The sequence below is a fragment of the Crocodylus siamensis genome, chromosome 4 (genome assembly GCF_052110815.1).
Source record: "Crocodylus siamensis isolate JL-2025a chromosome 4, ASM5211081v1, whole genome shotgun sequence".
Classification (NCBI taxonomy): Eukaryota; Metazoa; Chordata; order Crocodylia; family Crocodylidae; genus Crocodylus; species Crocodylus siamensis.
The window spans coordinates 16,877,876-17,940,997 of NC_143398.1; the positions used below are offsets into that span (position 1 = coordinate 16,877,876).

The window sequence follows — 1,063,122 nt, forward strand, 5'->3', positions numbered from 1 at the left end:
TCTCTCTGAAATGCTTATTTGAGACAACATCTGTTATTTCTCCTCTGTGCATGTTTCTTCTCATCTTTGAGTGAATACATTGAATCAATTCAATTGTTAGATGGTGATTGAGGAAGAAGTTTAATCAAATGGCTTTTAAGGTAGAAACAATTGGGGATTAACACTGACAAGCAGGAATCAGTGGCTAAAAACACGAAGGGCATCAAGATTAAATGGAAAGAAAGGGGCACATTTTTTGTCTGATGTAATGCAGCATTTCCTTTCCAGATCCTGCGCTTAATTTTTGTAATAGTTTGACAAAATATAAATGAACGGGCCTTTTTATATAACATTTATAGTTCTTGGCTATCCACCCTCATTCTTCTTTCACTGAAAGGATTTTCTTAGTCAGGCCTCAATTAACTTCTTCATCTGTCAAGAACTTTGGCTAGTTCCTAGCAAACTCTGAGTTTTCTTGGCTAAGTATAACTATTTGAGCCAGCCCAATCAGTAATGAACATTTATAAGCAGTACACTGATTCTTAGAACCTAAAGTATCACATTCCTATGAGATGAATGGGATGGTCAACACATGTAGCCTTGGCTAGAAACAAGATTTTGAACTACTTAGAGGTATATGTAAATTATTTGACTTTGGTCTGTGAGCTCAGTCCAAGAGATCAGGGTTTTACATACTCCTGTGAGGGAAAGACTGTCTATAAGGAACAGTCTTATAATAAACAGAAATAAGGCTCTCTGGTGCTCTTCAGAGTGCTGCTGTAACTCTCTTCTAGTAGAACCTCTGGTCTTGTCTAAAGTAATCTAGCAATGATGCTGAACAGAGACATCAGGGAGCTTTTCACATAGTTCTGGTTATACACCAGGTTGAGGAGTGCTGTACCACACTCAAAGTGCCACAACAAATCTTGTGTTCAGGTGCTGTGATTAAAAGCACTTAAAAGGAGCCAAAGCATACAAAACTGCTTAAGACAGGACTTAAGAGAAACATGAAATGTCACTGGATGCAATAGGGCACAAGTTACTGCTTCTCTGAGAAGGAATGCTAAGTTGGGATTTGTTTCATATTAAAGTTGAAATATGGAACATTCACTCTTAAAATTAAACCAGTGCAAATCTTAAAATGTTCATTGTGCAAAAATATGATTTCTTGCACCATTTGGAGGCTGTGACGTCTGGTGTCATTTTTCAAGTTTTACAACATAGGGGGTCTTAATGATAGATATTGTAATGATACAATAATAGATCTAGTGCCAGTAAAACTATCAATATTGACATAATTAAAAAGTTTGAACTGGTATATTGGTGCAGGACACACATGTTCCTAGAGTATGTAATCAAGCTGTTGTTGATTTTCTTTTTGATTTATACAGTGTATTACATGTTGCTGGTAGCAACCTTGAAGCCAAAGAATGGCTTTGTCCAATCCCACAATCCATTTGCAAGCTAAGCTTTTAAGAAGGATATGTGTAAGTCAGATTTTGTTAGTACGTGATGAGATTATTAAAAGGAACTGTTATAATTGAAGTTTTGTCTTAGGTATGCTGTTGACAGAAAAAAATACTGCTTTTACGAGATTATCTCATTTTGTTCCTGCTTGCTATCTATGAGAAAAGCCTGCCAGTTTTTAGTGCCTTCACAAACATCTGTAAGGGGGTTTGCAAAGTCCACTACATGGTAATTACCAAATGCACCAAAACTATTTGAAGACTTGCTACAGCAATAAAGGTTAGACCCCTGATAATCCAAAATCCATTTGATTGCAAGCAGCAGGCATCTGGATAATGTGTACTATGTGTGGAAGACTCTTATTTAAATTGACTTCATTTGCTAATAATTTAGAAAAAGAGCTGCATTGGTTTAATCTTCAGGTATGACCATATGCAAAATCACTTAATGTTTTAGAGAAGGCCAGGAATATAGAAGAAATAAGACCAAGTATTATTTCCAGATAGAGTGATATCTTTGTGCATCTGAAGAAGGCATACTTTTCTTACAATATGCTGTATAAATAGTTTTGTGATGGATAGATGGCTCATGGGTTGCAAAGGGACAATTCGATCCAGTAGTCTGACATTGTGCATAACAGAGGGTGGATCTACACATGCATTTGATCCGAGATCAGTTGACTGTTGAGTAAACAGAGGTACTTCTCACTTAACATCGTCCTGGTTAACGTTGTTTTGTTATTCTGTTGCTGGTCTATTAGAGAACATACTCATTTAAAGTTGCGCAAAGTTCAGTTATAACGTTGTTTGGCTGCAACTTGCTAGAAGGTAAGAACTGTGACATAATTGGTTTCACTTAACATCATTTTTCTTATAGTAGCATTTTTCAAGCATTTTCCCGGCCCCTGCTGCCACTAGGGAGAGATCTGGGCTCCCCCTTGCTGCTAGCCCACAGGCTAGCAGGGTTGGGACATTATGCCCTACCCCCAGGGACTGCCTGCTGCTGGGGTGGGGGCAATGTTCCCTTGCCTGAGCAGTGGTGAGCTCCTGGCCCTGGCTCCCTGATCAGGGAAAGGGGACTTGGAAATAGCTGCATGGGAGGAGCAGGTCTGAGCCCCCTACCCCAATCCACTGGTGGGGCAGCTATGAGCAAGCTTCCTGCTAGCAGACCCACCAATAGATTGGGGCAGGGGACTGGGGCCTACCCTAACAGGGATAGCTCCAAGCCCCTCTCCACATGTGGGGCAGAGGCTGGGGAGCCTGTTCCCTGCTTAGCCTCATAAGCATGAAGCTGAATGGGAAACAGGCTGGAGAGCTTGTTCCCTGCTCAGCTTTGTGGGGATCCTTATTTCCCAGCACCAGCACCATAGGCATGGAACTGGAGTTGGGAGATAAGGATTTCCCAATGTTGGCCCTATGGTCATGGAGCTGGTGCTGGGAAATAAAGATCTCCCCGCCCCTGCTCCTAGACCATGGTCTCAAACATAGTGCCTGCCCAGACTGTGGTGGCAGAACCCACGCCAGCAGCAGGCAGCTTCTGTGAGAAGGGAGCAATCTCCCACTCCCTGGTGGACAGCTGACTGGGAGTAGATTTGCTCCCAGCCCTGCATCTCCATGAGCGCTAGTGCACTGTTACTAACCAAAAGTAAATTTGCTACTGTAGGTAACAAATTTACTCATGATTAGCAAGGTTTTCTGCATAGTAAGCATATGTATGTGTAGATGCACATGCTTATTATGCAGTAAACTATGCTACTGCAGAATTAAGTGTTGCATGTAGATGTGCCCTCAGGCTATATAATGCAACCCATCTATTCCTACACTGAGATAAACAGATTAATTTGCGTAAATCAAAGTTTCAGAAAAAAGCGCTATCTTTATTTGAATAGAGAATCCTTGGTAATTTTTTTCAAATGTTCTTTTGAAACTATGTGCCTTTAGTTCTAATTGAATTTGTTTGGCTCTAATTTCCAACAGTTGAGTCTTTTTATTTCTTTCACCACGTGATTTTAAAGAGTTCTTATAGTACCTCTTATCTTTATCCTGTCACTAGGACTCTTTTCTAATACCACTGTGTCACATTTAAAACCAAGTAGCCTTGTTTAGAAAATTGGATGTTCAATGATATAACATTTACTGGTTTCTGACTTGCTATTCTATGGAATGATGTTTTGCAATGACTTTCAGATTCTAAATCAAAGGTCATGGGTACTACTAGGAGTCTTTCCACTAATTCCCATAGTCTTTGAATCAGGTGTTACATCAAGTATTGATTACTGAAATTAAAAGAAGTTTGCAGCCTCTAGCAGCTCATAAGGATCTTCTCCCTAAGATCACTTTGCTCACTATATGCTTTTATTGAGGCTTGGATGTTTTTATTTGTTAGAGCTAGATTCTGATCCCTAATGATGCTGCACAGCACATATTCGAATAGTTCCTCTGAAATCAATGAGATTGCTGTTGAGTGAGATATTACTTTGTGGGAGCAGTTACATATTGCCTTGTGGTGACGTTGTTACTGCAGCATGCTTTAGTACTTTCTTTTGTAAATACTAAAACATGGTGCAGTAATTGCCCATACTGCACCATATGTGCGGCACAGTTATTTTTAGCAGCTACTTTGCCGTAGCAGCACGCTATAATGGGGGAATGCACCACTATAGCGAAGCAGCTCCTGGTCATGTGTGCACGAGCCCTGTGTATATGAGGGTGACAGATTCTGGACCAATTTTTTGCAATGCATTATATTTTGGACTAATTTTGGAAGGCTTGGAAGCTCATGTTTCTTTCTGCTTTCGCAAAACTGCATAGCTTGATCAACAGTATTAAACTCTTGTAGGAATTTGAACTCGTGGGTGGAGAAAAAATCATTACTATAAACAAAAATAGGGTCATCTTTTAGGAGTAATTGATTCTGTTTTTCCCTCTCCACTACTGTCTATAATATATTTTGCCAGTCAATTGCAGAAAATGAAATTGTAGTTAGTTTTAACTAACAAAGGAATAATTATAAAGCCAAGACAGCACTGGGCTGAAACTAAATGTAGCAGCACTGGATTCTGATCTCAGTTACATTATATAAACAGCAAGGGACTAATTACTTATCATTACTCAGGTCTAAATCACTTATATTTTGATCCAATTTAATTCCAATAACATCAGAATCTCGTTCTGATACTTGCGTGTTAAGAAGACATTTCTCCTTTGGGAAGGAGATTTATTCTTCATGCAGTTTCTTCCACCTTCCTTTGAAATGCTTGGTATTTAATACCATTAGAGAAAAGCTATTGCCATTAAAGAAACACTCCAGTGACTCTTAAGTTATTTCTGTTCAGAAATGCGGTTGTTTTTGTAGGAAAGTAGGCATTAATTTGTCTCAAGACTGCTGCTTATGATATATTTGGCTTCTTTACTTGTAAGTACAATTAATTTTCCAATGGGATGGTGACTATTCCCTCTATCACAGGAGCACAAGGAACCCTCTGTCATTCAGAAGCATCAACAATGCAACATTCATACTGTGCGCCCAGACAGATATCTGACTAACCATTTCCTTTTAAGAGTTCTTTCAGTTAACTACTCTAATAGAAGTCCGCATTGTCTCTTTGGACCTTTGGCCATATTTTGACTAATCCTAAATCTGATCTGGATGATCAGAAGTACCAATTTTTGTTTTTCTGCTCAAAAGTCAAAACAAATGTAAGGTAATATTATCTGTCAAATTACGAGATGCACTCCATTTCCCCATCAACCTCCTTAGCTGTAGTTTGATAGAACGTGTCTATTCACTACATCTACCCAGGACATCAGTTTACTTTACTGTGCAGACTGCAATTACCATTTTTTGATGCACTTGGAGGTTTCCAGTCTTATAAGAAAACACTGATTTAGGTTCTCAAGTAATCCTATGGTTTGCCCAGTACTCTCAGAAAATTAAGTACCAGTATGATGGCTATGGAGTTTTAATGTCAATCTCCAGTTTGAAGAGCAAACCCACCTACACTTTACCTGAGGTTCTGCAGCTGTACAATAACTTCCTGAAGTGGTCAGACTTCAGGTAGGTACAAACCGGAACAATTTCATAGATTTCATAGACATTAGGGCTGGAAGGGACCTCGGGAGATCATCGAGTCCAGCCCCCTGCCCAAAGGGCAGGAAGTCAGCTGGGGTCATAGGATCCCAGCAAGATAAGCATCCAATTTACTCTTGAAGGTGTTCAATGCAGGTGCTTGAACCACCTCCCCTGGCAGACTGTTCCAGACCTTGGGGGCTCGGACAGTAAAGAAATTCTTCCTTATGTCCAGCCTGAAACGGTCTTGCAGGAGTTTGTGACCGTTCGACCTCGTCATCCCTTGGGGCGCTCTGGTGAACAGACGTTCCCCCAGATCCTGGTGGTCACCCCTGATAAACTTACAGGTGGCCATCAGATCACCCCTGAGCCTGCGCTTTTCCAGGCTAAAGAGTCCCGTGGCTCTCAGCCTGTCATCATAAGATCTGTTTTCCTGACCTCTGATCATGCGCGTGGCTCTCCTCTGGACTCTCTCAAGCTTCTCCACATCCTTTTTGAATTGTGGAGCCCAAAACTGGACGCAGTACTCCAGCTGCAGCCTCACAAGGCCGAGTACAAGGGGAGAATGACGTCCCGGGATTTGCTTGAGAAGCATCTATGGATGCACGCCAGCATTTTGGTCGCTTTACTAGCCGCAGCATCGCATTGCAGGCTCATGTTCATCTTGTGGTCAATGATGACCCCCAAGTCTCTTTCTTCTGTAGTGCTCACCAACGTAGCACTGCCGAGCCTATAAGGGTGCTGCAGGTTTTTCCTCCCAAGGTGGAGAACCTTGCATTTATCGGTGTTAAACACCATGAGGTTCTCGTCTGCCCATTTGCTGAGCTTGTCCAGGTCAGCCTGGATCACCCGCCTGTCCTCTGGCGTGGATGCTTTGCCCCAAAGTTTGGTGTCATCGGCGAACTTGGCCAGTCCACTCCTGACTCCAATGTCCACATCGTTAATGAAGATGTTGAACAGTATGGTCCCAGGACAGAGCCTTGAGGGACCCCACTGGTCACAGGGCACCACGATGAGTGACTGCCATCAATCACAACCCTCTGGGTCCAACCACGAAGCCAATTTCCCAGCCAGTGGATCGTGGTGGAGCCAAGGCCAAAACTGGGCAGTTTGGCCAAGAGGTGATCATGGGATACCAGATCAAAAGCTTTTTTGAAGTCAAGATATATGACATCAATCTCTTCTCCCTTGTCCAGGTGATAGGTCACCTGGTCATAGAAGGAAATGAGATTGGTCAAACAAGACCTACCCGCAAGAAACCCGCGCTGGCTATCCCTCAGGATGTTAGCCTGGGCCAGTCCATCAAGGATGGCCTCTTTAATAAACTTTTCTAAGATCTTCCCCAGGATAGAAGTCAGGCTAATGGGCCTGTAGTTAGCCAGATCCACTCTCCTCCCTTTCTTGAAGATCGGCACCACATTGGCCTTCTTCCAATTAGTACAGTTCAGTTAGAATAACATATTAAGTAGGGGTGTGCAAAGTGGGACATATTCGATTTGGGTTTAGATTCGACTCAATTCAGAGGACAGTGATTTGATTCATTGATTCAGATCACTTTCCCAATTTGATTCAACCGAATCTGAATCTGAAGATTCGATGCTGATTCAGTGAATCATCAATTTGGCCATAGACACAGCTTTCAAATATTTTTTCTACCAGGCGCAGCTTGTGAACGCCGAAATGGTGGGGCCCATGTGCTTGGTGGTGGACTCAGAAGTGGACCAGAACTGCTTCTAGTCCACTTCCGGGTCTGCCACCGAGTGCCTGGGGACACCTGCACTTCCATGGGATGCTCCATCTTCCCCACCATCTCAGCATTCACGAGCTGCCTGGTACCTTGAGGTATGTAGAAAAAACATTTAAAGCTGTGTCTATGTCTCAAATCTCTCCAAATCAATTTGGAGGGTTCCAATTCGATTCAGAGAGATTAAAGGGTCTCCTGATTCAATTTGGATTCAGAGATTCAGCTGCTGAATTGGGCCGAATATCTGCTGAATTGAATCAGCGACCAAAACTTTGCACAGCCCTAATATTAAGTAGTTTTAGAAAGATCCCTTGTTGATCATACAGGAACACAAAGATGCATTACTCCTCAGTAGTTTGGTGGATGTTGACACTTGATGATGATCTTATATATGTGAGTCTCTGATCATATATCATGATCAAGCAATGAGACACCAGCACATAGCACATACGGTATTTATTTGAGGAACTACATACCTACAATTAGAATTTGGTCCACTAATGTAGGGTGATGCTTTGCACTTGGATGAGCCTTAAATGGAAGAGGAGGACCCTCAGAATCAGTACCTTTCCCTCAGCTTTCACACATTGGCCATCTTCCTGAACCTCCCATTACACACCTGTGTGTAAGCTTCATGTGGCTCCTTAACAGGGCAGCAAGGGGATGAGAGCATTTGGACTTCAAAGGAAACATTCTCCTAATTGAAAAATATCAAGAAAATTGTTGCCTCCATATTATTTAATTTTCCATCTTAAAATGAGAGAGAATCAAGGATAGGGCATTACTGGTGGGTCATGTATAAAGTGAAAGAGGAATCAAAGTAAATCTAAATATTATTGCTGGAGGAGAACTGAGTCATCATCCATGTTAGAGCAGAGGAGAAGGTGATAAAGTACATTATTATCAAACTGCATTGCCAAAGTTGACCTGAATAGTTGTGTAGTTCTTGAATAAGTAACACATTGCTATTCTACATGGCAGAAAAGAGTAATTATTCCATGTAACTCTAATTATTTTAAATATATATTCCAATAACATAGTGAAATATAGGGCTATAGTTTCCTGTTAACTGCAAGAACTAACACATGTAGGCCAGAAACCTAAATTCCACAGGAGCTGTCTAAAAATACAACATATAGAGCTTAGAAATGAAGTAAGGATTCTGGGTTTATGGAAAAGAATGAAAAATCTTGATTGATTGTGGAAATTTACTGGCTGCCAAGAAACTGGTGTTTTTAACTTCTCAGTGTGGAAATTTTAAAAAAATTACTGCCAACTATGTGATTTGCAACCATAATTAGCACTGATTCATAAACAAAAATAATGTGTTTTAGAACTTCTTACACAGATGGGTATTCATTCTTAAGCTCCACTCTTTGACTTCAGATTTCTGCTATGGTTTTAAGTGCAAGTGTGAATGTGTACGCACACAAGGCACATGACTTCTGTTGAAACTTCTGATTACACAAGCTAGTCTAGTACTGAATCTATCATTTCAAAAGTAATCAGTTTATATTTTAAAAATATTTTCTACCATTATGTGTAAGCAGCTATCTCATCCATTTATCTATGACTGTGATCACTAAAATCTATAGATCTCAATGAGTTCAATGGTATTAGTTCTTCGAGTACCCAATTCCTGTTCCAAGTATGGAATTTTCAGTCTGGTCCAGTGTGAAGACCTTAGCATGATTTATTTCTCATTTTAAGTTTTATGATAATTTTTATTTCTTGTTTGTCATTTGTTGGTATTTCTGTTGTAAAACAGCAGCACCAAAGTTGCATGAACTAAATCTTAGCATTCCAGAATTGCATTTCTCATATTTACATTATCATGTTTTCATCCTGATTCACACTGAATTTCATATGTGGAGGCATGTATGAGTAAACAGTGCTTTAAATGGACATAGGCACCTATGCCTATGCATGACCCTATTCTAGCCTATTTTAAGTGCCTTAAAAAAAGTTAACACAAGATGTGGATGAGTCCTCCTCTTCCTCATGGTTTTTGTGGTTTAACTGATGACATGTTATAAAAGTGGGCACATTGTAAATTTTTTTTTTCAGGGATTTGAGTAGGATACAATAGGATTACACTTTAGTACCTAATGATATCAGGTAAATCTTAGCTTTTCATCAAGGTGTAAATATCAACCCTGACATGTATAACTATGCAGTCTTAAGAGTGCATGGTAAGTGCATAAGAAGTAAAGGGAAGCCAAGTTTTCTTGGCATGGTATCTTCTATTTGGCCAACAGTGTAGTTGGGATATAGTTAAACAAGCTTCCAAATACAAGACATAGTTGCTCAGGTGAAAGTGAAGACTAAGGCTGTTTGTACATGCCACAGGGGTTAATTCAGTTTAATTCTCCCTAAATTGAAGTAGTAGGCTTTTAAAAAGATCACTTCACTTTAGGGAGAATTAAATAGAAGTAACCCCTGTGGCATGTACACAAGGGTCAGGCCCGATCCTTAGCTGCCTTTCTGGCAGCAGGGAGAGGAGGGAGAGCTGAGCTAGGTCATGTCGTGTCTGAGGTGTGGGGGGAGAGGAGGGTGCTTCCCTCCACAATAGTGGCGGTGCCCCCCAAATGGCACCCACCTGCAGACATCCATCCCAGGCGGTTCAGGGGGGGCTCTGCAACTGCAGAGGGAAGCACCAGCCTCGGAGGTGTTTTATTTTGCTGCATCCCCAAGTCATTTAACACACAATACACCACCGACAGTGTCAAAAGCCATGCCATTAAAGTGATGCAAAAGGTCATTTAAGCCACTTTAAAGATCAGTTGTGTGGTGTGTACAAAGATCCTAAGTGCTAGGCTATGTTTAACATTTTTAGAGGGAAAAAAGAAATAGAACAATTCCCAGAACATGGATGGAGCAACAATGCTTGCAGGGGTACATGGATCTGCACACCGGAAGAGAGGAGCTGCCACTTCCAGCAAGCGTCAGGAGTTTTGCTTTGAAGAGTTTGAGGTGCAGTTTTCCAGAAACCTCTGCACCTATATCCTTGAAACTTGGCAGGCTTCATGCCCTTGGAAGGGGCTACCATCCCTGCAATTGTCCTCCAGATCAGGCAAGAAATGACAATGTTTTATGCATTTTCATGATTCCCCATTATAGCCTATGGGCAAAATGTTGAAGCTCATCAAAACAGTGAAACACTTTCAACGAAATTAAATGGGATAGTACTTCGAAATGAAGTGAAACAATGAAATGAAACATTGTCCTTTCAAAGTATTGACATGGATGTCAAAATGAAATGATGGTATTTCGCACAGCCCTAGTACATAGTAAACCTTCCTCTGCCTTTTTCTGGCTGGCTAATAACTAATGGGAAGCTCATTTGTCAGGAAAGTCTGAGACAGACAAGTTCTGTACCACCTCTTTGCAGTTAGAGCCAGTAATTGGAGCTGGTCAGTGAGCTGGGTGTTGAGGATAAATATCTACACCCTTTTGAATCAGGAGTACATAGAGGTAACAGAGATATTGACCCACAGGCAAGTAGTCTCCATGAGAAAGGCACATATTGTTTTAAAAAATGGAATATTTTAATTTTAACTTGAAAAGCAAATTGGTACTGGCTTTCTTCCAGCTTTGACATCTGGCTAATAGTGTTAAATGATATTACAGAAAGTGGCAAACCATTAAACTCCAGTTGTACCTGGTCAGGACACTTTGCTATTTGAAGAAATCATTGACCAGTAAACAGATTGTTCTGTTAGGTCCAAGGCATTCTTTGCATGTTGCTGTTGATTTTTCTAATAGAGACAATAAGGCCATGGAGTGTAATGCATTTTTAGCAAGTTTTTGATTAAAAAACCCCCAGCATCTTTAATGTGAATTCAGATACTAATAGCAATTGTTTCAAAATCATTTTTAGTCTTTTTTTATTTACCAGTAACCAGGAAAGGACAAGTCTCACCTCTGTTGAAAAAGAATGGCTCATGAAGACCAAGCATTACCTGTGAATATGCAAACCAAGGGTAGCTGAAATATCCCAGAAGTGGTCTGATTATCTGGTAGAGTTTCTGCTTTTAGGAACTTTACCAATTTAAGATCTATCTGCCAACTATCAGAGGGATAGTTAGATTTAAGTGACTGCATTGTTGGGAATTTCATACAACTGGAACTTTGTGAGTGAAACAAATACCTCATTAATTCTTGGTTTTTAACCCTTTCCCATAATAGCTGAAACAACTAAGAGTAATTAGTTCTCAGAGAAGCATGCTGCCTGAGGACCTGCCCTGCCCATCTTTACTCATAGAAATAAAGCTGCATATATGTGTAATTCCAGTAAAGTTAATATGTCTGTTCAAGTGGGGAAGGGAGAATTATTCATGTACGGGACTGCAAGTTCCCTTACCTGAGAGAGTAAATTTGAAACAGAATGCTCTGGGAGAGCACAATAAATAACTTGCTGGAAGAAACATTAAGAAAATTAAAACAGATGGTGATATACTTTCTTCCAAATTTAAAAAAAAATAGCTTCTGGCTGAAGCACAAGGGTCTATGTTTCTGAACCATGCATTCTTTGACACATCAAAAGCAACTCCAGTAGCCAAAAAGTTAGCATCCGTTTGGATCACTACTATTTAACCACTCTTAGAGCATGCTCTGTACTCACCAGGGACCATCACTTTTGTACAGAGCTTTGAAAATATAACGTATAATAATATATGTTCTGTACCATGACTACTGCTGTGTCAGAAGAATTCATGCCTATATAGTTTAAAGACATAACTGAGACACAAACCACATGGCATTCTTCGACACAGGGGTGTATTAAGAAATCCTGAATAATGGATATGTTTGAGAATTTCATTGTTCATGAACAATTTTGTGAGCAAATAAAAAGGCAAAGTTAGTTAAATGATTGTGTGTACTCCAGTACCAAAGATCCAGGGCTACCTGTCTGGAGCCCTGTGCAAACAGAGTCCATGCCTCCACTGAGGAACTCACAATCTAAATAGGAAACAAAAGTGAAGAACTTTCTAAAGGTCACACAAGTCACTGGAAGAACAGGAATAGAACCCAGGTTTCCTAAGGACTTGTTTTCTTGACTGGACCACTCTACTAATGATCTGTTATGAATTATTCACTGAGGTCTAGTGGGGAATACACACTTTTTGCATGATGGAAAAGTGGAATAAAATATAATGCAAAACAAAAGCACTGAGGATGAGCAGTAGTGATAGATGTAGGAAGATATGCAGATTTCCCACTCAAACATCTGTTTTTAAATTAGATGGAAACATTCCTAATTATAGAATATGACTCTGCAGTTTTACCACCTCATGCAAAAATAAAACATTATAATTTTACGGTTCACTTGAAATGCTGCTATTCTGTTTATACTTTTGTGTGGTATAAGCACACTCTGTATTTTCCTAATCTATAACAGCTGATTCCCTTACATAGCAAATGACGGTTGCTATACAAAATAATTCATTTTCTTCAACTTTTACACAAGACTAAAAGACACTGGGTGGGGGCTTTTAAATATCTAAGTGGTATTAGTTGCCTAAAGACCTGTCTGTACTGGTTTCCTGACTTTCTGGGAACACTGCTGAAGTTATAAGTCCTACCCACTCCCCATCTGTGCGAAGAAGACCCAAGAATAAGGCAGTGTAGGTGGCTTATGTGGCCCTGAGTGTGTGTTCCATATCACTGCTCTCAGCCTCTTTACCTAGGGAGAACTTAAAACAGCAATGAGATGTGCTTCAGATGAGATAAGTCCTCTTAACCTGCCTAATTGGTAGGCAAGCATGGAGTTAGACAGAGTAGGAGTAAGAGGGTGAGGCATGTATCCCTAGTTTTCCGGAATGTGGCAGACAGCCAGTACGGTTATGCCTTTGGACACCTAAATACCACTTAGGGTGCTGGCAGACATCACATTAGAAGCATTTCAGATGCCTTTGAAATGCCTCAAAGGGTGAGCCCTACAGACATACACGCCCTTTGAAGCACTGCGAAAGCAGCTAATGCTCTCAAGAATTGTACCTATTTGAATGAGGCGCTGTTTAGTAGTGCTTCTCTGCTTCTGATGTCTATCCAGTATATGGAGTGTGGCAGGTCACCTCTGAGTCTTCCAGTATGGCATTCTGTCAGTGGCTGCCCTCCTGGAGTCCAGCACCACAGGAGCTGGGAGACTCAAGATCCCTGCACCTCCTTAAATGAGAGACCCCCTGAGCCTCACCTGCAGCTGGAGAAGTATGGGAGGTTGGGGGCATCCCCACAGCCATGCTACTACTGCAGACCCTTACAGCCATGTCACATGACCCCTATACCTCCAGACTTCCACTGCTGCCCGGAGACCCCTGCACCCCAGGTGTATACTGCCAGATCTGGGTTTCCAGTAGGGCTTCAGGTGCTGATTCAATCTGGCCTGATTTGGCAGCTGAATCTCGGAGTCCGAATAGAACCAGGAGACCCTCTGATCTCTCTGGATTGAATAGGAACCCTTCAGATTGATTTTGAGAGATTTGACAATTCATACATAGACACAGCTTTAAATATTTTTTCTACATACCTCAAGGTACCAGGAGGCTCATGAACACTGAGATGGTGGGGTGGATGGAGCATCCTGCAGGAGCACGGCGGGGAGGGGTGCCCAGCGCACTTGGTGGCAGACCTGGAAGTGGATGAGAAGCGCTTCTGGTCTACTTTTGGGTCCGCTGTGGAGCGCGTGGGGGGAACCTCCCCCCATCTCCCCACCACTCTGGCTCAGCGACTGGTGCCTCCTGGGTCTGACGGGACACCCGGGCTCCCCCCTGTGGCCGAATGCCAAGCTGGGGGATATGGGTGAGGGAGGGATCCAAATCAGCATTAAATCTTCAGATTTGGATTTGGCAAAATGGAATTGGGAGAGTGATTCAAATCAACAAATCGAATCACTATCCCCCGAATTGGGTTGAATAGGAATCCAAATCAAATAAGGCCCACTTTGCACAACCGTAGTTTCCAGGTCTCCAGTCCTGAGTCCCTGAACACCTCCCCAGGTTAAGTGCTGAGCCTCCAGTTTTCCAATATCATCGGTGGAGGGGAGGGAGAGTGGTCAGGGAGAACAGAGGCAAGCAGCAGGAGAGAGCCTGCTGATATTTTCTTGACTGGAGGTGGTTTTCTGTAGATTTTATTATAAGGGATTGTTTTAATATTCTAGATAAGGACCTTGGACTTCAAAAAAGCAGACTTAAATGAACTTGGGGAACGGGTGGGAAAGACTGCCTGGGTGCAAGTCTGAAGAGAAAAGGAATTGAGGAGTATTGGCTGTATTTTAAGGAGGCCCTTTTAAGGGCACAGGGGCAGTGTCTTGATGCAATGGAAGAAAGGGAAGTGCAATAGAAGACTAGACAGCAGTATTTTCAATTAGTTGAAACTCCAAAAGGAATCCTATAAAAAATGGAAACTTGGTCATAGTACTAAGGAAGGGTATAAGAATATTTCATGGGCAGGCAAGGAGAAAATTAAGGAAGCCAAAGCACAATTTGAGATGCATCTGGCAAGTTACATAAAAGGAAATAAAAAGGGATTCCACAAGTATGTCAAAAGTAAGAAAACTGGAAAAACCATAGGTACTTATGGAATGCAGAAGGCAGTCTAGTTATGGATGATGCAGAAACTACTTCAGTCACCAGAAATAGGGGCAGCTACTAGATGATGAATGCTGTTGGCAGCAAAACTAGGGAAGGAGAAAAACAACCTAAAGGAGTAGAAAAACAGATTGGGGATGATTCAGATAAGCTAGGTCAGTGATTCTCAACCAGGGAGACATGGTATTCTGGGGTGCCTTAAGTTCCTTTTAAGGGCTCCGCCAGGTGCCACACCATTATATATATATAGCAGACATTGAAGGACTGCTCACCTGACCAGAGGATGTCCCACCATGAGGCTTTTCCCTGCAGAGACACTGTACTAGGGCAAAGAGAATTTGTCCCGATGGCGACCCTGTATTCAGGGCAAAATGAAGCTGTCCCACACAGGGATGTGTTGGTTAAAGGAAAGAATGGAATAACCCTGACCAGGGGTTTGAAATCAGAGAGGGACGGTTTGGGAGAGCTCTCAAAAATCCCAGCTTCTGGATTGACTGGGAGGGTTTCTTTAAAAGTGGCGGAGTTTTCCCTGCCCAGTGAGAGGGAAAAGGGGAAAGGAGGATGCATGCTGTGGGAAGAGGACTGTGTGGTCCCAGCCACAGTGATTTGTCCCCACCCGCCTGCCCCCCAGCACCTACTGGCGCTGTGGTGAACAGTTGACGTGTCAGAGGAGGACCCACAGGCCCAGGTCTTGAGCCAGGGCTTTGGAGGGAGCAGACTGATCCTCTCAGGAAGCTGCCTGAGGAGCACATGAATTTGCTTGTGGAGAGCAAACCCGGTTAGTGTGTGTGCGTGCAATTTAAGCAAGGGGTACGCAGCTTTGGAAGCCTGGCCCAGCACATCCCAGTGCTCAGACAGGGGGTGGGGAGACTCGGGGAACTAGCCCCAGTTCATCAGTGTATGTGCAACCTAAAAGGCAGAGGGGTGGGCTGCAGGAACCGCACCTAGTGCACCTGTGCGTTCACCCGTGGGAGAAATGAACCTGCTTTAGCTTGCAGCCCAAGTTGTGCAGCCCATTGTGTAGCCACGGACAGGGGGCAGTGTACATTGTGTGTTGCAGGAACCCAGACATGGGAGCAGTTGCCAGCAGTACAGTGATGCCTGGGCTGACGTGGAAGGACCCCAGCCACAAAGGACCCACCACAGTGTGGGGGGAATGGATCTGGGGATTGTTTGGGGGTTTTTTTTCTTCTCCAATACTTGACTCAGCATACAAGTGTATGTGTATAAATTAATTGTGGATAAAGGTCATTAGTAGTTTGTAACTAACTATCCAACAGCTTGTGAACCCTGTAGGCACCCAAGTGACTATCCCTCTGCCACCAGTGCTCCTTTTGTGTACTGTATACAGAATTATTTTGGTAGCGGTTCATAATTTGTATACTCTTTAGTTATATCTAGTGTTCCATGTTTTCAGTTTTTACTGATCATCGCTGATAAATTTCCTGATTTTAATTTTTTTTTATTAAAGGTATTCAGTTTTTACTGATTTACGCTCATTTTCCAGTTCACTCACTTTTACCAGGTACAGTAAAATCCCTGTTAATTGGCATGAGTGGGGAATACCTGGGGGGTGCCAGTAAGCTAAAAGTTTCCGTTACCTGAGGCACAGATTTCTGGCCAGCCACAGCACAGCCCCACAGCCTGCAGCCTTCCCAGGGTGCATATAGCAGTAAGAGCTGTGCCCCCCACCACCCCGCACCCACTGACAGTTCCCTCCACTTTGCTCCCTGTTGCAGCCTCAAAAGTGGCTGACGGGCTGCACTGCGCCCCTCCCCCTACTCCTTCCCTAGTCCCAGCTTTACTCCCTTCCTCCTTCCCCACCACGGGAATGTATTATTATTTTCCCCAATTTAAACTGATTTTTTTTTCTTCTTTTTATCCTGGTATCAACCCAGTTTTTACGTTTGGAAAATAAATCCTGAAAAATTCCTTAATTTAAAAAAATTTTTTTTTTTAATAAAAACTGACAATGTGTAACACTAGTTATACCTTTCCTGCTGGAAAGCCTCATTTTGGCTAGTAGGAGAGCTGAGTGGGGCTTATGCTACTGGGCACCCCACAGTTCCAACGCTCAGATGTGGTATGCGGGTAGCACTGTGTAGTGGGTAGCACCATGTGCCAGGGTTACAGTTATAACTGTTAGGTGTGTAAACATGATTCACAGGATAAACCCAGAGATTTCAAATGGGAATTCAAAAAATATTTCTGAAAAATTGTGGCAATTGAGGGAGGTCTGGGCAATTGGAAAAGGACAGATATAGTGCCCATCTTTAAGAGATGTGAAGAAAGAGGTTCTAGGGAACTACAGACCAGTCTCCCACAACATGCAAGCAAACTAGGGTTGGATGAACGGATTGTAAGGTGGGCAGAAGACTAAGTGGATGATGAAGCTCAAACAGTAGTGATCAATGTCTGGTTGGCAGCTGGTATGAAGTAGAGTGTCCCAGGGATGGGTCCTGGAGCTGGTTTTGTTCAATATCTTCATCAGCAATCTGAAAGATGGGACAGAGTGCACCCTCAGCACATTTGCAGATGACACCAAGCTGGGCATAGTAGACACCCTGGAGGGTAGGGCTAGAATTCAGAGAGACTTTGACAAATTGGAGGATCGGACCAAAAGAAATCTCAGGAGATTCAACAGGAGAAGAGCAAAGTCTTGCACTTAGGATGGAACAATCCCATGCATCGGTGCAGACTCTGGGCTGACTGGCTGGGCAGCAGCTCTGCAGAAAAGGACCTGGGGGTTACAGTGGAAAATAAGATAAATATAAGGCAACAGTGTGCCCTTGTTGCCAAGAAGGCTAATGGCATAATGGGCTGCATTAGTAAGAGCATTGCCAGCAGATTAAGGGAAGTGATTCTTTCCATCTATTCAGCACTGGTGAGGCCACATCTGGAGTACTGTATCCAGTTTTGGGGCCCACATTACAGGAAGGATGTGCACCAGTTGGAGAGACTTCAGCAGATAGCAATGAAAATGGTTAGGGGGCTGGGGAACATGAATGATGAGCAAAGGCTGAGAGATGGACTTAGTCAGTCTAGAGAAGAGAAGAATGAGGGTGGATCGAATAGCAGCCTTCAACTATCTGAGTGGTGGTTCCAAAGAGGATGGAGCTGGACTGTTCTCAGTGGTGACAGATGACAGAACAAGGGGAAGCAGTATCAGTAACTGAAGTGTAGGTGTATTAGGAAACTTTCTCACTAGGAGAATACTAAAACACTGGAACAGGTTACACAGAGAGGTGGTTGAATCTCCATCCTTGGAGGTTTTAAAGACCTGGGTAGACAAAGCCTTGGCTGGGATGATCTAGCTTGGTATGGTCCTGCTTTGAGCAGGGGGTTGGACTAGATGACCACCTGAGGTCCTTTCCAACCCTAATTTTCTATGAGTATATGAAATGTCCAGAAACGGGCTGGAGCTGTGGCATTGTTTCAATGTCTGGTTGTAATAGGAGTAGCCTTTGTAGTAAAAGAAGTTTTGGAATTGAAAGATGTACCTTATTTATAAGGTGACAGATGTGTGGCATTTCAGCCCTAGAATATTATTAAAGGTTAGCCTTTCTTATGAAGTAAGAAAAATGGCAACTTATATAATAGATTGTATTCCACAATGAATATAGCTGGACAGTAAAATGTGTAGCAGAAGATTCTGAAGAGATCTCTGCCACGAAGGCTTCTTGTCTTACAGTTTATTGTGGATGGTGAGAGAAATACTTGGTTAGAGTATGTTCTAGGGAGAAGACTCAAATGAAAAGCAGGACTTAAATCTGTTGCTGATTTCTGATTCTTTTCAAATGCTTTTGTGCTCTATATGGTCCGGCCTATGCATATAATAAAATTTATATTTTAATGAATAAGAGAGTTCCAAAAATAATATAATGAATAGAATAAACCCTTTTGTTTAAAACATACAGCTTGTGGAGTACCAGGTGGCTCAGAATTCAATTCCAATTCAAATCTCATCTAGGTCATTAGTGATTGAAAGTGGTTACCATATTACCTGTTCAGTTGTCTATGGGGAAAATAAAGAGCCAGATTCCTACTAAATATAAGGAAATTTAAAAAAGATGACACCCTTAGTGACCTCAGAAGAAAGGAGAAGGATTGACTTGGTTGTGGAGAATAAAGGGTTTTTTTTTTTCTTTCTAACTATTAAAGGTGCTATTTAGAGGGAAGGATTCAGGCTTGCTTTTGAAGATGGTAATCTTTACTGGCAATGCTTGTGCCATAGTTAATTAGCTATGCTATGATTAAATAAAGAATTTTGGTCCTTGGTTCTCAAGAGCTGGAGAAATGAGGAAATTAGTCAGAAAAAAGAAACAAGAATATCTAAAACAACATTGTTGAAATAGAAGAAAAATGTGAAATCAAGGAAGTAAGAGACTTGATTAAAAGAGTTAATGAATGGAGGAGAGGCTACCAGCCAAGGATGACAGTGGTGTTTGAAAAAAAAGGGAATCTGATGACAGCATAACAAGAAATCCTGAAGGTTTGAAAATAATATTCTGAAGAACATCTAAACATAAGCATATGAAAATGAAAGAAAAATTGCTGAATATCAAATTGCTGGTGTCATGATAGTAGAGACTTCATTAGAGGAGATACAGATCCTTGTTAAAAAACTTAGAAATAATAAGGCATCAGGGATACACAATATTACAGCTAAATGGCTTAAATTCTGATTTGAAGCTTTAAAGCACCATATTCATGAAATGATTAAAAAGATCTGGAGAGAGAAAAGAAATGCCAGAACAATGGAAGCAGGCAATAATATGCCCAATTTACAGGGGTGATCAAAGAGACTGTAATAACTATTGGGGTATCTCCTTACTGTGCACAATGCACGAAGAGTTTTCTCAACTGCTGCTAAACCAATTGCTTCCATATGCACAAAACATTGTGGGACATTACATGTGTGGATTCAAGAAAGATCGACCAACTTATGATCAGATATTTTCAAATAGATTATTGCTGGAAAAGAAATGGGACGTTGTGAAAGCTGTACACATCAAGTTTACATAGACTTCATCAAAGCTTATACTAGTAGAAGAGAATCACTGTGGTCAATCATGGTGGGGTTTAGAATCCCCCAGAAACTGGTATGTTTTACTAAGATGAGTGGCGAAGCATTGTGACAATGAAGGGAATGCTATATCAAACCTGATGGAAATCAGTAGTGGGTTCAAACAAGGGGATGCTTTTCAACTTGATGCTTGAGAAAGCAATAAGAGCCACTGAAGAAGGAAAAGGTCTGTAGCAAAATGGACTGCACCAGATATTTGCATACACAGACAGTATCTGCTTAGTAGGAGAGGAAATGGAAATGGTACAGAAGAATACAGAGATCATAGGGTCAAATGCCAAAGAAACTGGGCTTGCTGTTAATGTCAGTAAGACTAAATACATGATCACATCCAGAAATAAATCTCAAGATCACAGGAAAATAAGGATACGGAATGACAAATTAGAGAAGATAGAGAAATGTAAATATTTAAGAGCAGTAATCGCTGAGGACATCAAATAACTGAAGAAACCAAGGTAAGAATTTACAGTGCTAATATATTCCCATTGAACCTGGATAAAACAACAGCGTCAGGGACAATCTCAAGAAACCTTAAAATCCAGTTTTATAGCACAATTGTTCAACCTATCTTTTATATGGTTGTGAATCATGGATACTGAGTAAGGCAAATGGAAAAATGCTGCAAGTGTTTGATAATGAAGTGCTACAAGAAATATTTGGTGCGGCACAAGAATACGGAGTATGGAGGAGAAACATAATCAAGAGCTTGTGGACCTGATATCTTGAGCAAGGTAAGATCACAGAGAATCAAGTGAGCATGGCATATAATGAGACCTGACAAGAGAAGGCATCTGAGGCAGATTCTGGAAGGTGAGGTACAGGGTATCAGACCTCACAGTTGACGACAGCAATGATGGGAAGATAACATAAACACTGATGTGGGAGGGATAAATGAAGATGTGACAAGGTGGAAGACAGGAGGAGATGGAAGGCTGTAATTAAGGCAGTTATGGGTTTCAAGGCCTGAGACCAAAGAGAAAGTGTTCTCAAGAACTGTCAGTTCTGTACCCATCATAAATTGTAGACCTATTAGCAAGGCAGTATGGCAGCACGGCATCCTCACTTAGTCCCACAAAGTCATGAGACGTCCTTGTCTGCTTCCTTCTGGTATTTTCCAGAATGGCCATCTATAAGCCTAGGGAAGGGGGCTTGAAAGGGAGTATCTTTTACTCTCTGGTCGTCTCACATTTGGGCAGAGATTCTGTGGGAGGCATCTAGGGACCATTCACAGAACAGCAGACGTTGTCTGAATCTTTCTACTCAGTGTCCCCATCCAATTTTTTTTCCATTAGCACTTTCAATACTTGTTCCTGTTCTTTTATCTTTCACTGTCCCAAGCAATTTGTTGATGCCCAACTTCTCTGGCCATCCCTTATTTAAGGAAATGGGCCTTGGGTTCTTCATGGGCTGTTCTCAGGATGTTAAATATGCCGTAAGTATTACATTTACACAAAAAATGGGGTAAAAAAAATCTATGTAATTAGAATTTCTGAAAGTAATTAATTCAAGCCTCAGCTTTGACATCTATAGCTCCCATATGAGAGGTATTCACCTGCAGACACCTGCAGAGGTCACGGGTCATCAACAGTGATGGCCTGGTATTTATCATCACAAGGACCTGATGGGTTTAAATAAATAAGAGAATATAGCAGGAACTTTTCATGAGAAGACTAACTCCAGTGCATATCTGTGGAAAGAATCAGTCCAGTGAAGCAAACAGTCAGCAGTTTTTCCAATAATTCAATACGACAGGAAGGCAAGCGTGAGTCTCTTACTTCTATTTTTTAGGAAAATATTTTTAAAGGTCTCTTTAAACTAACAAGAATATTAACTGTAGACAGTCAGTGGCCTTGGAGCTGAAACAAAAAGCGATCTTTCATTCACAGTCATTTTTCCCAGGTGAAATGATCCAATCATAAATCTCATTGTTGATCTGTTACAAGGTGTTCAGCTCTCCAACACAGAAATGGGCAACTTCTGATTATCCAGATTTATAAATTCATAGATATTTTAATCATCAACTCCTCCCTTCTTCTGAAAGAACTCATCACATTTTGCAACACATGGCAAAAATATGAATCTTTCTCAACTCCCGTCCACTCCGCTGAATCTTCTGCTTTACTGGTGGGAGCACAGTGTATATAGAGAGGAACTGGTAAGTTCGAAGGAACAGGAATGTGCACATAATTGATTTTTGAGTTCCACAGCTAGAATGAGGGAACAATGTTTGGATTGGACCACACAAGTTTATTTTTTAAAGAAAACTTAAAAAAAAAAAAAGTTTATTGTCAAATGGAACATGATATACTTTGGTTTCATGTTGCTATTATTTTATGAGGTCATATTTTTCTTATTCAAATAAAAATAATAATCGGTGTTACTGTTATCAATTCTTTTTATGCTTTTTTCATAGAATTATTTTTATCAATTTACTAATATCATGCAGCAGTGAGTTCTACAGGCTAAACCATTCCTTATCTTTACTTCCTCTACATTAAGTCATTTACCACACTGATTTCTACTTGGATATACCCTAATCTCTGCTGTGGGCTCTGGTTCTGCTGTCCTGTAATGAAGATTAAGCTGAAATTTATCTTGCAAGTAGTAATGGACTATTCCAATTACTATGTCATAAAATAGTGGTATTCAACATAAAAGACTAGGCTAATTAGCCCCAGAATTTCTCAAACAGGAACATTAATATTTGCCTTTCAAATCAGTTTACTGTTCATCCACAGCAAGGGCTTGTTTAGTCGCGGATAAAAAAATATATATATTTATTTAAAGCAAAAAAGTAAACAGTTTAGAAGCGATCTTAGAAATTGGCCATTTTAAAATAGTTTGTTCATCCATCATGAAATAAGAATAGTAGCATCATGTGATGTAGGTGACAAACCTAAGACGCTGAATACTGAATACTTCAAGAGATATCTTCAGCAGAGCAAATGATTTGCAAAAATGCTACAGGCCAGAATTTGTTCCCACAAAATATTTTCCAGCTGTGAACATAGTAGAAGTTGCAGTCTGTTCATAGACAATTGTTGTGAAGGAGAAAAAGGGCTAAATCTGGAGAATGAATTATTTCATTGTAAAATGCTTGTTCAGGAATATCTTAAATATTTTGTTCTTAGCTTTCAATGGACAGAATCAGGAGTTTAGTTTTGATCCAGCAAGGCACTTAAGCATGTGCTTACCATAAAGTACGTTATCAGTTAATGGAACTGCCAGCATACTTAAAGGTAAGCATATACTTGTGCTTTGCTGGATGAGACGATTCATATTGACAAAAGAAATGTCCTCCACTGCTGTTGCTGTTTATACGCTGTTAAGTTTTTAATGTTCACAAAACTATGCACACCTCTGTTTTATTTGCATAAGTTTATAGAATATGTTTTTAATATATTATACAGTATCATAATCTCAATGGAGGAAAAAAAACAGAGTAGCTGAAGTGAAGCCAAACTATCTGTTGCTATAATCTGGCACAGCTCTGCTAGATTCAGTGGAGCCGTGCCAATCGACATCAACAGAGAATTTGGTCCCTTGTCTTTTGCTTCTGTGCTATGCAGTGGTTAAATGCTTTGGCTCTAAAGCACTAGGAAAATAAAAGGAACAAGAGTTGCACACACTGCTGAAGTGTTATGCAGGAATTGAAATGTGAGGGTATAACATTTTCTAACCTGCCTCATTTCATTTCACCTCTGGTGAATATTTTGGTTATTATTTTTACACTTTTCCTCATAGCAGCCCTTATGGTAATTCTGCTCTATATCAGAAGACACAATGAAGCAAAACCACATAACTTGTTGTAGTGTAAGTCAAGGGTTTCCTTAGGCAGCTGTAATTTGTGTGTCTTGCTGGTTTTGCCTACTTTAACTTTTTCTGTTTTAGTGAACACATGTGCTTTGTGTTAGAGTGTGGAAGTCGTAGCAGACTAAACTGCAGTCTCTGCTGATTTTTTGGGGTCATGCCCTCCTTTGGTGTTGGAGGAAGATGGGCACTTGCGTAAGAACAAATCATAATTTAGAGAATCCCTAAGGAGTGTGCCTTAACCAGAGAAACATGGTTTTCACTCTTCACAAAGTATATGAAGCTCCCATATAAAGAGTATTGTGTTTTTGCTAATTAATTAACCCTTTAATTCTTGCCTTACCCATTGCCCATACAGTGGTTTTTTTTCCATTCAGAGTAGACATGAGCCTGCACCACAACGTTCATATGTTCAAAGAAGTGAGGGATGGAAAAGACCTAATATATCATTCAGTACATCTCCTCACCAGGGCAGGGTTGTCTAGTTATACCCAAATGACAGGGTTTATACTGTATCCCTAGGAAAACTGTTCCACAGTCTAATAGGGCCGTGTTGCACAAAAACTTAGTATATGTTAAATGTGTACAGTGTTCAAGTTCGATTGGGTTCTGAGCAGTTGCACAATAATGTTTAGGACAATCTCTAACAAGCACAGCTCATTGATGGTTGGTCTTGGCCCCACCACAGCATGGGAGCCTTGGGCTGGCTCTGGTATGGTACCAGGGCCGGGACTGACAATTAGCTTATTGCCAGTGCCGGCCCTGCAACCCTCCAGGGCTGAAGGCACCTGGTTTTCAACCTGACAAGCGAAACATCCAGGATCTTTCCTACTGTCATGTGTAGCTTTTCTTGTCCCAGCTGGAGGCTTGGTACTAGGGACATGAAAGGTTAAACGTTTAAAGGAGAAGTATATTTATAGTTATCATGCATTACCAGTTAACATTTAGTGCAGGATAGTCTGGTGGGGAAGGGAAGTGGCATGGTGCCTCAGGAACAGGATGGCAGCAGAGCAGGCAGGTGGGAGGGAGGATCAAGGAGGAGGGAAGGAAAACGGGAAGGGGCAAGGGGATACTAGTACCCGTATCTAGTCTGCTCACTCCCTTCCATCGTGCTGCAAGTGCCGTCACTTGCCGCTTCACATAGGCTGTGTTGTTTGGCAGTTACACACACAAACACGCCCACCTCCAATTTGTAACAGGTCTTTATTGTATTATTGTGATATTTTGAAATTAATAAGAATAATGAACATGTATATGGTAATTTATATTGAAGGGTTCCTAAAAAGTTTTCTTCCTCATTTAGGCATATAGAGGTAGGTCTTCTGAGTGGGGACTAGTGGGAGATCTTTCAAAAGCTGCTTTTGATTTTTGGATATTTGTTTCTTTATGAAAATGAGATTTTAAGGCCCCCATATCTGATAAGTTTCATGTGCTGACAATTAAACTCATTTTCCATTCCCCCCCCAACATAAAGGGGTTAATTTCTACTAAAAAACAGATTTCTAGTTATTTCATGCCAACCACCAAAAAAATCTAAATTAACCAAAATCAGTTACCTTATTAGAATATCAGGTCACTAGTAGAGGCAGGAATATAACCACAACTCTTTCCTCCCTGTCATACCAGTATCAATCAAGCATGTAATTATTCTCACCCATTTGTGGGAACTTGTATACGTGGAATTTCCATATCAGGTAGTGGAGCACTAGGTTTTGATATCTGATGTTTTATGTACACCTGGATGTACTACTGTCTACAGCATTACAGAAATATAAAATTGAATTCCTTGGTGGCCAATCTAAAAACATCAATCACCCATTTTATTATGAATAATATGAATGACTGGAAAACCTTGTGTAGCTGAGAAGATACAGGTAATACAATACTCATCCATTACGAATAATGATGTGAATGATCCCAGTGGGGAGGCAACTGATTCCTTTGTGATAAAGGTGTTCAAATATCTAACACTAAAACAGGAGTGATACTCCTATTACGTTTTATCAAGACAGTAATTTAAAGGATTAACTTAATACTTTTCGATGCCTTGTCCTTCATCTTTTTGCTAAAGGATGAAGTTGTTGGTCCTTCAATAGACAGACACATTAAAGCCTTATTTCTTTTCAAGTAAGTCTGGTTGTTGATGACTCAAATAAATATATGTCTAGACCAGTGTCGAATGTAAGATCTAATTTAATGAATGCCTTCATCATAATTATAGGGCAGATGGTAAAAACAGTCGTTCCCTGTTCATGGTTCAAGGAACACCCAAGTGTAGAGCGTAAATCTGGATCTTTCTGTTTCAAGTAATATATAATGAAGTGCAGTGAATCAACCAGTAGTTAAAAAAACAACTCAAAAAACAAACAAACAAAAAAAACTTTAGCCTGTGATGTGGTTGACATGTAGCCTTGTAATTCTGTTTTAACACATGATTGGATTTACTGGGTTGTATTCATAAAGACTGGTGACTTGATTAAAGGTGGAATTTTCAAAACAGCCTAAGACAATTAGGCACTCCCAGGGAATTAGGCACATCATAGTCAGGGGTGGGCAAAATGCGGCCCGTGAGCAAGATACGATTCACCAGGCCATTCTACCTCGCCTGCGGGGCCCCTAAAAAATCTAGAAAATTAATATATATCTGCCCCTGGCTGCCTGTCATGTGGCCCTCAGTGACTTGCCAAGACTTGGTAAACAGTCATTTGCCCAAAATAATTGCCCGCCCCTACCTTTGGTGTTCATCCTGAAATTTTTAAGTGATTTTAAAAGCTCTGCACTGAAAATGTCTGGTGTCAGCTATCACTGGCCAGCCACTAGTGTAAACCTCCTAGGAATAGACCCACAGAAGGACTTATGAAACACAACTCTCAGCATTTCAGGGCATTTATAGATGTGCTGTGGGAGGCGGGGGGGGGGGAAGATTTTATTAGTGAGCCATGCTAATTAAAAGCTTCTGATCATCACATGTACCAGCATCCCTGCACTGAAAAAATGGTAGTGGGGTGCTTTGAATTAAAGCACATTCAATGAGCTTCTTTAGTTCAAAGCACCCTATTGCCATTTTTTAATGAAGCGCAGGGATGCTGACACATGGGATGCAGAAGGCTGCTGGAGTGCGCAAATTTCTGATACTCCCACAGACTTGATTAAGGTATTCAATTCCATGTCTAAGAATGTCCAAATGAGTAGGGGTCCAAATGAGCAGACATTATATTTCGATTGACCTAACAAGAGTTAGGTTGATCTAAATGTCAGTCTTTACAGATGTTTGGGAGATTGGGTTGGTTATTTTTTGCCCATTTTAATCTAAATTAGTTCACCTGAGGGAGTGAACTAAGTTAGCTCAGGCATGGGTTAGCCTGATCTACCAAACATCTGCACACATTTGAAGCAAAGGCCTAAGGCAAGGAAAGCCCAGCTGCTTACCCCAGCCCTGGGGCTGTGCTCTTCCTATCCCTTCCCCCTTGTCCTGACAAGGGTTTTTTTAGGTTCTCAATCTCCCAGATCCCAGATGGAGAACCTCCCCCCTACCTGCCATATCCCACCAACCCTGTCCATCTCTCCTGGAGCCCTGCTAGTCCCCCTCCTCCCCTCCCATCTACCCCAACTTACTTAAAGCAGGTTCCTGATACAACTCCTGGCTCCTGTAGATCAGTACAGCAAACATCTACATACATCCTAGGCCAGTCTAGAGTTGGAGGAGGAGACCTCCTTTTTCTCAAAGCTGTTCCACTACCTGAAATGGTTAAATATTCACTGGATCAAAAGAAAAAGCAAGAAACTAGACAGCACCAGGCACAGAATCGTATGTAGCAATTGTGATGAGATCAGCTAAATGAATAGAGCCAAGTCCCTTTTCTGACCTCAAAGCATTTCACATTCAAGAGTTAATCAAATTAGGAACTAGAGCAGTCCTTCTCCCAGGTGAATGTCCAAACTGCTACCCTAGATTCCCTCTCCCTCTCTCTCCCTAAGTGTATGAGTCCCTAGTTTGATTAACACTTAGATTAGAAATGCTTTGAGGTCAGAAGAGGGACTGGGCCTTAATTATTTAGCTTATCTCATCGCAGTTGCTACCTAAAGCTTTGTGCCTGGTGCTGTCTAGTCCTTGCTTTTTCTTTTTGATCCAGTGAATATTTAACCATTTCAGGCAGTGGAACAGCTTTGAGGAAAAGGCACATCTGATAAAGTCCAGAAACAGAACTCTAGCTCACAGGAGGATTGTAGTATAAACAGATTAGGTAAGGTGGGGTGTTAGGTGCCTCCTTGCTTTGGTGGCATTTGATTGGGAGACTTGAGGTTGGGGAAAGCGGACTTAGGGTTTATGTTCCGGAGTCTTCTCTGATTCAAACTTCTGGTGCTGACAAGCAGATCTCATGCTTCAAATCTTTGTAGGTTGCACTGATGCAAATCACAGAATACAGCAAAATACCCTGGCTTCAGAAGATGTTTGTGCTGGTGCAGCTACACTGGAGGCTGGCCAAGATTGACTAGACAAGTCGTAAATCTTGCGTGTAGTCAAGGACTTGTGTCCAAACCAGTGATGTCATCACCTGGTTGCAGTGAGAATGTGGAATCCATTAGCTGGCAATAAAACTGGAACTGATTTTCAAATATTTTGCATCAAAATGAATTTTCAGTTTTAAAGCCTGCAATTGATTTGTGGTTAAACCAGATTATTATTTACGAATGCTTTCCATTTCACCTTTAATATGATAATCACATTAAAAGATGGCCTTAGGCTTCAGACAGAAAATTTGTAGGTTACATTTTTATACACCTAATGATAGAAGTGAACTTCTGTTCGTAGCTGCCTGGGACTAACAGCTTTGAAATGACTAAATAGCACCTCGAAGGCAAATAGTATTATTTATGTATGTGTATTTATTTTTTAAAATAAAATGCCACTGAAGAATCAAGAAGCAATCAATTGGTAGTGGGATCATTAGAGAATGTAAAGGGACAATTAAACAAGCAGTGTGACTGCTCGTTTGGGGCAAAATAAATTCAGTAACTTTGACATGTTCTTTTTTAATATTTATTTCTTATGTTAAATTAATAGGAAATAGTTGGTAGGCAGAATTACTTAATACTGAACTTTCAATCAGATTGCTTTTAATTCTTGCCCTCTGATCAGAAGAAAATAGGGCAAGGTGATATTTTTAAAGAGGGAAATAACTTTTAATAATTTTTTCATATGTAGAGGCAATAGAGATTATTTGGTAGCAAAACAAAACAAAATCATCATAACCCACAATCCCCTAGAGAAATCAGTAATTTGATTTTCATTCATAACTAACCATACATTTGGTTGTGACCCATGCACACTAATCATGAGTTAGGCACATGGAGCTGATTTCAGCAATAAGAAAGTTTGATTTGCCCTTGTTTGATTGTAAACTATTAAAATATCCATGAAAATGAGCTGAAAGGAAGATTGTTTATTCTACCTTTTCCCCCCTGCCCAAAGCTTAACTAAGAAAATTGATCTACCTCAAAACTCCTAGGCAATTTATTGATTCTCACCTGCAGTTAATTATAGAAATGGCATTATTGCAAACAACATTGCTCCTTGAACAATAAATCCAAACATTTACCTGTCCAAACCTAGTTTCTTTATAGAGAAAAAAACATTTATTGGGAATGCAATTGTCTGACTTTCAATGCAATTTTTTGGTTAGCTGGAGGTATAGGTTCTTGTTCAATCAAATTCTTTCACTTAATGTTTGTTACCTAAATTTGATCCTGCATCAGAAATAATGGGTAGTTTTAAACACCGTAGAAGTAATGCTCTGTACCTTGAAGAACATTATTTGCAGGCAAATCTATCTTCATTAGGGTTGGAAAGCCAGACAACTGACCAGTCAAATATTGTCAATTGACTGGTCAATTGGCTGCATATTTTTGACCTGGCGATTTTACAAAAAAACCCCACCCTACATTTTTTGTAGTTTTCTTGCCAAAAAAAAAATGATATTTTGTTTTTTATTACATTTGTTAGGGGAAACGTGCTTTTTCTATGTGATATATGGACCTATTGGCAATTTTTTGACCAACATTTGTCCAGTCAATTGTCTAAACTTTATTTGACAGGTCAAATACCTAATCCCAATCTTCACATAATCTACATTTGTAATTTACATAATCTACACTTGCATAATATTCACATAATGTTAGAATGTGGCTTCAGCCGATCAGATTTTATCTGAAAAGACTAGGTATAAGAGTCAGGCATTATTATTTTGTGTTATTCCCCTATACTGGATAGACTAATCCTCTGTTGCCATCAGCTAACAGTTCCTACTGGGGTCTGTGCTATCACCCAAATGAACCTGCCCCTTTCTTCTTGAGGGATGCTAGTATTGGCAATTGCTTACCTGTTAGGAAGGCCTGTCATGCACCTTTTCTACCTTGTCAACCCTTTGCTTTGTGTTCTGTACCTGAGGCAGTTGTAGGGTTAGTGAAGAATTATAGATAGCAGTGCCTCCAGCATGATGCCCAGCTTCTTAGTAACTATCTCCTCCAACCTTACCAACACAATGTAGAGACTTTTCACTTTCTAATAAAGGTCACTATGCAGATGACTGATCACTGGGAGACACCCAGACAAGCCAGAGAATAAAGATTGGAGGATACATACATTTTCCTTTTTTTCTTCTACTGTTTCAGTGCTTAGATATATTACTATACAGAAATGTCAAAACTGTCCGTGCCTGGAAGACAGTAAAGTGTTCTGCTCTCTACCAGCTGAAAATGTTTTCCACGAAATACAAGAGCCGAGTGCCTTTTATTCTGACAGTATCATTTCAGAGTGTGTTTACACAGCAAAGAAGAGCGTGTGGTAGTAGCTCACTTTGACCTCCCTCTGCTACCTTTACTTTAGGTAGCACGGTAGTAGAAAAGCAATGAACATGTGGCATCACAGATGCTGGCCTGGGCTGCAGAATCTCCCAAGGGAACCTTTGCATGCTTGGTTTGCTAGTGCACACCGAAGTTTCTACTGCCATTTCACCACTACTGTTTTTCCTTGTGCTAACTAAATTCTCATTATTGCAGGAAGAGCTGTAAGCACTACAATCACAACTTTATTGGTTCTGTAGATTTACCTGCAGGAGGAGAGAGGATTACTACAGAAAACAGCATATTGTGTTCCAAATAGACCTTCTTACCTGCAACTCTTCATCCCGGTTTTTAAAATATGTTATGGCCATTCATGGACCACCTGAGGTTTAAAAGCACTAAACACTTCATGTAGTTTTATTATTATAAAGTTCAGAATTTTACCTGTTGCTAGTAGCATAGAGTCTAATTATTTATATCATCCTGTTCCACTGACATTTCACTATACAGACACTAAAACCAGTTCCCATATGTTAGATTTGTTTTTTGGGACACATTTAGATTTACAGGCTTAGTGATTTAGTTGGAACCATAGTGCAAAAGAGATCAGAATCTGGTTGATAGCTTTTAAATATACTACGCACAGTTTCAGTTCCTAATCTGATAGCTACAGAAATATATCGCAAGTTGTATTTACCAGTTTTTGATCACCTACAGAATAACTGACAAAAATGTGTAGTTCTGTTATTCAGTTGAATGTAATCATGGAGCTGTTCTACTGTTGGGTGGAAATACTGTTACTTGGTTTCAACAGTATAAATCAAGAGCAATCCCCCTGAAGGCAATGATGGTTATTCTGGATTCATATACTTGTAAATGAGTGAAGAGTTTGTCTGTGATTTCTTAAATATTCTGCGCTATTCACATTCTCCAAACATGAAATCATTTATTCCCCTACTAGCGTCTGCCTAACTGGGGATTTGATTTCTAAGACCGATTTCAATGCTGACAGATGAACCATAGCATCTGACTCATTATCAGAAACATGTCTTGGTTTCAAAATGCTTTTTGCTGTAGTGTAACTAGGGCAGGGCGAACACTGCACCAGTCCTGGATGCTGACTTTGAAGGGATGCCAGAATCACACCCCTGTGTGTCTTTGCTATGACAGAAGCTGCTCAGTCCTGCATTAAACTGCTTATTTGGAGGACAGGGGAGGCAAGCAGAAGAGTGCTTCCCCCCACTCCTAGGAGGAGTCTCACAGCAGGCACAGCCCTATGCCAAATATGTTTGTATTGGAGGTGGGGAAGGGGGAGGAAGGTAGTGAAAGGGCCTCTCAGAAAGCCCAGCCACTGGGTTGCGGTTGCCAGAGCACAGCTGATGCTGTAGCAGCAGCAATAGTCTAGGAAGATAAACTTTCTCTTCCACTTATCTATTCTCCCCCCCTGTACGGTGGTCACCAGACCCCCACACACCCTCTCCCCACCGCTGGCCATCAGAATTCAGTGAGATTGGTACACCTCTGCCTCTTCAGAGACCAAACACTTCATGCTTGCCATTTAAGGCAGCTCCCAGGTCTAACTCATGACACTTCACAGAAAGCACCATGAATTTGCTGTTGGGTGAGGAGGGTGGGAGATCAAACCCTAATTTGGAGCCCATCCAGAAAGAGACGCTGCATCTCTACAGCCTCTTCCCATAACTCTGCCCCCCATTCTCCCAGCTCCTCTGCTGACTCAAGATGGGAGGGGGAGAAGACAAGGGAGGGGTTGGGATTTCCCCAGCTGCACTGCAGTTGGGGGAGGGGTGGATTGGAGCCTCCCATCAAAGGCAGGGAGGCTTCAGTGCACCTGCCCCACCCGCTAGCATCAGCTGGGCAATCCCCAGAAGAAGCTTCCTCTGCTCCTTTTCCCTCCCTCCCACTCTGAAAACAGCTTCCATGACCACAGCCCGCTCTTTGGAGAGAGAGGCAGCGAGCTGCTGGGAAGAGATGGCCTCCACCTCTCTCCTGGGGAGGAGGCTCTTCTCAGCCAGGCTGGCTGACCTGCTCCACCGGGCTTTAAACTAAGCCTTCCCGATAACACCAGCGCCGCAGTCTTTGGTTCACTGCGTGGATCCTGCTTCCAGTATGCAGACAGAAGTTTCTGAGTGTGCTCTTTTAGGAGCACCTTCATCTGAGCCCTCATATAATAAAGGTACAGACTTTCATGGGACTGGGCCCTTTCAAAGCACTCTGTGCTTATGCACTTGTGTTTGGTCATGGTGGTAGGGAGCTTTCAGGGACCAGATCAGGTTAAAATTGTCACTTCTGCCTGCCCTTATAGATACTGCAACCCAGGTACATGCAAGTATATGCCCATCTATGATTAAATCCTAATATTTTAGTGTCTATATTTCTTTCTTTCTACGTGGTGTTTAATACATTTCAAATTATTGTCACAGCACCCTGTGAAATAAAGTAGAAAGTCCATCTGTCTAACTTAGGTTTCTTCTGACTCCCAGTTCTGTGCCGTAGCTTCCTCATCATTACTTGCTGCGTATAAAAGTTTGTACAATTCCATACAAGGAAGGAAGGGAGGAAAACAGGTAAAATGTAGCCTAAACCTTGCTACTATAACTCTACTTTACTTGCAAATCGTTCAACTGCCATATATAAATATCTGAATTATCATATTTAATTCATAGGAGATTAATTCCCCTTTCACTGCCTTTGTCATCCACCCCCTCCCCCTCAACCATACTAGTCTTTCAGCTGTCCTGCCACTTCCTGACACACAGGCTTAGCTTTAGTCCTAATCATCGTCTGCTACTTCTGATGCTAAAGAAGTCAATTCTGTGACTTTACTTGTTCCATTTACCTGGCACATTCCACAGCTCTATAGCTCCTTCTGCGTATCTCTTGAGAGGATCTTAAGGCAGGAGGAGTGCTGACTGGTTTGCAGTGACAGAAAGAGGAGGAAGCCTTATACATACTGCCTTGCTCACTCTACAAGCCAGGGTGAGGAGAGGTTAGAATCAGATTTCAGACTGGAAAGCCATTTCCTTTGTCCCAAATGTGCAAATTAAACCAGTCAGGTATTGATGACTGTATAGGAGCCAAAAAATCTGGTATTCAATTGCCAAATTATGTTAACAAAGAAGGAAAAGAAAATGTGCTCTCATAGACTGTACAAATGCAAATAAAAGCAATTTAGTGAAGGACTTGCAACTTAATCAGCTAAATATCCAGTCATTGCACAAATGCAAACCTCTTTGCATTTTGCCTTAGTGCAGAATCCAGCTCATTTAACACAAAAAGTTGCCAAAGTTTAAAGTAGGTAAAAAAATGTAAAATTATGCCTTTATTACTTTTCATTACCTGTGTTTTAGACTCAAGGCACTAATTTAAGATTTTGGGCTACGCAGAGCCTGATTTTTAGAACTTGATTCTCTGTAGCACTGGGCAGGGGTACACAAATGTAAGAAAAGCTATATGAGAGCATGGGAGAAAACTGTTGGGAAATAGTATCTGGATCTTTATTGATTTAATATGGATTCTTTGTCATATTATGTGCTTACACTTAAAATTTTACACTGGTAATTTTTTCAAAGAAATCTATGACCCTAAATGAAATGCAGCTCTTATTTCCAGAGAGGGATCTTTATAGCAAGTAAAAATTGTATTTTAAAATTGTAAAAGTAAGCATTTTCAGACCTAAACTTTGTATGACAAAAACACAAGTCTTCTATAATGGTAGTAATTTAGGAAATACATAAATGCAGAAATGGAAATTCATCAGACTACATCTAAATTTCACTTACATCTGTAGGTAGTGAATCAGAGTCATATATATCTTTTAGCTGTAAGAACCTACCTGAACTAATCCTGAGCATGACTTTGGGATAGGTATAACATGCATATAGTAAACCCCTGTATGTTGGGTTCATTGTCCCTAAGGACACCTATTATCTTAGTCACTGATGTGGCAGGAGCCTATGTAGACATTCCTGATGTAGCCACGGCAGCACGGGACTCAGCAGATTTCAGCAGATTACACAGCAGACTCAGACTCAGCAGACTCAGACATTACACGTTAACCAGTTTAAGTGATCAGAAACTGGTTTAAACCAGGAACAGAACAGATGTTCAGTGCACATAAACCAGTTTGAAAATGGCTGTAACCCGTTTGAGATAAAGCTGGTTGAATGTAGACTTAACTGCTTTGGGTCAAACCAGTTTATGCAATGTCTGTCCCAGACCCCTAGCCGGTTTAAGTTAAACCAGACACCCCCAGCATCCCAGCATGCTCTCTGGGCTGTGTGGGGCTCTCTACTCCACAGAAGAGCTGGCCCCTCCCATCTGCTCTGGCTGGAGCTCAGCAAAAACTGCAGGTGTCTGCCTGAGCACTCCCTGCTAAGCAGGGATTCCTCCCTCTCCTATGCCTTAGACCAGTGGTCTCCGAAGTGGGGCGTGCACACCACAGGGGGTATGCAAGACAATCCATTGGAGTGCGGGAAGAAAATATTAGAACTTCTATTTATATTTATATAAATATACATATATTGGGGGTGCATGCTCAAAAATTTTTTACGGATAGGGGTGCGTGATCAAAAGTTTGGAGACCATTGCCTTAGACACCTCAGCATTAGCTAGCAGACCACGTGCTGGCTATGGTCTATGCTGTGGCAGACAAGACAAAGGCAGAATCACCAGGTAGCTGGTAATGTCCTTCTTTTGTTTGCTTAATGGGGTGATAAACACTGAGTTAGGGGTGATAAATACTGTTATCAGTTCCCTGCTGGGCTGCTCAGAAGGGGGAACCCCTCCCTAATCAAAGCATCCTGCTGGGGCCTCAGCTCAGCTCTTTGCAAAGGATGGGAGGGCTGCTGCAGTGCCTCCTGGCTTCTAGCCTGAGCTACAGCAGGCACAGGCCTGCATTTCTGGGAAGTCTGTCTGGTTACCAAACTGATTTAGCCTAGCCGGGTTAGACTAACCTGCAAAGATTGAATCAATTCAGGCTCAGGCATTTAAATGTCTGTCCCTAGCCTATGAGCCCATCAATCTTCTAGTATCCTAACCATGTGTTTTGCTTACTGAAATCATTGAGATTTTGCAACATTTATTATATTCAGCTCTTCATGGTTCTCTACTAAATTTCTGTTGGATCTTCCTATCCACATAGCATTCTCCTTTGCTGACCCAAAACCTCATCTTGGCACTTTATTTTCCACAGCGTTTGGTTATCTTAATTCTTACATCTGTATAAAGCAATAGGTTCTGCAATGCAAATGAGCATAAGGTTAATATCCTCATCCCATAAGATGCATGATAAGAAAGTCTTGAAAAATTCTCAGAAAAGCGCAAATGATAATGTAGATAGATGACTTCAACTATGGAAAAATGTCACTAGGCGTACTCCCTCAAAAATGTATTCCAGATGTAAATAAAACCTCTTTATGTATAAAAAGACTAACTTTTGACAGTGGTATTGTCAACTACAGTTTAAGAGGTGACTGGTAAAGAGTTAGAATTTATATTGTTTTAGCATTACCCCTTACCCCCCCCCCCCCAGCAATAAATTTACTTTATATAAGTCTAACCTAAGATCTAATACTGAAGCCATTTTTACTCACAATCAGTGATTTTACTCACAGGTATAAGTGTCTTGTGACATCAGCTTCTTATATCATATGTAAAGTAAATAAAATCTAGAGACATAATTGGATATAAATATATTCTGGGGGTGGAAAAAAATATAAAGGTATCTCTAAAAACAAGGTAGTATGAAAACTGTGCGCTGACATATCATTTATTGAGTCTAAATGCTAATGTACTCAAGTAGTTAATGTTAAGCTAATCCTACACTTTACCAGCATTGGAAACAAAAACTAAAAGCCTTTTAAAATATGTAGTTTTGAAAATAAAAGGCAAGAGAAACTTCCGAGCCCTCTCCTGATGTCTTAGAATATGAGACCAGTAAGTAACTGGGAGGATCAATACGCAGCACGTGGATCAGAAACACTTCCTAGAAGCAGCAAGTACTGTATGTTGCCTCAACCCTCCCTGAACTTTCCCAGTAAATACAGCAGTCTGACAGCCCGGCATCCCTGCTGGGTGGATCCTGCAAATCCAGGAGGGAATGGCACTTCTTGTTTTTAATTAGCAAAGGTGAAAGGTGAATTAAAACTAGCTGTTTGGCAAGTCAGAGCAAGGGGCTGTTCTGAAGAGCACCAAGGAGGAGGGTTTTTTTTTTTTTTTTTCCTTTCCTGAATGAATTGCCTTGCAGGAGAGACTGAATACAGCTTCTTCTTGAATCCACTGGCAGAGTTACTAAAGAGAGCTCAAGACACAACACTGCAGAATAACGCCTTGGAATGTCCTCGCAGTGTATAAACAATTGTCCTTGGGAGAGAATATCTGTCAGGACCTTTGCAAAGCCTGACATATGGAAATCTGAGAAACTGCATTTCTCATCGAGATCCCCACCAACTGACCAGAGAAAGATTTAACTGTCCTGAGAAGGCAGAAGTGGAACTTGCAGTTTAAAAAACCAAAACCAAAAACAAATCAACACTTAAGTAAAGAAGCACAAGAATTTGCTCTTGAGCAGCATGGTATCTGCCAAGAACCTTTTAATCCTGGCACTATGTGGCTTGTTACTAGAGTTACCTACTGGATGTCATGCAACAGATACAAGGCAGCCAAGGTTACGTCTGTCACATAAAGGTAGGTCAGTGTGTCAGGTTTTTTTTTTTAAAGACTTTGTGTCAGATTCATTCCTAATATAACTTCTTTGACTTTGGTGGAATTACAGCACAAAGGCTGAATCTGACAGAATGAAATAATCCTCTTCAGAAAAGTCTGATTTATTTTGCTTGTATTTAAAGGGTACATTTTAATCTGCTACATGAAGCAAGGTATATGGCATTTCTACTGATTTAATGAAATCTATTCTTTTGCCCTGAAAGTGTATTAAACTGGAGTGCCCCTCTGTTGCCTTTTATTCTCTGTATTCTGTAAAGACTACTGTTTAACAAAGCGGACGTTCAGTAGATAACACATACTATTATTGAATAGCTTATGATATGCTAAGTCTTCCACCAGGTAAGTCCTAAGCAATTAAATGCCTGATTTTATACTTTGTACTTTTGAATATAGCTCATGAATAGAACAAGGGGAAAAAGACTGAATTCCTATGCAGCCAGATGAATCATCTTCTAAACTAGCAAGTGTCATCACACTATAATTAAAATGACTAACTGCCAGCATAAGTCTGCTTCCAGTTCAACTGAATTGCCCAAGGAAAAAAATGTCATTTTATTCTGAAATGTGTGTGTAAGGCACTCCTACTCTTTAGCTTTAGCTATAGCTTATGTGAAGCTTGAATCCCTCTTCCTTAACCACAAAATATGAGGCAAATTATGCCCTGAAGTAATAGGATTGTATAATGCTAAAATTGCCTTCCCCCACCATTTCTCTATTGGACTGTAGCTTTTTGTATATGACTACCTGTGCTCATCCATGCAATTATAATTCTCTACAGCTACCCACATATTAACAGATTGTGCATTTAGAAAATATATAGCAGTCGCTTCTTGTAGAAGCCCATGTGTGCACGGTATACCATAATCTGGCACAGAGCACTATTTGGTATTGCCTCTTGTACAAAGATAAAGCGATACATTCTCCTTTGCTGACTTAGCAGGTGTTGGAGAAATGGTATACTTGGGGAAATTTTCTGTTGTTACTAATGCTGGCAACTAGGCTGCATCAGTGTGAAATGCATTATAAAAACTGTTTAAAAATGTGCTAGCATCAAACTACAACTACACATTGTACAGAGCTCAAAGTAGCATGAGGCTACATATGATTTAGTGGTGTTTTATACAGCATGCTGAATTACCAGTTATGGGAGAAAGAAAGGAAAAGCTGAAAAGGATAATTAGTCTGGATGGCTTGTTAGATGGCTAATAGAGGTGAATATTTTTTATAGACCACTGAAACACTGTTTAAAGGAAGAAAGATTTATTTTAAGGAACTATATGTAATTGAGTCACTGATTAGCACTGTTGAATGAATTGAATCGATCCTACTTTGAATAAGAGACTCTGGTTTTTTTCACACACAATTTTCAATGTTAACCACTATGATAAGTGCTGACTTTATCCTGCAGTATGGATTTCCTCTCTGCTGGAAGCAGCGTACCAGTATTTTAATGTTCATTTCTTGGTAGGTATAATTAGAAATACAATAATTATTATAGATATTTGTTGGCTGGTGATGGGGTTGGGAAGAAGAAAAAGCCACAGTGAATGAGATAAATAGATATATTGTTATGCTACTTCAGGGCATTGGATTAGCTGCTAGTTTTGGCAAGCTTTCTATTATCGTGCTGCAAGTATTAACTGCTTCTGCTCTCACTTGTTGGGGTAATTGTTTTTTCCCCGCTGGTTAGAAACAGTATGCATTTTACTGCATGCTACTTTCTCTTCTCAGCAGAAAGCCTGTAATTCAGTCATAGCACATCATAACTCAGTGATACTTTTAAAAAAACAAAAAAAAAAAAAAAAGCCACTTTCTCCCCCAAGGGCAAAACCCTGCCTCCACTGGAGTTAGATGACATGTATTCTCACAACCTCACTGAGACACAAACCTTGCCTTAGGCAAAGTTCAGAATCTGCCTCCCGACCTGAGCATACCTATCCCCACCCTGTCTTATTCTTTAAGAAATAACACTTTACACATGCATGCATTATGAATCGTTTTACAAGCTGCATTGTCACGGGTCCCTGTATACATATTGAAAACTAAAAGTTAGAATTGGCATACCTGCTGGTGCCCTGGGAACAGCCATTGTTAGTCAACTAGTGAAAAGACTGTAGCATGCAAGGAGGAAGACAATGGGTACACGTCCTGGCTCTATTCACTTAGCAAACATGAACAGCAGGAGGGGTCTCCGGGCTTAATTGTATACTTCAGAGGGATGTTGCTCTGGGTACCAAGAAGGCAGTAGGGGAATTATGAAGAACTTGCAGCACACCTTCTTTGCAAAGACAATTGACCCTTTAGATTGAGTTGCTGTTTTGGTCTAGATGACAGAGTCAACATACTTATGTTTATTATGCAATTGGCAGCTAGAAAATGTAAGCAGACACTGAATAATAAAACTGAATATGCCTTTGCCACAATGTTTGGTTTGTAATTGTGGATGAGACTTAGCATATTATAGGATGGTTGATTATATGAAAGACTGGAGAGCTTGTAAGTAAGAGGAGGTTTAGGGCATGAGCCATTTACGGCATACAGGTAGTGCTTTAAACTTACCTCTTTTAAAACACAGGTTTGTACTTCAGATCATCACAAACTTGAGGTTTCCACAAACTAGAACTTCTAGAAGGGTTTATTTTTATATATAATATATATATATTTCTTTAAAGGATGCCTATTTTGCTCAGGAGCAGTAGATTCTTTATTTCTCTAAAGACCTATGGCAGTGAAAACTTATCTGAACTTAGCACACCAGCAGCCTCATATCTCAGCCCTAACTCAGAGAGGTGACCTTAATTAGCATAAGGACTGCGGTATTTCTATCCAAAAAGGGGTAGATTGTGCAACCTTCACTAGTGCGTATATGAACACTTGGGAGTCCATCCGGGCCCTACATTCTTGAACTGCTAGTAAACCTGTCAAGCTAATCTAAACTGTAATGGTGATTTTTGATAAGGTGAAGACCTGGTTTTTAGGAAGCTGATGCCTCCAGTTCAGTTTACAGAAGACCTGGTCCTGCTCCAATGCAAGCCAATGAGAGCTGTACCACTGATGTAAATGGGAAGCAGAATCTGTCTTGCAGTTGCCTAAACATATGGGCCGGGGACAGAAGTTGCACACAGTCTGGTTTAAATGATCATAAACTGGTTTAAACCTGTAAGAGAACAGAAGCTTAGTGCACATAAACCAGTTTCAAGATGGATGAAACTGGTTTAAGATAAACCTGGTTGAATGAAGTATGAAACTTAACTGATTTGGGTCAGACTGGTTTATGAAACTACTGTCCCAGACCCTTTCCTGGTTCAGGTTAAATCAGAGTCCCCCAGCATCCAAGCATGTCTGGCAGCCTGGGCTGGCTGTGCTGCCTGCTCCAGAGAGCAGGGCTGGCCCCACTACTCTGCTCCCTAGCTGGAGTAGTGAGGGCTGGCTGACAAGGGAGTGTGGGGAGGGGGCAAGCCCAGCTAGGGATGCAGCCCAGGTTGGGGGGGACTGGAGCTGGGGGTTAAACATCCCTTCCCCTGCTCAAACTTACTGCTAGCTGTGACTGGACTACAAATCCCAGAGGCACCTGGAGGAAGGAAGTGGCAAGGCAACCTTGCAAAGTCCTGCTGCTGTGAATTGAGACTGCAAATCCTAGAGAGGTCAGGGGCAGCAGGAAGAGGAAGTGAACACAAAGCGGGAAAGCCATGCTGTAGTGCTCCCTGGCTTCAGGCCTGAGCCACTGCAGGCATGTGACTACATTTCCTGAATCAGAGGTAAATGTCTGTTGACTTCTGTTTCAATTTAATCTGTGCATTTTAGACTAACCTGCAAAGACTGAATTGATTCAGCCTTGGGCTTTTTGACTGGCTGTAACTAGCCTTGGTTTCAGCTTTTGATTTGTAATAGTGAACTGACCAAAGCCCACGCTACAGATACAGTTTTCCTGAACTGTTCATTCACCTGCTAATTATCAGGAAATTTATACCATAGAACATGGTCCATTTAATTTGCAGTATGGGGGAGGTAGAAGGCAAGGCAAGATGACACTTAGAAACAAACTCATTCATAGCAGCTGACAAAATAGGCTGTGCCATCTACAAAAGCTAATGTTTTTCTGAACAAGTTAGTCCTCTATGTGCCGCCTCGCCCTGCCTTAATTTGGGTACGTTCTAAAATGTTGCCTAAAGACTAGTATTTGATGGATCTTAACATCTTGGGATAAATTATTTCATTAAGACACCAATTCCTGCTGATTTGTATAGTTAAGCATCTATTATCATTCTGCTAATTATTAAAGAGAAATAAACTTTTGGCATGATTATGTTATAGGTAGACAATTGCATTTAAAGCCATTAGCTCATTTTATGTATTATACAGGCTCTACCTAACGAAGTGTTAATGGAAACCAAGTTTCAGCTAATATTCTTTATAGACTGTTGATTGCATTTTTTGCCCAGTATCCCACAGTTAGAATTCTCAGCAGTGGGAAAATTATAATGACGGTAGATTCAACAGACACTGCATGTTAAACAGAAACTATTTACATTTCAGGCTGAAGTAGGATTAGGTTTCAGAGGACAATGGGGCTATATTTAAATCTTCGCACAGCCTTGTTAGCAGCCTCTAAGCCTGAAGCTACCATGAATCTACTTATACCATTATATAATTAAGGCCCTGTGCACATTTTTCAGTCCATTTAAAACCATTTCTTCTACCACCTTTTATGTCTGACAAAGAAACCGTAGAGGAATCACCAAACAAAAATCAGATACGGTAAAGATTTTCTTTGTATCTGATTTTGACTTCAGCAAATCTCCTTCACTTGTCTTTGATTAGTTCAGTCAGAGCTGTCCAACTAATGGCATCTGGGATTGCAAGGGGTTAAATCGTGGCTCCTAGGCTGCTACTTAGCTGCTGTTTCCCACTATTGCTCAAGTCTTCCCCTCCCTTTTCCAGATGCTGGTTCCTGTCCCTGCCTAGGGGGTGGGACAGTGCAGTACACAGAGTTGAGGGTAAGTCCAGGGACCTGTGGCTTAGCTCGGTGCAGCCCACTTGGTGTGAGGTCCTCACTAATGCAACTTGTGTTGTCTGAGGCCTCAGCCACTTGGAAGTTGGGTAGCCCTGAGTTATGGCAGGGAGTGACAGGAATCAGCAAATGCAGAATGTATTGTGTAGTCAATCCAACTGGTAAATGCAGTTTTAATTCATATAGCAGATTGTCTAGTAGACTGTCCAGAAAGGTTTTTAAGGTATCAAGTGGCAACAACTTCCATTGCTCCCTTTGAAAAATGGGGGACAATGTCCTGCCTTTATTTCAGGTAGCTTTTCTGGGCAAAGTACAGACAGTCAAAAAGCCTGAGGCTGAATCCATTAAATCTTTGCAGGTAAATCTAAGTTGCATAGATTAAACCAATAAATAAGTGAACAGACATTCACTTTTGATTCTGGAAATGCAGCCAGATGCCTGCTGTGGCCTAGGCCAGAAGCTGGGGAGGGGAGGGGAGGGGGTGGAAGGAGGGTGGAGCGCTAGAGCAGGTAGCTTGAGGTAAGTCTAACCCACCAACCCTGGGAGAGGGGATTTGTGGGGGAGGTGCAAAGCATCCTAGGATGTTGGAGAACTGTGAATTAACTTGAATCTGTAGGGGATCTGGGACAGAAATTGAATAAACTGATTTAGCCTAAATCGGTTAAGTTTGATACTACCTCCATACAGATTTATCTTAAACCAGTTTTGGCCATTTTGAAAGTTATGTGCACTGAACTTCTGTTGTGTTATAGTATTGAACTGGTTTATGATTACTTCGGCTGGTTTATCCCTGTCCTTAGCCTTGATGTTCATCCTGCTTGTCAGAAATATTTCCTTCTAAATGTAATCTCGTTGCCCCTTTTTATATCACCCAATTCCTTTCTAGCTTTCTTGTTCACTCTTCATATATTTGTACTTATGTCGTCCTTTGTTATTGCTTAGTCAAGCTATACATTTTCATCCTTTTAATCTTTGCTCATTACCAGCCTTTCTGGCAGCCCCAATCCTATTGTGTCTTTCATTTGAACTTGCGCATGAAGTCATTACTACTGTGTTTCTTACCTCATATTGGTGAAGGCTCTGCTTCTGAGGTCTTCCTCTTCTCTGCTTGCCTTTTATTTCTAATTGCCCTGTTTTTAACGGAACTTATGAACAAACAGAAAGAAAAAAATAGACTAGGAACAAAGCAAGCTGTTTTCCGAGCCTCATTATTTTAAACCGTTACGCAAACAAATGGCTAAGGAAAGGAGAGTGCTGTAAATGAGCAGGAAAAAAGAACCATACTATCTATATATGTGCATGGATAGTACAGGTAGACATGCCTATTCAAAGTGTATATGTCTAAAATTGTTAATTTTCAAAGCTTTTAAATCACTTTTGAGAATCATTTTAAATTATTAGCAAGATTTGTTTTATTTTCAAAGTATTTAATCTAAGAAGTATTTTTATTGCATCTGATTTGTTTTTATTATGACTTCCTAGGTAATTCAAATTTTGAATTTGTTTTAAATGAGTGTGATCAAATGTTTAATATTAAAATTGCATTGATCTAGGGCAATTCAAACTGTACATTTCAAATTGGGTTAGTTATAAATTTGATCCCTTTTATAGTTGGAGATAAATTTGCACAAACAGTTCTAATTTCTGTAAATGGATCTACAAGCATTTACCAAATGCTTTTCATGAAAAGGTTGCTCACAAATTACATGCTTTGACTTCTTGCTTCTCACTATTCTTGTTGCAACTGGACAATTGAATCAGATGCTATTGTTTCTGCTCTATGACTAAATGGTAGCAACAATTTAGCTGGAGAGTAAAATGTTTAGAACATAATGAAGGAGGAAATTCTGCTGGAGAATTTTTGGACAAATAAAATTCAGGATAAAACAATATAAAAGAAAGAAGGAATATGCAAATTTTTATATAATATTTCGTATTTTGTTCAGTGTTTTACATAACTAGTCAGATGGGCACATCAGGCAGAAGTCGCTTTCATTCCTTAAAATATTTGCATTTGTTTCTTTGTTTTCCTAACACTTTTCATACTAATAAAGTTTTGCTTACACTCTAGTGTAGAGGTCAGTTGATGGCTATGGGTGTGTGTAGATGAAACAGGGGCTTTAAATTGAAGCAGCGGGTTTTAAAAAACATTGCTTCAGTTTAGAGCTGATTAAATCCCCACGTCATGCACACACCCTGCTGACTTACCTGCCTCTCCAGTGAGAAGGGGAGGGCAATCTGCTGGCAGGTTGAGCATCCCCTGGGCCAGTGGGAGGGCTGGTGCTTCCCTCGGCAGCAGTGATGGCCTCCCACCAGGTGGCACCTGGCCTGGGCAGTCCCAGAGGACACCACAGCCACAGAGGGAAGCACCAGGCCTCCATGCAGCGCAGGCAGGCTCTGAGCGGGGGAATGTAAGGGGCAGAGATCAGACTCATTGCTTTTCTTGAGTGCAGCCTGCTTTTCTGGGCTGCTGCCAAGCTGCCTGCAAGGCTTCCAGCTGAGCTGTGGAGATGCACAGAGCCTGGTGCTTCCCTCCCTGGCTGTAGAGGCAGCAAACTAAAGCATCTCGAAGGAATTTTAGTTTGCTCTACCCTGAATCATTTAAGGTCCATTACACCACCAAATTTCCTACGATGGCTGGAATTGATGCGCAATATGCTGCCAAGGCATGCAAACACCAACACCACGAAAGCAGTACAAAAGCATTTAGCCCACTTTAAAGTGTTGTGCACACACGCCTCTCATTTCATCTATGCACAGCCTATATATACCCAGGAAGTGGTTCAATAAAAGAATTATCCACTCTCATTGTGGGTCACATCCAAACTATGCTGATTTATGACAAATGAGGATCTGGACTGTATCTGCACAAATGGGTATGATGCAGAGATACAGATGCAAAGAGAATTGATATACGTAAGTGTTTTGAGCTTAGATTCCTCAAACACAGACGCGGTGTATGTTTGGTACTGCAATTCTGAGGGTTTGAGAACGCGAGAACTATATTAGAGCTGCAGCTCTGTGGAATGTGGCTGCAAGTAAGGACTGATAGAGTAGAATTATGAGTGTTTGGGGAAAAAACGCATGGCAGGCAGCCTCTTCTCTTCACCCAAATTCTTGAGACAAGATAGAACTCAATGTCAGGACAAAAAACCTAAAGGACACAGAGAAGTTTTATCTTAGGCTCACTTGTAATTGGGGAGAGTTGTTATAAAATGTGATTGCTCTTTTCCACTGATCAGACAACCAATTCATTACAAAGAAGCTTAGGCAGGTTTCAAGCTTGCTCTTTATCCAAAGTGAATGGTAGCAAGTTCAGGAGCTCTTTTCACAGATTCTCCAGGGGCCTGTACTCTAGAGCCAGTATTTCTGGAGCAGAACTCGTGCCGACTGTTCTCAGAACTGTGACCTGTTAACCTAAGGTTACCATACATCTGGGTTTTCCAGGACACATTCTCTTTTTGGACCCTCCAGTCTCTGTCTAGGCATTTTTTTTTTTAAATGTTAAACAATGCCTGAGATTTTTCTCTGCTTCACTGGTGGGAGTGGGGGGAGGGTGATCGGAGGCAATGGTCGCATGTGAATCTGCATGCACAGGTGCACGTGGCCAGTGTGCAGCCTGGCAGGGTGGTGGGAGCAGCTCCAGCAGCTGAACGCAGGTAAGTCTGTGGGGGGCAGGGGTTGGAGGGCTCAGTTTGGATGGGGCCCCTCCAGCAGGGCTGGTGGAAGCACGGGGCTGAGAATCAAGAGTGAGGGGCACCAGCAGGGACAGGAGACTGTGGGTGGGAATGAGGGGCATCAGCAGGTCCAGGGGTCTGTGGATCAGCAGCAGGGTTACCATACATCCAGGTTTTCCTGGATACGTGCTCTTTTTTTCATCCTCTCATCTCAGTCTGGGTGTTTTTTTTTAAATATCAAAAGTTCAGGATTTTGCTCTGCATTTGCTAAGCATCAAAGTTTTTCCCGGCACTTCCTGGCTTACCCTAGCAAGGCTGCTTGGTTCTAAGGGGATTGGGGTAGGAAGGCAATTGGATGCATGGTGCACGTGGCACTGGGGATGCAGCAGAGCCAGGAAGATGGGGGAGGCTCCTGCCCCTCTAGTGGGTGAAGATGCGGGGCTTCAGGGCAGCAGAGACCGATGTAACCAGGCCAATGGCACCAGGACTGATGCCTGTGCTTGCAGGGGAAGGCGGCTAGGAGACGCTGCAAATCTGGGGGGAGCAGGGGGTTGTGGTTAGGGAGTGAGTGATACTGGCAGGGCTAGGGGGAGCAAGGAGCTGTGGATTGGGAGTGAGGGGCACTAGCAGGGCTGGGAGAGCTGTGGCTTGGGAATGAGGATTATCAGGAGGGACTGTGGGTCAGGAGTGTGCAGCACAGGCAGTGTCAGCGGGCTCTGGGACAGGTGTGAGGGGTATCGACAGGGACAGGGGGGCTGCAGGTTGGGAGTAAATGGCAGGATCAGGCCATGGTCATATCACTGCCCCCCCCCCGCAATCATACTACCCACCCCCGCTGACAGGCATCCTACGTTTTGGAACTGGAAATATGGTAACCCTAGTTTAACCAATGCTCCTGTAGGTTTTGTTGCTGCAGGGATTTGGAGCACACCTCCTCTGTTTTGGCTTGCTGTGAGGCAGGCTGTTTGCAGTGTCAGCTTACTGCTTTTGCTGTTGAGAACTGTGGGTGTCATCTGAAGTTGCAAAACTTGAATGGCCTATATGTGACTTCTAATCAGTAATCTCCCAGCTTTCCAAGTGACAATGCTATCTGGTGTTATAGATTTTTTTAAACACATTGCAGTAGTTATATGACTGGAGAGAAAAGTTATATTTTACTTAAATACATGAAGGATTAATATTATTGATGTGATTTACAGTATGCTATTCAGGAGCATGCATCTGCCTCAAGCCTTCTGAGAAATTCAGAGTCAATAAATATTGCAAAACTGTACAATGGGACTACTACTAAATATGATTAAATCTGGTGTCCTGGTTTTCTTCACAAAGTCAGATGATGATGATGAAGCCATAGCATGCAGCCAACATCAATTAGAAATACTTCAATTTATAAGAAATCCAGACTCTGGAAGACAAAAAGAGAAATCTTTATTGCAGAGCTAAGATTTATTTAACTTGAATATACTAGCATATTTAAAAGTTCAGTGTTTGTTAGATAACCTGTTTAGCACTAAAAAGCCACTTACAGATCCAAGATAGCAACATGAAAGAAAACATTACAGGAAAAAATTGTGATAATTGCAAAAGAAAAAAAATGCTTGTTACATTTAAGCTTGGTTTCAATTCAAAACTTCTGAAAAATCAGGAAGTAAATAACTATAGAAAAATATTTGTTTCTTTAAATAAACTGCAATTCAAAGGCAGATAAATTTAAGTTAGCAGCATCAATAACTGATTTTTTGTAACTGCATACTTCAACTTAAAAAAAAAAAAAAAAAAGAAGCTTCCTTTGCTGGAAAATAATGATTCTATTTAACACCAGAAATTTTAGCTAATATTAATTCTTTGCCTTTGGCATTTCACATTGACAAATACCTGTCTCCTCCATCTCACGTGTTCTAATCTGCCTCAGCATTACAAATTCTCACTTTAGAGGCGAAAAAGGTATGAGCATTTTATCTTGTTAGCCAAGTCTGTTGCAAGCTTACTTAAATGTATTTTTTCCCTGAGGTTAGTTCTTAGTCAAAATGAAGCTGTAAAGACTTTGCAAAGCTGGGTCTCTTTGTCAGGCTGCTTTGTAGCAGACAAAGTGAATCCTGCTTCTCAGAAAGAGGTGGTTCAGAAATATCCCACCAAAAAAGCGTGTGTTTCAGGACAACCTGTGATTACTTTCTAAAGATACGTATGTTGAATTTTTCTAAAGTCCTTATTAAATAGTGGAGAAAAGGAATTCTTAGACATTTTCTGTGCATGCCAGGGAATCCCTCTGACTTCTTGCCTCAATCATTTCAGGAGCCATTTAAATTTCATTAAATACTAGCCATCTGATTACAATGCTTAGCCACACTACCCTACCGAGCAAATTGCCTTAGAATGCTGTCTGCATCTTCATACCGCTTTTCTTATCTGCTAGGGCTGTTTATTTGTCCTTGTTGTTTGTAGTTCCTTACGAATATGATGAGACATCAAAGGTCTGTTTATAGCTTTTGTATGAGTACATGAAGTTGGTCTGTAACCAGGGGTATGTCCACAAAAGAATGCCTGCCAAATGGCCGGGTCCCGGCATGATGCATGCATTGTGCATAGAGCCAATAGCTGGGAAGTTTGGATGGCTCCTATAGTTGCAGGAAATATAAACTCATCCTTAAATGAGTCATTACTAGTTGCAGGTGAAAACATAGACTTGCCTAACATGTAGTTGCCAACATACCAGATGCTTTGCTACTCTGTTCAAATTTGCTGATGACACTGAGATGTGGGGGGATGTGGGCATGCTAGACGGGAGGAATAGGCTGCAATTGGACCTAGACAGGTTACAGGGGTGGGTGGACGAGAATAGGATGGGTTTCAACACCAAGACGTGCAAGGTGCTGCACCTGGGAAGGAAGAACCAGCACCATACCTACAGGCCGGGGAACTCCCTTCTCATCAGTCCAAAGACAGAAAAGGATCTTGGAGTCATCACTGATGCCCAGATGAACATGGGTCGGCAGTGTGGGGATGCAGTCAGGAAGGCCAGCCACACCTTGTCATGCATCCACACACGCATCTCGAGCAGGTCCAAGGAAGTGATCCTCCCCCTTTGTGCAAACACTGGTCAGGCCGCAGCTGGAGTACTGCGTCCAGTTCTGGGCGCTGCACTTCAGGAGGGATGTGGACAATGTGGAGAGGGTCCAGAGGAGGCCACTCACATGATCAGGGGGCAGCAGGGCAGGCCCTATAAGGAGAGGCTACGGGACCTGAACCTGTTCAGCCTCCACAAGAGAAGGCTGGGGGGGGATGTAGTGGCCTGTTACAGACTAGTCAGGGGGATCAGCAGGCACTGGGGGAGTCCCTGTTCCCCCGAGCACTACCAGGAGTGTCTAGAAAAAATGGTCACAAGCTGGCAGAGGGTAGATTTAGGCAAGATATCAGGAGGTGCTACTTTACTGTCAGGGCGGGTAGGATCTGGAACCGACTTCGAAGCGAAGTGGTGCTAGCTCCTAACTTGGAGGTCTTTAAGACAAGGCTAGATGAACACCTTGCTGGGGTCGTTTGTCCCCAGTGCTTTTTCCTGCCGTGGCAGGGGTTCGGACTTGATCTGCTCAGGTCCCTTCCGACCTGGCCAACTATTAAATTATTAAGTCAAGGAGGGCCGTGTTAGCCCATTAACATTAACAGGAGCCTTTTCTTTGACCTCATTGGGTTTAGGATTTCTCTTTGGTTGTAATGAAGCCATGCTGAAAAGTAAAACTTCAGTTCCTTCTCACCTGCTTCTCTCACATAATCTTAAATCTTATAAGGGAAACCATGCATCACTGTGAAAAAAATGTATTTTGTGTTGTGCTGTTGTATAATCGTATATTGAGATATCACATTGTATTTTTTATCTTACGAGAAATGCCTGATTGTTGATGGCTAAATTATATGGTGACACTCAGCTCACTGGCCAAGGAAAGTATTTATGACAAGTACTGAAGCCACTTGAAAAAGCCACTTAAAAATAGTTCCAAAAGACACTGTATCAGAAGACACAAGATGTCACCTATATTATTAGTCTGTTCATCCAGTGGAGTATTCTGACTGCAAAAATCTGTTTCTCATAAGTGCACTGTATTTGGTTTCCAGAAGCATATTACAGTTCTCAATTTAACTGTGACTTTGTGGGGCTTCACACAAGAAACATAATTCTCAATTTCACCCTTCCAGTCAAGAAACAATATTGTGTGATTCATGTGACTGATTATAACCTAGTATTGTTTGGATTATTAAATTGAGTATTAACAGCAAAGAATAATGTGAATGAAAGGTCAGAACATGTATATATGCATGAAACTATAGGAAAAGTCTGTGTCTGTTTCTCCTAACCCCTTCACCGCAGTAGACGAAGATGGTTATTTCTTAATATTCCAAAACTACGATATATCATCCTCTCTGGACTATGATTTGACTGCAGCTGTTAAGGCAAAATACTCTGTTTATGATCCTTATGACAGTGTGTGACTCACATTTCTGTTTCATCAGCACTGAAGAATTTGAGTTTTCAGGCAGCTTGTTCCTTCATTTGAGTCTGATCCTTTGTTTCTGTTTCTTTATCCCCCAACCAGAAAATTTGCTAACAGGTTTAGAAGGGGCTTACTTGGAACTCTCATAGGATAATGGTTCTTTTTTTTGTTCTTGTTTGGCGAGTTACTAATAGAACATTTTTTCAGGCTCACAAGCCAATATTTGGGAGACAGTCAGAGAAGATTAAGGATTTATTTATTTATTTTTAAATGCATGGACATTCAACTTTTACCTCCCCTGGGTTTATTTTTATCCAAAGGACTGTTGGTTTTAACTGTGAAATGATTTAACCTTCTGTAGGAAATCAAACAATGGGCTTCTTAATGGTAATAGGTATGCTACACAAAGGGAGGATAGAGGTTGTTCCTTGTAACATGCAACAGATTTGTTTAATAGGCCTAGTAAAATAGGGAGAGCAGCTGTAAGTGTGTTATTTGCTCATGCGTCATAAATACAACAGAGGTATTGACCATTTCTTACCCTGATCTTGCTTGAAGGAAATGATTTAAAATGAATGCAGCACACTTTAAAATGAATTGGAACATAATATTTTTTTTACTGTTTTACTGTCAATGTTACTTCTTTTCTTTTCCATCCACTAGAAAACAGTGGCTTAGTTTATGCTGGTGAATTATTTAGGATGGCTCTGTCAATGGGGTCATCACTGAGGTCATTTTCCAGCCAGAAATCTAATAGTTTGTGAGTGTTGTCAGTCTTAAGTTCGCCTGTGACTCTCTTATTTGCAATTAAACTAAGTGCTTACTCTTGTAAAAGAAAGAGGAAGGGGGTGGAAAAAGGCTTGTTCATTTGTGTGCTAAACATTAATTAAGAACGTAATGATGCAAAGCCTGGATATATCTATTGTTTCCAAATTCAGAAAGACAGAGGCTGACAAACAAGCTCATTGTCTTTGAAGGCCATCATTCCTATTAGGAGTCCATTGTTGCAGAGACTTGTTTTGGGAAGGTGGTGGGGGGAATGGAAGGAAGGGGCGCATGCACACACGCCTGTGTTTATATCCAACCAGTCACTGTTTTCTCATTCTCTGCTTATCTCATGCCTTGCAAGCTTCTGCATATTTTCAGGTTATGTAAAAAGTCCAGGAGAGCAGCCACTTTCAAGCATACGATGTAGGGAAAGAGGATGGTAGAATATTCAACAGATTAAGACAATGTATTATTGTCCACAATGGCACGCTGCAACATAGAGTGCTTTCCTAATTTATAAGCGCAACGTTTTTAAAACCATTTTTGTCTTCCTGATGAACATATGTGGTTTCATTGAAGCAACATAGGATGCTGGTGATATATTCTATGGTATTTAAATAGAGGAGCCTTGTCCATTAAAATGGTTTACACTTTTAATAACACTGAATAAAAAAGTATAGCAAAGGTTGTGCTGAAAGTGGCTTTAAGTACAGGTCTTACCTTTCAAATGCTACACATGAAAAAAGAGTAGAAGTTGTATTTTATTCCCTCTGAAGGTATTGCAAAATTCCCAGAAACTTCCATAAAATGCACACATACACACATGTACGCACGCACAAGCGCACACAAGCGCGCGCACACACACACACCCTTTGTTATATGCTTCTGTTGTTAATTTAGGGCCTGTCCCAGTGATCCTATAGATCTAGGAGTACCCAAGTCCAAACTTCTCAGCTGAGAATTACTGAGGCTTGGGAGCTGTTTGGTAAGGAGTACAGTTGTCTTGGTTACTTGTAAATGGAGATGCTTTCACAGATACAGCTGGCTTCTGACCTGTTAATCTCCTTGTAGATCAGGACTAAAGGCCTGATCCTTCAAACACTTGTTCTCATGATTGACTTTAATTATGTGAGAGGTTTCATTGACATGAAGTTAAGCATGTGTTTGTTTGTAGGATCAGAATCTAAATTACACGGGTGATAACCTTGAGGTAGCCATTCACTTTTTCAACATTTTTAAATATGAAAATGTTTACCAACATTATTTTTATTTTGTTCATATACCATTAATGATTATTGGAAAGAAATGGAGGTTTTCATGAAGAGATGTAAATGGACTTTAGGTTAGATATCAGGAGGCGCTACTTCACAATCAGGGTGGCTAGGGTCTGGAACCAACTTCCAAGAGAAGTGGTGCAGGCTCCTGCCCTGGGGGTGTTTAAGAGGAGGTTAGATGAACACCTTCCTGGGGTCATTTGACCCCCAGTACTCTTTCCTGCCATGGCAGGGGGTCGGACTAGATGATCTGCTTGGGTCCCTTCCGACCCTAGAAACTATGAAACTATGGCTTCTTGTTGTGCCCTTCAGCTCTAACTCAACTAGAAAAGGTCTTAAAAGCGACATCTCCCTATATCCAGGTAACATCCGAAAAGTGGCACTGGCTGAAAAAGCTGCTTGAATGACGTTAGTGAGCATTGTGAGGTCTTTGGGTACAAGTGCTATGCTGGTGATTTATTATAATGAATTTAGTATTACATTGTCTAAACAGTTGTCCTTATAACTGTGCTAACCCTGGAATGACCCATTTCAACGTTACAGAATGTGGCAAATCACTTTATACCAGAAAGCTGAGGATTTTGGTGCCTTTTTAACTGTTGTAGGAATACAATGCAAAAGAGCACAGGTCCTAAAATGCTAACCTGTAAAATGAAGTCTTATGGTTTTGAGAAGTGTATAGTATATATAATTAATAAGAAATACTTACCACTACCTAATAAGCATTTGAAAGTAATTGATAACTTACTATATACTTACAAAGCCTCTCATATTGTGTGTTGGAAATAAAATATAAATTGGAACTCAAGAGAGTTATTAAGCATACTGGCACAGGCAGACATCTCACAGTGTTGCTTGGGGTGTGTTGCAGGATTGATGGGGAACGTCTGAAGCCCAGATGTCTCAGCATATTTTATGTTTACAGTGGTGTTTACACCACCCTAAAGTAACACGGAGAAATTAATTTCAAGCCAATGATAAAAGATTGTTTGGTAGTGCTTTCTGAGTCGGTCATGAATCATATCAACGAGTACAGTATCCTCCTACAGCTTTGTTGAGGTGTTTTGCTTGTGGGCGTAACTATTTAGTTTTGCAAAATTATGGTCTCTAGTAAGAGACTCGCATTCTTATGCATGCCTTCTCCCAGACGTTTTGTTTTCCTTAGTGTGTGGTTCTTCAGTCTGGGGGGTTTCTTCTCACCAGTGGCATTTGGACTACAGAACTTACTTTGTCCTGATGAGGTTTCGTTCTGGTGGTTGTCTATGTATTGCAGCAGCATAGGATAATAACCTCAGCTTTTCACAGTTGCTTTCATATTCAGCCCTGTGAATTGCTGTAATTTCCCCAGGTATCGAAAGAAAACTAGAGTGTATTTGGAGTAAGATGGGGGTTAGGAAACACTGAAATTTGCAGCAGCATTCTTAAGATTGGGCACCACTTCTTCTGTTCTTTTTAAGCCTGGATCAATCTATCGATTGATCTATCGATCGATTGATCTATCTATCCTGATTTTAAAAAGTAAGGCCTCCAGGTAGTGTGTAGTTGTCTTCAGTGGCAAATGTCTGACAAACAAGAGGACCCTGGTTCTGTAGCCTAGTGAGGCGAGGACTCAGCTGACTGAGGAAAATCCTGGGGTCTGGTCCATCTGATTGGTCATTCATTGGGTAGTCACTGTATAAACTTTGCTGTAGCACAAACCAGTTCCCAGGGGTAGTACTCAACTTATTGAACTACAGAGTCAGCCTCCCTCTTGTTTGCTCTTCTGGTGGCCCTATGACTTCTGAGACCCTTTTGAATTAGAACCAAAGAGGCTCAAGAAGAGAAGAGCAAAGTGTCCCTAGACCATTATTCAGTGGTTGGGGCACTCCCTGTGGAAGTAGAAGGTAAGGGATTGCCTACTTTACCGTAGGAGGACATTTAATTTACTTTCTGTGTGTTTTAAGTATTTGAGTATTATGCAAAAAGTGGGTGTCCTCTCCTCCTCCCCCTCCCCCCAACATTAATAGTGGTGTTTCAGTTGGTGGTTTCAGTGTATGTTAGGAACATGGCCTATGGCCTATCACACACTTAAGTAGATCATTAGAATGGATCATTCCCATGAACCATTAGGCACCTCAGTTATGCCTAAAGTGCACTTTAGGTGCTCAAGTCCCCTCTTGTTGGATCTAGCCCTAGATTCCCAAATTAGTTCCCAGTCTCTAAAATTAAGATTAAATCACAGAAATGTCTGGAAGGGACCTCAAGACCCCCTATACTGAAGCACATTGACCATCCTGAATGTAATTTTTGTCTAATGCATACTTCTCAACATTTTTACACTCAAGGCAATCCTCCATAACTTTTCTTAATTTAGCAGCTTGCTCTGTGGATGTAGGCAAGAGTCCCTCCATTTCCTCATGCAAGGGAGACGGGGCCTCTGCCTTTGTCTTGATGTATCAAGCCCAGGAGGTGCCTCCTGCCCACTAGGAAGGGCGGGGGCAGGAGCTGAATTAACTGTTATCCTGTCAACAGTGATGGTGTCTCTGATCTTGGCTTCAGATGGCCCACAAGTAGTAGCCTCACAATAGCCCCTCCAGTAAGGCTAGGCTGTAGTGGGGCACGTCTTCCTGCCACAGATGTTTCTTGGTTCAGCCTCCCACGGCGCCTCTTGAAAACAAGCATGGAGGCACGGTTCCATCAGGCAGCAGCAACTTGGTAGCACCCCTAAAAGAATAATCTCCTGGCACCCCAGGGTGCTGTGGCGCTCTGGGTGAGAATAGCTGGTTTGATGCATTCTTACAGTGCCCAATGGCCTGAATTCTCCAAGCCACCTTAGTGGCTTGCTTCAGTGCCACTTAACTATCATAGTTGGAAAGTTTTTTCTGATGTCTAACCGAAATCCACTTTGTTGTAAATAAAGCGATTACTATTTGTCCTTTGACATAGAAAACAGTTGATCATCACCCTCTTTATAACAATCGTTTATAGACTTGAAGAGCATTATATCTGCTGGCATTCTTCTCTTTTCTAGCCTAAACAAAGCCAATTCCTTTAACCTTTTCTCACGGGTCTTTCAGCCTCTTACCATTATTGTTTCTCTTATCTTGATTTGTCCCAGTTTTGTCACCATGTTTTTAGTAGTATAGTACCTAAATCTGGATGTGTTACCCTAAGGCTTTACCGGCACTATGTAAAGCAGAATAATTATTCCTATGGTGTTTCAAAAAACACAATATATCCTAGAAGTGTGTGTCTTTTTTTTCCAAAAACGTCCCACTGATGATTAATTCTGTTATCCTGTGTAATGTCCATATACTTTTCTACAATTTTACTGCCTAACTTTTATTCCCCATGTTCTTTGAGTGGACTTAAGTCCTCCTTACTAATGTGTACAGTATTTTACTTGTTTTTTTATTCAGTGATTTTATTCATTATCAAGATTATTTTGAATCCTACTTGTATTTTCCAAAGTGTTTGCACCCTGTCCCAGTTGGGTGTCATCTGCAAATTTATAACTGTATTTTCTCTTTCATTCTCCAAGTCATTAATGAAAATAATAGATCCCCATGACACTAAATTATGATGTCCTTCTAGTATGGCAGCAAACTTGTCTACACCACAGGACTGTTATGGGGATACATAGATTAAAGATTTGTGAGGTGCTCAGATATTATAATAGGAGGGCTACCAAAATTTTTGATTGTTAGAGTTCTCAGTTCTGTTCCCAAATTCTGTTCTTACTTCTGCCTCTATTAATCTTGAACTCATCTTATTGCCTTGGTTTACCCATTTGTAAAACAGACTTAGCACCACACCAAGGCCTCTTGAGGCTTACGCTTGAGCTTTTGGCAGTATTGAAGAAATGGTAGTGTGCACAAAATGTTGTTCTTTTCACTTCCAAAATTCTTTTTGGCAGATGATAGCAACTACAGAAAGCCATAAGAGAACCATGTAACACTCTTCCACCATCCAGAGACTTTAAAAAGCCTTTTCTTCTGTTGATCTGACTTTGTGCTCTACCGTCTCAGCATTTCCAGACATATCATTAGTTCCCCTTCCTGACTTACAGGAGGTGCTGCATACAGTTGCTCTGGTTCAGCTCAGCAATAGGACACCAGGTTACAGGATAGATTAGTAAGGCACTAATAAGAGGTGATGACTAAAAAGTAAAATAGCAGAGATTATTTTGTTTCATGAAAGAATGAACTCACTCTGTTTTGGGGGAGATTTTCATCTTCTCCCTTGGCCTTTCCTCACTTCTTCCCTCCTGTGCAGCCAGTGAAACTTGTTCAAAGTGATCAGCTTTCATCCAAGGTTTAACTCCTGTGATAAGAGCCAGATGACTTATCAGTGCTCAGACAGTGCTTTCACCTCTGCCCAAATTCCCATGTAAATCACAAGCTGTCTGTTCCTATTTTGCAGGTAGGTCATAGTGCAGCAAGTGTCAGACTTCCTGTCAGTCCAGTTTATTACCAGTTACTATGCATTAAACTGAAGAGATATTTTTATAATGTAAGTTTCAGGCATCATACCTGTTAGTAAAGAAGGAAAATTAACAAAATCTGTGTGCCTTGTCGCTCTTTTCAGCTGTGCAGCATTCAGTTGTAGTATAATAAAAATGATTAAAATGCTTCACTGAGAGAATTTTTCCTGCCATATCCTGTTCTCAGATGGCTTAGAATTACTGCAGCAGTCTCTCCCCACAGCATTTTGGCACTTGGTGTTAAATAGTTTCTGGAGAAATAAATACAAATGGGAGCTAATTAGAAGACAAGGAGCAAGGAGCCAAGGAACAAAGAAGAATATCTATAGAGACCAGTTAAGCAGAATGCCAAGGTTTAGAGAAAAGGTAGGTTTAAAGGGAAGATTATGTGAGGTCTTGACCAGTGATGGAGGAGGTCCAACTAGAGCACCTGCAAATTACAGGCTTGAGTTTAAAGCAGATACCTGGTCTAATGAGAAGGGACAAGGACAGTGCAGATGGTCCTAGAATTCTAACCACGACAAAACCAGAACAGTCAGACTTAATCTAAAGCGTGGTAACTTGAAATAAAGAGCAGTTGATCAGTACAGCAGTTGACAAACAAATTGAAAGAGACCAAGAAAAAAACAAATACTAGCCTTCATGGATGTTCCAGCAGAGTAGTTTCAGCTGGGGAACAACTGCATGAACAAGAGGGCTGTGTGAAGCTTCAGGTGGTGATAGAATTCGGAGGAGATTCGGCCTGATTCGGTGGCTGAAAAGCTCTCTGAATCTTCAGAAAAGATTTGGAAAGCTTTGATGATTTGAGCAGTCCCCTGGTGGCTGAGGCCGACTCCAAGCTAGTCAGTATAGGGGCGGAGGAGTGGGGGCTGGGGGAGGAGGGAGGGGACCATGGGGGACCCCTGCTAGGCCCCCTGCTCCCCCAGCCCCCCCAATGGGTGCCCCCCCGCCCCAGCTCCAAGTGCTTTAAAGAAATGCCCCAGTGCTCACCGTGTGCTGCTGGGCAGGGGGAGTGATCCCTGTTGCCTCCCACTTCCCTGTACTGCATGGGGAGCTCTGCATGAGCCCCCCAACCTACCCATCACTCCCTCAGCCCCGCCACAGGTGCCCTGCCCAGGCCAGCTCCAGTCCATTAGGAAAAAAAAAACCTGGAGAAAAGCCCAAGGACTCACCGTTCCTGCAGTGGCTTTGGGGCTTGTAGGACTCGTGCAGAGCCCCTCATGTAGTGGGGGACAGCAGGGATCACCCCCCACTAGCAGAAGCAGTGAGTGCAGGGCTTTTCTTTTTTCTTTTTTTTCCTTAAAGGGCCAGAGCTGGCCCAGGCGGGGGGGCACCTGTGGGGGCGGTTGGGGGAGTGATGGAAGGGGTTAGGGGGCTGGTGCAGAGCCCCCCATGCAGTGGGGGGGGCAGTGGGGATTGCCCCCAACCCGGCAGCACCCAGTGAGCCAGGGCCTTTTTTTCCCAAAGAGCCAGGAGTTGGGGTGGGTGGGGCAGTCATTGCTGGCCTGCAGGGAATGGGCCTAGCTGATTTGGAGATTTAGAGATTCAGCAGCAGCCAAGTCTCTGAATCAGATTTGGCCAGATTCATTCGGGACAGTGATTCGAATCACCAAATCAAATCACTGCCCCCCTTCCCCCGAATCATTCAAATCCGAAGCGAATACTAGCCACGTTGCACAGGCCTAACGAACAATTCTGGGAATAATGCTGTATTTACCAGGATCCAAGACTAGACTAATTTCAGACAACCCCTCCAATAATTAAATTCTATGCTTGGTATTTTTTTTGTTTAAATAACTTTCTGTGTCTAGAATTTAATTATTGGAGGGTCGTCTTAAATTTGTCTCTCCCATGGGCAAGCGGTGGTGGGGGAGCTGCCAGGGAAGTCAAGTCAGAAGACCCTAGTCCCTTGCCCCACCACACCTTGCCCCTTGCTACCTGTTCCCCCATACCACTTGTCCTGTTACCTGAACCCTGCCCAGTGGGTGCATGCCCCAGTGTTTGCCCACTCCCTTAGTGTCTCCAGCACCTGCCCCCCCGGATTTCTTCTGCATTTCCTTTGCCACCATGTCTTCCTTCCCCCTCCCTCCCACCACTATCTTATCTTACCCCTCTGGCTCTTGCCCAGTTCTGACCTGGAGCATGGAGCACATGGGGACGGGGTCAGTCTTGCAGCCTCAGCAGCTACCTGCCCCCTACCTCCACCTTATGCTGGAGTCCACAAAAAGAGATTGTTTTCCTCAGTGTTAAACAGGGAAAAGCCTTGTCCTGAATCTGAGTAAATATTGTAACTTGAAAACATTCTGTGCTTACTCTGCATTGATTTGCACTGTGTCTGACATTCCCTGTTTTCAGACATAGCTCTCTTGGGAAAATAAATGAATAGTTATCAGTTGATTCAGTGTACTGAACTAATGAACATTATTATTTGCCTCTCATCTCATAAATATTTATTCTTTCTAATTGCTTCTTGTGAGGGACTTGTCCAAAGTTTTTTGAAATTCCAAATCAGAGATACCAACCTTTGTCTTAGCTACAATATTAGAAGTGCATTCCTAGAATTCTAGTAGGTTGGTGAAACGGTTGTTTTTTTTTTCAACTGTTCTCGCTCACTTACCCTTTTTTAATGTTCAAGGAGGTATTTCACATCTGTTTGATTTAGTATTTCATCTAATGTACCATCTGGCGAAATGCAGCTTATTAACTTATAATACCTACCATCACCACAAGTTTTTTTTTTTTTTCAGACAGTGTAAGATGTCCTACCTGCCCCTCATGATTTTCATGAAAGATTGCTTATATTTTTTGCCAGCCCCAGAGTTTAATTTCCCTCACCCATGAATTACTAATATACGGTATTTTTTTAAAAATCCCTAGCTCTTGAAGTCAGCTGATTACTTGAGAATTGCAGTTTTAGCCAAATTAACTAAAACCCAGATATACCACTTCAATGTTGCAGAGTAATTCTTGAAAATGTAAACTCTAAGAACTTAAAATTAGAAGACAACAGGCAAAGTAAAAGAACCCCACATTTGTTGCTTTAAATATTTCATAACTTTTGGAGGGAGCCTGAGAATTTCCTGAGTGTGTGGGTTGGGCAAAGCTGAGGAAGAGTATACCTAGCTGACTCAAGCTTGCAGGGAAACAGTGAGACAGCCAAAGTGGAAACAGAGCTTAGGCTGGCAGCAAAAGTTAAGGAAAACAAAAAGTTGTTCTTTAAGAACATAGGAAGTAAAAAGAAGGTGCAGGGTAATTTAGGGCCCCTTCAGGATGAACTAGGGCAACTGGTAATGGACAGGATGGCCAAAGTGGAGCTTCTAAATGATTTCTTTGCATCTATGTTCCTGGACATGAATAAAAAATATGCGTCCCATTGGGACCTTAGGTAAGTCCAGTATTGAAACCAAGTTTGTGGTGACCTAGTAAAGGGACACCTGGAGGGGCTGAATGTATTCAAGTCAACAGGTCCTGATGATCTCCATCCTAGGGTACTTAGGGAATTAGCTGGTGTTATAGCAGAGCCGCTGGCACAATTATTTGAGCACTTCTGGTGCTCAGGACAGGTCGTAGAGAATTGGAAAAGGACCAATGTGGTCCCTATTTTCAAGAAGGGGAGGAAGGAGGAACCAGGTAACTATAAGCTGGTTAGTCTTATGTCTATCCTTGCCAAGACCTTTGAAAAAAAATGTTAAAGATCACATTTGTGGGGGCCTGTGGGTAAAACAATGCTAAAGGGCACTCAGCATGGGTTCATAGCAGGACTCTGCTGCCACCAGGACTTATTTTTCCCTCCCCACCCATTTCTCCTTGACTCCTTGGCTTTGGATAGGGGTTTATGTATCCTGTAATCTCCATCTAGCCGGCTTCCTGGAATGAGTAGCTAATTGCTTTACTGGCAAGTTATTAGGATCCACACTGTTTTCCTCCTAACCCCTCCAGCTTCTGTCCTTCCACTTCTTTTTCTCCACTGTCCAGTGACAAGGGTAAGTGTTCCTTGTTGCAATCCCCTATCTATAAATTTATATTATTACTGATGGAAATATTTTTCCATTGGTCTATGAGTATGAGATGAAATCAACATCTGTCAATGTTTATCAATAAAAATTTAATCCCACCAAGGCTAAATATTGTTTATACCATCCTGAATACTGAGGCAGATTAAAATGCCTCCCTCAACATCATGACATCATATCAGATAGAATGATAGATAAATCATGGCTATAGAATAATTAGTGACCTGTAGACAGGGTTTTCCAAAGCAGAATATTATTTAAGTCAGGGTTGGGTAATTCTTTCAGTTGTAGGGCCATCTAATAAGTTTTGGTAAGCTGTTGAGGGCCGCACACACAAAATCTTTTAGAGTATATCATTTTAACAAACTATACATAAAAAAAATCATACACTAAAAACCAAACATCTACTATAATATATTTTAATTTTATTTCAAAAAATAATTTTTGCCCTGAGGGGTTTTTTGTTTTTAAGTATATAGAGGTGATTGCATAATACCTCAAAATAAAGTCTTACTCTTGTATATTGTGTGCGGTGGGTGTAGCTGTGTGTGTGTGTGGGGTGAGCATGTGGGTATGCATGTGGGGGGGTTGTGTGAGAGGGGTCTGTGGGTGGGTGTGCATTTGGAGTGACTGCTCACAAGCTAGGTGCCAGGAGTGGGGGAGGGGAGGCAGGAAAACAGGGTAAGAGCAGGAAGAGGAGCAGCTGCTGGAGATGGGGGTGCAGGGGGGAGCTGGGCAATACCCAGGTGACTGTAGTCTTTCTGGGAACAGCCCTGCCAGAAAACTGGGGCCAGGACCATCCAGTGGTTGCAGGTGGGAGTATGGCATGGGCTGCCTTGGGTGGGAGTAGGCAGGGCTTGGCTGCATATGGAACACCATGGAGGCCCAGTCCAAACAACTGGCGGGTATCCACTGTGGGATGGATCCAATAAGTTCACAAACCAGATCCAGCCCATGGGCTCTATTTTGCCTACCCCTGACTTAAATTAATATTCTCTTATATCTACCTCTGTGTTAAACATGTTAGTTTAGGTGGTATATAGATGGTTTATGATTATATATAATTCCTTCTAATATAGCAAATGAAATATGCCTAACAACACTGGTAAATATCTACTAAATGACATTTATTTCAGGGGCATTAAATCATGGGTAGCTTTCACTCATCGCCAATGTAGTTTTAAATAATACTTACGATGTGCCACTTTCTATATTTGCAAATGCGTTCTTAGCATTTTATTAAATTATTTATCCATGGCTTTGAGTTTTTCAAATCCACCAAGCCAAACAGAGTTGGCCTAAGCTAGTAGAGACTAAGAGGTCTTGAGTGGAAAGTCTGGCAAATGTACTGGAACTGATACCATGGATATTTCTTCCCTTTAGAGTTAACCTGGGTGATCTGCCCCTAGGTCTGGAAACCTGACAGTCTGATCAATATACAACTGGTACTACTCTCCACTAGAGTTTGTGCTTAGAGCTTCTAGGCCAGTGGTTTGCCAACTTGCTAAAGTCAAGGAACTCTTTCATATCTCTGTTTCTGCCATGGAACCCCTACCCCTATCCTAACTACTGATGGGGAGTCAGGTGATTTGACCCAGCAGTGGCACCACGCTGCCCCCTGGTCTGCTCGACCATTACCTCTAATCTTTTTGAGGAACCCTTTGATCTATTGTGGAATCCCGGGGTTCCATGAAACTCATTTTGAAAACCTCTGTCCTAGGTCACCTCTGCATTGCAGCCATTCTGAAGCACATTGCAGTCCAGATCATGAAAACAACCAAGGAGGAACATGCTGTGAGGCTGAAATTACCATCTAGTGTTTTTAATATTTTTTTTTTTGTGGTAGAGCTTCCCCACATGATTGGCTGAGATCACTTCACCCAGGAGCTCTCTGTGACGTGTTTAGTACACTTGCAATACAGTCGCAAAAGCATTTTTCACTGGAGAAGAGCATGTGTTATGACCAGTGATCCAAGTTTTCTGTTTGATGTGGAAAAACACATATTTTCTCCTTTAATGGAGAAAGACATAAATTTTCTCCTTTAAAGGAAAAATGTGGAAAACTTCAGGTTTTCCCTTGCAGGCTAGCAGAGTTCCAGACTGCAAGAGGCTGCTTGGGAAGCAGGATGCAGGGGGTGCCATATGTGTGTGTGCATGCGTATATGCACATGGCAACCAGGTAGTAGTGGAGAGCAGCTTCTGCAGCTCCTGCCAAAGAAATCTATGGGGGTGGGGGGAAGGGGGTACCAGTCATGTGTTGGGGGGGAAGTAAAAGTGATGGGGCAGGCGGTGCAAAGTAATGTCGTGGGGGGCAAAGGAGGAGGTTGGTAGGACCATATTCCCCCCTGAGATTTCTGTGCCCATAGTGGGGCATGGGGCTGCAGCTGGGCTGGACCAGTTCCAGCCAGGAGCCTCCTCTTTGGCCCAGTGGGCAGACTTGGCATGGGAGGGAGCACCATCCCACAATGGCCACCAAACTGAGGAACCCCCTGCCCACCTGGCAACAGCAGGGGACACAACTCCATGCCACCATCCGTGCTGCACCTGACTTTGGTGGCCATGACAGCATGGCACTCCCTCCCATACTGGATCCTACCCACTGGGCCACGGAGGTGGTTCTTGCCCAGAGCATTGTGGACTGATACATATATAATGGCATTTCATTTTAATTGCAGAAAAAATGCAGACTTGGGGTTTTTTAATCATAGAATTGGGGATTGATTTATCAAAGAAGTTGGGATTGTTAAACAGAAAACCAGGATCCCTGGTCATAACAATATTTTATACCATTTTCTTTTTCTTTTCTCTTCCACGGAATGCCTCACTTGGATAAGTTGTTTGAAAATCTCAGAGGATTCTCCCCAAATTAGGAGGTGCTTTTCAGATCACATGTGGCTACCAAAGATCATTTTTTATGGGAGAAATCCTTGTTTGCTCCAGCATCCTGACTCAATTCTAGTAGTTATAATTGTGTGCCATTCATGTAAGTTTCTCTTGTGGACTCTGTTAGATCAGTTGTTCTTTTTCTTTCTTTTTCTTTTTAAGTAATGTTTCAGTGCAGTGTTAAACAATTATTGTGCCCCTAAGGTGGGTAAAGTGTGTAGTGTTTAGTTTGAATATCAGTTTGTCAAGTACTTCAGTTGTTATCTGGATGAAAGGCCCTATATAAGTGTAGGAATAGAGTTTTACAAATCCCATACATGATGAAATACAGCCTGGGTGCATGTCTGACCTATTGGCTTCAGTTCATTGGGGACTGGTTATTTTCCATCACTGAATATAATTCAGAAGGTTCCTTAAAGAAAAGGGATGCTTGTCCAGTTTCCATATATGCTAACATATCTGACATCTTTAGGCTCACAATGTTTTATAAACATATCTGTCCTTTCTCAGTACTTGTATTTTGAACCCCCTTGCGAAGGGGAGACAGCTGTCACAGGATTTTTTTTTTTTCCCTGAATGCTATTACTTTCTGGAATGAGACCAGGCTTTGTCCGTGGCTGCTTATATTCACACTATAGGGTCAGGTCTGGTTGAGACAAACATTTAATTTGATTCATTTTAACATTTTGCAGCCGCAGCATGATTAGGATTTTAACTTAAATGGCTCTGGGGGGAACCTTACTTAGAACTGCTGGGAAAAGCTTTATATTTTACCCTTTAAATAAGGTGTTTTCCAAAATGAGAGGTAACGTGTATATGATACTGGCAGCCTTTCTAAAATACTATTTAATTGTTTTTAATTAATTTTGACTTTTGAAAGTCAAAAGGCTTGGATAACACTTCCATGTTGTCCATAAAGTGCATCTCAGTCAGAATTTTTCATGAGAAGAATGCATCATCAAGAAGAAAGTATAAAGAATCATGATGGATGAATGACAAGAGGTTGAGTGTCTTCTTGAGTTTAAATGATTTATAGACATTGAAAGATCTGGCCCTTCAAGTTTGGGTTATATTTGGACGGAACTCAAATGTTCAGATGCTTCTCTAAAATATCCAGACCTCTAAATTGGGAGGGGAATTGACCAAATTTATGGATTTCAACAACCCTAGGCCCAGATGTTGTTGGGATCTGTGTTCTCAGCTAGTTTAGAATTTTGCAATAGTGGTGTGTGTGTGTAGTATAATATTACAGAATATATGTAGTACACTATATTATACACTATAGTACATTATATATATATAGATAGATAGTATATTATACATATTTATATAAAATACACTATGATGTTTACTGAAAAATCATTCTCAAACTTTGGACTTGAAAAGTCCAGATCTTGATTTTCAACTAGATCAGAATTTAACACCTTGGTCCCATCTCTATTCTTGAGTCACCTGAGCAAAACTGTCACCTGGAAATCTTACTGAAAAAAAGGTTTTCTAATGAAAGCTCTGATATTTCATATGCTTTGATAAAGAAAATATTTTCTCCCCAGGCAAGGAAAAGTAGAATAGTTTTAAAGCTCCTAGTAGAAAAAAAGTTAACCACGCCTTTAATGACTTTTCTGAAACTTTCATTTTGGCTTTGTTTTAAGTATAAAGAAAAGATGAGGGCAAGGTACAAGATTTTATATTGTTTATAAAGGTTTAGTTTTCTCTATTCAGAAGATGGGATAAATTAAAAATCCCTTAAAAATAGGGTGATCAAATATCCCAGTTTAACCGGGACAGTCCCAAATTTCAGAAACTGGTCCCAGCTGGCTGTTGATAATTATAATGGGTGTCCTGGAAATGCAGGGGTGTGGGTGCAGTCTGGCTGGGAGTCAGAGCGGTGTTGAGCATCCTGTAGGCAGACAGGCAGGCACTGCTTTCCAATCAGAAGGTTATATTATCACACTCAAATTTTCCAAGAAAAAAAGAGATGCATTTCGATGGACTCTTCCATCAAGAAAACAAAGACAACATTGTTCTAGCTTTTCAGCTGAAATAATATAACATCAGTTATAGGAGATATGGTCTGGCTGGGAAACAGGATTCAAGTGAGAGGTAAAAATGGTAAGGGATCTGGAGTTACAACTGCTATGGAGTTTCATGGCAGTTCAAGAAGATACAAAGAATTATTTACTATATGACTTACGTTCAGGAGTTGGTTGAGGCAATCTCCTTACCATTAATAATTTATTAATGCATGTTGATGCACTGTGGATCTTTAATGTGTCAAAGTTGTGACAGCAGTGCATTGGAATAGTATGTCTGGCTTTAATCCTGGCAAAATAATGGCTGATACAGATGTGATTAATAATAATTAAAAACATAATTTAATTTACAGCTATCAAAATGTCTTAATGGAAAATAGATTTTGTCCAGTGAACTTGACAGTATTTTTGATGATGTTGCAAATTTTAATTGATAAGAATATGGTTGAATATACTTAGCTTTCTCTGTTTGAATTAGTATTCCATGTTATTTCATTCGAGAAAATAATGAGATAGAAAATCAAAACTGTATTCCTGAAGAGGGTACAAAATTTGTCAATTTAAAACCATTTAAAATATAAATGAGGAATTGTCATTAATAATAAACATAGTGTTGGAAATAATAAGGATACTCAAAGGCACAAAGATAAATGGAAAACAAGATGAAATGTTACAGGTTTATAAGAGGTAGATCATGTCCAACTAATCTGATATCCTCTTTAGACAAGGCAAATCCAGTTGATCTATTCTATCCCTCCTTCAGTATAATACTTGCTATAATCACCAGCATAAATGTAGGTATAGACTCTATCTTTGGAAATATATGGTTAGTAGAAAGCAAGAAACCTTGCTTTTATAATGAGGGACTCAGGGTGGTTAGTCTATATAGTTAATACAGAAGATTCACATGCGATATGAACATCTACATATCTGGAGCAAAAATGTGTTAACAGAAGAATCTTCAGACAAAGGCAGAGCATATTCCAGTGTCTGGAAGTTGAAACTAGACAAATTCACACAAGAAATAAGGCACTATTTTTAAAACAAGTGAAGAACCACTTACCAAGGACTGAAATGACATTTCCATCCTTAGAAGTATTTAAGTCAAGATAAATCCCTTTTCTAAATAACATGCTTCAGTTCTACCGCAACTACTGATGCTGAAGAAGGAATTAATTCAGAAAAAAGTCTGTGTAGTCTATGCTTTATTAGACTTTAGATTACATAACCACAGTAGTACCTTTTAGCCTTAATCTATGACTACTCTGTGGGCATGTCTACACATGGCTGTATGGTGCTGTTGTTACTGCGCCATCGTTTCGTACTTCCAAAAGGAAGCCCATGCTGCACTGTGCTGGCCACGCATGGTTACTTTCAGCTATAATGAGGGAGCATGTTGCTACAGCAACATATCTGCAGCATCATGGTTTTGGCCACCAATGCTATGTTGCTGTACTGCATTGCTATGCTGACAACATCCCTTGTAGACATGCCTGTTGATGATTACCAATGAAACTTTGCTTCCTTAGGTGTGCCTTAACCATGCTAGCCAGATGAGCCATTCAGGCTCCAAGTTGATCTTTGCCCTTTAATCTTGGTTGAAGAGTTTGTGTGTATTAACCTTAAAGAAAAAAAATATAGATTTAATACCATATTAGCAGGGGGGGAAAAATTCACATAAATGACATGGCTACATTAAGGCACTGATCTTAATTAGGGGGTGTTCGACAATATGTACAGCCTCTACATATTTTGGAGATATTTTGCTATTAGAAGAAAATGGTCTGCCAGTGTCCCGACACCAGTGTTTTTTGCCACTTTTGTCATTGTTCTCATCTACACCATCCACGTGTGATCAAAGCCTGAGAATCTTGCTTACTATTTTTCCTCTGTTTTACATTCCTTAAATAACCAGTTGAGTTGTTTTTGGGTCATTCCCTCTCCCCGGGGCTTGAGTGAACTTCTTTTCCTTTAGTCCTACACCTTTCTCATCTCAACGGAGAATTTTCAGGTCCTGTTTATAGGGCAGGACTTAATTACCTTTTTCTCACCAGCAAGTGAAACTCCTGTACAAAATTAATTTCAGTGCTTGAGACCTTTTGATTATAGCTGAAGCCACATCCAGTCTACTCTTTGGTCTTTTGAGTGCAGAGACTAAAATGTAGAGAAATCTTCACGTTTGGGCATGAGGGATCTACAAGCTTTGCAAAACAGTTGACAAGGTGTATGTCAATTGCAATTGACCAATATTAACTTACGTAACTGTGCATCTGGTTTAGCTATATTCTTTGGGAGGTTTGTTTTCATGTTGCAGTGTGTCAGTGATGTGCATCTATTAATGAATTTGAATTGTCTTCTAAACATGCCATCTCATGCCCAAAGAACATCTGTCTACAGGATTTTTTTTTTAAGTATCCCAGCAGCGCGCTTATTCTATATATTTCATGACTATTCAATGAGGTCAGTTAAATTAAGTTGCAAATTTACAGCTAATACCATGACTTAGCACCCTTATGGAGCCATTTACATGATGTGGTGCCTTAGGTCTGACCACAGGTATATGGAGTTTATGGAGTTGCTCCTAATGGCTTCTGGGAATTTTAGTTCATTATAAAGTTTTGTGGCAAAGTTTGACCACAAACAGGCATTCAGTTCTGGGAAAAGAAATTCTGACAGACATTGTACAGGCAGCCAGCCTGCAGCTTTCCCCTGCCCTCCATGCCTTTTCACAAAAGGGATCCATCTGGTGAAGGCTTGGAGAGTGGGGGCTTCTCCACTCCTGCTGCTCCCAGGGGAACTGGAGCAGCATGGAAAAGCCCTGCACTTGCTTCACCGTCCAGGGAGCCCCAGTCTAAGGAGTTTGGTAGAGAGTTTGGCTAAGTACAGACATTCAAAAGGCCCAACGAGGATCAATCTAAGATACATGGGTTTCTGTGAGTGGTCTAGGCTAGATCAGGAGTGAACAGAACACACATTCACCCTTTGGTGGGGAGAGGCATGCAGGCTGCCTGCATTGGCTGAGGCCAGCAGGCTGGGGGCACTCCTGCATGCCTAACAGCAGGCCCTGCAAGCTCCCTGGGCTGCCAGACACTGCTGCGCACAGCCAAGCACCCAGACCATCCCTGATTGGCTGCTGGGCATGGGCGAGCATGCTCCCAATCTCTGCCACGTCACTGGGGACCCTCTCCCACACCCAGTCCTAGGCTCCCAGGAGAGCCCCAGAATAGGTCACTGTGGCGTGTCTGGCAACCCAGCTGGTGGGGTGGGGAGGCTGGGCTCTGCAGAGGGAATGATCAGGTACTTCGGAGCTCCAGCATGAGCAGCAGCCAGTGGCAGAACATGCCTGGCAGCTGGAGAGACTCATGCTGAGTGTCAGGAAAAGGGAGGCTCCCTGGCTGCCTGTCACCACAGCCATTTGCCGAAGCTCCAAGGGCCCGATCCTTCCCTTGGTAGAGTACTCCTCATCCTCCACTGCCACTGGCTGGGCTGCTGGGTGCCTCCTGCTCCACCTGCTATTCACCAAGGCTCCCAGGGGCTTCACCCTTACCAGTGGAGCTGCCCCCACCACCCAGCACAGGCCTTCTCAGCTGCTGGCTGACACTTCTGCTGGAGCTGTGAGGGGGCCCAATCCTTCCTCCTATGGAGCACTCCCACCCCCCTGCTGCTGCCAGATGGGCTGCTGAGGACATACTACAGCCACCCAGAACCACCCTTCCTCCCAGTATGTTTTGAGGTACTCCTCAGTAAAAGGTAAATGCAGTTTGTCTACAAATACTCAGATGAATACATATCACTCCCTACTTCCTAACACATGAACACATTACACAACATAAAACTGAACATAAGCATTACAGTAAATTCATTATGAATCAGTTTTCTTCATTTTCCACTCATTTTCACTGCATTACTGAACATCATGTGCTTGTAAAAGGTCATGGCTGCACACAGCCAATTATGTCTGTTGGGAACCCCCGGCAGGAAGCTGTGACCTCACCTCCAGACTCGCCCACCATGACTTGATGTTTAATTGTAGAATTCTTTCACTGGGGCCCTCCCGCTCTGCCAGGTTGGCAGTGCTGGCCAACCTGGTCCACTTAACACGTGTGGCACCCCCTGCCTTACCAGCACAGCATTGCCATCTTCCTGATGACCTATCCAGTGTTCATGTACCCTCTTCCCTTGTGTGTGATAGCCCACAGGGAATGGCTCAGTCTCCTTTGCTGGTGGACACCATCCTGACTGAGGACCATAGAGTCTTTTGGGAGCTCCTCCACCCTTACACTCCCTCTACAAACCTCTGAGACTTTTGGTGAGTCCTTGGTCCCTGGGTTGGACTGAGAGTGCTTCAAACTGCACCCAGCCTCCTGGCTTGGGTTGGAGTGCTTTCTTACAGAATAAATGCCAATCTTCATGCTCAGGATTCCTATGACTCCATTTAGAATAAATAAGCAATAATGCAGGCAGAATAGCTGCCCCTCACCAGTTCTCAGTGCTCGTTCCTCAGCTTCTCATCCAGGGCTCCTCAGTCTCCCTCTCATCCTGTTCCTATGGTTGCCTCTGCAGTGCTCCAGCTGGCCAGGACCAAGTACTTCTGGTGTGGCCATGTTCCTAGCTCCTCTAGGTGAGGGGAGACTTTCCAGCTGGAGAAAGCCCTCAGTGGAGCTAGGACTCCTGACCTTCCCCAGTGTCCTGTACAGGGCTTCCCCCATACCATCAGCAGGGCTCCTCCCCCACTCTCCAGTGGGCCTGGCAGACTATGGACAGGCCCACCTCTTGCCCCTGAAGGGGACAACTTCCACTCTGGAGTGGTTTGAGCTGTCCTTCAGTGGGGCTGGGAGGGATGGTGGCAGCCCCAACCCCCACTGTAGAGGGGAAAAGGACCCACTCTGTGCTGGCTTGGGCAGCAAACCCGGATGGCTGGCAGGCTCTGGAGCTCGCTATATCAAGAGGGGTGGTGGAAGAAAGATCGTTCCTCTCCCTTTCTCCCTTGCCCTGTTACAGCGCTATAGACAAAATCTTAGGGCGCTTATACACAAACAGGGAGTCTGCAGTTGGAGCAGACTCGATTAATTGAGTCTGCTGGAATGTGACAATTACTGTGCTCCAGCAGCCTCCTGTGTCTCATGTATCAGGATCCCTGCATTTAAAAACGGAGGCAGGGGCACTTGATGTAAAGCTTGTTGAACATGCTTTAGTTCGAGCACCCTGCCACCATTTTTAAGCACGGGGACACTGATACAGGAGACATGGCACCACTTTAATTAGAGCGGCTCTCGGAGCTGCTGTAATTAAAACACCACCCCTCCCCACCGCGCTTCCAGAGCACATGTAAAAGTGCCTGTAGGTATTAATACAGTTAAATTCACAGTAGAGAATATTTTAAAGATATGTTTTGTATGATGCTATTTGTTCCATAATTTTGCAGGGCCAGGAATATCTGGCTAGGTGTGCAGGTCCATAGGGCTGTGCCCATGCACAGGGGCATCGGGGTTCTTGGTTGCGTGTTCAGGAGCCAGGGTTGTGGTCCATGGGGCTTGGCTGTGCACAGGGGTTTCCTGGGCTCATTGCTGGATTTGTATGTATATCATGGTGTCCAGGTGCACAGCTCAGGGATGCAAGTGCCCAGGTCCTGGAGCTCATGCAAGGGACACAGGCACCTCCCTCCTCCCCTTGCTTTCTGCCTGCAGCTGACAGCTGGCTGGAAGCAGGAGCTGGGGTTGGGAAAGTGCCTCTGTGATGGTCTGGGTCTGGGAGAGCTTGGGGGCGGGGCCTGCTGTGCACTCTGCCGGAGCAGTGGAGCACAGGCAGAGTGCTAGCACCCCTCCCTGTGAGGTGAGGGTGGGTGGTAGCAGGGGGCTTCAAAGGAGTCTGGGATGCTGGAGGACAGCAATCCAACTTGAATCAATAGGGGATCTGGTATACGAGTTTCAGGCACCAGTGTAACCTAATTTGATTAGATTTGCATGCACACTTATCCACATCTATCTTGCATCAGGTTCATCCGTTTTTAAACCAGTCTATGTGCACCAAACTTCTCTTCTGTTACGGGTTTAGACCAATTTCCTGTCACTTAGACTGGTAAAAGTGTAATGTTTCTACCTGGCTTTTCTTCCACATGGAAGATCCCTCTTGAAGAAAAGAAATGTTTCCCCTGGGAGGGGGAATGCTTGCATGGCTGTCATTTCTCTCGGGTTAAAAATATTCTCCTGTTTGATACATAACAGCTATATATGGTGTTTGTGCATGTGTGTATGTGTGCGCGTGAGTGTATGCCTGGACAGCATTTCATTTTTGTTTTGTTTTTTCTTTACAAGTGCTACTGTAAGAAAAGTAATATTAGTTTGCTCGGTCAGCTCAAGACCTCTGAGAACTTCTCTGTTAATGATGTTGCTGCCACTGTTATGGATTTTCTTTGCGACAAGCAAGCAGTTTGTTAAAAAATGAAATAAATTGATAAATTAATAGTTATAATGTTTCCTTCCTCTTAGCAAAAAGACATACCAGATCAAGCATGAAGACTGTTAAGTTGTAAATCTATGTATCTTGATGGTCATGACTTGCAATGAAAATGTACTTTCTTTGGAAAATAACTGAAGGAAAAATGGAAATATACGATTATTTAAGACAAGGCTTTTGGGATAGTGATTTTAAATCACCTTGATTGATTTAAATCACCCCCTGCCCCCACCACACACACAGTGGCAATGCACCCAGGGAAAAACCTGAGAACAGAAGGTTGGAAAATACCTCAGGAAACCTTGCTCTTGCCTGATTTCTGGTCCTGGTTTATACACTGCTGAGGTTTAAATCAGCTACGAGCAAATATACTTTTCCAAAGATACTTATCCAAAGACAGGTCCAAAAAAATTTAACTTGATCAGTGGATAATTTGCATTTGGAATATAGTGGTTAACAGACAAATTGTCTATTTTGAACCTCTTGACTGTTATCTTTCCATATAGTGTAATTTTCATCTCCTGCTGGCATAAGCTTCCACATTGCAAACTGATTTGAACTTGAAAACATGCTACATTTTATTGCATCATAACTTGTTTTGATGGGATGTGACACAAACCTGAATGCCAAGTTCTAACTTCCCCTATATGGCTGAATACTTTTCAAAATGCTTCCTTTTTACCACATCTTTTATTTGGAAAATAATCTGTTGTGGGTTTCTTTATTCTACAAGTATTTTTTTAGTATTATTTCAAGTGGGAATGATATCCACAAAAACCTTCTAGTCTGATTTAATTTCATTAAAAGTACAGGAATGGCATTATGTGGGTAAAGCAGAGATAGCGAGCAAGCGAGTGTGTGTATGTGCACGCTGACGTAGTAGTAATGGCACTTAAGACAAATTCAGTGGGACTATTCTCCTGTTTCGAGTCATGTGTTAACATGTAGGATCAAAGTTTACCCAACCTGGAAGTCCTTCCTGGAATTAATTACAATGTATAATTTATTATTTCATTCAGTAATTATGTGCTTGATTGAGTCTTGATACTTATTTGTTTGACCCATAACATCCAGTAAGTTGGGAAGCAAAGAAAAATGCAGAACCACAGGCAGTTTTCCAAACCTCACCAAAAGAATAGGTGCTTTACGTTCATACTGAACATGATGATTTTACATGCTTATTAAATTGTATACAGCCCTCATGTTTTCCCTACATTGCTTCCTTTTTATTGTACCCTTTGCTGTTGCCAAATTCCTTCAAATTCAGCATTGTTGTAACAGGCATCTTACCTAAAGGAAGCTTAAGAGTTTTAATAGCAATTGTTCCTAAAACCGGTTCCTTTAATCCTCTGGGGGGACTGTCTAGAAAATAGATAAACTGCTATCATAATAAGGTCAATAAGTCTTCATTTGAATAAACTTTGTAGTTCACCCTGATAGGAAGAGCCATTAACCACCAGTTCCTCTCCTTGTTCTGCAAATCCAGACATTGAGGAGATGCTGCAAGCTACTGCAGGTGAAGCAGCGAATTTCATGCTTTCAATTTACTCATCAAGACTTCTACTCTTTGTAGCCTGGAGGACACCAAAAGCTCGTGTATGGTATAACAAATATCATTTGCTGCAAGTAATTGAGATCCCAGAACCCAAGGGGTTTCAGCTTACCTGAGAGTGGAACTGTTGGGGTACACATTAGTTTTGTGCCAGCTTAATTAAAGAGAGGGCTGGGTTCTTTATGCCATTATGGATAAGCTAAAATATTTCTCCTAGATCCAAAGAACATTTGTCTACATCTCTGGGATGAGCATAATTATCTGATAAATATCCACGCGTGACATCATGAGCCACTGTAGCTTACTTGTGGTCACAAGCAGGATTTGTTCAGTGATATTATTATTTATTCATCTATTTATCTTGGAGAGATGGTAGGCAAGCATTTGGGTACAAAATGTCCTTTCTTAGGTCTGGAAAAGAAACCGTTAAAACAATATATATGCACTGTATAATGTATTGTTCTATGTAAAAGTGATCCCCTCCAGGTAAATAGTTGGTCCAATAAAAGACAGTGCCCCAAACAGATCCTGCTTCTCACATATACCCTGGACCATCATGGCTACAGAAATATTACAGCACTTTGCAGCAATCAGCAGTTGATTTCATTCCAGAAAACAGACTGTCCCACTGCCCCTCTCTCTTAACTAACTATACTTTAACAAAAGAAATATAGTGCCTGGTTTTTCATAACTCAAACTGAGATCTTTTAAGAAAGTAACATTTGGGAATCAGAGTAATTTGATGTGTTCTCTAGGAAGTAATCAGTAACTCCACAAAGGTGCTTGCTCAGAACGCTGAAAAATTACATTGGAACTAGAACCATCTTGCTAGGAATATTTCTCATCTCAACATGTATATGCTGAAATGATATTTGTCAGGAAAGGTTTGGGCAGGTGAACTATAATAAGCCTTGAGCATATTTTGCTCACACCTGGATGTTTTTATAAGCTATCAATGCAAGAGCAACCTAAAAAATGTCGAGGCAAATTGTGAGTTGGCTTAACTATGGTACTTTCATAGATTTCATAGACATTAGGGCTGGAAGGGACCTCGGGAGATCATTGAGACCAGCCCCCTGCCCAAAGGGCAGGAAGTCAGCTGGGGTCATAGGATCCCAGCAAGATAAGCATCCAATTTACTCTTGAAGGTGTTCAGTGTAGGCGCTTGAACCACCTCCGCTGGCAGACTGTTCCAGACCTTGGGGGCTCGGACAGTAAAGAAATTCTTTCTTATGTCCAGCCTGAAACGGTCTTGCAGGAGTTTGTGACCGTTCGACCTCGTCATCCCATGGGGCGCTCTGGTGAACAGACGTTCCCCCAGATCCTGGTGGTCACCCCTGAGAAACTTATAGGTGGCCATCAGATCACCCCTGAGCCTGCGCTTTTCCAGGCTAAAGAGTCCCGTGGCTCTCAGCCTGTCATCGTAAGATCTGTTTTCCTGACCTCTGATCATGCGCGTGGCTCTCCTCTGGACTCTCTCAAGCTTCTCCACATCCTTTTTGAATTGTGGAGCCCAAAACTGGACGCAGTACTCCAGCTGCGGCCTCACAAGGCCGAGTACAAGGGGAGAATGACGTCCCGGGATTTGCTCGAGAAGCATCTATGGATGCACGCCAGCATTTTGGTCGCTTTACTAGCCGCAGCATCGCATTGCAGGCTCATGTTCATCTTGTGGTCAATGATGACCCCTAAGTCTCTTTCTTCTGTAGTGCTAACCAACGTAGCACTGTCGAGCCTATAAGGGTGCTGCAGGTTTTTCCTCCCAAGGTGGAGAACCTTGCATTTTTCGGTGTTAAACACCATCAGGTTCTCGTCTGCCCATTTGCTGAGCTTGTCCAGGTCAGCCTGGATCACCCGCCTATCTTCTGGCGTGGATGCTTTGCCCCAAAGTTTGGTGTCATCGGCGAACTTGGCCAGTCCACTCCTGACTCCAATGTCCACATAATTAATGAAGATGTTGAACAGTATGGGTCCCAGGACAGAGCCTTGAGGGACCCCAAGGACTTGTTAAAAATACTTTGTGCATATACAATGGTGCTCAAATCTTGAGGCTTCTTTATACATAGAACATAATGTTTATAGCAGTACAAGAGAAACAAGTGGAAATATGACACGATACAGACTGATTTTTAATTATCATTTTTCATAAACATTTTCAATAAAATATCTGCAACTTACAGGAGATATTTTAATTTTCAAATTTTGAAAGTTTTATTGATGATGAAAGGTCCACTCACCTGTTGGCCAGGTAAGTATTTATATCGCAGCAGACTCTACCTTTTCTTTTTCATTTTAGGAAAGTCTTAACTGGAATAGAAATTGACCCACTGGTCCGTGCATTATACACAGCATGAAATAACTGTTCCTCTCCTATTGCTGGCCAGAGCTTGAGTTTCCCAAAGCATAACACTGATGTAAAACAGGGTAGTGATAAGGACAGGTTCCAGTTCAGAGTACACCAGTGTTACTACAGGAACTTTATTCTAACTATTCTATTTTTTATTTTTTTTTACCATATTTCACAGTGTATAAGTCCTACACAGTGTATAAGTCAACTCCATATTTCTGATGAAATAAGTTAGGATTTTCATAGATCTGGTGTATAAGTCAACCCACAGTTTATAATGATCCATTTGTAAAAATTCTTTGTGTGGTAAGTATTCTCTTGTAGCGGGAAGGATTCAGAGTGTACAGTCACTGCTGTGATTGTTTCTGACAAGAGTCATGCTAACTAGCACAAGCCGTGGGTTACATGGCTTTGCTATGGTCCATCAATACAACTTGTTATCTGTGTCCTCTGTTTCTCTCAAGAGGCCAGCAAGGTACTATCTTTCTCTCACAGTCACATCTCAAAGCACCAATCATACAATCATAGGGATGTTGATCTGGAAGGAAACTCCAAAAGTCATCTAGTCACGCCCCCTGCCTGAGGCAGGTTTGTTCCTATCCAAACCATCCCATACAAACCATAATCTAAACGACATAATACTGCCATCATTGCTGATGCAGCAAAGACCTAACAACATAACCTGCCATGGGTAAAGTAGGAAAACCATGGCAGCCAGTGTCCTGCTTCTATGAAATGTTGTCAATATATGCTCAAGAGGTCCCAGATAGAGGGCCATGTTCCCTGCTGCAGAGAAGGGTAAACCCCCCCATAATCCACACTAATCTGACCCTGGGGTAAAATTGTTTCCTGACTCCCAGTATGGCACTCATTATCATTAGTGCAGGGGCAAGACCCTTTAGTGAGGAACATCCAGCTTTTATCCCAGCAGGAACATGTGCACACTCCAGTCCAAGTCCCCAGCCTTGACTGTAGCTAACACTCAATGCTCTGAGAAAAGCTTAAAAACACCAACACACATGGAGCAGAAAAGGGGTCATGGGGAGGGCGGGGGGCGGACAGGGAAACCAGCAAAGCCCAGAAGCACGGGGAATACCCACAGTAGAGTGTAGGCATAGCTACACTGAGATAATCCCCAACCAGTGGCTGCCCAACTTCGTCTTGGACTCCGCCAGTGATGGAGAATCTACAGCTACCCTAGGCATCTATTCCATTGCCTCACTGCTTTAACAGTTGAGCAGTTTTTTTCTGGATCTAAACTTATTTTGCTACAACTTCAAGCCATTAGTCTGCATCCTCCTGCATTCTTTCTTTTTTATGGCAGCCTTTCGAGTATTTGAAGACTGCTATCATATCCCTTCTTAAATGCCTTTTCTGCAAGCTGAACATACCTAGCTCCTTCAGGCTCTCCTCATATAAGTTGCTTTCCAAGCCCTTTATCAGTGAAATGTAAGTGCTCTGTTGTTCTTGGAGATGCACAAGCATGTAATAAAAGACATTCTTGTCTCAGTGACCTCACAATTGAGAATATTATTACTTAGTATGTAGGTACCTAACCATCAATCTAGGATGGGACTATTATCACCAAAACATTTTGCAAAGACACCTCGATGGTGACTACTTACAGTAACTTGTATGGTTTCTTGAGCTAGTGTAGTGTCATATAAATTTAACTTGAACACTGTATTCTAGATGAGGTTTCACCAGGATTTTGTGAAATGGCACCAATATTTCATCATCTCTACTAAAAATACCTGTTCTGACACATTCTAGGATCTCATCTGCCTTATCTTCTGCTACTTAACACATATGGCTCACAGTCATTCAGCTGGCCTGATACAGGTACCAGTGTATAATGTTACCAAGATATTTGTATATCAATATCCACAGAATCAGTAATGGTATGAGAGATGTTGTATACAAAGAGAGATATTGGGTAAGTAAAAGCAGCAGCTTTATGGCATACCGTATTTTTCGGACCATAAGACGCACTTTTTTCCCCCCAAAAGTGGGGGGAAAACGAGGGTGCGTCTTATGGTCCGAAGGTGTGGTACCCCAGAACATTTGTTTGCGGTCCCATGCGCCCGCTTACTGTTCACTGCCGTTCCCATGCTGTGGATTGCTGTGTGTGTGGGGGAAGTCCCGCCTCCTGGAGTCTCAATGTCAGTCAGTCAGTCAGGTCACATGATCGGCACAGCGCACGCCTCCCCTGCGTGTGTGTGTGTGACACTGATAGACTGACAGGATTAGAACGTTGAGACAGGAGGCAGCTAGGTACGGTACTATTTTATTTTATTTTAGTATACGGGTACTATTTCGTTCAGAATATTTTTTTTCTTGTTTTCCTGCTCTAAAAATTGGGTGCGTCTTATGGTCAGGTGCGTCTTATGGTCCGAAAAATACGGTATATCACTAGCTACTCATGATTAAATGATACTAGATATGACTGTCTTATTCATCCAAAGGTACCATTAAACATTGCTTGACCCAATCCATGTTAAAGTTATCTTCATGTAGATGGACATACTGCTGTGTATCTGGAGGTGCCTACAATATACATTTTTTATTCAGCTGATCTCAGTGGGCATTTGTACACAACATGGAGATTTAATTCTCTCTAAATTGAAGTGATATATTTTTTTCTAAAAGCACTGCTTCAGTTTAGGGGGAAGTAAATCCCCGTGTTGCGTACACTCGTGTTGGAGCCTGATCCTTACCTGCGTCTCCAGCTGTGGGGAGGGGAGAGTTTGCTGCTGGCGGGCAGAGCAGTCCCTGAGCCGGTGGGAGGGGGAGCGGGTTGGTGCTTCCCTCTGCAGCAGCAGCGCCCCCACGCCAGGTGGCACCTGCCCACAGACACCTGCCTTGGGCAGTCCTGGGGTTCACCACAGCCATGGAGGGAAACACTGGGCCCCCACGCAGCCCAGGCAGGCAGGCAGGCTCAGGGAGGGAAAAAAAAGATCAAAGATCAGGCTTGCTGCTTTTTCACCCCTTCTGTGGAGCCCGTGTTCCCAGGCTGCTGCCAGGCTGCCTGCATGGTCTGCTTGCACAGCCCCTGAGCTGCACAGAGCCCAGTGCTTCCCTCCATGGCTGTAGGGTAGGAAACTGAAACTGCTCAGAGGTGTTTTACTTTGCAGCACCCCAAAATCATTTGCTGCATCCCAAAGTCATTTGAGGTGCATTACGCCATTGGATGTGCTACACTGAGCTGGATTTAATGCACAATACACCACCAAATGTGCAAGCAGCAGTGCCATTAAAATGGTGCAAAAGGCATCTAACCTGCTTTAAACCTGCTTTAAGGTGTCATCTACAAAAGCCCAGTATTTCTCAATTGCTATCTGAAATAAAAGTGTGGGTACATCTACATGTTAATTTATTCTGTCTTTGTTACTGCACATTAAGTTTAGTACCTCTGGGTGCCAATACACGAGCGTGGAGGCTACTTCCATGCACTGGAACCCAATGCATTGGAGTAGACTCGGCTAATTGAGTCTGCTGGAGTGTGGCAAATGCCATGCTCCAGTAGCTTCTTGCATCTCTTGTATTAGCATTCCCGGACTTAAAAATGGTGGCAGGGGCACTTGAACTAAAGCTTATCAGTGAACTTTAGTTCAGATGTCCCTGCTGCCATTTTTAACCATGGGAATGCTTACACAGGAGATGCAGCGGCATTTTAATTACAGCAGTTCTCGGAGCCTCTCTAATTAAAGCACCGGCCCCACATGCCCTGAATACATGTAAAAGTGCCCTCTAATATGAGGTACTAGGTGAAGGTGCAGTAGCTGTACCAATGTGCAGTACCAAAGGCAAACTTTTTTTTTGAGATGCTTAGTGTGTATTAGATTAAGTCTACTGCGCATTAAAGCATTTGCAGTTTTTGCCATGACACACTAATGCACAGGAGAACAGTAGACTGTGAACTAAGTCATCTCGTGTAGCTGCACCCTACATTGTGCAAAAGGTTACTTCTTTTATTAAAAGGTACAGACCACATTTTCAGTTGCCATAAACCAGTGTAGATACATTTAAATCAGTGCATTGGACCAGTTTATACCATAGCAGAATTATGAAACTTTAGAATTGGCACAATTTCACTGTCAACAGATGCTTAAATTATAAAGACAATTCTAAAACACTTCTATAATTAACATGCAGTTCACATCTAAATCCAAGTTCCATTTGCTTCAATTTGAGAAAACATATGCATCATTATAATGCATTTTTTGGTCACTACTGCATCCCTGAATTAAAAAAAAAAAAAGGAAATTTTATATTGTTTAACCACAGCATATTTTTCCATCCTCAAGGAGAAAAAAATATTTTGGTTGAAAAGGATACTGTGTTATGCATAACCTAATGTTTTGGGTTTTTTTTTTTTCTGATTTAATGGACTTTACTATTTTAGAAAGGGTTGGAAATGGAAAATGTTAGACACCAACAACTAAAATTACATCACATTGCTTTCATTAAATGCTACTGTTAACCCTTTTGAAAATAGATGTAATGATCAAAGTGGAAAATGATTTCAACATTATTCTCCAGTTTTTAAAACAAATGACGAATTAAATAGATAAGCTCCATGTAGAAATATACATATTTAAATAGAAAATACCTTTTTTTAGCAGTGGGCATTTTTGCAGAACTTAAAAGAACAGCTGTCAGTTTAATATTGTGGCTGTCACTAAAGAATATGCATGCATTTCAGCTTTCAGAAAATTGCTAATAATTTTGATATTTAACATAATAAGTAAAGTATTTGCTGGAATGGGTCCACCTACTCCAAAACATGGGCTTTTTTGCAGATAGCTTTGCAGGCATATCCTATTACACATTAGAGCTGTGCAAAATTTTGCCACCAGTTTTGTTTCGACCTGTTTTGAGACTGAAACAGCAAAATTGAAATGGAACAGATATGGTTGAAACAGCCTCAAAACAAAATGAGGCAAGTCTAAATGTTCTGCCGTTTTGCCGCTGTTTCAACATTTCACCCATAGGCTATAATGGGGAAGGTTGGAACAGCCTATAACTTTGTTATTTCTGTCCTGATTTGGATGCAACTTGCACGAATGGTAGCAGCTTCTGTGGGCATGAAGCATGCCAAGTTTTGAGAAGATCGGTGCAGGGAGTTCAGAGAAACTACCCAAATTCTTGAAAGCCAAACTTGTGTCATGTGCATGTGTTAAGCCACAGCGGGGTCAAAACTGCAGGACTGCTGAGGCCACAAAGCCTGCCACGTTTCAAGGAGATAGGTATAGGGGATTCAGAGAAACTGCACCCCCAAATCTTGAAAGAAAAACTCATGTCATATGTACGTGTTAAGCCACGGTGGGGTCAAACCTGCAGGCATGCTAGCGCTAGTAGAGCCCACAAAGCCTGCTAGGTTTCAAGGAGATAGGTGCAGGGAGCTGGGGGAAATTACACCCCAAATCTTGAAAGCAAAACTCGTGTCACGTGTACGTGTTAAGCCACAGCGGGGTCAAAGCTGCAGGTGTGCTAGCTCCTGTAGAGGTCACAAACCTGCCAAGTTTCAAGGAGATAGGTGCAGGGGTATAGGGGAAACTGCACCTCAAGCTGCAGACAAGCAAACCTCATGACATGGGTGACACTGTGTGTGTTAAGGTGCAGCGGGGTGAAAGCTGCAGCCCTGCTAGCTCCTGCTGCGGCCATGAAGCCTGCCGGTGTCAAGGAGATCGGTGCAGGGGTTCTGAGGCTTACATCTCGTCTGGACACCCTAGCTGTGAAGTACTTTTTCCTAATGTTGAGCCTGAAATAAGCCTGAAATAATCTTCCAGGAGTTTGTGACCATTACTTCTAGTTTTCCCCAAAGGTGCCCTGGTGAACAGTCGTTCACCGAGCCCTACATGTATGCTTCTGATGGAACAATAAGCTGCTACCAAGTCTCCTCTCAGCCTTCTCTTTTTTCAGGCTGAAGAGTCCCTGGTCCCTCAGCCTTTCCTCATATGGCTTGCTGTGCAAGTCTCTGATCATATGGGTAGCCCTTCTCTGGACTCTCTCAAGTTTTACCACGTCCTTGTTAAGGTGCGGAGCCCAGAACTGGAGGCAGGACTCCAGCTGCGGTCTCACCAGTGCTGAGTAGAGCAGAAGAATCACTTCTTTGCAGTGGTTTTGCTGGAGATGTACAATTGATGCATGCCAGGGCATTGTTGGCTCTGCTGGTTACAGCATCGCACTGCCGGCTTATGTTCACCAGGTCCTGGTGGCAGGTGATGGGGGATCTTCAGTCCTGCTGCCTGATGAGAGGCAGCGGTTGCACAAGCACCCATGACACGAGTTTTGGCTGCCTGTGGGCAGAGGTGCAGCGCCCCAGAAGCCCTGCACCGATCTCCTCGACAGCTGGCAGACTTCATGGCCTCAGCAGGGGCTAGCAGGCCTGCAGCTTTCACCCTGCTGCGCCTTAACACACACACTGTCATCCATGCCATAAGTTTTGCTTGTCCACAGCTTGAGGTGCAGTTTCCCCAAACCCCTGCACCTAGCTCCTTGAAAATTAGCAGGCTTTGTGGCCTCAGCAAGGGCTAGCATGCCTACGGCTATGACCCCACTGTGGATTAACACATGCTGGTGACACAAGTTTTTCTTTCAAGATTTTGGGGTGCAGTTTCCCCAAACCCCCTGCACTTATCTCCTTGAAACATGGCAGCCTTTGTTGCCTCAGCAGGGCCTACCATTCCTGCAGTTTTATCCCCACTGTGGATTAACACATACATATGACATGAGTTTTGCTCTCCCCCTGTTGCTCCAGCTGCTGCTGCAGCCAGGGTCTCTAGACCCTGTAGCTTCCGCCCTGTAGCTTTCATTTGCTGCTTCTGCCCCAGGGGATGGGTCAGTGTAGCCCACGGCGCAGGGGACCCACAGCACAGTGCAGCAAGGGAGCTGAGGTGTGGGCTGCTGCTTGCACGTGGTACACGTGATGCAGGAGGCGGGGTGTGCCGCCCCTAGCAGTGAAGCCCCTAGCTTAGAAGCTGGATGGCCATGTGCTAGCCCAAACCTGTCCAATATAATAATATTTGTTTGCAGTTTTGTGTTCACACGTATCTTTTGTATCTACAGTTGTATTACTTATAGGTATGCTGTCTTAACTTACATTGGCTTGTATGATTTAATAATGTTCTTTGCAAGTGTATTTAACACAACTCTGTTTTTTTGTGGCCCTATACAGGTTTTTGGGGTTTGTTTGTTTTTTACAATCACAGCAAGTTATTAATCTTGAAAGAATTTTTCACAATAAGAATGGTTAGGAACAGATACCAGATATTGTATTCAAATGTTGTGGTCTAGCAAGCATCTAGGGTATTTTGTTTGAGCCGATATGTACTCAGAACCCCTTTTCATAAATTTATTTTACTCGGGAATCACCCTAAAGCATTTCAGCTCTGTTGTACTTGGGTGTACGTACACATAATATAAGTGATACAAAAATGCTCTCCAAAATATGTATTCTGTGCCCTAGGCTAAATTCTGATTTCATTTTTACTTCAATATAAAATCAGAATTGCCACTGAAATGAGTGGTATTATTTTGAATGGGTGCTAGTGTTTTGAATATGTGATGTTATTCATGATTTGTACAGATACGAGAGAGATTAAAATCTGGTCCATTTTTTCCTAATTATACTGAGTAGAGTATCAGATACAAATGGCATGCATGGTTCTCTGTAATTTTCTGGAGACAGACAGTTAATATCACTACTGGTAAGCATGCAAACCATTTATTTTTAACAAGATAGGTCATGCTTTCTTTTTGGTCTTGGAGCCAAAATCTGTGAGGTCTCAATGAAAGTTACTTGTGTATTTGATTAATACTTTAATGGAAGCCATGCATTCAACGAAGGTCAAACTGATCTTCAGTTTTTGGCCATCAAGGACCATAATTGAATAATAGAATTGTTTATCCATGATATTAGCACTGAGTGGCCAAAAAAACTACATAAATGCATTGATATTGAAGCACATCGCTTTGAATTTATATGAAACTCGGGCAGTATGCAACTCTAACAAATGTTTCATTCTGTTGTAAATCACTTGGTTCCTTTTATTTTGCTCAGTCCAATAAATGTTGTTTATTCTGCCCTTGATGTTTGTATATGATTCCCATTTAAATGAAATAGGAATCGCATGGTTTTTATTATATATTTCATTGTTTTAATAGTGCCTTAGATATGTATAATGCATTAGAAGCAGATGAAAATATGAAGTCCGTCTGCCTTCCATACAGAGAAGATCTACGTGTTGTAGTCTGTTAAATCTGTGTTCTTTTACTGGACCCATCAGTAAAGCTCTGGCAAGCAAAAGAAGTAATATGCTTGTCAGCTCAAATGGGGAAAAAAGCAGTTTGAATGCATTCTCCAGAGAGAAATCCATCTGCCTACTATCCATTTTTATTTGTTTCATCTTCTCTTTACTCATTCAGTTTCTTAAACATTTATGAAAATTGCACTATCCGTACTACTCTGTTGGAGAATTCAAGCTGCATAGTGACTCAGTCCTAACACCCCCACCCTCTGAGGTTTGATGATAACCTTGCCCTTTTCAAGATGTTAATGGATTTGGTGTGTTATTCATAGCAGGGAAGGAATTCATTTGAGCATTTCTGTATTTGTATTTTAGGATGACTTTCTATTGGCCTGGGCCGGCTGCATTTTTTAGTGATAGTGCTTAACAGTGATATGTCAAAGTTATTTTCTTCCAGGGTCAGGTAATGTGCAAAATGTGGAGCTGCATAAAATCTTGGACACCTACGATTACCTTTTTATTAACTTGTTTTCTGTGTCCAGTATCCTGATTTTGGTTGAAATGACTGTCTGTCTCCCAAACTTAGAAAGTTCAATTCTGTCGCAGCTTCTGAGGTATCAAAATATTGCTTTGCATCTTATTACATTATCCTGATTCCTTTTTCTCTTGCTGAATATCACAGCTCGTTTCCCAGATGCTGAACCTTTGGTTGTTCTGTAGGATTTGCTGGGACTCTGCCTTAGGTTCTGCAGATTTCATTTGGGGTGCAGTTAGATGTTCACCCACATGAAAATGAGGCCAACCTTTTAGCTGCTTAAGTGTGGAATCTATTTTGGAAAATCTTAACTTTAATAAATAGTGGGATATGAATCTCTGTTTAAAGATTTATTTTTGCGTGGTGGATATAATATATATGGCCAAGTGAAGTTTCTTCTTTAATTTTTCTATACATAAAAGGTCTTTTTGGGGGGAGGAGGGGCTGTTGAGGTCATTTTGGGATGGGGAGGAAGTGCTTCAGATCTGACTTTTATATTTGACATAGTTATTATGAACTTTGAGTTAAGTTGGATGTTTCTGGCAATTAATACATGTTAGAATTAAAGATCCTTCTTATCTTTGTCTTGGGCCCTCAGCTTTTCCAGCCAGTTATAACTGCCAGGATGTACCCCACCAGGGGGTTGTCGTGCTAAATTCTCATACATGCCTAAGGGCAGAGTTAGAATCTCTGGGATGATAGGAAAAAAAGGTCAAAGTAAGCAGTAATCAAGAAAGGGAGGATCCTAGCCACTCATAAATTCATCAGGGCTCCCAGAATACTCACTATATATAAACTTCCCTATCCATAAAAATGATGTACCAGTTAACCCAATTAAGATAGCCATCAAACATCCTTATCTCTGGCATAAAGCCTTTTCAAAACTTAAAACAGATTGTACTGTTTTTGTTTTTAACTGTTGATTGTATAGGAGATTGTGGTCAAATTTACTTAAATTATTTAGAAGAAAGTAAATTTACCTCCCAGTTGAAAAACTTCTCAAATATCCACCCACCTCTTGGGGAAAAAAAAGACAAAACAATGGGGTAGTTGGAGTTAAAAAAAAAAAAAAAAAAAAATCAGTGAACAGTATTATTTGTTTACAGGGTCTTTGGTTTGGAAAAGTAGTACGACAACATCATACTACATATATATCTCGTTGTCGTACTACATATAGATACATAATCATATATTTCTATCTTATGTAAGAAATGAGCCTTATCTGAAAAGGAGAAGTTTGGGCAGCTTATTTAATCTTGCTGAGGAAGACAAAGATGCTTAAGGCTAAAGTGCAAAGGTACTTAGATACCTTTTTAATCTCACCTTGTGTCACTTTATGCATATTTAAAACTGAAAAGCGTCATTTGTTTTGAATTCTTGGATTTCAAATACCTAAAATTGTTTGAATTTTGGGACGTACAGTGTGTGCTTAAAAGAAAGAGTACCTACAGATCGATCTGGGCTAGGCACAGACATTCAAAAAGCCCTTGACAGAATAGATCTACTCTATGCAGTTTTCTGTAAGCAGTGTAGTTGAGACTTGTAGTGAACAAAACACACGTTTGCTCTTTGGTGAGGGGAAGGGGGCAAATCTTAGACTAGGTTAAACCAGTCTGCGGTGCCAAACTTCTGTTATGTTACAGGTTTAGACTGGTTTCTGATCACTTTTATTGTTAAAAGTGTACCTTGTCATCAGCTTCTTATTATAGAATTATTCTCTAGTCCAGTAGAGTTTATAAATTCATTGAACCAGACACATTTTCAATTTTCACTGGTTATGAGCTTTACCAGTATATGCATCCTTAACAAATACATTAAAAATCTGGAACAGAAACATTCTGTTGACTCTAGACCCAGTGCCAGTGTTAATCATTTTAAAGCTATTATGTTGATATTCTTCTAATTTACTTTATTTTTAAGTCTCAGAGGGATTTATAAAAAACCCAACAAACGAAACTCTGTTGTTTAACACTTCAGCTATTTATAATGTAAAATTGGCACAGACTGGAACAAATGGGGGAAATGTTTTATTTGTATTTTTTGTACTTTCCATCTCATAAATCGCACACAAACGTTCAAAAACAATTTACAGTTGTGAGAGGCATGAAGTGTTGAAACTTTTATTCTAAAGGAACTCATTGGGAAAAGTTCTTGAACACAGAGATTCCACTGGAAATTAAACTCAGGCTTAACTGCACTGAGGAATATGCACATACCTTATAATACAGTCTGTAGCAGATTAGCTCCCTCTCTTAAAAATCTTTCCTCTGCTCTTTGATTACACTGCAGAGTTCTCTCTTGCTGTCTCAGTCTTGGGAAGTGTCACATACTTTTGCATTTCCACCTTCTTGTTTTTAATATTTTTGTTATAAAGATTTATAAAGTCAAAAAAGCGGATGATGCTCTCTGTTGGGTGTCGTTGTGTTAAATTTAGCAAGTATTGAGGAACCAGATTTTTAACCAAATTTAGACACAGAGGTTGTGTGCAGACATTCGGAGAGGTTAAATTTTGTTAAAAATCGCCATCCAATCTAACTTAGTTCATCCAGGTGAAGACCTTACACAAGTTTGGTGAGGCTATGCGTGACCTGTGCACAAGTTCAGGACATTTAGATCAACTTAAAAATGGCCAAGGCAGTCTAAGTTAAGTGTACCTGAAAGGCAGTCTAAACTTAGCTCTGGTCTGCAATGGTCTAACTGAACTTTTGTGCAGCTCTCAGTGCAGCCCCATGACTGGGAAAGGCCAGCCACTGGCCTCAGCCTCAGGGATGCACTTTTCCAACCCCCTCGCTGGCACCAGGCTTTTTTTTGCCCCAGCCCTGCTCAACTCCTTCCCTCCCTCATTATGACGGCCTCAATTCCATGCCCCACACCCGGACTTACCTGCAGAGAGCTGTTCTCTAGGCTTCCTGGCAGGTATGTGCATGTGTGGTATTAGATCACCGTGGTGTATGTGCAGGGCTTTGGACCCAGGTTCACACTCAGCCACAGGGCCCAGGCAGGGAGTAGGATGGAGCCATGGGCAGCTCATCTTGGGGTGTGGGGGGCTGGCTTTTTGCTGCTATGTGCACTCCCGGGGGCACATGTGCCCCCCAGATTTGTGCATGGGGGGCTGGGTGCAGTCTGCCTTGGGCTTGGGCTTCCTGCCCCCCTGGGCTTCTGTCATCTAGCAGGTGGGACCCGGTATGGCAGGGCAGAGAAGGGCTGGGCAGGGAAGCTTGGTGCTGCTGCTGCGAGCCCTGCACTGCCATGACAAGGCACCCCCTGTCAATCCAGCAGCAGCAAGGGAAACAACCCCATTGGTGCTGCCGGGCAGGCAGGGGGCACCTTGCCAGGGCAGTGTGGGGCTTGCAGCAGCACTGAGCTTCCCTGCCCCGCTCTACCCTGCCACACCAAGTCCCACCCACCGGGCGACAGAGACTCTGGAAGAGGGCAACAGGGTGGGGAGCCCCAGCCTGCTGTGTCCAGCCTTCATCTGCTCCCCCCATGGGCTCCGCTCCTGCTATGCCACCCATGGAGGATGGGAAGGGGGAGCCAGCACCATGCTCTGCTCCCCACTGGGGCCACAGCAGCCATGGCTTCTGTGGGTGGCAGCTGGGGTTTGAGTACTGCTGGGATGGGGGGGGCAGGGGGCTGCCAGAGTCCCTGGCCCCAGAGCCCTGGCAGCTGTGCCCCCCCCACAGCAGGGCTGTGGGTGGGGAGTGAGGAGCACCAGTAGGGCCTGGGGGGGGATGTGGGTGGGGAGTGAGAGGTACTGGCAGGGGCATGGCATTGGCATATCAAGACTGCTTAGTGACACAAAGCAGTCGGGGGGGGGGGGGAGGGGACAGCCTAACGAGACCCATGTCCTGGAGAGTGAAGGGGGCTGGAAGAACTCTGATTTTCCATCATAAAAAATGCAAAACTGATTGCCAAAATGTATAGGTATTTCAAATTTATTTTACTGTAGTGATCAAGGTACAGATAGGCTTCCGCAATGACTTTAAAACTGTAAATATATCAATAAAACATGGTGTACAACTGATACCTATATATATAGCAGTGCTTCACTTTAATTGTGGATTTTCGGTTTTTTAATCAGAGAACGTGCCAATTTTTAATATCAGAGAATTTGAGATTTTTAAACAGAGAAAACCAGGATCCCTGCTAATGGACTCCACAGAAGGCAGCACAGCTAAGGAAAGTGCTACGTAAAATCCACATGCTCAGTGCACAGCTGCATAAGGAGTCAACTAAAAGCTTTGAGGACAAGGGCAAATTTTATATCTCACCATGAATGGTGAGATTTAATTGAACATTGAATTGACATTAATTGAACATTCATTAACATTAAATTATTCCCTCTCTGAGGAAAATTCAAACCCACATCTTCCCCTCCCTAGAAAACGCCCTAGGCACCAAGCCTTAGTATGGTGGAGGCCACTCTTCATTCCTTTTGTTGAAAGTTGCTGTGACTAAAGGAATTCGAGTTTCATTGGCCTAAGAAAGAGCTTAACGCTCGTTAGAGTCACCTGGTAGGAGAGAATCTGGTTCTAGTCTTTTGTTCTAGATTTTTTTCCTGTATATACATTGGATAGTCATTTGACCATGCTTGGGGAAAGGGTGTTGGTTGTAGCCAAGTTGGTCTAAGGACATAGGCAGGCAAAGTTCTTTGGGTAGATGTGGTATCTTTTATTAGACCAACTAAGTAGCTGGAAAAAAATTGTACTTTACAAGCTTTTGGGTACAAACACCCTTCTTCAGGCAGAGGGAGAGTCTGCAGTTGGTTTGCGCTCTCCTGGATGGGATAGAGGCCAGCATGCAAGAATGCAGGTCTGGGAAAAGGGGAACTGCACTTCTCCCAGACTGCACAACTGCACTTTATGGAGAACCCCATATTAGTCATATTGTGAGAAGACGTCTAACAGTTTGCACGCCTTAGGGCATGGAGGCAGAGGAACGTATAGTTCCCAGACCCTGACTGGGCTTATGTTTGAACTAAACATCAAGCTGTCAAAACTGGAACAGCTCTGGGCATGCTCAGGAGTGTAATGCTAGACAGCTGGGGAATTCTAAAGACAAAGAGGAAGGCACCCATGGAGTACAGGGGCCTCCAGCGTGTTAGGCAGCAGCTGAACCAAGGCTTCTGTGATCCCGATTTTAGGCTTAGATGCCTAAATTCCACTCTGTGCCAAAGCTCTTCATTCTTCTGGATCTCATCTCAAGCAGCAGTCATTGTGAACATGCAAAATCAATGTGAGTTGCACATCTATTGCATCTTTGGGTGCCTAAGCATCTCATTTCAAATAGCTAATCCAAGGTTTTCAAAACTCACTCTGGCCCACTGCTTCCACTGTATTTTTGATTATGTGAATATTTAAAATGCTCTGCATTTCATGACTTAAAGTATACTGTGTGCCCAGGGCAAATGAAGAAAGACAATTGCTTTCCTTAAAAAACTTACAGTCAAATTGATTATTACATAGCAGTATAAAATGATTTGAAGCAAAATTCATTGTTTTTGAGGGTCTCAATTTGTGTGTGGTCGGCTTTGAGAGACATTAGCCTGATTTTCAGAAGTTGTTTGAGCACTAACCTGGTGAAAATTCAGGACCTTTGAAAATTCTTAAAGTAGAGCACCCAGCAACTAAAGCACACAACATCATTAGTTGCTCTTAACCTCATGTTTCAAATATGAGGGCTATTATAAGTAGCTTTGTAATTACTGAATTCTACTTTGCAGCTAGCAAAAGCTGCACAGTATAGCATTTAATCTAATTTACATGGAGACATCTGTATTCATTCTCTACTTTTTACAGAATCTTTTGTTTTAAAAATCTGATCAGGAGCTCATTGTTTAAATTTGTATTAGGAACACACGGCATAAACTAGAATATTTATGAATTGTGCAGGTTGCTCTTACGTTTCTTAAAAAAAAAAATCAGGGGCAATGACAATATGAAATAACAAATCCAGGGAGAATACTAATGAGGCAGATATTAATTGCTTGCTAACTGATTCAAATTGGCAGCTCATGCTTCAGAAGTTCAGTTTTAATTGCGTTGAAAACTTGTCAGCTCTCAAAGGTTTCTTCCTGAAAAAAAACCTTTGCTTTTGCTGGCAAGAAAGAAAATGTGACACTGTGTAGTGATGGCTGGACTGTTTGAGTATGTCTACATGTGTTGTGGGATGTGGCGCTGGGTGCTTTCATTAGTGAGCCATGCTAATTAAAAGTGCCCGTGCATCACATGTATTAGTGTCCCCATGTATCGCCACACTGAAAAAATGGCGGCGGGATGCTTTGAAATACAGCTCATTGAACATGTTTTATTTCAAAGCTTCCCCATCACCATTTTTCCAGCGTGGAGACGCTCTGGGACACTGATACGTGGGACGTGAGGGCTGCCAGAGTGCATCCGTTTCCATGCTCCAGCAGACTTGATTAATCGAGTCTGCTCAGACGTGCTGAATTACTCTGTGCACATGTATAGGAGCCCTTTATTTTTAAGATTTTCTTTTGGTTTTTTTCTCCATTGACTGATACTGGACCCTGGGAGACCTTTTGCCAGTAGTTAATTACAATTGCTTGTTTATATAATGTGGTCATAATTTTTCTTTCTTGAATCATTGAAACTCACGTGTCATTTAGAATTTAGCCTGCGTTTTATATGCAGGGCTGAACTAGAGGGCTTATTTTCTGACATGGGCTATGTACCGTCACAAGAAAATAAAACCAAAACCATATTTTCTTCATCTTTTTATGGGCTTCTCAGACCTTGGGTTTGTCCATAATAGTAAACAAGGAGACTTGCCTGCCCAAAGCAGGTGGCCTAGTACAGGCAGGGAATGAGCAGTTTTGGCTCGGCTCCCCGACTTGATGGTCAGAACAGCTTCGCTGGCACAGAGGTGGGATAGCAATTTATTTCTTGTATATTCCTTCAGTAAATAAGTGGCTGTGCAGGAACAGAGAGGAAGCAGAGGAGGAATAACAACTCAGAGGGACATCTCTGAGTCATAGTGTTTTCCTAAGCTATGCAGGGGGGGAATTTACATTCCATCTTTTGCTCAGTGCTGCATCTAAAGGTCTAATTTAGTCCCCCCAAATAAAAACTTTAATTAAAAAAATATATATTTGCCAAGACAGCCTTGTTAGTGGTGCTTGTGCTCAGATTTGTCTCCCCTTTGCCTGGGTTTTGCTTGTACAAATTGCGAGTAATTCTGTTCCAGTCACCAGCTTAGTTGAGATCCAGAATGTGGCCCACTGCTTCCACTGTATTTTTGATTATGTGAATATTTAAAATGCTCTGCATTTCATGATTTAAAGTATACCGTGTGCCCAGCACAAATGAAGAAAGACAATTGCTTTCCTTAAAAAACTTACAGTCAAATTGATTATTACATAGCAGTATAAAATGATTTGAAGCAAAATTCCTTCAGTGTAAAGTTTAATATGATATTTTCTAAAAGGGGAAAATATATTTTCAGTGATTTTTATTTCTACCTTTTAAGCACTCCAACATAGTCCTGTGTACTGAGATTCACACATTCCCTTGTTCAGGCGTATTTGCATAATACTTGGCTAGAAAATATAACTTGCTCAATAGGCTCTGGATTAGGAAAGCACTTGAAAGCATTTTCAAATCTATTTCTACTTAGATGTGTTTTTAAGCATGTGTTTAAGTACTGCACTAATTGTGGATGCTCGTATGAATCACGGCCAGTGGTTTTAAGGCACGTTTCAAGGTGACCTTACAGTCTCCCTGTGTTTTATGTGGTGTATAGCTGCACTTCCACAAAAACAGGCCAGAGACTGATTTATGATTCTAAGTTACAATTCATCCCATACTCCTCTCCTTCTGCGAGGGGAATAAGGACCATATCCAGCAATGGATTTAGGCTGGAGAATTTGATGTAGGTGGGACCGAATCTCCTAAATCTAATTGCAACAGGGTTGGGACACCACCCTTCCCATTGATGTTTAATGTGCTTATTGCTTGCATGCTTGTTTGAAAACATGTTAATAGACCATCTCTAATGATTTTTAGACCTTATTCTTCCATAACATCTCTTACAGTACTTGTGCATGTACAGAATGTAAGCTATGTACAGTGATATACTTTCTTATTCCTATTTACATAGCCCTATACCTCCAAACAGTTTTCTATCCCTGAAATAGTGAATGTCACATTTTTCACTTTTAGCAACCTCTTTTTAAAATTAATATAATTAATTTTGGGGGGGATAATAGAGCAACATTATCTATGTACTCTTTCAAAATAAATTAATACTTTCTCCAGCCAAGTTTGTATATGGATTCAGGAAAACAGACACAACAATCACTTAATTTGTCACTTTAATTATGCATTTATTTTGTCTATTTATTAGAACTCAGCTATTCCTGAAAAAAAGTGTTTGCAAACATATTCCTGCCCTCTCCATCACCCTTCCCCTTGTCCCCATACTGTACTCCTCCCCTTACAATACACAGAAGTTGGAATTCAGGTGAAAGTCTGAGATCAAATTCCTTGCTCACTAATTTAAATGTACAATTCTATTTGAGGGTATGAGTTGGTGAAGAATTTGGTCTGTTGCTAATAAAGAACAGTGCCAAAGATAATGCCAAAGTGACATTTTATGCATTCTTTTAACACCCATGGCAATATTTTGCAATTTAAATGCACACCACTTACAAAGTATGTATAATCCAAACTCCTCTTGCAGGTTTGTACTGTGAAAGTTGGATGGTCCAGGGTTCTATTGCCATTCCTACAGTTTACCTTAACCAAGATAGACTTAAAGACATCCAAGTACAGATTCATCTAAATTCTCCTTGTTTGATGCCACCAGATGACACATCTGCATTTTTGTAGAAGCAGCACTCTGGCTTATACACTGAAATATTGTAGTACTTGCACACAAAGAATGAGTTTGTCTCACTTGTGTAATTTTCTCTTATCATGTCCTGTTTGTATCTCTGTTTGTCTCTTGCTCCTGCATGCTTAAAATACTTCAGACAGAGTACTTATGTCTTTGACTTGAACTAAATCATATTAATTGGGAAAAAAATCTAATGGCATCATGGCCATCCATTGTGCTTGACTGAATCTGTAAATAATTCAATATATATTTTTTTTAAAAAATCTCTATATAGGTAGGCTTCCTGAATTCCTCCTAACATTCGTCTAGGCCTGACAGCAGGTAGTAATTTATCTTTTTTTTTTTTTTAAACTATCATTAATATAATAAACAAAGGCATATCCAGATCTGATAGCTAGAAGCTGAAGGTAAACAAATTCTCACTGGAAAGGGTACAGGTCTTTAACAGTGAGGTTAATTCATTTTCTGGAAAAAAATACCAGGTGATGGAGTACAGTTGCCAAGAATTGAGTCTCTTTAAATCAAGGCTGTCTAACTTCTAGGTAGCTCATGGCTGCATGCAGCATGGGCTGAAGTGCTGAGGACCAAATGCTGTGGGGATCCCACCCCTGTGTCCTCTCTCCTTTATCACGTACACTACCCAGCTCCACCTCCATGCCACCATACTACACACCATCTCCCTTCCCAGCCCCACGTGCCATGCAAATACCACCCCCACCCCCTTCTCAGCTCTGTACATAGTGTAGACAGCCCACTTGCAGCACAGAGGCTGGCCCAGGAGTGGGGGCAGGAACCAAAACCCAGAGGAGGGAGAGGAAGCCCAGAGACCCCAACCATTGTCGCCATTGTAAGAGCCACAAGTGGAATAGCAGCCAAACAGGAGCCTGTGGGCTTCATGTTGACCCCTTATGGGCCACATTCAGCCCTGTCTTAAATCAGGGTTGGATGTCATTCTAAATCAGACACTTCCACTCATCAGAATGCTATTGGACTTGATGTGGCAAATACTCAATTTAACTCTATGATGTATAATGCAAGACATCAGATCTGAAAACCACAATGGTCCCTTTGTCCGACGTGAATGAAATAGGGACTGGATAAAGTCAAGAGTATCATTATCACTGATTTAAAAAAAACAAAAACAAAAACGGGTGTTTCCTGTGAATTCATGAGCAAACAACATCTGATGAAGTAAGCCCTCTGCTTATGAACGCTTTATGCTGTTCATCTCTGATTTAGTCTATAAGGTGTAAATCTACCTTGCCTACCAGAGTGGTCTTTGCCATGCACGGAGGACCCATTCTTGGTCCTCTTGAAGTCAATGGAAGTTTTCCAATAGAACTAAGATCAGGATTTGATCTTTGCTGCTTTTTTCTTTATGAAAGTAACAGCTACTTTTTTGGCTGCTTCAGATAATACAGCATTGAGTCTTATGTGATTTGAAGCCTAAGGGGTCAATCTGCTGTTATGACCCCTAACTGCTCCTGTCTTAAAACATTTCAATATTCCTAAGATCTGTAATTTTGTTTCCTTTCCCTGCACATGAAAAGGGATAATGTTAGCATTTTGCAGTTAATTCAATTACTTTCCACTTGTGAAAACGTTGACAGGATTTCCTACCACTGGAAAAAGTGCCCCAACTCTTAGGTGTGATTGGCAGCCCAGACATAACTTATGCATTGCAGCTTAAAATGAAGCTTTTTATCCTCACGCACGGCATATCCCTTATGACAAATCATTCGGCAATAAATTTAAGTCATTATCCCAGTGAACTGATTTTCAACAGAAATTAATGAACAGTTTGTTAAATAATGGTCTCAGTCAAAGCAGGGACTAGTCAGAATCTGCTTATCTCATGAACAAAAAGACTAGAGAATTCAACCTCCTAAACCATAGTGGTCAATTTTGAAATGCAGCAGATCAGATTCTTCCCTTATTTACATCATTATGCAATGCAATTGTTGTCTCTTGCTCCTGCATGCTTAAAATACTTCAGACAGAGGGGAAAAAGTTAACCTTTACTAGAGGAAAAAATGGATCATTGGAGACATGGTTGGAAAAGTAGTTTTCCACCCATATAAACACAGGATGATTTTCTTTGGTACTATTTAAAGACAATAATTAGAACTTGGCAGTAGTATAATACCTTTCTGGTTTAAAAAGTACACAGCATGACAACAACTAAGAAACACACCTATGGAAACAAGAGATTGCCATGATGCTGGGTGCAACAGATGCGGCAAAAAACAGAGAGAGAGAGAGAAGACTGGCTGTTATTCCAGCACACGTTAGCTTAAGTCAGGTAAGGGTTTTCTAGACATTTAGATGAACCCTTGCTGAAGCCATAGAAGAGATGACAGCCAGGTGTGTTTATATATTTACGAGCCAAAAAAAAGTGCCAAAAATGTATATTATTATGAAGAATACTAATAGCCAGTCGGCAATACACAGGCTGCCAAGGCTGTAAGCAATGTCATGTATTTAATTCAATTTAATTTTTTGTCTCAACAGAGAAATGTCTAGCCTTGGGCACCTAAACATTTTTGAGTCAACGAAGGAGTCCTCTTACCTGGGGAGAGGGTTGTGGCTTTAAGAGTGGCCATCTGGAAAATACACCCACCAACCTTTTGGGTTGGTTTCCTAGAACAAAACACAACTGCATATAGCCATCTTGCTTGAATTCAGCCTTAAGTCTCATGAATATTTTATGGGAGTTTGTGGCTTTCTGGAGTGGTTTACCTGCCTACTTATCCCCTAGCCTGAAACTGGGTAGGGCGAGAAAGAGATGGTCACTCTTCAAGAAATAAATATGAAGTGAGTTCCCTGTCTCAAAACACAGGAGATGAGTGCAGGTAGAGATAATGTGAGGTGAAGGGCTAGTAATGAAATAAATGTTTTTTGGTGAAAACCATTAGAAACTCAGTTTTGTTCGACAACAGTGAACCAAGCAAGTACTGTATTTCAAGCTGAAAATCGGCTCGAAGCTGTGGTGATGCTCTCATATGAAAGGAATAATTGGATTTGGCAAAATACATAATGGTTTTTTCAGTATCTTCCCATATTTAACTCATTTATTTTTTAAGAAGAAAATCACCTTAATTATTGTTAACAGGCTACAAAAGATAGAACCGAACAGTGGTTTCTAGGAATGAAACACAAGAGCTATGGAGTTAAGACATTCTTTAGTGTAAAAATAATATTTTTAATATTCCAGTAAAGTTCTAAACTGTAGTAATACAATTCCACTTTTCACTCTGCTAAATCCTAATCATTAAAGTATTGTATTTCTCTTGGGGTTTTTTTGTTTTGTTTTTTTTACTTCTATGCTGATAATTAAAATTAAAAAATAGATACCGTTTGGTTAAATTTCATTTGAAAAAGTGAAAAAAAAATGTACATTACTATCAGATAATTCCTTTCTACCATCATAGTTCAGTAATCCATATGCAGTCCTGTAGGTAGCTAAGTGATGAGATTTTAAGTATGGCATTTGTTACATATTTTTCTACCCAAATTCAATTTTGGATAGGACAGATCTGTCATGTACCCAGGATAACTGCTGTTGTCATTTTAGTAGCTACAAATCTGGAAGTCAAAAAGGTATTTTTATAATCTCTCCTTTGTTATGTCTATTTTTAATCAAATTTGGGCATATGATTTTTTTTCTCTTTAGTCATCTGCCTTTTATTACAGCAATACCTGCATTTGCCAGTTTCTGTGGCATTTTCATATTGAAAATTAACCACCTGTGAATAAAGAAAACTCTGACATTTGGAATATAGGTGAAATAAGTACAACTAATGGGGTACCTATATTTATTTATTGGTCTTTTCTCAAAAAGAAACTCTTCAAGTTAGGAATTACCTACTCACCATATATCTTCTGGTTGAGTGCGTGTTGTATTGGATTGCTATTTAATTCATCAAAGATGTTGATTATATCTTTTAATAACTGGAACAGTCAGAAAGATTGATTTAATGATACGGCAGTTTTAGCACAAAGCAAGCATTTTGCATTTGAGGTGGATGTCTGAAACAGAAGAAATTGCCTTAAGGGTAAGGAGAAGGCATTATGCTATTTCAGTGAAATGTTTCTTTACTTCTGGTCCAGCTACTCCAGGAAGGGTTCCAGACTGATGCTTCTGTTGGAAACATTCACACCTGCAGAGCTTCTGTGAAGGCTGCCTGCATTTGATCATCTAAACCATGACAGTTCCAAGTAATAATATTTAGATTTAAAATATTTTAACTGAGAATGATTGAGTTCACCCCATGCCCCTCAAAACTGATGTACCTAAGTAGAGTGATGCTTTTGACACTGTGAAGTCCATTAAATAAAAATGAGGAAAGATTACTTAAATATACATACTGCTCTGCATTCCCTCAACCACTACTTAATTTAATCATGTTATCATTAATTGATTAAACCTTGAAATAGTGAATAAAAACTGAGTAAGGGTTACATAGGGATCACTGCTTGACCACTTTGGCTGTCTTCATGACAAAATGTAAGTTCTGTCGTTACATCAGTAACTAATTTGAAATAACAATCTCAGCATAAAACCTTATTGGAAACAAGGCATGGGCAGTTTTTACCTCTAATTAGATAGTCAAGATGTATTCACTACACCCTAACATTTACCTTGATGGCCTACATCAAACTAAAAAATACAGTGCTTGGTCTCAAATAGAGATGATATGTTTTATTAGACCGACAAGATTTTTGAAAAAAAAAATCTTTAATTGCAATCTTTCAGGCACAAACACCCTTCATCAGGCATTGGAGTAAAGATTGTAAAAGTTCTCCTGGGTAGAAATGAAAGTTCATATTTCATAGGATTTCACAGAGCTTGCAATTAAAGAATGTTTTTTTGCAAAAATCATGTTGGTCTAATAAAATATATCATCTCTACTATGGGTCCTGATTGCCTTTTCCTCTAGACTAATATGGCTACAACCTGAATACCTGGTCTCAAAGAGGATTTTACCTTGAGGTAGCTATCCCAATGTAAGAACACAGCCTTTTTTTTTTTTTTTTTTTTTTCAAAAAAGAGATAATGGCTAGGTATAGACATTTAGGGAGGTTAGGGTAGGTTTTATTGTGTTAAAAATGGTTACTCGATCTAACTTAGTTGGCCCAGGTGTGAGCCTACTTAGGTGGATCTAAGTGTGAACTGTTCTGACATTCAGCACAGTTAGATTGGTCTAAAAATGGCTGACACCATCTAAAATAACCTTGTCTCTGAAGTTACTGATCTCTGAGCCAACTTAGATTGGGTTGGCTATTTTTAGACTGATCAAACTGTCCTGAACTTCTTATCCCAGAGAAGCCTCAGGGCTGGAAAAGCCCAGCTGCTGGCTCAAGTCTTGAGGCTGAGCTTTTCCTACCCTTCAATGGCACTAGGCTACTTTTAGCTCCCCCAGCCATTGATTCCACCTTGAGATGAACAATGACCCTGTTGGACACCCCGCCACCCCACGAGCCCTCCAAGCCCCTCATCCAACAAGCCTAAGGTTACCATACATCCTTGTTTTCCTAGACATGTCCTCTTTTTTGTCCCCCTGTCTTTGTGTCTGGGTGGGTTTTTAAATTGCAAGCAAATGTCCAGGGTTTTAATCTGCCTCTGCTTTTCCCAGACACAAGCAGCTTGGATGCTTGGGGCTGGGAGTAGTGGGCAAGGTGATTGGCTGTTAAGGGTCATGTGCTCTGCGCTCAGGCCCAAAGAAGCTGTTTCCAGGTAATAGTGTGTGTGCGAATGTGTGTGGGAGCTCAGTGGGTAACAGGGCTGGAGGGGGGCAAGGGGCTGCAGGTCAGGAGTGAAGGGCACTGGCAGCACTGGTGGGGGCAGGGGCTGCAGGTTAGGAAAGAGGGGCATGAGCAGGCCTGTGGGGGCAGGGGCTCTGGGTCAGGAGCGAAGGGCACTGGCAGGCTGTGGGGAGCAGGAGCTTAGGAGTGAGGGACAGAGGCAGGACACAGGCATATCACTGCCACCTCCCCCCCCCCTCCTCCCCAAAGGTGTCTTCTTTTTTAATCCTGGAAATATAGAAACCCTACACAAGCCACTTCTGTTGTTGGTGTAATGGCATTTACCAGTGCTGCGGACCAAGCAAGTAAGTTTGGGTGGAGAGAGTGATGGGCAGGATCGGGTGGGGGAAGGGGGGTGTTGTCCATCTGGGGGTAGAGGGCCTGGGGATTTAAAAATAGCCACTGGTCCAAGGGAGTGGGGAAGAAAATCTTCCATTTTCCCAAGCCCCGCCACAGCCCACAGGAGCCCCCCACAGACTCTTCCTTCCCCACCCAGCCCTCTATGGATGCCACCTGTTCCCCTGATTCCCCCCATGGACCCCACTTGCCCCCTTATCTCCCCCGTGGACCCCGTGTGCCCCCCAATCCCACTGACTCCTCCCCCTAGAGCTTGCTTGCCCACCCAATCCCCCAACTCTGTTGCACTCACTCCTCCCATCCCAACTTACCTTAGATCAGGTGGCCATTTTTAACTTGATCTAACCTCCCCCTAACTTCCCTGACTGTTTGTATGCACCTACTGTGTCCAAAAGCTGGAAAGTGGGACATGATGGTGGGATCTGTATGCATGCTCTTACCCTGTGCTAAATGAAAGCTTAGCCTTGTCTAATTGAGGGGTTTGAACTTTATAACCCTTGAGGTCTTTTGCAACTCTGTTGTTGCCTATACATGTGCTCTGAGCTGAGGCAGGGTGGTGTTTTAATTAGAGTGGCTCCTGGACAGCTGCTTTAGTTAAAATGCTGCAGTATCACATGTATTCAGGACCCCATGTTTCAAAATGGGTGTGGGGGCATTTTCAATAAAGCTCATTCAATGAGTTTTAGTTAAAGCATCCCTGGTGCCACTTTGAAATGTGGGTGGCTGAATACACATGATGCTGCAGCACTCTGGAGCATTCACATTATAATGCTCCCACAGACCCAGTAAACTGAGTCTGCTCTGATGTGTTCGAATTAGAATACATTGGGGCATGTGTATAGACACCCTATGATACCATAATTAAGGCCTGGTTTAAATCACAGGCCTAGCTCCTGTTATCCTGGCATTCCCCCCAGTGTGTCCCCTGCTGCTGATTGGTGGAGGGGCTGCACTGGCCTCGCTCCTTGCTCTTGATGGCTTGGAGGTGAAAACTACTGTTTTAAATATGCCACGTTTTTTGCCTCCCGCTCCTTGCTGCTGACTGGTTGGAAGGCAAAAACTGTGGCATATTTAAAACTGCAGTTTCCATCTTCCAGCCATCAAGAGCAAGCAGCGAGTGGTGGGGTCAGTGGAGCCCCTCCTGATTGGCAGGTAGGCACATTGGGGAGCAATGCCAAGATTAAAGGAGCCGCTGTGCCATGAGCTGGTACCACAATTTAAACCAGGCCCTAACTTATTGAAGGATAAGTGACCACAGGGAAAGAGCACATACATGGGCAGTTACTGAGAGACAGCTAGAACACAGGAACACCTTGCTCCCCTTGACTCTCTGATAACTTGTTTAGGTGTCCATGTCCTGAGTCTGTGTCTATGTATAGTTATAATTATATGGATTTAATAGTATTAAAATCAGTGCATCACAAGACAAAAAGTTGTGTGTGTAAATGCTGAAAGTGATTTTAGTTGCATGTCTTTGATAGTTGTAGCTAAGCTACAGGAGGTGCAAAAAAAATACTGCCTAGACTCAGCTGTGCCACTCCCATTGCTATCAGGAGAATTTCAGGTTTCAGACTGGCAGCATTTCATGGTCTTTACTTTTCTGGGTGAAATGTCGCCCATAATTGTTAAACTAACAGGACTTTCTTTTATTTGCTTTGATAAGATCTGAGCTGAAGAGCCATCAAGGACTTAACATTACAATTCAAGGTCATTGGAAAGTATGCCAAAACTCTTCTCCCCTCGCTTTTTTTCAGCAACACCTAAAGTAACAAAATTTCCCCTTAAATCCTCTGGTGTTGATGGAAAGCTACTTAACTTCAGGCTAGCAGAATGAGTGTTCTGTCAAGTATTAAGAATAGCTTTCCAGGTTGGAAAATAACAGTCCCATATCAGTTAGGTCTGCAATTGAAATAGGAGCTAAAAGTATTCAAAAGCAACAATAAGGAATAGCAGAAAATGAAATTAATGATTTTCAGATCACTTAGATAAGATAGGGAAGTGCTGAAAGAGGAAAAAAAAGTTAAGACTGTTAAAGTACACAGGCTTGCATGGTAAATGAGTAGTGTAAAGATCAGAAAACAATTTGTGTTTTTTTTTCCAGTGATCCAGTCAGTTCCCGGTCACAACCTGTAAATTTAAAATTTAGACCCCATGGATTTGTTGCTGAAAATTGGGTGCTGGTAATGGCATGTTTGGTATTGCAAGGTTTCACCAGAGAATCCATGTTTGCCTTTTCAGTCCTCTTAACTTAAATTTTCAAACCCCTTGTGCAGCTGCTCCAGGAAATAAGGCAAATTAAATACTGTTTTTTTCTGCAGCTCGGTTAGTGACTTGGGCTATCAGTCATCTCTGGGAAATGAATGAGAAGAATAAAAATAAAGGAACTGTGGAGCAGAGTGGCTTGGCTCTATTCCTTGCTAGCCTGAATAGCTGTTGGGGGGAAAAAAGGATAAATGAACTCACACCATCTCTGGAACTAGGAAGGTGAGGAGGACAGCATGACGGTAAGGCCCCATGCAGGTGTTACGTTTCTACTGGGAGACTTGCCACTCTCCTAATAGTAAATGCAAGCACACAGACACTCACCGGTTTCTCCCAGAAGAGAATGGGGCTTCCAGGAATTTGGCAATGTCAGAGTTATAAGGAGTCTAAAAGAGGGAGCCTTTCAGAAGTTGCAAAAAAAATACAAAACAAGGGCAAGACACTCAGATCCAAATGCTTGTTGTGATGATTTTCTTTGTGATCTTTTGCAAGTTACTAAAGACTAGATTTTTAAAAGCTTTTAGGAATTGTTAGGTGCCTGAAAACCCTTATACATTTGTCTTGTAATATCCCCAAACTTTATTTTTCTCCAGTTGTAAAGTAAGGACAATAACCTTTACCTACTTCTTAAAAGAGGTGAAGATAAATAATGTTTCTCATCACCTTTGCTTGCAAAATCATTTTCCTTTTTTTCTGTTAAAAAAAAAAAAAAGATTCCTCAGGGGTTTTTTGCATTTCATGGAAAACAGCCAAACTTTGTGGCCTGCAAAGCAACAAGAAGACCCAAACTGGTGAAATTGCAAAATATTTTGTGTATGAAAAATACTACAACTGTTTGATGCAAAAATTGAAAGAGATTGTGCATCTGCTAAAAGGAAAAAGGTAAACTATTGGGGGGTTTTTTGGCCCTCAATGCGGTTTTGAAAAGTACTGTACTTGTAATTAATAGAAATAGTGGGGCACTTTTAATTTCCTTCAACCTGGAATCCAAACAGTCTTAAATCTATTTTGATTGTTATATAAATTGGACTGTTAAATACAAGAACTTTGTGTTTTTTTAACTAAAATAAATAGGCTTGAGTGGCTCTATTAATATAGCAGATGGAATATCCAGTTATTTTGTTAGCTTGTTATTGGCAATTGGCAAATCTTTGGTTTAGAGATTAGTATAGATAAACAATCAGAAGCACATATATTTGGACCCTTCTTGGTGGTCTCGGTATCTGCAAAGAGAGTTGAATAGGATAGAGGCTGAGCTATTCTTGCTGCTTCATGGGTGGTTCCCTACATACCAGAGTTGAGACACACTCTTGGGGAAGTCAGGGGAAATTTTTTCTTTCACTACCCAGCCTGTATCAGGTGTGGTTGAAAAGTAGTTTTCTAGTTCATAGACTTTCAAACCAATATGTTTTACAGTGATAATGTGAGAGAGTTGTTAAAAAAATCCAGCATAATTTTTGGGGTACAGAAGGAAAGATATCATGTCATATCATTGCATTCGGTCGCAACTTCAGCATACCCATAACATTATTTATGAGGTTTCAAAAGAAAGCAAATAAAATAAAATACTTAGGATGCTGCAATGGTTGAATTAGGTCTTGATTTTCTGGGTTACTCACAAATTAATTTTTTCCTTTCTTTCCTATTAAAAATTGATAATCAAAATATTTCAACCAGCTGTACCATTGATCATGACAGCTCTAATCTAGTAAATCACTTAAGTACACACTTAACTATAAGCACCTGAGTCATTCTTTTTACTAGGACACAGTGGCCACTTTCTCATTTCTCCACTAGTCTTTTTTTTTATGGGACCAAGCATGACAGGCCTCCAAACATCATATTGTCAATCCTTGCAAACATCTTGCCTGCTGTTACCCTCTTTTCGCCAATTAAAAAAGATTCTAGATAGACCCAGGTATTTAAAAATGTAGATGTCAAGAAATGTAGGGCATTTATACATGCACTCTCGGGAATAGGGGTGGGGGTACTTTAATTAGAACAGCTCCAAGAGCCATTCTAATTAAATCACTTGGAACATCTCATGTATTAGCACCCCCTCACTAAAAAATGTCGGGGAGGAGGCACTTTAACTAAAGAACAATGAAGGAGCTTTACTTAAAGTGCCCCCACTGCCATTTTTCAGCACGGGGTTGCTGATGCACAAGATGCTGGAGTCTGCTGGAGTGCAGTAATTACCACATTCCAGCAAACTCAATTAATTGAGTCTGCTCCAACCCACTGTAATAACAGTGTGGCGGAGCGGCCTTGCTGCTTGTGTAGAGGTGCCATTAGGCATTGAGTTTATAAATTACCTATAGCCAGAAAGGAAGTTGCCATAAGACAATGTTGGGGGCCCTGAGGGGAGCCAGGGCATTGTTAAGATTATTGGCAAGGGCTGTTGCTTTAATTTCTCCTCATTTCTTGCTGTTCTCATTGAGGGCTAGCAACAGAACCTTACTGGACTATGGCAAAATGGGATTGAATTTTGGGTTTCACTGTGGAATACCAGACCTTATAGATGTTTAATTAAAAAAAATATTCTGGTGAACGGCAGAAGTAAGGTTGCCAAAACCCATGTGTGATAGAACAGCGTACTGGCTGTCATTACTCATGCCAGTGAAAGTTTAAACTGCTCTACCTTTAATGTGAGCTTTTTGATTTATTTATTTACACTACTGAGTTAGCCTATCCACGCCTTGTTTCTAAACCACAATTTTTAATAAAAATAAATTAAAATGGTTTTGTGAACCCCTGAAATAACTGGCTGATGCAACCCATCTGGAATTCATTTCATTTCATATGAGTGGCTTTGTGTCACTGCTGTCTAATTTGACATAGAAAAGCACAAAAAAAAAAATAACATTGACACAAGGATATAGTTATGTTTATTCTTAAAGTAGGGGATTTTTTTTCTTTATTTTCAAAGTAGTGTCCTTTGGATTGGCACACTTCAGTGCTTTTTGGAATAAAAATATCAGTAGCAGACTTGCTAGTGGGTGCTAGCCTCATCTGTAGGCTTCTCCAGATTAGCTCTTGGTCCCCAAGTTGCTCCTCAGTCAATCCGCACCAATACAACAGAGTATTAAATTAAATAAAACTAGCAAATAAAATCTGCCCCATCCTGGGCATAGGGAGGGGTCCCAGTGTTTCTGCCCATTGCACAGCAGTCTGGCCCCTCTGTGCTGCCAGCGGTTCAGCCCACAGCCTACCGCTGGCAAAGGTTCCTTCATCATTGGTAGTGCATACGGGGTGCACGTGCAACCCCTGCACGTGGCAGTGCACCCCCTATGAAAAGGCGCCACTGCCACCACTTGCCAACCCCTCCCCTCACTGCTGACACCACCGGCGGTGTCTGTGGACAGTCAGAAATTGCCAGCACCGTCTGCGGGTAGTCGCTGACCCCTAGTCACTGACCCCTGGTTAGGACTCACCACCTCACTCCCTGCTGCCGATAGTGTTACCACCACTGTGCTCCTGCTGCCACCAGCACCACCATGCCTTCCCAGCCACCGGGGGCACGTGTCATCCATGCCTTTCATAATTTGTTTCCTGCTGTTCTCTCTGAGGTTTTTAAGCTCCCAGTAAACCGTTCCCGATTAGCAGCCTCTCCACAGGTACAACTTTTCATTGGGCTGGCTGCCCCCCTTAAGGGAACATGTTGCCCCATTACATCTACAAAAAGAAAAAACAGTTGATTCTGTAACCTTGCCAACACTCTGAGTGAGAAACAGAAGGTGCATATGTCTGAGGACCAAAGGATCTGGCTTTAAGTAATACTTTGATACATGCTGGGCAGCATTTTTCCATTGACTGAATCATTACTGCTTATCTTTGAATCCTTTAAAGTCAAATGGAGTCTTTCCATTGACTTCAGAGGGCATTGGAAATCCCTCAGTAAATCCATTTTAAGAACTATTTCCCAAATTATTTTGATGTTCTATAAATGATAACCCATAGTCCTGGTAGGTTTTCTGATAAATCTGAAGTAGACTACAGCAATATGGATACTTGTAGAATTTGCAGCCTGTGTTTCACAGATTATTGGATAAATGCAGTTTCCTTTGTTCATGATACAGTATTTTTTAGCACTGGTAATCGCAAATGAACTCCTGACTTGCTCTTCCTTCATTAAAAATATGCATGCATGGGTGCATGTGTGCATGTAATTAAAAAGGACAAGTAAGGAATTGGGTTGTATATGCAGCGAGGAAGAGGCTGGAAATTGATTATATAAGAAAAGCCAGAAAAACTAAATGAATGCTTTGTCTTAGTTTTTAATATTTTTTTATCTAGAACTTAAAAGCAGGTGAGGGACGGCTAATGGTGGAGAGAGTGAAGAAATGAAAATTCATCTGAGGTGGCAGCAAATCTCAGAGTTTAGTGTTCTAGGTAAAGGGAGTGTAATGACTGCCATGCTAAAATACTGAATGGAATGCCACACAACATTTTAAGAGATCTTTCAGGTTGGAACACGAAAACATATGAATGGAAAATAAATCAAGTTTCTTATATTTAAGAAGGAGTCAAAAAGTGATCTATAGACCCTTAGCATGCAAGATTTGAGAGAGAGAGAATGAACCTTAATAGCATGCAAGGTTTTAGAGTATTTAGATATTTAAGCTGAAATAATCTGTTGACAAAAGGGGCACATACATTGATATATGTTGTGGATATGACATGACTACTACCGCTTCATTTACCACAGGTTTACCCTGAGCCTGGCTCTTATGGCGGGGCAGTGTGGGGTTGCTCCTGATACGGGAAAGGTTTATTAGTAGGGGGAAGGTAGGATGGAGGAGGCATTCTGGTGCCCCCTCTAAGTGTAGTACAGAGTTGATGCCCCTCTAAACATCCCACAGTGTCTCCCCCTAAGTTAAACTACTGCTGGCCACTTATTGCAAGAGAGAGAGCCTTGGAATGAAGTTGAGTTGTGGGAGGACACAACCAGTTAACCAGAATAACTTGTACCAGTGTATAGTTATTCCTCATTTCCAGAGGTGTAACTTTGCATTGGGGTGTAAGGCTGTGTGTTGTGTACCTACCTAGTTTTTGCAATGGGGTAAAGTTGATTTATTTTGTAGTGAATATGTAAGTTCATACCCTCTGTTGTGTGGGATCCAATGATCACCTTGACATTAACCAATTATAAAGCTATGCATAAAGAAATGTGACTTCAGCTGAGAAATAAATAGCAGGAGTAGATGAGCCACAAGAGAACAGATAATGTTTTCACAGAAATGTCTCCAGTAATAAAATAAGAATTAGAATAAAACAGGAAAGATATGCTAGAAAGAGTTGTGCAAATAAACCATTTTGCAAAGTCTTCCTTGTGGCTTCAGCAAGTCTTGAAACTGTAACAGTCTGAAAATGCTACTAGAATGTGATCAAAATGGAATATATCAGTCTTCATGCTGATATGTCACATTTTCATGCAAACAAGAGTTAAACATAAATAGCAGGGAGCCCATTTATGTATTTATTTAGGCCGTGAGTTTTAATGTACGCTATTGAGAGATTAAGTTTGGTCCTTTGGGTTCTTCATTTATACTTTTGTATTTAGTGTCTTTACCTCTGTGGATGTTTTCTTTACATTTACCTGATTTTCAATGTAAAAGGTACCATAGAGAGTCTTTTCTGAAATGGGTACATTCCCCCCCTCCCACCTTCTGACTTGTGGAAACTTATTTTTATGGTCTCCAGAGGAAGCAATAATATGCTAAAGAAGAATACGTTTTACTCTTTCAGACTCGGTGTATTTCATTTTTTCCTCATTCTGTTACACTTGGAACAGACTTGAAAATTCAATATGAAGAAAAGTATATGAAGAAGGCAAAAGTTGAACAGTAGACAATCAACAGAACTATATATGATTTTCATTTTCAATGCCCTATTCTTTTATTGAATTTCATTTACAATATCTCTTGTGGAAACAGTTTTCAAATGTATTAAAATAGCTGAGAATAACATCAATATCCGTTTCCAAATATCTGTAAATTTCTCTGGGATGCAAAGGAACTGTTTGTTACTATGCAAAGTAACTCCAGTGACAACGGGATGGAATCTACTGATATTTTAAATTATAAGCTACCAATGAATATATTTTATTTTGAAAGCATTCAACTACAATTTTAATACTATGTATTTAAAAACAAATAAAAGCCAAATCTGTAAAATCCAAAGACATTGCCATTCAAATATGAAATGAACAAACATTGTTTAAGAGGAACTTCCATGATGACCAAGTAAAGCTCTTGGATTGCTATGTGTGAGCTTGAATGCAGGCTCCATGGAGGCAAAGTATGCATAAAACTAACTAAGGGCTACATTTTCAAATGTAGGTGGGTATCAAAGAGGAAGATAGGCACCAAGTGAGCTTTCAAATGCATCCAAGTGAGTTGAAAGCTATGAGATAAGGCACCTAACTTTCTTGGGAACTTATGAAAATCCTAGTAGGCACATATTTGAAAATGTCAGTGCTTAAATCAGTTAAAAAATGGGGTATCTTAAAAGATCTGTTGTTCAAATTCAAGAAATACTTTTTCATTATATGGACCATGCTGCAGATTTGCCCAGCTCCATTATGTGGATGTTTGCTTTTTTTTGTCTGGAGCATGAGGTATTAGCCACTATCAAAAGCAACATACCAGACAAGATGACTGAATAATCTGACTGGTCAAGGCTATTACCTTTTAATAATATTTAGGAACAATGATCTTAGTAAAGTTGAAGCAATTTGAATGGTATCTCTGCCCTTCACCCCCCTTTTTTTGTATACTGTTAATTAACCCCTTACCGTTAAATTGATCTGTTTGCTTTTGTTTATTTCACTCTGGAGTATGTAAATTAAGGTATGGTGTAAGTATGCAGAGTAAATGTAGCACTCAACTAACATGCAGCACAATAATGTAAGAGTGTGTTGGCAGGTCAGATTGGCTTCCCTAGTAAGATCAACAATAATCTCAGTCATTTTGAAAATGGAAAAGGTTCCTTGATTTTCAATAATCTGTCAGCAAGATGGTCATTTATTTAGCAGTCATAACAAAACAAAACAAAATTCAAATGATCCTGGTAAGACTAGATAAAGATTAGGCAAATAAGAACAGTTGAGAAACAGGTTCACAGAGAGATTTATTATTATGTCATGCAACGTAATATATAGATTATTTTCTGGCATAAAGGTAATGTGATTATGCGAGGTTCTTCAAGAGTTCCAACATCAGAATGTAATACAGCCCTCAGGCACTCAAGTCCCGTTCAGTGTAGGACAGCTGTTTATGTACTTCATGAGGGCTTCTACATGAGAGGCTTAACTGTGCATTAGCATTATCTTCAAGAGGAGACTGGATAGGCACCTGGTTGGGGTCTTATGACCCCTCCTACCCCCAGTGCTCATTCCTGCCCATGGCAGGGGGTCGGACTCTATGATCTGTCTAGGTCCCTTCCGACTCATTAATTCTATGATTCTCTTGTTTAGTGCAAAGTAAGCATATGCATCTATATGTGCACATGCTTACTATGCAGTAAACCTCTTAATCCCCAGTAAATTTGCTATCTGCAAATGCAAGTAGCAAATTTACTCAAGATTAGTAACAGTGCAGTAGCGATCATGTAAATGCCTGAACCGGAGTAAAATCTGCTCCCATACAGCCATCCATCAGTGGGTAGGAGATAGCTCCCTACTCCCAGGAGCTGCTTGTTGCTGTGGCCAGCTCCACCACAGGATCTCAGGTGGGAACTATGTCCCCCTGCCCTGGCAACAGCGAATAGAAAGCCCCCCTGCTCTGAGACTGTGATCAGGGAGTGGGGGCTTGGAGATCCTCATCTTCCAGTTCTGCCCCTGCTGTTGTGGAACCAGTGCTGGGAGATAAGGATCTCCACTGCACACTCACAGAGCTGGGCAGGGAACAAACCCCCCATCTTGTTCCCCCCCCCCCCCCAAACCCAGGTCCAGGCTCATGAAGCTGAGCAGGAAACAAGCTTCCCAGCATCTGACAGGCATGCAGGATGGGGGCTGAACTGCCCTGGTCAGGGACAGATCCCATCCCCCTAATCAGATGATCGAGGTACAAGGCTTAGAAAGAGCTACAGGGGTGGAGTAGGTCTCAGCCCCTTGCCCTGATCCACCAGTGGGAAAGCTAGCTAGCAGTGAACTAGCTGCTAGCTGTCCCACTAGTGGATTGGGGCATGGGGCTGTGACCTCCCCCACCACTGCAGTTCTTTCCAAGTCCCCTGTCCGTGATCAGAGAGCCAGGTTCAGGATCTCCCTGCTGCTGGGGAAGGGGGACATTTTCCCTGCCACAGCAGCCAGCAGCCGGTAGGGTCAGGAGACAGCTGTCTTCTGGCCCAGTGCTCCCTGCCAGTCTAGAGGTCCCTCCCCAAGTGGCAGCAGGGACCCACTGCAGGAAACTTGGTGCAAAGAGCAGCAAATGTTCTCCCTAATCCCCAGATGTTAGATGCCTGCTTGAAAGCACTTACTCCAAAGTTTTTTACATTGGAGTAAGTTTAGGCTAGATCAAATGCATTTGTAGACATGCCCAGTAACTACTTATGGGACAGTTCAATAACAGTTATTTGGATTAGACCATATATTTGATTTAGCATAAGTGCTAGTGCATTTGAGTGCAGCATGGCACTGTAAAAGGGTAGTTAGTAAAGGTACAAAGTCAGGGTTGTCCAGTTTCCAAGTGCCTGGTGGTCATATGCCCTAAGGGCTACACTAGTGCATCCTATAGCACCCCTAACCATGCACCCACACACCCCATGGATGCCCCACATGCCCATGATCCACTCCCTTGCAATGCACTATATGCCCATGCTCCCCCCAGTTCATCCAGACCCCTGTTTCTGTGCGCATTCCAGGCTCACCCTCAGCTTCCTGCACTGCCCTCTTTCCCCACCTTTGGGACAGACGCAGGAAACAGCAGTTGGAGGAGGGGTGACAGCACCTGAGACTTCAGCTAGACTCCAGAATCCATCTTTTGCAGCCAAAACAATGAGAGGAGTGGTAGGAGACAGGAGTCTTGGGGCTACAATTTAACCCACTGTGAGCCTCAGGCAGCATGTGGGCTGCTTGTTGGACAGCCCTGTATTAAGGCATATGAGCCAGGCCAAGACCAAGTGCTTAACTAGATACAAATTTGTTGCTATAATAAATAAATATAAATAAGGACCATTAAATATTTACAGTAAAATGAACATGCGACACCACATGTAATAACCTGCAATCAACATATAACACCACTTCTAGAGACTACAAAACATAAGCCGGGTGACTCACAGCATATACAGTAATTAACAACCCCTGCACAAAGCGGACATTAATGCAGGAACAGGTCAATCAGGGCATCAACAAAATAAATTCATATGGGGATCAACTGAAATAACCCAGGTAAGTTGAGATAACAACACCATAAACATACACAGGCAACAATACAGCTATATTCCGAGAACAGGCAATAAACACATGCAGACAATAAAGACAGAGAAACCCATATAAACTCCCTTAAGGAGTATGCATAACTATATTAACCTCTTCGATATGAAACAACAACAACCACGAAATAAAGAGTGCACTCAGCACCTCCCGGGGTGTTCCCTGGAGCCCCTCCCCTTTAGGGCCCTGAGACAGGCCACAGTGGAGGAGGGTGGAGGCAGCAGACCCTCCTCTCCTGAGCCCACCTCCCCTGCAGCACCTGCTTCCTCAACAACTCACACTCCTGGTCTGAAGCAGCCAAGCCTTGTCCCCTGGTGGCCAGTCGCATGAGGGCCTCTCTCCAGCGGCACCTCCAGCTCCTCTTGATGGCCTGGTGCCCTGAACTGGGCACCCAGGGGTGCTCCTATGGGAGCCAAGCCCTTACTGGCACCGGTTCCAGGGCCTCACACTGGGGTTCTTCCCTTTCCCAGGCCCTGCTCTGGGCACTGGGGCTCTTTTAGTTCAATGCAGAGCCACACTGAGGGGCTCCAGTCACTCAGCCTTGAGCCGGGGCTAACTTGAGCAGCCTCGAGCTGCTCCCAGGGCTGACTCTCCATGTGCCGATCTGCACACCGGGTGGGGCCTGAGCAGCCTTGAGCTGCTCCCAGGGCCAGCTCACCATGTGCAGATCCACTCACCATCGAGGCGCAGGGGAGGTCCCAAAGACAGCCATCTCCAGAGCTCCTTTCTCCTTGCCATCCCTTGTCATATCTCTACCCCTGTGTGTTGAGCACACTCCCCTTTTATACACTTGAGGGACTCCACCCCCAATGTTCTCCAGACTGGGCTGGGGGCAGTCTTGAACCAAGTCCAAACTGCTCCTTGCCCCTTCCCATGGGGAAAAGGGCATGGCCTGTCTTTCCCAGGTTTGCTTCTAATTGGCGGATGGGCTCCACCAATCAGACTTGCAGAATTTTGAGCCCAGGACTCATCCGCAGCTCAAGAGGTAAGTCTGCTACAATCATGATATGCTTGGCTATGTTAGCAAGAGACTGAACTTGAGGATTTCTGAGGTCCCTTTCAGCATGTTTCTAATTCTGCCTATGTACAATATTTAGCACACCTGTAATTGTAGTTTTGTTTGGGTCCTCTAGGTGTTGCTGTAATACAAATGGTAAATGAGAATAATATTGCCCTTGACACTCAGATGTGTGGGCCTTTCACACAGACTTCCACCAACGTGACAAAAATGTAATATAAACCAGTCTGCATTAGTTGTTACAATTTTGTTTTGGAATAAAATTAGCTGAAGTTGATTTAGTTCAAGTTTATTGCCAACCCTTAACTAAAGTCAATTTACTTACTTTTATTCTAAAATAAAAGTGTACAAATGTAGTATTCCGCCACTCTAATTTTATATTACACACTGACTAATTCATACTATTTTTGTGGTGGAAGTTTGAACGTAGATTAATCCTCACTTTTGCAGTAAAATTGAATGCAGAACCCTGGAGAGGAGAGGCATGGTTCAACGTAACTTTTGTATCTATTAATATTTTTTTTAAAATATCACAAAATCATTTGCCAAAATGATCAAAGTTGAGTTTGATTCCTGCCCGTATAATTTATTATGCTTGTGTTTCCTACATTCATCAACATGCAGGAGAAATAACACAGTTTGAGCTTTTTGATCAGGTAAGCCCATTTATCAAGCTGACGTATTGGCTACTTCACAAAAATGCATAGAGTCCATCAATAGTCTGTATAAAGATATAAATTAAAGCCAAAATTTTTATGCCACTCTGAAATATGTGATTAATGAGTAGCAGCTTAACTTGATTCATCTTTGCACATTCTTAATATCTCATACATGACATTTGTAGCTAGCTGCTGCTTTTATGAGCATTCTTTTTATTTCACTCATGCCCAAAAGGGAGTTAATCGTACTTCAGGTTAGTCATCTTTTTGTCACTTACCCACCACAGGATTTTGGTTTCCTAACCATTATGGCCTCTTACCCCATACTATTTGGTTACCTCACTGCACAGTCCATCAGTCTTTGTATCTGTCCTTTCCTTTATGTTGGGAAATTGATTCTGCAGTCCACAGCTTCAGGAGGTGCAGTTGCTTAAAAAGTATTCAAATATACAAAAGGCATTAATAATATATTTTCCACCTCAAAAATAAAAGCCCATTGTATTTAAGTCGACACGTTTGTACCTTTGGGACCTCAATAGAGAAGTGCAGTCTCGAACAGTGGCTGAAATCCTACAGCTTTGCTTGACAAGGAAGTTCAGTTTTCAGTAGGAAAATATATAAACATGCTTATATTTCTGGAATCAGTTAGGAGTGTGAAGGGGCAGCAAGGAGCAAAAGCCTGCACAGCATAGCATAGGGCCATAGCCATATGTTTCTCTTTGAAATAATATGTGTAAAAAGTGTTAGGGCAAACAATGTGGAACCCAGTTCCACAGATTAATCCTCAGCTCATTATCCTATACAAAAATGTTTATTAAATTATGTGGCTAAAGAAGAGTACTAAAAAGCGTAGATACTTTCCTGGGAGATGATAATCACCACATTCTTGCATACATGGCATTAGGGTGTTTGTAAAGACTGAATGAACTCATTCAAGCCCCTGACTGTCTGAACTAAAGCCCATTTACACATGGTCCCCTCTATTGTTTAGGAATCCCTTGAATCATATGTCATCTTATACAGAAGTGTGGATGTCTGCCAGTAGTTAAGTAACTGCTGCTTAGAGCAGTAATAATTTATGCTTTTCCTGTAGTAAGATGCATGTCTTTCCAGAGTATCATACATTTTAATCCAGTTCCTCTCCCATTACTCCTCATGTATTTCCACAGGCAACTCCCCAACTGAAGTCTGTAAGTTAATATGTTCTCTTTTGAAGATCTTTCGGTGAGAACATTTTTGTGCTGAAAACTGGTCTAAAAACTGGCCAGAAAACTCAGTCTCATTTTCTCAAGGCAAACTTTCAGCTGGGAGCTTTAGTTTTCAGCACATATGAGAAAGTAAGCAGTGGAACCATCAGCAGAAGTGATTATTGGTGTGCAAAATGTGCAAGCGTCCAGTATGACCATCTTAATTGCCATATCATTCAATAGGCTTCTCTGCTATGCTATTAGGGAGCAACTTTTCAGTAGTTTTCTGTTAGATTAGTAAAAATAAGCAAAATCTAGTTTCTTTTTTTTTTTTCCTTAATCCTTGCTCTACTTTCAAGGAAGTCAGAGGGAACTTCACATTCTCGGCATCTTTACACTTAATTAGGTCCATGTTATAGACTTAGGTGGCCAAATGTGAATTTTTCAATTTTGTTGCAGTTGTAACATACCCCCCAAAACCATAAGGGTGTCAAAGATGAATTCTTAGAATTTATATAAGGGGGTATTGAGGGGGTAGAGTCACAGGCCAACTGGCGTAGGAAATTCTAAACACATAACTGAATACTTCAGAATACATACACTGGAGGTAACATAACACACAGAGAGGCATTAAGGTGCATACACTTAGAACAGACATAGCAGGCGAATAAGCCTGAAGGTTAATAAATTGGGAATAGGTGTGGCAAGGTCACCGGTCACCCAGCAGTAAAAACCCTTCAGCACTGATGAACCAAACAAGAAACATTAAAAATGGAACATGCACAACAAGGGATCCCGGAGATCTCTCTCCACTCTGAGAGCTCACAAACCAGCCTTCAATTTCTCAAACACCTGGTTACTATTTGTAGTACAAATTGGGTCCCTCCACCATGACCCATGGGATTGGCTCTGCTGCATGGTCAGACTGTCCCCTGCATGGCTTGCCAGTTGCAGCCTTTCGGGATCAGTCCTGCTGCAGCTCCTTTGGTTCTGTTGCTCACTCCACCCACTGCAGCCTGTCAGGATTAGTCCTGCCACAGCCCCGGAGTAGCCTCTCTCACATGCTCTTTTTCCCCAGACATCCGGTTGCGCACCAAACCCCAGCTTCTCTCTGGGTTTCCTTCCCCTTTCCCAGGAGCCTGCTGGGAAATGGAATCCAAACTGCCAATGCAGTCCATTGCATCATGATGTTGAAACGTTCTTTATTTTGCAGATGTTGTTCAAGAACCCCTATCAACTCTTCAATAATTTGAACATCATCTAAGCATTAAAACAATTACTTAGATGTAAATAAGATTCTTATTAGCAGTATGCATTTAAACAAGTTTACTGACACAGCAGTTGTACATTCTTTTAATATCATTTGCATTTTCCTTTTAGATTAGCTTTGCCACAGAGCCTTTAAACCTGTAAATACGAGATGGCACGCAGATGTTCTGATGTTCCTGTACTCTACAGGTACGTAGGTAGGCAGGAGGCCAAAGGCTAAGTGTGTCCAGCTCCTCTGGAGACCAATATCCTCCCAGGAATGCAAATATTTATATTCAAATGTATCCTTAATACCACGTGTTTCAACACAAAACAGTCCCAAATTATCAGGACAAGGAAGAAGCAGATCATTTAAAAATGTTAATGAATAAATGGAATTCCACTCCAGTTGATTAGAAGGCATAAGTGGATGAATAACTCATCGTTCTGCTGCCACCAGAATTATTTTTTTTTAATATATTAAATTGAGTTGTATTGATATTTACAGATGTTGGATTTCACTGTTGGTTTCATGTTTGCTAATTTGTTCTAGAAACCAGGCACTGGGAATATTGCTACTATGTATTGGTCAGAGTTCCACAAATAGGGATGGAAGTAGACCTCAAAAGTAAACCCCAGGTTAGACCTACCACTGTTATGGGGCAGAACAATAGGGAATGTATTCTCCTGCAAGGAACTTTATTTAGAGGGAATTTAACAGTATTATTTGTATAAATTATTTTCCTTTGTCTTCACCTAGGGCTCCAACCCTTCTCTAACTTCCTTCCTCCTTTCTAGTTTTTTAAACTTTGCATATAACCTTTTCTACATCAGGTGCAATAAGTGGAGTGTGTGGACAGGATATGTTGTTCAAATAAAGACCTGTTTAAACTACATCTTTTTATTTATAATTTCTTAGAAAATTATAATAAGTGTCCTATTTTTAATAATGAGGGGGAGAAACAGGAGATTCTAGAGTTATGAAGAAAAATGTTACAAATTAGAAAAAGCAGCAAAATCTTGAAGTTCCCAGTGAAAGAAAAGATCCAAAAATATTAAGTAAAACTGGTTTGATCAAAATTTGATTCAGAACCATCCCAATATTTTGTTTCATTTTTATATTATAATAAAATATTGAAAATGTATACTGTCTGAAGTATACTGTCGCAGGACACTCCCGTGCCCTGCTCCTAGGGAGTTATGAACTTAAGGGGGGGAGGTGTGTTGCAGGGCATGGAGGTGCCTGCTCCTAGGAAAGGCACAGGTGCCGGTTGCTGGGGCAACCGCAGTTTGGTCAGCTGACCGGAAGGGGCCAGGCCTGGCCTATATAAACAGCCAAGGCTGAGGCCAAGCAGGCAGTTTCCCACTAACATCAAAGGGTGAAGGAGCTCTGCTGGAGTATTACAGCCTGTAGAAGCTAGATGGCCTGAACAGCTTCGGTTGAGGACTGGGTGGAGCAAGCCCTGGTAGGGTTTTGAATGATGGCTAGCCAGAGGGCTTAGAAATTGTGTTTTAGCCAGATGGCTTGGAGTTCATGTTGTAGCCCAGGGGCTTCAGTTTTCTGTTGGTAGTTGTTACACCAGAGGACTGGGTGAGGCTAAATAGGGGTTGGAGGAGGCCTCAGGGGGGCTCCATGGTGGTGTGGGGACCCCGGTGCCAGAGAGGGCACAGTATTGAGGGGGGGCATTGACCCCAGCCCTGCAAAAGGGGAACGGGGGATTGAGGGCCAGGCAGAGCTGAGATCGCCTGAGCCGTAAATGCTTTAAGAGGGGATTTGGGGCTCAGGTGGCTGTAGCCGTGCCTGGCCCCATAAAGATGGGAAACCCCAAAGGGGATACGGATGAGAAACCCCAGAGGGGGCTGGTATTAGGGCCCAAGGAGGGGATTTGGGGCCAGGCATGGCTACAGCCACCTGAGCCTCGATTGAGGGGAATCGCCAAGGCAAGGGGCCCCAGTGTGGGCAGCAGCCATGGGGAAGCCAGGGAGCCCCAGGGAGGGTGCACAAAAGGGAGCCCCATGAGGGTGCATGAGAGAGGACCCCAGGGAGGGCAGGACCGAGCAAGAAGGGCCCAGTGGGGGCTCAGCCTAGAGAGGCCTGGGAGTGTCCATGGGGAGTGTGGGCACCGGCAAGAAGCCCAGAGCGCTCACAGAGGGACAGGAGCCCCAGGGAGGGCTCACAGAGGGACAGGAGCCCAAGGGAGGGCCACGAGTGGAAGACAAGCCAGGAGAGCGTCCGCAAGGGCGCGGGCAATAGTTTCATAGTTTCTAGGGTCGGAAGGGACCTGAGCAGATCATCTAGTCCAACCCCCTGCCATGGCAGGAAAGAATACTGGGGTCAAATGACCCCAGCAAAATGTTCATCTAACCAACCTCCGCTTAAACACCCCCAGGGTAGAAGCCTGCACCACTTCTCTTGGAAGTTGGTTCCTGACCCTAGCCGCCCTGACTGTGAAGTAGCGCCTCCTGATATCTAACCTAAACCTACCCTCTGCCAGCTTGTGGCCGTTATTCCTGGTCACTCCTGGCGGTGCTCGGGGGAACAGTGACTCCTCCAATGCCTGCTGATCCCCCCTGACTAGTTTAACAGGCCACAAGATCCCCCCCCCGCCTTCTCTTTTGGAGGCTGAACAGGTTCAGGTCCCATAGCCTGTCCTCATAGGGCCTGACCTGTTGTCCCCTGATCATATGAGTGGCCCTCCTCTGGACCCTCTCCATGCTGCCCACATCCCTCTTGAAGTGCGGCACCCAGAACTGGATGCAATACTCCAGCTGCGGCCTGACCAGTGCTGCATAGAGGGGGAGGATCACCTCCTTGGACCTACTTGAGATGCACCTGTAGATGCATGACAAGGTGTGGTTGGCCTTCGTTACTGGCTCTCCACACTGCCGGCCCATGTTCATCTTGGAGTCAATGATGACCCCCAGATCCCTTTCCGCCTCCGTGCTGACAAGAGGGGAGTTCCCCAACCTGTAGTATGGTGCTGGTTGTTCCTCCCGAGGTCCATCACCTTGCACTTGTCTGTGTTGAAACCCATCCTATTCTCAATTGCCCACCCTTGTAACCTGTCTATGTCTGATTGTAGCCTGCTGCATCCTTCCAATGTGCTCACGTCCCCCTACATCTTAGTGTCATCAGCAACTGTACTCAGTAACTGACTCAACAATGTCCGGTACATCTGAGAGGCTTGGGGCATGGTATAAGGGGTGGTAGGAGCCACGCATAGCCCATAAGGCTGGGTGCACCAAATCAATCTATACGGAACAGGGGCCAGGATAAATAAGAGCACCGTTTCCAAGGAGACAAAAGGCAGCCTCCCTCATAAAACAGATACCATCAAAGATGTGGCGGGTGAGAACGAGGGTGCTTGATCACCAACTTGGCACGGTAGGGGGTGCCAGGAGAGATAACAGCCACTCCTAGGTCCCCGTCCTGTCACATATACATTAAATTAACATAATTCTGAATATACTTTGATTTCATAGATTTCATAGAGATTAGGGCTGGAAGGGACCTTGGGAAATCATCGAGTCCAGCTCCTTGCCCCAGGAGCAGGAAGGCAGCTGAGGTCAAAGGATCCCAGCAAGATAAATATCCAAATGTCTTTTAAAGGAGTCCATTGTAGGTGCTTGTACCACCTCTGGTGGCAGGTGGTTGCAGGCCTTGGGGGCTCGGACAGTAAAGTTCTTCCTTATGTCCTGCCTGATATGGTCTTGGAGGAGTTTGTGACCATTTGACCTTGCCATCGCTTGGGGTGCTCTGGTGAGCAGGCATTTCCTCAGAACCTAATGTACACCCTGTATATACTTATAGGCAGCCACCAGGTCCCCCCTGAGCCTGCGCTTTTCCAGGCTGAAGAGTCCCATAGCTCTCAGCCTTTCATCATAAGGCTTGTTCTCCTGCCCTCTGATCATGCATGTGGCTCTCCTCTAGACTCTCAAACTTCTCCACATGCTTTATAAATTCTGGAGCCCAGAATTGGATGCAGTATTACAGCTGTGGCCTCACCAAGGCCAAGTACAGTGGGAGGATGACATCCTGGGATTTGCTTGAGAAGCATCTATGGATGCAAGACAGAGTTTTGCTGATTTTATCAGCTGCAACATCACATTGGTATCTCATATTCATCTTGTGATCAATTATGACCCCCATGTCTCTTTTGAGGTGGTGTTAGTGAGCATCATAGTGCTGAGCCTATAAGCATGCTGTGGGTTTTTCTTCCCAAGGTGGAGTACCTTGCATTTTTTAGTGTTGAATGCCATCAGGTTTTCATCCACCCATTTTCTGAGCCTGTCAAGGTTGGTCTGGATCACCATCCTGCCCCTTGAGTGTGGATGCTTTACCCCAAAGTTTTAGTTTACACACATTATATACTTAACTAATATTAAAATAATATTTTAATTTGATGTCCAAAATAAATCAATGGTATCAAATGAAAATCTTCTTATGTACAGACAAAAAACATTTTGATCTTATTGAAGCAAAATGTTCTGCTGGTAATTGATTTTGTTGTTTAAAAATTTGATAAAAAATACTTTTATTCAGATGATACTAAGTTTTCTAATGGGATGCTGATCTTTTAATTATTTTCAAACAGATTTATTAAAGGACTAGATTGTGTCTGATGAGCACAGAATGATACCTTGTTGCTCAAGGAGTCCCATTCTTGCCTAGGAGAGAAAATGCTAATTTTCTATACTAATTTAGTATTAATTAGTAGGGCTGTGCAAAATGGCACTGTTCCATTTTGACTTGAGTTTTGAGGTTTGGATGGAACAATGTTTTGTTTTGAATTTCATTTAGAGTAGAAATGGCTCTTCTGTTTCACTTCATCAAAACAGTCAGGCTGTTTCGATGCTGCTTTGATGTTTTACCCAACCATTGTGCTGGAGAACCATTGATCAGGCTGGGGAAACAAACTTGCCCCAGTTGAGCTGAGTTCCCAATCCCAGCCTGATCGTGCGGCTGGGGTTGGGAATTCAGCCCAGCTGGGCTGACTTCCCATCTCCTATGCTAGATTGGGGTGAGGATGAGAAGTCAGCCGATCCCCAGCCCAATCTAGCTTGGGGACTGGGAACTCAGCTCAGCTGGGCTGACTTCTCATCCACAGCCCAATCATAGGGCTGGGGAGGGGAAGTGAGCGGTCGGGCTCAGTATCTTTTCCCAACCTGATCACAGTGCTTGAGAGGGGAACTGAGCCTGGGCCCAGTTCCCTCCCCCTGTGCTATGATCGGCTTCTCACAGCCTGGCAGCGGGAGACGGAGAGAGCCAAGGATGCTCCCAGCTGCTGCTGAGAGTGCAGCCCTGGTTCTCCCTTGTCTCCCAGCACCTTGCTGCTGGCTGCTTCGAAACTCAAAACATTTTGCAACATTTCAACTAGCCTTGTTTTGTTTCAAGGCTGTTTCAAAGCCCTTTGTTTCAATTTGATTTTGCTTTTTGAGCTCAAAATGAGTCCAGAGTTGAATCGAAACAGCCAGTGAAATTTGACACAGCCCAAATAATTAGTACTAAAAAAAAGTCCTTTTTTTTACTTAATGTAGGATGTTACTTAACAATGGAGAAGTATGGGAAATAATTTCCATTTGTATACTGTCTGGAATGATATTTGGTGTTAGGTACAACAGCACAGTAAATAAAAGGCAGTTGTTAAAATTTCTTATCGGTATTCTAAGCAAACTGATATTATTCAGATGAAATACTTTATGATAAAAAAAGGCAGAGACCTCGACAAAATGCTATTCATATTGGCCCCTACTTAAATTCACAAGGTATATTTTTATACAAGAAAACAATTCTGTAAGTCTACAAGAAAGGCAACTTTTCCCTTTTCAACTAATGTGTATGGACAAAGAGGCAGCTGTTTTCTTTCTTTTAATTCTGTATGGCATTTGTTACACAGGTACAGTGATAGAACTTGCAAGAGATTGGTCTTTTCCTTCTAATGTGGAGACCATGGAGTTAAAAAATAATATAAACTGTGTGTCTAGTTATTTCTCAGTCAAAGGGAATATCAGTTACTGTACCTTAATGAAACATTCACAGCATAAAATTATGAGCAATAGAAGCAAGCATGGCTTACAGCTGTGCGAGGCTTAAAACTGAGGTAAGTTTGACAGTTTATTTACTCCCAGCAGAAATATCCCTGAAGAAATAATATTCGTAAAAAACACTTTCCTACAAGTCTTCATTGTTTCAAAGGCACTTGTGCCATCGTGTGTGTTTGATTTTTAAGTGTGACATGAAAAGTCCTTCTTAATATCCTTTGATGATTTCCCTTTTTCTATTTGCCCTGTGATTTAGATTGCAGTCTCACTTTTAAGTTCTTATTCTATTATAGCTTTCTCATAGGCCAGCTTCTGTAGTTGCCTGGAGGATGTTGATTTTCATAGGGCTGCACACAAAGGCAAAGTTCACCTGTGCTAATGTTTTAATAGATTTTAGGCCTTTAAGGCATGTATAACACTAGGCCGCTAAGTGAATCTTGACATCAGGGGCTGAACCTTCAATCTCATTCATAAAAATTATAAAACTATTGTTGGAGCGAAAAGGTACAGTCTGTTAGTTTAAAGTAATAAGCTAATTAAATAGACTAAATGAAAGCACTGTACAATGTACAGTGAATACATAACTGGTTGGACCATTGTGCTCAAAGAGTAGTCATCAATGGCTCAACATCTGGCTGGAAGGAGGTATCAAGTGGGGTTGCACAGGGGCCTGTCCTAGATCTGGTATCTTAATATCTTCATTAATGACTTGGATGATGGGATCAAGGGCAGGCTTAGCAAATTTGCAGGTGATGCCAAGTTGGGTGGAGTATTTTGCAGATAATAGAGGGTTGGATTATGATCTGGTATGCCCTGGATAGATGAGAAAAATGGTCTGCAATCAACCAGATGAAATTCAGCAATGACAAATGCAACATCCTGCATTTGGGATGGAATAATTGCATGCACAAATGCACAAGTGCAGACTGGGGAGTGACTGCTTAGGCTTCAGAGCTGTGAAGAACCTGGTTACAATAAACCATCGGCTGAATATGAGCCAGCAGTATAGTCTTGTTGCAAAAAAAGGCTAACAACATGTCGGGTTACGTTAACAGAAGTTTCACTTGTAAATCAAGGAAAATGATTATTCCACTCTGTTCCATACTGGTCAGGACTCATCTGAAGTCCAGTTTTGGGCCCTGTGCTTCAAAAAGGGTGTGGACAGATTGGAGAGAGTTGAGCGTAGAGTGACAAAAAAGTTTAGGGGCCCAAGAAGCATGGCTTAGGAGGAAAGTTTAAAGGAGCTAGGATTATTTATCCTGGAGAAGAAAAGGGTGAGTGGGGAATTTGGTGACATATCCCAAGATACCTGAAGGGTGATCATAGAGAGACTGGAGATGGGTTTTTCTTTGTAGCTGTATGGTCAGAACTAAGAACAATGGTCTCAAGATGCCACAGAAAGAAACTAGGTTGGAGATTAGGAGAAACTTTCTGACTTTGAAGCTGGTCAAGCATTGGAACAGGCTACCTAGAGAAATTGTCTTTGGAAACAGTCAAGAACAGTTTGGGCAGACACTTGGCTGGGATGATTAGTCAGGGATGATTCTATCTTGAGCCAGGGGACTGGACTAGGTGAATGTTTGAGGTCCTTTCCAGGCCTGCTTTCCTGTAATCACATAAAGGCCATGGCAGTTTCATAAAAACCACTTTGGTCACATTGCAGGGCATAGAGACAGAAAACCATGCTGGTTTAGCAAAGTTTTCATGTATTATAAAATTGTTTGTTGGATCTTTTGGTTGAAGGAGGCCTACATAACACACTGAAATGAGCATGGCATTTTCCTGTTTCTGAAGCTGGTAAATGCTGTATGTAAGCTTGTGTAAATAAATATGATTTCATTTATGTTAATGGGCCTATGCCAATTTAAACCACTTGCAACTTTAATCTCTTGCCTAGAGAAAATGGAGTGGAATTATATGGGATGTTGATAATGGGCAACCAAACCACATTAAGCTCCATAGTTTTTGGATTTGCAGCAGACCAAGTCCTTATACCAGTTCCATGGAACTCCGCGGGAGTTAGGCTCTCAAGCATGCACACCTGTATCTCACCCACCCATTCCAGCTCATATGTTTCCAACCTGGCAACGTGCTGCTGAAACCTGTTGAGAACATCTCATTTCTGCTCTAAAGCATGCTGGGCACACAAGTCTCAAGAGTGACTGCAAGGGAAGTACTACAAAAATAGTGCAGGTATACCTTAGGGAGACGGAACAATATAGGCCCCAGTTCATGTGCACCTGAATTAATGGAGTGCTTTTTCATTACACATTAAATCCATACTAACTTTTGGACTGATGTACATCTCAGTAATTTCATTTTGATTTCCAAGGTTCAAAAGAAATCTAGGTAGTAGGAGAAAATGGATGTGGGTTGTGAGTCTATGTGTATCAACATAGAACAAAACATTAACAGGAACCTTTTTTCATGAGACTTTTTGGAACTTTACAGCAATCATCCAGCCATGATCCCTTTTCTTTTATATTTTAAAACTCTCAGACATAATAATGTAAAACAGGAAATAAAGTAAATATTTAACTTAAAGAGCTTCCTTTCATGTCTTAATTATACTTTACTGGCTTGAAGTAGGGGACAAATATTTAAAGAAGCAGAACATGGTTCAAAGGACTGTCATTTACAGTACAGTATGCAGACATATAAATGATTGTCAGTGGAATATATTCTAGAAGAGGAAGTTAGAATTACTTGAAACAATGGATGCATTGATTAGTTCAAAGCATATTATTATCTTAAGTGAACAATAAAATGACAAACTAGCTCCCAGCCCTGGTTATTTTACTATAGTTCCACATACGGTCCCAATACGGTCCCAATAATAATATGAAACAAACAACAGATAAATAAACACAAAGTTAAAAATACCTCATTCTTCCAAAGAACATTTCCCTCCTTTCCTTCTGACATTCCACCCTCTCCAAAACCACAAGATGAACGTTTCACTGTGTCCAGAAGATCAACAGATACTGAACATTATAAATCAAATGCAATCTAAATTCCAAATGGTTAATAGTGCAATTAGCTTTCAAGCATCTGTTATAGAAGATACAAATATAAGTAATCTAAACTGAATTTATACCGAATTGCACAGGCCATGTAAGAACTTGGAAAGATGGTAGTTGCTATTAATGGAGTAATTGAGGAATGTCTGCATTGTAAATTTACTATGCCAGGCAATGGCACCCTGAGGTATGCCATGCTGCTCTGGTTGGGCTGCCTTCCAATCCAGAAGCAGTGTAACAAATCTGTGTGGTAGTGCAGGTAGGATATTTCAGCTGGTGAGTGAGAAGACCCATTAGCCTGCCCTCAATCTTATTCAGTCTGCCCATGATGCTAATGTCATTCCAACCAATGACCCAACACCAACCTCTTATGTACCACTTGGAGAAATCCACCATAGCATGCAAAGAATAAATTACATAATAGAAATGAGGAGACATAATAATCTGCAAGGTCAGCTACCCCCTTCCCAGTCAATGCAGGCCTGTTACTTGCAGTATATTGTTTAATACATCTAGTTTTAGAAGGCAGTTAGTTAGCCCAAAGCAGGTCTAATATGCCAGGCACCAGACATTTACACGTAGCCATAGCTTCAGTCACTTGAGCAGGGGATTATAGTGACCACATGGCATAAGTGTTCTGCTGTTGGCACTAACATTTATCCTGGTGTCAGTCACACAGGAACTATAGTTGTAGAACAGTTCACTTGCTTTTAGAAAGGATCTCTGTTTTGCAACAGAGTCACTGTGATCACGTCTATGGAAAAATTCACCTCCAGTGCATTTAGAGTCGGTCGGTCAGCACTGAGATTTGGGCTGCAATCCTACAAAAAACGAGACTCTTACTACAACGTTCATATTTGTATTTTCATTGTTAATTTGTTGACAAGACTTTTGTTTGAGATGGCAGGAAGCCCTGTTCCTAAAACAACAACTTGTAGCAATATAGTTGACACCAGCTATGCATAAATATAGAAATTACTGAATAAACACATGTATTCTGTGATTTACAGAAAGTTTTCCTCAATTCACTATTTGAACAGGGAGAGGTGGTGGACTACACAAGGTGTAGGTGTCACTTACATTTCTCTACTTTTCCATTTATTGTTTGTCACAAAATGACAGTCAAGTCAGTGACCCAAGACCTATCTTCTGTACACTACTTACAGAAATCCACCACAGCATGTGAAGAATATATCAGATTATAGAAATTAAAGAGGAAAATATCCTTTTACATCATCCAGCCTTTCCCACTCAGTGCATGCTGGTTACTTGTAGTGTAGTGTCTAATGCAGGGCTATCCAACTTATATATGGACAGGGATCATATTTGGTGTTAGCATGCAGCTGCCAGGCCACACACTGTGCAGGCCATATGCTGGGCCTGCCCTCCTGGGATCTTTCTTTGCAGTGTTGGCAGTGCCAGTACCACTGTGTGGGCAGCACAGTAGAGACTCCTCCTCCCACTGCCCCATCAGCACTGATATTCTCCCTTCTAATTGGACTTCTACCACTTGCCTTTTTTGGCCATTTCACAACTGTTAGGTGATTGTTTCTAGTCTTCATTGCTAAGACATCTTTGATAACCCTGAACTATTGCTTTCACTCCTCACTGTAGGAGTTATCTTCTTCAAAAAGGTGTAGAAGTCTGAAAATTTTATCTCAGTGACCTCTCTCCTAATTATAGTGGGTCTAGTTTTCTATTGACTTTGCTAAAGGTGAAATGTGGAATCAAAATGCTGAATCTGAGCAGTACACCCATTCAGCACTCTTTTTGTACTTGTGTAACTACCCAAAATGGCAAGCAACAAGGAATTTTATTTTCTAAAAGTGGTTAATATTCCCTCATTGGAACACCACCCAGCTGCTTCTGAGGAACAATGCGGCCTCCTTCGCAGTTTCAGCTCGTAACCAGAAACATAGCTCTACAGAAAGTTGCTAACAACTCTCCATAAGGATTTAAAAATACATGGGCCTCTCTCAAAAGAACCCAGAATTACCAGTAAAGTGCATCAAAACCTACAGAATAATTTCTTCTTCTATATGAATGATCTCCATACTTGTGATATGCCACATGGTTAATATCTATATACTTCCCAGTTCTAAAATTTCACTCTTTCAAATAATTGATGTGCTGGGCATCTACTAGATAGAAGGGTTCACTCATGCAGGTGTAAGGCTACTGTAAAGTAAAAAAAGGGAAACTATGAACCAGTAACGAGCTGAAGTTTTCAGATTACGTGTTTTTAAAAATGAGGTTATAGAGATAGAGATACAGCTATTTCCCTTAGCTAAAATGGAAACTTTATGAGACAAACAGAAGGGACCACATACCTGGCAGCTACAGCTCCAATGCTCAATTTTGGTTTTACCAATAATTAATACTTTTCCTTTGAAAAGCTATGGCATGCGCGTCGTCTTTATGTGTGTCCCCTCCTCCCCAGTAAGATGTTTAATTCTGGTAGCAACATAAGCCATTATATTCATCATGTCTTCTGCCCAGGAGCATTGTAAAGGGCTCCTTGTATAGTCCCTCCCAGAGCCAGTCATGATCTGATGTGCTCTGGTGGCTAGGGGCTAATGTGCAAACATTATGCTGATGGAAATGCAAGGGATCCCACTGAAGTGACTGGGACTATTTATATGAGTATGTGCTCACTCAGTCAAATAAGGTGTAAAAAAGTGCACAAACAAGCCTACGTTATTGGACAATCAATTTAAGGTACTTGAAAATGTTATTTGGCCTATATTTTATTGCTTTATCATTATTCCATATTCTGAAGGTCTCTGTCACAGGATCAAGGAGATGTCCTGTGACTAATGGAGGGTTAAGGAGCCACCAATCACCAGAGGCAGCTCAGGTGCTGGTTGCTGCAGCAACCAGATAGGTCAGGTGACCAGAAAGGGGCAGGGCCGGGTCTTTATAAACTGCCCAGGCCTGAGCCAGAGAGCAGTTCCCTTTTGGTGGCCGCAGGAGCTTGGCGGCAGAGCTGAGCAGCCTGAGTTGGTGGTTGCAGCCTTGCCATGCTGACTGGCTGCGATGATGCTAGGGAGGCGAACACCCTAAAGGGAGGTAGGGTTGCAAGCCCTAGAGGGGCTTGGACTTTACCTTATGAGCAAGGAGGCTCTGTGTTGTTTATGTTGTAGCCAGGTGGCTCGGGTTTCAGTTATAGTTACCCTGGAGGACCGGGTGAGGCTGTAGGGGTGAGAGGAGGCCTCACGGGGACTCCACAGCAGCTTGGGGGTTTCCGGTGCCCAGTAAGGGCACAGTGCCACAGTGGGCACAGCACAAGGAGTGCCGGAAAGACACTCGCCGAGTGGGGTTGTAGCCCCAGCCGTGAGAGGCGCGGCACAGGCCCCAGAGTGGGGCATATTCGGACAAGAACCCAGGAGGGTCGGAGAGGCCAGGTAAGGCTCCGGCTGCCTGAGCCTAACCCGGTATCCACCAGTATTCGGACAGTAGAGGGACTAGTAAAGGTTTAGGAAGATGGCCCAGGCGCCGTGATAGCCTCGGGAAGTTGGAGACTGGTGTCGGGGTGTGGTGAGCCCCAGGGGCACCAGGGAGTGGACAAACTCAGGGTTGCCGGAGAGGGGCACCAGGGTGGGACGAGCCCAAGGGGTGCCAGTGAGGGCCGGTCGGAGGACCAGGACAGGATAAACGTCCAGGAACAACTGCGAGGCTTGGGGTGTGCTAAAGGGGAGGTTTGGAGGCACGCATAGCCCTTAAGGCAAGGGGTACACAGAGGTACCCCATCCGGAGTAGGGGCAGGGACATTCACACCCTTCACTTGGGGGATAAAGGCAGCCTCCCATACAAACCTATTTATCATCAAAGTCATGGCGGGCAAGGATCCAAGGGTGCTGAGTCCACCTTACGTGACAGTAGGGGGTGCTAGGGAGTACACGGCCGCTCCTAGGCCCTACTCCCTCACAGTCTCTCTAGCACCTGTTTCACTGTATTTCCTTATGTAGTCTTACCACCTCAAAACAGAATAATAGACCCAATTTCTGAGTCTTTAAGAAAGGAAGAGCTATCATGATCTTCAGCTGAGCTTATAATAAATGCCAGAAGTAATTAAATATAACATTTCTGCTAAAATATTAATAAAGTATTATATAAACAATTAAATAGCTTTTGGCTAAATAATACATACTTATGGACTGTTCATCCAGAGTGAAGAATTCCTACTTTTGACAGTTTTGAGTAAATATATTATTTAATTGTCAAGCTGTTCCATAAAGTAAATGATGTATGTCTTGCATCTGTTTGTTAATGTAGTGGATGGATAATTGTATTTTACAATATAAATACCTAAGTAATAGGCCTATGATTTATAAGGTTAGTAGGCCCTCAGATAACCCCATGATTATAAATCTGTAGAGAATGATGCATTTGGTTTACCTTCCATGCCAGATGAATTATGTTGTCCGAAGATCAGCTTATACAGCATTTGGCAAATAAAAGCCTAATAGAATTAACTGAAATTTTGTTTTGGATTGTTTCTTATTGACAAAGAAGTTCATGGGGGCAGGCACCTTGTCAGTTGAAATGAGCACATTTGGAAGATGTCATATATTTAGGCTTGGCAGAATTCTTTTTTTTTTTTTAATTTTTTGTTTTATTATCAACAGCTAAAATCAATGGGTTTTTTATTTTGATTTTTATAGATTGGAATTTTTAGGATTGGATGAAATTTGGGGTGTTTGTCAATTTTTATGGATTTAGTGTGTGCTCAGACCCGCGCGTGATACCACTGTCTCTTTTGCTCTCTCTCACACGTGCACACAATGGCCACTGCAGGAGCTGGGGGATGTGTTGGTAAGGCTGTGCTGGGAGGGAGGAGTGGGGGGCCAGGGCTGGTAGCGCCTGGGAATCCAGTGCCTCCAGCCTCTCGCTCTGCCCAGGTCCTAGCTGGGGCAGGGGCTGAACTCCTGCAGAGCCTGGACCAGCCTCTGCAGGAGTTTGGCCCCTGCCCAGCTGGGACCTGGGCAGAGCATGTGCTTGGTGGCACCGGGCTTCCTGCTTCCATCAGCTTTGCCCCTCAAACCTTCCCTTTCCCCCCCCCAACTCAGCTCCCAACTGCTGCAGCAGCTTCCGTGCGTGTGTGCATATTTGGGGATGGGGCGGGGGCAGTGCACTGCCTGCCCTGGATTTCCTTACTTCCATCCTAGGTTTTTTTTTTTTAATGTCTCCTTTATATAAATTTTGATGACTACCAGCAGAAATATTTTTCCATCAGTCTGTGAGTGTCAGATGAAATTAATGTTTATTGATGTCTGACAACAAAAATCGAATCCTGCCAAACCTAGGTATTTTTTCCCATTTTATGACGATAAGAAAGGATACTAGCTAAGCTAAAAAAGAAAAGTAGTATGTGGGGATGGAAAAGAATGGCAAAATCTAGGAAAAAATATTTTTTATAAGCAGATATATTTCAGCTGAACTTAGTGATCGAGTGAAGAGTTCTTACTTATGACAGGTTGGGTAAATATGTTATTTAATTGTCAAGTTATTCCATGCAGTAGATGATATATCACTTGCATCTGTTAATAATACATATTTTAAGGGTTCAAAGGGTTTTGATTTTATAGATAGTGAAAGTTTTATAAAGAAGAATTTATAAAGTTTCCTATTTTTAAAAAAGGGGAATAAAACCAGAGTTAATAGCATTCTGCTGCCTTTCTATATCAAGAACAGTCAGTCAGGAATGTTTAAATTATATATTTTAACCCAAATGAGCCAATTCATTAAAACTGAAACTTTTCACAGTGCAGTCTGTTTAAATGAAATTTCAGTTTCCGAAAAAAAAAAAAAAAGGTTTGAATATTGAAGTAGCAAACTTTCCAAATGAAAATGTTGAAAATAATCTTTGATTTTTAAAACATTTTTCCACTCTTTTTTATAAATTAACTTAAAAAGGAAGGTCTATTGAAATATGAAACGTTACAAAATGATTTAAACAATTTTTTTGATCAAGTCTTTTTTTAGGATTTTCAGTTAATGAACATTTCCAAGACTTCAGCATTTTGGCTCAGTTGGAGATTTGAAAATTTTTTTCAAGTCCCAGAAATTATCACAATGTCTTGCCTAACTTTAATATCAAATTATGACTATTTGTTTAGAAATAAATGATGAACACAAATAGTTGGTATTGTGATTAATATATAGTACCAACTAAGTAGTGCTCAGGACATAGGGTTTCCAGTTCCCAACTTTTCAACAGATGATGAGTGGTCTGAGTAAACTGTTTAGGACCAGTCAAAAGCCCATTAACATGATGGAAAGATACTCATTGATTTCAGGGAGCTTTGCATCAGACCTATTATCTCTTATTTAAACTAATTTCCTCACTTTTGAATGTAGAAAACACTTCTTTCCTATCATTATTTCTGTCTCTTATGCAAGGTAGGGTTGTATTTTATTATGTAGTCTTTTGCTGTGTATTTGTGAAGCAATAAACACTGGGTACAGGTAGGTATTCATTTCACCCAGGAAATCTCTCCAGGATTTCCAGCTACCTGCTCTCCTCTACTTTCTATACCTTTACCAGACTGGGATCCCAGCCTGATAAGTGGGCAATGGAGGCAAGGAACAGCTTCTCTTTTGCTCTACTCCTGTTGCTGTGGCTTTTTGGGACATGAGCAACAGCCACTCCTCCACTTTGTTTCTGGTGCCCATGGGGACCATTGTCCTGCTTCTTCAGACCAACTCAGATCAAGAGGGGTGCATCATGTTCATCATTTATTTCTAATCCAAGCATTCCCTCAATTTCTCCCAGTGCCACCCTCGAAAACCTCCCTTTCTGCCCTGACCATAGTAGTTGATGATGATGATGATGATAAGGATGTTTCAATGGCACTATTCTAATTCTGTACAAGACTATACACGTCTTGTAAAGACACTGCTGTTTTAAAGCCAAGTAAATGGTACCATAAGGACAGCTGTATGAACAAAGAACATAGTGTCCTAAGAAGGCCATTATGATTCTTCCTTTAAACTTACAATGCACACACCCCTTAAAATAAAGATGCCTTTTTGACACAAAAAAGAGTAATGTATTGAATGAAGACTGAAGGTGCCTAGACTGTGGAATGATATAGGACAGGGTAATTTTGAAATCGTGTTCCTCCTTTGTATTTATTATTGTGATCCAGATTTCAAGGGCATACAGGTCATTCTGGAAACTGCTTCTAAAAGATGTGGAGTCCTTAGAAATAGGGTGACCATACATCCCAGTTTACCCAGGACACTCCCTGAGTCTGTAGGCTGGTCCCATATAGTTGGTTAACAATGCCCATATAGTTGGTTAACAATCTCAGGCTGGAGTCTAGCAGGGAGCTAGAGCAGCATAGTGCATCAGGCAGGGACACTGCTGCAACTGGGCAGGGGCAAGGAGGGTGGCTGTTAGGGCTGTGCAAAATTTTGCCGGCTGTTTCATTTCGATGATGTTTCAATTCACGTTGAGCTCAAAACAACCTAATAAAAATGAAACAAAGGTCTTCAAAACAGTCTTGAAACAAAATGAGGGCTGTCAAAATATTTCAAGAGTTTCAAAATGTTTCATGTTTCAAAGCTGAAGCTGAGCTTGCTTGCAGGAAAACAAAGTAAGGAGAGGGAAGGGGAAGAAGGGGGAAGGACTGCTCTGATATTGACTGTAGCCGGCTAGTGACTGCGATCCTTCCCTGAGGTCCCGTCCTATCCCAGTGTTCTGGGGGAGGGATGGAAAAATAGCATAAAAAGCAGCGTTGTTTGAAGTGAGCTGCTTTCTGCCTTGGAGTCAGTTACTGAGCTGTGTCTTTCAGCAGCATCAGACAACAAAGGCTACCATTCATTTCCTACTTGCTAGCCTAGGAAGTGGGATTCTTCAATACCTTTAGCTTTCTATACCCTTTTATTTTATTATTATATTCAATGGTTCCTTTCAATTTATTCCTTCTGCAAAATCCTCTTTTTTTTTTTTAGTTACTCCATTTTGATTCTTTTCAAGTCTGTGCTCTTTCTCACAGTGTGCATTCTATTCACTGTGCAGGGAAGCACAACATAATTATATTGTATATTATTATATAGAATTTATATAGGAACACATGCATGCAGTTATATATTTTTATTTTATTTATTATATAAATACATACATTACATAAATACAAATACATAAATAATTATCTATATATATTTCATAAATCAGATAACATTACACAAGAAGACAGAGATTTTCCAGCACACCAAGGCAAAGACAAGATACTACCAAACACACTATGAAACATGCTGAAAAGCAGCTGGCAAGCCTTCAGTGAGGGGTGGAAGAGTGGGTAGAGGAAGAGCTGTATGTCCCCCACCCCCAAACTGAGATGCAGCCTCTTTACTACAACAAGCAGGCATGAGGCTTCCTCTAATTCTACAGGCAGCAAGGAGAGGGGAGAAATGCCATTGTTTGTGTTTGAGTCTGCATCCCCTCCAAGAGCACCAGTCATAGCCCTCCCCTCCCTTCCCCTTCCCCCCCGCCCCACACACACACTACCAGCATGAAAAGTGGTTTGTGAATTCCCTTTGAGGATCAGGCCTGAGAGACTGGAGACGGGCATTGTTCCGTTCTTGTCTTTGATTGATTTTTGGTGTGTGCTCATTCTGGAGCACACTTATTGCTTGGTGTCTCCTATGTATTTTCCATCAGGGCACTCCATACTGGAGATATTGTTGATAGGTTTTGCATGTCTTAACTTGGCATGAACTGGATCCATCCAGTTTGTTTGGAACTGATGGAAGTTGGCTTCTGGTGATGAGGTTAGAAAAGTTCTGTGCTTGTTTGAATTGACAACCACTTTTCACAGATGAATCTGTGAACATCACTTCATCAGCCTTCTAGGTACAGAAACTCCTGGACATTGGAATTCTGACACACTACAACCTGCCAGACATCTGACTCCCCAGGTACCTCTCCACTTTTACACTGCTACATCCCCCTTCCCCCACTCCCATCCCAGCCTGTCCCTCACTCTCTGACACCTCAATTTCCATATTCTCTAACTGGCCTTCTTGCCTGCATTGCATGCCAGGCCAGCTTCTGGGTTCTTTACTGTTCCTTCCATCCAGGAACAGCGCACACGCACGCACACGTACAGCAGGTGCTTCCTCAACCTGACAAAGGGTTTTTCAATCCAAAACCTTGCTAAGATATATTTTTCTAACTATTCAGTTGGTCTGCTAAAGATAGCAGATTAGACTGACCCAAGGGAAAGGACCTTGTCTGCCAATGCCGTGTCCTTAGACCAACGCCCCTGACCAGAAGGACGTAGGGCCCTGGGCACACCTAAGCCCCAAGGCTGGGGCTGGCAGGGAGAGTTTTCTGGAAGCTGCTGAAGAAGAAGCTCCTGTAGGAGAGGAAAGAAAGTCTCTGTGACAGTTTGGCTGCCTGAGATGCTGCTGGTGCTACTGTGCTGCTGCTCACTAAGTTATTATTTTATCTATTGTTATTTAAAGTGGTGGACCAGACAGGCTGGCGGAGAGGAGGAGACCTTATTGGGGCACACTACCATGTTGTGTAGAGGCTCCAGCACCAGTAAGGGCACTACTCTACACACACACACACACACACACACAGTCACAGTCACAGTCACAGTCACATGTCATGAGTTTTGGGAGGTGCAGTTTCCCAGAAACCCCTGCATACCCCAGGAGGCCTAACCTCCTTTCTGTTTTCATTTGACTCAGGCAAGAAATGACAAAGCTATAGGCAGTTTTGTGCTTCCCCATCATAGCCTATGGGCAAAACATTGAAACAATATCAAAACAGTGAAACAGTTTCCAGGAAACAAAATGGAACAGTGCTTCGAAATGAAACAAAATTTCAAAATGAAACACTGTCCCTTCAAAATGGCAAAACGGAAGTTGAAACGAAACAGTGCTGTTTTGCCTAGCCCTAGTGGCTGTATGGTCGCCCTATTTAAGATGCCATATTCGAGGTTCCTATATTCCTTGCTCCTGCACAGCAGCAGTGGTGCCTGCACACCTGCCTGCCTAGTGCACCACACTGCTCCACCTCCCTACCCAGCTCTGGCCCAGGACTTTTGACCAACTGGCCGGGACTGACCAATGGAACTTGGAACTGTTCCAGCCAAACTGAGACGTATAGTCAACCTTCTTAGAAAAAAACCTCATTGAAGGTTACTGGAAAAGGCTCGTTTTTGTTCAAATATATGGCTTCTGGACATGCCCTGGAGAATAATATGGAGAGAAAAGGAAGTCAAAACTGTTTTTAATAGAATTTGGGCTTCAGCTAAATGTGGGTAAGTGCATTTTGAACATATTTTAGCCTTTGCTCCCTATTTTACAGTGCTCATCAGAAGTAGGTGAATGGGAAAAGTATGAAGAAAGGGATTTTATAATCAGCTGTGAAGGCTTAAGGAATATACTCAATGATTTATATAATCCATAATAGTTATGTGACCACTATTAGCTGCCTAATGTTGACATACCTTCTCCAGTTACTTAAGTTAACATGAATTCTGTCAAGATTTGCAATCTCAGAGTGAAATAGCAGAAGTGTTTTAAATGTCTCAATTCTTCAACTACTAATATTTGAAAAGCATTATTGACTTTTTAAGATGTTTCAAATTTATGTTCAAATAGAGTCTCCCTCTCTTGCTCTGTTTTCCAAGGTATTTAGCATTCCTACCACTTTGTAGCTAATTAGATATATACAGGTAGAACATGGGGGAAAAATGAAGAAGGAAAACTTTCTTTCAGGGAAATGCTGATCCTTATGGTGGTTAACAGTAAGTTTCACAGATACAAGCACTAATCCTATATATAAGAGTACATCTCTGACCTGTTTTTAAATGCAACTCGATGTAAAAAAGCTGAGATTCTTGAAAATCAGTGTATAATGTAATTAAATATAACTTATCACAGTAATGTCCAAGACAATTATCTAATTAAATTGCCCTTAAGAAACAGGACTTGATTTAGGGGGTTGTTGGTTGTAGCTGTGTCGGTCTAAGGATATAGGCAGGCAAGGTTCTTTGGGTAGACATATCTTTTATTAGACCAACTAAATAGTTGGAAAAAAGTGACTCTGCAGTCTCCCAAAGCCTGAAGAAGGGTGTTTGCTCCTGAAAGCTTGGAAAGAACTTTTTACCAATTATTTAGTTGGCCTAATAAAAGGCCTTGATTTATGTATTATTGTGCATACACATCTATTAAAGCCAGAGATTTCTGGGACATTTTCAGGGAGGATAAGGATCAAGTCAGCTCAGCCTACATGTAGCTAAAGAGATGAGAACTTGGGGGAAGATTCTTGCCAGGTGGACAAATTGGTATAACTTATTTAAAGTTAGCAATTGATTGCAGCTGAGGATCTGCCCCCACTTATCACTATATACCAAGTCATTCCAAAGTAGTTAGGTCACTGAATTAGAGCAGATCTCTGTAGGGACAAAATATTGCTTGTGCACGGTGCCATTCATTTTTATTTATAGACACTGTGCTTAGTAAAGCACTTTTGTGACTTATCTCGGACTCTGTAGTGTAACAAAACTTTTTAAACTCACTTATGGAATATTATATCAAACTGCATCTGCTGTGAGTAATTGATTTGGCAGAAAAGCTAAGCTGAAAATTCCCTTTCATCTTTCTATTTCTGTCCTTCTCAGTTTCCCTTCTTTTTTGCTTTCCCTACAATGCCTCTTTTCTCTTTCGTTCTGTTTTTTGTCACGTTGATGGTTCCTGATATTCCTACATAGGCTGTCAATCACATGCCATCTCATCCAAGAGTGCATGTCCCATAAAAGTCACTTGAGAGAGATTATTTTTATCCATCCTTTCAAAGGAAATTCAATTTAACAGTCATTTTGAATAGCATAAAATCCTAGCTTACTTGGTGTCTTCATTTTAAATGAAAGCAACAGATTCTTTTTCTGTCAAAACACAGCATTGCTCCAAAAAAGAATTGAACCCTTCTTAGATCAGTAATAAGCATGTAGTGAGAGGTACACCTTAATAAATCAAGACCTCAAGAGACCAGCCTGTCTGTGTTTGATCAAAAGAGTGCTGGTTTTATTTGAACCATATGTACCTTCAAAACTTAGAGAGATTTATAAATCTACTCTTCCTACTGTTTAACTATTAAGTTATTAAATATAATTTAAGATATCTTAAATTAATGACTTCTGGTAGATTTATCCAATAGAAATATTAGTCTGTGATTTTTTTATTTTTTTTTAATTAACAAAACTAACTGCCTTTGAAGCAGTTAGATAATGGCTATATAGGTTGTGTTGAGTCACCTCCAGTCTAGAACTATTTAATGCTAATATTTCTATGTTTGCCCTTCAATTCTTATAGAAATAATTGTAGATGAACAGGTGGCATGACACTTGCTATTCTGAACCCCTTTGTCCAGTGAAAAGTCCTAACAGTAATGATAAATAATATGTACCAAATAACTAATAAATATCAAAATCTTGTGTACCTCTTCATCTTTGCAGCCCAAAGTGCTTTTCTTATGTCAGTACTCTGCCTGAAGTTAAAGATTTGTCGTATGAACCAAAGCTAGTCCTTGTGGGATCATAAAGTGCTAGGAACCAGAATTTCTGTTGGTATAAGTCATTGTTTTTTGTGGATTTATACGAGGAATTCAAGAAAAAAATCTGCCCCATATTTGCCTGTAGTATTTTCTTTCTCAGCCAGATGTTGATGAAGGATGCATTGGAGATGCTGATGTACATTTTGTGTGGCCTGAAGCATACTGTACAGCCTAACAAAAGCTTCAGAGAAGGGAGCCCTTGGTGATTACTGTAGGTGATGTGGTCATGCAGACTTGGTTTGATCACTTGCCAGCATTTACTATCAAGCATTGAAATGAGTCCAAAACCAAATAAGATATAAAGAGCTAACAATCCATCACTCTGCAGGAAATATCCAGCTAATTGGAAATAAGTGTAGAATCACTGTAGGGAGCTTGATCTTAAAATTCTGACAACAAAGAACCAACAACACTAGCTGTGAATGCCAATCCATTAAAAGCAAGTTCTGGAACAAGAAATAACTTAAGTATAACCTAAGTACTAGATTGTTAGAGGGTCCCTCTTTCTTTTATTGTTAATGACAAGCCTTCCTTTGCTATTTTCCCCAATCCATAATATTCCTGCATCTGATTCTTCCCCCCACACTTACATTGGTATATGGGCCTTTCCTCAAATGTTTTGACGACATATTGATTGGGCTTCTCTTCGGTTCCAAACTGAGGAGTCAGTTGTAAGTTACAGAAGTAGACAAAATGAGAAATGGGATCTACATTTCAGGTTTCAAATCCTACTTCAGGTTTCACATTGAATATAAAAAATTCAAAAGTGTCAAGAATATTGATTCACCCATGAACCAAATCATTCATGGATCTTGCTGACCCATTTTTTCTTCAAAGGGACTAATACATTTGCCACATGAAGCTTGCTAGTCAGGCTATCGGCCACTTTGAAAGCAGAGACTGAGTCCTGGGATGGGAGTTAAAGGTGAGAGGACAGCAGAGGAGCTTCTGGGAATCTGACGCTCCAACTCTGGTTTTTTCTCTGTTGTTGTTCTTCCCACTCTCAGTCAAGCTGAGAGATAAAAGGGGGGGGAATCATTATTTATATTAACTGAAAAAGTAAGTCCTTTGACTGACTCTATTTGTTTTTGTGTATGGAGGACAGTAACAGTAATATTCAGCATTACCACTGTCCATGACTTTATATGCCAGATGTGATACTTTGGGTTTGGGGGTTTTTTGTGATTCAGTCCTTTTTTCTCAGTACAGGAATGATTTAAATGAAAACTTAGGGGTTCTGCTATGAAAATTAGACAGTAATGTAGCTATCCAATAAATTATTTTGAGAGTCTGCTTCAAGTATTCATCTGTACCCTTCATTTAAAAGCAGCAGATCTGACTACATAGTGGTTGCAGTGCAGTACAGGCACCCTTGAGGATTGGTGGCCATCGACGTGCGGCAGCATAGGGTTTAACAGGGGCTAAGTTTTCCTGTGCTGAGCTCCATTGACTACTTAAGGTAAATGAGCTTAGTATAAAGATTGCTTGGGTGCCTCTATGGACCTCTGCCGTCATTACTGTGACTGGGGGGGACGGGAGGGACGGTAAAACTGGGGGTAAATTAGGAAGGAAAAATGATATTGTTAATTTATTAGTTCATATTCAGTAGCACAAATTTCTGTTTTCTTTCTCCAGGAAGGAAAAAGGTCTGCCTTCTGTTACCAATTTTACCAATTGTATATGGAATATTGACAGTTAAAGGTCCTAACCTTGTCAGATTGATACAGGCATTTGTAAGATCATATTTTTTATCTGGGTAATGGATGACACATTGTGATACCTGTAAATAATTATCTCCTCTTAAATATCAGTGAGCTGAAAATGAAGGATGCTGGCTGATATTACAACCCCCATCCAGCTTGCAAGAATTAAATGTCCAGCAAAGACAGCTGACTCTAATAGGTTTGAGGCTGACTAGATTTAATTTTTAATACTCCCTTGTCTACAAGGCAGCTGGCCTAAGCACTGAAGATCACGTAATGGGTCATTTGCATAAGGACTTTTAGATTCATCGTTTGTCCTAAAAGCCTTTCCTAATCTCTCATTCTTGGTTTCTCTCCCTTCCTGTTTCCATCTTTGTCTTCTTGACATGAGGAAGGAGTCAGTGGATTTGGGAATTCACTTGTACAGCAAGTAGTAAAAATCTAAATGCATTAATGTTCCATGGTGATTTGCCAAATTCTTGTAAAATCTGCCCAGCTGTAATGTTTATTAGCCCTGACTAAGCTGACAGTTGAAGACATAAAATGTCATTCAAATTATCTGCTCATATTACAGGGATTCTGTAGATTACAGTGTATAATCTATTACTTTATTGTTCAGGACAGATGGCAACATTAACCATTACCTCTTGCTGTAAAGCAGTCCTAGCAGGCCACCATACACACTTGACATGTTCAGAGACCCAGACTCATTTGTCAGTGCATCACATCTGGAAAATATCTCCAGCGGAAGTATGTTCTGCAGAATTAGGTAATGTGGGAGGTGAACCTGTGTTTCTACAAGGTTTAAAAGGGAAACCAAAGATTTTGATGAGGGGGCAAGAGAGATGAACAATAGACTTTTGTATCTGTAGTGATGCAATGTTATGTAAGACATAGTGACAGACAGCTCTGTCACAACCTCCCTTTCCTCACCCTCCCCTCCCTCCACTTGAAAAACTAGTATTTGGGAACAAAAAAGCACATTCAGCCTTAACAATAGAAATCTGTGTAGATCTTCACTGATAGTTTGGCTTTTTTGAGTTAGTTATTTGTATAAGGAAGGTTGTATTGATAATGTACTTTTAGTAGTACTTTTAGTATGTTTTTTACCTCTTTCAACTATTCAAGAACAATCGAAAGAATAGTAGTTGGGAAATCCTCATGAAAACTGCAGGGACTTCCTCATTGAGAATTTAACAAGGTGTGGGTTTACTAATAGCCCACAGCATCTTATCAAAAAAAAAAAAGGGCACAGAAAGGAGTAAAATATGAATCACTTTAGAAGTTGGTTTGTTACAAGAAAGAATAAATGGTAAATGAGATTGGCCTGAATATTTGCCAATGTAGGACTGAAAGCATGTGACAGACTTAGAACTGAACTGGCTATATAAAGCAGAGAGTTGGCAGGATTTCTTCCTTCAAATACTATAATTCTTTTTATAAAATGTAATTTAACATCTTATAATTGCTTTAAGGCTTTGGTTATTAAGTGAAGTGTTATAGTCAGTTTAAGAACATGTAAATACTAAAACAGTTTCATAGATTTCATAGACATTAGGGCTGGAAGGACCTCAGAAGAAGATCATCAAGTCCAGCCCCGCGCCCGAAAGGCAGGACATCAGCTGGGGGCATAGGATCCCAGCAAGATCAGCATACAATTTGCTCTTGAAGGTGTTCAATGTAGGTGCTTGAATCACCTCCGCTGGCAGGCAGTTCCAGACCTTGGGGGCTCGGACAGTAGAGAAATTCTTCCTTATGTCCAGCCTGAAACGGTCTTGTAGTAAGTAGTTTATGACCATTTGACCTCATCGTCCCTTGAGACCCTCTGGTGAACAGACGTTCCCCCAGATCCTGGTGGTCACCCCGATAAACTTATAGGTGGCCATCAGATCACCCCTGAGCCTGTGCTTTTCCAGGCTAAAGAGTCCCATGTCTCTCAGCCTGTCATCGTAAGATCTGTTTTCCTGACCTCTGTTCATACACGTGGCTCTTCTCTGGACTCTCTCAAGCTTCTCCACATCCTTTTTGGACTGTGGAGCCCAAAACTGGACGCACTACTCCAGCTGCGGCCTCACCAAAGTCGAGTACAGGGGGAGAAGGACATCCTGGAATTTGCTTGAGAAGCATCTATGGATGCACGCCAGCATTCAGTTTGGTCGCTTTGTCCAGAAAAAGCAGTGAAATCCTGGGTCTGCAGTAGTAGGAATAGGAATATAGCATTTTTATTTAAAGATCTCAAGGAGCTTACTGCACTACAGTGAACTAACCAAATATTAATCAACTGATTTTACTTGTAGCCAAAGTGAGGCACACTGAGACGGTGACTCATGGAAGGAAGGGAATGGAATCTAATGGGCCTTTCATGTACTTGTCTGTGCTAAACACTAAATAATGTATCCACCTAGAATAATCCCTGCTGTCCAAACAGGGAGTATGATATTTTTGCAGAACTCTGTGAGGTGCAGGTTATGGAGTGAGGCCATTATCATAGGCACCTATACTGTTTCATCATGAGGGAAGGTCCTGCTTAGCTTGATCCTTTTTTCTAGTGGGTTGGATACCCATTTAGGGACTCCTAAGTTAGTCCCTTCTCTTAGAACTATTTTACACTATATTTCCCTTAAACCAGTCTCCTGCAGGAGCTCTGTCTGCTCTTTATTGCTGTTGCTCCCGAAGACTTCTTTTTTGGCTCACTTTTGTTAAGGCCTTCATCCAGCAAACTGTCTTTTAGCCTTCCTTACTTGCTGCCTACTGCCTTATACATCCCTGGCTATCTACCTAGAAGTTGGAGAGGCTTCTCTGCTCTTTGGTTCATTTTCTGCCCACTGTCAGTAGCAACATGTAAGGGGTACATAGGAGTGCACATGCACCCTCTGAGAGTGCTGGTATACCCCCTTACTGGCCGCGCCCACCACTTGGGTGATGGGCAGGGGGGGAAGGCAGGAGCACTGATCAGGGGCTGTACCAGTGCTCTCAGGGGGTGCAGCCATTGGCCGCAGCGACTGGCTGTCTCATGATCGGCTTTAGGGGACCCCCCTACCCCATCCCCCGGTCACTGACTGGTTGCTGGGGGAGCACATGCCTCCCCTCCCTGACTAAGGTGGCACCAGTCACCCATACCCATTGTCCTAGCGGGTCTCATTTTGAGTCGTCAGGTTTCAGCCCCATGACTGTGGGACTTAACTCCCTTCACTTTAGGAAATGAGCTGAGCCTGAGTGAAGAGGTCAGCTCATCTTACGACAGATATCCAGAATCACTAGCCACTTCTGAAAATATTCACATGTGCCATCCAGGATCTGTACCGCTCTCATCGATTTCAATGTCAATGTTTCTTTTGAATGCAAAGGGAGCAGTGTTGGGCCTAAATCTGAAAAAATACAGGTGAAAGAAAGTACTACATATACTCATGTACAGTCATCCAGTTAACAGACCTCCAGTTTGGTGGGAGTGAATGAAAGACACGGAGAACATCACTTCATTCTCTTTTTTCCATTCATACTTAATGTCCTAAGAGTCATTTCCTTTTTCTGAGATAACTTTTTTGTTTTGTTTCATGATATATTGAGCCCAAAATACAATATAAAGATCCAAATGCAGATCTTCTGGAGAGCACAACAGTTTTGGAAATTATTCCCAGGTGTTCTGTGTCTCTTTCATACTCAGAGCTTATAAGATTAAGATGATATTAATGTACCAAAACTTTTTTGCTCAATTCCCTAGGAAGACATGAAAATGAAGTCATGAAACTAAGCTGTTTGGTATTTATCATGCACACTTTGGTTGTATTTCAGAGCTCTGGGATTTAAACAGGACATCAATCTTTCATAGCCCATTTGGATATCTTGGTCTTCATGTAACACTGCTGGATGAATATCAAGAGCGACTGTTTGTGGGAGGAAGAGACCTTGTGTATTCCCTCAGCTTAGACCGAGTCAGCGAGAACTACAGAGAGGTGCAGTAACATAAAATATTATAAGTTGTATGGCATGGTGTTGTGTATGGCATATTTCTCTGGGACCTGGAAGGACTGGTGACTGGAAAAAAGATACTAAAGTTTTTTTACATTTGTGAGGACACTGTCAGGTTAAAAATACTCTTCTCTTTTGAAACTTTTGAGGAATGGGATTTTAGCTCCTGTTACTCCAAGTAAAACCCAGCATCCTTCTGATGGAAAGATACGAGTCGATCAGTCTAAACTATGACATAAAACTGAGTAACTTAGATCAATTCTGCCGTGGGCTTTTTGAATGTCTATTGACCATAATCTCGCATTGTCAGCTCATGTTCATCTAGGAGTCAATAATGACTCCAAGATCTCTTTCTGCCACTGTGCTCTCAAGAAGGGAGTTTCCCAGCTTGCAAGTGTGCTGCTGGTTCCTACTGCCCAAGTGCAGCTCCCTGCACTTGTCAGTATTGAAACGCATCCTGTTTTGTTAGCCCACCCCTGTAACCTGTCCAGGTCCTGCTGTAATCTGTCCTTCCCTACTAGCGTGCCCACCTCACCCTAAATCTTGGTATCATCAGCAAATTTAAACAGGCTGCTTTTCACCCTGTTGTCCAAGTCACTGATGAAGAAATTGATCAGTGCGGGCCCAAGGACTGAGCCCTGGAGGACCCCACTGCCCGTTTCTCTTCAGGTCAAAATAGACCCGTCCACCACTACCCCCTGAATACAACCCTTCAGCCAATTTGTAATCCATCTGACTGTGTAGGTATCAATGCCACAGCCACCTAGTTTTTTAATGAGAATGGGGTTGGAGACAGTGTCAGAGACCTTGCTGAAGCCCACACTTGGGCATGGACAAAAAACAAGAAGTGCCTGAGCTTCCCCCTGGCCCAAATCTTCCAGCTGAACCTATGACTGGGGTTCAGTCCTACACAGGTGGGCTGAAATGCAACAGCTGTGAAACAGCAAAAAGGGCTTAGGCTTATGGCTGCGGCCTGGACATGAAGTCTCAGCTATACCACCATGCTGAGACACCACAGCCCCTGACACAGGGACCAGTGACTGCCAGGTCCCTGTTTCCTGGTCAGTCTGCACTAGGAAAAATTTTCAACTAGCAATAAACGCACCTGGGATTAACCTCATTGCCTACGATACTGCCACTCACTCATGGCATCATCCAAGTCAAGGCTTGCATGGCCAAAACTACCAACAAGGCATGTAGCTGAGTTTCAGTGACACAGCTATGCTGAACCCAAAAGAAACTACAACAGCAAGTAGAGAATGCCAGGCTCTCAGCCCTGGCCCAGAGTGTGCCAGCAAAATGGCCAGGCTCCAACCTTGGCTACTTTTCTGTAGGGTTTGATGCCCATCCCACTCACCTACAACACCATCCCACTCAAAACCCAGACAAGCAAAAGGGGAAAGAAGAAGGAGAGAACAGAGTATGTGTGTACGTGTTGGATTAGTTTGACTAGATTTCAAATCACTGGGCATTTATACACCCATACCTTTTTTTTTCTCCCATGATGTGCCAGAGATCCGTCACTTCAGACCAGATGTGATTAACCGAGTCTGCTCTGCATGCAAGTTGATGCACACTGTGCTGTGCCACGTGCAGTTGTTCAAGTGGTGAAATGTGCATCAGCACGCAGAAAATGACACCTGCAAATTGTTTTAGTTCAAAAGCGTGCCGCTGCCATTTTCTCAGCGCTGACACTCATTTTGCCACTTATACAACTGCAAGAGTCACCGTGCCGGGTGCTTTTCAAAATGCTAACACTGCGGTGCTTGCAGTTGTAAAAATGCCCACTGTTTAAAAACCAACCCAGATAAACAGTGATTAAAATTACCATTTGAAAGCTGCGGTCTGGATGAACAGAGATGTGATCATTTATATCCTGTTCTTACTGGAAAAAGTTGCACGTGGCAACAAAAGCCCAGGTGATTTGAAATACTGCCTGTCTAACCAGAAAGACCTGAGTATGGTCAAGCATGAAGACTGTACTTCTTGCTGACCCCCCTGCCTAAATTGAAAGGAAGTTGACAGGACAATGTGAAGAGGCTTGTTGGACTACAGTCTGTGCTGCATTCACCTGCTCTGCAGTCCTGTTACTGAAATCATATCATTTGAAATAAATATGTGAAACCTCATTAGAGAAATATCTGTAACTGATTTCCAGGCTGCAGCTATCCCTCAGGGGAAGAGAAGCTGATTCACGTGCTCATGGAGGTGATGTAAGAATGTGTTTATAAATTAAATTAATTGTTGGGACCTCTAAGAATACAATAACGCATACAGCCGCAGGGCCTGGGTACACAAATAAGTAAAATAAGTCAAAGTAAATAAGGGCAGGGATTTACAGTGTATTGCAGAGGTGCCAAGTATGTGGGGGCCTGAGGGCCCTGACCCCCTTGGGAAGAGGGCTGTCACCTGAAATGCATAAAACTTCCCATATGTCCATCATCTTAGGCCCCCTCTTTCCAGCAAAAATCAAACTCAGTGCCTATGGTGTGTCGACTATTCCAGGTTAACACTTTGTGTGCATGCTCTTACTCCATGGTAAGTGAAACCTAACCCATGGTAGTCTAACTGTCAGTGAAAAAGCTAAAAAGGAGTAGCTGATGCACTGTAAGTCTGTGCCCTTGTTTTTTTCATCTCATGGCAGCTTAGCCTTATAAACTCTTCATTATTTATCTGCTATTAGAAATGAGTAAACTCATATTCCATTTGATAGGAGTTGTTCCTGTAAAAAGAGAGGGATTAAAAAAAAAAATTGTAAGGAAGTAGCTGGTTCCATAAAATAAACCCATTTTTCAGGTAACACTAAATTGGTAAAAGAATAAATGATAGCCTAGAACACATTATATGTCTGTTTAACTGTCTTTGTCCCATCTGGACATACTTTGCAAGTTTACTGCTTTCATTCTGCTGCCAATAGAAGAAAGATATTTATGCTGACACTCCCCTCTGCCTTGGCACGTGCCTGCAGAATACAACAAATTAGTAGCAGGTCTTTTTCTTCTTTTAATTAGGTGCACAAGATGAGAAACTGAAGTAAATAGAGTCTGACTGCATATGTTTAGAAACATGACCTCACCAGAGCTGAGCTCCTTTGAATGCAAATGTCATGGGTTTGTTCACTAGTCTTCTTAAATATCCTAACATAGGTCGTGGATTTTTCACTCAGGTATATAGGACAAAACTGAGAGAAGTACACCACAGTGAGTCACTCAACTTCCCATATCAGCAAGTTGTAGAAGTATCAGTATGATCTTGCCCTATAAGACATTTAGTGTGAAATCTGAGTGACATGGTTCACTTATTCCTACCCAAGGATTCAGCAAACTTTAACCAAGGATATATTAATGATCTATTTAGCTTTTACTTCAACTTTTCAGGGTGAAATCTTTTATATAATAATAGAAGACCTTAATTATAAATCCAGAAAAGAATGATCTCTCCCAGCCTGAGGGGGTGTATTCTGTGCCTGCCTCTGGTAACCAGGACAAGTCACCAGAAGCAGCAGAGATTTTTTTTTATGAAGTTGGTAATTATGGGCCAGGTTTCATAAATATCTGTCAATCTTTGGTGCCTTGAACAACCACTTCTGAGTGGTGCTGCAGTGTTGTCCAAGTCTTCACAGTGTGGAATATGAACAGGATTTTTATTAAGTTTGGCCATGAAATTGAGATGTGGGGATTAACATCAGACATTTTAAAAAACAAAACAAAAACTGTTCCACATCAGAAATACATCATAAAACAAACCAATAATTCTTTAAAATATTCAACTCTGATGCACATATTAGGAATCCCTCAGAGAAAAGCAATAAAATACTGGATGGATGTAAAGCACATTTTGTTTTATGAGTCTTGTTGACTGCCAAAGTAATCCAACATATGTAAAATAACTTAATCAGTGGTAAATTTGAGGAACACGTTCTATAAAATCTACATTTAGAAACTGTTTTTGTTCCACAAAGTTGAGTTTTCTCAACAAGTCAAATATCAAGCATTCTGCCCTGTAGCTTACAGTCTTCCTATATATATTATTATTTATGTATTTTGATTTCTAACCATCAAAAATGCATGCATTTGTTATCTTGTGCATCTTTTGTACCATTATAATGGGTGCAGTTAAAAACAGCCCAAGGTCTTAGGAAGTAAGGTTAGTCTTATGTTTCAGGTACAGGATTGAGACTTCAGGAGGTCTTGGTTCAACCCGAGCTGTGCCACAGACTTCTTGTGTGACCGTGGCCAAGTCATATACAACCACAACCTAATCCACCTCAGAGGCACTTAAGTCTTAGGCATCTAAATCACTGAGGCAATCCTAATACATTCTGTGCAACAGTCATCAAGCTGTTAAAATACCTAGGTTCCTTACATGTCTCCATTGTGACTTTTCGAGCATGTTCCAAATCTACCTCCACTTATGTTCTGTTGCAGTTCTAATCCACCCAGGACTGTCTAAATTCTGTGGAAATAGCAAATTTTTAGCCATAGAAAAGTCATTATTAGGAGCATTCTGACCAAGGAAGAGGCAGCTGAGGCATCCTTTGCCCCAATAGCCTAATGACTAGTGTGCTTATCCAAAGAGTTGGGAACCCAAGTTCTAGACCAGTGGTCACCAACCAATGGATCTGAACCACTGATAGATCTTGGAGCCTCTTAGAGTTGATGCAAGGCTGGCGGGGGCTGAGTGTCCATGTGCATGCACCCCAGCCCATCAGGTCAGTCTGTGGGGGAGGGAAGGAGTGGGGCTAGATCAAGGCCCCCACAATGAAGGACAGTGCCATAGAGGCAGGAGCAGGGGTAAGTTGAGTGGGGCCCCAGCGGGGTAGGACTTACCTGCTGCGGAGGTGCACCCCCAAATATTTGTTTCTCCCTCTGCCTTGATCTCCCCCCACACACTTCCCAACCCACACGCTTACCTGCTAGGGGGTGGGAAGTGGGGGTGGCAGCACTGCATGGTAGATCTTGTTTTGCATTTAAATCTCAAAGGTTATCTGCTACTTAAAAAGGTTGAAGACCACTGTTCTAGACCCTCCTCAGCCAGAAGAATTATAAAGTTGCATCTCCCTCTTCCAGCAACATGACCAAACTACCAGACCATGGGTTAGGAAGGGCTGAGAACACTGTCTACCACTTTGGTTCTTGCTGGGCTACTAAAAAGCCAAGAGTCACAGGAATAGGAGACCAGTCAAAGACCGTTATGCTGTGGCTCACTGAGGATGGCACAGGCCTGGGAAGCATGAAGGTTTGGGTCCTTGCCCCAGTCCCTGTGCTGTTTATATATTTTAGCCAATACCCTTTTGATTCAAAATGCAGGAGCAGCATCAGGAACAAAAGCTAATAGCTATTTATAAATGTCTTAGTTGTCTTGGTACTGCTTTTTTTGCAGCTGGTTCTACATATTTTAGGGTTTCACCAAAGCCTACAAGCCCTGTAATGATTCAGGAGTTCCTAGGAAAAGAAGCCTGTAGCTCTGCCCCTTCTACTTCTGAGGGAGGGTGAGTGACCAGAACCTCATTTTTGAACAGTGCCTCCCTTTACATCCCATTCCTTTTTGAGAGACACCTCTATGCACATTTCATCTTTGCAGAGAGGCCTCTAGGAAAAGATGAAATAAGGCACAATGAAGTATTAGAACAACCTGATAAAGGAAGTACTGGATTCTCCATCTCTTGGTATCTTCCAATGAAGGACTGGGTGCTCTTCAGGAAAATAAGTTTTAAGAAAACAAACATTATGTTTTAGTCCAGCACAACTTATTGGGCCCCATACAAGGATTAATTGGGTGAAATACAAATGTTCTGTCAAATTCAGGAGATCAGACTAGATGATCTAATAGTCCCTCTGGTCCTAAACTCTCTACATCTAAAGCTCATACCACCCTTCATTAGATAAGTCATCTTTCATTTTGGGGTTACTGAATAAATGGGGAAGCTGTTTTGAGATATTAAGTATGATTCCAGATCTAATTAAAACATTTCCTCTATCTGAATTTACTAAGAGTGGTTGTCATCAGTGTAGCCTTATAATCCGAAGTGTTTATTACTATGAAAAGAATATTTTAATTTAGCCTTACCCTACCTTTCCAGCTCAGTGCTAGCAGCAAGATTCATGTGACCTGTGAAAATAAGGATGTGCTAGATGAAAAGCATCACAACAGATTAAATTTAAAAAATATGTATCAGATGACGACTCATAAAGATGATAGTTATTGAGTAATTCTGTTCAAACTTTAGGTCAGGCATGAAGACCAATAAAATGTGTTGTATATTTAATGTTATTCTAGCTCACATGCACTGAAGAAACCTCTCAACTATAATCATTGCCATCATGCCACGAGACTGTAATCCTGGCAAAATAAAGGCTGTTGTCATCAGAAGTAACTCTATAAACATCAAGAAAAATAACATGTGCTAGGTTAAAGGCTACCATTTACAACCAATTAGAATCTGGCTCTGCATGTAATGCAAACAAAATCTATATTATCACTACTAAAGAAAAATCAATAATTAAATCTAGATAATTAAAAATAGTGGATGTATATTGTAGAAATACTACATATTTTCATATTTGCTATCACTTTCTATGCAAATAAATGACAAATAGGTCAACCTGTGCAAAATGGCTTCTCCACTAAGAAAACTTTGCGTGGATATTAACATTAGAAACAATGAGGTAGATGAGTTTGTCTGAAGAATAAGGTAAGATAACCTGGTCCCTGTACGTATTCTTCATCTTGTTGCTAGATGTAGCGAACATGTTAAAATTAATTTTGACTGGTAAAATGGGGAGAAAATCTAATGTGGTGCATCCATATGAATTTATTCTCAGACATGATGAGTTCAATCTCATAGATCAGGCCTCTCTTTCTGAATAAAAAGGGCGGTCTCAAGAATGCATCTATAAAGTACAAGAGCTTCTTTAAGCTATAAAGCTTTTACATACCACATATTTTGGGACTCTTGCATTGAAGTGCACTATGATTGATATCCAGGATTTCTAAATTTTCCCCATACCTTGGATGGTTTATAATTAGTATTATTTTTTAAAATTAATGAAACTAGATTAAATGAAACTAAACAGAAAAAGAATTTTATTTTAAAACTATTTTTCAGATAAAATGACATGTGATAGACTAGCTTCATGTTGGCATACACTTGCTATAATATTCTTTGATATTATCTGTTAATGTCCAAGCACAAATTTTCTTTTCTTTTTGTTGAAAATGATATAATCAAAATAGAGACATTTTTGTTTTAACTTATTAAAGTTTAGAGAAATGAAATCATCATTCTAGTCTGTTCAGATCATTGTTTTACATAGTTTTCACCCATTCAAACCATGCAACTGAAGTGAAACGTAAGATTCTGTACCTCAGGTAACTGAAAAACAATTTGTCCCATTTGGTCTTTCTTATAATAATTAACCATATTGCTCTCATGAACTTATTGGCTAAACTTCATTTACTTCAATGAAAGCATATTATGTCTTAAATATTGATAGGAAACAGATAATTTAAAATAGCAAATGTAGTTGATAGCCATCAGCTAATTGCTATCCAAAGTCATTGGATATAAAGTTGGAACAGTTCTTGAATAAATACAAAAATGGTCCAGTATGTGGGCTGCTTTTCAACTTAGAAGGTTGATATCAAGTTGGGTGCAAAGTAAGGAAAAACGTGCCTCACTTTAGATTTGAATAATGAACCTCCACAGTCAAAAACTGGGCACAAAATTGGACAACTTGGCTTAATAACTTCATAACTGGCAATTGATGCAATATAAAATATTGCAGAGGACTGCCGCTTAGAAAGTATCAGTGAAAATTGTATAAAGAATATTTTTCACAAACAAAGAAGAAAAGCTAATTTACCTGTCTGCTATGATATTATATTAAATAATCTCTTCTCTTTTTTTTTTTTTTCTAGATACACTGGCCTAGTACACCCCTGCAGGCAGAAGAATGCATAATTAAAGGAAGGGATACTGTAAGTATCATTAATTACAAATCAGTTGCATCTAATTAGACATGCAGCCAAAACAGAAATTTAGCTTGAACAGGCATTTATTTCTAGCAGTGGAAATTTCCCTGGTCTGGGGAAGCATATGGAGCATTATCCTGCTACTAAACCCCCTTCCCAGACTAGGGGATTGTACAGGCATTCATTCTTGTGAAAGACTGTCTTGCAGGGGAGGTCCTCCAGGTGTGAACCAGACCCTCCAGGGCTTGCGTCCCCTGGGAAATGTTTTGAACGCTTGTATGCTCATAGTTTTTACCAGGAGAACAGTGATTCTCCAGATAGAAACATAGCATCTGTACTTGGCCTTGGATTCAGGCATCTGTCAACTTCAGAGTATTCAAAATCCAGCTCTATTAAGTAGTACTAAAAAAAAAATTACTCGGCTGTAGAAAGTAGGCTCTGCCTTTAGCCTATACTTATATATTATGTTACTCTTTTATATCTTACCTACCAGCAGCAGGCCTTTCTGATCCTTGCTATGCTGTGCCCAACTCATTCTGATCAGATGTGGTGAAGAATGTCTTGCATTTGAAAGCTTGTCTAATTCTGTTCCAACTACATAGTTGGTAAAATAAAAGCCACTGTAAGGAATCCTTGCCTCTTACATACTTTCAGAACCTTCACAGCTACATCACTCTTACGCTACTAAATTAGGAGATGGGACAGAAAGGGACTTGTTCTTTTAGAGAAAACAGCAAACAGGCAACCATAAATACAGCCACAATGCATATTGCCAGTGAAACTTAGGAAGCTGTAAAGACCATAGCGCAAGCACTGACATAAGCAACATGCTACTTGATGACATCAAGAAAATGTGTGAATCCTGTTGAAAAAAATAAAAAAACCCAGACACTTTCATCTGTGGTCCGAGTGAGGCTGAATCTAATAATTCTGAAGTTTCCTAGATATCTGATAATTGCTTCTGTGCTCCTTTTACATGATTTCCATGTATCTGTGCTTTTGAAATTAGTCTAGAAACTGAAATTAGGAAATTAGAGGGGAATGTACTTTCTTGAGGTGTTTGTGGCCCATTAAGAAGAAGGCAATACCATGAAAGCATGGAATAAAGGCCCCTCTAGACATGCAGATAAAGGCACAAGCAGATCTGATGTATAATCCACACAGTTGCACTTCCTGTCATGTCACACATGCATGGCGGGAGTCAGTACTGTGGGATTATGAATTAGAACCCATAACGCCTCGTTGCCAATGCAGGGCGAGCCTGGGATTCGTGAGTAATAAACTCCTGTGTAGTAAAGTAGAAAAGAGGCTCCCCAGAAGACCACACATCTGGTAGGCCTGGGGCACAGCTAACATGCAGTCTCTGAACCATGGGAAGGCCTGGACTACCCCCATCCATCAGTGAAACGAGCTCACAGTGGTGGGGTTGCCTGGCAGCTGGAAGCCCATATCAGCTGTTTTCACCTAGTCATGGGGGTGCCTGGGATGCCCCTGCAGCTGGGCGCCCTGTCATTTGTGAGCTCCCAGGCACTGAGGTGCACATGGGCCCCTGGCTGGGAGGCACAATCAGCTGACAGGGCTCCTAGCCATAGGGGCTCCTGGTCGCACATTCAGTTAATGGCATGATCATAATGAGCCACAAAGGTATTCACATATTTTGTGCAATAACTTTGTGGATTATTCTTCCATTTATCATGTCATTAATCTATTGAACATGTGGCTGAGTGACAATTTAAGACATGATTAATTGGTTAGTAACATCTTAGGTGCAGCATGTAGATGAGGCCTACCTAAACTTCAGATTATGTTCTGGAGCATGAGGATGGAAAATGCTAGTAGTCACAGAGAAATCTAACTATTTTTAATCACTCTATACTTTCTGTTCATTTTTCATCATACTGATATAATAAAATAATCTAAATTAAAACAGAGAGTATCAAGATACTCTATTTTTATTCCTTTTGTTTTTAAAACTACTTAAGCAGCTGCATTACTTCTGTTACTTATTTTGGCCTCCTTTAATTCATTCTTCTTGAAAAATTTTGTTTGTTTGTTTGCTTGCTTGTTTGTTTTCTAACACTATTTGCCGCAACAGAAATCCATTCATAAAATCTTAGGAAAAATACATTTCTTTTCTCCTAACTTCCTCCTCTGTTGTTCATCACACATTGCGCTGTACAAAGTCAGTTGCACTATGTAAAACTGACATCAAGCGGTATACAGAAAAAACCTAAAAATTAAATTTAAGGATCTTAATTTTAACTTAACATTTACATGTTTCATGTTTCTCGGTTACCTCGTATTTTGTAACACAACAGGCCACTTCTACAAGCTCTTAAAAGGTTATCAGTTCATCTTGTAGCAGTAAAACTTTAAAGAATATAGTCATAAACACTGTTTTAGAAAGCTTGTAGCAGACTAAATAGGACAATTGAATTAGGGATCTTAATTTCAACAGCATGTGCACCACCTTAAATATACACCAGTCTCACTCAAACCAAAATGCAACTCTGTTGCTCTGATCATTTTGTGCCAAAAAACTACACCTGTTGGCTTGTGATATTGGGGATCTTGATTTCTTCTGAGCTTTTATCGGAGCTGAACATCAGTTAGAGATAAGAAAAATATTCAGTAACAAATGACTGTAGCACCTTAGTACTGTAAGAGTTTCAGATGGAAAAAAAATCCAGAGATTCAGAGCTGCACAAGGTAACTTTGGTATATAATTGTTTTGCATTCTGAGGAGATAGTCTGTTAATGCCTGTATTAACATATACTTTTCTCTCTTTCCATATGTGTATATATAATATTATTGGATGTCCCAATTGTACTGCCTGGTTTTATGATACTTTCGATAAGATCATATTTTCAGTCCTTTATAACTATGTTAAAATATTACCATTTGAGCTGACATTTCTGCTGCTGGTTATCTACTACATGCGGGGGTTTTGTTTTTGTTGTTGTTTTTTTTTTAATTGTTCAATAAGTTGTATTGCTCATGTCATAAAATTATGGGGTTTTTTTCAACTTAATATGGCCCCTTCATGTGTATGCCTTATGATGCATTCTTTTATTATATGATTACTTATTTATTTCTTCCAAAAAACTATGGCTTCTTTGGAGCACAGGGGATGAAACCCACAGGGAATGAAGCCCAACTAAGTAGTAAAGACCCTTCTCTTTAAGACCCTTCTTTCATTTGTTGCTGAAGTTGGGAAAGATGCTTAGTAGGGGTGTGTGAAGCTTTGGTCCATAATTCGATTCAGAGAAGATTTGACCCGCTTTGCAGGCCGAATCACTGAATCTGAATCGAATCAGGACAAGAAAAACTCTGAATCAGTTTGGAGCCTCCAAATCAGTTGTGAAAAGATTCAGAGATTTGGAAGGCAGTCTTTCAGGGGAACAGAAACTGAGAAGAGAGAGGGGGAGTAGGGAGGGAAAGACTGACATCTGTAGGAGGCCAGTGACTGTGATCTTTCCCTCAGTCCCCTTCCAATCACAGTGCTCTGGTGGAGGGACATAGAAACATCACACAAGCCTCTGTCTGCAGCCTTGATCTGTTCCCTGATCCCAACAACTGCAAGTCGAAAGCATGGTTCCTGCTGAAATGTTGCAGACTCAGGGCTGGGACTGACAATCAACTGATTGTCAGTTCCAGCCTTGGGATTGTACTGGAGTCTGCAGCCAACTGGAGATGCTGGTATGCTTCCAGGGCTGGGGAAGCTGCAACCAAGCCCCCTCCTCAAATTTCATTGTGGGGGACCCTGCCACATGTTCATTTTAAGTTGCCATGGAAACCAGACTCCAAAATTTTCCACAAATTTTGTGGAATAATTTTGTGGCTGATTCTGCATTTTGTGGCACCATTAATTAACATGTGGCTGTGTTACTGTTTAAGACATGATTAACAGGTTAATCATATCTTAAATATAAGTCTACTGAGGGCCTTAGGGAAATACAAAATTTCTCGTTGCACAGACTACTGTTGTCACAGGAAGTGGGGTGGTTTTTAAAAGTTCATGAATATTACATTTTTTTTAATCTTTCTTTTTCTTTAAATTAGAATGAATGTGCAAATTACATCCGGGTCCTTCACCGCTACAACAGGACACACCTGCTGGCTTGTGGTACAGGGGCTTTTGATCCCCTCTGCACTTTTATCAGAGCTGGACATCAATCAGAGGTAAAACAATGCATTCTGTAGCAGGGCTCCTCTCTCCTGTTCTGTTCAATAGCAAAAGTAATCTATAGAAGTACAAAAGGCATGAGATTTCTCTGATTGCAATTTTAGACAATTGTGATCAACAGTCAGACTAAAGTTTTGTGGTCATGCGAGTAGGAATATTTCAGAGATTTTTTTTTATTTTTTTGGCAGAAAAATGGAGTGTGGAATTGACTGAAAGTATCTGCCCAATTTGGTATGAAATTGGCCAGAAAAAGTGTGTGTGTGTATGTGTGTGTGCATGCGGGAGGGAAAGAGGTGGAGAGGGTCAATTAAGATTTGCATTCATTTAGATGTTTGCAAAGAAAAACATTGCTTTTTATTTCATTTCAAACATCATTTTAAACCTTTTTTCCCCTAAAAAATTTAATTTTTTGAGTAAAAATAAAAGTGTTAAAAATAAATATTTCAGTCAATCCACAATAAAATTAGTAGTTGTTTAATTTTTCTGGAAAATTGAAAATAAAAAGTTACATCTTACTCCAGAATATTTTCCCCCATTTTTCTAATTCAGTCAGCAAAGGGGAAAAATTATAATTGGGACAACCCTAATGAGACATTCCTATCCCTGTATAACATTATGTGTAAAAACTACTCACATTTGCAGACCTTACACTAGCATAAATCCAAAGACTTGTCCCTGGTAATATCTTCAAAAGCAACCTGCCTTAAAGAGGGAAATTCCTATAGAATGTAATGAAGAAAAACAATTAATTTAAATATAGTAGTCCCTTTAGAAAGTTCAAAAATCATATTGAGAAATGTCTCTTATAATTAATTGATGTAGTTTTAGAAAAAGTATAGAATCAGATTGGATTTGTATCAGAGCTGTTAAATTATATACACCTATTCCATAACAGTGTAGGGCAACTATGTGAAACCTGTCTAGCTAGAAAAGGGAAACAAATACTGGTGTTGGTATAACTGCTCATGAGAGCAAAGTTATCAGGATCTGGCCACTAGACATTAACATTATTGAGAAGTTTCATAATGACAAAATAATTTAGTAATTGCAGCCAAATGTCACACTGACAAAGTGTCATCTTGATATCACGAATGAACTGTGAACAGATGAGTGATTTGCAGCCGTAGATAATTAAGTCCATGGTTAGTGTAATTGAAAACATATTTTGAAACACTACAGATAAAATGAGAAGTCACTTTCATCTTGGACTTCTTTTTTCAGTTGAACAACATACTACTCTTGATATAAAGGTGTATCGATGTTTCCATGCTAAGTCGTCTTTTCAGGAACTATTAAACAATATAAAAATTGCTTTTGGATGTGAAAGGTGATACAAGATCTCAGCTCAGAATTGAAATAATTTTCATTTATTTTTCAAGTTTTTAGTGTTGATCAAATCAGCTTTAGCATATTAACCTCTTGCTGCTTTCTGCAGGTTCCATCTTTTTAAAAAATAATTATTCATGGACCAGGACTTTTACACAGTAATTAAAGCTCCGTGGGCTTTGGATCTGTTTCTAAAGCTAGGTACAGGCATTCAAAAAGCCCAAAGTGGAAATCAATCTGTCATGAAGTTTTCTGTAAGCCGTGTAGTTTAGATCACTGGTGGACAGAACTCACATTCACCCTTTAGGCTAGGGACAGAGATTATACCCCTTCCGGGGCCTGGTGATACCCCTCTCAGGTCAGCACTGAAGAAGAGAAAGGAGGGCTGCTCTAGTACCCTCCCGGCTTCTAGCCTGATGCACTGCAGGCATGTGCCTGCATTTTTTTTTCAGTCCAGAGGGGATGTCTGTGTGTGGTTACAAACTTGTTTAGCTAGCCAGGTTGGACTAACTTGCAAAGATTGAATCAATTTAGGTTTTTTAAATGTCTGACCCTAGCCTTGGTGGGTGTGTGTGGGGGTACAAATCTTAGACCAGGCTCTGCCATTTTTAAACCAGTATATGTGTGCTGAGCTTTTGTTGTGTTAAAGGTTTCTGATCATTTCTACCAATAAAAGTTTATTGTCTATACCTGGCTTCTATGTCTATGTGCAAACTACATAATAGCCCCATTCAGTCTGATGTCATGCCTTACGCATAGGAGGACTGACTCCGCTTCCATTATTCACCTAAAATACCCACTGAATTTAAGCAGAGGTTTTGAAATTCCCTAATCCTGAATACCTCTTTGATGACCTGAATGTCTTTAGCTGCCATCAGGTTCAACAGGAAGTTAGGATGTTCATTATATTGCAGGTTCAGGTCCTTAAGCAGCTTGATCATAACTCTTAAAAACATAAATGGTTTCTATCAGGGACTGATGTTAATGGATACTGCAGCTGTTTGCTGACTGATAAAGGTGAATATGCTGATGTAGCTAGATGCTTATTATATGCATGGATTAATATCGGTGAAATTTTGGTTCCTCAAAGCCTGTTAGATGACTGTCAACTACAACAAAAGGGTTTGGAGCTTGGAGCAGACTACCAGTCAGTGGAGTCTATACTGCGCTCCAGATGGGCAAAGTGATTCCAGGTTCTTATACACCTTAGAACTTAGACATTGACCCACAGAGACAGCAGACTTATCAGCATGCAAACATACATGCAAAAACCCACCTTGGAAATCAGTGAATTCAGAAGTGCTTTTCTTTTCTGTCCAAACATTTCAAAATGTTTTCCAGAATGATCCAAGCTCTAATATAAATAGTCCATCAGTCTTTGTGTCAATCTATGTTTACATATACATTTTGTAGGCATAATTCCAAGACAAAAAAAATTACTGAATGTTTTCTGAGGCTGAACTCAAAGAAACTGAAGAAATTGAAATTTGCTTTATAATTAAGTGAATCCAAATTCTTGGGGACATATTTACATTGGTTAACAAACACTGTATACACATATCGCATGTATTTTTCATCACACTTTACTCTTGTTTTGAAGTGCAGCTTAGTCAGGAAAATGACTACAAAAAGGACGTGCCCTTTTATTTTTTTATCATTTATTTCACATGAAAATTGCTTGCTGAATTTATTTTTCTAACTCTGTCATGCAAACTCAATTTAGGATCTACAAACGAACTGTTTTTCTTCTGCCTCTTGTATCAGTATCAATAAGTAAGATTTTGAAGTAAGAATTTAAGAGCTATTTTTGTTCAGTGAGTAAGAATAGAATTGAGCATGCTTCTGTAAAAGCAGCCAGTGTGGTAGAGGCAATACCTTTTATAAGACCAACTAGATAGTTGCAAGAATTTTTTTTTTTTATTTACAAGCTTTCACACTCGCGTACCCTTCCTCAGGCAAAGGAAAATGCAAAGATTATAAAATTTCTCCCAGGTAGAAATGAAATTTCCTATTGCACAGAAAAGCTGGAGGGTGGTGTGAGTTCTCCTGGCTGGAAAAGTTCATTTTATACAAATTAGGCTCAGATAAAAGTTGGATCAGTCTATTTACCTCAAAGGTATCTGATGGCAAGCAGGGTATTGAACTATGCTTCTTTCTTGTTAAGCTGTTCCATATTTCAAGGAAGTTCTGTTGTGTTGAGGCTGCTCTGTGGGCATGAAAATTTGCCTTGAAACAAAAGGCTGAAGCAGGGGTGTTATCTTCCAGGTCTCGGGGTGTTGAATTTTGCTTCCTTCTTGTAGAATTATGATGTTTTCATTTTGAAATGGCTAATTACTATATCTTCCATGTTTCAAGGATCAAGGCTGTAGCTGTGTTGGTCTAAAAACCCAAAGCTGTTAGTATGGTAGAGGCAATATCTTTTATTAAACCAACTAGATAGTTGCGCAAAAAAAAAAAAAAAGATTTGCAAGCTTTCAAGAACATGTGCCCTTCCTCAAGGCAAAGGAGAACACAAAGGTTGTAAAATTTCTTCCAGGTAGAAATGAAACTGCATATTGCACAGGAGAACTGGAGAGTGGTGTAAGTTTTTTCCAGGCTGGAAAAATTCATTTTACGCAAATTAGGCTTCTGTAGCTACATTAACTCTACAGTGATTTTGAATTTAGGTTAGAGTAAGTTTTTGGGTCTGATGCAGGCACAGACATATATCTTTATCGGTATAAGCAATTGGAAACTGGTCACACCCATAACAGAACAGAATTTCAGCATGCATAAACCAGTTTAAAAATGGCAGAACCTGGTCTAAGATTGCCTTCCCCCCCACCCACTGAAGGGCAACTCTGTGTTCTGTTTGCTACCAATCTAAACTATACCGCTTACAGAAAAGTGAGTAACTTAGTTTGATTTCACCTTGGGCTTTTTGAATGTCTCTATCTAGCCAAAGAGTAGATAATGGACCAAGTCCTACAAAACTTGCTTTACTCATGTCAGTGAAATTATTCGCCAGATTCTATTACATCAAGTTTGCATTAAATAATGGACATTTTATTTTGACATAGCCGGTATTCTGACTGGTTCATATTGCCCGGCACATCTAGTCCTCAAGGGTGCTATTTCAGTCCACTGCTATTGAAGGGTGCTGCCACTAAAGCAATAGCCGTTGAGAACGCTCAGCACCCCAGAAGCCACATGAATTGTAGAAACTGTTTTGTAACAAGGGCCATTATAGGAATCGGGGGAATAGTATTAGTTTTAAATGTATACATCGTGTCTGGTCTTCTCAGTGCTTCTGTCACAAGCCTTCTTGCTATCCTCCTGCCACACGTTCTGTGACAATCTCAAAAAATTGGTGATCATTTCTATAGAAAAACACACCATCAGGGAAGTAAAAATAGAAACCCCAATGAACAAGCAGAAGAAACAAGATGTATCACATGCCAGAACTGTGGCTGCAGCTCATGAACCATTTCTAGTGCATCAGTCACTCTCTCCCATCCCTCTTTTCATTTCCTATTGTCCCTTGTCAAATGTAAGTTATTAAGTGCACTTTCCTGAAGTTGCAGGAGTTTTGCAATTTTGTTTATTTTGTAGACTTGGGGCATATCCCACTCCAGCTAATATACATCTGGATAGTGAAGAGCACTTAGGTTACTTCCCATCAGCTGAGAATCTGGCTACTAAGTACCACATTTGTGACGCATTGAAGACAATGTGTTATTGTTATCTGGACTGCAACCTAGCTCGAGTTGAACAGTAAAGACAACATGTAGCTTGCTGTTCAAGGAGCCGGACATAAGGAGCAAATCATGGACCCCCAGCTAACTGTTTTCCCCCTTGGCCAGCTATTTGTCCTATTATAGCGTGCTTCAGCCGCCAACACCAGCTCCTTCTGCCCACGCTTCACTTTACTTGGACTTAATTGGTGGAGTATAGTGATACCTTCAACTACCAAACTGACTCAGAGTTGAGCCCAGTGACAGTTTCATGTTTCCTGAATGTTTCTCCCCCCACCCCCTCATTCTTATTGCTAGGGACACTACATGAAAACAGGATCTTTTGTTTTTTTAAATACTCATCTGTTCCTTGTCATTATTTTCTACCTCACAGCATAGTGTTTTCCCTCCTGTTTTATAACACTCTCCACGGCAACTAACAGCGTTGTCAATAAACAGAGGATTGATTGTGATTTTAGGTGGAGAATAGGCAGAATCTCCATGTTAATATTTCCAGTGCGGCAGTGTAAAAATAATGACACACAAGATGAGGTATAGAAAAAATAATAGAACAAGTCGCTGCCATGTCTTCTGCTGCTCTCCTCCTCCAAAACCAACCATCACATCAGCTCCTTAGATTTGGCTTCATGCTTGGAATTGTTTCTCAGCACAGCTTTCCAAAACCCCTGCGTGAGAGCAGTGGGGGCCAACCTTTTTTGGCAAGCATACTAGAAATTAGTCCTATACCTTCCCTGAGTGCCACTCTAATCCCCTTCCTCTGCCCAATCTGCTACTCTGCTTTCTGCTCTCTGTTTGCTTCCCACCTGCCCTGTGCTTCCTACCTGATCTCCTGCTCTGCTTTCTACTTCCTGCCCTATCTGCTGCTGTGCTACCTCTCCATCCGCCACATGCAGGCTGCCTGTACCACTCATAGCATTTGTGCTATAAGTTGGCCATTCCTGCCCTTGAGGAAGGGACTACATTGGTGAATATTTGTATGTTCATAGACACTATGTAGTTTTTATTGAAGTGTGTACCATCTTGCTGACAAGCAAATGAAACTTCCAGGAACAAGACAGTTGAATATGTATTGAAATGTAACATTTAACTAAAACCATATCGTCTCTCCTTCTACCCAGTCATTACAGAAAATATAAGTCAGCACAATAATTTTTTTTCAAAAAAGCATTGCAGCTGAATTCCCCAAAAGGTTTTCTCAGGATTTCTTTTATGGTAGGCAAAGCAGATTGGGTCATTTACTAAACTCACTAAATAAACTTGGACCTGAACACTGACGTTAATTTAGCCCAATTGTAAGCATCCCCACAGCCAAATCTCCCTGTATTTCTGTATCCTCACGTTCTCTCTGCCCTCTCCTGTGTTTCTGGACACATTAGCACATGGGGTTTTGTGCTGCAATGTGCTAGGGCTCTTCCCTGAACTGCAACAATTGTACTTCCTTCTGGGGGAATCATCAGTATCTGAGTGATTTTGCTTATATCCCCACCACAAAGTGATCAGGATCCAGCCTGAGTTTAACTTATATCTCCAGCCCATAATGTAGCTCAAATATAAGTCTCCCATCCAAAAAAAAAGATTTCTCTGTGGATGACATGGAGGTTTAAGCTAAAGAAGCAAGGAGGCACACACGGACATGCACACTTCTTTCCCTGCACCAGCAAGGAGCAGAGACTAGCCCCTATAGACTTGCTTCTATATTATGCATATTATAATTAGCACCATAACAATTTCATTCATGTTGAATTAAGGTTGCAGGCACTCAGCAAGGCACGGTGATCCTTGTCCTCTTCCAGAATATAACAACTGAATTCACCAAACTCAAACACTGTAGAACCAGCAAGTGTGAAAGTCCCCTCCTAAAAAACTTTTGCAAAATGAAGCAAACCCCTAACATTCAAAAACCAGAGATGCAGAATTAAGGTAACATTTCCCACACTGAACAGTCACACAAGTTTACCTCTGCTCTCAGATGTCAAAAGGATGATAGGGGCCAGGCTGTTGATTTAACTTGCATGTGGGCTCTGCCCCTAATTTGTCCCCTCTTCCTGCACAGAAGTATTTTGTGACATACATTAGGTTCAGACACTTATAATGATGAGGACCAGAATAAAACATTTTAAAAAGAGATATAAGAAGGCTAAATGTTAAGAAATGATTGTCTGTAGTGCTGCCCTCAGTGGGTATACTAGTTTTCAGGTTGATCTGACTATGTTACGTAGGTTACACAGAACTTTGTAACTTCTGTTTGAAGCAGACATACTAATGTGATCACAGCTGTTCCAGAGGGGGAAATAGAAGGTGTACCAAAATGGTACTGAGGATAGCATACTGGATTTATTAAGAGGCATCTATGAGAACAGACCTTAAACCTGACAAGTAGTAAAGCCCTTTATTAATTTCCATCAAACAACAAGACCATATTATAGTTTGCCACTCTTCCCAGCTGCGTAAGAAAAGACAATGTGGATTATGATAAATGACCCCCAAGACAGCATTATTTATAAGTGCCTGGATGATGTTTATATGGTGATAAGCTTTTTCAAAATGTGTCTTGACCTGTATATTTCTTTTTAAAAGGGGCCAAGCATCTCTCTTAAGAGCCTTTTAAAAATGGAAGTTTTATTGATGGGGAGGGGGAGATATAATAAGAGCAAAGGCTTATTACATCTGCTTATGGCTGAAAAGGGACTTTTTGTGAACTTGTCGACACTTTGGATACATTGGAACATTGATACTTCAAGATAAATAAGTCTAGCTGTGTTTCAAAAGAACTAAATAGCATCTGTAAGTAAGCCGCAGGCCAGTCTGACCTCACATAAGTGCTTTGTTTCAAATAATGGTAATGCAGGTGGTTTTTGTTGGCTTGGGATCAGAACAGTCCAAACAAATATAAACAAGGCAGAAATATCAGTACCTAAATAACGTGATGACTAATGGTGAATAAAAGCTAGATTCTGTCTTCCATGCAGATTTGTATGCCGTTCTCAGTATGTAAACCTTGAGTGAAATTTGTCCTTGGACTCGGGGCCAGCACAGAAACTCTGCACAAATAAAATGCTACTTGAACCCTTTGCATCATATCCTCAGGTGATATGAATTGTATTAAATCTGTGTAATACATCAGACAGTTTCCAGTCAAGGTTTTGATCCTCAGAAAAGGATGGAAGTCAGGAGTTGGCAACCTCTAGCCAATAGGATGTATCTGGCATGCCAAGCAATTATACCTGGCCTGCAAAGTGAGTATGTTAGCAACGATTTGGTGGTGGAAGAAGTTAAAAGGGGAGACAGTGACAGTAGCCAGGCTGGAAACAGCGGCCTGTCTTTAGGCTGAAACTATGCTAATTCAGCCCATTTCTCCTTAAAAGTTGAATTAAATTAAAGCTAAGCCCTCTGCACAAGATAAAATTGTACTTGTTAGGAATAAGTGGAACACACTAAAATTAGCATCTGTTACATACATAACATACAAATAAATACTGTTCGGTTTTAGCTCTGAGAACTGGATAGCGGGAGAGGACAGTATTTCCCTATCACCTTTAAGGTTGAGAAGTGTACCAGGCAGGTCAAAGTCCCACAGCAGGATATAATCCCAGCAATGTTTGGTGCCTCTTGGAGATGCTTCATCGTTGGGTTGTTGGTAAACATGTTTCTTTGATGGGTTATAATAAAGTTGTAACAAAATGTTCCAGTTTAAAGAACCAACTTGAGCAGAGAGGGCAGCATTTGCACCATGAATGTGTACTGCAGCATCCCCCTAATGGATCATTCATGGTAAAAATACCTACTTGTTGGCTTCTCTACTTTGGCCCACTCTAGTCAGTTATTTATAACTACACTCCTTAATTTCATTCAGGGCAATTTTTTGACCTGTCTATGCCAAGCTTTACTGATAGAAAATGATAAAATTTTGCCATCTAGAAAAAAATCCTTTCTTTTTCTTAGTTTTGTTTCATAATCTGTGTTTTCCTTATGATGTACAACTTTGAATTTCATCCTTGGAAGTACTGTGGTCCTTCCAGTGAAGTCAAATACAGATTTCTTTCTGCAAAAATATTAGTGATTGAGTTACTTGATATATTAAAGAAGAATAACTTCCCATATAGTGGTTGCTCAGCACTGACTGAGAATTAGGATCCTGTAATTTCCCTTGATGGACAGTTGAAGCTGCTAATAATTAATTATCTAATAATTGTGAAATACCCTGAAATCCTTCAAGCTGAAATGCCCTGTGCTGTAATATGTATGTTCGAGGGTTTCTTTCATTAAAACTTTAAAAATTTTATAAAAATAATATAGCCTGATACACCTGTGTTGGTTTTAATATAAAATAATTTTCTTTAAATGCACTGGAGCATATTAAGAAATTGGCAACTTTTACTAGATTCTGCCCTAAGCTTGGATTGCATCATCAGAATCAAGCCAACTGTGTTTATGTCTAAATCAAATTAGTTATAAACTCTGTGACTGGTTATATAACCAATTAATTGATAAAATATGGAACAGATGAATGAAGTGATATGAGTGAGATGATTTTAATTTTTGTATTTTATCATTCTAAATTGCTCAGCGAAGCTAATGCCAGTTCTTACCTTTCTAAAAACACAGAATGATGTTTGCTAATAGCAACACACAGCTTTTTCTTCTCTCCAGAAAATCTGTTTCTGAATATCTGAATATTTTGGTTCCAGTTAATGTCTCTTTTCTAAATATAAACATTTAGGGACATTGCCTTAAATGTATCTGCCTTTTAAAAATAGATTATTGCATTCAGAAAAGAAAAACAGGAGCATTGATTTGGCAGTGCCTTTTAACAGATACAAAGACTAGGATGATTTCTGCAAGGGCAGATACTACCAGCCTTCTTCCAGCAAATTGGTACATAATGAGCAAGCTAATTATGTACTAATTATTTCTGACTTCATTAAACATTTCTGAATGTCAAATTGGTCAACAAACCAGAGAGGATTGGACCTCCAAAATTTGTACTTGCCTGTCACAGAGAAGAGAATAGGAGCCTCTTGTGCCTAACATCAACTGTCTTCTTCCAAGGGAAGACTAGCCCCAAATACTCCAACTCCAGGGCCCTCTCTGATGAACTAAATATATATTCCTCCCAAACACTGCTCTTTGGAAATCAATCTGGGAGACACTCAGGCAAGAAAGGGTGAAAGGAAAACAGTCTGTCTTCCCTTCCTATCCAGTAGCCTTCAGTCATTTTTAAGAGCTGTCCTGTTACAGGAAGGAAAAAGGGTGGAGGTTTAGACAAGAAAGTGAGAAACAAGTCTTTTTCCTTGGGATTTGCAAGGTTCCCAAGTTTGCTGCTTTAGTTTGTAGGTGTAAAAAAAAAGGTGACTTTGGTATTAAGCCTGCACCTTCCTCCTAATTATATTGATTGCTAATGAATCAGTACTGACAACCTGGTACTACACAGATCAGAGTAATTAGGCATGCTGAAATGAAGTGAGATACTTTATAATTTAGTTATGAAAATATGAAACGATGGCTTTGCTCCTGATGAGGTGTGCCCTTATTGGACAAGCATTTGCTGGGAGTGTTGCAGAGGCCTGTCATTGCTTGACAGTGACTCTAGTGTTGTAACAAGCAGTGTCGATGGGTCACCTCCAGATGCTTTTGATTTTGATTATGCTTATTCCTCACCATTTAAAATATGTCTGTTACCATATGTAGGTAAAGTGTATCATTGAGCCTTCAAAGGACCACTACAATGATTAGGAAACCAGAAAGGGAAACATCAGGGACACAATGTTTATACATAGACCTATATAGTCATTAGAGGCTCCAACTTCTGGAACAGAGAGCAGCAGCCAGGCAAAGAACAGGGGTTAAATAAGCAGTGGGGAAAATGCAAATGGTGGTCAAGGGTAAAGGACGATGGGTTAAATCTTTCTTTATGGAATGTGCCAGTAATCTTTAATGTTCACAGCCAATGGACAGAATCTCACTTCTAAATGTCATATCTGAAACAGGAAAGGCGAGCTCAGTAAATTACATAGGACTTCATTTCTCCACCTCAGAGGGGTGAAGAATGAAATCACCCCTTCCAAAATATAAAGTTGTGGTTTGAGATGGTCTACAATAGATGTTCAAACTGGATGTATCAGGTACTAAGTCATTTCCTCTATAATTAACCTGGTGGGAATTAGCATGTCAGAGTCCATGGGGGAGGAAGAAAAACTACAAATTATGGTGGTGGGGGTGGAAAGGTATGGGCTATACTTAAGCAGCAGATGGGTGTATTTGAATGAAGCACAGTGAAAGCAAGCAGGAGTATCTCTAACTTTTTATGTGCCCATTTTTTCTCATTTGGTGTTTTCATTGGACTTCTTCCTCTGCCACCTGCTTTTCCATTTCCTCACGTTTTATTGAGAGTGGCGTGCAAACACTGTAATGTTCTTGCACTGAACTGGCAAACCCATATCATTAGTATGATTTCAGTCAGACAAAGTGATTTCACCTATTCCTGCTTGAAAGAACCAAACTCAACTGACACAGGAGCTGTGAAAAGGTCTTTTAGTCACAACTCAGTCCAGTTTAAAGGGATTTCTTTTCCTTTCTGACCAATATTTCACATTGCTGTTGTCAGGTTTCAGCTTGATCTGTTTAATTTGAGAAATAAACTTGTATCAATATTTATTTTTACTATTTTAAGATATAAGTTCTAACGTATCATTTTTCAGTCAAAACTATCAGCTCTGCACAGTTATTTCTTCTGCATGCTTTTTCCTATTACCTCATCTCCGGTCTCAATGTGCAAAGGATTAAGGGGGTGGAACATCTGGTTTCACTGATCAGACAGATCGGGGTGGTGGCAGTCCTCCTCTGGATAGAATGTGTGACAAATTCATACCCTGAGAATATTTGCTCAGCGACACAGTCTCCTTCCTTGCCCGAGTAAGAAACCAACTGTCAGAGAGCCATCAATTAAGACTGTTTATCAAGAAAATCCAGTCCTGGAATCAAATCTGCAACACTAAATACTATGAAATTGTTTATTTTCTTCTGTCCTCCCCATTCACAGTTCACATGAAAATAGTCCTTAAACTAAGCATGCTTTAAACCAGTACCATGAGTTTGCGTGTATAAAATGATGCCAGGTAAGCATCATCATTTCATATAGTGCAAGGCTGAAAGGGATCATCTATTCAGACCTGGCTTTTGCAAGATATTACATTTCACTCAAATATTCATTATATTAAGATTTTAGTCAGACTAAAGCTATTTTAAATTATCAAGGGAGTCAGCTGTTCTACAGGATAGCGAAGAGGACAGACCAAAATACCACCAAAACCTGAGCCCCTGGAATGTGTAGGGAATTGACTAAGTGAGATACCCCAGATCAGCACAGCAGGAAAACCATGCTCTGTGCTTGCAGAGGAAGGTAGATGCCCATCAGTTTCTTTTCCAGTCTGAGGTATGGGAAGATTCATTCCTAAACTCAGATCTGGTTATTCCTGTGTTGGTTAGCAAGTAAGCAAGACTCACCAGCCAGAAGCCAAAGAAGGAGGATTCGCTGCTCCTGTTAGACATCTGGTCCACACTGCTCACCCGGTGTTACATCCCAAGCTGCGACTGATTTCTGATCCTTCAGAGGATCAGGAGGAAAAACAATACTTTCCTAACTGTTCAGGTGTCCAGAAGAAAGCATGAAGCTAGCGTACAAGATTTAACTGTAATCAGTGTCTCAGTGCAGAGTGTTATAGGTATATTGAAGGGGGTGAAGACCATTTGGTTTTCCCTGCATGCACAAATGAATGATAAATAGGCTGTACAATTTCTCCCAGACTATGAATTGAAATATGTTTTGAAAGAAGTTTTAGAAAGATACCTGATCTCTTTTTAAAGAGGCTGAACACTGGCAAGTCCACCACTTAAACTGGTAAGCTGTTCCACTGTTTAATTACTTATGGAGCTAGAAAGTTGCATTTCTTTGAAAGGTAAATTTATCTAACCACAGCTTCCTGCCAGTCTTGATATACCTTTCTCACCACTGCTGAACCCTCCCCCACATCCCCACAACCCCCTGCCTCTTGCTATCAGTTATCTTTTCCGTGTGTAAGTACCTCTACAGAGTGATCAAGTCCCCTCTCAGTCTTCTCTTTGATAAGCTGTATAAAGAGCTGTATAAATAGACTTACAGCTTAAGACTTGCTTTCAAGCCTCTGGATTATTTTGGTGGCCTTCTTTGAACACTCTCCCGTATTTCCATATATTTTGTGAGCTGTGGACCCTGGAATTGGTACAATATTGTTGTATAAGTTTTTTCCGATGTTGTGTACAGACGGAAGATAGTTTCTTTTTTTTTATTTAATGTTCCCTTTTTTATACATCTAAGGATTACATCACAGTAACTCCATTTTTTTATAGCATTGCATTATGAGCTGCGATTGAGGAACCTACGAGGGGTGTGCAAAATGGGCGTTATTCAGTTTGGATTGGGATTCGGCCGAAATAGGGGACAGTGATTCGATTCTTTGATTTGGATCACTGTCCCCGATTCAATTCAGCCAAATCCAAATCTGAAGATTCGATGCTGATTCAGCGAATCAGCGATTTGGCCATAGACACAGGTTTACATATTTTTTCTACATACCTTGAGGTACCAGGCACAGTTCATGAAAGCTGCTATGCTAGGGCAGATGGAGCATCCCACAGGAGTGTGCCCCCCCCTGCAGTTCCCTGGCTTAGCAATCGGCCATGGGGGGACCCTAGGTGTCCCCCCAGACCCAGAAGGAACCAGGGGGGCGCGGGAGTGGGGTCCCAGTGCACTCTCCAGCAGACCTGGAAGTGGACCAAAATGCTTCTGGTCCACTTCCAGGTCTGTTGCCGAGCGTGTTTGGGAGCCCCCCGTGCTTCTATGATGCTCTGTCCTTCCCAGCATCGTAGCATTTATGAGCTGCCTGCTGCCTAGAGGTATGTAGAAAAAGCATGTAAAACGATGTCTATGTCTGAATCACCGAATCTTTCTGAATCTCTCCAAATGGATTTGGAGGGTTCTGATTCGATTTGGAGAGATTAAAGGATCCTCTGATTCAATTCAGATTTGGTGATTGGGCCATCAAATCAGGCTGAAGCTTCACTGAATTGAATTAAGGACCAAAGCTTCACACAGCCCTACTACCTACAATGATCTACAGAAGTCCTTATGAACCACTGCTTTCCAGAATAGTTTCCTAGTCTAAGTACAGACAGTCAAATGCCTGAGCCTGGATCTACTTAATCTTTGCAGGTTAGTCTAACCTACATAGATTGAACCAAGAAGTAAATGAACAGACATTCACTTTTGATTCCAGAAATGCAGCTACATGCTTATAGTGGCTCAGGCTAGAAGTTGGGGGGTGTTAGAGCAAGCCCTCCCTTCCCTTCAGCAGTGGCCAGAAGGCTAGAACGAAGCTGGGAGAGAAGCCCTCCAGGCTTTTCCTCCTTCCCTGCTCGAGCTGAGGCAGGGCCCTGGCAGGTCACTGAGTAGATTGGAGAAGGGTTTAAACCCCCACCATGGTCTTCACAGTCCCTAGCTAGGGTGTTCCTGGAGTGGGATGTAGAAGCAGGGGTAAGGGGGTGTGCCCAGCCCCCAGCCCCTGGCCAGCACAATGAGGCAAAGGGAGCAGGAGGAAGAGGGATTTAAATCCCCCTCCCTTCCCTCTCCAACCAGCATGGATCCCAGCTGGGGTCTGCCTGGCAGAGGTGCAGTAGCCCTTTCTCCCTCCCTTTGCCTCAGGCTGCCAGTTCCTGGCCAGACCCCCACACTTGCAGCTTAAGCAGGGAGGCAGGGGGTGGGGGCAGGAAGCCTGACAGGGGCTACTGCACCCCTGCCAGGTAGACCCCAACTGGGGTCCTGTGCTGGTGGGAGAGGGGAGGAAAGGGTGTTTAAACCCCTCCCCTCTTCACCTTCCACCTCAGTGTGTTAGCCGGAATCTAGCCATGCCCCCAGCCCCTGAGTGGGGGTAAACCTGGCACGGGCTGCTGCTTCCCTACCAGGCCAACCTGACTGCAGTCCTCAGCAGGGTTTCCCAGCCCCACCCCCTTCTTAGCCTGCCAGAGCAGTGATAGTGCTCCAGCTTAAGAGCAGAGGGGTGAGGCCAACCATGAGCAGACAGCACAGACCAGGGCAGTGCTGCAAAGCATCTTGGGATGCTGGGGGGCTGACAGTTAACTTAAACCAGGAAGAGGTCTGGGACAGAAGTCCCTTAAATCAGTATAGCCTACGTTAGTTTAGTCTGATACTACATTGAACCAGGTTTATCTTAAACCAGTTTTATCCATTTTGAATGTAGTTTGTGTGTACTAAACTTCCACTCTATTACTGGTTTAAACTGGTTTCTGATCTTTTAAACCACTTTATGTGTAACTTCTGTCTTTTGCCCTGTTTAGATACAACCTACAACCATTCTTGTTTCAGCTTGTATTTGATTGTAATAAAACGTAGTTTGTTGGATTGTTACCTACTAGGCAATTTAGATCACTGTGCAACAGTGACTAGTCCACCTTGTTATTAATTACCCCATCAATCTTTGTGTAAAATCTGTGGAGAAATCTAAGTACAGTATATCAGCTTGTTACTTTTTCACCATACTTGTATTCCTGTCAATAAAGAAAACAGATTTTTTTGACAAGACCTGCAGCCCATGAAACCATGGTGACTGGGATTAATCATCATTGTACACTGCTTAAATATGGCCATGTGTTAAATATAAGGTCAACCTGGTTGGTTAGGTGGGGATTATGAAAATAATCAGCTATACGAAATGAATTTTCCATCATGTTTGGTTTGTTTTTTGTATGAATAAAAGTAAATGAGCAAAAGAGGAGAAATCAGAATAGAGGGGAAATGATGTTATCAAAAATAGAATGGTCTTTTCTACCTATGCTGCAATTTGACAAGGCTTAAGTAAATTGTTCTATGGTGTACTGTATAAGTTTCATTATATCCATTATTGGAGTCTGCCACCTTTACGTACAATGAGTATTTTCCTTTATCTACAATGAGTCCTTCTCTGAATGAGGACTCTTGATCTCTAGATCTGTTTGTTGAGTAAAGGTATTGCATGGTGTTGTTAATGGTAGCAGAATATCACCCTTCATTAGAAAAAAAATCCAGGCAACATGAACATGAACTGAATCATGACAACATTTAGGGAGTTTTAGGGGGGTGGGGTGGGGGTGGGTTGCAATTAAAACAAAATTATCATTCTTCAGTTTTAACATGTCCTCATGTTGCCCATTCACCCACAAATGACTGACTAGAATTATTTTAATCTTTTTATTCTTGGAAAAATAATATTTCACCTTTTCTTCCTCGTGTGGTCCATTGCTTTCCTCCATATCTACAAAATAAGCTTCCAGTACAGCCCAAGAATGAAAGGACTTTCCTATTCTTCCTCATCTTTTTTGCCTAAGTTTAAACTGTGTTGTTTTGGATAGAAATGGTTCATGTTATCCACAACCTTCACCTTAGAAACATCACTAGAAAGAGGAATTGACCACATCACACTGAAATTGTCTTTCAGTCACTTAGTTTGACATGCACACCTGTGCAGAGAACTACCACAGCACACATGCATACTTTAAGTTTCACTTAAACTAGAAAAATAGGGTTTAGTGGAACGTAAGTGGTGCAAGAGGGTCTCATGTTGGCTTTGTGCCCCTGTGGATTTCAGTCTTAAACTTACACTTTCAGTCATTTTTTTGGTAAGCATGGTCTGATTATTGAACTCCTGTGATAATCTCCCCTCCTCTGATCCAACTCTCCTACTTTTTGTCATACTTGCATTCATTTTTTCTGTATTTTTTTATGGTTGATTATTTCTGTTTGGTAGCTGACCCTCACCAAGGAAGCAACACCAGCTTAACAAGTAAGGTAGTTGCAGAAATCCTCTTGCCGTGCCAAAATGAAATAACTGAAGGATCTATATGGTGATAGATGTATTCTCCATACTTTCTCTAGACTTTTCCAATTCTGACTGCCCCTATGTGCTGCTGTTACTACTGCTGTTACAAAATGAGCCTTCAGGTAGCTAGACCCAGTTCCATGGATGGCAATTGCACCCTGTCCCAACCCTCCCTACCCCCATCCTGCTCCCCCTTCCCCAAATCTTCCCTTCCTTGTATGATTGATTCACTAGATATTATGCATCTTCTAAGGGTGTGTGCAATGGGCTGTCTTCATTTAGGAATTGGATTTGGGCCAAATTGGAGACAGTAATTTGATTAGTTGATTCGGATCACTGTCCCAATTCTATTTGGCTGAATCTGAAGATTTGATGTTGATTTGGAGAATCGGCAATTCAGTCATAGACACAGATTTAAATGTTTTTTCTACATGCCTTGGGGTACCAGGTGTAGCTCATGAGCGCTGTGATGCTGGTACAGATGGCGCATCCCACAGTAGCACAGGGGTCCCTCCATGTGCTCAGTGGTGAACCTGGAAGTGGACCAAAAATACTTCCAGTCCACTTCTGGGTTCGCTGCCAAGTGCGCGGGGACTCTCCCTCCCCACCTCCATGATCGGCCATGGGGGAACCCTGGGTGCCCCCCCAGACCCAGGAGGCACCAGTTGCTGAGCCGGGGGGGGCAGGGCAGCATGCTCCCTGGTGGATCCGAAAGTAGACTAGAAGTGCTTCTTGTTCACTTATGGGCCTGCTGCTGAGTGTGCTGCAGATTCCCTCCCTGCCCCTCGCTCCTGGAGGATGCAGCATCCACCCCATCATCTCAGTATTCATGAGCCGCCTGGTACCTTGAGGTATGTAGAAAAAACATTTAAAGCTATGTCTATGCCCAAATCATCAATCTTTCCAAATCTCTCTGAATTGATTTGGAGAGTTCCGATTTGATTCAGAGACATTAAAGGGTCTCCTGATTCCATTTGGATTTGGAGATTTGGCCATGGAATAGATTGAATCTCTGCTGAATTGAATCAGCGACTGAAGCTTTGCACGGCCCTAGTATCTTCTGTATTTCCCTTCACTAGCACAATTTGACTTGTTAGCTCAAGTTGTATCTTTGGAGATGTAGTGTTTTGTCTCTGCTATTTGCTAAAATGGCAGCAGATGACTAGAGGTTTTCTGAGATTTGCACTGCTTTGCACCTTACACACTCCATATTGGTTCCAAGTTTCTAGAGAAAGTGAAGAAGGCTCAAATAGCTGGGACCTACTCTGTGTAGGAGTGCATTTTGTCAAAGTGCAACTCTTTTTTGTATAGCTCACTGGTTACTACTCAGTTTAATCCATAGAGAATATGGATAAATGTGAGCCATTGCTAATACCCTGGTTATGCAGGTCAAACTGAACAGATATAGGTTTTTTAGCTATAGAGGCCTCTGGTTTTGTTCCAAGGACTGGCTGAAATGATAGCTATCTCCCTGCCCATTAACCCTTTGTGTCATGTGCCACAGTCAGGGACTCTCTACACTCTCAGATTACATCATACACACAGATGCATGCACACTTGAAACTCTGGTCATCACCTCTGTTTGAGAAAGTGCTTTGAAATCTTCAGATGTGCTGTCTGTGTGCAGTTGTTAGTATTCCCATAGTATCCCACATGCATTAAGTCAGAGGTATATACATGTTTTCCTCCTGTCAGATATTTTGACAGGAGCTACAAATTTCCAGTACTCTAGCAAACCCAGCTAGCAGTTTGACAGAGACCTAGATTTTAACCACATTTTTACATTGGAGCTCAATAGGACTTTATCACTTAAATAAATAATAAAATGTATAGATCTAAAAATTATGTCTGAGTTCACAGGGAGGATTTAACATCTATAATATTTTATGTACTCTCATTCCAGAGAACTATTGATCTTTTTAGAATGTCACTGACTAGTAAAGAGGATTGAAAACAGATCCCAGAAAGAAATACTATGCACAAAATAAGCTCTAGCATGCCAGATAAGGGAAGAAGAGATAAATTTCAGCTAGTTTTAGGAGGAGTATACTTTTCATTCTGCTTTGAGAAAAAGAAGCTTGGAGAACACCCATGATAGAGTTTGCAAACGTGTTCAACAATGGGCCATCTCATTGAAGTCCGTGGTAACACTCCCGCTTCAGTGATAACAGAATTGGGAAGTTTCCATAGAAAGCCATGTGTTATACTTCAATGTTCTTACTAAGTAATGATGAAATAAAGGAACCTAGATTAGAAAAGCAAGTTCCAAATACTGCTTCACTTGTATACGGGCTTATGCACAGGTGTCAAACTCACCTTAAGTGACTATTAACCATGAGTCCTCCACAACGTGGTTTTTGGAAAGAATTATAAATTGAGGAGGCTATGGCCTGAGTTGGGAAGCATTTGACAACGAAATGAAGTTCGTAGCAAAGGAAAAGTTATCTGGCGTGCTACAGAGACAAAACTGCCTTAAAATTATTTCCTTGTATTGTTCCATACAAATTGACTGTAGAAAGGGACTTGAAGAACTGTACAGTCTGTGACCCCATCATCTCCAAAGGTTCATTGCTGTTGACTGGAGGTCTGCAGAGAGCATTCCTGCAGATTAATGTTTTTTGTCTTAAATTCTGAATATAATATTCAATTGCATGGTTATAAAAACAGTTTTAGAATTATGATCTTGCTATTGTATTGATATGGGAGCAGGTACATTCTGTATTTGTATTCCTGTATTTTTATAAAATAAGGAAACAATCCATTTTGCAATGAAAGAGATTCTTCTCTGGAAGCATTTCATTTACCTTGACAGACAAGTTCTTTGGGTAAATCTAGTATCTTGTATTAGACCAACTAAAATAGTTGGAAAAATTCTTCTTTGCAAGCTTTTGGGTACAAACACCCTTCTTGGGGCCTAAGCTCTTTGTACCCAAAAGCTTGCAAAGGAGAATTTTTCCACTATTTTAGTTGGTCTAATACAAGATATCAGATTTACGCAATGAACCTTGTCTGCCTATGTCCTTAGACCAATACAGCTACAACCAACACCCCTTTCATTTACCTTGATAGCTATTAGATTGCCCTTCATCGTGGTATCTAAGGCTGGGTCCAGACATTCAAAAATCCCAAGGAAGAATCAGTCTAAGTTGCATGGTTTTCTGTAAGCAGCATAGTTTAGACTGGTAGCAAACAGAACACATTCACCCTTTGCAGGCTGTGGGGTGGGGGATGAGGTAGCAAAGCTTATACTGGGCTCTGGCATGTTTAAATCAGTCTGTGTGTGCCAGACTTGTGTTCTGCTACACGTATAGATCGGTTTCTGAACACTTATACTGGTAAAAGTGCCTGCATTATTTTAAAAAAAATGGATTTTCCTTTTGCTCATGCGATTGGTCCTGTTGTCCGGAGACAACATATATAAGTGCTGTCAGGATCAGGGCCTAAATGTCCTCTGCATGAACTCTCTGTGTGCCTGGTTATTTTTTAAGCATCAGCTCACTCTCTCTGTTGATATTTAGTTCTAGATCTTGATTGCATGAGTTCTTTTTGCTTTTTTAATTCAAAGTATTAATGATGTCTGAAAACTTATTTTAATATCCCAATTTGCTCTATGGGTGTAGCCATTTTTATATATTTCTGTATACAAAACAGGCATCTACTTAATTTTCTAACATAAAAAATTATGAAGGTTACTATTTCTATATATGTAAAACTGCTTTGTCAATGTCCTAAAGTTGTTCTGCACAGTGCAGAGGCGTGGGGGATTTGAACTGTCTCTTCAAGTCTAATGCTCTATATGGTTTTTTTTCCAGCTTTGCTATGAAAAGAATAAATATATTTTGCCTTACAGTAAGCGTATTAGTACAATATATTTCTTTCCCCACGTGCCTTCTTGATGAGGAGGAATGTTCAGATTAAGGAAAGGTCTTAGAGTTGAGAGTTCATTTCAGAGCTTTATTTTTGTATTCAAACACTGCCTACGTTCTGTACTGATTTACAGACATGTTCTGTGAGTTTTCAAATTTAAAAAAAACCCCAAGCCTGTGGGAGTCGAGGTTCACCACCCTGATAGCTGCTTCTGCATACTGTACTTAACATCTCTCTTTCTTTGTATATACGTAAGTATGAGGGGTGAGCAAACCTACAAGAAAAAAAAAGCCAGAGAAAAATCTTTTTGGTAGTATAAATTAAAAATGAATATTTGAGCAGGGTTTAGAATGTGTGTGGCATGTGGTTCAGGTAATTTGTACTAACAACTGTGCTGTAGTCTGCAGATAAAATAAAAAGCAAGTGGGATGGATTCCATCAAACACACTCCAGTTGTCTGTTTAGCCGCGAGTTTTCTCTGGATCCATTCTACACTTAACTTTTCACATCATAAAAAAACCCATCCATTTTTCCACCATGTAAAGGCCTCTACAATGAATGTATTTCATGCAGCATAAATAATATATATTCAAAAGAAGTTAGTGGGTTCTAAAAGTCATGTAAATTGCTGGCCTCTTAAGGTGCAATAATTACTTTGCATCAATTTGACTATGTATATACATACCAACAAACAGACTTCTCATATATATATAAAGTATCAAAATGTACCAACCATTATGTACCATTATGTATGTACCAATAACACATTATGAATGTTGCATTCCTCTCCTTGAAAATTTCACAAGATATTATTTAAAACATATTAGCATATTGTTCTGATCAAATTTATAAATGCATACACAGAGAAATTCCATAAATTCTTCCTCTTCTATGAATTAATTCTGTCTTTTACTGTACAATTCCCAGCGTCTGTTTAAAATGAAGCATGCAAGGACCCCATGGAAATAATACCATGAGGTCATGAGATTAACAGCTGTATGTTAATGCATACTTATAACTTATAACAGGGCAGGGAGAAAGCATGCTAGAGCATCAATTAAGCACGTTGTGACTTCTCAGTGTTTCATTTTGCAACCTGAACAGTCTTTTATTTCACTGTTCTGTTTCTTTTAAAGGCAGTGTTCGGGAGGAAAAGAAATTCAGCATGTGGAGTTACTTGCTTCATCACTGCCACCGTGAAGTGGCACAGCAAGTGCTCAGAACCAAATTTCTCCCATTCTACCTACAGTCATTGTGGCCCTAAAGAATTACTAGTCTTCAGGATGAAATACTGGCCAGCAATATAAGTTACTTTCAGTTCCAAATATTCTTAAAGCATACTTCCCCTGATAAATCCAGTGCTATTTAGAAGCACTTTCACTTGATCTAGACTATTTTTGCGACCCATTTATAAATATGTATTTAACTAAAAGTTCTGAAGTGGTTCCAACTCTCTTTCAAAGTGACAGCAATTTTGAAAACGTGTTTAAAAAGGTTAAATCTGATAAAAGCAAGGGAAATCTAATCCTTTTCTTCCCCTAAACTTTTCACAGAGACACCTATCAGTGGCTCTTTAATTGTTCATGGCCCTGCATCAATCAAAGCATTTAAACACATTTTAAGAACTTAAAATGCGCTGAAGTTCTGAGTGTGAATGGGAATGGGCTGAATCACATTTAAATATTTTGTTGAATCAAAGCCAAGCAATGCTTGCAAGCGGGAAACTCTCTACGCTCCAAGTCAAATGCAGTTCTTAAATCTTAATAGTTCTGATTTCTTGCATTATTATTTATTACCTTCATTATTTTTCATTGCCTAAGATTATCAATTGCCATTAAGTTAATGGAAAAATGACTGCTGCTCTTAAAAGCCATGCATATACACCTTTCAATGAAACAGATGATTATTTTAATAATAACTGAATGTGTATTAAGTTTCTTTAGTCAGAGGTCTCATAAATCAAACCCAGAGCTCTGCTTTTTCAATCTACTCCTAGATATTAGTAATTCTATTACCTTCACTTGTGTTTTACATGCCTTTTATCCTTACCACTGGAAAGTTTATGTAAAATAAATGACAACCTTGAATTGCTCTGTTATATGATGTAATGTGTTGGTTTTCTTCTGAGATTTCTCAAAGGATTCCAATGTCACAAACACTAAGAGAGTACAGAATTATAGTATTAGTCCTTGAAGCTGATTATCAATGTGTAATGCTTTATTTAATTTAACCTGTCATCATATGGAATCTAAGGGCACTGACCAATGTTAAATTAAAGGCATGATGGGTTCTGATGTGTGATCCCAACCATTGCACTGCCTGCCATGCTGCATGTGCATGGCAGGAGGCATGATTGTGGGCTAGAGAAATGGATCCCGTTCTCTCATACTGCCAGTGCCAGGTACTCCCAGAATCATCATCCCAGTCTCCCCCTGCTTGGTACCTGCACTACTCTGGCTAGGGACCCTGATCAACTGACTCAGGCTCCCAGGCAGAGAAGTGCAGGAGATCCCTTGGCTCCCCTGATCAATCTGCTGTTTTCCCAGCCAGGCGACCTCACCATGAAGTCCCTGGGCTGGGAGCTCTGATCAGCTGATGGGTGCTGCCTGCAGGGGAAGGGCACAGGAGCTAAAGCCTCCATGCACTCCCCAGGCTAAGATGCCCATCAGCTGACCATGCCCAGCCTCTGGATCACATGAGAGTCTTGAAGGCCCCTTGCATGCTCCAAAGTCTGGGAGCACTGGCCACGTGTTATATTAAAACTTTGATAGGAACCAGCCACAAAGTTATTACAAATATTTTGTACAAGGATTATTACACATATTTTGCCTAATAACTTTGTGCATTAGTCTTTGTTTTATCACACCGTTAATTGAATGAATGTATAGCAAGATCACTATTTGATCTTCAATAAGTCAGTCTGTTTTTGGGAATAAGTTACAGCTACTATGTAGTGTTTGTTGTGCTGTTTTAAAAGGGTAAAATGGAAAATCCCTGTTAGGAGGAGTCATTTTGCAGACCTTATTCCCAACTAGCCTGGGCATCTGCTAGCATTTAGGAGATACACCTCCTGCTTTCTATCAAAACTGGTCAGGCGCACTTAGAAATTTATCTAAGCTGTACTATATGCAATTTTTTTTCACCTTGACTACTGGTAAAGCCTTATAAATTTAAACCATACTGTTTATTCTGAAATTTCATCTGTTAAAATAGAGATAGTGAAAGAAAATAAATGCTACCTAACATTCTTGCTATGGTTAAATCCCTGCACTGCACATCGTATGAACCATAATAAAGGTGATTTATGTTAACCTGATACTATCATTATGGGTTAATTGGTTGGCTTCTTATCTTAGCTGATGAATAAAAAGAAAATGTTATCATAATACTGAAGTAGTAAAAAATACGCTGTGTCTTGGCTGTCTTGTGTTGCAAATTGTTTTCATCAAATATATTGAAACTCTTTTCCCTTAAGATTTGTAACATTAAGGACTAACGTACAATATGTACTTATCTCCTTGCAGGAATAACTCCATTATATGTATAGGTACCATTTAAAGGAAATAGAACAGAGGGGTAGAAAAGGGGACTGACATCTGCATTCTCATTCACCAGGGATTGATCAAAGTTTTCTGACTTTAGAGCGTGCTATAGGAAAATCAATGGTTTCAATATACAGTGTATTGTATTTATATTCATAGTTTCATAGATTGTAAGGCCAAAAGGGACTTCAGAAGATCATTGGGTCCAGCCCCCTGCACCAAGCAGGAAAGATAACTGGGAGTCAGGTGACCGTCCAGTCTCGTCTTGAAGATTTCCAGGGTAGGTGATTGCACCACCTCTGGAGGGAGCTTATTCCACAGTCTGGACACCCTGCCTGTGAAGAAGTTTTCCCTAATGTTGAGCCTGAATCAATCTTCCAGGAGTTTGTGGCCATTACTCCTGGTTTTCTCCTCAGGTGGAAAGATGTTCATCTAGGACATGTGAGTTCACTTTGTGGTTTGGTTTTTAACCTACTAAAAGGGTCACTACCCCCCTTTTCCCATGGGAACTGTCAATCTTGAATAAAATATCTATACCAACCAATTAAATTAAGTAGCAGAGAGAGAATTTTCTATTAATTTCTGTTGGTACTTTCAGAAATGTTATATGGTTATTTTTTATTATTTTTATAGGTTTTAGGAGTGATTTTTGTTGGACCCCATTTCATTTCTGTAATGCTCTATCAGTAAAATTCTGTAGGATATTTCCATGTGTAAGCTCAAATTTCTGATAGTCCTGTCTACTAGACAGTAACATATTACAGTATGTTCTCTGCTAGATTTCATCAGGACATGTTGATTAGATGCATCATTTTTAACTGGGCACATCTACATGAGACGTTTACTGCAGATTTGCCTAATAAGCTCTGTAGTAAAGTCTCGATGTTTACACATGTGGTGTTTACATTAGTTCCTGGTAAACTAATTAACTCTATGGTAGGTTAGTATTTTAAGAAACTTTTTAAGAAACATCTGAATGTTTCTTAAAGGTGTCCAGGTGTGATGCCAGCACCTACTCTGGACACTTTTAAAAAACATTTGGATGCTTATCTTGCTGGGATCCTTTCACCCTAGCTGACTTCCTACACCTTGGGCAAGGGGACTGGAGTCGATGATCTTATAAGGTCCCTTCCAGCCCTAATGTCTATGAAATCTATGAAATTTGTAAACGCAAGTAGTATCCTATGGTGGCGTTCTTTAGTGTGCAGCAGTGCACATATAGATGCTGGTGGGTTGGCTGGGTCACAAGGGTACTTCAGTGCGAGGACTGTCTGCCAGCTAGCCCTGCACTGGAGCACCCTTCTGACCCCCCATGTGCCCTGGCAGGAATGGCTACTCTGACCCAGCTTAGCAGGCTGTGGTCCCAAGCACACATGTAAATGTGATGCCCAGGAGCAATCTGCATCTGAGAAACTATGGCTTTGCATTAATTTCATGTCTAGATGCACCCACTAAATTCTCTTCCCATCAGGATTTTATGATTCTGAGGTGGAGCCCTATTGTGTCCTGGATTCACACATTAAAACACATCAATTAAGTTGCAGTTCTGTTTATGAAATAATGGCAAGCTAAGCTAGGCTAACAAGAGCAGAATTGTCTAAATAGTAGGCCTGTGTGAAGCCTGTGTGGTCTCTGGTTTGATTCAGAGGAGATCCAGTAGCTGAATCTCTGAATCCAGATTGAATCAGGAGACCCATTCATTTCTCCAAATTGAATCAGAAGCCTCCAAATCAATTCAGAGAGATTCTATGATTCAGACATAAACACAGCTTTATGTTTTTTCTACATACCTCAAGGTGCCAGGTGGCTCATGAATGCTGAGATGGTGGGGAAGATGGAGCATGGATGGTGGATGGAGCTTCCAGCAAACCTGGAAATGGACCAGAAGCACTTCCAGTCTACTTCCAGGTCAGCCGTAGAACACACAGGAGACTTCGTCTCCCGGCTTGGCAACTGGTGCCTCCTGGGTCTGGGAGGACACCTGGGGTCCACCTGCAGCCAATTGCCAAGCACACGAGGCCCCCCCCCTCCATGCTCCTGTGGGATGCTCCATCCACCCCACTATTTCAGCATTCACAAGCTGCACCTGGTACCTCGAGGTATGTAGAAAAAACATTTAAAGCTGTGCCAATGACTGAATCGCTGCTTCTCCAAATCAGAACTGAATCTTCAGATTCAGATTCGGCTGAATTGAATCAGGCCACTGATCCAAATCAGCAAATCGAATCACTGTCCCCCAAATTGGGCCAAATCTGAATCGAGTATGGCCCACTTTGAACACCCCTAGTAAATAGGGCACATAAATAGCCTTGAGTAACTGCTTGAAAGGATTCACATTAGTTTGCTTTAATGTTGTTTCCACCCTCTTTTCTGTTCACCTTATTCAAAAAAGTTCATGTAATTAGTTTTAAATTTGCTGCCATTTTTTTCATTAAGTATCTCATTGTTACTTTAATGTGAGAGAGAATGAATAGGCAGCAAAATTACTGGAAGCACCTGTCAGATCTTTGAATTCCAAAGTTATTTCTCTAAATACTTTTGCACCTTCTGTTTGAAAATTGTTCTCATATTTTGTCTTTGTAAACTACTAACAAATGCTTTAGTCATGAAACCCTGGGGAGAGGATATTTTTCATTAATAATGTGTTTAATAGCTGATTAAGACAGAAATAGCAGCAGGAGGCAGTTTATCTTAAGAAGAATTTCCTTTACATCATATTTTTGGACCATAATGACCCTCTAGTGTATTACTGTGGTTTTCAGCAGTATTTCTACCCCCGTCCACCCCCTCATTTTGTCCTTTTTATTGTTCTTTTCTATTGTTGACCCAAAACATCCTGATTTTTTGTTTAAACCAAAACTGCTGTGTGATGTTTAACAGCTATGGGAAAGAGTTAAAGTTTCCGCATGGTCTGAAAAATAACCAGCAGCGTCATGGAATAATCATGGCTTATGATGTTTAGGTAGAAAGACAAGTCATGTTTTGGGGAAAGTAGTACAGCAAACTGGTTGACCTGGAAACTATAGAATAGCATTTCCAAGAAATTAATGTTCAGTTATTTAAAACATTTTGATTAATCCTTAGTGAGTAGTAATGAAGTTGTCACTCTCCTTCTCCACCACCTTTCCTATTTCTTCTCTTATTTTCATTTCCTCCTCTCCCTTTCCTTAACTTCCTATCCTCTTCTTGCTCTCCTTTCTGTCCTTTTTGTTAATCTCTAGTTCATTAGTTATCTCTCTTGCATAATTATATGCCTTCAAAACATTTGACATACATGCCACTGACCTAAAACTGAGGTAGGTTCATTGATTAAGGATAATCAAATGAATAATTGATTAAGGATATTTCCTGCCCTTTTTGAATAAACTTGTGAACTTGTGGTATTGCTGAAGTATACCGTATTTATATATGTGTATAATACAAATTCTTGGTTATCTTTGGGGGAGTCAATTTGCATAACTGCACTTAACACTTTTTCTGTTTTTACTTTATCTGTAGTGAGTATTTAAACAAACAGTTAAATAAACAGAAGCAAAGTTCCAAGTTGTAATGCCTTTTATCATATTGGAGTATGTCAGCAGCACGAGTCACATCTGCTCTGAATATTTTAATCAAATATTCCTACTTAAAATATACTAGAATAGAGAATTCAAAAAAAAGTCCTAAAGCTACAGACAAAAAGCACTGTAATATAAATATATTAAGCAATCAACAGGAAGACACACAGACAGGACAAATGCATTCTTAGGTAAGGTAGCTATTGAACTTTTATTTGATTGGTAAAGAAGATCATTTCATCTTACTCCATAAAAATAAAGCAATTTGTACATACATCCATGATTGTTTCAGTGTTGCCTACATGCAGAGGTGGCTTGTAAAAATCCAAAGACAAATGAGCAATTGTAACTTTTCATTTCCAAAAAACATCAATCTGAAATAAATAGGTTGATACCTTTTGGTGTGTATTAATTATACTGTTTTCTGCATATTTTTTAAAGGATCATCTGTTTCAACTGGAATCACACAAATTTGAGAGAGGACGAGGCAGGTGTCCTTTTGACCCCAATACCTCCTTCACCTCCACCTTAATTGGTAATGATCTTTATGTCACAACCTTCAAGGGGCTGTCAAACTGTCTTTCTGAGTTTCTTTCTTCAGCTCTCCAAGGTGTTGTCAGTATTCCTTGTCAACCTTCAACATGTCAAACCGACTTCTAATGGTGCTGTCCACATTAATATTCCATTCCAGATGGTGTTAACTTGAGCAACTGAGTCTCCGACAAGTGAGCAGATGTTGTAATTTGTGTGCCATTTTACAAAGACAAGTGTCACTTAATATTTGGGGTAACAACAGTATTTGTTCTTCTTCAAAGCAGAGCTGTATTTGGTCCAGAGCATTGTATACCAAACAGTCATGTTTCCAGATATGACAGTACTGGCTTCAAAGACCTAATTTTGACAATAAAAAAGTAATGCTATTATGAGGCCTAATTGCTATTATGAGGCCATGCTCCAGCAGACTCAGTTAATTGACTCTGCTCCAACATGCTGTAATTACAGCGCATCAGAGCAGCCTCTGAGCCCGCGTATAGACACCTATTGGTTTTAGAAATGGTTATGCAATGCAAACTTGTCTTAAAAATGAAATGTAGGGTTTTTCTGTAATGTCTAGTAACCAATCCAAAAAATTGTATTAGAAGTGTATATTTTATGATTGTAGTAGAATTTGCCCCTAACTCTAAAGTGCCATCCATATGAGCAGTTATTGCACTGACACAAAGCTCTACTGGCATCTTCCACTTAGAAAATGATTGCAGGGTTGGGACATGTTTAAAAATACAATTCAACATATATTTATTTTATAATGTGTTCAGGGAAACAGCCGACACAATGAACGCAACTGTACTTACACCAAGGGTTTAGAACATAGTTGTTGGAATATATTCACACTAAGAAACTAAAGAGAGGGGTTGATAATAGTACTGGCTCTAGAAAAAAAAAGTTTTGTCTGCAGGATGCATAATTTCACTTTAAAGGTATTATTAGTGAAACAGAATAGAACAACCAAGAAAGAAACTAAGGACCAAAGAGTAAATAGTGCGTGTAAGAGTAGGCTTGAATAGGCAGAGTAGAAGAACCAATCAGGGCTTGGAAGGGTAACATTTGAATGATTTTGTTTGTTCTTATTTTCTTGACATTCTTCGTTCATTTTTCAAGGCCATAAATTTTGCGGATTTCCATGCTTGTTTTGTTATATTTACCTTAGATGCCAAAACCCAAAGCTTGGCCTTAGGATATGAGTAGACTGTGTCAACTTAAATGAGATAGCTTATTCTTAGAAGCTAGAAAGTATTTGCAGTGGGTGACCTATATTTAAATATACTCTTTCACATGTTTTCTATTCAATAGAATAACTGGAGGGGGAAAATATTCTCCAAATAAATAAAATCCTTGAAGTGACTGAAATTCATCAAAATGTAGCACGACACATCGCCTATATCATACATCACAGCAGAAATGCTTTCATATTCGGTGCATTAAATAGAAATAGAAAAACCAGAAAGAACACAGTTTTGACTGTTTCCATATAACCTATCACGTGCAGATGTTTATCGATATTTCCCCTACTCCGTGTTTCCACCATTTTATAACTGAGAACCTTATGATGCAGAGTGAGCTCTGCATGGGTACCGGGGCCACCTGCACAAAGTTTATTGCGGGCTTGAGACCTGGTAACCCGGTTCTGAGGTCCTTACTCAGACTTTTTTCAGGCACAACTAAGTAAATAAATTAGAGTTGATTATGCTCCCTGTGTGGGGTCATGAATTTTGTTTTTTTTTTAAATGGAAGCCAGATTGTGTCCGCAGTGAGCACTTCAGAACGGGAGATTAGGTACTTGTGCTTCAGGGCTAGGCATTAAGGAATTTGATGCCTGGATCATGGAATGCCTTAGGGTTTCTTAAGCTTTTCCCAGAAAGAGCCTTTTGGGAGGCCACATCCTAAAAACAGTTCACCTGCAGAAACCCTATTAAAATCAATGGAGGTTCCATGGGTTAATGGTTTATAGGATCTGGCTCCAAATAGCCTGTAACATTTTGAACACGGGCAAACAAGTGATCTCACAGATTTTTATATGAAACAGTATGGAAGTGTCCTGAAATGTGAGGTTCACTTAAAATTCTCTGTTCAGAATAAGATTAATTTTTTCCAGGAAACTCAGTCATCAAGCGCAAAGAATAGGCAGTTTGTCTACATTCTTACATTTTTTTCTGAGAAACTGATGTAAGGGATCATAGGTTGCTCAAACAACCTATCTTTAGTGTCATTTAAAAATTACTCCTTAAATTCTTAAAGGTATACTTCTTGTTTTCTAATTAAGGTGTTCTCATGTTCATACAGCATGGACTACTAGAATTTTCTCCCCATTGAAAACTGCAGTGTAGCAACCAGAGAAGATGCAGACATATGAGCAGGATAAATTTGCAGGATACTTTTAGCTCTTTGGCTTTTTGGATGGAGATTAGCAATTCGGATGGCTCTTATTAATGAAAAGTGTGAGGCATAGGAACAAATATTGTAGCTATTAATTAATCACATGCATTACCAGTATAACCAGAGAAAAAACACAATTATCTGTCTAAGCATTATAACTGAAGACCAGCCCTTGGATCAGAGATAGCAACATGAACGTATCTTATGAAAAAATAGAATAAGAGTTTGTCAGGTAGGAACACTTTTTAGTAATTATTTTGTTTTTCCTCTAAACAAGCTAGCTCACATGCAATAGAGCGGTTCCCATGTTGTGATACAGGTACCACCAGTGGTACGCAGACAAGCTGCCAGTGGTATGTGTTAACATATTTATTATAATTAATTTATATGACAAAAATTTGCTGGTGGTACTTAAGGTCATATCATTTTAAATTGGGGGTGCACAGAGAAAGGCCCACCAGACAGATCTTTTCTCAGTGTTGCCACCTGCTAGCCAGATAGGAATTAAATTAAGGAATTTTATCTGCAATCCAGGAGATGGATAATTATGCTGACACATGGTCTTTTCCAGTGGGAAAGGCAGGTTGTAAGGAAAGAAATAGATGGGTAACACTTTCAAAAGCGACTCAGTGACTTAGGAGGATATTTTTCACTAAGTCATGTAACTTTGACCCCAAGTGATTAAGAACTTGGGCAAGTAAATGACATAAGGTTCAGATACAGAAATATATTTAGGTACCCTTTATTTAGGTATCCAAATCCCATTGGAATCACTAGGGATCAGGCATGTTAATACTTTTGGGGTATGAGCCTAGATACCTAGAAATTAGCTTCCGCAACACTTAAATTTTATGCATCTGGCCCTGAAAATGGAGTCCAGTATTCTGTGTAAGGCAGAAGGTTCTGATTCGATCCAGAGAGATTAAAGGGTCTTCTGATTCGATTCGTAGAATTGGCCACCAAATCGAGCCGAAAATCCTCTGAATCAAATCAGTGACCAAAGCTTTGAACAGCCCTATTATGTATGCTTGTTGCCTCACCTACGTTGCCTCATTTGGGGCTTTCATACACATGGAACAGGAGCAAGCGGATAGGATATGCTTCTTGGCTCTGCTCCCAAGCACAGCACAGAGACAGTGTAGACAGCCTTAGGTTCACTTCTTCTTATGCTTGAGCAGGATCGAACCCTCATCTCTGGCTCCCAGCCCCAGGGTTTATGTTGCTCTGGATGGTAAACCCTCACTCCCTCTTGTGCAGAAAAGAATTCAAGATTCATTGGACCAGAAAGAGGGAACGCTGCTCTTTAATGTATACAACAATATCCGACCTGTGAGCAAAGACTGGAACCCTTAGTTTCCCACCTCATTGGTACGTGCCCTATCCTCTAGGCTGGTGGTTCTCAAACTTTGTTTTTGCATGGACCACTTGAAAATTGCTGAGGATCTCAGTGGACCACCTAATAAAGTTGTTGTTGTACAAATCAAAGCCCGCAACTTATATTTTAATATCAGTAATCTTACCTTTCTAATGTGATGGATATGTCTGGTTTTTTGAGCAAAGTTCTGGGAAGTTGTGTGTAATGTTTGTCAGCTTTAGATGGACAACATTTCTGCGGACCACCTGAATGGAGCTCGCGGGCCAGTGGTGGTCCACAGACCACAGTTTGAGAACCTCTGCTCTAGGCTAAAGAGGCATGCTCTCTTGTGCCCTCTCTTCTCGCCTCCCACGTTCCACGTAACCGCCCTAACCATTGAGCCACTGAACAATTCGAAGCTCTACCTACTCCCTCTGCGTTGTGTGTGGAGCATGATCCAGTCGCATGCTCTGAGAATGTCTACCTGACCAGACTGTGCAAGCCAGATAATACCGCCTCATGTATCCCTTGGGATTTAGGAGTGAGCTAGACTGCTCAAGACTTGGGGGGTTTAGACATGCCCAGGAGGCCTGTAGGTGCCTAGAGAATTTGATTGAGAAATTAGGCCCTTAAGGAATTTAGGGGATTCCAGTATTAAGCCCCATCTTAGACAGTGATTTAAAGTTTGAAATTTTGGAGCTTGGCATCTAGAAAGGCACTTAGGCATCTATGTCTTTTTGTGGACCGAGCTCTAAATCAGTTTTGAAAATGGGAGTTAGTATTCTTAATTGCCATGGTGCTGTTGAAAATTTTACATAAGGCTTTTCTAAGTCATAAATTGGCTTCAGTTTTCCCTCTTTTTGCCTTAGTAGGTCTACACAGCTGTAGCTCCTGAATTACAGCTGTGTAAATAATAAGAAATAAGCTTTACAGCATCCAGAGGAATAATTTTTTTCCCTACCTGTGGCTATGATTTAAAAGCGATTAAGTTTGGACGTTCATTTGAACTAGGTTTGGCTGGAGATCTGCTGCAAGCATTTAAGAGAAAAAAATTCTAGCAATGTCTCTTTGTGTATTTCACCACTTCAGGTAGAAATCCCTGGCTCAACAAAATGATAGACTTGGTATTAAAATTAAATATCCCGCACTGTAACCAGGTTTATTACAGGTCATTTGACCTGGTGGTGCAGTAGTTTGTGATGAATAATTCCATTTATGAATGATTGAACATGTAATAATTTATTGTCAGCATCAGGAAACTGAGTAGATGTTCAAGCACAGATATGCTGCAGAAAATGTAAATGTTTAGATAAATTCCATACAAAACTGTTGGACCTAGATTCTGAAGAAAAGAAGAAATGAACTCTCCCATCTGCTTTCAATAGCCAAAGCTACTTTCTATAATAGAGCACACAAGCTGATTGACTGAGACCACAGTAGTTTTCGAAAGCTGATAAAATAATTTTGCCCTGTAACTTTTGAAATTTTTGCAAGCAAGTAGTGATAAACTTACACTAGCCTTTAATGTCTAGTTTATGTCTAGGAAAACCCATCATGACAATAAACCTTCTGGCTATAATGTTTTAAAATATTTTCCTTTAGTTGCATCTTATGTGTAATAGTTTATGCAACTTAGAAAGGAAGAAATATCATACCTTGTTCTCTGAGTTAGGAAAAGAGCACTTGAGTGATAGAAGGAACAACAGGAGGTTAGAATAAAGAAATTAATTTCAGACAATTTAACTTGATCTTCTCTGTGGAAGAAACAAGGAAAGTCAGGTTGTTCTGGAGAGCACTAATATGATTTTAAACCAGTAAAACACTCAGATACTGCTATGAGAAGCAGAAAATAGTCAAATAAACAGGACAAAAATATATGTATACTTAGGTGGATGGATGCATGGATAGATGGACAGATTTTTTTAGACCTTTACTACAGACAGACAGATAAAAAAATAACCATGTTGTTTTGTTCAGCACTTTGTGGTATTTGCTGAATTCCAGCTTTAAAGAAAACCACTGCTATTCCCTGTAAAAGAGAAATGGTACATCCATTGAATCAAAAACAGAAAGAATAAGAAACTGAATGAAGGCATCAAATGAATGTAGGGTTTGGGGTACAAAGCCTGTACTCTTGTATAGTAAATTTAGATAGTTTTAAAATATAGACTGGTGTCTACTTGCATTGCTGTCTATCCAAAAAACAAAAAAACCCACTTTGAATGTAAAGGTTATAACAGTGACTTAAGAAGGAAATGCAATGAATACTAATTCTTATTTTGACAGTATTACCCTCTTTATTCCAAAGCACACAAAAAATATCAATAACTGAATTACACCCTTGTCTGAGAAGGGAATAGCCTATCCACTATATGCTTGCTTTCTGTAGTTGTAAGAAGAGAGGTGGAAAACAGTATCCAGTTAAACGATAGGACAAATTCAGTTAGGTGTGTTGCTATGCTGAGCTACAGCACGGCTCCGTTAAAGCCATGGTTAGACCTATAACTATGGGGAAACTACCATAGGTGTCCAAATTACCATACATTATATCAAGCATGGTGTCTTTGGCAAGACCGTGACCCTGATAGTTTGAAGGGATATTGCTTGGATGGTCTAATAGCACGTGTTGTTTCTGTAAAAATGTAGTTCGTAGAAGCCAGAAAACTGGGAAAGGAAGACTGGGAAAGCTTCTAGGCAAAAACTATAAAAAGGCAATGAGATCAAAAATAGGGCGAGAGAGAGAGACTGAGAGATCAGATTCTTTAACCATAACAATGATTTGCAATGAGGATATTTTAATAATGGGAACAATTATTGAGGGATTGTGATGGAGCCTCAATTCTTACATTTAAATTTTAAAATTTAAAATGATTTTATCCCCCCACAACCTTTACAGGATTTGATAGGCTTTTAGTGATGATAATCTTTCTCATATTATAAAAAAATTAAAAATGTTCTTGTCTGATGTTAGAAGAAAGAGTCTTTGAGATTCTTTACATGCGCCATGACAATATTGCCAACACCGAGCCTCAGAACGTAACGTCCAGGAGGGTTTTATTTTCTCCTTCTCAGATACCAGCTGAGGAAAATATTGAAGCATCTGTTTAAATACTTTCCTGAACCAGGATCTAGTTCTCCATTTGATTAGCTTTGAAAATGCTTTGCTAAAGAGTACTTCTGATCACTTCAAACCAAGTCCTGAACTTAGTAGTTAGACAGAAATCCAGTTGGTTTCAAGAACTGCAGAAATAAATTCATAATTCAATATTTTGCATTTAAACTGCTCCAAAATGACGTCTGGATTATATTAAAGCAATTTAAAACATAAGACCTACTAATTTAGCTGCATTTGATACTGTACCATGTACATTACTTCTGCAGAGAGTGAAGTTTCCCTATTAAACTAGACCCAAAACCAATTGAGGTGCAAAAATCTAGTAGTTATCTCCTGGTTTGTTTGTTTGTTTGTTTCTGCTGATTAGAAACAGATTATTGTAAAAAATATAGAAAATCTATCAAAAATGCCCCATTTCCCTATTAATGTTAAGGAGTTTCATCAGGACTGTCAACTTCTAAGCAGTCAGGGGTCACAAGCCTCACAGGCCACATCCCCAGGACTGCAGCAGCATAGGCCACAGGCCATGCACTCACCCCTCGGACCTCTGATGCACCGTGATCTCCTCCCCCATGCTACCATGCCATGCAGGCATTCAGAGTCATAGAATGACAGGCTGAACTTCCCCCTGGGACACAGGGAGGAAGCAGAAACTGGAGGATGGAGAGCTAACCTAGAAACCCCTGCTGGTACTGATGGGAGGCAGCAGTGGCCAGGTGGGATCCTCTCAGGCTGTGTACAGCCCATGGCATACCAGTTGGACAGCCCTGGCTTAAATAAATCCTGTGTATTTCTCTTTCTCATGCACAAAGAGGCAGAGTCCATTCTATCTACTGGGCACGTAAGCACACTCAGCCATGCAAGTATGAATCTGTTTTACATTACTTGAGTCCTGGAAAACCTGTTGATAGAGAAGGCAGGTTTGTCTTCCTCCTTGCTGCACTTCTGGTAATTCGGTTTACTGGTCAGAAGGTAGTGGGTTACAAAAGCAGATACAATATGGATTTTCAGGTGCCACCGAAGTAGACTAGAATTTGGCCCTAAATTAAATAAAGATGCCAAAAGCAGTGTAAACTTCACCATCCTGCTTATTTGGTAAGATTTTGTGTTGTATGTGTCATGTAATAAACGCAAGGAATATCTTAATCTATACATCTATGTTAAAAAAACTAGGAATGGAAGATACTATTTACTCAGTGCAAAGTGGGAGTATAGGTATTACACTAATATTTTCTAATTTCTATTATTCCATTTGCATTCAGAATATCGCATTCATGTTGGACCTTGTTTAAAACAGAACGTTTTAACTTCATTTCATTGCGAGGAAAATTAATTTTTCTTTTAAATTCTCCATATTAAACTTTGTTGTTCAAACGTCCAAACGTCTTTGGAGAGATTGGGGTCCAGAAAGAATGCGTTAACTTATTGGACAAAATCTACTTAATTGATTTTAGTGAAAATGTAATTGATTTTCATGCATTTTTGGCTGGAGAAGCCAGTGTTAGCATTTGTTTTATAATTATCCCCTTTGGGCAGGGGGCTGGACTCGATGATCTCCCGAGGTCCCTTCCAGCCCTAATGTCTATGAAATCTATCCATCCATCTGTCCATCCAAAAACCCTAGGCCAAACAGCAGACGCTGTTTTAAACAAGAGAGTCCGGAGAATTTTACAAGGACTTGACAATTATTTGTTTTAGCTGGAAGATGTTCAAACAATGCCATGAATTAGAGTATTAAAATTTGAGGTAGTAAATTCACCTTCTGCTTTCCTATCTCTGTGATAATGGGATATTCACAATAGAAAAACAAATAGAAATTCAAGCCATTTTTCTAAATCTCTAATGCCTCCAATATGTACCTAGTGTAATTCTAATGCCTCTATAGTATGTACTCTATCACTGCAGTTTCTATATATTTCTGAAAAATCTCTCCACTTCTTTAGGTGTTGAAATATAGATTTAAGAGCATGATCGAAAGCCTATAGCAGTTAATTGAATTAGTGAGAAACTAGAAAATCTCCTAATTCCAAGATGGTGAAATATATTGTGGGTCAAGTTCAGAGTTGTTTTTTGTTGACCACTGTTTCTCATTGTCACCCCTGATGTTATCGCCCTTGAATTTACTTTGTCTCAAGTTTTAATACTCTTTAGTACTCTTGTTATCCACCAGTATTTACCTGTTCTCTCTTTTCTTCGTGTATCTTTTATATCTGTTTGTGTGGTGCCTGGCACATTTGAGCTTCTATGTGCTACTACAATGCCAATAATTGCTAAGTACAGTGAACAGTTATTTGCATAGGTCTTCCAAAGATGCGTTTCTCATGTTTTCACCATCTTACTAGCAAATTTGCTCAGACGATGAAAGCATCAAATTTTGAATTGTTCATTGGCCTGGTTTTACAGTTATAAAGCAGCCTGAGCTACCTGTCTAAAAGAGTTTTGTGAACAGGGGATTTATGGGTTGTGTAATTCATTAATCAAAGTTGCAAAGAACGTTTTGAATATTATTAAGATTTGGGTAAACTTTGTTCTTTTATTACCTCTGGGCTCGCTCTCCCTTCCTATAAAGCTTTCCATTGGTTTTGTTTAACTTCCATTGATGCTGTAATTTAGGTTTACTTTTAATTTCACCTGCCGATATGTTAACATTGAGTCACAACTGAATCTTTACAAAGCAATATCCATCCTTCTGAAGGTGAAGCCTAAGGGAAAACTATACCCCATTCTCAATCAACAGAGGTATGAACCAGCACCAGCTGCCAAAGTATTCTGTACATTTTTTGGAATCATTATTTAGGTTTGTGGTATGATTAAGTTCATATATGTTGCTTAACAGAAACAAAATACAGGCTTGCAAAGGGGACCTAAAGCAAAATTTGTGCTTTCATTATAATCCTTTATAAATGCCAGCAAATGTTATTTGAATTGATCAGTCATGTTTATTTTGATTAGGGGTAGGAAACAGTGTCACTGAAATCTCCACACAGATTAGTCTGGAACTGGAAACAATTTATTTCCTTCCCTTTGTGCAGTTTGTCTGCTATTTTATAATATAAGTCTGCCATCTAGTGATCATAAAAGGAAGGGAAATAGCTAGATCCTGCCTCAAATTCCTAACTGGAGGATTGTTAATAAGCAGCTGAGCTCTTTTGCCAAGGATTTTGAAGAATTAAAAGCTAATTCTTGGAGTACTTTGACTTTTCTTCCTTTGGCTCTTTTTGAATAGAAAATGTATCTACTAGCCTAAGTTTCAGTATACTTTTTAGATAGCAAAATAAAAACTAAAAATTCAAAGGGCAAGATTTCCAAAGAGCACATCTCCTACTTAGGCCTAAACTGAGGCTAGGTTTTTTAAAGTGTGCGGCATTTAACTTCCACTTATGGCTAGATATTTCAAAAGTGATCATTACTCAGTGTGCTGAGAAGTTTTAATGGTGTGGCAGCTTCATTTTTGTACTAGATGCATGATGGAAAAGCAAACCCAAATTTTGTTCAGGGCAGGGGGGAGCCTAGGTTCCCATCTCACTTCCAATAAATGTTTAAAGTCACTTAAACTTTCAAAATCATAACTCTCCCCATGCCACTGAATGCCCTAACCACTCGACTAGAGAGTTGTACTCACTTCCTTTCCCGCTCTCTGGCTCCAAGTTGAATAGTCTCAACAGGAAGGATCAAGAAGACTAATTGGGTAGAGCATTATGAGGTGGGAGACAGACAGCTTCACATGTCCTCAGCTAGGGAATGAAGTTGAATCCTGCATCTTGGGTGTGTGATCGAACTACCAAGCTATTAAGTAAACATACATAACAGCTCTTCCAGCCACATTTTGTACAAAGGCCACACTGGTAGCTTTGCTCAGAGAATAAAAACCAGATAAAACTACTGTTTTATGTCTCCAAGAGGCCTTAGGAACAAGTGAGGTTCCTACATGCTCAGCAGTGCCAAGACGTGGGAAGTTTGAGGCATGTTTAGAATAAAATCCCTAGGCCGATAGACATCCATTTGAACACAGAATGGATGTCTGCGCAGCAGGAGGTGCGATGTGCGATCAGGGGTCAGATCCCAGTTGCATCATACTGCCAGTACAGAAGGAGCCTTGGATCGAGATCCAGACTGCTCCAGGGCTCAAACCCCAAGGTGGTCCCAATCACCTGATCGTTGACTGGCAGGGACTATACCAGGGCATGAATCCTGGTGTGGTCCCTGCCAGCAATCAACAGATTGGGACAGCCCTGGAACTGAAACCCTGGGGCAGTCCCAGTCCTAACCAGGATCAGCTGATCAAGACTGCTCCAGAACTCAAATCCAGGGGTGGTCCTGATTAGCTGGTCATCGGCTGGCAGGGACCACCCAAGGGCTCGAATCCTGAGATGCCCCTGCCACATGTTCAGTTTAAGGAGCAATGGAAACAAGCCACAAGGTTATTGCACATATTTTGTTTAATAACATTGTAGCCAGTTTCCTTTTTTATTACACTATTAATCCCCTGAACATGTGTCTGGTTTAAACTTCAAAATGCAATTAACTGCTTAATCGTGTCTTAAATGTAATGACTTCTTGGGACTTCAAGCTCCTATGGAATTATAATTGCAACTTGGATTTTAAAAAGTGCCTTCAGGGTTTGACTACATCTGAATAGGGATTTTGAGAATCTGAAGGTTGGGTGAGGTGTCTGAAATGGTAATTAGACTGTACTTAATTGTGTAAGCTCATCTGTACCTCTAATCCTAAGTGTTGAAGATGGCTTTGAAAATGAAATTTAAGACCATAAAACACTTAAATACCTACAACAATCTAGCCCATAGAGTCATTCAGACATTACAAAAATGAGTGTGAACACACTAAGTACCTTTACAATTCTGGACTGAAGCAGCCGGCTCAATTTCTTTACTAAAATTGAATTGAATAGCAACAAAACATGACTAGTATGTTTTTTTATTCATCACCAAGCACAGAGATACTAGTATGTACAGTATTGCCTTATCTTGCTTTCTCACGTGTCTGGTCTTCAGGGGGTGAACTGTTTGCTGGCCTCTACAATGACTATTGGGGAAGAGATGCTGCTGTCTTTCGTACTATGGGTCGTATGCCTCATATTCGAACTGAACCTGATAATGAACATCTCTTGAAAGGTATGAAACATGATTCCTACTTTTCACAAAGTCGTAAAAATCTTTGGAAACCTGGACCAACAGACATATTTCCTAAAAATGAAAACTTACAGTATAATGAACTAAATTCATCCTGGATCCAGTAGGTGGTGAATTTGATTAAACTAACTTTTTTTTTTTAATCAGTGACAGCAAAATAATTCAAAGCAATGTTTTGGAAAATCAAAGGGGTTCATTTTCAATGTCTAATGTTTACTTTAAGTGGTTTATTTTCTGAATTAACTATATGCCCTGTAAAATAGAATAATAGGTACTATGTGACTGGTAATAGACAATTGAAAGAGAAGTTTTCAAAATATAATTATATAATTAAATAGGTAATTAAAGATCTTAAAAACAAGAAATATAACTTGTGTAAATTTGATTTCCTTTAGTTATGATGTCAGGGTGTGGTTTATTTTATTTCCCCTACTTTTAAATTATATTTAAATGGGAAATATTTTTAAAATGTAAGTTAAACTACATTAACAAAATAATCAAAAGAAAATCTCCAAATAAATCCTTAATGGCAGCAACATTGTTGCATTAGTATCAGAGCAGGGATATATTAAATATTTAAATTAAAACAATAAGGGAATGTGATGTCCATGGCACTTTAAGAGGTCATCTTAATGGAAGAATGTTAATCTTTCTGATCTTGTGCTAAAAGTGTACAAAGTGGGCAAATACAGTTTTTAGCTCTACAAAGAAAGCTTAGTTCAGGAAAATTTCAGGTGATTTCCAGTTGCTAACAAAGGTGCACACAGCTCCTCCTGTCTATAGGCATGGAGACAATCTGTCAACTGATCTCACTGGGCAAATGGCTTGTTTGCCTGAAGCCAAAGGTTGTGCTCCTGTGTCTAATTTATACGTGGCCACAAAATGTTACATAATCTCTGAGCCAACTTTCAGCCTCGTACAAATTAAAATGTATAAACTCCAGAGAACAGGACTGGAAAGAGATCTTTTTTCCTTGAATGTATACAAAATAATATTGATTTGTAAACTGGAGCTATAAAAAAGAGGTTTTAAACGAACGTTTACCACATGTTCTATAGAAACACAACCAGCTGAAATAGGCTTGGACTCTATTTTGATCACCATCACCACTGCCCCCCAGCCTGGGTAGACCTCTGACTGACAAATCTCTGCAGTCTTTGCTATAGTATCATTTTTGCTATTGCTATTGATGGTAAAAAGTGTTTTATTCTAATAGCTGTGCTGTTTTAGTAAACATGATCCACCTCTTCTTTCTTTTCTTTTAAAGAACCAAAGTTTGTTGGTTCCTACATGATTCCTGACAATGAAGACCATGATGATAATAAAGTTTATTTCTTCTTTACTGAAAAAGCAGTGGAAGCAGAGACTGGCACTCATGCCATTTATACCAGAGTGGGCCGTATGTGTGCGGTAAGATATGTTCCTTCTTGATTCTCAAGTGGAAGCACAGAAGTGTGCTCGCTGCACTTTCAAGTGTCATCTGTTAGTATTGTTGCGTGTGGAAATAAAAGAATGTAGTATGGGTCTAAATGAAAACCACACATCTAAAAATCCCCGAATTCTGGACAACGTAAGCTCCCACCCCATCCAAGCTTCAAATCCACATCTGAGCCTGAAACTTGAATGGGGTGGAGGCAAGTGAGCAGGCGATCCATAATCCAGAGATGGATCCAAATGTGCTCTTATTCTCTTGCAGTTAAATTTGGTAATAAAAATTATCCTCAGCACTTTTCACTTACATAGCACTTCACAGGCTAGAGTTGCCACTTGGAGCACAGAGAAAGTGTTTTAAATTCCTCCCCAGTTCAGTACTAGTGCCAATGGCAACCCTGGTGCCACTCAGAGCGATTGCCAGACAACTCTGAATGACACCACTGATATAACTGGATAGCCCTCCATCCATAGAGGATAGGATTCACTCAGCCTGCCCAGAGATGCTCAGTCCTCTCAGCCCTGACATCAATTCCCACTCCAACAAATTCCTTATGTCCAGGAGTAGAGGAATAGCAGTGAAAAGGCTCCTACTCAGCTACTGGTGTTTCTTCTTCCAACAGGAAATGCTTACTGACCTTGTACTGAAATAGCGGTGAAATGGCACCAACTTTACATAGAATTACAGAATCATAGAAAGATAGGGCTAGTAGGGAACTTAGCATTTCATCAAGGCCAACCCTTGCTGAAAGCAGGATTATCCCTTTTTACTCTCTCCTAGCCAAGTGTCTCTTTAATTCTGATAACCAGAAATTCCATAGTCTCTCTAGCTAATCTGTCGCACTGGTTAATTAACCTCAATGTTAGAAAATTCTTCCTGATGTATGTTTAAAGCAACTTATAAATATAGTAATAATTAATCCTTCCCAGACATAAATGGTGCACACATATATTTTTCATAATTTATAGGAACTGCATTCATAAATCTGATGGATGCATAGGAAGCAGTAAACGTAATGTACAGCATGCAAAATAACTTTATTAGTTTGTATTAACTAATAGATGCAAGAACACTGCTTATTAAAACTGTGTAAAAGTGATATATTAAATGCGTATATAAAACGCCAAAATAGAGACAATACCAAATTGAAATCTAGGATATGAAGTTGTTTTGTTCTGAATCCAAATTTATACATAGACCTTGACTGAAGTTCCTTGGCCTATGTTGTAGAAGATGTTAGACTAAATTAGTATAATGGTCCACTCTCCTCTTTAAATGTATGAATCTGAATTTTTGATCTGTACAGTGGGTCAAATCAAAATCCCCCAGACCTGCTCCATACATATAAATCTTATTCATCTGGATCTGAATCTGGAGATTTTTTCCAGGGTTTTGTAAATCAAAAAATAAGAAATAAAATGACAAAAGAGAGAGCAATAATCAAAAAACCATTCAAAACTCAGTTGTGTCAGCTTTCAGTCTTCGTGGGAGATTTTTTTTCTGTTTGCTTGTTTTGTGTGGCAGTCAATCCTTGTAATTTCACTGTCTTGAGCTCAAATGTTCCTAAAATCTCAGTGTGACAATAGAGAAAGCAATGAGTTTTGCTTGACTGGGGCAGGAGTTTAAAATCGTTTGCACAACTCAACTAAAGAGCATTTGACACAAGATCATGGAGTAGAAATGAATGGTCTGTATCACGAGGAAATATGCTAGTGGGGTTGGTTATATTACTATGACTAATTAGCACTCTTTAGCAGCCTGGCTGGCAATCCCAACAGGAGAAATAAAGCAGCCAGGAGCAGGAAGAGTGCACTAAATCCTACTGTCTAAAAGTAGCGTTCTCATTGATGTTCATGCAGTTTGCAAGGCACTGTGCAGAAGTTTGCAGTTAATTTGCTTCAGCTGTATTTGTGGGGTTGAGGGCTTCAGTCTCCAAGTTAGTTGATTCGGCCCTGCATTCAGTTCCTAAGATAAGGTTACCTGATACGCCAAATATTCATTCTAACATATTAGAAATACATTTAAGGGTATGCAACAGTTAAAACTAGTTGTAAGACCCAGTATTTAACTAAACATCCTTACAAACCCACAGCTTTTAATGAGAAATGGGTTTGATTGCTTACTAGGGACTGACTCCAAAATAATAACACAAGTGGAGTGGTTGATTTGTGGTTTGAAATTACATGCCTTTGACATTAAAAGTTATGATGAGAGGGTAATTCAACATACTGTTAATCTAGAATTATTCATCCTAATTAGCATTAGCTTTTGTTTGTCTTTGCACAGAATGATATGGGAGGACAGCGAATGCTGGTGAATAAATGGAGCACTTTCCTCAAAACCAGACTGATCTGCTCTGTGCCAGGAAAGAATGGAATTGATACACATTTTGATGAATTAGGTATATCATAGAGCACATTCCCCCTCCCCACAACCCTTTTATAGAATGTAAACCTTATGCTAATCCCTTTAACCCTCAAATATAATCACTAACAGGAAATGCTTGTTGCTGATTCCAAAGCCTATGAAACGTTATATACATATTGAGTACTATCATTAATTACACTTTTACGTATTGTAAGATTTCTATACAATGTTTCTAAACCTGTATAAAATTAAGTTATGTATATAGAAAATATTAGCTTATACTCTTAATAAGCAGTGTTTTTTTTATTCTCTTTTGGGACTGAGAAAGGAAATTAACAATACTGAACCTTTTATATTTATTTTACAGAGGATGTGTTTTTGCTACACACACGGGATAGCAAAAATCCAGTGATATTTGGACTCTTTAACACAACAAGGTAAATAGTTAGGAAAAATGTCAGCAACAGCATCATATTTGTAATTGCATTTGGAACCAAGGGAAATAGTTTTGGGTAAATACCATGTAGCAAATACGTATACTCTGAGTGAACTATATAATTCCTAGGCAGTCCAGGACTTTTCCTTTCTAACTTAAAACAGCAAAGCTTTACTGAAAGCCCAAATAGCTTTCTCAGTAGAAAGACTCTGGTTGACTTGTGTTGGCAATGGATCATCCTCACAGGCCCTGAATAAGAAACAAGGAAGACAATGATTCTGTACCAGGTCGATGTGTAATATTAGCTGTTATGCAAATACCCTCATACAAGTCACAGGATAAACCCACTGATTTTAAATAGGAATCCACAAGTTCAAAAATATTCTGACTTGGTGTGATCTCTCTCAGTTCTGTGCAGCAGAACTGCTCAATTATTTTTTCTTAGTCAAGAAAAAGAGTCAAAGCTAAAATTGGCATTTTCTAAGGGGTGTCTTGAGTCTAAGTAGCCTTGAGTCTAAGAAGGTTGAGAACCGCTGGTGTAGGAAAAAGCTTGGAGAGAGCACTAATGAAAATATGAAGTCCTGGGGTCTGTTTTCTTACAGACATCTTGTATGACCTTTGACAATTCATTTAGAGCCTGATATTGTTCTACATGTTAGATGCCTAAACACAATACTGTTCCATCCTGCTAGAGTCCCTGAAAATCAGTCAGTACAAAGGTGAATGCATCCTCCTCCTGCTCCCTGTTTTTGTGACTTTGTATTAAGACAAAGATGATAGTGTATAACAGCAAGAGATTTGGTAATGGTTTTCAGATATTGAGCAGGGTGGAATAGGATCACCCTTGCATACTTAAATCCATTTAGGCAGCAAACGTGTGGAAGAGGATGTTACACAGTAATTTTGGGTAGCTCCTGGAACTCCTAGCCCCTGGATTGTCCACACATTAACACCTTAAAGTGACTTAAAACACGTGTTACGCAGCTCAACGTTACATCACTCCAGGGCAGGGTTGCCTCTAGACCTGCACTCCCCAGCTCCTTTTCCATTGAAGCGTGGCCACTCTCCCCAGATGTGCCACTCAAGCTGAAGGTGTGCCTGCTCCCAACTCCAGGCTAGCACAAAGCTGATCAATGTCTGAGCAGTTCACAGCTTAAGGTGTAACAAGGCCCTCTGAGTCTGCCCCTACTGTCTCCATTCTGTGCTCGGGTAAATTTTGGCCTGTCCATTTACTCTGACTCTGCGTATGCCAACTTCTCCAAATGGGGCAATTTAGCCACCTCAGAGCAGTTAGGGGAGCATACCAGTGCGGGGCCTGGGGCTTTTCAAACTACACCACTTTTAGATCCCAGCTGAGCCGTTCTTGAGAGTGCCTTACCGACCCGTGCCCACAGGCAGACTCCAAACCCAGACATACTCTGGTGAGGTCACTCCAAGGACTGACCTAACAGACTCCAAAGACCAAGGTCAGAAGAGCAGCTGCAGAGAGTGCCTGGAGTGTGTTCACAAACTTGCTTCCAGCTGAAATTGGTACCTGTGGGGGCGGCTTGATGGGTCGTGCTGGGGAATGGCTGAGTTGGGACACACTGCCACCAAGCGTAGATTTGCCAGGTTTTGGTAACTATGCTGAATGCCATTAGCATAACTAGTGACCTGGGCAGAGCTAGTAGGTGAGCCCCAGGCACTGATTAAAGTATGGGATTGGGGGGGCGGGCAAGTGGTGCTAGAACTGATGCTTGGGGGGAGCTGAAGGAGATAAGTTAACTGCTAGTACAGAGGCTACAGGTTTGGGCTATGTGCCAAAAGGCAGTCAGCGATGTAAGAGTGGCTCTCAGGACCTAGCAGCTAACTGTTTGCGGTGAAGAAGAAAGGGTGAAGACGGGAACAACTCCCCCCTGCCACTGAATTAGGGATCTTATTTCTTTGTCCAGCATGGCATTTGGTAGCTCTTGTGAGCAGGCCAGAAGTTTAACTCTGCTCCCCCATAGCTTCTGGGACTAGAGCCATCCTGATTCCATGCTTTGTCTGCTCCTACTTCACTTCTGATTTTTATTTCACAGCAATATATTCAGAGGATATGCTATATGTGTCTACCATATAGCAAGTATCCGAGCAGCTTTCAACGGCCCATATGCTCATAAAGAGGGACCTGAATACCACTGGGCTCTTTACGAAGGAAAAGTACCCTATCCCAGACCCGGTTCAGTAAGTAAAATGAAACACCTTTTTTTCTACAGTTACATCAATCTAAGTCAGGTTGCAAAGAAACAAAATAGGCTGGTAGGGGTGAGCATACCTTCATAATGAGGATGTCAGAGGTAATAACGAGCAACCCGCAGCTATTGGAAATTTCTAAAATGACTCAGCAGTAAATTTTACAATGACATATTTTCCTCAGTGGAAATCAATGAGCGTTAGATGGATTTCTGAAAACCTAGCTAGGCACCTAGCAGCAACTTTACCTTGATACCTTTAAAAATCTGGCACAGTGTCAATACAGGAAAGGAAATGACAGTAGCCTAGGCATAAATTGATGCAGAAAATTGTGTAATTTGGTATTTAACCCATTTGCTATAGAATCTATTCTACTCAAGGGTCTTTTGTCCTTGCTGCATTTCCTAGCAAGCCAATATATAATTTATCTTCCATAGAAGAAGAGAGATGAGATAAGCTCAAAAAAACTTGAAAAAAGTTAGGATTTCTGCAACCTGACTGCTGAGAGCCCTGCATGACTATCCCAAGGTTGCTGACCCAGGATGTAAACTTGGTGTATAGCTGGACTTCTAAAAGGGGTCTTCTATGCTCCCACTGCAATGAGAATGATGTTTCTTCACAGCTTCTGTCTCTCTATTTCTCTCTGTCTCTAAATGGCTCTCATTACCATAGGATCTGACCATGTCCAAGTCTGAAGGCCTCAGATCTCATAACTTTTATATTCTCTTTATGTTAATGTATGTTGAGGGCGCACAAAATATTGCAGAAAGTATTTTGCAGGTTCAGGGTTACCAAAGACCTGCTTCTTCTTTCACCCCCTCTGGTGTAAATTAGGTACATCTGTATTGAAGTCAATGTGACTACAGTATATAACAACTGGACACTTCATGTTAGCCTCAGCAATGGTCTTTCCCCTAAAATGTCAACCTGAAGCAGATTTGTGGCTATGTGAGGCCCAGTAACGTCTGGAAGATCTATATACCTATACCTCACTTCGAAATTTCACCCCCTTGTTTTTTAATGGCCTAAAGATTTTCTGTCCTGAGCTTACCAGTAAAGAAGTAAGCAGTCTTCTGCAGCATTATTCATAGCCTTGCTTATCCTTTGCTTTCCAAATCAATATTCTTTTTACTAAAAGCAGTCACATACATAAATAAACTGTATGCATTTCATTTATCACAGAATCACAAAAATGAGAGGTGAAAAGGCCTGTTAGCTTACCTAGTTTATACCAATATAGCTTTGTTCCCTACAGTATAATTTAAAATTCATGACCTGTCTAATTTTCAGTGACTGTTGGCTTCCTTTGTGTGTCTTGTAGCAAGAGACACAAGACAAAATACAATACAAGATGCTCCCCTAAAGTGATTATGTTGGCTATGAACACTTTAAATGAGATGTATACCACCTTGACCAGTAAACCATCACTGCAGCAACTGTTATAGCAAAGGGCTCGTTTCTTGTTTGTTTAATGTAGGGAGAAGCCAGAGACTAATTTTGGAGAAGGAAAGCATGGATTTATAAAAAACAAATCATGTCAGATAAACTTGATCTCATTCTTTGACAAAGTAGCTACTTGGGTGGATGAAGGGAATGTTGTGGACATAACAAAACTGGACTTCAGCAAGCCTTTTGATAAGGTCCAGCAAACACCTTCTCATACATTGGAGAAATATGGGCTCGATAAAACTACTACAAGGTGAACAGAAAACTGGCTGAATAGCCTCAGGCAAAGTGTACTTAGTAAGCAGTCCACATCAGAATGGCAGGAAGTATAGGAGTCTGACCTGGGCCTGGTGCTGTTCAACTTATTTATTGATTTGGATGCTAACATTTGAAGACATCATGAAACTGAGAAGAATTGCAAATATATTGGAGGATGTGAGTGCAATTCAGAAGGATCTTGACAGGTTGCAAAATTGGGCTAATAGGGTTCAGTGCTAATAGGGTTCAATGCAGACAAATGCAAGGTGCTGCACCTTAGGAGGAATAATCAAAAACACAAATATAAAATGACATCTGGCTGGATGGCAGCACTGTGGAAAAGGACTTAGGAGTCTTGGTGGACCACATACTCAATATGAGTGTGAAGATTGATGCAGCCACTCAAAAAGCAAATACAGGTTTGGGATGCATCAGCAGAAGCATTAGGTTCAAAACATGGGAAGTGATAGTGTCTCTGTACTCACCACTGGCTTGTCTTCATCTGGAGTTGTGCGTGCAGTTCTGGACTCGACATTTTAAAAAGGACATGGAAAAGTTAGAGAGGGTCTGGAGACAGGCAGTAAAGAGGATCGAAAATGCACCACATACTAACTGTAAAACATTTCACAATAATTAGATTTTTCTGAGCTGTTCCTCATGGCCCAAATTCTGAGTTTTTATTCATTTCTTTTCTCAGACAGCAAAGCATCTTGCATGCTTAACTTAGAACTGACTAAAACTGCAGGAATTCAACTTTAGTATCTGTGTTTCTAGTAGGAGTCCTTTGAAATAAATTTGACAATCTAACTGCACTTATGTCTAGGTGAGTTACGAGCACCAAGCTGGATGAACGGGGGAAAAAGATAAAAATTTTGAGCGAAATCCTTAGCTACTTAGCACCAGAGATCAGGATGGTGATGGAGGGACTGGCCAAGGTTGCTTTGTTCTAACTTGATATACCCTTGACATGCCACTGTTATTATTTCAGTATCCCACATGGGCTATTTTAGTGGTCCACTGGGCTGCTCTCATGCTAGGGATTTAGTAAAATAAATATGAGACTACCCTTGCCCTTATAGACATAAAGTTTAAATGGTTCAGGCAAGAAAATGAAGGGCAAGAGATTCCCCAATGGCAAGTCAGTGCTAGAGCCAGGAGTAGAGCTCAGATATCCTGAGCTCCAGTTCACAGAATCTTATGACCTCCCTGGGCTGGAGGGCACTGGTGGTGATGGAGGAGTTGGCAGATCTATCTTCAGCTAGCTGACAATTCACACAGTCATCCATTTCTGACTACTTGTTACCTTAGGACTGTGCTACGCGTTCACATTAAAGCTGGATAGAAACCAAATATGGAGCTGTTACACATTGTGAAGCACTAACTTTATAGCTGGATAGTCACTTTTGTGTTGTGATAATTACTTTGCACTTGTGGCTTATTTAAATTCCTTGTGCAGTTAACCAGTTAATTGTGTAATATATAACATGTAGCAGGGGCCTTAAGTACCCTTCAATGCTGCTTCATTACCTGATCTGGATCTAGGCTTCACTGAGCTGAAGAGCAGATTGTCAAGAACAGGTTTGTGGTTCACAGTCTCTGCACATTGCCAACTTTCTGCTCAATCTGAGTGGATACAGTTTGTGCTGGAGTTTATTGCTCCAGGGCTCAGTATTTACATGTGCTCCCAGGTCTGCAGTATGTTGAGCTGGGGAGCACAATCCTAACTGACAGGAGACCTGGGCGGGTTAGTCTGCCAACCCAGAGTTTTTCCAACCCAACTCAGTGTGCTGCAGAAGGGCTGGTTGGGGCATGAGGGTGCTACAGTATGGAGCTAGCCAGCAGGCAGCCCCCATGCTGTAGCACACTAGGGCCCTAGCCAGCCCCTGTCACTGTCTACACATGCGTTTTGGCAGAATAAGTAACTTGTGTCGGGCAGTATTATCCCATCGTGGTGTTTATTAGCTTACTACAGTCTTATAGTGCTGCACATGGTGAAGTTGATGCTTTACTGTGGAGCTAATTAGTCAACTGCACAGTAAAGCATCTCATGTAGATGCCTACAGTGTGGCATAGAGTGAAAAAAATACTACTCCCACTCCTCACCTCTGTGAATCACCTTCCATCGATTTCAACTGTTGGATGGGCCTAGAGGGTGACTAAAAGGAAAGGAGAAAAAGCAGTTTAAAATGAAATAAACTCAGAACTCACATATTGGTAGAGCCACACTAGTTCTGACAGACTGTATGGTCTGTAAAGTCCTCCAATATTGCTATTGTCATGTGTGCAGCCAGGCTGTGTAATCTACTGAGCCCATGAGTGATACTGTGCTACTTAGGAGAATGATGTCCACTATTTCAGAAATGTTGGTAGTAGGCTTCGGCAGTAGCTGCATCTATTGTTTGCTTTCTAGATTGCCTTATTTTGCTTAATGAAAAAGAAAATCCTGTAGAGGATTATTTTTACCAAATCATTTCCAAACTGGAACTTTGAAAAGGAACTTGGCACTGCCTATGCACTGTGCTGTGCGGTCCAGGAAAAGCAGAGGTTTAGCTTGTCTTAAAACTTATGCTCTTTCCCCTTATTGCAAACAGCCAGTGAAATTCCATCACTAGGTTGATTAGACAATTACTTCAAAGTCAACACTGAAAAAATACTTGCCTGTAGCCAAGCCCAGAAAAGTGGAAATAAACATTGCCCTTTTTGACAAGTGCAGGGGTTTGTTATTGTCAATTATAGTTGACCACAAGTTTAAAATTACTGTTTCCAGTAAACATAAAGAGTATTTTATTTCATTTTATTGATTGAAAATCCAATTTAAATAGGGAGAGCCTGCTACTGTGGCTTTGCTTGACATGCTTCTTAAAACCACAGTATCTTATGGAGATTTGGAGGAAGTGAATGGTTACTGAAGTATTTCCAGTTTGATCATAAATGGTTTCAATTAGTGATCATGAGGCAAATTTGAAATGAAGCATCTAAGTTAGGTTAGGAAATACTATATCCTATTCTTCACAAAATATTTAAATTTAAGGTTTTTTGTATAAAACATCCATTTAACCCTATTAGTTCATCTAATTCAAACAGTACCTTTGTTTCACTCTTTAACCTAAAGTGTATTTGCTTTGCAATATGACAGGTTGATCTTGGGTAACACTTGGATTTCAGGCTGAGCTGTTATATGTAATATTGGCATTATGAGCTGAATATTATAATCGCTTTTTGAGATCAAGAATTACTGGGGCTAAAGGTGGTTTAATTTTGAACTGTGCTTGTACATTTTGCAATCCACATGAATTGAAGACTGATACCAAACATTCCTTTTTTGCTCATTTTATGTGGCCAGCAGCATTGAGTAGGGCATATATTTCTCTAATGGTTTTTGATAGATGAAAAACATGGTTGACTATTTTCAATTTTAAAAAATGGTTAGGAAAGAAGCCCTATTTTCCCCGTGAAAGTCTAAGATGTTTGTATACCACATTTTCACTGAAATGAAAAGTTTTGTAGTAAAAACCATTGCTTTTTTTTAAAAAAAAGGTTGAATAATTTGATCAGCTGAAGACATTGGATCAATAATTTATGGAAAGCATAATGAAAATTTTAGAATTCACTGGAAAACTTCTTATAAAAGAGGGTTTGTATGCAAGTGTGAAAGCAAATGAGCATTTTTGTACATGGGGGTTTGTATGCATACATTATGCAGTACATCCACATTGTGTGTGTGTGTGTGTGTGTGCGCGCACATGTATGTGCATGTGCACATGTGCATGCACATGCACAGGTAGATACACACAGATACTGTGGTAATACTTAAGCCTTAGTGTAACAGAGTGTAACTGCCTCTGATCTGACATAAATATTTGAGGTTGAATCATATGTTTCTATGAGAAAGAAATGAGTAAACTCCCATTGACATTCATTTGAGGAGAGACTGAGTCTGTCTGAAGGCTCTGGACAGCTAGATTGTTCCCTTTCCCACTTCTCATTATAAATCCAGCACCATTTATTTGGATCTTTCAGTCAACCAGATTATAAATGGATTCCTCTTTAATCCCTAAAGTCTCAAGCATTTCCATGCTTTTCTTCACGCTGTGACTTCTGGCAATCAGTACCCTCATTCAGCATCTATGCCAGTATTAACAAAACCACCCATGTCTATAACCCACCTGTTTTGTGTTTGTGCAGTGTGCCAGCAAAGTGAATGGTGGTCTCTATAGTACCACCAAAGACTATCCTGATGAAGCTGTCCGTTTTGTGAGAAGCCATCCACTGATGTATCAGCCTGTCCGGCCAGTTCATAAAAGGCCAATATTGGTTAAAACAGATGGGAAGTATAATCTCAAACAAATAGCAGTGGACAGAGTGGAAGCTGAAGATGGACAATATGATGTCTTATTTATTGGCACAGGTAAATAAGAAAGGTAGCACTGTACCCTTTTCATCCCATTTTCAATAACACTGATATCTGTCCAGGATTAAGCACTGTATTCTTGAGAATCATCAAAGCAACATAGTCAGTTTGATAGATAATCATACTTTATACTTGCATAGTACATTTTATCTGTAAAAAAAAAAATCAAAAGACTTGCAAATGAGAGTAAGCCTTATAAATACCCAGTTCATGAATGGTGAAACTAAGACAAAGAGAGGGTGAGAGATTTTGTTACAAAGCAGCTCAGTATAAAACATATTAAAAAGTGTTGAGAAAGAAGGATTATACCCTAGAACTCAGATTTTAATGCTAAGTACAGACAGTCAACAAGCCCGAGGCTGAATCGATTCAGGTTTTGCAGGTTAATCTAAACTGAGAAGCAAGTGAACAGACATCGACTTTCGATTCAAGAAATGCAGTGGCTCAGGCCAGAAGCTGGGTGGCACTAGAGCATGCCTCCCAGCCTCTGCTCCAAGGCTTTTCCTTGCTCCCTCCTGGAGCAGAGGGGGCATGGCCAGACCCCAGCCCAGAGCTAGCACACTGGAGAGTGGGAGTTTAAATCTCCTCCCTGGCCCACATTGAACCCTACCCCAATCTGCCTGGGTGAGCAGGCAGTGCCTGCCAGGCTTCTTTCCCCACTGCTCTGGCAGGGAGGGGCAACCCCTGCCAGGCTGAGGAGGGGGTTGCTGGGGGAAAAGGTAGTGGCACTGAATACATAAAAGCTTGAATGAGAATACTCCTTTCTCTGAAGTGACCATGTATTAAACACAGCAATTTGAAACCTCAAGCACACAGCAAAGAACAACCAGAAATCTTTACCTAAGCTAAGATACATCCCAGTAAAACACAGTAAGAGCACACACAGCTTAGTCTGAATGAAAATGGAATGTAAGAAACCGAGAAAACAAAAGAAAGCCTTGTATAAGTTTTTTGTAAGGGCAGAGTGTCTCCTTACAGCCAGGCATTCAGAAAGTCCTTCTTGGGGAATCTGCAGATGGTCTCAGAGAGCTTCCTTTCCCGAAGACATGCCCCGCTGCCTCCTCCCCTCCCCCCTCAGGTCCTATGCAGGCCAGAAAAGGGGTCCCCTTCCCCAGGTCAGTATACTGGGCCTGGGTCTTGGGGGCAGGCAGCAGTCCTTCTGAGGCTGTTGCCCCCTGTACCCCACTTCCCACTTGAGTGGAGAGGAGGGAGCATGGCCACACCCCAGCCTGGGACCAGCACATTGACCCAGGGTGGGGAAGGGGGTTTAAGCCCACTCCCTGGCCCTGGACCCCAACTGAGGTTTGCCTGGGGTGGCAGTCCCTCCCAGACTTTCTCCCCAGACCTTCTCTGCTCCAGTGGTGAGTGGGCAGGTAGCCTGGCAGGGGCTGCTGTACCCCTGCCAAGGAGACCATGGCTGGGGTCCTGTGTCAGTGGGAAAGGGGATTTAAATCAGGGGATTTAAATCCCTCCCTTCTGCCTTAGCCTGATGGCCTACACACCCATCCCCTCCACTCCAGTGAGAAAATGTCTTGCAGGAGCTGTCCCCCTTCCACCCCAAGCAGACCCGGCTGTGATTTCCCACCCCCTTGTCAGCCAGCCCTCACTGCTCTGACTAGGGAGCAGAGGGTTGGGGCCAACCCTGCTCTCTGGAGCAGATAGCACAGCCCAGCCCAGGACTGCAAAGCATCCTGGGATGCTGGGGAACTGTGATTTAACTTGAACCAGGAAGGGGTCTGAGACAGAAGTTTCATAAACCAGTTTTACCTAAATCGGTTAAGTCTGATGCCACATTCAACCAGGTTTATCTTAAACCAGTTTCAGCCATTTTGGAACTGGTTTATGTATACTGAGCTGCTGTTCTGTTATAGGTTTAAACCATTTTCTGATCACTTAAACTGGTTTATGTGTAACTTCTGTCCCTAGCCTCAGAAATGGGAGACTCACATTTGGGTGCTAATTAAGTGACCTGTTTTTTCAAAATTGCAGAACACCTAGTGGATCCCATGGATGCCAACTCAGTGTCAAAATTGAGATCTGGACCCAAGAGGAATAAGTGGATTTTCAAAATGTCAGTGGAAGCTGTTGGCTTCATTTCTACCTCTTTGGACCCTAGGTTTAGTTGCCTTTGCTAACAGAAGCAGTTTGTTTTCAGATCTGCCTCAGGGTGTTGCCTAAGAGAATTACTGGAAGGAATAGCTGCCCCAAACATGGTCCCCCCCCCAAAATTTCAGAGCTCTGCCAATATTTGCCAGTCTGCCAGACACCCCAGATGCATTTTGACTTCTTGATGTTCCTCATTTCTCTTTTAAGTGGATTTCTTTACCACCTATAAGGCAAACCTGAAAAAGGCCACTTGAAAATATGTCACGAGTCTCCATAATTCTAAATCTGAGTAGACACAAAGACCATTAATTATCCTTTAAGGCCTCACTGTATTTAAGAAATTAATAAAATATCAGAAAAGCCTGTCAAAACCCTTGATTTTTTGTAATATCTGACTGATCTGGAAATAACCCAAAAAGGCAAAATAACCTCCATATTTTATCATAATCATTTCTATGATTACTTGACACGAGGGCACTAATGGCCATTTTGCTAAAAAAAGCACTTAGTCTGGGCTATTTCTTGACTAGTGACATTTAGATGGAAAGCACATTTTGCTGTATAAAGTCAATAAGAGAAGTGATGTAAGAGAATCACAAAGCTTATTTTATATTAATGGGATTTTCTCTACCTAAATCTTTTGGTTCCAATATGTGGTACAATGTATCACATCACAGGGTATGTCATTGTAGGTTTCTATGACGGATTTTCTAATGCTGACAATATATTTTATACTATACACTTGCATTTATGGTTAAAACCTATATGAGTGTCTGGCATAGCCAGAAAAGTAAAGAAGCCTATGATCTAACAAAGCTGAAGCCAGTGAGACCACTCATTAGGTAGGTGCATAAGTGTTTTTCTGCTGCTTACTGTTCCCTTGAAAGTCTGTTCTTGGGTGACAGCACAGGAATCTTGGACTCAGAAACTTTTAGCTGAATTCTGCACTCTTTACTCTGGCAAAACATCCCTTTTTAAAGCTCAGGGGTGCTCTTGCCAAAAGTATAATGAAGGGGCCCAAACTTCCTCTACCTGGACCCAGCATTCGTAGCACAGCATTAATGCACGGAGTTATTGTACGTATGGAAGGTTTCCTTAGCATTACTGGAATAGGTTTGAAGGGCTTGTCAAAGAGGAAGTCTGAACTACACGGATAACATTCCACAACATGCCTGTCAGCAGGATTATAAGGGGACTTCGTTATGAACATCTGAGCCCCTGACAGTGAATCCTTTTAACTGTTCTCTCAAAAAATGGACCTCTTTGATAACATTTTCGCTTTGAGGAGTGGTGTCTGACCCCCTTTAATGGCTCCTCTTTATGTTCATCTCTTTGATCTCTCTCTGAACATTTTTTTTCCTCGCTGGTTGTCAGGTTAATTTTTCCCCCTGTAAATCAGAGATGAGTGACACTAACAGGAGACAGGAAACAGAAAGTACCATTGGCGATGACAAACATGCAGCTTTCAGGCAAATAAAGGGTCTTTAATAATCAGAACAAGACCAAACTGAAGTGAGGGAGCCCAGCTCTTGTACCAAAGTATCAATTTATTAATTAATACATTGAGGAGATCACTTACCAGTCCTCAGGAATGGTCATAGCCCTCTATATACTTACCACACTTTTAATTGAAAAGGAGAGGAGTCTAATGCATAGATCAGCTGAAGACCACTTATAGGAGGAAGACTTTTGCATCACAAGTAGTCCATGACCTATGTTTTGAGAACAACTAGTCAAGCCCAGGGGTCAGCAATGTTTTTGGAGAGTGTGCCAAAAACACCCACAACCTTGACTTATAAGATGTCAGAGTGCCAGGGGCAGATGGCAGGGGAGTCATGAGTGGCCCAATCCTTGTTGTGGCAGTGCAACCCTGGCCTTTTCCCCACCACTGCACCGAGGTGCAGGTGCCAAGCAAAATGCTTCTATATACCACGCTTTGGCACCTCTGCCAGGGGTTGCCTACTCCTGGTCTGGACTATTAACCATGGAATTGAGAGACACCTTGTTGGAAACCTGTTTATCCTACTCACTTGTTATATGGTCCAGACCTCTCTAGGTCTCACTTTCCCAGTCAGATACAAATGTATTTTTATGTTCAAGAAGCCTATCCAATGCAGACAATACAATCATTAATAAAATATAAGCATTATTGCAATTGTTATTTTTTCATCTCTTCAGTATTCACTTCAAAGGAGACATTCTGATCTTTGTCAACCAACAAATAACAATTTTAACTTCTAAGGTGCTTTTTATTTACTTACAGATAATGGGATTGTGTTGAAAGTCATTACAATTTACAACCAGGACACAGAATCAATGGAAGAAGTGATTCTTGAAGAACTTCAAGTATTCAAGGTACAATACTCTATGAAGGAAACATATACACAACTGCCTGGGGTGTACTCAGACTTAAAATGTTTACAACATAGTAGTATGAATGGAAATGCAATAGCTAAGTGCAGTGAAATTCCTTAATGAGACAGTTATTCTTTTTCCACAGGAAATCCATATTTTAAGCAGAGTTTCATTTAAACTGGAATTGCATTCTAAATCTTGAATGCCCCAAAATAAATCAGGACTTTCACTTAATGCTTTAAATGTTAAACCAGAACTTCCAATTTTGCCAACTAACTTCCAATGAAATGTTTAACTGCTTGATTGTGTCCCCCCATATGGGCTGTTAAACATCTAAATAGACATAATTACACTCCAGTGTAATTGAAGATACAAAATTGGAGGTTTGCTGGAAACCCAGTGGTTCAGAAACTCATGGTCTGGAAAAAATTTAATATATCTTATCATGAGCCAAATCCTAAGTCCCTAAACAGACAAACTTTCTATTGCCTTAGAAAGAATATGATCATCATTTTTAATGTGTAGTAAAGTAGGTGGAATGAAATCCTATTTAATTCCTATAGTAGGACTGCAGGATTTGGCTCCTTAAATGGGGCCAGTTTTTAGGGTCTTAGGAGCCACCTTCTGCCACTGCCACAAGAACTCTCAATAGAAGACAAAGGGAAAAATTTCACGATCTGTTAATTTTGTCTATAACAAATATGTCATATAGAAAGTACAGAGAGGTAGTTCTGAAGTCAGCAGAAGGCCAAATGAATCAGAGATGCATAAGTTTTCCTGAGCAAGAATTCACTGATGAAACACTGTGTCCTAGTCTGCACTGCCTTCTGTGACTTATAAAGGCCCATACTAAAGGGCTACAGACAGAAATTGCACATAAATTGATACAAGTGATTGGAAATCAGTTCAAATTTGTAACACAACAGAAGTTCGGTGCACATAAAACGCTTTCAAAATGGCTAAAACCAGTTTAAGATAAACCTGGATGGATGTCGTATCAGGATTAACTGATTTAGGTTAAATCAATTTATTGAACTTCTGTCCCCTGTAGATTCAAGTGACCTCACAGTCCCTCAGCATCCCGGGATGCTTTGCACCTCCCCAACAAACACTCATTTCACAGAGTGGGTGGGCTAGCCTTTTCCCAAGCTTTCTTCTCCAGCTGAGCAAGAAGGCATGCTCTAGTGCCCCCTGGCTTCTGGCTTTGGCCACTGCAGGCATGTGGCTACATTTCTAGAATCAAAAGTAAATATCTGTTCACTTTCTTATCAGTTCAATTTATGCAACTTAGACTAACCTGCAAAAATTGAATCAATTCAGCCTCAGGGCTTTTGACTGTTTGTACTTATCCAAGGAGGACAACAGAAATCAGTGAAAGCATGGACTAGCATTATGGTTGGCATAGGAACAAATGTGTTCCAGGTTGAGTTTGATATTGTTTTATGAATGAAATGTCTATTTTTTCACATCACTGTTTAAAAATAATGATCTCAAAAACATCTATTTCATCAGTTTTACTTTGATAGAGTGACTTGATAAAATAGTGATGGGGGAGGGAGGAATACTTGAGTACAAGCGTATACATAAGTAAATTCTCCAATAATTCCTCTTTCTGTTAAATTGATCTCCACGATAAACAAGGCAGTTCTTTTGGTCTCCATATAGAGTAAAGGTGATTTTTTTTTTCCAGGTGCCAGTTCCTATTATTTCTATGGAAATTTCTTCAAAGAGGGCAAGTATTTTTATGTCTTTGAACCACCAAGATTGCATGATTCTTATGTGACAAAGCTCTAAACTGTGCATAGCTGTACATCACGTGTAATGAGAGACGCTTCAGTAACATATGATCATTTTTAATATAAACTAATAATTTTTCTTTCTCTGTTTCTGAAACATTTAGGTTGTTCAGAGCTAGTGTTAAAAGCTGTTTAAATCTTTTGGGTTCACAGTATCATCCATTTCAAGGCAAGGGAAAATCAACCTGATACATGAGTTGTTGGCATAATACTTGCAGCAAGGGAATAAATAGCCTGGGAAACATGAAGACTAAAGAAAAACTTTGTTGCTGATAAATATAAGAGGATTGGCCACAGGCACCAGGGAATTTCTCTGCAAGATCTTCCTTTGTGCTCTCCACCTACATATTTATTAGCCCCCTGCTAAGGAAGCTTAGGAGATTTTGAGAATTTTTGAATGTTTGCCTGCTCAACAGAACTCTTTGCTCCTCCTCACTGATCCTTTTGCAGCGGGCACTGAGATAGGAGCCTCCACACCAGCCTGAGCTGGCTCCTGATCTTCATTTTAACACAGGATGGTTCAAACCTCTGGTATAAACCAGATTTTAATTTAAATACAAAGGAATGTCAGGTAGGGACAAAAAAGTGTACATTCTGTCTACCAGATGGAGAGACTCCTTTGGACATACATGACTCAGGAAAGGACTTAGTGGTCATGTCTTCAGCATGACCTGCCATGACAGAAAGGGTCAGTACAACCCTGATATGAAAAAGAAACAGTCTTGCCTCTCATGAAGAACTGGTAAGATGGCTACTAGCATGCTGTGTCTAGCTATATGTCTGCCTTTCAAAAAGCATGTGAAAGTCCTGGAGAGTGTCCATGATTCATGACTTGGAGGCTCAAGGACTTCAACCTTTCTAGCTTATTCAAGAGAAGATTGAGGGGTAGTTTGTCTAATAATACTGGGAGCTTTTCAGTCTTGCAGAAAAAGGTATAACTAGACCCACAGGCTAGAAGTTGAAATTATATAAATTTAACCTCTAAGTGAGATTTCCTAATACTAGGAGTAATTAAACCCTGGAAAAACTTTCCAGAGAAAGTGAATAGCTTCCCAGTAGCTTGGAGTCTTCAAAATTAGAATAGATATTTTTGTAAAAACAGTTCAATGCTTCAATTCCAAGGGCTTTATGAGAGTAGGGGTAAAAGGTGTTAACAGCACTGTAGAATATGGGCAGCGTCCCCTTTAAATCAGTTCCCAGGGCTAGTGCCTCAGTCACTCTGTCCTGGTTATTATTCAGTTCAGTTTCTTGGAGAAACTACATGACCTGTTTGTATGACAGGTGACAGCCAGCTGCTTCTGCTTTGGAGTCTATAACTCTGTGAGGATATTTACATTGTCTCCATGTCAAGCTTAAGACAGCTACCATGAAACGCATCCCAGCCATTCATCCTTACTTTGCATGTGCAGAAACAGAGCAAGGTAGCCACCTTAGTGCAGCAGTGAGCACACCTGAGCAAGTTAACTGAGAGCAGAGTTGAGGGCACACACTCAGTTCCACACTAAGGCTAGGGACAGACATTCAAAAAACTGGAGTCTGGATTGATTCAATCTTTGCAGGTTAGTTTAATCAGTGTAGATTGAACCAATTTGCAAGTGAATAAACATTCAGGGTTACCTGAAGCAGATGAGGACAGGGGTGTCTGCCCTCTGCAGTGACCATAGTAACTAAATTGTCAGATAGGTAATAAGCCTAATAGCAGAGTTTGGGGACAGACTAAGATGGTATTTCACCATAGGCTGCAATTTGTAGGCAGACTACAGCTGCAGCACATTCCCCCCACCCCCGCCTCTTCTGGCAGTGGCAGTGGAACAAACTACCACCGTGGGTGAAAGTGAAACAACTGTCACCTGCTGCCTGCTTGTGGTGACACTGAGCACTTGGGGTGGGCTGCTGTTGGCCAGGGGCATGGGGGCAGCGGTGGGGGGAAGCAATGGACTGCCAGAGCCCAGTCCAACCCGGCTCTGCAGCCCGAGAGTGCAGCCTGGTCTGGCCCAGTCCTGCAGCCCAGACGCAAAGGCAGCAACTGTCCTGTGGCAGCCCCTAAGGCAGGTGCCTCACCTCCACCTGCTGTGATGGTTCACTCAGCCACCACCCGTGGGAGGGTCAAGCTACCGTGGGCCAGCCACTGCATACATCCCTGGGCCCAGCAGAAGGACTGAGCGGGTTCCAGCAGTAGTGAGGCATATTCTCTTACAAATTAGACTGTCTAGTATGTTTCTGCTTGAAACAGGGACTTAACCTTTGACACACTGGTTGTCTTGGCATTGAAGATGTGGCTTTTGCTGAGTACATGAATAATTATCCTCATTTGGCCAGGTTAAGTCTTTGAAAATATCTTAGTTCATAGAGACTTGTTAGAATCAAGCTACTCAGCTGCATTGAGGATACCCCAGCTCCTGTCTATATTGTGCATAACCCATTCCCAGAGAGCAAATTAGCATGGTTCTTCCTAGCAATTGCCCTTCCAGGACCCAGGATCCAGAGATGTGTCAGAATTTAAAGCAGGGAGACTCTGTCTCAATGCTCTCTCATAAGTATTTTTGCAGCCAGAAGGAAAAGGAAGCAATCTAAATTAAGGGCTGAGAAGTGCAGTAGTTGTTGATTCTTGAGGAAATGGGAACAGATAAAGATCAATACAGAGCTTGTCAAGGGTGGGAGCATGGGAATGAGGGAGGGACAGGTTAGGGGGGGAGTAGCATAACTGGGGACGGTACAAACAACAGAAGGGGGAGGAGGAGAACGGGGAGGGGATCAAGGTTGGAGTTGCTGGGACAGCTATAAGGGCAGAGAAGGGGAACTGGGAAGGAGCTGACAGGTATGAATAAAAGGGAATGGGGCAAATGAAGTACAGAGAGAGGCAGAAACTGCAGGAAAATAAGAGGATGAAGAAAGGCAGGGGCAAATAGAGTAGACTTAGAAGAGGGGACAAGAAAGGCAGGGGAGGGAGCAGTGGGCAAAAATGCAATGGGACAGGTACAAGCTAATGAGTGGCAAGAGGGCTTAATAACCATTTGATCCTGTTCCTCAACCACTCGTGGAGTTGAACTCAGCTGTTTAGATTCACAGTTTTCCTCTGTCTTTTAAATAGCTGTGGCATTCTTTCATACTCATTCAGTGTTGGTCCAAATTCATGAATCAGCTTACTACCAATACTAGTTTCTCCATTTGCTCAAGCAGTACAGTTTGAGCAGTAAAGAGCTGCGCTGAGGATCTAAAGATGAAAACCCCATTGATATCCCACATTGAGATCCATACTGACAAGCATGATGAAATATTTGGAATTGTTGCTTTTCTATTTGCTGCTCTAAATATTTAGGAAATGCATATTAGGAAGGGAAGGAGGGAGGGGAGCTATTCTAAAAGGAACCTTAAGGTTGCAAATTTAGCCACTCAAAAGTTAACTCATGCCACAATTAAGCTTGGATGAGCAGCGTTATTTCTGCTCCTTTGTACAGATACATTACATTGCACTCTTGAATCACACAATTTTATCCTTTGTTTTTCCCTGTCCTCCTTTACTCCATTCACTGGGTGCCCCAGCAGGAGGGGGGCAGAGGAGGGTAGAATTAAAGTTGCCTGGGCAACTATAAATCTGATGCTCTGTGAAGTTTTAGTGGTTCTTAGTGGAAGTCCTGTTCATTAAGTAGTACCCGGTTCATTTCCACAGCAACAACTCTATGTTGGATCCGAGTCTGTCGTGGTGCAAGTGAAGTTCCATCAGTGTGACATGTACGGCACAGCCTGCGCGGACTGCTGCCTAGCTAGGGATCCATACTGTGCTTGGGATGGGATATCTTGCTCCCGATACTACCCCACAGGAATCCAGGCAAAGAGGTATGAATTCTTTTGTGCAGTTAAATATTCTTTACATAATACCAATGTGAAGAGTTCCCAGTGCAACACAAGTTGCTTTGTTTCTCCCCCTCACATAAATAACAATGATATATGTTAGCTAATAATTGATTAGCCAAGCCTTAGGGAATGCAGAAGGATTTAAATTAACATGCCAATACGCACTGATGTGCAGGGAATATTTTTCTTATTTACAATAAGTGCACTCATTTCTTAGAAGCTATTTGCCCTGAATATTAAACCAAATTCTGAGTTCCTACTGCCACTGTTAGAAAAAGCCACTTCATTCTCTGTAACATGCAGAGATTTATTTGGATTGTATTAGACAGTGAGCTATGTAATGCAGCAACCTGTAAAATGGAAGAAAGAAAATATATGAACAATCAAATATCACTGCCAGACTTGTTCAGATACCACCTAGCTCTCCATCAACAAGCTGGGAAGATTATTACGCATGTCAGCAATTTGCATTTTATGAGACAGATCTTCCCATGATCTTCCCTTTTCTTTTAATTGCTTCTTTTGCAAATACGTATTTATATTTACTAGGGTTGACCACTTCTAGGTTTGAATTAATGTGGACATTGCTTTTCTAGTCCTGTGATGTTTTTGAAAAATAGTGATGTTAATTCACCCAGAAGCAGACTATCATGTCTTTGAATCCACCAGTAGCTGCCTAAGAGCGGGGAAAAAAGGCTCCTGTGGGTCTTCCTTTTCCCTCTCCCATGAAATCTCATCCATATATTCTCATGCATCACAATATTTGGTAATCTGAAACAAACTCTTTATTAGCTACAGCCAGGCAAAACGAATACTTCTGTGATTGCTGAAAAGGTAATGAGTCAGAGGAGTGTTAGGTAACAGCCTTCTGGATAGATACCTCCTAGAAGACATAATCAGCAGGATAGTAAATAATTACACTATAGAAGGAGCCTATCAGCACATTACATTTTTGGAGGATCTAAGTTAAACTAAGTATGAATTTCATGGCCCTGCTACACACAAAGAGAAATCCTTCTTGCATAACTCATACAAGCAGTCCCAGTAGAGGAAGCAGAGACTGCTTTGGTGCCGAAGGTGAGATGAATGTGGTCCAGAATAACAGCCCTGGAAAGTAGTTATGGAAAAGATAGATCATCTACTATTATCTATTGGGCCAGTGAGAATTATTTCCTACAGTATCAGTAGAAATTGGATTATAATTATTTTGCAAATGAGTTACTCATCTAATCATATAAACTCATATCACATGGTAAGAGGGCACCTCCCTGCCCACAGGACTGCACTGTGAATTCAGGTTGTTATGCATCCTGGTTATTGCCCAGGAAAAGATAATAGAGATCACTAGTTCCTCAACTCAGTTATACATTTTTAGCATATTTACTCCTTTAAAAGATGCCAGAGTAACAGCCCTGGGCATTCATAGTGTACCTCTTTATCTAAGGACTGTGATAACACAGGTCTGTTCTGTTGCTGCGTTCTGCAGGCTCTGTCTTTAGAAAGAAGAAAGTAATCTTTGTTTATATTCCTCCTTGCCTTCTGGAGTGGTAGGGCATGTGTAGAGGAAACAGGGTCCCTAAATTGAACCAGTGGGTTTTTAAAAAGACCACTTCAATTTAGGGCCCCTTAAATACCTGTGTCATGCACACACCCTCTTACCTGCCTCTCTGGCAGCACGGAGAGGAGGGTGAGCTGCTGGTGGGCAGAGCAGTTCCCAGGCTGTTGCGGGGCCTGGTGTTTCCCTCCACGACAGCAGTGTCCCCCCCAGCTGGCACCCACCCACAGGCACCCAGCTCAAGTGGTCCATGGGGCCCTCTGAAGCTCAGGCAGGCAGGCAGGCTCCAAAAACTTTTTTTAAAAACATCAACACTTTTTTTTTTCTTGGGCATAGCCTGTCTTCCTGACCTGCTGCCATGCTGCCTGCAGGGGTTCCTGCAGAGCCCCCGAGCTACACGTATCCCGGAGCTTCACTCTGCAGCTGTAGGGCAGCAAACTAAAACTCCCCAGTCATTTAAGGCACATCACACCACTGAATTTGCTACAGCAGTTGGAATTACTGCACAATATGCTGCCGACACATGCAAACACCAACACGATTAAAGTGGTGCAAAAGCATTTAACCCACCGTAAAGCGTCGTGCACACACCCACTTCGTTTAGTCTACACATGGCCATATATGATAATGGAGACCTTTGTGATGTTCACTACTTATGGGACTTGGGATCATAAAACTTATTTTACTCAGTAAACAGCTATCAGATAGGAGTTGATTTGGACCTGGGGGTCAGCCTGCCAGCCCAGGGCTGCTCTGACCTGGCTCAGTGGGCTGAGGAGAGGCTGCCTGGGGTACCAGGGTGCTTTGGTGTGGAGCTAGCCAGCAGGCAGCCCCTGCACTGAAGCACCCTTGAGACTCAGCCAGCTGGCTCAGTGTCTACCCATGCATTGCTAAGCATAAAAAAATTCCACCACGTAGTTTATTAGTTCCATGCACCTAGAGGTGCATGTGTAGACACTGAGACATTCACTCTATGGTTAATTAGGCAACTAGACACACTTTGTATGGTATAGTTACAGATGCAAACTTTCTGTAACCTGAAAATTCTGCTGGTGCCAAAAAGGAAAAAATGAGGCATTCAGATTGTGTGCTATATTCTTCAAGAGGCAGGTAGTTTCATATTTTAGTGAAATGCTTCCATTTTTTTGTGTCTGAGCAGTTCAGTGGATTAAGCTCAATTCAGGCTTTCCCCCAAAGAACCCCTAAACTCTATGGATAAGCTTCTGTACTGCATGTGTTCACAATCCACAGTATATGGGGATTAACAGAACTTTATAATACCTTTTGAGCCTTTCAGTCTTGGGGTACTATGAGAGCTGGGGACAAACACAATATAATTTAGATGGCCACTATACACTGACAGCCTCTTCTTCCTCCAAATATCCCCATACCCTACAAAAAGGCCCTTGAGAGAGTTCTTTGTGTTTGTCTTCTGCTTTCTGGCTCCTTTTATGCTATTTCTGCCTTTTACCTGGTGCAAAGAAGCCACAGTAGAGACAAGGATATTACCTTGTGTGTGCCCACTTTTCCCTAACTTATTCCTCTCTTCACTGCTACTCTTTCTGCTAGATGCATGCACTGTCCACAAGATGTCACTGTGGTACGTTCAGTTCTTCTCTGATCTTTAGCAAAGACATGCAGACCCTTTGCTGATTTCAACTATGAATGTGTCCCTGAAAAACATATTATATACAAAAATTATTTTGGGCCCAGGAACCTTCCACAGAAACTCCAGTATGGGGAAGCGTGAATTTGGGAATCTGCAGTTGGTGAGAGCTGAATTCATAATTCAGTTTCTGACAGTTACCCTCATAGCTCTGTAATGTCCTAGCTAAATGTATATATAATTGTAAAAAGACAAACCCTTCTTAAACCTGATCTGATTGACACTATGCTTTAGAGTAGGGTCAGCAATCTATGCCCCACTGCCACTCCCAGCATCTTCCATCCTGGATCTGGACCAAGAAGACCCAACACAGCCCAGAATAGCACAGAGGATTGGGCAGCACTCAGCTACATTAAGACACCAGTCCCTTCCTGCTGCTTTCTTCAGCTGTATTTGCTTTGCTGGGTAGGAGCTGATATGTGTAGTGAGGGAAGAGCAGGCAGCTTGATCTTTATGGCTAGGGGCAGACATTACACATAAGCCAGTTTAAATGATCAGAAACTGGTTTAAACCTGTAACAGAACATAAGCTCAGTTCATATAAACCATTTTCAAAATGGCTAAAACTGGTTTAAGTTGAACGTGTCTGACTGTAATATCAGACTTAACTGATTTGGGTGAAATCAGTTTATGCAATGTCTGTCCCAGACCCCTTCCTGCTTTAAGTTTACACCAGGGACCCCCAGCATCCCAGACGCCCCTCCCATCTGCTCCTTACCCAGAGCGCCTGCCAGGCACAGCAGGGTCTGCCTTGCTTCCCCCTTGCTTCTAGCCTGAGCCACTGCAGGCATGTGTCTGAATTTCCTCAGTCCAGAGACAATGTCTGTGCAGTTGCAAACTGGTTCAACCTAGCCTGCAAAGACCGAATCAATCCAGGCATGCCTCTTGAGTCTGGGGGGCATGTGCCCCACGGAAAATCTCACTTTAGTCAGGGGGGGCATGTGCCCCCATGGCTGATATCACTGACCAAAAAGCAGCCGCGCTACTTCCAGAAGTGGCATGGCCACTTTTGCTGGTGGCCCAGCACCCCGGCCTGTCCCCTATCTGTTTTCTAAACAGGGGGTGACAAGGGCCTGACAGGGGATGCACCAGCACTCTCAGGGGGTGCATGTGTGCACCCTATGTGATGTCACTAAATCCAGGCTCAGGCTTTTTGGATGTCTGTCCCTAGCCTGTCAGGGTGAGGGCAGAGGCTTGCTACCTAGGGCAGGGAGCCAGGTCCCAAGCTCTCACCCAGGGAGGAAAATGTTGCTAATTTCTGCTCTAAAGCAAAAGGCTCTTGGTTATAATCCCACGCTCATGATTGTGGTAACTGATTAAGCAAAGCATGCATTTCAGGTAAACACTTAAGCCTCTGCTTAATTTAAAGCATTTGGCTAAGAATCATTCAGTTTCTAAAGTAGATTGCAGCGCACTTACATTTGACTTCCTAGTTGAGTGCTTTATAAAAGAATGGCCTGTGTGTTAAATCAATTGCAAACACCTGTGATACATTAAAACAGATGTAAATTATGCCTGTTTTGACATGTCCCTACTTGTCCACATAACCATGTCAATGTAACCATTTCCTAAATTTAGAGTTTGGCATCTTTAAGGTGATGCCTGATAATCAGGGATCTGAGTTTTCCATTTGCTCCTTTAGTGGAGAAAACCACAATTTTTTTCTCTCTTAAAGAAGAAAATCACAGACTTTCCCCTTTAAAGGATGAAATGGCAGGAAATGGTGTGTTCCCCTTGCCGGTGAGCTGAGTTCCAGGGGCTGCTTGGGGCTGCCTGGGGGTGCAGGGAGAGGAAGGAGGGTGATAAAGGCAGGGGGCACTACGTGCATGTGTGCATGCACAGGGCAGCCAGGCAGTGGTAGAGAGAAGCTCCTTCATCTCCCTCCAGGTAAGTCTATTGGAGGGAGGAAGGGTGCGGGGAACGGGGCATAGGCCAAGCAGGGGGTTGGGGTGGGGGGGCAGCACGTCAGGAGTGAGGGGCACCAGTGGGACCACAGGGCTGTGGCTTGTATGTGAGGGGCAATGGCATGGACAGGTTACCCGAATATCAGGGCTGCTTAGCGCCAAAAGCGGGGGTGGGGTAGCACAATTGGACCCAGGTCTGGTGAGCAAAGGGGGAAGGGAGAGCTCTGATTTTTCATGGTAAACAACCCCAGATCAAATGCCAAAATTAATAGGTATTTAGCTTTAATTTTAATAGAGTGATTGAGTGGGTTGCTGTTGGGCTTCCAAACTGCTTTAAAATTGTAAATATATCAATAAAACACTGTGTTCAGTTGATAACTATCTATCTATAATGGCATTTCATGTTAATCATAGAAAAACATGGATTTGGGGGTTTTAATCAGAGAATTTGTAATTTTTAAACAGGGGAAACCAGCATCCCTGCTGATAATGGATATTAAAGTAGGCTGAAAAAAGATGTCTTGTGTGCTGGCTCATACTTTCTAAAAGCAGAATTTCAGACTGACTAAGCATCCAAGCCCTTGAAATCAGAGATTACAAATGTTCTACTGCTAGGGCATCTCATCCATTCTCTAACCCATCTAAGATTGGGTTCCTTACAGGATGTTATCTACTATGTTGCCTACCAAATTGATAGTTTACAATCCATGGAATCTATACAAGACCCAGCAAGGGGGAAAAAAAAGACCAAGTTCAAAATATTATGGTCATAGAATAATCTTCCAAAATGCCGTTTTCACCCAAGAAAAAAAAAGCATGTTAATGGAGGCAGTTGCTTTCTATTTTTAAATGTGATCAATATAGAGAGAGTTTTTCACAGTTCCGAGTTACCTCTGCTGTCACTCAGAACAGCAAAATGCCACCAAATAAATGATTTCACCTCTTGAATGAGACTTACAAATAGAAGAAATCCTGCAGGATTATAACTTGCTAGGCAATGCATTGTTCAATATGAACGAGGATGAAAGATCACTGTATCTCTGTTAAGTTCAGGTTCACTCAAGACAAGGCTTGTGAAACGGATATGTCTGCATTCCAGGTGAACGTCTGAAACATTTTGTGCACCGCACCTAGAACTAGAGAACCCTAATCCCATAAAATATTCACTAGGCACATCTCCACATGAAAATAGTTCTCAGCAGTAAACTCCAATGCAGTTCATGCTGGACTTTATTGCTCGCTGGCACCACGTTGAGCCAGGTTGTCCCGGCTGGCAGGGGTCAGCCTGCTAGGCTGGGGCTGCTCCAGCCTGGCTCAGTGTGCTGCAGGGGAGCTGGCTGGGGCATGAGGGTGCTTCAGTGCAATGCTGGCTGGCAGGCAACCCCCTTACTGAAGCACCCTTCTTCCCCAGCCAGCCCCATCAGTGTCTACATGTGGGTTGCTGTGAACTAAAAAACTCTGCTGTAGGATAACACTAGTAACCTGTGGTGGAGTTTATTTGTTTACTCCGTCCTAATAGTACCACACGTGTAGATGCTGAGATGTTTACTGGGAAGCTAATTAGGCAAATGCCTCATGTAGATGCTCCTACTTTCTCCCAGCCTGTGCCCTGCTAGTGGCAGCTTTGTTCCCAGCCATTTTACAGTGGATATCAAGAAGTGTAGATGCCACGTATTTTTGTGCAGGTCATAACCATCATCAGGACAGGATGAAATAGACACATGCTGTGCAGGAAGGTTGGCTGTCATTTAATAAATAGTGCAAAATTTTAGCTGTCACGACTAAAGACAGGCTAAGAATGGAAATTCAAAATGCTTAATGCTAGATGTCTTCCTGAGCCCACAAGCAACCTGAAACAAGAGTCTGGAGTCCGATTTTCCCCCTATATAGTTTCATAGTTAGTAGGGTTGGAAAGGACCTGAGCAGATCATCAAGTCCGACCCCCTGCCATGGCAGAAAAAAGTACTGGGGTCAAACGACCTCAGCAAGGTGTTCATCTAGCCTCCTCTTAAATACCCCCAGGGTAGGAGCCTGCACCACTTCTCTTGGACGTTGGTTCCAGACCCTAGCCGCCCTGACCATGAAGTAGCGCCTCCTGATATCTAGTCTGAATCTACCCTCTGCCAGCTTGTGAGTGTTATTTCTAGTCACTCCTGGCAGCACTCAGGGGAACAGGGACTTCCCCAGTGCCTGCTGATCCCCCCTGACTAGTTTGTAAATGGCCACTAGATCCCCCCCCAGCCTTCTTTTTTGGAGGCTGAACAGGTTCAGGTCCCGTAGCCTCTCCTCATAGGGCCTGCCCTGCTGTCCCCTGATCATGCAGGTGGCCTCCTCTGGACCCTCTCCATGTTGTCCACATCCCTCCTGAAGTGCGGCGCCCAGAACTGGACGCAGTACTCCAGCTGTGGCCTGACCAGTGCCGCGTAGAGGGGGAGGATCACCTCCCTGGACCTGCTCGAGATGCATCTGTGGATGCATGACAAGGTGCGGTTGGCCTTCCTGACCACGTCCCCACACTGCCGGCCCATGTTCATCTTCGCATCAATGATGACTCCAAGATCCTTTTCTGCCTCTGCACTGATGAGAAGGGAGTTCCCCAGCCCGTAGGTATGGTGCTGGTTCTTCCTCCCCAGGTGCATCACCTTGCACTTGTCAGTGTTTAAACCCATCCTGTTCTGATCCACCCACCCCTGTAACCTGTCTAGGTCTGATTGCAGCCTATTCCTCCAGTCTAGCATGCCCACATCCCTCCACATCTTAGTGTCATCAGCAGATTTGAACAGGTGCTTTTTACCCCCTCGTCCAAGTCATTGATGAAGATGTTGAACAGTGCAGGCCCGAGCACTGAGCCCTGTGGAACCCCACTGCCCACATCCCTCCAGGCTGAAAATGACCCATCCACCACCACTCTCTGGGTGCTGCCCTCCAGCCAACTAGTGACCCATTTGACTGTGTAGTCATATACTTCATACTTTTTTCAAGACTTGTTCTGGTAAAATGCACCGGTCTGATTGGCAGGAGTGAATGACAGATTCCATTATCATAAAACTACCTGCTGTGAGGCCTTCCCACTTTTCAAATGCAATAACAAGAATATTGGGCAAGGACCTTCAGCTGATGTCAGTCAGCGTGGTTCTGCTGAATCAGTGGAGCTATTACATCAAATGAAGACATGGTCCTCTATGTCCAAGTAGGGGGAAGGATTAACTTCATTGTTATTCAAATAATATAAAGTAGTACAACAACATCATTAGGCTTTCTTAATTTCTATCATAGGCTGCATGTACCGTGCACACATAAGTACATTAATTCTGTGCTTTAGGAGGTTTGCCACACTTTTTCCTTTTAATCAGGCATTCAGACTTGCCTGTGTAAAAGTCATAGTTGAATAAATCTCTGTCCAAAAACAGGAATGTTATCCAGTCATAAGTGTAAGTTTCATACCACTAAAAATACTGTATCTGACAAGGCAGTGAGCTAAGCTTCCAAATAGGTGCTTTCTTTTTTCATAGTGCTTAGCTTAATCTTGTTTATCATACTGGCCAGAGAGTAAAATGTCCACAATAAAAGCCTTATGCTACTTTGCATTCAGTCTAGAACTGTATTTGCATTTTATATTGTTTTCCTTTTAAAAACTGTCTCCTCAAAAAGCAAGAAGGTTGGACTCTCTGGCCAAGTCTAGATATGAAGGCACATGTAGCTTGTGGCACTGAAAACCTCTTTGTGGAATAACAAACCACACACCTGGAATATTAACATGTGCCCCACACCGCAAATTTGCAGCATAGGGGCAAAATATGCTGCCAGGATTTTCTGGCAGCAAAAAAAAGCAGTGCAGTGCATGCTATTGTAGCGTGTGCCAGAACAAATGGAAACTCCATTCTCCAGAGAGAAGCTCTGGCTGCTGGCCAGAGCATCTCTACTATTTCATTTGTGCCCCCAGTTTGCTCCATCACACCAAGGGCAGGAGAAGCAGAGAAAGGGCAGTTGGCCTAAAGCAGGACAATTTGTCCCTCACCAAAGTGCATGTGCAGGAGTGAACACTGTGGCACAAATTTGTGCTGCTACTATTTGTGCCACTTCAAGCACATGTCCCTGCACATCTGGACATAGCCCTGGAGTTCACTGGTTGGACTCCTGGATTGTAGTCGCAGTTCTGCCATTGATTCAGCATATGTTTGGCTCACTGTTGTTTTTGCTGTACCTCAATTTCCTTGGTCTGACAAATAAAAGTGATAATGCCCAACACACAGGAGGGTTCTATCCTTTGAAATGTTCAGATGAGTGGAGTTTTAGTTTAACTATTACTACTACTACTAATTCTACTACTAATCATAATAATAATAATAATAATAAAAATCCTCATATACACCTTATAAACTGTGAAAGACTTGGAGGAGCTTTTTCTGCAAAGCTGGTTCATGAATATATAGTGAAAAGTAGGGCCAGAAGGTCATCCAGGCAGGAATATCTCTGTCTAAACCATTCAAGCCAAGTGTCTGTCTAGCCTGCTCTTAGAAACTTCCAAGGACATTTTACAACCTCTCTAGGTAATCTGTTCCTGTTCTTAACCACTCTCATATTTAAAAATTTCTTCCTAATATCCAATGTAAGTTTCCCTTTTTCCAGTTTAAGACTGCTAACTTCTTCTGCCCCTGTTTTGGCAGATGCTACGCTCCTCTACTTATCCCATAGCACTATTGCCAAATATCCACTCTTTGTAAGATTTGTTTTTGAGTTTCAACTCATTGAAGCACTCGCTATATTTAGCCAGACCATTCTTACTGCTCTTCCTGTCCATCCTTCCTATCAAGATAGTCTGCTCTTTTTATGGTCTCTTTGGGCATGTCTACACATGCATTAATGGACCATTGTTACTGCGCATTAAGTTTAGTACCAGTAATAATAGGTATTAACTTGATGCACAGTAATCGACACCAGGAGTGTGTGAAGTAGGCTGTACCCGATTTGGATTCAGCCGCATTTGGGGGACAGTGATTTGATTTGCTGATTCGGATTACTGTCCTGATTCAATTTGGCCAAATCCAAAGATTCAATTCTGATTCAGAGAATCAGTGATTTGGCCATAGACACAGGTTTATATGTGTACCAGTCTCAGCTTGTGAATGCTGAGATGGTGGGGCAGGTGGAGCATCCACGGGAGCACGTGGGACCGTGCTCTGTGAAGTACTTCCAGTCTTCTTCTGGGTCCACTGCCAAGTATGCAGGGGACCCCTTTCCCCCCATGTCCTCCCAGCTTGGCAGTCAGCTGTGGGGGGACCCCAGGTGCCCCCCAGACCCAGGAGGCAATTGTCTGCCGCTGAGCTTTCTGGGAACCCCCCGCACTCCTGTGGGATGCTCCACCCACCCCGCCATCTCAGCGTTCATAAGCTGCCTGGTACCTTGAGGTTCATAGAAAAAACATATAAAGCTGTATCTATGTCTGAATCATTGAAACTCTCTGAATCTCTCCAAATAGAATTGGAGGCTTCTGATTCAATCTGGAGAAATTAAAGGGTCTGCTGATTCAATTCAGATTCAGAGATTTAGTCGCCGAATCAGGCCAAATCTCCTCCAAATTGAATAAGTGACCAAAGCTTCACACATCCCTAACTGCCACTACTGCACAGTAGCACTGGTACATGGTCTTTTAGTTATGCTAATTCACAGTAGACTAATTCTACTGGACATTAGCATGGCTAAATGTCTACTGTGTATTTAGCATCTCATGTACAATTTCTATTGCTCATTTAACATCGCATATAGATGTACCCTTTAAGGTTCAACCAGTTTTCCCCTACACTGCTTTTCCCCTTATATTTGCTTCCCAGGGGACTGTGCCCACCAGCTCCCTGAGTCTGTTGGAATACCCACATACAGGAGTCTTCAGATGTTGCTGGGAATGAACTATACCAGCTTATATCTCAACCTCTTTGGGACCTTCTCACCACTCTAACTTCTGACTGAGGATGCTAGCCTTTGAGGGAACAGAAAGAAAACTTAAAGCAACCTTTAACTTTTTCGTCTGAAGTGATACTGAATGTAGTTCAGTCATCCAGAGCATCAGGCTTCATGTAACATGGAACCAGGGGATCCTGTTACTTTAAGAGGAGAAAGCAGCAGGCTAAAAGAAATTCAGCAAGAGATAGCTGAATTGGAGCCAGCTTCATTTTGAATAAGCAGCCAGGAAAAAAGCCATCAGGAGCAGGGACCCTAGCCTTGAGACTTGGGACTGCTAAGTAACCAGAGAGGACTGCAGGGCAGGGGAGATCAAGCAGCATGTTAGGCTGAACAGAAATCCATGGGTCCCTTTTCAAAGGCAGCAATCAGTTGATCGGAAGGGGCAAAGCTTGGCTGTATATAAACCCAGCCTCTGGGCTGGGCTGGCAGTCTATGCTTGGAGGCTGCAGGGAAAGGAGCTGAAGGCAGAGCTGGCTGTCAGGGAAAAGGAGATGCCCTATGAGCTGGAGATCAAGTCAGATCCTTATAGGAGGAAGGTGGCAACTGTGGCCCTGAGGGGTTTTAGGACAAGTTGCAACTGGAGGGCTAACACTTTGCTTTCCAGTTATTTTTTCTGCATTTAGGTTTAAACACTAGGGGACCTGGTTGTGGATATGGGGTAGGTGTTGAGGCCACATGGGTGCCTGAGGGGGACACCCAGCATAAAGTGCTTTAAGGGTCAGGGTAGTGCAGAGCCTGAGCAGCCTTGCCTGAGTTGGTGACCGCAGAGAAGCTGGCATAGAATGCAAGAGCCACCTTGGCAAGGCCAGGGATCCCAGGAGCCCAGAGCTGAGGGGGCTCAGCCACAGGGAAAGGGCCAAAGCAGGGAAGGCTGAAGCCTAGAGAAGAGTTTGGGAGCCTGAGAGGCCCACTGCTTCTAAGTTACAACAGAGATACTCGCAACGCCTGGACATGGTTTTGGAAAGAGGACGATGGTTATAGCCCTTAAGACACAATAAGAGACATCTTAAAAGGGAAAAACATCCCTTACGGTTTGGGGCAGAGGTGCCCCAAGGACTGTACAGAGAAGGAAGGCACCAAGGAAGAGGCTATTCCAGCCTCTGGAGGCAACCCTCTCAGTTAAATATCTTAAGATCAAGTGATGCCAGGCGAGAGAGAGAAGTGAGAGAACTGGGGAGTGAGGGCAGGCAAGTCTGACCACCAGGGAGCTTCAATCATACATCCACACAAGTGTAGAAGTTTGTTGCCCCATGGACAAGAAGCAGGGGCGCAGCTGCTGCTGCTACTTGTCCCCAGGGAACACGTATGCCACATGCCCTCTGATGTGCAACAGGTTACCCTGGGTGGGGTGGGGTAGGGGAGGCTGGGGCCAGCACTGGGTTGGCCCCAGGAGCCTTACCTGGGGTCCTGGAGGCCTCCTGGGCTATAGCAGCCACAATCCTGCTGCTTAGAGCCTGGCCAGCAGCTGGACAGTGGCTTTGACCAGCCAGGCTTTGGATCTCCTGGGGTCAAGCTTCCTCCCCTTGCCCTGCTACCTTGCAACATGGAGAACAGCTGACTGTGCAGTATGTGGCACTGCAGACATGTCTGTGGCTCCACGTACTGCACAGCTGAACTTGTCTGGATGTGGCCAGGGCATATGGCCCTGAGCCTGTTGAGCGTGCGTGCGTGCGTGTGTGTGTATTCACATCTCCACACTTGGAACTTTCCCTCAGACTGATCTGACTACTACTGACTGTCTCTTCCTTCAGACATTGCAGTGCTTAAGGCATTCACAGGTTCTCCATTACCTCCAGGTTGAGTAAAAGGGTGGGAAAGTACAGCATATGAATTTTCTCCACATTACTCATAATAGTGCTAGCCAAGGATTTGGGATCAAGATTTAGTTCCCTGCATTTTTAATGCATGGAGCTTTGGCATAAGGTTGACAGCTGAATACGTTTCTTAAAACAGTTCCATTTTTTCTCCCCAGACGTTTCCGCAGACAAGATGTTCGACATGGAAATGCAGCTCAGCAGTGCTTTGGCCAGCAATTCATTGGTAATCCACACACACTACAGCAAGATGATAGCGAATGCCTAGAGCAAAGAGTACCACTTCACCATGGGGGGACAGCATGAGCTGGATTCTGAGCCCAGTTTCACTAGATTTACACTGGTGTATCTCTCCCGGTTTCACAGTAGTTACTCCTGTTTTACACTGGTGTAATTAATAACAGTCTCAGAACAAAGGGTCAGATCCACACAAAAAAAAAGGACTTAGGTGCCTAGGTGAAACTTAGACAAGATCCTGACACCAAAGGAATGAATGATCCACGAAACCCCTGCCTAGCCACTTACGTGCCTGAAAGGCTGTTGTTCACCTAACGTTCTGCTAGTGCATGGGCTGACAGGCACAACTATATGGCTGAGCATCTCTCTTACTGAAAGTCTTTGAGGATTCACAAACTAAATACCCCTGAGTTTAAATCCCCTGCAGAGCCAGACCTGATAGGCATGTTCTGAGCCCAGTTACAACACCGAGTTTGACACAAAACTCAGCAGCAACAGCCATTTTCAAAATGATGGCAGTAGTGGTAGCACCTGTCTTTTATGTGATAGTTTAATACATAGGGTGGTAGCCCAGGAAGTGATAGGATAGATGGTGATGGTGACCCAGTATAGGGGAGGGGGCAAGTTCTAGGCCCGTCTCATCCTGAAAACCTGAGAGGATTCAAAATTATATCTTTGGCCTCCCAGGAGAGTTGTCTAGGCTCTAGACTGCAAGCTAGGCTTGTGGCAGAGCTGGCCCACTTCGCAGAATGGAATACAAGATTCACGGACCTAAAGAGAGGATAATGGGGCACGTGACTTTGCAGTCACTGATGAAGGCACTGCCTTGGACAAGGGAATCCTGGATTCCACTCCCTGATCCAGGCACTGCTTGGGCATTTTGGATTAAATTGGATAAAGTACATAAACAGTATTTGGAGCAGGAACTGAAACCATGACTCCTCCCATGCAGGGCATCACTCTCATTCCTAAACCACAGCTGTCTTCATGCTCCCTCTTAATTCTTCTTCTTCTCTGTCCCTGTAAATCTCGTATTCCTCTCTATACATCATCCCAGCTTCAATGGCATGGCCTTGACAATAGCCTGGTGAATAGGGCTTATTTATTTAGTGGAGATGGATGAAATGGTTTGAATCCTTTCATGCTGAGGAGGGCATTGAACCTGGGCACCTATTTCCTCTCTGAATTCTTCTACTTAAATGCTATCATATAAAAGATGGGCACTGCTACCTTTTCCTCTGGATATGTTTTAAAGAAAAGATGGAGCTAATGACCCATAGACAAGGAATTGCTTTGGCACCTAATTTCTGGATGCTTTTTCAGACTTTGAATCTGAGTCTCAAATAGGTGCCTAAGTGTACCCTGAGGTAAGCACTTAAATCTGAAAAAGAAAAGACAGGATATAAGAAATAAACCTCTATTCAGCATTTCCTAATGGCCAACTTAGGCATCTCCTCATTCAACTTGCTGGGAGTAGTGATCCCATTCTGTGGCATCTAAAAGTAAGTTCTGGTGGCACTGAACATCACTGTATTTAAATCCCTTTGTGGATCTGGGCCCAATTGACTAACTACCTAAGCAGGAATACATCCCTATTCAAGACTATGTGCTATATTTTAAATGTAGTTTAATACTTAAGTCCCATTATAGTCTTATTTAGCCTTATAGGGTCATGTTAAGAAAGGATTGAGTTATACAGATGATTAGTGTTCTCCTAAACTATGGTCCAAACCCTTCAAAGTGCTAAATGACCTTAGTTTCTATTGATTTCAATCACTGGCACCGAGTATAATATAAAAATATAGATAGATAAAAGTTGCTGGGAGATGCTTTGCATTTTACAGCATCCGATCCAATAAATTTGGAGAGAGAATCAAAAAACGTGGGTTTTTTTTCCTCTGAAAGATGTTGAGCCAGATAATTTTTTGCTGAAATTGCAGTTTTATGAAGGAATGATTATAGTTTGGAAAGAAAATATATCAAAAGGTAATACTTGACTTCCAAAAGGCCTTTGATCTAGTATCCCACAAAATCCTCAGGAGAAAATTGGAGGATTGTGGACTTAACTCCAAGACACTCAGATGGGTGAGAAACTGGCTGCAAGATAGGATCTAAAGAGTCATAGTGAACAAATCTGTGTCATCCTGGTGAGAAGTAGACAGCAGTGTCCCACTGGGGTCAGTGCTGTGTCCCTCTGGGGTTGGTGCTCGGTCCAGTACTTTTCAGTATCTTTATTAACAATTTGGATGTGGGGGTGAAGAGCTCACTGGCCATGTTTATGGACAACACCAAGTTATGGGGAAGCGTACCAAGTTATGGGGAAGCGTGGTCACACTTGAAGATAGGCTGCAGTTACAGGTGAACCTAGACAGGCTGCCAAGTTGGGCGGATTATAATTTGATGAAGTTCAGCATTAAGAAATGTAAAGAGCTCCACCTTGGGATGAGCAACTCTCAATACACCTACAGGCTGGAGGGCACCAAACTGACTAGCACTGTGAATGAAAGGGACCTGGGGGTAATAACAGACCACAGTTGAAATAAGAGCCGGCAGTCCGATGCTGTAGCCAGTAGGGCAAATAATACTCTGACATGCATAAATCAGTGCATCTCCAGCAAAACTACTTCTGCTCTACTCAGCAATGGTGAGACCACAGCTGGAGTACTGTGTCCAGTTCTGGGCACCACACTTTAACAAGGATGTGGACAAGCTTGAGAGAGTTCAAAGAAGAGCCAGTCATATGATCAGAGTCTTAAAAGGCAAGCCATACGAGGAAAGGCTGAGGGGCCTGGGACTCCCCAGCCTGAAAAAAAGAAGGCTGAGAGGGGACCTAGTAGCAGCTTACTGCTACACTAGGGGACTACATCAAGGGCTCGGTGAGCAACTGTTCACCAGGGCACCCAAGGAGAAAACTACGAGTAATGGCCACAAACTCCTGATAAACAGACTCAGGCTCAACATTAGGGAAAATTTCTTCACCGTCAGGGTGTCCAGACTGTGGAATAAGCTCCCTCCAGAGGTGGTGCAATCATCTACCCTGGAAATCTTCAAGAGGAGACTGGATGGTCACCTCGCTGGGGTTTCCTGACCCCCAGTTATCTTTTCTGCTTGGTGCAGTGGGCTGGACCCGACAACCTTCTGCGGTCCCTTCCAGCCTTATAATCTATGACTCAATGAACTTGTTAAATTTGCTTACTAACACAGAAACAGATCATAACACCTGTTCTCATCAAGGTTCCCCAGTGAGTTCCTTGGATAATTCTCCTGTGGAAAACATGCAGGGGATTTATGGGCCCTTATTACACCACTGAAAATTTACACACAGTGACATTGTAGATGTGGCTGCAAACTACATTTGGAACCTAACACTTACAAATATAAGTGAGAGAGATCATGATGAGTTTCAAGTCCCGTGTTCCTGGGCCAGAAACTGATTGTAGGCTGGTATCAAGCAAACACCTCTTCTTCACTCCACTTATTGTAAAACAAATATTCTTATTAAGGCTTTATAGAGTCCACTGGTCTGTTCTAGTGTAGAAACATTATTCTAGGTGTTCCTTCTTTGTGTTTTCTAAGTTTTGCTATATATGGGAGGCCAAGAATGTGTCAACTAGCTATTTTCAAGTGCAACTTTTGTAGTACCTGGATGCTACCATATATATATAATATACTGGGCCCATGTTATGGTAATCTATAGGTGAACATATTCTGGACATTAAATAAAAAGTGCAGATATTCATATGCCTTTCAGCCTCTGATCCTGTAAAGAACTGAGCACTTTGATCCTGATCCAGCTGAGTAGTTTTTCCATGCTTAGATTTAAGTCTGAAGGTGTCCCATTGGCTTCATAGACTTAAAATTAAGCACATGCACAAATCGTTTGTGGATTGAGGGCAGAGTGCTTAGTACCCAGGGCTGAGCCCTGTTATACATGTGTAAATGTCAACTGTTGGTTATGTATTATTTTGATAGGATGTATATCTTAGTGCTCTGTCTTAGGGCTGAGGTGAAGCTTGCTCTTACATCCCATTGGAGATACTAATTACTGAGGGTGCTCCAGGCTTCATGGAATATGGTCTTTACTGAGCACTAAGTTCCAGTCTCTAGATTGAGTGATATGAGCCAAATTTCATTTTAGTGATGGATGTCAAAGGAATCCTTGAAAAGTCCAATATAAAGATGCCCTAAATGAGGGTGACAACGTTTATTACTATGAGGGTGACTGGTAGATAACAAAATCTTATTTTTCTGCACAGGAGAAGCTCTGGAGAAGACTGAAGAGCGACTGGTCTATGGAATAGAGTATAATAGCACACTTCTGGAATGTATCCCTAGGACGTTACAAGCAAAGGTGATCTGGTTTGTACAGCGAGCCCGTGACTCCAGAAAAGAAGAGGTAACTTTCCATGTAGTTTGAGTTTCATCATTCTTACTAAATCAGTTTGTTGTATGAGGGAAATTGTAGGTTAAAGAAAACAACAACTCCCCCCCCCCGGCAAAATAGCTGGTGTCAGCAGGTGTCATGTACATACGTTCATATATATTTGAACCATTTTAATTACGCAGGGAATCAGATTAGATAAACAGGCCAGAAAATTTCACCCAGTGATTCCTGCTTGAAGCCAAATAGTTCGTAGTTGAACTTGCACATGCTTTTAAAAATGCAGCCAATCTTGATTTACAGCCTCAGTAGGCATATCTGCATGTTCATTAATGTGCCATAATTACAGCACATTAAGTTTAGTACCTGTAATGACAGTTACTAACTTAATGTGCCATAATCGGTGCTACTGCACATTAATGTACATGAATGTTTTTTTAGTGATGTTTTTGAGCATTAGACTAATGGACATTAGTGCATTAGCATTGGTTTTGCCCACTGTACTTTGTAGAAATAGTCATCTTTGCCTTAAATGTCTTATGTAGATGCACCCAGTGTGATGCAGAGTCTGTTCCAATGGGAAGCTTTTTCCCTGTTTAAAAATGTCCACCTTATTTCCAGTTTGAATTGGTCTAAATTCAACTTTGATCTATTGTGTTGTGTCATTTGTCTATTACATTAAAGTGACCTCTCATCTCGGATATCTTCTTCCTTTGTATATACCCAGAGACTGTGATCAAGTTATCTGTCTATCTGATGTGCTCATAGTGTCCCCATTAGCATAAATGCCCTATCATTCTGAGTATATTTATCCTGACAGCATCCCTATGATATAGGGCAGTATTATAGTCTCCATTTTACAGATCCAGGCTTAACTACATGGTTGGTGTCTAAAGCTGGCATTTTAGTCACTACTGAACTCATTGAACCCTTAACACAGTTGTCGCCTACTGTGTAGGTACCTTGAAACCTTAAGAACAAATTTGCATGCTCAAATCCTGACATTGCTGAACTCCTCAGATCCCAGGTAGTGCCTAAGCCCTACCAGGATTCTTTACCCATTTTGCCTGTGGATTCCTAATTTAATAGACGTTTTCAGAGAACACTGTATTGGATTGGGCCTCATGCAAAAGCCAGCAAGGTATAAGAATATTTTGAGAAGGGTTGGGGGAAACAGTATGGAGGCATATGTGTTAGGCAACTCATCTGACAGAATTACTACTCTTCCTGGTTGAAAGCAGGAACCTAACCACAAGATCTCCCACATGCTTGGAGAGTGCCCTAACCAGCAGGCAACTGGGTCATCTAGTCCCCTTCCTTGCTTGTTAGCTTCTGTCAGAGGTGGATCCAGGATTGGCAGGAGTGGGCACAGCCACCCACCTTCAGCTGAGTGCCATATATAAAATGAACTCTCTGAGCTTCCTGGCATATCAGCCTATGTCCTGCCACGTCCTGCTGCCACAAGCTCTGAACTTACCAGCTGACTGGCACAGGCTTTGGCCAGAGCCCTTGCTTTCACACAGGTCTGCAGCCCAGTGGTGAGTACCGCTGCCATTCGACCTCCCTTCCTCCCCTTTGCCACTGAATTCAGAAGCAGGAGGGAAGGGGGGACAAGTGGTGGCAGTGGTACATACCTCCTGGGCCTTGAAGCTGCATGAAAACATTAGTTCCAGCCAGAGCCTGGGCTGATCTGCTGGTGACCTCAGAGCTCATAGCATTTATGGAATGACTGAAGGGCCATGCAATGATACCGCTGCACCCCTTTCACATACACCCCAGATCAGCCCCTGGCTTCTCCAAATCCATGCAAGGGGACCTGCATGGCAATATGGGTATTTAACTCAGGGCTGAGCATCCATTAGGAAGCAGACAGCTTAAAAAACCGTACTGAAACACCTACCTTTTTTGAGATTTAGCCCTGAGCCACTTGCTTATGCTCACACAGGAAATCCCTGGCAGAGGGCAGGGCTCTCAAGTCCTAGACTTGCAATCTATGACCTGAACCTGATCCTCTCAAGAGTCAATCTGCTCCTCTAAGTTAAATCCTGTAGTTGCTCACAAACTAAGTTAGAGCACGCACACACCTCTGCATTTGTGGCTAAGTCTCTAGGATGCATTTGATGAATGGTGTTTCCCTGGTCTTTTTAGTGCACTGTTGCATTTTTGTATTTGCACCACAACTGCATTAATAAAACAGAGCACTATTTGTTCATTTCTCAGGTAAAGACAGATGACAGAATAGTGAAAATGGACCTTGGCCTCTTGTTCCTAAAACTGTACAGGATGGATGCAGGAACATATTTCTGTCAGACAGTGGAACACAGCATTGTTCATACGATCAGAAAAATCACCCTGGAGGTGGTGGAGGAAGAACGTGTAGATGAGATGTTCAGCAAAGACTATGAGGAAGATGTCACTCATAAAATGCCATGCCCAGTGCACAGCAGCATCCCTCAAGCATCAAAGCCATGGTACAAAGAGTTTCTGCAGCTAATAGGCTACAGTAACTTCCAGAGGGTTGAGGAGTATTGTGAAAAGGTGTGGTGCACGGATAAGAAGAGAAAAAAGCTAAAAATGTCCCCATCCAAGTGGAAGTATGCCAACCCCCAGGAGAAGAAAGCACGCAGGTCAGACCATTACCGCCTCCCCAGGAACACTGCTGACTCATGATGGACAAAATCTATTCACTGTTTCTCGGAGAATTTTTATTTGGACCTAAGGGATAAGGGGAAATAAATCTTGGTTTTGGGTAACTGAAACAGGCTTATATATAAAAGAAATAATAGGACTGAAAACAGAAGAGTATTATGGTAAGTTATAGCTTGCATTCATGATGACTGTTCAGAAGCATTTAAAAAAATCTGCTTAAGTAGCTGTTTCTAAATAGGTCATTGCATACAGAGTTTTCCTTTTCAGGATAACTTCATATTTTTGAGTGCTTTAATGAGTTTCCCATACAGACTATGTTTATGCTGTATATTGTTGCATATTATGGGGATTTTGAAGTCAACTCAAATAGCTGCACATTGACAAGCAAAAAAAAAAAATGTGATATTTTGTTTCGTACATTTTCACAAATTTCTGATTGCTTCTAAAAGCAGCACATCATAAAACCTTAGTTTTCCCCTGTGGCCTGCTTCAGTTCAAAAGATACAGGTTCTCATAGTGTGGTGTACTGCTATTTCTAAAGAGGCTGAAGGGACCTTCCCTTTTACTTCTCATTGGTACTTGTCTTTGCCAGTCATTTACAAAGCACAGTGTACTCCTATCACAGCTAAGTAGTATTGCCATGTAACTCAGTGTATGTCAAATGCATGCACAGATCACAAATGGAATGACATTCTTCATTCTAACTCTGTAAGAAGTGGAAGGATAATGGTTTAGCCAGAGTATAAGTCACAGTCATAATGCTGGACAAGTGGCTCAATAACTGACAGGTTTACAGGACTGCCCTGCTCTGATAAAAGAAGTCATTTCCTTGTTGTGTTGTATATTTTCTCTAGACATGTATGCACTGAAGCATACCTACCTCCTCCCAATAAACAATACGTGTACTTTCAGCATGTAAATAAATTCTGCATGTGCTGAAATCACAAGTGTTTAGAAGGCAGAGATGTAAGCTACTTGTATTGGAAAGACAGCATTCAAAGATAGAATGAATAAGGCAGAAAGTGTCATGTGTTTTGGTGTAGCAGGCAATCATAAAACAGAATGGTAGGTAAAAATATCACAAGCAGTGTGCCTATATAACATTTCTGTAGTATTTCCCTAGTTTCTTGATTTGATTCAAGGAATTCCTAACCTGATAGGTGATCTCCTCTCAGCATGGCTATTGCTAAGAAACTCATAGCTGCACTTGTGAATACTGGGAAAACTATGGGGAGAAAGTTCGAAAGAACTCAGGCATCTGAGTAGCATTGAAAAGTTATACAAAGTTTTAAGTGCAATTCCCATATTTTTCTTGAATATATAAGGTACTGTGAAGCATGAATCACTTGAGAAGTTGGGATAAAAGCATGAATCACTTGAGAAGTTGGGATAAAAAGATATACTAAACCTATAGGTGTCTTAAAAAAAAAAAAGTATTCACAAATGATATTGCTGGAATAGTCAAGCTGAGCATGATTTCTGCAAGGTGCTGTTCCATCTGCTGGGATGGGCTGTAATAAGTTAATGATTATTGACTAAACCATTGTGTTGCCATACCAGATAGACCCGCTGATCCAATCAAAATATTACCCAGCATTGATGAATAGCTGGACCCACTTCAGTTTGCTGGCATGTCTCCATTTTTGTTGTATATTCTTCTGGGATGTTCCAAGCAGGAAAAATGGTTCATGGCCAGTGCTGACTTCTAAGCGGGAAACAGAGTCTGGATTAATAGGAATTAGCGTTCTAAGTGGTATAGTTTTGTTATTAACCTAGCAATCCACTGGAGATCATTACTGTCCACTCCAGTGTCTTTAAATCATTCTGTATATGAAATGAACAAAACACTATGTCTGAGAGAAGGTACCTGCTCCTGGGATCAGTTTAATGCCAGCTGCAGAGTGAGCTCGGCTAGGATCTTATCTCTTCAAAAGCATCATTTTCTGAGAGCAGAAGGTATCCACTGTTCAAAAAGATACTCTGTGCAACCTGCCAGCAAACAGAAGCAGAAGGGAAAGGAGGATATCATCTTATGTCATTTAAAGAGACAGATAAACCTCTCTAGCTTCTAGTTATTTTAAGTAGGAGACACGCTTATCTGCATTGTGTATAGCTAGAGTGTCTGTCTCACTGGTCCAATGGCAACACAATGCAAGAGGTCAGAGCTCTGGGTTGTGCTCCCTTAACGAACAGAAGCTGCCAGCATTATGGAAAAGGCATAAGCAGCCCCTGTGGGGAATAAGAAGCATCTTGTAACTCACTTAGTTGTGGATTTTTCCATCTGGTGCAAGTGCCCAATTCAGGATCCCTAGATAAATTTGGCCATCGGTGCCAGTTTAGGTTTAAAGAAGCTTAGTTCCAGTTAGGACATATCTATTCTCCGCCTACACAAATCATCCTAGCATTGAGCTATAGGGCATAAGGGAAGATAATGTATGTGCTTGCAGGTATTTTTGTCTAGTAATTCTGTTTAAACAATGAGGTAACCAAAATCAGACTGGCATCATGCATTCTTAGATTCGCCCAAGTAACTCGTGCTTGCAACATCACTGGCGTCTTCTGAGGGGGTTGTACAAATGATCTCAAGCAATTTTAACATGATGTTGAACCAACCTTCACTCTTAATGTCTAGAGCAGGGGTGTCAAACTCATCTAGCCCCACAGGACAGTCAATCCGCTACATGAATGGCAAAGGGGCAGGCTTGTGGGCCAGATCACCAGACCACCCTCACCATGCCCCTCCACCTCTGCCCCTGTGCCCAGTCCAGCCCATGTAATGTCCGCCCTGACTGGTCCAGATCACACAGCACCTGTTTTGGCTAGACCAAGACTGCATCGTGTGACACCCATGCAGGGCTGGTCCAGGATGTGTGTGCCATGCCTCCTCTGGCTAGCCTGGGATCTAGGCTGCATGCACCAGCTACCCTGGATTGGGCGGGGTGGGTGCTGTGGGCAGCAAGTGTCTCAGACCAGCTGGAGCATGTGTACACGCAGCATATGTCTTGGACCATCTGAGGGAGGTGTCATGTGCTGCACACATGCCAGACGAGCTGAGATGGGTGCTATATGTAGCATGGTTCTCCGGCTGGCCAGAGCAGATACCATGTGCAACACATGTCCTGGACTGGCCAAGGTGGATGCCATGTGCAGCGTGAGTCCTGGCTGGCTAAAGCATGTGCTGCGTGCGGCATGTGTCCTGAGTCCTACGCATGGGGCCACTCCACTGCACATCAACTCTGGACCCATGGGCTGGACAATGGGGCTCCACAGGCCATATCTTTGACACCCTTGATCTAGAGAAATGAAGAATAACAGGTGAGATCTCAGGGGTTAGTAGGAAACAAATTATCCCTGCCATCAGAAGTCACCAAACATAACATCACTGAGATCTTTAAAGGGAAGAATAATATCCAGAGGGGCTGCGGTTGTTGGGGAGAGTATAGTGGCTTTCACAGCAGAAAGGAAGAGATCTGTGTTACAGTATTAAAAGAGGGTTTCTTATTCACATTGCTGGCCACTGACAGCCGCCAGGACTCTCTTAAATTCTCTGGGACCCATAAAAACACAAACTGGGCAGCCATACCAGATCTCCTCTGGTCAAGGTCTAAACTGAAAAGTTGTAGAAAGTATTGTTTGCTCCACTAATAAGGAACTGTAGCATCTACTGATAATCAAGAATAATGCTGGTTGAATCTTTATTTCTTCTAGTAATGAATATGTTGTCAAATGGTCCTGTGCTAAGGACTAATGTCCTATCATTTAGAGATGAGCTTAACAGAGCTTCAGCCTGAGGGAAATAACACAGTTGCATATTTAATTTTCCCAGATTATAGATGGCAATGAGGTGGTTCCTATATAGAATTCCTGTTTCATAAGTTTTTAGTTTGCAGGGGCAAGTCTGAGGATCTTTAAGCCTTCATCATTACCAGTGACTTATGAAAGTATGAAATCTTGCTTAAAATTGAATATGATGCCTGAGAAAGAAGAACAAGAATACCAAACATGTATTTGAGTCAGGTAAGCACAGAGGTTCTTACATTGCAGGCAACATTATTTAAAATGCTTCTTTGTGTATATATGGGGGCATTGTCTGCTGTTTTCATTATGAATTTGATGTATTTTGTATGTGCATGAAGTTGCCTGATTATATAATGAAGTACAATATTTGTTGATCTGATCTGTATTGTTTCTCTTTATTTTGGCGGGGAAAAGAAGGTAATGGCCTTATGTTTTCACTGATATTCCGAGGGGTACCTAATCTTCTTTCGTTAATAATATTAACAGCTAGCATTTACATAACACTTTTTATCCATACATCTCAAGTACTTTATAAATGGAGGTCACCCCGTTTTGCAGCTGGGGAACTGAGACACGAGGCAGTGAAGTGATGCGCCCCAAATCACCCAGCAAGCCACTGGCATGTCAAAAATAGACTGAGTCCACTACACATTTCTACTTGCAAGTAGAACATAGCTAGATGAAGACAGGAGGATTTTATTCTGTAGAAAAACATGGCACAATGTAGTCCCATATAATAATACCAAAACTAGCTCTGAAGGAGCTCCTCCATCTTTGCAGCATGGTGAAGTAGCAAGTGTGGAATGACATTAACACAGTTATACTGTTTCTGCAACCCCTTGGGGCTAGCTCAGGTGGTCAACTCATTGTGAAAGACAACACAGGTGGTAAGACACTAGAGTAGGGGTCTAATACTAACCTGCCACATGACCGTGGAAAAGTCATTTCCTTCTCTCTGTGTCTTGCTCCTCTCCCCTGGTTGTCCGTTTTGCTTTTTAGCCCCTGGTTCTGCTTTTTGTTGCAAAGGAGCTTTAAACTGAAAGGTCTCTGGGTCATGAAATATTTCCCACTATACTTCTAGACAAGGTTTACCACACTATGGCCTCAGTTTTAATAGGGGTATCTAGGAATTACTGTCATACACATATAAATCGCTACTAAACCTTTGACAATGAGACCTCTTGTCTTATAAATCCCTTATGAATCTGACCAGCTTTTCTGTGGTAAATAAATACTTTATTCAAAAAAGAGAAATAATTTGCAAACTTCATTTGCCTGACTAACAGAGTTCATTTTGAAATGACACACAATTATCTTCCAACCTAATTCATATGCTGGGGAAGCTATTATTTCTATTTAAATTTGGAGAAAAGTTTCAATTTACTTTCCTTCAAAAGTAGTGAACCAGTTTCTTTAAAGAAAAAAACCCCACCATTAATCTCCTCATTTTACCTTGGAGCAATGAAGTTGGAGTTATTTATGCTACCTCATGTCTCTGGGTCCAGGAGTTACAGATGCCTTTGAAAGCTGCACTGTCCAGATAAGGAGTATTGGAAGTGAGCTTTTTTACACTGTAACCTAGCAGAATGTTTGTAATTCCCATCAGCCCTCTGAATCCATTTGAGTGAACCAAAATGCTGTGCTCTTTAAGATTTTAAATTGTCAGAGGGTGGATTCGTGTTCATTTAACACAAATAATTGCTGCAAATCAAGCTGTGATTGACAAGCCTTGTTTTTAGGGGATTCTTATTTTATCTACTATTAATTAGTGATTTTTTTCCTTATTAGTTAAGGAAATAATTTGCCTGTAATTTGCAAAAATGACACTGCTGACAGAATTCTGAATTATCAAGTAAAACAACTTGTTACTGTCATTATTTAAACCTTAGGTTACTCCATATTGCAGAGCGACACAGGCCTCAACCCTGCAACCAGATATCCATCGACAGACCACATTATGGTGGCCATCGTTGAGGGCAGTCCAGTTGTCCTCTGTCCTCTGTTGATACAAAACTGGACACCTTTATGTCCTCTATTTTTCTCTTTGGTTTTGTATCAGTAAAGGACAGACTAGCAGAAAACCAGAATGTCCTCTGTGATGGCCACCCTAGACCACATGCATCCACAGAGACCCCCAGCTGCAGTTTATGATCTTCAGGACAGTTATGGCATTCTAAGACTATGCCACTTGTAAACCCCAGGACAAAAAGTGCTATGGTTGAAACTGAAACTGTGTCTGTTATATGAGATTGTATAGCAAATTTGACTCTTAACCCTTGTTAACCCTTTGGCTAGGGACAGAAATTACATGTAAACCAGTATAAGTTATTGGAAACTGGTCCAAATCTGTAACACAATAGACATTCGGAGCACATCAATCACTTTCAAAATGGCCAAAACCTGTTTGAGATTAACCTGGATGGATATAGTATCAGGTATTACTGATTTCGATTGAGTCAGTTTTTTGAACTTCTGTACCAGATCCCCTCCAGATTCAAGTTAACTTAGTCACCCAGCATCCCAGAATGCTTTTCACCTCCCCTGCAAACCCCGACTTGCAGAGTGGGTGGGCTAACCTTGACCCAAGCTGTCTGCTCCAGCTGAGCTGGAAGGCAGGTTCTAGCACCTCCCAGCTTCTGGCCTGTGTCACTGAAGGCATATGGATGCATTTCCAGAATCAAAAATGAATGTTTGTTTACTTGCTTATTGGCTCAATCGCCACAGTTTAAACTAACCTGTGAGGATTGAATTGGTTCAGCTTCAGGCTTTTTGTCTGTCTGTACTTAGCCTTTGCTCCCATAAGTCTCTGAAGATAGTGGAGCTCTGCAGGGATGAAGGGGTCAACTCATATGAATACAGTTGCAGAATGAGGGCCTCCAATGTCCCCTGCATTTGCCACTGCAATTGCAGGATGAGGGCCTCCAGTTAGCCACTGACCCTTGCTAGCATTTACCCATTGAGTTGAATGTAGCTTGGGCCTGGGCTACAGCCCAAAGCCTTGTAAGCCACTGTGAGCTAAATCCAATTTATCTTCATGTGCAAAGCTGGAAGTTTGGGGTGGTACTGACATGCAGCTAGGCAGTCGAGAGAGAGAGACATAGGACCCAGAAGGAGAGAACAAGCCTTAGGGTATGTGGCTCAGTGAAATGAATGCTGTTCTGGATTAGAGGGGGCCCTGGACACTAGCCGGGGTCTTTGGTCCTCATGGGAAAGAAACTTTCCCAGCACTTTGTATTAAATTAATATTAAATGCAAGGTGCAGCAAGTCAGCTGGAAGAAGTGGGCTGAGGAGCAGTCCACATAATGTCTAACCTGTGGTTTGGTGGCGATATTTATTTGGGAGAAGCAGGAGTTCAGACCTCCTGTGAGTGAGAAGGGGCTTTAGAAAGTGCCCTAGCTGCTGGGTAAACCTCCCCAGGGAAGGGTCCCAAGTGTCACGGTGGAAACCCGACCGAGCGGGCTGAGTCTAGCGGCGGTGGAGTTCTGAGCGACACGGAAGCTGGGTGTCCTTTTAACAGAATGGGATTATTGACTTACGCTTGGTAGAGCGCAGGTACAGAGTCTTCAGTTACAGTTAACAGTATTAACACACAACAGAGGAGCCTGTTGTCCCACGGGGTTCACCGACAAGCCCTTGCTTTCTACTCCCGGTGCCGAAGCCCGGGGATAGGTGCGGCTGCCTGTCGGATAAGTCCCAGGGATGGTCAACAGTTTACAGAGGACGAAACAAAACTGTAACTCATCAATGTTCACCAGTCCACAGAACGGTCGGGTAGCTGAGATGATTGCCGAAGTCCGAAGCCAGGTAAGTCGAGCCAAAGTCGTAGCCAGAGTCCAAAGGGTGATCCGAGATCGTGGTTCTAGATAGATGCCAAGGTAGGTCGTAAGCCAACAGATCGGTGCAGTAAACAGCGATAACGAATGATACAGAACGCCAGACGGGGGAGGAGACCGATGGGCCCAAGGGCCTAACTGGAAGACAGTCCCTAAGAAAGTTAGCCTTTGTCCCCAACTACGCAGGTCTCTCCTCCTCCTCCCCCCTGAGGGAGGGGTCCGCTAACCTTTTATTTGAATTCGGTGGCCAATTAGAACGCTTTCCTCGAAGAACTTTCTAGTCTGATTATGTCATTCACTGAATAGCAATGGGCATGCGCACTGTTACTCTCTCTCACACTGGGCACGCGTCTGACAGGGAAACTAGGTCACCCATGAGTGACAGGTCCGCAGGTCACGCGAAGGGCACATGCAGGGCCTGTTACCCTGGCACAGACTTGATAGCTTCTGTATTGGCAGCACTCACAGAGTAAGTTTCCATGACACTAGCCACTAAGCTGTTGAACAAAAACAGCATCTTCTCCTTTAGCATCTACCACCAGCTAGTTCTGTGTTTTGCCTAAACTTGGGACTTACCCAAATTTAGGTGTTTGTGGCAGCCTATCTACCCAGGCAGAATACAGCCTGACCGAGCATGTGTAGAGAGCATCTGCCCGCTTCCTTGTCCAGACCTAAATTGCAAACTGTGCCTTTAAGTGCAGTTATGTTTGGGGCCATTTAAGCTTGTAAAGAGAAATAGGATTTAGCACGCTTTAATGAACTCCTATGACACTTGTGGAAAGTTGGTAAGTAGCACAATGCTTATTTTATTGATAGAGCAACTGAGAAAGAAAAGTGAAGGGACTTGCTCACAACCATTCAGTGAATCACTGGCAGAGCCAGGATTAAAATTTCTGGATTTCTGGCTGTAGATCACACTCCTTGATAGCCTTTTCAAACATGCAACACAAATGAGCCAACATTAGCAGTGTGGCTGATTTAACATTGCAGCTAGAAATTTCCCATTGTCTAACATTAACAGTTATTGGTGCTTTTAGGCTCCTGAGTTAATATCTCATTAAGCTGAATGGTAAATGTTCATGTCTGCCAAAAATAGTGCAATTTGCTTTATACACTGAGATGGAAAACTGCATATTCAGGTTTTCCTTTCACAAAAGTATTTAAAATGTTTTCTTTTTCCATTACAAGAACTCAAAGGCTACCGTAAGTATAGAAAGTGATGGGAATAAATTTAAGTGTGGTTACAAAGCTTTGCAAATCTCAATCTATCACTCACCTGGAATATTTCATTTTTATTTAATAATCTAATTAAGCCTATGCAAGTGTTTAAAATGCCCTAACAATGTAGTACACTAATAAAATTGCATAAATTTTCTATTAATTTTTGGGGGTGCATCCATATGATTTCTGCAGCCTTTGCAGTGACTGCTCATCCTCCACAGATATCATTCTGAATCCAGGTCTTGACAGAAAATAAGAAATCAGAATATACCTCCAGAAGGGAGAGATATTAGCAGAATCGAAAAAGAAGCATGGGAATATTTTTCAGCCATGCATTGTGATAATGAACTATGTTTGCTAGAGGGAGAAGGTGATCACATTCCACATGAAATGCATGACTCTGGAATCATTTTTTGCTTAAAAAGAACTAGCAGACACAAAGTAAGTTATTTCCATTGGACCCATCTTGCCACTCTAAAGTACACTTTGTTCTGCCAGAGGTGACTTTTTTAATAGGAAAATTATTATACATGGCTTTTTGTAGAACCTAAGGGAATTAGATACTTATTTGTATGCTTAACTTGTGGCTCCTTTAAAAATTCCAACCTATATTATTTCCAGTAAACTAACTGTAACTTCAAAATTATGCAAGGAATATGTTTTCTTTCTTTTTATTTTTTAAAGAGTAGAGAGTTATAATTTCTTGTTGGACTCCAAAAAGTAGTACGTATTTTACTTTGTTTTAATTAACATTAATCTTTCAAAAGTATAGACATGGTAAAAGCAATTCACACACTATTAAATTTCCCTTTGAAATTACCAGTGCCCCAGTCTAGAATATTTCAGTTTTGGTTTTGTGCTCTGGCTTTTTGACTTTTGTTTTCTTTTCTTTTCCATAGTTTCATAGTTTCTAGGGTCGGAAGGGACCTGAGCAGATCATCCAGTCTGACCTCCTGGCATGGCAGGAAAGAGTACTGGGGTCAAACGACCCCAGCAAGGTGTTCAACTAACCTCCTCTTAAAAACCCACAGGGTAGGAGCCTGCACCACATCCCTTGGAAGTTTATAACAGGCCACTAGATTCCCCCCTCAGCCTTCTCTTGTGGAGGCTGAACAGGTTCAGGTCCCGTAGCCTCTCCTCGTAGGGCCTGCCCTGCTGCCCCCTGATCATGCAAGTGGCCTCCTCTGGACCCTCTCCATGTTGTCCACATCCCTCCTGAAGTGTGGCGCCCAGAACTGGACGCAGTACTCCAGCTGCGGCCTGACCAGTGCCACATAGAGGGGGAGGATCACCTCCTTAGACCTGCTTGAGATGCATCTGTGGATGCATGACAAGGTGCGGTTGGCCTTCCACACTGCCGGCCCATGTTCATCTTGGAGTCAATGATGACTCCAAGATCCTTTTCCACCTCTGTGCTTCCGTCATACAAGGTACACAGAATCCTAAGCTAGCAGGTAAGTGAATATGAAAAATCAATATTTGTGCCTGGGCAAATTCCACTGTAAACTAGGAACTGTCCACATACCTAATGCCATTGCAGCAAGGATACCTTGCCATGTGATTTGTCAGCACTGGAATTGTTAAGGGTGGTTCTTTGTGTTATCATCAAAATGTATATGTTTTAAATTCCACAATTTTATAGAAGAATTTTCACATAACTGATGCATGTCTTTCCAGCAACAATTTTCAGGAGAAGAAAAATCCCGTTTCTTTTTAAAGCAGAATTTCAGTTTGGTATGACAGTGCATCATCTGTAAAGAACCATTTAGGAAAACTTCCTGAAAGTCTCAGCTCTTACTACTGCATGGATAGATTGTACAAGAGAAAAGGTGATTCACTGGTGACTTTCCTCATCTTGAATACTTTCCCTGGAGGCTTTGCTGCTTAAGAGAAGAAAATGAACATTTAGTAGACTTGTCTTGTAGATGGCTTAAACACAAGAACTGGAGAACAGCTCTCACCCTGTGTTGCTATTTGGTGCATCTACATGTGCAATTAATGTGCACAAATAAACAGTAAAGCTTATTGAACAAAAGGCTCTGGAGTTTTTTGCTCCTGGGCATGCTGTTTGAACATGCACCCAGGAGCAAAAAAACTCTGGTGTATGCTGCTCCAGAGTTTATTTGTGAGCAGCACATTGAGCCTGTTTAGAGCAGCCCCAGCTAGCAGCACCCCAGGCTGCTCCAACCAGGCTCAGTGTGCTACGCCTGGCTCTGGGACATGAGGATTCTTCAGTGTGAGGCTGGCTGGCAGGCAGGCCCTGCACTGAAGCACCCTCATGTCCCAGCTATCCAGGCAGCATCTGCACACGTGCTGCTGTACACAAAAATACTCCAGAGTAGGCTAATACTTACATTAGTCTGTTCTAGTGTTTATTAATGTCAAGCACCCTAATAGGAGTGCATGTGAAGATGTTTACAGTGGAGCTAATTACAAAGCTCCACAGTAAATGCCTCATGTAGGTGCACCCACTGCAGCCTAATGTTGACCTAATGCAGTAGTTCTCAACCTTTTTTAACTAAGGTACTCTTCATCAGACTCAATCCACCCCTAGGAAAATGCTAGTTCTTAGTTTTCACTTTTTGTTTGACTACAGCAAATGAATAGAGCAATTATTCCATTGCAAAGAACTCAGAAAAGCTACAGCAGGTCAGGCTTCTTACCACCATTAATTCCTATTTGAAATCTCTGGTTTTATCTTATAAATCATGTTTGCACACCTAGCACCTAGCATCCAAGGGCAACCGTGAAAAGATCTCAGAGCACCCAGTGTAACAGGGAGTCCCCCTTTGTATACTCCCCTTCTGGGCACTGATGTAACAGAAGCCCCTTCTTGCCTGCACCACCCCGCTCCCCTTTTGTGCATTTCTTTTTCCTTCTAAGTATTGGCAGAAACCTAGCACACACATTGCATGGGTGCGGCAAAGCTCAGAGCAAGCCAGAAAGTTGACGTGGCTTTCTGTACGAGAAACCTACAAACTACATCTATATATCAATTAAGCTAAGTTTCACTAAGGAAAACAAAATAACTAAATTATCCACTTCAAAGCAAAGCCTATAAGAAACAAGAAAAGCCAAGATGCAGTGAAAACATGACTATAAATATATCCTGGTGAACACATCCCCACTTATTTCCCAAAGCAAACTTCCCATATCTGTCTAAAGTGTTATGCTAAATCAATCTATGTGACTGCATCTAACTAAAATCACTTATGGTCTCCAGTGGCCTTTGATCCTCACTACCTCACACTGCATTTTTATATATTTCTCACAGTGCATTTTTATATTTCATCTGCCTCATCTTTGCCCTGGCATTCTGTATTTTATGTTTTATACCTTTTAACTTTTAACAAATATATTCTTTCGAGTAAGTCATACCTTGTATTACTAAAATTATTATTATAATAATGCATTGGAATTGTAATCACTGGAATTGTATTGCTGTATTGGGCTCACCCCCCTAAGTGAATGTGAGTACATATGAATCAGTAGATAATTGAATGACAAAGCAAGAGCCTCTGGCTGTTAACTGACAATAGAGAACAGCCAGAGAAACTTACCATTACAAAACTCTACTCTACAATCCATTTTAAGTTAAGCAAGTCGCCTGAGACCTGCAAGGACACAGCCATTGAGTCAATCAGGTCAAGGGTGGACTCCCAAAACTGCACCATAGGGTGAAACCCCCAGTGACTGTGACTCACAATTGTCATGCACTACTCAAGACCCATGTGGGACAGTAACCTCTGGATTGGTCAGCCAAGACGATGCTGGGAGACCACATAAGTTTGCCAGAAAAGGGATAAAAGTCAGTTGAAGAGTAACACTCAGCAGCACCCACTCTTCCAGCACCTGACCTACTGAGACAGAAGGAGAAGCAGGCGACCCTCTTCTGGAGAAGACGTCACCTTGGACAGATCTGACCGCTGACAGCAGATCTGCAGGGCCTCAGGTAGATATACTAACACCAGTGCTCTCACAATCACTACAGCCACTACTATACACTATACCACATGGGTTTAAATGACATGGGGCTGAATGAGTAAGTGCACGTGTGTATATATGTTAAGGTGACCCCCAAAGGTTCACATTTATAATGTTATTGTAACTTCACATCCCACCTAATACATCTAGAACTTATGATGATCCTGAGAGTTGGTCCTTTGTAGCCAACATCAGGATCCTTCAGAACCCTGGCTGAAAATCACTGGCCTTGTGGGAGTCGAGTTTGTTTGCGAGATACAGGTTCAAATGCTACAGCAGTACTACGTTCAGCACACAACCCTTAAGTGATCCTTGTATGACTGCTTTTGGATGATGGGAGTCAAGATCCAAGGGAAACCAACCCAAGTCACCCCTTGAGAAGCCAGGTTATAAAGGCCTATGTAGGTGTGTGGCATTACAGGAAATATGTTGGTGTTCCAGAAGAAGTTCACCCTCTGTCCCAGGTCCACCCAACCCGTTTCCATTTCCAGATCCTCCCCCATAAAGTTTCCTCCTTTACTTAGTTAAATTGGCATATCAGACCAAGCACCCATCCATATACAACTCTCTCTGCACTTCAGCCATAAACAGAAAATGTCTTATTGAGAAGTAAATAGTAACTACAGTGGACTCCTCCTCTATTCAGGGCAAAAGACACAAAGGGAAAAATTCTGTTCTACCTATTAGTTCTGTAAGTAGACATAGAGGCTTAAGTGTGATTCTATTCCACCCTGCTCAGGTTTACAAAAAACAGTAACTGCAAAAGGTGTGTGTGTGAGGGGGTCTTCCTCCTCACTTATTGTGACTCAGTCTTAGATGAATAAGATGATGGTGTGTTACAAGAAAAAGATGTATTAAAAGACTTTCAGGGTTTGGACAGGATGGAATTGAAGCACATTTAGGTACTTAAGTCCACTTAGATGCCTAATAGGCAGAAGATAATCTATACAAACAGGCAGTTTAATCCTGCCAGGTTAATGATAGACTTTTTGCATGTGGTGAAGTATGTGCCACAGGGGAATTGCTTTGGGAGTATGTTGGACTTCCACTTTCTTCTGAAATAGTGTGGGAGCTAAATTCAAACCTGCTCAATTTCAAATTAGAAACTGGGTTGGATGATAGGGATCAGTTGTCTCTGGAGGCACAGACTCCATCAAATGCTAATTTGGGTACATTTAAGCCAAGAATTATCTGACTTATGAATATCCTAAGGATACACCATGATGGGCATCACCTTGCAATCCAAGTTGGTCGGTGACATATTCACTGTCATAAAAAAATAAAAAGCATATTATTTATTTTTATGTTAATACTCTTCCTCTTCAGGTTATTGTATCAATATGATGTTCAGCAGTTAGACATGATGGAGCACTGGAAGATGCAGCTCCAGTGATTGGGCTCGGTGCTCAGGTGAGGTGCCTGGAGGACAATGTTAAAGAGACAGTGCTAAAGCTGTGGTACAACTTTTTGAGATGGAAAGGAACTGTGAAGCAGAGGATATACCCTTCCTATGAGTGTATGTACTGAAAGCTGTCGCAGAGATTAGCTCTATAGCACTTCCACTTTTTATATTGCACTCTTTTGGGCAGCAAAACTGTACCTATTCCAAGAAGACCATAAATGGTACAAGGACCATATATGGAAATCAAAGCAGAGACAGGATCTGACCTATGTAAGAAAATATTTTTTCCTATGTCTTCCACCATGAAGCACTCCTTAAAGCAGCCTCATCTCCTTATATTTGCCCAGGCCAAACACAACATCTTTATATAAGGTCGAAAACTAGGATGTAGTGCATGTCAATGACCTCTACATCTTTCTACTGATAATTTAGCTAAAGCTATCAAATAGATTACTTATAGATTAGTGAATAGATGATAACAAGTGAACCTACTTATGGTCTTCTTTAACCTCAGCTAGCTTTGAACAAGCAATGTAAAGAGAAAAGATTTATCCCACCTATTGTTCAGTTCTCCAGCCATTTTGATTTAGGGAAGGCATATTTTATCCCACAAACTTAGGTACTTGCAGTACAATAAGGTTAATTTGTCACTGGGATAGCTCATTGTTATCACCTTATTCATCAGTGCACTTAAGTCTCAGTAGGAGTCAAATTGATTTGTGTAGGAAACACTTCAGCTAATTACTCACTGGTATAAAGCGTAATTCGATGTTTCTATAAACTACACACATAATGAGTAACGAAAGTAGTGTAACAATGGGTGGGTGAGTATGATAAAAGCCTCCGGCACCGCCTAAGGCAAAGGGAGGGGAGAAGGTGCCAGAAAGGAGCTAGGGGGAGGTCTTCTTCCATCTCCCATAGTGCCCATCTCCCCTGTACCTTGTAGCTTTCCTGTAGTGGCTCCAGGTCTGCCTTTGACTGCTGAAAACCTGTGGGGCTTTTTTGCTGAAGATCAGTGTTTTGCCGAAGACACTTCACATGGCATCTCCTCCCGCAGCAGTGAGCCTCTAGCCACTGCTTCTGCATCATGTGCCACCCCCACCCAGGATGCAGAACTAGCCAGTTACACCGCTGGATAACTGCGGAGTTTGCGATTGACATTTTGTTGGTTTACAAAGGTTCAGTGGAACCAATTCATTCATATTCAGGTGGTCCCCAACCTGCTTGATTTGCAGCTGGTTTAAGAATGGGCCACTAAATGCTATGGTTTTTACTTCAAAGGGTATCCCTTTCCCACAGGACCTCATCAACTGTTTGAGACCACTCTATGTAACCTCAGCTGGGTTTCAAGCCCTCATATTCATGGGGAGTTGAGAGGGCGTTGGGAGAACAGGAGAATAAAGAAGGCAACTCTACAAAGTATCCAGGTTTTACTGTACTGAAACGTATTTTTTTCTTTATTATAAATTGTTTTCATAACTGCAAGTGTCAAGAATCATCTTTGTGTATTGATGCAAATTGTAGTAAGATAACTATGGCTAATTGTACATGTGATCAATTTGCTCAGGAAAAGTTAAAAATATGACTTCCTACTGATTATCAGTCATTCCTCAATGCCGCCTCCCTTATAGTGAAGCTCGGTTGAACCATATTGTTACCAGATTTACTATATTAACCATATTTAACTGCAGGTTCTGTGCATAGGTAAAAACCTCTTAAAAGACAAGTTTTTACTATGCTTTTTGACATGCAGGTTAAGCACTCAGCAGGGATTTGCAACACCGTGAAATTTTCATTTAATGACTTATTTCTCCAGGGACAGAGTACAATTTGGCATTTAGTTGTTGAAGAGGTATGAGGGAGGGAACAAAATTTCTCTCAGTGATTGTGAATTATGGTTTCAAGCTTTTACAAATTAAGCTGAAAACAAATTATTTCACAAAGGGTTAATAAAAGCAGTCACACCCCTGAGGAGCTCCGCCACAATTAGTCATCTGAGGCTGAGTCAGGAACCACACAGCCACATTCACCCTTTCATGGAGAGTAAATGGAGAGCTACTGTCAAGTTGTTAGCTCTACCACAGATTCCAGTAAGGTCAGATGATATCCAAAAATTATTACATAATTAACTCCATGTCAGGCCTAAGCCATGCTATTAGGAAATGTGGTAATATTAGTAGTCCTGGTAATCATACTTTAAATCTTTGTTGCAAGTGCTATAGCTCTTTCAATTATCAGAGCCATCTCAGCATCTAACACTCAGTGGCTTTGCCCGAGAAAAACACTCATCTATAGCAATCAAATCATTAAGGAGAAAAGTTAACACTTTTTATGGAACACCTGCTGCTTAACATGTAGTCCAATTAGTTAAAGTTCAGCACATACCATTAGATATCAAGACTGATAGCACGATGGTGGCAGTTCTGATAATAGGTAAGTAGTAATAGTTTGCCCATTTAATCAGAGTAGCTGACCTCTCTGTAATACCCTGCAGACATACCAGCTCCCCTGGGAAGTGTCATCTACACTCAGGACACAAGTTCTTTCCTGTATAACTGAGAGCTAAACTTATCCCTGTTCTTTTGTCAACATTAGAATAGTCGTTTGCCGTTTTACAAGGCGGAGGTAAAAATGGTTGAGCACCACTGCACTAGACTAATAACTTTGTTTCTTAGACAACCTAATTCTTCTTATGATCAGGAGCTTGACTCTAGCAACCTGAACACAGTCCTTCAGCACAATGAAGGGGTTCGTTTTCTTAAAGAGAAGTATCAGCATTTGATTAGATTTGAGCAACAAGGCACAGTATTTGGAAATGTATGGGCTGAAACTGTGAGCCAGCCCTAAATAAATCTGATATTTAGGATTATGAAGGTTAACTCATAGATTTTAGCCTTGTTCCTTATTAAATTGTAGCACATATAATGGCTGCGTAAATCTATCACTTGGCTTTTATCTAGACCCCTGGGGAAAGGAAAAGTACATTCTTTGTTTCTCTTAAACTATATGGAAAAATGCAGAAGTCTCCATCCAGAGAAGAATTAATTTACTGCAAACATTCTCTTGAGCTGTGTTTCTGAAAGGCAATTTCATTCTTTTAGCTATTCATGAGATAATGAGAGAAGATGCGTTCATGCCACTCCTGTGGATAAGCACCATATGATGTCCTACCTGTTCATAAGAACTAAGACATGTCACATTTATTACGTGTGCTCCTGGATACAGGTTGAAGACAATGATGGGTCTTTATACCTAGTGCAGCAAGACACAGACCCAGCTTTTGTGGGAAGCACAGAAAATGAGTTGTGAAGTGCTTCTTCAGCTCTGGAATGGCTTTGAAATTCTCTCCCTTGTATACTCTTTACAATTTAAACATGCATCATTTCTAATGGTTTTCTTGTTTTGGATCTTTTTCATTTTCTTTCTTATACCATCCAATGTTTAAACAACATTACAATGAGTTAATTTTATGCATTAGTTTCTCTGTCAGGATCTGGGTGTGATTAACCACTCTTTCACAGTCATGTATTCACACCTATCTTTAAAAAATGTAAATACTTCACAGGATTCCAGGCAATAAGAAATGCATATCTTTTCCTCCCCATATTCCTAACCATGCATGTTTTGTGATCCCCCATCCAAGATAAAACCTAGATGATCTTGGGCTCATCTATATGAGATGCTTACTGTGAAGATGCCTAATTAGCTCCACAGTAGAGTGTCACTGGTTTACATGTGTGGAACTATTAGGAGAGAGTAAACCAATTAATTCCAGCACAGGTCAGTACCACCAGATGCAACTACTGTCCTTCCGCAGAGTTATTTACTCCAGTGCAACACATGTAGAAACTGATGGGGCTGGCTGGGGCAGGAGGATGCTTCAGTATTAGGGCTGCCTACCAGCTAGCTCCGTACTGGAGCACCCTTGTACTCCAGCCAGCCCTTCTGCAGCACATCGAACCAAGTTGGAGCATCCCTGGGCAGGCAGGCTGACCCCCAGGGCCTCCTATCAGCCAGGGCTATGCCATCCCATATTAACATGCTGCAGTTCTGGGCATAGATGTAAAGGCTGTGCCCAGGAGCAATAAACTCCGACACAAACTGTTCTGCAGTTTATTGCATCATATTAATATTCACATGTAGGTGCCCCTTAGATACCAATAATATTTATAGCCTATCTTAGTGAGTAAGACTGTCTGGCAATTGGTTGTGTTATTGTTGGACTTGTACGTAAGGAAGCCTTCATGAAGGAATGGCGAAAGGCTTTGGTATCTGAGGCAAAGGTAGGTCAAGAAATGTGTCAGCTATACTGAGGATTCAAGAAGCCCTTTTGTTTACTTGTACTTTAAGCTCTAACAGAGTGAGGAAAAGAGGCCATAGTGCACTGGCTCTTAAAGCTTACAGGTGTTGCATGACAAATGGCAGACAAGGTTCATTGGGTAAATCTGACATCTTTTGTTAGACCAACTCAAGTAGTTGGAAAAATTCTTCTTTGCAACTTTTCGGGTATAAATACTCTCCATCAGGCTAAAGAAGTATCCGCAGTTGGTGTGCGCCCATTCTGGATGGAATGAATAGTAAAGAAGCCAGAGACTGGTATGCATAGAGGAAAAGTAGACCTCAACTGCAGATGCTTCCTAAGCCTGATGGAAGATGTTTATGCTTGAAAGGTTGCAAAGAATTTTTCCAACTATTTGAGTTGGTTTAATAAAAGATATCAGATTTACCCAAAGAACCTTGTCTGCTTATGTCATTAGACCAACACAGCTACACCATATTCCCCTGCTTGCATGAAAAATGGTACTTGACGCTTCCACCCTGCAGCAACAGCTCAAATCTACAGGTAAGGATACACTAGTGCCCATTTGCAAACTATGTAGCTGGACACCCATATCTTCAGGTGCAGCTATATGGCTTCATAGGTACGTCTGTAAACACGGCTCACAGAGGTGCACCCTACGCACCAGTTTTCTTGGTGAAAACAAGAAGTGGGATGAATTAACAGGGCCACAAGCTAAGTTTCCTTCAAGTTTCTGCTACCTGTAGAGACTGGGTCCTGCCTTCATGTAAGACATTCTGCTGCACAGCTTCTTTCCCCCTTCATGATAAACAGGGAAATAGCTCACACTTGTGGAGGTCCAGTGTTTCTGCTGTAAACTGCAGGTTTAAACCATTGCATTTTCTTGCCTCAGAACATAAAAATACTGCCTCCAGAATCAAAATAAGCTGGCAGTTCAGTTTCTCCGACCCATTTTGTTTTATAACTTTACTTGTTACTCATTTTGTGCAGAGCCAGCTGCATTTCAATTGTTAGCTCTTTCCTCCCTCCTGAGACGAGGAATTGCCAGAGTATTGAGTACCTAACCCTTTGAGTGCTCTGAGGTTAGGCTGGAGAAAAGCAGATTGAGGGGGCACATGGTAGCTCTTCAAGTACTTGAAAGTCTGGCATAAAAAACAGATCAAGAAAAAATGTTCTCTATTGCCACAAAGGGCAGGAAAAGAGGTAGGGGTTTAAATTACTGAAAAGCAGATTTAGATGATATTTGCAGAGAAAACTTCCTACCTGGGGGTTTTCAGGAAGATGCTGTACAGTCATCTGGTGCAGGGTGGTTTACAAAGAGGAAATCCCATATCCTTGCAAGGAATTGAATTAGATGACTCTCAAGATCCCTTCCAACTTTGTATGATACAATTCCTCTCTAGCAGGATCTCTTAGTTCTCACCTTAGCAACAGAGGTGAAAGCACTGAGCTCAATCCAAGAAGCTTCTATTTTATAGTTTCTAGTGTCAGAAGGGACTTGGGTAGATCATCTAGTCTGACCTCCTGCCATGGCAGGAAAGAGTACTGGGGTCAAACGACCCCAGCAAGGTGTTCATCTAGCCTCCTCTTAAAAACCCCCAGTGTAGGAGCCAGCACCACTTCCCTTGGAAGTTGGTTCCAGATCCTAGCCGCCCTGACCGTGAAGTAGCGCCTCCTGATGTCTAGCCTGAATCTGCCAGCTTGTGACCATTATTTATAATACAACTTTTCAGTGCTGCACAAAGCCAAGCATTGTCCTTCTTCTGTCAGTCACTTGGCTCTTGCTATACTTTGAGTCAAAAAAGCACACTGGAGCTTTCCTCTCATAAGTCTTGAACAAGTGCATGAAGGCTTCCAGTACGGTGAGGACCCCCCGACACACACACACACACACACACTCTTCCCAGAATATGAGTCTACCAGACTCCAGAGACTCAAGGGTGCAAAACAACATAAGCAGTTGCGTCTTCTACCTGGAAGTTGTTCATTTTCTATTTCCATGAGCAAGTGGTGTAAAATTCAGGATTTTAACTTTTTCTCCTTTCCTTTGCCATCCCTAGAGAGGCCTACAATTGTGAATAGCAAATAATAAGACAAAAGCCAACTAACCAAAACCAAGTATCAAATGATGTATTTACACAGCCTATTACCGTGCAATATAATTTAATAAGGAACATGGATAAACTGTATGAGTTAACCTTCATAATCTTTAACATCAGATTTGTTCTGGACTGGTTGACAGCTGGCATTCCCAGATACCTTCCTGTTCAAATCTAATCAAATGTTGATTCTCTTCTAAGAACCCTATGTGCACCACTTAAATAATCAACACAAAATAAAAACCAATGAACACCAAAATAATTAGGCTTGCATGCCTAAATTTACAGGTGCAATGCTGTTAAAAAAAATTCAAGCTGAGAAAGCAGAGGGGCCTAATCCACAAAATCAAACAGAAACTGCTATATTAAGTTTTCTAAAAGGTAAGTTTTTTGTGATATCTTTTATTGGCTCAGCTGTATGGTCTGGAGATTTGCTGGACAAGCTTTAGGGCACCAAGTGTGCTTCCTCAGGTCTATGAAATAAGCAGGCACACGCTGAGCTAAACAGCAAAGAAAATACTTCAGGTAAAGAGTGTGCTTGGAGGGTTGGAGGAAGGCTGTGAACTAAGACTGGAAAAGCTGTTATTGAGGAGTTTTTTTTGCTTAAAAGCTTCTCTAATAGTTCTCCCAACTATACAGGTGATCCAAAAAAAGGTATTAAAAAAATCCTTGCCTCTCATACATGTCTTGGACCATCACAGCTACAACAGCACTCTCACCCTACTAATTTTTATAGCAAGGAGAAAATGTGCAGCAGGACCTTATTAAATAATTTTCATAACCAACAAAATACTCAGCACAACAAAGCAAAATGAGTGCTTGCATATACAATACTCCAATATATGTGCATAATACTTTTTAAAACTACCTTTTGAAATCTAACATCTTGAGAAATGGCTGATAGCATTCAGCCAATGCTTAGGTGCCAGTGAATAATATATATGTTGGTCCCTTGTCCAGAAGAACAAATCCACTCACAATTTGCCAGGTGAATGATTCATGGTCAAAATCAAAAACTAATATTTGAGTCCAGTGCAGAGAATTCCTCATCTATTAATTCAAATAGATAATGTTCTGGCCGTAATTTTACACTATATTAAATTTTGGATCTTTGCAAAACTTTAATTTTATCTTTGATTTGCCAGCAGTCCATTATCCAGTAGCTAGAGTTCCTAGGTGCCATCCCCTGAGTGGTATTGTAGAAAATGTGCCTCAAAAGTCCTTCCGAGAGGTGATTTCTTACCAGATGCAATGCATGTCCTTTCTGGATCACATCAGACTATTCCTTTATCAAGAGATAAATAAAAGTAATAAGCTGGAAACCAACCCATATTTTTCTGTTGTATAACCTGACATTCTTGCCATGGGGATGCACAGCCTTGCAGGGTGAGATACCTCCCTAGAAGACAAAATATCTCAGAAACAACGGTCCCTTAGTCATAGAAAGGAAAGCACTCGGCTCTTTTGAGTTCACCCCTTTTGCTTGCAGTATTTCAGAATCTCAGAGCATCCTTTCATTTCACTTCAACAGCTCTATCAATGGTGTGGCTGAACAAAACACGAGTTCCTGGCTCTCATGGGAGCAGCGGTGTCTGATAATGGTCAGGAATGGTAATGTCACAAGAAGGTGCTAGAAGCCCTGAAAGTGGGCTGTGATAAAATAACCTGCCTACAAGGGAAGCGCATATACTTAGAGATTATAATGAGAGCATATAATCTGCATAAAATCAGTTAGATATGAGTTAATGTTCTCAACCATGAATATTTATATCCCTTCCTAAACCAGGGAGTATCCATAGGTCAAAGCTCCTCTCAGAGGCGATGGAAATCATGTACCACGGAGTGAAGAATCTATTGCCTTTCAATACAGTTCAAATAAAAGATACAAAAAGAGAGAGCTGAAGTCCTCCTAGAATTCCTTCTACTTCATTTTTTTCCGGTAGAGACTTTGAACATGTAAATTGCCTTATGACTTGCTAATAGGATAATCATCTGGTGTCTTTAATGCTGGTAATTAATTGCTAGAATCTTTCTACAGCTTTGGAAAAATCTTTTCTAGTGACGGAAGCCAAAGGGTGGAGCCTCCCAAAACAAAAAATGCTCTGAATATCACAAGTGACGAACAAGAGAAACTGCTACCCAAAACTTTAGCACGTAAGAAATTTCTCATTCTCATTCCCACTTCACATGCTTGACATAGCACAGTGCTACCTCAGATAGCAGAAGCAGTACAGCTGTGCAGACACTGTTCTTTGCCCAAGTTAATGTGCACTGCTGAGCCAAGCAGGATAATAGCACTGCTCTGTGCTCTATATAGAAAGAAATAACTTTTTTTTTTTCATTTTTTTGCAAATATCTTGTTGGCTTAATAAAAGATATCACCTCTACCACAAGTTCTGATTCCTGTAGAAACAATGTATTTGAGTTTGGGATTTGTTTCAGTAGAAACTAAAGGACCACATTTTAGTTGGGGGCACTTTCATGGAATGGCCTAAGAAACCTGACAAACTGCTAAAAAGTAACAGAGGAAAGCCAACCAGTTTTATGAGCTCCTTTGAATTGTACATTATTCGCCAGCTGCTAAACAAAACTAACCATTCTTAGCAATATTATCAGGGCCTGAGTTAATCCACATGTGTGATGTTAGCACTATGGGCTTGAAACAATAAAGGAAAGATATGGACTCTGTGGCTGGGGATCATTTTCCTTTATGGGTAAGCAAGCTTGTTATGATAAATGTGAAGTATTTTTCCTTCTCCTTCATGCATTACAAACTGTAAATGACAGATAAAATATTGGGTCATTCCCTGGAGTAAGCCTCATATTTCAGATGTCAGTAGAATCTCAGGAGCTACTGCTGGAAAGAAGAAAATTTCATAATGATCACTGACTTTTTTTCATCCCTTTTATTTCTTCTCTCTGTTTGGCAGCCGTTTTTTTGAAAAATTTGCTGTCAAATCTTGCAGGGTCAAGAGAACCCCAGAGAGCTTCAGAAACTTATAAAAGTCAAGTGAATAGTGCTGCTACTTTGGCTAGCATTAAAATGGTAGGTTATGTACTTTTTATTCCATACTCTAACCTGCTAACTTCAGACACTCACCTCACCTGCTGTCAGCTAAATCCACTGCTGAAACCTGATCATGAATGGGAAGAAGGGAATCTGTTATTGTTATAGGCACACAAGCAATGAGATGCACATGCCAGAATATGTTAAATATAAGGCCACAATTTTATTAACCAGTAAGAAGCCTCTTCTAGAACTAGGGCCCTTTCAATGTCAAATTTAACTGGACACCAATAATCCCAGGTTCTATAAACCTGAGGATGGATATATGAACCCATCTACACCTCTGAACCTACCCTGGAATCCTGGCCAGAACCTGGAGTCCTAGTTTCCCTTAATTGCTTAATCATATCAGAGGTAGAAAAATAAAATGAAGGGGGGTGTCAAAATATGAAGGCACACCTTAGCATGTCCCTGTTTAGGCACCACACTGGATTACCAGATTCTCACATCATACCCTTTTCTAACCCACTGGAAATCACCATGGTGCACAGCAGCAAATGGCTTATGGATCCAGCACCATTCATCCTTCTGAACAGTTAGAAAGACACCCACCATTTGTGAACTTGTCCAAGAAAAAAATCTCTGACTCTGTGGGCACATCTGCATGTGCACTTTAATGCACATTAGCCTATTTTAATGCACATTAAAACATCACAAAAACTCCATGCTCTTTAGCTAATGCGCATTAAAATAGGCTAATGCACCTTTTTCTAGTACCTCACAATGGAGGTACAAAATGTAATGTGCATTACTTAAAGCTCTTTTGCTTAAATCATTCTCACTCACATGAATAATTATAACCCTTGGAAAATAAGAAAAATCTGCTTATGGTAAGTTATGGGGCTATGGGTTTTTTTGGTTATGTGGTAGGGTTGTCTGTGTAGTTTTAGTAAGTGGTTGGATAAGTTTTTTGTTTGGGATGGTTTGGGTAGGGATGACCTTCCTTCAGGCACAGGGGTTGGACTAAATGTCCTCTGGACATCTCTTCCAGCCTACTTTTCCATGATTCTATGAATTTGGAAGGGATTATAACATTCCCCTTCTTCCACACCATGTCAGGCAGGTAGCTAAATTGGAAAAGCCTCCCTGAAGTTCCCTACATTTCTCATGTTTTTTTACAGAGGTCAAGGAACAAAACTACATCCATATATTCACATCTCTATCTGCAGGGTTGTTTTACATAGTCCTCATACAGATAGAGGAAAAATATATTTAACAACGACACTTCACATGGACAGAATACTCTCTGTGGTGCCCACATGTAGGATCTAAAAGTCATAGTTGCCAGTTCTCAATAGATCATATCTCATTAGTTTCCATACTGAGCATATTTTGGCTCATGTAGATGTCCCAGAGTCCTGGTTGGAGCAAGAACTAGAATCTACATCTGTGTTGAATGTCCTTGCCACTAAGTTGTAGATTATTTCTCTCTCTCTCTCCCCTGCCTTTTTCCTAATGAACATGCTGTTATTTCAGAACAGATTTAGCAGAAGAGACTAAAAAAGATACATCGCTGACATCCCATATCTAAGTGTTTAGGGCACACACTTGAGAAGTGGAAGACCTGGGGTCAAAGACCTGTGTCAGGTCAGTAGAAAAGGAATCCAGATTCTGAACTCTGTTCAGGTGGGTACTTTACTGGGTAGAAGAAAGCAACAGCTGGGGAAGGAGGGATGAGGAGGCCAGGAATGGGGATTGTTGGGAATCAGGATGGTGCTAGGAGTTTGGAGGTTTCCAGGAATGGGCAGGTAAGGGCAGGGCTATGTTATTGTGTGGTGTGAGGGTGATGGTATCAGGTCTGGCAGGACCTGGATCTGGGCTAGGAAGGAGGCAGGGTTGATCTGCCAGATTTCATCCCCTCCTGTCCAAAAATTGTGGGCATCCAGCCATACCAGGACCTGAGACTCCCACTCTCACATCCTTCACAAACATGGCCTGGTGGTGCAGGTAAGGCCTGTGGGGGTGGATAGGGAGGGTAGTTAATAGCAGAAAGGGCTATGTGGGGGAGGCTGGGGTCCAGTGCTGGCAGGTGGCTTTTTGCTGTTAGCAGCAGATAAGAGGTTTGACAGCTCCACAGAATTACAGCTGTGGAGAGAGGCTGGGTTTTCCCAGCCCCTCAGCTGTCATTCAAGTGCAGCCAGAGTCACAGAGCATCTCTCTGGAGGGAAGATGGGAGTGGAAGCAGGGCACGCTGAGATCCCTGAGAGTATATTTGCATCTCAATCAATTGAGGTTGTGTACAAGAGTTTGTTCAAATGCTTGTACCCCAGTTGATTGGCACTTCAACCTAATCTGGTTTAGTGGAAATTTCTACCACATCAGCCATATTGTAAAGAGTGGAAGTGCTGTGAATGCTGGTTCACAGAGAATTTCAACCAATGGAACTGCAGTCCCACCGGCTGAAATGTAATGTTTGTACATACCCTAAGTGAGGACAGTCCAGCCTGTTCACTGAATTAGGAAGAGGTTCTGCAGAAAACAACGGATAAGATCAAGCAATTAAAGACTATATAATTACCTGTACACTGGGGGGGGAGGGGCTTATTAACATTTCATAGACAATTTTTGTGCTGGTATTTCCTAATTCTGGAGGGCCTGACTTTGCAACCTTACATGTTTGCTTAATGTAATTTTTTTTTGCGTAACATCTGACCGATTCCAAAGCCTTCCCTGCCTACAAGTGCCACACATGCTATCTTTTGGAGGACCTATTCAATTGATGATTTTTCAATATTCCACTTTAAATCCACTGCCATGCTGAGACTGTTCCATCAGAACTGCATTAAAAATCACGTCTTGCAATAATACGGCCCCTCTAAACATGCAGATAAAGGCACAATAGGATCTAATATGTGATCCAAACAACTGTGCTTCCTAGCATGCCATATAAGATCCTACCACATAAGATCCTACCATACCTTTTGCCACTACAGTTGGAAACCGGGATCACCACCCTGGCTGCATGTGGGGCACAGCTGGGGCTGAGTCCTATCAGCTCTGGGAGTCTCAGTCCTGGCAGCTATGGGACACCTCTGAGGCTGGAGCACTGCAGCAGTCGTGGTCTCCCAAGCCACAGGGGCATAGGCTACATGCAAAAACCAGCTATAAAGTTATTCCAAATGTTCAGGCAATAACTGTATAGCTGGTTGGACCCTTCTAAGGTGCCAAAGTTCATGTGAATGTGTAGCCATTCTAAATTAATTGCACCACTAACCAGGTAATTGTGCAAAAGATGTAATGTGTAGAGGGGGCCTAGTCTATCAGACTAGATGCCTGTCTTGAGCATATGTCAAGGACTATAAAAGACAGCAGTCCTTATGGTCAAGGCAATGACTGGGGGAAATACGTGTGGTTACAGTGAAGCTCATTAGTTTAGCCAGGGGCTGGATTTGGCTCCAAGTATTAACTATATAGTTAAAATGGTGTGAATTTGATTTGAAAATGTGAGATTTATCCATCTTTGCTGACCCATTGTGAGCACATGTGGGCATAAGACATTTATACCAACCTATATATCACTGCCTTACTTTTGATTTGTGGAAGAAGAAGTCATGCTTTATAAGGTCAGATTTAGAATTGAGATGAGATTTAAAGCTTCTAAGCTCTTATTGATTCAAGAAATGCTTAAAAAAACCTGAACTGATCAGTTCATTTTATCATTTGGTAGCAAGGCTCATGATACCAGGTAAATGCTTTCAACATACACATTATAAAAGTTACACACACACACACATATACATATAATCATTGTTAATGAAAAGCCTAAAAATGAGCAATATTTTTCAGCTGTTCTCAGTCTTTTGGATGGTTTCCCAGCAGAGTCCCTTTCATCTCAAGCAGACATGTATTCTGGTGCCCTCAAAGCCTTCACAAGCTATATATCATGTGGTAGAAACAGAAACTCGGCAATTGAAAATGATTTAAGATACCGTGTTTTCATTTTGCATGGAAAATTAATCCAGTGACTTTTTGGCACAGATTCGATCTTCTGTGCTCTGTTTGAGAGGCCAGCAAATTGGGAATTCCATTCTGGCCCCCTTAGTGCAAATAATTAAGAGTGTACATCATTTTCAAAATATGTTTAGTTTTGGTTTTCTTTTCTAATAAGAAGATCAAGAAAGGGAGTTGGGAAGTGACTCGCTAGCAATGATGTTGAGAGTGTCTATATTTATTCTCTCTCAAAAGTTTCTGTATCAAATTTGCCAGTCCAAAGATGATTTTTTAAAATCTGGCAGCCCTTAAAATTAAACATGGGATTTGACACTGTATAGTCTGCTTTTTACATCATTATATATGGTTCATATGTTCTCCAGTCAGAATGTAATCAAAATGATAGATGTAGATATGGTTAATTCTTCTTTTGATCTTTTAGCCACAAACAGTAGCAAAAATATGTCATCTGTAGACATATAGAGAACAGATAAAAATGGAATCTTCTAACTTTAAGGCTAGGGACACATAAAATAGTATAAGAGATCAGAAACTGATTCAAACCTGTAACACAACAGAAGTTTGGTGAACATAAAGTGCTTTCCGAATGGCCAAACCAGTTTAAAATACACCTGGATGGATATAATACCAGACTTGACTGATTTAGCTTAGATTGGATTATTGAACTTCTGTCCCAAATCCCTCAGCCAGCAGTGCTTCATAGATAATAAAAACAACTGAAAGTCCCTTATCTTACCTAAAATAAAATGGCATTTAAAAAAAATTGCATCATTCTGAGATGTCTGACAAATGTTTGTCTTCTTGAGCTTTTCTTCTACATGATAGCCCTTTGATTCACTTAATATGACCCATCTCTTTAAAGCTGGTAAACATATTTCCCATTGAAACAATTCCTGCCCTTTATTGTCTCTCTTCCCCCACACATGCTATTCTGAGGCTTTTTTTATTTGAACCATTTGAAGTTTTTGTATGAGATTTTGATTTGGAAATGTGGGTTCAAATCATCTGCAGGGACTCTGCTATGGAAGCAGAAACTAAACCCTTAGAGGCATGTGAAATTTCCAGCTTATCTGAATGCTCTTAGCTCATGTCTGAGTTGGGCAGAGTCAAATGAACTGAGAATGATTGATCACTCATTTATTTCTGCTTTAGGGAGTGGAGAGTGATCATCTAAGTTCCATGCTCAGCTTACAGGAAATTGCCATCATCACTGATAGAGACTGGAGACAACATAGGAATGACTAGGAAAAATCCAGGTGTCTCAGTTGAAGTGCCCCAGACCACTAGGCACTTTAGAAAGCGTAGATGTGGTGGTGCAAGTGCGCTGCATGAACCCTGCCACCTTAATATCTATTCTGACCCGGTCTGGGAGAGACCAGCATCAGAGATAAACAAAACTTACCTGGACAGGAGTACAGGCTGGAGAAGCATGCAACAAAGCCATACCACTTTTCTAGCTCCCTCTCCATCCAGATGGGCAGAGCACATGTCAACCCAGCATGCCGCCATGGCAAATTTAAAAGGAATCAAGGTGCCAGCAAGGGAGAAACCAAGGGAAGCCTGTCCAGGTAACTGGTGCCCAGTGGCAGGGTCAGAGAACTGGCTAAAGCACTGCCAGAGAAAAGAGGACTGTAGCAGGGGCCAAATTAAAATAGAGCTCCAAGGCTTCACTATCCAGGGATGGAGTAAAGCTGTGGCATAATTACACAACATAGACAGAGAGAGTTAGCATGGAAGTGTGATAGTTATTTGATTTTTGAAAAAATGTATTTTATTACATTAATGAAGAAAAAGAGATAGGAAAATTTAGAGAGAGGGAAAAAAAAGAAGAGACATAGCAAAAGAAAACAGAGACCAGTGAGCCTGTTGAAGTCTCTCCCAGGGGGAACAATAACCCAGAAGACAAGAAGGTAAGCAGGATTTGGATAAAAGTCTGAAGGGCATGACAATGGCCAAGCTTCAGAAGCTGCCATCTGCCATGGGTGGCATGTGGCTGAGGTGTACGGGAGGTGGAGCCCCATGTCAGCCTCAGCGGTACTGTAAATAGACCCACACAGGAACTTTATGAAGATCTAGCTGAACCCCTCTTTAATCTTATATCAAGGCGTGGCAGGAGAGTTAGGGAAGGGCCCTTGCCCGGGAGTCCTCAGAATAAGCACTGGAACTAGCTGAGGGCATGACAGTAGGCTTATCTATTCAGTTGTCCTTCTACTGTCACCATGCATTACAGCAAAGACAAGAGAGATTAAGGGCTTTTGCTTGATGCTATGCTTTGAAAAGCTGTAAACAAGTCTCTACTGTCTGTACCCTACATCAGCATAAAACATCAGGGTTTGGGTGTAGCTTTAAATAATATACATGTCACATGTTAATGCTATCAGAGCACAAGAAACAACCATTGGTTTGCATGTTCCTGCAGAAAAATCCACTCTTTGTGATCTCTGCTAAGTGCCAGTGAGCAATTCGCAGACATGTAGAACACCCATGTTTACTGCCCTGGATTTTCAGCACTAAGAATTAGAGTTTTCATTTTGCCATCAGTGATGGTGGCAGCATCTTCCTAATTATGAAAGGAATCCTTTGCAAAATCCACTGTCTTTATAGATTTAGTGGTTTGTTTGTGATGTGAATGACATTGAATATCTTAGTCTCACTAATGCTGTTGCATCTTAAGAGTTTTAAGCAAGTATCTATTTGAGTGAATATATGTTGCTGATGTGGGGGTTTGAATGTGGATGCTATTGAAATGGTTGCCAAGAAGTAAATATGGCCTGACATTACTAAAAGGTTTATGAGTATCCTTTATATCTGTATGCTGTAAAAGCTCATAAAAGTCCTTGCCTCCTCCCCCTCCACTGCTTGCCTTTATTAAACTTAGGAAAGTACTTTAAAAACCAAAGCAACAAGAGACATAGGGAACATTTAGGGCCTAACAGACAACATAGTTACTCTACATCTGCTGCAGCTGTGGATAGAGTTTTCAAGAAAGCCCAAGTGATCAGAAACTAAGGCCTCATTTTCAAAGATGACTGAGGATTTTAGAAGCCTAAATCTTATTGAAGGTCAAGGGACTTAGATCATGTTTACACCACATGCTGTGGTGTTGTATAAAGATACCATCTGGTACTGCAAACAGTCTAGCTGCCGCAGCGCAAGAGCTCAGCATGGGCTAACTTATTCTATCACAATTCAAGGTAAATTAGCCACACTGACCTCTGTGCAGCCACAGCTAAACTGCTGAAAATTCCTCGGCTGGTTTGGCAGTCTGCTTTGAGGATGTGCTCAGTGGCTCCTACTTCATTTAGCATTTACCCAGCATCATAGAACTGCAGCGCCAAGTACATTGCTGGTGTAATTCCGTTGGCCAGCAGTGGTGAGTGGCTGGAGCACCTTCTGGAAAACAGTGGGAGCTGGGGGTGTTCACCATCTCTTTAGATGCTCTCATCCTCCTTTGCAGGACCGCTGGATCCCTTCAACCCACCTCCTCTAGACTCCTCCATGTTGGAACCCGATAGTGTGTTGCTTCACCCTGGCTATTGCTACAAGACCCATAGGAGTTATGCGAGCCAGCCACAAGCACAGCCTGCCCTCGGAGACCTGTACCTGCGACTGAACCAACCACTAGCAAATGTGATTTGTCTTGGCTCGGTCCCTGTGCTTTGTACTGCTCAGGGACATGGATTAATTTGGGGCATCTGTAATCACTTCAGCTACCTCCCCATCACTCTACTGTACACAGGACTCTCAACTATTTTAAGCTTTGAGATCTATCAATTGAGCTTTAACATTTTCACTCCCATTACTCTGTTTGTTCCAGTAAGGACAGATTCTTCCTCCATTAAACCTTTGTATCCTATCCAGCTTCATCTGAGCTGGATATAATTGAGCATGAAATTCAGCCCAAGATCCCTGGAGGAGATTTTGGAGCATAGCCAAATATTGGCTTGATTTCCTGCCTTGCCCCACTACTTTTAAGAGAGAGTAGATTCCAAATGGATACCAGACTCCAGCTGGGGTGGATAGGTTCTGTGGGACAAGGAACAGATCTCCCTAGTCTTTGGAAAAAATGTCACAGGTAAGGAATTGGTGGTGGGTCTAGGTTTTGGAAACAAGCCTATGTCAATTCTTTCAGGGCACATAGCTTGGAAAATTTTTCTAAGGAGCAATCCACTGGGAAACAATCTATGGACTCTGTTAAACAGCATCAATCCATCTTGTAGGTGATTGGTAATGGACCAGTCATGTTATCCGTCCTATGCTTTAAGCAACTCTGCTCTGTACACGGACACTTAAAAGCCCAAAGAACTGCAGCCTCTCTGACTTCTCTTGCTATATCCAAAAAAATTACTGGAGTGCTAAAAAAGTGACTTGAAAGCTGTGAACTAGCATTTGGTCACAGCTTGTGGTATCCCTATGGGAATGGCTTGCTTGCATATATTGATTTTGCTGAAGACTGGTCCTTTCATGGATGCTTTCATCTGCACTGAAATTCTCATACAACTAAAAATATACCTCCATTTCATGCATATAAACAATTTATCATCTCAACCCTGCTAAATATATAAAAATACTCTTAATTATAATACCATTTACTATGTGGGTGCAAATTGCCTTTATTCAGGTTTAGGAAATGGAGATGGTGCTGACTTTTTAATTAAACCCATTATGGGTCATGTTCACTCCACTTTGCCTTTACCAAACAGCTAGAAAGCCAGCTCAAACTGCAGTGTCTATGAATTTCTCCTGCACAGGCAATCTCTCTGGGTGGCATACAGTCTCTGTAGCTGCTTGTGCTAGTTCTCTTTCCAGTCTCTCATCTAGAGGGTGTAGTTTGCAACATGACGAGGGTTGGTCCTAGGGGCTTCAACATTTCCTGTGCATCTCCTTCCGAGAGTTTGGAGCAGACCTTCTTGCTGCAAGCAGTCTGTTAAAACAGGGGTTAGGAAGGGGGTTGCTTGTGGATGGATCAGTCTTCACAATCAGTAGTTTCAAGGATAGCTCTGGGTTTCAACTGTGATAAAGCTGTAGCAGCAACATGTCCTCTGATCCTCCCTCCTCTTGTCTTGGAAGGGGGAGGAGGGAGGAGCAACATGTCAGCTCCAGCTACTCATCCCAATTCTATGAGTAGACCAGAAATTGCCTGGCAGGGATAGAACAAGGGAAACTTCAAGTCCAGACCTAATAGATGATCCCCCAGGACCAGCCACCTGCTCTCTTAAGAGCACAGAATATAAGAGACACAGCAAAGGCAACCACTAGAGTATTGTGGGAAACGCATATGCCTTGTGCGTCCGAGTTACGGTATGCCTGGTAGCACCAGAGCTGGGGACATTCCAGGCCTCCAAATGGGGCTAGTCTGTCACCACCCCACTCTCTTGCAGTCCCATAGTTTCAAGAGGGGCAAGTGAAGATTATGTAGAAAGGAGCCAGCTAGTGACACAGCAAGAGACAGGTGGAAAAAAAGGTTTATTTGCAGCACAAATAGTGACATTGCACATATTGATTGGTAAACCAATTGCTCCTGCCAAGACAATGGTTACTGACTGCTGGGCATTTGTCAGGTACTTCAGTTATGTAGGCCTAAACTGCATTCCTAATTTCCCTGGCCTCCTTAGATCCAGGGCTTGCACTGCTTAATGGCAGACAATCTGGCTGTGGGAAGTGCCTGGTATATATACTCATCACTTAGTCTGTAAGTGTCCTTGGCCCATTCTGAGTGAAAGTTTTCCCCTCTTATCTATGGCAAGAGGCACAGCAAGCTACAGTTATACATGTCACCTTCCCAGTGCTTGCATCTCAGTGGTTTTGGAGGCAGCAGAATCTGTCCTTTAGCATCCAAAAGCATTCTTCCACCATCAGGGTACAGCTTCAACGGACAGGGGAGGAGAGGCTGGGACCTCCCAGGATGCACCCACAGACACAGACACTGGATAATAATACCACTGAAAGAAAATAATGTCCTGGATTACAAGTAAATGCAGATAGTGTCCAAAACCTGACTTTACATATGCTTTGATTATGCTGTGAATCTCCCTCTGTGGTCCTCCATTCCCTGAAGTACAACAGAGTAGTACCCTCCCAATTAGCATACTTACGGTCCTTCAAGGAAACATATTGTGTGCTTTTTTGCTATTCAGGAATGCCATTCCCTGATACATTTCTCATGCCACTTGCATACACATTCCAGTAAAGCTGTGCAAACTTGTACTGCCAACAACACAACATTAGACTCTCCAATGCTATACAGGTTGGTTTCTGGTTGGTAACAATTTGTGGTTGAACATCTTGGCTTTGGTACCGAATGTGCTGTGTCAACACTGTACTTGAGGGTTGTGGGGTAGATCCTGGAAGGTCTACTTCCTAATGCAAAGGTTTTATACCCGCATGTGATCCTCAATATGATATGATCTCTCCAATTTGTGCTTGTTTCTCTGCTGCAGTCACAGGCCAGCTGCTGGCCTTAGTTTAGCAATCACTGTTGACCTCAGGTTGCTAAAACCTGTTACATACCATGGTTGCACTTCTCACATGCACCTAGCAAACCTAGAATGATACCTTGATGCATGACTTGAATCACATGTAAATCATGAAAAGTCATGCAGCATCTTCCAGAAATGCAGCTCTGGTGGGCAAAGCTGGGGTCCAAACAGGAAATATATCCTGTACCAGATCCATGACTTCTATGTTGTAGCCAAGAGAAATTAAGAAATACGGCAGGGAGATGCAGTAGCTTCACAGAGCACTGAGGACAGAATGCAAGAGAGGAAGGAATTGTCAGCAAGGCTTCCACTGAGGGTGGAAACAGATCCCTGATGACTTGTGCCACCATAAAAATGTTTACTGTGGCACAAATGGCAAACTAATACCCATTGGTATGCCAAATCATAGGGAAATCAGTAGCCTGTTAAAAGGCAGTAATACACTGCTATTTGATTGCAGCAGACATCTATGAGATCTGTAGCAGGAGAGTAGCAGCAGCCTGAGCTGCTCACAGTCACCAACCACCCCAGGCAAGCTCTAGGAGCACTTGCCTGGCTTTCCCCACTTACAGGGCTCATGTACTAGCCATGATTTTTGCCCTTTCATGCGCTGCAACTGCATGTCTGTTTTCATGAGCGAGGTTTCCTGAGGTTTTAAAAGTCTTTCTAGTTCATTAAACGAAAACTCCTCAGGCATAGTTTAGTTTGCCTTGCTGGGAATTAAAGTGTTGCATTCATGGCTTTCTTGCGTGCAGACGCAAAGGCACTCAAAGATGTATAATGAGCCTCTTTGTCCACCGGATGGCACCACAACATTTTTCTAGTTCACCCCTTTGAATTGCTTGTGCTTTTGAATTGCTTCTGTGTTTTTCCTTTCCTTGTGTGGTTTGCTGGCTCTCTGCTTCCACAGCTGTGTGGCAGGACATGGGCACAAGGTGCCTGGGGGGCCGCAGACCAGGGGGCAGTGCTGGACCGTCCTACTGTCTTGTGGTGCTGGCCAGGGACCTGGCTTAATTCATTTGAAAACCTAGTGCATGTAAACACAGATGCGATGCTCCAAAATAAACAAGTTTAAATGTTATAAACTTATTTAATTTAATGAGGATTAAAACCCATGGTGTGTATAGGCACCCATAGAGAACCACTCTGGGGAATCTCAAAGTGCCTTTCCAAAAGCAGGGAAATTGGGGTTTGCTGCTTACCCAGACCCATTCCTGGTGATCCTAGGAGTGAGTGTAGGTAAGCAAGAATGGCCTCTCTTCCCACCCCCCTGCTTGCCGACACCTCTCCCTGCCCCCATTGTTGGAGAGAGGGGGAACAGCTCTAGCTCCCTGCAATGGGTGTGCAACCCTCCCTGCTTCACACGCAGGGAAATTCCTTTGCAGGGCTTTCCCTGTTCCCCAAGATGAGGGATGTATGTGCTTGCAGCCCCCCAGCCCCTCTTCCCAAGTTGCCAGGCATCCAACAACATCTGTAGACATCCATGGAGTGTGCTCAGCTGTGTCATGGCATATCATAGCACAGCTGAATACACACTACAGAAGATCTGTGCAAAAAACACATTGGCCCCCAAGGTGAATCATCATTGGATTCTGGTGCCCGTGCAGCTGCCTCTTGCAGCATGCTCAGTGATTTAGCATGGCAGTATGGAGGGCTTAAATGCGGGCTGGTGCATGAGATGTGGATGGTAAGAGCTGGATCAAGAGCCATTAAAGCTGCCTTTGCTTGTATGGGGTCAGATGATCCAGTGAGCTGTTACTGTGTAAGGCGGTCAGACTTACTCTGGGTATACCTAGGGTGATCATATGGGAGAATGAGAAATATGGGACACTCTCCTCCACAGGCTCTCCCAAGTCAGCAATGCTGCAGCAGGCAGAGGCAGAGGCAGGGGCAGGGTGTTGTGGTTCACTGGGCAGGCAGGCAGCAGTGATGCCTATCTAGGACACTGTGCCTCTCTGCACCACTTCATCTCCTTGCTGGACTGCACCCTGTGCCCTTGCATTTCTGGGATGCTCATTTTAATTCTCACCAGCCAAGCATAACTGGCCTCCAAAGTCCAGGACTGCCCCAGGTAAACTGGGTCATATGGTCACCCTAGGCATACCATCCTTTGCCACTGGAGCAGAGTTTCAGTAGGCAATGCATTATTTCCCAGAAACAATATCAGGGTTTTTTTGTTTGTTTCTTTGTTTCATTCTGCTCCATGCCAATGTTATCTTCCTGTCTGTTATACACTGCGCATCACCATGGCATCTTAGCACACATCCCAATTTAGCAGGAAAAGGATTATGCTCTTATTTAATTTGAGGTGAAATGTTAACCTTACATTTTTCAATGTTTCTTGTTTTACTTTAGAGCTTTTTGTTTGTTTCTTCAGTTTCTTTCTCTGTTTTGGTATTGGTGTTCTTCACTCTGTTCGCAGTAGGAACCAGTCAATCACTGACTATATGGAGAAGTAGCAACAGGTTAGAAATGTGCGACGTGTAAGCCCGGACCTCATTGGCATGACCTCAGAAAGGGGCAAATGGAATATGTGGGTGGTTTTAGTAAACTAGGAGAGCACGCAGAACTATCAGGGAATCCCATGAAGTGAGCCCTTATGGGAGAAGAAATGGAAATAGGCATCCTTCAGGAAATGTGCACTATATCAACAATGTATCACCATCAAAATAAATTATCCTGTACACAAAGAGAGATACTAATATTGAAATTCAGTGGAGACTCCAAACAAACATCAATTCATCTTTATCACACCGTGCCATCTTTTCTTTTAAATGACTGAGAGATACAGTGTATTCAGAAAATAAAAGAACCAGTCTCAGATGATAGTGGGTTTTGGGAGCTTTTTTTCATCTTTTTGGGGGTTTTTACAGTTTCTGAGAGTATAAAACCAGAAGAATTCCTTAGATCATCTAGTCCACAGCTGTCCAACTACTAGTGGCTGGGGGCCGCACACTGCTCAGACCAGACCAGCGGGGGCCGCACTACCTGTGGGTGGCACTAGTGAGAACTGTGGGCCCCCAGGCCACCCCCCCACACCCACACACATACACACACCACTGTACTGTGCGTGAGTGAGAGGCTATTTCACTGTAAGGGAAGTGGATGGTGTCCTCCAATGCATGAACAGACAACCCCCACTTCTTTCTCTGCACTATGCTATGGTCTCCCTTGGTACCATGGGCTTTATTGCATCACCCTCTGGACTGCAGCAAGAAGCAAAAGGTGAGATTGCTCTGGCCCTGGTTGTTGTTCGACTGGTCTGAAGCCAGAGCATCCATATTTCCTATGACCTAGGCTGGAGTGGCACCAGGGCTAGAGCCAGAGATATAGGGTAAGCAGCAGGAAGGGAGAAGGTGGGGGTGTAGAGGCTGTAGGGGACAGGCACAGGGGGCAGGCAGCAGGGAAGAGACTGTGGCAAGGAGCAGCGAACGTTGGGGGTGGCAGGCATTGGTTGAGGCTCCGACTTTAACTATGACCTGAGTTTGGGGCCGGAGCTAGAGCCACAGCATCCTCCTGCCCCTCATCTTATATTCAATCCAAGACAAGGGTACTCTATGTTAAATGGAAAAGAGACTTCCTCTTGGAATTGAGGAAATACATTAATAATTTAGTTCAGGTAACTCAGACTTAGTCACATTAACTTTATAACTAGATAGATTGCTAACTTTGTTGATTAATGATAGGAGGGCAGAAACTAATCTCTCAGGCTGACAGAAATATTAATGCATCACCTATGCTCTACATACAACAGGATTTTGAGTTCATTGAGTGTATCTACACTTTGATTAATGTGCAGTTATTATGGCATATTAAGTACATACTAATTTAATGCGTCATAATTGGTGCTACTGTGTATTAGTGCAGATGAACGCCTTTTGTGCAATGGTTAATGTGTATTAGACTATAGCTATTGTGCATAAGCACGGGTTTTGCCAGCTGCACTAATGTGCAGTAGAATTAGCCCAGTGCGCATTAAGCACCTTGTGTAGATGCACCCACTATTTTCTACTTTAATGGCTCCTAAATTACCCTTATTCCTTATAGCTGTAGCCAGGAGTTCCAATGCTAAATAAAATGGTTTGGGGGAGTGGGGATAATGCACAACTTGGTGGAGGCCCCTTTGCAAGGGACATGGATACAATAACACGTTACTGGTCACAACTCTTGAAATGGGAATAGTATATAACATTGATATCTACCTAAAAATATCCATCAAATCCCATCTTTAGTAAAACACAGAACAGGTACCTCCAAGTCAAAGGCTTTCTTTTCATCATATGCTGCAAGAGCCATAGGGACTTAGGGATTCTGTATTGCTCCTACTATATCAATAACCTGATGTACATTATCTGAACTATTCCTTTTGTGATAAATCCTACTTGATTGTTATGAATTAAGTTAAGGAAGACCTGTTCCAGTCTATGAGATAAGGTTTTGGCTTGAATGTTGGGGTCTACATTCATTTAAAGAAATAGACCTATATTTAGAACAATTCATAGACTCCAAATACAAAAATAATAGCTTTACGGAGTTGGTAATGTACCTTGGTTTTTGCTACCATTATTACATGCAATAATTGAGATAATAATATATCTTTCAATTTTTTTATAAAACTCCACAGGAAACCCATCACTCCCTGGAGATTTGCTATTGCTCATGTCCTTTAAAGCCAAAGTTATTCCATCTAATGACAAAAGAGCCTACAACATTGCTTCTCTATTTCTGAAATAAATTTGTTATATGGGTAAAAAGTTCAGGAACATATCTATTTCCTTAGTAGCAATATTCAGATTCTTGGTGTACAAATTGAAATTGAATTGACTGAACTGCTGGTTTATTTGTCTGCATCACATGCACATTCCCCAGAGGGTCTTTTATAGCTGAAAATGTATTAGGTTGGATTTACTGTTTAGTCTATATGCTAGTAACTTTCCTGCATGTTCCCCCAGTTCTCAGTAATCTTAGTACAATCTGTGTAGAGCATTCTCCATCTTTTGGGACAGTAATTTATTCAATTCATATTACATATTGGTAAGAATACACAGTTTATCAGGCAACAGATTGATGACATAATCTTCATTTAAACATGTATTTTTTATTAATGTATCTATTTCTGAATCACGTTTTCTTCTGTTCTTTAGTAAATGTATATTGATCCAACTTTATGAATGCTGATGGATTTGGTGTCTGATACCTAAGACTTCAAAGCACAGAAGTGATAATATCTTAGGTGAGACTCTAATCACTAAGCTATGGTGGACAGTTGCCATGCCAGCACGCTCGGTGTGAGATATGATCTAGTAGGAAGGCACCGAGAGGGAGAACACTCCAGTGGTGAAACGGGGATGTCTGCTTTGAGAATAATGTCCTGTCTTGTGTTGAGCTGCTCTGTGCCATTAGGACTTAAGTACTTGTGGGCATGTCCAGCCACAGAAATGTATCTGACTATGGAATTTAAAACCCTCTTCAGGTGTCATCTAATCCTGGCGGTGCCTAAATCTACATTTTGGACATAGGTTATAAATGTATGAGCAATCTGTCATGGGATAAGAGGGAGTGGGGATTTACAGCTCATCAGCTGCCCCATGGTAACATTCTTATCCTAGGGTCAGTAAAAGCAAAATCACGGTATCTTCCATTTCTGGGGGTACGATCATGCATATGGTCCCTGACCCATTTTTAGCTCATAATAAATTGCTCATATCCTTAAAGCATGAAGTGACAGGTCTCTAAGTCCTTTTGTGGATTTAGCCCATGGATGTTACAATGTATTTGGTGGGAGAGGTGGAGGGAGGGGGAGGAGTAATTATTTTCATCTTTTATTATAGCTGTAAGAGGAAAAAATGCAATTAATATTAGTGGGGATTGGATTGCCCAATGCTAATGTACAGTAAAAGGTACAGAAAGTAAGGGCAAATGGGATCACGCATGCATCTGTTTACTTACAAAAAATGTGCACACTGGCCTTAGAGACGGGTGTGAAGTATAATCTGTAATTTCCTATTTTCATTCTACACATCAAATTGTCATGAGACATTTGAGGCTATTTTCAGCCTCATTCTACCTTTCACATTGTCAAGAGAATGAGAAAGTATCATATGCTTTTCTGTTCTTGTTCACATTGTTGTCATGCAAATGGTTTAATAGTGTGCCATTCTCTGCTCTCATTATGGTCCCTTTCTGAGAAACAGTATAATGGGAAAAAAATACACTAGTCATTAATATCTCTTGTGACAACTTGCTCTTGTGATAAAAGGTGCTTCATTGTAGGAAGTAACATATAGGTAGGTGCTTACTTTCAGGAAAAGGATGGAGACAGCACAAATGATGACCCTGCCTGTAACAGATAAACCCCATTGCCCTAGAAGAGGCTTCCTACCCTCTAGAGTTCCTTCTTTACCCCGAGTCTTAGGGGAAATGGTGGAACAGGACAGAGAACAAAGAGATCAACAACATTTTTCCCCTTTGTAACAAAACACCTGGTTAGATAGACCCTGGTTGCCCATGGCAACAGGAAACTGCATTTGAGTTGAAAAACCAAATATTTTAGTTTTGCCTATTGCTTTCTAAGTTATAAATAAAGACCACTAGCAAAACAGAAGCACAATTACAGATATTCATTGGTGGATAATTAGAGGGAGTCTAGGTAACCAAACATTTGTCAACAGAAGCCTGCAAAGCCAATTATAGTTATTTCGGTAGTGTTCACCTGCAGCAAAATGTATTTACAGCAACGCTCCCCTGGAGGGCGGCCCCTCTCCCCACTGCCAGATAGCTCGAAGCAAGGAGACCATATTCTGTTTTACTGTATGTTGGAGGGGGGAATCCTCTCTGCTGCTGTCTGGCTTCACTCATACCTATGTCACAAATTATATTGGCTGTGTTTGGTCTAAGTATGAAGGACATACACTTGCATGTTATGCAATATGTTTTTTCTGCATCATCCAGAGAAGGTATTATGAATTAAACAGCAAAGCAGGAAAAGACTCTGTCAAACCTGCAGTTATTTTGTGGCTTCTGATATGGGTTGATAATGTATGAGGGCCAGCTAAGGTTAGGTGTAGGGATTTAGGGTACTGTACTCTCTCCCCGAAACCTGGGAGGCTGCTGCTGAGAACCATAGCCCTACTCACCCACCCTTGCCCTGCATGTGGAAAGGCAGCAGTAAAGTTGCTCTGGGAGCACCCATTTCTGCTGATGCTGCTCTCAAGCATGCCAGATATAGATAGGTTGAGAGTGGCTGTGGGGGATAGCCTTGGAAAGACTTCACTGAAACATTTCTGAGCGTGGAGAGCATGAAATGGAAGCAGAACAGTGGGGCCATACTTCTTCACAGCAGCTTTCAGAGGGCCAAGGCTGCAGGCTAGACACCTCTTCAGTGAGGATGTGCTCATGAAGTGCAAGCTGAAGAGCTGGCTGCTCTAATTTTAGCATCTGAATTGTGAGTGTAACCATACAGAAAAAGACTCAAGAGATTGTGGGCATTGCTTAACTTTTAAGGCACCTTGTTGTCAACTTGAACCCACAGCAGTGAGTCACAAACTCCCCATTCAATGCATGGAGGAGTTAAGCACCTAAAAATAGGATTTACAAAGCCAGCACGCTGAGGAGGAAGCTTCCTAAACTAACCAATAGAAGACTGCAAAGAGGGGTAAGTACTCTGCTCCTTTTCTCTCCAGAATCTAGGCACCTTACTCCGGGTTTAGAGACATAAGCGTTCATAGAAAACAGTCTAAAATTTGGCCGTAGGGAGTGGTGACAACTCTAATTGCAGATCCCCTGCTGTCAAATTTCCAGACCTGTGGGCTGGATGACTTAACCCACATGCTAACTAATTGCAGCTGCAGTTTGGGCAGCTGTGAAACAGATTCTGTGGAAGTTAGGGCCTTGCCACACATTAATTTTAGGTGGCTCCTAGAGCTCTTAACCATAGGTTGTCTGCACATCAAGGTATGAAACTAGTTTTAAGCCCTGTTTAGGTGGCTTAAAGTTATGCCACCCAACCTAGGTTTCTCTCTGACCGGTGCTACTCAGCTCATGTTACACTAATGTGTAGCTACTCTAGGCTACATGTTAGCATGAACAGCCCCATCTGCCTCCCTCCCCCACAGGCCTGGATTGGTCTCACTGCCCCCCCCCCCCCGGGATCAAGCCCATCTTCTGTCCCCCACGAACACCCCAGCTCCCTGCTCACTCCTCCTGCCTCCCCTAACTTATCTTTGGCTGCCAGCACGGTCCCGGGGGGTGGAAGGGTTGTGGGGGAGGGGGGGCAATGGGACTCTCCAGTCCCTGCTGCCCCTGCTACTGCCACTGCTCTCTGGGCTTGACGAGGGGGGAAGGGGGGGCATCAGGGGTGAGCGAGGATCTGGGGTGCTGTGGGGGTGGGAATGGTGGTCCTGATCTGGGGGACAGGAGGGGAACCCTAAGAGGTGGGGTGGGGTGGGGTGGGGGAGCAGAGGGGAACCGCACAATGTTAAGGAAGGGGGGCAGGGAATTTTTACCCTTCATTACTCAAGACTTCTGCAGGTTTGAACATGCAACTACATTGTCCACCCCTACTTCCTGTCCTTCCTAGTTCACTACCCACCCCAGTTATTAAACTCTCCCCCTTCTAGTCTCAAGCTTCTGTCCCTCCAACCCACCCCCACCTAGAACAGGGATAGAAATCTGTTGCAACTCACAGCTGTAACTCTTAGACCAGCCCCTGCTTGCCAGCCTTCTAGTAGCAAGTCACAGCTGTGTAGGTCAGGGACAATCAGGGAAGAGATTTAGTCTGAACCTGTAACTGCACTAAACTTGAGCTAATGCTAACACCAATCAATATTTGAGAAGCTTAAAGTGTAATGCGCAAGAAAGACCTTACACTGTGAGAGGAACCAAGACAGACTCAGGACAAAGTTTAGAGCAGTCAGGATACAAAAGTATGAAGAGGCCACTAAAAGAAGAGTTACTGGTCTTGAGCTTTAAGGAGACACAAGAAGAAAGAAGAAGATTGTTCTACTCAGAACAACATTTCTGCCACCGAGTTGTGCTATGTGAGGCTGTAAATCAGGAGCCCTCCTAAACACATTCATCTGATTCAGGACAGCTTCTCTTGGCAGGAAGGGAACAGCTTGTTTTCCTTTGATCCTCAAGAGGGAGTAGAGTTTCTTAGCCCTGGATGAGATTCCACTCTAAAGAAACTACTTTCCATAGGTAAGGAAGATCTCTGTGTATGTGCTGTTAATCAGTTGAATGCACAACCCTGGTCTTTCAGCCCATCAGACTTCAGAGCGAGGGCATGGTAAAGTGGTTGTGCCTTCCTAGGTTAACTCATATTTTAATTTCTTATAATCTGTAGCATAAACCTACTTCGTTTAATTGCCTTTCTTGGGCCACTTGCCATCTTCAAGTGGCCTGTAGCCTAATATATTTGGAAACGGGAAATATACAGTGGATTATACATCCATAACATGGGGAAGTAATAGATTGAGTAGCTGGCTCCAATTTGCTGGTATGTTTGCAATATGGAAGTTTTGCATTGTGAATTGCTCTTGGAAGCTCAGATGGTAGATATGGCCAAAAGCATTGGAAAGCAGGCTGAAAGACCCTGTCTCACAAGTTCAGACTTTCTATAGCAAAATTCTCCGCAGATTGTGGCCAGTTGTCTTTTAAGTAGTAACACCATCTAGTGTGTTCAGCCCTCTGTGATTCAGGCTGTTTATCCATCCGTTCCTGGATGGAGGTATAGGTGGTGGCTCTAACCTACATTCTGAGGGATGTCTTTCTGTACTACACTGATGCTGTTGTAATCCAGGGACTATGCTGGATAAAAACCTGCCTTCTATGTCTACTCCAAGTCTGTTCTGTTTATGTGGGATTAGAATAGTTGCATGTTCAGTTTAAGTCATAAATGTCACATATGCCTGCCTCTTTCTTGGATATTTAGGAGGAAATAGATTGCAAACTTGGATAATCTGAAGAAAAGTTAATGTTTGGGTTAACATGGTAATTATCATCAACAAAGCATAGGAGTGGAATGATGGAGGCTGAGGGCCTCCCATCTCTGCTCTTGCTAGCAGGGGTAAGGGTAGGTCTAAGGGTACTCCTCTCTTTTTGCTGGGTCCTCCTTTTTTCTTTTGCTTTCTTTTTCTCTGAGTTGCACCCCCATGTTTTTTGTCCTAAGTCTTGATTCATTTCTATGTTTTTTTGAGAAAATATATGAGCAATATTGTTTGAAGAGTAATAACACTTGAGGAGAAATAATATGAGAGTCTACCTAGAAGACTGAGTTCAAGGCACTTTAACCTCTTTCTTTGGCTTTTATTGTGGCTGAGTTATGAAGCTTTACATCACTGTGGGGAATGAGTGTCATATTGTAAAATAACCTATTATGTAACAAATGTTTATATGGAGGATAGATAATGACTCCAATTAAAATGTACTGATTCTGGTACAAAGGGAAGGTCTCCAATAAGACACAAGTCATGAAGGAGCTAGAGGTATTTCCTTGCAAGTTGCTAAGCAGCATGTTAGAATATGCACAGATCTGAGGACCCTTGATCAGTCTGCATACTTCTGCATCAGTAATTTGTAACGAATACCACATTTGAATTCAATCTATTTTCTGTTCATGGACAGCTTGCTATTTACTTGAGTTTAATCATTCTTTATGAATTACTTGTTCAATAATTCTCAGTCTCTATTTTGTTGGTGACAAGTTCACTATGACACATTCACACTGCAGCCAGAAGTTAGATGCAGTGTTGTCAATTCTCACTATATCTGGTGGATATTTGTTTCCCATAAAGCATCATCTCCTGGATTCAAGTGATTGATTGCCCAAGAGCCTCGACTTCCTCTTCTTTCCTCTTTTTTTTTGTCTCCCCTTTCAGTTGTGGAATCTCAGAGGTTCCAAAAGAGAGTGAATAAAAATATATGTCATTTTAAACAACTGATGATTTTTTAGGCCTGTGTCATGATTTGTTTGGGATTTGCCTAATGATTCTTGAATGATTAGCTTTAGCCATGCCATAGGTTATGTTTCTGTTCTCTGACTGGATGAGCAGAACTCCTGGGACCATATTTCTAGTGTGAATATTGGCAATTATTCTTTCTGTGAATATTCTGAAATAGTAGCTTCAGATTTGGTATAGCAGTGGTGTGAATAGTATGGGGGAAATGGAGAGTGAAATTGACAAGAAACTGACTAGACTGTTCTCAATTGAGACTGACCAGCATAAAACGTGGAAAAATACATCACCAGTCCTGATGTAGAGCCTTCAATGTATCCTTGGCATCAACATATACATCCATGTGCCATTTTGTTTTCATTTAAAAATTAAGCCTTTAGTTTAATATATTGAGGAGTGTTTGGGGGGGTTTTAATGTAAACTGGGTACTAAAAAACAGTTGGGGGGGGGGAAGAAAAAGATTAGTGAATTTCTATTTATTATTATCAACTAATCAAATAGTCTCCAAAGCACTGTTTAGATACAATACTAACTAACCTTAAACAAGTTTTATGGGTGAGCTGAGTGCTTAGCACCTTTAAATGAGTGATTGTTATTTAAAAGCTGGAATCTGAGTGATTTGTCTAGAGGGAGTAGAACCCAGGGCTAGAATTTGGGAATATCTGATTCCCAGTTTGGGGTCCAGACATCCAGATTATGTTGTTTCTATTACTAATCCATACTGTGCCATGGTTCACTATAAAAAGCTAAGAGACAAATTGTGTTCCTGGACTGCTGTGCATCCAGTTATTGTTGGGATTTAAGTAGAATTAATCTGTTAACACTGATGTCCTCGACAGTAGAATTCAGTTGAATTCTCTTCTAACATGAATGCACACATGCTTATTCCTTTAAAATACTAATGGTTACAGTTAGGAAATGCCTCCAGAAATATTCATGAATATTCACTCCAACTAAAAACTGAATTTGCGTGAAGTCATATTCATGGCATTTCTGCATTAGGCTTCCACTTGGGCTCTGTTTACTGGCAGGAATTTGTCTTCTGTGCTACTAATTATGCCAGGATCAAATCCACACAGATAAGCAGTCAAAGCTTCTCATAATGCTACAGAGACAGCAAACTGGATTACAGCCACTATGGACAAATTATAAACAAAAGCCCTTATCAGGACTCAAGAAACAGCTGCTGGGATTGAAGTGCATATTTTAACATGACAAGTCCTGCACTGAGAGAAAGTGGTGAAGGTCGAAATGGATCTGAGTGCTATGTAAAGAAATGAAAGGTTTTCCAAAAGGTTGAAGAAAATTGGTAAGGTTGGAGATGGGGAGGAAGAGGAGGAAATCAACCCTGAAGAGTCAGTTAATCATTATGGGATGCAAAGGCCTGTAGGGCAAAATGAGTATCTTCCAGCCTTTTAGAGGACAAGTTTTCTTTCTCCTATTCTTGTTTAATTCTCTGTAATCAGCACAGGGTGTATTGCTGTGGTTATCAACACGATCTTGACCTAAGAACTTCATACTTTTAGTGTGTGTAATAAAATGTTGTCATTTCAGATTATAGGAATGACCAGGCTGGCAAATAGTGTGAAACAGAGATCAAATGTAAAACTGGTATTGATTTACTGTGAGCTGACCAGAAATCGTCATGAGTTTCTAGAGGCAGCTGTACAGTAATCTGAGGGGGAGTCACTGTCAAACCTTAACTTGCATGTTGAGAATGAAACTATGTTTTAGGTTGCAAACTAAGTCCAGATGTCTTAAGATGGGCACAGCTAGCTGAAGCTGGCACTGGCTATTATACCTACATAGGATTTTTTTTCCTCATTACTTGGGCTTTTATTTTCCCAAGAGTTCTTAGTGACATTCTGGTAGAAAGTTTGGTAATGGAAGAAATTCAGGCTTTCCCAGTCAAACTGTATTGCTTATTAGGACATGTCATAGTATCCCCTCAATATGGATATTTTTGAAGTCAGTGGAAGTTCCTCCTTCGATTGACTTTGAATAAAACTCCTTATGGTCCCCAAAAGAAAATTAATACTTAACACTGAATTGGTGGTTGAGACTTCCTCAAACAGGTTATTGTCATACTTGTGTGTTCTTGGGTAATGGTGGAATCTCCATTAGAAAGGTGTGCATTCAGCTAGTAGCCTGTTCAGTAAAAGGCACTGGTAATATATACTGTATTTTCTCACATACAATACACACCTCCTTCCCCCTGCAAAAAAGCTGCTGAAAATTTTAGTGTGCAATATATACAAGAACTACAGAAGAGTAGTTTCTGCCCTGTTGGGCAATGCAAAAGTAAAATCTGCATGTAAGTCAGCTCCTTGGCTGCTGCTGTTCGGTTACTTACTACAATGAAAAATCTTTTTTTCTTCATTCTACGTTTCAAAAACACATTGTGTATTTCGTTCCAGGGTGTCATCGTGCTACGAAGTGGACTCTCCCTCTTTTTGATAAAATCCAAGGGTTTCTGGCTATTTTGTGTTTTTTGTTTAGCTATGTAATGGTAACTGCTTGTCTTGTATTTTAAAGGACGTCTTTTAGTGGGAATTTAAATGCCCTGAATCTCTTGCCAAAGTGGAATTACTCAGTTAAATACAAAGGGTCAGGCACTACCCTGTGTATAAAATGTGGTAGGATGGGGTCCTTTTAATTTTTATACTGCACAAGTATTTTTTTAGGTTTCAGTCAGCTAATCTTGACCATGCTGCTTTGTTAGCTGTGTGCAGGTTGGTTGTTGTTGTCTATCTGGTTTTGTTTCATTTTGTTCATTTCTTAGATGGACTTCTGTGGCTTTGCATATTTATGCATGAAAACCACTAAAGCAGAAACCACTTTTTTTTTAAAAAGTCCTCGATCCATGAAAAGAGATATTGAGGAAAAGGGAAGGAATTCTCTTTGTGCTGACCTCCAGAAATAGTCCCAAATCTCATTCAAAATGAATAGAACCAGAAGTCTCTCAAAATCTTCACAGGATAAGATTTGCCCTACAGGTACACTGGCTGTAGCACTGCTTCTCCCTCCAACAATTCCTCTGCATTACAACAAGAAGACAGATGTATTTTTAAATCCAGTAGCTTTTCTAAGCAATTCATATTGTTAAAATGTTAACGGCCTCTGCTTCATTGTAAGGTTCATGCGCACCTGCAGTTCTGCTTTTCCCTAGAGAAAGAGCATGTTACCTTACCGAATGGCATGTGGGTGGAAAGCAAACAAAGAAAAAGAAAATCTCTCTTTGGAATATGTGTCTATGGTAATATGCTGCATCAGCTCTTCCAGGCAAGATGGCAGATGGTCTTGTGGACAAAAGACTACTTGGGATTTTGGTCACTGTCAGTTGAAAATCAGATCATAAGTTATACAATTCCGTATATTGCAGGAGACTTAATCCTGCCTTTAATCAGCAGTGGGACATTCTGACCTATTTACTGCACCCATTTTTATTACAGAGATTCTATATTTTATTGCTACTGTTCCAGATTCAGTGCTCTGGGGACAAGGGAAAGTTACATGAAAGTGCAAGTCTTACACAATCCTAGGATCAACTCTGTCTTTGGGATGGATATTGTTAGGGTGACAGTATTTGGATCTTGGGAAGCATTAGATTTGCAGCTGAATAAAAGGCTATGACCTGTGGCCTAGCAAGCTGCTAACCAAAAGGCAGAATGGTATGTTAAAAGTAACATTGCAAGATGCTTAAGCAAGCATTTTCCTAACCGTATAGTAGTGTTGTAAGATATATAGCTCACTGCGTAAAAGAAACAGGATGCAAACCACCGACTATCATTAGAAGATGAAACATATTTTGCTTATGAATGGTTATGCAAAGCCAGCCATTTATTTATGCTAAGTAGCCATCCTAACTTTGTCAACCATTTTCTGAAAAAACAGCAGAGTCTGTATAAGTGAGTCTGTATAAGTCTGTGTGCTGTGAATGAGGTGAAGTAATGGTTAAGCCTTCACAAGAGAAGGCTGAGGGGGGACCTGGTGATTGTTTATAAACTCACTAGGGGGGACCAGAAGGGTTTGGGGGAGACACTGTTTCCGCTAGCACCCTCTGGCATGACAAGGAACAATGGACAAAATTATTGGAGAGTAGGTTTAGATTAGACACCCACAAGAACTACTTCACAGTGAGGGCGGCTAGGAGCTGGAACCAACTTCCAAGGGAAGTGGTGCTGGCTTCTACCCTGGGGGTCTTTAAGAAGAGGCTTGATGCCTGCCTGGCTGGACTTTGGAGTCCAGTTTTTTGGGTTTTTTTCTCCCGCCCAGGCTGGGGGTCAGACTTGAAGATCTACAAGGTCCCTTCTGACTCTACTTCTGTGATTCTAAGATTCTATAATTAAGTGGAGGCTGGTATAGACCAGCTACAATGAATAACGAGATAAGATGCAGGGGTCTTAGGAATGTGGAGATGGTATAAAATGGGACTGAAAAAACAGACCGGAATGTGAAAGACAACACATAACTGGTAACTGAATCTGAAATAAACATATGTGAAAGGGTGACTGGTGATTGGTAAAGAAGCCTCCAGAAGCTTCCAGACTCTGATCAAAGTCTGCCAAAGTGACTGAAAGAAGCAGGGGTCAGGGTCTTAGGCATGAGCTCATAGCAAAAGAGAAGTAAATTAGTAAAATGCATAAGCAATTCCATGCTAATGAAGTAAACAATAAACGGAGGTGGAGCTTAAGATGGGAAGGACTAAGGGTGGAACAAAGGTGGGGCAAATGTTAACGAGTACAAATCAAGGTGTATAAATATGGAAAACAATTAATGTTTAGGGCTGCTCCCTGGTTTGTTGCAGCTCACCCAAAGCTGTCTCCATTTTGAATAAAGCTGTTGACAAACAATGTGTGCAAGTGATGCTTGCATTGATCTGTTGTCTCCCTAGTCACTGGGCATCACATGGAGTCGAGGTCTAACAGAGATGATCCTGAATGTCTCAAAATGGGATTTCATTAAAGGGATGTGATCTTAGAAAGTTCAGTTTCAGTGCATTTCATATGAAGCATTTGAAAGGGCAACAATTAATGATTTCTTTGCCTCCGTCTTCCTAAGTAGAGACCAGAACAGCCACTTCCCTGCTGGGACCCCCTAGGGCCCCAGGGAGGCACACCTGGGCCAAAGGTTAGCGTGGAACTAGTTAGGGGGCTTCTGGAGGGGTTGGACGTGTTTTAAGTCAGTCGGCCTGGACAATCTCCACCCTAGAGTCCTTAAGGAATTGACCGAGGTCATTGCACGACCCCTGGCACGGCTCTATGAGCACTTGTGGTGCTCTGGTGTGGCCCCAGAGGACTGGAAGAGGGGCAGCATGGTTCCAATCTTCAAAAAGGGGAGGAAGGAGGACCCAGAAAACTATAGGACAGTCAGTCTTACTTACTTACAAGCTGTTTGAGAAAATTATGCTGGCACACATCCATGAGGGGCCAGCTGGGGACTGCATGCTTAGGGGCAACCAACATGGGTTCATCAGTGGCAGGTCCTGTCAGACCAACCTGGTGGCCTTCTATGATCAGGTTATCAGACCATTAGATGCGGGGGTAGCAGTGGACATAGTCTTCCTGGACTTCCAGAAGGCATTCAACACTGTCTCTCACCCCGTTCTCATTAAGAAACTGGGGGACTGTGGTGTCGACGCCCACACAGTCAATTGAGTCGTCAACTGGCTGGAGGGCTGCACCCAGAGGGTGGTAGTGGATGGGTCTTTCTCAGCCTGGAAGGACGTGGGCAGTGGGGTCCCCCAGGGCTCGGTCCTCGGGCCCGCACTGTTCAACATCTTCCTCAGTGATTTGGATAAGGGGGTAAAAAGCACCCTGTTCAAATTTGCTGATGCCACTAAGATGTGGGGGGATGTGGGCACACTAGAGGGTAGCATCAGGATTCAATCAGACCTGGACAAGCTACAAGGGTGGGCGGATGTGAAGAGGATGGGATTCAACACAGACAAGTGCAAGGTTCCTGACAACTGACGCCCAGGAAAAAGCCAACCTATTAAATAGGTACTTTGCGTCAGTCTTTCATCAGTCACACGGGATGCCCATGCCTGCTATGGGACAGGGAAATCTGGGTGAGGGGGATCCCCTACCCTCCATCAATGCTGACCTCGTGAAGGAACACCTTGAGAAGCTGGATACCTTCAAGTCAGCCGGCCCTGACAACCTGCACCCCAGGGTACTCAAGGAGCTGGCGAGCGTCATAGCCCAGCCCCTGGCACGGATCTTTGAAAACTCCTGGCGCTCTGGTGTAGTGCCCGAAGACTGGAAGAAGGCCAATGTGGTGCCGATCTTCAAGAAAGGGAGGAGAGTGGATCTGGCTAACTACAGGCCCATTAGCCTGACTTCTATCCTGGGGAAGATCTTGGAAAAGTTTATTAAGGAGGCCATCCTTGAGGGACTGGCCCAGGCTAACATTCTAAGGGACAGCCAGCACGGGTTTGTTGCGGGTAGGTCGTGTTTGACCAATCTCATTTCCTTCTATGACCAGGTGACCTATCACCTGGACAAGGGAGAAGAGATTGATGTCATATATCTTGACTTCAAAAAAGCTTTTGATCTGGTATCCCATGATCACCTCTTGGCCAAACTGCCCAGTTCTGGCCTTGGCTCCACCACGATCCGCTGGCTGGGAAATTGGCTTCGTGGTCGGACCCAGAGGGTTGTGATTGATGGCAGTCACTCATCATGGTGCCCTGTGACCAGTGGGGTCCTTCAAGGCTCTGTCCTGGGACCCATACTGTTCAACATCTTCATTAATGATATGGACACTGGAGTCAGGAGTGGACTGGCCAAGTTCGCCGATGACACCAAACTTTGGGGCAAAGCATCCACGCCAGAAGATAGGCGGGTGATCCAGGCTGACCTGGACAAGCTCAGCAAATGGGCAGACGAGAACCTCATGGTGTTTAACACCGAAAAATGCAAGGTTCTCCACCTTGGGAGGAAAAACCTGCAGCACCCTTATAGGCTTGGCAGTGCTACGTTGGTTAGCACTACAGAAGAAAGAGACTTGGGGGTCATCATTGACCACAAGATGAACATGAGCCTGCAATGTGATGCTGCGGCTAGTAAAGCGACCAAAATGCTGGCGTGCATCCATAGATGCTTCTCGAGCAAATCCCGGGACGTCATTCTCCCCTTGTACTCGGCCTTAGTGAGGCCGCAGCTGGAGTACTGCGTCCAGTTTTGGGCTCCACAATTCAAAAAGGATGTGGAGAAGCTTGAGAGAGTCCAGAGGAGAGCCACGCGCATGATCAGAGGTCAGGAAAACAGATCTTACGATGACAGGCTGAGAGCCATGGGACTCTTTAGCCTGGAAAAGCGCAGGCTCAGGGGTGATCTGATGGCCACCTATAAGTTTATGAGGGGTGACCACCAGGATCTGGGGGAACGTTTGTTCACCAGAGCGCCCCAAGGGATGATGAGGTCAAACGGTCACAAACTCCTGCAAGACCGTTTCAGGCTGGACATAAGGAAGAATTTCTTTACTGTCCAAGCCCCCAAGGTCTGGAACAGTCTGCCAGCGGAGGTGGTTCAAGCACCTACATTGAACACCTTCAAGAGTAAATTGGATGCTTATATTGCTGGGATCCTATGACCCCAGCTGACTTCCTGCGCTTTGGGCAGGGGGCTGGACTCGATGATCTCCCGAGGTCCCTTCCAGCCCTAATGTCCATGAAATCTATAACGTGATGCACCTGGGGAGGAACAACCGGCACCATACCTACAGGTTAGGGAACTCCCCTCTTGTCAGCACGGAGGCGGAAAAGGATCTTGGAGTCATAATTGACTCCAAGATGAACATGGGCCGGCAGTGTGGGGAGGCAATTAGGAAGGCCAACAGTACCTTGACATGCATCCACAGATGCTTCTCAAGCAGGTCCAAAGAGGTGATCCTCCCCCTCTATGCGGCACTGGTCAGGCCGTAACTGGAGTACTGTGTCCAGTTCTGGGCGCTGCACTTCAGGAGTGATGTCGACAGCATCGAGAGGGTCCAAAGGAGGCCACTCACATGACCACGGGGCAGCAGGGCAGGCCCTATGAGGAGAGGCTACGGGACCTTAACCTGTTCAGCCTCCACAAGAGAAGGCTGAGGGGCAATCTTGTGGCCTGTTATAAACTAGTCAGGGGGGATCAGCAGGCACTGGGGGAGTAACTGTTCCCCCGTGCACTGCCAGGAGTGACCAGAAATAATGGTCACAAGCTGGCAGAGGGCAGGTTTAGGCTAGAAATCAGGAGGCGCTACTTCACGGTCAGGGTGGCTAGGATCTGGAACCAACTTCCAAGAGGGGTGGTCCTGGATCCTACCCTGGGGGTGTTTAAGAGGAGGTTGGATGAACATCTTGCTGGGGTTGTTTGACCCCAGTATTGTTTCCTGCCATGGCGGGGGGTCGGACTAGATGATCTACTCAGGTCCCTTCCGACCCTAGAAACTATGAAACTATAGATTCATAGATTTTAAGGCCAGAAGGGACCTCAGAAGATCATCGGGTCCAGCCCCCTGCACCAATCAGGAAAGATAACTGGGGGTCAAGTGGCCCCACCAAGGTGAATGTCTAGTCTGCTCTTGAAGATTTCTGGAGTAGGTGATTGCACCTTTTCTGGAGGGAGCTTATTCTGCAGTCTGGACACCCTGACTGAAGAAGTGTTTCCTAAAGTTGAGCCTGAATCAGTCTGGGTGTTTGTGACAATTTTTTTCCTTGGGTGCCCTGCCTCAATGAGCCCTTGATGTAGTCTCCTAGTGTAGCAGTAAGCTGCTATCAGGTCCCCTCTCAGCCTTCTTTTCCTCAGGCTGAAGAGTCCCAGACCCCTCAGCCTTTCCTCGTATGGCTTGCTGCATAAGACTCTGATCATATGGCTGGCTCCTCTTCGGATTCTCTCAAGCTTGTCCACATCCTTGGTAAAGTGTGGTGCCCAGAACTGGATGCGGTACTCCAGCTACAGTCTCACCAGTGCTGAGTGCAGTGGAAGAATCTCCTTGGTTTTGCTGGAGATGCATCGATTGATGCATGCCAGAGTATTTTTTGCCCTACTGGCTACAGCATCACACCGGTGGCTCATATTCATACTGTGGTCTATTATTACCCCCAGTTCCCTTTCATTCATGGTGCTAGACAGACTCAGAATTCACGTTTGCACATGGTGCCACTTCATTCATCATAATCCAAAGTACCGAAGAGTAGATTTAAATAAATAAGTGATGGTAGAAAACATGAGAATGGTAGGGCTGTTGTTCCTCAGGAAAGCAATTGACAGCATTACTCCAAGCAATTCTTATTAAAATGTGTGAGACCAAAACTGGTCTTAAGCCTAAAAAAGCAGTGATACATTACAGGTTATTTATTCACAGGAGCTGTATGGGCAGCCAGTAACTTGGGGATGAAATGCATTCTAGCCCAAATCAAAATAGCTTGGATGTTTTGTCTCATCTCATTACTATTCATCTTATTGTATACAGGTTGCTTCAGCACATGCTTGGTCTTTTAAATTCTGTCTGCCCATTCCTTGAATCCAATCTAGTGTGAACATCATGGAATACTGAGTCCAGGCTGCCTCATTATGCATGCATTCTCTGGGCAATCATAATGATATTGTAAATACTCAGGCCCATAAAATTTAGATTCAGAAAAGTTATGTTCTTTTGTGCATGTTATTCTGCTGATTCAGCTTTGAGTGAGGACTCTAGCTGGAGTCTGTTAGAGCTTTTACTATATACTTACAATCAAAGTAAATAGTTTGATTCTAGAGGAAAAGAGCACCTCATCCCTTTACAATATTGTTGTGTGAAGGCAGGGATTTCCTATTTACATGTTAATATAGCACAGACAAAGATTAGAGAGAAGTAAGAGGACGTGTTAGTCTGAAGTTAAGCAGAGTAGAACCAAATAGACCACGCTGAGAGAGTCACAAACTTTTTATGTGCTGCAGTCTGTTTTGTCAGATGCTGTGAAAAGAAGATAATATATTGGAAAAAGATTATCTAGCTCAGATGCTCAAGAAAACCCTGTACCTCAGAAACCTCCAACTTTGAGTATTTTTATAAGTCTTTCGAAAATTAACTTTCATTATGAAATAATTCTCAGGCTATTGTAATTAACATGCAATATTAACTATCATATTACAGTTCAGCCCAGTGTATATCAGTGAAATGGGGTAGCCAGTAGGGCTGTGTAAAACAGCACCATTTCATTTCGACTTCTGTTTTGCCATTTCAGTGGGACGGTGTTACATTTTGTCATTTCATTTCATTTCGAAGCACTGCTCCATTTCATTGGGTTGAAACTGTTTTGCCATCTCAACATTTTGCCCATAGGCTATAACGGGGAATCATGAAAATGCCTAAAATTTGGACATTTCTTGCCTGATTCAGATGAAAATTTCAGAAATAGTAGCTCCTGCAGAGAGCATGAAGCCTGACAAATTTAAAGAGGATAGGTGCAGAGGTTTCTGGGAAGCTGTACCTCAAACTGTTCAAAGCAAAACTCCTGACGCTTGCTGGCAGCAGCAACAGCCACCTCTCATCTGGTGTGCAGATCTGGGGGCCCGCACCCCCAGGAGGTTGCAAGGCTGTGCCAGACTCCTCCTGGGGGTGTGAGCCCCTGGATCTGCACACCGGATGAGACGAGACTGCCGCTGCCACCGGGGACTGGTGCTGGGAAGACTGATGCTGCCACCGGTCCCAGGTGGTAGAGGTAGCCTCCTGTCATCCAGCACACAGATCCAGGGGCTCACACCCCCAGGAAGAGTCCAGCACAGCCCTGCAGCCCTCCTGGGGGTACGGCCCCTGGATATGTGTGCCAGATGAGAGGAGGCTGCTTCTGCCTCCTGGGACCAGTGCTAAAGCCACGTAAGCCCGGCTTCGAAACTGTTTTGAGTGGCCTTGTTTTGTTTTGAACCTGTTTCAAAGCCTTTTGCTTCATTTCAATTTCATTGTTTTGAGCTCAAAACACAGCAGAACAGCTTTGAAATGAAACACCTAGCGAAATTTTGCACATCCCTAGCAGCCAGTTCCAGATGTGCAGCAATAGTCTTAATAGTCTTCATGATTTTTTTAGAGTTATTACTATACTTAGATTATTGTGAACTCCAACTGTTGGACCCCCCCCAATGAAATTAGGCTTAAAAATCATGAAAACAAAGGGGGTGGGGGGGGGAGTAGTTTTATAATTGGCTGTCTGGTATCTGAGTCACTAGAATTCCTGCTTTTTTAAAAATCAAACTCTCCTTCACAATTTTTTTGAAGGAAGCCTATATTTTTTATATTAGCACCTGCTGGACCTCTAAGAGAAAGAAATAAAATATCATAAATCATTTGATAAAAACTTTGAGTGTTGACAGAGTTAAGTCAGGGGTTGTAGATATGGCCCATGGGCTGGATTTTGCCTATGGAGCTGTTTCCCAGCCAGTGGGATTCTTGGAGAGGCCAAGGTTTCAGAGGTGTTGTGAGCAGGGGTGGCCAAGAGCCCTGTTAGGAGTGTGCTTTTTTTTTTTTTTAGTGGTGGCAAAGCAAGCAAAAGCTGTGTTTGACCATTGTGGCTCCCTGGACTGATACAGCACTGCTCACCCTGCTGTCAGAAGTAGGTCCACAGCCGGCCTATGAGGAGCCCCATGGACCAGATCCAGCCCAGGAGGCCAAGTGAATTTGACACCCTGATTTAAGTGATTTTTAAAATAAGTTTTCTTACTTAAAAAAAGACCTTTTAGTGGGTTTCATAGAGGGGAGAGAGAACCTGAATGATCTACCTGTTTCTCCTACAAAGACTATTTCTCTAGGCTTTCTCCAGTCATATGTTTTGAAAGGTTTCAAGAAAAGTTGCCACATGTTTCTAAGATCCACCAAATGGATCATGGTAAATGCAAAGTTCTTTAGGATGAATACTTGGCAGTAAAGAGAGAATTCATCTCCTACAAGATATAAGAGCCTAACAAGTATTAAAGAAGAATCTCATTTGGGCTAGGGACAGAAACTATGCATAAACCAGCATAAGTGATCAGAAACTGCTTTCAAATCAAATCTGTAATAGAACAGAAGTTCAGTGCACATAAACTACTTTCAGAAAGGCTGAAGCCAGTCTAAGATAGACCTGGATGGATGTAGTCTCAGACTTAACTGATTTAGTTTAAATCCATGAATTGAACTTCTGTCCCCTCCAGATTCAAGTTTAATTCTCAGTCCCCCAATATCTCAGGATGCTTTGTACCTCCCCTGCTGGCTCTCACAACATGGGAGGTTTAGCCTTGGCACAAGCTGTCTCCTCCAGCTGAGCAGGGAAGCATGCTGTAGCATCCCGTGACTTCTGGCCTGGGCCTCTGCCTTCCTGAATCAAAAGTGAATGTCTGTTCACTTGCTTATTGGTTTAATCTACACAGCTTATACTAACCTGCAAAGATTGAATCGATTCAGCCTTGGGCTTTTTGATTTCCTGTACTTAGCATAACTGGTTTTAAGAATAAGACTTTTGATGATCTTCCAAATGCAGCTAGTTCATTATGATATCTTCACTGTTGGATTCAGATGACACTGTCCAACAGAACAGCTGAACACACATACTCATATCTGGGTACTTCAGTCAACCATCTGCCTTCCCTATTCACTCATAAAATCCTGTCTGTGAAATACATTGCCTATAGTAGCTTGCTCAGTGGACTAGGTGATTCTTGAGGATCACCTTCATTGCCTTTGGTTCTATTCATGCATTTGGCATATGTGGAGCAGGAGTGGATGGTTGGGGAGTGCATTTAGCAGCACTGTCAGAAATGCTTTGGAGATGATATATGCATAGCTTTGGTCTATCCCTCATAAATGTGAGATGGTTCCCTCTGGAGTACTGATGCCAAGTCCAGCATCAGAGCTTCATCACAAAATCACAGGGTCATGGGAAAGTAGGTCTGGAGTTCACCACCTGCTGAAGACAAGATCATTTCCAACTAAACCATCCAGCCAAGTGTCTGGCCAACCCGCTCTTGAAAAATCCAAGGGAAGGAGTTTCCACAACTTTTCTGGGTAGCCTGTTCCAGTTAAAGAGAATGTTTCTCCTAATGTCCAACCTAAATTTCTTCTGCTGCAGCTTGAGGCCATTTCTCCCAGTTCTTTCTCCTACAGCCACAGAGAAAAGTCTAATGATTCTCTGTAAATACCAGGTCCTTCTCTGAACTTCTGTAGCTTCGATAATTATTCTCGAGTCCATATTTGTGCAAACAATTATTCCATCCTAAGCATAGGACTTTGCACTTGGCCTTGTTGAATGATATCCTATTAATCTTGGACCATTTCTCCAGTTTATTCAGGTCATTCTGGATCCCAACCCTCCCCTCCAGAGTGTCTGCAATTCAACCCAATTTGGTGTCATCTGTGAGTTTGCTATGCCTACACTCAATCCCATTGTACATCATCTGTATTAATCATTTAGACAATACCAGACCCAGGACAGACCCCTGATGAACTCCACTTGATACCTCTTCCCTCCAAACTATGCTTGTTTGTTTTTCCTGCCTCTGGTTTCCTTTTGCCTACACCATTGAAGAGCTGTGGGAACCTCTGATTGCTGTCAGTCGTGTCTAACTTTAATCTGTTTCTGCATTTTGCTCCTTGTCATTGTCTCAAAGCAAGTCTATGAATGTCTTCCTCCAGGCAGTTAGGCTACTCTGTTGTGAGTGTGTAAATGTGTGGATGTCAAGATTCTGCCCAGAGATACTCTTTTCCTCTCATGCCCTGCCAATACCTATAGTGTACCTAGCTCTTCTGTTAATGTTGCTTTCCTGTGATTCATCAAATATGTAGGCATGCGTTACAGTGACAATGACTTAGTAGCAGCATGGAAACCCTTTTATTTTTTAAAGGTCTGAAAGATAGGTGTCTGTGTAGGATCTCAGCAATAAGTGATGCATTGTTCATGTCACCAGACTTAAGGGAGCTTGAACTTCAATTTACATGGGGGCGTTTCTTTGTAAGTTTTTGCTTGGTATTGCATTTTAATTACACCATTGTCTGTAGGCTGAGGGCTGCAACAGAAGGCCAGTCTGTATAGTACCAGCAATCTGTTCCATATACCTCGATTCTTTCAGATGATGACCAGTCCCAGCAATGAAAGATGGGAAATTATCACTGGTTGTTTCATAATTAATGTGATGCTGTTTTCAAAGATGGTGTGATCTTAATGGGTAAGAGTAGCAATGAAGAAATCGGAAGAGTATAATTCTAGTCCCTACCCTATAGTGCATTCCCTATAGTACCCTATAGTTAGGCATATCAGTTTATCTTTTTTTACTTTCCCATATCATATATATGGTTATCTTTTGAAGGAATGAACTGTTATTAGCCATGGGTACGTACAGAACCTCTGATAAATGGGGCCTTGATTTTGGTTGTTACTTCTAATCACTCCCTTTCCTATCAGGAATATGTTATTACATTTTTTTTTTCCTGTTATCCGATAAGATTCCTTCTGTGAATTTCATCTTTGTAGGTTTATTTCACAGTTACCTCAATAAAAAATTCTTGGGGCATTGACTATTTCATACAAATTTAGGAAAAAAGTAAAGAAAATAGACTGTCTTCACACATTTCCCTACACTCGTCTCACTAATTAATGCTTTTGATACTTATAACTGCTACAATTAAAATCATTTTAGTGTCTGAGATCAAAACATACACATCTTGGACTGAAAAAGAATCCTGAAGAGAAATGTGAGAAGTGAGCTCAATTAGAAAATGGTCTTTTTCCTCACTTGAAATGGGTAGCTGACAACTTAAAGACAATGTATTGAAATAAGAATGACTGGATTCTAATATCAACTGTACTGGAGGCATCACTACATAATTCAAAACCCCATTAATGTACTCTGGCAGATGGTTGGTTATCTGTGATCTATGGCAGTGTGTGTCAGACACTTTGATTTAGAGTCTGCTTCTAATAGACTGTTTTCAAGGCAGTTCATGAGGGACTTTACCTTCCCCAACTGCCATTAAAAGTAAAGGGCCAAAACTTACTTGCATTAATCAAGAAGGTCATGGTTCAGGAGCATGTACTTACTTGGAATCCTTAAGCTACTCAATCTAGTGGAATGCAAGTCTGCACTTCTGTGCTTTTCTTAATTGGTGCTTTATTGAAGTCACATGTAGGAGGAGATCATACAGGCCTTACTGACAATTCTGTTACCAATGTCCCAATGCAACTCATAGATAAGATTGTAACGTAGGCTAACTAAAGCAAAGACATTCAGAAATTGTGCCTCTAACTACTCTAAAATACCATAACAGTGTCTGATATTTTTAAATTTATTCTTGTGAACTTGTCTGGTATTCATTTTTAATGAGGTCTAATAGCCTGCCTCACTTTTAAATGATCATGATGGGCTTTTTAAAAATATCTTTGATGGTACTTTCATTAAAACAAGTTATCCAAGACTTATGGAAATTTTGGATTAAATACAGAGCACATGGGAATTTTATGATGGAGCAGTTATTACAGATGGTACAGGGGAAGTATTGTTAGCACTTGTGTTTCCCTCTTTCAGGGCACGTCTACATGAGACACTATGGCGATGTAGTTCATCACTAGTCAGTGGGCATGAATTATGATGCTGATGCTATTACACAGTAGTAACTGTGCAGTAGGGTTGGAAATGACTGTTGTGCCACCAGGACTGAGCAGCAATGGTGGTTACTGTGAAGTCATTTGGTACTTGCTAAAGTACTAGTGCTTTAGCAAGTACTAAATATCTGTGCAGTAACAACTGTGCAGTCGGGTGCATGTGTGGATGCAACCTTAGAAGAATAAATTCCTGCTATTTGTGCTATAAGGATGTCTTCATTAGGTGTATGGTGCTTAAGGCACATTGTTAGGGAATCTCATTCCATCCAGTAGAAGCCAGCAGTGCACATGTATGAGACCAAGTACATTGCATGCGTTACATATACATGCACTGATACACTGTAGGTATAGTGACCCATGGAGATGAATTCAAGAGAGTGTAGCAGACTGAATTTTTCTGGTGTATACTTTTAGACATGATCTTTTAATTTCATTTATATGTAGTAGGGCTATGGGAAGCTTTCGTCCCTGATTCGATTCAGCCTGATTCAGTGGCCCAATCTCCAAATCCAAATTGAATCAGAGAACCCTTTAATCTCTCTGAATCGAATTGGAACCCTCCAAATCAATTTTGAGAGATTTGGAAAGATTTGACAATTCAGACATAGATATAGCTTTAAATGTTTTTTCTGTATACCTCTAGGTAACAGGTAGTTCGTGAATACTGTGATGCTGGGCCACATGAAGTGTCCCACAGAAGCGTGGAGAGGCTCCCCAGTGCACCTAGCAGTAGACCTGGAAGTCGACCAGAAGTACTTCTGGTCCACTGGGGAGCGTGCTGGGGGCCCCCACGCACCCCTGGCTTGGTGACTGGTGCCTCCTGGGTTGGGGGGGGGGACCTAAAGTCTTCCCATGGCCAATCACTGAGCCAGAGGGTGAAGCTGGAAGTGCTTCCGGTCCACTTCCAGGTTCACCGCCAAGCATGTGGAGGGCCCCTGCCCCATGCTCCTGTGGGACGCTTCATCCACCCCAGCATTGCAGCATTCACTAGCCATGCTGGTACCTCGAGGAATGTAGGAAAAAACCTTCAAAGCTGCATCTATGTCCAAATCACTGATTATCTGAATCAGCATCAAATCTTCAGATTCGGATTTGGCCAAACCAAATCGGGAACAGCGATCTAAATCAATGAATTGAATCACTGTCCCTGATTTGGGCCGAATCCAAATCTGAATTGAATAGGGCCTGCTTCGCACACCCCTAATATGTAGTTTATTGCTTTCTATGTCTCTCATTGGAAGTTCTCTCAAGTACCCAGTTTTTTAATGGGAAAGTTCTTCTTAGTGATTAAGTCTGACTAGCCCAGAAAATTTTTGGTAGAGACACTGCATATAATTTACATTTACCTTGCTCTGTCTTCTGAACTGCAGTGTTCAATCTAAGTCTGAAGAATTTTCATTGCTTTTGTGACATGTATGACAAAAGCTGAGTGTGCTACTTTTCTAATCCCTATAGATCCATCATCTCATGAAGAATCAAACTCCAGGAGCCAAGATAAAAAAGAAAAAAAAGCATGAGTACTTTAATTTGGGATTTTCCCCATCATAGTTTGTAAGGGATATGATAGACTTTCCAAAATAGGCAAAGAAACTGATTTCTATTTTGAGCCTTTAAATTATTTCTTTATTGAATTAAGTTATAGAAACAGTACTCTAAATGCTGAAATTGTACATGTAGCCAGACAAGGTTCTTTGGGTAGATGTGATATATTTTATTAGACCAACTAAATAGTTGGAAAAATTGTTTTTTGCAGGCACAAACACCTTTCTTCAGGCATAGGGAAAGTCTGCTGTTGTTCTGTGTTCTCCTGGATGGAATAGAAGCCAATATGCAAAATGAAGGTCTGTGAAAATGCAAATGCATGACAATGAGGATCAGAGGCCCTGAGAGATGGTAGATGTGGGAGAAAACAGGGGGAATGTTGACCTGGTGATTCAATGTAGCTGGTAAAATGCAGACAGGTTACCCAGGGTTATTGGATTACAGGCAGGTTATAATCTGACATAAATCCAATGTCTCTATATTTAGTCCATGATTTTTTGTATCCAGTAGATTTATGAAGTTAAGTTTGTAGGCTCATCTATGAAAAGTGGTTTTTATAGAACCATAGAAATTAGGGGTGGAAGGGATGTCAAGAGGTCATCTAGTGCAATCCCCTCCTCTAGGCAAGACCATCCCCAATTGGATCATCCCAGCCAAAGCTTTGTCTAGCTGGGTTTTTAAAACTTCCAATCATGAAGCTTCCACCACCTCTCTGGGTAACCTGTTCAGCATTTTACTACTCTTCTAGTAAGAAAATTCTTCATAATATCTAATATCTATTCTCAGGCTGCAACTTGAGACTGTTGCTCCTTGTTCTGTCATCTGCCACCACTAAGAACAGTCCAGCTCCATCCTCTTTCAAACTCCACTTCGGGTAGTAGAAGGCTGCTATTAAATCCCCCCTCCATCTTCTCTTCTCTAGACTAAATAAACCTAGCTCCCTCAGTCTTTCTTCATGAGTCATGTCTCCCAGCTCCCTCTCCATTTTTGTTGCCCTCCAACTGGACCCTCTCCAATTTGTCCAAAACTGAACACAGTACTCCAGATGTGGCCTCACCAGTGCTGAATAGAGGGGAGTAATCACTTCCCTTGACTGACTGGCAACAAACCTACTACTGCAACCCAGTATGCCATTAGCCTTCTTAGCAACAAGGGCACACTGCTGGCTCATATTTAGCTTATTGTCCACTGTAACCCCAGGTCCTTTTCTGCAGAGCTGCTGCCCAGCCAGTAAGTCTTTGTGAAGCTTTGGTAGCCAATTCGATTCAGAGGAGATTTGACCTGACTAAGCAACTGAATCTCTGAATCCAAATTGAATTGGGAGACCAATGAAAACGTCCAAATCAAATCAGAAAAGATTTAGCACTGCTTTGGAGATGCAGCCATAGACTAAACAGGCAGCAGTCCTCACCATGCTGGACACAGCTGCCTCCAGCTGGTAAGTCTGTTGTGGTGCTCAAGATACACTACATCCACTGGTCTCCCCACATCCACAAAGCCAGTCACCTCATAGAAGCCAATCAGGCTGGTCAGGTTTGACTTGCCCTTGGTGAATCCATGTTGAGTGTTCTTCATCACTTTCTTCTTCAAGTGCTTAGAAATGGATTTCTTGAGGATTTGTTGCATGGTTTTTCCAGCAACTGAGGTGAAGCTGAATGGTCTGTATCCTTCTTCCCTTTCTTAAATATGGGCATTATGTTTGCCCTTTTCCAAGCATCTGGGATCTCTCCTGATTGCCATGAGTTTTCAAAGATGATGGCCAATGGCTGTGCAGTCACATCAGCCAACTCCCTCAGCACTCTTGGGTCCATCCCATCCAACCCCATGGATTTGTACACGTCTAACATTTCTAAGTAGTTGCTAACCTGGTCTTTCAGCACTGAGGGGTACTCCCCTCCTCACCAAACTGTGCTGCCTAGTGCAGTAGTCTGGGAGCTGACCTTGCCTGTGAAGACTGAAGTGAAGAAAGCATTGAGCACTTCAGCCTTTTCTGCATGCTTTGCCACAACGTTGCCTCCCCCATTCAGTAAGAGACCCACATTTTCTCTGATCCTCCTCTTGATGCTGACATACTTGTAGAAACCCAATTACCTTTCACATCCCTTGCTAGCTGCAACTCCAATTGCGCTTTGGCCTTCCTGACTTCATCCCTGCATGCCTGAGCAATTCTCTTATAATCCTTTCTATTTATTTGTCCAAGTTTCCACTTCTTATAAACTTGCTTTTTGTGGTTTTGTCTACTAAAGAGTTCTCTGCTAAGCCAAGCTGGTCTTCTGCCATACTTGCTAGTCTTCCCGCGCATCAGGATGGCTTGTTAATGCTCTCTCAGTAAGGCTTCTTTAATATATAGCTAGCTGTCCTGGACTCTTGTCTCCCTCTGGACACTGGCTTCCCTGGGGATCCTGCTCATGAGTTCCCTGAGTGACTCAAAGTCTGCTCTTCTTAAGTCCAGAAGTTTGTAGGCTCATCTACAAAAGGTGAGCCAAACTTTGTGCTTTCTTTCCTCAGGATCCTGAACCCTATCATCTCATAGTTACTGCTGCCCAAGTTGTGATTCACTACTACATTCCCAACCAATGCTTCCCTGTTTGTGAGCAGCAGGTCAAGAAAAGCACAGTCCCTAATTGGCCACTCCTGCACTTGCACCAGGAAGTTGTCCCCAACAATCTCCAAACACTTCCTGGATTACCTGTGCACTGCTGTATTGCCCTCCCGGAAGGTGTCAGCATTATTAAAGTCCCCCATGAGAACCAGGGCTTGTGATTGGCAAACTTCCTCTAGCCTCATCCACCACTTACTTCAGATCTGGTGCTCTATAGCAGACCCCCAGCAGAACGTCATCCTTGTTGCTCTCCCCTCTGAACCTAAACCAGAGATTCTCAATAGGTCTACCTCCAGTTTTATACTGGAGCACTGAGCAATCATATGGCTCTTTTACATAAAGTGCAACTCCTCCTCATCATCTCCCGCCTGTCCTTCCTGATCAACCTGTACCCATCCATGACAATGCTCCACTCATGCAAGCTCCCACCAACTATCTGTTATTCCAATCACATCATAGTTCTGAAACTGTGCAAGGACTTCCAATTCTTCCTGCTTGTTTCCCAGGTTCCATGCATTCATGTACAGGCACCTGATGTAACTAGTTGATTGCCCTGATTTCTCAGGAAGTACAAGAATGAGGCTTGATGACTACCTAGAGGCTTGATGACTACCTGGCTGGACTCATTTGAGTCCAGTCTTTTCTCCCGCCCAGGCAGGGGGTCGGACTTGAAGATCTACAAGGTCCCTTCCGACCCGACTTCTATGATTCTATGAACAGAACACCTCCCCTGTTGTCCTTTCTTGCTTGCTCTTCCTCCGGGTCTCCCTCTTCCGCACTTACCTCAGGGCTTTGGTCTCCACCCCCTGGCAATATTTTGTAAATTTTCTTTGAGGATTAAACTGAGAGACTGGTGAGAGAGCAGTTCTCTTGTGAGAAGTGTGCACCCACATGTAATTGGGTATTTTTGTCTTCGATAGATTTTTGGTGTGTGTTCATTCTGGTTGTTGTTCGGTGTCTTCTACATGTTTTCTGTCAGGACATCTAGTGCATTGGATGAGATGTATAACATTTCGGGAGGTGCAGATATAAGATTCAGAAAGGATAATGGTTCTGTTGTGAGGTGTAGTTATTGTGGTGTTGGTGGAGATGTGTTGGCAGGCTTTACATTCTAGTCACAGCATGATCTGGAATGATTTGTTGTGCTTTGTGCCCTTAGAAGTTTGCTTCTGGTGATGAGATTTGATTCTGGTGCTTGTTTAAAGGCTAGGATGGGTGGTTCTGGGAAGATTTCTTTAAGAAGTGGGTCTCCTGGTATGGGTTGCAATTGTTTGAGGGTTTTCCATATAGGTTCCAGGGAAGGGTGATATGTCATAACTAATAGTGCGTGATTTGTGGGGACTTTCTTTTTGTACTGCAGCAAATCTTCACATGGTATCTGGGTGGCCCTTTCAAAAGTGTGATCTATCTTATGGGAGGAGTGCCCTTGTAGAGTGAAAGCACTTTTGAGATTTGCAAGGTGACAATCATGGGTGCTCTTCTCAGTGCAAAGTGGTATTGGAGGGCTTGGCTATTTAATACAGCTTTCTTGGTGTGTTGAGGGTGATTGCTGTGCAGGTATGTATGTTGGTCTGTGAGTTTCTTTTATACAGTGGTTTATATTTTACTACTCTGGATATTGATCGTAGTGTCTAAAAAGGAAAATGTTTCATCATGCAGTTGAGGACTACTTGTTCCAGGTGGCCCAAAAAGGTTGGCATATTATGGGGCCATCTTGGTGCCCATAGATGTGGCATAGCTATGCCCATGACCATCAAATCCATATTATACTTAAGATCTATATATAGGACACCTTCATCATTTAGTCCAAAAACCACAATCTCTGATTGACAATTCTACACAGATATTTATGTCATTCCATGGGTTTCTTCTGTATGCTGGTTTGTATTTTATCATTCTGGATGTTGATCATAGTGTCTAGAAAGGAAATGTTGGTGGTGGGGTGTTCAAGAAATAGTCTGATGGAGGGGTAATGATTAGTGAATTTGTGATGAAAATCAATCCCCCTAAAGACACCAAGAAAACTGTAATATACAGCTAAGCCCTCCGCTCTGGGGTTCTCCTAAAAGTGGGTTGTGGAGTAGGAGATATGCCTGGCAGCTAATCGGGGGTGGCCTGCCCACTCTGCTGAAGGAAGGATTGGGCCCTTCAGAGCTCCAGTGAGCAGCAGGCACCTGATGCAATTGCAGGAATCATGCCAAGCATCTGCTGCTGCCACATGGAGTTTGACAGAACCCTGAGGGGCCTGATCCATTCTTCTGCAAAGTATCCCTATCCCTGTTGCATGCCCTGAGGCTGCCAGGTGCCTAATGCTTAATGGAGGTCAGAGGGGCCCAATCCTTCCTTCTATGGTGCAGCTGGGCCACACCAATTGTCCCCCAAACCACTTCCAGGAATGCCCCAGAATGGGTCACCATGACATGCTCCCTCCTGCTGCTGCTGGCTGGGCTCCCTGGCATGCCATGATGACCCACTTTGGGGATACCCTGGATAGGGGTTGAGGATATATGGTCAGGAGCCAATTGGGGGTGGCCCAGCTGCTCTGCAAAAAGGAAGGATCAAGCTGCTCAGAGGTCTGGTGAGCAGTAGGTGCCTGGCTGCAGGTGCCCAGCACAATTTCAGGAATCATGCTTGGTGCCTGCTGGCAATATCTGCAGTTCACTGGAGCTTGGAGGGAGCCAATCCTTCCTTCTGCAGAGAACCTCCCCCTCTCCTGCCTAGAGACATTGTATAAAGAAGGAAAAGTACTGAGTGACAGATGCTCCCTTCCACCACTTCCCCTCCCTGTGGCTGACAGCTTGCTGCAGGCAGGAGGCAGGGCCGGGGACAGAAGCTTTGTTGTCTGGCTCTGTGACAGTTAAGGAGCAAGGCCCACTGCATGCTCAGCTGGATCAGCCAAGCCCAGGGGAGTTACAGCAGGCCTCCCTGAGGTGGGGGGGAGGTTGCTAGCAGGGACCTGCAAAGGCGCCTGGGGTGCTGGTGCATAGTAACCTAACATAAATAGATTGGGGATCTGGTACAGAAGTTCAATAGATTGGTCTAATCTAACTGAGTTAAGTCTGATACTTCATCAGCAGGGATCCGGATTTTCTGTTGACCATGAAAAAATGTGGTGAGATGGGGATTTTCTTGTTTTAAGGAGAAAACACTTGGGAAATGGCAGGTTTCCTCTTGAAGGCTGCACGAGTGCAGGAGGAGAGCACTCAGGCAGGGTTGCCACATACCTAAGTGCATTCATACTCAGGCATGTGGCAGCCAGGCAGCATGGAGAGTAGCTCCCATAGCTCCTGGCAGGTAAGTTGGGCAGGTGGGGGGAGTTGAACTCCCCCCGCTCCCAGTGAGGGACAGAAGGAGGAAGAGAGTTGGATAGGGATGGGGCTGCTGCCAGCTGGGGTGCTTGGGGCCTGGGACTTGGGAACCTAAGGCAGGGATGGGACTGCATGGCTGCAGGCCCAGCTGGGAAGCAGCAGGTGACTCATCCAGGGGGCAGCGGGGGGCACTGACTCCCTACCACTGCATGCACTCTTGTGGGGGAATGGGGGGCACAAGCCCCCCAGATTTGTGCAAGGAGGATGATATGGGCTGGCAGCTAAAGGCTTGGGGCTCCACTCTGCTGCCTTCCCTGTGGGGGGCAGGTCTCGTGCACAGGTAGGAACCAGTGCAGGAGGGCAGGGAGGCATGGTGCCACTGCTGGGAGTCCCAGGGCACCATGGTGAGGTGCCCTCTGCCCACCCAGCAGCAATGGGGGTGGTGGCGCTCTGTTCCAACTGTGCAACCCATGGGGGAGGTGGAACTGAGCTCCATACTCCACTCCGTCCATACAGTAGCTAGGAAATTCAGAGGGGGGAAAAGGATTGTTAAGGTAACAGCAGAAAAATGAATGTTGTAACTCTTGTGCATTGGATTTAGCTTTCTGAATTGTTCCTCTCATTGACTTTTCTCCTGCACTGAAGATAACTTATGTGCTTGAAGCAGCAATGTTTCCACTATTGTTTGTAGTGAATATGGGTTTCTGGTGTTGTCATAGTAATGTTTCAAGATCTGGAATTCTCGTCAAAATCTGATCACTCAATTTCTCATTGAGAAGCAACCAAACCAAAAAAGGTGTTTGACTTCCTGTGGTTCAAACTACGCAACCTAATTTTGCCATTGGAGTCCACTTTAATTTTACCTTAAATTATTTCATTTACCTTTTCAAATTGATACCAGCAGTAATTTTTCAGAAACTTTTCTCTTGATTGATAGTTTTAGGACTCTTTTACTTTTGGGCTGCCAGAGGCCTGATGTTCATAAAACAAATGGGGATAGGACATAGATGCTTAGTGAACTGTTTTGTGGCTTGTGTCCAATCAACAGAGCTTGAAAACTGAAATAGATGATTTGTGATCCATTATGATTATGGCCATATTTTGGCCACAATCCTACAGAGCCTAATACATGTACTCAACATTATGGGCAAGAGTAGTTCCATAGAGTTCAATTAAACTACTTTAAATGTGCAAAGTTAGCAAGTGCAGCATGTCTGCAGGACTGGGGCCTTAGAGTATTTATATATGTATAGAAATTGTCAGTGGTGTGAAGCAATCAAAGGCAGGAGTATCAAAACTCTTTTAGGGGAGTTCACCTTGGCTACAGATTCATTTCTAATGTGCCCCGGCAGCCCTCCACAAGACCATGTCAACTCTTTTCTCATCTGTCATGACTTTGATGTTAGGTTTGTTCTTGTGGGAGGAGTCCTTGTGGGTCTATGGTTGCCTTGCAAGTGACCTGTCCATCAGCCCCTGTCCATCTGAGCTTTGGCATTTGTCATGCTGCTGTCCGATCGCAGCGCAAGGGACTGGAACGGCGGGGTTAGAAGGGCTGGTTAGCTCTCTATGGGATGGTTAATGCAAGTCCAGCTCATGTCGCCCGAAGAGACTGGAGGTGAGGTGATAGTCACGGAGACGGAGAGTAGTTGAAGGTAGAGGTTTATTTACTCACAGTGAGCGTTGAGGAGAGAGACGAGATGCAGAGAAGTAGACTGCTAATCATGTCGGGCCAGCAATGAAGCAGCATTCGGCGGTTGCTAATTGCGAATGGGAGGCAGAAGCTAGGTGATCAGGCTAGCGTCCCTTGTGATAATCAAAGCAGGTGATGAACAACCTCTTGGGTACGGCTGTGCTCTCCCTTATATCACTCAGGTGACGCGCTCAACGGGGAGCTGGCTGTTTTCACCTATCACCTCTCAGGGTTCTGTGTCCCAGCCTTATTTGGCGTTGCAGACTAGCTGACCTCACCTATGTTGGTGATGGTCTGACAATGAAAGTAGTGGAATGGCAGTGTTTGTTTTACCCTTTTGTGATGGTTGTGGGGAAGAAGGGCGGGGCTCGCCATCTTGGTGCCTCGCGCATCAATGCCACCATTATGGTGTGCATGTGACAGTATTCACTCAAGCTGCCCCTCCTTTAAGGAGACACCTTCGTGAGTTTCAGGGTCCTTGTTGGGGCACAGCCTGACGCCTTTTCCTCCCTGTCTGTGCCCTTTAACTGGGTCAATTATACAGTCACAGCCTCTGGGATCAGCCATTCCTTGCTAACAGTTCCCGTGGAGGAAGTACCAGCACTGTTACAATCTGTGTCCCTCTTCCCTGAGGGTTTAACCTTAAGTGCTTGCCACCAATGGACATCCTCAAGTGCAACTGTCCATGGGCACTTCTGGCCCATTACATCCACAATCCATTCCTCTGTTCATACCAAAAAACCCCATAAACATCAGCCCACTGGCTATGAAACAATCTCTTCAACCCCAGGTGGTATTTGTCACACTGCTTCTCCATTAACTACAAGTGTCTTTGACTGAGCCCTTTTCACTCACCAGCCCTGCTTAGGCACTGGTCAGCTTGCCTCTTGCCACTGTGTTGCATTGGAGCTCTCCCTCCTGAAGCCTGCCAAGCCAGACTGCCCTAGATCTGCCCATGAAGTCCAGGCTTCAGCAGCAACTAGAGTTTCAGCTGTTGGCTGAGCAGCCAAGAGCTGCTGACAATTCAGCTGTGAAAGGGTTAAAAAGGTGAATGGGAGGCTGAGTGAGATGCACGTTATGCTGTTCCACTTGTTTAGGGCCATAACTTTGTCTTCATTTTTTTTTCCAAAAACATGGTCCATGCCTGCTATTTGTGTATATGTGTATACGGTATGTAAGAAAATTTGTTGAATTTGGGAAACGCGAGTTATGCTTTGGCAGTATTGTGTTGCAATGAACCACCTTCACACAGGCATCCCCCAAAGGGAGAGGAACTTGCATGGTTATTTTTCACTTATAAGGGGGTACATCTGCTTCCCTGGCTTAGATTTGAACCCAGTCACAAAAGGCTAGATTATGCATTCTGGAAAAAACATTTTCCTTTTTCAGAAAAGTAGTGGTCTTCGTTTTAATGAATTATGCACAAATGTCACTAGAGATTTTAAAGCAATTATATGAATTTGCATTAAGATTATTGACTTTTAGGATTTAAGCATCCTGCATTGGCACAAAGTATCTACACACTCTTCGCAGATACAGTTTAGTGCACACAATATCCTTTGATTGTGGGACCAGGGGAAAATGTAGAAATTCAGTCATTTCTTGGCAGGTGGCAGAGAAACAAGTTTAAGTCACTAGTCAAAAGGTTAACAGCAACAGAAAAGACCAATTTTCTTAAGTAGATTGTACTCCTGATGTAGTTCAGAATGGGCACATCTACACATTCATTAATGTGCCCTAGTTGCTGCACATTAAGTTTAGTACTTGGTTAACTAAGTATTAATTCAATGCATAGTAACTTGTGCTACCATGCAATAGTTCTAGCACACTTATTTTATTTATATACATATACACACACACACACACACACACACACACACACACTTTCTGTGCAGTAGTGTATTAGCATGTATTACCACGGTTTTTGACTAGCATGCTATGGTGCAGTGATATTGGGGTATTGTATATGTTCACCTGAGGAGGGGAGGTAGTTTAGGTAGTTTTTCATTCATTTCCTGGGGGGTGTTCAACAGGCAGATAGTCCTGATTTATCTTCTACCAATGGAAAGTTGTCTAGTATGGCATGTTCTTCTATTTGTGATTTCATCTTGTTAGGAAATGCCAGATTTAAAGTTTTCCATGCAAGTGTAATTCTCCCCCTTGCACATGAGTATTGCAATGCAATCATGGAAGTAAATCCTGATTTCCTTTTTGAGGATTAAAAGGTTTTCATCTTGACTTTAGGTCATGATATTCCATCAAACTTAAATATTTATAATCAGGATTTTGGTACTGGAGGTACAATTGAAGCCTGGTCCTAAAATGAAGTCTTCAGACCTGGTATTTGTTTCAGATGTGTTTCTTTAGTCTTTCACAGCTTTTTTAAAGGTGTTTTTCTTATCCCTGCGATCCTGTTGCTGTATAAAAAACATTTTTATACCTTGAGGGATTCGGGAGGAAGCAAGAAAATTGATATTGGCACTAGCATATATTTCATCCTGTTAGAAGTAAACAAGGCATAGTATAAGAATGACAACAGCAGCTTAGCCAGGTCATAAAATAGCTAGATCATTGACAACTGACAATTGATCAATATTAATTTTGAAAGAAAGATAAGGAGGGGAAGTTAGTAAAGAAAAAAAAAATTGACTAGAATGGTTAAAAGCTTCTAAATACATTTCTAGAGGTAAAGTTTAAGACACATTTTTACAGCTGAAAAATTGTAGGTTGCCTATGCAAGTTCAGCTGGTTTTCAGTTGACCCCATTGTTTCCTTTCAAATGCCTTTCTTAGTGCATGTTTTGTAGCTTGGTTAAACTGTTTCTTTTTAAGGATTTTTCCTTCTAAATTCATAATACTTTTTTAAAATTCACCCTCATAGATTAACTTGGGAAGAGCCATGGAAGCAGTGGAGGGCAGCAAAGAGCAGGGAGGGCAACAATGTGTTTTCCTGTATGTTCCAAACTTATTCAGAGATTGTACTGCAGCTGCAGTCATAAAAATAAGGGATTGGGGAACGGTAAAATATTGTATAAGTATTATTCTTGTTTTCGTTGGCCTCTTGAAAAAAATCAAGAGGCATTTTCAGTGATCGTTGAATATTTTGACCAATCCCAGCTTGTATCAAAGGGTTTAGTCATTGCTTCTCAGACTTTAAGTGGTTGAATGCTTTTTGACATGAAGATTCTTCCATGGAGCACCTTCCCAGCTCGTACATATGGGTTACATAAAAATGTAGCACTAGGGCAACTAAGAAAAGAAACCTCTCTTTCATTGATTGATTAAAATAGGTGTTTGGTTCTAGTCCCTGCTGGTGCATTTGAGCTGTTTATTTCCATGTTGTGTCACGGCTAAGAGAGTCTTTGTACACATATTCAGACAATCTGGGAGAATTCTCCAAAGTGTGTTTCCCTGGTAGAAAAATTTACCCAAGATGCCTCAACAGACATTTGAATGCTGAGACCTTGAAGAGCAAAAAGTTTGCAGTGCTGATCCAATGCAGTCACAAGGCCATCTCAGCATGCTCTGTGGGCTCCCTTAGTCTCCTGGAGACAGTTGGTAGCAGTGCACGGAGCAGTCCTGATTGACTGACCCAAACTGCTTAGAGTTGACCTGCAACATAATGTGCAGTTGTGAGAGTGGTTTAATCAAGCTGGATAAAGTCTTGTGATTTCATAGCTCCTGGTAAAAACAGAATTAAAGACATGCTGCTTTCATTAGCCTTTCTTATTGGCTACCCTAAACTGGTACCTTGTTCAGTGTGTTGGCTGCTGTGAATCCCAGTCTGAGGCACCTGTCTCCTCTTGTGCATTGTACATTAACCTAACTTGTTTCACTTGTGTCTGTTTATTAAGCTATATGGACATTTTTTTAAAGTGAAAGATGTTTAGCTGCAAAATATTCATTTGAGCCCTAAAAGTTTTGCTTAACAAACATTTAGTAAGTCCAAAGCAAGTTTCTAAGAGAGAATTCTGTGGGATGTCGTCCAGGCAAGTACATGCAGGACCTTGTGATTATTACTATGTTTTCGCACATACAAAATGCACACCCGCTCAAACCCTCCTCCCCAAACAAACAACAAAACAAAACAGCTGCTGTGCAAATTATATACAAGAAATACGGTAAGGACAGTTTTTGCTAGTAATGGGCAGCAGAAGTGAAAGTAAAAACTGAATGGACTCACAGGAAGCAGAACAAAGAAGCAAGCTCTGCTTCCTACCTCTGCTACTTAGTTCCTTACCGCAAGGTGAGATTTTTTTTGGAGGTATGGGCTGCATAGGATCTTGCCCAACAGAGCTTGCAGCCTGCAAAGATGAGCAAGGAAAAAATTGGGGGAATGAAATGTGACACATGCAAAGCAGTCAGACTTCTACATCTCTCTACCCTAAAACTATCTCAACTCTTGCTTTTTTTATTCCATAGTACTGCATTTTGGGGTACTTCCTTCTTCAATTTGGGGTTACACTTTGTTAAGACATATTTCTCTCAGAAATGATACGGTGATGTGAAAATCATATTATGGACATGAATAATATGTATTGCAGATGTTTATAGCTTGGATATAAGCAGCCTAATGGCCTGGTGAACATGCAACCAATTGCTGAACCATTGATTAAGATGTGTATTAACCTTATCCTTAACCCCTCATGAAGCAGAAGTGAAATCTTATTATGAAGCCTCCTTTTGTATTTACTCATATAGTTATAGATATCTATTTTTTATATATTTTGTGGCCTAGGAATATGTTTTAAATAACTTTTAAGTGTTTGGTTGTAAAAAAAAGGCCCCGTTTAAAAAAAACAACCCAAAATTAGATCATTGTAGTATTATCCCCCTTTCAATTTCTTTAAATTTAGCTAATTTTTTGTGTTTTTGAAAAAGACAAACCACGGTTATTTGCAGTACTGACATGGAGCAAATCAGTAGAAAGCAAACAATGTTTTTAGTGTTGCTAGAATGGGGCAATTCCAGGAGAAAAGATTAGCTGGAGATCGAGTCCATGAAGGAGTTACAGGCTTCCTAGCCACATCCTCCACCAGTTCTCATGGGAAATATAACAACTTTCAGAATCCTATTTGCAGTGTACTTTGTGGAAGACTTTTATGAATGGCTCTTCTCTCTATGTGCAAACTATGGAAGTATTTTTTAAAAGCTGATTAATATGCCAGGGAGCCAGACTGGGAGTTGGAAGACCTGCATCTCTTTCCTTATCTGCTTTTGCCTAGTCATATTGCTTTCAGGCAAGTCCAGTAAAATGGAGTGAACACTTCTTTTGTGGAATATTTTAGGATTTATGGATCCCCAAATGCTGAGAATTAATGTTTTATTAGTAAATTGGTATTTTCTGAGTCTGTTGCCAGTAGCAGATGTCTTCCTGAAAAACTGAATCATTTATCATTCATTGAAACGGCAAACCTAGCTTAAGTCTTCTAAACTAGCATCCATCTTATGAGAATGAATCTTGGTCTCCAAAGAGGAAGAATACAAAGGTTCAGAAGTTTCAGTATGTAGGGTTGTTTATGATGGCAAGGTTTCCAGGAGAATGTGAATGTTTCAGTCGGACCAAAATAGCGTGCACGGAGGAATATGGCTTTCCAAAATGAACACAAAACCCTTATTCATTTTTGGATTAATAATACTACTTCATTGCCACTGATAGGCACCACTAAGCAACAATACCAGTGAGACAACCATAGTCATGTTGAATTAAGACAGAATACTAAAAAAAATTTTAAAAAATTAAAACAAAAAAAAAAAAGGATAAAACACCTTGATGACTGCATCATTGTCTGAGAGCACACATCTGTTATGCTTCCTTGTCCCAAACTAGGACATATGTCTGAGAAGGGGAAAAACTTCTGCATCTTCAGACTTAAGGCATGCTGAATTACTCAAAGCAGAGTCATCTTGTTAATGCCCTTCAATTCATACTCCAGTGGATGTTGGACAAGCTCCGCAAATTTCTTGTGGGTTGCGGATTAGCAAATGCTATTTTTAGCTCACTTGTCTTCACCTACCTTCTCCACCTTGGAAAAGAAGGAAAGCGTGTTCAGCACAGTTTATCTGAATGAGCAAGCGCTGTGTTTGAGAGGCTAGTTCTTTCTTGCCTCACTAGATGGTGCTGGTTACAGCTCTATGAATTGCAAACTGTCTGCCTCCGAAATGATTAGGCAGAACCCAAGAGGTAACATCCCAGAAGGAGATGCTGAAAGGGTGAACGAAGGGGTTCTGCCTAATAAATACTACCTTCCTTTCTGGAAAAAATGAGTCAGCATGTCCCTGTCAGATCAACCTGAACCCACAGGTTTAATTAACTTAAGAACTCTTTTGCCTCCAGTAATGGGTCTCTCTACTTATTTTGTTATTTTTTATCCTCCTTACTTTCATATTCTTTCTCATGCTGTTTCGATCTCCTACCCCACCATGATTCCTGTTTAGTCTTATCTTCCTAGTGGCTTGTGCCCAGGTATTCTTTGGTTGTGTGTTCAGCCTTTTCAGCATGGTCTCTTCTAGTATTTTTTCTTCCTTTACTCATGTGCAGAAGGCTGGATGCTGCTTTTGATCAATGTGGAAAATGGATATTTTTGGCAAGACAAGATGCTTTTCCTCATTCTGCTGATGCACAAAATCCCAAGTGTTGGCAGATGGATGAGGGAGGACTTGCTTTTTGCTCATCATTCAATATACATCTCTGTGCCTCTCCTTACCCACAGTCACCGCACTTTTCACCACTTTGTTTTGTCCAGTTAGTAAAATCCTTGGAGTGAAAACTCTGTCTTGCTATATTTGAACACTGCCTAAAAGAGCAGGATCCTAATCTAAATAATTATGTATCTCTACAGATAATGCACATGTGTACTTTGTGTGCTGCACGTGCATCAGTCTATGGAAAATGGAAGAAGACTCTTCTTTCTTGCATACAGTATTGGAGAAGTCCTTAAATACAGAGAGATTTTTTACCAGCTAAAACAAGCTAACAAAATAACATATTACTTTGATAATTATAATGCTGTACACTTGCAGAGATCCCTAAATTCAAGGCTTTCAATGTACTATACAAATAGCTGAGTCTAACAAACCTCCAACAGAAGGAAAGCCGGCACAGCAGCTTTTTGTCAGCACATTACACAAATTTAGGAATAGAAATGAAGATGACTGTACCCAGCTGAAGCTTCACTGTCAGTTCAAGCTGTGGAGATTTAATAAACCTTTTCTTTACAGGTATAATAGTAACTCTTGAATGACTGCCTGTGGTCAGTATTGTGGTTTTCCATCTTGTCTGCAAAATGGCAACCCCAGCAGTGCAGTGAACTGTAGTTGGACATTAATTCAGCAGTGACTCAAGAGGGCAAGGTGCTACCTGCTGAATCACCAGGACTGCCTTCTGAAACTTTAGGATTTTTCTTTGGAGGTCTGCCATCCAGACACTTGTACAGCAAACTTTGTGAGATTTGACAGCATCACAACACAAGGTGCTATGGATCACAGCTTCTGGTGTTATTTTACCCTCTCACCTGTCTTATTAATAACATGGTGTGCTTTATATATACAGATTGCTGTTTAGAATTTTAGTCTATTTAAGAATAGAAAAACGGGTAAGATGTTAAGGGGGAAAAACAAAAACAGGAAAATAGGAGCAAAAAAAGGGAGAAAGGAAAAAATAACTGTTAATGTGCATCCAGATGTTCTCATTTTGCCTCATTGTTTTATCATTTGAACAAGACTTATGGGAGCCAACTTCTGTGAGTGATGCGACTTGTTTGCTTTCTGCTAGAACATTCTTCCTGGAAAGGGGCTTGAATGGAAACCCTGACTCTGAAATTTTGCAAATGCTGATGAAATAGTCTCAAGCTAGTTAATACTGGCTCCATGCTGTTAGGAGCACTGCTTACCTGCCATTATGGCCTGGATGTGGGTGAACCAATTGGAGCTGAATCCAGACAAGACAGAGGTGAAATTGGTGGGCAGTCCATCTGATTTTAGATGTATTGGGGCACCTTTGACTGATGGGGTGCAGGCTCCCCTTGTCACTCAGATTCACAGCTCTGGGTACTCTTGGATCTTCTGCTGTACCTGAAGATCTGTTCAGGTGGTGGCTGTGGCCAGGAGTGCCTTCCACCAACTCAGCTCCTATAGGGAGACTGCTAAGCGTATCAGAGCAAACTCAATCAATGAAGCATAGAGTTGCTGTGATCTGATGGCCACCTATAAGTTTATCAGGGGTGACCACCAGGATCTGGGGGAACGTTTGTTCACCAGGGCGCCCCAAGGGATGACGAGGTTGAATGGTCATAAACTACTGCGAGACCGTTTCAGGCTGGACATAAGGAAGAATTTCTTTACTGTCCGAGCCCCCAAGGTCTGGAACAGCCTGCCATCGGAGGTGGTTCAAGCACCTACATTGAACACCTTCAAGAGCAAATTGGATGCTTATCTTGCTGGGATCCTATGACCCCAGCTGACTTCCTGCCCTTTGGACGGGGGGCTGGACTCAATGATCTCCCGAGGTCCCTTCCAGCTCTAATGTCTATGAAATCTATGAAACTTTTCAGGTGCACTCAGCCTCCGAAAGCCATGATTTCTCTATCTGTAAAATATGGTTAATGGTGAGTCTGTTGAAGTGTCCTACTGATATCACAGAGAAATCAGACTGAAAGGGACCTCCAGAAATCATCTAGGCCAACCCCCTGCCTGAGGCAGGATCTTCACTGTCCAAACCGAAATCTAAAATATCAGCAAAACTACACAGTGAACTTTGACACAACACAAGACATAGCCCCGTAGCCTGCTACAAGTAAAGCAGGAGGACCATGGTAGAAAATGTCCTCCTGCTGCAAAGGTTGTTAAAATGTGCTCAAGAGATCCACCACAGAGCAAGGCAAAAACTCCCATAGTCTGTATCCATCTGACTGTGGGATAAACAAATTTCCTGGCCCCAAATATGGCAGTCATTCTAGCCCTGAGCTAAGAGTCTAGACCCTCCATTCAGGAATCTCCAGGTTTAAGTCCCAGCAGGAGTGCTTGCCTGCCATTATCAAAATCCCCAGCCTTGGCTGCAGCCAACATCCAGTGCTTCTGCTGAAGGTTTAGGCACCCAGACTTGTAGCAGCAAGAGGGGAAAACTTCAGTCCTGGCCTCATGTGGCAACCAGGAAAAGCCCAGGCACATGGGAAATACCCATAATAGAGCATAGGCATGGCTACTTCTAGGTCATCCTGGAGAAATGCTTGTCTGACCTTTTCTTAAATACCTCCAATGATGTAGTCTACAATTTCCCTAGGCAATCTATTGTACTGTCTCACTGTGATAAAAATGAAGACTTTTCCTTATAACCAATCTAAACCTTTTTTGCTGCCAATTTCTAGCTGTGGGTCTGCATTCTTCTTTCTGCAGAAAAAATGTTTCCCTACTTCTTTATGGCAACTTGTCAAGTATTCAAAGACTGCTATCATATCCCCTCTTAAGTGCCCTTTCTGCAAGCTGAACATGCCTACTCTCTTCACCATATGTAATATGTAAATTATTATAAGGAAAAATCTTGATTACTAGGAGTTAGTCAATGGGAACAGCAGAACTTGGCACATATTAAGGATAGATTTTAGGACTGACAGGCTGGCCAATTATTTGTAGCTGGTAATGGATCCTGGCCAGGTAATGTATAGCTTCTGCCCTTTATTTCTTAAAAAAATGTCCTTCAGAGGCTGTCCTGTTATTCATCTCCAGTTCAATTCCCACAGAGTTCAAATCTTCCCAAGAATGTAGTCATACTTACCTGACTTCCAGTAGTTCTCAAGTTATCAGAGGTTAGATCATTTATAAAGTCTGCCTTCTTTTCCCTTATTCATGGTCTAACTCTGAGAGCAAGCCATAGTGATAACACAAACATAGTAGCAGCCATTTGGCCTACTTTTTAGTAAACTATGGATAGCCCTGCTTCTTACTTGTCTGTACCCAGTCACACAATTTCACACAAGAAGTTCATTCATTTGCTCTACTGGCAGATTTGGGGCAAATCGATTGCTTGGTATATAAGACTTTCCAGTCTCTTCCTCTTGTCCACTGGTGCTCAACCTTTTGGCCTGTTGGCCAGCTGAATGGCATTGGGCCAGCTGATGGGCCACATTGGGTATTGTGTGCCTGGATTGGGTCCCAGGCCTGGAACTATCCCTCCTGGCCTCCTACACTAGTATTTCCACCTAGGGGTCTGGTACTACCCCTGCTGAAGCCTGACATCATCCTCACCAGGTCCCAGTGCTGCCCCCACCCAGCCCTGTGTGCTGGGATTGGGAACCACCCAGCACTCGAGGCCCAGGGCTCTCCTTGGGTCTAGATATTTGAAAGTAGGGGAGCAATGCCACTTCTCCCCTGCTGCCAAATGTTTGGACCCATGGGAAGCGTCATAGGCGGGATGACGATGCTGTGAGCTGGATCTGGGCCATGGATTGAGAACCCCTCATCTAGTCCATTTTAAGAGTGTATTGCGGAGTGCAGAACTTGTGTCTGTATGTGTATACACTCTCCAATAAACGCCATGTATGTGTGCACTCTCCACTAAAAGCCATAAGTCTATTCTGTATTAAAGCACTTGCCATCTGGAGAAGGTAAAATTGATTGGTCTAATGCAAGTTGACATTTATTCCAGTACTTCTATCTCCCTCAGATTGGCACAGATAAGCTGATGAACTATCGAGTACAGGGCAGAGACATAAATCTGGAAGTGCTATAAGATCTATAGCATAATACTCAGCAGGTTTTCATCAGTGTAACTCTATTGCCTTGGTCTCTTTACATCTGTTGATGGTGAGAATCTTTGTTGTTGTAACAATTCTGTTACTTTTGCACTGCATTTTCCTATTTATGTTTTCATTCTATAGCTTTATACCTTCTGGCCGTTTATTAGCTCTTTTTATTATTTCCAACTGAAGTATTTTAATTAGAAATTAAAATTGCTATGGAGCAAAAGGAAAATAAAAGATTAAAAATGGCACAGAAAAATACTCTTGAAAACAATGTGTTTATTTTTTTCAGAAGCCATAATTATAAATGATAAAACTGCTTAAATAGTTTTGGAGTTAAATATATAGTAAGGCATAAAATCCCTATGGAAACATAAACCCTGCAATAATGTTTTATTTAAAGCTACTGTGAAACTAATTTAAAAATGGAGGGGAACATCATTTAAATGAATACTGAGTAAAATTCTTCCTATGGAGAATCTAAATGGAACACAAATAAGGATTTATCTATATTTAAAAATATATTATGTCCAATGTAAGGTGCTTTGATATGATCAGTCATCACCAGAGTATCTTATACCATATGATTCAATAGCAATAGTGAAACTTTTGGTTGAAATTTAAGGCATTTCTCACTTTTTGGGGTCCATGTGAATTTTGGATGATCAGAGTTTCATGGGTAAAAGGAGCATAAGTATTGTCATTTCTATGATGAATATCTTTTTCAGATTTATCATGAATATGAGATTTTTTTCCAACTGGTCTTTTAATAAGGAAAGTGCATTAGGGGCTTATATTGCAGCGTATACAAGTAATAACCAAGTCCTGATAGAGTGGTTTGTGGGACATCATGGACTACTTCTCTACAGTTCTGCTTGTATTTTGAGGAGTTATACCTGCATAAAGCCTTACCTATTATGCAGCTGAAAAAATTGCCTCACCCTAAAGGATGGAGCATGACATTTGTAATGGAGAACCTGGATATGGCTAATGGGTGAAGTAGTTGTTTTCCAGTATCTGATTGAAGATCTTATGGAAGTGTTCCTAGTTGACAGCTCTGTAAAATAAATTTCCCTTTACCCTGGTAAATGGAACAAGCGGACAGGTGAGGAAACTCAGTACTCCTATGTACCAAAGATAAAACACAAGTGTTTGGGACCCAGACCTGATTCATTGTTTCTCTTACTGCAGCCTTTTCTATACAGTTTCATAGTTGGTAGGGTTGGAAGGGACTTGAGCAGATCATCAAGTCTGAACCCCTGCCATGACAGGAAAAAGTACTGGGGTCAAACTACCTTAGCGAGGTGTTTGTCTAGCCTCCTCTTAAAGACCCCCCCAGGATAGAAGCCAGCACCATTTTGCTTGGAAGTTGGTTCCAGATCCTAGCCACCCTGACTGTGAAGTAGCGCCTCCTGATGTCTAGTCTGAATCTACCCTCTGCCAGCTTGTGACCGTTATTTCTAGTCATTCCTGGAAGTGCTCGGGGGAACAGTGACTCCCCCAATGCCTGCTGGTCTCCCCTGACTAGTTTGTAGACAGCCACGAGATCCCCCCTCGGTCTTCTCTTGTGGAGGCTGAACAGGTTCAGGCCCTTAGCCTCTCCTCGTAGGGCCTGCCCTGCTGCCCCCTGACCATGTGGGTGGCCTCCTGTGCACCCTCTGCATGTTGTCCACATCCCTCCTGAAGTGCAGCGCCCAGAACTGGACGCAGTACTCCAGCTGCGGCCTGACCAGTGTTTGCATAGAGGGGGAGGATCACCTCCTTGGACCTGTTCGAGATGCATCTGTGGATGCATGACAAGGTGTGGTTGGCCTTCCTGACTGCATCCCCACACTGCCGGCCCATGTTCATCTTCTCATCAATGATGATTCCAAGATCCTTTTCTGCCTCTGCACTGATGAGAAGGAAGTTCCCCAGCCTGTAGGTATGGTGCTGGTTCTTCCTCCCCAGGTGCAGCACCTTGCATTTGTCAGTGTTGAAACCCATCCTGTTCTCATCTGCCTATCCCTGCAACCTGTCTAGGTCTGATTGCAGCCTATTCCTCCAATCTAGCATGCCCACATCCCCCCACATCTTAGTATCATCAGCAAATTTGAACAGGGTGCTTTTTACCCCCTCATCCAAGTCACTGATGAAGATGTTGAACAGTGCAGGCCCAAGGACTGAGCCCTGTGGAACCCCACTGCCCACATCCCTCCAGGTCAAAAATTACCCATCCATCACCACTCTCTGGGTGTGGCCGTCCAGCCAGTTAGTGACCCATTTGATGGTGTAGGTGTCAACACCACAGTCCCCTAGTTTTTTAATGAGAATGGGGTGAGAGACAGCGTCAAAGGCCTTCCTAAAATCCAGACACACTACATCCACCGCTACCCCTGCGTCTCAGGATTTTGTGGCCTGGTCATAGAAGGTCACCAGGACCTGCCTCTAATGAACCCGTATTGCTTGCCTCTAAGCATAACCTCCTTTGGCCCCTCATGGACATGTGCCGGGATAATTCTCTCAAAAAGCTTACCCAGGATCGAGGTAAGGCTAACTGGCCCATAGTTTCCTGGGTCCTCCTTCCTCCCTTTTTTGAAGATGGGAACCATGATGGCCCTCTTCCAGTCCTCTGGCACCACACCAAAGCACCATGAGTGCTCATAAAGCCATTCACTTACATGTTCATTTACATGTTGCCTATATGGAAAGAAGAGAAAATGATATGACGGTCCAGCACTTTCATCTGCGTGGGTCTTCTGAAGGGAGGCAGATTCCTCACTGCCTTCAATGTCAGATTTTATAGGGCTCCAAATAAGGTCAGTCCAGAGTTTAGTTGGGTTATCTGATGCTAAAATTCTTTGGTGTCCCTTAAAAACATGAAATAAGGTTCAAGATGTAATTGCATGCTTCAGTAGGCATAAGCTGCCCTATATGCCCCCCCTGTTACTGGAAAAAAAGTGGGGCTTTTTCAGTATTCCTATATTTTACAGCTTCCTATTTATTTATTTGGTCCTTAACATTTCTATTGAAATAGTGCTAGGATTTCCAAGCACAACAAAAAGACAGTTTCTGCCTCTAGGATATTGCAGGTTAAATAATTTGTTAGTGTTTTCCATGCCAAAGTAACTCAAAGGTTCACAAAGTGTATACAATATGCTCTTATGCACACACATCAATTCACCTGTCACTAAAATGCAGTAATCCAATGGGATGGAAAATGGCACTTATCTTCACAGTAGTTTAGAGTGCAAAGAAAATTCTTCATCTGTTTAGAAACTGTGGAGGAATGTAGGCATGCAGAAACAAACATTATAAACCTGTCATGGGGCATCTCTCAGATATCTTACTTTGATAAGAAACAACAATAATTATGGAAAGCCTGCAGTTTGTTATCAGTGTCTTAACCCACTCTGGCACTTTGGTAGTCCACGGTCTCCCAGCTGCTGTGGAGGGTTTAGGATTCAGAGTGTGGTCAGGGGTAGAAAGGTAAGAAAAGTTTATTGACTTAACAAAAACACAACTAAGTTTAAATAAGAAAACAAGGACAGACAATAATAATTCACATCAGCAGCTTATCAGCAGTCCCCTCTGATGCCGGATATATGACAAGTTTCTCTTTCCACAAAGCTCAGCGAAGTTGGGTGTCCCCAATCACTGCTCTCTGAGGGGTACTGGGAAGGACCCTGGTATTCAGTCCTTGGGCTCCCCAAGACCCACAGGCCTACTGAAATCCAGGCCAGCAACTAATCTGTAGTTCCTTTCACAGAGCTGTATCTTCCTTCTAAATGATTTCTGGATGTGCCAGCCAATTTACAACTTCTGAGCTAGGCTGAGAACTTACAGCCATCCAGATTCTCCCATTATAATTATTCTTAGGACTGACCAATAGCAGTATAAGCCTTGCATTCTTCTGATAAGGTTAATTTTTAACTATGCCATAGGGCCTGCCATTACTTCTACAAGGCTTTGCTAAATTTACTAGGCCTTACTTTATACAAGGCCTTACTACATCTTTGACTTTAATTAGGCTCTTAACAACAACATATAGCTTAATGTTTGAACAAATGACAGAAAAACACTTGGTCTAATTTTCATACACCCTTCAGCAAGCACCTTTATCTCACAGACATATTTTACAGCTGTCACACACCCAAGTATTCAAGCATAAGGGCTTTAAAGGTGTTTCAGAATCCTCTTTCTGCCTTATTGCTAAACAGTATTGGTTTGACCCAGAATCATTTAGGAGAGGAATGGAAAAAGCTGTTAGATTCATAGATGCTAGGGTCAGAAGGGACCTCAACAGAGCATAAATTCTGACCCCCCTACCCTGGGCAGGAAAGGGTACTGGGGTCAGATGATCCCAGCCGGATGACTATCCAGCCTTCTCTTAAAGGCCTCCAAAATAGTGGAGAGCACCTCCCTTGGCAGCCCATTCCAAATTTGGCCACCCCTACCATGAAGAAGTTTTTCCTGATATCTAGCCTAAATCAGCTCTCTGTCAGTTTGTGACAGTTGTTCCACGTTACCCCATGATGCACCCTGGTTAACAGAGCATATCCAATCCCTTGCTGCACCCTGCCTAATGAATTTGTAGGCAGCCACAAGATCACCTCTCAGCCTTCTCTTGCAGAGACTGAAGAGGTCCAGGTCCCTCAGTCTCTCCTCATAGGGCTTGGTTTGCAAACTCTTAATTATACAAGTGGCCCTTCTCTGGACCCTCTCGAGGTTATCCATATCCTTCTTAAAGTACAGCACCTAGAACTGGACTCAGTACTCCAACTGCAGTCTGACCAATGCTGCATGGCTGTAGAGGAAATATCACCTCCTCGGTGATACTCTATTTGTCATGCAGCTGCTGATGCATGATAAAGTGTGGTTAACTTTGCTGATGTTTTTCTCATACTGATGACTCATGTTCATCTTGGAGTCCACTATGACTCTGAGATCTTTCCATTTCTGTGAGGCTGAGAGGGCCATTTCCCAGCCAGTAGTTGTGCTGGATATTTTTATGCCTTAGATGCAGCACTCTGCATTTGTCCTTGTTGTACTGCATCCTATTCTGTACTGCCCACTTTTCTAACCTGTTCAGGTCTGCCTGCAATTGTTTCCTACCCTCCAGAGTGTGCACCTCACCCCACAACTTAGTATCATCTGCAAACTTGGACAGAGTACACTTCATACCCACGTCCAAGTCACTGATGAAGACATTGAAGAGTACAGGTCCAAGGATCGAGCCCTATGGGACCCCACTACTCACATCCTTGCAGGTCGATACTGATCCAACTACTACCACTCTCTAGGTGCAACCCACAAGCCAATTTGCAACTCACCAGACCATGTAAGCATCTACACCACTGCCTCTTAATTTATTTTTGAGAATAGGATGAGATCCCGTATCAAAGGCCTTCCTAAAGTCAAAGAAAATGACATCCACCTCTACTCCTGCATCTAAGTATTTTGTGACCTGGTCATAAAAAAAACAACAGATTAGTCAGGCATGATCTACTTGCTACAAATCCATGCTGGTTGCCTTGCTGCATTATTTTTTCCACTGCACTCACACAAATATGATCCTTAATAATTTTTTCAAAGACCTTTTCAAGGGTGGAGGTGAGACTGACTGGCCTATAAGTACTCAGATCCTCCTTCCTCCCCTTCTTGAAGAGGATGGTTCTGCTATGACACCGGCAAATTCCTTCAGTACCCTCAGATGCGGCTCATCCAGGCCTGCTGACTTGAACACATCCAGTCCATCCAAGTGACTCTGCACCAGTCAGCATTGACCGTTGATAAGCTGGTGTCCCTCTGCTAATCTAAGAACACATTAGGAGACTTATCTTGACCCCGTTCAAGAACACTAAGGCAAAAAAACTCATTGAACAGCTCAGCCTTGTCCCCCCTGTCTGTCACTAATTGCTCCTTCTTGTTCAGTAGGGGTCTTATGCTGCCCTGCACCTTCGTTTTACTCCCTACATACCTAAAAAAAGACTTTGTTGTCTTTAATTTGTGTTGCCAGGCTCAGCTTGGTAGTTGCTTTCTAACTACCTCTATGCAAGCATGGGCCAAGTAAGTATACTCCTCCTTGGTAGCTTCCCCCTGCTTCTGCCACCTACATGCCTCTATTTTTGCCCTTAGGTCTCCCCTGGATTTCTCTGTTCATGGTTTTTAGTCCCTTTCCTTCACTGGGATAGTCTCCCTCTGTGCCCAAAGGATCACTTCCTTTAAGAATGACCACCCTTCCTAGACTCCCATCTCACCAATACTCCTATCCTGCATTATGTCATTGACTAAACTCCTGAACCCACTGAAGTTATCCTTCCTAAAGTCAAGAACTTCCACCCTACTAGTTATCTTACCCACTGTATGCCATATCGTGAATTTGATTGATTAGTAGTCACTGTCCCCAAGGTGACCCTGAATCTGAAGCTCCCCTACCAGGTTATCCCCTATAGCCAACACCAAGTCCAGTAAGGCATTCCTCCTAATGGGACTGTATACCTCCTGCATTAGGTGAAGATCCTGTATGCAGGTTAAGAACCTACATGAATGAATGACTGCTTCTCGCAGCAGATGTCAGCGTAGTTTAGGTGTCCCATGACAACCACATCCCTAGACTGTACAGCCTCTGAAAGCTGCCTCAAGAATTTCAAGTCTAGCTCTTCCTCTTGATGTGGTAGTTTGTAGCAGACCCCCACCACCAAGTCCCTGTTCCCCTTGACCTTCATATATCCTAACTCATAATGCCTCGATTTTCTCCTCCTCTGATCCCATTTTGATTACGGTACATGTATAATGCTTCTTAACATAGAGAGCAACATCCCCCTCTTTCCTCCCTACTCTGTCCCATCTGTACAACCTATAGCCCTCAATGCTTACTGCCCAGTTATGCGTAGGGTCCCACCAGGCTTCTGTTAGCCCCACTAAATTGAAGTTATTGTCTGCAAGCAAAAATACAAGTTTTTCCTGCTTGTTCCCCATGGTCCTAGCATTAGTATAGAGGCATTTGAGCCTTCCGAATGTTGCCTTTAGTGCTCCTCCCACCCACATTTTGATGCCCAATGGACACCTTAGTACTTACCTGGGATGTACTATTGCATGTTTCGTAGCCTGTAGGTCCTAGATTCTCTCCATCTCCTGACTCCCCATCCCCATTGTACCTAGTTTAAAGCCCAACGTAGGAGATCAGCCAACCTGTAAGAAGCGACTCGTACCTTGAGTTATACTGAGGTGGTACTGGGATGACAATGTATGTAACATCACAAAGAGAGATACTAGCAGGAGTTGTGTCATTATGGGTCACACAGATTTCCAAAGGTAGACCAGAAAACAAGTGTTACTAATTAGTAGAATGCAGACATTCTCTGGGTATTAAAGAAGATCATTTTCTTCATCAAATAGTCCCTTAAATGACAGAGTTCATGTTCTTCTAGACTTGATTTTGGAAATTTAACAAGAACGTTACAGAAGAGCCCATCTGTAACAGCTGCTCTGCCCTAGGTGTGGCTATGATGCCCCTGGTGGCCATGCAATTCCTGCCCTGCTCAGGCTCCTAAGGTACTTTCCCTCTTCTACCTGCCATACCTTGATGTGCTAATTGGTTTCTGAAAAAGGAGGCTGCCCAAGAGCCTTATAGTGAGCCCCAGTCCTTTCTGCCAGTAGATCCCGCTCAGATCCCACTAGCCCCAATCTTGTCCTCATGGTCAGTGGGTCCTCCTGGCCCATCCATGCCCCCTGGGCACCTCTTGCCTTATGGGCTACTTGTGACCTCCAACTTCCCCAAATCTATGCCCAGGCCTCACCAGTGTTACCAGCTAATCATTTCAGTGGGCACTTGGCCCCAGTCCAATATCAGGCTTCCTCAGGCCTCAGTGCCTTTGTTGGGGCCTCATCTCTCTAAACTTCTGCCCCTTTCCTCTGGTTGGGCCCTTTAATCCAGGCCCACAATGCTGGACCTGGCTTCCAGACTCCAGCCCCTGCCTCACCCTCTCAGGCTGTGGACCCCTGGCCTTGGACTCTGCCCCTCTCGGGCTCTGGGACTAGCTTTTGGGCCTCAAACCACCTCTCCTGTCTCTCCCACCTAGGGTTTGGTCCTCTTGGCCAAAAAGCCAAGGAGGGCTTGAAGAAGCCTCATGGCCCATGGGTCCTCTGTCCCCTACCCCGGACAGGCTCAAGCCCTCTCATGCCCTTTGGCACTATGTGATCTCTTTCTCCCCTAACAGTCACAATCTGGTCCACCAGTAGACTTCAAACAAAAACACTGGCTATAACTCAAACTCGGCCTGCCCAGGGCTGTCTACTCCCCCATAACTGCATTTGTCTGTGCACATACCACTTTGGCGTGGTTTATGCTGCTTTTATTTCAGGGTCTTTTGGGCGGGTTTTTTATACTAGGAAATCCCAGTAGCAAATTTTGCCCCAGTGCTGCAAAATAAGTGCATTAAGCTGTCTGGCTGAATTAAGCTTCAGTGATGTTTGGCTGAATTCAACTTCAGTGCATTAAGCTGTTTGGCTGAATCCAGATGTGCATGTGATATGTGGCACTCCAAACCTCTTTGCAGCACTGAACACTGATTAACTTGCAACTTGTGTAACTTGTGGTGCTGCAAAGAGGTTTGGGGCACCACAAACCAAATTTCCCTGCATGTCTAGATTCAGGTAAACAGTTTAAGGCACTGAAATTGGAAGAGTCTAGCTAATCTCCACCCCAGAATACTGAAAGAACATGCAATCTGGGAGCAAGTATTTTTAGCAATGTATCAGCTTGGGAAGAGGTATCCAACAAAGAGGGAAACAGCCAATATAATATTTAATAAGGAAAGAAAAGTGAAACAAGGAAAGTACAGACCTGTTTATGTCACTTCACTTGTTTACAGGCTTCAGAACAAATTCAAAGGACAAAATATTAAACATAAAGGTAAAGGGAAAATGGGTTCAAATGCAACATATTTTTACCAAAAGTGTATCAGGCCAAAGGAAATAAGGTGGTGGATTCTGTATTGATTTCTGTAAAGCTTTTGATATTGGGGCTACATAGAAATTATTATTGAAATTGGAGAAGATGGGAATTAGTAGAGAAATGTCAAGTAATAAAGAATTGGCTAATTGGGGAAAGAAGTAGTCTGGAGGGAAATTATGAGTAGAGTTCTTCCATGATCAGTGTTTGGCCTGATCGTTTTCTTAATTTATTCATTAATGAAGTTGGCACAAAAAGCGAGTGGCTGATGAAATTTGACAATGCCAAGTTTGAAGGCATTATCAATACAGAAGAGGATCAGGATATTTCTAAAAATAGAAGTCAGTGACCTTGAAAAGCTATAATCAGAGGCATGATGAAATTATCATAGGAGGAAAAACTTTAGACTAGAGTTTCTAGAATAAGAAAGACCAAGAGCATCTGTGACTGGAGACAGGATAATGAGAGAGTAGTGACAACAAGGAGAAATAAGAGCATTTCTAAGGTAAAGGACAATGCTGCTGCACAAATAAATGAATAAAAATGAATTTAGGCTGGAAATAATAGGGATTAAAACCATGGAGGCAGTGAGGTCTTAGAATGACCTTCCAAAAGGAGTAAGGAGGCAAAGTTCCTAATTGCTATTTATGATCAAGCTCCATAGGCTTTTGAAAGGGATTATCTCATGTCTGGATTTGGTGCAAGATGTCTGTTTGAGTCCTATGTACCCAAATTCAAATAGCATTTAAAAGTCTTGCTCACCTGTTGCTTAACCCTGAAAGCAATCAAACTCTTCAAAATTTACCCTGTTGGATTTGACAGTTCCCTGAGATTTATTTCTAATGGCATGTGCAGAACTGCCCATATCTAGGATGTTCACCTATTTAAATGTGATCATCAGCACCTGCAAAAAACACATCCTTCTGACTTCTTTTCTGCAAAGTAGATTAAAGAGGAGCATTACAGAATGTTTCCATTGTAAAATAGCCTTATAGCCACATGATTAGGCAATCTGGCTGGGTCATGGTAAGTGTGGAGTTGAACCCCATTAAGCAGAGCAGCATATTTCATCCAGGTCTATCAATTCTGGATTTTAACCACAAATTGTAATTTAACAAAAGCCTTACCATTTCCAGCTGTGTGTCTGTCTGTCTGTAACACTCCAGGCAATATGTGCATGCATGGCCCAGGTCCTTACTGATGGCGAGATAGGTAGAGGTGGAAGCTCGAGTGGTCAGGGCCAGGTTGTGCTGGTGTGGGGAGCAGCCCCAGGCTCTGGTGTGGGATGCATGGCTGTGCAGGGGCCATGGCTTGCAGCCATGTAGGGGGGAGTGGCATGTGGCATGCCAGGGGGAAGTGTAGCATGTAACCACAGGATGCCATGCAGAAAACGGGTATGGGCTGCACTTACTGGCTGCAGCCTGTGGCTGTGGGACGGGGCATGGCCCTCATGCCTGCTACCTGCATGGCAACCCAGGACCACATGCCATGCACCCCTCTGTGACCATGCGCCCTGCCCCCCAACATGGGGAGTGCTTACCAGATGCAGCATGTGGGGGGCCATGTTGTGGAGCCACAGAGAGCCCTGAGGGGCGTGGGCAGGTGGATGCGGGCAGTGCCCGCCGGCTGCAGCACACAGCCACAGGGTGGGGTGAAGCCAGGTGCATCCCCCCCCCCCCCGTGCCTGCTCTCTTCATGTCACGCTATGGCCACACACCATGCCCCCCGCACTTGGAGAGTGGCCATGGAGAAAGGGCAGGGCACTTAGCCTCAGGGTGCTGTGAGGGAAGCAGGCATGAGGGACATGGGCAGCACCTACCAGCTGCAGCACACAGCTGCGTGGTGGGGCGTGCCTCCTGCCTGCTTGCCCCCACATAAGGAGTGCCTGCCCCTGTCCCAAGGGGAGTGGGCAGGGTGGTGAGGGCAGTGCCCACCAGCTGCAGCTGTGCACCACATCCCCCCATGCAGCTGCAAACCATGCCCCCACCCCATGGGGAGCACCCGCCACCTGCAGCCGAAGGGCACGTGGCCACAGGGTGCCACCAGGGAAGCAGGTACAGGCTGCACGTCTCAGAATCTGGACATCTCACTGAGATTTCCCTATTCCACTCTGGGGGACCAGAACTTACAAGTCCATTTAGATCTAGTCCTAAATTCCTAGTTAATCAGAGACAGGAAATCATTTGAGCAAATGGTACAGGACTGCTATTTATTATCAGTTTTCCATTTACGTAACAAAAAATGAAATGTATGTTAACGTAAGGAATGTGTTTCAGAATGAAAGCAGAGTGTAGCCAAAGAACAATTCCATAAAACTAACATCCAGGAGCTTTAAATTATACACAGTCTCTGTTTAAGGACAGCTTTCTGCACATAGCAGAAATGAGAACAGAGCAGAGAGGATTTATCTAGCTATGTAAGGGTGCATCTGTCTGTGCTATAAAGGCGTTACTGTGCAGTACAACACTGTGCCTTCCCTGGGAGCACATCTACATGTGCGTCCTGCTGGAAGTACCTCAGGGCTGCATCTATCCTGCTCTGGCCCTCTGCAGTAGCCAGGGGGAGCTCCAGGCTCCTCTGGGGCTGGGGACTTGCAGGGAACACAGGGCTGGTCCCAATGCACATGAGGCCAGAAGAGCACTGCTAGCTGCAGTGGCAGCTGTTTTGTGGCCCTGTGCATATCAGGAGGGGTCCTGATGTGCACGGGGCCAGGAGACAGCTACCACTGCAGAGCTCTCCTGGGCCCACACATATGGGGACAAGCCCCGTGCCCAGCTGAGCTTCCTCGTATTGATAGGAACTGGCTGGGAGCCATCCTACTTCTGGGTCATCCCCCAGCCAGCCCACAGCTGCTCAGGGATTTCCCTTCGTAGCCTGGGGCTCACTGGGAGCTGCCCCAGAAGAGAGACAGCTCCTGGCCACCCCTGGCTGGCCAGGGAAGCAGACAGCTCCCCAGCCCTGGTGCAGCTCAGCTCCCAACTCCTGTGGGGAACTGGGAGCTAGAAGCTGAGTAGCAAGTTTGGGAGAGGGGGCAGAGAGCTATCCTGTTCTGATGCTGCTTGGTTCCTGACTCCTTAAGCTAGGCTTTCTTCTATCTGGTAGGGGTAGGGTTGGGGGGGAGGGATACACTGTTGCAGTTGCACCTTCCCTTTGATTCCTGTTCCCAAAGTTTAAAAAGAGTTGCCTGGCAGTGGCAGCAGCATTTGTATTCTGGCAGCAGTGAGGGAGCCAACTGAATTCACGACTTATTAAAATCTGATTCCTTCTCAACTTGCCTTTCCATGAGTGTTAATGACCCTCTCTCCTGTTCTTGATGTTGCACAAGTCAAGCTAGCCTTTCTTCTGCAATCCTGATACCTACTAGCTGCTCCTGTCTCCTGTTTGACAGTCCTGAAAATCCATTTTTAACTCTTCCCACTAAAGTTAAATTAAAGCAAATACATATATTAAACTTAATAGTGTAGCTTTAGGTAGTAAAGCTTCTAGTTTCTTTTTAAGTGGAAAAAATGTGCTGTCTTATGTGGTTGATGAACTGCACCATCTGCACCCCCATTTTCAAAATCCTAGATCTGCCCACGCTTCTATTCATCTCCCCTAAATGGATTAATCCATTTAGTCATGCTCGGATCACATCTGTGCTCACCTACAGGACTGGTCCCTGAACAAAGCACACAGCAGCTGCAGCTTACATTCAAAAAGATGGCTGAAGGGGAAGATAGCTCTTCACATTTCCTTTGTGCCATAGTTTAATGGTTAGAGCATTTGCCCTGGAGACCTGGGTTCAATTCTGCCTGAACAAGATCAATCTTGTATTTACTACTTCCCAGGAATACTACAAGCACAATCCTATGAGCTATTATTTGCTTGGAGCACTGTGAATTCCTCTGTTGAAGACTGCTTAATCTGTTTGTTCAAAGTGGCAAGAAAAAAAAAGAGAACAAGAAAATTCAGATTTTTGATGTTCTAACCTCTAGATTACAAATTCATGCTCCTCATTCCTCAGTTTGCCTCAACATATCTTTTTTTTTTCTGTAAAGCAACTTCAGTGCTGGGAATGGGGTGCACCACATCTCAGAGTAATTACATGCTAGGGTAAAAACTACTCATGAGATTGGGTTTGAACAGAGAAGAGAACTGAAAAGAGAAATCCTGCAATCGTGTCCAAATTCATACATAGAAAGAGACCTCTGGGTGCTCCCATTATTTTTTAAGAGGGACTAGGAAGGGACTGACCAATCCTCAATTTTTGTAATCTGATGCATAAACCATTTCTACAGAAGAGGTTTTGGGGCTGGGAATCCTAAATCAGGGTAGGTTCCTTCCTGCATCTTATTATTAGTGCCTAAATGCTATGGCTGTGGGATGAGTGACACATCTGAAAAATGAAAATATTATGGAAAAAAGGAATGAAAATCTCACAAGTATTGTCAACGATCAATATGTAGGCAAAACTATAGGTTTTATCATTCATAACATTCAATTATATTGCTATTTCCTGTCAATTATTTTTACCATGTGATGTCTTTTACCGTCACCTCTTAGAACTTCAGTATCTCAGTCCATTTCCACCACAGAATTCCAGTTTTCTGATGCAGTATGTTGTGGCAGGGCACTTTTGGGTGCCTGCCACTTTGAGGCTGGGAGCAGGCAGCCAGCAGGTGTGGACCAGCCCGATGAGATGGCCATTTTAGATCCAGGCTTTCAGGGCTGAGGCAGCAGTCTACTGCCAGCAGCTGAGAAGACAACACCCACCTTAGCTGCTGCTCATAAAATCCTGGAGGCAAGGGCAGGAGCTATTGGGGATGGCAGGAAACTCCTGGTCTTGGGTATGACTTGAAACGGCACCCTGCTAGGGAAGGATGGCCTGGTGAGACTCCCTGTGGTGGGGGAGTTCACCAGAAATGCCAGGCCAGTTGCCTCCCCAGTGAAAGGTGGGTAGGAGTGCCTTAAAACCCCAGCCCCCACACCCTGGTACATTACCCAAATGTAGGGACAGGTATGGGGGCGGGGGGCAGACATGCCTTTGGGCACCTGAACCCCCACAGGAGTGTAAGACCCCAGTGGCCCCAGGGCAGGGGCAGTGATATGGCCCTGAGAGTGGGGGCAGTACAAGAGTGGCCCCAGAGTGGGGGCATCAGTGCAGGTTGGGCCCTCACAGAGCAGGGGGCGTTATCATGACCTGAAGGACTGAGCATAAACATGGTGGTAGAGTAGGACTAAAGGCCAATCAGAAGGGCTGCACCAAGTGATGTACTAAGCAGGGCTGAAGGATGGCCAGAAGGGCAGCACATGGGCCCACCCCCATGAGTATGTGAATGTGGGAAATCTCCTGGTGAGGGGCTAAGGAAAGAGTCAGCTCAGTGTTTGGCACAAGGACAATGCCACATAGAGTAGGGGAGCACAAGTGAACAGAAGGGCTGCATGTACAGTGCCATCAAGTCTGATGCCCAATAGGGGTCGATCAAGGGAGCAGGGAAGATTAAGCATAGCCTATGAAGGGACAGCATGCAAGAGGCCGGGTGGGAGAAGGCAGAGTGGAAGATGCCTCAATGAGAGTGGGGTGGTATGAATGTGGCTCAGGCTGGAGGTGTAATAATAAATGGGATGCCATGGTTGCAAGTATCTATCATATATTGTACAAAAGTGGAACTTACTTTCAGGAAATGGTAAATATTGAATGTCTGGCAAAACTGGGTGGGAGCTGCACTGTCGCATTATCTTCAGCAGTTGCTGTTAGCTATCCTTGACATCTCCTTCACAAACTGTGAACTGTGATGATGGTATGGAATCCAGCATGAAACTCCTATGCACTGTACAAGAAACTTGACCACTTAATTCAGGACTGACGATACCACTTTGAAACCCAGGGGCAAAGGTCCCTACATGGATTTAATATTAAGCCTATAGGCAGAAAAGGTTTTTTTGGGGAAAAATGTGGTATCTTTCATTAGACCAACTTGAATAGTTGGAAAATTGTTCTTTACAAGCTTTAGGGCACAAGCACTGTGTATTAAACCTGTGTCACTCAGCTCCCTATCTGTACAAAAGAGACAATGGTAATTTTCTGATCACAGGATGGTGTGAGAAGAAATGTTACACTCTGATATTATAACCATGTAGGTAATTTAGAGAGAGACTCACATACACTTGACAATTTGACCTGTACAGGATATGGGAGACTGGGAGAGATTCTTCCTCAAGTCCACATATGGGGTTGTTGCAGTACATTATATCATTCCTTCTTTTGTTGCAATTTCCCTCTGCTAACATCATGTACAAGACAATCATAGCTTACATTAGAGAGAAGTTGTACTGCAAGGCCAATGTTGTGCAAGACATAATGCATATTTTATTATGTTTCTACTTTTTGAAATCAACTTTACAAAAAAATAGGGAGACATAAAAAGTTGTGGTTTTAAAAGCCTGTGGAATGGAGTAGAATATGGTGTGCTGACTCTGGAGTCTAAAGAGGTGCCTACAGTTTACATAGACATATCTAAGTTAGCTTTAACTAAGCTAGCCCTGATAACAATTTAACCGTGGCACTATGCACTTTGTCACGGACTGCACAAATCAGAACCATGATGATGGGTAAACCATTGAAACACAGGAAAAAGGTAGACAGTTAAGGATGGTTCCCTAACTTCTTACACTCTCTCCTTTAGATACTTCACTTTCCCACAGACCTGTCCCTAATGGGGCACTTGGTTTGGCTTGATTTTTCATAAACAATCCCTACTTTATATGTCTTCACTAGTACTTAAACTTTTTTTGCAAAAACCTAGTTTGTAAAAATAACAAACAACTCAAGATGCTGCATGACATGCTGTGTGTTGAGATATAAACCAAAATGGAGTTTACACTAGTATGTTGACTCTAATTGCATGGCCATTGACGAAACTAAACTCTGGCTTAGGATTCTGATACCTGTAGCCAAAAGGTTAACTATATGCTTCTGGGTGATTAAAGTGTAAATAATTGCCGGCAATCCCTCATGGTTGAGTATGATCACTCTGACAGGTCAAGAAAAAGGTTGTAAACAAGTCCATTGATGGATAAGAAGGCTGATCCTAGAACTGCAGACTTTCTCTGGCAAATGCCACAGGTGGTAGTTAAAGGGAGGGCTGGACCTCCCTTTAAATGGTTTTCCTCAAAGATGTACCTTCTCTCACAAGATGTCACCATGTAGCCCTGTCCCAGGCTAATTTTTCCCAATTCATTGTGTCAATGCCACACTTATTAATGTTTGCTTTTAGGGTGCATTGCCACTTAGTCATTTGTTTTTTCATTTAAATATTTACTTTTTTTGAACTCCAGAAATAATCACTTGAACAGATTAGGCCTCTCACCGGCCATGTTTAAATTAAAAATGGTTGTCTTCTAAAAGAGATGCCCTAGGTCAACCAAAAGCTGTGGAGCTAGCAGCATGGATTGTTCCATATGACCTGTGCTGTGCAAAAGGCCAGACAAGATGACCATACTGGTCCTTTGTGGCCTTGACATGTATGAATCTTCTAACTGAATATGAGAATGAATACAAAGGATGTGAAAATCTTTTGTTAATCAAATAGAAACCAGTATGTTTATTTTTTTATAGAATAGGATGTATTTTAGATAATAAAAATACCAAGAGATTTTTCCAAAGCTTTCAGCATCAGCTTTATTCCACTGTCAATGAAGTCAACGGGCCTCTGAAAAAAATGCCAATCATTGTCCCCAAAAGCTACCAAAGTTACACCTGTTCCTTACCTGCTTAATTCCACTATGCCCCTCAGTTGCTGACCAGGCTTTTCAATGTGAACATCTGAATGAGAACATATGTCAGCAGTACTTATTTTATTTCCTTTAAAGAAATAATATTGAAGTATTCTGCAGACAAACAAAGCCAAAATGATAGTGAATTTATGAATTAAACAAGCCATAGTGTTAGTGGTTTGGATTTGTGCAAACATATGTAAAAAATTAATCAAGAGCACGTTAGTAGCCTGACATCCCCTTCTGTGAGTCCCTTCAGTTGGCTCCTCCTTTTCCTCCACATCAGACAAACTTATAATTGCCTTCAGAACTTCACAGAACTTCATCTTGCCTTTCTGGCATATGATCATAACATCACCTCCTGAATGCATTGTTAGTACTTCCAGACAGGATTTGATTTCTCGCATAAATGTTATAACTTCTACCATCCCACCCCATGAGAAGAGGAAGAACTCCCTGCAAAGACACTGCATTATCCATTTTCAAAGTCCTCCTAAAAACCCGTTTGTGCAGTGGACATCTACAGAATATTCTGATAAGCGCTGTAACAAGTTGTGATAGTAAGCCAATTTGGAAATCACTACACCTATAAATAGTGCATGCTTCTGCTTCATATACAAACATATTGTTATTGCTTCCTCATCCTCTTTCTTTCAGATGCATTGTTTTTCGTCCACCTCCTGGATTGTAAATTCATTGGAGCAGAGAATGGTATCTTTTGTCATAGGCCAAGTACAGGAGAGGTCTGGTCCAAGGGTCAAAGTCAGAGAAGTCTTTTGAAGATGGAAAAATGTAGATACATGCCAGCAGGATTCACAAAGTATCTGAGTAGGTTGGGTATCTGGCCATTTAATGAACCTTTGCAAATCCAGTAGGTGTCTGTCTATCTTTAAGTACCCAGCTACTCTTTAAATCTGTTTGTTCTGCTGTCAAGCAGTTCATAGGAAATATAATGGTGAACATGTAGTTTATTTTTTTTCCATATTAACATTGATTAGATACGACTAATCTTATGTTTCATGTGTTTTTAGCTGATGTGTCATTGATGGCTATATTAGACGTTGCCTTGGTGTTTCTCTGTAAGTCTGTTTTCAGATGACCATGATGGTAAGCTGAAAGTTTCCATGCTTGGAAGATGAACTATTTCAAATAAAAGGAGACTAAAACTAGAATTCTCCATGTGCCATTTATTCATTCAGTTTGTCTTTCCTGTACAAAAAAACCCTAAAAAGATTCTATTTTTCTAACACAACCTGAGTATTACACAGGAGTAGAAGATCGGAGTTTGGAGGGGGGCGAAATTACATGAAGGTTACATTGCTTTGTTCAAGAAATAGGAAATGATCATGTAATGAGAATGCATTGGGTGTTGCATAAAGCCGAGGTGAAGAGTGAATGCTAACTTTCTCATTTCATGTGTTGGTTCTCACACATGTGGCTTTTGTGATCAGTGGAATTATATAAGCAACCTGTTCAGGGGTCAGCTGGAAACGAAGTTTAAGTGTCAGTCCAGTGTGCTGCTACCCATTCTCTTTTGCCGCTCACCTTCAGCAGTTCAAGAGAGTCTGGCAACACATGAGAGCTGCATAAAGTAATCTAAGGTTGTATTCTTTCCTTCTATTCATCCAGCAATATGAACCCTAACCAAACAGATGGTTGAGGATTTCTCTGAGAGATTAAATGCTTCCATGTGAGCATGTCTCAAGATGTTATTTAACATGCTACTTAAAGCCAGTTTTTGTAAACACTCAAGTGTAAGGGACCAGAAGCCAAAATGTGCTGTTGTCGTTAAAGCACAATTCATTAATATTTAAAACACAAACTATTTGCCTTGGAAATGGTATTAAATTTAGCTAGTTCTTACACCTGCCAGTTATTAAGATTCCTGATAAATGTGCTGTGTGAATTTTTTTTTTTTTTTTTTTAATTTTTGGTGGGGGGGTTTTGGCAGCTGTCAAAAGAAATCACTGAATATCATGATGTAGATTTAGGTGCACATCAAAACACTGATGTAGAGAATGTGTTTATGTGGTGTGGAAATGCAAATTAAAATATTGATTCACAATAAAACATGGGTTGTGAGAACTGACTGCTGTGAACATTGTAACATTATGGCACTTTTCATCGTGTTCTTGAACCATATGTCTAATTTTAAAATCAGTATCTTAACCTGAAAATGTTTGTATAACTCTGAATGTCAGATATTTCATAGGGCAGCTTCTGGGACAAGAAGGCAGACCTATGAGTACACCTACATGGCACAATGTGGAGCTGCATGGACGTACTCAAGCCCCGCCCCCAATCGAGATAGTCAACCTCCCCCCCCCCAAAAAAAAACAAAACAAAACAAAACAATTTGGGGTTATATCAACAGATTTATTGGGTCTAAGACACAGGTGGCAACAGTACTATCCTACTCAACACTAGTTAGGCTCTGTACAGTTCTGGACTCCACATTTTAAAAATAATGTGGGATATCTGGAAGGGTGTGGGCAACAAAAATGACAAAAGGTGTCGATAGGAAAGCATGCAAAGATCAGCTGCAAGGGCTGGGTATGTTACTTTGGAAAAAGCAGATTAAGGAGCCATATTAGCGGCTTTCAAATGTTTGAAAGACTGCCATAAAGAAGAGAAAGAACAACTGGTTTCCTTTGTTGCAGGGGCCATGACAAGCAATGTTTTTAAACTGCAACAAAGCAGGCTTGGATTACATACAAGGAAAACCTTAGTGTTAGAATAGTAAGGCAGTGGAATAGACTGTGTAGGGAAGTTATAGAATTTCCTTTGCTTGGAAGTTTTCAAGAGGTGGATGCAGAAGCATTTAACAGGGATAATTTAGGAATAAGATTTTTGCACGCATGCATAGGGCTTGATCAGGTGTCCTTGGAAGCCCCTTCCAAGCCTATGATTTTATGGCTTGAGGCAGGCGTTACACTTAAGACATGATTAAACAGTTACTTGCATCTTGAAGTGTAAACTGGTCATGCATTAGGGGATTAATAGCACAATAAAACAGGAAGTCAGCTGCAAAGTTATTACACAAAATGTCCTCTGAATGTGTGTGATAGGGACCACCTCAGGCTTCAGCCATGGAGTAGTCCTGATCAGCTGATTGTCGACTGGCAGAAACAGCTCTTTGACATCTGATGATAGATTAGGACAGTCCCAGGACTCAAGCTCTGGGGTTTTCCCAATCAGATGATCATTAGCCAGGAGGGGCAGCCCCAGGCTTGACCCCTGGGATGGTCCCTGCCAGCTGACTGCACAACTCCAAGACTTGAACCCTAGGGTGGTTCTGATCCTGCCAAAAATCAGCTGATTGGGACCATTCTGGGGCTCAAGCCTGGGGGCCATCCCAATCGGTAGAACAGGACTACCCCAGGACTCAAGCCTTGGGGCAATTCTAATCTGCCAGTAATCAGATGATCATCATTTAGCTCCAGGTACTAACATAGGGGCTGAAATGGCACCATGGGTCCCCAGAGTCAGTAAATGATCAGTTGATTCTTCAGACACCCAACCTGCTTCTGCTGGTAGAGGCCAGAATCCTAATCAAGCTCTCGCTTCATCAGCAATATGATGTGATTAGATCTCCTTTCTGATTACACAGTCGTGCCTCCTGCCATGTATGTATGGCATGGCAGAAGGCACAATTGTTGGGATTGGAGATCAGATCCCATTGCACCTTTTATGTAAACATCTGCCAAGGGCCTTTGACTAACCCAAAATCACATAGCAGAAGAATTGGTTCAACACAGACCTCTGGTATCTCAAGTTCAAATGATAAACACTAGAGCAGTGGTAGCCAGCCTCTTCTGCCTTGGAGTCAGAATGACCCACCTTGGGTCAGAGGCAGAAGATCAGCATGCAACCAGTGATACTCCTTCCAGTGGTCCTGGTCAAAGTCCCCTTGCTGCCAATGCTCCATATCCACATGCTGAATTGGGTGGCTCTGCAGACTGGATCCAACTCCCTGCACTAGACCAGTGAGGGAAAATCTTTTTGGCAGGTTTGCTGCAAGTGAAACCCCATTTCCTTTTGTCTGCCTGTTCTGCTATCTGCTCCCTGCCATTTTCTGGCTGCTTCTCCATCTCTCCACCCTTTTCCTAGAAGTGTCCTACCTGATGGGTGAAGGACTTCCCATTTCAAGGAAGAAACTTGACAAGTAAAATAATCTCTAATTTAGTAGGGATTAGTAGGAACAAATGCTTGCCAAGCAACCTGAGGTTTTGAATCAAACCTATAGGTTTTGTCTCAATGCCCAAGGGCATGTCTTTCCCAGAACTTTTTCTTTCACTCAAAAAGCGTACCAGGGAAACTGAAACTGATCTTTTGTGTGCATCTAGCTCATGGAGAGAAGTGGGATAAGATGGAGGCTATGCTTCTGTGGTGCAAGAAGAATAACTATCTCTTTGGTTCTGTTTAGATAAGAAAAAAAATTCTTTTTCTAAACTGATTTCTAAGACATGGCCCAAATCTAAACCCATCTTTAAATTTTTCCCATGATTTATGGAAAAATTACACGTTCTGCCTCAGCATGATCAAAATCCATGGATACAGGGAGGTGTGTAGTGCTTCTGCTGTTTCAATGGGTAGAAAACTACCCTCCAAGGACCAATTTGGTATAAGTGCTCAGCTCTGCAGTTCTGATTTTAGGAAGCCTTTTCAATCTCAATTTCAGGAAAATACTTAACTCCCCTTCCCTTCAGGGGAGCACTTCCACCTTTTAGCCCCATAACTTACACACTTGCCAGAGAGTTGGGAGACCCAAGGTCTAGGCCCTTCTCAGCCAGAGTAGGCTTAACCCTTTAATTGGAGGCCCCTGCCCTCATTACTAGAGAGAGGGAGTGAATGTGAGACCAGGGGGAAAGGGTACTGTGCCTCTAAGATCAGACTGCTTTGGGTCAAGGCCAGTGCTGTCTTCACTAGCCATAGTCCCACTTACTCCTTCTGTCCTACTGTATCCTATGACTCTTTCCCTTCAATAAGAGGGGGCAAATGGGATTCTTGGCTCTTCCTGCCATACTAGGTAAGGAATCTAGATGTCAATGGCTGAGTGCTTACTGCAGAAAGTGTGTTAGATTGTCTTTAATGATATAGCTGGATGATTTTCAACCAAGATACCAGGGCACCCTGGGCTGCCTTAAAATCCTTTCAAGGGTGCTATTGGGCGCTGCACACTATTATCACTGTGATATGTGCAAACATGATTAACAAGATAATTAACAAGATGATAAATACAGAGATTTAAAATGGGAATCTGTAGCGTCAAAAAACCTTTTGACCTGTTGTGGTCCTTCTGAGTTCTTTGCAACAGAAGATTTGTAATATTATTTTTCTTTAGTAAACAAATGAGTGAAAACTAAGAGTTGACACTTTCTGAGTGGTACCTTATATCAAATGAAGGCTGCCTTGAGTCTAAAAAGTTTTGAGAACCACCAAAATAGACACTTAAAAGCTCTCAGAGAAGGATTTGGATTTTTTTTAAAGTTTTTAAAGTTTTTTAAGTACTTAGTGGGCATGTCTACATGAGAAGTTGACTGTGGAGTTGCCAAATTAGCACTGCAGTAATTGTGCCCATATCTACACATGTGCCCCTATTAAGCCACAGGAAAATAATGAACTCTGCAGCAGGTTTGTACTTGTAAATACAAGTACAATCCAGCAGGTTTGTACTTGTAAATATAAGTACAATCCTGCTGCAGAGCTTTTTCATGTGCAATAATGCATGTGTAGATGCTGATCCAGCTGGCTGGAGCATGAGGCTGCTTCAGTATGGGGGCTGCATGCTGGCTAGTCCCACGCTATAGCACCCTCGTGCCCCAGCCCGCCCCTCTGCAGCATGTTGATCCAAGTTAGAGCAGCCCCAGGTTGGCAGGCTGACCCTCTGGGAACCCTGCCAGCTGGGACTGCTTTTACCTGGCTCAATGTGCTGCGGTCCCAGGCACACATGTAAACACAGTTCTTAGGAGCAATAAACTCTGGCACAATATGCACTGACATTTATTGCTGTGCATTAATATGCACAAGTAGATGTGTCTGTCGTGCCCCATAACGCTGGTGCACCCTTGACCTGTGAGCCTGGGTCGGCACGACCGGCTTGGCGCGAGGAGGGGAATTTATGACCGGGCAGGTGGGTGATAACGGTGAGCAGGAGTCAGGATGATTTAAACACAGTGTGATGTTTTCACAAAAGATTTATTTTACTTATGCTTCTGATGTGATTGCAGCGTAGGGAGAGGAGTTGATTTATTCATTCAGTTACAGCATGCAGATATCATGTTACCCAGCATTTACAGGGTGGGTAAGACAGTTGCTTCTGAGCGATTCATATAAGCCGTTGCAGTCTGCAGATTACTAAGAGCTCTTGATAAGAAAGATAACATCAAAGATAGATAGATAAACGGGGATACGCCAGAAAGATAACATAGGCAGAGAGAAATATTCGTGCACGATCTGTTCTTCTTGAGTGTATACGCAGTTCTCTGCTTTGGGCGGAAGTTCTTTCAAAGTTATACTTTTCACAGGTGACCAATTACTATATGCCAATTATAAATAATTAATGAGTTGGCACTTGTGCTTTTTTTTGTTTGCTCAGGTTTCATAAAAAAAAGGGGGGTTATTTTTACTTGGGTGGTACTGGTTCTGTTTGGTCACAGGATGGCGCACATAGTATATTTAATTTTATAACTTTACTAAAGTCAGCTAATCTCGTTACTATAGGTACTTTATCTTTTGTGCTGGGCTGCCAAGATCAGTTTGTCTCTTAAGTATGAAAACTCAAGTCATTTGAAATGAGGCACAGATAGGGGTGTGTATATGCAACACTGTTAATACAGAGGCATAAATTACAACCACAGAGTTTGTTGTGTTAGCCTCTGACCTTTTGTCATCTGACCTTTTGCCATCGGCATCTGAAATCAAAGACTTTGATCTTTGACAGTGTCCAGTGTCGTGCAATCTATATTCTTTACAACTGTGTTCATCATTTGTGTTGTATATTCTAATTTGAGGGAGCCTGGTTCATGAAGTGGTCAGATTAAAAAAGTTATATATGATGTACTTAATGAGTATAAAGTCGGGGCTGTAATTCATGCTTTGCTCCTTCTCCTGTTCTGCTAAAATCCTTATTCCATCTCAAAGAAATTCATCATAATCCTGTAATCCATAATCTTTGCTTCCTGCTGTCTCTGCATAAGACCTCAGGACCTTACTTTCGTTTATACTAAACCATGTTTGTAGAGTGAGTGGTGTAAAGTAGTGCTGTCCCAGCTGCCTGTGGAGGGTTTAGGATTGAGAGTGTGGTCAGGGGTAGAAAGGTAAGAAAGATTTATTGACTTAAACACAACTCTGCACAGTAACAAGACAAACGATGACAGACAAAAGCAATTCGCGTTGGCAACTTATCGGCAGTCCCTCTGATGCCTGACACACAACAAGCTTCTCTTTCCACAATGTTCAGCGAGGTCAGGCGTCCCCAAACAATGTTGTCTGAGAGGTGCAGGGAAGGACCCTGGAATGCAGTTTTTGGGCTCCTCGAGGTTCACAGGCCCACTGATCCAGGCAACAGCTAACTCATCCTTTTCACAGAGCTGCATCTTCCTTCTGAATGGTTTCCAGATATTTCAGCTAATTTACTGATAATATATGACCACTTAGATTCCTTTTTCTTCCACTGCCCTTAGACTGACCAATAGCAGTACAAGCCTTGCATGCTTTTGATAAGGTAATTTTAACTGTGCCACAGGGCTTTACTACTTCTAGGCTTTGCTAAATTTACTAGGCCTTTCTTTATACTTACATCTTAAACTATAATTAGGCTTTTAGCAACAACTTATAGCTTAATATCTAAACAAATACAGGAAAACACTTGGCCTCATCTTCATAGAGCCTTCAGCAAGCACTTTTATCACACAGACATACTTTTCAGCTACCACAAGTGCTAGTGCAAATGAAATCCAAGCCCTTGGCCAACCCTAGTGTTTTTAACTTCAAAGTCTCTTCTTTTCCTTTCACTTTGTTTTGGTAGCTGATAACATCATGGCTTCTAACGCTTCCCCCCCCCCCCAAGTTTTATGCCCTATACTATATCTTCTTTCCACCCTTGGTATTTAAGTTTGTCCTAGGGAGGGTTGTTCTTATATGTTGTGGAATGCATACCTGAAATACCAAGTACTTCTGTATGTTAGGAATATTTGTTCCTGCATTTTAAGGCATTGTCATTCTCTTGAAGGCCATTTCTTTGAGGCCATATCTAACAGCAAAGTTCTAATAGCATCAGCCATAAAATAAAATAGGTTTTTCAGTTCTAAAATTGATCAGTAGCAGGAAGGTGCTGCTGCACTTCTACGGCTCAGGATGCATGATAGATAAATCCTTATCCAAGAGATTCAAGTCCTGAGCATAGTTGATTCCCTTGGAGCAAGAGACATAAAAATACTCAATAAAAAAGTAGACTTACAGTCACTGGTACTTCATTCTTCGCTTCCTTCAGAAAGAGATGCTGCTTTGCCAAAGGGAAAGAAATAAAGTAACAAAATTTCAGAACTTTGAAGTGCAGGAAGAATGCATTTGATCTTGGTTTTCATTGATAGAAAGTTGTTTTGATAGTATAAATCCTTTTATTTTTTTCCACATAATGAAATATCATCCCTTGAGGAGAAAAGAACTTGGCAATCCATATTTTATTAACTTTGGCCACTTTTGTGACTGTTTAATGTTGCATGGTAGGGAAACTACATGATTTTCATAATTGTGTTGATTTATTTTGGTATTTTTAGTGATTATTACATAATAAATTATTGTAATGAGAGAACTAGGGAAAATATTATAATTAGACACTTAGAACCACACTCAAAGTTGAGTTTTTTGATGTGGAAATGGAGAACTGCCAGGGACCCTATAGAGGCCTTGTTAATGCTAATCTATTCAATGTGAGAAGCACTTGTATGCTGGGCACGGGACCCAAAGTGGACAAACAAGGTGTAAAATAATAATAATAAAACAATATTTAAAGTGAGGAAACAGGCAGTTAGATTTTTCTGAAGTACTACTGAGCTGGAGATCTCACTGAGTTTTAACAAAAGTGAAGGTTAGCCTCTGAATATCAGGCCACTTCAAAGTTCCTAAATATGGATGTTAGTATCATAGTTGAGGCACCTGAGTTAGAAAATGTTGGCCTTTGAGAGTTTTGATGCCAGAGAGAGGTAATGGGCCTGATCATGTCTGTATCAGTATAAATCAGGAGTAACTTCATTGCAGTAAGTGGTATTATTCATCTATAAAGCTGGCATAATTGCTGACATAATCAGGCATCCAATTTCCCCTTGCATTTTGTGCAGCTGCAAGCAAGCTATTGGTGCATAACAAATAATACTATAATGTGTACAGAATATAGGCATCTGTTATCTACAAGGTTTTATGGGGTCTTTTCATTCACTTTTCTTTTATGGGCCGTCTTCATGTTGATCATTGAATACATTGTTATAGTAAGAACAGATCCCTATACCTGTAGAATTATAGATAACTAAGATGTTAGCCATCTTCTGAATTTTTGGTTTTATAGGGATTGGAGGACGCAAAAACAGTCACCTCTGGCAATATATTATATTATAATTTCTTACAGAATGCTAAGTTAGTTGAATGTTTATGAGCAGTTCCAAAGTGAGAACACAACATTTATTTTCACTGTTTGGCCATGGTGTATATGGGTGCGTATATACACCCACACACAAGTATACATACTTTCTATGTTACATGTACTATGTCTAACATAACATATTAAGCACTGACTGGGAGATACAGTCCCTACAAGAAAGAATAGCTGAATGTCTAGACCCACCCAGTATTTGACATTTTGTAAGAGTACAAATTCTGATAAGGACATTCATCCAATAGGAACTGCGTTTTAGTTTGGTTAAGAAAAAAATCTGTAACAATACATTATAGTTCCTTTAAATTTGGTATAGCTTTGAGTTCATAATAGGAAGTGAAAATGTGTATCATCTTAGCACAGTAGTCACTAACCAGTCAATCATGATCAACTGGTCGATTGTGGAGTTTCTGACAACTGATCTCAGTTTGGGGCATACAGAGCTGCAGCTGCTCTGGGAGCGACACAATGCCACATGTGACCTGCCACTGGGCTGAGCTGTGCCCCTTACTGCCAGGGCTGGGCCGAGTGAGTGGGAAGATCCCTCTCTACACCCTGCCACCAGGTGACTGGGGCCCCAGCCAGGCTGGGTGGTGGGAGGATCAGAGCCCAGGCAACTCATCTAGGTATGTGTGTGTGTGTATGTGTGTGTGTGGGGGGGTTCCTCTTACTGCATGCACCCCAGCAGAGGCCTGGGGGGGTATGTGTCCCCCTGATCCATGTGTGGGGTGGATGACGCTGCCACTGTGTGCTGGGCTTTGTGCCCTGAACCCTGCTGCAGCTGCCCCAGGACTGGTGTGATGCCAGGTGCATCCTGCTGCTGCGCTGACCCATGCCACTAAACTGCCCGGTGGGGGGACACATGGAATTGTGACACTTCCAGAGCAGCTACAGCAGGGCTTGGGACACAAAACCCAGCATGGAGGGGCAGCTGCCTCCACCCCATGAACAGATCAGGGGGACATGTGTCCCTGTACCTCTGTCAGGGTGTGTGAAGTGGCGGGAGTCCCCACACGTGGATGAGCCACCCAGGCTCTGATCTTCCCATCATCTGGCTCGGCTGGGGCCCCACTCCCCTCTGCCTCTGCCCCACTCCCTCCCTCGCTGTGGGGACCTCGATCTGCCCAACCCCACCTCCCCTGCTCCTTCCATAGACTGACCTGCTGGGCAGGGGGTGAGGTTGGGGGTGGCCCGTGGTAGATCCTGGAATGTCCTTTAATTAAAAAAATGATCTTGTACTTAAAAGACCACAACCTTAGCAATTTCCTGAGCTATCTAGCTCTTCCTTCCTTCCCCCCAGCATCCCCCTTAAGAAAATGGCATGTAACCTTTCTAGGAAAACTTTTTAGGTGTTATATTACTAACAAATACAAATAAATCAATTTGCATATATTACATCTCTTGAATATCATGTTTTGTTTTTTACAACTTGGATTTCTGGTAGTTGCATCTCATCTTCCTCATCACAAGCCCTAATGAATTTTATTTAAGTCTTCCTCTTCATAAACAATGAAGGGTATATCAATATTCTCAGTGCATAAAAAGTTCAGAGGTGCTTAAATTCATGCCAGATGCTTTAGTGAGTCATTACTAAAGCTGGTGAAATGTTTGAGAGCTTAACAAGATATTCTTTCTTCCTGCTGGAAACATCTTTCCAAAAGGGCCTTTTTCCGTTAAGACTCATCACTGATCACAGCTCCTTAGCATACAGGATAAACAATAGCTGAGCAGGCAGCTTACAAATCAGGGCAATTTGCCTCTACTCTCAGCATCAATATCATAATTTTGAAAAGTCTGATTATGTAGGGAACTTTAAATAAGAAGCCTTTAAGAGAACTTTCTTGAGGAAATAAAACCCTTAATGTTGTGTTAAATGAAAAAGCTTTTTTTTTTTTTTTTTATTTTGGGAGGCTGCAAAAAGTCTGGGAGCTTTGCTTTCTAGAGTTTGACTGCTGGCAAATTAATTATGGCTTGAATTGTTGTGAAAGTTGGATTACAAATAATAGATCAAAAAAGACTCCTTTGGGGTCATCCAGTCTGCTCTGCTTTGTTTTTCTTGTCTACTCTATGCTGCCTTGTTGCAAGCATCATTTATCAGCCTGCAAATCTATTTCCTCCTTCATTTTGACTCTCTAAGGCCCTTCCCTGCAAGAAACTTCTACCTATATTAATTCATTGTAAAGAATAAATGTGCATTTTAATATTAATTGCCATTCATTTCCCAGCCTTGATTGCCTGACCCTGAGTGTCTTAAATTTACTTGTTTCCAAAATAGCCATGGCAATTCCCTTTGTGATCCCAAACACTGGTTGTCTAAACATGTCCTTTGTCCCTAAGGACACTTGAGGTTGGACTGTACTTGAACATCTTAAATGCTGAATTGCAATATGTTTGGTATATCTGGATTTGTTTTAGCTGGAACCAATAATTATAAGGATTTGAGAATAGCGAGTAAATGCTTTAAGATTTTATTTTGAATAGTTACTTACTGAGTTGCTTAGAAATCTTGTCAGGTTAAAATGTCTCTCTTTAGCAAACAATTGCTTACCCATGTTACTAACAATACCATCAATGTTACAAAATGATTTAAATGAATATACTTTTTGCTTCTTATGATGTTTTGTTCCTTGTATTTCTTGCTTCTTTAACTAGGATGAGAACAAGTGAGTCAGCTGGATTTTGTGCCTAGATAATTTCATCCAGGATGCAGCTACGTGAGATATTTACTGCGGAGCTGCCTAATTAGCCCCACAGTAAAGTCTTGGAGGCCCTATTGGACTTCAATAAACTAATTAACTTCACTGTAGGTTAGTACTTGTAAATACAAGTACTAGTTTATGACAGCATGCCTTAGTGGGCAGCAACATGCATGTAGATGCTGATGGGTTGCCTGCCCTGGTCATCACCCTCCCCTGGGCACTATTGATTTCACCTTCTGGTTTCCATGTGTATTAACACAATGCTGTAATGATTAACATGCAAACGCTGTGGAAGGGTGGTAAACCAAGCAAGATGAATGCTTGCGTGTCCTCTTATTTATTTAATGAAACCATAATGGTTAGCATTTAGAGCCTGATCTAAAAGTTATTAAAATCGATGGAAATGCTCTTAGTGGCTTAGTAAGACTATATATCAGGTCCCTAGAGAGCTTATGGGGTTTTTTTTTAAATGGCATCAATGCTCATGTTCATGAGGTAGCCAAAGGATTGTGGTCCTCATACAGATGGAGCTATCGAGAGCTAGAAAATTTGCATGGCTTCCCAAGGCCACATGCTGGGTCAGTGTGAAAGTCAACCTTGAAATATGCAGGATCTCAGTCTGTGTCACCCTTCCTTTTTTATTTTTTTTTGTTTTTGGCGGGGTGGGGGAGAGTATTGCAGTTACTTTTTAAGAAAACCTAAATGTGGAGCCTATAACAAATGTGGGAGTAGAGGGGAGTGGTTTGGTTTTTTTTTTTTTTATTGAATTGGTCTGGGATCACAGGAAATAGGGCTGGAAGGAAATGCATAAAGTCATCTAGTGCCACTTACTGCTCAAGACAGGACCATCTCTGACTAAACTGTTCCAGGCAAGTGCCTGTCTAGCCTGCTTTTGAAAATTTCCAGGGATGGAGATTCCACAAGTTCTGTAGATAGCATGTTCCAATGTTTGACCAGCCTCATGGGCAGAAAGATTACTGGTTTATAATCTCATCTCATTGCAGACAAACTATCACGTCTTTAAAATTATTGTAAGAGGTTCTGTTGTAAAAGCCTTTGGCCTATGGTTGAGATTAAGTTAGGATCAACATATATTATAGGAATATTAAAAACACAACAAATAAGAATTCTGTATGTTGAACACTGATGTTGCAGTACACTGTAAGAGGGTTATAGTAATATATAAATCAATATTATCAATATTTGCCTATGTTACCACAGAGTGATATGTCCGATAGTACCTATTTTTTTTCTATCTGAAAGAGGATGCTGGAATTACTTGAATAAATAGGGATGCTTTCAGTGGCAGCTGCTGTACTGCATAAGCCAAAATTCAGAAAGCAGAAACATGTGTTTGTAGACGTATATATGGCACACGTATCTAAAATTAACCAAATAGGATAGTGCAAAATGAGAGAATAAAGACAATACCCAAGACAGGCACTAACACCATGACAGAATGAGAACCATGCAAAATTGATTAAACAGGATGCAACAAAGAACATAAAAATAGTGTAGTAATGATTTTCTTTTCCCAGCAGCCCATTCTGGTGCAGTACATGGAAGCAGCATTTCTGTTTACTTTCATGGGAGTAGGATGCCTGACTCCCCTATGTGCCTCTCAGAGTATCTCACATGTGCACGTGCACACGCGCGCGCGCACACACACACACACACACACTACTGCTTTAGAACTAGTGGTTCTCATTTTTGAATATATATAAAGCTTTCCTAATTCATTTCTATAGCTATGTATATATAACATTAAATATATGCTCAGAGGAAATTTGTAGCTGCAGACATCTGTCTGGAAATTCAGTTTCTTTGTAGTGTGGATTTGTCTTAAAGGAACAAAACACAATCTTTTTAATTTTGCAATTCACTTAGCTGTCCAAACAAGTGCATCATTTGACTTTTCTTTGGCAACTAATGCATTCTGTAGAGCTGAGCTTTCAGCAGCAGGTTCAAAAGGTTCCAAGGATTTCAGACAGAAGCATAAATCAATATGCTTAGTATAATTTAACTAAACTACTGCCACCACTTTATGCTCAGAGTCCTCCTGTCAGTGCGTTGACAAAACACAGTGCAGCAAATTCATCCTGGAAGAAATTGCTGGACCAGAATGAGATTGCAAACATTTCCCTTCTTTCTTTGTGTCCTTCACACCTTAACACAGTCCAAGGTAATAATTTCAGTGCAACAAATATTTATTATATTCTTGGTTCCAGTAAGAAAAAGAAACATTTATTAAGATAATGGTTTAAAATATAGTCTGCAAGTTGTACATGTTAAATCAGGCTTCATGTCTAGATCTGAGCCATAAAGAAAAGGTAAAACACTTTTTCTCTCTTGCTGCAGAGAACAGAGCAGACCCATGGCTTGACATTGCAGCAAAGTAGGATAAAATGGATATTGGGAAAAAACTTCTTCATTTTTAGAACAGTGAGGCAAAGGAATAGATTGCCTAGGGAAATTGTGGAATCTGGCATTGGAGGTATTTAAGAAGAGATTGGGCAAACACTGATCAGGTGTGATCTAGGTGTAGGGCTCTCTTATCGGTATGGCTCTACCAAATTCCCGTAAGTGGGCTGCACTGGAGCTCCTTTAATCTTACAGGTTCTCCAGTGCAGCCCCCTGCCACTGATCAATTTAGGGGCCCTGCTTGCAGTGTACTCATGATCATCAGGGAAGCAAAAACCGTGGTTTTAAACATGGTGCAGTTTTTGTCTCCCACTGCTGATTGGTCGTTGGGCCCTGTCCACCTCACTATTTGCTGCTAACCAGCAGGAAGGTAAAAATGGTGCCATAATTTAAACAGCAGTTTTTGCTTCCCTGATGATCAGGAGCACGCCCCAAGCAGGGCTCCTCCACCAACTAGTGGTGGGGAGGCACTCAGGGGGGATCTACAACAATAAAGGAGATACAGCACAGCCCACTTCAGCTGTGAATGTGCTAAGGCCCTAATTACAGGTATTTCCTATGCTTCTGGGCTTTACTGGTTGCCACATGGGGCAAAGAAATAATGTTTCCCCTTCAGTTACATATTCGGAGGGTGGGGGCAGAATGTTCTCAGAGGCAGTGGATGTTGGGGTGCAGACAAGGTTGGGGATTTTAACTGGGGTATGCCAGTGCTCCTGCTGAAACTTAAACAGAATTTTCTGGCTAGTGTCTTGCCCCTCTCCTCGGGGCCAGACTGATTGCCATATTTAGGGTCAGGAATGAATTCTATACCATGGTTGGATTGATCCATACTGGACATGTTTACACTTGGAATTAAAAAATCATTATGCAGTAAATGCAGGTGCATTAAACTACTCCTGGACACACGTCTATATGTGCACCTGGGTTGGGAGCAAATTGAGCCTGATAGGAAGAGCCTAATTCAGGGTTCTACCCTGCTCTGTCCCTCTGCAGCAGGTAGGGGGAGCTCCAGGCTCCCCCAACAAGGTGCTAGCCCTGGGTTGGCAGGGGATTGTGGGGGCAGCCTTGGGCTAGTAGAGGGCATGGAGGTCAGGTCTGAGCTCCAGGAGGTGGGGGGAAGCTGTTTTCAGTTCTGGGAGCTTATCTCCAAGCTCTACATGGCTAGCAGCTATTCCTGGAGCCAGGGACAGCTTCCCCAACTCCGCCCCAGAGCTCAGAGCTAGGCAGGCAGTAGTTATAGCCCTCTGCTGTCTGGGCTGACCAAAAGCAATTTGCTCCTGGTCAGCATCTACATGTGAGCTTCAGTACATTACTTTAACACACTGTTTTCTAGTACCTATATCTGTTGGTACTAGAAAACAACTCTTTAAATTAATCTGATACACAGTAATTGCTACGCATGTGTAGACCGTGACACTTAACTGTGCATTTCATTACTTTAATGCTCAATGAAGCACATATGTAGACATGCTACTGTGGGGGTTGTGGCCTTCTTCCGTAGATCTCTTAAGTATATTTTAGAAACACTTGCAGCAGCAGGACATTGGCCTCCATAGTCCCCCTGACTTCCCTATTGCAGATTAGGGTGATAGGTCTTGTGGATGCGTCAGGGTTGGCTGTAGTTTTGCTACTAAGTTAGACAATGGATTTATAGAGCATGGTTTGAATAGGGGTGATCCTACCTTAGGCAGGGTATTGGAGTAGATTCTGAGAGATCAAAGATGGGTGGTTACCCATGTTATTCTGAAGTCAGTCAGAATGCAGGCTTGATATGCACCTTATAGGCTAACTAAATGAGAGAGAGAGCACAAGCTTTCATGAACTCAAGTTCACTTTCTCAGGTGCTGTGAAAGGACAACATAGAGCAGAGAATAAAGTACTGTAAGTGATTGGAATAAAATGGGTGGGAAAGCAGGAGGAAGGAGGATGGGGGCAGTACTTTGAGATGCAGACAGACCAAGAAGCCAAAGGAACAAGACTCACAAAAGCTAATCCTAGGTAGTGGGATAAGATTCCATTATCACATTTTCATATGGTCCCTGTTTAAGCCATACTTAATGCAGGCCAATTTGTAGATGCTTTCTTGTTCTGCAAGTTCCTGTTCAAACTGGTTTTTATAGTTTTTTCTGCCTGAGACCATTAATTCTGCTGTTACCAATGGAGTGTCCAAAGAGGTTAAAAGTGTTCTGCCATAGGCTTCTGTGTCTTTCTGTAGTTGGTGTTAGATTGGTGTTGCTTCCTTCTTACACATAGAAATCACCTCATGTGTCTACCATAGACAGCAGATGGGCATTGTAAGCAGGTGGTGGTATATATGACATTGGTAGAGTTGTAGGTGAATGAATCCTGGATGTTGTACTCCTTGCTTTTTGGTTCATGGATGATGTGGTCTGTAATGATTTGGTCTATAAGACCAAAGGTTGAGGTTCATCTTAGTTTTTACTCAGACAACACTCCCGTTGAAGTAAATCATACCTTGGTGAAGTAAGGATTTTAGAACTTGGGCCAGGGTTTGAAATGGGACTTAGTTTTTTCCTTGAAATGTGTATATCTAAGTAATACCACTGTGCAAATATAGCACTTCTGTCCATAGCTGGGAAGATCCTTGCCCACATTCTCTTCAATAAACTAACTTTTGTCAGTGAGGAGATTCTATCCACGTCTACCAGAGTAGTTTTAAAGCACTCAGAGGTACAATAGATATGATCTTTGTTGCTAGGTGGCTGCAGGATAAGGGGTGTGGGCAATACTGAGATATATATATACACATGGCCTTGGTGACCTGACTCAGACTTTGATTCAAGCAACAGGGGGGACCTATAAAAGCTCCTGATCAGTTTTTCATGCTCACTGAAATTTGTTACTGTACTCATATTTCTTCACAACGGTAGCAACTGTCCTAAGCCATGGTTCAGAAATGAACCTCTTCACTATTAGAACTGGAGGCAAGTAAGTATGTGTGATTACACCAACACACTTTTCCTTCTATATCACAGCTATTCTGCATGTTGTTGGTGGTAGATTTCCATCTGGACTCAGCATCTAGTATCACATGGACAGGCATCTCTCTAACATAAATGAGCACCTCCATTACAGATCTTCAATATTCTGATGATTGTATTCTATGTGCCTGCTCAGTTGAAGAGTTCTAGGGTCCCCTTGATTGCTTCTGTGAAGCAATCTGGACTATCCACTTTATGAAACTAAGATCCTTTACCAACCCATCCCAAACAAACCCACTGTTCTTCCACATGAGACAATTAGAGGGCTATCCATGGAAAATGTTGAATATTTTCCCTACTTGAGTAGCCATCTTTCCCAAAAAGCAAACATAGATAATGATATTCAACCCTGGATAAAATCTGCAAGTGCTGCTTTTGGACATTTCTGAAATTCTGTCTTTCAACATGACATCAGGACCAAACCAAGCTTCTCATCTACAAGGCCTTTGTTATCCCTTCTCTGTTGTATGGGTGTGAATCCTGGATGACATATTGGAAATACCTGAAAGCTTTGGAATGTTACTGTCAGCAATATTTTAGGAAAATCATCCATATCAATTGTAAGGATAGAAGAATAAACACCAGTGTGATGGTGCAAGCAAACACCACTGGCATTGAAGCCATGTTTATACAGCACCAGCTCCACTGGACAGGATATGTTATATGGATTCCTGATAACAAGCTCCCAAAACAGGTCCTATACTCCAGACTCACTGATGGTCATCACTCCAGAGGTAGGCAAAAAAAAGAAACTCAAGGATATATTGAAGGACAATCTGAAGAAATGCTACATTAACATCAATACCTGGGAGACTCAAACACTGAATTCTCCCTAGTATCATCATGATGTATAATAAGGCATTGGCCATTTCAAGCAAACTTGCCTCACTATAGAGGTGGATACATAAGAGAGGCAAAAAAAAAAGAGCTGTCACAGACCATCAGGATCTACTCCTTCCTCCTAGAACTACTTTCCATGTCTGCAGTTGAACATGTATATGTCAGATTGGTCTCCCCAGTCATCTGTAGATTCCCTGATGACTTCCCTATTTACTGGAAGACTGTTGTCCTTTTGTGAAGCGATTGCCACTACTGGCCTACACCTGAGGACCCATCAAGCCTGATGGACGTCATCCTCAACTCCGAGGGACTGCTGACGATGACGACACCTTAGTGAAGGGATCCTTAGCAGATCAGACAGGATATAGTATCTGAGGTACAGGTCCTTATAGGCAATGGACCTGAGTCAGCATATAGTACAACATAGTGATAAGAGCCTTGTTTGTTTATTTGTTTGTTTGTATTGTGGTTGCTCGCAAGCCCTGAATCCATGTTTTTAGAACTAATTGAGCCAGATATGCCAAACACACTAAGTTTCTAGTTTTGATCCTGGGGCCAGGATATATCTTTTAGAACCCTTTTCTTGCATGAGGGTTCAGATGAACATGATCCAAAACAGAGTGCATTCTGTAACTTGCGTCTGCACAGCTCCCAGCTTGTCGCTGTTTTCAGAATGGGAGCGGGGAAAGGGAGCAGAGTTTAGTCTGGGTTCTTTTTTCAGCCAGAGCTGGAAGGTGGGACAGGTAGATTAGAGCCCTCCTCCCCCCCGCCCCCTGGGGGCTCCAATCAACTCATCCCCATCCTCCAGCACCAATGGGAGAAGACCAAGAAGGCGCTCACTCTTCTCCTACCCCCCCTCCTATTATGAAAACAGTATCAGAGCTGGGAGGGGGCAGTGGCATTACTATGGAGACCAGCTGCAGACTGGCAGCAAGCAGCTGATTCCAACCCCTGGTCCCAGCAATGAAATTCTGTTGGGTCCAGGGGATCCTTGTAACTCATAGCACTTCCTGCAAAGTGCTATGAGTTGCAACAAGGATCTATTCTTCTGTCTGGACCCCTTGAGGCTAAACTACCACAATATGCTGTATGTGGAGCTGCCCTCAAGGACTGTCCAGAAGTTGCAGCTGATACCATCACAGTGGCCTACCTTCTGATATTGGTAGATCCTTGGGAGCACATAACTCCAGTGCTCCAGAGTGTGTGCAGTCTTCTGGTATCTTTGCAGGTACAATTCAAGGTCTTGACCTATAAACCTCTAAATGGCTTCAGTCCTATGTAACTAAGGGATCTTCCCCCTTTGCTCCATTGGGAACCACTCCTCAGCTTTGGAATTCCCTCTCCTTTGAGGCCTGCCAGAGCCTAAGACTGGCTGTCTTTCAGAAGCAGGATTTTTTAATTTGGGAGTGCATAGCAATTTTTAGCAGGTGGGGTATTCTTTTGGAATTGTTCTATTATTTTGCCTGTTTTATGCTTTTTTTATTTAAGCCTTTTGGGGAGGGCAGCATAAAACTCAAGTCAATAAATAATAAAAATAGATGATATATTTATCATTCTGGAAAATACTAAGTTATTACTTGGTCATTAAACAGCATTTTATTCCATTGTTCATCTTCTATGAACCAATCATATGCTGGAGCATGATTTAATGCTTATAGAACAGTTTATTAACAATATAATAGTTTTTAGAAGAAGACAGCTTATTAATAGCAGTGGCTACTCCTTTATATTCTAGCTGTCCCTCCAAATTGGCTCTCTCTGAAAACTGACATTTGATTATATGGAGAGATGAATGCAAGATACATTTTGAGAAATCTTCAACTGGTGAATATAATGATAAACTGCACTTCTTGGTTTCATAAGGAGCTTGATCACTTACCCACATTGCTCTTTCCTGTTAGCTCTTTTCTTCATACTCTTACGTGGCATGAACCGTTCTTCTGTATATGTGCTAATTCAGGCATGTAATTAGTCAGAGCTATGGGAACTCTGCCCTCATGAATGTCACATTCATCTTGGAGCTATATTGAAAATATTCCCAATCACCATAATTATGATTCCTGTACACTGTAATTTACTGTGGTGGTTGCAGTCAGCAGCTCCTCTGCAGCACTTACTTGAGAGGAGGCAGGGTATTTGCCTTGCTGTTGCATCCATTATTTGCTGCTGCAAATAACAAGGCCAGATTTTGTTTATTAGACATGTGCCTATTGTGGAGTTGTTACTACACTGCCCTTGTTGGATCTCTGGGGAAAAAGGTTCAGTTAATATTTTCCTTGAGCTCCTGAGGAGGCAAGACACTGTGCCATGACTTTACAGGTGCAACATAAATACCCTCCTTAACCAGCTCCACTGGGTCAGTGCCACAGGGAATATACAGGAGTAACTGGGGGGAGAATTTGGCCCATTATTTGGAGGGGAAAATGTGCAGCAGCATCTTACTACTTAGAATAATGGTGTGGAGAGTAAATAAAGCTTACTGAATTTAAATAAGAGGAGCTCCTATTGACTTCATAGAACTGCTTGGATTTAGATGGCATAGCTGCGGTACCCAGGTGCATTCAGAACCAGGCATTCCTGAGATGTGAAAAAGAAAACAACTCTGAATTTATCTTGTGAATCTCATGTAGGTGTTTGCACACCTAACATTGCTAATATTGCATTGCACCTCATGGCGCCATATAAGGATCTCATAGCACCCCAAGCGACTGCAGTACCCTGGTTTAGAATCACCATTTTAAATCATAGCAATTTCACATATTGGTGATCTGTGTCCTCAAGACCTTAAGAAGGAATATCAACAAAATGTTTCCATTGAATAGTTTAATTTTATTTGTTGTCTTTTGACATACATTGCCCTATTCACTTACAAACAACAAAATCTCCAAACAAATAGTAAATATTTGCCATTCAAATTAATATCCACACTGTGGATATTTGTGCCTGCCAATGTTTTGTGAATTCCCATAATTTAATGGCAAGTATACAGTACGTTCCGGTTTATGCACTGACTTACAAGACTTGGAACATTGGTGCTCTAATAGTTTCCAGTTCCCAGTGCCTACATCTTGTAAAGTTTATGGTAGGGCTGTCAAACTCATCAGGCACTGCAGTGCCCGCCATGTGCAGCACAGTACCAAGGCTGCTGGAGCCGGTGCCATGCAGAGCCATCTGGTCCACCCCACGTGCTGCTTGTGGATCAATCTGATATCCACAGACAGCACCAAGAGCTGATCTATGGGCTGGCTCTATGGGCTGGCTCTGGCCCATGGGCTGGAACTTTGACACCTCTGGTATAAGGCATGTCCTTGTTTTAAACTCTCTGTACAGTCCTCAGCATATTAGGGTCTCCATTTTAGTTCAGGACCCTGAAGTCTACTGTAAGATAAATAAGGAATATGAATAATCCAGTGTTACACAGTCAGATTTCTAATTTGCCCTTTCTTCTCTTTTGGGCCTCCAGTGCTTGATATTTGACAAGGTTTTTGATATCTGTCTATGACATACCTTTCCATGTTTTGGTACCGCCATTTAGTCTATGCTTCAAAGGTAAGTAAAGTCTATACTAATATACTTGGGCTAGTATTTTCATATTAAATCCATATTAAGGCACCTATTTAATAATCACCTAATTTTTTAGAGGCACTGATCATAAAAATAATCAACATAAATATTGTTGTTGATGACCAATTCCTTCATTAAAAGCTTATTAACAACGTTCTGTCTTAGGTCAAGGAACTGCTAGAACTTGACTTCTTCGTATATGAAGGAGGTGTTTCCTTTTTTCTTGTTCTAAGCATCCTTTTCAGTAAAGATAGTAGGAAGCAAGTCTGTTGTCATGTTTGAGGGATCTATGAGTGAAAAGCACATCCAATGGATAAATCAACTTTTAGTCTGGTTAGAACCACAAGTTCTATTTAGAGTCTCCCAGTAGCTCCTACTCTTATTCCTGTACAAGACTGAAAGCCATTAATTTTTTTTAAACTGTCTGAAATTCTTGCCACATTGTCCTATGAGTAATTCATAGTACATTGGCATCAGTTTCTTTGGAGCCCATATAAACTGGAATCAACACTGAGGCAGTAATAATTTTAAAATCCTTTTCTCCCATTTCTTTTTCAAATTTATAATAAAAACATACGTACTGAAATAATTCTGCTAGTCAGATTTGAGTGGTTCAGTTCTGAACCTCTCAGGTTTGAATTTTAGTAGTTCAAAATCTGTTAGTTTTCTAATTGTGTATTTCTGAGATATCATTTTATAGCTATTTTTATTTCTGAAATACTGGTAACCACATATATACCTTTACTTAAAGTAGATATTAACAGTATTACAGATAAAAGCCCAGAATAAGAACTTAGAATGTATTGCATTATAATACATATAAATTATCCATTTACAATACCTGTTCCTCAGGTAGGCAGTCTAATCACCTATCTGCTTGGATCTTGGATCTGCATGAAAAGGAGGAGCTGCAGTGGCACTTCCTCTAAAACAGGGGTAGGCAATGCTTTTTAGCAAGTGCCAAAAAAACCACAATGTCTACCCTGGAAGGTGCCAGAGTGCTGGCATGCCAGAAAAACAAAATGGAGGTGGGGGGAGCAGTAACTGGCAGGATGCACTGCATATTAGTATATCTAATGATCATAAATGTTGCCTTTGTTGTTGTGTATTCCTTTTTTGTTAAGCATGTTGCACTGGGATAGAGAGAGAGTGGGAAAGAGAAAGAAGAAAGAGAGAGAGAGAGAGAGAACCAGGCACATATACATACACACAAAGAACCAGACACACACATGCGCGCGCGCACGCGCACACACACACACACGCACACAGAATCACATGCATAAACACAGGAAACACACCCAGAACAGACACATTCACACCCGCATCCAGAACCAGACACACGTGCGCACACATGGACACGCAGATCTAGATGTGCGGGCACACAGAACCAGGCTGCTGGGCCACTGGACAAAGTCTGGGCCTGCTGGAGCCCCTGTGCTTTCCTGGGGAGCCAGCGTAGATGGCCTGCCCATCAGCCCAACCACCCACCCACTCCACACAGCTAAGCCCACAAAGGTGTGGTGCTGCTGGCAAGGGGAAGCCCCAGCCTCATCGCAGTAGAAGGGACTGTGCCAGTGCTGGGCTTGGAGCAGGTGGGAATCATGCAGGCTCAGCTGCAAGCCCTGCTGTAAACAGCCCCAACTGTGGTTGGCAGCAGCTACCCAGACCTGGGGCTGGCTGCAGCTGGGAGGCCGCAAACAGTTGTGTGCAGCTGGGAGCGGATGCTGCAGGGGGCCTGAGGCAGCACAGTCTTGGCCTCTCCCCTGCTACTGGCACAGAGCTGATGACTGGGCTCCGGAGCCTAGCGCAGCTGCTTGTAGCCAGCCTCAGCTCTGGTCTGCTGCAGCAAGCAGGCTGCAAACAGCTGCACTGGGATCCAGCATCAGCTCTGTACCAGCACATGCATGCACACACGCTTTGGAGCAGACTGTGTAGATGTTTGCAGCCTGAGGCAGTGCAACCCCAGTCTCTCCCTCGCTGCTGGCACAGAGCTAATGGTGGGGCTCTGGAGATCAGCTTAGCTGTTTATAGCCAGCCTGGGCTCTGCGCAGCTGCAGCAAGCAGTGGGCAGGCTGCAAATAGCTGTGCCGGGCTCCACAGCTCCAGCATCAGCTCCATGCTGGCAAAAGCTGTGCACATACCTTGGAGCAGACAGCAGGGATAGGGCCTGGCACTGAGGCAGTGCAGCGCTCCCACTGTCCACTCTGAGGTGCGTTCGCAGTCACTCCCTGCATGGAGCTGATGCTGGAGCTGTGGAGCCTGGCACAGCTGTTTGCAGCCTGCCCGCTGCTTGCTGCAGTTGCCCAGAGCCCAGGCTGGCTACAAACAGCTGTGCGGGGCTCTGGAGCCCCACCAGCAGCTTTGTACTGGTAGTGGGGGAGAGACCAGGGTTGCACTGCCTCTGGCCCCTCCAACACCACCTGCTCCAAGGCATGTGCATGCAGAAGCACAGAGCTGATGCAGGACCCGTGCTGCACCCAGTCCCGGCTCTGGGAAGCTGCTGCCAACCATGGAGCCTGGGCTGCTTGCAGCAGGGCTTGCAGCCTCCCAGGCTCCTGCTGGGAGCAGCCTGGGCTCCGTCACTGGCAACAGCTACTCAGAGCCAGGGCTGGTGGTGGTGTGCCAAGCAAAATGGCCTCACATGCCATGCTCGGCACATGTGCCAGGTGTTGCCAACCCCTGCTCTAAAACATCACTCTTTCTGTTCCTCATGGTTTCCACCTACTTCTTCCTTCTAGTCTTAGGCTTACTTTTTGAGTCAGTGCTTCCTGTAATCCAACTACTGCCATAGCATGTGAAGGGAAAAAGGAGAGAATGATGCTGAAGTGTTTGGTTTCCACACATGGGTTCCCTTTCAGATGTGATGTCATGATGAATCAAGTTGTTCTGCTAACTTTGTTTGCAGTAGAGGTCCCCAGTCCTGCTTTTCTTTGCTTGACCGAAATAAGTTTTCTCTTTTAGAAAAAGCCTCAGTGTATAAAGACTTCTGCACAGTTTTTTTTTTTTTTCTGTGCTGATCTTCTCATGAGCTTCCTTGTCATTGTGATCTTTCAGGTTCCATGAGAAAGCTAAACTCATTTTAAAAAATTGATGTAACCTTCCTGACCCCTCCTGTTTATCTGTAATTGGAGAATCTGGGTCAGCAAACCCTTCTCCTTCGGGACCTTAAGATTTTTACATAATTGAGGTTTATAGGTATGTCTCAATGGAAAACTTTCACCAAGGGATCATCTTCCAATAAAACTGAGGTGCAAAAGAAAAATATTGCTTTATACAAAATATGCCATGATACTGTCAGTAACAGAGTACTTACCGAGTCCATTATAAACACACTGCCAAGTATAAAATTCTATTGTTCCAATTCCTTTTCAAATTACTTACTAGGTTCAAGGATTTACTTACGAGTAACTGATATCTTGTAATAATTTTGTAATTACAGAAAAGCAGGCACCAGTGTCTCATGAAATGGTACTTTCATCTGTGGTATCAATCACCAATATAAAACTGTATGTGAAGCAAAATGTCTGATTTATATCGTTTTGAAGAAGTGATGAACACCTGTACCCAGTTTGATTATGTTGTGATGAACTGATTAAAGAATTTCAGCCAAAGTGTATTGGTACTTTGCACAGCTGTGGTACCTACAGCTTAAAAATCCTGACAGCATAAGAGCAGTTTGAAAAAAGATCTTAATTCTAATGAAAGCTGAACAGGACTTGATAATTGTGGTGAATTTAGTCCTTTATTTGTTTCATAAATCATTTTGTTAACAGTTCCCTTTTTGGCAAGCATATCACAAGCCACAAATCCTTTATTCAATAATCTGCAAGTACAGTTGTTACTTGTTCCCATTTACTGGACAGTTTGGTCAAATATATATTTCTTTCACAAGCTTGCAGATAAGGACTAGCACTTAGTACACTAACAGTCTTTCGTGTGCAAATGCTCAGGCACCTAACTTAGACCTTATCACTTTGAAGTCAGTGATAGGAAGGACCCGAATTTCACACATTGGGTATTGTCTGGTGAGGCTTGGTGGCAAAGTAGTTGAGGTCTGGGTTCAGCTCTTAAGGGATGGATGTTCTGAAGGATGCTCCTAAATGAATATCTGGTTATTCAGGATGGGAAGTAAAAGATAGCCACCTCAGTGCTGTGGCTAGGGAAACCAACAAGTCCCAGCCCCTGATATGGGCCATTGTACTTGAGTACATTTCTCACTTTTGGTGTAATTTGTTCCCTGACTAGATAACTAAAACTATTATAATGGGAAGATAATGAAAATGTAATGACAATGTTTATTGCCAAAACACCCAAGTCATTTCATATGCACATAACCATTAGTATAGAGCCAGTGTCAAACCTATCAGGCTTCGTTAGCTGAATAACTAGTGCAGAGCTGGTTCATGGGCTGGATTTGGCATGTAGACAAGCCTATGGACTCGTCTGGGCTCACAGACGGGCCCATTATGCCAGATCCAGTGTGCAGGGCTGGGCTGGTATGAGCAGCATGCATTGGTGAGACCCACAGGCCAGGTAATAGAGCTCTGTGGGCTGGATCTGGCCTTCAGGACATACCTTCACAACATAACCCTGGCATAGATGTTTCATTTCCATATATTTATGAACAAATATATTCTCTTACAAAAACCCTGAGCTAAGTGGGGAAGTGGGAGAGTCATGGAACTATGAAGTGATTGGAATAAGAGAGACTTGGTGGGAGCTCGCATGACTGGAGCACTGGTACAAACTGTTCAGGAAGGACAGGCAAGGGAGAAGATGAGCTGAACTTTATGTAAAAGACCCATGTGATTGCTCAGACCTCCAGTATGAAGCTGGAGATAGACTGTTTGAGAGTCTCTGGGTTAGAGTCAGAGGGGAGAACAGCAGGGTAAGGATCCTGGACTTCAAAAAGCAGACTTTGACTCAGAAAACTCACAGGGAGGATCCCCTTGGAAGCCAGTCTGAGGGGGAGAAGTCAGGGAGAGCAGGCTGTACTTCAAAGAAGCCTTACTGGGGTGGTTTGCTCCTGTACTCTCAACATGCAGGCAGACTAGCAAGTATGGCAAAGACCAGCTTGGTTTAGCAGGGAACTCTTCAGTAAAGTAAATTACAAAGAGGAAGCTTATAAGTGGAAATTGGGACAGATAAATAGGGAAGAATATAAGAGCATTGCTCAGGCATGCAGGGATGAAGTCAGGAAGGCCAAAGTGCAATTGGAGTTGCAGCCAGCAAGAGATGTGAAGGGTAAAAAGGTTTCTACAAGTATGTCGGTAACAAGAGGAGGTTCAGGGACAGTGCGAGTCCCTTACTGAATGGGGGAGGCAACTTGACAGAGGATGCAGAAAAGGCCCATTGCCTTTCTTGCCTCAGTCTTCACAGACAACATTGGCAGCACGGTTGGGGGAGGAGGGAGCAGCCCTCGGCGGTGAAAGAACAGGTTAGGGACTAAGAAAAACTGGATGTGTACAAGTCCACAGGATGGATAGGATGCACCCAAGGGTGCTGAAGGAGTTGGCTGATGTGATTCCATTGCCATTGGCCATCATCTTTGACAACTCATGGTGATCAGGAGAGGTCCCAGATACTTGAAAAAGGGGGAAATTAGTGTCCATTAGGGCTATGCGAAACTTTGGTTGCCAATTCTAATCTGAGGAGATTTGGCCCAATTCAGGCGCCAAATCTCTGAGTCCAAATCAAATCAGGAGACCCATTAACCTCTCCAAACAAATCAGAAGCCTCCAATTTGATTTGGAGATATTTGGAGAGATTTTATGATTTGGCCTTAGACACAGCTTTATATGTTTTTTTTCTACATGCCTCAAGGTACCAGGTGGCTTGTGAACACTGAGATGGTGGGGTGGATGGAGCATCCCACAGAAGCATGGGGGAGTCCCCAGCATGCTTGTTGGCAAACTGAGAAGTGGATCAGAAGCATTTCCGGTCCACTTCTGTGTCTGCCAGGGAGAGTGCTGGGGGAGATTAGGAACAGTCAGCATGGATTCACCATGGGCAAGTCATGCCTGACCAACCTGATTGCATTTCTATGATGAGATGACTGGCTCTGTCAATGTGGAGAGACCAGTGGATGTAGTGTCCCTTAATTTTAGCAAGGCTGTTGATACAGTCGCGCACAGCATTCTCGCAGACAAGGTAAGGAAGTATGGGCAGGATCAATGGATTGCAAGGTGGATAGAAAACTGGCTGATGCAGCAGGCTCAGAGAGTAATCATCAATGGCTCAATTTCTAGTTGGCAGCCGGTTTCAAGTGGAGTGCCCAAGGGGTTGATTCTGCAGCCAGTTTTATTTAATGTCTTTATCAACAACCTGAAAGATGGCATAAAGTACACCCTAGCATCTCCTTTTCCTATAAAAGGATGAAGAGTAAGGTAAGATTTCTGCAAACTGCATTTTAAGTTTTTTTGTTTAGGTTTTTTTCCCCCAGGCCCATGGGAAGCAGGGCATGGTGAGAGAGTGACATTGGTATATTTTTTGCCTCATGTTATTAAGAATTTCAAGTCTGACTTTTGAATAGGAATGGTTTTCACATATTGTGCCAGTGTAACTCTCACGCTCTCTTGATTTCCTTTTTTCAGAACACTAATTGTTGTGCTGAGAGCAAGCTTGTCTCTTTTTCTCTCAATGCAGTAATTATAATCTCAGCTGTGTACAGTAAATTTTTTTAGCAGTGTATAGTCAGCTAAATCATGCAAGTGGGATCAGAAATGGGGCCAGAGAGTTCTGTCTCCAAAAATACAAGCTGCTTACACTTGAATTCACAAAACTGCCTTCACCTGAAATTCCTAGCAGGTCATTTATTCTCTATAATCAGCCACAAGTGTGAGAGAGTAAGTCTGCATGTTATGTTACAATACTATGTCTGTGACATAGAAGGAGATGCCACTTTTTGCTGAATTAATTTAACATTGTCAACTCTTGTTATTTTGTCATGGGACTTGTGATAAGTAATGTTTAATTTAAGGCTCCACCTTCCTTTGAGACACGTGAAATCTTAACACGTTCCCAAGGGCTTTGAATATGATAGGGGCTGTCCTGAGACTCATGATTAAGTCACAGGAGTTGACTTTATTAAATTTTGGCCTTCAAAATTCAGAGACAAACTTGAAAATGTAATCGGTAAAGGCCCAAGTCAGAAAGGTGGTAAAAAGAATTCAGTGTGCCCTTGTTGCCAAGAGGCTAATGGCATCCTGGGCTACATTTGTAGGTGTGTTGCCAGTAGGTCAAGGGAAGTGATTATTCCCCTCTATTGAGTACTTGTGAGGCCACAACTGGAGTACTGTGTCCAGTTTTGGGCCCCCAATTACAGGAAGGATGTGGAAAAATTGGAGAGAGTCCAGCAGAGAGCAACAAAAATGGTGAGGGGGCTGGCAGACATGACTTCTGAGGAGAGGCTGAGGGAACTGGGCTTATTTAGTCTGCAGAAGACTGAGGTGGGGTTTAATAGCAGCCTTCAACAACTGAAGGGGGTTTGATAGAGGATGCAGCTGGACTGTTCTCAGCGGCAGTAAATGACAGAAAAAGAAGCAACAATCTCAAGTTGCAGCAGGAAAAGTTTAGGTTAGGATATCAGGAAGAATTTTCTCACTAGGAGGATAGTAAAACACTTGAACAAGTTATCCAAGTAGTGAAAATTCCATCCTTAGAGGTTTTTAATACCTGGCTAGACAAAGCCCTGGCTGGGATGATGTAGCTGGGGATGGTGTAACAGGGGGCCTGCTTGGGGCCAATCTTGCTGTGGGCCACCCACCTGTTCCTGGGCCAACCACCCTCATTCGTTCCTGCCATGCCTTGATGTTAATTATTCAACAGATGTTAATTAAGTGGGAAGCCGCCCATTTCATGCCTTGATGCCAGGGGGCGCTATCTGCGGCTCCTTTCCTCCCCTACACCACAGCCCAAGCCTCACAGATGGCATCTCACTGTTCCTTCTATCACTGGCCCTCACACTGGGCTCCAGAATCCTCCTATTGAACCCCACCTGGATTCTTCCCCTCAGGCAGCCTCTTCTGCCATCATACCGGACACCATACCTCCCTGAACTGGTTCCCCTTTGTGTGTGGTCCCCTCACTGAGATCTTCAACTCATGTAGCCCTGGCCCACTTCCAGGCCAGTCAGGACCCCAGGCCTTCAGCTCTTGGGCATCTCTTGTGGTGGGCCCCTGGCCCTTCGACCCTTCCGGTCCTGGCCCCAGCATGGGCCAGTCAGGAGAAACCCAGATAGCCTGAGTCTATGGCCCTTACTCTCATTCTCCAAGGGTCCACCCTCTGGGCACTCCAAACAAAGGGGTCACCCACCGGTCATGGGGGCTAACAGTTAAGGTGCCCCAACCTGCCTTTCACCAGGGTGGTAAGTAGCCTGGCTTTTCCTGGGGGCTTCCATGCAACTTGGAGCCCCACCAGGCCACCCATTCCTGGCAGGGTGCAGCTTTAGGTCATACCCAGGATCAGGAGCCTCCTGTCCAACCCCTACAGCTCCTCCTTTACCTCCAGATGATATCAGCAGCCCTCTGGCCAGGCAATGTTGTTGCCTGGCCTCCAGCATCAGAACTGCCCTGTTTATACGAACAGCCCTGAATCTAAAATGGCTGCCCTCATCAGGCACCTGCCAGCTGCTGCCTTCTGGACCTTAAAGTGGCCAGCACAAACAGTGCCCTGCCACCGATGGTTCTGCTTTGAGCAGGGGATTGGACTAGATGACCTCCTGAAGTCCCTTCCAACCCAAATTTTCTATGATTCTCTGACATGGTAATATTTCCTTAACGTTCATGATTTATTCTTTGTAGTCTCATGATTTATAAATGTCTGGCTTTGTCTAAACTGCTAATGTCTTACATGCATTAATTTGAATGCATTCAACTTCTAACACTTATCTTTCAAAAAAAAAAACCCTGTCAGGCAGCAGACCTTGACTTCCATTTAACTACCTGACCTCTTTTGAAAAATACTATCAACCTGAATATTTACTTAGTACACTGCTGGTAGTTAATTAAACTGCTCTAAGGATGCGCTATTTTTGAAAGCTATGTTTAGTTTAATTGGGAGGGTGTTTAATATCCTTTGTAGAAGGATTGCCTCTCTACTCTTTCATGTTGATTTCTTCAAACATTAGACTGGTTTTAAATATTTACTAAACAAGTGCCAAAATTTGTCAAAGTCCAACAAACTGTCTATCTCTATAGTCATCCAGAAAATATGATAATCATATTTAGATCATGTATAGGACATCATTTTTACTGGGTGGCTGGAAGAGCATGAGAAGGCAGGTCTCTAGAATAGTTCCTATGAATATTAATCCGATATAAAGGGAAAACATATGGGACTTAGTCTAGGGGGAAAAAAAATCCCATGGTGATCAGGAACAATAAAGATTTTCCAAGCCCTAGCACAGGGGTGGGCAATTATTTCAGCTGGAGAGCTGCTTAACAAGTTTTGGTGAACTGTCGAGGGCCTCAAAGGTAGCCCTGCCCCTTGACAGGTGCCCCACCCATTGGTTGCCATCTTGGGACTGGAAGTCCTGCCCCTAACCCCTAACCTTTGCCACCCTCCCCTTGTCCCCCAGAATTACTAGTTTTGGAAGGGGGGGTTGCCATCTTGGAAATGCTGGAAAAAAACCAAAATCATATACAAAAATCAAACATCTATGGTAACATATATTTTAATTGTATTTCCAAAACTATTTTTGCCCTAATTTATGGATATTTGCATAGAGTATATAGAGACAATTGCATAATAGATCAAAACAAAGTCTTACTCTTGTATATTGTGTGTGTTGGGGTGTAGGGGGGGAGTTGTGGGGCCTATGGGGGGTTGTGTGTGGGGGAGTATGGGTTTGTGTTTAGGTATGGTGAGATGCAGGGTATGCATGTGGGCCCCTCCCCATGCATCCCCCCCCCCCCGGTGCAGAGCAACAGCAGCAGGCAGCAGGTCCTTATGCTGCTCCTGACCCATGGCAGGCAGACCCCCTCTTTCCCCAGCAGTGCAGAGCTCCAGCCATGTCCTGGGAGTTGCACGTGGCAAAAGAAAGTGGGGCCAGGCTGTTGGCTCCATTGCATGGGGCTCCCTGCAACACTTGCACCTCCCAGGACTTGTTCAGAGCCACACAGTGCTGCGGGGGACACCTTTGCAGCTCCTGGGACTTGCCTGGGGTGGAAGGAAGTGGCTGGTACTGAGCTGGCCTGTTTTCATTGAATGGGGCTTCCCCTCCATACACCTCAGCCTGGCTTGTGGCTGAGTCCTGGGGGCTGTATGTGGCAGAAAAGAGTGGGACCAGGCCACAGCCTCTATTGCACGTGTCTCCCAGTTGAGTCCCAGGAGCCACAGGGAGCCCCATGGGCCTGGGCCCTACATTCCCACTAACCCAGGATCTACACTCCCACTGCCCTGCCTCAGCCCCACATTCCCACCAGGCCCAGCCCCACTGTGGGCCCCATGCTCCCACCCAACTAAAGCTTTTCCACTCCGTTCACCACCACTTCCCTACATGCTGCCTCCAGTGCTGCCGCCAGGACAGAAGCAGGAACTGCTGGAGGCTGGGGGAGCCAAGGAGTTCCCTGGGTGGCTTCTGTAGTGGCAGTATCTGCCCTACCCAGAAGCTGTGCATGTTGGTTGGGCAGGGGCCAGGGCACACTCATTGTCAGGGTGAGAGTGTAGAGTGCACTGCCCTGGTGGCTTAGCCCCATGTGGTGCACAGTGGGGGGAACTGCGGCCTGGGCATGATGCAATTAATTGGTGGGTTTCTGCTTGCAGGATGGATGAAATCACCTGGTGGGCCAGATCCAGCATGTGGGGCATTTTTTGCCTGCCCCTACCCTAGCGGATGTCTGATGAGAGAGGTAATAATTAGCCATGTTAGTCTGAAGCCAGGTGGAAGGGAGGGTGGGCTGGCATTTTATGGACTTATTCAGAGAGGCAAAGGCAACAGCCTACTTCATTAGATACTGTGAATGGACTTTCAGGGCATGTCCCCACAAGCAGGAACATGCGTTTCCCCAGGGACAAACAGCAGAAGCACAGTATGTGCATAATATGTGCTGCACAATATGTGCCACTGCTGCTTGTCCCTGGGAAATGCCCATGCATGTGTGCTCTGGTGAGCAGCACATGGCCCCAGGTATGGGGTAGGAGGAGCTGGGTCCAGTACCTGGGCTGGCCCCAGTTGCCTTACCTGGGGTCTTGGGAGCCTCTGGAGGCTGCACCCATAGCAATCCTGCAGCATAGAGTCTGCCCAGCAACCTGAGCCAGGCTCTAGTTTCTGGTAGCAAACACTGCTGCCATATGCATCACCCCACCTTTTTAAGGTGCAGGGTTTTTTGACACCAGGATCTCCAGGTGTCAAACACTTCCCTCCTCTGCACTGCAATGCAGGGATCACTTGCATGCATAGCTTGTGCAGTGCCACAGATGGGTTTCTGACACTGTATGCCACACGTCCATGCTCATCTGGATGTGTCCGCAGAGAGCAGGGGTGCTAAACAGAAAGAAATAAAGTAATTTAAAGACAAAGGGTAGGGAAATGAGGAGGAAAGGATAGGTGGTGGGGGCACTGCTGAGATAGGCAAGTGGAGTGTGGGGTGCTGAAGAGATCAAAGGGATAAACAAAGGTAGTCAACTTATTGAGGGACACCCTGTCCTGCCTACTAGATATCGGATGGTATGGGAACCATTTGGAACCAGAAGTGGGACTGAATCTGATAGTCTCAGTCCAGTTCCTAATTGGCAATTATCACCATGAGAAGTCTTAGCTGTATCACTATACCTGGTGCCTTTGGTATTGATTCTGACAGGATATAAAAGATATCTTCAATAAGGTGACAACTCCCATCTTACATGTGATTGGTTTAGTTCACAGTTGAGGCACATCAGTAGAATGGATTAGTTACAACTGCAAAGCCTTTGCCCAGACTATAATTTCAATTACTGGTTCTCAGCCTTCGTCTTCCATTGCTTTCAGTATGACACGTTTCAGAAGGTGACAAATGTTGACATTTTAATACTGAAATCTGTGCTTGGCCAGCAATATGTGTTCAGATATCCAAGCACAGTGCAGGATGCACATTTTAATTCATGTCAGGTTTCCTTAACTTTGTAATTAAGGCTTAAAATTACAATTCTGGTTGATACTTCAGCCAGAGAAAAGTTATGCCTTCAGCTCTTTGTAAATTAGCACAACATATCATGGTTTTTGTTATTACATGTGGCTCTAACAAAATTGTTGAGCCAAAAAGCTATTTGTTGCTTTATTAGACTAATCTGATGCATCTAGCAGTCCATTTTATGACACTCTTTATTGGGGCTAAGGCCATAGTAGCTGCCATATGCCTTGGAATATCTCAACACAGACTGGATAGCAATCAAAACAGATTGGGGGAGAAGGAGCCCTCCCACCAGGTGGACCCACCCCAGCCCCCTCCAAACAGAGGGGAGGGGTCTGCAGCAGGGTATGGGGTCCCTTTTTCCTCCCCGCCAGCATTTCCTGGCACAGTGAAAAGCTGAAACAGCCTGCAGCTACCAGGTTGCTCAGGTAGGGTCTGAAGTGAATGGAGCCCCTCTGGTGCACAGACCCAGCCCACCCCGCATCCCACAGCTCCAATCCAGGAAGATGGATTCGGGCTTGCAGCAGGGTGGGGGCTCTGTTCATCTGACTTGTCAGCTGCAGCCAGAAGCGTGCAGCATGGAGCTGCTGTCTTTGCTGTGCCAGGAATTGCAGTGGGGGTGTGGGGAAGGGAGCTCTGGTTTCACTGGTGCAGACTCAGTCCCTGACCCCTAAGGCATCGAGCTGTGGGGGGCCCCTGATGGGCAGAGGGCTTCCTTCCTCCCTGGCTCCCCTCCCCAGCTGCTGCTGACAGTCACCAGCAGTTGCTGGGAGAGAGACCCTGGGCTCCTTCTCTCACAGCACCTCCCTGGCTGGGCTGTGGTGCACCACAGGGCCAGGGTGGCTGCAGGGACAGAAACCCCCTGCCCCAGCCAGGCAGTGCATGGGGCTGGGATCAGAGACTGTCTGATCAGCCAAGTGGGCAGGGCCAGCTCAGCGCTTGGGCAGAGCAAATGAGTTAAACCTGGAGCAGCCCTGCACAATGCTGCCTAAGACAGCAGGCGTGTTGTGCTCTGTTAACCTGCAATGGGATCTGGCACAGATGTTCAACAAAGTGCTCTGACAGAAAGTGTTTTCGGTTAGTACACATCCATCCAGGGTTAGCTTAGAGTGGGGTCTGCCATTTTTAAAGTGCTTTATGTACCATGAACTTTGGTTCTGTTATGCCTGTAAAATGCTTTCTATGTGCTTAACGCACCTTAAGTGTAACGTCTGTACTTTATCTAAGTGATGGTCAGCCAACTTCTTCTGACTCATCCTTCTCATACCTCCCAAACTATTCTTCCCTGTGACATTCTCTCACCTCCTCCTTTTCCTTACTACTACTTCTTTTATTAAGCTCTGGTCAACTAGATGGAAGAAAAAGTTGTATCACCATTAAGCAACTTAAGGCCCAGTACAGTCTGCAGTGTTACTTCACATAGGGATAAACAACAAAAATGTTTGCCATAAGCTTGGAGACCATCCTTTTGAAATCAGTGAGTTTAATTATGATTTACTTTTATTGTTGCTCTATTTAATTTACAGTTAATTCCTAGTTGTTTGATTATCCCATTAAGTAGCCTTAACTGACCCATTTCATATGTTTTGAATACCTCGTGCTTCTGATTGCTTGATTCTAAGTTATTTTTATGAACGGCTGTCTCATAATATCTTCACAATTTAACAAACATAAAATAGCATTACTTCCTGTTGGGTCAATGAAAAAACCAGTCCTAGTATTAAGGCTGCAGACAACCAGGCCATATATCTGAAGTAAGTCTTCCATAACAACATTTTGCTGATTGTACTTATCATGAGATAAATGAAATCCCTATCCATATTCAAATTTGATTGTGAGGGGAAGTGGGGTCTATTGAAGAACTAATTGCTGCAATGATTCTGTTTTAGTTCTTTTCCCAATATAGTTTTTGCATCCAACTCAATTCATTTTACAAATAGTGTACTTTATTTGACCACATCGTTAATGGATAGTACTATATAGGAAGAACTATGTACAGTAATGTATAGCAGTTCTTTACATTTATTTCTGTGTCACTGGAACAGCATAATGCCCTTCAATATCTGGATGCTGCCCATGATTGTCAGTCTATGAGACATATGATCCCTAACAGAACTACTGCTGTGGAAAGTGATTGTTTTCATTTTATTACACAGACTCCTTGCATTAGTCTATAAACACCCCATTTGTTTCTCTGACTGTACCTGATTAGGTATAACTTTTTTGCTACTGTATTGCCTGTATGATTACTGTTCCTAGCCATAATAGTGCCTTTTGTTTCTCTTTGTCTGCTCTCTTTTGTACCTTACCATTTCTTTGCTTGCATGATTTGTCTCTTTTACTATTTATTAAAACTAGGAATAGGGATTGCTATTCCTAATTTTCCACTCTCCTTCCATTTCTTAGTTAAAATATTTTCTTATGAATTGTGGTACCACGTTGGATGATGCTCAGATAGAGTACACCCACTGAATATCCATTCATCTGTTTCAATACACCATTCTGTCTATTAATGTAATCTTTTAATCTTCATTATTTCATCACACCTTTATCCTGTTCCTCTAAGGAAGAGAAATATTCCACTGCAAATCTTGAATGGTTTGTGCAGCTTTTCTTTCCTCATGTCTTCAAGTCTCTGCCTGAATTCAAGCATCATCACCAGCTGCATCTCTAATTTTCAGATCCTTTCTTTCTTCCATGAGTTCTACAAGATTCTTTAATGTTGAAGCAACTTCTTTCAAGCATCCCATGGCTTCTGTATCCAGTCACCTTCTCTCTTTCTTGGGTCACCTTTAGTGCTGCATCCTTAGCTGTTATCATCTTCTGTTCTAGCCCCTAGCCTTGAGAAGAAACAAACACTTTTCTGGTCTCTATGAACTGACTGGTTAGCGGAAATCAAAGGAATTCAATGTCTAACTTGGTAAGTGCTTTGGAAAATCCTAGTAGGTGCTTATCTGCACCTTTTGGTTCTTATCCATAGAAATATGACCTGTTGTGACCTTTTGGCAAAAGGGTTATCTACATATTTTTCCTTTCAAAAAGTAGGCAGAGCACATAAGTGATTTTTTTTAATCAAGATCTCTTTGATTTTCTTGCTTAGTATATGCTGTAACTGTTCTCACCTAAGTGCCCAAAAGAAAAAAATGATACCTTCTTATCTTAAAAGTGCAAAGGAAAAAAAAATCTCAAAAAATGAAAGCTTTTGCTACTTAGAAAAAAAGCTTTAATTTATTCAGTGGCCATTTGTGCATCTCTGACTACTCCGTATTCACCATAATAAATCATTACCACAGTGGCCTTTTATCCTGTAACATCACAGGTATCCAACCCCTTCTTGAAAAGTCTAGTTCAGCCACAAAAGTAAAAGGATGTTTTCAATTCTATACCAACCTGTTTCACCCAACATCTCATCATTTGCTGTTTTTGATTCCCCTCCTGATGTGTAACATCATCTTCTCATGTGTGCCATTTAATTATAAGTTTTGCTGCTGCTTTCCTTAACATGGCAAAGGGCCTTTCCCTCATTGCATCTAAAAAGTAGCAAGTCTTTCCCTATCTGGTATCACAAGAAAAACTACAGCATAGGAATTTTCTCTTTAAACTGTAAAATCTTATTAGGAAATAGATCATTCAATGGAAGTTGTTGGTAGGTTGCTTGCACTGGAACCTATAATGTTATGAAGATTTAGAATGAGATGCATGTGAACTTGCAGGTGAACTTAGTGGCCTCATCCAGACATGCACGGGTGTGTTCTTGCAGAAGCAGAAATTGCCACAACATATGCTCCTGCACATGTGTTTTGTTACAGGACAAATTGTCCCGTAATGAGTAAACTGCCGTTGCCCAGATCCTCCCAGCTTTTCACCCAGGGAGAGCTGGAGGCTGGGGCCATAAAATCATAGAATCATGGAAAATTAGGGTTGGAAGGGACCTCAGGAGGTCATCTAGTCTGACCCCCTGCTCAAAGCAGGACCACCCCTAGCTAGATTATTGACCTCTCTGGGTAACATGATCCAGTGTTTCACCACCCTCCTAGTGAGAAAGTTTATCCTAATATCCAACTTCAACCTTCCTTGCTGCATCTTGAAACCATTGCTCCTTGGCCTGTCATCTGTCACCACTGAGAATAGTCTAGCTCCATCCTCCTTGGAACCACCCTCAGGTGGGACATTTTTTATGGACTCTTCTTTTGGGTAAGCTTCTAGATAGAAGAGTACAGATGGATCATTGAGCACTTACCCAAATGAGGTGATCAGAAATTGCTGTGATGAACATGGGATTAAAGCACCAATTGACTGCCTTTCCTGTTTGTATATTTGAATTGGAAATAGTGGTATTGTGAAAATAAAGAGTATTTGTTCCTTATTTGTTATCAGATATATCAAAAGCATACTTTAAAAAATGGCTGCAAGATAATTTTATGGCTACGTCATAAAGGGAAAAGTGTGGGCATTTATAAAGCCATTCTTATCTCCATATAATGGGGATCTAACAGGCCCTTGGAAAAGTAGAATGGTGAAATAAACTTTTATTTATACTTTTGTTTTCCCATATTTCAAGAAAAATGGATCTTGTTGAGTTAAAAATGTATCAGGTAAACTCTTGCTGTTGAGAAATATAGAATGCTAGAATTTCCTTTTACGGGGGTAAGGTTCTGTGAAGAACTCCATTATGAAGCTAGGCAGAAAGAAATAATGCAATGTGTCTGCACTATTCAGAGATGCACAGCATGCAGTGTGTGTGAAGAGGAGAACCTACAGTTAAATTCTAATGGTTCATTGGGCTAGTGTGGTTAAGACACACTGGTTCCTGCAGCCAGTAGTGAATGGAGGAGTGATGCAGCCACCACCATATCTAATCACCTCTGACTCCCCATCCCAAATGACAGGTATCCATTTTACAACTGGCATGAATGTAGGTGAGCCCTGAAATCACACTTCCAGAGCCATAGTGAGATGTATAAACTGCTCTGCCATCATCTCCCTGTCTATAGGTATATAGTGTAGCAGGGTTGCCTTTTGGAGCTTGGGTTCAGTCCCAGGCTTGAAATCTTGCTGTTTTGATTGGTGGAGCTCATCCCCCAATTAGGAGGCAGCAAGAGGAATGCAGTCATGCCCCTTTCCTGAGGGGAGAGGGGGAGGAGTTCCCCCCCCCCTTCCCCCTGTGGACCTGATTGAATACTGCAACACTCAGGTCCAGAAGACTTTAGGGGTGGAGCTCTGGAGAATATAAAAGGAGCTGCATGCCCAGCATGAGGGGAAGCACATCCAGGAGAGAGGAAAGAGGAGAGCGGGGCTTAGAAGAGCTGAGGAGAGCTGCTCAGCAGGGTGAAGCAGTAGCCCAGAAGCACCTCTGAAAACTTCCATCAGTGAGGAACAGCAGACGGGAGCTGCATGAGGCAGCTCGGGTCTGCAACCTCTGGCGTGCGGCCAGAGATACGGTGCACAGGCTGGTGCATGAAGTAGGGCTTTTGGAGCACTTGGGCGGCTCAAGTCCTCAACCCCCAGAACGAGGCTGGGAGCTCAGTGCAGGAGGCGCTACACGGAGGGTCCAGGAGTGGACCGAGCCTGGTGCTGCACGAGGCGGCCCAGGCCTCTGACCCTTAGCAAAAGGTTGAGTCCAGAAAGCCAGACAGTGATCTGGCTACTGAGCCAGCAGACAGAGCCAAGCCAGAGGCCCCAGAAGCTCTGCATAGAGGATCCCTGTTCCAGGGCACATCAACCCTCCTGAAGCCCACTGCATGTGAAAGAGCAGTTTGGCACAGGGGACAAGGACCATCCTCCAGGTCTGGGAGCCATGAGTTGCAGGGAAAAGAGGATTTCCACAGGGGAGGGGGAGTCCCCCCTGGTTAATCAAGGGCTCCTGAAAGGGGAGGTTCCACTGAGAGGGCCCCTCTAAAATTACCATCTTCTTTGTAGGGCTAGGGAAAAGCCCAAAGGCAATGGGGTTTCCCCTCAGGATTCATTTTATCTTTGGGGTGTATCTGTTTCAGATCAGATACTTACTTGTGACTTACCTGTATATGAGAGCACTGGTATAAGGTTTTATAAACAATACCCTCTGGGTAAATGACATGTTTCTGGTTTAGATATCGTGTGTGTGTGTGTGTGTGTGTGTGTGTGTGTGTGTAGTACATATGTTTATATCCATGTTCCTTTCCTTTGTGATACGTTAATGTAAATATGTGTATATAGTTAAGTCCCCTGACGGTCCTGGCCTGGTTCTACAGGGATGGAGGGAAATTGAGCGGTCTGCAGTTCCCCCACAGCACACCTGCCAGCTAACAATCCCCTTCAACTGGAGAAGGGGAGTATATACCCGAGTTACCTGAGCTACAATAATATAAAGTTGGTATCCACAGTCTGCCTTGCTTTTCAAAGGAATTCTCAATAATCATAATTTGGGTGGTATTTCTATATGCCCTTGTATAATAAAACTGATAGAAAAAATACATCGAACTGTCAGTATTGACTTCTTTAGGAAAAAGAAAACCAGAGGCAAAATGTAAATGCGTCATCAAAATAATTTTTCTAGATAATGAAAATCTGGATGGGCTTGTTTTTCTGTACCTTGAAATAGCAGGTGAATAATTTATTAGGGCTGGGAAGGTAGCTACAAAGGGTTTCTTTATTAAGATAAAAACTCCAATTACCTCATGTAGTTTATATTTATGGAATTCCTATTTCCTTTCTATATTCATTTCATACATGTGCCTCTAACACCATAGGGTGATTAATTTAGCTAAATGTATGTAACCTTTAAAGAAAGCTAGGAATAGAAAGGTTACATCTCCTTTTTGAATGACCTTAATTTTTTTTAGTGATTCCTGTGGACTTCATATTTTCTAACATTGATAAGTTGCTCATTCTGTAGTGCCTTGTTTCTTGTCAAAGTGAGGGTACATTAGGTAGCTTTCCACAGCATTGTGTAACTATCAGCAACCTTGCTGCCAGTAGAATGCATCCGTTGATTAGAATTTAATTTGATGAAAGGTAACAAAATACTGTAAAGTGCATACAGGAAAATAAAATTAAAAAATGTTTCTCAGTACAAACAGCTCTCAAAGCCAGTGCCAAAAACACTGCTGTTTTTACAAGATCCAGCTGCATTAGTTTCTCTGGCCTCTCCCTCACTAAATGTTTCTCTTTGTGGGAAGGGACCGAACACACTGTTCCATAAAATGACCCCACTGCCCTAGAAATGTAACTACTTTTCATATCATTTGAAACCATAACCAAATTATAATGCCAATTTTGGAAATGCTTCTGTCCCGACATGTGGAGGAAATAATACATTTTCTGGAGGATGTGCCATACAGTGTTGGCACTTGTTCTTTTCATAACAGGTCAATTGTTCTCAGTTTTGGATAAACAAACCCTTTGAGTTCTTGCAGCCAAACTGCTTAGAAAAATTTGTTAAGCCACACAATTAATAGAATTGACCCTTTGTTTTACATTAAGATTAACATTTGCCATGGATTCGCTATAAATTTTGCAGAAAAGATGTGTACAACATTGATTTTGGCAGCTGGTGGCAAGAGAATCTACCTAAAGTAGGGGGAGGACATACATAATTTGCAAGATAGAATTAAACAGTAGAGGGGGACCATTATTCATGTCTATACTGTAATTAGTTTTATTTATGCAGAGGGCATTGGGAAGTAGGAGGAGGGGGGAGAGGGAAAAATCTCTTCTAGATGCACAGCAAAGCTGGCTGGAGAGGAGGAGCAGCATTTGTATTACCTGACCAAGCATTTGGCTGTGTCTGTCTGCTCACATCATTGGAAACTTATAGTTACACTTGGAATGCTCATAGGCAGCAGAAAGCAGCATGATTGATGGGAAATGAAAAAAAACCCCATAGTTCCAGCTTCAGGCTTGAGCAGAGGAGATAGGATTGTATCCCAACAAAAATATGTTAAAATTGTGCTTCACTTTCACCAATACAACCCTCCTGGCTCCAATGTACCCCTTGGCATAGAAGTTGCCACATGCGCTGCAAATTGTGGATTTTCTTTGAAGCTGTGGGTTGTGGCAGGTTACTGTTTGTGCCTGCCACTTTAAGAGCCTGAAGCCAGCAGCTGGCAGGTTCCTGATGAGGGCAGCCATTTTGGATATAGGGCTGCCCATATAAACAGGGCATTTTGCTGCTGGGAGGCCAGGCAACAACATTGTCTGACTGCAGGTATTATCTGGAGGTAAGGGAGGAGCTGTAGGGGATAGTCAGGAGGCTCCTGGTCCCGGACATGACCTAAAACTGCACCCTGCTGGGAGTGGGTGGCCTGGTGGGGCTCTCAGTGGCACGGGAGCCCCCAGGAAATGCCAGGCCAGTTATCACCCCGGTGAAAGGTGGGTAGCCTTTGCCTTCAGGTGGGTTTCTGTTCCATCAGAGGTAGTTGCAGGAGTGCAAGCCCTGATGAGGAGAGTGGGGGCTAGGTGTGGCTGTAGCCACCTGAGCTCTGCAGGGGTTCAAGACCCTGAGAAGGATAGTTGGGGCCAGGCATGGCTGCGGCCACCTGAGCCCTGCGGGGGCTCAAGACCCTGAGGGTGAGAGTTGGGACCAGGTACAGCTGAAGCCACCTGAGTCTCGAGGGGGTGCGAGACCCCGACAGGGAAAGTTGGGGGCAGCCATGGCTACAGCCACCTAAGCCCACCAGGGAGTAAACCCTCCCCCACTTTTACCCCAGTGAAGAGGGTGGTCTGGAGCCCCAAACTGGAAATTAGGACCCCAGTGAGGGGGTAGCCCAAGTGAAGAGGACCAAGATCTGTAGCCCCAAGTGAGGGGTGGTGTGGTAGCCCCAAGTGAGGGGGTGGAGTTGTGGAGCCCCAGTAAGGGGGTAGCCCCAAGTAAGGGGCAGAGATCTAGAGCCCCAAGTGAACGGGGGTGGAAATTAGGGCCCCAGTGTGGTGGTAGCCCCAGTAAAGGGGGTCAAAATCTGTAGCCCCAGGTGAGGGGGGTGATGTGGAGCCCCAAGCAAGGGGAGTAGGCCAGGGAAGTCTTCAGATGCTTGAGGTCGAGTAAATGGGGGCTCAGCCCCAGTGCAAGAGAGGCGAGTCCTGACCCTGGTAAGTCTTCTACTGCTGGGAAGCAGAGTGTGGATCAAATGTAACATCAGTAGTAGCACCACAACCTGCTGCCCCAGGGGGGGAGTGAGAGTCCTCTGTGAGACCCTGGGGCACCAGTTGTGGTATGAGGTACTCCAGCTCCCCACATCCAGGAAGGGGCACCCAGAGAGAGTGTGGGGCTGGTGAGGCCAGAGGTAGAGTGCCCCCTTGACTGGCCCATGCTGGGGCCAGGACCAAGAAAGTCAAAAGGGCCAGGTGCCCACCACAAGGGGCTCCCAGAGCTGTGGGCCTGGCATCCTGCCTGGCCTTTGAGGTGAGGCCAGGGACTGTGTATGGCTGAAGGTCCTGAGTGGGGACCACGCCTGAGAGGGGAGCCAGCTACAAGGCGCTCAGCAGCCCAGATGAAGGCAGCGTAGGCCTTCTAAGAGGAGGGTTCACAGGAGGGTCCTGCCAGGTGGATTCTGGAGTCTAGGGTGGGGCTGGTATGCTTGATAACGTCTGGATGCCATCTGCCAGGCTTGGGCTGCGGTGTAGGGGAGGAACGAAGCCACAGATAGCGCCCCCTGGCCCTGGGGCAAGAAAATGGGCAGCCTCCCACTTATTAACATCTATGACTTAATTACCAACAAGGTATGGTGGGCGAGACAGGCAGGCGGCGTGCCCGGAGGCAGGTAGGAGGCTGGCGACAGCTGGCCTGAGCAAAGCCCACCTCGCCACAGGGGCCCAGAGCAAGAAAGTGGGGTGTGTGGCTCTTAATAGTTTTGTGAAGAGAGAGTGAATGTTTTGGAGGTTTTCTCTGACCTGAAATTGTTTTATGTTGTCACTGTATAATTTATTACTGCTGCTACTTACTGTGCAGCTACTTTGGGAACTCCATGGAAATGAAGACAGCTGTACACAATAGCTCAGGAGATGTTATGACATTATCTTACCTAGTGTAAAGCTTGATTCCACACCTATAAATCCAGTGAGAAGTCTTGCTGTTGATTTCAAATGGTATTTGGTGCATGCCTAGGATGAACAAGTTGCTGTTACTGTAGAATAGGGCCTGTGGGTCAAATCCAACCTGCAGAGCCATGACACCCAGTTTGTGGGGCTCCCCCCAGAAGCTAGAAACTGGATAGCATGGAGCAGTGAAAGCTGCAAGTGGCCAGTTCTAGCCTTACCCAGGCCATTGCCTGTGCAGTGAGATCGGGGCCAGGCCACACCTCCCCCCCATGCATCCAGACACGGCTGGGCTGTTCCCCACCTTCCCTCCCTCTCCCTCCCCTGTGAGTCTGGATCAGGGCTTCTCCATGTGCCCTTACGCCCCTTCCCCCAAATAACATCTTGGATCGGATTTGAGCTGCCCTGCCCTGCCCTGACCCACCCCATGCATGCAGGCCAGGACCAGAATTCTTCCCTCCCACTGTACCTCACCCTACCCTCTGTGTCCCGATTTGGGCTGCTCCAGCCCACCCCTGCCCCAGATAGATGGATCAAAATTGGGCTATGTAACTCCCTGCAGTTAGATCAGGCCCATCAGCTAGATCTGGCCCATAGAGGGACTTGGCACTGCTCATCTGGCTGAAGGGGAGAAAGTTTGAGCTCCTCGGCTGTAGAAATATTTCCCAAATTCAGATGCAACCTAAGGCCATAACTTTTTTTATATATATACATATATATAGAAGATATCAAACCACTTGCCTGGTAAAAAGCTGAACACTTGTCTGATTAAACCCATACATACTTGCTTAATTATATAGACCATTTTAGAGTTAATTGTAAGATGTCTAGGAAATGAGTATTTAAGCACCTTGTTAACTCGTATACTATTTGGTATCTATCTTATGTGATAAGTATGTCACCTTGTGTACAAAGCATATAAGTTAATGAATAAATAAGTCAGTTAAAATAGTATTATTTTAATACAGTGTTTTGTATTGTACATCAGTAATAATACTAGTGAGATGCTGAGCAGAGATTTATGATCTAGCTAGAGAAGTCTCCTATAGCAGTGTGTAATGTCTTTTATTTTTTCTCCCAAGTTGTTCAGCCATTTAAACTGCCATTTTTGCATGCCACTTATATGCCTTTTATGTTTCCAGAAATAACAAAGGGGGAAAAGAACAGGCTCCACAAAGCGTAAGCAAATAGTGGATAAAGTTCTGCCCCCATACCAGTCAGTGGGAAAACTTCAGCTGACTACAGTAGGATGTCCCCTATTACATTTATTCATTTAATAATAACTAATTGATTATCAAGTAGAAGCATGCAATTAGTATACAAGCTCAACACCCTTCAATGCAAATGTGACAGGTGGGTGGGACTGGAAGTCCTGCCCCCTTAGCCCTGCCCCTTTTCCCTTGTGTGGTGTGTGACACCAGCACCACATGGTCCATGACATCAGAAGGACAGCCCATGCAGACCCCCAAAGCCCAACCTCTCAGACTGCAAGGACCACCTGAGATCACACGGTGTAGTTATGGCCCATCAGGTTCCAGACTGATCTAGCCCCACGCTGGAGCACAAGTATGGTCTATGGGGTGGCAGGGTGGTGATGTGACCCCCTCTAACAACCTGCCCCCACCACCCCCAACCAGCTGGCAGAGGTTTCAGAGCCCTCAGACCTCCCAAGAATGATGCTGAACCAATTGGAATGAGTAGCGGGGGTGGGATTTGGGAGGCAACCCCACCAGGTCCAGGTCTATCTGCTTTCCCAAATGACCCCTCTGTTTATCTGAGACCGTGCTAAGGCAAGCGGGGTGGATATGGATTCTTTCACAACACCTGTAGGCCCACTCACTACAATCCCAATGCAGCCTTATAGAAAGCATTACCGTAGAAATAGTTTTGAGGAGGAGCCATGGCCCCTTGCCCAAAGACTCTTTGAGATGCCTGACCATGTTCAGGAAGATCCAATGAAAAAGCAAATGGAGGAGGCCCAGACCCTCAAAGCAGACATTAAGAATTTGGAAGAGGGTATCTTTGTGCCATGGTTTAAACTTGTCCTCAAGCATTTGAATGCACCACATGGGTGTTAGCATGGGGGTGGGTGTTGGGGGAAGCAGTTACCAGACATGTCTACACAGGAGGCTATGTTAAAGGAAGTTTATTTCTCTTCTGGTGAAGCTGGCCATTTTGGCAGGGTGAACACGCTTTTTGAAGCCACCAAAAGGCAGAATAAGGTTCTGAACAGAAGTGGGGTGGCCGTTTGGCTTTCAGACCAGGATGCTTACACCCTACACAAACCGGCAAGAAGACATTTTAAAAGAAACAAGACAGTTGTTTCAGATATTGATGCACAATGGCAGGCAGACTTGGTGGATATGCAGCAGTTTTCCAAGCTCAATGGTGGGGTTAAGTTAATCGTAACAGTGATAGACATATTATCAAAGTACGCCTGGGCCATGGGTCTAAAAGACAAGTCAGGTGGTGAAATAACTCGGTCTTTTAAAATCATTTTTACAGAGGGTAGTGTACCTAAAAACTTACAGACTGATCGGGGAAAAGAATTTTTAAACAAGTCTTTAAGCAAGGTGTCAAAACAGTATAATATTCACCATTTCGTGATGAATAGTGAAGTGAAAGTGGTAGAGACATTTAACAGAACATTAAAATCAAAGATGTGGAAATGTTTTACAGCCCGCAACACCTTTCACTACATTGATGTGTTACCAGAGTTTATGAAGAGCTACAACCACAGTTTTCACAGAACTATCCGCACCAGGCCTGTTGACATGAACTTTTCAAACTCTCAAAGGGTGTGGAAAACCGTGTACAGAGACTATTTGAAAATAAAACCAGCAGCACCTGTGTTTAGAAAAGGAGACCACGTAAGAGTGTCTAGGACCAAAGAGAGATGGCGCTGGGCTATCGTTTGAACAGATTTTAAAATTGTATTGTTCCAACGATTTAGCACAAAATGATAGGGTGGTGAAGCATTTTGTAAAAAGTAAATATAAAAATTTCCTGTGGCCAGGCCTACTCAAAAAATGTTTTGACATGCCCAGACATGTATTTCTTGCTATGACTTTCACAAATGCTTTGTCTAAATAAAACACTCAGCTGATGTTGTGTAAATAAAGCTGTTGTTATTTAAATGTGTGTGTATGTGTACGTGTTTTCATTCAAAAAAATCCTCTGTAGACACAAACTTTATAGCACTATAGAATATTTTATTTCCAATTGTAAAACTTTACATGGAGAGCCAGTGACTTTTAGAGACAGTTTCTCGCTTCTTAGGCGACGTTGCTGGCATTTCTTGCTCTGAGTCAGATACTTTCAGGCATTCCAGATGATCACGATTCACGACGTTGCCTATAACAGAAGATGGTATGATCAGTTTGGCCATGGCTTTCATAAAGATGTCCTAGCCTTTAGTAGTCCCAGCACGAATCTAAAGGGTTCTCCAGACCAAGTCAAGCATGTTAGACCCCTTGATGAACATCCCTTTGTAGATAAAACCCTCTTGATCATCCCAAGAAGAAATATCTTTGTGCTGGCTCAGCTTAGTTAGCAGTACTTCAGCATTTTTCCTGTATCGGTCATGCACGTTATCCAATACTTCCTGAACGACTGTGTCAGGTTTTGTGGGGGTTTCTAGGGGGTATCTGACTTCTAGGGGGGTCTGTTCCAGCATAAATGGGGTTAATTTCCCTCTGTCTAGATCACCCTATTTTACATAGGTCAGGTATTTTTGAAGCACGTATGCATACAGTTTAGCCTTACCATATTCTGCTAAACCCGGTCTTTGGAGAATATCCCTCATTTCAACATCCAATAATCTGGATATTTTCCTGAGATGGTGGGGAAGCCCTTAATTGTTCCAGCTTGTGTTTGGGCAACAGGTACGCTTTTTCTGCATGCTCCATCACTGGCTAGCCAAAAGGCCCGTTATCAGAGGAAAAGCAAAACTTAGCAGAGGTCCAGTAAATCCCCCAGACTGTTTCACCTGCTGTTTCTTTTTTTTTTAAGAGGTAATCTTTGTTACTTAGGTTTTTTATGATCCCGCGTCTCTTCTTCAGCATGTGAATTTGATGTGGTGTCAAAGGGATGTTTCCTTTTAAGGTGTTCAGAGCAATTTCTGAAATGGCCATTACTAAATCATCAGAGCCCGAGCAGAGTATAGCTTTTCTCTGCTGTGGGGTAGGTCGAAGAAGCAGTTTTAAGAGAGCCAAATTTCTTTTTACATAGCTAGACATGTTCCCCATCCACTGTCTTGAGAGCTAAGAAGCGGCTGCTGCTACATCATCTCTTTTTATTCCCACCCGCTGTTTTTTTAAACATGTAAGCAGCCAGTTAGTCAGGAGGAAAAAGCCCTGTTCTTAATCTAAAAGCATCTGGGGTAGAAGCATTTAAATCAACCACGGGCTACCCGTAAGGTGTTTTAGTGGCATCCTCAAAAGCTTCTAGAAAGAACTGGACCTTACCTGGGTACATCTGCCATGCCAGGGACATTACCTGTAGCTTATCCCTGGGGGTTTTAAAAAAAACCAGGTATTTTGTGTTAAGATCAATGGTGTGGCTCCTTTTCCCTTGACAGAAAACATTTTGAACTATATACATAATGCTCAGATTCCGATGGTGCACGTACTTGGTAAAGGCTTTCTCGATTTCGCCACTGTCACAGGCAGGGTCTATCAAATCATCTACTACAACCATATTTAATTTATTAGGAGGAAACAAATAGTCGTCGTTGAGACTGTCTGGTAGACCTTCCACAACCTTGATAAAAGGATATTTACAAAGTTCTTTATACAAAGGCTGCCAACAGCTACCGCACCACACCGTAATCTCAGGCATAACAGACACATTTTATCAGTGTGATCCAAAAGGTTTTTTATAAAGTAACTTTTACCACAGTTGCTAGGGCCTGCCAAAATCACAGATAAGGGGTGCTTCCAATGCATATCCATCTTTAAAAATCATAGGGAAGACTGTTAAGGCTTTCTGTGTGGACCCTTTTGTCATAAACGACTTTCTGCATTTTTCTCAAGGTTTTAGTTTCTCCCATCCACTTACTCTTGTTCCTGACGATAGAGTGCTGTTGTATCACAAGTGTTTTAGGGGTGTCCACAGCACGGTTTGCCCCATAATCCAGAACAAGATCTCTCAAGGTTTCGAAGTTGACTTCTTCACTGTTGGCCACATTCAGGGTAATCCCTTTGACCTTCAAGCAAACCTTTCCCTTGGACAACTTGTACCTGTAGGTTTTCGGACTGGCCAACACAAACTCTGTGATGTGTTCATCGGGTGGGATTTCGCTGGTGAGCTCACCTAAGATCTACACTCATTACACAGAGTTTTAGTCGGACATTCAATCTGTTTTTCAGAGGCCAGGGCCACGTGCCTTTCTAAACACTCTTTGGAATGACAGAACAGCTTACAGTTAGGGCATCTCTGTGTCCTGCCCACGTTTTCAGAGCAGTTTGGGCTCAGGCAAAGATGACATCAGAACCTGCACGTGTGGCTATGGCTGTACAACATCTGACAAAGATCGCAATAATTTCTCATGCCAAATACCTTTTTCACATCCAAAATACCAGAATAATGTTCACCATGTAGCAGAAAACATGTGTCAGGGTATCTGGGTGCGTCCTGTGTTTGAATAAAACTCCACCCAGTTTTTTCCTTGGTATCACTATGTGAATGTTAACCTGTTCAAGGACTTCAAACAAAGGTAGTTGATGGAGCATAACCTTTTGATATATAGACATGTCTAATTTCCTGTCTAGCAGCTCGACATCTCTGGCCCCTCTACATTTTGTAACAGATAATGGACTGCCTGCAAAACACAGGTTAGTATCATAGGTATTCAAGTCAATTAAATACTTCCTCTTTTTAGTAATGATCTGGGAATAGGGGGTAGAGCTTATAACTCTATGGCTTCCACCTCCCCGGCCTTTCACAATGACCACAACCAGCCAAAATGTCGAATCAAGCAATATTTCTCTCTGGCTTTGTAACAGGTTACTGAACCGCTCTAAAAACAGCTCTGGGGTCAAATTGTTTAAATTCATAGCTCATGGGTATAAACAGTTTGCCATGCTATCTGCCTGAATACATAACTGTGTATAGTCATTGCCTGTGAATCTCTGTTGGAGTTCTGCTACAATTTCTTCCACCCCTCAGGTTATGGCTTCGTATGCCACATGTAATGGCACATGCTCCAAATTCACAAAACGGAACTCCTCCATGTACCTCGTGCCACCAAACCTGGCTACAGACCACTCTTGCCTTCTCACCCGCACCATATGTATGTCCGGTAAAACATCCTCTGATGACTCAGGAGACCAGGGGGCGCTTGAGGGATCCTCTAGACTATCTTCTACACCAGCTTTCTTATCCCAACCCTCTGACCCTCCAGGTCTTGGTGGTGGGGGTGGTCTGGGAACATTTGAGGGACCCTCTAACGGTCTTCCTAAATCATAGTCACCATCTCCCCTCTCTGGCTCTGTGGGTCCTGGTGAAAGGTCAGGTCTGAGAGCCTGGGTACATTTGAGGGACCCTCTAAAGGGCTTCCTAAACCATATTCTCCACCCCCTCTCTCTGGCACTGGGGATTCTGGTAAAGAGTCAGGACTGGTAGGAGAAGAAGTGTTTGAGGGATCCCTAGGGGATCTTTTTTTTTTCCTTAACTAGTGCTTAGCCTTCCCCATGCTCCTCTTTAACCAGGCCCTTACTTTTTCCCCCGCGAGCCACTTGCTAGTTTGCCATCCATTCTTACCCCTGTGTTTACCATGATTCCCCCTCTTATGATAAAGACTACGCCTGCTGTCCAAGTTACACAGACTACCTCTTCTCTGAGTAAAATTTACCCTTTTGCTGTGGTAGTAATCATGATCTTTCAAGGTGCTCTGCACAGTCTTTCTGAGATGTATACGTCTGCTAGTATCAACCCAAACCCCTCTCTTTTTTTCACAATAATCATGATCTTTCAAAGTGCTCTGCACACTCTTTCTGAGATGTATACGCCTACCAGTACCACCCCAAATCCCCCTCATTTTTTCACAATAATCATGATCTTTCAAGACAAGTTGTTTATACCCATCCTGAAAACCCACCCTCTTTTTTCACAATAATCATTATCTTTCAAGACAAGGTGGTTACACCCACCCTGAAAATCTACCCTATTTTTTTCACAATAATCATGATCTTTCAAAAAAGGAGAAAGACTCTCCTCTTTCTCTAAATTGTGTGAGTAATCAGTCCTGGGTTTCTTATTCAAGGGAACCAGATCACCTGTTTTGGGGGTATGAATCCTTGTCTTTTTACATATGGTTTTCTCAGAGGTATGTGGCTTGTTTTCCTCTGAGGAATCATACCCTTCTGTTCTGTCCCAGTGGTCTTCTGATCCTTGGGTATTATGATCTGCAGGCTGAGCATTTCTGGGATTTTTTGCTTGTGCTTTTAGAGGTCTCTGCCCAGACCCCCACTCTTCTTCAGGAGTGGTGCATGTGATCACTTAGGAAATATAAAATTTACATCTCATCATTGAGAATTCACTTTCCTCACACACTACAAATTTAAAATTTGCTTAACCCCCTACACACCGCTTCTCCTCCCACAAGAAACACAAAGTTTCAGAAGCTGATTTCAGAATAATTACCTTTTACTACTGGATAAAAACATGACTGTATGTGCTTGTTCTGCTTTTCTGTTTTAGAAGAAGAGGTTCTGTTTGAAAACAAACAGCTGTTATAACTTAGTGTGATTATAGTAACACAGCCACAAATAACCTACCATTTTAAAATAATTTTTACCTTGCTGTGATAAAATTGCATGGGGCTTCCCCACCTGATAAGCTCTCTGTAATATAAATGAAATAATACAATAAGCAAGTCCTCTGTATTAAAAAAATAAATTATAGATTAAGAAAAATAGTGTATGCATAAAGTAAGATATAACTATATTGAAATAGTCACCCGTAAAAGACAACTCCACCCCTTTAGTCTTAAAATATGTGGAGATCTGGACACACCGATCAGCTTTTATTTATCTATTTATTTATTTTGATCTGGTTTATCTTTATGATATGCACCCGCCACTCCATACGATACACAATCTGTGAGAATATATATTTTTAAATTCAGTCTTTATTTCCATCAAAAACTTTTATAATATTTACTGATTTCTTTTTTTAAACCTTCATCTAAGAAGAGTTTTTTATCATTTCTTGTGACGATTAAGCCTTCTTGGCCTTATCTTTACAGCTGGTCTTAGGTTAAGATAACTCCTTTAGTCTTAAAACAAGAAGAGCTCTGAACACTGGTCCTTTTTGGGGGGTGGAGGGGTTGGTTTATCTTTATAACACACACCCTCACCACCCCCCTACCATACAAAAGCTGTGAGAATACATATTTTTAAATTCAGTATTTATTTCCATCAAAACTTTAAAAATATTTACTAGTTTATTTTGTTACCCCTTCTCCTAAGAAGGTTTTTTTAATCATTTCTAGTGGTCATTAAGTCTCATTGGTTTTACCTTTACAAAAAACCCTATATGTATGTGATTAAAGATCCAAGACACTAAAGCAAATGCTAATGTACATTAGCTGTAGAAAACTGTTGATGTGCTTTACAACCTCACATCCCCCACCCTCTCACCAAGATCAGCAAAAGACATAATGCCCCACCCCATTTTAAACAGTTTTTTGCTAAGCCCTTCTCTTAAGCAGGGTTTTATAATCTCTGGTACCAATTAAGCATTCAATATGGGGTATGAGTGTTTTATCTTCCTCAGTGATCAAATCATGAAGGGCAGCATTAGGATCTTCTGCAGAATAAAGTGTTTAGAAGCTCTCTAACCTGAATTAAATGTTTCACAATAATTCTGAGAATGTTCCTGGCAAACCCAATGGTTATAACAGCATTGAAAATGCTATTAAGACATATTTCCTGGCAGAGTTCCTGAATTATTTGGTTTATGTCTTCATCTAATCAAGTAAGACATTCTTGCCCCCCCGGTCAAATGTGCACCCCCAACATAGGTCAAAAAGTCTATTCTATTCCTCCAGGAGTATTTCATTATGCCATCAAAGGAAACGCAAACAAGAGACTTCATAAAGACTTTACCTTCGTGTGATGTAATAGCTTGTGTTGATTCAATGTCTAGATATCTTCTGAACTCTTCAGGCTCATTTGGTCTTTGTTCTCTGCAAAAGCATACACCTCCTTCTTGTGTACTGGTGAGTAGGTCTTCTGGAGTCATTAAAAAGGCTTCATCTAACTGCAAAGGAGTTCAGATAAAGGACTTAGTTAGTTAGCTTCTGTTTAATCAGTCCTTAGCTACTTCCAAACACACACATGCCATGAAGTGAACCCATACCAATACCCTGAAAACCCAAGTGCCCCCACAAACATGCTCCGAGTCTCTTATCGGTCTCTCCTCTGCGATGACCTCTACTTCACATACAGGCTCTGGCACAAAGATACCCTCTTCCAAATTCTCAATGTCTGCTTCGAGGGTCTGGGCATTCTCCATTTGCCTGTTCATTGGATCTTCCCGAACAGGGTCAGGCATCGCAAAGAGTTTTTGAGCAAGGGGCCGTGTCTCCTCCTCAAAACTATTTCTACAGTAACGCTTTCTATAAGGCTGTCTGGGGTTGTAGTGAGTGGGCCTACAGGCATTGTGAAAGAATCAGATAATCAGCATGGTCTCAGATAAACAGAGGGGTCATTCGGGAAAGCAGATAGACCTGGACCTGGTGGGGTTGCCTCCCAAATCCCACCCCCGCTACTCATTCCAATTGGTTCAGCATCATTCTTGGGAGGTCTGAGGGCTCTGAAACCTCTGCCAGCTGGTTGGGGGTGGTGGGGGCAGGTTGTTAGAGGGGGTCACACCACCACCCTCCCACCCCATAGACCACACTTGTGCTCTAGCAGGGGGCTAGATCAGTCTGGAACCTGATGGGCCATAACTACAGCATGTGATCTAGGGCAGTTCTTGCAGCCTGAGGGGTTGGGCTTTGGGGGTTTGCATGGGTTGTCCTTCTGATGTCATGGATCATGTGGTGCTGGTGTCACACACAATGTGACTTGGGGTTGGGGCAGAGTTGCTGATGTCATTCACCATGTGACTGGGGGTTGGGGTGGAGTTGCTGGTGTAACACACCATGTTACTGGGGGTGGGGGTAGAGTTGCTGATGTGACACACCATGTTCCTGGGGGTGGGGGCAGGGCTGATGACATCACAGCATACATGGGAAAGGGGGTGGGGCTAAGGGGGCAGGGCCAAGGGGGCAGGACTTCCAGTCCCACCCACCCATCACATTTGCATTGAAGGGTGGTGAGCCTATATACTACTCATGCAGCTGAGAAGTTCTTGTTGTGCACCAGTTCCTTTCTACGAGATGTACACCTGTCAGCTTGTACTGAGGTTAGCAATTTGATTTCTGAAGAAAGAGTAAAAATGGATTCTTTTAAATGTATTGAAATGTTGACAGCTTTGAACTGCAATTGGAAATGTTTATGAAAAGATTTTAAAAACCCAAATTTCTGGAGATTTCAACTACTCTACTCCTGAACTAGCTGGCATCAAGACAACAGCTTAAAGATGAGGGCCAAATTATTGGCAGAATTGTCCTGAAGAGCCACTGCCAATCAATTTTGTGCTTTCATAAAATATTTATCATCTGATGGAGAAAGCTACTTGGATAAGAAATGTATTGATTTTTAGAAAAAAACATATTCTGTCAAAGAACACTAGAACAAAACAAAAGCCACTGTTATTTTGTGACCTGTAAAACACGGTTTATATTCCCTTTTCTTAGTATGATATCACTTTCTTAGATTATTTCCAGAGCCTGGGCCAAACCATACAAACCCTTTATCAGGTGGTTACATTTCTGTCCAACAGCACTCCCATTTGTCTTGGGGAACCAGTCCTCACTGTCCCCAGGAAGACTGCAATCAAGATCAAGCTAGTATGTCAGACTCGCTCTGTGGGAGCCTGAGCTGGGAACCAGGACACTGAAACTAAAGTAGCAGCTGCTGAGCCATTCTTTGCTGCAAAGTGGGTGGAGGCTAGCAGCTGGTGGCTATGAGGAACTGAAGCAGCAATTACTTGTAATTAGGAAGATCAGAGACAGGAACATAAGAACTGGATCATACCCCTAACATATCTAAACCAATATTACCTGTCATGGAAGCAAGTTACTGGAAGTTTATGAGGCAGCATGAAATATTAGCCCTATCATGTACAACTCTTCAAGAGAGAATAAAGACATACAGTAAATAAAATATACAGTAAATAAAAATACTTCAGTTGCCTTATAGAGGAGTGTTATAAAGACTAATAAAAAATGTACTAGTCATGTTATTTGTCCATCCTGTCTGTCAATATATGCCAACGGACTACCTATGAAAGCGAAAATAAATGAAATATTTGTAGAAATTACAGAACAAAATGTTTATGGGAACATTGCAAGCTGGCTAATAATGGCTGCAAAGGTTTTGAAAGAGTTAAAATGATGAGGCATGGCAAATGATGGTAGTCCATTTGTGCATGTGATTTACTCAAGTGTCTAAATGAGGCTGATAGAAAGGTTCTCAGTGTTCTTTATATATTGTGTCATCTGCTATATTTCTTAATGCTAGGTATATGTACTAAATAAAAAATACTGAAAACAATATTTTTCCTAAAGGGTAACAAAGAATGGGGAATTTCATCTTTATTTATTTATTACCTGAACAAACTGAACTTTGAAGAAATAGTATTCATGATGCCTACTATCACAGTGCAACAGCCTGGTAGCCTTATGTTTCTATTATGTGAGCATGCTGAAAGCACCAATTAAGATTATAGCTGAAACTGAAAATGCTGAATTTAGTAAAGAAACAGTTGGTCTGAAATTTGAAACAGTTTCAGTTTGTATTTTGGGTGTTCCTGAAATAAGGCTTTTCAGTAGCACTAATGGATAGTCAAAAATTATAGGCCTATAGAAAATTTCCTGCACTCCACATGCCATGACAGAAGACCTTATAACTAACCAAAACTAATGTGAATATGCTAAGGTGGCTGCCATTTCCTTTACACATAACTGCAGTATAGATCCAAATCTCAAAGACAGGAAAATATGTAAACCCATTTCAACAAATTACAGGAAGGAAGTTCAATGGGTCTGAGTAAACAGTTGTTAAGTTACATGTTTCAACGTTGACATAAATATAGCAAACTAACTGGATAATAGACTTTTGCGATGGAAATGTGCCATCCTGAAGTTCAGTTTTCTAACCCCCAAAATGTTGATGACACCCACAGATGAAGGATGACAAGTACAGAGCAACTATTCAATCATTTACCCAATATCATGCTCACTCTTCAACAGCTCGTAAGGTGCTGTTGAAAAGTTGTCATTTGAAGTGTGTTAAGACATAAAAGTCCTAAAAATTCCATTATGAAGGATCTGGCATGGCACACCTTATGAAAAATTGTTCCCTGTGTGTCAGATATTTATATAGCTTTATTATTATTCCTAACTCTGCCTGTGGCTTTGGAAAATGTTGAAAAATCATTGTCAAATCTAAAAAAAGAGATAAAAATTTTATTTTCACAGCACAGTGATCCAAAATAAGCTACAAAGACCCGGAAGAATGACTATTTTGAGTGATCAAAAAGATAATTTGTTGTGTTTATTGGCCTCATCTCAGTATATGAATTTAATATTGCACTTTTAACATCTCTGAAAAATCTTGCTGCCATTTTATAGATATGGAATTGAGGCATAACAATATTAAATTTTTAAAGGTATTTAGGCTTTAGGGAATCTGGCCTTGAATGACTAAATGAATGGGAAAAGTGAGAAACAAGAAAATCCCCACAAACTGCACTGTGTTAAGCCTGGTTTAAATGGGTACTATGGATTCTTATTAGGGGTGTGCAAGGTGGGCCATATTCAATTCAGATTTGGATTCAGCCCAAATTGGGGTACAGTAACTCAATTCATTGATTCAGATCAGTATCTCGATTCAGTTCAGCCAAATCCAAAATCTGAAAATTCAAGGCTGATTCAGAGAATAAGTGATTTGGATGTAGACACAGCTTTAAATGTTTTTTTCTACATACCTCAAGGTACCAGGCATGGCTTATGAATGCTGCAATGGTGGAGCAGATGGAGTATCCTACAGCAGCATGGGATGGGGGCAGCATTCTTGGTGGCAGACCTGGAAGTGGACAGGAAGTACTTCTGGCCCACTTCCAGGTCCACTGCTGAGCATGTGAGGGACTGCCCCATGCCTCGCCAGCTTGGCAACCAGCCGTGGGGGGACCCTGGGTGTCCCCCAGGCCCAGGAGGCACCAGTTGTGAAGCTCAGGGGCAGGGGGAAGGTCCCCTACACATTCCATGGTGGAACCAGAAGTAGATTGGAAGTGCTTCTTGTCCACTGCCAGGTCTGCTGCTGAGTACACTGGGGAGCCCCTCACACTTCTGTGGGACACTTCATGTGCCCCAGAATTGCAACCTTCACAAGCTACCTCCTACCTAAAGGTATGGAGAAAAAACATTTAAACCTGTGTCTATGTCCAAATCTTCAAAGCTCTCCAAATCGATTTGGACTCAGCAATTTGGCTGCCAAATTGTGCTGAATCTCCGCCGAATTGAATCAGTGACCAAAGCTTCACACAGCCCTAATTCTTACCTCATTAACAGGAATAGCTTTTGGGACCCCTTTGTTCCTATGGGTTTAGTTTTTATTTGTTTCTCTCCTAGTACTGCCTCTTTGCCCATATATATATATATATATATATATATATATATATATATATATATATATATATCTTATTAGTCTTTAAGGCTAGCTGTAAACATTCAAAAATCCCAAGGCATAATTGATCTAAGTTACACACTTCTCTGTAAGTGGTGTAGTTTAGTTTGGTGGCAAACAAAACACAAATTTGCCCTTTGGTGGGAGGCAAATCTTACACAGGGTTCCACCATTTTTAAGCCAGTCTGTGTGCCAGACTCCTATCCTGCTATGGGTATAGACTGGTTTCTGATCACATATACCAGTAAAAGTGTAATGTCTGTGTTAGACCCCAACCCCATGCGGCACCCAACAACATGGGAGACGATGGTCCAGTTGCTCATGGATCCTGGTACTCATTAGCCAGAGCAAGCAGGGAGCAAATACCAGCACACATTGCTTGCAACAGCTTTATTCAGGATGGAGACAGCTTTGTACAAGGGTCCCTCACAGATACACAGCCCATGAACCAAGGGACCTGCATTGAACATTAGTTCTTTTCACATTTTATATACCTTGGTTCATATATATATATATATATATATATATATATATATATATATCTATAAACTTCATTTGCATGCCTCTCTGCTAAGAGCACGTGCATAAGACTTTGACTCCCTATCTTCTTTCAGTCACTTGCGGTTTCTCACTGGCTCTTTATGGTTTTCTTGCTGACTTTAGCACCATCTCCAAGACCATACATCTGCTTTTGTCCCCTAACGATAGGTGATCTGTATCCTATTTTTACTCAACACATCATGCACTTTTGTTAAGAATCAGCTTACTTAAGCATTAGTGAAGTTAGTTGCTTTTAATTTATCATCCACCTTGTGATTAGCGGCTTTACTGAGACACAGGAAAAGCCTTCATTCAGCTGCACACTCAGTACTCCCCAAAATTCATATCATTACTCGAACAGTCTGTACCTAACCTAAAGTTGGATATCTATCCTGCTTTCTAATTGACTTCAAACTAACACAGATAATGACCTCCTTAAGAGACTAGCCAGGATCATGCATAAAATCTGTGGGGGAGGCAAGAAAGGTTTGGGGGGACTTCGTTTGTTACGAACTTAAATACAAAGCTACAACCTGCCTTGAGTAGAGGGTTTGATTAGATGATCTCTGGAAGTCCATTTCAACCCTTCCAAGTTCTCATGCAGATGCCCCCTTCCCCCCACCCCCTGCCCCTGCCCCCCAGGTCATAATTAGAGCAGGAAAGATTTCTGGTCTCATACCTCAACACTCTCTTGTGGGGCAGTGTGGCAGGATGGTTCCTAGGGGTGCTGTGACCTCCCCTAGTGCCCTTGCCTACCGTGCCAACCTGGGCTTTGAATGCACCCTCTATCTCGCCCGCCACATCTTTGATCTTAGTATTGTCAGTGGAGGCTGCCTTCCTACCCTTCTTGGCACGGGGCTGATCTTACTATACCGGATTTTCTCCAAGTCCCGGTGCTGGTCCTCTCCCGGGGCCAACTCAATACACGCGCCCCCCTCCTGGGGCAGCTCTCTGACTCTGCCCCTTCTCGCCCAGCTCTGACTTCTCAATGGGCTTACACCCCACTCAGAGCTTCATAACTTCCAGGCAGCGCCCCGCTCGGGCCTGCCTCCCCTATATTCCACGGCTGCTCACGTACTGGCCTATTCTGCTCTCCCCGCGGTCTCTATGCCCAAACTTGGGCCTGTAATCACGCTCCTTGAGCTCCGTGCCTGCACTCGGGCCTGTAATCATGCCTCTTGCGCTCCGCTGCCCCACCCTGGGGCCCTTGCTCACGCTCCTTGTGCTTGCTGCCCGCACTGGGGCCTTCAATGCCCACACTCGGGCCTGTAGTCGTGCCCCTTGCGCTCCCCACCCGCACTCGGGCCTGTGGTCGCACACTACTGGGGCTCTTCCCAATTGGGATTTTCCATTGGGGCCTGTCCCAGTAATGCCCACGCTGGGCTGGGGTCGGGACCCCCCCCACTGCTTAGACCCCCTTCCTGGGCCCGCGCCCTACTGAGCTTCCACCTCTACTGGACTCTTCCCAAAGTCGCCCCACTAGGCTGGGGTCGGGACAACCGCACAACGCGGCACCCTCTGTGGTGCCAGGAACTCCCCCACCTTACTGGGGAGCTCCTGCTGAGGCCTCCTCCACCCCTACAGCCTTGCCCGGTCCTCCGGTGTAATAATCACAACTCAACAAAACTATAAGCCAGCCAGCTATAACGCATCATAAGCCCCTGAGCTTATAATACCAACTCCACTCTATGCTGGCTCCCTCTCATACCTCCATCAGGGTTCTCTCTACCCCTGCATCATTGCAGCCGGTCAGAGTGGTCAGGCTGCAACTATCAACGTGGGCTGCGGCTGCGGCTGCGGCTGCGGCTGCGGCTGTCTGAAGGGAACTCCCTCTGGCCTCAGCCTTCCCTGCTTATGAAGGCCAAACCTCACCCCCTGGTGGTCAGCTGATCCAATTAGTTCCCATGTCAACGTCCATCTGCCGCCCTAATAAATGGCAGCTGAATCCATTTCCTATTATCAGTAGCAGGCACCGTAGTGCCCTGCTACAGGCAGGAAGTTATATGCATAGTATGAGTGCCCCAAGAATCTAACAGGCAATGTATATTGCCTGGCTGGCTTTCATCCATAGATGTTTCTTAAGCAAATCCCGGGACATCATTCTCCCTTTGTACTCAGCCTTGGTGAGGCCGCAGCTGGAGTACTGCATCCAGTTTTGGGCTCCACAATTCAAAAAGGATGTGGAAAAGCTTGAGAGAGTCCAGAGAAGAGCCACGTGCATGATCAGAGGTCAGGAAAACAGACCTTACGATGACAGGCTGAGAGCCATGGGGCTCTTTAGCCTGGAAAGGCGTAGGCTCAGGGGTGTTCTAATGGCCACCTATAAGTTTATTGGGGTGACCACCAGGATCTGGGGGAACGTTTGTTCACCAGAGCGCCCCAAGGGATGACGAGGTCGAACGGTCATAAACTACTGCAAGACAATTTCAGGCTGGACATAAGAAAGAATTTCTTTACTGTCCAAGCCCCCAAGGTCTGGAACAGTCTGCCATCAGAGGTGGTTCAAGCACCTACATTGAACACCTTCAAGAGCAAATTGGATGCTTATTTTGCTGGCATCCTATGATCCCAGCTGACTTCCTGCCCTTTGGGCAGGGGGCTGGACTCGATGATCTTCTGAGGTCCCTTCCAGCCTTAATGTCTATGAAATCTATATAAATGGCTAGATAAGTACCCTACTTAAGCCTTGCCATGAAAGTAAGTATTTGTCTTTAGCTCCTTTCCGTAGGGAAAGACTTTAGAACCTCAGCCAGTGGGCAGAGTATTCTGGCTAACAGGACAAAGTAGAAAAAGCCCTGACAGAACGTCAGAGGCAGAAGCAACTTTCTAACCTGTTAAGAGGAGAAGAGGAAGCTAAATTCTTAGAGCTTCAGGTTAAGATGGTGTGGGAGGTTAAAAAAAAGCGGGGGGTTCTTTTCTTTTCCAATATTTTCTTTTTTATTCCTATATTTCTGACTGTATCTATCTCAACATGTAGTTACTGATTTCTTATGTTTGCTCTTGTTTTTATAAAAAATCCTTTTGATATATTTTATAACCTACTTATTGTCAGTGACAACTGTAATTTCAGAGCATTTGACCATACACAGTACAAATAGTGCTAATACGCTTCTGTGCAGTACTATTAGGCTACTGCACAGTAGCATCACTAAAAAGTTGTTCGCTGGCACTACTGCACAGTAACTCCAATTACTGTGCATTTATTTTGTGCTTGTACTAAATAAATGTGCAGTAACCACTGCACAGTAGTGTTTCACATAGGGAGTATTTATATCCTTTCAGACTTATCCTAAGGATACCCTCTCTCTAATGCCAACATCATCATCTACATGTGCATTTAAGCACAGTAATTTACTGCATTACCAGATACCACTTGTATCTGACAGGACTATTCAGCAGTGCAGTAAATTAGGCTATTCTACCCTAATTGCTGTATAATGTATGTGTAGACAGTGATGTTTTACTGTGCGGCAAAATAGTCTGCTGTGCAATAAAGCATCTCGTGTAGATGTGCCCATTGATTATTTTTCTCAGCCATTTTGGCTTTGACCCTCTCCCAAGCATAAAACCTATTGTTTAAAGAATAATACCTAAAAATCCTTATCATCATATTTGCAATCCTGGCCCTAATCTAGCATATTAGAAATATATGTATGTCATATAAATAAAAGCATGATAAAACTAAATATAGCTTCACACTTTCTATCAGTGAAACTAATTCAAGAAAACATGCCTGACATATCTCTCAAAATATGGTGGGTTCAAAACAGAAAATATTATCTAGATAAGATGTTACAAGCAATAGGAAAGACAAGAAAAGGTGAATTTTTTAGATACTTATAGGTGATCTCAGAATCTGCAGGATTCTCTTAGCACAATGAAGCCTAAATGTATTAGTCAGTGCCATCCTCAGTTGATGTAAATTGGCTTACATTTATCAAAATCAATGACGCTATCTCAGTAGGCTGAGCTGATGATTTGGCCCCCCCGTTTGTATTCCTTTATTTGGCTTACACTGGGCACATCTACACAAAACACTTTACTGTGCATTAGACTAATTATTAGACTAAACTAATGCACAGTGTCCCCATTTACACATGTGCTGGATTTACATTAGATTAGTCTAATGTGCCATTTGTTATTATCAACACATACAGATACTAGATAAATGGTGCATTAGGTAGTGTGTAGTAGCACATGTATAGATGCTGACCAGGAGGAATTTTGCTCCCAATCAGACAAGGTGGCAGGTGAGAACTTCTGCCTGGCTAAACCCTAATGCAGGGTGAGCTGTGCAGGCTGCAGAGACAGTTGTCTCCCAGCTTCTGGACTGTCCCCCTTGTCCCTTGCCAGCTCCTAGGCTGGTACCCAGGGAAACCTGGAGCTCCCTCTGGCTGTAGCAGGTACCCAGGGGTCAAAAAAACCTGTCGGGGAAAAAAAAAAACTGGTGCAGTGCACGCTTGGGCAACATGTGCTGCTGAAAAGTGGTCCGCAGACCGCTGGACCACAGCCTGGCTGCCGATTACGCTCTGCAGGGCAGAATGGCCACGGCTTCAGTCCCCAAGAGGCCCGTAAGAGCCCAGGTAAGGCTACTGGGGCCAGCACAGTGCTGGATGCAGACTCCCCAACCCCAGCCAGGGCACCTTGTTATGCACTAAAGTGCACATGGCATGTGCATTCCCTGGGGACAAGTAGCTGTGGCACAAGGTGCAGTACTGCTACTTGTCCCCAGGGAACCAAATGTCCAAACATGTTTTGGCAAGCCTGCTGGGTGCAAATCTGCCCAACAGGGAACACATGTAGGTGCATTTCCGGCCACATCTTACTGTGCCTTATTTTACTGCACAGTAACCTTACTGAACACTAATTGCACATGTAGATGCACCCACTGTGTGCAAAAAATACAGGACAAGGAAAGACTCATTAAAATATTTTGCTCCAAAGTAAATTTCAAAATGTACACAAATTGGTAAGTGCAATTGGGAAATTCTCTGCTGATTTATGCAGTATTACCAGCCACATATGAATCTGGCAAAGGAATAATTGTGGGAATATTTTCCAAATAAAGCTCAGAAAAAATGTTTGTTAACTAAAAATGCATTCCCCTCCCTCTCCCACAAGCCTTAGTTCATGTATATGGGTGTAGCAGTAAACAGTAATAGGCCAGTGTGACTCTAGCTCAGCAGTAAAAAGAATAGGCACTGGCAGCCATCCAGAGATGTACTTATGCGAATGAGTGGAACACGTGGCATGCTTTTTTTGGAGCAGGGCCAATTATAGTTTTTAATCTATTCACATTGTATAGTACTCTGTTAAATATATTACTAATACTTTTCTAAATTAAAATAGATTGTTTGGAACATTATAAAATAAAGTAACAAAGTCCACCATCAAAGTAAATGCTGCCACAATGCACAAAAACTAAAATTAATTGCTTGCTTTTGTACAATATAGCTTGAATACCTGAACCTTACATAAGAGGGTTACATTATAAAGCAATATATGGAGTCAGTATTATTTTTGTGCTGCCACAAATCGGGATCATGGATGTTGCAATCTAAGTTCAGCATTAAGAGCTAAACAAAGCACTCTGTTGCCCCAGGGAGGATATGAAGAGATTAAAGAGACCAATATATCACAGACTAACCTTTTTGCTCTGGATCTTCACAGGGAGACAGACAGTTGTTACTCATTCTGTTGCTACCAGGAGCAGTTACTTATCAAGACAAAAATCATTAAGGTGGCAAGGATAACTGAAGTGTAAGGTATGTGACTGTTTTATTAGGTACAACTTCTCATGATAAACTGTACTTTCCCCATCTCAAGCTATGAACAAGGGTATAATCTTCTGGAGAAGTTACATTTTACTAATCCAACAGTTTGTTAGTAAATAAGGAATTTTAAGTCTAGGAAAATGTTAGTCTCCCAAGAGTAGTATTTTTGAGCCTAAAATTTGTCCAAACTACTGTGAGACAAATTTTAAGAGACAAAATAGATCAATCATTAAATTATCTTCTTCTTTGGAGGGGGGAGAAGGTGGGGGGGTGAAAGGGGGTGAAAACTATATACCGGCAAGAATACCGGGGATACAATGGTTGATGATAAAGATTGTGAGCATTCTTAATCCTTTTAATTTCCATGGCAATATGTTATTCATTAAATGTAAACATGGGCTTATACAATATATTTTCTTTACAGTTTGGTGCCTTATGAAATAAGATTATATTAATTCATAATTAGAGATGAATTGTACAGTTTTGTTAGTACATATCCAATATATTTCTGGGCATGTCTACACAAGATGCTACGTCACCATAATTATGAGCTACATTGCCATAGCTTGGTGCCCAGGCAACGTAGCATCAGCGAGCATAAACCATGATGCCAATGATACTGAATAGTAGCATGGGAAAAAAAAATCCATACGGGTTCAACACTGCTCAGTAATGCTAGTTACTCACACTCACTGAGTACTTGCTAAAGTAGGTATCTGGTAGTGTACCTTTGGTGCTTGCCACTTTAGGGGTTGGAGGCAGACATCTGGAAGGTGACTGATTAGGACGGCCATTTTAAGACCCAGTTTACATAAGGTGAGGCAGCAATTTGCTGCCAGCAGCTGAGAGAAACATCAGCCAGCTGAGTTACAGCTCAGGAACATCTTGGAGGTAAGGGCAGGAGCTATGGGGATGGCTGGAGGCTCCTGGTCCTGATCCTGGGCATGAGCTAAAACTGCCCTGCTGGGGTAGGAACGCCTGGAGAAACTGGTAGTGGTACAGCAGCTCCACTTAAATGCCAGGATCAATGACTTCCCCAGTGAAAAGTGGGTCGGGGTGCCTTCACCCCACCCCCCACCATCTCATGGGTGTATAGAAGCTAAGAGGAGGCTCTAAGGTGTGAAGTATTGTGATAGGAGGCCCTAAGGGACATAGTGTGATGTTGAGAGGCCCCAAGGGGTACAGAATTATGCTGAGGGCCTGTGCAGAATAGGGTGCTGCAGGGTGCCTAAAGGACTATACAGTCAGAGGTGCAGAGTTGGGCTGCAGAGGGTGGCTTGAGGGCTGCACCAGGGGCATATCAAGTAGAGCTACCATGGCAGCTTAGAGGGCAATACATAGGCCAGCCCCGTGTGTGTGTGAGTGTGTGTGCGCACGCGCGTGTGTGTGTGAGTGCGCACACGAGACCAGTTGCCTGGGAGGGGCTAGGGCAGAAGCAGCCCAGCAAAGGCTGCATGGTGCCACCACATAGAGTAAGGGAGTATGATCAAACCAAAGTAGTTGTGTGGCAGGGCTGGAGTGAGAATAGCAAAGCCCGAAAGGCCCAAAGGTATCATGCAAGGTGGAGCAAGGGTAGTGGAGTGTGGCCTAGTCGTAGGATGTACGCAAGAGGCTCCTGTAAGAGTGGAGTGGAGTTTATGTGGCTCCTGTGAGGGAGTAGCATGAATCAGTGCGCAAGCAAGAGGTCAACAACAGACTTTTGCTCAGGGCTCAGACTGGGGAGAAAATATAATATGGATGTAATCTACAAGACATGGGTCATGGTGTAGGGAAGATACGAAGCTGTGGATAGCGCCCCCTGATATCAGGGTAATGTAAGGTCAACCTCCCACTTTTATTATATCATATTAACATTCAAGTCGTGGCAGGAAGACTACCCTAGGCAGGTGGGCAGGCTTACTTGTGATCTGGCCTTAAGTTTGCCCCCTGTCACAAGGTATTAAATGACTGCGTGGTAACAACGGCTTTCATAGTTTCATAGTTTCTAGGGTCGGAAGGGACCTAAGTAGATCATCTAGTCCGACCCCCTGCCGGTTGTTCCTCTCCAGGTGCATCACTTTGCACTTGTCTGTGTTGAATCCCATCCTATTCTCATCTGCCCACCCTTGTAATCTGTCTAGGTCCGATTGTAGCCTGTTGCTTCCTTCTAGTGTGTCCACATCCCCCCACATCTTAGTGTCATGAGCAAATTTGAACAGGGTGCTTTTTACCCTCTCGTCCAAATCACTGATGAAGATGTTGAACAGTGCGGGCCCGAGGACCAACCCCTGAGGAACCCCACTGCCCACAGCCTTCCAGGTTGAGAAGGACCCATCCACTGCCATCCTCTGGGTGCGGCCCTCCAGCCAGTTGGCGACCCATTTGACTGTGTGGGTGTCTACACCACAGCCCTCTAGTTTCTTAATGAGAACAGGGTGAGAAGCAGTGTCAAAAGCCTTCCGGAAGTCCAGGAAAACTATGTCCACTGCTACCCCTGCATCTAATGATCTGGTGATCTGATCATAAAAGGCCACCAGGCTGGTCTGATGGGACCTGCCACTGATGACCCCTTATTGGTTGACCCTAAGCAGGCATTCTCCTGCTGGCCCCTCCTGGATGTGTGCCAGAATAATTTTCTCGAACAGCTTGCCTAGGATAGAGGTAAGACTAACCAGCCTATAGTTTCCTGGGTCCTCCTTCCCGCCTTTTTTGAAGATGGGAACCATGTTGGCCCTCTTCCAGTCCTCCGGTACCTCAATAGAGCACCACGAGTGCCCGTAAAGCTGTGCCAGGGGACTTGCAATGACCTCGGCCAGTTCCTTTAGAACTCTAGGGTGGAGATTTCATAGATTTCATAGATTTCATAGACATTAGGGCTGGAAGGGACCTCGGGAGATCATCGAGTCCAGCCCCCTGCCCAAAGGGCAGGAAGTCAGCTGTGGTCATAGGATCCCAGCAAGATAATCATCCAATTTACTCTTGAAGGTGTTCAATGTAGGTGCTTGAACCACCTCTGCTGGCAGACTGTTCCAGACCTTGGGGGCTCGGACAGTAAAGAAATTCTTCCTTATGTCCAGCCTGAAACGGTCTTGCAGGAGTTTGTGACCGTTCGACCTTGTCATCCCTCGGCGTGCTCTGGTGAACAGACGTTCCCCCAGATCCTGGTGGTCACCCCTGATAAACTTATAGGTGGCCATCAGATCACCCCTGAGCCTGCCCTTTTCCAGGCTAAAGAGTCCCATGGCTCTCAGCCTGTCATCGTAAGATCTGTTTTCCTGACCTCTGATCATGCGCGTGGCTCTCCTCTGGACTCTCTCAAGCTTCTCCACATCCTTTTTGAATTGTGGAGCCCAAAACTGGACACAGTACTCCAGCTGCGGCCTCACCAAGGCCGAGTACAAGGGGAGAATGACGTCCCGGGATTTGCTTGAGAAGCATCTATGGATGCACGCCAGCAGTTTGGTCGCTTTACTAGCCACAGCATTGCATTGCAGGCTCATGTTCATCTTGTGGTCAATGATGACCCCCAAGTCTTTTTCTTCTGTAGTGCTAACCAACATAGCACTGCCGAGCCTATACGGGTGCTGCAGGTTTTTCCTCCCAAGGTGGAGACCCTTGCACCTGGGCCGCCTGACTTGAATACGTCCAACCCCTCCAGAAGCTCCCTAACTAAATCCTCGCTAACCCGTGGCCCAGGTGTGCCTCCCCCGGGGCCCAAGGGGGTCCCAGCAGGGAGGTGGCTGTTCTGGTCCCTACTTAGGAAGACGGAGGCAAAGAAATTGTTAAACATGTTAGCTTTGCCATCTGGTGTGACGACCAAATTTCCCAACGTGTCCTGCAAGGACCCCACATTACCCGGGACCTTCTTTTTACCTCCTACATATTTAAAAAAGGACTTCTTATTGTCCTTAATCTGGGAAGCTAGTCCCAGTTCCATCTCTGCTTTGGCCTTCCTAACTCACCCCCTACATCCCCGAGCAACTACAGAATAGTCCTCCCTGGTGATGACCCCTTCTTTCCATTGGGTGTAAGCCTCCTTTTTAGCAAGGAGACATTCCCGGATGCTTTTGGTGAGCCATGGAGGCTTGTGTGCTCTCCTGCTCCCTTTGATCCTCGTTGGGATTACCTTCCTTTGGGCTTGGGGGATTGTCTCCTTAAGGAGCAACCACTGTCCTTGGACACCTGGATCCCCTCCCCTCCAGGACCTCAGTGCTTCTCCAACTATCCTCCTTAGCTCATTGAAGTTTGACCTCCTAAAATCTAGGGCCGCTGCCTTACTGCATGCCTTTGCCACCTTGCACTGGATGGTGAATTCCAGCAGGCAATGATCGCTGTCGCCCAGGTGGTCAAGCACCCGCAGCCCCCTCACCAGGTCATCACCCATGGCCAGCACTAGGTCCAACAAGACGTCTCCCCTGGTGGGGCTGTGCACCTCCTGGGTTAGATGGAGGTCCTGCACTCTGTCCAAGAACCTATGTGAGCATTCAGACCTGGCTGACTGTTCTTCCCATCAGATGTCCAGGAAGTTCAGGTCCCCCATGACTACCACATCCTTAGCCTTCACTACCTCTGTGAGCTGACCCAAGAATTCCTGGTCAAGCTCTTCTCCCTGGTTGGGAGGTGTGTAGTAGACTCCCACCGTTAAGTCTCTTTCCCCTCGACTGCCTTGTACTCTAACCCAAAGCACTTCAAAGTGCCCCTCCCCTGACTCCTTGCTAATTGACGAGGATGTGTATTCCTCCTTAATATAGAGTGCCAAGTCCCCACCCCTCTTTCCTATCCTGTCCCTCCTGTACAGCCGATAGCCCTTGACATTCACCGCCCAATCATGCATTGAGTCCCACCACGTTTCTGTGATCCCCACTATGTCCGGGCTGGTGTCAGCCAGCAGGAGGGTGAGTTCCTCCTGCTTGTTACCCATACTACGAGAGTTTGTGTAGAGGCATTTGAGGCCTTCTGTGGATGTGTGTACTGACCCCCTAGTCCCAGTGTTACCCTGGCCCCTATCTCTTACCTGTTTATTAGCTTCTCTCTTTGGTCTGGGCTGGGTGCTGTTTGGTCTGGCAGTCTGATGTTTCCTCCGCCCTCATCTTCCCCTTCCCCTGATGAGCCTATTTTACATGTATATGTGTATCTAGTATTTCATGAGCATAACACTGATGAATTTCTGGTACTATGCTCATTTGTGTTTTACTAGCAGTCAGTTTCATTCTTCTGAGGTGGTGTATCAGTAGAATCCAAGCCTTATCTTCAGTGGGGTCAGCAACTCTAAAGACCTGAAGAGCTACAAGCTGACCTAGTATACACAAGTAAATAGTTCTGAACTCTGGAGAAAGAAATCTGTACCTGTTAAGCGTTCAGAAATACTAACTGCCTTTCAAAATCTTGCCACAGTGGGGCAAGGTAAGGGTGTGTTGCCTGTCACCATTATAAGGATGGGAAATAAAGCAAGAATTGCAACTATATCAGATGACCAGAAGTGGTGATCTGTAAGTGGATCAGTGGAGCACATCATCCTGGCAGGCAAATGAACAAATATTGTGATTATACACTGTCATTATATAGGAAACTCAGGACAAATATATATTTACACATGTATACATACATACTGCACAAATCTATATAGTTCACATTTTATAATTTCAAATATAAATTTTAAATCTATATTTATAAATCTATATATAAACTATATTGATTTGTGCTCTATGTGTACATATACATATGTGTATGTATATGTGTGCGTTTATGTGTGTGTGTGTGTATATAATTTCCAAAATCAAAAGTGTATTTCCAAAATCAAAGTGTTATGTACTATGTTGGAGTAGAGTAAGTTTCTCTGCTTGAAGCTTAAAGGTATTTATAGAAATATTATTGGATTTTTAAATCTAAATAGTAAAGAAGTATTTAGTTCATTTTCCCCTGATCTAGTTCTGTCTAGCTTGTTCGCAACATTTGAAAGAGATTTGAGAATGGAAATTGCTGAGTAAACTGATGTCCTATTCTGATTAGAGCAAAGTGTTAACTTGTGGACCTGTGCTTAGTGGTAAGAAAAACAGTTGGGATTTAGTCTTTATGTAAAAATCCTGTGCTGGTAGAGGAAGGGTTAATGAAAAGTGGAAGTTCAGTTAACCTCATGTCTGCACCTGGAGGCAGGTAATCGATCCAGTAGGCACATATTGCAGAGGAGTTAGGTTTCTTTTAAAAATGGGCAGGGCAGTTCAGTGAAAGAGTCCTGGGTGAGGAAGTTGTGGAAGTAGCTCTGAGGGCAAAGTCCTTATAAGGTAGCTTTTTGTCTTGATATTCAAGAAGATGGAAGAGCCCAGGAGGAACTAGAAATTCAAGCCCAGAGCTAGTCAAGGGCATTTCAGTTTCAGTTTGTTTGGGGTTTTTCTTGAGCGATGCTTTTGGATTGCAGGAAAGAGTCCTGGAGCTTGGGACTTGGAAAGGACACTGGAATTGAAGAGGAATCTAGGTGTTTTGAGCTTCTAGGCAGGACAGTATTTGTCTGGGACTTTATTTGTGGTGTTTTGGAATTTTGGCTCAAGTGTGAGCCATGGAAGATGCAAACCCATGAAAAGCCTGGAGTGGCAGGGGTGCAAAGAAGGGCAAACTACTGCCCTTACTGAACAGAGTGGAAATAGCCTTAGTGGTGAGTAACCCTTCACTGATATAGTCATAAATCAATTTGGAATATCTTGTTCATATTGGATTTTCAGTTTTAGATTATTTAATGCCTACATTTTTAGGTGTACTGACTATATCCATTGCCTATAGCTAGTAGAAAACACTTTCAGCAGATTGCTAACACTGTTTTAAAGCTGTCTAAACATAAGTTTGGACTGCAAAGTGAGACCTGGAGAGATTTGCTGCTTTAGTAGGAAGAAAAACAATTAGCATTAAGTTCTGCTTCCACTGTATTATATTTTGCCTGTAGGCAAGCGTTTGAAGTGTGTGTCATTAGGGAAGGGAGGGCATAATGGGATTCCTAAGGGTAAGTACTACTTCATGTGACACATTAGATCAGCTGGAATCGTAAACATAAGATTGATTCTCTGGCTCAGAAGAAAAAAAGATCTTGAAACAGGAAGAGATCATGATAGCAAGGGGAAGAATAGTAGAGGAACAAGAAGTCCTGTTGCTCCTGATTCCACCATATTTCTATCTGTGGTGAACATTTGAAAATAAGGAGCTTCTTTATATTATAATTACTAGTGGAAGGATGTGGGTCATTATTTTTGTAATTGCAGTGTTGGTTTATTTTCAAAGAACTTAGTACAATATATTTAACGTGGAGTGACATTTCAAATGACATCCAAATGAAGAATGATCTTTATTGTAGAACTTCTTTGCAAACAAAGTTTGCGGTGTTCCCTGTTGGCACCAGTATGCACAACCCTCTCTGACTGCCAACTCAGGAGCAAGGCACATATAACTGTCTGTATATGAAAAGTGCTGTGCCCTTAAGCAGTCACTGGAAGACCCAAAAAGGGTCAAGTGAAAACTAACCTGCCTATAATTTCCTTTGGGTGGTATTCAGTGATTTTGGAAGATTTAGAGTAGATAGGACCAGCCATTGTCAAGTGAACAGACAGACAGATAGGCAGAAATACACTTCATTTTATTTAGAGAGAGTTTAATGTGCCCTATATATGCTTTGACAATTTTTATGGTGTTTGTGCTCAGGAAAGAAAACCTTAATCAGAATTAGTTTAGACCCTCAGTTCTTCTATTGAAAACACAAGTGAAACATTTGGCCATTCCCAGTATTTGTTTTTCTTTGGTTATAGATATATACTTGAAGCTGCAGCAGTCAGGCTTGCACTAGATCAGTATAGGGCAACATGCCACAAATTAAGGCATGCAACAAATTAAGTCCTATATGCTCCCTGAGTGCCCTGCCTTATGCTTCCTGCCTGGTCTGCTGCTCATCTCTCTGCTCCTTGCCCTATCTGCTGCTGTGTTGCCTGCCCTGTCCCTGATATGCCACCTGCCCCACACAGCGCCCACAGGTTGTCCATCCCTGCACAAGAGAGTTAGCTGTCAAAAGAGAAGATGTACTAGGTGGCCTCATGAACTGCTAATGCAGAGTTCTACTTTTGCCTCATTCTTCCAAATGGAGCATGGTTTGTGAGGTACTTAATGTGAAAAGGACCAATTTTCCGAGAACCTCATGGAAGGACAGCGATTTGATGGGTCAGACCAATTCTGGAATTGTCAGGCCAATAGTTTTTCAAGCCTGAGATTTGCAGACCTTGTTGGCTTTGTGACTTTTGTGAGTATGGTGTCATAGAATCATTAAAACTTAGGGTTGGAAGGGGCCTCAGGAGGTCATCTAGTTCAACCCCCTGCTCAAAGCAGGACCAGCCCCAGCTAGATCATCCCAGCCAAGGCTGTCTAGCTGGGTCTTAAAACCTCCAAGGATGGAGATTTCACAACCTGTGTAATTTATTCCAATGCTTTATGACCCTCCTCATGAGAAAGATGTTCCTAATATCTAACCTAAACTTCCCTTGCTGAAATCTGAGACCATTGCTTCTTGTTCTGTCATCTGCCATCACGGAGAGAACTCTAGGTCCATCCTTGCTGTAATCATGCTTCAAGTAGTTGAAGCCTGCTATTAAATCCCCCATCAGTCTTCTCTTCTCCTAACGCAGCTCAGTCCCTCAGCCTCTCCTCATAAGTCATATCCCTCAGCATTGTAGCCATGTCTGTCTCCAGTTTGTCCACATTATTTTTGCAGTGGCAGGGCCCAAAGCTGAATACAGTACTTCAGATGCGGCCTCACCTGTGCCAAATTGAGGGAAGTGATTACTCCCATCTATCTGCTGACAACACTTCTACTAATGCAGCTCACTGTGCTGTTAGCCTTCTTGGCAACAAGGACACACCCGTAGCTTATATTTAGCTTTTTACACATTGTAAGCCCCAGGAACTGTTTTGCAGAGCTGCTGCTTAGCCTGTTGGTCCCAAGCCTGTACTGGTACATGGGACTATTATTTTCCGAGTGCAGGATTTTGCACTTATTGAACCTCATGGGCATATCTCTGTAAGCGGGAATGTGAATTTCCCTGGGGATGAATAGCAGCAAGCATATATTTGTTCTGCTGTAACTTATCCCTGGGGATGGATCTGCACTGGCACATGACAAATTGCCCCAGCTGAGGTCGGGGAGGTCCTGGGGGGCTCCCGAGGCTGCAGCAGCAGTGATCTGGGCATGTGGATCCCAGCAGCTGGAGCTTGGTTCTGGCTGTCCAGGTTCCAGTTTTGGGTGGCGCACACTGCAGCTGCATGCACTGGCCCACTTTTTTCCCATGTTTTTTTTTAGGTACCAGGATTTCCCAGTATCTAATTGTGATGCTACACTGCAAGTATGCAGCGTGGTGAATGGATCCACATGCACTCTGTACATTTTGCAGCTGCTCAAAAGAGTTTGAGGCACTGCAATCCATACATTCCCATATGTGTGGACACAGCCCATGAGATGGTTTTGGTCCAATCCTCCAATTTGCCAAGGCCTCTGAATATTGTCCCTACCTTCCTTTATATCTACTGTTCCCCCCAGCTTAGAGTAATCTGCAAACTTGCTGGGGATGTACTCTATCCCATCTTCCAGGTCATTGATGAAGGTATTGAACAAAACCAGCCCCAGGGCCAACCTCTGGGCACTCCACTTGATACCATCTGTTAAATAGACATCAACCTATTGATTACTAGTCATTGATTACAAGTCAAACAAACTTATGCCATCTGTGACCCTTATAAAGCACAGACAGATGCTTCCATACATTTAAGAACTAATTTAGTTTACCAAAGCTCATTGACATTAAGTGAAACAGCTTGATGAGTGGAAGTAGCCAAAGAAAAAAAAGAGAACCTTTTAGAACATAGCAGCAGCAACAGAAGAATGAATTAGTAAGAGAATCAACAGAATGGCCGGAAGATTTTGCAATGCCAAAGCCCCTGACCCTGCCAGCTCTTCCTCTGCCTGTGCAGGCTCTGTCAAGATAATTTTACTGGCCACTGAAATTGCCACCCAAGTTTCATAGTTTCTAGGGTCGGAAGGGACCTGAGTAGATCATCTAGTCCGACCCCCTGCCATGGCAGGAAAGAGTACTGGGCTCAAACGACCCCAGCAAGGTGTTCATCTAGCCTCCTCTTAAACACCCCCAGGGTAGGTGCCAGCACCACTTCTCTTGGAAGTTGGTTCCAGACCCTAGCCACCCTGACCGTGAAGTAGCGCCTCCTGATATCTAGCCTGAATTTACCCTCTGCCAGCTTGTGACCGTTATTCCTGGTCACTCCTGGCAGTGCTCGGGGGAACAGGGACTCCCCTAATGCCTGCTGATCCCCCCTGACTAGTTTGTAACAGGCCACTAGATCCCCCCTCAGCCTTCTCTTTTGGAGGCTGAACAGGTTCAGGTCCCGTAGCCTCTCCTCATAGGGCCTGCCCTGCTGTCCCCTGATCATACGAGTGGCCTCCTCTGGACCCTCTCCATGCTGTCGACATCCCTCTTGAAGTGCAGTGCCCAGAACTGGATGCAGTACTCCAGCTGCGGCCTGACTAGTGCCGCATAGAGGGGGAGGATCACCTCCTTGGACCTGCTCGAGATGCATCTGTGGATGCATGACAAGGTACGGTTGGCCTTCCTGACTGCCTCCCCACACTGCCGACCCATGTTCATCTTGGAGTCAATGATGACTCCAAGATCCTTTTCCACCTCTGTGATGACAAGAGAGGAGTTCCCCAACCTGTAGGTATGGTGCCGGTTGTTCCTCTCCAGATGCATCACTTTGCACTTGTCTGTGTTGAATCCATCCTATTCTCATCTGCCCACCCTTGTAATCTGTCTAGGTCGGATTGTAGCCTGTTGCTTCCTTCTAGTGTGTCCACATCCCCCCACATCTTACTGTCATGAGCAAATTTGAACAGGGTGCTTTTCACCCCCTTGTCCAAGTCACTGATGAAGATGTTGAACAGTGCGGGCTCGAGGACCGAGCCCTGCGGGGCCCCACTGCCCACGTCCCTCCAGGTTGAGAAGGACCCATCTACTACCATTCTCTGGGTGCGGCCCTCCAGCCAGTTGGCGACCCATTTGACTGTGTGGGTGTCGACACCACAGTCCCCCAGTTTCTTAATGAGAACAGGGTGAGAGACAGTGTCAAGAGCTTTCCAGAAGTCCAGGAAGACCATGTCTACTGCTACCCCTGCATCTAATGATTTGGTGATCTGATCGTAAAAGGCCACCAGGCTGGTCTGACAGGACCTGCCACTGATGAACCTGTGTTGGTTGCCCCTAAGCATGCAGTCCCCTATTGGCCCCTCATGGATGTGTACCAGAATAATTTTCTCAAAGTCTTGATCTGTTGTTTCAGGGACTGTGGTCTGCACGTCCTGACCAAGGACAGCCAGGTGGGGTAGTGCTTCTGGTGTAAGAGGCACTTCCTGGTGGATTCTCCCAGGAATCAGGTAAGAAGGCTGCAGGAGGAGATGGCTAGGCTCATAAGTATTCATGAGGATGATGTCTTTATCAGCTTGATGAACAGAGACCTCCAGCATCATGGAAGAGGGCAACCAGAGAAGACACTGGAAAACAAAGAACTGCACACTAATGATATTGCCAATGATAATCTTGAGCAAATCAAAAGAGACAACATGGCTCTTGGTGCAGGGGTAAAAGGGGCAGGGGTCCAGATGGTGTTCTCATCAATTCTTCCAGTCTATTACATGAAATTCAGTAATGCCTAGTGCAAGGTCCTCCACTTGAGAAGAAATAATTGCATGCACAAGTACAGTTTGGTGAATGTGTAGCTAGGCTGCAGTACTGCAGTATCTAGCTGTTAGGATAGACCATTACCTGACTATGATCCTACTGTATACTCTTGTTGGGAAAAAATACAAGAACATTGGATTATATTAACAGAAGTGTCTCTCTTAAACTAAATGAAGTGATTTTTCCTTTCTGTTTGTCACTGGTGAGGCCTCATCTGGAATAATGTGTCTGGTTTTGAACCCTGCACTTCAAGAAGGATGTGAACATTCTTGAAGGAGTGCAGCAGAGGGCAACAAATATGATTACAGATGTAGGTAGCATGACTTATGAGGAAAGGCTGAAAGAGCTAGGGTTATTTAGTCTGGAGAAGAGAGGACAGGGAGAATTTGATAACAGTCTTTAAATACTTGAGAGAGATAATAAAGAAGATAGCAGTAGCCTTTTCTCCATTGCCAGAAGGGACAGGACAAGGAGTAATAGCCTCAGACTGCAGCAAGGGAAATTTAGGTTGGAGTTTAGGAAGAACTTTCTGACTAGAGGAGTGATCAAGCATTGGAACAGGCTACCTACAGACATTGTGAAATCTCTATCCTTTGCAATTTTCCAGAGGCGGTTGGATGGACACTTGGCTGGTCCAGTTACTTGGAAGGTTTAGTCAGGGATAATCCTGTCTTGAACAAAGGGCTGGACTACAAGACTTCATGATATCCCTCCAACCCCTACTTTCATATGATCTTGTGTTCATGGTTATACTCTTTAAAGGGCTTGAATGCAACTATGTTTTAAAGACCAACTCAAGAATTTACAGTAAAAGTAAGAAAAGGGTTGAGTTTCATGTCAGTCAGATGAGTTTATAACATTCAATGTAAAATATATAGTTGGTCCAGGTAAACCTTAGTCAACTGGTTTTGTATGATCCCTGCTACAATATAAGATTATATATAGTTTGGTTCTTAGTACAGGCTGTATGAAGTTACAAAAGTGCTGAATGTGTAGGCAAAGTCCCTGACTTGAGTTGTGCCAGGATTTCATCTTTGTCTTGATCTCCATATATGCAAATTAAAGGAGTTTTCTTACTGTAATAATATAAATTTAATATAAAAACATATGTTAAAAGATTATTAATGATAAAGAGGAAAGCCTTCCAGTTTGAAAAAAATCTTTTCTATGTGCAGTATGCGCCAGTCTGTAATTACAGTCGTGAATTATACTTTTTTCTTCAGAACTTTTTTTAAATTTTAGCATTCAGTGAACAAGGCAGCTGCATGATATTTTTATCCTTGGTGTTCAGTGTTTGCCCCTGTGCCTGATTCACTGAACACTGTCCGACCCCTGCAGTGACTGAAACTGGAGTCTTCTGAATTTGTTTTTTTATACGTTCTTGTAACTGAGTTAAATCAAAACCTTTTTACTAAACCTCTGCAAGGCATGCCTGTGATTATGGAACTATATTAGTGTGAAATGTCAAATATTTACCATGTTCCTTAATTCTTCCTTCTTTTAAATATCTTAACCATTTTTCAAAAAGATCTTTTTTTTCCCTCCAGTGTGATAAAAAGAAAAAATGTCCCTAGGTTATTTGTAAAAATGTTAAGAATCTTTACAGGAGCTTTGGGAGTGAAAACTCTGACCATAGGTGTTGGTCTGTACTCTGCTATGAGGTGTCACCTGAAGGAATTGAAGTCAGCCAGAATTGATGCACAGAAGACCTACTATGGTGATCTATGGAATACAGAGTTTCATTTAGTTTTTAGCAAGATGAAGGCTGAGAAAGGGATTTGATTGTTCTCTATCAATACACTGCATTGGGATGAATTGTTTAGTCTACATTATGTTATTAACACAAGAAAAATGTATAAACCAGCCATGACTAAATTTAAGCTTGGGATTTACAAAACGGTTTCAAACCATCAAAGCTTTGAGGTTCTGGAGCAGCTCCCCAGTAATATGAGTGGGGGGAGAATTTTCATTCATTTTCAGATGGAGCGTGATCAGTTTGTGTAGGAGATGATGACATGGTTACATGTGATATTAGAGTTGGTGACCCACAAGATCCCTTCCAGCCTAGAGCTCCTTGAAACTGTGCTATTTACAAGTTACTCTGTAATTAAGCAATGAAAAAGCAGTATGAAAGATGTATAATTCAAAGAGTACATCTTTGGTTTTTATATCATTCCTATTTCTGTAATATTTGAGAGCTTAAATATTCAACGTGTTTGCTCTCAGAATGTTCCTGTGCAGTCGGGACGTGATAGATGGCAGGTAAAAGGGAATTTCCTTTCTATAGTTTGGAGGTAGAAAGAGTGATCTGTGTGAGGCCACTCAAAAAAGTCTGTAGAAGAGCACCGACCAGAGACTAAACACTGGTTCTTCCTTGTCCTTTGTAGTGTGCTTATGAATAAGTAGTTATCACTGCCTGGTGGTTGGGTCTCCCTTAGTATGTGCACCTAGAGCTTAAACTAATTCTTTTGTATTTACTTGAATGCCAGATGAGGCTTTCTTCCCTCAATAATTGGGGGGGGGGGGGGAGCAGGGAAGTCATCTTAGATTTGAGTACCAGCCTGGGGCAGGTGTTGGCTCAGTTCCAGGCAGGGGGCTGAAGCCAGAGATAAGTCACCGCCTGCCTTGGCCCAGAATGGCTTGTTTGATGGGACTGGGAGCACATGGCTGGGGAGTGTGGGGAAGACTGGATGGATGGGGGATAACCTGTAGCCTGCTCTCACCCCTTTGCCCTGCTATGCCTGTGCCTGTTCCTCACCACCTGTTCCCCGCTTGCAGCCTGTCCTCCTCCCTCCGCAACTCCAGCTGGTCCCCACCCTTATCTTCTATTACAGTTCTGGTCCCTCCAGCACTGGTCTGGTCTGGCTGGGAGCTGTAGCTGTTGCTGACTTCCACAGAGGAGCAGCACTGCAGCTTAGGTGGGAGGTGATGGTTGGAAGCACAGTGTGGGGGACAAGCAGTGGGGTTAAGCACAGGCTGGGGGTAAGGGGCAAGGAAGCAAGCTGCAGTAGGGAACAGGAGGGGGATCAAGCACAGGCAAGGGCAGTGGGGTGGGGAGCAGGCACAGGCATTGAGGGTATGTGGCAGGAGGATACATGGCAGGGGAGGGGAGACACCAGAATAGGAAAGTGGCAAAGGCAGTCACTCACTAGGGGAGAGGACAGGCATGGGAGGACAAGGAGCAGGGGAGAGGCAGGAATAGCAAGAGGCAGGGAGCAAGAGGTGGGGGTCTGGCTCCTTGACCTCTGCTACTGCTTTCTCCAACACAACATTGGGGGCAGGGGGGTACAAATTTAAGATGACCCTCCACTAATTAGATTCTATACATGGAAAATAGTCACAAATTTATTATTGATAAAGGCTAATTATTCAGGGCTGTGGTCTTAAATTCAAACTTCTCTTGGGTTCAGGTAAATACAGCATTTTTTTTCGAAAAAAAGTCCCAGAGAGACTTATTGAGAGAGAAAGAACAGAATAATAGTAACTTATTATAATGACTTCTTGGTACCTGATATAGTATAAAATTATAACTCCATTTTTTATGAAGTATATGTACTTTATTTATCAGAAATCTCCTTTCTCAAAGGGCCATATAAAGCAGAATTGTATTGCTTCATAAGTTAGTGAAGTCTAAATAATTAAAAATGTTCATGCAGCAATTAAGATAAAAATATTTCTGTACTATCACCATATTTTACAGATATTCCTGTTTCATACTAAGCAACAGTATGATAGCTATATAATGTTGGGAATATGCTGATGATAAATGAGAGTGAGAAAGTAATTTCTTCTGTTCGGTATTGGAGCTAGAGTCAGATCATTGGGTTTGATTTCGTCTCTCTTGTTCTCTGCTCTTGGTAATAAAAATAGTATCCAATTCATGAAATCATCCTCCTTGGAGAAGCTTTTCTGAATAAAGACTATTTCAAAATGATGGCCTTGGTAATGTTCAGCCAGCATTGTGTTGCATACAATCTAGGTGAGGCAGATTGAGTTCACATGTATCCTCTGCATGTAATGTAATTATGCATTTAAGAAAGAGACACTTAAATGGGGTGACTGTTTTTAATACTCTTGTTCAAATGAATACACAGTGGATTAATCATATAATTATTTAAGTGCATGGGGATGAACACTTGTCTGGGGGTGAATAGTGCAAGGTTGTTGACAAAGGTAATGAAGGTAGTGAAAGGCCAAAGACCCAACACAAGAGACTGTATGAACAACAAAAGACTAGATCCAACACTAGGAATTGTCCAAAATTGATTTAGTGATTGACTGAAATGGGGCCTGATCCCTGTCCGGGATGTAATTAGGCAATAGGGCTACTTGGAAGAACCAGGAGAAGCTATTACCTAGAAAATGTGTTATGTTAGTATGACATAGGTCAAATTTGGAGTCTCTGACTAATGAGAGAATCCCTAATATTATAAAGGTTGTGTTTAATGCAGAACAGCGGCCTTAACTAATTTTCTTCATCAAACAGCTCTTGAATTTGGTTCAAAACTTGTAAGTTGAGAGTCTTCCCTGTGTAAGAGCTTTGCAGATTTTCCTTGAAATATTCCCTAATGGTTTAGAACAAATAGGTTTAATAAAGAGAGGTAGTTACCTGTGTCACTCTGAAGTTAGGCAGAAGGCAGGGCAGATTTGCATTTTATAGTTTAACTAATTCAGAACTGAATCTCAGAGATGCAGTTCTGAACTAGTCTGTAAGGTGCATCTCTACATCTGTTATGTAAAATTTAACCAAATTTTGAGAGTTTAAAGTGATTTTGGGTTAATTCATGGTTTTGTTGGGATATCTTGTAGAAATTTAGTCTTTGCATTGCTTCTGCCAAGAATGGGGTAACTCTTGAATAAATTGTTGTGTTCAAAGAACTAAAAGTGAAATTCAGAGCCATTCGCACTTGTCGACTTCTACTGCAATAGTTTGCACCAATCCAATGAAAATTAATCTTTCAGTTGTGTGCATTCCTACTTATGTACTTTAACTACAAATAGATGTCAAAAAGCTGAAGTTTATCCATACAACTTGCCAAATCAAATTTAACCAAAAAAGTATTTTTACTCTTTTGTCATATTCTAATTTTTGTGGTAACAAATAATTCGTAATAATTAATGCACCATAATATAAATAAGAATTGTTACCTGACAGCCCAATCACAATCAGGAACGATATTATGTGCTGTACACATTGTAAGCAATGGTTTATGTCAAACATAACTAGAAATGACAGCCAAATCATTGAAGAAAGAAATATTATTTTACCCATCGTTCTAAACACTGAGATCTGTGGGGCCAACTTGATTCCAAGATTTTAAAGCTCTCCACCCTTTTAGTCATCAGAATAAGTGGCCAGATTGTTAAAGATATGCAGGAACTCTTTTGAAGAGTTAAGCCAGATTTTATATTTGAAATTGGAGTTTTTGGCACTCCTGGCAGTGTTAATGGGCACAGAGCCTTTTCTGAAAATCTGATTGCAACTCCTACAGATTCTGTGGCAGAGCCAGGAATTGAACATGGCTCTCCTGAACATCTTTGCTTTAACCTCAAGACTATTCTGCTTCTTCTCACTATTTTTTGTACTTACTAGGGCAAGCCTAAAGAACAGAACCTGAGGCCCTCCATGTTTTTAAGTGGTTGCAAACTCCTATTGATTTCAAATGAAACCAAATAAGAACCTCTGTATTTGGCTTCCCATTTTCAATTGATGTGTCATAACTTGACACAGATATATTAAGAGCTCAGACCTTTTCCTAGCTTCTTCCCATCTGACTAGTAATGACTTCTTGAGTGCCTCAGCCCAGGAACAAGTCAAAACAGAGTATTTGGTGGTTATGTCACCACCTGTCTCTTGTTTGTATCAGTTTGAGACAACTGGATTAGCTCAGCAGTTAGGGAAAGTAATAAATTAAAAAAACCTCAATACCATTTTTTCTGTTAACAGGTTCAAAGTGGATGTGGAGATGTGAAGACTTTTTTTTTTTACCCCAAAGAAAAAAAGATCATTATTTGTGTATTCCATGCATTGAACACAAACATATGATTCCTGACTGAGTAATGCATGCTGTGGGTGTCCATACTATGAACACAACAATGTGGTTAGTGTGATGTAGGCAGCTGGCAAACCATTATGTGTTTTCTTATAAGCAAGCAAATCTTGTGGGAAAGACGGGAGGAGACTCAACTAAGATCAGTGAGACAGTTATCCGCGCTCAAGTTATTCAGTGATACGTCTCTGCAAAATCTTTTTTTGCATTAGGTTGATAGAAATTGATCTAAACTATCTGCTGTGGTGATGCAAAAATAATGATGGATTTAAAAAAAAAAAAAGAGAAAAAAATGTGAATGGAGTTTTGACAGAGTCGCTACTCTCTTAATCGTTTCTGCCTGAGCTTCATGTAATTGATTTAGCCAAAGAAAATGGTCTCTGCACACTGTCTGACCTTCCATTAAACTAAGCACATTACATTATGGTATCCAAAGGATATGCCATTAGTTGTGGGTTAAAAGTACTGTGCTGAAATTTCAAACCTTTTTGCCTAGGTTTAGGCACAAAGAACCATGCAGGAACCACAGTACAAAGAGTTTACCATCCCTGTGTTCCTTTACAAATAGCCCGTAGTATCTACAGGATACTTGGAAGACATTGTTTTGTACCAGGAATGGATGACTAATTAGGGCAGGGGCGTCAATTATTTCAGGTGGAGGGCCACTTAATGAGTTTTGGTGAGCTGTTGAGGGCCGCATGGGTAACCCCGTCCCCATATAGTGCAGCACGGAGCCAGCCCAGCCAATCTCCTCTGTGAGCCAATCCCCGCCTTGCAGGGGGGAACCGTGCTCCACAGCTGGGCTAATCCACGCCGAGCTGGCTCCATGCTGCGCCACGTGGGTCCTGGCCATGCAGCTGGGAACTGCACCATGCAGCATAGAGCTAGCCTGGTCTAACCTGCCCCAGCAGCACACGGTTTCCTGGTGCAAGGCCAGGAATAATAAAATAAACTAAATAATACAGATGATAGCTTAGCCTGTCCTTCCAATGCCAGATTCCCTGCATTGGTGGCAACTTAGACACCATTTGTCTTGTCCTAGACTTAGAACTGCCATCTAAAGAAAGCAATGTAATCTGACTAATGTGATCACTACCTTCCTCCACTTCAGAGGACTGTCTGATATAGGGGTTGTCAACCAGGGGTACACATACCCTTGGGGTACTTGAGAAGGCCCTAGTGGGTACGTGCGGGCAGGTGGGGACAGAGTGCCACCACCCACCACCCTGCTCTGCCACCTCCCAGAAGCAGGGCTGGGGGGGGCAAGGGCAGTGGCACCCCTCTGCAGGGGACAAGCTTGCACGCATTGGCACCTGCCACCACCCTGCACTGTCACCACTCCGCATCCAGCTGCACACCGCCCGCCTCAACTGCACTTCCAGGGGAGGGAAGGGGTAGACTTATTTAAAAAGGTTGAAAACCCCTGATCTAGGATATGTAATTATGCATATCCCTACTTGTCTAGAAACAATCAAAATATGGAAGTCCATAGTTTTTATTTTATGTAGTCTTTTCAGTTCCTCTTTCCTCTTATGCTGCTACCCAGATAATAAAAGTTCTGTTGAATCAGAAGGTACATGTACAAAACAAATCAAGGGTTCAGTCTTGAAGCTGTTATGAGCATATTGTTTTGCCTCACTAAATAACTTTGGTGTCAAGCCCTAACACACTTATTAGAATTGCTTTTTCCTTTCTTTGTCTGAAATTTCCTTTACTAATATATATGCCATGGCACAAATACATGAATTAGTTCTATCTTCAGTAAAACACTTATCAACATTGATCAGATTTATTTATTTTTTGGCTTTTCTGCAGTAGATGATGCTCTTTCATTAGTTTTTCTGCACTAAGTAGAAGATCAGCCTTAATATATAGATTTTTTAAGCTATCTAAGGACATATACTGTTGCTCAGTTCCTCCCCTTCTGAGCTTTATCATCATATGACAGCTTGCAGCTTCCTAAATCTTCTGTCTTTGCTCCCAAGTCTTCAGTTACTGTTTATATGAGCTCCTTCCTCCAAACCTTTTCTTTGCAAGTTCATGGTTTGCATTGAGTATTAATCTATTCTGGCTATCTACTGCCTGGTATTTTTTGTGCTTGCCAATCTTCTCCAAAAATGTTACATATAGACCTGCCCCACCCCGCCCCCCGATGATGAATTTAATAGAAATCAATGTTGTGCAATGTATCTTTTCAAGTGACTTCACAGCTCTTCTGCAAGTATTTTTCTAGTTTTTGTATATTCTTTGATTTCATGCTTTTGCATAAATGGCTTCCATGACAATAATGTATTTTAATTTCATTGAATTTGACTAAGCTCCTTATCTAAATAGGCAATTCTGGACTGGGGATCTCGTTGATTCGTCCTTGCACCTGGTTTCTGCACATCTTCTCTCAAAAATCCTGATTCTTTCTTATATTGAAAACATCCAGAAACAACAGCAAAACAGACTATAACAGTTGTCAAACTATATGGAGGAAGCATGGCAAAGCACATGGAAATCAGAAATTCCAGAGTTCCACCCTAGCCTCTGGCATCTTCTGGGCGGCTGAGGCAAAAGTCACTTAAATTCCATGCCAAGTTTCCATAGCTATAAAAGAAGGCAGATAGGATTGACTGGATATTAGATATGTATAAAGTATTTGAATGGGCTTTTTTCTAATTCTTTCTACCTTTTAGTTTTGCTTTCCTTTGTATTTAGTATAACTTCCATGCATCCTTTAACTGGTTAGCATTCCATCTTTTCTCCACTTTTCTTCCAGGCATATAGCCAGCCATACTACTCACCCATAGGAGTGTCACTACCCTACCTGTACCCTAACATCAAATGCGTATGTGTTCAGACCTCTTGCCTCTTTTCTTTTGATGATTTTAACATTTTTCTTCATCCTACACCCACTTTAGGTTCTTTCGTATAATGATAGTATTTTTATGTTAATGTGTTTAGTTTTAATTGGTTACTTAATTCTGAATGCTAATTTTAGCATGGAATGTACACAAGTAGTGATTCCTGAGCCAAAGATCAAATTCAACACTTAGAGAAAAGAAATATGTTTTTCCACTGATATGACTCATTTTTTATTTAGGCAAGTTACCTCTATATTCGCCTCCGCTCCTGTAACTCCTCCTCAGCTTTTCCACTGATTTAAATGTTCAGTGAGAAGGGTTTTCTTGTTTTTTGTTTTTTTTTAAACTACAACGGTTATCAACATATCCCTACTGTAAATGCGGTTCAAATGGTACCAAATGCCTAAATTCCTACCTGCTAGGCATGCATAAGCCATAAGACATCTTTATAGTGGTATAAACATGTGCATCTGAAGAAGCTGCATTACTTTAATTATGCCGGTTTCAAGAAGATATGGTTAAAGAGGTGTATAAAGACTAAAAGCAACCCTAAAGGTGATAGGGTACGTACATTTGTCAAGTACCCCTTTAAAAAAAGCATGTTGACAAGGCAACTAGTCTTCATATTTCTGTCTGTCAGTTGTGTTGCACACTTTATGGTTTCATGTTAACAAGTAAATAATAATTCAGCCTATATAAATACTAAGTATTCTGCCGGTTGCTAAGACCATCAGTTAGAATTCATCTGTCCTGCAGTGTTTTGAGAGATGGCTCTCTCTCCACTAGAGGCTCAGTTAGTCTGTTAATGCCAGTGCTAGATTTGTCTTTTAATAGCAGTTATATTTGACCTATACCACCAAAGTATTTCACACAAGTCACTGAATAGCAATGATGGAAATGATGAATTTTGATTTTAAAAAAAGCTGATTCATTTAAATAGCTGTCCTGTACTTGCAACAATATAGATATGCCTCATTATCTTGCAGTTTTATTAGGGACAGCAAAATCACTGAGTTAGTATCATTTTTCAGACAGAATGTGAAGTTGCTATTTGGGAAGGAAAGATTTATTTATATTATGGGACACAGTATAGGAGAAAACAGGCACACTATGGGACTGATTACTCTTGATTTCAAGTCTGCTTATACCACATTTTTTAAGAGAACCAATTTCCACAGAAATGCTTTTGAAAATTCACAATACAGATGCATAGGATGACATACTTGGTCCCATTGAAGGTTACAACTAAATTCCCATTGAATCCAGTGGGATTAGGATTTTGGTCTGTTTCCTGCTTCATATTTGTTTCCTTATATGTTATAACTATTTAACTCCTTGAAGCACAAGTAACCTCAGGCATTATTTTTGAAATATGGACATATCTAAATAAAGTACTTAAAATATTAAATGGTGCTCATAGGCATTAAAATTTAAAAAGAACCCTCATTTTGAAAGGTAACTATCTTCAATCCATTCTTACTTATTCTTGCTTTGGTTCATGTACAGTTGAATCCTTTGCGGGATCCACACTTCAACAAAGGCTGTATTTTCTACCCAGGCCTCAGAAGGAACTTTATCCTTCCAAGGAGAATTGGCCTCAGCATTTCTCATAAGGCCTCTCAGACAAAAAGTTTTTTAAAAGCTGTTGGATGCCAGACTATGACCATTTCATGATTTTCATTACATATCCAAAGGAAAAAATAATGTATTTATTGTTGCTGGTTTGGTATTTCGATTGCATAAACAGACTTGAAAAACAGCATTTCTCCCCAAAAGCTTGAAGAAGGAACACTGCAACAGTCAACACAGGAATTAGGCAGATTATTCAGTGCACTTGTGTCACAGAAACAACTACATTAATCTCTGCATCCCTTTCCATGTTGCCCACGCATGCCCTCAATATGCACAGCAGCTGTACACACGTGACTTAGTATATGATGGCTCAGAACATATACACACATACATCTACTCAGTGATTATGAGTATTTTCATATTTAAATGCTACACGTATGCACTTATTGGCATCATCTGAATAAAACCTATGCACTCTTATGTATTCATACAACCAGTTAACTGAAATATACTTTGCACCTGTGGCCAGTCTTACGTGGCCCATATGGTCGGTCTGAATTTACTGCATGATTAACCAGTTAAATGTGTAATATATGTTGTGTATAGCAGGGGCCTAAAGGTCTGGCTGTTGTTTAGTGCAGGTGGGAGGCCAAGAACCTACTTTATCACAGTTAGAATGATAGGTGTGACAATCCAGATAGCATTGTAATCCTGATGGAGCCACTCAATGGATCCGCTCAATTTAAATCCAGTCAGTTTAAGAGGCCTGACTTCTATTCTTCAGGTAGTGTAATTTAAGCACAGGCAACGCCCGCTGAACCTTGTTTTGCGTAGCGCTATTTTGCTACAATGCTTGTTTTACATTGATACCTGATTCAGTTTAGCACTCGGTGAGTTTTGTTATAAGGCTCACGGACATTGTACAGCTGGCAGCAGATTTTGCTTAGCTCTGTTCCGCTTAACGCTTGTTTTTCCAGGAACCAATTAGGAGCGCTAAGTGGGGGTTGCCTGTATAGTCATTCCTGGACTACATAAGCACCCCCAGCCTGCTCTCCACCCCGTCTGCCAGAAAAAAAAAGCCTAAAAAATAGCCTAACCTGTGGCATGGCCTCATGCCAGGGGTTAATTGAGGGCTAGAGATACCATGTGTGCTAGGAGCGTCTAGCATGCAGCGTGCCATGCGGCATGAGCGCGCCTGCACCAGGCAGCTCCGGGGAAGGCTGGTGGACAGGCCGCCAGCGCAGGGGCCGCCTGCGCGGGTGGCGGACTGGGGAGGGGGCAGCAGAGCGGCTCCACGTAGGGCAGGCAGCAATGCAGCAGCTTGGGCAAGTCCCCTGAACCGGAGGGAGAGGTCGGGCAGGGGCAGGCGTCGCGGCAGGGCTGCCGGAGGCCCACTCCCCGCCCCGAGAGGTTTGCCAGATCTGTAGTGCAAGGGCAGGGGCCGCGGGGGCGGCTGGGGGCACCTGCACACGCCCCCGGCGCGGGAGGGACGGCAGGTCGGCGGAGGGCAGGAGGAGGGGGCGGCCGAGGCGCTCCCACCCCCCGGCCGCGCCGGGCGCGAGGAGCGCGTGCCGCTGAGGCGGGAGGCGGCGGCGCTGCGCGCCTCGGGCCGGCTGCGCGGGCAGGGGCCGGCAGGAGCATGCGCCGTGCGGGGGGCGGAGGCTGGCAGCGCCCCGGTGCCTGCTGTCTCCGTAGCAGCCGCCGGTGCGTCCCCGCCGACATGGAAGCCGCCGCCGCCGCCGCCGCCGCCGAGCGCTGACCGCGCCCGGGCCGGCGAGGAGGAGCCCCCCAGCCATGGGCAACGAAGCGAGCCTGGAGGGCGGCGAGGGGCTGGCCGGGCTGCCCGAGGGGGCGGCGGCTGCGGCCGCGGGAGCCGGCGACGGGCCCCCCCCGCAGCGCCTCGGCCCGGCCGGCGTGGAGGTGCAGGCGGACCTGAGCCAGCTGAGCGAGGCGGAGCGCCGGCAGATCGCCGCCGTGCTCTCAAGGGCGCAGGGGCTGCCCGGCGCCGAGCCGCCTCCCTTGCCAAGGCACGGCCCGGGGCTGGGGCGGGGGCGTGCATGGGGCGGCCGCGACCCCCCTCCCCTGCATGGGGGTGTCCCCGGGCACCTGGGGGCGGCGGCTCCCCCCCCCCGCCCGCGGGTCTGCCTCCCACCTCCTGGCATATGCTTCTCCTTGGCAGCGGGGAGGGCAGGAAGCAGGCTGGGGGGTGCCTGGCCCAGTCCCGGCGTGTGTGGTGCCGAGGTGCAGCCGATTTCTTTCCTCGCCCTTCCCTAGCATCAATGGGGCGGGGGGGAGCTGGAGGCCCGGGGCTGAGCCTGGCAGGGCGCGGTGGAAGAGGGGAGGGTCCCCGACCCCTGTCCCGGGTGCTGGACCTGCCCCTGGCCAGGGTGCTGAAGCCCCAGTCTCTGGAGCATCATGGAGCCAGGGCTGTGCTCGGCTGCTCACCATCCCCAAGGGCTCGGGTGTGGTGTTTGTGTGGAGGGATGTGAAAAGGAGCCTCCTGTGAGTGCCTGCTCCACAGGTTCTGGGGTGGCAGTGACCCCGCTCCAGATACATGCCACTGAGTTTCTATGCGATCAGCCTGCTATCAGTATAGCAGAAGAGAGCAGCAAAAGGAAGGATTGGATCAAATCCCCCCTTGGTGGAACTCTGCGGAAGTTATTGGGCTGGCACCCAGGATGAATTTGTCTTGTTCTTCCCCAAATGGAGGTGTCACCTTTTATCTTCTTGGGGGACTGTTAAACGTGGATAAAAAATGACTGTGTTTTGTTTTTTAATTAGAAATGATGAATTGTATGTGGAATCTAACTCCACCCCCAGTTTATTTAGAGCTTGGCCCCACTTCTGTAGAAACCAGTGGAATCATCTACTGTTTCCAAGGGTGGCAAGCTCAAAATGCACTATTGTATGACAATCAGGACTTGTAGTAGAGGTGATAACTTTTATTAGACCACTTAGATTTTTGCACAAAAAAAAATGTCTTTAATTGCAAGCTTTTGTGACAGATGTGCAAATGGTCTGAAAGTTTATTCCCTTCAAGTTAACTTACTGGGGCGTAGTAGGATAACCATTTCTAAGGATGGGTAAAATGTATTATACTCATTTTATAACTATAAATGGTTCCCTGCAATGATATTATTGGAAATTGGAAACCTTTAGAAACCTCTTATTGTTCTACAGTGTTATTGCAGTGCCACATTTTCATGCTTTATTAACATAAAGCCTCTGTACCCATATTTGGGAAACTGGAAACTTTGAGAATCCATTTTGCTCTTTTATCCTAAAAGGCACAAGTTAATTTGTTGTCCGGCTTGTTTTAGAGGTTTTTGTATTGCTATCCAGCATCACTGTATCTGTGTGCTCGTTATACCTGAATAAGGTTACTACATGTATTCATTCATGCTGTTTGGCTTTACTGTTTCTTTATTGTTGTTAGGATTTACTAAGAAGGATGGAAAATCTGATTACTAGGAGCCTAGATGATACGTTAACCCCTCAGTGAGAAACTTAAGTAACACATGCTGATACTAAGCATGCTGATACTAAAATCCCCCAGATTCAAACTTTTTTCTGCTCATTAGAGGGTAGTTGCTTCCAGGTGTAACCCTTCAGTCTATGTGGTCAAGGAAACCTGACTTGGAAAAGACCAGTTAAATAATTTGCTCCACCATTTCCCAGTACAGGATAGAACACAAAATCTATTTAAAGTCTGGTTGTTCCAGTCCAATTTTTAAATTATTCAAATAGCAATCATCAGAGTATATGCTAAGGTTGTGGCCCAGTATATGTACAGTATCCTATTGGTAGCGTGTTCTTGACATACTAGCTTTGGGTGTGCTGTGTTTATTTTGGAGGTGCATGTTTGGTTGATTGGATTTTTGCTTTTCTGCATGCAGTGTTTTTCATTGTAACATTCACCAACTACGACTATACAGTGGTATCTGATGAAATACCACATGATTTGCTCCTAAAGTGCATAAGAAAGGAAGGAGAAAAGCACACCTGGTAGCTCACAAACCTTTGCACGGCAAATATTTTGCAGCACAGACTTTTTAATAATGAGCAGCACATGTAATAGGATATAAAGTTACCCCTTCACTGGCAAGTAGTGTAGTTATATGTAATTTTAGAGGCTTAATGCTTTCAAGTTTTTGGAAATTCAGCAGCTAAGCTGGTATAAAAGCAATTAATGCATATTCTGACTTTTCACATGTTATTATAAGCACTAAGACCATTTTTTTTCAAGCATCAGTGCTTAAAGTGAGTCACCTAAATAAATTGACCTGATTTTTTTAAAGAATTGTTGAACAACTGTAGTGTTGGCCTTAATAGAAGATTTGGATATTCAGCACCTCTGAAAATCAGGCCACTTTTATATGGGTCCTTAATGTCAGTCATCCACATTTTGAAAACTTTGAATGAAACACTCAGCCAGAGACTCTGGTGTCAATTGTTACAGCTCCATTTGAGATCAATGGTAGCATATAAACTAAGTGAGAGTGTATGCCCTATAACGAGAGGGGACGAGTTGACCAAATTGAAAACCTGAACATTAAACACTGTCAATTCAGTTTTTGGATGGTTTTAATTTTTATTCATGTTCTTATAGTTTTAGCAACAGTCTGTCACTGGCAAAACCCTTCCTGTATTTTGAGTCATGAAAGTAGCCGTTTCTGGGCAGCACACATCTTAAGCATTGCATTTATCCTAAAAATATACTCTCTTTTGTTAATGTTATAAATATACTGAGTATAACTAAATTCAAACAGATTGCCAGGGATACCTGCTTGTGTGTGTGCATGTCTTTTTTGCATATATAGAGAAATCTAAGCATCACTGATTTAAAAAAAAAGTTTTATTTCCTTAAAATAATTAATTTTAACTGAGGGCAAAAACAGCTTGGTTTAAATATTGTTATTATTATTTTAGACCATTAATGATCTGATCCAGAGTACAGTTGCATCAATAATAAAAGCACTATAACCATATGAAGTAATTAGAGTTGAATTATTTGCTGAGTCAGGGCCAGAATAAGGAGGAGTCTCAGCAATAACAGGAAGGAAGAAGAGGGTATTTTTAGACTAACCACTTTAAACAATTATTTTATAGTAACCATTCTCCTTTAAAAAGATGCAGTTCCTCCATTGCAACATATGTGGTCACAGGAAAAAGTTAAAATCCTAGATACATTTTAAGTACTCTAAAACCAGTTTCTTTGCAGTTTAGATACAGTCTGTCTCCATCATCTATAAATGCTGTGTGTTTATGGAAACAGGCAAAACAAGTCCAGTCTGTGCAGTAAGCATGTAGTCTGGCAATGTCAGGAAGTTTTTATCATAGATTCTCAGTATGGAGGGAGTTCATTCTTATGTTAAAAATACTTAAAGTATGAACAAAAGAATAGTATTCTGGATGACACAACATGTTGGAATACTGAACATCAGAAATGAGTTCTGTGACCCAAAGTGTTTCCCTGTATTTAGCCCATGTCTGAAAAAAAAAAAAATCTTTTGCTGCTGTGTATTGGCAATTGCAGCTGACATTATAATTTCTGACTTGATCTTTGTTGAATTCTACTCAAGTTATTTAAGATTTTGCATTTTAGGTCACTGAATTAGCATTAAGCTATAGTTATGTCCATCACTTAGGACTGTACCATTGTTTTTTCTCTAAACCTTTTGTACTGTTGAACCAAAGCTTTCAAATTCTGTTTCTTGTATATATTCCTGAAATAGACCAAAATGTTAGTTAATGTAAGTTAGTAAACCTGCACAGGTTTTTTGGAGGTATCCACTTAGTACCTCAAAATGACGTAATAGAGAGCAAATAGACCTGCTTGCTACCTAGGGAAAGCTTAATATTAAAATTTTAAAACAACTTATATTTTGTTAAATCAGTTTTAGGGTTTGACCATGCACCTGATTTCTAGGATGAAGAAACAAAGCCAATGGAAAGTGTGTTGGCTTCAGTTTTATATATCTGTACGTAGCTCCCATTATTCAAAGTCACTACCAGGGAGGAAAAATAGTAAGATGTTTACTATTATAGAAGTTGTGTTATAGAAAGCAGCCTGGTATAGACAACACAATATTAGATGTATGAGAGCTTTGCCTGCCTATACACATGCTCATTGGCATTCTAATTAGAATGCACTGGAGCAGAAATGATTAATCTTTACCACAACTTCATGTGTATTAAGCCTCCACACATTTTAAAACAGCTGTGGGATGCTTTAACTAAACCTCATCAAATGAGGTTTAGATAAAATATCCTGTGGCCATTTTTAAATGGGTAGGAGCTTAATAATGTGATGGTGAGGCATTTTAATTAAAGACCCTGCTCAGGAACTACTCTAATTAAAATGCAGCCCTCCCCCACCACTGAGTACATGTATAGGCAGCCTTTGTTTCCCAGAGACTCATTTTGATATTTGAAATAAACTTTTAAAAAAAGTTAGTCTCAGAACCAATAGAAAGTCACTATTTGCTAGAATTTTGAGAGCAAGACAGTTGCTCTATCATTTTCTAGCATTGCTTATTTATTATTGCCATGAATTTAGTGAAAGCTTAAAATATTAATCAGTTCAGGAGTGTTCTTTAAGTAGCGTGAGATATTTGGAATCCAATAAACGCTACTCCTGTTTGTAACTTTCCAACTTATGATGAAGCTGTTAATTAAAAATCTGTGCTCAACCACTTATTTATTGTAGTCCTAAAGTACAGGCTTTTTAAAAATATGTTAAAAGTTATGAAGGATTGCCTATTTTTCATTATCTTGAAATAAGAAATGGCATGTTTGGAAATCTAGGCTATTTTTAATCGATGCTGTGAAGCTGAAGCTGAAAACTGCATGCTTGCAACAGTTGCACAGGAAAAAAATCTACCATCCTCCAGCAAAAGTGCAATGATAGCACTGAATATAACATCACATCACACCCTGTTAGCAAAGCACAATAGCACTGCATAGAATATTATCACCTCTAGTTATAACCCAGTACAGGAACAAACAAACACCATAACACACCTAAAGATATTTTCTGGACATCACTTCCTTCTTTCTCTAGTTTCATCCACTTTATTAAGAGCAACGCAAAATGAGACTGGTCAAAGGGAGAACACCTGCAGACTGAATCAGACATCTTGTGTTGTCAAACAAGCTCTATTTTTTTCGGGGAATAGTTACAGTGCTCTGAGTGACAGCTGCAAAGAAGTGGTTCTCTTTGCCAGTATGCACCTCATCTTATAGAAGCTTTTTTTTTAATTCATGAATGTCAGAATAAATAAAACAATAAAAGATACATCTATGTCTTGATCTTCCAGTATTTTAGGTGGGAAAATCTCTGCTGCAGATTGAATTGTAAATAAATCCTTAAAAGTTGGCATGAATAGCTAGCCAGAGCGCAATTGCATAAATATTTTCTAACATGTGAAGTACTTTCCTTGAATGAATGGGCTTTGATCTGCTAATCATGGAACACTTCTCTCTCTTTCTCTCTTCTTTGTCTCCACCTTTGAACAGAATACCCCAAGGGATAACCATGGCAAGTTAGTCATTTGGGTTTAGGTGAAATGGAAAGTCACAGCTTATTTTTGGAGTGCTTCAGACTTGCAATGAGAAAATGCTCTGAGTAAACATGGTCTTTGTGTTAGATTATTTTCCAAATACTTCATCAGACAGACCATGACCAAATTATGCATGTAAAGATTACTGGAGTAATAAGAAAAAAGATACTCCATATTTTTAAGTCCTGATCTTGCAAATATCTAATTTAAACAACTGAGTAACATTAATGTTATTCATATGAGTAAAATAAGTAAATTGTTGGGATAAGCTCATGCATATGTTTTATGTGTTTTTTAAAATTTAGTTTCATTATCTTTATTGTTTGTATATTCATTTTCAATAGTAATTGGCACTAATTCAAAATTAGTGCCTTTCATTATATCTGTTTATTTATTTTCTTATTTTTACTTCCACAGACATCCTGAGCATGATATAAACCACTATCCAAGACAAGCAGGCAAGCCTCCAGATCCAGGGCCATCCACTTTAAGTAAAAGTAGAACAGTAGATGTATTGAAAACAGAGCAACGGTTACCTGGAAGGAGCCCTTCTTCTACTAGTTTGAGGGAATCGAAATCCAGGACTGATTTTAAAGAAGACCAGAAACCAAGTATGATGCCCAGCTTCCTCTCAGAGGCCAATCCATTAAGTGCAGTCACATCGGTTGTAAACAAGTTCAATCCTTTTGATTTGATATCAGAGTCAGATGCAGCACAGGAAGAAGCCAACAGGAAACAAAAAGTTTTTCAGAAAGACCAAGGGAAGCCTGAGGAGCAAAAGGGACCTGCAAAACATCCAGCTCAGCAACAACCTCCAAAGCCAGTGGTTCAGCCACATGGGCCTGTCAAACCAATATCCCAGCAAGTAGGGCCTTCCAAACCAGCACCTCATCAGCAGCAACCTGGGGCAGTTAAGCAAGCTCAAAAACCAGGGCCTGTTCAACCAGCAGGCCGTCAATCAGAAGAAGCAAAACCTCCATCTCAGCTGCGAGGCCCACCAAAATCTCAGACCCAGCAATCGGAACCCATGCTGCCAGCTTCTCAACAGCAGAGCCCTGCAAAACCTGCACCGCAGCAACTGGGCACAACCAAACCATTACCACAGCAATCAGATGCTGCTAGAGTGTCATCCCAGGTACCTGCCCCCACAAAGCCATTGTCACAGCAGCCAGGACCTGGAAAGCAAGCATTTCAGCCACCGGGACAGCAAACAGGTGCTGCAAAGCCATCCCCTCACCAAACAGAGCCTGCTAAACAACCATCTCAGCAACCTGCACCTGCAAAGCCATCTCCTCAGGCAACAGGACCTACAAAACAACCCTTGCAGCAGCCTGGATCTGGGAAGTCATTTCCTCAGCAAACAGAACCTATGAAACAACCACCACAGCAGATGGGACCTTCAAAGCCACCATCGCAGCAGCCAGGAAAGGCACCGTCACAGCAACTTGGACCTACAAGACCATCAGGCCAGCAGCCAGGGCCTGCAAAACCTTTGCCACAAAAACAAGCAACTGCAGCCCAGCCTGCTGAATCTGCCCCAAAGAAAAGCTTCTGTCCTCTTTGCACTACTACTGAACTGCTGCTGCACATTCCAGAGAAAGCCAATTACAACACGTGCACACAGTGTCAAACCGTAGTCTGCAGCCTGTGTGGCTTTAATCCCAACCCACATATAACAGAGGTGAGTACTTTCACACATCAATTTTTTTAACAAACCGTTTAAAATTTACGATGCTGACTTTATCAGATATCGCCTTACACACTTGATAAGGTATTGCCAGAAAATGGACAGCTGTTAGAAGTGTTGCAGCAGGCTAAGAGACTGAGGCCAGGTATACAGATATAACACTTTTACTGATGTATAGACCGGTTTCCGATCGCTTACCCATAACAGAACAGAAGTTTGGCACACAATGGGCACATCTACATGAGATCCTTAATTCACAGTAATAACACTGTACAGTAGCGTGCCGGGCAAAAACTGTGCTAATACACTACCACACACTAATATTAGACCAGTGTACAATAAGCATCACTAAAAAAAACGTGCACCGGCGGTACTGTGCAGTAACTGTACCTACTGTGCATTTAGTTAGTACTTCATTAAGCAAGTACTGCACGTTCATGAACATGTAGACACACCCACAGACTGGATTGAAAGTGGCGGAACCAGGTCTAAGATTTGCCCTCCCTACCAAAGGGTAAATCTGTGTTCTGTTCACTACAAGTCTAAACTACGCCACTTACAGAAAACCACGTAACTTAGATCGATTCTGCCTCAGGCTTTTGGAATGTCTGTACCCCTTTTGTTTAGGGGAACTTTTTAATTTTTGTTTTGTGTGAAATAACACTTCTTTGTATTGTGCCCATCATGGCAAGGATTTGTCTCTATGACTGCAACTCCAAGCACTACCACAGTGTGAACAACAACAAGAAAAAAAAAAGCGAATGCTTTCCTGCTTGCCCGCCATCCTTTCCTTCCTTTTTTCATATTCTGTTGCTGCGTTTCTAAGCCAGACACCATAGTGTTTTTCAGATCTAGGTGAACCAGAAAGATAAACTGATATAGGAATTGACTGAGTAATAAAAATGAAACGAACTAGCCTGTATTCCTTGCCTCTGCTGAGTGAGATAAGGAAAGTAAACAAATAGTCCAGATGGTGAAAAACAGATTAGATTTTAAAAGATTATTTTTATTCAACTACCCATTTGTGTTTACAATGGCTATAGGTCTAAGTACGCTTTGAAGCTTTGTTGATTTACATCCGTTGCTTCACATCGGTTGCTTCAGAATCGTTAGCTTGATGTTCCCTCTATTATTTCAGTCTGACAGACCATTTATTAAGAGAGATCCCTCTGTGGACTGTCTATATTTTCAATCCTAGTTACCATTCTAGCTGTAATTAGAGACCTATGTTATATGGAAATAAATTTGTATTATTCTGATTGGTGCACTAGCTTGAACATATCCCCTTCCATTTAGGCAGAAGGTAGCACAGAGTGGCACTTTGGGGACGAACTAGTTGAGAGGCATGAGCTTATGTAGGCAACAAACCTGTTTCATCAGATGCTAGAACAAAGAATCTGGTGAAGTAGGTTGTTGCAAATGAAAGTGCATGCCTCTCTGAATTAGTTAGTCCCTAAGGTGCCACTATGCACTGCCTTCTTAGCTAGCTTCAGAATAACTTTGCTAACCACCTTTATATTCTTCCACTATGCGTTTAATTCACTTCCAAAGATATAGGACTTCATATTAGTACTTGGGTCTTTATATTTTAATATGCAAAGATAGTTTTAAGTTTGCCTTCCTGTATCCTTTTGGTGCCTCCAATTTTAGGGTTTTTCATGAATTTGAACACAGTAGAAATGACACCAAACTAAAACCTGACAAATTGGTGGGGAAGCAGCAAGGACAGAATGGCGGATTATGCTTTTGTTTTGGGTTTCCTGTTTTAGCTAACTTAGATGGTCAGAAAAGTCAGTGAGAAGCAGCATAGACTAGGCTATAATTCAGAAATTAAATTTGCACATATCAATAATTACGATCTGCTGTGGAGTGCTATATGAAAGACTGAAAGACAACAAAAAGAAACAGTGATAATCACAACACTTTATTTATATGTACTTGTACTAGAGATATTTTTGGATGCTACCTGGCTCAGAAATGGCAGACTGCATCTGGCAGTGTTGATTATATATTGGTTTCCCAAATGTTTATTAAAAAAAGAATACATCTGTTGTAGTAGCCCATTTTTAACACACTGCACTACTATGCAGAGGCTATCAGCTTACGTTCCAAGATCATTTGAGTCTATTCTTGGGATGCCCAGGGTGGAGATAGCTGGACTTGATGTCTGCAAATTCTTATATTAGCAGATAGATGAGTTATGCCTTACTCCCAATTGAAGGGCATGTTGAAAGGGAGTAACCATGAACTTTTACTGATGAAGGGGGATATCAGGGGTTGTTTTTTTAGGAAAGTGTTTTCTTAGGGTAAAAAGGAAACTACTAAAGCATTCTGAGCACAGACAGACATTCAGACATCCATACCCCCACTCTACCTCATGGCGCTTTACATAAACTGCTGTGAGTTACAGTGCCTCCCCTTTCCCTCTGCCTTGATGCAATAGTTGTTTTCCTATTGGGTCAGGGGAGATTGCACCTGCCCTCCTGGCCAGTGGGATTGAGCCTGCCTACAGAACCCCTCTCCCCAGCACCACTCCCTCCCTGCCCCCCCCCCCCCCAGTTCCAGGGCTGTCAGTGGGAAGGGAAGAGGGAGAGGGAGAGCAGCTTTGAGCTGCTGGCTGAGGTTTGCTGCTCTGCCTGAGTTGGAGAGAGGGGGTGGAACAGAGCCCCCCTGCCTCATGGGTTCCCCCCAGTACCCTGGATGGGATACTGGGGAGAGCTGGGCTGGATCCAATAGGTGAAAGGGCTCTGTTCTACCTCCACCTCCACCTCCAGCTCAGACTGGAGAGCAAACACCAACCAGCAGCTCAGAGATGCTCCCTCCCTCCGCCTCCCTCCTCCCCCTGCATCAGACCAGCCCAACACATGAAAACTTACCCCTAGGGAACACAAGTTCCCAAAGGCACTCTAAAGGAGAGTGCCTTCAACTAATACCTCATTTGAAGATGATTAATTTTTCATGCAATTAGCCACTTTAAAAGTGCTTTGCAGCCATGCACATGTCATGGCAGGGGCCCAATCATGTAGAAAATCTAACTTGTGTAAGTGCCCTGTATTTAAACCGTAGCCCCTAGTAACACTTCCAAGACCTGAGTATGGGATCTTAAAGTTGGATCATAACACTGGGGAAAAAATGAGATTATTGTCTGGGTTTTGAACAGTTGATATTAAAAGCACAATCTATAAATACTGTTAAAGAAAAATCTTTAACCAACCACAGGAAATATTAATTTGATAGTACTGATATTTGATACAACAGGAACACAAAATTTGGTTTATTTGTAAAATGTCAGATTAGCCCTTGGAAATATTAAAGACGCTTTGAAAATTAATTTAAACAAAACTGTCTAAGAGTTACTGAGAGGAGCAGTAAGTACTTGAACATCCTCTTTTTTTTTTTTTCCTTTTGTTAGGCAGGTACTGTACTGTATGTAAAACTCAACATGCTGAGATGACAAATACAGCTTCATTTAAGACCATCTGATTGCATACATATGTAAAAGGAAATTTGAATTTCATATCATACATTGAAATAAACATGGGTAGTACATTTTATTCCACAATGAAATCATTTCAGTAAATGAAACTACTTCACTTCTAATATATTCAGCTATTAGTTTTATGCTGATGATTCCTACATATACCTCTCCCTTTCTGCTCAGATGCACATTTATAACTGTCTCACTGAAATCTCATTCTGGCCTTCTTGCTGCCATCTCAATGTAACAGAGAGAAAAGTCAACTCCTTACTTTGTTTTCCATCAAGCCCGTCTTTCTGCCTGAATATTGCTCAATATTTTTCTTTATCACTTTTTTGTTTTCCAATTCTACCAAATTTTGTTGCATCATCCTTTATGAGATATTGTGCATTCTTCTCTTTCCATCCAACTGTTTGAAGATTAGAGGTGATTACTGGTCATTATGATACGTATAGAAGTACATTCTGATTTCAGATGCTCTCCTTCAAACCTTGTTCAGTTTCCTGCTGGAATTCTCAGTTCCTGTGCACCTACCTGTCATTTAGCAGTAACCTTTGCATTCACCATTTCTGTTGTGTTTTTTGGTTTTTTTATCTACTTATGTTTGGCATTAGTTATTAAGGTGAAGCCTTTATCCCAAAATTATCAGTCCCAGCAGAAGGGAAAATTAACCTACAGTGGAGTAAAGGTGCAGAATGTAAGATTTTCTTCATGTACTTCTGAATCATTCCTGGGCACAGCTGTTATAACTGCTTCCGTAGGGCTTTTTGGCACAGTTGTTTTTTTGTTAAAATAACAGGTTCTGGACCCTGGCAGCAGTAGGGGACCAAATCATGAGAAGCACTTCCCAAGTATGGTAATTCTTAAATTTCAGTGTCCTTTAGTGGGGTAATTCCTGAATAGGCATCAAAATGAGGTAGATCCTGGGAAGCATTTCAATGAAGAAACTAGTAGTTTTGCAAACTATAAAGCAAATTGGATGCATGGTTCACGCTATTTACATTCAAAACTATTTAAAATACACTTGCTCTATGAAGCCTTTTCAACTTTATTCACTAGAGAAAACGTTACAATCAAGGCCAAAGGGATAACTCTGATGCTAGGAGGACAGATTGTCATTTGGTCATCCAGTGCTCTGCCTGAATTACTTAACAGTGAAGACTTCCTATTTTGTACAATGCAGTCTAGACCAAAACACACCATAAATAACATGTGTTTGCTAACATATGTCCCTGTAATCTGTTTAAGTATTTATACTCCATTGATTGCCATAGTATATGTGTGCCTAGCACCAATTACATAAAAGAAAATAAAGCCCCAATCCATACACTAAACATAGTTCTCCCTTTTGATCTCTCATGCATACAAATTTAGATCAAATGTGTACTTTTTAATGCAACTTACTCCCCGCCCCCTCCCCTTTTACATCTTTTACCCTTTATTTTCATTCATTTCCTATTGTGACAACCATCATGACCAGATCCATGATCTCCAGTACAGCACAGATTTGAGCATAAGTAGTTCCACTGACATGAGCAAAAAATTCAAAGGGAGTACTTCTATAGCACTTTTCTAATTTTCTTTCCTGCAACTGGGGCCAAGAATCATGTTCCTCTATATCAGCAATTCTCAATCAGGGTTCCATGAGATCCTTTTAAGGGTGCTGTGGGTTGCAAATGCCTGGGTTGCATTTATCACATGATAAACCCAGATATTTCAAGTAAGGATATATAGCAACCAAAGCATTCTGACTTGTTGTTGTGGTATTTCTGAGTTCTGTGTAATAGAAAACATTGCTCTTTTTCTATAATCAAACACTAACTGGATGCTAAGAGCTGGCAATTTCCAAGGGGTGCTTTGAATGTAACAAACTTACAAAGGCTGACAGTGATTTATTTTCTCTTTTCCTAGAACTGGGACCAACATTCATGTTTCTCTGTCTGTTGGACTAAATGTATATCTCTTATAGCTGGTAGTTGTAGTAGATACTCATTCTCTGTGGTCCAGAAAGAATGCAAACTAACACAAACTAAGCAGTAGTTTGCACTATGATAATGCAAACTTAAGTTCTTTACCCTGGTAAATCCAAAATGGTAGATTGACTGGAGCCGTAAAGCTTTTAATTCTGTAGGTTCTGGTTATATATGAGATATCCTCTTCAACTTCTCTTTGAGACTAATGAGTGTACAACACAGGTCTTTCAGGGAGCTCACTCACAGTCTTGACTAATATTTTTACATAATTCTAACTTTAGTTCAGCTCAATCCATGGTTTATAACATGCAGGCCTCTGGAAGGCATTACAATTAAGGCATGGTTAACCTGTTAATTATGCCCAAATTCAGGGGTGGGCAAAATATGGCCTATGGGCTGGATCCAGCATGCCAAGGGATTTTTTTTTTTTTCCGGCCTGCAGTGGGTCCCTCAATCCCACCCAGCCCAGTGTGGAGCCAGCCTGGGCTGTGGTGTATGTAGGCAGTCCTGCCACTCCCAGGTATGCAGTGGGGCTTGGGATAGCATGGCGCTTGGGACAGCATGGCACCGAGTATGCAGTGGGGCTTGGGACTTCATTTCCTGGCAGCCCTGGCAGTGGCAGCTCATTCCAGCAGCTTCAGCTGCTGCTCCACTACCTGAACACTTCTGCTTATCTGATCTGCACCAACTGCTGGAGGGTGGGACTTGTGTGGGCAGGATGATTGCTTGGGCGGCTGGGATGGGGCTGTGAGAAGGTGGAGAATGGTGTCCAAGAGCAAGGCAGGCAAGTGGTGCTGGGAAGACCCTGGGATCTTGGGGCAGTGACAACATAGGGCGGTACAGGCAGGAGATTGTGGCTCTGCTCTACCCCATGCTGTCACCACCCTGCAACCCTGGCCCTTGATCGCAGCGTCACTGACCCATCCCATTCCCAAACACTGCTCCCCACCTGCCCATGCCCCCATCCCACCTAGAAAGTTTTGGTGAGCTGTTGAGGGGTAGAGGGGCCTGGTCTAGCAGGTTTCCTCATTTAGCACGTGCCTCCTGCGCTGCATGTAGCATGCTCCAGCTCACTCTAGGGCCTGCACTGCCTGAGGCATGCAGGTTGCATGGGCGCTTCCTACGACAGCGGGCAAACTGCATTCAGCGCCCTGCCAGACTGGCCCTGCACGCCAGCTCTGGAGTGCACAGGTGGACACTGCTATAAATGAACACCTGTACACAGCCTAAGTCTAAGCTTTATCATAGTGGTACAAATAGCTTTGGCAGAGCCAACCCTGTATACACTTAGCCTTACAGGGTGATTACTGATGGGGACATAAAGTAGGAATCATAAAATAGAAAAGTTGTAAATGTTTCATTCCATCTTTAAACCTCTGTAAGCAGGAAGTGTGGACAGAATGAAAAAAAAAATGGTGCTAGAGTTTTAAATGTAAAATATTGATTCATATTCAGCTCAGAATTGCACTGGGGAAATCTAGATTAATACCAGGGTGACTGACATCAGACGACAATCTGACTTAAAATTCTTCATTTAGGTATCCAAAACAAAACAATTCTTTCACATTTTTACAGCGAAATCATCCAGTAGCAAGAAATATTTTTTAATACTCCAAGTCACTAGAGTTCCTTTATTACTAAACTGCAGTTTGTACTATGTTAGATGTATAGTAAGTGCAGTTTGCACTTCTGGATTTTGGATTAAATTAATCTGTTGGCAACTCCTTTAATTATGCTTCACTAGAAGCAAGACCCACTTTATATTTTTATCCTAAATAGATTTTGTTGGGAAAACAATTATGATCCTTAAATGAAAATTTCTGAGGAAATACAGAGTATTTTTATTCATTATGACATGCTCCTTTTAAGTATTCTAACCCCCATCCATTACTCTGTCTTTTGGCAAAGAAGTTGGCATCTCTAAATTGTTGTTTTAAGTTCAGGTAAGAATTGTTTTGGCTTCCTGTTTCTATCATGCTAAAGATAAATGTATAAAAGCATTTGAAGTAGGGTGAACAAATTCTGAAATGTGGCAGGAAGGATCTGATAATTTAAAACAGTAAATACAAGGTTTTGAGAAAATTACCTGTAGTTCAAGACTTTCTCCTATCCAGTTTTTAGCACAAGTAAATTATAAATTAATCTGCATAACTAAAGATGTCAACTGCAGAGAGCCATCTGCACCCTTATTACTGTTGCTCAGCAACTGTAATTTACTACTACAGTTAATCATGTGATTTGAGATGCTGTTTTCTGGGTAATAACTGAGCAGGAAGTATGGTTGAGTCCTCTTTTAAACAGACAGGATAATCTGTTGTCAAATCCCAGTGAAATTCCCTTGCTTGGATGCTTTTTGTGAAATGTAAATGAACTTTTTTTTGTTAACCTTTTGTGATCTACAGGGTAGTTTGGTACTTGTATCTCTTGTTAATCATGCAGATGTTTTCAGTAGGTTAAATCTAGACACAGGTAAATTAAACCAATCATCATATCCTAACCCCTATAGACTAGGTACAGATGTTCAGATATCCTGAGGCAGAATTGGTCTAAGTTACACACTTTTCCATAGGCGGTGTAGCTTAGGTTGGTAGTGAACAAAACACGTTTGCCCTTGGCGGGGCGGGGGGCAGGGGTGTGGGAGCAAAGCATAGACCGGGTTATTCCATTATTTAACAGTTTATATATGCTGAACTTCTGTTCTGTTACAGGGGTAGACCACTTTCTGATCACTTATACCAGTAAAAGTGTAATGTCTGTGCCTGGCCATAGTGTGTCAAATTATGATTTACAGTAAAAGCTCTGAGAATGGGGGATGCCAGTTAATCAAATATGCTGGTTAATCAAATGTGCACTGTCTGGTGCACTCCCCGGCATCAGTGTACTGGTGGACAGGGAGTGGGGACCCCCCACAGGCTGCTTTGCCTCGCACAGGCTGCTTTGCCCTGGGCCATGGGCCGAAGAAGTGGCAAAGAAAAATTCGGCTCATGGAGGCGTAATGGGAAGTCCCCCAGGAATGGTACTTCCAGTTTTGCTTTTGCCGCATCCCTTGGGTGCCAGTTAATAGAGGTTTCCGTTTAATAAAGTGCCGGTTAACACAGCTTTTGCTGTAGTTCCTGTGCAATGCACAAAGCAGTTTAAAACATATTTTCTGTATAGGAAATTAATTTTCATAGACTCATAAGAAAAACTACAGGCAAAACTGAGCTTATCAAAAGATGGTGCTCATTATTTTGTTTTATGATAGCTCTTATTATATAAATAATGACATTTTAGTACCAAACATGCCAAAAGGCCTTTTTGTACAGTATGAAGTTTTGCATTATTAATTACAGCCCTGTGCTGTAGTATATTTTAAGTTTGTGATAAATGAGAGGAAGTGACTTCTTATATTATGATACAATTCAAATAGCTTTACATTCCTGTAGTTCAGGATTAAATTGTTTAAAAGGGCCTGATTAAAAATAACATAAAGTAATGCTCTACAACTGCCCCAAAATTATTACCATGCATACACCATGGGTGCATCTACATATGACATGACATAGCCATATCAACATGCTATGGCAACATAGAGTCTGTGGGCATCTACACGTGACCTGCAGCTACTTTGCCGTAGTGACATGCTCCCCTGGTATAGCACACTGCTACAGCAAAGTAGCTGTTAAAAAATAACGTGCGCCTTGTGTATGGCACAGTATGGGCTGTTACTGTGCCGTGATTTAGTACTTCCATAGTGACACATGTAGACATGCCCTGTGAGATATAGTTCTTCAGGGCCATTTCTATAGTTAGAAGTGTGGGTATATCAGGAATAGTGTGCTGACTTAGGCCCCAAATTGCAAAAACAATGTTTCCTGTGCTTCATTAGCAAGTCTTATTAATCGCTATGCAGACCTGACCATATTTCAAGGAAAAGAAGGCTTATTTTTAGTATTGTACAGGCTACTTCAGATGAAAAGGACATTTTCAACTATACCTTTCATCCCTGTTTTATTTGTTCTGCAGTTGAACTTGCTCCTCTGCTCGCTACAGGATTCAGAGACTTGTCATTTCTTATCTGTTGCAACTACACCTTTTTGATGCAGTGTAAACTTGCTGGCTAATGTGCTGTTTTATCTTCCTAGTTTAGTATTATCTTGTTTAATTTTTATTCTTGAAATAAAATAACGATTCCTCTTGGTGTCATTCGATTAGGCATCATAGAGGTGTGTATGTTCCCAAACCGGCCAAAAGATGCCCACATTTTGCCTCTGCAAGCAGACTGAATACACACAGAAAGGCAAGCAGCTGAATTAGGCACTGGTGCAGTTATTGTCCGATCACTTTTCATGTACAATACTTCTGGAAAATAGCAAATAAACTCAATTTAGAATTCTTATTCTTTAATTAATGCAGTCTTTAGAGAGGTTTTTATCATTTCCTCTGAATGCATGGCTTATTAGCATCTATAATACATTTTCTTATTTATATATTTGTTTGTTATTTTGCATTGACATAAGAGGGAGAAAATCGGTAGCAGATGACAGAACATTCTGTAATAGTTCCAAAAATATTTGTTTAAAATGTAAGGCAAAGCATTTGACGGTTGAGATCCTATGTATTGGACACATGTCCTGAATCCCACTGGATCTTTGAAAGGAAGAAAAAGGGTAATCATATTGTATGTTTTCTGTGTCCTTGAGGTTTCAGTCTAGATTGGATCAATTATCTTTTCTTTAGAAGCATCCACTATGTAAGAAAACAATTTCTCTGAATTTGGAGTGCATGTTGTGGATACACAGGACTTTTAAAAATGACTGTGAGTACTAAAAAGATCAGTTTGGGGTTTTGGCTGTTAGAAGACTGTTTAGGCCCTCTGTCGAGGCATGCAAGTGTCTTGGTTTTCCCATGCACATTTTCTTTGGGTCGGTAGGTTCTTGTTCACAGTATTTTGCCAGTTTTTTCAATAAAGTCTTTGTCTCTAACTTGTGAAAAACCATCATTGGATACAGTCTAAATATACTCCCATTTAAATCAACAGCAAAATTCTCTGACTGCAATAGAAGCACAGACAATCCCATGATTCAATGTTGTAGTTAGTAAAATGCAGCTCTTAATGTATTTTATCTTGTGACTCTTTTATTTGGAAATCCGAAAGCTGTAGTGTGTATGTATTTTAAGAAGGCAGGTACTGGTTTTAATAGTACTCAAGTTTTAGCACTGCATTCCTCCCACTGAAGTGCATGGGAGGAAATTATGCCTAAAATGAAGAGATTTAAAAGCAAAAAATAAAGTAAAACTTCCACATTTTCCTTTTAAAGTTTAGTCGTGGGAGTTGCATGCTAACTTTTCTTTTAAAAGTTTTCTTTTGATCCATAAAATAAAATAAACACATTAAAATATCAAATGAAGGCTTAAGGTTTAGTATGTTGCTAGCTGCAACACAGGCTTGGTTAACTCTTGTTTGTCTATTTAGACTCAGATTATGTACTGAAAGCAGCCTGGATTTTAACCATATATTCTACCTACCCTTTACCATAACATATGGGAAAGAAGGCATCTGAAGAAACTAAAAGACCCTCAGTTTTTTAAAATGTCATTAATTGAAATAAAACACAAGTTAAAGGAAAACGTAACACTTTTTCTACGATGTTGTTACGTTTATGTGGTAATAAGAATTTAACTGTCTGTCATAATTTAGGTCATTTTAGTATGGAAAAAAATTTGAAACTGTGCAGAATGTCCATCTACACTTTTTAAATAACCAAAGCAGGATTTAAGTGGCACCCCTGTTCACTTGTGAATTTTATTCCTTTATTCACTGTAGAAATTAAATGTTTTATTTTGTTTTAATCAGTTTCTCACTTTGAAGGCTGTTCAATCATAAAATGTTGGTGTTGAAAATGCTGCTGAGAGCTGCTTAACATGATCTAAGGCCACATTTTCTGTGAAAATTAAAAAAAGAGAGAGAGAAGAAAACCTAATATTGGTGACAGTATTCTGTTTAGTACTTCTTTGGCTATTGTAAATCTGTGTACAGGGACTGAAGGGCATTAGCAGGATAAGTATGATGTACCAATGCAGCCACGGCCTGATTTAATTTTAATTTCCCCATGTGCAACCTGAGTTTGATTCAAAGGGAACTGCATGCATGGTGTAAGAGCTCAATCTGTCTTTTAATATTTCCTGTATTGCAGCCTTGTATCATTTTCTTCAAAGGGAAAACCTTCACCATGCAATATGCCCTTGCTTTCATTTTATGGCATGGTGAGGGCAAGGATTTGTAATGGAGGGATCAAGGTGCTTGAATCTCTATCTCCTGTGTTAAGAATCAAGAGATCTATTAGAGAATTATGTATCAGTGTGATCTGCTCTGTTGTGCACCTCTTATTGGCCTTGGGAGTTCAGCTCACTCAGAAGAGGTGATGTCACTGGTTTCCTGTCTGTACCTATGCCCTACCTTCCCCTTCAAAGGAATTAATAAAAATAGAAAAGCAAAAGATAAATACTATAATGAACAGCACTATAACTCCTCAGCTTTAGTATTATCTGGAAGTTGTCTCATCAGAGATAATCTCATGTCGGGGAGCTATCGCTTAACTTTGCCCCCTGCAGCATTTCTATGGGTGTTTTTTCACCTTTCGGTAGAAATGAGACCTGTTAGAGATGTGTGTTAGGGGCAAAAAAGGCACCATCTCCCCCAGCAACAGTGAACCTCTGGCAGTGGGTGCTCCTGCTGTTCATTCCCCCTCACTGTGGGAGTTGGAGCTGCTGCAGGGAAGGTGCATAGTGAGGGAGGAACCTGTGCATGCATGCGTGTACACTCATGTATGTACAGTACTGTCGCAGGTACAGAATTGACTAGTTATGCCTCTGAATTTCCCCCTTCAAGATCTCTAGACCTGAAGACCAGTTGGGTGGATTCTTTTTAGGGAAGTAATGCAATGCTTGTTCTGTTCCACTCTTTTAAGTAGTGTTATAAGTGCATGAGAATAAAAGAAGGATGCTCCAGGGGTTGGGGTGCTAGCCTTGGACTCGGAAGCTCTGAGTTTAATTTCCTGCCCTACCACTTTCTTTGAGGTGGCAGGCAGGTCACTTATACCCAGAACATAATTTAGGTGCCTAATTCCTATTTCACTGAAAGTTAGGGAGAAAATTGGAATATAGGTGTTTTAAAGACCTTTGTGCATCTGGGCTTGGATCTTTTTCTGCCGCTGTTCCTTATCTGTAAAATGGCTTAGAAACTCTCAGTTGCTTTGGAATTGTAAGCCTAAAGATCGTGAGAAGCTGCAGTACTGAGGGGCATAGAAGAAAACTTAACTTATTCTTATCTCCCTTCCCTTTTCCGGAGGAGCATATAATGAGTATATGGTAATTACTCTTGGATCCTTAAGCCTAGTAACAGAATGATTGCAGGAACACCTAATTATGGTTTGTATATTGCCATCAATTTTTAGGCAAAGTTCCTCATTGATTTCAAATGAAGACTTGTGCTCAGAAATGATGGCACAATGCAGGCCTATGTAAATACATGGGATTCATTAATGCATCTCTGTACCTAATTCTGTATGTACAGATAGAGTACCAATGTGACTCGTGCCCTGTAATTTAAAGCATTACTAAAACTATAAGCTAGATGAGGATCTTGATCTTCAAACAATTAAAGGTAATTATGCATTTACTTTTGTTCTAATGATTATAATTATGGCTTTCCATCAAAATACGTTTGATTTGCCAAACTATTTTAGGAGTGGCATTTTGGGATGGTCGGGGAAGGAATGCAGGAAACAATGCCGCAGATAAATCGATGCTAGCAAATTTCTAAAGCTTTTCCTGGTATTGCTATAAGTTGATCCTCCATTGCTTAGTTTTCTGTAAGTTGCTAGATCTGTAAAACAGGGCTGAGAGCTTAGAGTAAGAATTCAGAGGTGAATGAGAAATTCAAGAGTTTGGGGGGGGTGTTGTTTTGTTTTGTTGTACAGCAGTATTCACTTGGTAGTGTTTTACCCCCTTTATACTCAACTTTCCCCTGGAATGCTAGCACAAAATATTGCTAGTAATATCATGTTTACTACATGACTGTTATATTACCCTCATCATAGTTTTCTTATTTCATTCCCCTACAGATAAAGGAGTGGCTCTGTTTGAATTGCCAGATGCAAAGAGCACGAGGTGGTGACTTAGCTCCAGTTCATGGTCCTGCATCACAGCCTCTCCCACCCAAACAGAAACCTTTCCTTCCGCCTTCAGTGACTAAATCGCCCGCCCAACCCCAACAGCCTGTTCAAAAGAAGGATGTTCCTCAAAAACCTGACCCTTCCCAGCCACTGGAATCCAAAAAAGCCCCTCCATTGACAAAGCAACCATCTATGTCTGGCTCTCCCCCTGTAAAATCAAAACATCCCCTCACCGAGCCTGTTATTCCACAGACCTCTAAGCAAATGGAACTGCCATCAAAAACTGACCAGGCCAAGCCAACTTTATTTCAAGATAAGCAAAAGCAACCAAGTATACAAAAGCCTACGCCTGACACTGTGACTACCTCTTCAGTACCCAGTCCAAAACAGGATTCAGCGGGTCCCAAACCTCCACCGACCCAACAGAAAGCAGTGGATCTTCAGAGATCGGAAACTTCCAAGTCCTTGCAAGAAACGTCTCTGGCTGGGGAGAAACCTCTGCTGCCAGATTCCAAAAGCCTACCCCAAGTGTCTCAGCAAAAACTGGATCCCAGACTTGTTTCTCAGCCTGGGCCTGGATCAGATGTTAAAGGTCAAAAACCTGTTGGGCCACCAACACAAGTGAAAGAAGACCCTAAGAAGGTACAAACAAAAGCTACCCCAAAGATGGATGCTAAGCAGGTTCCAAAAGGCCCACAAGCAGCTTTAGGCCCCAGGCCTGCTCCAGGGCAGCCACCACCCTCACCCCAACAGCCTCAGAAAGCTCAAGAGCAAACAAGGCGTTTCAGTCTTAATTTGGGAGGAATTACTGATTCTCCCAAACCTCAACCTACAACTCCACAAGAAACAGTTACTGGAAAACTCTTTGGATTTGGTGCTTCAATCTTCAGTCAGGCATCAAATTTGATCTCCACAGCAGGTCAGCCAGCAGCTCAGTCATCAGGACCTCCACCAGGGCCTGCTGCTAAGCAGCACCCACCTCCCTCACAGCCCCCTGCCTTTCAAGTACCATCCAAAGAGTCCAGCCAGGCTCAGCCATCTCCAAAAGCAGGACCTGTAAAAAAAGATGCCAAGCCTCCTGTGATAGAAAAACCAGAGCTACCCAAAGCTGATAACATTTTAACCATGAAAGAATCTGAGTTAGAAAAGAAACCGACTGTGGCTAAAGACAGCAAGCCTCCAGTTGCTGAATCCAAAAAACCGTCTGGGCCACCCGAACCACAAAAAACTACGCGGTCTAAATCAACTTGTCCTCTTTGTAAAACTGAACTAAATGTTGGTTCTAAGGATCCACCCAACTTTAACACGTGTACAGGATGCAAGAGCATTGTGTGCAATCTCTGTGGATTTAATCCTATGCCACACATAGCTGAGGTAAGCAATGGCATTTGTATTTACTCTATAAAAGCAACTTGTTCGCTGGTTTTCAGTTACCAAATGGTTCTGAACCCTGTTAATGCTTCATCTCTAGTGCTTCATTTCTAAATAGATAACTGTACTGCGTGAAACTTGGTGGATAGTAAAAAGCTACTTGGAATACATTTTCTGCAGTACAGTAGATATCTTGGATTTGAGGTAGAGACAAACTTAAATCTTGGGAATTAGTGCTATGATAACATGGTAAATGATTGCACCCGTTGTTTATAGTTCATTTGGGGGTAAAATATCTCACTTATTGTCAGCGTAACAACATTATCATGTCTTATTTCCCTCTCCTTGTATTCTGATCAATGCATTTGCTTCAAGCACTTCTTGAATTAAGGAATGTATTAATTGTTACTTTTACTCAGGGCGGCCTTTGAAGTACTTCTTACATTTGGAGTTAATTTATACTTTCATGTTTCATTAATTATATTCTGGCTCAGGACTCTTGTGGGGATATTCATTTTGATGTATCCATTTCATAGCCTGAGTCATAGGGATAGATGGGTGTAAAGCAGGATGGAGATGGGCAAAGATCACAAGGTCATTCTACTCATCAAACAGATCAAACTGGAATGGCTTTTGCATTGTTTTTATGGTTTCTAAAGAGAACTAATGAGACATTCTTTATAACTCCTGTAACCAGAGATTTCAGAATTTTTGAAAAAGCCAATTGTGTGACCATTGTTATTCTTTTCATTACAAAATCTTCTGTTTAAAAATAGGGGAAGGGACACTTTATGTTAACAGAAGTATATGGCTTCCATATTAAGCAATCAATTTTAACTTGATAGAAGCAGATTACCAACAAGATGCTTATAGATATTTCAGAAGCATATGTCAGTTCACCAAGCAAATGCGCAAAGAATGGAATGGTGTTGGGTATTTGATGTCTGAGCAAATAAACTAAAACGGACTGTCTTAGCTAAACCGTAAGTAATAGCTTAGGTAGAAACCAGAATAGTAAGAAAACACCCATGTACCTTGTGTATATGCATGAGGGTCTCCTGGCTTAACTTTCTAATTGTGCTTACCAACTTCAGCAGTTTGAAAATCATTAATCAGACCACCTCTATCAAAATCTCTCTGTATCTCGTGTCTGTCGATTGTTTTGTTTTCAACCTAAAAGCAACATTGTCCTATACAACAAGGATGTGACGGACAGCACATAGCTGGTTTATGTTCTCTGACATACTCTGGCAAATCTGTGAATTTTCAGTGGAAAGTGGACAGTCTATTTCCTTCGTAGATTAGAAAGGAGGGACACTTAGAGATGTAAGACCAAGAGCAGAGGGGAAATTGTCACACTTGCTGTCTGAGTTCCAGTCTGTAATTGCCAAACTCTGCAATTTTAAACAATGCGTCTCTTTCAGAATCTTTCTTTCAGGATGTGTTTTGATTCAAAAAACAATACAACATCCGTCTAAGAAGTTCCGTTTTGAGGTTTTACAGCACACTAAGCAAGTCCAATTGATGTTGTTGCATCACTTGAAGAACTGTTAGCTGACTTCCAGCTGAAAAGTGAGATGGATTTGATTACTTGACCAGAGGTCCAAATCGTATTCTGTATAAGCGAGCAGTATAGCTTTCATTCAGTTACGGGGCAAAGGATCAGGCCCAAAGAGCCCGTAAATGCATGCTGAGTTGAGAAATACACAGGATAATATCAGCTTCTTGTGCACATCAGCCTCAACTATTTGAACACAGAAAATCCACTGGGCAACCAGCTGTAATAGTTCAAACACAGTAGCTATATCTTAACAGTGGGGATGAAGAGGTACCTTCTTATAAGGATGATTGGTGGGGTCTGCCCGCATGTGACCAAAAAATCTTTTAAAAGAGTATTTCTTTCTATGAAACTAGTCAAATAATGCCTCTTCATACAAGCTAAGAATCTAGTCCAGAATATCTTTTCTTTTATAACAGAACAGATGCTCTTTTTTTCCGATTTGTTGATTCAACAGTCAAATAGATATTTACTTAAATGGTAATTTATCTGGGAAACAAACAACCATGAATGATTAAATAAATGACACTTGATAGATTTCAGACCCGCAGGGCCATGTGAACTCTGGTACATTAGCACAGTATTCTCATCCTACCATTTGCTCAATGGGAAGCAGCATTGCTTACCAGCTCTTTAATTAGTTTTTCTGTGGGTTTCCAGCTCAGGTAGTTGGAAGCAGTTCTATTTTTAGCAACTGAACACAAGAAAATTGCAACTGTAGAAGCTTGGAAATGAAAAGAGCGGTAACAACCATTTTGTGTATTTAAAACTCAGAAAATACAGAATGGGATCAGAGCTGGGCCGTTCTACTGTACCCAAGTTTGATGAGACAGAGGGTCAGAGGCATTCCTTTAAGTACTGTGGACATTAGCTAGAATGTGGATGTTTTTGAAAAATAAGAGGTTAATTAGAGAAAGCCATAAGGAAACCTAAGAAATTAAAATGAATAGAATCCATATGGAAGTAGTAAAAGAATTATATTTTAACAAGTCACTGTTTCTGAACAAAAAGGAAGCAAAATGGCAACGGTGGGTTTTGTAGCTGTATGTGTAATCTAATGGAAATGCCAAGGGAGAAAAAGAACTGGAGTTCTTTAACCTACAGATGGCTATTCAAATATCTGTAGATATTGTAAGGAAAAATGTGGTCTGTCTGAAAGAATTTATTAGGGTGTAAAAGAAGCCCTGTTCAAACTGTATTAAGGAAATGGCAAGGAAAGGTTTTTTGTTTGTTTGTTTCTGGAGTGGAAAATACATTGGAGGCATTTTAAAAATGACTGGATGTCATTCTAAGACTTTACAGAGAACTATAGCTCTAAGAAAAGGGTAGTAGTCAGCTATAAATATAGGCATGCTAATAAATGACTAATATGTAATAAATTTACATGGAGAAATAGAATACTTATTTTTACATTCATATTTGATGGATTCTTTTATGTATGCAACTGTAGGACATAGTTGGCTTCAAAACTAGGGGACTGGGCTTCAGTGACCCAGGGGTTTCACTCACTCCTGTATTCCTGCATGTATAGAATTCTACAATTTGACTTATAAATGAAACTTTAATGCTCTTATGCCTTGGGGGTTCCCCATATTTTTATTAACATTGCTGAGTAATAATCCTTAAATGAAACACAAAATGATTGGTGGGGAAGTGGGGCAAGTGACTGGATTGTAGAGTCCTTGATTCGGGCAAACTTAATATCATGTCAGCCAAGCATGTAAGAAGATTCAGGAGAGTGGGGTTGGAGAGAAAAAATGTTTAAATGTTTCTCTGCCTCATAAGAAAATCTAATTTAAAGTGTAATTATGATGGGGTTCAGGATAAACTTGGAGAGTTAAACTAATGTTTTGTAAGTACCTTTTTCTGAAGCAGTTGGTACAACTACTACTGCCTACCTGTATAGATGCATTTCTGATATAGCAATTCCTATTTTCCAGTCTCCACTGAAATCTGAATGTACCAACTGTTGTATTTAAATGGTATGGGAGTTTGTTCAAGTCAAAATGGTAGCCTAAAAAAATAATAGAATCATTATTACATAAACCAGTTTGACCCAAATCAGTTAAGTCTGATACTACATTCCACCAGGTTTATCTCAAACTGGTTTCAGCCATTTTCAAACCGGTTTACGTGCAGTGAACAACTGTTTCATTACAGGTTTAAACCAGTTTCTGATCACTGAAACTGGTTTTTGTGTAATGTCTGTCCCTAGCCCAGGACATCATCTAGTCCAATCCCCTGCTGAAAGCAGGACTGTCCCCAACTATATCATCCCAGCCAAACTAATCCAACCCAAGTGAAATGAACCATACAGTTAAATGTCCAAATACAGCTGGGTCTCCTGAAAACAAGTCTGCAGCAACACTTTAAAGTACAGAGCCATCCATGATAATAATGAAAATATCTGAAATGAAGTACTGCATAATCTGAGATGATACCCATTGCCTCTTTATAATATGATATGCACAGTGATAGCTGCCCATGTGATTCAGCTTTGAACCATTTTCAAGCTTTTCAAGTTTCACTACTTTTTAGAACTTTATAATTTTCTTTGTTATGTTGGGTTGTGCATTTGTTTAAGAAATAGATGGCATCTAAATGACCTAAACTACCACTGGATGTGTCTACACGAGACACTAAATGCACAGTAGATTAATTCTACTGCGCATTAGTGCATCATGGCAAAAGTTGTGCTATTGCACTGATGTGCAGTAAAATTAGTTTACTGTGCATTAGTGTCACTAAAAAGGCATGTGCCAGTGCCACTGCACAGTAGCACCAGTTACTACCTGTTATTATAGTTAGCAGTTTCATAGGTAGTAGGGTCGGAAGGGACCTGAGCAGATCATCGAGTCCGACCCCCTGCCATGGCAGGAAAGAGTACTGGGGTCAAACGACCCCAGCCAGGTGTTCATCTAGCCTCCTCTTAAAGACCCCCAGGGTAGAAGCCAGCACCACTTCTCTTGGAAGTTGGTTCCAGATCCTAGGTAGTAAACTTAAAGTGCCATAACTACGGTTCATTAATGCATGTGTAGACATGCCCACTGAAAAGGATCTGCTGATTAGAATAAAGAAACAGAAATCTTTACTGTCCCTAAGATCTGCGTGATTGTACAGTTAGAATATTTTTACTCATCATTTAAAGCTATTGTTTAAATTTTGGTTATACAAAAGTGAACGCTTTCTTTAATGGCAGCAACTTTGTTAGGCTGAAATAGATGGGATTATATAATGTATGGGAATTCACCACAGATCAGAAAATTTGTATCCATAAACCAATAACAAAATCATGAAAACTGTTAACAACATCCTTTTATTAAAGGTATATCTTGTCTTTGAGCCAGAGAAAAATTAACCAAGCATAAGCTATGGAATGAATAATTAAAGCAATATTTCTTCATTATCAGCACAAAATTCAATTAATTTTACTCCAAAATGAGATATTCTCACATTTCATAATGATCTGTGATTCTTATTCAACTTGAATAGTTTTTATGCTTAAAAATATATCATTGAATGACTGATCTTTGGCCACATTTTTCATGACATGGGCACATACCTACATTGAAAGGAAAGAGGTGTACTAAACATTGATTATGGGTACATTTTGCAAGAGTACCCAGTTTCAATTATGACTTAGGACCACAGGGGCCTAAATCACGTTAACTTTCACTTAGATTTAGTAGTAGTAGTATTAGCATGAAATTATCATTAGCATTGAATCAGGAGTTGGGCACCTAACCTACTTAAGCACTTTTGAAAATCCTGAGAGCTTCCAGTTAGCATCTTTAAGTACTTAAATATTTTTGCAAATCCTATGTACCCAAGGGCTAGATTCTCATCAACTCCTAAGACAACTAAGCAGGGCTTAGGCATTCTTAAATCTCAAAGAGTGCTTCAAGTTGACTCTGCTCAGTGACTGAAAAACTGCTGCTGCGCCAACACTCATTGTCTCTATTTGGGCCTGAAAAGATCTCTAGTCACTAGTTTTGGGTTGCTGCACAGAAGCAATCTAGACTAATACTATACATATTGCACTCCTGCCTAAGCTTTTTTGTGATCCAAATTGGTTGGAATGGGGATGAAAATGGGGAGAGTCTCTGATTGTTTGTGACAGCCCATGGCAAGTGACTGGTGCTGAAAGCATGAATACATCTCGCTAGAAAACGTGGTGGTGCTAACCTTCTCCTCAGGAGCCCAGATGCATGGGCATCCAGAATTGAGAAACCTGGGTTGTGGGTCCTGGTCTGAAGGGGGTTCAACCCTACCCAAGAGAGTGCATTAAACACTGGGGTTGTTTAATTATGAAGTCATTTGTTTAAAAAAAGGTGGGGGGGATGGAACAGAACACCACAAACCGTAACAACTTACAACAAGGATTTTGGCAGAAAGGTGTCTAACCCAAGACCTCCCTCTTCCTCCCAGTGAATTTCTTAACAGATCTATACTCCCCTCAGTATGCTTTCTTGGTCCCATAACTTTTGCACTCTTTTGCTGCCCAACAGGCCTGCTTCAACAAGAAGGGGGTGGGGGGTGCCCAGTTTATCTCATACCCTGAAGATCAGGGTATTCTAGGAAGTGGGTGATGTGGGTTTGAATCCCCTCCAGGTGAGATGGGCCTAGAGCACAGGTTTCTTACTTCTCCAGTAAGTGTTCTTGCTAGTAAGCTATTGAGCAAAGATGGTAGTGCCAGCAGACCTAGCCATATGCAAGAGCAACTGGGGGAGCGCTGTATCTTTATAACAAACTCATTGTTTCTATCCATTACAGAGTTCTGGTTCAGGTAAGTTACTCCACTGGAATGATTTAGATCTTGATATTAGGGTGGTGCCTCCCCCAATTCAGATGCCGAAGCCCTAAGGAGTACTGACAAACCTGGTGGCCTTTCATTCTTATTGAAGATTTGTAGACCTCCTGTTCAGCAATGGCATAATGTGAATCAGCTGTGGGAGATGCAGAGAAAGAAGATATCTGTGCACAGGAAACCTAACTGCATACTCTGTTGATCAGGAGCAACATTTAGGGCAAGATGTTTAATTTTCATGTCTTACAATGTGTCAGTGTTAGGTGCCTTATAATTCATTTAGCATCTGTCCCTACAGTGCTCTAAGATGTGCTGGTGGAGCTTTACAGGTATTGGAATACCAGCATAAACTGTCCTCCTCAATTTAGAGGTAGATTATGCCAGCAAGAGAATGCTATTGTATGCATAGGTGATACCAGTTTCCCAAATGAAATAACTATATCTAGAAAAAGAAAAAAAAAACATATTTTACTTGATGTCATTGCTTGTATACTAGGAATTTTGTTAGAATAAAAATATTAAAAATCCCACTCTGGCACCATATTGCTTTACTAGAACAAGTTTTAGTCTATGTTTTAACACTTGGGTACTTTTCAAAATGGTATTGTTGTGAAATTTGTTACTATCTCTTTCTGAACATCACATTTCTCATTTATGGCCCTCTTTTGCATTTGGATGTGACTGGGAAAAGCACTGAATTCATTGAAATTCTGTCAAAGGCAATAGAGCTCTGTAGGGATCTGTCTGCCTAGATGAAATTTCAGAATTTGCTTAAGTGTTGGTAGCTTGAAGAGTTTATTACTAGAGGGGGAAACTCCTACAAAGCATAAATGACCTTAGCTTTGGGGGTGGGCAGGATGGGGAAAAGGGGGAGAGGGGCGGTTACTCACCTAGCTAGTAATGATGTCAATTTATTATTGGAATGTTTTCTTCATAAAAAAATGTTTAGTTTTATTAGCCATGCTTCTTTGTGGGAAGAAACCTATTTTGAATATTTACTTGGAATAATGATAATATTGAATATGCTCTTTTGAGAACTTTTAAAATGAAAATACTCCGTTTTCCAGTTGGAAACACATTTAAGACATTCGTCATCGGGTCTCTGACCTAGCTGTGCCTGGCTTCCTGTAATAAGAAACCCGATGAAGAATTTGAAAGCTTACCTAATTTTATCCTGACTACATAGTTAGTCCAATAAAAAAATCCCCCTAATAAATCCTTGCCTTCTACTTTTTTGCATTTGGGTGGGAAAATATACAATACCCTTTTACTGGAAAGATTAAGAGAAATTTCTATCAAGAATTTATATTGTCTCCATCATGGTAGCAAATCTATTCCTACCACAACCTTTCAAGGAAAAGAAATGTTACCCATTTTGGACAACAGGAACTAAAGCAGAGGCACACAAAGGCTGCTTACAAATGTGGCGGGGGGCAAGTAGTGCTCTAAGCTTGATGTGCCCTTGCATGCCCAGAGGAGGCATTGCATTAGTTTGACCTGGCTTGTCCAATGTCTGTATAGGGCTTCAGTGAGGCTTTTTGGTGCTTTTATATAATAAGTGGTTGAATCAGATTTGGATAACAGTGCCAGAAAGCTACACTGATTTGCCCAATCTATACAGATTCTGCAGAGCCAAGGCAAACTCACACTTTGCCTCCTCCGATAAAGCACTGTCTTTGCGGGTATGTTTTCCTGCCTGTCAGCTCCCACAATGACTTGTCAAAAGTTCCATGGAGAAGCTTGTGGCACAATTTGGATTTGAGGATCTAGGTTTTCTCAATATTTTTCCAGTGCCTAACCACAGGAACCTTCTTTTCCTCCTTACAAATTTTATTCCTTAATGTATCTCTAGGTTTCACCATATTAGGAAGAAATATGTGCCTAAATTTAGAGCCTTAAAAAAAAAAGAAAAAAAAAAGGGCTCCTTACAACAGCCGCTATGTGTTTTGCAAGGCCAGATGACTTTTGTTAGCCATCATTGGTAATATTAAATTCAAAGGGCTGACTTAGCAATGCAACAGATACATTAACTGTTCCTGTCTGCCTAGCCATTCTTTCCTCCAATAGGAATTCATAGATTCATAGATTCATAGATGCTAGGGTCGGAAGGGACCTCAATAGATCATCGAGTCCGACCCCCTGCATAAGCAGGAAAGAGTGCTGGGCCTACATTACCCCAGCTAGATACACATCCAACCTTCTCTTGAATACCCCCAGGGTAGGGGAGAGCACCACCTCCCTTGGGAGCCCGTTCCAGAGCTTGGCCACTCGAACTGTGAAGAAGTTCCTCCTAATATCTAATCTAAATCTGCTCTCCTCCAGCTTGTGGCCATTATTTCTTGTAACCCCCGGGGGCGCCTTGGTGAATAAATACTCACCAATTCCCTTCTGTGCCCCCCTGACGAACTTATAGGCAGCCACCAGGTCGCCTCTCAACCTTCTCTTGCGGAGGCTGAAAAGGTCCAGTTTCTCTAATCTCTCCTCATAGGGCTTGGCCTGCAGGCCCTTAACCATACGAGTGGCCCTTCTCTAGACCCTCTCCAGGTTATCCGCATCTTTCTTGAAGTGCGGCGCCCAGAATTGCACGCAGTACTCCAGCTGCGGTCTGACCAGCGCCCGATAGAGGGGAAGTATCACCTCCTTGGACTTATTTGTCATGCATAGTGAATTCTTTCTCAGTAAATCTTGTCCAGCTCTAGATTTCCTAGCACCTTCCAGCATGAAAAATGCTTACACAACATGACTGGCATACAGCTTTGAATGCTACTCCTGAACATCCACACTCTCTCGCTCTCTGGTATTAGGAAATCAGACAGCCTGTGGCCTACAGCATTAATTAGGGTCAAGCTGAAGTCTGAAACCTAAAGTAGATAATTTGGAAAATTACTGACCTGGCCTTGAGTCAGATGATTTTCTTCACCGTTTTTTCATCAGGCATTTGCTTGATTATACCATTATTCTGTCATACACACACACACACACACACACAAAAGAAAAGGAAAAGAAAAAAAAGTATGGTAGCATCTGAAGTAATCTTAAGTCTCCAGTTTGATATTTTCTATGGTACTTTTATGCATTATATTCATATTTTAAGGTGTTTCTACTGTCTTACCTTTATTACAGAATCTTCCATAACATGAAATAAATGTCTAATAAATCTAAGCTTAAGGAAGAAATAGCACTGCTTAATTTAGGCATTTAAAAAAATCAATCTAGTAATCAGATGACCAGCAAATAAGAAGATAAACCTCTTGAAAATAGTGTGACTAATGATGTTGCATGTCCTAAATGGGTACATTGAAGTGTTACCAAAGTTAGGGCAATCTTAATGCCCCAGTGTGCAAGTGAGGTTAGGTCATCCTAAAAAAAGGCATGCCTGATCTAAAATTTGTTCTCATCCAGTGTGAATTAATGTTAGATCAGCAAGGGATTAACCAAACCTAACAAATGCTTGTACATGTTCACAGAACAGCCCTGGGGCTTGGAAAGCCCACACACTCTCCAGAGCTGCAGGGCTGCGCTGTTTTTACTCCCCGACTTTGACTGACTAGGCTATTTCAATCCCCTCTGAGCAGCCCACCCTTGGACTAGGCAGCCCCTCCTTCAAACTTCTACCACAGACCTTCCAGTCCCTGACTCACTTGCCTCTGGCTACCTGCTTAAACATACAGATCCTGACTCATATTAGGCAGCTTAAACTAAGCTGCCTAAACCTGAGCTGGGTCCTGCACATGCTTGTTTGCACCCAATGAGATATTTTAAAGGCTTTGTTTTATAACAGGCAAAGCACCTTTATCATCTGTGCATGTTGCTGACATACGTATGGTCAATCTTAAATTATCTTTTACACACGGCCACCTTTGCAGTACTGCAGGTAGTTGGTAGGGGAGACTGAGAAGTAATAGTTTTGGTCACTGTGGTTTTGTAGGAGTGTTTGGAAGACTATTTTCCTCTCCTCTCCTCCACTCCCCACCTCTGCAATGTCACAGGTGTCTTCTGTGATAAGGCTTTGATTTGTCTGAAACCTGCACCCAGAGCACTTCAGTAGTTTTTTTTCCTGATACCTGCTGATTCTCATAACCTGGCATTGTGACCTCTTTATATTGTTAGCATACACACTCTTTTTTTCATGCTCAGCTCTTAAAGGACTAGTGTCCATCAATAGTCAGTTTAATGGGGTTGATGTGATGGTTTGGAAAACCAGGTGAAACTTTTGCAAGAATTTCCACTTCGTGAATGCATAGCTTCATAAAATATGTATTTATATATATATTATAATTCATATGCATTCAACAGTGATCTTATTTCTGACAAGCTGAATCTATTAATGATCCCAGCTGAGTTCTAGAAACTACATGCATTTAAAACAGTGTTACATTTGTGTTAATTAAATGACTAATGTTCATCACAACACTGTAGCAAATTAAGAAATATATTTAAACACAGTATTCAATATAATACTGTGATGTTTAATGACAGTACAACTGATGAACCAAAAAGTGTGTGTGTATAATATTGAACGGACTGGATGATCAGATTAGTTATGTAAAAAAATAAAAATAAAAAGCGTATCATACAAGTTTGGCAAATTTTAAGAATATTGAAGAAACTGAGAAGGTTCAGTGGACCAAACTGAGAATGATTCAGAATCTGGGGTCAGTATTAGTTATGAAAAAGTTTGATATGGCCTTATATCTAGGGGAATGGGGGAATCGTATGGCATTAAAGAGAAGTGAAGATGAGAAGATTAGAAGAGAAGACTAATGGGGGATTTAATAGCAGCATTTAATTACCAGAAGTGGGGTTCCAAAGAGGATGGAGCTGGACTGTTTTCAGTGGTGTCAGATGATAGAACAAGGATCAATGGTCTCAAGCTGCAGCAAGAGAAGTTTAGGTTAGATATTAGGAAAAAACTTTCTTATTATGAGGATAGGAAAGCATTAGAACAGACTAAGCAGAAAGGTTGTAGAATCTCCATCTTTGGAGGCTTTTAAGACCCGGCTAGATAAATTCATGGCTGGAATGATCTAATTGGGCCTGGTCCTGCTTTGAGCAGGGGGTTGAACTGGATGACCTTCTGAAGTCCCTTCCAACCCTCATTTTGTAGGATTCTATGATTCTATGATTTATTCCAGTAATCCATTTGAGACTGTTTTACTGCATTTCAAAATAAGCAATCACAGCCTGATGCTGAAGAAGGGATTAGCAGCATCTGTGTGTTTCTGTAAAATGTCTTTGCGCAGAGGGTGGTTGGATTAGGATATTTACATTTCATTATAGTTATCAACAAAAGTAAATTATTTAATGTACCTAAGTTTATAAGTGTGCAAGGCACAATGTTGGATGAAATGGTAGAGTTACATCAGTTGGTAATTGCATCTTTTGGGTTCAGTTTGTTGCACTGACACTGCTTACTAGGTTTTCTGAGGACAGGACTCAATAGACCATGCACAGATCTTCTGTTTTTAATGTTCCTGAGTTAATATCTTGCAGGGTTTTCTGTTTGTCTTTGTTTCTTGTTTTTTTGTTAGAGAGGCTTCAAATTCAATACTGTCCAATTGTTGTGTAAGGAAGCATTATATATGAAAAATTGCCTTCTCATTTATGTCCTTAGTGGTTTTAATGATCTTTTGGAGATTAGTGTCCTAGCAGAGCTGCTTAGTAATGAAACAATTAGAACTGGCTGAAAAAAAATGGAAACAGAATATGTTTTCCACAAAAAGTATGTTTTGATAGAAATTTACTGGAAAAAAAATATAGAAGAAATGTGTTCAGGCTCATTTTTTCTGCCTTGGAATTGTTTTCATTAATATTTATTGGATATATGAGTTGAATAACATCATCTTTGAATCTAGATATCAGTACATGTTTGCACTAGTACTTCTGCTAAAGTTACAGACACTGCAATAATCACAACAATTCAATTTTAATTATCGAACTCTACACAAATCTCTTGAAATTAAAACAAAATAAATGTAGCTTTTTTGCAAGCAGCTTTGTGATTCCTATCCTTGTTTATGTGAAATGAGTAACAATTGGGACTTGCATTCTTCAATGAAATGCTGGCAGATATTCATTCTACAATGGGGTTGTCCAGATGGTGGCCTGTGGGCTGCATGCAACCCACAAAGCTGCCACTGCCTGACCTGCCACTCCATGCTGTTGTTCCTGCTACAACTGCTGAGTTTTTTAGGTTCCCCTGCTCTCCTCTAGCTTCTGCTTCCTGTTTGAATTCTTGGAGGCAGGGCTATGCATGCTGCTCCCACTGCAGGTGGGCAATGAGTATGGCAGAGGGGGGTGTGCTAAGCTGCACACTTGGTGGGAGAGAGCCCAGGGATGGTTACCCTTACAGCAAACAGCAGCAAGGACTGTGGCTTATGCCCCATGCAGCCTTGGAACTGCAATCAGGACTCTGGTTCCTGGAATTGGGACAGCCTTAACTATAATATAGACTATAATAATTGTCATCTTCAGCCTACTAATTGGAAAATATTCAAAGGTATATTTATCTTAAGACTCTTATATAGAGCTTGTTGGAATCTTTTCTCTCACAGAAAATTGTAACAAAAACTGAGTAAGACTAATCTCTATTGAATTTTTCCAAGGAAAATTTCAGCCTCTGGTGAAAAGATGAAATTTAAAATGTGTCAGCCAAAAATGGCCAGATTTCATCTCTCATAATTAATCAGCATCTGTACTCTTGTTTGGGGGAAGATAGTACATCACGGGAGTCACATGGACACAGTAGATATTGGGAGATGAAGTGTGGCAATAATATGAAATTGTAAGTAATCCAATATTTCGCTGAAGTTATTTCAGAATAAAAAGATTTCAGAAAAAAGTATTCTTTTTTTCCAACAATAATTTGATGTCTTTTTCTCGAGATATATTTGACTTTTTTTTAAGCTTAACTGAAAACAGTTATACTTTGAAAATTGGTTAATGCAAAGATTTTGAGTAGTCCAGGTCTCATGTGGGGGCCTTTTCATCAGATTTTCTTTGAATTTCAGTGAGAATTGAGTAACTGAACTCTTTAGGGCCTAGTACAGTGATGATCATGGCTTTGGCCCTGTTGGCCAAATGCATGGGGCTAGTCTGTGGGTTGGACTGGGCCCAGCACACTGTGATCAGGTTCTGGGAGCCCTGCAGTATCACCACACCATTGGAATAGGTCTCCAGGGACTGTCACCCTGCAGGCCCCACCCAGCAGGGAATGGGATTAAGAGCTCCACACTGCCCAAGATCCTGTGTGACCAATCTAGCATATGCAGGGCCCTGGTCCACAGGGCTTCCCACAGATCCATGGGGAATCCTGTGAGCTGAATGACGTGGTACTGAGGGCAGGATCTGGCCCCCTGTTGAGTACATTTCAGAATACAGATTTTTTTTGTCTGAATGTTTTATATATTATTAAATTTATTTTATTTTAAACTCAGTTAAATGGATTGAAAGATTTGGTCTAAATTTTCAGAAGTGATTTTCAATTCTTGGTTACCTTTGTCTTGTTTTGTTGCATAACATGATTTGCTGTGAGCATTCCCACTTGAAATAAGCCAAGTTACATTTGGACATAAAAGCTGAGAAATAAAATCAGTTGTTTTGAAAACATAGGTAAACAGGCCGTGGTCTCGTTGAAGGAAGGGTCACACAGTTAAACAGTACTATCTAGTACCAGGCAGGTTATAAGCTTCTTCAAATAATTTCCTGATATACCTTGGCACTGACAATACAACACAATGTTGTTCAGTCCTGGAACATATTTGAACAGAGTATATTTTTGTTTAGCTGTGTAGTGAATTTTTTTTAATTAACAGGAGACCAGAAGCCTTATGACTCATTAAGATATTGAACTACATGTTTAAACAGGAGTATTGGCATTTATCTTCTATGGCTGTATTTTTTTGCAAACTCGCATTAACGGTGCACATGTCCTGGAGTCTTTCACAGTAACCAGCACTGAAGTCAAAGAATACTTTGAAGAAAAAAACAAAATGTATGTTACCATGGTGCCTACAGGCCCTAGGCAAAGATCAGGGTCCCACCATACATTGGTAATTGGTTCAACTGAGTGTAGTTCAACTTAATCTTGTTATGGATTGTGGATTTCTGCTTGTTGCAAGCTTGTTACCAAATATGTGGTCTGGTAGGCGCCATAAAAGTAATAACTTAAAGTGAGTCTGCAACGTAAACTCATGGTTTTAGCCGCCAAAGCCTCAAGCTTTAATTTGAAACATGGGCCTAAATATATAAACTTGGAAGAATTTGAAAAGGGGACTTCACCTTTGCATCTGGTCCCTTTATCTGAATTTGCCATAACTAAATTTCTAGCTTTATATATTTTCAAACTTTGGAATATTTTAATCTTTGGAGAGTCAGTTAATTTTTTGCCTATACGAGTTTACTCTTTTGACCTGCTTTATTCTGGGTAATTTGGTTTTTGATCATGTTATTTTCCTGCTGGAATAACATTGCGAAAGAAAGGAGTTGAGGTTTAATCAGAAGAAAGCTCAACCATTTCCTGTAGTGGTTACTTCTTTAAGCTCTCACAAAACAATTTTTGCAGCACCTTGTTCAACAGATACATACTATAGGATTTGAGGCCTTCATGAGCTTTCAACTATTTGTAGACATTGTAAGTACGCTGACCTAAAAATCTACTCAGTAATGATCCATTTCCCAAGCCTTCCATGACTGAAAGCAGTTAATCCCCATGTTCTAATAGGATTTCAGAGGAGTTTCTTGTTATTAAATAACACGTTTTGCTTGGAAGATTTTTTAATATGTAATTAAGTCATTTTCCATGCATACATATTATCCTTTTAGGTTGTCAACTTGTTATTCAAAGAAAAGGAATCCCCTACTTTTCATATCAAGATATATCACATAAGGGGAATTGACAAACCATTACTAGGGTTAAAATCTGGTGGAGCTGATATTATTTCCACTCTTACAGCACTCTTTCATAGTCAGCGGTGGCTAATTATTAATCCATTATAATTTTATGAGAGGAAATCAGGGTGAATAGTTGCATCTCTTATCAAAATGTAGAATATCAATTTGTTGGGATTCTGGGAAAATTTGATACTCCTTTTTAAATTTTTGTAGCACCTTAAGTAATTGCAAAATACACGTGTAGCACTGGGTATCGGTTGTAGCAGTGTTTGTCTAAGGACATAGGCAGACCAGGTTCTTTGGGTAAATCCAATATCTTTTATTAGACCAACTAACATTTTATTTGGTCTAATAAAAGATATTGGATTTACCCAAAGAACCTTGTCTGTGTGTGTCTGTGTTCCTTTCCATTTGTTGTTGTAGACTGTGTCTACATTTAATACGTAAATTAATTTTCTGCAATGTATTGCAGGGATCTGAGGATCTCTCTAATTAGGTGGTATTAACAATTAATTAATCTGTTCAGTAGTCAGAATGGCTTCATCATCCAGAAAGAAAGACTGGAAAATTGGTTGGGGTTAGAGTTTTACCTATATATAGGTTTATTAAGATACTCTGTCATAGGCTGGTAAATCTCACTCTGGTATACAGAGCCTAGTGATTTTAAGTTAGTTTAAGCATTTCAGTCATCAGGTGACTAACCTGTTCTTTGCCATGATAGAGAGACTATATTTCCAGCAATTTCTTATGCCCCTACAAGGGCATGCACTTTCTTCTCCATAGGTCTCTTTCTCCATAAATTAAAACAGTTGTATTTAGGTAATCCCATGAATACAGAGAGTAGGATGGCAACAGGGTTTACCTTCAGCTTCAGGAAGTTAGATTTTAATACTTTTTTAATACTCTTTTAATGGGGAGCCAGAGTGGGATCCCAAGTATTAATTAACTATTTTTTCACAAGTGCACATTTCAAGTTTCATCATATCTTTTAATGTGGCTTACAATTAGATAAAAATACTGATCTGACGTTGGCAGACCTGTTCTGCTGTTGCTTTGGTATTGCTTATTTCTCTGTTCTTATATCGTACTAAGTACACTCTGGAATGAGACATAACAATTGTATTTTATACACAACTAAGATTGAGTCAAGCCCCAGGTCTACATCTGTACTATCATTTTGTCCTTTTATATTATTTCAGCCACTTTTTATTTAATTACTGAAACCTAAGACTTATTTTTAAGCATTAATAGAAATGAAACCAGACAAATGGATAAAAAAATGCACAAGACAAGGTGATTGTCTGCAGGTATATTTTGTTTATTTCCATTTTCTTAAATTCTCTTCATCTATCGAACAAGAAGAGAAGGTGCATGACCCAAAGCCAGCCTATTTGCCATTGTGTAATGCTACACATATGCTTACACACACACGTAAATTATTGAAAATGGAAGACTCTTGACTATCTAATAGCTATATAATGGCTGTGATTTCTCTCACAGTGGTGCTGATGTCCCTATAGCATTGTACAAAATCCCACAGGGATATCAGATTTTCGGATTTGTAGTTCCATACCCTACGTGGATCTTCTCAGATATGTAGGAGTAATTCCAAACTGCAACATATAGACTGAATATTTCCCAAGGATCCTGAATATAAAGATTGCTCTATAAAATTTCAGGCATCAGTACATGGCAGGTGTGGATCTGGGGGGAGTGGGTTGAGGGTGCACTAGCACTCCCCACCCCCCCTGCTGCCTCATTTTGATTTCTGTTCCATCCAAAGTTTAAAACCAATTTCCTGGCAGTGGAAACAGCATTTATAGTCAGGGAATCCTGAGGGAGTCAATTGACTTCATGGCTCATTATATTCTATCTGATAGGGGTGTGCGAAATGGGCCATATTTGATTTGGATTCAGATTAGGCCTGAATCAGGGACAGTGATTCGATTCATTGATTCAAATCACTGTCCCCAATTTGATTCCGCCAAATCTGAATCTGAAGATTTGATGCTGATTCAGAGAATCAGCAATTTGGCCATAGACAGGACTTTAAATGTTTTTCTACATACCTCAAGGTACTAGGCATGGCTCATGAATGCCATGATGCTGGGGTGATTGGAGCATGCCACAGGAGCACAGGGCGACTCTCCACGTGCTTGGTGTGAATGCAGAAGTGGACTGGAAGTACTTCCGGTCCACTTCCAGGTCTGCCAGGGAGCACGCTTGAGGCCCCACACCCCTCAGGCTTGGTGATCAATTGTGGGGCTGGACCCAGGAGGCACCAGTCACCAAGCCAGGGGGGTATGGGGGGCAGGGGGCCATGCTCTCCCCGGCAGACCTGGAAGTGGACCAGAAGTGCTTCTGGTCCACTTCCAGGTCTGCAGCTGAGCACGCTGGGGAGCCCCCCGTGCTCCCATGGGATGCTCCAGCCTCCCCACCACTACAGCATGCATGAGCCACCTGGTACCCTGAGTTATGTACAAAAAACATTTAAAGCTGTGTCTATGGCCGAATCGCTGAATCTTTTGGAATCTGTCTGAATTGAATCAGAGGGCTCCAATTTGATTTGGAGAGATTAAATCCAAATTGAATCAGGAGAACCTTTAGAGTCTGGCCACCGAACCGGGCTGAATCTCTGCCGAACTGAATCAGGGACTGAAGCTTCTGACAGCCCTACTATATGATCCCTTCTAAAGTCTTCATTCTACAAGTGTTAATGACACTCCCTTCTTATTAATGCTCTTGATATTCCTCCAGTCAATCTGGTCTTTATTCAGCAGTTCGGCTGTCTGTTAGCTGCTCCTGGTAATGAAGCTCCTAGTTCACAGCCCTGCAGATAGTTTTTGCCTCATTCCAATTAAGTTATAATTGTTTTTGCTTCAATATTAAATGGAATAATACATCACTGAGCCCCTAGAATATTAGTAAAGCTTCTATTTTATGTCAGCTGGAGAAAAACGTGCTGTTTTATATGTGATGATGAACCTCACAATCTGTACCCCTCTTTTTCAAAATTCTAGGTCTCCCCATGGTACATGATAAGGGGTAAAGGAGAAGATTATTAGAAAATTGACCTCCTCTTAAGATTTATTTCAGTTTTCAAATCCACCTTCTTTCACTTTGCTGAATAGACAGAGAGGGACATTTGTTCGTTTAAATCCTTAGGTCTCTTTAGCTCCTAAAGACAAAAGCTGGGGGGGAGGGGGAGGGGGAGGGGGAGGAGAGAGAGAAAAAAAATAATAACTCCCCTTTCTGCAAAAAAAACTAAAGCCTCTGCTGGTTTTGACCCCAGGGAGGAAAAAAATATCATTTCTGATGCTCAAAACAAGGGAAAGGTCAGACTACAGCACCTTGAAAACACAGCTTCTGTATACCTGCTGCAAGGGAGATAATAGAGCTGCCCTGGAGAGTGGCAGATTGAAAATTCTCAAGCAAGCATTAAATTACAGACAGGGACGACAAGTGGAAGTGAGTCGATCATCTCTCTTTTCCCTCTCTTCCTAATGGGAGAGTGATACCCCCTGCAATGGAATCAATTGTCCTATATTCCACTACAACTCCCCTTGTTTTTGCAAGGTTTTCCAGATCCACAGTCCCTTCTATTTTCTTATCTAATGAAATAAGTGAAGAGCATTAGTTGGGAAGATGGGGGTTGTTTTTTTATTTTTTTTAAAGACAGTGTGAGAGAGAAATGAGGTTAAATTTATTGTGGGCTGGACTTTCTTGTAGTAAAAAAGATATAAAGGAATTATTTCCTTTATTTTGGACATTTCTTCCCTGATTACATGCTGAATGACAAACTGCATCTATGGAAGGTGTCATTTGACATAGAGTTGAAAATGGTACACAGTTTTATAACTTTCAGCTACTGTTACATTCTTTGAGTTCTGATTCATCATAAGCTTCTACTGTTTGTTTTGAATTTACCATTTCTTTTTTATTTGCATTAATACTATAAATCATCTTGCATAATTTTCAGGAGAAAGCGTTTACAAAACATTTAAAGAGGCAAGGGCTTCTGTGATATCTGTTATTGGATCAGCTGTATAGTTGGCTGAACACTCCCAGATCCCTTAGTCTTTCCCCATATTGTAACTACCATAACAATACATTTTTGCAGGGCAGAAAAGGTCAGTAAACCATTATTTTGTGGAGTTGAGACATTATTTTGCAGAGCTGAGACATGACAATAAAATGGATTAAAGCCTCTATGAGGGTTGACTCAAGTCATTGCAGAATAATCACTGCAGGATTGCGGAAGTCTTCTTCAAATATTTTTCATTTAATGAGGCTTCTAAATGGGAAGCATCATCTTTCAAGATCAAGTTATTTCTACTACTTACAATATTATATTTTAGGTAAGTATTTTAGTTTCTTGACAATTCTCCTTTGAAAGCTGACCCTGTTCTGATCCCTTTCTCCTAACTTAAATTGACATGAAAATGATGTTAAGTGGCTTTGCCATTTGGTTCCTTTATCCAGCCAAGTGGGTAGGCATTTATTTTAATCTGGAAAGTTAAATGAGATTTCACAGTAAAATAAGTTGCTTAAAATATATAAGACAAATGGATTAGCTCCTCAGACGAACCCTAAGAGTTTCTGAGAACTCATGTGAAATCAGTGTTGTCTCACATGCTCTCATATTTTTAAGTCCACTCAGTTGAACATGTATTCGAAAGAGGAAAACATATTGAAAGTATATGCAGGGAACTCTGAACCAGTTCTTTTTGGAATACATTTAATGACATCCATAGGAGTACAACTGGCCAAAACCATTGCTTTTTAGTAACCGTAGTAGTCGTACTTTTGAGATGTTGTTCAATTCAGTGATTCTAAAATAAGACGGGAGCTTTTGCGAATTTCACCACGATGGCAAAGGTTTGTCAGTGGTGGATATCTTGACTTTCCTTGACAGTTGGAAAAAATGTAAATGCAGTGGCAAATCAATCTGTCTGCTGTACATTTACAAATTGTGTATAATATAAAGCTGTGCTCCTTGCTATGTCGCAGATCAAGAAAAGTAAAAGTTACTTGATATTTCATGTTCACAGTTGCCTGTTAAATTGGCCATTGGCAAATTTCTATTTATTTAACACGTATAAAAATACTTTTTGCTTATGTAATGCTTACTGTCTCTTATAGAAATCATAGAAATTAAGAGTTGGAAGGGACCTTGAAAGTTCATCAAGTCCAACCCCTCTGCTTTGGGCAGCAATACTGCTGAGATCAAATGATCCCAGCAAGGTGTCTGTCCAGTCTTCTCTTGAAGACTTCCACGTTTGGGGACTGCACCATCTCCTGGGGAGGTCTATTCTAGATTCTGGCCACCCTTACCATAAAGAAGTTATTCCTTACATTTTTGTGGCCCTTCTCTGGATCCTTTCAAGTTTCTCCACATCTTTTTTGTCATGCAGCACCCAGAACTGGACACAGTACTCCAGCTGGGGTCTCACCAGTGCCGAGTAGAGAGGAACTATCATTTCCTTAGCCCTGCTCATGGTGCATCAACTAATGCATCCCAGTATGCTATTAGCCCTGTTGACTACAGCATCACATTGGCAGCTCATGTTCATCCTGTAATCAGCCATAACTCTGAGGTCCCTTTCAGCCATCATGCTGGCCAGGAGATCTCCTAACCTATATTTATGTTGCTGGTTACTTTTCCCCAGACAGAAAAAAAAAATGCACCCGCATCAGCTGTATGATAGTGTAGGTGGCACAGTGGCAACCAGAAGTTGTTGCTGCCTCTGTGCATGGCAGGTGCCCCAGGTTGTCAGTCTACTTTTTATAATAATATCTTCTTTATTCTGTATGGGACTACTTGATACCATTACCTTTGTTGCATTTAATTAAAAAAGACATTCCTCCTTTATTTTATTTTATGTAGGAATTGTCAGATTTTGCATACTTTCATATAAAATTGTATCATAGTTTGTGACCATGTAGTTTTCCATGCAAGGAGTTTGTTCTTCAAATACTTGTTACTACTACTACTACTACTACTACTACTACTACTACTACTATGATTAACACTTCTTAATATACTGCTAATAGCATCCAGTTGAAATTTCTGTCAAAAGAGACCTTATAACAGCTTACGACCTCAAATGGCTGCTTATTTGTATCCATTCTTTCATTATCTCTAACAAAAGCTGACACCATACAATGGGGGAAATCTTAGGCTAAGCTGATGCTGGCAAACAGATTGTCTTAATGCTCTAGAAATAGAATTAGAACTGTTCTCACCAACAGGCAAGATAAGCAGAGGACAGACTTGATGGTGAACTAGGGAAATAATTGTATTGGTCAGTAGTGGGGGAAAGAAAAAAACCACATTTTTATCTTAGACAAGCACCTATAAAATCAGTGGATTTAATTACACTTATAGTGCAAGGGCAGTTTAATATATCTGTTTATTTATACTATTTTATTAGCACTATGCTGAGGGGTTGCTCTTGTGTTTGTATCAAGTTTGTGCTATGCATTAGAGTTTTGAATGATGGATTAGGATCTGGGTTTGAGATTTAAATTATGGATAAGGATAAATATTCTTGGAGAATACTGTCAATCATGGATTGATAACCTTTGGCCTGTAGGTTGGATCCAGCCTATAAAGAGGCTGGATCTAGCCCAGAAGGGTCCAACCTGGCCCGGGGGAGGACAGGTTATCAGGCAGCTCTTCTGAAGCCTGCTCCTGCCTGCATTTACCCTTGTTGTAGGGAGGCTGAGTGTCTGAATTGAGGGTAAGCACAGGCATCTTGAGCTCTCCTGGGGGTGAAGATGTATGGCCTTTGGCAGACAGCTGTGTCATATGCTCCAGCCTGAAGTGGCAAAAGTTTACCATCCCCTGCTGTAGATAATGATCCCAGCTGAAAGAAATCTGAAAAGATCAGTTGTTCGTATAGGATTTCAGATGTATGCAGCGGTAATTGCATCAAAGTTGTTTTTCTTAAGAGAGTGGCTTAATAATGGAGCTAAGACGAAGCCACTTCTGGCTTGGGGAAGTAACTGCTAGGAGTAACCATTCATCCCCAATTGCACAACTGTTTGGTCATTTTTTTCCTGCCCGTTTAAAATATTAAGTAGAGTGCCAGTGTGCATTTTCATGGTCCTTTCTTAACATCATCTGGCAATTGATATCACCACATGATTTTTTTTCCTATAGGTAACAACACTTATATTAGATGGTGACAGAGAGGTGAAAAGCCATATCTACCTTTTAAATCCTCTGAGCTATGAATCAAACCAACACACCAAAAAAACTCCAAAATCTACACCTCACAAATGAAGATCCACCATGCTCTCATTTAAATCAATATATATTGGAGGGAGCTCACTAATTGCAATGGAGTTATTACCCAGTGGTGGATCTGAGCAGAGAGTTGGATCTTAAAGAATGTGATTTCTACAGGGAGATATATTTTCACCACTGGATTGTGATTCAGATGACCTTGCTTCTATTCTGAGCTCTGTTCATGACCTGTTATGTGTCCTTTGGCAAGATGCTTCATGTTACTGTTACTCTAATTCCTTCTGCTTCTATTGACTTGCTCGTTGGGACTGTCAGCTGTCTAACTGTGTGTTCTGTGCCCTGCTCAGTCTTGGTTGGGGTCCCAAGATATTTATGAAATTTAAACACTGACAATAGTGCTTAAAAGAGGAATTACTATATAAAAAAGGTTTATTTTAATATACTATTGTATTTTTTTCAATTTACTTGCCCATAAGGTTTTTCTCACCCTAGGCATTGCCTTCCATACAGAGAAGCAGAACAGTTGAAGTCTCTAGAGGTTCTACTCTTAGACCCAGCCAGAAATAAGAAAAACCCTGTCCAGACATCATGTAAGGAAGTCTGTTCATCTGAAGTTGTCAGCCCAGCTTTGTAGCCCACAGATCTATAAAGATCCAGTAGGGTTCAGATAAGCTTTTCAACTATTTTTTTTATCCAAATCAACCCTGGAAAATTGATTTTTTTTTAATAGCATGTTGTATTTCATCCTATGAAGGGAAATGCTGCTAAATAGATACTTGATAAATAGGACGTATGAGTCTTAGTTGATGGCATCTAAATTCTCTTCTTTATGACTGCCACACTCTTCCTTTTCACCTTAGCTTCCCACTTCATAAAGCAAAGGTAATTATACTTATTAGCTCCAGAGATCTGTAGACTTCATTAAAGATTGTAAACCACTGTTTCTTGGAAAAATTATTTTTAATAATAAAAAAGAGATACTGAGATATTGGAAAGAATTCAGAAAAAAGGAAAGTACTGTCTATTTAGAGACCTCTTCTTTAGAGACTTCAAGCCATCTAATTTAATCAAGGGAAGGTTAAAGGATAACTTGATCTTGGTTTCCAAGTGCTTACTTCCAAGTGAAGAGATTGTTGTTAGTAGAGAGTTTCTGTAGGGAATGATTCCAGGAGTTTGAAGCTGAAGCCAGACAAAGACATTCTCCATTATTTGAACAATTCACCTAGGATTGCAGCTATTGTCTCTGGTGTAAAATTTTTAAATAAAGAAAGGACATCTACCTAAAGATATGTGTTCCAGATCATGGCCAGAGCCAGGATTTTGTAAAGGATGAGAGAGCAGTGACCGGTGTTGCAGGCGTGGCTACACTCTGCGATACGCAGACCACACTGCAAGAGACCCCTCTGCTCCCTCCTCTTCCCCTCCACTCTCAACATGTACCTACTGCAGCCACTGCCCCTGGCTGATCCCAACTGGCGTGGGCTAGGAGTGTTTCTAGAGTGGGCAGTGGGGGGCAGGGAGGGGAATGGAAGAGGAGGTGATGTGCTGTTGTGCAGAGGGGTTGTGGGACAGGGATTCTTACCTAATTTGGTCATTTTAAAAAAAGTTCCCAGCTGCTGCTTTCACAGTTTAGACTGAAAAGGGGGTACAGCTGCACCACTGAACAACCTGGGGATCCACCCCTGCTCTAGTTTAAGCAGAAACTATGGTCTTGATGTAAAAAAATGCTACATGATATTATACAGTAAGTCAGTCAGCCTTGATGATGATTATTCCTTTTGGCTTGAAAATTTTTGAGTTTTTATCTGTGTACAGTGAAATGAAATGCAAGATCACATGTAGCTTTACTTCTGAGCAAACAGCAGGGAAATGCCTTCCCTTGAGAGCAACATTGGTTAGAAGCTTTTCTTGTTTCCCATACAAGTGATTCATTTGCAACTAAATTTTGATTGATGACACCATTTCATTAATAGAGGTCATTCCCAGGCCATTTATAACTCTGTAGCCCAAGAAGAGTCTTGTTCATTAAAAATCTGCAATGTTCACAATTCATTCTAGCACCAAATTGAGCTGAGAAGCAGCTAAACTATAATATCTCAACAAAATGCAACCATCATTTCTACAACTAGCAAAAGGATGTTTTCAACAGTATGTCCACTAGTCCTTCTAGTATGAAATGAACATAATAGCAGGTTGGACACACGGGCTAGGGAAAGACATTACACAAAAACCAATTTAAGTGATCAGAAACTGGTTTAAATCTGTAACAGAACAGATGTTCAGTGCATATAAGCCAGTTTGAAAATGGCTGAAACTGGTTTGAGATAAACCTGGTTGAATGCCGTATCAGACTTAACTGATTTAGGTCAAACTGGTTTATGTAATGTCTGTTCCAGACCCCTTGCTGGTCTAAGCTAAACCAGACTCCTTCAGCATCCCAGCATGCTCTTTGGGTTGAGCAGGGCTGTCTGCATCACAGCAGGGCTGGCCCTGCCCTTCTGCTCTCTGGCCAGAGCTCTGGCAGAGACTATAGGTACAGCAGGGTCTGCCTGGCTTGCCCCTGCCCTGCCACCCCCTCGCTGCTTGCTCAGCAAGCAGGGATCCCACCCTACTCCCTCCCTCCTCTCCCACAGCATGGACCCCAGCCCCATGGACCCTAGGCATGTGGTATGCCAGCTAATGCTGAGAGGTGTCTCTGCGTGAGTGTCTCCAGTTTCGCTGGGTCAGGCAGACAGAACAATGACCCTTTGGGCTTTTTGGAGCTAATCAACAGGTCAGCTGGTAAGCTGTTTAAAAAAGAGTTTGAACTAATGAGAGAGGCTATTGTTTTGCTGATGCAGTGATAAATACTGTTCTCAGCCCTCTGCTGGCTTACTCGCCTGTCAGTTTGCTGCAGGCAGTATAAAGAAACAGGGAGAGGGAGACTGAAAAGTTATATCCAATAGATAAATAAAATAGAACTGTAGCTTTTTCAACAAGCTCCAGCTGAGGAAAAGATGTGTTTTTAAGTACTTTCACATTTACTTCTTTTGTTGATTTCATGGGTAGTTGAGTGATTTTTTTTGTTGTCGTTTGTTTATTTTTTAAATAAAGTTAGGCCATGAAGGATGCAGTTCAAATTTGGGTTGGGTTTGAATCCAGTCGCTATATAGGAACACATCTGAACCTTAGAAAAATTCAGATTTAGAACTGGATGTAAATTTTGTGACTTGACACCATAGCTGTTTCTCAGTGAGAGACATGTAGGCTTTGAATGAAAAACATAAACTTCCATCCTATGATTCTCTAGTTACAGAGTTTTTTACTTCAAAGACAAGTCTATAGATGTCTGTATTATATTGCAAGAAAGGTACTTGGATTTATTACTTTGTCCTTTTGTTCAACAAAAATATAGAGAATAACTAACTGAAAAAAATGCCTATGCTAAATAGCTGGTCTTACTGCATTTTTATTATATTTTTATTGCAAAGATTCTACTTTAAGTTAACACCTTCTCTTCTATGTACCTACTAAGTTTCATTGATATTAATGTGTAAAAGTGAATGAGCTTTTTAATAATCTCCTGCTTACATGAGACAGACTTGATTTTAGTTCTACTGCTTGCTTTTTTTGTTAATGTAAGTGGCTAAAAAGTGACCTTTTGCTTTTGGACTGGAAGTTAAATAAAAGGCTTATGCTTCAGAAACAGGTTTCGTGGAAAACCTGTTCTTCTAGATCATCATTTTTCAACACTGTTTGGTTTACACCCCCTGCTGTAAACTCAACTGCTCTTTCCCCCCTACTTTGCCCACAACTGATTTCCTTGCACTATCACCAGTGTTCCCTACCATCAATTGTCAGCACCATTGCTGTGGCTCTCCCTCGCTGTCCCAGCTTCATGCCCCACACTTTGGAAAATACTGTACTATACCGTTGCTTTAATATAACTAAGAAAAGTAACACTGTATTGCAATCACTGATTTGATCTTTGTGCCAAGTTGCAAGTTTCATGCATCCTGTTGATGGTAACTAACACTCTCGCATCGGTCCAGTTTTTTTCAGACTGATTTTTTTTTTCCTCCTCTCCATCTGATAAATTATTTTCTCAACCTATATAACCTTCTCAAGCAGAATTTTATGAGGAATATCTTTCTATATAAATATGGAATTTATGAATATTTAAATTTGTACTACTTCTAAGTAGTGTTGGATTGACAACACGGGGGATTGAATAAACTGAGGCACAGCTCCTTCCCCTATACTGTTCTGCTTTATCCACTACCCTGTCACATGGGCAAGGTATAGGCATTACATTTTTGCCAGTGTAACTGATTGGAAACTGATCTATATCTGTAACAGAACAGAAGTTTGTCGCACAAAAGCAGTCTATACTCATAATAGAGCAGAAGTTCAGCGCACATAGACTAGTTTAAAAAATAAAGTTGGACCCCAGTCTAAGATTTGCCTCCAAACCAAAGGGCAAATGTGTGTTTTCATTAATTACAGAAAACCATGTGACTTTGGATTCTGCCTTGAGCTTTTTGAATGTCTGTACCTAGCCCTGAAAAGTGAATACTTCACCCTAGTCCTTGGCTTTTTCCAGGTAACATCAATTACATATTTGTGTGTATGTGCTGGAGCACTGTAGCCTTGGATCAAAGGAAAATTTGTTTCCTGCTTTTAGTGTGTGGTATGCACTGGTAGAAGAGGATTGACAGTTTAGCCATGATTGCAACTAGGAAAACTGTAAGAATTTTAGAGAGGCTACTTTTGTTAGGTAGCTATGTTGATTTTTCTCTCTCCAAATATCTGAAGTGCTTTGAGCTGTGTATAGCTTATATTCAAAAACAAAACAAAACCAAAGTGAATGGACTATTAATGCAGCTTGTTTCATTTTGCCATGTTCTCAAAGCAAGTGTACTTGTTAACATTATCACCTTAAATAAAAAGGTTTCCATATTTTTTATAGCTATTTTGAGCTCTTGTAGAACTTTCTCACACTTTTCACACCTCCTGACTAGTCTTATTTGGACATTTCATCACATGTCAACTCTTTTTCTCTCTAAATTTGTCTTGTTGTCAATTTATGTACTTCTTTTTTCTTTTTTTATGTTGGAGAGTAGAGGGGAGCCATTGTTGCCACTGGCTGAATCCATTCAGCATTGCATGTACTGATAAAAGTGAAATGTAGTAAAGACTTAGGAAACATAATTGCTCTTGTACTATTTCATTTTTGGTTATTAATATGTAGCATATAGGCTAATTTTCCACCTGTTCTCCATGTTGTATCCAGCTGTATCAATGATAATTATAATTTATCACCATAGGAATAAGTCAAAGAAACATGCAAAAGTGTAAAATCCTTTAAAGTTTAGTCCAAAAAAACGCAAAGCAAAACGGAAATGCCTTTATCCTGGACATTATAGAAAACAAGAAGACACACAATGTGGATTAACTAGGTCACAAATTCATTATTAAGTAATGCATATGGGACTAATGGTGATAAGTTATATAGTGCTGGCCACTCTATTTTTAATCCATTCTGTCTGGTATATATTGCGCTCTTTCAAGAATGTAAGACCTTCGTTCACTTGTAGTTTCTATCGACTTTACTTGGAAATTTGAATGCTTAAACCTCTGTAAATTGGATACACAAAATGCACAATGTTATGTGCTGGGAAATGGTAATTTTCCATGACACTGTTATGCCTGAACCTAGGCTGTATGTATGTAGAAGGTTACCATCCCTAGTACCGGCTCTATCCAGTTTTCTACACTGCTCTTTGTAGGATACCTCTTAAGTTACAAAAAGTATAGCCATATATGTGGCATGCTTGGGTGGGATTATTATGATGTCAGAGGTAAAGAGGCAGCTCAATGCCAAGCGCTCTTGTCCATCTGGCTATGCCATATTGTTTCGGGTTTGGTTGATGTGTTTGAGTGTACTTCCATGAGGTATGGTGAGATTACTGTGTAGAAACAGCCTTAAATTAAGAAACAGGCTTAGTAAATTGGATAGCACTCTGTGGGTGTGTCTACATGAGATGTTTTACTGAGCAATAGACTAATTTGTTTTACTACTGCACAGTAAAGTGCCACCATCTACACATGTGCACCATTAATTGCACAATAAATTAACTTAGAAAGTTAGTCAGAAACTAGCCCATTAAGTTAGTCTTAGTCCCTGTAAGTACAGGTAGTAAACTAGCTCTGCAGTATCTACAGTTAGTTGTATAGATTCTGATTGCCCCAACCCAAAGGGGCCTTAGGGGATTGGGAACTCCCCCAGTCCTGGCTGTGCCCAGCTTTTGGCTCCTCACAAGAGCTGCGAGCTGAGCAGTGCTGGGACAGGGGAACTCTCTACCTCCTTCCCCACTCCCCCCACTCCATCCTGACACTGCTCAGTTGCAAGGACTCCACAAGAGATGGGAGCCACGCAGTGCCAGGGCTGGGGAGCTCTCTGCTTCCCCACCCAGCTGGGGACAGGCCAGGAGAAGCTCCACTGCTGGGGAAGCTCCCTGCCAGTGCCCAGATGCACAGAGAAACCCTCTGGGCACAGGGCTTGTTCCTGTATGCATGGGGACTTGTCTCCAGAGGCACAGGGCTTGTCCCTATATGCATGGGGCTTGGAGAGCTCTTCAGTGGCAGCTGTTTCCTGGCTCTGTGCACATCAAGACCCCTCTCAATGTGCACTGGACCCGGAGACAGCTGCAGCCAGAAAAGCTTCCCCCCCATGCCCATCAGGAACAACCCCCATGCTCCCTGACAGCCCCCTGGGTAGCATTGGAGTTCCCCCTGGCTGCAGAGGGCCAGAGCAGGATAGGAGTAGCCCTCTACTGGGCTGCCCCCAACATACATCATGAGTACATGTGGTCCCAGGGAAGGCTTACTGTGCAGTATTTCATTGTCCAGTAAGCCTTCATAGCATTAGTAGCAAATGTAGAGGCACCTTCTGCTAAGTAACTTTTAGTAGAGACTCATTTTAAGGAAGGTCCTTCTACATGTGCTTGTCAAAGCCCTTTGACTTAATGAATTCTAGCACTCTGCTCCAAGAGGTAGGGAGATTTTATGAGTTTAAGCTTTGCAAGTTTAGGAATATGTCTGACTTGGAGGCTAGGCATCATGCATTCATGTTAATTAAACTATAGCAACTGGCCAAAACACAAATAATGTCTCAGTTGTGATGACTCTTCTCTGTTAGCATAGATATAAATTTCTCAGGCATCAGCTGCCTGTGTTTAACTTGAGGAAATATCTGTTGGTTTCTAGATTGATTTCTAGCGTTGATTTGAAACATTTTGCAAGGATTTGGGTTACAACATGTGTTTCTTGAGTGGTGTTCTCCACAAAATACTGTTAATCTGTATATTTAGATTGAATATGTGGAAAAAACTTCTTTAGAGTTATAGTAGTGAGGCAGTGGAATAGACTGCCTAGGGAAGCTATGGACCGTTCATCACTGAAGGTGTTCAAGAAAAGGTTGGACAGCCACTGGTCAGGGATGATCTAGGCCAGTGGTGCTCAACCTCTATCCCTGGCAGATTGGATGGGTAGTGCCTGGTCTTTCCATGGGCTGGATGGTGGTTCTGATGCAATACCTGGAGCAAGGGTGTTGGGAAGCAGGGGAGGGAAGCAGGGGAAGCCTGGACTGAGCCCAACCCTGCAGGGGTAAGACGGGTTCACCTGGCCCTTGATGGAATGGGAAAGGGGCATGACCCAGCCCCAAGAAGGGAAGGGCGCTTGACCTAGCTCCACAGAGGGAAAGGGAGCATAGCCTGGCTCCATGGAAGGGAAGAGGAGGGGCATGGCCTAGACCCATGTGGGAAAGGACAGCATGGTCTGGTCTCATGGGGGGAAAAGATGATGTGGCCCAACCCCAATCCAATCCTGTAAGGGGAAGGGTCCATGGTTTGGCTCTGACTGGGTGTACAGGGTTTGGTGTCTGGGAATTTGTTAAGGGGGAGGGTGACTGTATTAATGGCTACTGCAACCCTGCTGCCAAATTTCCTGATCCATGGAGGGCCCTGCTGGCCAACTGCCATGGCTCTATGGGCCACATTTGATCCATGGGCTGGAGGTTGAGCATCCCTGATCTAAGCATAGTTAATTCTGTGTTCTGCTAAGGGTATTTCCCATGCTTCTGGGCTTTGCTGCTTCCACCCCCCCCCACCCCCCCCCCACCCACATATGTCAGGGTGTATTTAAGTCTTCCTCAAAGATTTTGAATGTTGGCTACAGTCAAGGCTTGGGACTTTGACTGGGGTATGCCAATGTTACTACTGGGACCAAAGCTGGAAGTTCCTGGATAGAGGGTCTTGCCTCTTCACTCAAGGTCAGACCAAATGCCATATTTGGCATCAGGAAGAAATTTTAATCTATGGTCAGATTGGTATGGCCTGTGGGTGTTTTTGCCTTCCTCTGTAGCGGGGTGTGTGGCACTCTATCCAGGGTCTCTCGAGCATATTTGATGGAAACAGAACATTAGCTGCCATCATTCCCCTGCCTTTCCTGTTGCAAGTTAAGCTGTTAGGTCTGTGTTGTGTCAGGGTTTATAGTACTTTTACAAAGAGTTTAGATCATGGATTGCATAGGATGGTTTGGGCAGGGGTGATCCTTCCTCAATCAGGGGTTGGACTAGATGATCTCTGGAGGTCCTTTCCAGCCCTACTTTTCTATGATTCCATGATTTATGCTGGGCAAAAAAGGCTATGGGGGAAATCACAGTACTTAATATTCCATTGCATCCTTTTAGTATTTGGCAGACAACGATATGACTGATATAATGTGAAGAAATACAATGCCAGTATGTACAAATGAGTCCAAAAAGGAGTGGCATGTGGCAAAATCCACATGCTAAACAGGAAACTGTTGGTAACATAATTTCAAGACACAAATAGAATATTGTTTTGTTTCTTATTGTTCTCTATGTTCTGTCAGAGTGTACCCTAATTGGATCCTGGAAAGAAACCTCTGTTCTCATCCATGTCAAAGGCATGTGAAGCCTGTCATAGTTGGGTTCCTGCAGTGCAAAGGACATATCAGTATGTGTGATTTCTGTAATGTGCTGAGATAACTTCCTGCATGTTGATGACTGTTTTAAAACAACCCTTGACAGCAGTTGGAAACTTGGTGCCCAGCAATCCCCAGGAGGTACTCTCGCCACTTTAGGCCCTGTATACCTTTGTGTGTAAACTACAACTGGGGCTAAAAATCATTTCTGCTTCTGTCTCTCCCTTACATATTTCTCTGAAGGTTTAACATCCCCAGCTGTTGAAAAAAAAAACTTTACCATCCCATTTATTTCCTTTATCTCTTCTCTCATCTTTACCTGCTGTCTAGAGGTTCAAGAGCAGAGAAGCAACAGAAAAATCTTGTATATCCTACTTTGCATACTCTCTTTTTTGCTGCCATAACTCCTAGCACACCTGGAGTATTCCTAGCTTTCCCCAGACTCTAGCCTGCAGAGCCACTAGATCCAGCCTGGGATGCTTTGATGTTCAGCAGGGGCAGATTTCATGCACCACTCCACAGCTGGGTGGTGGGAGGATCCCTTGTGTGGCAGCTGGGTGGCACAGTTGCAGCCAGGTCCTAGCACTGGCATCTTCTAGCCAGGTCATTCCAACTCTCTTCTGCAAAAAGGTTGCTGACTACTGGCTACATTCCCAACTCCAACAGTAATCACCCAGTGGCAGCTTCTGGTAATACACCTTGGCATGTAGCAGCCATGCTGCAAATACTATGGCTATTATTGGTGGGTATTAACCCTTCTAACTAGGATAGGTACAGACATTCAGAAAGCCTGAGGCAGAATCAATTTATGTTACACAGTTTTCTGTAAGCAGTTTTCTGTAAGCCATGTAGTTTAGACTGGTAATGAACAGAACACGCATTCTCCCTTTCATTTGGGGGCAAACATTAGGCAGAGTTCTGCCATTTTTAAACTAATGTATATGTGTTGAACTTCTGTTCTCTTATGAGTATAGACTGGTTTCCAATCACTGATACTGGTAAAAGTGTAATGTCTGTTCCTGGCCTTAATGGGCACCTGTATATGTACTAGACATCATTAGAGTCTGCGGGAGCATGTTAATTAATGCCCTCCAGCAGCCTCCATGTCAAATCTCTTCTGCATTTCCATGCCTCAAAAAATGGCGGCAGGGGTGCTTGAACAAAAGGTCATCAAACAAGCTATTGTTCAAGTGCCCCTGCCATCATGTGGAAGTGTGGCATGCTGAATATACGTGACACTGTGGACACCTTCATTAGACCAGCTCTCAGAGCTGCTGTAATAAAAGCACCCTCTCCACCCCACATCAGAGCACATTTATAAACACCCAATGATTAGCTACCTCAGTTCACTTGTAACACCAGGAAAGTCTTGTTAATAGTGTAGTTGCAGTAAAAAGAAGGTACTGATGCTTCAGAGCTGCCTACTATATTTTATTCCCTGGGAGACAGTGCTAGGAACCATTAATTCAGAATAATGTTTGGTGATTTGGTGAATTTCCCTTGGCTCGCCTGTTCTACTTGTTTTAGAAAACTAGTTAGAATGGCTTCCTCTTATGCATCATCTCCGTGGAATCTAAGTGGAATTGTCAAAGTGTTCTATTCTCCCTAAAAAGTATCTGTTTTTTCTGTAAAATGGTTTGTCTTTTTTATTTTCTCCCAAAGTTGTTCCAAGTGTTCATTGTTAAGGAGGAGGATTGAGTGGTAGTGTAAACCTAGATTTACTGATGGAATTTACCTTGACTCTCCTGTCAAGGATCCCACTCTCCTGATTTGTATAGTACAAACTTGCATGCATGCATTTTTGTATTCACCTGCCACATCATAGAAGTGGGGCTGGTCCTCCTGAACTCTGAGGACCCTGAGATTTCCCTGAGGCTTGGGTTGAAAGTGCTCTGTCTTTCAGAGAAGCTGTTCAGTGCTAAGCTAGATTGGACCTCAGGTAATAAGGCTTTCCTTTAATAGTTACATTCCAAAAAAACCCAAGCAATGCTGACCAAAGAGGTGACACATAAAAAGCAGCATGTTTTGACACAATAAGCCATGAATGTAAAGGTAAGCGCTTTGGGGAATGCCAGGCACTTTTCTGTTTCTGTCTGAGTTGTTACTTCGGGTGTGTGAAACAGGTCATATTTGATTTGGATTCAGATTTGGCCCGAATTAGGGACAGTGATTTGATTCGATTCGGATCACTGTCCCCGATTTGATTCAGCTGAATCCAAGTCTGAAGATTCGTTGCTGATTCGGAGAATCTGCGATTCAGCCATGTTCAAATCATCAAAGCTTTCTAAATCTCTCTGAATTGATTTGGAGGTTTATGATTTGAGCCAATTCTCTGCCGAATTGAATCAGGGACTGAAGCTTCACACAGCCGTAGTTATTACTACTCTCCCATTATCACAGTTCTCTCTACAGCTGTTGTTTTATTCCATTTTCTCCTCTCCTCTTGCTTCCTTCTCCCCTGCTATCTTCTTAGAAATGGTTATAGATGTCTCCCTTTCTGAATATCAGTTGACCTTTTTATCCCACTCTGAAGGCTTCTCTGGAATTACTAAGGGTGGATGGCAGTACTTACTTGGGAAATTCCTTTGATAGGTCAGCGTTGAGCTACTAACCAGTTTTCTCCCAAGAGAACATCTGACATACTGCACCTTCATAAATCATGAAAATTGGGTCTAGGAATGTTGGGGGGGGACACTAAATGCTGTCAGAGAAAAAGGTGTTTCTTTTTGGGATGAACTAATGTTGAGCTTCCCCTTTCACTTTTTACTGGAAATATCAAACCTCAAGTATCCAACATGGCATTATGTTTTTGAATGTTTCATTTCTCTTAAGTCTTCATCTGTGTGTCTGGTATAGTTCAGGTTGCAAATGTTAGTTAATTTCTGTGGATCAAATGAGTTAAAACTTACCTGGCTAGATTTCTGCTTAACTGATGTCTCAGTATTAGTATTTCAGCATAGGCAATTAGTTTCTTTTGAATCACATTTCTTTTATAGCATTGCCTGGACTGTGTACTAGTGAGACCATGTGGACCCTCTTCTTTACTAACTTCCTTTCTTCCAGTTACTTGACAATTCTTGCTGGTATGAAGGGAAAAGCCTCTTCAGGAACAAAGGCACAGAGCTTATTCTTCCCATATAGTTGGCACGAGTCTTTTGTGACAGGAAGCAAAAGTGTGAATGAAGGGATGGAAAGAGGGAAGCAGTGGCCAGAAAAAGCAAAGAGAAAAGAAATGGCATGCAAGATTAAAGGGCAGCAAGGAGAAGAAATGGTAGGTAAGAGACAAGTAGATAGAAGAGGATTTGAAGGAAAATGGATGAACATAGAAATAACCAAATTAGATCAGCCCATGTACATCTAGTCCTATATCCTGTTGCTGAGAGTGACTAGATGCTTCAGAAGAAGGCATGAGAAATTCAGTGGTCCATTAAAGAACAACAGCAGAGTACCGGATATTGCTTCTAGCCTCTAGTATATAACACAGGATGTACACGGCTTTATTTGATTTAACTTTCTTTACTGCTGTTCAGTGCAAGTTTGGATACTTTCATGCCTATGTGAACATCTGCTTTTTTTTCTGGTGTTCATTACTATCTCGTAGTGATTGCTTTTTCTTGTTTTAAAAGTATATATTCTTTTATCTACTTCAAACCTGTTTTCTTTCATTTTCAGAGAATGTTTCTTTTGCCTTTTCTTGAGGAAGTGTAAGTTAGTGCCTAATAGGCTTCTTCTGGGCCATGTGTTATTTTATATTTCTGTTGAATATGCATGCCTCTTATCCATCACTCTAAATGGATATAGAGGAGCTGTATATATTTCGAACTCCTTCTGTATTACTTTAGCCTTTTTAAGTTTTTAAATTAGATGTTGTCAGTTAATATATAATGGGTGCATTTACACATTCAATTTGAAGCAGTGAACTCTGGAGCAGTTTAAGCTGGAGTGAACTGCTCCTGGGCACAGTGTCAACATGTGCATGTAGGACAGCATCAATTTGAGACAGGGCGGAGCAGCCCTCCAGCTGGCCGGGCTGACTGGGTGCAATTTACGCCCATGGTCACTGTCCACACATATATTTCAGGGCAGTAAACTACTCCCCAACAATACTATCTTACGGCAGAGTTATTTAGTTTACTGTACCCTAATACTGGCATACATGTAGATGGTGACACTTAATTACTGATCTAATTTGTCTACTCCACAGTAAAGTACATGTCTAGATGCACACTGTGGAGCTGTATTGCCTTTAGTATTATACAATTTTCTATAGTACTCCTTTTGTGTCCCAACTTTAGTTTTGACTGGTTCAATATATGAGGAGGTTCCTTGAACTATCTAGACTGATACCCAGGTCATATTTCTGGGTGCTTAAAATACACTTAGATCTTAGAAATATGAATGCTTTATTATCTTGTGTATGTAATCTTTGTATTTCACCTGTTATACTGTTTTCTTGTTTCATTTCATTGAGTGCATTAATTTTATCTAGATTTGACATTGAGAGGTGAAGTTTTAGTGTAGTATTTAGAAATCTCACAAGGCCTCTCTGAACCAATACATGAGCTGAATAAAAGAAAGTCAGTAGTGGGTGAACAACATAAAATAGTATTCCATGAAAAGTAGTAAGTGCTTCCTTTCAAACTATTTGAAAGCACAATGGTGAATTTTTCAAATAATTAAAAACCAGAAATATTTTCCCACATATGATAGCAATTTCAAAGTGTTATATTTTGTGTCTCTAGACTATTTCAGTTTAATATTTATGACCTGGCATTGAATAACTTGAATTTTACATTTAAAAAGCTGAATGATATATTAAACAATCCACTGTGATTGTTTATTCAGCAATGTAACCTCTCTCAGTTAAAAAGGAGGAGAGAGTACCTGTGACTTAGGAAAACGCACCGTGAGTTCTCATAGTGGTACTTTTCCCCATCCTGGATTTCTAGAAATATGAACCAGAAAATGGAAGGTAGAGGTTTCAGCTTGAACAAGTTAAAAAGATCCATGTTCTACAGAAGTAGTCTGATGGATTTTTTTCAAAAATTGATACCTCTGCTAAAGTAATACATTATGCAAGGGAAATGACCTATACAGACCCAGTTTTAAGTGGTTGATCCTGTAGGTTTTATACACTTAAGAAACACAGTAATTCTTTGAGGTACAAGAAAGATGTATATGAAGTACATAACATAAATTATCTTTGATTTGGGTGCAATGTGGCATTGAAGTTATTGTTTAAATAATAGTCTGACTGTCCAAGATCATCTTATGCTACAGTTGCTCTTTTTTAAAAGCTTATGCCTATATTAGGACTTTATCAATAATTTCCATGATTCTGTTAGATTTTACAATATATTTTGATACTATTGTTCAGCAAAGTCTGATTGGCCATTGTGACCGCCGGGTTTCAATTCCCCGTTCTCGGGTGGTTCTAGTCCTATAGGTAGAGGACACTCCCCTCTTGGGACCGCTTCGGTATCAGAGCAGTTCTCTCTCGCCCAAGTCCCCGACCTTGTTCTTGCCCTCCATGACTTGATGTTCTTCAGTGTCAAGGTCGGTTTGTGGTACACTCCGTGGCCCAGGATCCCTCGGCGGTCACATCACAGGGCTCCACCACCCCTGAACCCCGGCCTTACACCACCTCTAGTGTGTTCTTCTTCTGCAGGTCCAGTTCCTCAGTGGTAGAGTAATATTCCCTCCCCCACCTGATCTGCTTCTGTTGTGCTGCTCACCGACCAGCTTGGCCCACGGTCCCCCTTGCCTTCTCCCTGTTTGACCCTGGACAGGGTCTCAGCACAGGTTCGGCCTCACTAAGGCACCATTGACCCCCTTTCTATGGAGATGCTACCTTAGCTATCCATCCCCAGCCGGGGCATCCAACACAACAAAACAAACTTAAAGGCCCACTACTCAGCCCATCGATATGCTGAGCATCCTATCTGGACCTCCCCGGTCCTTCTGGGCCATCCTTGGCCCCTAGTCGCCCTAGTGCCTCTACCGATTCACAGCACTGTGGCTCAGCAGCGATCCCTGCCCCAGCTGCACCCTCTCAGGGCTCTCCCAGGTCTTCTTCCTCCTTGTGTGGCAGAGTCTATGCACCGTCACCCCGGTACTCCACCTGTGGGTCATGCTGTCTTCGGGCTTGTGCTCCGTCGTGCCCTCCGTGGCCACGCTTCCTGCTCCTTCTCTGTCATGAGCAGCCTCCAGCCATGCTACATGCCTTTGCTTCTTCAGAGCCATGCTGCCGGCCACCACAGCCACCGCCTTTCTCACCAGCAGAGCCGGTAGCTGCCCCTCCCTGGAGCTATCTGCCCCTCTTGCCGGCAGAGCCGGTAATTGCTCTGCCCTGGGTCTATCTGCCCCTTCTGTGGCCACAGCTGCCACGTTTAACTTCGCTGGCTGGTGTCCTTCCGTGACGTCACCAGCTGGATGTACCTGTATAAAAAGGCGGCTGACGTGCCGCGCGGGTCCTCTCTGCGACGTTGCGTGCTCCTCATTGGGTTCTGCAGGTAAGGTCAGTTTACTAATTGTCTCTCTGGGACAGCCATGCACCCTCTACACCCCCAGCTCCTCTTCCCCCACCCCCCCGGAAGTGCCAGCCACGAAACCAGAAGTGCTGGCAAAAGCCAGTTTTGCCACTGGCTTGGCAATTGCTCCCCTGCCCCCAAGTTGGCAGTTGGCCATGGAGGACCCAGCCCCCTCAACGGTGATCTGGTGCCCCCGCAGACTTGGGAGTATACATGTTAGAATTTGTAATTTCAGAATTACAAATCTAGGGGTTGGACAAAATGAACTCTGGAGATCTCTTCCAGCTTACTTCTCTCTGACTGTGATTTTAAGGGCTTACAGTGCTTGTCATTTAAAAGTTAGTGCATGGTGGCATTTGAGATGCTGCAGTTAGTTTACCCTAATTATTTCTTTTACTTCATGGTCATGGTACATATTCTTACTTTGTAATGACTATTTCAGTAAACATAATAAATTAATTCCTTTCTAAATATGTATAAAGCATGTTTGCATGTATACATGCACACCCACACACATATGCAGTCATGGGTAAATAAATATATTAATTGTTTTTCTCACAAAATTAAAATGGCTCCAGTGGTAATAGAAATTAATCCAAGAACATCATAAGAAAACAGGTGTGGACAATTGGTTAGATGTTGTTTGAAGAATTAATAGAAATCAATAGTGAACAGTTGCTGACAAGGTTAATAGGCCATTTAAGAAAACACGGTTTGCTCTGATGCCTTCATCTATGATGGTAATTTCAACTAAATTGACATATGAAGAAAAATATTTTGACTTAGGTGATGACAAAATATTTTAGTGACTGACTCCAATTTGGCAAACAGGTGTACTTTACTGGTATTATTTTACTATACTGGTTTCTGAAACTTCTCCAGCCAGGATTAAGATCCTGTGATGCTAGGCACTATGCAAGTTTTTAACAATAAATACTTTGTGCTTTACAGAGCTTGCAGTCTGAGGTCAATTCAGTGAAACAGTTAAGCAAACAATGTTGACCTACAAGGGCTGGCAGTGGCTGGTTTACTCACTGTCATGGTGAAAGCTGCATAGATTGTTAAGATGTAATGCCATTCCTAGAATTTACTTGGTGTTAATGGATTTATTACAAATTCTCCTTGGTTCAGTAAATGGAGAGGACTGCTGATGATTGCAATAATAGAACAAAAGTCACACTAGCAAATACTGAAGTGTGCAGTTTCACACCAGGACTAAGTACAGACAGTCAAAAAGTTCAAGGCTGAATCAATTAAATCTTTGCATATTAGCCTGAACTATGAAGATTCAACTGATAAGCAAGCACACAGACATTCACTTTTGATTCTGGAAATGCAGCTACATACCTGCAGTGGCCTAGGCCAGAAGCTGCATAGCACAAGAGCACACCTTCCTGCTTAGCTGGACCAGACAGCTTGAGCAAAGGCTAGCCTGTCCACCCTGCGAGCGGGGAGGAGGAGGTTTGCAGGGGAGATATAAAGCATCCTGGGATGTTGGAGGACTGTGAGTTAACCTGAACCTGAAGGGGATCTGGGACAGAAATTCATTCAATGAACCAGTTTAACCTAAATCAGTTAAGTCTGATACTACATCCATCCAGGTTTATCTTAAACCTGTTTTGGCCATTTTGAAAGTGGTTTATGTGCATTGGTCTTCGGTTGTGTTACAGATTTGAACCAGATTCCGATCACTTATACCAGTTTATGTGTAATTTCTATCTCTAGCTCAGTGGTGTATCATGATCACTTACTCTGGAAGATTCCAATAGGGAAAGTTAGTGGCAACACAGCTTAAGCAGGGTTAATATGGTCTATAAGAGAATCTTGTAATTGAGAATATTTTGATTTTTATTTATGCCAACTAGGTTAGTGGGATTATAGCATCAGATCAAAGACCATTGGAATTTGCAGTCCTGTTTTGTAAAGTCTTGTAACTCTTCAGTGTCTTTGGCTCTGTTATCTCAAATGTGAATGGTCTGAATTCTATACAAGACTGATAATGTTGAGCACTATCCTTCTTAAAGACAGCAACTTTACAACAACTGTGGGTTTAGGTCTTTCATGACTAAGTATATATTGGCTATCCCTCGATACAAGGATGATGTCTACTGGGGGAAAGGGGAGGGTGGGATTATTGGTGAGTTTTAAGATGGCTGAGGAGTTCAATCTGTGCTCTGCAAGTTTTTCCACTGATAGGACAAGTGGGGATTTTGTGGGGGGTGGGGTAGGGGAGGCACAACTGTTGGCCAGGATGTTGTGCGCTTCCTTCCTCCTCTGCTGTTTCTCCACTTCCTGAACAAGATGGTTATCTTCAAAGTGGGCTGCAGCTTGATGCTGCATCATTGAGACTTATTACTACCCAGCACTTCCCAATTTGTAGGGTTGATGCCACCCTTCTTAAGGTGTGCTTTTAGGTTGTTCTTGTAGTGCTTCCTCTGTCCTCTTACCATGTATAAGTTGAGAAAAGAGGACTTGCTTTGGGAGATGAGCGTCACACACAATGGTCAGCCCAGCAGAGTTGAGGTTTCATGATCCTTGCCTCAGTGCTGATACTACCTGCAGAGAGGGTGCTGGCATTGGTGAAGTGGTTTTCCCATCAAATGTGAAGGATCTTCCTGAAGCATCGCTGATGGAACCATTCGGACCACTTAAAATAGCTTCAATATGTCATCCACATCTCACACCTGTAGAGGAACATGCAGATAGCCATTGCATTGTAGACCAGGATCTTAGTTTCCATCTAGAGATCTCAGTTGGCAAAGGCATGGTGAAGTAGCTTTCCAAAGGATATTCTGGCACAGTGAATCCTATGCTTGATTTCTAGATCAAGACAGACTGAGTGGGAGAGATTACTGCTAAGGTATAGGAAATTCTCAATGTTTTCCAGGAGTTCTCCACCAATGGTAATTTGTGGGGGGAGAGGGGAAGCTGAGGCAGGCTGATGGACCACCTTGGTCTTCCCTATGTTAAGGGAGAGTCCCAGGCTGTGATGGTCACCTGAGAAAAGGTCACGGGCAGACTGCAGATCAGTCTCAGTGTGCAGGAGGATAACACAGTCATCAGCATATTGAAGGTCAGTGATGCAGGTATTGGCAACTTTTGTTTAGCTGTGAAGGTGCCATAGGTTGAAAAGCTGACCATCCATTCAGTTCTCTACCCCAATTCTGGGAAGAAGGCAGTCATGGATGAGAATCAAAATCACAGCAAGGTAAATGGAAAACAGGGTAGGGTGATGACGTAGTCTTGCTTGACACCAGTATGGGTGGTAAATAGGTCTGTCTCTGATTCACTGCAAAGGACTGTGGTGGTCATCCATCATGGGCTAGCCTGAGGACACTGATGAACTGCAGTGGATAACCAAACCTAGCCAGCACCTTCCACAAGGCTTCACAATTAATGCAGTTGAAGGCCTTGGTTATGTCCATGAGTGCCATAAACAGCTCCTGGTGTCACTCTCTACACTGCTCCTGGATCTGTCATGCAACAAAAATCATGGCTTAAAGATGTAGTTCAGAGGAGGCTATAGTACTTCAAGAACCAGTGGTGGCAAGTGAAGGTCACAGAAATCCAGATTTTTGCTGACCATCATGACATGAAAAGCTTCTTTGCGATACCAGGATGGCTCCACCCTTCTCATGGACAATGTAGCCGTAAAGCAATTTTGAAAGGAGCATATCAAGATTCTACTCAACTGAGAATCTAATGTCTCAGCTGCCACCATTGAGTCCATCCCCCAATACCCAGTAATAGAACCTCTTGCAGATCCTCTGTCCTTCAAGGAAGTCTGGCATTCCATCACTCAGACCAAGAATAATAAGCACAAGGCCCAGATGGCATCCCCACAGAGGTCTTCAAAGCTGGTGGAACAGCACTAATGCAAAAATTTCATAAAATTTTCATCAAAACATGGGTTAAAAGAAATTTCCAACTGATTTAAAGAATGCTAACATTGTGACCATCTTCAAGAAAGAGGACAAGTCAGTGTTTGGGAACTGTGATAAAAGGGGCCTTATGTATTGCACTTCCTGCTGGGTGCGTAGCCCCTCCCCTCAACTCTTCTGCCATGACTTGATGTTATTTTTTCTAAAGAGAGAGGATTCAATGGAGATCTTCTTCCTGGGATGGCTTTCCCGGGAAACAGCAATACTCATGATTTAGGCACGATGTTCCACAGGGCCCCGCCTCCCCTACACCCCGTCCACTTGCCAACCACAATGGTGGTTCGGTCTTGCTGGCTTGACCACAGCTTGCCTCAAGGGGAATCCCACATCCGAATGGGCTCAGTTGAAATTTGTGCCTTCTGCTTTGACGTGTAGCCTTCCCCTCCTCAAAGCTGTCTGGCTAGCTAGGTGTAATGTCACGCCCACTGCAGTGCCTCTGAGTAGGGCACTTTGTTCTCATGCCTCTTCTCTCCCTCTCTCTTATTTTCTCCTTTTTTTCCCCCAAAGAAATAGACTCCTGAGGAGGAGAGGGATGTGGAGCTGCCTCCTTTCCCCCAGGCTCCTACAGAGGGATCAAATGCTTCTCCTGCCCTGCCTTCTACAGGGGGCTCAAAAGCCTCCCCTTCCCTGCCTGCTGGTGCTGCACTGGCTGTGCTGCTTCTCTCTCATGCGGGAGCCTCAGCATGTCTGGCGTGCAGCACACCAGTGCTCTCCTCTCCGGCTCCTCCCCTTCCCAGATTCTGGCAGGGCTTTTAATTCTTCGCACAGTGACTAGCATAGCCACCGCGATTGGTCCAGCTCTTCCCTGCCTGGGAAACAGCCGATTAAACAGCCGGCGCAATGCGGGCTCGCACAGCTACAGCCACGGTTCCTGCTTCTGCCCTGGCTGCCCAGTGGGAGGTAAGTTTCCCCACGGGGGGGCTGTTTCTGGGGTTTGGGACCCACAGGGATTATCCTCTCCCCTTTGGGAGCCTGTGGGAGTGCCTTGTTGCCACAGGAACTACCAAGGTTTTGCCCTCCTTTCCATTGCCAGGAGGATTCTTATTTGCATCCTATTGAAATTGCTTCCTCCTCCTGGCTAAAGATATCCTCCCAAAATCCCGGTGACTTTAGGCCATCTCAGGGTACCACTAACATAAACAGGGATCTAGGGCAAGAAAAGCATCTGGTGAGGATGCTGAGCACTATCTTCCTCCTACTCAGTTTGCACAGTGCTAATGACATTATTTAATTCCATTTCTAACAAAGTCTGATAAAATTTAGAGCAGATTATCTTTTAATCTGACAGAACATGGCTCAACACATTTAAAAATGAGGATCAAATCAGTTTCTTCCATCATAATTTATGTCCTTTTATAGCTTAGGCAGTTTTAAATAGTTGAGTTAGCTGGTATTTCACCCCATGAGAAATATAGAAATGCCTACCAACTAAATTATACAAATTGATGTCTGGTACTGCAGATCTCTTAGGGTAGATGTTTGTCATCCATCTTCAAGGGAACCAGGACATTGTTATGATGTGTCATCTCCCTGCAGGGAGTTCACTAACCTGTTTTTATTTTTAAGTTAGTATTTGTGTTAGTTCATAGAATACACCGACTCCTATTTAGCTGATTTATCAATTTTAAGACTGAAAGGGACTGTAATACTTTGCTGAGCTCCCGTATATGTAGTTGAGATCAGACAATTTCCTCCAGTTATCCCTGTAGTGAGACAAATAACTAAGGCATGTCTTCTAGAAAAGCATTCAGTTTTGATTGAAAGACATTTAAGTGATGGAAAGCTCACCCTCACCCTTGGTTGATTATTACCATGGTCTACAGAATGAGCACATATTTTAGTTTACAATATGAAAAATTCATTCTTAAAATTTGGCCTTTTTTCTTATTTGATTTTGTCTGGTTTTAACTTCTACCCTATGCTGATTAGGAGTTTTTTTTCTTGCTACTCACTTTCTTTAAGATGAGGAAACCAGAACCAAAAATAAATTCAATATATAACACAATGGTATATTTTCTCTCCCTTTATTTTTTTTTCTTGATAGACCATTACTTGGAAGTTGCTTTTTTCCTAGGTCAAATAAAATTACCAGTGTCAAACATTTTAAGACTTTTGAAAAAAGAATGTTTCCTATAAATTGACTCAGTCACAATGGGGGGACTTGGCTACCTTAACTAAATGCATAAACTGAATGGTGCTTCTGTTGGCTTCCAAGTTTTTGTTTTTACCTGGTCAATATTCTCCATGTAACAGAAATATCTCTGAAGTTGCTAAAAGCTAAATTGATAATAACATTTTATGTGTAACTTCTGTAAAATAATTCAAAGGAATGAAGTAGGCGTTAACACAAACAGTAGCTAATTGGGAGTGCTGTCGAATACCGTAGGCACTCGCATAACAGAGTGGTGAGAAGTCAGTATGTAGGTAAAAGGGCAAGAACCAGATGGAAGACCTATTTTTGAAACAGCTTCTTTGAATTAAGAATCAAGTTAAATCCTAATGACTACTTTCTATTTTGAGTCAACTGAACATTTGGGTTAAGTTTATTACTCAGTTGTACAGGTTTCTTGCCACTCACTGTTATAATTCCTTCAGTATGAAGCCACAAGTTCAGAGTGCCTCCTGAGACCAACTTAGTATTTCTCTTCCAGAAATACCCCTAATGTGATACAGGTTCAGGCACTATACAGTAAAATGAGCTGTTTTGCTCAGTTGTAGTGCTAAAAATCAAGTTGAAGGGGGATTTTGAATTATTTTAAAATTAAAATGTCCATTTTTAGATAAGAGAAACAACATATTATTGTAGATAATGCCTGGTTGTTATTATTAAGGCTGCTCTGATAATGGGTTTTGGGAATTCAATAAAAATTAGAATTATTTTCCACAAGAGAAGTATCTTATCCATATTTTATGGTCCTTTTCTATCTTTGCCTAGACCAGCCTAAACGCACAGTTGAGCAACCTTTTTTTTTTGTTTTTTTGATCAAGCAAGCTAGCGGTGAAGTGTTCAGGAAGATGCTGCCTGAGACTGCATTTTCATTTAGATGCTCTTCTTTAAAACCAGTGTTTCTTTTTTTGTGTGTGTTTCAATAACTACTTTTTTCCAGCTGGGTTTTATGGTGCACAATGAAACCATCTGTTTTCCCTTCATTTGCTAGTATGTCTTAGTGAGAATTTCAGTACAAAGATAGGCAATATATTCTTGATCTACAATACATCCTGACTACTGATTTAAAAGACTCATTGCCCATATAGATGGAAAATGCAGCAACTGTTTTTAACTACTTGGCAATTTGGGGCTTGAGAGTGTCTTAAGTAAGTCTGACCCTAAATTTTCATCCAGATAATTGGATACCATCTTCAGTAGATTACTGTCAAACACACTTTCTTCTCATTAAAGTGCAGATTCTTTCAGATTATAGGTATCTTAATGGCATTTATATATTTCTTTTACATATCCCATTGGCTCAATTGCAGTAGCGATTAGACATGAAGGTAGTGTGCAGATTGTCAGCCTGAAATTTTTGTAAGGATGTTGCTGAACACTGAACGCATGTTGTTGACAAAACATCTAGTCATTTGCTAGGCAATTGCAGAAAAGGTAGTACAGTCTCCAGTGGGTTTTGTCCACAGTAACAAGATATCTACTGTGGCAGACATATGCTTCAACAGAGGGTTAAGGAGTCTGTGTTTTAAGAAAGAAGTCATGCTTGAGAATTCCATCCAAACAATTTTTCTTACTTGCCTTAGATTTATTTGAAGCAAAAACATCATCTGCTCAAATAGTCATTGTCTTTTAAAGCAAAAAGATGGTTGTGAATGGGACTTAGCTGCCAGAACCCAAGTGTGTTTGTGTAGTTTAGAATGGCTAGGCATCTGAAAGATGTTTCATTTAGGGAAGGTTATTTAGCATAAGTGTTCTTTAATGAAAACTTTGCTATCCACACAGCTGTTTCAAAAAGTGTGCTTAAAAAAAGGCCTGAATTCTTCTCTGCTTGTGCTTTGGGGCACCATGCATAACTGTATAAGAGAGAGGTGACTGTATAAGGTGACTGAGTCAGCACCTTGTGCTTCCTTAGCAAACGTGTACATAACTGCAAGGTAAAAGTTTAAGGGCACTTGAGAAACAGGCTCAGATTATGAAAACATATATTGTATATTAGTGTACCTTATCACATGCTACTAACCCGTGGGGCCCGAGACCCGGGCCAGAAGATCACTGCAGGTGCATTCCTCTGAGGAATGTGGGAAACCCCTTGACCCAGTGGATAACCACAATCCTCCAGCCCCGGGTGTTTTCCACACCACAGAAATTGGGCGATCATCCCTGTGGTGATCCTCTGGCCCTGGAGGTTTCCCACACCCCAGACCCATAGGGATTGTGGCACCCACAATCCCCAGGGTCTAGGGGTTTGCATGAAACCCCTGTATCCTGGATATTATGGCTTCCACATTCCCTAGGGCTCAGGGATGTGTGAAACCCCTGGACCTTTCGGATCACAGCTGCCATGATCCCTAAGGCTTACGGTTTCTTGCTAGGCATGCACCCCAGCAGCTGTGAGCCCCACAAGCTAAAGGGGCTCCTAGCCACAGGAAAGACCCTGATACACATGCAAATTAAAGCCCAATAGCAATCAACTATAAAGTTACACATTTTCAAGGTCTAATTTTGTAGCTGGTTGGAGCTTCTTATTGTCTGATAGCTACTTTGTATGTGTAGCTGGTCTCCAGGTAATTGCAAAATTAACCAGTTAATAGTGCAATACCTGTAATGTGTAGGGGGCGGGGTAATGCTAACAGACTCTAAGTTGCTGAACCTCACATTTAAAAAAGGTGAAGGAGAGAAGAAAATAATACCAGGATCTAAAAACACTGACACCCTTTATTCTAGTGTACCAGTTTTGAAGTGTTGTTTTGGGAGCCTACTGTTATTTCTTATTTGTGGGTTGTTTCTCTGTTCTTGTCAGAAGCTTTGAGCCTTTTGGATAGGGTGGGACATAAACTTAAATATAATAGTAATTATAAATAATAATATATTTACATTTTTCCCCATCTCCTTGTCATGCACTGAAAAGTAGATCAATTTATATTGGCTTAGGTCCAAGCACACCCTCTTACCAATGTTTACCTTACCAATTACCTTTACATTTGGACCTCAAACACACCTATCCTCGAATGTGTTAATAGCCATTTTACCTTTCACTCTGGCAAATGAAAAATACCTTCTAAAGACAGTGCAAAAAATTGGATTTGATAGTGGCAAAAAAGGAACACTCACATGGTAGACTTGCGGATAGGCTCACTAACCTAGTGAGGAGGCCTTTAAATTAGGTTCACAGGGAGATGGAGAATAAAGCCTTGAGGTAAGCAGGAAAGTGGGTGACCTGGAAGAAGCAGAAGCAGGAGGGGGCAACAGGGAAGGCCTCACTCTTCATGAGAAGGTAGGGCACTTGGCCAGTCACCTCATAGGTTCATAGATGTAGGGTTGAAAGGGATCTAAGTAGATCATCAAGTACGACCCCCTGCCCTGGGCAGGAGAGAACACTGGGCTCATATGACCCCAGCTAGGTAATTGTCAAGCCTCCTCTTAAAGACCCCCAAGGTAGGAGCCAGCACCACTTCCCTTGGAAGTTGGTTCCAGATCCTAGCCTCCCTGACAGTGAAATAGTGTCTTCTAATGTCCAGCCTGAACCTACTCTCAAACAACTTATGGCTGTTATACCTTGTTACTCCAGGAGGTGCTCAGGTGAACAGGGTCTCTCTCATTCCCCGCTGGTGCCCCTGGTAAGTTTGTAAACGGCTGCCAGGTCCCCTCTCAGCCTTCTCTTGGGAAGGCTGAACAGGTTCCGGTCCTGTAGCCTCTCCTCATAGGACCTGCCCTGCTGTCCCTGGATCATGCAAGTGGCCTCCTCTGGACCCCCTCAATGCTGTCCACATCCCTCCTGAAGTGCGGTGCCCAGAACTGGACACAGTACTCCAGCTGCAGCCTGACCAGTGTCACATAGAGGGGGAGGATCACCTTCTTGGAGCTGCTTGTTCTCCACTGGACTCTCTCCAATCTGTTTGTATCCTTTCTGTAGTAGGGGGCCCAAAACTGGACACAGTCCTCCAGATGTTGTATCACCAATGCAGAATAGAGCAGAATAATTACTTCCCTTGATCTGCTGGCAACACTCCTACTAATACAGCCCAGTATGCCATTAGCCTTCTTGACAACAAGGGCACACTGCTGATTTATATCCAGCTTATTTATTGCCCAGTGTAACCACCAGGTCCTTTTCTGCAGAGTTGCTGCTTAGCCACTCAATTCCCAGGCTGTAGCAGTGCATGGGATCGTTTTGTCCTAAGTGCAGGACTTTGCACTTGTCCTTATTGAACCTCATGAGATTCCTTTTGCCCAGTCCTTCGATTTGTCTAGGTCACTCTGAATCCTAGCCCTATCCTCCAGTTTATCTGCTATTTCTCCCAGGTTGGTGTCATCTGTGAACTTATTCAATCCATCCCATTTTCCAGTTTGTTAATGAAGATATTGAACAAAACTGGCCCCAGGACTGATCCCTGAGGCACTCCACTAGATATCAGCTGCCAACTAAACATTGAGCCATTGATTATTACTGATTGATCCCAACTATCCAGCCAGCTTTCTAGCCACCTCACAATACATTCATGCAACCTGTACTTGCTCAGCTTGCTTGCAAGAAGAATGCTGTGGGAGACTATCAAAAGCCTTGTTAAAGTCAAGGTATGTCATGTCCATTACTTTCCCCATATCCACAGAGACAGTAATCTCATCATAGAGGCAATCAGTTTGGTCAGGTATGACTTGCCCTTGATGAATCCATGCTGACTGTTCCTAATCAAATTCTCCGCCAAATGCTTAGAATGGATTCTTTGAGGACCTGCTCCATGATTTGTCTGGGGACTGAGGTGAGGCTGATTGGTCTGTAGTTCCTTTTCTTGAAGTTTAATCCACAGATGACCACAAGTGTCCTGGGCAGCCTTTATGTATAGCACATGACTGACCACAGTGGGGACAAGAAGCACAGGGGCAGATAAGGCAGGAAGCAAAAAGTAGAACAGAAGATCAGGAGAGCTAGAAATCGGGGTGGCATGCAGCAAGAGTGGGCCTAACATGTCATGCCAGAAGGGTTGGTCCCCACTGGTTTAATCTGCTGCATTAGGTGAGACAACTGACTCCTTCATCGAATACATGAAGAAACCTGGGAATTTCCAGCCCCCAAGTAAAGCTAGAATTTCAAGTTGGGTGATGACTAAATCAATAATTCTATGAACCTTTTAAGGGTACCATGCACCTAGCACTACTAGGTGTGCAAACATCTGAAAGTGATTTACAGGATGAACCCAGAGACTTGAAATAGGAATCCATGAGGTCAAAAACATTCTGATCCATTGTGGCCTGAGTTCTTTCCTGCAGAAAAATAGCTTTATTACTTTTCTGTCGTCAAAAAAGTATGAAATTAAGAACTGGAATATTCTGAGGGGTGCCTTGAGTCTAGCAGGGGGAAGGGGAGGGATCCTTGAATCTATCAAGGGGGCAACATAATAAGGAGGTTGAGAACCACTAGCCTAAGATAAGACAATTAGGTAAAGCTTTGTCTAAATATAATCTGTTCTTCCAGAGACATGTTTCTGTACTTCTTTTTAATGTGAAAAAATGAAGAGATTTTGCAAGATGTTGTATTTTGTCTATTTGCTATAAAAAGATGGTATACCCTGCCCTGAATCATTAATGTCTTCAGAATTATTAAGCATTCTAACCAGATTGTGGGACTTCATAACTGCAGATTTTCAGAGTTAAATGCATAGATAATCAGACAGTTCAATCCTGATAACACCAATGTATTGTATAGTAGATTTCCTATTGAAAATCAAGACTGGAGTGCACATGTGTGTATTCAGTGTGAATACTCAATATCAGAAACATAAGGAGCTGCTACAGATGAAGTTAGTTTGTTTAACCTTCTGGCTACTAGTGAAGTTCTCCTTATATTTGCTTGATGGTTTAAGTTATAAGTGAAAGGATTCAGTAGTTGCTTTATGTATAAATTTGAATGGCTTAGAACTTAGCTGGCATCTCTCCATTATTTTTGCTGGAATAATTCCAGTAAGACCTGACCCTTAGTGTTTAACATTAAAATTGACTTATCCAAGATGCTATCTTTATTGATACATTTTGGTTGCTTACCTGTATATAACCATAGTTTCTAATTGCTTTAATGGACTGGTAGGAAAAGAATATAACACAGATCATTTTACATATGAGAAAATCTGTGAAGGAAACCAAATTAAACTGAAGTGTCAAATATAATTATTTTTGTGTTCCAAACTTGTATGTGAGATTTTATACAGTGATTGTAGCAAGGAGTTCTGAAATAGGGAGATATTACTCAGTGTGGGATGAAAATTGGCTAAGGGGAAATAATCAGAACGGAAGGGTAAATGAAATCTTTTCATGCCCATTAATTTGATACAGAAGATCAGTGTTTGAACTTTAGCCTACTCTTTCTCTGCTTCTTGATGGTACTGACAAAACAATTACCAAATCGCCAATAATAAATTTGGGGTCCCAGCAAATGACACTGAAAAACATTTTTTTCATTCAACATAATTACTGTAGTAAGGACTTACTCCTGCAACTGCTTCCATGGATCACAAAGAATGTAGGATTTGGATTGTAGCCTAATTCAAAGAAAATGCCCATCGCTTTATTTTAAATTATCTTTGTCTTTGCATATCATAGAATCATAGAAGCAGCGTTGGAAGGGACCTTATAGATCTTCAAGTCCGACCCCCTGCCTGGGCAGGAGAAAAAACGGCTCAAATGATCCCAGCTAGGTAGGCATCAAGACTCCTCTTAAAGACCCGCACGGTAGGAGCCAGCACCACTTACCTTGGAAGTTGGTTCCAGATCCTAGCCGCCCTGATAGTGAAGTAGTTCTTACGGATGTCTAATCTAAACCTACTCTCAAACAATTTATGGCTGTTATTCCTTGTTATGCCGGGGGGGCGCTAGAGGAAACAAGGTCTCTTCCAAAGCCTTCTGGTCCCCCGCATGTGAGTTTATAGATGGTCACCAGGTCCCCCCTCAGCCTTCTCTTGTGAAGGCTGAACAGGTTCAGGTCCCGCAGTCTCTTATTGTAGGGTCTGCCCTGTAGTCCCCGGATCATGCAGGTGGCCCTCCTCTGGACCCTCTCAATGTTGTCCACATCCCTCCTGAAGTGAGGCGTGTGCAAAACTGGACACAGTACTCCAGCTGTGACCTGACCAGTGTCACGGAGAGGGGGAGGATCACCTCCTTGGCCCTACTTGAGATGCACCTGTGGATGCACAACAAGGTCTGGTTAGCCCTGCCAACTGTGACCTCGCATTGTCGGCCCATGTTCATCTTGGAGTCAGTAGTGACTCCAAGATCCCTTTCTGCCTCCGTGCTCTCAAGAAGGGAGTTTCCCATCTTACAAGTGTGCTGCTGGTTACTACTGCCCAAGTGCAGCACCCTGCACTTGTCAGTATTGAAGCCCATCCTGTTTTCACTAGCCCACCCCTGTAACCTATTCAAGTCTTGCTGCAGTCTTTCCCTCCCTACTAACATGCTCACCTCAACCCAAATTTTGGTATCATCAGTGAATTTAAACAGGGTGCTTTTCACCCCATCATCCAAATCGTGGATAAAGAACTTGAACAGCGCGGGCCCAAGGACTGAGCCCTGGGGGACTCCACTGCCCACTTCTCCCCAGGTCAAATATGATCCATCCACCACCACCCTCTGAGTATGACCCTTCAGCCAATCTGCAATCCATCTGACTGTGTAGGCATCAATGTCACAGTTGCCTAATTTTTTAGTGAGGATGGGGTGGGAGACGGTGTCAAAGGCCTTGCTGAAGTCCAGAAAGACTACATCCATGGCAACACCTGCATTCAAGGCTTTTGTGACCTGATCATAAAAGGCAATCAGGTTGGTCTGACATGACCTACCCCTAATGAAACTGTGCTGGTTGCCCTTGAGCATCATCTCTGAGGCCAGCCGATCACAGATGTGCTCCATGTTGATCTTCTCAAAGAGTGATGGGCCTATAGTTGCCCAGGTCCTCCCTTTTTTAAAGATGGGGACCATGTTAGCTAGCTTCCAAAGAAGTCTGGGCTTATCTGGGATTTGAAGCCAGGACCTTTCACACCCTAAGCAACAATCATACCCCTAGACCAACAAACCACATACATCCTCATTCTGCTGATTTTCTACCAAAATATATAAAGCAAGCATTTTTTTAGTATTTTAAATGAGGAAGGTTAGATTAAATAACTTTTTGAGAAGATGATGTATATGAAGGGACCCATGTTCATAGAAACTTTCCTAAGTGTAGGTCTCAACTAACATATGGCAGCAGCAAGGCACCAGACTTCCATGCGTGGACCCTGAGGTGGTGCAGGGTCACTTGGAAGAACTGGATGCCTTTAAGTCGGCAGGCCCAGATGAGCTCCATCCGAGGGTACTGAAGGAACTGGCCAACATCATTGCAGAGCCACTGGCGGGAATATTTGAATGCTCGTGGCGCACGGGTCAAGTCCTGGAGGACTGGAAAAGGGCCAATGTGGTTCCCATTTTCAAGAAGGGGAGGAAGAAGGACCCGGGCAACTATAGGCCAGTTAGTCTCACCTCCATCCTTGGCAAAGTCTTTGAAAAAATTATCAAGGCTCACATTTGTGAGAGCCTGGCAGGACAAATTATGCTGAGGGGAAACCAGCATGGGTTCGTGGCAGGCAGATCGTGCCTGACCAATCTAGTCTCTTTTTATGACCAGGTTACAAAACGCCTCGACGCAGGAGGAGGAGTGGATGTCGTATACTTGGACTTCAGGAAGGCCTTTGATACGGTATCCCACCCCATAGTGGTGAACAAGTTAAGGGGCTGTGACTTGGATGACTGCACAGTCCGGTGGGTGGAGAATTGGCTGGAGGGTCGCACCCAGAGAGTCGTGGTGGATGGGTCGGTTTCGACCTGGAAGGGTGTGGGCAGTGGGGTCCCGCAGGGCTCGGTCCTTGGACCGATACTCTTTAATGTCTTCATCAGCAACTTGGATGAGGGAGTGAAATGTACTCTGTCCAAGTTTGCAGATGACACTAAGCTGTGGGGCGAAGTGGACACGCCGGAGGGCAGGGAGCAGCTGCAAGCAGACCTGGACAGGTTAGATAAGTGGGCAGAAAACAACAGAATGCAGTTCAACAAGGAGAAATGCAAAGTGCTGCATCTAGGGAGGAAAAATGTCCAGCACACCTACAGCCTAGGAAATGACCTGCTGGGTAGCACGGAGGTGGAAAGGGATCTTGGAGTCCTAGTGGACTCCAAGATGAACATGAGTCGGCAGTGTGACGAAACCATCAGAAAAGCCAATGGCACTTTATCGTGCATCAGCAGATGCATGACAAATAGGTCCAAGGAGGTGATACTTCCCCTCTATCGGGCGCTGGTCAGACCGCAGCTGGAGTACTGCGTGCAATTCTGGGCGCCGCACTTCACGAAGGATGCGGATAACCTGGAAAGGGTCCAGAGAAGGGCCACTCGTATGGTTAAGGGCCTGCAGGCCAAGCCCTACGAGGAGAGACTAGAGAAACTGGACCTTTTCAGCCTCCGCAAGAGAAGGTTGAGAGGCGACCTCGTGGCTGCCTATAAGTTCATCAGGGGGGCACAGAAGGGAATTGGTGAGTATTTATTCACCAAGGCCCCCCCGGGGGTTACAAGAAATAATGGCCACAAGCTAGAAGAGAGCAGCTTTAGATTGGATATTAGGAGGAACTTCTTCACGGTTCGAGTGGCCAAGGTCTGGAACGGGCTCCCAAGGGAGGTGGTGTTCTCCCCTACCCTGGGGGTCTTCAAGCGAAGGTTGGATATGTATCTGGCTGGGGTAATGTAGGCCCAGCACTCTTTCCTGCTTATGCAGGGGGTCGGACTCGATGATCTATTGAGGTCCCTTCCGACCCTAGTATCTATGAATCTATGAAACTATGAATCTATATAGAACTTCTTATGAATTTATTAGTTGTATTTTACCCTTTAAATTTATAAGTCATAATCAAGTTTATAAGCAGTAAATTATATGTATATGTGTGTGTGTGTGTATGTGTGTGTGTATGTACGAGTATGTATGTATGTATATATGTAATATATAACAACTGCTTACCAAAATGTGAAATGTATGTGTAATATATATGTGTGCACATATGTGTGTGTGTGTGTACTAGCAAACTGCCCATCATGAATGAGCTGGACATGGAGGGGGGAGAGCCCAAAGGACTGGAGGCATGAGGTGGGGGGGTGCATGGGGCTGGAGGTGGAGTGGTGGCACCACGGGGCACTGGGTGGGGGTGCTTCATCCCCTTCCCCACCATGTTCTCCCCACCTCCTACTTCCAGCCTCATGGGCTCCCCCCACCCCCCACATCCAGTGGCATGGCCCTCTCTACCCCGTGCCACTTCTGGTATGGCCCTATGTGCCCACTCACCCCCTGCCACTCCACCCCATGCCGCTGCCAGCTCCCAGAAATAGGTGGAGAGAGGAGCTTGCAAGTAGTGACAGCTGGCAACACCCAGCAGCATACAACATGCCCCCACTCCCTGCCTCCCCTCCCTTTCTCCTCCCTCCCTCCCTACCACCTCCCCCTCTCTACCAGCTGTTGTCAGGGCTCGGCAGCAGTGGCAGTGAGTGGGGGGGAGGCAGGGGGGGCACTGCCACTGGAAACTCCCCCTTCCCATTTCCATTCCCATTCCCGTTCCTATTCTCGCTCCTCTCCCTTCATCCCCTCTTCCCCACTGTCTCCCCCTTCCTGCCAACTGTCGTTGAGGGGGACAGCATGGCAGCTCCCTCACTCCATCACCCCCTCTGTCCGTAAAGCTCCTGGCCCTCACAGCCAATCAGTGTGCACCCTCTTGGCAGCGCATGCACAGTTGGCCCAGAGTGTTACAGACAGACAGACGAAGCCTTTTATTTTATATTTATAAAAACATAATATAGTAATATATAAAAATTACTGGTAAATATATATAATTTAATAATACACACATGCAAGCAGTTGTTTTGCTGATGTACATTTTCAATAAAAAAATTAAAAAATAAACTTGGGTCCCCCAAGGCTCTGTCCTTGGACCCATATTGTTCAACATCTTCATTAATGATGTGGACATTGGAGTCAGAAGTGAACTGGCCAAGTCCGTCGATGACACCAAACTTTGGGGCAAAGCATCCACGCCAGAAGACAGCCTTGTGATCCGGGCTGACCTGGACAGGCTCAGCAAATGGGTGGACGAGAACCTCATGGTGTTTAACACCGAAAAATGCAAGGTTCTCCACCTTGGGAGGAAAAACCTGCAGCATCCTTATAGGCTCGGCAGTGCTACACTGGCTAGCACTACGGGGGAAAAAAAGAGACTTGGGGGTCATCACTGACCACAGGATGAACATGAGCCTGCAATGCAATGCTGCAGCTAGTAAAGTGACCAAAACGCTGGCTTGCATCCATAGATGCTTCTCAAGCAAATCCCGGGACGTCATTCTCCCGTTGTACTCAGCCTTGGTGAGGCTGCAGCTGGAGTACTGCATCCAGTTTTGGGCTCCACAATCCAAAAAGGATGTGGAGAAGCTTGAGAGAGTCCAGAGAAGAGCCACGCGCATGATCAGAGGGCAGGAAAACAGACCTTACGACAGGCTGAGAGCCATGGGGCTCTTTAGCATGGAAAAGCACAGGGTCTGATCTGATGGCCACCTAAAAGTTTATCAGGGGTGACCACCAGGATCTGGGGGAACGTTTGTTCACCAGAGCGCCCCAAGGGATGACTAGGTCGAATGGTCACAAACTTCTGCAAGACCGTTTCAGGCTGGACATAAAGAAGAATTTCTTTACTGTCCGAGCCCCCAAGGTCTGCAACAGTCTGCAAGCGGAGGTGGTTCAAGCACCTACATTGAACACCTTCAAGAGCAAATTGAATGCTTATCTTTCTGGGTTCCTATGACCCCAGCTGACTTCCTGCCCCTGGGGCAGGGGGCTGGACTCGATGATCTTCCAAGGTCCCTTCCAGCCCTAATGTCTATGAAATCTATGAAACCTACAACATACTGATGATCTTTAAAAATTGATGGCTATGTAATATATCTTGATTTTATGAAAAAAGTGTACTGAGGAAAATCTTACCAGCATTATGCAAATATCAGTACTGTTGCATAAATACTTGAATATCAGTAGTGTTTCATAAATTGCATTGTCAGAGGAAGCCATGGTAAAGGGCAACTAAATAGCAACAAAGCATATGCTTTTGAAAAGGACTGCATTTACCAAAAAAAATCATGATTTTAATGAAAAAACCTCCTGTCTTTCCATTTTGTTGCAACTATTGAAAAGTGTTCAGTTTTGGTCAGGGGTTGTTTGTGTTTTAAGGAATGTATTATATTGTCTTTTCCTCTGCCAAATGGTTGGATTGCTTTTATACACCAGTGCATTACACACTTTGAACTCTTACGTTCTTATCCTTACTACTAAAGCCCATTTTTAGTTAAACCTAGCATGTTAATATAATAAATATATTTATATAAATATAAATATATGATAAATATGTTAAGCCAATCAGGAGACAGAGAGAGAGATAGACGTATGTCTCTCTGTGTGTGTATCATGATTGGTTTAACAAAACAGATGGGCTTAAATATGCAATATATAAATATATAAGTACAGTCTGCTGAAATATTTTGCCTATGATGCATAATTTGGGTCTCCCTTGAACACAAAAATTGCAACATAAATATTAGATAAACATGTCTTTCTTTGCAGTGAACTGCCAATCAAAGTATTTAATTGATCATACAGATAAATCAACTTGTATTGAGACATAGGGTACTTAGGGGCTTTGGGACATAGGGCAGAGTTTTTTCTTAACCTAACCTTTAATGACCAGAATACTTTTCAAAGGTCTTTTTAGAAAATTTGGGGGAACTAGATGAGAATGCTTAGCACTTACATAACTATTTAGCCATAGGAATATTTGCGTGTGGTATTATAGTCTGTTTAGGTGAGCAGTCTTTTACATTTATTTGCATTTTCATGATCAGCATAGAAATCAAGGACCAAATCTTGATTTTAAAAGATAAGCAACAACAAACCCCTATGTGTGTCCGCAGTAATTTATTTTCAGCAAGAAATGGACAAAGAACACCCGCCAACCAGACAGAAAAAAATCTGAAGGAAATATTTATAATGGGGTAGCAGCAGAACAATATAAAACATTATCTTTCGGAATCCTAACTGGCCCCCTTTCCCTGCTCATTAGTATTGACAACTGAACCTACAAAAATGCCACCTACAAGTCAACCAGCAAACATTAACACCACCCACTTTACTGCTGTTGGGAGTGTCTCATTCCACCAACAGCAGAACCAAATGACCTTGTCAGAAAAATAACCCCACCTACATATGCGTTTAAGCTGATTTTCTAATTTTTAAAAAGAAACAAACTTAGATTCTTTTTTCTTTGATTTTAAATCAGTTATATAAACTAACACTGAGGAAGGCAGGTAAAGTGCATGAAAAACATTTCCTGCCTTTAGCCCTGGGCTCTCTTCTGTAGAATATATTCCCAGTACACATTTTACTTTTATACTGTATATATGTGTTCAGGGGTGTGTGGGTGTGAAATAGATAAATATATAGAGAGATAGAGAGACAGGCATAAAAGCTAGATAAGCTGCACAGACCATGAGTAACTTAGACAAACTTCAGTGTCAAAACATACACTCATGCCACCACACTCTGGTCATATGAAATTCTGCTGCCAAAATTACCGCCTTTATTTTTCATTGTAACCCTGTTCTCCACCCCCTCCGGTGAAACCTTCCCTTTTGCCTGTTGTATCCAGTTTAAAATTCCAGCCTCACTTTTCATGGTCTCACATCTCTATATGCATTTTGGTCCTGGTATCAGGTTGCATTTGTCCCTGTTTTTTCAGCCATTGAAGCCAACCTTATTCTCCATTTGTTTCCTTTATTCATTTTAGTAGTATTTCCCCACTAATGCTTGTTTACAAGGAACGTCTGATCATGGGGTAAAAGTCTTTCCTTACCCCCAGTATGGTTAGCAGTCTGACCCTGAGCAGAGAGGTAAGACTGTCTAGCCAGGAACCTCTGGTTTTATGTTCCAGCACTAGAACACCCCAGTCAAAATCCCCAGCCTTGACTATAGCCAACACCTAGTGCCCCTGAGGAAGGGTTAAAAACACCATGACACATGTAGCAAAAAGGAGAGAGGTAGAACAGGGGGGCCAGCAAAGCCCAGAAGCATAGGGAATACCCAGAGTGGAATAGACGTATAGCTATGCCTAGATCATCCCCAAGTAGGGGCTGCCCAGTAGGGCTGTGAGAAGCTTTGGTCGCTGATTCAATTTGGCAGATATTAGGCCCAATTCAGCGGCTGAAGCTCCCAGTCTGAATCAAATCAGGAGACCCTTTAATCTCTCTGAATCAAATTGGAACTCTCCAAATTGATTCGGAGAAATTTGGAAAGTGTCAATGATTCAGATATAGACACAGCTTTAAATGTTTTTTTTCTACATACCTCAAGGTACCAGATGGCTTATGAATGCTGGGGCAGATGGAGGGTCCCACGGGAGCATGGGGGGAGGAGTTCAGCACACTCGGCAGCAGACCCAGAGGTGGAACAGAAGCACTTCCGCTCCATTTCCAAGTCCACCGGGGAGTGCATAGGGGACCCCCCTACTCTGCAACCGGGGGCACCTGGGGTCCCCCTGCAGCTGGTTGCTGAGCTGGAGAAGTGCAAGTAGGGGGTCCCTAGGTGCTCAGTGGCAGACCTGAAAGTGGACCATAAGTACTTCCAGTGCACTTCCAGGTTTGCCGCTGTGCACACAGGGGGGCCCCCGCACTCCTGTGGGATGCTCCATATGCCCCACCATCTCAGCGTTCATGAGCCACGCCTGGTATCTTGAGGTAAGTAGAAAAAATATTTAAAGCTGTGCCTGTGGCCAAATTGGTGATTCTCCAAATCAGCACTCAATCTTTAGATTTTGATTTAGCTGAATCAAATTGGGACAGTGATCTGAATTAGCGAATCAAATCACTGTTCCTGATTTGGGCCAAATCTAAATCAAATACAGCCCGTTTTGCACATTCCTACTGTTCAGCCTTTTCTTGAACACCTCCAGTGATGGAGAGTCCACAAATTTTTTAGGCAGTGTATTCCACTGCCTTACTGTTCGGACAGTAAAGACGTTTTTCCTGATATCCAATCTAAACCTGCCTTGGTGCAACTTTAAGCCATAGGTCTGAATTCTGTTCTCTGCAGCAAGACAGAAAAGCTGCTTTCCCTCCTGTTTATGGCAGACCTTCAAGTATTTGAAGACTACTATCATGTCCCTTCTTAAGCTCCTTTTTTGCAGCTGAGCATCCCTACTTCCTTCAGCTTCCTATGATTTGCTTTCCAAGTACTTTATCATCTTGGTCACCTGCCTTTGTACCACCGGTGAGAAGCATGTCCCATTTGGTGAGAAGCATGTCCCATTTGCTCTGTCTCTTTGCCCCTTAAATCACAAAAGTTTTAGAAGTTAGGTCTTCTCGTTGCTTTAGATCAACTGTGTATGTGTACCAGTAAGCATGCAGACGACATACTGAAAGCTGTTTTAGGCATGTGTTCAAGGCTGCTTTAAAAGTGTCTCATTTTGAGGTCTGGTGCTGCAGAGTAGGAGCAAATGGGTGGGGTGTGCTTCTTGGCTGTGTTCCCAGGCTTGTGGCTCAGAGGCAGTGGAGATAATCCTGTAGGCTTTAATTATATCATGATATTCTGCTTTTTCCCACAAGGCCTCTGTTATGTTCAGGAATGATGGTTATTCAGTCCAATAGAACCTTGGATACTCCTACACAGTACAAACGCCTACAGGGGTAAGGGTTTGTGAAGTATCTGCTATCCAAACAGTAAGAAACAGCTATGTGGGATCACTGCAGTGCTCTGGCTATCCAAAGAAATTGTGTTTTGAAGTAAAAGAGGCAGCAAATATATTGAATTTAGCAAATATATTGAATTTAGCAACTTTATTTTAGTATATGATGAGGAACACAGATACAAATGATCTTGAAGCTTGCCTTCAGGGTTCCAATGTATTTATTTTTTATACAACTCCTTGTTTGTGACTCGACATAACTTTTTAATGCAGTAGACACAGTAGTTCATTTTTCATGTCATGGGGCATATATTTTGAAAACCCTGGAACTGATTGCACTTAACTTTTTTTGCACTTGGGAGTATCATGGACTTCTACAAGTAAGACCTCAGATATCACAAATTGGTCCTCATAAAAGGTTATAGCTTGATTTCACTTGACCAGACTTTTACTGGGCCAACAAAGGGTATATTCTTTATCCTTACATAGAAATCAGTTCTCTGCCAAATTTCAGGTCCTATGCAAGATGGTACTAGAGCTTTTCAACAAAATAGCTTTGTCTATATAATATGCATTTTAATATAGTCAGCACAGTGTATTTTCCCCATAACCTTTTGATTAGGAACATCTTATCCATGTTGAAAAAATCATTTAAAAAATATGTTTGAGGCCATGGACGACTGTTATTTTTTTTAGCACTAAATAAGCCCCTCTAGTGCAACAAAAAGAGTGTACAGCTGTTCATGCTGTTTTGTAGTACTACAAAGACACTGAAAGTGCTATAAAATAGTAAGGATGTATTTGGTAGCTGTGTCGGTATGAGGCAAAAAGAAATGCAAAATTCTAGAAATCTTGGTTAAAAAAATGATAAATGTTATTAGACCAACTAAGAAATGGCAAAAAAAAATGACCTTTCATTGCAAGCTTTCAGACACACGCACCCTTCTTCAGGCTGAGGTAAAATCAAAGATGATATCAAGGTCATCTTTAATTTTACCTCAGCCTGAAGAAGGGTGTGTGCGCCCAATAGGTTGCAAAGAAAGGTTTTTTAATTTTTTTTGCAATTTCTTAGTTGGTCTAATAAAAGCTATCATTTCTGAACCAAGAGTTCTAGAGTTTTGCATTACAAAATAACAGGACTGTCAAAGAGTACACTTTTCCATTTTGTAGCACTACATGTAATGCCTTTTATAGTTATGTGTAGCACTATGGGGGTCTGTAGGACCTCCAGCATCCCATAGCCCCCCCAGTTTCCTTCCCTCCTCGAAGAGGGAAGGACAGAAAGAAAGAGAGAGTTGATTCCCTGATGACATGCCACTGTCAGGGAACCCTGCTGGTCCTGTGCTGCTGCCATGGCTGCTGTAGCAGCCCAAGGAGCAGCTGCCTGTTGCCTTCTAGGTAGACAGCTTGCCTTCAGGGTGATTTTTTTAGCTTGCCAGTCAGTGGGCTGGAATACCTTAAACACTGTGTTTTAAAATACTTTGTAGCATAAGAAAGGAGCACCTGTCCATACACTGAAGCAAACACCTACCTAGTGTGGAACTTGAGGCTTGATCTAATTTTTATTTTGCTTTAAAAGGTAGTAAATATTTCAGGCTGGTGCTATGAATACCCCAATAAATGCCAGGGCCTAATCATCCCATGGGTGTGCATGCATGATTCCTGCTCATTTCATTAGGACTTCATAACGTTTGGAGAAGAGTATGGCTCTGAGAATCTGCCCAAGACTGTGAACCAGAGCTACTTAAAGTGAGTTCCAAGACTGTCAAACTACAACTTGTATGACCTCTGCTGCTCCTGAGAAAACTGTGAAAAATACAGTCCTCTTTAGGTCTGAGCTAACATTCTCATAAAACTGACAAAATTCAGGGCAGTTGCATCAGTATAACTGAGAATGATGGATGTATTGGGGCAGACACATTCAAAATCCTGGTCATTCTGTGGTTTCCTGGCATTACCATGACTTTGCATTGAATTTAGAAGTCAGTAGTATTCCTTTAATGACAGTTACAAGAAGCATACACAAGCAAGCAAGAAACTTGACAGAGGAAAAAATGCAGTAAGTACACATCTCATTTTTAGATTGTCTATTCAATGTGAGAGCTGCACTCCAGGTATGTTTCTTATAAATCTTCCATGATGATGTATGACCTTTATTTGCTCAGAAGGCATCTTGTGGCTCTAATACAATTGCTTGTGACAGACTGCTTGAACTGAATAGCCCTGAAGCCTTGCTACAGGTAAAGAAAGGTTGCTCCATGCTTACAGTGAAGCATGTCAAAAAGGAAAAAAACTGGATGCTTAAAATAAATGTAATATATGAATAACAGGCAGCAAATTTAATAATAATAATAATAATTTTAGTCAGGGACCCTTTTAATTCCAATATTGTCGGGGAGGGTAATGGTAGAGTTGGCGGACTAATTCTGATCTCATAGACACAGTTATTCACTGATACACTGGCACATTGCAATATAAGTAAGGGCTTCCTTAAGAGCAGAAAAGTGTTGTTGATGCTTCATGGGAGCAGTAGGCAACCTCAGTCTTTTTCTGATGTTAACTAATTCATCTTATAAGAAATGGAGATGCTCTTTTCACCAGACTGCCTCTTGGGGTAACAAGGAACAATGGTCACAAACTGGCTTAGAGCAGATTTAAGCTAGATGTCAGGAGAAACCTCTTCATAGTAAGGGTGGCCAAAATTTGGATTTGGCTTCCAAGGGAGGTGGTGCTCTCCCCTACCCTGTGGGTCTTTAAGAGAAGGCAACCCCAGCACTTTCCTGCCTAGGTAGGGGGTCGGACTCGATGATCTGATGAGGTCCCTTCCAACCCCAACATCTATGAATCAATAAATGGTATGACAATGACAGTGCAGAAAGGGTTAAAGCCCAGTTTTATAGGATAAAGCACACCCAAGTGCACAATGAGCAGAAGTAATGGTCTCTGGCAGGTCACAATGATCAGACTTCAGCAAGCTGAAGTGTCTCTGTTGTTGTTTGAACTGAGATGAGCCTTTTATTATAAATTACAAGGGTCTTGGGTGTGGGACCTGCCCTGCGTCTGACTCAGGAGTTGGAGTGAGTCATTGTGGTCAGGAGCTGAGGTGAGTCATCAACTTCTCCATGCTGCTTTAGCTTCACTGGTTGGTGCACTGAGGTATCAGCTTCATTCTTTGTACCTTCTTGCCCCTTTCCAGCCACCTGCACAGGAAGGTAGCAACACTACTGGGGATGTGTTTTTCCCTGCCATTGCAAACTACAGGTGCTGACACAAGTAACATTTGTCTTGCAGGTGGCCCCTGAAAGCGGCCAATTAATGCACAAAATTAATGTGCATGGCTGCAGAGCACTTCTAAAATGGCCAATCATGCAAAAAAAATGACTTTGGTCAAACGAGGTAATAGATTAAGGCACTGTAAAATAGAGCATCTTAGGGCATTTGTGTTCCCTCCAGGGTTAATATTTCACATAGAGGCAGGGCTTGGCTGGTGCTTGCACTTGTCTGGCAGGCACCACCCCAGCCCTGCCCTAGAGCTGTCAGTGCAGGGAGGCAGGGGGAAGAGCAGGGAGTAGCCAGCACAGATCTTCTGGTTGCTTTGCTTGGCCAGAGTTGGAGGTGGGGTGTCAGGGTGAAATAGAGCCCCCTGCCTCATGGAGGCCCCCCCAGCTACCCTGTCTGGGGCATTGGGGGGAGCTGGGATGGGCCCACAAAGGGAGGGGGCTCTGTTCTACCCTGCCCCCCGTCCAGCTGACAAAGCAGCTGACATCTCCATGCTGGCTGCTCCCTCTCCTTCCCCTTCCCTCCCTTGCTGACAGCTGTGGAGGTGGAGGGGGTAGAGGGGCATCCTCTTTGGAGGTTGATGAAGTTCCCATGCCTGCTGGCCAGGGCTGGTGCAGGCAAGTTCCAGGCTCCCCACCACCCAACCAGCAAATGTGTGTTTATCTGTTGGGTTTGTGGGGGGAGAGCTCTAACTCATGGTGCTTTATGTAAAGCACAATGTGTTAAAGCGAAGCCCCAAAAGTCTGTCAGTACCGTATAAGGCAGCCCTAAAATTCAGGTTGGTCTTTGTTTTTCTGTGTGGTTATTTTCTTCCAATGTCACATATTATCATGAAAGACAGAAAGAAATGTGCCTGGACTGCTTTAGAGCAAGCAATAATATGTAGATAGAATTAGATTAGCGCAAGATGCATGTACTTTCTATGGAGGTCTGAAAGGGATCAGGTGTTATAAATACATGCCCCATCAGTAGGAAAGCAAATTTGTCTGCCTTCTTCCTAATGGAACACAAGACTAAAGTGAACATGATGTTTTATTTAGACTGTCCTCGGTATTAGATGTTGGTTTGTGAGGAAGGGTGCCACTGTTTCCAAGGGAAAGGAGGGACGGATTTGAAACACTACTGCTGAAGGACATCCTGAGCTTCTGTGCTACAGTCCTGACATGGTTCTGGGTTGTTTAAATTGCTGGATATTTTTTCTCCAGCTGGTTATTGCCAAACTATACCATGTCTTAGCTGCTACAGTTCTTTCACAATCCCAACCCTGTTAACTGGCTTTTTGTCTTGGAGCTGCAGGGTGGGATGCATAGGATCTGAGCAAGCTGTCTTAGTCTTCTGAGAATATTTGCATATGAGAGGTAAACCTAGCTAAGGCTCTGAAGTCAGTCTTTGCCTTCTGCCAAGACAGCTAAGTGCGATGAATAGTTTTTGAAAATGTTAAGGACAGGATTTTGGAGAGCTTTTCTCTCTCAATTGTTTTTGTAGTTTATTTTTCAAATAAAATGTAGTGACCTCCTCTTCACAAGAAGATGATAATGTAGAATTTGCTCTTTTGTGACACAGCAGTATCATGATGCAGCACTGTATAACTCATTAGGTCAAGAGGTGACAATGTGTAAGTCTCAAACAATCTCATACATCTCACAAAACTCCTTTACAGATTGGCATGGCTGTTAGCTTGCTCAGGGGGCCCTAGGGACTGGGATCATAGCTTAAGTAGTGTGGGTAGAGAGCATGCCATTAACAGACCTGTCTGAGGAATCCTCCATAGTGAGCATTTATCTCACAAGGCATATTGTGATGTTAAATTTTGTGCAAATATTTAAAAGATAATCCACAAGAAAAATTAATTAAAGCGACATAAACAAGGAAGTACATCTCAGTTTTCCATTTTTATTCAGTGTTATCTACAAAAAAGTGCATAATTGCTGAACAAAATTACCTGAAATAGAATACTAGAATAGAGAAAACCTTCTCTTTCTTCTCTAAAAAATTAAAGTGATAATAATTAACATTATTTTTCTAGACACTACTACTATAAAATGCCTTCAGCTTTTCTGTCCAGCATTTTTGGGATGAAAAAATAGTCATGGTATTCACAACATACACAGGAAGGAAATCCCTAGCATGGATAGGTTTCAGGTATTTTTTTACCATGTAATGGAACTCTTTAACCACAGCTACCATTGGTAACAGTAGCTTAACACAGGCATTAGTTTTTTAGTTGCAGTCCATGCTGTGGTCTTTGTGATAACTAAAAGCTTATAGTTAGATAGGCAATGTTTTTGTCTTGTGAATGATATAGGAGCAGAGTTCAACTATTTTTGGATGACCCAGTTGTAAAGCATTTTTATGCATCAGAAGATTGCCTAGGGTAGTTATTACATGCGGTTTTTTTAATTAAAAAAATAAGTTACTTAGGTGCTACTCAGTTCTCCAAGATATTTTCAGATAAATACTTGAACTAAGATAAGGCTGTCCAACTGGAGACCTGTGGTCTGTAGGTGGCCAGCAAGGTTTAATGTGCAGCCCCAGGTTTCTGTCCAGTTTCTGCTGCCCATATTGCTGTGGCTGCTGTTCCAGGCTCCCCCTCCATGCTTCAGCTTTCACTTCCTGCTCTTGCCCCAGGTATGGCTTGGACAGTGCAGCTCACAAATCCAGGGAAGCCTAGTGTAGCAAGGAAGTGGGATGGGGTGGGGGGCAGGGGCTGCACAGTGCTGCAGTGTTTGAATGTGGTGGAGCTGCTCAGGCATGCAATGCAGTCGGTGGTGTCCAGTCTGGGGGCTTGCACTACTGCAGTCTCCAGCCACTTAGAAATTGGACTGTCCTGGACTAAGGAGCGAAGAAGGAGGATTAATTTTTTGTTTTGTTTTGTTTACTGAGGGATTTTTTTTGTGAGTCTAGAATGCAGTTGAAGGCAGGAGTGGTGGGGACCTTGAACAGTCATAGCAGCACATATGTACTGAAGGTCTTAGCAAATGCACTTCAAAGCCTCTTCCCAAGAAGGTATTCTCCAGAAATAATTCACTGAAAATGATGGAAAGAACCTTGCTGAATCTGATAACTGAGGTACTGGGCTGCAACTGGGCAAGACAGGGAAGAGGACTCCCCCAGAACAGTATGTATTGCTTCCTTTGACATACTGAAGTGATCAAATTGCTCTCCTCCTGAAAAAGTAAGGTGCAGACTTTGAGCTCTCTGCCCAACCTGAAAAGTCTGACACTCAGCACCACAATTCGATCTTCTCATCCTGGTGTAATCATGTAGGGAATCATTCCCCTAAAATTAGGGAACAGCACTAGGCTACATCCCAAATAGATGCACAATTTGATTTGGAGCCACTGTGGTCCAGATCCACAAAAGGTAACTGTTGTGGCACATAAATACCTACGTTCCTCCTCAGTGCAAGAGTGAGATCCTCAACACCTGCCCCCACCCCGTGTGCCCTGCCCAAGCCTCAGATATTGAAGTTCCCACCAGTTAAATTTGCTAGATGCCTAAAATTATGCCTCTATAGGTGTCCAGAACTGCTACCATCTCATCCCTAAACCTGATTGGGGTCCTCAAATAAGGTGGTTCTGTACCTGGACACCAAACTGATGGGTGTGTTCAGATACACTTAAACATCAACAGGATTGAGCTCTATATAAAACATCATGGCCACTGCAATTTACAGTGAATAATGTTGTAATAATGCCTCTCTTTTTGAGCACAATTTAACAGCAGGAGGACATTAAGACCTGCATTCTATGAGGTCCTCAGGTCTGAGGATGTTCAAACCTGCATCACCAGTTTAGGGCTGAATTTTACACATCTCTCTCTCTCTGTAATATATATGATCCCTCAATAAACAAAACAAAACAAACATATACCACACACACACACACACACACACACACACACACACACAGAATTACAAGCCTGTTATAGATATATAACACTCCTCTCTAGCAGGGATTGTAATTCAGTCGATAGTAATTCCATCTCTCTCCTGATAAATGCCCTAAATACTAGTCTATGAAGTCATGCTTCCTCCCTATAGTCCTGTTTTGGATACTATTTTATTTGGTAGTGCCACACCTTCAACAGACAAGGTAGATGTATGCTCCACTCTGAAACAGCCTATAGTGAGGGTGTTAAGACACACGCCTAGTATGTTCAAGGTAGTGGCTTGAACAGCCTCACATTTTAGAGGGCATTGAACCCAGGTCTTCTGAGCAACTGCTGTAGTCCATGAGGTTTTACCAAAAAAACCAAACAAAATTTAAAAAAATTAAAACAACCCCCCCAAAAAAACTAGTGGCAAAAGAAAGGACTCCTGCCTTCTCCCCCACAGGTGTCTTAAAAGAAAAGAGTGACCCTTGTTTCCTATTGGAAAGGAAGAACATAAGTGCTTAACCCTGGGAGAGAGTTCAGGCCTGTAACTCTTTATCTGACCTACTTGTCTCCTTAAAGCATAGCCTAAAGAATGTTGGGTGCCTAGGCCTCAAAAAGGGATCTCACAAGAAAGAGGTAAAACTGAAGACACACTCTTCCCTTCAGCATTTCCTGTTAGGTAATTTAGAGTGTTTCCCAGTGTACTGGCCAAGTCCCTTTGTGGCTTTTGCCTTAGTCTGTAAATGGGGTGGCCAACCTATGGTATGTGTGCCAAAGGTAGCATAGGCAGATTGTGTGTCTGGCACATGGCAGACTGGGGAGATGTTACCCATGGCACAAAAGGATCATGGTGCAAAAGGATTGCTAAAGCATAATCAACCCAGCGTGAACATGTTATACACCTCACACCTTTCAACTTAAGTAAAATCTAACTATTAGTACATTAAATGTACTAATAGTTTCTACATAGGGAGAGAAAAAAATTTAGTCCAATGATCTCACTCAATCCCAGATGTTACTCCACTTCACAGAAAAGGTGGCCAATCACTTCCTGAAAGTAGAGGATTGCTGTCTGTGGGTAGCCTTTTTGGATTTTGTTCAGTCCAGAGTTTGTTGGATGATGACACACACCCAACTGCCTTGTTGCCCCCCACCACTTATGCTTTTTCCTCTGATGACTCTTTATTTCCAGGTACTGTAGATTGGTTTCTCTGTGATCATCATACTGTTCATGTTTTTATCTTGTCAGCATATTCCTTTGTTTCAACAAACCCATCACATGCACACATCTTAATTTGGTCTTTTACTGTTGTCTTGATTTGGGCGTGTGCTGGACTTCTAATTTTGTCTATCAACTCTGGAAATTCCAAGGGCACATCAGCTGGGCACTGTCCAATTGGTGCCCTCTTATCACCTTTCATTAACATAGCCAATCATGTCATCCCTCTGATTAAATGGTTAGTGCCAAGTTCAGTTAATTTGAGCTAGTAACAAGGCTCACACTATACACACCTTTGTTAATAATGCTGGAACATAAGCTGCCTTATTACAGTGATAAAAAACAAAATAAAAACATAATGTGAAAATGAGCTCAAAGCTAATAGCTAACAATGCAGATACAAAATGCAAAAGAAAGGTTCAAATAATACTATAATTCACCACTCAAGCAGGTGCAACTAAAGCGAAATGTGCCAAGCTACCCTAACAGAGGGGACAGGCAGCAGAGCAGCAGTTACAGCAGAGGCAGAAAGCAGATCAGCAGATCAGTTAGGGAGCACAGGGAAGGAAACAGAAAGCAGAGCAGATGGGAAGAAAATCAAAGTGGTACTAGTGAGGGTGCACAGTTAATTCGTGGCATGCCTGCCAAAAAGATTGGCCCCCACTGATCTATAATGTGGTACTCTATGCCATTTTCACAGACTGTCTTTTCAGAATGCTACTTTAAGTAGCATAACTTCTTACTAATACCTTCCCTGCACTAATCAACAGACTGTTTTTTTGACATTGCAGTATTCTTCACCCAGAGTGCATGCACTGTTTTTAAACTGTACCTTATTCAAAGAAATTTCTTGGGAAGCATAACTGAAAAACTTCTTGACAAGCAAAATTCATTTTTATGCTAAACACAGTTGCAATAAATAGCTGACTTGGCAGGAGTTAGATGTTAGTTGTTTTATCAGTAGAAACAATATTTCTAAATGCATTCCAAAGTAAATGTATTAGAACTACAGTGCATGCATCTTAAAGATGGAAATTTACTCAGATACAAAATACAAAGAAAGACAGTAGACCCATGGTCCTTAAACTCATTAAAGCATGCATAGCCCTGCTCTCACAATGTGGAAGAGCAGATAGCTGCCTATAACTTATGCTGTTAGATACTGTAATTTAAAGCAGGGATAGGGCTAAATTAACTTCTGTCTTCTTGTTTCTTAGAATTTGAGGTCCAGCCATGTATATTCCTTTATGCAGTGGCAGTAATAAGCCTAACAATATATAATTTCCCTCCAGTTCTCTCACCATTTTTACTATTTTTGCTTCATTTCTGGCCCTAATCCTTCTTTCCTACTAATACAGTGATGCTCAGTGTTTTGGCCAGATGAGTGATGCAAGACTGGTCGTTGGGCTGGATTCAACTCCATGGCCTCCACAGCCTGCTCTCGTGCCCCAGCCCCCAAGGTGGTATTGTGCACCAGGGCACTGTACCACCTCTAGCTAGCCCCATGCAATAAGACTGAAATCTGAGTTGCCCTATGTGCCTGGTCTAGTGTTCAGGGCCATGGTCCATGGGGTTCCCCATGGACATGTGTGGAGTCCTGCAAGCCAGATCACATGGCACCTGGGGCTGGATCTGACCTATGGGTCAGGGGTTGAGTACCCCTGCATTAATATATGTTGACCCAAGTCAGCTCCCCTGAAATGGACTGAATTACATCAGTATACAATCAGTAAGAGGTACCAGGGTCTCCAAGCCTTTCATCTGAAACTATGGTAAGTAAGGTATACACATTCTGTAGACCCAAGGTTTTCAAGTGGGGGTTACACACAGGTCAAGGGCCTTCCCTGTTCAAATGTGTGCAGGTGTTTACAGCTCTGCTTGCAGAGAGAATTTTTTTTTTTCAGTGGAAGGATCATCAGTTTAAATATAAGTTGTCAAGTCTGAATGGCCCACACATACGCAAAACTTTGTTTAGTGCATGGAGGGGTGGCAGACTACTGCTTTTTATCCCTAGCTTTGATGGAATCCAAAAAACACCGCAGCCCATTATATGGGTGTGGAATTATGCCTGGATGTGTATTATTGTGTCAGTGTGATACAATAAGTAAAGATCAGCTGACTTCATAAACCTTGATGGTATATATATGTCTTGAAAGATGTTTTGTTTTAAGGGTAATTTCAGGGTTATTCAGTTTATATTTTCTTTTGTGGACAATGTTTAACTGCAAAAAAAATTATTACTTGGGGTTAGTCCAGTAGATTATTTACTTGAGGGAGTAGCAGTGGCCTGTTACATTGACTCCTAAATCTCTTTCTGTTACCAAACAACATCTTGCATCTCACTGTTACTTCTTTATACAGCTGTATCTTGGGGCTGTGGTTGTCTGGCAAGGTATGGGGAGGGGTAAGTTTTTCAAAATATTGCATTAAAGATAAACAAATAATACCCTTGAAGCACTATAGGGTTTTCTGCTTTACTATCTCCTTAAAAATTTATCATACAAATTCTGGCACAGATGGCAACTGCTTTCACAGATGGCAGTAGCCTTAGACTAGGGACGTCAAACTCATTAGGATTGAGGTGGGGTTTTATTGGTACCATTTCATGTAGATGCAAATCCTGTTGGTATAAAACATCACTTTTCTGATTTGCACAGATTCACAATTAAGCAAAGTGCAGGGGACTGGAGAATCCAACACATTTTTTTTCTGTAAAGAAATAAAAGGTTTTTTGTTTGTTTGTTTTTTTGCTTTCACTCAGCAAGACCCTTAAGTACTTAGCTTCAAGCGAATGGCAGTTTCTTTGGCTGGATCAGGCCGTAATTATTTTGACAATTCTTTTTTTTTCCGAACTCTGGTTGGAAGAAGTTGTGAGGTGCTTCCATGCTGAAGTAGGTTTTGGCATCCTTATGCCACACAACCCTGGGAGGTAAGTGATTTGGAAAGCAGGCTTATAATAAACGATCATTAAAACTAGCCATTTTGCTCAGGCCAGCAAAAAGAACATTTCTTAAGTTCTGGACTGTGAAGGAGCTCTCAATGAAATAGTAGGGGTTACTCATGTGTGTAACTTCTCACCAGTGGCAAGGAAAGAGTGTTGCTTTTTTCAGATAGGTGTCTGCCTCTTGCACTGTTAATATATGCCATCTGGAATTAAAAATTAAACACCAGCTACCCTGATTCTCCATTTTCGCACTGTATTTAGTCAACGGAAGCTGTACAATGTGTGAATACAAGATAGATGTAAAATGCTACCAGATCAGCTACTTATACTCATTTGTTCCCATCTTGTTACCATTTACCGCACAAAGTGCAAGCCAATGCAGATTTTTATTTTGTCCAACATTTTTTCCAGTTTATGCATTTTATAGCACTCCAGTGAGCAAAGCAATTACCAATCCTCACCCTGTAGCAGGGGTGTCAAACACACAGCCTGCAGAGTTTCCAGTGGGACTAGAAATTTGGTAGCAGGGTAAGCAGCAGCAGTGTTAACCCCTGCAGCTCCCTGAGCCAGCAGAGTGGCTCAGACATTTTCAGCATTAGCACTTCCCCCTACTGCTGGGAGTGTATCTGGATCTAGCCCTTAAGAAATCCTGCAGTCCAGATTCTGCTTTGGGCATGTACTTGCCCTAAAGGGCACGTACTGAAAAGGAGAAAGTATTTCAATTCTGTTAGACAGCCCGTGGGCTGCATCTGGTCTGTGAGGGGTCAACATGTGGCCCATGGGCTCCCACACAGACTTTCCATAGCTAGGGTCTCTGGGACAAGGCAGTATGGGGGCAGAGGCCCAGGAAGCTTGCCATTCTTGTTATCAGAAGTTGCATAACTCAGCTGTAAATATTTGTTCATGTGTTTAACTTTAAGCATGGAAGTGTTTTCATAGTATCCACATGCTTGAAGTTCTGTGCACAAGTTAATAAGATAAAACTGGCCCTGTTTTGAAAACTGAAGTCTGTAGGTCATGTGCAATGCTCAAAGAAACACAAAGAATTCTAGAAATACTGGGTGTGATGGTAACTGTCTGGCATAATGGGGATTGAACCCATTCCACCAAGACCCCACAGTCTGTAAAATCCAGCTTCCTTTTGCAGGGGTTTGGCAGGTTTTTATAAGGGAAATGCATATGTTTTGCAGTATTCCAGACCTCTGACACCTGAGGTTATGCAAAATCCAGTTGGAATCAACAGCATAGCAGCCTGATTACATAAGCTTTGAATTCTTGATGGTCTGTTCTGTCTAAGTGATCAACACCAGGTAAAATAATCATTCTGTCCATACAGATGAATAAAAGGATTGAAAATTCAGTTTAAAGTTAAGGAATTCTATCTTTATCAACAGGACACTGACATTTGCAGAGATATTCCTAGGTAAATATTAAAATACTGGTTCTTCAATTGTACTAAATGCTCAGTGCCAAATGGCTTTTAAAAATCTGTTTTAATGAGTTGTTATAAATATAAATTCAGACCTTGAAAAGATGATATATGGCAATAGGGGTGTTTTCTTCTTGGATTTCTGTACATACATTAAAAAAATGCTTGCGTGTTTCTAAAATTAATTGTATACATTTGACATTTTTCTTCTTGATTTGTATGAAAGGATCGGAGACCTATTTCTAAACTGCCTTTGAAAGTTCTTTTTAATTTTTTTCCCTATCTTTTAAGAAAAACTTAAAACTTGACTTGGTAAACTGATGTACTTTGAGCTTTTTAATATCTTTCCAGTGTGTGGAACTGGTCAAGCATGCACTTCAGAAATATGTGATCATTGCTTAGCCAGTATATTACCTCTGGATCTATGAATCGGTTGTTTTGTGAATCTAAAATGCCAGGATCTCTTACACTGTCAAAATAGGACTTTTGTAGTCTTTCTCGTATATGCCTGAAATTACTTCATATATATGAAGTGTGTGTGTGTGGGTGGGGGTGTGTGTGTGTGTGTGGGTGGGTGTGTATGTATGTACGTGTGTATGTGTTTATTACATGTGTAGTAATATATATACACATACACACATATTTATGAAGTAATTTCAGGCATATATATATGTGCATGCGAGTTGCCCATTCATTTCTTAATTCCAATTGCAGCAGTTAAACAGTCCTTAGAAAGTAATAAAAAAATCTCTCTTGGTTTTGATATGTTGTTGCACCTTACTGTGTGGTCTTTAAACTCCATTCTTTACAAATGTACCTTTTAATGCTTTAGCACCATTTCTATGCACTTTCAAAAATAAAAGCAAAATCAAACACAGTTCGAGGTTTGAAAGAAACTTCTCTGAAAAAAATCAGTTATTTTAAAGACATCAGTGATCCATTAAAAAAAGTAAATGTTTTCATTCAGAGTTAAGTCTGGGCCAAATGTTGATGAATTTCTTCTAGCTATACACTAGTAATTTGCCATGACATTTTGCATTATATTACTATCCAACCCTGAAAGCTTATTAAATCATATTCCAAGTGATCAATGGATTTACCCTTCACAAACTAACGTCCTCATCACTCATTGCACTCCTCTTCTGTTACAGTAGAGTGGAAATTATAATGCATCTTGTCAGTTCCTCATTTTCTTGGAACATGGGCTTAACTGTTCCAGAAGAAATTAGAAAAGTGGGCACTAGGCAGCAGCCCCCTAAGTTGCCTTGACAGAAATACCAATAACCACATAATTTTCATTTGGAAGAACAGTCAACCATGGCCATTCCATCTGTTCAAAGTGTTTCTTGTAGAAAAGTTCCTTCATTTTACAAATTATACAAAATTGACCCATCAGTGGAAGTGCATTTCATTAAAATATAACTGAAAGACACTTTCAAATTAATTACAAGTGGTAGAAGAGACCATCATATATATTAAACTCAGTCCACCCAGTCAATAGTAAAGTAAATACATGTGTTTTAGTATTCTGTGTTCAGCATTGTGAACAAGAGCCAATATATACTCCAGCTACATAATTCTGCTTAACTATTTTCTTAAAGGCAGAATTTCAGACCTGAAGGCAGAGCATAGTTGCAGTGTTTTGATTCTTGAGGTAGAGCTGAGAATGGCTCCTTCTTTCTAGTTTTAGGATATTAACTTCTGATAATTGTTGTAGTGAAGTAAGTTTAAAATGGCAGTTGACCTTAACCTATCCACACTAGGCATCTAGGCATTAACTTTATGCCAGTTGACTCTTCACAGCCAGCAGGTATGGGTGGTGCATGTTAAAACTGTAATTAGAAAATAAAAATTATACTTATTGTCCTTATAAATAACCAGTCAGTGAGCCAGCTTCATTTCTTTTGCTCTTAAGTAATGATTGAAGATTTCTCTAATTGCAGATGCTAGCTTGTAGTGTGGGGAAGGGGGTGTGGGGAGGATCTCTAGTCCGCTCTGACTGGAAGACAGAATAAATATTATGCAGCTGAGTATTGAATATTTTAATAGTCAGGGTTGATTCTGCTTAATTATGGAACAAAATATTGAACTCCAAATCACTGTTGTAGCAGGTAACCATGTTTAAATTCCTCAGTAACCTAGGTGGATCTATAATACAGCTAGTTGTAATGTGAAAATTTTGTTTTGCAAGTTCTGAATGTTTCAAAGTTGGTTTTTGTTTTGTATTGTAGTGAAAGCAAAACATTTTGAATGCCATGTTCTGAAAATGGAATTATATTGAAACCTAACCCTTTTCTGTTTGAAAACATCAGGATTTTCTCTTATGTTTGTCTTTTGAATTAACCAGTGAGTCCACTTTGATCCTCAAACTTTTGTGAAAAAAATATTTATCAAAATCAAAGTATTTAGGCTTCAGTGAAAAAGCATGCTTCTACCAGAAATATTTTATTGAAAATCTGGTAAACACCTCTACTAGCGAGTTAGTCGAATACAGTAGGCAGACTGGGTATTTGAATAACAAGATGGAAATACGAAGCATTTAAAATATACTAGTTTATTTGAATTGCTACTGTGTAATTCATTACACAGCCATTTAGTATCTATTCCAAGCACTCATGTTTTATCTAGGGCACCAGGGAGTATTTTATTATTACTCATAATAGTAGGATTTTAATTACTGATGATTATAATTACTTAGAATAAAAATAGGAAGAGCAAAGAAACCTGTATTTTCTTTTAAGCATGTTTCTTAAATTTGAGAACCCAACAACAAACATGAAATTAAAGCAATTGCATTGTAAAAAGGGAACAAGGGAAAAAGATACTATATTAGTTGTCAGAATAGTTAGTACTTTGTATTAGCCATGTTCATGGGCAAGTGGTGCCTCCCAGCGGACAGTCAGTGACTGGGGTGGGGGGAGGCCGTGGCCGATCCCACCAACCTGCAAGTGGCAGCAGCATGCTGTTGACACTTCTAGATGAGCACAGTCAGTCGCACAGGGGGGCACTTCTCCTGGCACCCCCACTTCCCGCCCAGCTCTCGCAGGGGGGTACCAGCACTCTTGCCTGCCATCCCCCCCAGAAAGACTGGCTGTCATGGGTGCACCAATGCTCTCAGGGGGTACACGTGCCCCCCTTACACATTGCCACTGGCCATGTTGCAAGGAAATATAGAACAAAACTTATTTTAAATGGATGGGGCCCAACATATTTTTTCATTCTATAAAACCTTATACTTCAAGTACTGCATAAGCAAAAATTAATTTATATGTTGCTGTTATTGTTGAGATATATTGGAGGAAGTGTAGCTTAGCTTGACTCTAAAGCAGAAATAAACTATTTCATAAATGTAAAGATTCACTCTTAAATAGCTGAAAGATTTTAAGCTCTTTAATCTCTATGGCTACATGTAGCATCTATTACATTTATTATAGGTTAATTATTCCATTCTTAGCACAATCAATTATTTAATCAAAAAATCTAACAACAGCCTTCTTTCATTTTTTCTTCTCAAACTATATAAGGGAACCTTGGTTTAGGATTTGGCTTTTCTTTTGTTTTTCAGTACTGTATAAATTGATCTTAGAGAAATAATATGATAGTGCTTCCCCATAGAGTATGTTGATTTTTCCTCAGTTTATTTTAAAAAGGATATTTTTGCTTTAAGATACCTATAGAAACTCTATGTTTTGTATCTATCCTGAGGAACAGTTGGTGAATAGATATTTCCTGGAGTAGTAGATCTGGAAAAAACACGGACAGGAACAAAGATGTAGCCTAGAGATGACCAGAGACCGCAAGGAGTGCCAGGAGTCGGAGCAGTTGAATAGTTGAAGGTAAAATCACTGGCAGAATTTTTAATAAATTATTGATGATTTGCAGGTGCCCAACATGTCTCACTTGAAAATGACATGATTTTTCAGGAGTGGGAGACTGTGCACTGCTCTTTAAGTTGTCTCAAATTTAATACAAGATTTTGCAAAATCATTGGCATTCAATTTAGAATGAAGAATACTACTAATTGAAAATGATGTAAAGGAACTAGCTTTTGAAAAAGACATACAGAGGCAATTTTTTATTTATTCGGTAACGTGACATATGACACATCTGTACCACATCAATGAGTGCTGTGTGAAGCATACCACATTCACTATATATATATATGACTATATCCTGAAATTGAGGTAATATAGCCACCTCAGTCCATGCACCAATACCCTTACTATTTTGTTATCTTTCTCTCACAAGTGAACTTATTGGCATGTGCTGAGTGCTGCAATTAAGTGGTTAAGTTACTGCCATTTCAAGAACCAATATCCAGGGCCTGAGCCTAGTATGCCTCACTTCAGCATTTGTTGCTAATAAAACCTGCTCATAGTAGCTTAGCTGTAAAATAGAACTTTAAGATTGGGTGATAGTATTAAGTCAAGTTCATTTTGCCATCTATTGAAAATAGTGAACAATTTGCATTTAGTAACCTGCATGGTCCGTATTTCCTTCTTAAACAAAGCGCAATTAGTATCTCAGTAAAAATTCTAAGGAACTATTGTAGAATCACTAAAAATGTTGTTTTCTTCTGGATGTAAAGTAACAAGTATGTTTGGCACCTCAACAGGTACTCACATATGTGACTAAGTAATTCAATATTTTAGTAATCTTGATTTTCTTCAAAATTAACCTTTTAAAATCAGTCTTTTGCTGAGTTTCATTGTGTATGTTTACACATGCATTTATGCTGGCTTAAATTTACTGCATAGTGTTCCTGAGCAGTAAGCAGGAATAACCCAGCATCTACATGTACAGGCATAAAAGCACATTAATGCTGTGTCCCAAGTCAGTCCACATGCATTACTGCACTGAAAGTAATTGGGCATAAATGTGATACCTACACGATGCAGGTATCAAATTTATGCTCAAGTCAGTATAAGTCACCATATTTACTGCACAGTATGGGTGTGCATGTGTAGATGTGAACTTGTACTGTACAGTAATTTTGGTTACTGCACAGTATATGCACACACATAGACGCACCCATTTTTCTTTATCTCTTCAACCCACCTTGGCCTCTTAGCAGGGCCCCCTCCCTCTGTCCTTTCCTTTTCCTTTCATTTGTATTTAAATTACTTTACTCCTTCCACTGTATTACCCCAGTTCTCCTTAAGTCCCTAAAATAGCATCTGATGAAGGGGGAAGTCACCTATGGACACTTATGCTTCTTTGAATGAGTTAGTCTCTAAGGTGCTACCCTTCCCTGCCTGTCTTCATACTAACACTATTAACCACCTTTCTCTCTATTAATGTCATCTTGTGTTGGTTTCTATGGTAGAAATATAGAATTTGTATTTTCTCAGTGTTTAATAACCCCCTCCAGTGTTTTCAACAGATTGCCATCTGCCTTGGAAAATTAGCTCAGTGCACAAATATGATAGAAACATGCATAACTATATTCTTGTGGAACTGCATTCAAGTTCTGTCACTGATCTGAGAAAGCAAAGGGCCAAGCTCTAAAGCTTCTAGTGCATTAGGTGATAAATTATATGGTATCTTTATGGTTCAAGTACTCATTTCATGCTTTATATGTTATAGATATTAACATAGTCAATAAATATACATCCTAGTAATATGTGTTTGTCTTTAAAAACAAATGATGAATGCTGGGTTGGGGGCAGGGTAGAGGGGTATTTGAATAAGCAGAACAAATAATGTAGCTTGAACAAGTTGTTACATAATTATGACAATGTGTCAAGTAAGTACTTTCACTGAGGTGTTAGGATGAAGTTTGGGGCTTTTGTTTGGGTTTTAAGGTTGAATGAATTTTTCCTAATCTGCATCCCAGGCAGTGGAACTCAGACTCTTTATAGAGTGATGGATAAGGACTGGGCAGTTTAAAACATCTCTTTCACAACTGTGTATGTAGAGTACTGCACCCTGGCTCTCTGGGATTTAGGTTTTATTTAGGTCTGCATTGTCTGCATTGGTTATGCTGCAATCTGGTGGGAATGGACTGCCTTTTAGTAGAAATTAAGTAAATGTAAACCATCTCAGTTTGTTCAGACACACATTTCCTATACATACACCTACACATAGGCCAGGGCCAAACATTACACACAAACTGGTATAAATGACTGAAAACCAGTCTACGCCCATAGCAGAACAGAAGTTTGGGGAACACAGACTGGTTTAAAAATGGCAGTCTTTAGACCTAGATCAATGAGCTAGCAGACTTAGTCAGTGTAGGTTAGACTGGTCTATCGAACTTATGTATCAGATCCCCTATTGATTCATGTTAGGTTGCTGTCACCTGGCTTTCCAGGTGCATTTGTGGCTCCCCTGTTAGTCATGCCAGGCAGCAGGGACAGGGGCACTCTGTAGAAAGAAGGATTGGGCCCCTTGTTGCTCAGCACTAGTGGCTGCCCAGGGCTCTGATCTTTCCTTCTATGAAGCGCCCCCTCCCTGCTGCCTGGCACAAGTCTCCAGGGATGTGTTGCTGTATCATGCCAGTTTCTGCTGGTGCCAAGCTCTGAGGCCCCGATCTTTCCTTCTGTGGAGTGTCCTTGTCCCTGCTGCCTGGTACAAGCCTCCTGGGCTGCTACTGGTGCTGAACTTTGGCAGGACATGCCTGGCACAGCTGAGGAGGCTTAGAGTGGGCAGCAGGGACAGGGGCTTTATAAAAGAAAGGCTCAGGCCCCTCAGCTGCCGCTGGTGTCAAACTCTGGGGGACTCAATCTTTCCTTCTATGGAGTGCCTGGGCCACCCCTTATTGGCTGCTGGCACATGTCCCCAACCCCTGCTGTCACCATGGACCCTCCCCCATACCCAGCTTTAGGCTTCTAGGAGAGCCCTAAAGCAGATCACCATGTCATGCCCAGTAGCCTGGCTGGCTACAGCAGGGCAGGGCATGCTATGGTGACTAGTCTGGGGCTCTCTTGGAAGCCTAGGACTGTGTGTAGGGGAGGGTCCATGGTGACAACAGCCTGTCCTGGCAGCCAGTAATGGGTGGTCCCCACTCAGCTGGCATGCTGGTAGACATGCAGGAGCAGTCCTCACCTTCTTGCCTTTGCCAGTGCAGGTATCTGTGTGCACCATGACAAAGGGCAAACATGTTCTGTTCATTCCCAATCTAATCTAGGCAGTTTAGAGAAACCCATGAAGCTTTGATCAATTTTGCCTCAGGTTTTTTGAATGTCTGTACCTAGCCATAATGAACCAAATATTGCTGTCATGGAGAGTTTGGTTCATAGAGAATAATATTTTGATGTTTCTTCTTTGGCAATCCCTCACAGTCAAGAATGATCATCTTCCATGATTGTCTTATCTGTGGGTCTGAAGATTTCTGATGAGGCCAATCCAGAATAAACTGACTCTTCCGCAACTCGGGTGCATGTTTCTGTGCAGGGTGGTTGGCTCCAAATTCTTGATTTGTTTTGCAACATGCTGTTCCTGCCACCCCCACTTCTGTCTCCTGTTATCCTCATAAAGGTTTCAAAGTACTGAGATCCTTGTAACAGACTCTTCCTCCAATTTGACTGGTCCTAGGCCATAATCTATTATTATCAATATATATAACAGCATTTGGTTATTTCTCCTTTTTTCTGAAATGATAGTCAAATAATTCAATGAAATAATTTGCAGTTGTATGCAATGTGTAATCGGCTAAGGCAAACTGAAGACTAAACACGTCAACCCAGAATAAGTGAAATAGTACTCTATCAATAAAATGATTTTTATAGAGATCATTTTTAACATGGAAAATATTTTATGAAACCCTACTTAATATTGGAGACACACACTCAGGAACTTTGCAAAGCTTTAAGCATGACACTTAATATATTGAGCCATTCTTGATCCCTGGGCAGTTTAACTTTCTTCCTCATTTGGTATTCGGTTATGTATTTTACTTGAAATATTGATTTTCTTTTTTCATTTAGAATAAACAGGAAAACAGTAGTTGTTTTTTTTCTTGTTGTATCCATGTGAGACAACTTAGTGGGTGGAGTGCAAGAGGTCTCAAGGGAGCTGAATGCTCCTATGTTTAAAATCAGTCAATAAATGATGAGTTGGTCTAGCTAGCTGAATATACTAAATATAAAATTGGCAGCCAACAAGCTACTATTTGCAGGCTGACCTGGACTTATTTTATAACTATCTGTTATATATAAAAAGAACTCTGCTTCAAACATGAATTAGAAGTTTTGACAATATTTTTGTATGTGAAAATAAATGCAATGTCAGATCATAGATTCATAGAATCACAGAAAATTAAGGTTGGAAGGGACCTCAGGAGGTCATCTAGTCCAACCCCTTGTTCACAGGAGGATCATCCCCATCTATATCATCCCAGCAAGCCTTTGTCTAACCAGGTCTTAAAAACCTCCAAAGACAGAGATTCCATAACCTCCCTGGGTAACCTGTTCCAGTGCTGCAGTACCCGCCTCATGAGAAAGTTATTTCTGATATCTAACTTAAACTTCCTTTGCTGCAACTTGAGACCATTGCTCCTTGTTTTGTCATCTGCCACCACTGAGAAAACTCTAGGTCAATCCTCTTTGGAACCCCCCTTCAGGTAGCTGAAGGCTTCTTTTAAATCCCCTTTCAGTCTTATCTTTTCCAAATTAAATTAGGTCAGTTTCCTCAGCTTCTCCTCATAAGTTATGTGCCAAGCTCCCTAATCATTTTTGTTGCCCTCCACTGCACTCCTTCCAATTTGTCCACATCCTTTCTGTACTGGGGGCCCAAAACCGGACACAGTACTCCAGATGTGTCCTCACCAGTGCTGAATTGATTGAAATAATCACTTCCCTCAGTGTGCTGCCAGTGCTCCTACTAATGCAGTCCAGTATGCCATTAGCTTTCTTGGAAGCAAGAGCACACTGTTGGCTCATACTCAGGTATTGTCCACTGTAAGCCCCAGATCCTTTTCTACAGAGCTGCTGTTTAGCCAGTTGGTTCCCAACCTGTACCAGTACATGAGATTGTTCTGTCCTATGTGCAGGACTTTGCACTTGTCCTTATTGAAGCTCATAAGATTTCTTTTAGTTCAGTCCTCCAATTTGTCTAGGTCTCTCTGGATCCTAGCCTTATCCTCAAGCATATCTACTACTTGCCCATTTTGGTGTCATCCGCAGACTTCCTGAGGATGTACTCTATCCCATCTTCCAGGTTTCTGATGAAGATATTGAACAGAAGACGCCCCGGGACCGACCCCTATGGCACTCCACTTGATACTGGCTGTCAATTAGAAACTGAGTTATTGATTTCTGCCCTTTGACCTGACAATCCAGCCAGTTTTCTATCCACCTTACAGGTCTTTTCCTGCATGTCAGATAATTAATAATTTAAGACTTACTCCCAGTCACAGATCAGGTACAAACGTAATAAGAGTTTCCAAATTATTCTGACATAGGTTATATATTATACAAAACCATCTTTTTGAATGACTTAAAGGGATACCTACCTTCCTGCAATATATAGGGTTTCAAGTTTAATTTCACATGGTTTACTTCATACAATGACTAAAACTAAGTAATTCCTAGATTTGATATAACCTTTTGAGGGTAGTTTATGTTAAGGGCTTGTTTACACGGGGAAGCTGTTATGACGTACTGAAAAGAACTAATAGCTATTCCCTGCTATTTCCCCATATAAAGAAGCCCTACACAGCTAGAGATACATCTCCTCTGCTATTTACAGTTGACTGTGAAAGTTACCATCAATTAGCCCAAAGCAGTGGAACTGCTTCTCCCCATTTATATTACCTAACAGCAGCTACACATGAAACACAGAAGATGGACAAATAGCGAGAGCCTGATTGGTAGAAGAACATTCAGGGAATAGAAAAGCTCCATGAGTTGGACCCCTTCTAAAAAAAAAATCTGCCTTTTGCCTACTGCCACTTCAATCCTTGACTCTACTTATGGGAAGTGGAAACCAGAGTATATAGAAGTACCCTCAGTGAGTTAAAGGTAGCTGTGGACATTTTGTATTTGTGGCCTAGAAGAGGGATCGTGAAATGATTATTCCACACTACTGAGTGTATTCTCATCAGCCTGCGACAACTTCTGACTCGCTACCAACACGAAGAAGACTGAAGTGATCATTCAACCTGCACATGGAACAACACCCCAGGAACCACACATCTCAGTTAAAGGCCAGCAACTGTCGATGGTCAACAAGCTTGCCTGTCTGGGCAGCACACTTTCCTGTGCTGTCCACATGGATGACGAAGTCTGAGGCTAACAAAAGCCAGTGTGGCCTTTGACAGACTCTGCAAGTCAGTCTGGGACTACAGAGGCATCTGAATGTCAATGAAATTGAAGGTTTACAAATCCATGATTCTCCCAATCCTCCTTTATGCCTGCAAAACCGGGACTGTCTACCAGCATCATGCCAAGAAACTAAACCACTTCCACCTGCACTGCCTGGAAAAGATACTAATGAACAAGTGGCAGGACAAGATTCCAGACACTGAGGTGCTCAGAAGATTTGCTTTCCCCGGTATCCACACCTTACTGAAACTGATGCAGCTAAGATGGGCCAGCCACCTTTCAAGACTGCCCAACACTCACCTGCCAAAAAAAATCTTCTATGGCGAACTGTCACATGGAGTGAACTTTCAGGGCACACCAAAGAAGCAGTACAAGGACACCCTAAATATGTCCCTAAAGAGTTTCGGCATTGACCTGGAGTCTTGGGAGCAAATCACTCGTGACCGTCCATCCTGGAGGTTATCAGTCCAGAGTGGAGCACTGGCCTTCTAGTAGTGGTGCATGGCAGAGGCAGTGAGGAAGCTCATGGCCAGGAGAGGACCTCTCGTGTCCATTCCTTGTTTGTCTCCTGCCCCTGCTGCAGCACATTTTTCAGGGCAAAGATTGGGCTTATAAATCACCTGTGTACCCACACTACCTAGCCTCCACCCCCCTCTTCTCTCTTTCCTCTCTCTTCTTTCTCCTTTTTCCCCTCTTTCTCCCTATCTCTTTTCTCCCTTCCTTTTTTTTCCCACTTCTGTTCTCTCTCTCTCTCTCTTCCCTCCCCCGCCCCAATGCAGTCATTTTCCAAGGCCTTACCTGGAGTACTGTGGCCAGTAATGGGATCTGTACTCCAAGAAAGAGGTGAATGAAATGGAGAGCCCAGAGGAAAGCAACAAAATATATTTGAGGAGTATTAAGTATAAATTATGAAAAAGGTTGTAAGACCTGCATTCATTTAACTTAGAGAAGAGAAGAAAAATAGGGTGTTTAATAACAGTTTTCAAGTACAAAAAAAACATAATGGTTAACTATACTCTATAGCCACAGGAAGCAGGACAAGAAGTAATGGGTTTATGTTGCAACAAAGGAGATTTAAATTCAGTATTAGGGCAAGTAGATGATTAAGTACCTGAACAGGTTACCTAAAGGGGCTATGGCATTTCCAGAACTGGAATTAAAGTGAAGGTTAGACAAACACTTGGCTAGGGTGGATTAGATGAAGATGACTACCTTGAGGACAGGGTTGGAGGTCCTCTTTAGTCCCATTTTTCTATGACTATGTAACTGAAGAAATAATATTAGCTTAATGAAAATTTAGAAATATCATAATAAAACACATACAATGAAAAGCTCTCTACTGTTCAGATTTCATGTAAATAATAAATGCTAGTTAATGAAAATTGGAAATGTCTGCCACACTGATTGTGCTTCAGGAACCATCTCAAGTTTTTTGCCCGCTCTGTAGTGTCAGTAAGTCACTATTTTCTGTAATGAATGTAAATATATTAATTATTCTGTAAAATTAAGAGCAGTTTTCCCAACATTTGAACATGTAGGCTGTCAATCAAGTCTTCAAAGTGTCACCATCTTGGACAGTCCTCTCACATTGAACTGACAGATGTGGTTTGCTTAAATAAATTAGTGTCAGTTTCTGGATGGTCAACATTGTTTATTTTTGATTAACACATCTGTGGAACCATATGTGATTCCAGTTAGTATGCTGCCTCCAGATTTTGACTTTTACTCAAACTCTATATGATTTAAATAATAAACCACCTTTACAGCAATCAAGAGGTGCTGCAATAATAATTATTACTAAATTCAAGCAAAAAAAGGGGCAACAGCTGACAGACTTTACAATTAGGAAGGATGGAATTTTGTAGATTATTTTTTAATGCTCAACCGTGCCTTTCTTCACAACTTTAATGTTTTATTACTGGGACTTCTGGGTTTTTTTTTAAGAAAATCCAACTGTAAGATCATTTTTAGCAGTATTGGGCCAGGTTCTATTCCACCTATTGCATGTGAAAGTGGACTTAGCTGCCTACATGTGTAATTCTGTTCCACCCTGCTCGAGTCTCTGAAAAAGTATTAATATAAAAGGTGGGTGGGTCCTCCTCTGCACTGCTTTTTTGTGAATCAGAGCCTTGTTACATGTAGCACTTTGAGCTGCTCAAATCTTGATCACTTTGTGTGCATCTACACATGCACAAAGACGCCAATGCCATATGAGCCAAAGGAAACTGCACAGGGAACATGAAGCTGTGAGGTGGTGAGGTAGAGAGTTAATGATGGGGGTGGGTAATGACATGGAAAGCGCGTGGAAAGGAAATAAGGGTCAGAGAGGGATGGTAACATTAAGTCAGCCAGCCACTAAAGGATTTCATAGATTTCATAGACATTAGGGCTGGAAGGACCCTCGGGAGATCATCAAGTCCAGCCCCCTGCCCAAAGGGCAGGAAGTCAGCTGGGGTCATAGGATCCCAGCAAGATATGCATCCAATTTACTCTTGAAGGTGTTCAATGTAGGTGCTTGAACCACCTCCGCTGGCAGACTGTTCCAGCCCTTGGGGGCTCGGACAGTAAAGAAATTCTTCCTTATGTCCAGCCTGAAACGGTCTTGCAGGAGTTTGTGACCGTTCGACCTTGTCATCCCTTGGGGCGCTCTGGTGAACAAACGTTCCCCCAGATCCTGGTGGTCACCCCTGATAAACTTATAGGTGGCCATCAGCTCACCCCTGAGCCTACGCTTTTCCAGGCTAAAAAGTCCCATGGCTCTCAGCCTGTCATCGTAAGATCTGTTTTCCTGACCTCTGATCATGCACGTGGCTCTCCTCTGGACTCTCTCAAGCTTCTCCACATCCTTTTTGAATTGTGGAGCCCAAAACTGGACACAGTACTCCAGCTGCAGCCTCACCAAGGCCGAGTACAACAGGAGAATGACGTCCCGGGATTTGCTCGAGAAGCATCTATGGATGCACGTCAGTGTTTTGGTCACTTTATTAGCCGCAGCATCGCATTGGAGGCTCATGTTCATCCTGTGGTCAATGATGACCCCCAAGTCTCTTTCTTCTGTAGTGCTATCCAACGTAGCACTGCTGAGCCTATAAGGATGCTGCAGGTTTTTCCTCCCAAGGTGGAGAACCTTGCATTTTTCGGTGTTAAACACCATGAGGTTCTTGTCCACCCATTTCCTGAGCTTGTCCAGGTCAGCCTGGATCACCCGCCTATCTTCTGGCGTGGATGCTTTGCCCCAAAGTTTGGTGTCATCGGCGAACTTGGCCAGTCCACTCCTGACTCCAATATCCACATCATTAATGAAGATGTTGAACAGTATGGGTCCCAGGACAGAGCCTTGAGTCACAGGGCACCACGATGAGTGACTGCCATCGATTACAACCCTCTGGGTCTGACCACGGAACCAGTTTCCCAGCCAGCAGATCGTGGTGGAGCCAAGGCCACAACTGGCCAGTTTGGCCAAGAGGTGATCGTGGGATACCAGATCAAAGGCTTTTTTGAAGTCAAGATATATGACATCAATTTCTTCTCCCTTGTCCAGGTGATAGGTCACCTGGTCATAGAAGGAAATGAGATTGGTCAAACAAGACCTACCCGCAACAAACCCGTGCTGGCTATCCCTTAGAATGTTAGCCTGGGCCAGTCCATCAAGGATGGCCTCCTTAATAAACTTTTCTAAGATCTTCCCCAGGATAGAAGTCAGGCTAATGGGCCTGTAGTTAGCCGGATCCACTCTCCTCCCTTTCTTGAAGATCAGCACCACATTGGCCTTCTTCCAGTCTTCGGGCACTACACCAGAGCGCCAGGAGTTTTCAATGATCCATGCCAGGGACTGGGCTATGATGCTTGCCAGCTCCTTGAGTACCCTGCAGATTGTCAGGGCCAGCTGACTTGAAGGTATCCAGCTTCTCAAGGTGTTCCTTCACGAGGTCAGCATTTATGAAGGGTAGGGGATCCCCATCACCCGGATCTCCCTGTCCCATAGCAGGCACGGGCGTCCCATGGGACTGATGAAAGACTGATGCAAAGTACCTATTTAATAGGTTGGCTTTTTCCTGGGTGTCAGTTGTCAGTTGCCCCATCTGGTTTAGCAGGGGTCCAACATTGCCCTTGCTTTTCCTCCGGCTCCCCACATATCTGAAAAAGGACTTTTTGTTGTCCTTGATGCCTGAAGCTAGTTGGAGTTCAGTTGCAGCCTTGGCTTTCCTGGTCTGCTCCCTGCAGGACCGGACCAGTGCAGAATAATCCTCCTTGGAGGTGAATCCCATCCTCCATCCTTTGTAGGCTTTCCTTTTTAGCCGCAGGAGGTCCGCTAGGTCCCTAGAGAGCCAGGAGGGCTGCTGTGCCTTCTTGCTGCCTTTCCTCCGTGTTGGAATAGATTTAGCTTGTGCATTGAGGATTGCTTCCTTGAGAAGCAACCACTCTTCTTGAACTCCCATCTCCCTGGGGTCACGGTCCCTGAGGGCCTGACCGACAAGCCTCTTGAGCTTGTCAAAGTCAGCTTTTCTGAAGTCAAGGACTTCTGTGTTGCTGACTGACTTGCAAGATAAAAAGAAATACATTAAATAAATAAATAAAGAGAAAGTAAATTAGAGAAGATCTCATGTTTTAATAAAGTGGGATGTGGGTATGAGGAATGCTGGTTGTGGTTCTCAGGATAGCTGGGAGATGAGAGCGGTGAGGGAAGGTTCATTTGGGGCAGGCTACTGTCCGTGCCCCAGGAAGGAAGCCCCAGCTCATGGGGACCCAATATGGCCTCCTGCTTGGTTTCTTCCTACTGCCATCCTACTTGACTCTTCCGAGCCTTGTGACCTGGCTAGGTGGCATGTGCTCTGCAGGCCATTTGCATGGGGTTGCATCCTGCCCTACTCCCTGCCCCACCCCAACCCCCCCATAAGGGCAAGAGGGAAAGTTAGCTTGGTTACAGAACTATACCCCCGAGCAGTGGAAATCGGAGGTAGAAAGGGGAATCAGGGGACCCACACAGAACAGGAGAGTGGGGAAGGAGACACTGCATTCTAGGATGCTGGAGGACTGCAAGTTGGGCAGCTCATCTGTGGGGAGTGGCCACACGCTCATGGGACATGAGCTGAGTAGTAGATCAGAGATAGACCTGCCCTGGAGTGGCATAACTTTAAGCCATCTAAAAGTATCCTTAAGACTAGTTTCAGATGTTAATGTGTGGATAACCCAGGGCTTAAGAGCTCCAGGAGCCACCTACAATCAATGTGTAACAAGGCTCTCAATCTCAAGTGTCAGATGATAGTGTGGACAAAAGTAGGACTTCAACAGCATAAAATACAGCTACACATAAGCATTTAAGTTCACCTACTCTGATGTGGGCTAATTAACATGTGTCAGAGCAGACTTGATTAACTGCATGCTAATTAGCTTGTTAATTAGCACACTCCAGCAGCCTTGGCATCTTGTGTATTCAGTGTCCTTCCACTTCAAAATGGCAGTGGGGGACCTTAAATAAAGCTCGCCAAACGAGCTTTACTTAAAGCACCCCTGCCACCATTTTGAAGTGGAGGACGTTGAATACCAAAGATGCTGTGGGCCCTTTAATTAGAGTGGCTCCTGAGAGCCACTCTAATAAATAACCCCAGCCCAGAGCTTGTTTAAAGACACCTCTTGATGACCAGAAGTGGAATTCACTGTTCATTGTCTGCCTTTCTCTGTCATGAGATATAGTCAATAGAAAACTTTGGTATGGAACACTTTTCTTTTAATGTACACTAGGTGGTCAGTCGTTATTATCCAGGATTCTGGTATATTCATTATTTTATTGTTTTATTAGAACTGTGCGTGTATTGTATTGTGTACCATTCAGTGGTGTTTATATTTCATTACATCCTTCGTTTTGCAAGTCCTACTGTACAAGTAAGACAAATGTTAGGCTTCACGTAATAGGGTTATTTATTCTGAAGAAGGGTGGGGGTTGGAGCTGGAGCCATAGCAGCTGCCTGCCCTACCATCACCCCCATATGCAATGCTAAGGTGAGACGCCCTTCCCTTTATGTTAAAGGAGGGGGGAAATTAGTCTTAGAATTAAATAATAGGGTACTTTAAAATGAGTGCAAGTGGCAAAGAAATATTGCCTCAGTATGCTTATGATTCATTCTTTGCTAAAAAACAAAAAAAACCCAACCCCTACTCCATTCACATTACCCAGCACTTTCCCACAGTATTATTAGAAAGGCTTATATAAGGTGGCTACAGCCTGCTGAAATGTATAAATCTTGTCATTGCCCATAAAGCTGGAGAAGTCTCATGAGGCATTTTAAAAAGCTAATGCTATGTAACAGGTTTCCTCTACATTCTGTCTCTTCGGTGGCTCTAAACAGTACCAAAAATCACAGTATTACATTAAAATAGATTCACAGATTCATAAATTCAAGTCAGAGGAGACTGTTATGATAATCTAGGCTGACCTCTGATATGACACGGGCTATAGAATTTGGAGTAATTCCTCTATTGAGCCAAAAATTCAAGTAGGGCAATACATTTTCATTATTGCTGCAATATAAATCTGACTGAATTAAGTGGTAATTCATGAAATAATTTTAATCTCTTTTATTTAGTCCCATATCTTTGCACCCTTAGCTACACAGTGGTGTATGTACATGATTATTTATGCCATCTTAAATTTACTGTACAGTAAGTTACCGCACAGTAAGTGGGAATACCCTGACATCTACATGTACAGGTGCTAAAATGCTTTAACTTTAGTCCCAAATCAGTCCACACACACATTATTACTGCACAGTAAAGGGTCTACATGTGCATTACCATGCAGTAACAACTCAGGTGTAATCTGATACCTGCATGTTGCAGGTATCAAATTTACGCTCAAGTCAGCATAAGACACCATATTTAATGTTCAGTATAGGTGTGCATGTGTAGATGTGCATCCACACTATGCTGTAATTTTGGTTATTGCACAGTAAATGCACATGTGTAGATGTGCCCAGAGAGAACAAGAGCTGATTTCAATCTCATATTCATTTATCATGTGAACTCAAGAAGTAATTAGCTGTATTTGTCTGAAGTCAGGATAGAAATGCACCTTATAGACTAATTCTGTTTCACTTTGTTTATAAGGCCCAACTCTATCATGCCTTCTTTCATGAAACAATTCATTTGGAACCCCTAATTGGGAGACCAAACTTCAGTGTTTTCCCTGTTGCTTTACCACCTTTCCCAAATTCCCACATCTTAAAAATTGTAGGAGATTCCAGTCCAAAGGAAGAATATATTTTGCAGTCAGAAATAATACATCTGTTTGGAGAGATATCAGACTTCAATATCTGGAGGTTTCTTCTTACATAGGAAAGTCGAGATCATAATAAATCAGAGCTGGAAGAGACCTCACAAGGTCATTTAGTCCAGCCTCCATGCTCAAGACAGGATTGTACATAACTAAAGCATCCCAGCTAAATATCAGTCCAACCTTTCCAAGGATGGAGATTCTACAACTTCTCTAGGTAGCCAGTTACAGTGCTTGACACTGTAGAAAGTTTCTCCCAGTCTCCAGCCTAAATCTCCTCTGCTGCTGTTTGAAGCTATTGCTTCTAGTCCCACACGATGAAAGAGAAAAGCCCATCTCCATACACTGTATAATCACCCTTCAGTTTTTTGAAGACTGTTATAAAATCTCCCCTGAGTCTTCTCTTCTCCAAACTAAATAACCATAGTTCTTTCATCCTTTCTTAAGTCTTGTTAGGCTATTAGGAAGGCCAAGACAGAGATGGAACTCAGGCTAGTGTCCAGGATTAAGGAAAACAAAAAGTCCTTTTTCATGTCCACTGGGAGCAAGAAGAGGCCACCAGGCAGTGTAGGACCCCTGCAAGATGCAAACAGTAATCTTGTGGCTATGCCAGACAAGAAAGCTGATATTTTTAACAGTTTCTTTGCCACTGTTTTCTTGAACAGGGACCGGGATATCCTAGGGACAATCTAGGGTATAGCTCGATCAGGCCTTCAGTCAGTGCAGATGTAGTTAGGGATCTTCTGGAAGGGCTAGACATTTTTAAATCTGCAGGTCCAGATGCCCTCCAACCAAGGGTGTTGAGGGAGCTGCCAAGGGTCATCACGGAGCCCTTGGCCCGGCTGTATGACTATTCGTGGTCATCTGGCCAGGTGCCGGGGGATTGGAAACTGGCTAATGTGGTCCCAATTTTCAAGAAAGGGAGGAAGGAGGAACCAAATAACTATTGGCCTGTAAGCCTCACCTCAGTGCTCAGGAAGATCTTGAAGAGAATCTTCAAGGAGCACATCTGTGGAGGGACTGCAGGGCAGATCATGCTCAGGGGCAATCAGCATGGGTTCATCAAAGGCAGGTCCTGCCTGACCAACCTGATTGCCTTTTATGACCAGGTAACTAAATCATTGGATGATGGTGTTGCCGTGGACATAGTCTTTCTGGACTTTAAGAAGGCCTTTGACACTGTCTCGCACCCCCTCCTCATCAATAAATTAAGTGACTGTGGCACTGATACCTGCACAGGTGGATGGGTAAAAAATTGGCTGATGGGGCGCACCCAGAGAGTAGTGGTGGATGGGTTGTACACAACATGGCCAGATGTGAGCAGTGGGGTTCCCCAGGGCTCAGTCCTTGGGCCCGCACTGTTTAACATCTTCATCAGCGACTTGGACGAGGGGGTGGAAAGCACGCTGTCCAAGTTTGCTGATGACACTAAGATGTGGGGTGAGGTGAGCACTCTTGAAGGGTGAGGGGGCTGCAGTCTGTCTAGATTTAAACAGACTGCAAAGGTGGGCAGACGAGAATAGGATGGGGTTCAACGTAGACAATACAGGGTGCTGCACCTTTGGAGAAGGAATCCACAACATACATACAGGCTGGGGAATTTCCTTCTTGAAAGGACAGAGGAAGAAAGGGATCTTGGAGTCATTATTGACTACATGATGAACATGAGCTGCCAATGCCAGACTGCAGCAAGCAAGACTGGCCATACCTTGTCATGCATCCAAAGGTGCATCTCAAGCTGGTCCAGAGAGGTGATACTCCCCCTCTATGAGACTTTGATAAGGCCACAGTTGGAGTACTGCATCCAGTACTGGACGCCACACTTTAAAAGGGATGTGGCCAGCCTGGAGAGGGTTCAGAGGAGGGCCACCTGCTTGGTGAGAAGGCAGCAGGACAGGCCCTACAAGGAGAGACTGAGGGACCTGAACCTGTTCAGTCTCAGCAAGAGGAGGCTGAGGGGGAATCTGGTGGCTGCCTACAAATTCATCAGGGGAGATCAACAGCAAATAGGTAGAACCCTTTTCTTCCCAGCACCACCTGGGGAGACGAGGAACAATGGTAATACGCTGATGGAGAATAGGTTTAGGTTAGAGATCAGGAGGCAATATTTTACAGTTAGGGTGGCCAAAATCTGGAACCAACTTCCCAGGGAAGTGGTCCTCATCCCTACCTTGGGCAAATTCAAGAGGAGGTTAGATGATCACCTGTCTGGGGTCTTGTGAACCCAGCATTCATTCCTGCCTGTGGCAGGGGATCAGGCTAGATGATCTGTCTCCCATGTGCCAGGCACTGGATTTTTTCTGAACAGTCCATGTCCTTCTTGAAGTGCAAGGCTAAAACTGGACACACTGCTTCAGGTGAGGCCTCACCAGTGCTGAACAGAGCAGAAGAATCACTTCCCTTGATTTGCAAGTGACCCTTCTGTTAATATAACTCTTTATATGATGTTAGGTTTTGGGTTTTTTTTGCACTAAGAGCACACTGTCAGCTCATATTCAATTTAAGGTCTACTGCAATCCAAGGTCCTTCTTTGCAGTACTGCAGTGTATCAGTCATTCCTTGGTTTGCATTTGTGCATGCATTATTTCATCCCAAATGCAGGGCTTTGCAATTGTCTTTGAATTATATTTGATTGATTTTAGACCATTTCTCCAGTTTATCTTGGTCATTCTGGATCTTAGCCCCACCTTCCAGCATGTCTGCAGTTCCACTCAACATGATGTCATCTGTGAGTTTGCTAAGTTTGGACTCGATCCCCTCACCCAAATCATTAATGAATACTGAACCCAGGACAGAACCGTTGGGGAACTGCACTTGATATTCCCACCCCCAGTAGACATTGAGCCATTGATTACTTGTTAAGTGTGGTGATCCAACCAGTTATGTATCCACCTTATTGTATTTTCATGTAGTCTGCATTCCCTTAGATTTTAAATGAGAATATAATGGGAGACATTATTAAAAGCTTTGCTAAAGTCAAGATATACCACATCAGCTACTCTAGCCCAATCTATAGAGCCTATCACCTGTGAATTGGAAGAGCGGGGAGGAATCTTTACTGCCTCCCAACCAGAGCTGTGATGAAGTTAGGGGACATCTGATTCTTCTGCAGGTTCAGATAGCCATTGCCACAGATCTCTGGCATGAGAGTGTCATATCAGGGTATAAAAAGTAAACCAGTATTTTAAGCCTTCTCATGCTGAGGTGAAGTCCATGTGATTTCTTAGCCACCAAGGCACTGTTACCTGGGTGATCTCTGTATAAAAAAAAAGCTTTAAGCTTTACATTCAGTACCCAGTATGCAGTCTAGCATTCAGTCTTTACAGTATTTGTTTCAGGAATAACAATGTATGTCCACCAAAATAGCTTTCTACTTGTATATAAATTAATATATGTTTTTAGAAAATATATCATTGCTGTTACTGCAAAGAACTCCATGTTAAATTCTATTAGTGTACTACCCATTAAATTTTTCTCTCCAACTTATTAATGCCTGTTTCAGAGTCCCTAGAGTCAGTAGAGGGATGAGATAATGGGAACATATTATTTGGGGAGTTACTGTTCATATAGAATAGACCATATATAAGCTTAAAAGGATCAAATGCATCATTGAAGGCAGTGAGATTATCCCAGGGTGACCAAGTGATATCCTTTAACCTTCCAGAATCTTCAGTTCTGTAGTTGATAAAAATGAATTTTCCGTTCCTTAATTTTATAAATTTTCACATAGAATTTCTGTTGCCTTTATCATAGTTTTATATTGTTAAAAGACACAAAAGAACTTTCCTGGACTGTGTTAAGCTGTGTGGAACAACTAAAAGTACATACACTCTGTGTGTGTGTGTGTGTGTGTGTGTGTGTGTGTGTGTGTGTGTGTGTGTGTGTGTGTGTGTGTGTGTGTGTGTGTGTGTGGTGCTTTAACAGCATCAGTAAAGGCCTTTCTAACATTTGGGAAAGAGCATTAAGTTGGGCATGTCTGCACATAAAATTAATGGAAAGCAATATACGCTGGCACATATTGCTCCCAGATGCTGTGTTTACACGTGTGCCTGAGACTGGAGCACATTGAGTGAATTGGGGCAGGCCTGACTGGTAGAGAGCCCAAGGGATCAGCCTGCCAGCCTGGGGCTGCTCATGCCCCAGCTAGCCCCATCAGCTTCTACACATGTATTGCTACGCACTAAAGAACTTGGCTGTAGGATAGTACCTGTGTTTACGTAACAGAGGTAATTAGTTTACTGTGGCTTAGTAAGACCACACTTGTAGACACTGGGACTTTACCGTGGAGCTAATTAGGCAGCTGTTCAGTAGATGGGCCCATTGCGTTCTTTAGTACTAAAGTATCCTCAATTAATTGAGCCGTGTCAACTGAGTATTTAAATACAGGAATTATACATTGTACACTATAAAACACAGTTTATTCTCAGAGCTTTAAAAATGTTTCTCATATCGTAAGTATTAATAAGCCATTATTGTATAATTACTGAAGCACTGCAAAAGATTTGTAGAAGCACAGTAATCAAAATACAAATGAAAGGCCATGTTTAATCTATAGAATTAGGTAGCACTTGTATGTGTGAGTCTTCTCATTATCTTATTAACTATATAGTCAAAGACCTGGTAAGAGGAATATGGTATTTTGGGGTCCACCTCATCAATATCGTATGCTGAATGTAGCTGTGGAAATCTGGAGGTCTGCCAGTTCACAACAGCTGAGGATCTGCTTATGTGAAATTTTGTGTCTGGTTACTCTCAGATATTCTAGTATAAAGATAATATATGATTAATGTTATGGTGAGAGAGAAAGCTAGAGTGCTGAGTCTCATTAATTGCATTGGAAGGCATTTGGAGAATCTTGTCTTGTAACTACTGTGTAAGAGAAAATCTTTACTGTATCACAAGGGTGGCCAACCTACTTTCTGAGGCAGGCTGGCCAGGAGACGGGGCAGATAGGACAGGGAATAGAAAGCAGAGCAGCAGTTCAGGCAGGGAACACAGGGTAGGAAGCAGAAAGCAAAGCAGCATGTTGTGCAGAGAGCACACGGCAGCACAGAGCAGGAAGCAGAGTAGCCGGTCAGGCAGGGGAAGGCATTCTGAGAAGGTGGAATTTGGGTTAATCTGTAAAGGTCAGTTTGTGCCCCTGGGACCTTGAAGTACTCAGGATCTTTTGATTACCTCCAAACTCAGACCTAAGTGATATAATCTTGTCAGTTTTTCCTCTGTCTTGAATCTCCTTTTTGTGGCACTGCAGGATTGTCCTTAAGAGGTTGTGGTGAGAGTTCTCAGTTTTCTTTTTGCATCTCTTCACCTATTTTAAGGTTGTGGCATGATTAATGAATGATCCTTTTTTGACAGGCAAACATCAGAAGTTGCTGAAGTCCATATTGATTCCTTTAGCTGTCAAGTCACTTATTCTCAACTTGTATTTCTGCACCTGTAGCTAATAATAGAAGTAAATTAATTGGCTTTTGGGTGTCAGAGTTTTTTTAATAGTTTCAAGAAGATAGTGATGGACAATCTTTAAGTGGAGTCTCAGTAGAGACTCCAGTCCTCTATCCACCGTCCCTGCAAAGAATCACCACATATATGCACGCACCCCCCACCACACACATACATACACACTTGTGTAAAAGGGTGAGAATATTGATGATACTAATCAGACCCGCAGAGTGCAATAAGATAGAAATTATCCAGTCTTGCTGAACATTAAGTCTAATTACTGACATTCTACAAATGGCTTCACATTTAGACTTCTTAAGAATGTCCTCTGGTGCAAAATGCAGACTTTTTATTAAGTACTAACTTCTGAGGAATATATAACACCCTTGCTTTCTGGTTTGCACTGGCTTCTACATTATTCCCACAGGTATCATAATATGTTTATTTTGACCTTTTAAAACTCTCACTGATTTATATCCTGTGAACCTTATAAAATACCTCTCTCTTCATGTGAAACCACAGTAGTTGTAATTATATGAAGCACTGGAGCTTTACCATCTTCTATTTCAAATGAAGGGCTAGGAGTAGGAGTTTTTGAGAATAGGTGACCTCTGTTTGTAGTTCTCAATCTGTACTTTCAGGCTGTATTATAAGGCCAGTTTTCCTATCTTTTACCTAGGAGATGGCACTATGATTGATCAGTCAGTCCTGTACAATGAGTTGAACAGCAACGTTTATTTTAATGTAGACTGATAGATTTATTGAGAGAGAGAGAGACATACTTGGGTCTAAACCACTAAAGACAGGATTTTTGTCCTTCAACAGTTTTACTTTCACATCAGGAGCTATATCTGAAGTACACAATCTTTGCGATTTCACAGAGATAATAAATAGCTGTTATCTCCATAATGGCACATTCTTCCATTCCAGTACCATCAGCATCCTAAAAGGCTAATATGAAAAGCAAGGCTTGTTTGGTAATACATTTTATTGGACCAGGTATGCCATTAGGAGAGATAGCTAACTTTCAGGCACAAAGTACCTGTCCTCAGCTCTAGAAAGAAGCAAATAGAATCTAATACCAACTAGGACAATGACTTTTGTTTAACTTCATTATATAAATGAAAATAGTCACTCAAAGAAGGGTATGAGAGGCAGCAAACCTCTGGAATCAAAGGAAAGGGGGTCGGACTAGATGATCTGTTCAGGTCCCTTCCGACCCTAGAAACTATGAAACTATGAAAGTTTTCCAAAGCATCTATGAATTAAGTAAAAGGCAGTTCAAACAGATTACTCTAACTACATAAAAAATAGGGAGAGAAGAGGGTCATTATTATCTGCAGAGTACAGAAAGGTTTAGCAAAGGAGTAGGTAAATTTATAACGAGCCATACAATCTTGTGTTTTTAGTCCATGTTTTTATTCCGGTAAAAGTGATGTTTTTCATTCAGTAAAATTGAAGTTTTGTTCCCAAGCCTGCCTTCGCTAGGCTTTATGTAGCTTTCCCTTGAATACAACGGCTGGGAGATCAGAGATAGAGTGGTTATTCTTCAAAAAGTGTTCTGCTGGTGATTGGAAATTCTATGTCTTTATTCTTTTTTGTAACAGTTCATACTGGAGCAAAGCACTTGTTCAGTTTTACCCACATAATTTCCATGAGGGCATTTGTTGTACTGGATGGACTAGAGACCATATCAACAGATTCTGAGTGTTTTATTGTGGAGTGTTTTGATCATAGTGATGGTGGAAAAGTGTAAGCAGGTTTTGTGTTTGTTGTATAGGCAAGATCTTGTTCTGCTTTGTCTATTGTTCAGTTGGTATTTTGCTTCTAGATAGCAAGGTTAGGAGGTCATTTGAAAGTAAGGAGTGGAGTGTTGAGAATATTTCTTTCAAGGTCTATTTCCATTTCAAGCATAGGTTGTACCTGTTTGATGATCTGTCTTACAGATTTCAGTATAGAAGGTTGAGTAAGGTTGGTGGGGGCTTTTTTTTGCATTGTGGTATCTTTGTGAGGAGCATTTGGGTGCCCTATTCAAAAGAACAGTCTGTTTCTCTGCTGAAGTGTCCTTGCTTGGCATAGGCAGTTTTTAGATGGGTATCAGAAGTATTATCGTATCGGATATAGTGTTACCTGAAGGCCTAGTTGTTTGCCGAAAGCCCATTTAATATCTGTCTTGAAAATATTATTAGTCCAATAAAAGATGCTGCCAAACAAGCCTTCCTTTTTGCATATTCTCTAGGCCTTCACACCTATAGTAACCATACAGTTGTACTGTAAAAGGGATGATAACTGTATCACTCAAAGAAAATAAAATAATTTGGAGAATGGGTAGTTTTCCAGTCTCAGACAAAGAATGAGGGAAAGTAAGTAAAATGAATGCCTTGGAAAAGGAATTGCCTACCAGACACTCCCTCAAGACTTTCATTTTCAGCCCTCTTCCTCCACAAGCAGACATCAGGGTTAGGGACAGAAATTACACATAAACTGGTATAAGTGATTGGAAACCAGTTTAAACCTGTATCAGAACAGAAGCTCAGTGCACATAAACTGGTTTCAAAAAGGCCAAAACTAGTTTAAGGTAAACCTGGATGAATGTATTATCAGACTTAACTGATTTAGGTTAAACCAGTCTATCACACTTCTGTCCAAGATCCCCTCCAGATTCAAGTTAACTCACAGTCCCCCAGTATCCCAGGATGCTTTGCCCCTCTCCTGAAAACCCCCTCTCACAGGGTTGGCAGGCTATCCTCAGGGCCAGCCCACAATTTTTTGGGGCTTCCTGCAAGACATAGCTTTGGGGCCCCCTGACGCGAAAAAGGCATTGGTGGCAGGGGCGATGAGTGCAGAGGTGGATTAAGGTGTACTGGGGCTCTGGTCAAGTACAAAATTGGAGGCCCCATCCCCCCATGGGAGCTGGGCTTCAGGTGGGAGGGGCCCCTTCCCCTCCTAGTGCTGGCAGTGGAGGCTGGGTGGACCCTACCAGGCTGGGGGACACATGCCTGCCACTTCTTCCTGCTCCCCACCCCACTACAGCCAAATTTACACATACACATGGCAGACAAGGTTCTTTGGATAAATCTGATATCTTTTATTAGACCAACTAAAGAGTTGGAAACTTTTTCAAGCTTTCGGGTTTAAAAACCCTTGATCAGGCTGAGGAAGCATCTGCAGTTGGTGTGTGCTCTTCCTGGATGGAACAAATAGTAAAGAAGCTAGAGGCTAATCTACATGGAAGCCAGTCAGTGAAAATGTAAATTGAGGAGTCAGTGGGTGAGAGTCAGTGGGTTTTGTGGAATCAATCCTTACACTGCTTGTTGCCTAAAGAGCGAGTTTTGTCCAAGAAACTACAGACTTTCAACAAAACCTACATACATAGACCATCTTCCAGCAACACCCTCCTAGCAACCATGAATGTTACCATCTTAGATCCCAACATCCCACACCAGGATGGCATCCAAGCCTTCCTTATGCTGCAAGTGCAAGATGACAACTCTGAGTACAGACCCAGAGATATTACTGAAAGTATAAGCTTCATCCTCACACACAACAATTTCACTTTTAATAACCAACACTTCCTCCAGACAATGGGCACAGCTATGGACACCAAAATGGCCCCACAGTATGCTGACTTTTTTATGAGCCCACTCAAAGAAGAATTCCTCTGAGACTGCACCATCAAACCTTTGCTATACTTGAGATATATTGATGGCATCTTCATCGTTTGGACTGAAAACCTGCAATCTCTGATTGAGTTCCATCAGAAATTCAGTAATCATCATCCCTCCATCTGACTATGTCTTGAGTGCTCCAGCACCAACATCTCCTTTTTAGATGCAACGATCAGCTTCCAGAATGGTAAAATACAGACCATGTTATACAAGAAACCTGCAGACCAACATACATGCACAGAACCAGCAATCACCCTAAACACATCAAGAAACCTGTGATATACAGCCAAGCCCTCAGATCCCACTGAATTTGCACTGAAGAGGACACCCTGGGTTTCTACCTCACAAATCTTAAAAAGGCTTTCACCCAACAAGAACACTCCTCCAGAGAGATAGATGCACATTTGAAAGAGCCACCTGGATACCATGTGAAGAATGACTGCAAAGCAGAAGGAAACCCCTCCACAAATTGCACACTGCTGGTTATGACATATCATTATGCCATTAGCACCCCTCCCTTGAACCTGTATGGCAAATTCTCCAAAAATTGCAACCCATACTAGAAGGAGACCCAATTCTTAAAGAGATCTTCCCAGATCCACCCATCCTAGCCTTCAAATAAACACTGAACCTTGCAAACCTCTACACCAGAAGAAAACTTCTTATGGCCCAAAACACACTGAATGGATCCAGGCCATGACATGAAAAGAAATGCAAACCTGCCAACATATCTCCAGGACCCCCCCACCCGCACAATTACTACACCCCACAACAGAACCATCACCATTCCTGGATCTAACACATACGCCTCCAGAAAAGTTATATATATCATCCAATGCACCAAAGGCCCTGATGGAATAGATTTAGGAGTGTCCAAACAACTGCTCACCAAAATGAATGCATGCCAGAAATTTATTAAAGACAAGAATACCCAATTACCGGTGGGGCCACATTTCTCGCAAGAAAACCACTCTCTCTCCAATCTCTCAGTATTAATTCTCCAAGGAAATTCACAAAATATTTTTCACAGATAAGCCTATGAACTTCACTTCATCAACCTCCTGGATACAAAATATCATGGACTAAACATAGAAGAAATACAAAAATCTAGAACTCTTGGTTCCAGATTATATCATTTATTAGACCAACTGGGAAATCACAAGAAAACTGTCCTTTTCTGCGAGCTTTTGGGCTCAAAGGCCCTTCATCAGGCTCTGAGAAAAGTATAGATGGTAAAAAGTCCCCCTACATAGGAAATAAATTTCATTTTTGCACAGACGGAGCTGGAGATGGAAAGCTGTCCCTCAGGATCCAGCTTTGTCTTGTGATTTCCCAGTTGGTCTAATAAAAGGTATCAGTTTTGAACCAAGAGTTCTACATTTTTGTATTTCTTCTTGTCTCTCACTAACATGGCTACCAAGTACATCCCTGAAACATGGAAGATGCTGAATTTTAGCCAACTTTAGATTTTAAACTTGGTTTCAGAACAAGAAGAAAGATTTTTTTACCTCCCCACCTATCATCTGACACCTCCAGGGAAGGAATTTTACCTAATCTGCATACCAAAGAGCAACTCAGCATAACTCTCAAAGAAACAGCTACTAAGTATATCTCTGGACTAAACACAGACATTGGATTTATGACACGCTATAAGCTGCCTGATATCTGACTCCTCTCCACTTTTCCCTGCTACATTCATCCTGCTTCCCCCTCCCCATCCCCCCAGCCTGTCCCTCCCCCACTGACTCCTCAATTTACATTTTCACTGATTGGCTTGCATGCGGACCAGCCTCTGGCTTCTTTACTATTCTTTCCATCCAGAAAAAAACAAGACGAATTGCAGATGCTTCCCCAGTCTGACCAAAGGCTTTTAAGCCCAAAAGCTTGCTAAGAAAAATGTTTCTACTTATTTAATTGGTCTAATAAAAGATATCATTCATATTCATGGTCTAATAAAAGATATCATTCATCAGCCCTCTGCTCTCCCCACTGCCCCTGCAGCCACCTGCAGCTCAGTATCACTCCCACTCACCACCCATTACACTCACAGGCAGGGAGCTGCTGCGCGGTGCACCAAGCAGCCCCGGAGATGCAGAGGGCTGGGCTGGGCTGGGCTGGACTGGGCCTGGCAGGGAGCAGGTAAGGTAGGGCTTTCCCAGCCCAGCTCAGCCCCTTCCCCTGCAGGCATGGCTCTTCAGGCAAGACCCCAGCCCTGTGCCCATCCTCCAGCCCCATTGGTGGAGGAGGGGTCCTGCTTCCAGCTGCCAGGGAAGCAAATGTGAAAGCCACAGTTTTAAACTTGTCATGAAAAAATGAGTTTAAAACTGTGGCTTTGACTTCCCTGCTGGGGAGTATGCCGGGCACATGGGGCCCCTTGGCTGTGGGGCCCCCTGTGGCTGCAGGTTTTGCAGGCTTGAAAGGGCCAGCCCTGGCCATCCTTGTCCCAAGCTGTCTGCTCCAGATTGCAGGGCCAGTCCCGCCCCCCAGCTGTCACAGAGCTGAAGCAGCAAAGCCACTGTTCCCTAGCCTGCATCCTGCCTGCACTGTCAGTCCAGTGGGGGAAGGGGGGCAGGGGAACAGAACCCGCCCCCCCCATCCCTGGCTCTCCATTGGTCTTGAGAGGTTTCCCTCTCCTGCAGCTGGGCCAGGACAAATCACTGAGGTGCTGGGGTAAGAGGAGGAAATCCCTCATCCTGGTGCCAGGGTTTGGCCACAAGGGGGGAGCCCCACACCGGGAGAGGGTTCCCATGCCCTGAACTGTATACCCCCCATACCCCCGCTCCCCACACGGGTCTGGCCAGCTGCAGGAGTGCTGAGATGCCTGCTGAGTACTTCCCCCTACCAGTTGCTGACCTGCAGGAGGAGGGGGAAGGAGCCCCTATCCCAGTGCCAAGCTAGAGTCTGCCCCACTCTCCTGCAGGGAGTGGTAAGCAGGGGGTTGGGGGTGCTCAGCTAGCCTTAGCTTGGCCTCCAGGCTGGGAGATATGCTCCAGCACCCTTTTCCTTCTGGCTTGTGTCAGTTCAGGCTTCTGCTTGCTTTTTCAAGCTAAAAACTGGATGTCAGTTCAGTTCCTTATCCATTCAATCTGCAGCATAGAGAAACCTGTGACGATTGAATCAATTCTGCCTTAGGCTTTTTGACTGTCTGTACTAAACCCAGCAGTTAACAGAATAGAAAAGGCCTGCACATGTAGGTAGAAAATCAGGTTAATGCAGTCATATTTGTTTGCTTTTTAATAACTGTTTTGCCAAGATCTAGTTCTCTGGGCCTATTTGAGAAGGAGTCTGGCTGAGAATCCACCTTAGGTTTCTGAGGCGGGTAAATTATCCATGCATGGTCTTTGTCCTTTAAATATTAACTTTTTTAATAACAGATTGACATCATGACTGGTATATAATGGTTAATTGCCTGACATATTATTTGAATATCAGGTTTCTGTCAATATTTATATTGTAGGATTACAGCTGTCTAGAAATAGGGTACAAGTTTGTTTAACTGAAACTGAGTAGGAAATTGCATCCTTTCCTCTCTGGTGGCCTTCTCCTACCTGGGCTTAATGAAGCTGCCCATTTTTGTGAGGTACTTGCTCTCCCCTCAATGCAAGGTGGTGCTTATTTTCAATGCTACTGAAATATCTTAGAGCCTCTTCATAGCTTGCATGATGACATCAGCTCTGGGAAGGGCTCCCCCTGGAGACAGTGCCATGTTTGGGGCTGAAGTTGCTCCCCTGTGCAGCTGCCAGGGCATGGCTGCTTCCCACCTCCTTTGAGGACTACCCCTACCAGGGAAGTAGCTTCAACAGGAAACTTGGTACTGGCTGAGGGGCCAAGGGAGGAAATCCTCCAAGCCCTTCCCAGGGCTTCTCCAGTGCATGGACTTATATGGAATCAGGACAGGGCAAGGATACTCCGTGCCTGCCAGCCCAGATCAGGAATGCAGGGTGTGCCACCGGCACCACCTCCACCCAGGAGCTTGGAAGCCCTGCCCCCCCTTGCCCTTCCTCTGTCCTATCCAACTAGCAGCTAGAAAGCTCAGAGGTGAGGCTGGCTAAGCACTCTGCTGGAGCGCCCAAGCCAGCTCCCTGCATGGGTGAGTTAGTGGGGCCCCTGAAAAGGCCCTTGGGATGCTGGCAGACAGCGACATGTCTTGATTCACAAGTGGACATGATACTGACGTTCAATTCACCAGTCAAACTTAGATTGAATAAGTCTGATACTACTATCTTGGGCAGGGATCTGCCATTTTTAAAACAGTTCCACCCCCCCCAAAAAAACACAAAAATAAAAACAAACCCCCCCAAAACCCCAAAACAAACAAAGAAACAGAAACTTATGTTCTGTTACTGGTGTAGACCGGTTTCTGATCACCTAAACCAAAAAACGGACAATATCTGTAACTGGCCTCAGTATGGTATTGTGCTGTTCTAATGGCATGATTATCCCTACAGTGAAGTGCATGTCTATGTGTGTTGTAATGTTTCTTTTCTTCTCTTCCAGTTTTATTATGCCAGCACCAGGAAAAAATTTCAGCAAGATGTACAGTGATTTGTTTAGTTGTGCAACTTTTTCTCCCTTACTTAGCATCTTTGAGGTTTTGTAATTACACAACAGGGTAAAGATTGCCCTTGCAGTAACTTAGACATCTGTAAAGCTCCATTTTATAACTATAGGCCAAATTATGCCTGGATGTGTATGTAGAAGTAGTGGCAGATGGGAAACTTTCAGTTCAGTTAGGCCAGATTTTGCCGTTGAGTGGTGATAAGAATCCAATTTGCTAGTTTAGCATGAAACAGTCTCTGAGAAGTAGAGCTGTGTTCATACTAGAATATGGAACTTTCCAAATTTTTCCTCCTGTGCTGAAAGAGATGCTGTCCAGTGGGGCCTGTTGGTCGATTCAGCCGCTGATCTTTGATCTCTGAGTCTTTATTCTTGCAATACCGACATTTACACAGTTGATACAAGTTAGAAAATTAATCTAACAAAGCTTATTCCAGAGAAGTGCTATTATTGCGAGAAGGAGAAAGTAAATTCAATAAAGAAAGGCTTTTATATAGCTATTTAAACCAGGGTTCAGAGACCTAGAGCCTATGGGGCAATCCAACCTGTGAAATGATGCCAGCTGGTGGTGAGAAATGGCAGCAGTTCAGCAGTCAGGAAAACGGTGGTGGGTTGCAACCAGTAGCAGCCTTGGAGCAGTGAGTCACAAGCAGTGGCCTTTCTTGGGAGTGAGCTGCAGAAGTTTGGCCCACACTCCTAAAACATTTCCAAACCCTGATCTATATGGTTGCAAAGGATTTTTCCCTCTTTGTTTTCACTGAGCCATAGGCTAGCAGTGCCTCAAGTTTGGTTATTTTTAAATAAAGAAGAATTTCTTTACTTGTGGCAGACCTGAATTACCAGCTTGCTTCACACTTAAGCAGACATACTAAGAAGTTCAGGATAAACTTACTTGGAAAAGAACAGACATAGAATAAGCTACTTGATACTATAAAGTAGCCTCTGTGGATAATAAACCCAAAGCTGGATAGTAGGAAGGATTTTAGCGGAGAGAAATAAAAGGACTCGTATAGTAAAAGAGGATGCAATAGCAAGCGGACAGGGAAATTGCTAGAGAGGGCTCACTGCAGGAGAAGACTGAAAGCCAGCTATCCTGTTGCTAAGCTTCTGTTCCATCTTATGCATAACTATAGTGGTTATAACTTTGGTTTATAAAGCTTTATAAATGAACCGCAGTTTTATTTTTCCCACTATGCTGATTGAAGCACTAAGGAAAAGAATTGTTGTATTTGTTGATGTTCCCTTATTTACTCCCACATCAATGAATTAGGTAATGCTTTTGTCCTACTCCTGGCCAACTGTATCTGCATTTGTAATGTTGAACTTTTGAGAAAACACTTTTACTACATGTTTCTTTGTCAAGAAGATTTTTGCCATAGCCTCTAACTTTTGTTACAGGAATGAAAAGTTTGATTGTAAATGTTTTGTTACCTTCCTTCTTTTTGAGTGGTTTCATTATGGATGTGAGAACTGGGCAGGGGAAAGATAAAATAGCAAAGCAGTTGTTACCCATTGAAATCTGATCTGTGTTACATTGGTGCCATTAGCATGTCTTTGAGAAAATACTTTAAAACAGGGATGTCAAAGATATATCATGTATGCTGAATATGGCCTGTGAAGCCTTTTCACCCAGCTGGCTGGGTTCTGAAAGGACCGGAAATTCAAAGATAGGATGAGCAGAGGCAGAGCCTGATGCCAGATTTCCACTGACTAAACTCTACTGCTACTGTTAGCCCACTGAACCCCACAAGGATCTGGATCTGGCCTCGGGAGCTGATCAAGCTTGACACCCTGGCTTTGAAAACATAAACCTTTTTTCCACCTCTAATTCAATACCTCATATTTAGTTGGTTGCTTGCCCATTATCATTAATTTTAAACATGTATATCAATATGTTCGTCTTATACATACCCAACTATGGAGAAGTGGGAGAAATGATACAGTAGTTGTATTAGAGATTTTGAATGCCACTAAGCAGAGGTATCAATTCAAGAGCTGACAATATGAATACTTTCGTTGGTTCAAACTATATAGTGCCAAGAACAGTTTTGAATGAATTCTTAAATACCCTGTCTTAATTTCCATGAAACCATTCTGTGTTCATATTTCTAGTCTAGTACAATATAAAGCTGATATACTTACAGTTTCACAAAATTTAACTTGCTTACAAACCAAATTTTGTCCCAGGTTAGTTTAGCTATTACATTACAGAGCCATGTAAAGGATTTGTAATTAATTCCTATCATTCTGCCAGTCTAGAAATTTACATATTTACTGTATAGATATACAAGTCAACCCAATTTATAGATTTTTGCTTTATCTGGAAGATTTTGATTCGACTGTGGGATGCTTTGTGTACAAAGGAATCTGGGTTAGGAAGGTGCATCATGTGCATTGCTCAAAGTACAATAGTTTTCTGTCTCTTCTTCACAAATTCTTTTGTTTGATTTCAAAGCAAAAAGAAAAAGAAATTTAGAAATGCTGCAGAAACAAGACATAAATAAAAACAATACAACTTTTATGCATCTAGCTAAAGAGTAATAGATTTATACTGTAAGGTTTCCAGGACAGGGACTTTGTTCTTATTGTTTTATTGCTGTTGTAGCTTTTTTTTCAGTTGTAAAGCTCCATTTACAGTTGCAGATAATTTCTAAGATAAAAAACCCTCTTAAAATGTTGTTAAAGGTGAGAGTATATATTAATAATTAGAGTACAACATGTACAGGTATGTTATGATTATATTCCAAATACAGGATATTCAGATATAAGGTAAAAATGAGGGGGGGGGAAGAACATTATTAAAATCTGGAAAGTATAAAACATTATTCAAATCTACTTGGTAAAAGCACCAGAACAATCTAACTCTGCCATGAAGTGATACTGTGCACTAATCATATTGTCACAACTGACACCATTAGGTCCCACAATAACCTGGATCTGCGTGTGTCTTTACAAACGCTGACCTGAAGAAGGGCCCTTTGTGCCCAGAGGCTTGTTCAACCTTGTTTCTGTTATACTGTTGGCCCAGATACCATAAGCTCCAATTTGCATATTTTTATTAGCGTTACTCAATTCAAGACTAGATTAACAGTCTTCCATGCTCCTTATAAAGTACGGATATTCTTCAGGAAAGAAACTGTTACCCCTCCTTTAGACGTGGAACTTATGTTGTTATTGTTTGAAAAAAATAGGAGTATCTGACATTATTTGATTGGGGAAGAGAAGGCTGAATGGCATTGTGATAACAGTGTTCAATTGTAAAAACAGCTGCAATAAAGAGGAGGGTGATCAACTTCTCTGAGCCCAAAGGGACAACACTAAAATCAAAGGGCCTAATTTGCAATGAGGAAGCTTCAGGTTCAATATTAGGAAAAAATACTGTAACTGGGAGTGGCTAAGCATGGTATCATATTGCTGAGAGAGGTTGTGGAATATTTTGGACCATTTTAAGTGCATGTTTGACCAACTTTTGTCAGGGCACTTTAAGACTAGGGTTATCTTGCCTTGTGCTTTCGGCTTTTTCAGTGCTCTTTTTTATTATTCTGTCTCAGAATGTATTTTAAGTATTGCCCAGTGACTCAGATTAGAACTCACTCTGTGAAGTACTGTATAAGTATAAGGTCCTGTCCCACCAACAAGCTTACATTTGAAACCTGTAATAATTATGGGTTATTTCTTTTTCAGACTGACTTATTTTAGCATTTGTCCAAGCCGTTACTAATCGTTAGAGGTTATTTACTGCAGCTGTACTATAACAGATGGCCTCCTATCCATGTTTTAACCATTCCAGTTCTCAGAAATTCATTACCTGCAAACATTCACATGAAGATCACCCTCTTGAGCTTAATTTCCTAGCCAGTTTAATATTAACCAGCTCTGTGTGAATAACTAACCAGATCAAGCAGGTAATTTAAACTCTGCTTTCCCTGTTTCTGGGTTGGGGACTGCAATATGAGTGTTTGTATGCACGTGTGTAAATGTATGTGTAAATTATACATACTAGAGCAGGATTATATTAGTAACATGGGATCAAACCTTTTATCTGAACACCACAAATTCATAATAAAGTCCTATGGTCTCTATAGGTACATACAGGGTTAAGTCAATCTAAGTTCCAAACTATACATACACGCAGGGAGTTTAGATTGGGCAAGAAATGGCTAGTTTGATCTAACTTAGTTTGCCTAAAGAGGTACACTATATAGATCAGACCAACCCATACCCGGTCTAACTGAACATCTGCACATGTGTGAAGCACAGCCGCAGGCCTGGAAAAGCTCAGCTGCACACCCTAGCCTTGGGGGTGTGCTGTTGCTACTCATCCCCAACCCTGACCAGGTTCTCTCACACCCTTGCCCTGGACAGACAGCTTCCCCACAGACAACATCCCCACCACCATGGACCTACCAGCTTCATCCCCCTGATTCCATGAACACTCCCGTAGATGCCCCACCCAGCCGACCCGCTACTGCTACCCACCCCCCATCTCACCTGCCCCTTCCGCCACTCTGACTTAGCTATTGTTCCTCACATGGCTCTTGTCATCAGTGAACGTGTTCACAAGCAGGGCCCTGATCTATAATCATGCAGCTTAAAGCTGTGTGACTGTAGATTGCATCCCGTGAACATGTGCACGTGCCCGATATTGTTACCATTTGATTGCACTTCAGTAATCCCAAAAAACTGAGTTTATAGTGATCTCCATTCAGGTCCATACTTCAAAATGTCCATTGTATTTGCCAGTAATTTTGAGCAATCTTAGGTAAGGTACCAAGGGCCTGGGCATGGAGACAGACCTCACATTTACTGGCAATTCCACACTATAGGACTGATATTACAAGGAATTTCTCTTCTCTGTAACATTTTTCTCTTTAGAAGGCAATATACATTTTTTTCCCTAACTAGTAAAAACTGGTGGTCTCTGTGCTACTGCTCTTTTTTGCGCTTCAGAATATAGCTTCCCTACATATTCCTAACATTTTCTACAAAAAAAAAAAATCTTAGAACAAGTAAAGTACTTGGTAAACAGGTACTGTTTGGATGAGAGAGGTTAATTTGCTCCGAGAAATATTGACTTAATCTGTCTATTCAGGTAGGAAATATAAGTAGAACCTTTCAAAATAAAGTAGTATTTTATTCCACTCCTGTAGTGTAGGGTTATTTTGTACAGTACATACTTCTCTTGCTTTTTCTCCCATAGAATTTTAACTTTTTCACTACTTTTGAACTACAGTATAGATCCACGAAGGATCATTTTCTAAGTAAAATATCACAATCAAGTTAAACTTGATTAGGTCATCCACACCTATTATTATTATTATTATTATTATTATTATTATTGGGTCATGCAAACCTAATATTGTTTCTCTGTGGTTTAAAATGTGGTGTTTGTTCATCTAGCTGACTCCTTCCTACTCTGAAATTCACACAGAACATTATTCTGACAGCATCCTCAGGAGCATCCTTTGCTTTCAATGTAAGAACGCTTCAGCATGCAGATGAAGAAAGGCTAAACTTCCTCAGTCATCTTTTATTCATATTCATAGAACAGTGTGAACTAAAACATAACAGTATTCTACTCTTTATGGGAAAAAAATGAGGTGAGACTGTTTTTGTCTGTTGTCTGTAGTTTTAATAACTGTCTAAAACCCATAGGGAGTCACACACTGTAATCATCATCATAAACATTTGCCAGCTCTCCCTTATCACAGTGTTGATGGTGATGGAAGTGACTAGTGTTATTCTTCTTGCAAGACAATAAATTACGCAGGCTTGTGTGAATATATAACTACTTCAGTTTGTATAAAATATCACTTGCAAATGGATCATACAGTCTTTGTGTACATATTGGGGGTAATATTAAGAGGTGGCATGAAACACTTATGTGTAAACAGATATAAAGAAATCATGACTCTCACTTACAAGAGGTATATGCCCCCCTGTGCCAATATAAAATAGAGATACTTTTAGGGAGGGAAAATGACCTCCTATATTTACAGCCAAGATTTGGGAGAAGCGGCGTTAGTTAAGAAGTGTGGTGAGGAAGGCAAGGGAGTAGTTCATACAGCAAAAGCTTTGCTATCCAGCTGTCATGGGGAATGGAGGGTGCCAGATAACAAAATATGCCGGTTACCTGAGAGGTCCAAACAGGCGTCTTTGCCTGTTCAGGCTTCCACCTCTCCTGCCACATCCGGGGTATTGCCGCCCCTCCCGCCGTATCGCTGACCACCCCCATGGGCCCCAAGGGATAGGGAGGCAGGCCCTGTACAGGCTGCTATGCCCCAGGGTGTGGGGGCTTGGGAGTACAGACTGCTTTGCCCCGGGCTGTGGGGGCTCAGCTAAACTGGAAGTGCCACAGTGGGTACTTCCGGTTTCACTTTTACCTTACAAGCTGGCATGCCGGTTAATAGAGCACGCAGTCTTGTAAGGTGCCAGTTAAGGCAGCTTTTACTGTAATACCCTAACCAAAATTGTTGAATTGATTTGTTAAAAGTTGTGGTGTCCCCCAGGTGTTGTGGCTCTGCCTGTTTACCTATGCTTATATTTGGAGATGCACTGGTCTCTTTGTTTTAAACGGTTTCCACAGTCTCACCCACCCTAGTGATGGGACTTCTGAGATAATTCATCCTGACCCTCATGACCTCAACATTGCGTAAGACCTTTAAAGACTTTTCTGAATACAAGAAGTTGCATCCTAAGTACTGATTCTCCCTGGAGAAATCCATTTAATAATAATTATAGAGCACGGAGTTAGAAAATTTGTGGGTGACATCAAGCTGGGTAGAGTGGAACACACTTTGGAGGATAGATTTAGGATTCATGATGGCTTTGATAAACTTGGAAAGATAGTTCAAAATAAATCACATTAAATTAAATTCGGTAGGAACAACTCCAGAGTCCTGCACTTAAGATGGAACAGTCACGTGCACAGTTACAAATCGGGGAATAAAATGGTTAAGCTACAGTACTACTGAAAACACCCTGGGCTCTTAATGAACAGCAAGCTCAATGGGAGTAAACAGTGGGTACATCTACACATTGCCCTATAGTGACATTGTTACTGAACTGTGCATTTCTACTTCCTTTTGCAGCAGCGCAAATAGCAGCAGCACAAATTTGTGCCGGAAACTTGTGCCTCAGCACATGCACCTGAAGATGCACTTTGGTGTGGGGCTTATTGTGCCAGTTGAGGCAAACTGGCCATGCCCAGCTCTTCCTGGATCTTCCAGGGGAAGCTAGAGCATGGAGCTAGAGCCTGGGGCCAGCACTTGCACTGGCCCCAGCAGTATAAAAAGCTGCCCTAGTGAGCAGCTCAGAGATACTTGCCCTCAGGAGCTTCTGAAGCCAGTTGGTATCTGGGGACACACTACCCCTTTTACCAGCTGGACTGCTGCAGCAGCCCTGACCAAGAGTGGCCCCTGCACCCTCTACCCACTGCAGCAGTCTGGCAGAGGGGGCTGCTGCCTGGATCTGACCTGCTGCTACTTGTTACAGCATGCAGCTCCTTGGACCTGTGGCTCCATGGCTGCACACCTGCCAGACACAGCCAGGGACTGCACAGCCACCTGGGCTGTGGTATGGGCACTGTAGCAGAGCCTCCTGCACTTGTGGGTCAGCTGCCAATGGGCCATACCTGCACAGTTGGCCTTCATGCAGAAGTACTGTCATGTCTTCTGGTGCTCCTGCCCTGCCATTTAGGCAGCTGTTGCCCAGAAGATGTGCTCACTGTGGTGGCCCACTCTGAATTTTCAAACCATGCTCTCCTGGCCCCAAGTGGCCAGGTCAGTTGCCTCATCTGCCCTCCAGTTAGATCCCTAGTGCTGACCCTGGGCAGGCTCCTCTGCCTGGGTCTTGCCACTTATCTCACTAGCAGGGATCCTCCTGTTTCCAGTTTAAAAATTGCAAATTCTCTAATAAAAAAACCAAATGATTTCATTAAAATACCCCAAATCCATGTTCTTCTGAGATTAAAATGAAGTGCCACTATATAGAGAGAGTTGGGCAATGTTTTACTGATAGATATTTACAATTTTGAAGCAGTTTGGAAACCTCCCAATGCCTCTATCATCATAATTAATGACGGTGTGCTGGGGCAGCAGGGGAAGGGGGCAAGCATAATGACGCTCTGGCCAAGTGCCAGACCATCTCCTTGGAGAATTCAGCCTCTGGTCGCTTCAGGGCATGCACTTTTTTCCAGCAGATTTTTGTTTTTGTTTTTGGATACTGGGATTTCCCAGTATCAAATTTAGAGTCCGCACTGCAGATCTGCAGCACAAGGAACATTTTTTAGTTCCCAGTGTGTCTCTTGCGGCATCTCAAACTGCTTTGAGATGCAGCAGTAGGCACATGCACATTCATCTGGATGCACCCAGGGAGTCTTTCAGGAGTTTTCACTTTATTTTCAGGGACAACAACAACAAAAAAATAGCATACTGGGTTGCATTAACAGTATTATCCACACATTGGGAAAGTGATTCTTTCAATATATTCATCACTGCTGAGGTTTCCGCTGAGTAACATCCAGTTTGGACATGGCAATTCAAGAAAGATTTAGACAAACTGGAAAGAATTCCATGGAGAGGAGAAAAAAATATTACAGATCTAGGAGACATGATTTAGGAGAAAAGAGTGAAAGAAATAGGATTATGTGGCCTGGAAAAGAGATGACTACATGGGAGGATTTGATAACAGTTTTCAAATACCTGATGGGTGGTTATAAAGAGGACAGTAATAGATTATTCTTTGTAGTCACAGAGGACACGACAAATAGTAGTGGACTTAAAACGTCACATAGGAAAATGCTACTGAGGAAGAGTAGAAATGTCCAAACTGGATATAGTGGAACTTGCCTCCCTCTTGTATGCAGCTCTTCTTTACCTTGACCTTACATAAAGAAGGAACAGACTCAGGGGGGCTGTGAGTGTTGTACTGCTCTGTATGGTTCAGAGTTTTATTAGCAACATTTCTAATGCTTTATTGAATGGAAATCTTGTAGATTCTTCTTCATTGTTGTCGTCTTCATCTTTTGTCATCATTTTCTTCGTTGCCATTGTCATCGCTGTAGTCTTTGTTTTCATCCATTTTTTTTTCCTTCTCCACTAACAAGCCAAGGTTTCCCCATGGATACCACACTGTATGATCATTAAGCCTTGTTCTGCTTTCTCCAGAGAAATTTTTCCGAAGTCACAGAATTGTGCCTCTGTTGTTGATGGATTCAAGTTCTAAACTTCAGTTTGCCACCTCCAAATCTTTAAAAGTTGTACTGAAATGAACATATTCCTATTGGTTTGTGTCCTGTCTACCCCTGTCTTGCCTAGTAATTTTTTTCTCCTCCGCTGGTTTAATCCCATGTGTAATGAAGGAAATTGAGTCTCAAACATAAAGACGTTAGCTGATTTCAGCCATCACAGGTCAATTGGTACAAATCAGTTGAATCAATCTTCCTGTCCCTTTATAACTCTCTTTTACCTTATTAGATTGCCTTACTTTTTGTGCACAGAAATAGAATAGGCTTCCATATTATCATAGGGTTTGTGAGTTCTGTGCTCATTTAGTACTTTGAGTTACAGGAAATGTGCCCCCAAATCATGCTGCTGCTTAATGAGAACTGAACGAAAATCTGTGGCATAGGTGTTTCACTTTGGGGTTTTTATTGTTTTGGGGTTTTTTGTTGTTGTTTTTTTTAGAAGTGGGGTTGGGCATTAAGGATGCAGCAGATGCCTGTCTTTAATGTACAAAACAGTTTTTTTCCCCAAAAAGAGCACTAGAAAGAAAACAGTATTGAAATAAAGATGGGTTAAAAAGTAAAAGCTGTTGTTGCTTAGTGCAGCTCAGGACCTTCTTCTAGAAATAATGAAAGACACTTGATTAGCAACTTCTGCAAGGAGTTTAAATGAATATTGTGTAACACATACACAACAAACAGAATGTCTTGTCACTTCAGTTTGTCCTGAATTTGTTGTCCCTTATTTTCTCCTTAACATTTATATATATACTATTTTAATTCAAGTTACATTAATGATTCAGGTCACTGAAAAGTCTGTCCAAATAACTATATATTTAGATTGTTAAATAAAGAGACTAGGGGACAATTGTTGAACTGTCTGAATTCAGGGTGACTAAACTCATGCCATGCAAACCTTGCCCTCCAGCATCAGCCAGAACAAAGGATCCTCCAGGGAAGAAAAGGTGGGTAGTTAACTGCTCCTAGAGCTGCAATATTTTATGAAAAAATATGGTGCCTCCTTCCTCCACCCCCACCACCACCAAAGACAGTTTCTACAAATATAGCTTGGATAGCTGGACACACAACTGGTGATGGTAAGGAGATGAAAAACAAGTTAGCCACATTGCAAGCTCTTGTATTCACTGCATATGACACATCCAAAGTGCTCTCATCTTCCTTAGACATCAAGCTTCTCTCCACCATCTGCTACTTAACCACTGAAAAGAAGCTGAAATTTTCCAGTGAACCAACTTAGTTCATTGCATCTGAGCTGCACCAGTCTTATCTGGGCCTTTCCAGCTCTAGCAGAGGAGATTTTGACAGCTTAACGAATCATACCTTTCTCTGGCTTGTGCAAAAAAAATAATATTGGTCCTCATTCTCATAGGAGTGACTAGCCTGGAATTGCCAGTTGCTCTGAAATCACACCTAACAGACAGTCAGTAAGGGACATGAGAGCTGTTGAAGTAGGCTTGTGACACTGCATAAAATTGATTAATGGACTTACTGTGCAGATTCCTGAATCAAAGAAACAGTCCAGCCTGGAGGCTAAAGCTTATAAAACAGCTACCACCCCACAACCTACCATCAGTAGCTAATTATAGGTTCTTTAAACTGGAAACCAAGTGTAGAAAATAAAATCTCCCCTTGTTTTCTCCCTGACATTCTGTAGTTAATTTAATCACAACAGCTTGCTATATTCATTAAAACCCCATCCCTGGGGAAAAAAAAAAAGATCACTGCAAATCATCACTGCACTTGCATAAGAGGAATTACAGTTGCAAAGATATCGTCAACGAAGGGTGAAAGTCTTATGCATTGGAATATGATAACCTAAAAAAAAAGGCTGTCAGTGACAAACTATTGATAGCCACCAGCAATTTTAAACTTACAAGGTTGAAGATCATGTAATTTAAAGCATGTGTCTTTCCACCATTTTTATTTATTTGTATTTTTATAGCATCCATTCATCTGCGAGTGATGACGGATATTGCAGCTATTGTACTGACTGCTGTTGCATTTTCTCTTGCATGTAAAGACTGATGTTAGACTTGCAGGTCTTGTCACACTGGTCACAGGTGTAAATGCCATTATTAGCTACTATATAAACAGGCTGTTTCCTTCGCTCACATTTCTGTTGTAAGTCGAGTGACCATTTCTTATTGTAATGTTAGACTCCATGGGCTCCTATACATGTTCAGAGAGGCATCTGTGACACACTGTAATTACAGCGCATCGAAGCAGACTTGATTAATCAAGCACGGTAATTACCATGTTCCAGCAGACTCCAGCATCACATGAATCAGTGTCCCCGTGCTGAAAAATGGCAGTGGGGTGCTTTAAACTAAAGCTTATTCAACAAGTTTTAGTTGAAAGCACCATGCTGCCATTATAAATATGATGCTTCAGGCACTTTTAATTAGCACGGCTCTTGGAGCTGTGCTAATTAAAGCTCCTCCCTCCCCCACCCCCTAGAGCACGTCTATAAACACCCCATGATTGAGAAGGGAGCACTACTTTATCCTGTCTCCCGCTAAGGCCTCCCAGAAGTTTGGGTCAGTTCCAAAAACCTTCGTATCCTGCTCGCAGACAACTTTGAAGCACAGTTTCGGGTGTCCTACTCTTCTCTTCCCATCTGCAGTTTTCCCATACCGGTTGTCCTTTGGGATGCAGCTATCTTCCATCCTACGAAGATGGCCAAGCCAGCATAGGCACCACTGTATAAGTACTGCAGTAGTGGTTGGCAGGTTGGTTTGGGTGATGACCTCTGTGTTGGTGATTTTGTCTTGGCACTTGATGTCAAAGATGTACCATAAGCAGCAATAGGTGGAAGCTGTTCAGACTCATTTGGAGAGCTTGCTGAAAGTGGTAGCTGCTTTTGTAATACACACATTTTGTAATACACACATCCAGTGATAGGTTGTCGCTCACTGTGGATCTAAGAGAGCAGAACTTGTTCGCTGCCTTCAGGTGTGTTGTCAGAGCTGATAGATGGTGACCGGCGAACACCTTGTCCTAGAAACACAATCCTTTTGATGCTGACGGTCAGGGAAAACATCCTGCAAGCATGGCAAGGGCTATTCATGAGTATTTGTAGTTGACCTTATTCATGGACAACAAGTTCAGCATTGATAGCAAAAAGGAGCTCTCTAATAAGTATGCTCCTCTCTTTGGTCATGAAAGATGAAAGGGTTTACCGTCTGATACTGTGTGAAGGTATATGCCTTCCTTATACCTGTGAAGGTATAACCCATCAAAAACATAGTACAGCGGTGTAGAAAAGAAGATCCCAAAGAATGTGGGCATCAGAACCCAACTCTGCTTCATTCCACTTTTCATCTCAAACCTGTCAGAGGTTGATCCATCAAACTGAACTGTGGCCTGCATGTTTTCATGGAAGGAGCGTATCATGTTGAGTAATGTTGGGGGGCATCCAGTCTTTACCAGGATCTTGAACAAACCTGCTCCACTGACAGTTTCAAAGGCTTTTGTCAGGTTGACAAATGCTATATACTGGGCACATTACATGTTACTGCACTGTCATTTAGTACTTCCTTTTGGACTTACTAAATGGCAGTGCAGTAACAGCCCATACTGCATCATCCACATGGTGCTTGGTTATTTTTAATGCATTATACCAAAGGAGCATGCCATGGTTTTTGTCCGCCAATGTCAGCATCATGCGTAGAAGTGCCCACAGTGACTTATTTTGTTCTCTGCATTTTTCTTACAGTTAGCATAAGGAGAATATAATTTCCTATGTTGATCTCCCTGCTCTGAATCTGCACTGATTCTGGGTAGATGCATTCAGCAAGTAGTTGCAAGCATTTCAAGATAACTTTGGAAAAGCCTTGCCTGTGACACTGAGAAGAGAAATCCCCCTATAGTTGTTGCTGTCTCCCTTGTTCTTGTAGAGAGTGATGATGTTAGTGTCATGCATGTCCTGGGGCACTTGATCTTCCTTCCAGCAGCACACTAAAAGCTGATGAAGATGTGGTAGCAGGCTAGCCTTCCTGTACTTGAGAACCTTAGCTGGAAAGCCATCCTCCCCTGGTGCTTTTTAGCTTCCTAGAGAGTTTATGGCCTTGATAAGGTCTTTTGCTGTAGGTTCTTTGCCTGGCTATGCCAATACATTTCCAGTTGGAAGTTGCTCTAGTGCCTCTTCTGAGATGTCTGTTTCATGGGAATAAAACTCTAAGTAATATTTGACCCAGTGTGACATCTGCTTGTTCTGGTTAGTGACTTTTACTTTGCCATTTCAAGATTTGAGGGGGGGGCAACTTTAGTGACAACTGGGCCAAGAGCTTTCTTCAGGGCCTCATACATAACTCACAGGTTTCATGTGTCTGAGGCAAACTGTATCTCATGACATAGGTCAGTCCAGGACTGGCTTGCGCAGCATTTGGCTGCTCTTTGTACCATTGACCCAGTGTGCTTCAGTTTAGCTTCAGGTAACCAGTTCACAAGGTACCATCCTTACTACATGGAATTATGCGCCTGGATGTATTTCAGTAATTACTTCTGGGTTTATTTTTCTCAGTGCTTCTTTCAGTAAGATGTCTTTGATATTATATTTACTTGTTGAGTATTACTTGTGACACATTTTGGATACAAGTGAAACAAACTAGCACTTTCTAGAAGGTTCAGATTCTTCTACTTCCATCTAAACAGCATCATAGGCTTTATTATGATTTCTCTTGTGTGTAAGAAGGGCAGAAGAAGGAGAGGTCAGATGATCATTTTGGCAACCTCTTTCTTTTTTTCCAGATAATGAAATGATTATAAAATATTAATTAGCATCTTTCACTGTTGGACTCACATTGTGGGTGATGACTGCTTTCTCTAATCTTTACAGTTTACTCTGTTGTTCAACACTGAATTATTGTTTACAAAACTGCCAACATGATTTCTGCATGTATATTATTCATGTTATTATAGACTGAAAACAGGGAAACTAGTAGTTATATCTCTGTGAAATCGGAATACCAGCCAATCATTTCCAATCCATTTCAAAACTTTTTTTCTGTATTTTATGAAAGAGTACTTCCATTCGTCTGAATAGCAATAATACAGGGATACCCAGATCAGGGGCCTGATCCCCTTCTCATGCAAATAGTTTATTCACTGAATTATTTATTCAGATCAGATGAAAGTAGTCCTAAAACCAGATTCAATAAGTTGGGGTCAATTAAGACAGAGAAAATATTTTTAAAGTTTCAAATGATTTATTTTAGAAGTGTCAAAATTAAATGTTTTGATGTTTCAGATTACTTTCACAAGGAGATCTAGTACCATTAACAAAAATGAGAGGATGCTTCAGTGACTCTGTACCCTACAGTCAAGTGGTTCTGACACCAGGGCTAGGGACAGACATTCATAAAGCCCGAGCTTGAATTAATTCAATCTTTGCAGACTAGTCTATCCTGCCTAGGCAGAATCAGTTTGTAACCATACAGACATCCCCTCTGGACTGAAAAAATGCAGGCACAGGCCTGCAGTGGCTCAGATTAGAAACCAGTGGGCACTAGAGCAGCCCTCCCTTGCCTTCTATAGTGCTGAGCTGAGGGGGGGGGTGGCAAGGCACTGTGATTAGGGAGGGGTTTACACAGAATTTATCACCCCATCAACAAAACAAAAGGATCACTCATTGGTTCAAGCTCTTAAACATCTTGTTACAAGGAAGGAAGGGGGGGACATTACCAGCTGAAATGTTGATTAGCTCCAAAGAGCTCTGAGCCACTGTCCTTTGTCCCATCTCGCATAGCACAGACATAGCCAGCATGTGCATAGCTAGCTAATGCTGAGAGGTGTCTGTGTAAGGCAGAAGGGAGCAGGGGGAAGCCAGCAGACTCTTGCAGTCTCTGCCAGAGCTGCAGCCAGGGAGCAGAGGGGAAGGGCCATCTATGCTGTGAAGCAGAGAGCCACGCCCAGCCCCAAGAACATACTGGGATGCTGGGGAAGTCTGGTTTAACCTAAACCAGGAAGGGGTCTGGGACAGACATTGAGTAAACCGGTTTGACCCAAATCAGTTAAGTCTGATACTACATTCAACAAAGTTTATCTCAAACTGGGTTCACCCATTTTCAAACTGGTTTGTGTGCCCTGAACATCTGTTCTATTACATATTTAAACCAGTTTCTTAAACTGGTTTATATGTAATGTCTGCCCATAGGCCAGGTGTGAGGGAGGTTCAAATACCCTCTCTCTGGCTAATTCAGAGATTTGAACTAACATCTCTTGCATTCCAGGAGTATGAACTAACTGCCAGGTTTTAGGTTTTTATATCTGACGGGAGATCTAGGGGTGTGTCTTTAGCTTTCCTATTGAAGCTTTTACATTTTGCGTAAAATGCTTCAATAATTAATTGGAGCAGATGTCCACCTCTCCCAGTGAGAATCTGAACCAGCACACTATAAAGTTGTGTTCTATCTGGCCCAATGAATATTTAAGCAAAACAGCTTCAAGCAGGGTCAATTAATACATCAATTGTTTACACCTGTGGCTGTGTTCTCACTAATGCTGCTGTGAATGAAAACTATTTCCACTAACGTTAATAGAGTGAAACCAGTGTGAAAAGTAGAAGCAGGAAAAGTAGCCTCCAATGTTCTGTGTTCAAGGGAAAATCTGAACAGATAACTCTAAGGCAAGCAGGCAATACTTAGTAATAATAACAATTAGTAATAGTAGAAGTAGCAGTTGTAATAATAAAGGCCAGGAAGAAAAGTAACTTGTATAAAGGTAGGAAAGTGCAGAAATTAACCAAGCAAACATAAAAAGATTGAGAAAAAACAAGCATGATCACAATACAGGGGCCAGGGATCACAGAGAATGACAAGCAAAGATCTATGCTATAGAAAATCAAAGGTGAAAAAAGGCACCTAAGAAAATACCTGACTGGACAGTTTTATGAGATCAAAGGATGACTCCTTTTGTTCCTTCTGCAGGACTTGTGGATTCTTGGCATCTCTAAGAATCAACCCTTCAAAAACGTATTACGAAAATGGAACTACTGCGTAGGGGAAAAAAGCCACCAGCAAGAGCCGAAGTATACGGTAGCACATAATGTGTGCTCCCTACACTAGGCCATTTCTTAAAGGTTTATATTTCTAAGCAGATTTTATTTATTAATTTTGGAGCATGTCAGCAAATTCAGACTGAGTCTTTTTAGATACCTTCCTCTTCATAAGCAACTACACCGCTGAAGCATTCAGGAGTGAGCATGTCAGGCGGACATAACCTTTTGTGAGAAAATTCTAATTTTATTTTACAGGCCATTTTATGTTTCTTTTCCATGACTATTTATCTCTTAGAAAAGTTTTCAAATTCAGACAGTTGTCAGAGCTGATTTGTTGCATTGATTCAGTTTTCTCTGGTCAGATGCAGGGTCTTACAGGCAGCTTGTAGTGATCAAAATGACAACTTCCAAAAAGGTTTGATGAACTTACTCTTCTATTTCCAAAGAATGGAGGGAAGCCCCAGTACCTTGTTAGGTCAGAGGTACTTTCACTTATAAAAGCCTAGGCCTTGCATCTGTTGAGAACAGTAAAAGTTTTGCTATTGATATACAACAGGGGGTATCAAACAGGTTGGATCCAGCCTGCAGAGTAGGCCACTAGAAATTAGGGGGCATGGTTGAAGGAGGATTGGCCTCAGAATCTAAGCCCCTTGGTCCCAGTGAGCATGGCGGTTGGTGGCAGGAGGGTGAGCAAGAGCCAGAACAGCCCTTGTTGACTTCCAGCCATGTCAGCTGTTTCCTCTGCTGCAGCCCAACTTCCATAGCTATGGCCCTACCTCTCCAGCTGCTGGCACCCACCATATGTCCTGTTCTGGAGCCAGAGTTGGAGCTAGAGCTGCTGCTGGCACAGTACAGGGCATGTAGCAATGACTACTCCAGCTCTGGGAACAGAGCCACCACTATACATCCTGGGATCTGAGATGGAGCTGCCTCTGCTGCCACCACTTCCTTATGCCCTGGTATGAATACAACCCGCAAGGAGCCCTGTGGTCCTGATCTAGCCCAGAGCACAAGTTAAGTGTGACACCCCTGATTTAGCTTAATCTTAAATCTGTTGAAGTCAGTCTTTCCAATGCTTTGATATGTAGAGAAGGTATTTTTTTTGTCAAAAGGCTTTCTGTGTAAGATGCAATCCTGTAAATGTTGACTTGCTAAATTTACTCACTTGGCTAGTCCCATTGAAGTCAACAGGATAACTTATACGATTAAAGAGCCATGTGTACGTATCTGGAGGATTGAGACAAGACATGGAAAGAAGGAGCTAAGGGGATACAGTGTTTTCCTTTTTTTCTTGATCTTTGTTTGACTTTGGCTAGGTACAGACATTCAGGGAGGTTAGATTGCATTAAAAATGTTCACCTGATCAAACTTACTTTGTCCACGTGCAGACCTTATACTTAGATCCCTAGTCAATCTAAATGCAAACTCTACAGAAGTTCAGGAAGGTTAGATCAGTCTAAAAATGACCTGATCTAAATGAAGTGTAGTTCTGAGACAGTATAATGTAGATTGGGCCTGGCAGGACCGATCTAATGATCTAACTGAATTTCTTTATGGTTTCCAGCACAGCCCCAGGGCTGCAAAAGCCCAGACTCTGGCCCCAGTGCTGGGGCTGTGCTTTTCCTACATCTCCCCAGCACTGGGCTATTTTTAGCCCCCTGGACTCTACCCCCACCTCCAGGTGGACAACCTCCTCCCTGAAGACCAGCCAGCCCCTGCCAACCCTATCAAACCCCTCATCCTACAAGCCACTCCTGGATCCAGTTTTACTGGTGTTCACCAGTGCTTGGAGTTGAGGAAGTAAGTTGGGGTGGGGGGACTTGAAGGGCTAAAAATAGGTCCTGGGAACCCCTGTGGACCCCAGGAATCCTCCCACAGGCCTTCCTAGCTCTCCTGGTTCCCCAAGCCCCCACCCCCATGAGTCCCATTTTTCCCACTGATCCTGCCAAACTCTCCTGTATCCCACCAGCCCTCCCCCCTCAGACCCTGCTTGCCCCACCCATACCCCCACCTCCCCCTGTGGACCCTGCTGCCCCACCTCAACCCTACAACCCTTCACATACCCTGGTAGCCCCTTTAATCCTCCCCACACCCCCCACAGACTTTGCTTGCCACACTGATCTGCTCAAGCCCCTCCACTAGCCCCCCATCCCAATTTACCTTAGATTAAGCAGTCATTTTAAACTTGATCTAACCTCCACACACATCTGTCCATACCTGGAGTCTATAGTTATTGCCTCTTCCCCTTTAACTCTATTACTGTTATCAAATGGTACATGTTCTCTAAAGATTTTGAATGGTAATAGCATGCTAATTATATTTACTAATCTTAAAGTTGGTGGGATTTTTTAAAAGATTTCCTACCCTGCATCCAGATGTTTTTTTCTCTTAGTTACTAACAAGATTATTGTCGGTACAATGTCTTACATTAACTGAAGTTCTTGCTAGTAGATATTGCAATCGTTATTTCTTTAAATTGAAAATGGGGAAGGGGGAGTCAAAAATTGATTTGACTTTGATTATTTAATATCCCATGAAACATTTATTATTTTAACTTTGAGGCCAAAAAAGAAAACCTATTCTGAGATGGATCAATGACAATAAAACTACAATTAAAAATAACAAAGTTCCATGCTACTTTTATCGTATCATAAAAGTGTATTTATTACTTTGTGAGAGTATAAGCCAAATTCTCTGCTAGTGTAAAGGGAAGTATGCCAGTTTTTATCAGCAGAAAATTTAACCCAATTTTCTGTTTTTGTTATTGTGATTACATTTTTACACCAATGTCTACAGTACCAGATAGATCATTGCATGGCATATAAGAACATTAGCAAATCCTTTTTCTTTCTCTGTTCTTCACATCATGACATCAGAAGGTAAAATCTGCAAAAGCACATAAAAAAGTGGTGCTTTTTGTGAAGCTGTGAAGTCTACCTTTAAGGTTGGGAATCCAGGGAATAGCATAGTTAGGGCTTCTTAGTTTTTACTGTGCTCAGGAACATGCATGGCAAATGAACTGGGAATCTGGGCTATAATTCTCCCAGTCTTATCTCTGTCATTTTCATTATTTCCCTTATTCCTAGAAAAATCGCTATCTTTCAGCTCAACTGGCCACTATCCTTCATCTATTCATGATGATTCACTTCTTCCCCACAGAGTATGCTAAGTAGTAGACATAATCTTCTATACCATTAGCGAGATCGTGCTATTAGGGCCTGATCCTACAGAGGATGTGCTTGTAAACGTTAATATGTAGCCTGTATATATAAAAATAGATGCAGGGTTGGAGAACATCAAAGTCTTTCTTAGCCTGTAAGTTTTTTAAAGAAGGGGCCACTTTCATTTTGTACTTGTGCTAGACTGAACACATTATTGGTACTGAAATGGACTCTGTTATTTTAGAAATTACATTTTTGATGGAATATTTTTTCATCTAATAGGTTTTACTGGAAATGGTAATATTGCTGTAACTGAACAAATGTAGAAAATTCTGGTTTTTATTGTTTACTTAGTGCCTTTTGTACAGAATCAGTGTTTGAAGGTCTTTCAAATAGCAACTGGATGGATCTAAAAATCAAAACAATTTCAAAGCTACAGAAATTAAGAAGGGAACTAGGAAATGAGTGAGTTACAAGCAATTACTTGTAGGTTATATCTAGAATTCAAGGTTATTGTCTTTTTAATAAATAATAAACAACATTAACAACAGATTTAAATGGAATGATTTTCAGGAGAAAACCTGAAAACTATTGCAGTATGCCTAATGCTTCAGCATAGGGATCCAGCTGCCATGCTGGGTAGTGGGCAGCCAGTGCTGCTATGTAGATTGAGTAATGGAATTATATTAAAATTATTTCCCTGAAACTCCTTCCTGGTGCTTTCAGGTAGCCCTGGAAGCAGGTCTACTTTTTGATTTATCTGGCCTGCTTTAAAGTTCATCACTATACAAGGGAATGTGTCACTGACCACAAGAATCATATTTAGTGTAGACTAGACTATTTGAGAAATATAGTAACTTAGAGGTTGTGAATTAAAGCTGTCTTTTAGGTGGATGGATAAGCAAATATAGGTAAATATTCAAATATATCTTTTTGCATGTTCATGTACATACATACATGCATACACACACATAGGCATTATGCATTATATACTGTATATATTTAATGCATAATGCTTGTATGTATGTATAATAGCCCGTGTTGCATACTACTTATGTTCTCTTTGACACAATGTATACACACACATGCACACACACAAATACACACATATGTGTCTGTATGTATATGTGTTGTGTCAAAAAGAATATAAGCAATATATAATAATCTTCATATGATTGTTTTGAAATATTCCACAGCAGAAAAGGTTAGAAAAAAATGCTACCATCTAAGAATGTTGTTGCTTCAATATCCAACATTTCTAAAAGTGCTTATGCCAATGAAGGAACAGATTAAATGTGAGAATTAATCATCATCTACATGGTGATACATTGAATGACTTTATGCCTAAAACTGTAATGAAAGATCTAAAAAGAGCAAGCTGCAATTGACAGGAGAGATATGAATTCAGTGAGTCAAAGGCACGGTTTTAAAAAAATGGAATAATTATTTTTAGAGGGTTTTTTAAGACTAATTAGATCTATTTATAATATAATAAACCCTGGTGGTTGAAAAAATTGGGTCTCAGAAAATTTTGTAAAAAAGGAGAGGTGGTGATTGCATATGAAATGAAGCTCTTTTCAAATATAAATTAATTTAGGAGCATGTGTTTGCAAAGATTTATGCACATGCTTGCCTTTGTGTAGTTACAGTAGTCCTGCTTTCTAATGAGACCACTTAGAATGTGTAAATGTTTATACCTTTGTCATTTTCCCACTCATGGGACTGGAAGGGCTGTCAAGGGCCATCTGTACAAATGCAGAATGTGTTATTCTAACCCATCCCAGACAGATGCCTATCCAACATCATCTCAAATCCTCCAGTGAAGGAGAATCCACATCTTCCCTAGGTAGCTTGTTTCAACGTCCTCTGATTCTTAGAAAAAATGTCCTGATACTTAAACTGCCAAGCAGATTTAAAATTAGATCTAAAGCTGTTCTACCTTTTCTTCATGGTAGCTTTTCAAAGTGTTGAAAACTTTTTTCATGTTCCCACCTCAATCTCCTTGACTAGGGACAAAAATTACAAATCAACCAGTATAAGTAATTGGAAACTGGTTCAAATCTATAACACAACAAAACACAACAGAAGTTCAGTGCACATAAACCAATGTTAAAATGGCCAAAACTGGTTTAAGATCAATCTGAATGGATGTAGTATCAGAGTTCACCGATTTAGGTTAAGTCACTTTATTGAACTTCTGTCCCCTCTAGATTCCAGTTAACTCACAGTCATGCTTTCACAGTCATGCCCTCCCAGGATGCTTTTCACCTCTCCTGCAAACCCCACCCCACAGGGTGGGTGAGTTAGCCTTGTCCCAAGCTGTCTGCTTCAGCTCAGCAGGGAGGCATGCTCTAGTGTGTGTGTGTGTTGTTCCCCACTCCTGCACCCCCTGGCTTGTGGCCTGGACCACTGCATATTTAGTTGCATTTCCAGAATCAAATGTGAATGTCTGTTCACTTTTTTTTGTCAGTTTAATCTATGCAGTTTAGATGAACATGTAATGATTGAATGGATTTAGTCTCAGGCTTTTTGACTGTCTGTATTTAGCCCTTTTCTCTAGACTAAACATACTCAGTTCTCTCTGTCTTTCCTTAAACAGTATGTAATCCAGCCTCTCAGTCATCTTTGTCAGTTATGTCTGGATTCTTTTCAGTTTCTTTACATGCTTCCTAAGATGTAGAGCCCAGAACTGTACCTCATACTCCATCTGAGACCTAACCAGTGCCAAGTAGAGTGGTACTGGGTGTGTCTACACATGCTACAGTGACATAGCATCCACGTGCCAAAACCATGATGCTGCCGCTACGTCACCACAGCAATGTGCTCCCTCGGTATAGCACATTGCTACAGCAACATAGCAGCTAAAAATATCTGTGTGCCACCAGCACAGTATTACTTTCGAAAGGAAGTACTAAATGATGGCACAGTAGTAACAGTGCCATAAGGGCATGTTTAGATGTGCCTCCTACCATCTCCCATGTTTTGCATACATTTTTTTTCTGTTAATGTAGACCAAAATTGTCTTTGCCATTGTTGTTGTTATTGTTATCATCATCATCGTCATCATCATGGGTGATTGTATTATACTGTAGACTCACATTGCATTTGTAATCCTTTCTAACCCCAGATTCTTCTTGGTAGTTGCATTGCTTGGCTGTTTAATCCCCATTTTGCATTTGTGCACTTTTCTTTAGGTATTATATTCTCTTTTCTATTGCTCAGTTCTCTAATTTATCAAGATCTGTTAAGATTCTAATGCTATCCTCCAAAGTGTTTGCAGTCCATGTAGCTTAATGTCCATGCTTACGTTCAGATGCTACTGACTCAGTTAAAACTCATGTAAGGGTTAGTCCACGTGGGTACATTTAAGATCCTAAACACAGTGGAAAAGCCTGAATATGTTCTTATGTCTATAAATGCATCACACTTTTTAAGGTGTTTGAAATTTATTTTGGAATTATCTCTCCCCTCCCCCCCCCAGTGCCATGCTTGTAATATTTCATCTTTGCATGACATTTTGCAAAATTGGCATTGAAACATGGAAGATCTTCATAAATGGCCATCATGAACATACATCCAGTTCTAATAGTTTTCCACATTGTTGAGAAGATGTTGTAATGGTTTGATTCTTACCTCAAAGCTTGGTTCTGCAAACCATACTACTTTGAGTGGGGAGAATAGTATGAACTTATCACTTAAAACAAGTGCATTGCTATTGCTGTTGGAACAAAGTATTAGTATTTTTCTACTCACTTCCTTAAAACAAAAGTGTCTTTTTGTTAAAGGCTAATATTTTGCAGATGAATCTGTTATAATGTAATTCTAAGATCTAATACAGAAAATATTTTCTCTGATCTCGTCACAGAGTGGCACTTTAAATTTGTTGAGTTCTGAAGTTAATCATTATGCTCAACTATTAAGTAGGTATAAGGTTGCTATTGGAGTTCTCTCATCATAGGACTTCCTTGTAACTTAACCTGTTCCTCCTGGCTCTTCTTAGTAAGGGGGGAAGGGGAGATTTCTAAACTTCTTGAATGGGTATTAGTGCCACTCGATAGGTTCTGGCACCAGTCAGTTACCTGGTTTAACCATTAGGAGGGAGAGTTTGTCATCTCTCACAGTCACCATCAATTTTAGCAGCAGTTGAAAATCCTCCAGGACCTTTGCTAACTCCTAGAATTAAATGGCTTTAATAATTAAGATTTAATGTGACAATGTTTTTAAATTAAGATACTTATGCAAGTACTTCCCAATTCTGCACTATTGTGGGTTGAGTTTTATAGCATGCGATTTGGGGGGCGGGGAATGTGCAATCTACCCAAGAGGAAATGATAGAGAACAGAGGAAAAACAACATGGGCTGGTGCCTAGTTTTTCTAATGGTAACAATCACCATGCATAAAAGTATTCCATTAAATGTACTGATGTGTTACAACAGAAGTAGGTGCAGGGTCTTTGTTTTGTTTATAACATGATGGGTCATTAAATGCTCTGAATATTCTAACAGCTAAGTTCTGCTCCTCCTCTGTTGACACTCCATCAGACTACTGTAAATCTGGTGCCTGTACTGTCCCTCCAGATTTACAGCAGTGTATCTGAGAACACTGCAACAATGGGATCAGATTTTGGGTTTGCAGCAGAGTAAGTGAAACCAGGGTTTGCCCTGTAACGATACCAGTAACAGTAAATTACAGCACCTAGTAGAACAGTAGATAATTCAAGGTGCAGGTCTAATGGTAATGAGTTATTGATTACTTTAAAATTACATTAAATCAAAAGTCAATAGCTTGTAAAGCAAAAATGTAAGTGGTCTTTCATGTATAACATGGAGCAGTTGTTTCCTTTAAAGTAGTCTCTGGTAAATATGAACCAAAGGGCAGAAGAACTTAAAATGTATTTCTGAATATAGATAACATGAATTTAACATGTAAAAAATGAAAACATCCCATATTTCAAACTTGTCTTATAGCCACATGAAAGGCGGTAGTAACCTGGAAAGGCTAGATTGAGAAGTGATTTCCCTAAATCAATACTAGTACAACACAGAAAATATCGCCTTTTAGTTTTAACACAGTAGGTGTCTGGAAGGCGGAGTATTGCATGTTCTGTATGTTCTATTCAGAAATACGGTCATCATAGTTAAGAATTCATTAAAATACTGTGAAATTAGATGCCTTTCAAGGGTCATGCAAACACTGTGCTCACTGCTTTAGCACTAATGGATAAAAATAAATTCAAAAAAAGAAAAAAGAAAACAAAACCTTATTTTGCATTTCAGCCTGGAAATTGCCTATGAACTTTCAGGTAATCTCCATTAGTTCTGGGTTAAGGACTGTGGTGTTCAGTATTTTTCAGATTTGCTCCCCTGGCATAAAAGGAGTCTCTATGGAAAGATAAATCTTGCCTGCAGGAAACAACACTCTTTGGGACTTGTCTATATTGCTGTGGTGGCAGGCTTCAGCACTAAGGAGGATCAGCATGTCCTGCCTCCACACACCCACAGTGCTGTTTCAAAAGTTGAAGCTTACTAGTGAAGCTGCACTGTGCTCTTCCCCCTGAACCCATCTCCAGGTCATGCATGTGCACATGTGTACGCACACATGCACACATATGTGCATGCGTGCGCACACACACCAATGTGCACACATACATGGGGAGGCAGCGGGATGGCTAATAAGGTTATAATTCCAATTACAACTTTTGGAGAGTTTAACTGATACTTGCAACTTTTAATGTCTCCCCAGTGTGCCTTTTGTCCTAGCACAATTTACCACGAATGGTTACACACCTGAAAGAATTGGCAAAAAGTTAAAATGACTTCTGAGTTTTTTGTGCTGCACTGGTCATTTGATTTTACAAGCTAGAGGTGCATTAGGCTTTAGTAAATTGTCCCTACTAATAAATAGCATCATTTTTCTTCCTTTGCTCCACTCTCTTCTCTGAAGTGACTAATCCACCAACTCTTCAGAACCCCTTCAGATATACAAAATCTCCATGAAAATCTTCTTGTTCTAATAAACTGGATTTACTCAAATATAAGGCAAGGCTTTTTTTCCCCAATTTCCAGGGAGGGTCGGGGAGCTTCATCTTAGATTTGAGTACTAGCCCAGGAGAGGTGCTGGCTCAACTACAGCTTTGGCTCTGGTCCAAAGCCAAAGCTGAGCTGTCTCTTGGCCCAGGCTGGGGTGGCCTGTTCTGTAAGGGCAGAGGGATCATGGGGGTGACTGTGCAGTGGGGTTGGGGGTGCATGGGAGGACATGTAGTGGGGAACAGAGGTACACAAGGCCTGAGGTAGAGGTGGAGTAAACATGAGGAAGACCATGCAACCTGCCCTCCCCACCTCCTGCCCCCCCAGCCACTTACTTTGGCCACTGACTTTGGCTTCAGCTGCAGCCCCAGCTGTCCTTGACCCAGAGCTCCCACTGTTGTTTCTACCTGCCTAGACTGGGCTGGGGATGGGGCCATTGCCACTGTCTGTTCTGGAGCTGGAGTTCAAGCCAAAGGTTAAGGCAGGCATAGGCATGAAAGGGCAGGCACTGGAGACAGGCAGCAAGCAGGAAGTCACCAGCACTGCAGGGGAGGGGGAAGAGGAGGGGAGGGGGAAGGCTAGGGGGTGTAGGCACCAGAAGTGGGGAAAATGGCAGGGCAGACCAGTGGTGAGGGGACAGGCACAGGCATGGAAGCAAGGTGCTGGTGTCTGGCTCTTCACTCCATGCCACTACTTTCCTTGCCACAGGTGAGGGGAACGGGGGCATTTAAGACAACCCTCTATAATTAGATTCTTTATATGGAAAATTGTAACAGCAAGGGACATTTGTAGGACTGTATTCCTGCAACAAGTTTTCACAGATCTCCATCTAAATCACAGTAGGAACAAGGAATTAAACCTCACATTTAATTCACAAGAATGGCCTAGTTTACAACCATAATGTAGACTGAAGAATTTGTGACACAGTTAAGGAACTGAACGCACAGTATGAAATTACAGTTCTTTACCTCACACACTTTTTATATATTTTACTATGAACTAAATGCTCTTCTTAATGTAGCAAGTTTTACTAAGATAAGTTAGTATTTAAATGTATGGAATCTAATTGTTGAGGGGTCATCTTAAATTTGAAGACATCTTGGATTTGAAGTAATCTTGGATGGACTACAAAAATTTGAGCAAAGGGAGTGCAAAACAGCAGGAGTCTTTTCTAGGTGTTACCACTTGTATAGAATGCTTCCTGGTGATTGCAGAGCTAACCTAGATGTTCCTGTTGGTTCCACTGGTGCACGATGGAGCTGAACTACAATAAGAAGGGATACGGTCTGGTCATTACTACATTCCAATTTTCAGAATAACCTTTGCAGCCTGTGAAGTTCACCAGAGCTTGTAAATTCTTGCAAAGTAATTTAATCTATTGTATTTTTTTAAAACTTTCCCCATATGTGATGTACTGTATTGTCTTGGCTTGCTTTGGCTGCTGTGTGCATGGCTTCATGTGCTGTGCGTTCTTTGCCACGTGAGTTCTGCATGCCTTTCTGCCTCAGGTCTCTCTTGACATAGTATTTTGGATTGTCTGTCTTGTCATAGCACTGTCACCCATAATAAACTTCACTCTTGATGTGGTGACTGTAAATGTAATTGCATTAGCAAGTGTTAATTCTGGGCCTTTCAGGATTCTTTTCAAAGCATGTCATTCCAGATCCCAATCTGATTTGGTTTTTGTCAGAGGTTGACTACCCACATCCCCATATTGGCCATGCAGAAAATCCTTTGTGGTTTTTATTTTCTTGTTGTCCTTTATGTTTTGAAACCTTCTGTCACATACATGGACCCTCACCATTTGCGGGGGATACACAAATGGCAAAATCCACGAACAAGGTACTGCATTCATGAACACAGTCTACATTTATGAATGCAGTGCCCCCAGTAGCTTGGTGGGGGGGACGGCAACAGTGGCGATGGGGGGAGTGCAGCAACAGCGGCAGGAGCCTGACAACAGCAAGCACAGAGCTCCTGTAAGTGGATAAAGTATATTTAAAATGTGGGTTTGCCATTCACGAACATTTAAACTGTGAATGCAGAACCCCTGAATAGCGAGGGTTTTTCTATATCTCATTTTTACATGGAGTTTAGTTTTTATCACATTTCTGCATTAGGTTCATAATTAGCTTTTTGAATTAACTAAACACTGTTAAGTAGGGTTGTGTGAAGCTTCAGTCCCTGATTTGATTTGGCGGAGGTTTGACCCAATTCGGTGGCCAGTCTCCAAATCTGAATCCAATCAGGAGACCTTTTAATCTCTCCAAATTGAATCAGAACCCTCCAAATTGATTCAGAGAGATTTGGAAAGATTTGATGATTTGGACATAGACACAACTTAAATGTTTTTTTCTACATATCTCATGGTACCAGGCAGCTCATGAATGCTGAGATGCTGGGTTGGAAGGAGCATCCCACAGGAGCATGGGGGGTCTTCAGCATACTTGGCAGCAGACCCAGAAGTGGACCAGAAACACTTCCAGTCCACTTCCAGGTTGGTGGAGAGTGTGCTATGCCCTCCAGGCTCAGCAACTGGTGCCTCTTGGGTCTGGGGGGGCACTCACGGTCCCCCCATGGCTGATCGCTGAGCTGGGGGGCCATGGAGTGGGGGCAGTGCACTCAGCAGCAGACTCAGAAGTGGACCGGAAGTATTTCCAGTCCACTTCCGGGATCACCACTGAGCACACAGGGAGGCTTCCCATACTCCTGTGGGATGATTCATCTGTCCCATCATCGTAATGTTCATGAGCTGCACCTGGTACCATGAGGTATGTAGAAAAATGTTAAAAGCTGTGTGTATGGCTGAATTGCTGAGTCACCAAATCAGCATCAAATATTCAGATTCAGGTTCGGCCCAGTTGAATCAGGGACAGTGATCTGAATCAACAAATCGAATCACTGTCCCCGGTTCAGGCTGAATCTGAATTGAATATGGCCCATTTATCGTACCCCTACTATTAAGTATAGAGATCATTTCAAAATCACAGGGTAGGCTACGTGGGGTGCGCTGGTCACATGGCACATCCCCTGCTTGGGGTGGGAGGCACACTCAGGTTGAGCTTCCAGGGCAAGGCAGCAGGGCACAGAGCCCCAGCTCACAGCCTGCCTCTGCCCAAACACCCCCCCACCCGCCACACCTCTGCTCGACCTGCTCTGGCCCTAGGGCCCTATTCACCACCTGTCTCTGCTCTGGTCCCACTCCCTTCCTTACCACAGGGGTGTGGGGGCCTCAATCTCCCCCACTGCCCCCTCCCTCCACTTACCAGCAAGGAAAATCCCCTTCCTGATTCAAGTTAAACCACAGTCTCCCAGCATTGCAGCGTTTTGCAGCCCTTGGCTGAACCATGCTGTCTGCTCCAGAGGGCAGGGCTGGCCCCACCCCTTTGCTTCCCTAGCTGGAGAAGAGAGGGCTGGCTGACAAGGAGGACGGGGGGGCAAGCCTGGATGGGGATGCAGCCCATTTTATGAGGGGCAGGACACTGCTCCCCCAAACAAGCCCCAGCTGGGATCTGGGACAAGAGAGGGGGGTTAAACATCCTTTTCCCCACTCAGACTTACTGTTGGCTACAACTGTCAACTACAAATCGCAGAGGCACCTGGAAAGAGAAAGACAAAGTGATAAGCAACCCTGCAGAGTCTTGCTGCTGTGATTGTGAACTACAAATTCCAGATATCTTGGAATTAGCAGGAAGAGGAAACAAACACACAACGTATACTGGCTGTGTGCCAGACATATGTGCTCTAGTGCTCTTTAGCTTCTGGCCTGAGCCACTGCAGGCATGTGGCAGCATTTCCTGAATCAATAGTGAATGTCTGTTTACTTTTGTTTAAATTTAATCTCTGCATTTTAGACTAACCTGCAAAGACTGAATCAATTCAGCCTCAAGCATTTTGAATGTCTGTACTTAGCCAGGATGACATGCCCTTTAAAAGTTTGGGTATGTGTCATCCACATTTTTGGTTTAGCTTTCAGCTGCTCCATCTTTTTTCATTCAAGCAAACATGACAGAAGATAGGGCATGGTGGCATCCTGGAGACCAACAGTTCAGAGAGGCATAAGCCTTTGTAACTGATAGCCTGACAAATTAGGCTGTCCTTAGAAAAATTATTTCCCTCTGAATGACTTAGTATGTAAGGTGACACCCTGCCCTATCTTCCCCTGGCTTTAGACTATTACTGCTAACTACTTCCTTCTAAGCAAACAAAGGGAAGCATTCCTCTTTAATCTGCCCCTTAGAGGGGAAGAATCATGAGACTGCTTGTGGCTGTCAGGACTCTATTCATTTTCCATAACCTGGGACCAGGAACCTTAACTTAGGTCTTCTGTCCCTTTGCAGAGTGCTTTATTAGGCTACAGAGGTATACTCCTTATTTCTTGCTCTCCTCCTTGCTTCTTATCTAGGGGACTTTCCTAGGAGTTAAGAGAAGTGGTTTCTAGATCCTTCAAGTTTAAGAGTGCCTTTAACCCAGCTCTCCCATTTCCTGGATAAGTGCTGTATCCATTACATTGTTAGGCAAAATATGGATACTAGCAGTGCCACCATACCATCAACTGAATTCACTGTCATCAGTGAATACTAGGCATACTCTGAACAAGCCTAATAGCCTCTGAGGACTTAGGTGGAGGTTAAACACCTCTCAGCACTTCCATGAATTAAAATGGAGCTTACTTGGCAGATGGGTGCCTTGCTGCTTCATCTGGATAGCTTCTGAGCATGTGCATAAGCCTAGATGTAGATACCTTAGGGAAATTTGCAGCCTCAAATGAGGTGCATCTGAATTTGATACAGCAAATATATTTTGTGGATGCTGGCACAGGGCTAATTTGAATTGCTCCTTGGGAATTACCTCCCTTAATACTACTTCAACCTGATTTAGCTGTCTAGGGAACCAATTTGAATCTGGTCCTCAGAAATGATAATATTTGGAAGAAATCTTCTTTATTTTATGTCTGGTTCCAAATGGCTGTGTATAACAACAAGAGCTTTACAGCCCCTAGCCCCAAAAGGCATAGTTTCCAAAACCAAAGTTGGAGCCATTTTGGATCCCTTTAACTATGGAACTGAGGAGATGTATGGGCTCACTGCCATTACTTGATTTTTGTTAGTCTTGGGTCCTTTACTCTTTATCTATCCACACTTGTTTTTATAGGGACTTCACTGGTTGTGCACTGGCTTCTTTGGATATTTTCCTGACTTACATCATAATTGGGACCATAGCATGTGTTACCTGTTTTGAAATTTTAACTAGATTTGAGTAAAACCTTTTCCTTGGATAATTTCTTTGCTGAAAAAATCAGTTTCAGGGTAGCTGAACTATTTGCAAATTGGTTAAATGTCTTCAATTTTTTTAGCTAAAAAATAAAATTGACTGTTATAAAATGAGATGTTTTGCCATTTCCCAACTGAAGCAATTCAAATTTGGTTTGATTTATACCATTTACAAAAGGGAGGGAGAAGTCATGTGAAGGTCTTCCCTGCCACATATACACTATAGACAGTCATGTGAGATGTAGAAGCTGGAAGTTCAGATCTCTTCCTTGCCTAGGTTAGAGCATAAACTTGAATTTTTAGGGAACTACCAAATTCACATCCCCCAGAAGCCTGTTGCATGGCTGTAACATGACCTGGGCCCCATATTGTAGCTGGCACCACCATTTTGAAGGTGGATCAAAGTGGACCCCCCCCCCATGTCTCTGATTGGCTGAAGGGTGCTTCAAGTCTCACCCCTCCCAGGCATTAATTGAAAGCCCAAGCTAAGAGGTGAGCAAAATATGGATTCAGCCTTCCAGGTGACTTACACCAGCCTGCCAAGTGTTTTGCACAGGCTTGCAGTGAGGCAGCCAGCACTGGGCTCCTACCAGCGCCCGCTGGCCTGGGTCCCAGCCAATGCACAGCTTCTGTTGGGGCTGTTCCTTGTGTGGCTGCAGCTGGGTGTTGCTTTATCCTCCCTACTCCAGTGGTGGTTCCTGCTTTTATTCTTGTCCCTGCTGTGCTGTGCTGCACTGCATTGCACCATCCCGGGTGAGCAGTTTAAACCAAGTGGCTCCTACCCCAGTGCATGAGACTCTGGCTTCAGCTCCTGGCTACTGGATCTGGAGCCAGAGACCCAGCATTCTGCATGGTGCTGAGCCCCTCTTGCTCGCACGGGAGGCCCACAGCCTGGCCAGGTGCTGCTCTGTGTCCCCCACCTCCAGTTCCACAATCTGGAGCTGGACACTTGTGTGCCTGCTGAGAGTGGTGCAGCATGGTGCTAGGGTGAAAGGAGCTGCTGCTGGAGGTAGAGGATTTAAAGTAGCACCTGGCTAGCTGGAGCTGCCATGGGAACAGCCCAGTGGAAGCTGCTTCTGCCCCTGCTTCACCACCCTATGCTGTTCCACATTGTTCTGTATAGGCGAGTGGGCGAGCAGCTTCAGCCAGGTGGCTCCTGCCACCATGCTGGGGCTCCAGCTTCAGCTCCTGGCCACTTTCCCAAGAGTGGAAGCCAGAGTCCTGTGTGCCAGGGCAAAAGTAGGAACAGCTTCCAATGAGCTGGTCCCAGGGTACCTGCAGGCACCTGGCTGCTGCCTTGTGTCCCCCACCTCCAGCAGCAGCTCCTCCTTCCTCTCCTGTGCCATACCACTCCCAGCAGGCATACAGGGGTTTTGCTCCAGATCTGGAACTGGAGGCAGGGAGTTAAAAGTAACACCCAGTTGGGGTGCAGAGCAGGTTGCTCTGGCACAAGTGACCAGTGCAGACCCCCCCACACACACACCCAAGCTGGAGCTTTGAGCTTCTTCCTCTCTCCCTCTCCCTTGGACTTCTCACTGCTCTCCCTTCCCCTTCTGGAGATGAGAACTTTTCCTACATCTCGTTATCCACCCCCAGCCCCCACATTCAGAAGACAGACAGTCTGCCTTTTCTTTCCCACCTTTGCTCCCACCACTCTTCTAGGAAACAGTTGCTGGCTCTTTGCCAGCTTTTTTAACATAGCTGGTTCCCCGTGCTTTTCCATAGGAGACTTCCAAATACATGATTTCTGTGAAATCATGCATTTGGTAGGTCCCTACTCATCTTTCAGGAGGATGGGTATCCAATCCACCTTGGCAGTAGTCATTGTCTAGCTCTAGTCCAATGTATAATTAGTTAACTAAAGTTACATTGTCAATAGGAGAGGTCAACAGTGATAGTTTCCCCAAGGTTCTTTATAGCCCAGTGGGCTATAAAGTTAAGTTACCAAACTAGAAAAATAATGGTTTGCACAGTTCTAATTTTAATACTTATGGGTCACACTTCCCAGTTTACTACTCTGAGGTGTTGCAATGCATTGCGTGTGTAGCCTTAATGAAGCTTCCCTTACAGCTAAATGGGAAAGTTATGGGCAACTTTTATTGTGGGCAAACTTGAAGTAATCCTGCATTGTGATTTGGCTTGTTTACAAGGAACTCAAAACTAAATGATTTTGACATGTTTCTCCATTCTGCATTACTCAGGAACACCATGTGCCTTTGGCAGTTTGCTTTTTGGTCTAACTATTTCTATTATTCTAACAGCTTTAATCTTTTCCAGAAATAAAATTGGGATGTTCAGTAAAATACCTTTAAACTGACACTGAACTGGACTTTAGCATATATATATATATATATATATATATAAATATATATACACACACACACACGTATGTATGTGTGTATGTATGTATGTATGTATATGTATATATGTGTATATATGCATATACACATACATACACACACACGCTATTTAGTTTCATTTCTGTTTACTTTTGCTCGATTCTCTCCTCCTCTTTCTTTTTATTTTAAGTTTTCCTGGAAAATACTATAATTATACCCTCATGAATCAGAACCACCCTTCTGTTAATTATAGTTAAGGGAATCCATATATTATTATATTAAGGTTTCTGTATTAATCAAGGGGACAAGAAAAAAGTGGGTTTTGGAAAGTGGAAACATGAGGACAGAATGAGTTCCTACATGTTAAAAATGCTGATGCTTTCTAATTTTAATGCATATTATTGTAAAATATAAACTGATAAGAGTGAAGTTTTATCTGAGTGCATCTACATGTGGAATTAGCACATAGCAATAAACTCCAATGCAGGTCTCATTGGAGTTTATTGCTCCTGGGCACCACGTGTACTCATGAACCTGGGACCGCAGCATGTTGAGCCAGGGTGGAGTAGCTCCAGCTGGCAGGGGGTCCCGGGAGGCCCCCAGAGCTGCTTCACCCAAGCACTGCCAAGAGCTGTTTTGCCTCAGCTCAATGTGCTGTGGAGGGGCTGGTTGAGGCACAAAGGTGCTCCAATTCAGGGCTAGCTGGCAGGTAACCTCTGCACTGTAGCATCCTCATGTCCCAGTCATCCCAGGCACTATCTACATGTGCATTTGGGCATAAGTAGCTACTCCACTGTAGGACAGTACATGTGCCATCCATCTACCTAAGACCTCACAGTATTTTAAAGTTTACGGGTGTCTTCAAAAACTGTTCATTAGTCTCTATATATTTGCATTTTATTCTCTGTGAGCTACTCTGCTCATTCTTAATGGGGTGACTTATTTTATGTAGCTTGAAAGGTTTTTTTTTTCCATTCTTATCAACAAAACAGTCCAAAAAAATTCACATGGTGAGAACTGCATCTTAACTTATATAAAGGCTAAACAACATATTTGGAAATGCTTTCTCTGTGCATGCCCAGAACTTTCCACACTTGCACAGCTGATTGAGATTATCTCGTGGAGAGTAGCCTTGGGTTGTTCATTGTTTTCATAAGTGATTTATGTATGCAGTGTTGTGACCCTCACAAATTAGAGCAGCGGTGGCAATTATTTGGGCAGGAGGGCCACTGGTGGGGAGGAGGTTGGGTTTTGGTGAGCTGTTGCAGGCCAGGTCAGCACCACTCCCCCACACCCCGCTGCAACAGCTCACCAAAACTCCCTGAGTGGCCCCCTGGCCCAAATAATTATCAACCCCTGGTCTAAGAGCAGAGAGGTGAGTGGACAATGGTTAGAAAAGCCTAACCTTTGTTCTCCACTTCTCCTTGCATCCTCTCCCCCTCCCCGAGTCCCTGGCACATGGGTGGGCCAGGCCAGCGATGCACTGTGTTCCCACACCTGGCTTTGGACTACGTGGGTGCAGCTGGCACAGCTCTCGCCTGGCTTGGCCACGTGCTAGAGACTCAGTTACACCAGCCACTCCAGCTGCGCCCATGTAGCACAGCCCAAAGCAGTACATGGGAATACAGCGCAGCACCCTGTTAGCTCTGACCAGCAGTAGAGCCAGCAAAGATTGAATCAAGTCAGGCTCAGGCTTTTTGGAGTTCTGTTCCTATCCTAAGTCTCCAATCCTGCATGCATTTACACGCACTAAGTGAAATCCCATCTCTTCTAGATTCTGTAGCAAGGCTCCCATTTACTTCAGTGGGGTCAGTGATTTCGACCTGTGAAATGCCTCTTTGAGGTTAGACCTGAGACTAGAGCCCAGATCATCTGGGTTCCAGTTCCTTAACCCACAGGACAATCCTTTCTCTATATAAATATAGAGAATATATATATATATATATATATATATATATGAATTCATTCTTCCATTCAGAGCATTAAATCCACTTATTATTAGTTGTTGTTGTGCTAAGTGGTCCCTACCACAGATACATTACAATTTAAATACTAACTTATCTTAGTAAAACTTGCTACATTAAGAAGAGCATTTAGTTCATAGTAAAATATATAAAAAGTGTGTGAGGTAAAGAACTGTATTTTCATACTGTGCGTTCAGTTCCTTAACTGTGTCACAAATTCTTCAGTCTACATTATGGTTGTAAACTAGGCCATTCTTGTGAATCAAATATGAGGTTTAATTCCTTGTTCCTACTGTGATTTAGATGGAGAAGTGAAAACTTGTTGCAGGAATACAGTCCTACAAATGTCCCTTGCTGTCCTTCTGATGTTATCAAAACACGAAACAAAAAAAATGTTGAATGAAAGGGAGAAAAATGTTTGGCAGGCAGTGATGTTGGATATGTGAAAAATGAACTACAGTACTTCCTTCCCCTCAGAGCATTAATACAAGGAAGGGAAAGTTAGTTTATTAAATCACAGATTCTTGGCATGGAACTTGTCAGATCCCTCAAGATGTTTTATTTTTAGCATGGCAAAGCTGTTATGCTTTTCTGTTTTACTTGCATGTAAGGTGCTAGGAACAATCAACCTGCTTTGCAGGTGACTGGTGCACTTAGGGCATGACCCCACAAACTTATAACAGTGGGATCCTTACACATTCAGTTACTTGGTTTATTCCAGATAAGCTATGGCTGCATTTCCAACAGCAAGGTGCCTTTAAGACAATTCTGGACTAAATCATGGACTAAATATAGACATTGGGTTTATGATACATTATAACCTGCCTGATATCTGACTCCTCAGGTACCTCTCCACTATTCATCCCCCTTCTCTCCCCACCCAACCTGTCTCTCACTCGCTGACTCCACAATTTACATCTTCACTGACCTGTCTTGCATGCAGACCAGCCTCTGGCTTCTTTACTATTCACTCCATCCAGGAAGAGCACACACCAACTGCTGAAACTTCCTCAGTCTGACGAAGGCTTTTTAAACCCAAAAGCTTGCTTTTAAAGAAAATATTTTTCCAACTATTTAAGTTGGTCTAATAATATCAGATTCACCCAAAGAACCTTGTCTGCCTTTAAGACAATCCCATATTTTAAACTGCAGTGGGTTTGCCACAGTTCTATAACTAATTCCTCTTGGAGGATTTTTTTGTATTATTTGTGAGCGAGCACTGGATAGGTTACCTTGTGGCACATGAGGTCCCTCTGTCATGGATACTCAGTGTGACATTTTCCCTCTAGCGCTCCCCAGTTTGAGTTCTCTGTCTCAGTCACAAGAAGTACATACTCTACTCAGTTCAGGTTCCTCTGACTTCCTAGGGCAGAAAAACATCCCAAGAGCCTAGATATTTCAAAAGATACAACAGAAAAAACATTTGAGGGACAGTATGAACTGCTGTTTTATATTATGGTCATTGCAATCTATCATAGCTCCTAACTTTTCCTATATGACACTGCCATCACTATTATTTTGGTCACCCCCTCTCCACACTTTTTTTTAAGACTTTTCTGTTAAAGCAACTGTGGACTGAGCTGATATCAGTATACAGGCATACAAAATACTTTATCGGCTATACAGATACAGTCACTGTCTTTCTCAGTCAGCTCTGTCTTATGAAATGCACTTTATATTGTTTTAATCTTGGCCAATTTCTTACTCTAGAAAAATAAAGGAGAGGCTGACAAGTATTCAACTATATTATTCATGTCACGAGGACATTTAAGCCTCCACTTCATATCAGCCAGATAAATAACTTGAACTATGTCTGTGTTGCAGGCACTGAAGTGCCTGCTCCTAAAGGACAGGTGTGGGTTGCCGGGGCAACCACAAGGGTCAGCTGACCAGGAGGGGGCAGGGCCTGGCCTATATAAACAGCCGGGGCTGAGGAAGAAGGCAGTTCCCTTCTGGTAGCTGTGAAGGAGAGAGCTCTGCTGAGAGTAAGCAGAGCATGAGATCCCTGAGGACCTGAGCAGCTTAGGAGGAGCATACCAGGCAGAGGAACCCCTGGCAGGGATGGTAATGATGATGAGCCAGAAGGCTTAGGGTTTACATTTTAAGCCAGGAGACTAGCATATGAGTTGGGTTTTTGTGTTACAGCCGATCAGCTTATGGTTTTGGTTATTGTTACACCGGAGGACTGGGTGAGGCTGTAGGGGGTGGAGGAGGCCTCATGGGAGCTCCCCAGTAGCATGGGGGTTCCTGGCACCAAAGAGGGTGCCGCGTTTTGCGGTTTGTATAGACCCTGGCCCTAGTGGGGCAGTGTCGTGTGGGGTGAAGAGCCCAGTGCGGGTGAGTGACCCAAGAAGGTGGGTCTGAGGGCCAGGCACAGCTACGGCCACCTGAGCCCCAATCGTGGGAGTTGCGCACATAGGCCCCAGTGCGGGCGGGGATTGTGTGAGCAAGGCCCCAGTGTGGGCGCGGGCGCGGGTAGAAGCCCGAGGGAGGGCGAGCGTGCAGGTAGAAGCCTGAGGGAGGGCACATAGGAACAAGAAGGGCGAGCATACGGGGAGAGGCACCTGAGAGGGCCACCAAGAAGAGACAATAGACTTAACAATGTCCGGGACAACTGAGAGGCTTGGGGCATGGTATTAGGGGTTGTAGGAGCCACACACAGCCCACAGGGCTGGGTGCACTAGATCGACCTACACAGGACAAACGGCTGGGATAACTAAGAGCACTGTGCTCAAGAGGGTAAAAAGCAGCCTCCCTTTTATAATATTTACCAACAAGACGTGGAGGGAGAGATAACGAGGGTGCGTGGACACCCACTTGGCACGGTAGGGGGCATCAGGAGAGATCATGGCCGCTCCTGGGCCCCTGCCTTGTGACAGTCTGCAATTTGCCAGAAGGATTAGAGAAAAATCACTGAAGGAAATGTGTTTGTAAGACATTGTTTTCATGGCATTGTCTTCATATTTTTCCCCATTTGTTCTGAGATTTTAAACACAAGAAAAGCCTTTCAACTCTTAAATCATAAATAGAGGGAGATTCCCCCGCTCCCTTCTTCCCCGCTACTTGCTCTATTTCTCTTTCCACCATGAAATTAAATCAAATGTCATTTTCCTCATGAAGACCTTGAATCTAATTTCTGAACCTTATTTTTATGTCAAATGCAACCTTGTTTGCAGAAGGCAGAATGTAGGGGGAAAGTGATTGTTCTCTAGTTTTATGGCCTAGAGCTGGACTGTTCATGAAGACACTTTGGTATAAGATGGTGGCCAGCAACTTTGTCTATGCCAGGAAGTAGGAAGGGACACAGTCCAGTGTTAATCTTTTCACAGTATTATTTGTTCCCTATAACCTTGCTATGGTGTAACCTGGTACAAATTTGAGAGCAGCTGTGAAAGGGTTAACACTAGCAGGGACAGAGAAACTGGCAGTTCTGCTGAAAGAAATCAGCTTCCTCACTTAAGGCTACTTGAATTTTGGATGGCTCATTTTGGCAGTATGCAAGTAAGTGCATTAATGGCACTGAGCGAAACTTATTGGCATAAGTTTTATTAAATGCAATTTGTTCTGAGATGACATAATGGAAATATTTGATATAGCTCATTTTGCCAAGTTCCAATAATTTGGTAAGGATGATATATTATCTATCCACTTCTTACCATCCAGATGCAAGCCACAGAATATAATATTCTTAACATATTCCTAGCTAATGAAGTGGGGCTATTCCTCAGGTCTTTCCCTTTGTCTACCACGCTATACTCTGATTTAATGTTGACAATGGATGTCCCACCGCCAAAGGAGAGCAAGGCTCATTTTATCCTTCCCCCTCCCCTTCTGTTCTTATTGTTCTTCATATCTTTCAATGGCTAGATTTCTCATCTGTCCAGAGCATGTTGTTCTCTGAAAGAGGTTCTCTTATTTTACAGTTATAGTCTACCTGACCATTGGCAAGACATATTTAGCATCAGTTTTCAGCTTCAGAGTTCTTGTATTTCTGTATCTGCTAAGGGTATGCCTACAGGACACAGTACTGTATTGTGCAGAGATTACCCAACCTCGATTTTTTTTTTAATAAGATAACTCAGGTAACAGGGGCAGTACAAGTTGTGTTAGTGTGGCACTGCACCAAGCTAATATATACACCCTCCAGCTAGGTACAGACATTCAAAAAGCCTGAGGCGGAATCCATCTAAATGATGCGGGTTTGTGTAACCGACATAGTTTAGATCAGTAGTGAGCAAAACACACTTTTCTCCTTTGTGGGGAGGATGACAAATCTTAGACCAGGTTCTGCCATTTTTAAACCAGCCAGTGTGCTGAACTGCTGTTCTGTTACGCGTATAGACCGATTTCTGATCACCACCAGTAAAAGTGTTATGTCGGTGCCTGGCCTCCATCTCATTTCCCTGACCATTTAGATATAAATGCCTGAACTAGGTGATGAATTACTATTTATTAATTTTAAGAACTCAGAAGTGTGCTAGTCTCTTTGGACACAGATGTACCTATAAGTCTAATGTCTATACCAATGATTCTCAACCAGGGTGCCATAAGATCTTTTTAAGAATGCTATGCAATGTTAGCGCTATTACGTATGCAAACAACTACACGTGATTCACAAGAGAAATCAAGAGATTTGAAATAGAAATCCACAGTATCAGAAACATTGTGACCTGTTATATAGTCTTTCTGAGATCTTTGCAGCAAAATATTATTACTATGCCATTTTTCTGAATGAAAGATAAGACCAGGCATTTCCAAGGTGTGCTTGGGTATAACCAGAATTGCTTTGAACATGGTGAAGAGTGCCTTGAATCTAAAAAGGTGGAGAACCACTGGTCTATAGTGAATATTATGTTCTTTACGTTATTAAAAGTAAAGACAGGAGAAATGACAGATAAGCAGAACAACCATTTTTCTAGGCTAGATTTCATAGATTTCTAGGGTCAGAAGGAACCTTGTAGAGCATTGACTCTGACCCCCCTGCTCTAGGCATGAAAGAGTGTTGGGTTAAGTAACCCCAGTCAGGTGCTTGTCCAATCTCTTCTTGAACACCTCCAAGGTAGGGAAAAGCACCACCTCCTTTAGAAGCCCATTCCATATTTTGGCCCTCACCGTAAAGAATTTCTTCCTGATGTCCAGTTTAAATATACTCTCCTTTAGTTTGTGGTTGTTATTTCTAGTAACCCTAAGGGGCGCCCTGGTAAACAGAGTATCCCCTTTTCCCTGCTGACCACCCACGATGAGTTTGTAGACAGCCACAAAATCATCTCTCATCTTTCTTCTGCGGGGGCTGAAGAGATTCAGGTCCCTCAGTCTGTCTTCATAGGATCTTACCCACAGGCACTCAACCATACCAGTATCCCTTCTCTGAACCCTCTCAAGGTTATCCATATCCCTCTTGAAGTGAGGCACCCAAAATTGGACACAGTATTCCAGCTGCGGTCTCACCAATGCTGCATAGAGGGGGAGTATTACCTCCCTAGACCTGCTCATGATGCACTTACTAATGCAAGAAAGAGTGCGGTTAGCATTACTTATTACCTCATCACATTGCAAAAATGAACATGAGTTGCCATCGACTATGACTCTGAGATCCCTTTCCACTGCTGTGGTACTCAGAATGGTACTTCCCAGTGTAGAGGTGCATTGGAGATTGGAGGTGTATTGTGGGGAGATTCTTTCTCCCCAGGTGCAGCACCTTGCATTTATCCTTGTTAAATTGCATTCTATTCTGATCTGCCCACTTCCCCAGCCTTTCCAAATCCACCTGAATTCACTCCCAGCCCTCCAGTGTGTTTATTGTACCCCATAGTTTGGTGTCATCTGTGAATCTGGACAGAGTGCTTTCAACACCCTCATCCAAATCACTGATGAAGATATTCAACAGCAGTAGTCCACGGACAGAGCCCTGGGGAACACCAGTGCCCACATCTCTCCAGGGAGAAACCAACCCATCCACCACCACTCTCCGGGTGTATCCCATAAGCCAGTTTTTTACCCACCTTACTATGAAAATATCCCCATCACAGCTACTCAGTTTGCTTGCAAGAATTGGGTGCAACACTGTGTCGAATGCCTAGGGACAGAAGTGGCATATAAACCAGTTTAAAGAGATCAGAAACTGGTTTAAACCTGTAACAGAACAGAAGCTCAGTACATGTACAGCACTTTCAAAATAGCGAACCTTGTTTAAGATAAATCTGGTTGAACGTAGTAATGGACTTAACTGATTTGGGTCAAACTGGTTTATGAAACTTCTGTCCCAGATCCCTTCCTAGTTCAAGTTAAATCACAGTCCCCCAGCATCCCAGCCCTAGGGGATGTTCAAGTTCAAGTTAAATCATAGTTCTCTAACTCTGAAGCCTTGGGTGGGGTGGGCTGTGCTGTCTGCTCCAGAGAGCAGGGCTGGCCCTGCCCCTCTGCTCCCTAGCTGGAGCAGTGAGGGCTAGCTGACAAGGAGGGGGAGGGGGGTGAAGCAAGCCTATCTGAGGATGCAGCCCAGTCTGTGGTGGGACAGGGATACCCCCCTCCCGGCAAACCTGAGCTGGGGTCTGAGACCAAGGAGGGGGATTAAACACCCATTCTCCCCCCCCCCTCAAACTTACTGCTGGCTGCACCTGCGGACTACAAATCCCAGAGGCACCTGGAAGCAAGAAGAGGAAGTGATGAGCAACCCTGCAGAGTCCAGTTGTTGTAATTTTGGACTGCAAATCCCAGAGACCTCAGGGGCAGCAGGAAGAGGAAGTGAACAAACAGCTAGAAAGCCATGTTCTAGATCCCCCCAGCTTCTGGCCTGAGCCACTGCAGGCATGTAGGTGCATTTCCTGAATCAAAGGGAAATGTCTATTCCCTTCTGTTTTTTGTTTAATCTGTACATCTTCAACTAAGCTGCAAAGACTGAATTGATTCAGCCTCAAACTTTTTGACTGTCTGTACTTAGCTCTAATGGTCTCGGAAACAGCTGGCAGATAATGGCTCTGGGAACTCAGTGCAGCTCCTCACCTGTGGAAAACATTTCAAGTAGTTGAGAGTTTACAGGAATGGGCCCTTTGTACATTAAAATACATTCTCATATAGGAGATGCCTAGGTGAGAGAGGACTCTATTTAAAAATATAGTCTAACATGACTTTTTGCCGTGTTATTAGAGCTACTGCTTGAATAAAGAAATATTGTCTGTCTTGTTACCCAGCAACTCCTCTGACTAGGTCCTGTGGTGGTATCAAGCTTAAAATACTGACAAGTTTGTTTTGTTAGCAGCAGTCTGTGAAGTCATAAATGCCAGGTTGTATAGCTGATAACTTGAAGGTGCTTTTTGTTTATGAGACAATAACTGTGTATTCACTATATAAAATTTGAGACTCAAGACTGCAGCGTTTATTAAACTAGAATTGCTTTTATTAACTTAAAGCAAAGAGACTCAAGGTGCTATTATTTGTTGGGGTGGGTAATTTGATTTTTTTCTCTTCTGTCAATTACATTATTTTAAAACCTCCTCCCACCTATAACAATACTTTTTTTCATTGAGTTAGAGTTAAGTATACTTGAGATTTTAATAATAATATTGCAAAGGGAAGGGTAAGCAGTGAATTACTGTTCAGAGACTCAGTCCACCTGAAATCTAAAAGCACCTATGCTATTTTCTTTCTAGACCAGCTTGTAATACCTTGGAGTTGTTTATGTAAGTTGTCCAGGAAAATATATGACTGCTTGAAAGTTTACAATTAGGTAGTGCCTTGCTTGACAGTGTACAGTCTTCTGGTTCTGTGTTTGTACAGCATCTACAATCATGATGTCTAGGTCCTTTCATTGGTAATATGGCAATGCAAATAATGTTTTAAACGATAACAGGGAGGTAACAAGAACATTACATGTAAGTGAGATAATTGGGTAATGAGGCAGTGTTGGGATGTGGAACAAGTTAGGGTTAGTATTCAGGCTGAGTTACAATTAGGAGTCTGGATATATCAGTTCTGAGAATTCACCCTGGTTTTCATGACCGTTTGACTCTAGTAACATTGGCTTACAAGGGTTTACCTTTCCTAATGGTGGGGCTTTTAAAGGATGACATCTCTCATGAAAATTTCAATATCTTTGACAAAGATCATACAAGAATGTTGCTCTTCCAAAGAAACTAAGCCACATCCAAGCCAGAAAAGTTTAGGAAATAGCATCCAAGCCAAAGCAACAAAGATTAGTTAAGGTTTAGAGGCTTGGAATGCATTCAGTGTCAACACAGACATGCATAATTTGGAGTGTCAGGAAATGTTTACTGAAATGTCTGGTTTTCCTTAGTTTAAAAAAAAAAACCCAAACCCAGAAGAATGAAGATAAAATAACTGGTATCTGGATGGATGAGATTTGAAAACTATGTTTAAGTTCTGCTGTTTCTTTATGTTTTGTGTAACCAGGTTTCCCCTTGACATTTTTCAAAAGTAAGTTGGATTTTCAGCTAAACATTGTTTTTCCTTTTTAGTGGAAGTGCTCTTTTTTTGTGGAAAATCTGGACATTTGGAGTCTGGCCCCCAAACCCCCAACCTTTGCCACCAGAAGTCCTGCCCCTTGTCCCTGGAAGTACTCCTTTCAGCAAAGGGTTTTGCCATCTCAGAACCAGAAAAATACCAAATTATATTCTAAAAATTGAACATCTACAACAGTCATTAATTTGATTTCAAAAAATATTTTTATCCTGATTTACGTGTGTTTGTGTAGTGTACATAGAAGTGATTGCACAATAGCTTAAAATGAAGTCTTTCTCTTATATACTGTGGGGGTTGGAGGGCATGGGGGTGAGTATAGATTTATGGGGGGCTGTGGTGTGTAGGTCTGTGGGATGTGGGGGAGTATTTGGGTGTGTGGGAGGGTTCCAGGGGGGATAGGTGTGGGTGTAGGGTAAGGGTGCTTGTGTGTGTATGGATATGTGGGGTATGGATGGGTAGGGGGTTTGTAGGGGCATGTGTTTAAGGAGAGGGTGGTTGGGGTTGTGAGGGGGTGTGGGTGTGGCGCATTTGTGTGTATGGTGGGAGGTACTTGTGGGACTTGCCATATCAACTCTCTCTCTCTCTTTCTTCCTCCCTCCCTTCCTCATTGTGCACCCACCCCCCACACACCCCTTCTGCTCCTGGCCCTGGGGTATTGGTATGGCCCATTGCTCCCAGCGGTCTGGCAATACAGCCCAGAGCCATATGGTGCTAGAGCAGGTGTTCAGGGAAGCAGTAAATGCCAGGGCAGGCAGAGGCTTCTAGTTGGAGGGAGGGGGCAGGGTGGGGCTGGGCTGGCCTTGTTTCTTGCTCCTGTTTGCGCTCTCTAGGTCCTACTGCTCCTGGCTCCTGTCATTGTTGACAGGCATCCAGAAGCAGATAAATCTTCATTTTCTAAAATGTTTAGGGGCCCTGTGGGCCAGATAGAATGTCCTGGCAGGCTGGATCTGGCCCACGGGCCACATTTTGCCTGCACCTCAGCAAAACCTGCAGTAGGCCAAGAGTACTCCCTTCATGTTTTGCAGTATAACTAATCCATGCAATGGACAGGTGTCCGATCAAGGTCTTACACTGCAAATGCATGGAAATAGGGGCCTAGGTTACATTATCTTTGTGTTCAACAGTGAAGAAATATTGGGATGCATCATAGTAAGATTTGCTAAAGGAACTCATGATGCTAATTTACTTGTGTTTTGCAAAAAAAGTCATTCAAACATAGACCCTGATTCAGCAAAATATTATTTTATTTAACTGAAATGATGTTTGGATACAGTTACAAGTAGAGGCTCAAGGCTATTGTTGTTTCAATTTTGAAACTATTAGCTAAATGTATTTTCTCAAGCTGGAAATTAATTTATGCTTCTTTTTTATTTTCATTAAAATATTTGAATGGTATATTACTACCACAGTCACATAACTTTAACTCAGCTTAAATTCCTGGTTTCATGCACATGTATAATGAAATGCATGCCTGTGTATACATTGTTCTACACTAAGAACGTTCTAAGTCTCTGATCAAGAAACCTATATTATTGTGTTTGTTCATGGGACATGTTCTCCAGAATCTAGGGGGAAAGGGAAGAAAGGAGGGCATTAAAAAATACAGAACCTAATCATCTTGAAATGTCCCACATTGATCCAATTGTACTTTTTATGTTGCTTCTGCTGTACAAATAACTTACTGATATGCTGTTTATTTTCTCCAGGCAAAATATTGAATAACTTGTTTTCTTGCAAAAAATATTTATGGTGCTTTTTATATGTTAATACACATTTATATCAGTGCCCAGAGGCCAAAAAGATTGTGGTTTTCTGTGCTAGATAGTGAACAAAAATGCAATAAATGTAATAAATGACAATACATTCCTCAAAATATTTTGTTCCAAAGGACAAGAAAATACAGGTGGAAAAGACAAATGGGCTAAGGTCAGGGCTAGAGTGATGGGGTGGTGTCGGTAGGGAAATTTGCACAATTCTCTGCTGCCCACCAACACTAATCAGAACTTATCACAGAGATGGACAGAATATGGCCTGCAAACCAGATCCAGCCTACTAGGCACTTTCATCTGGCCCGTAGTGCCCACCAACAAATTCTACTGGCCAACCCTTCTATGCACTAGGATGGGAGTGAGACACCCATGTGTACCCCCTCAATATGCCATATAGCACCTCACCCCCACCCTCATTAGTGGAAGGATCCGGCCCATCCATTGTACAGCTTCTGGGAAGAGCTGCTGCTGCCACTGCCATTGTTGCAGCTGCTGGGGGACCAACTCAGCTTCCCCGGTGTCCAGCTTAGCCTGAGCCATGAAACTCTGATCCAAATCTTGGGGTCCTGTACTGCATTACAGTCTGGAGGTAATCTGTAATCATGGTTTGGGAATCAATTAAAATCTTCATTGTCTAAAATGACAATGACCAAATAGAAGTCACTAAAGCAGAAAAAAGTTCAGACACTTCGCATCTGAATAAAAAAAGATGATAAAATGTCAGATGTCCCTTATACATAAGGCAGGTAAATTAGAATTTTTGGACAAAACCAATTCAGTGTTCTAGTATCCTGTGTCAGTAGAGGACTTGGTTTCAGTTAGCAGTTTTAGTTTCTGTTACAGCTGTGAAAGATCTTTGTTTCTCAGTAACCATCCTTTTAGATCATCATGAACTGATGCTGATTGAAGGTGGTTAATGCAGAATCTGAAGGATGGTGAAAAGGTTTGACCTAGAAAAAGAGGTTGATCACTCAGGACTTCGCAAAGCTTCAGTATATTACAAGAAAAATCAATTGGGACAATAGCTAGTTTTAAAATTATTTCATAATTCTATTTAAAAATCAGTTTCTGATATGTGTTTATTTCTCTTGACTGTGATGTAAAACTATGCCTCCTGCTACATATTTTTATATATATATTACAAAAAATATATATATTACAAAATTAACTGCTTCATAGAACAATAAATTTAGACTAGCCACACATGCAAAGTAATTTGCATGATAAAAATTACTACCTAGCTATAAAAAGAGCCAAGCAACAATAAAGTTAGTGCCTGAAAATGTGTAACAACTGGTAACAAATGTGTAAAGCTGTTTTTTTGAAAATGTAGCAGGGACCTATATCTATTAAAATTTTCCATTCATTACCCATTGGTAAAGAGGAGAAATATATATCCATAAGGTAAAAAATATATTCATGCTGGAAATTGTCTGCATGTGTTCTTGTCACCATTTTGGTTGGTCTCTGGTTTCATCTGTGTGGTCTCCTAAATCCTTTTGATTTCATATCAGTTGAAATGCCCCTGCAGCCATCTGCAAAATATGTGCTGCCTCCCAGGAGCTGAAAATCAATAGCAAACTGATTACATGATAATTCCAAATTGTGACTAATTGTTCTGAAGGAAATGGGGAAAGGAACAAGCAGAAAGTTAAGAGAAGAAGGATGTGTTATAGCTGAGAAGTTTACTCTCTGCCTTCTTCACAAATAATTGAAATTAATCTATTTTTCTCTTCTGAAAATTGCTTGATCACTTGTACATGGTAATTCAGAATCACCAGGCAGCCCTGGTAGTTAAAATCTCTTCTCCACTATCTGTATGTTATGACTGCAAAGAAAGACTTTTTTTTTTGCTTCATTTCATCTCATTTCCTGATAGTTAGGAACAATTATGCACTGTATCTTTGACTAATTACTTAACATTTGTAAAGCAAATCAAGAAAGAAAAATATCACATAAAAGCAACTATTATTGTTAGACAAGTATGGACACTGTTAATATTCCACTTTAGAGGTTCTATAACTGTTTATTACTGTTAGAGATTATATGCTCTAGTATCGTTAACATGGTATATCATGGACAGATGGAAACATCATTTAGATTCACTTTAAAATATTATGAAGGCTACTGTTTCCTGTAGTTTTCCCAGTAGCTTTAGTTATTGGACAAAGCTGATGTTGGTAAGACAAAGAAATCCTTTCATGAGCTGAGTACACTCATTGTTGACAGCCAGAAAGTTACTACTTAGTATTAGGGTTTTGTGGCACATATTCTGCTCCTTGAAAGGCATTTAGCAGAAATAGTGAAAAATAGCTTCTACTGTTTTCATCTGCCGTCGGTTTGTTTTGATTGATAACTTTGGAAAATATGCCTACACATTTATTATTTTCAGATTGAATGTGCTCAGTTCATTGAAGCAGCATGGCATAGTAGCAGGAGCTCTGGAAGCAAGTTGATGTACCTGGTTCTGTTCCCAGCTCTGCTGAGCTTTTGTTATTATCTTAGACAAGCCTGCATATCTGTCTCTTTCCCCCCCTGCCCTTCTTACACACTTTTTCTTGTTTTCTTTCTCCACAAAAAAAAATAAAAATAAAAATCTTAAAACTTAAGAAATAACGTGTAGCAGTTTTCTAACTTGGAACTCAAAGGGCATGTCTACACATGATGCTTTAATGCACATTAACCTAAGTGTACATCAAGGGTGCACGTCTACACATGCACCAAATACAGTTTAAGTTAGCAATTATTTAAGTAGTATTGTGCAAGTGTTGCTCTTCTGTTTTAATGTAGCTGGTGCCTAGAAGATCTTTCCCACTTCCGTCTCTCTGGTTTTGCACAGTTCATTTCATGCATGATCCAGTTCACATGACCTACTCATTCTACCTTGCGTTGGCCATACTCAAGCCAACACTTCTCCTAGCAGTTCAACTCCAAGAATTGAATTCTGCTCAGTTATAAGCTACACCCTAGGGAAATGGATGAAGTTGCATAGATAATATTGAAATCAGAGCCTGACCACTGTTTCTGAAACTCCTGCTGGGGACACTTGAAACTTCGATACCTGCAAATGCAGCTATCAAATTTAGGTGAAGATAGTTTAAACATATTTACACATGTGCAGATGTACTAAAGCCCATTAATGCTGTGTGTGTGTGGACTGACTTAGGGCTAACTTGGGACTAATCCACACACAGCGTTAATGTGCTCTAAAGCCTGCATGTGTAGATGCCTGCCTAAACCCACTTACTGTGCATTAAGCTAATGCATATTAAATTTAAGCATGCTTAAATACATGTGTAGACACACCCAAAGTCTCACTTATAAATACAGGTTATATCTCCTACTGGTCAATACTGGCACAGAAAAATCAGTGGTCATATTTGAAAAAGATGCCTGCATCTCTGTAAATTGTGACAAATTCAAACCCTGAAAAGTAATTAATTTTCTGTGAGACTTGAAATGTAGGCATTTGTTCTACCTGCCTTCTAAAATCTGTTTGTCACGTTACTGCAAGGAAGCATAGTAATAGTTATTGAAGTATTTTTTCAAAATACTGTACCTACCAATGTGACTTTCCCCTCAAGCATGTCGGGCACAAACTTGACATTCATTTCATTGTCAGTAAGGGCATTATGGAGAAACATTGCATTTTGGATTGATTATCCTTTCAGGAATAACAGATGAAAAGGTTGAAAGCATGGCATCTAAATGGTACTAGTAGTGCTATAGAGAATATAAGAGGGAAGGAAAATGGGTAGGAAAAAAATATGGGAAGCCTAAATTTATCCCAGGAGTGACTAGTATATGATTATCTTTGAGCATGTCAGTCCCTGGATATGTCTGCAGGTCACAGTGCAGTGCTTTACAGATGCATCAGCCAGCTCAGGTACTGGAAGTAGCTGATTCTGCATTAACCTAGGATACCACCAGAGGTAATTAGCTGAGAAACAGTGTATATCGACTGAGTTTGAGTGCTGTAACAATGAAGCTATATGTGCCAGCTCGTACATCTCTGTGTTGCACTGAATTCTGTCCTCTAAGCCTTATCCCTTTTGCAACTGGCCCTGAGCTTTCATTTTCATGAGGCCGAATCCTCTCATTATATATCTTTCTTTAGACCATGTCCTCAGGGGCACGGCACTTTGTTTACCCAGTAGTTGCACATGGATTTCTCTGCCCTTCAAGTTTTCCACAATGATATAAATCCACCTTTTCAAAACCAAGTATTGTTTAACTGCAATAAAAGGAATGCACCACAACTAGAAGAGGTTTATTATGTGCAGCCTTACCTTCAGCTTAGGTTGCTTTTAGCTCCCCTATTTCTGGGACTGGGTTTTGGTCTGCTTCCCAACACTCATATCTCTCTGTCTCTCAACATCCCTAGTTCAGAGGCTCAGATTGTATCTGTTCCACAGTTCTTAGTTTCAGCTTTCCCATGTTAAGATCCCTAAGATTACAAGCTGGCACATTTCCCAGTACGGCCAAGAAGACAGTTAACCTTCTCAGGGTCAGAGGTCATTTTAATGGAAGTGACATTAGCACTGTCCTTTTAAGGATCACTTATCGGAGAACTATCCAAAAAATTTGTCTGATTTCTTTTTGGAATTAGCCTCTTGTACTATATAGCAACTATCAGGCCAACAAACAGATCATACAATATTCATAAAATAATACAGACATCTATCACAGCCTTTACAGCAATGTATTGAAAGGACTGAGAACTGGAAACCAATTGCTTTCCCCTCCCTGTGTGCATACAACCTTACATACATAGGTTTTCTTGTTACAGCTGAAAATCTAATAGGGCAAAAAGTGACCTGTAGCTACTTGTTCCAAGTTCCTTGCTGATAAAAGAATGGTTTTGTTTATAATATTAAACAGAATGCAAAGCCAAGAGTTTTAATCAATAAATTGGCTGAAGCCCAATTATAATAAACCCGCAATGATGAGCAACTGTGTACATGCGCACATTGCTTTCTCCTGCTGTTCTGTCCACTCTATAGAGGAGAAAGATTCTTTTAACTCTCATTATTCTTTCAATTCACAATATGGAATAGACAGGCACGGTGGGGAAAATAAGTGCTCATATATACATCTGTGATTCATAATGTAGGTAATGTGTTATTAATACTGTCCTTTTTTACAAAAGGGCAGCAAGCAGATTCATTAGGAAACAGAAGCAAACAAACCAGATAAGCCGTATCCTAAGGTCTTCTTTCAGAGACAAACTCTACACTGTATATTAGTGTGCAGTGTGTGGGAGGATGTATCCTGTGGACCACTGTAGAGAGAGGCACCTGGCAAGCCATGCTGGAGAGTGGAAGTGGGGGAGGAGAGGTGTCGCCAAAGGCCAGAGGGATTGGAGTGCTGAGAGCAGGGGAAAAAGTCAGGAGTCTTAACTGCTCCAGGGACTGCTCTGGGAGTCTTAGCTGGTGGTGCTGCCTGGTCTGCCTGCCCTGGTTATTGCTGCAGCACAGGGTCTATGTACCCAGAGTCCCTGGCACAGACTTGCCAGGGCACTGCCATTCCAGCACCCCCACTAAGTTGGCGCCTGGGGCTGCTACCATTCTTGTTCCACCCCCCGTTACACCTCTCCCAGTTACAATACAATAGACAATACAAGATTGCTTCATCCCTGTACCCTTAAATGCACAAGATGTCTCCTATCAGGAACTTTTAGGACTAGGATTTCAAGTTTCTGCTTATATTAGCCTTAAGTTAATGCATATGTTACTTCTGAAAGTGGGACTTAGGATTTTAATTCATCTGATTTTGCAAACTATATTCTTTGGGCCTCAGGTTTGTCTGAAAATGATGTAAGCTTCTTGCCATAATTCAGCTAGACAATATTTGTAAAATTTCATATTTTCATGTTGACATTCAACCATCTACATAATCTATTTCTTTTCCTAGCTAAAGAAGATATAGTATGTAGTGTGTTTTGACAGATCATATCTTTTAGCTTTGTAAGTCTTTTAGTCAACCTCCCCATTCCCCCTCCCCACCACCCTTTTCTGCTTAGGCAGACAGCACACCACAGTTCAGGCCTGTAAAGCATACTGGGGGACTCTGATTAAACTTGAACCAGGAAGGGGTCTGGGACAGAAGTTTCATAAACCAGTTTGACTGAAGTAAGTTAAGTCTTTCATTAGTCCCATGGGATGCCCATGCCCACTATGGGACAGGGAGTTCTGAGTGAGGGTGTTTCCCTGCCCTCCATAAATGCCAACCTCATGAAGGAGCACCTTGAGAGGCTGGATACCTTCAGGTCAGCCGGCCCTGACAATCTAGTGTAGTGCCCAAAGACTGGACGGAGGCCAATGTGGCGCCTATCTTCAAGAAAGGAAGGAAAGTGGATCCAACTAACTATAGGCCCATCACCTTGACTTCTATCCTGGGGAAGATCTTAGAAAAGTTTATTAAAGAGGCCATCCTTAATTGACTGGCCAATGCCAACATCCTGAGGGATAGCTAGCATGGGTTTGTTGCAGGTGGGTCTTGCTTGACCAATCTCATTTCCTTCTACAACCAGGTGACCTATCACCTGGACAAGAGAAAAGAGATTGATATCATGTATCTTGACTTCAAAAAATCCTTTGATCTGGTATCCTATGATCACCTCTTGGTGAAACTGGCCAGTTGTGGCCTTGGGTCCACCACGATCCGCTGGCTGAGAAATTGGCTCCGTGGTTGGACCCAGAGGGTAGTAATTGATGGAAGTCAATCATCATGGTGCCCTGCGACCAGTGGGGTCTCCCAAGCCTATGTCCTTGGACCCACATTGTTCAGCATATTCATTAATGATGTGGACATTGGAGTCAGAAGCAGACTGGCCAAGTTCATTGATGACACCAAACTTTGGGGCAACGCATCCACACCAGAAGGCTGACCTGGACAGGCCCAGCAAATGGGCGGATGAGAACCTGATGGTGTTTAACACCAAAAAATGCAAGGTTCTCCATCTTGGGAGGAAAAACCTGCAGCATCCTTATATGCTCGGCAGTGCTACACTGGCTAGCACTAAAGAAGAAAGAGACTTGGGGGTCATCATTGACCACAAAATGAACATGAGCCTGCAATGCAATGTTGTGGCTAGTAAAGTGACCAAAATGCTGTCTTGCATCCATAGATTTACCCTGGGATGTAATTCTCCTGTTGTACTCAGCTTTGGTGAGGCCATAGCTGGAGTACTGCTTCTAGTTTTGGGCTCCACAATTCAAAAAAGATGTGGAGAAGCTTGAGAGAGTCCAGAGTAGAGCCACGTGCATGATCAGAGGTCAGGAAAACAGACCTTATGATGACAGGCTGAGAGCCATGGGGCTCTTTAGCGTAGAAAAGCGCAGGCTCATGGGTCATCTGATGGACACCTATAAGTTTATCAGGGGTGACCACAAGGATCTGGGGGAACGTTTGTTCACCAGAGTGCCCCAAGGGATGATGAGATCTCACGGTCATAAACTACTGCAAGACCATTTCAGGCTGGACATAAGGAAGAATTTCTTTACTGTCCGAGCCTCCAAGGTCTGCAACAGGCTGCCATCGGAGGTGGTTCAAGCACCTACATTGAACACCTTCAGGAGCAAATTAGATGCTTATCTTGCTGGGATCCTATGACTCCAGCTGACTTCCTGCCCTTCGGGCAGAGGCCTGGACTTGACAATCTTCTGAGGTCACTTCCAGCCTTAATGTCTATAAAATCTATGAAATTATAATGGTTGCAGTCATCATCTTGGGTCATCAAAATCTTTTGGTTTTGCTGTTTAATACTCGGTATTTCAGGAACCAATTAAGAGCACTAAGCATGGTTGCCTGTACTTTAACATGTGCCTGGATAACCATTTATGTTAATACCTTAATTGCAGCCTAAATGTATTATATGCTGGAGCATTCAAGATCGTTAATTTACAATTACTGATTTTAATAAGATTAAGATTTGCAGTAAAATTTTCAAAAACACCTGAGTGATTTAGGTGCCTAAGCCCTGTTTTTAGAAGTTACTCAGGCACTTCATAGATTCATAGATGTTTGGGTTGGAAGGGACCTCAATAGATTATTGAGTCCAACCCCCTGCCCTGGGCAGGAAAGAGCACTGGGGTTAGATGACCCCAGCCAAGTGCATGTCTAGTCTCCTGTTAAAGACCCCCAAGGTAGGGGAGAGCACCACTTCCCTCGGAAGCTCATTCCAGATTCTGACAACCCTTACCATAAAGAAGTTCTTCCTGATGTCTAACTTAAATATGCTGTCCCTCAGTTAATGGCCATTGTTTCTATTTACTCAACGGGGTGCCCTGGTAAACAGAACATCTCCTATTCCTTGCTTTCCTTCCCCTACATCCCCACCCTGATGAACTTGTAGGCAGCCACAAGATCGCGTCTCAGCCTTCTCTTATGGAGGCTGAAGCGATCCAGTTCCCTCAATCTCTCTTTGTAGGGGTTTGCCTGCAGACCCCTAACCATATGACTGGCCCTGCTCTGAAACCTCTTGAGGTTGTCCACATCCCTCTTGAAGTGTGGTGCTGAAAAGTGGATACTCCAACTATGGCCTGATGAATGCCACATAGAAAGAAAGTATCACCTCCCTGGACCTGTTCATCATGCACCTGCTAATGCATGATAAAGTGCAGTTAGTTTTACTGATCACTTCATCACATTGATGACTCATGTTCATCTTGGTGTTAACAATGACTCGGAGATCCCTTTCTGCTGCTGTGCTGCTGAGAAGGTCCTCCCTGAGCCTCTCCCACTTAAGTTTCATAAACCAGTTTAGTAAGTTAAGTCTTTAAGGTTTATCTTAAACTAGTTTCAGCCATTTTGAAACTAGTTTCAGATAAGTTTAAGCTCAGTTATATGAGCTAAGCTTCTGTTCTATTACAGGTTTAAACCAGTTACTGATTACTTAAACCACTTTATGTATAACTTCTGTCGTTATCCCCGATGCACAGATGGTGTATTAGGAATTTTTCAGAATGTGACTGTGGCAACTCTGATCAAACTATAATTCACATAACTCTGCGCTCTATTTGAGCTTGATGGTGACATTGCAGAGAAGCATTCCCTTCCTCAAGGACATTAATTGGACTGGTTAACTAATCTTAAACTGGACTTATTATTACTGCTCCAAGTCAGCCATATGAAAGAGAGATCCATTTTAGGCCTCTCCTCTGTATGCTTAGTATTTTTTATTTTTGTCTGAGGAAGCAGCTTTAAATGTGCTACATTTAAAAAAAAATATATCCTATAATTAAGGAGGGGAGGGAGAAGCACATTTTTGCAACAGCTTATTTTTCTACATTACCTTAGTTCAAATACCATTAAGTTTCTCCATTGACTTCTAAAGCAGTATGTTCTGCTTAGCACTGCTTAGAAATGCACTTCATGCATGTTAATAGTTGCTGAAGTTGCAGTTGATTAAACTGTGGTGATAGAGAGTCTGGTATTTCTGTGATTTTTATGTTTCTGAAAAATGAGCAGGGATCCTGGTTTTTGCTGTTTAAAAATCACAAATTATCTGATTAAAAAAAAAAAATCACAAATTATCTAAACAAAACCCCCAAAATCCATGTTTTTCCATGATTAAAATGAAATGCCACTGTAATAAATATATGTGTCTGTGTGTGTGTGCATATGCACATGCGTGTATGTGTGTATCAGATGAACACAGAATTTTATTGATATATCTACAATTTTAAAGCAATTTGGAATTCCACTGGTGCCTCAATCAGTATATTAAAATAAACTGTAAATCCATAAAAACCCCAGTATCAAACAGCACAATTTATATCACAGAAAATAATACTCCCCCTGTCCCCTTTGCTCACCAGGACACGAGCCTAGCTGCGGCTGTCTCCTGCCACTGCTTTGTGGTACTAAGCAGCCCTGCTATGCCAGTGCCTTGCCCATGCCATTGCCCCTCACTCCCAACCCACATGCCCCCCATGCCTGCTGGTGCCCCTCATTCCCCAACCACAGCCTCTTGGCCCTGCTGGTGCCCTCTACTCCCCACCCACAGCCCCCTCCAGTCCTGCTGGTGCCCTTCACTTCCTAACCACAGCCCCCCCACCCCACTGGTACTCATTACTACCCACCCACAGCCCCCTCCAGTCCTGCTGGTGCTCTTCACTCTCCACCCACAGCCCTGCACCACATTGGCAATGTGCCCCCTGCCCACCTAGCAGCAACAAGGGACACAACTCCATGCTGACACCCCTTCTACTGCTGGGCAGGGAAGGAACACCTCTCCATGGAAACACAGGGCTCCCAATGATGGCACAGAACTTCCCCACCGCATTCTGCACGCCCCCCCCCCACCTGGCCATGACTCCATCCCACTCCCCACCCAGGACCTGCAACTGCACATTCTGGCCCTGGGCTCTAAGCCCCATACACTGTCTCAGCCCCAGCCCTGCCCTACTTCCTCCCTCAGACTTACTTGCAGGAGTTGTTCTCCGTGGTGCCTGGTAGCTGTGTATACATATGTGTTCATGTGCACATGGCTCCCCCTGCTGACTGCTCTCCTCCCACTCCCCCCCAGCCCCTTGCAAGCTGGAACTCTGGCAGCCAGCAAAGGGAAAATCCAGTTTTTTCTCCTTAAAATCTGGGGTTTACCATATTTTCCCCTTGTGAATGGAAAACCTGGATCCCTGAAAATGAGGTATCCAAGAATCATGCAAATGCAGATGTCTCTCTTGCCTGCATAAATCTTGACTGCACCAATTAGTGTCCCCTGCCACCTATGAACTATGTGCCAGAGGCCAGTGCTTGGAGTTATGCCTCTTGATTAAGACATCAGAATGTGGCAGGCCAGAGAGAGCAAAACAGAATGGGAGGTGACTGGCAATAGTCTCAATGGAACTTGTGATAAAGGCTTACTGTTAAATCTTGATTTTTGCCTTGCCACTCCACAAGTTGGGCAGTGCAAAAAAGTGTATGTTTTGTGGAGAGGGAAGGGGATGGGAGAGGAGGAAAGGCAAGGTGCTCTAAAAAATTCCCATTTTGTAACAATGGAGCATTCTGGACTCCTTGGAGCATAGTAAGTGTTTTCTTCATGCCTCTTTCCAAACCTCAGTGGAGGGAGGGACAAAGAGGAAAGCTGTTGCCCTAACACCTCAAGACAGCTCAGCTATGTGGCCTGCGGAAGCTTTCCTGGCATGGTGCAGATTTGCACCACTCTATCTGTTGCAGTATTTTTAGGACATGACTGAGCCAGAAATAAGGTGGTGACATGTGCCAGCATCTGGGATTATACAATATATGCAGGGCAGTATTCTAAAGTCTTTTTTTTTTTTTTTTTAACTGAGGCTGAATGCCAGGACAAAAAAGAAACAAATGTTGTCTAAGTTGCTTCTGCTGTGGTGCTGAGAGATCCCTAATTATATCTTAACAATGCCTTACAGCATTGTGAAAATTCAATTTTCAGTATTACCACTTAACATATAAGGCCCTTGTTACAGAAAAATAGGCTAGTCAGTGAAAAAAAAATAGGGTAGTCAGAAAAAAAAATATATATATACACACACACATATTTATTTTGGTTTCTGGAACACACTTTTAATGCACTAGTACCTTGAAAAGCAATTGAGAAATCTCTTTTTTTTTTCCTTCAGTGAATATTGGACATGAAATATTTAGAAGTCTAATAGGAGGTTATACAACTGGATATAAATCCAAATTAATATGCAAATGTATCATTTAGTAAGCTCCTCTGTCTTCTATGTTACATCAAAACAGATGTGAAATACAATGAATCAAAAATTATTGAACATAGCAATACTTATACTAGGTGCAAATAATATTTGGCACAAGAATGACACTGAAGTTCACTGTTGTAAAAAGGTCTTGTATGTGCTGCAGTATTTATACTTCCACTGGAATTTGAAGAACAAAAGATAACTTCAGGGTTTTTTTTAATATGTGCCATACTGAAATGTACACATGAGAAAATGAAATTGACACCAGTTCTATTTTAGCAAAACAAAAGTATGTTGTATAAGACAAACAAACTGGGAGTCATAGAATTTAGTTTGAATTAGGAAAATTAAAGCTGGAAAGGGTTTTTTTGTTGTTGTTTCATCTCAACCATCCCCCCTTCTCATATTTCATTCAGTTGTTTATATTGCCCAAAAATCAAGACTTAAAACTTGCTTTGTTTCACAGTCAGTTTGCCCCTTCAACTGACCACCCATTGGAAATTCCCTCTCACAAATCCCAGCATTTTTAAATGTCTTCCCCTGTGAGCTGTGCTCCTCACTTGGACTATATGACATACCATGGCCATGTGATTCTCAAGACAAAGTGTAGCTTATGATTCCTATGTGGTTACTCAGCAGTTCATTGGTATAAAATGCAATCAAACTTGACCCAAAATTAAAGATTGGGACATTTCTAATTTTTTCATTTCATATTTTATGAGTCATTAATATATTTTGAATTTTGCCCCCCAAATGGATGAGGAAATTCAAAACATTGAAACTACAACTTTCATGACAGAAACAAATAAAGCAGATGCATTAAATATAGACATGAAATAATATTAAAGATTTTAAATTCACCATAATTTCAGGTGAATATATGTAAGTTCAATATGGGTTGAGCTGACCCAAAACAAAATATTTTATTTAATTTCATCATGATTATTTTTAAATGGCATAATTGCAATTTTCCTGCAGAACAAGTTTGATTTTGGGGAAACTACAGGTCTAATTTAAAAAAATGTAAAACTCTATTATTTCTGTGTTTGACTTTTTCAAGGCTTGTTAGAAATAGCAACTGTGAAGAGTCTCCAATGGCTATGATATAAAAAGGTCTGAATTAACAAGACAAGTGTTATTTGCATCCAGAATCTCTGTGTGGATACAAATCTGTAGTTATAAAAAAAGTGATATAGATAAAGCAAGATCTATAGGTAGATACCAGTGTATGCAACAACTGCTGATATTATCTTTAGTGATCATCCAATTCAAGAAACACAGGCATGCATGGATGAGAAATAAACAACAAGCGAATTGTGGAGCAGTGGAATAACCTCTGCAGACCCTTTATCTTTTTCTGATTAGTTAACTGAGGGACCATCTCTCAATTTCCAACCCTTCTAAATTAGGGCACATCTCTAAATTATATGTTTTATTGCAACATTAACTTTGTGATTCATATAAATTGGTATGCATTACTTGAGAGGTCATTGAGGCATAGTATAATTTACTGAATATTAAGTGGCTTATCCTGATGTGCAGTAGTTTGTCACAAATTGATTACATAAATGGTATAATTGTTCAATTAAAGCAATGTTAATTGAGCACAGACATAAATAAGTGAATCTGAGATCTCAGCAAAGATTAATGGTGAATCTGAGATCTCAGCAAAGATTAATTTGTATGACTTGTTTGAAGGCATTTAATAAGACATTAAAAAACTGTGGAAGAATACCTCTGAAAAATGTTGGGACTACAGAGCTTCAGCAAAAGAAAAAAATATCAAAGTTGGCATACAAGGTGGAAGAAACCCCACTCATATTTCAAATATGACAACCTGGTAAACAGTCTAAGTCTAGGTAATATACATGCTGTGGAAGGTGTGTTGCACCAACTTAAAATGAAATGGACCCAGCTAAACCTGCATCTGATTTTGGCCCTTAGTATCTCACTTCTTTAGTCGCATAATGAAGAATAGTGCCAAGCATTTAATCATATGTTGGTTGGCATATTTCCCAGACTCACAGACTGCTACCATTATCTTAACAGTAACAGTTGCTCACCTGATTCAGGAGATGCTTTATTTTAATCATGGCCTTTAGAATTGTTATTCATTCTCTAACTATTTGAGTCAGGAAACAAAATGCCTACCAGGATGCTAAGAAGTCATTTAATTAAGTATGCACTGTAACTGAAATTCAAACATTGACCTATTTTAAGAATTTACTAATGATAAATTTTCATGAAGTTTTCTAATATACTGATTCTCTTCATTTCAGATAGAATCACAGGGAGCCTATAGGTGTGCTCATTCATGCTCTAATTAGAATGCATTGGAACAGACTTGATTAATTGAGTTTGCTCCTAGAACTAATTGAGTTTACTCCAGGATCACCTCACTATCACATGTATTAAACCCCTGCAAGTTTCAAAATGGCAATGGGGCATATTATCTAAACCTCATCGAATGAGCTTTAGATAAAGCATCCCATGACCATTCTGAATTTCACTAGAGCTTAATACACATGACAGTGAGGTGTTTTAATTAGATCAGCTGTCCAGGAACTACTCTAATTAAAATGCCCCTCCACCCGCCACCCTCAAGCACAGATAAAGGCAGCCACAGACTTGAAGAAGAACCTTAAGGGTCATCTAGTCCAAACCCCTGCATTTATGCAGGATGCTCAATTCTTAAACAATCCCAAATCAAGATTTATCCAGGCTCTTGAAAACTCCAGTGAAGGAGATTCCACAACTTCCTTAGCCAACTTGATTTATCATCCCAGTGCTTTTACAGAGAGAAAGTTTAGTTTAGATTTAATCTAATTCTGCTTTGCTGCAATTTTAACCCACTATATCATATCCTGCCCTCTGCTAATAGAGAACAATTGACATTAAAATGCCATTTGCTTTTGGCAGAACCTGAAATTGCTGCAGTTTTTTCTTGTCCTTTGTGTGTTTTCCTAGAAGTAGTAGTAGTGGTTGTGGTGGTGGTGTTAATGTTGTGACAAAGAACACCACCCCCCGTCACAGAGTTAAATCTGATAGTTCTAGGAGCTGTTAAAAATGTGGAAAAACAATAGCAAAAGAGTTCATGTCCCAATAAGCTTACTAGCTAAGTGCTAAACAACAGACAGCAGATGAATACTACTATCCCTTCCCTAGGTCACCACCACAAATCGGTGTTTGTATGCTCTGTTTTTATACTGGATGCTAGCAATGCATTTCTCTTTCACTGGTTCCTGAATATTTGTTCCTGACTAGCCAGTTACTTAGATGTGTGTTGGTTCTGGTTTCAGATGGAGGAATAGGAGGAGATGATGAGACACTATTGGTCAGCCCACCAGGAGCCTAGCCATTGTCAAGGGGGGCTTTTTGTTTGTTTGTTTTGAGGGTTTTTTTGTTGTTGTTGGAGGCATCATTGCAAGGGAGAGCCAGAAGGAGGGTAATGAAGTGACTGCAGATGTTTACAGGGAACTCTTCCCATGTATGTTATGAAGCCTGACAGTGACAGTTAAAAAAGGGTGTAGAAGGGGCTCAGTGAAAAACGGGAGTTGACCTCCTGAAGCTAAATGAAAAGGATAACAAACTTTAATCATGGAGTAGTATGTAACCTTGACAGACCCTGCCTAACTTGAACAAACAGATACTTAACTTAGCTGAGGCTGATTTTCTTCTTTCTGCATTTGCATTTGTGTCCTCAAGTACATGTCTTCCCATCGTTATAGTTGCTGTGGGACTTCCAGTTATGCTAAGCCATGGTTAAGCTAGGGTTCCAAGACACAGTTTGGAAAGAACAGGCCTTGCTGACCTCTGAATGACTTGAGGAGAGATGTAGAAAATAAGAACAAGCTAATGAGCAGTGAGGCTGTTATCAAAAGGTAGTATCAGGGGCAACATAAAAATTAATGAGGACAGATGTTGAGAAAAGAAAAACCGAAAGGGCCAGGTCTGAGCTTGGCAAAGAGATGAGTAAAAATAGGTACCTTGGCAAAAGGACAGAAGGCACAAAAACTTCACACTTTGGATATAAGTGCCATGAGGCTTGTTTCTCTGTAGTGACTTAAGGCAGCATAATTTACATATGGCATTGCTATTGTCCTCCTGGGCAGTTCCACTGAGTTGGGCTGATTACTCAACAGACAAGCTACTGTACTGTCAACATGGCAGTGAACCTCTCTGAGGCTTTCACCACCAAACATGAATTTCAATCATTCTTTCTGATTCTCACCTTGGGTTCTGGGCTCTAGGGGTACCTATATACATGCCAGCTGCCTGCTCTGACATATGCTAATTAGCATGCATCAGAGCATTGAATCTGCTGGAGCGTTCTAATGAGCATGCTCCAGCAGCCTCTGTGTCACATGTACAGCTGCCTCCATACTTCAAAATGTCAATGAAGGTGCTTTAACTACAGCTCTTCGAATGAGCTGTAGTTAAAGTGCCCTAACCAACATCTTGAAGTGCAGGATGCTGAATACATGTGATGCTGCAGGTGCTTTAATTAGAACAGTTCCCGAGAGCTGCTCTAATTAAAGCGCCCCCTCCCCCCTACCCTCCACTACCACCCCTCCAGAGCGTGTGTAAAGATGCCCTAAGGGACTGCTTGCTGGCATTGGCCTCTCAGAGCTCACTGGACCCAAGCAGCCTGAACAGTGAGAAGACTAGCAAGGAGGAGGCCAATCAAATTATGACTCAGAATAACAGCTGCTGCTTGTGTTCTGGAAGAATTGGTTTCTTCCTAAGAAGACTGTCTACATTTGGGCTTTGATGGCTAAGGTGATTATCAGGAGGCATGAATGTTTTCTCTTCCTCTACTGTCCCCTCCCTAGGTCACCACTACAAATGGGTGTTTGCATGCTCTGATTTTATACTGGATGCTAGCAATGCGTTTCTCTTTTACTGGTTCCTGAATATTTGTTTCTGACTAACCAGTTACTTAGATGTGTGTTGGTTCTGGTTTCAGTTTTAAATTTTTATATTCCTCTTCTGGTAGAATATTAATCTGGGCTCCATCATCCTCCCACTAAGGAGAAAGGCAAAAACCTTCACACTTGACACCAATCTGACCATGGGGTAAAATTTCTTCGTGATTCCAAGTATAGTGATCAGTCTGACCCTGTGTGGAGGGGCAAGACCCTATAGCCAGGAACCTCCAGCTTTGCTCCTAGAAGAAGAATCACATGTATTCACCTGAGGATTGTGTGTTTGGAATATGCAGCACCAGGCAAAATGGTTTCTCCTGTTACAGTTAAAAAATGTAGTACAGCACCTGGGGCTATGTTGTTTTTCCATATTTGGTGCATATTGGCCCTTTTGTTTTATCTCCCCTAGCTGCCCTATAAATTTGGACAGTCTTTTCTAGGGACAAGGTGTCCCACATGCAATATCCTTCACCATAATGGAGTGTCTGCAGTGCTACAAATAATACTATCTCTGATCAGTTTGTCAGGTGCCTAAAAGCAAAATTCTTACTCAGTGTCTCTTATTCAGTAAGATAAAGATCAATATTGTCTCTTTTTGCTTGTCTTCAAAAACTCTGTGAATTTCAAGGGTCTCATTCTTTTTTTGGTATGCAGTACTCCTTAAATTTGGACAGTATTATACTTAACTGCATATTTGGCGTTCTTCAAAAGTAAAGATTCTATAAAACCAGGACTTTTTCTCCCCACAGTATATAAGAAGATTGAGGATTTGACTTTGTAATATTTCTCTCCTGCTCCTGGCTGTTGGGTACCGCTTAAACCTATGTCTGAACACCCTCCAGTTCTTTCCTATACTGCCCAACATCAGAAGAGCAGATGGAGATTACAGAACTTCCATGATGAACTGTCCTTTTATGTAACTGTGTAAAGTGCAGGTCTTTGTCCTGTTATGGGCCAGTGGTGCTTCTAACTTCCTCTTCAGTTTAGACCTCAAATTCTTTCTTGTTTTTTCACATTTGCCATGTCTGACGCCACACAGCAATTACTGGCAAGCATGCTTGACTGAAAAGAACAGCAAGCTTTAATTGTGGAGCAGTATGCACATTCTGTCTGGCTCCAATGTGACCAGCAGCTACTCAGCTGAGGGGCCATCTTCCAATTACCAATTTCTTCTAAATTAGGGAGCATCTTCAAATTCTAACTTTTATCACTTACAGGAGAGAAGCCATGAAAGAGCTTGAAAACAGACCAGTAGCTTAAGATTGCTCTGATAGAAGGGAGTGAGGTATTGGAAGATCCAAAGGCAAGATGGTGGACTAGGGAAATAAAATGATCTTAGCTCCAGTGTTCTAAATGAAAGCAAAGGAGATTATTGGCTCACTAGTTCCTGAGGATAGAGAGGAAAGAATGGATTTAGTGCTTTTCTTCTTCATTTCTTTCCAGAAAAGGATAATTGTAAATATTTGTAGTTAAAAAAGGAGAGGGAGAGAGAGATTGAAGCATAGGCCAGACTAGGGAAAGAATAGGGTAGAGAATGTATAGATAAGGTATGTGTATTCACGGGCTAGGGACAGACATTATACATAAACTGTTTTAAGTGATCAGAAACTGGTTTAAACTTGTAACAGAACAGATGTTCAGTGCACATAACCCAGTTTGAAAGTGGCTGAAACTGGTTTGAGATAAACCTGGTTGAATGCAGTATCAGACTTAATGGATTTGACTCAAACCAGTTTATGCAATGTCTGTCCCAGACCCCTTACTGGTTTAAGATAAACCAGACTCCCTCAGCATCCTGGCATGCTCTTGGGCTGGGCAGGGCTCTCTGCTCCACAGCAGGGTTGACCCCTCTCCTGTGTATCTGCCTGGCTGCTCCCTGCTAAGCAGGGATTATTTCCTCCCCACTGACCCCCACTCTGCTTTACACAGATACCTTGGCATTAGCTAGCAGACTACATGGTGTGGGAGAGACAAAGGCAGACAGGCTTTCTGGAGCTAATGTGGGTGATCACTGCTTGCCACCCTGCTGCCGACACCGCTGGCTGATACTGCTGGTGGCATTTGCAGGTGGTCACCAACCCCTGGTTGGCATTCGCCACTCCTCCCCCCACCACCGACACCACTGGTTGTGTCTGTGAGAGCTCCCTCTTACAGCCACTATGCTCCTGCCACTGCCATGGCCCCTCACCCACCAGGGGCACACAGCGTTAACGCACCTTCCTTCACTTCACCCCTCTCTGCTAAGCACAAATTCCCTCCCTCCCCTCTGCCTTGCTGACAGGTGCTTGTATTAGCCAGTAGACCCCATGCTGGGTCTGTGCTGAATCAACAGGTAGCTGGTAGTCTTTCTGTTTTCTTAATGGGGCAATAAACACTGAGATAAGGGTGATAAACGCTGTCATCTGCTCCCCCTCCCACTCCCCCCAGCTTGCTTGCCTGTTAGTTTGCTGCACACACTATACAGAAGCAGGAAGGGAGAGTGAAAAGCTCCATATCATCAACATGCACTGCACACCCCAACTTGCCTCAGAGTGCTAGCCTGGGGCTGCTTGCTGGCAACCCTCCTGCCCCTTAAGCAGAGAGAGGGAAAAAGCCTGAGACTTCCTGCAGGATGGAAGTTTACACTCCTCCCTAATCAGAGCCCTACTGGGGCCTGGTCCTGCCCCCCTCAGTTTAGCTCTGTAGAAGGGAAGGGAGGGCTGCTTTAGTGCCCCCCACCCCCAGCTTCCAGCCTTAGCAACTGCAGGCATGTGCCTGAATTTCCTGTGGGGAGGGATTATCTATATGGTTGTAAACTGGTTCAGCCTAGCCAAGTTAGACTAACCTGCAAAAGTTGAATCAATTCAGGCTCAGGCTTTTTGAATATCTGTCCCTAGTCATGTTGACAGAGCTGATGAAATGCAATTTATAATACTTAAGGAACTATCTGAAGTAATCTGTGAACTGTTAAGGTGTGTACAGACATTGAGGGAGATTAGATTGAGTTATGCTCAATTTAGTTTCTGAAGGTGTAGATCTTACACTAGTTAGGTGGATCTATGTGCAAACTGTACAAAAGTCCAAGACAGTTACATTGGTATAAAAATAGCCCACCCTCTGAGTTAGTCTAATTTAGCTTAGCTCAAGTCAGGTGAGACTGATTTAACTGATTTCCCAGTGCAGCCCCAGGGCTAGAAAAGCCCAGCTGCTGGCCCCAGTACTGGGGCTGCACTTTTCCTACACCCTCCCTGGCACTGGGCTATTTTTAACCTCCCAGCCCCTCTCCCCTACCTCTTACTCCTAGACAAACAATCCCCACAGATTCTGTCTCCCATGGACCAACAAGCCCCTCCTGCCCACCAGACACCAATCCTGCACGCCACTCCTGGTGCTGCTTTTATCAGTTTTTGCTGATGCTGGGAACTAAGGAAGAAAGTTGGCATGGGGAGGGGAGGGAGGGGTGAGGAGTAGGTTTGCTGGGAGTGGTTGTTTGGGGGTGGAGGGGCTAAAAATAGCCCCTAGTCCCAAGGGATGGAGAAGAGAGCCCATGCCCATTCCCCAATCCCCAATGTGGATCCTGCAACTCCCCCAGATCCCACCAAGCCCTCCCAGACCCCAGCAACCCCCCTCCCCACAGATCCTGTCTGCCCCCTTATCTGCTTTGCAGACTCTACTTGCCTCCCTGATCCCTCCCAGTAGCACCCCCATCCTGACTTACCCTCAATCAGGTAGCTGTTTTTAATGTGATCTAACTTCCCTCTAACCTCCCCAAGTATCTGCACACAGCCTTAGACTAGGTACAGACAGTCAAAAATCCCAAGGCTGAATTGATTCAGTCTTTGCAGGTTAGTCTAAGAAGCACAGATTAAATTGAAACAGAAGTCAACAGACATTTACATTTGATTTGGGAAATGCTGCCACACGCCTGCAGTAGCTCAAGCCAGAAGCTAGAGTTACTAGAGCATGGGTTTCTGGCACATAGCCAGTATAGGCTGTGTGTTGGTTTCTTCTTCCTGCTGCCCCCAAGGTGTCTGGGATTTGTAGTCCACAATCACAGCAGCAGAACTCAGCAGGGTTGCTCATCATTTCCTCTTCCTATTTCCAGGTGCCTCTGGGATTTGTAATCCACAGTTGCAGCCACCAGTAAGTTTGAGTGGGAAAAGGGGTGTTTAACCCTCCTCCCTGGCACCAGAGCCCAGCCATAGTTTGCCCTGGACAGGGGAGACTCCCCCCCCCACTGCAGACTCGGCTGCATCCCCAGCTGGACTTGCTCCCCCCCAGCCCTTTGTCAACTAGCCCTCACTAATCTAGCTAGGGAGCAGAGGGGCAGGGCCAGCCTTGCTATTTGGAGCAGACAGCACAGCCCAACCCAGGGCTTCAAAATACTGGGATGCTGGATGACTCTGATTTAACTTGAACCAGGAAGGGGTCTGGGACAGAAATTTCATAAACTGGTTTGACCCCAAACAGTTAAATCTGAAACTGCATTCAACCAGGTTTATCTTAAACCCCTTTCAGCCATTTTTAATGCACTGAGTTTATATGCACTGAGCTTCTGTTCTGTAACAGGTTTAAACCAGTTTCGGATCACTTAAACTGGTTTATGTGTAACTTCTGTCCCTAGCCTTAGTGATTATCTTTGGTTACCTATGGAGGCCAGGGGAGACTCCAGGAAACAAAGGCAAGTGTAGTACCTGTCTCAGAAAAGAGGAAAAGCTAGAGATGAATAATTAAAGAGCAGCCAGCCTAACTTCAGTCCTGGACAGATTCTGAAACAGATTTATTAAACAATCAATTTATAAGTACCTAAGAGATAATCAGATGATTAAAAAGACCAAGCATACAGCCATGGCTGAGATATGAAGAACAAACCATGTCAAAAGAAACTAATTTCCTTCTTTTAGGCCTGTGGATCAAAGGGGATCAGTACATGTGATATATTTTGATTTTAGTAAAGCTTTCAATAGTGTCCTACTTGACATTTTTATATCCAAAGGAATGTTCCCTATAAAGTGTAGCTGTCTATGAGCGTGCTGCTTCAGTCCTGTCCCAAATTGGTCCCTCCTCCCCTTTTCAGTGTACACCTCTTCGGTCCGCCCCACAGTTGGTTTCTCACTCCTCCCTGCACTGCCCACCTCCCCAGCACTGCGGTCAGCAGGTAGGTGCGCATGGGTCCCCTGTTGTTGTGTGCCATGATTTATTTTATTGTGCATGGCCACACACACACAGTTTAGAGGGAACACTGATCCAAAATGGCTAAATATGTACTAGATTAAATTAGCACAAAGTGGGTATACAATGGATTGAAAAACTGTTTCATAGATTTCATAGACATTAGGGCTGGAAAGGACCTTGGAAGATCTTTGAGTCCAGCTCCCTGCCCCAGGGGCAGGAAGTCAGCAGGGGTCATAGGATCCCAGCAAGATAAGCATCCAAATGTCTCTTGAAGGTGTTCAAAGTAGGTGCTTGAACCACCTCCAGTGGCAGTCTATTCCAGACCTTGGGGGCTCAGACAGTAAAGAAGTTCTTCTTTATGTCCATCCTGAAATGGTCATGGAGGAATTTGTGACCATTCGACCTGTTGAAAGAGTAGTTATTTCCTGTCAAACTGGGAGAGTATTTCAGGTGGGGCTCTGCAATGCTCTGTCCTGGGCCTGGTTCTTTTTTATATTTTCATTAATGACTTGGATGATGGAGGAGTAGAGAATGCGCAACACCACATTGAACGGGATTGTAAGCACTCTGGAGACGAGATCAGAATTTTAAATGACCTTGCTAAAGGTCAATAATGATAAATGCAAAGAAACTTCAGTGCAACTTTAGACAAGGCAAACTCAAAGTATTATTCTTAGGAAGGAGAAATCAAATCCATAGCTGCCCAGACAAAGTATGACAGAAAAGGATCTATCTGGGCGCTATTTGGATCACAGAGTCAGCATGAGATACTGATGTGCTGTTGCTAGAAAAGGAAAATCTCATTGTTGGTTACGTTAACAGGAATGTCATAAGGCATGGAAAATATTATTCTGCTGTACTTGGTACTGGTTTGGTTTTGATAGAACTACTGTGTCCAGTTTTGGGCCCTGGGATATTAGGAAAAGCTATCTTAATATAGTACATCCCTGGACCATGCTCCCTAGTTATATTGTGGAGCCTTCTTCACTGGAGTTATTTTAAGAGCAAGTTAAGCAAACATTTATCAGGAATGACTGACATTTACTTACTTTTGCCTCAGTGCAGGTGACTTGAGTGGATGATTTCTTCTGGTCCCCTCCATCCCTCTATTTCCATTATTCTGTGCCTAGATATGGAGATGAAATTTGTCTAGGCTAAAAAAAATATATATGGCAGTAATAAAGAACAGAGAGAGAAAAGGTCATCTTTTAGAGAGATTATTCAGAAAGAATCTAAAAGGCTTTGACAAAGTGTATATGGGAATGTCTAGAAAGATGTCTCATTTTAAAGATGATTCCAGAGTTATGGGCTTCAATGATAAATAGAGAGTGTGTGTGTGTGTGGGGGGGGTGTCTACAGTGATTAAGAAAGGTTGCAGAGACTTAGAAAAGGGAATATAAAGTGCTAGAGACCATTAAGTGCATTAACATTCTCCTGTGATGGCCAATACAGGGATTTATGAGAGAAAAGCCAGATTTTACAACAAACAGTAAAGGAGATAACCATTGCAAAAATGGCAACCCCTAGATTTTCAGCAACATAACCCAAACAATTACCCACATCCAATAAATATTGCACTTTCATATTTAGACCTGATTGCATCTAGTGGTGAAATGTATCATTGTATCTGCTGTAAATCATACTTCAAATTCTAAGCAAAACATTTTTCTACAGAAATATATTCAAAAGATGCTTCAAACTGCACAGCAGATGTTCTAATGCTATCTAGTTGATAGAGCAATGAATGTGTATGAGTACATTGAAATCACGTGTTTAATCCCCAGTGATACATTTGATGGCAGATTATTTGAAACAAAAATAAAAGAATCCAAGCCATCGCAGTTCCAAAGTGTGAACAATTAGCTTGCAATATGAGCAATTATCTTGATTTAGACTGCAATATAAACCCAACTGTTTTCAGTGCTCATAGCTCCCTTGACACCTTATGATATTGCAGAATTAAAAAGAAAACTGGAATAGATTTATGCAGTTGTTGAGAACAGCTGTGAATCTGCTTGAGAATGAGACGGCACATCTTGAACATTTTAGCAGAGTCACAAGCAGGGCCTGACAGCATTGCTTTTCTGGGCAAAACAATGAATACTTGTGCAGGATAGCTGAACACATCCAACAAAATATATATTCAAAAATTAATTTTGTGCTGTTGCACTCATGCCAGCTTCTTTGTCCAGCAAATCTTTATAATCATTAATCATAAGAACACAGGCAGAGGCTTCTGTTATATGTTCATTTGGATGTTTAAGAGTCTTACTATAGTTTCAACACTGTAATAATAAGTTTGTAGTTACTATATGTTTCTTGCTTCAAATCTTGACAGTAAAATGAGCAACAGTTTAAGCCACTGGATAAGAAGTTAGCAAGGAACTTGAAATGCCTGGGCTTAGGTCTCAGCTCTGCTACAGCCTTTCTGTGTGACCTTGGGCAAATACCTTTGTGGATATGGTCTTTGTGTTTTCTGCGCTTCATTTTCTTGTCTGATGATAGTACTGAAATTGATACAAAACGGGTGAGAAAATGCATTAAAGACTATGCATTAAAGACATACCATGGTAAGTATTTAGTATGACAAGTGCTTAGTATGACTGAATAGAAAATCTGCTTCATTACTATCTGCTTTTCCTGCCATATACAGTTAATTCCTTCCGCAGCCCCCCACCTAGTAACATGTGATTTTGCTTATTGATGCTGCAGTCACTCATCAGGGTCCCGATGAGAGTCTCATTGGGCAAGACACTGTACTGCAGCCTTTATATCTAAGGCCAGTTCTGTACTTCATTTGACCCATTTTGGCCATGCATGCAGTTTTATGCTTATGATGTTAATCATTACAGCCCCTTGTATATAAGTTGTATTGGACTTGGTCAGCTTTCCTGTGGTTAAAAATGATTGAGTCCTTGGGAATTACTTTATTTGTTTGAAATGAGTAAAACTTCAGGGGAAAAAAAAAGGCTGCTAAATAAATGCTGCTTAATTTTAGCAAACAGGAAAGAGAAAGATTAACAAGTCTGCAACTTAGAATTTCCATAACAAATCAGAGAGAATATTTGTTTTTAAATACTGTTCAGTGAACCACTTTTCTTTTTTTCTTCTTTCCATCTTTCCATTGAAATGGAACCATGTGGGATTTTTAGCCAGCCTGATCATCCCATAGTGCCAATTAGGAGCACAGAACTGGAAGAGACCTCCTGGGTGATGAAGTCTCTTGTTGTTACAGGCACCTCAGAATGCAATCAAACTCTATTTATAAGCAGTCAAGTTGTTTTGTTTCTCCCCTACTACCACAAATTAGGATATGAGTTTTGTCTAGCTTTCCAGACAGTCCTGGGGGAAGAAGCGCCCAATGGGGACACTAGGTTTTCTCACTGGAATTCATAGCATTCATGCATGTGGTAGAGGAATTGGCTCTTTCTGTTGTATGAATTAGACAGTGACATCTCCTGTTTTTTACTTGCCTTAATACCTATGGATAAAGTCTGGCCCAGTGAAGCCAGAGCTTCAGGTTCCAATGGCTTGATTTCACCTAATTAAGCTGTAATGGTTCCTATCTATTTTACTTTCAGTGTATAAGTGGATTCACTTCTTAGCCTCTGTTTGCAAGCAGACATAGCAGCTTTCATTTTTCCTTCCTCACTCCTTGAATTTTTCTAGAGGTCCTTTAAAAATTAACCATACGGGAAACTCATTAATGACTAAAGGGATGTTTCTGTTTGGTTTTGTTCTCTAACTTGGGAGCACAAGAAAATAGGAGCTATCAGATACAGCCTGCCTCTGATGTTGTATAAAGTACATCAGTTAAAGCCAGCAGCTTTGCATATTTAATGGTTCTTAAATAGGCAGGGCACAAAAAAACCTGCCATCTCTGCCATGCTTCTTTGCCATATTTTTCTCTATAGGGGAGTGGAGGATGCATTTAGCCCTATCTTAGCATATTTATTATAGCAGAGTGGCTATAGTGTGGTCAGTTGAACTGAAACAGGAACTAACATATTATTCTCCCCCAGCAGGATCATTCTGCCTATTAAAGAATGTATTCTAGTATAATGTACTGAAAAAAGCAAGTGCATCTAAGGATTAAGCTTCATCTGAGGACCCTTTTTGACTTTTGAACAGTGATACATACACTTCTAATAGTTAAATTTTAAGGATACCGAATTCGATACTGCAGTTGAATAGAAAGTAGGTAGTGACATCAACCAAACAATCTAATCGTATTTTGTGTCAAGGGAGAACCAAAAAGCAAACATCTGTTTGATAATCAGGGAGAAGATGTGACATATTTGTGATCTCTTGCTGCTGCCACTGGACAGTAACTTTCAAGGATACATACACAGTTTTATTATCTTGCCTACAGAAGAAAACTGGAAAAGACTTATGTTCATAATGATGTCTAGCTGTGATAGTTAAATCAAAGGGCCTAAACCAGCTTGACTGAGGCATATCTGTGAAAGGATGGCTAAAGCTAGGATTTGATGCATCCATTCAGTAGAAAGTCCAAGTAGAGAAAAAATCCCTTTTAGTGGGTGGTAACTGGAAGTAATGACACGTTCTCAGGGGCAGGAAATCTAGAAGAAAACAGAGAAGAGATAAATGTTCATGTTCTGCAGCTTGAAATGTGCTGCAGCCATTTACTTACGTTTTGCAGGATTACTTATGTTTTGCTGGTGGCCCCCTGCAAGTAATCAGGTATGTTAATGGTGCAAAGTTCAGCTTTTCATAAAAACATCACTAGGATGAGTAAACTGGGTTAGTCTTCCGATCTCATAAAATGATCTGAGACTGTGCAAGTCAAAATATCACCATGATCTGGCTTACATTATCCACCACACTTCCCATTTTTTGGTAAATGAGTACAGACGTGTACAAAAAAGCTCCCACTATAGCCAGTGTTACTTAAAATCTTTGTCACTGATTCCAAATTCTACACACAGTCTAGACTTTACTCATTGGACTGAAAGGCCAGCAATAATGTTTATTCTTTGTTACTGTTATGGTATCCTGCAGCTAATTCTGGTTCTCTTTCATTTTTGTTTTGCTTTTTCAGGGCTCATTCACAGGAAAGCAGTCAGGTCTATTTTAAACTTTTCTGACCTTTGCGTTCTGATACTGTTTAATAAATCATTAAGATGTGGCTGAAGTTGGCCACCATGTCAGAATGCAGCAAATCATGCTCAATAGGGAAAAGATAATGATTATTGTTGCCTTGTTAATACTGTACACAAGGGCAGGCCAACCATATGCCTATTATGCAAAGAATGACTGCTGATGTTATTTCGTATGTGGCTCCTGAGCCTTCTGATAAATGACGTGCAGATATAGTATTTGTTAGTTCTGTTCCTTAAAGATAAACCTTTTTTTTCACAATCTAGGTGCTTGGTACTAATGGTGATGGTAATGACTCTTTTATACATCCTACTAGAAAATAAGAGCTTCTTCTGAGCTCCTGATGGAACATCTAAGACTTGATAAATATTTCACAGTGATATCATTTGATCATATCTTTCTTTCTATGAGAACCAGTGGACTTGTTATACTACTGCACTGGAATGGCAGTTTGTTTAGTCGATGCTACTGTGGGTTCTTTGGGAACATTACCCAGTGTGACACAGTTAGCAGCATTTCTTCCATTGCATTTATCACATCATTGTTTTCCAATGCTCTGGATTTTTGGTACCTTACAAATGCATTGCACCTATAGATTCGCAAGTTCTAAACTTAAACTGGTGCAAACCCACCCGTCCATGACGTAGTCCGTTCCCTGCATCCTGTTTAGCTGGCTGCTGGACAAGGGAGCGATTGGAGTTCCGAATGTCTGCCTCCCTTCTGTCGACCCACATTCTGCATTTGGCAGGAAGAAAGCTAACATACTTTCCTTGTGCTACATAACATCCCAGTTGTCTGCTGTCAGTATATAGGCATAACTGTGGAGACCAACCATTGGGGGAAAATATAACTGGCCTCGGATGCAATTAGTTTCTGGATCACAGAAAGACTTTAAAAGAAACCAGTCCTTGGTGATTTCTCAGTCTGGGCTTAGACCACGCCACACAAAACAGAGGAAAACTTGTCTAACAATGCATTCTCCTTACTTTAATCAGTGTGTTTTTACCCAGGACTCTATGCAGATGTATAATCTCTTAACTCTGAATACAGAGAACCTTTTTTTTATCTGTGGAGTATGACACGACTATGGGAAGCCTAGGTCACAAAAGCCTTTATGTACTGTCTCTCTCTTAAACCTGGTTCACCAAAAATATCATAGGCTGTAAACTGTTTGCAAAGGAAGAAAAAGCAAAAATCAACCATGCGTCCTTCACCTCTGTCTAGAAACAGTTACCTGCTTTCCTGTTCTATTAGTACAATACCTGCGAAGTCAACAATTATGGTGATGACTGAAGTTCTGATCAAGCAGGATGCTTTAAAGACTCTTTAAAACAATGACCCACAAGCCTGTCACAGTTTCGTATGAGTATAGTCATAGAAATAGTTCCAGGTCCTGCTGGCCAGCTCAGCAGGAAGTTGGCCAACACCAGTGCAATCATAAGCTGAGATCTAGTATAAGTGGAGACTTAATATTAGTGGTTTTTTCCTACTTTTTAAACATCACTAACCTCTCTATGTTTTTTATATGTGCCGTCAAATGCTATGTGAGGCGACAGCTGAACTAATATTGGCAAATCAACTTGGCCATAGGGTAGTAAATTCAGCCTTTTGGCTCATTCCTGGCTAGGTTTCTCAAGTCACAACAAATACACTGGATGCTAGTGCATTCTCCCTTTGCTGCCTACACTTTTACCCATCTGTCACAATGGCATTGTTCCTACATACTGGTTGGTCAGATCATCACACTAGAGCATAGGTGCCAAGTGAATGTGGGTTTAGATGGACAGCTACAAATGCCAAATGCCACCTCTTTTGCAGGAAGTCTCTGTGATGAGGCAGCAGTGCCACCTTGGTACCACATTTTTTTAACCCAATGACATCTGTTGATAAAAATGTGCCAAGATAAGAACCTACAGAGATTAAATTGTGTGTTACTTAAGTATGCTGGCAGAAGAAGATGCATGGGTTAACCTTACATGATGATGCATGTCAACATGTTATTTTCAAGATAGGTGTTCCTTTTATTGTTGTTTTTAAAGCAGTTTCTATAGTACATACTAATATGAGAGAATAACCTTTCACATACAGTCGAGTTCAAAAACCCTTGATTCTTGTGAATTTTGCCATCTGCTGTTAAGTGAGGAACAGAGTATGCAAAGGCTGAAGGATAAGGTCTGAGTGGAATCCTCCTAATATTTATGTAGTATAATTTAGCAGTCACTAAAAAAAATACTAAAAACTCTAATTTTGAGTCTGGTGGTTTGTAAAAGTTGTTTCATGAGAAACTACAGTAGAAAATGATTACAGGAGATACCTCTGGAAATCAACCAGTTAGGATGCACCATTTTATACACGCCTACAAGCAGATAGTAAAACTACAAAATAGAGCAGAGACATGAAACAGAATGAAATCAAAAGTTACTGTGGCATAAGTAGTATTGGCACTATCTTAAGAAAAAAGGAAACCTTGAAGCTGGTTCCTTCATCGGCTAGACAGACACGTTCTTGCCCTCTGACCTAATGTTTGCTACAAAAAGACCTTCCTTCATATGTACCTTTCATAGGCATGCCTATTTATAATCATATAAAATATATCACCCCCAAGAATTTATGCCTCTCACATATTTCCTGGACCATCATGGCAACAACACCTCAGCACTGCAAACCTTTTGACTGTAGATTGATTTCTACAGGCCAGCAATAAGGGCCCTCTAGGACATAAATGGCTTCCTTGGAATGTGGATGGGCTTCGGGGCTTCTGGTGCTCACAGGCAAAGACTCCCCCCCCTCCCCCCCCCGTCTGCCCTGCCACAAACATTGCTTAATTCAGAGGACTTTTTTTCACTTTCCTCTCATCAGGCATTAGTCATGGATAAAGTGGAGGGAGTGGTCAGGGGAACTCAGGGATAAAGATGTTCCTTCTGGTATTTAGGTAACCCAGTAATTCCTGCATTAGAGGATCTTGTTTCTCTGCCTAGTGCTATACTAATTGCCAAATTTGGGTTAGGAAGGAATTTTCTCCCTGGGTCAGATTTTGGGGGAATTTTACTAGGATCTTCTGAACATATGGTAGCAGTTAGTTCCTCTTAATTCCAGTGTCAGGGCACTGGCAGTACCTTCATCTCTCTGCTTTGACAAAAAGCATGGTATATCGATTGTTTTTCATGTTTTGGATACTGTGCCTTATAGTTGTGTAGGAAGGTTTGAGGTGGCTATTTTCTGGGTTCCTTAAAGTAAGTTTTTGCCTGGGGACTAGATGGCCCAAAAGATCCTTTCCAGCCCTGTGTTTAAACATTCATCCACCCTTATCATCTGCGAGGGGCAAGCAGGAGAGTGTATGCTTAGGGGCAACCAGCATGGGTTCATTAGAGGCAGGTCCTGTCAAACCAACCTGGTGGCCTTCTATGACCAGGTCTTAAAATCCTTGGATGCAGGTGTTGAGGTAAAAATAGTCTTTCAGGATTTTAGGAAGGCTTTCAACACTGTGTCTCACCCCGTTCTCATTAAAAAATTAAGAGATTGTAGTGTCGATGTCTAAACAGTCAGATGGGTTGCCAATTAGCTGGAGAGCCACACCCAGAGAGTAGTGGTGGATGGGTCATTTTCAACCTGGAGGGATGTGGGCGGTGGAGTCCCCCAGGGCTCAGTCCTCGGGCCCGCACTGTTCAACATCTTCATCAGTGACTTGGACGAGGGAGTGAAAAGCACCTTGTTCAAATTTGCAGATGACACCAAGATGTGGGGAGAAGTGGGCATGCTAGAAGGGAGGGACAGGCTACAACTGGATCTGGACATTTACGGGGTGGGCAGATGAGAATAAGATGAGATTCAAAACTGACAAGTGCAGGGTACTGCACCTGGGGAGGAAGAACCAGCACCATACCTACAGGCTGGGGAACTCCCTTCTCACCAGCACAGAGGCAGAAAAGCATCTTGGAGTCATCATTGATGCCAAAATGAACATGGGCCGGCAGTGTGGGGATGCAGTCAGGAAGGCCAACCGCACCTTGTCATGTATCCATAGATCCTCCCCCTCTATGCAACACTGGTCAGGACGCAGCTGAAGTACTGTGTCCAGTTTTGGGCACTGCACTTCAGGAAGGATGTGGACAACATGGAGAGGGCCCAAAGGAAGGCCACTCACATGATCGGGGGCAGCAGGGCAGGCCCTACGAGGACAGGCTATGGGACGTGAACCTGTTCAGCATCCACAAGAGAAGACTCAGAGAGGATCTGGTGGTCATCTATAAACTGGCCAAGGAAGACCAGCAGGCAATGGGGGAGTCCCTGTTTCCCCAAGCACTACTGAGAGCTGCAAGGAATAATGGCCATAAGTTGACGGAGAGTAGATTCAGACTAGATATCAGGAGGCACTACTTCATAGTCAGGGCGACTAGGATCTGGAACCAACTTCCAAAGGAAGAGGTGCTCGCTCCTAACCTGGGGGTCTTTAAAAGGAGGGTAGACAGATACCTTGCCAGGGTCATTTGACCCCAGTACTCTTTCCTGCCCATGGTAGGGGATCGGACTTGATAATATGATCAGGTCCCTTCCGACTCTTTTTATCTTCACCCAGATCACTTCAGCTTGCCCCTCTGACTGCATTTTGCTGGCAGAGGATGTGTATTGCTCCTTGACATAGAGCCCCACACCCCCTCCTTTCCTTCCTTCTCTATCCCACCTGTAAAGTCTATAGCCCCTAATGCTAACTGCCCAGTCATGCGATGAATCCCACCAGGCTTCTATAAGCCCTATTATGTCTGGGTCTGAACTGGCTATTCTGAGGGCGAGTTCCTCCTGTTTGTTCCCCATACTATGAGCATTGGTATATAGGCGTTTAAGGTCTTGCCTAGCTGCGTGTGCCATCCCCCAATTTGGGAGACTGTTTGGACCCCTGTTTCTTACCTGGGCACTCCTTGCATTTGTCACCTGTCTTGCTCGGGTGGTGTGTCCTCATCTTCCTGTGGTCCCCTCCCCTGGCGATGCTAGTTTAAACCTCACCATACGAGATCAGCCAACCTGGAAGAGAAGACATACTTGCCTTTAGGAGAGAGGTGAAGCCCATCCCACCCCAGCAAGTCCCCCGCCCAAAAGCATGCATCATTATCAAGGAATCCAAGGCGTGCCTGGCGGCACCAACTGCATAAGCACCAGTTGACCTCGCCAATGCAGGCCTCATGTCACCGTCTCATCCTACTCACTGGAAAAAGAGAGGAGAATACCACCTGTGCCCCTGTCTCCTTAAGTTTGTCCTCCAGAGCCTTGAAATCCTCCATAATGTGGTCAGGGTTGCCCCTGGCTACGTCATTCGTTCCCACATGGATGACAACTATGGGGTACTGGTCTGCAGGTCAGATGTAGGCCAGGATCCCCTCCGTGATGTCTCTAACCTGAGCCCCAGATATGAAGCAGACCTCTCGCGTCATGGGGTCAGGCCAACAGATGGGACCTTCCAGTCCTCGTAGGATGGAGTCTCTGATGACGAGGACCTGGTGTTTCTTCCTGCTGGTATTTGCTCTCTGCCCATTCTTTATCATGTGGGGAGTGGCATCATCCCTGCCAGAGGCAATTTCACTGTCTTTCTCCATCACAGCTTCCAGGGTGTCGAACCTGTTCCCCAGGTGAACCTGGGGAGCTTCCACCACTCTAGGCCTAGCAGCTCTGGAGTTGGACACCTTCTGCCACTCCTGCGTTGGATGCATCTCCTGTGCAGGCTGTACAGTGGGCGACCAGGCCTGCAAAGAACAGAAATAGGCATCGATTTCATCCTCTACATCCCTGACACCCCTCAGCCTGCTCACCTCAGCCTGGAGCTCCCTCACCTGCTCCTCCAGGGCCCTAAGTCATGCACAGGAGGGACAGGCAAGGGAACCACTAGGCCCCCCCCAGGCCCTCACTGAGACCCCCCCACAGACAGAGGGGCAAGGGGCCACTGACCCCGCCATGAGCTCCGTCTGGGTGGAGGCCTCAGAAGAACCCATGGCAGGTGGCCGCGCCCCGGCGGATCCCCTGGCAGCCGCGTGCCACGTCTGCACCATGTCTACAGAGCTGCTCCTGCTGCTTTTGCTCACTGGAGGTGACACTCTGGGCAGCTACCTCACTCCTGCCTTACGTGAACACTGGCACAAATGCCGGCGTGCCCTTACAGAACACGCCTCGGGAGCACGGCTCCCTGTTGGGCGAGCTAAGAGGGCTCCGGAGGGTTTCCCCTCCGGATCCACCTCAGCTGTGCCGTACCCTCTGCCCCACTTACCTTAGGGGGAAATCAGGTGTTGCTGCCCCCACCACTGTCTCCTCTGCAGCTGCTGTCTTCGCTGTCGAGTTAAGGTTAAAGCTTGAAATACCATAGTAATTTAACATGCTGGATGCAGCTCTTGGCATAACACAAGCACTGTAAATGCATCTCTATGTGAATACTCTGCTTTAAAAGCATTTATTTTGGAAAGCAAGTGATCCAATGCAGTAGACTTACAATGACTGCAGTGTACATAGTCCATATGCATGCACACGTTGCCATAAAAGGGAACAGGCTGCAAAGACAATGTCACTCGTGGGAGCATACTTCCGTATAGCATTAGAAAATCAGATGCTACATTAATTCTGCTGAAGGTAACCAAATGGGTTTGGTTTGATGCAGAAATTTTTAGTGTTCCTAAATAATTTAGGTTCCTTTACAGTTGAGCTACATGCCTACAGGAGCCATATAGTTAAATCCAGGATGACTTTATATTTTGACAGCTTTTCCACCATTAGCTTATAAATGTATGACAAAAAAACTATCCCAACCATGCAACTGTTCCTACAAAAGACGTCACCCACAGAAATACCTGCCTCTCACATTTCCTGAATTGTCATGGCTACGTCACTCCAATGCTACCATATTATTTCTAACAGATTTTTTTCAAGCCGTCCGTTTTTTAACTAATTTTAAACTGTCAGAAATAGATGTGACGTTCAACTAATAGAGCAAAGACTGGGACTGCTACATTGGGTTCTTAGATTAGTATTTATTTTCTGTTTCACCATTTGCAGACCCTCACCGCTCTCTACTTTTCATGTGTTAAAATGGATACAGTAATACCTTCATATTACTTAGGTGTACAGTGAGGTGGCTGAATGTTTAAAAAGAGTTTTGATATCACAGGGTGAAATAAGCCAAGGCTGTCCAACTGGCAGCCTGTGGGCCAAATGCAATTTCTGCAAGGTCCCTGGGCTCCCACCTGGGCACCACTCCCACTTACAGCTCTGGCAGCTGGCACAAAAGCAGCCAGCATCTCCAGCTTTCCTCTCCTTCCAGCTTCCCCTTCTCTGCCTCAGGGGGCTCAGTGGTGCAATGCAGTTCAGCCCACTAGTGCTGTAGGAGCCAGCAACCTAGGGATCCTGAAAGCCATGATGCAGCAAGGGTGCTTAGGGTGAGGGGGAAAGGGATGTGCAGTGCAGCAGGAAGAGAGGTACACTGTGCAGCACCAGGGGCACTGAGTGTAGCAGGGAGGAAGGGATGCCTAGGCACATGGTGCAGTGGTGGGGGACATGCAAGGTAGGGGGTGCACAATATAGCATTCGGCCAAGCAATATGCAGCCGCAGGGGCCCATGACCTCTGTTAGTATGGCCCCAACAAGCATGGCTTCCAGAGTGTGCAGCCCACAGCTGCTTAGAGGTTGGACGGTTCTGAAATAAGCAATTGTGAGATATCAGGTAAAGAAAACACTTAGTTTGAATTGGATAATGGTACGAGTTGTCATTTTTTTCCATCTACACTGTTGTATTTTGCCTGCTAATCTCTGCCAATACCAGGGAAGTTTGTTCAAAGGTTCCACTGGGTGATCATTTTAGTCAGTAGTGGGCAGTTACATTGTTAACTGTCAGGACCCTTCATAACAGGTGTGTGGATAGAGAGAACATTTTAGTGTACTTATCTCATGCACTGATTGCTCGCTCTCTCTTGCTTTCTCTGTGTTTGTGTGTGTGCATGTGTGCAGGTGAGAGAGAAGCTGTCTAAAGGCTTTATCTTTACTGGAAATGCTACAAAATTAAATGGCCTGCTACATAAACATCAAATAAGTTCTTTTGAATGAAGTTAGTTAATGTTTTCTGAATGCTGGCTGAACCGGAGAGAGAGATTATGTCCTGGCAATAATTATGATAACTTTTCAGATAAACAAATCGTTTCTGACTAAACACCAGAAACTAGGAAAAAAAGCTTTTTTCTCAAAGTGATCTTGACCTGCAGAAGCCTAAATCTCATTGGAAGTCAGAGGTAGTAAGTCCCTTTGCCACTTTTGGAAACATTACTTTCTTTCATGGCAGCATCATGGCAGGAGCACTCATTGTACATTACTGCATGGACACAGGCATGCAGTCACTCTCTGGACTACACATCTAGGTAAGAGAGTGGATGCTGCTCCTGCTGTATTGTGCATGGGACCTTGCCTTGCCTCCAGTTGCTTGGCCATGGGCTCCTCCACTGCACTGTGCCACATGGATGCACAGAGTGGATGGCCCCCTCAGGACTGCAGGCTGCACTTCACTGTCCCACCCCACCCCCTGGGGCTGGGTTGGGCAGCCTAAGCTAGAGGAGGAAGGAGGTAACCTTAAACCTGGACTGTTGCTGTAGCTGAAGTGAACAGAGGAGCAGTGGCCAAGTGGGAGCCGAGACCTGAACAAGACATGCGCATCGAGTACAGAGGAATGTTTTACAGTTTAAAAAATGTCCCCATTCCACATGGATTACAGATCTTTTGAAGTTTTTCAAAATAAAATAAAGAGAGACAGCAAGTCCCACTACAGATTAGTTGCCAGGTCAAGTGTATAGGATGCTTACATGGAGGCAGGAAACCCAAGTTCAGGTATTTCCTGGGCCCAATTCAAACAGGTATTTGAATCTCAGCCTTCCACAGCCAAGGTACTGACTGGGCTGTTGGATATTCTGTTAGGTCTTTCCCAGTCTTTCCTTTTAGAGCTGTTTCATTTTGTGTGAATAATTGTTTATTGGAGAAGCAATGTGAACCTGGGTGGTCTTCATTCCAGGTCAGTGCTACTAGGCTGTTGGTTGTTCTGGGGTAGATCTCTGTCTCTCTAGTTTTGACTAGCAATTCCATCCTTTCCATGTAAAAGTTTCACCAATACTTATCTTTTCCTGCTAAACATTTTTCGTTTCAATACATTGATCTTTTTGCATCAATTTTATATTTGAAAATAGAGTTTTTTCCAATTGTCTTTGCATTTGCAAACTCTTCATTAAGTCTTAGGAATTAAAATGCACAATGTGTAGAATAGGCAACAACTTTTTATATTTTCCTATGGCACCTAGTACTGCTGGGTCTTGGTATGTGAAATACCCTCCATTATGTTAATACAATATGGGTACGTCTATGCATGCAAAAGATCAGGGAGCAGTTTACTCTCAAGTAAACTCTCTCAGGCACGTGTCTACATGTGCAGGATGTGGGAGAGGATTTGCTGCTGCAACTGGCCCTGCATCAGCCAGGGCTTCCCCTTGGTGTGGGCTCCCCCTTGGTGTTAGCCCAAGGGCTAGGACAGAGCTGTTTCTTGGTAGGGGCTGGGATATTGCTCCCTGCCAGGGTGTGCTCAGCTCCCAGAGTCTGAGTAGGGACAATGTCCCCCTGACCCAGCAGCAGGGAGCTCCCAGCCCTACTCAGCAATCACAGGACCTGGGCCAGGAGACCCTTATCTCCCAGCTTCAGCTTTGTAGTTGCAGGGCCAACGGTGGGAGATCCCTATCTCCCAGCCTTAGCCCTGCAGTCATGGGACCTAGGCTGGGAGATCCTTCTCTCCCAGCACCAGCTCTGTGGTTGTGAGACCAGTGCTGGGAGATCCCCACCCAGGCTCTGGTGGCAGAACCCACCCCAGCAGCAGGCAGCTCCCAGTGATAGCTCCCACCCCCCGCTGCCTGGCAAACCAGGATCATATTTGCTTCCACTTAGGTGTCTACACATGTGCTACTGCGCAGTTTGTAATCATAAGTAAATTTGCTCGCGATTAGGGCCAATTACTTCACAGTAAGCACCTGTGCGTGCAGACATGAACACATACTGCACAGTAATAAGCTCTGCTGTGTAGTAAAGCATCTCATGTAGACGTTCCCTACTTCTACTAATTAGTAGACTACTACTAGTGCTACAGGTTTTGCTATACTGTATTACAGAGCAGTCCAGCTGTTGGTCTGTGGGCTGCATATAGCCCATGAAGGGTTAATATGCAGCACCTAGGCTCCCACTTGGCCACTGCTCCTCTTTCCACTCCAGCTACAGCAACAGTCCGGGTTTCAAGTTGCCCCCCTTCCTCCTCTAGCTTATGCTGCCTGACAGGGAGCCCCGGGAGGTGGGGTGGGGTGGGACAGTGAAGTGCAGCCCGCAGTGCTGAGGGGCCAGCAACTCAGTGCGTCCATGTGGCACAGTGCAGTGGAGAAGCCCATGGCCAAGCAGCTGGAGGCAAGGCAAGGTCCCATGCACAATACAGCAGGAGGGGCATCCACTCTCTTACCTAGATGTGTAGTTCAGAGAGTGACTGTATGCCCATGTGCATGCAGTAATGTGCACTGAGTGCTCCTGCAATGATGCTGCCATGAAAGAAAGTAATGTTTCCAAAAGTGGCAAAGGAACTTACTACCTCTGACTTCCAATGAGATTTAGGCTTCTGCAGGTGAAGATCACTTTGAAAAAAATATCCCCTTAATCTTCATAGAGTTAATTGAGATAATAACATCACTTTATTGGGAAACTATGACTGAAGATATTTTTCTTTTGCAGTTGTTTTTCAAGCATTCTCTTTTCATTTAGGGTCATGTTGAAATATGATTGACTGTGGTTGGGCCATGCTAGTATTTAGCCTGTTGACTTATTAAATTGTTTAGTAACTGATGTGTGTTTCCAAATTGTGTATAGACATCACCAAAGGCTTTCTCCACACATTCCATTTTGCAGTCAAGTTTCCGGCATAGATCTTCAGCTATGTTTATTTTTATTTAATTGCTATACTACCTTTATTTGGAAAGAAAGTAGAAATCTTCTGTTCCATTTTGTAGAATTTTTTATAATGTGCTCGTCATCTTAATACTTTGCTGCCTTGCAGTAGTTTATGAAGTAGATTGACTAACATCTGTCATGTGTTGTTTGTTCTTTCATCTCTTGTTATTTATTTATTGAATTTAGATCCAACTTAGACTTATTTCAGATGGAGTAAAGCCAGATGATTGAAATCCATATTTGAAACACTCAAATGTTCAGGAATATTAATAACCAGAAATTTCTCTCATTGTGTTTTCCAAATTTGGACCAGTTGTGGAACTCTGATCCAATGCAGATATATATTTGATGTATGTGACCATTCAGTCAAGATTTCTATTTCTAGATTCTCATAAAATAAGAGAGTTATGGAAAATACGTGTAATACATGAAAAAGTGACCAATTCAAAATCAATAAAACAAATACTTTTCACATAGATTGAAATAAGAATGTGGCTCTCAATCCTAATGCCAGAATATTGCCGAGATTGAAAATGGCTTAGCCATTTTTGGATGACAGAAATGCCCATAAGTTATAATAGTTAGTGATGACACAAATTAAGGAATATCTATTAAATCTCATGGTTAATGAAGGAATTAAGGTATTCTGGACTGATTTTCTATTTACTGGAGGGTTTGGGGAAAGTTTGACAAGGGACAATAGATTTTTATTTTAATAAAAATAATTTATACCACCAAGTCTTCAATCAATAGGTATCATATAAAAATTTACAAAATGTATAACTTTACCACGTTCTAAAGACTGCCTGAGTTCCATATTTATGATGTGTATCAGTTCACAGATAAAAAGATGGGATTTTAGCTACCAGATCAGTCTAAATACTTTTCTTCTGGCACATCATTATACCTTATTTGGAACTGTTTAGCAATAATTTATGAATAATGTATACGGTGCTGCTTAGTGGGCTCTTTACAGGCTTCAGGTGGAGTTTGTCTTGGAAAATAGATTAAACTTTCTCAACAAGCTTTAAAACAATGCTAAGTTATTAGCTTCCTCCAGCTAAACTGATTTGGAGTAGGATTGAAGAAGGTTCACAAACACAGAAGAACAAAAGGACTCTGACAGGATTTAAAAGGACCCTATTGCATGAGGTGGAGATGGTTTAGAAGAAACAAGCTGAGACACAGTACCCTTGCTGGGTGTCTGGAGAAGTCAGGCTAGGTTGCTGTCAGGATGATAGAGTTTTAAGTTAAATAGACATGCATATAAACTATTTGTTGTTTTCAAGTCCTTCTGTGTTAATGCTTTTCCCACTGCTTAAAAGAAATAGTACTTTTACATTAAGAAGGCAGTCTTTGATGATCACTGCACCAAAAGGAAGAACCACAGGTGCTTGAACTCAGTTGGACTTGAAGAGAAAATACGTAGGCTGGAAGTTCTTCCATTGGAAGTAGATCTCTCTGGGACTTGCAGCGTGTTCTGAATCAATCCCTAATCATTGTCTTAAAAATTAATAAAATTATTATGAAATGTAGGTATTTAGTCCAAGTAAACATATGGTCTTAACTCAGGTAGTTAGCTCTAGTTTTTGGTCCAAGTTATTCTGTGAAAGCCTTGCCCAGGCCTTGTCATAAACTGTTCCTTACAAAACCAGGTACCTGCTGGTGGAATCCTATAAAGGACTTGTTGCCATGAACTAGTAAATGTGAAAATGCAAATTTTAGGATTCCTACTATATCCTTTCCTAACAAGTGGGCAGTTCATTTTGTATTCTTTCCTAACAAGTAGGCAGTTCATTTTGAATTTGTAGGAATTAAAGTTTTCTGCCAGGATGCTGGTTTCCACAGAAGCATACAACGGTATTTAGACTTGTTTACTGAAATTGCCCAGAACTTTGCATTTTGTTACTATTTTCATCCTCAGTTTTAATGGCATAAGATATATTTAGATAGGGGAAAAAAAACCCAAAAACCTTTCAGGCTACTTCGTTTGGTTGCCTGTTAAACTCTCTGGATCTATCAGCTTTAACAAATAAAGGAAGTTCACATATTCTTCTTCCCTGCAGTGTTCATCTTTTATCTTTGAATGCATGTTTGTATGTTTTATAATTAATATTTAAAGTTATAGAACTTTAAATATTAATTATAGAAAATGATTTGAACCTCATGGAGATTTACATAAACAAAATTGCTACAACAAAGGCGTCCATAATGTAGTCTTGTGTGTTCCTCATCACAAATATTCTTCCACATTATACTGGAGAAGATATTTTTAGCAATAAAATGGTAGTTTGTCCTGTACTCAATTAGCAACTTAGAATCTGGTCTTCTGTTCACTTGGGCGTTCTGCTGAGGCCATCAGCAAAAATGGCACTTCTCTACAGTGACTCATTAATTTCCTTACCAATAAGAACAGATATAGTGTCACATTAATTAGGAACTATTTTTTTCAAAGCAAATCCAGGTAAGTTTTTTGATTTCTCTTCTCCTATAAGCTGGTTTCTATCTACCTCTGGGTGCCACCCTGCCCTACCGTCAGATGCCACCCTGCCGTACCGTCTGCCTGATTCTACGTGTATACTCTTCATCATAGACTTCTATGTAGTAATCTGCAAGTTGTGTTTGGAAAACATGACACAGGAAGAGTTTACTGGTTATAGGAAACTCCAGATTATATAGTACAGGGCTTCACAGAGAAGATGTGAATACTTGATTGGTTTATTTGGTTTGTTCTTCTTTTTCTTTTCATTTCTTTTTTTTTTTTGGTGGGAAGGGGAGAATTGCTGCTTGTTTGAATTGTGTTGGTGCCCCTGGCTTTAGCTTCCAGGACAGATTGGCTTTGATTATTTCACTCCAATGTTGCATTGTGATGGTTTAACATGGTCTTAATCCATTAGGAAATACAGCCAGTTAAGTCCATTCCACAGAAGAGATTGGTGTCTTGCAGCACCTGAATTGTAGTTCCCATGAGGTGAAGCACTATGGTGGTTCAACAAGTCAGAAAATTAATGCCTAGCTAAAATATTTTGATCCACAGAATCATAAAATCATGAAATCATAAAATCAAAAACCTGGTTTGTGCAGAGAGCCCATCAAATAAACAGCACATTTACCTGAGTGAGTGAATGATGAGTGCTATGTGAATGCAGGTGTTTTGTGTCAAAAGGCATGAGTGTCATGTGCACAGATAACTGATTGGCTGTCTGGATGACTGACAGATGTCAGCGGAGTATAAAAGGGATTGTATTTTTATACCAGTATACTTTATATGGGTGTAAAGGGGAACAGATCTGGAAGGTCCTTGTTCACTGCATGAATGAGTGTGAGACTTTGTGTGCCTGAAGCACCTGAGGCTAGAGGGCCCAGGGTAGCTAATAAGCAGCATGGTCGAGTGACTGGGAATCGTGTGTGACTGGGGGAGTAGCCAGTGTGCTTGCAAGGGATGGTCCGGGGGACCAACATCTCTCTGGCCTAACAGTACAGTGGATTTGTGCATGAGAGATGCTGCTGCAGTGATTGCTGGCTGCATATGAGAGCCTGCTTATGTGCTCTAGTGCCCTCTCATGGATTAGTATTGATTTGTTACATTGTTGCTGTTTATATTGGCTTGGCATTGGCTTGTTGTTGTTGAATATAATTGTCATTACCGCTTCGTCATGTGTCTGTCAGTCATTTACAAATTAATTATATTGCATTCGGTTGGAGCTGGGCTGTAAACTAATGACCTAATGAGGGTAGAGACGTCCACCATTCTTTCACTGGATGGATCTCCAGGAGGATTAAAACCCTCATTTGAATAATTAAGAGATTGCCGTTCAACAATATAGTCCAACCCTCTGCCCAAAGCAGGACCAGCCCTAACTGTATCATCCCAGCCAAGACTTTGTCTAGCTGGGTCTTCAAAACCTTCAGGCATGGGATTACACAACTTCTCTGGGTAACCTGTTCCAGTGCTTTAGTACCCTCCTAGTGAGAGAGTTTTTCCTAATATGTAACCTAAACTTCCTTTGCTGCTATTTGAGACCACTCTTCAGGTAGTTGAAGGCTGCTATTAAATCCCCCCTCAGTCTTGTCTTCTCCAGACTAAATAAGCCCAGTCACCTCAGCCTCTCATCAAAAGTCATATCCCCCACTCCCCTCATCATTTTTATTTCCCTCTGCTCGACTCTCTCCAGTTTGTCTACATCATTTCTGTGGTGGGGGCCCCAAAACTGAACACAATACTCCAGGTTTGGCCTCACTGATGCTGCATAGAAGGGAATAATCACTTCCCTCAGGCTTCTGGCAATTCTCCTACCAATGCAGCCCAGTATGCCATTAGTTGCCATTGGCAACAAGGGCACACTGTTGGCTCACATTAAGCTTCTTGTCCACTGTAAACCCCAGGTCCTTTTCTGCAGAGCTGCTGCTTAGGCATTTGGTCCCCAGCTTGTACCGGTGTGTGGGGTTGTTCTTTCCCAAGTGCAGGACTTTGCATTTGTCCTTATTGAACCTCATAAGATTTATTTTGGTCCAATCCTCCAACTTGTCTAAGTCCCTCTGAATCCTAGCCCTACCCTCCAGCATATTTACTACTCCCCCCAGCTTGGTGTCATCTGGAAGCTTGCTGAGGGTGCACTCTATGCCATCTTCCAGGTCACTGATGATGATATCCCTTTCTTAAAGATTGAATGTAACCAGCCCCAGGACCAACCCCTGGGGCCCTCCACTTCATACCAGCTTCCAACTAGACATCAAGTCATTGATCACTACCCCATGAGTCCAATGATCCAGTGAGTTTTCTATCCCCGTTACTCTCCATTAATCAAACCCATACTTAGCTTGCTTTCAAGAATGTTGTGGGACACCATGTCAAATGATTTGCTAAAGGCAAGGTATATCACGTCCACTGGTCTCCCTGCATCCCCAGAGCCAGTCAGGTAATCATAGAAGGCAATCAGGCATGACATGCCCTTAGTGAATCCATGCTGACTGTTCCTCATCACCTTCTTAACCTCTATGTGCTTAGAAATAGATTTCTTGAGGACCTTTTCCATGATTTTTCTGGGGACTGAAGTGAGGCTGACCTGTCTGTAATTCCCCAGATCTTCCTTCTTCCCTTTCTTAAATATGGGCATTATTTTTGCCCTCTTCCTATCATCTAGGATCTCTCCCAATTGTGAGATCAGCTCTGCCTGAAAGCAAAATATTTCATTTTGAGCTTCCCATCAGAAATACCAACAAAAACATTTTTTTAAAAATCATCAGCTTGAACAGCAACACTTGGATATGTAGTATACCATAGCACTGATCTGCCCATCCCTGTATACAGTTTTCCAGACACACATGTAAAGTCATCTATTGTGTTGGTTATTATTCAGTTGTGGCTAAATCAGTTATTCCCTAAAAATATAATGATTATTATGTTATAAACATAATAAATATAATGTTCCCTAAAAATATAATGTTAGGGTAGGCTCTGCTTAAGTCTTCAGAAGAGCTGGCCCTTATACACGTATGATGGGTTTTTATTTCCAAAATGCAAGTTGTTAACAATTTGTTTCTGGCTATTAGTTGTGAAAGAGCAAGAAAATTAATAAGGAGCGGAGGATAAATAGTACAGAATAGTCATATTTTCTGAAACTTTGAGTATTCCCCCTCAAAATTATTTATAGTGCTCAAAATGAAGAGCCTGAATATTTAGCACAAAAAAATTGGCATAGTTTTCAATTTTTTTTTCTCTGGCCCACTACACATTATCCACCGTGGGGATTGAACAAATCTAGTTGATTTCACTTTTAGCCTTTGTAACCAAGGAGCAGCTACTGACCCCTGCAAAAAGCAATTATAGGTTCTGCATGGGAAACAATTTAATTACCTTGCTGTATCCTCTGTGAATCTTAATTATACTTGTCCTGTTTAGAATGATCTTGAACAGATGCACTACAGTTCACAATGATTCATTAAATAACAGGTCAGAGGAGTTTTATGGGAGAAAGATAATCTCAAGATGCCTGTCATTAAAAATTAACGTTCTTTCGAGCTGTGATTACTGGTGTGTACTGAAACAAGTTAGCAGTATCTGATGGCAGCTACACCATTAAGATTCAATATTTGTTTGCAACTAGAGATTTGTTTGCAGGCATGGTATTGTACTAAATTATTCTTCCAAAACCAACTGGAGTTTATAGGGATGTTCTCTTTAGTTGTATTATTGAGAAATCCCCTGCTCTTTCCTTATAATTAAAACAACAACAAAAATCTAAACAAACAAATTTAATTTCCTCTTGAGAAATCTCGTAGATGCTCCCATCTGGCATTTTAAAAGAATTACTACGAAAAACAAGGGCTTCTGAGAGATCTCATCAAATTTCTTTAAAAAAAATATCTTTGGGCATGTTTGAAATACCCCAAATGTAGCATTCTCTTTCTCTTCCCCCCCCCACCCCCCACCCCCATTTATTTAGTTATCTGTCTACAGATAGGTGTATGCAGTTGTATATATGTAAAAGTACTCTTCTGTCTTTCATTCTTTATTTTCCTCCCTCCCTCCCTGCAAAAGTATGTGTGTTTTGTCATACACACTCTGTGTGTACATGTTAAAATGAGTATCCATATGTTTACCCAGTAAAGAAGACTTAAAGCAACACCAATGTGTAAACATTTCATTTGACTTTGGACTTTTAAATGATTGATATGGTCACCTGTAGGAAATTAAAGTAAATTCAGGAGTTGATGAGCTGCCTTTTTGAGAAAAGAAATAAAAAATGATCTGCCAAAACAGGGTAGTTAATAGATAAAGGATCTGGATCTGGAAGAGAATAAAGCAGAGAGAAAGTCAGGTCCTATTTACTCCAAATTTGCCAGTTACCATAATAATTCATTTTCCATCTAAACTCTGTACATCAGCCCTATATCTGATCTGAACTTTTATTTTCCTATAAAGGATCCATTTCTGCCTTTAACATTGGTAAACTTGTCTAGGCAGATGCAAGATTAATGTCCTAAACCACTCTGTCTGTCTGGATGCATGGTGTGTGTAGAGAGTGATCTATCTTGCATGAAATTTTGGAATCATTTACTCCTGTGCCAATGGCTGTAAAGGAATAGAAAATAGGAAAATTATCTTTCATTCTTGTCGCAAAGGTTGTAATGAGAATAGAAAATAGCGTAAGTCATTCTGGTGGCAGTTGTAGGAATAATAAGAACAAAAGATAGCATAAAATATATCAATTCTGTGAGCATCCCAAAAAAGTCTCATTGTTGTCCTCAGATGCCATTTTCTGGGTTCTTTAAGTCTGCATCATTTAACATTATACAGTGAGTTTCCTGCAACTTCACTCAACCATCCCCTGGTGCCTCATTAAGACATGGCCACTGTATAATAATGTAATTTGATAATGTATTTTTTTCAAAAGAGAGAATATTTTAAAATATTTTATACAGTTCAGCGTAAGAAAGTGCAATGCAACGTCAAGGCACTCAAACACATCACAGAGAGTGGATCCACAACAGAAACACTCTGCAAATACTGCATAAGCTTCGTGAGAGATATATTAATGGCTGCAGCTGCCATACATGGAAACTAGCCTAATATTGCAAAGTAGCATTTAAAGAAGGCAGACTGCATCCACCCTCCCTCCATATCTTTGGAGGGCTCCAGCAGTGGGCAGCAAGCAGGGGCAGCAGCTGAAAGTCTCTGCTGCTAAAGGAACATGTCACCTGTTTTGTTTTCTTGCAGACAACCACATTGAGTGGGGAGAAAATCTGTTTTCAGTAGCAAAAAAATAGGGTGACATTATTAGTTGGAAAAGAGCAAGAAGAGCACATCTCTCCCAAGAAGCTGTGGACTGCAGCTGGTGCTATTCACTACCACTCAACACAGCTACACTTCCCAGGATGCCTTTTACTCAGGGAAACACTCATGCACCAGCCAGACTGCAGGAGGAGGGCAAGTTGGGTATGGGAGGGTGAGGCACCCACTTCTCCAGTCTCTTCCCTTTAGGCAGTATTTAAGGTGCATGCCCCACTTGTCCACCAATTATGACTTTACTGAAGAGAAACAAAGTAAATCTTGGTTTGCTTAAAAAAAAAAAAGTTAATATTCAGAAAAAGTCTGGATCATCTATCATTTTTAAAACACTTTTGAAGTGCCTTCCTCATGGCTATAATAGGACTCCAAAGGTTGGATGGTTGTTTTTTATTTCCCAGGAGTTATTTGTGTAAATTGAGTTTATTTTCTGAAGCATGGTAAGGAAAACAGAGGAAAAGAAATAAAACAAGCAAACAAAAGCAACCCCCTCCCAAGCCAACTAGAAGAAACCCTCCATCAAATGCGTACATTCAGGATAGTCCTTTTGGTGGAATAGAGTTATTTTAATAGTATAGTGATTAATGCTGATTCACATGAAGATGGAGCTACGAAATATATTTTTTTAAACCTCAGCTCTTAAGCCCCTGTTTTGTTGGGCAGTCGGCTTTCATAATGTTCTCCCAATGGTGTGCTTTTAACATCTCCCCAGGGAGTCCTAGCGGTTTAAGTTTCACAGTGTCTCTGAAACATGCATGTTTGCCATACGTGAGCACATGGCATGACCTGTGTTTTGTGCATGTTGAGCGTATATGAGAATCATCCCATACTTTCTGTAACATTATTTCGCTTTAGTTTGGCATTTCTTTCAACATGATGCCTGAACATGCTCTGAAAGCAGAGTAGCCAATTGTACAGACATGTGTTTTTTTTTAAACTATACTGTTGCCATAGTTACTGCTGACATGTTATATAAAACAAATTATTTATTGAAGCATAAATGTTTAGCTGAAAAAGCAGCGGGATTCCCCCCCCCAGCCAAGACTCAGCATTTTTTGAGCAAGCTCACTTCTGGTGCAATGCTTTTAAGGCTGAAGTTTGTTAGACTGGAGAACTATCAATGGAATAGTTCAGTGGCCTATTTGGTTTTTGCCATGATCAGTTTTTAGGTGCTTCTGTTTCCTTCTAAGCCCATTATTATTGATATATGAAGCTTTGAGCACTAGAAGCCTTGCTTCATACTGGCAAGGCTTAGAATAACCTGTCACCTGGACTCTACCATATTACAAGAGATTCCATGTTCCCTTAAACAGTGGCAAGTTTGACATGTTGGTTTCTTAACCAAGATATTTGTTATCCTATATTAGCAATTCCTGTTCCACTTGTCTGTTAAAACAGCTCATTGGGGTCAGTAAGTAAATCACATTATCTAAAAGGGCAGTTCAGACATCATGGAAGACCATATTGAATATAAATTGGTAAAAAACTAGCAAGAGGTATGTTGTCCAGAGTGGGTTTTGATTTTCTAGCTTGATTGTTGACATTGCTAATAAATATGACCTCTTAAAACAGTTGTTGTTAACTCAAAGAAATATTTTTCTCCTAAGATTACTACCAATAAATGTTTTTTTTTAATTGCACTTAATAGTTATTTACAAACCTAAACAAAATTGAATACAAAATACAGTTCTTAATGCAGATTTATCAGGAAAATACTCCTTGTAAAGGTTGGCTAAGAGTTTATGAGCTACCTGCAGTCCAGCTGTAACAAAAGATCGCAGATGTACATTTTTAAATATGATGCAAAGAACAGCTGATACAATATTAATACACACTGTAGTGACGTTGGCCTTCACTTGTCATCTAATTTCCTTTGAAGGAAACTTTACAGATTTACAAATATATGTGCTCCATGCTCTTAGCTCTCTCTCTATATATCGAGCTAAGAGCATGAGATGCCATACTGGTTATACCACAGATCTGTCTGATCCAGTATCTTGTCTCTCACTGTGGCATAGAACATATGATAAAGGGAAGAATATTTATGTTGATAAGTATACAAGAAGATAAACCTTCAGGTCAGCAGGACTTGGACACAGAATTAGTTTACTAATGAAACATGCATGTACTCACACACAGTTTGCCATACATGATCATATGGTGTGAACTGTGTTTGTGCAGGTAGAATCTGTATGAGAATTAACCTGTGCTTTCTGGAACACTATTTCACTTCTATTCATAATTTCTTTCAGCAGGATGCTGAAAACTTTCGTCCCTTTTCCTTTTCTGTAGTTTAATTTAGGAAAATGCTGCATGCACGAATTAGCATCTTTGTTCAGTACACATCAGTATTTTCCGTGTGTAACCTGGGTGGCAGAGCTACCTGCCAGCTGCAGCCAATTATGGATCCCGGGGTCTCTGCCTTGGAGCCCCCCTTCCTCGAGTGTGGAGAGCCTCCCTATAGAAGGGCACCTGACACCTCAAAACCTTGAATCAGACAACGCGCAGTACTTAACTATACACAATTTATTTACCTAGGAAGAAAAGTGAAGGTAGAAAAGACCATAAGGATCAATATATACACCAACAAAGATACTAATAACTATTATATACTAATAACTATTATACATATGCTACAGCAGTAAGAAACCCCAAACAGTCTCTTCTTCAGAAAATCTGGGAGCATTCTCTGGGGAGCAGTGGGGGATCAGTGAGATCCACTTACTTTTGCCCCTCAGGTCGGTTTCTAGATGAGTTTCACCCTATGCTGCTTGTAGTGACGTTGTGCAACTCCCGGCAATGAATGTAACACTGGTCCTGGATGCAAGTAACAATCCAGTCTTTTACACACACTCTGCACCCCAATGGGAGAGGCAGCAAAGTTCTGACTCACTCACATGGGTAAGCCCCTTCAGGGTCTTAAACTGTATAGTGTAGCAGTCATAGATCCAGCCTGGATCAATCTCGCACCAACCGCCCCTTCTGGGGGGTGGGTGGAGCCAACCTCCTACGGCCAGAACTGGCTCCTCACCCTCTGGCAAGCACCGTGCAGCTTACTACCAGGCTCCTGCACCCGTGGGATGAGTTCATGTCCCATTCCACGACTTGGTGAAATCCTGTGGTTTTGTGATCCCCCCCCGCCATCTCTCTCTCCAGTGCTCAGAATTCAATGGGGCTCTCTCCCCTGTGTGGGGTGGGTGACTCTCCCCACTGCCCCCTTGGGGACAGGCTGTGAGCACCCAGGGAAGGCTCCTGTGGGGCTCAAATCCCCTGCCCTATAACAAGCAAAGGATATGCTGATGGCCCTGTCTGGACTTGACAGGCATCATCTTGCTCTGTCTCCTGAAACCTTCTGGCCATCAGAGCAGCGCCTTGGTCTCTGCCATCCTGCTGTCACTCCAGCCTCATCCCACTGATTTCAGGCTCTTCTGGGGCTCATTTGACTGCCTTGCTGGGTCATCTCACCCCAGCTCATTGATGCCCATGTGCTTGTTCTCCCCCTGATAGCAGCATATGCCTTCTTTTATCCCCTCAGGGGGCCGTGCCCCCGGATAGCAGCTCATCCAGTCAGGAGTTCAGAGTGAATCCTCCAACCACTTGTGCCACATCCATGGATCATGGCTAATCCAACCAGAAGTTCAGACTGAATGGTCCAATTACACTGAACTTCCCTTGTTGCAGCAGACTGAAGCATAAGTCCAACCAGACAGAGACCAGGCTGTAAGAAAGCGTGATCCAACTCTGTTACACATGCTCTGAAACATAGACAGTAGGAAAGTTGCTAAATGTTCTGAGGATAGTCTAGGTGCATTTTTTTTCAAGTGCCATGTTATGGTTTCCTGAAATTCCACCTTACTTTCTAATTCTTTATTCATTGTTAAACCAGAGGTTACCTGTTCTGAACCAGATCTTATCCATGCAAAATATATGCCAATCACCCAGGATGTTCTGGGGGAAACTGAGACAGAAGGAATAACATGTTGATATTTTTTTGTCTTCTGATTTTACCATGTTTACTCACAGCCCACATGCACATTTCCCCCTCACATCTGACCTCCAAAATTGTGGTGTGTATTTTAAGTGGGGACACTAATTTTTCTTTGCTGAAATAGAAGCAGGGGGCATAGAAACAAGCAGATGCTGTGACTCATAGATGCAAAGATGGCTAAAAACAGGAGGGAACAGAACAGGCCAGTATTAACTTCTTCAGCAGCCTGAGCACTTTGACCTTGCTCAGGGCAAACGAGCTGTTGCATAGTTTCTGTAGTATCTTGATGAGGCTTGTGGTATGGAAACAACACTTTATTATTTACAGGAACTTATATAAAGTACTATACACAATAAAGAAGTAACAATCTTGCTCCTCTCCTTGCAAGGGCCTGAGGCCTGGTCTTCTTGTTGTCCCAAGACACCAAGAAGTTCTTGCTGCCTTATGCAGACTATGTCCTAGGATGCCACACTTCTTGAACACTCTGTATTTCTAGGAGGACTTAGTCTAAGGCACATAGTCATTCATGACTCTGGAAGAGAACAAAATCTTTGTTCTACATTCTGCCTTCCAAAAACAAGGTGTGCATCTTATATGGTATGCAAGAAAACATGGTGTTCTCATCCAGCCACAACACTTACATTTCAAAAGAAACTTCCAAATTTAGCACTAAATTTTGTAGTTGAACTACCCATTTCAGCTACATTTTTATGTCAACCTTGAGCACGGGGCAGAGTCCCAGGGTTGAGTCCCAGGCTCAGCGGGCAATTGCCCAAGGCTCCTGAAGCTACCACTGGAGGACCAGCCTTGGGAGCGATGCAAGACCTCTTGGGCTGTTGATGGCGCACAGGGATGGTGTGCAAAGACTGAGCCCTGGGAGCAGTGTGAGACTGCTTGGGCCCATCATGGTGCATGGTTGGGTGAACGGAGACCAGGCTTTGGGAGCCAGGGAGCAGTGGAGGCTGCTTGGGTTAGCCAGCCAGCGAGAGGATGGATGGAGGGAGCCTGAAGGGCCCAGCCTGTGCTAAAAAAGCCCTCAGTGCTGAAGCCTGGGCATGGGGAAATATTAGTGCTGCAGCGTGAGGCCCAGCACCCAGCAGGGGTGGTGCAGCAGCTGAGAGTAGCTGAGCCCTCGGTGCACAGAGTGGGGCACAGGGTGGGGAGGAGCCCAGCGGTGCAGGAGAGGTCTGGAGAGGCACTCTAGCAGAGGAGACACCATCAAGCTGTGTCCTGACCACTGCCACCTGAGGGAGTGTGAGTCTCAATGGCTCTTGGGTCCCACAGGGGAAATACATTTGAGGTGAGCAAACTCAGAGAAGTCGGGCTGGGTGAGCAGCACCCCCCCACCCCCCGACTTAGTCAGTGCCCTAAGGGAAGGGGCCCCTGGTGCTTCCTGGACACCCCCCACAAGGGACCCTATTGGAAGAAAGACTATCTCTTGCCATGGGTCAGGGACTATATTAAGGAAATAGGTATTATTAAGATTATTTGTGTTTGTGCCTTATATTTTGTGACTGAAATGTTGTATTGTGATGTTGTAAATAGTGTAATTTAGGGTTTGACCTTGGTTATTTATTAATGTTCACTGTGTAAATAAATATTTAGTTTTATGATTATGTATATTGTAACTCAATAAATTGTATATAGTTAAGAACTTTGGGCTTGGGATAACTCTATAGAGGAAAGAGGGATCTGCTCGAAATTCTGTCATGCCTCACAAGCACCTCCTCTTGCCTACCCATCCCATCCTACTGAGAATAGGGCACACCCTTGGGTTTACCCAGGTTACACATGATTAGGACATTTAGGTTTTGCAAATCTTGCCCTAGAAGCTCAGTCCAGTAATGTGAAAAAGACTCATATTCCTTCAAATGGAAGATGGTAGGATCGAGACCTTGAATGATTTATCTCCAAAATATATTAATTGTGTGTTAAGATGGTAAGCCCATCCTGTAAATAATAGGAAAACAGTGCTGTAGAAATCTAATCTATGGCTAAGAATGTGTTTAGTTTCTATTGTAGACATTAATTAGTATTACATCAATGTGTCATCCATAAATAAAGGTGAATGCAACTGCAATATTGCATCCAATTGCTTTTTTAAATCCAAAGTGTTATGAGACAACACAAATTTTGCTTTATAGTGCAAAAGAATCATTTGCCCACTTCCCTAGTTTTGTCTGGGAACACAGATGTGAACTTTCCACTCTACTGCATATAAATCTACTTCCAAGAGAGCCACATAAAAGGTCCATTTTATAAATATACTGTATTTATATCTATAAAATACAGCATCTTAGTGTTGATTGCACAGATTAAATATATGCATGACTTGAGGGGCTTTGGTGTGGAGTTTAATTCTCCTTACATCACATCTGGAATAATGATCTCCAAATAAATTGTTCTGATAGGTCTGCCTCTGCCTGTATCAAAAACGCATCTTTACCAAGTCAGTCTCAGCTAGTGGATTTTACTTCAACATTTCTAGCAGCCATAGAATAAACAGTAGAAGGACAGAATTGTTACCAAGTTTTTATTTCACAAATCAGTCATTTATTTTTATTTGATATTTGTTGATTAAAAAATATATATTATGGAAGATGTATTTGAGAATGCCTGTTTATTTACTTACATTACAGTTGCAGCTAGAGGCCCTAGTTAATACCAGGCACCATTTCACAGCCATTTATGTACCTATCTAGTCTAGGGACAGCAATTACACATAAACAGGTATAAGTGATCGGAAACCAGTTCAAATCTGTAACAAAACAGAAGTTCTGTGCACATAAACTGCTTTCAAAATGGCTGAAACTGCTTTAAGATAAACCTGGATGGATGCAGTATCAGACTTTACTGATTAAATCACTTTATCGAACTTCCCAGATCCCCTCCAGATTCAAGTTAAGTCACAGTCACCCAGCATCCCAGGATGCTTTGCACCTCCTCCCCCTTCTCCTCCCACAAGGTGGGTAGGCTAGCCTTGGCCCAAGCTGTCTGCTCCACCTGAGCAGGGAGGTGTACCCCATCCAGCTTCTGGCCTTAGCCACTGCAGGCGAGTGGCTGCATTTCCAGAATCAAGAATGAATGTCTGTTCACTTGCTTATTAGTTCAGTCTTAGACTACACAGTTTAGTCTAACCTGCAGAGATTGAATTTGTTCAGCCTTAGGCTTTTTGGCTGTGTATATTTAGCCAGAAAGATCAAGTCCCAGTTCCAAAGACCTTAAATATCTTTGTTATCTCTGTATTATTAAGGGGAGACTAAGACATGGAAAGATAAACTTCCCTGCCTAAGGCTCCACAAGAAACCTGCAGCAGAGCCAGGATTTACTACATTTGCCAAAGTCCTGCTCCAGTGCTTTTATTATAAGGCCATACTTCTTTTATTTTCCCTCTTCAAAGCCTTCTGGTGGTCTTTTCATTTGTTTCTGATCAATTCTCAATTATTAAGAGAGAAGCCACAGTTTCCCACATTTTTCTCCTTTTAAAGGAGAATCCATTTTTAAAGTTTGTTCATGACCCTTTCATATATTCTTGCGACTTGCTTTTGGGTCAGGACCCATGGGTTGACTAATGTTGCTCGATACAGTACATGTTTAAACTAAGAACATTCTGGATGTGGTCTCTTAAAATTGAAGGTGAGGGAATGTGCCTTAAAAATGCCTTCAAGTATGTTTCAGCTTGGTATAATGAAAGTACGTACATAGTATGATAGAGATAACAGATAAGGGACCACATCCTCAGACCAGATCAGCTGATTTCCATTAACTGCCCTAGATCCAAGTCTGTTAGACCTTAGCCCAAGGATTGGGGTGGTCTAAAATCCTCTGGAAATGATTTCTCTCTCTCTCTCTCTCTCTCTCTCTCTCTCTCTCTGTGTATATATGTATACACACACACACACACACACACACACTCAATTCAATATATATTTATGTATATATAGAGAAATAAAAGTCATTTACAGGAACTTTTGACACACATATATATATAATTATTGAATTTATATATCAAATACCTCAGTTAGGGCAAGGGAGCTCAGTAGACGAATAACAGTTGGCGTTTGGCTCAGCATGCAAAAGTATATGCATAAATGAGTGCTGCATGCAAGGGGTGTGAATGTTATATGCATGGGCGTAGGATTGGCTGTGTGAATGGCTGGCAGGTATTAGTCAAGTAAGGTATAAAAAGGGTATGCACCAGAGGCTGGGTGCGACTGTGTGCATGGAATAAAAGCCATGTGTGTTGAAGCGGTTTGAATGGACGGTCATCAAGGTTTTGAGTGAAGAACGCCTGTGTGTATGACTGAGCAGAGTCTGCATTGTAAGGATGGTCTGCTTGAACCATGTGGCTGGAGGAGCAGCCAGTGGTGAGACTGAGGGCAGAGTCAGTGAGGGCTTAAACCGGCCAGCCTCCTCCATGCATATTAGCCGTGTGCCTAGTGAGGGCCCAGGTGACTGCTGCTCTGTTGTGTGAATGGCTGAAGGAGCAGACAGTGTAAATGTGCAAGAGGGGTGTGGCTGCAGCTGACCAATGCTGTCTTGCACCCTCTTTTCATATGGGTTATATTGTTGGGTTGCTATTGTTGGATATCTATATCTATATCTATATCTATATCTATATATATCTGTCTCTGTTGTTGTCGATAATGATCTTGATTGTTGTTTACCTTGTTGTTCATTGTGTATGTATTTGTGTGTATATAGATCAGTTTCTGACCACTTATACTGGTAAAAGTGTAATGTGTGTATATATATTTATTTATATAATTATTATTACCCTTCAATTGTGTCATTGTTTCCAATTAGTGCCAATTAATTAATTACATAATGCCAGATTAGAGCCTGGCTGTAGGTTTAGACAGGGTGAAAGTAAGACCTCACTATAAATCCTTTCACTGAGCCGATCCTTAATTGGGCTTAACGACCCCGATTAAGGATTTGTGCTTCAACACCACTGCTACTGCTGTCAAACCAGGTGGACTGGCCATGTTTGTTGTGCTACAAGCAGCCTGAACACATGCACACTTACTTTTTGTAGTTCTCTAAGAGCATATATAGCGTTCAGATTTTATGACTCTCATTTTAAAGGGGAAACAATTGAAGACATATTGACCAGGGTACAGACATTACACTTTTACCAGTATAAGTGATCAGAAACTGATCTATACCCTTAACAGAACACAAGTTTGGTATATATAGACTAGTTTAAAAAACGCAGGATCTGGTGCAAGATTTATCCATCCCCTGTCCCCCACCAACAGATGAATGTGTGTTCTGTTTGCCACTAATCTAAACTATGCCACTTACAGAAAACCATGTAATTTAGTTCAATTCTGCCTCTAGCTTTTTTAATGTCTGTACCTAGCTATTGAGAAAGATGTATATTTATCGCATGTTAAGCGCTTTTAAAACTTTTTTACTTGTTTAACTCTTCAGATGCAGGATATTTTTAGTATAATTATCTCATTTTAAATTTTGTCTCTTATAATCAAAGGAATATGGGGTGCCAAGGTAACTAAAGAAAATGTGTTCATTTCAGAGGAAAATGCCATCACTTTTTATACTGTAAGTGCAGGGATCAGACTACATTTTATATATTTGTCCTTAATATTCAGTATGAAAGATGTTTGTTTAGCGTGGATTTATGGAGGTTAGACAATTATTTCAGTATGTGCACAGTTAAACTGCATGGTATGATTCCTGAAATTCTTGAAAATAAACTTGTAGTGTGTTGATTACAATTACCATAGTTTAAAAGATTTACATGCACATTATAACTCAAGATAACATCTGCTTTTAGCCTTCTGGTAGCACTGTGTAACATTCTGCTTTAAAAGAGATTACTGGTGCATTTCAACATGGGAAAGTGGGAAGAACTTTCAAAGAATTTGGCCTGAAGTTTAACAAAGTTGTTTCATTTCAATCTAGTCATATAAATTTAGCAGTGTACAGTAATGCCATCTTAATATATTCATAACATAGGGACACCAAGATAAATATCGCCCTCTTCTACATTCGTATTCCAACCCCTTTGATTTATATTGGAAAGAAGACTGATGTTCCACTGCAAAATGGAGATGTTTGGAGTATATTATACCCAAAATTACTAACACATCTGTCTTGACCAAACAAGTCCTTGCATAGTGGGTAACAGCACATACAGAGCAGGTGCTCTCCAGACTTCAAATTGAGCTGTACATCCCTTCTAGACTTTGGCGCAAATGGAGAATTGATGTGTCCACTGAGCTATGGATTAAGTGTGAGCTGCATAATATTAATAAGGCACCTAGATATGCTTTCCTCATTTGGGTCTTAATCATAACAGGAGTAACTAGCAGCCATTAGCAAGCAACTCCCTCACTCAGGCAGTATAATTAACCTCACTTCCTGTATTTCTTGTTCAGTAACAGTATAGGGTCAGAGCTTTAGGCATAAAAGTCCAAGGTAAAAACGATACACAGGAAAGGGCACACCATACCTAAATCAGTATTAATGAAAGCAGGTATGGTACATTCTTCCTACCTAGTAAGAGAATAAAGTTTGAGACACAGTTCACCAAGATCACATATATTGCTCAAATCCATGTTTCTTAATTTCTGCCTATGTCTTACCTCTCTTCTCTCCCTATGATTTAGAGGGTAAAAGAGCAGGTACCCAAGAGCCTGGGGACTTGCATTCAGTGCTCCTTGTGCTTCATCTATGACCCTGGGCCTGCATCACTCCAAAATAGTCAGGGCTCATAGCTGAGGGAGGGTGTAGCAGCTATTATTGTGCTTTTGGTAACCGCCAGCCAGCTTTCCTCCCCTTAAAAGGTCTTTGCTCAGTTGCAGTCAGAATGGGGAATCAATTAACTTTGTACTGCTTTTTCAGCAGTAATTATTTGATTGCAGAGAAGCAGCAAAACTTAATTCCTTTCTCCCATGTTTGAATTTTTACCCCCAGAGATGTCTCATATGTGACTTTTACAAGTCTGGCTCACTCCCATATGCAGTAACAGCCCTACTTATATTTACATTATTCATGTTATACACCTGTTGCCTTGGTACTTGCAAGCACATCAGGAAATGATTATCTTTGGCTTTCTCTCATACTGGTGATTAATGAGTCACATTTTCCAGAGAACTTAAGTAACTTCCTTCCATTCTGGACTTTGATTTCCACTGTCAGGCTAGTCTTTGAACTGGATTACCTAATGATAAAGATAGGTATATCTTCTGGGGAGAGGGTCATATAAGACAAAGGATATAAAACAAATAGAAAATATCACTGAATGATTCACAATAAGCTAGTATCCCAAGCAATGAACAAGAGATCATTCAGAGTGATTTTGATTAGAACGAGACTCACATTAGAGAAGCCAACTTGAGGAACTGAAGTCAATGGTGACAATTTAGGATCATAAGTGAAAGGCTTTTTTTTCCCAAAATGTTGACTTTTATCTTCTGAACTTCACTATATACAGCAAATAGGATTCTCAGAATGGCACCATTTCAGCAGTGAGAAAGAAACTTCATCAGTGCAGAAGTTGTGGACTTCCCCCAGAGAAGTTGTGGACTATCCATCACACATTATAGTTTCATAGTTTCTAGGATGAGAAGGGACGTAAACAGATCATCAAGCCTGACCCCCCCTGCCCTGGGAAGCAACGAGGTTCAAGAAGAGGTTGGATAGCCACTGGTTGAGGATGATGTAGGTGTAGCTATGGGTATTTTCCAGGCTTCTGGGCTTTCAGGATTGCTCCATGGGGCTAGGAGTTTTGCTTCCCCACCTCCTCCCCTTTCTGCTATGTCAGGGGTTTGGGGGTTTTTTTCTTTTCTTTTTGTAAGATTTCCTCAGAGACATTTTGTATTGACTGCAGCCAAGGCTGGGGTTTTGACTGAGGATTTTGACAGGAGCCAGAGCTTCTACTGGCACTTAAAGTCACATGTTCCTGCCTAGGGAGTCTTGTCCTTTTGCTCAGAGTCAGGCCATACACCATATTTGGGGTCAGATTGGTATGGACTCCGGGGTTTTTTGCCACTTTCTGTAGCAGGGTCATGGCCTTTTACCTGGGATCTCTTGAAAGTCTATTAACAAGTTTATACAGAATCAGAGCATTGGCTCTTGTAATCCCTCCCTGCTTCATCTGTGGCAGGTTAGGGTGTTATGTCTTCTGTTGTATTGGAATTGATAGTTTTACTAAGAGGTTAGATTATGAGTATGTATAGGGTTGTTCGTATAGGGATGATCCTGCCCCAGGATGCAGGGCAAGTCTGGGTTCTAGGGCCCTGCACCTATCTCCTTGACAGCTGGCAGGCTTCGTGGCCTCAGCAGGGTCTAGCAGGCCTGCAGTTTTCACCCCCTGTGCCCCAAGACGGACACAGTCCCACAAGCACCCATGTCATGAGTTTTGCCTGTCAGCTAGAGGAGCAGGGCCCCAGAGCCCCCCCTGCACCTCTAGCTGCTGACAGGCAAAACTCGTGATATGGGTGGGTGATACTGTATGTGAGTTAAGGTGTGCCCTCACTCAACTGACACCAAGGCAGAAAGCAGGGCAGTTCAAACAATGCTGCCTTTTATGCAGTTTTTCCATCCCTCCCCCAGAGCACTGGCATTGGAAGGGATCTCAGGAAAGGATGACAGTCACTGGTCAGCTACACAGTCAATAATAAGAGCCGTCTTTCCCCCCGCTTCTCCCCTCTTCCCCGTCCCTCTCCTTACTTCAGTTTCTCTTTCCCTGCAGGCAAGCCCAGCCTGAGCTTCGAAACTCAAAACATTTAAAGAATTTTGAAATGTTTTGACTTGCCTCGTTTTATTTCGAACCTGTTTCAAAGCTCTCTGTTTCATTTCGAAGTTGCTGTTTTGAGCTCGAAATGAGTCAAAACAGCGTTGAAACAAAACTGCCAGTGAAATTTCACACAGCCCTAGTGAGCAGTATGCCAACTCAGAAGAAGCAGTAGCAGTGGTGCTTTAGAAATGCTATTGCAAAAAAACTGTTCTGGCCAGTCGTGACTAGGGATTCTGCTACTGGCAGCCATGAAAGCCATTATTCTTTGAAAGGAATTGTAATAAAGAGTGCAAATGAAGAAGTGATAGCTATTAAGTATACACAATAGTAGGTGATCAGTTTGTTTGTTGAAAATCATCTTCGCTATAAAATCTTACCTAGGAAATGAACACAACCAGTGTCCTATATGATCTAAATGAAGCAGTAAAACAGAATAACTCTACCAAAGCAGAATAATGCAAATGGAGGTCATATTCTGCTACTTAATTAACCTAGTGTAGCATGTTCATTTGTCATGGATGCAAGTAAAAGTAAATTGTTTCCATCAGCTAATTGGAAGTCTGCTGTAAGACCCTGCAAAGGATAATGCCATAGCAACAACTGGTCATGTGACCATGTAGCTGTTGGATATGTGCAGAAATATGATTATTATGATTATTGTCTGCATTCCCTGAAAGTAAATACTAAATGATGACCTTTGTACTGAGTAGGGCAATTGAGGTATTGAAAAGGAACGCACAAGGGAAGATCCAGCTTGACAACAGGAACTACTTCTTTTATGGTGCAAGAACAGTGAGACCCGAACAACTGATGTTCATGCACACTGCACTGCATACAGGCTTTTTGCTGTGTTAAGTATGAGGTAAATTCCACCCTTTCATAAAATGCATAGAGTTACCAGTTTTATCAGACTCACTTGATATTTCACAGGGTTTTCTTTTCTTAAAGCTTTAGCCCCTGGAGTCATGTGGTCTGATCTCAGGTTAAACAGAGCCTTCCTGGTTTTAGAGAGACATTTGAAAATGTGAACAGTGAAGACTCAAAAACCGTATCACAAACGATTCAATTTTAAAACTTTCTTTTTAAAGCCAGTCTCATTTAGCTTGAGAGTCTGTGGTTAAAAATACTAGCTGTGCTATAGACCTGAAGTGTTTCAGGGCAGTGGAAAGGGTAAGATTAAATCTATTGGTTGGCTTTCTTTCGAATGGGTCCAAAGTAGGGACAGGCAATTATTTCAGTTGGAGGGCCACTTAATATGTTTTGGTGAGCTGTCAAAGGTTGCAAAGGTACTATACCATATTTCATTTTATTACAAAAAATATTTGTGTTATGATTTGTGTTTGCATAGTGTATATAGATGTGATTGTATAAGTAACTCAAAAATAAAGTTTTACTCTTGCATATATTGTGGGGGGGGTATTTGGGGTGTGGCTGGGGGTGGGAGTGTGTGTATGATGGGGTGTGTGGAAAGGGCTTGTGAGAAGGTGTGGCTATGTGCATGGGGGCAATAGGGTATGTTGAGGCTGTGTATATGTGGGGGGGTTGTGGGGGCAGGGTGTGGGTGTGTAGCATTTTGGGGGTGTGTGGGGACCCCCCCAAATACTTCCTCCCATGATGCACAGCCCCCACTGCTGGCAGCAGCAGCAGCAGGCAGAGGTGTTCATGGCCTACACAGGTGCTGGCACCCATCAGTGAGCATCTCCAGCTAGCATTGCTCATGATGGTGAGGAGCACAGCCAGGCCAGCACACCTCTATCACATGGGGCTGTGTGGCACACATGCAGGTCCTGGCACTTGTGCACCAGCAGGAGAAGCCCTACAGAATGAAGCCAGCTGCTTTTTCCACTCACTGCCATGCAGGTCCTGGGACTCTTGCTGGGAAGCAGGGGACAGGGTTCCCCCCCACTCCTGATGGAGTCCTGGTAGCTGCACATGGCAGGGAAGGCAGCCGGCTCCAGCACGCCAGGCTTCCCCCACTGGCATGCAAGTGCTGGGAACTGCACAAGCACCAGGCGGAGCCCCATACAATAGAGGTGGGCTGGCCTGGCTGTGCTCCTTGCCACCACATACAGCACTGGCCAGAGCCACACATCCCCAGATGGCAACACCTGAGCGGTCCACGAGCGCCTCTGCTTGCTCCCGCTGCTGCCATGGGCATCAGGGGCTATAAACCATGGGGGAAGTGTGTGATGGAGACACACCCCCTCACCCTCCCTCACACTCATACCCTGCTCACCTGAGCTCTGTGCTCCTGCCACCGCCCTGGGTACAGGCTCTGCACTGCTGCCAGCCCCAGCCCCCTGCTCTGTGCTCCCACCCAGCTGCAGCACCCCCCCTTGCCATCCCCCACCTGCCCCGCCACTTCCCTACTTGGTATCTGGAGTGAATGGGAGGTTGGGGAAGCCAAGCAGGTCCCTGGCAACTGCAGCAGTGGTAGCAGCAGCACCACCTGGAAGCTGTGTGCTGGCTACGCTGGGCTTTTCCATCCACAAGGGTGGGAGCAAGGCGCGTGGTCTGAACAAGGTACAATTAGTTAGTGGGCATCCATGGGCTGGATGAAATGTCCTGGCAGGCTGGATCCAGCCCATGGGTTGTATTTTGCCCACCCCTGGTCCAAAGGAGCTTTGGGAACTAGGGTGCAGATACCTTACTGATAGTTGGATGGTTCAGTATCAGTTCAATAATAGTTACTGTGTTTTGGTCAAAAACACAAATGCTTTCCCACTCACATCCTCAGAAAACTACATCTGAAATGTTAAGATACACAAGCAGTCATGTATTCTAATTATTGCCAAAAGTCTGCAACAAATCTTTAATGCAAAACTGACAGTGTTTGGATATAAGGGAAAAAGAATAATTTGACACTTAGTACTTGCAAATGTAAGTCCATAAATCCTTATTTTTCATTAGCTGAGTGGGCTATCAAATAAAACAAACATTTTCCTATTAATCCACTGAGTGGGTGGAAAAGTAAAAAGAAGTTTATTATTCATTTTAGTGCTTTGTAACAATACATTGTTTTAAGCATATTCTTCCTAGCAATATAGCTGCTAAAATGTTTTCCTCCATTTGAATGCACTTTATTTCACTATTTAGAAGTTACAGCCACAGTGTTTACTGCCTATCATGCCAAGAGTTTCCATTCAGATTATTTTGTTATTATTTTGCATTTGATAGCAACTTGAGATCCTATTTTACATCTAGGCCCCGGGTCCCATGACAGGTGCTGGAAGAAACATACTGAGATATGGTCCCTCCCCATGATCTATGGCAGATCTCTTTATCTGTCTCTCAGCAGATAATAATCAATTATTTCCATTCAATTTTAAGTAATGAACTCTAGGTTTCAATTCAGAGTTTCTAGGGGTATGCATAGAGGTTGATCCAAAGCCCACTATAATCAGTGGGAACCTTTCCTCTGACTTCAGTGGGTTTGGATCAGGCTCATAATGTAATATATCTAGCAGCATCAAGCCTTTCCTTTCTCCAGGTGCAGTGCTACTACACTGACAAAAGTTCACCTGAAGCAGCAAAACATCCAGTAACCATTTGTAGGATTAAATCAGGCTGATGGGTTTTGCCATTTGCTGCTTTCCCTAAGGGAGAAGGGTCCCTACAGTCATCCCTGCCAAAACCAGACCGCAGCAGTGTTCATCTGATTATAACAATGTGTGTTAAGACTTCGGCCCTTTTTTCCCACTCGAAATCATTTGAAGATGACAAACCTGTATTTCCAGATGAAGCATTTAAACAAATCCACAGCACTGCTGTGGTAAAGACAAATTTCTTATAATGCTCCATACAGAAAATAATCAAATTATTTGGCTTGGCTTCATTTGTATTTATGATGCTGATAACAATAATAATACATTCTTGTGTCTAACCACAACATCCTCAGGCCTCTGGGAACTTTAACCAAAATAACTGCAAAACAAAGTAAAATATGCACAGATATAATTCCTACAAATGTCCCAGTAGTCAGCAAACTACATTACAACAACATAAAATCCCCGAACAACAGGAGAACTGCAGAAAAGAAGCAAGATTTGAATTTCTCCATGAAGGTCTCGTAGATACTTTTTGACATAGACGGAGGGAAACAAAATTCCAGAGTTGTCATTCCTCAGTGGAGTAGGCCTGTCCTCTAATTCTGTAACCTATTCATTTCATGATAATGCTGGATAGACACAAATCCAATCCTATCAAGGTTAAAATGCTATGACAGGCCCAACAGTAACAGAAAATCCTAATGTAGGAATAGATTCTCTGCCCCAGTTTGTTTCCTTTGTACTCCTTAGGTACGTCTTCTGCTTGTGAATATCTCCAGCCTGGCAAGGGGAGTCCACTGTCAGCACACTTTGTACTTTTATCTCTCGTTGCCCTGGGGTTATGAATTGACCAAGAGGAGGAAAGCAGTGCCTAGGGGAACCAACGAAGAGAATCATGACCAACTTCCTAACTGCCCTGGCACTCCACAAAATAATCTTATATTGTTTAGGTTTTATGGCTTAAAGCTCAGTATTTGACGTGTTCTCAGTGATCTCAATGCTTGTGGTTCATCAACTGGCTTTACCCCCTTTGAGTTGATAGGATCAAATAAGGTACAAACTTACTGGGTCTTCTTACTTACTTACTTACTTACTCTTACTTACTTCTTACTTACTTACTCTTCAGAAACAAATTCTCATCTCATCCTTCTGGGTTCTTATACTATTTTCACCACTGCAACAACCAAAATCTTATTCCTCTTAAGCATGGTGCACCCCATGGCTGGGAGCCTGGATCAGCTGATGGGGTTTCCAGCCACAGGGGCACATGGTACACCTCCGCACCTGGGATCCCCAGCTGCTGACAGGGCTCCCAGCTGCAGGAGCCTGCTACTTGTTGGTGCAGGTGAAGTCTAGGATCATGATCCCGGGTTCCCCCTACACTGGTAATAGGTGAGATGGGATCCATTGCATGATCCACAAAATCACATTTCCTGCCATGCGTATGTGGCGTGGGAGGAAGTGCGACTGTATGGATTGTGCATCCGATGCCATCATGCTTTTACTTGCACTCCTGGCAGGGGCCTTAGATGAATCATCAATTAGTTTAACCTGGTATTTATTTTAAACATTAAATGATCTGGAATGAGCTAGTTGTCCACAGAGCTGGCCTATATAATTTTACTATCACTGCTATAGTCCCTTTTCTCTTTTTATTTCTTACACATTAATTTGAAGCAATAAGCAGTTTGTGTTAGGGACTGCTCCCTTATATGTCTGGGTAGTATGTATCCCTGTGAAGAACTAATTGGAGCGTTAAGTATGTCTCAGTTACAAATAGTAAAAAAGGCTAAAGAAATTTTGTTAAATTAGATCCTAGCAATCACACAATAAATCCAGATAATCTGCATTTAAACTGCAGGAGTAGACTCATTAATGAATATTAGGCATTTTTAAAAGACAGAGAAGGAATAAACAAGTCTTAGAGAAGATGGCAAACTAAACAAAGACTTAATAAACTTATGGTAGGTTTTATAGGAAGATGATTTTTTTTCTTTTCATTACACCCCAAACTGCATATTCTGGACTCTAGTCATATAGTAAAATAGAATCTACTTTAATTACTACTTATCTGACATCAAAAAAGCAAAAAGAGAAATTGCATTACAGCACAGTGCCAGAAAGCAGTTCATACAGAGCACAGCAAAATCAGTCCAACTGCTCATTATGATAAAATCACATTCAAATATCATAATTGTGTTCCTACCTTAACAGTGGGAACAGATTTACCTCATCAAAGGTTTTGTATTGGCCATAACCTTTCATTGCTTTTTAGTTATGTTACAGTCCAGATATGATGCATCCAAGAAAGACTGACCTGGCTTCTTTTCTTTTGGGACATTAAAAACATGATTTATATGATAGTGAGACACTTGCATAACACCTTGGTTAAACTGGAGTCCTAAAGACTTTTTTGCAAAGTCAGCCAATCAGGACACAGGAAACTGATGCAGTTCCAAAATCAATTCCACTCCACTCTGTTTTCGCTATGTTGAACTCCTGCTAAGTAGTAGCAGGAATAAAAGTATGAAAAAAATAAACACAAACACACACACACATAATGATGACTATACCTATATGATGACTATATCTATAGATATACAGAGATAGATATAGTGCATGTGTGTGTATACACACAGCCTATATCTATATATACATACACATTTTTAAATATATATAGAAAATAATTGAAGTCATCATTACAAAGTTTTTGTGAGTGTGTGTGTATGTATTTCATTTTATACATATACACACACACTTTTGTTCCTGATATACATTAATAAGTGGATCTACTCCTGCAGCACTGTGTGTGTGCGTGCGCACATGTGTGTGTGTATGACAGGGCTGCAGGACCCCTCTGCCAATCAGTCGGGGGAAGCAGGGGTATGAAGAGGAAACTCCAAGATTAAGGAGCCCCTGCAATTTAAACCAGCCCATACTGATTCAGTTCTCTTAAGTCCTTACTATAAAAGGCTGTTCCAGAACTGTACTCCTTATGTGCTTAGAATCTTTTTAATTTTTCCCTCAACATGCTCCTGGGCTGTCAAGGAACACCTAGGAAACTGGGCAAGGTTGAGAAACCCAACCATTGCCACTGTCCCTAGCTACGCCTGCCTGTTGGAGCTAGGTAGAGCAACTCTGGAGCCTTCCCAGCCCTGGTGCAGCCAGGGACACCAGCAGCAATGGGCAGGGGACATGCTGCTGAGCACAGAGGAGAAGGGAGGGGGAATTCTAACTTGCTTTGAGGAGTTAAAAAAAGTCCCCGGCTGCTGCTCACATGGCATTGACTGGAAGGGAGTATGTCCATGCCACCTCACCCACTCTGGATCAATTCCTGCCTACAGCCAAAGAAATAAGCCAGCCTCCTTCTCTACAATTGCCCTGCAGGTATTTGAAAACTGTTATCAAATCCCCGCCTCAGTCCTGTCTTCTCCAGACTAAATAACCATAGCTCTTTCTGAGCTTTTCCTCTTTTCCTCATAAGTCATGTTTCCTAGGCCTCTGATTATTTTTGTTTCTCTGGGCTGGAGTCTTTCCAGTCTGTTGAAATCTCCTTTTGAAGTGCAAAGTCCAAAACTGGATACATTATTCTAGTTGAGGCCTCACTAGTGCTGAATAGAATAAGAGAATCACTCTTCTTGATTTGCAAACAACTCTCCTGTATGTAAACTAGGATATAACCCAGGATGCCAGTGACTAGTTTTGCAACAAGAGCAAACTGTTGGCTCATGTTCAGTTTATGGTCTATTGCAGCCCCTAGGTCCTCTACTAAAACCCCTAGTTTCTCTGCAGGACTGCAGCCTAGCCAGTCATTTCCTGGTTTGTATTTGTGTATGAAGTTACTCCATCCCAAGTGCAGGACTTTGCACTGAGTTGAATTTCATTTGGTTGATTCTGGACCATTTCTCCAGTCTATGCAAGTAATGCTGGATCCTAGCCCTACCCTCCAGAGCTGGGCTTGGCAATATTTTGGGGTATAGTGGCAAGAACACCCCAGACTTGACCTGTAAGATGTTGGCATGCCCAGGGCAGATAGCAAGGAAGCTGTGAGGGGTCCAATCCTTGTTGTGGCAGTGCAGCTTCGGTCCCTTCCCCACCGTCCACCTGGAGGTACTGCAATGGCGGTGGAAGGGGACACTAATGGAGCTTATCCACCCCAAATGTGGGGCAGCAGTAGGGCTTCAAGGCAGCCTGGCTGCGGGCTTCCAGCAGCTGCAGCAGGGCTGGGGAGGGGAAGGGCATGCATGCAGCAGTGAGGGAGGGAGTGGGGCTAGGGCTTGGGCGGGTGTTGTTCAGCCGGGGTGGGGCACAAGCATCTCATCCTAGGGAGAATGGCTCCTGCTGCTACACACACCCCAGGAGGGAATGAGGGGGGTGCCCCCAGGTCTGCACAGGGTAAGGACAGGCTGCTGGTGTGGCCTGGGGCTGGGGCTGCTCTTGGCTCTTCCGAGTGGTGGGGCAGGGGCTGGATTGGGCTGTGCTTGGGGCAGGCAGTGGCAGCACTGGGAACAGGGTTACAGGGGGGCTGCAGCCACCCCAAAATTTGCCACAGCCCCCCCCCCCAACCCTCCCTTCCCAGCACTGCTGCTGCCCACACTGAATGCAGTCCACCCTGGCCTCCCTGCTGGTAAGAGCCCAACCCTAGCCCACAGCCCACCCTCACCCAGTGCATAGATCCTGGGCATACAGCCCCCAGTCCCTCCCAGGATGCATGCACTGGTGAGAGCTGCCGCCCTCTCCCCACATGGGGTGCCCCCCAAACAAGCCACTCACAGCTCCATCCCACACTCTGCCCTGGGTGTGCAGGGGCTTCCTCTGCCCCAGCCCCACTCTCCCTCACTGTCATGAGTGGGGGGAAGATCAAGGCTCCACTCCCTCCCTTACCACTGGGGCCTCGATCTGTCTCCCCATGGCCCTTCCCTCTTCCCTTTCCCTACCCCCACAGACTTACCTTCTGGGGGGGCGCACATACATGTCTGCATACGCTTACCCCCCAAAAAAAATATTTTTTTCTCCCTTACAACCTCCCAGCTACCTGCTACAGCCAGCCTGGGCTCTGGGCAGGTCTCTACCCCTGCCATGGAGTCCAGGCTGGTCACAGCAGGTAGCAAGGAAGCTGCAAGCTGAGATCTGCAAAACCCCAGGAACTATAAACATATTCCAAGGAGAATGGTAAACTGATCTCTGAGCTAAACTACATACATTTGGAGGAACTAATTGAGAGAAGTTTCCAAGTGTATTAATACAATACTTGAGTTACCTGGCAATTAATTAGAGGTAAAATGTAAACAAGGTGCTTTCAAAAGGACAACGAAATGGCACTGTTACTTTACCCAGCTGAAGGCAGCCAGTGACCACCTACTTTAGAGTCAGAACACTGAAGTTATGCTGGGGTCATTTATAATAATGGTAGCAACCCCTGCACCCAATTCAGGGACACAAGAATGTGAAATCTTTAAGAAAAGGAATATTAAAGAAGCAAAAGGAATTATCTAGTGAAGAGTGCTTAAGAAAGATGATGTCCATTTCCCAAGTGCTAAATGTGGTTTGACAGGCAAACTGAAAAGATAGCCCTGGGGAAAAGCGTGTATTCAGGGCATGAGGTTAACTGAGGAAAAGACACAGCTGAAATGTAGGCATATGACTACATGGTACGGACTTTGATTAAACAGAAAACCACTCAGATAGATAGTCAAGAGCTAGAGGCTTGGTTCTTAAAAGTCTTTCTTCTGATCAAATGCACACGCCATTTGGGAAACCCGTTTTGTATTTCTGAGGCAGTTTCAAACTCTCCAATTGTAAAAGGAATTTTGTCTTGAGAAGCCTAAGGTCAGCAAGTTAGTCAGCTGGTGCAACCATAGCCACAGGCTGAAAGGTCAGTATTTTTTAGGTCCTCAGTAATATAAGCAGTTCCAAATTCACTTCAGTGGAGCCACCAACATGAATAAACAAGGCAGGACGGGCCTTTGCTCTTGTTTTCTGAAGAGAGAATTAAGAATCATTAGCAATTCATCTCATCATCACTTGCCCTTCCTTATTTTTTCCCCCTTAGTGTCTTGCTTGACAGTATGCTTAGTTGTGTCTAAGACACCAAATGCAGAGCACACCTCCATGCTCAGCTGGAGGAGTCAGCTTGGGCCAAGGCTAGCCTGCCTACTCTATAAGGTGGGGGAGGTGCACAGCATCATGAGATGCTAGGGCTCTGTGAGCTAACTTGACTCTGGAAGGGATCTGGGACAGAAGTTCAGTAAATTGATTTAACCTGAATCAGTTAAGTCTGATACTACATCCATCCAGGTTTATCTTAAATTTTTTTGTCCTTTTTAAAAGTGGCTTATGTGCACTGAACTTCTGTTGTTACAGATCTGAACCAGTTTCCAATCACTTATACCAGTTTGTGTGTAATTTATTTTCTTAGCCATAGATTTTATAATATAAGCAAGAGAGATAGCAAGTAGACAGCACACACAGGGAGGGGAATGACTAAGTTGTTTTGTATTTTGCTTTTAATATATCAGTAATGTCACTGAAACTGCTAATACTTTTCATAGGAGTGATGCAAAGGAAGTGAGTCCTTGTGCAGATTTAAATGGGTAGGAGAAAGTGGCTTGGTGGACTGCAAATTGGAAAGAAGAAAGGTGGGGCAGATATGGTTACAGTAGAGAGGGATAAATGGAGTTGATGTACCTGTTCGAGGAAAGCGATGATGTAACAAAGGACTAACTCAAAATGCAGGGTGAGGGGGCATTATGAGTAAGACACAGAAGATGAAATTCAGGAGAAGCAACAAAGGAATAAAAAATCTACTACTTTTAAAATTGAGACATTTAGTTTTATTCATAAATCGCATGTGCATATATTTCCGATTAGACATTTGAAACTCCCAAGATTGCCTAGGCCAAGTAGATTCTCTTACTTTTAATGATGATCAAGGTATGTTTTCAATGCATTTTAATGACATTACCGTGAAACACATCACTTAATACACTGGGTAGGATGGTTATAATGGTGTATAGTCTAGGATAGACTACCATAAAATCAGTGTTTTATTTTTGTTCTTGTTGTTTTTTGGGATTTTTTACTTCATGGTAAGGACAATTTAATTATATCTTACAAGCTTTCTGCCATTTCAAGACAGACATATATTCTGATATCCTTACTCAAATTGGAACGTTGTATGTTACTCCATGAGTAATACAGTGGAGACTTGGCCAAGATAAGGCCTCCTAGGCATAATGTAATAAAAATAATAAATGGTAACAATAGTAATCATGCTTATGGAATAAAATTGCTTCTGGGAGTGACTAAATATATCAGACTCTGGCTTTTAATTCTCAGGTCTAAAAATTGTATTACCATTGGTAATTTTAATCTGAAAATGTTTTATTACTTTGATTGATCTTTGGAAAATATAATCCTTGTAAAACTCATGAAAAATGGAAGACAGCAGTGACATTGTGGCAGAATATTCTCCTTTTTCTAAATTCTGTCACTTCTAAGCAGCAAGAGGTGTGTATATAGCTAGTAATAAAATTACTACATCAATGATAAAGTGATTATTTTGTATAGGTTTTATAGACAAATTTGTTTTTTACTGTCCTGGGGTTTGTTGGGGTTTTTTAAGGTTCTGTGCACAGTCTGTTTAGCATTTCTAATATTTGTTTCTTACAACCTGTGAAACATGAAATAACTAGGCTACCTAAATAGATGGTTTCTTCTGACCACTTGTCAAAATATTTTCCAGGAAATTTAGGATGAATATTATCTTTACTATGAATACCTCCAAAAGAGAGAACCCTAGAACTGATTGCAGATTCCTTCCATTCATCTCTTCATCCCAACTGTAAATCTAGGATCATTGATAAAAGTTTATACTGCCATCAAGTATCCATTTAAGAAGATACTTATATTTTAATCACTTATTGAAAGATTAATTTTCACTTTGGACTCGTATCCTTGTGAACAAATAATTTAAAGAATAGAAAAGGACGGCAGCATTTTAAGACAAACATCCACAGATACATTACAAGCAGGTCCAGGGAGGTGATCCTTCCCCTCTATGCAACATTGGTGAGGCTGCAGTTGGAATACTGCGTCCAGTTCTGGGTGCCACACTTCAAAAGGAATGTGGCTAGCATTGAGAGGGTCCAGAGGAGGCCACTCGCATGGTCAAGGGCAGGCCTCATGAAGAAAGGCTAAATGGCCTGAACCTATTCAGCCTTCACAAGAGAAGGCTAAGAGGGGATCTGTTTGCCATTTACAAACTCACCAGGGGGGACCAATGGGAACTGGGGGAGGCTCTGTTCCCCTGGGCACTACCCGGGTGTGCTAGGAATAATGGCCAGAAATCGTTAGAGAGAGGATCAGCCTGGACATCAAGAGACATTACTTTACAGTTAGGGCTGCCAGGCTCTGGAATGGACTCCCAAGTGAGGTGGTACTCTCACCTATCCTGGGGGTCTTCAAGAGGAGGCTGGACAGATATTTAGCTGGGGCGATATGACCCCAGCACCTGTTCCTGCCCAGGGCAGGGGGTCGGACCTGATGATCTGTTTAGGTCCCTTCCGACCCTAAGCACTATGATAGAATGATACAGTCACATATCATTTTCAGAAGTGCCCAAATAACTTATAAGCCTTGCATTGAAAAAGGAAATAAATATTTAGACACCCAAGAAATGTACATACTTGGGAATGTACAAATGTACATGCTCTTGGGAACAGTTTCACTGCAAAGAGCATGATGAGCCTCCTGCAAAACCATTGTAATCAATATCTCACTGGACTTCCAGATAAGACACCTTTTTTAACTATTAATTGGGAATGTGTTTACAAACTATTCATCATCAATTGCAACTCCTAGCTTTCTCATGATTTGACCTTTCCCAAGGATTTTAGATAGAGATGGCTAGGAATTTTCTGAATCAAAAGGTCTTTTTCAGAAAATGCCAGTTCATTAAAATCAAAACTTTCAGATGGAACTTGCCATTTTCAGTGACATTTTAGTTGAGAGTTTTTTCTCTGTTCCATATTGGGATTTCTCATCAAAACCAGAACAGGAGTAGTCAGGATTCCAGTGGTGTTAAGGCTGTCACCAAGGATTTGGGCAGTTCTGCAATTCCTCCATCTGGGGTAGAGTGTCCTAACCACTGGGCCATGTCATTTTGGCCCATTTTTTAAATACAAGATGAAAGAGATCCAACAGGAGAGACTATAAGTAACCAATAGCTTACTGGTTAAAACACTCAAGAGGCTAGTGCCCAGGCCCTCATGTGAATCAGGTTATGGGCTATTTTGATTTCTGACAAATTTTTAAAAGGCTGAGTTTCTTCCCGCATTTCAAGGAACAGAAAAAATGTTTCCTACCCACTTCTACCCACTTATTTTTTTTTTACCTTTCTAGCTTGCTCAAAGAGAAGTTTAGAAACTTTCATGGATTTAACACCAGTGTTTATCTGGAGCTCCATAGAGGTGATTCTTGGATGAGTCAGCAAAATAGCTTAGTGTCTCTGCACAGAGGTAACAGGCTGATAGTCTCCCCTGGGTTTAGTCCTTCAAGTCTTGCTCGCATGAAACAACCACTGAAGTTAATGGGAACTGAATGCACCTAGGGCTAAGAAAAAAAGCTGTCTCTGATGTTGTTCCTCTGCATGATATTTAGCCCTTACTCCCTTGGAGTCTTCCACACTATGTGCTACTTTGCCAGTATGAGTCTGAGACTTGGGCCAGAATGATATGGACTTTTGATGTAAGCTCACTGCCTCAGGTTGGTGTATCAATGCATATGTTTTTTCAAGGCATAGAACACAGTCTCTTTATTAACACAACCTGTATTATGAACAGCTGATAGAAGAAAATTCTCTGGTGTTTTTCTAATTAGAATCGAGTCTGCTCCACCTTCTAATTGGAATGCTCCAGCATCACCTCACCATTACATGTATTAAGCCCTCCTCTCCCACCAGAGCCCACATTTTAAAATGGCTATGGGGGCCACTTTAACTAAAGCTCATTGAATGAGCTTTAGTTAAAGCACCACTGCAGCCATTTTAAAGTGCAGGGGGTTAAATACACATGATGTTGAGCTGTTTTAATTAGAGCGGTTGTTGGGAAAACACTCTAATTAAAACAGGCCCTTCCCACCCTCGAGCATGTGTATATGAACTGTGCTGCTGTGTGCCTGCATTACTCTTGTATTATGTGTATCTGTAGCATAACATTTTCAAAGAAAAATGCTACTATTTTAAACAGAGAACAGTCACTTCTGCATAACCACTTAGTGAAAATGTGCTCTCACACAACAGCCTTTATAACAAGACTTGCATCAGGTGCAACACCGTTTTCATGGGCAAGTCTAATAATCAATAGTTCTTATTATTTCACCTGTCTATCAAATCTGCTTTTTTTGGAGTAAGGACCAACAAGATACTCATTGGGTGTTTAACAGAATTTTAGTCAGCACTATAACTCTTCATAAACAGCTTGTCAGTGTTGCGAAATGCCGGATTAGAGACTCCGACACCGCTTGGTGAGCCGCGGACTTTATGGAGCAAGCAAGTACGCGGCTTGTGGGGCGGGATAAGAGGTGGATCGTCGACCGCCCTCGAGGTTCGCCTTACTGACGCAAGTAGGCGAAATGCTATACGCTTTCAAAGTTTATAGTAAAAGGGTTTATTCAACTCACCTGGCCTCACCCTCTTACGAATAAGAAGGGAGACCGGCTGGAGCGAAGTTACAGCTAAAGTATAAGCGCGGAGGTATGGTAAAAGTGAGTATGTGGTCTAAGCTACGCTAAGAGGCTGATGTTCGTTGTCGGGTTTTCGAGGCCTTTGATGGGTTTTCACTGGGATACGCTCAGACAGGAGGCTGAGGACCGGCAACAGGGTGATCAAACCTGAGGTTTATCCAGTCGTCATCTCTGCCGTTTCCTGCTTCTTTGCCTCTTTGTTGATGTTGGTTGGACCGTCTCTATGACACTAACTATGACATAAGCTAAGCGTGCAGGGATAGGATAGTTTCTTTTACATGGGTGTTGCTAGGCAGATGTTTATATAGGTTGTGTTTCTGCAAAAGTGAAGCTTACAGGATAGAAAAGAAACAAAGTACGCATGTGCAGCTTGATACAAAATTCGCGCGCACGGGAAAATACAAAATTCACGCACACTTTGCGCGCGCAATAGTATTTCAGTTATAGCTATTACTAAATAAACATTTTGGTTTGGGTTGACTTAAAAGATAAGACTATAAAGTTACATAAATGTGAAAAATGCCACACGGCAGTTATACAAAATGAAATAAAACATTTACAGTCAGAATGGAAATTTAAGTGATGTGACAATTGCTATTTTCACTCTGTTGTTCAACTGCAACCTTTCCTCAGTTTGGCAAAGCGAAATCTTTACTACATATATAGTGGTGGGGGAAGAATATCTGAGCAAATATTGAGCACCTCATGTGAGGGACTTAGTGTTTCAAGGCCAGAATTACAGTGAGTTCAACCATGGGAATAGGGGCATTGCCGAGATTTACAGGATCATGTAACTAGGCTAGACACTGAAGAGGTCTCTTCTTCATCTTCAGTTATCTAATATATTGCCACCATCCCCATTATTTCTATGGTTATTATATTATTTGTTTCCAGTTAGCTTGTTAATATCTTTATATTTCCACATGTACCAAGCCATTGTATTAACTCTGTAAAGAAAATATCCAATCCAGATAGGATAAAATAAATTGAATTTAGTAGGCCTTCCATTATGTTTAGAAAAGGAAACCGAAAAGAAGCAAATACAGCAGAAGATGCTGTAATTTACAGCATAAGGATCTTGGTCCACTACACAATGAAACACATTAGGCAACTCTGACAGATGTCCCCTAACTGGCCCCTTCCCTGGAGAATGTTAGGCATGTTGCATAATTCCTATGTCTCAAATTTTGGCTAATTTACTGCAACAGTAGCCAACCCTCATAATGAGCAATGTAAATTTCCCAGTCATTAAATGCCAGGTTACCACCCACAGCAACTTTTAAACAAATGTATACATTTTTACATTTTATCTGTCTTTTTCTACTTTTTCAGGGACAGTAAAAGGCAACAAGCAGCCCCAATGAACTAAAAGAAAAAAAGCAAACAAAAGAAGGATAGGTGCCTTTTCATGTTTCATTCATGTCTCATTTTTTATGCCTGCACACATTCAAAACACAACACAAAATTCAGAAGAGGCAGGGAATAAAAGAAGGAAAACCCCTCCAAAAATCATGATTCCAAAGCTGTCTCTTAGACAGAAGGCCCTGTTTGAATGTTCTGCAAACATAAAGGAACACATTGTCTCAATCTGTAGAAGAGGCTTTAGTGTATTCTAGATGGTATATTCTAGGTATGGATAAGGTTTCTGAAAAAGGGCAGCCTTATTTTGGAAGAACAATGACATCATATACTATCTTCCTGTCCTAATGTTGCTTTTGACTTTGTAATGCCTGACCAACCTGATTCCTTCTATGACAAGGTGACAGCCTCTATAGTTGTGGGGAGAGCAGTGCATGTGGTATAACTTGACTTTTGAAACTGCCTGTCATGATATTCTCATTAAGAAGCTAAGGAAATACAGGTTAAAGTAAAATACTGTAAAGTATATACAATATACTTGGATCATCATGCTTAACAAGTGGTTATCAGTGACTCAAAGTCTAGTAGGAAGGAGGAATCAAGTGGGGTTCCCCAGGGATCTCTCCTGGGTTTGGTATTGTATAATGTCTTTATTAATCATTTGGGTGATGGGACTGTGTTCGCGCTTAGTAAATTTGTGGATAACACCAAGTTGGGTGGAGTTTCAGGTACTCCAGAGAGTAGGACTAGGATCCAGTATAACCAGGATAGGCTCTAGAAATGGACTGCAATCAATCAGCTGAGATTCAGCAAGGACACATGCACTTGGGATGGAATAATTGCAAGCACAAATACAGACCAAGGAATGACTGGCTAAGTGGCAGGACTGCAGAGAAGGACCTGGGGTTTGCAGTAGATGAGTGGTGCCAAATTCATTTGTCCACATGGGTGGTTGTGGTCTGGATTCTGGGTCCTGGACTGATCCTCTGTGTAGCACCCATGGTCCCAGGTCCAGCCCACATGCCGCACACAGCATGCACCAGCCTCATGGCTTGCTGTACATATGGCAGGTGGGGCTAGGATGGTGCATGAACTGCCCATGGTACCCTATTGCCATGTGCAGTATGCATCCAGTGTTAGCATCATGTGCCATGTGCACAGTGAGCCCAGGAGCCAGTGTGTGCTGCACTGGCTGTGCATGCTGCATGTAACACAGCGGTCTGGCACAGGGTACATGCTACATGCAGTGCCCCTCCGGACTAGCCCTTCATGTTGGTTCCAGCATGGCCTGATCCTGACAGGCCCTAGAGCCAGGGTACAAGGTCAGTCCAGTCAAGCACTGCATGGAGCACAAGTCCTGGGCCACCCCTCCATACTGTGTACAGGGTGCAGAGCACATAGCGCTGGATCAGCTTCTGCACTACATGGAGCACACAGAGGTGGAGCTGGCATCTGGGGCCAGTCCAACATCCCATAAGCTGGCTCATATGGCTCTACAGGACAGATCTACACTGCAGTAGTAGACCAAAAGTTGAATACGAGCTAACAGTTTGTTCTTGTTAAAAAAAAAGCTGATAGCATTCCAGGTTGTATTAACAAAAGTGGCACTTGCATATCCAGACAAGTTATTCTGCTGTGTTCAGTACTGGTTATGTTTCATCTGAAGTACTAGGTCTAGTTTTGGGTCCAACACTTCAGGAAGGATGTGTACAGACTGGAAAGACTCCAGCAGAGAGCAACAAAAATTATTAGACTCCTGAGAAACAAGATTTATAAGCAAAGACTTGGAAGAACTAGGGTTATTTAGTAGGGAGAGGAGAAGATTGAGCGGGGATTAATACCTGAAGGATAATTGCAGAGAGGATGGGATTGGCTTTTTCTATGGCTGTAGGCTGGCATGGATCCAAAGTAGGTACCAGTAGCATGAACACTCCCTTTCTCCCGCACTTTCAGTCAGTGCCATGTGAGCAATAGCCCCAAGCTGCAGCAGAGGAAATTTAGTTTAGAGATTAGGAGGATCTTTCTGATTATAAGGATGACCAGGGATTGGAATAGGCTACCTGGAGAAATTATGGAATCTACATCCTTGGAAGTTCGCAACAGCAAGTCAGACAGACACTTGGCAACAATAGTTTTTTTTGACAGGGGCAATCCTGACTTGAGTAATGGGATAAACTGGATGAGCTTATGAGGTCTCTTCCAGCCCTATTTTCCTATGATCCTATGATCACTGTGAATCTTCTAGCTGTGCTGTGAATCTTCTAGCTAAAACAGTGGCTGTCTTTTTTGACATGAGGCATGCCTTTATAACTTCTGTGAGTTGAGCAGTATCCCATTTCAAAACTGATTTATTTATTATAGACCTTATCTGCTTCAAGGGGGCTGCAAAGGAAGAACAGGAGCCAACAGGGAAGAGCCTGCACTACAGTGAGGGTGGGGAGGAGGAACAGCTGAAAAAGGGAGAGCCTGCCATAGCACCCTGGCTGAGAATCACAGAAACAGAAGAACATAATAACGCCCCCTCTCCCGCAAAAATAAACAAACCTGTATATAATATATATAACCTTCAGTTTTAAAATATTGTAGGGACAAATGGACAGCTGAAATCAGAATATGATTTTACATGAAAAATAATTATTAATTGAATGTTACTGATTATGTTACAGGTGCAAGAATGGCTCTGCCTAAACTGCCAGACGCAAAGAGCAATATCAGGACAACTTGGGGACATGGGCAAAATGTTGCCTCGTATGCCAGTCCCTTCACAGTCAGTATCCAAACCGTTTGTTTCCCAGAGCCAGCCTATGCCTACTGAGCCACATCACTCTCAGAAGACTTCAACACTGCCTGTCCAAACCGTGGAAAAATCAAAAGAAGAACCAGCAGTTCCAAAGGATATTCCAAAGGTTCGGCAGCCAAAACTTACCAAGACACCCTCAGTTGAAAAAACTCAGGGGATTCAAAAGGAAGATCCAAAATTTCAGCAGAGGAAGCTATCAAAAATATCCTCAATCGATAAAACTCAGGGGATTCAAAAGGAAGACCCAAAGTTTCAACAGGTGAAATTGGCAAAGGCACTTTCAGCTGATAAAATTCAACCTGGAGTCCAGAAAGAAGATCCAAAACTTCAGGGAAAACTGACAAAGACCATCTCAGCTGATAAAATCCAACAAGGAATTTGGAAGGAAGATACAAAACTCCAGCAGGAGAAACTGTTCAAGATACCACCAGCTGATAAAATCCAACCAGGAATTTTGAAGGAAGATCCAAAGCTTGAGCAGGAGAAACTGGTCAAGGCATCATCAGCTGATAAAATCCAACTGGGAATTGAGAAGGAAGATCCAAAACCACAAAAAGGAAAACTGGCAAAGACATCTTCAGTGGATAAAATTCATCCAAAGATAAGTTCAGATCAAAAGCAACCCCTCAGCAAATTGATAGATGATAAGAAATCCGCATTACCAGAAAAGAAAGTATCTCTTCCAGAGGACAGGAAAGAGCAGTTCCTAGTTGAAACTAAAGAAAAAATTATTGAAGAGAAATTAGAAATCAAAGGCCCTTCTAAGGAATTTCATGCTCAAAAACAGGAAGAAGTTAAGAAAGAGGATTTGATACCTGGGCTTCCACAAATAGTCTCCAAACTGGACAAAAGTAAGAAAGAAGACACTTCAGCTCAAGTTGCACCTGTGCCAAGACTGAACCTTGCGGAAACAGTGAAAGAAAAAACAGTAAGCATTGCATTAATTTTCTTTTGTTAAAAGTGGCAATGTAGAGTTTGATCCCATATATTCTTACTTATGAATGCTTCTATTTTTTTTCCTTATGAGGTGATTCTTACTGGTGAGAGCAAGGCCTCCTGTGAGTAAGGATTTATCAAGCTGGGCCTATATATTTTGAAGGGTAATATTTCAGCTGGGTTTGTAAAGTTTTAAGCCCCTATCATTCAGAACTTGAGATTTTTTTTGTCGGATTCAAATATTTCTTATTTATCTGATAGATGTTGGAGCGTCTCAAGACTTTTAAAAAAAGAGTATTTTAATTTTTCTAATTGTGAGGGCTGAGACATTTTTCTTAGCTCTCAGTCTCCAATTCCCATTCATTCTGCTAATCAACTATTTCCCTTTGTTGCCTTGCTTATTTGTTCATTTATTTATTTTTATTGCTGCAAAAATTTTGATTTGGAGTAAGCAAACAGTACAAATATTGAAATACATTTTTGGTGGGTAACTTTATTGGCCACTATGGTCATTGGACCACATGAGTTCAGATTTTCATACCTATGCTGTGTTACATCAACATCCTGATGACAATAGGATGCTATATGATTGCCATATCAAATTGTAGCATAGGACCATGAGTCTATATTAAAATACATTCACATGTATCATACTGTATTTCTCTCATGTAGAGAAGTGCTTATTTTCATGTAGAGCTTTATTAATGGACAATCCAATCAAATGAATGAATGAATAACATCTTGTTGTCCTGGATCTGCAGTACTTAAGACATTTATGAACCAAAGGTGGATAAAGAAATTACTTGCAGATGTTTTCTGGGGGAGAAAAATATATCTACACTCTTTTTTTTAACCTTGAAATAGGTGTTGATTATTCATTTCATAAGTATAGGACTGGAAAGTACATTTTTTCATTTCTACACCTATGAGATATATTTTTCAAAGAGAAAATGGCTTATTTATCATAGGAATTTTGACTTATAACTAAATATAAGTCAACTATTACAGTGAAAAACAAGTAGCTGGATTCAGGAATTCTTCTGTTGTGTCCCTTAACATAATTCGTGCTAATATTATCTATAAGCCAGCTTCCTAGGCTGGACTGTGCTCTCCATGACAGGTCATGGTCTCCCTAATGCCAAGGTAGTTTTGTCCTGGGAGTCACTGTCCATGATACACTGTGAAAGATGAAGTCTGGCTGGGGAACTCAGTCTGTGGAGGAGAAAGGACACATAAAGAAACCAGAGTAGAACACATTCTGGACAATAGAAGAATATTAAAAAAACCCAATATATTTCTGTTTTCAGCATTGATATTTAAGTTTTTGGAGTATTTGGATTTTGAGCAAAAACAACAAATAAATAAAAAAGTAACATTCCCTGGTGAAATCAGACAAAGATTTTGTCAAAGAAGTGGGTTTTTTGGTCCTAAATCCAATTTTCTCTCCAAAAAAAATCTATAATTGAAAAAATCCCATCAGGCCTACAATGTCATTCTTACAGCTCATTGAGAAAAGAGAACATTGCCAGGCAGTTAGGGCACAGATCTGAAATTCAGGTATTCTATTTTAGCTCTGACAGCAACTCACTCTCTAATCATTCATCTGTCACACTATTTCTGTTTGCAATATGTGATCATTTTCTGAATATGTCCGGTGTCTACTTATTTAAATTAGTGGAGCTACTCAAGAGAATATTGCAGTCTTCACTGTTTCATGTTACCGGTCTATAAAATTAACATAATAATAAATAACTATTCGTTATTACCAGAGTGCAGCTTTGAAGTTCCAGTAATGAAAGTTTGTAAAGCACTTGGTGTTTCACACATGAAAGGACCTATGTATAATTATTATTAAAATTAGGAAATAGAACACTCTGACATGCAACATGAATTTTGAAAAAGGATCTATATTTATAGGAAGGGCACAAAGATTATTTTCATTTCTTTTCCTCTTTTGGTCTGAATACTAGAAATATTCTTCTCAGTTGTGATCAAATGTGAAAACAATTTGCTGCGAAATAAAGGTAAACTAGATTACTGAGCTGGTTTGTTCCTTTAAAACAAACATGCTAATTATTGTTACTTATCAAGTGATAATTAAAGTTTTCTGTGATATACAGCAACCAGTGAAAAATATGATACAACCCGTTGTAGCATATAATAGAAGTAAAACAGAAGTTTACAATTTGGGTTACATGGCATCTTTTGAGGACCTGCCTGGGTAAAGGTCAATGTCCAGGTAACATAGAATATTTTTCAAATATACGTTAGAGAGAGCTTGTTTAAAAAGATTTGTGCAAGGTCTATATTTAAAAAGGTTGTGAATTAATCTCAACACATTTCATTCGTAAAATGCTACATACTTCTCCTGCTGTCTTCAAACCTCTATGCAAATATTAACTAACTAAATCCCTCTCCATTGCCATAACTATATATTATGAGCTTCATTTTGCACAGAAAATAGCTGGAGAGATTGTGGTTCTGGTCCAAAACTCAGTGAAATCATTAGAAAGGCTTCAGTAGGCAGATAATCCTCAAAGGTATTTAGATTTCATCACTACCATTGAAATCAATGATAATTAGTAGGGCTGTGTGAAATGGCACCGTTCCATTTCGACAAGCGTTTTGACTTTTTGGTGGAACAGCATGCCATTTCAAATTTTGTTTCGATTCACAACTGGTGTCCCATTTCGTTTCATCGAAACAGTGTTGCTGTTTCAATGCTTCACCCATAGGCTGTAATGGGGAACCTCGAAACAGCCTATAACTTTGTCATTTCTCACATGATTTTGGTGAAACTTGCCAGAATGGTAGCCCCTTCTGAGTACATGAAGCCTGCCAACTTTCAAGGAGGTAGGTGGAGGGGTTTCAGGGAAACTGCACCTCAAATCTTGAAAGCAAAACATTCATGTCACCTATATGTGTTAAGCCACAGCAGGGTCCAAACTGCAGGCTTGCTAGCCCCTGCTGAGGCCAAAAATCTTGCCAAGTTTCAAGGAGATAGGTGTAGGGGTTTTGTAGAAACAGCACCTCAAGCTGCTGACAAGCAAAACTCGTGACATGGCTGGCACTCTGTGTGTTAAGGTGCAGCAGGGTGAAAACTGCAGACCTGCTAGCTCCTGCTGAGGCCATGAAGTCCGCCGGTGTCAAGGAAATAGGTGCAGGGGTTCTGGGCTCCTGCACCTCTAGCTGCTGACAGGCAAAACTTGTGACACCAATGGGTGATACTGTGTATGAGTTAAGGTGCGCCGTCACTCAACTGACACCAAGGCAAAAAGCAGGGCAGTTCAAACAATGCTGCCTTTTATGCAGTTTTTCCATCCCTGCCCCAGAGCACTGGCATTGGAAGGGATCTCAGGAAAGGATGACAGTCACTGGCCAGCTACACAGTCAATAATAAGAGCCGTCTTTCCCCCTGCTTCTCCCCTCTTCCCCATCCCTCTCCTTACTTAAGTTTCTCTTTCCCTGCAGGCAAGCCCAGCTTCGAAACTCAAAACATTCTGAAAATTTCAAAACATTTTGATTCAACTCATTTTGTTTTGAGGCTGTTTCAAAGCTCTCTGTTTTGTTTTGATTTTGCTGTTTCGAGCTCGAAACGAGTCAAAACAGCATTGCAACAAAACTGCCGGCAAAATTTAGCACGGCCCTAATAATTAGCTTCTAAAATCGCTTTGAGGATTTGTGCCTGACACAGAACTGACAGTTTCTGACTCTTATCTAGGTTTGCACCTTATAGACTAAGTAAATTAGATACGTATAGCATAAGCTCACTTCTAGTCCATTCTAGTCCTCTCTGTTTTAAAACAGTGGGCCATATATTATCCACTCATTATGGTAGAATAGTGATGAATTAAATTCTTTTTCTCAGTATATTCACTAATACTACCCTGCAAAAGATGGAAAAAGCAGGATTCCCCTGACCTGGCCATGTTCTTTCTGTAGAATAGGTTACAGTTTTTAAAAATACTGCTGATTTTTACTTGCAATCGTTTCTTATAACACTTTGAAAACAATCAGTCGAATTATACCACAACATATTTAACCTGCAGTAGTAGAAGGCGTAGCATAAATACAGAAGGGCAAATATAATCTTCTTTTTCTCCAGTATCACGTGATAAATGACAGCACAGATTGCTGTGATAGAATCATTTAGTTTTTTATGATGTTAGCTTACATGTAACAAATATATGTTTACCAAATTTTTTATAATCTTCCTGTAGCTCCAAAACTTAAATGAGTGCTCAGTTGGTAAATATGTTTGTTCTTATTTAGAGACAGTCAGAAAATCTTCTACAGAACCATTTTCCATTAGAAAAGGCAGTGTCATTATCAAATTGGAATCCTAGATGAAATTATGATGATTTCACCAACCTTTTCATTTTGGGGGGAAAAATAATACACCAATATTGAATATATTCAGCATATTCCATTTTTCCTTTTTTCATAGTTAAACTTTTACATTTTTTGCTTGTGTAACAAGTTTTCTTTTAAGTTTTTTAAAAAACTTTTTGGTTATTACACATTATGCTATAACATTAAATCTAAACAAAAGTCAACCCACAAAAAATTAGCTGGCCTTTTTTTTTCTGCATTTTCCTGAAAGAAATAGTTTCCTGGTTAGATTGGAAACATTTTTTGAAAACTTGAATTTTTCTATGAATTTCCATTAACTGAAGTACTCTATTTAAGTACTCTGATCTTTCTAAGAATAAATCAGCTTTAGAAAAACTAAACAGCAAGCATTTTATATTTTCATTGTCTTTTTAACAAAATTCTAATTCAGTTGATAAACAATATAGTAATTTAGACAACAAATACTTAAATATTGCCCTTGCTTGTTAGTATCAATGCTAAAATGTCAATGAGTAATGTAAATACGGAATTATAAAAAAATTCTCAGATTTTGAGAAGTAACTAAAAATGCAAGAATAAGGGATACATTGAAAATGACAAATTCTAGCATGAAATAGTTAACTGATGTACAGCTGTAAGTACAAGATTTCTTTTCTGTATTATAAATACTTTGTGTAGTATATCTTTTAGGTACTTCTAATTTTCATGGAAAAAACACTGAAGACTGGCATCTTCCAGCATTAGTATCAGTATCCACCCTTCACACCTTCCATTCTGTGCAAAAAGAATTTCACCCTATATCAATAAAAACTCCTTGAATTTGCTGTGAGTTGCTGCAGGACTAAACTTGACCAGTACCAAAAGCTCACAGACAACACATTTCTAGAAAGAAGACCTTAACTTCTTCCAGAAGACCTACTAAATTGTTGGTATGAAGAACGGCACCTAGTTTTGATAATGAAATCATGTTTTTGCCATTAACTTTAAAGAAAGTTTTTTTTCAAGCACCTAATATATTTCTCTGAGATTGCTAACCATCTCACATCTATAACCCTCAGTTACAGGGTATTACCCTTCAAATATGTTCATCTAAAAAAGTTTTTGTACTGTTGTAATTATTTGGATTGTAAAAAGTGATATAGGCATGTATCACAGGAAATTAAATATATATATATGGCTTCCAAACTATGCTGTGCATTATTATTTTTGCATGATGTATATCACAGCACAGACAACTATGCATAGACAAATATATAATGTAAAATATGTTTTTGTAAAATACACTCATACTGTAGTGGATTTTTATAAAATGCACACTCTGCTTATTCCTGTAGGTAATAGAACCCCTTGCAGGTAGAACTTAGGCTTTTCCCCTGCTCTAAAATGTTGACCCCTTTCCCAAAGTGCAGCTCCATATTACTGACTATACAAAGGCTGTGTACAGACATTCAGGGAGGCTAAATCAGGTTCAAAATGGCTGTCCAGTTTAAACTTAGTTTGTCTCAGTGCTGATCTTACATTTACAATAAACCTGTGCACTAAACCTTTATCTGGACAGAAGTTTCATGCACACAAACCAGTCTAAAAAGTATGGAACCCAGTTTAAGATAAACCTGGATTGATGTAGTATCAAACTTACTTGGTTTAGCTCAAACCAATGGAACTTGTGTACACTTTAGCATGGAATTTCTGTACACTTTCCCTGCACAGCCTCAGGACTGGGAAAGCCCAGCCACCAGTCTCAGCCCAGGGGCTGTGCTTTACACCACCCCACCCCCCCACCCCTGCACTGGGCTATTTTTCCCCCCGGCCCCTTATTTCCATGCCCCCCAGGACCACTCAGCCCCCCAGCCCCCATCCCACAAACCCCTCCATGTTCTGCCACTTCTATCAGCATTTACCACTGCTGGAGCTGAGCAAGCAAGTCCCAGAGGGGGAAGGGTGGGAGGGATGGAGCTGTAGATTCACCAAGGGTCTAAAAATAATCCCTGGTCTCCACCCCAAGCCTCCTGTGGACCCCACAAGCTCCTCTGAACTTGACAGACCCTCCCAGACCCCAGCAACACCCCACAGATCACACCTACTCCTCCATCCCCCCGATTGTTCCCATGGGTCATGCCTACCCCCCCATCCCATAGCATAACCCCAATTTCTACCCCCAGCCTGCTTGTCCCCCCAAGCTCCCCATTTAACCCCCTATCCTGACTTACCTGATATAAGGTGGCCATTTTGAACCAATTTAACCTCGCCGTGATGCCCCCAAATGCCTGTACTTAACCATATAGACCTCCCAAGGATAGCACTGTGAGCACTGTCCGCAATGAGGACAAAAACATAGAATTAAGCATACATTCTCATTGTGTACTGGAGAATAAATAGTTATGCAGGCATCTAGTTGGCTAAACAGTGGTTAAAAGTCAGGGTAAAGGTACACAGTAGAGCTGGGGTGGATTGGGATTCAACCCAGAGAGGATAGGCAAAGACAGCAGAAGTTCTTTGTGCGGACTCAGAAATGGAAACATTAAATGTTGGGTTAAATGACTCGTCCTCCCACCAGGAGCTACAAGAGAAGGTGACAAATCAGTCCATCATGTTTCTATACTCTTTTGCACTCTTTGCCTTAACTCCTTGTCTACACTTGTTAGCTCCTGGTTTCAGGTGACTGTCCTATATCCTCTTCTAGCTGGACTTTCCATAGCCAGTAGCCTACATCTCAGCTTTCACCAATTGAACCCTGATTGTCCATAAAAACCCCTAGCATACTTTGACCTTGGTCAACATTTTCATTTGTTAATACATCATTAAAAATTGCATGTAATGTCCTTGGTAGATATTACATTATAAACATTATAAACACATACGTTATTTGAGGTGGATTCTGAATGAGGGTCATAACGTGTCTAGATGTAGAAATCCCTTGCATTTTAGTAGATGTTCAAATGGTTTTTTTAAAGATCTATATAAAAAACAACCTTACATACAGGTTTTGTTGGTCAAAGGAAGCAAAAGAGGCAAAAAATGTAAGAAACATCATGCAAAAAATATGCTTTCTCAGTTGCATTTCAGTATGAACCTCAGGACATATTTACTTGTGTAACACCTTTCCTCGAAACTCAGATTTCCAAAACTGGACTTCATATCTTAAGCCAGAAAGCTGATTTCTGCACTGTGATTGAAGCATATAATGGTAGCTTGTCTGCTAGTCCAGGAGCATAGGGCAGAGTGCATCCTTAAGGGTCACAGTTAGTTTTAATCTTGTTATGGCCACTGTGCTGTAGAACTGTGTTTCCATACCTGCAACAAGAGATTGAGTAATGCTGAAGAGTGGGCTTTCCCCCTTCTGCCTGAGGCCAGCATTTAACTGTGGTCCATGCTGTGGTAGTTAGAATTAGGGGGAAGGGGAATCTTCATTTGTCTTTCCTCACCAAAAAGTGTGTATTATTCAGGGGTGTGGTATGTGAGTAAACATGTTAGTGTGATTATGTTCTGTTTTACCACTAATGGCCTTTGAATTTGCCATTAAGGGCCTGATTTTTTTTGCTTTCTTTTCTGAGTAGGGCGTGAGAAAGAGGAGTCTGGGTGGTGGTGACTTCCCAGAAAATATTTACAGCTCAGTAGGTTCCTCCACAATAGCATCTTAGTACTGTCTGTAGAATTGCTGAAAGAAGAAATTGTTGCATCTCATAACTTTGAAAATACAGTGGTCAGTCCTTATCTTAAGTATCCAGGCTCACTTTGTTGTATACGGTGTTGGTAAAAGCAGCGGAAGTCTACAGTGAAAGTATGCAAAGTATATCTGATTTTGCAAAGTATACAATAAAGTATCCCTGTGTAGCTCTATTTATGTTATACATTTTATAATATTGCTGTTTTAATATAAGGGCTCTATACAAATATAGTCTGTCCCAAGGCATAGGTAGGTGTTTTTTCAAATATAAATCAAAATAACTAACCCCCCCCACACACACACAGAAAAACCCTGATTACTAATCAAAATTATAATAATTGACAATGGCAAGTATGTGTTTGCAAGTTTTTGTTAAAATGGAGTTGCAGGATAAATAAACATTTCCTAAATTCTGTGTTATGGACAACATTTTCAGATGAGTGTAAATGCAACTATAAAAGTTAATGATTCATCCTATTATGATAATGGTTTTCTCATTAAATTTACATGACATTTTTATTTTTTTATAAAGTAGGTAAGCAAAGCTTCAAATTAATCACTTGCTATGCTCAGGGATGAGTGACCTTGATCAGTGAAAGAGACAAATATTCCCTTTTGATATTATTAAAGGCAAGAATGAATGTAGGGGGTATGGTAGGGCATACAGTGTAGGAGGCTTTGGGACTTTTTGGTTTGGCTTTTTGGTTAGAGACATTTCTCTAGGGGTGAGGAAGACTGAGTTGGAGATATTTTTAATGCCTTCCAGACCTTCTCGTTTGGTCAGTGGGCAGACTTGCTTGCCAACTGGTAGATTCTGAAATGTTCCAGGTCACATTCTGCTGCATGCCAACATATGTAGTACTTAAACTGAGAGTTAGAAATCAAAGTGTAGGACACAGGAAGCTGAAGTTATGGAAGGAAAAGAGATATTTCCCTGACAAGTAAGATAGTAGAGACCCAGAATCCTTCTATTGTGTCTAAAGTTACTAAAAGCAGCTTTGCAACCTAGATGATTAACATTCTCATTTAACTTAGATCCATAGAAAAACTTAGATTGCACATCTATTACTATGCAAAAGACTATAATTAGAAAGTGTTCTGAAAGGCAAGGAACTACAGTATTTGTTTATATTTCAAAATAAAAAATCATCTTACTTTAAGTGCCTAATATGATAAAAGCAGTTGCCTATGTGAAATGTCATGCAAAGCATAATTAGATTAAATTATAAAGCTCATAATTTGAGGATCTTTTCATAGTGCTTTAACAGCTTTGCAATTAATGTCTCATTCATTTCTGGATTAATGTAAATTTTCTTGTTATCGTAATGTGTCACCGAATGCATTAACTCATCTTTTGAGAGAAAACCCTTGCTTTTAATTACCTGGAGACATTAACAATTGATTTATATCTATATCTACATACATATATATGTATTTATTTTTTTAGGAAAAGGAGGATGACAAATCAGAAACATCCAGTTCTCAGCAACAGAAAAGTCCGCAAGGTCTGAGTGATACCGGGTATTCTTCTGATGGGATATCAAGTTCACTTGGTGAAATTCCAAGTCTTATCCCCAGTGATGAAAAGGATCTACTCAAAGAACCTTCTAAAAAAGATTCTTTTCCACAAGAAAGTCCTCCAAGCCCCTCCGATCTGGCCAAATTGGAAAGTACTGTCCTGTCCATTTTGGAAGCCCAGGCAAGTACACTTTCTGAGGAAAAATCTGGAAAAACAGAAGACCTTTATGAGCTATATGGTGAACAGACAAAGGATCAATATAAAACAAAGCCTTTGCCAATCACACCAGAATCTTACAGTTCTGATGAGGAAGACCTAGCAGACATTCAAGAAGAAGATGAAGAAGCCATTGAAGAAGATGGCAAACAAAGTATACCTTTGCAGAAAGGAGAAAAGGTAGATGCAATAGATAATGCATCAACAAGAAGGCAACGCTATGATTCTGTAGAAGATAGCAGTGAAAGTGAAAACTCACCTGTCCCAAGGAGAAAAAGACAAACTAGTGTTGGCTCTTCAAGCAGTGATGAGTACAAACAAGAAGACAGTCAAGGGTCAGGCGACGAGGAAGACTTTATTCGAAAACAGATTATAGAGATGAGTGCTGATGAGGATGCCTCAGGTTCTGAAGATGAAGAATTTATTAGGAATCAGCTCAAAGAAATCAGTGGTAATGAAAGCCAAAAGAAAGAAGAAGTGAAAGGCAAAGTTAAAGGGACAGCAGGAAAACACAAAAGGCTAACTAGGAAAAGTAGCGCAAGCTATGATGAGGATCCCGGAAGACGTCATTCATGGCATGATGACGATGACGAGACTTTTGATGAAAGCCCAGAACCAAAATACAGGGAAAGCAAAAGTCAGGACAGTGAAGAGCTTGCTTTAACTGGTGGAAGTGGAGGTGGTGGCTTACGCCGTTTCAAAACAATAGAACTGAATAGCACAATAACAAACAAATATTCTGACGCATCCGAACAACAGAAAGGTATTTTGTATTTTGAAGAGCCAGAACTAGAGATGGAGAGTCTTACAGATTCACCAGAAGATAGATCGAGGGGAGAAGGGTCTTCTAGTCTGCATGCCTCCAGCTTCACTCCAGGTACCTCTCCCACATCAGTGTCTTCTCTCGATGAGGACAGTGACAGCAGTCCCAGTCATAAAAAAATGGGAGGAGAAAGCAAACAGCAGCGCAAAGCCAGACATAGGTCACATGGCCCTCTCCTTCCAACTATTGAAGACTCTTCAGAAGAAGAAGAGCTAAGAGAAGAGGAAGAGCTGTTAAAGGAACAAGAAAAACAGCGTGAATTAGAACAGCAGCAAAGAAAGAGTTCAAGCAAAAAATCTAAGAAAGACAAGGACGAATTAAGAGCTCAGAGAAGAAGGGAGCGTCCAAAGACTCCACCAAGTAATCTTTCTCCCATTGAGGATGCATCTCCGACAGAAGAGTTACGACAGGCAGCAGAAATGGAAGAGCTGCACCGATCTTCCTGTTCTGAATATTCACCAAGTATTGAATCAGATCCTGAAGGATTTGAAATCAGCCCAGAAAAAATAATAGAAGTGCAAAAGGTGTATAAGTTACCCACAGCTGTCTCTTTATACTCTCCAACAGAAGAACAACCAGTTAGGCTTTTAAAAGAAGAAAACAATCAAACATTAAGAAGTGCTGAAGAGATGTATGAAGAAATGATGCACAAATCCCATAAATCCAAATCATTTCAAAGTACAAATGAAAAAGACGAAGTGTTTGAAAAAGAATCTTTATATGGTGGCATGCTAATAGAAGATTATATTTATGAATCTTTAGTAGAGGACACATATAATGGAGCTATTGATGCTAATCTCATAACGAGACAAGATGAGAGTAATGAATTTATACAACAGAGAGGGAGGGAGAGAAAAATAAGATCTTCTGATCAGAGTTATGAAGAGCCTATGCAGAAAATTAAGGATCTACAGAAAGACTATTATAGTGTAGAGACTTTGCATTCAATTCTGCCACAGGAGGACATTGTATCTAGTTCTTACATCATTCCAGAAAGTCATGAAATAATTGTCCTGGACAGTGTGGTAACTTCTGCCACTGAGGAAAAGCAGTTGTTAGATGCAGAAGCAGCGTATGAAGAGCTTATGAAGCGACAAGGAATGCAGCTGACCCCAGGCTCCAGTCCAACTCAGCCAACATCAGATTTAATTCCTGGATCAGATACAATGGGATCTACAGTAAGAAATACAGTAGATGGTGCCTCATTAACATTAAGCACTCCTTCATCAGTTTCAGACATATCTTCAGTCAGCAGCACAGTACTTTCTATTCCAGATGTTAAGATAACCCAGCACTTTACAGTAGAAGATATAGAAGATGAATACCTAACAGATTATGCCAGAGAAATTCAAGAAATAATATCTCATGAAACTTCCATATTAACATATTCTGAGGCTTCAGAAAGTGCTGCATCTGTTTTGCCTTCTGATACAGCTTCTCTAACATCATCTACATCTTCAGTTTGTACCACTGATAGCTCATCACCCATCCCTGGAATAGACAGGACAGCCATAGGTTATATAGATACAATGGAAGCTTTTAGTAAATTAGCAGATTCTGAAGGGATCAGCTCAATATCTCAAGTGCCCATCAGCTCCACAAAAGAGTATGCTGAAACAACCACACCTTATGAACCTATTGATGTACCCCCTCAAAAGCCAGTGGTACGTGCAGGTCATGTTGTGGATCATGTTGTAATTTCCTTGCCTACAGCTGCACCTTCTGCAGTGACAATTACAGATCTAAAACTGAAGCAATACACTTCTGACTCCACCACCCTTGATTTATCCATACCAGAGAAAGAAAGAGCTAGGGAAATTAAGAGCATAGAGAAGGCTGCTATTACTAAAGTACTTTATGAAGATGTGCCCAAAGGAGTGGGTATGGACATGACAAGGATTAACATGGCTGATGCTGCATCTGACCAACTAACATCAATTCCAGTAACACAGCCAGCACCAACCACACCTGTATCCACTACTAGTGTTGTAACTAAGATCAGCGCTGTTTCTGCATTACCATCTGTGACTTCCTCAGCTCCCCCTGTGACATCCAAAATATGTTACTCACAAAGTATCTCACTTTTCAGAAGCTCTTCTTTAGATTCTTCTGAACAACCATTGCCACCACCTCTCCATCCTCCTCCTCCCCCTCCCCCTCCCCCTCCTCCACCATTGCCTCCACCTACTCCGCCCAAACCAGCTATTTATCCCAAAAAGAAGATACAGGTTAAATCGCCAGGGACAACAGCTCCAATAGTTCTGCCTTCTGTGACTAGTGGTGCAACTGTAGAGGCCATGGGTTTGTTAAAGAACCATGTCGTACCTACTACAAAAATATATACCCCTACACCACCTCCTGTGCCTCCCAAGCCATCTTCAATTCCAGCAGGGCTTGTATTCAGTCATAGACCTGTTGAGGTAACTAAGCCTCCAATTGCTCCTAAGCCAGCAGTTCCTCCTCTCCCAATAGTAGTTCATAAGCCAGCAGAAACACAGCCAAAATCAATAGGCTTGTCATTAACCACTAGTATGACTTTGAATTTGGTTTCTTCAGCTGAGTGCAAGTTGACATCCCCTACATCCCCTTTATCTCCTCACTCTAACAAGTCTTCACCAAGGTTGACCAAATCCTTACAAGAAACCTATGTAGTTATCACGTTGCCATCTGAACCTGGAACTCCTACAGAGTCCGTAACTAGCCAGGCTGTCACCAGCTGGCCTTTAGGCTCACCTTCTAAAGACCAGGTTCCCCAGACTGTGAGGCCTCAACTTATTCCATCCATAAAAGCTATAGAACTTCAAACTATGGCAGATCAGAACATGTATGATTCTGGTGCTTTGCAAACTTTTCCTGTTACAGCACAGTCAACTTTTGAAACCGCCCCTAGTTCAGTAACAGAATTAATAACAACAGCAGTTACCAAGACCACCGTTTCTGTGGTTAAAGGCTCAGTGCCGAGTGTGGGATTAGGCAGCGTCTCTATTACTATACCTCCAGAGCCAATGCACATGGTAGAGCAAACCAGGTATAGAGAGAATGGAAGGTTCCATCCATTTGGTGATGTTATTGACCTTCGAACTTTAACAAAGATGGATATTGAAATGACAAACAGCTGTATGGATCTGTCTGCTGTTTCCATGGATGTGAGAAGGCAAGCAATAGCAAGTGATGTATCTGGGCGGCCAGTAAGTGCTGTCCAGCCAGCTATCATAAATCTTAGCACTGCATCAACTGCAGAACCTTCTCTAGCTCTAGTCACTGAAACAGTAACTATAATGACTTGTACAGCTACTGTAAGCTACACTGCCAGTACAGAAAGCCTTGTGGACCTGGGACATGGAATGACAACACCATTGCAGCTGACAACTTCAAAGTATTTTGAGCCTGCACACAGAGTAACAGGCAGCCAGGCATTCTCTGTAGGTAGAGATGAAGTGCCAATAAACTTATCTTTAGGTACTTCAACACATGCAGTGACATGGGCTACAACAAAGCCTGTCACTGTCCCTCCTGTTGGTGTGACAAATGGTTGGACTGATGTCTCTGCTTCTCAGGAGCCAATGGAGGATGGAGCAGTTGATCTTAGCACCACAAAATCCCACAGAACAATGGTGACAGCAGATGAAGCTATGTCAGGGGTTATCACCACAGTAATAGAAGATGATGAAAAACCTGTTGACCTGACTGCAGGGAGAAGAGCGGTTTGTTGTGATATGGTTTATAAATTACCATTTGGCAGGAGCTGTACGGCACAACAGCCTCCAACCACACTGCCTGAAGATCGATTTGGTTACAGAGATGACCATTATCAGTATGATCGCTTGGGGTCATATAGTTACAGAGCATTTGGGGGTATGAAACCATCCATGTCTGATACTAATTTATCAGAAGCTGGACTTTTTGCATATAAGAGCAAGAATAGCTTTGATTATCGAGTTGGGGCAACAGATGCAGCAGTAGATCTAACTTCTGGAAGAGTAACTACAGGTCAGTATGACACAGCAGCAGATCTTTCTTTGAAATATAATTATGGTGTTCCTCACCTCATTTCAGGATGATTTTTTTTTAATTTTTCCCCTCCTTCTGTTGTTATGTTTTCTGTTGGACAATGTGACAAATTATTCTGGATTACACATTTATTTCGTTTCTTCATTTTACATATGTGTTTTGCACAGAGGTGCCTGCATGTGCCTGCATGTTCAGAAATGCTGTTTTCTTCACATCTAAAGTAGTTCAGTAACCTGAAGATTTGCATGCCATTCCCCCTCCCCACTTAATTCAGCAAGATGGGATGGCTTTCAGAATCCACAAAGCAGCATTATTTTGGGGGACTGGACTATAACTGTGCCCTATAATTTCAGGTGAGGTTATGGATTACTCAAGCAAGACCACTGGTCCTTATCCAGAGACTCGACAAGTGATTTCTGGCATCGGGATTAGTGCACCACAGTATTCCCAAGCAAGAATGGTACCTTCCCTGTATGGTGTTGGAAGTGTTTTAAGATCATCAAATGGTGTTGTTTATTCCTCGGTTGCAACTCCAATACCATCCACATTTGCCATAACTACACAGCCTGGTTCTATTTTCAGTACAACCATCAGAGATTTATCTGCTCTCCAAACAATTGACTCAGTGTCCTCACTATCATCCTTGCAACAGAATCAACCACTTCCACGATCATACAGTTTCTTGACAACAGTGGCAGCTGAAAAAGACAGTGCAATTGTTGGCATTGATATTGACACAGGGTTGCAACCTCTCGCTATAGAAACTATTACTACCGAGACAACCAGCCTGATGCCTACTTTAACTACTGCTTCAGAAGGTTTTACAGAAGTCATTGAAGATGAAGTTGCACTTCTCGTTGCCCCTGAAGAAGATAAACAGCAGCAGCTTGACTTGGAGCGTGAACTTCTTGAGCTGGAGAAACTTAAGCAGCAGCGCTTTGCAGAGGAATTAGAGTGGGAGCGTCAGGAAATTCAAAGGTTTAGAGAACAAGAAAAGTTTATGGTGCAAAAGAAGCTGGAGGAATTGCAATCCATGAAGCACCATCTCTTATTCCAACAAGAGGAGGAGCGGCAAGCCCAGTTCATGATGAGACAGGAGACATTAGCTCAACAGCAGTTACAGCTTGAGCAAATTCAGCAACTTCAGCAACAGCTTCACCAGCAGCTGGAAGAGCAAAAGATTCGCCAGATATATCAATATAATTATGACCCTTCTGGAAATGTCTCCCCACAAACAACCACAGATCAAGTCCTTCTGGAAGGACAATATGCTGCTACAGAAAATGGCCAGTTTTGGACTAGCGATGACACAACCACAACAGCTTCAGCTGCGCTGGGCATTGAAATTCCACAAAGTCAGACATGGTACACAGTTCAATCCGATGGCATTGCCCAATATATATCTAGGCCTGGTATGCTAAGCTCTGTTTCAGAAATGTCTCTAAAGGATATTGATGCAAGAGAGGAGAAACAACTGAAGAAGAGGAGCTCCATGCCAAAGTTACGTGGTCAGTATGATGAGCTTGATGAGACCCTAGAAGAAGATCCCAGGTGTTTTAAAAAGATCATGGACAGTGGAGTACAAACTGATGATGAAGATGGTACAGACCGGGGCTACACAAACAGGAGGAGGAGGACAAAAAAGAGTGTTGATACAAGTGTTCAGACAGATGATGAAGATCAAGAAGAATGGGATCTTTCTAGCAGATCAAGAAGGAAGGCTCGTGTGGGGAAATATAATGAGGGCACCCCTGAGGTAGACAAAAGTAAGCCATTTTCCAAAGTGTCTAGCATTGCAGTTCAGACAGTGGCAGAGATCTCGGTACAAACAGAACCTGTAGGGACAATACGAACCCCTTCAATAAGAGCCAGATTGGATGCTAAGGTTGAAATCATAAAACACATTTCAGCCCCAGAAAAGACATATACAGGAGAAAGTTTGGGGTGTCAAACAGAAACGGATTCAGATACACAAAGTCCCCAGTACTTGACAACCACATCTCCTCAGAAGGACAAAAAGCGCCCAACACCACTAGAAATAGGCTACTCATCTCACTTGCGTGCAGACTCTACACTGCAGGTAGTCCCTTCCCCTCCCAAGTCTCCCAAAGTTCTTTATTCACCCATTTCACCAGTTTCACCAAGCAAAGTTATAGAGTCAGCCTTTGTATCCTATGAAAAACCCATCACTGATGACATCAGCTCTCAGAAGATACTGCATGCTGATATTGCCAACGTTCCTCCACCCAGCCCAAAGTCAGCAAAGATGATGCAACGTTCACTATCTGATCCTAAGCCCCTGAGTCCCACAGCAGAAGACACTTCCAGAGCTCAGTTTCAATACACTGAGGGTTTCATGGTAAGTATTGTTTTTTTCTATCTAGATATATCTCTTTTTTTCATGTGAAATTGTGCAGTTGGCTTTCTGTGCAGCACAAGGGATACCATGTTCATTAGAATTTCTGCATATAAACTGTTTACATACCAGGCTGAATAAGTGCCATGGATGGTCCCATGCCTGATAGCAGATGCATGATCTATTACTTCATTCATTAATTGTTTTAGTGCTCCCTTTAGAAAATAAATTACTGTGCTAGTGAGATAAAACACGGACTGTTTTTAGCTAAAACTAGGAAGGTGCTTGCAGTTTTGCATGGGAATTAATTGCTGATGCGATGGGTACTATCTTTTCTTCAGAGAACTAAATTTATCTTCAATCTAAATAAGGAACTTTTTTATTTCTTCACACACCTCCTATACTATAACCCGAAATGCCTTAACACTAAACTATCAAATATATATTCCTCTCCAAAGTACTGTTAATTCCAGATTTATTTCTCATTGATTGAACTGCCCTTTTGTCCCACTGGACAGTGGATGCTGGGTGTCTTTCTGAAAGTCTCAGTTCTATATATACACTTCCCTCATTTCATGCTTGATTTATTTCTTCTTATCCTCAAGGTCTTATGTCTAATTCTCCTCATAGGTAAGGAGAATTAGGCAGGAGTCATCTACATCTAATGTTCTGTGTTGTAATTTTGGATAAATTTGACTTCTGAATGACATTGCACGGCCAAGATTTAAGTTTTCCAATTCTACAGCATTCTCTGGTAAACAAGCCAGCTCGGCTGTGAGTCATTTCATTGGCTAACACTCATCAGTCACTGCCTTCATCACTGCCCCATTTGCGTTTGTTCTTTCCCTTTGTCCATTCACACTCTGCTGTTTTGTTGTAATATGTCAGTGGGGGTCCTCACTGTAGTTTCATTTGGCTTTCTGGGAGGTGTTTTTTGTTTTTGGGTGGGGATTTTTTTTTTCATTTAGTTAGATTTGGGCAAGTGCTATGGTGCAGTTTAAGTGGACTAATGAGAATTCTTCCCTCTTGTCTGATGGTTGTTGTTTGTTTGTTTGTTTTTTACCTTGAAACCATTCACACCAACTCTTCAACCCTCAGGTTGCTTGTGGCTCCTGAGTACATCCACAGATTACACTTCTGTCTCTACTCTCCTTACTTGGGAAAAAACCTCTGGAAAAGGGGAAGGAAAACAATGTGCTGATGACATCACCCTGTCTCCTGCTCTGTAATTTTGTCATCTCTTGATATAGCACCAGAAATAGAAACAGCGAGTCGCATTCCTCACATAGGATGGCTTGACACCTCAAGGGAGAGATGCTAATGGAACTGGGCAACTTTGCACTGCTCTGTAGTCAGTCCTCTCTTTTAATTAAACTATAACCAAATTCATCTAGCCCAAAACTGGCAGATGATTTTTTTTGCACATGTGGGTGTTGTGTTGCTGCTGTGTTGTACTGAGGAGAATGGCTCTTCCTCCCCTTTGATCAGTGTAGTGTTCATTAACTCAGGGACAATTATTTCTTCTATTATGACAATAGACTCATAGACATAAATAGTCTAGAAGAGGGCTAGAAGAGGTTCATCTAGTCCAGCTCCTTTCAGTAAGGTAAGATAAAATGTTCCTAAACTATCCCTGGTAGATATTTGTTCCGCCTGGCCAGGTACAGACATTACACTTGTACCAGTATAAGTGATCAAAAAGATTTGCCCCCCAGCTGCCAAAGGGCAAATGTGGATTCTCTTCACTAACACTCTAAACGATGTAATTTAAATCAATTCTGTCTGCCTCAGGCTTACTGAACTTTTGTACCCAGTCCCTGTTCTTGAAGTCATTGCAAAAAAAGATTTTGCAAGACCCTTACGTAGATGGTTCCAATGTTTAACTCCCTTGTTTTTCTTAATATCTAATGGAAATCATTTTTGCAGCAAACAAAACTAATTTCTACTTGTCCTGCCCACAATCATGGAGAATAATTGATCAATCATTTACACAAGGGGTGGGCAAAATATGGCCTGCAGTCTAGATCCTGCCTGTGAGGCCATTCTGTCTGTCCCATGGGGCCCCAAAAATTTTTGAAAATTAAAATTTATCTGTCTTTGGTTCCTGTCAGAAATGACAAGAGCCAGGGGCAGTAGGACCCAGGAGAAGCCCAGTGGGCTCCCACAACAGCAGGGCACGCTGCAGCTGCTGCCACCATGGCACAGCCCCGACAGGTGAACCAAGAGCCAGTGCAGGGCCCAGGCGGGCTGTGGGGGTGGGTTACTAGCTGGTGCTGAGTGCAGGAGAAGCGCCCCCTTCCCCACCCCATGCCTAGCACTCTGCACTGCAGCTGCTTTCAGCCCGCCTGGGGCTGCCTATGCCTGCTCAGGACAGCTCCATGTGGGCTGCGAGTGGCTGCAGCAGGGAGCACTGGCCATGGGGCAGAGGAAAGGCTGCTTTTCCCTGCAATCAGCACCAGCTTATTCACTGCCCTGGAGCAAGGGATCTGGGCTGCATGCTGCCCCCCACCTATACCACGGGGCTGGAGTCACTGGGAGTGAGTGGGTGCATGGGGCCCACACCAGTGTCATGGGGCCAGCGCCAGTGGGTCCCAGAGTGGAGCAGCAGGAGTACAAGGGTCCCGGCCAGCAGGGCCTCTATGGAGCCAAGCCAGCTCCCCCCCGTCCCTGCTGGTATTACCCAACCTGGCTCCACAGACTCCTGCCAGTCTGTGCCCTGCTCTGGGCCCCACAAGCTCTGGCCCTGAGACATTGGTCCCAAGACATTGGCAGAGCTACCCATGCGGCCCTCAACAGCTTGCCAAAACTGGGTAAGCAGCCCTCCACCCAAAATAATTGCCTGCTCTGATTTACACACTGAAAGACACTCTTCATGCCTCTTTCATCTTTTCTTTTCTAGACTAACCAAACCCAGTTCCTTCAAACTTTTCTCGTAGATTATGTTTCTTAGAATTACCATCATCGTTATTGCTCTACTCTGGACTCTCTCCAATTTGGCTGCCTTTTCGTTAAAATATGGTGCCCCAAGCTGGACATAGTAGTTTAGCTGAGGTTTCAACATTGCTAAGCAGAGCAGAATAAATATATCCTTTGTCTTATTATAATATTTTCTTGCATATAACACACCCTTTTTCCCTCCCAGCTCAGACCCCCAAAACTGAGGTACATATATTAAGTGGGGAAGCTGATTTTCTGTGCCCAGGATAAAAGCACTCAGCTTTGATAGAAGCACCCTGTACCACAGTGAAGCAGTTGTGGTATTACTTTTCATGCAGCTGAGGGAATCAGTTGCTTTAATGGCTCATTGTTCTTCACTCCAGAGATGTTAAGGATCTTCTTTCTTTGTTAATGTTCTTCAAGTTCTGCTAAACAAGTTAACCTTTCTTAGGGAATTTTTTCTGGCTCCTAGCTGTTTCTGGTCTCTCTCCTTCTATTTCATAGCCCTCAAAACACTTCAGCTCTTTCAAATCATAAATCTACCAATGGAAGCCAGTGTTCAGTGATAGCTAAGCTTTGCGCTCTAGTTAAACTGCAAAGGGGGGATGAGTCAGCTGAAGATTAGGTTCTGCCCTTGCTCTACGGGGCCATAGCTTTGGAAACATCTTTTTTTTCTTCCTTCCATCTTTCAAAAACAAGGTGCATACTATATTCCAGGGCATGTTGTACTGATGAAAATACGGCATGTTTATACAGCAAAGGATAACCCTCCCTTTTTTGCACCAGCATCACATTTCCTTAAGTCATACTTAGTGTGTACTCCTTGGAATTTCCAGATCTTTTTTGCCATAATGCTGCCTACTCTGTTATTTCCAATTTTGCGTATGCACATTTGATTTTTCCTTCCTAAGTGTACCACATTACATTTGTCCTTAATTGCATCTTGTTGATTGGGTCATCTCTCTATTTCGTCAAGATCATTTTGAATTCTGCTCTTGTGTTTAAAAGTGTTTGCAACTGTCCTACAAACTTGATAATCATACTCTCTAATTCCATCACCCACATCATTAAAGAAAATATTGAATAGAAATGGGCTCATGGGAACACCACTCAGAATGGTGTCAGAATTCTTGCTAAAGCCAAGATATATCAAGTCTGCCATTTCTCCATAATCTGTTAGGCCAGTTATCCTGTCAGGAAAGGAAATTGGGTTCGTTTTACATGATCTGTTCATGAATAATCCATACAATTTGTGTTGTTTTTATTCTTTTCCTCTAAGTACTTACAAAAAGTAATTTTTTTTCACTCTTCACAAAAGGTTCTGGATAGTGCTCTTAATGGGAATGATTAGATAAAACGCAAAAGGAATAGTGAAAACTACTACTGTGGTCACAGATCTAGGTTCTCCTACTGTCACAGATATATTCAGCTAATAAAGTAAGCATAATTTGTAAAGGTGACTTGTAAGGATACAGTCGGTGGAAGCTAATATATATAACTAAAATAATGGATTTTTCCTGAAAAGACTGAATAGTAGAGTTTGGAAAAACACAAACAGGGACAGAGGCACGAAAACTAATGATTTGTATCTGGTTCTTTATAACTTTTTTTAATGTATTACTCTATCACCTAAGGTCAAGCTGAGAGAGACTCTGTAGTAGCCAGTTAATGTCCTCAGATCTTTTAATCGAACTAAAGAAGACTGACATAGGTTGAAGGAAAAGATATAACATACGAGGAGAGCGAGCAATATAATAGTGGTTAACAAGTACTTACACCGCATTTTGTATTTCTTTTTGCTAGGAAATCCTTTGAGTTGGGATATATTCATGAGGGTTAGGTAGGTGGAAATGCGAAGGAAGAAAGGAAATTGGAAGGTCTGGAACAAACAGCCAATCGGTACAGATGAGAGACTGTCCAAAGTGAAACCTGCAGAAAGCAGTATAATAGTATCTTCTGCACCATCTGCATCAGTTTCATTTTCTTTCCTCGGGTCCACGTGGCTGGGGATGGGACAGAAAACACTGCATTCTTACAGTGCTGTCATTGGACAGGGATCCCCTGCACAGTTCTGAGTCAAGAGGTGCTGGGGAGGTGGGAAAGACCAGTCTGTTATGGGACATAAGTGTACATTAGGCAGAGTTTGCTTCCAGAACAATAAAACCTCCAGTAGAGTTATGTTGATTTATTACAGCTGAGAATTTGGCCTTGAGGCTGTAAGAACTTGGAAAGCATAGTTGAGGGGGAATTATTATTTTCTCTGTTGTACCATGATCTTGTCATTGAGCTAAAAAATGCCATTATTTTTCATACTCAAAGGTCCCCCCTGCAAATTTAACATACACATAATTACACAGTTAATGAGGTGTAAGTGATTTTGTTTCTTAACTGTTGATTTGTGTCCTGTTTTGCCCATGTATCACAGGGGTTGCTGTGTTTGGCTGTAAGTACCACATTAGCTTTTAGTTTATCCTCATAATAAACACGAAAGCTGATATACTCTGCTTGCAGCAGAAGGTCTTTGGACCTGGGGCCATCTTGTCTTGTTGTGTTTGTACAGTACCTCTCACAATGGGATCTTGCCATTATGAGGACTCCTAGCACTGTGTTGTATGAGAAATGCTAAAGATGGAGGATGACCTTGTTTCAAACAGGAGAATTAAAACCAAAACTTCAGGCAAAGGGTGAATTTTTGTGTAGAACAAAATTTGGTCTGATACAATTGGGTTCACTATGGAAACGGGAGCAAACAGTTAAAGCAAAAACACAACATGAAAAATTAGATGTGATATTTCATTGAAATCTAAAAGCTGCATGTGTGTCTGGTCTTTGTCCAGGTATATAGGGAGCTTTCTTTAATATCTGTTATAGCAGGAATGTCTCTTCGTATACTGTGATTTCAGACTAAGTAATTGGAGCAGACTGTACCTCTGCAAAAACTTTTAACGGTAAAAATGAAACAAGCAAAAATTGTCTCTCTATCAGTTTCATTTTATTGCAGTTTACCTTCTGCTGCCTAACCTGAACAGAAAGCACCTTTCTTAATAGTAAATTGATTTTTGCAAATTGTGGTTGTTCCTGCTGGGAAGAAAACTGTTACAGTTACTAGATGTTGAAGGCAGCAGTTTCCAATCTTGGGCCCTCAAAGCTCTTTTTGTCCTTGAGAGTGAAGAAAGAAATCACATTTCATTATGAATTAAAACATGCTCTCTCAGTGAGGCCCTATATCTTTTAAACTGTAGTACTTGAATTATAATTTCCCCAATGCCTTTCATGTGGTTCTTAAGCAGCCTCCGTGTGAACACAAACCACTTCCAGGAGCTGTTGCACGTTTTCTGTTACACAATCTTTGTGGCAACCCTAATGGCCACCTCACTCACATAGGCAAGAATAGTTCTAGCTGCCCCGTTGCTTGCTTCTATACTGGGCTTTAAGACCCTAAGACCTCACACCTCACTGAGTGTATCTACCCATGAATTAAGATGATTTTCCAAATGCACATTAAATTTAGTACCTTAAATGTGAGATACTAAACAACACTGATTAGGCTGCCTTAATGTGGAGTAATGAATGTGCACAATTTTTATGTGACACAATGTGCAGTAGCCTATTTTACTGTGCATTAGCGTAATCACACGGTTTTTACATGATGCTTTAATGCGTAGTAAAATAGGCTGCTGCGCATTAAAGCACATGTGTAGATGTACCCACTGAAGGTGAATCTACTCTTCTGCACAGTCGCATCATTTTTACATATCTCTTTCTAACAGTCATGGCTTTTTGAATCTCACCCAAACCTTAGAACCAGTCCTGGGTATAATCCAAGACACTTTAATACAGAATCCCAAGAGACAGTATGCAAGCTGGTGTTATCTGGAACACAATGCACTTCACCTGTTTTCCCATCCTACCATTATCTTACTCTCTGTTGGAAGAAAGATGTTGAAGATGGGGACTTACAGATAGTTTCTCAGTCATTGTTTTTTTTAAGACCAGAAAGGACCAGTATTATTATTTACATTGACTTACTGTGTAATAGAAGCCATAGAATTTTGCCAAGTAGATCCAACATAAAACCAATATAAGAAGAGCACCTGATTCAAACCTCCCATTTTCCTTGAAATAATATACTTGGCAGTTGGACTCATTTGTGCCTTGCAGGCACAAGAAGTGAGTGGCATTGCAGTAATTTAAATACTCAACTATAGTATGTTGCTATTGTTGTATTTCTCAGATGGTCTATTTTTATGGTTGTTTTACTGCATGTAGAAGGAAATAAATAGCATTTCATTCTTTAAAATATAGAGGCCTGCTTCTACTGCGAATTGATAGGCACATGCTTATATTCATTTTAACAGAATAAATATGTAAACTTGTGTCTATTTGCTTGAGTACAGAGTTCCCATTTATACATGCATTAATTAGTTTTTCATGTGTAAATGTGGTTGTACATCTTTAGACACAAGTAGATTTCCCTTTTTCAAAATTTTCACCTGATCTGATACTTAGTAGTTAGTACTAAATGCTGTACCACATGGCCCAGAAATCTGGGAGTTGACTGGGCATTTCCAAGGATGTATTTTGCCTTTTCCTGGGGATTACCTTTTTCATGTCTTGGAATTTCCTGCTGAGCCTAGGAAAAATATATCTAACATATTTAAATATTAATAAGGCATTTGAGTGTTTTATGATAGAGGATTTATTTATTATTTTATGTATTTTAGTGTGCCTTTTGTAGGAATTTATTTAAGTGCTCCATTCTACTGTCACTGTAGTAACTGGGGGAGTCTTTATACATGTTCTGGGGGTTTGGGCACTTTAATTAGAGCAGCTTGTTCAATAAGCTTTAGTTAAAGCGCCCTCGGCACTATTTTAAAGCTAGGGCATGGAGAATACACAAGATGTGGAGGCTGCTAGAGTGCGCTGATTTAACATGCTCCAGCAGGCTTGATTAATCAAGTCTCTCTGATGCGCTGTAATTACAGTGCGTTAGAGCAGCATCCCCAGATGTCTACAGGCACCCTAACGTCTCAGGTAATCTCACTTGCAGTAAGCCCACGTTTCATCTTGTCATCAGAAGATATAAATGTTTACATTACTTATTTATGTGTTTACAATAGCAGTCATTTTTCATGTTGTCATAGTCTACTGCAGTGAGAATAGTGGTCCCTTTACCCAAACAAGCCTGGTGGGGATCAGAGTCTTTTTGTGCAATACTGATGAACTCCTTTCAGGTGATTTAGGTTAATGCAAGAGATGCCTTTCTTTTTTTTCTTTTACAAGCAACTCTAGTACACTGAGAAGATATTTAATCTTCCTGTTTTCTAGTCAATGCACTTTGAGCCATTATAGCTCACAAAGTGTTGTCCTCAATAAAAGAATACAAAACAGCAATATAATGTAGGGCTCCACAGAGAGAGAAGCTGCAAGAATTGATTGCATGAAAGCATTTGGAATACATATCAGAATGTAGAAAGGATGCTAAGTATTGTCCACCCAACAAAAATGGAGTTGCAGGTGCATTAATCTAATAAAAAGGGAATTGTATAGTAATAGGTCACAGATTTAAGTCAGACAAAGCTACTACAGTACCCATGGAGTTGCCCGTGTGTGTTGAAAGTTGTCTTTCTTTTCCTTTGGGTTTACAATGTCTGGTCAGTTTAACTGAAGCAAGTTAGAAAGGTCTAAAGATCAAAACTGTTCAGCCCTTGTGCATGTCCTGTCATGCACTATCCACAGTTCATAAAACCCTAGCAGAAACCTTTGTGTTAGTGAAATAAATACAAAAACACATCTGTCAACAGCTTGTCAGCTTTAGAGTCAAAATTGCATATTTAAGCTTCAACATTGTGAACAAAATCCCTCAGCCTGTTTATTAAGAGAAGTCTTAACACAGGTTTTTCTGCAATTTCCCAACTGATACAAAATGCTGACATCACTGCATTTATGGTAGGAATTAGATTTAAAGCTATATACTGCAGCGAAAGATATAATGATACCAGGCTAACCCCAAAAGACCATCTCTGTTCTTAATCAGGTCCAAGTCAGAAGAGTCTACCTACTGCTGTAGTAAAACAGGAAATCATGATTTTTCTCAGCTTCCTTAACACTGTTTATAGTCTAAAGGACTGGAAACAGTAGACTCAGCGTTTTATTATTCATTTTCAAACCTGAATACCTAAACTTAGCTACTTCAATTTACATTAAGGAATGTACATAATTACCTCATAATCCAAAATTGCTTAAGTAAGATAGGTACCCACTTTTAGACAGTCAGCTTTGAAGGTGTTTGTCTATATATACAATCTATTAATAGCTAAAGCTGGTAAATATATACATTAATCATGAAATAGAGAAAAATGCAAACTGTTGTCAGTTGGTATTCTGATCATAAAATCAGGCTGATGGTATTTGCCTTAGTGGTATACATGATTTCTTCTTTATCTCTGTGATATAATAGCTCTTTTTCTCTTCATTATAGGAAGTTCACATAGTGTTGTTTACAGTGAAAGTCACCTGACACTTCCTATTGTTAGAGACAATGCAGTGCTTAAAATGTTATCCTCCATATTGTAGAAAGGCTGCAGGGTTGTATCCTACCGCTGCCGGTGGTGTCGGCGGTGGGGGGTGGCAAGTGGTGACTGTCCACAGGCACCACCAGCAGCAGTGGCCAATATCAGGAGGTTCACCACCAATCTCAGGGGGTGAATGTGTACCCGCAAGCACCCCCTATGCACTGCCAGTCTCTTGGACCTTGTTACACAGTAATTTTTGCCGGTCCTGGAGCTCTTAACCTCTGGATTGTCTGCACATTAACACCTTAGTGGTTTTAAGCACTCGTTATGTAGCTCAAAGTTGCACCACTCCAGGGCAAAGTTATCTCTGATCCACACTACCAAGCTCCTATTTCATTTAGGTATGGCCACTCCACGCAGATGTGGCACCACTCCCCACAGATGTGCTGCCCAAGTTGAAGTCCTCCAGTATCCTAGGATCTCTCACACATCTCCCTTGTAGAGCAGGGACAGAAGCCTGTCCTAGCTCACCAACCCTCTAGTGGCAACTCACAACTACAGCTCATTGTCCTGCTCCTGCTCACCAGGCCTTTAATAGCAAATCACAGCTGTGCAGGTGGGGGACTGTCAGAGAAGGTTTCTAGACTAAGGGCATAAGTGCTTCAAACTCCAAGCTAGCACTAACACCAGTCAGCAACCCCCAGGAAATCTGTTTCTAAATACGAAAAGAATACCAATGTGATTCGTGCAGCCAATATGGTTTTGTCAAAAACAAGTCATGCTTAAGCAATCCAATTTCCTTCTATGACAAGCCAGGGTTTTGGACTAGATGATCTCTTGAGGTCACTTCCATCCCTGTGTTTCTTATGATTCTTTGTCATGAAGGTATCTCAGGAAGCATTCCATATAAGATGATGATATATGTCATTGAATTATAATTATACATTCAGCTGTGGATGCTTATTGTTTTCCTCCAGCACAATCATTTCCCAGTGAGATTTTCATTGAGGCACCTGAAGACTGAGGTATATAAATGCATTATAAGTCTAAAGCAGGGGCCGGCAAAGTCTGGTTCGTGAGCTGGATCAGGCCCATGGTGGACTCCATTTCCCAAAAGCCCCTGCCCACATTGCTGCAGCCAGTTTCCATGGAGACCCCAGGACCAGCAGCACTGTGACAGCATGGGTTTCCATGGAGACCAGGCTCAGCAGCGCTGGCAGGGCATGCAACTGGGTAGGGAGCCGCTCTGGGGCTGGGAGCCAGGGAAAAGCTGCGATCCACTGTCCACACACCTCCAGACCACACTGTCACCACTGCAAAATCCGAGTCCCAGCCCCGGAGCAGCTTCCTGCCCAGCCGCATGCCGGGGCCAGTCTCCATGGAAACCCTGGTCCTTCGCTTTTACAGTGCCACTGCTGTTGGGGTCTCCATAGAAACCAGCCACCATGACATGAGCAGGGGCTGCCAGCTGGATTTGCAATCTTGCCCACCCCTGGTCCAAGAGTTAGTTTCATAGTTTTGTAGTTTCATAGCTGGTAGGGTCAGAAGGGACCTAAGCAGGTCATCAAGTCCAACCCCTGCCATGGGCAGGAAAGGATGCTGGGGTCAAACAATCCCAGGTAGGTAATTGTCTAGCCTCCTTTTGAAGATCCCCAGGGTAGAAGTAAGCACCAGTTCCCTAGGAAGTTGGTTCCAGCTCCTAGCAGCCCTGACTGTGAAGTAGTGCCTCCTGATGTCTAGTTTGAATCTACTCTCAGTCAGCTTATGGCCATTATTCTTTGTAACTCCTGGTAGTGCTCAGGGGAACAGGGACTCTCCCACTGCCTACTGGTCCCCCTTGGCAAGTTTGTAGGCTGCCACCAGATCACGTCTCAGCCTTCTCCTGTGGAGGATGAACAGGTTCAGGTCCTGTAGTCTCTCGTCATAGGGCCCGCCCTGCTGCCCCCTGATTATGCAAGAGGCCCTCCTCTGGACCCTCTCGATGCTATCCACATCCCTCCTGAAGCACAGCGTCCAGAACTGGATGCAGTGCTCCAACTACAGCCTGACCAATGTCACATGGAGGGGAAGGATCACCTCCTTGGACCTGCTCATGATGCATCTATGGATGCGTGACAAGGTGTGGTTAGCCTTTTTGACCACGTCCCCACATTGGTGGCCCATGTTCATCCTGGAATCAATAGTGACTCCAAGATACTTTTCTGCCTCTGTGCTGACAAGAAGGGAGTTCCCTAGCCTGTAGGTATGCTGCTGGCTTTTCCTCCCTAGGTGCAATACCTTGCACTTGTCCATATTGAAACCCATCCTATTCTCATCTGCCCGCCTCTGTAACCTGTCCAGATCTAGTTGTAGCCTGTCCCTGTCTTCTACTGTGCTCACTTCTCCCCACATCTTAGTGTCATCTGCGAACTTGAACAAGGTGCTTTTCACCCCATCATCCAAGTCACCAATGAAGATATTGAACAGTGGGGGCCCGAGGACCGAGCCCTGGGGGACTCCACTGCCCACGTCCGTCCAGGTCAAAAATGACCCATACACCACCACTCTCTGGGTGTGGCCCTCCAGCCAACTTGCAACCCATCTGGCTGTGTAGGAGGAAAGGAAAAGAAGCCAATCATCACTAGTTTCTTGCAAGACCTTGTAACAAGTACCTTTTGTTCTCAAGTCAAGCCCAGCTCTGAAGTAGGAGAATGTCACTAAAAACAAAATGACATGAAATGAGCTTCATTTTGTAACTGTTTAGTTACAAAGACACCCCAGAAGTTGTTCAGCTTGTCTTTGAATCATATGTTTTAGCTATATTTAAGATTTATTCAATACAAAGGGAACATATAGTTTATGTTTAGAATCATATTAACATTTAAAAATATTTCTTCTTCTGATGCATTTGAAATCCTCCTGGAATAATCTCTTTGTGACTCAAATGAGGCATCCTATTTCCATCTGTCAGATCTTTCAAAGAGAAAGTGGTGCCCAATATTTGGTAAATATATCCTATAAATGGTATTATATAAAAAGCATTTAACTGGGTCATTCTGAATTATTATTTTATTTCATGCCTTCCCATATTCGGTGAACATATACTTTATCACAATGGAAAATTAAACTGATATAAAGTCTTATACCTTTTCAAGATGATTCTTCACATTCTTTTATGTGAATTCTTAAAGCTTGATCCATGTTGCTTAGAGTTAATAAAAGGACTGTGTATTCTTTCACCTTGTTCTTCTCTTTCCTACTCAAGTTATGCATTTTGTTCTGTGCAGATGGCCAACTCCCATTTCTGCTTTCAAGGCAAAATACCACTCTGTCATGCAAATAGGTTAAGGATACAAGGAGCTTCATATTACCATATTTATTCACATGCTCCCAATAAAACATGCACCTTGTTTTTGGTAGCAGAATAAAGAATACCATTTTTTTTCACAGGCTTGCCTGCTCTAGCACTGTCTCACCCTGGGCTGAACCCTCCAGCTGCATGGTACAGGGGTGGAGACCCATCAGAGGGTTTAACACGTTCACAGGTGCTGCTGAATTGCCTCCATTCTGCTGATTGCTGAACTGGCAGTAGCTATGAGAAGGTTAAACTCTCTGTTAACCTTGCAGCAGGAAAAGGAGGGGTGATGCTGACAAAAGGACTCCACCCCTGCTCCATGTGGCTGGAGGGATCAGCCCAAGGTGAGCTAGTGATGATTATAGCCCCCATAATCCTTCTGTCTCCATTACAGTGAAGAAATTATTCTTTGTTTAAGACACACACCTGACTTCTGAATGACTAATTTTTGGGGAGAGGTGCATGTGGTATGGAAATTAGTATGATATACAAGAGCAACCTCGTGATTGTATGGTGACAACTTATTTTAACATCTTAAACTAGCATTTTCACCATAATCTGAACTAAACGTGTGCAGAGGGAAGGCTAGCAGGACCATGTATCCATCAACCAGCTGTCATTAATATTTATTGCTTCAACATTTTAGTTAATTTTGTTTTTGTTTACCTGATAAAGGCCACTATTGGAGGGAGCAATAGAAGAGGAGGATTCAAAGGATATGATAATTCAGTATAACTGCTGTTATCATAGCTGTCTAGATATTTTACATAGTTCCCTCCCTCCATATGATCTGGGCACAATTCAACTGAATTCAAGAAAGTATTTATCATGTTTACACAGTTAGTGTATCTGGGCTTCTTGCATTCTGCTTCCTAACCTCCTGCCTGCACAGACATGAAAGAAATTCAGTGAAATCTAATAGCATTAACTGAAAAGGAGAAGTACATTTTAAAGAAGGAAAAGGGCATTTTGCAGAAGGGCCAGGAAGCAGAAGACTAACACCTGCAAAATATTCCGGACTGTTACCTCTGAGTAAAATCTGTTTATGCAACTTGTGGGGGGGTGAGGGGTGGAAAAAACACTGATTTGTTACACTGTGGATTATTACTGACAACTGGAAACAAAAAAAGCAGCACAGTGCTGAAAGGGCATTAACTGTCTATCACATATATACACATATATATACAGTCACCGTGCATTCACACACACAAAGTAGATGTGGACACTTTTTTCATCCTACAGCAGTGGTGCTTCATCTTGGGAATTACTGTTCATATAAATTATCTTTATTTATGAAAAGAACATTTGCTATGGACATCTTTGCATTTTTGCCAGGGCTTTTCTTTGTCATTTTCATAGACAACAAACAGCAGTAACAGTAACAACAACAACTAGCTAGAAAACTTATGGATCCTTCTGTGACTATATATCAGGTGACATGAATGCATCTATACCTCTGTTATATGAAAGATGACTAAGGTACCTGAAGTGTAGGTAAAGACTTCAGGCTGGGAATCCCATAAATCCTACTCCAGGCAGGCACATAACTCCACGAGAAATGTGGAAATCCAAGCATAGCCTCTCCTCCCTTGCTCAGTGTACTAGACTTTATGTATTCTATTCTAGGCACTTGAGTTTTCCAGTTAAGTTTTCAGAGACAGGGAACTTCATCCTGAGCTGGATTTGCTTTCATTCCAGAAGCCTAGTACCTGCTACCTCTTGGGCATGGGACCACATCCATGACTATGTTCCTTAGTTGTCTGGGTGACATTTTTACCCTGGTACAGGCTTGTCCCAAAGCACAAGCCTGTGCCATGCGGTGGGGCATGCTGCCACAGACTGCACAGGCCAAGCGGCAGCAGCACTAGGGGTTCTTGGGGGGGCTATGACCCCCTCCGATCCCTGGTGCTGCTGCCCACTCCACACAGTTCACAGCAGCTCTGACCCCTGTTCACAGCCCCCCTGCTAGAAAGAAATTTACACTCCCCAGGCACCAGGACAGGGGCTGCTACCCCATCAGGGCCCTGGCTCCTTGCTGCTTCAGTAGCAGGGTCAGGGCCCTGGGCAGAGCCCAGCTGGCAGGGCCCCTTCAGTGAGCAGACAGGGAGGGGGGTTATGTCCCCCACGCCTGGTGCAGGGAGCAAGAGGGGGCTTATCTTGCTGCTTGCCCTGTGCAGGGAGTAAATAGCAGTGGCAGTTTGGGCAGTCAGACATCACTGTGGTCCCCTGGGGGCAGTAAAGTTAGAGGGAGGAATAGCTCCCTCCCTGTCCCTTCTGCCTCTGGGGCCATGCTGGCTAGCATCTGGCCACACCCTGGCTATGCCTCTGCACCCATGAGGGGGGAGTATCCAGCAGACCCCAGTTTATGTCCATGCTGGTGGGAGAGGGAGGGGGGAATTAAGTCCCCTCCCTGGCCAGTTCACTCAGACTATTGCTGGGGCTGGCCACACACCCCCAGCACAGCTTCCCTGCAGCCAAAGGCTTTAGTGCTCTAGCACGCACCCCTGCCTTCTGGCCTAAGCCACTGAAGGCATGTGCCTGTATTTTGTGTACGTCTGTTTACTTGCAAATTTGTTCAATCTAGGCAGGTTAGACTAACCTGCAAAGATTGAATCAATTCAGGCTCTGGCTTTTTGAATGTCTGTCCCTAGCCATCAAGTTCTGGACTGTCTGACAACAGCCTTAACAATCAACTTAGTCAACTTTGTCGAGGTCTGTAAAGCTTATTTTCATGAGCACCATCCAGTCTTAAGTCCCTGGTGTATGTGTGGTCAGCCTTCGATGAGGCCTTCTTTACTTAATTCTTTAGCAGAGTTTTTATGCGAACTGTGTATGTCCTGTTCAATATGAGTGTGTCTACGTGAGGCTCTATGTCACCATAGCAATGCGCTGTGATGTTGCACTGGCAGGCACAAACCATGACACCAAAACTATGTCACCGTAGCAATGTGCTTCCTCACTATAGTGCATTGCTACAGCAACACAGAGGCTAAAAATAACCATGTGCTGCCAACATGGCACAGTACGGGCTTTTACTGAACCATCATTTAGTACTCTTCCATAGGGGCATGTATAGATGCACCATGCTTGTACAGGTTTCCCTTGTTTTATATGGGTTCTGTATATGCGAATTCGCTCTTATGTGATGACTCTTTTTACACCCAAAATTCATTATATGCAATGTAAATTTGTTGCATTTGAGGTTCACCTGTAGGGGAAGGGTGGGGAGAGGGCCACCGTGCAGCCCAGAGGCTGCAGGCAGGTGGGGTTGGCCACTCCCAGGGCTGCAGCAGGGAGGAAGGTGAGGAGGGAACTGTTGATGGGTGTGGGGCATGGGATGGAGGGGTGTGGCACTTGCTGCTACACACACCCCGGGAGAGGTGTGGGGCTGCGCTGGGCTCCTAACGGAGTGCGTGTGCCCCCAGATCAGCGTGCAGGACAAGAGCAGGCTGCTGCTGCAGGCTGGGGCCAGTGGCAACACCAGGCTCTTCCTGGCACTCAGGGTGGGTAGGTTGGGGGGGCAACCGCAAATTTTGGGGTGGCAGCAGCTCTACTCCCAGCACCCGTCACCTGCCCCAAACATCCAGCCTGCACCGGCAGCCTGCTCTTGTCCCGCACACAGATCCAAGGGCCCATCCCCCACCCTGGAAAGAGCCTGGCACAGCCTCCCAGCTCACAGCTCTCCCAGGGTTCATGTAGCAGTAAAAGCCATGCCCCCATACCCTGCAGCCACTGACAGGTCCCTCTGCTTTGCTCCTTACTGCAGCCCCAGGAACAGCTGATGCTACTTGCCTGCAGCTGCTGGCCTGCACCATGCCCCTTTCCCCGCCCCTTCCCTAGCCCCAGCCTAACTCCCTCCCTCCTTCCCTCATTGCCGCAAGAAGGTATCCCTATTTGTTACCTTTTAAAATGGGTTCCCTTTATGCAAATTCTATTTATGCACAGTTGTCCCAGAACTCATGTACCACATAAAGCAAGGGAAAACTATATTAATTTAGCGAAGCCTACAGTATATGAGTGGAATTTTGTTGGTGGTTCTGTTCATAACATAAAAACATCTACAAAACCAGAGAAATCTTCCATCACTACTTCAAAAAGGGGAGGAAAAGTAGGGGAAGCCAATTGTCTATAATCTTTAGACTTCATCTATGTTGTTGATAACCTTTATTCAGTTTTTAGATTTTTATATCATCCTCTCCTTTTCCAATCAACTTCCAGTCTCCAGGGGTATCATTTATCACATATTTCTCTTGGTGCAACTACTTCTATTTATGATATGGAAAAGTAATATATAGCAATAGGCTTTGAATTTACAAAGGTCTCTTTATAAAAGAACCCAATTTATAGGTATGGCAATGTCCAATACCTAAGTCCTAATCCTTAAAACACTGTTCAATTAAATCCTTGGTTTTTCAAAATCACTGGCTGTCATTATTGCTAAATGATATCATAGCTTTAATCTTTGGACTGGCATGTTAAATGGAATTTAAGACAAGCAAACATTTTCATTTATGAACCAAACTAAGATTTGAAGCATGCATATGTATGTTTACATAATTGCTATGTAACATCAACAAAAAGTTTCTTTCTAGTACAGGTTTTTTGCCTTGAAAATTGTTGTGTAACCCTACAACACATCCTTTTTTGCTAAGCTGGTATTTTTCAAAGTTCTGTTTTCATTTAAATGTTTTCCTTGAAATTAATCTTTTCACAGAGAAATAGTAGAAATCATAGAAAAGTAGGGCTGGAAGGGCACTCCATAAGTCATCTAGTCCAATCCACTGCCTGACACAGAAGCAGCCCATACAAACCCATAATCTAACCTCTTGTTAGATTAAGTCTATTTGGTAAAGGATGTTACTTCTGTATATCCTCCATTTTCCAAGTGAATGTGAATTCACACTCAAAGAATAGCTCATGCCTCCCTGTCAAATCGGAAGCGGTTTCCAAGTGATGTTCCTCAGGGCTGTGTCCTAGCTCTATTTCTGTTCACTGTTTTTATTAACAATTTGAACGATACACTAAAGGTTATAAAGGTAATGTATTAAGTTTACAGATGATACCAACTGTGATGATAGAACACATAATAACAATTCAAAACAATATTGATGATAATATATATGTCCAGTTTGGAATACTGTGCCAAATTTGAGCCACCTTAAGAAAGATGAAACAAAAAGGAAAGAACAGGAGAAAAGCAGGAGATTTAGAAAAAAAAAAAAAGACCTGAAAGAAAAAGGCTGAGGACTTTTTTTTTTTTAATTTAGAAAAAGCAAACCAAGGAAAGACATAAGTCTTCTGATATATAGAATGTTGTTATAAAGTAGATGGTTATCACCTGTTCCTCATGTTCATTAAGGACAAAAAGTAATTGTCTTCCTTTGCAGCAATAATATTTAAGTCATTAAGCAAAAACATCTATGTTTTGAAGCACTGCAACTGGAGGTGTTAGAATCATCATCATTGAAGGTTTTTAAGAACGTATTAGCAAATATCTGTCAGGGATAGTCTATTATAGAATATCTAGTACAGTATTATATTAGATAATATATATTTAGATAATATAACAAATAATGTATAGATATTTCTCTATATATGCATGTATATTAATTATAGATATAAATATATAATTAATAGTATATTAGTATATTATTATATATTATCTAGTATATGTTGCTTTGCTGTGAGATGGGACAAGTCAACTTCTATGGCTCTTCGGGTCTCTTCCAGTGTAAGTAGCTAAACTATATGACATTTTAAGCATAGGAATAGGTTTTATTTAAAATGTTAAAAGTCTAAAAATTAAATTGAACATTTTGGTCCTCCATGCTTCTGGTCATGGTTTTTTAGCCAATGAGCTGATGTTGTTGTAGTTGTTTAATATTTTATGCTACTGTTGATAATAATTATGATATTTATTTGAATTAGAGTTTCTGCTCGGAGGCCCAGTTATTAGTTAGGAACCTACTGCACTATGTGCTGTAGAGATTGTTTACAGATTTTCAAGCCAGAAGGGACTGTTATAATCATTAGTCAGGGATGATCCTGCCTTGAGCAGGGGACTGGACTAGATGAGGTACCTTCCAGGCCTTCTTTCCAATGATCCTATGATCTAATATGACCTTGACTTCTCATATACATTCTGCCAGATGAAGAACTGAGATGAAGGATCTAGTAAGGATTTAAGCATGGTGATACTGCATCCCATATACATTTAGGCATCCTGAAGTCACAAAGCTGCATTATCATCTCTTTTGCTTGTTCCGTCTCTGTTCCTCATAATCTTGAATTTCTTTATGCATGGTAAAACTGTGTTAACGGGAGTTGTACTCCGAGCCCAGTCTAACCTACAGATTAAAGCATTGTCTAGAGCCAGGAGATGTGATCTCCCACCCACTACTGATTAAGTGATCTAATTACTGGTCTACAGTGTGGGTAGGATCGCTACTACCTAATCCAGCTATGTTTTTTGGTTGAAAGTGTCCGTGGCCGTTTCATTTTGTGTCAGACTCAATGTTGTTGGCATATTCAGAGCACACCTACCAAGTGAGATACTTTGGGGAACTTATTTTGTGATTCCCAAACCAGCCCAAGGCATGAAATAGATGCCAAAGCTATCAGATCAGTTGAGATTACTAAGCCTCTGGGTATGCACAGGAACAACTCAAAGCATCAAAGTAACTTTACTACTTAAAATATAGACATCTACAGGCTTTCAAGCACCTGAATGGTTATGTGAGTTTTTGTGGCTCGCATTCTTAGATATTTAGGCAGGTAGGTCCTGGTTACATATTAGGTGCCTAAGTCCTCTTGGCTGTGCATCTAGATGACTAGCCCCAGGGCACTAATGAAGTCTGTGATGAAACAAGAAATTTAAGCCAAATATTCTAAGTCCCAAGCCAGTGCTTAAGACCATCATTTTTCTTTGACAACTGTTAATACAGCAAATTCATTACTGAAACAGTAATATGCTTTAATGAATTCTTGGTAACAAAAGTGAGTGCTGAAAGTTAGGTTCTTAAATTCATTCTTATGTGCTGAACAAAATACTTCATTTTCAAACAGGAGAGCTTCTATCACTAATCACTCATTTCAGAGGAAGGACCCAAGAAAAAATAATAGTGAAAAGAGCTTCCCCTTTCTTTCAAAACTGCTTTTTTTTTTTTTTAAGTGAACACATAGCACTGTTAGACAGAACTGCTATTTATACAATAGGGACAGCACTGGTAGCACACATTGAAAACTTGCCAGACTGACCGGCAGTATACCTCAAGCCTGACCTGGAGGGACTGATTAAGTGGGACAAAATCAGTCTGTCTCCATGCTTATTTAATGCGTGTTACCCCTGCTCAGTTTGGCAACATAATCCCAACTAGTGTCAGTCTGGATGCCTGGGTATTCCCTTGTTAGCTAAGAAGGGAGTAAAGGTGAACTTCTTCAAAGTGCCTAAATACTGTAGGAACATAAGTCCAATTTTCAGAATCAACTTATTAGGCACCTAACAGCCAAAACCACCTGGAGGAAAGAAAGTGGTGATTACAGTTGTTGCACTGCCATTAGATACCATGTTGATAGATGCCTTGGAAAAAGTTGGTTGGTTCATAATTTACCTCCAACAAATTTTCTTTTGTCCTTTTTTGCAAGCTACCAGTCCTGCAGTATTTCAATGATTTTAAATAGTACCAGTAAAGATGTTGAAATTGTCTTGTCAGTGGAAGAGAGAAATTTGGGTCTGCAATAAGCAAGTTACATCCTTCACAATCCTTAATAATGCAGGACCATATCTCTTACTGCTGCTCTCTGATTTTCTTAATTACACAGCATTGATACATCTCTGATGCCACCAAAATGAGACTACTGCAATAAGAATCAAAATAGCTTCTTTTTTTTTGAACGGGGAATGTCTGTTTTTATTTGCTTGTTGAGTTGTGTTAAGAGAAGTTTGCGGATGCAAGTTGATAATGCCTCTAGATATATGTTTAAAAGGCAGTAAAAAATTGATTTGTCAGTGAATGTGGACATTGGTCTGTGTCACTGACACTTTCTCTTCCTGCAGCCTATTTGATCATAACTTGTATTAGAGAAGTGTAGCCCAAGCAGAGGATCTGTTCTTAACCTCATTCTTCTCCCTGAACCATATTAGGCAAACAGCTTCTACCTTGCCATAATTCTTCTTTCTTCTCTCCTCTTTTTAACATCGTTGCTTATATGAACCAGTAATATGAAAATACATGCTGTAATCCCTGCTGTATCTCAAATTTCAACTCTAGCACAGTTATTGTTAGGCTTCCAACCAATGCAGGTATTATGCATTGTTTAGTCAATTTTAGTACTCGAACTGAGCCTTGTAAATGATAACTAATTAATCTCGTTATCTTGTAGTGAGACTGGTAAGTAGTAAGAGTATAACCAATTCCATAGACAAGGAAACTTATTCAGAAAAGATGAGTAATTTAACCAAAGCTTCAGTATCATAACTGGGTTTTGGACATAGTCTATTTTTAATCCTATGCTTTGTCTACTAGACTAAGTACACACAATCAAAAAGCCTGAGGCTAAATTGATTCAGTCTTTGCAGGTTAGTCTAAGGTGCACAGATTAAACTGAAACATAAGTGAATAGACATTTACCTCTGATTCAGTGGCTCAGGCCAGAAGCTGGGGGCCACTAGAGCATGGTTCTCTGGCTGTATGTTCACTTCCTCTTCCTGCTGCACCCAAGGTCTCTGGGATTTGCAGTCCACATTACAACAACAGTGCTCTGGAGGGTTCCTCACCACTTCTGCTTCCTGGTTTCAGGTGCCTCTGGGATCTGTAGTCCACAGTTGCAGCCAGCAGTAAGTTTGAGCAGGGGAAGGGGTATTTAACCCCCAGCCAGGGTTTGCCAGGGGGGCATTCCCCCCCTCCTTGCAGACGGGACTGCATCCCCAGCCAGGCTTGCACCCCCACCCCACAACTCCCTTGTCAGCCAGCCCTTACTGCCCCAGCTAGGGAGCAGGGGGCACGGCCCTCCCTGCTCTTTCGAGCATACAGCACAGTACAGCACAGCACAACCCAGGGCTGCAAAATGCTGGGATGCTGGAGGACTCTGATTTAACTTGAACCTGGAAGGGGTCTGGGACAGAAGTTTCATAAAACAGTTTGATCCAAATCAGTTAAGTCTGATACTGCATTCAACCAGGTTTATTTTTGAAACTGGTTTATGTATGCTGACATTCTGGTCTGCTACAGGTTTAAACCAGTTGCTGATCACTTAAAGCAGCTTATGTGTAACTTCTGTCCCTAGCCCTGGTGTTAGCTCTTGTGCTTTATGTGGTTCTGTTCCTTATGTTCAGACATCTCATATGTTTGTGCAGAGAAGCTGAATGTTCCAGGTAACCATCAGGAAGAAAGCTTGATGTGTCAATAACAGCTAAGGTAGACTTTCTCCCCACAGTTTAGGACCTGATATGGGATCCTTCCAAAAACCAAACACTTTGTAGGCATGGTTTTCAAAGCCTTAGTCCAATGTAAAAAGGGATGGGGGGGATACTGTATGGCCTTTAAAAGAAAGTTTTAAGTCAAGTCTTAGTGATTAGTATGGGGTAAGTTTATACTTTCTTTTCTGAAATAAAGCTGCCCTGTACATATTCTTATTATTCCAGTACTAGATTGAGTCTCAAAGGGACCCATCTGGGCCAGCTAGAACATGTAACATTGAACCTTAAAGTATATTATCATTCTGAATAACAAACCATTTTAAAAGACTGTGACTGGTATGGTTAAGAAATAAATCTCTCTTTCTGGAAGTGGGCAATTATAACTGACTTTACAGATGGATGAATATTTAAAAAAATTATAATGTACAGATTTAGAATTTGTTCAATTTTTTATGAACAAATTGTTCATATTGTATTCTATGATACAATAGAAACCAAAGTCAAAATGTATAACTGCCAGACAAGGAATATATTATACGAAGAAGTTAACATTTTACAGGTGGTTAAAATAAATTATTCATAGATAGCTTAGGAAAGAAAAAAACCTATGTACAGACTTGTTAATGGGTGGTCAATTGTTTGCTTAGTGAATACTTGTTCAGTACTATATAGCATGGCAACTTCCATGTAGAAATGAATAAGAATAAATAACTTAGAAAGGAGTCAGCTGAGGCATTTGAATGAAGCATCTAAGCACATGGGTCAATCCTGCAATCAAGCAAGGGCTGCAATCCTGATATTGTCTGATCTTCTTTTCCACTAGTATCTTTGTTTTGAATTGTTCCACTTTGGTATTATAGAGTCATAGAGAAGTATGGTTAGAAGGGACCTCAGAGGTCATCCAGTCCAACCTCCTGAGTCAGGATTATCCCTATCCAAACCATCCTCTACAAAAGTGGTCTCCAACCTTTATAAGTAGGAGATCATTTCTGGAATTTAAAAGCAACCCTAGATCTACCAGGCACCCCCCCACATACACCGAAGCACTTACTGTTCCCCCTGCCTCACCCCCCCCACCACCTAGCAGGTAAGTCTGTGGGGAGGGAAGGGGTGGCATATTGAGGCAGAGAAAGAAAAAAAAATTCAAGAAAGAACTCCCCACCCAGGTCATTCTGTGGTGGGACAGGAGGGGGAAGGGCCATGGGGGGATGGGGAAGTTTGAGGCCCCAGCCCTAGCTCCACTCCCTCCTTCACCACTGGGGCTCAATGACAGTTCTGGGAGGAGGCTACAGGGAGGGGCTGCAGCCCCCCTCCCCCCTCTGAGCACCACCGCTGTGCTGCACTTGGGGTGGGTGGCAGTGGAGGTAGCAGGGGGTCAGGGGGGCTATGGTGAATTTTCTGGTGGCTGCTGTCCCCACCCATAGCCCCATTCCCCATGCTTCAGCCACCTGGCCTGAGTGAAGCGCAGCCCAATACTCCTGCCAGAAAAAGCACAGAGATGACCTGGTCCCAGCCCACCCCCCTCCACATTCAGATCTAGGGACATGTGCCTGCATGGCCTCCTGGACCCCCACTTCCCATGCCCCCTGGACAAGCCACTTTCGGCTCTGTTCCATGCCCTACTGTGGCTGTGCAGGGCTCGCCTCTGCCCCAGCCCCACTCCCTCACCACCGCTGCAGCCACCCATGTTGCCCCATGTTTGGGGGGGCAAAGCCCCCCCCATCTGTGTGCAGCAGAGGTGGCTGCCATTGTGGGCTGGACTTTGTGTCCCAAGCCCTACTGCAGCTGGCCCAGAAGCAGCTTGACACAACATGCATCCCACTGCTGGGTTGACTCATGCTTACATGTGGCCAGTTGCAGTAGGGCTCAAGGCACAGCAGGCACCCAGTGCAGAGATGGGGGAGCACACGCTGCCAGGGCCTCCACCTAGATGCCTCTAGTAGCAGGAGCCCCCACCCTCCACCCCCCCGTCTGCCCGTGGATGAATCCCCAGGCTCCAATCCTCCCATCCCCTTCCCTAAGCTGGAGACCCACTCACCTTCCCCTTATCCTGTCTGGGCCACACCATCCTTCCCTCACCACGGGGACCTCAGTCTGGCCCCTACCCCTACCCTCTCCCACAGACTGGCCTCCTGGGCGAGGGGGGGTCGGTCATATGTATGCATGCATGCGCATGCCCAGCCTACCCCAGCCAAAGATTGATCAAAAGAGGCTATATGATCAACCACTGCTGTACAGCCATAATCTAAACTTACATCAGACTACCCTGAACCTTGACACAGCATAGACCTAAAACCCTAACATGTCACAGGTGAAGCAGGGGAACCACATCAGGCAATGTCTTAGTTCTATAAAGTGTTGTCAATATACACTCAAAAACCACCACAAGCCATACCAATCTGACCATGGTGCAAAATTTCTCCTTGACCCCAAATGTTGTGATTGGTCTAACCCTGAGCAGAGGGGCAAGACACTCTAGACAGCAACCTCCAGATTAGCTCCTAGTAGAATTGGCACACCCCAGTTGAAGTTCCCAGCTTCAACTGTTGCCATACCCAATGCCTTTGGGGAGGCTTAAAAACACCCTGACACATATAGCAGGAAAGGGGGGGCGGGGTGGAGAATCAGCAAACCCCAGAAGCATAGGAAATATACATGATAGAAAATAGGCATAGCTATGCCTAAATCATCCCTAATCAGTGGCTGTCCAACATCTTCTTGAACATCTCTAGCAATGGAGAGTCCACAACTTTCCTGGGCAGTCTATTCCACTACTTCACTATTCTCACAGTGAAGAAGTTTTTCCCAATATCAAATCTAAACTTACTTTGCTGCAACTTCAGTCCACTGTTCTGCATCCTCCTTTTTGCAAGAGAGAAAAGGTGCTTTCCATCTTCTTTATAACTTCTGTCATGTCCCCTCTTAAGCACCTTTTCTGCAACCTGAACATGCCTAGCTTCTTCAGCCTGTCCTCATATGACTTGTCTTCCAAGCTCTTTATCATTTTTCTTGCCTGCCTCTGGACCCTCTCTAGCTTCTCCACATCTTTTTTAAAATGTGTAGCCCAAAGCGGCACACAGTACTCCAGATGATGCTGAGTAGAGGCACTACCACCTCTGTGTCTTGCACCTAATGTTTCTATTGATGCAGCTAAAAACCGCATTGACTTTTTGTGCAGCTGCATCACACTTGAGACTCATATTGAGTATGTGGTCTACCGAGACTCCTAAGTCCTTGTCAGAACTGTCATCCAGCCAGATGTCCCCCACTTTGTATTTGTCTTAGGTGTAGCACCTCGGATTTGTCTGTATTGAATTTTATCCAGTTAGTGGTAGCCCAACTTTCTGCTTAGATTTTTGTGCTGTGGATGTAGTAGTGAATTTTCATATGAGATTTCTTTATCAGTTATTGGTTAATCTAGTGATTCTTGACTGGGGTGCTGTGACACCCTGGGGTACTACAAAATCTTTAAGGGGTTCCATGATGGCCAACCACATATGAGGAATAAAGCACTCTCCTCCCCCATTACCACTGTGGCATTTCCTACACTCCCAGGGCCAGCAGAAGGGATCATGGGGACTGATGGCTTCAGGCACTGGCATGAACAAGCCCAGAAGAGAAGCCTCAGCTACATGGACAGTGCTTTGTCCCTTTAGGTATGGACGGGAGCTAGGGGTGGGGGGTAGGCAGTGGGAAGATCAGGACAGAGTGAAGTTCTACCCCTGCCACCCTCCCCTTGCACCAGCTAGATTAGTGGTTCTCAGGCTTTTCTTTGCTTCAAGGCAGCTCTCTATAACTTTTCTGAAATTAGATTCTATCTCAGAAATCTCATCCAACACCCTGGGATACCACTAAATTCAGGAAAGTTATGGAGGGGAGCCTTGAGGCTAAAACAATCGAAAACCACTAGGTTAATCTAGCAAATGATTGGCTGAACCTCACACTTAGCTAGAGAGCTAGAGGTCTAATTAAGTTTGTGGGAGTGATAAGTAGAGAAAAAAATATCTTCTGCTTCTGCTCTTCAAATTAAGAGACTGAACACAAATCTTAAAATGGTATAAGAAATTATATGCCTTTTAAGATTTGTTGTTCATTTACAAATAGGGTTCAAATAATAGAGAAAGAGGGCATACATATAGGAGAAGAAACAGAAGAAGAAGGAAGGACTGGATGAAAGATAAACAGAGAGGAAGAATATGACCACTGTTTTCCCTTTCATTAGACCTTTACTTTTACTTTCCCAACCACTCTCATTAGATTCCTCTTGAATATTCTGCCCTTCTATTTCCCTTCTCTGCTTACTCCATGTATGCTCCACATCCACATTTGCATCTGTATTTTGTTCTGTCTCCCTTTTCATTGTTCTCTCTTTCTTTTCATTTGTTCATTACCTTTTATTCTCCCAATTTTCTTGTATTTTGCTCATCTGCTTCCATGCTTTGAACTTTAAACCATCACCTTTAAACATTTTCACTGCTTGTATGACCCCTCTTAGTTCATTAGCTCTGATAGTGGTGTTCAGCAAGGTTATTAACCTGGTTCTGCCAAGTGGCAGCCTTTCCAATCATGGATGAAAAGGAAAAGGTGCCACTTCAAAATTGAACTAAAGCCAGCAGGGGAAGCTTTAGAAAGATGATGTTAAACTTGCTGAAACTTTCAAGTTGAAAGAGGCAAAAGACAAAGACCTTTTTAATGCCCTTTTAATACCCTTTATTTGACGTACCAGAGCCAGGAAAATGCCCTGCTAATTAGGGATGGTTTGCATTATCCTGGATGGCTGTTGGCTCTGGCTGTTTTTTATTTAAAAATGTATTAATCTGAAAAATTTCTCATCTCCTTCTAAAAGAAGTAGTGAGAGCATTACACTTTGGTATGTTAAAAGCTAGCTAGTAAATGCAATGTAGGGCAGTAGTCACCAACCGGTAGATCAGTCAACTGGTTGATCATGGAGCCTCTGACAGTTTATTTCAGTCTCATTTTTTTTCAAGCGAAAGATAGGCATAAAACAGGAGTGGGCAAAATGGCTGATCTGCCTGGCAGACAGACTCCATTTCCCAGCAGCCCCTGCCCTCATAGCTTGGGGTGGACTCCATGGAGACCCCAGCCACACCTGCCCACAAAAGCTTAGGTTGGAGTTGCCATGGAGATTGCCTGAGCCGCACTGGTAGTGTGCGTGCCAGAGCAGGGCAAGTTGCTGCTCTGGAACTGCTGGGAATTTGGGATGGGGGCAGCTTGCTCCGGAGCCAGGGCAGAGCCATGATCTGTAGCCTGCAGCTCTAGGTAGGGGGTTGCGACTCTTCCCTGGCTTCTTGCAGCAGTGACAGCCTGATCTGAAGCAGGCAGATAATGTGCAGTCACAAATGTCACACTAAGACTCAGTAAGTAGGGAAAATGTATAATGATGTATATTAAGCACTTGATCTCAACTTTAAATAACATAAATATAAATATTCATAGATTTCATAGCTGTCATAGACCTTTGGGCTGGAAGGGACCCTGGGGGATCATTGAGTCCAGCCCTCTGCCCCAGGGGCAGGAAGTCAGCAGGGGTCATAGGATCCCAGCAAGATAAGCATCAAATGTGTCCTGAAGGCGGCAGTCTATTCCAAATCTTGGGGGCTCGGACAGTAAAGAAGTTCTTCCTTATGTCCAGCCTGAATCGGTCACAGTGAAGTTTGTGACTATTGGATCTTGTCATCCTTTGAGGTGCTCTGGTGAACATCTGTTCCCCCGGATCCTGATGAGCACCCCTGGTAAACTTATAGGTGGCCACCAGATCACCCCAAACCTGCACTTTTCCAGGCTAAAGAGTCCCATGACTCTCAGCCTCTCATCATAAGCTCTGTTTTCCTGACCTCTGATGATGCGTGTGGCTCTCTTCTGCACCCTCTCAAGCTTCTCCATGTCCTTTTTGAATTGTGGAGCCCAAAACTGGACGCAGTACTCCAGCTGTGGCCTCACCAAGGCTGAGTACAATGGGAGAATGAGGTCCTGGGATTTGCTTGAGAAGCATCTATGGATGCAAGCCAGTTTTTTGCTCACTTTACTAGCCGCAGCATCACACTGAAGGCTCATGTTCATCTTGTGGTCAATCATGATCCCCAAGCCCATTTCATCTGTAGTGCTAACCAGCGTAGCACTACTGAGCCTGTAAGCATGCTGCAGGTTTTTCCTCCCAAGGTGGAGAACCTTGCATTTTTCAGTGTTGAACACCATTGGGTTCTTGTCCACCCATTTCATGAGCCTGTCAAGGTCTGCCTGGGTCACCTTCCTGTCCTCAGGTGTGGATGCTTTACCTCAAGAGTTTGGTATCATCGGCAAACTTGGCCAGTCCACTTCTGACACTGTCCACATCATTGATGAAGATGTTAAATGGTATAGGCCCTAGGACAGAGCCTTTAGGGACTCCACTGGTCACAGCGCACCAAGAAAATAGGCTCCCGTCAACCACCACCCTCTGGGTCCTACCGTGGAGCCAGTTCCCCAGCCAGTGGATTGTGGTGAGGTCGAGGCCGCAGTTAGCCAGTTTAGCCAAGAGGTGATCATGGGATACCAGATAGAAGGCTTTTGTAAAGTCAAGATATACAACGTCGATCTCTTCCCCCTTGTCCCAGTGATAAGTCACCTGGTCATAAAAGGAAATGAGATTGGTCAAGCAAGACCAACCCGCAAGAAACCCATGCTAGCTATCCCCCAGGATATTCCCTTCATGTAGTCTGTTAAGGATGGCCTCTCTGATATTTTTTTCCAAGACCTTCCCCAGGATAGAGGTCAGACTGATGGGCCTGTAGTTTGCCAGATCTGCTTTCCTCCTTTTCGTGAAGATAGGCATGACATTGGCCCTCTTCTGATCCTTGGGCACTTCACCAGAGCACCAAGAGCTCTTAAAGATCTGTGCCAGGGGCTGAGCTATGATGTTTGCCAGGTCCCTGAGTACCCTTGGGTGTAACCCATCAGGGCAGGCTGACTTGAAGGTATCAAGCCTGTCACGAGGTCAGCTTCGATGGAGGGCAAGGAATCTCCCTCACCTGGGCCTCCCTGACCCATAGTGGGTAAGGCATCCCATGGGACTGGTGAAAAACTGATACAAAGTTTGCTTTTTGCTGGGCATCAGTCGTCAGTTGCCCCATCTGGTTCAGCAGGGGTCCAACGTTTCCCTTGCTTTTTCTCCAGCTCCCCACATATCTAAAAAATAACTTTTTATTGTCCTTTATATTTGTAGCTAGCTGGAATTCCATCGCAGCTTGAACTTTCCTAGTTTGCTCCCTGAAGGTCTGGACCAGAGCAGAGTATTCCTCCTTGGTGGTGGTTCCAGTCCTCCATCCTTTGTAGGTCTTCCTTTTAAGACACAGGAGGTCCGCCAGTGGCCTGGAGAGCCAAGGGGGCTGCTGGGCCTTTTTGCTGCCTTTCCTCTGAGATGGGATGGACTTTACTTGTGCATCCAGGATTGCTCCCTTGAGGAGCAACCACTCGTCCTGAACTCCCTTCTCCATTGGATTGTGGTCTTTTAGGGCCTCTCTGACAAGCCTGCTTAGCTTGTCAAAGTCAGCTTTCCTGAAGTAGAGGACTTCTGTATTACTGACTGACTTGCCAGCTTTACAGCAGATGGTGAAGGTGATCAGCTCATGGTCACTGTCACCCAGCTTCCCTTTGATCATTAAATCATCCCAGGTTGCAAATATGAGGTCAAGCAGTGCTTTACTTCTTGTCAGCCCGTAGACTTCCTGCATCAGATAGAGGTCATCCATACACAAGAGAAAGCTTTGCGACCTGCTCAGATTTAGCTGAGCGCTCCTCTCACGAGATGTCTGGGAGCTCTCTAAGCTGTGTCATTGGTGCCCACATGGATGAGGAGCATGGGATAGTGGTCACTGGGCTGGAGGAGCTTAGGGATCTTCTCCGCCATGTCTCGGATGCGGGCTCTTGGGAAGCAGCAAACTTCCCAGGCTAAGGGGTCGGGGCAGCAGATTACCCCCTCTGTCCCCCTCAGGATGGAGTCTCCCATAACAAACACTTTGCATTTGGTCTTAGGGAGAGCGGGGATGGTAGCTACAATGTCATCTGTGTTGCCTGCGGGAGCTGGCAACTCATCAGGCTTTGCTAGGGCTGCAAGAGGTTCGTACCTGTTGCAAATCTCCAGCGGGGCAGGGGCCTTGGTGTGGAAGGCCTTGGGCCCTTCACCACCTTGGTCCAAGCCCTGATCTGGACAGTAAGGGAGGTCCCCGAGTCCTCCCTTGGCCTGGAGGGAGACTGTGGTCTACCCTCCACCTCCCGGGAGAGAAGGGCCTGGCCTATATAAACTTATAACTACATTTTCTTTGAGGTAGATTCTGGGTTGCACTTTAATTCAAAAAGTGATCTTGTGCTGAGTAAGATTGGAGACCACTGATGTAGGGAATAATATGTAAGAGCAGAAGCCAAATATTTGGCTCACTGAAGCTCCAAAGGTCACTGAAGACAGTGGTGATCTTCCCAGATACTTCAGTGAGCTTTTCACTGAGGAAGTTGGATGTTTTCCCTCTCAAGCTGGTTATTCTACTGTTGTGCACTGCATAGATTTTTGCACCATCTCTGAAGCTTTCCATTCTGACATTATCATAGGCAGTCCACAGTCACTAATGATCTGATCCAGCAGAGACCTTTGAATGTAACAAGTTTTATTTGAGGTTGAAGAGCTACATTGTCGTATTAGGTTTTAGGCTCCCAGCAGACCTACGATTAAGGTGCTATGTGATATTTCAGTCCCCACAACTGTACTTTCTGTCATGCCAACATGTCTGTGGTGGGCTCTGAATGTGGGATTGAGCATCAGATCCCATCAAGCCATATACCCGGTGTGGAGGAAACCCAGGATCCCTGATCCCAGGCACTCCGTGCACAAGGAAGTAGCAAGCTCCCGCAACTGAAAGCCTCATCAGCTGATCCAGGCTCCCAGCTGCAAGGGCACACCATGTGATCCTGTGGCTGTGAACCCTACCATCTGATCTTGGCTCCCAGCCTCAGGGGCACATCAGTGCTTTTGACTCTGATGGGCCCTAGAAGCTGGGAACAGTAATTGGTTGTTCAGCACACTCAGGCCTGGGAGCACTGAGGACTCAAAGGCTCCCATGTGCTATGGAGGCTGGGAGTCCTAATCAGCCAGTTCAGTGAATGGCATGAAGTTATAAAGCCATGAAGTTATTGCACGTATTTTGTGTAATAATTTTGTGGCTTATTCTTTGTTTTATCACGCCATTAATAGCATTAGTGTGTGGCTGGGCAAGTACTTAAAATGTGATTAATTGATAACTGTGTCTTAAGTGTAACATGTGCCAGGGACCTAAGTGAAATATTTTAGTTGGAAGGGAGAATAAGCATATGCGACAATGCTTTGGTAATAGCTAAAACTTCAGTTGCAAATAATGATTTGATCAATATTCATAAGGCATCTTCTTAATTATCATTAATTTTACCAAAAGAACAGATGACACAAAAATCAAGGCAGGTGCTGAATTTAATTTGTCCATCTACAGTACAGTACCATCACTTCAAAATAATTAGTGATAGTGGAAATTTTCCCAAAGAAATGCCCTTTTTGCACAATCAAAATTTTCGTTTGTATAAAAAGCCCCCTCTTTCCTACCTGCCTCCTCCCCACAGAAAAGCACACTGGGTACAGTTTTTTTCCCCCTCAGAATAGTTATTTTCCCAATGCAAAAACATTTCCTGTTTATGCCTCAATACAGAAATGAAAGCAATAACATAAACAATGGGCCAATCAGTAGTCAGGGTTTGATTATCAGTTCTCATAACAAAAGTGGGTCTTAACCCATTTGTATTAGAAGGGAGGTTGGCCTAGTGTGTGAATCTTGTTTATTAAACTGTGAGGATGGTGATGCAAAAATTTCCATTCTGTCTTTACTGGTCTCTGATGACTTGAATAAGTATCTTGTATGCACTGATATGTAACATTATACAGAGCTTGGAAAGAATGATAAATTATGAGGACCAGAAAGGATCCCTGTTCACAAAGTATAGCATGTTGAAATACAACATCCTAGATAGTCAATAATTTAATGTGGAATGGAAGTAGGGAGTCAGGACACTTTAAAGTACTGGAGTATATCTGATTCTGTATCTGAAATAATGCAATGTTTTAAACCAACAGTACTCTACCTTTTGGTCCCGCAAGCCAGATGAATGGCACACAGCCACTCTGCAGGCCTGCTTGAGCCCTGGGCACCAGGAATGGGCCCCATACCACCACCACACCTCCCCACACACCTCCCCCATCACTGTGAACCTGTAGTGGGCCCTGCATGCCTTGATCATTCCCACACTACATCTCCTTGATCCAATGCATTGGGATTGGGCCCTGTGCTGCTTCTGCCTGGCTTTGCACACTAAAGGTCATGTTATCTGGCTTACAAGACTCTCCATAGGTAGAGAAATTTGGTAACAGGGCATGCAGCAATTGTGCCCACTGCTCCACCACCACCAAATTTCCAGACCCATGGGAAGCTCTATAGCCCTATGGACTGAATGAAGTGGCTCTGTGGGCCAGGGGTTGAGAACCCCTGTTCTAAGCAGAGTGAAAGGGTGATATTATGCTTTACATTCATAAGATTTAGGAATTGAATTTAATTGGAAAACTGGGCTGAAAAAGGAACAGGGGCCTATTCCAGGTGAAGATTTTCAGCACTGCTTAGTTTCTTTTGAATGTAGAATATGGAATAAAAATAGACCGAAGGGAAGTATCATTAATAATATCTGCATGTGCGTGTATTTCCTAACCTGATGTGCAGCTGCATAATCATGGGAATGTTAATACTGTATCAGGTCAGAGACCCATACAGTTTTTTTTCTTATCTTCAACAGTGGAAAGTATTAGATAGTAGGGAAGACAGCAGATGTGGGATAATTACCTTTCCACATGAAGCTGCATCCTGTTAGACACTGGTTAAAGCTGTTACTATCATTTCCAATATTTGTTACTATTAACTCTGGGTAGTGGTTGGGCAACTTCTGATCCATCGTTTCTATCCATTTAAATGTTTATTCCTTTTTTAAACTTAAAAATCTCAGGGAAAGAAACGGCTGTAATTGGAATTTAGGCAAAGATTTGGAACAGGGATTACTTGAACCAGTTGCTCATTCTTAACAGGGATGCCACTGAAAATGAATTTTAAGTGTTAGCTCCATGTGTTTGAATTAACAGTGATACAAATTTAAGCAAAATTCAAATTTGAAATGTTTTCAATGAACTTCACTCTCATCTGTCCCTCCTTCCATTTCCAGTTCCTTATGATTGATGCAAACTGGCTTCAGTTTCAAACAAGCATGAAGTCATATGTAGCTACACAAGAGTAACTTGGTGTAAAACATTCATAATCAAAGCACTGGAAAATGTTACACATGTTAATTTAATTACTGCACATCATTTAGTAGCAGCAGTACTATTGTGCCTTTTGTCCCCTCATTCTGTGCTTGCAGCCCATGCTGTGCTCCACATTTTGGTGTTGGCCGAGTGACAACTATTCTGTTGTCCCTATATGGTACTTTAAATTACTTGCTGCAGCTGTAATTCCACAATGCACTTTAAAGTATATAAGACCATCTCACTAATGAAATCATCAAAGCCACTGTCATGTTCCAGCTATCTTGTTTGAAAATACGTGTTGACTTTGAGAAGCCAAGTGTCATTAATAATCAATCCCAGTAATCTCAACAAACAGTATTTTTATACATGTACGTTATGCTTTTTGTTCTTAAATACTCTATAGATGATCTTTAATTAAATGTTGAACAAGTGGTGAGTGAAAGATTGATGAACTGGTCCCTTTACTTAGCTCATTGCTCTGTACGGCTCCACCCTGTTGCAAATATCAGTTTGGCACCCTGTGTTTCATTGCCAACTCATAATATGAAGGCTAAAAAATGATGAGTTGCATAAAAACAGGTTTCCATTTGCTCATCAAAGAGTGCTCCAGCCCATTAAGTTGCCAGTATTAATTATCTTGGAGATGGGAAAATTCAATTAGAAACATGGTAGAAGTCATTCCAAAGGTTCTATCTGGTAGGCACAACTGGCCCATAAACGAAAGAAATTATCTCAGAGATCAAATTATAATAATATAAAATAAATAATAATAATGATAATAATATTAAACTGATAATATAACAAGCACATATTTTTATTAAAAGCAAAAAGCAGGAACCATGCATTTTGCATTAGTATCATAGGGTTCCAGGAAAACACCTAACTCCTTTTTCCCAGCTACTTGAATTTAAAAACAATCTTTTAGCTCTGCATATTACATATTTTAGATCTGTGTGAAGAGTGTTGCTTCAATTCTTCTTCATGTGATATTAGTAATCACTCACCTTTGTTTTCAATGATCAAAGTTGCAGAAATAATTTATTTGGCTGAATTTATTTATTTGGTTGAATTTATGAAGAAAGATTTTAATTAAATTGCATTGTTTATTCTAATGCAGTGAATGAGAGGGATATAACCATGTAGATGTATTTAAGAAACTTCAATATCTTTTTTTTAAATTTAGGATAAGATTTATGGATATAGCTAAGAATTAAAAGGAATAAATTTAAAGAAAAATACAGTATAAGAAAAATATTCTATGATTGTAAAATTTTACTAAGGAGAAGGTTCTTGCTATTTATGTCCTTGGCCAGAATAATATTGTTTGTCATTCTGCATGTCTTGGTGTTCTCCAGTCCAGTTTTAAGTGTCTTATTTATTCTGGTAGACTGTTCTGCAGCTTAGGAGATCTTGCCAACAGGATTCTTTTTCTAAGGTCTTTTTACACAGCAATTTTGGAAAGCTCCTGGAGCTCTTAACACATGGATTGTCTGCACATTAACACCTGAAACTAGTTTTAAGCACTAGTTAGCCAGCTCCCAGGTAGGGAGTTGTGCCACTCCCTGGTAGGATTGTTTACCTCTGATCTGTATTACCTAGCTCATGTTACCCTAAGGTATAGCCACTCTAGGCAAATACCCTACTCACTCCCCCTCTCCTTCTGGCCCAGATTGGGTCCACTGCCCCCTGCCCTCCCCAGCACCCCAGATCCCCACTCACTATCCTCCCTACCCCCTCCTCCCTGCTTACGTGTGGCTGCCTACGATGTCTGTCCCAGAGGAGCAGGCAAGAAAGGGTTAGCTTGCTTGTCTGGCCACTGCCACTGCTGCTGCTGCTGCTCTCTGAGCTGTCCTTAGCCTGGAGAAGAGCAGCAGCCCAGCAGCAGGGGCTGGGCAGGCAGTTTAATCCTTCCCTATCTGCTCCCCTGGGTCAGATAGTGAGGGCAGCAACAAGTAAGAAGGGGGCAGAGGGAGACCCAGGGGAGGGAGAAGCAGGGGGCAGGAGGGAGCCCCAGGGGTGGGATGAAACCCGAAGAGCCCCAAGAGGCAGAGGGGAAGCCCAGAACGTCCGAGGGGTGATGGGGATCTTACCTTTCAGTCTTCCAGACCCCTGCTAGAGGGGTCATGCTGGAGCATGACTGGTCCAAACTCGAGCTAGCGTTAATACTACTCAACATTTGAGTATCACACAGTGTAACACACAGTCTGTAATTGAGGAGCATTTTGGCTCATGTCCCTTAGAAGGTGCCCTTCAAAGGTTCCTTTCACCACTGGTCAGACCTGAGGATAGGAGAACAGCAGAAACCTTGCACTTCTTGCACTTCTCCTCATCTCTGCTGCCTTAACTGTTTCCCCAAGCTCCAAAGAAATTGAAGAAGTCCCCTCAGTGATTTAAGATGTATTGTGCTGTTAAAAGTTGTACTTTTGCAATTATCTCAGGAAATTTGCCATCTATCGATAGCAGGAAGAAATACTTTGTACACTGTGGGAGCAAAAGATACAGAATAGGGGAAGGAACTATGCAGGTAAACAAACTCAGCCAAGAGATGAATATTGTCAGTGCATTACATATATTCTCATATCACATACTTTTTTATCTCGAAAACATGGGCTCACAAATTAATGTTCCCTTGGGGCATCTTTAAATTTTATTCCTAGCCCTTACTCAGAAGAACATTTTAGGTTCCTCTGACCTTGGTAGCAAATGAAGGAGACGAATTCTTCACATGGATGAACTCTACCTGAGCAATTTCTGTAACATATTTTAGCGTAGCTTTTTTTTCCCTACAGCATCTGGCATATATTTTCCCTCTCTGTGGGTTTTCCTTCATTAACATGCACCAAAGAAGACCTTTTCTGTCAAAGTAAAGTTATCAGTAGCATGTATTATCTGTATCAGTAAACAAAGCCCCACTGTGTTAGGCTCTGTACAGAAATAACAAAGGCAGACTTTGTTCCAAGTAGCTCAAAATGTAAATGAAGAACAGGATATCACAGGGATAGTTTGGGAATATTCCATAAAGCAAATGTAGTTAACACACTATTTGCCTAACCAGTAACAGCTGGTTGGTGATTTGTGGGCAGCATGGCAGAGGTAGATTTAAAGAGAGCTTTACAAGAGGATATGGCTTCATGAATCTTGACAAAGATATTTTGCCAGGTAAGGGTGGTAACAGGGTCTGTGGTGGGCCTAGTTTGAGAAACAGTGGAAATATGTAATCATAAAGATTATCTTAGACAGGAACTGAGCTTATGCTGAAAAGGTATTTTTGGTTGAAAATCTAAATTGGGAGCCAAGTGGACTGACCAACATGGCAAAGTCCCCTGCCTGCCCCTCACACCAGAGTCCTTCGTGTGTAAGGAGCTCTCAGGGAGCAGATGGAAGCTGCTCCTCCCCACCAGATTAGTCTAAGCCTGTCTCTGGAAGGCATGAGAGCCTTTCTTCCTGGCTCTACTCCTCCTGGTTCCCTGGAGAAGTTATACTGCAGGAAGTGTACGTGTTTTCATTTTCGTAGGAGAAACTCTCCTAGGAACAACATATACCAAGTTGGATTTAGGTTACTTTTTTACCAGAATTGTTATTTTTGTTCCAGCAGAAACAATGTGAACATTTTTACACTTGGTGTCTACCAGAAGAGTGGCACTTCAAACAAAAGTTGATGTAACTGTGTCTAAATAAGTATATGCATCTTAGTGTAATACCATTCATCACTTTCACACAATGGATATTCCCCAGAAATATTGTGGGTATCCATTGGTGCTTTATAGGCCTGTGCAAAGCAGCAAGTATTTGCTTTGGATTTGGATTTGGCCAATTCGGAGGACAGTGATTCCATTCAGAGATTCAGTTCACTGACCTGATTTGCTTTGGTTGAATCAGATCTGAAAGATTTGGTGCCGCTTCAGAGATTCAGCCATAGACTAAGCAGGCAGCTGACACAGCTGCCTCCAGAGCTGGTAATTTTGCTGGGGCTGGGGCGGGGACAAGCTGCCCCAGCTGGGGTGGTGGATCACATTACTCAGGAAGCGGGGTCATGGGGTGCTGCATGTAGGTGCAGCAGCTCTCAGAGTGGGAGCACTTCCCTGCTGCTGCTTGCCCAGCTGGGGGAGCAGGGGGTAGAATGTAGGCATGGTTTGCTCCAGGTGGAAGGGGGCAAGTGGCAGTAGGGCATAGCCCCAACTCTCAGCACTGATGCCAGCTAGTGCAGGGAGGCAAGGGGGGCAGGTGCTTCTGCTGCTTGCCAGCTGGGGCAGGAGACTGGGTGCTGCCACCACTTGCCAAGCCAATGCTGGGGGGTATAAGGTGGGTGCTGCTGCTGCTTGCCAGCCAGTGCAGCAGAGCATGGGATGTGGGCCCAGCAGCATTGGGAGCAGGGGCTATGCTCTGCTGCTGCTTGCCCCTTTCCACCCGGAGCAAGCCGTGCCCACATCCTGCCCCCCCCCAGCTGGGCAAGTGGCAGCAGGGCATAGCCCCTGCTCCTAACACTGCCACAACTGCATCCTGCACTACCCCCCACCCCTCTCCTCAAGTTCCACACCCCCCACTGCAGCTGGGCACCTTGTCCCAGCCCCAGTCCAATCCCTTCCTTCCCCATGCCCCTTCCCTCCCCCCTCAACAACCCCAACAGAATTAACAGCTGGAGGCTGCCTGTGTAGTCTATGGCTGAACTGCCAAATCTTTTCTGAATCTTTTTCCAAATCGATTCAGATGCTTTTTCCAAATCAATTCGGCCGTACACCCCCTGGAAGCGCCAACCATGAAACCAGAAGTACAGTTCTGGTTTCACTGCTGGCTCATCAACCAATCACTGGGGGACCCTCCCCCCCACCCCAGTCAGTGATCGGCCACTAGGGAAACCCCCCTGTCAGTACCCCAACTTGGGAGGCACCAGTCGGCCATGATGAGGTACTCTGGATATAGGAAATAGTACAGTTCTTTATTGGTTGTTTAAACTTGTAAGAATGCATCCAGAGATAGCAGTTCTGAGTGGTACCCAATGATTTCATAAGCTGTCTTAAATTTGAAGTGAATCCTGTGATCTCTTCACTGACAACCAAACAAGGTGATTACACTGCCCTGAAATCTGATCGTCTATCTGTCTTGATAAAAGCTGCTTTGGACTTACTGGGCATGTCTACACATGAAATAATACAGCTGAATAAACTGGCACAGTTTGTTCTGGAATTTGTTGCTCCCAGGCACTGTGTTTGCATGTGTGCCTAGGACTGGAGCATGTTGAGCCAGTGCGGAGCAGCCCCAGCTGGCAGGGGGTCCCGGGAGTCAGCCTGCCAGCTGGGAGGTGCTCCAACCTGGCTCAGCATGCTGCAGAGGGGCTTGCTGGGGCATGAGGGTGCTAAAGTGCAGGTCTAGTCAGCAGGCATGCCCCACACTGAAGCATCCTCATTCCAGAGCTAGATGCATCAGCATCTACACGTGCATTGCATTGAAGTAAATAACTGCACTGTAGGATAGTCCTTGTGCCTGACAGTAGTTTCCTATGGTGGAGTTCATTGCTACAGGGATGTTTTATTGCAGTGCTAATTAGTCAGCTCCACAGTGGACACCTCATGAGGTTATTGTTTCATTGGCTCTTGGACAGCATCTACTGTTCTGTAAATAAGATTGGTTTCAATGGAAGTGTTTTCAGGATAAGAATTGCAGAATTTGTCTCCTTACTTTTCAGCAGTGAAAGAAAAGCAGAAAATTACCTGGCCACAAACAAACTTTGCTAACAATGTCTCTGAATATTTTCCTTATTAAGAATGCCTAGTTTTCTCCAGTCTTTCATATGTAGGAGGTGTAACCCTATAATTGAAAAGGTTAGAAATAGACCATGTCTTTTTCTGCTAACTCATACAATGATGGAATAAGCTCCATTTTGCCACACACGTCATGCTGTTACTGTCTACAGTTGGCCAGATATATGATTTCTTTCTTACATCTTTGTAAATAGTGTATAGCTTACATCATACAGTTTTCTCTTGGAAGAGCGAGCCCCTCTTCCAGAAGATTACAGTTTCCACAAGTTTATACTGTCAGGTTCATTTTCCAAAGATGATCTTGTCCAGCTGTCCTGGCATTGAAGAATGGTGTCATTGTTTCATTGGCTCTTGAAGGTGGTTGTCAAAGAAAAAGGGGCTGAAAAAGTGAAAGTGGAAAACCTGTCTTTTCCTCCCGTGAAATATACCCTAGGTAGAAGGTCAGCCCTGTAAAACTCTCCTTTTGCATCCTTGTCATGTCAGAATTGTTTTTATGTGCTGGAATTAGTCATAAATGACACTTCTTCCATATTACTGTCTGTTTTTGCTGCTTTCCTGTACTTTTCTATTTCAATGATATTTAAAAATAAGCTTGCTACATTTCTGCATTCCTGTCCTTCTTTCACAGAAAGCAGATATGGGCAGTGAAAGGTCATGGCTCTAAAATAAAATAATTGGTATTAAAATGGAAGAAAATGCTTTGTTTAATACAGAATATTTAGAGTCAGACTCAGCACCTCTCCCTGCTTTTCCCCAACCAGTCTTCAAAGCTGCTTCGTTATCATCTTTTCTGTGAGAAGGAGAGTGTAAACAAATGCATAATATGAAATGCTTTACATACAGTAGTAATTTGAGGGCCTTGTTACAAGGTCATTTTGGGCAGCTCCTGGAGTTCTTAACAGCTGGACTGTCTGCACATTAACACCTTAAGCTGGTTTTAAGTATTCGTTATGTGACTCAAAATTACACCGCTCCAGGGTAGGATTAATCTGTGTTATCCAACTTGTGTTACTTTAAGGTGTGTAGTCACTAAGGGTGTGTGAAGTGGGCCATATTCGATTCGGATGCAGCCCAGTTTGGAACACAGTAATTCAATTCACTGATTCAGATCACTGTCTCGATTCGATTTGGCTGAATCCGAATCTGAAGATTCTATTCTGATTCAGAGAATCAGCGATTTGGCCATGGGCAGATGGAGCATCCCACGGGAGTGCAGGAGGGCCTCCTATGTGCTTGGCAGTGGACCCGGAAGTGGACTGGAAGTACTTCCGGTCCACTTCCAGGTCCTCCGCCAAGCATGTGGGGACCCTCCCCCGGCACTTCCCTGGCTCAGTAATCAACTGTGAGGGGGACCCTGGGTGCCTCCCCAGACCCAGGAGGCACCAATCACTGATCCGGGGAGTGGGGGTCCTCTGTGCCCTCCGTGCTGGACCTGGAAGTGAACTGGAAGGGCTTCTGGTCCATTTCAAGGTCCACCACTGAGCATGCTGGGGACCCCCCTTCACTCCATCCGCCTCACCATCTTAGTAATGCTCCATCTGCCTCACCGTCTTAGTGATCATGAGCTGCCTGGTACCTTGAGGTATGTAGAAAAAACATGAAGTTGTGTCTATGTCTGAATCATTAAATTGCGAGATTTAATAGGTCTCCTGATTCGATTAGGAGATTCAGATGCCAAATTGAGCCAAATCTCTGATGAATCAAATCAGTGACCGAAGCTTCACACAGCCCTGGTAGTCACTCTAAGCTACACCTCAATGTAAATACACCATTGCCTCCCACTGGTTCAAATCAGGCCCACTACCCCCTCCCCCCAGTACCCCAAATCCCTACTTACTGCCCCCCTTACTTGTGGCTGCCCACACTGTCTGTCCCAGGGAACAGGCAAGGAAGGGTTAACCCTCCTGCACAGCCATCACTGCTGCTGCCCTCTGGGTGCTGTCAGCCCTGAAAAGAGCATCAGTGGGCTGAGGGCTGGGGACACACACCAGGAGGTAGCCCAAAATGGGATTGGGAAGATTCTTACCTTTCAGGCCTTTGCTGGCCTGAATGTGATTGCTCTGAACTCGAGCTAGGACTAATGGTCACCAGAATTTGTGTGGGTCATCCTGAGAGAGGGGGAGGAAATGTGTTTGGAAAGCTGCAAGTGAGGACAAGATAGGGAGAGAGGAAGAACCCATACACAAAAATATCTTATAAGTTGTTCTGGGAGAATGTGAGACCCACTGCTCCTGCTCCCTGCCTCTCCACACCCAGCAGCCTTCACACAGGTCTCCCCTACTCTGTGCAAGTATCAGGGTAGCAGGTTCTACAACTGAGGGGAGCTCCGAGCTCACTTCTCATTAGCAGTACAGCTGAAGGTATGGGAGGGAGCTTCTAGATCCTCTTCCTGGCTACTGCTGCCAGTTCGCAGGCACTTTTTCCTTTCTGGATAGCTTGCCCTGTCAACATGTAGCAGCTCACATAGTATGGTTGCCATGAAGCAATGTTACCTGTAGCCTGATTGAAATAATGTCTTCCAGGGGCCTTATAGTTTGTCTGTATCACACTGGGCATAGAACTGTGCCATGCAGTATAGTGTTCACAGGTTGTTCACATCAGGTTTTGAAATCTGCTTTACAACTGTTAAGAGTAAAGATTCTGCCCGTGGTTTGTTCTTTTTTGTGGACTTGACATTTTTTCAACTTGTCCATGCTTTCTTTTGCAATAATAGAATGTAGTGAAGGGAGAGGTAATAGGGCCTGTTGGTACAGGCTGTTCTCACCTCTGACAATTTGACTCATTTTTTTGGCTTGGCGGATACCTGATGTGCTGTCTGAATCATTCTGCCAGAGGATAGTTTTCTCCATTGTAAATAAATTGTGGTACATGTAAATTCATATACAATAAACCGTAATTGGATAGTGCATCTCTCATGCAAACTCTAGCTCAGACCTCTTCCCAGAGTTAAATAACGTAAGTACTAAGATAAGTTATAAATAATAGCTGAGTGAAAGAGGACTAAAAATCAGAGAGAAAGTATGTGTTTTCATGTGAATTTTGAAAAAAAAAAATCAGTGGATCAGTGTAGATAGGAATGCCACCCATGCATAGCTCCAGAGGAGAAAGCTTTAACAAATAGCATGAGAGTGAACAAAGAGGAAGCTAGTGGTATATGGATAGATGGAGCAACAGAGCTAGGCAGTGTACATAAATATCTCTGGGAAGAGCTAGTTTGCTAATAGTTCTTTGTAATGCCATATTTTACAACACGCTCTAAGTAGTGAATGTTTATGATGCTGACTTCTAACTTCGGTGCAATAAACGTGCATGGTGCTTTATCTAAAATAGAATATTAAGGGTCAGACTTTCCATATATTAAACCTGATGCATCTCTCTCATTTTTTCAATGCTGTAACTCTCTTAACTTTAATTGACATTGACTTACCCCTGATTAATACCAGGGTCAGTAAGCAAAAATCAAAGTAGTAGTCTCTATTTGGGAACCTGCAGCAGAGATGTGGCAGGCCCTCCTGGAGTTCCCACATGGCCTCAGGGCAGGATGACTCAGCTGCAAAAATGTCACAATAGGAGGCAATGGCATGCTCACGTACTTCGCCCAGGTCCCTGATTACCTGGCCCTCAAGGGTCTTGAGGTGATCTAAGACTTTGATTGCTTCCCGCTGCTCCAGATTGAAGAAGAAGTGGGTTGGGGCTTCAGTTTCTGCCAGCTCTTGGCAGCGGGTGTGGATCCTTGCCCTGCAGGCCATGCTCTTCGCCAAGTCCTACAGAACCACAGGCTCTTGTGCAGCACCACATCACTGCTAGCAGCCAGCAGATCAGCCTTGAGCTCTGCCCCATCTTCCTCCAGCTCTTGGATACAGAGGTGAAGTTCATTTGTAGCCAGCTGGGTGTACTGCTGGCAAAAGCCCAGATCTATACCTTGCCCATGTCCTACCATAGGTTCCAGGAGGAGTAGCTCAGTCTCATGGCCTCCCAGCCCCACCAAAAGTGGGCAAAGCAGTCCTGGAAGTAGAAGTCTTGAAGCAGGCTGATGTTGAAGCACAAATAGGGCACTCACATGCAGGATCTCCCTGACAGGCTCAGTTAACAGCAGGCCAGGCCATGATCTGACAGGCCAGAGGGAACGATGTGGCTGCACGGGAGTGGCAGATGGTGCCTGGTGACATAAAGGCAGTCTAGGCAGGCCATGGTGAGACCACCGGCACTCATCCTGGCTCAGATGTACTGATGTGGATCAGGATGCAGGGCTTACCAGATGTCAATGAGGCCTGCAGTCTCCAGGGCAGACTGCATTTTGTGGGATGAGGGCAAGTGAGGCTCAGGCCCCGTGTGGTCGAGCAAGGCATCATGGGTGCAGTTAAAGTCCCCGCCTATGAGGAGCAGGTCATCATTCTTACAAGGTCTCAAAGAAAGCAACCCTCTCCTGGCCATCAGTGAGTGCGTAGATGTCGACAAGTAGCAGGTGGTATTGTGCTAGGGTGATGCAGACAGTTAGCAGGTGGCCGTGGACAACTTCCCTCATCACCGCTATATTATGCTGTAATTGTGGTGATAGGAGAGTCACGACCCCAGCACGAAGGTTGGTGCTATGGCTCGAGAACAAGTGGCCTCGCCGGGCAGCGTGCCAAGCCACCTGGTTGAGCCCATCGGAATGTGTCTCGTGGAGGAAGGCAATGGCCCACCGCTTCTGGCACATTGTCCGACAAGGCCTTGGTGCCACAGTCGCCAGCCATCCCAGCTACCTTGGTCGGGGCGATCAGAGCAGGCAGGGAGCAAGTGGAGGCTTCAGCCCCCCCACACCTGGTGGGGCCTCTGCACTGGCGGGATGAACACCGTAGGTGGAATGGGCAGGGGGAGGGCTGGGGAGTAGTCCCATCCCCTCTGCTGGATGGTGCTCTCACACCAGAGACCCCAGACGCCCCAGCCCCCTCAGATGGAACAGGGATGAAAGGAGGTTGGCCAGAGCTCCCAGCCTCATTGGGTGGGGCCTGGTGTCCCAGAAGTGGATGTGCCATCTGTCGGTGCCACTGCAGTCGCCTATGTTCTGACCGCTTTCCCCCACAGGCACTGGGCTGCTAGGTGGGCTACCACACTGGAAACACATGGTCTCCCCCAAGGAAAAATAAATCACAAACCTCCACTCATCAAATCTGAGGTTCAAATAGTGAGGCAGAGACTGTGGACGCTCCCTGAGGAGCATGAAAACCTGCCTTCAACAATACATGAAATGCTTCAGCTTTGGGTCCTTGCCTCTGATCATCAGTTGGCAAAAGGGACTCACAAGAACCCCCTAGGGCTCAAGGTCCTTGGCCCACTCCCAGTTGGTCACATGTGGGGGCACGTTGGAAATCACCATCCTCACTGCCTGGGTGTCTAGGGACATGACAAGATAGTGTACGCCTCCGATGGCCAGGCCCTCTGTGCACACCCTATTGACCAGGGCAGAAGCACTCAGGTAAGCCACTGGGACTGGGTTAACATGAACTGTGCAATGTATGTTTTGTTGTCCCAGGAGACCAGCTAGGGCAGACCTCAACCCCAACATAGGGAGGGGGGTGAACCCTCAAGCCACGGGGAAGGGGAAGGTCTTGAGAGGCATCCCCATGCCAGCTGCTGGGTATAGGAGCAACCATTTCTGTTAAGACAGGGTTAATTTCCAAAGCCTAATCTAAGGGAATGAAAAAAGTTGTGTATATTAACTCCAAAGATAAGTGTCTGGGAATGTGGCCAAAAAAGACACAATTAAAAAATTAAGTGTCTGGAGGGGACAGGTGGGGAGGGGGGAGAAGGGGGGAAATGAAAGTGTCAGGAAGGAGCTTATGGCAGTTAGGAATAAAGCAGAAACAGTAAAAAAGAAAAGCTGGGGGATCGAGAGCACCCCTCAAAAGCCAAGATATAGAAAAAGATAACTCCTTGCAGCAAACAAGCAGAAAAGAAAGAAAGAAAAAGAAACAGTAAGAAAAAAGCTGTAAAGTAGCAACTTGCAGACAAAGAAACTGGAAGTAAAAGGGGAGGGGACAGACAGCAGAGAAAAAGAAGAAAAAACACTGAGAAAATGCAAGAAAAGAATCAGAAAGGGAGATAAATGGAAGCAAGAGACCTTTGAACAGGTGGGGGTCAGAAAAGGAAAGAGATAGGAAGCCGGGGAGTCTTACACTCAAGATCAGCCCACACAGCTCCAAGTGAGCCTGGTCCAAAGTAGGAGGAAGGAAGGAAACTGGTTTTTGAAGGTACTGTTTTTAAAATTGTAAATAGGTTTTAGCACTGAAAAGAAATTAATCTCTTGAGCACCTCCCAAGAAACAAAACCCCTGAGAAAAATCAGAGTGACTGGCATCTCAATGCCTCTGTCTTAGTGACGTAGAAACTAGTTTCCTGCTGACTGCTCGGACCCTAGAGCAAAGTACTTGCAGAAAAGGAAGAGACTAGGTGCATTAAAGAAAAGCATCTTAAGATGTTACTAATGGAATAATGAGTTTCCTTCAACAGCTTTAGAAAGCCACATTCAGCACCTCTACCTCTTACGGGGAGTCCCATTGCCATCAATGACACATGACTGAGAGGAGCATAGTCTGGCCTGTAGCATTGTACTAGGTTAGCATAATAAGCACTAACTTAGAATATACATAACTGAATCAGTATTTATTCATGGCATATATTACCCACAAAACAGCTGTTACAACAGTTTGGGCCCCCTGCCCTGAAATCAACAAAGTGAATGGGAACAAATGAAGGTCCCAGGGTAAGGAAAAGTTGTAATAACTGGGATTTATAAAAGCCAGTCTCACAGTTAGTACTGATAACAAAATAAGATATGCCATGAATAAATGCTAACTCAGTTACATATATTCTAAGTCAGTATATATGGTAACCTAGTAAAATCCTTTTTTGGCTGTTCCTGAGACCTGTTTTTTTGTTGTAAGTGTTTGGTTTTTTTATTAAATTGTCAAATGTTTATTTCCAACTGTAGGAAATATACTGTGAAAATATCATTGTGTTTCCTTTGACTAGATTTTCTTGATATCAAGTATTTTCATTTCTTAAACTGGTGAGTAATTGATTTTTATTAAGGTGGTGTCCTTGTTAAACCACAGAGTAACAGTCCATCATGAAAGGCACTTGAGAAAGACAGCATTACTTCCTTAAAAAGCTGGATAGATTAGGTAGACCCTCAAATAGGGGAATGATGTAGTACATGATGAGAACAGACAATTTGATGGCAAGAAATGTCACATTAGTTCCACAAATATTAAGGAGTGCATTTATTTAGGAAAGGATAAATTACCCTAAAAAGGTGGGGACAGAAGGAGGGAGAGCACAGGAAGTGTATGCTGCTGAAGAGAAAAAAGCATGAGAAATGAGTAAATGTGGCAAGTGGGAAGTGAAGTGACGGGAAGGTAAAGGGCTGGAGATAACACCCAGTGAGCACAGACTGGCCAAAATCATGTAAAAAATAAAGGACGTTTTCTGACTATCCAGAGGTCCCAGGTTCCACTCCTCCTATGGCTGCCGTGACTACCTGCAGTTTTAACGATCGGCATAAAAGAAAGGCAGTTAGGAGTTAGAAGCTAAAAGCGAAACAAAGAGGTGGTAAAGTGATAATTACTCTTTGGAAGTAACAAGCATAAAAGCAACATTTGAGCTCTTGTGAACAGAGGAAGTCACCTCGTCACTGCAAAGTGTGGGGGGAGAAGAGGAGGGGAGCCCGGGATATCTCCAACAGAGAAAGGAGAACATCAAAACATGCAAAAGATTTCCTAAAAGAGCTAGAATCAGCCGACCAATCCATCCCCATCCCCTCAGCTATTCAGTCCCATAAAAGAAAGTGTTGCTTTTATACAAATTAGAAGCAGTGGAATGTGTGAGCATTTCCTAGTGCATGGCTAGTTCCTGTAATGGGGTGTGTTTTCTGCTGACCTCATCAACTGTGTCATTAAATTGAAGGAGACAAAAATCACTAGGAAAATATTCTGGTATCTAGACTCTCAATAGGGACGGTGATCTCAAAGGAGTTGCTCTTTATTCCAGAAGGTACCCTGCGATCTAACAGGACTGGCAAGTCTGTACGCAGTGAGATCTGACAATTTAAACTCATTGGATTCAAAAGACTAACGCATATCGACAAAGCTTGATGGGGAAGCTTGCATTCAGTCCATTTGGAGAGTGTGTAACTCACGTCAGTGTTTTGAATTTCTCGCTGTGTCATTATCTTCCAAACTATATTAGCTGAATGAGAGAACTAACATTGTCGGAGCAAGAATTAGAAATTTGAATACTGTTTGGGTATATCAAGCTGTGCGTTATTCTCCTGCTTCAGACATATGCTGTTGAGCTTAAACACTCTTTCCCTCCATTTCCTCCTCTGCCTAGTTCTGTGTTCTGCACAAATAGTCTTTATCCTTATTGTAGAAATTGCCTTTTCTCAGAAAACTGGTTGTTGACCATAAACCTTTACCATAAATTTTTAGGCAACTTTAGATGTCCCTGAGTGCCTTGAATACAAAGACACTGAGTATGTCGCAGTCTGCAGTATTCTGCAGGAGACTAATGAGTTCTTCATGTTATGATGCTTGACCTCCCCTCACCCCGCCAAAACCCCCTCAAATAAAACAGAACATTTTGTGCACCGTCTATCTACTGAGATTAGTTTCTAAATGCATAATTTGAGATGCAGGATAAGAGCACCTTATTTAGGAACAAGGGGTTATAAATAGGTGAGTAAATAAAACGAAAAAGAAAGAAACTTAAGCTAAATATAAAGGAAAGCTTTATGAATTTTAAGGGACCTCCACATCATCTACTTTGGCTTCCAGTGTAACCTTTAATTATAAAATTCTCCCCAGTGATTTCTGTCAGGGCCATACACTGTGCAGTAATCTGTTAAGGAAAGTGCTGGAAGTCTCTTAAGATATTTTGAACCTAGGTCGACATAGTGTTTGAAAGAAACTAGATGAGACAGAGATGTATTAGCAAAGACAGAGATGGACTGCAAGGCCTAGCAGATCCCTTTGATTTCTGTTTTCTGTGGTGAGGAATAGTCTCTGACTTGTATAAATATCTGTTTTCTTCATTGTGGAAAACTTTTGAAAAATTATATCAAGTAATTTCAGCCACCGTTCTACATTACGTATCAAAGCATTGCCTATACTTCCCTTGCTCTCTAGAGGGAAACTGCTATTAGTGTTGCCGGAAACAGTGGTGTTACACAGTGCTGCTAACACCACTGATGTTATCCAGGAAAGGAGAGGCGATACGGGGAAGAAGCAGACATCCTGGCTACTTCATCAACAGCTATACTATCAAAGCATAAATAGAACATGAAAATAAGAAGGTCCAGTCGATGTCTGCTTTCCACATTACACTTGCAAAGAAAAGGGTTAGCTCACAAATTTTGGGAATTTCAGACCAAATAGTGCTATGGAGGTTTTAAGTCCATCCTTGTTAAGTGCTGTATATGAGAAATGTGGGGGTGCTTTGTCATTAAAGCCCTTCACCGTGTCAGGACTCTAATTCATCTTTTTATTTTGCATGTTGTAATAAAAACATCCATTTTGCTAATGAAATGTGGAATAAACGGATACAGAGATTTATTCATCAGCAGCACAAAATAATTATTCTTCAAAGTATCATACATTGTTAATGAGCTTGTGGTAATGGTTCTTACCCAATATCAGTCACCATCTGTGATTGCTATTTCTGATGGGGGAGGGGAGTAGGAATGGCAATGGGATGAATTTACAATATACATTAGGAGCCAACTAGACCTACTGCAGATGATTAATTTGCCTTTGATTATAACTACATACTGAGTGAGAGAAAATTAGTTTCTTTGATTTGTTGGCACAACATGGGTTTGGGAAATGGCCATGGGAAGTTGAAAACAAAATTAAATTACATTTATTGAAATGTAAAACATGCAAAAGTTGATGGAATTTAGATGAAGAGGATGAAAAGAGCATAAAATGGCACTTCAGTTGGTGGTGACATGTAATTCAGCAAAAATTCCATTTTGAATCAGTTAAAGCAATGCTTGCTAATGTGCTAGGCTTTTGTTTTGCCTGCAAGATAGTAGTAGTGGTCAGGGATAGTACTCAGTATTTTTATTTTTGCTTCCTGTGTTAAAAACTGATATATAGCGATTTCATGTGCTGTTTCACTGTTATCAGGGTAGTTGCATTACTGTGGTGACTGAAGAGATTTTTCTTTATATATATGTAAATATTAAAAAAAAAGTGGTTTGTATACATAAGGCAAAGCTTATTAGGTGGTTTAAGGGACACAGTAGAAAATATACGTTCGTATACCACAATACCATGCAGAGATGCCCCAAGTTAGGAGGGAAAGTGCTTAATCAGCATTATCCGTCTTGCAGCCCATGGGTTTCTACTGCCCTTACACTCAGCTTCATGTGCTTTCCTTCATGGGTCCAGGCACAACTGCTCCTGACCATTGCCTGCTCATGCTGCTGTTGCCACTACTTTCCCCTGGGCTCTGTCTCCCTCCTGCATCTTCTGCTTTTTGCCAGCCTCCAGAAGTTGGAAGCTAAACAGAAGCTGGACAACTCTATGCTAAATCATATACCAGAAACTGGAAATTTCAGGGCTGCGCTGACTGAGCTGTCCAAGCTAGGTCTGCATGGACTAGTCCTGGGACCAGAAAGAGTGCTTTAGTATAGTGTTGAGCCTGTGCAAATGAATCATGATTCTCACCAGAACTAATAGCCCCAAGTACAGAAAAGTGCTAATAAATTGACACTGCTTTTGGTTCCAAAGCTAGCTTCCTCCAAGCTCAGGTATGTCTGCCTTGCATTTCTTTCTGCTGCATAAATGTACCCTTCGGTTAATTCATCTATACTTCACTCTTTCTATTTACATATGGCCTTCTGTGAGTATCTCAAGTCCTACCCCTGCCTCTGATGCCAGGGAGAGTTTCACAGCTTTGGCATTCCACTTCTTCATCAGGCTGTTGGGTATAGACCTACTTCAGCTGATGAACTGCAGTACAAGTTGTACGTATGCTCAGTATCTGCTTAGGATCTCACCTGAATACATGGGGATGTATGAGAGAGTAAGTTCTGAAGGATCCAAGAAGGGGACTTCAATTCTTTTGTGCAGCAAAGAACTCTAAACTACAAGGCATTTTCATGACTGTGAGGATAAAGCAGAGACAGCAGACAATAATGAAACAGAGAGAGAGAGAGAATCATCTATTGTACAGATCTTCCAGTTCTTCACTAAGCAATAGGGTATTTCAGCCACTAAGTACAAGTTGTGTATGCTCACCGTGCACTCAGGATCTGGTCTGAAAACATTACGGTAACATATATTGAGAGGAATGTGTGTGGGTACATGAGAGTAGCTATAAAAAATAAGAAAAGAAACATTTAAAAACACAATCGCAGTTGTATTCCTGACATAAAATAAAATTCAGACTCTTAGATTTAAAAAGGAAATAAAGTCCTAGTGCACTATATTGGAAGGTTTTCAGTGCCTGTCTCTATTTTGAATCTCATAAGTATCTTTTCCTCATAAAGAGATGCTCATTTATACCTTTTCATTCCATTTGCTGTTGCTTATTTTCAGCTGTCACAGCTTCCTCTGCAGGAGGTGTAGTGCTGTTTAAGATGTGAAATCATACTAAAAAATGCTGTTGCCAACTTGCAATGTATTACATTTTATGTGCCGAATACTGATTTGGTTTTGTTTCTCCTATTGCAGACTAAAGGCCCTTCAACTATAACACCATCAGGCACCCAGAAGAAGGTAAAGAGGACTCTGCCCAACCCACCTCCAGAAGATGCAACAACAGGGACCCAGTCAGCATACAGTACTGTGGGTTCAGTTTCCCGTAGAAGGATTTGTAGGACCACCACAATGGCCAGAGCCAAAATTCTCCAAGATATAGACAGGGAGTTGGATCTGGTAGAACGGGAATCAGCCAAGCTTAGAAAGAAGCAAGCAGAGCTAGATGAGGAAGAAAAAGAAATAGATGCCAAACTGCGGTACCTGGAAATGGGTATAAATAGGAGAAAAGAAGCCTTGTTAAAGGAAAGAGAAAAGAGAGAGCGTGCCTATCTCCAAGGAGTAGCAGAAGAACGTGACTACATGTCAGACAGCGAAGTTAATAATACCAGATCTACCAGAATAGAAACTCAGCATGGCTTGGAAAGACCACGAACAGCACCACAGACAGAATTTAATCAATTTATGCCACCTCAGACCCAGCCAGAAACTCAGTTTGCTCCTGCTACAAGCCCTTACACACAGTATCAGTACTCTTCTCCTGCCCTGCCTACTCAAGCACCAACACAGTATACACAACAGTCACATTACCAGCAGCAGCAGCCTTTATATCATCAGCAGGTTTCACCCTATCAGACCCAGCCAGCTTTCCAGGCAGGAGCTACTCTGTCTTTTACTCCACAAGCCCAGCCTTCACCAACCCAACAGCCATCCTACCAGCTGCCTTCACAAATGATGGTGATACCACAAAAGCCAAGGCAAGCTGCTTTATATTTGGAACCTAAGATAACCACAAACTATGATGTGATTCGCAATCAGCCTCTCATGATAGCTCCAGTTTCAACTGACAATACTTACGCAGTTTCCCAGCTTGGCAGCAAATACAATACTTTGGACCTAAGGATAGGGCTGGATGAGAGAAGTAGTATGGCTAGCAGCCCTATATCGAGTATATCTGCAGAGTCATTCTATGCAGACATAGATCATCACCACACTCCACGAAATTATGTGTTGATTGATGATATTGGGGAACTCACAAAGGGCACAGGAACGCTCAGCTCTGCTTTTAGCCTCCACGAGAAAGATCTTACAAAAACAGATCGACTCCTTCGAACCACTGAAGCCAGGAGGGCGCAGGAAGTGACAGACTTCCTTGCACCATTGCAGACTTCTTCAAGACTGCACACTTACGTTAAAGCTGATGAAGACCCCATGGAAGACCCTTATGAGCTGAAGCTTTTAAAGCACCAGATCAAGCAGGAGTTCCGCAGAGGTGCAGAAAGTCTTGATCACCTTGCTGGCCTTTCCCAGTATTACCATGCGGATACCGGTTACAGGCATTTCCCCAAATCGGAGAAATATAGCATAAGCAGGCTTACCCTTGAGAAACAGGCTGCCAAGCAGCTCCCAGCAGCCCTCCTCTACCAGAAACAATCGAAGCATAAGAAGGCTTTGATAGACCCCAAATTATCAAAGTTTTCACCTATCCAAGAGAGCAGAGATCTTGAGCCTGATTATTCAAGCTATATGACTTCCAGTACTTCATCACTTGGGGGAATAACCTCCAGAGCAAGGCTTCTTCAGGACGATATCACCTTTGGCCTCCGAAAAAATATCACAGACCAACAGAAATTTTTGGGGCCATCGCTGACATCATCCATTGGAGCAAGCCTTGGGTCTGCCCTAGGTCCAACAATGAGATCCACATTACAAGATGAAGCAGATAAGTCGTATAGTAGTGGCAGTAGATCAAGGCCATCATCCAGACCCTCCTCAGTCTATGGACTTGATTTATCCTTAAAAAGAGATTCCTCAAGCTCCTCTTTAAGATTGAAAGCCCAAGAGGCTGAGCCACTAGATGTTTCCTTTAGTCATGCAGCACCTTCTGGAAGAACAAAACCAACTAGTCTGCCCATTAGCCAAAGCAGGGGAAGAATCCCAATAGTAGCCCAGAACTCAGAGGAAGAGAGCCCATTAAGTCCTGTTGGTCAGCCAATGGGAATGGCTAGAGCTGCCGCTGGCCCCTTGCCACCAATATCTGCAGATACCAGAGACCAATTTGGATCAAGCCATTCACTACCTGAGGTCCAGCAACATATGAGGGAAGAGTCACGGACTCGAGGCTACGATCGGGATATAGCATTCATCATGGATGATTTCCAGCATGCCATGTCAGACAGCGAAGGTAAATTAGGCCTCAGACTGCCATGTAACTGTCACAACACAAATCCTCATTTCTATGCATGTTTCTAATTTTATCATTCTGCAAAAACTTATTACTCTTCTTGTTGCTTTGTACCTCTTTTGTGTATCTACCTTTTTTGCTTTTGTTTTGTTTCAGTTTGGGTTTCAAATGACTCTAAAAGCTGATTCTGATGGTACTCCATTATAATAGTATGCTCAAATTATTGGTGGTTGATTTCTTTTCTTTTGGTTTGCTTGTGCACTTTTTATTTGTTGTTATTTGTATATAATATGTGCCCTTTGCACTCTCTTTGAGTCCATATATGGAACTTTTTCCTGTGACTTTTGGTCAGTAAAATGTTCTCACTAGTTTCTCCTGGGCTTTTTTTAAAATAACCAGTACAGCACCTAAATCCTTAAAGGTAGTTGAATTGGATGAGAAGCATTTGATGCAATCTAGGATTCAAATATTAATAACTCAAATTCCTAAGGCACCACATCAAGCTGAAATTACAGCTCGTAAGTCACAGTATGTACATGGAGTAGATACTGTGCATTAGATCTGTAAATAATTTAATGTGATAGCAAATAGACATTCTCAGTGTGGTTTGTTAAAATCCGTCTTGTCGTGTGGATTCCTCTGCAATCACAATTCTGATTATGTAAAAAGATTTATTGTTTAGTTGGCATGAGATAACCTCATTCTTCAATAAACTTGCATAAAAATATTTCAGTTGTATTGACGGATTATCCAGCTTAACTGGTTTTACATGGACCCCATATACTACCTCTGCCAGATAAACTCAAAGGCTTATCTCACTTACATTCATGAAGAAGAACATTTCTGATGTATTATAAATGGTGAATTTAAAAAAGTGTGTCTTTTAAATAAATGCACCAGGATGTCAAGCTGGTGTTGAACACTACATAACTGAAAATTATGTATCTACTTTGTTTCACTCCATTCATTTTTAAACATATTTTAAACCTGTAAAAATGATAGAAGTCACTTTCAAACAGAATGAAACTCTCGTGTTTAAGTTGTATGTAGTCCCTTAACTTTTTCTTGTGTGTATTTACTGCACAATAAAAAAAAGAAACTTTGCATATGCTACATTATTTGTAAATGGCAATAATTACCTCAAAAGAAATACTTCCATAATTGTAAAGTAGACTGCTTTATTCTTTTCTGTTCATTTGTATAACCTAGCATCCCTATTGCTTCTGCTACTAGCTTATATGCTTTGCATTCCAAAGAGGATATTCTTAGTTTAGCCATGAAGTGTGTTTGCTTTTGATCTCACAGTATTGCAAATTGATATATGGCAGGTTATAGCTTTGTAAGTTTTTTTTAACATACTTGTTTCATTTTTACAAATGAAATGTCTGGTCTTGAAGGTGACATTGAATAAGAGATTCAGGGTTGCTAATTTTTGTGATTTTTATCACAAGTCTTTGGAAAACTAGCGCTTTTCCTAAAGGCATAGCTTTTAAAATCCTATAATTAAACCAGAATCTATTAGATAACTAAAAGAACCCCCAAATCATAACTATTCTTATTTTTCAATTCCATTTTTTTTTTAAAGCCAAACTCATTATTTTGGGGAACCTGACTCATGACTTAGCAACACTTAAAGTTGTCAGGACTGGAAGACTTAGACAATTGAGCCTGATTCTGCACAATGCTAGGTACTTCAGTACCATGCTGAGAATCCTCACCCCTTTGCAGAAGCACACAGCAAGGGCACGTGTCACCTCTCATTGATGTCAATAGATTGGCCTAAAGGAAACTGGGCCTCAAACCCATTCAGAAAGTTGATTTCATCTCTACTGTTCACTAGTATGCATATAAAAAGACCATGGATGAATCTGCATTGGCTTATAATACTATTACATATTTATACTAAAATAAATGTACGTGTTGTTTTGTTCTGGTTGTGACATAGCTAGTAGATCAATTTTGAACCCTGGTCTACACTACATTATTCCTTCACCATGAGACCTGACCTCCTTAGCACTACTGCCATAATTACAGGAGGAGCACATCTATAGTGCAGACTGAGCCAAATTCATACTACATCAATTCAATACTACATCATTAAATTGAGCAGACTTTGCTGGAAACCAGCACCAATTTTCCCCAGAATCTCACCTCAATCTGTCCTTTTTATAGATAACCTCCTTTTTGTCCCACACTTCGTAAAACTTGGGGAGATTGAATAGTGAATCTGTGTCCAATAAGAGATTTAAACTTCATGGGATGTATTGGGTTCTCAGGAGAACCATGTAACTAGAATCAGCATAGGAAGCCTTTCCCATAAATAGTAATAACCATAAACATTACTTAAAACTGCATTAAGTAATAGGCTCTAATTTTTAGTATAGTTAAAACTTCCCTTCTTTCTCTCATTTAACAATAATGAAAAAATTCCTGCAATAATTTTATGGGTAAGTATTCTGTTACCTTCAGACAGACAATCTCTACGTGCATGTGTTGCTAAGAGGATTATCTAAGAACACATCCCTCTTAGCAATACATGCACATAGAAATTGTTTGTATGAAGGTAACAGAGTGCATGCCCTTAAAAAGTAGTTCTTACTAGAAAGTTCCATTATTTGTTAATAAAATTGCAAATATTTTACAAGGTAAGGTCAGCTTATGACCATGTCCTGATAAGGGCTTCCTGAACTGAAACTGAACCAAAACATGAATTACTTCTTGTTCAACCCTTGACCTGATGTTCATTCTGTGTCCTGATCAGCATTAAACCTTTGATTTACTGTAATTTCTCTGTATTGACCTAAAGCTGCCAGGCATTTTTTTCTTACAGATTTTTAAATGTGACTGACACATTTTGAATCCTGGTCTTAATGTAGATCAGGGTTCAAAATTAAATTAGGTGACTGTGGCGTTGATGCCTACACAGTCAAATTGGCTGGAGGGCCGCACCCAGAGAGTGGTGGTGAATGGGTCTTTTTTGACCTGGAGGGATGTGGGCAGTGGGGTCCCCCAGGGCTCTGTCCTCAGGCCCACACTGTTCAACATCTTCATCAGCGAGTTGGACGAGGGGGTGAAAAGCACGTTGTTCAGATTTGCGGATGACACTAAGATGTGGGAAGAAGTGGGCACACTGGAGGAGAGGGACAGGCTACAACTAGATCTGGACAGGTTATGGAGGTGGGCCAATGAGAACAGGATGGGTTTCAATACGGACAAGTGCAAGGCGCTGCACCTGGGGAGGAAGAACCAGAAGCATACCTACAGGCTGGGGAACTCACTACTAGTCCACACAAAGGCAGAAAAGGATCTTGGAATCATCACTGATGCCAAAATGAACATGGGCCGCCAGTGTGGGCACATGGTCAAAAAGGCTAACCACACCTTGTCATGCATCCACAGATACATCACGAGCAGGTCCAAGAAGGTGATCCTCCCCCTCTATGTGACACTGTCAGGCTGCAGCTAGAGTACTGCATCCAGTTCTGGGCACCGCACTTCTAGAGGGATGTGGCCAGCATTGAGGGGGTCCAGAGGAGGGCCACTTGCATGATCGGGGGGCAGCAAGGCAGGCCCTATGAGCAGAGGCTACAGGACCTGAACCTGTTCAGCCTCCACAAGAGAAGGCTGAGGAGGGATCTAGTGGCCACCTACAAACTGGCCAAGGGGAACCAGCAGGCTATGAGAGAGTTCCTGTTCCCCGCAAGCACTACCGGTGGTAAAAAGGAATAATGGTCACAAGCTGGCAGAGGGTAGATTCAGGCTAGATATCAGGAGGCGCTACTTCACAGTCAGGGTGGCTAGGATCTGGAACCAACTTCCAAGGGAAGTGGTGCTTGCCCCTACCCTGGGGATCTTCAAAAGGAGGCTAGATAATCACCTAGCCAGGTTCATTTGACCCCAACACTCTTTCCTGGCCATGGCAGGGGGTCGGACTTGATGATTTACTTAGGTCCCTTCTGACCCTACCAGCTATGAAACTATGAGACACTATCAAGATCCCAGTCCTGCAGATAGACATTTTAGAAAATACATCTCCTAACCCTTCCCTTCTCAATTTTTTTCCCCTTTTATATGGGATGTCATTAGTGTTAATCCAGCAATAGAGATGAAAAATGTGATGTGATGATAGAGGAACAGGAAAGTTTAAGTTGAATGCTGCACACCTGTTTATTGTATGTGACCTTGCCTCTCTTTACTAATTCTCTCTCTTGGGGATGAGAAACTCCTTGTGGTTCTGCAGGTTGTGATTCATTTCATTCTGTTTGCATGTTGATATGGGTTCTTATATGTAGGCCTTAAATCATGATGTCTCTGTAGATCATTATATTTCAGCTGATTTTTTTTTTTAAGCCAATCATACCTCATCAATTTTTAAGCCACTATATATTGATTCTCAGTCTCCAAGTGTATATATTTATAAACTGCATGACACCTGAAAGAATTAAAGCAGTCACTGAGAGTTTTCAGTTCTCACGATCACATTGATTTTGCTGAGCGTATCTGCAACTTTTAAAACCATTGTTTTGCAATGAACTGTGCAAGGAGGACTGCTTTACCAGCATGGCACCTTACTGAGTTCAGTGAAACTCTAAGCAGTTGGTAGACTATCGGGGGCAGGGCTATAGCAATGATATGATAGAGCCTCTTAGCCAGCCAGTGGTTTAACTTAGCTCTTCTCAGCATCCCAAGTAAAACAAGCCATAGTGAATCAATCAAAACAAAACCAGGGAGATACATAGATAGATAGATGTTTTTAAAACAATATATTAGCTTTTAGAAAAACAGCCTGATTTATAAGCTTTCTCACAGGATTCCATATACACTGTAGCTTTCTAAATGGAGAAGGCCAGCAAAAAAATTACTTGAACTGAGAAAGAAGCTCCACTTTAGGGTTTCCCTGATTGTAGCACAAATTATAGTATTCAGCACTAATATCTGGGACCAAAGTATGCCGTAAGTTTTTTAGCAGAAGATTTGATCAAGGGTTTTGGCTTGAAATGAGTTATAACGATGCTTGATAAATATAACAATTCAGTCAACTGACACAAATCTGTAAACAATGAAGGATTTACATAATCATAATGACTTTTTAGGATCAGTTAATTATTATCTGGACAAATGTCAACATTTAATAATGTTTCATTTTACTTTATCCATGCTGTTCTACTAGGTAAATTATGTTCTCAAACAGTTTAACACTAGGGATTTGAGTACATGCATTAGATAGATCTCTTAATATATGAGCTCAAATACAGATAGATCCCAAAGGCCTTGATGACAGCACTTCTTCAAAATAAGGTGGTGTTTTATCTCATATACAGTGTGCTTTTAAAAACTGACTAATATATAACTAGCAATCCCCTTTCTAGATTAAGCCAAATAGGTTTGGAAATAAATAGCTAAAATACCATATTTACCTGAATTCAAGATGCCCTCTCATTTAAGATACCTCCCTACAATACCAGTACTCTTTCCTGCCATGGCAAAGGGTCGGACTTGATGATCTGCTCAGGTCCCTTCTGACCCTACCAACTATGAAACTACGAAACGATAATTAGATTCTATATACGGAATATTTTTAAATTTGTTATAGTTTTCCAGTATAAAATCTAATTTTCCAGAGGTTGCCCTAAATGTATAATCCTCTACCTCACCGTTAGAGTGGGAAAAGGAGTGGCAGGGACTATGGGGAACAAATTTAAGACTGATTGACCTCTGCCCTCCCTAACCACTATTTCCCCCTGCAGCCTGCCTCACCCCCATGGTGCTTTCATCCCCTGCCACCTGACCCCCACCCTGGGTCTGCTCCCTTGCCACCTGCACCCCCCACAATCTCTGCTCCTGCTTGCTTCCAACACCCTCTGTTCCCTTTCCACCTCCCCTGCCCCCTTTCTCCTCATCTTCCCCCTCCCCCCTCTGGTTACCGTCAGGCACAGATGTAGCTCCATGCCCCCCTGGGCACAGAGCACATAGAAGTGCAACCCCTGCCCAGGCATGCAGCAGCATCTGGGGCCAGAGTTGTGCTGTCAATGCCTGGCCGGGCAGTGGATGGAGTTTCCATGTGATCCACTCCCCATAGGGGGAATGGAGCCAGAGCTGGAGAACGGCTGGCAATAAGGGGGAAGAGGGGGCAGAGGCTGCATGGGCATATAATTAGCGGGGCAGAGGATGCAGAGGGCAGGCAGCTAATGTGACCTGCAGTAAGGCTGGAGTCAGAGTTGCAGCAGCTGCCTGCTCCCACTCTTCCACCTTCTAATGGAATCCAAGATGAGGGGGCTTCTTCCCATGCTTAATAGGGAAAAAAAACCTCATCTTGGATTCAAGTGTTACAGTATACAGTATTATTGTTTTTCAAACATCTATTTAACCAGTCATATCACAAAAAAGAAACAAAACCATCACACTTTTCCATTTTTTTTAAATCTACCATCATATCATTGAAATGCGTTGAGTTTTGTTACTCTAGCAAAAACTGGCTTTGTTTAAACTTTTTAATTTCTTAGTTATTTTGCTAAGTCAATAATGTCTTTTTTCCCTTGCTAAATGTATAATGATTTTCACAACACGAAATTCAAATTGTCAATGATTTCCTAATTACCTCCAGCTTATTTTGCTGTACATTGACAGGCGTCTACACAGTAGAAAATTTGTTTGGCATATTATGTCAATATTATTTTACCCACGGGATCCGATTCAGATTTCTCAAAGGTGTAAATCAGAGAAGAGCTAGCCAAATGCTCTGTGGCCTGGTCACCAGGAGATATAAAACAGCTTAAATCAACTAAGTTCAGCAAAACATTGCTGTTTTAAAACAACAGACAATCTGGCCTCATAGACTGCATCCAGATGAGCATGGATGTGCAGTATGTAGTGCCGCAGACATGTCTGTGACACCATGCACCACACATGCTGGAATTCCCTGTGCTGCTACCTTGCAGCAGTGGGGGGGTTGACCCTGGGAGATCCCAGGGTCAAAAATCCCACACCGAATAAAAGCAGGGCAACACACATGGTGGCAGTGCACGCTGCCCAAAACTGGAGCCTGGCTGGTTGGAGCCACACTCCGGCTGCCAGCCAGGCTTCCTGCCATAGCTGCAGCCCCGGGAAGCTCCCAGGACCCCAGGTAAGGCTGCTGAGGCCAGCACAGTTGCTGGCCCCATCCTTCCCTACCCCACCCAGGGTCATCTGCCATGTGCTAGAGCAGGTGTGGCACAGGCATTCCCCAGGGTCAAAGAGCAGTGGCACAAAGTGTGCCACTACTACTTGTCCCTGGGGAAACGAACCTCTGCACTTGTCTGGACGAACCCAAAGATGCTATACTTGTCTACACTGGTCTAAGTGGAAAAAGAATCAGGTACGCAGAAGATTAATGTCCAGGTCTGTTGTCTGTCCCAAGCCTAAACATTTCCTTGGGCTATTATGTTTAAGGCACAGTAGTGACTGCCAACAGCACCCAAAGGAATAATGTGGCTTCCTATAGTTTCCCATTAGGACAAACACATACCTATTCACAGCTAGAAACACCTTCCACACAAGCTGAGAGCAAGGCTGGGGCTCACATCTTTAGAGGTCTCAGACCATCCTTTCTGTACAAAGAAGACTCCTTCCTGGCTTTTTTATTTGCTGCAAACTAACAGATCCACATACAGGAGGACTTAGTCATTCCAGCGGAACGGAAAATGAGAAAACCCACTTTATTTCTCCTCCAAATGTTAAAAAGTTAGCTTCCTCTTCCCTCATCTTTTCTCCCTTCCTGTGTTTTATGATGAACAATAATTTAATCAAGAGAAGCAGTTTGCCAAGCCTCTACAAATGCTGTCAAAAACATTTTTGACTATGCAGGCTTCCCTTGATACATGTTTTTTTTTTAAGTAGTCAGTTTGTAACTGTGCAGAACTTCCAAGAAACCTTTAAAAATGTGAAAGCTGCAGTGTATTTCTAAGCACTAGTAAGGGGAAATGGTTATAGCTTTCAGTACTTGTGGGGTTTTTAATTTTTTTTCTTTTTATTAAATATCCATATCAGTTTATGACACAAATATGATCTTACCATTTTCATCTGCGTTGTCAGTTTTTATGCTTGAATATGTTTGTCTCCAGTCTTGCCTGTAAGTCTGCTTGAACTGCATGGCCAAATAATAACCAGTATGCATGTTTGCCGTGTGCTGTACAATGTTTCCCTTCTATCTGCTATGGATCAGAACATTTGACATGTCCTTGGTTTTCAAAGCCTATCATCTCCGTCGTGAAGAAACAGATTGGTTTGACAAGCCCAGGGAGTCTCGTTTGGAGAATGGACATGGCCTTGACAGAAAACTGCCTGAGAAATTATCCCATTCAAGACCACCAAGTCAACATCAAGACCAAGTAAGATATGTATATGGCCTTTTGAGTTTGCAGTAGATAGCCTGTTAATCCTGTTAAAATGTGTGAGCTGAGAGGTTTATCAGGATCCACCTACATTTTTAACTGTTCTTTGGGTTCAGAACCAGCCATCAACAGTAGTTCATAGTGGAATCGAAACCATATTATTTATATGTCCTACTCTTTGGAATTAACTACCCAGGTTTCTTATTAGACTTTAAATATATTTGAATGGAATTACCCAGGTGATGTGGGCACTGGATATACTCATGCAAAATGACTCAGCCTAGTGCAATTTAACTTAGCTGTATACCAAATCTAGTTAACATTCTCCACTTTAGTACCTTGATCTTACATTATTGGGGCTGGGTATAGTTCACAGTTGTCTGTATGTAACAACACTGAATCACTAAACAAAACAAAGGAATTGTACCATTCTGATAAGCAAAAATATATTCCAATCATTATACTGTGGTAGAAAAAAAAGCATGTTATTCTGTATTTAATACTTGAATGTTTTGCTATCTATTTCCCTTTTATATACAAAACATATTCCATTAATGCAGCTGAGATTTATACGTGGTATCAGTGGATACTTCACTAGTTAATTTGGTTGTCACACTGATTGATCCAGATTTTGTCTTAGACTCAGTGAAGTGCACTGGCTGCAGGTGAAGGCAGAATTTGGCCCACTATATCTAAGGTGTACCAGATTAGTCAATATGATATTTTTAATTCCCTAGCTATAAAGGGCCATAAACCGCTATCATGATGCCTTGCAAATTTAGAGTTTTCAGTGTAGTTTGACCACAGATTATGGTCCTTGCGACCAAAGTCCTATAGCTGTTCAAGGACTTTAGAAAAATAAAGGCACATATGTATGTTTCTCTTTCTTGCTTATACTGAGAGTGTATCCACCTGATTCTGTGCTGTTAGAGCCTTTCTTGTTTGAAAAGAGGGTATTTTTATGAGCTATCAACATCACTCAATGGAATTAACCCTGCTGGTCAAGTGTTCTGTAGGATAAATATTTTTAAAGGTTCGAGTTGTATTAGTACTGTGGACCAATATGTAGACATTCCCCTGCTCATCTGATCTTTCTAATCTGTTGAGAATCACAAATTATATGGGAACGTACATAATTGTATCCGGCCACTGACACTTCTAAACACTAGAGTTTCAGCCCACTTGTGGAATTACATCTGTGCAGAATACAAGGTAATATTATATTGGATTCTCCTGCCTAGGTATGGTCTAGAAAATGTGGTTGAATGTTTACATTTCTATAGCTTTTACTTTTGTGACTAGTTCCATGAGATAGTAATGACCATGGCCACATCTTTGGTTTTTCATCCTAATTAAAACAGATAGCACTAGTGCTGCTTAACAGTTCCCTGTCAACATTTCTTGGAGGGTTTTTTTTTTCTGGAAAGCTCCCACTTTCCCTTATCATAGGATCATTTGGTTGGAAGAGACCTCAAGGGACCTCTGGTCCAACCCACTGAACATATGCAGAAATGCTGCTCCTAAATCATCCTTGACCAATTCTTAGCCAATCTCTTCTTGAAAACCAGCAGTAAAGGACATTTTACAACACTCCATGCAATCTATTCTAGTGCCTTGCTATTATAACAGTAAGGACATTTTTCCTGGTATTAAATTTAAATCTACTTTTCTGAAATTTGAAGTTATTGCTTTGTGTCCTACAGCAGGGGATAAAAGTTGTTCTTCTTTTTTATGGGATTATAGTGGGGATCCCTGATACCTACTGGAAAGCTGATTTTTGGCCAAAAATCCATTTTCATATGTTCATTTTTTTAATGAGAAGTTAATGTTTATACCCATAAATTATGTTACTTTTTATTTTTATCAGTTTTCTGGGAAAAATAGTCAAGACAAGCATTTTTTCCTCTCTTTGGCTAGGGGCAGAAATTACACACAAAGTGGTATGTGTTTGGAAATTGGTTCAAATCTGTGACACAACAGAAGTTTAGTGCACATAAACTGCTTTCAAAATGGCCTAAACCAGATTAAGATAAACCTGGATGGATGTAGTATCAGACTTCGCTGATTTAGGTTAAATCAGTTTATTGAACTTCTGCCCCAGATCCTCTCCATATTCAAGTTAACTCACAGTCTACTAGCATCCCAGACTGCATTGCACCTTCCCTGCAACACCCCACCCCTCCCGTGTGGGCAGGCTAACCTTGCTCAAGCTGTCTGCACCAATCAAGCAGGGAGGCATGCTTTTGCACCCCCCAGCTTCTGGCCTGGGCCACTGCAGGCATGTGGCTGCATTTCTGGAATCAAAATGGATTGTCTGTTCACTTTCTTATCAGTTCAATTTACACAGCTTATTTTAACCTGTGAATACTGGATCGATTCAGCCTTAGACTTTTTGACTGTCTGTACTTAGCCTTACATCTCCATGTGCTTTTTATCTGTACCTTCAAATAAATTAAATTCAGGCCGTGATTTTCTAATAGAGCTAGTGATTTCAGGTGCCTGTAATTTGAGGTGTCTAATATAAGACACTTTAAGGAATGTAATATTCAGAAAGAAAACCTCAGAAAATCAGTTATCTTTAAGAGGCAGAGAAGGCTAAAGTATTTTAATACTTTTTTTAACTCCAGTTTTCACAGATTAGGTGAGCTAGCTGTTTGCAGCAAGGATAGGGAAAGAGAAAACAGCTGGGGGTAATGGTTGAACAAATCAGAAATTACTTAGAGAACCTCTATGTTTTCATGTCAGCAGGGCTAGATGGGATGCACCCTAAAGGTATTGAAGAAAGTAGAAGACATAATTTCTGAGCCATTGGCTTTTTGAGGAATCATGGAGGATATGTGAGGAACTAGATGTTAAGAAAAGGGCCCACCTTTAAGAAAGAGAAAAGGCTGACAGCTATGGGACTGTTTAGCCTAGAACAGAGAAGACTTACGGGGGATCTGGTGGCAGCTTACAAATATATCAGGGGAGAGCATAAGGGACTAGGTGAACAAGTATTCAGCAAAGTGCCCCAGGGGAAAACCAGGAGCAACAGTCATAAACTCCTAGAAGAAGGTTTCAGACTGGATATAAGGAACTTCTTCATGGTTCGTGTGACCAGACTCTGAAATAGACTCCCAGTGAGGGTGGTGTAGACACCTACCCTGGAGATCTTCAAACGGAGACTGGACGCACAACCTGCTGCAGTTATTTGACCCCAGCGGTCTTTCCCACCCACACAGATGATCTCACAAGGTCCCTTCCAGCCCTAAACTTCTGTGAAAGGGAAGGAAGATGTTCTGGAAAATTACAAAGCAGTCAGCATGACCTTGATTCCTGGAAAGATCATGGAGCAGAAACTCAAGAAATCTATTGTGAACAGAGAAGAACAAAGTTATCAGGAACAGCCAGCGTGGATTCAACAAGATCAAGTCATGCTTGACCAACCTGATTTCTTTTTATGATAAGGTGATAGGCTCTGTGGATGGAAAGAGAGCAGTGGATGTGATATACCTCAACTAGCAAGGCTTTTGACATTGTCTTCCATGATATTCTCATTAATAAGCTCAAGTACCTTAAGGTAGATACATAACTGGTTTGATCAGCTTGCTCAGTGAGTAATTATCAATTGCTCAATTTCTAATTGGGAGAAGGTATCAAAGGGGTTCGACGGGGGCCTGTCCTGTTCCAGTATTGTTTAACATCTTCATTAATGATTTGAACATTGGGATTGTGTGCAGACTTAACAAATTTGCAAGTGACCCTAAGTTGGGTAGATCTGGATAAAATGAAGAAATGGTCTGTAATCGATCAGAAGAAATTCAGTAAGGCAAAGCGCAAATTCCTGCACTTGGGATGGAATAACCGCATGCATAAATACAGACTGGGGAATGATTGGCTCAGCTGCAGCACCGCAGATAAAGAACTGGGGGTTGCAGTGGCCCATAAGATGAATATGAGTAAACAGCATACTCTTGTTGTGGGGCAAAAAAAAAGCCAACAGCATACTGGTTTGTATCAACAGGAGTATCTCTCACACATCAAGGCATGTGATTCTTTCATTCATCAAGGCATGTGATTCTTTCATTCAGTTTGGTACTGGTGAGACCTCACCTCAAGTACTGTGTCCAGTTTGGAGCCCCACACTTCAGTAAAGAAGTGGACAGATTGGAGTGTGACAAAGGAGTCCAGTGAAAAAACACCAGCAATGATTAGAGGCCTGGTAAACATGACTTATGAGGAAAAATGGAAGTAGGTTTATTTAGTCTGGAGAACAATGGTGGGGGATTTGGTAAGGATGTTCAGATACCTGAAACATATAAAGAAGATGGAGATACGCACCGATATTCTGTGACTGTAAGGGAGTAAAGACTAGGGCCATTGACTAGGAGCAATGGCCTCAAACTGCAGCAAAGAAATTTTAGGTTGGATATTAGTAAGAACGTTCTTATTACAAGGTGGTTAAGTATTGTAATAGACTTCCTAGAGAAGTTGTGGATTCTCCATCCGTGGAAATTTTCAAGAGAAGATCAGATAGACACTTGGTTGAGATGATTTAGTCAGGGATGATACTACCTCGAGCAGGGGAATGGACTAGATGAACTCATGAGGTCCCTTCCAGCCCTTCTTCCCTGTGTCCATGTCAGGCACCTAGAAAGAGTGGTGTTTAAACTCACAAGTTACTTTAAGAAATCTCAACCTTCAGTTTCTCATTTAATGTCCAAACTACTACATTGAACAATAGAAGGAAATAAATTAATAGTGACCACTTCTGCCTCTTGCTGGGGAGAAAAAAAGAAGTGAATTACATTATTTCATTCAGTCTGACTACTATATTGGCAAGCCCAGATCTGCCCAGAAGGCATAAAAACATTGCAGCTCTCCCACATGTCATTCTTCATCCTGATCATCAGATGAGGATTATCACCTGTGACTGTTTGTCTCAAGCTCCTTCCTGTGATTCCTCAGCAGGACAGTTTTCCAGTTAAAATACAACCCAGATTAAATCCAACAGGGAGTCCTGATTCCTCCCAATGATCTCAAAGAAGCTGTAGAAATGCTTTCACTTGCAGTGGTAGTCTGCTTACATCAGTGAGTTTAGAAACTTATTATTCTTCCAGTAAAAAATTCTCGTCCCCTTTTTTTCTGCATTAAAAATGCCGGTATTTTCCAGTCCCACCTGCTGCACTGAAATACCACAGCATCCAGTTTTACATGTATGAATGACCCCTGCTGCATGGAATTAGAATTGCTTGGCTGTGCATTACAGGCCCCATACAATGAAGCTAACATATATTATTCCTCTCTAGCGTGCATGACATGGCCCATGGCTTTTAGACTAGTTTTATGAAGCAGCCCTGAATTGCTATGGACTTGTTACAACATAGCATAATAGATGAAATATAAAATGATTAAATATGTTAGTTTCCATAGCAACACTCGTGATGTTACTTAACATTCTTAAATCTAATCAAATTGCAGTTTAGTTCCAGATCGTAACAGCTACCGTCTGTCTCCCAATAGAATAAATCTAAACTGCTTTCCTGAAAAGATAAAATGTACAGTTTGAATCCACTCAATATTTAATCTGCTCCAGCCCCATTGACCCCCCACTCATCCCACTTTTCACAGCAGTATGCAGAGACATGGCAGATGGACTGGATACTTCAGCCAGTGACCAGGCCTAAAATCTCTATTTGCTGTTGTCTTTATGCATTATTTGTTTGGCTCTAATAAGTATGCTAGGTACTTTAAGGCATGGAAGAAGACAGGCTTCCTGGGCCAGGTTCAGACTGGAAACTGGAGACTTGTACAGACTTTTACCAGCTATAGGTGAACAGAAGTTCAGCACACATAGACTGGATTAAAAATGGTGGAACCTGGCATAAGATTTGCCCCTCCCCCTCCCCAAAGTGTGAATGTGTGTTCTGTTTGCTCCTGATCTAAACTACACCACTAACCAAAAAATGTATAACTTAGATCAATTCCGCCTCAGGCTTTTTGAATGTCTGTAGGTAGCCCAGGAGGCAACTTATTTGTCAGTAATAATGGCAGTTCAAGCCTGATCCTAAGCCTGTTGATCAAAGGAAGGACTACCATTGACTTGCAGCTCTTTGGCTACAAAGCCTTTACTACATAGATCAGGTGTGTCAAACATACCTGCCACCTGGCCCTCAGCTGCCCCTGGGTATTAGTTGACACAGATGCCACATGCAGAACACACTGGATCAGCCCCATAGGCAGGGCCTGGGATGTGCCCCACATGTGGCAGGTCTGGGATCTATGCTACAGGTGGTGCTATCCCTGCCAGACTGTGTCAGACATGTCATCTGTTCCAGGCACTCTGGATCCATGCTGAACAGACTGACTTTTATTAGTAGATGTTTTGGATGGGGAATCCAGGAAAAAGATGACAAAGTTGAGATGGAAATACAAAGCGCCTGAGCGAGGGACTAACAATCGAGGGATGGGGGAGAGGAGGGGAATGCGACTAGGTTACATACCATACAATGTTAGCCAGCTAAGCCCGGGGATGGGAGGGATGTGGAAGGGGGAAGGGGAGTGGGGGGTCGCAACGCTGAGAGGGAAAGGAGATAGATACACACATACCCGTTACAGTGGTCCGCGATGTTGGAGGGAGTGGCTCGGAGAGAGCGTCTCAGTGCTACATACAGTACAGGTCCTGAAGCAGGCTGCACATGAGATGCAGTCCTGGAGCAGGCACCACATGCACCGGATCTGGCCTGGAAAGGGCAGGCCAGGAGAGTCCGCAGGCCTGATCTGGCCTCTGGACAGGTCTTTGCCACTCATCTGGCCTGTGGGAAGTTTGACACTCCTGAGACAGATAATATAAGAAATATACAAAAAATGTAGGGAGGAGTGTGGACACCGCAAGGTGTGAGAATGAGAAACAGAAGGGTTAGAAAAACATGAAAGCCTGAGAAGGCTTCAAGTGCAGTACTTGAGAGGAATGTTGTCCTGGAAGAAAGCAAAAAAATCCAGATTTTTTCCTGTATTTCCTGTTAGTTTTCTGTGCATAGTTATGAGTGCAAAATGAAAGACAGGAAATGGATTTTGAGGAAGGATTCGAGAAGGAAATTACTTTCTGCGCTGGCATAGGATAGTGGGGTGATCATGTCTGGAAATCAAGGAGAAGTAGGCAGTTGGCAAAACCCTGCTCATAGACTTTATTTTCTAGCACTCTTTCTCACACATGTGAACACATACATACAAAGGGATTCATCCATTGCTCTATATGTTAATGGGGCCACGTTTCCATTGTAGCATGCAAGTCACATTTCCAAAACTGACCTCCTACTGCCCATTGAATACCAAGGCTTCAAGGGCCATTAATTCAGCCCCTTGGGGAATGCCTGCTCCATTTTGATTCCTGGAGCTAAACCAACCCCTTTGGAATGACATCTGAATCAAGCCTTTTTGGGGCAGCATTTCTAGGATGAAAAATGGTGCTGAATGACACAAGGGTCAAGGGAAAGGGAATAGAACTGGGAGGCTGTTTTTTGGGATGAAGATACAAGAGGCTCCACATGACATGCAAGGTATGAAATGGTTGTTCAATAGCTGTAGCCATTGTTTAACTTTTAATTTTCAGACTCTGAACAAGATTACACTAAAATTGAAAAGGCTTTTCTTTTGAGTGATCCCTTGAATCTCCTTTATCTTCATAAATTCTCTAGAAATCTGATGACAAATTTTTCATTTCTATTTTTAGATTAATTGAAAATCTCATCATCTACCCCACTATGAGATGAATCATCAGCAACCACTTCACTATAGGTCAAGAGATTTTTCTTTACGCAATTTAGCAAACAATTAGTCATCCTTTCAGTCACTGAGCAGTATGGTATGTGCTAAATGACAGAGGATGACTAGTATGCAATGCAATGCCACATTAAATGTGGACTATTAAATATGAACAATTTAGGAAAGTATTGGCTCCCTACCTGGACTGCTTTCTTGAACTGGAGTGGAGACTTTGTGAGCTTGCTTTTTGGAGTTTCTCTCAAATTCTTCCCTTCCAGACTTGCAAATTGTCAGGGGTGTTCAAATGCACAGGACTGCCTTCATGGAAAATACGGCTCTCATCTTTTGAGATCCCTTAATATTACTTCTTTTGCCATGTACAGTCTCCAAATCTTTGTTCAGAGTTCCCATAAAACAGAGAGCGAGAGAAAGAAAGAAAACAATATTGATTGGGGCAAAATTAGCTAATCTATGAAAGTCCAAATTGGTTACTTTTGCAGTGTTAGCTTAAGGACACACAGGATGCATCTACACATGCACTTTACAGCAGTTGACTAATTAGCTCTGTAGTAAATTAACTCTGCCCTGACAGTACTATCTTATGGCAGAGTACTTAACTCCGCTGAAACCCACATGTAGATGGTGACAGGGGCTGGCTGGGACATAAGGGTACTAAAGTACAGGGGGCTGCCTCCTGCCTAGCCCCGCACTTTAGCATGCTCATTCCCCAGCCAGCCCCTCTGCTGCCTGACACTGCCACCCAGAGCCCAAGGCTGACCCCCCTGGGCTCTCTGCCAGCCTGGGGCTGCTCTCTCCTGGCTCAAAGTACTGCTGTTCTGGGCACACATGTAGATGCTGTGCCTGGGAGAAGCTGACTGGCACAAACTGCATTGGAATTTATCATGTCGCCTTAATGGCACACGTAGATGTACCCACATGTAAGAAATAGCCTTCTGCCTTTGCTTCCTTTGCCTGATTCCTGTGTCTGACCCAGATAAAACTAGTGATGAAGTCAACGGTTCTTAATGAATCGGAGAACTCAGGGACAAACGGTCATACTGTCAGTCCTTATTCATAGTGAGCGCCAAGAGCAGAATTTCATTTCCCTGTGTATACTGCTATAGAAGGCTCAGCTTGTATCCAACCCTGAGTTACTGAATTGAAGTGTAGGAGTGATTATGTTATCCCCTTTGAGCACAAGTATAGCAATAGAAAAACATCTGCAGATCTCCGAAGGGCAGATAACTCAATAGTTGATTACAAGCTGTATTTTGGTTGTCCCCTAAGTGAAAAAAAATTCCACCCTTGTGTATGCAAATCTAGAGACGTTACACTCCCTAGTAGATGGGGCAAAACATCCCATGACCCTTGTCATCCATTGGAGATAGTTCTAGACAGAGGAGCATGAAGGCAAATGCCTTTGTCAAGATTGTAAGGGCAGGCCTCCAGCTGCAAACTCCATCTTTGCACATTTAACTATTAGCTTACGCAACCGTCAGGCTGCAAAGGTCAAGGCTGCAGCATCTGGCTCAATTATTGGTGGGGAAGAGGTGTGAAATCATTAAAAACAGAGCTCAGTCAGGCTTCATGGAACTGATCACAGCCTTCTGAATTTGTCGGACAGAATGTTATTGGCTTCCAAAGGTGGAAGGTGCAACCACTGAGGGAAGAATTTCTGTATATGCATTTTCCATCCATTTACTTAATAAAGCCCTGAGGAACTTTAGTGCCCTGTCCTGTTTATGCTATAGGACTCTGTCTGGCTCCCTCTCCATCTCAGATGCACTGAGAAAAGTGCCTAGATGCCAGATAACACAGGAAGGAAAGGCTGTTCCTATTAAACAGAGTTCATGTTTTACAGTTCCAGAAGGCCTCAGCAAGTTTACCCGTGTTCCCAGCTATTTGATAACACTGAATTAATTCCACTTTTCAGAGCAGCATTTGTTGACTACAAACTTGTAACATGCAACCAGAGCCAAAGTTTCTGGAGCGCTTCTGTCTTTATTTTCCCTGTTACTCACTGGGATGCAGTCCTCTAGGACTTGCAAAGCACTATGCTGAAAATGTGATCTGAAGTCAAAATCAGCTGGAAATGTAATACAAGGAATGACTGGAGAGCACTGGTAAAGGTAGAAATTATCCCACCCTTACTGGAGAATTACGAGCAGAGCAGGGGGAAAGCCTGTCCCCTGAACTCTCTGAACACTGATCTCAGCTCAGAGATGGCTGAGAAATTCCTTGTTTATCCAGCAGAGCCAATATCGCATCTGACTGGTGCAGCACAGCCGCAGCTGCAGTCCTGTGACCTGGATTTAGGTTTGGGAAATGCAAATTTCCTCTGCACCTGCTTCTCCTCTCACAGAGGTCAGATTTACACTGACAGGATTTCATTGCCTCCAATGAGTAATTCATTTACTGTGGGGGACTGAAGGGACCATCAGATCTGAAGCCTAGTTATTCAGTTCTGATGCAAGTGAATGGAGTTTGCCTACAAAAATGGCCAGAGGGAGAACAGGTGAACAAGTTAAATTCTTAAAGGCTTTGTCTTAAATCCATGTAGATACTTTACTTCTATGCACAAGGTGAAGTGGAAACACCCCTGCTAATCAGATCTGACACAACCAATCTCACTTGTAGCATCTGCTTATAGCAACATTTTTTTGGTGTTTATTTTTTCTGCCACTTTCCTCCCAGACTTTATTCAACAGGCAACAACCTAATGTCGTCTTCAATTTAAGCATTGGTTCCTTTCAACAGTAACAGGAATATAGAGCTCCTGCTGCAAATAAACCTTAATACTTCCATTCATAAGCTTACAAATCACCAAGATTTATAATGATCATAAAATTCTGGAAGTGGAGCTCTTGAAAACCAGCAGATAAATAAAGCTCTCATCTATTTCCTCTGATTGACTTGTCAGTGAGTAAATATAGAATATGGTGGTGTGGATTCCTAGATTATTATCTATTAAAAAAAGCAGTGATCCTATGAATAAGTGTAAAACAAACTATATTATAAAGTGCTGCTTATGAAGTAATTTGATGTTACCCTGATTTAGGGTAATTTGATGTCACTTTAGATAAACAGATTGAGTTATATCATTTTATTTTAGTGAAGGATCTACCCCTATCCGTTTATAGCACTGCTTCATATATTGTTACATTGTGTATTTTAAAAAATAATCCAGTAGATTTTTTTAAATATTTTGTAGTTTTAAAAAAAATCCAGTAGAATAAACCTACATTTATAGTTTCAGACAGCATTAATTAACCAACTTCTATTTCAAACATGATTCTTTAATCATGTTTTATGTGCTATATTTGCTAGTAATAATTAAAACAAAAAGTTCTGGCTGCTTGTGGTCTTTAAATATCCCTGTTACTTTACACAGTTGTAGTTGTGTGAAACCCAATGTCATGACAGATTTATATTATAAGTCCACAGATTCCGTCTATAGTACTTACAGTGTCTCTGAATTGTTCTGTAGTGCTTGTATCCTATAAAACCTGTGGTCCAACCCTGATCTAATCTGCATTTTGTTTGAATCTGGTTATTTAGCTCATTTCACAAAGCAAAGCAGGATAACATATCTTGTCCAGCACTTCATAGAGCCTAATAATGCTCCCATCAAAATCAGTGGAACTTAAATGGGAGCAGAAATACATTTCTGTTACAGCAGTTGCATTCAGTGCATAGAGCACTGGAATAAGAGACAGGAGATGTGGGTTCAAATTACAGCTTGTCTATTGACCTTCTGAGTGACCTTGACTACATCACTTGACCTTTGTTTCATTCTTAGTCATTGTATCCTATTTAGATTTTAAGATTTGGGACTGAGCGTACAGCAAAGTGTTCAAGAATCTCTGATATATGTTGGAACCTCAAATTCCACTTTAATACTACTAATAATAGTTCAGAGTTGACAGAAGTTTGGGTGCTCTTACAAGTCACCTTTAAAACATTTTTAAGTCATAAAGTTAGAACAGTTTTAGAACAATCACAGGCGAAAGCTGAATGCCATCTCCGACCTGCACCACTATGACTTGCCACTACATGGACTGGTGAGCAGGGCATGGACAGGGGCCCTGCTCACCAGTCCCTCATTGGGGTGGAAGAAGAGGCAGAAGGTGGCATGTGACTTGGAGGCAGGGAAGCTACCATGTGGCTTCCCTCACTCTGCAGTCAGCAAGAGCCAGCTGGAGCCATGGGCAGGAGGGCAAAAGTCTTGATAAAAAACTTGTATGAAGTGAATGATCAGGATGAGGAAATAAAGACAAAGGAGTGAAAATAATAGCAACAAGAAAAAAGGCCCCAAACCGTGCATGTGTTTCACTTAATTGGGATTGGGTTGGGGGCAGTTGGTTGGTTAGCACTCAACACAAGGGCAGCGCTGAGGCCCTGCATGTTTGCTTTATGCCACACTGGGCCAAGAGTTGGGTTAACAGTCACATCAGGGCACACCTGAGACCCAGCAGGCTTGCTGCAGGCATACCACACCGAGGCAGAGCTGAGACCCAGCAAGTTTGCTCCGTGCCATGCTGGGACAAAGCTGAGACCCGTGGACTCGCTGTGTAGGCTGGTTAGCAGGGACAGGGTGGGGGCACTGACAGAGCCATTTCAAGTGAATAGTGGTTCAGTTTAAATTAATAGCTGGGGGGAGGGGAAACAGCCATGATGCAGTGCAGGATGGGTGTAGAGTCCAGCAGTGAAAGCAAATTGCCTATGCTTATTAGCAGTTAAGTGGGGGTTTTTTAATCACTGTCCTTGCACCAATGGCCAGCCAGCCCAGTGCACAGGGGTGCTAGAGTAAGATGCAAGCTGGTGAGCTGCACTTGGGTGCTCAGAGTGGGCTGGGATCACACCCCCTGCGGGATGGGAGAGAGTGTTGGCTTGGGAATAAGACCACCCCCTGGGCAGTCGAGTTGAATTGGGTTGCAATTTTGCCCATGAAGGGCTGGGAATGATGTATCCCAGGGTGCTGAAGGAATGAGAGTAGAGTGTTTTATCTCCCTGGAACAGACTAATAATACTCTGGAACAACCTGAGTAAAATGAATAAAAGACAACCATTGCTTGAATTGGCATAACTTTAATATGTTTTGAGGGTATTCAACATGGGTTAACTCCCTTTTAACAGGAGAATGCTCCCATTTTAAGTGCCTCTATGATGTTTTAAAGATAACCTGTAACACCATCCCTAGGCTATCCAGTAGAGAAAACACCACCTAGCTTTTCTGTAGGTGCTTCATAATACTCATCCTTCTCTGTGTAAAGCCCTTTGTGATCTATGAAGCAACATTCAAGTGCTAAATACTTCATGAATAGTAAATAAATTACAGAAACTGCTTACAGCTCAGATGCTAACCTTTGTGGCACATCATCTGTTTTTAATAATGCTGACCCAGGAGTATGTGAGTCTGGCTGGAATGCTCTTGCAAGCTGGTCGTCATTTTAAGATACAGCCGCAAAATTTAGCCATAACTTTAGCCTTAAAATGTTGCTTAAACTATATCTGTACAGTCTCACAAACCATGTTGGACATGGGCTGGGAGCTGTTCTCCCTCTGGAAGATAAATTTGGGGAAAGATTGGAATAAGAGTGTATCTGAGGTCTAGCACCACAGTAATCTTTCCCCATAAACCCTGCAATGGAGATAGGTGAAGAGTATCTATATATAGCTCACTGGTCAGTGTGCATTATGCATCCAGTACTCACAGATGCTATGGATCTGTTAAACCTGGTAGTTTTGAGGACACCACTCCGTAGTGCAAACTGTACAGACTCATAATGGAGATCCACAAAATAGGGGCTGCCACAAGACTTAATATAAATTATTACTAATGGGTAAAGATTGTCAGTCCTGATTGTCTTTGAAAGTTGGGCATTTTTCTATGAAAATTTTGGCCTTAAAGAATTAACTAATTTAATTAAAGGAGCATGAGGTTTACACAAAAGAGAAACTGGATTGTAGATGGAGAGAGTCCTGATCCCTGATCTGTTTACATAACAAGTAACTTGTACTTCAATACATTATTATGGTAAAGGATATATTAAAATAATCTGAGATGTTGAACTGACTCAACATGTTTGTTTTTGCTGAGACGAAAACAGTCCTTTGTGAACATTTATACATCCAACTAAAACTTTCACAGGCTATTGCTTATTTTAGTTTGCTGTCTCCTTGTGCATCACAAACCTCATGGTTAAACACCTATTAGAAAATGCTATAGACTTTTTATTTGTGCTAAATACCCAATTCCAAGTATGAGAACTAAAATGATTCTCAATATGATATAGTAATATGGAAACAATAACCAGAATTTCACTTACCTGCCTACTTCAGATACCCCAATTTTAACAAACATGGTTTAAATCCTAGAGACCATTTAAATCACAAAGAAAAAAAAAAAGTTTGCCTAATCTGCCCAAATCAAATATTTTTTAATAGGATTTTACTTTCTCTCTCTTTTTTTTTAAAGAAAAAGGCTGTTGGTTATAGCCATGTTGGTCTAAGGACATAGGCAGACAAGGTTCTTTAAGTAGATGTGATATCTTTTATTAGACCAACTAAATAATTGGAAAAATTGCACTTTGCAAGCTTTCAGGTGCCAACACCCTTCTTCAGGCATAGGGAGACACACCTTTTAATGACATGTATATTATATTTTCCTCAGATAAATGGGAAGCCTCTTCAATACATTTTCCCTCATGCAAGACTCAAGATACTGAGAGACCCAAAGGATCACACCGTTTCAGGTAAAAAAGAAAGAAAGGAAAAAGGGGGAAACATTGACACCTGGTTATATTAGCATGTTTGCTGTGTAGCATGCTAATGGCATCAATGGGTGGAAGTGAATTCAGTATTCCTCTGCAATATTGTTAATGATAACAGGAAACAGTGATGTATGAACACAGCCACAGCAATTTTTTTTAAGGGTGGGGGAGGGGACATTGTAAGCAGTTGCGATTGATATAATGGGAGGGTGTATGTCTGTCTCTTTCTTTGTATATCCATCCTCTTCATATGGAAATTGTCTATGGAACTGAATAGGGATGAAACAAATAGGGGCCTATGGATAAGGTGTATAGTAACTAAAAATTTACAGAATGTAATAGGGCTTTCTGTCCTTCCTATAAAGGTTCGTCCTCCAACTCACCTTTAGACTTCTATAAAAGTAGTGTAATTTGTACTCTATATAGATTGTTAAAAAAGAAGCAAACATAAAACTATGAAGCTATGAAACTATAATAAAATCATTGTTTTCCATTCTGTTTTCTCTATCTAGATACTTTTCAAGACTTTAGATTTGTTCCCTTTATCTCCGTGCCGACATGCGTACATACATGCTTATATTTATTAAGAGTGAAAGAAACCAAGTGAAAGAAGTTATGCTATTTTGTAGTGGGTTATGTGTTGTACTATGGGTGATTTAGGCAATTCTTGTGTGTGATGGATTTCAAGATTGAGTATGCACTAGGCTTGTTTGTATTTTTGCAATTGTACTCTCTCAGTCTCTTTATTTTTATAAGAGAAGGTATTGATTTGACATTGCATGTTTTCTTTGGAGATATATGCTGTTCGTCTTCTGCCAGAGGCATATAATTCAAGCTTTCATGGTTTTGTTGCAGAACAATCAGTTTCTGTTAAGTAGTATAAAAATTTAACAGTGTATGTCAAAATCCACTACTGTGTAAAAGTAATTATTTATTTCCAACTTCTACTTTCCCTCCAGCTTTAAATAATAAGTGGCATTGTGTTTCCTTGCATTACTACATGTTGTTTTCCCAGTACTTCTAGCAGAGAATTGTATGCATTTCCACCCCTATCCTCCACCCTGTCCTTAGGGCATTACATTAATTATCTCTCTATAGTATACACCTTTCTCTTGGCTTTAATTTCTGCAAAATAGTTGTAACACTCATCAATGAAGTTCAGCTATGTAGATGCATCCTAACCTACAAAGCAGAGCTTAAAAGAAATGGTTCATATCCTTTGTACTGCCCTGGGCCAGTAAAGTCATTAGGAATTATTTGAAATTCTACTCAGGATTTCTTGCCTTGTGGGGGGGATGAATAACACTGCGATCTAAGCTGCTCTCTTCTCACAGAATAGAAGGAATTATAATAACAGGGAACTAGAAATAAGTGCGTCATGATTTCCTTTTTTGCAGGGGGGCTGATTCTCCCCTGCCTGATGTGGGTACTAGTGTACAGCAAGTATAAAATGCCGCCTATTCTCCCTGTTCCACTTGTCACTCTGAGAGCAACATTTCACACGTACTGTGCATAGGTGTAAATCACCATGGAGGATGTGAGGCAGTAGCAGAGCAATCTGTCTACATTTAATTCCCTTTTACTAACCCCTTCTGATCCTGCCTCTGGTCCCCCAGCTACTGTGATAACCCAGTAAATGGCAGGATGCTTGACACGCACAAAAATAAGTGAAAGAACAGTGTAGTATGCCTGCCTTATGAGAATCGGTATTTTTTTTTAATATCACTTTGTATTGTTATGTGTCCCTCACAGTCTCCTTAAGGACTGCTTTGCACAAAAAGGCCATGAAATGATGATATAGGCACAGACTTGGTAAACAGCAAAGCAAGTAGCATTTATTCCCAGAAGAGAGTAGAGGCTCTTCCCCCTACTGCAGGTGCAAAACATTTTCATTTTCTCCCCCAGCAGGAAAAGCCTGCATACCCAAGACTCCCCACCTGAGTTCCTTCCTGATATAGAGCCTTTCATTCTGGGAAAACGTGTAGCCTTTCAGGGCTCTCTGGATGTGTCTACGCATATCACTATGGTGACTTTGTTACTGCACCATGATTAAGTACTTTCAAGACTACTAGTAGTTGGGCTAGTAATTTTAGGAAGAACTAAATAACAGAGCAATATCATCCTATACTGAGCCGTACGTGCAACACACCATTATTTTTAGCAGCTACTTTGCCAAATTGCTGTTGTTCACGTATAGATGCGAACAGACACTATGTCGCCATAGCACATTGCTGTGGTGCTGTAGCGTCACATGTAGATGCAACCTCTGTAGAGCGTATACAGAGGATATGGACAGACATTCATTTTTCAGAAATCTGCAGCAGTAGAAATCTTCCTGAGAGAAGAAACGTACAGGTGTTCCAGCCTGTAGCCATCTCCTTTCCCCTGCTCCCCACATTGAAATGAGGAAGATCTTTCTCCCAGAATCAACATGTTTCCTGCAGAAGAAACTGCAGTAATGCCTTTACACCCCCAGTTTCTAGTGAGTGAGTGGCATTTCTCCCATTAGAACTATAACGCCTATCCAGACCCAGAGACCCATCCAGTGCAATAGCCATGTAACGCAGTTATCTAGTACAATCCGTTGTGTGGTCGGACTCCTCAGAAGGGTTAAGCACCCATAATTGGGGCCAAGTTTGAAAACAAAAGCCACAACTCTAGAATCTGGGCAAATGCTTGGCACATTTTTGGAAATCCACCACAAGTGTTGCCAAGGAAGCTATGGGCTAGCGAGCTCTTCTAAAAGTTTGTCCCCATGTACAATCATTCCTTTCCCTGAGTTATACGTGCTGATAAAAGGGAGCAGTGTGCAATAGAAACGGCTTTCTTCCAAACCGAGGAAGGGTGAAAGCATCAGCTCTGATGTTTATTTTCATGAGCTCCAATCTCATCCACTGGGACATCTGCATCTCCACAGTGTTAAATCTCTGTGGCTTAGGCTTTATCTACAAACTCTCACCCAACATTGTGATTCCAGCTCTTGTAGACATGCCTTTAAAGTTACTAGCTCAAGTACTGGTAAGAGCATAACGACATCAGTAAAGAACTCAGCATGGACGAGCCACCTGAATATTTACCCAGAGGCCTGCTTGAGTTTTTCAGCCTGGACTGCAAAACCTCCTTAGGCAGTTAGAGTTGGGCAGGAAAGAAGAAGAGGGATTTTGCATAAATCCCTGAGGCACATGCAGTTTTAGGTCATACTTTCTGGAGTACATCTGCATGCCACCCATTTCACCCTTCTGAGAAGAAAACTTGATAGGAAAACCTGCAGGATTTTAATGTGTACTGTTGTGCTCCAGTATTGCCTTTCCAAGAAGCCATACTCCCCACTTTAGATCTGAAATGATAAAAGTGACATTTTGATGAAACAGTATCAACAAATTGAAAGTGATCAGTTCTGCTTATCATCTAGGCAGTAAACAAAGTTGTTTCATAGTACTAGAGGCAGAGGAGATAGGACACTGACCCACTTAAGATTTCTACAGGTTATAGAGAATTGCAGTTTTAAAGAGAATTTAACAATCACAGGAGTCCAGGAACTGGAATCCTCTCTCATGTTGGTTGCTTAATCTGGCTTTGTGAAAAGCCAAGAAATCACAAGAAATTTCAAGAGATTTACCATACAATTATGCTGGGTTGCCCCCCTTCCCCCCCACACAAACGGTTGGTTGCACTGTCTCTCCTATGAGAAGCTACTGAGAGAAAAGTGACTCTGCCAAGTGGAAAATGGATATTTCGTAACTATTTCTACCTCCTACTTCCTCCTGGCCCTCCTGTCTTTTTCTTTTCCATTTTATGTACCATCCCTTAGAAATCTCAGATCCACGCTCCATGTTTGGAAAATCTGTGGTTCAGAGTGTCCCCAATCCCTTCACCACTATGTATATATTTGTCTTGTACTGCTACATTTGAAGTTTTTTGCTGCTAATTTTTTTCATTATTTGCAATGAATTTTAAAGGATTTTGCATCATTGTACAGCTGAAATGCTAAAACAAAGATGGCAGTGATCAACAAATGACAAAATAGCAATACTTAGTTCATCAGAAACTTCCTGTTTCTTTTCACCCAGGCCAGAAACAGATATTCAAAAAGCCTGAATCAATTTGATTTTTGCAGGTTAGTCTAACCTGGCTAGGCTGAACCAGTTTGTAACTGTACAGACATTGCCTCTGGACTGAGAAAATGTAGGTACATATCTGCAGTGGCTCAGGCTAGAAGCCGGGGGGGTGCTAGAGCAGCCCTCACTTCCCTTCCACAGTGTTGAGCTGAGGTGGGGTTTGGCCAGGCCCTGAATCAGGGACAGTGATTGATCCGTTGATTCAGATCACTATCCCTGATTTGATTCAGCTGACTCCAAATCTTCAGATTCAATGCCGTTTCAGCAAATCAGCAATTCAGACACAGGCAGTTTTAAAAGATTTTTGTCTGCATACCTTGACATAGCAGTGCAATTCATGATCACTGCAGTGCTGGGGTGGATGGAGCATTCCACAGAAGCATGGAGGCTCTCCAGCCTGTGCGGCAGTGAACCTGGAAGTAGATTTCATAGATTTCATAGACATCAGGGCTGGAAGGGACCTCAGGAGATCATTGAGTCCAGCCTCCTGCCCAAAGGGCAGGAAGTCAGCTGGGGTCATAGGATCCCAGCAAGATAAGCATCCAATTTACTCTTGAAGGTGTTCAATGTAGGTGCTTGAACCACCTCCGCTTGCAGACTGTTCCAGACCTTGGGGGCTTGGACAGTAAAGAAATTCTTCCTTATGTCCAGCCTGAAACAGTCTTGCAGGAGTTTGTGACCGTTCGATCTAGTCATCCCTTGGGGCGCTCTGGTGAACAAACGTTCCCCCAGATCCTGGTGGTCACCCCTGATAAACTTATAGGTGGCCATCAGATCACCCCTGAGCCTGCGCTTTTCCAGGCTAAAGAGTCCCATGGCTCTCAGCCTGTCATCGTAAGATCTGTTTTCCTGACCTTTGATCATGCACGTGGCTCTCCTCTGGACTCTCTCAAGCTTCTCCACATCCTTTTTGAATTGTGGAGCCCAAAACTGGATGCAGTACTCCAGCTGCAGCCTCACCAAGGCCGAGTACAAGGGGAGAATGACGTCCTGGGATTTGCTCGAGAAGCATCTATGGATGCAAGCCAGCGTTTTGGTCGCTTTACTAGTCGCAGCATCGCATTGCAGGCTCATGTTCATCTTGTGGTCAATGATGACCCCCAAGTCTCCTTCTTCTGTAGTGCTATCCAACGTAGCACTGCTGAGCCTATAAGGATGCTGCAGGTTTTTCCTCCCAAGGTGGAGAACCTTGCATTTTTCGGTGTTAAACACCATCAGGTTCTCGTCCGCCCATTTGCTGAGCTTGTCCCGGTCAGCCTGGATCACCCGCCTATCTTCTGGTGTGGATGCTTTGCCCCAAAGTTTGGTGTCATTGGCGAACTTGGCCAGTCCACTCCTGACTCCAATGTCCACATCATTAATGAAGATGTTGAACAGTATGGGTCCCAGGACAGAGCCTTGACTGGCCAGTCCACTCCTGACTCCAATGTCCACATCATTAATGAAGATGTTGAACAGTATGGGTCCCAGGACAGAGCCTTGAGGGACCCCACTGGTCACAGGGCACCACGATGAGTGACTGCCATCAATTACAACCCTCTGGGTCCGACCACAGAGCCAGTTTCCCAGCCAGTGGATCGTGGTGGAGCCAAGGCCACAACTGGCCAGTTTGGCCAAGAGGTGATCATGGGATACCAGATCAAAAGCTTTTTTGAAGTCAAGATATATGACATCAATCTCTTCTCCCTTGTCCAGGTGATAGGTCACCCAGTCATAGAAGGAAATGAGATTGGTCAAAGAAGACCTACCCGCAACAAACCCGTGCTGGCTATCCCTTAGGATGTTAGCCTGGTCCAGTCCATCAAGGATGGCCTCCTTAATAAACTTTTCTAAGATCTTCCCCAGGATAGAAGTCAGGCTAATGGGCCTGTAGTTAGCCGGATCCACTCTCCTCCCTTTCTTGAAGATTGGCACCACATTGGCCTTCTTCCAGTCTTCGGGCACTACACCAGAGCGCCAGGAGTTTTCAAAGATCTGTGCCAGGGGCTGGGCTATGACACTCGCCAGCTCCTTGAGTACCCTGGGGTGCAGATTGTCAGGGCCGGCTAACTTGAAGGTATCCAGCTTCTCAAGGTGTTCCTTCACGAGGTCAGCATTTATGGAGGGTAGGGGATCCCCATCACCTGGATCTCCCTGTCCCATAGCAGGCATGGGCATCCCATGGGACTGATGAAAGTACTTCCAATCCACTTCTGGATCTGCCAGGGAGAATGCTGGGGGGGGGCATGTCCCCCTGTCTCAACAGTCGGCCACAGGGGGACCCCAAGTGCCCCCTCCCAGACCAAGGAGGCACCAGTCGTCAAGCTGGAGGGGGAGGGGCATGGGAGGGGCCCCCAGCACACTCCCCAGTGGACCTTCTGGTCCACTTCTGGGTCTGGGGAGTGTGCTGGGGAGCCCCCCATGCTTTTGTGGGATGCTACATCTGTCCCAGCAGTGCAGTATTCAGAGCTCCTGCTACCTAGATGTATGTAGAAAGAACATTTAAAGCTGTATCTACGTCCAAATTGCTGGATCTCTCCACCCTCTCCAAATCAAGGGTTCCAAATTGATTCAGATAGATTCAAGGGTCCTTTGATTCATTTCAGATTTAGAGATCCAGCCACTGAATCAGACTGAAGCTCCACCAAATTGAATCAGGGACCAAAGTTTCGCACATCCCTACTATTTAAGGCATGATTAACCTGTTAGCCACATCTTAAATGTAGCGTGGTGGGGAAGGAAGGAAGCCACTTAAAACATAAATAAGAAAACCTCACAAAATGGATCCTGTGGTCTGTTGGAAGAAATTCTTGTTGCTGCACAGAAAGTTTAGGTTATGAGCTCAGGTTGGACTCAACAAAACTCTGTCACCTCCGATCATTAACTATTTTTCCAATTTGTTATTATTTGTATTGAAGTATCTTCTCTGAATGTGACTTTTAGACTAAGATCCCATAGTGTTTGGTTCTATACAAACAGAACAAAAAGATGGTCTTTGTCTCAAAGACTGTATAGTTTGCCACCCTGTGCTTTTTAAAAGGGAAGAAAGTAAAGATTTGTCCAAGTCAAGGATTTGCTCTGCCAAAGTGAAGAAAAGACTAATTTAAAACGTGTTTTGTTTTGTTCTGTTCTGTTTTTTTTCCCAGGGGAAATGTGGGTTAAGGAGTTTAGGGAAAAAGACAATAGATTATTTTATGTGTTGCACCCTGAAGACTGGTATGTTGGGGTCAGATATTTTCTGTTTGCTCTTTATAAAAGTTCTTATTTTACTACTTACTGGGTGTCTTGATGCCTGCTGTCTCGTGAGGTAGGAATAGATGGATTTAACATATGCCATCTTTTTAGAAAGGACCGGCATGTTTGTGAATTGCTTCTTTTTTCTGGGTAGAAAAATTACACTTTATACAGTTATTTGGATATAAATAGCTGAGGGTGCAGTGTTTAAAGGAACAAACTGTGCAGTGAAATAATTGACTTGTATCCTTGTCACAAAAATTGTACTTTAGGGGCTCATTTTGCTAAACAGCAGAGTGAGTAGCAAATTAGTATGCACGTAACTCATATTATGCTTTTTTTCCACAGTAGTCAGGTTATTATAAGAACTATTCATTTTGTATGAGAAATCAAATGAATAAATTACAACTGAGATGTGGCATATGCAGTCCCATAAGTTGCTACTTTGATTCAATTAAAACAGTCTCTGTCAACCCCCTCTCTCTTTACATTTGAAAATTTAATATCAAAATATCTTTCTGTATTCTTTTCTTTTTTACTTTTATGCCATACCTTGTGTGAATAGAACAGACAGAATGGGAGCTAGCCACTTACAGTCACCAGTTCAAAAATCATTTAATAATGATTGGAAATGGTTACCACTGTCAGTCAGTAGTGACTGAAGGTTGTATGCTGGGTGTTTGAAATAAATTGAAAATCTCTGTAGAGCTCTAACTGGATAGATTCCAGTTTCACAGAACCAATGCACTGGATGCTAGAGTTAACCAGCATCCAATGATATAATGGCTCTAGAAAATGAACTGCCAATTCCAGGACGGTATAAGGTCAACTTGCATTGCTGTTGTCTTTGTGGCACCTGTACTGTAAATAAAAAGCAGGCTTCTGTCCCTGGGGCTGTGAGTGCAGTACTTTTCTCAACCCAATAGCAGAATATGCATTAGTTATTAATAATGTGAGAATTACAGCACTCCTTCATGCTCATTACAATCTAAAATTCATGTTCATCTGCTAATGTTTTACAATGAGCTACAAGTCATAATAGAACAACCACAGGAAATATGTGAGGTTCAAACCCTTTCCACAAACTCCTCCATTGGGAAGAATCCTACCCATTATGGAAGAGACAGAGATTTACGGTGTTTATACAAGTGCTCTGGGAGTGGCGGGCAGGGAGGGGGGCAGTGGCTCTGGAACCATTCTAATTAAAGTGCCCAGAGGGTGTTGTGTATCAGCATCCCCATGCAACTACCACCATTGATGGCCTTAAGGGAAGACAAACTGGGCAAATTCCTGGGGCCTCACATTTTATAGGGCCCCAGAATTTTACAACAAATGTCCAACTTGCTTATAGGTCATCAAAATTAAGTCTCTAAGGGGCCCCAAATGACTCATTTGCCCAGGGCCTCAACAACCCCAAGGCCACCGCTGTTACCATGCTCTAGCAGACTTGATTAATCGAGCCTAAACCAATGCACTGTAATTACAGGGCATCCAAACAGCCTCACTGCTTGTGTATAGGTGCCCTTAGAGACTTCAAGCACTTACAGAGCCTTCAAAATCATCTTCATTCCTGAAAAATTTCTGAGAAGCTAAGGGTTACCCAGGTAACCTGCTTCCAGCTCTGAATGGCAGCTATAAGGTTCCCTACTAAAATAGAACCAAAAAATTCTCTTACATGCAGCTTCATTAAGGAATATCCCTCAAAATATGTTTATGGGCTCTGGGAAACTACTACAGCCCTATGCAGTATTGTGTTTCTTGCAAATTATTCATAACATCAGTCAAAGATGATAAACAGCTCCCAGGCCTCCCATCTGCCAACAAGTGGATCCCTGGCTCTACAATGGTTGCTGAAAGGTGGCATAATTTCTGTGTGATCCATGACAAATATAGTGCCCATCTTTAAGAAGGGGAAGAAGGAGTGTATCTGGGGAACTACAGACTAGACAGCCTGACCTCTATACCTGGAAAGATCATGGAGAAGATCCTCAAGGAATCCATTGTGAAGCACCTAGAGGAGAACAAGGTGCTCAGGAACAGTCAGCATAGATTCACCAAAAACAAGTCATGTCTGACCAATATGATCTCCTTCTGTGATAAAGCGAGAGGCTCTGTGGATGTGGGGAGCAGTGCAGGTGACATACCTTGACTTTTAGCAAGGATTTTAACAGTCTCCAATGACATCCTCATTAATATGCTAAGGAAGTACAGACTGGTGAAAGTACTGTAGTGTAACTGGTTGTAGTATCATATTCAGTGAGTATCTACATGTGCAATAAATTTCAAGTAGACTTACTGTGTATTAAGCCTACTGGGGAGCACATCTACATGTGCTTCCACTTGGGAGCAGATTTGCTCCCACTCTGCTCTGCCCAACTGCAGCAGCCATCAGGAGGGGTCCTGATGTGCACTGGGTGAGAAAACAGATGCTCCAGAGCTCTCCCACCTGGTGCACATGGGGACGAGTTCTGCATCCAGTGGGGTTTCCTCACAGCTGGCTGGCACTGTCCCTGTCTGAGGCTGGCCCCAGCCAGCTCTAAGCTATGCCCCTCCCCCCGCACCTGTTTTCCAGCCCCGTGCCCCAAATGGGCAATCAGTGTGGTAGGTGGGAAGAGTTCCCTCCCATACAGCTCTTACCCCGTCCTCTGCCCTGACTGGGTGATCGATACATGGAGCTGGGAATGACCTGTGGGGGAGAAGACTTTTCCCAGACCCCTGCCTCCAATCACTGGAAGGGGGCAGGGCCTGGAAAAGAGCTGCAGGAAAGGGCCAGGTCCCAGCCCCCTGCCCCAATCTAACAGTGGGGCAGCTAACAGCGAGCCCCTGGCTGGACAGAAATTCCTTGCTTGGACAGCTTCTGGCTGCCCCAGCTTGGACAGGATTCCCTGCCCAGCCAGGGGCTCACTGCTGGCTGCCTCACCAATAGATCCCCAGTCCTGGCACTGCTCAGCTGCCAACTCTTCATAGTTTCGTAGTTGGTAGGGTCGGAAGGGACCTGACCCTCTGCCATGGCAGGAAAGAGTACTGAGGTCAAACGACCCCAGCAAGGTGTTCATCTAGCCTCCTCTTAAAGACCCCCAGGTAGGAGCCAGCACCACTTCTCTTGGAAGTTGGCTCCAGATCCTAGCCACGCTGACAGTGAAGTCGCACCTCCTGATGTCTAGTCTGAATCTACCCTCTGCCAGCTTGTGACAGTTATTCCTGGTCACTCCTGGTAGTGCTCAGGGGAACAGGGACTCCCCCCCCGCCCAATGCCTGCTGGTCTCCTCTGACTAGTTTGTAAATGGCCACTAGATCCCCCCTCAGCCTTATCTTGTGGAGGCTTAACAGGTTCAGGTCCCTTAGCCTCTCCTCGTAGGGCTTGTCCTGCTTCCCCCGATCATGTGAGTGCCCCTCCTCTGGACCCTCTCCATGTTGTCCAAATCCCTCCGGAAGTGGGGCGCCCAGAACTGCACACAGTACTCCAACTGCAGCCCGACCAGTGTCACATAGAGGGGGAAGATCACCTCCCTGGACCTGCTTGAGATGCATATGTGGATGCATGACAAGATATGGTTGGCCTTCCTGACTGCGTCCCCACACTGTCGGCCCATGTTCATTTTGCCATCAGTAATGATTCCAAGATCCTTTTCTGCATCTGTACTGATGAGAAGGAAGTTCCCCAGCCTGTAGGTCTGCTGCAGGTTCTTCCTCCCCAGGTGCAATACCTTGTACTTGTCGCTGTTGAAACCCATCCTGTTCTCATCCTCCCACCCCTGTAACCTGTCTAGGTCTTATTGCAGCCTATTCCTCCTTTCTAACATGACCACTTACCCCCACAACTTAGTGTCATATGCGAATTTGAACAGGGTGCTTTTTACACCCTTGTCCAAGTCGCTGATGAAAATATTGCACAGTGCAGGCCTGAGGACCGAGCCCTGCGGAACCCCTCTCTCAATTTTGTCCACATCCCTTCTGCAATGGGGCACACAGAACTGGACACAGTACTCCAACAGTACAGTGTCACGTAGAGGGGGAGGATCACCTCGTTGGCCCTACTTGAGATGCACTTGTAGATGCATGACAAGGTCCGGTTAGCCCTGCCAACTGTGACCTCTCATTGTCGGCCCATGTTCATCTTGGAGTCAAGAATGACTCCAAGATCCCTTTCTGCCTCCGTGCTCTCAAAAAGGAAGTTTCCCATCTTATAAGTGTGCTGCTGGTTACTACTGCCCAAGTGCAACACCCTGCACTTGTCAGTATTGAAGCCCATCCTGTTTTTGTTAGCCCACCCCTGTAACTTATCCAGGACTCGCTGCAGTCTTTCCCTCCCTGCTAGCATGCTCACCTCACCCCAAATTTTGGTATCATCAGCAAATTTAAACAGATTGCTTTTCACCCCATAGTCCAAATTTCTGATAAAGAAATTGAACAGTGCGGGCCCAAGGACCGAGTCCTGGGGGACTCCACTGCCCACTTCCCCCCAGGTTGAATATGACCCATCCACCACCACCCTCTGAATACGACCCTTCAGCCAATCTGCAATCCATCCAACTGTGTCAATCCACATCAATGCCACAGTCGCCCAATTTTTTAATGAGGATGGGGTGGGAGACGGTGTCAAAGGCCTTGCTGAAATCCAGAAAGACTACGTCCACAGCAATACCTGCATCCAATGCTTTTGTGACCTGATCATAAAAGGCAATCAGGTTGGTCTGACATGACCTGCCCCTAATGAAACCATACTGGTTGCCCTTGAGCGTCATAACTGAGGCCAGCCCATCACAGATGTGCTCCTTGATGATCTTCTCAAAGAGTTTCCCTAGGATTGAGGTAAGACTGATGGGCCTATAGTTGCCTGGATCCTCCCTCTTCCCTTTTTTAAAGATGGGGACCACGTTGCCTATCTTTCAATCATCTGGCACCTGGCCCGAGCACTACAAGTGCTTGTAAAGCCATGCCAAGGGCCCTGCAATAACCCCTGCTAGCTCCCTCAACACCCTGGGGTGGAGAGCATCTGGACCTGCTGATTTGAACACGTCCAGCCCCTCCAGAAGCTTTCTAACCCGGTCCTCCCCGACCTAAGGTCTGGAGGCGTTTCCCTCGAGTCCATTTAGCATCATAGTGGGGAAGTTCCAGTCCCTGCACAAGAAAATGGAGGTGAAGAATTGGTTAAAGAGGTCTGCTTTCTCCTCTGGCACAACCACCAGATTGCCCAGAGAATCTTGCAGGGGCTCCACATTTCTTGGTGCTTTCTTCATTGTCCCTATATATTTGAAAAAGGACTTTTTATTATCTTTGATTTTGGACGCTAGTCCTAGCTCTATGTCTGCCTTAGCTTTCCTGACAGCTCCCCTACAGGCCTGAGCAGAGGAGGTATACTCCTCTTTGGAGATAGCATCCCCCTTCCACCAGGTGTACACCGCCTTTTTGGCAATCAGGCATTCCCGGATGCTCTTGGTGAGCCAGGGGGGCTTTCAAGCACTCTTGCCCCCCTTACTTCTTGTTGGGATGGTCATCCCTTGGGCCCTGAGTATCGTCTCCTTAAGGAACGACCACTCATCTTGGGCACTGAGTTCCCCTGCTCTCGAGAACCCCAGTGCCTCTCCCACTAATCTCGACTCATTGAAGTTGGCCCTCTTGAAGACTAGGGCTACCACTTTGGTGCACGCCCTTGACACCCTGCACTGGATGGTGAATTTCAGCAAGTGATGATCGCTATCACCCAGGTGGTCAAGAACCTGGAGGCCCCTTACCAGGTCATCACCTGTGGCCAGGACCAGGTCCAACAGGGCATTTCCTCTGGTGGGACTGTGCATCTCCTGAATTAAGTGGAGGTCCTGTATCTCAGCTAGGAACCTTCTGGAATGGTCTGATTTGGCTGACTGTTCCTCCCAGTAGATGTCCGGGTAATTTAAATCACCCATGACAACTACATCCCTTGCCTTAAGTACCTCTGCAAGCTGGCCTGAAAATTCCTGGCCCAGCTGCTCCCTTGGGTTGGGGGTTCTGTAGTAGACCCCCACCATTAGATCCCTTTCCCCATGGCCCCCTTGTATCTTGACCCAGAGAACTTCAGCTTGCCCCTCCTCTGACCCCATTCTGCTGGCAGAGGATATGTATTGCTCCTTGACATACAGCGCTACACCCCCACCTTTCCTTCCTTCTCTATCCTGCCTGTAAAGCCTATATCCTGTAATGCTAATTGCCCAGTCGTGGGATGAATCTTACCATGTTTCTGTAAGTCCTATTATTTCTGGGTCTGAACTGGCTATTCTGTGGGTGAGTTCCTCCTGTTTATTCCCCATACTACGAGCATTAGTATATAGGCATTTAAGGCCTTGCCTAGCTGCGTGTGCCACCCCCCGATTTGGGAGACTGTCTGGACCCCTGTTTCTTACCTGGGCACTCCCTGCATTTGTCACACGTCTTGCTCAGGTGGTGTGTCCTCATCTTCCAGCGGCCCCTTCCCCCGGTGAGGCTAGTTTAAAGCTCGCCATGTTAGACATGCTTGCCTTTAGGAGAGAGGTGAAGCCCATCCCACCCCAGCAAGTCCCCCGCCCAAAAGCATGGGTCATTATCAAGGAACCCAAGGCCTGCCTGGCGGCACCAACTGCGTAAGCACCAGTTGACCTCGCCAATGCAGGTCTCATGTCGCCGTCCCCGCCTACTCACCGGAAGAAGAGAGGAGAATACCACCTGCACCTCCCGTCTCCTTAAGCTTGTCCTCCAGAGCCTTGAATTCCTTCATAATGCGGTCAGGGTTGCCCCTGGCCGCGTCATTTGTTTCCATATGAATGACAGCCATGGAGTACTGGTCTGCAGGTTGGATGTGACCGGCTTGGTTGCAGTACGGTGGACCAAAAGCTGAATATGAGCCAACAGCATGCTCTTGTTGCAAAAAAAAAGCCAACTCATTGTATTAATAGGAGTGTCACCTGCAAATCAAGGGAAGTGATTCTTTCTCTCTCTTCAGCACTGGTGAGGCCTCACCTGGAGTACTGTGCCCAGTTTTGGGCCCAACATTTCAAGAAATATGTGGACAGTTTGGAAAGAGTCCACCATAAGGAAGCAGAAAATTATTAGGAACCTCAGAGACAAGGTATATGAGGAAAGGCTGAAAGAACTAGGTTTTTTTAGCCTGGAGAACAGAAGACTGAGGTGGGGATTTTATAACAAACTAGGGCAATTATAGAGAGGATAGAGATGGGCTTTTCTCTGTGGCCATAGTGCACAGGATTAGAAGCAACAGCCTCAGGATGCAGTTGAGGAAATTTAGGTTGGAGATTAGGAGATTGTGTGAGTTGTCAGGTGCTGTGACAGGCTACCTAGATAAGTTGTGAAATCTCTATGCTTGGAAACTTTCAAAAGCAAGTTAGGCACACTTGGCCAGACGCAGACACTTTATGTGTAACTGTTTAATTACATACCCAATCTGTTCGTAGAACATAACCTGCATGGCACAAATCTTTGACACAAGGACATTATATACAGATAAGTTTCTCCACAGATTCTGAGTGAATAGAGAATCAGGGTCTCCCACTCCTTGGCCGAGTCTCCAAATCATGATCTTAACTGGCTAAGAGATAAAGGCTGACCTCCTTTTCCACCATCAAACAGTTGCCTCCATGAATTTTCTGCACCTAATATTTCCAGGGCTTATGTGGAGTTCACACTCCTATCTGAGTATAGTAGAATTACAACAGGGTGTAAGTTCCAGGAGAAGCCCCTTCTCAATATGTTTAGGAGGACCTGGAGAAAGGCACAAGGGGGAGAAGGAAGTCGAACTGCATCTAAGTGGCTCAAAGTGCCACCTGAGTGACTTAAGTCAGCCATTTAAGTGATACTTACTGCTGGAAAGGGAGTTGCATTTGGGCCTCAGAGCAACTCAGGATTTAGCCCAATATGCCAAGTGATTTTGTAAATTACAAGATGGATCTTTACATTCAGTAGAGTTGAGAATAAAATGTGCAACAAAGATCGTAAAACACACTACTTTTAAATAAGTAGGTATCTATATAGATGATCTAGACCAACACAGCTACATGTTTCCCTGAAACATGGAAGATATTGTAATTAGCCATTTTGAAAACTTCATAACATAGGAAGAAAGGACAAAATCCAGCATCCTGCCTCCCATTGATCACCCTGGGGTAAACAACTGGCTCCAGCCCACTGGAGCTTAATTTGCATACTCTCAGAGCAGCCTTTTTTTACAAATGGACTTTAGCACCCAGGAGAACTGTACCATCTTTTAGTTGTCCTGTGTAATGTGAACAACTTAAAAAGGAAGCAAAATTCAGCAGTCTACATCGCATCAGACACCCGAGGTAAAAAAACTGCTACAGCCTTTGCTTCATCCTCATTTTCATACTCACAGAGCAGCTGTTTTACAAGTGATCTTTCCTACCTAGGAGAACCTTACCAGCTTTTACTTCTCCTGTCCAATATAAAGTTTCATATCTACGTAGGAGAAATTTTACAATCTTTGAATTCTCCTTTGTCTGACAAGGGAGTTTGGGCCCGAAAGCTTGCAAATTTAAAAAAAAAATTGCAAAAATCTAGTTGGCCTAATAAAACATATCACCTCTACTCCAAGAGTTTTGTCTGCCTGTGCCTCTAGACCAACACAGCTACAACAAATATCCTCAGGTACCTACATAACACACTGGATGTGCCATGATATGCCAAAAGGCTGTTCATTATACAAATCTCTTTCTTGTAATGATGAGTCTCACTCATAAGTTCCAGCAAGCACCAATACAATCTATTTTACTTTGTCCCCTCCTTGGGAAGGACATTTGTAAAAAGAAGCTTGAACTAAAGCAACTACTGTAACATTAGATGTGTCATAAAGATTGATTTTTATAGCACAGTTGTGAATGACTGGTGGACTTGTTGCCTGAGCAGATTAATGTCTGTCTTTTATGGTAGATGTGTCTTTCCTAAGAATCCTAAAAGGTTTGTAGCGCTTAACTGCTAGTTTGGTTTTGGAGAGAGCTAAGACAGTCTCTGGAATTCTGCATTTTCTCACATTAGGCTTGGAAAGAGGATTTTCAGAAAAGACCTCTGTAAGAACTATAAGAACAACAACTCTAAGGACTATGAAAAGCAGAGAACAGGAAGGGAGGAACATAAAAACTAAGGAAGAAGGATGAAGATTAAATTAAATTGTAATGATTGAACCAGCAGCAGTGCATAGAGCTGAATGTTCCTCCTTGCTGTTGACTGAAGCAAGGGCTACAAGTGCTTTATTTAAATACCAGTATTTAGAAGCCTAAATTTAGGCATCTAGCTTTTAAAATTCAGTTCCTTTTTACAGTGTTGTTGTAAGCATCAAGTTTGCTTAAGTGAGCAATAAAATGATCCCTTAGAGATGCATACCTAACATTGTCTGAGTATAGATTATTATTGTCCACATCCACAGTTTCCTGTGCTGCTTCCCACCAACGTTTTGCCTACAACGACTGCATGTTCACTGAAGAATCTATTGTGCATTCTAATTGCTTCTTGCCTGTCTTTACACACCTAATTAGGCAGACAAATGGTTTTATACTTGGAAAATGTAGCCCAGAGAAAATATTTGCTTGATTTAGCACTTAGGCATGGATTATACATAACTCCTGGGTCAAATGCCCAAATTCATGAACCAGTATTCAAGTTGTTGCTAAAATATGGGGTGCTCCCTCACTCTCAGCATTAATTTGTGCTGTAGTGCTTACACAAGTGAAATTATACAACATGACTGTGTTCCCTATCATAATGCTGCTTCCTGCTTGTAAAAGGTAAAAAAAAATCCCTGCTAACTTTATCCTGTCATAAAAAAGTAGGGAGAGAAGTGTGCGTCAAGCGGTAGAGGGAGATGTGTGCAATGAGGCAGCCAGTATTTCTCTGCTCTAATGCATCCAGATTTAATTTATGTAATGGGGAATTGACATGTATTTGGAGAGCAAGTTCTGTTACTAGTCGGACAGTGAAACAGTTCTAGTAAATCTGGGCTGTTTATAGTCTAATGGCTGTACTGGAGCTGAGTGTTTCTCTATGTAGCAGTAAACAGATTATAAGATTTCTTGAACATCCCCATGCACAGTTTAACATTGATTGGCAGAGATATGATTTGCCTTATTATTTTCAAAAGGAGACCTATAAAATGCTACTGAAAGTTTTTCTGTTGTTTTATAAAATTCTTGTATAGCCAAACAACCATTAGTTCACTGAAAGAGAAGAAAAGCAGTCTATAAATAACCCATTTCACAGGATATTTTTAAAGGAAAAAAAGTAACCTATTGGTTAATTTTAGCAGCAGCACAGCTGTCACTCTTTCTGCTGATGAGTACTGGGCTGTAAATGTTGCAAGTGCAGAAAAGATAAAGCATTGCACAATTCTTTAGGAATATCCACAACCATGGAACTATTAGCAGCCTTGCTTTGGATCATTACTCTAGAATATAGCACACTTGATACAGTGGTCGAGGAAGTGTAGCCATGACTCACCTTCCCTCTTGGCCCTTACATAAACAAATGTATATGGTTAAAACCCCTTTCCTTATATGTTTTAGGATCATAGGATCATATGATCACAGTAAAGTAGGGCTAGAAGGGGCCTCACAAGCTCATCTAGTCTAGTTCTGCTCAAGAAATGATTGTTCCTGACTAAATCATCCCAGCCAAATGTCTGTCCACCCTGCTCTTGAACATTGGCAAGGATGGAGATTCCACAGATTCTCTAGGTAACCTGTTACAATATTAACCACCCTCCCTAATCCCAACCTAAGTTTCCCCTGTTGTGGTTTGAGGCCATTTATCCTCATCCTATCTCCCACAGTCATCCTCCCTGTATTCACCAGTCAGGTGTTTGAAGACTGTTATCAAATCTCCCTTCAGCCTTCTCTTCTCCAAGCTGGCTCCTTCAGCCTTTTTTCATAAATTGTGCTTCCCAAGCCTCTAATTTCTGATCTCTTTCCAATCTGCTTATATCCTCCTTGAAGTGTGGGACCCAAAACTGGACACAGGACTCCAGATGAGGCTTCACCAGTTTGGTGCAGAGTGGAAGAATCACTTCTCTTCATTTATAAGTGACATCCTTTTTTATAGGAAATAGGAAACACTAAGCATAGAGGTATGTCTGAAGCCTTGCCCTTTCTGTGAACTGAGGTATTTGAGTTAGTGCTGTAAAGGACTACTCAGGATCCACAGCCCACTATTCTATCTGGCGGGTAAGCTCATTCCAGGTATTCCTTGAAGGAACTCAGCTGGACTCCCTTCTGACAGTGTGCATTAAGTATGCTCTGGATTTAGTTACTGGATTGAAGTTCTAGCTGCTGCTTTATTTAGTTTCTGGATCTCAGTAAGGATTAGGTAGCAACCCGAGCAGCCCCAGTCAGGGTAGTCATAGATCTAAGGGACTTTCACGTCAAAGATGCCCAGCAAGTTGAAGCAATGCCAGAACTAAGCCCTCACTGGGTGTATCTACAAATGCAGTAAATGTGCATCAAGGTTACTGTGCAGTACTTTAAGGTGCGTTAACATGTGGTTGGGAATGTGTCTACAGGTGATCTTGATGGTAGCAGTTCAGTGCAGGGCTGCTGCTGACCTGCTTTGCCCCCCTGCAGCAGCCAGGGGAAGATCCAGGCTCTACCGGGGCAGGGGGCACTGGGGTCAGGCCTAAGCTCTTGGGGAGGGGCGGGTGGGAGGATCTGTCCCACTTCTGGGGCAGCTGCCTATCATACATGCGGGGACTGGAGCTCACCCTGATCTGCATGGTAGGGCTGTGCAAAACAGCGCTGTTCCGCTTTGACTTTCATTTCGACATTTTGACAGAACAGTGTTTCATTTCAAGTTTCATTTAATTTCAAAAGCAGTGTTCCATTTAATTTCGTCGATACTGTTTTGCTGTTTTGACATTTTGCCCATAGGCTATTTCTCACCCAGTGCCGGGAAGATTGGTGCTGCTGCTGGCCCCAGCAGGCAGCACCAACCTCCTGTGATCCAGCAGGCAGATTGGGGACCCACACCCCTGGGAGCAGTCCAGCACAGCCCCCACAACCCTCCCAGGGGTGCGGGTGTCACAGGCCAGCTGGGCACTGTGAGTGTATCAATTTTATCACGGGCCAACTGGGCTGTTTGATTCAGTTTCGGATCAAGGAGGCAAAGTTGGGAGTGAAGTAAAGGCAAATTCATTATAGCTTACACACACACAACAGTTAACAGAAAGATAAATGCCATAAGCAGATAATGCAGTATTAAAGAGCTAACACTTGATCTGAGCCTTCAAGAGGCCGAGAAGTGATAATAACAGATAATAACAACAGATAGATTAATTCTGTCGCAGGCCAACTGGGCACTGTGAGGGTATTAGCCACTGGGCTGTTCAAAACAACAGATAGACAGACATGGGTTGGCAACTTATCGATAGTCCCTCATTGCCAGGTATGCATCAAGTGATTCCAGAGAAGTCGATGCTGTCAGAGGGATTACTGGGGAAGGTCCCTTAATCAGGATCCGATCCTCACTCACACCAACTCCTTCCTGCTGGTCACCTGATGCACATGCTTTTTATACCTAGTCTTATGCTAATCTGCTGGCTTTAGAGCCACTCACAATATTGCCCTATAGCTGTTACCCTATGGAATTGAAAGGTGTTAAAAATTATCATAAAAAGGTTACTACCCAGACTCGGGTTTATCCAATAAACAAATGATAATGCAGCACCTTTAGGTTTGAAATTGACATTGCTCCACCTAAGCCCCATCCCCTTTTAGGTTTCATTTGAATATGCTTTCTTAGGATGTGCTTTCCTGGAATGTGTTGGGTGTGCCAGGCAGTTGGATCCAATTTTTTATCATCAAGCTGAACCCTGAGCAGAAACAGTTAGGTCAGCTAATCTTGCAGCTACAGCTTTGCCTATGGGGCCCAGTCAGTTCCACGAACAGTTAATTTTATCATTTTGGTTAAACTTATGTCAAACAAGTTACATTTGTAGTTTATAAACTTACAAGCTTTATATTAACTAATATTACCTGTTTAGGCAAAATACCAAATGCCTCCAAGAAGCACATGTATATCCCTCTGGTTCTGGTGGTCACAGCAGGCAAGCCCCTAATCTGCCTGCCAAATGACAGAAAGCTGGTGCTGCTGGCTGGGGCCAGTGGCAACACCAATCTTCCCAGCACAGGCTGCGCCCAGTGTCAGTTCTAGCTGGCAGCACCAGCCTCCTGTGATCCAGAAGGCAAACTGGGGGATTGCCTGCACCCCTGGAAGGCATGCTATGGCTATACCAGACTGTTCTCAGGGGTGTGGGCCCCCAATCTGCCTCATGGACCACATGGAGGCTGGTGTTGCTGGCTGGGGCCAGCAGCAGCACTGCTCTTCCTGGCGCTGGGTGCAGGCTGTATCCAGTGCTGGCTCCAGGTGGCAGTACCAGCTTGCTGTTATCCGGCAGGCAGATCAGGGGCCCGCACCCCTGGGAATTGTCCGGCACAGCCCCCGCAGCCCTCTCGAGGGTGCAGGTGAGCCCCGATCTACCTTCAGGGTGACAGGAGGCTGCTGCTGCTGGCTGGGACTGGTGCTGAAGCCAAGTAAGCCTGGCTTCAAAACTCAACATGTTTCAAAACTTAAAAAAATTTTTAGTGCCTTAGTTTCATTTCAAAGCTGTTTTGAAGGCTTTTGTTTTGTTTCAATTTCACTGTTTTAAGCTCAAAACACAACGAAACAACTTCAAAACAAATCACCAGGTGAAACTTCGCACAGCCCTACTGCATGGGGTGGAGGGGGAGACTATCCTGCTTGTGGGGCAGCTCCCTACAAGCCTTGTGCTGATTGGGACTCACCCAGCTTGGCACAGGGTTGGCAGGGAGCTGTCTCACAAGTAGGACAGCTCCTGCCTGCCCCCTGCAGTCGGGACTGACTGGGAGCAATTTGCTCCCTGTCAGCTGTCTACCATGCACTACTGTGTAACTACTGCACAGTTAATCTACTATCTGCATTTATTGGTACTATTGGTACCGCACATTAGCTTAATTTGCTGCACAGTAAATGCTGTGCATATGTAGATGCCGACACTTTACTGCACAAGAGATTAGTGCTTCAGTAAAATGTCTCATGTATCATGTAGACATGCCCACTAATAGATATATGTCTATCTTAATCTGATATACTTTTCATAGCTGGAAGCAGAATTCAGGATTTCCACACTGTCCACATGGGCTGTGTCCTAAACTAGAAGCAGCACAACTTTTTCCATGCTAATTAACACTGAGCCAAGCTAACTGACCAAGTCTCTTGACGGTTTTAATTAGCCGGCCTTAAATGGAACTGTTTCCAGTTTAGGAGGAAGCCAATGCAGAGCAATGCAAAGTCCCTGAGGACATAGAAAAATCGGCAAATTAACCATGTAGACATGTCCAAAGCCCCTTTCTAAATTGATGTAAGTAAAGAAGAAAGAGATAACTTCTGTATGTAGTTGGGTCATGTTGCTCATAAGGTCAGCAGTGTATTCTATACATTATAGGTCTCTGATAACATTATAAATTCAACTATGCAACTTGACCCAGTTTGATGCATTGGGAAATATATGTGATCAGGGATAAAAAACCTTTGCTAGTCATGATTAAGGTGCACTAGCATAACATATGACTTTTCATAACAGTATTCCTTAGGAGCCTGTTCTTAGAGTGAATATACACATGATGAGAAACGTAGATCCTATACACTAGTGTCACAGAGTGCCTACCACAGGATGCTTGCTCGGGACCATTTCAGGCTCATCTGGTCTCTGAGAGTCACCTGAAGCCAGTCCATGCTTGGCTTCTAGAGAAAAGGGAAGATCAAGCTCTTTCCCACTCTGAGATCCAAATTTTTGGTCTCTCACATTCCCTGTTTCTCCGCAGCCTAGTTCTGCTCCTGAAACAGGGACTTAAACTCCTATTGGGACAGCCCAGCGTAACCCACAGTTCCAACAGTACAGCAGACCATCTCTTCAGTGGGGGCATTTACTGGGGCAAAGGCCAGCCCGCCAGAGGTTCTGTACCCTCCAATGGAGTTAAACAGTCCCTCCATTCCCAGTCCCATCCATGCAGCCCTGTGCACCCTCAAAGATACTGTTCCCTTTCCAGTCTCTTCAGCTCCCCAAAGCTTCTCAACTTCTCACAGTCCCCAGCCTTTTGTCCCAGGAGCTGCCAAATTATGTTTTCAGCCTCCTCTTCCATTGTCATGTTTCTGTCCTCTGGACACCCACTGGGTATCACGAATCTCTTCTTTGTTGACATGTCAACAAAGCCATACGAGATTCTGCTGAAGGTGGATGCTAAAGGTCCATCTTGTCTCATCCTGCAAGTTGCCAGCCCTGGCGCTTAACCCTTCATTCTCTGTGCACAGGCTAAGTTAAACTGAGTAAATGAATAAGGTAAAAAATATTATTACAATGTGAATGCAGTTATAATAAAACCCATAGCCCATCACATCTGGTGGCTTAATCCAACATGTATAATATTCCCCCTCATTAGCAGTGTATTAGACTTTTAAACTATTTTTAGAGCTTTGTACAAGTTATGTTTTCAGACATGTAAGGCAGTTGCTTATAAGTAGGATTTAATAGTCATATTTGTCTGTGCATCAAACCATAAAACAAATTGAATCACATGTGATATGTCTCTTTAGCTCTTAACATCAGCTTCAGATTGTTCGGAATGCTTTTCCTTAGGGTGATAAATCTTGGAGCTTGAGTTAAGATTAAATAGCAGGATAGTTGCACAGCCTTGGGAGATCAGTAAAAACAGTTCCAACTAATTAGCTATCTTCCAACTTTGAAGCATCTTGAAAGGAGCGCATCTTAAATGTATAAAATTCTCTTTGAAGGGATGTTGTCCTAAAGGTATTTTCCATGTAAATCAGTAGCCAGAGTTCAGGAAGGTGCCCTCTCATTCAAAACATGACTTGGTTTCTGATGGCAAACTGGCCTGATCTCTTTAGGGAAAAGAAAATGTAGCTTATAAATGATAAAGTCTCACACTAAAAGAGGAATGTTTGGAAGTATAACATATGGAGAAATGGAAATTAAGACTCAAAGACTCAGAAGAAGAAATGAGAAACTAAGGAAGAAGAGAGATCTGAGAAACTATATGATGGATGATATTTTTCAGCTCTCCATCTCAGGGTGATCAATTGGAAAATGTCATTGGAAACAGAAATAGTGACCTCAGTATCTTCAATATAAACAGTATAAAAAAAGATTTTAAATCGTATTTTCACATGAAAACATACAGCATCATGCAGCTTTTGTTTCTGCCTGATCAAAGGACTTTAAAACTCCAGGAGTGAAAATTAAGTCCTATTAATTCTGATTTGCTGGGCCTAAGCTTCAGTTACAAAGTTAGTTTAGTGTAAACCATATGATGAAACATAAAACATTGCTTTTAGAAAGTTGTTCACAGTAAAAAAATGAAAAAATGAAATTGTTTAAAATAAGGGAGTGTGCTTGCTTTGCAATAAAGACAATAAATTGTCAAGCATATCAATTTAACTTAGGTTAATTGTCAAAGTATGTGGGAGTTGTCCCTCAGAATAGTGTTATTTATTATATCCTTGAAACTAGGAAACTAGAATATAAAACCAATGTTCTCATCTAAAGCCACTGGAAATGAGAATTTTTTTGTACTAAGATACATAATTGATGTCAGTGGGAGCTGTATAACTAACTGCCCTGACTGGCTTTGAAAATTACAAAAGTATATTTGATGTTTCAAAGCTGGTTAGGGTATTTAACTACACTGCTCTCATGGAAATGCATAGTTAGCAGAGGGAGATAGAAAGTTTCTCAGCCATATGGCCTCAAATGTGAATTAAAAGAGGAAGCTGCTTAGCATAGTCTTGTCTGGAAGAGTCCTCTACATTCAAACTTAATTCTCAGTGGGTGCATCTATGCATGCAATTAATGAGGCTAAATAAACTCTGGTACAATTTGAGCCAGAGTAAATTAATCAGGATGTCACTATCTACACATGCATTTAAACACAGTAATTTACTATGCTGTTGAATAGTGCTTGTGTCTGATGGGATTACCTGATAGTGCCGTAAATTAGTCTACGCTGGCCTAATTGCCACACGTGTAGACAGTGAAGCTTTACTGGGCATTAATATGTGTGTGTGCATTAATATACTTTTACTAATGAGCATTAAATTTGATACCTCCAACGTGAGGTACTAAATAAATGTGCTTTAGGCTGTCCTGAGTACTGACAGTGTGCTTTTTGAAAGTGATGCTTAATGCGCAATATCCTATTGTATTGTGCATTTGCATAATTGCACATTTTTACATGACACTTTAATGCACAGTGAAATAGGCTACTAGGCATTAAAGCACACATGTAGACATGCTCACTGTGCAGCAAATTACTCTACTGTGTAGTCAAGCACACATATAGATATACTCAGCATGATCTAAAAGAACCCAACTTTGGTCGACCCTGCAGGCTCTGCCACAAAGCCCATCTCTTGGCTTTGTAGACTAAGAACACAGTATAGATGTGGACTTGTGGGATGCTGGTGTACTTTCATGACAGTAAGCTACAGTTGATTCATATACATTTCTTTTTAAGTTTGTCATTTTGAATTTCTATTAGAGGCTGATAAAGCATTGGTTTGGTGGCATTTATTGTTAACTAAGAGAGAGAAAGAAAAGACAAATACAACCTAATCAGAGTGCTTCTCAGTGCCCTTAACTTCCATTGAAATAACACAACTAATGGAAAATTATGGTGTAATACTACAGTTCACTCCACTGCACTGAATAATAATTCTTCACTGCCTTAGCAGAGAACCTTCAAACAATAATTCAGGAGTCAAGAGTGACACAGCCAGAGAGCCAGATCTAACTGTTGTTTCATGCTCAGCTTCTCTTTCAATATGTCGATTCATAGCCTTTAGAGCATTGGCAGACAGAGAGCAATATGATTGGCTAATCAATGGTCATCTCTGCGGGCTTTATAATTAAAGAAATATTAAGTCCCATGATTGCTATGTTTTGTAATAGGAAACTAATTACAATCCCCATGCCTGTAATTAGCCTGGGCATTTAGGTGATTTTCTTTTATATTGATTTTGATGGATCCTTTATGCATTTATTTTAGAGAGCCCTTTCCCAGTTGAGCTTTCTCAGTGGACACAATATAGTTGGACTTCAGAAGAAGATTGATAAAGTCCCACGTGACATTCTAGCCCACAGTAAAGACGTGTGGGCTAGATAGAATTACTGTTATGAGTACACATATTTGTCTGTGCAACTGCAAACAACTGTGAATGGATCTATGTCAGAATGCCAGGAGTTTCTAGTAGGGTGCCAGAGAGGTGTAAGAAAGAATTAGAATTAAAAAACACATTTTGACAAATGGGAGAGCTAGGCATTGAACAATAGAAGACATTTCTACAGGACAAATGTGTTGTGCTACATCTAGGTAAAAAAACCCAAATGCACAAATTCAGAATGGAGGTTAACTGACTAGGCACTACTGAGAAGGAGCTAAGAGTTTTAGTACGCCACAGATTCAGCATGAGTCAACAATGTGAAGCAATTGCCAAAAGAGCAAATGTCATATGGAGTGTATTAACAGGGGTATTGTATGAAAGACAGAGGAGGTGATAGTAGCTTACTGCTCACTGCTAATTAGGCCTCAGATGGCAGAGTGTATCCAGTACTGGGCTTCACATTTTAGAAAGGGTGTGGAGAAGTTGGAGGGAATCCAGAGGTGAGCAACAAAGATGATAAAGGTGTTAGAATTCAAGTAGTACTAGGGAAGGTTGAGACTAGTAGTTGCATTTAATTTGGAAAAAAAAAGATTATAGTTTTAAAACATTTGGAAGGTTTCCATAAAGAAGAGGGAGACCACAGCCACTACTTCTCCCTTGCACAGGGCACTAAACATTTGATGTAAACTGCAGCAAATCAAGTTAAGATTAGATTTCAAGGAAGAAAAAAAACCCTTCCTCTTCTAACAGCAGGATAATAGAACAAGCTGCCCAGGGAGGTTGTAGAATCTTCTTCAGTGGAGGTTTTTAAGATGAGGCAACCTAGACAACCATTTTTCTGGGATAGGGTGAGAACAGCACATTCAGAAGTCATGTGTGTGGTGTTAGATAGATGACCTTCTCTGCTAAATGATGAGTCTATGATTCTAAATCTTTAGAAAATAAAAGCATTTTGCTGGGAATCAAGCTGCAAAAAGACAAACCCGTGGCATGCAGTAACAATTGGCCAGGAATTTTGTGAAATCTCTGAAGTTTTGACCCTGACATTCTAACTACTCACTAGCAGTGTGTGAAATGAGCCCTATTCAATTCAGATTTGGATTCAGCATGACTCAGGGACACTGATTTGATTTGTTGATTAGGATCAGTGTCCCTGATTCAGTTAAGCCGAATCCAAATCTGAAGATTCGATGCTGATTTAGAGAATCAGCGATTCGGACATAGACACAACTTTAAAGGTTTTTTCTACATAGCTCAAGGTACCAGGCATGGCTCATGAATGCTGCAATGATGGGGTGGATGGAACGTCCCACAGGAGTGAGAGTTGGGGCCCGTGTATGCTCTGCAGTGAACCCAGAAGTAGACCGGAAGTACACAATTGGCCATGGGGTGCCCCTGGGCGCCCCCCAACCCAAGAGGCACCAGTCACCAAGCTGGGGGGAGGGGGTGGACCCTTCCACATGCTCCCCAGTGGACCTAGAAGTGGACCAGAAGTGGTTCTGGTCCACTTCCAGGTCTGCTGCAGAGCGCACCCCGCAATCCCATGGGATGCTCCATCTTGCATCATTGTGGAACTTGTACACTCCATTCAACTGATTCTAGAAATGCTGTTGAGGTGCCAATGCTTAATAGTTTGGTTTTGATCTTTCATGTAGTCGTTAGCCCTTCGGCATAACCTGAAGAGAAAGAAAAGATGCCAATGGATCTAACCCACATGCTGCATATGCACAACATGCATTGCATATATGTATCGACTGTGTAGACCTCTTGAACAGGCTGCTTTCCTGAATCATGGTTCATTGGTAAAAGCAATCTGTTAGGGCATAAACAATCAGAAACATATTAGTAACTAACGAATACACACAAGACTTACATTGATGCCAAGCTGAGATGAAAAAACCCAGTGACAATTTTCATTACCATAAAGACAGTCAGAGCTAAATCAGAAGGCCAGTTCAGAAAGAATAATGTGATAGCAGAATATCTTTACAACATAAATGGCAAAGCCTATGTACTATACTTATTTGCATATACCATGAATTTCCCCCCACAAGATTAGTCCCCCAAAATTGGGGTACATACCTTAAGTGGGAAAGCTGATTTTCTTCCTGGAATAGAAGCACCCTCCTTGTATTCCTGCTCCACTGGGCAGCAGCAGTGGCATTTCTATTCAGGCAGCTGAGGGAGTCAATTGACTTAATGGCTCATTGTTCTTTACTCCGCAGGTGCTAGCAACCTCCTTTTTAATATTCCCCTAGTCAATTTGAGCTTTCTTCTGGCAATTTTGCTGTTCACTAGCTACTCCTGGTCTCTCCCCTCCTAATCCACAGCCACACAAATTGTTATTAACTCCTTTCAAATTTGTAGATCTATTCATGGGGACGTCTTCAGCCCCAGCTAGTGCTACCATCTTTATTTGAGCATGAAAGGGAGGGTGCATGAGCAGAAAATTAGGCTCTATCCCTGCTCTATACAGCCATAACTGGGAAACATCTTCTTTTCTTATTTTGCTTTCCCAAAAACAAAGTACTTAGTTTTGGGGCATTTGATATGTGAGCAAATGTGCTATGTAATGGTGGTAGTTACAGTATGCATCATGTGGGTGGGAGGAAACGTGGGTGCTTTAAGGCTGACTCACTGCCAAGATGATGGAGTTAGAAACTCCAGTTGGCTCATTGGCTATTTCAGTTGCCTGTCCAACAAAGCGTGACTGCACAGATCCCTAATAGCATACTCAGGAATCACGTGCATATGAAAAGCTACAGCTTGATGGAGACAATGAGCAATGGGTTTTCCATAGCTGATGGCTCTAATCGCTCTGCAGGGGCTGGGTTATTAATTCATAAATTGAAAGTTAATGATTTTAGCAGTTTTAACAAGGATGGAAAAATCAGCTATTATGCTCCTAGATAAAACTGAATCATTTCATTTGTGATTTTTTTTTCTTCAAAGGGAAATGTGATTATCATGTGGAAGCTATTTTAAAATACAAAGATTGCACATCAGTTTAATTGTATGGGACATAACATTTCTTAACCTTTTCATTTTCACTGTTAAGAATATTATCAATTTTCTGTGATTAAAGGTACCCTGGCTCTGCTTGCTTCTTACAGAAAATAAGCAAAATCTAGTCCCATGTTTTCAGCCCCGTAACTTGTAAGAAGGAACATTTTAAGGCAGATGAAACTTTGAATCTGCACACTATAATTGTAGATTTCTTATATCCTTTGATGTAAAAATGTCCATTAAAAGCAAAAAACATAAGAAAAGTATAATCCTACTTTCCAGTTACACTTTGATTGAAATAAACACACTGTCCTGTTAACGGCTCAGAGTTCTCCTGCTCTCTCCCTCTCTACAGTTTCCTAAAAGCTCTACTATTACATTTTCAACTATATTGTTTATATTCTTTAGATACAGAATAAAACTAGGTGCTGCCCCCATAGCCAGATTATGCTTTGAGCTCATGTACTAAATTCCTGTATTAATTAAATTGCCACATTAGTCAACATTTTGCAGAAGAGTGTGGGTATTAGAAGAAAGTAGGATAGCCTTAAGGTATTTTCTTAAGTTCCTAAGTGTTTTCATGTGTGGTTTTAGTGATACAGCTATTTTATAAATGGAACTTTTCCATAATGCTGTAATGTTTTTTATCAAGATCAAAAGGGTCTGAAACTAGAGTCTTAAGTCCTGGGAAAGGGATCAGCTCAGAAAGGAGCTATTCATGCAGAAGGTCCTTTTTTGGAAGAGCTAGAGATACTCTTCTCTGTGGATGCCCAAGGTCCATGGGACAGGGAAGCTTCTTCTGTTGTTACCTCCTCAGGCTTCTTGCCCTTTTCATCAGAGGAGTTCTCTGCCAGTAAAGGCAGCCAGCTTGATGTAGTAAAATAAATCTCCATACTTCATTCAAGAAGTTGTTGTCAATGCTTGCTTTACCTTATTTAGCTTGTTATATGTTTTTCTCCTCTCCAGTCAAATTGCTGGTGTTTCTACCTCTGTTCATACCAAATTGCTTGTTTCTTTTGATTGCAGGCAATGGACTGGGAATCCGAGTTGTAGGTGGGAAAGAAATCCCAGGAAACAGTGGAGAAATTGGAGCTTACATTGCTAAGATCCTCCCTGGGGGCAGTGCAGAGCAGACAGGGAAGCTGATGGAAGGTAAGAGAAATCAGTCATTGAATACTGGAAACAAGTGAGGTTGGACAGTTAAGTTAAACCATTTCTGATATAGATTCTCTTTTACTCCAGGGGACATCTTGGTGCAAGGGTGACATGAGGCAGGGAGAATCCTTGATTTTTGATTGCAGCCTCACTTCTGATGAGACTGCAAGCAAAAGTTAAACTGTTCAAATACTGACCATTGGTGAAATGGCTCCTGCATTAGTGGTGAATTGCCTTCAGTAACAGAGTTCTGATATTCCCTTATCTGCTCCAGGGCATCATCTATGCTGGATGTAAGGGTAGAGGGCTAGGGTCCAGCTGCAACATATACATACCAGGAAGCAGTCACCCCGCACAAGGGGAATTCTCCTACTGGCACTTTTCGATTGTGTTGTGGTTCTCTTCTGTCATCTCTGGTGTACAGAGGTCTCTCTCCAGATTGGGTAAAACATCCCATCAGCACTTGTCCACATGTAGATCAAAGCATATTTATTAAGGGAAATTCAAAGTTATCATGGATCTATTTCTGCCTCAGTAGTACAGTCTAACTCCTTTGGATGTCCATGATAATTTTGTAACTATAGATAGATTTGGATATTACATCATAATGAATTGCTTCAGGGATCGCCACAAACATGGTAGTTCTGTCTAATGGCATGAAAAATACATTTTCTACTGTCACTTACCCATGTCTAAGCACATATACATCATGCAGTTGTAGGAGGTAAAAAAAGTAGTTACAGATGTGAGTTAGAATTCAAAAAATTATTTCAGTTATTATTACTGTTCAGAAATATTCAGGTATGTGAGTTTTTCTTCCTACAAACTACTTGGAAGGGAACTGTTTTTTTCAGATGACAACAGTACCTATATTTATCTGCAAGCAATGTTTGTATATGGACAAATGTATTTACTATTTCTTTCTCTTTATTCATTATTCATCATTTTTATTCCTTCATTTAAAAAATAAAATCAGTTATTCATAGCAAAAATAAGACCACAAATATGCATTAATTAATCAAAGTGAGCAGATACCAAATGTGCCATGAGCAGTAATTAGATTACATAAACTTTGTAATAAATATTTGTGACTAAACAGTACATTTGGAGAAATCAAGATCAATTCACAAATATTTTGCTAACAAAAAAGTGGGCTAATTGACTGGGCAATTAATTTCCAAAAGGCAATTTCACTATGCTCTGTTGAATAACAACATAGAGTACAACTTACATTCATTACTTTGCTTGTTTGTTTTTATATGTTTTGCAATTTCTGTGCCAATAATATCTTCCATGCAGTATATAAGAAAAACATTTCCATTTTCTAAAAATTCCTATTTTCTTTTTAAGTTAATTTACATTTTAAAAGAAGGGATTGCTCAGAGACAACAAAGTTCCCCATATGCGTATGGTACTGTCTTTATTCTGCCATCCATACTTAAAATGAGTAGTGTCTTATTCCATGGAATAAGGTACTACTTAATGTGATAAATGTTGAAGAGACTGACCCTAAATCTGTTCACAAATTTCCCCCGCATTTATTTTGCCTTCTTCTTGATCTTTCATAATTATGGCTGCATTATGATAATTGAACGGCTTAAGTGGTAGGCTAGGACAAATGAGTAGGTAGGATACAGCAGTTTGTTGTTCTTCATACTATGAGGTAGTCCAGGAATGCAGGGAGGATTAATGACTGAAAATTAATCTTCTGGTCTTTCTTGCTGTGAACTGCTTTGGGAGCTGTAGAGATCTAGAAGAGTGCCTGACTCACTGTCCACTGGTGTTTTCAATGGTATAGCAAACCTTGAATTTATGTCTAGTAGATAATGTTCAACCCAGTAACTGGATTCTCCTATTTACCATGGTGCATTTTTAAATTTTAAGGAAGTTAATGGGATGAACAGGTCAATAACATATTTATCTCTGCTTTTTCCTTCATCGTCTGAACAGTCACATTTTAATCAGAACTTTCTGGGCCTGTTTTAAATTCAGTTTTATTGTCACAAATCAGAAGTAATTCCATCGCAATCTAGGAACAACATAACCTTTGAAAGGGTATAGGAGTATGCTTTCATTTCTGTTTCCTAAAGCATTTCCAGTCACAGAAAAAAATAGCCTTCTAGCAGGGTATGCCAGCAGTACAATATACTGAACAAAATCTTCCAATTGATCAAAACTTGCCGAAAATATATTTTTTCAGTCTTACTGTTATCACCAGGTGACTTATTTATGTTGTTTTGAAAGTTTATCATGAATGTGCAAAGAATATTTGGCCATATTACCGATGCTTCACATAATTTAGTGATAATGTGGCTAATGCTGTTTTTGTTTACTGTAGTCTTCAAATATACGAAAATCCCCACCCCCCACCCAAGATCTGGGAATTACCATCTGTTTTCAGGTACAGCAGCATAAATCTAGATTAATTCCGGTAGAAGTAGTTGTGACCCAGATTAGAATAGCTGTTTTGCACTCTCTAGCACTCTTATTACATCTGAAAGACAAATTTGTTTTACATGCATGGTTATTTGAAAAAGTTAATGCTTTTTGATCAGTCACTTGTGCAGTAATCATGATACACTCTTGTGCTGTAGTCATCTGTAGCTGTCTCTTATAGTACGTACTCCATAGTCATCAACTAAGTTTATACAGCTGTCATTGGGAACTGAACTCATGACTCATGAGCTTGTCCAAGAACATGGCTTTTGATTATTGCAACGCAGTTAAAGCTCTGTTAACTCCTTCAGTGCTGAAAGAGTGAGAACAGGTTTGAAATCCCTCCCCCCACATGCTGGAAACAATGATATATTCTTGTGTTTTAGTGCCCCATTAATTAAATGTTCTTTTATATCCATTAATATTGGAAGATTTTTTTACAGTTGTGACCACCAAGTGCTAGTTTATCTTGGTTCTTTCAACTTGAATTGCTTTAGAATATCAGAAATAGCCGGCATCACTGGAACTGGCAGTGGAAGACGGATTCCTCTGAGCCCACCAAATGTAGATACTATTGGTGTAGGTCTGTGCTCACCCTCATGTCAGTAGAGATACTTCCATTACATATTCCACCTGTTAAATATTTTTGGGGGTTGGAAATACATATATAGTTGTATTTATTGAATATCTGAGTGACAAAAAATAGGGAAAGAAATAGTCATTCATAAAATTATAACAAGACTGCGTGCATTTGATTACACACACGCATATGCACGTGCAACTGCATATACACTCTCTCTTTCTCTTTCTCTCTCCATTACAAGAACGTTATTATGGTTAGAAAGTGAAGCATACTCAGATTAGGAAATGCCAATATTAAAATAGCCTAGTTTGGTCAAGTAGTGTATGCAGTTATGATGGCAAACTTTTACTTTCCACTGAAAGCCTTTGTCATTCAGCACACCAGATGGTGCTTAATTAATGAGCCACTGTTCAATATTTTATTTTATCCTTGTTATTAATTGTATAGCCCCCAGCTTTATTTAATGTACACTATTCAAATCCTACTTTGAAGGAAAAATGATAAATTTCCCTTTGGGCTTTCCTACAGAGCTCATCACATTAGTATCTGAGCATTTCACAAATGTTAATGAAGCAATCTTCACAATATCCTTAGGAGAAAAGGGGATGGTTTATTCCTCTTTTGAAGATGGGGAACTTAGGCCCAAAGAAATTAAGTTTTAGCTATCCACTAATTTGAAGATCTTAATTGAAGTTCTTAGAATGTCATCTTCCAGTGTTATCTAGTAAATTTGGCCACAAAAAAAATTATCCGTTTTTGGTCAGAACTGGATAATTAATGAAAATTAAAACATTCGCAAATATTTCCATTTTGTTGAATTTCCAAGGGCACCCATGGAAAGCTGCCCAATTTTCCTGCCAGCCTGTCCTTCTGATTCTTCGGCAGGCTGTCTGATGGGTTAGTAGGACACCCAAGCTTCCAGAGTCTCTTCTGGCTCCTAGACAGCCCTCCAGGTGGACTGAATTGGAGCTTTGAGGTATGTGTGCACGACACTCTAAAGCGGGCTAAATGCATTTGCACCGCTTTAATGGTGTTGGTGTTTGCACACCTCAGTGGTTTATAGCGCATTAATTCCAGCTGCTGTAGGAAATTTGGTGGCTACAGTGTCCCTCAGGACCCGTGGGCGGGTGCTGCCTGGGGGAGACACTGCCACTGCCATGAAGGGAAGCACCAGCCCCTCCTGCAGCCCAGGGACTGCTCCACCTGCCAGCAGCTCACCCTCCCCTCCCTGCCATAGAGGCAGGAAAGTCAGCAAGCTGTGTGCACGACGCAGGGGTTTAATCAGCCTTAAACTGATGCGGTGTTTTTTAAAACCCACCGCTTGAATTTAGGGCCCCCATTTCATCTACACCTGCTCTTAAATCTGAGGACTTTCATGTACCTGGGGAATGTGACCTTCTTGTGGAGCTCCCAAGCCTCCAATTTCCCAGATACTTAGCAACCTGTCAGCCTACCCAGCATCCTGTACTCTCTTAGCTTGCAGCCCCCTGCATGGCAAAATTCATCCGGTTGTCTGCACTTCTCTGCATCTCTTCTGGGCAATTGTCATGGAAGCACAAAGCCATAGCAGACCTAATTTAAGAGCATTACGCTCAGAGTAGAGAGAAAATGTAATGTCTCTCTACCTCCCTGGTAGCATCCTCTACCATGGTGGTGGTATTCCTGGGAACACAGAGTGCAGCTGGGATGGTCCGTCATCCCATGGGCATCCCCGAACTGGAGAATTAATCCACTTGCCTTTTTCCCCTTTCCCTGCATTCCTGAATCCTGTCATGATCTCAGCAGTAGTACATCTGGCCTGAAGTCTCCTGAGGAAAGCGTTCTGTGCAGTTGCAGAGCTGTAGCAAGCGCTGCCTATAGGGGAGCTAGCCAAACATTAAGAGCACAGGTGGCTGCTTCACAGCAAAAGAAGAAGAGATTTCCTGGTTCCCATCAAGCTAGGAAACCTGAATAAACAGTCTCTCATGTCACTTTGATAATTACACTCCTGGCAGAAATTAGAAAGCATGAATAGGCTTCAAGGTGAATATGACAGCAAGAAATGGGAAGCAAATCATTCTGAATACAAAAGTACAGGCCAGTTCTTATTTGAATTGAACTGGTTCTCCCCCTTCCTGAACTTCCATTTTGTTGTTTGACTGGTTTAATTTATGACTGCATCAGAGGAAAAGAAGAATTAACTTTTCCCTGGTCTCTGAGCATTAGTCTTAGTGATTTATAGGGCTGTCTGTGCTTATTCTGTGGGGTATGTACACATGCAGAGCTGGCTCTCAACATGTCCCTGGGCTGCGGGCACAGGTTTTATCGGTCCCCGCAGAAAGAGACTTTATCAAAGGAAGTCTACACCAAATAGAAGACAATTCTATAGTGGTGTTGAAAGCTTTGCCCTACAGCCCTTTAAACAGAACTTAATCTAAACAAGCCAAATGCTGCCCCCAAGTATCAGCAGTGAAGTAGTCAACAGTGAAGTAGTTGTGCTACTTTTCTGTGTACTGTATTCTCCTATCAAAGTCTCTCTCTGCTTCCTTCATTTCCCAAACAAAGAGTTATTAACAGGAATAAGCATGTCCTGCCATTCTTAAGTCAGGCTGTGGGTACTGGACAAATAAAATAATAGAATATAAATATTGAAAAATAAATTGTAGTGCATTTCTGATTGTGTAGTTCTGCCCTTAAATGTGACTGGTACAAAGTAAATCCCAGGACATCTCTGCTGAGGGTGTATTAAAATAGTATTAACTAACTTCAGAAGTAGATATTATTCTAATACAATTCTTCTTTTTTCAGAAGAAAAATCCATTATTGCTCATTTATATCACGGTTACTAGTATATAGCCAGCACATCCAACTGAGGGTGAACTGGATTTATTGTCTTGGTCCATTAATTCTTAGCTCCATTTGGATGAGTTGAGAAGTGTAAAGTGCTCCAGCTGGGGAAGGAAAATCTGCAACAAACTTACAGGCTTGGCAATGCTATGCTAGCTAACACCACATTTGAAACGGATCTGGGGGTCATAATTGACCATAAAATGAATATGAGCCACAAGCGTGATGCTATAGGTAGCAAAGCAAACAATACACTGGCATGTGTCAACCAATGCATTTCAAGCAAAACTAAGGAAGTTACTCTCCCGCTCTACTCGGCATTGGTGAGGCCGCAACTGGATACTGCATCCAGTTCTGGGCACCGCACTTCAAGAAGGAAGTGAGGAAGCTTGAGAGAGTCCAGAGAAGAGCCACCCGTATAGTTAGAGGCCTGAAGATCAAGCCAGATGAGGAAAAGCTGACAGATATGGGACTGTTCAGCCTAGAAGAGAGAAGACTTTGGGGAGGATTTGGTGGCAGCTCACAAATATATCAGGGGAGAGCGACAGGGGCTAGGTGAACAACTATTTAGCAACTATTCAGCCCCAGGGGAAAACCAGGAGCAGCAGTCTAAACTCCTAGAAGAAGTTTTCAGACTGGATATAAGGAAAAACTTCTTCATGGTTCATGTGACCAGACTGGAATAGACTCCCAGCAGCAATGGTGCAGGCACCTACCCGGGAGATCTTGAAAAAGAGACTGGATGCATACCTTGCTTCAAAATGGTGACAGGTGGGCTTTAATTAAAGCTCGTCAAATGATTAAACTGCCTGCTGAATCTTCTGTATTCATCATCCTGCACTTCAAAATAGCAGCAGGAGCACTTTGACTAAAGCTCGTTCAATGAGCTTTACTTAAAATGTCCCTGTCACCATTTTAAAGCATGGGATGCTGAATATACAAGAGAAATATATTAATAAATAAAATATATAAATTATTTAATATAATTAAAGTACTCCCCACCTCCTACCCTGGAGCATGAGTAAACATGACCATTGTGTCTAGGAAAAATGTAGAGAAATTGGAGAGGATCTAGAAGTGAAAAAAGCAAGATGAAAGTGTTAGACTGCAAGATGTATAAGTAAACATTGGGAGAGCAAAGTATATTTAATTTGGAGAAAAGGAGATTAAGGAGACACATGACAGTAGTTTTTAAATATTTGAAAGGTTTTCACAAAGAAGAGGGAGAATAACTGTTTTCTGTTCCTGCAGAGGGCAGGACTTGAAGTATTAGATTTAAAACTATAGCAAAGTAGGGTTAGATTAAACAGCTATTAAACATTCCTAACTGTCAGAACAGTAGAACAATATAACAAGCTGTCTAGAGAAGTTGTGAAATCTCCTTTTTGAATGTTTTCAGGAAGAAGCTGGACAGGCAACTTTCTGATATGGTTAGTGTGGCAGGCTCATGGCAAGCTTACCGCAGTGCTGGCATCCAGGTGGCCAGTCTGTGGGGAAATTGGCCACCGTCATGAGGCCAGGAGGGGGCCTGCAGAGTGGCCTGGCCTTGGAGGACTCTTAGGATAAAAGGAGCACCTTAGCTGTATCTCAGGGAAGGGAGAAAGAAGAAGCACTGGAAGTGCAACCTGATACCTTCCCCACACCTGGAGCGGAACAAGTGAGCTCCTGCAAGAGCTGGCCATGAGATAATGCTTCCAGAGCACAGTCCATGGGGAAACCCTATGCGAGGCCTGGGAACACACATCCCAGTGGTAGTAGAGCTGGGGATCCTTCCAGAGGCAAGAGCCCCTGATGAACCAGAAGAAGCTGCAGACAGCTGGGAACGAGAGCGAGAGCAGGTATCAGTACAGGAGCTATAACTGGCAAGGTGGGGGACACATGCCTGATCAAGCAACGGCTTGTACACCGTGACTCCAACAGGTACTCTGAGGGCTGTCAAGAAGGACTCGTGGGACCTACAGAAAGAGGGAACTCATCGAGTGCACCCATGGCTCTGTGCATCATATATAAGTGAGTCCAAAGTAAAAAATTCCTGCAAAGGCAGTGCTGTCCTCACAGGGCCCAGGAGAACATGAGGGAATGTCTCATGAAGCAGTGCAACGTGCGGCAAGGTACGAATAGGCCTATGGCGTTGGCCCACCCAGAGCATACCTGCATCTGGTAAGCTACGTTCTGCTGAGCCTAGAGTGTGGGACTGAAGTGGTTAGAGGCAGGTAACATTGTTGCCCTGCTCACCCACACTGTCAGAGCTTCTTGTGTTCAGTTAGAGTTAAGTTGTACATTCATTAGGGCGGAAGAACCTGGCCATACTCTTGTGAAGAACAGTGTGGGCAGGAGTTCCTAGGGAAGTAACGGCACCAGTGTCCTGCTCCAGAGCTGGTCAACCCAAGCAGACCACCTGAGCAGAGACTGGTGAGGTGCAGGGGTGGAACCCCACAAAAGAAATACCATGAGAGACCCCAGGGTAAGAATAGAAACAGTGAACAAAACCTCCAGGTAACCTCAAACATCACCAAGTCATGGCAGGAGAGTAGGCCATGGGGTAATGTCTAGGTGGGCAGGACACACCAGTGGCAGGGCTGCAGGTGTGGGCCTGCCACGGTTAGGAACAGAGCACCCTTCTTCTGTACAGGATGTTAGATAGATTACCCTTGATTCCCCTTGCAACCCCATCTTTCTGACATTGATCCAGCTAGACTTTTAAATGAACACCTAATTAGAAAGCTTATTGTGTTCATAAAACATATTCAAGAGTGATCTAAATCTAATAACACCAGGTTGTGACCTGTCTCCACAGGGTTGAATTAACACTCAGTTGTAGTTCCTTTGCATTATGAAACCATGCTAAAAATACCTTTAAAAAACCATTTGGGATCTAGTACAGAATAGTGTGTAGGCAGTATGAAATCTGCTGATTCTGGTGGGGGCTTCAGGCGCTTGTTTTCTCCTTTTATGAAGCCTAAATGAAGAATTCAGAGGAAATTGCTTGAATGAAGCTTATTCATTTCTCCTGGAAGAGATGCTTCCCTCCCAGAAGAAACCATAAGAGTACAGATGTTCAGGATTTTTCTCCCAGAGCAAAAGTGGCCATTCTGGGAAAAAAATTATCTGTGTACAGCCAAGTGAAGGTCTGTACATATTCTCTTCTGAGAGAAACCACAGCATAGTCGTCCAGCATCCCAGGGTGCTTTGCTTCTTTTCCCTTTCTTCCAGGAGATATTGTGTTGATTGCTGGACTCTACTGCTCCAGAACATAAATCCTTCACAATCGCTACACTGTGCTTTAGGAAGACACAGACTGACCTTAACAAGTGTGGAGGAGGGGGAAGGATACTATGGGGGGACCCCCACCAGGCCCCATCCCCTGCCTGCTCCTCCAGCCCCCCTGAGCACTTCCCAACCCCCACCCACTCCCCCAGCCCCATCAATGGCTGCCCTCCCCGGTCCCAGCATCCCAGAATTTTAAAAAACCCCGCACTCACCAGCTCCTGTACGGTTGGGGGGGGGGGACACAGTCCCCACTGCCCACCACTGCCTCCCATTGGCCCATGCTGAGACTCTGGGGTGGGGCGGGGCAGCCATTGGAAGGGCTGGGAGAGTGGGTGGGGGATGGGGCCTGTATGATTTAGACATTCAGCCAATTTAACGGTGGATGAATCTCTGAATTGGATTCAAACAAATTGATTCAGGACAGTGATTCAAATCACTGAATCGAATCACTGTCCCGCGAATTGGCCGAATCTGAATCCAAAGTGAATACTAGCCACTTCGCACAGGCCTAGCAAAAACCATGATGTGTGTCAGGCTACTGTGCAGTCAGCATCACAAAAAAGTCTTTTGGCTGAATCACAGAAAACTAGTCATAAAATCATAGAAAATTAGGTTTGGAAGGATCTCCATGAGATCATCTGATCCAACCCTCATATATTTATACAAGTACTAAATGACTGCACAGTAATGACTGGACAGTCAGTGTCTCATGTAGATGTGGCCACAGAGTTCTCCTGTGGGAAGTATCCTGTCTCCTTCCCACTCCATGACTTAGGCCTTTTAGTCCCAGGCCCTCCCTGGTAGTTTGTATCGATGACTCAGAGCTAACTTTCAGTTCAGCTCCTGAGAAAGGCTTTATCTCTTAATGAGGAGGACAAGTTCCTGTTGTTCTAAGCAACTCCTCTTTAATACAAACAAGTTTTGGGACAAAAAACCCCATCCACATTGTTAAGTATTTCCAGTAGTCCCAGTGACCCCAATCCAACCTGCATGGCCTTGAGCACCCCAAAGTTGCTCAGCTGTTCCCTCTCCAATCCAGATAGCCATCATCCCCATTAGGTAGCCTATTGTTTAACAAATTCTGCTTGAGGTTGGGGCATTATCTGTAAGCCAGGATAGGTTTGTCGCCTGTGACTTCCTTGAGACAGTCATTTTCCAGGAGGGGTTGAAGGTCAATCCCACCATGTTGACAAGTTAGCAAAGCTATTCAAGTCTGTTGATGCTGGAGGTCCATTTTGTCTCCTCCCATGTCTAGGCAGCTCTCTTAACATCAGGGATCTATTAACCTTTCTTTCCCCATGCACTAACTTTATATGTAGCCTGAGACATGGCACATTATAACACAAACACTTTATATTACAAATAAAAAATATAGTCAGACATAATAGGCATTATATATATATCTAACTTATATTTTGTTTTTAATGTATAACTCTAATTTTATAGCCTATAACAAAAGAGATGGACAACTTCAAAAATGGATTAGAGTCCCAATGGAAATATATGAATAAAGTTTGCACTTATAATAGTGAGCATGAAAATTACATGGTTATTGAGTCTCATTTGTCAAGACAAGCTGATCCCTCTATGAATTATGGAAGGTGCAGGAGGGAAGGGTATTCTGTAGCAGAATTTCATTGTTGTACATACTGTATGAGACTTACAACACTTCATATTTCAGGATTTTTACCAACTGTTGTAAAGCTCTTGAGAAAAATACCATCCAGGTGGTAAATGTTAGACATGTTACTATCAAAGCCCTTTGGGCCAAGCTGCTAATCAATACTCATGACCTTGCTGAATTGTTTCTTTTCAGAGAAAAAATTGATTACAGGAGTCAAGCAGGACTGTGCTAAGAAACACTTATCTATAAAGAATGTCGAAAGAAAGGGTGGAATTCTGTTACCCTTTGTGCACCTAGATGGTAAATGGCCTTTTTGGTACTTGCACAGAGTTTGCAATCCTATTCCCCCCACAGCAAGGATACAGCCTGGCCAGTGTTTAACTTAGTGTACAGGCTCAGTCTATGTGTGTACATCTATAGTGTAAAAACAGAGACCATGGGCATATCATACATGACACGTCATGTTTCAGTGACGAAAAACAGTTTTATTGCAGATTGATAAGCACTATTACAAAAGTAACTTGTGTTTCCAATCATCTAGCCAGAAGTTTTTATACAGTGTTTGTAAAGATGAAGCTGAAAGAACCATCATTTTGCTTCCATAAACATCCATTAGTACAGAACGTAAAAGAAATTGCTGATATTCGACTAAAAAATACCACCCCGGGTATTTGTGTACTTTATTGAACCTTTTTGGTGAGATTCATCTTTTCTAAGGACCAATTTGGAGCCTAGGTCAAATGTCTTTATATACAAAGTTCTGAGAAGGAAGAAATGGAGGAAATCACAGACATTTCTCAAATGACTCAAGTTAAACCAGCCTCTAACTACTTTAGAAAAAATTCCTATCAGCAAATAATACCCCAACTGCTACAGACACATGGAGTATGAAAATGTAATTTTATCTGCAGTGGTACTTTCTTCTGAAGCATCTGACAGAGAGGAGATACTAGACTTGATTAACCTCTTGTCTGATCTGATACAACAGTTTTTCCCATCTCCAATGTAAGTTTCTACAGAAACATGAAATATGAAAAGTAATTCTACAAGCAGCTATAAACTGAAGTTTTTTATATCAATTAATTTAGAAAATGAAGGCTTTAAAAAATCATATGTACCAAAAGAAAACTAGAGTAGGGCTTTCCTTTAAATTGCTTTCAGTGTGGTCTGTTTTGATCAACCCTGTAACTGGTAACCCTGTAACTAACACAATTTAGTTTGGCTGAAGATCTTCAAGACTGTATTGAAGACAAAGGAGAATAGCTCTGTATTGACAGGAAGTTGGGCAAAATATTTTTTGAGTTTAAAATGATTACTATATAACCCCACCTTATCATTTTGATTTCTAATTTGACTCATCTGAAAATTAAAGTTATTTACACTTCATACTATAAATGCAATTAATTCATTTTGAAAATGAATATATGGGTTATATTTGAGGAAAAAAAAGATGTTATAAATTAGATATTTGATCAAGACACTATGAAATGGGTGAGCTGAAGTCTGTTGAAATCAATAAGGTTTTTTTTCTCATTGATTTCATTAGGCTTGGGATCAGGCCCTAAATGAATATGGAGCTGCGTGGTAACTCTCTTAGTATAGAATTCCATTACATTCTACACTACAAAAAATAGGGTACATGAAAATGTTGTTTATTGATACAAGTTGGTACATTACTATTTAAACCCCAAAAAATTATAGTGTAAAGAAGTTTAATGACTAAATGCTGAGAGATCCTGAGAACATTCCTACTGAGTAAATTTTACCTGTTAGCCTTCATTTTAACTGAATGTCAGAGACTTACTAAACTATAGATTGCAGTTATAACTATTCATACCTTAACATAGACACAGACCCAGTTCTGCAGTTGATTTCATGTGAGCAGATCCCTATACCTTTCCAGAGTCCCATTGGTTTGGGCAGACACCAATCACTTCCAGTTGGCTTTAGTTGGGTGGGAGCAGTACCTGAAACTTTATGAGTTCTTCACAGCAGGAGCCCCCTCTTTTATCGTGTTGTTAAAGAACATGCAAATAACAACTAGTAATGGGAAAGAGAAGTGTTTGAACAGATTATAAACTGATGTGTTAATGCTGACGGGGCAGGCTGAGGCATGAGGGTGCTTCAGTGCAGGGGATGCCTGCCGGCTAGCCTCCCACTGGAGCACCTTCATGTCCCAGCCAGCCCCTCTGCAGCACATGGAGCCAGGTCAGAGCAGCCCCAGGCCATCCTCCCCCACTTCCTCCCTGCCAGCCAGGCCTGCTCCTACCCAGATCAAGATGCCGCAATCCTGGGCACATGTGTAAATTTGGTGCCTGGGAGCAATAAACTTCAGTGTGATATGTAACATATTTATTGTTCCATGTTAATAGCACGTGTAGATGCAAACAATGTTAATTAGGGCTGTGCTAAGCTTTGGGTGCTGATTCAATTCAGAGGAGATTTGGCCCGATATGGTGGTCGAATCTCCGAATCAAAATCAAATCAGGGGACCAATTAAAAGGTCCAAATCGACTCGAAGCTCTCTGAAACTTTGGAAAAGATTTGGAGAGCTTTGGCTATTCATGCTGTCCTTGCTCGCTGCAGCAGGGAGTTGGACCCAGACTCCATGCTGGTAAGTAGGCCCCATCCCGTGCCTGCTCCCCTAACCCCCTCTGAGCACCCCCCAACCCCTGTCTGCTCCCTCAGCCCCCGCAATGACAGCCTCGCCCAGCCTCAGGTCCAGACCATTTAAAAAAAAGCCCCACTCACCATGTGCTGCCAGGCAGAGGGGCAATCCCCGCTAACCCCCACTGCCCTGAGCTGCATGTGGCGGCTCTGCCATGAGCCCCTCAACCCCCGCCCGCTCTCCCAGCCCCCTCATGGCTGCCCTGCCCACCCCAGCTTATTGTATAAAGTTCTTGCTGGCTAAGAATACAGGCCAGTGATTTAGCAGCACAAATATGAAGTCTTGAATTATCACTGTAGTCTTAAAGATGATCCTGTCATTTTGTAGATGAGCAGTAAAAGGGAGAGTTGGGTGATCTTCCAGAAATGTTCCATGCACTATAACTGTAACTATGTAATATTATTAAAATAAGATGATTTTCTTCTCAATGGCCCTAAATCTGGAAGCTTTCATGAGCCTTATATTTAAATTAATGTTCTTTCAAAACACCGTGAGGAAATATGAAAAAGGAGTGCTCAACAAGAAATAAAACAGTGAGTCCTCTGGGAGATACAGCAAAAAATAATTGCTTAATACTGTACATGGATATTCTCAGGGTTGCAGGCCCAGGAATAGTTTGCAAATTTCTGTAACTTCTTGATATAGAATGAATGGAAGACGAAATGTTCCATCTTCTAAATCATTTTCAGGACCTGACAGAAAAAGGGCAAAGGTTTACTAATGGTGGCATAGATTCATCAAAGACTACTAATGCCTTGCATACTTGAAATAATGCCATTTGGATGAGAGATTTCTATGTACATAATTTGCCAAAACCTAAAGAAGTTTATATATTTCAAGGCAAAATGTCTTACCTTATCTGAAAAAAAATCTAATCAGCAAGAAAAGTATATGGCAATGAGATGCATACATGCATAGTAAACACAGTGGAAGTTTCATTTAGCAGCATTGACCAATCATCTAAGTGTCTAGCAAGTTTGATTATTTCTTCATTACTATATAATGTGCTGAACAGAACTCCATGAAATTAACCTTTAAATTGACAAAGTAAAAGGAAATAAATAGAATGTGATATTCATCAGAGCATGAATTAGGCATGTCTATGCGTGGGTGAAATGGAATCAATCCAAAATCTTCATGTCATCATTTATCTGCTGCTCTTTTACACAATTTGGGAATGGGTAAATAGAAATGTGGATTGCCTTGGGTCTAACCCCAGGAAAATTCCATATTATTCTTACAAAGAGTATTGGACAGAAAGTGATAAACACTAGGAATTGCTGAGTCATCTGTGAAAAGCTAAATATATAAAAGTCCATAGGGCCAGAGTGGATGCACCTGATGGTACTGAGGAAGTTGGCTGAGGTGATTGCAGAGCCGCTGGCCATCATCTTTGAAAACTTATGGTGATCAGGAGAGGTCCCAGATGATTGGAAAAGGGCAAACATAGTGTCCATATTTAAGATAGGGAAAAGGAAGGATCTAGGGATCCAGTCAGCCCCTGGAAAATTCATGGAGCAGATCCTCAAGAAATTGATTTTAAGCAATTGGAAAAGACGATGCTTAGGAACAGTCAGCATGGATTTACCAAGGGCAAGTCATGCCTGACTAACCAATTGTCTTCTATGATGAGATGACTGACTCTGTGGATGCAGGGAGACATGAATGACATGTTCCCCCAGAGGCTGGGGGGGGCATAGTGACCACCTGCAGGCAGTGATGGCAGTGGTGATGGCAGCAGGAAGGGGATGGCAAGTGCCGACCAGTGGTCAGCAACCACCCGCAGATGCTGCCAGCAGTGTCAGTGCGGGCCAGCAGCAACCAGCAACTATCCCCAGAAGCTACCGGTGGTGGTGGCTGCCTGCAGGTGCCACCAGCAGCGTTGGCAATGGCCAATTGCAGAGGGTGCACCACCAATCTCAGGGAGTGCACATGCACCCACATGCACCCCCTACACATCACCAATGTAGGGAGACCAATGGATGTTGTATACCTTGATTTTAGCAAGGCTTTTGATACAGTCTCCCACAACTTGCTCATAGGCAAGCTAAGGAAGTACAGGCTGGATGAATGGAGTGTAAGGTCGATTAGAAAACTGGCCAGATCATTGGATACAGAGGGTAGTAATCAATGGCTTGATGTCTATTTGGCAGTCAATATCAGGTGGTGTGCACCAGGGGTCGGTCTTGGGGCTGGTTTTATTCAATATCTTCATCAATGACCTGGAGGATGGCATAGAGTGCACCCTTAGAACATTTGCAGATGACACCAAGCTGTGGGGAGTAGTAGATATGCTGGAGGGTAGGGCTAGGATTCAGAAAGACCTAGACAAATTGGAGGATTGGACCAAAAGAAATCTCATAAGGTTTATTAAGGATAAGTGCAAAGTCCTGCACTTAGTACAATCCCATACACTGGTACAGGCCGGAGACTGACTAGTGAGGCAGCTGCTCTACAGAAGAGGACCTGGGGGTTACAGTGGACAGTAAACTGAATATGAGCCTACAGAGTGTAGCCAAGAAAGCTAATGGCATACAGGGCTGCATTGGTAGGAGTGCTGCCAGCAGGTCAAGGGAAGTGATTATTCCTCTCTATTCAGCACTGGTGAGGCCACTTCTGGAGTACAGTGTTCCATTTTGGGCTCCCCACTACAGAAAGGATGTGGACAAATTGGAGGGAGTCCAGTGGAAGACAACAAAAAAGGTTTGGGGGCTGGGGCACATGACCTCTGAGAAGAGGCGTAGGAAACTGAGCTTATTTAGTCTAGACAAGAGGAGACTAAGGGGGGATTTAATAGCAGCCTTCAGCTACCTGAAGGGGGGTTCAAAAGAGGATGGAGCTGGATTGTTCTCAGTCGTGGCAGATGACAGAACAAGGAGCAACCATCCAAAGTTGCAGCAAGAGAAGTTTAGATTAGATAGCAGGAAGAATTTTCTCACTAGGATGGTAGTAAAGTACTGGGACAGGCTACCCAGAGAGACTGGATTCCCCATCCTTGGAGGTTTTTAAGACCCAGATAGACAAAGCCTTAGGTGGGATGATTTATTTGGGGATAGTTCTGCTTTGAGCAGGGGTTGGACTAAACTACCTCCTGAGGTCCCTTCTAATCCTATTTTTCTATGATTCCTAGAAGAGAGAGACTGAAAGAATGAAAAGAATCCATGAGATAGAAATTTCTCAAGCAGTGCTTTCCATAACTGTAGAACAGTTGCTTGGCTAGGAGTATTTTTGATCATAAGCAAAGACAATTTTTCTCCCCTTTGTTTAAAAGTAAATCTGGTATTTTTCCATGGACTATGTTATCTCTGTAGAACAAACAGCCCTAGATACTGTAGGGCTGTATGATCATTTATGAAATAGGAACCTCATCTGATTGCAACAGAGAGTAAAGAGAAAAAAATACTTTCCAATATCCCTAGGAGTAGATAAGATAACAAAGAAAGGGTTGCAGTGATGGGCATTATTTAAAAACACAGGTGAGCAGACAGAAACAAGAAATGAGCAAATATGAGCAGGAAGGTATAATAAACAGACAGGGACACAGATACTCAAGCACTGAAATGTTCACCAACCACATCTTCGTGAGTACATGGTGCTTATGTAATGAGTTGGTGCCATTTGGTGTCTTTTCTGGAAGTACTGTCTGTGGATAGAAGTGATTTGGGAAAGGACTGCAAAAAGCTAGCAGATCAACATACATATGCCAGGTACAGACATTACACTTTTACCAATATAAGTGATCAGAAACTGGTCTATACCCATAACAACAGAAGTTCAGTACACATAATGGTCTATACAGGCAACCCCCACTGAGTGCTCTTAATTAGTTCCTGAAAAACAGAGCATTAAGTGAAATGAGTGTTAAGCAAAACCAAAAGTATTTAACGGGCCAAGAGGGCAACCACAATTGTTTTGAATGACCCAAGATGGCGACTGTGAGCATTGTAATGAAACTCACTGAGCGCTAAGTGAAATCAGGTATCGATTTTAAATGAGCATTATAGTGAAACAGCACTAAGTGAAACAGCGTTAAGTGGGGGTTGTCTCTACTCAGGACAGAACAGAAGCTTGACGTGCACAGACTGGTGATACCCCATCTAAGATTTGCCCCTCCCTCCCCAGGGACGAATGTGTGTTCTGTTCACTATGGATCTAAACCACACTTCTTACACAAAATTGGGTGACTTAGATTGAATCTGCCTCTGGCTTTTTGAATGTCTGTACCTAGCCTTAGTTTCTTGAATTGTTTCTATATTACTAGATGTAGAAAATGTTGTTGCCACCTAGCGGAGGGGAAAACAGTAGATCTGAATTAAACCTTATTTAATTATGTATACATATAGTTTTGTTGTGCTGTAGTATTTCACATTAAGCATGTCTAAACAATTATGTTTAATTATATGGATATTAATGATATTTTTCATTATATTTAGGGAAGATTTATTGGTAACCAACCTAGTCCTCAAAGCATTAAGAAAGAAAGGCAGGTCACACCTTAGCACCGTTCGGATAGGAGCATCTCTGAACATGTTGGTTTTAAATTTAAAAGATGTGATTATCCCATGACCTCATTGATTTCAATAGGATTTGTGGATGCACAGCTGACAGTGTAATTGGGGCTAAGTTCTCTGAAGTGTTCACAAATTGTGCTCAAACATTTCAAGTAGAGATTGATATGCTTAGTCTGTGCTAGAAAGCTGGTAGAGCTATACAGGAAGAGCAAGCTCCCTTTTGGCGATAGTTTCTCCCTTTGTACATAAAGAGCTGTGTTTGAGTAGGACTTGATAGTGGTGCTCCAGGATCCTGAGCATTAGGTTGTGCAGGATGGTTTATTTCTGTTATATTCGTTGTCCTAGAGTTAACTGGGGAAATTGATCAGTCTGTTTGTTTAGGGTAAAAAATAATACAGGTTTCCCTCGCCAACCATGGTTTTGAGGAGCCGTGGCTCGGAGAAGGTGGGGAGGGAAGGGGGTTACAGTCAGAAAATATCCCACATGGCCCCCTGGCCCTGCTGCTGCCTCTCACTTCCCCCTGCAGCCACATCAGCCTTGCTGGTGCCCCTCAACCCCCACCAACAGCCCCTGCTCCCCCAGCCCTGCCAGTTTTGCCAACCACAGTTTTGCCATCCATGGGAACTTTCAGGAACCTAACCCCTGTGGTTGGCAAGGGAAGCCTGTCTTTTGGTTCCTGATTTTTATGGAAAATCATAATTTTGCTTCGGTCAAAGTATAAAAATGCTTCCTCAGTGCTGATGAAAAGATGGATAATTTGGCATTTCTAAGAATTTATTCAAATTCTTTCATCTCAAGACAGTATAAGGTCATTTGCAGTTTTATTTCTTTATTGTTTTCAATATGGTTTCTGAGGTTTATGGTTTCTGAGGACAGTTTTTTACTACTGTCAAATGCTTTGTTTTTTCCATTTACATTTGCACTGCTATGTTATTAATAATTTGCAGAATAGCTGAACTTCTATTCGTTTTTGCTTTATTTTGTTTTTGATGATTAAGTTCTCTCTAGTGGAAAGAAAATGTAAATTCTTTATTTCAGTAAAAAACAATTTGTACCTCAGCTGCTTTTAGATGAAAAAGACCTGCAGTTGTTTCATATAAGGAGCAACTTAGGACTGATTAATTCACTCTTTTCCAACCCCTAACTTTAGCTATTCTTTTTCCATTAGTCCTGAACAAAGACTGAAGTGCTCTAAATTAAGCAGTAGTGTTGATTTATGACAGCATTTCCAGTTGACTAGGTCAAGAGATAATCAAACAGTTCACTTGTCACCCAAAATTTATCTTTGAATTTGAGTCTGCAGGGAAGACATATTGGTCTAGTGCTTTCAAACTTGGGAAGTTTAAGATAACCACCGAAATCCACATTCAAATTCATCAGGAAATGAGCTGATTTTCAGAGGAGCTACGTATTTATAACTTCCACTAAGATCAATGGGAACTGCTGATTTTCTGACAGTCAGGACATAACATGCCTCAATGTGGATTTTGGTCCCTAATTGAAAGCATCTAAGTTTGAAAAGGTAGGATATATTCTCATTTGGCTTGATATATTATTCATTATATCAATAGAAGGGTTCCAAGTGGCTTGTATAGGCATTGGAATAGGTCTCTAAAATCAATCTCATTCCTCCTTTTCCAGGTCAGCAATTACAAAAGAAATTAGTGTTATTTTGAGTGTCTTCATCCCCAGTGAAATTGCAGGATTTTTTTTCTAAGGAAGCTTTTGCCATGCAATTCTGGTCCTGATGATTTATACTTACAGAACTACAGCAATCCGATTGACAGTGAATACAATGTGTTAATGGAGGTTCTAAGGCAGCATTCAAAAACACGGGTGCTAACTAAGAAGAGATCATTTTTTGGACACAGACACCCAGAAATAGAAGCTGAAGCTAATTAGTATGCAAGCAAAAGCTAGTGTGCATTCATTCTTATCTTTATGGAGTGGATTTTTTGTTTTGTTTGGTTTGGTTTTGTTTTTAAACATGGTCTGGCAGACAACAGGCAAAATGAATGAATTAGGTGTGATTGATCATTCTGGCATGTTTATCTTTAATTCCATTGTACTGTCTAGTGTTTCTTATTCTATTTTTTTTTCAAGAGGAAAGAAACATCACATTTATCTTGTAAATATCCTCCAAGAACCCACAGCTGTGAGTGATTTGCATTCAAATGATTATTACACTGCTTCTATGAAGAAGCTTGTGCATATGCCAAAAAGGTGACCATCTTGTCACCTGCGAATATTGGGAAACAAGAGTTTGCATTAGAATTTGACCCACAATGATTAAAAAAAAAAAAAAAAGCTGTGGAGAAGCGGTTGGAGGGGTTGGGGAAGCAATGGAAAAATCAGCTATGGAAATACAGATGCTGCTGTTTCCAAATGTGGTCCTTTGACCCAATTTCAGTTGGCTATGCCTGTTCATCTCTTTTGACCACCTGTTGCATCCTGTCTGATATCTAGATGATAAATTCTCTAGAGCAGAAATTGTCTTTCTTGTCTTTTGTCTGTACAGTTTCATGCACAATGGATCTGTGATCCCAGACAGAAATTCCTTAGTCCTATTGTACTATAATAATACTAATAGTTAATATTTGATGGCCTTATTTTTAAATTGTAGCCATTGTCAGCACTCAAGTAAATTGGGTCGGCATATATATAATGGATAAATAAGTTCAGTTTTTGTTTTAGGAGGAACTTTCTGACAATGAGGGTGGTCAAGCACTGGAACAAACTACCTAGGGCAGTTGTGGAATCTCCTCCCTGGATATTTTCAAGAGCAGGCTAGGCAGACACTTGACTGGGAAATTTTGCCCTGAGCAGGGGGCTGGACTAGATGACTTCACAAGGTCTTTTCTAGCCCTAATTTCCTATGATGCTATGCCTGATATGCATGTCCAGCTTCAGTAAGTGTATCCAAATTAGGATTATCCATCACTGCAGAGATGGAAATAACCAGTACAATAATTCTGCACTCATGCACATTGGTTTTTTTTCTTAGTCATGCCTATTGCCCCATTTTCTTTAAGGCAGGTTGTTAAACTCCTCTGCTCCTCCTCCCCCTCCTCCAGACCAGATTCTGGCCTCAGGGCTCCTTGTAGGCTTAATTCAGAACGTGAGGAGCCTCATGGGCCAGATTTGAGCCTACCTCTGGCAGTGGGGCAAGTGCTGGCAATATTAAGCGCTGCAAGTTCCTGAGCTGCTTTGTCAGTTTAGAGAACTGTGGAATTAAGGCAGCTGTCACTTGCCCCATTGCTATTGAAACATATCGCCAGTGGACCTCCATAACCTGGAATTTAGTCTCAACCTGGAATCAACCCATCCCCAGCCCTTCCAGGACTCCCACACGCCAGGTGACACAGCTCCAGCCAAATGACACTTGCTGTTTGAATGGAATTGTTTGTATGAATTACAATGACTTGCTTGTGTAAGAACTGTGGTTAGGTTGCAGCCCTCACTGCCACTCTGGCTGCAACAAGAGCTAGAGTCTCCAGGCTTGCCATCTCTCCTCCAGCTTTCACTTTCTGTGCCCATCTTAGGCATCAGTACAGCAGTACAGTGCGGCATGGTGCAGGGCGCTGAGCACGAGGCTGGTCCTGCACAGTGCAACCGTGTGTGTCTGGAGGGCAGTGCTCAGGTGGGTGTGCAGTGTAAGGGTGGTGGAGGGAACCCAGGCACTGTAGTAGAAGTGGCATCAGTGCAACGTGGCAGAGTGGGAGTGTGTGACCCCAGCTGGTAGAGTCCGTGCAGCACGTGACCCCCCACTAGTGTGTCCTGCAGGGCGTGCAGCCCTTAGCCACTTAGAAGTCAAATGGCCCTGTGCTAGAGTATGGGAATGGTATTTGTAAGTTGATTTAAGTGAGTGGATCTCTTACTTAAAGAATGAAATGTTTAAAAGAAAATGTTAACCTGCTTATCAAGAAACATTTCAGACAGTAAGGTTAAATAGTTGGAGATTTTTTTCAAATGTGTATTGAGACTGCATTGACTCTCCTGTTTAGTTAAGACCTTCTGATTATATTCAGCAAATTGATAGTAGAAAGCTACCAGATATCCTTGGACATCAGCTCCCAAGATACTGGTGCTGTAGATGAACAGTCGATGCCTAAGATGGAAGTGGCATCTGTAACTAGCATGTTCTTAACTAAACATTGTAGGGAATTTCTCTACAAAAAGATTTTCAGTGTAAAATGCCATTTGTCAACTAGGAAACATCTTGGGTTCAAGACATTTCTGTAGAATGAAAGACAGCTTCCTACAAAAGCCCGCCTGGACTCTGTGTGCACTGTGCGACCCTGCCTCCTCACCATCCAATGATGAGGTGTTGACTGCGAGTGCATTACCGACTGCAGCAATTCCGGCTTTGTCATTCATGGATTCTAAAATGGGGTAAAATCTGATGGGTTTCACTGGGTGTGTCTACACATGATGCTACGTCACTGTGGCAACACGCTATGGTGACATAGCATCACCGGGCACAAGCAGTGACACCACAGCTACTTCACTGTAGTGACGCACTCCCTCGATATAGCGTGTAGCTACAGCGACACAGGGGCTAACAATAACTGTGCTGCCAGCACAGTGCCGTAATGAGCTGTTACTGCACTATCATTTACTGCTTCCAAAAGAAAGTAATAAATGATGGTGTAGTAACAACAGTGCCTTAGAGGCATGGGTAGATGCACCCACTGTTTTCTAATTAGAGCTGGTTGGAAAATGGAAGCCTTTTTTTTTTTTTGCCAACAGTGCCCCCCTCCCCCATGCTCTCGATTTTGGTCAAAACATCCATTCTAGATTTTAAATATTCCAACATTTTATTTCATAGATTTCATAGACATTAGGGCTGGAAGGGACCTCAGAAGATCATTTATTAAATTAATCTGTCCTGGATACCCCACATCCCCATACACATTGGACATTAATGCATCAGCAGAACACAAACTCAGCAGTTTCAACCTCCATACCAGAACTTATTAAAGCTGTAAGCAAATGTTGGTTGAAATCAAATAAATCTAAGAGGCTTCTGCTTCTCACAGCTCTGTGGTTATTAAATATTTTGATGCCCCATAAGAAACTATAAGTGTTGTGTGTTTCTCTGAAGGTGTCCCAAAGTCCCATTTTTTGGCCAACAATTGTTTATTACAAGCAGTAGGATAAAACAAGTGTCCTCTGAATGATCAGAATATTAGGAACATCCTTCTGAGTTCTTCCAGAGGTGTCTGTGTGTGTTATCAACTGAAACAAAACCTCTTTCCTTTTGATAAAATAATGGCAAAAATCTACAGATAGTATGGAGTAATTTATGATACTGATGCTACCTCATCACTTGCAGAATAGTAAAAGATTGCTTTGCTGTGGCTGATAAAACCACAGGAAATGATGAAAATGTAGGTAAAAAAACGGCCTACCTTTTGAATGTGCAACATAAATATCACTTGAGAAATTAGAGCTGTGCAAAGAATTTTTCTCCCACCCATCCACTGGCCAAGCAAAAAAAAGAAGAAAAAAATCACTGTAGATCAACCTGAATATAACTTGGTTTTCTCCTCAAAATGGGCAAACATTTGCTTTGGGTAAATTTAAATTGTCTGTTTTCTGACTTTTCTTTTCCTTCAAATTTAGCTCAATGGAAGCAATTCATTTTGAAACAAAATGTTGGTGCTGTTTTAGTTTTTCATAGAAAACTCTTTGGTGAATTCTATAAGTCACAAATAGGCCGGAATCTGTATTTTTTTATAAACATAATATAGCTTGGAATAAATTCCTCCAATACTCTTTATAATGCAGAGACCCTGGAGAACACTCCTAGATCCAGCAAGGAAGCTGTGGATTCAGCTTGTTTTTCAGTTTGGCAGACATGACCCAAGAAACAGCCTCTAGATCCATGAGCGGCCAAATTGTTCTAACCTCACCACATTTTATCATCTTTATTCAATCTCTGAAATATGGTTTCATGTAACTGTCATGGTGTGGGGGCCCCCGGGGATGCCCGTGATGACCCTAGGGCTCCGTGATCGTGCCTGGTGGGCACCTTCTAATCTCACCTGCTACATCTTCTTGCTTGAAATAATAAGTTGGGAAGCTGCCCACAAGTTTGTGTGGTCACGGTCCTATTGGACCCTACTAAATACTGCTGATCTTGGATCCCTTGCTGGGTCTCACACAAAGTCAGTACCTCTAAGCCTTATGGGCTAGATGTGTGGCTCCAAACCCACCCCTTTTCCCATGCCTTGCAGGTGGTATTCAAACATTGTCCCTCTGAAGCCCTGACCTAGCTTGGCCTCCTGTCGTCATTAGGTCCTTGGCCCCTGTCTGCATGCCCTCACTGGTGCTGGGCTCTCTGCAGCTCAGTCTGCATGCCCTCACTGGCACTGGGTTATCCACACTGTGGTTTGCCCCCAATGAGGCCTCCTTCTCCCCAGTAGCCTCAGTCCAGTCCACCGGATTCAAATAACAACATAAATACAAGCCCCTGGGCTATAACATAACAACAATAACATTGGAGGTCACACTCTGCCCCTTTAAGGAGGCAAGCTTCTCCCTCAACAATGTGTGCCTCCTAGCTCCAGATGCTTTAGGAGCATCTAGAGCCCCATTAGTCTTACAGCATCAGAATAGGCAACCAAGCATCTCTGAGCAGCATTTCTGCAAAAGCTCCTTCCCCCTGGCTGCTGACAGAGAACGAACCTCCTCCCAGCCCCAGCTCTGGGGCTTATATATGCCCAGGGTCCTGTTTCCTTCTGGTGAGCTGACTGGGTGGAAGTGCCAACTAATACCCTGATTAATTTACTGTCAAGGCAACCTGCAGCTATGGAGCCTAGCTCTCAGGGCTCCCTAGCTAAGCTGTCTCTGCTCTTGAAGGAGCAGGCGCACCTTAGTGTCCTGCAACACTAGCGTACATGCTAGGAGACAGCCACAGCATCCCTAGCTTGGGTTGCTAGTATTCCTTGTTCATACTTAGAAACTGAAAAGATGTCTGGAAATAGACACTATGCTCAGTATCATGTCCAGAAGTCCTTCCTAAGAGAATTACCATTCCTCGCTTGAGTGCCACCGAGGGCCACCTCAGAACCTGGGAGCATGTGGTAGCAGAAGCATACCTTGTCCTGGCCAGTTTGTACATTGTTTAGTAAGTTTTCCATTCAGATTACTGTGAAAAAATGTACCTTTTATCTAAGCATCCATTCAGTCTAGGAGTTATAAAATTGTACCTGCTCCTGTAAATGTGCTGACCTACGGAGTGAATTGTATTAAATAAGGTCAAGTCAAGCAGATATACTTCCCAGGACAGGTGGTATTTTAGCTGTAGCATGGTTCACTCTTGAGAAAAAAAGAACAAACTTGCCATTTGAAACTGGTTAGAACTAAATAATTGACAGTACCTACTACCTATGAATGCTTCTTTATTACACCATAAAATTGTGGATCTTCATTCCAGCTTCTCTCTCTCTCTCACTCTCTCACATACACATCTGCATGCTAATATGCATGAACACATACAGATGACATAAGAATTTACTAGTGTTCACCACATGGGTTTATCAGTCATGTGACTGGCATTTTTTCCTTAGTTAGATTAATTTGCTTAGATTATTTGTAATATTGTTTACAAAATAAAAAACCTAATTTCCACGGGCAGATCTAGGATTTTGAAAAGTGGGGAGGAAGATGATGTGGTGCATTATCATATATAATATAACACATATTTTTCTCCCATTAAAGAGAAACTAAAAGCTTTCATAATATGACAGGGGGCTAGCACTATATTAATCAGTTTAAGATCAAAGCAAAACAAATATAACTATTGAAATGTGTACTAACTTGCTAGGTTATATATAACATTAAAATACAACAAACTAGGCAAAAAAGTAGTCAAAAGCTATTGTCATATCACTGGCTCGGTGACTGGTGCCTCCTGGGTCTGGTGGGGGCACCCAGGGTCCCCCTGTGGGCAAGGGGCATGGGTGAGATCCCCTATGCACTCAGTGGTGGACCCAGAAGTAGACCACAAGTACTTCCACTTTCAGGTCCACTGCAGAGTGCATGGGGGACCCCCCCCCCCGCCACGCTCCCATGGGACGTTTTATTTGCCCCACCATCTCAGCATTCAGAAGTCATGCCTGGTACCTCAAGTTATGTAGAAAAAACATATAAAGCTGTGTCTATGGCCAAATCACAGATTTTCTGAATCTTCAAATTCAGATTCCACCGAATCAAATTGGGACAGTGATCCGAATCGGCAAATAGAATCACTGTCCCCCAAATGGAGCTGAATCTGAATCCAAATCAAATACTACCTGCTTCACACACTCCTAACATCTCTCATTCAAAATCTAGCCTTCTTGAGCATCTTGACAGTGCTTCTGATACTTCACTGTCAATCATTTCTAGGTCTAAGTTAGTATTGCCACACCTGAGTTGAAATTTTTAGCTAGAACCAAACGCAGTTTGCAGGGTTGTAAAATAGAAGAGAGACATTACCAGGAATGGCAAACAAACAGCAGAACAGCAGAAGAAAGAATAGTCTGACTAGTGGAACATCAAGACAATTAAAAAGGATAGAGGGCCATCAACACCTGTGGAGTGAAGAGAGATTAACAGGAATTAGAAAGGTGACTATGATTTATGAAGTCAACTGACTCTCAAAACGCCCTGAATAGAAATGTTGCTGTCTTTCCCAGGCAGTTGATTTTAAAGTTTGGGTGGAGCAGGAATCAAAGGGGGTTGCTATTGCACCATTTCATCCCTCCCCCTGCTCCCCCTCACAATATGCCCCTGCTAGTTCCAGTGATTATTTGTATTTATTATCAGCTCAGCTGTAACTGGTGATAATATACTGGATTTTTTGGAATACTGATGCCCTTGAATTTAAAATACCACCCACTTTTTTTGACACTCGGTTTAAGGAAAGAGAGTCAGAGAGAACAGGGCAGCTGGAGAGAAGTGGGAAGGAGAGGAGGAAGAGCAGAGGGGAAGGGAAGGAAGAAAAGAGAGCTGCTGGAGAGCCCCAGCAGTGGTGGGGAGAGGAGCTGGGGGAGGCAGTAGGTGATCATGCAGTCACTGGAGAGCCAGCCAGCCATGAGGCATACTTGATGCTTGAGGCGACACCTATGCTTGGAAGCCCTCTAGTGACAAATCAGAGTTACGCACATGAGAGAGGGTATTAACTCTTAACATGTGACTGCTCACAGCATGTTAACACCACCTAATTTAACCCCACCTAACAATCCCTGGAGTTAGCACATGCTAATTGTAACTTGTAACTGCACACTTTAAGACAGTTTTATTTTTCACTTTTACTTCAATTTAAGTTGCAGGCCATTTTTAGGAGAAATGTTTTGTTTTAAATTGCCAGCCTTGTTTTAAAAAGTACATTTTATACAAGAAAGGATATGGTATTGTGATTGAACGTGGTACACATTTAACTGGATAGGGATGCACAGTATGATAGTAATGAACCTGATATACAGCTACTTTAGTTGTCATTCCTGGTACCTGTTTTCTGTTCAAGTACATAATTGGTCACTGTTATCCCAACAATTTCCCCTTTGCTCAGAAAGCCTTCTTCTCAGTCAAACTTGTGTAATGCTAATTGGGGTCGGTTCAGAAAGCCTGAATGCAGATCATCTGACGTTAACAGTCCTTAACTGCAGATCAGGGTCTTGCTCTGAAAGCAGTCCACCATCTTCATTACTGTAGTTGGAGGATGAATGTATTTTCTCTGTAACCTACCTGTTCTATCTACTGCCTGTATTTCTCATTATATCTTTAAAAAAATACTTGGGATAACCAGGGCTTTCACTGATTGTTTTAGGGTTTATGGATGACACTGCATGTCTGATAATTAGTTCTGCATGGTATCTCAAAATTACTGTGCACTCTTAAAAGTCTGGGTCTTAGCGATACATGCCTGAATCCTTCCCCTTGATATCTGAACTGTAAGATTGGTCATACTTGACCAACAGGATACATTGCCTGCTTTGAAACCAGGTGCATAGGGTAATTTTAATGGGCTGGCTGTAGCAGTCATAGTTGATTACTAAAGTACTGCTTGAAAAGTATGACAGAGATATTTTTACCACCCTTAATAGTTTTTTTTCTTTAGGCAAGTTTATTTTATTTAGAGGGAGAGAGGTGTTCATAGCCTTATTTTTTTCAAGAGCAGTGTGATGTTTTATATACAAACTTTGTTTAGCGTATTTGATCTAATCCTTTGTATTCCCAGGAATACTGCAAGTTAACTAACAGAGAGACAGGTTCATCTCTCAGACATATATATGAACTTCCACAGAAACTGTGTGCCTACACCTGATGACATGTCTCCTCTGCTCCTTAATAAGTATTCTGCTCTCACTTGCAATTGGTGGAAATTGGAATCACTGAAAACCACATTTGCAAATAAGACCAGATTTTGGCCTCAAGAATAGAGACAGAGACAGAGGAGACATGCCAGTGGGACTGGTCGCTGGAGGGGCATGTGCCCCCCCCCCCCGACTAAGGCTGCACCAGTCACCCATGCTTATAGTCAAAAAGTTCTTGCAAATCTCCAACCAGTATTTCCTCTGCCACAGTTTAAGGCCATTATACCCAGTCTTGTTCCCTATAGCTACAGGGAATGTCTGTCTCTCCTCTATCCAAAACCCTTCAGGTATTTGAAGACTATTATCAAATCCCCATTCAGTGTCTTCTTCTCTAGACTAAATAATTCTAGATCTTTTACCATTTTCTGATAAATCATGTTTCCCAGGCCTAGCCTTTCCACTGAACTCTTTCTGATCTATCTCCATCTTTCTTGAAGCATGGGACCCAAAACTGGGCACAAGACTTCAGGTGAGGCCTCGCCATTGCCAAAGAAAGTGGCAAAATCGCTTCCCTTGATTTGCATTTTTATACAAGTATTTATAGAAATGTTTATGTAATTTCTCTGATTTTTAAATTATTTTCATAAAATCAAAGAAAATACTTTATAAGTTTAATTTATGTGAAAGGCACACTTTATTTTTTAACACATCAAAATATCTTTATTCTCCCATTGAAACACTAAATAATATTTTATATATGATCTGTCACGACCAATTGGTCAACATGGCATAACAATAATTTAGTCTGACATCTTTTCTTATCCAATATATGAATGTTTAAAGGTGGGTGAAAGCAATACAAACTTGTAGCTCACAGTGATACAATCATTCTCAAAAGCAGATATTTTATTCTGAGCCAGGTAACTATTCTGCCCTCCTTCCATTTAAAATCTGTTTCTGCTATACTACAAAATAGGCAGCAAGCAGCCTGCAACCAGAGCTCAGAAGGGAAGATGCAGTGTTAGCTTTAATGATCCACCAGTCTTGAGCCAGCTGGGTGCCAGGTCACTGCTAAGGCCTAAATTAGACAAGTGTTTAAATGCCCTTCATCTTAGCCCTTAGGGTCTTAGTCACAACAGCTGCCAGAAATTCCAGGTAACCAAGGTTTATGTCACAGATATACTTCCTTTCTTCATCTATGCTGGTACCGGCAAGTGAGATGGTGTAAGGACCCCTCTATTGTCCCTCCACCATCAAAGCAATCCCCATCCATGAGGTGGATCAATCCTGTCTGTACTTCCTTTAGGGCTGTTTCACTCTGGGGATAGAGTACAAAGAGAAGCTGCAATGCCGGATGTCATTTTTACTGTGCTGAAAGATTGCCCATTTTAACAACTCTGAGTGCTGTCCTAATATTAATTATTGTAATAATGGAAAACATTCAACCTGGACAAAAGTGATGAATGGGAGAGGAAGTTAAGGTGTCTACAAAAAATAATGAGTTTTGGTGTGATTCATGCTTAGCTGTAGAGGGAATAACACATTGACTTTCATCAGCCTATTTTTAACCATTAGAAAGTTTTGCAAATAAAGGAGAAAAAAACTAGAGAAGTAGACTATAAAATACCCTAGTGGTAAACATCAAAGCTTGGAAGTTAATGTTGGTTTTCATGATTATTAGTGCATCTGGTACAAAATCACTTTTAGCTTGCAAGGATCTCAAAGTATTTTTAACAAAGGTTAATGGTCAGATAAGATAGATAGGTAAAGATATAAAGATAAAAAAGCTCTAATATAGAGAGCCTATTACCCACTGCTTTCTGCATTTATGTATTCACCAGTACCTGTGCAAAATAAGCCAGATCAGAATGGCAGTTTATTTTGCATGGAGATGTGAAACTACAAAAGTGAGAAGTGGAGAATAAGGCCCAGAAAATTGATGTGACCTTTGCATAGTTGTAGCAGAACCAGAACTAAAAGTCCACTTCTGTGACTTAGACTGTAGACCATCTCAAATTTCCTTATGAAAGCAATTCATCGAAATAAGCTCAAAATTCTGTTTGAATAGTCTTTTTCTGAAATGGCTAGTGATACAGCAGAAATCAAATACTTGTCTGATTCTCCTCATGCACCAAAGCTCATTTTAAAACATTAAGAAGGAGTTTTCACAGTCTAGTGAGAGCTACAGAGTAGTAAGAGTTGAGTCTATAATAATGTGTACTGTATTGTAAATGGGTATAAAATCCAAGGGACATTCAGCTTCCATCAAGCAAGTCTGCTCAGTTTAATATTTCTCTAACTGAAGCACTTACGTTTGTGAATGATATTCAGGAACATAAAATCCTTTGATTATCTTTCATGGAACACACATTGCCTCTGCCTTTCAATTTCCACATCTAATCATGCCGCCAGCTCATGTCCCTCATGACAAAATGAAGGGGGCCAAAGAATGTGGAAAAGTAACTAAAGACAGAGGGGTATTGAGATATGTGTTCATGGCTCAGTCCTGTGGCTTACAGAAATCATCTTAATGAAGATGCTTTCCAGGGCTCAGTTGCAATCTCCATATGACCGTGGGAGCAGGACCTGTTCTCAGACGCTCCAATCTCCGTCACCCTTTGTACAAGCGCAGATTGTAGCTAAAGGAAATGCTGAGCTACCTCATCCTGCTATATAACTGAGACAACAGACTGACATATTTATGGAGAGCATTCATCAGTGAGGTATTCAAGTACCTCACAAACTTTAATAGATTCATTCTCACAACCTCAAAAAGCAACAAAGAATTACTGTTCCCCCACTTGCAGATGAGGAGACGCAAGCACAAAGTCAGATCCCAGAGGAAGGAATGAAGAGCCTAGGGAAGAATGCCAAAATTCAAATTTGTGTCAGATTCACAAGCAGTAGCAGAACGGTGTGTGGACATAGGGAGCACAGTCCCCAAGTGCTGCCTAAAAGGAGAAGGGAGGGGCACCAGAATAGAGCTAAAGGAACAAATTACCCTCCCATCCTTTCTCCATGCACCTTGCATCTTCCCTGTTGCAGATCAGGCTCTGGCACTGGGGTAGGTGGGTAGAGAAGCAGCAGTGGTGCATGAGTGGATGATCACTGCTACTGGGGGAGGTCACCCTTTTTGTTGTTGTTGCCCCAAAGCACTGTTTTTTGGCTGCTCAACACATGCCACTAGGAAAAAAAGGAAGCAGCAGCTCCCCCAGCAGCAGCAAAACTCCAGCTACTGCAGCGTCTGCCATTACCACCCGGGGGGCAGTACTGGCCATTAACACTTCTATTCACAAAGCCACCCTTCCCCTGCAGATTACTCCAGATTTTTCCCCCTCATTCTTACTGAATTTGCCCTCTCTTCCTTTTTGTAACTCTTTTGCTGCTTGATTAATAGTCAGCCACTGATGTAGGTCCCCTGTGATAAACTAGGATTACCAAATTTTATCCAAACACAGCTGTAAGAGGCAAAGGAATGCAAAGATATTGTGTCTACATCTGTGCATAGAGAACAGGATTAGAGTTGGCAAGCCAGTCAATTGATTGGCCAAATATTGTCAATTCACTGGTCAATTAACTGCATATTTTTGATCCGTCAGAGATTATAGCCCTTTTACCAAAAACAAAAAACAAAACATTTTTTGTAGTTTTCTTGACAGAAGTAAGATTTTCTTAATTTTGGGGGACATATTTCTTAATGGAAAATTTGTGCTTTTTTCTGTTTATTATTTGGACCTATTGGCAATATTTTTACGTTTTTTGACCAATATTGACCACTCAATTGAACAAACTTGACCGATCAAATACCGAATAGGATAGGTTCTTACCACTGGTGACAAACTCAACACAGAAGCCAATGTATGATCAGTCTCAGAGAATGAACTCAGCCCTGGAGCTGGATCTTCAGTGTCACAGATGAGGCATTCTGTAGGGTGAAATTAGGGGTGGTTGCATGACAGCAGCTTTTGTCATAATGGTTCTGTGGATAGATTATTTCTGTTTTTAGAGCTGACAGTCGAGCAATTTCACTGGTATTGAGCTTGCTTCTGAAAAAGAAATAAGTGCTAAAGCGTTTGGTGACCTATTACAGTGTGCCTTCTGCAGAAAATCCGGCAGTATTAAGAGAGAACACAGCTCCTTTGGCAATGAGTACATGAAGGGAGAAAAAATGTGTATGAACTATTGCATGTAATCAGGAAAAGGGTGGATATACTTATATCTTGACTTGGATCTTAATTACTAATTAAATCAGATTTAAACATCTCTGTTTATAATCTTACCCTAGATCTTCAAAAAAGTGACCACTTTTAGCTAAAGCCTTACTCCTGAAAGAAATGAATTACAAATGTAATGTCAAAATTAATCTGATATTTTAAGAAAGGATTAGGCAAATTACAATAATAACAGCCATGATTATATTTATCAAAGCACATTCTCTCCAGTAGGTATGTGGGCCATTATATTCTTATTATCTAATAAATAAATTACAACAGCATTATGGATTACATTCTCTGTTTGCAGTGGTAAAAGGTAAGAGAAACTCCAATGACGTTGTTGGAGTGAGAATATGAGTGAGAAATGAACCAGTTCCCAGGAATCAGTTCATGGCATCCAGGCCTTGCTGGTAGTTCCTGGGGAACAGTCCTTCCCTGGGCTTCTGTCCATATATGCTCTGAATAGGGTGGTCTGAGTAGGGTTACCATATTACCAAGTCCAAAAAATAGGACCCTGGGTGGGAGGGGGGGCAAGCCGATGCCCTGCCCCTGCCCATTCTGTTGCCCGTCACTGACAAGCCATGCCCTCCCCCAAGCCCTGCCAGTGCCCCTTACTCCCAAACAGCAATACCCTGCCCCCCACCCCTTGCTGGTGCTCCTTACACCCGACCCACAGCCCCATGGCACTGCCATTGCCCTGCACACTCAACCCACAGTCACTTGTCCTGTCCCCCATGCCCCTCACTCCTGATCCACAGTCCCTGTCCCCCTGCCAGCCCTGCTGGTGCCCCTCACTCCCAACCCCCAGCCCCCTGCCCTGTCCCCCAGCCCTGCAGGTACCCCTCACTGCTGACCTGCAGGCCCCTGCCCTGCTGGTACCCCTCACTCCTGACCCACAGACCCCTGCCCCCGCACCCAGGCCTGCTGCCCAAGCAGCTCCCGCATTGCACAGATGCCCACTCTCTCTTACCCTCTCTCTCTCTCCCCCTCTGGAGCCCGGGTGGGGAGCATATGACTCCCAACAGCCAAACCCCAAGTGGCCACCTTAGGAGAGCAAAGGAACAGCAAAAAACCTGGGCATCTGGCTCTTATTTTAAAAGCCCACCCGAACACAACACAGGGGTCCAAAAAAGAGGACATGTCCAGGAAAACCCAGACATTTGGTAACCCTTGGTGCTATATTCTGCTCCTTGCTGGCAGAATAGGGTGGTTTAGTCCTATGTCTGAAATGTTTTGCGTTTTGATGAACATCACTTGGCATCACTTATTTTATGGGCAGTCTGTCTGTTTTCCACACAAATGCAATTTCACTGCTGACCATCCACCCAACAGCTTTTGGCTGTTGAAGATGCCAAGCACTATGCCCCTAATGCTTAAGTGCTCTGCACATTAGCGGTCCTGTTATAGCTTTTGCTGCATCAAGATCAGGGCCCCCCAAATCCCGGGCAGGGCCCCCCGGCCTGAGAAACCAGCGTTCCCCAACGGCAGGCCCACTGCACATGCATGCAGTTTAAAAGGGCCCGCCAAACAGGGAAAAAAAAAAAAAAAGGCTCAGTAAGGCTCCGGAGCGGTGAGAGACACGCGGGTGAAGCCCGCTGCACCCCCGCTCCGCCGAAGCCCCCCAGACACCCCCTCAGCAGCCGCGGAGCCCCCTGCTGACCCCCAGCACAGCCGGAGGTAAGCGGGCTCATGGTGGGAAGGGGTTAACTCCTCGCTCCCTGGGAGGAGGCCGCCCAGGACCCTACTTGGTCAAGCCCCCCAGAGAGCCCCGTGACTGGAGCCCCATGAACAGGCTGCGTAAACAGGCGCTCGAGTTAGCGCGGAGTTCGCGCAGGGGAGGGCATGGGAGGGCACGGGAACCTGCCTGCGACCCCCCAGAGTAGTCAGCCCCAGCCGTAGCCAGCCTATCGGAGGCATGACATGGATGGGCACGCGCCGCACCCCTCGGGTCCCCTCGGGCTCTGTGGCCCCCCCATTGGGCACCTCAGAGATGGCCACCCAGGCGGAGCCCATGGTTCTGGGCTCCACGCAGACGGAGCCCCTGGCTCTTGGCTGCGGGTGCTGCCTGTCCCTTTTTCAGGCTCTGGGGCCCGGGAGCATGGCCACCTCCCCTTGCGGGGTCTGCTCCCTCCTGGGGTCTCTGGCGCGCCAGCTGGAGGAGCTCCAGGCCACAGTCCAGAGACTGCATGCCATCAGCGACTGCGAGCAGGAGATAGACTCCTACTGCCAGGCCCTTCTCCCCCGGGAGCCGCAGGGTAGAGCACCATCTCCCTCCACGACTAAGGAGGACTCTGGGACCTCCCGCTCTGCCCAGTCAGGGGCATGGACCAAGGTGGTCAAGGGCCCCAAGGCCCGCCGCACCAAGGCCCCTCCCTCGCCGGAGCTTAGCAACAGGTTCGCACCTCTTGCCGCCCCAGCAGAGCCTGCTCAGTTGCCAGCTTCTGCAGGCAACCCAGGCTCAACCACAGCTACTGGCCCCGCTCTCTTTCAAAGCAAAAGGTGTTTGTTGTGGGAGACTCCATCCTGCGGGGCACTGAGGGGGCAATCTGCCGCCCCGACCCCTTAGCCTGGGAAATCTGCTGCTTCCCGGGGGCCCGCATCCGAGACATTGTGGAGAGGATCCTGCAGCTCCTCCAGCCCACAGACCACTACCCCATGCTCCTGATTCATGTGGGCACCAATGACACGGCTCGGAGCACCCCCAGCCAGGTCAGGAGGCGCTACAGGGAGTTGGGAGCAGTGCTTAGGGGTCTGGGAGCTCAGGTGGTGTTTTCGTCGATCCTACCAGTCTCGGGCTATGGGCTGAGGAGGGAGAGGAGGATCCACACAGTGAACCAAAGACTGCGGAGCTGGTGTCATCGGGAAGGCTTTGGCTTCCATGACCACAGCCCGCTCTTTGGCGAGAGAGGCAGCGAGCTGCTGGGAAGAGATGGCCTCCACCTCTCTCCCCTGGGGAGGAGGCTCTTCTCAGCCAGACTGGCTGACCTGCTCCACCGGGCTTTAAACTAAGCCAGCTGGGGGATGGGGGGACTACTGCCACTGCTGGCCTGCTAAGCGACCCTTGCAAAGCTAGCAGACCAAGGCACTTAAGGGAGCCCACCCCTGCCCCAGCCCTGGCACAATCTGTGGGCAAGGCAAGAGCCCCTAAGGGCACACTTGCCTGCCTGTACACTAATGCCAGGAGCCTGGGCAACAAGCAGGAGGAGCTCATCCTCCTGCTCAGTGCAAAGAATTATGACGTCATTGGGATAACGGAGACCTGGTGGGACTCCACCCATGACTGGACCATGGGTATAGGGGGCTATACCCTGTACAGGAGGGATCATGTTGACAAAAAGGGCGGGGGTGTAGCTCTCTATGTGAAGGAAAGCTACATGTCCCTGCAAGCTGATGTTGGCGACCGGCATGGACAGCTAGAGACCCTCTGGGTAAAAATTCGTGGGAAAAAGGCACAGGGGACACAACGGTGGGAGTCTACTACAGACCTCCCACTCAAAGTCCTGAGCTTGACCAGGAGTTTGCCCGAACTGACTGAGGACCTTGGTTGTCATGGGGGACTTCAATTACCCGGACATCTCCTGGGACGATCACTCAGCAAAATCCGAGCGGTCGCAAAGCTTTCTCTCATGCGTGGATGACCTCTACCTGACTCAAGAAGTCTATGGGCCAACGAGAGGCAAAGCGCTGCTCGACTGGTACTGGCTATGGGGGACGACCTAATTGGCAACCCAGTGATCGATGGGAAGCTGGGTGACAGCGACCATGAGCTGATCACCTTCACCATCCGCCGTAAAGCTGGCAAGTCAGTCAGCAACACAGAAGTCCTTGACTTCAGAAAAGCCGACTTTGACAAGCTCAAGAGGCTTGTCGGTCAGGCCCTCAGGGACCGTGACCCCAGGGAGATGGGAGTTCAAGAAGAGTGGTTGCTTCTCAAGGAAGCAATCCTCAATGCACAAGCTAAATCTATTCCAACACGGAGGAAAGGCAGCAAGAAGGCACAGCAGCCCTCCTGGCTCTCTAGGGACCTAGCGGACCTCCTGTGGCTAAAAAGGAAAGCCTACAAAGGATGGAGGATGGGATTCACCTCCAAGGAGGATTATTCTGCACTGGTCCAGTCCTGCAGGGAGCAAACCAGGAAAGCCAAGGCTGCAACTGAACTCCAACTACCATGTTTCCCGGAAAATAAGACACTGTCTTATATTTATTTTTCCTCAAGAAGACACACTATGGCTTATTTTCAGGGGATATCTTATTTTCGGGGAAACACGGAGGTGCCGCCTGTGGCAAGGGAGCGCAGGCGGGGCCGGGGGCGGGGCGGGGCCGAGGCCGGGCGGTCCAGCTCCACGGACAGGCTCCGCACGCGCTCCCACAGCATGGCCGCGCGGGGGCAGGGGCAGGGGCGGTCTTATTTACCGCTTCGTGCCGGTACGCTTAGCCACGCCCATCACTATGGCTTATTTTCGGGGTATGGCTTATATTGCGCAAAACCGTAGAAATCCTGCTACGGCTTATTTTATGGGTATGTCTTATTTTCGGGGAAACACGGTAGCTTCAAGCATCAAGGACAACAAAAAGTCCTTTTTCAGATATGTGGGGAGCCGGAGGAAAAGCAAGGGCAATGTTGGACCCCTGCTAAACCAGATGGGGCAACTGACAACTGACGCCCAGGAAAATGCCAACCTATTAAATAGGTACTTTGCGTCAGTCTTTCATCAGTCCCATGGGACGCCCATGCCTGCTATGGGACAGGGAGATCCAGGTGATGGGGATCCCCTACCCTCCATCAATGCTGACCTCGTGAAGGAACACCTTGAGAAGCTGGATACCTTCAAGTCAGCCGGCCCTGACAATCTGCACCCCAGGATACTCAAGGAGCTGGCGAGTGTCATAGCCCAGCCCCTGGCACGGATCTTTGAAAACTCCTGGTGCTCTGGTGTAGTGCCCGAAGACTGGAAGAAGGCCAATGTGGTGCCGATCTTCAAGAAAGGGAGGAGAGTGGATCCGGCTAACTACAGGCCCATTAGCCTGACTTCTATCCTGGGGAAGATCTTAGAAAAGTTTATTAAGGAGGCCATCCTTGATGGACTGGCCCAGGCTAACATCCTAAGGGAAAGCCAGCACGGGTTTGTTGCGGGTAGGTCTTCTTTGACCAATCTCATTTCCTTCTATGACCAGGTGACCTATCACCTAGACAAGGGAGAAGAGATTGATGTCATATATCTTGACTTCAAAAAAGCCTTTGATCTGGTATCCCATGATCACCTCTTGGCCAAACTGGCCAGTTGAGGCCTTGGCTCCACCATGATCCACTGGCTGGGAAACTGGTTCCGTGGTCGGACCCAGAGGGTTGTAATCGATGGCAGTCACTCATCGTGGTGCCCTGTGACCAGTGGGGTCCCTCAAGACTCTGTCCTGGGACCCATCGTGTTCAACATCTTCATTAACGATGTGGACATTGGAGTCAGGAGTGGACTGGCCAAGTTCGCCGATGACACCAAACTTTGGGGCAAAGCATCCACGCCAGAAGATAGGCGGGTGATCCAGGCTGACCTGGACAAGCTCAGCAAATGGGCAGACAAGAACCTGATGGTGTTTAACACCGAAAAATGCAAGGTTCTCCACCTTGGGAGGAAAAACCTGCAGCACCCTTATAGGCTCAGCAGTGCTACGTTGGTTAGCACTACAGAAGAAAGAGACTTGGGGGTCATCATTGACCACAAGATGAACATGAGCCTGCAATGCGATGCTGCGGCTAGTAAAGTGACCAAAACGCTGGCTTGCATCCATAGATGCTTCTCGAGCAAATCCCGGGACTTCATTCTCCCGTTGTACTCGGCCTTGGTGAGGCCGCAGCTGGAGTACTGCGTCCAGTTTTGGGCTCCACAATTCAAAAAGGATGTGGAGAAGCTTGAGAGAGTCCAGAGGAGAGCCACACGCATGACCAGAGGTCAGGAAAACAGATCTTACGATGACAGGCTGAGAGCCATGGGACTCTTTAGCCTGGAAAAGCGCAGGCTCAGGGGTGATCTGATGGCCACCTATAAGTTTATCGGGGTGACCACCAGGATCTGGGGGAACGTTTGTTCACCAGAGCGCACCAAGGGATGATGAGGTCGAACGGTCACAAACTCCTGCAAGACCGTTTCAGGCTGGACATAAGGAAGAATTTCTTTACTGTCCGAGCCCCCAAGGTCTGGAACAGCCTGCCAGCGGAGGTGGTTCAAGCACCTACATTGAACACCTTCAAGAGTAAATTGGATGCTTATCTTGCTGGGATCCTATGACCCCAGCTGACTTCCTGCCCCTGGGACAGGGGGGCTGGACTCAATGATTTCCCGAGGTCCCTTCCAGCCCTAATGTCTATGAAATCTATGAAATCTATGTTTAGCATTTTTCAGGATGAAACCACTTAAAGCTTTGTTTTAAAGTAAGATCAAGAGGCCTATTTGGAATAATTCTTCCTCTTCCGGTGGCCACAGCACAGCGACTTGCTGTATAGGATTTCAGAACATTAATGAGGCCTGCTTTATGATTTAATCTTAAATGGGTTAAAAACCACAGTCATGATTTGGGTTATTCAGTGGAGTGCCTGTTTAAAAGAAGCTATAATCACAATTAGAGAATGTATCTTGCATTAAAGAGTTTGAGTCCAAAGTATAGTTGGCCTTGGCCAGTTGCTTGAAGTTTTTCTTAAATATTTTAAGCCATTATTGGTATTGTGGTTCAGATTAAATCATCAGTTTTAGTTAATTTTTTAACTTGGTTGGAAGACAAAAACTGAGGTTGAGATTTTCAAAGCTGTCTGAGGAATTTAGACACACAAATTCTATTAAAATCCATGATATCTCATTTTAGATATCTTTGAAAATCTTATCCTGTACTAGATTTTTAATTATTTGTCTTTAGTTCAGATGTTTCTGCTTTTAAATCAAGAAAAAGAGATGAGGAACATAAAGGCAGATTCTTTCTCCCTTCCACTCTCCCCCAGAAATGTAAATGAATCACTGACAAGTACACATTTATGTCAAAATAAGCCAATTCAGATGATTCACACAATTGCACCTCTGAACTCTTCAAGGACATTACAATACAGCTCTGACACATTTACAGTAGGCTTCCTGAGCAGGATGCTGTCAAAATATAAGCCATGCTATTACAAGATACGTTTTTTATCCCAATGTCTAGTCCACATATAATGCCTGTGTTGCGCATGCAGACACTTGCTGCACCTTTTCTATAATCACACAGCTGGCTTTAAGCCATATAATCATAAATTGGGAGTGGCAAATGCAGATGTTCACTGGTACCAAGAGCTGCATTGGGAACCCAGTGTAACTCAGGGTTAGGGGGTGGTAGCAGGTCTGGGCACGGAGAGGGTAGGCAGGATCAGCAGGTCTGCGGGGAAAGACTTGGTGGGTTCATGGGCCAGTTGTCTGTCTAGGGATGGATGGTTTCAGGGGGCTGAAAATAGACCTGTAAGGGGTGCGGGTTGGGTAGGAAGAGCATAGCCCCAAATCTGGGGTGTGCAACTGGGCTTTCCCAGACCTGGGGCTGCACTCTGAACATGTGAAGTAGAATCTATTTTTCCAAGTTACTATCTCCAGGAAGTCTGGCCTTGAGATGCTAACTAGAGGGAAAAATCTTGTCATGAACATTACTGGCTTGGGGGGATCCCTGGCTGTATAATATGAGTCCCAGTTTGACAGGGAGCTCTGTGTCTATTAACATGCAGGAGGGAAGGGTAGCAGCAAGGCAGAGACAGGCCAAAGAAAGGCCAACGTCAGTGTGATGGGATCTGCTGATGCTTTTCCAGTCATCCCCACAGAGGAGAGTTAAGCTTCAGTAACCTCTGAAAAGTTGTGCTTTCTGAGCTGCTTTATGTGTGCACAAGGCTGTAAGTGGGTACAAGGTTTTCATTTTACTATTTTGCAGGTGCTAGCCACTGCAGAGCCCCTGCTGAACTGTTCTGTCCTGTACATATGATGTGAGGTGGGAGGTTCCTTACCTCTGCCCCCATGGCATGCAAAGGGAAAGCATCTTCACTCTAGACCCTGGGCAAGTCAGAAACTGGAGCAGTGATTCTCAACCAGGGCATTGAGACACACTTTTAAGGGTGCCACGGGGTGCAGCTTACTATTAGGACTCTGAGGTGTGCAAACGCTTACACGTGATTGATGAGATAAATGTCTGATATTTTATAAATAAAGGAAATTTCAAATAGGAATCCGTAAGTGTCAAAAACCTTCTGACCTCATGTAGTCTTTCTGAGCTGTTTGCAAGAGAAGACTTGCTCTATTCTTTTTTTTATAGTCAACAAATAAATTAATTAATAAATAAATGTGGGAGCTAAGATCTGGTTTTTTCTAAGGGGCGTCTCAAGCCTAGTGAGGAGTGCCTGGAGTCAAAAAAAGATTGAGAATCACTGAACTAGAGTGTAACTGAGTAGCATAACTTGGTTGCTGATGTGCTCTTTGTTAGGGCGACCTTTGCTTAAGGTTTGTGGCAATTACAGCTTGGTGTAGGTTAAAAATGAAAGGAGTATGAGGACAGTATAGTCTGGTGAGGAAAGCCTGGGTTTTTATTTCTAGGTCTTTCATGAATTGAGAGTGACCTTGCCCTTGCCTCAATTTCTTTTGTGTAAAGTGGTGATAATGGATCATACTTCCCTTGAAAATTGCTTTGAGATTCATGGGTGAAAAGGCCTGTATAGTTGCTAGTATGTGTGTAGTCGAAATGCCTATCTAAGGCATACTGTGAAGGCAGTTCTGTTCACCCCTTAGCCCCCTACTCCAGGGGCTAAAACAAGTTTGACTGTTTTCCTCTTCTTTGTATGGCAGAAGAGGATGCTCTCCGTGTGCATCCTGAGGGCCTCTTTGTATCTCTCTATTGATAGACAGATGCCATGTATTCACTTGGCACTGGGAATAGTAATTGCTGGGAGGAAAGTCCTGGCTGAGTTTGCTTCTGATGGTTTAAAATGCACAGACTTAAATGATATGTTCACATCTTCCCCTTGTACATTTTAAAATGGAAATAGGTTTGTTGCATAATGTTTGTACCTTAAAGCAGGTTAGCCATTTTACATCAAAAACCTGTTTAAAAAAACAGGAAATATCTAGCAGCAGGTAAAAAAAAGTCAAGGGTTACTTAGTTTAGATGCAGATTAAATGCAACTTTGAGGTGGTCTGCTGAGGTTTGTTATATAAAAACAAGGACAGAGCCAAACAACAGGTCTCTCAGCATGAATTTGATATTGGAATAATAAACCAGAAGACGGGCCTTTTTGTTAATTCAGAAAATAGATATATGGGAGGAGTCAAAATAACTCAAATATCCTCATAACTTTCAACAGGGCTCAGATCAAAGCCATTATATATGGGATAGTCACAGTGCAAGTTTGCTGGACCTTCTGAACTGTGTTTGAAGCTTATACTATGTATTTGATTTTACAAATGAGGAGATACGGTGGGAAATCTCAGGAACCTGCATGCAGAATATGGAGGTTTTCAGAAAACTTTGTTACAGGCATCCTTCTCTTATGAATTCTTGTTATATTTTTTGCATGTACAGTTACGCTGCTTGAAGGATATTTTATAGTACCATTTTATAGTACCATTCCTAAAAAATAATTGGTAGGAGGTACAGTTCATTAAGAAACTAGAATACATTTCTTTTAGCTAATAAGGTCTTCTAGGCTACTGTGTCAAATTGCGGTCACATTACAATTCATAGCAACTCTCATTGAAGAAAATGACTCCTCTTGCCACCCAGGGGAACCCAGCTGGCCCAGACAGGCTGCTACCGGACCCTCTTAGGTTTCTCCTGAAAATCCAATGGCTGGAACAACTTGCCTGCTCATTTTCTGCTTATTAAGTGAATGCTGAAGACAGCCTAATCCGAGGCTGCCTTGCTGCTTTTTTCTGCAGAGCCATGTACGTGATGTGTTTTCTAGCATGTTAGGTAAATGAGGTTTGTTAACAAAAGTTATGCATTATGTTAGGATGCCATGCATCTTCCCAAACGTCCATCACTTTTTGTTGCCATCTCTCTCTGATTTCCACTAGTGTTTGGAAGTTCAGGCTTTGGCAATTTGCACCAAATTAATCGATATATTATCACAAGAGGCTGTCTCATCTTGCTCTCTACTCTCCCTTTTGAAAATGCTCCTTGCCCAGGTCTCGTAAAATAAATGTGAACACCTCTAACTGCCTCTACTCCTGAAACTTTCTAAAACCAGTGTTATATTACCATGTATTTAAATGGCTGGGAATAAGAAATACCTCCATGTTCTTCATGATAAGTTATTCTTGATTTACCCCTGTATGAAAGTAGAAGCAAATCCATCCGTCCAAAATAAATCTGCAACCTAAATAGGAAAAGCAAAGATCATCTTGCCAAACAAGAGTTTGTAAATGAAAGGGCAGGAGGGTAATTTTAAAGAAAATGCATCAATTTAGGCAATAAAAATTTGGCTTCACTGCCTCCTCAGTATAATTTCTTAGTGATTCCTCACATTGTTTGTATTTCCATAGGCTGACCACTGTAAGCAAGACCACTAACTTCTTGCTAAGAAAGTTATGAGTGTATTTGATATTTCATATCCTAAAGCATGGTATCCTTGGGAAATGTGATTCAGTATGTTATATTCTGTAACTTCTCAGTCTTTCAGCAATGCATAATTTCATTCCCACTCCTCCATAAGCAGCTCATATTATATTTTACTTAACACTGTGTTCTCCTTTTGTTTGTCTCCATGTTGTACCTCATTTTTTTTCCCCACTTGTTGCATATAACAGCACAGGATTCTTCAAATAAGCCTAAGACCCATTTGAAGACTCAAGTTTCATCTGTGTAAGTGGTTGAAAGCCAAATGATTGTGGTTTTCTTGCCGTGAAAATGATGTGGTTTTTCTGTTTTCTTTTTTTACTCGTTGATTTTAGTGTGATATTACATATTCAGTAACTTGTTCCATTAAGAACCTTTTACTTCTGCAACCTCAGGCCTGCATTTTGTAGCTCTTACTCACATTAGCGTGAAGCTGACCTCACTGGGACTGCTTTTGTGGGTAGCTATTTACCAAAGTGAGTACAACTGGAGTTTGCAACCTGGATCTCCTGTTGCAATGTACTCAAAATTCCCTTGTAGTAGCACATTCTATGCAAGCAATCTAGCCTAAAATTAATCGCAGTAGCCAAACAAAATGTGCCATCTGAGTATATTGGCAGGTCTTCCAAGTAATTCATTAAGACCTTTGAGGCTATAAGACTTAGTGGCAAGCATAATGATTCATTCCTGGGAATTCAACGGGCCAGCTCATGAAATTATTTTCAAAGAGAAGTCATTGGATTAGGCCTTATGACAATTAGTAGAAACAAGTATGATAATGTAAATATTTAGGTCACTCTGTTCAACCTGGCTCTTAATTCATGCACCCAGTAGATGTCTCTCCCCCAGTGTTATCATCTCATGAGGAAGGATAAGCAAGCAGTATACGTTTCTGAACTTGTTCAAGATCCTAGATAGCACGACTGATATCAGACGTTTGAGCATGGTCTTCACTTGAAACTAATAAGCCTGTCTTCATTGATTTGGTCCTTTAACTGTTCTTTTTCTGCTAAATTGATCAGTTATACAAAACAGTCCAGCATTACCGGCCTCTCCCATAAAGCATGTCTAGTGTTATTCCATTTCTAGCCACAGCTATTCAGTGTCTCTTTGCCAGCAAATATGGCATGCCAGCAGAAGCCTTCAAGATGTTGACTGGCCAGAAAAGTGTCTGATACGTATTCTATGCATGTGGTTTTGGCGTTATATAAATCTTTCACTTTTGTGCAACTCAAGACTGTAGAGTACAAATTTAGAGTCAGATGTATGTTCAGTCAATTTTATTTATACAGTAACATCTTCCTTTTCAGGCAAACTATTTAGAACGGTAAGCTATCACTAAGTCCAACCTTTTTTTAGTGTTTATGGAAAGATCTTTGCGAATGTAATAGACCATTTCAACCTGGTTCCCTTCATTTCATATTAAATCATATGCTGTAAGCATCCTGAAAATCTTATGCTCCTGTTGAAAACTGGGTGATAAAGTTTAATCCCATACAATTTTGCCTTCCTAGGAATGCAGGTATTGGAATGGAATGGCATCCCCTTGACTGGGAAAACTTATGAAGAAGTCCAGAGTATCATTAGTCAACAAAGTGGGGAAGCAGAAATATGTGTAAGACTGTGAGTTTTTCCCCATCTTTCTGTTTCCATTTTTTTGGCTTTTCATGGCTTCCTTTTGATTTACAATTGTTAAGGTGGAACCTTTGTTTGTGTGAAAGACTTTTATATGGGTAAATAACTAGAAAAAAGAGTTCAGTGCAAGTTTTAAAGTTTGTATTTATTTTTTCTGTTAAAAATAATTGAAAAAAACCCAACAACCTGATGCGTTAAGGCAGATTTTTACCTAACCATGTTTGCATTAATGATGATGTTTCCCTTTTCAGGGTAAATTATCCTCTAATCACATCCCATTGAATTAATTGGGGTTGGCCAGTGTAGGGAGATGAGAATTTAGCCCTTTGTGACTTCTATTGAAACACATTGCATTTAGCTGGAAGCAGTAATTCATTTAAATACCATGAGAAACATGTGTGTACTTCAGTATAAACTTACATTCAATCCATTAAAGATTTCACCTTAAATGAACCTTTTTTCCTCAGCTCTTTAACAGCATTGCAAATGTGTATCAGCTAAGAAGGGGCCATGCTTGGGAGCTGCTTTCTATCATTAACCACTTCTCATTTATCTACCTAATAAAATAATGAGGGTACAAGAGAAAGATTTTCTTTTGTCTCAGGCTTCTCATTGCTTTCTGTAGGGACCTCAACATGCTCTCAGATTCTGAGAATCCCCAGCACCTGGAGCTGCATGATCCAGTAAAAGCTGGTAAGTGAAAGGGGATTTTGCTTCCCCTTTCCATAAGCACCGTAGCTAAAAATTATGAGTTACGTAGACAAGGGTTATTCGCAATTTAAGCACATACAGAAACTCATATGAGATATCTACGATGTGACTTTCAGGCCCAGATCTTCAAAGGTTTTTAGGTGTCTGACTTATACTTGGTCACAGCTAAATTACAGCTTGGCTAGATAGAACTGAACTAGCTTTAAGCCACCTCCCTCCAGATACAGGCAGGCACCAGGGAAATTTCAGTAGCGCTGAGCTTATTGCAGGTTTACTGACCAAGTAGTTACCCAGCTTCTCTGGTGAGTTTTATAGTCCGTGTTTTGTGCTGCCCTGGAAACATCAGTCCCCAAGCTAGTTAGTCTGAAGCCTCTGTGCTGTAGCAACAGAGCACCTCATACATAATAATGAATTTTCCTTCAACACCTCCATAGGATGGAAGTGCTTATTATTGCTCCTGTTTGGATGGATTAGGAACTGGAGCATAAATACTACATGAGTTGCCCAGACTGTGGCAGAACCAAAGAAGCGATGACAATTTCGGTATCCTCTCACAGGCCTAAGTAGGATTTAGTCACCTAACTACTTTTGACGGTCTGGGACCCCATTTCTAAATTGCTAAAAAAATATATATATATATTTATGCTTTCCATTCCACAATTATAAGCCTGTTTCATTTTCACAACCTTTTTTGAGTTCTTTTCTTTTTGCACAAATTTGCCTGAAGCAATGACTTGATTAAGGTTTGAGTCCAGGATTGAGATTTAACTCTTCTCATATAGCAAAACACAGATTCCTAACAAAACAGAAGCCATAGATGTGCTATCAGAAACATAGGCTAGTCCTTCAGCTGAGTCATTGTCTGATCATCTGTAACCTTATTGTTACTGTTATTCATGACTAAAGCAAAGTCCTTGTATATTGCTTCTGAGATAACAGGAGCTTGGTGGCAGGATGATGAGTGGGAGAAGGAGAGAAGCTGTAATTTGCAAGTTCTTTTGGCACTCATATTTGGTGTGAACTCTTCAAAGAGTGGAATTAAAAAAAACCACCAAACACCTTCAACTTATTTTAAAGACTAGTGTCTTGAGTCCTTGCTTAAATAGCCACAAAATACTCTCTGTTAGCAATGTAAAGCTCTTTTATTTTAATCCAGTAGACAAGGCAAAGTCCCCAGGAGTTGATCCGAAGCAGCTGGCTGCAGAACTCCAAAAGGTGTCTCTACAGCAGGCCCCGCTAGTTGCTTCCTCAGCAGTGGAGAAGGGATCTCATGCTCATTCTGGCACTACTTCTGCCACCTCCAGTGCTGTTCCCAGCCCTGGCCAACCTGGTTCCCCTTCAGTGAGCAAAAAACGACACAGCAGCAAGGTAAGATGCTTCCACTTCTGCTTCTCTTCTCAGTTCCCCAGTGATTAAAACATGATTTCACCCTGTGCCTTTAGACTGTAAAGGCCTTTAGGCAACGGGTTATATATGTCTTGTGAAGTACTGAGCCGCTGTGAAGTATTATCTATAGTAAATAATGACAGAAGTAATAATTGCTTTGAGAGCTACAGAAATAGTAAAAATAAATAAATAGATAACTTTCAGACCTATCTTTTTCACTATCCCATTCCCATGAACTAATTAACTGTACTCTTAGATTTTCTTCTTCAAATCCTCTGCTTTATGCTCATGCCTCCAAATATGTTTTCAAAGACATTAGCAAATTTTATCCTGTGGGAAACTAGAAATGGGTGCACACAATTATGTATCTTCTCTACGTTGTTTCAAAATAAATCTGTATTGCAAAGCCTGCACTCATAATACAGTATGTGAGAATTAGTACTCAAGCCTTGCCTAAAATATTTTATAAGGAGTTCTTGGATAAAGAAAAGCAGAGCACAAGAGAGAGCTGAGATCCAAATTTCAAAGTAGCATATTTCCTAAATATACGTATATCTGTATTGAGTGACGTCTGTCTAGGTGTCTTTGATAAGTACTATTGAAGCAACATCTTCGAGCCTTCTTCACTAACCAGACACATTGTACAAGGCACTATACAAACACAAAATTAAAAGATGGTACATTCACAATCATTGGGCACATCCACACATGCAAGCACGTGCACTTGAGGCAGCTCAAATAGAAGTGGTGCAAATTTTGAGCCAGGGCTTTTTGCTTCAGCATGCGTGTTTGGACACGTACTTTGTTGAGGAGCAAATTGTGCCACTTGGGGCAAAATAACCCTGCCTGGCTCTTCCCAGATTTTCAGCCAGGGGGAGCTAGAGCCTGGGGCCAGCACCTGTGCTGTTCCCAGCAGTATAAAAATCTACCCTGTCCTGGCCCCAGCAGTATAAAAAGCCACCCTGGCAAGTAGCTAAGGGCCACTAGCTCTCAGGAGCTTCTGGGGCCCAGCCAGTTGGTACCTGGGGACACTTTCTCTTGTGCCAGCTGAACTGCTGCAGCAGCTGTGACAGTTCCCTGCACCCTCTACCCATTGCAGCAGTCTGGCTGTGGGGGCTGCTGCCTGCCTGTGACCTGCTGTGCACCTGCCAGACTTGGATGGGGGCTGCAGAGCCAGTAGAGGCATCTGCCCCTCTGGGCCAGCTGCCAATGGACTGCAGTTGTAGGGTTGGCCTTTGTGCGGCACTGCTGCCATTTGTGTCCCCCATCTGGGCAGCTATCACCCGGAAGATGTTCCGGGTGTGGTGGCCTGCTTTGAACTGTCAAAGCATGTTTTCCTGGCCCCATTTGTCCAGCAGGTCAGCCACAGCCAGATGAGTCCAAGGTGCCAGCTCTGAGCAAGGAGGAATTGGCCTCCACTGGCCTCCCTAGAGGGAATTCTGGTGTTCTCTGTTGGAAAACTGAAAAATCCCTGATAAAAAAAATCCCAAAGTCACTCTGTAAAATACCCCCAAATCCGTGTTCCTCCACAAGTAAAACAAAAGACCACTATAAAGACAGAGAACAAGAAAGAGACACTGATCAATTGGACAATGTTTTATTGATCTATCTTACAGTGTTAAAGCAAGTGTCTTATCCTAATAATAAAGTGAACTCTAAATACGTTTCATGAATTCATGAATACATGTTTTGCTGCACTCCCACATAGTGATGGCCCCCACAAGGCGTATGCCACCCCAACAGGGGGTTCAGCCCACAAACAAGGGGTTCAGCCCCCCAACAGGGGGATCAACCCCCCCACAAGGGGTACAGGCCCCCAATGGGGCCAAATGGCCCCCACAGGGGCTACCACCCCCCTTGCAAGGCCCACATGGCCACGCCAGCCCCCCCAGTTCTTGCCCCACCTGGCCCCATCCCCCACCAGTTCCTGCTGCCCCCCAATGGCTGCCCCACCCAGCCCCACCCCCCCAACTTGCACCCCAGGGCCCAAGGCTACCCCCACAACACCAGGCACCATCACTTAAAAAAAAAAAAAAACCCAGAAAAAAAAACAGGAAAAAATGGGGGAAAAAAGCCTCTGCTTACCTTAGAAGCAGGGGTGGGGGGGCTCCAGGGCCTCCTGGCAGAGCACCCCCCGCAGGCAGCACAGGACAGTGGAGGGGCAGGAGTGCTCAGGCTGGGGCTGCTGGGGCTGTCACCCTGCCCCATACTGTGTGGGTGGGGCCCCAGTCAGCCACATGGAACCTCCGACTGCCGGTAAGTGCCGGGGGTGGGGGGCAGAGATGGGGAGAACATGGGGGGATGGGGCCAGCCCCGGTAGGGGTTGGGGGCTTGGGGGGGCTGGCAGGGAGAGGGGCCGGCCCCGGCACGGGTCAGAGCCTCAGGTGGCTGGTGGGGGTTGGGGGGGCTGGAGGAGTGGATCGGGCCAGCAGGCGTCCCTCCCATGGTTCCCCCCTCCTCCAGCCCCCCCAACCTCTTACTCACCAGCCCTGGCGCTGGACATGTGGCCTGGCTGCCCGTGTGTTTCAGCACCAGAGGGAGGGCCAACCATAGAGATGCTGCCCTGCTTTTTTAAACATTGATTTTTTTAGACCCCTGGGTATCCAAGGGTCAAGTTTGCAGTGCAGGGAACATTTTCTTGTTCCCTCACATGCCTGGTGCCCCACCAAAAAGGGATTTGAGGGAGGGGCAAAAGACATGTGTGCGCTTATGTCCATTAAATCTCTGGGATATAAATGCTTTTCATGAGCATGAAACACATTTTTCCAGCAAGAACAAGTTTAAAATTATTAACTGGGGGTTTTTTTAAAGGGCAGTTTGACAAAAAGATGGGTGTACTGATGATGATAGGGGGTATTCCTTCACCTTTCTAGGGCACTGACTTCCTTAGTGTTGGCCTAGCTCTGAAAAAACTCTGTCTCCATGGATAAAGGCTTTTCCTTATTTGACAGCTACTTGAGTCTGAGTAAAAATTATTTAAGTAAATATCCTACAAGATCATACTTCAGGAGACTGGCTAGAAATCCCACCGATTGATTAAACATAATCTAAGTCATGATGATAAGTGCATTTTCATTGTAAATTAACTCACAGGGATGTTGTCATCAGAAATAAAATGCCTTCTGCCAAGCCAAGAATTATCAATAGCTCCTATACATTATTTCTAAGTTTACCAAAAATACTAAGAGGGAGGCTGAAGTTAAAATAATGGAATAATTTAAAAAGAAGATTTTACTTTGTTTCTGGAAACTCCTTCAAATATATGTACTTCCTGTATAGCATGCATTTCTGATTTTAAGAAACATGATTTCTGTTTATTGATTAGTATTACTGCCCATGAGATTTGGATCTCTTTTCTATTTTTGATTTACAGCATTCCTAATAGAGCTTCAGCTTTGATCTATCAGAGTTGCAAAAATTTCATGATAGTCTACATATTCCAAATAGTCTAAGGGTGCTTGCATATGTGATATATGGTATAGCCCCCTTAACTGAAAAGGAGTTCAGTTTAGGGGTTTCTGTCACTGTTACAGTGAGGGCCCGATCCTTTTTGTTCTTTTCACGGAGCCTGCCTGTATCTCTCATAGCCGGGGGGTGAGCTGCCGGGGGCGCTGTATGTTCCCTGAGCTGCAGGAGGCCCTGGTCCTTCCCTCTGTGGCAGTGGTGCCCCCCAGGGATACCCAGCTGGGCTGCTAGCTGGTTGGGCTCAGGGAAGATCTGGATCAGGCTGGGTGGGTGCTGCCTCCGAGCTGGGGAAGCACCTGCCCACTGGGTGGCCCTGGAGGATACTGCAGCCATGTAAGGAAGGACCAGGGACACACCAGGCAGCTCAGGGCCCACCAAGAGCTCACCCGCTGGTTATGGGAGTGGTGGGCAGGCTCCTCAAAAAAAAAAAAAAGAAAAGGATTGGACCCCTCACTGCTTACTTTTTTTTTTTTCTGGCAGAGCCTGCCTGCATGAGCTGCTGGGCTGCACAGCCCCTGACCTGTGGGGGGGACTGATCCTTCACTTCACAACGGCAGTGCCCCCTGGGGCTGCCCAGGCAGGTTGTTAGTGGGCAGGTGCTGCCATAGCTCAGAGGCAGCACCCACCAGATCCAACTGTTCCCTGAGTCTGCCCTGCTCACAGAGCTCCCTGGGCATGCTTGGGAAGAGTTGGATCCAGCGGGCACTGCCTCCAAGCTGGGTCAGCACCCACCTGCTAACACCCTGCCTGAAGGGTGCCGCCACCGCAAAGGGAAGAATTGGGGCCCCCGCAACTCAGGGGCTGCGCAGCTGTCCAGTAGCTCATCCCTCAGGCACAGGAGACATGGGAAGGCTCTAAAAAGAAAAAGAAAAAAAAAGGATCGGGCCCCTTACTACTTCTGCCTTCAGCCTGCCTCTCCTGCAGCATGGGAGGGGGAAGTCGTCAAAAGGCTGCAATATTGCAAATAGCTGTGTTGCAGACTAAACAAACTCATTTAAATAGTAACAAAAACAAACCCCATGCATGTGTACAGTGTGATGCAACTGAACCACAAAAACGGGAAATTTTTATCACGTGTACAAGTGCCTGTGTTGCTTTTGCTACTGATCTATTATATAAAATCTTCTGTTTAAAGGTTTCTTTTTATATAGATCATTTGATGCACTCTAGAAATGTTGTAAGAGTCTCTCTGGTATTCTGTAATGCAGATTTGCTTACATTTAATACTTTATCCTATTACCATAGAGAGTGATAGAACATAGCACCGCAGCGTGACATTACAAGAGTTCCTCATCACAGCAGTGACTACCTTCCCTGGAATGTATGACAGAATTACAAAGCACATGCTTTTATACGGGAAAACATATTTAACAAAAGAAATTAAATTATGCTGCACTGAAGAGAGTTAACTGCTTAAAGCCATGAACAGGCTGCATCCTCCACAGACCTGATTCTTTAGGAAACTGATGCCTGATCACGCTGCTGTCCCGATTACATTCCGGATATCAGGTGTCTGTCTATAAAAGTCCTCTAGGAATAATTATTGCCTCTTGAAGAAGAATAGGCTGCCTTTCTAAATGCTTAGACTTCTCAATTCCCAGCAAAGCCAGCATTGAGCTACTTTTGCTTCTAGCCAAATTAATCTCTGCTGTGGTCTTGATTCAGCAAGTTACTTAATTACATGACTAACTTTAAGCATGAGGTTAATCAATAAACTTCCTTGACATGGACAGCTCATATTACAATGAAAATGAGTTGAAGTAGTTTGCTGAATCAGGCTCTAAAAGAATGAAGAAGGATATTTTAAAAGAATATAGAAATGTTAAGACTTTAAAGCACATGTGATTTCTGCAGATATGTTTTATGGATCCACAGTGACTACATAATAAAAAACATAACTAGAATTCTATAGATTACCTAGTTTGGAAACTCTGACCACGATGATGTATTCCTTTCCACGAAAAGCTTATATCATGGTATTCTCTGCTGGAAGAGATGTTTTCTTCACTGCAATAGTTGTGATTAAGTGGGCATGGCGTTTTTGTGTGTCAAAGTTTTGAAAATTCCATTTACCATACCACTATTTGTCCCCATTTTTAACAGCAGTGGAAAATAGTATCAGTATTGTCAGCACTGGTGTTGACAGAGCTCATCATTTTTCACAACTGCATCATAAAAACCTTCCCTGAACTGTTAATAAATAAAATTCATTCCTTTGCTGACGACTTTCTTGTAACTTGAATGATGCATTAGCCTTCAATTAAGGAGTGAATTTCAGCTGAGTGCCTTTGAACAGGCTGAAATGGCTAATTTTAAGAGATTGCTATCAATATTTCCAACTTGAAGAGTTTATTTAGGCACTGAAAGAATTTATGAACTTCCAAGAACTGGTCATGTCCTGAGATATCACAGACATTGAAGGACTTATAGAAGATCTTGATAAGAGACGGTTGGAAGTTTTTGAATGAAATGATTTTTGCTGGAAAATTTAGGTTCAGAAACATTTTTCCCATATAAGCTTTGTGTGTGTGTGTGTACATATACACATATATATATATTAGTTTTCATTTGAGCAAATTTAAATTAAGTATACCAGGTAGGTTCAACCTGAATTGATTAAATTGTTTTGGTCTATGGTGCTGTGGTGCCTCATGGGTCTTCTAGTTAGCGCATGCCCCCATGGCTGAACTACAGTGCCATGATACATGATGGTCTCAGTTCAAACTGAACCGTGCCATTCATCCCGGGAGTCAAATGATGCAGTGTATGAATGATGATGGAGTGGTATGGAGTAGAGATGTGAGGAAGCAGCTGGCAAGAAAATTGGATTTCTGCCAACTGGGCTCAGAATCTGGCAAGAAAAATCTGTGCAAGCCTTTGTAAAATCAGAGGTAGATAGGAGCATGGGATTTACAGATCTTCCACTCCTGGGTAGTGCAGTGCTACTTTGGGCTTCCTGTCAGCTCACTGCCTTATAACCACCTGTCTCTGAGAAGGAAGTAAATGCTCTAAAGAGCATCAACCATATCCATGGACAAGGAAATGGCTTTTCCTTGTGGGAAAACATGCCTCAAAGAGCATGTGTCCTTCCATTCAATCACCATCCACATAGTTCATGAAACTTATATGCTGCTTCCTACCTTTCTTCCTCCCACATAGCAGCATAGAGGAAGCAAGTTTTGTGTAAGTGGACACTCTGGCTATAAATTAAATTTGTTATAGGAAAATGCAAAGGAAGGCACTCTAGGCAAAAAATGTTAATATATTGCATTTACTCCTAGGTTCTGAAAAAGGTTACTACCTTTAACAATAAATATGTAGGAGCCAAGAAAGATAGCAAGGTGACAGTTCAGTATGCAGTGGCAGTCCAAAGTGCAAGAAAGAGATAAGACTACATGAAGAAAAAACTGGAGAACAGTATAAAAAGATTATTATGTCCATATATAAATTGGTGTTTTGTCCTTAGCTTGTGTATTTCATTTAGCTTGGGTCACTGCAGAAATGGGAGAGGCCACACAGGGCAAAAAAAGCAGCAGTAGACACAGACAGGCTTCATAAGAAGAAAAGATTTAGAAAGGAGTTAGGACTTAATGCATTGCTGATATAGCAACTCTGCAACGCCGTGATTTTAGGCCCACTTGTCTCAGCAGCAAATGTGGTTGTAAAGATATTTTTGCATAAAAATGTGAAGCATAATAAGACATATCATCAAAAAAGAAGCCCAATTATCATGGTAATAATATCCAGTTTACCAAGCCCTTTCTAAAGGAGATAGAGAGATAAGCATCATTTATCCCATCGTATTAGGGACGGTGTGAGCCAGAGATATGAAGTTCCTTGTGCAAGGTAACATGGGACATGTCTATACATGTCCCTATGGTGCTTTTGTTGCTGCACTGTCACTTAGCACAGGAAGGAAGTACTAAATGGCAGCACAGTAACAGCCCATACTGCACTGTGTGCACTATGCACAATTATTTTTACCTGCTGCATTGCCATTGCAAGGCAGTACAATGAGGGAGTGCATTGCTTTGATGACATAGCTCTGGTGTCATGGTTTGTGACCATCGATGCTGTGTAGCTCATTGCTACAGTGATGTAGTATCACAGGTAGACCCTCCCACGGTTATTTAATGACAGAGCTGGGAAGAGAACCTGCTTCTCCTGAGCCATCCTAAAATACTGTACCCACTCGTCCAGTGTCTGGCCTTTGGTTAGCCCTGTTTGAGAGGACTGCTTATAAAAGAAAGTAAGGCACTCGATGGAATGTATTGACAATACCTTTAAACTGAACAACACAAATTCAGTATATGTAATGAAAAGCTAAAATGCTATACTTGTCCCTCAGGATTTTATTGAGGCAAGTCAATTTGAGGGACTCAGAAAAGGATAAAGCACATTTTACATGTATAACAACAACCTTTGCTGCTGCTTAATATGAATTAAATAAAACATATAAAATTCACCAATACACAGTTGTCTCCTAAGGCACAGATTAAACCTTCTGAGTCCAGAAGATTCATGTTGCCATAGTAAGGTATTATGAACATTTCCACACAGCATTTCTGGGTACGGACATAATTACCTTGCAATACCCTGGACAAGTCTGCACCAGAGACAGAATTCCTAGGCCCTGAACCATAAAGTTTGCATTCAGGGCCTATCTTCAGTCCACATCTAGTTCCTGTGAAGTGTCCTGATAGTTTTAGAAGCAACCTAATCTTTTTCTCCTCTTGTGTAGCAGAGGGGAGATCACAAGGAAACTCTTCCTTTCTTCCCATTATACCTCAGTCCCCTGAGCAAGAGCCAACACCCACCTGTACTCCCTAATGTAGATGTGTAAACATAGGTAATTCTGCTCCTCTGAGTATTTGGAAATTTAAAATGGTTTTAGTCTCAATTTGTAATAAAAGAAAAAATTAAATTCCTCACAAAAGAGCTTTCCCTGGCAGGTTGCATTTCACATCTACAAAGCAAGAGGAAAACAAGATTTCCAGATGAATCTGCTAAGCATAATTTGTCTAAGTGGAAGAACACAGATCTCATCCTTGTTTGGTTCCTTCATTTTCTGCTGCATCAATCCTGGAAGTGGGTGTGGAGAGAATATAAAAATATTCAAAACTTTGGTATAGATCCTGCCTGCATGAATGATCTTTGGTCCAGGCTCAAGGATACCATCATTAAATGAAACAACCTATTCCTGCAGGTCAGGGAAATTAAGTTAATGATGAGCTTTTTCTCCAACTCCCCAAAGTCCATTATCCAAGGATTCTGCTGTCTTTTTCAGTGATTCACAGGTACCCAAAAAGGGAGAAAATATAGAAATATGTAGGATTTTACAGAGTTGCAAAGGTGGTGGGGGGGGGGCATGACATTTTAAAACAGATGCAATAACAGAAGGGAAAGAAGTACAGACTGATTTGAAAGCGGACTATCATGATCAAATTGGTGGGCAAGGAAAAAGACACTGCAAACCAGCAAATAAACAGATACTGATTTGAAATTGTCACATCCTTTTTAGAATCGTCACCCTCTTTCACTGCTTCTCCTTTTTACTTCACTCCACCCTTATTCAGGAAATTAGGAAAAAATTAGTTGACCTTGATTTAAACTAGTCTTATCCATGCTTTTCTATGGAAATCCAGCTCAATTATTTTTAGCAAGTCACTTAATCCTTCAGCGTCCTAGACTATGTCTACTTACTGTGGCCAGTGGCAGTACTCTCAAGCACACTGCATGCCTTCTTTTAAGCTATCGCCAAAACTGGAGTCAGGGTAGAAGGTCTGTGTGGCATCATCCTGGGTGGGTGATTGGCCCTGTCACTCAGCATAGCTAATTATCCTGTAAAAAACATGCGTGAGGGCAGCTATACTGCTTCCAACATAGTAGGCAGCCCACATGGAGCACAGTAACATGCTTGTGGCCATCACTACCAGGCACACTAAGCTATGTTTACATGGCTCCAGCTTCTTAACGGTATCATTTAAGTAATTGCCTTATCCTCAAAATGAGTGTCTTGTCTCATTTCTGACTCTGTGTTTATATGATTCTTGGTGCAATTGACCTTGATCTCAGATGAGGTCCCTGAATGCCACAGAAATACTGGTGGCAATGAGCAATAATAATGGGGATGATGATGATAAGAATAATAGTAATGACAGTGATAATAATAACAATGATGACTATGATTGTGATGGAAAAAGATAATTCACATAATGAATAGAATATTTTTGTTTGGCAGCCCACTGAAGGTACAAAGTCCGCATCCCATCCAATCACTGGAGAAATTCAGGTAGATATACAGTGAATATATATTGAAGTATGAAGTGTGTGCATGCATGTTTGTATTATACTGCTGTTGAATATGTTTGAATTTTAAATTAATTTTCCAAAGGGATCCTCTTTTAAATGATGTAGGTCAATTGTGGAATAGCTGCAAGTCCTTGAAATGTCACCAAAGTCAATGGAATACTGTGGAGTGTAAAGCACTGCTAGATTTAGACCTTTGACTTTGAAGCGAGGGACAGAAATCACTCACAAACCAGTGTCAGTGATCAGAATTGTGTTCAAATCTGAAACACAACAGAAGTTCAGTGCACATAAACCACTTCCAAAATGGCTGAAACCCGTTTAAGGTAAACCTGGATAGAGATAGTATCAGACTTAACCGATTTAGGTTAAATGTCCCAGATCCCCTCCAGATTCAAGTTAATGCATAATCCCCTAGTATCCCAGGATGCTTTGTACCTTCCCTGCAAACCCACTCTCACAGGATGGGCAGGCTAGACTTGACCCAAGCTTTCTACTCCAGCCAAGCAGTGAGGTGTACTCTAGTGACCCGCAGCTTCTGTCCTGAGCCACTGCCAGCATGTGGCTGCATTTCCAGAATCAAAAGTGAATGTCTGTTTACTTGCTTCTCAGTTTAATCTATGCAGCTTAAACTAACCTGTGAAGATTGAATCAATTCAGACTCGGGTTTTTTAACTGTCTGTACTTAGCCTTAATATCAGTGTATTACAAGTAGCATTCAGTAGTAGCAAGGGAGTTGCTACTTCTCTCAAAAAGGCTAAAAATTTAGTTGGACTTGATTCTAATCTGTTATAGTTGGCAGCGATTGCAAATCGCCTTAGAAAATCTGACATGGTATGTGCATGCAAGCAAGCGTGGTGGTGGATTCTTAATGATACACTGCAGTATGCCATGCAGTGCTGAGTATCTGATTCTCTCTCATGTGTACTGACCTCACTGTAGGAAAGGGGGAAAAAAGAAGCTTATGAAACTCATTATGAGATGAAAGTGTAGTCAGCGCACAAAGCAATGCTGATAGTGAGAACACTTCACTTCCTGATTCCACTTGAGCAGTTGAGAGTCACCTTTGTTAAGCAGAGGATCCCACTAATTTCAATGCCGGTTGGACCTCTAAGAGGTGAGGAAACCCGTCATTCATACGGTGGGAAAGTGCAGCTGCTTCAAGGCATTGGGAAACACAGCTGAGAGAATCTGGTTCTCATCTCTTTACCCCGATCTGGTTCCTGCAGTGGATCTGAGAGCCAAAAGTCTGGAACTTAAAGTAAGTCAGTTGAAAACCAGAGGAGTAGCTGACTCTGGAAGAACATTTTGTCAGTTCTCAGCAGATGTGATACTAGGAAGCAGAAGCAATGCAAGCTGAGACGGGTGGGTCGGCTGTGCTGCTAGTGTGGACTGGAGAAAGGGACAGCAGCCCAAGAGGAAAGGGGAAATGAAAAGTGGGGCCAGTGTCTTCTACAGTTAAAAGACAGTAGTAGGTGTTAGGATGGACATTTCAGGTGTATGGGGAAAAGGAGTTTCTTTATTTGGTGGTGCAGGCACCTTCATTCTGTGCACTTCAAAACTAAATATGCCCTGAATTAAGCAGTCCTGCACTACCGATGGCATGGATTTATGTAGCCAGTGCTTATAAGTGGTTGAGTCTGTGAGTGGTGGATGCCACACCAAACTTTAGTGCCTCTGCTCTGAACTCTCTAAAGCAAGAGGTAGTAATAGAGTGATGTAACCATGATGGTTCAGGCATTATGCAAGAGGCAAGGATTTCTTTGGGTGATATCTTTTACTTGACCTGAAGGAGAATGTCTTGCATTAGAAATGTCTAACTCTATCCTAACTATGCAGTTGTTCCAATAAAAGATATCACCCAAAGAAATCCTTGCCTAATGGAAGAATTAATGTTCTTGGTTGTGTCAGCCCTTTTCTTTGTAGGAAGCAAACATTCTTCTTAGCAGAAAGCTAAATTTGCTACTGTGCTTCCAGTTCCTCGAAAGATTAAATCATCTGCAGGAATGAGCAGCTTGTCAGCTTGGTTTTAAAAACATGTGAATAAGTGTTGTTGCATTTAACAGAAATGTATGCAAAGGCTTTCAGGGGGAAATTGAACTATTTAGCAAGGAAAGTTAAAAATAATCTTAAAGTATTTTGATGCTTCTCTAGCTTCAAGTCAACTATGACAAGCACCTTGGCAATCTTATCATCCACATTCTTCAGGCAAGAAATCTTGCTCCCCGAGACAACAATGGCTATTCTGACCCTTTTGTTAAAGTTTATCTCCTTCCAGGGAGAGGGTAAGTGTCGAGGATATTTCATATTCTATTGCTTTTAATCAGTGTTTGTTATTGCTTTGAATTACAGAATTCAAATTAATGCTACAACCCCTTTTCCCTGTATTTGGTATGACATCAAGTGACACTGCACATCTCTATTACTTTAACAAATATTGAAATTAAAAGCATGCTGCTCTTCCCAGTGAAATGCCTGTGAGTTTTGCCAATGACTTCAGTCATTTATTCTTATTTGTGTATTTTCAGAGAAATGTACATGCATGCATTAAATTTACATTCAGTTTTAGCAAAGCTCATCCACTTGCCCAGAATCTAGAGTTCTCATCAGCATCTGTCGTGAGCTAACGTTGAACTGCCTGGATTTTGTGGGTCCTCCAAGTTGTTCTGAGACTCTGTAACAGAGGATGCTGCAAGGCCAAGTTAAAGTGGCATTGCTGCTTTAGCTCAAAGTTTTGGCTTTTGTGAATTTGAAACAGAGATTTGCAATGTTTGGGGGTCAGGCTATCTGATCTGATCAGGTCCCTCCTGACCAGCTACTATGATACTACTATGATACTATCCCATGTACATTAATTTCTCTTTGTAAGACTGACTGACTTGAATACAGGATATATGAAAAGGGAAAGCTAAGACAGGGATAGCTTGGTGGTTGGAGTCTATCATATAAGTATGTGCTTGTTGATTTTTATTTTATTTTTTTTACAGATTTTTTCACCTTTTTCAAAAATGTCAGTTCCTCTGAATTATTAATATAATAACAAATACATTGTTGGTGTCCTCTCAAATGCTATTATCTCCAGCTAGATAGGTAGATATTTTAAGCAGTATGATCGTAAGAATTTTGTATTCAGTTGTCAAATTGCTTCCCTAAATACAACCTCACATTTGCAAATATATCTGTTGGCATATACATGCACTGTACTCCACATATTTTTCATTTAAGGAGACCATGTAAATGTGCTGATATACTGAGCCACCCTTACGGTTTGGTTGTTTTTTAAGGTAAACTTTTGTTGGGTGCTGCTAACACAGCTGTTTTGAAAAGTAAAAGAATCCCAAAAGATTAACCAAATTTATGTGGGCCCAGTTTAGTAAGACATTTTAGAACATGAATTAAAGTACATAACTTGTCCCCCTGAAGTCACAAATGGCCTTAAGCACCTGGCTGATTCAAGCCACAAAGCCAGGAACAGGGGCAGTTTATGGTACAAATGTAATACGTAACTATGGTGGCACCAGCAAATTCTGTTTTGTCTGAAAATGGAATTTTTACCAAATGTGGATCCTGCCAAGTCACAACTTTTAGTGGGTTTGGCAGGGCAATGATGGTTATGGATGTGATTGATATAGAACTAGACCCCAGGTGACCAAGCTTGAAAGTAATTTTAAATCTGGATACAAACTTTGACCAAGTTCTGGGTGTTTAAATTTGAGTTTCAGTTTGGATTCACTTCTAATTTAAACTGGGTTTATTGTTATTGTTCATAATGGGACAATCTGTTTGAATCCTTTTTAATGTAGCTGTGATAGTTAAAATGGAGATCTCCTCAAAAAGTGCATTTATTGTATTTGAATGCAAATGTATTAACTGATTTTTAATTATTAACTTCCCTTCACTATATTGCTCTTACTAATGTTCCTCTTTTCTTTAATTCTGGTATTAGAAATTATCTATTTGTTATTCACATATTCTCTCTTTCATTTTCATCTCTTCTCATTTTCTCTCACGTTGCTTCCTTTACTCTCTACTCTGTTTAATACACTGCCTCTTGACTGCAGACAAGTCATGGTTGTCCAGAATGCAAGGTAGAGTGCACAATCTTTCCATTTTATACTTGGAAGCATGTACACATCAAGTTGTGATTATTCTGTGCATGTAACTATAGATTTTCTTTGAGAACTGATAGCATATGACTCCAGCAAACAGGACTAGCTTTACTATTCACTGTCTTATGAATCTCATTTCCAGGAAGGACAGAAATAAGAAACAGAGGAAGAATGACTTTGGTTTCTTGATGTAGTTACTCTGAAATCAATAAATAAATAAAATTCTTCTTGCAGTCGATGGAAATGTTGTTCAGTCAAGTACTGCAAAACTTGGCCTTTACTCCTTGATGTTTGCAGGAGTGATTGAGTGTGAACTTGTCATATAATATTTGTCTGAGGTTACTACAAAGAGACTGTCTGGGAAGCAGGTGCTACCTGGAACTGAGCCAGCTATTATACACCTTGTACAAAAACCATTGAATTAAAACCAAATGGGATTCTAAATTATTGCACTAGATGGATTTAAAGCTGTCTGGCAAGAGTCCACAAATAAATGGCGATCTGAAGCAGGCACAATTGAATGGTTAGTTGTTAGAACTACCATTGCAGAGTTTTGAACAACAAAAGTAAAACACAAAATTCTGCTCTCTCTTACACCATTGTCAACACAGAGTAACTCCGTGATTGTTGAATTCAGCCTTATAACCTCACATTTACTTAAAAAGCAAAGTTTGACCAGGCCAACAGCTGGCTTTTAAAAAAAACAAATTATGTTATGGATGTGATTTGAGAAATCTCCCAGTATCTTCTGCAGTAAAAACTAAATCAAAGAATTCATTTAGCTTCTCTGCTATGGCCCTTTTACACCTTGATCATCTTATAGCCCCACAGATGCCCTTGCTGGTTTCCTGCTTGTGATGTATTTTTAAAAGGTTTTATTATTCACTTCACCATCTTTTGCTAGATGCTCCTCAAATGCTTTTTTATTTTTGGCCTACCTTATTTTGTTTTTACACTGACCTGCATCACCCTCTGCTAATCACAGTTGAGGGGGCAGATGTGATCTAGATGTAATGTATTTGCCAGGTCTTAGTGTTCAGAATTACACCGTCTCAGTCTTTGTGTGGACTTTACTAGATTTGGTCAGTTTTGTACAACACACTCAGACCTTTTTCTGCAGCACTGCAGGTGCACTGCTACTCTTGCCATTGTAAATCCAGACTCCGTGGACTTCAGCGAAGCTACTTTGGATTGACACTGGTATTCAAAGCAATTAGCCCATGTCTCTGCCAGCTACACAATACTGGTACACCATCTTGTATTTAAGTGTCTCCAAAGATGGGATGCTGTGCAGCACCACAACAGGAAAACAGGAATTGGTCTTGGTCTTGCTTTTTTGGATGGTTATACAAGAAGGCCACTGCCACCTACTTTGAAGAAAATAATTATTTCCCCCAAATCAGTAGGCTGCTTGTGATCTGGGGAGGTCTAATGCATTCAGAGTCCTTGAGCCTCTGTCCTGGTTTACAGCTCCTTGACTCCTCCCACCCCTCCACCCCAAGTTAGGAAGGAAAAGGTTTGCAACCATTTTTTATGGATCTGTCTGAGCTGATGAGAAAAAGACATGCAGATGTGAACATAAGGTGTGAGGCCACAGAGAGAAATACTAGCCCAGACCTGTCATTTCCCAGCTTCCCCTGTCTACAGACATGCAGATGGCACCTGAGAAATGCCTGGGGGTGGGGAGAAGGGTTTCTAGGAGATAAGAACAGCAACTCCATTGATGTATTTTGGGTTTGTTGTTTTTTTTTTTTCCAAACCAGCATAAATATTTAAGAGTACCAGGGAACAGGATTAGTCATCCCAGCCTTTCTGCTTCTCTGAGAGGCTTAGGGTTTTTCAGCCAGTTTTGCAAATAAATTAAGATTTCAGGGTGAGTTTCTTTTAATATGCACTTGTTTGCCCTGGAATGCCATCCATCTCTTTGCACTGATACAAGAAGAAAAAGAAAAAGAACTGCTTTTTCAGAAAGACACTATTATAGTCTGGGATTGACCAAACAAATCACATTATGGACAGCTTCTGTTTTCCTCTCTGAAGCAGAAGTGGGAAGGCACTTAGCTTTATAAAACTTGGTTCCCTGCATTTTTCAGTCAGCTGGAGACCAACAATACATCATGCAAGAAAATGAATGAGGGAATGTGGGATGCAAAAGAGCTGAAAGTCACTTTCTGTAGAAAATGCTACTTAGAACTGACTGCCTGAATAAAAGAGGCAGGAGAGGGCTCTCACTCCGGTATTACTGTGACTACAAATACCTCATTATCTGAGGCAAACCTCAGCAGTGCTGTACATTATTTAATAACTGGGACATAATGTAGTGTCAGAGAGAGGAGAATCTGGACTTCAGTTTTCATTTTCGTAATATAAATTTGAAAATATAACAGTGCTTGTCAGGAAATGGGAAATATTTTCTGTGAAATTTTAGGTAAAGAAAAATGTTTTATTTTTTTTTTCCATCTGAATAATAATGAATATCTAAAAATATTCACCCTTGAAAGCTTTAATGAAAAAAAGAAGTGTGCAAAGAACAAAAAAGGAATCCTCAGAATCAAAACCTGCTAATTTGTGTTTTGTCATTCAAACAGTTCAGGTGAAATGAAAAATTTCCCAGAAAATGCTCACTAATAAAAAGGAAATTTTTCATTTTGATAAAAAATGATTAAGACTCGAACCAAGTCTGCAACATGGCATACAAACAGGAACAAGGATTGCTGATGCACTTTATTATTCCAAGCCTGCTCTCATGTGGAGGTACTTAAATATGCCATTGTTACAAAGTTATTTGATCACTTCACAAACAGTCCTTAATTAGTTTCTACAAGGAAAGCTTTACTATCCTCTATCTACAGCCTACCCATTCTAGCAGTATAGATTTATATCCCTTTCTAGTGTTTATCCACATGCTAGACTTGTAAAACTGATAGTACTGCCACTTTGTGGACTTATTACTTTGGTTAAAGTGGTAAAAGCTGACATACTGTGTGCATCCAAATGAATGTGCACGTGCATTTCCCCAGGGACAAACAGCAGCAGCATATAGTTGTGCTTCTGCTACTTGTCGCTGGGTAATGCCAGTGCACACGTGCTCTGGTGCGCAGCAAATTGTCCCAGGTTGGATAGGGGAGGCTTGCTCCAATAGCTTTACCTGGGGTCCTGGAGGTGTCCCGGGGCTCCAGCAGCAGCAGTATGGGCACACAGAGCCTGGCCAGCAAGTAGAGTGTAGTTCTGGCCAGCCAGGCTCTGGTTCAAGCAGCACATACAGCAGTGCCCTGCTGGGATCTCCCACTGCCCAAAAAACCCAGTTGCACTGCAAGTCAGCAGCGCAGCAAATTCCTGCATGTGCAGTGTGTGTGGTTTGTGGTGCCGTGGATGCATCTGCAGTGCCACAGACCTTATGTGCATGCTCATGTGGTGCACCCAAAGATCCAGGTGGAGAGGGAGGTTTTCTTATGTGGGGACAGGAAGGCCCATAGGTCCTGCAATAGACCATCTCTAAAGCTGTGTGGCATGTTAACAAGGGTTTCATCACTCATATACATGGCAAGTATCCAGCCCACCAAATATGGGTGCTTATATGAAGAAGGGTCTTAATATTCTCATTGTACAGCTGCTGAAGAGCTCAAAAGCTTTGATGGAGATTGTTTTATAAATGGTCTTTTCTTTGGATGTGTCTTTAAATTCTGATAATAAGCCCTGTTGGATTACGGAATAAATCTTGAAAAGCACAGGCAAAAGCCTCCATCTTTTGGAATATTTAAAACTGGACCAGATAAACAGTAGTAAATGAAGAGCAGACTAATGCCATGCTGATAAGCAAATGAACTAAATGGTGTAAACACCCTAGGTCTTCCATTCTGTAATATTACTTGAAGTAAGGGAAAAGTAAAATCCTCACTTAATTGAGTTGAAATGACAGTTTCAAGTACATTTCACCCAAGTCAGGTTAATCTTAAAATACGGTTAAACATAAAAGTATGGAGTATCCATCACATTCCCAAATCATTGAGTTCCTTATTTGGAGGTTTGGCGTGACAATCTGATCTGCAGTCAAACAGTACAATGTGTTAAAAAAATTGTAGCACCATTGCTTTAGGTCAGAGGTGCTCAACCTCCAGCCCATGGGCCAAGTGTGGCCCTGGAGCCTTGGGATCCAGCCTGCAGGGCTCCCCAGAGGTGTGGAAATTTGGTGGTGGAGGAGCAGTGGCAGTTAGTACTCTATGTCTTTGACTGCTCCCTGTTGTCAACATCCCAAACCCTGCATGGTGGGTCAGAGTCAGGGCATGATCCTCCCCACAGCATGGCCAGATCAGGGTCAGGCCATGCCCCCTTCCCCTGTGTGGCTGGGTTAAGCATGCCCTGTCCCCCTGTGCAGCTGGCCCATGCCCCTTTCCCTGCCACAGGGCTGGGCCATGCCCCCATTCCTCTTCCCCAGCCAGGTTTGGGCCAGGCCATGGCCCTTTCCTCTCACAGGGCTGGATCAGGACTGGGTCATGCCTCCTCTTGCCAGGGGGCTGGGGCAAGGCCCCTTCCCCTGCACATCTGGACTGGGGCTCATCTGCCTCTCCCCCTGCTCACTTTGCATGGCCAGATGAGGCCTCACTGCACCTGCCTCAGGTGCCAGATTGGGTCCAGCAGCCAGATCTGGTCAGTGGTAGGACTGGTCACTGCCCATTCAGGCTAATGAACAAAAAGGTTGAGCGCCACTGCTTTAAGTGAATCTGAAAAGCCAACCAAAAAAAAAGGAACTCTAAATAATTAAGCTACATATTCAATCTCATATGCTTATATTGAAAACATATTACTCTTCAAGTGATCCCATTATTTTGATGGGGCCACTCATGCTTGACATGAGCAAGCTTATCAGAATATGGCTGCTGCAACCAAAACTGCTAAATAATGAGGCAGTCTATCCTGGCCATTACTCAGTTAGGAACACAACACAGTGAAACAAGGAAAAATCTAGCTGATAAATCTTATTTTTACCCTTTTGGAATAGGGTAGCAAACAAGGAAAGCAACTGAAAAAAGAAAGAAAGAAAACTCTAAGTCTTTGAAGTGGTCCTTTAATTGATGGCCATGTTAAATATAAGTAAAAGGGCAGTTAACTCACAGCTTGTCAGAAATGGATTCTAGATATTAAATCTATTTGGGCTCTCACAATCATATGAGCTCTTAGCATTTTTTATACAACTTTATGCATGTTCTCCATTAAAATTTATATTACATGAAAATTGGGTCTACCATTAAATTGCAATTGGGTCTCACATCAAAGCTTGTAGTGACAGATGAATCCATATTGCTTTAAAAGGTGAGTACATTACTGTCTCTTTCAGGAAATACAGGGTATAATAGAGTGCATTACATATTCCTTTTACAACAGATAATCCAACCAAACCTCTTATACTTGCCTATTGATAAAAAAAAAAAGCCTGATGCACTTTTATGCTTGATTTTACTGTGGTTCGAATTGAAGGCAGAGAATAGAATCAATAAGAAATTAGTGTTGCTATCATTAATGGGATATCAGTTATAGCACAGCTTGTATTTAATGTTCTTCTGAGATGAGGCTTCTGTGATTAAAGAATACACACTATAAAAATGGATTGAGCTAAATGTGCTAACAGGAAGATGTTCTTTGGTAAGAAATAAATGCACTTTCCTCCATAGTTATAATTAGAGACCATCTATAAAGACCTAGGGTGGTATTTGTAAGAACGTTAAAAAAAAGGGAAAGCTTCTGTATTTATTTATTAACATTGGAAGTAGAAACAATACCTTGCGGGTAGACTAACCTTGCTGAAGCATGAGAGGATGGTATAGCAACCGTGCAACTTAGCTCTCATTGTAATGTTGTAGCACCTAGTTGTGGTGGTTTGGGTTTTTTCTTGTCTTTTCTTCATGAAACGGTTTCTGAATTGGAACTGAAGGAAAAGGGAGAGGACTAATGTAATGTTCTCTTCTTTGTTCAAATTCAGTGCTGAGTACAAGCGGAGGACTAAATACGTGCAGAAAAGCTTGAATCCTGAATGGAATCAGACGGTCATTTATAAAAATATCTCCATGGAGCAGGTGCGTGACTCTCCGCACAGTTTGCTGAGGTTTTCAGTTTATATGGTCAAGGAGAATCATTACAGAATTATAAGGAAGTTTATCCCTGTCTGAAATTCTGCCATCAAATTGAGGAGAAACCTTGGAATTATCCCCTTGCCTCTGACAAAGTTAAATTCTTTTATAGATGCTCTTAGACCATCCCTGACAAAGATTTCCATTTCTATTTTCAGTAGCAATGCTTGCCAAAAACCTATATATATTTTGGAACGTACTATATTCCATTCACTACTAGGTATTTAAAAGTACTATTGGGAGTTAATACTGCCGACTCCCCCCCAACTCCATCCCTTTTTAGTTCTAAACACACATGCCTCATTTAAAAATGCACAGAATGACCACCACTATGTTACTAACAATATACTTAGTGTATTTTTCCAAGGCAAATTTCCTCTTTTGAGACCACCTACTTGATAATCATCAAATTATCCTCCTTCCTTCCTGATTGTATGGATAATAGCAGGTCCATAGCACACCTACTTACTCGCAGGACTGTAGCTAACACTTTTGGGGGAATCTCCAGGCCTCTGAGAGGTTTCCATTTACTTGGGGGACAAAAGCAACATTATAAAGGTGATGCTGACAACTTTGAAAATGATGTTGAATTACACAGGGGAGGTGAATTGTGACAGAACATTTCTCAATAAGATACAGAAAATAAGAGCTATTGATCCATACCGTCATCCTGGTTCACTAAAAATAGGGATTACTTTGGTTTTCTTTATATTAAATATAATATGGAATATGAATGTATTCAATTATAGCATGCTCTGTCAGCCAAGCAAAACATCTTTATTTCCTTATTGTAGAGAGGTTTTGGTCTTATTAGGAAGCAGGGAATCTGATGTTCTTAAAATCTTCCTCGTGCTAATTGTGGAGGCTCTCTTGATTTCTAGAAAAAATCCGTTTTGCTTTTCCACAGGGTTTGTATATAAAAGAGATGTCTTGACCCTTTAAAAAAAAAGCCAGACATTCTTGCAAGAATTTAAATGCAAGAATTCTGAAGTAACAAGCCTGGAGAAATTATTGCCCACTTGTCTCTCTAAAATGTTCCTGCATTTCTTAATATTTTGTTGTTGAAACTTCTAACTTCATTTTTAATGGCAATCCAAAATGTGGGTAGTTAATAAAAGTTTGCCATGAACTACTTCTTCATCTGGGCATCCAGCCCTCGAACTCACTAACTTATATGTGTTTCTCATTTTTCATTTTCTATAAGGATTTTTTTTTTTGCATGGCGTGAATATACTCATTTCTGGAGATGGTGCTATAGAGCTCAAAAGATTGCTAGTGTGATATACAGTCTTTTGTCCTTAATGTCGCTCCTGAAATCCAGCTGAGCAGAGCTGTATTATATTCAGTAGCTGTTTTATAGGGTCTATGTGCATGCTATGCTTTGTCTTTGTGTCGTGTGGGCTTCCACACATGAAATTTCAGCCAAAATCACTACTTTATATCACAGTGACTGCATAGGAAATGAAACCATAAGCTTCATATGGCTAAAGGGCAAGCCTTCAACTTCCTACATTCACTGGAGAGAACTGCACATTTTACATCTAACATAAAACCTTCACTTTGTTTAATTAGTTTTCTGGTTCTACAGCAAACATTTTACACAGGTTCAGCTAGCAATGGTTAAATTCAACAGCTATTTGATGATCCTAAATGAGGTGATAGTCTGGTGCCTAATGGACTGGTATCAGGGTCTCGGAAAATCCCATTTAACTGGCAGTTTGTATGACAGTCTTCAATCTTACATTATACATTTTTTGAATCTTTGCATGGTGCAACTTATGTCTCTTCTTGTCTCTTCTCTGTAGGTTTTTTTACCATACTTGTCACCATACTATCCAAACAGCTTTCAGTAGAACAGTAAGCGGTGTCACTAACAACATTTGTATGTTGGGTTTCTTGTCTGTCGTCAACTCCACAGGCAAATAGTGTATAGTGAAGGATTTGGGTAATTTTGTTTAATTCCCTCTCACCTCTCTTAGCATCTGCTGGGTAGACACAGAGATTCTTGCATAGGTGAGTGGCTCTTCTTCTTCTTAGAAACATCAGTGCTAGTCAGTTCTGGATTAGTTCTTTTCTTTTCTTTTTTTCTGCTTCTCTTTTGGCTTTGCTTTCTCCTTTTCTTCTTCCACCTTCTTTTTTTTTTTGTTTGTCAATGTAATTGATCCTAGAGACTATGATGAATGAAAATGTAAATACAAGAAAATAAATATTGCAACTTGAAAAACTATCCCCCACTGAAAAATCAGCCCCACACAACATGGTATTGTCTGCATTAATAAATGGCATGAGTTGATACTTTACAGTGGTTTGCAAGATTAAATAGAAATGTAAGATGATAACTATGATCATGTGAGACCCAATGTTTAGATCAACAAGCAACTAAAACTGCATCAAGCATTGTATAAGTCATGGTCAGTCACAAATTGTTCCCATCCCAATACCAGCTCACAAATCTTGATAAAGATGACTTGCTCACAGAAGAATTTTTCTTCCCTCCATCAAAGGCATGCTTGCCTGCTGACGGCAAATAAGTATTATTAAATGTTTGCTAATACTGTCCTTTGAACGTCATTGTCTAGACATAGACTGGTTATACAATTTTTCATTTTCTCTTTCATAACCCAGTTGAAATTAAAGTGAAAATAATTGAGGAAGAGATCAGTCTTTGAAATGAAACAGACGCTTTCAAGGATACGATGATTAATTTAAAATTACAGCAAATTCTAGTTCAACAGTGTCAGAAAAAATAAATTAAATGCTATGTATTTTGTAATTTAAGTTTGTGAAAGGGGATGAGGTAGAGATAATTTTAGTTGGAGGAGTATCATCCATTGTATAGGTGGAGGGTATGTAGAGTCACTTAGTTGGCAGATTCAGTTCTGAAATGTCCAACTTCTTTTCCTAGCTTTGCCATTGCAACTGTACTGATCTTAGGCAGTCTATTTTCCTTGTTGAGCTCAGTTTCCTGATCAGTATAAAAAAGTAGAGTATTATTTCCTTACCATACAGGTAAGAAGTTTAATTCATCCATGCCTGTAGGTTCAACTCCTACAATAGTAATTAACATCTAAGAGATTTATTTAAAAAGAATAACATTTTCACAGAGATTCATAGAAAATTAGAGTGGGGAGGGACCTCATGACATCATCTAATTCAACCTCCTGCTTAAAGCAGGACTACCTCTAATAGAACAACCTAGCCAAGGCTTTGTCCTGCCAGGGCTTAAAAACCTCCAAGAATAGAGATTCACAACCCTTCTGCGTAACCTGTTCCAGTGCTTTACTACCCTCCTCATGAGAAGGTTTTTTCCTAATATCTAACCTCAACTTCCCTTGCTGCAACTTAAGACCGCTGTTCCTTGTTCTGTCATCTGCCACCACTGAGACCAGTCCAACTCCAACCTCTTTCAAACACCACTTCAAGTAGTTGAAAGCTGATATTAAATCCCCTCTGTCTTCTCTTCTCCATACTAAATAAATGCAGTTCCTTCAGCCTCTCCTTATAAGTCAGGTGCCCCAGCCCCCTAACCATTTTTGTTTCCCTCCACTCGACTCTCTCCTACCTGTCCACATCATTTCTGTAGTGGGGGCCCCAAAACTTTACACAGGACTCCAGATGTGGCCTCACCAGTGCTGAATAGAATGGAAGAATCACTTCCCTTGATCCACTAGCAACACTCCTACTAGTAGAGCCTAGTATGCTGTTAGCCTTCTTTGCAACAAGAACATACTGTTGGCTTATACTGAGCTTATTGTCCACTGTAACCCCCAGGTCCTTTTCTGCAGAGCTGTTGATTAGCCAGTCAGTCCCCATCCTGTCCTGGTGCATGGGATTGTTCCACCCTAAGTGCAGGACTTTGTACTTGTCCTTATTGAACCTCATGAGATTTCTTTTGGTCCAATCCTCCAACTTGTCTAAGTCTCTTTGAGTACTAGCCTTACCTGCCAGTGCATCTACTACTCCCCTCAGCTTGGTGTCATCTGTAAACTTGCTGAGCGTGCACTCCATTTCATCTTACAGATTGTTGATGAATGTATTGCACAAAACCAGTCCCAGAACTGACCCCTGGGGCACTCTACTTGATACTGGCTGCCAACTAGAGATCAAGCCATTGACTGCTACCCTTTGAGCCCAATGATGCAAGCAGTTTTCTGTCCACCCTACAGTCCATTCATCCAACCCATATTTCCTTAGCTTGGTTGTAAGATTGTTGTGGGAGATTGTATCAAAAAAAGTCAAAGTCCACAGAAACAGTCATCTCATCATAAAAGGCAATCAAGTTGGTCAGACATGACTTGGTCTTGATGAATCCATGCTGACCGTTCCTAATCACCTTCTTCTCCTCCAAGTGCTTAGAAGTGGATTTCTTGAGGATCTGCTCCATGATTTTTCTGGAGACTATGGTGAGGCTCACCAGTCTGTAGTTCCCAGAAGCTCCTTCATCCCTTTCTTAAAGATGGGTACTATATTTGCCCTTTTCCAATCATCCAGGACCTCTCTCAAGCACCATCAGTTTTCAGAGATAATGGCTCTGCAATCACATTGGCCAACTTGCCCAGAACTCAGATGTATCACATCTGGCCCCGTGGACTTGTACATGTCCAGCTAAATAGTCCTTTACCCGTTCTTTTGCAAATGTTTGCAAGTGACTTAGAAACTTAAGTTCCAGTTTTAGAAGTCAAACTCATTGGGATTTTGGTGCCTTACTTCTGCTGAGGGTCTAAATTGAAGTACCTAAATGATTTTTGAGAATGGTATCTCAGACCCCTAAGTCACTTAAGTATCTTTGTAAATTTTAGCCAAAGTTTCTTCATCCTCCATGTACCAAAACCCATGGTAGCCATTCAAATGCATTTACAATTCTCATATAGTATTATAGAAAATAACAAGGTATTTTAAAAATGTTACTACTTAATAATTGCTGTGCACAAAGTATTTTATCAAAAACAAAACATCTGTGAAGTTATGTTACATAAAGTAGAGGAGACAGGAAATCTAGTAAAATGTTCTACTTGTTCCAGTCAGTAAGTCACGTTAACTTTTTCAGGGGAAAGTGTAAAAAAATATTTTAGGTAGCTTACTCATTAGTTATACAAACATCAGTATAACCAGCAATGCCATGTGAGTTATAATCTCAGGGCTTTCAGTTCCAGAAACAGATATCTGCCACGTGAGGTTTGAATAGGGAATTGTTGGTTGTGGCAGAGGCCTTACTAAATCTCTGTAATGTTAAGCATTGTTAAAGTTAGAATAAACTTAGCAGTTACACATTAAGAGTTAATATTATTTCTTACCTGCACAGCTCTGACTTGGCACTAGAGGGCTAGCAACCAGGGGCATGGCTAAGCACCGAGACACTTGGGCTGTATCCCTGCCCTGAGGGAACGAGCTGGGAGCAATGCAACCTAGGATGATGGAGAACTGCAAATCGCTTATTTTATCTCCATAGAGCAGATTGAAGTAACCCTAACATGAGCTAGGTAGCACACCCAGAGTGGCATAACTTTGAGACACTTAGAGGGTACTTAGCACAAGTTATCTGTCTTTAATGTGCAGATGTGCACATGTTTTAAGTGTCGTAGTATGGTCTAAGTGTAGTGTTTAACTGCACCCTCAGGAGTCATCTACTAGGATGATATTAATTATAAACAATACAATGATTCAAAATTATATGCGGAAATGACAGACATTAACCTTAGCCATCACTCTGCTCCCCAGTCTCGGTTAGATGGTGGTATGTAGAGTCTGAAGGTCATGTGGCATCATTTACATTTCTAAGTATCTAACATAGATACTTCCCATGGAAACTTACTTAAATCATTTAATTTGTGTTTTAAGCATTAAGGAACGCTGATTGCCTAACTGTCAGCAGGTACACTTTTCTGAACCTTCTGTACAAGTAACATATGTTCCAAATAGTTAAGCTTAAGCTAAAGCCAATATTTATTAGCTTATATATTATTATGGTGAATTCACTCCAGCCAATAAAAGGCTACACACATATACTCATTTGGGGAGATGAAACATTCCATTTGCTAATAGGTTATATATATGGAAGGAGAATCCAATATATTTTAGTTAATTCATGACACTACCACAAAGTCTTGCACATATCACTTGTATAAATGCCAGGAATGAGCAAACCTCATATGAATTTAAGAATTGCCAACTCGGTGTGCTGTGTCTGGAAGCTGTGGAATGCTCACCAAACTCCTTTTGCTATTGTGAAATTCCCCCCTCACCATAATTTAACTCCATATTTTTTTGAGAGTCAATGACAAATGTTGTATCTGGCTCAAAATAAGTTCGTCCTTTGCTAAACATCAGAAAGAATATATTCCCTGAAAGAAAAACTGGCAAGAAATGGTGACCTATATAAAGGACAGATCCTTTATGTATGTTTTATTATATTTTTTCTCTCCTTCTCCTTTGTTCCGTTCTTCTGCACATTCTGTTTAAAGATACAGTGCTGTATCCATAACGTAGCCACACAGTTGCATTTTATGTTAAAATGTAAAAACACATTTACTTTTTATGCTAAAAGTCAAATAAGTAAGGAAATGGAAACTGCAGTACAATGGATACTTAGCTAATATGAACTTCTGAAAGAATTGGTGATGATATAAATGCAACAAAAGTTTTCTCTGTATTTCCTCAGATTATTCCCTTATGCCCATGCCAGGCAACTTGCCTCAGTAGGCACTGATTGATATCATGGTGAGCTTATAGGATAGATGGACAAGTTGTATCTATTCTAGGAAGACTCTACTGGTGCCCCTCGTACTATTAGAATCCTAGAATACTACACCAGCTAAGTGCTTCTTATACTGGCACAGCTCCTTTGGAAAAGTTGGATTTTGTATCAATGTGATAAAAACACTCCCTCTCTACCACACAGAATGAAGCAAGTTATACTAGAAAGAATGCAAATGTACTGTACGTGCACTAAGATGCATTGCATAGTTTTGTCATCAAGGGTCTGCTTCTTGATATCCTGCCTATCCAGGTTATGCCGGAAGTCTTAATTGTCTGGCTACAGAAGTCTAGATTGTCTGGCTACACCTACAGACAGAAAAGGAGCTGTGCACTGGTTTCATAGAGAGACACTTGTTTGGGGTGACACCTTAGCCTTGCTGAAGTCAGTAGGAAAATGTTCTCTCAGCTGGGGAAAGATTTCATCTTAACAATTCAAATAATCCTGACCATGAAGGCAGCACCTATTAGTACATCAAACTTAAATATACCATCATCTCATCATGACTTGTGTCAAGCTAACATGCTTTCATGATTATACTGTGTGCATGTTCAGCTGAGCCAAACTGCTTCTCTTCTCCGAGGGGCATTTGCTCATTTATCCATGAATGAACTCCCCAGTTACACAAACATAGACAGCCAGACCCAGATTAAGAAAAATCATTTGAAATCACATTGCCAGTTTAACTCCCTGCTGGGCCTTGAATTACTGGCTTCAGGAGCTAAGATTAGATGTTCTAAAACAGCACCTTACTTGGCCAAGTTGTCGTCATACATAATGGTTAGTTTTAAAATTGCTAACCATCAAACACTCCTGGTTCCTTAATTGTGGTATGTATATACATCCTCAGACAAGCAATTTCCCTTGTACTTGAAACTCATCTCATACAGTGTGCCTCACAGAGTTCCTTTAATGGCTTTTCACTGTCATTGCATTTAATAAAAGCTTTATTAAACTAAGAGGCTTAACATAGATACTACAAAGAAATGTACAATTCAGTAAGTTTCCAACTCTCTTATTATCTCGCTAATACAAAAATGCTGTTCCAGCATAGGGTCAAATGCTTGAAATCCTAGTCAGTGAGATGAGAGATTTCAGGTTGATGGGGTCTGTGATGGCTCAAGTACAATTTATCGTGTAGATTAAGCATACTGTGAAACGGTTATATTATTTTCAGATTTCGGACTCTGTGAAATGAACTGGAAATACACTGTGTATTTCCAGCCTCACTCAGGAAAGCTATGTGAAACACTGCACTTCTACTTCCTTCCTGCTAACGTCTACCAAAAAGGCTATCAAATACTTGGTTTCTCCTGCCTGGTCATGGCATCCATCATTCCATTGTATAACTTGTAAAGAAGAAACACCATTTTATATATTCTCTTTCTTTGTACCCATGGATACTTTAAATGGTAAATAGTAAAGGGACCAGTCCAACATCAAGAAACTACAGATAGGATTGCCTAATAACTGCCCAGTCACTTTGCAGGTTATCTCTAACATCACAACTTTAAAGCGTTGGAGAATGGCAAAGGACAGGAAATTTTTATTCAGGCAAGGACATCAGCTTTATATCAGTTTTGTAAATGGCATTGAGAAGTGAAGCAGTAAGCTTTTTATGCTATCTTCTGTCTTTGTCCAGTTTCTTGTTCAACCTGCTGTTTAAGTTTTTGCAAAATAGTTCCCAAAAAAGGGTGGTGTACATGAATAGGTAGGAAAACGGGTGTTGCATGAATAGATAGGATTAGAAAGAAAGAGATTGAGGAATTGGTCTCAATTATCAAAACTCTTTTTTAAATCTCCACTTTCAAATGGTTGTTTTCTAGTTGCGCTATTAACACATGTAGTGTGAATACCAAAACGTCTTTAAAAACTCCTTTTGTATGGGGTTGGCAGGGTATACTTGATTATAATTTTCAAGGGAAATTCTTATACTTATTCTTGTCTCTGAGATTAATTGAGAGGATATGCTATTCCTAATAAATAATAATTTAAAATCACAGTCTTCTACGTGCTTAAAATATCTGTTTCCACTAAGCCAAGTAGCACTGAGGAATTATGGAGTGGTCAATGCTACTTGGTTTGGGCGAATACTATGTAGTATGTATCTTGTTGTAGTTTGGCTAATGTCACTGGCCTCGGTAATGCTCTTGCCCTTTTGGCCTGTGCAATAGGCAGATTCATTCAGGTAATGACCAACTTCGACAGCTTATGTCCATTAGGATCTGTAATTTATTGTGCGAGTCAGGCATTTCTTTGGTTCAGGCCCTAATATAGTGAAAGAATATACACAGAGTCCTGTTTCCCTGAACACAGCAGCAACAAATATAAAGAGCAGAAAAAGTTTTCTGGGTCAAAATCTCCAAACCTGCCTAAACAGCCAGTTTTGTCCATCAGGGAGCTCTTTCCCTCTTCCCAGGTTTCAGGAGATTGTTCTGGACAGTAGCTTCCTTGTCACCACCTCTTTCTGTCTCTCTGTCCATAAAGGGGCTTATTCACTCTAATTTTGTCATGAAAGAAGAATGGATAGCCTGTCTATCAACTTTAATGAAGTTGGGAGTAGTCTGTAGATCACATACTGATGACAGCCATTAACACCATCCATAGGTTTAGTAAATACAGTATTTGTACCCTTTTCTTCTGCCAGCAATAGTAAAGATTCCTGTAAGACTACAGTGTTTCAGGAACACTAAGGTGGGCTTCACCATTGGGTGAATCCCAGCTTCCATGTAGAGGCTTATGGACTGCTCTAGGGCTTTAGGGAATGAAATTGGTACGCAGAATTTGAAATCCACACTCAAACTGACCTCAGCCATAGGCAGGTCTCTGAGTCCCGTATATTTTAAGCACAATCAACTGAACTGCACCAAGGAACAGAAGTATAGTATACAGAAACATGGTCGCTGTCAACTTTTAAAAATCATAGTAAGGGCCTTGTGCTGGATGCACAGTCAGGCTGGCAAAAAACATCTCCTGAGAGTCCCAGTCATGCCAAGTACAAGCCCATCTGTCTTCCTATCAGATTCTAGCCAAAATGAATTTTCTGAGATTAAGGTTGATAGAAGGGTAAAATTGTCTGGCTGTCATATTGAAAAAGGGCCCAGGCCAGTGATAACAAATAGAATCTATTGTGTGGACGTGAGATGAAGTTTATGATGACAATTGGGGTTAATTATCTCTTGATTTAAATTGTAGCTGAAGAAGAAGACACTGGAAGTGACTGTCTGGGATTATGATAGATTTTCCTCCAATGACTTTCTTGGTGAAGTGAGTATCTAATTTCCTCTCTTAGCCTGGCTTGGGAGACAGCTGATTAAATGCATGTTGGTATTCAAAGCTTGTTTTGTTTTGCTGTTCGATGGGGAACTAGAGAAATCATCTCATCTTAAGTATCACCTCTGGGCCAGCTTCATAAAAAAACCTGAAAGATTTCCTTCATTCAGGCTCAAGGGACACCTGATTTTTTCAGGTCCTGATATATTGCAGCTAATTTTTTGGCTCTTAGCTTTAAGGCACTGTGATGAAAATTAATGAAGTTTTAGTTCATGAAACTAAGGTAGTTGTAGTCTCAACAATAGTTTTGTTAGGGGTTTCTTTTTTTCAACCAGTGAGATGATGGAAAGGAGTGTGGACCACAGTGTCAAAATACCACTTAAAATTGTTATTACCAGAGAGGATTACAGTTAAAAACAAAAACCTAGAAAAATCAATTACCAAAATTACTATTCATATGCAAATAATTGGACCACAATCTGCTTAACTTGCATTTTAGGGTTAGTTTACAGCAGGTACGCCAAGAAATTATTCATTTAATTTTTGGATTTGCTTTATTGTAAACATAGTCCTAGGCAATCTATGTCACTGCTTGCATAATTATTTAAACAAATATATGGATAAATATAGAAAGCAGCTATAGGATTACTTACAAGCTTACTTACTGCACCGTGTTGTTGCTGAGTTCAGCATATGTATCTTGCCCCAGAACACATGACTTGAGAAAATATTTAGAGAGTAATAATAATCCTTATTATTTATGGTTTTCAGATAAATTTGGTGCTCTGGCTGATGCTTCTCCAATATGATTAAAAGCTTTGACTTGAAATATGAGTATTTAATTTATTTATTTTTAATTCATTGACATGTAAATATGAAAGCAGTTCCTAGGATTGCCAGCATGCACATGCAGGTAAGTATATTTAAGGTGTAGCATTTAGCTTAAAGAAGGCCTACACTATCAGTCAATCTGTAATTTAGGTCATTTGTCATTGCCTGATATCTTTAAGGGCAAGTGAAGAAACTGCTCAAAGGACTTCAAAGAGACCAAGTCAAGGCATATGGAAACTAAAGGAAAGCATGTTTTTCTGTTCTGCAGGAGGGCATCTGACTGTAATCTAGAAACTAAGGTATTACCCTGGGAAGGGTTCAGATCCATGCTGCCTGGACTGTTTATGGATTTTATTATTAGGTAGTCATTGGGTTCAAAAAGCAAACACACAAAAAATAAGCATTGAAGCAAGGACTGGAACCTAAAGGTGATAACTAACCACTGGGCTACAGTTATGATGCCTTTGCTTGTTCTTCTTCTGACCCCGTGCAACTTTTGTTCTTTCCCAGAACATTGGCCCAGTTTCAGCAGGGAGGATGGAGGGTGCCATGAAGTCAGGTTCTGTCAGTCCCAAGTTAAGCCTTGATAGGCCAACATGGTGACCTTGATGTATAGCTCAGTGCTCTTTTTTTTCTCTGTGTGGGAACAGTTTTTCATGAATCTTTCTAGGAATAAGAGGCCTTCCTCCAAAAAAGGCCTTTGTAGACATCCGAGGCTTTTGCTCCTAGACTACATGGCCCAAACTTCTATCCTAACCACAGCCCCTTTTCTGTTCCCAAATAACTATGGCTTTTATCATTTGCATAATGCTCTACAGCTATGTTGTGCATCCAACCTAGGAAATCTGTAAGATGGGTATCTCTTGCTCATAAATGATTTGCAAGCTTATTACAATCTACTCTTTGCACCCCTGGCTCTCCCTTTTTAATGCCCTTTATGACCTCAGTGGATTCTAGGGATAGGAAAAGCATGGCAAACTGCCTATATTTCCTCTTCTCTACAAGAAGACATAGTAAGAATTTCTGTGTTGTGGGGTTCCCCTTCCTTGTTGCTGGCAGTGTTCCCTCAGGTCCCGTCAGATTTGGCATACTGAGAACTACCTGGCAGCTGAGGCCCATTGCTGTCCTGTTTTTGAATGCTGAAGTTACAGGCTGTCTGCCAAACTTTGTTACATCTGGGTTCTCTTTTGCTGCCTGGCTTCCACTCCCTTTCAGTGCCCTCGATTCCTTGCCACTGCAGGCCTCTGACTTTACTGCATCTCAGGTAAGTAGCAAAGGGCTTTACTTAGCCACAAGCTGATTCCTAAAAGGACTTTCCTTTCCTGCACTATTTTTTTCTAAAAGTTTCCTACATTTTTGCCACAAATGCAAGTGGGCCAGAGCAGAAGGCTGGGTAGTCAGAGGAACATGGCCACATCATTTCTCTGCCGAGAGCCCCTCTCACTGTTACTGTCCCTAGGAATCACTTTCCTCTCTCTGTTGGTTTTGAATTCTACAAGACAGAAGCAGTTCTGTTCCTAAGCAATGAAAAAGACGTGTTCTCTCACTTCTGTGAGATATCTTCAACTCCCTGTCTTCCATTTTTAACCAAGTTAAAATATTACATATGTAAATATTTGAAAATATTTATCAGGAACCTTTCAGATTCATTTTACATCAGACAGTGCTGTTTAACAACCAATATGCAGCCGTTTGCCATTGTACGTTTACTTGAAAGAAGGAATAAAATAACAGGAAAAAAATGGTGCCTGATTCTTGACTTATCCTTTCAAGTTTTAAATATGTGCAACTATTAATTTCAGTGGAGTTACTTCTGGTATACATTAGTGTTAGTGAATCAGATTGTCATCTTATATCACTGTATATTTTAAATCAGATATACCATATGTCATTGTGCAGGTATTGATTGAGCTATCCAGCACATCTCAGCTTGACAACACCCCCCGGTGGTACCTTCTGAAGGAACAGACCGAAAGCATCGATCATGGGAAATCCCATTCTGGACAGAGTAGCCAGCAATCACCAAAGCCATCGGTCATCAAAAGTAGAAGCCATGGAATCTTCCCAGATCCATCCAAGGGTAGGAATGATTTTACATAAGAGAGATGGAAAATATTCTGGGAAGGCAACAGAAAGTGTCAACAGAGGAGAATATTTTTGTGATTTTCAAGTTTCTGTGAAAAACAGTGACTGACATACACTTTCTATATACATTTCTTAAAAGTGAAGTTCAGTAGCGCTACTTAGTGATTTCATCTGTTTATGCCTAAACTGGTTTCATGCAGTTTACTGAGTGTTGTGTCATCCAGATGAGATCTTAAAAATGACATCCCACATGTTTTGCATAGCTGTTAATAATTCCATAGCACTTTTCGTTTGCCTAATATGCTCGAATAAATGTCAATACGGACGTTTCAGATTTTTATCTTCATTTCATACTTGATGATGTGCTGTCTTTGAGCTTTTATGCTAATCTTTAACCATTTGTCCTCTGATAGGGTCAGAATAACCTTTTGAATTTATAAGCGTAGCAGGCTTGAGTTTATCCCACTTACACTATCAGTCAGAGGAAGCCCCACCAAAACTAGGGGAGCTGGTGAAGTTTAATAGAATTACACTTGTGCAAATGAGAGGACACTCAAGTTCAGCATTTCCTAAGTTGCCCGACAACTTAACTGGCAAACATAGGCAGTGCACAAACATGTATTTGTAGTGGAGGAAAATCTGGGAAAGGCAGCAGTACTACTGATGTTTCGTCTACAGTCATCCCTTCGCCCCTGCTCCTGGTGCCTTGCTGAACCTGGGAGGATCCCAGTTTAGGGAAAATGTACACTGGTCCAGTCTCCACGTTTCAGCCTCTGGCTTTTTAATTGCTGCCCCAGTGCCCAGTGGGGCAGCAGGGAGGCAATGGGAACCAGCGAGAAGCAGCAAGGTCTCCTGCCTCTTCCTGAAACCAGGGACCACCCCGTTTGGGGAAGAGGCAGGCCCCCTGCCTGCTTTTTACACCAGAGATCCTGGAGACAGGAAAGCCCCTCTTCTCTTCTCTTCTCTTCTCTTCTCTTCTCTTCTCACACTGATAATCCCAGTGTGTGAGGAGCCAAAAGGGAAGAACTAGTGGCTGCTCCTTCCCTCCCTTCCTGGTCTATTGGAGAAGCTGCAGCAACTGCTGCCAATGCTTTTTGCAGACTTCAGGGTCTCAGGAAGGCACTGAAGCCTTTCTCCCCAGGTCCACTTTTCCTGGTCTCTAGGAGGTGTTATGATGGAGAAAATTGGCAGATATTCATTCTCCTAAGAGGAACACTCCTGAAAGGGACTTCTAACTGGCTGGAGTCAAGTTATTTTTCTCAAAATGGCCATTTTTGATCCAGGAGAATGTACATCTGTAGTTTCTACCTTGTAGAAACTGAATGTCTGAACACATGTGCATGTACAGCATATTCAGTGCACGAAATGACCATGGGAAGAAGCAGTACCGATAGAAACCAGATGACAATAGCAAATGACAGGACGGTCTTCTGGTGATAAAAGCCTTCAGTGCACTGCTTAATTACAAGGCTGGTAATGTCTTCTGACTAAATCAGAGGAAGTTAGGGATCTAACTTAAAGTGGCTTGGTGTCACTTTGTGGCTTGGAGTACAGTGGGGTCAGCAGAACTGGATACCTTCCTTCCCTCCAAATCTGCTTGACATAGGTGTGGCACAAGTGAATGGGAAAGGAGTGGCAGAGCAAGCTCGGGAACGTGTCTGTTGGGGCAAATAACCAAACATAAGTATACCAAGAATGTCCTCTTATGGGGTAAGGTGGTAGAAGGGCAGGAAGTGGGATAGCCCTTGATTTTGCCCATTAGTTAACAACTGAGCAACGTTGGACCAGCATGAAATATGTCCTATTAATTACTAGAGAGCAGTGCTTACCTGTTCTAAACTAAAGTTAAGCAAAAAGTAGAGCAGGGTAGCTCCTTCGAGACAAACTGGTTCAGTGAGACATAACCTTTTGTAGGCAACAGCCTACTTTATCAGATATGATTATGCCTCTCTGAGCCAGTTAGTCTTAAAGATGCCAGCTCACTCTGCCTTCTGCCTGACTTCAGACTAACATGACTAACTACCTCTACTCATGGATGGCACCCCACTCAGCTGAATGAAATGGATTTAAATTAACTAGTCATATAGAATCATACAGCCACAGGAAAGAGGGAGGGAACCATGTATCAGAAAGGAGTATCTCAGATACAGAGACTTAGGACTGGGACTACACATCATGCATTGTTTAGGACTTCGCCTACAGATACTATATATCTTCAAGAGAGTTTTTTAATAATCATAATGCTTATACTTATCCTTTTTCTTCCAGACATGCAGGTGCCCACCATTGAAAAATCCCACAGTAGTCCAGGGAGCTCCAAATCTTCCTCTGAAGGACATCTACGCTCTCATGGACCATCCCGCAGCCAAAGCAAAACCAGCGTCACTCAAACTCACCTTGAAGACGCTGGGGCAGCAATCGCCGCTGCTGAAGCAGCTGTGCAACAGCTTCGCCTCCAACCAAGTAAAAGACGCAAATAAATTCCTCAGCATGGCAGCTTAATGTTCATCTGTTGCCTTTTCCCCTGCTGTCCTTCCCCTTTTTGCTATTTCTTTTTTTTCATTTGTGGCACACTGTGCTCACTCTAGTCAAAGTATTTCTTTGTGTGTTTATGTGTGTGTGTACATGTCTTTAAATACATATAAGTACAATAGTATCCTATTTCAAAGTCTTTTTTTTAATATATAAATATAAACTTCAGTGGAACTGGCTGTTTCTTGATCACTTTGTCCATCCCTGGTCCATGATATTCCATAGCTGTGTATGACTCATGGAAACTTCATTCATGTGTTTGGTGTTGTTTTGGTGTTGCTAAATAACTCAACCACTGAAAATAATTAAAATGGTGAGATAGGTGGCTGTCAACTTTCCAAGATTCATGCACACTATTCATTGAGAGAACAAGAACAGGAAGATACTAATTTGAGAAAACAATCAGGAGAGCTACATGGGAGGAAAGGTTGATCCAAAGCAACATCCTCATATAACATCTCAGGTAAATAAGTGCTGCTGAGAGGCAGGCTGACAGTAAATACATAAGACTTTTAACAAGGAGATTGTGGGAAAACTTATTATTCAACTCTCTTTGGACTATACTAACTTAGTTGCTATAGTTGATTCAATTTTCATAATTACTTTATGCCACAGATTGATTTAGGGTCAAGATAGTATTTGTCTGGCAGCTTCAAAACAATTAACAGATTACAACATGTTCATCCAAAATGTCAGGGCTTCAAAACAAAATTGAGAGCTGCACCTTATAACTGGTTGAGGATTTAGTTGCTGACCAATTAAAACCTTCCAACCATGGACTCATTATGTTCGTATTCAGGGTTTGTTGGTGTGCCATAAATTCATTGTTGTATAAAGCAAAAAATGGGGAAAAAATATTTCCCTTGTCTTTACCATCATTAATAAAGAAACAGCCAGTTTTAATTCCCCTTTAATGCTGTGCATGTGATGTCTCTGGTGTTTGAAAACACTACTTATTTAAATACAGAAAAGAACACTTCTGTTTGCATGAATAACATTTAAGCTGGTTCCATCTGAGGATACATACTCTGGGTTTCCATTTCACCCACACTGCCACAGCAGCACATAAAAGCGGTCAGTCTAATCATGCCAGGAAGCAGCACAGACACAGCATAGCAGGAGTCCTCCCAATTCAAAGAACTCAGTCTGACAATCTGCCTCCACCAGCCAATGACAACAAAGACCAAAGCCAACTAGCCCTCAGGAAAGTGATGTCAGATGGACCAGTCAAGCCCGAAGGAGGTGAGCAGAAAGACATGGCCAAGAAACCAACCAAATCTCAAACCCTTCTTGCCATGTCTCGTAATTTATTGCAACATTTACTCATTTATTTACCCCTATATGAAGTGCTGTAAATGTTAACACAACTCAGGACCTTTACTTGACCTTACAAGAGTCATGTAAGACTGTAGCGAAAGAACGTGCTAAGCAAATTGTGGAAGAACAATTTCTGCTTTTCCAGTCCACTGAGGGGACCTGGACTTCTGTTGAAACATGGATCAACTGTTTTCACATCATCTAATAAAAGTTATACATCTAACCTGGTTTGCTTAAGCATGATTAAGCGTGTCTTCTCTGATGATAAAAACCTAACTGCACTTTCCTGTTGTTAAAATTTAACAGGGACAATGCACCATTCTGAATCTCTCTTTCCCTTCCCCCCCAAACATGCACCCACACTTTGGTGTTATTTCAGATGCAGAGCTCTCAATGCAGAGTTTTGCAAACTACCAGTGGAAAGAAAAGGAATAAAGGTCAATATCCATGTCAATACCCATGCTGAAAATACTGTCATTTAACACATAAAGTGGAAATATTTTCCTCTCTGTGTATGCCATCATCCAGCTATCTATCATGATATCAGATAAAGGACCAATTCTTATTTGGTGCACATTGTTGGAATTCCATGGACTTTTGGAGCACTCCCATGACCTACATCTGTTGGGGAACCAGCTGTGTCTACTTGATGCTTAAGCTATTTGGCTATTGGACTTTAGGCTCCCCATCTGTCTTCTGCACTTTACCCCCTGGCTAAACTGTATCTCCCAGGATGCAGCTCAGACTCCGTTCTGAGCAGAAAGGTGCATTATGGGAGTCATTTGGCTGCAGAAATATGCTAGGAAATATAGTTTTGCTAGGGAGCTGCATATAGAAATGGGGACATCAGGTCCAAACTACATCATCTATGAAACAATGTGCCATCGTAGAGAAATTTGTTTCAGAGGTTGAAAGGTTTTGTGCCACTTGGACAAACTTAAATGAACTCTTTCAGCTTAAGTGTATAAAGTCATTTAGTTTGGATTAAAAACACCATCAGGAAACTTTTCATTATTTTCTAGTGAGATCTTTTCAAAATGTTCATTCCACAAATAAATTGGTATTTTCATATTTTCTATCCCAACCCAATCCAAAACATTAGATGTTTCTGCAGGATGGACATTCCATTTTCCCCATAATTTTATTTTAAAGCCAGAGTCTCTCCCACACTAGGTTACTTGTCGATTCAGGAAAGGAGACTGGAGATGTCATAAAACCAGTTCAGGATCCATTATTTAGTAACTCTAAATTACTCCACTGTGTCCTTCCTGAGCAGGGTGGGCCACATGCTAATCCATCTAGTGGGCGTCAGACCCCCAAGGGTATCACCAAACTACTGGCTACTTGCCAGCACCAGCTTATTCTGTACCCTCAGATGAGGTCATCATGGGAGAACCAGGTGACCTGAGTGGACAAATGAGAGCCCCTGATTAGAGGGCTATAAACATTCCCACATTTAGCAAGACCTTATCTTTGTCCTTTTTAATCTTGTTCCTATCTTTGACCCCACCAAACCTTAATCAGCCGCTTCACTCTGACCTTCATTCTTCCCTGTCTTAAGCCTCAGCTCATTATCCTTGAACATTAGTATGTACCTGCCTACCCACCTCACAGCCATGTTGGTAGAGTGTCTCTGTACAGCCTTGGCAATAAAGAGTCCTATATATGAATTATTGCTTTTCCCAGTGAGGTTGAAACCAGTGGGAGAATGCCTTGAACTGTTTCTTTTCATTTCGGAGCTGAAACAGGAATTGTAACTCTACACACACACGTGCAAAGCTCATAGATTTAGCATCAGATTAGGGAGAAAGGTCTGGACTGTTCTTGTTTTATTAAATTAGTTATCCTAATTATCATTCAGCAAATACCCAGAGACTCTAGTCTTTTGACTGAGGTTGTTTCTCCTTTTCATCCATTCTACATCTAACAGAAAAAGAGGCTTAGAAAATGGCTGCTTTTTTAACAATATTCATTCTTGGCAGCAAATGACCTTTCTGTATATTTGCAGTAATTTTATTTTTTTAAAACTCATCCCAATTCACATGCCTCTTTTATGTGAGACTAGCCCAGAAAAATCATACTCTTCTTCTCGGAGTCAATTTTCTAAATATTAACAAATTGCCAGTGAGCTTATTTTGTGTGTGGATACACAGTACTGTATGTTTTCAAAGTGAAACGGAAAGCCACACACTATGCATGACAAAGTCTGCCAGTGCAAGAAACAGATCATTCCCCAATTGTAATATTAAACCATTTAGCTATGAACTAAAGGTAACCTAAATGTTTTAAAAATAAAATTATTATTAGAAAGTTTAAATGTTTTAATTTGTATTAAAACTACAGCTCAACTATGATATTAATTCATTATCACTGTAACCCCTGATAGCTAATTACTTCATTTAATGAGAAATAAACCCTGGGGTAAAATTTGGTTTGTTGCTTCAAAAAATTAAGAGAATTTTGCAAAGAAACTGCCTATATTATGCATTGTCTCCTAACTTGGAGAGAATCCATAAGACTTTAAAGTTCATGAATATGCCCTAGTTACTGCACATTATGTTTAGTACTTGGATAACCAAGTACTAAATCACTGTGCAGTAACTTGTGCTACTGCACAGTAGCATAGGCGCACAGGTTTTTTCGGACATTAACTGCACAGTAGTGTATTAGCATGGTTTCTGCTTGGCATGCTAATGTGCAGTTAGCATCTCGTCTGGATACACCCACTGTATACATTTTTCCTATGCATTTTATACATTATAAATATAATTGATGGCTTTAGGATTCTTCAGGCATCAAAGAATGCCCTGGTCTTTCACCCGTGCTTTATAACACCAGTGAGTTATGTAGCAAAGAATGTGCAAAGCATAGGCATATACACAACATTTGCTGACCTGATGTAGATAGCCTGCTAAAAGAACAAGCCATGTACTTTCAGGGCCTTGTTACATGTTACACTGAGCCACACAAATATTGGTCAGTGTTAGCAATAGCTTGAGTTTGGAGCAGTCACACTTCAGGCCAACAGGGGCCTAGGGGCCTGAAAAGTAAGAATATCCCCTCCCCCCCCCCATTTCGGGCTTCCCCCTACCCCTACGACTCCCGCTTGTCCCCATTTCTTCCCATATACATTTGGATTGCCCATGCTGTCTGTCCCAAAGGAGCAGACAGAGAAGGATTAACCTGCCTGACTGGCTACTACCACCACTGTTGCTGGGCTACTGCTCTTCTCCAAGCAGAGCCCACCCAGACAGCAGCAGCAGTACCTGGCCATACAAGTTAACCCTTCCTTGCCTGCTTCCTGGGACAGACAGCATGGACAGCCACAAATAAATGGGCTTGGGGAGTGAGGGGACAGTAGATCTCAGGCTTCCAGGAGGGGGAGCTGAAGGCTTTCTCCCACCAGTGATTTTAAACCCTGTGTTCATGGTTGAAAGTCCCTGGCATGGAAAACCAAGAATCTGACACTTCCAGGAGTATCTGATTCCCCATTCCCAGAAGCCCTACTGGTGCTGCTAGGAGCAGGGTTTAAACTCCCTGGAGGAAGCCCACAAATGGCTGCAGCTCTGAGACATCCCTAGGCCATACCAGGGTCCGAGCACCCGGCTTTCAACTTGCCAGTGATCTTTCAAATAGAAAGGGCATGACTGGGATCTGATTCCCTGATCCCAGAACCATACCTTCTCCCATTGCACCTTTAAATGAATGTGCGCCAGGGCCCACATTTGCCACAGGGAGAGTAGCATTTGTGCATTAAGACTGCATGGAATTAATAGAGGGATCCGTTTTCAGGATAGTGATGAGAAGATCCTGCTTGGCTCAGAAAGACTTGTTTATCTGTTCCTAATGCCTTTGCATTTCAGTGTATAAAAGTAAAGTTTAGAAACTGAGTAGTTTATTTAAACCACAATGTGGGTTGTCTTCTGTGCTTGCAAGTACACCCCTGTTGCAGACAGGTCTGGTAGTGTACTGCTTCTTATGAGTTCATGGTGCACCAATGACATTTATCCAGGCAAAATGTCAGTATAGACATCAAAGGACATAAGACTTTTAGTTGAAATTGTCATCTTCCTCATGCATGGGGTCTTTTTATCTAGAACAAATAAAGATACATCCAGAAAAAATAGAGGTAGTGTTAAACTTTTGCTGTGAAGAGTTGGCCAACGTCATTCAGGGTCTGCCAATAAATGTTAATTGCCAGCCTGTGTTTCATGTAAAGGCCCATGTGCATCCACAGCAGCATGTTGCACTCAGCATTCCTGTATTCTAGGTAATGCTGCATAGAGGGATCCTTCTTATCATAAGGGGTCCATTTATTTTTGCAATGCAAGCATCACATTTTCTATTTCAATTCTTCACATCCCATTTGTATTTTACCCAAAATAAATTCTCTCTTAAGCTTAGCTAAGGTTTTTGCACCCCCACCCAAACTGTCAAACAGTTGAAAAATGATGACAGCTTGAGAACTTCCCTTTTCAATGCACCTGATACACTGACTGATATCTGTGGCCATTAACCACTTGTTTCTCCCAGGTCTTTCATCTTTAAATTCTAAGCTTTCTCTTCGTAACCAGAACATGTTTACTGCACATTTAAAATGGCAACATTTGTGCAATGATTTCCCAGTTATACAGCATTCTGAAATCTGGATCATCTCCTTGAGACAGTTTTAGTTGCTCCATTCCCTACCTGCAACTGTATATTCACTGTTCCAGTGGAATAATCAAGAACATTTGCACATGTGACAAATATGGTAAGCTAAGCATAGGGTTGTCACAATCATTGTGGGCAATAAATTATATGAGAATGGAAGGGTTACTCCATACTTTTAAAGCCCTCTTCCACTAGTAGAAGTTACTGTTTTCTTTTATATAAGATGTTAATAGTCATTCATCTGATTTTAATCTGGTATTTAGCTTAGGCGGTTTCCACTTCTTTCCTAGATCTCAGGAAGGGCACTTTCTGACTGAAAGCTTATCTAACACTCACCAGTTATTCAACTGGTACAATAAAAATATTACCCAAAATAACCTTTGCTTCTTAATAAGCTGAAACGCATCCATTTCATTATGAGCACACTCATTACCTTGAGCAACCAACTAGTTATCCTGCTTAGGGTAGCATTAGTGATTAGCCTCCTAACAAGACTGATAAGATGTCTACATCATTGCATTTTTACTCAGTCTTGTGTTTGACTCAAAGTCAAAGCTCTGTCTAAAATCCTGGCCCTCAGGATTCCTGAATCTAAAGTGCCATTACAGACATGCATGGTTTGCACCACAACTTATTCCCTCTTAAATAATGGTGTAATATGAAAATGATTTAGTTGATGCCTGGGGTGCCTTTTGCGTAGTACAGTAATTTCTCTTCAGAGAACACAAACTTGTGCCACAACAGGCCACCAAAATTGCAAGTACAGCAAACAGATTATAAGTATAAAATCCTTGTCTAATATGAAAAGGCTTTTGAAACATAGTAGGCTAAGTCAGGGGTAGTCACAAGGGCCTTTTTCCATGCAGAAAATGCTAAATTACACTATCCTCTATGCTCTCTCTCTTGTTTTGGCCCCAGTTCTATTCAATTATAGGGCTGGCCATCCTTCTCTATTTGTTCTAATCAGTGACATTTTCTGTTCCTAGCTCCAGTTCTTTTATGCCTTTCCTGACTCTATCGAATCATCTCAGCCTTGACCTTCCTCTTTTCCTCTTCCCTTCAGTTTTCATTTCTGTTACTTTTCTGGCCATATTTTCCTCGTGATTACATAGGAGAGCAGATAGACACCTGGCTGGGGTGGTTTAGTCAGGAATGATCTTACCTTGAGGAGGACGCTAGAGTAGGTGATCCCACAAGATCCTTCCAGCCCTACTTTCCTATGAACCTAAGTGCATGGCACTGCAACAGAATGAGCAATCTTATATGCTCAGTGCTCAAATATACCCTTTCTCCTTGTAGTTTTCTTCTCCACCATCTTTTATCTAAATTGATGGTACACATTTTGCTCTTACAGTTCCCTTGTTAGTATTTGCTCCTTGTCACAGATATTCAACATGCAAACAGGAATCCATTCCTACTTCAGATCGATAAGCAACAAAGACTTTACTGAGCTTTTGGATTTCATTGCATGTTTCAGCTATTCCCACATCTCCATTTTGCTGTAAAGTTACCACAGAACGTAATTGTTATATCCTGAAGGCAGGAAAACTTGTTCTCTGCAAATCAATTACCTACAAACCAGTTTTTTCACCTGAGCCCTAGCTTTAAAGAGAATTTCCACAAACAGAATCTGTAGGACACTTTTCCTGGCTTTTAGTTCACAGTCATTAGTCCAAGTTCAATCCACAGTAATTATTAGCTCATCCACTTGTGATGGCCACCCAAGCTTCTTGCCTGAGTTCCCAGGTTCCAATTTATAAACTCCAATGTTGCTGTCTTAAGGACTGGTGCATGTTGTTTCCACCTGAAACCAATTAGATGGCTTTGTATTGCGCTCCCATCTTTCCTAGTCTTTTTAGCATATCTGGTCTAATAACTACATGAGTTAGTGCCCACTAAGCATATACATGTCATCTACATTACATATTCAGTAGTCTACATCTCATCTATGGGGTTGTTTTATGGACCTTCAATCACTGTGCCTTCAGGTTGACATTTCTAATCTTCCTTCCTGAAGGGGGTAAGGGCCGTTCATTAGACAATTATGTCTCTCCCTGTCCTGACCATTTTCCTATTGATAACAATATTTTAGTTGTTAATTTTCTCTTTTTACAAATATTTAACTGATCTGCTTATCTTTATATTTTCATTATTGCTAAGTACCCTTGTTTTATAAACTCAATTTAATACTTTCCCCAATCATTCAAAAATGTCACTAATTAGATTAGATTCCCATTTTCCTTCATGCACTTGTGCATATTAGACACAGAGCTGTATTTTCAAAGCTCATGGTGATCATCTTTCAGTTTCTTTATTAGCTACTATTTCTCTCTGCTGCAATGGAAAAATAAAGTTCCATAGTAAATTTCACAGTATTTTTCCTCCTTTTCCTGACCTGCAAATCCAAGTCTACTTTCACAGATTCATAGATGCTAGGGTCAGAAGGGACCTCAAAAGATCATTGAGTCTGACCCCCTGCCTAGGCAGGAAAGAGTGCTGGGGTCAGATGAGCCTTCCAGCCTTCTCTTAAAGACCCCCAAGGTAGAGGGGAGCACCACCTCCCTTGGAAGCCCATTCCAAATTTTGGCCACCCTTACCATGAAGAGGTTTGTCCTGATATCTAATCTAAATCTGCTCTCTGTCAGTTTGTGACCATTGCTCCTTGTTGCCCCAATAGGCACTCTGGTGAACAGAGCATCTCCAATCCCTTGCTGCATTCCCCTAAAGAATTTGTAGGCGGCCACAACATCAGGTCTCAGCCTTCTCTTGTGGAGGCTAAAGAGGTCCAGGTCCCTCAGCCTCTCCTCATAGGGATTGTCCTGTAAGCCCCGAACCATACAAGTGGCCCTCCTCTGCACCCTCGAGTCTATCAACCTTCTTCTTGAAGTGCAGTGCCCAAAACTGGATGCAGTACTCCAACTGCGGTCTGACCAGTGCCACACAGAGGGGAAGTATCCCCTCCTTGGTTTTGTTTGTCATGCATCTGTTGATGCATGATAAAGTGCGGTTAGCTTTGCTGATGATTTCATCACACTGACGACTCATGTTCATCTTGGAGTCCACTATGACTCTGAGATCCTTTTCCGCTTCTGTGCTGATGAGAGGGTCACTTCCCAGCCAGGTGTGCTGGATATTTTTGCGCCCTAAGTACAGCACTCTGCACTCGTCCTTGTTGTACTGCATCCTATTGTGTACTGCAAACTTTTCTAACCTGGTCTGCCTGAAATCCAGGTCTGCCTGCAATCATTCCTTACCCTCCAACATGTGCAATTCACCTCACAATTTAGTATCATCCGCAAACCTGGACAAAGTACACTTCATACTCACATCCAAGTCACTAATAATATTGAAGAGTACAGGTCCAAGGACTGAACCCTGCAGGACCCCACTACCCACATCCTTCCAGGTCAATACTAAAATCCTTGTTAAAATCCAAGAAGATATCCACCTCTACTCCTGCATCTAAGCATTTTGTGACCCTGTCATAAAACAAAACCAGATTGGTCAGGCATGATCTACCTGCTACGAATCCATGCTTGTTTCCCTGCTTCATTATATCGCCTGCTGGACTCCCACAAATATGATCTTTCCTAATCTTTTCAAAGACCTTTCTAACGATGGAGGTGAGGCTGACTAGCGTATAATTACTCAGATCCTTCTTCCTCCCCTTCTTGAAAATAGAGACCACACTGGCCCTTTTCCAGTCCTCCAGGACCTGACCCAAGTGCCATAAGTGCTCAAACAGCCATGGCAGTGGTTTTGCTATGACACCGGCCAGTTCCTTCAGTACTCTTGGATGCAGCTCATCCGGGCCGGCTGACTTGAACACATCCAGTCCATCCAAGTGACTCTGCACTAAGTTAGCGTCGACAGTTGTTGAGCTGGTGTCCCTCTGATGCCCATCTAAGAACCCATTAGGAGACTTATCTTGAGCCCTGTTCAGGAACACTGAGGCAAAAAACTCATTGTATACCTCAGCCTTGCCTCCCTGCCTGTCACTAATTGCTTCTTCTTGTTCAGTATGGGTCCTATGCTGCCTTGCACCTTCCTTTTACTCCCTACATACTTAAAAAATGACTTTTTGTTGTCTTTAATTTATATTGCCAGCCTCAGCTCTGTAGTTGTTTTGGCCTTTCTAACCGCCTCCCTGCAAGTGCAGGCCAAGTAGGTGTACTCCTCCTTGGCAGATTCCCCCTGCTTGTACCACCTATATGCCTTCTTTTTTGCCCTTAGGCTCTCCTGGATTTAATACTTCCCCTGCCCTTAAGCTCCCCTGTTTAGCCAAGGAATTTTTTTGGTCCCTTTTTCCTTGCACTGGGATAGTCTCCCTCTGTGCCCAAAGGATCACTTCCTTTAGGAACAACCACCTTTCCTGGACTCCCATCTTGCCAATACACTTATCCTGCAGTGCATCATCGACTAGACTCCTCATTGACCTGACTCCTAGTTTTATATCTATACCTTGTAGATGTATTGTAAATTCACCCTGAAGATCATCCTTGGTATGTGGATATGCAAAAGAAAATACAACTCTTGAGATCCCCTCTCATTTCAAGTGAGTTTTCCTCTTTCCCTCTCCTTTCAGTTTTTACTTGCATCCTGCACCTCCTCCAGTTGGTGGCAGGCTCCAAAGCTCGTATCAAGGGTTTGCATTGGGTGTGGGTTACTCAGTGTCTTCTTATGGGTAAGTTCTACAGATCCTTCAGAGCTTTTCCACTAAATTTGGCTACTAGAAGCTGTCATACCTCCCTTTCTGTTCATCTCTCCAAAAATCCATGTAGCCTATATTGCTGAACTAAGCTAAATAATATTGCCAGGGAATTTTAAAGGACATCTGGCTTTTGAATTATCTATGCTAAGACCAGCTCTGAGCTGCTGTAGGGTTGTAAATGGGGCATGAAAGTATTGTAAGCCTTTCCTAAGTCTTCCCAACTCAGTTCCATATAAGAGGAGTTGATTTTTTTCTTCTGTAGTCTGACTTCTCTGCCATGCAGCATCTTTAACAGGCTGCAGACCATTTATGTTAGCAAGTTTGAGATTTACCAAAGCTTTCCTCATATTTCTATTTCATAGAAAACCTTCTGGTCCGTAACAGGTTGGTGGCAACCTCATGAATTTGTCTTGGCATTCCAGTTTAAGGTCTTGCATCTGGGGTTCCAGTTCAGAGTGGTCACTTCTGTAGTTGCTTCCTCTACAATAATTGCATCTCTGCCTACATTGTTTCTCAGCCTTTTGGCTCAGATCAAGGAGAAATACCATGATCACCTTAAATGATATTGTGTAGTAGAGGGTGGAGACCTGTCCAATGCACTGCAGACAGGACCCTCTACATGCCTGTTTCATGGAAAAATGGGATTTCTCCCTACCTTGCTCCTTTGGCCTTTGGGCTAAGGGCAAGCAAGACTCAGGGGCATCTGAACTCCAAGACCTCCAGACTTGGGGCCTGCACATAGGATACCTGCCATAGATTTGGGAGTATCTGAAGCCCCAGGCTGAAGAGCCTGGGAAGGAGGATACTTGTTTGTGGTAGCATCACAAAGACTTGAATGACTGAGTTCTGCCCAGTCAGTAGAATTCGGAACTGGTTTGACTAATTTGGCCTGAGACACAAAATTAATTTAAAAAATAAAAATCTCAGCCCTTTCTAAGAAACATCTAGCAGCTACTTCTCCTATTACTTTTGTGAAGCCTTCTGCTGCTTTACGTTTTGTTTAACTCTGTTTTAATTCAAGTAACTGCTCTATCTCCAATTTCAGATGTTTCTTTAACTCCTTTGGTCTTTGTAAAATTCCTTTTGGTGGTTTTTGATTTCTCCAGGTACCTCCCACATTTGTTCCCTCCTGGAGCAATAGGAATGCCAACTCACAGTGCCTCTCCTTCAAAACTGGACCCTAGTCCTGCTTTTGGAAAGTATGTTACCTCTTGTGACAGAGCAATTAGCCAGGAGTTGAGGCTGGGTGGGATGTTGTGGGTTACTTCCCTTGGAGAAGAAATCAACAATGGATCAGGAATTCTTTTGATTATTTACAAAGCTTGTACTCAAAGTCCAGTTTTCCTGAAAGGAATACATATTTCCCTTTCCTAATATAACAAGGTTTTTTTCCCGGCTTATGTACAAACTAAAAAAAAATTCCTTTTCTCTTAATTTCCTCTCAGTCATGATGCAAGAGCTTCAGTGGTTGCTCTCAGCTTTCTGTTGCTTTCTCTGACTGTTTTGTGGTATTTCCAGCTTCTGAGATCCATTCACTTGCACACCCCTGCTTCTGCATTTATATTTGGCACCAGTGATTTCCCTGTTCCCACAGCTCAGGTCTAATTAGATATATATTCTGCATGGTGACTTCTATTGTTTCAGTTATCCCACTTCAAAGGGAGTTTAACTGTCCCTACATTTATCCTAAATGAAGGGTCCAACAGCTTCAATGAGATTTTTCTCAACTCCCCTGGCCTAACAATATTTTAAGGATACAAAACAATAAACGTGGTATTTACTCAACCAGATATACACTCTATATTGTTAATACTGTGAGAGAGTTTTTAGTCAGTACAGCTAATTCTCAGCCATTTAGTGAAAAGAAATTAAATGTTTTAGGGTTGTTTTCAACTTATATATTTTACTGGCTTTTCCCTTATTGCGGAGTTAAATGCAATCATTTTCATGAGTTCTACATGCTACTTGGACTGGATATGAATGTGGACTGATTTAAGTACCATCTTAGTTAAACTTCCTTCAAGGACAGAACCATCACATGGTGCTATAAAAGGCAGTACCACTTTCTCATTTTCTCTCATAGTTTAGGATAGCTCCTTTACACTGCAAACAATTTACTGCCCAGTAAACTTACTTTATGTGAGGCGTCTCTTGGTTTCTAATCTCCAAGTAAATTAAATGGGCTTTCTTATTGCCACAAACAACCAATTTTCCAGACTCCTTCTGACATTATTGAAAGAAGAACAGTTTGTCCATGTTTTCCGGTGTTGGCAATAATCTTAGATTGTCTTTTGATTCCATTGTTCCTGAGTGAGCAGTGGCACATTTTACTGCTGCTACTCTTGCTATTTAATCTTTGCCCATTGTAATTTGACAAGTAATTTCAGGAAATTCCTCAGATTTTTCATCTGATAACGCCTATTTCTAAAGTCTACTAGCCAGTAGCCCATGGAAGAAAAATTATATCATAAGGATTTTTGTGTTAGGTAAAGAAACAAAGCCTGGTTCTTTCATAGGACTGCTATTCTGCCACCATTCCTCACGCTGTATGCTACCTTACTCTAAGAATCCACTCAAATTGCATGGTATCTAAACAGACAATATATGGTCAAATGAATGCATATCGCAAATAATGATATACAGAGCACGTCTACACAAGATGCTAACTGTGCAGTAGGTGAATAATACTGTGCAGCAGCACGTCACAGCACACACAGTGCTAATATGCTACTGCACAGTATTCTTAGGCTACAGAGCAGTAGCGTCACTAGAAAGGCATTTGCCAGCACTACTGCACCGTAACTCCAGTGGCTGCACATTTATTTAGTACTTGATTATACAAGTACTAAAGATATGTGTAGTAACCACTGCACATTAGCATCTCGTGTAGATGCACCCACAGTGGTCAACATGAGTGAGACTATTAATGAAGTAAAGTGCTAGCCTGTGGGTGCATCTACACATGAGCTTTACTGTGGAGTTGGCTAATTAGCTCTGCAGTAAAGCATCACAGTCTATACCCGCGCCGGTATTAGGGCGCAGTAAATTAATTAACTCCACCTTAGGATAGAGCTGTTGAGAACAGTATTATCCTACAGCAGAGTAATTTACTCCACTGAAACACACATGTAGACAGTGACAGGGGCTGGCTGGGGCTCAAGGGTGCTAAAGTGCAGGGGGCTACTTGCTGGCTAGCCCCACACTTTAGCACCCTTTTGCCTCAGCCAACCCCTCTGCTGTCTAATACTGCCACTCAGAGCCTGGGGCTGACCCCCCTGATTTTTCCTGCTCCGCCCCATCTCAAAGTGCTGTAGTCAAAGACTCACATGTAAACGCTGCACCGCACCCAGGAGGAGTTTTCTCTGGTACAGGTTATCACATCACCTTTGGCATATATAGATGCACCCAGTTTGAGCAAGGATTGCAAAAGGAACTTGTACCCCACTGTAACAAGGTAGTCTGCTCATTTAAGGAGGAGCAGTCAGTCCTGTTACAAGAGCTCAGCTGTGGGGTATTTGGGCAAGGATGGAGTATTCCAGTGGAAGCTTTACAAGCACCCAGAAGAGCAAGGCCAAGGGAGAGGAGGAAGCAAGCTTTGAAGGCAGTAGCTGACTGGAAGGAGCAGACCAGGCTCCCGTGCTGAAGCCAGAGCAGAAACAGGCTATTATCTGGGAGACAACAGAGGAGTTTTCTTTATTCATTTAATTAAAGACTGCCCTTTGCTTTGGAGCAGTGGCTCAGGAGCTCCTCAGGGAGTTAATCCTCCTGCACACGCCAGCAGGTAAAGTGACAGGTTTATATCTGCTGAGCAATGTAGTTATGTATGTCGGCCCAGCTCACAAAAGATATGAGTCTGTCAGACTCAGTTACTGAGTAATGACTCAGGACTTTAACACTGGAAGGCCTTGATTCTGTCTTTGAAGGTAGCTACAGAAAAGACATTTTGCCACACAAGGAGGCACTTGGCCTGATGTTGCTGCAAAATACATACAAGCAGGCATTATTCCTCCTACACCTCCCTGGTCCCAGTCATCCTGGATGTGCTTCTGATTTGGATGCACCAACATCTTTTTTAAAAGGGGTAAGCTTTATTAATACAACTTCTTGATCCATGTTTCTTACCATCTTAATGGATGGTCTCTTGTGAATCCAAACTGGTGGAAATGAAAGATATGAGCACTGAGCAACTGGAAGCTGCGTCCTGAAAGGAACCTGAAGAGCGGCATAAATGATGTAACTGATGAAGCTTTCCCGAGAGACATATATTGCAACTTTCCAGAGGTTTTAAAGCAAGTCAAAATGTGTTTCTACAATGAGCTATTTCTTAGGATCGTAGGAAATCAGGCTTAAAGGAACCTCAACTTCTCTTGAGTGCAAAGGGAAACCTATCTGAATTTTCCATATAACCAAACGATCAAAGGTTTTGTTGATTGAGTTGAAGAGATCACTTGTTTTTAACATTTTTTCCAACAGTCATGGAAGTTTTAAGGATTAACCTTGAGCATGTACTCCTAGCTTCTGATATGGATTTATTTTTTGGTTGTGCCAAACTTAATTAAAAATGTCACGAGAACAGATTTTCTTATGAATTTCTCCCGGTTCTTCCTGCTTGAGTTCCAAAAAAGACAGTTTTTCTAGCGGTATTTTGGCATGTCTGATTCTGGTCCTAGCCAGACATGCAATAATACCCATTTGGGTGGCAGAGAAAACACTCGTTACAATTTAGGAAGCAAAATACATTTCTATTTAAAATTATTCTTATTTTATCAGAACCAGCTGGTCCTACATTTAATCTTGAGTTTCTCATTTTAAGCAAAATGTTCATTTATTGTAGATGAATAGCTGGAGTGCTTGGCAATACTGAGTGGTTTCCATTTTGCTACTGATTGATTTGACAGTTCATGGCTGTAGGTGCTGTATGAATTATCTTCCTTATGTTAAGTTTTAGGGGGAAAATATCTCTTCCTTGTTGTAAAATACCCTGCACCAGGAGTTTTAATAGTATCAGTTGGCTTTTCTCCCCTTCTTATTGATTTTTTTTTTTACATTCCATTTTCCTTCAGTATAGTTGAGGCATAGTATCCATGTTTCCCTTGTTAAGGAATACGATTTTTCTAACTAGTTCCAGAAATATTTTTGCTGAATTTGTAGACAGTACTTTCTTAATTTGGAGTGAAGGGGAAAAAAGGAGAGTTCTGCCTTAAGTTTTTGATCCACTTTTCCCCCAAGATGAGGATAAAAGAATGGCTGCATTACTAGCTGAGGAATACGGGGACTTTGGGATCCAGCAATGGTACTGAGAAAGTGGACATATTTGTGGTAGCATCTCCCTAATCTTATTAAGAAAGAGTAAGAGCAGTTTTAAGATATGTGACCCTTTGCTTCATTGGAGCTGGTATTAGTGCTAGATGCTTTCTATCTAATAAAAGATATCAGACTTACCCAAAGAACCTTGTCTGCCTATGTCCTTAGACCAACATGGTTACAACCTACACTCATGAGAGATGCTTTCTACCATTTTCTTAAAGTTAATTTTTGCTTTAGTATGACCAGCAGTAGATTAAGAAGTGTTCCGGGTTAAAATGATCCCCTGGAGAAAACAGAAGTTCACTGGTGGTTCCAGGGGCGGAGGAATCTACCTGCTGGCTGTGAGCCTGCAGCCCTAGCAATGGCCCCTCCTCACTGTGAGGCTGCAAACTTTTCAGAATGGGAGAGGGGGAAGAGAGAGAGAGCTCATTCCAGGGGCTCCTCAGCTGGTACTGGAGGGTGGGATAGGTAAATTGGAGCCCCACCACCTTGGCGGGGCTCTAATAAACCCTCCCCACCCTCCAGCAGGGGCTGAAAAAACCCGAGACCAAACACCCTCTACTCCCTTTTCCCCCTCCCATTCTGAAAACAGCAATAGCATAGGCAGTGCAGACAAAAGTTACAGAAGATGCTCTGTTTTGAAACATCTTCATCTGAACCCTCATGCAACGAGGGTTCAGATTTTCGTCTGATCAGCCATTTTTAAGCTGTCTGCATCTCTGCACTTGGGTTTGGTCATGGCTGTAGACCACTTCCTGCAGCCAGATTGAGCAAAAATTGTCACTTCTGTCTGCACCCCATGTGCATTGAACTTCTGTTGTGTTACAGTTTTGAACCGGTTTCCGATTACTGATATCGGTTTATGTATAATTTCTGTTCTACAGATGATCAGACTCTAACATATTCAAAAATTAAATCAATTTCCACAAGAAAAATACAGCTATTGAGTATAACCAATCTTAGGACAGTATTTAAGTATTTATTTTTTTAATCTTGGTTTTAGTCTTATTTTGTATATAATTCTGAGTTCTGGATTTTTTCTGTTCTTATAAACAGTATGTGAACAAAGTTGACTACAGGACAGCTTTATTGACCCTGGAGTCCTAGGAACTAGTCTTTATAGAAAAGTTTCAGAAATGAGGAACCCCAATGCTCCTTTTCATTTTAGTCATGGGCAAGCAGAGAGGTCTAGAATACTTACCTAAATGATCAGGAAACTCCATAATGAAGGAGCAGCAGCACCACTTCCCCTACCCAAATGTCACATTATCTGTGCTCTTATGTTTTATGGCAGCATGGCCTCTCAGATGTGATAGCTCAAGGGGTGAGACAGTTTTTGCAAGGACCCCTCTTTGGTTTGTATGATTTGATAGGACCCCTCTAGGAAACCTGCCAGTTAAATTAGCGCTTCTCTTGCAAATGAGCTCAACAATGAGGTTGGTGTGACCTAGGTATGAGTGGGTCACGCAGAATCCTGACTACCAAGCATAGGGGTCCTCGTGGTTCATTGAGAAGGTATGGCCTAAGAGCATTAAAATTCTCCTCCGGGTCTCTGAGTCTTTTGGGTGTCCTCTGTGCCTTACTGAGTTGCAAATCCTTCTCCATACTCATGGGATTTGTCAGGAGCACAACAAATTGAAAGTAGCATCATACCTGGTATAACTCCACTAGCCTCATGGACTCTTCTTTGACTATGCAAGCTATAGGCCTATATGTGTCTCCTTTGGAAAAGCAGAGTGGGTTTCTCAGGCATGTAAAATGCTGTAAAGCATTGAAAAGCTCCCTGCTAATTATTATCATCAGCTTTTTTTTATTTCTATCAAATCTCCATTGTAACTTGCGTGCAACCAGTATAACTACCAGTAAGAGCACATTTACCTTAAAGGAATCTTGGTAGCTTTCAATGTTAGATAGTGACTGAAGACATCAGTGATGATATAGTTAAAACAAAAAAAAAAGGTATGTTGTGGCTGGCTATACAAAGACCGAATCATTTCAGAAATAGCAATTCTATTATAACTATCAGATCAAGGGACTTGTGGTGCCTGGTTTCTTTTATCCCTATCTATTATTAATGCAGTTCCAAATTACATTTGGAGAGTTTTACTCAATTTCCCAATACCCACAGCATAGCACTCAGCAGTAGTGTACACCAAAAATAATATATATCCAATCAACTATGAATGACATTATCTGTTAATGTCAGTGGGATAATACTTGTGCATTGGCCCTTAGAAGAAATTATTCAGTTCTACGTTTTTGGCAAATTTCTTTGTTAAATACAATCCTTTTGAACTTTGATTTGAGTTTTAAGGCTGACTGAAACAACAGCAAAACTTTACCTTAACTTCACTGAGTGAGAACTTTTGGTACAAATATTTTTATCCTCAGCATTCTATTCATTCAATTGATCAAAGTGAAAGATGTCACACATAGATCTCTTTCCAAGAAAACCTGTATTTATTTTTCCTGGTTGATTGTGTTATTAAAGTTGTGAATAGTTATAGTCCATTGTTCCTTTTACTAGTTATCATGTGTAATGTCACAGTGTGATGTTTGTGTATATTTCTCAACTTGCTAAAGGTGAAATGGAGCAGAAGTGATTAACTCAGAACACCAAAATAAGGAAAACAAAGGAAAACATCTGAAGTAAAAATAATGTCTTTAAAGTTCACATAAAATTTCCATATGAAATACTCATTAAAAATAGTAGGTCATCCCCAGGTTGCATGATCATAAAACGTGGTACTTTAAAATTCAAGGCTACTTAGCAGAAGCAGTATGACTACTTAAAAGCAGAAGCAGTTGAGAAGTATAATGAAGTAATGCTGTGCTGTCTAAAGAAGAGAATGTCTTCAAATAACACTTTTTGGGGGTAGAGGTATATTTATGATATTTTGTTGTCTCTATCCTTTCTACAAAAGTCATCAAATGCAGTAAATAAATGTGTCATATAGAATATTCAGAATCACTTTGGATTCTCATTTTTGTAGGTTACGTCCTACAACTTTGTTCAATGAAAATCTAATTTTATTTCAACTAAAAATACAGAATTGTGACATCAAAATGGGTGAATGTTATTACTTTTTTTCCTTTGACCTTTGCTTTAAACTATTAGGAGACTGGGGAAAAAAGGATGACGTACAATGGATTTCTTTTAGAAAAGCTTGTTCTATGTAATGTAAGCATCAAGTCTAAAGAGTGATGGCGTGACTTTGGAATTAAAAGTAAAGAGTAAATGTGTTTGCAGCATGCTACTTGGTGAATAGCATGTTCTTAACATTGCTGGCTTTTATGCCTTCCATGCAATTTAATAACCCACTATTCCTGCTCTGTACAGCAAGGCCTACCAATCACCGACCTGCAGAGAGTTCTGTCTCCACTGGCTCGTCAGCCAGTAGCTTTGGCAGTGGATACAGTGTGGATAGTGAAGGAAGCAGCAGCACAACAGGAGAAAATAATCTTTTTCCCATTCCAAGAATGTAAGGCTTTTTCTTTAATGTACTATCTCTTCAATATGCAGACATACCTGCATATGTAACTTTGATGTCTTAGTTTTTCTGTTATGTAATTTCATGCTAAAACTTAAGTCGCACAGTAAAACAGCATTTAATCCAATAGGTCTCTCGTCAGAGTTCCTACATTCTTTTGCTATTGTTGCAAGATTTGAAGTATTAACACTCTACCAATGATTTTTTTTCACTCATAATTGGTGCACTACAGGGGCACGACTAACCTAATTTTTCCATACACATTTATAGATATGGGCTTGGAACATAAAGTTCTGAGGAGAAAAGTGAATTTCTTCCAGCTTTAGGGGTATTCAGTTGAGGTTTTTAGTTTAACCCCTTTCTAAAAATAAGTGGTAACAACAATATTCAAGTGTAGATTTGGATCCAAACTTACCTAACATTTACAAGAGTTTAAATATAGAGTTTGGTTTAGGCGTTTGGCTTTGCTTAAATATTTGTAGTCATAGCCTCTCAAGAAATCAAAGTCCATTCTCTTGCCAAAGATGGAGTATTCTCTATAATGCTTTGGTCTTCAGCCACTTGACTTTGAGTGATTACTCCATTGTCTAATATATTTCACCAGGAAATTTTCCCCTATTTAACAAGGCTAAGCTTTCTTTTATTTTTTTATTTTTTCTGTTTTATCCACTATTTCCAGATATACCCTCTTGTACTATAATTAAATTATTCCTTTTTTCTTTTTTGTTTATCTTCTTTAAATTGTTTAATTTAATTCTTGTTTGTTTGTTTTTGCTTTTACCTTTTGTGGTTGGTGATCTTTGAAAAGCTGGCAGATGGCAGGGTAGATTTGCACCGTATGGACTAATTAAATCAGAGGTGCAAATCATGAACATTGTTAAAACACACTAAGAATAAATCAAATATTTTCATAAGACTTTCCAAACCAGGAACTGCTGCAGCTGCCAGGGAGGCTGTGAGTTTCTTCAAATATGACCCATACTGTGAAAAAGTTTGAAGGTGGAGTTTTCAAAAGCATTCAACTGGGAGGATAGAGACACAGAATTTGATCCCTCTTTCTAGGTTTTAATTTTCTGTTATATGGTTATCTTAGGTGGATCCAAGATCTGAAAAAGAGAGATGCACGAGCAGTGACTATTGCTACAGCAGTGGTTGCATCCCTCCACTCCCAGTCTTTCCCCATTCCCTGAATCAAAGGGAGACAGACTATGCTACAGGAGAAGCAGCTAGGATCTTTTTTAAAGTCCCCAAATCATGGAAGATTCTCCCCCCACCACTCTCAGTACCCACTCCATTCCCCTCTGTTCTTAGTGCAACCTCCCTTCCCTTCCCATTTCCACCTTCACCTACTTTGTTTATACCTGTGTGTGCAAGAAAAGGAGATATGCCTATTGCTGAAGTTGTCCCTGCTTGTGCCTCAGCCCAACTAAGGCTGTGGGGAGCAGCTTTGCAGAGATCTGTGCTCAGCCAGGGACAGTGGCAGTGACAAACGTGTTCCCTCTCTCTGCACCAGCTTCCAGTCAGGAAGAAAATACCCAGGGGGACTGGGCAGAGAGGGAGAAGGACAGTGGTAGCATGCCGGTCTCCCCTTCCTATTCTGAGAGATGCAAGTATAAAAGAGGAGGCAGAGGAAGTGTTGCTTGTTAGAGTCCAAGCTGCAACAGGAAGGGTGGAGGATGTTCCTGCCTAGGCTGTTTTATAGCCTGGTGGTCTAGGACCAACCTAATTTTGGTCCTAAGGATTTACAGATGTGGATTTGAATCTTTCTAGCCTGAGGAGCATCTCCCATCCAGATTTCTTACATTCTCAGGAAGTGCTTTAATCATTAGCTCTTATGCAAAGCATCTTCACCACTGATCAGTGAGGTGTCTACAGGTAGAAGTAGAGTTAGGAATTCTGGATTGCAAGTAAATGGAGATGCCTGTTGTGAAAGTTGACCCAAGCACCTAAACCCGTGGAGGAAGGGAGAGCTCTGACCCATCAGTGCACTTCACATTTCCTGTTGGTTGTATCTAGGTGCCTCTAAGCTTTCTGGGTTGTTCTCAGATGCCTAACTTTCTTGTACAGGGATCTTAGGATCAGCCCCTGGGGCAAACAACTAAGTTAGGTGTTGGTGCACCTAAGTAGAAGTACCTACTGACCAAACTGGATTGGTCCCTTAATGCTTCTAGGAAGCGCATCGGTTATAGTTCTGCATCTATTGTTTAATGTGAGAGGGCATTACAAAATGTTGAGCAGTCTGAGACCCCACAGAAACATGACTGCCCCAGCTGAAGAAGAATTTGGACACTGAGTGCAGAAATTCTGATTTTCATCCCCTGATAATCTGATCCTATTCATTTAGATCACTCCTTATCTTTGGGCCAGCACCAGAGCTATCAGCCTGGGGCTATATTACAAATGCAGCTCCTGTAATTCGACAAACTTCTCAGGTATGCTATGCCTTTCCTCAATTCACAGAACAGCTCTTGCTTTGCAGTTGTGGGGTGCAATTCAGAAACAGCTCATTGCAACTCAATAAATATTACCAAATCTATCATTTGATTCCTATATGCTCTCTCGAGTCATGACATGCCAGAGATTCTATCCCTAGTTTTCAAATGGTGCCTGAGTCAATCTGATGGCTCTTAAGTTCTTATGCTCCAGTAGTTCAGCACGTTGATTCCATGGCTCAAAAGCAGCAGTATCAGATTTTCCATGCAATAATTACATATCTGTAAATATTGAGTTAAACTGGAAAAGGTGGTCTAATTTTACTGCAATGTAATGGGATGGCCAATAATTGTAACTTGTTAGATGCTAAAAAGTAATCGTATTCTTAATCATATTTTTGGAGTTTCTTCCTCAGAAATAAGGGACCGGAAGGGGGTGAGGGTGATGGTGCATAGTGGTGCAGAATAGCATTGCTCCTTTGGCTCCAATGGAATAATGCCAATTACACTTTCTGAAGACCAGACCTTACATCTATATCGCAATATTTCAGGGAGAAAGTTCAACTCAAAATTGTAAATTGTTTTTTTTTAAGATTGTCATATTTAAGGAATAAGTTAAATTTAAAAATAAGGAATAAGTTAAACTAAAATGAAATGCCTGTTACCCAGATCAAAATCTGTTTGGTCAGGTAAATAAAGGAAATACCTTTTTTTCTAAATCAGAAAGCTATAAAAAAAGAGGGTAGCTGTCAAGTTTAAAACATGTTAGATGAGATCAGTGTTACAATGCTTTGAGTTGTTTTTCATGCATAGTACATATGACACTCCAACTTCTCAGCATAAAATGTAATGTCATACCAATTATTATAAGAGTACTATGACTAGGCAAAAACTTGTCTTACTTAGCCAGAGATAGTGGGCAAATCCAAATATTCTATTTCATGGTGTTTTTTTGGGGGGGTCACCCAGTCATGAACTGTTATATAGTAGAATATTATATGAAACAATTACAGAGTGTGTCTACATGTGAATTTACACTGGCATAAATTTATTGCACAATAAATTACTGAGCACTAAGCAGGAATAGGCCAGCCTCTACACATGCAGATATTAAAGTGCATTAACACTGTTCATGGGCTGACTTGAGACTCAAGATAGTTCCAAGTCAGTCCACACACACAGTGTTACTGCACAGTAAGATGTCTACACATGCATTACTGTGCAGTAACTAATCAAGCATCAATTTAGGTATCGAAGTATCGAATTCACACTTGAGTCAGCATAATTTGCCAAATTTCTGCACAGTATGAGCTTGCAGGTGTGCCCATACTGTGCATCAATTTTGGTTACTGCACAGTAAATGCGCATGTGTAGACATGCTCACGGTGTAGAAGATCATTATCTGCCTCTGTGTTATGTATTTCATCTTTCATTTAACTGTAGCAGATTAAAGAAAAAGAAGTGTCTGATCAGAGAAATAAACTTTCCATAGAAGTAGTTACAGTCTTCTACCAAAAAAATCCAACCCTCTTAGCTTCTTTGTAAGTGACCAATTCAGGTGATACCAGAAGACAGTCTGTTTATACAAACAAGATTTTTCTATATGTACAGTCATATTCTCTGTAAATCTTTTTTTCCCATTTATTGAAAACATTTGCTTCCTAGTAGAGAACAAGTTTTGTTGTTTTGGTTTGTTGGGGGGGGGGTTTGCGGGGGGACATGGTGGGGTTTGGTTGTTTTTGTAAATTTTACTTGAGTTAAACAATGCCCTCTCTGCTTTGGGACTTCTTTGCTTTGGGAAATTTTTCCTATTTATGGCCTTTTTGTCAGTAACAATCTGTGTTTTTTAACAGAGGGAAGATGAGCCAGAATGGACAAGACCCAGTAAAGCAGCCAGGAGTGGGAATAACCGATACAGAAGGTAAATGAAATACAGACATAACTGAAAAGAGGTGCCATGCAGAAATACATTTTACATTGTGAAGGGATATGTGAAGATACCTTATGTCAGGTGCCATCAACCTATTGCAGGCAATTTTATGGCAATTGGAATAAATAATAATTTTAATCCTTCATATTTACACTGATGGCACTGGGATTGAAAACACGATCAATATAGTACATGCACCAGATACAGCTCACCATTGAAATCAACAGAAAAAAATCAAGGGGTGCTGGATCACCCCTGTGATGGAGTATTAAGAACAATTTTTGTGGGCACTTGCCTAGTGTAGCTGATATCTTCAAAACACAATCTAATATCAGAGTTGTTCTGAAAATCCTTTATTTCCACCTCCCAGAAGCCACTGAGTTTCCAGTGAATAAAGATTCAAGCGCCCAAATAATTTATCTTGAAACTGAAATATTTTAATTTTACCTGCAGTGTCTTGAAAGAATTGTAGCTTAGCTGACTTACGCTTTTATTTAATAGGCCAGGAAGTCAAATAGGACAATGACTCTCTGATGCACCAGGTGCTGTTCTCTGGGTAAAGACATGTGATGGATATGTTATGTCAGTCAAAAAGCCATAGTGAATCATGGAAGTTCAGCTGGGGAACTTGATGATAGAAAATAATAGGAGCGGAGACTTAAAATAAAAGTTAAAAACGTATTTTCTATTGGAAAACATTCTATTCTGGTTTCCAGACAAACGGGTTTCCCTTAAAGCACTAACACTTCCTTTCTTGAAGCAGAGATTGCAGCAACAGTCCTGGTGTGAGCTCACATACTGTATTCTGTGCTGCACTCCCTGAAAGTTCAGCCTATGAGGTGGGAACAAAATGAAGTCAACTTTGACCCTGTGGTATCCTTAGGACTCCAGGTTCCTGAAAGACAAAATAAACCCCCTGGTATATATTCATGCAAACCTGGGGGGCTGCTGTGATATGACAGCCCATCTTGAACTGTCTTTGGACTGTGCGGCACCTTGTACTTTTTGCAGCATTGCATGCTGTTCTATATGTGGGGGCTTGTGAGAAGGGACAGAATAGCTTGGCTTAAATCAGCCCTTTTTACTGTACTATTGAAATCCATTACTGTGTTTTGCAACTTATTGATGGTGATCAAGTCCACTACTCTTGTTGCTTTTGTGTATCAGGTTAAGATAAACAGACTGTGAAGATTGTCTCCTCCAGAGAGATTTCAAATTCATCAGAGAAGGGTTAAGAAAAGAGATGCTATCTATGGAGTAAAGCACAAACTGCAAAATGAGTTCACAGGGAGAGACCTTTGCTTAGAACAAAAATAAATAAATAAAAATGAAAAGCATTTGATTCTGTTAGTCAAAGATCTGATTATGATGGATGCGACTGGACAGCTATAGGACACTTCATCCATGTATGGCTGAGAATTCTGGGACCAGATGCCTATGCAGGCATGGAAACTTGGCAGTCCTTCAGATGGTAATATTTCACAAACACTGTACTTCTTGCCAACAGTTTTTTGGTTCCCTTGATTTTTTTTTTTCTCTCCAACATTAGCCATGTGCGACATCTTACTGCACCTAGCTGTTTTTCCTTTGAATCAGCACATGTATTTTCTCTAGAGCAGGGAAATTCTGCTTTCCTTCCAGAAGAATTTCTTTTCACCTGTGCTGGAATTAATGCCAGTGTTTCATGCACAGAGGGATGAGATACTGTGTATTTGAAAATCATTTTCTCCACAAGGAAATAGGAAATAAGGCAAGCAGGCAAAATGTGTGGCCCTAGCTTGCCAGTGTGCAGAGTACCCAGTTAATCTGTGAATTAAAGTTGGGCATATTTTTGTAAAATTTGGTGCAACTGACCATGACATTCTGAAGAGAGAAGTCCACCATGTAAAGGCCCTGATAAATCTGTATATAAAGTACTTGCAGGCCCACAGGCCATGCTAGAGAGCTTCATTTACATTGCATTGGCTTTTTGCTTAAATATAAAGGGTGTCTTTACCCATGCTCCTGGGCTGGTGGGGAGGTGCTTTAATTAGACCAGCTCTCAGGAGCCGGTCTAATTAAAGTGCCCACCACATCTTATGTATTCAGCATCTCCTAATTCAAAATGGAGCTCGATGAGCTTTAGTTAAAGCACCCTCACCATTTTGAAGTGCAGGGTCACTGAATACACATGATGCTGAGACTGCTGGAGCAGTTGATTAATTGAGTCTGCTCCAACATATTCTAATTAAAATGTGTCAGAGCAGGCATTGGGCACGTGTATAGGTACCCCGGGGTTCCATTTAGCTTTTGATTGCAGACATGTCAGTAGCAGCTACTGTAGACTTGCATGGAAGTGATATGTTGCCTGTGCTATTTCTTATCTTCCAAATGACCTAAACATCATAGGTGTATCAAATGATTGCCACTAATGCACAGTTTTTTTTAAAAAAGCCATGGCCTGGTCTTACATTCAGTTTTCTTTAATCAATAGCAAGGCGGTAGCCCTAGATTTCAAGAGGGCCAATTTCAACAAGTTGAGGAAATTAGTGGGAGAGGTGCTGGGGTTCTCGAGAGCAGGGAAACTCAGTGCCCAAGATGAGTGGTTGTTCCTTAAGGAAACGAGACTCAGGGCCCAAGGGGAGACCATCCCAACAAGAAGCAAGGGGGGCAAGAGTACCCAAAAGCACCCCTGGCTCACCAAGGGTGTCTGGGAATGCCTAAATCCCAAAAAGGCAGCGTACAACCAGTGGAAGGGGGTGCTATCTCCAAAGAGGAGAATACCTCCTCTGCTCGGGCCTGTGGGGGGGGCTGTCAAGAAAGCTAAGGTGGACATAGAGCTAGGACTAGCGTCCAAGATCAAAGATAATAAAAAGTCCTTTTTCAAATATATAGGGAGGATGAAGAAAGCACCAGGAAATGTGGGGCCCCTGCAAGATTCTCTGTACAATCTGGTGGTTGTGCCAGAGGAGAAAGCAGACCTATTTAACCAATTCTTCACCTCCATGATGCAAGACGGACTTGAGGCCTCCAGACCTCGGGTTGGGGAGGACCGAGTTAGAGAGCTTCCAGAGGGGCTGGATGTGTTCAGATCAGCAGCAGGTCCAGATGCTCTCCACCCCAGGGTGTTGAGGAAGCTAGCAGGGGTTATTGCAGGGCCCTTGGCATGGCTTTATGAGTGCTTGTGGTGCTCGGGCTAGGTACCAGATGATTGGAAGATAGCCAACATGGTCCCCATCTTTAAAAAAGGGAGGAGGGAGGACCTGGGCAACTATAGGCTTCTCAATCCTAGGGAAACTCTTTGAGAAGATCATCATGGAGCACATCTGTGATGGGCCAGCCTCAGGGATGATGCTCAAGGGCAACCAGCACAGTTTCATTATGGGCAGGTTATATCAGACCAACCTGATTGCCTTTTATGATCAGGTCACAAAAGCATTGGATGCAGGTGTTCCTGTGGACGTAGTCTTTCTGGACTTTAGCAAGGCCTTTGACACCATCTCCCACCCCACCCTCATTAAATAACTAGGTGACTGTGGCATTGATGCCTACACAGTCAGATGGATTGTAGATTGGCTGAAGGGTTGTACTCAGAGGGTGGTGGTGGTTGGGACATATTCGGCCTGGGGAGAAGTGGGCAGTGGAGTCCCCCAGGGCTTGGTCCTTGGGCCTGCGCTGTTCAATTTCTTTATCAGTGATTTGGAAGACAGCGTGAAAAGCAACCTGTTTAAATTCTCTGATGATGCCAAAATTTGGGGTGAGGTGAGCACACTAGTAGGAAGGGAAGGACTGCAGCAAGACCTGGACAGGTTACAGGGGTGGGCTAGCAAAAACAGGATGTGTTTCAATACTGACAAGTGCAGGGTGCTGCACTTGGGCAGTAGTAATCAGCAGCACACTTATAAGATGGGAAACTCCCTTCTTGAGAGCACAGAGGCAGAAAACATGGCCCAACAGTCCAAGGTCATGGTTGGCAGGGCTAACCGGACCTTGTCGTGCATCCACAGGTGCATCTCAAGCACAGCCAAAGAGGTGATCCTCCCCCTCTATGCAACACTGGTCAGGCCACAGCTGGAGTACTGTGTCCAGTTCTGGGTGCCCACTTCAGGAGGGATGTGGACAACATGGAGAGGGTCCAGAGGAGGGCCCCCTGCATGATCCAGAGACAGCAGGGGAGACCCTACAATGACAGACTATGGGACCTAAATCTGTTCAGCCTTCACAAGAGAAATCTGGTGACTGTCTATAAACTCATGAGGGGGGACCAGAGGGGTCTGGGAGAGACTTTGTTTCCCTTAGTGCCCCCTAACATAACAAGGAATAATGGCCACAAGCAGTTGGAGAGTAGGTTTAGATTAGACATCCATAAGAACTACTTCACAGTTAGGGCGGCTAGGATCTGGAACCAACTTCCAAGGGAAGCGGTGCTGGCTTCTACCCTGGAGGTCTTTGAGAAGAGGCTTGATGCCTACCTGGCTGGAGTCATTTGAGCCCAGTTTGTCTCCTGCCCAGGCAGGGGGTCGGACTTGAAGATCTACACGGTCCCTTCTGACCCTACTTCTATGATTCTATGAATAGAAGTTTATAGTTACTAACTCTACGGCTGTTGACTGGACTATAATGGATATTGATCTGAGACTTTAAAGAGAAAACTAGCCAACTTGAAGTGGTACTATCACTAACTAGAGCAGTGATTGAACGGCTATTTTTAGGCTTAAACTCATGTCTTTAGAGCTGTGTGAAAAGGGAATAGCCCAGCCCTTCCACGAGCTTTCTTCAAGAGTCCTATGAACAAAAACAGTGCTTTTCAACAAGCAGAGAGCTGCTTGTTTCACCTTATTTGCACTGAATCAGAGTAACTATTTGCAAAATAAGATACAATTCATAGTAAATAGATGACAGAACTTGGTCCATAATCAGGAAGAGATCTGAATGAAAGAGTGAGACATTACCAGTTTTATGCAATATATTTATATATAAAAAGTTGGTGTATCCTTAGAATGTTCAGCTATATCGTTTTTCTTTTTAATTCTCTTTTCATATAGAATCATCCCCATGTCTGCCATCCAGTTCTAACTCACCTCTACCATCTAGTACTCTTGACAACATAAGATTAATCATTGTCAAAAATATTTAAAGAAGAAAATATCAGCCAGGATGATCTCTGGCACTGAATAATTGCTTCAGTGCTGGGAGAAAGTAGCACAGAGCAATAGTAAATGAGCAACAAAAGTGTTTGTCTACGGCTGATCCACCTTGTGCTGCACTGTATAGAGGGCTTCATTTGCTCTTGGAGATGCTGTTTTTCTTTACAAAAGTTGAAGTGACTTAAACTTTAATATAATGTGTAATTTTGAGGAGGCATTATGAAAGTGCCAGGTGAGGATTAGAAAGCCTCACTAAGAGTAACTGCTGCATGTCGTTTGCTGACTACATTAATTTTGGCCAATCTCTTACCCACTTGGGCTGATTCAGTAATTTCTACCAGAGTTGTAAAAAAGATTGAGTTTTTGCATGAAGAAAGATTTTCATGCAAGGTATCTAGTTTCTACTGAAAACATATTTTTCATTAAAAATTGTCTGAAAACTATTTTCATGTGGATAAGCTACTGCAGTGGCCCATCAGAGTTATCGTTTGATTGCTGCATGGCTTCGTTTTCCTCTACATATCTCCTGGGTTTGATTACATCTTCCATGATACACTACAGCTTGGGATTCCCAAGAGGGCTGTTTCTAGAGAGGAGAATGTGGTTACTAATGAGAAAAACACATTATGTCTATGTGGCATAATGTAATATAGCATCTGTAGTGTGGCTGCCAGTCCAGAGCTAATTTATAGGCTAGGAACAGATGTTACACACAAACCAGTTGAAGTGATCACAAGCTGGTTTAAACCTGTAACAGAATAAGTTCAAAACCTGTAACAGAACAGATTTAGACGTTCAGTGCATCTAAACAGTTGTAAAAAAAAAACCAATTGCCAAAGCCTGTTTAAGATAAACCTGGTTGAATGTAGGATCAAACTTAACTGATTTAGGTCAGACTGGTTTATGGAACTTCTGTCCCATATCCCTTCCTGTTTTAAGTTAACTCACAGTCCCCCAGCATCCCATGATGCTTTGCAGCCCTGGTCTATGCTGTCTGCTTCACTGGAGCAGGGACTGCTTTGCCTCTCTGCTCCTTGGCCTGCTTCCTGCCTGCATCCATCAGCCCATAGGAACAGGGAAACAGACTCCCGGGATCCATAGCCAGGGTTTACACAGCACATGGTGGGAGAGAGAGCCTCTGTGGTGGGGGCTTTTTGACCCTCAGCTGCCCTGCCCCCTTCTGTTTCCCAGCTGCTGATTGCACAGCTGCCACAGGAAGTTGAGAGAAGATCTCCAGGCTGGGTGCTTGCCCATGCAACGCAGCATGGGGGCACCAAAGGGCTCCAGCCTTGGGGGTCTTCCCCTAACCCCATCCCAGGGCACCTCAGGGAGGTGAGGGGAATACTTCCCCTCCACAACCCCAGAGCTGCTTGTCTTAGCTCCTGTGAGTCTCAGGCAGCCTCAGGGGGTGGAGGAAAACTCTCCTGCTCCTCCACAGCTGGTTTTGCCTCACCTGCTGCAAGTCTAAGGCAAAATTAGTTCAAGACAGTGGAAGAATTTCCCCCTGAGTCTGCCCTAGACTATCCCTAAGACTCACAGGGGCTAAGGCAAGTAGCTCTGGCGGTTAGAAGGGGGAATCATTTCCCTCAGCTCCCTGGGGCTGCCCAGGGCTGGGGTGGGAGGACCTCCAAGACAGGGGCTCCCTGGTGCCCCCATGCTGGGATGCATGGGCAGACACCCACCTGGAAGGACTCCTTCTCCCTTGTTCTTGTGGCTGAAGCTATTAGCAGCTGGGAAGGGGGGGGATTCCCCTAAGCTCCCCAGGGCTGCCTGGCTGGGCTGGCAATGGCCAGCAGGCTAAGTGACATGCTCTAGTGCCCCCTGCCTACTTAAAGGAAGCTGCCTAGATTGAATTGATTCTGCCTCAGGCTTTCTGACTGTCTGTGCTTAGCTATATTGCTCAGAAGAGTGTTATTGAAATAAGCTAGCCTTCTGCAAAGCTGCTCCTAGCTTCTGGTACCTCTGCTACTCCTTTAGAGTCAAGTAGACATACACACCATCTGACCAGGGAATCTAACTTACAAATGGGAGCACAAGATAGCCTCACCAAAACTCTTCTGAGGGTCTTCAGCATTATTTGGGAATCAAAATATATTGGATTTTGACCATAGTATTTCAGTTTAGTCTGATTTTTTTCTTCTTAATTAATTTTTTTTCAGTATTTTAGTGATTGCCTTGGATTGAAATTTTATGCAGATGCCCTTCTTTTCTAACCACCTCTTTGGAGATGCTGGCCTCTGAATGTATCTATTTGGTGACCCAAATAAAATAATTTAGGCTCAGTACAGACAGGCAAAGAGCCTGAGGTGGAATCTGTTCAATCTTCATATCGTTCTGTGAAGAATGGATCATTAATGAACAGAATACTTGTTCACTCATCAGTTGGTCAAGGCAGGAAAATGCTTGCACAGGTCAAGGCCAGAAGGCAAGGAGCACTCATGCATGCCTACGACTTTTGCCAGGCTGCAAATGCCAAAGCCCTGGGCAAATGCCAGGCTACAAATGCCAAAGCCCCTACCGAGGCCATGTTTCCCCACCCACCTCAGCTGCAGGGTGGGGGTGCAGGGGAGGAACAGGTGCCCATGCCCACCCTGCTCCCCCAGCTGGGGTCTGTACAGTGCAAAGGGAGAAAAGCCCCTGAGGTGATGGGCATTCCCCCCCACCCAACATACCTCCAACATTTCCACCAGGCTGCAAATGCTTCAGCCTCACCCCCTTGCTGGTCTTCCACCTATCAGCCATGGAGGGGGTGGGTTGTGGAGGGAATGGACACCTGCTCTACCGCCCCCCCCCCAAGTCAGATTCTGCACAGTGGGTGAGGCAGCAAACCCTCCACTTCCACTTCCCTGCAGTATGGCTCTACCAGACTGTGAACACCCCAACCCTGCCCCATCACCAGTCCCCTGCCTATCAGCCACAAGACAGCAAGCAGGAGAGGAATGGACCCTCTGCTCCAGACCTCCCCCCAGCCAGGATCTGCAGAGCAGGTGTGGGGGAAAGCCCTCAGGCAGGAGTTTTCTCCCTCGTAGCATAGTTCTGCTAGGCTGTGAATACCCGAGTCCTGCCCTCACCAGCCCCAAGCCTCTCAGTCATGGGGAGGTGAAATGAGGAAGGAATGACCCCCCCACCTACTCCCCTGCTGATGGCAGGTGAGGGAGGGGGCCAGCAAGAAAGCAGGACGTGGGCAGTGGTGTCACACTGTCAGGGGAGGAAAGCTTCCCCCTTTGCTGTGCAGACCCCAGCTGGGGGGGCAGGGACCAGAGCAAGGGGGTCCCTTCCTCCCCCATTTACTCCTTACAGCTGACAGGCAGATGGCTGGTGAGGAGGCAGAGCTGGGGTGTTTACAGTCTGACAGATCTGTGCTGTGAGGGAGAAAGCCCCCACCTTGAGGCTTTCCACCCTACCCACTGTGCAGACCCCTACTGGGGGGAGTCAGGACCAAGGCGGGTCCGTTCCTCCCTTGCCTGCCCCCATGCTGCTGCAGGCAGGGCTGGGGAGGCTGCCTCAGCTCTATGACAGCTTGGGGTGGGGCCACCCAGTCTGGCTGAAGCAGACAAGCTGGGGTGGAAGCTAGCATGGTCAGACCTGTGGGGGGTAGGGGGGAGTCCTCCAGGTAATCAGGTGTTGCAATGCATTCTGGGATGCTGGGGGGCTGAGACCTAACTTGCGCTGGGGGGGGATTCAGGACAAAAGTTCAATAGACCACTTTAACCTAAATCAGTTAAGTTTGATACTAGATCCATCCAGGTCCATCCTAAACCAGTTTTGGCCATTTTGAAACCAGTCTGTGTGCACTGAACTTCTCTTCTGTTACAGGTTCAATCCAGTTTCTGCTCACTTATGCCAGTTTGTGTAATGTCTGTTCCTAGCCCTAATGAAAGCATATAGGCAGGAGGAGAATAGAGAAGGACATAGACATAGAATAGAGAACAGAGAAAGACATAGATGAATACAGTTGTTTTTTTCTTTATTAATCATTTTAGGAAGTTCTTCAGAAATGTATATTAAGGAAAGGCTTGTATAAAGTGTCAAGCACTGATTGGTACATTTATTAGAAAAAAATATGTTTAATTGGGCCTTTGAGACCCTCCCCCCTCCCGCCCCCTATCCAGCAACATCACAATGCCTGAAATTATGTGCACAAGCACAGTTAAGAATAAAGTTTATATTTCATGTGGTCCATGGTTTCAGTGCTCAGGGACAAAGAGAGAGAAGACCAAGGATTTACTACATCACTCAAGTTTTACTCCTGCCTTCAAATATACTGTACACTTTCATCAAGCACTTAGTGAAGGTAGAGTTCTACCAGTTTTAATGTATTATAATAATATCCAGTTCTCCCTACTGGGCAGTTATTTGTTGTAAAATCCTATTTTGTAAAGTTGATATAAGATAGGAAAATTGTAATGTGAATATTACAACCTGCTTACATACTTAGCAATCTATTATAATCTCCTATAGTTAATTTTATATATATTATATATATATATATTGCTTAAAATTATTTTTAAAGATTAATAACTTAATTTGCTTTAGAACAGAAATATTTTCTCTTGGGTTTAAAGAAAACTGTTCTTTTATGTGTTAGTACTGTAATAAAACTTTCATCAGGCAGTTTAATGATGGAGGCTAAGTACAGACATTCAAAAACTGGGGCGCTATCAACCTAAATTACACAGTTTTCTGTAAGCAGCGTAGTTTAGATTGGCAGTGAACAGAACACACATTTACCCATTGGTGGGCAGGGGCAAATCTCAGACCAGGTTCTGCTATTTTTACACCAGTCAGTGTGTGATGAGCTTCTGTTCTGTTACAGGTATAGCCTGGTTTTGTGAACAAAACTACTGTTCTGTTATGGGTATAAAATGGTTTCCGATCACTTGTTCATTTATACCAGTAAAAGTGTAATGTTTGTACCTGGTCAGAGTGAGCTTGGCACTTGGTTCTTCTGCTGGAATGGCATTTTGTGTCTAATACATATTGTTGCTTCTTGTCCTCTGTTACTACCTTGTTCTTCTGCTCAAGTTTCACCAGAACACATATTTCATTGTCCTCTATGCCTGTGAGTTTGTAAATGCCTTTATAGTAGTTGTATGTATTTGTGGTTTTAGTGAGTAAAGATTGATTGATTCAGCACTTGCATCCTAGTTCCAAGTGCACGATTTTTCCTAAATAAATAGTTTTCTCTTGATTGGGTCTCCTACTTGTACTTTGGGGAGTTATCTAGCTTGTCATTTTCATTTTCTGTCTCCTTTTCTGTGTGTTATTTCTTCCACCACTACCAACTGTAGTAATGCTGGGGATAAAGGAACTAAGACTTATCTGTGTCCTGATACTATTGTATTGTTATATTCAGTTATAGAAAAGTTGAATTCAAAGATAAAATTGCTAAAGTTAATGACAAAAAGCAAAGAAAATCTTAACAGCTGATTTAGCTTTGCCATTTAACAGGCTGATATAGTGACAATAAGCATGACTAAATTCCCATTTCTAGATGAATTTTCACAAATCCACTGCAAGTATACTTACATCTCTTGTCTGGTACTATACAATTTGAGATTCTATGCTGGCTGAAATTGGTCATTATTTTGTCTACAGCAGCTAGCGGGGTATTGTCTCACAGTTTATCTAGATCTTGAAAGTCTCTATAATAGGTGGCAATAATTAAGTCATTTGTGGGTTTACTGGTAAAACGATTTATTCCTATTTTGTTCCAAGGAAAGTTGAGAATGTTTTGTATTTTTATTGATTCTATTGCTTTTTGACCTGCATTTCCCCACATGTCCCTACAGTTACCAGGTTTCTAGTACCTGATCTTGTTTCACTGATATGCAGTGCTTCTTGCTTTTCAGAGACATGCTTCTATTCCAGAATGGCTCCAATGTTTTCTTGACAGAATGTCACTTCTCTGGGTATTATGATCTGGGGATTATGATTTGACCATCTCTAGGGATAATATTATCTTGGACATGCAACTTGTCTCAGTAGTTTCTGTAATCTTGGGAGGCATATGGCACTTCTCCCCTTTTCTATGGCTATACTAAGAAAATTATGAACAAAAGCATTTTTAAAATTTTGTTTTGCATAATTCATTTTTTGTGGCATTAATTTGCTCTGGAACTGTTGTAAGTGGCATCATACAACCTGACTCACTTCACGCGCAGTATTCACAGTGCGAGACAGCAAAGAAAATGCAGCAGTTATTTCTTCCTTCACATACACAGTGGGCATGTCTACATGTGCTCTGGACAGCACGGTCATTTAGTATTTGCTTTAGCTGCACAGTCCTGGCTGTGAACAATTATTTTTAGACGTTACGTTGCCGTAGCATCATTGTGGCTTTCAATCAACATTTCATATGTTGACTGAACAAGCCCAAAATATGAATCACATCAATGGGCCAGATTTTTTTAATAGAGCAGACCAGATCTTCAGTTGTTTTCAATTGCCATATCTCACTCAAGTCAGTGGAGTTACACTGATCTCATCCCAGATGATTACCTAGCCCCATATAACTATAACTAAGAATACTTTTTGGGAGGGAGTTTAATTTTGCTTGGTTAATCTTGATTTACATTTGGTTGGATGTGCTAGTTAAATGGTTAAATATAAGTTTTGTTATTCAGGGTGTTGCTGACTCTGGGAGGAACTGAGATGGGAAACAAATTTCTTAATTAAAAAGTGTCTGCTCTTCCTTCTCTTTGATTGGATATCAGTAAATAGATCTTGATGTGCTTACAAACTATTCCTCATAAGACCTTTCTCATTCATTTGCAAGCCCAGTCCTTTTTCCTATGCTGGTAACAGGCACATTCTTTCTCTTAAGAAACTTGTGTATCTTTAGGCCCAAATTTGACTTGAAGGTATTCAAAGAAGGTGCTTGAACCACCTCCGATGGCAGGCTGTTCCAGACCTTGGGGCCTCGGACTGTAAAGAAGTTCTTCCTTATGTCCAGCCTGAAATGGTCCTGAAGGAGTTTGTGACCATTTGGCCTTGTCATCCCCTGTGGTGCTCTGGTGAACAGACATTCCCCCAGATCCTGATGAGCACCCCTGATAAACTTATAGGTGGCCACCAGATCACCCCTGAGCCTGCGCTTTTCCAGGCTGAAGAGTCCCATGTCTCTCAGCCTCTCATCATATGGTCTGTGTTTCTGACCTCTGATCATGCGCGTGGCTCTCCTCTAGACTCTCTCAAGTTTCTCCACATCCTTTTTGAATGGTGGAGCCCAAAATTGGATGCAGTACTCCAGCTGCGGCCTCACCAAAACTGAATACAATGGGAGAATGACAGCATAGTACTGCCAAGCCTATAAACATGCTGTGGATTTTTCTTCCTAAGGTAGAGAACCTTGCATATTTCAGTGTTAAACACCATCAGGTTCTCGGCCGCCCGTTTCCTGAGCCTGTCAAGGTCAGCCTGGATCACCCTCCTGTCCTCAGGTGTGGACGCTTTACCCCAAAGTTTGCTGTTGTTGGCGAACTTGGCCAGTCTGCTTTGATACCAATGTCAACATCATTAATGAAGATGTTGAAAAGTGTTGGCCCAAGGACAGAGCCTTGAGGGACCCTACTGGTCACAGAGCACCACAGTGATTGACTGCCATCAACCACCACCCTCTGGGTCTGACCACGGAGCCAATTCCCCAGCCAGCAGATCGTAGTGAAGCCGAGGCCGCAGTTGGCCAGTTTTGCTAAGAGGTGATCATGGGATACCAGGTTGAAGGCTTTTTTATAGTCAAGATATACAACATCAATATCTTCTCTCTTGTCCAGGTGATAGGTCACCTGGTCATAAAAGGAAATAAGATTGGTCAAGCAAGACCTACCCACAACAAACCGAGTCTGTTAAGAATGGCCTCTTTGATAATCTTCTCTAAGGCCTTCCCTGGGATAGAGGTCAGGCTGATGGGCCTGTAGTTTGCTGGATCCACTTTCCTCCCTTTCTTGAAGATAGGCACTACATTGGCCTTCTTCCAGTCTTCACCAGAGCACCAGAAGTTCTTGAAGATCCATGTTAGGGGCTGAGCTATGGTGCTTGCCAGCTCCTTGAGTGTAAACTGTCAGGGCCAGCTGACTTGAAGGTGTCCAGACTCTCAAGGTGTTCCTTCACAAGGTCAGCATTGATGGAGGGTAAGGAATCACCCAGGTGCTCCTGTCTTGTAATGGGCAGGGGCATCCCTTGGGACTGGTGAAAAACCAATGCAAAGTGCCCATTTAGTATGTTGGATTTTTCCTGGGGGTTGGTTGTCAGTTGTCCCATCTGGTTTAGCAGGGGTCCAATGTTGCCCTTGCTTTTCCTCCAGCTCCCTACATATCTAAAAAAGGACTTTTTATTGTCCTTGATACTTGTAGCTCGCTTGAGTTCAATCGCAGCTTTGGCTTTCCTGGTTTACTCCCTGCAAGTCCAGACCAGTGCAGAATATTCCTCCTTCTAGGTAGATGCAGTCCTCCATCCTTTTTAGGTCTTTCTTTTTAGGCGCAGGAGGTCCGCTAGTTCCCTGCAGAGCCAAGGGGGCCACTGTGCCCTTTTGTTGCCTTCCCTCTGAGATGGAATAGACTTAGTTTGTGCATCCAGGATTGCTCTCTTGAGGAGCAACCACGCATTCTGAACTCCCCTCCCCTTTGGGTCATGGTTCATTAGGGTCTCACTGACAGGCCTACTGAGCTTGTCAAAGTCAGCTTTCCTGAAGTTGAGGACTGACTTGCCAGCTTTAAGGCAGATGGTGAAGGTGATCAGCTTATGGTCACTGTCACCCAGATTCCCTTCAATCTTTAGGTCGCTGATTAGGTCATCCCCTGTTGCTAGTACCAGGTCAAGCAGTGTTTTACCTCTCAGCCCACAGACTTCTTGTGTCAGATAGAGCTCATCCATGCACAAGAGGAAGCTTTGCAACCATTTGGATTTGTCTGAGCGCTCTTCCCACAAGATGTCAGGGTAGTTGAAGTCTCCCATGACAACCATTCACTGGGAGCATGCAGCTTCAGTCAATTCCCTGGTGAACTCCTGGTCAAGCTCTTGACTTTGAGTGGGAGGTCTGTAGTAGACTCCCACCAACATGTCCCCTGTGCTGTGTTCCCCACAGAATTTAACCCAGAGGGTATCCAATCATCCACCCTAGGCACCAATGTCAGCTTGCAGGGATACATAGCTTTTCTTGACATAGAGAGCTACACCCCGGCCCCTTTTATCCACTCAGTCTCTCCTGTATGGGGTATAGGTGTCTATACCTGTGGTCCAGTCATGGGTGGAGTCCCACCAGGTCTCCGTTATCCCTATGATATCATAATTATGTGTGTTTAGCAGGAGGACAAGATCCTCTTGTTTATTCCCCAAGCTTCTGGCATTTGTGTACAGGCAGGCATGTGTCCCTTAGGGGTGCTTGCCTTGCCCACAGCTCATTTCAGGGCTGGAACAGAGGTGGGCTCCCCAGGGGGCCCTAGGCTCTACGGGGGTGCAATAGGCTTCTGCCTATGTGTCTCGCTCTGGATCCAGGGACAAACTGTGGCTAAGCCATCAGTGGGACCTTTTTAAACTGCGTGCATGCAGAGAAGGGCTCGCCAAAGGGTCTGCACTGTTCTAGGGGCTTAGGGGTCCCTGCCCCACAGAAGAAGGGGACAGGTGAGTGCCTCCCCCTTCCCCTGTCTCATGTGCCAAGCGGGACTGGTCACGTGGCTCCCTGGGGGCTGGGCCAGTAGGAGCCGGGGGGTGGGGGGCAAGTAGGAGCCCTTGTCCTTTCCTAGGTTTCCCCTATACCAGCAATAAGACATGATAGGGTCTGATGCTTGATCCCACAATCATGCCTCTTGCCATGCATAATGGTGGGGATTGCTCCTCAGATCCTATTGTACCTTTAATCGCACATCCACTGGGAGCCCTGCGCTCTGTGTTGGCTTGAAGTCCAGCTTTACAGTCCTTAGGCCCTTATGTGCCTTGCTGTTAGCTTGCAGAAGGCAAGGTGCAGTTTGGGAAACTTAGTCTGAAAACAGAGATATGGATATGATTCTGACTGCATGTATAATGGCTCTATTGTACTGAGACCAAAATAATTATACCTCATTCAAGCACTATAAAAGGAAGGCTAAACACAAAATTGTTCATTTCTGCAATGAGTGTTTGGGCTGGCATGGGGAGGTGATTTGTCCAACAATTAAGCCAAGATGAAATCAGAATGAAAATTGTATCTTTACTGGAGATTTTTAGTGTGACTCCAGGAATATCAGCTTCTTGTATTTCCTGTGTGGCTGCTGTAAGGAGAATAAGGTCAAGTCAGATAACTTCTCCCTTGTATACCCATGAAAGAATCCAGGTAGACAAAAAACAAAATCTTGTGCAGGCAAAGGAAATATCTTAACTGTGGCATGGCCAGCCCTGACATCATTACATACTTACTGATACCCTGGAAAAAAATGAACTAGTTACAAGAAGTATTGTAGACCTTGCCTCTTTGCCTAAGGCCTTTGAAATAGGGTTGTTGAATCTAAAACGTCCTGTGTGTCCTATCAAACATGTCCTCTGGCAAATCTAATCCATACTTTATTGGCAGTATCTACTCAGGGGGTTTGTCCTGAATAAAAATCCAGAAAATAAAACTCCTCCTTGACATAATTGAAAATACTGCGGTTTTACTGTTCACCAAAACCGAGTAATTGGTTCCAAGTAAAATTACCTGCTACAGGCCAAACACTTCTAAATAGAAAACAGCTTGGAAAATAGATATAAAAAGAAAAATGTATCCAATTTATGAAAATCACAATATTGCATTGATTGAATACATGAAAATATATTTATATAGCTAAGGAGAATTTTATATTTTGGCTTCTTTAGGCTTTATGCTATGATTCTACATAGAAAAATCTTCACCACAGATGTGAAATGTAATATAAGGACATAATGGTCCCTGTTAAAAATTGTTATTTACCTAATGGGTTCTAGTAGCTGAATTGTGGGATAAGGATTAAGTTAACTTGGATCACTATCTGGGAATATTTGTATTAAATGTTTTTCACTTGGACAATACTGATTTGTTTTTCGAGCCCCAATTCCCCACCTGTTAAGGAAGAATAATAACATACACCCAAATTTGAGATTACTGAGTGACAAGCTTTACATAAATGTTAACCAGCGTTGCTACTACTGCTTTACTATCTCAGATACACAATAGTATCTGAGATACTTTTAGGATTTCTCTCTATTCTGCAAAGCTAATAGCTGTAATGTCTCAGAGGACTTATTTGAGGAAATCTTGTACAATTTTCACTGATTTTTAATGCTGGTAGCTCAAAATACCCCAACTTACATTCAGATGATCATAGATTCATAGATTGTAAGTGGCTGGAAGGGACCTTGGAAGATCATCGGGTCCAGCCCCCTGCACCAAGCAGGAAAGAGAACTGGGGGTCAAGTGACCCCAGCAAGGTGACTATCTAGTCTCCTCTTGAAGATTTCTAGGTTAGGCGATTTCACCATCTCTGGAGGGAGCTTATTCCACAGTCTGGACACCCTGACTGTGAAGAAGTTTTTCCTAATGTTGAGCCTGAATTGGTCTTCCAGGAGTTTGTGGCCATTACTCCTGGTTTTCCCCTCAATTGGTCACCAAGCCCTTGATGTACTCCCCTAGGGTAGCAGTAAGCTGCTACCAAATCTCCTCTCAGCCTTCTCTTCTTCAGGCTGAAGAGTCCAAGACTCCTCAGTCTTTCCTCATATGGCTTGCCATGTAAGACTCTGATCATATGAGTGGCTCTTCTTTGGACTCTCTCATGATCTTGTTAAAGTGAGGCATCATGATAATAGATAACTTACATGTGAGCTGCCATGTGCCTACTGGGGAAATTTGAGCACTGCTACCAAAGAAATTTCTTCCTCTGTACTTACGTAAATTAATGCTTAGAGTTGATTGTTGATGGGCCGCTGGGAGGCAAGTGCCATTCCCCCCCCCAAAAAAAACTCAGGAGGCACCAGTTGCCCATGCCTAAAACCATCTATTGTTCCATAGCTATTCTGGGGAGACCAAAAAAAATGCATGGTTGGTAGCTCTTCCAATGTGTTCTTTCCCTTGCAGCTCTAAGTCAGATTCTTAAGTTCTAAAGAGAACCAAGAGTTCAGACACTTCCTCATACTTATTGTTTTTTATTGGTTAACTGTATGTACTTGCTGTGTGCCTAAGCTAACTGGTTCACTCCTGAGAGGAGTTTAGGTCTCCCTATGAACCCTAGGTGGTTGATTTAGGTCACGTACCCAGGACAAGTTTCCTAAATGTTAGGTGTTGCAGTGCCTAAGTGGAGGTACCTAAAAGGCCATTTTGGACTTCACCCTAAATATTAGCCAGTTATGGCTTAAGTTAAGAAGGTATGTCTTATTAACAACCCTGACCCCATAGGTTTTAGGTTATTATTTAGCATATCAGTACTTTTGGCTTCACCTGTTTGTAAAATGTGAACTTGAGCATCAGAGTGTGGCACTCATCTAAAAAATAAGCAGCATACCTTTTGTTGCTGCTCCTAGGAAGTGTACGAAATACTAGGCAAAACAGTCTCCTTGGGAATTCTGATGACCTGTCTTGTCCCATGGAGGCATTAGGGAAATATTCTGAGCTGTGTAATTCCTTGCCCATAAGTTGATTTCTGTTCTGACATCATCGCCTCTTAAAATTCTAGTGAGAGTGAAATAAAGGACAAAATGTATTAACAGGTTGAACTGACAATTTGTATAGTGCTCTGCACTAGCAGCAGATGTGAAGCCAATGATTTAAATTTAATTTAGCTAGATGTAACCTCATAAACCTAAGTTTGAGCCTAAGGACTCAACCTTGATTAACTAACTTAACAGGCCAATATTTTGAGCTGAAACATATCATGTTTAAATTGCCCATGCTCCAGAGATTAGATTTGTTCCGAACAATATATTTTTGTCTGGTGTTCCCATTTCTATCAATGGTCCCTGTTGTGAGTAAAAATTAAACAGCAAAGTCTCATTTTTTAAAAGAAGAATAACGTATTTAAACTGAATTGGTGCCAGTTGTATTTGAGGAAGTCTCAGTTATTCCAAAGAACATTTTAGTTCTGTGAATTTTTGTCATCTGCAGAATAACCTGAGTCCTGTGCCCTGAAACTTGGGTGTCACTGCTGGTCTCACCACAAAAAAGGACTAAATCCTGTTGTTTCCATTTAGTTAAAACTTCAACAACTCTGCATTTGTGCCATGGGATTATAGGATCATAGCAAAGTAGGGCTGGAAAGGACCTCACAAGGTCATCTAGTTTAGCCCCCTACTCAAGGCAGCATCATCCCTGATTAAACCATCCCAACTATGTATATGGATGATGTTACATGTTGCACTTAGACCATACTGAAGGGGCACTTAAAACACAAGCACTGGCACTTTAGACCCCATTAACCCATACTATGTGCTTCTGAGCATCTTAAATTATGCCACTTCAGGATATGGTCAATTTTGGTCCATGCTATTTAGTTGGTCTTAGAATAATGTCAATCTCCTCCACAGACATAAAATGAGCAATATGCAGTTCTGTCGTATCCCAGCATGCGTTGCTCCCAGTACCTCCTTCCCACGCAAGCAGGGGTAGAACCCAAGTCTCTTGACTTCTAGACATGCCTCTGCTTACCAGCCCCCTAGTTGCAAATCAGAGGTGTGCAGGCAAAAAACAGGTTTAGTGTGCTCTACACATAAGGTGTAACTTCACGGTATTTCTAACCTGCTTTTGAAATCTTCCAAGGATGGAGATTCTACAGTTTCTCTAGGTGCCTGTTCTAATGCTTCATCACCCTCATAGTCAGAAAGTTCCTCCTAAACTTCAACCTAAATTTCCCATGCTGCCACCCAGGATTGTTGCTTCTAGTCCTGTTCTCTACAGCCACAAAGTCATAGTTTCATAGTTAGTAGGGTCGGAAGGGACCTCAGTAGATCATCAAATCTGACCCCCTGCCATGGCAGGAAAGAGTACTGGGGTCAAACAACCCCAGGAAGGTGATTGTCAAGCCTTGTCTTAAAGACCCCCAGGGTAGGAGCCAGTACCACTTCACTTGGAATTCTAGACACCCTGACCATGAAGCAGCGCCTCCTGATGTCTAGCCTGAATCTACCCTCTGCCAGCTTGTGACTATTATTTCAAGTCACTCCTGGTAGTGCTCAGGGGAACAGGGATTCCCCAATGCCTGCTGGTCACCCTCAGCCTTCTCTTGTGGAGACTGAACAGGTTCAGGTCCCTTAGCCTCTCCTTGTAGGGACTTCCCTGCTGCCCCCGATCATGCGAGTGGCTCTCCTCTGGACCCTCTCCATGTTGTCCACATCCCTCTTGAAGTGCAGCGCCCAGAACTGGATGCAGTACTCCAGCTGTGGCCTGACCAGGGTCACATAGAGAGGGAGGATTACCTCCCTGGACCTGCTTGAGATGCATCTGTGGATGCATGACAAGGTGCGGTTGGCTTTCCTGACTGCGTCCCCACACTGCTGGCCCATGTTCATCTTGGAGTCAATGATGACTCCAAGATCCTTTTCTGCCTCTGCACTAACAAAAAGGGAATTCCTCAGCCTGTAGGTATGGTGCTGGTTCTTCCTCCCCAGGTGCATCACCTTGCATTTGTCTGTGTTGAATCCCATCCTGTTCTCATCCGCCCACCCCTGTAATCTGTCTAGGTCCGACTGCAACCTATTCCTCCCTTCTGGCATGCCCACTTATCCCCACATCTTAGTGTCATCTGCGAATTTGAACAGGGTGCTTTTTACCCTCTCATCCAAGTCGCTGATGGAGATGTTGAACAGTGCAGGCCCAAGGACTGAGCCCTGCGGAACCCCACTGTCCACATCCCTCCAGGTCGAAAATGACTCATCCACCACCACTCTTTGAGTGCAGCCCTCCGGCCAACTAGTGACCCATTTGATTGTGTAGGTGTCAACACCACAGTCCCCTAGTTTTTTAATGAGAATGGGGTGAGAGACAGTATCAAAGACCTTCCTAAAGTCCAGAAAGACTACATCCACAGCTACACCTGCATCTAAGGATTTTGTGACCTGGTCATAGAAGGCCACCAGGTTGGTCTGACAGGACCTGCCTCTAATGAACCCATGTTGGTTGCCCCTAAGCATAATCTCCCCTGCTGGCCCCTCGTGGACATGCACCAGGATAACTCTCTCACAAAGCTTACCTAGGACCAAGGTAACACTGACTGGCCTATAGTTTCCTGGGTCCTCCTTCCTCCCTTTTTTGAAAATGGGAACCACATTGGCCCTTTTCCAGTACTCTGGCACCACACCAGAGCACCACGAGTGCTCGTAAAGCCATGCCAGGGGTCCCGCTATGACCTCTGCTAATTCTCTCAGCATTCTGGGTGGAGATTGTCAGGACCTGCTGATTTAAATATGTCCGGTCCTCTCCAGAATCTCCCTGACTAGGTCCTCACTGACCCTAGGCCTCCCCTGGGACCTATGGGGGCCCTAGTGGGGGGGTGGCCTGGTCTCTGCTCAGAAAAATGGAGGCAAAGAAATCATTAAATATGTTAGCTTTGCTGTCTGATGCAATGACCAGATTACCTAGCATGTCCTGCAGAGACCCCATATTACCCAGTACCTTCTTTTTACCCCCCTATGTATTTAGAAAAGGACTTCTTGTTGTCCTTGATCTGGGTAGTTAGTCCCAGTTCCATCTCCACCTTGGCCTTCCTGACCACCCCCCTACAGCCCCGAGCAACTGAGGTAAAGTCCTCCCTGGTGATGGCTCCACCCTTCCATTGGGTGTACGCCTCCTTTTTATGTAGGAGATGTTCCTGTATTATTTTGGTGAGCCATGGGGGCTTTTGCGCCTTCTTGCCCCCTTTGATCCGTGTTGGGATTACATCCCTTTGGGCTTGGAGGATTGTCTCCTTAAGGAACGACCACTCTTCCTGGACACTCGACACCCCTCCCTTCTGGGACCTCAGTACCTCCCCGACTAATCTCCTTACCTCATTGAAATCCACCCTCTTGAAGTCTAGGGCTGCTGCCTTGCTGCATGCCTTTGCTACCTTGTGCTGGATGATGAATTCCAGCAGATGATGATGATGATGATCACTGTCACCTACGTGGTCAAGCAGCCGCAGACCCCTCACCAGGTCATCACCCATGGCCAGGACCAGATCCAACAAGGCATCTCCCCTGGTGAGGCTGTGCACCTCCTGGGTTAGATGGATGGAACTCCATCCTCTCTATAATAACCCTTCAGGCATTTGAAGACTATCATCAAATCTTCCTCAGTCTTCTCTTATCCAGGCTAAGTAATCCTAGTTTGTGCCTCCCAGGCCCTTAATCATTGTTATTGCTCTGCATTAGGTTCTTTCCAGATTGTTCACATACTTCTCGAAGTCTAGGGCCCAAACTGGACACAGTACTCCAGGTGAGGCCTCATTATTGCAGAATAGTAAAAAATCACTTCCCTTGATTTGCAAGTGACACTCTTGTTAACTCAACCCGGCATATTATTGCCTTCCTTGTAACAAGAGTACATTGTTGACTCATTCACATTATGGTCCATGTAACCCCCAGGTCCTTCTTTGACATGCTTATTCTTTTAATAGCTTCATGAGAATGCTTGTTTAAGTCCTTTGTAGGTTTTCTTTAATAAGGATTTGTAGATGTTTTGCTTGAGAAGGAATTTGAGGATTTAGCTACTTTTTGGCCAGTCCTTCACATTTTGCATGTCTAGTATTTCCCTGAATAGTAAGCATCTTATTTGAACCTTTACATTTGCTTCAATTCAGTGTCCATCTACTAATTTAAAACATGGTTTTCATACCATATATGAACTAGTAACTTGAGTTCCATAGCCTGTCTCCAACTGTGGATTGTATCAGAGGAAGCAGAAAAATACCCTGCACTCTGTTATTATAGGGTAATTTGTCTCAAAGGAAATCCTTTTCTAATAAAAAATAGCTAGAAATTAATTTAAATCTGAAGTTTAAGAGTTATAGTCCTTCTTATATTTTCAATTAGCATTTATAATTGTAACTCTTGCTATCTATATAAGTGTACACTACTTCTTTGAATTTTGAAGAGTTCCTGGACTCAGGAACTTCTTGTGGCTATAAGATTCACCACTGAATTATGTGGAGGAAAGCTTATCCTAAGCTGTAAAGATAATTTTAACTAACAATGGTCTGAGATTGTATTTGGGCTTCGTGGTTTTCACAAAGGCATGTGGAAATGCACTTAGGATTCCAAAACCAGTTTCAAATACTGTATCAACCTGAGCATATTAGATTAAAAATTAATATTTGTATTTGGTCAGCCCTGACAAAATGCTCAGCACTATACAAATCACAAGACTTTTTGTCCAGTGCCTTCCTAAACAATGATATTCAGTATAGAATGTTAATACAGATTTGTCAGGAAGTAGTAGCTTCTAAACATATTTCACTTCATTTGACAAAAATATTAATTTGATTTGTCTGCAGCTGTAACACAACTGCTGTGCTCAGCAGCAAATGTAATTACCATTTGTGGTGTTATATTCCATAATTATTTTGAACAAATAAGAGGCACAAGATAGTGTCAATTTATTTTTGTTAGAAAAAACTATAATTGGATACACCCAGAATAAGATTTGGTGAACAAAATGTATTTTAAGGAAAGATTCAAGGCCAATACTTTACTCTGAGCTACATAAAATGCAGTCCTTTTGAAATGAGTATGATTTTAATAATCCAGGAGAAGACAGGTTTTATTTAATTTTGTAGTAGGTCAAACTCAAAGTACAAATCAGTTTTATGTGAGCATCTTGAGAATATAGAACAAGACCTAGTTCAACTTCTCTTTTCCTTACACATGTGTAACCCTGTGTACTGATGTTTTAAATAGTATAACTGCAGTGTTACCAAGCCTTGGATTTTTTGAGTCAGGAAAAGACCTTCTCACAGTGTTAGGAAAAGCCCAGCTCTGTCTTTAAGCTATGCCTGGAATAAACCCTCCTGTTATCATCTGCCTTCCCCACTTCCTCACCCCCTGAGAAGGAACAGCCCATCAATGATGTGAGAGGAGGCAAGCAGACTACTTCTCCCTCTTAAGAAGAGGACACAGCTTTTAGTAACTGGAAGCAGGGAAGAGGGCAAATATTTCAGGAGACATGAATGACTGGTGCCTCCCAAGACTGGGGCAGCGGTGGGATAGAAAGTGGCGACCACCCACAGAAGCCAGCAGCAGCTTGTGAGTGGGGGGTGGCAAGCGCTGACTGCCTGCAGAAGCTGGTAGCAGTGGCCAATCTCGGGGGCATGTGCACCCCCCGCCATTCCCCTCTGTGAGTTCCCTGTGTCAGGACCTCATGATGGACTCTCTCTTTTTGCATGCCCACTGTCTCCCCCAGGCAACATTCAACCTGGGAAGCAAGAGTGAGGGAAAGGATCTCTGAAGCTCCTCCCAGGCCTGGTAAGAGTGGTTAAAGTAGAAGGAGCAGAGATGATAGTAGAGGGTGGTGGAAGTGATCTAGCAGCTGGCAGACTCTGGGGACTTGGGGTACCCAACCATGGGGCAGTCAAGATGCAGAGGCTGTTTTGAAGCTGTGCACTCTGGATATGCGGGCTCCTCTGTAACCATCTATGAAACCAAAAGTTTCACAAACCTGAAATGTGTTCAGAATGAAACATTTTAGATTTGTCAAACTGGCCTTTTCTGATGAATCTGTTTTGTTGGACAAATCCCAGCCAGACCTACTTGTGGACTGATTTTTAGAGCTGCTTAGCAACAGTGGAGCTCTGTATGAAGAAGGATATTAGCCAACTACAAAACCCCTGGGGCCAAAGTAAGAACTTCCCCAATGGATAGGGAAGGCCAATGGTTTTCAACCTGTGGTCCGCGGACCCATTATATCTAAGATGACTATAATCAATCCAAAGTATGTGAATACCCACACTTACAGTTCAAATTTGAATTGAAATTCACCTCCATTTGAAATTTCCAGAGGGATCCTCACCTCCATTTAAAAATTTGTAGGGGTCCACAGATGAAAAAATTTTGAAAACTACTGGGACAGGCTATTCCATAGTTGCCTATAAAGGGGTTTCATGAACCTGTGTGTGAAGTATCTATGCAAGGTTTTATTTGTTTCTAATATTGTTCAGTATCAGGAAAAAAGATACTACACCAGAGGGCCCATTGGTCTAATTTGACAGGGCAAATTTCTATATTCCCTAGAACGTTTCCATGGTACATTGTTAAGCTGAGATAGTGGCTTCAAAGTACAGAAATCATAAGGGATCAGATAAGTTTGAGAGCTGTGAAATCCTGGATTATATCTTATAAACCATAGACAATGTTCTCATCTATGCTGGATATCTCATGTTATGCCCTTGTCTGATGACAATTTTTTTTCCAGATTTGAAATATGTGTGGCATGAAGCCTGCTTCAGTAGATCCTCTCTTGCTGTTACCATGGTGCAGTGAACAGAAGTCTCCATTAATACACTGGTCCTTTCAGGGTTACCATGGATAAAGTAGCTTATGTTATTACAGTGTATATTACAATAAGTGATATTATACATACACAGTACAAATATGGTCCCCATTACTGTGCTAATTGAGTATTTCTTTAATAAATCAATCAAAACACTCCCATTGTGTCAATGGGGATTTAAAGCATAAGAGGCTTGCCTAGGGGCACAAAGGAACCTCTAGATCTCCTGAGTCCAAGGGTAGCAACAGACCATCTGATTTCTCATCAGACTACACTAGTGTAAAGGCTGCAGATACGAAATATAGCTTTGCTAGTGTTAACAGTAGAGGTACAAATCAGATCTGATCTTTTTTTTAATTTAAGGAGAAATCTAAACTTCCCTACTTCGGACCCGTCCAATAGATAAACTTAAATGCAACAATAAGCACAAATATCTGTGAACTTAGGGAAACTGTCAGTCCATGTCTGATCCCATGCCCAAAGTACCTGGCACAAGCCCACTACTACTCACTAGTTGTCATTGTATCTGAACTCTAATAAGCAGATTACACTGCATTTCTATGCAAGGAGGGGGGAAAAATCAAGTAAAAAGAAGAGTCCTGTTGTAGCTTAGTGGCAAATTATAGCTACAGACATTTTTGGTTATTGTTCACTAGGGTCAGCATTTCACCTCAACTCCTTCTTCCTAATACATGCATATGACGTTAGAAACCCTCTGGACTAAACTACTGATTATCTACAAATAAACAAAAATGACTAGCCCCTCTCTATAAAGGCATATTCACCCAATATTCTCTACTCCTTGAAGCAAAACTCACCAATAAAAAACAGGGCTTGCTTTCATGCAATAGTGCTAACTTGTTGATTATACCACTGTTATATTTAAAGCTCTTTCCTTGAGGCAGTTCTTCTTTATTGTTGACAGTAAAACGGATGGTCTCTGAAAGGAGCCTTTGTGCCACTGTTTGGCTTCAAAGAGTTGGTAAATAATACAAGGACTGTAAAGCAGATTTACTATCATTCTGACTCCACGAGAAGAGTGGATCTAAAAATGTACAATCAAAGCCTAAAGCAGTAAAAGAAAAATATTCTGAAAGTACTGGCTCCATCATTTGGAGACGATGCACTTTTCCCAACAAGTAATCACATTGTATAACAGTTCATCTCAAAAGGAACAGTGTTTATTTGATAATACTTACAGAGTTTGTTTAGCATTTCAGAACTAGCTGATATGGCCTGTTTTGTTCTCCCACTTTGCTTTCTCTCCATGGTCAGCACTGACAAAGTGGGATATTGCCTACAAAAGGTCACACCTCTCTAAAGTTCCCTACAGCCTGCCTTCTAACACAGGTAACCATATACATTGGCAGTGCATAGGGGGTGCACGTAGCTGCATGTGCACCCCCTGAGTTTGATGGTGCATCCCCCTGTGAAAAGTGCTGCTAACGCTGCCAGGGACACCTGAGGGTGGTCGCCGCTCACCACCCCCCCAGCCCCCCACCGCCAACACTGCCAGTGGCATCTATGGGCTGTCCCTAATTGCCACTGGATGACACTGCCAGTGGCGTCTGCGGGTGGTCACCAACCCCTGGTTGGCACTCTCCAACCCCCCTCCCCACCGCCAACAGTACCACAGCTGCCTGCGGAAGCTCGCTGCCACCACACCCCTCCTCCTGCCGCTGCCACCTGCGGGCAGTCGCCATGCCCCCCAACCTCCGGGGGCAGGCAGCATTCATGACCAAATATATAGTCATCATCATTGCAATGAAATCAATACATTGCCATTTAAATGTTAACATATTACGCTATGGCATATATGATATTACTAGCAAAGTTCAGACCTTCCAGGAACAAAAAGATGCTGCAGAAAGGAGTGGTGATAATTGAATAGGTCATAGATGACCCTCATAGACAAAATAATACTCAGGACAGTATTAAGGGAGGCACTGTTTCACCAGTATTTTGCTGCTAACAGTTATAATAAGGGACTGCTGACATCCCATGGTACTCTTCATAACCATGGTGTCTTGGCCAAATTCCCACTCAGGTAATTAAACATTGCTACCTAAAACTCTTCACTGAAGTTTCATATAGATAATATATTTTTGTCTCTTCCTGATTTACATATCTAGAGTATGCAGAACTTGGCTTGTCTCATCACAAGCTTTATAAATAAGGTCTTATAAAACATCTGTGTGTGCTACAAAAGCAGAAAAACATCTATAGGCTCTAGTTCTTTCACAGAAGTTATATGCTTTTGTGGACAAAATGCTGAGCAAGGGCTCAGTGGAGGTAAACACAGTTTCTAGCTCTGCTACCAGCATTACTATGGGTGCAGCTACATGAAACATTTACTGCAGAGCTGTCTAATTAGCTCCACTGTAAAGTCTCAACGTCTACATGTGCAGCCCTATTAGGCTACAGAAACTAATTAACTTGGCAGCAAGTTAGTACTCATAAATACAAGTCCTATCCTATGGCAGAGTTCTTTAGTGGGTAGCAGCACACATGTAGATGCTAACAGTACTAGCTGGGGCATGAGGGTGCCACAATGCAGAGGCTGCCTGCCAGCTAGCTCCACACCAAAGCATCCCTGTGCCCCAGCCAGCCCGTCCACAGCATGCTGAGCTGGGTCAGGGCAGCCCCAGGCTGGCAGGCTGACCGCCCCCGCCAGGCCTCCTGGCAGCCAGGGATGCTCAATATGCTGTGGTCCCAGCTGCATGTTCAAACATGAGTAGCACATGTAGATGCACCCCATGAGTTCTCAGTTAGTTCTGCTGTTACTGTTACCAGTTCTCATATCCTAATAGATGGCTTTGAGAAAGTGAACTGAGTTGGGCAATGCAATAAATATACCTAATCTGTTTTGCAGCACATTCCATAGGAGATGCAGTATTTTGCAACACACAAATGTCTTTCAGTGAAATCTAAGTTAATTATCATTCAGCTGAGAAAGCTACTAATGTGTTCTGTCTCTTTGATAGTCTGTACAATGGTAGAATAATGGAGTCTGTTGTGATGGGCAGAGCTGGGAGTGAGTGCTTTCTCCAGTTAAGGCTGCCCATCATTTCCTATTACAGGACCCTATGAGCACTTGCTAAACATTTCTGAAAAAATGTAAACTGCAATTTGAAATCTGTTTCATAGTGAAGGGGTGGCTAACCTGCAGCACACAAGCAGATTGGGATAGGGGGGATTGGAGTGCCACTTGGGAAGGGTGTGAGGCTAATTTTGTGGCATGCTTACCAAAAAAGTTGGTACTACTGTAATGCACAGACACAAAAGAAAGGCATTTGTCCTGGTGGACGGAGCATTGTACGATGAGTTAGAAGATCTGGATTTTGCTTTTATCTCTTCCACAGGGTTGAATGACCTTTGTCTTTGAATCTTTTGCTCTCCCAGCTGCTACATGTGATGCAACATCACGATAGCAATGCCCTATGGTGTTGCTCCCCTGTTATAGTGTTTTATAGGTCCTCTGTTGCTCCCTTGTTATAGCTATGGTGCTACCTTGCTATAGCGCATTGCTAATAGTAATATAGCACCTAAAAATAACTATGCGCAATACTCACAGTGAAGTAACCAGCTGTTACTGTGCCATCTTTTAGTACTTCCAAAAGGCATGTGTAAATACACCCACTGTGGACTTCATCTAATAAAGTACTTAAGGAGGAGATTACCCTCAAGCACGCGTATAATCTGCATTCTCTCTAAGCTGTGTGGCATACACAGCTGTGCAGGTGCGCCTGGTAGCACAGCATGAGCGCAGCTGCGCACGCCACAGAGCTTAGAGGAAACGCTGTGTATAATTACATTGAATTTACATCTTTGGAATTAAGTACATATTTAAATGGGCTGCTAGCTCAGATCCATGTTGTTTTTTGCTTAAAAAGAGTATTTGCATGGTGCTTAGGAGGTTTCAGGATCCAACCCTTCCTAACTATTGCATGTTGTTGACCAACTGCTCCTGCCTTGAAGTTGGGGAAAGTTTTGCTAAATAGTCCATTAGCACCCCAGAAACAGCATTCTTATGCCACACTCCCCACTTCTTCATCCTGCATTTTTGATGGTAAAATTATGGAAAGAACCTAAAACTTATTTCTAATTAATGCAGAGAACTTGCATTTCGTTCCACTTTGCAGCTAATAGTTCATCACTTAAATTGGTGCACAAGGTATGCAACAAGACTGCATTCCTTGTTCCATATCTCACAAGCGATTTCAGAATTAGGTCCATAACCTCACAGATGCACATATAATCATAGACTTATGGAAATGTGGGGTCAGAAGGGGCTTCAGGAGATCATCTAGTCCAACCCCCTATATAATCATCCCTATCATCCCTATAGAAACCATCCTATAGAAGTATTTATCTAACTTACTCTTAAACTACACAAACTGCCCTGTCACACAACTACCAAGCACATTGCTCAAAACATCAAGAGCACCCTCCGCTGCCACAGGTAACGCAGGGGAATGATGGCAGTCAATGTCCCACCACTTAGGTCAGGAAATGGTTGTTTAAAAACAATTATGTCCTTGACTACAAACTTGTGTTTTTAGATCCTTTGCTTAGCTGAAAAAATGTGTAAAATCATTCTTGGAACCACTCAGGAACATGGATGAGGAATTAACTCCATGAAGGAGGATCAAGAGCTATGATTATTTTAGCTAAGTTCTGGACTGAATTATACTTTCATGGCCAGATCTACCATCTGAAGGCACTAGAATATATATATCTGCTTGGTAGGTAAATGCCGTTCTCCTTGAGAGAAATCAGCCATAAACATAAAGAGACAATTCTTAGGAAATATGTAGAATATGCCTAGGCCTCATATTCAGAATATGCCAATTACATTTAGACTTCATGTTTGCCGTAAAGTAATTAGAGTATGTCCTGAGTTTTCTTCCTTTATTCCAATATTGTGCAATATAGCAGGGGTGGCCAAACCACAGCTTGCAAGATGCATTCAAATGTAGTGAAGCAAGAAAAAGAACTAGTTAAATAAAAGCATTATTTTTCTCTCTCTCTCTTTGTTTAATGTTTTATTTTTTTATTTGCTGTAGCTTTTGAGATGCAAAAGCCCCTCTCTTACAAAACGTTCAAATGTAATTTGTTTGCTGTGCAGCTTGAACCTGGTCTCAGATAAGTAACTGTGCTCTTTGTAGAATCTGTTTTTAAAATGATGAAAGGTGAATCGAGCTCATGTGCTTTATCTTATCTAATCAGATGATTGAAAAAGTATTCATTAGCTCAGATGCAACTGTTTGGACTTAACTCTCTCTGTATCACTATCCTTCCTATGCAATAGCCATACAGGTTTGCAAGAACAGCAAAATATTTAGGGTCCCGATTCTCAGTTATACTAAGACCCAACTTTAAGAGGCATTAAAGCAAAATGTTGCACTGTACAAGTAGGACAAAAGAGTCTCAATGGAAATGAAAATGCAGACACACAAGGTTATTGGAAGCTTATCCAGACAAATTTAGATCTGCAACATGGGCCTGGAAATCTCAGAAGGATGCAATTCCTTGGAAGATTTTAGGAATCAAAACTTGTGGTAGAGTTGATATATTTTATTAGATCAACTAGATATTTGCAAAAAAAAGGTCTTTATTTGCAAGTTTGTGGGCACACACACCCTCCTTCAAGCATAGGAGAATGCATAGATAGTAAAACGATTTCAAATAAATAATTTTTTTTTTGCAAATATCTAGTTGGTCTAATAAAAGATTATCAGCTCTGCCACGAGTTCTGATTCCTTTTGCCTGTAGACCAATACAGCTACAACCTGTATCCCTGGAAGATTTCAGGCACTTGCACTACTGTACATAGCCTTTAAAAGATATTCCCTTTAAAACCTTTAAAAATAGTTCAAGTTCTGTTGTAAAAATTAGTAAATGTAGGTTGGCTTAACAGAATATCCAAATATTTCCACAGTACTTATTCTCTTGATTCAAAATTACTAAATAGCCTGGACGATAGCAGACCAAGTGTAAACTTTTGAAGGACCACATTACCATTATTAAGGTTTATTAAAAACATCCTTCTGTGCACTGCAAAATGAATTAGCTGGTCAGCATAACTATTACAGCTGTTAGAGGGCACTGTGAATCTACAGATAGAAGTTAATCACTTTGCCGAGTGGTAAATTAGTGACAGAACAAATGATGCGTTCTCAATCAAGAGCACAGATTTAAAAGGCAAGACTCCTGATAGAAGGTTAACAACTTTTCAATGGTTTCTTACAGAGGACAGTATTTGACATCAAGAATTAGCCAGGGATGCTGGGAAAGGGGCTGCAATGCATACTGAAGCATCTGCAGGAATTTATATGAAAGGATAAATGGTAGCAATACTGTTCTAGAGTCAGGTGTGTTTTTGCTGGCCAGGAAGTATATGATCAAGCATGTTATTGACTGAAATTAATTGTCAATGTGTGGCCATGACAAAGATTAGGAGAGCTAATTCAAAGGCTTTGGTCTGATCACCAAACTGTTTTTCCTGTTGCAGACTCTCTTCTGATTAGCTAAAGAAATATACTGACACAGGTCAATGGGTTTAGTTGCTTATCTTTAATTTGTCATGTATGGGGCAATTGCTGAGCATCTCATGTGAATTGTTGTAAGCAGTCTGCTTCCACTGACTACAGGGCTCAGGTGCAGGGTTCAGGTTCAGCAAGAATATAATACCTCACAGGATTAACCCTGTAGACGACTAGTGGGGAAAAGTCTGTGTTCCAAAACTTAAAGTATTGCCGAGTATGAGCAGCAAGTTAGATTTCTTTTCAGATAGTTCATACTTGGTTGGTTTCACAGAGAGATTTAGGGTGCAGACTGGTGGACGTGCACCAGTGGATGTCCACACTAGATTCCAGAGTGCAAAGACGTTAACCTCTGTTCCAGTATTCTACAGCACCAAGGCTCCCGTATCTAAGAGCCCAGTGTAAATGGCATTTTGACTTCCACTGGGAACTAGACTTCTTATTACCATGTACACATGACAGATTGATGGCTGCCCCGTTCTAAGTTGCATTATTGCAAACTAAACTACATCGGTGGGGGGATTAGTTCATTTAAATCATCAAAAACATACGTAAGTGTAAAGTGTGATGCTATTAAGCCACACAAAAGGGCAATTTTTGTCATGTGTACAAGCACCCCTAGGTACTTAGAGAATCCCACTAGACTCATATTGGCATTTTTAGGCCCCTGAATTCCCTTAAAAAATTGACCCTATGGGGTTCCCAGGTTGGGATTTTTCTGTTCTTTTCTCCTCACTTAAAATAAGAAGTTGCTGCTTGGGTTTTTCCTTCTTTTCTTTGTGTTGGAGGTGTGACAGAATGTGATCATCTTTAGTAGAAAGTGATTTGTCAAGCAAGAGTGTCTCACATGGTGTCCTAAAAATGGTCAGACTCTAATTTCAGTATTCTAAAACTGAATCCTATCGTTACATTGTTAAGAGACAAGTTGGATCCTATTGCAAGTAGAAGTCTGTGGACCTGGTCTTACTATTCAATAGACCACCATTCATATTTGTTCTAGGCCAAAAGACCTGCAAAAAAGATCTAAAAACAGTTCTCTATGAGCTTTTCAATTAGGTATCCCACTGACTACTATATATATTATAATATGGATGCAGGTGGTTAATGTTGCTGGAAAACCAAGATGGTTTGGCTGAAGTCGTAATTGCCACAAAGACAAATAAAACCCTTCATTGTGTCAGTATTATAAAAACTAACACTAAACAATAGTGAAATGTTAAGTTTATGTTAAAAATGAATTTTTAAATTCATCTTGTGATAAACAATTGCAAATATTCAGTTTACTGTAAGAAATTGGGATTGTGGAATACACTTGGAATAAAATATTCACTATTTCTCCACAAAGAAAATAACATTTTCTTAGGCATATGGATATATGTTTTTCCTTTAATTACTTTTTGTGGCTGGTCTTGGTCATTATTGCAGGAAAGATCTAAATTTGGTCCAAGCTGAAGTGGATTAATCTAAATCTGAAACCATTGAGTAAGGTTTCTCAGCCAGTTCCCTTTTATTTGCTTTTAATAGTTAGCCACGAAGTTGTCCCTGTGAAGTAATTTTATCAGGAACCTATGACTTAAATCTTCCAGGTCTTTAAAATTAGGACCTACCTTACAGTTGAACACAGGAAGAATATATATATATATGTATATGTATATATGTGCATATGTATATATGCATAAGTATATGTGTATATGCATATATATATAATGTGTGTGTCTGTGTGTGTGTACCCCTCCCCCCCACATACACACATATATATATATATATATATGGGGGGGGTGCGTGCGTCTGTGCGTGCGTGTGTGTGTGCGTATCACAAGAAGATGCAAATGATTTTGAATGCCAACATTAAAGGGCCTTCATTTTCAAAAAAGAGAATTGTTCCTCATTTTCTAACAATGAGGCTTTTTTCAGTGTTTCAAATTAAGCTTCCTAAATCACTAATCACTACTGAAAATCTTGACCTATAACTCTGTAGATAGAATCACTTCCTGACTTAGATAAAAGGACAGATCATAATTAGGAACAGTCTTCAGCTGACTGGTTTTAACTCTCTCAGAATTTTTTTATTTTGATATACTAAAATGTTTTTCTACCTGTTTTATTTTAAAGCTTATTTGTTCTTGTTTTTAATTTGGTACTCTCTTTGCTCTGTCCACATGCCCTGACATAAGCTATTTATAGTGATTTTTTGGCCATTCTGTACAGAGCTTCCTTCTCCCTGAAAAGATTTATATTATTTCAATCTATTCAGCTATCTTACCAGCGCTCACTTGCAAAGCTGTGTCTCCACTCTGTTGGGTCAAGCTCAGTTACCAGAGCTATATACCTGCAATTATCAAACTTATTTTCAGACAAATTGAAACAAATTATTGTTGTGTTACACCCCCTTGTGTGATCACCTTTATAAATATTTATGGCTTCCTATATCTGTGGAATAAAATGCAGGTGAAATCTGGCATTCATTGACTAAGGGGACTATGGATAGATATCTGGCTAGGGTATTAAGATCCCAGCACTCATTCCTGCCTATGGCAGGGGATCAGACTCGATGACCTGTTCAGGTCGCTTCCAACCCTAGAAACTATGAAACGATGAAACTTTTGTTGATCATAAATTGGTGATTCAATGAGAAGGTGTTAACTTTAAAAAATGACATTCCATCTACTAATAAGAGTCATCAACAAGTCTTCAAATCTGGCTTTTTATTTAACATACACTTTAAGCTGCAAAATCACTTTCTTGAATAATAATGAGGGCCAATATCTGGCTCTAACTTCCTATATATCAGTATACAGCCATGTGGGGAAATCAGACTATGTCATTCAATCACAAATTATGTCTGTTATTTTTTATTATACCAGAAATGGCTAGATTAATATCAGGTTGCTGCCAAAATAGTATTTGAATACACCCTTTGAACCATAATGCAAAATAATAATGCCTATCCATGTTAATGACACTTGAGTCATGCATAATGTGTTACATAAAGCCTAATAGTTTTGTGTATAATTTGTGAGGTGAATATTTCAGTTGTCATGGTAACTAAGGCATGGGTACTAAATTGTTGTTAAGTGCTCTGTCATTCTTCATGGACAGTATCCTCATGTGCAACTGCAATTTCATATCTTTGAGTCAACTTACGGTAAATATTCCACAAGAAAAATAATCCATTTTCCATTTCAAAACATTTTCTAGACCACTTGAGAATCTGTGTTCAAGGTGATTCTGTTGAAGGTCCCATTTTCAGTCCGATACATGTAGCAGTAGTCTTCATGTTTATAGTCATGCAAATTTTCATTTATATACCCATCCATAAGGCATAAGCGATTCCCTAGCCAAATCTGAAACAATTCTGTCTTTCTGTATTCCTTATTCCTGTTTATGTTGGGCACTGTCATACAGATGCTAAAATCACATCTATAACAGAACCATCCTGGTACATAACAGTGATCTGTATAATTTATTTATTTTACATTTTTTAGCATTTGGCAGCTTTTAGACTGTAAAGTGCCCTCTACATCTCCTGCAATACAAACACAAATAACAGAATTCTCAGTCCCAAATGTTCAAAAAACAGAAGCCCTCAAACATGAGTTTCTTGTAACAATAATTAGAAAAAAAGATGTTTGAAAGTCTTTGTACGACTTTCTAATTTTTAAGCTTTTAGAGAACCTGGGCTCAAAATTTCTTGCTTTTCACTGGTAAAGCCTTTGTTTAAATGTATCCATATCAATATTGACATCAAACTATTATCAAGAGTCTCTAATATCAGGTGTCCAGCTTCTGGTGACAGGTGATTACATGAGAATCTCTGCTCTGTATAGGAAGGGCCTCGACTGCCATGTTACTAAAAGTTCTGGTAATTGCATGTTCCCATATATTTCCACGAAAGATTTTGTAAGGTCTTGAGTGCTTATGAAAGCAGAACAAGAACATTTGAAATCCTGAACATTTTTATTGGACAGGAAAACAATGTATTTCCTAAATCTAGACCCAACTCTTGCTTTCCCACATTACAAAATGCCAGGTGTCTTGAGACCTTCTAAAATCTGTACTTTCCAATGTCCTTTATAGCAGGGTGTTAAAGATACTGCTTGTGGGCTGGATATGGCCAGGGAGCCACATCATCTAGCCCCAGTACCGGCCCTGCTCAGGGCCATTCATGGGCTCTCTCCCGACATGTCAGATCCAAGCCATGGCAACCATTCCAACTGGTCCAGGTCTGCACCACATGTGGCACCTGCTTTAGCTGATCCGGGATGTGAGCTGTACACATTGCCTGTTCCAGCTGGTCTGGGGTGGGCACTGCATGCAGGACACCCCCAGACTAGCCAGAGAAGGCATGGGATCTGGCAAGTGTGGGGGCAGGAGTATCACTTTGAAGTATCAAGTGATCTATAACAACTTTGAAGGTGGAACAGGGCGGCATATACTATATTTCCCCAAATCAAAGATGACTCTGAATTTAAGATTCTTCACATGGAAAATTCTAAATTGAATTATTTAATTATTGGAGGATTGTCTTAAATTCACCCCCCTCCCCGGCCACCATAGCAGCAGGGGTCAAACATGGGGAAAGAAGCAGTGGGGGAGTGGGGGGAGCAGAAAGCTTGCCCCCTGTCTCCCCTCCAGCCACTTGCTGCCCTTTACAGCCTGCCACCCAGTGCCTTTCTCCCCTGCCACTTGCCTCCTGTACCACTCACTTGCCTCAGTGCTGCAGCCTGCCACCTCTGCTACTTGCCACCTTCCCAGCCACTTGCCCTGCCCAACATCACCTGTCCCTCCATTGCTGCTTTCCCTACATGGTGGTTTTGGCTTCCTCTGGCCTGGGGGACAGAGCACACATTGGCTCCTGCTATAGCCAGGTGGTCACAGAAGTGGCAGCTCCATCCCTGATCTGTGGGCTGTGTGCTGGATGATCTGCCATGCACACTCCACAGGTCATGAACCACATGGTGCCTTGTGCCCCTCTTAACCAACACCACACAGTCTCTCCCCCACTCCCCCACTGTGGCTTGCATAGTCCCCTCCACACTCCCCCTCACAACACACGATCTCCCATGCACCCTTCCCACCACAAACGATACAATCTCCCTCTGAATCCCCCCCTAACAATATTCAATCTCCCTTGTACTCTCCCCCTGTACTGAAATCACACACACCCCACACCATACTGTCTCCCTGGGTTGGGACCAGAGCTGGAGCCAGAGCCACAGCAGCTGCTTGCCGTGGGCTGTACTTAAATCCAAGACAAGGTTTCTTTTTCTTCCCTGTTGAAAGGGGAAGAAACCTCATCTTGTATTCAGGTAAACACAGTAAATTCCCATTCCTACACAGGTGCTATGAGCTGCAAGAACTTCCACTGATGAAATTCCATTGTGCTGGGGACAACTTCCTAGTGCAAGTGCTGGAGTAGCCAACTAGGGGCCATGCTCTTCTTGACCTGCTGCTCACAAACAGGGAAGACTTGGTTATGGCAGCTGTGGTTGGGCAGCTGTGACCACGAGATGATAGAATTCAGGATCCTGAGAAAAGGAAGGAAGGTGAGCAGCAGAGTAAGGGCCCCGGACTTCACAAAAGCAGACTTCAACTCACTAAGGGAACCCCTGGGAAGCCAGTCTGAGGAGGAGAGGAGTCCAGGACAGTTGGCTGTACTTTAAAGAAACCTTATTGATAGTGCAGGAGCAAACCATCCCAATATACAGGAAGACTAGCAAGTGTGGCAGAAGACCAGCTTGGCTTAGCAGGAAGCTCTTCAATGAACTAAATCACAAACAGGAAGCTTATAAGAAGTGGAAACTTGGCCAAATAACTGGGGACTTGATTTATGAGGAAAGACTAAGAGAACTAGGCTTATTTAGTCCAGAAAAGAGGAGACTGAGAGGAGACTTAATAGCAGCCTTCAGCCACCTGAAGGGGGTTTGAAAGAGGATGGAGTAGACTGTTCTCAGTGGTGGCAGATGGCAGAACAAGAGCAACAGTCTCAAGTTGCAATGAGGGAAGTTTAGATACTACTTGAACCCACTGCAGAATTTGATTATTTTGATTTTTTTATAACTTTTTGTCATAATCATCCTCATCTTCACTTTACGGTTTATGCATCATTGCCTGTTCCAACTTCAAAAGCTTTCAGACCATTGTTTCCATCTGGTTTCTTCTCTTGTAGACTGTAATTGGAATTTTTTACATGGGTGAGCTACCAACTGCCTGCACTACCCCAACCTGGAGGACCAGACCAGAGCCCCTTTAGCTGACATTTTCACAGTTCCCTGGAGACCTTCACGGCACTTTAACAACATAGTGAACATTATTAGTGAACATTACGTGCCTGTAACTGGTATCTAGGCAACATTGAATCTCGAGCGAAGAGTTTACTTCATCATTATATCACTATGAATTTCGCATAGGCCAGGGGCAGGCAAAGTATGGCCCATGGGCCAGATCCAGCCTGCCAAGCACTTTCACTTGGCCTGGAGGGTCCCCCAACAAATTGTGGCCCACCCACCTCTTCCACCCATGAGGGTGGGAGCGAGGTGCCTACATGTACACGCAGCCCCAAAAACATAGCCTACTGCCTGGCTTCCCTCATGGGTAGAAGGGCCTGGCTGGCCAGCATGTAGCTTCCATGCAGGGCTGCTGCTGCCACAGTCCCCAGGACCTGCTCACTTCCCCCAGTCTCCTGCTGGCTCTGTGCAGCAGGTAGGGAAGCAGCAGGGGTGACGATGCAGCTGGGAGGCAGCCCAGAGCATGGCGCTGGTGGCAGCACAGAGCCTGCACCCAGAGGGACATGGGGCAGTGGCAGTGCAGAGCTGGGGTGGGCAGCGTCTGGGTGTGAGGGAGAGTGGGGGGTGTGGGGACCCCCCATATATCCTCCATAGCATGTAGCAGCAGGTGGGGTGCTCAGGGCACAGGCACCCAGCAGGGCACAGCTCCAGCCACCGCTCCACATTGGAGCAAGGGGCACAGCCTCTGCGTGTCTGCCTGTATTGCCGGAGCTCCATGCCACTCTTGTGCAGCCCCTGCACTCACACAGCAAGGAGGGAAGCGCCAAGTGTCTTCCCTGACAGGGCCGCGCAGCACCAGAGAGAAACTTAAGACTCTGGAGCTAGCTGCCTTCTCTTCCTGGGGCTTCCCCCCACTGCAGCGCAGCCCCAGCAGGGAAGGCAATAGGCTGCAGCACCGGAGGCTTCTCTCTGATGCTGTGCAGCCCCACCAGGGAAGGCATCTGGCTCCAGCACATGGTCTTCCCTCCCTGCTGTGTGAGTGCGGGGTGATGTGTGAGTGGCAGGAAATACCCAGGATACAGGCAGCTGTGTGGAGGCTGCATCCCTCGCTGCCATGTGCAGCTCTCACTAGAGCCGCACCCTGCCAGGCGCCTGCACACTCAGCACCCCACCTGCTGCTGCACCATGGGGGGAGTTGTGGGGGATCCCCATACACCCCAACCTCCCTCTCACCACCCCCATACACAGCCCTCCAACATACTGTATGCTGTCCCACACACAGCCACACTCCTGCACAACACACCCACACACCCACATACTACCAAACACCCATACCCCCTACACTCTGCCATACACAGCCACCATACACACACATACCATATATACCACAAGCACCACACACATCCCACATACTGCCTACACGCACCATATATATCACACATAGCCCCCACATACCCCCCCACACACCATATATATACCACAGATACCACACATACCACACCTACCATGCACCCTGCACGCAACACACACATACCACACACATACACCCTTCCCCCACAATATACAAAACTAAGAATATATTTTGAGTTATTATACAATCACCTCGATATACACTATGCAAACACAAATCATGACAAAAATATTTTTTGCAATAAAATTAAAATATGTTATAGTAGGTGTTTGACTTTTAGTGTATGATTTGGTTGTTTTCTGGTTCCAAGATGTCAACCCCCCCTCCCAAAAGGACTATTTCCAGGGGGCAAGGGGAAGGACTCCAGAGGCAAAGGTCAGGGGTTAGGGGGTGGGATTTCCAGTCCCAAGATGGGGACAAGGGTGTGGGGCAACTGTCATGGGGCTGGACTACCCATGGAGCCCTTGACAGCTCACCAAAACTTGTTAACCAGCCCTCCACCCAAAATAATTGCCTGCCCCTAGCGTAGGCCAACAGATCTGGCCCCCGGAGTAGGAAATTTAATTTATATAGATTAGGAAGAATTTTCTTACTAGGCGGGTAGTAAAACACTGGAACAGGTTACCCGGAGAGATGGTGAAATCTCTATGCTTGGAGGTTTTTAAGTTCCAGCTAGACAAAACAATCAACATAAGGCTGGGATCATCTAGTTGTGGGTGGTCCTGCTTTGAGCATGTGGGGATCCTTCCAACCCTAATTTTCTATGATTCTATGAATTCCATGGTTACTCCTGATTTATAATTGCTGTAAGACAATTCAGAATTTTTTTCCCCATTGCCCCCCACCCTCCCAATCTCAAATTTCACTTTTCTACATCTCTCCTTTACTAAAGAAGATCCTGAGAGTGGGAAGCATTTCTGCTTTTAGTCTCCTCTCGCTCAACTATTTCTTACTGGTCTAAGTCTTGAAGAAATATCTTTTTGCTCAAGTGTATCTCTGTAGACTTTAAGCATATAAATCAGTTCAGTGATGCAATGAAATCTGAGATTTAGCATGTACCTGTTATAGTAATTACAGGGAAGAAGCTCTGCCTTAATAAAAAATAATTGTGCTCCTTGTGCTGAATGAGACACAAAATGTAAATTATGTGTTCCTAATAAAAAGCCCAGAATTAAAAACATGAGGGCTTTTAAAGAAGGTTAACAGCTTTAAAAGCTTTTTTTTCCCCAATAAAGAAATGTATAGAAAAAAAAGAATGAGCAAGGGATTGTGAGTGAGAACTAAGACGAATGATAATATTTCCTCAGAGATGGAAACAAGTTTAGGAAGTACTTCAACATAACTATGAGTGTCCTATCTGTCGTTGCCAAAGAGAGGATATTGCTCTCTTCTGCTGAAGGTGGAATATTTATATTACCTTGCTCGTCATCCTTTTTAAGCAGAATGTGGAGTGGTAGATTTGCAGTTTTAAATGAGTTGGTTCCATATCCACTGAAATCATTGGGACTACTTATACGGTGTCATTTACATGTGTTAATATAACAGTATAATCTCACTTTCATCTGAAGTTTGGTGCAGAAAGCTTCTCCAGTGGTTCAGTGATATATATTCAGAGATTTAAAAAGACATCAGCAAGACTTCAGGTTCTAGCAGCTACAATAAAGATCGGAGGGGATGAGTCAGTCCTGGTAAGAGGGAGCATAGTTTCTAGCCTAAACATTTAAGCTATGCTCTTTGGTATTTATAATGCTACTATGCCCTAGGACTTTATATTACAGTATGAAAGTACTTCATTAACTTTGTTATGTCTTTAGGTGTATTTTTTATTTTTGCATTCAATCTCCACCTTTCGTTTACCATAAACGAGAAAACCATATGTAGTTAAATATGTTAAATATAGTAATATGTGCAACTATGCTAATGTAGGTAGGGTTTTTTGTTTTGTGTTGTTTTTTAAACAATTCAGCAAGTTGAAAACAACCTGAAATGAAACAGACCGTTCCACTGCTGAAGACACACAAACTGTGTCATGCTCTGTGCAATCCATGACAAACCAGGCACTATCTGCTTTGGATGAAATGAAAAATATTCAAGACAGTAAAAATACTTAGGTACCCAACTCCCAGTGAAGGCAGTAGAAATGAAGAACCTACATATCTTTAAGTTCCTGGGCCCAAGATACCTAACTTCATGCATGAGTTATTAAGATCTTTGCCTTGATATTGCCTGTCTTCAATTCACATCTTCAAGTGCTCAGAGTGCCTGAAATTTGACCACAAATCGTGAAGTAGTTTTAATACCATCCAGATGCCTAAGCAAGTTGGGAAGTTGTTTTAGATGCAAAGAAATCGGTGAATATCAATATAACACAGCCGTTTTGAGTTTTGTCTGATTTTAGACAGGCCTGGCACTGGTTATGTAAGTGAGCTTTGTCTTCATCCCACTTGCCTTCCCTAGGAGAACAGGCTCTACAGTGAGCAGGAGAGAGGTTTCAATATAAACTTAATGCAAATTGTTTCTGTCTTTCACTTTTTTTTCTTTTATACTATAACAGCTGCATTGTTCTTATGAAACAAAGAAAGCATATTGTATGAAATTAGGTTACCAGCTTTTTTTCTAACATTTCTAAGTACATAATATTTCATCCACTGATTTATGTCCTCGTTGGACCTGTATAGGAAAGGAATAGAGAACAGCTGCCATCGCTCCTGCTGAAGATCTGTTTCTTAGAATATATTGTCTAGTGTATTTTCTCTTCTAGTTTTGAGAGTTGGATTCAGTGTGCTTTCTACCACTTCCTTTGCAAAATTATCCCATTTCTGTCTTAAAGTAAAATAATTACACTAGCCCTCATCCAAACATAATCCAGAGGTCACTGAAATCCTTTTAAGCCTTAAAATCATAGAATCATAGAAAATTAGAGTTGGGAGGGTCTTCAGGAGATCATCTAGCCCAAAACCCTGCTCTCAGAAGTCATGTGCCCCAGCACCCTAATCATATTTGTTGCCCTCCACTGGACTCTCTCCACTTTGTCTACTTCCTTTCTGTGTTGGCAAAACTGAACACAGTACTCCAGATGTGGCCCTATCAGTGGCAAATAGAGGGAAAGAATCACCCCCCTTGATATGCTGACAATGGTTCTACCAACGCAGCCCAGTATGCCCGTTGGCCTTCTTCCTAACAAGGGCACGCTGTTGGCTCGTATTCAGCTTATTGTCCACTGTAATCGTAAGGTCCTTTTCTGTAGACCTGCTCTTTGGCTACTTGGTCCCCAGTCTGTACTAGTGCATGCGATTGTTCCATCCTAAGTGAAGGACTTTGCACTTGTCCTTACTGAATCTCATGACATTTCTTTTGGCCCAATCCTCCAATTTGTCAAGATCTCTCTGAATCTTAGCTCTACCCTCCAGTTTATTCACTAGTTCCTCCCCTCTGGCAGGAGGGATGTCCCAGTCCCTGTTCAAGAAAACAGTGGCAAAAAAACTGTTAAAAATATCAGCTTTCTCATCTGGCATAGCCACAAAGTTACCATTTGAATCTTGTAGGGGCCCTACATCGCCTGGTGCCCTCTTCTTGCTCCCAGTGTACTTGAAAAAGGACTTTTTGTTGTCCTTAATCCTGGGTGCTAGCCTGAGTTCCATCTCGGTCTTGGCCTTCCTAATAGCCCTCCTACCCGCACGGGCTGAGGAGGAGTACTCCTCCTTGGTGATAGCCCCTCCCTCCCACTGGTTGTATGCCACGCTTTTAGTCCTCAGGCATTCCTATGCCCTTGCTGAGCCATGGGAGGTTTCTGTAAAGAAGGTAAGAAGGTAAAAAGTGATAAGAAACTTTTTGGTGTGAGAAGTAAAGAAAATACCTTAAAATTTTGTCATCAGCTAAGCACTTTCTCATTTGCAACATCCTTCCTATTCTTAGGTAGGTAAAGAGCATGTTTTGTCCATTCTGTTTATATAACAGACTAGAAAAGGAGCTTGCAGACTCACTTGTCCTACTTTCATAGGACACTTATGTTATATTACACAAGAATATATGTCTTCTTTTACAAAATACCTTCTTGTATTGAGGTCACATCAATGGGTACTTGAAGATTTATTCTCCCTTTAGCAAAACACTTTTTTTTTCTTGGTAAAATTGCAATAAAATGTCTTGCTGAGGCTTAACATGCTTTATATTAATCAAGGTTTAGGTAGCAGTGTACATATAGCTATATACACTTTTCTTATTATTATTTGAGCTACTGCCCGTACAAAAGCTGTGATGATGTCTGATCTCCATTATGAGAAATCATTTCAGCTGTGATGATGCAAGCAGCCTTTTATGGGGATGGGTCTGCTGACTCTGATATAACTTGTTATATAAGACGCTGTCAAGGTAAGGAGGAGACTATAAATAGGTGACCCAAGCTTTATGAGAATGCCATGGGGCAGTTTTCACTAACATTTAGATTACTCTCCCCAAGGGCATGAACAGTGGTAAAGGCAGTGCATTTACTAGATCTTTTGAGACTCTAAAACATGGCTAATTGTTTGTGTTTCCTTGGGTTTGAATAACGGGGGCAGTAAATATTAGAACAGCTCTCATTAGAGCAGAAGAGCCCTGATTTACAAAGGAATTTAAGTGCCTCAAATTGTAAATAGATGTCTGATAGGATTTGCCAGAAGTACCCATGTAATTTAGAGGCCTAGCTATTGACCTATCTTTCTATCTTGTGGGATAGATAGGAGCTCCATCATCTAGCCCAAGATGCTTTGATCTAAACCAGTTTTGTGGCATAGTAATGTGGGGTAAAGAAATACCACAACTTCTGATGTGATCTTCCTTAGCCCTTGCTGTGTTCCTGCTGCCATTGTTTCTCATGGAATCACAGATTCTTAGAAGGAGAGGGCTGGAAGGGACCTGAGGAGGATGTGTAGTACAACCAGTCACCAGGACTTGTGTCCTCACTTCATGTGCCCCAGTAATCTTCCTTCATCCCACCTCCTTACTTCCACTGATTACCTCTTTCCTCATCCTCTAAACCTCTGTCATACTTTTTCCCCTCCAACAAGACAGGCTTTTGTTAGTCTTCTTTGGCATTAAAAATTGATCTTTGACTCCACTTTCCTGTCCTGTTTTTCTTTTTTTTTATTCCACCTCTAAACTTACTGAATCTTAAACTGCTTTCATTATTTCTTCTGCCCCTAAGCCCTCTTTGAAATGCCTTCAAACCCCTGTGCCAAATCAGCAGCGGCCCACGCTGTCTGACTTGTAAGCGATTGCCGTGTGGGCTGCACCAGTGCGAGCCTCACACTACATAGGCCACACCAGGGAGTGAGCGTCACAGTGAGACCCACCCCCATGATGTATGCCATACAGATGCTCCTCTCCACGGCTGCACCACATTCCCTGGCTTCACCCCCCAGCATTATGCCACCATACTCTCTGGGGCAAGGGCAGCAAGTATAAACTAAAGAAGAGACTTCAGCCATTGCTGGAGCTGCAGCAATGAGAGTAGCAGCTGGATGGGAGCCCAGGGGCTGCAACTTAACCCCTCGTGGGCCACCACTTAAACAAGCCAGCTTGAAGACCCAGAGCAGGGTAGCTGAGGCAGCACTGACTTCAGAGTCTATTGCAAGCTTGCACTCTCTCATCACAGAGTAAGGAAGAAAAGGAAGGAATATAACTCTGAGATACAATTTTTCCTCCTGCCCGCTACTAGGGCGGGGCAGCCGTACCGTGCCCTGTACTCAGATCAGATCTATAGTTTACAATCTCTCTGTAGAGAAGACAATAAATTTGAGGACATGTGCATGCCTCAGCTGCAGCCTGCAGGACTAGGAAAATACATTTTATTTAGACATTTCAATGCTAAACAAAACTGGTGACATCTATTAAACACACAGTGAGGCTAGAAGGAAAATCTGACTTGGCTTCAACCAAGGTAATGAAATGAGATTATCATTGTAGCTCTTCGTGATAAATAGAGTTTGATATTCACCTTACGTTAGATAATGTAGCTGGCTGAAATTCTTTGTGCCTGGCACTGAAGAAGGAGGTTTGCCCCATACTTTTTTTTGTTTAAGAGAATATAGTTTTTACTGCAATCTGTACATCACCGCTTTGGAACAATCACACAAATCTGGCACATGCCATTGAGCTCTGAAGAGCACGTGTCTCGAATGGTTGCTTTGGGAGGTACAACTTCTGTTACGATTTGCCAGGAGTGGCTCTACTCTGCGAGGGAGGAGAATCCAAATACAGAGGAAGTCAGGTAGAATTTTTCAATCCTGTGCGGATTTGCCAAGAGGAAGGCTGTTTTCAAAACCCACAAAAGTTAGCATCCACTAGATATCCTGTCCCCAGTCAGCACTGCCCACTTTGGGGCCCAATGTCTATGAATGTAAGCCTACCTCCTAAAGAGGAACTTCATGACTTCAGCCACAAAACACTCTGGGATACATTGGCCGTCAGTGCTCTGCAGTGCTTTAGATTTCCGTCACACTTACGGAGCTGGCTGCACATTTACCCTCATTGTGGCCCCCTGAAGAAAAGCCACTGAAGGTGTTGAGTGTCTGGCTCTAATGTGTCTTTCAGCTTTCAACAGAAGTTAGGCATGGGAGGATCCAGGATCATGGTGATGGGGATACAGCCACACACCTTTAAGACTGTGGTACTTGTGTAACCCAGGCGGTACTCCAAGAGGTATCCCCCCTCCAATTGAAGGGATCAAAGCAGGTGTACAAGTGCTGTGGGAGATGGAGGGACTCTACTCCCCCTATAGAGCAGAGCCAGACCACCAATGGGGACTTAACCATATACCTTTTAATGAGAGAACAATAGTGGGAACGTAACCAGTATAAACCAAGGGGTATAGGGGACACTACAACGCCCTGAGGGGGCAGGATTCAACAAAGGTTAGACACTTACAATCATAGATATATTCATCCAGTTGACAAAAGACAGGGTTAACAAAATATAAAACACAAACAGCAGAACAAACAATACTGGCTGGTGAAATATAAAAGGCACAAAATATCAAATGACAAGGAATATAGGGCCTAGGTACCTGGAGGGGGAGAAAGACACAATGGCCCCCTTCCATTGCAACAAGGATTTCTCCCTGCTAGTTCACTCAACCCCAGTTCATCACAGCTGGGACTTGAACTCAAATCTCCCACATGGTAGGCAGAAACCACACAGCCACCTGTGCTGGTACCACTCCAAGCTGCTAGGGGTCTTGACTTTCCTGGAGCCCCGGCCTCATGCCAAGCTGCCTGGCCTCTTATTGGAGGAGCTGGAAGCAGAGCTGGGAACCTCTCAGGTCGGCGCTCAGATCCCTGCTGGAGCTGGGGAGCCTCTCCGGCTGGCTGCAGCCTCCATTGGCGATCCTGCAGTGCAGCAGGGAACCTGTCCCGCCGGCCTCAAGCTGCACTGCTGAGGGCCCCAGTGCTGCCTGCAGGTCCCCCTCCTTCAGGCTCTTCTGGAGCAACTGTTCCCACCCCGCTGGCCCAGCTCTTTGAAACTCCTTCCTTGTGATCCCTTGCTGATCTCCCCAAGTCAGCTGCGCTGCCCCTTTTATCCCCCTCCAGGTGACACAAGGGGCCAATCAGAGGATATGGAGGGTGAGTCTCTGGGGCCTGATTGGTGAGGAAAAGGAAGTTCTCCAATCATCTTTTACCCCTTCAAAACCCCTGGGCAAAATCATTACCAGACTGGTGAGGAAAGGGAATCCCAAGTCCTCCAATCATCTTTTACCCTTTCAAAACCCCGGGGCTGTCACTGCCCACGCGCCCGTCACACTTGCACAGGGAAGACAGCTCACCGTGCATGAGTCCAACTGCCAAGGGGGTGGTGGCTGCACCCCACTCCCCACGATCCTGGATTCCAGATCTCTCTGAGTCTGAGTCTGGGTCTGAGTCTGGGTCTGGCTTTGGCATGGCTCTAGAGTCAAGGGGGTAAGGGCCATTGCTTGGCCCCTCTTTTCTCCTGCTGCTGAATTTAGCCAGGGTAAGGGGAAAGAGGGAAGGGAAGGGTGAAAAGCAGCAATGTCACCTCCTAGGCTCCACAGATGCCTAAAAAAGACAATGTTTTTAGCTCTAGAGCCCACTTCTTTGGCCAGGATGATGGCTGTTACACCTAAATTCTCAGTTCAAATATTTCATGTGGCCATAACATTATTTACACCACTTTTTCTTTTGCTTACTGCCAGCCCAGGCAGGTATACTCTGCTCAGCTACTGCTTCCACTAGCATTCCCCTGTTAGTGCTGTTGCAAATTATTCAGCTCAGAGGAACAAGATGGTTTTTCTAATGGAAAAACTGCTTGTGGGTGGATGCACTTATGTTGATTGCTTTGTGGAAGGTGTTTTTGAATTGCTGCAGAATAAGAACATCAGGAAAGTGTATTTCATGGAGATATGTGTAAGTGATGAATTACATGGAATATATTGCATTAGGGAAATGGGGGCTCACTATCCAGATGGATAGTCAGGTTTATGCTGAAGGTTGCCCCCAGTTAACCCAACTGTAAGTGGGTACCTGGCCATTTGGGCTGGAGAATCAAAGGGAGCTGGATATAATGCTAGTCATATCATTTGTAGGATGATGGCCACAATTGGTGTGTCTTAGTTGTGCTAACACAATGGGCCTCCTAGGTTCAGATGAACTTTGACATTTTTTAAAGTAGTTCTGACTATTTCTAAACTACCTTCTTTATCCTGCCCATGGATACAGCTCCATGATTTATGATAAATATACTAAAGGCAGATAGGAACCACTGTCTACCCAGCGGACCAATATAACCTCACTGTTTCCTTGTGTTCCCCTATCAGTCTGTATCTGTTTATTGTCTCTTGTTTTATTAGGTTTTTAGTTCTTTGGGAACGGTGCTGCCATTTTGTTCTATGTTTCAGCACTGCCTGGAACAATGAGGTCCTAAATACTAACAATAAACTAATATATATATAGTGTTTGCATAAATCAATGTATATATTGTATTTGTAGTTTCTAGTTGTAGATTTTGGAAAACAAGCTTAGTGAGTGAGTATTGTGTTTTCATCATTACTTATATACATATAAATAATATATATACATATAAGTAATGATAAACATAAAACAATAAGTGTTTCTTTCCAAATCCACAACTAGAAACTACAAATACAATAAGAGCGATGTTACATGGGTGGAGGATCAAAGACAAAAGAGCTCAGTATGAGGCAGAGAAAGCTATTATCATCCAGCAAAGTTAAAATTAATGTGTTTTCAAAGGTTGCTAAAGTGTTTTCAAGTGTGGCAAAAAATGAGCTCATGTTAATCCAAAACAGGAAATATTAGAGAAGCTGGATAGCCCATTCACAAACAAAAGCATGATGGTAACAATGTTAAAGCTGTGGGAGTTGTCAGACCGCAAAGCACAGCTGTCCTATCATAAATGACCGCAGGTAGCAACATCCCTAATCTAAACTCAGCTCATTTCTGAGCCTGGCTAAATGGTCTGGGCCCTACATGCCTAAAGAACTGCCTTCTCACTTATGCTCTGTCTTGATCTCTAAGGTCATTCAAGAGCAACCACCTGCAAATACTATCTGTGAGCCAATTTGCATGTTGAAAACACTTCAGAGGTTGTTCTTAGTAGCTGATCCTCAACTTTGGAACTCCCTTTCCCTTGTGGCTTGCCAGAACTTGAGCCTACATAGCTTCTGGAAGTGCTGCAAGACAGCTTTATTTGAGTAGGGATGACAAGATCCAATGGTCACAAACTCCACTGTGACCAATTCAGTCTGGACATAAGAAAGAACTTCTTCACTGTCTGAACCCCCAAGGTCTGAAACAGACTGCTGCCAGAGGTGGTTCAAGCACCCACTTTGAACACCTTCAAGACACATTTGGATGATTATCTTGCTGGGATCCTATGATCCCTGCTGACTTCCTGCCCCTGGGGCGGGGGGCTGGACTTGATGATCCTCCGGGGTCCTTTCCAGCCCAAATGTCTATGAAATCTATGAAATCTATAAGTAGGTGTCCTGCAGGCAAGGCTCAGTTGAGGTATTGTTTAAGTTATTTTCGTTGCAGACCTTATTTTAATATTTTATCTGCTTTTATATCTTTGTTTTATCTCTTATTGTAAGCTATCCAGAGCCTTTACTGGGAAGGGTGGCCTATACATCTAAGAAATAAATATAGAAATGGCATAAAAAAGAATTGTTTTAATGTAATGGGTGCCACTGAGGCACAGCTGTCTCTAGACCAGGAACAAGGGGCATGAGCTCCAGGGTGGAGGGTGGTGCACTTTAATCAGAGCAGTTCTTAGAGGTCTAATTAGAGTACACTCAGTGTCTAATTAATTTTAGAGTTCTAATTAAAGTGGCTCTAATTAAAGTGCCCTCAGCATCATGTGTATTCATTGTCCTGCACTTCAAAATGGCTCCAGGGGCGCTTTAACTAAAGCTCATACAAGGTACCCAAGGTGTCCCCTGGTGCCAAAGGAAACATTGATAAGGGCCTGACCACTTACTGTTACATTCCTTGGTAGAGAAAATATTGCATCCATAACCTTGTATTCAGCCAGCTCTATTAGTTGATGTGGGCTGGAAGGGAACGTTGTAATGGCAGCATGGCAGCAACTCCTATCTATTGTCTCAGAGTCATTTTGCATTCCTATTAGATAAGTAACACAATAACTACATTTCCATTTCTTGAATTACGTACGTGACACAAGTGGAGAAAAGCCCCTTCTTTACTATGTACTTTCTCCTGTAGAATACATTCAAATAACTTCTACCTAAGGTACACAAAAAGGATTCTCATTTCGAGTTTAGGCAGAGATTTACAGTGGTTTGACAGACACTCGGTGTTAGACTGGGATCTGTGGACAGGAACCAGGAGGTCATGGTACTCTTTGAGCATCCTGTCTTTAAGTATCTTGTACGGTATTAATGATGTAATGCCTGATAGAGGAAAAGTTTCTTACCTCTGGGAAACTTTTCTGGTACTTTGATGAGTTGGTACCTGTGCTCAGAGAGCTGGTGATGCCATGCAACAGGATATTAGACTTCTTTCTAAATACCGTAGAGAGAGACTATTGAATTTTCATATTCTAAGTTAGCCAACATTTTGCTAGTTTAAGTAATATGAATACTTAAACTTCTACTATGTTACTCAGTTCTAAAAGACCTTTTGTCTCATTATGCAATGCTAAATATCATTATAGCTGTTCCATGCATGTAAAAACAAAGACAAAAGTTGAGGAAGTATCAGATGAGAATTGCCAGTATTCTACCAGTGAATATTGTGCTGCTCCCAGTTCTTCATTAACTTAATCTGTTAGGGTATCAAAATAGATAAAGACCTAAGGAAATGGAATTAGCTCCAACAAAGGAAGTCTTTATTTCAGATCTTATGCTTATAATGGCATTATGCTAATTAGCATACCACTCTTTATTGTATGCAGCACATTGTTATATTATGGAAATTTAGTGGTGTTATTATTTCAGGAGGAAAAATGAAACATTTAGAATCAAAACGGCAATTCTTCACTGAAGAATTAGGAGTGTTTTTAAATCAATTGACTGAAAAGGAATCCACTTAACTAATGCCAAATAAGCCAAGCATACCAGAGTTCTGCTTGTCATTTGGAGTAAGGTCTCTAAGTTTTTTCAGAATCCACTATATTGCACCCTTGTGTGTTATTTTATGGAATAACCTCATCTTGAGTTTGGCAATTTGAGTGTTAACTAAGAGGACAAATCCTGCTCTTTCTTCCATGAATCTTTAAGGTTCCATTGTAACATATAGCTCAGCTGATTGACAAGATTTAAGAGAGGACACTACAAAGTATGTACATGACCACTCTGAGAAATGGGGAACAGGATTAGAATGATCCTCTGGTATATGGATCTTTCCAGTTGACAGATATAATCTATAGGTCCCACCGACACCGAGGGTGTGGATACCTGAACTTGATTTGAAGCTTGAATGGGCTTGAAGCCTGCTCAAAAGGGGAATATTTCAAGAGGGGCAGAAGCTGGTACATTTTAATTGTTATGTGTGGGTGAGCTCAGAATGATTCAAATGCAGCAAACCTGCACCAGCCCTAGCATTCCTTCATCCAGGGTGGCACCTTTGAGTTTGACAGGCTTAGGTAGCATAAGCTTTCTCCTGATCATCAGATGCCATAGGGTGTTGCCTATAAAAGCTTATGCCTCTCTGAACCATTTAGTCTCTAAGGTTGTCGGAGCACATTTAAAATTACCTTGCAATGGGATCCAAGCCTAACAGTCATGTATCCCACCATGCCACAGGGGCAGATCCAAATCACATAACTACTAACAGCCCATCCAGGATCCTGGAGGGGGAAACCAAGTGGCTTTCCCCACCAGGGAATTTAAACCCCACTTCTGGTACCCCAATGGGAGCATTTGATCTCCAGCGCTTTTGAGACTGCCAAGTGCAGGTTTTAAGCTCCTTGGCAAGCATGGGCGAGTGGTGCCTCCTGAGTCGAGGGAGGCACCCACAGAAGCCAGCAGTAGCAAGAACAGGGCTGGCGAGCACCTGCAGAAGCCAGAAGCAGCAATGGTGGTGGAGACAGGACTGGCGAGCACCCACGGAAGCCACCTTTGGTATTGGCAATGGAGATGGCCCTGTTGGGGGGAGGGGCATGTGTCCCCCACCCCACCTTCCCTCTCTACCAGTTGGTTATTTGAGCAAGGGAAGATCTTCGGGAGTGAGCAGGGAAGCTCTTGAACAGCTGAGACTGCTCTGAGGGATAGTATCCATTCAGTTGATTGTTGGAACTAGCCCTGGGGAGGGATTGTAACTTGTTTTTTCACTTCTCCTTTCTCTGCTTGTTGCTCTCTGCACTCCAATGGTACCTGAAAGCCCCAGTCATGAACAAAAAAAATAGTTGTGAGAGGTGCTTTGGAAATACATAGTCAAAAGATAGTCCTGGCTTCCAGAGCTAGGAACAGAAATTACACATAAACTGGTATAAGTGATCAGAAACTGGTTCAAATCTGTAACACAACAGATGTTCAGTGCACTGCTTTCAAAATGGCTGAAATCAGTTAAGGTAAACCTGGATGGAGGTAGTATCACACTTTCATAGATTTCAAAGACATTAGGGTTGGAAGGGACCTCGTAAGATCATCAGGTCTAGCCCCTACCCCAAGGGGCTTCTTAAAAGTGCCCAGAGTAGGTGCTTGCACCACCTCTGGGGGGAGTCTGTTCCAGGCCTTGGGGGCTCAGACGGTAAAGAAGTTTTTCTTTATGTCCAGTCTAAAACAGCCTTGCAGGAGTTTGTGACCATTAGCTCTTGTCATCCCCTGGGGTGCTCTGGCGAACAGGTGTTCACCCAGATCCTGATGCGCACCCTCTACGTACTTATATGCTGCCACCATGTCACCCATGAGCCTGTGCTTCCCCAGGCTGAAGAACCTCATAGCTTGCAGCCTCTCTTCATAATGTCTGTTCTCTTGCCCTCTGATCATACACATGGCTCTCCTCTGGTCTTTTTCAAGCTTCTCCACATGGTTCCTAAATTGTGGAGCCCAGAATTGTATGCAGTGTTCCAGCTGTGGCCTCACCAAGGCCGAGTACAGAAGGAGGATGACATAATGGGTCTTGCTCAAGATGCATCAGTAGACACAAGCCAGAGTTTTGTTCATTTTGCCAGCTGCAGTATCACATTGGTGATTCATATTCATCTTGTGGTCAATCATGACCCCTAAGTCTCTTTTGGTCATAGTGCTAGCAAGTGTAGTATTGCCAAGCCTGTAAGTGAGATGCAGGCTTTTATTCCTGAGGTGGAGCACCTTGCATTTATCTGTATTGAATACCATCAGGTGTTCATACACCCACCCTGCAAGCCTATCGAGGTTGGCCTGGATCACCAGCCTATCCTCAAGTGTGGACACTCTTCCCCAAAGTTTGGTGTCATCAGTGAACTTGGCCAGTCTGCTTTTGACACTAGTGTCCGGATCATTTATGAAGCCATTAAAGGTACAGGTCCAAGAACAGAGCACCATGCTGATTCGGTTCCATCAACTACCACTCTCTAGGTCTGACCTCAGAACGAGTTCCCCAGGTGGAGTAGTTGAGGCCACGGTTGCCCAATTTTTCCATGAGGACATTCTGGGATGCTAGGTCAAAGGATTTGTTAAAGTCCAAATATATGACATCAACCTCTTCCCTTTTGTCCAGGTGATAGGTCACCTTGTCATAGAAGGAAATGAGACTGGTCAAGCAAGACTTACCCACAACAAACGTATGCTGGCTATCCCTCAGAACGTTGCTTTCTGTTAGCTTAACTGACTTAGTCACACAAATGGGTTAGGTTACTGTCACTAGAGCAAAATAACATACCTCCACTACTCAAAGTTATCAATTACCAACATACCTGTCAGCAAATTACTAAATCAGCAATTAGTTCTTATTGCTAATGGAGGTTTATAGAATGTATTTTCTTATAACAAATCTATTAAATACTTAATCATAGCTATATTTTTTTAAAGGCTAATAGCACATTTACTAATTGCACAGTGATTGCAAAGCTGCTAGACAAGCTTGTTGTCCCTTGCTTGTGCCCAAATAAATACATTTTAAAAACTGGTTAAGATTTAAATAATAAAAACAATACATTATTTAAGTAAACAAGGGGGTGAATGTATAATTTTTGGATTTATTTTTTACAATGATTTGTACAATTATCTTTTAAAAAAGGACCAAAAATGATCTCTTAGTTCATAAAATCCAGCCCCTATGATCATAGCCAGTCATGTTGTCCAATCCCTGGTATAAACTGTTCAAGAGTAGCTGTTTCTTATCCCCCCATTACTCTTATCGGAGGGCTGTTCCACAACTCCATTCCAGTCATAGTTAGAAACCTTTTAACCCAGATTACTTTAGTTCTTGGCTACTTTGTACTCATTTGCTATTGTGCTAGATTTGTCATTTAGCTTAAATGATTACTCTCCCTTCCAGGTTTTTACTTCCCTGGCATATTTATAGAGAGCAATCATACCCCACTCAGCCTTTGTTTTGCTAGACAAAATAAACACCTCTTTTTAGATCTTGTTAATAGCCCAGCACTGCATGTATACAAGTGTGAGTTCAGCTTTCTTGATTGTTGCTAACCTGAATTGTAAACAGTATTTGCAATACCTTGTAGCATGGTCCTAGTATGTCCCTGGCTCAAGTAGAGATGTTTTATCTGATTGTCTAAGGAATGCGTTTGCTTCTTTCATATCCACATTATACAGATCGTTCATCATCATCACCATCCCGTGATCAGCTAATATACTCAGATGTTTCTCCTCCTCTGACATATCCAACAAATGAACCCCCACCTTAACATAAATTTGGTGGTCTCTACAGGCATAACCTTGTACTCTGTATTTTACATTTTATCCTATTTTTACTACTCTAGTCTTCATGGCATCCAATCCTGAGGTCTCAACCAACCACCTTTAGCTCCAGATCCAACATCAAAAAAGTAGGAGAGTAATTTTTAAAACATGTCAAGATAGGAATATGCAGGCTCCTTGTTTAAGGAGTACTTGATCTCTATCTTCTATAAGCTCACCTGCATATCTCATAAACTTCTCTCTACTGAGTGCATCTAGACAAAATGTACTTGGTTATACAAGTACTAAATGATTGCATAGTAACGACTGCTCAGTGGGCATCTCATTTAGATGTGCTCACTGACATCCCTTCTTTAAGCATATTTGCATTTAAAGAATCAGTGCTCAAATCCAAGAACAGAACCTGATATACCTGTGATCAAGTCAGAGAGAATGTGACAGGATGAGAGAAGTCTCAGTGGTGAGGCTGGTAGAAAAGGTATCAATGTAACTGGAAGGAAGTGGAATCAATGCTGAGATTTAAAACTATTCTGGCTTTTTAAGGGCAATTATTTCAATCCAATGTTTTACACGACTGGTGCAAGGACACCAGCCCCTTAGAGAATCAGGTTAAACATTTCTAATCTCACACAATGGAAGAAGTGAAAATGAGTCTGAAGGTACAAGAGGGCTATCATGTGTCAAGTGCTGCCTCAGAGAAACATTTTTTCCATGCATAGCTATTACAGCACCATGTTGTTTGTCATAAAGATTCCATAGGGATATACAATGATGTACTGCAAAATGCCAGATACTGAAAGGCCTCAGTACTGCATCATAAAACAGCACAGAAATTTTCAAACACAGTCAGAGAGAATGTAAATATATTTTGCTTTTTTATTTCAGTCACCTGAATTCCCTGTAACATTGTCATAACCTATGTGATTATGTGCCCTGGTGCGGCCTCACCTGAATTACTGTGCCCAGTTTGGGGCCCCATGCTTCAAGAAGGATGTGGACAGTTTGGAAAGTGTCCTGAGCAGAACAACAAAAATGATTAGAGGCCTAGACACAAGACGCATGAAGAAAGGCTGAAAAAACTAGGGTTATTTAGTTTGCAGAAGAAAAGACTGAGGAGGGATTTGATAACAGTCTTCAAATACCTGAAAGGTGATTACAGAGAGGATGGAGATAGGTGGTAGGGGGCAGGACTAGGAGCAAGGGTCTCAAGCTGCAGCAGGGGCAATTTAGGATGGCAAATGAGGTAGGAGGGAACTATCTATGTGGGTGGTCAAGCATTAAAACAGGCTGCTTAGAGAAACTGTGAAATCTCTACCCTTGGAAGTTTTCAAGAGTAGGTTAGACAAACCCTTGGCTAGGATAGTTTAGCCAGTGATGATCCTGCCTGGAGCAAGGGGCTGGACTAGATGACCTTGTAAGGTCCTTTCCATTCCTACTTTCCTATGATCCTAGGATTCTGTGATCCTATGTGACTGATTGACAGGACTTGAACACAGGGTTTGAACACAAGACACATTCACAACGTGAATGTGTTATTTATGTTTGCTTTGCACACTTACTGGGTGTAAGTGTGGCTAGTGTAGACAGAATAGCAACTATTCAGAATAACCTCATGCAGTAAGGGCTATTATGGTGTCTTACCAGTAGGTAATTGCCTATTTGCCTATAGAAAATGGCTAGCCTGGAATAACTGTAAGTACATGACACTAATAGTGGTATCATTTATACTGGCATAGTTTTACCTCTGATTTTTCTTAGAGCAATTTTATGCTAGAGTCTAGTAAATAATACCCAGACAGGGGCTTATGGCATTTGTCTTCTCTTTGTTGCACCTATGTAAACATATCTGCCCACTCATTACATTGGTGGGCACATTGGATGCCCAAACCTTCAGAAAAAATAGAAGGCAGAGCCAGCTGGTGGAAAAAATTGAAAATGTTAAGGGGCTAGGAAGGAGTGGGTGGAAATAAAAATAATCAGTTTTGGCAGAAAAAAAAACCCTCTTGTGTTTAAGTCAAGACTGCCTGCAACTAACAATAGACTTATGCTACAACTGTTTATATTGGCTTCACACGGGTCATCATTGCAGGATTCAATGCAAAAACAATACTGACCAAAGAACTAGCATCAGCAGGTGCTGGATTTGTATGTAGCTTTGAGATGTCCTCATTTCATACATATCTTTGCTTGTCCATTAACAAGCTGAACAGGTTGTAGTATGGTACCTGATCTCTCCTGATAAGCCACTTCTTTTGTAATCCAAGGCTGTGAGCCTCATTTTCCTTTCATTCATGCATGTATGATATTAATATAATTCCAGTGTTTTAACACAGAGCAGAACCAGGTTCTACATGGTGTGTGAACAGAACTGAAAGGGGAACAGGTCTTGTGACTAGAATCTAAGTCAAAGCAAGACCCCCATTTACTACACTGGGGGTGTCTACATGAGATGCTTTACTTGAGATTAGCACAAATTACTGCACAGTAAACATCACTGTCTGCACGTGCAGATGCTTACTGCACGGTAGTTTGCTCTAATTGCGAGTAAATTTGCTACCTGTAAATACAAGTATCAAATTGACTCACAGTTACTGTGCTGTACAAAATTTGTAGATGGCTGACAAGGAACAAACTTGTTCCTGGTCAGCCAAGCACATGGGTCAGGAGATTGCTCCCTGCCACTGGGACCTGCCTGCTACCTCAGTGGGCTCTGCCACCGGAGCCCAGGCAGGGACAATGTCCCCCTGCCCCAGCAGCAGGGAGCTCCCAACTCCTGCTCCCTGATTGCAATCACAAAGTGGGGGCTGGGAACAAGCTCCCAGACAGTTCCCAGCTCCAGCTCCACAATCATGGAGCTGGGGCTGGGAACAAGTGCCTAGCCCTCGCTCTGCAATTGTGGAGTGGGTGCTGGGAGCTCCCTATACAGGGAGAGTTCACCACCCAGCCTGGAGCTGGCTGGGACCTGCCCCTGACCAGCCCTGGACTCTGCAGGTAGGTCTGCATATGCAACCTGGAGGTGGCTGGGGACTGTCCCATTTCAGATAGTCTCCAGCCAAATCCAAGCTGCACGGGCAAACTTCCCTGTGCAGCCTAGTGCTGGCTGGTCAGAGGTAGATGCCATCCCTATGCCCCAAGTGAGTATTGGGCTTGGAAAGAGCTGCATGGGGGAGGGGGCAGGTCCCAGCCCTCTACCTGCATGTAGGAGCGAGCCCCCAGCTGGATGGGAAATCCCTGTCCAGCCAGGGACTCATTGCTAGCTGCCCTACCAGCAGACGGGGCAGGAGAGCAGGACCTGCCCCTCCACTGTAGCCCTTTTCAAGCTTCCTACCCCCAGTCAGGGAGCTGGGGCAAGGAGCTCCTTGCTGCCAGGGCAGGGGGACATTATCCCCACCCAGGCTTTGGTGGTAGAGCCTGCCCCAGCAGCAAGCAGCTTCTGGGGACAAGGAGTAATCTCCCAGCTCCTACCAGGATATAGCTGTCTCCTGGCTGCTCCCTGCCAGGCCCTGGACTAGCTTAGAGCTCCCCCTGGCATGGCAGCTGCAAAGGGCCAGTGTAGTGCTGGAAGGGGCAGGAGAAGACTGCTTCCGGGAGCAGCAAATCTGGTCCTGCATCCCTGCACATGTAGACACCTGCTCAGGATAAGTTTACTCTAGAATAAATTATTCTAGAGTAATTTATTCTAGAGTAAAGCCACCCTGCAGCATTTGTACGTGTAGATGCACTCTGAGAGCATGACTGGGCTGTAGATAGGGGATTTAAAACCTTACCAAGTTTGACAGTAGTATTACCTGATTTCGTAAGAGTCCCTTCTGTCCTTGGAGTCCAAAGGTGAAGGGTTGGCTCCGCTGAGGTCAAAGAAAAAATTGCCATTGACCAAAACTGAAATCTGGATTTTACCTTTTCAACCTATAAGGTAGGTCTAGAAGCAAGTCCATGGTTATAACTTTGTAGTTAGCCATTTTTTCCATGCACCAGGAAAAAAATATTTTCAATAGGAAAAAACAGCATATTATGAAAATCTGCAGTGCAGCAGCTGGCCTTTTATAGCAGGAATTATTCAAGTGTTGGTATACATTCGTGGTACATGTAAGTAATGTCTAAATATCACTTTGGGACTTTTATGCTTTAAGAGAGGAAAGATTTTGTGGTAATTTGCAGATGTACATTTAATTGTTTCCTTTCAGCAGAATCACTTTTCTCTTCATAACTTCTTGGCACCAGATTCCAGGATTTCCTGGTAATGCATTAAAGCTCCAGACTGCTGGCACCAAGGAGTTAGGCACTCAAGTCTCCCATAGATTTCACTCAAATTTGATCTGGGCTTCAAGTGAAAAAGAGATGAAATAAAGTATTTTACAGAGTCAGTGTTCATTTAGGTCCAGCCCTGCTTTTGAAGTGGTTCAGGAAAGGAAAGCATTCTGCCAGCAGGACAGTAGGGCTGTACAAAGCTTTGGGTGCTGATTCAATTCAGAGGAGATTCGGCCCAATTTGGTGGCCGAATCTCCAAATCCAAATTGAATCAGGGGACCAAAAAAAAGGTCTAAATTGATTCAAAACTCCCTGCCCGCTGCAGCAGGGACCTGGAGCCAGACCTGGACCCCTGCCAGCCCTCATCTCCTGCCAACTCCCCCAGCCCCCCAACCCCCACCCGATTCCCCAGCCCCACCATGGCTGCCCCACCCACCCCAGCTCCCGGTGCTTTAAAAAAGAGCCCTGACTCACCAGGTGCTGCCAGGCAAGGGGGGTAATCCCTGCTGCCCCCCATTGCCCCACACTGCATGGAGGGCTCTGCCATGAGCCCCCTGACCCCCCCTCCTCCCCCAGGCCCACCCCCTGTGGCTGCCCTGTCCACCCCAGCCCCGGACCTTTAAGAAAAATAGTTGAGAAAAGTCCTGGGACTTGCTGGCTCCTGCAGAGGCCTCGAGGCCTTGGGAGGGCTTGTGCAGAACCCCCCGTGTGGCAGCAGGGGGCAGCAGGGATCGCCCCTCGCTGGGAAGGAACTGGAGAGTCCGGGGGTCTTTCTTGGTTTTTTTCCCTTAAAGGACTGGAGCTGGGGCAAACAGGGCAGCCGTGGTGGGGCTGGGACAGCAGGAGGTGGGGTCAGGGGGTTCATGCAGAGCCCCTCATGCAACATGGGGCAGTGGGGGAAGCAGAGATTGCCCCCTGCCCAGCAGCACCCGGTGAGTCGGGGGGGGTTTCTTCCCAAGTGCTGGGACCTGGGGCGGGCAAGGCAGCCATTGCCAGGCTGGGAGAGTGGGCGTGGGGGTGGGCCTGCCTGATTCAGAGATTCAGTAGCAGCCAAATCGCCGAGTCAGATTTGGTCAAATTGATTCGGGACAGTGATTTGAATCACTGAATTAAACCACTGGCCCCCAAATTGGCCAAATCCAAATCCAAAGAGAATACTAGCCCCTTTGCACAGGCCTAAAGGACAGGAGAGTGCTCACACTGTTGTGCTCATTGGAAAGGATGGGGCATATTCCACCGTGATCTAGGTGATGTATCCAAGTATGCAAAATGAGCACAGTGATAAGAGCCTCGCCTACCTTCTGCTGAATGCCTAGCATATCATCTAGAACAAATGAAGTTGAAAGGTTTTCATATAAATATTTAATAGCTCAAAACCTAGTGATTGTATCTACAGGACTATTAATGGATTCCTGGCTTTTCAAAATACTTACACATTCATATTCATTGCATTAATCTAATTTCTATTTTTCTTTTGAATGCTTTCAATGGGAAACCTTTGGTGTCCTGCAATAAAACTTTTTAAAAGCGTCTAGGTGACTTAGGAGCAAAATACCTGTTGACTTTCAATAACTTTTAGGCACTTTGGACTGTCTGGCTGATAGTGAAGGATTTCTTTGTATCAGATTTAAGAGTAGCATCACCTGTAGTATCATTCTTCATAGTTTGAGTGCTTTTTGAAATCAAACAATATCTTAATGTCTATATAATTTGGTATTTAATGGTAGATTGTTTGCCTACTCAGTCACTGAATTATCCTTGTCTACCACATTACTAAGAATGAGAATTACTGTATTAAAAAACTTCTCTATCATAAAAATGGCATGAAGAGACCCACTCAATTTCCTTTTACTCTAGTTTTGTTTTTCTGCTTTCCAGGTAAAACCCAGGTGATGGGTGAAATTAAGATTGCATTGAAGAAGGAGATGAAAACTGATGGAGAACAGCTGATAGTAGAAATCCTTCAATGTAGAAACATAACCTACAAGTTTAAATCTCCAGATCATCTTCCAGGTACCACTCAGAAACCATCCACAGCAGAGAACATGTATATATCAACCTAGTAATATACTAGATTGTAATATATGCATGTAGTAATAGTAATAGTGTATACACACACAAACACACACACACACACACATATATGTAATGTTTATAGTCTGTATGGGATATTGATTGATGTATTAGATTTATATGCTGCCCTTGCCAACAAAGACTCAAGGTGGCATTACAAGACTGCATTACAGTAGTCTAGTCTTAAGGTTATGAAAGCATGGGAGATGGTGGCCAGATGTGAATCTAAAAGAAAGGGTCACAGACTTCTTCCTAGATGGAGATGGTGAATGGCACCCCTAGCCACTGCTGTCAGCTGAAGATCCAGGTGCAGCAGATGATCCAGGAGCAGCCCAAGTCTGAAAACCTGAGTGGCAATGGGAAGCTGAACCCTGTCAATAATAGGCATCCCAATCCTGTCTAGGACTGCCCAGCCCCATCACCATTGTCTTTTCTGGGTCGGGTGGTTCACCCACATCCAGCCCTAACTTGCAACAAAGGACCAAGGTTCTGGGGCCTGAGTTAGATGAGAACAATAGAACTGAATGTCATCAGCATACAGGTGGCATCTCACTCCAAATCTCTGCATGACCTGAGCCAGAAGCCTCAAGTACATGTTGAAGAGGAGGGGTAACAGGATAGAGCTCTGGGGGACCCCACAGGTAAGGAGATGATGATCTCTCACCTATCACCACCCTGTGAAACCTTCCTGCCAAAAAGGAGTGGAAGCAGTTAAGAGGAATCTTGCAAATACCCAAGTCATGTAAATGTTTTCTGAGCACCTCATGGTCAACTGTATCAAAGGTTTTCACCATTCCACCTGTGAAAGATCCAGCAAAATCTTCAGGGTAGAAGTTCCCCTGTGAGTCTCCAGGGAAAGATCATTGACCAAGTTCACCAGCACAGTCTCCATGCTTGATCCAGGGCAAAAGTCAGATTGACAAGGGTCCAGCAAGCTGATGACTTTCAGATACACATAAACCTGTTGGGTGACCACCTATACAATGACTTTCCTCAAAAAAAGGAAGTTAGCAATGGGATGATAGGAGGCTGGGGAATCCTGTGTAAATGAAAGCACAATATAGCTCCATGATATACAGCAGTCTGTGTTTTCCTTATAATTTAAATCATTAGGGACAATACTAACTGATAAGCAACTGTATGACAAGTTGAATTGTTTTCCCCGCAGATCTTTATGTGAAGCTGTATGTTGTCAATATCTCTACTCAAAAGAGAGTAATTAAGAAGAAAACACGGGTGTGCAGGCATGACCGAGAGCCTTCATTCAATGAGACTTTTAGATTTAGCTTGAGTCCTGCTGGGCATTCTCTTCAGGTAATTCTGGATCTTATTAAAGTCTTTTTTTTTATGTTTTCCATGCTGTGCTATGGCCATTAGAGATCCATCTTCCATCCCCAGTCATTTGACTAAGAGGTTGTTGGAAAAAGAACATTGCAAAGAAAAAGCACAGTTCAGGAATCATGGAAATGTGCGGCTGGCAGGAACCTCCGGAGATCATGCGGCCCATACCCCTGAATTGATGCCGGAAAAGTGTGTGTTGCACCCCAACAGGAGTTTATGTAACCTGATCTTGAAACCTCCGATGAAGGAGATTCTATAACCTGCCCAGATACCTGCCTTCGTAGTTAGAAGGGTTTCCCTGCCCCTCCCTACCCCAACTTCTAATTGCTGCAAATTACACCATTTTCTTCTCATCTTACTCCCTGTGTTCATGGAGAACGATGAATTCCCATTCCCATTATAACAACATTTCACACATTGCAGGACAAGTTACATTTTTCCGTAGTCTTCCCTTCTCTAAACTAAACAAATAAATTATTCCAACCTTTCTCTAGGCCGTGTTTTCTGGGCATCTTAACATTTTTGTAACTCTCCCCCAAACTGTCTCCCATTTGCTACATCATTCTTAAAGTGTGACACCCCAACCTAGACAATATTCCATAGGAGGCTTTGCCAGCACTGAGTAGAGAATATTTACCTCCCACGCCTTATATATGACATTCAATACTACATCTCACAAGGAAATATGTGTTTTTGGCAGCAGTATCAAATTGTTGACTAACGTTTAGTTTATGATCCACCATCACTTCCTTATCTCCCCTCTGCTGCTTTTGTTGACTTGCACATACCTAATGACACGTCTTTAGAGGAAATAGAGTTTTGTAGATTAGCCCAGGATTGAGAGGAAGTGCATTTGGATTTTGTTCCAATATCTGTTTCTGAATCATTGTACAGTCACAGATTCTGCGAGTTACATATTCTCCGTGTAAAAGGGAAGAATATTTACTGAACTCTTGGAGATCTTCTGATAAATAGGACTATGTAATAGCTAGGTATTAATATTGTTTATTGGACATAATCTACTTAGTCTCAGCTCTTGGACATATATGCCACCTTTACATCAGTGTAATTATCATTTAAAGCAGTCTAAACAAGGATCAGGCATACAACACTCATCCCCTACAACGGTGTAATGTATTTGAATGCCATGTAGAATTTTCCTAGGAAAAATCAGGAATTAAACTATGTCCAGAGCTGTCACAAGTTAGCCATTTGCTACCCTAGATAACCTAATATCTGCTCCCCCACCTTCTAGTCATGAGGCACTGTGTGTACAGCAAACAGCTAACCTGGAACGGCTGGCTGGCTGGCTGTTCCACACACAAGTGTAATTTAAATTAGTGTACCAAATTATACTGGAGTTCAAGTGTCATGTTTCCAGGCCCTCACAAAGGTTAGTGTAAACTCTAAATTACTAGGACCAGAAGCAGACTCTGAACCACACCGAAAGCTGTGTGGAGCTGCTCCATGAGGCACAGTCTCTTCCCTCTGTTCATTTACTTACTGCTTTTCCAAATTTCAACCATTTGGGCAGCAATTTTCCATTCTGGGTGTCTGTGTCAGGTGATTTTTAAAATTAGAACCAAAACAACATAGTTGTTTCAGAGAACAAAGCAATACATGATTTTTCTCACATCATAAAATCCTAATGACCTATTCTTTGTAAGGCACTAGATCCCCCATTCCTCGCATTAGGGGTTTGAAAGGAGATGCTCTGCACCTTCCTTAGAAGTCCACTCAAGTTAAGTTAGAAGCCCCTGGAAATTGCAACTTATACTTTCTTGGCAGAGATTTCTTAGTTTAACTGCTGAAGTCCCTACAGACTGCCTTCACTGGGCATGCTTCTGCCTGGGGTTAACTTCCTCTGCAGTTAAGTTTTGGATTATTATGGTCTGTGCCAGGGTCAGCAGGGAACCTGTCTCTTCTGTACTCTAAATTCCCTCCCACACACACAACTTTCTGCTTGAAGAAGGAAGCTGCCTGATTCAAATAACAAGAGGACAAAAGATAGCCTTGGGGGAGAAAATTGGGACAAAAAAGTTAGAGGAGCGGAGAGTGGAACCAGAGGCTAATCTGGGTTAGGAAGACAGTGAAATTGTGGCTGAAGTGGGAAAGACTGCAGGTAACGGATAGGGAGGAAAATGGGGTAACTGGACCTAGTGAGTGGAGGGAGACTGAGATCAAATGAGGAGCTCACCATAGGAAACTGAGGTTGTTTAGACAGGAAAGGCATTTTTACATGTGCCCCAGAAGATGCTTTAATTAACGATCGATTTTAATCAAAAGCACCCGAGTATAACGTGTATCACTAGGACCAGAAGCAGCCTTTTCAGTCCCCCGCACTGAAAAAAGGTGGTGGGGCGCTTTGAACTAAAGCTCATTGATCAAGCTTTAGTTCAAAGCACCCCGCTGCCATTTTTAAGCATGGGGGTGCAAACACATGTGGCACTTTCCTGTGCTCCAGCAGATTCAATTAATCGAGTCTGCTCCCTGCACGTGTATAGGAGTCCTAAGTCTGGAAACTAGTGAAGTTGGGGAATGAAGGTGAGGTGGATTTATCTGATGAGGATACAGCCTATGGCATAGGAATCACTGGGAACTGACGGAGGCTGGGATGAGGAGCTTGGGGTTGGAAACCGAGACTAAACAAGGAATTACCATATTTACTTGAATAGAAGATGACGCCCCCAATAATTAGATTGCATATATTGAAAATGTATACATTTGTTATACTTTTTCAGGTATAGAAATTAATTATTGGAAGTTTACTTTGAATTTGTCCCCCTCCCACTGCTACAGGATGGAAAATAAACCTGGGGGGGTTGGTAGCCCCCTTGCCCACCCCAACCTCTTCCACCTGCAGCCTCTTCCCACCCTTCCTCTTATCAGACTACTCTCCCTGATTGCATGGAAATTGGAAGCAAATTTGAAAACAGTGACCTGGAAATAAACATACCTGAAATCATGGACAGGCTGAAAGATAGATAAGGTTTCCTTGTATGCAACTGTAAGGTGAGGGGCTATTTTCCTACATTGATTTAAGTAAATACAATAGTCAGTGGCAGAAGTGAGTGTACGGAGGAGGAAGGGGGCAACTGAAGTCCGGGACTGATGAGAAAGACAGATCAAAAGAGAAGATCAAAGGATGAGAAATTGAGACTTGTTAGGGAAGGGACTCAAATTGTAGTGCAGAGGAAAATTGAAAGCAAGATGGAAATTATAGAAGGAAAAATAGGGATATGCCCCTTTGGCCTCTTTGGATCTGGAGAATTACAATCAGTCTGACCTCAGTACCTAGGAATCCGTTTCTAAGCACCTGGATACGAATAAGGTGAACAAAAGAAGCCAACACAGGTTTGTTAAAAGAAAGTCATACTTGACCAGCCTGATATCCTTCTATGACAAGGTAATGGGTTTTCGTGGGGGGAGGTATGGATTAAACCTTGACTTCAGCACTACTTTCAACACTCTCTCCCACAACATTCTTGTTACTAAGTTTAAAGAGGCAGTGTAAAGTCCTGTAAAGTGGGTGCATAACATGTTCAAAGAATGGTCATCACTGGCTCAAGGTCTACTTGGAGAGAGGTATCATGTGGGCTCTCCCAGGTATGTATCCTTGGTCAGGTACCTGTTGATTTACTTCATTAATGAATTGCACATTGGGATTGATTGCCCAGTTAGCAAATTTGTAGATGGCCTCTGGCTGTGTGGTCTTGCAGGCAGTTTGGAGGATAGGCTTAGGATTCAGGCTGACCTTGATAAACTGGAAAAAGAGACTCTGGAATTATTCAAATGAATTTCAGTAGGGATAAGAGAAAAGTCCTGCAGTCAAGACAGAATAGTTGCATGCACAAATACAGGCTGGGGAATGACTGACTAGGCGGCAGTATTGCAGAAGAGGATCTGGGACCTATAGTGAACCACAAACTGAATATGAGTCAGTAGGGCTCATGCAAAAAAAGAAAAAAAAAGAAAAAAAAATAATAAAAAAGAAACTAGTAGCATACTCAGTTGCACGTAGTATCGCCTGCAAGTCAAGTCTTCCACTCTAGTCAGCACTAATGAAGCCTACCCTGGAGTACTAAAGAAATGATTGAATAAGGCCTATCCTTGGGTGCAGTGGTTAAAGCACTATACTGGGAAGCTAGAAAGATGTAAATTCAAAACCCCTGTAAGGCGAGGAGGCCTAGATCCTGGACTTCCTACATCTTGGGTGCATGCCCTGACTACTACACCCCTGAGATAAAATATTCCTCCATTTTTGGGGAGCTACAAGTTCTGGACTCGTGTTCCCCAAGTTACACTTGTATGGAACTGCATAACTGTCCAGCCAGAGCACAGTCAGTAGCCACATGGATGCTTGTGTGCCCACACAGCACATGGAAAGAATTGCAAATTGCATGTGTGTCAGAAAGGCAGTTACACAGCTAGGTAAGTGCCATTTAGGCACATAAAATGAATAGGAATCTACCCTGCATTCAACTGTGCTCACTGTCTCCAGTGGGAGGAGATCCTTATGTAGCAGGCTGTGATAGATGTTTCTTTCCTGTTCTCCAGGTGCAAACACTGAGGTCAGCATGTCTGAATCGTTGTTGCACGTCAGCAAATGGACCGCGTAAAGAATTTTTAAAACGAGGTTGTAACAATATTTTCTTTTTTTTTTTTTTTTTCCTTCCCAGATTCTGCTCGTCTCCAATGGAGGGAAGTTTATGAAAAAGACCTTGATTGGGGAAGCTTATATCTGGCTTGACAAAGTGGATCTTAGGAAAAGAATAGTAAACTGGCACAAACTGTTGGTCAGCTCCACACAAACACATTGAGCAGTTCTGTCTGCTTAGGTCACAAAACCTTGCCGAGTCTGCTATAAACAGCATCACTCCAAGACTATAGTTCGATATCATTGTGTTTAGCTAGGCTTTCAGAATACAAAGTAGGAAAGAGCAGGCTCTGGGCTACATAGCACACTTAAATGAGGGCTAGTAACTTATTTTGCTGCATGACACAGCAAAGGAAATATCTGGGCCTAGAACTTAAAGTGAGGCTGTTTGCAAAGAAGACTGATAAGAGGGCTCTGCGATGCTGGACTCTTTGTGGCTGTCAAGAACGTAACTCTGAAAGAAACAATGAAGGCTTGAGGGGAAGGCATTAATGCACAGAGTTCAGCTGTAGCTGAAGGTAATGTGTCTGAGAGAGTAATCTGGTGTTCTGTGCAACCAGAAGGAAATCATCTTATGCAACAGCACCTAGGGTGACTGACTTTCCAAATCTCACTTTTCAGAAGTGTAAACCATGTTCCTCTGCACCTTAGAATCTCTGATAATTTGTTGTAGTGAGATTGTGCCACAGGACCCAAACTGCAGGCTGTCTGCAGTGGTGGAAACATTATTTAACACTCTGTTTGTGTTTTTTGTTTTCCAAGGAGACTTTCTATGGCTAATGCAGTCAGAATGATTTCATTTTTGTGTGTGTGTGTATCAATGCTGGATGTAAGCTACCATCCTGGAATGTAAAGGGTTAAAAGCACATTGATGAACTATTTTTTGGAGTGGAAAGAGAAAGGACAGGATGGAAATTGCACCAAATGAAGGGGGGAAAATATAGTGATTTTTAAAAAGAAAATTATTAACTACAATTCATTTTACCTATGGGGTCAGCAGTTTATAAAAGCAGGTTTTTTCTTGGGTGGGGGGGGGCACAGGGGTGTTAAGCCTTGGGATCAATACTATCATTTAAACTATTTCTTGTTTTCCCAACCATCAGCCTTACCCAGATTGCTTAAGGGCAGTAAAGTTTAAAATATTTAGTATGCACTCCAAAACAGTAGACCCACTGTGCTAATACTACCCCGGACTTTGTGGGGGTCCTACACCAACTTCAGTGACACACTTCTTGACATCTAAAGCAAGAAACAAGAAGTAAAGGAGATGTTTAGTATCTGCAGATAGTTGCATTAATAAACATTGAGACTTTCCTCTTAGTAAACTCAGGTGAATGACTGACACTAGTCCACTCTTAAGTGGCTTGTCAGTTGTGAAAGAAGTAATTATAGAAAGGTCACTTGCAACACCATAACTTAAGGCCGTGTCAGCACTTCCAAATTAAAAGCCTTATTTACAGGGGCTTAAAACTAAGGAGTAACAGTTTGATTTGGGATAGCGATGCAAAGGGGATCTGAAACTGGGTATGATATTTTCCTCCTTACTCAATTTAAAGCAAAAGGACTCCACTTGCATCATTCTTTTAATTGTAGAAATTGTTAATGATGAATCAACGTGGTATTGACTCCCTTGAGACTCCAAAATGTCTTCATGTTTCATGGCCTCGTTTTTAACATGATTTCACAGGTGATTACCTGGAAATATCAGCTAATGGCCTTTGCATGTTTAAGAAACAGTGACCAAAATTTCAAAATTTGGTGAATGTTTACTGTTTTTGCCCAACAAGAGCTTTTTACAAATAATTTTAAGTGTACTTTTTGTAGCTTGACCTGACTTACATGGAAAATTGAAAGTATTCCCTTTGAATAAATATGACATGCTTTAAATAAAGATAACTACAACTAGATTAGGAATTGGATTAATTTTGAAAGAGCTAGTGCACATATTTGACGGGTTTTTTTACATTTTTTTTATTTCATTCAGATTTAAAAATAACACCATGGAAATAAATCATTACAAAATATTAAAGCTACATAAAGTAAAGTCCAAGTTATGGTTTGGGTACATACCGTGTTTCATTCGTAGCAGTGTAGTCTTGCTACAATGATCTAAGTTCTCATAAGGACATAATGTCATTGTCAATGCGTATGACATATGCATTTACTTTGAATGTTATGATTTCATCCCAACTCTCCTCTTCTTTACAAACAGTCCTTCGGAGTTAATATAAGATAGTCTAAATATTGTGAAACTGTATATGTTGTTAAACGGATAATAAAATATCTCAAAGCAGAATCCCAAACTGAACCACAAAACCTTGAGTGGATAGTTAACAAAAATGGGGAAAAAGAAGAAGAAAAAAAAGAAAAACCAGATCTTTTACATATGTATTGCTTGTTTTTTGGATTATTTTGAATTCCTTATGACTACAGTATGTCCATTCTGTTTTTGAAATGTCCAGTTTCAATTACTGCATGAAGAACAAGCAGCGAGATGTGCAATTTTGTGCAAACTGCTGGTAATTTTGTTCTTGCTAAGATTTATTATGAAGACAGCAAGTCATGCTGATGGTTGCTATGGAGATTTCCAGCAGGAGCTAGCACTAACTGGATGGCTTACTGGGAAGCCTGTAATCATCAGTCTTAATTGACAAAAGCAGGCAGGCATGCTTTGCTTTCAAACACACGCGCATAAATGTGTCCTGTATTTTTATGAAATTGGACTGTTTGTTCGGTGCGGCTGAGGCTGAAGAAAAAAGCCACAGTTTCTTTGGAATCAGCCGTCAGTAACTCATTTAATTTGTGCATCTTTGATTCTCTGAACTGCATCAAAAACATTTTTTGTATATTGAAATGCCCGTGTTGGAATCCCATCCTGAAATGCAAAGGGCAGGGGGTTGTCAGGAAACCTGGCCTCGATCAGCACTGACTTGACCACGTGCAGCAAGTGCAGGACTTCTTTAGTGTCATCCTTGTTATCCATTGCAGAGAGCTAGCTAGCGACAGAGCTGGGTCAATGCACTCTCCCTTTTCAGAGGAAGCATCAATTCAGAGGCTGGAAGATGCTTTCAAAGTGTGCCAAGTTCTTTTTTTGACCAAATTTCTAGTTCTGGGTTGTACTGGAATCATTCTATGCAACACTAAGTCACGTTTGAATGCTATTTTCTTTTTCTTTTTTTGTGAATGAAGTCAGGAAAAAAAAAACCCCTCCTAGTGACAATATATTTTTTTTTAAAGTCAGACAAGGACAATTAAGATTTTTTACTTTTTTGTATATATATCAGCATATTTTTTTCACTTTTTTCTCAATTTTTTTGTTTCTTCTAGCTGGCCAAAAATGCTTAAATGTGGTGACAGCTCTTAACATCTCTGGATGATTGCTTATTAATGCATTCATCGACTTCTAAGATTTCTTTGAAGATTCATATTGCGGTAGGCAATGGCAGCGGCATTTTAACTTTTTTTTTAATTTCATACATCTGCTGAGTCAACAGAAGTTGAAGCTGCTTCTTTGTTCTAGGCCTTGTACAGTGGAAACAAGCTGAAAAAATGAGCAAAAGCACAGTGTGTGTGTGTTTACAAATGCCAGGGATTTCTAATGTTCTCATTATTTTATGCATACAATGAGCAGCAAACAGCTAATTTTTTTCTTGGTTCAAACTAGACACAAGAGTTTCTATGATGAATGTTGAGCTAGTTCTTTATCATTACACTTTAAAGGGATAGTATCCAGGGGCAATACAAGTGCTGCTGCTTTATGATTACCCACATTTCTACATTACATTAACCTTGCTGGAAGAAATAAGGTCCAAGCCAAAGCCTGCTGAAGTCACTGGTTGCCTTTCCATTGACTTCAGAAGGGTTTGCATCAAGACTGAGGAATTGATAGTTAGTTGTCTGGATGCTTGAGTGTTCAAATGGTCAGACTGTGGGGTATTGTAGCTGGTAACCAGCCAATAGTGACTCTTACTCTAGGGATGATGAAGATGAAGAAAAAGAAAACATCTATTATATTGTAAGCTAGTGTGCCCTATAGAGATTATTTAATTAGCATTTAGTTTCACTGAGATTTCATAAAGATATTAATAGTATTTTTTTATCTCATTATTTGAATCATATCTGGCAATATTTTTCAGTACTTTATTTTCATTGCTACAGTTTCTTAGTTCCCCAGATTCCATTGTCTATCTACCTAGATATGTACATACCTAAATGTATCACAGAGAAAATTGCATCTGTGTGACTGAAACTTGAAATGGTAATGAAACAGAGAGGAACTTCAGTGTAAGTATCCACCTACGTAACATGAGGGGCCCAATCCTCCATTCCTGTAGTGCCGTGGGTGCACCTGGAATGTGGGATTGGATGCTCTTTTTGAATAACTAGTTGCCTTTACTAAGAAAGTAGAAAGAATAAGCAAATCCGGATACTCTCTCTTTAAATCATACAATGCATTTTGACGTTTTCTGTATGTTTTGGTTTATTCTTTTAAAAAAAGATTAAAAAATAATATACTGAGGAGCTCAAAAGTTATAATATATATATATATAAGTATATATCCATAACTCAGAATAGGTGATTTGAGAGAAAGCAGTTTTCTTAATTTGTTACCCTGTAAATAAATATACATTTTTGTATATGAATTGAGTTTAAATTATTAATTCCATCTGGCGTCCAAGCATGTGAATGTGAACCTTATTTGACTGTATCTTGTATAAATGTGCAGTGACGTGCTCAGGTGCTCAACAATGGCTGACTAGCGTGTGTGCTGTCATGCTATCAGATGACGTGTACAGCATACCCAATGTTTAAAAAAAACCCTACAAAAATACCTTAAAAAAAAAAAAAAGAGTAGTCCTTGGAGAAATGTAATGTTTCCACAATGAATGTTGCATGCATTGATGGTGGTTTGTTAATATTCCTTTTTTGTTTGTTTTTTTATTTTGCTTCCAAATTATCTTGAAAAAACAGACAGACTTGTTCGAAAAGTTGTATAAATTGAAACAAATCCAGTATGAGAACTGTATAAAGAAATGCTTGTAAATCTGTCTCAGTTTTCATTCTATGTATAAATCCATGTCATGGTTTTGTGATTGTATACAGGATGTATCTGGAGAACATATGCAAACTGTGCTGTATAAAGGCTGTTATCCCAGTCTGACTAATAAATATTTAAAATATCTAGTTTGGTTTCTTTTCCCCACCGAATACCTACATCTGTAGAGGTAAGAATTGTGCCATTGTCAATGCCGTATACAAAACTGATCTGTTGTTCCAAATCCTATGGTGCATCATCTCCCACAGTTTTTGCAATTCCATCGTTATTTAGTATTTTCCATTTTAAAAATAGATTGGTTTGCCCTGCACTTCATCAAGCACATTAGAGCTCAAATCCCCAAGAGTAGTGTCATTGTCTTGACCTGGATAACTCCTAGCATCTTTCACAGCACACACATGGGAAGCATGGTGCCTGCTCATACTTGGCCATCTCTATTATAAAACTAAGGTGAAGACATATCCCAGATCTGTTCACCTTCAAAAAAAAAAATTTAAAAAATCCCAAAACCACAAAAGCCCTTGGGGGTGACAGGAGCAGGCAGAGATAATATGTCGCCCACTGGGTTCCATAGAAGGAGTAGGAAGTTGTCTGCAACTCTTTCCTCCTCTTCCAGTATCTGGCTTTCAGGATGGGTGTTCAGACAATCCTGTTGAGATCTGAATCATTCTCCAGTCTTTAGAGGGAAGCGACCTCCAGTGAGTGGTAAGTGAAAACTCTCTATGTGACTTTAGATATTATGTGAAAATAATCAGCAGGCTGCCATATCTTGACTTTTCAAGCAAGTTAGAGCTGTCCCACAAGCAGCTACTAAGAGATGAACTAAGAGGGGTGTTATAATTTACCCGTAGACTACATTAAGAGTTCTTAATACACGAGTGTCCACATTAAAGCATGAAAACTAGGTGTAAAGCACCCTCTAGACATCTTAGAGTTACACCACTTCAAGCAAGGGTTATCTCTGACCTGTGCCAGCCACCTCGTATTATAGTAACGAGTATAGTACATTATAGTCTCTGTGGAGATAAAATGACCAATTTTCAGTCTTTCAGCATCCCAAGATGTGCTGTCTTCTCCCCCAGCCTCCTGCTCTGGAAGTGGTACTAGTACCAAGCCAACTCTCTCTCCCATCCCCATAGGGTGTAATTCTGTGCAAGCAGTACAAGCAGCCAGCAGTGCAAGCAGTGGCAGCACAACCCCTGCCATCCAATTCCCCAATCCCACCCCCACATCCAATCCCAATGTATTAAGACATGAGACTTTTTAATTTTAATTCTGTGTTTTAATTCCTTTTTACTTCTTTCATTTTATTCTTTGGGGGTCTTACTTTTTTCATTTCACTTCAATGTCTAACTGACTTCCTTTTACCACAGCCCTCATTTCCGCATCCCTCTCCACCTCCCAGCTCCATGCTCCTGCCCCTGCAACCCACCTCTACCACCACATGCCCACTTAGAGCAGTGACAAGTTGCACTAGAAATGGCATTAAGCCTTAACATGGGACTGCTCAAAGCTCTTTCTAACATAACACCACTCAACAGTCCAAAGCACTTGAGGTAATGTGTGCAACCTAACACAGCTAACCTGGACACTCAATTAATTTGTACACCAGTTAATGCAAACAAATGAATTCTCTAGAGCTGACAAGACTCTTATGAGTGATAGAACTGATATCAGATTGGCATCCTTTCATAAAGGCATTGCCCTGTGCAGCAGGATTACCTAACTCCCATTCTGATGTCTTACACCCAGCTGAAGAAAAAGCCATTTACAACACTGCCATCAAAATAGGGGAGCTGCACATTACCAACACATACAAAGACCCTAATTCAGAATGACTGAAGCCAGCACTCCCAAGTGCACCAATCCCAGCCCCATCCATATATTGATGAGTTTAACAGCCACTGCACTGTGTGAGGTTATGAAGCAAATGAAGCCAGTGGCAAAGACCTTATTGACTGGATGTCCACAGAAGATCTGCAACTGGTCTTTGATCCCAAACAGCAAGCAACCTTGCACTCAGCTCACTGGCAATGTGACTGTAACCCAGAACTCACTATCATATCCAACAATCTAAGTGGGAGCATGCTCCATGCATCCCGCACTGTATTCCCCGACTTTCCCAATAGCCAACATAGGCCCATCGTTACTTACATTGGCACTGGGATCCCTGTGATTTTTGTCTAAATGGATCCTATGGTGGAACCTAGCCAAAGCTGCCTGGGTCTGCTACAGGGAAGCTGTTCAAAAACTGGTGACCCAGATCCCTGATCAAATAAAGCAAATGCATTGTAGCAGTACTTCTGACCTGAGCAGATAGACACCTGAGTAAGTGAGCAGCAGCATAAGACTCTTCCTTCTCCATCATAAATGCTCTTTGATTAGAGCATTTGCCCAAAACATAGGAGTCATGGATCCACATACCCCCATTTTGGTCTCAGAGGTTTTTGAACTTCTTATGTTGTGACAGAGTGCCCTAACCCCAAGTGATAAGGGAGACCTGGCTGACAGCACCTTTCACCCTTAGCTTCCTGGAGTTGGCCCACTTGGCAGCAAAGAGGAACACTGCAAAATCCCTGTGTCAAAAAAACAAAAAACAAAATAAAACCCCCACAAAAAAAGCAGCACGGGCATGCAGCAGGAATGCGGCTGGTAGCAGAGCTGTGCTCTAGCTGCTGGCCAGGCTCCCTGCTACTGGATTGCTGCTGCTGGAGCCCCGGGAGGCCCCCAGAACCCCAGATAAGGCTGCTGGAGCCAGCACAGGTGCTGGACCCAGTCTTCCCTACCCCACTTGAAGCATATTCTCTTGTGTTAATCCTATGGGCAGGGCATGCACTGGGGCAAAAAGGCAGCAGCATGACTTTGAACTGCTGATTTTTCATCCTGCAGCAACCATATGACCCTGCTCATGGGCATATGGCCTCAGTGAACTGCAGAATAACTTTAAAAAAAAATGTTTTCCCCTTCTTGTTGCAGAACAGCAAGGTTTGAAACAGTACAACCAGTATTTTACCATCTGTACAATATAAGAAAAATAAAGCAACTACTGGTAAATTATTTTAAATATTTTGGTGTGTTTGCATTAAAGAAGCTTAGAGCTCTTACTGATATACACCAGAGACAAATATGTGGACAGATCCCACGCTGCATTCTGGTCCCCTCTAGGCCATCACAGAAGCAAAACAGTGCATTTCATTAAGCTGAGGAAGCAGCAGCCCATACAGAGGATGTGTTTCTTTTCATGCCTGAAATTCTACAAATGAGAGACAATGCTGCCTCCTTGTGACACAGCTCAGCACTTCAGCTCAAAGCTAATTTGCACAGATTTAAGGTCTGATTTTTTTTATATGCATATAATAAAAATAGTTATAGCTCATGCTAATTGTCACTGTTCAAAGCTAACTACATGCTGCTATCATCAGAGGGTCTTAACTCTCAAGTCCCTCTTAATCCCACCTGCTTTCAGATTTGGGCGTGGGGACCAGACTCTCACAAGCTCCTGAGATCTGGAAGAAGGCTCTTTACTATAAACACTTCCATTTAGGTAAGAACATCTGTGTCTTTAAATCATTATTTCCATTCTTCCATCTTTCCATTCTTCAGAGTGGCTGAGCCATTCCTTGAGAGACCTGCTTAGCAAGCCCACAGAGGTTTCAGTGCACACATTGCAGCAAATGGGTCCTGCAGGGTTCTTCACGTGCCTGCCCGAAGATGTGGCTATCAGGAACTATTCTCTTTACCCTTTCCTGGGTGCATTTTCTAACAAATGTGAAAGGAACTTACCATAATACATACCCACAGCAACCAATACAATACTCACAGCATCCAACAACATAGCCTTATCAATATCCTTAATTCATAAATTCTTTCAGGCAAATCTGGTTTAAGACCTAAATTGACATACGCCCTTCACTAATGACTGTAGCAACACTTGGATGGGCTTGGCTGAAATAACTGTAACCAGTGCAACTTCTGCATGTAGATAAACCCTTAGAAAAGCAGCTGGAAAAAAGGCACTCTAAAGCTTGGGAAGATTCACCATTTTATTGGTTTTCCAGTATGATCATTTCCCCTACCTCCCAAACCACACGGAAACTGTATGCCTCCTGTTACCTCTGACCTGATATTACACATAGGGAAAAATCCCACACTCAAACTTTGTCTAATTTAGACTCTCCAAGCTTGGGATGTAAACTTACCTGTTTTTGTGTGAAACTACAAAGCCGCCAGAATAATGTAAAAGAAGGAAATTGTATCATTATGTTATTACTTAAAAAAAAAAAATAAGACAAACACAAAAGAGAAGGACAACACCTCTGGCTTCAGGGAAAGTAGACTCCCAAGTACACTCTATATTTTTATTGTATTAATCACCAGGTTCAGTGTCAGTGTGAGATAAATACTGTTGCACAAAATGAAAAAGCAAGCAATTGCCCCTGTTTGTTAGGGTTCCTCTTGCAGTCACATTGTGGGTAGCTGAAATTCACTTTTATTTCAAATTGCAATGCACAGGTTTTTGTGACAGAGAGCTGTATATGACCCCTCTGCCAAAGCAATTACCTTTTCAAACTGCAATAGCTTGGTTCATTCTGACTTTAAATTATTGAGTCATTTATGGATGCTCTGGGCTTTTCCTGAATAAACTAGAGTGGAAGTCATTGGTATGGGGTGGGCTATAATATTGGACAAGGGCTGTGCACAACGTGTGCAGTGGGATGTAGCCCCTGTGCTCTTCCATGGTTGGAGTACTGGCTGCTATAGCTCTATAGTGGCTCGTTGAGTATCCTCTCTGAATTTCACTCATAAGTTTTATTATTTATAATACAACAGCACTTAGAAACAGAACCTGAAGAGCACACAACCTAAATCTGAAAAGGCAAGAAAATGTTATCATCATTCCCATTTCACTAAAACATAGCGGTTAGGTCCAAAAAAGACCCTAGGACTGGTCTACAGTGCTGTGGCAGCACATCCCATCTCTGGGATAGCAGAATGAAGCACACTCTGCCCATGACCCACCTACACAAGTCCAGAGGCACTCCAAACCCAGACATATATCTATGAAGCTTCTCAGCTTGTAACTGCTTTTGGACCCTTTGTCTCCATCAAGGAATTGCTGCCAGGTGTAAGTCTGGAGCATACTCACAAGCAAACTTCCCCTTAAGGAGTTAAATACCTGTGTAAAACTTGGTTCCAAGATCAGGTGCCTAGGTCCAACAGCATGATCTTTAGCCCCCCACAGCTTGACCACCACTGGAGGGCAGAAGTGGGCAGAATTTGACAGCTTAAGGGAAAGTCCTCATTCAGGTTCCCATCTCTAATTCCATTGAACAGTTAATAAGAATAATGAAATATTTAGCAGGACAGGAAGCAGAAATGAGGACTGTCCCCTCTCTGATATGTGCCCCAGCCACCAGTGCATAGTATCATCTTATTGCTCTCTCCAGCCCAATATACAGTTAATTATATTATGAAAAGTAGAAAAGCTGCAAACAGAAGCAGAAAGATCTTGCATCTAAATGACTACAACCATAGTAGATGACTACAACCATAGTAGTTAGTTAGGGCCATATTCTGGGAGGTGGAAGATATGGATGCAAAACCTCCTGAAATAGGAGGTGGAGTGAACTCATATAAGTCTCTACATCTTACTTGAGTGCTTTACCCATCAATTCATTGGATAAAGGAGCCAAGACACTATCAGCTACCCTTGTGCATTATTTGGACCCTGAGCTCTGAGACATATACAGGGGGCACAGTTGATGAAATATCTGGTCTGTGAATCTTGACCAGGATTAATGGGACATAGACACTGAGCTGGTCAATACCATCAAGACTGAGACACTGCCCAGAAGCACAATTTTAGACTCCTGGAAGATATCCATACTGAAAATGGAGGTGTTCATGGACTGTTGAAAGCCGTGTTAAGATTTGAAGGCTGTAATTTTAGATTTGGAGTAAGGCGGCTATTATATCCTTAATTTCTGCTGTGAATCTTTGGCCTGGCATTTAATTCCCTAAAAGAGGTGGGCAATGGGCATAAGCCCCACTCTACCTTTCAACATGTTTCCAGTTGATTTAGGTAATTCCTCACTCAATATGTTGGCATTCATAGATACTTTTATGCAATGCCTAATTGTCCCCAGTTTCTGGACAGGGAACAAGCTGTGGGTTCTGCCACAATGGTGGGAACATAAGATATTGTATGAGCCTAGTTCAGCATAGTTAATAAAACTTGCAGTCTCAATGACAAAAAAAAAATCACACTGAAGTCAATTTCTTATTTTTTTAATTGCCTGATCCACTTATGGCCCAAAGCAGAAGGCAAGGCACAAGAAAAAGAAAGAACCTTAAAAAATTCATCTTTCAGGTTTGCTTGTGTGATGGGCTAGTTGGCAGTGACCTAGCCCATGGGTTTTCAAATGGCAAAAGATGATTGGAGGACTTGGGATTCCCTTTCCGCACCAATCAGGCCCCAGAGACTCACCCCCTTCCCCGTGTCCCATGATTGGCCCCTTGGGTCACCTGGAGGGGGATAAAAGGAGCAGCGTGGGCTGACTCAGGAGAGACCAATGAGGAGCTTCACAGAGCTGAACCAACAGGGCAGAAGCAGTGCCCCAGAAGGGCCTGAAAGAGCAGGACCTGCAGGCAGCAGTGGGACCCTCAGCACTGCGGCATGCGGCCGGCAGCAGAGGCTCCCCGCTGGGCTCCAAGATCCCCTGGGAGAGGCTGCAGCCAGCTGGAGAGGCTCCCTCGCTTCAGCAAGGATCTGAGCAGTGACCTGAGGTTCTCAGCTCTGCTTCCAGCTCCTTTAATCAAAGGCCAGGCAGCTTGACATAAGGCCAGGGCTCTGGGAAGGTCAAGACCCCTAGCAGACTGGAGCAGTGTCACTGCTGGTGGCTGTGTGGTGACTTTTCTGCTTACCATGTGGGAGATGTGAATTCAAGTCCCAGCTGGAGTGACTAGCAAAAAGCAAATCTTCTTGCAGTGGAAAGGGGCCATTGTGCTTTTGCCCCCTCCAGGTATCTAGGCCCTATATTTCCTTGTCATCTGATACTTTGTATTTTGTGCCTTTTCATATTTCACCAACCCATAGTGTTCGTTCTGCTGTTTGTGTTTTGTATTTTGTTAACCCTGTCTTTTGTCAGTGATTGTAAGTGTCTAACCTTTGTTGAATCCTTCCCCCTTGGGGCATTTTAGTGTCCACTATACCCTCTGATTTATGCCTGTTATGTTCCCAGTATTAAAAAGTATATGGTTAAGTCCCCATTGGTGGTCTGGCTCTGCCCTATAGGGGGAGGTGAGTCCCTACACCTCCCACAGTGCTTGTGCACCTGCTTTGATCCCTTCAATTGGAGAGGGGGTACCTCTTGGAGTACTGCCCGGGTTACACTTGAATTGCTAAAGACAATTTGGGCTAAATACAAATATTCAAAAAGCCTGAGCTGATTCAATCTTTGCAGGTTAGTCCAAAGATTGAACCAAGTTGCAAGTGAACAATCATTCACTTTTGATTCTGGAACTGCAGGCCAGAAGCTGGGGTGTGATAGAGAGAGCCCTCCCTTCCCTTCTTCAGTGATGAGCTGAGCAGTGGGGGTGGGCAGGCCCTGGCAGACTGAGTATGATTGGGGCAGGGTTTAAACGCCCACCATGGCCTGCAGAGACCCCTGCCAGGGTGTGCCTGGAGGGGGAGGCGAGAAGCAGCCTTTGCCAGGCTTTTAGGAACAGTGGGGCGGGAGTGTGGACAGATTCTGGCCACGGCCTACACTCCTCACCCCTGGCCAGGCAGAGCCTGGCTAGGGTCACGTGGGGTGAGAGGGCAGAGAGGAGGGGAATAAACTCCCTCCCTACCGCCTTTGTCTCAGGGGGCCATGCCAGGCTGGCATCTGGCTATGCCCCGATCCTGCTAGAGAGCAGGGGGGTGGGGCCAGATCTGCTCTCTGGAGCAGACAGAACAGCTCAGGCCAGCCCAGGCCTAAAAAGCATGCTGGGATGTTTGAGGACTGTGATTTAACTTGGACCAGTGTGGCAGGGCACTGCCACATTAAGAGCCAAGTCAAGTAGCCAGCAAGTACTTGATTGCGGTGCCTATTTTAGAACCATGGCTGCCAATATAAACAGAGCAGTTTTGCCACTGACATCCAGGAAACATTACCTGGCTGAGCTGCTGTATGAAAACATCTACAGATAGCCACAGGAGGCTTATGGTCCTGGGCACAACCTAAAACTGCTCCAGTGGTGTGGGATCCTCCAGGAAAATAACAGACCAGTTGACACTCTGGTGGAAGGCAGATCAGGGCACTTCAATAACCCCTAGCCCCCACATCACTGTAGGTAGCAGTTGGGGCCAGACATGGCCACTGGAGCCCCCACTGGGGAAGGAAGCCCCATAGCCCCAGTGAGGGGGTTGAAGATGTGGAGCCCCAGTAAGGGTAAGCCCTAGTGAAAGGGTATAGATGGAGAGCCCCAGTGATGGGGTGGATGTGGAGCCCCAGTGAGGGGGGAAACAGAGGGCTGGGAGCCTGGTGTGTGCGTGAGAGAGTTTGTATAGAGTTGCCCTGGGAGGGTCCAGGGCAAGCTTGACCCTGGTTGGGTAACTGGCTGGCTACTACCCTGGCGAGGGTTGCAGGAGAGGCCCAAATGACAGTACGTCTGCCACCCAAGGTGCGTACTAGATAAAGCAAATGGCCAAAGGGGTCCTCTGCGAGAGGAAGCAAGGAGGTACAAGTTGTTAATGCATGAAAGAGACCCTGGGAGAGGGGATGGAGTGTGAGACGCCCTAGTGAGAGGAGGGTGGTATGAATGCATGTATCTGAGGCCTGACAACAGGGGCTAAACCTGGTCCAGCTGTAGGCAGGGAGCATTATGTCACCTGGATGCCATCTGCGAGGCTTGGCCTGCTGTGTAGGGGAGGAATAGAGCTGCAGAGGGTGCCCCCTAGCATCGGGGCAAGAATGGGCAGCCTCCCACCTAGTCACAACCAATTAAGAAACAAGAAGGCATGGCAGATGAGTGAGGCAGGTGGCTGGCCCAGAAACTGGTGGGTGAGCCCATAGGAAGGTCCTGTGTTACAGCCAGGAAGGGCTCGGAGCAGAAGTTGCATAAACTGTTTTGATCCAAACCAGTTAAGTCTCATACTATATTCAACCAAGTTTATCTTAAACCAGTTTCAGCCATTTTGAAACTGGTTTATGTGCACTGAACTTCTGTTCCTTTACAAGTTTAAACCAGTTTCTGATCACTTAAACCGGTTTATGTGCAACTTCTGTCCCCAGCTAATTTGAGTTACTATGTAAGCGAGTAATTCTTACTTCATCCAAAATAATTCACTGCCCCAAGTCTGGGATCAGTGAATAAATATCTTATATGACAAGGCTAACCAATGTAGAACTTATGGCTGGGTGACATTGGGCAAAAATGCTCACAGCAGGCTCAAGCAATTCCCATTCACTTCAGTCTGAGAAGAGTAAGACCAATGCTGAGCAGCTCTGAAATTTCTATTTTATATTGTTCACATGATAAATAGTGAAGAGTTGCTATTGTCTATTTACAGAAGGTGAAACGGAAGTACAGGACTGAAGCATCTTATATACACACAGGGAACCAATGCCAGAGCTGAAAAGAAGCTCAGGTCATCTGACTGTCATGCTCACATATTGCCTCAGATGATACTTCCTTGCCCCATCACAGGCCTCACTCAACTTAGTTATTTTTTTTTTTAAACTACTAGAACTATTCAAATTATTTTAGTTTTAAAGCATCTTTTTTGAGAATAAAGTAATAGTGGCAGCTTGATTTAATAATTCCGACCACCGACCTCATCATAAAGCACATGAAAAACTATTAAACCCGAGATTTTCAGGATTCATAGAGGATTTTGAACAAACATTGACTACTAATCGTACAGTTGAGATGACTTCCCCATTTACTGAAAGACTGTCATTCTTCTTTTGAAGGCCTGCTGCTGCTGATGACAAGTAAGATCCATAATGACTCCTGTAGCTCCCACTCAGGATTGGTAAGTGACAGAGTACCGTTAATACACATAGATTTCAAGTCCCACTTAAAATGTGAATTAAACACAAATTATTTGCTGCGAAGGTGAAAGGAGAGATTATATGAACTACGAAAGAACAAAATGCAATTTGTGAGATGCGTGCAGAACTTTTTCTCCAAGCCACTGAATTTGTTCATATGTTGTTTTCTTCCAAAACATTTAAGCCAAATTGCCATTTCTGGACTTCCTCTGAAAGGAATCCATGTCTGGATTCCTCCCACTTGCATTTCAAAGAACAAGCAAATTGCAAGTGGCTTTAGACTGTTGTTATGTTCATAGGGCAGATCTTTCGGAGGCAAGGTCTGAGGAGGAAAAGACTTGACTATATAGCAACACTGCAAGAGCTTACTGACTTTTTTAGTGTTAAACTTTCAAGACTCATGCAAGCACACTCTAGTTGAACAGCATATTTAACAGGGTCTCTTTATCAACACACCTGTGCAAATAAGAGGGGAAAATGCTATCTCCTCTATTGCAGATGGAGAAATTGAGGCAGAATGAGACTGTTTGACTGCTCCCAGAATACAGTCCTCCTAGTTTCCAACCCCTCGCCCAGTCAAGAAAAGAAAAGCAAGAATTTTTAGTTTTAATACTGTTTTATCAGAAGCATCTTGAATAGATTCGTGTGCCTGAGGAGTGGAGCACATGCAGACTCAAACCAAAGACCAGTAAACATCCATTCCAGCTGAAAGTGCCTGGAGCATCCATTTCACTTTATTTCTGAAGTGGATTTAGGCTGAACACATTTGGATAAGTGCTCAAAGCTGTTTGCACATTCATCTACAATTGAGAATGGTAACTACAGACGTATTTTTTAGTACAGCTGTAAGAATAAGTATGCTCTTACAATTTGTATGGTTCATTCTTGATGTGTTAGACTCGAATGTGAAAAAGTGTAAAGTTTTGTTTTTTTTAAACCAGTGTCTCAACAGCTCTGTTTAGGTTATTGGAACCAAAATCTGTTCCCATCCCCCCCATTCCTCCCCCAACTTCAGAGACAGGACAGAATTTGGCATCTGTTTTCAAAAATATTTATTGGTCAATAAGAAACTAGCATATTTTTGTATACAAGCTATCCTCCTGTTCCTTCCCCATCAATAATTTCTACTGAGCCTACTCCACTGTTATTTAGCTTCTTGGATTTTTATGCCCATTGTTTTTTGGATGGCCTAGGCATTGCTTTTTCACCAGGAAAGTTAGCCAAGAAGTATGGTACAAATCCATTAGCCACACTAGAATTAACCTGCCACAAGTTACTTTCACCACCACCCCCATCCTGCTAGATGAGAACACAGTATGGAGTGAGATGTTTAATGTTATTAGGAGTGACTGATGATAAAGCCAGTGAGTGATCTGATTTTTCCTCACTTTGCAGATCTGGGGAGAGGATAGGCAGATGCATGTGAGGCCTCTACAAATTACAATCAGGGTTTGGGCAACTTGTGTGTTTTATTCCAGAATTCACGAGGTTTTCCAGAGGCATAAAGTCTATAACCCTTGAGTGTTTTATATAGATGTGTACACTATGGATAGTTCAGTAAGGAACTACTAGGAATGCATCTACAAGAGTTTTATCCAATTCAACCGGCTTACTCATGCTAGTTATTGAATAGGGTAGTGAACACCAGATGGACATTATCTTTGTTCAGGAATCTCTGGCAAGCTATTAATGCTCAACACCCTGGCAGCAGCATTACCCTCAGGAACAATGTGTAGTCAGCTCTTGTGATTGTATTGTGACTTATGATATTTGGTACCTTACTAAAAGCACTAGCTCCTAATGGGAAAAAAAAAATCATACAAAAAAAAAAATCTCAGCTTTCATTTTTTAAGTACATTTCTAGCATTCATGAAGACAAAGTAAGTGTTTAAGGGATTCAGAAGCTAGACAATGGACAAAAAGATAACCTCTTAAAAAAAAACAACACACAAAACAAAACAAGAAATCTCATGTGTTTAAACTATTGGGTTCAACAACATTGGAATTCGCTCTACTTAAAAAGACTTGGGAGAAAATTCTTTAGCTGACTACAGTGACTCTCCAAAAAGAAGCTAACTTGCAAAACTAGGAAGATGCAGCTTTTTTTTTTGAAAGCGTGATCATAGCTTTGGGTGGATCTAGGATTCTGAAGAGGCCGTGGCACCATCATGTATAATATAACACATTTTTCTCCTGTTAAAAAGAAACTAGAAGCTTTGGTAATATGCTAGGACACTACTACTATGTCATTCAGTTTAAGATCAAAGTAAAAACAAATATAACTATTAGAATATGCACTGATTTGCTAGATTACATGCAATGTTTTTTAAAAATACAAAAAATAGCCACAATTCTTGTAATCAAAAGAAATTCTTCTCATTAGCCCTGCAGTCATTATAGTTAAATGAATGTCCCATATTCAGATTCATAAAAACAAAATTTAGAGTCCTTGAGCATCTTGACAGTGCCTCCAACACTTCACTAGAAGTCATTTTTACACCTGACTCCATATTACCACACCCGAGTTAAGGTTTTAAGCTAGAGCTAAAGTCTGCAGGGCTGTGCCATTGAAGAAAGATGTTGCCAGGAATGGCTAACAGACAGCACAAATTACAGAAAAATGGATAACTTGAATAGTGGAGCATCAAGACCATTAAAAAAGATAGAGATTCAATAACACCCATGAACCAGCAGGAGTTAGGGAGATGCCAATGAGCCATGAATGTGGCAGTGACCTGGTTGTGTCTCTTGGCAATAAAAGGTTGCATCTGCTTAAAAGAAATGTTTGCTAAAGTGTCTTGTGATGGTTAAACCAGAATTTCTGCTGCTTATCTATGCATCGCAAAATGTATTACAGCTAAAAAGTGTAGAGTTTAAAGGAAACGGTTTGTGGTAAAGCGCTTGCTAGGCTCTGTGATGTTCAAACCAGGCATTTCCTGTGATTTGTTGATGCATTATAAAATGTATTCCATAGCTAAGAGTTTAATTAAAGTTTAAAACCTAGTTAAAGCTGGCTTTGTTAGCAATGGCACAGCTGAAATTAATCCTATAAGGAAAACATAAAGGCTTGTACTGCTATTGGTTAGTCATAAGAAAATTTTGCAGTATAAAGATTATGAGTAGCTGTGAGCTAGCAGTATAGTTCAAAAGTTAGAAAATTTGCTAGCACATCCAGGAATCAACAGTGTAGCAGACAAAGCCATAATTTTAAGAAGCTGTTAACCTAGACGTTGTAGGCCAGTGAATTTTAAAGAGCCCAAAGACTGAATACCAGGGTCCTTCCCAGTACCCCCTTGGACACTGCAGATTGGGGATGCCTGACTTCACTGGATTTTGAGAGACTTGTCATATACCAGGCAAAGGGGACTGCCGATAAGTTGCCGACTCGAAATTTTACTGTCTGTCATTGTTGTATTGTTATGCTTTGTGTACTGTGTGTTTGTTAGATCAATAAACCTTTCTTACCTTTTTACCCCTGACCACTCTCAATCTTGAACCCTCCCTCTGCGGGCGGCTGGGACACATGAAGTAAGTTGACTCTTTCAGACCTGCCTGAATAGAAATTATTCTACCTTTCCTTGGCAGGTGGTTTTAGAGTTTGGGTGAAGCAGGACTCAGCAGGAGTGCAGACTTCACCCCCTTGGATCACCTCTGCACCAAGCTCCCCTGTAAGAGTACTTCAAGGCTATCTCCTAGGCCCCAATACCTGAACATTTCTGAGTTTTGCCACTACCTGATCCACCTGATAACTCCACCTGATAACTTCAGTTTGGCATGGATCAAGCCCTGCACTTTATCTAGGAAAGTTCTGCTTTTCAGAGCAGGAGGAATTATTTTTCACCACTACTAGGAAGCTTGCAGGGGTAATCATGGTAAGTACTATGCCATCCTTGAAGACCATGAGACTCCCATGTTATGATGTGTTAAAAGGAATAGCTGGGGGGAAGGCAATTATGTTTCACCATCAATAGTGTAACTAGGTATGTGTGAACAATGCATGGACTTGAGACGGGGGGATCACATAAATTTATGGTGGCCAGTGCAAATGAACAGTCTACCATTGCCTCTCAGGATGCAAAAAAACTGCTTGTTACACCTCTGATCACCATTCCTGAACTACATTTTACAGTTATCAAGATCACCACAGTTACTAAGCATTTTGGGATACACCTACAAGAACACTCCTACAAAGAAACATTACCAGGAAGTATTGTTTACTGGAAATAAACAATTGTTCTCTGAAATAAGAGGTATTGAGCTCTCTCAGGTAAGGTTTAAATCACACAATAGTCTCAGTGAAATCATTAAGCACGTATCAGTACAAAATTTGACAACAGCTAGAGAAATGAAAAAAAATTCCATCAGAAGTGTTAATGAGGGAGAGCTTTGATGATGTTTTGAAGTCTGGCACTGGAGGGAGAAGATGACTTTTGAAATATAGACGATGGTACTGAGTTACCCTGAAAAATTTTAGAGGGTAAACCTGTTTTAGCACATTCCAGTTCTGAAGACGGAAGAAACCTTCCTTCTAGATGAAAAGAAATATAATTAGCAACTGGGAAAAAAGCATCAAGAGGTGAAATGGATTAACTGATGCTTTCAAATTGAAGTATTAAATATCTCCAGAATGCTTATATTTAAAGTACAAACAATATGCCAATGACTTTTACTTGAACAGAATTATTATGCTTCTGCGGTCATTAATTTTAACATTTCAGAAAAATAAAGGTAGCAGCATTTGTTTGCCACTGGCACTTGCCGTCAATTACTGGAGAGAAAAGACAGTGCTAGCAATTTGTTTGCCTTGTAGCACTGAAATTTAGTCTGATCTGTAATTACAAATCCTCAAGGAATTTATATACTTTTCAGTTATAAGGCTTTCTAAAATAGAGGCAATGTGAAGGTAAGGGCTGGAATCGACACCTTAGACACTTAGGCCAGGTACAGGTGTCACACTTATTGTGTGATAAGCACACAGAAAGTGCTCTACAGCCATAACCGAACCAACAGTCAGGGCACAGAGTGCTATAAATGACCGACTCCACTCTAAAATAACCCTGGATGGATGTGGTATCAGAGTACAGCACTGTAGGTAAGAGTGCTGTATCGAACATCTTTACCAGTTCCCGTTGCAACTGACATTAGGTTGTATTCTGTCAGCATCCCATGGGGCTTTGTAGTAGAGCTGTGCGAAGCTTCAGTTGCTCATTCAGTTTGGTGGAGATTTGGCAGCTGAATCTCCAAATCCAAACTGAATCAGGAGACCCTTTAATCTCTCCAAATCTATTCAGAAAAATCCGATGATTTGGACATGGACACAGCTTTATACCATGTTTTTTCTACATACCTCAAGGTACCAGACGCCTCGTGAATGCTGAGATAGTGAGGCAGATGGAGCATCCCACAGGAGCACAGGGGGCGTCCCCAGCACACCTGGCAGCAGACCCAGAAATGACCAGAAGCACTTCCAGTTCACTTCCAGGTCCACTGGGGACCATGCTGGGGAGCCCTCCTGCACTCCTCCGGTTCGGCAACTAGTGCCTCCTGGGTCTGGGAGAGAGGCACCCAGGGTCCCCCCATTGCTGGCTCCCTAGTGGACACAGAAGTACTTCTGGTCCACTTCCGGGTCCACCGGGGAGCATGCTGGGGGGCCCCTCTGCACTCCTGTGGGATGATGCATCTGCCCCACCATCTCAGCCTTCATGAGCCATGCCTGGTACCATGAGGTATGTAGAAAAAATATTTAAAGCTGTGTCTATGGCCAAGGCACCAATTCTCCAAATCAGCATCAAATCTTCAGATTCGGATTTGGCTGAATCTAATCAGGACAGTGATCCGAATAAACTAGTCGACTCACTGTCCCGGATTCATGGCCTGTTTCACACACCCCTACTTCATGGCACTCTGCTTACCCCACCTCGCGAGTCAGCACTCTAGCGTCGGCCAGAGCTCATCTACTGAGCCAGCCCTGTCCCTGAGCTGTCACTGACAAGAGACAGCAAAATCTCCGTCCCCAGGCCCATGTCCTCCCACAGGTTAGATCCATCCACACAAAGAAAATTGCTTAGTGCTGAATTTCTCTTATTGCGTATTGTCATGGGTGAAGTTGAGCAAGAAAAGTTGAATGTGGTTCAGCTGCTATTGTAGGCTCAAAATAACTTGGGCTGCTTCTGCTCACAGTTAACTTGTTTTAGGAATTGATTAATCTGCACCGATTTTTGACAATGGGCCATTTCCTTAATGGATGTAAGGCTTTTTGACATAAAATTGTGTTTAAATCCTGACAAACATGATTCAGAATGGCATCAAGATAAGTTTGGTGATGAAAATGCCCTTTAACTCCAGCCTCTAACCATGTGTGCTTGATAGAAAGCTGTTTCAGACAATCTGTTACAGAGTTTGAGGTATGCTGCTGGGAGTCCCATAGATAGATACATAGGCCAGCTAGCTCCAGGAACTCTTTATTTTTTGTCAAGCTCCCAAATTGTTTGTTTTAATCATCCTAGCTTTATTAATAATAATATCCAATGGTCTTGTGGGCTTTACTGTAGCGTTGCTTTCTTAGAGCCATTCAGCAATCACTCAAAACTCTGGGACACATGTAATTAATGTACTTGCATAAACCCCGATGCAGTTCATGCCACAATTTATTACTCCCTGGCACCATATTTATACATGCACCCAGGACCACAGCATGTTGAGCCAGGTCAGTGCAGCTTCAGCTGGCAGGGAGCCCAGGAGGCCAGCCTAGAGCTGCTCCACCCTGGCTCAACATGCTGCAGAGGGGCTAGCTGGGGCATGATAGTGCTACAGTGTAGGGGTAGCGGGCATGCAGTCCCTACCACACTGTAGCACCCTTGTGCTCCAGGCAGCCCCAATCACCATCTACACGTTTTTGTCGCGATGAACCCGGCAGAGCTGGCAAGCCAAGCTCGGGGTCGCGGTCACGATGGATTGGCCGGGTGGTGGCTATTGGCACGGACAGGTGGGATTAGCAGCTTTGGAGTCTGAGAAGTACCCAGGCGTAGTAATTTAACAAAGATGGTTTATTTTACTCACGCTTTGAAGCGGAGGCACACAGTTTCTTTCTTCGGTTACAGTGATAACGTACAAACAACAAAGGGGTCTGTTGGCCCACGAGGTTCAGTCCGAAGACCTAGTCCCAGGGCTGGTCAACAGCTCATTAATGGGTGTAACAAACAAACAAAACTGTAACGCGTAGGTAACGAGTCGCGTGACGCCAGTCCACAGCAATGGACAAATCGGGTGGTCGAATACGAAAAGCCGAGGTCAGTAGCCAGAAGATGAAGCCGCGAAGGTGTCAGGTTAGAGGGATTGAGCCAGTCGTAGTCGAAAAAGGAAGCCGAGGTCGATGGTCCGGAGCTGGGTTAAACGAAGTCCATAGGGTGATCCAAAATCGTAAGCCGTTAGTCAGTTCAAAAGGTAAATCAGGAGCCAGATAAATGTAGTCAAAAACCGCAATGGTAACGAGTGAAATACTAAGTGAAGGAGGCGAAGGAGGAGATCAATAGGCCCTAAAGCCTGACTCAGAGAGCAGTCCCTGCAGCAGCAGCCTCTGTCTCTAGTCCACGCGATCTCCACACACACCACACCGAGGGAGGGGCTCACAGAACTTTTATATCAATTTGGTAGCCAATCAACGTGCTCTCCGCAGAGAAATTTCTAGTCCGATTACCTCATGTCAGGTTCTGACTGAGCATGCTCTCAGTCAGGAGCTGACACAGTCTGAGCATGCGTCTGTGGGGAAAGTAGGTCAACAATGATTGACAGCTCCGCAGGTCACCCAGGGGGCAAGGACTGGGTGAGCCTTGGAAATTTCCACTCACAGCTTCAAACCGCGCATGTCAGTTTAACCTCTTCTGTACTGGCAGCACATACTCAAAAATGTCCATGACAGTTTTGTGGAGGAGTAAATAGCTACACCATAGGATAGTACTTGTGTTAAGCAGCACTATCCTACAGCAGAGTTAATTAGTTTATTCCAAACTAATAGTGCTGAACATGTAAACTTGCCACTTTACTATGGAGTTTGCTAAATTAGCTCTGCAGTAAAGTACACATGTAGATGGTCTATGATGTTCCCCATAAGAAAGACCTGGCATTCTTCAGTGGGGGGGAAAATGGAAATTCTTTCCCCGCCTTTCCAATCTGCTGCCTGCAAAAGAAGCAGCAATTTTATTTTCCCTTTTGAACCCAGTGGATTCCCCAATATCTATACAGAATTTAGAAAGCCATCAGACATACAGAACCACCTGCCTGAAGCCCTAATGTCTTTGCAATGACTTTAGGGAGCTCCCGTCTCCAATTTCCCCTTAAAACTCCCCCCTCCTCCCAAGGACTGTCAGGCTGTGAAGTGCACCACAGAAAGGAAACATTCAGATTTTGGTTGAATTTTCCACCTATGGCTGTAGGAAGGGATGGCATGTGCTCCCCTAAGTTGGACCTCCACCAGTTTCATCCCATGCATAGGAAATTGGAACCACTGAAAAATTGGACATTTCTTACAGTTTTATTTCCTGGGCTTTGAAATTCCTTTGATAGAGCTTACCTTGTTGGTAGTAGAGTTTAGAAAGCTTGCCACAGGCATGTCTGAACCATGATGCCAATCTCTGGACAGTTGTATACATGCTTGTGATTTTAAAAGTGCCTGGCGCCGTGGTGTATACACTTGCATAACAGGCGAAATGTACATCAGTGCTGAGAAAATGGCAGCAGTGTGTTTTTGACCTAAAACACAGAGGTGTTTTAGTTCAAAAGTGCACTGCTGCTATTATCTGCATGGTGACGTGCATTTGGCCACTTATACAACTGCGCACGAAGCAGCGCAATGCTTATCAGCTCACATGCAGAGCAGAGAGTCTGCTCTGACCCACCAGATCTCCTGCACGTTGCAGAATGAAAAAGGTACAAATGCCCTCTGTTGTTAATTTTGTTCAAGATCCATTCATTTTTAGCAAGTAGAAATACAACCTTTTCAGACACTAGTAGTTACCAAAAAGGATACAGCATTTGATTCTTTGTGCTCCTGTCTTAAAAGCAATGTGTCAAAGTGAATAACATTGTACATGCCCACTTCACTCATTGGTTCACTGAACAGGTATATCTTCCACTCTATTGAAGGTTGTCTCCTACAATGTGTATGGAGAAACTAGATCTCCAGTGTGACTGCTAATCACTTAGTGACCTTAAGCAGTGATCTCCACCCTGGCCTCTGTTTGAAATATCCATACAGGTGAAACAGTAGAAGTCTGAAGCTGCTTGGCTGCTGTTACAAACATGGACCATCTCAAAAATCCTAGGCCTGGGTTTATTTGGGACAGGCAGAATGTTGTACACCATTATATTCAGATCACAGCCAGCTGTGAGCCACAGCCTAGTGGGGAGAAGGGAGAAAGAGCCCCCTTCTGGCAGTGGGCCACTATCATCTCTGAGCTATATCCCCACCCCAGCTGAAGCACCCCACAGGCTTAATGCAGAGCCCAGGAGAACCCCCAGTGCATAGGCACAAGCCCATGGGAGATAAGCCCTGGCCCCCACGCTCTCCCAGGAAGCTCCAAGGCTAGGCACCCCACCATCTGGACTGCAGCATGGCCCCCAGACCCCAAGCAGGAGCCAAGAGATTGGCACTGGGCCTACACTGAGCCAGCCCTGTGGCCTCCATGGCTTGGGCAGTGCCAGCAGGTACCTGGCCCATGGACACCTGGCATGCAGCAAGGGTTTTTTTGCCACTTCAGTACCACATGAGGCATAGCCACTGCCTCCATAGTGGAAGTCAAGGTCCTTTGAAATTTACAGCCTGGGCTGGGTGTAGGGTATTGCCAGAATCATGGGGTTCTGCTGGAAGCCCCTGGAAGTTTTGAGGTTGTGGAGATCCTTCCATCTATCCACCCACCCACCCACCCGTCCAACCTTACACCCACCCCCCACAGTGAGAACCTCACCTATGTATGGACACTGAGACCCCATGGGCACCACTGGAAAACATATTTGAACCTGCCCACCATCAGCAAAACCTGGGCATGAAACCAGGAGCTCAGGAAGATAAGGGATCTCATCACCACCTGAGGTGAGAAAGAGATCCAGCACCAGCTCCAGAAAAGCCACCACATTAGACATGTCTTCAAGTGCATCACCCAGCAGACATAGGCACAAGGTCACAACAGGGACTGGTTGCAGTGCCTTACTAAGAGGATGGTGCTGAAGAGGTTGTATCACCACACACTTGATGCTAACAGGAGGTCCACGGGCTGGTAAGCAGAGTATGCCATTCTACAAGGACCTGCCCCACTTCCTCACCAAGAAGAAGGCCATCAACACCCCCCATACCTACAGTGACATGAAGAGTGTCCCAAGCAGGGACCCTGCCCAGAGGATGAGGTGGTGCAGGGAAGACCCAAAACACCATTTCTTACATAGGTGCTGTGGCTGTTATAGAGCCAGTCCTCTCATGCCCTCCTGTGCCTCTCCCATAGGTGCAGAGTGCATACTAGTCCCTACAATACCAGTGTAGTGACCACTGCACCAGCATAACCTGCAGGATCCATGGCCAGGCCTCCCCCCCACTTCTTCTGATGAGTCAGCCCCACAGAGGGATGCCATGCAGTCCAGGATGGTAAGCTCCATGAGCCCAGGAAAAACCTAGAGCAGAGGAGAGGAAGGAGCAGAGGGAACCATAGCTGCTACAGAACATCACTGCAGTCAGAGCCCAACCTCAACCCTCCTCCACTCCTGCAACCACAGCTCCATCCCAGCTGTGATTGTGGAAGGCAAGGGTTGGGGGCTGAACCACCCCCCCCCCAACATGACCGCTCAAATCCATGAAAGCAAAGCAACAGCTCCCTCCTTCACCTTGCAAATGCTTCCCAGAATGCCAGCTCATTATGGTGAAGCCCCAGGTACAACTCAAGGCAGTCATATGTTGAATGGCAAGCCTGGGTTTCCTGGCACACCATCAAAGCAGATGGCCCACCCCCCACCTGTCAAGATGCTCCCAAGGGACCATGTTAAGCAGCAAGAACACAACATATTGGCTGGGACCCTCCCTGGGAGAACTGAAAAAACAAATTCTTCCAGGAACCACCAAATCTCACCATAACAATATGAGGATTGTAGACCTAAATCAGAGATGTGGAGCCAAACGGCCTCTCCAGAAACAGAAGCATGGAGGTAGGGGTAGTGCAAGAACCTTTCTGACCCAACTTTGTCTTATCCCAGCAATGAGAAGACACAAGTGCCAGCTTCACAGGGAACCAGCCCAAGAATACTTCTACTATACATACCTCTATAAGGGAAGAATAGGGGAAGGGAGAATTGAAAGATCCCAAGTGGTCAGTTGTTGCCTGCCTTGGGGATGGTGACTCCAGGATGGTTTCCTGAACACCTGTAGAGTGCATGAGAGGTGTGTGTATGAGGCGCTAGCCAAGTAAAGAAAAGATGCAACGAGCTCTGGTCACAACCTCTGCCTTCAGGATTTGCACCATGGACTTCCGGCTTCAGGAGCTGTGAGACCAGCATAAGGAACAACTTGGGACACGTAGGGGTAAAATAAACAGGCTGGGGGGTGCTTACACACTGGGCTGTTATTCACTAACTCAGGGCTCCTACCCCTTCCTACTCAGGGCTCCCACACCAGGTCCCCACAAAGAAGCCCCTTGCTCAAGAAGCCTCACATCTAGCTCCCTCAGCTCATGGTCCCAGTCCCCTAGAGCCTCACACCTGGCTCCTTAATGCAACCTCAGAGCTCTCAGTGAGTCTGGGCACGGCCTCAAGTCCCTTCCTGACTTGGGGCCCTGCCTCAGAACTCACTGTGAGCCTGGGCTCCTGCTTTGTTTTTTAGGGTATGCTCCCCTAGCCTTTCCCCTCCATGAAGCCACCCGCAAGGCAGTAAGAGCTGAGGCTTTCTGGTGCCCCATACTTGCCCTTCACTGGAGAGGCCTGAGGTGTGGCATTTCCTGTAGGCTGCCCCCACCAATGGCAGTCCCACCACACCTAATCCTCCCCAGCAGGGTGTAGTTTTAGGTCATGCCCTGGGACCAGGAGCCTCCTGCCATTCCCATAGCTCCTGCCCTTGCCTCCCAGGTGTCAAAAGCAGCAGCTTCAGCTGGGTGGTGTTCTCCTGGCTTTTAGCAGCAAGCTTCTAGCCTTGCTGCTCAGATCCCTTCTTATAGTGAACAGCTGAGCCCTGTTCCCAGTCGGGCAATTCAGCCTAATTGGGATTGCAACCATCTACAGGCTACCTTCCCGCTGTTCATGCCCCTGTGAGTAACAGAGCACACCCTGTACTCTGTTACACTCACCTGCACCATGCCCAAGCCACACGGGTGCTTCTGTACCCCTGTCCACTCTGTAAGGGTCTTGTCTTTATCAGCCTTCTCTCTGACTCAGCTTTTTAGCCCAGGCCCTTGGTACAGACCCTAGCTTCTGGGCTCCAGCCTTCCTGCCTATAGGTCCCCGACCCTCTCAGTCTTGGTGGTGGTCCCTCGTGGACCTTTGGCCCCTCCTGGGCTCTGGACCCAATTCTGGGCCAGTTGGGACCACACTGCTTCCCCAGCCCTGGCAGTCTCTGCCTAATGCCCCTCTTGGGCTACCAGCTCTTTAAGTAGGCCTTGAGCTTGCCCCAGTAGGCCACCAGTATAACTTTAAAACAATATATATATATGCCCTCTGGCAGATGCCCAAACTCTCTCTAGGCTTAACATAAAATATGGAACCCCTGCCTGCACAAGCAGGCCTTTCTCTCCGCCCCAGGTAGCTTTCTTCTGTTCCCAGACCTGCAGAGTCATTTACCCAGTTCCACTGCGATTTCAGGAGCCCTGCCACTCTGTTATCAGAAGTTCCTCTTTTCCTGGTTCCCAGGGCTAAGCATCCTGACCAGCTGAAGCCTTGACCTAGCTCCAGCCCAGCCCTTTGCTGGTCAAGTGACTCTCCAATTAACCCCCTCACCAACTGCAAGTTGCCTCTCTGGCTGCTTGCCCACTTAAAAGAGCATGACACCCTGGCACCCTGCTTCAAATCAGACACTCTGGACTTCCGGCTCCAGGGGAATACTCTAACCACTGAGGTATCAGTATTGCCTCCTCACTATCTTTTCTGACCTGATAGGTGTGCTCTGAAAACATTTACCCCAGAAGTGACTTAGGCAAGGGAATACTTGTTTGGGAAATTCAGCAAAGGCTGAGATATGAACAAGGGCTCTGACAAGTTCAGTGCCCTCAGGGCTTAAGAGGCTCTATTGCATTCCCAGCAGCAAAATGTTGTTGCCTTTGGGAAGTTATTAGCAGAAACCTAGCCACCTAGGGATTGCAGAGCCAGAATGAACCTCTGGAGACATACAGGTATCCTCCTTTTCCTATAATAGGGGGCTACAAATTATCCCAGAGAGAACAGAATAGCTCCTAATCCTCATTTTGCCAACTCAAAGTTGGTCAGAAGGTGGGGAAGGTGACACTTTAGGGATAAGTAAAAGCTCTGTTATTCAGCATCCATGATGAATGGGGGGGTGCCAGTAAATCAAATATGCCGGTTATTGGAGAGCTTATCTCCTGCCCGGATTATCTCCCGCCACGTCCGGTGCACCAGGGCTTTTACCCCCTGGTGTCAGTGTGCCAGGGGACAGGGAGGGGGGCCCCATGCAGGCAGCTTTGCCCTGGGCTGTGGTCCTTGAGGAAGAAGTGAGACTTGGCTTGTGGAGGCAAAACCGGAAGTGCCATGGTGGGACTTCTGCTTTTACTTTTGCCACGTCAATCCACTGCCATAAACAACAGGTGCCGTCTGTGACAGATACTGGTTAATAGGGCATTCCAGATGGTAAAGTGCAGGACACTGCATAAGCTTTCATAGGTAATACTAAGAACCAATTTTGTCAGAGCTGGTTGCAAGCTGTACTTCAGTCACTCACTAGGTGAATTGGAAATCTGCTCCAGGTGCCAGAAAACTTCAACAACCACTGAGGCTAGGTACAGACATCAAAAAATCCTGATGGGGAATTGATCTAAGTTGCACAGTTGTCTGTAAGCAGAGTAGTTTAGATAGGTAGAAAACAGAACACACATTCACTCTTTGGTAGACACACACAGGCTGCCTATCTTACACCAGGCTGTGCCATTTTTAAACCAGTCTATGTGTGCTGAACTTCTGTTCTGTTACATGTTTAGGCCAGTTTCCAATCACTTATACTGGTGAAAGTGTAACACTTTGTACCTTGCCTGAGTGAGTGTTTCATGAAGTAGGCTTTTTAGTTACCTTATACATTACCTCAACGTTACTTTTATACTTGATGGTACCTTGATGTCATTGATGTTAGCTTTGTATAGTATAAAGACATTAGGACTGACATCTTCATAAAATGATTGTGTAACATTCTGTTATTGGTTTGAGGCACAAGTTTTCTACCCCTTTAACTCCACTGACTTCCATAGAATTATACTCATAGGGTTATTCTACCAATGATGCTTAACAAATATTGATCCTATAGTCAGGTTTGTCAATCCTCATATTAAAAGCATAAACAGTCAACTCAGTCCATCTTTTTTCAGGCTGGTGGAAACACTATTTCTCGGCAATGTGCTCAAAAGTCTAACACATGCACCAGCATGCTCACTCCTACTTTCACTACATAATTAGATATGCATAGCTACTCCCATACTAGTAAGTGGCTAGTCTATCAGAGTACTATATTCCAAACCAAATGTGGGATTTTTTTCATGTACCTAAGCAACTTTGGTGCACAAGCAGTTAGAAATGTTCCCTTCAGTTATATTTTAGTTGAGTGTAAACGTAGGTTAATAGAAAACTAGAAGTTCATGTTTTAGTGTTCATGGACTTGATGTAAGTGCAGAAGTCACTGATCTCTTTCTGTGCTAAGCATAACGCTTCTACTAACTGGTTTTAAAAAGGAATTTATATCTGTAGAAAAGTCATGAATTATTTCAAACACACCCTAGGGTTCTGAATTTTAATATTACAGTTTAGTGCTAGTATTGGATCTATAGTATTTTAAAGTAACACTTGGAAACTCTTCTTCCTTCAAACTTCAAAGAAATGTAAGGAGGTGCTGACTAGGCACTGGCCTAGAGAAATAAAAAGAAGAAATGGAAAAAGTATATGAATACCCTCAGGAAAAACAATCCCTGAGGCTTTATAAATCAAGAATGTTTGATATATATGTTCTATACTTTTTAGTTAGATAATATCTGTTGCAGGTGAAAACCATGAGAAAAAAATTCTGTAGTAAAAATGTGATGGGAGACACCCACACATAACTTTGAAATTTTTGCAAAATTGGCATACCAATATGAAAAATTCAATGTGCTTTATATGGAAATGCCATTTTGTGCCGATGCAATTGCTATCTATTATTAAACAGTTCTATTAATACCAAGAGAACAATATAATTACCTAAATTAAATACAGTATTCTTTTATTTGCCATTCTAGCTAAATGCTTTTCACAAACATCCCATCATCCTTGATCAAGGTTCTTATGATGCAGTAGTTTAGCCCTAAATTTCACAAACTAATGTCATCCATTCTGGCCATCTAAAAGATACTGATGGTGTGGTTTGACAAAAGAAAGGGACTGAATTAGTCTTAGAGGGCATGTCTACGTATGCACATTTACTGAGCAGTAACCAAAATGACTATGTGGTACAGGCACATGTCTCTATGTGCATAGTAAATATGGCATCTTATGCCAACTTGAGCATAAATGTGATTCCTTCATCATGCAGAGATCAAATTTACGCCCGATTAGTTGCTGTGTAGTATCGCATGTGTAGACCTGTTACTGCGAAGTAACCTAGAGGGCCTCCCTGCTGGGTCTGCCCAGCCACTAGGGCTCCTGGCTGGCTGCCTCTCCTGGCTTCAACTTGGGACTAAAATTAGTCCCAAGTGCTGGCAGCCATCTGGCTGGAGGCTGGAGGTCCCCCCTGGTAGCCACAGGGGCACGTGGCAGACTGCTCTGACCTGAGACTAAACTTAGTTACAGGTCACTTGCACATATGGACACCAGCCTATTTCTGCTTACTATGCAGTAACTTACCATGCAGTAAATTTAAGTCAGTATAAATGCAAGTGTAGACATACCCAGAGTTGCTTACTCTCCCAAGGCAGAACTGGTAGCATAATCTGAATGTACAGCTGGTCAAAATTATTTGATTAACTATAACCAAATATCTATTTTAAAAAAAAAAGAATTTAACATTAAATTGATATGATGTCACAAATTCATCTGTAGAGCCCTGAGAGTCCCCCCACTGTGCTGCACTTGACTCAAGGAACAGATTAAGGTTGCTCTTGGATAGCTCATTATCATAGCAAGCTTCAGTTCCACTGCCCTTATATTGGGCCCTACAGCTGCAATGAGGGATTCTCTGGAAGACCCAGGCAGTCACCCGATTTTTGGGTTGGGAAGAAAATATAGATCTCCCTCTCCACAGATTGAGTTAGCCTGGAATATCACCTGCCCAGAAGTCATGCTTTTCAAAGGCAAACAATAAGGAGACAAACAACAAAAGGATTTATTATAAAAACAGGGTAAGTATAATAAATCAGTCACCATATTTTGAGATACAAAGAGTGAAATGAATCACTCAAACAAAAAGATAATATTAGAACATTAAGCTGTTCTTCCCTTTCAAAGACCCAAAGATGCAGGCCACAGTGCCTAAAGCAGACTTTGCCTATGACCTCATTCCAGAGACTTTTGCACTTCCCTGTCAGATTACTTTCCCCAACAGCTTTGTCTAGGGGTCCTCATTCCCCCTTTTATCTGGAAAGACTAAAAGCAAAGCATGCTTTTGAGGTAGACTTTAAGTATCTTTGCCAATCTGACTATTAATATATGTCAAACCTTCATTTAGGTTAGAGACAGACATTACACACAAACCAGTTTAAATGATCAGCAACTAGTTTAAACTTCCAACAGAACAAACATTCAGTGCATGTAAACCAGTTCAAAAATGGCTAAAACTGGTTTGAGATAAGCCTGGTGGAATGTAGTATCAGACTGAACTGATTTGGGTCAAACCAGTTTATACAATGTCATCACAGACCCCTTCCTTGTTTAAATTAAATCAGACTCCCCCAGCATCCTGGCATTCACTCTGGATGAGGCTCTGCTCTCTGCTCTCCAAAGAGCTGGGCTGGCCCTTCCCTCTGCTCCCTGGCTACAGCTCTGGCAGAGACTCCAAGTACAGCGGGTGCTGCCTGGCTTCCTCCTGCTCCCCCCCTCACCCTCACCACTCCCCACTCCCCACTCAGGCATGGATCCCCTGCTCCCCTGTGCCTTACACAGACACCACTCAGCATTAACTAGCATAGCACATGCTGCTATGGTCCATGCTGTGGGGGGTGGGACAAAGGCAGACAGGGCTGTGTCAGCTGAGGGCTTTTTGAGAGCTAATCAACAGGTAACTAGCAATAACCCTCCATTCCTTCATTGGAGAAGCTATTTAAGAAGAGCTTGAACTAATGGAGAGAGACTTGTTTTCTTAATGAGGTGATAAACACTGTGTTAGGGGTTAAACACTTTGTTATCAACTCCCTGCTGGGCTGCTGGGCTGCTGGGGGGTGGAGAACTGCTCCCTAATCAGAGCGTCCAGCTGAGGGGGCTGCTCTAGCACCCTCTGGCTTCTAGCCTGAGCCACTGCAGAAATGTGCCTACAGTTCTTGATTGAAACGGGAATGTCTATCCACATCCAAATCATTCCAAGCTTTGCAGCTTAAACTAACTTGCAAGATTGAATCAATTCAGGCTCAGGCTTTTTGAATATCTGTCCCTAGCCTTATAGAGAAGCTCACACTATACCAGTAACTTCCTGGACCCTGAAAATCTGTATTTACTGAACTAAAAACATGTATCCTATTTAGACATGTAGATTTGTTAATCTCATATGTAGCTACTCCTATATGATAGTTTGACCAGCCAGGCAACAGGTTTCTTTTAAAATGTGAATTGATCATGGTCTGGCCAGATCCAGCCTTCCCCTGCCTCACAGCAGGCCTATATGGAAGACCAGTAAACAAACCCTTGTCAAATGCTTATTTTCAGCCATTGGCTCCTCTATGTGTGAACAGCTGAGGGCTGCTCAAGTTAATCACTGTCTTATTGGCACAACCTTGGTTGAACTATAAAGATACATCAAAATGATATTTATATCAAATATAATACAGCAGATGGCTATGAGAACAATAATACTAAACCCTACTTTGTACTAGGTACAATAAGAGACTAAACACTGCAGATTAAATCTAATTTGGGAAAATATCCATACATGTGACACAGTGAACCCCCAAAAGTAACTCTGTTTTGGAGTCAGTCCATACCACATGAGAATTCAGTCCTGGAACAGATATCAGAACCTAAGTTTTCCCTTCCCATCTGAGTGCTCTCATTATTTGGCTGCAGTGTCATGCTCTTTCCTGGGTCGGTCCCCTCTTCCTGGCACCAGGAAATTTGCTTTCTTTGCTCCACAGTAGCACAGCTTCGAGGGTGCCTCCACTCAGCCTAGTCTACAGCCTGATGGTAGAAGCACTCTCCTGGGAAGTGGAAGGTGTAATGAGATAGAGAACCCAAGCTGAGAACTTGTATCTTTCACCTCTTTAGTGAGTGCTGTAAACGATATGCTACTGGATAACAGGTGGGTGGGAGCACTGCCTCATCCCACCTGCGTTTTAAAATAAAATTACCACCACAGTATTACACTGTGGGCCTGGCCCTGTGCATGTATGTTAGTGTATAAGCATGCATACATTTGGAGAGGTTTCAAAAGGGAACATTTCAAAAGGGCAGTAGGTTTTACATTCTAATTGTTACATGTAGATGTGCTGAGAACAATACCAGTGTGGCAAAACTTTTCCAATTTTAATACTGCTTACTCCAGGTGACAATTGAAGTAGTTCTGCTACAAGTGCATCATCCCTGGGTTGTCAACACAAAACAGTGCATCTCCAAATGTACGTATGTTCAGATCCTCAGACATGCTCTGAAACACTTAACAGGTTATACCCAGGGATTTAGGTATTCCTCCCTTTATTTCCTGGACCTCATTCAGATGTCAGCAGGAATTAGATGTCAAGCTACTCAGACTGAGGTGGTTTTGGACAAGTACGGAAGCAGAACTCAAGTCAAACAGTGAGGCACTAGTGAATTAAGGCATCCCTAGGATTAGATGAGAGCTACCAAGAGTTTTTGGACCAATTCTTGGAGCTAACACAGTTGCATACACTTATGTCCTGCTTTAGGCACTGAAGTCCTTTATTAGATTTAGCTTTCAAACTGTTAGCACTTTTCTACAGATAGTTAACAAAAAATATTGAGATCAGGCATTTTGAAAGTAGAATCTGGCCTACATAAAATGCTTTCATTACTCAAAGAAACCCTTTCTTGCACTTTTTCCCTGTGTTGGCATTTGATATTTAAATCAATGTGCTCAAGGTGTTCTTTTGGGCTGTAGCAAACTGCTCACTAGAGATTCACATGCTGGTATCCTAGCCACAAGGGGTAGGCTAGAATCTGCAGAAGTACTCTCTGCCAGCCACAGATAAAAAACAAATGAGAATCTTATTCAGCTGCTATAGACAACTTCCCAGATTCAGACATTTGCAACTGGGGAGTTATTCTTGAGTGGTCAGAATAGTCAGAAAAATATCATTGTTACAAGACTAAAAAAACCTACAAAAACTCTCATTGCCTTATACGCTCTGCAACACAGGCTAAATGCGCTATTGAAATACTAGGTGTCATATTGCAACAGGGTGGCCTCCTCATCAGAGGTCCTACTCCTGGGGTAACTGCCCACTTCGCTCTCCTGCCACGCCTTGGTGGAAAAATATGAAAGTTGTTACTAAGGCGGGAGGCTACCCATTACTTGCCCTGCTGACAAGGGCCTAAAACCCGCTCCAGCCTCCCCTCCTCAGATCCCATGCCTCACAGATGTTACTCTGCTGTTACTTCTCTGGCCTACAGCTGAAGCAAAATGGGCACACGGTTCTAGCTCTTTTCTACAGCCCCAGAGCCACTCACATGCTGCCTCTCTCTCTGCTGGCTCTCACCCAGCCTCTTTCATACTGCCCTCTCTCAGGGGCCACACATCCCACCTGGCCTCACCCATGTTTGGGCTTAGTTTTCCTTGCCTCAGTCAGCCCCAGCACAGTCTGTTGGGTATCTCCCACTACCCTCAGCCGAGCATGGACTGAGGTCACCCCCACCCCATAGCTCCTGCCCTTCCATCCTGAACTACGGGCTGGAGTAGCATCTCAGCCTGATGTTACCTCCTTCCTACTGCAGCAAACTGCATCCCAGCTTATATCCCTGTGTCCAAAATAACTGCCCTCATCAGGCACCTGGATGCTGCCTGTCTTGTGCCCTGCCACACCTATCTTCATTCCTGATTACACAGACAACTTCCCTTAACTTGCTAAGCAAGGACTTCTCTACCAGAAAAGAATTTCTATTAGTGTTATCCCCACCTCCCACCATCATGTAGGTGCTTTTATAAGGAAAAGGTGGAGAGGGAAAAAGCATATGGTAAAATGCTGCTATTTCAAGCAAGCAAGAATTTAAGCTACGTCTTAGGCATTTAAGTGACATTTACATGTAAAATTGCAATGCAATACTACTCTTCCTGAGACCCCAAAGGAAATGTTAATACAAAGGATGGTGAGTTGTATTGCACCTTGTTACTTTTTATGATTTAGTCTGAAGGGTAGCATGAAGATGGTTTGTAAAAATAAGCATGTAAGTGGTTTATCAGGGACTTGAACAAAACAGACTAGAATCACACTACAGAGGCCTAAGAAGGCAGCTCTGTACCAGTCAGCCATCAGCTGTGGCAGTAGGTATTTTTGTGTTTTCAAAGACGGCACTTGGGAGTACTCACTCCCCTAGTCATCTTCCCCGCTCCCCCCAGTTATACTGTTATTCTACTTAGACATCTAAGTGTCTCTTAGATGCCTAGTAACTGGAATAGTTGCTGGGTCTTCTTATCTAGCCAAGGATCAGAGGCACAGGAAGGTGGATTAGATCTACGTTCTTCATATATCTCTCACTCATCTTCACTAAGCAGAATCTTCACACAGCTGATGATTTGGCCCTGGACTGTTTAAGAATCAGGAGCTGTATTAAAAATATCATGTTAAGAACATTGTAAATGCTAACATTACTTTCACATATCCATTCTGACTGTAGCATATCCAAAGACACAGAGAGAATTTTTGGAAATCCTTTCACTGAACAGAGATCTATAGATTAAGGATACATGTTTCATCAAAGCTGAAATTCCAGATTTTCTTTTGACCAAACAAGGATGTGGACTGTGGCTATAACTTACAAGACAGTCTTTAAAAAGCTGAAAAGCAGTGGGAGAAACTATGTGAGCTAGGGAGATAAAGAGCAACCTTTTCCAACTTACATCTGAACCTCTGACCTGTGAATGTTGCCCCTCACACTGAAATCCCATTAACAGCCTGAATATAAACTTTCATTTCTATCAGTATTGACAGAATGGAGTTGTTGGAATGTGATTAATTTGTAAAAAAACAAACAAGGGCTTAAAAGTAGACTTGGGAAGGCAAGGTTCTTTGGGTGAATCTGATATCTTTTGTTAAACCAACTCAAACGGTTGGAAAAAAAAATAAGCAAGCTTCTGGGTTTAAAAACCTTTCATCAGGCTGAGGAAGTCTCTGCAGTTGGTGTCTGCTCTTCCTGGATGGAATGAAAATTAAAAAAGCCAGAGGCTGGGCTAGTCTGCATGTACATTGAGGAGTTAGTGGATGAGAGACAGGCTGGGTGGCAGGAGAAGGGGTATGAAAGTATCAGGTAAATAGTGGAGGGGTACCTGGGCAGTCAGATGTCAGGCAGGTTATAATGTGTCATAAATCCAATGTCTATATTTAGTCCATGATTTTTAGTATCCAGGAGGTTGATGAAGTGAAGTCTCTGGGAAATGTTTTGTAAGTTTCCTTTGAGGATTAGAAGTGAGAGATTGGAGAGAGAGTGGTTTTCTTGTGAGAAGTGTGCCCCCACCGGTAATTGGGTATTCTCGTCTTTGATAGATTTCCGGTGTGTGCCCATTCTGGTGCGCAGTTGTTGTTTGGTCTCTCCTACGTATTTTCCATCAGGGCATTTGGTGCATTGGATGAGATATATTACATTTCTGGAGGTGTAGCTGTAAAATCTGGGAATGCTGATGGCTCTGTTGTGGGGTGTAGCAATTGTGGGGGTGGAGGAAATGTGTTGGCAGGTTTTGCCATCAGGGACTGTGAGCAGGAGATAGACTCCTACTGCCAGGCCCTTCTCCCCTGGGAGGTGGAGGGTAGACCATGGTCTTCCTCTAGGACGGGGAGGACTCGGAGACCTCCCTTACTGTCCAGCCCAGGGCTTGGACCAAGGAGGTGAAGGGCCCAAGGCCCACTGCACCAAGGTCCCTGCCCTGCTGGAGCTTTGCAATAGGTATGACCCTCTGTGGGAGCCTGCTGAGTTGCCAGCTCCCACAGGCAACACAGATGACACTGTAGCTACTACCCCCACTCTCTCCAAGACCAAACACAAAATGTTTGTCATGGGAGACTCCATCCTGAGGGAGACTGAGGGGGTACTTGACCCCTTAGACCGTGAAGTTTGCTGCTTCTCGGGAGCCAGCATCTGAGACATTGCAGAGAAGATCCCTAAGCTCCTCCAGCCCACTGACCACTGTCCTATGCTCCTCATCCATGTGGGCACCAGTGACACAGCTCAGAGCACTCCCAGCTTGGTCATGAGGTGCTACAGGGATTTGGGTGCAGAACTAAAGGGTCTGGGGGCACAGATGGTGTTTTCTTTGATCCTCCCAGTCTCAGACTGAAGAGGGAGAGGAGGATCCAGGTAGTCAACAAAAGACTGCAGCACTGGTGTCATTGGGAAGACTTTGGCTTCCATGACCACAGTCTACTCTTTGGAGAAAGAGGCAGTGAGCTGCTGGGAAGGGACGGCCTCCACCTCTCTCCATTGGGGAGGAGGCTTTTCTCAGCCAGACTGGCTGACCTGCTCCACCAGGCTTTAAACTAAGCCTGCCAGGGGATGTGGGGACTACTGCTACTGCTGGCCCACTAAGCAGCCCTTGCAAAGCCAGCAGGCCAAGGCACATAAGGGATCCCCCTCCACCTCCAGCCCTGGAACAAAATGTAGGCAGGGCATGGGCTCCCAAGAGGATACTTGCATGTCTATACACAAATGCCAGAAACCTGAGGAATAAACAGGAGGAACTTGTTCTCCTGCTAAATGCAAATAACTATGATGTCATTGGGATAAAGGAGACCTGGTGGGACTCCACCCATGACCAGACCATGGGTATAGATGGCTATAACCTGTACAGGAGGGATCGAGTGGACAAAAGGGACAGGGGCGTAGCTCTCTATGTTGAGTAAAGCTACGCATCCCTGCAAGCTGACATTGGCACCCACGGTGGACGACTTGAGACCCTCTGGGTTAAAATCCATGGAGAACATGACACAGGGGGTACTATGGTGGGGGCCACATGATCCCAGTGTATGGTTGTCATGGGAGACTTTATCTACCCAGACATCTCTTAGGAGGAGCGCTCAGCCAAATCCAAGCAGTCACAAAGCTTTCTCTCATGTGTGGGTGACCTCTATCTGACACAGGAAGTCTACAGGCTGACAAGAGGTAAAGCACTTCTCGACCTCATACTGGCAACTGGGGATGATCTAATCAGCAACTTAATGATTGAAGGGAAGGTGGGTGACAGTGACCATGAGCTGATCACCTTCACCATCTGCCGTAAAGCTGGCAAGTCAGTCAGTAATGCAGAAGTCCTCGACTTCAGGAAAGCTGACGTTGACAAGCTAAGGGGGCTTGTCAGAGAGGCCCTAAAAGGCCACAACCCAATGGAGAGGGGAATTCAGGATGAGTGGTTGCTCCTCAAGGGCGCAATCCTGGATGTGCAAGCAACGTCCATCCCATCTCAGAGAAAAGGCAGCAAAAGAGCACAGCAGCCCCCTTGGCTCTCCAGGGAACTGGTAGACCACTTGTATCTTAAAAGGAAGACCTACAAAGGATGGAGGACTGGAACCGCCACCAAGGAGGAATACTCTGCTTTAGTCTGGACCTGCAGAGAGCAAACCAGGAAAGCCAAGGCTGTGATGGAACTCTAACTAGCTCCAAATATCAAGGAAAATAAAAAGTCCTTTTTTAGATATGTGGAGTAGCCAGAGGAAAAGCAAAGGCAACACTGGATCCCTGCTAAACCAGATGGGGCAACTCACAACTGATGCCCAGGAAAAAGCAAACTTGCTAAATGTGTATTTTGCATCAGTTTTTCACCAGTCCCATGGGACGGCCCTGCCCACTATGGGTCAGGGAGGCCCAGGTGAGGGATATTCCTTGCCCTCCATTGAAGCTGACCTCATGAAGGAACACCTCAACAGGCTAGATACCTTCAAGTCAGTGGGCCCTGATGGACACACAAGGGTACTCAGGGAGCTGGCAAGCATCATAGCTCAGCCCCTGGCACAGATCTTTGAGAGCTCTTGGCACTCTGGTGAAGTGCCCGATGATTGGAAGAGGGCCAATGTTGTGCCTATCTTCAAGAAATGGAGGAAAGTACACCCGGCAAAATACAGGCCCATCGGCCTGACTCTATCCCGGGGAAGGTCTTGGAAAAGATTATCAAAGAGGCCATCCTTAACAGACTAGCTGAAGTCAATATTCTGAGGGATACCCAGCATGGGCTTGTTGTGGGTAGGTCTTGCTTGACCAATCTCATTTCCTTTTATGACCAGGTGACTTATCACCTCAACAAGGGGGAAGAGATAGACGTTGTATATCCTAGCTTTAAAAAAGCCTTTGATCTAGTATCCCACAATCACCTCTTGGCTAAACTGGCTAACTGCAGCCTCAACCTTACCATGATCCACTGGCTGGTGAACTGGCTCCACAGCAGGATCCAGAGCGTGGTGGTCAATGGGAGCCAATCGTCTTAATGCGCTGTGACCAGTGAAGTCCCTCAAGGCTCTGTCCTAGGGCCTATACTATTTAACATCTTCATCAATGATGTGTACATTGGTGTCAGAAGTGGACTGGCCGAGTTTGCCAATGACACCAAACTCTGAGGTAAAGCATCTGCACCTGTGGACAGGGGGGTGATCCAGGCAGATCTTGACAGGCTCATGAAATGGTCAGACAAGAACCTGATGGTGTTCAACACTGAAAATGCAAGGTTCTCCACCTTGGGAGAAAAACCTGCAGCATGCTTATAGGCTTGGTAGAGCTATGCTGGTTAGCACTACAGGTGAAAGGGACTTGGGGTTCATGATTGACCACAAGACAAAAATGAGCTTTCAATGTGATGCCACGGCTAGTAAGGCAAGCGAAATGCTGGCTTGCCTCCATAGATGCTTCTCAAGCAAATCCCAGGACGTCATTCACCCCTTGTACTCGGCCTTGGTGAGGCCGCAGCTGGGGTACTTCATCCAGGTTTGGGCTCCACAATTCAAAAAGGATGCGGAGAAGCTTGAGAGGGTACAGAGGAGAGCTACCCGCATGATCAGAGGTCAGGAAAACAGACCATATGACAACAGGCTGACAGCCATGGGGCTCTTCAGCCTAGAAAAGCTCAGGCTCAGAGGTGATCTGGTGGCCACCTATAAGTTTATCGGGGTGCTCATCAGAATCTGGGGGACTGTTCACCAGAGCCCCCCAAGAGATGAGAAGATCGAACAGTCACAAACTCCACCGCAACAGATTCAGGCTGGACATAAGAAAGAACTTCTTCACTGTCTGAGTCCCCAAGATTTGAAATAGACTGCCGCCGGAGGCGGTTCAAGCACCCACTTTGAATGCCTTCCAGACACATTTGGATGCTTATCTTGCTAGGATCCTATGATCCCTGCTGACTTCCTGCCCCTGGGGCAGGGGGCTGGACTTGATGATCCTCCGGGGTCCCTTCCAGCCCAAATGTCTATGAAATATATGAAATCTATGAAACCTGCAACAAACAATTCATTGAAATTGAAGGAAGAAAAAATATGGAAATAGTCAATACCAATATCAATTTTACAAACCTCCAGTCAAAGCGTCAGTATTTGCATTTAGACACGATAGCAAAAGAGCATCATATCTCTAATTGTAAATAACTACATCTTCCAGGAGTTTTGTTTGAATACACGTTAACATACAGTTCACACATTGCCTGAGTTCCCATTTCAATTCACGCACAACTGAATCGTGTTATGTTACAGAATTGCTGAAATAAGAGATATGGTGGCCCTGCTGCCACTAGTCAGCTTTGCCAGTGAAGGCTTGTTAATAACAGAACACTATCCCACACAATACTAAATGATGGGGCATACAACACTTCCCTTAGGAGATTACAGTTCAGTAAATGTCATTGTGGGTAGGTACAGCCATGCAAAAAGCCCAAGGAGGAATCAGTTTAAGTTATGTGGTTTTCTGTAAGCAGCATAGTTTAGATCAATAATGAACAGAACAGAACACACTTTGGAGCGGGGCAAATCTTAGACTGGGTTCAGCCATTTTTCATTAGTCTATATGTGCCAAACTTCTGTTCTGTAATGGGTATCAAGTATAGACCAGTTTTGTGTCCCAGACTTCTGTTCTGTTACAGAGAGGTGTGCGAGAGGTGTGTGAATCATTCCTACCTGATTCATGAATTTAAGAAAGTCCCTAGATGCTGCTCCCCTGGTGTAACCATGCCACTGAACCCTTCTGATCCACCCAGTCCTCTAGTCTCCCATGCTCCCCTCCCCCACCCCCACATCTAAGGAAGACTGAGGGAAGCAGAGCACTGGCTCTCTGACAACTACCCAGGGGTGTGCTTAGGGGAACCTTGCTGCTGGCACCAATGACCCTCACCAGTAAACAGACCTGGGTACCCCTGGTCTCTGAAATGGAGGAGCATTTCCCCATGGCTGGATCCATCTTGGGTGTCCCCTGGAAGGGTTCAGCCATAAGGGAATATGTCTCAGCCACAGACCTGCCAATCAGTTGATCAGTGGGACAGGGTGGAGGCTTTTTCCCAGGCCTGGAACCCCTCCACCCTAGGGCTGTGGGACAGGTCCAGCTGTACTGTTGCAGCCTCCCATTCCTGCACAGACTGGTCCATGCATATGGTGGTGGTTAATTTCCCAAACGTTGGACCCAACTGGGGTTTCCCTGGGATAGGTCAGGTTGCAAGGGAATACTCCCCACCCCAGTCCCACTGATGAGCTGATGGGTAAGACTGGCAGAAGGAAAGCATTCTCCTGTGGTTGGAACAGTACTGGAGCTCCAAGACAGTTCCACCCACAGCACAAGTGCCTCCCACCTCCAGGTGACCTGGACTATGCATGGAGAGGGACGAATTCTCTTCTAGTTGGACCTCTCCTAGACAAGGATGGGTTCAGCTGCAACTCAGACCCATGCATAGCTCCACGTCACCTAGAGCTGGGCACAGGGTGGGAGGCAGAGGCAGGGGCAGCACAGATAAAGAAGGAGCAGCTCCTTTTCCCCCTGGCTAGATAGCTTGCCTTTGAGGTGACTCTCTTGCTGTCTAACCAGAGTACTGGAACATTTCCAAGGAAGGTGGTGCCCTCCCCTACCTTGGGAGTCTTTAAGAAAAGGCTGGATAGACATCTGGCTGGGCCATCTGACCCAAGCACTCTTTCCTGCCCAGGGCAGGGGGTCAGACTCGATGGTCTGTTGAGGTCCCTTTCGGCCCTAGCATCTATAAATCTGTACTTGTATATATCTTCTCTCAATGGCTTTCCAGTACTGCAAATTTCAATGTTTGAACTGGAATTTGATGAGAGATTGGGGCAGGGGGCCAGGGAGTAAAGAAGAGGAACAGGAGTTTGACTAACAAGGATGACCAGCCAATCCCAGTCTCACGCCTGGACAGGGCTGGGCCATTAACCTACTCAAACAAGTGCAATTATGGGTAATGAGTAACTTCTTTGCATTTGTCCTGCCTCCCTCCTGCCACCACAAAATTTTCTAGAGAACCAAGAAGGGTAAACATTTTTTTTTTATATTATTAACAAAAGCTAAGATTCTCATATAACCACATGGCTTCAGGAGCTGGTGCTTGAACAAAATCTGCCAAATATTCCAAGGCTTACAGCTTAGACCAAGGTGCCAGTGAGTTTAGGATGTTATCACTTTTTTCAATATTCTTTGGTCTAAATTAGTGGTTCTTTCTGAAGGACCCATCATGTCTAATTGTGATACAATTGGCAATACTTTCAATATCCAAGTTGATATTTCTTTTCCAGAGACTGTCTAGCATATTGGTCCAGACTATGTGTGTTGGGTTTGGAGTAGGCTTCTTCTGGCAATCTCTCTCTCTCTCATTTTTATAGCATAAAAATGTTCCATTTCTCCAAGATCTAATATCTCTGGGGCTCCCACGTGTAGTAAATGAAGAGACGGAAATCTACAGAGTCCTAGTTAAGAAAGAAAAAAAGAAAGAAACCAATCTCCATCATTTCCCTTGTCACCATAAATGCACATGGCATACTCTTATTTAACACTTGTTCTTCATCCTAAGGGGATGTATTCTCTTCCATAGCTAGACACTTATATAGTCAATGGCTGTACATTAATTCCCAGTTTGTAAGGCACACACAGACATAACACTTGAAATGATTTTAAAGTGTTTAAAACTGCACATGTCCAGACATACAAGCCAGTTTAGAACAGATTCAACAGTATACCTGAATAATCAGGTATTATCTCTCTGAACCAGTTCAGTGCTAAATGAGGGCATGAAGCTGGTTGGTCCTATAGGCACCCCACAGTGCATCACTTCCCCTCCACTTCTACCCCAACCTCCTCATGGCAGAAGGCTGCTCTGATATGTAGCTAGAATTGTACTGCCCCAAACTCTATTGGCAGCACTTGATATCAGTGTCCCTGGCTCAGACCTCTGGGGCACCTCTCTGCCCCTTTGAATGAGCTGGACAATTTTCTTCCACTGGTGAGAATTGACCAGGATTGTGTGCATCCCAGGCTTATATGGGGTGGGAGGTGGCCAGGTGTGGGGAGAGTGTTGCCTGGCCCCCTGGTTCTGTGTGCCTGGGAGCTCCAAGGACTCCACTGCCACTAATGGAAGGCTATTAGGAGTTCCCACTATAGCAAGGATGTGAACAAGTTGGAGAGAGTCCGGTGGAGGGCAGTGAACATGGTTTGGAGGCTGGGGCACTTGACTTTTGAGGAGAGGCTAAGGAAACTGGGCTTATTTAATATGCAGTAGAGAAGTCTGAGATTGGATTTGATAGCAGCCTCTAACCACCTGAAACGTTGTTCTGCAGATGATAGAGCTAGGTTATTCTCAGCGGTGACGGATGACAGAACGAGGAGCAAAGGTCTCAAGTTGCAGCAAGGGAGGTTTAGGTTGGATATTAGGAAGAACTTTCTCACTAGGAGGGTGGTGAAGCACTGAAATGGGTTACCTAGAAAGGTGGTGGGATCTCCATCCTTCGGGGGTTTTAAGGCCTGCTTGACAAAGCCCTGGGTGAAATGATCTAGTTGGGGATGGTCCTGCTTTGAGCAGGAGGTTGGGCTACGTGACCTTCTGAGGTCCCTTCCAACTCTGATTTTCTATGATTCTTTGATATTAAACCTCCTGAGCCCCAGGGCCCAAGCACATAGAAGCAGGGGGCCAGACACCTTCCCCCCACAATCTGGCCACCCTTCCTTCCCCTAATCAGCCTGGGATGCATCAAACCGAGATCCATTTCCAGGAACTGAAGTAAAATTATGAGCAGCTTGGGGGAAAATGCACTTTCAAATCTGTGAAAACTCTGGCACCTCCAGAGTGCCCAGCCCACTCCAGGAACCTAGAAGCAGGAATCCAGGCAGGCCCTTTTGTTTGCCCTCCCAACTTTACAAGCAACTTTGGCACTCCCAATCAGGATATCACCACATAAATTTCAGTAAAGTTCAGGTCTTTAGTCACTCAGTGTTAATGAGAAGGAAAAGCAGAAAATTGCAGTTGGGCTGGGTACTCTCTACCACCGCCTGGTAGTAGTTCAGTGGTACTTCAATGCCTAAAACGTGCAGCAGTGTACATGAAGACGCATCTGACCCAGGATAATTGTTAAGCAGTTCCCAAACAGCAACATTCTTGCAACAGTTCAAGTATTAGTTTGTCTGCACCCATAGGTAAAGGCATGGAAATCTGCACACACATCCCATTTGCAATTACACCTACTTTCCAACCCCCCAGCTCATCAACACTGCTATCCCAGCCCCCTTCGTGAAAAAGGCTAAGAATATTTACCTGCTCTCCAGCTGCTACAAAGCCTTAGTTCTGTAATGAGTCCTACAGGAATAAGTCTCTGCAAGACCAAATCCTAATTAGTTATTATTTATAAAGCCTTTTGAAGGTAAGTGTTCAAGTTTTTGTTATCTTCCTTTGAGCCGCTAGTAGTCATATATCGTTTTTGAAGTCTGAATCCTGCTTTGTTGAATAAATTATTTTTTCTTCATAATTACAAGTGGAAAGTCATTGAGATTTCCTAAGCAGCATTCTATGTTTAATCCCTCAATGTCTGGGGATTTTGTGTAGTATTAATAAATCAGCAGGATTTTTTTGGATCTTTGATTTGGTGGGGGGGGGGGTTTGGTGGTTTAAGTGAGAAAATGCTCCCTTCTACCAGCAGATGGTACCAGAGCTCCAGGAAAACAGGATTTGTGCTTCAGTTGCTAGAGGCTGATAAATTAGAAAGACAAAAGGCAATTGAAGGAACTCTCCCTCTTCTAAAAGTTCTACCCAGAATTTTGCAAATGGGCAGTTCATCGTTTTCTCCAGGTGGGATGGATCTTTTATTTTCTTTTTTAGTTAGGAGATATTGTGATGAACATAGATCTCTCTAATTTCTGTGTGTGCATAGATTCTAATTTTCTAAGGATTTCCTCCAACAAGAGTATTAATTCAAAAAATCCCTGGTTCCTACTATGTAATTAGATATTCAGACCAATTTCTTTTCTCCATCATGGATGCCTAACGTACCCATGAAATCAGTAGCTTGATTTTCAGAGATGCTGAACACTGATAGTATCTCTTTGACCACAAAGGACATTACAAATGATGCCACCATTGCCAACCAATGGAAATTTTAACCTGTCTTTCTTTAAATTCTTTGTATATACTTCACAGACCTTTGACAGCTACAAGGAAACAAATCACTGTTGAATGGCATCATAGCATTTTAAAACAGCCCTGACCAGAAGTTGATACAAGGATAGAATTTTATCAGCCATCAATTCTGGGAGTCCCATATAATTCTAGAGGTTAAAGGCTGTAAATGTTTTACAGTAAAATAAAATCTCTGTATTTCTCACCTCTAGTGCTTTTGTCTTACCTTCCCTATAGACCAACCAGACAGGAAAAAAACAATTTTGCTTATGATTCTTTTTTCAGTTTCAGATCATTGAACAACTCATGATTTAACCACTTTGGTTTATTGCTATACTTCTTATCTTTCCTATGCATTAATATAATTTATGTTTATGCCCAAAATAAAGCCTCTTTAAGAAACTGCCTACTTTCCTGAGATAGTTTTACACATTCTCCCAATGCAACACTGGGCGCTTTTAATTAGCAAGCCACACTAATTAAAAGCGCCCAGGACTGCATTGGGTGCAGGTGTTTCAGCAGTGCAGTCCACATCAACACACTCAATGTGTTTTAGTTCAAAGTGCACTGCTGCCACTTTGTCACACTGACGCATTCTGCACCACTGATACATCTACACCCAATGCAGTGCTGGGCATGTCAGTTTACATGCCCCAGCAGACTTACCACGTGTGTAAGTGCCTCTAGTGGACTCTCTTTTCTTCACTCTTGTTCTCCATGAGCTTATTGCTCCGCAGTTTATTGTTTCCAGGAAGCTCCTGGGTGCATGGTTTACACATGCGCCAGGACCAAGCACATTGAGTCAGGTCATAGCAGCCCTGGTTGATCAGCCTGCCAGCCCAGAGCTGCTCCAACTGGGTTCAGTGTGCTGTGGAGGGCCTAGCTGGGGTGTGAGGGGACTTCAGCATGGGCTAGCTAGCAGGCAGCCCTTGCACTGAAGCACCCTTGTGCTGAGCACAAAAAAACTCCACAGCAGGGTAGCACTTTTAGTTACAAGTACTACCCTGCTGCAAGGTTTATTAGCTTCTTGTGCCCCAATAGTGGGCACATGTAGACACTGAGATGTTTACTGCATAGTTAATTAGTCAACTGCACGGCAAATGTCTTGTGTAGATGCACCCCATGGGATGTTTCCTAGAAATTCTGAGTTTATTGAACCCTGCTTTCTTGAAGACCAAGGGAAGCCTTTTCCATTACCTTGTCTTCCATTTTTTGACTATATTTAGCTGAATTACTGTTTAATTTACCTTAGAGATTATACGTTCCTTAGCATAATATCTAAGTGCCTCACTACTCAGTGGGTATTATGAGTCTCCACTTCCTAGATCAAACTGAGGATTCCTTTTCAATAACTCCAGAAATAAACAGTTTAGTCTATACCAAAGGATCCTGCCGCAGTGGTTTACAAATAACACGTTGGACATAAATGTACATGGTAAACACTAGAGAGTGGCCACAACTACCCATGCAATTAATAAAACTCCAGTGCAAATTGTGCCAGAGTAAACTAATCCTGATGTCACCATCTACATGTGTATTTAAGCACAGTAATTTACGCTGCAATAGTATTTGTGTCTGATGGGATAACCTGACAGCACAGGTACATTAGTTTGCACCAGCCTAATTACCACACACATGTAGATGGTGATGCTTTATGGTGCAGCAAATTAGTCTACTGAGCAGTAAAGTGTATATGTAGACATACCTATTATGACCTTTTATTTTATGATGCTTGGATTAGAGGAGAAGGTCAGTTGAGTGAAGGACATAAATTCTATTTCAAAATTAAGCTTATGTTTGACAGAGTTGGGATTAATTTAGCCAGCTTGTTAAGTATTTAGTGGGATCAAATCCAGGGTAAATGCATTTATATATAGCAATCTTCCTATAAAGGCAGTTTACAATGAAGCAAAATATAGTAGAAAAGTGCTAGACATTCAAAAGTATGCTCTGATATATCCACTAAAAAAAACCCTGAATTATTTAAAACAATGTGCCAATGGTATATGCCAGGGGTTTACAACTTTTTTAAAGGAGTGTACCCCTTCTGGGTACACTTTTGGCAGGAGGAGGGGTAGGGAGTGCCCCCACCACACATACCCACTAACCCCTTTCCAAGTACCCCCAGGGATATGCATACCCCCAGTTGTCAACCCCTGCTTGACAATGCAGTAAAGTGTAGCGATTAAAAGGGCAGAAAGGACTATTGTGATAATCTAATCTGACTTCCTGAATAACCCTGGAGGTGCAATGTACTTTTTCCTAGTTTGAAAAACTATCTAGCTTTGATATTCAATCGTTGGATTATATATATATATATATATATATATATATATATATAAATTGAATTGAAGAGTCCTCTGTACAATTGTTTCTGTTACAGGTTCTTATACTTGTGATCAAAACTTCCTCATTGTTAAACTGAGAGATTGAGTAACCTGACTCTTTCATAGTAAGGGCTGTTTTCCAATTCACAGTCATTCTTTTAAATCTTCTCTGTACACTCTGGAGTTTATGAACTTCTTTCTCCCATTGTAGACACCAGAAATTGACACAGGGCTTGTCTACAGCATAGCAGCAGTGTGCCCTTGATAGACTGTCCTCATGTATGCCCCACCTACCTATGCCTGCACATGTGTTTCAAACAAAGAAGTATGCAAGTGAGGGCACTCCAGGGTCAGTTTCCAGGGTTACTCTCAAGCAAGCTGAAGATGAAAGTCTCAACAGTGACTGTGGAAGAATGTTCTGAATCCTTTTCACTGGCATAGTCTTGACTTTAGGGGGTGCACTCAGGCATAAGGGGTTGGGGAATGTTTAGGAAGGCCTAGCAAGGGCATACAACTGCTGCAATGTAGACCTGTTCACAGTATCCAGTAGATGCTAATGCCAAGTACAGAGGTGATGTAACCTCCCTACTCCTAACTTGATAATGCCTCATTTCTGCATGAAGGGTATTATGTTCAGCTGATTATCCAACATCAGTCCCTTTCCCCAAGTACATGTCAGAGAGTTAATCATTGATGCATAATTTTGGGAAACATGGCCTCACAATGCTGTTTACTTACACTAAGGTAGTCCATGGGGTTTGTATTAAGTAGTGATTAGCATAAATAAAGTGCTTTCTGAAGTTACGATGTCATGGTCAAATAAAAGATAAAGGCTGGTCAAAACTGGCTTCCAAATGCACTGAAACTTCAATTAGCCCATATTTCCTTTGCAAGGTAATCAGTTATCTTATCAAAGAGAGATAGCTATATCATCTGTAATGATATACCTTTGATAAAGATGTGTTATATTTACTTCATTTTCCAGTACATCGATACCCTTTATTATTCTTGCCTCCCAGGTAAATTATAAAGTTTTGCAATGTTATTGGTGTCAGATTAACAGGCCTATCATTGAATCACTTCTTATCCTGTCTTAAATATAGCTACAGTTGTTACATTTGTCTATTCTATAATCATATGGTGCCATCCACAATGTCACTGATTTTGCAAAAAAACACTTGCTACTGGGCCTGCAACTTCAGCTGCCCGTTCTTTTAGAATGTGGGATGGAGACTTTCAATATCTACACTTTACATTACTGTTTACATCAGTCTGAAGGAGTGTGATGGCCAGAACCAGAAGGATTAAAAAGCAATAAATATGTGCTTCTTGGAGGCATTTGGTATTTTGCCTAAACAGGTAATATTTGTTAATATAAAGCCTGTAAGTTTGTAAACTGCAAATGTAACTTGTCTGTCATCAGTTTAACCAAAACGATAAATTAACTGTTTGTGGAATTGACTGAGCCCCATAGGCAAATCTGTAGCTGCAAGATTAGGAGACCTAACGGTTTTTTGCTCAGGGTTCAGCCTTGGTGATAAAACAGGATCCACTGCCTGGCACACCCAACACATTCCAGGAAAACACATCCCAAGAAAGCACATTCAAATAAAACCTAAAAGAGGTTGGGGCTTAGGTGGAGCAATGTCAATTTCAAACCTAAAGGTGCTGCATCATAATTTGCTTATTGACTAAACCGGAATCTAGGTAGTAACCTTTTATGCTAATTTTAACACCTTCCAATCCGAGAGGGTAACAGCTATAGGGTAACATTATGAGTGGCTCTAAAGCCAACAGATTAACATAAGACTAGGTATAAAAGTGCGTGCATCAGGTGACCAGCAGGAAGGAGGGAACAGAGCGATCATTTCTGTTCCACGCCCGGACCCCAGACCCCCGTGTGAGTAAGAACTGGATCCTGATCAAGGAACCTTCCCCAGTAATCCCTCTGACAGCATTGATCGGGGACGCCTGACTTCACTGGAATCACTTGACGCGCACCTGGCATTGAGGGACTATCAATGAGATGCCAACCCATGTCTGTCTATCTGCTGTTTTGAACAGCCCAGTGGCTAATACCCTCGCAGTGCCCAGTTGGCCTGTGACAGAATTGATCTATCTATATGTTGTTATTATCTGTTATTTACTATTAGCTCTTTAATACTGCATTATCTGCTTATGGCATTTATCTTTTTGTTAACTGTTGTGTGTGTGTAAGCTATAATAAATTTGTCTTCACTCCCAACTTTGCCTCCTCAATCTGAAACTGAATCAAACAGCCCAGTTGGCCTGTGATTAACACACTCACAGTGCCCAGCTGGCCTGTGACTGGGAGGTATAAAGCTTGCACAGGTGTAAATGATTGATTCACACATTCACAGAAGTTTAGGGCTGGAAGGGACCTTGTGAGACCATTGGGCTGAGACCCCCGTGCTCTGGGCAGGAAGGACCGCTGGGGTCAGGTAACCTCAGCAAGATGTGCATCCAGTCTCCTTTTGAAAATCTCCAGGGTAGGTGCCTGCACCACCACCACTGGGAGTCTATTCCAGAGTCTGGTCACATGAACCATGAAGTTTTTCCTTATATCCAATCTGAAACCTTCTAGGAGTTTATGACCATTGCTCCTGGTTTTCCCCTCGATCGCTTTGGTGAGTAATTCTTTGCCTAGCCCCTGATTCTCTCCCCTGATGTATTTGTAAGCTGCCACCAAATCTCCCCAAAGTCTGCTATTTTCTAGGCTGAACAGTCCCATATCTGGAGCAGATGGAGCATTTTACACTTCTCAGTGTTGAACAGCATCTGGTTCTGGTCCTCCCTGTGAGGGAAAAAAGGAGCCGATGGGCCCCGAGGCTCCCCACCCAGATGCAATCACACTAATCCTGTGCACACCGGCCCAAAATGCCAGGCAGGAACTCACCTCTTACAGGTGCACGGAGGAGGAAGGAGCAGAGCTGGCCAGGTCCGGCATAAAAGAGATGCCGGAGACTGTCAGAGGAGCAGTGGAACTGGAAGAAGGGCGCGGAGGAGCCGATGCTGGTGGGAGCACCCTTAAGCGGATGCGAGCCGTCCTGAGACGTGGCCGGACCTTCTGGGTTAAGGGTAAAGCCCCAGCAGGGCTTAGGAGCCTGGGCAAGCAATGCAGCAAGGCTGCGAATGGTTTGACGCTGCCGGAAGCGGCGGGGACCCGGCAGGAGCCAGGTACCGTACAGACTGTAATACAGGGGCAGTTACCAATGGTGAAACCACCACGCCCGCAATCGAGAGGACTGAGTAGCCTCGGGGAGCCTTAGGGAAGGCTGAAGAGCTCATCGGGGCTACAGAAAGGGTGCTAATCCCCCAGCGTACAGGGGAATATTGGGAAGGTCTGCTGAGGATTAAAGCAGCCTCCTCATTCTAGTGAATCCCTGGCTGCAACCTTTATGTTCACCTTTTACATTTCTTTCTCGGACATTGTGAGGGATATCCTAACACATGGCCTGCCAAGATAGGCGGTCACTCCCCGGTGGAACGGGTGAGGGTGTAGGGGTGGCGAAGCCCTCATCAGCGCGGGATCCCTGAGAACTTAAGGAGTCTCACCTTTGGACTGACGTGCGCCGGACAAATTAAACTGAACTGGATTATCATCAAAGTCATGGCAGGCGAGGCGGGCACATGCAAGCTACAAGTGAGCGACCCTGTGGCAAACGGGAAGCAGTCCCTACGCGGGAAGGCGGTGGTGACCCCTAAGTCGCACCCCCACCCCCCGACACGCCCATCTAACTAATCTATCTTGGGCTGCCTGGATGATGAGCCTACCCTAATGCATGACTGCACTTCCCCAGAACTTAGTATCATTGGCAGACTTTGCCAGTGTGCTTTTCATCCCCACATCCAGATCCTTAATGATGTTGAAAAGCACTGGTCCAAGTACTGAACCCTGGAGGACCCCACTGGTCTGCCAGGTCAACACTGTTCCACCTATTAGTATTCTCTGGGTCTGACCCTGCAGCCAGTTTCTCACCCATCTGACTGTTGAATTGTTGAGCACATAGTACCCTAGTTTTACCTTGAGATCCCCTTGGGACAAGTCAAAGGCCTTCTTAAAGTCCAAATAAATGACATCAACCTCATCTCCCTTATCTAGGTGGTGAGTAACCTAGTCATAGAAGAAAATGAGATTAATCAGACATGACCTATCCATGACAAAACCATGCTCGCTGTTGTTCAGAAGTTTGACTTCTACTAGCTTATTGCATATGGCCTCCATGACAAATTTTTCAAGGATTTTTCTAAGGATTGAGGTCAGGCTGATTGGCCTGTAGTTCCTTGTGTCTTCTCTCCTCCCCTTCTTGAAGATGGGCACAACTTTGGCCCTCTTCCAGTCTTTTGGGACCTCTCTTGAGCACCACAAATTCTCAAAGAGGCTCACCAGTGGTCCTACGATGACTTGAGCTAGTTCTTTCATCACTCCCAGATGGAGTTCATCTGGGCCTGCTGATTTATAGATATCAAGTCTCTCTAGCTGTTCTTTTACCAGCTCTACATTGACTGTTGGTAAGTGATCATCCCTACTGTTACTATTCTGTGTCATATATGTATTTGGCAGGCTATCACTCTTAGACTGGTGGAATACAGATACAAAGTACTCATTCCAGAGTTCAGTTTTCTCCTTGGTGTCGGTGATTGGATGTCCAGATACAATGAGAAGTGGTCCCACATTTTCACTGTTTTTCCTCCTGTTACTTACATACCTATAGAAAGACTTCTTATTATCCTTGATTTCAATTGTTAATCTGAATTCTGTCACCACCTTTGCTTTTCTAATCTGTCCCTCACAGGTTTCCAATTTTTCCCCTACAGATTCAAAACCTAAATCCTAAAAATGTTGAATCAAGGTGTTTATATCAGTTTATGTTTCAAGCTTCTTTGGCCAAGTAAATTGACATGCTACATACAAGTGAATGGCATTGCTCTGTTTGGGTATAATTCAGTAACTTTTAAACATAATATCTGATCTATTTCAAAACTTCACAGAAAGATACAAGGCATCTCAGAGAAGAACTCTATCATTTTGTTGAAAATCAGAAAACTGGAAGGTGTAAGTGAGAGAAGTAGAAAGCCCCTGGCATCTAGGAAGCCCTTCTAGAAGCTTTAGACAGGTCTATAATCCCCTATAAATCAAAAGTCTATCATAACAACAGCCCCCACATATATACTTCAACTCTGTCCATTGCCCCTACTGAGAAAGTAGATACCCTGCATAACTTCTCTCTCAGACTAAGAGAAAAAGACTTAAGATGGAAAATTATAAATGACACAAGTTTAATTATTTGCATATGTGCTTGAAACAGGGGCATAGGAAGGTAGCATATGGAGAGCTCATATAAGGAAGACAGGAATGCAAGGAACCCATGATATGTGAAATAAAATGGGCCTAGAGAAACAACGAAGTATGTGACCCTCTAGTTCTTATTTCATTATTTCTATTGTTCACAATTATTTCATAATCTCTTCATAATTAACTTTTCAATGTGTCATTGTCATTTGATTAGTGTCATTCTAGGCATAGTAGCCCCTTTTATGCATTTATTGTCTAGAAACCATCACTGCTGTGCTCTCAGATCTTGTTTTTAAGTTGCCATCGTTGTCTGTGCACTGCCAATGTGTACCACCAGATGACACTGCATGATCATTGTTTACTAACTCCATGCACTCCATCAAAATGGAATGACAATGGCCAATGAGATAATTACATTTCCTGACTTGTCATTACTTTGGACTTGAATTGTAGAAGTTGGTAAGAGTGTAATGGAAACAGATAACTTTGGAATTATGCGTGGAATAAATCAAAGAGAGGACCTCGTCTGGAATAAATCAAAGAGAGGACCTCGTCTACATACAATTATCAAGCAATGCACTTTCTTCAGTTACCTAACCAGACAGGGCGTGAATATTCCAGACAATCAGAACCCTCTTAGACTTGCTGTGCAGAAGAATTAATCTAAGTTGAAGAATGAACCTAACTTTCACATTATCCAAGTATGAAATCACTTTATATAATGCTTCGTGTGTCCTGGAGTTTGTGAACATCTAGGTTGCTACTGGTATATGCCACACTGATGTACCAGAACTGTGGATGCTTTAGCACCTTGGAGAACAGTGTTTCAACAGAGTTCCTGAAGGATCAGAGTTCCAGGAAAACACCTTTATATTTCAGCACAAGCTGGCCATATTTAAAAAAACAAAACAGCAACAAAATACATGCCTAGACTTGGGCTTAAGCCAAAACAAAGACATACAGATCTTCATCAAAGTGCAGTTTACTTGGAACTCTGATATCATTTGTAAGCATGGTAAAAATGCCAGTGATATGGAGTCACCCATTCATGATGAACATTCATCATGAACAACATACTGGGAGATGCAATTTAGCTAATAATGATGGTTTGACTAGGGACACTAGCCCTCCAAATTACTACTTTTCTTCACAGTAAGAAAATTAACCCAATGGGTGCATCCAGACGTGCATGGACTTTTGGTTCCCTGCAGACAAGTAGCAGTGGCACACCTTGCACACCTTGCACCGCCACTTCTTGTCCCTGTGGAACTCCTGTACCACGTGCACTTCAGCACACAGCAAGTTGCCCTGGGTGCAGCACTGTGCTGTCCCCAGCAGCCTTACCTGAGGTCCTGGGGGCCTCCAGGAGCTGCAGCCCTAGTGATTAAGAGGTAAAGGAATAGCCAAAAAGAGTTAGGAACCAACAAAGGGCAGTTCAGAAAACCTAAGCCAGGGTAGCCAAACTGGCTAACAAACCATATGTAACTCCTTTAATAGAAGAGTAGTAGTAGAATATATTCTTTACATCTCCATCTGTTCATTGATTGTGTCCTGGTTTAGACATTCTCTAGTTCTTACTCACTATTTATTCCAAGAAGCCATTTAACAAAAAATTATTATGTAAGCTGAGACATACAAGGAGATCATTAGCTCAGTAGCATTTTCATTTCAACAGTCTTGGGTTCTGAAGCTCTTGGCTGTGTCAGGATTTTAGAAAGTAAGGAAGTGCATCCTACCCACCCTTCTCCTACACTCTTTTAGCTATTTATAGCTAGCTAAAAAAGGGAGTTTCTGAATTCCTGTCTTTGGAAATTAGGTCCCTGAGTCAAGGCGGCGCATTAGATGCCTTAGTCTACACGAGACCCAGAATACCGAGTTCTCTTCTGAGATGGGGTGGAGAGTGCACAACTGCATAGTGTTCCCCCGACTAAGATATTATTATCACCACTACTTTCCACATCTTTAGTAAAGGTGATTGTGCTGAACTCAAAGCTGTGGGCATGTCTCAGGCACCTTATATTTTGGGTCCCTCCAGCAACTGAGTTTAGGTGCTGCATTCAGATTGCAATGGAGCTCAGTGGGACTTAGCCAGATGGGGATGTTTGTCCTAAGTTTAACCACCAAGGGATCTTTGCCATTAAAAATACAGAATCCGGATACATCTTGTGATCATTACAGAAGAGGTACTCAGGATCATTTTTTGCAACTTAAGTCCTTACATTTGCCCTAAATCTTGTTTAGGTGCCTAGTTTATCAATCTGGATATCCTCTTTAGTCCCTGATAGTGACATTACCATGAAAAAGAAAATGGTAACTTGGAACTCATAACACAGATTCTCACTAGCTAGCCATTGACACCAATTTTTGTATTTACTTTTTCCCCTTGTTAAACACCAATTACTCAAGGGTTTTGGGAAAGCTTTATTGTACTAAGCAGTTCTCAAAATCTAGATGCTGATTTGGTGCCTTAATGGAAGCACTGAGATATGAAAATCTATTTAAAGTACTGGGATTTAGTCTGCGTTGGATAACCCATAGGGAGCAGCCCACAATTTCTGTGTCACTGCAGTGGCATCAGCTGAATTTTTTCCTTCAGTAGTAGTCTACTCAATTGGTACAGACATGAAGCTGTTTTTTTATCATGGCAAAAAGAGAGTGTTCTGTGCTTGGTAAGTGCCCTTTATCTTTAGCTGAGCATCCCGTAGCAAATCAAACTGTCTTTCACAAGCAACTCTCCAGTTTTTCATTGCTAAGTAATGGGTCGTCCCTAAGTACAGCATTTTCTCTGCATGTGTGGAATGTGTTCTGACAGTAGTATTAATGTCACTTCGGGCACTACAGTACTTTATTACTATTGGGGCTTTAAAATGATTTTGCTTACTCTTGCATGTAGGTTTAAGATATCCCTTCTTCTACTAATATTGTTTGTTACTGATTCTATTAGAGGTTTTTTCCTTTATTATTACTTTTGTTTCCCTATAATAAACAGCCATATACGGGGAACACAGCATATTGCCAATATAGAACAATAACATACACAATGGAAACTCAGTAAATTTATACTATTTTTGTGCAATGTCATTAACTATAACACTGATTTTTTCTCACCACCAATTGCAATCATGCTATTGCAATATTTTGACAGAAAACAATTGCCCCATATGCAAATAACAACATCACCCTGGTCTCCATCCCCCACACAACAGAAATGCTGTCCAAGTGATTGTAAATAGAAAAAAAAATAGAAAAAATCATCAAGGAGGCCATCCTTAATGGACTGACTGATGGCAACACGCTGAGGGACAACCAGCATGGGTTTGTTGCTGGTAGGTCATGCTTGACCAGTCTCATTTCCTTTTACAGCTAGGTGACCTATCACCTGGACAAGGGGGAAGAGATTGATGTCATACATCTTGACTTTAAAAAAGCCTTCGATCTGCTATCCCATGATCACCTTTTGGCAAAACTGGCCAACTGCGGCCTCGGGTCCACCACAATCCACTGGCTGGGGAATTGGCTCTGGGGTCGGACTCAGAGGGTGGTGGTTGACGGAAGTCAATTGTCATGGTGCCCTGTGACCAGTGGTGTCCCTCAAGGCTCTGTCCTTGGACCTATTTTGTTCAACCTCTTCATTAATGATGTGAATATTGGAGTCAGAAGCGGACTGGCCAAGTTCACTGATGACACCTAACTTCAGGGCAAAGCATCCACACCTGAGGACAGGCTCAGTAAATGGGTGGACAAGAACCTGATGGTGTTTAAAACTGAAAAATGCAAGGTTCTCCACCTTAGGAGGAAAAACCGGCAGCATGTCTATAGGCTCAGCAGTGCTACGCTGACTAGCACTACGGATGAGAACGACTTGGTGGTCAGGATTGACCACAAGATGAACATGAGCCTTCAATGTGATGCTGCAGCCAGTAAAGTGAGTACTGCATTCAGTTTTGGGCTCCACAATTCAAAAAGGATGTGGAGAAGCTTGAGAGAGTCCATAGGAGAGCCACATGCATGATCAGAGGTCAGGAAAACAGACCTTATGATGACAGGCTGAGAGCAATGGGACTTTTCAGCCTGGAAAAGCAGAGGCTCAGGGGTGACCTGATGGCCACGTATAAGTTTATAAGGGGTGTTCACCAGGACCTGGGCGAATGTTTGTTCACCAGAGCACCCCAAGGGATTACAAGGTCAAATGGTTATAAACTCCTGCAAGACCATTTCAGGCTGGACGTAAGGAAGAACTTCTTCACTGTCTGAGCCCCCAAGATCTGGAATGGCCTGCGGCCAGAGGTGGTTCAAGCACCTACTTTGAATGCCTTCACGAGAAACCTGGATGTTTTTCTTGCTGGGATCCTATGACCCCAGCTGACTTCCTGCCCCTGGGGCAGGTGACTGGACTCGATGATCTTCTGAGGTCCCTTCCTGCCCTAATGTCTATGAAATCTATAAATATGGGCTTTAGCACATTGCTATAAAAAGGGAGAGATATTTCAAAAAATTGCTGTTAGAACAAAGGTGTAATGAGCTTAGATCAAAACCCTGGGACCAACCTAACCTAACTGGGTGATCAGGGCAACAATTTTCCTGACTTTGTAGGAAATAGCCTACACCCACTTTGACTCCTGGCTTTCCCTGACCTTGGCTTAGATTTTCCAACTTACTTTGACCCTGAATTACCTGGAACTCTGACTTCTGGCTAACTGCAACCCCTGCTTGATTCCCACTTCCCCATGGACCCAGTTTATGGACTTTGCCTTGCTGGAGAAGAGCATTTACTTAATTGCCCATGCTCTGGTCCTTAACAAAAAGATATTATTTAATACTTGCTGTGGCTGAATATCCACTTCATTCAGATATTTGAGATCACCTAGAGGGCTTTCATAGAATTACAAACAAGTTAGGCTAGAAGGTTATCTTATCTAACTCCCTACTTGAAACAGAATCGGGGTGGATCCGGAGGGGGTGCAGTCACATGGCAATGTTCCCCCTCCCCGTTTTTTTGGACTCGAGTTCACCATGGGAGCCTCCAGGAACTTCTTAAAGTACCTAAAGCAGGTGAAAATCCTCACTCTCTTCCCCTTCTGAGCTCCCTTCCTCCCTCCCCCCTCCTTTCTCTGCCTGTCACTGCTCCTTTCCCTCCTGTTCTGGGGGCAAGGGATACTCCAGAGCCATCTGTTTTGTACAAGGACCCATTGGTAAACATCAGTGGCAAGTCCTGACCCAGTGCCCCTCACTCCTGACCCGCTGCCCCCAGGCCCCAGTCCTCCAGTGTGTGGGGAAGTGTGGGGTGTATGGGGTATGAGGGGGGGCAAGCAAGTAGCCCCTTGCAGGCTGGAACTCTGCACCCTGCAAAGGAAAAGCCACGGTTTCCCACTTTTTTATCCTTTAAAGAAGAATCCATTTTTAAAGTTTGTTCACTATCCTCTCATATAATATTGTGACCCACTTCTGGGTCATGAACTAGGGGTTGAGAAATGCTGGCCTAGATCATCCCTGACCAATGCTTAATCATTCTCTTCATGAAAACCTCCAATAATGGAGATTCCACATCTTCCCTATTATTCCACTACCTCACTGTTTTAACTGCCTCACAGTTCTAATCTAGAGGCTAAAGCCAGACAGGCATATTAATAATCCCTTGCCTTGAATAGTTACAGACACAATTCATTGTCGCCTATGAAATTAAAAATACCTCAGCATACAAGTTTTGTACATACAAATCCTGCAGAGGAAACAGGAAATCTTCCCCCAGTGCAGATAGGAGAGTGATTCAAAAGGTTAGAATGGAAATATATGAACACTTAATCTGGCTTCCAGGCTAGCACACGCCTAGTGACTTTAGCTGGTAGTCTTTGTATCAAGCCCATGAATTCTGTTTCATTTAATATACCAGATATCAAATTGCATTGATGCTTTGATTTCAAGTGATGAAAAAGCCACGACATGACAAGGTAAATTGTTCCAAGCGGTATTACCTTCACTGCTAGAAATTTGAGCCATATTTCTTACATAAATTTGTCTTTAGTTTCCAATGATTGGATCTTTTATATTTCTTACTTAATATGCCCAATATTCATAAAATTCATAATAGCAAATGAGAAAACTTAAGTTGTAGGTTGGAGAAGATGCAGTAAGATTAATGTATGAGGGAAGAATAATATGTTTCTAAACAAATATGAAGAAATAAACAGTTCATCAGGATGGAATTCGTTCAGGCTCTAGAAGTCCCATAAATAGTCAAGAGATACAATAGAGTATGCTATCTGAGTGAATACTTTCACTTATAAAACTTTAGGAGGGAGAAACTGCAAAGTCTATCATCAAATAATAGCTAGGACACCAACTCTAGTTTCATCAGAATGAGCAAAATGAGTAGAAACTCTCCAATTGTGGCCCTAATAATGGGCTCTTTCCAAAGAACATTTTTCCTTGGATCGCTCTGTCATGAACACCACCATGAGCTAGGAAGTTAGTTGTCTGTCTTGCATATTCTTTTGTCTTTATTTCACTGATATGGTGTATGCAGTCTTAGCTGAAAGTCAATATAAGGCTGTATCCATTTATGTCATTTTTATCACCACATAGATTATATTCTGCTGAATGTGCATATCTTTATGGCTTTGGATACAGTTTAGCAAAAGAACTGAGGGGTGCATACTTCAGGACAAGGGAGTGAGAAGAATTGCTAATTATCCCTTGCAAGGACAATTGCCACACCCAGTCACAGAGATAAGATAAGCTGTTGTCTGTTTGTAATGGGAAGACAACTGCACAATAGTGAAGGCACCTGAGAAAAATGGCCCATTCGGCCAGAGAGATGTCAAGCATCTCCGGGACAGAAGTTTCTGAAGGGTTCTAGAGATTCATGAGATATTGGCAGGACTCTCAGGGGGCTAGATGGTAGTTGGAAGAAAGGGTAAGAAACTTTACTTGTCTTTTCATTCTGTCTTCAAACTTACGGTCTTTGCTTGTATAAGTATTTTCTCCTACATAAGAAATCCTTTTTTTTTTTTGTTCTGTCTCTCCTTACTGATTTCTCACTGAAAGAGTGATTTCTGGGTGAATAATAATAAAGCTAACTCTATGTGGGAACTAAAATTTCTTTCACAACCTAATGGAAAGCCACCTGACAGAGATTCCTCTGATGCAGCTCAGGGCCAGCATGTAGGGATGGCAAGCAGTGGAACCACAGAAAGATTTGTGACACTCCACAATGACTTTTTTTTATTTGTACTTCAGTTTGGCCAATGACCCAGTCTTGCCATCTTTACTTCTTGAGTGGTCCCAATTTAGTTAGACTACTCAAGTAAGCAGGAACCACACAAAATTTTACTTTTGTATACTACAGTCACAGTCACTTCTTAAAAATAAAAACATTAATGTAGATTCCTAAGTTCATTATAAGACTAGTCAACACCTAGTTTTTATAGTGATATTATTGTTATAGTGCAGACTATCACAACCACAGCAACAGTCCAACTCAATTATGAATGCCATTGTCTACTTTTATATTAATACAAATGTGTCTTATAGAATCATAGAGTCATAGAATCAATGAGTCGGAAGGGACCTAGATGGATCATCTAGTCCAACCCCCTGCCATGTGCAGGAAGGAGCACTGGGGGTGGCAGGGGTCATAAGACCTCAGTCAGGTGCGTATCCAGTCTCCTCATGAAGATTTCCAGGGAAGGTGAGAGCACCACCTCCCTGGGAAGCCTATTCCAGGCTCTGGCCACCCTTACAGTGAAGTAGTTCTTCCTAATATCTAACCTAAACCTATCCTCCCTCAGCTTGTGGCCATTGTTCCTGGTGACTCCAAGGGGGGCCCTGGTGAACAGACTTTCCTTGAGTCCCTGCTGGGGGCGCCTGATAAGGTTGTAGGCAACCACAAGATCCCCCTTCAGTCTCCTTTTGCAGAGACGGAAGAGATTCAGGTCCCTCAGCCTCTCCTCATAGGGCTGGCCACGGAGGCCCTCAACCATACGAGTGGCCTCCTCTGGACCCTCTCCAGGTTCTCCACGTCCTTCTTGAAATGCAGCACCCAGAACTGGATGCAGTACTCCAGCTGCAGCCTGACCAGCACCGCATAGAGGGGAAGCAAGACCTTTCTGGACCTGTTAGTGATGCCCCTGTTGATGTATGACAGGGTGAAGTTGGCTCTGCCTATTGCTTCATTGTATTGGCAACTCATATTCATCCTGGAGTCAATCCTGACTCCAAGATCCCTCTCTGCCTCTGTGCTACTGAGAGGGTCAGCCCCTAACCTATAACCATAATGCTGGTTCCCTTTCCCCAGGTGCAGCACCCTGCACTTGTCCTTGTTGAACTGCATCCTGATCAGATCCGCCCACTTCTCTAACCTATCCAGGTCTGCCTGGATGCGGTCCCTGCCTGCCAGTGTATTCACTTTACCCCACAGCTTGGTGTCATCAGTGAACTTGAACAGGGTGCTCTCCACACCCTCGTCCAGGTCGCTGATGATGTTGAACAGCACTGACCCAAGAACTGAGCCCTGGGGGACTCCACTGCCCACACCCTCCCAGGTCAACATCGACCTGTCCACCACCACCCTCTGGGTGCACCCCCAAAGGCAGTTTGCCACCCATGTGACTGTGCATTTGTCAATGCCGCAGTCCCTCATCTTGCCCACCAGAATTGGGTGGGATACTGTGTTGAAGGTCTTCTGGAAGTCCAAGAAGATAACATCGACTTCCTCCTTCCCATCTAAGCTCTTTGTTACCTGGTCATAGAAAGAGACCAGGTTAGTCAAGCAAAATTGGCCTTGCACGAACCCATGCTAGTTACCCCTCAACATCACTTCCCCTGCAGGGCTCTCACAAATGTGGCCCTTGATAATTTTTTCAAAGACCTTCCCCAAGATAGAAGTGAGGCTGACTAGCCTGTAGTTGCCAGGATCTTCCTTTCTCCCCTTCTTGAAAATAGGGACCACACTGGCCCTTTTCCAGTCCTCAGGGACTTGGCCCAAGCACTAGGAGTCCTCGAACAGCCGTGCCAATGGCTCCAAGATGACACAAGCCAATTCCCTCAGCACCTACAGATGAAGGTCATCTGGGCCCGCTGACTTGGGCACATCTAAGCCCTCCAGGTAAACCTTAACTAGGTCTGAACTAACAGTCGGGGGACTCGCATCCTTCCCGGGCCTCTCTGCACTGTCACCAGAGAGCACCCCATTTTCAGCAGACAGAAACACAGAGGCAAAGAATTTGTTGAAGAGTTCTGCCTTCTCTCGCGCGTCCGTCACCAGCTGCCCTGGCCTGCTTCGTAGGGGTCCACCGTTACCCTGAGACTTCTTCTTGCTACCTATATACTTGAAGAAGGACTTTTTGTTATCCTTGATCCCAGAAGCTAATCTAAGCTCCAGTGCTGCTTTAGCCTTCCTCCCCAAATCCCTACAAGCTTGGGTCAGGGAGGTGTACTCCTCCTTTCTCCCTGCCCCCTGTTTCCACCACCAGTATGCTTTTTTCTTTGCCCTCAGGCCAGCCTGGATATCCGCACTCAGCCATGAAGTTTTCTCGGACCCTTTTCCCACCTTCCTGCGCAGAGGAATTGCATCCTGCTGTGCCCCAAAGATAGCCTCCTTGAAGAAGGACCACCTTTCCTGGACCCCCATACTAGCTACCCCCTGGGCTCCGAGTGCCTCCCTGACTACTGCCCTGAGCACATCAAAGTTGGCTTTCCTAAAGTCAAGTATTTGCGCTGTGCTAGTTACCCTCCCCACCTTTCTCTGAATAGCAAACTGGATCATTTCATGGTCACTGTCCCCTAGCCTCCCTTGTACTAGCACCTCCCCACCAGGTCATCCCCAGAGGCTAACACCAGATCCAGTATGGCATTTCCCCTAGTGGGGACGTGTACCTCTTGCATGACGTGTAGGTCCTGTACGCACATCAGGAACCTTCATGAGTGGCTAGACCTGGCTGATAGCTCCTCCCAGTTGATGTCAGGGTAGTTCATATCACCCATGACCACAACATCCTTTGTACGCACGGCCTCCCCAAGCTGCCTGGAAAATTCCAGATCCAGCTCTTCCTCCTGAAATGGTGGCCTGTAATACTGGTATAACTTACTCCAAGTCCTAGAATAAGGGGATGGATGTACTAACAATTTACTATGAGGTAAGAGAGGGTAGAGTTTTTACCACACATCAAGTGATCAATAGCAATTGCCCTTATAAAAGCCCTTATACTGTTTCAAATGGAAGCTAAAATCTTGCTAATGTAAGTTTCTTTCACTAAAGAATAAAGCTACTTCAGTTTAGCCTCTATTTATTGTGGTATGAGAACACGCACAAGGGCAATTTATTAAGGTGCAGCTGATGTGCAGTTAAAGCCCAGCCCCCTTTCACCTTGTATAAATTCTGTATGTTCATACCTGAAGCTATGCTAGGAGTCGCACCTTTATTCCAGTAAAAATGGCTCTTCATTCAAGGTCTATAGCACCTTAACCATGCGAGTAGAGGTAACTGATACAAGGTTTGTGTGTAGCCAGGTTTTCATATGCCTGTTAGGTTTTCAAGAGCACAGAGCACCTGATAGAAGTCAAGAGACACTCTTGTTGAAGTTCATGGAGACACTGGGTCCTTAGCACTTCTGGAAATGAGGCAGGTATTTAGCTAAGTTCAGACTTCTGATGTTTTCAAATCATGGCCAATGTATTAAAAACTCCATTTGCAAGTTAAGTTACATTTATTTGGGTTTTATATTGTTGCCTATTACCACAACATCTGGGAACCTAACCCATAAAATATGATATTTCATATTGAACGATTATAGAATTTTAAAAAAATGTTTCCAATCATACAAACATTCAACATAAGTGTAGCGTGAGCAACAAAGCTCTGCTACTCTGACAGCATAGATATGAACAAAGTACTGAGAAGCTGCAGTTGTCTTAACATTATTATTGTATTAAATCATGTTTATGAAGATATGATAAAGTTATAAAATATAACGCAAACAAGGAAGCAGTTAACAGCAGAGCAAAATGCCTCATTACATACTTAGCATGACAATTTTATTACTTCAATACACCAATATTACAATTGCAATAAGAAATGCAATAAATGTAAGTTATTTTGAGACAAAAGAGCACAGCAGGCCAAAGTTCTAAGGGCTGTGTAATTTTTAATATTTATGGATCATGGTATCTTTATTGAAAAAACTTTCTAAAATGTAGAGTCCTAAGTGAAGACACTAAACAGACAGACAATGCACCATTAAGCCTTTTGCAAGTTTTTTTTTTCTATTATTACTACTATCGTCAAGCCCAGGTTTCAAAACTCATTATGAGATGAGCTTAATCATGAGATGAAGGAGAGATCAGTAGAGTTCAAGGAAGCAAAATATTGATTATAGACCTCAGGGGAATGCGACTTCCTGACAGAATCCTTACTCTAGAGGCCTAGGCTAAGTAACTTCTATATTGATGTTAATGTTCACCATTATAAAATCAACATTTACCCACAGATAACCAAAAGCAGAAAATAACTACAGTATGTCATCAGTAAAGGTGAATACTGCAGTCTCTGCTACACTTAACAATGGTAGTTCTGTAACGACTTGTGGTAAGGGTGGACTTTCACAAACCCATCCAGGGGGCCCCCAAAACTGACCCACAGTTTGTCCCAGTTGACCCACTGTAGGCACGTCTACACAATGCACAGTAGATTATTTGTACTGCAAATTAGCATGTCACAACAAAAACCATGCTAATGTGCAGTACAGTTAGTAGCAATGGCACATTAAATATCATGAAAAGACCATGTGCCATTCCTACTGTGCATTAGAGCTGGCTACTGTGCATTTATGGAGTACCTCATATTAGAGGTACTAAACTTAATGTGCAGTAACAACAGCGCATTAATGCACTTGTAAATGTACCCTGTTTGCCCTAAGGAACAAAACAAGTCTAGCTAGCTGCCATAGCTAGACTGTTACCCTGAGATACATCCTGACCCCAGCAAGCCTCAGCTCCATTCCTTTATTACTGGGCCATGTAGGTGGGGCAAGAGTATCTCTGCCAGCCATTTCATTGGGTTGTGGGGAAAAAAAATTACATCCTCCTTTCCATAGAAGGGAATAGCTTGGAATAACACTGACCCAGAGATCACTCTTTCCCTAGGCAATCAGGTAGGATACAAAACAGCAAAATGATTTACTATATAGGAGAAACAAATTATACAAGAAAAACTGACTATACATTTGGAGAGAGAAAAACAGTCCAAGTACTGTCTCTTACCCTTTCATCTGTTTATACCATTGCCCTTCTGAAAGTCCTGCCAGTATCATCAGAAAACAGCCTTCCTGCTGATTCTGCCAGCCCTGGGTGCTGGATACCTTGCACCTCCAAAGACCTCTATTCTATCATAGCTAGTTTCTAAAAAGGCTGCAAAAGCTAGTTTCTGCACCACCACCCCCACCACCACGCAACATTATTCAGATTGCTCATTAGTCACCACAAACCCCTCCAAAAATTTAGTTTGCAAATTTATGTAAATTTACACTGGGATCTGGAGTGGACAGACAACTCAGTTACCCTAGAGCATGTGCTAGTACCTGACCGGTAGCTGACAGAAAACAAGACATACCCTGTTTACTTTGAACAAATCATTCTAAGGAATACTATATTCCTCAGACTATAAAATGTCTTGAATTGAATAACTGTTTTCCAACTATTTAAGTTAGTCTAACAAAAGATATCAGATTCACGCAAAGAACCTTGTCTGCCTTGAATTGAAGATGCACCCAAATTTAAAGGTGAAGATGCACCCTTAATTTAAGAAAAGTAAAACACCAAATAAAGACACATTCGAAAGGGCACAACCTCCATGGTGTATATAAGGGCTTTTATGTTTTCATTATCAAAATTTAAGACTCAGGCCATTTGTGGGGGGGGATTAGTATTTGGCTTTGAAAAGTGCATCTCCTATGCCAAGGAATGCAGTCTGTCCTAGTTCTTTGAGGCACCTGACAAGCTGAGCTGAGAGAACTGGTCTGGGCCAGTCAATATCTGAGAAAGAACGCACCGCACGGCTTGCACGTATGATCTCCACATACAGGAATTAGATCTGAGCTCTCATGAACTTTTTGTACTTTAAGAAAAGGTGCACCCTTAAGAAACCCGTGCCCCGCAGTGACCACCTCAGGTTATCTGCAGGCATATCACATCACACCCTTGTTAATGACACCAGTGTAGTTCTATGCCAGATTTTCCTGGCATTGCTTTATGCTGGCTTCATGCCCATTACATTGGTGTAGAGCTGCCTGTCTGTCATATATAGACTCCTTTTCTATACCAGTGTAAAGGCTTATTACACTAATATAAATGTGTTTTCTGCCAAGGGTCCAACTGTACTTTGATTGCCCTCAAGGAAAGCTCCAAAGATTCATCATATATGTAAACTGCAAACTGTAAACAGGCCATCCTTTAATTAGCAGAAGTCATCGGTCCTGATCAAGGAATGTACCAATTAATTTTAATTAGTCTAATTGATTGCGGTGTAATTAGAAACATGAGACACAGGTTTGGAAGGGTGGTTTATTAAGATCAATCCTCTGCCATAGCAAATAAGTAAATCATATAATGCCTCTACATTAACTTCTGATTGCTCTTTAAAGAACACCCCACTTTAGAGAGAAAATGTAAGTTGAAGTTTAAAGTTATTGTTATTGTTTTCTAAGGTACCAAATATAATCTGGGGGAAAGGGTTATTTAAACCAAATACAGTGTGCAAAATTTTGCTCTCATTTCATCAGTACAACCTCCTTGATTACAAAGTACAAAACTCAAGGGAATAAATTCATCCCTGATGTTGCATCCCTGGTTTGACCACAGTGCAGTGACAATCAGCCTGTATTGGGAGAATCATTTTCCATTTTTTTCATTGTGAAATTTGTTGATTTGGAGCTAACCTTGCTTGGGGCCCAAGGATGACTTGAACCCAAACTGCAGGTATTCTCAATGCTCCAAGTAACAAAAAATAAAAGCATGCAAGCAACACTTGTATCTAGAACTCCGTAAAGGTATGTCTACACTGTAGTCACTACAGCACAGACAGAAGTGACAATGTTCACCTGATCTGGCCACAGAAATCGGTTTATAGCTGTGACCAAACACACGTGCACCACTACAGACAGCTTAAAAAATAGCTGATTGGGTGAAGATCTGAACCCTTATTGCACGCGCAGTCAGAAGAAGACGTTCCAAAACAGGGCATTTTTTCTGTAGCTTCTGTCTGTGCTGCCTGCTAGCCTCAAGCTATTTTCAGAATGGGAGGGGGAAAAGAGAGCAAAGGGAGTTTGGTCTGGGGGGTGGGGTTCAGCTCCCGCTAGAGGGCAGGGTGGGTGAATTGGAGCCCTTGCGGGCCCACCCTCCAGGGCTGGCTGGGAAACCCCTAGAATGAGCTCCCGCTGCTCCCCTTCCGTCCTCCCATTCTGAAACTGGGATAGGCTGGGAGAGAGGACGAGCCATTGCTGGGAGAAAATAGCTTGTTCTGGAGGATGACTGTAACTCAGAACACTTCCTGCAAAGTGTTCCCAGTTGCAGTGGGGAGCTGCACTTCTGTCTGCACCCCTTAACTGCAAGTGTTGTGTAGACATATTCAAGCTGGCTATCTAGGACATCAGTAGCAATCTTGCCACAGCAACTTAGGTCAGCACAAGATAACTGCCTGAGTATTTACACAGCTTCTCTGATTCATCCATGCTGAAACCCACGCTGCCACAGCTAGACTGTTGCTGCTACCTGAGCTTCCAACTTCAAAGGTAGTTTGGGATAGCTATGACTGTAGTGGAAGCGTACGCTCTGTTTTGAACAGCAATTTTAATTATCCTCAGGTACTTTGGGAACCCAGAGTATAAAAGCTAGTTGCTTATTAAGATCCCAGGCATCTCTAAATGAAAAACATATATCTAACTATCCCGTTTGCCCATGGTGATGGATATTCATACAGGTACATTCATCATTTTCCACTTTATAATAATTTCCTTTAAACTTGAAATACAGTTGTTGCTCTTTAGAGACCGAAGAGGCAGGTTTCCATTAGCAGTTCTGGATAAACTCTATTCATATTATGGCTATACAGAGGATATCACGTGAAAATCTTCACAGATATGAACAGCCCTGCAGCATGACTCCATCGACTGCAGTGGAAGTTAGTATACTCTGAGGATGATTTTGGCCCTATGAGTTTAAAGCTTGAAGGAAAAGCTAGAGGAATCAAGGGAAATCAAGAATATTCAATGAATTTCTGAGGCATGTGCATCCTTTTATTGGAATGTTTCCTCTAGGGTTTATTATGAATGCATATTTTTGTTCAGAACATGTTCAAGATTGACTTATTTATTTATTTTTAAAAAGACAAAGAAAGAGCCATATCATGAAGGATTACAAAATTATCATATATATTAATCTTCTGTTGTCTTATTGATATCTGCCAAGTTCCCTTTTTCCATACCAAATGTGAAATATTTTAGGCTCCAGTGATTATGAGCCTCTCAGTTGCAAGATGTTCTGCCGCATTCATATACATCTCACATTGGACTCTCGGGCTGGTATTCTTGCGGGATGTAGTGGAATACCAGCTACCTACCGAGTCTACTGGTCTATAAGTCAAACTGGAGGCCGCCAAAAATCTGCTTCTGCCAGCTGCCATGACCAATTGATCAGTCTCATATTTAGGTCAGACATTTCCTGCTCTACCATGTTGGGAAACAAAAACATATGCAAGAAAAAAACTCACAAAGGAATTGACTCTTATAAGGACACTTGAAACAAATGCTTTCAAAATGTTAAATTCTTTTGCAGATAAAACCTGAACAACAAAGAAAAGAAAGAAACTATTCAACTTCCAAGTTTGGTTAACTGACTTCATTCTACAATACATGTAAGCACCACAGAATATGTCTCTGAAGCTGATCATTGTAAGGTGCTATTTTTTTTAGTATGGTGTTAACAGTGAAATGTTGTTTTCTGTAACAGCATATGGTATAAATAAACCTCTCCGATCCAGAGTGCTGTTAGTGTCTAGAATATGGACCTAACTCCACTGTGCTTGTGACTGAGGCCCTCCATGAACCTGGCACTACCAGTACTATTACTAAATCTCACTGAGTTCAAGGGAAGGACTCACTTGATTGATGGTTTCAAGAATTAAACCTTGTGTGGGCCTAATGGAGTAGGTCCTCAGCTGGTATAAACGGGAGCAGATCTAGGATTTTAAAGTGGGGGTGGAAGTGCAGCATAGAGTTCACTGGTGCAAGGGGTGCAACTGGCAGTGGAGGCTGAGACTGAAGCACTCACGAGAGCACTCATGAAATGAGCTCTCTATTGCTGTACACTACACAGTGGGTGCACCTACACATGCTATTAATGTGCTTTAGGCTTACTGTGCAGTAAACTTTCCCTGAGAGCATATTTACATGGGCACCCTGTTGGGAACAGATTTGATCCAATGCTCACACCCTGCTCTGCCCCCCTACAGCAGCAAGGGAGACCTCCAGGCTCCCGGGGATGCTAGCCCGCAGGTTGGCAAAGGGCATGGGGGCCACTCCCAACATGCACAGGGTCAAGAGAATCTGCTGGCTCCAGTGGCATCTGTCTTCTGGCCCCATGCACATCAGGAAGGGATCTGATGTGCACAGATAGCTGCTGCTGCATCCAACAAATCTGTACACTACACAGTGGGTGCACCTACACATGCTATTAATGTGCTTTAGGCTTACTTGCTCATCAGGATACCTATCTGCCAGTGAGCCCTCTGCCAGGTAGGGCTTTCCTGCCTGGCAAGCAGTTCACCGGGAGCTCTCCTGGGTGTGGGGCAGCTGCCAGCAAGCCTTCTGCTGGGCAGGCCCCCTTGCTTGGCAGAGGGATGGTTGGGAACTGTCCTGCAAGAGGGACAGCTGCCAGCAAGCACAAGCCCTCGCTCACTCCCCAGAGCTCCCAGCTCTGCTCTGGGAGCCAACAGCTGGGACAGGGGACAGGATGCTCCCCAGTCCCAGCACTGATCAGCTGGGAGCTGAGCAGTGCCGGGACTGAAAACAGAGAGCTCCCTGTCCCCTGTGGTCCCTTCAGCTACTACACAGTTAATCTGAATTTACAGGTAATGGCTAACTGCACAGTAGCCTAAGTTACTGTGCAGTAAATGTCCCACATGTGCAAACTGTGACATGTTACTGCAGAGTAGATTAGTCTACTGGGCAGTGAAGCATCTCTTACAGATGAGCTCTGTCAGAGGGAAATGTGACTGCATCACCACACCCCCCTGGATCAGCCTTGAGTGTAAAGTGTTAGCACTACTTTGACTTGACAAGTGTTATTATTGGCCTTGTTTACAAAAGCACAGATAAAGTAGTCTACAAATTAATGTATAGAACATTAAATCTGGCTTTATTAATGAAGACCCCTGCAGGGCTATGTACAAGCTATGTATGTAGTTGCTTCTTCATATCATAACCATTTCAGTGGATCTATATAAGGGCCTGAATGTTTGAACAGATTCCTGTCTGAAGAGTCCTTGTTTTGTCATAGACACACAGTAATATGACACATAATTATTTTGTGTGCATGCATATCTGCATGAACAATGTATTATCATTGGATTATTTAATTTGTGTTTTTGTAAACAGATATTGACACAGAGAAAACTGTTTAGAATCTAATTAGTTTTGCTGAAATAAAGTATATGAGTCAGGTCGTGTAGGCAGAGCTACTAGAAAAGAAGAACTAAAAATAAAGATGAATCAAAAATAAGATGCAGATCCTATTCCACCTCAAAAACAGCTAACTAGCACTGTGACTTTTAAGTTTCAGTCACTAGACATGATCTTATTATACTCAGTACAGCTTCCACAGATAATGCTAAGCCATCAAGATTTTTGTGTCACCTTTCTGACCTGAAAAAATTCCTTAGGAACCAAACTTTATCTTCTGTGGATGTTCAGAAGTGATCCAGAACGACCACTTAGTCATGTAACTCCAGCTGAGCTCTATTATGATCCAGTTCCACCTGGGGAAGTTCATACACTTCAAAAAAGCCCCCAGATCCCTAGACAGAAAAAAAATACCTCACAAAACTGCTCTTTGACACTGCAAGCATGATACTGTCCATCTTTTCATCATTGGGATCAGTGTAGAGAACTCAAGCAGCCTCCCTTCTTAGCATTGCCTTTTCCACTGAACTGTACAGTCGTACTCCCTTTTGCTTGCCTGCCTTTCGTCCACATGAATCTTTCACATTTCCCTGCCCAGTGATCCAGCAATCTTTCTAACAAGAGAGGTGGAAGAAGTCCTCACCCCTGCCTTGCCCAGGGCCTTTTGGGCAGAGAATCTTCTTAGGAAGAAGGAGATGGGGGTTTAAACTTAATGAGGTATAGGGAGTAGACAAATAGAAAGGGCTAGAAATGAAATCTCCTTTGTTCTGTTGCCTTAACCATAAGACTATTGAAAATAAGGTACCATCACTGGTGAGAATTACTCCATAATGAAGTTAATGCAGTTTTCTGTTGGTTAGGCCCACTGAGATGCCTGTCCTCTGGGGAGATAGATCCAAGTGGTCTGTATCCCCTTTTAGTTACTTAGAGCCTGGCATACTGGAACTGCCAAAAACTATGCTGCCCATTGAAATAATGGGGTCATGCACATCCTTTGACAGAATAAAATCTGCTTTGGAGCTGCATAATATTGCTGGAATGTGAGCACCCTACAGAGCAGAACAGGATGTGCATCTGGAAGTACACTAGTGTGCCCATAGAAAGAATGGGAAAAATATGCACTTTCCTGGACAGGATGTGGAAAATAGGTCTGGTAGGTGCAGCAGGTTCTGAGCCCACACTTTTGTATTGGTGTTTATTCTTCCAAATGTCTATACATGCATATCATATCCTCCTTAACTGCTGGTTGGTCAAGAAGGGTATAGTCAAGTGATGACCCCATGATTAACATCATGCAAGTGAATAATCTCATTAACAAAATTGGACTTCTTACAGTATATACGTCTGTGAAACATCCAGTCCTTAGATCCTGTAATAATAATAGATAAGATAGGTAACAGGATGGATACACTGAAGCTTTGCAGGATGATGACCACAGATTTTGCTCCCTTTCCTGATGGATCATTCCTTAGGACCATTAGAAAACAGAGGCAATGAGCCCCAAACAGGAAATGAAATTAATAGATATGGCCCTAAGTAATATACTGCAATGTATAGTCTAATAATTACAAAGCCATTACACCATGAATCCATGTGCTCTTCCATTGTATCTGTCACCTGAAACTTAAAGCTTTGCCACCTCATTCTAATAACTTTCTGTCCTCTCCAGGAAGAAGATGAATTCTAATGAAACACTTAGAAGGAACAATGAATAAATCATTGAGTTAATCCCCCTTGATAATGCACGTGCCAAAAAAGTTAATTCTTAATTTCTATTCTTACACACAAAAATGAAATTTTCCTTTCATTAAATCTAAAATAGTAAAAGTAAGCTCTTTTTCATTAAAATTGGCGGTGAGTGATGTGATTTTAAAAGCTTTTAAAGCTGTGTATGCTACTTGGGTACAAGCAAAACATCCCCCTGGGAGTGTGCTGTGATGCTGGCTTGCCAGTGATTGCTAGCGACTAAGAACTTTTCTCATTAAATTAAAAAGTGGGAAAGAAATAAGAGCACTAACACAGTAGTTCAGAATTCATTAAAATATTCTTTGTTCATGAAAACCACTCAGTATCCCTGACAGTTATAAATATCCAGCAGCAAATGTCATATTTCGCAAAGGGAAAAATCTAAGCTTCACATTAAAATGTTCAGCTCAAAAGAATACAGAAGAACCAGCAGGTCTTTTGTGTTAATTATACAAGAAACACATTTTCAGCAGATAGGCTTCAAGGCCCCCATTCAACAGAGAACTTAAGCGCATATTTAAGCATGAGTATAAACCCCACTGAATAAGATTTAGGTACAAGAAGGTTTGATCAAAGCCACGAAAGTCTGTCTGCATCCACAGAATTGGAATAGGGTCTAAATTTAACCTTTTCCTTTCTACTGTATAAACAAAATCAAATATAATTCTTAATATAATTTTCTCCAAAACAAATGCTTCACAGAACCCAAAAAATATGATGCCAACTGCTAAACTTTCACAGGCAAGGACAAAAGAATATAGTGTGTGTGGACTGAGAAACAGACGGTGGCATAGTCTCCCACAGATGTCATGGAAGGTTCATCATTTAGAGTTTATAAACATATACTGGACCTGTAGAAAATATACATCCCTGTAACTCAGCTCTGTATTGGCAGAGTCATGGAATAAATTATTTGATAAGCATTTTTTTTAATTCTAATTTGCTGTCAACCAAAATGAATAGCAACTCTTGATAGCTTGCCATAAAGATGCACTGCTTGTATGAGCAGGTTATCTTTACAGAGCAATATCAAAGATGTGTGTGTATGTGTGTCTGAGGAGGAAATCTGCTTGGCACTAAATTGAGCATGTGAAATGAAATTTATGACAGAGGGCAGTGCACAAGTGGGAACTTTTGGAATTACTGAACTTAGGCAAGCACAGCCTCTGACAGCAGAGAGGGCAGAGCCAGCCACACTTCATGAAAGGATAAAGAAATTGTTCCTCCATGTCTGCATCCCATCCTTAGCTTAAATAGTGTGGGACTGACATGGAATCTGATCTTCTTTCTATGAAATAAGCAGCACAACTCCAACTGGGGAGCAAAATCTGACCCACAGGTCAAGATAGTACCTCTTCTTGCCTTCACCCATCCTCATAGGCAGGGCTGAAGTGAACCTTTACTGCTTATAGCTATATCAAAATACCTCTTTCTGTCTCTGTACCTGATGCACATAATGCCTTATATGCTCCTTACAGGTCCTTATTATTATTATTATGTTAGCTCCAAAAGGCCTCAGCTGTTATGATAGATAGGGTACATATACATAGAAAAAGATGTTTGTATGTTTCTCAAAGAGGTTGGTCCTAGATCTTCTAAGTACATTATTGTAATCATCAAAAGGCTCTGTAGGTTACTATGTATTTTCCAGGAAGGTTCCCATGGCAGCTACAGTTCTGCTACTGTGCATGTTTAGACGCATCTCAATCTAGTCAGTGCTAAGCAGCTTCCTCATACCTAAATTCCTTTGGGATCCACAGTCCAATTGTTCTCTCATTCCTGTCCCCTGAAAGGCCTGATCTGCTAGATGTGCACAGAACACATCTAAGCTACATACAGACATTCAGTTTCTGATGAAAGAGGTGCTGCTCTCCCTGGAGGAACCAGGAGTTCACAGATGTCCATGATTTTTCTCTCAGAGCAAAAATGGCTGCCCCAGGGGAAAAATAACCTGGGAGCAACTAGGAATCAATCACTCCTGGGAGGATTTCTCCTGGAAGAACAAGTGTTTGTGTACATTCTGTTCTAAGAGAAACCACAGTGCAGCCCTCCAGCACTCCAAGGTGCTTTGTTCTTATCTACTTTCCCCAGGGTAACAGTGTGTTTCTCACTGGACTCTGATGCTCCAACTGATTTCCTTTCATATTCCCACATCATGCTAAGGGAGATGCAAGCCAAGCAATCTGCACCAGCCATTCAGGGCTGCCCTGTACACTAATGCCATCTGTGTCTAGGCTGACTGAGGGAGTCTACAGAGCACTGCTGAGACATACACATAGTACCCCTCTTCCTCCCCACCCTCCCCAGCTGTGCAGCTTCAGTACTACAAGTTCTCTGCTCTTCAAGGGCTCAGCAATCAAATGTCTGTTCAGGCATCTCTATATAAGTCTTTCTACCAGGAAAAAAAAACTCAGAAGAATTCTCCCAGATCATTTGAACTTGTGCATGCAGCCCAAAAGAATATTTCTGGGACTAAGCTCTCTACAAGACACTGTGGCTGTGACATCCATCGCTATCATTCAAACACGCAGCTAAAGGAGATACCTCCTCTGGGCATATCATGGACAGTTCCATAATGTGTTAATTTAAGCATTCAAATCCAGGACATAGATGTCCTAATAAAGAGGTCAGATTTGAAAACATGATTTGCCAATATGCAGAATAACATGTAAAACCCTATGGTGTGCCATGATACCCACATTTATAGGTTTATGAGGATAAATCCTCAGGGCTTTATTTGAGAAATAGCCAGTAAAAGTACTTTCAATATTTTTAAACCATATTTTCAATTAATCCTTCTGACCTACCTAGATGTACTCTACTGAAGTGTGCAGGAGCTTCAGTAAAAGCTACTTACCTGCTGAAGAGACAAAAAAAAATAAGAAAGTGAAAATTAAAATAAGGTGGGTGTTTCTTTGACTCACACATTCTTACAGCTTCTTTTGTCTCCTCAGCATGATGATTGGACTCTCTTTGAATACCTTACCCATCAGCAGAGCAGATGTAATTAGGTCTGAAGGAGTCCTACTGAGTGTAATTTTCATCACCTTATGCTTCACTTCTGAATTTGGTCCTGTCTTTTTAAAAGAAGCGTAATGAATTATCCAAGCTACTCTGTCTAACCAAGAGCATTTCTGAGAGGCTTGGAGGTATGATGGATAAAACAAGCCTGGTGTTTTAAAATGTTCTTGACTTGGTGACACTTTTGCAATTCTATGATTTATACCTGGCCCCATTTTTATCTAAATACCCCACATGTTTAGGCTTCAGTACAATATCTACAGGGTTAAAAGAACCACATGCCTGAAAGCTTGTCTAGAACCTCTCTCAACGCTACAGTTGGTTCAATAAAAGATATCATCCCCCAAAAATTCTGCCATTTTTCATCATTCCTAGACCATTGCAGCTATAGTATCACTTCAGTGCAACCACTAGAAGATTAAATACATTTTAAGCTGTCTCAGCTAAGTACTGATATCCAGTGATTAACTGTTTAATAGCATGGTCCTTTGGGACAGATGTCGGGGCAAAGTTTCAAACCATCAACTCTTGGCTAGATCCTCAGCTAACATGCATTAGCATGACTTCAGTGCAGCTATTTCAGTTTAAAGAAGCTGAGGATCTGGCTTACTATATTCACGAAGAAAGATCAGAAACACCAACACAAATAGTGTGACTATCACATGCATGTACTGAACCGATATGACATGATTAAACAACATGATGTCTAAGGGACATTATATTTGTCAGCTTGGAATCTAGCAACTTTGATGACTGCCCAGCAAAGATCTAAAGCAGGTCTGTTCATGCCACTGCATGCTAATTAGCACTTACCCATCCTGTCTGTACTCTTGGTTATAAATTTTAATGTCTTAGTGAGCTTTGTGAATTTTTTTATGAAATTTGAGCATCTTTCCTATTTGCAAAGTAGTACCTGCATCCTTAACTAATGGATGTAATAGGTCAAAGAACAAAGACTTTCCACAGTTAGTATGAAAGTAAAAGGAAGTCTCCTTAGGTTACTGCTGTATAACTATGTGCCTTTGTGACAGACAGCCAGGAGCGCTCTCTCACTTTAAGAGGGAAGGAGCCCAGACAGAGTCCTGCAGGACAGACAGGGTGCACTTGGGACTGGGTTGCTAGGGAGATCAGTAAATGAGATTAATTAGCAGGCACCTGCAAGCAACCCAAGGGCTCATCTGACCAGAAGTGGGGTGGGGCAGGGCTGTTGGAGAGATGCAAGGCAGGGCCAGAGGCAAGGTAGGCAATCTTCTGTGGAGGCTAAGTAGGGAAGATCTCCAGAGGTGTGTGTCATTCAAGCAAACAGTGAGTGTGCTAGGCCCTGAGGAAACTGAGGATTTAGACTCAGGTTGGGATAATAGTTTGGTTATAACCACAAGGGTTTGGTTTCAATCTACTGAGAGATGACCCAGTAGTTTAGGGGGACCCAGACAGACCACGAGAGTCCAAGGAGGCTTAGCAGCCTGAGAGACAACAAATATAAGGCCTTGGGAAGCAGACAGTAAGCTAGCAACCCTGAACCTTGGTCCATTCAGTGGACTAGAGCGAGAGGGCTCAGTAATAGCAAACAGGGGTGGAGGCCAAAGCCCAACACTGGAACAATGTCAGGCTCACTCTAAGACCCCCAAGTAGCCTCCCTTTTTTCCAAAATAATAACATCAAAGGTGTGGCAGGAAAGTAAAAAAGGTGAGGCCTTAGAGTTAGAGCTGGGGTAGGAATTGCGTGGCCATCACAGCCACCCCTGGAAACCAAACCTGTCATAGCCTTCTACCTACAACTAGATATTGACTCTATACTTCCTTATTATCCTTAGGGCCTCCCATTCATTTGCTTACATACTGTAGTGCTGTTAGTCTTTTAAGCTCAGTTTTCGCATTATACTCCCCTGCTTCATATGCTCCCTTTTGCTTCTTAAAGCAATGGAGTCCAGTGCAAAGACTTTGGGGCTCAAAATAAAGAATCCATGAGCTAATTTTCCACTGTCTTGTCTTGTACATAGTAATTTCTACTAATGCAAAACAAATCAGAATGTCAGTGTTTGACAAGAGTTCAATCACTGATATGGTTGCATAGGTGCCTACTTGACACTCAATCCTGACTACGCTATTGAGTTGCAGTTTAACCTTAATCAGGTCAGTTCACCTCTCTCAGACCAGATACAGATATTACACTTTCACTGGTATACATGATCAGAAACTGGCCTGTATCTATAACAGAACAGAAGTTTGGCACACAGAGACTGGTTCAAAAACGGCAGAACCCGTTCTAAGATTTACTCCCTCCACCAAGGGGCCAACGTGTATTCTGTTCACTACCAATTTAAGCTATACCACTTGGCAGAAAACTGTGCAACTTAGGGCCATTCCACCTTGGGCATTTTGAATGTCTGTCCTAGCCTGAACCTGTTCTCATGTGTTCTTCAGAAGTTAAACCTGCAGAAGGACTTGGAGGAAACTCATCATGGAAAACTTTGCAGTTTCCTCTGCTTGGGCTTTTCCTGAGGACTTCATTGCAGAAGGCCCACATGGATGCTCTAAAAACAAGGCAATGAAATCAGTTGTAAAATGGCTTTTCTTAGGCATATTCCAAGCTAGACACAACATCTTCCTACTATGGTAAATGATTCAGTAATGCAGAAGAGATCCCTTTCCAAAGCTGTAGGAGAGAGAATTCCTGGCTGACTGCCTTGGCAAATAGCCTTACATATTATAACCAGCTTCTCAGTCAGTCTGCAGCTGTATATATACATCAAAATTATGCTAGTTCTTTTACAGCTGCTAAGTGGAAGTTATCAAAACTTCTTCAAATTCTTGGTGAAGCATTATAGGTAAGGATGTGTTTATTAATCACTGATGCATCCTGAGTTGGTGATTGGGACCAACTTGTTTCAGGCAGTTCATGTTGAAGGACAGGAGATGAAAAATATCTTGTTTGCCTGCGGCAACACTTAAATTGTTTTCCAGATAGAAGGATCAAATTTCAATTAAGAACTCTGCAAGAAGAAAGCAAGGCAAGGTGGGATGACTCCATAAAATCAATATTTCAAACTGTGTGGGTTGAATATGTGCATAATCATAATCATAGTCATAATCAGATATTCATAATGTCAGAAAGCACATAAGGCTATGCTGAATACTGCCTTACTCCATGAATAATGCTACTGAAGTCAGTAATCACCACTACAGAATTAGATGCTGTTCCACAGCTATATAGAGCTATCTAATGCTGGTCCAGACAGTGACATATTTCCACTTGTGGCCTACACTTCATTCACCAAATGCCAGCTTCATCTCCAACGAAACCTGTGCCCAGTTTTGGGAACATATGGCTGGAACTTACGTCTCCCTCAAAGCCTTGAGAAGGTTAAATCTACGAACTGTCCCTCAGAAAACGAGACTATACTCTGCTCAGGTGAAAATGTTCAAAAGTAACAAATGAAGTTTGAGGTCTTTGCATTTGATGTCCAACTTATGACATCTTAAAGGGGCCTCATTTTCAGGAATCATGCAATTTTAAGGTATCTTAAATTGAGTATTCAAACAGTGAGGCACCCCAAATTACTAGTGACTTTTACAAATCTGGGTCTATATGATTATATTCTGCCAAATACTATTACATGCACATGAGCTTGCTTTAAGTACCTATTTCTACATCCTGGGTCTATCTGTTGTAGTTAAAAGCAGAGGACATGATAGAATGCTCATATAAATTGAGACCCAATAGACCACTTTGGTCACATCAAGAGTCTTTAAAATGTATGTAACTGTACTGATCAGTTTTATGACCCTTTAAAACTGATGGAGTAGTGTAAAAGGGCCTTTACTGTCACTAGGAAACCAGCTGATAATCAAATTAATATATGAAGACAATACTAACAATAGAATAGTGCTCAAGTGTGAAGACTCTGCATGTTAAATGTGAAGGTGAAAAGTCAGTTCCTCACACTCCAGCAACTGCAATGAGAGAAGCAGAGTTGACAAGTATAAATAATGGTAGAATGTAGTGGAGTAAAATGCATAAGGCTATTGTTAGTGTCAGGAAGAGTAGTTTTGTATCTTATAGACCGGAGGGTGGAAAAAATGTGGCCCGCGGGCCAGATGTGGCCCACCAGGCCATTCTATCCAGCCCACAGGACCCCTAAAAAATTTAGAAAATGAATATGTATCTGCTCCTGGCTGCCTCCCATGCAGCCCTCAGTGGATTGCCAAAACTCAGTAAGCGGCCCTCCACCCAAAATAATTCCCCACCCCTGTTATAGACTAACCAAAGTACACAACACACACACACACACACACATTACCTGCAGCAGTACTTAAATACCTACACACACATATATAAAAATATATATATATAGCACAGTGATGTACTTGGTAGCCGTGTTGATCTGAGACACAAAGACATACAAAAAACTAGAACTCTTTGTTCCAAAATGATACCTTTTATTAAACCAACTGGAAAATGGCAAGAAAATTGTCCTTTTTCTTGCCATTTTCCAGTTGATCTAACAAAAGATATCATTTTGGAACCAAGAGTTCTAGTTTTTTATATGTCTATAGATAGCACAAGTTTTTGAGAGCTGTAACTCACTTCATCAGATGTTATTGTCAACAGGGGGGACATAGCATTTCTAGACCTGTGGCAGATGTTAAAATAATGGTGTGATTGGAATATGCAAAATGTGATGCCCCCCCAAATACTGCACACCCCATCCCAAATATTGCATCCCAAATATTGCACACCCTAACATGCATGACAGGATGTGCATGTGTTTTTGAATGGGGCATAAAATACCTTAAATACAAATCACACCACTATGAAGCAGTCTCCAGCCCAGTTCTTCAGATTGGGCAAGGGACTCTGTCCTGAACTCTGGACCTACCCTGACTGAGCATTGGGATCTGGCACGGGCAGACCTGGGTCTCGCTTAAGCTCGGAGCTGCCCCGAGTCTGATCCAGGACATTAAATTGGGCATAGCTCCAGGACCCAGGTTCTTGTTGGAGAGCCTGTGTGGGCTGCAGTGTAAGGCACAAAAAGCTACCAGGCACAGAAAATGCCAAGACCTTGGCAGAGGGAGCCCCTCTGCTCTACCCACTGGGGGACTTTGTAACTCACTCCCTTGGCAGCCCATTTTCAGCACTGGGACCAGGGAGCTAACCCCTGTCCCAGTGCCAGTGCTGGCAATTAGCTGACTGTTACTACTGGGGTGAGGGCATGATGCATGTTCAATTTATGGTGCCATGCAAACAAGCCACAAAGATGTTCCACATCAAAATGTATTTTATGGAACATCTTTGTGACTGATTTGACACATTATGGTACCAAAATCAACTCTATTTCTCACTGTTACTATTTATAGTATAATTAACACCTGGCTTTGTGACAGCATTACTTGAAAGGAGATGTGAGGTTCTTCTGACAGTTTACCTCAAAAAGAGAGAAACTTTATGTAGCCTTTGTTTGCTGGGTTTCCTGATGAGCAACAAATTAGAAGGAAGGAACCTCATTGCTCTGATCATTTCAATTAAAACTTTTCAGTAACTACATAAAGATGAAAACCACATGTATCAGCAATTCTATCCCCTCTCCCTGCCACACAGCATATGGAACGAATGGAGCTTGGGTGTTCCTGCTCCAAATGCATACACTTCTACTTACAGTTCTGGTTCTCACATTTTTGAGTGAAACACTGGTAACTCTACTGCCACATGCTATGGGCTGGATTCAATACACCCAAGAGTCCCTTCTAAAGTAAATAAAATTACGGCTTGAGCTCCCACCCAGAGCCATATTCTTATTTCTGTCTCTGGGCAACAACAAAAACATTTCCTTTCTCTAGTTTTTGGGCAGCACTCCCTACTTTCACTTTCCTTGGGAAAGTGAGGCTACAGAAGTATCTCTTTTATTTCTAGGATAAGCAGAAAGGAAACGCCAGAAATCCACAGTATATAAAGAATTAATAAATTAAGCATCACAGCTTAACAGATAAATTAAGCTTCCCTCCTCCCCAAGAAAACAGGAGTACAGCTGAATAAACTGTTTAAAATTAATGGGTTTTTTTTCTCATCAGAAAACCTCAAAACAGACACTAATTCCAACTATAATTAACAAAACACAGTAGGCATAATATTGGGTAAACAGCATTATAATTCATGTGAATGAATCCCTTCTTACCAATACAGGAAGCAGACAGACCCATTGGACTGGGTCCTCTAGCACATGGGTGTTTGTTTCCTCCATGACCATAACTTAAATAACTAACCCCTCTCCACAAAGCAAATGGCATCAGTTAGTGGATATAGCCTTCCTCCAGAGAGGGAAAGAGTAAGAAATGCCATACACATATGAAATAACCTGTTCCTTTGCTGGATTGAGACAGTTACCTCCTCAATATCCTATGAATATGTTTCAGTCTGCTTTTAAAGCCATGCCATTTCCCACTACTTCTCCAGGGAGACTGTTTCCTACTGACTGCATTGTTTCTCTAATATATATCCAAAATTGTCTTTCTTTCAGGTTCATCCCAGTGCACCTAGTACAATTCAAAGCCTGGGAGGAGAGAGGCTTGATCTCAGTGGGAACAATATGATTCTGCTCTATTGGTGGGGGAATCAAACTAGGAGACCAGCATCTTCTTCCCCCTTCCCTCCTCCCCAGTGCCATGGCACAGACTTCTCGGGGGCTTCCTCTGTGGAGAGATTTTTTGGGGACAAGGCAAAAGCAACCTGCAAGCCTGAGAATTAAATGCAATCATTGTCATTCCCCCTTTTAGAGTCATGAAACCACAGCAGCACACTAGCTGATAGGCCTACTGTAGATCTCAGTCTGGTAGCCACAGCTGCCAAATCTACTGCAGCCTTCAATCTGGAGTTGGAAAACACATATCCCACACAATGAAATCCCAAGGTCCCATCGCATTTAGTCTGGATGTCTCTTTGAACCACTATAAACAATTTTTTATCTGCTTTCATGATGATCACTTTATTGATTCCTAGGTTTCGAATTTGACCAAGCTTGCCTGTGTTTTGGAAGGTTTTATTTATCTTTTGCAAGGAAAATGCATTGTCGATATCCAAGCTATTTTTTTTCTAGGGCAGTGTTTAACAAAACAACATGAGATGTATCTGATTAAAAACCCAGCCAACAATAAAGTGATTATCTTTCAGCACAGTGTGTGGTGCCATATGGTGACTGAGCAAGTAGGAAGAATTGATGCTTAATATGCAGCTCTGCTGATTTACGGTTACTGACTTCCTGTGGAAAATGACTATTTCTTTCATAAAAACCTAATTAGTTTAAACCGTATGTGCTTGCAGAAGAAATGTATGTTGATAAAGTTGCCAGCAGTTTCCAAATATATTAATGATCTATAAACAGCTACCGTGGCAGGTGCAGTTTCTGCCAACTGCCTTGTTCTGTCCTGCTGACCCTTACGATCAAAACTACTGCTTGAAATAACCAGAGGCAGCTGTTTTTACTGTTGCTTATTATTTACTGTATTCATAAGCTTCACACAATTACATCAAATCAGGATATAAATCTATAAGCTGATTAACAGGAGTTATATTTTGAGAATTTTTTTTCTGTTGACAGACTGAAGACTTCACCTCAGTCCTCGGGAAGATCTTGGAGAGAATCATCAAGGAGCACATCTGTGGGGGGTCTGCAGGGGAGATCATGCTCAGGGCAACCAGCATGGGTTCATAAAAGGCAGCTCCTGCCTGACCAACCTGATTGCCTTTTATGACCAGGTAACTAAATCCTTGGATGATGGTGTCGCCATGGATGTCGTCTTTCTAGACTTTAAGAAGGCCTTTGACACTGTCTCTCACCCCATTCTCATTAATAAATTAAGTGACTGTGGCATTGATGCCTACACAGTTGGATGGGTAAAAAATTGGCTGATGGGGCACACCCAGAGAGTGGTGGTGGATGGGTCGTACTCGACCTGGCGGGATGTGAGCAGTGGGGTACCCCAGAGCTCAGTCCTCAGGCCCGCACTATTTAACATCTTCATCAGTGACTTGGACAAGGGGGTTGAAAGCACGTTGTCCAAGTTTGCTGATGACACTAAGATGTGGGGTGAGGTGGACACTCTTGAAGGGAGAGAGAGGCTGCAACTAGATTTAGACAGACTACAAAAGTGGGCAGATGATAACAGGATGGGGTTCAATGTAGATAAATGCAGGGTGCTGCACCTTGGGAGAAGGAATCCGCAGCATACATACGGGCTGGGGAGTTCCCCTCTTGAAAGCACAGAGGTGGAAAGGGATCTTGGAGTCATTATTAACCCCAAGGTGAACATGAGCTGCCAATGCCAGACCGCAGCTGGCCGTACCTTGTCATGCATCCAAAGATGCATCTCAAGCCGGTCCAGAGAGGTGATACTCCCCCTCTATGCAACTTTGGCCAGGCCGTAGTTGGAGTACTGCATCCAGTACTGGGTGTAGCATTTTAAAAGGGATGTGGCCAGCCTAGAGGGGGTTCAGAGGAGGGCAGCATTTGGTGAGAGGACAGCAGGACAGGCCCTATAAGGAGAGACTGAGGGACCTGAACCTGTTCAGCCTTTGCAAGAGGAGGCTGAGGGATGACCTGGTGGCTACCTACAAACTCATCAGGGGAGATCATGAGCAAATAAGAAGAGCCCCTTTCTCTTCAGCACCACCTGAGGTGATGAGGAACAATGGTAACAAGCTGATGGAGAATAGGTTTAGGTTAGAGATCAGAAGGCAATATTTTACAGTTAGGGTGGCCAAAATCTGGAACCAACTTCCCAGGGAAGTGGTCCTCGCCCCTACCTTGGGCAAATTCAAAAAGAGGTTAGATGATCACCTGTCTGGGGTCTTGTGAACCCAGCATTCATTCCTGCCTGTGGCAGGGGGTCAGGCTAGATGATCTGTTCAGGTCCCTCCTGACCCTAGATACTATAAAACTATGAAACTTTGTAAACGTGACCATCTTCTAATCACTCATCATTTGGTTTTGTGTTGTTTTCACTTGTCCATTACAGAGAATACTCAAGTGTAAACTACAAAACACAAGAAGGCATAGAGAGGCAATCCAGTCATTTAGTTAAAATCAAGAACATTTTAAGTAGAAAATTGCTTTTAAAAATCACAGCAAGATCCTCCTCATCAAATTCAGACAAAACTATCCAGCTCCGATTTCATTTAGGTATGGCCACTCCACGCAGATGTGGCACCACTCCCCACAGATGTGCTGCCCAGGTTGAAGTCCTCCAGTATCCTAGGATCTCTCACACATCTCCCTTGTAGAGCAGGGACAGAAGCCTGTCCTAGCTCACCAGCCCTCTAGTGGCAACTCACAGCTACAGCTCATTGTCCTGCTCCTGCTCACCAGGCCTTTAATAGCAAATCACAGCTGTGCAGGTCGGGGACTGTCAGAGAAGGTTTCTAGACTAAGGGCATGACTGATTCAAACTCCAAGCTAGCACTAACACCAATCAATAACCACCAAGAATCTATTTCTAAATACGAAAAGACTACCAATGTGATGAGTGCAGCCAGTGCAGTTTTGTCAAAAACAAGACATGCTTAAGCAACCCAGTTTCCTTCTGATAGGGTATCCTGCTCCTACTCTAGTATCAATCTGAAGAAATTCTACTGATTTAGTGGATATTGGCTTCAGATCCACAGAAATCATTACAAGTCTTTTCATTCACTTCTCTTCTTAATTCTATCAATTAGGGATTGATTTATACTCTGAATCATGAGACATTTTTACTCCAATATATATATTTATTTAATTCTATCAAGTATAATTGTGGAGGCTTTCTCTCTCCCTGTGTGAGTGAGTGTGTGTGTGCGCATGGCTGGATTAATGCATAAGCAAACTAGGTACATGCCTAGGGCCTTAAGTGAAGAAGGGGCCCAGTTGTGCTTATTTTATGTATTATAAATATTGAGTGAAAAAATAGGGGCCCAAAAGTTTGTTTGCCATGGGCCCACTAAAGGGTTAATCCGGGGGTGAGGCGGGGGGTGAGAGAGAGAGAGAAAGAGAGAGAGAGAGAGAGATCGTATTTTTTAATCCAATTTCTTGGATTCGATACTGTGGAAATGAGTTCCATGGGTTCACGATGCACTATATAAAAACCACTGAGTCCTACAAGAGCCTTCCACAATTCAGAGTGATTCACCTGCATTCCATTTGCATTCCTACCCCAAGTCTATGCACTTCACGCTCTCATAGTTCCTCTTGTCTCACTTGCAACCCATAACGAACTTTAGCCAGATGCATCTTCCCTCCTAATCTCTCTCCCACTTCCTCTCTTTTTTTTCCTCTCTCTTTTCTTGTTTCATGTTAATAAGTCCATTATCCTTGCCATCTCAGTGGTTGACAAGTGGTACCATACATTCAGTCATCATCCTGCTTCCATTGCTCAACACATCCCTGAGATTTATACTAAATCCAGCTATTTTTTTTTTCCCTAAAAACTCTGAAAATTTCATCTTCTTCCAAATATATTCACAAGACCCTTCATCACACTTTACTTTGATGGCTTGAACATTCTTCTCACACCTCCCTCCCCAGTTTTTGCTACAGATACCTAGCAGACTATCTCAAATGACCATCCCAAAGAGTTATATTGATACATGCTGGCTCAAGCTTAGGGGTGGGTAATTATGTTGGCTGGAGGGCTACTTAACAAGTTTTGGTGAGCTGTTGTGGGCCACATACATAAAATTAATGGTGAAGATATTCTTTTAATAAATCATAAACAAAAAATATATGCTAAAAATGAAATATCTACTATAAGGTATTTTAATTTTATTTTGAAAATAATTTTTATCCTGATTTATGGGTTTTTTGAGTAGTGTATACAGAGGTGATTGCATAATAGCTCAAAATAAAGTCTTACTCTTGTATATTGAAAATTAGCTTAAAGAAAAACAAAGAAACTCAATAAGCGGGAAGAATGAAACCACTGAGGTGTGTTAAGAGAATCAAAACCAGGTAATCTCTGCTGTTGCAATATGGAGCACTGCTCTGCAAGGTGGTCATTGCTCAAAGATCTATGTTTTGAATTACTGAATTTCATAACAGAAAACATTTGCTCACATATGTATGTTAATCCAAAGCACACAAACATCTTCTGGGCATGAGTCTCTGGGCTTTGGAAATTCTGTTCATTGACAAAGATGTTGAACCTAGGAAGAGATACTGATTTAAATTGCTCCACAAGCAGCATACCACACTGCAGGACAATAAGCTCAAGTTGGAGGTCACATGGAGCATTGCTAACATCAAATGTGAAAGGTGAGGAGACCAAAGACAAGTCATTTTCTATCATTCAAAAATTCTCAAATTGGCAAGAAAATTCAGTGTGCAAGTCTACTAGTGACAACGTATTTTTTCAGGTTTTGATCACAAACAGTAACCTGCCACAATGTAGGAAAATGGGTGAAATTCTTGGGCACCTACACATGCCCAGTGCCTGTTCCAATGTGTACTAATTAGCACGTGTCAGAGCAGACTCGATTAATTGAGTCCTGTGGAGCGTGTTAATTAACATGCTCCAGCAGCCTCAGTGTCTTGTGTATTCAGAGTCTCCACACTTCAGAATGGTAGCGGGGGTACTTTAATTAAAGCTCCTGGAACAAGCTTTAGTTAAAGCACTTCCATCATGATTTTGAAGTGTGGGATACACAAGACACTCAGGTGCTTTAATTAATTAGAGAAGCTCTCAGAAGCCGCTCTAAAGCGCCCTCCTTCCCCACTCAACCCAGAGCACATATAAAGATGCCCTTTGTTTCCTATCTGATGGGAGAAAAGGAGTAACTTCATCATAAATGACTTGGCACTGAAATGCAGTTCATGAGCAAGACGCTCTTCCTTTGCAGTCTTGAATTCAGATCATTCATGAAGGCCATAATATCAACAGCAAATGGAAAATCAGAGTCAATCCACATCGTTCAGCTGTGGGAGATCTGAATCATTTTATTTAATGTTCAAAAACAAACCAATCATGACTCTCAGTTCCCACACAATTTTCAAAATATTACCCAAACTAAGCCATCTTACATTGGGATGATACAGAACATCTGTGTGCTCAGATTCAGACTCTTCAAACAGAGTTACAAATTGCCTGTAGTTTAATACTCTTGCTCAACATGTATTTGGCCACTTCCAAAACTGCGTCCATGACAGTGCTTAGTTTTAGGACACTTTTACAGAGGACCTCTTGATAAATATTGCAATGGAGAAAAATAATTTTCTGTCCTGGATTTGTTTCTTTGACTTGGCCTTGAATTCTTTTCAGCAAACCAACATGTTTGCCCGTCAGATTTGGTCTTCTATTGTTGGTCACGTCTCCAATTTTTTCCACTCCACTCCTAAGTGTGATATCCATTTACTATCTCCAGTAAAGCTTTTTCAGTTCTATAGTGACTGCACTGACGCCAACTTTGCATGATACCACAAATGAAAATCAACAACTGGGCTGTGTCTTTGACTTCACAACACTCATCAAGTGCCAATGCAAAATATGAGAAATCGTTTACCTTACTTTTCAATTGCATGCCCAGGTTCTCAGAGATATCCTTGATATGTCTTGCAATAGTTTGCCTTGACAAGAAAATGTTCTTCAACTGCTTTTTCTTGTCTAGGCACAAAATCGCAGCAGAGTCAACCATATGTTGCTTTATAAATTCTCCTTCAGAAAATGATTTGCTGTTCTTGGTAATTTTGTGCCCAATCAGTAGCTTGTTCTCATAATTCCATCCTGTGCCACCAATAGCTTTGTGGGAAAAAACCTTGCTCTTTCTGCATTCAACCAACCTTCTCCTCAGCTTTCTTTGCTTTTTGTTTGGCAAAAAGTTATTATATTTCGATTAATTCTTGCTCTCAACATGGTGATTCAAATTGTATTTTTTGAACACTACCACACTTTCTTTGCAAGTTAAGCACACAACTTTTCTACCCACATCAGTAAAAAATATATATATATTTAGAAGTCCATTCTTTGTTGAATATTCGGCATTCAGTGTCTATCTTCCTCTTCTTGGATAAGCTCTTTTCCAACTCAGGCTCTGGACATTTGAAGCAGCCTTCCCCATAAGCACCCTTGGAAGCACCATGCCACAGGCAGGCAAGGCGCCACCAGCCCAGCCCAAAAAGGGGGAGCGAAAGCCCTAGATCAGCTCACATGGCAGGGCAGGTGGGTGAGTGGGTGGGCACCAGCAGAGGCTGGAGCTGGAGCTACCACCCATATTGTTTGCCCACAGGCCAGATAAAATCAATCTGTGGGCCAGATATGGCCCGTAGGCTATATTTTGCCCACCACTGCTCTGGCTGGCTCTTTTTAATTTAGTGACAAGGTAGCAGTTGCTGTCGCATGGTTTTCTTTGCCTGTCCTAATTTTTTAACTTTGTAGCATTTATAAAATGCTTTAAATTTATACTTCTGTATAACGGTAGTAACCATGATGGGGCCACACTGATCTAACAATAATGTTAAAGAGGCATAACTCCAGTGAAGTTAATGGAGTTACAGCAGTTAAAATTTAGCTTGATATCCGAATCAGACTCCATGTACTCTCAACTTCTTATTTTATGCCACAGTACCTACCACAATTTCCAGAATGGGAAACAGCAACTGAATTACTTTGCATTCCATAAAAAAAGAAAAGACTGTCCATTTTCTTCATGCATCCAGATCCCTCCAAACCCACTGGAAATGGCATGCACACTAATGCATTAACATCCTGCTTTGTTTATCAAGTTCTTTTGCAACTCATTATTAAAACTAGGTGGTCAAACAGAATTGATACCTCACAGTATATTAGACATATGGACAATAGATGAAGAGCCTGAGCTGCTGTTTTGTATTATCCAGGTAATTTGGATTTAACCTTATTCTGAGGAAGAAATAACCCGAAGCAGAAAGATTCTGTGTTGATCCTGTGCTTCTGATGAAGCACCCCTGGGAATACCAGTGAGAATGCCACCAATGATATGGAGGAATAGAAATTTTAAGAAATAATTAGAGATATAAAGAACAAGAAATAAAATAACTTATAACTGCAAAGGGGTTGGGGAAGTGGGGGGAAGCAGAGAGAGACAATGATCTCAGCCTGTGAGGAAGAGAGCATCAGCCCCGACATCTTGGAGCAAAGGACTAATAATGCAGAGTAAATAGCCAAGCTGCAAGTTTATAATATATATTTAAAAAAAGTAGTAGGAAATTCCTTCTCTGTCTCTAACTCCCTGTCTCTGTCTCTCTCTCACACACACACTTTAGTTCTGCAGAACGATTAAAATAATCAGGAAAAAAGGAAGGGCAGCAGCATCCCACTTCACTTGTCATTCACAACAGGCAACCACAACCAAAATGAAGGGAATGTCCCCTGGTTAGGCAGGAAGAAACAGGTGGTACTGCCTGCTCCAAAAATTCCTCTTTTGAAAAGGCTGAAAATGCATCTGTGGCCATACCCTGCGTGGCAAGAGAACATGAAAGAGTGTTCTCCAGTCTTACCGAATGGTCTGATATGTTATTAAGTCTGCACAGAAAGCCTTCTAAGTGCTACATTAGAGTAAATGAAGGAGGGACATTTACAGGCTTTTTCAGGGAACTTGCAATAATCACTCTGGGGAGTAAACTGTTCCATTCATTCCAGTTCAGTGGGAATTCAGATACTAAAGATGACATTGTAATCATTAATGTTAAAAATTCCATTCAGTCTGGGAAACAATGAAGGAGAGGAAAGAAGGTCCACTTAAGTTTATTTATGCATAACTCTGAAGAAGGGAATGGGAACATCTTGCCAAGAACCTTGTCATTTTTACGATAGACTCTCCATTGCTAGAGATGTTTATATTAAGACTAGATATTTTTTTCTAAAATATATGCTTTAATGGTACCACAGCTATTAGACTTGAAACAACAACTTAATTCAGGAAAATCTTATGACTTACGTTATGCAGGATGTCAAATTAAAAGATCATAATGTTCTATTCTGGCCTAAAAATCATGAACTTATTAAATCGCCTAAGTCCAAATACCATTCTGCAAAATATATTAAGTGTTTATTTATGTCCCATTTATCTGAATGCAATTTAAGCAAGTTTACCAAGCACTTTACAGAATCAGTTGGAGGGAAAAAATTATCTTGCATCTATTAGAGACCTATGTACTTTTTTATTTTTGAATATGTTCCATATCTATATTTCTCTATATAGATATAGATATATATATATAGATATTCAGTGGCAGCACTGAAGTATTGCTGTCCTTTTGCTATGTGACATTCACCTATTTGAGAAAATTTAGGTTATATAATTAGCATGTTTTCAGTTCAGGAAAAATACCTGATTCATGACTTGGTATGGAAACAGATTTCTACCTTCTGTTACATTACATATTGTTTTTAAGATAGCAAGGCAAAGCTTGACTTTAAATGTCTCTGTATGTATGGATGAACACACACAAAGTTTATAAAGAGATACATGAGTATAAATATTCATTTCAGAATCTCATACCATCAGGATTTTGAAATACAGCTATAGTTGGGATTTAACTGAATTCAACAGAAAACCCCCCTGTAAATAGTATAAAACAAGAAGTAAAGAGAAGATGATTCAGCTCAGGAAAATTTCAGATAAACAGAGTAAAATTACATGAATTTACCAATAATACCAGGGCTGAAGCCTCTATTTTAAAGAAAAAGAGCCATAGGTTTTCTAATGATTGTAAGTAGTCTGGGTTTCAATTTTTTTCCCCATCTGATTTCATACTGGCAAAAAAAAAATTGCTTTATTATTTGTGAGAACAACAGATAATGCTTCATAAATATGTACAAATAATAGTATGAATTTTAGAATAATTATAACCTGTAGACTTCAGTAAAATAATAAACTCTAATACTAGATAGGCAGCTGCTTGTCATTCACAAAGATGAATACATAAAATAGAAAGGTTCATTTCAGAACTGCTCAATAATAAATCAACAGACCAGAGATGACTCAGACTGTGCTCATAAATTAGTTGTTTGACATAGACCAAAGAACCATCAAGGAAGGTAAAGGAGAATAAGAAATCACAGGAGGAGGAGGAGGAAGAGGCGGCAGCAGAAGAGGAGTGGGCTTCATGAAAGTTTATTCTCTGAGAAATGCTGATAACCATATACAGAATGAAATACCTAATACTGGGGGCATTCACACATGCCCTTTACTGCACTTCCCTGCTGGGCCCCCCTCGGGCCCTGGGGGAGGCACACCTGGGCCATGGGTTAGTGAGGATTTAGTTGGGAGCTTCTGGAGGGGTTCGATGCATTCAAGTCAGCCGGTCCGGATGATCTCCACCCTAGAGTTCTAAAGGAACTGGCCGAGGTCATTGCAAGTCCCCTGGCATGGCTTTACGAGCACTCATGGTGCTTTGGTGAGGTACCGGAGGACTGGAAGAGGGCCAACATGGTTCCTATCTTCAAAAAAGGCAGGAAGAAGGACCCGGGAAACTATAGGCCCGTTAGTCTTACTTCGATCCTAGGCAAGCTGTTTGAGAAAATTATGCTGGCACACATCCAGGAGGGGCCAGCAGGGGACTGCATGCTTAGGGGCAACCAACATGGGTTCATCAGGGCAGGTCCTGTCAGACCAACCTGGTGGCCTTTTATGATCAGATCACCAAATCATTAGATGCAGGGGTAGCAGTGGATATAGTCTTCCTGGACTTCTGGAAGGCTTTTGACACTGTCTCTCACCCCATTCTCATTAAGAAACTGGGGGGCTGTGGTGTAGACACCCACGCAGTCAAATGGGTTCCCAACTGGCTGGAGGGCAGCACCCAGAGGGTGGTAGTGGATGGGTCCTTCTCAACCTGGAAGGACGTGGGCAGTGGGGTTCTGCAGGGCTCAGTCCTCGGGCCCGCACTGTTCAACAACTTCATCAGTGACTTGGATGAGGGGGATAAAAAGCACCTTTCAAATTTGCTGATGACACTAAGATGTGGGGGGATGTGGGCACACTGGAAGGATGCAACAGGCTACAATCAGACCTAGACAGGTTACAAGGGTGGGCGGACAAGAATAGGATGGGTTTCAACACAGACAAGTGCAAGGTGATGCACCTGGGGAGGAACAACCAGCACCATACCTACAAGTTAGGGAACTCCCCTCTTGTCAGCACAGAGGCAGAAAAGGATCTTGGGGTCATCATTGACTCCAAGATGAACATGGGCCGGCAGTGTGGGGAGGCAGTTAGGAAGGCCAACCGCACCTTGTCCTGCATCCACAGATGCATCTCAAGCAGGTCCAAAGAGGTGATCCTCCCCCTGTGTGCAGCACTGGTCAGGCCGCAGTTGGAGTACTGCATCCAGTTCTGGGCGCCACATTTCAAGAGGAATGTCGACAGCATGGAGAGGGTCCGGAGGAGGCCACTCGTATGATCAGGGGACAACAGGGCAGGCCCTATGAGGAGAGGCTACGGGACCTGAACCTGTTCAGCCTCCAAAAGAGAAGGCTGAGGGGGGATCTTGTGGCCTGTTATAAACTAGTCAGGGGGGATCAGCAGGCACTGGGGGAGTCCCTGTTCCCCCGAGCACTGCCAGGAGTGACCAGGAATAACAGTCACAAGCTGGCAGAGGGTAGTTTTAGGTTAGATATCAGGAGGCGCTACTTCACGGTCAGAGCGGCTAGGGTCTGGAACCATCTTCCAAGAGAAGTGGTGCAGGCTCCTACCCTAGGGGTGTTTAAGAGGAGGTTAGATGAACATCTTGCTGGGGTCGTTTGACCCCAGTACTCTTTCCTGCCATGGCAGGGGGTTGGACTCGATGA

General features: G+C 42.3%; 2 protein-coding genes and 1 pseudogene across 3 annotated transcripts; 2 read left to right on the top strand and 1 right to left on the bottom strand.

The window, feature by feature from the left end:
* Positions 1–36,619: 36,619 nt before the first annotated feature.
* SEMA3E (semaphorin 3E) lies at positions 36,620–242,881 on the top strand. 2 transcript variants are annotated; one of them, XM_090041888.1, is made up of 18 exons: positions 36,620–37,291; positions 116,038–116,115; positions 143,040–143,200; positions 151,137–151,196; positions 155,254–155,373; positions 183,751–183,844; positions 195,725–195,844; positions 197,130–197,272; positions 199,581–199,695; positions 200,029–200,098; positions 202,158–202,302; positions 208,201–208,423; positions 212,796–212,887; positions 214,578–214,619; positions 218,354–218,520; positions 231,596–231,663; positions 235,931–236,070; positions 238,276–242,881. In XM_090041888.1, the coding sequence occupies exons 2-18, from the start codon at positions 116,097–116,099 to the stop codon at positions 238,723–238,725; spliced, it is 2,229 nt and encodes a 742-aa protein (XP_089898014.1). In that variant the 5' UTR covers positions 36,620–37,291; positions 116,038–116,096; the 3' UTR covers positions 238,726–242,881. The 2 variants fall into 2 exon arrangements, with proteins under 2 accessions (XP_089898014.1, XP_089898013.1); XM_090041887.1 differs by lacking the exon at positions 116,038–116,115 and having other exon boundaries at positions 36,621–37,291.
* LOC149865518 (U4 spliceosomal RNA) lies at positions 144,285–144,367 on the bottom strand (annotated as a pseudogene).
* Positions 242,882–424,380: 181,499 nt separating the features above from the next.
* PCLO (piccolo presynaptic cytomatrix protein) lies at positions 424,381–974,142 on the top strand. Its single transcript, XM_090041018.1, has 26 exons — positions 424,381–424,613; positions 430,566–431,829; positions 445,392–446,816; positions 672,656–673,717; positions 683,193–688,293; positions 688,668–690,673; positions 741,712–743,920; positions 752,150–752,286; positions 766,706–766,787; positions 796,388–796,513; positions 841,072–841,180; positions 841,818–841,885; positions 843,060–843,271; positions 852,996–853,046; positions 855,218–855,348; positions 857,125–857,151; positions 863,150–863,243; positions 873,247–873,318; positions 876,055–876,235; positions 878,509–878,703; positions 879,832–880,014; positions 898,101–898,242; positions 902,537–902,604; positions 962,821–962,955; positions 964,184–964,329; positions 969,036–974,142. The coding sequence occupies exons 1-26, from the start codon at positions 424,381–424,383 to the stop codon at positions 969,174–969,176; spliced, it is 15,600 nt and encodes a 5,199-aa protein (XP_089897144.1). The 3' UTR covers positions 969,177–974,142.
* Positions 974,143–1,063,122: the final 88,980 nt, after the last annotated feature.

What these genes read in the sequence shown, in the direction of transcription:
- SEMA3E (XM_090041887.1), top strand. Translation starts at nt 37,177, where the DNA reads ATGGTATCTGCCAAGAACCTTTTAATCCTGGCACTATGTGGCTTGTTA. An exon ending in GAGCTGGACATCAATCAGAG is followed by an intron (nt 155,374 to 183,750) that starts GTAAAACAATGC and finishes TATTTTTTAAAG; the next exon opens with GATCATCTGTTTCAACTGGA. An exon ending in AAGAACTTCAAGTATTCAAG is followed by an intron (nt 212,888 to 214,577) that starts GTACAATACTCT and finishes TTTTTTTTCCAG; the next exon opens with GTGCCAGTTCCTATTATTTC.
- PCLO (XM_090041018.1), top strand. Translation starts at nt 424,381, where the DNA reads ATGGGCAACGAAGCGAGCCTGGAGGGCGGCGAGGGGCTGGCCGGGCTG. An exon ending in CCAACCCACATATAACAGAG is followed by an intron (nt 431,830 to 445,391) that starts GTGAGTACTTTC and finishes ATTCCCCTACAG; the next exon opens with ATAAAGGAGTGGCTCTGTTT. An exon ending in ACCAGTCAAGCCCGAAGGAG is followed by an intron (nt 880,015 to 898,100) that starts GTGAGCAGAAAG and finishes TGCTCTGTACAG; the next exon opens with CAAGGCCTACCAATCACCGA.